Source organism: Schistocerca nitens, chromosome 1 (assembly GCF_023898315.1).
Source record: "Schistocerca nitens isolate TAMUIC-IGC-003100 chromosome 1, iqSchNite1.1, whole genome shotgun sequence".
Classification (NCBI taxonomy): Eukaryota; Metazoa; Arthropoda; class Insecta; order Orthoptera; family Acrididae; genus Schistocerca; species Schistocerca nitens.
In genome coordinates this window covers 898,952,251-900,105,683 of record NC_064614.1, presented here as the reverse complement: position 1 = coordinate 900,105,683, position 1,153,433 = coordinate 898,952,251, and the positions used below count along the sequence as shown (strand labels likewise).

Sequence of the window (1,153,433 nt, the reverse complement as noted above, 5' to 3'; positions counted from 1 at the left end):
CTCATCTGCAGATGAAATAATACTGGAATAAGCTGCAGCGCCCCCTTCTCACCTATAACTTCTCTCCCATGTCCCTATGCAAAAACAAGACTGCAACTGTAGCGTGTGTACAGATGGGAGATATTTTTCTCCATGTATTGTATCCGTAATACCGTCATAATACCAGAGAGTGTCAAACTTTCCCTAACCATAAAAGTGCTATTAATTTTAATTTGTAACTTTTAACACTGTATATCTTGAAGAGAGCCGCGCAGGATTAGCCGAGCGGTCTAGGGCGCTGCAGTCATGGACTGTGCGGCTGGTACCGGTGGAGGTTCGAGTCCTCCCTCGGGCATGGGTGTGTGTGTTTGTCCTTAGGATAATTTAGGTTAAGTAGTGTGTAAGCTTAGGGACTGATGACCTTAGCAGTTAAGTCCCATAAGATTTCACACACATTTGAACATTTTTTTCTTGAAGAGAAGTCTTAGGGTCAGTAATTGTTTCCCGTATTGCTACATTTCTTCCCCATCAAAACTTATTTTCCCCAACGTCGCCAATTACCCATCTTTCGACTATCCTGTGAATAATACGTATCCAGAATCATGCAACCACGGCTTATTAAACTCAGCACATAGGTTTTTTGTTGGTACTATTACATTCTTCTTGAAGACAAATGGTATTTCACCTGTCTCATACGAGGTGCTCCTCAAAATTTCGGATAATTTGAATATTGCTCCCAAACAATCAGCAGTACAAACGTCCGCCGCTAGGGGCCTCTAGTCGTGTCTTTCAATTGCCAGTGTACCACATAGCGTCATCGCGAGTCCATTGGTAGAACTTTGTTGTGATTTATTTACACCCTATTCGAGTTACTGTGTCTGCGAAATTCGAAGTGGCTGATTTAAAGGAACAAATGAGCTGCATTAAATTTAACTTCCAAAAACTGCTAAGGCTGGGTTCACGCTAGCAGAATACCTGTGGAACGTCAGCTGCGTAGTAAATGGACTACCTGGCATGGGGCATGGGGTAGATGCAGTAGTCAAATGGTTCAAATGGCTCTGAGCACTATGGGACTTAACTTCTGAGGTCATCAGTCCCCTAGAACTTAGAACTAGTTAAACCTAATTAACATAAGGACATCACACACATCCATGATTCGAACCTGCGACCGTAGCGGTTGCGTGGTGCCAGACTGCAGCGCCTAGAACCGCTCGGCCACTACGGTCGGCTGATGCAGTAGTCCACAGGGAGCGGAACGTGTGCGGCTGCGGAATTTCGCCGCTTTCCAGCCGCCTTGCACACTGCGAGTTTTCAAGTGTCTTCCACAACATGTCCTCTAGGCGTAAAGAAAATCAATACACAAATTGTAATAAAGAAGATAAAGAAAAGGATTTTTATTTGTGACATAAATACCATTGAATACATGGATGAAAGCAAGAAAGATACAGCATTACATGACAATCACTGTGAATTATTTCCAGATTTCGCAGAATATTCAAATCTGTTTATGAGTTTTCCTTTCATTTCCTCGTTATTACAATAATACTCTGATTTGCAGAATCAGTCGCAGTTGCAACAGTTCAGTTACTGTTGACATTTTACGTATTGCTTCTTCTGACACAGTGCCGGCCGGGTTGGCCGAGCGGTTCTAGGCGCTACTGTCTGCCTCGGCCACGGATGTTTGTGATGTCCTTAGGTTAGTTAGGTTTAAGTAGTTCTAAGTTCTAGGGGACTGATGACCTCAGAAGTTAAGTCCCATAGTGCTCAGAGCCATTTTTTCTGACACAGTCAAGCAAATAGACTAATTAAATTGCAATTGTAATGGGATGCGATAACAAACGATTTTTTATAACATGCAACTACGAATTAGACGTATCATATAAATACGAAGATTTGAAGTGAAGTGGTTTCTAACGTATTCCCAGCGTAACTGATTGTGATGAAGGATACTGTTCCCATGCTCGTTTCGTGAAGAAGTGATAATAATGCCATCGATTTATTTACATCACATAAAGTAAGCAACACTGAAAAGTGGGATACAGTAATAAAAAAGTAGAACACTAAAGAAACTACGTTCAGTAAGAAATGCTCTAAAATGGATTTCTGGATAGTGTGATAAGAAATCAGAGATTAGGTTTCAGAGGAATTTATAGGAACAGCTACGGGAAATAACAATCAAGATAGGACAGTCAAAAATAAATGTGTAGAGAGAAATACATCCGATGGCTGAAATTCTGCTTTACGTGACATTCCATTTCTTTGCTGTTGTTCCAAGGCAACTGACCAGCCTCAATTACAAAAATTTAGAATCTCTGTTACTTATTGCTGACACATTTCTTCTCCTTTCACCAAAGTTTGCACCAGACTCAAATTCTTTCACAGTAAATGTATCTTCATGTTGAAGACCATCCCTCTCACATACATAATTATACAGAAGACAAGTTACAGTACATAGCTAACTCTGCCACGTGCTCTGCGACTGTCTCTCTAGTTTTAAAACTAAGAAAAAAAATTAAAACGCTTTTGATGCAGTGTTTACATAAAGTGTGACTGCAACTGACTTCATAAACAAAATATAAATAAGAAATACGAGGCATAACTCCACACTGTGCGCGGCCATAGCCTCGGATGTGTCGTGTCTTGGCCCCTAGCAACCAGTTGCCGATACACACTGCCTAACAGAATAGTGAAGGGCCCAGAAGACGTGGTCAGATTTCAGTGTAACTTCGCATAAGGACGCAGCATCAGTAGATTTGTAAATGATTCAAGTTACAGTCCTCTGTGACAGATGGAAAGGCATTAGTGTTGCTCGTGTTTAGTGTTGTTACCCGGCCTATTAAATATATAAGAAATTTCACTGCGTCAGATACTATGTGGTCATAGTGAAGGACGTGGAGATGCCGGTGTCTTCGTGTGAGACAGCGTTATCAGCATCTGACAAAGATTGAAATGAATCTCTTTGTGGATTTCCATATGGCTAGCCTATCGAGTCATGCAATATCCGTAGTTGCGGGCATTCGGATGTGATAATGGCCGGATGTTAGACAGCATGAAAACCTGAGAGCAGGCAGGTTGCGGTCGAGTACCTCTGACCACTGGAAGATAGGATCGCCATGTTGTGCACCAAGCACAAGGTAGCCCCTTCATAGCCGACCGCGGTGGCCGTGCGGTTCTAGCGCTGCAGTCCGGAACCGCGGGGCTGCTACGGTCGCAGGTTCGAATCCTGCCTCGGGCATGGATGTGTGTGATGTCCTTAGGTTAGTTAGGTTTAAGTAGTTCTAAGTTCTAGGGGACTAATGACCGAAGATTTTGAGTCCCATAGCGCTCAGAGCCATTTTTTTAGCCCCTTCATACCTTCGCCTACCATCCGATAACAAGTAAAGAACTCTTGCAGCGTTCTTTATCATCCTGTGTCATTGGACTGAGACCAGCAGCAGCTGGACTACGAAATTATGGCCCATGTATAGATTTTGTTAACACCACAACACACATGGCTGCGTTTGAAGCCGGCCACTGTGGTCGACCAATTCTAGGCGCTTCAGTCTGGAACCACGCGGCTGCTACGTCCGCAGGTTCGAATCCTGTCTCGGGCATGGATGTGTGTGATGTCCTTAGGTCCATTAGGTTTAAGTAGTTCTAAGTCTAGGGGACTGATGATCTCAGATGTTAAGTCCCATAGTACTTGAAGCCATTTGATTTTGAGCTGCGTTTGAAATGGTGCTGTGACTAGGAAGCATGGAATGCGAATTAATGGCAGCGCATTATTTCCAGCGATCAATCGTGGTCTGTACAACCCTGAATGATTATCGGTGGCAAATATGACAGCGATCCGGGGAGAAGTACAGTTCTTCTAATTTTTTGGACGACACAGTGGTGTTACTCCTGATGTCTTGGTATGGGGAGCCATCGAGTATGACTCAGATCACGACTGGTAGTAAGTCAGGGAACACTGACAGCATAAATGTTCATCACGGACATCCTGGATCCTCATATGTTACCTGTCACGCAACAGTATCGTTGTGCCATTTTTCAACAGGCCAATGCTCGTCCATACATGACGTGAGTCTATGAACTTTCTGCATGAGGTTGAGTTCCTCCTCTTGCCAGCAAGATTCCCAGATCTGTCCGTGATAGAACATATGTGGGACCGACAAAGATGTCAGCTCCGTCCCAGTGCAAGTATCAAGCTCAGTTACAATCATTGTGCGCCAACTTCCTCATGAGATGATACAATGGTTTTATGACACCCTTGTAACCAAATCAGAGGGTGCATCCAGGCCAGGAGGGATCCAGCGTCATACTGATAAGTGGGCTCATACTGCCAAATTCTTTCTAAAATTTGACTCGATTTTGTAATCGCTGAAATAACAACATAAGCGCTCTCAGCCCGTGAAGCTTCATATAGTTTCCTCCACCCTCATGAATGCTTCATTTTTGTCAGGCAGTGTATTTTATGTATGAGCTCTCCTTACAGCTTTAAAAGCAATTTCAAAGTGTTCGCTACATCTCGTATACAGCAATGCGTGACCTAAAATGCACCAAACATAAACTGGTCAGTGACTACATTTTTCACAGTAAACTCTTTAAAATATGTGCAATGATTAAACTAATTTCGAAGTATCCCTGTAATAATGAGAGTAACGAAAAAAAGAGCCAGTTCATTACCGAGCTGCAATGTGAGACTATAAGATGTGAAAGAATCAATTTTGTATGGTAAAGTTTATCAAAAATCGAATGATAACGATTGTTTAGCGAAGTGCATAAGTAAATACAAAAATAGCGATCTTTAATTTGTTATGCAAAAAGCAAAAATTTTACTGAGAACCTAACTATAGAGAAAGCTGTAGGTTTGTTTCATTTACATAAGACAATTTTTAGGGGCACATAATACGACACGGTATTTTGCTTCCACATATCGTTCCACAGCTTGTCGCGTGGACTATTGGTTCTGGGTCCCATAGCAGTGTGTCTTCCATTGCGGAAATACTCTGCTCGTGCGGCAATAACCAGAGGGAGACTTTTGGTGAGCAATCTTTGAGCCAAGCAAGAACATTTGAGTGGTTTAAGCAATTGAAAGATGGCTAGTAACCAGTAGAGGATGACAAACAGTGGGGTCGATCGTGCCCAGTAACAATCATGAAAGTGAGTGAAGTAATCCACATAGACCGTAGACGGACAATTCGTGATATTTCTGAGATCGCTGGAATACGGCACATTTCAACGCATTCTAACTGATGAATTCAACATGAGACGAATTGCACTAAAGTTCGTTCTGTTTCTTTTGAATGCCAATCAAAGAGATCATCAGGTTCAGATGCGAACTGAACTGCAAACAAGAGTTTTAGATGATCCATATTTTCTGTGCAGAGCTAAAACTGCCGATAAATCATGGTTGTATGGTTATGACTCCCAAAAGAAACTAACAGAAATCTTTGCAGTGGAAGACATCATCCTCTCCGTTACTCAGGAGAATGCGCCAGGTTTGCAGTAATATAAAGTAAGTGCCAATGATTTTTTTTACTTTCATGGAGTAGTCCATAAGGAATTTCTTCCATATGATCAGACAATTACAGGTAAGTCCTACTGAGATGATCTGAGGAGATTGAGAGAAGATGTTAGACGCGAACGGCCTGAGAGATGTGAAAACAAAGATTGTTTGCTGCATCTAATGTTCGTGCACACTTTTACGTCTTGTGACGGATTTCTTGCAACAGACATGTCAACTGTTCACCATCCATCCTATTCGGATGATCTAACTCTTAGCAGTTTCTTCCTGTTGCCGAGAATGTAATCGAAGGGCGGCGTGTTGACTGCATAGAAGAGATTCAAACGCAATTGCAACAAATTTTATTTTAGATTAAGCCAGCAGATTTCCAGCAGTGCCTCCAACAAAGAGGAAATCGTTTGAAGCATTGTATACAAGCGTGAGGGAACTAATTTGAAGATAACGTTAGAAATTAAGATGCAAGGTACATTTTCTGATTTTTATGGTAATTTTCTTCAAAATACTCTGAAATCCTAAAATACCAGCTGGATCAGTTTTGTCACGGATAGTTCTCCTAAGGGTCTTAGTAATTATGATGCCATCTTAGCTTTTGATGTTCATACAGATGATTTACTTTTCGCCTAATATTTCTGTAGTATTCCTTCGTGTTCATCTCTCTTTCCTACATTTAAGCATACTTATACAGCAGCATTTTACCTCCAGCTATTGCAATTTTAGCACTTTGCCCTTCAGCTCTATCTTATTTTTTAAAAGCCCGTACTCAGTTTTTCCCATTTGTTTGCTGCATTTTATATTTTCCCTTTTCGCCAATCAAATTTAATATTCGTGTATTATCCGACAATTTCTTCTGAGGATATCCTTTTCATTTATTTTTGCTCTGCTTCCTTAACTGTTTCCTCTTTTAAAGCTACCCATTCCTCTTCTATTGTATTCTTTTCTTCAGTTTCAATTACTCGTTGCCTAAGGCCTGTTTGAAGCCTTCAACAGTATTTCAATTAATCCAGATATGTCTCCTTAAATTTTTCTCTTTTAGAAATTCGTTCAGCTGCAGTATGTATCTCCTAACGAACAAATTGTGGTCAAAGTCCACATCTGCTTCTAGAAATGTTTTGAACCTCAAAAACTTGCATTTATATCCAGTACATATCCGAGCAAAATGAAGTAATTTCCACTTCGGCATGGTATTATATCGATATAATGTGTAGCACCGACTTTACCTAAAGTTGCGAAATCAGTGTGTGCCGGCACTAATTCAGGATTCAGAACGCTATAATTTTATATTTGGAAACGCCCTCAGAAGAATTAAAATATGCGGTAGTATCGGGATTCATTACGGGTCTTGTAGCATTCTAGTGCTCATATGTTTCGAGCGTTAGAGTTGATAAAGAGAGAGATCTTTCAGTACAGATTAGTGTCATGCTTGTATTCTTTGTTAAACCTGAGGCATATACTAAGCTTTTAAATATTAACTATAACACACTCTGTTATCAGAGGCTACCTGCTTGCTGCGTAAAATTTAAAGCATGTTTAAAGAAATAAATGTCGGAATAGCTCCATCCGAATCTGCTGCATCATTCTGAATATAGTTCATTTTTAAATGGTCTAATCTACAAAGGCACAAACCACAGAGAAGAAAGCAGGTGAAAATTAATTATCTGGTTAGGCATCTCCTTGAGTTTTCGTTTCTGCACCTTGCTACTTATTTTAATGCCGTCGACAGGAATCAGACCACATCTCGAAAGGCCAGCAGCAGAGCGTGAATACGTAAGGTGGCCGATAGCATCTGTTTCGTGTGAGAAAACACCTAGGAAGTCCCAGCGTGGTTAGAGGGGAATAAACGGCAGGATACACACTTCTGAAATAGTGTATGTACTCCGCATATACAATGAAAAATTGAAAATTGTGACAGAGAAGAAGACACTTTTGACAAAGCTGATGGTATCAAGACAGGCTGTTTCATCTGGAGAACTAAAAGAAGAAAATTTTAAGGCTCTATCCTTTCGACATAGTTTTAATTCTCTCTGTCTTAATGATGATTTACGTTTTCTGTAGCTTCCTTAAAACAGTTTAGACCAGTGCCGTGGAAGTTCTTTAAACTCAAAACAATTCCTTTCGCCAGTCTTATACACGCTGAGGTCCGTAATGGATCTCGGTAGGTCTCCTACTTCTACATAAAAATCCTTTTTTCAGCTACTCCTAGCAGAGCGTACGATATTCATTACTATAAAATGGCAGTACGTCAATCTTTGAAAGCGTTTATGAATTCTGTGTGGGATTTGTATCGAAACCATGTTACCTTTTTGCAGGTTATCGCTGGAAACGACAGTGTCTCAAAAATTTTTGAGAGAACTAACCCCATAGTTAAAACAAATTTTGAATAAATTTTGAGTTAGCTAACCCCATAATTAAAACAAAATTTGAATTAGTCACTTATGAGGTGAAAAAACCAGAGCTATTCTTGTAGCGGTCGCTGTAGAGCGCTTTGACCACTATCGTAAAAATATGCATAGGGTAAAACAGAACTCCACCTACGAAATTTCGGAGATACGAGATTCATATTCATATTCGCATTCGCAAATATTGCTAAACTTTTAGGCATTAGTTACAATCCAGAATGAGATTTTCACTCTGCAGCGGAGTGTGCGCTGATATGAAACTTCCTGGCAGATTAAAACTGTGTGCCCGACCGAGACTCGAACTCGGGACCTTTGCCTTTCGCGGGCAAGTGCTCTACCAACTGAGCTACCGAAGCACGACTCACGCCCGGTACCCACAGCTTTACTTCTGCCAGGCAAAGGTCCCGAGTTCGAGTCTCGGTCGGGCACACAGTTTTAATCTGCCAGGAAGTTTCATTAGTGCATGGGGGCTAAATTATAATAGAATGCAAATAATTTTAATTTTTTGCTTTAGTAGCTGTCTGTTCGATTACGAGTCTCGTAAACGGTTGGCCCTGACTGTTATTATTACGCAATCTGACTGCTTAGAACAATAACAAAGAATGAAATGGAAATTTTCATTAACACAATTAATTAATTAATTAAGTCCCCAGCAACTATAAAAACCTACGAAACCAAGCACAAGTGTAACTGTTCTGTGTGTGGAAGTATGACTCAACGTACGCATCTGGCACGGTTCTTCTTCAATAACACAAGAAATTTTAAATATCATTTATACTGAATTAATTAAAGAAAATAAAAATACCATAATTACTCAAGAGAACCACAATTACACTCTAATCCAAGAACACAAGCCAGATGCTTTGTTGACTGAACCTGTAATGACGCATTATTTAAAACATGGAAATAATGAAAAATAAATCAAGTTTCGTTACCTTCATATATTGACCAAAATCACTCTAATCATTACAATATATCTCCACACCGACTCGCTATTACCACATCTCAACAAGAACTTTTCAGTATCACATCTCAGCAAGCACTCCCTACTAGCACATCTCAACACGAACTGACTACCACGAGTCCTCGACAAGCACTGCCCACTACGACATCTGAATAATCACTTCCCGTGGAGGCGGCGGAACAATGCTCTCTAGCGATCTCTGGCGCTGTGGCTCAGTGTAGCCACCTTTCATATGCCCTTCCTCCACGGCTAGAATTTGATGGTATTTTTGCCAGCATTGGTGGTGAAAATACCACCAAATTCGTCAAAAAAATACAGACAAAAATAAAAGATAATATTAATACGTAAATATCATATAACTAGATAAAATTTTGGCTTTGCACTGACCTTTCAATAACCTAATATATAGAATACAGTAAGCAATACAAATTCTTTCATACATGTGACTTTACATAATAGTTTACAGAAGTATTATGTGGTTAAACAATTCAATCAATAGCGTCAGCAATGACGAATATGTGCAGGTAAGAGTCTCATAACTTTTCACAAACAGTAATACACAAAAAATCAGTTTATACAAATATTCACATAAACGCTTTCCATAGCTCAAGAAGAAGCAGTTGACAGTTCCAGCAGTAGCACCCAGCAATGGTCAACAGGTGCAAATACCAACGAGTAACATTTTTTCAATAGAAGCAGTCCATCAGTGGCACCCGCAATGTTGATCAGGTGCACACAGCAACAGATGACTTCATTTCAGTAAAAGCAATCCATCAGTGGCACCCAGCAATGTTGAGCAGGTGCAGACACCAACAAGTAACACCATTTCAGTAGAAGCAGTCCATTAGTGGCACCAGCAATGTTGATCAGGTGCACACAGCAACAGGTGACTTCATTTCAGTAGAAGCAATCCATCAGTGGCACCCAGCAATGTTGAGCAGGTGCAGACACCAACAAGTAACACCATTTCAGTAGAAGCAGTCCATTAGTGGCACCAGCAATGTTCATCAGGTGCACACAGCAACAGGTGACTTCATTTCAGTAGAAGCAATCCATCAGTGGCACCCAGCAATGTTGAGCAGGTGCAGACACCAACAAGTAACACCATTTCAGTAGAAGCAGTCCATTAGTGGCACCAGCAATGTTGATCAGGTGCACACAGCAACAGGTGACTTCATTTCAGTAGAAGCAATCCATCAGTGGCACCCAGCAATGTTGAGCAGGTGCAGACATCAACAGGTGACATCTTTTCAGTAGAAGCAGTCCATCAGTGGTACCAGCAATGTTGATCAGGTGCTGACCGCAGTCTTTATGGACTATCACTATCACGAATCACACTGTTCATCAGCAGAAATTAAACATGTCCTTGTGGCACCAATCATGTAGAAAAAGTGCAAGTAACAGTCCATACTATTCACCATGACAGTTCAGTCATGAATAATAGTTTGAATGCACATACAATTTCTTTAACAAAATATAATCAATGCTCTTACACTAAACATACAAATCATAATAAACACACAAATGATATCAGTTAATTGTCACATTAACTATTACAGTACACAATAACAGTTAACCTATAATATTTATGGGTGTCAGTGCAAGCCACAACAAACAAGTGAAATAATATTTAGGAGATAGGTTGGGATCACTTCTCTGGTATTATAAAAGGAAAACACACAAAACACACTCACTCATCTTTCATCCACATTAGTGCTACTGTGTAATTGAATAGTGTTAACTGTGTAAATGCAATTCTGTCAAAATTTTATGTTCATCATGTGTATCAAGTAGTAGTGGCAGCAATGTATAACAGTCAATAATAGTTAGTCAACGTCATAGTCATCATGTCAAGACCAATGTTTGCCAAGCCAGATCAAATTGTACTGTTGCTGAACAACTGTCAGAGAGCCAAGATATGCAAATACTTCCTCTCTTCAAAAAAAAGTGTATACTGCTTAGTGATTTGACAAAGTGTGTGTGTAGACAATCTTTCTTCTACTTGAGTGTTCTAGTCTGCCATCTTTATCCTCCTTGTTCCATATGGACCAACAAAAAAAATATGCTCCTCATTTACTTTACCTCTTATCCACCAAAACTCCAATAATCATCAACTTAATCTCAGTACTTCACTAATACCTTTTCAATACGTCGATCATCAATATCATTTATCTTACCTTTTGTCCACGAAAACTCCAATAATCATCTACTTCACCTAATCTCAATACCTCAATAATACGTCGATACATATAAACCTCAGCACCAATATCATTTCACTTCCATAACAACTCTTTCCTCTAGTCAGTCTCCTCGAACAAGTACAGACAAAATCCTAGTGCAACTTCAATTCAGCATCCCATGTAATCCGAAGACACAGTGTCCACACACAACCTCTGTGTAATCCATCTGACCCAAATTTTCTACTCATTATAAATTATAAGATACATTTTGGTTCCTTGTCCATCATTAAATAAAAGAAATGCATACATGACCTCTAACAGACTTTAGTTAGAATAACTCTCAGTAATTAAGTACGATTACGGAGTGTGAATGATCATAATATTTCACAGTGTGTACACCACTTCAAGAATCATGGCAGAAACAAACATGTGGAGTATTTTTTGTGTCAAGTGTCACTTCCTATTTCAATTGCTCACGAAGAATGCAGTGTAATAACTGTCAATGGTCTAAACCTAATGTTGGTGTGTCATGTCGTTAGCTTCCTTCCTATTAGCATAAATTTATACAGCTTCCATAAAACCTCCAGCTCATGAAGTTTCTCGTACTAATGTCGTTCGTTGGATTATAGCAGTTCTTTTTCCTATCTTAAAATATAAGGCACTAAGCGTAAGCAAAACATGCAATAGCGAGTAAATATACCAGTAGAGAACAGAATGTCAACAAGTGAATGCAGCACAATCCCTATAACAAGGCTCTGCCAAGCGAACAATCTACAATTAATACCACAGTGTAACCTAAACTCTATGTTCGTACACAGTATATCAGCATTTCTATATACCAAATTAAAGAGTAGTTATGACAACAAAACAGAAATGTGTAAATATGCAATCCATACGCACAGCAGCAAACATGCCTTACACAATAAACAGGTCATTAGCATCACATCGACATAAGCAAATAGATGTTCATATGTAATCTTAATAAGTACCCATGAAGGCGCAAGCAGATAAATCACAAAGTATAACTTACATATCTAACCACAGTCAGCACAATTAATCAGGTGACAATTATAATTTAAATAAATAAGCACAGCAGGCACATAATAAAAAAATATGACATCAGTGAAAAAGCAGTGCAGCCCAGCGATGCATAATATATACAAATAACAACCCTGTTCATTAATTAATCATTGTCAAAATCAGTTAATGTGCGTAAGCACGTCGCTTCACTAGTAAATTCATAGAACATGAAATTAGCGCAAAGTATCAATCACGTAATCGCTAGCAGCAAATTACGTCTAAAGTACGTACCTAAGTGGAATTATGTTACCTGAAAAATAAACTCAATTAATAGTTACCTTTTTTAATTTATTACTTTTTTTTCGAAATTACATTCTTCCTGAAATTTTCTCCATAGCAAGTCGTCTTAACGTCGGACATGCACAGAATTTACCTGAAGGTCTTAAATATTTTACACAACCGTATCCTGAAAAATACTGAACGTTAATAACATAATTTATGAAGTCATCATAGCTTTATACAGAATTTATTCGGAGAAATTAGACTGTGTGTTTGTTTACGGCTGTCAGTGCATTCGCACTGAGCGCTCGATCAGCTGTAGGCGCGTGACGTAGGAAGTAATTGTTTGCGGTCAACGACTGCCTTGTGCGGCGCGCCGACTTGACTGTTGCTTTGAGTATGTGCCGCCGCCAAAACACAGCGCGGTATCCTTGTATTCTCCGCATGTTTACGTAGCTGTTAGTTTCTCTAAAGTATGTCATTCCACAAGAATTTTAACGTTTGATATATGATGTATTCCTTTAGAGCGTCGAGATTTAAGAGTTTCTACTTCGACAGTGTTATCATGAATAATTTTGCGAATTCTATATGGACCGTTATAAAGTAGAAAAAATTTGCGACATAAGCCTTTTCCTTTATGAGATAAACGGTGGGACTTAATTAACACCTTCTGGCCAACTGACAAGATTTTTAAACGATCAGGACGTTTCGCTGATTTCTCTCTTGTAGCAGCCGCCGATGCAATATTTTGTAGAGCCAGGTTGACAACTTCAGAATGCCGCAGTTTCCGTATAGGCGGAAAAGGAACGATTTCAGAAATGCGATTTGTTGGTACTTTATTTTTTAATATCAATAGAGGCGGTAAAGAAGTTGAATCATTAGGAAGTTCATTCAGAATGTTTTGAAAAATATGAAGATACTGATCCCACGTTCTGTGATTCTGATGACAATAAAGACGACACAATTTATTAATTTCCTTCATCCATCTCTCTGAAGCGTTAGACTGAGGGTGAAAAAGTGAAATGAAAATTGATTTAATCTTCCGACGCCGTAGAGTACGAAGCCAAATTTTAGAGCGAAACTGTGATCCATTATCTGATATAACCTTATCAACATGACCAACTTCTTTAAGAAAATGTTTGATGAAAGCGTTAGATACTGAACGAGCTGTTGCTTTGCGTAACGGTGTAAAACACACATATTTTGATGTCAGTTCCACTGCTACGAAAATGTACGCAAAACCATTAGTAGAACGAACCACTGGACCGAACAAATCGACTGCAGCCATCTCCTTTAATTTCGCTGGAATGATAGAAAACAACGGTGCTCTGTGAGAAATAGTTGGTGGCTTAGCCTATTAACATAATTTGCATAAACGAGGTGTGGCCAAATTGTCCAATCTAACAAAGCGTCTAAGAAAATTACAGACACCAAGGAAACTACGAACATCACGTTTTGTGGTAGGAACAGCATAATTACGAATAGCGTCTAGCTTCTCTGGATCAGGAAGAATACCTTCTGTAGAAATAATGTGACCGAGAAATTTCACCTGAGAACGACCAAATTCAGATTTTTTCTAAGTTCACTGTAATGCCAACTCTTGCAAAAATACGTAATAATGAATCCAAAATTTTGTTGTGCTCACTCCAAGAACGTTTAGCAATAAGAATGTCGTCAACATAAGAAGTAATATTGTCACGAAGATAAACAGGTAAAATTTCATTTAAACTACGAATGAATGCTGCTGAAGATACAGTAAGTCCAAACAGTGATTTCCGAAATGTTATGCTCACTCCAAGAACGTTTAGCAATAAGAATATCGTCAACATATGAAGTAATATTGTCACGAAAATAATCAGGTAAAAGTTCGTTTAAATTACGAATGAATGCTGCAGAAAATATAGTAAGTCCAAACGGTAATTTCCAAAGTCACTTTTGGGTAAAACAGTCAAATCCGGGTATTCTTTACCTACTGTCTAGATAGATGGATAGTAGAAGAGTTGTTTTTATAGATGCAAAGAATAGTGAAAGAGTAGGCAGCGGTGCAGAAAACTAAAAGGGAAATAGCACCACTACAGCTCGGGGCCCTGTGAGCGCTACGGCACATATTCACTTAGTGTAGTGAATCCCCTGAGGACTTTAATAGCTGCACATAAATTTCAGTTTGTGACTTAGTGGCAAATTCGGCGGAAGTGCGTACGTAAATTGATCTAACCACGCACATGGATGTATGTCATTCTTAGAATTGCGAAAGATCTTAAATTTCCGAACAGTCAAAAAGTGTTTATAGTCAAAGCTTCCGCCTCACGGCGACAAAGACCTACCGCGTCTGTCCCAGTCCCAATGTTGATTATTGTCAAGTTCGCGCGCCTGGCGCTCTCTTGTTGCATCACGGAAATGAAACAAATTATTTTCTTCAAACCCTTCTGCTATCTGTGATACTAAAATTCGTCTGCTGTCTTTTCCTACGATTTCGCTTTTAATATATTTGTCTTGCTTTTGTAATGCCTCAAATTCCCTTTTCACGCGTTCATTAAATTTTCCCTGTTTTTCAACATGCTTATTTATGTTCTGGTACTCTCCGGTTTCTGCAAACGGTAATGGAGCTGTATCATCGGAATCTCTGTCCCCATTTAAACCAAGACCTGTCAATTTATCCGAAATCTCCCCATCTCTCTCCAACAAGTTTACGTCTTTCGTAAGTATCGCAACTCGGGTTTCGGTATTCTCACATTTAGTAGTTGATTGTTCACACTGTTGCGTTAAGTCATTTGTGCTGTCATTTGGTACGGATTCCTCGATTTTCTCAAATATTTCCTCCTTATCGTGTGCACGTTGTAAATTTAACTCTGAAAAATTTTGTACTATCACGCGATCCTTTTCTTCCTGTTCTCTGTCCTGTTCCTCTTGTCTGATTTCTGTTGAAATTAAACTATTATTGTGAGCCTTCAAAATCGGTTGTATTTCTTTAATTTCTTTCTTTGATTCATCACTCATGTTTTTGAAACATGTCCCGGTTCGTGAGCCTAACTGTGTTTCCATTGTTTCCATTTCGGTTTTACTTGTTCCTACTTGTGAGCCTAACCCTCTTATCGCTGCACTTAATTCAGTTCCCAAATTTAATATTGCACTCATCAACTGCTGCATTTCTTCTTGCGTTAACCGCGCACTCTGAGAATTTTTCGATTGTGAAAAATTTTGAACTGTTTCCGGACTATTTTCCCTACTTATTAAATTGTTTTCAACTCCATTATTCATCATACTGTTGTCCTGTGTTGGCGAGTTCGCCATGTCAACAATTTCGTTATTCTGACTATTCATCATTTTTGCCTATTTCATTGATCGCGTAATCATTTACAAAACATACAAAACTCGTCACTGTACGGAAATTACACACAATTGCACATCAAATTACACACAATTACACATCAACAATACCATTCACTCGAAATGTTTCCCTCAAACACGATCATCGAACAATTGAAATAATTGCACTAATTGTCAAACCCGTAGACAAGACAACAGAAATGAAATTTTGCAAAAAAATACCATTAGAAGAATGACAATTACCAAATCTACACATGCAATATAGACTACAATTACTAAACTACAAATTACTACAACAATCCTACTGTCTACTATTTCTACAATCAGAAGAATTCCAAGGGACGATCCGAAGCAGCGGTCGCCACGTGCATGGGGGCTTATTTATAATGGAATGCAAATAATTTTATTTTTTTTTTGTTTCAGTAACTGTCTGTTCGTTTACGCAGTCTCGTAAACGGTTGGCCCTGACTGTTATTATTACGCAATCTGACTGCTTAGAACAATAACAAAGAATGAAATGGAAATTTTCATTAACACAATTAATTAATTAATTAAGTCCCCAGCAACTATAAAAACCTACGAAACCAAGCACAAGTGTAACTGTTCTGTGTGTGGAAGTATGACTCAACGTACGCATCTGGCACGGTTCTTCTTCAATAACACAAGAAATTTTAAATATCATTTATACTGAATTAATTAAAGAAAATAAAAATACCATAATTACTCAAGAGAACCACAATTACACTCTAATCCAAGAACACAAGCCAGATGCTTTGTTGACTGAACCTGTAATGACGCATTATTTAAAACATGGAAATAATGAAAAATAAATCAAGTTTCGTTACCTTCATATATTGACCAAAATCACTCTAATCATTACAATATATCTCCACACCGACTCGCTATTACCACATCTCAACAAGAACTTTTCAGTATCACATCTCAGCAAGCACTCCCTACTAGCACATCTCAACACGAACTGACTACCACGAGTCCTCGACAAGCACTGCCCACTACGACATCTGAATAATCACTTCCCGTGGAGGCGGCGGAACAATGCTCTCTAGCGATCTCTGGCGCTGTGGCTCAGTGTAGCCACCTTTCATTAGTTACAATGAAAATTTGTGCCAGGCCGGGACGCGAACCCGGATCTTCCACATGACGTGAGCAGTCGCCTTGGCCTCCTTTTTCTGTATCGCAAACTATCGCCCTACTATTTTTTTTTATTTTTGTTTAATGTACAGGAGTGAACGGATACAGTTAGCTTCAGGCCGGATGGAAACAAGATGGGCAGAGGTCGAAACCCGAGGCCTTCACCCGCCTGTCAGTGTACTTGTCCGTCACATGGACATGGTAATAGGATGGTTTTTTTATTTCACTTTGTTTATTTTATTCTATTTTTTTAATTTTTTTTATATATTGGGAAGTCTCAACCTTCCAAGCGGACGGGTCCTTGCAACCACTTCATACCTAAAGTCGAAAAGTATAATTTTTTCCAAAGAAAACAATCGGACATTTGCATCAATTTGCTCGCCGTCATCTTGAGGGCAGGAATATTTGTGCAACATACTACACTTTGCTGAAAATGTAGGTTTCTGAGATCCTCACTTTGTGAAGAAGACTAAAGGAGCGGTGTCTGTTAACGAATTGCCGCTTGAATTCGATTCGTCACCTCCCGTCATTTCAGTGCAACCATTTTCATCGGGTGGCGATCCACGGAATTCTCAACGATTTGTGGTGATTTAGCCCAAGAAAAGACAACGTGTTGAAAACACTGCAGTGGTAATGGGATACATTTCCGTTCATTAATGCGGGGCCCAGAGAGGGAGCAATAGGAGCAACACTATTTCACCGACATGACGTAGCAACACCGTAACATCATCTGCATACGCTTGTACCGAGAAACTTTCTCATAATATCTTCCAGCCACTGATCAGCAATACAATTCTAAGTACAAGACAAAAAGCGACTTGGAGAGGGGGCTCCCGTGCAGTAAGCCCGTCGGATGGTGATCTGGGTAGTAAGTTGTCCATTCACTACCACAAATACTTGAATACCGCTAAAAAGACTGGATAATACCAGAAACGCAGTATGACTGAAACCGGTCGCTTTGGGAATCTGCTGGAGCCGGCCGCGGTGGTCTAGCGGTTCTAGGCGCTCAGTCCGGAACCGCGCGACTGCTACGGTCGCCAGTTCGAATCCTGCCTCGGGCATGGATGTGTGTGGTGTCCTTAGGTTAGTTAGGTTTAAGTAGTTCTAAGTTCTAGCGGACTGATGACCCGATCAAATACCTTATTAAAATCAATAAAAAGCAAGGCTCAAGAGACAGAAATAGCTGCAGCAACCGAGACAACGTCGCGGCATTCGTCTACAGAATTCAATCGTGCGCCCAAGCACTCACTATCCTTTAAACAATCAGTCCTCCTACCTGGATAGGTTTCAGTTGTCTGCCCCTTCACTCTACGATGGTAATACTGGTTTAGGCGATAAAAGCAGCGTAGATGAAGAGTCAGATAAATACCAATCACACAAAGCCCACAGAACTCCAGTAAATGGGCAATAGCTGAAAGTAGGTTAGACTATCGGGCGTTCGGATTCTCTCATGACTCGTGTTAAAAATGTCTAAACTTTCCTGTAAGCTGCTTTATTGTCTTAAAGAAAAACGAGTGGGAAATGCTGAATTCCTATTGGCTAGTATGTTAAGCACCCAATCAGATCATCTCGAGCACTTCTATACTGGCGTTATTACTAATGTCAGTCAATCAAATTACCACACGTAATTTAGACTAGAAATTTCGTAATTCCGAAACTAGATAAAATTTAATGAAAACAAAATGCTATTCCTTTCCACAAATAAATTATTAATACATTTAATACTCAACGCCCCTTCTGGCTGCCCTTTACAAAATCTAACTCACTCGGACATACGTCACATATTCACATATTACACAACTTTCTCACGCTTACATATACCGAGTGATCAAAAAGTCAGTATAAATTTGAAAACTGAATAAATCACGGAGTAATGTAGATAGAGAGGTACAAATTGACACACATGCTTGGAATGACATGGGGTTTTATTAGAACCAAAAAAATACAAAAGTTCAAAAATGTCCGACAGATGGCGCTTCATCTGTTCAGAATAGCAATAATTAGCATAACAAAGTAAGACAAAGCAAAATGATGTTCTTTAAAGGAAATGCTCAATATGTCCACCATCATTCCTCAACAATAGCTGTAGTCGAGGAATGATGTTGTGAGCAGCACTGAAAATCATATCCGGAATTATGGTGAGGCATTGGCGTCGGATGTTGTCTTTCAGCATCCCTAGAGATGTCGGTCGATCACGATATACTTGCGACTTCAGGTAAGCCCAAAGCCAATAATCGCACGGACTGAGGTCTTTCACGCGTCTAGCAATATTGGGTGGAGCGACATCCTGCATAAACATCGCTTGTTCCAGCAGGCTGGGGATGATGCGATTCTGTAACATATCGGCGTACCTTTCATCCGTCACTGTAGCAGTTACAAAACCAGAATCACGGATTACCATCTGTCGGACATTTTGTGAACTTGGCTTTTTTTTTGGTTCTCATAAAACCCCATGTCATTCCAAGTATGTGTGTCAATTTGTATATCTAGATTATTCCGGGGTTTATTCAGTTTTCAAATTTATACTGACTTTTTGATCACCCGGTACATAGTTTTTATAAAATATCGCATTCTCACTTTACTTCTATCCTCCATTCACTATCACAGTCTCTCCAAAACACACAACCAAAACACAATGAAATAGTAATTTTCCATTGTACTGTTAATTACGTCAGAAATCCGTGGCAGCAAAACTGAAGAAAACCCAGAAAATTAGCTTATATGAACCTGTCCTCTTGGTTATAGTTTCAATTGATTCTATAGATGAATACATTACAGTTCTCAAACTGGTTTCACAATGCCAGCACGTATATTTTGTGTTTTAGGTAAAAATTGATATCTCCGAAGGTAGTGAAGTTATTGATTTGAAATTTCAGGAATATGGTTCTGTTATTCATAGAATTTGGTACACAAAGTATGAAAAAGACGGATTAATATTTAATAGTACTTCTTCAGATTCATAGTGTGTATGTGTAACGTATTGCACGCAGCGTTATGCAAGTAAAAGGCTCGCCTGACCCAGTAGCCAACGTCAGCTGTGCGAACGTGAGAACCAACATCTCCTCTCAGTGCAAGGTGACAACTCGTAATAATTTGCTACGATACAGCATCACTAGTGGATAGCACGAATTTTCTCTAGCAGTATCGACAAACGGCTATTTACCTCCCGGGCGACGGTTTTGTAATAGAAATTAAGTTGACAGTTTTGTAATCGAAATTAAGTTGCGTGATCGGGCAGAATTGATCAACGTCTGGACGTCTGGATGTGTTCGGAATTAGAACGATTTTACCAATCTCAAAGGGGTCAGGAATCAAACCCCCCGGATCACCTTATTTACCAGTGATGTAATGTTATCATATATAAGAGACCAAAAATGTATATAAAGTTCATTAGGAATAGCGTCGAGTCCAGAAGTTTGTAAGATGGTGAATCAACAATAAGTCGATATCACTGCAAGTAAAGTCACTTAGAAAGTCATCATTTAATGCGACAGTAACCACGCAATCGAGGAGAGGAGTAAACCCATCAGGGACAATCGCATCAGTAGCAGGTTCATGATAAAGTCCGGGAAAGTAATTATAGATCGCTGCGGAAATGTCACATTGGGATGTTAGTATGTGACCATCGGTGTGAGTAAGGGACGTGATACATGATCGTTTGCGACGCGTCCGCAGCAACCGTATAAGGTGATGTAAAGAGGTCAGTTCATCCTGTAGGAAGGAGTGGGATTTTGATCGTACATTGAGTCCTTCCAATTATTGCCTTTCTAACTGGTTTCGCCTAACATGATGGACATTCATAATCCGTAAGGGAGCTTGTCTGGCACCGTCAAAGTTGACGCAAGACGGAATAATACTCGTAAAATTCCTGGGTCCGACGGAGATTTCTCGCCCTCTCTGCGCCGTAACGTTTTAACGCTTCCCGGAGGAATGGTTTGGCATGCCCCGACCACCATTCCATAAAAGATGGATAACGGTCCTCCAAACGCAAGCAACGGGCCCAACCCCTCGAACGATAATCTCGAGGAAAGGATCCTTTAAGAGGGATGTGTTCAACATCCACGGGAGCCGATGCAGTTACAGCTATGGCACAGTGATCAGTGAAACAAGCGGGTATCACGCCTATCTCTAACAGCTGTCGGTATAAAGAGTCAGAAAGATAAAAGCGGTCGAGTAGGCTGCAGAAAGTAGCTGTAAAATGCGTTACCTGACGAGAGTAGGATATTGACAAATCCACGCATCTCGTATTTTCGAAGAATGCACCAAATCGTCTACTTCCATACTGAAATCAAAATTAGGGATCTGATCTCCAGGACGCAGAGCAAATTAAAATCTCCGCTCAACAGAAATTTCTGCGAAGTTTTACGAAATAAACTATATCCTCCTTATGAAAACGTGCACTATCTGTGGCACGACCAGGTTCTGAAGGGGCATAAAGAAAAATCAAAATAAGGTCGCAAAAACTGCAGCCCAGTCCTCGGCCGTTGTCAAGAACTTCGAAAACAGTCACTGTTATTTCCCTTCTGCAAAATAACGGTGTACCAGTAGACAGTTTAGGAGCCACATTAAAGAAAGTAGAAAAGCCGGTACAGAAAAATTTTCACTAACACTTCTTGCAAAAATATCCCGCCTGCACCTGAATCGTAAATAAATTGTCGCAACACCGCAAGTCTAAGCTCGGAACTAATTCTGTTCATATTAAAGGTAAAAAAGGTGTAGGCCTGCATCTATCGATTACCAAAACTATGCGGCTGATTACTTAAAAATGACCGTTATCAGTCCAAGGCCGAGTCAACGGATGAATCTAAATGTAAAGAGGTGGATCCCTATATCCTCTTCCTGTTTTTTTCTTTTTTTGCGGTGCCGTGCGCTCAGGTTGAAAACGTTGTTTGTTGCGGTTGTGCGGGAAGGCGACTGCCACTTGGGGTAACTTAGCGGTGAGGGGGGTCTTGCGGAAATTCAGTATCAGGTACATTTGTGCGGTGTGCCTCCTGGGAATCAACGGAATCGGAAATTGACGGTACGTCTTTTACCTTTGCATAATTGAGTCGATCGGGGTTCGATCAGCATCGGCTTGTGGCATATTTTCCCCATATGAGGGCGCAGAAGAAGGGTGGGAATACATTCAGATCCAGGGATGTCTGGCAAGTCCGTAGAGTTCCGGAACAGGTCTGTCCTCATGTGATTCCGAAGAGGCGGTCTCGGTCTCGGGAATCTGGACGCTTTCGAATCTTTAATAGCATCCGAGATGTTATCATCCGGTCAAAAATCACGGAGGGGAGAGGCATTCTCCACCATATTTTTTTTTTAGTGTAACAAAGAAGTGAAAAGGAATCGTCTGACTCCTCACCATCTTGTGTCCGTGTACGCTTGTTTTGAAGTGAAGATGGTGGCGGCGCGGAAGCTATAGTGTCGAAGTCCCGACGCGAGGCTAATGGCGGAAATGCACTAGGACCATCACGCAATCGCTCGCCTTCCCTTCAGAAACATGGTTAGGCAAAATGGCTGTCACTTGGGGAACCAGATCCGCTAAAGTTAGCTTGTAAAAGGCTAGCTTCATAACTGAATTTTAAGACCATGGGCAATTTGTACAGAGGTGTCCACTCTCATTACATATAAAACAGGCCCCTTCTTGCCCTGTGTAAATTATATGTACCCGGTATCCATCAGTAGCGGATACAGAAAAACCTCAAGGAGGGAGCACTCAAGATATCTTGAACTACCTTTACTTTTACCGCAATAAAAAATAATCAAGTCACATGCAAAGTTTAAGGAAGTTTTATGTAAACTGATTATACACATTTACAAGACACTGCCATCCTATGATATAAAAAAGTTACAGTAGTGGCTCTCTTCCTTAAATGATGAATACTATGCGCCTGTTCTTCATGGAAAGTTGATTAATTACATCGTAAACAGGACAATCAATGTCAGGGTGAGTATTCAACAGAGCTAAGCCATTAAGTCGATCCTCCTTCATTGTCGATCTTAGCTATGTCTTTGTATGCCGCAATGTTGAAAAACTTGTCTCTACTGTATCAACAGATGCAGGCAGACAAGCAAATATTTTGTACAGCGTGTGAAAAGTAGGATAGTCAGATGTAGGACAAACAGACAACGCTTGCATAACAGAATAACGATCATTAAGTGCGTTTATGCTCGTTTGCTTGTATTGAAGAATCTCTCCCATTAGTCTCCTTTTAATCACAAAGAGTGATTCTTCAACGAACGGTAGTTCAGTTAAGCACTGATTCAATTTATGTGCCAGATCATTACCGTCGTTGCGCGGGGTAGCCGTGCGGTCTAGGGCGTCTTGTCACGGTTCACGCGGTCTAGGGCGTCTTGTCACGGTTCGCGCGGCTCCCCCCGTCAGAGGTTCGAGTCCTCCCTCGGGTATGGGTATGTGTTGTCCTTAGAATAAGTTAGTGTAATTAGTGCGTAAGCCTAGGAACCGATGACCTCAGCAGTTTGGTCCCATAGTCCTTACCACAAATTTCGAATTTCCAATTTCTTTTTTTTTTTTTTTTTTTTTCATTACCGTCAGTAGTTGTGAGGGCAAAAGTATGTTGCATTTTAAATGATAAATATCTTCTTCAGCAAAACGTTCTCTTATGTCAGCCGTAACATGATCCAGTGTTGGAATGAAAACAGTTCTTTTCCAATATGTCATAGCATCATCATTATGATCGCAGTTTTCCCTATGTCTTTGTCTGCCTGTAAGACGAGGAACATCTCCACGTCTAACTCTTCCATAACTGCCTTCGCCTCTTCAAAAATAAGCGCAAAGTGGCTATCAGTATTACCTCTCATGCCCTCGTACACCTTGAGCGTCGAATATAATTTTGCTTTTGCCATCGCGACGTCCAAGCTGGGCAAGTTTGCTGACTGGATATGTTATGCTCATAATGTCACTCAGTGTAAACAGTGTGATGATAAACTCGCAATTAGAGAGAGTTCGAAGGAGAATATTGGCTTTGGCAGCCGTTGTTCTACACCTCCAACACTGTATTTTTTTAAGAACTTTGGAAACTGTTCCGAGATCAGCTGCGAATTGAATAACAGCATCATGTCACTCGACCCATCTCGTTTGACAATATGACTGCAGCGAGTGTTTTAGGTGACTCTTCAATGTTGCGATGTTGCGAACCGCTTGCTAGACGCTGTAAAGAACGATACTACTTCTTCAATAGTACCACGTGAGTTTCTCACACTTGTAACTTTGCAACTGCGAGAGACAGCGAGGTTGAGCTGATGACTTCGACACGGTGATTTTTTATTGTAGCCACAGCTCCTTTCAATTCTGACGTATTAACTGAGCAACCATCACAACCTACACCCACACAGTTCTCCAGTGACAGAGGTAGGCTTTTCATTCTCCTTAGAATCGTAGTACCCAAAACTACACCAGTGACGCTACGCTCTTCATCTTGACTCTCTTGAGGTTCATCGCCAATGTTTCCACTACAATCATTGTCTTTATGGATGTCAACGAACTCAAAAATCATTCGTTAATTTGCCGTCACCATCAACATATCTTGCAGCTAAATTCAGCTGGGTGATGTGCGCTATGTCCGTAGTCTCATCGAAGATTAAGCTGTAATAACGAGAATCTTTGATTTCCTCCTGTATTCTCGATAACATCACTGTTTCACAGCATGAAATAAATTCGTTACACGCTGTTTTACTTACGTAAGTGGTGTTCGCTTTAGTGGTCTCAAGGTGATGTTTTAGTTGCAAGTCTCCAGCATCAATTCTAAATCTTAGAAGAGCTCTGAAGTTTCCCTCGTTACTCACTATACTTTCACATTCATTTTCGTTTTCTAATAGACTCCCATACCTCTATGCCCTCGCAGAGGAATATTTTGCTTTCCATTAAATATGATTGTTTGTATTGTAGGTACAAGACGGTCTCTGTTTTCCCTAATACTTTCCATTCTCTATCTTGACAATTGTTTTTTGACCTCAAGTGTGCGGTTGTCTCGTATCGCCAAAAATAATTTTTCATCTGTTGACACTTCAACGTGGTACTTGTGCTTACGATCTTTACCAGTAAGTTTGGCAAACTTTGTTAGTGGTTCAGTCACGAGTTTCTTGGCGATAATGGATTTCTTTCCTCCAACCATTTTATTATTCACAAAAATTGAACAGTTAATGCAAAGAAGTCCCTTTTTAACTTGTGAAACACCAGCCATGGATACTGTTCAAAGTGATTATCGTGCACTTGTTTGCGTTCAACCCGTCCTTTCTTATTGTACTCGGAAGTAGGAAAAATGTAACCTTTTTCAGATTTCCTTGGAGCTGTGAGAAGCTTGTGTTTTATATCATCACTAACGTTTCCTGACACTAATATATCCTAATAATTTTCAATATCCGTGGGATTAAAGCAGTCAGTCGATGAACTTTGTTGTGGAAGTTTCGACGAAGTGCTGGGCTCTGCCTGTACTTCTGATGATGTTTTTGCTGCTGAATGGTGACCGGAATCTTCAGATGTTTTTTACTTTTCTTTTTCCTATTACATAACGATCCATGTTATTATGTTGTTACGACGCAGGTAAATTATATGCCAATTATTCTCGAATAAACACATTATTCGCACTGAAAAATGCAACACTAGTGCACTAAAACACACACGGTCACACTCCGCGTATTTCTAATGTCACTAAGCACACCGCTGACTGAAGTCCATGGTTATAGCCAATAATCGCATTTGTTCACTTTTTGTCAATTCCAGCTTTCAAACTGACTACCTGGCAGCGACTCTGCTTCCCTTATATATGTAGCTCGGTTGTTTCGAGAACATTCGCTGCCAGAATGTGCGGATCCAGACTTTTATGGAGTGTGAACAAATATCTGCTGTGAAAGCGACAAGCCAATGTATACCTTATAACGTATAATATAAGGGCGAGTTTCTAATGATGACGTCATCCGGCAGTTTGTGTATGTGGAACTTTTATTGTCGATTCCGTTCCTTTCTAGTGCATTTGATAGAGGGCCTATACAGTAACAAAGCGTTTTTAGGAATCTGCTCGAAAGTCACTATTACCGGAGATATACGCATCAATAGTTTCCCATACATAACTCGTATTACGAGTTAGGTATGGGAAACTATTGTTACATTATTAGTAAAAATATTGTTACTAGTCTCGTAACAATATTTTACTGGGAAATTACTATCAATTACTATTATTAATCACACTTGACTAATCTTCCCACCGTTACACTATCTACAACAACGACTTCCTTATTCATTCTTCTGTGTTAATATTTTTGCTTCTGAATGTAAACTAGCTTCCTATTCGGCGAATAGTCCGTATTTACGAATGCGGACGCTACGTATCGAAGATTCTCTGTCCAAGATAACGTAGATTATTCGCGACTTTTCTCGAACAAATTCCAGACAGAATAACGTTTCGAGATCACTAGAATGGCCGCGACTTTCCTCGTGGCTGTGTGCCAGACAGAAACGTATAAAATACGATGACGCAGACGCGCGGCTACTCGAAAACTCTTTTCAGTCGCGTCGACTGACGAAAGAATCAATCGAACGAATAGCGTGCGGGGGCTGACAGGCGAGGGCGGCTCGGTCGACAATGCGGGAGCCCCGCAAGGGGGGGGGGGGGGGGGGCGGGGAGCGCCCCGCGCGCCACCATATTAACTGCCACTGGTATCGACACATCTGCAAATGAGAGGGGAATTCCTTTTGACTACCATGTCCACGCATCGAACACCGCTATAAACTTGTGAACGATGTTGTTCGGACCAGCATTCCCGCCGTGTATTTCGTGTATCCCCAAACGGAAGCAAGTCGGTCTTGAGAAAACTATCATCAGCTTCGGGTGGAAAGTTAAACATCCTAACATTCGCATATTCTACCTCCGCATTTGTCATAATAACCAAGCTAATAGAGCCATCGCGATGAGAGAAAGGGGCTTGTCCGTGCCGCAAAAGGTGCCTGTCAACCTGAAGCGGGTCTATGAACTTGACCTAAAACACGTATGATTCAGAATCTAATTAAGTCGTGTGAACCTGTTCTGAACTCGCAGCACACGATGCGTAGAATTGTCAAAACTAAAACTGGCGGTACCTGTGTTTGGAATGTTCCTGGGAACCATGGACGACATCACGGCGCAAGACAACGTCGTGTCAAAATGGAATCACAAACACTAGACACCGAGAGACAAATAGACGCCCACGACGACTCACACGACACTTAGGACGAACAAGGAAGCTCTCGCACCGCAACGATAGAGACGGGAACAGGCGGAACCTTCTCGCCCGGCGTACGAAGCAGGAATTTGTACCACTTACGGGCCACCTCGGCCACCCGAGCACGCTCCCCGGACCCACCCAAAGTTCAATATGTCACCGCTTTGGTCTACATCCTAAACTCGCACATATGCTGTGAGTCCCTTACAGGACTGTAAGAATGTATGTATGAATAAAGTGGACGCCCAGTTATTGGGCATGAAATTCTAAACTGCATGCATACTTCTATGAAGGACGTTGCAAAGTACATTAGAACAATATAGTTGCTGCAAATTAATATACATTTTTCAGAGTTGCTCAGACAAATTTTCTGAGTATTTTGGCACAAGGGACTCGTGCGCTCCGTTGGCTCATTACAGAGTCAGAATGTCCTTATGATTTTTTTGCCCTAATTACATTTGTTTCCGTGAAAATACCTTCACCACAGTGAAAGAATTTATAATTTGCAGTTACCAAAATGTACTAAACGAAACAGAGGGTAATGCAAAAACCCTCAGACGAAACACGTACACTTTTGTCATAGTGTTTTCAGTCTGTTCTGTAAGTATAATATTCAGAACGTAACAAACACAGAGCTGTTCCCTTAAAGATATTGTTCAAAATGTCAACTGTCTGACCACAGCAGAAAGTACAGCAATGCACCATCGGCTGTGACACGCGTTAGTACCTCAGGATTTTTTCATACTGCTTCCGCACTTGCGACAGTCCAGCCTACCAGGTTCCTGTGAGTGTCGACCGGAGTCTCGTAAACTAGGCCCTTCACACATCCCCAGAAGAAGTCGGTTGGTGTCTTACCCACAGAACTAGCGCGCCACACATGTCACATAAAAATAAAAAAAACTGCTATATCGAGGAAAGAAGTAGCAGAGAAAATTGACCTGAAACGGAAATTGTGTTTATCTGTTGACAGGTGGCAAATGTACAACACTTGTAAATTTGAGAAGCAAAATTTATACCTAAAACAACAAGTGTGTGGAGAGTGCTGAATCTTTATTAATCGCATATTATGAGTCAGTCATTTTGATTACTCTTTGGCGGGAAAAAAAGAACGAGCACACTGTTATTCAGTCAGTGAAATGGAGGATCTTCCGAACCACGTGAACGTTCAGAGTCACTTAGTTGCCGGTGCGGCCGAGCGGTTCTAGGCGCTTCAGTGTGGAACCGCGCGACCGCTACAATCGCAGGTTCGAATCCTGCCTCAGGCATGGATGTGTGTGATGTCCTTAGATTAGTTAGGTTTAAGTGGTTCTAAGTTCTAGGGGGCTGATGACTTCAGATGTTAAGTCCCATAGTGCTCAGAGCCATTTGAACCATTTGAAGTTGTACCAGATCAGGCGGATTCTTCCCACGGTGGCAGCCGGTCGGCGATGTCAGTGACTATCCATCTTCCCCAATAACTGCAACTACAGCTTCGAGTGAGCGCGTTTCCTTAGCTGCAGCAGTGCTTACGTTATCTACATATAAGGACTCCTCATCGCTGAAAATGACTTCAGTCGTCGTCAAGAAACTGTGGTGTTTCCGGCACATTTCACACTAAAACTGCTTAAATACCGTAGCACTTACGAAAATACTGAGTAATAAAATTAGCGCTGAGGTACCCTGCTAATTACCGAAGTGCACAAGGGGCAGTCATAAAGTTTCAATTATCACCTCAAGATAATGAAACATGATGACATATTCACTCAAAAATTCGACACGTGTTTCCTAACGATAGACGAGTTGCCAGAGACCTTGTTTCGTTTTGACTGTTGAGTAAATATTCCAAATCTAAGATCAGATAGGTCTAACTGTCAATCTGGAAATTTCTGCCACACAATGGTTATTTAATCCAAGGGAAGAGAAAGGAGTCACTGGATGACATACCACGAAAGCTCGAGAAGGTGAAGTAAAATTCGACTCCGAAGAAGTGCCAACTGTGCCCTGTGAGATATGATCTGGGGCCTTGTGGAACAAAAACACGACCTTGGACAGCTTAACGCGATGCTTCGTCGTGACAGTCTCCCGTAACCTCGTCAGTAGATTTACATAGTTTGCTCAAGTGACCATTAGCCCATTACAAGCATAATATCACACCACAACAGACCCAAAAAGTACACAGAATCACGTTGGTAAATGATGGTTGGGACTTCACCTTTTTCGATAGCGATGAACCCACTTTTGCCGCTGTATAATTAGTTCCTTTCTCTCGGGGCTGTAGTGATACACCCAGCACTTCTACAAAATGATTGGGCTGTTAAAGAACCCATCTGAATTAGTCTACCACAGCCGCAACATTTCTGCTGCTGCCCCGGTTCGGTAAGCTTTTTGAGTGATTGCTGAGGAATCCAGCGAGCGGAGATCCGTGTGAGTTGTTGAAAACTGATTCGTGACTAAGTTTAACTTATTCCACTACCGCGTCGACCGTGATGCATCGGTCTTTCGAGCGCCAGGGCCACTACTCCTCTTGTGATTCCCATTTATTTACAGAGGGGTGTCTGCCACATCATTCTTCGCCATTCCTATTTGTTTGACCACCCTGGGAGCGTCTGCGCCTCTGCTTTGTTACTGTAAACTTCTACCAACGCAATTTCGGTTGTTGTGGTGTCGTTCCGCTTCCAGTGTGGGAATTTGATTAACTGCAAGATGCTCCGCATTATCAGTAGGCTGCTTTGTTTTTTTTTTCTTCTCTAGAGGCGTGATACGGTACTGTGGAGATGAGATTTCAGTACTGCAGGCACATATCTGCAAATGAAACAGTAATTAACTAAATTTATTTTTTCGAGGTCATGATTACTAGCCCTCATACAACATTGTCTACACATCAAACGTAGTACAAGACGCTGCTGAGTCGGACACACGCGGCCAGCCACAGAGCATCCTGCGACAGCCACTTTCCCATTGCTCTTTTCCAGAACTGTGTCCTCCTGCTTTGTCATATGTGACTCGTTTCCATCTCCGTTGCAAAGAAACTGCGTTGTATACATTATTTGTTTTAATTACAATTATTACAGACAAAATAAATAAAAACATAGTTCCAGTAACGGGATAAGCATATTAAGAAGACAAAAATAAGGAGATGCTGGAAGGTGGTAGAATTACACAGAATGGTTATACAAAAGAAACAAACCTAAAGATAGTATTAACCCCCGAAGTACCAAGAGAGAGGGCGGATGGCGAGGGGGGGAGGGGGTAGAGAGGGGCGGGGGCGTACTTCGTGCCCACCTTTTGAAAACATTGCTATGTGCTCAGTTACTTTATATTTTAAAATTTTGGAAAAAAGTATTTTTTGTTGCTAATGAGTTCTCCTACCTGATACCATAAATATTTAAAATTCTTCAGTTAATCATAAATCCAAAAAATTAAATCTCAGTTAAAGATGTTTCTTTGCGCAATGGATATCATATTCAAGATTTTCAGGTTCAGCACGTTACTTACGCATCTGTATCTCTTTAAAAAGCATGTTGTGAATAAAAGCAACAACAGTTAACGAATTTAAATTTTAAAATTTTTTAGGGTGGACATAAAGTACCTCCCGCCCCCTCCTTGGTAATGCTTGTTATGAAAATGCTTTGGTATTGCTAGGGTTAAGGAGAGGGAAGGGAAAGTGAATGATGGTGAGATAAAAGAAAAGATACTGCGAGAGCACTAACAGACCAAAATCAAGAGTAGTAGATGACTTTCCCTCAGGGAAAGATCATTTGGATTCCGGAGAAAGAAGACGCAAAGCCTCGTGCCTACTTCAGAAGTTAAGGTGAAGAAACGCATACCCATATGCAGGATATGTAGATTAGGAAAAGGTTTCGACAGTGTTGACTGCAATATATTCTTTGATATTCTGAAGTAATCAAGTATAAAATACAGGCTATCTCCAAAAGGTTAGCCGGCCGCGGTGGTCTAGCGGTTCTAGGCGCTCAGTCCGGAACCGCGCGACTGCTACGGTCGCAGGTTCGAATCCTGCCTCGGGCATGGATGTGTGTGATGTCCTCAGATTAGTTAGGTTTAAGTAGTTCTAAGTTCTAGGGGACTGATGACCACAGCTGTTAAGTCCCATAGTGCTCAGAGCCATTTGAACCAATCCAAAAGGTTATCTACAAATTGTACAAAAACAAGACTGCAGTAATTAAGAATTGAACGACATGAAAGGAAAGTATTAGTTGAGAACATGGTAAGACAGGGTTGTTGCCTACCCTTATATTATACAATCTGTACAATGAAAGAAAGTGAGAAACTTTTAAGGGCTGCCGATGACAATGCAGTTGTCTTAGAGACGGCAAAATACTTGAAAGAGCAGTTGAACAGAATAGGTAGTGTCTTTAAAACAGTTTATAAGATGAATATCATTTAAAGTAAAACAGGAGTAACGGAATGCAGACGAATTAAATCAGGTGATGCCGAGGGAATCAGATTAGGAAAGTAGTGGATGAGTGTTTCTATTTGGCATCAAAGCAACTGATGCTGGCCGGAGTGACAATAACAAGAAAAATGATTCTGGAAAAGAGAAATATGTTATTATCGAATGTAAAATTAAATATTAGGAAGTATTTTCTAAAAGTATTTTTCTGGTGTGTGGCGTTGTATGGAAGTGAAACGTAGATAATAAGCAGTGCAGACAGGAGGAGAATAGAAGCTTTCGAAATGTGGTGCTACAGAAGTATGCTTAAGTAGATGGGTAGAAGAGGCATTGAATCGAGTTTTATAGCAAAGTACTTTAGGCCACAACTTGACGACAGGAAGGGACATGCGGATAGGACACACGCCAAGGTATCAGGAAGTGGTTAATTTACAACTAAGCGAAGTTAGAAGTAAAAAAAATCACTGCTGTAAGCAGGTGCAAGTGGGTGCAGATTACAATGGTTATGCAGAGGTCAAGACAATAGGGTTTCTACAATCCACCCTCTCCACCCCTGAATCCCTTAAGTGAGTGACGTTTATGCAGCATTCAGTAATAGTCCTAAAAGATGCAGCTGTTTTCGTGCGTAAGGTAAGTATCTGCGGAACTTCACTGTAAATTCGTTTGACGGGATTGTTGAAAACAGACAAAACAAATTCAAGAAATTCCAAAGAGAGTTTATTGTAGAAGCCAGCACTCATCTGCAACTGCACAAACGCAAAAAACGGCAAGAGCACCGTGTTATTCCGAAACACGGGGTACAAGGACATGCAGTAATAACCACCTGGTGTGGCATGGGTAATTCTTCTACGAATTTAGCATTAGCGTGGAAGTAACTACAATACCCCACACCAAGTGTTCTGGAGCTCGAGGGAACTTCACTCAACTGTATGAGGAACACAAAGTGAAAGAATGGCATATACACATTACAAATAGTTGAGGAACACTCTTTCATTAGATTGGAGAAATACTACCGGTTTCCCATCATAACACTGGCCTCATCGGCAGGAAAAACAAATTCTCTTTATAAGGAATATTGTTGGATTTGAAAGACCTAACCATATTCTGAGGGAAAGTAATGGCTTTAGCATTGTGAAGTGAAAGTAAATCCTTCCTGCGTGCATTTGTAAGATGTTTGTCCCCGGTATTCCTATGTTGACATCGGAATCACACTCTCTGCAGTACGCATAACAATCAGTCTTTTTAATTCGTGTCAACCTGGCCATTGATTTTGCATCTCGCTCTCAATCAAACTTGTAGTTCTTGGAATACCTTCTTCGTCTTTTTTTTGGATGTTGTCGATCATTTCACTACTGCAATGACCTTGGAAAATGTAACGTCTTTGGCAAGCCTCGGCTGTTTGTTACTACTTGCACAGGAACAACACCCTTACTTCCGATAATTTACAACTCTTAACGCCGTAATTCGGAACGATACAATAACCGTTTTGAAATGAAACTCCCTCACTTGTCACTACTAGGCCTGTCATCACTCAAATTGCCGACCCCGGACATGGACTTCGAAACCTTGCCCATTTGGGTAAAACCGAATTATTTTCCCGGACACTTACCACCTATCGACGATATATTCACGGAGCGAGGCCTGCGATCGGTTCGGTATTTCTTTTCGAATTCCATTCATCTCACTAATTTATTTATTGATTTGAAAAATCAACATCAAGTGTAACGTAAAAAAGGATATCATAAGGATACTGGCGTTCGGTGCAGCAATGACTGTGTGGAAAGAGTAGTCAGTCGTACGAATCGTTTGTGATCTGACGCCAGAAACGAATTGAGTGTCGATATGGTATTGTCGGTGGCTAGTCATTGTTCTCAGCAAAGAACTATGGAAAATATGTGTCTAAGAGAGTGTCTAAGCACGCATGCCGCTGGTTTTTTAATATAAAATGAACGAAATATATATATGCCCCACGATGTCTTCAAAACTATTACAAATCCGAGGAAAACCAGACACATGGTTGGCCCAGTCACAACCAATGTGGCTTGCCACTTGTTCGGTTTTTTGCCGAACTTGTCTACATTTTAACCCCGTATTCGGCGTTCGGTACCGAAGTATAATTGGGTTGGTAATTTTCGAATTCTATTCACATCACTAATTTATTTATTGATTTGCAAAATCAACGTACATGCATAACTTAAAAATGATTATCAAAAGCATACTGGCGTTACCTTGCAGCAAGGCTTGTGTGGAAAGAGTCGACAGTCACGCAAGTTATTTATGGTCTGATGCTAGAAACGAATTGAATGTCGATATGCTAAAAGCAGGGTTATGCATTCGTTGTAATTCCAAGTTTGCAATCTGCACCGACTTTCACCAAAAAATTGAAGGTAACAAAAGTTTGTTGAAAGCTACAACCAGCAATGACAAATATGATTTTTAATATTTACGAAATGTTTTATTGTGTTCACCCACAGCTCAGCAAACCCTTTCGCCAGCATGTTTGACAGCTTTGTCAAATTAATCTGGCAACAACCATCTTGGGGATGAAGCTCTTTTGTCCGTGTTTACTTTAACAATACATATGTTTTTGGATGGGTACCGCCTTTCGCAAAACACAGCTTTGTTTTGTATTCCAAACATGTTTCACTGCAGTTGCATCATCAGTGGGCTTTTATTTAATGGCAGTCAAACATAAAGAATGTTCTTTACTGTTTGTATATATGTAAATATTAGTTTTTAAATCGTAATTACAGATTTTCGAAGAAACACATACATTATGAATTCATACCTTTTTGCCAGTGATGTGGTTTTCCTGATGTGTTACGTTTTCACAGTGACTGATTTCTTTCACAGTTTTTCATCTGCAACCATTACAACTAATGCTAGTGCTTAAATAATTTGTTTACATTAACTTGTATGTTGTTGGAGATGACTGGAGATGACAAACTAATGCTAGTGCTTAAATAATTTGTCTACCTAACTTGTATAAACATCTGCCAAATAAGAGCCATTCTTTACCGCTTTTGTTTGTTTACACAGATTTGTCTCTATTATTTTCAGAAAGTTACATGAGACTTTCATACAATCATAAAAAACGAGCCAAAGATGGTAAACTTTGGCAGCCACAGATCTTCGTGCGCCCAAGTAACACACTAAAATCTTCGTTGTCGTTCTTCCAAAGCTTTTGAAATATCCTGTCACTTTTTGAATTGAATTTGGTCTTGATTATGAATCGAATTGTAACAGTTTATGATGAATGAAGATTTGTACCTAGATGTTTTCCTATGCGATGTTGTCTGTGCATCGCACAATGAATACATAAAACCAGTGCTTAATTTGTAAAAAATGAATTTCCGTTGCTGTGACCTTCTTGGTCTTTTTAAAATTATTTTGTCGTCTTCAAAAGATATTTTACCGCTTTTTTTCTCGCCAGAGGTACCGGTACGACGTACAAGCGCGTATCGTCACAAATCAAGCACTGCATAAAACATTTAGCACTTCTTCCTTCAGATAAGCAACAAATCCACGATAGCGGCCTACCATTAATGGTGATCCATGAGCAGTGCTTGCAACAATATTATTCAAAAGAATATTAATTTTTGGAAAGTATGATTTCATATTACTGAATATAGATGATCTTTTTGTGTCTGCAATTACGTTTATTGCGAATAATATTCCTTCTCCTAATGTATTGTTTTCATCAAAATAGTGTACATATTCCATCAATAAGGCAGTACTATCTGCAATGGTAGACTCGTCCAGTTTCATGGAAAATAAGTAATTTTGAAAAATACCGAAACCTGGTGGTAGGTACTCAGAGAGCGCAGAGGATAAGGTTATGATTGTGGATGGTGCTGTAAACAGTTACGGTGAGTTGCACAATCAAACACAACTTTGTTTTTCTAAGAACCACTCATTTACACATTTCTTTAGAAGGTCACAACCAAACAATACAGCTGAAGGTCTAGTTAAAGAACTTGAGATGCTTTCTGGGCTGAAGGCCCAAAACACCAAAAACAAGAATGGCTGAAGGCCTGGCTTAGAAATAAAAAGCAATGAGAAATAGAAGGTAAAATTTTAAAAAATGCAATTGAAAACAATTAGCGGCTGAAGGCCAACACTACACGTCTGAAGGACAACTATAATTAAAACACATTAATAAACAATTTTTCCAACCAAGAATACACACAGCTGAATGCCTTATTAAAAAAGGGTTCACGTAAATCCTCGGCTGAAGGCCACACATAACACATCAAACAACTAACGGCTTATGGCCTGGATTACAAACAATTTCAGGTAGAACCAATTTCAAGGAACACATTTTGTTTCTTTTTCAAAATAAATTCAATCTTCAAAATTTTAATTTAACATAGCTGAAGGCCTTTATGTAAAATATAAAAAGAACTGAATTAATACACAGCCGAAGGCCTCGTACAATACTTCAAACTAAAAATGAGAATCACAATCTAAAACAAACAGAACAAGTGGTACTCAGAAGTGTTCCAAGAGTCGGCCTGAGGAGGGAGCTCAAACATAAGGTGAGGTGAGACAGGCAGCCAAGAGTTTAAGTTAAATAATCGGATGGGACGGCCCAAGGACCGACCAATAATTTAACCAATTTCATCTGACCAAAGGCACAACGATGGAAAATATTGGCTGAGGACGAATGGAAAATATTGGCTGAGGACGAGGATACGAACAGCACTACATCTTCTGAAATTGGCTTCTAAAAACAGCCACGGGAACAATAACCACTCTAAGCAAAATATGAACCAAACAACTTAAAAGGATGTAAAACTCCACGGTGTGCCAGACAGCATCAACACGATGAGGAAAGGCACACTGCCAGAAAACTACGCTAACGACCAGGGCAGATAACTGGGGCGCTAACGGCCACAGGGCAGAAAATACCACTGGTGCATTTCACTGGCAAGTAACAGTCAATTTAATAATAGATCACAATATAGGAAGACGGCTGCAAGATTTCGCCAACCCCAACACATCATACGTTGCTGCTAGCCCGAACTGCCCAGGGAGCAACAACACGCAAATGAATGAAGAGATGTCACAATAGTTGAGGTTTCATAACAGGTTAACTGATCACCCAACTTCAGCGTCAAGGTTCGGTGGGCAACAAACTTTGTTGCTCTTGCAGCTTGTGCCTCACGATCCGACAGCGCATGCACACCACCAGCGGCCCTGACTTGACCTCGCGCCGCAGAGACTTCCTTGCTGCTCCGTCCCAACCGACTGACTACATGCAGCATGCAGACAGCATTAAAATAGCTGCTCAGTCAAAACCACACAAGCTACACACGGTTCCACGAAAACACTTCCACAAATAACTCGAACAATACTAAAATCAGAGACTGTGAAACAACAAGGACGAATCACAAGTCGACACACACGGAGAAACCAGAAGCGGTCGGCGACTGAACGATCAACCAAGGTCATCCCCACTCAAGTCATGTGCGTCGGCAACGGTCGGGCGAGTCATGGCTGTCCGGACCTCACTGCTGCTCTGTCCCAACTGAACTCCCGACACACGACGACCCGGAAATACTAGCGGTCGCTCCAAAGATAGTACAGCAGTGCTCTTATCGATAAGGGCTGTTGCTGCCATTCACGGGCAGGCAAGCCAGCAACTTAGTGACGCCAGTAAATTGAGTAAGAAATGGGACAGCAGTACCGTAAAGACAAGATGTCAAGCAATAAAGGGCACGAACACGAGCTGCACACGGCTCAAATACTTACAGTTTTTCCCTTTAACTGCCATTTATTCAGTTCGTCGCTTAGCTAACGTCACGCTTAGGGGCAATGTTTTGAAAAGTTCAAGTATATCCTGATGTATTACTATTGAGATAAATTCTTTTGTAAAGTGTGCTATTACAGTTTGTCCAGCGTCATAGCTTCTACCAATTTTTGTAATTAATCGTGGAATGTGATAAGTCGTAATTAGTCCATCTGAATTCGCTGTACGTTGTTTCTTAAATGACGCAACAATTGTTAAACTATTTTGAAATTTTTCATATACCGGTATATCCTGAAAATATTCAATGGGCTTATTTGGATGCTTTGCAAAAAATGTTCTCGCAATCGATTAAGCTTCATTGTCTCACTGAATAATGTTTTATGACGCAATAAACATGTTGTAACTTGTTTGTTTACAACGGATTCTATGAAACCCTTCTTCAAATACTCTGTCAACAGCCATGAATGTATTCCTTTTTTAGAGACATGTGCTCACAATAACTCCAAATATTTCGTTTAAAGCTGTAGGTACGTGCTCACCCACACAAATCGAATTGCATTCTGACCAGTGCATCCACAAAGAAAGGAGCCTGTGCTGAGTGTTTCTGTTCATACTTCTCGCATGTCGTTGATTGAGTTTGGGGAATGGTCACCGGCAACCAGCTCTGCTTTTCTGTCACAGCAGGATGGTGTTGGGGGAGATGCGTGAGTTATTCTGGGACGAGGCTCTTTTCTTTGAGACCGGACTATGGCGCGGTTCAGTTTCACTGACGTAACGTGAACTACGCTTGACTCCGCCGGTATGATATTTTTCAGTTAATCTGATGCTACATTTTCAGCCTTATAGATTCTACACATCAACTTGTGTAGTAGTTCTGTTGCGATTTCCCCCAATGACTTAAGTTTCCGAAGGAATACTATCTATTTCTTCTGTTTTATTTGATCAGTAGTCTTCCGAAGCTCTCTTAAACTCTGACTCTAATACTGGATCCCCCGTGTCTTCCGTGTCAACTGCCATTTCTTCTTATATTATGTGTCTATTAAATACTCCCCATCGCGGAGGCCTTCAACGTCCTCTTCCGCTGGCCGCTGTGGCCGAGCGGTTCAAGTCGCTTCAGTCCGGAACCGCGCTGCTGCTACGGTCGCAGGTTCGAATCCTGCCTCGAGCATATATGTGTGTGATGTCCTTAGGTTAGTTAGCTTTAAGTAGTTCTAAGTCTAGGGGACTGATGACCTCAGATGTTAAATCCCATAGTGCTTAGAGCCATTTGAACCATTTGAACATACTCTTCCAACCTATCTGTTCTGTCCTCTGCATTTAACACAGGAATTCCCATTTCACTATTAATGTTGACGTCCATGCCTTTAACCTCACCAAAGGTTGTTTTGACTATTCTATACGTAATCAGTCTTTCTGACGACCATTTCTTTTTAAGTGTCGTCACTTTTTCCTGTAGCTATCTTCTCCCTCTACATTTATTACTTCATTCTTTTGTCAGTCAGTGGAATATTTGTTCTGTCAGCCAAGGTTTATATGCAGTTACTTTCCTTGTCCCTGTGTTTATCTTTCGAACTTCTGTGATTGCCCTTTTTAGAGATATCGATTCCTCTTCTACTGATCTACCTACTATGGTTGCCACTATCGCAGTATCTACACACTTAGAGAATTTCAAACGTTTCTCATTATTTCCCAGTACTTCAGTATGTCAGTTCTTCTCAACTGGTTATTTCTTAAACTTCAGTCTACTCTTCATCCTTATTAAATTGTGATCTGACTCTGTATCTCCGCTTAGGTAGTGCTTATAATACAATATCTTATTTCGTAATCTCTGTCTGGCTCCATGATTTAATTCATCTGGAACCTTCCCATGTCTCCGGGCCTTTTCCAGGTATAACTTATTCCCTACCGATTTTTTAAAAGTATATTCGCAATTATTAAGGTTCACATGGGTCCAGTGGAGCTCATGCAAGGTACCATAATCCCAAGGAGTATCGGAAACTGGTTTCAGACCGCGTACACCAATTCTTGACGATCATGTTTCCCGATAGCAGTGGCGTTTTTCAACAAGATAATGCGCTTTGTCGAAAGGGTAGGAGTGTAAATAGAGTGGTTCGAGGAACACAGTGGCTAGTTGCAGCGTCCCCCAACTCGCCACATCTGAACCCGATCGAACACATCTGGGGGTGTGACTGAACGTGGCGTAAGAGCTCATCGCTCCCCTCCCCGGAATTTATAGGAATTAGTGTGTAGATGTGATGCCAACTCCCTCAAGCGACATTCCAAGGTCTCATTGCTTCCATGCCACGACTCAATTACATTTTCTCTTCTTTCATTCCTACTACCAAGACTTGGGTAACTTTGTCTTTATTCCTTCCCCTACTACCGCGTTCCAATCCTCCAGGATTATTAAATTATCATCTCCCTTTACGTACGGAATTAGCCATTCAGTATCCTCGTACACTTTCTTTATTTCTTCATGTTCCGCTTGTGACGTCGGCGTGGATATTTGAATAATTGTTGTTTGCACTGGTGTGCTGTCCTTTCTGATGAGAAAGGCCGTACCGCTGAGCTGTTCACAGTAACTCACTCTCTTCGCTATTTTCGTATGCGCAACGGTTACTGCTCCCGTTATACCATTTTCTGCTGTCGTTGATGTTACCCCACATTTTCTGACAAGAACTGACACATAGAACGTCATCATTTCGTTATACTGTGCCAAATATTTTTTTGCTGCTCTGTTTCTTCTTTTATCAGCAGCCGAGAACACGTTACCGTGTGAGATATTATCATTTCTAAATATATGTATTTTGTTGCGGGAATGAAGCAAATGTCCAAGTCAAGGGCTATACCACAGTCCACACTGAGTCACAGATATGGTTTACCTCGTATTTTATGTGACTGTTATCCGACATTGCTACTTCTTCAATCGTAATATTGCTCCCAACACACGTTATAAATCATATTTCTTCGTATTCTTCAATCCAGTTCTGTATCTGGACGGTCAGCTTGTTTGACTGGTAAGTGGAGTGCCCTTGTTCAATATCCGGCACTGCCGACACTGCCAGGAATTGCTCCTTATTGGGAGCACTGGAATGGGGCACCCTCAGCAAGGGCAACTGAGGAGCTTCTTGGATGAGACCTAGCGTCTCCAAGGCTCGGAAATCTGACGAGGACTGGAAGAGCGATGTGCTGGTCACATGCCCTGCTACACAGCATCCAAATGACATGTTACCAGGAACTTTCCTTTCCTTTACTTGTTGTTCAAATAAATATTTGTACATGAATATACTGTTCATTCAATCAAAAAAGGGCGTGGGAATAATAATCGGAGGATCTTAGAATCACATCAGTAAACTAGCAGAAGAACCACAATGAATTCCAAAAAGCAAATCTATTAACGTACGATTCAACTGTCACATACATTCAACACCGCCCGGAGCCGTCACAGTTCGAGTTCTAACGACCTCACTAAATTCGTGCAACCCGTGTCGAACTTCTTTATTTTCACCTACACGCTTCTTCTATAAGTAACACTTTATCATTAGTTTTCAAGGACGTGGTTTTCCTTCTTCTGATCCAGATAAATGCCGATCTCGTAATTTTGAGGCTGGATAAATCATTGGTGGACTCGAAATATACGGCGACCATAAATAATTGAAGTTTTTCTATTATTTTATAATTCATTGAAAATACTTTACTACCAAAGACGATTTTCCTAATAGATGGTTCCAGTTCCATTTCGTTGTTTTATATTTGTAGTGTTACATAAATTGAATTGCAAAGAAAGTATTCGACTTGACAGTCGTGAAATAGATAACAGAAAATTTTTCCATAACCAATACAGGACATACAATTTCCGATCGTCATACTTTGTGTCGAAGTAGTGGACTACATCCTAAACCGGTCCTCACGTTTGTAATCTAGTTCCCCGTAGCACAGCCATTAATAAAAGTCACATGATACTGTGCACTGCTGATACCACATTGGCGGAAGGCAAGGACTTTGCTCATTGCGATACTGTGGGTTTAGCACATTGCCCTCAAAGCTCACTGACGAGTATAAGATTGAATCTTTTTTTTTAGTTACTACTGAAACTTTCAACAGTAAATTCACATAATACTCATGCTTGGAATATTTACTTTGTAACAAGAAAGTGGCCGATAGGACTTACTTGGAGGATAAGTGGCGAGGAGAGTGAGAGGGAGATTAGAGTAACTCCGCGTTTCTAGTCATGACTAACGGATTAGGAGCGTACTTCTGGGAGCAAGTGACAGGTTCACAATCGCGTAGCATGGCATTAGCGTTGTAGTGTGCTCAGTAAGATCAATGGCATAAGGCAAGACGGATGATCTGGTAACCGGGAAAAGGATTTTAAAAGCACTGGGAGCAGCGGACGTAACACTAAGCTGAATAAACTTGCAGCATTTCTAATCGACGCCATTAGCTTTCACATTCGTTGCAGCAGCCATAAACAGTTACTCTCAGTTCTTTAGATGAGCTTTTCGTTTGACAGACGGAATGGATGAAAACCAAAATCAGAAACAATACACGAGGATCAATGAAGAGAAACTAATCAATACATCTTATCGGGGATTCTAGGAGAATTAAAATAATGACTTCTCAGACACGTTTATAAACTGCGCACATATTCTTACATACAGGCGCTCGTTGACAGTTCTCCGTAGGATAATATGCGTAAATGTCGCGTCCCTAAACATCCAAGCGCTAAACCCATAATAATAAGAGCTAATAATTCCACACAAAATTCTTGAATCGTTCAGTAAACGGGAACGGCTGATTTCTCATGCAAACATTAGTTAATTAGAGCTAGTGGTTCGCATTCCATACATGGACTTATAACTCAACAAAACAATGCAAACACATCCATAAATGTGATGTAAGAGAAGATTACTACTAAAATCAGTGGTGCAAAAGCTCTCTCGTCAGTTCTAATTAAAACTAACGCTTCTAGAACATTGAGCTTTCGTTTAGTCTTCTGGATGCTCATTTCATAAATGATACTCTGAAGGATTTGATTGTCTTCATCTTGTATCCGAAATTAACAGTTTTTCAAATATCGCCGTAGGCTGTGATTGGGGAGAGGGAATCCAAGCTGGGATTTCTAGTTTCGGCATTTTCCTGAGAACCAAGAGAAATATTCTTGAAACCTTGGCACTTGGGGATTAGAACTATTTTAATTTCTTTCTCAGGCAGTAATCTCACTATCCAACTAAAATTAGTGTGTGTCTGTGTGCGTGTGATACAGACAACGCCGTTCTTCGTCTGTTAATCAACTTACTTGGAGATTTCGGTGCTGTCCAGTAACCTGAAGTTTTAGATGCGACCAGTGATAAAGGCAGCACTACAGAACTTCATCACAGTCACAAGATGTCCTAGCTAACTTATTTTTCTTTTCCAAAACTGTAATCTCCCAAATGATTATTACTATAATTTTACCGTCCTTAACTAAAACTTATTTCATGTTCAGCAGTCCCCATTTGTCTCGGGATGAGATGCACGTGACCTTTCCATAGATAAAATAAGTGAAGCCGTCAATAGGACTGGAATTTAGATCACATTTGTGTGTGTGTGTGTGTGTGTGTGTGTGTGTCATTGGCTTTTGAATGTTGTAGTTTTAGGAATCATGGTTAAGAACTGAACAGCACTTTAGCTGGCCATGACGTAGTATTTGCATCGTATACTTTCTACCAATAACTCTTGTGTGTTTTTTCTTTCCTCTCTAGGATTTGTTCCAGTAAATTTATGTCCAACTTTCGTGATTTGTTCGTATGTAAATGCTGAGGTATTCTATCGTTATTGTGTTCCGCTCCTAAATGATCATTGCAAATCTATATCAGTCTAGGGCGGTTTGCATGTTTTACTGAAAAGGGGTTCTTTTAAATTGCGCAACAGGGTTAACGGTTCTTTCCAGCTGCGCAACAAGATTAACGGATCACATCTTTTGAAATCCCGTCATATCACTTTCTCCATTTGCGACGAGAAGTTTGAATTTTGGCTCTAAGTTACCTACAACTTTTCTCTGTAATGGCGCCAAAGTGTTGCGCCGTGTACCATTATCCTCGGGCTCAGCGATGCTTCACACTGAAAGATCACGTTACGTAAGATGGATTAATAATGTCACACTGGCATCTCATCACAATTCTGCCCATCGGCGACCGTGTGCATGTCATATCAAAGATTGCCGTTACACCTGCCCTTCCCCACATCTCATCCCTTCTCTTGACGCCTCTGCGACGGAGGTCAGAACCGCGACACCCAGCGCTCAAATCACCCGGTATTCTTATGGGTGACCGTGAGAAACACTTTGGACACAGGAAAATCCGTCTTAAAGGGCCTGAATGAAACAGCCCTTTTACTTTCCGGGGTGTACATTTTCACAAATTTTGCTGCTGAATAGTTTTCAATGCAAAGTTTAACAGGGACAAGTTCTTGACAATGTTTGGCACTGCTGACACCCCCTGGACGATTCAACCTTTCTCTAACGATATCATGGGATTGCAACCCCATTGAACATAATCTCACCCCGTAGGAGTGTAGTGTGACTGCAATTTTTCCTTGGGTACACATGGTGGCACCACTAGGAACCGTTCAAAATCATTCGAAGAAATTTGTACGTGATCCAAAACAGAAAATGATGTTTATGCTTTTTAACCGCCCTTTTCCGTGCACTACTGTGGTGTTTGCACAGGGGGTTTCGACACTGACACACGTGAATGAAATGGCAAAAGGTCTCACTAAGATCCCCCCTTCCCTCCGCCCAATTTGGCAACACGCTCAGTACCGTATGTGCCCCTTTGTTGGGCACTTCAGAAATGTTCCTGCAGAGTTCCATTCAATGATTCCTAGGCGCCAGCAGGATAGGCAGCCCTTTCGATACTCCTCAGACTTTGTTTGCAACAAGCAAGTGCTAGTGAAGAGGCATAGTGCCACTCAGCTATTTTGTTTCGATGCACAATCGAATCATTTTCATGATAAAGAAAGGTACTCTTTCTGATTATAATGATTTGAATGAATTTTCAGTAACAGGTAGCATCAACTTGCATTAATGACATCCATAACTGCAGCTGTGGATCACGGAATTGATGCAGACTTGGGGAATATTATTCCAGATGTTTTGCAGCACATTGACCAGTTCATCAGCTGTCCCTGACAGGGTTTGTTGCACCTTAGCCCACCACACATGAAATCCACACATTCAGTTAAGTTTAAGTCAAGGCTGTTTGTAGGCCATTCCATCAACATGCTGCTGCGCTGAGACAATCTGCAACGACTCAGGAGATCTGAGACCGAGTGTTGTCTTGTGTCAGTGTGAAGTATGATCCAAATGCTGCAGCCTCTGGAATGAAATACTGCTCCACTATCTTACCCTGGTAGTACTGGGCATTCAGTGCTGGAGGTGGCATGACTGCAATGGGTGCCAGATTGTGACAGATTCAGTCCTGAAGACAGTCTGTGGTGAAATGACCATTTGGATGAGCTCTCAACTCCACACTGTGATGCCAGACACGGATCCTGTTGCCATGCCCCTCCTTGGGGACGTATGACTCATCTGTGAAGAGCACCCAATGCTAACACTGCATGTTCCATTGCACATGCTGCATGGCAAACGGCAGCATGGCCACCTAACGTGCACATGTCGAGCTGGGAACCTTCACTGACTTGCGTGAGAAATGTGCAGTTCTTGTAACTGTCACCACTTGGCTAGTAGCAGTGGCATGGCGCTCGTTGGTCCCTTTTGTATAGAGTGGAAACCCTCCACGCCAAAACCAGCATGATGACCAACACAAAGGTCTACTGCCATCTCTGCATGGGGGTTAGTGTTCACTAAGTGAGGTCTTCACAGGATGTGCGAGCTGCGATGTTTGCATACATCTGGCTTTGATTAACCATTAATATCGGCTCATCTGGAGATAGATTGGGTTGAAAATTGAATGAAGGGTAGTGGTTTGAAGGGCAGAGGGAAAAAAGTGCCAAGGCAAGGGCCAAGGGAAAAAAGAAACTGTGCAACTGTCTTGTCAGGCAATAAGAGCTGTAGCGGATTGCTTGCTACCTGTGACTGCTCATGCACAGGCTAGGTAAGTTAGTAACAGCTATCACGCAGGTGGATATCTTTGACGTTGCGAGGCTTTGTGACTCGGTGGCGGCAGTTGGATACCAGCGTTGTCTTCTTGGCCAATATCAGCATACCTGTAACAGTTGAGTTCGTCATTGGTTAGTGTCTGATAGTTCATATACTGGAGATGCACTATGCAGGGTAGTGTAGGTGGTTTGTTTGTGCATTAGTGTATGAGCTTACCGGCTTCTCTGCTGTTGCCTATTGGTTGGCTGTGATAACAGCTGGCATGTCCGGTCAGTATTGATGATGTATAGGGGCTCGCCGAGGTTGTCGCTTGTGAGTGTTTGTTAGCTCCCCATAGGTGGTTAGGCCCTAACTAGCAGTGCCTTTGGTCACTTATGCTTTCACCTATGGTTGTGATCATAGTTCCTGAGAGTAAGGATGAAAGGATTATCTGAGTTCCTTATAGTCATGTGTCGAGGTTTCTGAATACTTCCTTGAGGGTTTCGAGGTGGAATTCATTTTGAAGATCCGTGGTGCAAGTATAGCGTGAAGTGTTGCTAATAATACATAGCACTATGTTCTGCATGACCTGACGACGGTGCAGGCCTATAGGAGATGCATATCTCCAGACGGGAGCTATGTAAGTCATCAGAGGCCTGATTAGTGTCATGTATATGGACCTCGATACCCTCCTGCTTAGTGTACTTTCCTTGACGAGCATTGGGTGGGGTTGTCTGAGCCTCACGTGCACTCTGTTGGCAATGTATCCTATGTGGTCCCCCCATGTAAGTTTCTGGTCCAGCCATAAGCTGATGTATCTAACTTTATCTCAGAAACGTGCTGGTCGTGCATGTCGCGTTACTTGTATACAGTGATGTTTTCGCCGTAGTTTCTGTCTGTGTGTGAACAGAACAGTTTTTCGCTTGTCGACATTTACTCTAGTATGTCATCGTTCGAACCAATGCTCGACAGTTCTGAGTGCTGTCTGTAATCGTGACTTTATTTTCGACGGTTCTAAGTCTTGCACAAGGATAGCTGTGCCATCTGCGTGCATGGCTAACGTCGTGTTTTGGGATGCTGGGAGATCATTAATGTAGAGGTTGAACAAGATCAGCCTCAGTACGCTCTCCTAGGGTACTCCATCTTGAATACCGTTTCGTGTCGATTGCTTGCCGTGCACGTCAGTGTTGAAACATTTGTTGGTGAGATATGAATGCATGAGTCGTACGAGACCGTCGGGGAACCCAGGATTGCTTATTTTGCGTATGAGGCCATTGTGCCAGAGACAGTCGAAAGCTTTTTCAATGTCCAGGAACACATCCCCTGTGGCTTTGTTCGTGTTGTAGCCGTGTGTTATATGTTCAGCTACTTGGAGGGGTTGTTGCGTTGGTGAATGGTGATTCCTAAAGCCGAACTGCTCTGGCCGTAACGATTCAGTGCCTAGTGATGAGTTTTAGTATTACCTTCTTGACAAACTTGCTCAGCGAGCACGGCAGACAGATGGGTCGGTAATTTTGTGGGAAGGAGTGGTCTTTCCATGGCTTTCTGAACATCAGAATCTTCGCCGCCTTCCAAAACTCACGGAAGTTTTAAGATGGCATTCATTATGTTTGCAAGGTATTCTACAGTTCTATCTGTGTGCTCCTGAAGGACACGGTTTTGAATTCCATAGAAAACCAGGGGCTTTCATAGCATTTGAATGCTTAACAGCCCATGTGATTTCATTTGTGCTAGTACGTTTGATCTCAATGCACATGGGTCAGGCTATAAGTCGTGTAACCTTGGTTTGTTTCAAGTGTGAATACTGAGCCTGATAAAACCAGATTTGGCATGATAGACGCTGCAAGTGTAGTGGCCATAAACTCTGCTTCCTCCTTCACGGAGTAAGCAGGGCTGTCTGGGCCTTGTACAGTAGATGATGATGATGATGATGATTGGTGTGTGGGGCGCTCAGTTGCGCAGTCATCAGCGCCAGTACGAGGTCCCAATTTTTACACAGTCCAAATTTTACACGGTCCAATCGAGCCACTGCTACGAATGATGGTGATGATGATGAAATGATGAGAACAACACAAACATCTAGTCCCCAGGCAGAGAAAAATCCCCAACCTGTCCGGGAATCGAAACCGGGACCCCATGATCCAGAGGCAGCACGCTAGCTACTAGACCACGAGCTGCGGACTTGTAGAGTAGGAATGTAGTGTTTCTCCCTGGTGATCTCTGTGGCCAGCTTCAATACACCAGGACGTTTGGCATCTAGCCCTTCGAGATTTTGGCCCCAACATTTTCTCCAGTATTAGTCCCTGAAATCCGTTAACATGCAGTTCATAGAATGGACGCTTGATACGCTGTCAGTATCTTCTGAGGCGGTTCCTTGTTGAGATAAGAAAGAGGGTTTTATGGGGCAGGGGTGTTGTTGAGATGTTGTATGTGGAATGGCGTCAGACATTGAGTCTTGGCCAGCAGTAGTGAGAACCTCCACCGCCTCATCAATTTTGAATGTGTTGTTAATTTCGTGAGTGTCCGGAATACGACAGTCAAGCGTATCCTTAAACAGAGACCAATTCGTGCTCTTGTGGTTCAGTATTCTGCGTAGTTGCATGTCCTGCAGCGTTTCTTTCATGTGAAGTATAATAGGCGTGTGGTTCGAATCCATATCGTTTTCAGCCGTAAGATTGAGTGTGGATGTGATGCCCTTGATGAGGGCTATGTCTAACATGTCTGGCCTGAGGCGGGCCTGTGCAGGCTCATACGTGGGGGCGTTATAATGAGTCACCCTCATCTAACATTAACTTTTTTTATGTAGAAATAACCGATACCATGTATTCTATCGATTCCTGCATAGGTTAAAATTATCTCAGCTGTTTCATTAAAAGAATTCATATGATTTTGTATAAAAGGTATTATATTTCAGGCTAAAATATATAAAAAAGAAATTAATGCGTTACAATCTATATGTATTAACACTTAAAATTACTCTTCTTTTCAAAATATTTAAAATTACGAAATTTCTGGCATACTTAAAATTCATATTATTAATTGCACAATCTAGTGCTAATTATTAAATTTATTTCGGGATTTATTTATAAAATAACGATATAACTTGCTAAAGATTCTCGTCCTATCGAGAGTTTGTAAACTCTTTTGTTTTGTCAACTCTTCGAAAATTGTGAGTACGGCAGAATGTAAGTAGTAGTGGACATGCCTCTGATGGAAGTAGACGTTTTCTAAGTTTGTCATCAGCAATATAATTATTGTTTTTTATGTGGAAAATGTAAAAACAGTGTGATGCTGAAATATGTGACAAAGAGTAAAACTGGAGAATCATGCAGGCAAATCTTCATCAGTTATTTAGTCATCAAGAACCTACAAAAATTGAAATTTCAGCTGCAAGAATGTACCCCTAGACAATTCTTTGAGCCACCGACAGTAAAAACGAGATAATGAAGATAAGTAAAAAATTATTCTTTTGTATATCTTACGCCTCTCGAGGCTTTCAAAATTTGTGCAAAGAATGAGAATTTTAATAGTGATGTGCGGGAGGGTATGATTACAACGTCCAACCCTAATACAATATGTGCATGTTTGTATAGTTTCTTGCCATTGGAGATACGTATTCGTGAATTCCACTTTGGGTGTTTTGCTTTTAAATCTCCAGCTGTGATTACCTGCAGTGCTATGTCGAGACCTGTGCCGATATCGCTTGTTACTATGTTCTTAGGTGGACTGTAAAGCGATACCAGTGCACTGTTATCTCCTTTGAACTTGACCATGATGGCCATAGCCTCTAGTTTCTCAAGTTCAAGGAGCTCGATATTCGCGTGTTCTGCGTTTTTGTGTATGATGATGGCTGTGCTGCCCCGCTTCCTGCAGTCCGCTCAGTCGTTATGATAGACGCAGTAACCTAAGATATTCAGTTGTTTGTGAAGCGTAAGCAGTGTCTCGTTACGAGAGCAATTTGGATGCATTTGCGCTCCATGTACGCAACCAGTTCGGTTCTTTTGGATAAGATCCCATTGACATTCCAAAACAGGATCTGTGAGGTAGTGTTAACGTTTGTATTAATGGGATGGTGTGATCAGTTATCTATGAATTGGTGTAAACAGTGGTGTGATAATAGTTTGTATGTTAGACCAGTGGTGTGAGCCTGACAGCCGGCCGCGGTGGCTGTGCGGTTCTAGGCAATTCAGTCCGGAACTGCTACGGTCGCAGGTTCGAATCCTGCCTCGGGCATGAATGTGAGTGATGTCCTTAGGTTAGTTAGGTTTAAGTAGTTCTAAGTTCTAGGGGACTGATGACCTCAGATGTTGAGTCCCATAGTGCTCAGAGCCATTTGAACCATTTTTTTTAGCCTGACATGAACTGTGTGAAGAGTTGTGTAACACAACACATAATCTTCATGATCATTTCGTTAGCCAGAGTAATGTCTCCATTATTCTTTGGAATCTATTGCTGATATTGGAAGTGTTGGTGATGTTGGCGGCCGCTGATGCTTGTGTTGGCGTCGAGTTTGGTCTGGCTTCTGAGTCAGCTGTTTGTGGAGTTCTTATGAGCGCCTGTGTGATATTTGTGGTGAGTGGGGGTGTAGTGTGGGTCATTAGCTTGTTTGCAACAACTACGTAGAACTATCCTCGGGCAGTTGTGCCGTATGCAGAGAGCAGCTGTCCGTTTGGTTCGGCTGTACGGCTGCGAATAATGCTCGTCGGTCTCGGACTGCCTGCCGACCATAGCGTGATCCTCCAGTGGTGTAGTGCAACAGCAATGTCCCTGACCTGTAAGTCGCGAAGTAAGGCCCATCTCCCTTTGACGTTGCAGCATCTTTCCTGTCACACTCTGTGACAAGCCTGACACGTTCGCAACGAATCGTTGGTTGTTACCTGCCATCAGAATCGACAATCAAAGGATTGGCTAACTTCGGCGCAAGACAACTGTTTCCGTGCCACAATACCGTGAAACAAAACAACTATTCCAATTCGTCTGCGCTGAGCCAGAGCTTAAGACACACGTTTTTTACTCACAGAATCCTTATCACGCACTAAAAAAAAATAAAGAAAATAACATGACAAAGAAACACAACACACTGTGCAAGAGCTGTCTGCAGAATGATTCGATTGTGCATAAAAATAAAATATCTGATTATCACTATGCCAGTGCACTGTGCACTAGTGCTTGCTGGTCGCAAGCGAATTAGAAGGGCGTCGAAATGGTCGCCTATTCCGCTGCCACCTAGGAATCGGTGAATGGGTGCCTCTGTACAGGGAGATTTATAATGTGCCCAATAAAGGTCCACAGGTGGCACTGAGGGTGTTGCTCTACTAGGGATCTGAGAGGGACCTTTTGCCATTTTATTCACGTGCGTATCAATATCACAACCCCCCCCCCCCCCCCCCTTACACACGTCATAGGAGGACGCGAAAAAGGAAGGATGAAAAAGCATAAACATTCTTCCCTGCTTTGCATCACTTTTACATTTCGTCGATTGGTTTGGAAGGGCCTCTAGTGGTTCCACCCTGTATAACCGAGGAAAAATTCTAGCCACGCTCAATTCCAGAGATTTGGTATCATATTCAATAGAGATGTATCCCTCCGGTGTCATTGGCGAAGGGTTGAATAGTCCAACGGATGTTACTAATGTCGAAGATTGTCAAAAACGTTGTTCTGTTGCACATTACACTGCGAACTTTCGGGTCCGAGCGCGAAATGTGTGAAGATGAGTGCCCCAGCGGAGGGACTGGTTTCGTTCACTACTTTTATGACGCCTGCTGAGGCCTTTCCATGTCGATTCTGATCATCGATGTGTCCGAAACGTTTCCCTCGGTCACCCATGGGAAAACCGAATGATTTCAACACTGGACGTCGCGTTACTAACATCCATTGCAGAGACGTCAACAGAAGAGATGAGATGTGGGTAAGGGGAGGTGTGACGGCCTCCCTGTGACGTGACACGTCCACGGTGGCACTGGATAGAAGTGTCATGAATTTTTTTACAAGTGTCGAGACATTCCTATTTGAAGAGGCACCGGCTTTCATTTAATTATTAATATTTCGGCTTCTAGAGAACAAAGTCGCCAACGGCCTTGCCGCAGTGGTAACACCGGTTCCCATCATATCACCAAAGTTAAGCGCTGTCGGGCTGGGCTAGCACCTGGATGAGTGAGCATCCGGTCTGTCCAGCGCTGGTGCCAAGCGGGCTGCACTCAGTCATTGTGAGGCAAACTGAGAAGCTACACTATGTGACCAAAAGCATCCGGACACCCCAAAAACATATGTTTTTCATATTAGGTGCATTGTGCTGCCACCTACTGCCAGGTAATCAATATCAGCGACCTCAGTAGTCATTAGACATCGTGAGAGAGCAGAACGGGGCGCTCCGCGGAACTCAAGGATTTCGAACGTCGTCAGGTGATAGTGTCACTTGTGTCATACTCCTGTACGCGAGATTTCCACACTCCTAAACATCCCTAGGTCCACCGTTTCCGATGTGACAGTGAAGTGGAAACGTGAAGGGACACGTACAGCACAAAAGCGTACAGGCCGATCTCGTCTGTTGACAGAGACCACCGACAGTTGAGGAGGGTCGTAATGTGTAATAGGCAGACATCTGTCCAGACCATCACACAGGAATTCCAAACAGCATCAGGATACACTGCAAGTACCATGACAGGTCGGCGGGAGGTGAAAAACTTGGATTTCATGGTCGAGCGGCTGCTGATAAGCCACTCATCACGCCGGTAAATGCCAAACGACGCCTCACTTGGTGTAAGGATCGTAAACAATGAACGATTGAACAGTGGAAAAACGGTACACAATGTGGCGATCCGATAGCAGTTTGTGGGTATTGTGAATGCCCGGTGAACGTCATCCGCCAGCGTGTGTAGTGCCAGCAGCAAAATTCGGAGGTGGTGGTGTTATGGTGTGGCCGTGTTTATCATGGAGGGGGCTTGCACCCCTTGCTGTTTTGCGTGGCACTATCACAGCACAGGCCTACATTGATGTTTTAAGCACCTTCTTGCTTCCCACTGTTGAAGAGCAATTCGGGGATGGTAATTGCATCTTTCAACACGATAGAGCACCTGTTCATAATGCACGGGCTATGGCGGAATGGTTACACGACAATAACATCCCTGTAATTGACTGGCCTGCACAGAGTCCTGACCTGAATCCTGTAGGGCACCTTTGGCATGTCGTGGAACGCCGACTTCGTGCCAGGCGTCACCGACCGACATCGATACCTCAGTGGCAGCACTCCGTGAAGAATGGGCTGCCATTCCCCAAGAAACCTTCCAGCACCTGATTGAACGTATGTCTGCGAGAGAGGAATCTATCATCAAGGCTAAGGATGGGCCAAAACCATACTGAATTCCAGCATTACCGATGGAGGGCGCCACGAAATTGTAAGTCATTTTCAGCCAGGTTTTCAGATACTTTTGTTCACTTAGTGTACTTGATCGAAAAGTAGCGGTTCTGTTCTCGGAAACTGACATACGGCGGGGAGAGCGGTGTGATGATCACATGCCCCTCCACATCCGCATCCAGTGACGCCTATGGTCTCAGGATGACACGGCGGCCGGTCGGTACCGTTGGGCCTTCATGGCCTTTTCGGGAGGAGTTTAGTAGTTTTTTGGTGAACAAAGTCGCGAGTAATATTCCATCACAAAGTCCCTGTCAGCGATCGCTTACAGCGTTAGCTACTTGGCAAACATTTTTAACAACCACTAACGACAATAAGCCGCTTGACAATGTGGCCACCACTTCCTTGCCACACTGCGCCTTCTTCAAATGGAAAGCACTCGCATGCGCGTACAGCGTCCGTCGCTTGGAGTCGTCAACAATGTAATACTCTTCCGTACCTTGACATGCGCGAACCGCCATCATTCGTGGATCGGACTACAGTGAAAGTAAGTAATCGAATTTAAAATAAAGTGACACGTGTTACGCCAATCCACGGATAAGCAGATGATTCGCGAGATCTCATGGAAGTGATTCGCCGAATGTCTCTCCTCCATCGACTGCATGCAGTCGTAATAAGAAAAAATATTCAGATTTAATCAAAATACATTCTTCTTTCGCGTGTTTCTCTGATCCAGTCTGCAACGTTTGTTCTAAACGCAGAAGCAGAATCGTAAATATCAAGTTAATTACCTGAAATTAGGCTTTAGCATCACTCTTTTTGAATATTGAGGAAGGACCACAACGTGTTCTTTGTTGGAGACTTTAGCCAACGATAGCCTGAAACGTATAAAACTAGAGACATCTGCAGACAAAACGTCCATACCATGTAAGTGTAAACCCATTGAATTTTTAAGCGTCACGAGCGACAACTATAAGAAAATGTCAGATTCCTCAGAAAGTAGGTATCAGTTCGTAAGAATGCCTAAAGGTCCCTAAAGGTATCATACTTAATTGCAAAATCCAAATCACTACACATTATTCGTAGGAAACTGCATCTTCCCTCGGCCGTCAATATGTGCGAAATCATGCGTGGATAAAGGTTTGGCGAGAGCCTGAAGTCGACATTATTGTCAGCTGATGCGATAGCTACTGGCATAAAAAATCTGTTGCTACTACGTCTTCATGATAGTCCAAAATTCGTCCTGAAACTTGATGACAGTAGTAATATCGGAAACCTTTCTCAGCTTATTAATTTTGGTTGCTACTTTTATGAAAATAAAATGCTCGAAGATTTTGTTTTGTAAAACTCTGAAAGGGAGGGCTGCAGACGAAGAGATTTTCTTTCTTGTGAATTCCTTTTTTGTTGACCAGTTGTGTTGGTACATGTTCCGATAGGGCGACAGCTTTTACTGGAAATCAAAAGGAGTTCATGGTAGGAGCTTGTGCCGTTTCTTTATGTAAAATTCATACATTGGATGATACACAGGAAGATAGCACAACAAGTCAATAAAGTGCTGAACGGTGCAGTTGGTGGTGTAAATTTTTTGAAAGAATAAACTTTAAACATAGGCTATTTTTCATTCTTTGCGAGGAGATATGTTCTGCTCATGATTCATTCCTATTGCACACGGAGATACCTTGGTTGTCTTATGATAAAGTTGCTCGACGGGTTGGATAACTGAAGGACGAACTTCGTCTTTTCCTATCGAGTCCTACATTTTCTGGATGAAAATGGCTTCTAATGTTGTGCTACCTGGCTGACGTCCACGAGGAACTTCAGTACCACTTCAACACCGCAATAGTAATTTCATCTTTCGAAGCGCCAAAGTGTGTGCGTTTAAGAGAAAACTTGGACTTTGGAAAACACAGGAGAAGGATAACTGCGAGATGTTTTCTTGTCTGAATGATGTTGTAAAGGAATGAAAGTTTGATGTTAGTAAAATTGTTAGAATTGGCGTAGTAAATATCAAAAACCTTCGTCAACGTATTCGAGGATAAATTTCCAGAACTTTCATCTGAGTATGACTGGACCAACAGTCCGTCCGATACGATCATAACAGACCACCTGTCACCTGTCAACAGTAGGACAGAAGGAGCAAACAGAACACTCAAGAGTCAGAACACTTCGAAATGAATTTAAATTGACGGCCCTTGAAAAGTTTTTTGTGCAGACTTGGAATGAATATCCCAGTTTAACAAGAAGGGCAGTGGACGGGTTATTATTCTTCGTATCAGTTTAATTTTCCGCGGTAGCATTAATCGAGACAAAACAAAGGTCTCGACTGGAGCTGTAGGGGATCTGCGAGTTGCTCTTTCAAAGATCCAGCTAGGGCTGAATTTACTTTCTTCACAAATTCAAGCACACGCGGCACATTAAATGTACAAATACAAGAAAATTTTCGAATGTAGAAGCGTGTGCTTTTTTACTCTCGTTTATTACCATTTCGTATGATCAATTTGAATATAACAGTCTTTAAACAGGCATTTAAATGTTGACTATTGTTCTATCATCATCCGTATGTCGTGATTTTTCAAACATTATAACATTAGAAATGAATAACAAAACGAGATTTATGGAAACAATTAAATTTCAACCAGCTAATCAATTTGTGAACTATTTTGTAAAAAATATGACGTGAAATACACATATTTGCTCAGTTCCAGTGACTGCACACGTAGCCGTGGTTATTTATAGACTAGTTGTAATTGTTGACTGTCACCACATCTGACTACTACAAATGTATGATAATTTTTTAAAAAAAGTTTTGCTCGACGATCTCGAAGAAACTCTCTAATTTTTACTATCATTGCTGTAACTGATAGTTCAAATAATTAGAAATAAACAGATACCGTGATCCGTTTTTGTGCCATGTATGAGAAGTGGTGAGAAAGGAAAGAAAAATAGCGGGAGGGGGGTTAATTGCTTTATCTTACAGAAGAGGGAGCAACGTAAAAAGTTTGAGAGCCCCTGTTTTAGACGTGGGATAATGCACTAAGTGTCCAAAGTTTCTGGACATACGTCACTAGGTGTTACAAATAATCTATTCTTGCAGTTTAGGATGCTCAGTGCAATCTTATGTTAGTATGTTAGGATTTAGCCTGCAGAAATTCATTTGAGCCCCAAACGCCGTGGACAATAGTTAATGGATTTTTCGAACAAGTTATCCGTCACTATGGTCTAGTTCATCTCGAAGTCAGGTCAGGACTTTGAGAAACCCAAACAGCACAGAAAATCCAAATGATGATGACCTGATCCTTACTTTGTGGACAAACACACTATCATTCTTCGATTATCGTCCAACGGGAATAGTCCACTACTAGTCATCCATAGCTTCAGTTTGATGTTTTTCTCTTTTGATTCATTCATGATGTTGTTAATCTATTGTCGAGAAGAAGATATGTATAACAATTTCTCAGAACGATGAGCACTTTTAAAATGCGGTGTACAATAGAATTAATTTGTGACGTCATTAATGAGGAAGGCGAGTTGAAGACAGCTTTGTTGGGAGCAGTCCAGGATAATTCTGTGTTTGTTAAAGATCCCAAATACAAGGGTAATTTCAAAAGTCCTGCACACTGTACGTATGCGCCCATTAAGGTGGCGTGATCAGGTCGAAATTTATGTGAACGAGACTTTAGGCGTGACGATCGCATATGTGTTTGTTGGTTTGCTTGGCTGTGTCGCGAGTAATTCAGTTTTAAAATGGAATCTGAAACCGATTTCGGTCGGATTACACATAGAGACCAGCGTTGCTACATCAGAATCAAATCCCTGCGTGAAAAGAAGCCAACGAAAATTTGCAACGCTCTGAGAGAGGTGTGTGGAAATAGTGTAGTGGATTATAGCGCAGTATCACGGTGGTCTGCTCGTTTCCGTGAAGGTCGGGTAAGCATCGAAGACAACGCAAGAAGTGGAAGGCCATCAGCTGCAACACAATACACAGACTAACACCTCAGGTCATTGTTAATGACATTTTGAGAGAGGATCAACGAAAAAATGGTTCAAATGGCTCTGAGCACTATGGGACTTAACTGCTGGGGTCATCAGTCCCCTAGAACTTAGAACTACTTAAACATAACTAACCTAAGGACATCACAGGATTCGAACCTGCGACCGTAGCGGTCGCGCGGTTCCAGACTGTAGTGCCTAGAACCGCTCGGCCACGCCGGCCGGCGATCAACGAAAAACATTAGAAGAAATTGCATATGAGGCCAGAATGTCTGTCTCCATAGTTTACAGAATGATAACTGAAAAGTTAAACGTGAGAAAAGTTGCTGCCAGATGGGTTCCGTGTGGTCTGAGTGAAGAGGAAAAGCGTGACGCAAAAGAATCGCAGAAGAATTGCTTCAACGTGGTCGAACAGAAGCAGAACAGTTTTTGAAAAGGATTTTTACACTTGACGAAAAACTGGATACGAGATTTTGAGCCAGAACTGAAGTCTCAGTCGTCGCAGTGGAAAATTTCCGACTCTCTACACCCGGAAGAATTCCGCCGTCAACAATCAAAGGTGAAACTGATGATGATCTGTGACAGGTGCATGCTACAAGCTGTTTGTGCAAAATATTTTGCGCTCTAAAATTCGTCGCAGAAGACCTGACCTGCTTGCAGCTGGTGTCCCCATTTTGCATGATAATGGTTCAAATGACTCTGAGCACTATGGGACTAAACATCTGAGGTCATCAGTCCCCTAGAACTTAGAACTACTTAAACCTAACTAACCTAAGGACAACACACACATCTATGCCCGAGGCAGGATTCGAACTTGCGGCCGTAGCAGCGGCGGGGTTCCGGACTGAAGCGCCTAGAACCGCTCGGCCACCACGGCCGGCTGCATGATGATGCAAGACCGCGTGTTCTCTGCAAGTGAGAGAAACGCTCGAGACCTATGGATGGGGAATGGTTCCTCACTCGTCGTACAGTCCTAATATGAGCCCACTGGATATTGATTTGTTTCCCAAATTGAAGGAATCACTCCGTGTAAAAGCGTTTTGATGCAGCTGATACAGCTTCTCCAATGAGGTGACCCAAGTAATCAGACATCTCAACAATGAGGGTGTCCTATCGGGAATACTAAGTTGCCAAAACGTTGGGAAGCTGTCTTAAGCAACAATGGAGATTATATTGAAGGCCTATAAAGATATTTTGTAAAATAAATTATTTTCTTCAGTTCTGCCTTACGCTGTGCAGAACGTTTGAAATGACCCTCGTACAAGACTACAGTGGAACTTTTTTTAATACTGCTCCAAAGATTTTGGCTCGTATGAAGCACACCTCACCACAGATGACGAGGGAATTCTGAGGTTCTCTATTAGGATCAGAACAAGTTGGTATTTCCCGTACGAAAGTGTACCGGAATGTTGAAAGAGTGTAACTGAAATCTCCGAAAGAAATGCGACAATGTCCTTACAAATTTTAGGGACGAGAATTCGTGGCAGGAAGTGTATCCGATCTGCTGTTCCTATCCTGTAACTCAAGTAGACATCAACAGGACAAGGTGAGATACATTAACGTGCATACGGAGGCATAAAACCATTTTACTCTCGCACCATCCACGAATGGAACAAGGCAGCAGATGACAAATTGGTAAGAGCTACTTTCCGCCAAACAGTGTTTAGTGACTTACAGAGTTCTGTGTGGTTATGACGTGTGGAGGAACGTTTTTAAATTAGTACCTCTTACTGGCGAAGAGCGCGGGAGTGTGGGTTAAGTTACTGGACTAGGCAGAAGTGACGGCAGGAGCGAGGTGATGGCGCGCGGGTTAGCAGCAGCGGCAGCAGGAGCAGCAGGAGCAGGAGCAGGGTCAGCGGCCGGCGACCGCCGCGCCGGCTCGCGGCCAGCTGCGTGGTAGCGGTAGCGGTAGCTGTAGTGGCGGCGGTGGTGGCCCTTGGCCTTCGCGGCTGCCAGCTGGCCTTGTTTCACGCCGCCACCATTTCACCAACTTTCGTCGCGCTGGCAGGGTGGGCGCGCGCACCCGCGGCGCTACTGCGTCGCCTGTCTGTCGCAACCACGCCGAGACGGACCTGCACGATTCTCGGCATGTAGCGGTGAATCTGACAATCACCCCACACCGGCACACATTACTTTTCCACTGTTACAATAAAATAAGGCAGAAGGGAAAGATAACATTTCATCGGTATTTATAAAATCATTGGGTGTAATGGCAACCAAACGACTATTCAAGTTGGTGTGTAGAACCTTGGGAGAGCCAGGCCTAACAAAACTCTACCACCTAGTGAGCAAGATCTATGAGACAGGCGAAATACCCTCAGAGTTCAAGAAGAATATAATAATTCCAATCCCAAAGAAAGCAGGTGTTGACAGATGTGAAAATTACCGAACTATCAATTTAATAAGCCACAGCTGCAAAATACTAACGCGAATTCTTTACAGACGAATGGAAAAACTGGTAGAAGCCGACCTCGGGGAAGATCAGTTTGGATTCCGTAGAAATGTTGGAACACGTGAGACAATACTGACCTTACGACTTATCTTAGAAAATAGATTACGGAAAGGCAAACCTACGTTTCTAGCATTTGTAGACTTAGAGAAAGCTATTGACGATGTTGACTGGAATACTCTCTTTCAAATTCTGAAGGTGGCAGCGGTTAAATACAGGGAGTGAAAGGCTATTTACAATTTGTACAGAAACCAGATGGCTGTTATAAGAGTCGAGGGGTATGAAAGGGAAGCAGTGGTTAGGAAGGGAGTGAGACATGGTTGTAGCCTATCCCCGATGTTATTCAATCTGTATATTGAGGAAACAGTAAAGGAAACAAAAGAAAAATTCGAAGTAGGAATTAAAATCCATGGAGAAGAAATAAAAACTTTGAGTTTCGCCGATGACATTGTAATTCTGTCAGAGACAGCAAAGGACTTGGAAGAGCTGCTGAACGAGATGGACAGTGTCTTGAAAGAAGGATATAAGATGAACATCAACAGAAGCAAAACGAGGATAATGGAATGTAGTCGACTTAAATCGGCTGATGCTGTGGGAATTAGATTAGGAAATGAGAGGCTTAAAGTAGTGAATGAGTTTTGCTGTTTGGAGAGCAAAATAACTGATGATGGTCGAAGTAGAGAGGATATAAAATGTAGACTGGCAATGGCAAATAAAGCATTTCTGAAGAAGAGAAATTTGTTAACATCGAGTATAGATTTAAGTGTCAGGAAGTCGTTTCTGAAAATATTTGTATGGAGTGTAGCTATGCATGGAAGTGAAACGTGGACGATAAATAGCTTGGACAAGAAGAGAATAGAAGCTTTCGAAATGTGGTGCTACAGAAGAATGCTGAAGATTAGATGGGTAGATCACATAACTAATGAGGAGATATTGAATAGAATTGGAGAGAAGAGAAATTTGTGACACACCTTGACTAGAAGAAGGGATCGGTTGGTAGGGCATATTCTGAGGCATCAAGGGATCACCAATTTAGTATTGGAGGGCAGCGTGGATGGTAAAAATTGTAGAGGGAGACCAAGAGATGAATACACTAAACAGATTCAGAAGGATGTACGTTGCAGTAGATACTGGGAAAGGAAGAAGCTTGCACAGGATAGAGTTGCATGGAGAGCTGCATCAAACCAGTCTCTGGACTGAAGACTAAAACAACAACCGTCACACTTTTAGAAAAATATCATTCACACAGTTCCGAAGACAATAGAACCAAGTAAGTGCGAGAACAAATGACAAGAGTAATATACAGAAGAATGGAAAAGAAAATTGAGAATTTGTTAGACGACCGTCACTTTGGTTTTAGGAAACGTAATTGCACCAGAAGGGCAGTTCTGACGTTGCGCTTGATAATCGAAGTAAGACTGAAGAAAAATCAAGACACTTTCATGGGATTTGTCGACGTGGAAAAAGCGTTCGGCAATGTAAAATGGAGCAGGTGTTCGAAGTCCTAGGAAAAATAGCAGTAAGCTATAGTGAACGACGGATAATGTGCAATATGTACAAAAGCCAGAGAGGGCGAAATAAGATTCGAAGACCAAGAACAAAGTGTTCGTATTAAGAAGGGTGTAAGACAGGGATGCAGTCTCTCGCTGCTACTCTTCAACTCTATACATTGAAGAAGCAATGATGCAAACCAAGCAAAGGTTCAAGGGTGGGATTAACATTCAGGGAGAAACGATTTCAGTGATAATGTTCGGTGATAACATCCTCAGGGAACGTGAAAAAGAACTAGAGAATCGGTTGAACGGTATGAACAGTGTAATGAGTAAAGAATATTGGTTTCTAGCAGAGATGAGAACAGCTAGTAGCTTAACATCGAAATTGATGATCACGAGGTAGATGAAGTAAACGAATTCTGCTACCTTGGAAGCAAATTAATTCATGACGGCCGAAGCAAGGCGGACGTAAAATTTATCAATTGAAGAAATAAGGTCTGAAAATGATTCCGTGATCATATTTTTGACACTTTATTTTACATGTCCGTCTTGATTACACAACCTTTTACACTTCACTATTAAGGGTTTCGGCTACTGCCATCTTCAGATCTGTTACAAACAAGAACGGTGTGTAACCAACTAAGTTTAGTTTGCTGACGCTAAATCTATAAAAATCGTGCTGCTACATAAGAAAGATAAAAATTGTTTACATGATTAACAGCCATGTATACCAGCCATACGTACCATAAAATTTTATGATGTAGTATCAATGTCAAGCTAAACATGTAGCTACAAAGTAAATGCTGGTGATGATCAGAATGCGTGTGGTATTTGTACAAGGAAACTGAGGCTACCAGAGGGCACCATAGCTTGGGGACATGATTAACCAGTAACACAAATGTAATGGTTAAAATGCGGTATGCGCAGTCATTAATTAAAATTACTTCACATGGAAAAACGAGCGTCTGACAATAAAACATGTACTAACATACTATACGTGGAATTGGATCCATACGTAAAATCCACATAAAAACTGCAAATACTAATAATGTGAAGTTCCTAGCCTGGCAAGATAAAACATACAATTGTATGAAAGCAAGTATAAAAAGCATAAGATTAAAAAATCTGTAAAATAAAATCTTCCAGCCTGACAGATCAATCACCGTAAACGTAATTGTAAAGTAATTAACGAAGCAGTGACTATTAATTAAAAGTTAAAAAGTCGATAATACATCCGGAATGTGGTCTCAATGGCGGCACGTCGTGCCTTCTCCGTTTATTCTTTTTTTACTGCGGCGGAACTTGTGGAAGAAGGCCCAGTCTCCTATATACACATATGTATTCAGAAACCTACTAGTTTGAGCAGCGTTGAGCGCCCCAACGGATATTGCGTGCGGTCGTGTGCGACGAGGCGAAGAAAAGAACGTAAGGAAAACTCCGATAATTAAAATGGACAAACGATAGAACGTGTGCTACGACATCAAGGAATAACCCCCACGGTACTAGAGAGAGCTTTAGAAGGTAAAAACAACTGAAGGTAGACAGAGATTGGAATACAACCAACAAATAACTGAGGACGTTTTGTGTAATAGCTACTTTGACAAGGAAACCCCATCAACTTGACCTCTCATTCTTAGGGGAAAAAAGCAGTCTTGGACGTCATCAGCACCAGCAATCGATCCCGGGCGAAAATTTGGGCCACGATTCTGATAGTACGCTGCTATGACCTTTGGAAAGTACGGCCTTTAAACACGCTGTTGTCACTCGCTCCGCCCCACTATAGTCGCTTGATGCCGGAGAGCGAAGTACCTTACGGTGAAGTGAGTAAGACGTTTTTGAAATAGACAGAGGTGACAAAAATCATGGGATACCTCCTAATGTCGTTTCGGACCTCCTTCTGCGCGGATAAGTGCAGCTACTCGAAATGGCATGGACCCAACAAGTCGTTGGAAGTCCCCTGCGAAATATTGGTTCAAACATGGTTCAAATGGCTCTGAGCACTATGGGACTTAACATCTGTGGTCATCAGTCCCCTAGAACTTAGAACTACTTAAACCTAACTAACCTAAGGACATCACACATATCCATACCCGAGGTTTCGAACCTACGACCGTAACAGTCGCGCGGTTCCAGACTGAAGCGCCTAGAACCTCTTGGCCACACCGGCCGGCGCAGAAATATTGAGCCGTGCTACTTCTATAGCCATCCAAAGCTGCGAAAGAGTTGCCAGTGCAGGTTTTTGTGAACGAACTGACCTCTCGGCTACGTCCCATAAATGTTCAATGTGATTCGAGTCAGGCATTCTGAGTGACCAACTCATTCGCTCGAATTGTCCAGCATATTCTTCAAACACTTTCATCGATAAAAATTCCATCGATTTTCTGAGAACATAAGGTCCATGAATGGCTGTAAATGGCCTCCAAGTAGCCGAACATAATCATTTCCAGTCAATGATCGGTTCAGTTCCATTTAAACACAGTCCACACCATTATGGAGCCACCACCAGCTTGCATAGTGCCTTGTTGACAACTTGGGCCCATGGCTTCGTGGAGTCTGCGCCACACACGAACCGCACCATCGGCTCTTACCAACTGAAATCGGGACTCATCTGACCAGGCCGCGGTTTTCCAGTCTTGTAGGGTCCAACCGATACGGTCACGACCACAGGAAAGGCGCTGTAGGCGATGTACTGTTAGCAAAGGCACTCGCATCGCGCGTCTGCTGCCATAGCCCATTAACGATACATTTGGCCGGAGTATTTCACACAGTATTGCTTGTCTTTTAGCAATGACAACTCTACGCAAACGCCGCTGCTCTCGGTCGTACGTGAAGGCCGTTAGGCACCGCGTGAAATTTGTTATTCTCGGCATACTCTTGACTCTATGGATCTCTGAATATTGAATTCCCTTACGATTTCCGAAATGGACTGTGCCATTTCGTGGTCAAAGCCTGTTAATTCCCGTCGTGCGGACATAAATACGTCGGAAACTTTTTCACATGTGTCAGCGGCGTATAAATGACAGTTACGTCAATGCACTACCTCAATGCACTACCCTTTCAGACATTGTGTACGCGAAACTACTGCCATCTGTATATCGCTATCCCGTAACTTTTGTCACATCAATATACTATTTTGATAGTGGTACCGTGCTTTAATCATTGCATTAAAGTGCACTTTTTCTAACTTGTAGCCAGAGAACTCTTTACTTTGAACATTATGTTGACATTCACAAATGCTTTGTAAATGAATGAATGAAACGAATGGGTGTGCAATTAAAGAAGTAGCGTAACACGATTTAGATATCGATGTCGCGTTTGTGCGTTGTTACATTACATTATTAAAATAATACTGAACGTATTACATACACATATTGCTTATTTTTCGCTTAGAATAACATGTGTTCTCGAACAAGATTTCACAAAACGTTGGATAGATGTGTCCACCGTCCCCTTTCTATTCCCTGGGCTTCAACACCTCGAATAGGAGGGCTCTTGTTGTCATTCCTTTGTGCAATGCCTGTGTTCCGCGCTTGGGCTCTTGGCGGCTGCTGTGGGGAGGAGCGAATGACAAACAGTGCGCGCGAAAGGTTAAAAGTTGTGATTTCAGAATATCATAACTGCGTGCTATCAGAATCATGGCCCAAATTTTTGCTCGAGATCGATTTCTGAGGTTGGTAACTTGCTAGTGTGCTTTTTTTCTCCATAAATATTGAGATCAGTTTGGTGATGTTTCCTTGTGAGATGAAAAGTTTTGCGCAGGAGAGAAATTTTTAGCGGGCGGCATCGAACTAGTCAGAAGACTGATGGCTCAATAAATAAATAAATAAAATTTACGTAAGCAGTATCTGAAAGAAAATTATTTATTTAAGTTCGACTTGAGCAGAAACTGCTCGACGTCGGTGGAAAGGTATTTTGCCTCTTCCGGAGATTGGATATATCCCAAAAGTAATACTTGTAATTCTTCTGGAACCATCAAAGGTAAAATAAAAGTTTTCGGGGCGTATCGCCGAATATATGTCTCCTGTTATATCTTACAGCAGTTTCTCTATGTCGTATTCGTTTAAGACTTTATGATGCCTGAATCAGTGTACAAATAAACTGCTGTTCGGACTAAGATTTGTTCACTATTTTCTAGAAAAATGGATCGTATACATAAATCACAGCACGTTACATTTCCTCATGCAAAAATACTTTCATGTCCAATATATTTTCTTCTTTTTTTCTTTCCCTTTCACTTCCAAGATAGAAATGCAGTAGTGTACATCAGGTTCGGTGCTTTATTTTATCTTCGTTGTGTGACTACCGTTTGTAGAATTACTAGCTCGGGTACCCGCCTTCACTCAAGGAGTTGACATGAGACTGTGTGGTAGTGGGAATAAAAGGATAAACTTTTAAAGTATTACAGGTAAAAACAATATTGAAAACATTTTCTAACTATTTACAATACATGTTAAAGTATAAGAGGTTCTGAAGACAGTATTTTGATTCTGGAGTTTCACCGGTCATTTAATGTAAAAATCCTGCGGGGGTGCTTCCAGTAGTGGTAATCGAATTTATCCATTCATGCAACACTACCCTGATGTTTCTCTACTGAATTCTTGCTCATTCGCATTCGTTGGGAACTTAAACGTGCTTCTCGCTCTTCGTTTATTTCGTTTTTTCGCTGTTCTTTACGTTTCCGCCGTTTTTCTTCAAACTGGCAAGATCTCCTCCTCCTTTACATTAGGGCTTCGTCTAAAATATAAATCAAATCAACTTTTTATTGACAAATACACTAAGTACACCTTACACACTTTATTTTCGATTTATATTCAGTCACCGTATCACTGTGATTACGCACACTTCGCTGTTTATTTTTATTCACTTTCTGCTTTACTTCTGCGGTTCTCCCTTCATCAGTGATAAGAAACTGACGTTCGACCCCACGACAGGTCTTCCTTTATGTACCCCTACCAAGGGGTAGCCCCACTAGCGGCAAAGTCCTGAACATACCAAAAAGCCTTCGAATGGTCCACAATGTTCCAGACAGAACATTCTGCAACATTCGAAAGTGTTCTGGAATGTTCCACAATGATCTGGGATGTTCTCGAACATTCTGGGATATCCCGAATGTTTCAGACTATTCCCGAACATTCCAGAACATCCCGAATCAATGATGAAAATTATTTAATGTTGTCGAATGTTCTCGAATAATGACGAATGTTTTAGAAATTTCTAGAGGGCGAAAGTTCCCAGCGTCTCAAGTAAAAACAAGAACTTTTTTCGTGGATGGAACATAGAGGGTTACCACACCGCATAATTCTCCCGATCGTACCGGGTCTCGTTTCTGAGTTTTAGCGGCAGGCACATTGTACACTTACTTTTATAACCTATATTGAATATTTTTAAATTTTGCTGTTATTTGAAACATGTGTAAAATGTATTTGTATCTCTAGAATTGTAAATTCGTGTGAAAAGTTGAAAATATTATATATCATACAATATTTTGCGAGAGAGACGATCTTTGTAATATATCGGTAGGAGCTACGTGAAACGGTAACAAAGAGGTCTCTTTCTTTAATGTCATTCGTTTTTCTACAATCCTTTAAACCAATTTCATTAACCTCCAACAACCTTTAGTTGTGAAACCTGGCCATGCAGTGATGTTCTTTTTCACAGTAAAGGTTAAATGTGAGAACTGATTCGATTTAGTGACATACTTTCTTTCTTAAGTTATTTACTTTCTGGAAATTTCTTGCAGTATTCGCATAATATTCAGATTCTTTCTACATTTGCCTTTTTCTGTGCCTAATTGTTATATTTCAGAGATTGTAAGTGTTACTCTTCTATTCGTATGTATAAATGTACATATTTACACTCATCAACCGCTCGTGGTATAGTATTTACACTGATCAACCGTTCGTGGTATAGGCCTATAAGAGAAGTCTTAGGAGAATATATGCGGCGTATTGAATCCTCCCCTGCGCGCCTTAGTTTCAGCCAGTGAGAAGCCCGTTGTGTTTATTCCGGTACTGTACTAAAAATAATAAATCAGGTTTCTCCATCATTACGACAGTTTGTTATTCTGTCCGATTTTGTTTTATGTGAAAGATCATTTCAACAAAGTTTCTACGTATTCCGATCATTTTCTGGTATAGACTGCATTAATTACCCGTTCCCTCACACGTACAATTAAAAATTATACAGCTGTCACTTCGCTGAGTGAATTAAAATCACCGTCGAATCTCGCACACATGCAAGGCTGAATTTTTTATATCTTGGTCGGTCTATGTGAGCGACATTAAAATTGAGCTGACACTCGGCACTGAGGCTGATGGGTGCGACCATAAATGGCAAATGCCTTTACCGTCATTCCTGTCAGACATCGCGGCGATTATCAGCTTCAGCTGCGGATATATCAGATATCCTTCCTTGCTGAATTAGGCTAATATTGAGTTGTCTCACAATCCACTGGTGTACAGAACTTATATTTCTGTAGCCCTACCATTCGGCAAGTTGTCATTTGGGAAGACGATAAGAGGAAGTATTTAATGTATATTTCTCCAAAGCTTCAGACGCATTAGTGATAACAAGGCTGTCTTGCCGTGAACTTGATGGATTAGGCACCGCGAAGCCCGCTTTCAGACTTATTGAGCTATTATGTTATGGTGATTGTGTAACGTGTTCGTTAGTGAAATTATTTGAACAACAAATAGCATCGTTTACAGCACTAACAGGCCCATGGTATAGAAAACTTCTTCTTCATATTATGGTGGTCTACGTGGCATGGGAGTTATTTCATTCAATTGATATGTTTCATTCAACCCAGAATATTGGCCGTCGATAACCAATACATTCATATGAGTGCTCGAAGCAAGGGGCTAAAGAAAACTACCAACTGCGTTCATATTTTGTGGCAACTATTGAAAAATAACTCTCCGCAAGTAATCATCACATTACACAAAATTTTGCTGTAATCTACAGCACTTATCAACTGGAACCGCGAACAACGATAGGAGATTTGCCAACCTGAGGGATATTTGCGGGCTTGCACTGTTTCTCGGTTTCCGTCAGCCGCCGCTCATATGGTCGTCGTAACTGCCGTCTGCTTCACGTCTGCTGTGCCGCGAGCTACCTTAATTTAAGTAGTAACTGTATTTTTCTTACTTGTCACTTCTTCTTCCGTGTGTATTTGCTTTTAGGAAGCTTTAATTGTCGAGTGCTATTAATAGTTCCATAGATTTCGTGTTTGTTTTGAATACAGTCAGAGAGAGTCCCTTTAGTCAACCATAGTGCCAGTAGTGCTAGTGTTTGTTTTCAATACAGTCCAGAGACAGGTAGTGCTATTTTCATTGTTTTCTACAAGAAGTGGCTAGCAACCACAGTTTAGTGAATAAACAGCCGCCTTTAGTGAATTAGCAGTCTAGTTAAAGGTTGATTAACTCTCTTCAGTAAATTGATTCCTTAGGATGGATAGGATGTGTGACTGCTGTGTACGGACGCAGGAGGAGCTGGCCACTGTTCGCGAACAGCTGAGCGTGTTGATGGCCGCGGTCAGCTGCCTCGGAGTGTAGCGGCAGTGGGGAGTCTGGTGCGTCGCAAGGTACACCCCAGGTGTTACATGCTTCACCCACTGTCCCTGCTGTCGAGACATCTTCGCGTGTACTGGGCGCGGTTGGGCCACCCTCTCCCCAAGGGGAGTGGCGGGTTCAGCGGCGTTCGCGGCGCACGAGGCGGAGGGTCAATGTGGAGGCTGGCCGTGTGGCATCGCCCGCTCTGCCTGTGAGTGGACATGTGGCTGCTCCTTCAGCAAGGTCCGAGCAAGCACACGGGGGGAGGGGTTTATTAGTTATTGGGAGCTCCAACGTTAGGCGGGTGATGGAGCCCCTTAGGGAAATAGCGGGAAGGTCGGGGAAGAAGGCCAGTGTTCACTCTGTCTGCTTGCCGGGGGTCTCATCCGAGATGTGGAGGAGGCCCTACCGGCGGCGATAAAGAACACTGGGTGCACCCGACTGCAAATTGTTGCTCATGTCGGCACCAATGACTCCTGCCGTCTGGGTTCAGAGGTCATCCTCAGTTCGTACAGGCGGTTGGCGGAATTGGTGAAGGCGGAAAGCCTCGCTCGCGGGGTGAAATCAGAGCTAACTATTTGTAGTACCGTTCCCAGAACCGATCGCGGTCCTCTGGTTTGGAGCCGAGTGGAAGGCTTAAACCAGAGGCTCAGACGATTCTGCGGAGATCTGGGGTGCAAATTTCTCGACCTCCGCTATCGGGTGGAGAAATGTAGGGTCCCCCTGAATAGGTCAGGCGTGCACTACACGCCGGAAGCGGATACAAGGGTAGCGGAGTACGTGTGGAGTGCACATGGGGGTTTTTTAGGTTAGAGAATCCCCTCCCTAGGCCCGACAAGACGCTTCCTGAGACGCGGCAAGGTAGGAGTAGGCAAAATGCAACAGGGAATAACAATATTAATGTGCTAATAGTAAACTGCAGGAGCGTCTACAGAAAGGTCCCAGAACTGCTCTCATTAATAAACGGTCACAACGCCCATATAGTACTAGGGACAAAAAGTTGGCTGAAACCAGACGTAAACAGTAATGAAATCCTAAACTCAGATTGGAATGTATACCACAGAGACAGGCTGCACAGTGAAGGGGGAGGCGTGTTTATAGCGATAAGAAGTGCAATAGTATCGAAGGAAATTGACGGAGATCCGAAATGTGAAATGATTTGGGTGAAGGTCACGGTTAAAGCAGGCTCAGACATGGTAATTGGATGTCTCTATAGGCCCCCTGGCTCAGCAGCTGTTGTGGCTGAGCACCTGAAGCATAATTTGGAAAATATTTCGAGTAGATTTCCCCACCATGTTATAGTTCTGGGTGGAGATTTTAATTTGCCGGATATAGACTGGGAGACTCAGACGTTCATAACGGGTGGCAGGGACAAAGAATCCAGTGAAATTTTTTTAAGTGCTTTATCTGAAAACTACCTTGAGCAGTTAAACAGAGAACCGACTCGTGGCGATAACATATTAGACCTTCTGGTGACAAACAGACCCGAACTATTTGAAAAAGTTAACGCAGAACAGGGAATCAGCGATCATAAAGCGGTTACAGCATCGATGATTTCAGCCGTAAATAGGAATATTAAAAAGGGTAGCAAGATTTTTCTGTTTAGAAAAAGTGACAAAAAGCAGATTTCAGAGTACCTGTTGGCTCAACACAAAAGTTTTGTCTCAAGTACAGATAGTGTTGAGGATCAGTGGACAAAGTTCAAAACCGTCGTACATAATGCGTTAGATGAGTATGTGCCAAGCAAGTTCGTAAGAGATGGAAAGGAGCCACCGTGGTACAACAACCGAGTTAGAAAACTGCTGCGGAAGCAAAGGGAACTTCACAGCAAACATAAACATAGCCAAAGCCTTGCAGACAAACAAAAATTACGCGAAGCGAAATGTAGTGTGAGGAGGACTATGCGAGAGGCGTTTAATGAATTCGAAAGTAAAGTTCTATGTACTGACTTGGCAGAAAATCCTAAGAAATTTTGGTCTTATGTCAAAGCGGTAGGTGGATCAAAACAAAATGTCCAGACACTCTGTGACCAAAATGGTACTGAAACAGGGGATGACAGACTAAAGGCCGAAATACTAAATGTCTTTTTCCAAAGTTGTTTCACAGAGGAAGATTGCACTGTAGTTCCTTCTCTAGATTGTCGCACAGATGACAAAATGGTAGATATCGAAATAGACGACAGAGGGATAGAGAAACAATTAAAATCGCTCAAAAGAGGAAAGGCCTCTGGACCTGATGGGATACCAGTTCAATTTTACACAGAGTACGCAAAGGAACTTGCCCCCCTTCTTGCAGCGGTGTACCGTAGGTCTCTAGAAGAGCGTAGCGTTCCAAAGGATTGGAAAAGGGCACAGGTCATCCCCGTTTTCAAGAAGGGACTTCGAACAGATGTGCAGAACTATAGACCTATATCTCTAACGTCGATCAGTTGTAGAATTTTGGAACACGTATTGTGTTCGAGTATAATGACTTTTCTGGAGACTAGAAATCTATTCTGTAGGAATCAGCATGGGTTTCGAAAAAGACGGTCATGTGAAACCCAGCTCGCGCTATTCGTCCACGAGACTCAGAGGGCCATAGACACGGGTTCACAGGTAGATGCCGTGTTTCTTGACTTCCGCAAGGCGTTCGATACAGTTCCCCACAGTCGTTTAATGAACAAAGTAAGAGCATATGGACTATCAGACCAATTGTGTGATTGGATTGAGGAGTTCCTAGATAACAGGACGCAGCATGTCATTCTCAGTGGAGAGAAGTCTTCCGAAGTAAGAGTGATTTCAGGTGTGCCGCAGGGGAGTGTCATAGGACCGTTGCTATTCACAATATACATAAATGACCTGGTGGATGACATCGGAAGTTCACTGAGGCTTTTTGCAGATGATACTGTGGTGTATCGAGAGGTTGTAACAATGGAAAATTGTACTGAAATGCAGGAGGATCTGCAGCGAATTGACGCATGGTGCAGGGAATGGCAATTGAATCTCAATGTAGACAAGTGTAATGTGCTGCGAATACACAGAAAGATAGATCCTTTATCATTTAGCTATAAAATAGCAGGTCAGCAACTGGAAGCAGTTAATACCGTAAATTATCTGGGAGTACGCATTAGGAGTGATTTAAAATGGAATGATCATATAATGTTGATCGTCGGTAAAGCAGATGCCAGACTGAGATTCATTGGAAGAATCCTAAGGAAATGCAATCCGAAAACAAAGGAAATAGGTTACAGTACGCTTGTTCGCCTACTGCTTGAATACTGCTCAGCAGTGTGGGATCCGTACCAGATAGGGTTGATAGAAGAGATAGAGAAGATCCAACGGAGAGCAGGGCGCTTCGTTACATTTAGTAATCGCGAAAGCGTTACGGAGATGATAGGTAAACTCCAGTGGAAGACTCTGCAGGAGAGACGCTCAGTAGCTCGGTACGGGCTTTTGTCAAAGTTTCGAGAACATACCTTCGCCGAAGAGTCAAGCAGTATATTGCTCCCTCCTACGTATATCTCGCGAAGAGACCATGAGTATAAAATCAGAGAGATTAGAGCCCACACAGAGGCATACCGACAATCCTTCTTTCCACGAACAATACGAGACTGGAATAGAAGGGAGAACCGATAGAGGTACTCAAGGTACCCTCCGCCACACACCGTCAGGTGGCTTGCGGAGTATGGATGTAGATGTAGATGTAGATGTAGAATAACTCTTGCAATTGGCTACTTTTGAGGCTAGACTGCATTCTAAGATCTTGGAGAGACTGCTTGAGAGTTCTCAAACATAATAATTAATTGGATTACAGAACACTCTAGGAAATGGCTTAAGTCTGATAAACGCATCGATTCTTCTCCTTAGTACTTAAGGAATATCATTGTTTGTCAGAACAGGCCATAATTCAGCAATATATAGATTTAACTGCATGTGTGACAACACATTTGTAGATTGGGATTCTACACGTTTTTCTACTTTAATATGGTGCTTCTGTGTAATATTTATGTCGCCTTTGTTGGAGTATGCGTTACGAAAACCCACGTAGTTTACAGGGGGAGGGGGAGGGTTAAAAGTGAATGCACCCAGAGCATAATTTTTAAGCTTATCTCGGTCGTGAGTGTCCGGATAACACCAGTCCACCTCAATTTCACGCATTTCCTGGTAATTTTGCTTTAATTTTATCTATTCTCAATCAATTTAAGTAATTTTTCAAGTTTTTCGCAGTTTTACAAATTTCGTTGTATTCCCCTCAATTTTACATATTTCTCATCAATTTGTCATAATTATACCCTCGATTTTTACCAATTTTCTGTTATTTTTGCATATTTATTTGGTATTTTTCCGTATGTATATGGTCATATCGCTGGCATACCCATGCGTTGTTTCATTTTACACGAGGGAAGTCCTAAGGATTCCCCTTTTCCTGATGATCTACATGCATGCATTTTGGACAGGAAGATCATGAAAAGTATAGTCGCCTCATACATAGAAGAGACTCAACGAGTGGTGCAGATTGGAAACTCGTAGGCTGGAAACAAATCCATGTACTGCTATGGCATATCAGATAACATGTCTGCTGTCTCATGTAGAGACGTACGTGGGATCTCAAAAGTCTGACACATTTCTACATGTTCATCTGAATTCCACTCTACCGTGTAGGGATCTGCAACAGGGAGTTGACATGTATACAGAGTTGATTTCTGCCGTTGTTCTGATATTTATCATTCTTCCTATAAGTATATGCTCTTGTTGTTTACCGGATGATCTTGGTAACTTTTGTTTACACCTTCCAATTCTGATAGTCCCCAAAACCATGTCAGGACATATACAAACTGCACATTTTGGGTATTTTTTTTTTAATCCAAGTAATAAGTTATTCGTTAGTTACTGTGTTTCGACTGCACTTAGCAACCTGGACCGTGAGAGTTTCCCCTCCCCATACCTACGGAGTGCGCATCCTCGGCAACGTAATTTACAGACGAACAGTTAGCATGTTATGCATGCAAACCTCAACCGTCTTCCACTGACGCTCTACACACTAAGCATGCATATTACCAATCGCGAGGTCTCGATTTCAACCGCTTGTACATTATTTTCCACAGGGCTACAGCTCCACAATAGGGAAAAACGATTCTGTAGGGGATGTAAGCACATTTAAATTCGTCCCGATAAAGAGCATAACATCTTCGACGGAAGTTACATTACCGATATTTCGTAACAGTATTGTCTAAATTCTCCAGTAATAACAACAAACCATGGCGTCATGCTGTGCCTTTCATGCCTCCTTTTATGCTCTTGAAGATCCTCTAGTACAATCGGCAAAACTTTACACAGATCTGTGCAACCGACTTCAAACACTGGCTACATGCTCCAGTGGGGCGATATATGTATGTGTAATATACTCGATATCAACACAGAGACAGTATTTGTTTCTTCAATTTATCGGAAGAGTGAGATGCGGTAAAATCTTGTAGGAGTTCCTATTATGAGGAGTGGTATAACTGGTTCAAGATTGGATACAGATAGTTCCCTTAAAACTACACCGATTTTGCTCATAAAGCTAATAAAAATTGGCTGTATCTATTCTCGTCAAATCATGACTGTTTTTATTATTACTGTAACAACTGCGCGTTAAAAAGACAGGTGTTAACGCAAGTCCTGTGTTATTTCATACTTCATAACCTCTGATTATAAAGTAGACACCATTTGAATTGAGCTCATTTTGGAACCTTGATATTATAGTGTTGTTTTCCGACGTGTGAGTAGATTGTTTGAAACAGGCTGTGTTGAACAAATTGCTTACAAAACTAGATCACGAGAATTTGCTGTATGATTAGAAACTTTACAGACACGTCTATACAGGGGAGATATGGAATAAAAATGTCAAATAGAAGCACACGAATGGTAATTGGTTTCAATGTAATGGAAGAGAGAGAGATGCGGTAAAATCTTATGGGAGTTTCTATTACAAGACAAGCTCTAACGATTTGCTCTTTTGTATTCTCTAATGTTATTTCATGTGTGTGAAAAGTCTGTAACACAAACGTACAGGACAGTTTATTATATAGAAACTGATTTGCATGCGAGAGACGCTCTCAGGTTGTGTTATTTGTCCATGAAATTGAAAGAAATTGTTTAACATAGATGTTTTTTCTTTGGAGTTTAAATTCTCGCTTTTTCTTTACTTCGATGACAGTTTCGAAATAACAAGGACATTCTGTGGTGATCGGTAGTTTTTGCAGAAAAGTAATGAGAGCCTTTTTTCCCAATTTTACCCAGGATGGACAGGTACAGGCCTCATCTGCAATCGGCGATGGTGCACTTTGTCGGATGTCGCAAAATAATGAGATGCGAATCGTATCCTGCAGTCGAGCATAAAAACTACATCGACTTTGCCCATAGAACTGCACCTGTTTTCGTGGAAAGAGGGCGTTTATTATCTTCGCGACTGTGTTTTCCTTTTTAATAGATGCTTGGTTATGAGAGATGCGTTGACGCTAAATAAACGTGTTCTCCATCGCAGTACAACAGACCTATTGCAGGCATTAGGGGTGTGCGTAGTCTGTGTGTGAGGTCGCCGATGTAGCTGCACACTGACCAGGTAGTGGTGCGGGGCTGTGTTGCTATATTTTAAATGAACAAACAAGTTGCACATCGTGCAGCCCTCCATTTAACTCCTATTGTTGAGTTGACTTTACATCTTTTTGTGTTGAAGTCCTGATTCTGGACCATCACCTTAAGGTAGGTGTATGTCTCATGTCCGCCGGCTGGAAAGCGGTAAATCGCAAAAAAACCACGAGGCGCATGGCAGTAGCAGTTGACTGAAAAATCCTGTGTCACCCGTAAGTGGAGGGAGGGATGGAGGGAGCGGGAGGGATGAGGGGAGGTAAGAGGGCCTCTAGTTTTGGGCAGTTTTTGATCGTTCAACGAAGAGAATGCACATTCAACTGCCGCCCCCTCTGCAGTCTTTTAGGATGACTATTTTCTGCAGTAAAAGTGTTGCATTATGACACGTTCGTTCTGAGTGCGGGTTTTTTTCATGATAATTTCCATGTGTAGTGAGACCAGTTCCACAAGCTGCGACATGGTCGCAAATTGTACAGTGACCCAAAAATAAATTTCCTTTACTTCACAACTGTGGTCAGAGATTTTTAGGTTCCCAAACTACCGGTTTTTGGTGAACAATGTCCATCTTCAGGTCTGTTTTATAAAAACACGTAGTAATATACAGGAGCAGTGGCATCATCAAATGCTGGCTCTGATTTTTTGTTGAGCATTTGATGATGCCATTATGGCACCAGGATATTACGATATGTTTTTATAAAAAATGTGTGTGAAATCTTATGGCACTTAACTGCTAAGGTCATCAGTCCCTAAGCTTACACACTACTTAACCTAAATTATCCTAAGGACAAACACACACACCCATACCCGAGGGAGAACTCGAACCTCCGGCGGGACCAGCCGCGCAGTCCATGACTGCAGCGCCCTAGACCGCTCGTCTAATCCCGCGCCGCTATGTTTTTATAAAACGAAATTGAAGATGGTCATTGCTAACCGAAACCTGTAGTCTGAGGACGTAAAAATCTGTGACCATAGACGCGAATTAAAGGAAATTTAATTAGAACAGTGATGCATTTTCCATCAGTTGCGGTAGCATGTAGTGGCTTCGATTACCAGGGATGTAAGATGATTATCGAGTAGTCATCTGTAGCGAACTCTGACGTCAAACAGCGATAGATACAGCCCTCAGCTGTATTCCTAAAGGTAATACAATTATGAAACTGCTCTGTGTCCAACACTAGCGTTTCGTCAGTTGAATGTACTTCCCGCCAAAAAAATAAATATAGTATCTTACACACCAGCCTTTTTTCTGCCAGCTTGTAGATGTAGAGTAGAGTTTGAATGCGTCTGCCACTAGTTTCGAGTCGTATTGTGAAATTTTTTCCCACCGGGGTAACACCCGTTGTATGGCGTCGTCAATTTTTGAGGTGCATTGCGATTTTAGGCAGTCCTTGTGTAGTGCTGTGCATATAGTTGTGTAATTAGGCCAATCTGTATGATTAATTACGTAATTAGGACAGATCTTTACTTCAGTTTTCCAACAAAAATAAATAAAGTACACCAACCTAACCTTCGTCTCCTGCATCTGGGCAGTTTCCATGTGTTGGTGGGTGCACTTGGGCTTTCTGTCCAGAAGAACCAGGGTTCGAGTTCCGGAAAGGGCACAGCCATTTTTAATTTCCCGCCAATTCCCTGGTGGGGTGGGACGTCAGCACAGCCTTGGGACAATGAAATTCCCGCCAAAAATCCAAATTCCCGCCAATAAGGTGGAGGAGGGGGTGGGTGGGGAAGGGGGGAGGGGTCTGGGACGCAGGCTGAGGAAAACACATGACGTCATTCGAGATGGGTAGGGATGTGTGTTGTTTGGGGGGAGGGTTATAAATTGATCGGTTTAATTAATTTGCATATCAGATATTCATTTGATATCAAAACTGCAGCCAGAACTCCAGTACTCTACTACTCAGGTGATCCTCTATAATGCGTCGGCCCACCAGGTGTTGTTGGCTAGTAGAGAATAATCGAGAGATTTGCTGCGCGATGACCCATATATCCGCTGTTACAGTCTGCGAGTAGGTGACTTTGGAGGTGACTTTTTACCGTTTGTAGAGGTACTCACAATACACCCTATTAAGATGAAGATATAAGAGTTCTCATAAATCGGGCAAACGTGATCTGACGTCGAACAATTGCGGTGATAACGGGTGTCTTGCCCTTCCTTCACTCGATTGTCAAGCCGAAGATTAGTACAAGATATCAGGATTTCAGTCATGTGACATGACGAAACAATCCACTCAGATCAACGCTCTCCTCCGAACATATCATCTATATACCCCTCCTTCTGACGGTATCGCCGTGAGACATTGCAGGAGCTTACTGTATAGATCGCGCCGTAACACGTTTTTTAATGAATGGTACGCTGTTGCCACTGGGAAATTTTCCGTAATCTGAAGACTATAAGCGCAATAATAATAAAAAATCTCGTTGACTGCCAAACGCTGACTAATTTTTCTTTTCCATGTAGTGGATAGTGTCGAGGAGAATCTCATACGAGATTCAGGTGAACACTGGTAACTGGGGCAGCCAATTACATTTCGACTTCAGGCAGGAAAAATCTATCAGAACGCTGTCAACAACTGTTGAGACTTCGCAACGAAAATGCGCCATTGCCATAAAAATAGAAATTAAAGGAGCTTTAATAATATCCGACGATCTTTTGGAGAACTCAGCGCATTGTAAATCTGTAACACATTCTCTCGAATCTCCAGATACTATTGTAGGGATCTTGTAAAGTAAAAGATTATAGGAGTATGGTAATGTCTAGAGCGAAGCAATAATATCTGCAAAGGCCGATTTTTTTTAGGAGCTTCCTGTGTACCCTTTCTTGAATGGGACTCTGCAAAGCACCAAGTGAATGGAGATGCAGTTTCTGGGGATATAGGCCTCCGATGGGAAAGTGTATGAGCTGCACTTGATCGGATGCAATCGTGGTTCAACACGACAAAATGGCTATCCTGTTATGTGAAGCAGCCTCTACTTTGTTGGCAACCCATATCGCCTGTGGAGTGAAACCGACACTAAAACTAGTCTACACACAAAACTTATGACAATTTTGCGTCGGCGAATAACGGACCATATATATTGAAATAACCAACGCAGGACCCCCGTTAATAAAATTACACACAATTAAACATATGAGAACCACGAATTTCCAAACTACCACACCTTTCCGCTAGTGTATGCCAAAGTGTCATATATAGAGCGATAACGAGTTTCGTGGGAAGAGTGATTCCGCACCAGTTTTGCGTTAGATGCAGAGCGGAGGCTCACTGGATCGATGTTAGCCATTTTTGTGGGTTACGCATACCCATTAATGATCTATTGGGCATGGAAACAAAGTACATTGACGATAACAAAGTGGCTTAAGTAAGATCCAAAATATTGCAGATTAGAAAACTGAGAGGAATATTCAGGTAAGAGACCGTATAGAGGTGACATGGCAAGAATATGATAGAACACAGTCATTGAATCAAATTATGAATTACAGGGACAGAGAAAGAAAAATCAAAACTGGCTACAAACTGCGAACTAAATTAAGCCTCAAAGTACAATACTTCTGCCTTCGTCTGGGTGTAAGGAATCCATATAACAGTCGTTTGCTCTTGTTAGGAGAACGGCATCGGAATAAGATGGAAACTGGCACCCTGAATCACATTTTGATATAGTTGTACCACTATCTATTTATTTTTAAACTACTGGTATCTTCCTTTCCATGCGGGACGCTAACAGAAAGTAGCTTCTCTGGCAGACTTAACAAGGAACTGCCGACGAAGCCGTAATCAAACGTCGAGACTACAGGAGCTGCCGAGAGGAGCGTCATAGAGTTAAACATTCTTTCCCAGAGACGCTGCTTGTTAGTGTCGTATTTCGAAACACTGCATGTAATTTCTCTGATGGCCGTGCTGTTACATGTTTGAACTGCTTACGTAACGTGAAAGCGAGGACGATTTCGTTACGTAACATCACAAAAGTCCTAATAATTCTGTCTTACTTGTACCTTGAAATAAAAGCCGTCTTTATCAGGATATTTGTCGTAATATAGACGACCGTGGATATAAAAAATATTACTCATTGTCTGCCTACATCTTTCAAAAACAAAGAAATCGTATGTTTTGCTGCCAGATGCTCCGAAAAACGTGTCAACCGAAAATGAAGTGTTGCGTAACAATCTATCTCATTAAATAGTGATGACTTGTTACGATGTTTGAAACAGGTACTAAAAAACCGAATGCAACTTCCTATAGACAAGTTTTTAATTTTGTAAATGAGTAAAAATACAGTCAATGCCAACCGTGTATCCAAAGTTTTAATTCTCAATGAGATGACATTTGTAATAGTTTTCTGGAAAATAGGGGTATCTTGAAATGTATACAACGGCGTGTCAACCGAGAGAGGAAGGAGGTTAGGTCCAAGGTGAAGTTGTTAACCTCCCTCGCCCCCTCCCTCTCCCCGCCACACTTCACAGTCTGGGACGACGACGACGAGATAAGATTTGTGTACCCCCCCCCCCCCCACAAAAAAGCAAACAAAAAAAGAAAAACACTTAGAGACGTACATGGTCTACAGGCAAAATCTGCGATAAATGTCCTGCTGCATCTGAGTAAATCTGCAATTAGTATTATGATTCGCAGCAATTTTTATTTATGACTGAATGAAAATGGCACATCATTAAAGCTACTGTCTCTCAGACGATGTTAAACGTCTTTATAACTTCAACTGCGTTCTGTTGTATTCTGTCATAAGTTTCCGCAAAGAAATGGAAGACCTTTTAAATCGGAATAGTTTATGCGTTATGTATGCCTGCATTACAAAGAAAAGTTTGACGACGTCCTCTGCTATGACTCTATTAAGTGCATCCTCAAAGTGAACAATAGAAGAACACAGAAAGAAACGGATTTTCTTAAATATATTTCTGTAAATAGAAAATGCTACAAAAAATTCAAAATATGCGAGAAAAGTCTTTTTCACCGATAGACTGTCGAAGTTATGCAGCTACGGGAAAACAGCACACCAGTCATTGCTCAAATCGGGCAACATCTGCTGGCTGATCAGGAGAAATCTAGAACTGCTATTACTAGTTCTTCCGTTCACTCTGGTTCCTGGGACGAACAGGAAATACAATGAGAGTTCATGAAAGTTTTCGATGAGAGGAAGGGCGATGTATCAAAACTGAATATGTGACCGAAGCGCCACGACTTGTAATGTCTCCCCGAGTGTTAGCGGATTTCGGGACTCTGTGTTTTCGCGCAGTAGCGCTGAGACGATTTTATCGCTGACAATAGACACTGCGATTACATTGAATATCTCTGTAATTGGATTACCTATGTAGATTCAGCGAACAAGGACTCGCAACTTTCTTGTTCTCTCTCTTCCTTTTCAGCCATTTTCTGGCACGGTCGTAAAATATATTGTTTTGTCTATGTTATGGAGAGATTTTGTTATTTGTACTTATTTTGCATAATAATAACTATTTATTTTCATTTTGTTTGTTATTACTATTAATCATACCTTTCATCCTCTGCTTTTTTCATGAATTTGACAATTAAATAACAAAATTTCACATTCCACAAAACGAAGTCCGATAACGTTTCGGCGTAAATCACGTCCCAAAATTATACTCGCGAACATACAATACCGGTAGAGGAGCCTAGCTAAAAAATATCAGTCATTAATATCTGGCAAATTGCATTCAAATTTCAATATTTAAAAATCTTTCTACATAATTTTTCAAGAATGTAATTTTCCTGCTTTAACTGACGACTCATTTAGCCAAAGATGGTATGACGCTCAGTTGTTGATGTTCCTCCAACAGGTTTGTTTGTTTAAAAGAACAGTTGATCATGCACTGGATAGATATGTATCCCGAGAACAGTATATAATGGGATGAACCCTCCGTGATATACAGTCAGTGTAAAAAAACTTCTAAAGCAACAGAGATTACTGCATGTTGTTGTTGTTGTTGTTGTTGTTGTTGTGGTCTTCAGTCCAGTGATTGGTTTGATGCAGCTCTCCATGCTACTCTATCCTGCGCAAGCTTCTTCATCTCCCAGTACCTACTGCAACCTACTTCCTTCTGAATCTGCTTGGTGTGTTCATCTCTTGGTCTCCCTCTACGATTTTTACCCTCCACGCTGCCCTCCAATACTAAATTGGTGATCCCTTGATGCCTCAAAACATGCCCTACCAACCGATCCCTTCTTCTAGTCAAGTTGTGCCACAAATTTCTCTTCTCCCCATTTCTATTCAATACCTCCTCATTAGTTATGTGATCTACCCAGCTAATCTTCAGCGTTATTCAGTAGCACCACATTTCGAAAGCTTCTACTCTCTTCTTGTCCAAACTATTTATCGTCCATGTTTCACTTCCATACTGGCTACACTCCATACAAATACTTTCAGAAATGACTTCCTGACACTTAAATCTATACTCGATGTTAACAAATTTCTCTTCTTCAGAAACACTGTCCATTCCTTTCAATTGCTCTTCCAGGTCCTTTTCTGTCTCTGACAGAATTACAATGTCATCGGCGAACCTCAAAATTTTTACTTCTTCTCTATGGATTTTAATTCCTACTCCAAATCTTTGTTTTGTTTCCCTTATTGTTTGCTCAATATACAGATTGAATAACATCGGGGATAGGTTACAACCCTGTTTCACTCCTTTCCCAACCACTGCTTACGTTTCATGCCACTCGCCTCTCATAACTGCCATCTAGTTTCTGTACAAATTATAAATAGACTTTCGCTCCCTGTGTTTTCCGCCTGCCACCTCCAGAGTTTGAAAGAGAGTATTCCAGTCAACATTGTCCTCTAAGTCTACAAATGCTAGAAACTTAAGTTTGCCTTTCCTTAATCTATCTGCTAAGATAAGTCGTAGGGTCACTATTGCCTCACGTGTTCCAACATTTCTACGGAATCGAAACTGATCCTGCCCGAGGGCGGCTTCTACCAGTTTTTCCATTCGTCTGTAAAGAATTCGTGTTAGTAATTTGCAGCTGTGACTTATTATACTGATAGTTCGGTTATTTTCACATATGTCAACACCTGCTTTCTTTGGGATTGGAATTATTATATTCTTCTTGAAGTCTGAGGGTATTTCGCTGTCTCATACATCTTGCTCACTAGGTGGTAGAGTTTTGTCATGACTGCCTCTCCCAAGGCTATCAGTAGTTCCAATGGAATGCAGTCTACTCCTGGCACCTTTTTCTTTTTTTTACTTATGTCTTTCAGTGCTCTACCAAATTCTTCACGCAGTATGATATGTCCCATTTCGTCTTCATCTACATCCTCTATCATTTACATAATATAGTCCTCAAGTACATCACCCTTGTGTAGACCCTCTATATACTCCTTCCACCTTTCTGCTTTCCCTTCTTTGCAAAGGACTGGGTTTGCATCTGAGCCCTTGATATTCATACAAGTGGTTCTCTTTTCCCCAAAGGTCTCTTTAATTTTCCTGTAGGCAGTATCTATCTTACCTCTAGTGATATAAGCCTCTACATCCTTACATTTGTCCTCTAGCCATCCCTGCTTAGCCATTTTGCACTTCCTGTCGATCTCATTTTTGAGACGTTTGTATTCAATTTTGTCTGCTTTATTTACTGCATTTTTATATTTTCTCCTTTCATAAATTAAATTCACTATATCTTCTGTTACCCAATGATTTCTACTAGCCCTCGTCTTTTTACCTACTTGATCCTCTGCTGTCTTCACTATTTCATCTCTCAAAGCTACCCATTCTTCTTCTACTGTATTTCTTGCCCCCATTCTTGTCAGTCGTTCCCTAATATTCTCTCTGAAACTGTGTACAACCTCTGGTTTAGTCAGTTTATCCGGGTCCCATCTTCTTAAATTCCCACCTTTTTGCAGTTTCTTCAGTTTTAATCTGCAGTTGTGGTCAGAGTCCACATCTGTCCCTGGAAATGTCTTAGAATTTAAAACCTGGTTCCTAAATTTCTGTCTTACCATTATATAATCTATCTCAAACCGTCTAGTATCTCCAGGCCTCTTCCATGTATACAGCCTTCTTTCATGATTCTTAAACCAAGCGTTAGCTCTGATTAAGTTATTCTCTGTACAAAATTCTATCAGGCGGCTTCCTCTTTCATTCCTTAGCTCCAATCCATATTCACCTACTTCATTTCCTTCTCTTCCTTTTCCTACTATCGAATTCCATACCCCGATGTCTATTAAATTTTCGTCTCCCTTCACTATCTGAATAATTTATTTTATCTCATCATACATTTCTTCAGTATCTTCGTCATCTGAGGAGCTAGTTGGCATACAAACTTGTACTACTGTGGTAGGCATGGGCTTCGTATCTATCTTGGCTACAATAATACGTTCACTATACTGTTTGTAGTAGCTTACCCGCATTCCTATTTTTTTTATTCATTATTAAGCCTACTCCTGCATTACCCCTATTTGATTTTGTATTTATAACCCTGTATTCACCTGACCAAAAGTCTTGTTCCTCCTGCCACCGAACTTCACTGATTCCCACTATATCCAACTTTAACCTATCCATGTCCCATTTTAAATTTTCTAACCTACCTGCCCCATTAAGAGATCTGACATTCCACGCTCTGATCCGAAGAACGCCAGTTTTCTTTCTCCTGATAACGACGTCCTCCTGAGTAGTTCCTGCCCGGAGATCCAAATGGGGAAATATTTTACCTCCGGAATATTTTACCCAAGAGGATGCCATCATCATTTAACCATGCAATAAAACTCCATGCCCTCGGGAAAAATTACGGCTGTAGTTTCCCCATGCTTTCAGCCATTCGCAGTACCAGCACAGCAACGCCGTTTTGGTTAGTGTTACAAGACCAGATCAGTCAGTCATCCAGACTGTTGCTCCTGTAACTACTGAAAAGGCTGCTGCCCCTCTTCAGGAACCACACGTTTGTCTGGCCTCTCAACAGATTCCCCTCCGTTGTGGATGCACCTACGGTATGGCCATCTGTATCGCTGAGGCACGCAAGCCTCCCCACCAACGGCAAGGTCCATGGTTCATGGGTGGGTGGGGATTACTGCATAATAGGCGTAAAACAAAGCATAGGTCTACAGATAAAGAGATACTGAATGAAACAAGTTTGGCTGTCAAGAGAGCAATGCGTGATGCTTTCAGTGATTAACACGGCAGAATATTGTCAAACGATGTTTCAGTAAACCCACAGAAATTCTGTTGTATTTAAAGGCTGTCAGTAATTTGGAAATTTGTGGTAAGGAGTATGGGACCAAACTGCTGAGGTCTTCGGTCCCTAGGCTTAAGCACTACTTAATCTAACTTAAACTAACTTACACTAAGGACATCACACACACCCATGCCCGAGGGAGGACTCGAACCTTCGACGGGGGTAGCCGCGCGAACCGTGACGAGGCACCCTAAGACCGCATGGATACCCCGCGCGGCAAAATACTGATTTAGTGGCACCAAAGTTAGTGTCCAGTCCCCAGCGAATGAGACAGGAATTTAAATTGGGGGTAGCAAAGCAAAAGCAGAAATGCTTCGCTCCGTTTTCAAATGTTGCTTTAAATAGGAAATCCCATGGGAATGGCCCCAATTTAATTCCCGTACCACTGAAAAGATGAATGAAACAAGTCATAATGTCACTGGTGTTGGGAAACAGCTGAAATGGTTGAAACTGAAAAAAGCTCCAAAGCCCGACGAATCCCTATCAGTTTCTGTACTGAACTTGCGGCTGAGTTAGCCCCTCTTATAACTAGAGTCTATCGTAGATCCCTCGAACAACAAACCATGCCAAGTTCTTGGAACAAGGCATAGGTCACAACCTTCTACAAGAAGAGTAGTGAACGTGATTCATAAAACTACTGTCCAATATCCTTGACATCGATTTGTTGTAGCGTCTTACAAACTATTCTCAGCTAAAACGTAATGAGGTATCTTGAACAGAATGACCTCCATGCCAACCAGCATGGATTTCGAAAACATCGCTCATGTTGTAACCTCCCCACAAAAAAATTAAAATAAATATTAATATGAATAAGGAATGTGATTCTAATTTAGTGTAACCTCTCTACAGAAATTCATTCACATTTAACCTCCACACAAAATTTGTTTCCCATTTAATGTACTCACAAAATTCTTTTCTCATTTAATGTAAGATCGAAACAGAAAAATTCCTAAACCACGTAATAATAAAAAAAAAATTCAGTAACCTGGTAAATTTTGGACGACAGCAGTGCTGCGTCATGGCCCTGTAAGATAATTCTGAATAAAAAGCAAAAATTCTTACCTCGATAAAATCGGCAACTATCTGCTCTTACAATAGCTTTTTCCGGCACAGCTCTGTGCAATGCTGGCCTATACATTTATCATTTATGAAAGTAAGCAACTGATTTTTCTTTTGCAACAATCGGGATGATCATGGATTGGAGAAATTAGTAAATTCTTTAAATTGAAATGAATGCTTGTTAGAAATTACTTTATATGACAAAGGTTATTGTTAGGACATTTTTAAAAGATTTTCATGGGAGTTCACATAACATTACTAGATATGCGCGAGGCTGCTTTTACCTTATACTATAACGCTCAGGCCCCGCCATCGCTGCACCATGACCGGCCCAGCCAACACGATACACCAGACTGCTCTCTAGCAACAACTTACTGCTACACAGTTCCTACTGCATACAACACTGCTCTTTGGTCTCAGATTCTCTTATAGCTTACATATCGCAGGCAGCGCATACCTCTTACATAGCCCTCCACTGGGGGGGGGGGGGGGGGGGGGGCAAATATTTGGCAATGATGGTGAGTCAATTGGACTTGCAATGAGCAACAATGTTTTTGTAAAATCTACTTAATTAACTAAGTTGACAGTCACAGAGTATATACATATATATATATATATATATATATATATATATATATATATATATATATATATATATATATAAGTGCAGAACATGAAATGAAATAGAGTGCACATGCACTGAGTACAGAACATATCAAGAAATGACAAAATGTATACGCAATGAATACAAAATGTGTTAAAAAATGACATAAAGTGCACACGCGCTATAAAACTCTTTAGCATTTTTACATAACATATTATGGAGTGAAATAAAGTGTACACGCACTGTAGAAGTCTTTATCATTTTACAAGAATTTAAACGCACTGTATAAGTCTTTACCATTTTACAAGAACTAGGAAAGGAATGGGAAGGATTGCATCATGGTTGTAGCACAGTAGGTTGCACGTAGCTGCACTGAAAGTCCATATCTTTCTACAGAAGCACAACACCAAGTGAGACAATCTGAAGTTCTCTTCCTGAAGTATTTATCAGTGTAGCCAAGATACTGAAATGTTGTATTAATATTGTATGTTATCATTTTGGTAGTACATTAGTTACACCAAATAGTATAACCATAATAACATCTCCATTGTTCAAGGTGGTGGACAGCATGATGTGTCAACACCACACTCTGTCATCAACGTAGAATTAGTGCAGAAACCAAATATGGTGCTCCATGATCATAAGGATGGACAGGAGAAACGGATATTGCAGTAATTTCTGGTAATTACAGTGAATATTGGCACTCACTGGCCAGTTACAAACCATCAGAAGTCATCATTCAAAACAGGAGCTAATGAGTGTAGCATCGAGCTACTGGTATTCATATATATAGCATGTAAGTGACATAATACAAATTTAAAATATAAGAAACAGTGGCATTCATTGGGCAGTTACTAAACATATAGCAAGTATTGAATATTACAAAACATTTTTCATCATTCAAGTGACATACGACATATTTAAAATAATTATTGGCACTCATTGGCCAGTTACAAACCATCAGAAGTCATCATTCAAAATGAGAGTTATTTATTAGCATATTATTTACTTAATTCATCTAGTTATAGTAATCATTGGCACTCATTGGCCAGTCACAAATCATCAGAAGTCATCATTCAAAATGAGAGTTAATTATTAGCATAGCATTTATAGAGTATAACTAAAATATTATTTACAGAACTTATTAGCATAGCATGTATGCATTATTACAAAATATCATTCACTATTACTCAGAACTCATCATTCAAGTGACATAGGACATATTTAAAATGCAACACACTATAACTATTACTCAAGGTCTGTGGTTAGAAAATATCATTCAGTATTACTCAGAACTCATCATTCAAGTGACATATGACATATTTAAAATGTAACACACTGTAACTATTACTCAAGGTCTGTGATTAGAAAACATCATTCAGTATTACTCAGAACTCTCTTAAACTGGTAACATTATTTAGGACTGGTAATACATTTTTTTGTGCTAGCAATGCGTTGCGTTAGGATCGATAATTAATTGCTGGGGCATAACAATATTTGCTTTTGATTTATTGCTGCAAATGAGGATAGGTAACGTCATTCGTCATGAGTCAGCTGTAGCAAGGTTATGAAACAAGTAGAGTATATGTGATCACATTCATGAATGACACACACAAATGGGTAAAAAAAGTGCAAGTACTAGAACAGGTTTAATGACTAACTACTTATAGCACATTAATTTCATGAATAGCTTCTCCTAGAAAAAATACAAAATGGATTATTAAGCTGTAAGAAGAAACACATATTATGCTGAAAAGTAGTGAACTTCGAATTAACAGGTAATGAAATGTGTACTCAATATGTATGTACTCTAGCTGTCCTTTCCAAAACATTCGGTCATTATACCATACAACATAAGACATACTGTCAAAACGAACTGCAACAAATACTTAAATAACTACATAGCATTTCTTAACTAACAGTAAATATATAAACTTCATCATTATTCTCATCTGCAATGAAAAACTTAAAAGTGGTGCGTTAAGTGGCCATATAAAATTTATCACTATCATCACCTGCAAAGAAAAACTTCATTATTCATATCACCATAACTTCATTACTATCATCACCTGCAAAGAAAAACTTCATTATTCATATTACCATATTCTTCATATAACTATTCATCGTCATTCATTATCATCTGCAAAAAGACACTTCATTATTCATATTACCATTTACTTCATACAACTATTCATAGTATAGAGATTCTTATTTCTAGCATATTTCATCACTAAAACTAAGATGTGTAGTTCTGTCTGACAGCCTGCATCAATCGCCTCGTATTCTGAAAGAAAAAATTAGTTAAGACTGCTATCATACGATGTGTATAGTATATTCTTGTTAGTGTTTGTTAATTCTGATCCATTTACTCTTCGTGACGAGGTATTGCATCTTCTTTCGTTCATTCCGAAGGTGAAATTCCCATTTCATAGTAATCCACTGTGGTTTGTTTAATTTATTTCTTTTACACGTTATTGCTTTCTGAAAATGATGAATAAGGATTAAAATCTTGCATTTAAATCATATACCCATTAAATAAAAACTGGTTTCTAGTGATATAATTTAGCATACAGCATAGCATGACAGAAAACGTATTATGTCAAAAACATAGACAGTGTTCAAGCGCAAAAATGTACACAGAGTATCATAATGTAGTAGCAAAAAAATGTAAAATAGTCACGATGTTGAGATATCATAAGGCAAAATGTCAAAGTCAACTGGTGTTTGTTACATCTTAAACATTTCATAGTGCATACAGACAAACAGGAAAACAATCATACATACATGAAAAATGGAAAATGTGCACGGTCTGATATATAACGACAAGAAATGACTTTCTTTGTGTTCAGCTTGTATGTTGTGTAGTTGATAGAGGCGAGAATTGAAGACTTTAATGGAGAAAGAATTTGATAAAATTAATATGTCACTAGATAGAATTGTATAATTGGTCATAAAATATGTAAGAGTATCTGGAAAAATGTGCACGGTCTTATGTGTAACGACAAGAAAAGCGACCTGCTAACCTTACCTTGCCGGGCACATGCCAAGAAAAAATATAGTAATCATCAGTATGTAGTCACATAAATATAATTGCATCATTGGTCATATAAAAATCGGGAAATGGCATTACAGTGTGATAAATCATAAAGTATGTTCATTCAATAAAGGGTTTAATATTGGAGACATGGTGATTGCCTTTACTTTTTCTGGTTCTCAGAGTTTCGACGTGTACCACATTGGGGTGAGGAATGCTGCGAATTCGATATGGACCTGCGTATAGAAGCTCAAATTTACTACATCTACTCTTTCCTCTGTTGGATAGATAGTGTGTACGTTCTAATATCTTCTGTCCAATGTGAAAGTCACGGCGTGTACAAACCTGTTTTTGCTGTCTTCTCCGGCGCTCTGCGGCACGTTTGATGTTGTTCAGCGCAATGTCAATTATTTCATGGTGTCGTAGTCGACGAGATGTAGGAAAGAATACTAATTCTTTAATTTTGTTAGGTGGTTCAACATTTTTCATTATAACAGTCGGAGATAGCATAGTAGATTCATTTGGTATCGAGTTAATTACATCCTGGAATGACGGTACGTGTGTATCCCAATCAATATGTTTTTTATGGCAGTATATTCTACATAGTTTACCAATTTCTTTCATTAGTCGTTCACAAGGGTTCGAAGAAGCATGGTACCTGGATATATAGATCGGAGAAATGTTTCTAGCTCGTAACATACGTGTCCATATAGCAGATCGAAACTGTGGTCCATTGTCGGAAATTACTTTCAATACATGTCCTATATGAAATAGAAAATGTTTTATAAATGCTTTCGAAACAGATTTAGCAGTAGCTTTGCGTAACGGAGTGAAGGTAACAAATTTCGAAGTCAGTTCAACAGCGACAAAGATGTAGCAAAAACCTCTATTAGTTCTGGGAATCGGACCAAAAATGTCTACAGCGGCCATGTGTCTCAATTTAACAGGTACAATGGGATGTAATGGAGGAATATGTGAAGTCGTGTCTGACTTAGCTTTCTGGCAGATTTTACATGACGCTAAAACTCGTCGAATACGTTTCTCCATGTTGGTAAAATAACAGTTCTGTCTCAGTATAAGAAAACTGTGGTGTCACCGCCGGACACCACACTTGCTAGGTGGTAGCCTTTAAATCGGCCGCGGTCCGTTAGTATACGGCGGACCCGCGTGTCGCCACTGTCAGTGATAGCAGACCGAGCGCCACCACACGGCAGGTCTAGAGAGACGTCCTGGCACTCGCCCCAGTTGTACAGCCGACTTTGCAAGGAACGGTTCACTGACAAATACGCTCTCATTTGCCGAGACGATAGTTAGCATAGCCTTCAGCTACATTTGCTACGACCTAGCAAGGCGCCGTATTCAATTGATATTGAGATTCTATTAATGTATCATCAAGAGCGATGTTCTACAAATGTGGATTAAAGTTAAGTATTCCAGAAGCTACGTACTTTTCTTTATAGCATTCATTACGTATCCTGTTTCAGACCTCACGCCAGCCTGCATGAGTTTAAGCGCGTACCTTTCGGCTTCCTCTCATTGTGTCTAGGCTGTCTTGCCTAGACACAACATATTTGGCGACGAGTCTCAAAAGAGGATTTAGCGTTCGTATTGCTCTAATTTACTTGTGTCATGGCTTCGCCACAATCTCCAGATGTACTGTCCGAATTTTATCGCTTGCAGAATCAGCAGACGCAGGTGTTATTGGATGCCCTTGGACAGCTCGTCCAGGGTCAACGTGCAATGCAAACCGATGCGGCAGCCGCCGCTCCACCGCTACCGCAGCCACAACACGCAGTTGCACCACCTTTTCGTCATTTCGAAGCGGCGATGGAAAGCTGGACGGAGTGGTCACGCCAATTTGGATTCCATCTCGCCACCTACAGAATTCAAGGTAATGAGCGGCAGCCTCACTTATTATCATGTGTCGGCGTCCAGACGTACTGTGTGATAGTGAAATTATTTCCCCGACGTGACGTAGCAACTCTGTCCTACGAAGAAATTTTGTCTGCATTAGTTGCATATTTCAAGGAATCAGTCAATGTAGTTGCAAAAAGGCATACGTTCTTTCGTACAAAACGTACGGCCGGTCAAACTAATCGGGAGTGGATTGCTACTTTGCAAGGTCTTACTAGGGATTGTGCTTTTGAGTGTGAATGTGGACTCCCTTATTCAGATACTATGGTGCGTGATGCAATTGCACAGAACGTTTCTGATGTTCGTATACGGGAGCAAATTTTGAAACTAGTCAATCCCTCCCTTCAACAAGTGATAGACATATTGGATAGGCAAGACACACTTGACTTTGATCAGGAATCATTTGAAACTTCGCCAGCCGTGTGTCATATTAACCGGCCCACCGGGCGCACTGCACGGAACAGTAAACAGCCCTCGCGCTCGTCCACGCAGCTGCCGCCAAGCTCTCAACCACGTGTCCCGCGGCAGCAAGCAAATGCAGTACTAAAATCATGCCCGCGGTGTGCTACTAGACATTCGCGTGAGAATTGCTTGTCACGCCAAGCTATTTGCTTTTTCTGTAATAAAAAAGGACATGTTCAGAGTGTTTGCCAGAAAAAGCTCAGAACGGACACTCACAACCATTCCAGGCCCTTTGCTTCGCGCCGGAATCGGAATCGAACCAAGACTACTCAGGCTGGTGAACCTTCGCCCATGGACATTCATGTAGTTAATTCCACTCCGCCCAGTGCCACTCTCTCTAAAAGTGACTGTGTGCGTCCCACAAAAAGTGTGCGTCGACGTCGCCGGAAATCACGTCAATTAGCAAGTGATTCTGTACCAGTGTCTGTTCAAATTGCACGAGACAGTCGCTCTTGTCGTCAGCAGGACAATAAACTTTTTGTAGATTTGGTCATTCATGGCAACGTGACCCCATTCCAGCTCGATACCGGAGCTGCAGTTTCATTGATCAATAAAGACACGTACAAACAACTGGGCACACCTCCGTTGCGTGCCACAAATGTTAAGTTAAATACATATTCAGGTCAGAATATCCCTGTGTTAGGACAGTGCAGCCTTCATCGGATTTCGGGATCGGTGCTGTGCTTGCGCACAAAGATGGATCGCATGATCGCCCTATTGCCTTTGCATCCAAATTGCTCTCGTCTGCACAAAGAAATTATTCACAGATCGAGAAAGAAGCTTTGGCTCTCGTATTTGGTGTTAGTAAGTTTCACGATTTCTTGTATGGTCGTCACTTTACCATCATCACAGACCACAAACCTTTGACATCGCTTTTTCATCCGAACAAGCCTGTACCTCCACGTACAGCGCAGAAATTCATTCGCTGGTCTATTTTCCTCTCGCAGTACCGCTACGATATCTTGTATCGGTCTACTGCTAAGCACGGAAACGCCGATGCGTTGTCCCGTTTGCCTGTTGCTGAGGATAGAGCATTCGATTCTTCCGAACTTGCTTGCATGTTCATTGATGCGGAAACCGATGACGTGGTCGAATCGTTTCCGATTGATTTTCGTCGTGTAGCTACAGCCACAGCTGCTGACCCTGTCCTTGCTACCGTTTTGCGTTTTGTTGCTACGCAATGGCCCTTGTCAAAGTCACGGATCCAGGATCCGTTGGTTCGCCAATTTTTTGCTCACAAGGAGAAACTTTTTGTTCGACGTGGTGTTTTGCTGTTGCGTTCTGATAATGATCAGTCCAGGGTCGTGGTCCCACGTTCGTTACAGTCCTCTGTCTTACGGCTTCTCCACCAAGGACATTGGGGTATAGTGCGAACGAAACAACTTGCTCGTCAGCACTGTACTTGGTTCGGAATCGATGCTGCGATTACGAACATGTGCTCTTCTTGCATGGCGTGTGCCGAACAACAATCCGCACCACCGCGGAAATTCTTTGCATGGCCAAAAGCCTCTTCCCCTTGGCAACGCTTACACATCGATTTTGATGGTCCATTCTGGAATGCTCGATGGTTGGTTGTGGTCGACTCTTTCAGTAATTTTCCTTTTGTTGTCAGGTTGTCTTCCACGACGTCATCTGCCACCATCCAAGCGTTATCTACTATCTTTTGCATAGAAGGTCTTCCACAGACTATTGTTTCCGACAATGGCCCAGTTCATGTCCGCAGAATTTCAGTCATTCTGCAAGGCCAATGGTATTCAACATCTGACATCCGCGCCGTTTTCGCCTCAGTCAAACGGTGCCACTGAACGATTGGTCCGGAATTTCAAGTCACAGATGTTGAAGTTGAAAGAGTCGCATTCTCGGGAGGACGCGTTATTGCTCTTCTTGTCCTCGTATCGCTCTCAGCCCCGAGATGGTCGCTCGCCGGCTGAGTTGCTCCACGGTCGTCCTCATCGAACCTAGATGTCTTTGCTACATCCGCCGCATCAGGTTCCTGTGCAGAGGCAGCCACCTGCTTTTGCTCCAGGCGACGTTGTATACTGTCGCAACTATCGAGGTTCACGGCGTTGGCTCGCAGGGCGCATTCTTCGCTGCCTCGGCCGCGCTATGTATCTGGTTTTGGGGGCCTCTGGTGAGGTGCGTCGGCATCTCAATCAGCTGCGCCTCTGTCGTCGCACGGGTTCTGCCGCTCCCCGTCTGCTTTCAGCGACGGTGCCGTCCGGTCGGCGCCCTGGGGACCCATCTACTGGCTCGCCTCATCCCCAGGTGTTACCGACGCTGCCTTCCATTTTACCCCATGGCGACGCGCCGCCGCCGTCGCCGCCTGTTCCCCCGCCGGCGACGCCCGCAGTGGACGCTTAGCTGCAGCTGCCTAGCGCCTCCCTGGGTCACGCGCCGCCAATCGCTTCCCGTGACCAGCTGTCCTCCGACATGGAACTCTTGCCCGCTCCGGACCAGTTGTCGTCTTCGCCCGTCGGGTGCCCCGACGCGATGGAGGTCGACCCTACGGCCCCTCCTGTCTCTTTACGGGCGCATACACCGCATGTTGGCGTGCACCCTGGACTAGGTTTTCAGGCGTTTCCTAGCTCCCCTCGGACCGAATGGCAGGGTGCGGGTGGCACAGCCTCGCCTGTTGTTAGGCTCCCCACCTCGTCGCATACGTCAACATGGGGTCCTCCCCACGGCGGGCGGAAGCCTTATAACACCACCGTTCGCCGATTTGCGGGGGAGGAATGTGGTGTCACCGCCAGACACCACACTTGCTAGGCGGTAGCCTTTAAATCGGCCGCGGTCCGTTAGTATACGGCGGACCCGCGTGTCGCCACTGTCAGTGATAGCAGACCGAGCGCCACCACACGGCAGGTCTAGAGAGACGTCCTGGCACTCGCCCCAGTTGTACAGCCGACTTTGCAAGGAACGGTTCACTGACAAATACGCTCTCATTTGCCGAGACGATAGTTAGCATAGCCTTCAGCTACATTTGCTACGACCTAGCAAGGCGCCGTATTCAGTTGATATTGAGATTCTATTAAGAGCGATGTTCTACAAATGTGGATTAAAGTTAAGTATTCCAGAAGCTACGTACTTTTCTTTATAGCATTCATTACGTATCCTGTTTCAGACCTCACGCCAGCCTGCGTGAGTTTAAGCGCGTGCCTTTCGGCTTCCTCTCATTGTGTCTAGGCTGTCTTGTCTAGACACAACAAAAACATTTTCTGGCTCCGTAATGTGCGTAACTTAAATGAGTATACCAAATTAATTTGTTAACAAGCTCGTCAGGAATGCATAATAACCAATTGTTGCTGTCAGGGTGAGAGCGGCGAAACAGAATATTATTGCGTACAGTGTAATGGTTTCTAATGGTAACATTATTCCTATCTTGCCAAAAGTGTTTAATTTCTTTCCACACGTTGTCTTTACTCTGCTCTTGCGCTATGTCTCGTAATGACGACGAAATGAAATTTTCAAATGCAACTTGTTGAATGTACATCACGCTGAAATTTGCTTGGCAGAAGTTGGTTTGCGATGTCTTGCTGATTGTTGCTGAGAGAACGGGATAGTGCGTCTGCTACAATATTTTGTGTACCGGGAATGCGAACAATTGTAAAATTAAATTCCTGTAAATAGTTTCCATCTGCTTAATCTGTCGTGTGTAAATTTAGCGGAAAGTAAAAACTGTATAGCTCTATGATCTGTGTAAACGGTCGTATGTCTTCCATAAAGAAAATGCTGAAATCTCGTAAATGCCCATACAACACATAATGTTTCAAGTTCTGTGACAGAATAATTGCGTTCAGCAGGTGACAGAATGCGACTCGCAAAGGCGATGTTTTTAATTACTGTAGTACCATCTTCTTCAATTTCCTGGAAAAAGTGTACGCCTAAAGCGGTGTTAGAACTGTCGGTGGCAATGGAAAAATTTCTAGTAAGATCTGGATGTGATAAAAGTGGTGCATTCAACAAAGCCTGTTTCAGATTGACAAATTCAGAATGCGCTTGGCTATCCCAGGACCAAACGGTGTTTTCACCCGTCAATTGACACAATCCAGGAGTGTCTAAAGCAGAGCAATGAACAAATTTACGGAAAAAGTTAATTAAACCCAAAAAGCTGCGTAGTTGTTTCTTCATCGTGAAAGGTCTCTGTTGGATTCCTTTCATGTTTAATTTCTCAAATTTGTTGTCTTTTAAGGAATAAATTCCTCTTCTAAATTTACTGTGGCGTTTCTGACTATCTGGGAGGAGACTGAGTAGTGGTACGTGTTACTTTTACACGTAAACAAGAACGATCTCTCACACTACTACACTTTAAAGCACAGTTTATATGTAATTCTTATATGTAATTCATGTCACACAGTCTCATACGGAACCTACATCCGCTTTCTTTTATATACTGTGTATGATAAGATACTGTCATCCCCCTTCCCTTCTGTGTGAGAGGATGAATGATCAAATGTGTTTGTAGCTGCATGCTTGAGGGTAGCAGACAAGGCTGTCTGCTAGAGTACAGTAGGACCAACGTTGAAACAGGTAGCTACGGTTCCTAAAAGCAGAGAGGTTTCCATTCTTAGTATGGTCCGGTCCGTCCCCTGTCATGTTGGTATAGGAAGCTGCCCCTCTGGCGCCTTCCGTTGGTCTTTGTGAGCGACTCTCGGGAGCACGCTAGGAGTTCAGTGGGAGTCTGGCAGTTGGAGGGTTGCAGCCGAGCAGTAGGCAGTTGGAGTCCAGTGGTAGCGCAGGGCAGTCCAGCAGTAGCAGTCTGGCGGTAGCGAGCGTCTGAAGTGGTAAGATCTCCGGCTAAGCGCGTGTCTGTTAAGTCCATAGGACAATGGATTTGTTAAGTTCAGCTTAACTGAGAATTTAATCATTTTATTTCGGGTTAGCTTTAAAATAGCTAAGGTTATCTTTAATTGCAGCGGAGTGTGATTCTCGTGTCCAGTTCAGATTATTTGGCGGTAGTTGCTTTGTTATTACTTTGTGAGTAAAGTGGAACCACGTGTTGGTCAGTAACTCTAAGTAAGATCAATCTTAAAGGCAAATGCTTGTGTGATTATAACGTATCGTCTTGAAAAGATTTTGAATATACCAACTTTTCTTTATGTTCAACCCACGTGGCGTGTACTTTGTGAGACCAGTACCACGTGCTTATATAACTGTTTGACCCATCAGGTTAGTAGTAAGACGTTAGTAACCAGTTCGAGGTTTTTCTTTTGTAATTTGCTTTTCGATCGAATGTATTTTTATTATCTAAATTATTGTGGAGTTATACGCTTTCTGTAAACCAAGTTGACCACGTGGAGCATGTGGTGTAATCACCAAAGTAGCCATCAGCTATTCTTCTTGGGAAGATTTCACAAAGATTTAATGTGAATTTAGTATACCAGTGTGTGGTAATTACATGACGGACAGGATTGTGCTTCGAACGGAAATTCTCTGGGTAAAAATTTGAATCTGTTTGTAGTGATTAACTTTCTCTTGCATGCGTTTCAATGTTCTTTGTGTGTTGTTTTATGAATGCAGTGTTGTATCCAGTCTCCGAATCTTGACTCCATATTTTATGTGTTCCGTAATATTCCAATCTCACAGTCTCACAATCGTAAATAAGGCACCAGCTCAGTTATAACTCACGTATAATATGCTGAAATTTCAATGAACAATCTTTAAAATAAATTTGCAAATATAAACTGATTTCTTTCTTTTTATTTAAATTCTCCTTTTATATAGATATATTACCGGTTGTTGTATGACTGTAAAAGATTATAATCAATGTTAGTCTGATTGGTAAGGTGGTAAACCTAGACTAGTTACCTGCTGAAACAGTGGCTCAGTAAACGCTCGGTTAACCTCCCAAGACAGCTCACAGTTTTAAACCGCTTTCATGGTCTAATTAGCACCCGATTTCAGCATACCAAATTCAAGTCACAATCTTACGCTATTCAGCAAAGCAAATTAGAGTTACAATCTTTCACATGGCGACCCTGTTCTGTGATTGCGCTAGACTCTGGAATCTCTGAGACGTTAGATTGCAAGCGTTGAATAATCTTAATTTTTTTCCCTACAGCGCTCAAACAACTTTTGCGTTGTTTCCCAGCAGACGTTCAAAAGATTAACGGCGTTGTTGATCGGCGTTGCGGTGTTTGTCTTGTTTTGTTTTCTATATTTGTGTGTGTGTTTTTTTTCTCTCGCTTGTAAATTCCACTGTTTCGATCTAAGATAAAAATTTGTTTTGCGTGTAAAAAAGTGCGTACTAGGTTGAGTATCTTTCGTGTGACTGTCGTAATTTTTGGGGGACACATTTATTGTGATTAGTGTGTTGCGTACTGGGTGTAAACTGCACTAATGCTGACACGTAACCAAGCTAAAAGTAAGGGGTCCGACAACTTAAGCAACATGGACCAAGGGGATAATTTGATTTCCAATATTAACGCGTCGGGCGGTTCCGAAAATGCAATGGGGAATACTTCAGACGAAATGCAAAACAGCACGAACGGGCTCACATCAGAGCCAGAAATTAATTCGCCTCCAACTAACCAAATTGATTTGGCAGAATTCATGAAAGCCTTATTGCAACAAAATAAAGAAAACGCAGAGAAATCTGAAAAATCGATCCGCGAGCTAGGCGAACAAATAGACAAAAAATTAATCCAGCAGACAAATAAAGTTGACAAGACGATGCAGAGAGTGTCCGATGATATCTCACAAAGAATAAACAATCTGGCAAGTGAAATAAAAAGTGACATTATGAAAGAATTAGGCCGTACATTTGAACAAATCGACGACCGTCTGCAAGCCCTAGAACAGAGCAAGCGGTGTGGCGAGGCCGAATCTAAAGAAAGCGAAGAACGGCTACTTAGGAATTTCCAAGAGCTGAGAGAACAATGCCAAAGAGATCGTCAGCAGGTACTCTCGAGGGTCCAAGAGGCTGAAACGCATTGTCCCACGGCCGTTAGCAACACAATAGCGGACAACAGTTTAGCGATCCACGCGTTGGAACAGGAGGTCGAACAATTGAAGCAGACTGGGGCGGAGGACAAGAGACAAATAGATGAGAAGATCGCGGCATTAGCGGACATTGTAGGCACGATGAAGCTGACGGAAAGCGAGAACAATATCACACAGGTAGCGGCCGCAGAGACCGAAGAAGTGCGTTCGCTTCTTAAATTCCAGAAGGGACAGTTTGAAGTAAACAGACAGCACAAAGCTGTAACAGGCGATTTACAAGAACGCGTGGCGCATCTGGAAAACCGCATGGCGTGTGATTCCGAACTCGCCAATAGCAATAAAAATAGCCGTACGAACAGTGCAGAGAGGGACTCCGGCCACGAGGGAGATTTTGACGACAGGGAAGAATGTAATTTAAGGGGCAGACATGAGACAAATAGAAACATTCAAGGGCCTCGCCAGGAGGAAATGCGGGGATTTGATTTCAAACATTTCCTTACGGTAAGAAAATTTGAGATATTCCGAAATTCTCAAAAAGGCATACATCCACGAGCATGGCTCGAGCAATTTGAGTTCTGTCTTCCTCCCGACTGGGCAAGTTCACATAAAATAGAGTATATGTGTGGCTATTTGGAAGGCGAACCGGCGAGTCGTATGAGGTCGGCAGCGCGTCACTGCAACTCCACTCGGGAGTTTCGACAAGCCTTTCTCTCCGCCTATTGGTCGGAAGCGGCACAAGATAGGGTCAAACATGGCATAATTATGCTGCCAAATTTGAACCAGTCTGGTTTCGGCAGGCCTGCACGCCTATTCGACCACATGCTGCAGGCAAATCAATTTTTATACGACCCATACGGACCTGCGGAACTAATTAGGATATGCATCACCAAATTGCCGATGCACTTGCGGCACGTCATTCTTGCGGGACGATGCAAAGAGGACGTGGAAACGTTTAAAACGCTTCTCCAAGAGATGGAATACAATACAGCAGAATGTCCGCCTAATCAGGCACAAAGTTATTACGGGGCACAGCAGCGCGATCGCAGTCGTGGCCGTATTACTAATCAACGGCGTGACTGGTCGTCGCGACGCGAACGAAACAATAATCGGGACAGGCCGTATAGAAACTGGGGTAACAGTCGCGAACACAGGTGGAGCAACAGAAATGATCGAGGACGTGGACAGAATCGTGAACGGAACAGTTACGGCAACCAGAATCGATACTACGGTGAACACGGTGGGAATAGGACTATAGGCGGAGCACCTCATGATGTTGAAATTCGGCCAGCTAACCCTAGACATAATCCAGCAAATGGAAATGAACAAAACCGGCAATGACAAACGATCAGCGCAGAAGGCGCCCAATCGGAACCAATGAACGACATGGCAAAGGAGTGCATACGGTATATAGAGAGGGAAGATATTAGAGAGGATCTGTTGCAAGAAACTACGAGTGCTAAAATTTCGGGAATAAATCCAGTCGTGACAGTTGCAGTAAACGAAATATGTTTTAAGTGTATCATTGACACTGGAAGCCCTTTCTCGATAGTGAGCGAGGCAGCATTTCAAAAATGCGAAGGGACTGGGACTTGGCCCGTTTTTCAAGTGCGAGGAATAAAGGTGAAGGGCGCAATCTACGGTAAGAGCGTAGAAATCCGAAGGCAGACTCGGCTTAATTTTACCTGCCAGGGAAGAGAGTTTGAGTACAATTTCTATGTGCTCCCAATGCTGAATGTGGCAATGATTTTAGGCAATGACTTCATGAATACCCACCATGCGGTAATTGACATGGGTGGAGGAGTAATGACAGTTCAAGTTGGGGATCAGCAAATTAATTTAGTATTTGATGAATGCATATTACGTGCCGAATCAGAAATTAGTTGCCTAAAATTTCAAGCTCAAACCGAGTCGCAACCCAAACTGGAGCCACTCGTGAACTATGTAAGTGAGTCGTGCTCTATGTCTGGTGAGCAGGGGAAAGATGTTGCTTTTGCTGATGCACTGAGAAAGAGCATCGCGGGTGTCAGAACCACGGACAGGGAAAAGGAGAAATTGTATTGCCTACTTAGGAATCATGAACGGGTATTTTCTGAGACTCCGGGGGCCATTAAGGGTTTTATGTACCAATTCAGAGTACGTGACCATCAGAAGTTTTCTGTTAGACCATACCCTATTCCCGTGGCGTATAAAGCACAGGTGGAGGAGGAAATAAACAAGATGTTAGAACAAGGAATAATTGAGCGGGCAGTAAGCTCGTACAACTCACCTTTGCTTGTCGTGCCAAAACGCGACAACTCAGTTCGTTTGGTGCTAGACTCGAGACAGATAAACACAATTATCATGTCGGAAACGGACAGGCCTGAGAGCCTTGAGGAACTCTTACAACGTTTCCACGGGGTAAAGGTACTATCATCTGTCGACCTCCGTTCGAGGTTTTGGCAAATCGTGCTACACCCGTCTTGCAGATTATATACAGCGTTCCTGTGTTACGGAAATTGTTTCCAATTCCGGCGTCTCCCGTTCGGACTAAACGTCTCATCAGCTGCTTTTATAAGGGGATTAAATAGCATTTTACCTGATGATTTGAAACAGCGAGTGACAATTTACGTGGATGACATATTAATTGCGGAAAAGTCGTGGGAGGACCATAATGACGTTCTGAACAGACTACTGGATGTTTTTGAGAAGGCAGGTGTAACAGTCAACTTAGATAAGTCACAGTTCGGACGAGAGAACATAAAATTCTTAGGCCATATTGTCTCAGCAAATGGAATACAACCTGACCCGGAGAAAATTGCGGCGATAGCGGAGTGTGCAATGCCGACAAATAAAAAACAGTTGCGAGCATTCTTAGGCCTGTGTAATTTTTATAAGCGATTTATAAATTTTAGTGTACTTGGTACACCCCGTCTATGTGGACTAACAGGGAAGAACGCTTTGTGGGTCTGGGATCAAGAGGCACAGGATGAATTTTATAAATTAAAAAAGGCATTGGTAGAGGCTCCCATCCTCGTGCATCCCGACCTGACACAAGAATTCTGTTTAATGACGGACAGTTCCTTGTCAGGATTAGGTGCGGTACTGTTTCAAACGGAAGGAAATGATGATATTACAACTTGGAAAACAATCTCGTTTGGGAGCAGGGTACTCTCACGATGTGAAAAAAATTATTCCGTGACGGAACTCGAAGCACTCGCGATAGTTTGGGCATTCTCAAAATTTAGGTATTTTTTATTTGGAAGGACCACCAAGGTGTACACTGACCATCGTGCACTCCAATTTCTGATGAGCACAAAAATCACGCATGGGAGACTAGGACGCTGGGCACTATACCTACAGGAATATAACTTCACTGTAGAATACATTCCTGGACAGAAAAATGTAATTGCTGACGCTTTATCGCGCATTCCTATAGGTTTGGTTCACACAGAAGAAAGGGAACTCGGTGAAAATAATTTTAGCATCCTATACTTACAGAATGTAGCGTTCGAGAATTTTGTTACCACCTCTTTAGGGAGTATAGCGGACGAACAGGATAAGGACGCAGTATTGAAAGATATAAAGAAGAAGTGGGAGGACAAGGAGAATGTAGGAATACGCCAGTACTACTTAGTCCGCAACAGAATATTATTCAAGAAACGAGCCCCGGACGACTCCAGATGGGTGTTGGTGATTCCGGAGGAACTCGTAAACAAAATTATATGGTACATACACTTGAGTTATGGTCACTTCGGAGCACAGAAATGTTGTGAAAAACTGAAAGAGACATGCTATTTTAATAACATGCTACGGCGTATTCGTGATGTACTTAGAGTGTGCGGACCTTGTCAGCGAGCAAAGGCGGCCACAGTGACCTATGCTGCATCTTTGCACCCGATAATACCTAGCAGACTTTGTGACCTCGCGGCCGTGGATCTATTTGGGCCACTAATACGATCTAAATCAGGTTTTGCATATGTTTTCGTAGCGGTAGAGCTAACCTCCAAGTTTGTGTGTCTGACTCCGTTGAAGCGAGCCACAGGAAGGGCAGTGGCAACTGCATTTGCAAAGCAGTTTCTGCATGAAGTTGGGAGAGTGAAAAGAGTTATCTCAGATAATGGACCACAATTTAGATCGCAATACTGGCAGCGGATGCTTCGAAGAAGAAGAATTAAACCTATATATATATCTCTGTTTCACCCCAGCTCGAACCCCAGTGAGCGTATTATGCGTGAATTAGGAAAATTATGTAGGTTATACTGCAGTCGTGATCACCGATCGTGGGACATACACCTAAAAGGGTTTCAGAATATAATTAATGAGTTGCCTAATACGTCAACAAAGCTTCCGCCAATCACTGTGCTAAAAAACAAGGAGCCCCCAAGCAAAATCAAAGAGGTGGTGCCTTGGCCACTAGAGCCGAGACTACGCCGGAACGCAATTGTTGACTTAGCTTTACGCAACATCAAACGTGCAGCAGAAGCCAGAGTCAAGGCGTATAAGAAACACGTGAGAAAAACAGTGTTTCATGTAGGACAAAAAGTTCTTATCAGATCACACAAGCTGTCTAACAAACGGTCAGGTGTCTGCAAGAAATTTTTTAATCTCTTTAGCGGCCCGTATCGGATAAGGAGGATTCCCCATGAAAACGCCATAGAAGTGGAAACTCTTCGATCGAAGAAATCAAAAGGGCTACACCACGTGTCAAACGTAAAACCATACATTGAGTAGAAAGGACAGTGAGAAGTAGAGAGGACGGTGAGGAGAGAGAATTGATTAGTTTAAATTTATGGCGTAGGCATTTTGAATAATATGATGGTAAATATAGTGATAAAGATATTTTTATGTGATTGATTGAAGTGATGTTGTTAATTTGTTTTCTTTCCTTGTGCAATTAGGATTTAGTTTGATTCAAACGTAAAGATAAAAGGTTTCCTTGTGACCAAGTGAAATGCTTTTTTTTGTGTCATTTGAAAAGAGTTGCTCCTGAGAGAAGCAAGATCGTTGCTGAAATTGCAAGAACTCAGGGGAATATCCGATCTGTGGATATTATGGGTCTGGCAAACCCAGGTCCCCAGCTGTTAGTAGCCGTGTTTCCGATTTTCTGTTTTCAGTGCTACTATCTATCTATTACTATTCTATATCTGTCAGTATAAATGAGGATCTCTTACTATAGTATGCGTGCTGTATGAATATTTTAAGATAGGAGAACTCTGAGAAAGGAATGAGGAAGTTTGGAATCTTGAAAACAGGATGCAATAATACGATTGTTTAACCATTGGCTTCCCAATATGCGATGATATGTTAATATTGATGATATATGTTTTTTTTTGTTCTTTATAGCTGAGTACGAAAAGTGCTGTCTGTGGATTTCGTAAGTATATTGATTCCCTTTAAGGTGAAAGAAGAATTGTGGTTTGTGTAATTTACGTGGCTCTGAAATATTATTGTGGTACTCAAATACGAGCAGTTTTTCAGCAAATGGAGAATGGAACGGAAATATGGATCCTTTTTTTTTTTTGTTGTCTTGATTGATGTTAAGCCGAAGCCTGAAAAATTATTCTGCGTTAATACTTGTCCTAGAAAAGCGACGTTTATGTGTTTTGCTGATGCTGTGAGCATTACAGCTTACTGTTTTCGCTGGTGCGGGATGCACTGCAGCTTATATGGTTTGTACTGAGGAAGTTTCCCTCTTGAAGGTAGAGGATGATTAAATAATTTTGATTATGGGAACGAAGGAAAGCTTGGTTTAAGGTAATAAGGATGAAGCAAAACATTTGTCATTTAAACTACAAGAGGATTCGAATCTTTTGTGTCTGTTGTAAGTTCAAATATGTAAAGATGAAACTGTTTTACAGAATAGAGGTCACCACAATTTTGCCATTCATGAGAAATGAATCCAGAATAACCACCACAGGCGAAATAACTGATTTGAAGGCGAAAGGTAACGTAAAGAAGGAACGAAATCGAAGCAAAATGGGTAAGAAAATGTAATATAACCTGTATAATTAAAATATTTTACCTTCTCAGAGACATCTGTGTGATTAATTCTTGTAATAACGTAATTTTAGATGAAATTTTCTTACTGTGTTATGTGTGAATATATGAGTATGATAAATGTATAATTGCGAGTCTCTTTTCAGGTGTGTGAACTGGTATAAATGTTTTTGCGTGTAAATAACCATTGTTCTTTTTACTGTGTATGTTTAAGGAAAGTTCTCCATTTATCATGTGACAAGACGTATGCCACGAGCGTCAAGAAGAGGACAAATTAGAACATTTCTGTAGTGGTGTAAACACTTTGTTGAAGTAGCATTGAAGTGGCTTGTGGGATTAATTAGTAGTGGATAGAAGTAGAATTTTGAGTAATGCATGTTTATGGGTAGTTAGTTTGTAGAATAGACAACAGGTGTGCATGTGTGTGTGTAAATAACATGTGAACCCCATGCTCTCCTAACCTATACTTGCGCAAGGCATAACCCTATTCATTTTAGTGAATTAATAAGTGGCATTTGATTTATTAAAACACAAGTGAACCACATTAGTGATGTGGATTTAAATATTGTATTGTCAGTTCATTTAATTTTTATTTTTACATTGTAAAGTCATTTCACTTTTATTTTTTATATTGTCAAGTCATTTAACTTTTAATTTTATATTGTCGATTCATCTAACTTTGTTCTTAAAAATTGTGAAAGACAATACTAAGTAATATTATGTATGACATTGTGTAATCACATAAGGATGATGAAAAATTTCTGTGAATGCAGATGAGAACGTGAAAGCGAACCGGCAAAACTCTTAAGAGACAGCGGGAGCAGCCAGGTAGTTGTAAACTGGCGGGTTTCCCAGCGGGACACGCTGTCAGCCAGGCCACTTCGGGAGCGCGGCCGACAACAAAAGGACGCGGGAAACACTTTCCCTTGCACCTGTAGCTAATGGGCGGCCGCCCCGCGCGACCCTAGCTGAAGGGAATGACCTGAGATGGGCGAGCGGTCCACCGCGCGGAAATCCATCTCCTGGCCACGCACGCGACCGTGACGAGACGGCCGCGGTGAAACAAAACAAGGGGCGTGGAGCCTTTTTACAGGTACTGTCCAAAGAAACTTGCAGACGTCAACGACGTCTATCGACATTTCCTGACGGATGCCTACTGTCAAGCGACAGTGAATCATGGTTCGATGTTCTCTGGTCGCTAAGGGTGACACAAAGAAGAGCCATTAAGTGTCATCCTTGCCCAAGAATATCAACCTGGCATGTCAATAGAGGATACCACACGAATTTGACAATACAAACATGGAACAAAATCGAGATGTACGTGACACAAGAGAAACTTCATGAGAGGGCAGAGACGGCGGGATCGCACGCAACAGATGGACAAAAATCCCTACTGACAGCTGCGGCGACGAACCCCCTCCCCCTCCCCTTATATTGTGCCACGGAACAGTGGAACTAGTGAGTGTATAAGTGAACAGTGATTATACGGTTCTTAGTTCAATGCATATACGTGTGTTTCTGTCACAGAAACTTTGACTCGTGTGTTTTGCAGGGACTCGATTTATTGGTGTTTATTAAACTCTGACTCTTGTATTTTGCAGGTGTTCTATATTTTTTTAAACTTTGACTATTGTATTTTGCAGGTGTTTTATTTATTGGTGTTTTGTTTTAGATGTTGACTATTGTACTGTTGTATTGATCAATGTTTGTTCTTGTGTTAGGTATTAGATTTGTGATATTTTGTTTCATAAATTCATTACTGTGGCACTGCTTCCTTTATCAGTCAGATTGCTATTCATTCTCATTGGGCTGTGATCGATTAGCCTTTGCATGGGGCATATTTATTGTGAGGAACCCCTTAAGGGTAACAATCACACAATTATTGTAGTTTCAGTATAATGACACAGTGCTCATTGTTTGCTAACTAACTGAAATATTGTAGAGTGATTAAATTAGTGCCACATAGTTAGGTTAATTCTACAGATTATTAGTTTTGTAAGATATAGAATTTTTTTTGCGATAACCGCTTTGTAAAACATGTTTTTTTCTCTTATCAATTTTTTTTGCTTTTGCGAATTGTGCATTGTAAAGTTCTGCTTTATAATACTGATGTTATTTCATGTTCTTTTTTTTTAATTGCTGTGGCACCTTTGCTATTTTCATAAATTTTGCTTGTTAATAAACAGTCATAAATTAGCCTGTGATCAGTTGGCTCTTGCAAGGAGCAAATACTGGTGAACTCCATAAGGGTAACAACCAGAAATTGTTTTCATATCAATGACACAGGAACCATTGTTTTTACTTGCTGACCGATTTAGGTCTACACGACCTTTTAAATAGGTGTCACAGATTGTGTGTTTTTTTTTCTCTCTTTGAAATTGGTAGATTGTAAAGATGTTTGAAATTATTGTGTTTTAGCAAGTAGCTGGTGACCTTTTGCCTTTTTCTTTACACTTTTGGTTTAAGTAGGGTGTGAGAAGCCTGCTTGGGAATGTCCTAGCATGGCCAGAAAATTCCCTGCACAGTCTTTTCCCGGAGCGTTGGGGTTATGAAAGGTCTCTGTTGGATTCCTTTCATGTTTAATTTCTCAAATTTGTTGTCTTTTAAGGAATAAATTCCTCTTCTAAATTTACTGTGGCGTTTCTGACTATCTGGGAGGAGACTGAGTAGTGGTACGTGTTACTTTTACACGTAAACAAGAACGATCTCTCACACTACTACACTTTAAAGCACAGTTTATATGTAATTCTTATATGTAATTCATGTCACACAGTCTCATACGGAACCTACATCCGCTTTCTTTTATATACTGTGTATGATAAGATACTGTCATCCCCCTTCCCTTCTGTGTGAGAGGATGAATGATCAAATGTGTTTGTAGCTGCATGCTTGAGGGTAGCAGACAAGGCTGTCTGCTAGAGTACAGTAGGACCAACGTTGAAACAGGTAGCTACGGTTCCTAAAAGCAGAGAGGTTTCCATTCTTAGTATGGTCCGGTCCGTCCCCTGTCATGTTGGTATAGGAAGCTGCCCCTCTGGCGCCTTCCGTTGGTCTTTGTGAGCGACTCTCGGGAGCACGCTAGGAGTTCAGTGGGAGTCTGGCAGTTGGAGGGTTGCAGCCGAGCAGTAGGCAGTTGGAGTCCAGTGGTAGCGCAGGGCAGTCCAGCAGTAGCAGTCTGGCGGTAGCGAGCGTCTGAAGTGGTAAGATCTCCGGCTAAGCGCGTGTCTGTTAAGTCCATAGGACAATGGATTTGTTAAGTTCAGCTTAACTGAGAATTTAATCATTTTATTTCGGGTTAGCTTTAAAATAGCTAAGGTTATCTTTAATTGCAGCGGAGTGTGATTCTCGTGTCCAGTTCAGATTATTTGGCGGTAGTTGCTTTGTTATTACTTTGTGAGTAAAGTGGAACCACGTGTTGGTCAGTAACTCTAAGTAAGATCAATCTTAAAGGCAAATGCTTGTGTGATTATAACGTATCGTCTTGAAAAGATTTTGAATATACCAACTTTTCTTTATGTTCAACCCACGTGGCGTGTACTTTGTGAGACCAGTACCACGTGCTTATATAACTGTTTGACCCATCAGGTTAGTAGTAAGACGTTAGTAACCAGTTCGAGGTTTTTCTTTTGTAATTTGCTTTTCGATCGAATGTATTTTTATTATCTAAATTATTGTGGAGTTATACGCTTTCTGTAAACCAAGTTGACCACGTGGAGCATGTGGTGTAATCACCAAAGTAGCCATCAGCTATTCTTCTTGGGAAGATTTCACAAAGATTTAATGTGAATTTAGTATACCAGTGTGTGGTAATTACATGACGGACAGGATTGTGCTTCGAACGGAAATTCTCTGGGTAAAAATTTGAATCTGTTTGTAGTGATTAACTTTCTCTTGCATGCGTTTCAATGTTCTTTGTGTGTTGTTTTATGAATGCAGTGTTGTATCCAGTCTCCGAATCTTGACTCCATATTTTATGTGTTCCGTAATATTCCAATCTCACAGTCTCACAATCGTAAATAAGGCACCAGCTCAGTTATAACTCACGTATAATATGCTGAAATTTCAATGAACAATCTTTAAAATAAATTTGCAAATATAAACTGATTTCTTTCTTTTTATTTAAATTCTCCTTTTATATAGATATATTACCGGTTGTTGTATGACTGTAAAAGATTATAATCAATGTTAGTCTGATTGGTAAGGTGGTAAACCTAGACTAGTTACCTGCTGAAACAGTGGCTCAGTAAACGCTCGGTTAACCTCCCAAGACAGCTCACAGTTTTAAACCGCTTTCATGGTCTAATTAGCACCCGATTTCAGCATACCAAATTCAAGTCACAATCTTACGCTATTCAGCAAAGCAAATTAGAGTTACAATCTTTCAATCGTAGGAACAGTAATGTCACGTAAAGCTTGAAGTTTTTTCCGGGTCAGGCGCAATGCCTTCTGCTGAAATTACATGTCCAAGAAATTTTATAGAAGTTTTGCCAAAGTGCGATTTACTGAGATTAACTGTGAGTCCTTGTGCACGAAAAGTTCGTAACAGTTGTTCAAGAATCAGATTGTGTTCATACCAGTTAGCTTCTGCAATAATAATGTCGTCTACATACGTTGTGATTCTGTCTTTTAATTCTGTCGGAAGTATAGTATTCAATCCGCGAATAAATGCTGCTGAAGAAATAGTTAAACCGAACAGTAATTTACAAAATTGATAACAGTCACCAAAACAGAGAAAAGCCGTGTACTTTCTGCAGTTCGGATGGAGCTGAATTTGCCAAAATCCCGATTTCAAATCTAATGTGGAATATATGGCAGTACCATAAAATTTCTGTAGAACTTCTTCTAGTGTCTGTGGGCGATCTGTTTCATTAATAATAATGTCATGGATGTGACGCGAATCAAGTACGAGACGAAGTGAACCATCCTTTTTCTTAACAATATGGAGTGGGTTTATGTACGGACTAACTGCCGGTTCAACAATTCCTTGGTCAAGCATAGCTTGCAATTCTTTCTTAACTTGTTCTCTGTGAATATACGGAAAGGGATTATGTTTGGCTTTAAACGTGTCATGCTCTTTAACTTGAAATTCATACATAAAATCGGACATAGTACCAGGGACGTTGTCAAAAACTGGAACTTGCTGTAAAAGAATTTTGCGTAGTTGCGTGCGTTCGTCGTCTGTATTTGTACTGCTCTGTTTAACTTTATCAGAAATCATTTGCATTACGTCGTAGTCAGCTTCGTCTGGAGTGTTATATTTACGTACGTACGTATCTGCGAACAATGTGGAATTACAGTCTATGTTACGTGATGCGGAAATGACCTCTGTACGATTAATTGTTTGTTCTTCTGCAGATAAAGAGTGCTGAAATTCTAAAGCCAGTTGTACATTTTCATCCTTTAACATTAAATAGGAGTTTTGAAAGTCAATAACTGCGTCATGTTGTACCAGAAAATTCGTACCTAAAATAACGTCTGTTGTCAATAAGGGAACAATCCAAAATTTTGAGTGAAACGTATGACCTGCAATACAAAATGATAAATGTGTGTGCAATTTTACATCTACTCCTTTACCAGATACTGCTCCTTTTACTTTAGTTTTGCCTAATGGTAACGTAGGATAGGTATTCTCTTTGTTACATTCGTTGAAAGTTTCCTCATTTATAACTGACATAGGTGATCCAGAATCGATTACTGCTGAAAATTTGGATGATCCAATCTTTACTTCAATGACAGGGTGTGAAATGGTTTTTTGAATAATTGGTCTTTCCTGCAAAAGAGTGTCTCGGATGTCGTCAAAAGTAATAACATTTTCGTGAACAAGATTCTGCGTGTCCAAAGTATTGCTTGCGTTGCTGGAAGATGCAACCTGTACTGTATCTAGTCAAATTATTTCTGACGTGCTGTTATTTGCGGGAGGATGCTGTGGCATTTCCACTATTTGTACTGTTCTGTTATTTCGTCCTGACGTATTAGGTTCGGGATGATACCGACTGTCTGTTTCATTCATGATAATCTGTTATTGCTGATGATTCTCCTGCTGGTAAGTCCGACTGTTACGCTGAAAACTGTGCGCATTACTTTTACGTCTGTCATGATAGTCATTTCTATACGGTGCATTGCGATATGAGTTAAAATGGTGTGTTTTCTGTACGTACTGATTTCCTTGTTGCTGTGCGTTACTATTTGGTGTGGCCGACGCTATACGTGTAGGCGGCGAAACATTAAAGCTTGGTTGACCTTGCAGACTGCATTGTTGGTTAGGTATGGTACCCGGCTGGCTTTGATGCTGTTGCGGAGAAAAACCTGTATTGTTACCAAAATGTGTTTGCGACTGCTGATAATTTTGTACATACTGATGATTAAAATTTTGTTTGTTATTAAAATTACGCTGAAAGTTCTTGTCATTTCGGGAGTGTCTAATGAAACTGTCACTTTCGGTAAAACTTGTCATATCGGGTTTTCTTTACTCATTCTTAATCCTAGATAGATCGATAGTTGAAGAGCTGTTTTGATAGATATAAAGGATAGTAAAAGAGAAGGCAGCAGTGCAGAAAACTAAAGATGAAATAGCACTACTACGGCTTGGGGCCCTGTGCACGCTACGGCACATATTCATCGAAGTGTAATGAATCCCCTGAGGTCTATTATGCGCTGCAAATAAATTTTAGCTTCTGCGTTACAGGCAATGCCGGTGAAAATTCAAAAGTAAATTGTTGTACCCAGGCCAGTTCTAGTTTCTGCATTACGGGCAATGCTGTTGAAAATACAAAAGCAAATTGTCGTATCCAGTCCAAAGTGTAAATCTGTGTTCCGTCATTTTTAAATACTTTGAATTTCCTCACGGATAGAAAGTGCTTGTAATCAAAATTATCGTCTATGAATGTGTGAACAGGTTCAGGATTGAATGAGAATCTATTTGTCTGTGTCTGTTCGGATTCTAGGTCATGTAGTCTCTGTAAATTACCTCAGTTACACTGGCTGTGTGAGTCTGACAAATGTTCGCAAAGTGGCGTATGCTGTGATGTGTTGAAGGCTGAAACATTTTTCATCTCTGTCACTTCTTGCTGTAAAGTTGACAATTTTCTACGTAATGTATTATTGGACGAATCTATCTCACTGATCGTCTGCTGTAAATTTTGGAATTCAGGTGTTCGATTAAACGAAACTGGTGAAGTATCGTCCGATTTGGTGTCATTATTACTTCCGATAACGTCAATACGACTGGCCAATTTATCATATTTTTCAGTCAGTGCTTTTACCTGATCATCGTTTTTAGTATCGCACGCATTAATTTGTTCTTGTATTTTACGTGTGGTTTTGTTCAACTTTTTAACGTCTGCTTTGATGGCATCGGGATCCTGAATTAGTTCTAATTGTTCAAGTCTGTCGGTCACTGTCTGAAAGTCTACTGTGTGTGTGTCTGTTTTTGCTTTAAGATCAGAGATTTCATCATTTATTCGGTGTTCAACTGTTCGATAGTATTAATTTCGTCTGATACTGTAGCAATATTGTTGTCTACGTATGTTTTTGCTTTCGTAAACAATTTACGCTTATCTTCCTGTCTTTGTGCAGTAATTGTTTCCATGACTTGTTGCTTTACTTTATTTTGTTCCTGTATAAATTTACGGTAACGCGTTTCACTGTTTTGTAGGTGGTGATTAAAACGTTCGCCAATTTGGCTGTTCTGTTGGTCAAATTTCGCGTCTACTTTCGCATCCAGTGTGCGTGAAAGTTCTGCTGACATTAATTTAAACTCGTCGCGTAACTGTGTTGCGTTTTCAGAGCATTGTTTAGCGACTGCACTAATTTCATCTTTAAGTAATTTCGTTGTAGCTGCTTGCGTATTATTAAATTCTTGAGCCACAGATCTAATTTCTTCACTACTATTCCTAGCACAAGCCTTAATCTCCTCACGTAATTGTTATTTAGTATCATGACATTGCACGGCAACGGCTGCAATCTGTTCATTAATCTGTTTAAAGTTCTCATTAATTTGTTCGATCGACCTGTCTTGTTTTTCATTCAACTGTTTGGAATTGTTGTCTAGTTTTTCATTAAGTTGTTTGTAATTGTTATCTTGTTCTTTCTTAGACTGTTTAAGACTTTCATTAAGTTGATTGTAATTGTTGACTTGTTTTTCATTGTTTTCATTAATTTGTAGCAATAATGCCATAATTTGATCCAAGCCAAAACTAGCGACTCTTTTCTCTGAGCTGTGTGGTGGTGTGTCTGCATTTGTCACGTTTTGTGTAACCATTTGGTCATTCTCTGATTCACAAAAAGGTTTGCCTATCGGATGTGCACTGTTGGTCGCTAAATCGGAATCAAATAAATTTGACGTACTTTGAGTACATTGTTCACCTTCGTTAGAAACAATTATTTGCTCACAATTCAAATTTTGCAAACCGGGTGTGACAAACTCAGCAGCGTTCATTGTAACGGAAACTGCCGCGTCATCAATTGTTACATTTACTGTGGACATAGTTGAATTTGTTTGCTTATCATTAGAATTAAAATCATTACTAGTGATCGGTACGCACTGATTGTCTGTAAATGGAGGACTATCAGTAAGACACTGAGTGTCGCAAGTGTTATCGGTCAAATTATTCGAGTCGGCTATTTCACTCATTGCACATCGCGATTTACTGTTAACAGTTTTTCGCGGCATTTTCTCACAAATCAAAATTAAGCACAAAAATGAAACAAAGACAAAGCAAATATGGAACAAACACATTTACAACAAAGAGCAATAAATTGCTGATGATCTGTGAAACAAAGAGTGACAAATCAGTAAATGCGTTGCGCCAGATGCAAACTACATTTAAGTAAATAAGAGCAGATATATGACTACTTCTCAGAGATTCACAAAGAAATACGATCCTAACCGGTTGTCGCCAAGTGTAACCTCCCCACAAAAAAATTAAAATAAATATTAATATGAATAAGGAATGTGATTCTAATTTAGTGTAACCTCTCTACAGAAATTCATTCACATTTAACCTCCACACAAAATTTGTTTCCCATTTAATGTACTCACAAAATTCTTTTCTCATTTAATGTAAGATCGAAACAGAAAAATTCCTAAACCTCGTAATAATAATAATAAAAAAATTCAGTAACCTGGTAAATTTTGGACGACAGCAGTGCTGCGTCATGGCCCTGTAAGATCATTCTGAATAAAAAGCAAAAATTCTTACCTCGATAAAATCGGCAACTATCTGCTCTTACAATAGCTTTTTTCCGGAACAGCTCTGTGCAATGCTGGCCTATACATTTATCATTTATGAAAGGAAGCAACTGATTTTTCTTTTGCAACAATCGGAATGATCATGGATTGGAGTAATTAGTAAATTCTTTAAATTGAAATGAATGCTTCTTAGAAATTACTTTATATGACAAAGATTATTATTAGGACATTTTTAAAAGATTTACATGGGAGTTCACATAACATTACTAGATATGCGCGAGGCTGCTTTTACCTTATACTATAACGCTCAGGCTCCGCCATCGCTGCATCACGACCGGCCCAGCCAACACGATACACCAGACTGCTCGCTAGCAACAACTTAACTGCTACACAGTTCCTACTGCATACAACACTGCTCTTTGGTCTCAGATTCTCTTATAGCTTACATATCGCAGGCAGCGCATACCTCTTACAATGTGAAATCCAACTCGCACTTTTTTCACATGATATACTGAAAGCTTTGGATCAAGGCAGTCGGGTGGAAGCAGTATTTCTTGATTTCCGAAAAGCATTTCACTCAGTACCACATCTACGCTTATTGCCTAAAGTATGATCTTACAGGGTGTTCAAAATGGTTCAAATGGCTCTGAGCACTATGAGACTCAACTTCTGAGGTCATTAGTCCCCTAGAACTTAGAACTACTTAAACCTAACTAACCTAAGGACATCACACACATCCATGCCCGAGGCAGGATTCGAACCTGCGACCGTAGCAGTTGCGCCTAGAACCGCTAGACCACCGCGGTACAGGGTGTCAAGTGAGATTTGTGACTGGTTTAATGACTTTTTGGCAGGGAGAATGCAACATGTTATCTTGGATGGCGAGCCATCGTCAGATTTAATAGTAACTTCAGGTGTGCCCCAGAGAAATGTGTTGGGACTTTTGCTGTTCATGACGTATATTAATAATGACCTTGCAGACAGTATTAATAGTACGCTCAGACTTTTTGCAGATGATGCATCTATCTATGATGAAGTATTGTCTGAAAGAAGCTGCATTAGTATTCTGTCAGATCTTGATAAGATTTCAAAGTGATCCAAGGACTGGCAAATTGCTTTAAATGTTCATAAATGTAAAATTGTGCACTTCATAAAACGAAAAAAAGTATCTTATGACTATAATAACAAAGAGTTACTGCTGGAATCGGCCATCTCATACAAATACCTGGGTGTAACACTTTGTAGGGATATGAAATAGAATGACCACATAGGCTCTGTTGTGGATGAGGCAGGTGGTAGACTTCGCATTATTGGTAGAATACTTACAGATTACTTACAGATCAGTCGTGCGAACGGTTCTAGAATATTGATCATGTGTGTGGATCCTGTACCAAATAGGACTAACAGGGGATACTGAACGTATACAGAGAAGGGCAGCACGAATGGTGGTGTGTTTGTTTGATCTGTGGGAGAGTGTCACAGAGATAAGAAATGAACTTACCTGGCAGATTTTTGAAGATAAACGTAAACTATCCCGAGAAAGTCTATTAACAAAGTTTCTTTTTTTCCTTTATTGTTATTTCACTCCCCACAATGGAGCAGACTGGCAGCAGCACAATACGTCACTCTTCAGCCAAGAGATTTACAAAAAACATAAGTGCATGAGAAAAGAATACATAAACGAGAATGGTAAAAATGGGCAAATAAAAGATAACAAAAACAGATGAGTATAAAAGGTAGATTAAAAAACATAGATGAGAGCCACACACACATGTGGAGAATGAGCACTGTAGACTGAAGTCAAAACAAAGAAGCACCACAGTGGGAACACAAATGAGTGACACTGGTGACACTGTTGGTGGCGATGTAAAGTAGCACTGCACACAGCAGGCCACCACAACGAAAACGTAGAAAATTGCTGCACCGAAGCGGGGGATCTACCACCATGTGAAGGGGAAGGGGGGGGGGAGAAAAGGGATGGGGGAGACAGGAGGGGAAAAACCAGGAGATGGAGGAGGGGGGGGCGGTGCAGGGGAGAAGGAAAGGAGCCTGAAGCCTGGGGCAGTGGGGGTGGAAAGGAGAAAGAAGGTGGGCGGCAGGGGAAAAGGAGAAAGAAGAGAAGGGGGAGAGGGAGGGAGAGAGGGAGCCCTGAAGAGGAGGGGGAAAGAGGGAATTAGAAATGGTAGGATATTAACAACGTTTCAAGAGCAGGCTTTAAATGATGACTCTAGGAATGTACTAGAACCTCCTATGTATCTCTAACATAGGTATTGTGAGGATAAAATTAGAATAATTACTTCATGCACAGAGGCATTGAAACAATCATTCTTCCCACACTCCATACGTGAATCGAACGGGAATAAACCCTAATAACTGGTACAATGGGATGTACCCTCTGCCATCTGCCATAAACTTCGCAGTGGTCTGCAGAGTATTGCTGTATCCTATCAAGTGCCTATTACACCACCTCCTACTTAACGGTACAGCAACAACAACGCGCCCTACTTCAGCACTTTTTTAAGCAGTACACCAGTAGATTAAAACTGAAGAAACTGCAAAATGGTGGGAATTTAAGGAGATGGGACCTGGATGAACTGACGAAACCAGAGGTTGTACAGAGTTTCAGGGAGAGCATAAGGGAATAATTGAATGGAATGGGGGAAAGAAATACAGTAGAAAAAGAATGGGTAGCTTTGAGGGATGAAATAGTGAAGGCAGCAGAGGATCAAGTACGTAAAAAGACGAGGGCTAGTAGAAATCCTTGGGTAACAGAAGATATATTGAATTTAATTGATGAAAGTAGAAAATATAAAAATGCAGTAAATGAAGTAGGCAAAAAGGAATGCAAACGTCTCAAAAATGAGATCGACAGGAAGTGCAAAATGCCTAAGCAGGGATGGCTAGAGTATAAATGTAAGGATGTAGAGGCTTATCTCACTAGGGGTAAGATAGATACTGCCTACAGGAAAATTAAAGAGACCTTTGGAGAAAAGAGAACCACTTCTATGAATATCAAGAGCTCAGATGGCAACCCAGTTCTAAGCAAAGAAGGGAAGGCAGAAAGGTGGAAGGAGTATATAGAGGGTCTATACAAGGGCGATGTACTACAGGACAATATTATGGAAATGGAAGAGGATGTAGATGAAGATGAAATGGGAGATATGATACTGCGTGAAGAGTTTGACAGAGCACTGAAAGACCTGAGTCGAAACAAGGCCCCGGGAGTAGACAACATTCCATTAGAACTACTGACGGCCTTGGGAGAGCCAGTCCTGACAAAACACTACCATCTGGTGAGCAAGATGTATGAGACAGGCTAAATACCCTCAGACTTCAAGAAGAATATAATAATTCCAATCCCAAAGAAAGCAGGTGTTGACAGATGTGAAAATTACCGAACTATCAGTTTAATAAGTCACGGCTGCAAAATACTAACGCGAATTCTTTACAGACGAATGGAAAAACTAGTAGAAGCCGACCTTGGAGAAGATCAGTTTGGATTCCGTAGAAATGGTGGAACACGTGAGGCAATACTGACCCTACGGCTTATCTCACAAGATAGATTAAGGAAAGGCAAACCTACGTTTCTAGCATTTGTAGACTTAGAGAAAGCTTCTGACAATGTTGACTGGAATACTCTCTTTCAAATTCTGAAGGTGGCAGGGGTAAAATACAGGGAGCTAAAGGCTGTTTACAATTTGTATAGAAACCAAATGGCAGTTATTAGAGTTGAGGGGCATGAAAGGGAAGCAGTGGTTGGGAAGGGAGTGAGACAGGGTTGTAGCCTCTCCCCGATGTTATTCAATCTGTATATTGAGTAAGCAGTGAAGGAAACAAAATAAAAATTAGGAGTAGGTATTAAAATCCACGGAGAAGAAATAAATACTTTGAGGTTCGCCGATGACATTGTAATTCTGTCAGAGACAGCAAAGGACTTGGAAGAGCAGTTGAGCGGAATGGATAGTGTCTTGAAGGGAGGATATAAGATGAACATCAACAAAAGCAAAACGAGGATAATGGAATGTAGTCGAATTAAGTCGGGTGATGCTGAGGGAATTAGATTAGGAAATGAGACACTTAAGGTAGTAAAGGAGTTTTGCTATTTGGGGAGCAAAATAACTGATGATGGTCGAAGTAGAGAGGATATAAAAAGGAAACTGGCAATGGCAAGGAAGGCATTTCTGAAGAAGAGAAATTTGTTAACATCGAGTATTGATTTAAGTGTCAGGAAGTCGTTTCTGCAAGTATTTGTATGGAGTGTAGCCATGTATGGAAGTGAAACATGGACGATAAGTAGTTTAGACAAGAAGAGAATATAAGCTTTCGAAAAGTGGTGCTACAGAAGAATGCTGAAGATTAGATGGGTAGATCACATAACTAATGAGGAGGTGTTGAATAGGATTGGGGAGAAGAGAAGTTTGTGGCACAACTTTACTAGAAAAAGGTATCGGTTGGTAGGACATGTTCTGAGGCATCAAGGGATGACCAATTTAGTATTGGAGGGCAGCGTGGAGGGTAAAAATCGTAGAGGGAGACCAAGAGATGAACACACCAAGCAGATTCAGAAGGAAGTAGGTTGCAGTAGGTATTGGGAGATGAAGAAGCTTGCGCAGGATAGAGTAGCATGGAGAGCTGCATCAAACCAGTCTCAGGACTGAAGACCACAACAACAACACTAGTTTTTAAGTACTACCTGTCCAACAATTTTGCTTTTGGACGTAGCAATTGCTCGAGTCTGAGCCTGATCATGATAACTCAAAGTATTTTTTAGTGTACCGGTAGAGGGTGCTGCATAGAATACAGTATTCTAGTTAAGACGTGCATGACATGGCATTCACAAAGCATTGCAATTTTGAGGAACTATAGTTGTATTAGCTCACAGAACATCAGGGTCTAATAACTCCACTGCGTGGATTAGCTGTGCGGGCTAAGTCGTCTTGTGAGGTCTGGTTAGGGAGCACAAATACCTTTCGCCTCTGAGATAAATTGGAACCTTTTTGTCGTAGCAGCCCCTTATCAGTTAGAGCGCCCACACAACAGACAAGCAAGGTGGGCCTTCAAGAGCTCATATCAAAACATCGCCAGTGACTGTAAACATTAACAAACTTTCCACACAAACACGGCATTACTTCGGGAAAAGCCATGTGACAGAGATCCACCTATTGGAACTAATGGGACTAAGAGTGGCGATTTAAAGGTCACAGTAAATTCTCAGTCCTTCATCAGTGCATATCCTGTCCCATCGGTGGATGATATAATCACACATCTTGTGGGCTCAACTGTTTTCGCCAAAATTGGTTTGCACAATGCTTATTTGCAGCTGCCATTGGACTAGGAATTGCAGCAATTCCTAGTCATCAACACCCTGTGTTGCCTTTTGCAGTACAGCCGCCTCCCGTTTGGCATTGCCAGCGCCCCCCCCCCCCCCCCCCCCCGCCATTTTCCAACATTATTTGGAACACCTCACATGTCAGATGCCCGGTGCAGCAAATTATCTGGACGATGTCATTGTTGGTGGCTCGTCCACAGTAGACCTCGTGGACAAGCTGAATAGGCTGTCTCAGGTTTTTTCCGAGGCTAACCTGTGTTGCCGAAAAGAAAAGTGTGACTTTTTTGCGCGCGAGATCAGTTATCTCGGGTTCAAGATTGATGCCCAACTTTGATATTTCTATCATGCCTCTGAAAGGCATGCAAATACTGACTTCCTTTCACAGCTGCCTGCTGGAGTGGACCGCAAATTTGACAACTCCCCCTTGGTTTGTTTCCATGTGGAACCAAGCGTGGAGGCAGCTCTGCATGCGATCCCATTGGATGCTGATGCGGTCCATTGGGCCGCAACTCAGGATCAGACACTGCAAGCTCTCCACCGCTAAATAAGAGCTGTTGTAGCATCCATGATGAGGAAGTCCAGCATTTTTGGGATCATCAGCACAGTCTGTTTTTCTGCAGTGGCATCATCCATTTGCATAGAGTTACAGACATTCCCTGGGTACTCATACTACATGCATTGCGCCGCCATGTCCTCGACCTCCTCCACACTGGCCATTGGGGAATTGTCCTTACTAAACAGCTAGCCCACCAACACCTTTATTGGCGTGGATTGGATAAAGACATTGCCTCCCTTGTGTCGACCTGCGCCACATGCCAAACACATCAGGCAGCAGGCAGCACCCCCATGCCAGTATTTTTCGTCGCCAAATACAGCTGCTCCATGGGAATATCTTCACTTGGCTTTCGCAGGGCTGTTTCATGGATCCCAGTGGCTCATCCAGATCGACTCTGGGTTAGGATACCCTTATGTCTCTCGCATGATGAACACCACTTCTGCTGAGATTATCAAAATTCTCTGGCGCCTCTTTGCTGTCGAGGGACTCCCCAAAACGATCGTTACAGATAATGGTCCACAGTTTACTTTGACCGAGTTTAAGCAATTCTGTGCTTCCAGTGGGATTTCCCTCGTCCACACCACCCTGTTTCATCCTGTGTCAAACGGCCAGGCAGAACGTTTTGTGCAGACATTCAAGACCCAACTCGATAAACTGCTGAGCCATCATCTGCTGGAGGAATCCGTGCGTCTTTTTTTGGCTGCATACTGCGCCACCCCATATGCTGATAAAAGTCCAGCGGAGATACTTCGTGGTCGACCATTCTCCTCTCCTTTATTTTTTCTTGTTCCTGAGAGTTCTCATGTTCCCACTCACACTCTGGCACCCTCCTTCCACGTAGGGCAGCAGGTCTGAGTGCAGATCCTCTTTCATCCACGGATGCGCTGGGTGCCTGCTGTCATCAGCAAGCTCTGCGGCTGGGCAATGGCATCTCTCCCACCTGCCAGCATCTCTACCAGCTCCACCCCCATCTGGTGGACCACGATGCCCCAGGGGAACTGCCAATGCCTGTTGACGGCTGCTCTGGGACTGAATCTCTGTTTCTGCCTCAGCTGGTGCCTCCGCAGGCCACCAGCTGCCCCTGTGCCTCCAGCCCTTAAAGCCAAGAACCTATGGACATCGACCAGGATGCCCTCACTCCTATGGACGTTTATGGTGTTGTGCATTCTTTTTTCAGGAGGAGAAATGTTGTAGTTGGTCCTTACCAGTTACAGGGCCTGCACAACAGAGAAGCAAGGTGGGCTGCCGACGTCCCTTCAAGAGCTTATATCAAATGTGAATGTAAACATCAACAAACTTTCCGCATATACACGGCACCACTTCATGAAAAGCCATGTGACAGAGATCCACCAATTGGAACTAATGTAACTAATGTAGCACTCTGCAGAATCGCTGTTATAAACACACCAGCAGAGTCAGACCGGCAGTGTGTACCTACAGCTAGGATAGCTCGAACCAATACCTACACTGGCTCTAGCCCAGTAGACATTCGCCGTAGTCTATAGAAAGTTGTATCTTGTTGGGCATAACGCCACTTTCGAATTATGTAGCGTAGTATTTTGGTTGTTATTATTTTTTTCATTGTCTTGTAACTTTTATCTGGCATTTGTAACCACAAGAATTATTGTGTTTCTTGTTGTTCTTGATTTTTGAAATTAGTGCACTCCAAGAAGGCGTTTTAGTTAAATAAAGTGTGTTCAAACTTGATCGTTAGTTCTTTCCTGCCGATCGCAGGACACTACACTTTTGAAAACCGAATACGACTGCCAGTAGTTCCTTCTTCAATACCCCGGGTCTCCATTGTTTTCTAGAGATTTATATAACATGCAGCTATCAAATTCCACACTACGATGTTCTATTCGCTCGCCTACAATCTTCTCCTGGAGTATCTCAGCTGCAGCTCCGTAGTCCGAACTGCCATTGGCAAGGCAAATTGTCAGAAAGATATCGGAGTAATCCGACAATGGACTATAGAACAAATTGTCCTTTAGTGCACTGAAAGCTCGTTCATATAGTCGGTCCACTTCTACGCTACGTTTATGTTTAACAGTCTGCGAAGACTATTATAGTAGAGTTCAAATTCTGTCACTCAGGAATTTGCGGTAGATCTCGGGTAAACCAAAGAACGCCTTTAACTGCTTTCGTGGGCTGTTTGCATTCTGCTGTTGCTCTCAGATTCTCATTATTCCACATTATTCCTCCTGCAGTAAGTTTGTGCCCTAAGAACTAAATCTTGACCCTGAAGAATTCACACTTTCCTAATTTCAGCGTCATTCCACTCTTTCTTAGAGCTATAAGCACATTCGCCAGCAACTTATGATGCTCTTCCAATTACGTTGTGGTTATCAAAATCTCATCAACATCAACTGTAAGTTTTCACATCAGATTTTCTCCTAAGACATGAGTCACCGCCATAACGAATACCGCTATTGAAACTGAAGCCCAAAGGAAATGTCAACTTCAGGAATGTAGCCTACTATCTGCTTTCTTCTGCCAGTGGTACCTGTCAAAAACCTTAGTGAAGTCAGTGCTGGATACAAGTTTTAAATTTTTTGAAGTTCTGTGCGTGTTCTTTCATGTTTTCGGTTCATCATTCTCTCTAACTATAATTTTGTTCAGCTTACATAGGTCCAAAACGACTCCCACTGAGTTATCCCTATTCTTTACAAGCACTATCGTCATCATTCGGGGAAGTGGCGAGACTGGACAGGGAAACGATTGGCAATTTCTACGGGCGCTGATAACCGCGCAATTGAGCTCCCCAAAAACCAAAAATCGCCATCATCACCCACCCTGAATAAATCTCCGCGGGAAGCATACATCCAAAGAGACAAAATGTCAAAATTTTAGCTGCTAAGGTACACTGCAAGTATTTAAAAAAAAATTTAGAAAATTGCCACATTTGTGGCTTGCCAGGTGGCTGGAGAAGTGTACACCCTTACCGTAGCTGTAGCCGACGGCGCACGTACAACACGACAGGCATATGCATATCCTTGATTGAAGGCTCATCGATGAATAAATAACGTAGCATAACGTACTTTGTAAAGCTAAATTCAGTTTCCATTGATATTTTCACTGACGCAGTTGTTCACAGTTGCTATTCTCTCGAATTTGCAACTCATGTATTATACTTAGCAGTTGCTTTTGTGGTGTTGCTAAATGTTAACAGTGGAGGAAAACTGAATTAATTTTCTTTGGGTTTTCTTCGTATTTGCTTGTGAATACCGTCTGTTTGTGCCGGTTTCAGAATGTCAAAGTAATGTTTTTCAACCTCGCAAAGATAAAATGCAGTCGAAATCACCTACTTCTCCCGCAGACCTACACATCTTTTATTTATTAGTTAATTTCAAGGAGATACATCTGAATGAAGTCGACATTTCGTTAGGAATTATGGAAGGATTAGAAGAACGAGGAAGTAACTGACAATTCTGTAAATTATGGATCGAACGATGATTGTTGTGCTAATTAAAGTTCCGAGCGTAAATATAATAACCTCCTAGCCCAAAGAAAACATGGAGAGTAATAGCTTTCAGTAACACAAAAGGCTGTAAATTATTTGGTTAAACGAGCGAGGGAGAAAACTCTTAAACTTGAGATGTCTGCAAAGCCGGTTTTATTTCGTAAAATCTAAACGTGAATTACGTACATGGAAGATTTACATGCAGCACTAAATATACGCCAAAATGAAACTCGCAGAAATGTGAAAGAAAAACTGCTCAAGAGATTTAGAACTGCTCGTGAGAGGCAGTGCACAGTTACTAAGGGAGATCTACGAGAACGGGCCCTCAGAACTGCAAGCGAGATGAACATTACTGACTTACAGGCTCCTTCGACCTGGTTAAACAGATTCAGAAAGTTATACGGAACCGGAAGTCGCAAAATTACGAAGTAAACTAAAAGTAAACGTGTGGAGGAGATGCCATTAATAGATAATACTACAGACAGATTCATAGCATTTTGTTGTCCTCTACAGTGCTGCGTGTAGAGCCAGTCAGGTTTCGTGCAAGATCTGTGTGCAAACCGCACCTTATAATTGTGAGCGAAAAAGAACCTCAAGGCATACCAGGGCTAAAAATTAAAAAAGATAACTGTTTAGTTTCAAAACTCTTGTAATCTACGTGGCAAAATCTGGAAAAATGGGGGAGAATAAGTTGCAATACTATAGTCTAAATGTCTTCTTACTAAATGCAGAAAATAATTCAATGCTTTCGTTGGACTATTGGCCTGGACATAATGACCTCTATGTCTTTAGGACGATGAAAAGACTGTTAAATATAATTCGGATTCCACGCAGAACTAACAGTATCATTCAACATCTCGATAAAAATGTTTTTCAACATTCTACGACATTCAATAAATTGGCAGGGGACATAATTTCCGAAAGATCTTTGTCATTTCAGGTTTATCAGCGGAACAGTATTGTAATGTTAGACTTCAATCATTTCTGCACTGCTAGTTCGCATCACCACAATTTATGAATTTGATCAAGTACGCCTTGTAAGCAGCACAATAAGCAGAACAACGGCCACGGCAGTTTCTTGCTTCATCCCAGTTATGTCCAAATAAAAATAGTACTTACTGTGAAGTGCCTGCACGCATTAATTTTTTTTTTCATGAAGTGTGCCTTGGGTAAAGAAAATGTTTGTTTTCGTCATCAAATACACATTTCGCATTTTTGTGACGACTACAGGAAATAAACAAGGAACTGTTTGATTGTTAGTAAAATATACATTATTGAAAGAAAAGTCGTCATAAGACCTGTGCCACAAGAATTTTCATAAAATATTTCGTGTCAACCAATTTAAGTCCCGGTTAATGGAAGTCGTCTATAATGTAACATAAAATATTGCCTTGATTTTGTTTCCTCTGTTAGTCATTTGTGTAACAGTTACATCTTCAACAATTTAGCTGTCAAAAACAGCTGCAAGTTATTTAAAAAATTAACGATACGAGGCATTTTAGGTATGGTTTAAATGCTTAAAATTGGCATGTGTGCACTTTTGACTTCGCGCTATTTCTCTTGTCACGACTGTGTCTGTTTACTCGCCGGATCGATCGCGAGGCAGGGAGGACTGTACAAACCGTTGTTGTAAGCTGTTCTTCGTGCAGCAAAAACGAGTAAACTTTAAATTTTTTAATACCTGCAGTGCAGCTTAGCAGCTAAAACTTTGACAGTCGATTTTTTCGATGTATTCTTCCTGTGTAAAGAATTTCAGTGTTTGTTTCGACATGTCGGATTGGACCATTCCCTGTGGGTCGAGAGTGCTTATGATTTTTGCTCTCATTCTGCTCCTCGCAACTTTCCACCGACGACGTCTGCAGAATTTTTTCTCGATGGGTTGGAGGGGGGGGGGGGGGGAGGGTATTGCGGGGCAGGCTCTAAAAACTTCTATTATTGGCATTAGAGATGGGCAAACTGAAACACGTAACTGTTTCGAAGCAAATGAAACAGTACAATGTAATGTTTCGATACGCTGTTTCGAAACAGTGAAACAGTTTGTGTTTTGTAATTAAATAAACCTACACATTTTATCATCTTGAATGTCTACTCTATAAGTATGTCCATATAAACACGAATGAGGTTCGAGAGCGCTAATCCTATCGCAGAAAAGTATGAAACTATCACTTAGGCGTCTTGGCAGTTTCGTATTTCATGCAGCGAATGCGCTGCTTTCGTCTCGTGTGACTTTCATACTTTTCAATTGGCTGAGGACAGCCATAGCTGAAGACAGAAGAACCACCACGAACGGAACTGGAGGTGGGAGCAAACTGCAGAAACAACGGTTATGCTACAGGGATTCCCACATTCCGCTCCGCTAGTATGGGTAATATACCCATCCTGCTAATTTCCATGCACACAAAGGGAATCATTGTGGATAATAGACACAGTGACTATAGCCTCACAAATAATGCCAAATAATTCGAATAAATAACAAAACATAACAGAAAAAAATTTTGTCTTTCAAGGTGTTTCGAACCGTTACTATAAATTCACCATGCTTCCCAGCCCTTCCCGTTCACCATTACACTATCAGTGATATGTCAAACAGATTGCTTGCAATTATACCTACATCAAATTTGTATATATGTCTAATAACTGTCACTCTACGCCTTTTTTATTCACAATGTTGTAGGCTTACTTGCGTTTCTTAATATGATTACTGTACATGAACAGAGAAGCGTATGTTATAAAAAAGTGTAATTTAACTGAATGATTTTCACATATTTATTATTTTGAATGTGAATAGTATGCGTTGTTTTATTGTTTGGTTAGTGTTTATAAAACAGACGTTACCCCAATTTGGTATAGGACAGTCAGCTAGAAACGAAGCTTTATTTTCGGATATCTTCATGCTATTGCTTGTCAAAAAGATTTCGACACTCTTGAAAGTGTTTCACGAAGTGGTATGTTGTGTTTCAGTACCTGTGCCGAGCCCGAATCTCGTCCGACACAGAGCGGAATGAAACATCACTGTTTCGATACAATTAGTCCGTTCCAAGCACAGGTGGACTGAAACAGCCTCATTTTGAAACAACGATACAGTTTCTGTGTCTTGCTCGAGATCGAATCTGGTCCGGTTATCCGAGACAGGGGTGGAATGAAACACCACTGTTTCGAAACAGTGAACCACAGCCGTTTCGAAACACTGAAACAGTTCCACGTATCGATACACTGTATCGAAACATAGAAACAGTGGCCAAGTCTAATGGGCATTAATGAATTGGTTAGTTTCGAGACAGGCCAGGCCAAAAGAACTATATTTTATAGGTGACATGGAAAACTTATTATGTCCCAGAGAACAGATGTTTATCCACTTACTATATGAATAAAAACCCCATACTCAAAGTGACTTCCTCCACGCCATCCAGCACGGATTCTTAAAACATAGATTATGTGAAACCCAACGTGCACTTTTTTCATATGACTACACCAAAGTAACTTCGGTGTGCCCCAGGAAAGCGTTTTAGGACCCTTGCTGTTCATGTTATGCGTTAACGACCTTGTAGGCAATGTTAATAGTAACCGCAGATTTTTGCAAATGATGCAGTTAGCTGTAATTAAGTGCTGTTCTGATGGCCCATCCAAGTGCTAGTCAAGCCCGACAGCAAAACTTCGGTGATCTGACAAGAACCACTGTTACCACTGCGGCAAGGCCGTTGGCGTATAGAGGTACATAAGTGAACTATCTTTCTACTATTATATATACAGCTGTTTTGTTGTAGAAACTTAATGTAATACAGTTGATTGTTCCTCTGAATTAGATGCCACTGTGGGGGGTTAACACGCCCGAAAACTGGTTTGTCTAATAAACATTTCAAATACAGCTCATGGTGTTTAGAAGATATCCTTTAGTAAATGTCCATATGTTGTCACCTAGGACCGCTTCCATGGGTGGTAACTCTAGTTTTCCGAAATCTGTTTTGAGGTCTGTTGCTAACACGTCCCTCAAATATTTAGTTCCGCCCCTTGCAATTCATATTCTGTGAATTGTGGTTACTCTGTCGGCCATGATTCTGACTATTATTATGGTGACAGTTTTGCGACCTATTGTTTCCTCTTCTGTTGCGGTTATTATTGCGACCATATTGTAAATTATTCCCCTGCCGATTCTGTGAATTATGTGGCCTATTTTGAGACTTATCTGATCTGATCTGGTGCTAATTTTGCTTGCATTCTGTCTTGTTGTCATTGTGCCGCTACTTTGATCCGAAATCCCGGTTGTCACTATCGGAATGATTTTGGTGTGAACTATGTGATCTTCGCTGAATTGCGTTATCTAGTAAAAACAGTAATATCAGAAATTGAGTCCGCCTTGATGCAGAAAAAACAGTAACAACAGAAATTGAGTTCGCTTTGATGCAGAACACCTTGTTATTAAATACCGAATAACAAGGTGTTTTGCATCAAGGCGGACTCAATTTCTATCACTGTTTTTCTAAGCAAACACGGACCAAACGGAAGAGTTCCAATATAAAATTATTGCGTGACCTAGTTTCTCAATAAAACAGATAAATCTATCGGACGAATTCGTGCGGCTATGGACTAGACCCCATTATAAATATTCTGTTATCCTACTTTTCAGCGTTGATATCTGCTGATGCTTCACTGCAGAACTTGTTAAGAAAACACTTCACAAAACTGTTTAAAGACTCACTCATGTGATTACCCCACGAAAGTGCGGTCCCATCCAGAGGACTTTTAGCGAATATAATTTTTGTGTCCTTGTCATACCAAACACGAAACGAAATTAGTCCCCCAGCAAAACATTTACACTACCGGGCGCTTACATTGGCGTACCTGATGTAATTTATATTTACCGCGCGTCCAGAAACAATGTTACTGATTGTTACACGGTATTCAGCAATCTGTTGCCCGCGACCTGGGGCTTCTTCACGAATACTCGTCTTTGATGAAGATTTGGTGCTCTTTATTTCGTCTCGGCGCTCCAAAACATCTTTCAAACTGCAGAATTTAGCGTCCGTGTTTTTGATAAACGTGGTTTGCCGGTTAACACGCACTTCTGATTCCTGCCACTGAAATCCTGATCATTACTGTTGATGTTTTGATCCAAATTTTTTCCGTCTTATTAACTTTCTCTCGCGAACTTGTCCCATAGATTCATCAATGCTCTTAATTTCTATTTTAATAGGCATTAACTTTTCATCTATTATCCCTTCGATTTCTGTTTTCAGTTTACCCATATCAGTTTCCGTTTTTCACGTTTCGGTATCCATATTATACCTACATCTGATATCAACTCCGCGAGACCCCATCTAAATTGTTTAACTGATTTGAAATTGTTCAGAACAGTAACATCATTTCATCCTCCTGAGAAATTTCTGTATCTGATTTCGGATTCTCGGGTTCGTCAAAGCCCTCCGAATGGCATAGATCACTCTTTCCATATCCACAGGCAGATCTGAAAATCTGCCTGCTCTATGCTGACTGCCTCTGCTCCACCGAAAACTGCTGTCGCCGTTGCTGCTGCTTCCGTGTGTTCCACATAAGGGCACATTAAAGGGGGGAGGGAGGAGGATGGTGCTATCGTCCCTTCCCTGCACGAGAGGGGTGAAACTAAATTATAATCAAAATGGTAATTTTTTTGTAAACTGCGCTAAAGTTAAGCATGCAAATCTAGAGCACAGGTTAGTAGATTCAGTAATTTATTGAGTATTCCTGGAGCCATCTTACTTTGTGTGCCTCGCAGAATGTACTACCAGTACCTGTGCCCCCCCCTCCTGTACGAATTGTGTGCGCCAAATATTAACAAGATTTCCCGATCTGCCACAGCACCGCGCGCTTTGCGTCACCGTAAGCCACTATCTGCTTTGTCCCCACTGTTCTCATTCCTACTATTGCTAGACCAAAAAAAATGGTTCAAATGGCTCTGAGCACTATGGGACTTAACATCTGAGGTCATCAGTCTACTAGAACTTAGAACTACTTACACCTAACCAACCTAAGGACATCACACACATCCATGCTCGAGGAAGGATTCGAACCTGCGACCATAGCACTCGCGGGGTTCCGGACTGAAGCGCCTAGAACCGCACGGCCACCTCGGCCGGCTATTGCTAGACCGCTCGCCCAGAATTCAGCAGCCTATGCAAACATTTCGCCATAAGAGTGTAGAATTTTTCACTTTTGTGTGTCATGAAACGAGTTTCAAAAATATCATGCCTTTTATTACGTAATTTGGGGATTTATGGGAATTTATGTTATTAAAGTAACATTATTTGAGGTTAGTCGTCGATTTTTACACACTCTCGCCCGTTGTGGGTTGATTTCGACGCTGCAGCTGTAAAGTTTAACTAAAAATTAGAGAGCATTAGTGCGTCAGTCGCTTTACGTGATAAGTACAAAATATTTTGGTGGTCACCCATCATCGTCGGGCGCCAAAGACCGCGCAGTTGAGCGCCCCACAAACCGAACATCATCTTCATCATCATCATCCTCACCTATCATCTTCAGGTGATAAATGGATCAAACTAAGTGATCTGGCAGCGAAAGGTGAGCTTTCATGGGCGGACGTACTTGCTGATGTAATAGGCCCTCTTGAGCCAATGACAGCAATCTTACCTTGCATCTTTCTGAACATCTATATGACCGTGCATCGTTTAGAGATAAGTGTGTACGTTATTTTGTTAACGGGACCGTCAAAAATACATCTGCACATCCTTTTATGAAACAGAGGTCTATTCCTAGAATGTTTCCATTGTTCTGATAATTTTCTTCTCTTCTGTATTGTGTGGAAATTTTCTGGCACACCTACGTCTGTTTACCCTTATTTACATGTGATATCTAGGAATGTTATACGTCTCCTTCGATATTCAGATTAGTCTTTTACCAGTAAAACCCCGATTCTTTAACGAGCCGAATTCCCGTGTATCAAATAGTTTCTACGTCTGATTACTTTGCAAATGAGTTAATGTTTTAAATATTTGAGGTTAAGCATGTATACGAGAAAAAGTTTAGAAAAACTTGCAATTATACTTAAAGTTTCTTGGAAGTCGCTAAGTGCTCCTATCATGAAACACGGCATGAACATAGTCCGGGTAATTTGCACCCTTCTTTAAGGAGAAGATAGTCTTTCACGCTTCTAGATGTTTGTGACGTCATATCTCCTGAACTGTATGGTGTATAGTGATATAACCAGACAGGTATATTCAGTGGTATGTGTGGATACTGTGTGAAAACTTAGTCGCGGATACAGTTAGTAGTACAGAAGTAATAAATTAAAACGTCATGTCTGATGCTGATGTTGTACTGCGTGAGCATAAAAAATATAGTAAGCTATAAACTTTTTTCCTTTCATCATTTTGCGGGCGATGTCAGCGAGAAGACGCTTCTTAAAGGTTCCAAATTATGTGTACAGTTTATTGGAAATCGCTAAGTGCTCTCATTCTCAAACACTGGGTGTATAAAATCTGGATATTTGCACGCCGTCAATAATGCTGTCTCAAGACAAGCACTCAGGTTCTAACTGCAATACTTGTCTTATTCTGTTAAACATTTATTATAAGTTTATTCCTCTTAAGGAGTAGATTATGACAGCATTTAAAATTTTTTTAATTTGTTCAGTAACTACACGAAATATTGAAAATCAAATTTTTGTTACCCCTGGAAACCGTTACATAGGCAACCTGCAACTGGAGATGGGTTCCGAATTAGTTGCTTGTCGTATCACGTAACTGTCATTTTTACAGCTGGCCTTGAATAACCAGATTACCCACAATTGTAATTAAAATTCAAAATAAAATTATTTATTAGCTTGCTTTCAATCCTAAATAGAAGACTTAGTAGCCAATTATTAGTTTTTACAGAAAGCGTAGTATTATCAAAAGGCACAAGGTATAAATCACAATGGTGTCCAACCTTTTAGCTTCCCTGGGCGACACTGAAACGAGTATTTTTGGGCTGCACATAATGTACTTAACACTAACAATAACCGCTGAGAGAGGGAAAATAAATAAATTAATTTAGAAACTTCCTGGCAGATTAAAACTGTGTGCCGGACCGAGGCTCGAACTCGGGACCTTTGCCTTTCGCGGGCAAGTGCTCTACCATCTGAGCTACCCAAGCACGACTCACACCCCGTCCTCACAGCTTTACTTCCGCCAGTACCTCGTCTCCTACTTTCCAAACTTCACAGAAACTCTTCTGCGAACCTTGCGGAACTAACTATTGATATCGCGCCAAACTTAGACTTTTGCCATATCCTCTGAACATTGACAGTGGCTCTCCTGTTTGGTCCTTAACCAAGTATATGTTTCTTACTGCCTTGCACGTCTAGTTCTCAATGAGAAATTTTCTTAGATACTATAACAGCTTCAGTCGCAATAACATCATTTGTAATCTACATCTACATGGATACTCTGCAAATCACATTTAAGTGCCTGGCAATTACCAGTTCTGGTTTTAGTAGTGCGTTTTCAGGCTGCCTTGAACTCTAGTGTTGTGTTGGCACACAATATGCGGCATGCTCAGCAAACTTTCTCGTTCCAGCATGGTATCACCAACACAGGACGAGCGGCAGCAGCTTTTACACGACCTCCAACAACTTCAACATGATTAGCAGATCCTCCTGTACATGGTAACCCATCAGGGCATTGCCATGCCACCGGTCCTTCATCATCTGCAGTGCTGCCGTTAGTGTTGATTATGGAAATGGAATCAGATGCAGACAGTCCAGCCACCACACTTTCACAGCTTCAGTGCAACGATGGAAGCATTTCCTCTGCATGAAGATGGAGAAACGCCTTGTGGTCTCTGGAGTTACCAACGATGTGCATCAACAGGCGTTTCTGTTGGCCTACAATGGTTTTCACACCTGTCAGACTCTTCAACAGTTCAGTACTTACGTATGCCCTGCTCAAAGAACATCTGACATTGTATTTGGTCTTCCTCCTCCCCCCCCCCCTCCCTCTCCCCCCCAACATTCAGTCCTTCGGCGCAGGTTTGCCCTTCCACGTCGTCTCCTGCAATGCTTCTATGTGATTCTGAGTGCAACTGTCCTCTGGCACATGTTCCTGTTCCCAGTCCCTTCCTGCAGACTCCTCTGTGCTTCAGCACACCTGCACATTCTTTTGTCGTCTTTCATGACACAGCTTGCCTTATTTCCGCCATCCCCACGACTTTTTGGGCAGTCTGTGATTCCGGTCCTTCTTGTTTGTGTCTGCGCGGAATTTCTGGGTGTTTCAGCTACTGCTGGGCTGTCACACGCGCCCTGTGCATGCCATGCCCACCACTTCTCAGTTCAGGGTGCTCTTGTCCTCGTTAACGCCATGTGAGCGCGTCCATGATTCCTCTTTACCCGATATGTGGTCCTGAGGCTACTTCTTTTCACTTATTTACCTCTCTAGTCGCTCATCTACCAGCTTCTATTCTGCAAGGATTCTTCCATCATCAGTGCCCTCCGTTATTGTCTTGCTTTTGGTCTCAGGCTCACATGTATCCGTTCTGTTGCCCCCTTTCCAGTTAGGGGCAAAATATCTTGTTTCTCATTGGTTGCCCCTGGCAGCCTGTCTGATTTTGTTTTCTGAATTTCGCTCCTGAGCCTTCTTATGATGCAGCTCCCTTTTTGGCCCTCATTTGTGCAACCCATCAGCCTGCATTGGAATGGTGGGGTTTTTGTGTGAAGCACCCAGCTCCAACACCTCAGCAGCAACACAGGACCACAGACCTCCTCTTGCTCCAATGCGTGCAGCCCACCTGGAACGCCACAGGCGTCAGATCTCTGACTTCTTGTGCTGTATGGCTCTTCAATCTACGTGTTTTGCTCTGCAGGCTCCAAATGTAGCTCCTGCCAATAACTTCTTTGGTCTTTGGGTTGAACTCTCTGGGCCAGGTGCAATACGTGACTTCTCCTTTAGATATTCACAGGGACACTATCTGGAGTTCAGTACCATGAGTCACCTACTGACCACTCTTGTGGGGTGCTGCTGATGCAGTCTCCAGCCTTCCTAGTGACTACAAATCTGCAGCAAGAGCTGGTGTGGACGTTGGAGCTGGCTGCCATAGTACTCCTTCTCTTTTTCTTCCTCTGCCACCCGCCATTTGGGGGTGATCATTGGCTCTCCGATGCAGTCACTCTATTTCTACTTCCTTTTCTGAGTCTGTTGGAATTCCACTTCTTTCCAGTAGCTGCCTCAGTGCAACTCAGTCTGTCATCCTGTGATCCTCATCTGTCTAATTTCTACTGCACGTGTTCTTCTCTGGCCGCTGCTTCAGACACATCTTGCACCACATGGCTTTTCTTGAGTTGGCTGGGTCTGTTGCCAGGGACAACCGTCAAGGGTCATCAGTTCTACCTCCTGCGCTCCAGGGGTGCTCCCTCCAGAATGGCCCACATGATTGTGACACCAGATGACTCCCACTGCAGTAACTAGGGCTCTACCTGGGTCAACCACTGCTGGACAGCGCCACATTAGTCTCCTCCTTTTGTCTTCAGTTTCAGTTACTGAAAATGCGATCTCTCAACCACCAAGCTATTTATGTTTCAAAACATGTTATTTCTACACTATGCGATTTCAGGAGTATTTATCTTTTACTGTGAAGACAACACTGATGCATTACAATATGCCATATAACGAACCATCACACTCGATAGACTACATGCGGGGATTCCTTGTAGAATGAAAAAGTTGTCGTTAGTGTATGGTATTGTTTCACGACTTCATACGCATATAACTATGCGAAACTACAATATACACAAAAGTTTCGAGATTCTTGCCTTCAAGACCCACATTTAAAAGTTTGGCTTCAACTTATTGAAACTACTACGGGTCAGGTAGCAAAGTGCAAATTTTGTGTCTCATGGGATGTCAAAGAAGCATATACAAAATAGAAAGGTAAGCAACACTTTTTTTAAACTGATTACTCATTCATTGATCGGTTTTACATCTTTGACCACCCTCTAACTAATTGAATTGTTGCAGGTTGTAACTATGCAACCTAAAAGTGCTTTTAAGTCAGAGCCCATTGAGCATTAATAAATAAAAAAAGAAGGAAGAAGACTTGCATTCTTCACAGCAACGCATACTAGTATACGTGTAGTCGACCATTTGGAAGAGATAATTAACCACAGTCATGAAAAAGATATCGAAAAAGTTCAGCTGCACCGAACTAAGTGCACCTCAGTTATAAAAAACGCGTAAGCACCGCGTTTCACTGACGTTCTAAAACAAGATTGCAAAGATCTACCATTTAGCTTATTAATTGATGAATCTACTGGTATTGCTGTACATGAATACTTGAGATTTATTGTATTTTATTGCAGTTAAATACACAAAAAATAGTATCTACATACCTTCACCTTGCTCATCTGTACGATTGTAATGCTGAAGCTATTGCCCCTGCTATAAAGAAGACACTTCAACTATTCGATTTGCGCCTTGAAAATTTAATGGCGTTGGTACAGATAATGCCTCTGTCATGGTTGGAGTAAATAACGGAGTATTTACGAAACTGAAAGATGAGGTACCACACCTGATTTTAATACGTTGCTTGTGCCATTCCTTGCAACTGGCTGTTTTACCGAGAAATTTGGAGTTTTTAATTAAAGAGACATGTGATTGGTTTAGTCGCTTCTCTTCCAGACAATCTCTTTATGAGGAGCTATACAAAACCATCAACGATGGACATTAACTCAAAAATAGTTCAAGCTTGCCAGACAAGGTGATTATCAATAGAATCCGCTGTATCAAGAATACACACGCAATGGTCAGAGCTAAAAACACATTTTTCTGTAGCTAAAGTGCGCGAATGGTGTCACATGGCAGAATTATTGCACGCTATTTATGCGAACGGGATTAATTACGCATATATTTCATTTTTATATCCGATATTAATTGAAATAAACAGAGTCCCCGAAAGATACAAGTCACACCAAACTCTTTGATGAGATGAACAACCTGAGAGATATGCATTTCAGCAAAGTTACGTTACCTGCAAATAAAGTTAATATTTTTACTCAAAATATTCTTGATTTCTTCGGTCGAAGGTGTTATCTGGGATTCCGCGTTGAAAAGCAGTTGCTTGAAACGAGAGAAGAAGGATTAGGCTACCGGAAAACGAAGAAGTGTTTCGTAATCAGTGCATAACATTTATAGTAAGTCTGACTGAAGAAATAAAACACAGGTTACCAGAAAATTTGACGATGATGAAAAAAATTTCCAGAACAAGTGTTGAACAAGCACTTAATCACAACAAAGAAAATCTAATTGAGATAATGGCGCAGTTCAATGAAAGTGTAGAATTTATAGCAAGAGTGGATGATCAGTGGCGACAAATTCATTTGTTGAACTGGAACGAGACCAAAGATACAAAAAATTAGGGAAAATAAGTATTGATAATTACTATTAAAAACAGTCTTGATCACGATTTATTTAACAAGGTGACCGGTTTCAACCACTACTGTGGTCATCTTCAGACCATTGAGTAGGAACCTCTTTCTTCAACAGAAAGAGGTTTCTACTCAATGGTCTGAAGATGACCACAGTAGTGGTTGAAACTGGTCACCTTGTTAAATAAATCGTGATCAAGACTGTTTTTAATAGTAATTATCTATAAGACATTGATCACTGCTGTGCCCATAATGTATTCAAAAGTAAAATAAGTATTGCATTTCAAAGATACTCAAGGGGAATTCAGATTTGAGGAATTAGCGACTTTTGCGATTACTTTCCTTATGGTGCCTCATTCCAATGCCGATATTCAGAGACTTAGCAGTATGAATGTAGTAAAAAACAAGCAGAGTAATAGATTTAAGTAAAATCTTTTTAACTGCTATATTAAGAATACGCTGTGGTTTGAGGTTGAAAGGAAAATGCTGCGACGAATCCGAAATTCCAATAAACGTTGTAAAATAAATCTGTACCAAGGAGTTGTATCTTTCTTAAATCGACGATGATGATGCAGAAAAAATGGTTCTCCTGAAGAAGACGGATTCATTTAAATAATTAGCTTTTGTTATAGAACTTTTTATATGTTGCTGGCCTTGACTTGCTGATTTATTTAGTCTGTTGTATGTTCATTTAATGATTGTGAGTATTATATTATTTAATCAAATAGGAAACCAATTACCAGTATACTTCTTGTTTTCCTTCATAATATTTTTTTAAAAAAATTAATGGAAATTTTAGCGGTTATGAGAGTAGGGGCATTTTTGTTTGTGGTTTTCTGGTGGTTTTTCACTTGAAACTGGTGGGGAGCTCACTTTACTGTTGGCAACATTGGTTACAACACACGACATAAAGAACAGTGCACCTGTGATGACTATCTTCACATAATTTTGTGATGAAACACTTATGAATCCAAAATGTCTTTTATATCTAAAAAGAAAGAAAGATGATGAGACTTACCAAACAAAAGCGCTGGCAGGTCGATAGACACACAAACAAACAAACACAAATATACACACAAAATTCAAGCTTTCGCAACAAACTGTTGCCTCATCAGGAAAGAGGGAAAGACGAAAGGATGTGGGTTTTAAGGGAGAGGGTAAGGAGTCATTCCAATCCCGGGAGCGGAAAGACTTACCTTAGGGGGAAAAAAGGACAGGTATACACTCGCACACACACACATATCCATCCACACATACAGACACAAGCAGACATATTTATGGTCTTTAAATATGTCTGCTTGTGTCTGTATGTGTGGATGGATATGTGTGTGTGTGCGAGTGTATACCTGTCCTTTTTTCCCCCTAAGGTAAGTCTTTCCGCTCCCGGGATTGGAATGACTCCTTACCCTCTCCCTTAAAACCCACATCCTTTCGTCTTTCCCTCTTTCCTGATGAGGCAACAGTTTGTTGCGAAAGCTTGAATTTTGTGTGTATATTTGTGTTTGTTTGTTTGTGTGTCTATCGACCTGCCAGCGCTTTTGTTTGGTAAGTCTCATCATCTTTCTTTCTTTTTAGATATATTTTTTCCACGTGGAATGTTTCCCTCTGTTATATTCATATCATTAATTTGAACCCAAAATGTCTTTTAGTTTGATTAAAGAAGACAAATGATGTTATTGTGACCAAGACTGTCACAGTATTTAAAAAAATCTCTCATTGTGAAGTTTAGTACCCGTGTCATCGTACAAACGATATTGGACTTGTCATCATAGGAATTAATAATATAGAATATACAAAATGAAACTGTCTACAATTGGATTTGTCATACACAGAAATTAAAATATAGAATGTACAAAATGAAATTGTCTATAATAAATGACAGTAAACTTACAGTTTCTCTCCACATAAATGGTTTATAGTAATTTGTTTCTCAGTAACAATATATAACTACTACTACTACAGATGGTAAAGTATAATAAAAGCTGAAACAAATGAAGATAGAAAATTTTGGAGGTTAGTTTGTAAAGTCATTTTCTTGGTCCTCAAGATATTCATTTACTGAGTAGCAACATTTATCTATTAAAATTTTTCTAAATTCCAATTTAAAATTTGTATTGCCCTTTAAATCTTTAATGCACTGAGGCGGCGCAATATAGAGCTTGATGCCCATGTGGCTTACATGCTTCTGAGTTTGTGTTCTTCTTACTTGTTCTATGTGGAGATCATTCTTGTTCCTTGTGTTATAGTTGTGACAGTCTGCATTTGTGTGAAGATTGCTTAGATTAGCTTTGGTTAAGAGTACACATTTAAGTATATAGACCGATGGCAGAGTAATTATTCCTAACTTTTTGAAATGAGGTCTGCAGTGAGCTTGAGTCGGACTGTGGGTAATTATTCGAACTGCCCGTTTTCGTAAAATAAAAATATCTTTCAAATTAGATTTTGAGCTGGCTCAGAACACTATTCCAAATGATGCAACAGAATGTAAGTATCCGAAGTATGCCATTCTGATGCCTCCTAGAGTGCAAACATTTGAAATAACTCTCAGTGCAAAGCAGGCAGAGTTAAGTCTGTGTGTAAGAAATTTTACATGGTGTTTCCAATTCATAGCTTCATCTATATGCATTCCTAACACTTCTGCAAAATGCACTCTCTGTATTAGTCTGTCATCCAGTTCTAGATTAATGTCTTCATCCTGAATTATTTTACCAAACTGTATGTAATTTGTTTTCTTTGCATTGGGTGTAAGTTTATTTGCACTGAGCCAAGTCTCAATGCTTTTTAGGATTTTGTCAGTAGTTGACTGTAACGAGTTTTTAAAGTCACTCACTACCAGATTTGTGTCATCTGCATATAGTACAATTTGGCTGTATAATATTGTAACTGTAAATCGTTGACATATATGAGAAAGAGTAGTGGCCCTAAGATGCTGCCCTGGGATACTCCTTAAGGAACTCCTTTTGCTTCTGAAACTAACCTTATTTTTTGATTTGTATTTACAGTAATGAACTCTACAATCTGAGATCTGTTTTTGAGATGTGACTCGAACCACATTTTAACTCTTCTTCTAATATCTACTGCTTCCAGCTTATCAAGGAGGATGCCAGACCGTATCGAAAGCTTTAGATAGATCTAAATTGATTTCTACTACTACACTTTCGTTTTTATCCAAATTTTCAATTATTTCTTGGGTGTAGTCTATGACTGCAGTTGCTGTGCTATGTTTTGCACGAAAACCATGTTGATTACTATTCCAGTGTTTATTATTGTCTAGGCAACTAGTGACTCTCAATTTCATCAGTTTCTCTAATGTTTTGGAGGAAGCAGGAAGAAGTGAAATGGGACGGTAGTTTTCTATTTTATGTCTGTCTCTATTTTTAAATAGTGGCCTCACTTTTGAGATCTTCAGTCTTTGAGCAAAAACACCTCCACTAAAGGATAAATTTGCAGTATGTGCTAAAGGTTTTGCAGTCTGCACTGCAGTCCTTATTATGATTGAAACTGGTACTTCATCAACACCAGCTGCCATTTTTGGTTTTAAGCTTCTAATCACTCTAATTACTTCCTGTTCATTTGTTGAAGGAATATCCATGCTGCAGGCAACCCTTGGAGCATGTATTATTTTTTGTTTTATGAAGTTTAATTTTAGTGAATGTGGTACATTTACAAAAATAGTTATTAATATAGTTTGCCATTTCCTTCTTTTCTATATTGCAATTTTCACTGCTTTTGAGTATTATTTCTTCCTCTTCTCCCAGGGTAGTAATTTCATTCCTCACAATCTCCCATATAGTTTGTGGTTTGTTGTCTGAGTTACTGATTAAGTTGTCATTATATAGCAACTTTGCCTTTGCTATTGCCTTTCGGTATATTTTTCTGTATGTTTTTACATATTCTACAAACTGTAGATCTGAGCAAGTTTTAATTTATTGGTTCAGTCTTTTCATGGTTACACTGGAAATCCTAATGCCTGTAGTTATCCAAGGTTTGTGTGCTTTTTGTTCTGAAGACTTGGACCTCACTAACTTCTTAGGGATACACATTTCGAATTGTGACATGAATATAGAAGAAAAGGTATTATATGCATTATTTGCTCTTGATTCTGATGTCACATCTGTCCAGTTTTCATTGGTTAGACAGTTAACAAAATGTGTGCAGTTTTCTTTAGAAAAAATTCTTTTATAAGTGTGACAAAATGTTTTTTTCACATGCATTGGTCGAGCGGTAAGCACAATAGCATTGTGATCAGATAAACCAAGGTCAGTGTTACTTACCTCCACTTCACTGGACTCTATGTTTGAGAATATATTAACTATGAGGGTCTGTGATGTGTTTGTTATTTGGGTAGGACCTATTACATGGGGTAACATGTTAAAACTCTGTAAAATATTCAGAAATTTATCTTTAACCGCATTATTGCACATCAGATTTATGTTAAAATCCCCACAAAGAAGTACTGTAGCTTTTTCATTTTACCCAGTGTTTAACATAATTTGTAGTTTTGAAAAAAATTTATCTACATCTCCACATGGTGACCTGTACACAATCATTACTATCATTTTCCTTTGCTTACCATACAACTCAATAGCAGCTGCTTCAAAATGCTTTTCTACACTTAACTTTTCAATATCACATCTCCTTTTGCATTTTATCCCTGTTTTTGTATAAATACAGACACCACCACTTCTGGCATTTTCCCTACAGTAAGAGCTAGCTAGTCTAAAAGGGTGTATAATGATGCTGTTTAATTCATATTCCCTACACCAATGCTCCAAAAGACACAAGCACTCAATGTTAAACTCATCTAAAGCAACTTCTAGTTCAAGGTGTTTATTTCTTAGAGACTGAATATTTAGATTCATAACTTGAAAAGAATTTGATGGGAGCCTAGATTTAGTTACACTTACAGTTTGTTTTATCGAACTGGTTGTAGAGAAGTTGGTTGTCTACACATTTGTTGAAAGTTCTATACAGCAACTTTTCCTGTTCTGGGGTTGAAAAAACCCTGGTTCATTCTTGAAGGTTGTTTTGTTCTTAAGCTCATTTTTCCATTCTTCGGTGTGTCAGTTGTCACTGTAGGCTGCACTGATCTTGTTTTTCCATTATTCTTGCAACTACTTGGAATAGTGGAGTGTTTCCCTGAATTATTGATCTTGCTTTCAAACTTTTGTGTGGTTGTTCCAGCAGGAGTGAGCTGTACTGCATTTGTTATTACATTGGTTCTTGAAGCTGTTGGAGTACATAATTTGTTTTGGGGTGCAAGGACTTCAAGTAAGAATGTCACACTATTACACTCAGAAAGAAACATACACTTGGTTGAAGACCCAAGAGAGTAAACTACAGTCAGTGTTCAGAAAGTATGGCGAAAGTCTGAATTTGGCATTATGCCTATAGTTAACAAGAGAAATATTACAGAACCCAGCAGCTGGTCATGGCAATTGTGTCCATGTCTTCTGCTGGGAAGGCCTTATCTGAAGTTCAGCAGTTCTGGGTTGTGGAGACTGACACAGACAACAGTGATGGTGTAGAGTTGGCTCTGAGTTTCCTGACAGAAGAAATGAGAGAGCAATCGGCACCTGGCCTAGGAAGCTAACTTTGAGTGAACTGGCCTCTGAGGGCTCATGCACAGCCCAATACAGCCCTCAGTGCCAGTGAAGTCGGTCTTGCTTCCTGTCATATGAGTGGCATAAGATAGAAGTCCATGGGACCAGTGATCTCTGCTGGTGCGTAAATTGACATTTTGTGGCTGCCTATACTGTGGCACCCCTCATGGGTTGTCTGCTAGGAAGCCAGCTGCCTGCATAACTTGGATGTAGTATGTGTTACTGGCAGTGCAGGTGTAAGCCCATGATATGGCACACCTCCTGCCCTCGCCCCAGAATGGAAGGAGAGATGGTGGCACAGCTCACATTTCTGGATGGTGTCAGATGCCTGCCAGTGGCTGGGACAGCAGGGAGGGTGAGGTTCACCCCCACTTAGTATCAGTACCAGATGAGCTGAAAGAGTTGCAGAATTGGCACCAGATGAAGCTGTGTCCCAAGAAGTCTGTGTTGAAAGGCTGCAGTGTCCCACAGTTGTATCTGCTGACAGGGCACCGTGCTCCACCATGAATTGGATGAGGGTGGACCCAGTGGTCCCAGCAAGATGGTTGGCAGCCAATGAGCGGTCTGAACAGAGTCAGTCTGGAAAGAGCCCACAGAGAATCAGAAAGCGACAGAACTGAGCAGGTTGGATGTGGTGTGAAGGCCCTTGGAAATGGGTATGTGAGGATTGTCTCCTGGTGACGACTGTGCCAGCAGGAATTGTCAAAAAAGCAGGGGACAGCCCCCTGAGGGCTGAAAGGAGTTAGGTAACATGGTAGCAAGAGCCTCGTTGGTCCTGTAGGGCAGAAATGAGGGTGAAAGAGGTGGAGAAAGTTGGGGCTGGGAGTGGAAACAAGCATATGGCCATGCCAGAGATGTGCAGTCTGTCTGCCCAGAAAGCAGGGAGGGATGTGGGAGTCATAGGGAGTGATAAGGAGTGTGCTCAAATGGCACAGAGAGCTGTGGGAGCTGTAGATAAAGGAGTACGGGAAGGAAAGGTAGAATATTTGTGCCGTCATTAGGTCCAGAAAAATGCGTCAGATGTGATGCATACAGGAATGAGGCACAGTCAAACTGAATTCTACTAAACCACTATAAAATCTACCAGCCACTAGAAACAATATTTCGCCACTAAAAGGAGGATAGAAACCACCAGTTTTAGTGGAAAATCCACTAAGTTGGCAACACTGGTTGTAACCAGAGTACAACTGTGATGATCTGACATTATGGATGATAAGTGTTCACCATTTTATCATGATTTTACTCTTTGTGATGATGCCATTATGGCTATACATTTTATTTGCTTATTCTGTTAACTTCATGAAGCTAGATCAATCTGAAGATGGTCATAATGACTGATCCCCAAAATTGAATAAACAATTCTTTGTAATGACTGCTGTTGGGTAATTTAATAACATTGGATTGCTGTCTCCTTCTCAGTGACTCTGTCACTCTCATTAGTGTTCAGTTTCTCTGTATTTTTCTTTTGGTAACTTCTCCTTTGTATAAATTAAAACATAGTGTATATTCTTAAGTTTCTTACAGTCATGGTTTTTTGTTCATGAAACAAAGCTTCGCAGTGTGGCTTATGTGAAGTATCAGTGATAACCCTGACAGCTTCCCTTCGCAATATCACGGTGCTATGCACTCAACTAAAGTTCCCCATAAAATGTTACCATATGATATTATGCTTTGGAAAAATGAAAAATAGATTGTCTTGACATGTAATTCTGCACACAATCCATAAGTTGCCTTAGCAAATAAATTACTCATCACACTTTAACATATTTTACATGTTGACACCAAGATAATTTGTCAACTAAATATACCCCCCCCCCCCCCCCACACACACAAAAAAACTTACTATAGCTTAGATCATCTGACAGAAGCTTGTAATTTAGACTAGAAGCCATCTGCTGCAAGTGGTTTTCATTCAGCAAGAATCCATTTGCTTCAGATCAATAGGATGCTAGAGCAACTGTTTTCAACGTATTTTAAGGTTATTGCAATCATTACTAATCTGAGCAAAAGTTTTATCATCTGCATAAAGCGCTGTGTAGTTTTCAGTAAACGATGGCAGGTCATTATTCATTATTAGGAATAGGAAAGGGCCGAGTACCAGTCCCTGTGGAATATCTTCCTTAACTTGTTCTGTACTGGACATTTCTTTACCAACACAGACAACTTGCTTACAGTTCTGTAAATATGGTTTTAATAACTTAAGGCTGCCAGCTCTGATGCCACAGAAGTCCAATTTTCTAGAAGTATTGTATGCTCTACACAGTCGGAAGCTTTGCTTAGGTCACAAAAAAGACTTGAGTGAAGCCTTTCTCTTCAAACACTTGAAGTAGGTATTTGGCTATAAAGTCTGTAGTGCCAACCCATTAACAGTTTTTTTCTAAAGCTATATTGTGATCCACTAATTATTCCTAGGTTTTCAAATAAACAGATGACTGCTGGTAAATACTTTAGAAAGAGCAGGGAGTGTGGAAATTGGCCTGTAACTGGCAAGAGTTTCTTTATATCCCTTTTAACATACTACCCTAGATATTGCAAGCTCATCAAGATATTACACCTCAGCTGTACACTTGTCTCTCTGACTGTCTCTCTACTTTCTTTAGCATGTAGCAAGATAGGTCATATGTATGTACACTGTAAGATGTCAGCTACTTTACTCTTCTTAGGAAAAAACTAGGCAAGACCTTAGATAACATAAACATTTGTATTTCTTGATTTTATACAAACATTTTTTGAAAGTAACTCCAGTGAACAGATATCGGGTTTGGTAACAGCATTTCCTACTTTGAATGATTTGATAATGAAATCAGTGAATTATTTGGGGACAGATATTAACTTTTTTATTGCTTGCATCTTTATCAACACTGTTTATTAGTTTACATGCAGCTTTGGACTTATTGGTGGAATTCACACTACTTATATGATTGTTTGCTTTTTCGGCTTCCACAGTGGCTTTTCTGTACTCATTTCTACATTTAACATAAGCTTATCTGCCATGGCTAGTCTTCAAACGATTATATATGTTGTAAAACAACAATACTTGTTTTTTTCAAATTTGACAATTGTTGAGCACCAGTATACCATGGATTTTGTCTGTTTCAGACCTTGGTTTTGGAGCCTTTCTGAGTTACTTTGCATTTGCTTCTGGAAAGGCTGTCATTAAATATTATCAAAGCTACCTTAAAAATCTACCAAATATTATTGTAGCTGATAAATCATTACTTAAAGTATAATATTTGTCACCATAACATTGGCCAAACCAGTCCCTGTCAGTAAGAGGCTTATAAAACCTGACAATTTTTTCATCAGTTATAGGTCTGGTGATCACAGCGTATGTAACAGGTCTAGTTATTGAGCCATGTTGGCTCATACTGATTTCTTTTCCAGGCAATGTCTTCTCTTTGGTTTCTCCTCTAGTGGTCCTGTGATGCTGCCGCCACGCCGCGGCCAATCGGCTGAATTTTCGCGTTGTGTGAGTCTCGTTTGGACAGCACTGGGAGACGTTGGGGCTCCAAGTTGAAGTGGTCGGGATGACTGTTGACCAGTTGTGCAGGAAGTAACCAAATGCTCTGTTCCACAAGAGGCCATTGTGTTGCCATCCATCAAAGTGACCTCTTGCTAACAAGGTGTCATTTGGTGATTCACTTGCAACTTTTTTTCCATGTCCATGATTTCATCAGGAACAACTGTTGGTTGGTCAGTCAATTGTATCAGCAGATAAAATATGGGATCTTTTGGCTTCTGGATTCTGTGTGACCCTGATTAGTTGCAATTTGTTGCTGTTGCTGCACAGTGACTTGTTTTAGTACTGTTTGAGTCCTTGTGGTATCATTTCTTGGTGCACCTGAGAAGGGGTCCAGCTAATAAGAGTCCTACCGGGACAGACAGGGCAATCATTGAACTGAGTTGTTAAACTCTTTCTTTTTTCTTTCTTTTTTTTTTTTTTTTTTTTTTTTTTTTTTTTTTTTTTAATTACGTTTTAGTGCTATATCGGCCATCTGTTGGGGTGTCAGTTAGCCCTCATCACAGGGAGAGGACTGTCATGTAGTAGACACTGTGGACTGTTGCTGAACCTCCTGTATTGGTAAGATGGAATATTTATATCTAGTGAAATTTTTGAATGAACAGTCAATCTTAACAGTGAGTACTGGATTTGTGGAGGCAACTTTGTGTTTAAATATCACTCTATTGTTTAAATATTTGTCAAGCTCTCTCTCTCTCTCTCTCTCTCTCTCTCTCCAGGGTGATTATAATTAAAGTTAAACTTTCAAAACGCTATAGAAATAACACCACTGGTCAGAATGACATCAAATTGCAACGGAATATTATTGGAGAAGGGGGAAAACATATGGAAGAAGAAAAAAAATAGTGTGAAAATTGATCAATAGATGGTGCTGTATGTGTCAGAATATGTAAATGGAAGCACCTGTCATGCGTACAACCCACTGAAGTTGGTATAAACATGCTGGGTACTTGGCTTTTCCTCCTTTCGTGTCTGCAACATCTGCCATGACTGTCTAAATGCAGGCTCGCACTCTGCTTGTAACACTGTATCACAAGAATGATGACTGCACATGTCACTCTGCAGAAGTTCCAGACACTAGAGGGTTTGAAAAAGGCATTAGTCTGATGACTACCGTGGGTGGGAAAAATGATTCGAAATGATGGGTTCTTTTGGTGTGCAACCTGGTAGAGGGAGAAAACGAATTGATTCGATTTCAGAGGAAGCAGCAGCCACAGTAATGCGGGAGGAGACGAGTGGTGGTGTGCAAACGTGTAGTGCACAGAGATTTGCCCGAACAGTGGACATATCTGTGAGCCAGTGCATAAATTCCTACAAAACATACTTCTTTGCTATCCATTCAATGGAAGTGGACAATGATTGGCTGTGGAAGATTTTGTGGACAGACGAAGCCCATTTCCATCTGACATGGTATGTCAATACACAGAATTGTCCAATATGGGCAACAGAAAATCCACAAGTAAATCAACCAGTACCACTTCATTCTGAAAAGGTCACTGTGTGGTGCAGGTTTACAGCATTATTTATCATAGGGCAATATTTTTCGAAGAGACAGATGCTTCTGGTCCAGTTACCTGTACCAACACTGGTAAGTGCTACGAGTGTCTTTTGCACAACCACATCATTCCAGCTCTCCAACAGCATGGATGTGTGGATGGGATCATTTTTATGCAATATTGTACACCCCCACACATTGAAAATCCAGTTAAGTAGCTGCTGAAGTGCCATTTCAGAAATGCTAAAATTATCAGACACCATTTCCCTACAGCCTGGCCATCGCGATCACATGATCTTAATCTGTGTGACTTCTGGCTGTGGGCTATCTGAAATATGTTGTGTTCAGTGTTCGAACTGCAAACTTCGTAGCATTTAAGGCATGAATTGCACAACACATTCTGAATTTGATCCCAGAAACACTTCGATCAGTTGTGGAACATACTGTTTCTCGATTTCAACTTGTAGCAGAAAATGGTGGACAGCATATTTAACATGTTTTTCACCATTCACATGGAAATTAATAATCCAATTTGATTTTGCTTGATGCTTTTTATGTGGTTTTTGGCCTCAGAACAATTAAAAACTGATGTGAGTGATGCATTTTATGCTGTTTTTGGCCTCAGGACAATTAAAAACCGATTTTTCCCATCCGATGTGATATGACGTTGCCGTGGTGGATGGGCCTACATAATTAACAGTATCACACCTGTACACCCATGCACACTGAGTAATACAGTTTGTCTAACGTCAAATGTACACCTTAGGCATTGTTGTATGATTAATTTGTCATTTGTAGTCTACTACTATTAAATTGTGATGGTTACAGCACCATCTATTGCTACATTCTGTTACTATTTATTTTTCTTCTGCCATATGTTCTCCCCATTCTCCACTAATATTCCATTGCAATTTGATGTCATTGTGACCAGTGGTGTTATTTCTACAGTGGTTTGGAAGTTTAAGTATAATCACCCTGTATATAAAAAAACTGTTACACCTGCCTAATATCATGTATGGCCCCCGCAAGCACGCAGAAGTGCCACAACACAATGTGGAATGGACTTGACTAATGTCTGACGTAGTGCTGAAGGAATTGGCACCATGAATCCTGCAGGGTAGTCCATAGATATGGGTAGTATGAGAGGCTGGAGATCTCTTTTGAACAGCATGTTGCAAGGCATCCCAGTTATTCTCAATAATGTTCACCTCTGGGGAGTTTGGTGCCCAGTGGAAGTGCAGATGAGTGTTCCTGGAGCCACTCTGTATCAATTCTGGATGTGATGGGTGTTGCACTGTCCTGCTGGAATTGCCCAAGTGCCTCGGAATGCACAATATACATGAATGGATGCAGGTGATCAGTCAGGATGTTAATGTACATGTCACCTGTCAGATTCGTATCTAGACATATCAACTGCACACGTCCCACACGATTACAGAGCCTCCACCAGCTTGAACACTCCCCTGCTGACATGCAGATTCCATGGATTCATGAGGTTGTCTCCATACCTGTACATGTACATCTGCTTGATGCAATTTGAAATGAGACTTATCCAATCAGGCAACATGTTTCCAGTCATCAACAGTCCAAAGTCAGTGTTGATGTGCCCACATGAGGCATAAAGCTTTGTGTCGTGCAGTCATCAAGGGTACACGAATGGGCCTTCGACTCTGAAAGCCCATATCGATGCTGCTTTGTTGAATGGTTCGCAAGCGGACACTTGTTGACGGCTCAGCATTGAAATCTGCAGCAATGGATGTGTGGATGGGATCATTTTTATGCAATATTGTACACCCCCACACATTGAAAATCCAGTTAAGTAGCTGCTGAAGTGCCATTTCAGAAATGCTAAAATTATCAGCCACCATTTCCCTACAGCCTGGCCATCGCGATCACATGATCTTAATCTTGCAGAAGCGTTGCACTTTGCCACATTGAATGATTCTCTTCAGTCATTGTTGGTCCTGTTCTTACAGGATCTTTTTCTGGCCACAGTGGTGTCAGAGATTTAATGTTTCCTGGATTCCTCATATTCACGGTATGTTCATGAAATTTTTGTATGGGAAAATCCCCACTTCATCGCTACCTCAGAGATGCTGTGTCACATTGCTCATGCACTGTGTATAACACCACTTAAATCTTGATAACCTGCCATTGTAGCAGCAGTAATTAATCTGACAACTGTGCCAGACACTTATTGTCTTATATAGGCATCGCCGACTGCAGCACCGTATCCTGCCTGTTTACATATATCTGTGTTTGAATACACATGCCTACCACCAGTTTCTTTGGCATTTTACGTATTTACTTATTCCAAATTCCAGTGACAAATAATAGTTTTATTGCAGTTATCTTTGATTATTTCTTGGGTTAAAGTGTTACAATCTTATTTAAGTAAAAGGAACAGATTGGCAGAAGGTTCAAGTGGTGAATTATTCTTGTGTTTTATGTGGTTACTGTCTAAGTTGATCTAACACTAATATCAAGTTGTCAGTTTTGCAGGCTAGGCTACTTAGCCATATTGTATACTGACCCAGCTTCTGGTTGTCTGACTGACCAACAAATTGTTCCAGTGTGCCTCACCAACTGGTTGACGTGACGATGGGAGAGGAAGGGGGCAACATTCTTGGTGGAGGCCGGTACTGGGAGCCCATTGAGACCATTATTCCGTACCAAATTGTAGTTGCAGGTCATCAGTCACCTAAGATCTTACACTCATTGTGTCATTTATGGTACTACTTTAGGGGCTGTTGTTGGTACTGCTTATGCTAATGTTGTCTGTGCTGCAGATGTTGTTAGCATTTTTGCTGGAGTTGGTGCAGACGCCCCTAGTTTTGTTGGTGCTATATTTGTTGTTGATACTGTAACCATGGGGGTCTGTGGTGTATCCTCAGTAGTTTCTCCATATGTCACTATTGCAGATGCTAATGTGTCAGCTGCAGGATTTTGGAGGTGATGTTATTTATCTGAATCCAATGATGATTCTTTTACTGCTGCAAGTGGTTGCGATGGTAGTGGTATTGTTACTGCCAATCCTGTCGCTGGTATAGGTGCTTTTACTGTTGTAACAATAGGGACAATACATTTGGCTGTCAGTTCCTCACCCAGTTTGTTAACATGCAAACCACGTGGAGTACAAAACCTTTGGTCAATGCAGCTGATGTCTATTACCCATTGTGACTTCTTTGTTTATAAAGAACCATTACACTAAGCTGTAATTGTGTGGTATGCTGCACACAATAACAGTGGGGAATATGAGTTGGCTCTAGCATCTTTTCAGATATTGTGTGGCCATATGAGATTCGCTTTCACATACATAATTTGACTTTCCAATAAAACAACAAAATCATTTTGGTTTAACTGTAATAGTCAGCATGTTTTACTGGATTCCGGTTTCCTTCCGACAAAGTGCACTTGATCTCACTACTGTGACTGCTTTCAACTGTGTTGACTGCTTAATTATATCAGTTAGTCCATGCCCATGGCTCTCTGAGAATACTAATACTTTAATTACATTATTTAACAGTTTTGGTCCAGTGCTGTTCGAAGTATTTTCACATTTGTTAACTGACACAGTTACTTACTTTCTGTTGATGTGTAACTGAAACAGTTTCCACATTTTTTGTATCTTATTACTACAGGTATATGATTGTTGTAATTTCTATTTGGTTGCATGTATTCATAATATTTATATTTCAAAGTATGTATCAGTATCAGTTCTAAAAACACTATAATAACTACACCTTTGTGGTCCTTTTCCTTTTGTTTTTGGCCCAGTTCATTACATTTTGTGTGAAGCCATGCTTTTTGTTTTGAATTTGTGTTAACACAGTTGAAATGATATATAAATGATATATGGTTTTACAGTTTAAGCTCATTATATCCTTCATAGCACATTTCTTGTAAAAGCAGGCATATTTTTCAGTGTTTTTTGTGGCTCATTGTAAAATGGTTTATTAGTTGTAGATCTATTTCTTTTATTGCCTTTTCCAATTGCACTACTGCTCCTGTCGGTTATTTTTTGATAATGTAATGTGCCAACACATATTTTTCACAGTATATGCTATTATTTTTTCAAGATGAACACTTTTGTCCATTTTTTATAAATTTATTTTCAGGACTTACACATTGCTGAACTACTTTTGGTGTCCTCTTGAGTTTTTGTTGAGCTGTTTTCATAGATATACAATTTTTGTCTGTTTTGGTATGTTGCAGAGTAAATTCACTTCCAGGATCAAGTTCACATAGTTCTTTTTGCAGATAACTTATTTTATCACAAGAAATTATACTTTTCAAACACAAAACTTTTTCTGATGATTTCTTCATTTCTATTTCTTATGAATACATCACCTGATTTTACCACTGAGGCATCAGTCATGTCTTCACTCAAAATTGTTGGATTTAATTGTTCGAAGCTTTTTTCACTTGTTTTGCACCTATGTTCCAGAAAACACAATATTCTCTGTCTTTTACATGAATATTTTTATTTATTCAACACACTTCCCTATTTTTTCATCTTAAAATGCAGTACACCATTCAAATAACTACTAACACTACCAGCTACCATTCATTAGAGGAAGAGGAAGAAGGAAACAAACTTAAAGGCAATATTATGAAAAGGAAAGAGGAAGAAATAGGTGAAAAAGAGATGGAAAATATGGTACCATACTACAATAAGGATTTGACAGGGCACTGGAAGTCAATCAATGACAGAACTATTCTACCTGGTATGCAGGATATGTGAGGCAGGCAAAACACCCTCACACTTCAGAAGGAAAGTAACAATCCCAAAAAGACAAAGTGAACAAGTGTGACATTAACAATTCACTCTTGAAAAATACTAACACAAATTATTTGGAGCATAATAAAAAAGACTCGTAGAAACCAAACTCAGGGAAGTCCAGTTTCTTTTCCAGAAAAACATATGAAAATGTAAAGCAATCTTATCTTGATAAAGTACAAAGGCAAACCTATGTTTGTAGCATTTTCACATTGGAAGAAAGCTTATGACAATAGTGACTGGTATACACTCTTTGAAATTCTGAAGGTGGAGCAATGAGATGCAGGAAGCATGAGATAATATGCAGCTTGTACAGTAACCACACTGCAGTAAAAAAGAGTCAGATGAAATGAATGGGAGGACATAACTGCGGAGAGAGTGGGACTAATTTTTAGCCTGTTCCCCTTGCTATTCTATATGTACACCGAGCAGCAGTAAAGGAAACAATGTGTGGAGAGCTTCATCAAGCGAGTCTTCAGACTAAAGACTGCGACAACATCTATCAGTGAGTAGCTGTAGCTAAGTGAAGTAGTATACTTCAAAAATAACAAAGTACAACTGAGACTCTCCTTGGGACATAAAGGCGAAAACTTGAATATCCTTGTGTACATTTAAGAGTGAGAGTGGGTAACATCAGTTATGAAATGGGAACAGGTGAGAGACTGAAATGAATTTTTATTGGATAAGCAGAGAACTTACTGAGAAAAAGAAACTCAGACCAACATCTTTTTCGTGCTCTTAGTGGGAACAAATGAGGTAGCAGAAAATGAAATCAATGGCTGAGTGATCTCCCTCAAAAGATGGCTACTTGAGCTGAAAAGCTCAAACGTGATTGTCTTCTCTGTTCCACATCGATATGACTTGCCAGTCTGATCATGTGCAAACAAAGAAGTGCAAAGTGCAAATAAACAGATCCTAAATATATGTACAAGGTTCAAAAATGTGAATATAATAGAGGGAAACATTACACATGGGAAAAATATATATAAAAAACAAAGATGTTGTGACTTACCAAATGAGAAAGTGCTGGTAGATAGACAATAAAAAACACACAAACACACACATAAATTTCAAGCTTTCGCAACCCAAGGTTGCTTCATCAGGAAAGAGGGAAGGAGAGGGAAAGACAAAAGGATGTGGGTTTTAAGGGAGAGGGTAAGGAGTCATTCCAATCCCGGGAGTGGAAAGACTTACCTTAGGGGGAAAAAAGGACAGGTATACGCTCGCACATACACACATCCATCCGCACATATACAGACACAGGCGATTCAAAAATGTTACGTTTGTGGACATGATCTGTGTAGGAAGAAGATTCCACACATGCCATGGGTTGCATCTCAACAGACTAGGGAAGGACTTAATTATAACACAGATCCAAAAAGCAGTGAACAGAAAATTGAATGTGTAGTGTTGTGCTTCAGAGGCCATCCCTCTCATGGACAAAAATAACAAATACTTGGGAGAATCAACACGAAATGCCGGGTCAGTAAAACAATACATCCGCAGGATGAGAGCGATGTTTTTCTTAGGACAATAAGACCTTTCACCAGTGCAACACCAGATGCAAGTGTATGTGTTTCATGTATGCCTCAAAAAGACTTCAATCAACATGATAATTATTTATCACTTTTGCATTATAACGTACAGGGTTTAGGAAACAAAATAGATGCTTTTGAATCATTTATCACAGGGCTATATCCACATGTAGTAATAGCTACAGAACACCATAAAACAGTGGACAACATTCAGTATTGGAAAATAGAAGGCTACAGCCTAGCTACATTCTACTGCAGAACACATGATAAAGGTGGTAGAATTGCCATCTACTCAAGAAAATGTAAGTCCATAACCACCATGGAGACGTGCTATGGGGGAACAATTTCTGTGTTGACAAAGATTTCGAAGTTGCAATTCTTAAAATCACATTTTTCACTGTTCCTTTCTATGTCATAAGTGTATACAGATCTCCCTGAGGAAAATTTGGTGCTTTTCTGAAATCGCTTGATGAAGTTTTAAGTAAATTAATGTCATGTTGTAGGAGTATAAATCTTGTCATACTTGGGGATCTGGGCATCATCACTTTACATGATGGCCAGGAAAGCAAATGTTTTACAGATTGTATCCTATCTCATGGGGCTACAGATCTTCATGGACTTGTACCCACCAGAATAGCTAACACACATAGTTGTTCAGTTGATCATGTTATCACAAATTATGACTACATCATCTCAACAGATGTAATAAATGGTCACCTCTAAGATCATTTAGCCCAAACCTAGTGCTAAAATGTAATTCCAATTTCAAACCAAGAAAAATCTACGAGCAGAGGTGAATAACGTCTGAAAAAATTATTCCTACACTAAGACATACTGTAAACCATGGATCATGGGAATCAATTGTGACTACCATTGGGGTCAACAATAAATGGAACATGTTCATAGAAATTCTGACTGAGCACTTAAATAGGGTCATGCCATTAAAAAAAGTCAGTATCTAGAAAATTCAACCTTCAAAATAAATAATTGTGTCATTAGATTTTGAAACAAAAGATCTGAAAGAAAAAATAGAAAACATGTATAGCTTACATAGACTGACTAACTCAGAGTTACATAAAGAACTCTACAAGCAGTACAAATATAAGTGCTGTAAAGAAGTCAGGAGATAAAAATCAAAAAGAATGAGCCAACAGATATGAGGCTCAGATAATGTTTCAAAGACTTGCTGGTCAATTGTAAATAAAATCAGAAAGAATAAAACAGAAACTAAAATTAATAATGTAAAACTAACTGTGAATAATGAAGATATCTCTGATCCCCTTCTAGTCAGCAATATTTTTAACAATTACTTCATAGATACTGTTGAAACTTATGTCTCTATGAAACAGGACATACAGCACACATTTGAGTCCAGTAACAAACAGAACTACAGTACACTACCCACAGTAAACACATAAGACATTCTGCATCTTATTTATAGCCTCAGAAACAAAAAAATCAGCAGGATTAGGTGAAATTTCTCCACATCTATTGAAGAAATGCAAACACGAGCTAATGAAACCACTAGTTCATATAATAAACTGTATTTTTGAAGGCAATATGTTCCCTCACAAGTTGAGACTGGCTGTAGATAAACCAATACACAAAAAGGAGGAAATAAAACATGCACAGAACTACGGACCCATTGCTCTAATCTCAACTTTTAGCAAATTGATAGAAGAAACAATATTAAAACAAATCCTGAAGCATTACAACAGTGCTGACACATTAAGTGATTTGCAACATGGTTTCAGAAGAGGCCAAATTACCATGTCAGCAGCAGTACAATTTGTCCATCATGTACTTGAAAAAATGAATGAAAAATCCAAAGCAGCAGGAGTATTCCTGTATCTCTCATGGACTTTTGATAGTGTGCATCATGACATGCTCTCATCAAAAGTTGCGAAGAGTTGTCACTGGAAAACTCATGCAATTGCTAGGAACATGTAAAGGGTAGACAGCAGTGCACGGAGGTTATATACCCTAATGGAGAAATACTGGAGAGGAGGTCAAGTACACGAAATATATATTTTGGTGTTCCTCAGGGCTCCATATTAGGTCCAGTCCTATTCATGTGCTATGTAAATCATTTCCCGAGTTCTCTTGACAATAAGCAATTGATCACTATGTATGCAGATGATACATATGTTGTCTGCTATGCAGACATTGAGCTCAGTCTAGTTGAAGAGATACATAACTTTTGGTAAACCTTTTTGTATGTGTGGTCGTGGTCCAAGATACTCTTCTGTTCCTGACGTATCCTCCAGGACTGCACTGGACATTCTTAGAGGTGCTCCTCTGCTGAATCTTGCACTCTATGTATCATTCTATGATACATAATTTTATCGCAAAAACAAGAGCTCACTTTGAAAGAGACAACCTAAAACTAAATGTAGAAAAAACTAATATTATTCATTTTAAACCAAGTGGTCCAAACAGACAAAATACTATAATTGATGAAATTCTGGTGGTTGACTTCCTTGCACAAAGGTTATCATCCACAAGTTCTGCCGACTGGATGAGAAAGCCTGAACCATTGTCAAATTCCGGCACTCTGCAGCTTTTAAAGAACTCCATGCTGAGGAATGGCAATTTTTTTCTGGAACGACATGAAGAATGCTGTAAGTGTGGCAAACACCATTCAGTACCACTCTCCCGGGCGAATGCATTAACAGTAGCAGGACCAATCCCTGGATGACTGTGATGATTGAGAGTAATGAACAAATGAGACCTCTTGCAAGCTGCCTTCCTGTCCCACCCACAACTGATCACCTCATTTGTGATTGTTAATTATGCCAGCCAATCTGCCATAGGTCCCATCCTTCAACAATGCCTTGAAGATTTATTGCAGCCACTGGTGTTCTTTTGCATGAAGCTCCCTGAGCCACAGCGGTGTTGGCAATGTATAACCACTAGCTCCTCACTTAAATCAGGTGGTGAAGTAATTCCTCTCCTGAGTGGAAGGACGGCTCTTCTTGGTCTTCACTGACCGCTGCCTCCTTACAAAGGAAGGCACACAGGGTTCCCCTCAACAGTTTTGTCAGCTGGAGTACATAGCACAATTTGCAACTGACGTATAACATGTGGTAGGTGTTGGCAATATTGTCGCCGACTGCCTCGGCCACTCCTGCACCCTCACCATTGCCCTCGATTACACTGCTCTGCCTGCTGCCCAGGCATGTGATCCTGAACTGCTAAGACTGTGCAGTGACTGAAATACTGGCCTCAACCTCCAACTGCACACAATTCCTGTTACGGACTTACGCATCTGATGTGACTTTCACATGAGTTGTGACCTCCCAGGCAACTCCACCTAGCATATCCACTCCTACTTCCCCCCTGGTTTCCACAAGGTGGCATTCAAACACTCTACAGCCTGTCACAATCTGGCATCCATTCGTCTATGGCCGTTATGTAGCAACATCTCATCTGGTCCAATATCCAATGGGACTGCACCAACTGGAACCTCACCTGCCACTTGTGCCAGTGCTCCAAGGTAGGCTGTCAAGTGCATGATCCTAGTGAACTACAGTTTTTCCCATGTCCATTTTGACTTTGTAGCCCCCTTCCAACATCAAATGGCCACCAGTACATCTATCAATCATTGAGAAGTTCGCTTGCTGGCCAAAAGCCATTCCACTGTCCGACATCATGGCAGATATAGTGACAGAGGCTTTTGTGGGCACCTGAGTCTTGCACTTTGAGTGCGTCCGTCATGTAGTGATGGACAGTGGAAGTCAATTCATATCTTCCCTGTATAAACAGCTCACTGAAACTTGTAGTACACTCATCCATTTAATGACTAGTTACCACCCAGCCACTAGTGGCATGGTGAAGAGATTCTGCAGGACCCTACAAGCACCCCTTACCTGTCAACCCATAACTTGGTCCGCAACACTGCCATTAGTTCTCATAGGCTTGCAGGTAGCCCACAAAACTGTCTTGGGTGTACATGCCACCAAAGTCGTGCACAGACAGCTGACTATTGCCCCAGGTGACATCATGGAGCCGCAGCCTGCTAGCCACCACCTGTATCCCGGCCTTTGTACAGCACCGGCACAACTGCTTTGTGCACCTTTGCCCTGCAACCCCAAATTGTCACAGCAAGTGCAAGTCCTTCATACATCCAGGACCTCTGCGCATGCATGCTTGTCATGCTCCAGGTGGACACCAGTGAGCCACTGTTCTGCCTGCAGTACTCAGGCCCACACCTCGTGTTCAAGTGTAGGGAGAAGACCTTTTCCATACGTCTCCACAGCACTGCCATCACAGTATCCATTAATCAGTTGAAGTTTACATGCATGCTCAACCACCCCTGCTCTCGCATGCTGCCACACATTGAAACTGAGGTGGCACCCTGGCCAATGCACCCAATGCAGCAGGCAGCACGTATGACCCAAGAGGAGTGATGTTCACACCACCACCTGCCCGTATGCCACATGCTGCCCTGGCCCCACCACTATCCTCTGGCACCCTGCCTGAGTCATGAGGTGCCAACACCATGCTTTTGACACTGATGCACCTGTCACCTTCCCCCTGACATTTGCACATCCCTCCACTGCATTGCTTGACCTGGTCTACAGCAAGAGGTGGCAGCAACAATGGACACGGTGTTGGCACTGGATGACACACGGCACTGGATGGTACACTTTATTCCACCCACGCTCTCATGCTCTCTGCCAGGCCCCACCCCTGCACTGTGGCATGCCCAACTTTTGCAGCTGATAATGGTTTATTGACTGGTGGTGCAGTGAAGTGTTACCCATGTGCCAAGTTCGTGACATGATGCCCCAGAGGCTACTGCACACCTTGCCACCACCTCCACTGTTGCCAGTGGCCCCACCCCCGTGACACAATACTGCCCTCCACAGCAGCCCACTGATCGATGCTGGGAGCAGCCACTGCATCCTGCAACCTGCTTTCTCCTTGTCGCAGAGGTGAACTGTGTGGCAGTGTACTACTATGCATTTGTGCCCAATACCCGTCTGCTCTAGTAGATGATCTCTCCTTGTAGCAGATGACATGTCACACAGTAAGAAACTGCATCAAGAACTGTATGCACCTGAAAACAAAAGCTTTCTATGCCCTGCCATGCACCTCTTTGCTGCAGTGCATGAGATTTTTCCCTAAAGCACACAACAGGAAGCATCCCCAACGCTCAGCACTTCCTGCACCAGAGCCAAGCTGTCCATACAATGACTGCAGTGATTCTTTTGGTGCTAAGTTTATTTTCAAGTTGTTTTATTATCAAACCTTGCCATAGTGCTATAGCACAACCCATAGAGACATCAGTGGTGTCTATGAAGCAAACAGCATTGCAGACTCCCATGACACCTATAGAGGACTAGTAGGCGAGGCTGGGAGTATCCTCTTCACTGAGCCCGTTAATCTGTAGTGAGTGTGGCAAGATCCAACCTCTTTAATGTGAATTATACGCAAGCCACTGCAGTGCCACATATGTTGCTTTTAGAGACCGAAATCTTTAGTTGTCAAACAATGGAAAATCCAAGATGGAATAATGACAATATTATGAAAAGGATAGTTGCTGCTTACCATATAGCAGAGATGGTGAGTCACAGATAGGCACAACAAAAGACTGTCAAACAAAGCTTTCACCCAAACAGGTCTTCATCAGAATCGACAACATATACACACACACTTACCCAAACACAACTCACACACATATGACCACAGTGTGGCCTTGACGACCAGAGACATGTACTGTGAATAATGTATTAGCATTGATATGGAGGTGCAAAATTCTTTGATCAATGACATCAGTCTGCACTCTTCCATGTTCAATGCAGAAATTGATACATCATCCGGTTCTTGTGTGCATCCTCTGTACCATATCTTGGGTGATCCTTACAGATGCCATGTCTTTCAATTGACTGTCATTCATGTAATAACCTCTCTTATTATGCCCCATAGTGCACTGATATGTATGGAGGGATCTGGACTTCATGGAGGCCATGGTGACAATACTGGAAGGTCTCGTGAACCATATCCAAGTCAGTGGTGTGGAAACAGTTCATTTAGCTGTTTGCAGACACTGACAGCAAAACATAGTGGAGTGCCATTTTGTTGAAGTGTAACAATGTTAATAATTCCTCTAGCCCTTAATTATGGGAATAATGACTTGTTAATCATGTAAAGTTGGCTATGCTGGTTTACCAGACCATCAAAGAAGCATGTTCCAAGCAGATTATTTGTCATTACCCCACCCAAATCATAACATGGGATGGATGGCACTTGATTTTCTCATAAAATTGCAAATTGTCTTGTGCCCCAAAAACCACATTATAATTTCATGACCTCTAATAAATGACACACATACCAGAGAACATAATGTTTTTTCGATCATTGACATGCAAGAAGAGTAAGAGCAGCATTTATATGCATGTACAGTTATTTCATGTGGTGATCATTCAACTCATTCACTGAGAATGGCCAAAACCTTGAAATGTTCAGGTCTTTCTTAAAATGTTCAATTTTAATATCATCTAGTAATAAAGGGTAGATCTGATCAACAACAGTAAAAAAATTGTACTGTTTTTGTATTCATAACAATGTTTATCCACACGTCTAACTGTGCTATGCTATTAATCTGTAAAGGAGCTTTTGGGAAGGGGGGTGAGAGGGTCTGAACTGTATATAGCATGTCATTTCAAAGTTTAGTGATGAAGAATTGGTGTGGAATCATTTATTAACAGCCCTAAAAATTTCATTGACTGATATTTCTAAAATTATGCTTCATCTGCTATTTATCTTCTGCAAACTGAATGCACTATTAATGTAAGGTCAATTTAAATGTCATGTGACTAGCGCCCCCCGTCGGGTAGAGCGTTCGCTGGGTGCAAGTCTTTCGATTTGACGCCACTTCGGCGACTTGTGCATCTATGTGGATGAAATGATGAGGATTAGGACAACACAACACCCAGTCCCTGAGCGGAGAAAATTTCTGGCCCAGCCAGGAATCAAACCCGGGCCCTTAGGACTGACATTCTGTCATGCTGACCACTCAGCTATTGGGGGTGGACGTAAGGTCAATAATACACACAGGCAAACACAAAGACCCCAAGATGGAGCCTTGTGGGACACCATGTGTAATTAGTTCCCAGGTACGTGGTGACTGATAGCCTAATACCAGACTGTGTCCTACTCACACTCTGCATTTTCTGTCAGAGAGATACTATTTGAACCATTCCGTAGCATTTCCTCTTAATTGTAATATTCTAATTTGCTGAGATGGTTGTTGTGATTTATGCAGCCTTTGACAGAACACAGAATAGACTGGTAGCCTAATTTATTGTCTAATAAATGAAGTGCATTGTGGACGTAAAAGTGAAGTTGGACAAATGTTTGAACTCTTAACTTACAACTGTGTTTAATTAAAAACTTGAACATTGTTTCTGCAACTATTTTTACAGAATGTGAGCACACATATGAAGACAGATACCCTAAAAATAGCTGTGGTAAGCTAGATAATTATATAAAGAAGATCCTACAGAACCTTACATTCTAGATAACGGTGCCTGAATAAAAGTATGCACTGATGAAGGAACAATGTGCTAAAGCAAGTCTGGGCACATAAGATGACTGAATTCCCATGTTTTAGTCTGTGCTTTTTTTAGGTACTTGGTAGGGTCAGTGTTACCTTGTGTATTCCTATATTATTTTCTATTATATATTCCATATACCTTTCAGTTTTCCCTCTTTTGCCATCTAAGCTTCTGATATTCATACAATTGCTTTGTTAGTTTTCCTATATCTACCATCTCTCTTCCCTTAGTTGGCAGCTTCTACAGATTTTTATTTCACTGCTAGCCAGTATTTCTTTGCCATGTTGCACTTTCTAACAGTATAGTTGTTTTTTTTTTAGATGTCTATAGTCCCTTTTGTCTGCTCCATTTTTATGTATTCATCTTTTATCAATTAAATTTAATATCTTATGTCATCCAAATCTCACTGCTGCCCTTGTCTTTCTGCCTAAGTATTCCTCCTCTGGCTTCACTATTTCACCTCTCAAATCTACATATTTCTGTTCTAATTCTCTTTCCTATTTCAGTCAATTGGTGCCTTGTTCTTCCTTCCAAACACTCAACATCCTCTGGTTGTTTCAACTTAAGCAGGTCCCACTGTGACACTTCATCTCCTACCTGGGGTTTTCAAATAAAATAAAGTTTGATTTTATTAATGTCGTTATTGTTACCCTGCCAGGAGAAAACAATACAAGGAAAACTATTTACTGTTTATGGCTCATCTATGTCAAAGAGATTTCCATGTACCCTTGCATTCCATTCCTGAAAATATTGTTCATCAAAATCAGCTGTAAACATTCCTAAATAATAATAATGTAGTGCTGATTTCAAATTATGGTAGCCAACACACATCATAAGTACGAGGTGTGTTCAAAAAGTAAGGTGACTCCATATTTTTTTTATTTTTATGAAAAAATATTTATTTATTCATCAATATTCATGTTGTCCCCTTCAAAGTTATCCCATTCAGATACAATACACTTGTCCCAACACTTCCTCCAATCCTTGAACCACTTCTCATAAGCACTTTTTGGTACAGCCTTCAGTATTTCCAGAGATGCAGTTTTTATTTCTTCAATCATTGAAAATCTTCATCCTTTCATAGATCTCTTCAGTTTTGGGAACAGGAAAAAGTTGCAGGGGGACCAATCTGGTGAATATAGAGGCTGAGGCATGATTCTCTTCTTATTTTTGGCCAAAAAATCTCTCACTAGCAACAATGAATGAGCAGGTGCATTGTCGTGATGCAAAACTCATGAACTGTTTTTCCACAATTCTGGACGTTTTTTGCATATTGCTTCTCACAAATGGCACATAACATGAAGATAATACTCCTTATTGATCATACAACCTTGAGGCAAAAATTCATGATGCACTACACCACAGTTATTGAAAAAAATAGTGAGCAAAACTTTGACATTTGATCGAACTTACATGTTTTTTTTCAGTCTTGCCTCTCCAGGATATTTCCATTGGGGCAATTGGACTTTGGTTTCAACGTCTTAACAGTAAACTCATGTTTCATCACCAGTTATGACCCCTTTGAGAAAATCAGGATCATGATTGATGTCATTCAAGAGCTCCTGCAACAGTTCTTCTGGTCAAAATAGAGAAGTTTTGCAACAAACTTTTCTGACACACATCTCATGCCAAAAAAATCCAAAAAAACTGCATGACACAAGCTGACCAATATGCCCACATCTTACAGTAATTTGACAATTTTCCAGAACAATTTTTTACACAGCTTCGATGTTATCATCTGTTGTTGATATGCTGGGGCGTCCATAGCAAGATTGGTCATTGGCATCTTCTGGGCCATCTTGGAAGAGCTTGGACCACTTGTAAACATTTTTTTTTTACTTAGAGCAGACTCACCATATGCCACTGTCAACATTTCAAGCGTTTTAGAGTACTTTATTCCAATTTTCACACAAAATTTGATGCAAATTCTTTGCTCCATTTTTATAATAATTGAAAATCATCGAGCACACTAAGACATGTCTAACCTCTCTATCTGTCAAAAACCAAAAACAAAGTACGCTGTACACTTGAAACTGTGAACATCTATATGGGACATGTGTACCAACATAATAAAAAAAAAACAAGAGATCAGTAATTGAATGTAAGTTGCCTGCGCAATTTGAAAAGTCACCTTACTTTTTGAACAGCCCTTGTAAAGTTCAATTAACTGTTTATTATCCTCAGAAATGTGTGTGGAATGTGGTGAATCATAGGAGCAGTCAGGCTGAACTGACACACTAAAGTCAATTTCAATCAAGTTCAACTGAAGACAATGTAGCATTGACTAATTATTATAATTTCCTGCAACTTTAAGTGTATGGAGCCAATCATTGCTTCCTATGTTAAGTCCCTTCAAAAGCTAAAGTATTGTGAGTTGATGCTAAACACTATATACGTAACTTAAATATCCTATGAGTCACCATGATTTGTAGCATTTACATGAAATGCAAATCTTTGGACTGACAAAATACGTGTGCCACAATAGGCAAGGCATCTACACTACGGGAAAAATCCCTCTCTTTCCCATTATGGACTCAGAGTTGACATAGCAGTTCTGGTCCCCACATAATTGTTGATATTAATAACATGCACTGAGTGTCATCTAATTCTGATCTTGATTGGCTTAAAAGCATTGGTATTGTCTTTATATTTATTCTAGCAGCTATGTCTTAATACTAGTGCACACTGCTGTTTGTAGCATTATGTTAATTATGTAGCTTCTCAAAAATAATCAAATATTATAATTAATGATTGTATCTGCCAGCTAAGCAGATATTTTAATGATGTAAGTGAATATGTTTATAGATAGCTATTACCAAGATCTATCTGTTAACATCTCACTGAGTGTCACATTGTAATGGGTTCTTCCATACTGCCTGTTCAAAGATATATTTTCAAACAAGACATTGACCATTATTTTGTAGTTAGCTTGCTCTGAGTCCCATATCACACATACAGTGATAAAAAATTACTTATCTTGTTTGTCTGTTGTTGGTATTGTTGTCTTTCATGGGTTATGTTGCTGATCTCAAGTCATTGTTCTTGTACCAAGAAATATCACGTGGCCAACTCCCAATGGTTGTTCCAAAAAATGAACTTTGAAATAGATATATTGGTCAGTATTTCCACATTCAACAGTAATAACAAACACTTCTGCCTTCAGCAATATTATAACAGTATCAAATCCCTTTGCAACAAGTCTCCTGTCAAGAACTTCCACTCTATGATATATTTCCGTCAAGTCTCTGTACCTCCCTCTCCAAAAACAAGAACAGTGATCTCACGCAAAGGTCAAAAAATTTATAACATTATTGATAATAATCACTGGTACTAATTTGAAACAATTAATGAAATAAAGTCACATGAATTCAAGCGAAATGCTTCAACATTAATGTAAACATGCAGAATATAAATATCTAAGTATGGAACAACTAATTCTTATGAATGTGTATACATCAAAAATATTCTTATCAAGCTGGAAACATTTATTCCCACTGGTTTCTTATCATATTGTTGGCTTGATTGCATTACACAAGCAGCTTTATTAACAGATTTAGTAAATTTCAATGTGCGTTAGTGGAATGTGTACTTGGATTAGCTGCGACTCTGAAACTAGTTCTTGTATCACAGTGCTCTGATAGCCAATAATTCCATTTCATCATTATCTTTAATTTGTGGTGTTTACCCTTTATGAAATATGATGAAAGTGGACAATATAAAATGTCACTATATCATTTCTTCAAGTTTTGACAGCTCACATGGCTCTCTGTGGTCAACATTTTCCCACCCTCTGCCAATGACAGCCCATCTTCTGGGGTACTGTAAAGTATTCATCCCTAATAAGAATATATATCTGTCAGCTAGATGTTCACCATCTGATGTGCACTGAATCATTCCTCATAAATCAGCAAACCACCATGTGACCACTAGTTGTCATTCTGCTATCACACGGCCCACCCATTTCCACACATTGTCTGTAAAGGATTTCACCTTGTTATGTTACAACATCAACTTAATCTTCTATCTTCCTACAATTCCTTCAATCTTAATTTGAAATTTCCTAGGCAATAAATTATGGCCGAGTCTACATCTAATCAGCAATTTAATACCTGGTGTCTATATCACTTATCATTATATTATAGATCTAAAAACGAAGTCTCTCCAGGTCTTTCATACATGCAGCCTTCTTTCGAGATTCAAAAACAAAGTGTATGTAATAAATTTCCCTCTGTGTGTAATTTTACCCAGTGGCTCCCCCTTTCATTCCTTGCCCCAGTCGATATTCCACTATTTTTCCTTCTCTTGCTTTTCATAATGTTGAATTCCAATGCCCAATCACAGCGAAATTTTCATCACTCTTAATGTACTGAATAAGTTCTTTTATCTCATCATTTATTCTTTCAGTCTCTCTATCTGCATAGCTAGAAGACATTTAAATTTGTAATAATGTGGCGGACTGTGGAATTGTGTTTATAATGACAATGATAAGATGTACTCCACATCCTTTGTAATAGTTCAACTGCATTTGTGTTTTCTTGTTTAGTATTAGACATTTAATTCTTTATAGACAACATTTGACAAAAATCTTGCTCTTCGCACCGCAAGGCATCAAGTGACATTATATCTAACCTCAGCATGCCCATTTCTCTTTTCCAAGTTCTTTAACCTATATACTTCATTAAGGCATCTGAACTTACAAGCTCTGGCTTATAGTATGCCATACTTTTCTTCTTTGTTTTTTCTTCTTTTGATGACATGTTTTTAAGTATTCTCCACCTAGTGATCTGAATGGAAGACTATTTTACATCTGTAATATTTTTCCCAGGAGGATGCCACCAGTAGGAATGCATGTCCTTGGGAAGCATAGGGACTGTAGTTTCCTTTCCGTTTCAGTTACACCACAGTACCTACATGGCTTGTCCAGCTTGGCTAATGTTACAAGATCAGATGAGTCAGTCATACTGAAATGGTTGCTGAAGTGTAATAATGTATCACTGCTCACCTAGTCATACAGCCTCAGATATTTTTGTCCATTTAGTTTCAGCATATTATACTTATTAATGTTGAGTGGGGGTCATGGGGCTGAGCTGTTGGTCTCTGCATGAAATAACCTTTTGTGTGTCATCCTTGCATTTTGTAAGTCTTTTCTAGCAAAGTGACCTCTTTGCATGCAATTGCATGGTATGCATTAGCCTCCAGGAACTACATACGTTACCTTCCACATAATTTATATCCAAAACATGATCAGCAAAAAATCCCATCACAGTCAGTCTCATGTTTCATGTCTCCCCCCCCCCCTCCCCCCATGAATGGTGGACCTTTTGGTTGGTGGGGAGGCTTGCATGCCTGAGCAATACAGATAGCCATCAGAATCTTCACCTTAACACCAGTCCGTGTAACACATCCTTCATTGCCATAATCCTACTGGCCTCAACTTGCACTAGCTCCCATACTCCACATCTGATTTCACCATGCCCCAGTATCCTAATTTCATTTATCGTGTATGAGCTCTCTTCCCCACCTTCTCCACTTCCTCTGTTCTGTCACACCCTTCTCCACATCATTGGAAGCCATAGTCAACTTGTGCTACATGAACACATCTTCAGGCAGTCCAGGAAAATTACAAAACCCAGCACAAATATAATGGCCATATACAAAAATTCTATTTTATACGATTGACCCCTCATTTCATGTTGCATTCCTATCCCATGCACCTGCTGCCTAATTCTGCCACATTCTTATCACATGCAGCTGCTTCCTTCCCAGACATCACACAGTCATCAACCATCTTTTCCCAACTCTCCATCACACTCCCTGCCTCCTCTCTCTCTCTCACTCCCTGCCTCCTCTCTCTCTCTCTCACTCCCTGCCTCCCTCACTCCCTCACTCCCTCACTCCCTGCCTCCCTCACTCCCTCACTCCCTCACTCCCTCACTCCCTCACTCCCTCACTCCCTCACTCCCTCACTCCCTCACTCCCTCACTCCCTCACTCCCTCACTCCCTCACTCCCTCACTCCCTCACTCCCTCACTCCCTCACTCCCTCACTCCCTCACTCCCTCACTCCCTCACTCCCTCACTCCCTCACTCCCTCACTCCCTGCCTCCCTCACTCCCTCACTCCCTCACTCCCTCACTCCCTCACTCCCTCACTCCCTCACTCCCTCACTCCCTCACTCCCTCACTCCCTCACTCCCTCACTCCCTCACTCCCTCACTCCCTCACTCCCTCACTCCCTCACTCCCTCACTCCCTCACTCCCTCACTCCCTCACTCCCTCACTCCCTCACTCCCTCACTCCCTCACTCCCTCACTCCCTCACTCCCTCACTCCCTCACTCCCTCACTCCCTCACTCCCTCACTCCCTCACTCCCTCACTCCCTCACTCCCTCACTCCCTCACTCCCTCACTCCCTCACTCCCTCACTCCCTCACTCCCTCACTCCCTCACTCCCTCACTCCCTCACTCCCTCACTCCCTCACTCCCTCACTCCCTCACTCCCTCACTCCCTCACTCCCTCACTCCCTCACTCCCTCACTCCCTCACTCCCTCACTCCCTCACTCCCTCACTCCCTCACTCCCTCACTCCCTCACTCCCTCACTCCCTCACTCCCTCACTCCCTCACTCCCTCACTCCCTCACTCCCTCACTCCCTCACTCCCTCACTCCCTCACTCCCTCACTCCCTCACTCCCTCACTCCCTCACTCCCTCACTCCCTCACTCCCTCACTCCCTCACTCCCTCACTCCCTCACTCCCTCACTCCCTCACTCCCTCACTCCCTCACTCCCTCACTCCCTCACTCCCTCACTCCCTCACTCCCTCACTCCCTCACTCCCTCACTCCCTCACTCCCTCACTCCCTCACTCCCTCACTCCCTCACTCCCTCACTCCCTCACTCCCTCACTCCCTCACTCCCTCACTCCCTCACTCCCTCACTCCCTCACTCCCTCACTCCCTCACTCCCTCACTCCCTCACTCCCTCACTCCCTCACTCCCTCACTCCCTCACTCCCTCACTCCCTCACTCCCTCACTCCCTCACTCCCTCACTCCCTCACTCCCTCACTCCCTCACTCCCTCACTCCCTCACTCCCTCACTCCCTCACTCCCTCACTCCCTCACTCCCTCACTCCCTCACTCCCTCACTCCCTCACTCCCTCACTCCCTCACTCCCTCACTCCCTCACTCCCTCACTCCCTCACTCCCTCACTCCCTCACTCCCTCACTCCCTCACTCCCTCACTCCCTCACTCCCTCACTCCCTCACTCCCTCACTCCCTCACTCCCTCACTCCCTCACTCCCTCACTCCCTCACTCACTCCCTCACTCCCTCACTCCCTCACTCCCTCCCTCACTCCCTCACTCCCTCACTCCCTCACTCCCTCCCTCACTCCCTCACTCCCTCACTCCCTCACTCCCTCACTCCCTCACTCCCTCACTCCCTCACTCCCTCTCACACACACACACACACACACACACACACACACACACACACACACACACACACACCTCAGCTATTAAGTAAGGTGTTGCTTTACTGTTGAACAATCAATAATCCTTTTACTTTTAATTTATTATTAATGTTTCTGTATTAAATTTAATAATACAGTCTGCCTTACACAAAATAAGTGGTTCAAAATCCTCTATCCAATCTGTCAGTGACCATACTTGCACCAAAATGCAAAATAACAGAGAGAAGGCTGAAATACTGAATTCAGTCTTCTGAAATTGTTTCACAAAGATTGTAACACAGTCTCTTCTTTCAGTTATAAGAACATTAAAATGGCAGGTATTAAGATAGCCAGTCATGGAACAGAAAAGCATCAACAATTGTTTTGTAGTGGAAAGACCAGATGAGATACCTATAAGATTCTACAAAGATTATGTGAAAGAACGTGCTCTCCTTCTAGCAGTAGATTATTGTAGATTGCTGGAGCAATGAAGATACCTAATGACTGGAAAAAGTGTATGTCATTCCCATTTTCAAGAAAGGACATAGGATAGGTACACATAATTGTAGATCTATATATTTCAATTGTGGTTGCAATAAAGGCATCTTCAGGCAGTCCAGGAAAATTACAAAACCCAGCACAAATATAATGGCCATATACAAAAATTCTATTTTATACGATTGACCCCTCATTTCATGAGATTATTATTTGGGTAAGTGTTAAATTTTATATTTCTTACTATGGGAGTTAGTACGCTCTTTAATTTCCAATACCCCCCCCCCCTTTTTCTTTAAAAAAAAGAAGACCCTGTAACTTTTATGTTGTAGGGTTAAAGAATTTTTATTCGGTTTTGTTTTGTAACCATGAGCGAATTCTCTCTATAACATTACCCCAATTGCTGTATCAGTGTCACAGATTTTGGGAATGGAGTGGAATGACTTTTGCTGTATCATTAACGACAATCTGTTGTAGAATTATGGTCTATGGTTTATGCTCAAGAATTATGAATTTTTGGAGAATCTTCTCTATAAAAATCAAAATGAATTCTGCCAACAGAGATCTTGCAAAATTCAGCTCATTCAGTTCCTCCAATAGATCCATAGTGCTGTAGACAATGGTGCTTCAGTTGATGCCATGTTCCTTGACTTCAGTAAGGTATTTGATATCATCCTGCACTACCATTTATTGAAAAAATGTGAACTTACTATTTGTAGTAACACTGTTCATGTTTACGTCGCACTTCACTTGGCGTAGACCGGGACTGTCCCTAGGCATGCTTGATGTTAACTCACTGGGCACGGCCCATGCTGCCCGAGTTCTTGTTGTTGTTGTTGTTGTTGTTGTTGTTGTTGTTGTTGTTGTTGTTGTTACGCCGGCAGAGGTCGCGTCTGAATTCTCGCGTGCCCTCTGGTGGACGGGACTCTACTTGCGGCAACTACCGTCCGTGACGCGCCGTGCTGATGTGCGCCTCCCGCAATCTTTCTGGTGGCTACTGCACTCCTCCTCCTTCGGGGGGTGAAGCCACTGTGAGCCACTGCGTCGGAAGGTGGATCGTCGGGCAGGAGCGATGACCTCCACATCCATTGGAAGGCCGGAATCGAGGGGATCTGCCAATCCTCGAGCCGGAACTTTCGAATATGGCTGGAAGTGACCCACACAAAGAGGCCACCACCGTCCCACCACCGGAGGCTGCCAAGGCTGAGAACAATCGCAGTGCGGGAGAGTCACAGCAGGGAGAGGCGGTAACGTCCCCTGAGAAACCAACACGGGTTCCGGCAGTGGGGAAGCCGGTTTCCGAGAGGGCGGAGGGTGGGTGCCCAAATGTGGATGTAGCTGATTGTGGTGACGACATACCACTCAGTCCCCTGCCTGCAAGGTATAGAGCCGGCGGCCATTTCGGCGCAGGACCACCGCTGATATCCAACGTGGATTGCGACCAAACCCACGTGCCCAGACCGACATACCCAGTGGAAAGCCAGGTACTCCATTTTGCGAAGACTGGCGAGGAGCAGGCTGGAGGAGGTGCAGCAGAGTCCTAGGTTGGCGCCCATGGAGGAGCTCTGCGGGGCTACGTTCGCCCATTGGTGTGGTCCGGTATGCCGTCAGGAAAAATGTCAATGCCTCCTCCGCAGGAAATTTGTGCACATACTTTTTCATTTGCGTCTTAAATGTGCGCACCATGCGCTCGGCTTCCCCATTCAATTGTGGATGAAAGGGGGGAGAGCAAATGTGCCGAATACCGAAGCGCCTACAAAAATCCTGGAAGGTCTGCGAAATAAACTGCGGTCCATTGTCAGAGACCAGGGTGATTGGCACACCTTCCACAGAAAAGATTTTTGCTAGTGCCTGGATTGCAACTTCTGAAGTGGTTGAGGAGCAGCGAACCACATACAGGAATTGGGAATAAACATCAATGACAATGAGCCAAAAGCCATTGAGAAACGGACCCGCAAAATCAATATGAACACGTTCCCATGCTTGGGTTGCCGGCAGCCAGGAAGAGAACGCTGCCCTGGGAGATGCCTGTTGGCTCGCACACTGGGAACAGGCGGCCACCAAGTGCTTAATTTCTCTGTCAATACCGGGCCAGTACACATGTCTGCAAGCCAAGGTTTTAGTACGGGAAACACCCCAGTGCCCCGCATGTAATAACGTGAGGACCTCCGTTCGTAAACTGGCAGGAACAACCACCCGAGGAGCTGTATCATCGGTAGCCAGAAGGAGAACTCCTTCCAAGACCGAGAGGCGGTCTCACAGAATAAAAGAATTACGAAGAGGGTCCGAGGCCCGGCCTGGAGGGCGGGATGACCACCCCTGCTGAATGAGGCGAACTACTTGCCGGAGAACCGGGTCAACTGCCGTTTCCCTGGGGACTCTAGAACTAGTGATCGGAAAGCCATCAACCGCTTGGCAGGACGCCACATCCAAATGAAAACACATAATCTCTTCTCGATCGAACTTAGGATCCGGACCCACCGGAAGTCGGGAAAGAGCGACAGCATTGGCATGCTGTCCGGTAGGGCGAAAATTAATGTCATAATGGTACTTAGATTGGAACAAGGCCCAGCGCTGTAGTCTGTGGGCTGCCCTATCTGGAATCTGAGAGGCGGGGCCAAATAACGATATTAACGGCTTATGGTCAGTGATTAACTGAAACTTCGTGCCATACAAGAAAGGGTGAAACTTGGTAACAGCGTAGACAATGGCCAAAGCCTCTTTTTCCACCTGGGAGTAATGGGCCTGCGCGGGACTAAGAGTTTTAGATGCAAACGCCAGCGGTTGCTTGGAACCATCTGTGTTGCGATGGGCCAGGACCGCCCCCACCCCATACTGCGAAGCATCTGTAGCCAGGACCAACGGCGTGTGGGGGTCAAAAGTAGTCAAACAAGGCGCTGACGTGAGGAGGCCCTTCAACGAGTTGAACGCTCGCTCGCATGCAGGCGACCAAGGAACACCCTTGCGCAGAAGGCAGTACAGGGGGCGGGCTATGGTGGAAGCCCTGGGAATGAACCGGTGGTAATAGGCTATCTTGCCTAAAAAAGCTTGTACCTCTTTCAGCAAAGTGGGCCGAGGAAGGTCTACGATACCTTAGACCAAACTTCCTAGCGGGTGGACACCGTGCTGAGAGATGGTGTAGCCCACATACTCAATGGACGGTTGGAAGAAGTTTGACTTATGCAGGTTGCAACGCAAGCCCACTGACCTGAATTTGAGAAAGAGGGTGCGAAGGTTGTGCAAGTGTTCCTTCGTGCTGCGGCCTGTGACAATTATGTCATTCAGGGATTGTCGACGTGACGTGCTCAAGATAACGCTGGAATATCGCCGGGGCACTGGATATTCCGAAGGCCAACCGCTGATATTGGTAAAGGCCAAACGGTGTGTTGACGACTGCCAGCCGTTTGGCGTCCTCATCAAGTGGTATCTGATGATAAGCCTACGAAAGATCGATTTTCGAAAAATATTGGCCTCCCGCCATGGCGGAGAACAATTCATCAGCACGAGGCAAAGGATAGGTGTCCACCACCAATTGGGAATTAATGGTGGCCTTGAAATCGCCACAAAGACGTAATTTTTCCGAGGGCTTCCTTACAATAATGACGGGCGAAGCCCACTCGCTACAAGAAATGGGAAGAACGACGCCTAGGGCTGTCAGCTGGTCTACCTCTTCCTTTACCTGAGGGCAGAGAGCCAAGGGGATCTGCCTCGCGGGTAGAAAACGCGGGCGAGCCGACGCCTTCAACGTTAAGTGAGCTTCAAAATCTGAAACACGCCCCAGGCCCTCCTCAAAGATATCTGGAAAGTCTGAGATCAAAGATTCCAACGATTGATAGGGAACGTCTTCGGAGACCAACTGTATGGTGTCAGCGATAGAAAAACCGAAAGCTTGAAAGGCATCCAGGCCAAAAAGGTTAGCGGAGCTCGCGTCACTGACAACAATAAAAGTCAGAGGCCGAGTGACTGATTTGTAAGTCACGTCGGTAGTGAATTGACCCAATAGGGGAATGAACTGTTTACCATAACCACGTAGACGCCGGTAAACTGGCGCCAACGGAGGCGATCCAAGGTCGGAATAAGTTTGTGCATTCAACAACGAAACTGCCGCGCCCGTATCTACTTGCAGTTGTAGTCAGCGCGACCGAACGAACACCTCGATAAAGAGTTTGCGTGCCGATGCGTCGGGAGCCTGGCCCGATGAAACTTCCTGAATGTCATCGTCCATGTCCTCTGTACCTGCTTCCTTCGATTCTTTTGAGGCTGAGTGGCAAATTTTAGCAATGTGACCTTTTTTATTACATTTGCGACAAACGGCCCAACGCTGGGGGCACTCTGACCGTTCATGATGTATATACACGACGCACAGGACGGCAACAGGGGCCGGCGGCCGGAATTCTGTTTACGTGCCGTGCGGGAGCGCCCGTAACGGCCGGATTGTACCGCTCGCACGTCGTCCACCCTGGACGCAGTGGACGCGGACGCGCCGCCCTGAACCGCCGCGACGTCGCATCACGCTTCCAGCTGTTGACCTGCGGCGTGAGAGACTTCATACGATTGAGCAATGGACAGGACTTCCTCGAGGGAATGGTCTTCTAACTGCAGGGCCCGTTGCTGGACCTCCCTATCAGGGGCCAAACGAACAATGACGTCGCGTACCATAACGTGGGCATACAACTCTCGCGACTGCTCCTTGACAAAATGACACTTGCGACTAAGACCGTGCAGGGTAGCGGCCCACGCCCGTTAAGACTGATGGGGCTGTTTCTTGCATTGATAGAACTCGACCCTAGCCGCCATAACATGCGTGCGGCGGCGATAATATGAAGACAGCAATGAACACAGTGCGTCAAAAGACAAGGACGAGGGTTCCTGCAACGGCGCTAGCTGCCGCAAAACTTGATACAGCGAGGAAGATATCCAAGACAAGAAGAGAGCACGACATACCTCCGCATCGGCAACATGAAACTCCTGGAAATGCTGCCGAAGGCGATGTTCATATGCGTCCCAATCCTCCGCCGTCTCGTCATACGGGGGAAAGGGAGGAGGGAACGGCGCTGGAGCAGACGGCGTGGAGAGCAACGCCGGAAGCACTTGTTTCATGGTGGCCATGAGCTCAGTCTGCTGCTCATCCAAAACCCGCACTAAATTCTCCATGCCGTGGAGAAGCTGCAAAACCGGAACAACGACGCAACATGCGAAAGAACGACCCTACTCGTCCCCAATTGTGTAGTAACACTGTTCACGTTTACGTCGCACTTCACTTGGCGTAGACCGGGACTGTGCCCTAGGGATGCTCGATGTTAACTGACTGGGCATGGCCCGTGCTGCCTGAGTTGTTGTTGTTGTTGTTGTTACGCCGGCAGAGGTCGCGTCCGAATTCTCGCGTGCCCTCTGGTGGACGGGACTCTACTTGCGGCAACTACCGTCCGTGACGCACCGTGCTGATGTGCGCCTCCCGCGATCTTTCTGGTGGCTACTGCAGTATTGAATTGTATTTGTAACTGGATTCAAGATTTCCTTACAGGCAGAACTCAACACATCACTGTTAACAGAACAAAATTGACAGTTGTAAAGGTAACTTCTAGGTACCACCAAGGAAGTGGGATTGTATCATTACTGTTTGTGTAAAAATGGCCTAGTAGAATGCTCTTTAAGTCCATTTTTCAGATGATGCAATTGTCTGTGAGACTGTAGCAATACCAGAAGGTAGCAACAATTTGCAGAAGGACCTTCAGAAGAATTATGAATGGCGCTGGGACAGGAAGGCAACTCTGAACGTAAATAAATGTAACATATTGCACATACATAGGAGAATAAATCCAATATTGTACAGCTATACTGTTGATGACAGATTCCTACAGACATTAACCACCATAAAATATCTAAGAGTATATGTGGTGATCTTAAGTGGAATGACCACATAAAACAAATAATAAGAAAAGCAGACGCCAGATTAAGATTCATATGAAGATTCATGAGGAAATGTGATTCTCCTACTAATGAAGTGGCTTACGAGACACTTGTTCGACCAGTTCTTGACTGTTGTTCATCAATCTGGGACCCATACCAGACAGAACTCATAGGGAGAAAGAGAGAAAAGGAGGGGAGACAGAGAGAGGGAAAATATATGTCTCTGTAAACAGTGGCCTGCAAGTTTTGTGCAATGAAAACTTCTTTCTTAAGCATAAGTTGCCCAGAACATAATTCCTTAACACATCATTCAATGAAATTTAGTGAATTATGTTAATTATTTTGGTTCCCTCTGAGAATTATAGTGACACAGAGTGCTAAAGTGGCTGAATTGAAATACTTAGCAAGTTTTGGAATGATTTTTTTTCTCTGTCAGATTTTCTTTAATATTTTCATACATAGTTTGAAAATTGTACTTACTATTTATTAATTTTTATCAGTATCCTACCTTTATCATTGCTGTTGTACACTTTTATGTGAAGAAATGACTATGCTGGTTTTTCTTTATCAAATGAGAAACTATTTGCCGAAAACCACAAAATAAAGCTTTGTATTTATGTACTTATGTGTTAATCCACAGATCATAGTACAATGGTGTAGGATTTGTCGTAAGAATACAATGAAAATAATCAAAAAATATACATACACACAGAATATGTAAGGGTTCTTTAAGAGAATATGACAGGGCGTCCACAGTGGCCTTGATGAAGGAATCGTCCCAGAATTTGACTTAAATGAGTTAGGAAAACCGCAGGATACCTAAATCAGGATGATGAAAGGAAGAATTCTGCTAACAGCTGGTATAATTGTTGTTTATTAAAACACAGCTGGTTTTGCAGCCTAAAGCTGCGTCATCAGGTGCAACAACATTAAAACATCATATAGCCACACTCATTGCTCCTAGTTAAAATTTGCTGTTCAGTGAATATTGACAATGTTATGGCAAGAAAAAGGCAATGAAGATGTGTTCCATTCATTTAGGATAAAGTGCTGAGAGGTGAAATTTGTGGCTGCAGAGCAGTGTTTTAAAATTTGCTTGTATTGGTGTGATGGTAGACAACCCTAAGTTGGCCAAAGTAGATGCAGGCCGCATTTACTTTGCCCAACACCGAGCTACCCTTCCTTCACACTGATGCACACAAATTTTATAACATGGCTCTATAACAGCAAGTTTCACTTTTCAGCAATTCATCCTAAATTAATGGAGTAAGTCTTCATTACCTTCCACTCACCATAGCATTGACAATATTCATTGTATACTAAATTTTGACTGGGACTGATCAATGTGCCTATGATCTTTATATGTTGTTGCACCTGATGATACAGCTTTAGGCTTGAAACTGGTTGTGTTTTAATAAACAGCAATTTTACCAGCTGTCAGTGGAATTCTTCCTAACATCTTACCCTTCAACAGCTGTGGATGCCCGGGATATTAAATAGTTTGTGAAAAATCAGGATGGCCAGACAGGGCAAGTTCCATCCTCCTCAACATGAGGACATTGTCTTAACAACTGCACTGCCTCATTTGGCTGGTTCCTATTCTACAATGTTCTTTAATATACATATCACTACTCACATTAAGGAGACCTGCTAATAACTAAGGAACCACTCTTTGTTCTAACTCCAGTTCAATCATTTCTTTCAGAGGAGATATTCTTCATGCCCTCCCTCAGTCCAATTGAAAAACTGAGCCAGCATCTGCCCATAATGAGTGAGATATTGAGCTCAGGTGAATGACAACTATTGTGCTCTATAAATATTGGCACATGATTTTCTTGCAAAAGTATTGTGAATTGAGAGGGTAATGTATCTATTGCCCTTCATTATTTCCCACTACTGTGAATCCCCTTACTAATCTTTGAATGTTTAGTAAACTTTACTTACAAATAACACTTTAGGTGCCTTTTTAAACAGATGTTTTTTAAATCTCTTTCACATTCTGTGGCAGTTTATTATACAATTTTACACCCTGATAGGAAATACTGTTTTCAGTTTTTTTCTTTATTTTTCCTTGGTAAATGAAAGTCCAACTGGCTCTTCTTCCTGAATCATGTATAGTACTATTAGTCAAATACATAGTAGTATTTCCTTTATCTGCACAACAAGTTAATAGATTTGCTCTCTGGTGCAGTAAGGATACCCACTTTTTTAAATAGTTCATTACAGTCAGCTCAACTACTACTTGTAGTTATTACTCTTTCAGCCCTTTTCTGTGTTTTAAAAGTTATAGACACATGTTGTGCCTTCAGTCTCCAGAAAAGTGTCCTGTAATTAAGAATATAACAACAAAACAATCAGTTATGACAAAATTATTTAATTGGATAGATAAAAAATCTACACACCAAGCAGTGGCAGACACACACATAAAAGATGGTTGTAATTGGCAAGCCAGTGGCTCCTTCTTCAGGCCGAAGGATTGAAGGAGAAGGAAGAGGAATGAAGGAAAAGGACTGGAGAGGTCTAGCAAAAGGGGTAGGTTTTGGGAAAGTCACCCAGAAGCATGGGTCAGGGGAGACTTATCATACAGGATGATAAGGAAAGACTGATTGTTGGGGACTGCATTGGTTCAGGTTTGAAAACCTGAGAGTTTAAAGGTGGAAGACAGGGTAATGGCTTTTCACTTTTATTAACTAATGCATGATGTTCAAGCAGTAATCTCCGTCTGGATATTACCTGTCTTCCAGCTTTAAGCTCTAAGGTTTTCAATTCTCATCCAATGCAGTCTCCAATAATCAATATTTCCTTCTCATCCTGTATGGTAAGTCTCTCCTGACCTGTGGTTCTGGGTGACTTTTCCAAAACCTACCCCTTTTCCTAGACCTCTGAAGTCCATTTCCTTCACCCTTCTTCCTTCCCCTTCAACCCTTCTGCCTGAAGAAGAAGCCACTGGCTCCGAAAGCTTGCCAATTACAACCATCTTATATGTGTGTGTTCTGCTGCCACGTGGTGTGTAATTAAGAACTGTATGTCACTACAAAATATTGACTGTTAGAAACAGGTTATAGATCCTAAGAGCAAAACATGCAGATGCCATGCTTTTTACCAGCATCTCTGTGTGTTATTCTATGTTAATTGACAATCAATATTCATCCCCAAATACTTCATGCTTATTACACCATCAATAAATTTATCACCTTCGCTTAATGTCACAGAATTGTGATTCCTCTTTATGCTGAAGTGCATACTATTTATTTTTTATGTTCACTGTTAATTTATTATATACTGAACAATCATAAGCATCCATGAGAGTCTCATTAGCTTTCTGTAACAAAAATTCTGGTGTTTTGATAGTGATTATGAAGAGAACTTTATCTGTCTTATACTATCTGGAAAGTATTTGATATATTTTTAGAACAGAATTGAAATTGATACACTACCCTTAGGAACACCTATGTTCATATGTTAACTGACTGAAAATTATTCTACTAAAAATTTGTTTAGCAGCAGATGAATGTACACTCTCTACCTTCTGCACCTATTCATTTGATATTCCTCTTAACAGCTAATGCATCTAGCTTTCTTAGTAGAATTTTATGGTCAACAATGTCAAAATCCTTGGACAAGTCTAAAAATATGCGTGTGACACAGTCATCCATGTCAAGATCTTCAAGTACCACTTATGTGAACTTTGTAATGGCTTCTCTGACTCTGGAAACCACATTGAGCTTTGTTACAAATGGTGCACTTATTCATGCAAATCATTAGTCCATCCCTTTATGATTGATTCAACTATCATTGAGTATTAAAACAGTATCAAAACTGGTCTCTATTTTTCGGTGCTCTTCCCATTACCTTTCTTTAATAAGGACACAACCTGTGCATGCTTAGGTACTTGGGAAAAATACGTAAACAAAAAGACTCATTCACTGTGTTTGTTAATGGGGTTTGTATGCCACCTACACACACCTTCAAAATAGAGACTGGAACCTCATCTATGCCTGCTGACTTATTATTTTCTAACTTCTGTATTGTCTTCCTGACTAACAATATTTGCTATGGGAACCTATGTCATTGTGCTTGCTATGTAAGTCATTTTCGGTGCTACATGTGTTTTAGAAAACTTTTGTTGCAAACTCTCTGCAATACCAAAGAAATAGTCATTTACATATTTTTCCAATTCTTGAGTATTTTCTGTTGTTCTGCCCCTATCTTTGATTTGTATGTTGTTATGATTGTGTGTGCCTTTTCCCATTTCTCATTTTATGACATCTCACACTACTATGCTATTATTATTTGTATTATACACATTCTTTGTATTATATACACTGTAGTGCAGAACTTAGGGGTGACAGTAACTTTCACGTGAACTGCCACTGCCAAGTAACATAGCTAGATGAAACCTGGACCATACGTAGAAAGAATTGCTGCAGTATAGTACAGAAGGTATCTCAAAGAAATATTCAATGAGATTAACAGAAATAATACTTTTATTGAAAAACAATAATTACACTGAAGTCACCATGGACATTATAAAGGGTAGGACATGGTTGTTAATAGATTGAAGGATCACAACAGACAGCAGTGCATCCACTAAAACATGTTCTAATGCTGGCCACAAGATTAGTGAGGGTGTGATGGTTATGGACTGCAAGAGTCGACCACCTCATCTTTGAGAACAAACCTCTTTGAAAACTGTTGATCTCAGTGTGTCCGAACTCTGTATTCGAGTGGATGTGTTTGTACCGACATGACCAAAATAAAGTTAATTCATTATAAACGAGCAAATACTTAATGTTGGGTTCGATATTACCGTATGTAACATCCTGATCCTCACACTGGTGACCCCGTCACTCACAAATGCCCCTTACGACACCAGAAATGTGTATACTGTAACATCGCCATGGACAAACAGTGCAGCAACTCTTTTGTCAGATTTCTACGTCCATCGACTTCGCATCGTGCCGCATCTGGATGCAGTGTACAGGAAGTGTAATTAGTGTGTAAATTCCCAACTCTTGTGTGAAACATGCTTTTTGGTAACTTTTGTCACCTTCTCACACATCGACAATGCGACCGAGGCGCACACGTCGTCCGTCGAAACCCGCTCAATGCATCGGTAATTTCACTTCCGGACAGTGCAGTGCTCCTTCACCAATTAATTTGGACAATTTTGACTTGCTTTTGTGTAATGCATTAACTTTGTGCAGTGCTTTGACATCGGACAATCATGCCAAACAATGGACTGCAACAAACGGGGACTATGTTGCAAATCCCAGTTCGCACGAACTCCGAACTATGGCTAAATCGCATGCCTGCTAGAATTCACAGGAACAGTTTCATCAGGGACATCCTACCGATCACCGACAATGCACCATTTACACCGACGACAATGCCGGCTGTTTCTCGGTGCAACACTGGACACGCCACGCCTCCCTCTACACAGCACCCGAGCCGCACCGACTCTGCTCGACCGCCACCGACAGCGACGTCATGGCCGCCGCCTGCTGGCTCACTGACCTCGACCCAGTCAAAACAAACAGCTGCGCGACATGTGATCCAGTCACAGCTACTGCACCCGCATCTTGTCAACAACTCGCCGACACTATGCATGCTTACCGCCCGGCCATTCACTACTCGATTGCGCCCGCAACTTGTTCACCCACCCTAGAAGACGATTTCAGCTGTATCAAAGCTTCATACAGCAGTGAACGTGTTCTCACTCCGCCACTGCCGAGTACTGAGTTTCACATTCGCGATTGCACACACAATCTCTTCTACTCGAACTGTTACGTCAATACTGTGCCGCCAACCTTGTCTTGTACGCCAGGTTACCCTTTGATGGAGACAAATTCTGATTTCGACTCCATCTTACTCAGTGATACACAGCAGACTGCTTCACGACATACATTTTCGCCTGAACAATTGCAACAGCTATGTGAGCAAATTGTGACATACAACTTCTTGGTACAAGATCAGTTACACATGCTGCAGGCGACACCGACCAAGCACGACATGGAACGAGATGCATTTTCGCCTGAACAACTGCAACAGCTATGTGAGCAAATTGTGACATACAACTTGTTGGTACAAGATCAGTTACACATGTTGCAGCTGACACCAACCAAGCATGACATGTGACGAGATGCTCCTGTCATTGTTCTGCCTCCAACTGCTGACGATCCTTTGTCGTTACTACCAGCTACAACTAATACCCTAACGATCATGCTACATGGATCTATGTCCCAGATGTCCCAACTGTCATCATCACACCGCCTCAAGTGGAAATTCTATGTTACTGATGTGATACAAGCGACTTATTTACGCTGCTGCCACCTTCCCTTGGTAGTTCCAGATACTTCGTTTCTGTACCACGGCATAACCAGCCGCATTCCAGTGCCGCTTGCTTTGCCACCCTCTTCATTACCTCCACAATGTACGACCAACACATCTGCCATTTCTGCTTCAATGAGTGAGCAACTTTCCGCTCCGACACACGACCATGCAGCAGTTTCACGCGAGCAGCTTGCAGCCTTATGACTTGACCGCAGCGCTGACAGTGACAGCACACGCAGCTCCAGTTCCATCGAACTGTGTCGCCTCTCTGCCATGGTCCAGTAGCTCATCCGCCGATTTGACTTCTTCACATTCACGTTACGTCTCATCGCCTTCCTGCTCCGACCATGATTCGCCAACCACGTCCGCCTTCCACCACCTCTCGCCGTCGCCATGCCTCATGCACAGGGCTCACGGCCACGCGCCCCAACCTTCGATCACAGCTGTTTCACACATCAAAACACCAACACTGTCAACTCCGCTTGGAACATCCTGCCATCTACCGCTGTAACACACTCACCATCCATGGTCTCTGAGGTGACGCTTCCTTCTACACAGAAGTCAGTCATGTGCAGCTTGCTGTTTTCTCCCCTGCTGCGACATCAAGCACCTCTATAACTCCGTCATTACCGCGAGTGTTGCTCATCCAGCATCTTTTGCGCAACCTGTTAAGCCACAGCATGCTTGCTCCTTTACGTCATATGGCCAATAACAAACTGTTACCGGACACGTTGCACTTACTGGAGCACTCACCGGCAAATACTTTAGCAATGCATCGCATTGCATCTTCAAAGCACTCCGCGCCTTTGATCGGATCAAAACCCCACTGCACCGCACGGCCTCGGCACGACGATTTTCTCCCCACCGACACGCCACCGCCTTCTGCTTTCACCGTGCCACCAGCAGCATGGCATGGTCAACCTGTGTACGCCTTCTGCGCCTCCTTTCCTCCGCTGGTCATGCCTACCAAGACATCGAGAAACGGTCCGAACGCACCTCGCACTAACACCTGCCATGACACGATCGGTCATGCGTACCTGTGCCATCAGCCAGCTGGGTGCACACTCTCATCATCCTTACCATGCTCTGCACTACTGACAGGAGCTCTGTGGCAGTTATCGACCACAAGAGTCGACCGCCTCATCTTTGAGAACGAGCTTCTTTGAAAACTGTGATCTCAGTGTGTTCCGAACTCTGTATTCAAGCGGATGTGTTTGTACCGACATGATCAAAATAAAGTTAATTCATTATAAACGAGCGAATACTTAATTTTGGGTTCGATATTACCATACGTAACATCTCAATCCCCACAAGGGGTTCTTGTGGCAGGATGTTCTGTTCCTCAACCAGCATGGTTGACAAATACTGGATGACACTCTACAACTCTTGAACACATCCCACATATGTTCAATGGGATTCAAGTCAGGGGAACAGGCAAGCTAATACATTTGCTGAGTATTCTCTCATTCCAAGAGTTGCTCCATCTTTGCTGTTCGATGCAGTCATGCATTGCCACCATAAAAAGTAAGTCAGAGCAGAAAGCATCTGTGAAAAGATGCTCATGGGAAAGGAGTAGACAGTCACAATAACATTGAGTGGTGAGTGTATCATGTTCAAAGATTTGGGGACTAGTACGCCCATGCAACATACGCCTTCCCATACCATAACACTTGGATGACCAAAACAATCATGATCAACAATGTTTGTGGGTGCCTTATATGTTTCCACTTCTATGTGAGGGTATGTCCAGAATCACTATTCGAACTGAATCTGCTCTCATCTGAGAAGAGCATGCAACTCCACTCCAGTCCCTATACTCTTGGCACCATTTCAAATGGTCCTGCCAATGCACAGTTGTCACAGAACACAATACACTGGTTATCAGGCAAATGCCTTTCAGTGTTGTTGAATGCAGTTTCAGTTCCACACACTGTTTCATATGAGTTCTTCCTGGCTGTTGCACAATGCAGTGATCATCTGCTGCTGTATTTGACTGTGGTTGACAACCTCATTTCCTTCAGGCAGCAGTGTCTGTGGCTCAGAATGTTCCTCAGGCTTGTTAAGCAATTCTGTGAGCAATATAAAACTACTGCATTACGCTGGTCACTCTCAGGACCAGCTCTGAGGTGGGCCAAGTCATGCCACTGCCCAGGGCAGCAGGTTTATGGGGGTTGGAAAATCTTAAATTTTAATATGGTTCCGAGAATGAAAGTTTTATGTAGATGAAGAAGTGTGAGAATAAGTCGTAATAACAAATCATTTATAAAATTTAGTGTCTTACTGGAGACTGTCTACAATATTGTGAAACAGTTGATAAAGGAAACACTGAAGTTAGTTGCCTTGGTTACACCTTTCAAAATAGCAAAGATCACAACTGGCAGTGGTGGCAATTCTGTTTCTACCACGCACCTACACAACACTTGAAAGGTAACCACGTCAACTTGAAAGGCCCCACAGAAGCAAAAAACTTCATAATAAAGAAATCAAGATACAACTCAGCATATGATAGCCTAATGGTTCCACACACACTTATAGCGGTATTGCTGAGAGAAACAATGTAGTAGAGAAAGAATAAGTAAAATATGAACTGACCATCATATCTCATAGTCCTCTAAATCCAAACAACATGATTAAGGGGTGTTTACATGTGGAAATATGTATGGTATCCTCCTCCCACTACTTCCTCTCATTTGGATTTGCCATTAATACCACTTGCATTGCTCTTCTTCTTCTTCTTCTTCTTCTTCTTCTTCTCACAGTTCTCTAAATTAATTTTTTCTGTTATGTCTGTATCTTATTTCAAGTTATCTCTTTTTCCTCAGAGTTGAAGCCATAATCAATAGATCTTACTATTTAAGATAGTGCAGAAAAAACCTGTAAAACTATATTTTGGAGCTGAAGCAACTAAAATGCATGAACCGTTTATACAGTTTTGTCATATTTCAGACTGTTTGCATTGCAATAACTTTATTTAGCATATAACTGTCACCTTTCACTAGAATAAATGAAAGTGCTTTTGGAACTACTTGCTTTGTGTCATAAATCATAGTCATGGCAGGTTGGAAAACATGACTTCTCGATATTCGACCACAGCCATTTTTCCTTTATTTACTATGAACACACTAAGTAGGCACTGGTGATTTATACACTCAAAAAAAAAAAAATAAATGAATAAAAGCATTTATATGTAAGTCACTCGTTGTCCGGTGACCATCCACTTTTTACAGCAGAAGCGCTGATGATTCCATCGATAGCACAGTACTCAGTTGTTCTGGTTGTTACACAACTTGCACCACATGCTTTTCTTTGCTTAGAGAACAAGAAAAAGTGAAAAGATGTTAGTTATATATTTTGCAAGTCTCATAACTCAATTTTGGTTGCATAATTAATTTTGTAGTTATAACCTGAAATATATTACACTGTAAATGTTTCATTACTGTCTCACTGACTGGTGCCCCATAACTAGCCTATCTCTGGTCTTAAAGCCAGTCAAAGACATGTGAGTAAACATGGGTATGTAAAAATAAGACATCATGAAAAAGGGTGATATCTGAAAATGGAAAATTGTTGGAAGTTCCATGCAATGAAAACTTTTTCCTTAAAGATAAGTTGCTGAGAATATAATTCCTCAGCATACCATACAATGAAAATTAAATGACAGCCATTGGAGTATATCTGCTGTTACTTCTGTGAGGCTAAGATCTTTTTAGGGTAAAGTCATAGTTCAGACTTTCAGTATAGGAAGCACATAGTACAATTAATATTTTGGGATGTCGAGCTTAACGTGAATTTATTTTATCAAAATATTACATAGGTCAAAAATTCTGACTCATTTGATTTAATTACAGCCCAAAAATCAGGTAGGTACATTATATCCATCTGCATATTGTTTAGTGACTGAAATAGGAATGGTGAGTGTGGGTGGATATAGATTAGCATCCAATTAATGTAAAGCAAATATTGAAAAAGAAGAAGTTACCATTGTGATATTTTGCTTGTTACGGGACTAATGGTAAAATACAAATCTGAAGTATGGAACTCCAGTGGCAAACCAAATATTGCAAAAGAACTAGTTACCATTCTGATATTCTGCATGTCATGAGACTAATAATCAAGTACAAATTTAAAGTATTCATCCCAAGTGATAAACCTCTTGTTACAGGAGTGTGTCATGAAGTAATAAATTTTAACAAGGCAAAATATACTTTGAAATTCTAATTGCAGATATTTATCTGATTTTTAGCATTATCCTCCACTAAAATCAGGTGTCTTATTTGCTGTTTGCTGCTTGGAGAAATTCTGTGCATGACATTTGGTTCTCTAAATAATGCAGATGACACCAGGCTTGCAGTTAAATTTTTATGATATTTGCTAGATTTGACACAAAGCACACCACAGTTTCACATACGGGTAACTTTGAAAATAAATGATATAATACAAGAGTCACACTATGTGATCAAAAGTATCTGGATGCCCCAAAAAATATGTTTTTCATATTAGGTGCATTTTGCTGTCACCTACTGCCAGGTACTCTATATCAGCAACCTCATTAATCATTAGACATCGTGAGAGAGCAGTACTCACAGACTTCGAATGTGGTTAGGTGATTGGGTGTCACATGTATCATACATTTGTACACTAGATTTCCACACTCCTAAACATCCCTAGGTCCACTGTTTCCCATGTGATAGTGAAGTGGAAACATGAAGGGACATCTACAGCACAAAAGCGTACAGGCCGATCTTGTCTGCTGCCTGACAGAGACCGCCGACAGCTGAAGAGGGTAGTAGTGTGTAATAGGCAGACATCTCTCCAGACCACCACACAGGAATTCCAAACTGCATCAGGATCCACTGCAAGTACTATGACAATTAGGCGGGAGGTGAGAAAACTTGGATTTCATGGAGGAGTAGCTGCTCATAAGCCACACATCACACTGGTAAATGCCAAACACCACCTCGCTTGATGTAAGGAGCATAAACATTGGACTATTGAACAGTGGAAAATCGTTGTGTGGAGTGACAAACCATGGTACACAATGTGGCAATTCGGTGGCAGGGTGTGGCTATGGCGAATGCCAGGCAATTGTCATCTGCCAGCATGTGTAGTGCCAGCAGTAAAATTTGGAGACAGTGGCGTTATGGTGTGATTGTGTTTTTCATGAAGGGTGCTTGCACCCTTTGTTGTTTTGCATAGCACTATCTCAGCACAGGCCTAAATTGATGTTTTAAGCACCTTCTTGCTTCCCACTGTTGAAGAGTGATTTGGGGATGGCGACTGCATCTTTCAACACGATCGAGCACCTGTTCATAATGCAGGGCCTGTGGCAGAGTGGTTACATGACAATAACATCCCTGTAATGGACTGGCCTGCACAGAGTCCTGACTTGAATCCTATAGAACACCTTTGGGATGTTTTGGAATGCCAACTTCTTGCCAGGCTTCACCCGCCAACATCGATACCTCTCCTCAGTGCAGCACTCTGTGGAGAATGACTGCCATTCTCCAAGAAACCTTCCATCACCTGATTGAATGTATGCCTGCAAGAGTGAAAGCTGTCATCAAGGCTAAGGGTGGGCCAACACCATACTGAATTCCACATTACCGATGGAGGGTGCCACCAACTTGTACATCATTTTCAGCTAGGTGTCTGGATATTTTTGATCACATAGTGTACACTGACATGGAGCCTAACCAGATTGTGACATAAGTACAACAACCAACTGATTGAATGACTGGCAGGTGTTGCCACTGTCGATAAGTACATGACAACAATAAATGTTTTCATTACATGGTTGATTGTATGAATCAAATAAATTTACAGTTACACATAGATGATTTACGCAATCTCATGTTCATCATCTTGTCATAAACGTATCTGTGATGTTATACATAAATTATGTTTTTTATTTAATAAAGCTTTTCATATGTAAAACTGGGTTTTGCTTCATGCTGCACAATGTATTCTACAATGGTTTTATTAATTCATTTATTTTATTCCTGTCAGTAACATGTCTTCCTGTTATAAGGTGTATCCAAAATATATAGCTGGTTTTTATCAATACAGTTCATGAACAATGAGAACACTGATGTTTCCACTTTGTTTGTAAGGTATCTTTTGAGCTCTTGCTTACAGATTGTACAATCAGCTGAAATTTGTAGGTATTATTAATATCATATTGGCTGATGAATTCTATGAAAGGTAATCATTTAACTGATGTTTCAAATCTGTACAAAATATGGTATCAATCTGGCTACTAAAGTAGTTTCACGTGATTCATAATATCCAACCTGGTCTGCCATATTACACCATCTATCTTAGGAAGGTGTCAAATGAAAACACATTGATGTTCTTAGATTTTTTTATTGATCAGTGTTGTAACTTGGACACATAATACAACCAAGAATGTTAGTACAACTTTATTAGACTAGGGCACATATGTCAATCACCATAACATGCACTGAACATAATAAGATAAGGCAAATGTATGCAAGCAATAATAACTGAGTACGAGTATAGTGCAGCAGGATTTAAATAGGCACTTGGTCAAGGTGGGCTCTATCGAAAGTTCACAGTATTTTTCTTTCACAGTGTACTCTGACAGATGACAATGCACTGCTAATGTGCAGGGTTTTCAAGTGTGTGCACATTACTTCATTCCTTTTCCCTTTGGGAACAGCTTGGATTTTGCAAGATATCTATGGGGTCTTCGTCCATGAGACTGTGACTGAGATGACGTGCTGATACTGGTGTATATGGTTGAAAGTACTTGGGCCCAGGCAGCATCACAGTCCTCCTCCTCCTGTCAACCCATACAGTAGGATGGGTGACATCGGCATGAGTTCCATGTCCACATGAGGTCCAGAGTTTGGTCGTGGAGATGTGCCACTGTTGGCAGCTGAGGCGGAGGAGATGGCTCCGATGTGGACGGCAACTGCATCGGTGCTGGTAGTGGTATTGGGGAAATTGTACCAGGTCATCCACCAGTCACTAGGGAGCCTGCATATGTTGTGGCAGGGATGCAGCTGCATCAGGTGATGCCCAGACAGCCATCCTGGGGTGGAAATGTGACAATGGCTGCAGGGGTTGTTGCCCTGCCCAGGCTGCAGGAAATGCAGGAGGATCCAGGGCTGATGCCTGTGGAGCAGTTTAGTGGGCTGTTATCACCGAATGGTGTGAACCAATAGGAAGACAGATACTGATCCAAGGCAAGGTCAGATGGGGACCAAGTCACATACTTTTTCATTTGCATTTTGAATGTTCTAATCAACCTTTCGGCCTCACTGTTGGACTATGGGTGGAAGGGCATATCAAAACTGTGGTGAATCCTGTAGGCATTGCAGAAGGAGGTAAACTCCTGTGACACTCACTGAGGCTGTTATCAGAGACCAATGTTGCCAGAAGTCCTTCAATGGAACTAATTCAACAGGGCTGATGCAGTGACAGAAAGTGAAGTTGATGGGCAAAGGCCAGTATATGGGAGTTGAGAGAATGCATCAATGACCATTATCCAACATGCATTAAGGAAAAGGCTGGAAAATTTGATGTGGATACGGTTCCAGGCTTGCAAAGGTCGTGGCCACAGAGAGAACATTGCCTGTAGGGCAGCTTGCTGCAATGTGCATTGAGAACATGCTGTAACCAAATGAGTGAAACAAGGCATAAAAACATGATGGTGGGCTAACACCTTGGTGTGTGACACCCCTCCAGTGATCAGCATGCAGCAGTTGCAACAGAGAGCTGAGGGAACCACTATGCAAGGAGCTGAATAGTCCATATTTGGGAGTAGAACACCATCAACTACAGAGAAACAATGCCAAAACACATAGCAGGTATGGAGGGGTTTTGATGCCTGTGACGGAGGCACCTCAGGGCTGCTATGTTGTACGCTAGGTACCACTTTCCATAAAATCGGATTGATAGCACTAGCTGCATGACCCAAGCACTAGTGACTGGAAAACCACCGACAGTTTGTTGAGCGCATTCATCAATGAGGAAGCTGAGTAACTCCTCCCAGTCAAAAACTGGGTCTGGATTGGCCAGAACATTGGAGACCACACCAGCATTTGTATGTTTAGCTGTGGGGCAGAAGTTGTACTGAGAGAGGAACAGCGCCCAATGCTGAAGGCGATGCACTGCTTTCTTTGGTAACAACACTGAGTTATTAAACAGTGAAACTAATGACCTGTGACCCATGATGAGATGGAATTTTACATCATACAGGAAAACATGAAACTTCTTTAAGGCATAAACAATGGTGAAGGCTTCTTACTCTATTTGTGAATATCTAGTCTGAGCTGAATTAAGTGTCTTCAATGCTTATGCAATAGGCCACATGGAACCATCAGAATATTTATGAGCTAACACCACCCTCCAGCCTTTGCTGGAATAAATCTGTTGCTAACATTAAATGTTGACCCAGTTGGTAGGTTACGAGTCAGATTGTAACACAGACTTCAGTTTAGAAAACATTGTTTCAAACACCTGTGCAACAAGGCATGTCATGGTTGTGCAATTGATGCCACCCCTGACAAAAACTGATGATAATAAGCAATCTTACCTAAAAATGCTGGAGTTCTCTGACCGGCGTAGGACACAGATGAGGCACAATGGCAGACACATTCTTATGAAAGAGTTTGATACCAGCACTAGAGACCTCAAACCCAAGATAAACAATAGAAGACTGAGAGAAGCAGCACTTTTCAAAATTGCATTTTAACCCAGCAGCCTGTAACACCAAAAAGAGCATATGTAAGGTGTTGAAATGTTCAGCTGCGAAAGAGCCGGAGACCAAAATATCATCAAGATAGCTGGCACAGCCAGTACAGACCTGGTGAGTTGTCTGAGAAACAGTTGGGGTGCTGGTCACGACAAATGGTAAGCCCAAGTGTTGATACAAGTCAAAAGATGTGTTAATGACTAAGAGCCATTGAGAGTCAGCATCAATGGGAAGCTGCAAATATGCATGGGAGAGCTTGAGCATGGAAAAACACTGACCACCAGCAAGCTTAGCAAAAACTTAGTCAGGGCATGGCAAGGGGCATGTGTTAATGATAGACTGATCGTTGACAGAAACTTTGAAATCACTGTAACTGTCCCAATGGCTTCTTGACAGTGACTAAGGGGGTACCCATTCACTGGATGTGATCAGTTGGACAACCCTGGAGGCTGTGATGCAATCAGGCTCTGCCTTGCTTTGGTCATGGAGTACCATCAGCACTGGGTGAGCCTGAAAGAAACGGGGTCTGGCTGAAGGTTTCATGGTGATTTTGGCACAACGCAAACCCACAGAAAATAATGTGGTAAATTCAGAGCATAAAGAGTCAAGCTGTGTATAACGCACATGATATTTTAAATACAGGGTGATTATATTTAAACTTCCAAACCGTTGTAGAAATATCACCACAGGTCACAATGATTTCAAATTGCAATAAAATATTGTCGGAGAAGGGGGAGAACATATGGCAGAAGAAAAATAAATAGTTACAGAATGTAACAGTAGATGGTGCTGTAAGCATCATAATGTAATGGTAGTCGACTACAAATGACAAATTAATCATACAACAATGCCCAAGGTGTACGTTTGATGTTAGACAAACTGTACTACTTCAGCAGCTGCTTAATTGGATTTGCAATGTGCAGAGGTGGGCCACCTTGCATAAAAATGATCCCATCCACACTGTTGGAGAGCTGGAATGATGTGCTTGCACAAAAGACACTCATAGCACTTACCAGTGATGGTACAGGTAACAGGACCAGAAGCATCTGTCTCTTCAAAAAAATATTGCCTTATGATAAACATTGCCATAAACCGGCAGCATACAGTGACCTTTTTAGGATGATGTGATACTGGTTGATTAATGTGTGAATTTTCCGTTGCCCATATTTGACAATTATGTGTATTGACATATCCTGTCAGATGGACGTGGCCTTCATCTGTCCACAAAATCTTCCACGGCCAATCATTGTCCACTTCCATGTGAGCAAGAAATTCTAAAATAAAGATCTCTCTTGCTGGCAGGTCAACAGGAAGCAACTTGTACACATGGGTAATTTTGAATGGATAGCAAAGAAGGATGTTTCATAGGATTTTACACACCGTGCTCGTGGCTATGTCCAATGTTTGGGCAATTCTCGATGCACTGCACATTTGCACACCATCACTCATCTCCTCCTGTATTGCTGTGGCCACTGCTTCCACTGACATCAAATTGATTTGTTTTCTCCCTCTACCAGGTTGCACACCAAAAGAAACCATCTTTCCTAATTTCTGAATCTTTTCTCCAGACTCACAGCAGTCATTGGACCAACACCTTTTTTCAAACCCTTCAGTGTCTGGAACTTCCGCAGAGTGATGTGTGCACAGTCATTATTCTTGTAATACAGCTTTATAAGCAGAGTGCGATCCTGCATTGAGACAGTCATGGCGAACATCACAGACATGAAAGGAGGAAAAGCCATGTACCCATCATGTTTATACCAACTTCAATGAGTCATTCGCATGACAGGTGTTTTCATGAACATATTCTGACACATACAGCACCATCTATTGATCAATTTTTACACTATTTTTTTCTTCTGCCACACTTTTTCTCCATTCTCCATTATTCCATTGCAAATGTGACATCATTCTGACCAGTGGTGTTATTTCTACAGCATTTAGAAAGTTTAACTTTAATTATAAGTTAATTGTACATAAGCAACTAAGTGACAATGATGGCTTAAGCCATGAAGCTCAGTTGTCCAAGTCTTATAGGAATGTACCAGTTTCTTGTGACACCAATAGAACTCAACTCAGGTGGCATTGGCATGCATCCGTTACAGTAGTATTTCAAAAGAAGGTTGCACATTTTATCAAAAGAGAGTGAAGACAGATTTGCAGGGGGGCCAGTTGGTAAAGGGGTTGATACAAGCGAGGTGACAACCAAGACAAAAAGAAAGCATGGCATAAGATAACATCAGTCAATCCAAATGAATGAAAATGCTGCCGCAACTGTTTTTTGTAGGCTTCCCATTCTTTGACAATCTCATTGTAAGCTGGAAACAGTGGGGGATAAATGACCAGGGTAGCGATAGGCAAAACATGAGGTGAAAGGGGTGATGTGGCAGGTGCCAGAGATTGAGATGGACCTGAACTGGCCAAAACAGAGGCAGGCATTTCCAATATCTGGGTTTGATTATGTTGCACAGTGCTGAATGGCTCCTACTGCTGACTGAAATGCTGCAATGCAACAGTAAGAACCCTTTGCCAATTAACCAGCCAGCATAAAAACTCCAAAACAACTTGTATCACCACTTTACATTCACCTAAATTCTTGGTTGCAAGTGACATCAGAAAATCACACAAAATAAAGAGACAAGTATACTTAATCTAAACTAATGCTGAAGATCACTGAGTTATATAATTAAGCTTTTTATGGATGCTGCCATTTCTCACTTCTTTTCAATTCAATAATTCATTTTGCCATCTTCAGGTCCCATACGCTTTTTTCAAATCAATGAACGTATCATATGGTGCCATAAAACTGGATATCATGAATCCCAATTGTCGTGTAACTGATTCATACGAAAGCATTGGGATTCACAATATCCAGTTTTATGGCACTATACAATAAGTTCGTTGATTCAAAAAAAGCTTATAGGGACTGAATATGGCAAAATGAATTGCCGAAACTGGTTGCTTTCAAAATAAAATAAAATATCTTAAAGTGTATGGCTGTGGGTGAAGTTTATTGAATTGAAAAGTACGTACCAGCGAATGTCCCCTGGCCATAATGGACCAACACAGATTTTCCACTTCTTGATGTCCACTTTCCTCTTGCACCCAGTCACTTTCTTGAAGGTTTCTCACATCAAAAAATCATTCTTTGAGCTTCTTGAAGGTCTTCCACATTATCTTTTTCATCAGGATCTCCTCCTGCTCCTCCTCCTTCTCCTCCACTGAGATGCCCATATCACAGTAGACATTTTGTTTCAGTTTTATTTTTTGTTTATTCTTTTTATTATTTTTTTAGGCATAGCTTCTTCTATACCCATTATTTCTCTGATCCAAGATTTCAAGTGTTGGAGTAACTCTATTCCTTCCGCAGAAATCTGTTTCTAAAGGAAGGAGTTTCTCTTTGGATTTTTTTGTTCAGTTATCAGACTTCTGTCATATGAATGGTAATACTTTCTACAGAAGAATGACGGGTATACAGTTTATTGTTATTTTTATTATTTTGTCACTCCACAATACTGAGTTTAATTGTCTTATTGTTCCACCCTTTGCCAAGTTCTATTATTTTTGTCTTCTCTGTTTTTACCACTTTTTGTGAATATCACTCCATGTACTTGAAAGGCTTACATTCTCTTATTTTCTCTGTCCCAGTCTTTAGATCTTCAGTGTTGTCTTCACCAATCTGTAGCAATTCAGTTTTTGATTGATTGTTGGGGTCCATTTCTCATATTCTTCTCTTGAAGTTTCAGAATGTAAACTAATATAACCTCAGTTCAACTTTTACACTTAGAAGCATGTCACATTGTGTTCATTAAAGACAATAGTGTTGGCTTATTTTACATATTTTTGCTCCTAATTGTATTAAGGGGTTATCCCGTGGGTTAGTGCATACAAAGTAAAGAAGTAAGAAGTAAGAATGTTGTATAAAACAGATAACTGCATATCTTGCACAGGCCTTTGTAATATTCGTACACCTCTGTGATCCTGGACTTCTTGTTTTGAGTTTATATGTGACACAAATGTATGTATATAATTACTTGAAGTGTTTTTACTTAAACATCTTTAATGAGGCATAAGTGATCTAACTGGTTACATCCAGAAAGAGAAACACACATACAAACCTCTTAGCCACCTGAAGAAGAGGGTGTAAGCCCTCATTATGTGCTGTGGGAGAAAATAAAAGTGTCCAACACAGATATTTGTTTTAATTTGTCTTTATATCAGTTTCTAAATCACGGTCAAAAAAGGACATAATATGGTTATAATATGTTAAGGTTAGCTGGGGTATCTGGGTCATGATTTTAAAACGTGAGCACGTAGTTCCTAATTTAGTACTAGCCTGAGAAGCACTAATATGTTAAATTAATATCTGAAATATGTTTTCTTATTATACAACATGCAGCCTTCAAATATATTATAAAGGAATGTAATTTTATTGATATTTAAACGTAAAGGGAAAAAAAGCCTCATGGGCCCAGATACCCCTATAAAGTGGGGTAAATGGGCCACAAGGGCCTTAGTTCCATATCAACTGTTGTTGTTTCAATTGAGGTAATTGGGCCTGTTGGCAAACATGTAAACCCCATGAGAAAATTAATATAAGTCATTTCAGTGACCCTGTAGTTGAATTATTGACAATGTAAGATAACACCTTCAAAGTGATTGTGTTTGAAATTAATTCAAATTTTCAAATAACACAACTCTTATTAAGAAACAGGAGTTACAGTTACTTGTAAAGATCAATCCAATTACAGGTATTAATATTTAAGTATTATACCATATGTGTAGTTAAAAAAATGTTAATAAATATTCAATAGGTCACTCAAATCATCAGCAAAGCTAATCATGTTCTTCAATCTAGCAGAGCTGCTTTTAAGAGGCTTTGACAGCTTCCTTACTACATCTTTTTTGGTAATGTAAGCCTCTTGTTCTGTTTCCATAAACTTCATTGTTTGGAAATGACATCTGCAAAACATGACGTCATATTCAGTGTGCGACTGGTTTGTCACTTTTGCTATGTACAGCCTGAAATTCACTTCTGATTTTCCATAGACTTTTACAACACAATATTCACCCACTTCTATTCAATTCACATCATGTTCATCAACTTCTCTGTCAGAATAACTTACAAAAGCATAATCATCATCACTGTGACTTACAGAAAATTGCTCGCTTTCTTCTCTTGTCTCTTCAGCGGTATTATTAATTTTCTTCCCTTTAATATTTTTGCTGGCAGCAGGCTTAGAAAGGTCGAACTTTGCCAACTCTTTCTTCTTTTCTCTTGCATTCTGTTTGAGTGTCTTTCTGTTCGCTTCCTCCTGCTTTTCTGTTTCCTCTTTTTCTTTCATTAATAAATATTGTTTTCATGTAATAATCCCACAGTTGGTCACTAGTCTTTTACACTTCTTATCATCTGTTTCAGGTTTTTTCTCACTCTTAAGCATGTCTTATAACAGGTCTTCAAAACTTTTGCGGCATACTCCTGTGGGTGTACTGGCTACTTCTGATGGGCTTGCAGCTGTGGATGTACTGGGTACTCCTGGTGGGTCTGTAACTGTGGATGCAGGGATAGCAACCATTCCCAGTGGTGCTGTGTCTGTAGGGTTAGAAGCCGAAATGATTCCTGAAGACACTATGTCTGTTGAGTGGATGTCTATTTCTTGTCGGATGGTAGCTACCTGTGGTGGCACATTTGGATTTAGGCATTTTTTTTTTGTACTTCATCAGATCAGTTGTCTTGAATACTGAGGTTGGGATTGCTTCTATGTTAACCCCCTGTACTTTCCAATCATAAATTCCAGTAGTCTTAAACCCATTGATAAGATTTGTTACAGGCACATCTTGGGCCATTCTGGTTAAAAGTAAGACAAATGTCTGCTTAGGGATTTTTTTGCATGGATTTTCTCTTTGTCATTTACATAATTCACTGTCTCATTTGGTCTTGAGGCTTTTCAAAACTGCCACATTGAGAGGCTGTAATAGGTGTGTAGTATGGGGAGGTAGCTTCATAATGATGACTTGATTTTGTTGGGCTAGTCTAATCAATTTAGTTGAAATATATGTAGTGTGACCATCATAGATTAACAGCACTGCTCTTTCTTCACCTATATTTGGTAGAAACAAATCACAAAACCAATTGAAGAATAAAGTGGTTTCCATCCATCCATGTGCACTTGCTGAAACTGCTGTTTGTGAAGCAAGATCTGCATTAATCCAATTCTCCATTACATATTTGCATTTGAATATGCACAGTAGTGGAAGCTTTTGTCCTGCAGCAGAACAGCTTAAGAGCACCGATGTATTTTCATGCCCAGATGTTCTTGTTTTGCATCTGCTTTTTGCACCAACAACCCCAAAAACTCTGGTTTTCGATGGATCATGACAAAACAAGGTTTCATCACAATTGAAAATCCTCTCTGATTTTCCATGAAGATTCAGTTCCCTTACAATTTTTTCTAAAACATTAAAGAAGTTGTGTACTACTCATGGGTTGATTGGTCACACCTTACGTGTTCAATACTTTGTGGTTTCTTGAGTGACAAGTGGTGCCTAATTCTAAAATTTATAAATCAGTCTACACCTGGCCTCTGATCTTTGAATCTACAAGGGATGCTGTTTTGTCTGACGTAACATTGTACTAAATCCAAAACTTCTTGTTGAGATAAGCCAAAATCATTTTCGTCTATTACTTTCAAACAGTTCACAATCTCTTCTTCTTCAGCAGCAGACAAGAACGATTCAACACCACCACCACTGTTGCCATCTCTTGAAGTGAATCCTTTTCCATGTGTGCCCAAAATATGGCATTTCAGTGTATATCTAGGAACACTGTAGAATGTAGCTGCTCCCCTGGTGGTTCTATTGCCATTCCGAACACCTTTCTAAATCCTTTTCAGAACAGTTAAAGCTAGCTGAGTTTTTCTGACGTTTGTTCTCACCATTATCTGCAAAAAAAGTTAGTGAGATAGTCAAAAGAAGTTTAGGCTAGGTTAAATTAAGGTTAGATTAGACAGTCGCAGTTGGAACTCAAGTAGTAGACATCAGGTAAAATTAATTTAACATAATTCACAAGGAAATAATAAAAACTGACTTGAGTAATGAATTAAAGAATAACAATAATGATAATTAATGTACTTGGGGTAAATGGATATAATTGGGGTAAATGGGTCCTAGGTGGGCCCAGATACCCCAAGCACCTGGCCCAATTGCCCCATTTTTGACAAACTTTTGGGGTAACTGTGCCACCCTCTCAAACTTATAATCTTAAGGATCACACATGCTGCCAGTAACATTTCAAGTGTTTGTCATGCTTCTACTTTATGCTAAATTACTTGTAACATTGATAATACTTACAGTGAACCCATAGATATTCTGTCAAATCGTGATGACCCAACATTGCTATAGAAATCCAGCACTACAAAATTGAAAACTTTCACACACGAAAGCCAAAACACTTAGAATGTTGAGACTGCTTGCTCAAGGAAGACTCCATTGTCCTTCAGTGCTGCCAACCATTTGAAGTGAAATTCCTCTCACAACTGTTGTGGAAAAAACCCATGGCCCAGATACCCCCTGGGCCCACATACCCCAACTGACCTTACTTATACAGTGAATGGCAATATGGAACTGTGAAGCACTGCGTCGGAAGATGGAGTGTCGTGCAGTAGCGATGACCTCCACGTCCATTGGAAGGCTGGAGTTGGGGGGATCTGCCAACCCTCGAGCCGGAACCTTCGAATACAGTTGGAAGTGACCCACATGAAGAGGCCCCCTGCATCCCGCCACCAGAGCCCGGGACAGAACGGGTGACAAGCCGTCAAACCCCGGATCCCGGTCCACCTCGGGAGGGGCAAGACCCAGTGGTGGGGATGATGGGGATGGGATGAACACAGGTGAACAAGCCTCCTGAGAAACCGGGCCTGTGAGGGGGGCCGGCTCTTGCCGGGGCATCTCTAACGAAGGCAATGCCGGTGCTAGAGCTACTGGAGGCCGCCCAGGCTGAGAACCATCGCAGTGTGGCGGAGTCACAGGTGGGAGGGGTGGTAGCGTCCCCTGAGGAAACAACACGGGTGCCGGCAATGGGGAAGCCGGCGCCTGAGGGGTCGGAGGGTGGCTGCTCAAACGTGGCCGTAGCTGATTTTGGTGACGATGTACCTCCCGGTCCCCCACCTGCAAGGTATAGAGCCGGCGGCCATTGCAGTGCAGGACCACTGCCAGTATCCAACGTGGATTGTGACCAAACACACATGCCCAGACTGACATACCTGGTGGAAAGCCGGGTACCCCGATTTGTGAAGACTCACGAGGACCAGGCCAGAGGAGGTGCAGCAGAGTCCTAGGTTGGCGCCCGTGGAGGAGCTCTGCGGGGCTGTGTTCTCCCATCAGTGTTGTCCGGTATGCTGTCAGGAAAAACATCAATGCCACCTCCACAGGAAATTCGTGCGCATACTTTTTCATCTGCTTCTTAAATGTGTGCACCATGCGCTCGGCTTCCCCATTCAATTGTGGATGAAAGGGGGGAGAGCAAACATGCCAAATACCAAAGCGCCTACAAAAATCCTGGAAGGTCTGCGAAATAAACTGAGGTCCATTGTCCGATACCAGGGGGACTGGCAGACCTTCCACAGAAAAGATATTTGTGAGTGCCTGGATTGCAACTTCTGAAGTGGTTGAGGAGCAGCGCACCACATATGGGAATCGGGAATAAGCATCAATGACAATGAGCCAAAAGCCATTGAGAAACGGGCCTGCAAAATCTATGTGAACACGTTCCCATGCCTGGGTTGCAACCGGCCATGAAGAGAACGCTGACCTGGGAGACGCCTGTTGGCTCACACACTGGGAACAGGCAGCCACCAAGTGCTCAATTTCTCTGTCAATACCGGACCAGTACACATGTCTGCGAGCCAAGGTTTTAGTATGGGAAATACCCCAGTGCCCCTCATGTAATAACGTGAGGACCTCCCTTTCCAAACTTGCAGGAACAACCATGTAAGGAGCTGTATCATCAGTAGCCAGAAGGAGAACTCTCTGCAAGACTGAGAGGCAGTCTTGTAGAACAAAATAATTACGAAGAGGGTCTGACGCCCGGTCTGGAGGTCAGGACGACCACCCCTGCTGAATGAGGGGAACTACTTGCCAGAGATCCAGGTCAGCTGCTGTTTCCCTGGTGATTCTAGAACTAGTGATCGGGAAGCCATCAACCGCTTGGCGGGACGCCACATCCAAATGAAAACACATAATCTCCTCCCGATCGAACTTAGGATCTGGGACCACCGGAAGATGGGAAAGAGCATCGGCGTTGGCATGCTGTCTGGTAGGGCAAAAATGAATATCATTATGGTGCTTAGAGAGGAACAAGAAGCAGCACTGCAGTCTTTGGGCCACCCTATCCAGAACCTGAGAGGCGGGGCCAAATAACGATATTAATGGCTTATGGTCAGTGATTAACTGAAACTTCGTGCCATACAAGAAAGGGTGAAACTTGGTAACAGCGTAGACAATGGCCAAAGCCTCTTTTTCCACCTGGGAGTAATGGGCCTGCACGTGGCTAAGAGTTTTAGACACAAATGCCAGTGGCTGCTCAGAGCCATCCGCGTTGCGATGGGCCAGGACCGCCCCCACCCCATACTGCGAAGCATCTGTAGCCAGGACCAACGGCTTATGGGGGTCAAAAGTAGCCAAACAAGGCGCTGACGTGAGGAGGCCCTTCAACGAGTTGAACGCTCGCTTGCATGCAGGCGACCAATCAAAAGGAACACCCTTGTGCAGAAGGCAGTACAGGGGGTGGGCTATGGTGGAAGCCCTGGGAATGAACCGGTGGTAATAGGCAATCTTGCCTAAAAAAGCTTGTAACGCTTTGAGCGAAGCGGGCCACGGAAGGTCAATGATACCTTGGACAAAACTTCCTAGCGGCTGGATGCTGTGCCGAGAGACAGCGTAGCCCACATACTCAATGGACGGTTGGAAGAAGTTCGACTTACGCAGGTTGCATCGCAGGCCCACGGACCTGAATTTGAAAAAAAGGGTTCGAATGTTGTGTAAGTGTTCCTTCGTGCTGCAGCCTGTGACAATTATGTTGTCCAGGTAATTAATACAATGAGGGATTGTCGACGTGACGTGCTCAAGATAACGCTGAAATATCGCCGGGGCACTGGATATTCCAAAGGCCAACCACTGGTATTGGTAAAGGCCAAACAGGGTGTTGAGGACCGCGATACATTTGGAGTCATCATCAAGTGGTATCTGATGATAAACCTCCGAAAGATCAATTTTCGAAAAATATTGGCCTCCCACCATGTCGGAGACAATTCATCAGAACGAGGCAAAGGATAGGTGTCCACCACCAATTGGGAATTAATGGTGGCCTTGAAATCACCACAAAGACATAATTTTCCCAAGGGTTTCCTGACAATAAAGAGGGGCGAGGCCCACTCACTAGAAGAAATGGGAAGAACGATTACGAGGGCTGTCAGCCAGTCTAGCTCTGCTTTCACCTGAGGGCGGAGAGCCAAGGGGATCTGCCTCGGGCGTAGAAAATGCGGGCGAGCCGACGCCTTCAACGTTAAGTGAGCTCCAAAGTCTGAAACACGCCCCAGGCCCTCCTCAAAGATATCCTTAAAGTCAGAGGTCAAAGATTCCAATGATTGATAGGGAACGTCTTCGCAGACCAACTGTATGGTGTCTCCGATAGAAAAACCGAAAGCTTGAAAGGCACCCAATCCAAAAAGGTTAGTGGAGCTCGCATCACTGACAACAATAAAAGTCAGAGGCCGAGTGACTGATTTGTAAGTAACGTCGGAAGTGAATTAACCCAGTAGGGGAATGAACTGTTTACCATAACCGCGGAGACGCCGGTAAACTGGCGCCAACGGGGGCGACCCAAGGTCGGAATAAGTTTGTGCATTCAACAATGAAACTGCCGCGCCCGTATCTACTTGCAGTTGTAGTCAGCGCGACCGAACTGACGCCTCGATAAAGTGTTTGTGTGCCTGAATGTCAACGTCCATGTCCTCTGTACTTGCTTCCTTCGATTCTTTTGTGGCTGAGCGGCAAACTGTAGCAATGTGTCCCTTTTTATTACATTTGTAACAAACGGCCCAACACTGGGGGCACTCTGACCGATCATGATGTATGTAGCACGACGCACAGCCCAGGACGGTAACAGGGGCCGGTGGTCGGAATTCTGTTTATGCGCCGTGCGGGAGCGGCCTAACGGCCAGATTGTACCGCTTGCAAGTCGTCCACCCTGGACGCAGTGGACGCGGCCACACCATCCTGAACCGCTGCCGCATCGCACCATGCTTCCAACTGTTGACCTGCGGCGTGAGAGACTTCATACGATTGAGCAATGGACAGGACTTCCTCAAGGGAAGGGTCTTCCAACTGCAGGGCCTGTTGCCGGACCTCCCTATCAGGGGCTGAACGAACAATGACGTCTCGCACCATAACGTGGGCATACGACTCTCACGACTGCTCCGTGACAAAATGACACTTGCGACTAAGACCGTGCAGGATAGCGGCTCACGCCCAGTAAGACTGATGGGGCTGTTTCTTGCATTGATAGAACTCGACCCTAGTCGCCACAACATGCATGCAGCAGCGATAATATGAAGACAGCAATGAACACAATGCGTCAAAAGACAAGGACAAGGGTTCCTGCAACGGTGTTACCTGCCGCAAAACGTGATACAGTGAAAGACAAGAAAAGAGCATGACACACCTCCGCATTGGCAACATGAAACGCCTGGAAATGCTCCCGAAGGCAATGTTCATATGCGTCCCAATCCTCCACCGTCTCGTCATACGGGCGAAAGGAAGGAGGGAACGGCGCTGGAGCAGACTGCGTGGAGAGCAACGCTGGAAGCACTTGTTTCATGGTTGCCATGAGCTCCATCTGCTGCTCAACCAAAACCCGCTCTAAATCCTCCATGTAGCGGATAAGCTGTGAAACCAGAACAACGACGCAGCACGCGAAAGAACGACCCTACTCGTCGCCAATTGTGTGGTAACACGATTCACGTTTCCCATCGCAGTTCACATAGTGTATACCAGGAACTGTTTGCTAGGCATGCCTGATGTGAACTGACTGGGCATGGCCCGTGCTGCCTGAGTTGTTGTTGTTCCACCGGCAGAGGGCATGGCTGAATTCTCGTGTGCCCTCTGGTGGACGGGACTTTACTTGCGGCAACTACCGTCCGTGACGCGCCGTGCCGATGTGTGCCTCCCACGATCTTTCTGGTGGCTACTGCAGAAAATATGCAAAGTATATTATTATCTTGATTCGTTTGTTTCTGGGACTAGCAATTATATAAAGAGAGAAAGTAGTTGAACTTAATGATTTGAGTAGCTTGTAACATGTGTCTTCCAGATCACATTTACATCAATATATACACCCAAAAATTTGGGGTATTGCACCTTGTCTACTGACTCTTGTCCATGTCCTATATAAATTGTTGGTATGACTACTTCTTGTACTGAACTGAATACTGTGTGTTTTCTCAAATTTTATGAAGAGACCACCTTCAGAGAATCACTAAATAATTATTAATGATCTCTTCTATTTCTTTCTCTCTCATAGGATTGATTAGAACACTTGTATCATCTGCAAAACAGTACCTATTCTGCATGATGAATGTTAAACGGAAGGTCATTCACATACTGTATATAGGCAGTAGGTGTGGACCCAAAATTGAACCATATTGGACTTCTTTTGTGATAACTCACCAGTCATCAAAATTTTCTCTCCTTTCAACATTGTTTGAATTATTCAGCACCAATTTTTGCAGTCTGTTTGTCATATCTGATTCAAACCAGTCATGTATAAAGCTAACAATTCCATAACACTTAAGTTTTTCTAGAAGAGTAACATAATCTATGCAATCAAACACCTTGGAAAGATCATAAAAGTATTTAAGGCTTGTAGTATCTGGTGAGTGAATGTATCAATTATTGTGCTAAGTAAATCATTTCCACTTAAATGCAAGACTACTCTTGAGTACACCGCTTTTTCAGATGTTTGAATGGTATTCCTGCCATTTGAATGTACAGACATATTTATTTCATATTATAGTCATAATTTTGGCCTTAATCCATTATCGAATACAACAATATTGGGTACAATTAGACTTTGTTAAGTGAAGTTATGATCAAGATGTATTGAACTGGGTGTCACAGTGTGTAAGTAAGTCTAAAATCACCAAAACATATGGAAGGCAGTGTAATATGATTGTAATATACTGACTGTGAGTCAGGGTGCGATTTGTGCTTTTACCAGTGGGGGGGGGGGGGGGGGGGGGGGAGGGGAGGGGGGGATGTCTTAGGGGGTTAGTAGAATTATACATGTTACTAGCTTGGACTGTGGCGTTACGCATGGTTAAACAACTATTTATAAATAGATGTTAATGCCGAAACTCACTATTCATGCATATGCACTATCAGAAAAGCCATCCCTTGTTATATCTTTAAAAGTACATTATAGGTAAAGCTTATTTACAAAATCATCTACATACAGGTATACGAGGGGAATTCAAAAAGTAGAGGCACATTTGTGAAAAGCTGTACTTTTTCTGATGATAGAAAACTGAAAAATATTAATAGCATTAATAGTAAGACTTATTAAAAGCTTTCAGTGTTCGGCTCCACAAATTTAAATTGTATTTAAAGTTTTACTCGAGTGTGTGGGAAATAAACATCCCAGGTTGGGATGCATAAACTAAAACCAGAGGAGGGGATGGTCTGATGCAGAGGGGGGGAAATCCCCCCCATCCCCCCCCCCCCCCTGCAAATCGCACACTCCTGTGAGTATCAGTGATGATGCACTACCACAATTGAGCTGACAACGCTGTTTGCTGTGATGACAATACTCTTTGCTGTGGAAAAAAAAGCATCTAGTTTCTTTGCAATTGTTGGAGATAAGGAATGCTTATCAGACATTGTGTTTTCTCGAGCTCAGATACGTTTTGCATGTAGATGTAATTTGAAGTGCAGGGGTCAACTTGTAATCGCAATTATAAAATAAAATAAAAAAATTTCTATTATGAAAAAGAAGGTAAATATTGTCTACAATTTTTTATTCAATATTGGATCCCCAGACCTTCATAAAAGCTATTAGTGTATTTAGTGATAAAGTGCGTAGTGATTTCTTCACAGATTAACAATACTGGGTGAATCTGGTACTATCATGGTTGGAATGATGTGCAATATTTTGCAATCAGCTTGTGTATTCAGAACCTTCCCTAAGCAACCAGTTTGTTAGTAGAAGATACCACACTGCCACTGTTGTTCAACCTTCACATTCTGAAAGTGTTTTGAGAAAAATATTGTGGCAACTGTGAGTACTTTAGCTGCCAAGAGAGATGGAGTCTTCATCGCGAGTTGTAGCAGTTTTCTGCGACTTTACCCTCTGAGAACCGGAGAAACGGAAACCTACAACTGCCAACTCGTCCTGTACCTAACCTGTTCTCTCCTTACGGCAGCCATGGAGAAAAAATAATCATCTACTGTCAATTTTTTTTTCTTTCACAGATTTTTATCTTAGACAGGTAAAAATTTTTTAGAATGAATGTGTCTATACAGAAAAGTCAGAGGAGAGTTTAAATACAGTACCTGTCTTATCTATGTCAAAGTCAAAGATCAAGCAAGTTAATTAATTAATTTTTTTTCTTTATGATGTAGCAGTTCATTAAAGAGTGGCAGACCACAGCAGCTAACAAAAACATTTCCCAGCCCTAAAACAACTGAGCCACAGAATGAACAGCAATACAGTAGTTACAGTTTGGTCCACTGCACATGTAACTACTGTATTGATGTTTATTTTGTGGCTGAATAGTTTTATGACTGGAAAACATGTTTGCTAGCTGTTTTCCATACATTTTGGTGATTTTGTACTTGTCTACATGCTGGGACACCCAGTTCAATACATGTTGCCAATGACCTCTCTTAACAAAGTCTAATTATACCCAATATTGTTGTACTCGATAATGTGTTAAGGCTGAAATCATGATAGTAAAATGAAATAAAGAAATTTGTACATTCTAGTTGCAGATATATCATTCAAACAATTCTACATGACTGCAGCTCAAAACCATGAAACAATTAAAAACTGTTTCAAATATTTCAGGAAAAGATGTTACTAAGAAACTGAACCATCATTATTTAAACCTTCCTTGCCACCTTTCATATAAGAAGGTTTAACACTTACTTTAATCTGTCTGAAAAAAATTCCGTATGCCAGTGATGCATTACATATATCACTAAAGGCATTGCTTATTAAGTTAAAACAACTTTTCAACAGATTGTTTGAAAGCCTATGAACTTCTGGTTTTTATAATTTTTATAACTCTAATCAAATTAAATCAGGCGATGCTGAGGGAATTAGATTAGGAAATGAGACACTTAAAGAAGTAGATGAGTCTTGCTATTTGGGGAGCAAAATAACTGATTATGGTCAAAGTAGAGAGGATATAAAATGTAAACTGGCAATGGCAAGGAAAGTGTTTCTGAAGAAGAGAAGTTTGTTAGCATTGAGTACAGATTTAAGTGTCAGGAAGTCTTTCCTGAAAGTATTTGTATAGAATGTACCCACGTGTGGAAGTGAAATGTGGAAAATAAACAGTTTAGACAAGAAGAGAATAGTGGCTTTCAAAATGTGGTGCTACAGAAGAATGCTGAAGATTAGATGGGTAGATCACATAACTAATGAGGAGGTACTGAACAGAATTGGGGAGAAGAGGAAATTGTAGCACAACTTGACTACAAGAAGTGATCGGTTGGTAGGACACATTCTGAGGCATGAGGGGATCATCAATTTAGTATTGGAGGGAAGTGTGGAGGGTAAAAATTGTAGAGGGAGACCAACGCATGAATACACTAAATAGATTCAGAAGGATGTAGGCTGCAATAGTTACTTGGAGATGAAGAAGACTGCACAGGATAGAGTAGTGTGGAGGACTGCATCAAACCAGTCTCTGGACTGAAGACCACAACAACATAACTTTATAAAATTCAATGAAGGATGTTGGTGATATTTCTATTGTTAAAGTTTTGTGGAAAGGTATTTTTAATATATTCTTGTAATTTTTCAAATGAATCATTTAATCTTATTTTCACTGCTGTGTTTACAAAGAGACTGTTAAAAGTGCTCACAACTTCTGTATTACCAGTTTGTAACATTGTCATTTAGTATAATTGTAGCAGTACTTCGTACATTGACTATATTATTAAAAAGGGTAGATTGCTATTCACCACATAGCAGAGATGCTGAGTTGCAGATAGGCATAACAAAATGACTGTCAAACAAGTAAGCTTTTGGCCAAAAAGGTCTTCTTTGCAATTAGACAACCTATGCACACATTCTCATGCAAACACTCCTCACAGATACAGGACAGAAGGCCTTGCGGCCAGACTGAGACAGTCTGGCCTCAGCAGCCAGAGAGTGTGGTCATCTGTGTATGAGTTGTGTTCGTGTCAGTATGTGTGTAGGTGTGATTCTGTGGGTATAAGTTGTCTAATTCTGATGGACACCGTCTTGACTGAAAGCTTATTTGTTTTACAGACTTTTTGTTGTATCTATCTGCGAGTCAGCATCTTTGCTATATGGTGACTAGCAATCTAGCCTTTTCATAATATTGTCGTTATTCCATCCTGGATTTTCCTTTGTACATTGGTGGTTGTCTTGTTTCTCATCTCACAATGTCTCATGTTCTTTTAATTTTTATACCTGCATTATTTGTTTGTGTCAGAATGTACAAATTTCTGGACATTTTAATGATTTCCCGTAGAATGTTATTCAATTTTTTGTAGAATCGAAGTCTTCAGTTCTTCCAGAGTTTAGTCCATGAGGTCATATAGTGTTTTCTCAGTAGATAAGCTTTTATATAAGCCAAACTGAACTGCTGTTGAAAGTGGCTTAGTAGTCTATTTTAAGCCACCTTCTCAACATTTCTGAGAATATGGAAAAGTACATGTTACTACCACATACTTCAGTCTTTCAAGGGACACTCTGACTCATCAACTAGTAGTAAAAAATTTCTGTTTAAGTAAGTCTTGTTGATCGATTTTTTATGGTCCATTTTCATCCTAGTGTTTTCAGTTAAGAATTCATAGAATTTGTTGGCAATTATTTAAATTTACTATGATCTGCATCACTACCATTGTAATTGGGAGTTGCATAATAGCTTAATTTGTTTCATGCCTAATAATGCATCAGAATGGCTTTGCTTTGAACTTGGAATTTTGGACTTTGTCTGTATAGTGCACTTCTTTTGTCATACTGATGACATAGTGAACGAGTTTTACAATACTGTTTGTAGTGCCCCTTTAAGTCATGATTAGAGCTAGTCTTCTACATGAAATAAAGCTCTCTCTTCCTAGGACAAGATACTTTGATCCCAGATATTAGCCTCCCTTTCTCCCAGCCTTCATTGTAATTCACCCTGCCCTGATGGAAAGGAAAACTGGATTCATAGTGCTGTAAACCTTGTCATTACTATTTTGTCTCTGAATAGCGTAACTAATTCAGTATTTATTGTTGCATGAACATGTATTCTTCCCTTATTAGCTAAATCTGATTGATGGGAATGCTTGAAGGCTGCCATTTGATTCTCATGTTCAAATGAACCATTTATTATGATTCTCAGATCAATTTCATGGAAGAGAACTCAATTTAGAAGTACATTATCAATCATTGTCACACCATGTCCTGTTGTTGCTGGGATGTTGCTAAGGCGAAAAAACCCTAGATTGACATCAGTAACTGTAAGTGCACTCAATCATAACTGTCTGAGATTAAATTAATATTGAAATTTTTATGTAACGTTGCTTCCTACTTGTTTTACTAAATCTTGTTAGTACCCTCTCTAATTGCTCAGTGAAGTTTAAAACATTTGCTATTGTGGTTTGTACACTGTCAGAAGTATGATAATGGATGTTTCCAAGCATGTTACTGAAGTAGAGCACTCAGAAAGCTGTGCAATGAAGTACTCTTTTACATTTGTGGCCAGCAACTATATCACATGTTTTGTATACTGGTAGACTATGTGATCAAAAGTATCTGGAACCCCAAAACATATGTTTTTTCATATTAGGTGGATTGTGCTGCCACATACTGCCAGGTGTTCCATATCAGAGACCTCAGTAGTCATTAGACATAATGAGAGAGCAGAATGGGGCACTCCGCGGTACTCGTGGACTTCGAACGTGGTCAGGTGATTGGGTTTCATTGTCTCATATGTCTATACATGATATTTCTACACTCCTAAACATCCCTAGGTCCACTGTTTCCAAAGAGATACTGAAGTGGAAATGTGAAGGGACACATAGAGCACAAAATCATGCAGATCAACTTCATCTGTTGACTGACAGAGACCACCAACGGTTGAAGAGGGTTGCAATGTGTAATAAGCAGACATCTATCCAGACCATCACACAGGAATTCCAAACTGCATCAGGATCCTCTGCAAGTACTATTACATTTAGACAGGAGGTAAGAAAACTTGGATTTCATGGTGGAGCGGCTGTTCATAAGCTACACATCATGCCGGTAAATGCCAAACGACACCTCACTTGGTGTAAGGAGCATAAACAGTGGAAAAACATTGTGTGGAGTGACAAATCATGGTACAGAGTGTGGTGTCCGATGGCAAGGTGTGGGTATGGCGAATTCCCAGTAAATGTCATCTGCCAGCGTATGTAGTGCCAACAGTAAAATTCGGAGGCAGTGGTGTTATGGTGTGGTCATGTTTTTCATGGAGGGGGCTTGCACCCTTGTTCTTTTGCATGGCACTATCACAGCACAGGCCTACATTGATGTTTTAAAAACCTTCTTGCTTCCCACTGTTGACGAGCAATCCGGGTATGATGAATGCATCTTTCAACATGATCAAGCACCTGTTCATAATGCTGGGCCTGTGTCAGAGTGGTTGCATGACAATAACATCCCTTAATGGACTGGCCTGCACAGAGTCTTTACTTGAATACTTTGGGATGCCGACTTCATGCAGGCCTTGCTGACCAACATCGATACCTCTCCTCAGTGCAGCACTCCGTGAGGGGTAGACTGCCATTTCCCAAAAAACCTTCCAGCACCTGATTGAACATGTGCTTATGAGAGTGGAAGCTGTTATCAAGGCTAAGGGTGGTCCGACACCATATTGAATTCCAGCATTATCGATGGAGGGTGCCACGAACTTGTAAGTCATTTCCAGCCAGATGTCTGGATACTTTTGATCACCACAGTGTATATAATCACTCCCCACTTCCTTACATTATGTCTACAATAGTATAACAATAACTATATGTTCAGTTTCTCTTGCTTGCATATGATGTAGGAATATCTTCAGATTTTTCAAATATCTACAATGATATGATAAGCTCATCCTTCTTATTTAAGAAACTCTTATATTATGACAGAAATATCCAAATATATTATAACTGTCACTATTTGTGCCACCATTTTTGTTTCTTCACTGATTTTTTCAACATGTTATTATTAATCAGTTGCTTTGTCTTCCAGAAACCTTTACATTAAAAAAGTCATGTTGCAACAATTGGAAATCATGAGTATGGGATAGGCAATGCTCTGGTTTCAGTGAATACTTCTTGCAATCAGTAGTGCAAGTAGGACTAATCTCACAAGAAGGTTAAACAAGTGTAAAGAACTATGAATGCCTCTCATAGCTATAAACATTTTCAGAAATGTTCAAAACATTCTCAGTGATAAAACAGTTTCAATGTTCAAAACTATTATCAGCTGAACATCCTATATCCATACTTTCTTTTAACCACTAGGAATATTTTGTGAATTTGGTAAAACTTTCGACTATTTGAACAGTTACATATTGACACAAAGGTTAAAATGTTGACATGAGTAGTCAACACAGTAGGTTCATGGTTTTTAAAACCAATATTACCTGCCCAGGAAGTACATAACAATAGGCACTCTGAATCTGAAGGAATAAAGCATATCTTACCACAGAATTCTACCTTTCTCTTTTTATTAATGCCAATGTACTTTCCTGACTAGCCACTAATACCACCATGAGACACAGATTTTTTTTTTTTTCATTTTATGAAAATTTGTGGATGAAAACACTACTTTCTTACTCAAAGGAATAGCTAATGAAATATTTATTATTATTAAAAATGAAACATTCGATTAGAAAAAGAGGGTGGTGTTCAGTTTTTGACAATAGAAATACATCTCAGAATTTGAACTGAAAAATTCACAACAAGCTGAGCAATATTTGCTGCACACATGACTGCAGCTATAAAAGATTCAAAAATGAAAATAAAATTAGTTTACTCTTGATAATAAAACTCACAACTGTTTGTGCAAGTGGTCACTTATTTAGAGTGAATATGGACAATTAATTATATTTGTTGTACTCTGAATTGTTTTCTGTGATTGCATTTGCTACTTGTTGAGAGACTACTCTCACAGTCTGTGCACCAGCGTAGCATGACGTTGGGCTAAGCATGGTTTTCACAGTAAGGATTCATGATAGGCTGATGCCTTGGTGAGCATCACCTGCAACCCACAGACAATGGAAACATAGGAAAAGTTCACATGGGATCTCAGGCATGGGCAGCTGAGGACCAGAACTGAGTCACACCGCTCTCTTTACTGCTACCTCCTGATCCAAAGACACATCCTTTTCCTACTCTCTTATGATTCAGTCAAAACTTTGGTCATAATGGCCCCCTCCAGATGTATGGCATCTTTCCCCGAGCCCCCATGCGACATACATATCCCTAAGGGACAATAAATGGCACCAAGTTCATATTAGAAATCTATATTCCCTGGATTCACACTGTTCACCTATCCTTGATCCATTCTGCACATGTTTCAGAATCAATTTTTGGGAAATAGAGACATTTGATATAATTTTTAGGCTCCACATTATGTCAGGATGATTACATTTGATTCTTTTCTGTCATTTATCACTTCTTCCAACTTTGGCAACATCTTTTGATGTGATAAACAGCAGTTGCACTTGGTTTGAATATGTTATTGAACTGTAGGACCCCGTATAACAGACTGGGAGGGCTAACCACTTACAGTAGAACCATGCCTAATGAAGCACTGTGGTGTTCAACCTGTCAGTGGATGTCAACTGTACTTTACTTACTTAAGTTTTTCCTAGAATATTCTGGAGAAATTCCTTAAAGAATCTGTTATTTTTACAATTGTTTCACAATACATTTATAGCTTTATGTACTTTATTGTTCCCAAATATTTATTTTCTCTCAAGGTGAAGTATAAAGCATGATTAGTACAAAAGGCAATCTTTACAGAGGCTTTAGAGTTTAACATTAGGCCACAAAGGAGTCATATTTATGAGTACACATCTGTTCAACAACTTGTCAGGACATATTAATAGTCCTGTGAGTAACACAAAGGCGTAAAAGTGAACTAAGAAATTTTGCTCAATCTGTTCTTTCTGCTCCATTCAAAAGTATTTGCAGAGTGATTTATTTAAACATTATGTGACAGTATTGATATGAGTCATAAAATTTTCATCCTTGATTTATTTCCACATCCCACAGACGCTTTCACTGGAATCTGGCATTTTAAACTATGGAATCTGGCTTTACAACATATACTGCGCTCTCATGTTCCACTTACGTTAAACTGAAATTTTTTTCATTGTCCATTTCTTTTCTTCAGCCTTTGTGCTCTTTTTAATCACATTCTGCATTATAATTCATGTATTTATTCATTATTATCCATTTTGCCACTTGTGTAATACTGTAAGCGTTTCCAGCTTGACAAGGAAAACATTTTTGTTCAAATGGCTTTTTAAACCAGTCATATTTTGTTCTAATGTGTAACTGTAATACTGTGCTGTCATAAAATTCTTTGTTATGGCTGTTTTATTGCCAATGTAAATTCATCCAAAGTTGGTGAATATTTATAAGGGATCTGTGTTATGTCCTGCTGTGGGTGATGATCACTGCAAATGAATGGATGTACACAGATAGCCAAAAAACAATAGAACTTGATTAACACAACACATCAAGTTCGAAGTTTCAAGAACATACCTTCACTGAGGAGTCAAGCAGTATATTGCTCCCTCCTACGTATATCTCGTGAAGAGACCACGAGGATAAAATCAGATAGATTAGAGCCCACACAGAGGCATACCGACAATCTTTCTTTCCACGAACAATACGAGACTGGAATAGAAGGGAGAACCAATAGAAGTACACAAAGTACCCTCCGCCACACGCCGTCAGGTGGCTTGTGGAGTATGGATGTAGATGTAGATGTAGATCAAGCAAGTTCAACATAGAACACCTTCAGAATAACCCAACTAAAAGATCATCCAGATCAGATATCTGAATGACACAACACACAGAAGCAGTTTCCAAGAAGATATGGGCTGTTTTGTTTATGATAGCCATGGTCACTGTGTTAAGTAGTCCTAATAAGGTATCATTGATGTCACATGTAGCTGATGCCAAGTGGCTCGGCACGTCGGACACAGTGTACAAGTCTATAGGCTCCAACTGGTGGCCAACGGATGTGATTGGTGTAAAGCATGGAATGTACTATGTGCTTTCCAAATGGAACTACTTTGAGGGGCCATGTAGCAGTTGGCATTAAGCTCAGAGAACTGTGAACTGCGAACTCCTGATGTTGAGTGCCTGGAGAGCATCCTATAAAGCTGTCTGGTGAAAGAATACTGAGAAAGCGTTGTGCTGGTATGCAACTCAAGGAGGCGAGATAATGCTGACATACAGCGGTCATGGTGTCACAAGGTGGTACCATACTGGCTATTGAATGTGTAATCTCTGCAGTTGTACAAAGGGAATTCAAAAAGTTTTGCACAGTCGGCTCTAATTTTTTTTTTATTTTTTGCAGGAGGATAATGAAATTTTTTGTGAACATACGTGTAAAATTTAGCTATAAGTTGGTGCATAAAAGTATTTTATTTTATTTACAGGTGAGCCATAATTGACCATGAAGTAGATGTCAGGTTGCACCAAAAGATGGAGTTTCTCTTCATCAAGACCAGCGATGACACTGCCACATCAATTCACAGGAAGCTGCTCCCTGTTTATGGGGAGGACACAGTGGATCACAGCAGTATCCAGCAGTGTTTGCAGAGGTTTAAAGAAGGTGATTTCTCTCTACAGGACAATCCACAATGCGGTAGACCATTGATGGCAGTGAGTGATGTGAATAAGGAGACCATTGATCAAATCATCCAAAATAACAGATATGTGATGACATGACAGCTTGCTGAAATGACTCTTTTGTCATTGGGTAATGTGGTGTCACTGCTACAGTCACTAGGGTACAAAAAAATCTGTGCACATTGGGTGCCTAAATTACTGACAAGAGAAATGAAAACAATGAGGAAGAATGTGTGCGAGGCTCTCATGAAGACCTTCACAGAAGAGTGGAAACTGTTTTGACGGCGTCATTACCCAGGATGAAACATGGTTGTTTTTGTCCAAACCTGAGAGCAAAATCCAATCCATGGAGTGGCATCATCTGGGTTCCACTTGGAAGAGGAAACCAAGACTTTCACGAACAGCAGGCCGAAAGGTGATGGCCTACTTCTTCTGGGATCAGTGTGGTATCATTTTCATTGACTTTTTGGAACCTGGCTCCACAATTAAACGGGACCATTACTATTTGTCTTTGGACAAGCTGCGATGTGTCATCAAGACCCAAAGACCACAGCTTCAGGGTCAGCTCATCAGACTACACCATGACCATACCAAACACCATACAGCCGTAATGATGCAGTAGAAAATCAGGAAAATGGGTTGGAAAATTTTTCCTCATCCTCCCTACAGTCCGGACTTGGCTCCATCTGATTTTTACCTCTTTGGTCGTCTGAAGGCCCACCTGCGCTGTAAAACATTTGATAGGGCCAAGCGATGGTGTAAAAGTCAATCCCCAGAATTTTACCAAAGTGTATTTACAGCATGGAAAGAACGTTGGGCCAGATGCATCACAGGTGATGGAGGCTACATTGAGTAGGCTCAATGTATAGCTAAATTTACGTGTATGTTCACAGAAAATTTCATTCTCCTCTTGCAAAAAATAAAAAAATTAGAGATGACTTTGCAAAACTTTTTGAATGCCCTTTGTATTACTTGCATACTGGAAGAATGGTAACCTATGGTACACTGCTGACTGGTAGCTGGACCATAGGTGCCAGCTGAGGTTACAGCATCCCTCTTTTGTACAGAGTAGGCAGCAGAGCGACCTTGCTGTGTGGCTGTGATGTAGATGGCAGTCAAGGATACTGCAGTCTGCTCTTTCATTTTAAATTGTTAGGAAATAGGCAGCTGAATTCAGAAATGTTTTATTTCTGTTGAATATGATACATGTGGAAGTGAATATGGTACATGTGAAAGACATCTAAAACTATAACAGAAGATGAAAACATGAAGAAACACTGTAAAGTGCTTTGAGGAACTCAGTGATTAAAGTGTATAAAACTGCTGGTGCCCATTGTATGCCAGAATGGATAAAATGGAACTATTTAACTATGAGATTCTTTTTTTTCTGAGATGGGTGCCACAGTTGTTAAGTCGTGGCAAAACCCAAATGGAATAACAAGTTTCTAAGTGATGTTTGGACCACTTTAAGAAGAATCCCAAACCCAAGGAGACAGGGAGAGGAGAGAGGGTGTGTGGGGAGCTGTGGAGCCTGGACTGGTGCAAAGCACTCAAGACAACATCCAAAGGTTTCATTTGATGGATTTATCATTTTTTAAAATGTTAATTTAAGAGAGATTAGTTAAATTTCTAGAATTCCAAATTATGGTAGGAATAATACCATCTTTTTTGTTTGAAAGTAGTGAGAGGTGGCACTACTTTGGCTCAGCTTTGGAGGAGAGGCTTCCATTGTTTGCGAGTAATTTTCCCTTCCATTTTATTGAGCTTACTAGTATACCAAGGAACAAAGAAAGGCAGAGGAGCAGTCACTATTTTGAGTCTTGTTGATTTCCTTTGTGCATTTTTTAACATACTATTGTAAAGTTGATTACCAATTATATCTCCACTGTTGAGGTAATCAGATTCTCCAGGAATGTTCCACTACTGATGTAATGAAACTCCCCGTTACAGCCATACTAGCTAAATGCAACACTTGCTGGAGCACTGTTTAGCTTTGCAGAATACCACATGTATTTCAGCTTTTGCTTTGCTGCCCTCAGTTTCAGTTGCTGTGTCATTCGCTAGGGACTAGACACTAACTTTGGTGCCACTAACAGCCTTTACATATGGCCAGAATTTCTTTGGGTTATGTGAAATATGACTTGACAATATTCTGCTACAGTAGTCCTTGAAGGCATCACACATTGCTCTCTTGACAACCAAATGTGTTTCATTCAGCATCTCTCTAACTACTGCATTACTCTTTATTTTACACCTATTATGCAGTAGTCTCTGTTTCTTTAGAATATCCACAATCGCTGATTACAAAACAGATTTTTCATTGTTCATCTCGACTGCATTAATCTTTTTTGTTTTAAACGACCTGTATCGGTTCATCATGAACCGCCCTCTGCATTATGCTCCTGTGATCACTTTCACAGTGACTTTATTCTCTTCATTACGAGCTTGTTGGCATTGTGCTGATGGTATCCAAGATTATGTTAAGCCATTTTATAGTGCAAGAGTGATATGTTAACGGCATGATGAAGTTAGATGAGCTATAAACTAAAATTACATTTATTTAACATGGAAGGTAACACATCTTCCAGGAACAAATATTCAGGCTCAATATGAGTCTCATCTCACAAACTTCAGACTTCAGTCTGCTGAATCAGGAAACAACAATCATTTTTCATGGTGGCAAATTGGCAGGAGTCAGGAACTAATGTGTTAAATAGTCAAACAAGTAATCAGAAGTAGCTAAAAAATTGGAATTAATTACCAGTTTCAGTGTTTTTACTGGTACTTAATCATTACAGCATGCCAAGATGGTTCAACCGGAAGTTATTACTTCCATTCATGCATATGCATGACTGTATTTACTTTTACTTAAGACTCTCTTGATGTATCACTATATGTTGTTTTAAAAATTATAAGACTTTGTTTTTGTGTGTTCTGTATTACAGAATTGGTAATCAATGACTTTCCTATTTTAAAAGTGATTTTCCAGCATGAATGAGGTACTTAAAATCTGAAAAGGAATGGTGACATTGCTAAGAAAGGGCAATCTGCATTTGATATCATGGTTTTTGTCTTTCAAATGCTGCTAAAATAATGCACATTATGAAGGTAGTGGCAGTAAAAAGATTCCAACTCAGCTTGAAACAGAAGTTCACACTTCACAGGAAAATTAAGAGGATGAAAATTTCATGCTGCCAGAATGGAAAAAGCAGCAAATGATTCTTGTTACAATCACAATATTATTTCATCTGATTAGTATGAAATAGACACCATCTCTTTAGAACATGAATTCTGTGGATGTACTATATGGAAGAAATAATGTGTTGGAAATTTCAGTTTTGATATTTGTTCATTAGAGAAATTGAATCTTAAAACTGCTGAAATTAAAGAAACAGTTCAAATGATGCTGTTCCTCTCATTCTCCAGATTCCTGTTGATGCTTTGGCCACATTTTTCTCTATTTCATATCTGTACCTTGAGAATAGCTTTTGTGTAGTGACAAAAATAAAACACTCTTCTATTTTCTTTGTTGGTTGTTCAGTAAACTGGAGAGCACTGTCTGGTGAAGTGTGCAGGGAGTACAAGGTGGCAGGACAAATCTGCCAGGGGCAGTGTTGGGAGGCTGTGGGGGAGGGGAGGGGGGGGGGGGGAGTGAGAAAGGAGAGGAGCAGAGGGGAAAAAAGACTGGTGGATGTATTGGTAAAGAGCAGCGCACAACCATAGTGAGACGATTTGATTTTGGAGGATATGATAGAACAGAGGGAATGGAAGCTGTTGGGTGGAGGGTGGGGGAACGGTATGTTATGGTATGTTGAGGCTGGGATGATTTCAGGAGCAGAGAATGTGTTGTAAGGATAACACCCATCTGCAAAGTTCAGGAAAGGTGGTGTTGGGAGAGAGAATCCAGATGGCCTGGGTCATGAAGCAACCATTGAAGGCAAGCATGCTATAGTTGCATATTGTGCCACAAGGTGGGAGATGGTAGTTAACCTTACTACACTTTCTCCTTTCCTGAAATTATCCCAGCCTCCACATATGAATATCTACTGTCCACACACCCTGCACTCAGCAGTTTCTGGCCCTTCTGTCTTATCACCTCCTCCCAGTTCATATCACCTCATCCTCATTGTGCACAGCTCTCTGGCAACACCACATCATTTGTTTCCCTTCTCTGCTCCTCTTCTTTTCCACTCTCCATTCCCTACTCCCCTTTTCCCCACAGCCTCTAGAAGCTGCACCTCGCAGATATTTCCCGCCACCTTGTAGTCCCTGCATACTCCGCTAGAGAGTGCTCTCTTCTCCCTTTACCCATACTCCACTATCCCTCCACCTTTCTTGCTCCATTCCAGATTGTTGATTTCATTCAGTGTGCAACAGTTGCAGTCTGTCCACAGCAGCCAGAGATAGCAGTCATATGCATGTGATGTGTGTCTCCTAGTGTGAATGTGTGCATGATGTGTATATGCTTGTGTGTGTGTGTGTGTGTGTGTGTGTGTGTGTGTGTGTGTGTGTTTTCCTTTAGTTTCTGAAGAAAGCTCCAGTCTTTTCATTATGTGTGTCTGCAGCTCAGTGTGTCATCTTTGCAGTGAGTGGCAATCTATCCTTTTCATAATTATTGGTATTCCAACTTGGACTTTCCATTCAGTGAAATTAGTTTATCACTGAGGGGTGACAACTATTTTAAAGATTGTACAAAAAATATTAACTTTATTGTGGACCAGCCACTGTGATCTCTTCTTATAAGATAATCTGGACAAAGAAAGAGCCTCAAAGACTGTACACAGTTGACTGTAAGTGTACTACTCATTTCCTTTTGTGCAGATCATGTAAGTCATACAATTTTGAAAGAATAGGAAACAGCCAAATACTACTCAGTTACTCTTTATGCAACTGCTGACTCACCATGTATTGACCAGGCTGTTTTTATTTTATTTTTCTTGAGTCTAGTGACTGAAGACAATTAGAAATAGCAGCATACAGTTTAAAAATGATTGGCTGCATTTGTTGATTGTCCAAATATATAAGTAAATAAAATGTGGTTTAACTAATAGCAAATCCATTATTCTCAAAAAGAAAAAGTTCCACTTAGTGACTGTAGCGTCCAGGAGTATGATGGCAGCAGTGTCATGAGTGGGGAGTAGAAAGTACAAGATTAGATCATTCTTACAAATCCATTAGCCCCATTCTCATCTTCATGTATGTTACAACCTGCATCTGTGCAGTGTTCAAATTACTGAATGTTGTTCTCGAGCTGCTGCTTTTTTTGGAATGTTTGAAAATTAATTTAATTTGTTTAGTTTTGCAATGAAGTACTTCCAAAGCAGTTGGATGCTCTGTTCAAAGCACATCACAGATTTGTTGATCTGCAAAAGTTGAATGTGTCAAAGCTTTTGAAAATAACCTTCCTGGAATTAAAGAAGTTTGAAATAATGTACACCAGTACTTAACAGCTGAAATTTGTAATAGTATAAAGAGGATTGTAGACTATCTGAATACTTTTGAATGTATACCAATGTCATCAGTATGGTAAAAAACTACCGAGCGAGGTGGCGCAGTGGTTAGCACACTGGACTTGCATTCGGGAGGACGACGGTTCAATCCCGTCTCCAGCCATCCTGATTTAGGTTTTCCGTGATTTCCCTAAATCGTTTCAGGCAAATGCCGGGATGGTTCCTTTGAAAGGGCACGGCCAATTTCCTTCCCAACCCTTCCCTAACCCGAGCTTGCACTCCGTCTCTAATGACCTCATTGTCGATGGGACGTTAAACACTAACCACCACCACCACCACCACCGGTAAAAAGCTCTCACTGCCATAAATTAAAGAAGCCTCTCTCTACAGGCAGGAGAAGTTATGTTGGCTATTGCAGTGTTAAACATTAACACCCACTAAATTTAAAAGCATTCTGAAGAAGGTAGGTAGATATTTTGCAGTAATGTAATTTGGACATAGTTTCAACCTTCCCAGAAGGATGCTCCATTAAAAATCACTTAGTACACAAGGCAGTGAAGTGTGATAATCATTGTTTTACAGTGGTAGCTGGTGGGGCACAGATAAAAAGTCAATAAACTTTCTAATGGCATTGTTCCGTATTGTTTGTCATATAACCTTTGTTTATGTCATACTGCTTGGAAAATACTAGAAAATTGTAAACATGGTAATTATAAATTTATAATTATAGGTCTAATCCAAGAAATTTAAATTAACGGGTATTCTCAGCAAATAGTCTACTTCATTCATTTGAAAATCACTGTAAGAACCACATAACTCCAGAAAGCAGAACGCTACTGAGAGATGGCCCAGATTGCTGTTTGCAGCAATTCTTATTAACAGATGGCAGTAGCAGGAGGGAAGGAATGCAGTAAGGCATGCGATAGTAGGATTGTACTACTGGTAGATGCATGAAATAATGAAAGTGGAAATTGTGAGATAGGCCCACCCGAAGTACAAGGCACAGAGGGGGTATGAGAACTGACAGACAATGTAAGCTTGAAGAAGAAACTTTCCCTCAGCACAAGACTGAAAATGCACAGTTTTGTCACAGTATCATTTTGTCCAAATAGCACATAAACAAATGATTAATACCGAACATGCGTCACTTGGATTATGTCTCAACAGGTGCACTTTGTTCATAGAGCTGCTGCCTGCACAGCTAGCTCATGTTAAACAGTGGTGATTTTGCTGATACTTCGCTACAGTATTGTAGGATCTCAGGCATTGACCACCAGGTCTTGAAACAAATGATATGCTGTTTTACTAAAGGCTTTCTATTTTTGCCAATTTATGTCAACTAAGGTGCAAAGTGAAACTTTAGTCTAGACTGCTTCAAAATATTTGACAGAATATAAGTGACATGGGAAACATATTTCGCATATAACATACAATTCATCTCACTTTATTTTGGTGTCAGAAAAGTGTTAAATGAAAGCTCTCTTTATCTTGCAAAGAGGAAAATAACAATAATGCACAAATACTACATAGTTGCCTGCAGTAACTGAATGGAAAAAAATATGCAAGAAACAATCTATATTATAAAAGAAAAAAATCATTAATGTAATGCACTTGGTAACAGTAAGATTGAAGGATTTAAAGTACAAATTGTTGGTGTATCCAAACTGTTCACCAAATTTTGCATGCTTTAATTTTCACCTGTTCGCACCTCTAAAGAATTTTACGGCTGTAATATGCTTTGAGTCCAATGAAGAAATTGTGACAGCTAATAGGATATTTTGCAGATCTTCCCAGTCACATCTGGGGGATGGAATTCTTGGGGAAAAGTTATCCAAACTATACTGACATAAAAGTGAACTATGTAAAGAAAAAGTAAGTGGTCTTTAGACTGGAAAAATACAGACTTTCACTGCAAAGCCTAGAAAATTCTGTGTCTGTAACAAGTGAATTATTTAATTTTTGAAACTCAAGAAGTTAAGTAACACATGTAACATCACTCCAGCCGACAATCCTTGAACTTGTGTGCTAACTGATTAAGTACAAAGGAAGAGCTACTGGAAAACATTCTGTCATGGTAATTATAGTAGGAAAATTCTGGAAGAATGTAAATTATTTAGGAAGTGCCATCCTGGGAATCACTTTTTGCTTGTCTTGAATGTTAGTCAATTATCTTAACCATATGCCACCTTGTTCAGTACTGGACGTTTAGGAAAGTACATACTGTATTGTTTATTTTTAAGTCTCTGCTGGTATATAAGAGCACCACTTAAATAATTTGACAATTCAGAGGCTTCCTTTAGCAGGATACTGATTAGCTGGCTATTTTTAAAGGAGTTCTGTGCAAACTGGGGGAGTGGCCATGCAAGTAAAAAACGGTATTCCATTTGAGTCCATAGACGTATCACAGCACTGCACTGAACGGATTTGAATATTGTGCAGGGGCAGTTTAATTTCGTGAAGCTTAACTTCTAAATGTTGTTGTTTATAGGTCCCATAACTCTGGCTTCAGAGTATTTCTGCTCAAGCTCGAGAGGATTCTTGATTCACTTTATAGGGAGTATCAGAAATTAGTTATATATATGATTGTGCAAGAAAAAGGATGTTGATAGATCTCCTAAATTCATATGATCTGATGCAGACTGTATTTTTTCCAACTATGGCACAGGGTAACAGTAGCACAGCCCTAGACAATATTTTTATTCATTCTTCATTACCAGGCGGGCACTCTATTAGTGAAAAGGTGAATGGCCTTTCAGACCATGATGCGCAAATTTTAACACTAAAAGGCTTTCAAACTCAAACAAATGTCACATATAATTACAAACTATGTAGGACAGCTAATGCAACAGCAATAGAGAGTTTTTCAAACCTCACCAATGAACAATAGTGGCAGGATGTTTATAGTGCCGTTATCATAGATGACAAACATAATGCTTTCCTTAACACATTTCTCATGCTCTTTGAGACTTGCTTTCCATTAGAACATTCTACATGGGTACTAGCAGTACAAGGCAGCCTGGGTGGCATAAGGATATCATGTAGAACAAAGTGGGAATTATATCAAAATGTTGAAGTAGTCGCAATCAAGCTACAGTAGTCATTACAAAGAGAATTGTAAGGTGCTTAAAATCAAACAATGGAAAATCCAGGATGGAATGTAACAATATTATGAGAAGGAAAGTTGCTACTCACCATATAGCGGAAATAATGAGTCACATATAGGCACAACAAAAAGATTTTCACACTTAAAGATTTCGGCCAATGGTTTTTGTCAACAATAGATTCACATACGCACAAACACACACACACGCAAACGCAACTCACACACATGACTGCAGTCTCAGGCAACTGGAACACTGCTCTGTGGTTTAAGTTGCCTGAGACTGAAGTCATGTGTGTGCATATGTGTGTCTATTATTGGCAAAGGCCATTGGCCGGAAGCTATAAAAGTGAAAATCTTTTTGTTGTGCCTATCTGCGACTTGGCATCTCCTCCACTATAAAGTTCTTAAAAATGTTATTAGTAAGGCAAAGAGTATGTGGAAGGCAAATAGAATAACTAATTTACAGGATAAAATTAAAACCATATAGTCAATTGTGAAGAAAGTGTTTGGTCATCAGCACAAGGTCAATGATATAAAGTCAGTTCATAGTAAAAATATTTATATTACTGATAAATCAGATACATGTACAGTATTTAACAATCATTTTCTGAACATTGCTGGTGAATTAAGTAAAAATTAAGTTTCTACAGGGAGTCATAAAACTCTCTTGGCAAATGCCATTTGAGATTGATGCCTGAAATACTCCTTTGTGATACAGACAAGGAGTAGGTTGAGTCAATAATTAAACCACTGAAGACTAAGGACTCTCATGGATATGGTGGAGTGCATAGCAGAATATTAAAGTACTGTGCTGCACATGTTAGCCCTGTGCTTGGCCATATCTGTAATTTTTCCTTTAGGAATAGTGAGTTTCCTGAACGATTAAAGTACTCAGTAGTAAAGCTGCTTTATAAAAAGGGAGAAAGGGATAATGTAGATAATCTTATACCTATTTCTATGCCATCAGTGTTTGCTAAAGTTATTGAAAAAGCTGTGTATGTGAGAATAATTGATCATTTTAAATCACGTAGTTTACTGTTAAATGTACAGTTCAGCTTTAGAAGTCATTTAACAACTGTTAATGCTATTATTCTCTTTTCTCTGTGAGGTACTGGATGGGTTAAACAAAAGATTTTGAATGCTATGCATATTTTTTGATTTAACTAAAGTGTTTGGTTGTGTTGATCACAAAATATTGCTCCAGAAGTGGGGCTATTATGGAATATGGGGAGTAGCCCACAATTGGTTCACCTCTTACTTTAAGGATACAAGGTGTTTATAAGTGGTGGAAAAATTGATTTTTTTTATGGCTTTATTAAATTCTGTAGTCTTTCCTGATTACATTGATATATGCATTATAGGGTTTCCAATGAAAAATGACCTATACACACCAAATTTTAAAGTTATGCTCATGTATGCCACCACACCCCTTTTATTTCTGTTACAGAAACCAGTATTATTCTGAAAAGAACTGTGAACTTCCTGTTTCCAGCAATTATCCGTATGATACATTATATATGTTGGTAACAGTGCAGGTTTCTAGTGTCTGTAAATGATTATCTTTGCTAGTATTTACTTTTGTTTTGCTGAAGCAGTTTGTTCACCTTTTGTTTGTTGCCCAAGTGCTACATATATTTGTGGAATTACATATCCTTTAGTGTGCAATAAATACAAACTATGCCACACATCAAGAAATTCAATAAAAGGAAATTCTGTGGTAATCAGTTCACAACCAAAGCAAGCCACACTGTTGAAAGTAACCTACATATCACTTCTTCAGGGAAGAAACTCCCACATGGCACACCTTCTGGTGATTCAAATTTTTGTGTTAACAATGATGCTGTTTGTAGTGGATTTGTTGTTGTTGATGTGGGCATCTTATCTTCTTTGATAAAGAAAGTGGCAAAATGTAAGCAATGTGATGGTGTAGGCTGTCTGGAAATAACTGAACAACAAAGTAGCAGGAAGGGGTTTGCGTCAAAATTAGTTGTTCTGTGTAGATCCCACAACAAATCTACCTCGAAAATTACTTCGAACATTGTGCATAATTCATATGATGTGAATTTGAAGTTAGCGTATGCAATGCATGCAAAGGAAAAAAAAGGCTGCTCAAACGTTCTGTGGTTTAATGAACCTTCCTCCTCCTCCCAGTAGGTTCAGCAAGTACATAAAAATACTTAACGTTAGATATACAAAGTATCTAGGCGATGAGGACACTAAAGCTTTCAATAAAATTAATGAGGTCAATGTTCATGGTGATACCTTGGTAACAAAACTAGAGTGTTGTGGACATGTGCAAAAGAGGATGGGTGCTAGATTGAGGAAGCTACGAAGAGAAATGAAAGGAAAGTTGCTATATGATGGAAAATCTCTGTCTGGCCGAGGCAGATGGGCAGAAACTGAAATAAACCTTCTTCAGAGTTATTATGGACTGGCCATTGGATGAACTGCTCCTCTGAATGATGTTACAGCAATGAGAAAAACTGTATGGGCCACCTACTTTCATAAGTTGTCCCCAGATGACCACCCTGTGCACGGACTTTGCCCTAAAGGAGCAGATTATCGGTGGAAAAAAAAAAAAAAAAAAAAAAAAAAATAGAAGTGGTCAAATATACCATCATAAGCATTCTCTTCCTGAAACTGTTATGAATGAAATAAAAGCAATTTTTAGAGATCTGAGTGACCCTGTTTTGCTTAGTAAATGTCTTCATGGGGGCACTCAGAATACAAATGAAAGTTTCAACCATTGCATATGGGAAAGATTACCCAAGAATATTTTTGTAGGACTAAATACATTAAAAGTTGGTGTACTAGATGCAGTGATATGTTTTAATGATGGGGTGATAGGAAGGCTGGAAGTCCTGAGAAATTTAGGCATGAAATGTGGCTCTAATATGGAAGATCAATTGCTTGTGCGTGACAGACAATGGTTGCTTGAAGCTGAAAGATTCGCTCTTCAAGTTACCAAAGAAGCAAAGAAGCAAAACAGGGTCACTCAGATCTCTAAAAATTGCTTTTATTTCATTCATAACAGTTTCAGGAAGAGAATGCTTATGATGGTATATTTGACCACTTCTTTTTTTTTTTTTTTTTTTTTTTTTTTCACCGATAATCTGCTCCTTTAGGGCAAAGTCCGTGCACAGGGTGGTCATCTGGGGACAACTTATGAAAGTAGGTGGCCCATACAGTTTTTCTCATTGCTGTAACATCATTCAGAGGAGCAGTTCATCCAATGGCCAGTCCATAATAACTCTGAAGAAGGTTTATTTCAGTTTCTGCCCATCTGCCTCGGCCAGACAGAGATTTTCCATCAAAAGCTTGTAGATGAAGAAATGCTGCAGGATGAAGACTATGCTTCAAGAATGTTCTGGTGCACAGTTTAATTGGACACATAACTTCATTCTCAATTTCCTGCAATTGTATTTTTCAGAATTCAGGTACAAATATTTCCTAAAGTTTATAAAGCATTGCTCTAATTGTCTTCTGTAACTTGAAATAGTCTATACTTAAGCAGTAGACCTAAGCTTTACTGCGAATCAACTAAATTATAGAAAAAATAAATTTTTTATTAGGAAAGAAATTATAAAAATTAAAATATAATGCGTAATATTTTCTTATTCTTGTAATATACATAATAGGTGGAATTAAATAGATATGGTACGTCTTCCATCATGATATGCATATCTGGTAAAAATTTGGTCTTCTTCAAATGTATGATATTGGATTAAATGGTACCTCAATTTGAGGAAGCTTTTTGGGAAAAAATACATCAATTTCTTTGTAATTTTTTTAGTAACCCTAAGCAGGTTCAAAAGTATTCAAAATACTTCTGATTTGTTTCGAAAGTGTGCTGCATACCTGATATCAAAAAAAATCTGTAAAACATAAACATTATAAACAGTGCCTGAAAGAAATAGGTGTTGATTTTTACATAATATTGAGCTGGAAAAGTACCCTGTATCCTTAACAATCACAGCAAAAGGTCATTATTCACAGTGTTGAGAATGGCTGTGATGGGGTCTGAGTGGGGTATGGTCAATTGGGGGGAGTTGGGTCCACTCCTGTCCCTTATTTATATAAATGATATAATCGCTCTAGTGTTACAGGTAACTCTAAAATATTTCTGTTTGCTGATGACACTAGCTTGGTAGTAAAGGATGTTGTGTGCAACATTGTCTCAGTTTCAAATAGTGCATTTTATGATATGAGTTCAAGGCTTGCAGAAAATAAACCAACACTAAACCACAGTAAGACTCAGTTTTTACAGTTTCTAACACACAATTCAACAAAACTCAACATTTTAATTTCACAGAATGGGCTTATGATTAGTGAAACTAAACAGTTCAGATTTCTAGCTGTTCAGATAGATAGTAAACTGCCATGGAAAGCCCACATTCAGGAACTTGTTCAAAGACTTAATGCCATTTTTACTATCCGAAAGGTATCTGAAGTATGTGATGGTTTGACACAAAAATTAGTCTACTTAGCTTATTTTTATTTGCTTATGTCATATGGTATTATATTTTAGGGTAACTCTACCCATTCTAAAAGGATATTTTCTGCTCAGAAAGGGGTGATTTGGGCAATAAGTGGTGTAAGTTTGTAAATCTCTTGTCAACTGCTGTTCACTAGTCTGAGTATTTTGATATTGGCCTCTCAAAATATATATTCTTTACTGTCCTTCCTTGCTAACAATATCATCTTATTCCCAAGAATAAGCACCTTTCACTCATTCAATACTCTGCAGAAATCCAACCTGAATTTGTATCAGACTTTCTTAACTCTTGTGCAGAAAAAAAAATGGTTCAAATGGCTCTGAGCACTATGGGACTTAACATCTGAGGTCATCAGTCCCCTAGAACTTAGAACTACTTAAACCTAACTAACCTAAGGAGATCACACACATCCATGCCCAAGGCAGGATTCGAACCTGCAACTGTAGCGGTCGCACGGTTCCAGACTGAAGTGCCTAGAACCGCTCCACTGCACTGGCCGGCTCTTGTGCAGAAAGGTGTGCAGTATACTGCTGTATCTATTTGCAGTAAGCTACCACATGAATTCAAAAATCTTAGCAGCAGTCCACGCACTTTCAAAACAAAACTGAAGAGTTTCTTCATGGGTCACTCCTTCTATTCTGTGGAGGAGTTCCTTGGAAACTCAAGCTGATACTTAATATTGTATTGTTGATTGCTTTTACTTAAACTTATGGCTTGCCTTTTTTGGGTTCATAAACATTTTATTTCTGTTATTAATTTTATATTTTAATTTCATGACTTTGGAGATTTGCTGCTTAATTTGGTCCTAATGAAACAGAATTTCATTTCCTGTGCTATTTAAGAGTGCAGTTCATAGGAATGGAGACTTTTTAGAGATGTGTTAAAGCAAATCGCAAGCTGGTTTGCTAAACACTGGACATGTCCCCCCTGCCCTAATTGTGAATGCTGGCTTCACTATCAGGTTTTGGAAAACGTTTAAACTTGTGATAGTATGAAGAAGACAAATGGAAAAGATATGAATATTCATAGTAATTGCTGTTTGATTTAGAGTACATCAAGATTCCAAGATTTTCTTTAAAAACACAGTTGTTGTGATTAAAAATCACACTACATACAAATGAAATGGTCTTAGGAGGGGTGGAAATGGGCCCAAAAATGTGCAGTGTGGAAGTCTGGTAGCTCACTGAGATGTACTACTTCTTCCATTTCACACCATGTTTGGCCTAATGCAACAGTTCATAAAGGTCGTGGCCCCAACAGGCTGTGGTTTTGCATGTCTAAATGACAAATTCTCGTGGCTTTCAGCTGCAGCAGCTGTTGTTGTTTTGTCTTTATTCCAAAGCCTGGTTTGATGCAGCTCTCCATGCCACTCTATCCTGCACAAGGCTCTTTATTGTTGAGTAACTATGCAGTCTACTTCCTTCTGAATCTGCTTACTGTATTCATCTCAACATCTATACTCTTTAAACCACTGTGAAGCAGATGGCAGAGGGTACATCCAAATGTGCCAGTTATTAGGGTTTCTTTCTGTTCTGTTCACCTAGGGAGTGTGGGAAGAATGATTGTTTGAATGCCTCTGTGTGTGCAGTAATTATTGTAATCTTATCCTCATGATCTCCATGTGAGCAATACTTCGAGGGTTGTAGAATATCCTTAGAGTAATCATTTAAAGCTGGTTCTTGAAACTTTGTTAATAGACTTTCTTGGGATACTTTAGGTTTGTCTTCAAGAGTATGCCAGTCCAGTTCCTTCAGCATCTCTGTGACACCCTCCCATGGATTAAACAAACCTTGACTATTCATGCTGCCCTTCTCTGTATATTCAATATTCCCTGTTAGTTCAATCTGGTATAGGTCCCACACACTTGAGCAGTATTCTAGAACCAGTCACACAAGTGATTTGTAAGCAATCTCTTTTGTAGTATGATTGCACTTTTCCAGTATTCTACCAGTAAACCAAAATCTACTATCTGATTTTCCCACAACTGAACCTATGTGATCATTCAATTTCTTATTCCTACAAAGTGTTACACCCAGGTATTTGTATGAGTTGGCCATTTCCAACAGTGACTCACTGATATTATAATCATAGGATACTACATTTTTTTCATTTTGTGAAGTGCAAAGTTTTACATTTCTGAACATTTAGATCAAATCGCCAGTCTCTGCGGCATCTTATCAAAATCTGACTGAATATTTATGCAGCTTCTCTCAGATAGTACTTCATCATCGATAATGGTGTCATCTGCAAAAAACCTGATTTTACTATTAATATTATCTGCAAGGCCGTTAATTTACAACATGAACAGCAAGGGCTCCAACACTCTTCCCTGGGACACAACCAAACTTAGATCTACATCTGATGATGACTCTTCATCCAATATAACATACTGTGTCCTCCCTACTATATAAACCTCCCATATTATCATACTTTTGACAATAAGCATAGGTGTGGTACTGAGTCAGATGCCTTTCAGAAATCAAGAAATATTGTCTCTACCTCGTTGCCTTGATCCAAAAGCTTTCGGTACGTCATGTGAGAAAAATGCAAGTTGGATTTACGTAATTGGTGTTTTCAAAATCCATACTGCTTGGCCCTGAGGAGGTCATTCTCTTCAAGATACTTCAGAATATCTTCTAAGATTCTACTACAAATCAATATCAGGGATACTGGACAGTAGTTTTGTGGATCACTTCTACTACACTTGTTGTAGACAGCTGCAACCTATGCTTACTGGACACTAACTTTGGTGCCATCAGAATTTCTTTGGGTTTTTTGAAGTGTCATTTGACAATATTCTGCTATGGCAGTTACTGGAGGCATCATGCATTGCTCTCTTGACAGCCAAACATGTTTCATTCAGCATATCTCTATGTGTAGGCCTATTGCTGTTTGTTTAGGAGTTTCTTTTCAGTTATAGTATACCATTATGAATTCTTGTGGCACGTGCATATCTATCCAGTGTGTGGTCAACTATTCTTTTAAACTTGAGCCAGAATTCCTCTACATGCTCCTGACCTGTGCTGAAAGTTTCGAGTTCCTTATTGAGATATGACACTACTGAGTTTTTTATTTAATTTATTGAACACATATATATTTCTGCTTGTTTTAGTCGTCCTTTGTACTGTGGTTATCATTGTTGCGACAACCGCATTGTGGTTACTGATACCAGTTTCGATGTGGACATCCTCAAGGAGGTCGGGCCCATTTGTTGCCATTAGAGCTAATATATTTCCATCACGAGTGGGGTTCCTAACTATCTGGTCTAGGTAGTTTTCAGATAAGGCATTTAGTAACATTTCACAAGATGTCTTATCATGCTCACCACTAACAAAACTGTAAGAGGTTTCCTCTAAAGTTTTCAGTCACATCAAGAGGTGAGTCTGGTGGCGACAGAAAAATCGAATTATGTAATTATCTCACATGCACCTTCAGTTTCTATCTCAGTGGATTTGAGTTTATTGTGGCAGTCTCCCTCTATGATTTTTAACTCCTACATTTCCCTCCAATACTAAGTTGGTGATCCCTTGATGTCTCAGAATGTGTCCTGTCAACCAATCCCTTCTTTTGTTCAAGTTGTGCCACAAACTTCATGTCTTCCCAAATCTATTCTCCCAGATCTATTCAGCACCTCCTCATTCGTCATGTGATCTATCTATCTAATCTTCAACATTCTTCTGTAGCACCACATTTTACAAGTGTCTATTCCCTTTTTGTCCAAACTGTTTATTGTCCATGTTTCACTTCCACACATGGCTACACTCTAGACAAGCACTTTCAGAAAAGACTTCCTAACACTTAAATCTATATTCAGTGTTAATGAATTTCTTTTCTTCAGAAATTCTTTTTTCGCCATTGCAAGTCTGCATTTTATATCTTCTCTACTTTGGCCATCACATTTATTTTGCTGCCCAAATAGCAAAACTCATCTACTACTTTAAGTGGCTCATTTCCTAATCTGAGTTCATTAGCATCACCTGATTTACTTTGACTACGTTTCATTATCTTTGTTTTGCATTTGTTGATGTTAATCTTATATCCTCCAAAACACAGCCCATTCTGTTCTGCTGCTCTTCCAAGCCCTTTGCTGTCTCTGACAGAATTACAATGTCATTGGCAAACAATTTCGTTTCCCTCATCTTTAATTCCTACTCAAAATTTTTCTTTGGTTTCCTTTATTGCTTGTTCAATGTACAGATTGAATAACTTTGGGCACACACTACAACCCTGCCTCACTCCATTCTCAACCACTGCTTCGCTTTCACACTGCTCATCTCCTATGACTGATGCCTGGTTTCTGTACAACCTGTAAATAACCTTTTGCTCCCTGTATTTTACCCCTGCTACCTTCAGAACTTCAAAGAGAGTATTCCAGCCAGCATTGTCAAAAGCTTTCTCTAAGTATGCAAATGCTATAAATGTAGATTTTCCTTTCCTTAACATATCATCTTAGATAAGTTGTAAGGTCAGTATTGCCTTGTGTGTTCCTACACTTCTCTGGAATCCAATCCGATCTTCCCCAAGGTCGGCTTCTATCAGTTTTTCCATTCTTTTATAAAGAATTCATGTTAGTATTTTGTAACTATGACTTATTAAGCTGATAGGTCAGTAATTTTCATCCCTGTCAGCACCTACTTTCTTTGGAATTGGGATTATTCTTGAAGTCTGAGGGTGTTTCACCTATCTCATACATCTAGCACATCAGATGAAAGCATTTTGTTATGGCTGCCTTTCCCAAGGCTATCAGTAGTTCTGATGGAATATCGTCTGCTCCTGGCATCTATGTCCACTTCCCTTTCTATAATATTGCCTTCAAGTTAATCTCCATTGTACAGACTCTCTCGATACTCCTTCCACCTTTCAGCTTTCCCCTCATTGTGTAGGACTGGTTCTCCATCTGAGCTCTTGATATTTATACAGCTGTCCTCTTTTCCCCAATGACCTCCCTAATTCTCCTGTAGGTGCTATCTATCTTTCCATGAATGAAATCTGCTTCTAAATCCTTACATTTGTCCTCTAGCAATTCCTGCTTAGCCATTTTGCATTGACTTTTTTAGATGTTTATATTCCTTAATGCCTGCTCCTTTTTCTGTATTTTTATATTTTTTCCTTTCATCAGTTAATACAATATATCTTCTTTCCAAGGATTTCTACTAGGTCTAGTCTTTTTACCTATTTGATCCCCTGCTGCCTTCACTATTTCATCTCTTAAAGCTACCCATTCATTTTAGACTGCATTCTTTTCCCCTGTTGTAATCAACCATTGCCTAATGCTCCCACCAAAGCTCTCAGCAACCTCTTATTCTTTCAGTATATCTGATACTGTCTCATCAATTTCCTATCTCTTTCCAATTTCTTCAGTTTTAATCTACAGTTCATAACCAACTTGTGATCAGAGTCCACATCTACTCCTCAAAATGTTTTATAATTTAAAACATGATTCCTAAATCTCTGTCTTACCATTATATAATCAATCTGAAACCATACATTCTCTCCAGGTCTCTTCCACAGATACAGTCTTCTTTTATGATTCTTAAACCAAGTGTTGGTGATGAATAAATTGTGCTCTGTGTAGAACTCTTTCATTCCCTTCCCCCAATCCATATTCACCTACTATTTTTCCTTCCCTTCCTTTTCCTACTATTGAATCCCAGTTCCCCATCACTATTAAAATTTCATATCCCTTAACTGTCTGAATAATTTCTTTTATCTCATCATACATGTATTGAGTCTCTTCATCATCTCCGGACCTAGATGGCACATAAATTTGTACTACTGTGGTGAGCATGGGCTTCATGTCTATTTTGGCTATGGTAATGTGTTCACTATGGTGTTTGTAGTAGCTTACCCACATTCCTATTTGCTTATTCATAATTAAGGCAGATATATTCGTGATCCCATAAATCAAGTAATGCCAGAAAGTTGTACATTTTGATACAAGCTTTACAACAAAGTAAGTGATAGCATCAATATGCCTCTAAAAGGTTACACAAATATCAAGGAGCAATATTACGTGAGTGATCTGCCCCCTTCCCAAATCGCTCCTGCTGTAACCATGAAGACAAGATTACAGCTATTCAAGCAGTGATTTTTCTCATGCTCCATATGAGAATGTTGGTGTAGTGACACATGCTCTCTGCCACGCACTTCACAGTACTTTGCAGAATATCGCTGCTGATGGAGATGACCTCCTCAGAAGAAGAAGAAGAAGAAGAAGAAGAAGTAGTACTGACTACAAAATGACACATACAAAGCATATGAAAGTATGTGCAGCATGTCACTAGAAGTGCGTTTTACAGACTCTTATATTGACTAGTTCACACATAACTGTAGTGGTGTGTTAAATGAATGTGCTGAAAAAATCAAAAAATATGTTTCTTCTATAGAAATATTGTATGAAGGGAAGTGAGCATCTTCTACATTGCCAGGTTATTGTTTAAGTGTAATTCAAACAAGAAAGACATTCAGCATGAGAAAAATATGTGTTCATTTATTGTGGCTCTTTTTTTCACTTTTCTATAAATGTTTAGAACTGAATGAGATTTCTGTGTCATGCACCAGTTTCTGAGCTCCCTTGATGTGGCATACTTAGCAACATCATACAAACATGGCCAGTTTCTTCAGTTCCAACCACTGTTCCATTAACTATCTCTGAACTGAGTAGACAAATGTTATTATTCGTAAATTATCCACACTATTTAAGAAAACTCAACTGATTTGAATTCAAAACACAATTACAACCAAAATTACAGTGTATTTATCTAGGGAAAAAAAACAATTTTTTGTTGATAATTGTTGTCGTCGGAGTATGGTTCGCATGTCCGAGTAAATATTCCTTAATTGGTTTATTAATCAATTGTTTGATGAAAAAGCAAACATTTATAAGTACATAAAAAACATTTTATTTAAATATTTTCACATGATATCTATTTCCATACAGCACAGAATATTAAGCTTTATGTCACATCAACAGACATCTGTATAGAAAAATGATTATTTCCATACATTTATTAGGAGTTCTAAGGTTAAATTTCAGTCTTTTGAGAAGTCTCAGTGTTTGACACATTTTCCCTGTATTTAACATTTAATGTATTACATAATAAAATATCAATATGCGAAGTTGCAGGTCTCTATGACACACAAAGATCTGAATCTGCACCAGATTTCAATGTAACTTTCAACTGTTGATAGCACTATAATAATTCATAAAGCAACTATCACAGCTTGAAAATGCAGTTCACCTTACAGTTTCAGTTTGCATTTCTTAAAAGTATGTCTATTCATTGGCTTGTTAATAGCACCTACACTTCACATACTGTGAGCAATTTATTTTATATCTCCATTTTTACAACAAAATTTTGTAATATGTGGTAAATTTCCATCTGTTGAGTGGGAAACTAACAATTATGTAGTGGAATGGCATTGACAAAAGATTTTTAAAATCTGAATTAAAAGATAAAATTATTTCATTGATAATAATGTTTTATTTTGTCAATGTCAGTCATCTATTGAATGGTTCATCTTTCAGCCAGATTTTGCTAATTTTCTTCTCAGAATGATTTATCATTGTAATATCATAAACTGACAAATTTCTTTACATACACTTTATTTGGAATTCCAAGCAGTTACCTTAACTCATATTACCCGGACGGATAATCTGCAGACCTGCGACATATTGTTTGGGCAATATCAAAATCTCCAGAACAAAATGCACACAGAGTGTCTCATTCCAACATAACATAAACTATGAACATGTCAACTGTAGAATAAATATCTCTGCTGGTGAGAAGAACACCACATTTTAAATCATTCCATAGACTGCAGTCAAGAGAATGCATGGAGGTAATAAAATAAATAAATTTGTACAAGGGAAGAGCCAAAACAATTGTAGAAAAGTATTTTCAAAGCTATAAAACACTTGTGTAAACAACAACTCATGTTACTTACACATGTGATGGCTTTGAAACACATTCATTTATGTTTACATGAATATCAGTAAACAGCATAAATCTACATTTAAGTTCACTGCACTTCTATCAGCTTTGTTTGTAAAATTTAAGACTAGCAATATGACACCTTATAGGTGAACTTCATGCTAATTCTGCTTCCCATATTTGTTGCTTGTAACAATATCCAGGGACAAAGCTGAAAAACCTTATTGAGCCATGCAAAAAGTGTCCTGTCTTACAATGGTTTCCAGAAGCATTTTGGTGATTGAGTTTCCCCTTAATGATATCTCATTAACCCATGATAAATATTACTTTTGCTTCATGCTTACACATATTTCTTTTATAACTGTAGTCATGATGGTACTTTTGGAATAAGTACTAATATTTTGCCAAGTCATACTTCCTATAATCCTACAAATAACTATTGCAAAAAGATATACTAAATTAAATGCCTGAGCAACTGATGTACAATTAACATAGACAAATCAAACTAACAATGAGCAATATAATACTGTTGAAGCTATACATGAAGATGCATGTACAAGATGAATCTTAATGAGAACTGTTCATTTAAATAAGTTGTGAAAGATGAAAATGTATGAATATGCAGGCAAACTAAATGATGTTCTATAGTGAAAAGGCCATCACATTCTAATGGTGATAGAGCTTCCTAAAGAATTCTTGCAGAACAAGAAGGTCATGTTTATCAAGATTTTCACTGTCTTCACTGCGGAAATTTCTCTTTTTCATTGTCTGTCCTGGACCTTCATCCTCACTGCCTGGCATATGCTCATTGTCTTCCCCATTGTCACTCCTTTCTGTGTTGTGATTTATCAGTTTCTGTGAATTTTCAGTATGAACAGAGTATTCAGCAGCTGAATTAGAAACATCATTTGGTGTGGTGTTATCAGTGAACTCTTGTGTTGCATCTGTAACATCTGTCGTACTTAAGATGGTCGTATTTTCTTCCTCAGTTATTTTTTCTGCTTTTTTTAACCAGCTTTCTGGAAGTGCAACTGTTTCAGGAGTTGTTTTTTCCTGGCGTGATTCAGAAAAGTTTTGCTGCAGCTCAGTTCCACTTAATGACACATTGTGTCTGAATGATACAACTTCTGGCAGTATTTTTGGTGCTTCATCAGTTGAGCTGCTGTTTCCTGTTATTGCTTTTATGTGTGAATCATGACTTATGGACTGCTGATTTATTGATGTCCCATTATAATTACTTATCATTGTAGCAGGTACATCAGTTTTTGGTTGCTCTGTAATTTTCTCTGTCATAACTGGTTGTTCAGAAGTGGGAAAATTTTCTGCTTCCTCAGTCGTAATTTCTGTGGTGGTTTCTACATGTTCTGCATCCAGAAAACTGTCTTCAGCCACTTTTACTGCAGAAATTCTTTCCTGGGGTATACTCTTACTTTCCATTGAAATTTCTGGACTGGAATTGTCTTCTGTTGTTGTTAAATCAATATTTTCTGTAAAAGAACTTTCCTCGTGGATAACTGATTCAGTTGTAAGAACGTCACCTCCCCCTTCAGCACTCATGTTATGTTTTTTCTGAGATATTCCACTCTGATCATTTAGAAATCCAGTCATGTAACCCTTTTCCAAGAGTTTCTTTGTTTCTGCATCATTTGTTTGAGCAGTAATAGTTGGTACAGAAGGCAGTGTATCATTTGTAACATTGTCCATTTTTAAAGGTGGATTCACATCCATTACCTTTTCAGTTTGCTCTTCTTTTGCACTACTTGCTTCTTCTTCATCTTCTGCAACTACTACATCCATCTGATGAAGTGCCATTTCATCTTTAAACAATAACACTGGTGGTTCTTCTCTTATGAATGTATCTGATGCATCTGAATCAGAGAGATGTGTTCTGCTTTGGACATCAGTGGGCTTTTGAGGCTTGACTTCAAGATTTTCTGCAGTTTCACTAGATTTGTCATAATCTGCAACTGAGCTTCCATTTTGTGGGAGACTCTCAATATCATCTGACATTTTGTAAGTTTCTTGCGAGATAAATTTGCTGCTTTCAGAACTGTTTCCATTTATTACAGAATTATTTGCATTTCCATCAGGTATTTTCAGGAGCACCTCATCGTGCCTTGTTGCATTTGTCATTGAGGAGGCATTAACACTTTCATTGTTAATTTGAGATAGTAGGTCAGTTTCTACTGTAACTCCTTCTAATGTAGTTAGATCAACACTCAAAGCTAATTCCTCAAATTCTGTTGTTGGAGTAGAGTGCTGATTGTTTGACTTAAAAGCTACATTATCTTTTTGATTGATTATTATTCCCGTTGAAGTTTCATATGGAATTTCTGTTGTAGTTTGACTAGACTCCTTATCATAAGCTGTTGTTGAGACTTTTTCATCAAATGCTGAGCCACTGTCTGTTACTCCAAAAGCTTCAATTGTAGTTGGCTTACTGCTGTCATGTTTATCATACTTGTAAATTATTCTGTCAGTAGTAATTGGTGGTCTGTTATCATCAGTTGATTCTTCGTCATCATCAGTTATTATTCCACCATCAAACTCGTCATCATCTGTGACACGTATATTTGTAATAATGGGCGAAGTTCTCTGTGTTTCAGCTTTTTCATTTTCAGTTACGGAAAATTTTTCTTCGTTATCACTGGTACTGTCATTTTCTTCATTTGCTTTTTGTGTAACAATATTAATGTCAAACTGGTCTTTGTTTACTGACTGATTTTCTCTTGCTTCAGTCTCAAGCCCATGAGACTTAGTAATGTGATGAACTAAGCTCTCTGTTGTATAACTGTCACTGCCAATACCTTGAGTGGTGTAAGAATGTTCACTGGTTTGGTCTATTTCTTCTGTAACAAAGTCATTTTGTACATTATTTAAAGCCTCAGGGAACTCTTCATTTGCTCTTGGTTCATTATCAAAACTTACTGAAACAGTATCATTGTCAGGTTGAACTGTAGAAGTGATAGCACTGTGTTCTTGAAATTCAAGATTCACTGTGTCCCCTTCTGTCAAATACTCTACTGTACTAGCAGTAGAAATATCCTGACCATCACTGGGATCTTCTGTTAGGTTTTCATCTGCATGAAAGGAAATAACCGTGGGTAGATGTCCTTCGTTTTTTGTTTGTGGGTTGGATTTGTTTACAAATGAATTTGTTTCAGCAAGTGTATTCCTTTCAGTAGCACCCAAAACATCTAAATCATTTTGAAATTCAGTTGTATGACCACCATTATTTTCAGACATCTCAGTTCTGAATTGTTGAGTGACTTTTTCTGAGTTTGCAGCAGTTTCACTTTCTAGAAGTTTCAAAGTAGTTTTGTCTGTTACATCTTCATTGACACTATCAGTTATAGTCTCCAGGTTTGGTTGAATGGTTACAGTTGTTGAGCCTGGTATTTCTGCAACTGTCCTACTAGTAGTACTTGGCATCTCATCTGTTATAATGTCTTTCACTGCTTCTTTGGAATAATTAGGTGCCTGTAACATTTCAAACGAATTTGATTCAGTTGCTGCTTCTGTTACTTCATATGAAATCACCTCTTTCTGAACTATAGGTTTAATTTTGGCTGTATCTTCAGTGATCATCGGCCCTTCTTGTTCCTCAGATTTTACTGCTTCATCACTCTGTGGGAGATCTATTTCATCTGTATTTGATTTTGCTGTAGCACCTGAAACTTCTCCTAATCTCAAAACTCGTTCATCTGTATTGGTTGAATCCAGTTGCTGGTCTTCATCCAGTAGCAATGTACGATGTATGTGATTATCAGTGTCTCCAGCCATAGTTGAAACAGGAAACTGTGGACGTTTCCTATTTATGGTCTCTGTAAACATAAAAAAAACTGTTGATTTATAACTTTACATAGTTTTACTATACATTTAAAATAAAATTTAAAAAATATTGGTCAGTGAGCTCAAATAGTACCTTCTGTAACAAAATTGATGTAATAAGACAAATATTCCTTTGAAACATAGATGCTTAGACTATTTTAGATTCTAACATATTTGATGTTCTGCACTTTCTTTTCTGCAGTTTGGATGGGTTTCAAATGAAGTGACTTTAACTGGGTTGATAAACAGACTGACAGAAAAAATTTAAAATGTTAATTTAGTGGCAAAAATGTAAGATATTTCAAAGAAACAGCTGCTACAGCTCACAGTGACCATTTATTACGTTCCTGAGGACATGCAGCATTAATGTATAGTTCAATATTTGGTGATATACACCAGAGGAAACAGTCCCCCCCATTCAGGTCTGTCGGCAGAGATTACTCAGAAAAACAAATCTAACATCTTAAGAATTGAAAGCTGTAATGTTTGATCACTTAAGCAACTAAACAGAGTAAAGAATGTGAATATATATATATATATATATATATATATATATATATAGGTTGAAGTTAGAGATACTGGGAATTAGCAAAATTTGGTGGCGGAAAACACAGCATTTTTGTTTGCGAGTATAAGGTTATCTGCACAAAATCAAATAGAAGCAATGTGCGAGGAGCTTGTAACACCTATATCGATTAGAAGCAGGTTTATATTATGTAACTTGTGTCTGTAATTATGAAGTATTTATTCTTTGTTAGTTAAGGTCATTGATTTGTGACACGAGATTTAAAGTTTGTAATGTGTACATGGAAAAAAGATAAATGATTGTTTAAAATAATGAAATTTTATAATATGTGTAAGTTTATAAGATAAACAATGTGTACTGGAAGCTGGTTCATGCTTAAGGCACTTGTATTGTAAAATGTAAAAGATGTAGTGAAGTCCCTCCACAACGGAAGTGGCATGGCGCAATGTAAAAGGTGGTTTTGGCAGTCGAACAGGGTGGTTCCTTGGTGTGAATGGTATGCAGTCAGTGGCTATCCGTTGCATGCTACACATCCTCAGATGTGGATTTGGCTGTTGCTTGGTACTCTTGGCAATAAGGAATGACTGTAATAAGTTGAATAAATGTTGCCAAGAACATATTTTACAGAGCATTCAAACATCAAGAGCCATGAGTAGAGTTAGCTGCCACATCGCTTGCCACCACAACTTCACCACTGCTCCACCAACTTCATGCATACAGATATGTATCAGAGCATGGACCAGTTAATTTGTGTGAGTGATTTTAATATTAATCCAAATGCTATAAGTCTGTGTTTGGAGCCTTATCTTCCATCCTGATCATGAACCTATACAGGGTCCCCTCCTAAGCGTTTATAAAACCTAGTATTCTGTTTCAAATGAACTAGTGATTTATTTATGTTTGTCAAATGTGCAAGGATAAAAAAATTGAAGTTAATTAGAATTTTGCTAAAGTACTCTCAGCTTATTGCAGAGTATCATTTTGCAAAAGTACTGTGCCAGATTGTGTTAATGTTACTGTGTAGAATCAAAATCAAGAACTCAAATGGCAGGCCAGTGTTAAGCAAAGAGGGAAGGCGAAAAAGTGGAAAGCATATTTAGGAAAGTGGAGGGGGGTAAAAATTGTAGATGGAGACCAAGCCTAGGCTGCTATAAGTAGTTTCAACTGGATGTAGATTCCAGTAGCTATGCAGAAGTGAAGCAACGTCAAACCAGTCTTTAAATTGAAATCCAGAATAGCAATTTTATCTTTAAAGTATTGTTTACATCCTTCAGTGTTGTTATATGACACAAGCATACTAACTGAGCATCCAACCTAAACCCAAAAGAAGAAGAACAGGTGACACCTGAAATGTCCCATTACTGTTTCACAGTCTCACAACGATTGATACTGTACAATTTTAAATAATCAAAGTTATCTGCTGGTATCAGAAATGAACATTAAGGGTGACGCGTGAACTGAAATAGTTTGAGTAAAATTCTCTACCTGAAGTTAACACAGAGAGAAACAACTCAAGAAGCTGGCATAAATGCACTTCATACTCTTAACCATTTCCATTGTGTTTGCTATAAGGTTATATTTTGCTGTCTTTAAGAATTTTCTCCTTGGTCAACACAGTTAAGACAAGAAAAGTGTTCATTGAACAGTAGTGATCAGTAAGTTTCTTTCTTGCTTTTTGATGTACTATACTAGTCAATGCCAGGTCAGGACTGGTGTGGCCCAATTCCCATTTCACTGAGAACAAATCATACCTGTACATAGGTTATTATTATGATGAGGTCACCACCGCCAGTCCCAAAGGCATTTTAAAGCTACTGACAGTGGCTACCCATACGCTCCTCCCTCTGGGAGGACTCAGTGTACCCCTTCTGATCGAGACTAGTGTAAGTGCATGGTCACATGTGACATTGTTTTCCAAGGTGTGTTGCACATCATGTATCAGAGGCAGGGCATGGGAGTCAGCACAGTATTTGCCTCAATGGGTATGGAAAACTGCTTAAAAACCACATCCAAGCTAGCCAGCATACTGGCACACATAAAAAAATCTACTGGACGGATTCAACCCAGGGCCAGCGCACTTCTGTCTCTCAGAAGCGAGTACTTTAACATGCTCAGCTATTGAGGTGTGTCACTAAGCTTCTGCCTGACTCAAAGTAAGAAATAAATTATTCTTACAATTCCATGAATGAAATATGGATTTTAGTAGCCAGTGCAACAGTTTGTCTGATCATCAAGACTGATTTTAAATTAGCAGTAGGAGATAGACAACAGTTATTTAATGTCATTAAAAAAGCAGCAGCAATCAAGTTAATTTTGTATGCTAAAATAAACTTGAAACATGGACTGTGGGAAAACCGGAACAGAAGAGAATCGAAGCATTTGAGATGTGGTGCTATAGACGAATGTTGAAAGTTAGGTGGACTGATAAGGTAAGGAATGAGGAGGTTCTATGCAGAATCGGAGAGGAAAGGAATATGTGGAAAACACTGATAAGGAGAAGGGACAGGATGATAGGACATCTGCTAAGACATGGGGGAATGACTTCCATGGTACTAGAGGGAGCTGTAGAGGGCAAAAACTGTAGAGGAAGACAGAGATTGGAATACGTCAAGCAAATAATTGAGGACGTAGGTTGCAAGTGCTACTCAGATGAAGAGGTTAGCACAGGAAAGGAGTTCATGGCGGGCCGCATCAAACCAGTCAGTAGACTGATGACCAAAAAATAAATAAATAAATAAATAAGCTTGAGTAAGCATAAATAGCTTTTAGCAGTTTGATGATAGTTAATTTGAATGTAGCATCTAACAGCTCCTTCAGTCACTTAATCTAAATATTGATACATTCCAAATCACTGAAAGCTCTTTTACATGACAGAAACATGGGACAGGACAATTTAAAGAAAAAAAGAATGATTATTTTAATGCTTCCTGTTACTCTTTGTGGCCATACTTACCCAGAGGAGGGCAGTGGTCATACTTGGGGCAGCAGGCACCTGGTTCATATCTTGGAGCACAGTCACGTCTGCGATAGCATTCAAGTGCAGCACAGACTACATAACCACCTCTGCAGTAGCAAACATGGCACGGACGCTCAGCAGCTTGCACCTTTTCACCATTCTGATATATCTGTCCATTGAGCTCACATTCTGTAAGGAAAGTTCAAGTGTGACAGTGAGTACTTTACTTCATTGTCCTTCAACAAAATATTGTATGACTTGAATTTAGTAAGAAAGTCAACGGAATCTGTGGCAAACATTTCCAGTTGCAGGGAATCACAGAAGATTTACCTACAATAAGATCTTAGCATGTAGACATACTGATACACATTCTGACTGCACTGACAATGTGCAAATAATATGATTCCAATAGCAATGAAATTTTTGTTTCAGTATAGCCTGTAAACAATTTTTCTGGCTGTTATGAACCATGCATAAAAAGATCTCGGTTTACTTGCCGCATCAAATTTTGATAAAATCCCAGGCTTTCGATGACTACCTCCATCATCTTCATCAGGGGTAAAACTGACTGTTGTGAACCAGTGAGGCTTCCGCTTTTATAAGCAGTGGACAGCTTCTCATTGGCTGGATGGCGTCACGGTGAAAACGGTGTGTGTGGAGGTGGCGGCCTCTGTGTCCATAGATTTTGATTGCGCACTCTATCCAGTGCAGCACCATATCACAACAGGCAGAGAACTGCGAGGAATGTAAGAAGTCTCCCTCTACGCTCTTTCTTTATCAATTGCTCGCTTCCATGCATTGCTGAGTGCACGACCGGAGTCTCTGTTGAAGTTATTTTCACAGAGTCTAATTTCAACTGCTTCCCTGATGACAAAGTCCCAAAAGTTTGAAGTGTGAGCAAGTAGTCTTGTTTCATTGAATAAAATCTTATGTTTATTTAACAAACTGTGCTCAGCCACTGATTTTTCTAGATTCCTGTATTTCAGGTGACACTGATGTTCAACACAGCAATCGGCAACAGTTGTTATAGACTGACCCACATAATTTTTCCCACACTTGCAAGGAATGCTGTAAATTCCCGGTACTCTCATGCCGAGTTTATCTTTCAAGGGTCATAACATTTCCTTGATCTTCCTGGGTGGCTGGAAGACTGGTCTGATTCCCTGCCAGCTCAGGACTCTGCCGATCTTGCTGGTCGTTGCACTGCAGAATGGTAGCCGCGCGATGTGTTGGTCCTCTTGATCTGTCTGAACAGTGTCCTTCCAAGGTTTCTTCACCAGAGTAGATCTGATATCACGATCAGAATATCCATTTTTTCTGAATACTGTCACCAGATGGTTAATCTCGGAGCCGAGATGACCCTTGTCCGAAACAGTCCTTGCTCTGTGTACCAAAGTATTCAGCATAGCTCTCTTCTGAGCTGGGTGGTGAAAACTATGTGCATTTAGATATAAATCTGTATGCATCGGGTTTCTGTAAACAGAATTTCCGAGACGTCCATCTTATTTTCGTTCCACCAGCACATCTTAAAAAGTGTAACTTCCCATCCTTCTCCACCTCCACTGTAAATCTTATGTTCTGATGTATACCATTCAAATGATCAACAAATGCTGGGTAGAGCGCACAATCAAAATCTACGGACACAGAGACCGCCACCTCCACACATGCCGTTTTCACCGTGACGTCATCCAGCCAATGAGAAGCCGTCCACTGCTTATAAAAGCGGAAGCCTCACTGGTCCATAACAGTCAGTTTTACCCCTGACAAAGATGACAGAGGTAGTTGCTTTCATCTGACCTTTCAGTTGACTTATACTTTAACTTGGCCTTCAAACCACAGTGCAACTTCACGTATTTCACTTTAACAAGCCATCGCCGTAGGTGAAAGAAGTTATGAAGTGACCAAAAAAATCCTAGCTCCCTAAACTTTTGGGTTTGTAGTCTGCCACTTACACACTGAACCACAACCACAATACAAAACCTAAAAATAATTTTTATGTCGACTTCACCTCTTTGTCTAAGGTAATGAGCATCTGTATTCTGGTGCAGAAATCTTCTACACACTCCTGTGTGATGCAAAGCAAGAACTGGGAATTCCAATAAGTTCAAAAATAAATTAAAAGCTCACTTAATTAGGCATCTATTAATCTGATTGTGTTGATCCAAGGGTCATTAATTCCTGTTAGCTGAATGCCATGTAGCTATGGTAGTTGTTAACATCTTTTTACAGCATGCCTGCAGTAATTGTTGTTCTTTGATAATTATCGATATTATGTATAGCATATTCCATCAGTTCTTAATTCTTTATATGCAAATAGTCTAATGGAAAATGAAATATTAGTTTTGATCATCAGTACTTTGTATTCAACTTATTAAAATTATCAGTATGGTCATAAAGTAAAAGTCATATGGCATGAATGGTTGGAAGACCCTGAAGGGCAGATTCAGTTACCTAATGGTAAAGATTTTTCTTGTCCTCTGCACCCACAGGCACTTTCTTTCGCAAAGCGTGAGAGCTGTGTGTGTAACTGTACACAGCTGTAATGGTGTGTGCATAGTGTCATGTCATGTTGGTGTTGGGGATGATGAGAGAAGGGAGAGGGGGAAACCCAGTGCCAGCAGATAGTCTAGTCCTCTCAAAGAGCACCAAGGGGTCCTCTGAGCTTAACACCCCCATCCAATGAATTAATCACCATCAACTATGTCATATGCCCTCACTTCATGAGCCACTGCAGAGAGATTTGGAATTTAATCCAGGACATTTGCACAAAGACTGGTGATTATGGACTTCACACCACCATCCCTCCTGTCTCCACTGTCATGAAGACAAAGGAAAAATTGTCAACAGCAGGCGGGATTCCCGGATGGGCATCCAGTCAAAGTTGATTAACTGGTGATCTGATGGGAACCAGAGTATCCACTGCAGGCTAGGATAATATGGTCATGTAAATATTAATTTAGTACTTATCTTACAACTTATTCTGGTTTGATCTTATAAACATTAATGTAGTGGTAGGTAATAAACTGTAGCATTTTAATAGAACTGTGGAATCTGCAAGGTTCTCTTTTCCTTTCTTTTTTCCCAAAGAAGCTGCTTTATCCCTAATTGTAATATCTGTAAGTTATCTTAAATGCAAATATTATAATACTTGATTATTGTCAATGGAGTATTTAGAATTAGCTTGTAACCACTGCTTCTCTATGTTACTGTATACCTTGATTTGTCTCATATTCGTGGAGGTTCTCCTTCATAATGGGATGTACAGATAACAGTGAATGAGAATGAAAATATCAAACACTGAACACATGCCTAATTGTCATTTGATTATGTCATCATCATCATCACCACCATCATAATCATCATCATCAAGTCATTGTCCCTAAGGCTACTGAGGGTCTACTTTAGACTTCTCCACATACTAGTCTTCAGTTTTAATTATTATATTATATCCTAGCAGTTTCCTGATTTTAACTACCCATCTTCTGTCAGTTCATACCCAGCTTGTTTCTTTTCACAAACAATTCGACAAAAAGATATAGCCTTAGTTCATATTTCATCAGATCTCTGGCTATATGCTTTACTTATTCTTTTGATTTTGTACTGTAGCATCCTCTATGTCTCTCCATTATTTTATGCATTTATTAGTATCTGTATCATCTCTATGTTTCCAACATAGTGCTTCCCATTACGGAGCAAACAAATTTCAATTTTTGACCATCTCAGTGCAATAGTACAAAATTGTTAAAGCTTTCATGGCTGCTTGTTGACAAATTGACTGTTGTCTTTTGTCTCAGGTTCTTCAGTCAAGATTTGTGTTTTTCTAATGTTTCACCAGCACATGTGGCTGGCATAGCCAAAGCTTCACCCTCCAGTCTGTGACCAACAATGGAAGGTGAAGCTCTGACAATGTCTGTCATGAAACAAATGTTGGCTGAAGAACCCAAGACGGAAGCCAACAGGCAGTTTGTTAATGCAATAGATTTGAAGAATCGGCACATAGTCATTGTAGATTTTACATTTCAAGTGCAATGGAAATTTACTTTTATATACAAGATTCAACTTCTCAGTTAATTTCATCATCATTTTTGTTCTATTATTTTTCTCTTTTCGTATCCATTTGCTCATTGTTTCCTTGCTCAAAGTACGTGAACTTCTCAACTGATCGTGTAACATTGCTGTTTTAAGCTTATTTCTATACCTTTGTGTTCATAAAATCTTTTTTTGCAGTTCTTCTGCAGCTGAAGCAAACAAAACAATATTATTTGCAAATCAAAGTTGGTTATATAATTTTCATTGCTTCATCCACTGTACTCATTTAAAATCTGTTTTAAAGCAGAGTAACTTAACATGATGTTGCTGAAATGTTCCAGCATCTTTATGCAACCTGATCAAAACTTCCTCAAGTACATGCACTGCATTACAATAAAATGATGACAGCGTTCAGCAATTTTGCCGAGATTTTAATACCCAATCATGTTGTCTAGTCACAGAAGCTAGCAAACATTTCTGGGCTGAAATTTTTTCAGTTACTGCGTATTCGCTACATGGGAGCTGAGAGAAAGAAATTGTTATCCAAATATGACCTAACACTAAAAGAGCACTTGCAACGTATTAACGAAAGCAACTTTGTTAGAATAATCTGAACCACGACATACAAAATGAATTACATTAATGTCCAAATTTTTTATCAACGAAATTATAAACAGAGTCAAACAAACAAAATATTATGGCTTCATGCTCGATTGTACCAGGGATTCGAGCCGTGTGGAACAAAAGTCGCTAATTAAGATTTTGTAATTCCTCAACTGGAGAGATAGATGAACATTTCGTTGCGTTTATTGCCGTCGCAGAAACAATGGGAAAGTATTTAACAAATGCCATTTTAAAGAAACTAGAAAATAATGACGTATACATCCGAAACCGTCGAGAACGGGATAAGATAATGGTGCCAATATGGTTGGCATTAATAAAGGTGTTAGAACGGGAATACTGACCATTGTTGGAATTTGCTTTTGCTAGTGCCGCTAAAACTTCTACAAGAGCTAAAACGTTTTTTGGCTTCATCAATAAAGTTTATGTGCCATTTACAAAATCAAGCAAGCGTTGGGATCTTATAAAAGCTAAACTGAAATTGACATTGAAACCTCTGTCTGAGCCACGCGGGATTAGCCGAGCGGTCAGAGGCGTTGCAGTCATGACTGTGCCGCTGGTCCCGGCGGAGGCTCGAGTCCTCCCTGGGGCATGGGTGTTTGTGTTTGTCCTTAGGATAATTTAGGTTAAGTAGTGTGTAAGCTTAGGGACTGATGACCTTAGCAGTTAAGTCCCATAAGATTTCACACACATTTGAACCTCTGTCTGAAACACGGTGGGAAAGTAGAATAGGAGTCGTAAAAGCGATATTTTTGCAATTTGATGATGTCATCGAAAGTGTGAGTGACCTAAAAAATAGAACTAATGATTCCGAAGCTCTTAGCGACTGTGAAGCAGTCTTGAAGGAAATGTTAATTTTTGACTTTATTGTTGCAATACACGTGTGGTATGAGACTTTACTACGTGTCAACAATATAAGTAAACTATGGCAATCGGTTCAAGTGAACTTGAGAGTCGCTATTGATATATTACGTTCATTTCGTGACTGGATTCAAGAATTCCGTTTTGAAACAATCGTTGCAGAAGCTCGATTGTTTGTAGAAAAAAAGTAAGCTAGTTACGAAATTGAGTCTCAGTTTAAAAAAGGAGAGTAGCACAGAAAAAAACGAATTTTCTGTTACAAACAAGTGGATGAACTTATACAATCTGCTGAAATGCAGTACAGAGTTATCCTGTTTAACACAATGGTAGACGCTGTAATAGTCGACACTGAATGTCGAATCAAAGCGCTCGACGAATATTTGGAACGATTTGGTTTTATTTATGACGTGAATTATTTGAAATCGTTATCCAAGGACGACCTTCACAAACAGTGTAATAATTTAGGCTCAATACGTTGAGAAGGCGAAAATAGGAACATCCGTGCTTCATCGGTATTCGAACCCGAACCCATCTCGGAGAATGATCATAAGTAAACGCTTACACCACTGCGCCACCGGGTGGGGGGCTAATAAAAGTTGTAGAACTCTCAATAGAAAATACAAACAAGGAGTCGTTTATTTATTTAACTGCAAGAAAGTGGGTGCTGAAAAAGATTAAGTTTATTCCTCATTCTAAAAATATTTCAATTAAAACAGAAACGAAATAACACCACGATTATCCAGATCACATAGTTTGGTGCTTCGGCGTTTCTTGGATCAGTGTAGCATAATTTCTAAATTCATTCGCACCAGAAGATAGTTCCACAACTTTCAGTTCATCACGAGAATAAACCTGATGTAAACATTGCCCTATGTATTCTTCCGCGTTTGCTGGAACCTCATTGGATTTCCTTTTCACCTGGGACTGCAGCCAACCTGTCTCCAATATTGTCAACTTGACATGTCAAGTACGATAATAAGGGTACGTTTTGTGCTGTGCGTTACGCGCACATCGACTTCGCGATAATACGAGACAACAGCTTTACCGGGAATGTAACTTGGACAGCTCTGGCCGGTCAGCTGGTACAGATAGCTTGCTGTGACGTGGCCAACTGCAGTTCACACGTTAAAAGAGACGAACAGAGGAGCAATACAGCTTTTAATGTCATTTAATTTTTAAGCAGAATGAAATAATACACTGCAAATCTCCCACAATACGCTCCTTAGACGACTAGACGAAACGCGCAAAAAATTGTCGTTTTTAGCTAACATACTATTGTGATTAAAAACAAGAATGATGAAATTCCCGACTTAACCACATGGCAATTTTTATGCATAAGCTGTGTGTAACGTAGGGGAGTACCGAAGGATTTCACCGTATAGTTAAATATTAAGGCCACTGGAGTTATTACTTACAGTCAGTCGTCTGGTAATCTCTTAGCTCTTTCCTTGTCCCAATCCGAGAAATACAATTCAGTTCAAATGGCTCTGAGCACTATGGGACTTAACTTCTGAGGTCATCAGTCCCCGAGAACTTAGAACTACTTAAACCTAACTAAACTAAGGACATCACACACATCCATGCCCGAGGCAGGATTCTAACCTGCGACCGTAGCGGTCGCGCGGTTCCAGACTGTAGCGCCTAGAACCGCTCGGTCACCACGGCCGGCACATTTCAGTTCTGGAAGTGTCACCTGCTACGTTGATAACGAGCCTATCAACAATAGAATCAACGAAGCCAACCAGGCGCAGCATTTTCTCTTCTTTTTTTTATGACGAGCAGTTTTATATCGCGCCAGCGTTTGGCTGTGACGTTTGAAAAAGCTGCGTGCGTTAGATCCAGTACGTCTGGCAGCTTAACAATCTTGTTACTTCTCGGGCCAAATCCCGCAACTTAGCTCCAGATCAGTTCTATTGGGTTCATATTGTAATGGTACAATAGCAAACGTAAAAAAAAAAAAAAAAAAAAAATGGCTCTGAGCACTATGGGACTTAACATCTATGGTCATCAGTCCCTAGAACTTAGAACTACTTAAACCTAACTAACCTACGGACATCACACAACACCCAGTCATCACGAGGTAGAGAAAATCCCTGACCCCGCCGGGAATCGAATCCGGGCGCGGGAAGCGAGAACGCTACCGCACGACCACGAGCTGCGGACAGCAAATGTAAAAATGCAGCATTTGTATGACGTGCTCGATGCTGTGAAAATGATTGTTTTTCATGTTTCTGTGATACTTATCTGTCTCTGTGGTATAAAACGAAGGACATAGTCCAAATAAAGAGAATTAGGTTTTTCATTTTGCCTTAAAATTTTTTCTTAATTTAAACAACTTTTATGAACAATTTTCGAAAAAACATCGATTGCTAAGAATTTGTACTTCGAATGGAATCAGCAATTTCGCATCCATATGTAACTGGAAATAAGACGACGTGCATTATTCATAAAAAATGATGAAGAGTTTTATAATTACGACATTTAGGTATTTCAAATTGAACGAGAAAAAAAAATTATGCTGTAGAGTTTAGATCCAACGCACGAATAACCACTTTCGGTTTACATGCCCATACACTACCGACTGTTTCAGGCAAATGCCGGGATGGTTCCTTTGAAAGGGCACGGCCGATTTCCTTCGCCATCCCTCCCTAACCTGAGCTTGCGCTCCGTCTCTAATGACCTCGTTGTCGACGGGACGTTAAATACCACTAACCTAACCTAACCTAACGTAACACTACCGACTGCGCTATACGTTCAAAATAAAATCTTATCAACTTTATCGTATATGCTGGGAAAACTTCAAAGCCGATTATCTAAGTGAATTTAAAGTACATAGCTAAAGCATGATTAAGAAAATCGTTGATGGCCTTTAATACATTTGAATATCTTAAAGTTCCATTTAACGTAACTTGATAATAAGATATGTAATACTTAAGTAGGACCTCCTTCCAAGCGCGTAAGAACACCAGTGTATGTATGATACGGCTTCTGACCAATCTTCGCATTTGTGTTTGTTTACATCAGGTTTATTCTTATGATGAACGGGTTATAGTCCGCTTTCTCGCAATTAATTAAAGTAAGTAATTGATGCCAAATTTGGTTGCACCGGTATATTCAGCTGAGTTCCAGTATAAAAGCACGTTTTTCTTATTTAAATTAATTTGGGAAATTTCAAAAACTGAGTACAAAAAATAAGAAATTGTGGACAGTTGTTGTCCTCGACCAGAAACTGAGGATAAAGCATGAAAATTGAGGACTGTTCCCAGAAAATGATGACTTTAGTTTAATGATTAAAAGCATAACGAGAGATTTGGGTTGTTGTGCCGTTGGATGTTGGCGGTGGTGGAGGAGGAGGATATCGGAGAAACAGATGGTAGTAAAAAAGAGGTAAAGTCATTTTTCAATTCTCGCCTAGAGCGGCAAAACACCTAACAACGGGCCTGTGGTCAAGTTATCAGCATTAAAAGCCTCTGAGTGTGCGAAGTTCAAGTTCTGATTGTATCGGAGGATGGGTGGCACTCACCGCAGTGGTAGTCGGGGCAGCACTGTCCAGACCGCTGTACTGCACGACAGCCAGGGCTCATGGGACAGGCCATGGGCGAGCACACGAAGTCTGGCGGCATGCAAACACACCGCTCGCACGCGTTCGCCGACGCCAGCGAGTCGCCCGCGCGGTACAGCACGTCGTCCACCACGCACACTGCAACATGTGGAAGGTGCTATGTTGCTTGTGATGCAAATAAAAAAACACCTAAGTAAGTAATCAGCGCTCAAGAGGCCTCAGATCACACAGCTCAGGTTCACATGTGACACGTATGACATTTATTTTTTATTTTTTTTTCTTAACTACCGTCCTAGGGAGTTCTGTTGCTGAATTAATCTGGTATTTCACTTGCAGAAGAAGGTGGATACGGTTTATCTCCTCGTCGATATCAAAATAATTAGGGATAGTGTTCTAGCTAAGATGGAAGAGAATGGGAGAAAATAAGGTGGATACGAACTACTCCGTTGATAAAAAGATCTAAGAAGAGTCCATAAATGTCCGAATACTGCAACATACCGAACAGGTAGAACAACGCGTGCATATATTTGAGGTAGATGAGTCTTCTGCACTTTGGAGAATGACGAATGTATGGGAGAGTTTTCATTTCGTTTTAACTCTTTTGTTTGAATCGGCTCACCCTACAGTTTTGTTACTAACACTCTTACATAATCTGGTTCGATACCATAAAATTAAAACAAAACAATAGAAAGACAAACACTCATCCAGAACAAATTATGCAGTAGTGAAATGGACAAATTGCACTCATTAACAGATGTTTCGTGCAAACTTAAATGGTATCGCTAGCTTAAAAATATCTTTTGAATAAAACTGTTTGCAGCTAATGCTCATTATTATACACATTCGTTGAGAAAAAATTGTGAAGCACCCAGAAAACACGGTCGGATGTCAATGTAACTTCGCACACGTACACTCCATCGGCGGGTGAATACGTAATTATAATTTCAATTCTCTGTGACACTTAGAATTGCAACCAGAGTGCATTACTGTTGTTCTTGTTTAGTGTTGTTACCAGGCCTGGTAACTTACACTACTGGCCGTTAAAACTGCTACACCAAGAAGAAATGCAGATGATTAACGGGTATTCATTGGACAAATATATTATACTAGAACTGACATGTGATTGCATTTTCACGCAATTTGGGTGCATAGATCCTGAGAAATCAGTACCCAAAAAACCACCTCTGGCCGTAATAACGGCGTTGATATGCCTGGGCAATTAGTCAAACAGAGCTTGGATGGCGTGTACAGGTACAGCTGCCCATGCAGCTTCAACACGATACCACAGTTCATCAAGAGTAGTGACGAGTATTGTGACGAGCCAGTTGCTAGGCCACCATTGACCAGGCGTTTTCAATTGGTGAGATATCTGGAGAATGTGCTGGCCAGGGCAGAATTCGAACATTTTCTGTATCCAGAAAGGCCCGTACAGGACCTGCAACATGCGGTCGTGCATTATCTTGCTGAAATGTAGGGTTTCGCAGGGATAGAATGAAGTGTAGAGCCACGGGTCGTAACACATCTGAAATGTAACGTCCACTGTTCAATGTGCCGTCACTGCGAACAAGAGGTGACCGAGACGTGTAACCAATGGCACCCCATACCATCACGCCGAGTGATACGCCAGTATGGCGATGACGAATACACGCTTCCAATGTGCGTTCACTACGATGTCGACAAACACGGAAGCGACCATCATGATGCTGTAAACAGAACCTGGATTCATCCGAGAAAATGACGTGTTGCCATTCGTGCACCCAGATTCGTTGTTGAGTACACCATCGCAGGCGCTCCTGTCTGTGATGCAGCATCAAGGGTAACCGCAGTCATGATCTCCGAGCTGATAGTCCATGCCGCTGCAAACGTCGTCGAACTGTTCCTGCACATGGTTGTTGTCTTGCAAACGTCCCCATCTGTTGACTCAGGGATCGAGACGTGGCTGCACGATCCGTTACAGCCATGCGGATAAGATGCCTGTCATCTCGACTGCTAGTGATACGAGGTCGTTGGGATCCAGCACGGCGGTATTACCCTCCTGGACCCACCGATTCCATATTCTGCTAACAGTCATTGGATCTCGACCATTGCGATCAGCAATGTCGTGATACGATAAACCGCAATAGCGATAGGCTACAATCCGACCTTTATCAAAGACGGAAACGTGGCGGTACGCATTTCTCCTCCTTACACGAGGCATCACAACAACGTTTCACCAGGTAACGCCGGTCAACTGTTGTTTGCGTATGAGAAATCGGTTGGAAACTTTCCTCATGTCAGCACGTTGTAGGTGTCGCCACCGGCGCCAACCTTGTGTGAATGCTCTGAAAAGCTAGTCATTTGCATATCACAGCATCTTCTTCCTATCGGTTAAATTTCGCGTCTGTAGCACGTCATCTTCGTGGTGTAGCAATTTTATTGGCCAGTAGTGTATATTTGGTAAAGTTTCGTAATGAAAACAAAATAGTGATCTTTAGCTTAACAAGCCTGTTGCGGGAAGTGGCCATAAGAAAATAGCAGGTTGCTGCTTGTTGCGAAATTCAGATACTGGCGGTAAGGGCAGTTTTTGGCAAACTGCGAAGTTCGGGTGGGCAGTTCCTTTGAATACATTACAAAAAATTCGCAGCCCATCCTTCTCCCGTTACAGCTTGTCTCTAATACTGTCTTCATCGACGGGACGTTAAAGTCTGATCTTCCTTCCGCTCGCCGCAGAATCACATTGTGAGTGTGTATCTGTATTTTTTCCCACATTATTTGTTATCACAGTAGTCATATGAGATGTTGACATCGGCAAACACGTAAGTCAAGACGCTAAATTTTAAAAGAGAAAGCAAAAACATTTGTGCGCTCTTTAGGAAGCAGTTTCACTTCTATTAATTGGTTACGAAACGTACAAAACTCATGTAAACAAATTCTTATACCAGGAACACGTGAAACTTTGCCCGTTTCATCAATATGTAGACAAAAATTTTAGTTGGACATTCGTTTGCTATAAGGCTTATCAGAACGCGTCAACATAGGCGTGCATAGCACTTGCTTTATGTCCGTACAGGGTGTGGAGATGATGCTTAAAGGCATTTGACATTTAATGTTATACGTAAGGGTTATCGTGGCTCGTAGACGCAGCAATTTTTTACCTCACCTTCTCGGATTCGACACTTACTTTTCCTGTTGTTGCCATTAGGTCTTACGCCGGGCGAGTATCTGGAGGGGCCAGTGAAATTAATAAAACTTCCTGAGGTGTTTTCCCGGGTACCCGGTGATAGAACTCTGACCAATGCCAACCGTAGGATGAACGATCTCTATACACTGTTCAACCTGTAGATGTTCAAACGTTGGCTCTAGACATCGTAGGACTTTCCGGTTTGGAGTCTGAGTTTTAAGCGCCCTATGGGTCCTCGCTGTAAACCACTTGCTGAAACATGGGACAAGGCATCGTATAATTTTTCAGGTTTTATGCTATCCTCGACGTGTGCTATGGCAGTTGTAAGACACTGGCATGAACAACGAGACTAACATACTCATACTCATTATGTTCCTCATCATCCGAGTGACAGCTTCCATCAGTAGCAAAGGAAAATATCGCAGCTGTTTTTGCTGACTTTGTTTGCCTCTGGTAATTCGGGGAAGTCTATCGACCCTACATAACGCGAAGGCTCCAGGGTCGTTTTGAGTCAACGGCGGCACCTGCTCGATCGATGTGTCAAGCGGCCGCCGCTCACGTAAACAACACCGCCACCGAGGCCAAGCCACTTCCTCTTTTTTTCCCCGAAACATTGCAGAAATTACAGCAAACTGTGGCTTAAATTTTAGTGTCCTCGAATCCCTTTCCCCTCGCTTATTTCTGTCGAAACTAACGACAACGAGGTTCAAGGCACATAAAAGATTAATTTTTATAAGTTGAAGTCGTCACTAAAATAACTTGACGTGCTGGAAAGTGGCTAAAATGTAGACGAAAATCTTTCACTCTCAGGTATCTTCTATTTATTACGGAATTTTAAACTCAGCGTTCAATACCACTGTATTCCTTTGTCTTTCAGTTTTTACTTTCTGGTAATTGAGACCAAATCACACATATTTTGGGAACGACAAAATGATTCCGCCCAAGACGGTGGTTGCTATATTCTGTATTTGCTGTTGACCAATTTCAGCTCTTATGCCACTGTCTAGCAATCAATAATGCTTGGCTGGGGAATTAAAGGACATTACATTCGCCACTGCCTGTAGGAATTATTTATTTCGCTATTGCAATTTCTACAGTTAACGGCGAATATGACGTCCTTTAAATAAATCTACATGACTGTGAACCCCGACCACGAGAAGTTGATCAATAATTCAATTGCTTTTCTTCTTTCAGGTAACTCAGCGATATAAAGCAGCATCGTTTCGTTCAGTCTCAATACCACTGATGTGAGTAATCTGTTACTTTCTATCTATGAAGAAACCTTTCTACCTTAGTACCGTAGCCATTCGTGCTTCATTTGAGGAATGTTTTTCTTCAACATTAGTTTTTGACGGTTTTTGTAGAAAACGAGCTACAGTAAAAACTACTGACTTCCGCTGCTCACAGAGAACAAATTCTTCAAAGGGATAGCGACACATCTACTTAATTACTGAGAAAACTTGTATTTCCTAGCAAATTTCGGGAAGATATGAAAAAATTCCGCGAGAAGGCAGAGCAAAAACGGTGATTCGATTGAGAAATTCTCTATAATGTAAAACCGAAGAGCTCTAAGAAATTTGCGTTGTCACTAAACAAAAAGCGACTTCATGGAGTTCTGTTTTTGTAAGGTAGGATGCATTACGGAGCGTACCTTCCACCCCATTAGAGGGAATGCCGCTCGTACTGCTTAAGGTTGATTTGGATACACTCCCCAAAAATAATAACGCAAACAAAAGTAGCTTCCAAATAGACAACTAAATCACAGAATCTAAGAAACTGAGAGAAGTTTGCAGTAAAATATTAGCATACAATACGCGGCTTTTATTAATATCTTGTGTTCCAGTTACAATCCTACAAAAAATAACTTGGAAAAAAGGTGTCTCAGAGTAATACCAGCAAAAATTTTGTTTGTATGTAATTATAAATACTGTTTTGATGTTAAATCCTCAATGAAGAAAATAAAAATTAAGGTTTAATGTACCAAGTATAAGGATATAGAAATATTAATACAGCAGCAAAACAAAGCGCAGTTCTAAAATTAGATGAAAAAAGCTACATGAAGGTATAGAGGAAAGCTATGGTAGCAGCACGAAAGATAGCGAATGACTCAGCTGTCTAACAATGACCTAATGAAATAAAATAAATTTGGGCAGAAGAAGGCACAATAAATTCGTCGTAAAAATCGAAAGAGGAACTACTGTTTTAAATCGTATCTTGAAAATACCGCAGTGCGTAATGCCTTTCTTCTAGAACCCAAGCGGAATGGCGAATCAGTTGTGATTGGCCTCGTGTTTGACAAGAGTGAAATTTGAGTTACTGTTCGATAACCTCGTCAACAAATCGCTTCTAGCGGGTGCCGAGCTGTTTTCAGCAACGTTGCTGCTTCCTTACTCTGTGTTTAACAACGAAAACCTGTAGAAGAGACAGCCAGGAGATAGAGTCCTAATTTCGCTATTATTGTTTATTTTAGATTTTGGGGCTTGATGCATCGGTTTATTACTAGACATACGTCAGACTGATTACATCACTTTCTCTGGTAGATTGTTTAGGAATGTACACGTACAGGATGCTAAATAACTGCAGTCATATTCTGACAGTAAGTCGTGTTTACTTACCGCTTTGTTCATTGTCGTACGTTGTATTCTGTACACCGTACCCAAACGTGTTCTCTTCCTTGTTGATGGGAACTGAAACATATAAAATATGAACTATTAAGTTTCAAAATGAACTGAAAACACATAGGTTAGACTGGGAGAAAAAAAAATAAACAGTTACTAACACTATTTTTGTTACAACAAAAACAAACTTGCTAGTCCTTTCTAACAATCACAGGTGCAGATTGTTGTTGTTGGTGTTGTGTTTGGTCTTCAGTCCGAAGACTAGTTTGATGGAGCATTCCCCCTCCCCCCCCCCACCTCACACCCAGTAGTCTATCCTAGGCAGGCTTCTTCATCTCTGAATAATTACTGCAACCTACATCCATAAGAACCTGAACCTGCTTACTGTAGTCATGCCTAGATCTCCTCTACAATTTTTATCCGCCCCCCCCCCCCTTCATAGACACACGTCCCTCTTTTACCAAACTGACTATTCCTTGAAGCCCCAAGGTGTGTCCTATCAAACATTTCGTTTTTTTCGTCAAGCTGTGCCATGAATTTCTTTTCTCTCCAGTTCGATTCAGTATCTCCTCATTAGTTATTCGATGTACCCATCTAACTCTTATAGCACTACCATTCAGAAGCTTCTATGCTCTTCTGGTCTGAACCGCTTATCTCCACGTTTCGCTTTAGTAAAAGGCTACATTCCAGAAAAATAACTTCAGAACAGACTTAGTACGACTTAAATTTATATTCGAGATTAACAGATTCCTCTTTTTCAGTAATACTTTCTTTGCTGTTGCTTGTCTACATATTGTACCGTCTATACTTAGTTCATCATCAGGTATTTTGCTGCCCAAATAGCAGCATCCATCTGCTAATTTTAGTGTCTTATTTCTTAATCTAATTCCCTCGGTAGCGCCTAATTTAATTCACTATATACCATTACCCTTGTTTCACTTTTGTTGATTTTCATCTATAGCCTCTTTTCAAGATACAATGTATTTCGTTCAGTTGCTGTTCCAAGTCTTTTGCTGTCTCTGGCAAAATTACAGTGTCATCGGTAATCTCAAAGTTTTCATTTCTTATCCCTGACTTTGTATTTCTTCTCCGAATTTCACCTTGGTTTCCTTTACTTCTTGTTCACTGTACGTGAGTCCGCCCCTGGTAGCTGAGTGGTCAGCGGGACGGAATGTCATACCTAACGATCTGTCTGCTTTCGGCAGCGGTGGGGCGAGGACGTACGCTGCATCCCGCCGTGCGCGACCGTGAGCGCTTGCTTGTGTTTACCTGCTCGCGGCGCGAGTTGTATTTGTTCCAAGTTCAGTGCGACTATGGCACACACATGGCGCCACGATACGATCAGAATTACCTTACAACCAGATCACGCGCGTCCTCGAGCCTATGAAATAGAACAGTTCACACGCGACGATCTACGTTTAGATCCGGCGAGCGTAGTTTATGTTAAAATGATCAGTGCAGAGGTCTGCGCGTCAGTGGCGTCTAAATACGCGAAGTCTCTCAGATTTAAACATTCTGACGGGCATATCGGTGCAGTGGCGGTGGATCATGCAGGCATGGGCCTGAGGACTTTAAGGGTTTTTGAGCTCCCCTTCGAGGTCCCAGAGGAAGTTATCAAGGACGCCTTCCGACAATATGGCAATATCAGCCACGTTGCAGAAAAATGGCAAACTTTTTCGACATATAAGGTCTATAATGGTGTGCGCCAAATTAAACTTGAGCTCAAGAAACATGTGCTGTCTTATTTGAACATCGGTGGCTGTCGCGCAATCATAATGTACGACGGTCAACCGAGTACCTGTTCCGGATGTGGGCAGGAAGGCCATGTTCGATCGGGCTGCTTACAACGTAGACTTAAGCAGACACCAGTGGGAGACTCGGTTTCGCCGACGGGGACGACAGTCCTGCCCCTCACCTACGGTCAGACGACGATGCGCACCATAGATGAGGAAGAAACGGGCGGTCGGGCACATCCATCGACGTCAGGAGGACCAAGGGAGGAAGAGGGAGGAGCCCCGACGCCAACGCAGATGTCGCCCCCACCACACCAACAACAGCAGTAACAGTCCCACGGAATCCAGGCGCAACATAACATTCAGAACGCGATGGATGTGGACGCGAACATTGTCCAGAGCGCGGCTTTCCTAGCGGGAGGTGATACGCCGCTGGATGACATCCCACATTCGGATACGGATGTCCACGTTCGAAAGCAACGTTCGCTTCGACGACACAAGCGACGTCGGCGGACCCCTTCTGACGATTGCCTCCTAAGCACGGCTGGTCAAGAAGGCGACATTTCGTCAGATGACATGGATGCTGCGCCTGCTGAGGATCTAAGTGGTGTAGACGGTTCGCTTGCCTATACCACGAGTGCCCAGTTACTTCTTGCACCACAGATGCAGCAGGTCGCGTCGATGGATGGCGCTAAAGAGCTAAAAGCATTTTTTTAATTTTCCTACAGGCAGCATCTACCTTTCCCCTAGCCAAGCCTGTTTCCACAGCTTAGGATTTGTCCTAGTCATTCCTGCGTAGCCATTTTTCATTTCCTGTGATTCATTTTTTAGACGTATGTACTGTCTTTCGGTTAGTTAATTTGCAACATTTCTACATTTCCTTTTTTCATGTACACTTCTGACGTCGTCAGCGTGGAGGAGATCTGTAGAATTATGAACACCGAATAAATTTTCAGGTGCCAAGATCGCTAAAATCATTTAGTCATATAGATTACCGGTTTCAGCAAATCTCTGTTGCCAATTTCGGATCTGCAAAATATGTGACCTATACAGTAGCTAACATAACAGCATACGTAATCATATCCAAGATTTTCATTATATGGAATAACAACATACCTACGTTGACATTATTACACAATCTTCTCCTTCACTACAGTTGTCGTTGTTGTTGTGGTCTTCAGTCCTGAGACTGGTTTGATGCAGCTCTCCATGCTACTCTATCCCGTGCAAGCTTCTTCATCTCCCAGTACCTACCGCAACCTACATCCTTCTGAATCTGCTTAGTGTATTCATCTCTTGGTCTCCCTCTACGATTTTTACCCTCCACGCTGCCCTCCAATACTAAATTGGTGATCCCTTGATGCCTCAGAACATGTCCTACCAACCGATCCCTTCTTCTAGTCAAGTTGTGCCACAAACTTCTCTTCTTCTCAATCCTATTCAATACTTCCTCATTAGTTATGTGATCTACCCATCTAATCTTCAGCATTCTTCTGTAGCACCACATTTCAAAAGCTTCTATTCTCTTCTTGTCCAAACTATTTATCGTCCATGTTTCACTTCCATACATGGCTACACTCCATACAAATACTTTCAAAAATTATTTCCTGACACTTAAATCTATACTCGATGTTAACAAATTCCTCTTCTTCAGAAACACTGTCCATTCCTTTCAATTGCTCTTCCAAGTCATTTGCTGTCTCTGACAGAATTACAATGTCATCGGCGAACCTCAAAGTTTTTATTTCTTCTCCATGGATTTTAATAGCTACTCCGAAGTTTTCTTTTGTTTCCTTCACTGCTTGCTCAATATACAGATTGAATAACATCGGGGAGAGACTACAACCCTGTCTCACTCCCTTCCCAACCACTGCTTCCCTTTCATGTCCCTCGACTCTTATAACTGCAATCTGGTTTCTGTACAAATTGTAAATAGCCCTTCGCTCCCTGTATTTTACCCCTGCCACCTTCAGAATTTGAAAGAGAGTATTCCAGTCAACATTGTCAAAAGCTTTCTCTAAGTCTACAAATGCTAGAAACGTAGGTTTGCCCTTCCTTAATCTAGCTTCTAAGATAAGTCGTAGGGTCAGTATTGCCTCACGTGTTCCAACATTTCTACGGAATCCAAACTGATCTTCCCCGAGGTTGGCTTCTACTAGTTTTCCCATTCGTCTGTAAAGAATTCGCGTTAGTATTTTGCAGCTGTGACTTACTAAACTGATAGTTCGGTAATTTTCACATCTGTCAACACCTGCTTTCTTTGGGATTGGAATTATTATATTCTTCTTGAAGTCTGAGGGTATTTCGCCTGTTTCATACATCTTGCTCACCAGAAGGTAGAGTTTTGTCAGGACTGGCTGTACCAAGGCCGTCAGTAGTTCTAATGGAATGTTGTCTACTCCGGGGGCCTTGTTTCGACTCAGGTCTTTCAGTGCTCTGTCAAACTCTTCACGCAGTATCGTATCTCCCATTTCATCTTCATCTACATCCTCTTCCACTTCCATAATATTGTCCTCAAGTACATCGCCCTTGTATAGACCCTCTATATACTCCTTCCACCTTTCTGCTTTCCCTTCTTTGCTTAGAACTGGGTTTCCAACTGAGCTCTTGATGTTCATGCAAGTGGTTCTCTTATCTCCAAAGGTCCCTTTAATTTTCCTGTAGGCAGTATCTATCTTACCCCTGGTGAGACAAGCCTCTACATCCTTACATTTGTCCTCTAGCCATCCCTGCTTAGCCATTTTGCATTTCCTGTCGATCTCATTTTTGAGACGTTTGTATTCCTTTTTGCCTGCTTCATTTACTGCGTTTTTATATTTTCTCCTTTCATCAATTAAATTCAATATTTCTTCTGTTACCCAAGGATTTCTACTAGCCCTCGTCTTTTTAACTACTTGATCCTCTGCTTCCTTCACTACTTCATCCCTCAGAGCTACCCATTCTTCTTCTACTGTATTTCTTTCCCCCATTCCTGTCAACTGTTCCCTTATGCTCTCCCCGAATCTCTGTACAACCTCTGGTTTAGCCAGCTTATCGAGGTCCCATCTCCTTAAATTCCACCTTTTTGCAGTTTCTTCAGTTTTAATCTACAGTTCATAACCAATAGATTGTGGTCAGAGTCCACATCTGCTCCTGGAAATGTCTTACAATTTAAAACCTGGTTCCTAAATCTCTGTCTTACCATTATATAATCTATCTGATGCCTTTTAGTATCCTCAGGATTCTTCCATGTATACAACCTTCTTTTATGATTCTTGAACCAAGTAAGTGGTGCTATACGATGTATGTCCATGGTCCGTCTTTCATTCCATTTCCCCAGTCCATGTTCTCTATTTTTTCCTTCTCTTCCTTTTCCTACTATCGAATTCCAGTCCCCACCCACAATTAAAGTTACTCCTCCCTTAACTATCTGAATAATTTGTTTATCTCATCATACGTTCTTTGAATTTCTTCAACATCTGTGGTTCTAATTGGCATATAAACTTGTACGATTATGGTAGGTGTTGGCTTCGAACCTATATTGGCTGCGATACTGTGTTCACAGTGCTGTTCATGGTAGCTTGCCCTGATTCCTATTTCCTTATTCATTATTAAGCCTACTCCTTCAGTATCCCTATTTAACTTCATGTTGATAACCTGTAGTGACCTGACCAGCAGTCCTTCCTACCTCCAAACTTAACCAATTTGCACTGTATCTAACTGCAACCAATCCATTTTCCTTTTTAAATCCTCCAACTTGCCTGCCCGATTTAAGGGATCTAACATTCAACGCTCCGACCCGTAGAATCCCAGTTTTATTTTTCCTGATGACGACATCATCCTGAATAGACGCCATTCGGAAATCCGAATGGGAAACTATTTGACCTCCGGAATGCCATCATAATATAACCGTACAATAGAGCTGCATACCCACGGTTTTTCGCAGTACCTATGTGGCAAGGGTACATTGGCTAATGTTGTCCCTGCAACTACTGAAATGGCTGCTGCACGTCTTCAGAAGCCACGAGCTAGTCTGACCTCGCTACTGGTACTCCTGACGCTGTAGTTGCACCTACAGTTCGGCTATCTGTATCGCTGAGGCACGCAAGCCTCTCCATCAACGGTCTTACGGGACCAAACTGCTAAGGTCATCGGTCCCTAAGCCTACACACTACTTAATCTATCTTACGCTAAGGACAAAACACACACATACATACGAGTCGAACCTCCGATGGGGGGAGCCGTGCCAACCGTGACAACGCGCCAAAGACCACGCGGCTACCCCGCGTGGCGGCAGGTCTTCTCGCTTCTCCGCCCCAGGACCGGATGGTATCCACATCCAAATGTTGCTGCATTTATCAACCCATAGTCTGCGTTACCTCCTTCGCCTTTATAATCGAATTTGGACCGACAGTACTTTTCCCAGACGATGGCGGGAAGCTATCGTCGTTCCTGTTCCGAAACCTGGAAAGGACAAACATCTCCCCTCTAGCTATCGCCCCATTTCTCTCACGAGTAGTGTCTGTAAGGTTTTGGAGCGTATGGTGAATTGCCGTTTAGTTTGGTGGCTGGAGTCCTGCAGTCTTTTAACACCTGCCCAATGCGGATTCCGAAAGCATCGTTCTGCAGTTGACCATCTTGTTGTTCTCTCCACTTACATTATGAACAATTTTCTCCGGAAACGCCAAACAGTAGCAATATTTTTTGATCTGGAGAGAGCATACGATACCTGTTGGAGGACAGGCATCCTCCGCACACTGTTCTCTTGGGGTTTCGAGGTCGGCTGCCCCTTTTTCTTCGCGAATTTATGGTAGAGCGCACATTTAGAGTGCGGGTGAACACTACTCTCTCCCGTACTTTCTCCCAAGAAAACGGGGTAGCCCAGGGCTCCGTGCTAAGTGTTGTACTGTTTGCCATTGCCATAAATCCAATTATGGATTGTCTCCTTCCTGATGTCTCGGGCTCCCTCTTTGTGGACGATTTTGCGATATACTACAGCTCTCAACGGACCAGCCTTCTTGAACGACGTCTTCAAGGATGTCTCGATCGCCTCCGCTCTTGGAGCATCGAAACCGGCTTCCGTTTTTCTCCCAGTAAGACCGTTTGTGTTAATTTTTGGCGACGTAAGGCGTTTCTTCCACCCTCCTTACATCTAGGACCTGTCAACCTTCCGTTTTCAGACGTCGCTAGATTCTTGGGTCTTATGTTTGATAGAAAACTGTGCTGGTCCTCCCACGTTTCCTATCTTTCGGCTCGCTGTCTGCGATCCCTCAACACCCTCCGTGTCCTGAATGGTACCTCCTGGGGAGCGGACCGAGTGGTCCTTCTCCGCCTCTATCGCGCCTTAGTGCGCTCGAAATTGGACTATGGAAGCGTAGTCTACTCCTCTGCTCGGCCGTCTATTCTTCGGCGTCTCGACTCTATCCACCACCGTGGATTACGTTTAGTGTCTGGCGCTTTTTACACCAGCCCTGTGGAAAGCCTTTATGCTGAGACTGCTGAACCTCCGCTGTCCAATCGGCGAGTAGTCCTTCTGAGTCGTTATGCTAGCCATCTGTCTTCCATGCCTGCTAATCCAGCCCGTGACATTTTTTTCGACGCCTCCTTGGATGAAGGGTATGCAGGCCGCCCTTCCTCCCTACTACCACCGGGAGTCCGCTTCCGTCAACTGCTCCATTCTCTTTCCTTCCGCTTTCCTAAAACCTTCTTGACAACTTGGGATACAGCACCGCCTTGGCTCCGTCCCCGGATCTTCCTGCTCCGTGACCTTTGTCAATTTCCCAAGGATGGTACCCCTTCACTTGTTTATCGTCGGGCATTTGCTGCTCTATGTGCACAAATGAAGGAAGCCACATTTATTTACACTGATGGCTCGAAAACATCGTTAGGTGTAGGGAGTGCCTATATTGTTGGCGACACCCCAAATCGATTTCGACTTCCCGACCAGTGTTCGGTGTATACTGCGGAGCTTTACGCTGTTCTCCAGGCTGTCCAATACATCCGCCGCCATCAGCGGATACAGTATGTTATCTGTTCAGATTCTCTCAGCTCTCTACTCAGTCTCCAAGCTCTCTACCCTGTCCACCCTCTGGTCCACCGGATTCAGGACTGTCTGCGCTTGCTCCACCTGGGGGGCGTCTCGGTGGCGCTCCTCTGGCTCCCAGGACACGTTGGTACCTGTGGAAATGAGGCGGCCGATATAGCGGCCAAGGCTGCAGTCTCTCTTCTTCGGCCAGCTATTCGATCGATTCCCTTCGCCTATCTACGGAGCGTTTTATGTCGTCGTGTTGTTCTTTTATGGTACGCACATTGGTCGACACTTCCCCATAATAAATTGCTGGACGTGAAAGCTCTTCCCTGTGCTTGGACCTCTTCCTCCCGAACGCGTCGTCGGGAGGAGGTAATTTTAACTAGACTTCGGATAGGGAACTGTCTTTTTAGCCATCGACATCTTTTAAGCGGCGATCCTCCCCCACTCTGTCCCCACTGCTCTCAGCTGTGGACGGTAAGACACCTTTTAATTGAGTGCCCCTATTTTACTCCGTTACGCGCCCGTCTACAACTGTCGCCTGATATATCGTCCATTTTAGCAGATGACACGCGCTCGGCCGATCGCGTTCTCGAGTTTATTAGTGCCAGTGAAATGACGTCAGTCATTTGAAGCTTTTTTTGGGGACAACCAACCCCTTTCTGTAGTGGATTTTTAAGCCTTCCTTCTGCTTTTAGTTTCTCCAATTTTTTGAGTTTCGTTCCCATTGCTACTGGTTTCCATTTTCGGTTTTTACTGTTTCCTAAGTCACGGACCGGGCGCTAATGACCATAGTAGTTTTGCGCCCTAAAACCAAAACAAAACAAAAAAAGTCAGAATGCCACCTCCAACAGGACCAAGACTGGCACTGCGATGCAGACCAACCGCCGAGCTGCTCAAAATACAAGTAAAGTATTCTTTCATTTGAAAACATTTCTTGTCATAACATCGACGGCTCGTCCAGTTAAAAATTTTCGACAGCAAGATACGACCATACATAAACAGAATCCCGCGCAGAGGCCGTGTCCGCATGTTGCAAATTAGCTCAGTGACTTTCGTACAGAAACTTTAGGTAGCCGGAACACTTAGTGAAAACGGTCTAGCACACAATTCTCATCTGCCATTTGACAGTAAGTTTCAAAAACAGCACACACTTCGATGCGGAGTGAAAAATTCGTTGCGGAATCTCGTTAGCGGTTTACGAGAAGTCTCTTCAGTAATAAGGCCACAAGTCTGAAAGGTAATCGCATTCGTGATAGGAGGGCAAAGAAGATCTGCGTACCTCTTTAACAGCTACTATCCAGTTCGGCTGGCCAAATTTCAAGGATTTGACTTGCCAGACCAAACGAATACTTGTCATTGACATTTTCTCATACCAAACAGTAACAGTTTTAGCTCATAGCACGTAGGAATTGTGATCTTACACTGGAAGATTTATAATATTGCGTTCTTGTTAAGATGACAACAAACGGAAAACTGTAGTTGGCCAACAGCTCGTTGCAGACGTTCTGAATCAGCTTACCTCACACCTCATTCAACGAACTCATTTCCGTGTTGTACAAACATCATGCAGCTCCACCTCTCCCCGGCTTCAACCATGCATGCATGTACTTATCCCGGGAGGCTTCCTGATATTCACGATGAACACGCCACGGAGTATTACTCACGGTCTGGCAGAAACGTGATTTGCTATTAGTGTATCTTCGGCAACTGTAACGGGATAACTTTCTAGGCAGGAGCCAGCTCTTCTCCAGATGTACCTACAGTGCAGTTATTTAGTTTGAACAGCGCATTGCTTTACCAGAAAAGACCCTGTTGCCTTCCCTGGACCTGTGAGCTGAGTTACCCAGTCTCAGGAGGGACTAGAGTTTAACGTGAACTCCGAACCACGATGGACATTGGCATTTTTCGCACAACCAAATCATTGTTACACTTGAAGAAAGCGATAAGTGATGGAAGAAATCTGGCTCATGACTGTACCCAGGATCTTTTGATTTGATGCCTGACACTTATAGATGTACCAACCTTCTTTGCAGCACTGCTAACAACCCTGGTCTTTTGGCGCTATGAGCGAGTGTAAAACGAGTGTCCATTCGCCTTGGCTTGTGCCCAGGTTTGTTTAATCTTTTCTCATGATCGCTACACAAGATGTATGATGGAGGAGGCACGATAGTCGTACAGCCTCCCCCAAATACCAGTTCCCTACCCAGGAAGGGTACGCGAGAAGAGCGTCGCTTTTATTACTGCGATTCCTGTTTATGTTCCCTGAGCATCTCAGTTGCATATTCGTATGGGCTATACGAGCTGCTACGGTCGTAGCAACTTGTCCCAGAATTACTAAGATGCCTCCTGTCGGGCATACTTGATAATGAGTATCAACGCTCGAATAGTACTCTACAACTGGTAACAATAGCACCCTGTATAATATTTCTTTTACAGATGCACTGCACTTATCCAAAGCCCTTTTTTCGAAGACTGCGATTCATCTTCCAGACTACAGATTTTGTGTTCGTCCCATTTCATATCGCTTTTTAGTATTAGCCCTACGATGTGACTGGCTCGGCGTTGCAGCTCGGACGTCGGAGCTTTCAAAAAACACTCAGTCAGCTGCATCTTCAAAAAACACTCAGTCAGCTGTACCTTCATCAGTACAAAATTCAGATAATGTCTGTGTTCTGCGCCTGTAAATTTGTAAGCAAGTGTTGGCTAAAATCAGAGATGCAAAGTACATTAAATATGTTTGGATGCAGTATGAAGCCATCTTTCCCTTCAGTGGTTACGTGATTAAACAGAACTTCGGTAACTGGACCAGAGTCCTCTGAAGGGTACGAAGTTACCATAGTCTGTAGTGTGCAGCACTTGTCTGGGAGTTTGCGAGGTGCTGCTGTCACTGTGTTTCTGGACCTTAGATTAACATGTCAGAGACGCTCGTGACTCCAAGACAGGATACATGTTCACATCTCGTCATCCAGCACACCTAGTTTCACAGGATGGAGTCATCTCGAAACCTGCCGGACAGTGTATGACAGTAGTGAAACGTTGGTTTGGGGATTCTGTGATGCCAAGTAATGCTAAAGTCACTTACCCGTCAGACTGGTCTCCAAACCTTCCAGTCTGTGACTTTTTTTTATGTGGAATCTGAAGAGGATTGTGTACCGGACTAAGAATTCTGGCGCAGTTCAAGTTACAAATTGAAGCAGAAATGGCCTACGTCCTAGATGACACAGTGCTCATCATGCAAAAAACCTACAGGAACTACTTAGTTAATGCATGTGACAAAGTGGACGGCATTGGTGTCATGTAATTTTTGAAAACTGATGCCTAATGCAGTTTTCAGTTCTGCGTGACATATTTTGAACCTAGAATAAAGTTTTGTAACGTACCTTAAATTTTTAAAAATATTTTAAATATTTCGTTTCTCTGCGTCTTAGTGCACGAGATACTGATATTTGATAGTGTTAGCGTGTTTATCACGAGAGACTATTTACCTGATGCGGCGAGAGTGACAGCGGCGAGTAAGGACGCCAGAAGCCTCAGTGGCGCCATTCCTCACACCTGCAACAAGAGAGGAATGCGTAGCTTGAATCACTGCATACAGTCTGCTCCTGCGCACGAAATCATGCCCTCTGGCTAGGAGGCCAGCAGCAAGGCGTGACCGGTACGGAGCGCTACGTCTGCGTGAATTGGTGTACAGTATTATGAAATCGCCAACGCGCTAATACTACATTATTGCAGCTTGCTAAACAAAGAAGTTCTCCGAATTATATAGGGTGGTCCATTGATCGTGACCGGGCCAAATATCTCACAAAATAAGCGTCAAACGAAAAAACTACAAAGAACGAAACACGTCTAGCTTGAAGGGGGAAACCAGATGCGCTATGGTTGGCCCGCTAGACGGCGGTGCCATAGGTCAAACGGATATCAACTGCGTTTTTTTAAAAATAGGAACCCCCATTTTTTATTACATATTCGTGCAGTACGTAAGGAAATATGAATGTTTCAGTTGGACCACTTTTTTCGCTTTGTGATAGATGGTGCTGTAATAGTCACAAACATATGGCTCACAATTTTACACGAACAGTTGGTAACAGGAAGGTTTTTTAAATTAAAATACAGAACGTAGGTACGTTTGAACACTTTATTTCGGTTGTTCCAATGTGATACATGTACCTTTGTGAACTTATCATTTCTGAGAACGCATGCTGTTACAGTGTGATTATCTGTAAACACCACATTAATGCAATAAATGCTCAAAATGATGTCCGTCAACATCAATGCATTTAGCAATATGTGTAACGAAATTCCTCTCAACAGCGAGTAGTTCGCCTTCCGTAATGTTCGCACATGCATTGACAATGTGCTGGCGCATGTTGTCAGGCGTTGTTGGTGGATCACGATAGCAAATACCCTTCAACTTTCCCCACAGAAAGAACTCCGGGGACGTCAGATACGGTGAACGTGCGGACCATGGTATGGTGTTTCGACGACCAATCCACCTGTCATGAAATATGCTATTCAATACCGCTTCAACCGCACGCGAGCTATGTGCCGGACATCCATCATGTTGGAAGTACATCGCGATTCTGTCATGCAGTGAAACATCTTGTAGTAACATCGGTAGAGCATTACGTAGGAAATCAGCGTACATTGTACCATTTAGATTGCCATCGATAAAATGGAGGCCAATTATCCTTCCTCCCATAATGCCGCACCATACATTAACCCGCCAAGGTCGCTGATGTTCCACTTGTCGCAGCCATCGTGGATTTTCTGTTGCCCAATAGTGCATATTATGCCGGTTTACGCTACCGCTGTTGGTGAATGACGCTTCGTCGCTAAATAGGACGTGTGCAAAAAATCTGTCATCGTCCCGTAATTTCTGTTGTGGCCAGTGGCAGAACTGTACACGACGTTCAAAGTCGTCGCCATGCAATTCCTAGTGCATAGAAATATGGTACGGGTGCAATCGATGTTGATATAGCATTCTCAACACCGACGTTTTTGAGATTCCCTATTCTCGCGCAGTTTGTCTGCTACTGATGTGCGGACTAGCCGCGACAGCAGCTAAAACACCTACTTGGGCATCATCATTTGTTGCAGGTCGTGGTTAACGTTACAACTGTGGCTGAACACTTCTTGTTTCTTTAAATAACGTAACTATCCGGCGAACGGTCCGGACACTTGGATGATGTCGTCCAGGATACCGAGCAGCATACATAGCACACGCCCGTTGGGTATTTTGATCACAATAGCCATACATCAACACGACATCGACCTTTTCCGCAATTGGTAAACGGTCCATTTTAACACGGTTAATGTATCACGAAGCAAATACCGTCCGCACTGGGGGAATGTTACGTGATACCACGTACTTATACGTTTGTGACTATTACAGCGCTATCTATCACAAAGCGAAAAAAGTGGTCCAACTAAAACATTCATACTTCTTCACATAATACACGAATATGTAATAAAAAATGGGGGTTCCTATTTTTTAAAAAAAGCGGTTGATATTCGTTTGACCTATAGCAGCGCCCTCTAGCGGGCCAACCATAGCGCGATCTGCTTTGCCCCTTCAAGCTAGACGAGTTTCGTTCTTTGTAGTTTTTTCGTTTGATGCTTATTTCGTGAGATATTTGGCCCGGTCACTATCAGTGGACGACCCTGTATAAGCAAATTTCTAAATCATACGAAACTTCATTGTTCCAGAGTCTTTTGAAATCTAAAACATCTAGGAAGTATATACACAAACTAAAACGACTAATGAAAATTTGTACCAAGGCCGGGATTCGAACCGAGGTCTGCTGCTGACTAGATAAAGATGCTAACCACCAAGCCACCCTGGCACAGTGGCTTTGCATGACTGCACGGACATCCTTAGCATGTCTCTTACCTCAACGGGAATTTGGATCGAGGAGAGAGGCGTGCTAGGGTAGTCCGTGCAGGTATGCGAAGCCACTGTGCCAGGGTGCCCGTAGTTCTTAGCGCATTTGTTTGGTGAACAGGAGACATGGGTTCAAATCGCGACCTTGGAACAAATTTTCATTCGTCGCTTCGGTCTGCATATGTACATCAAATCTCTACATGTTTACGAAACAAAGCGGCGAATAACATATGCACGGCAAAAAGGAGAGTGATGGGAATCTTATACAGGGAATGGAAAAATTATCCCACAATTGTTGTAGCTTTTGCACAGTGTGAAAAGTTGACTATAGAACGTAGAAAAGAAGAAGACGAAACTGTGGAAATATTAGTAAGTTGCGTACATATTCTTTAAATGCATTTTTTACGGCGATGTCAAATTTAAATGATGATTGCCTTGCTAGTTGACGGGTCCAATACGATTTTGTGTGTTTTGTTCATGACGTTTCTTGCCACTGAAAACAGAATGAGTAGTTTTTACACACTTTTATTGGAAGTATAAATACATGAAAACCAAATGAGGTAATATTTTCCTGTATTTCACTTCAAGTAATTAGATAATGAAAACATTGATAGCGGGAAGAAAACTGTAAGAGGAGAATGAATAGCATATATCAGCTATCACCTGGTGCTAAAGCAATATTATTTCCTCCGTCTTAGGGTTCCAGCTGTTCTCATTCCTTTTAAACTAATTAGTATTACATTATCGAATCACTTTAAAATGCACAACTCCGAAATGTGATACCCATTACACGCATGTCACATGAGGTACATGTCAAGAAGGAACAAAGAAGACTCTCAGGCTGTCTAAACGCATTTCGTTCACAGATATCTTGGTAAAGAAAGCGATGTGTTGTGGAAGATCGCATCTGTATAATGTCACTGGTGCCAGAGGTGATGGTTAAATGTGAAGGGCGTTGCAACAATGCTACGTCAGTATCGGCCAGAGTGCTGCAGCGGAGCAACTCGCCTCCAAATAACGAGGAGAGAACGGAAATGGCGTCTAGTGCAGTAGTTCAACGAACCCGCCGCATATAGGTCGAAGCTCACGGGCATGATTTTAAAATACGCCCCTGGACTTTAGTTGCGTACCAATGAGACACTTCGATCATTGTGTCAGCGGCACCCACCTTTTATCTTTTCTTTTTTTTTTTTTTAATGTGTGGTGTACGAGAATTGCTGTGGCTGGACTTTCTGGATGAAGAAGTAAATGGTTATTGTTCTCTTTATTTACTCGTAAGAAGGACTGCGTGTTCAGTGTCCATGAGCCCTTCCATGACGGGGGTTTCTACACGTTTTTGTTGGCTACTGTGGCAGCCAAATTCGGAGCCAATGTTGTGGGGCAACAGATCCAACGTAGTCCAGATGGCGGGTGGTCGGTCAGACGTCTTCTGTGGTGTCCAGGAGCGTACGCATTGTCTTCCTGATGATGTCCTGGATGGGTTCGATGTCCATTTCTTGATGAAGGTCCCTCGTTCGTGCTCACTGAGGGCCTTGGAGAATTATCCGAAGACAGATATTTTGCAACACCTGTATCTTTCTAATTTTTGTGTTGCTTGTGGTACCCGAGGAACAGCAGCCATGTAACATGGAGGGCAGGACCATTGCTTGGTATCGCTTAAGTTTTCTGCTAAAAGACATATGAGAGCTGCCGAGGAATGGGTACAAGTAGTATAGTCTTCCCCGCATCACATTTTGTACGATCTACCGTTCCTCATTTTCTGTGATGTTCAGGCTCCTCTATAGGCGCCATATTGCAGCGGTAATTGTCGACTGCTCATTAACAACGCAGTGTCGTCCGCAAATTGCGCGAGAACAGCCTGCCGGAGCACCGGCATGTCGTTCATCACCCTTTAAATAATGAGACAAGCTTTGCACACAGCAGGGCTCAAGGTGCCCACGAAGACCTAACCCCATCTGACAGTCGCTTCCATCGCGTTTAGCTGCTGCGTGTTGCAAACGGCTGTTGTCGAGAAACTACATCTACATCTACATTTATACTCCGCAAGCCACCCAACGGTGTGTGGCGGAGGGCACTTTATTTGCCACTGTCATTACCTCCCTTTCCTGTTCCAGTCGCGTATGGTTCGCGGGAAGAACGACTGCCGGAAAGCCTCCGTGCGCGCTCGAATCTCTCTAATTTTACATTCGTGATCTCCGCGAGAGGTATAAGTAGGGGGACGCACCTTCTCGAAACCTGGACAGCAAGCTACACCGCGATGCAGAGCGCCTCTCTTTCAGAGTCTGCCACTTGAGTTTGCTAAACATCTCCGTAACGCTATCAAGCTTACCAAATAACCCTGTGACGAAACGCGCCGCTCTTCTTTGGATTTTCTCTGTCTCCTCCGTCAACCCGAACTGGTACGGATCCCACACTGATGGGCAATACTCAAGTACAGGTCGAACGAGTGTTTTGTAAGCCACCTCCTTTGTTGATGGACTACATTTTCTAAGGACTCTCCCAATGAATCTCAACCTGGCACCAGCCTTACCAACAATTAATTTTGTATGATCATTCCACTTCAAATCGTTCCGCGCGCATACTCCCAGATATTTGACAGAAGTAACTGCTACCAGTGTTTGTTCCGCTATCATTTAATCATACAATAAAGGATCCTTTTTTCTATGTATTCGCAATACATTACATTTGTCTATGTTAAGGGTCAGTTGCCACTCCCTGCACCAAGTGCCTATCCGCTGCATATCTTCCTGCATTTCGCTGCAATTTTCTAATGTTGCAACTTCTCTGTATACTACAGCATCAAACGCGGAAAGCCGTATGGAACTTCCGACACTATCAGATAGTCAAAATGATGCGATTGTGAGAAGAAAAGGAAAGACATCCAAAGCGTTACGTGTGCGGCTGAAGACGCACGGAGGTGAGCCGGGTGAGCCTTCCTGCGGCGTCGGCGTCCTTCGGCGGCGGAGGACGCGCTGGTCGGCGCGGCGCGTGGCAGCCGACCCGCGACCCGCGGCGCGCAGTGACCACGGCGAGGCGAGGCGAGGCGATGCGCACCGCGGCGCCGCCGGAATCGATGGCTGGCGGCCGCGGGCCGGCGCCGCGCGGGTCACCTGCCGCCGTATCGATCACGCTCCCAACCGTCTCCCTCCCTCTGCCCACGTCCTTATGACAGCTTCGCATCCTCACCATCTTCCATCCCGAGTTTCTGTGCCAATGTTACCAACGGCCATCCCTGGTCACGGAATCGATCGCTAGGGGTGAACCTAGCTCCGATTACCTGGAGAGCCATTTGGGATTCTGATAGGCTGTCACACCAACACCAGTGGAAAAATGATCCTATGGAAGCACAAAAAGGGCGAATATGCTCCTGTTTAAAAGTCTCTGACTGAAAAGAGGCGTACCAGCTGCCTCGTTCTACATTGCTCAGCACCTTCAAAATTTTCCCAAAAATTTTGGCATGAGAACATTTTCGAGCCCTTTGTAACATTCAACTTGCCTCTAACTCCTACAAGCTCTGCTAATTGTAACTCTCTCACATCCACTAGTCCATCACTGTAAGACTCTCATAACCATCTGTTTCCATTTGCCCATTGTCACTCACTCATTCACCCAAAACATGGTTCAAATGGCTCTGAGCACTATGGGACTTAACATCTGAGGTCATCAGTCCCCTAGAACTTAGAACTACTTAAACCTAACTAACCTAAGGACATCACACACATCCATGTCCGAGGCAGGATTCGAACCTGCGGCCGTAGCGGCCGCGCGGTTCCAGACTGAAGCGCCTAGAACCGCATGGCCACGCCGGACAGACACTCATTCACCCAACTTACTATTATTATCTCTTTGTGTTACTGCGTCGCTGTCTCCTTTCCTTTCTCTCCTGTCTCTTCTTCGCTCTGTCCGACTACTATTGTCTCACTGTCACTGTCTCCCCCTTGCTCTCTCTTACTGCAACTACCTCATCCATTACCTTCCCTCCGTGCTGTCTCTTTTCACTGTCACTATCGCTTCCTCGTTGTCATTCTCACCAACTCTGTCTCTCATTATTCTGGCTCTCACCCACTTCCACTTCTTCCTTCTCTTTATTCGTCTCCCACTGGTACTGACCTCTTCACTCTTTTCCTAGCACTGTTCTGTCACTGTTAGCTATGTTCCACCGTCACAGTGTTTCTCTCGTACTCTCATACTGCCATTGTCTCCGCTTTTTCTATACTACAAAAGTTGTGTTCAGTCTTCCACTATTTACTACTTTTCCGTCTCTTTCCCACTACCAATGTCTCCTTCTTTCTCAACATAAAAAAGGACGAATATGTTCGCAAGCCAAAATTTTTCAAGCTGTTGAAAGGTAGGATGAGGCAGCTGGTACCCCACTTTTCGGTCAGGGAGCGTATTCGCCCTTTTCATGCTCCGGTGGAGCATTTTTCCGCTGGTTCCCTGTGTGTGTGTATTTTAATGGAGAATACTACGAACAAACGGAGGGAGTCGCCATGGATAGCCCACTCTCGCCGGTGGTAGCGAATTTGTACATGGAGAACTTCGAGGAGGAAGCCCTGGCGTCATCCGAGTGGAAACCCACTTGCTTTTTCCGTTACGTGGACGACACATTCGCCATCTGGCCACATGGTATGGATAAACTCCTTGACTTCCTTACACATCTAAACTCCATACACCCCAACATCAAATTCACCATGGAGACTGAAATGGAGGGTAAATTACCTTTCCTTGACGTCTTGGTCAAGAGAAGGGCTGACGGCACCCTAGGTCATTGGGTGTATCGGAAGACAACGCACACTGATCTGTATTTGCACGCAGACAGCTGCCACCACCCTTCACAGAGGAATGGGGTACTTAAAACTCTAGTACATAGGGCGCGCACTATCTCTGACGCAGAGAGTCTACCCCAGGAATTGGAACATCTGAGAAATGTATTTCGAAAAAATGGGTACTCAGAGTGGCAGATTCAACGTGCTCTCCGCCCAACCACTACAGCACAACCTGTGGAGGTGGATGAAATCACGAGGGAGGCGATAGGCACTGCGTTTATTCCATATACAGGCGCACTCTCAGGGAAAATCGCCCGCATTTTGAAGAAACACCGGGTCGGAACTGTGTTTTGTCCTCCGAACAAAACTCGTGTACTGGTGGGGAGCGCCAAAGATGACCTCGGTTTGAGGAAGGCCGGCGTGTACCACATTCCGTGTCAATGTGGCAAGTCGTATATTGGTCAGACGATGCGTACCGTCGAGGATCGATGCCGTGAACACCAGAGGCACACTCGACTGATGTATCCGAGCAAGTCGGCGGTCGCTGAACATTGATTGTCGGAAAATCACGCTATGGAGTATGAACGCACGAGGATTCTGGTACAGACGTCGAGATACTGGGACAGCGTTGTTAGAGAGGCCATCGAAATTCGCACCAATGACGACCTCATAAACCGTAACTGTGGCTATAATCTTAGCAAAGCTTGGGAACCAGCGATTGGGTTAATCAAGAGTAAATCGAGCAAACGTATAGTTGTGACGACCACGGCGGACAGAGCCATCACACCGACGTCATCTCAGACGCCGTCGCAATCTGTTCCACCGCGCGACCGTGGCGCGAGGCGCGGACGGCGGAGGGAGTGCGCCGCGGGAGGAGGGTACTTAAATCGGCCGCCGCCGCGAGCGAACCCAGTTCCCCCTGAGCAGCCATAGCGTACGGATCTCCGTACCAGCACGTTCACAGGAGCTCAGTCCGTCAGTTCACCTGATGATGGCCACATGTATGATCGCCGAAATATTGTGCCCGTTGGACACTGTAGACCGGCAATACACCCGTGGATATTTTGATTATGTTAAGAAGTATCTAAAAAATGCTGTAGGCAAGTAATAAGGTAAAATAAAATGGTGAGTGATAGCTTCCATCCCTACAAAGTGCAAGTGTCCAGTTCCACGTTAATTGCTTAATCTTGTATTCATTCGCTTCATTGTTTTACGTATAAGGCAATTAATTTCCTACGTACAAAAATAATTGAAGAGGTAAATAAGACAGAAATAAATAAACGTCAATAGAGATAAGTTTCCACTTTTTTTTCATAAACTGGGGCAGTATATCTATAGGAACCACTGCTGAACTGGGTTCGCGAATGCTACATGTCGTCCATGCTAAATGTGTGGCACCACGGAGACAGGAAGGAATATTAGATTTCAAATTCCTCTTGGCGACGAGTTCATTAAAGACGGAGAACAAGATCGGACTGGACAAAAGTGGGAAATAAAATCCTTCTGACCTTTCGAAATGAATCATTACCTAAAACTTCCTGGCAGATTAAAACTGTGTGCCGGACCGCGACTCAAACTCGTGACATTTGCCTTTCGCGTGCAAGTGCTCTACCATCTGAGCTACCCACGCAGGATTCGCGACCCGTCCTCACAGCTTCAACACTGCCAGTACCTCGTCTCTGCCATGAAGTTTCATGTCAGCGCACACTCTGCTGCAGAGTGAAAATCTCATTCTGGAAACATCCCCCAGGCTGTGGCTAAGCCATGTCCTGGCAATATTCTTCCTTCCAGGACTGGTACTCCACATTCCTGTGACGGCGGGATACTGATTGCTGGCGCTGAGAATCAGATCTGGGAAAGTGCTGTACAAGTTGTCGGTAGCACTAGCCAGTAGCGGAATTTAAATGATGGACCGATTTCCTAGCCTATGCATTTATTACTACTACGACTGTTGATAGTTTAAAAAATATCGGGAATCCGATACATCGATATTTTAAAAAGGCAATGTCGTCGGCACTCGATTACTCGAAAAAGTCATCGATATATAGGCGGAAAAAATATCCACGTACCGGCCAAAAAAATATTGGCTGCACATTATAAGTATGCTGCTAGTTTTCGAGCCGTATATTTAAGTATTGATTTATTATTACATATTCTGTACATCAACAAGCTAGTAACCTGCTTATTCTCCTTAGAGCAAAAACTGAAAGGAAAATGATGCACGTTCACGCTTGGCTATAACCACTTTGCTAACAATGGTAACTGAAGCGAAGTGAAACAATAAAAGGTGTCCGATGGGTCCGTCGTTACGTTTCGTCACATATCGGATTTTTCTGGAATGCTTCATGTCGACTTCCCTGTTTTTTCACTTCTGCAAACGCCAGTGGCCTAGCAGCTGCACTGCCAAAATTGCGTCGTGAAGTTAAACGTTGCACCGATCGCCGATTACGTCAGGATTTCCCCTCACACGTATCCGCCCACCGCAAAGACCAATCTTGTCATTTAGATTTTTGTTCGTCAGTTTCAGCAACTGATTTTAAAGAACGCCGATGTGAAGAAATAGATCACTAGTTGCGTTAAAATTTGTTTTTAACGCAACTGATGTGATGTTCCTTCACATCGAATATCTTGCTATTCCTTTCACACCACCACCCACCTGCCTCCCCCCCCCCCCCCCCGTGCAATCGGACTTCTTCTTTGTGCCCTCTATACTTTCTTCACACAGTCAAAGAAAAATACTGGACGTGAAGAAAGCTCAAAAAGTTGTAAGACTCCTTCACACAGTGAAAGTAAAATTACGTTCTACTACAGTTTCAAAAGAAGAACTTCAAATATTTATCGAAAATTGCGAACAAATAAATAAAATAAAAATATCAGCACTCGATATTGCCATTTCTGTGTTGAGATATCGCTGAAGAGAACATCGCCGATATTCTTAGATATTTTTTTGAAAAAATACCGATATTTCATCAACGGCCCTTAGTACTACAGAGCAGTGCAAAGATGATCGGAATTTAATCAAGTACACTGGGTCCAGCCTGTCGATAACGAACTATACCATACCGCTTCCCTTCGTCTTGCTACGTAAATTAAGATGACGACAGTTTCCTCCGGTGCAGGGAGGCAGGCGCGAGGTGATAACAACAGTAGCAGTAGAAATGGTTCAAATGGCTCTGAGCACTATGGGACTTAACATCTGTGGTCATTAGTCCCCTAGAACTTAGAACTACTTAAACCTAACTAACCTAAGGACATCACACACATCCATGCCCGAGGCAGGATTCGAACCTGCGACCGGAGCGGTCACGCGGTTCCAGACTGAAGCGCCTAGACCGCACGGCCACACCGGCCGGCTAGTAGCAGTAGAAAGGGAGACGAGTGCCCTGCGCTTTTGCTATCGGATCAACACAGTTTAATTCTTAGCGTAGGAATTCTAGAGAAGGGAAACCAAGTTGTCAGCAATTTAACGATAATGAGGGCTGGTTAATATGTCTGTCTGCGCACCTCCATGGAAGAAGAGACATGCTGTAGCTAGGAAGAAGAAAAAAGTCGTTTTATTTTATAGTCAGTTTCGGTGCTTTTTTACCAATTTCATTGTTATTTCCTGACGGTTTATTTTTCAAGTACTGTGTGATCTTTACTTTTGTCTTATTCATTGTTTTCCACTGTTACGTTGGATATGAAAATATGTAGTATCTATCAGCTCTTTTTCTTTAAGTGACTTATCGTGTTGTGTGATTAATTTAGCCGTCGCGGTGGCCGTGCGGTTCTAGGCGCTGCAGTCCGGAACCGCGGGTCTGCTACGGTCGCAGGTTCGAATCCTGCCTCGGGCATGGATGTGTGTGATGTCCTTAGGTTAGTTAGGTTTAAGTAGTTCTAAGTTCTAGGGGACTGATGAGCTAAGATATTAAGTCCCATAGTGCTCAGAGCCATTTGAACCATTTTTTTGTGATTAATTGTTAGAAGCAAACCAAGGAGGCCCTATGGTATTGCATCTTCGTTCTAAGGAGATTTGTGCGGAATTACTTACGTGCTTGCAATGCTGAAGCGCCATATTTGGTGGTTTTCGCATTTGTATTTGAGAACTACGAAAATATGTAGTTTAATTCAGGATCCGTATTAAAGATATCTCAAGAACGCGTCATTTTTGCACGATTTGTTTTCCATTAGATTCCGAAAATGTGACTTCGGCGAATAAAACTGTAACCAGAATGGTGTTCCTTGGAAGAAGCTACTTTCGTTTGTTGTCACATCTAGGGCGTAAGTTGGTTACACGGGAATGGAATTGCCATTTTATGGTTATAGACGAACTCAATGTTGATGAATAAATCTACATCACAATCATTTTGTAAACTGCTGCCCTCAAATTTACATTTTTTCACATGAAGAAGGTGCCAGATTATGTGTCATTTCGTAAAAACCATAGAATTCGAGTTATGTCGTTAAAAATTGTCGATTTCACGTTATATTTTGCGTTATCGCGAAATTTTCCTGTCCCTAGTTATGTTGACTGAAAAGAGCAGGACACCGTGCGGAGAATAGCCACTGCGTTGGCAGTAACGAACGCATTTGCTGACGCTGCGGAAAGGCTTGTGGTCATGCCATGGAACTGTTTCGTAGAAGACTCACCGTATAATATGCGTCGGAAAAAATTGAAGGTTCTTCAGGAGAAAACCATTCCATCCGATGACCAGCAGAGATGGCACGAATACAGCTTATGATTTACGGAACTTCTGTAACAATAGCGTGTTCCCCTAGCGAAAGAACCAAATGTCTGATAACTATCACCGTGGATCTACTGCGGAACGGTGCAATGGACAGTCCGCAGCATTCAAGCGAGGTGCCGACCGTGGAAAATCTCCGACGAGCTGCTGTCGGCGGCAGCGGGTATCGAGATGCCTCTCTGTGCGCGGAGAATGCCGACGGCCTTTTATTATCGGCGCCACGGCGGCTGACCGCTCTGCGTAGGTGGTGCGCCTCATAATTCGCTATTGTTTCGCGGGAGACCCCATTACCTCTCCTAATGACCTCGCGCCCTCATAATTTGTCCGCCCACGTCATTCTCGGTTACAGCTTTCGTGGACACGTCGGCCGTCTCAAGGATCGCGTTTTTTAACGTACTGCATCTCAGCACAAAGGAAGCGTTTGATTTGAATATTCTATCCGGGAAAGAGACGTAATGGACTTGAGATTCAATTTTAATAAAGCGTTATAATCAGCAATAATATCGCGTTTGTGCTACTTAGCGCTTGTAAATGAGTCGCTCGCGTGTTTGCTGACTTTTCGGTCTTTTATTTTAGTTGCGTGTATAGATGCTCGCTTTGAGCAGAAATTGTTTCTCCATGTCACAGTCATGTAATGTATCCTTAAAAGGGGCTCTCTGATGAAAAATAGCCTATTCCTTTCAAATACGCCTTGCCAGAGAAACGTTTCAAAGACCGAACGTATTTCCATTACGAGTTATAAGGAATAATGGGAGAAGTTATTGAGATTTATCTTTCAGACATGATACATAGTTCCTAATTTAACGTATGCGAAAGAAATATTGACTATTTCCGTCTCCTGGTGTTGTTGTTGTTGTTGTGGTCTTCAGTCCTGAGACTGGTTTGATGCAGCTCTCCATGCTACTCTATCCTGTGCAAGCTTCTTCATCTCCCAGTACTTACTGCAACCTACATCCTTCTGAATCTGCTTAGTGTATTCATCTCTTGGTCTCCCTCTACGATTTTACCCTCCACGCTGCCCTCCAATGCTAAATTTGTGATTCCTTGATGCCTCAAAACATGTCCTACCAACCGATCCCTTCTTCTAGTTAAGTTGTGCCACAAACTTCTCTTCTCCCCAATCCTATTCAATACCTCCTCATTAGTTACGTGATCTACCCACCTTATCTTCGGCATTCTTCTGTAGCACCACATTTCGAAAGCTTCTATTCTCTTCTTGTCCAAACTAGTTATCGTCCATGTTTCACTTCCATACATGGCTACACTCCATACAAATACTTTCATAAACGACTTCCTGACACTTAAATCTATACTCGATGTTAACAAATTTCTCTTCTTCAGAAACGATTTCCTTGCCATTGCCAGTCTACATTTTATATCCTCTCTACATCGACCATCATCAGTTATTTTACTCCCTAAATAGCAAAACTCCTTTACTACTTTAAGTGTCTCATTTCCTAATCTAATTTCCTCAGCATCACCCGATTTAATTTGACTACATTCCATTATCCTCCTGGTGTGGCGCGCAGATTAACAAACATATTCTGTAACATCTTTAGCGTCGCTCTTCAAACAGCAATCCCCTCCTCTGTCGCCTTTAACCTCCTCCTTTTGTGGCTCCCATTTCATTACTTTTGCTAGATGCTTTCAAATGTTTTTCGCTGTTATATTGCGAGGAAGAAATATTAGTGCGACCTGTGTATATCAAAGTTTTAATATTCGTCTGGTACAGTGGACAGCTTTGACCAAGAAATAAATTAAAATGGTTCCTGGCCCTCAGTTCCGACCAAAGTCTTCGGGAGGTTTGTCTTGGTCACCTGGCGAATGCCGGGATTGTACATCCCATCCCATCCCAAACATTCCCGATTGCGATTCCCTCGGCCCCGCTATCAACCTGCTTGGATATCTGGCTCAAAGGACCAAGTCCTACAACAGTCCGCTGTGCTCTCACGAAGTGGGAATGAAAGATGAAAAAAAGAAACCTTTCGAGAAAGGAGCGGCGTAAGAGTACTGCACTTGTCGAGTGGATAATAGACTATATATACACAAATAAATACATTTCCGCACACACCAAGATATAAATTTATGTGTGCGATGTACTATCGCATGATTAATAGTTCCCATCAGTCGCTTCTGACCAAGATTTTAGGGAAGATTCCTTTGGTTGAAGGCAAATACTAGAACTGGAAATCCCCTCCCAAATATTCCCAATTTCGATTCCCTGTGCCCCACTACCGCCTCGCAGAATTCTCCCTGACTAAATGGTGGGCGACTATCCGAGCAGCCTGTTCTACTCACAGAATAAAAATTATATTAAAAACACTGCCGTTGTTACCGTCATGGGCGGAATATTGAAGTTATATGTACCTCTGTCCACCGTTCAACGTTTTGTATCTTCTCATAAGTGTATAAATCCAACTGTTGGCATAAGGTTCAAACTACAAGACTGAACTACTGTCGTATAATTGCTAAATGACTGTAGTTACCTCACTATTCCACCACACATTTAGAATGACGAATTTATGCATACATCTGTTCAAATGAATACGTCTCATGAAGGGCCACTAGTATGAGCTACTGTGCTCCACATCTTAGTGGCATGTATTTCTTTTTATTTACTTGTTTTTTCTTCTTGGATGCGCCAACTTAGGACCACGATCCAATCTGAATTCCTTATTCGCTGTTTTTTCTTTTCTTGTCTTTCATCTGTTCGCTATGTTTTTTCTTCTTGTCTCTGACCGCATCAGACCTATTTTCTTTACTCTTCTACCTTGGAATCCTTCCATACTCAATACGTTTTTCCTAATCAGCTCCTGCAGAAAGTGCCATCACTTCTGACTCTATGCTGTTCATTTTTGGAACACAACCTACGAGCAGCTTAGAGACAGAAGTGATGACACTCTGCATGACCTGACCATCATTTTGCAGGACAATTCTCAAGCATGTACTGTGTAAGCCGTTACCGATTTGTTTGACTGATGGGGCTGCTAAGTGCTATATCACCTACTGCACTCCCCTGACTTAAGCTCTCGTGAGTTCAACTCGATTTCTAAACTGAAGGAAACATTTCACGGCGTTCGCTTCAGAGCTGCTACAAATTCGTCGGGCAATAGACGGCGCCGCTCGAACTGTCAACACAACTGGCACTGCCAAGAGTATCCTACGACTTCCAGATTGCTGGCAACGTGTTATACACAATGCTGGTGACTAGTCTGAAGGTCAGTAAAACTTTGAAAAAAATGGTTCAAATGGCTCTGAGCACTATGGGACTCAACTGCTGTGGTCATAAGTCCCCTAGAACTTAGAACTACTTAAACCTAACTAACCTAAGGACATCACACACATCCATGCCCGAGGCAGGATTCGAACCTGCGACCGTAGCAGTCGCACGGTTCCGGACTGCGCGCCTAGAACCGCGAGACCACCGCGACCGGCTAAAACTTTGAAAAACGTATCTATTTTGTACGAGCTGTAAATAAATAGTTGCCACTATTAAAGTGCCGACCCTCGTATACCGTTCAACAATTTAAAAAATTGATGCTAATCACTGTTTTTCTATAAATCGTCCTGAGAGCTTTCAGGAAACAGACGGAAACGGTATAGGTTTCATTCAGGGAAGATAAAGGTTTAAACATGATATCCTAGGGATGAAAACAATATCTTAGTGAAATAATTACCTTCGCAGCGACGCGCACAGTGTAACATTAGTCTTGTTTTCCAGGAAGTGTAAGGACGCACAAGGGTAGCCCCGTGCCCATATCTCACGTGGCAGTGCGGTACGCAGAAGTGTCTAGTCTCACTACACACGGTCGCTCAGTTGGCTGGCACGTTGCCCACTACATGGCGCCGCAGAACTTGAACCCGACTCTCGCACGCTTCCCACTGTGCCTTTAACACTCCGCGAGCCAGGGCGGGGAAAAAAAGGTTTTGCGGAAGAACACTGCGGACGTTCACGCGACCCTTTTCTAGTCTCAGCGAGTGAAGGCAAAAAGTACACAGAATTAAGATGCGAATTATAATTTATCCTTTCACTGTCGGTAAAATGACAAATAATTATCTAAGTACCATATAGCTACTCATTAAAATCACAGTTCCGGCGTCCGAATTCCAGAGGCAGTAGATACATTAATTGTTGTCCCACAAAAATTGAACAAAGTTATTTATCAAAATAAAGGTTGGGGACTCCTGCCAAACCACTAGATCCTCTTCACTATATAATAATAGTATTAATAATAATAATGTAAGAAAGGCAATAAACAAGACATTAAAAACTACAGAAGAATTCATTTACTACAAGTTACATATTAAATATTTTCGAAAATCTTAGTAACAGAGACGAAACAGCATTTAACGTTATTTAGGTGAATATTAAGAGGGTTTTAGTTAAGGCAGGTCATGCTTTGAACAAATGTTTGATCAGAAGTGAACCATTCGACACAGATTACTGAATTCAATAGAAATTGTAGTAATATTTGTTGATCTCAAAAAGGCCTTTGATTCCGTTGAAAGACAGACTGTAGATAAAATCATCCGAGAATTTGGTGTAAAGTTTACATTATCAAATCTAATTCGTGGAAGTTACAGACACAGTATCTGAAGAGAAATTTTTGGGAGAAATATCTTTGTCATTCGAAATAAACGTAGATGTACGGCAAGATGATTATCTGCCCAATTCTTTTTTAATTGTGTTCTATAAAAACAATAAGAATTTGGAATGAAAAACTGAATGAATATAAGATTTTACCTATAAGGATGGGAAGAGGAAACAAAAATATTGAAATAAACTGCCCTGCATTTGCAGATGACTTTACTATAGCCAATAGGACCGTTTAAAGAATTTCTGCAAAGAAAACAAAATTTTTTACAATTATTAAAAATGCACCGTAATTTCTGAAAACAGATATTGGACAAATTGAAAAGATTAAAACATTTAAATATCTTAGGAGGTATTCCAAGAAAATGTTTCGGTAAAAGCTGTTATAGAGGAAAGGATACAGAAAATGAGAAGGCCATAAGATAAAAGCAAAGATTTTTAGAACTAAAAATACCAGTCTAGAAGTGCAAAAATAAGGCATTACAGTACAGTAGTGAAACTAGAATGTCTGTATGCAAGCGGATGTCTAGCATTAAACTATAGGCCGGCCGGTGTGGCCGTGCGGTTCTAGGCGCGTCAGTTTGGAACCGCGAGACCACTCCGGTCGCAGGTTCGAATCCTGCCTCGGGCATGGATGTGTGTGATGTCCTTAGGTTAGTTAGGTTTAATTAGTTCTAAGTTCTAGGCGACTGATGACCTCAGAAGTTAAGTCGCATAGTACTCAGAGCCATTTGAACCATTAAACTATAATTTAGATAAATTACAAATACTGGAAAGGGGAATCATTAGGAAAATATTAACCCCATGAAAAAGTATGGAAGGTTGAAATTACATGGTAACGATGAAATTTATCGAAATATAGAAAACATGTCAGCAGTAATGAGAAAAAGAAGACGTATTTTATGGACATATACAGGGTGTTACAAAAAGGTACGGCCAAACTTTCAGGAAATATTCCTCACACACAAAGAAAGAAAATATGTTATGTGGACATGTGTCCGGAAACGCTTACTTTCCATGTTAGAGCTCATTTTATTACTTCTCTTCAAATCACATTAATCATGGAATGGAAACACACAGCAACTGAATGTACCAGCGTGACTTCAAACACGTTGTTACAGGAAATGTTCAAAATGTCCTCCGTTAGCGAGGATAAATGCATCCACCCTCCGTCGCATGGAATCCCTGATGCGCTGATGCAGCCCTGGAGAATGGCGTATTGTATCACAGCCGTCCACAATACGAGCACGAAAAGTCTCTACATTTGGCACCGGGGTTGCGTAGACAAGAGCTTTCAAATGTCCCCATAAATGAAAGTCAGGAGAGCGTGGAGGCCATGGAATTGGTCCACCTCTACCAATCCATCGCCGGCCGAAGTGGTCGTGCGGTTGAAGGCGCTGCAGTCTGGAACCGCAAGACCGCTACGGTCGCAGGTTCGAATCCTGCCTCGGGCATGGATGTTTGTGATGTCCTTAGGTTAGTTAGGTTTAACTAGTTCTAAGTTCTAGGGGACTAATGACCTCCGAAGTTGAGTCCCATAGTGCTCAGAGCCATTTGAACCATTTGAACCAAGCAATCCATCGGTCACCGAATCTATTGTTGAGAAGCGTACGAACACTTCGACTGAAATGTGCAGGAGCTCTATCGTGCGTGAACCACATGTTGTGTCGTACTTGTAAAGGCACACGTTCTAGCAGCACAGGTAGAGTATCCCGTATGAAATCATGATAACGTGCTCCACTGAGCGTAGGTGGAAGAACATGGGGCCCAATCAAGACATCACCAACAATGCCTGCCCAAACGTTCACAGAAAATCTGTGTTGATGACGTGATTGCACAATTGCGTGCGGATTCTCGTCAGCCCACACATGTTGATTGTGAAAATTTACAATTTGATCACGTTGGAATGAAGCCTCATCCGTAAAGAGAACATTTGCACTGAAATGAGGATTGACACATTGTTGGATGAACGATTCGCAGAAGTGTACCCGTGGAGGCCAATCAGCTGCTGATAGTGCCTGCACGCGCTGTACATGGTACGGAAACAACTGGTTCTCCCGTAGCACTCTCCATACAGTGACGTGGTCAACGTTACCTTGTACCGCAGCAACTTCTCTGACGCTGACATTAGGGTTATCGTCAACTGCACGAAGAATTGCCTCGTCCATTGCAGGTGTCCTCGTCGTTGTAGGTCTTCCCCAGTCGCGGGTCATAGGCTGGAATGTTCCGTGCTCCCTAAGACGTCGATCAATTGCTTCGAACGTCTTCCTGTCGGGACACCTTCGTTCTGGAAATCTGTCTCGATACAAACGTACCGCGCCACGGCTATTGCCCCGTGCTAATCCATACATCAAATAGGCATTTGCCAACTCCGCATTTCTAAACATTGCACTGACTGCAAAACCACGTTCATGATGAACACTAACCTGTTGATGCTACGTACTGATGTGCTGGATGCTAATACTGTAGAGCAATGAGTCGCATGTCAACAGAAGCACCGAAGTCAACATTACCTTCCTTCAATTGGGCCAACTGGCGGTGAATCGAGGAAGTACAGTACATACTGACGAAACTAAAATGAGCTCTAACATGGAAATTAAGCGTTTCCGGACACATGTCCACATAACATCTTTTCTTTATTTGTGTGTGAGGGATGTTTCCTGAAAGTTTGGCCGTACCTTTTTGTAACACCCTGTATATCGAATGTAAGACAGTCAAATATTTATGGGATAAGAGGTCAAAAATAAGTTGGGTCCATGAAATAAAAAAATAATTTAGAAAAAAATAATACGAAAGATGAAGAACAAATCCTCGTATACACACAACTTGATCTCAGACAGATTCCAGTGCCGTACTACTACTCCTTAAAATTACAATGGATCGCCTACAACAGCGGCAGTAACTTAGGATTGTACACTTAGCATTGATAATAAGAAAATGTAATTTTACTGAAACGACATAATCTGTTATTTGTTTCCATCTCACTCTATTCACACGAGATCACGTGATTTATTTCTACTTCCAGATCCTTTGTTCTCTCTCTCTCTCTCTCTCTCTCTCTCTCTCTCTCTCTCTCCACGTGTTTTCATTTTTTTCCCTTGAATTCAGAACATTTTTGGTATTTCTCAGTGTATGGTCACTTAATTCATTATGCATAATGATATTTTAACAAAACAGGTAAACAGGTAATACAGGTGAATAACTTCCTGTTTAAACGAATTGTGCAGACATCTGCTTCCATTAATACATTTCTATCCTTATTGTAAACTAGTTTTAAATTGTCATATTTTCAGAATGAATCTTTCATTCTACAAGTTAGATGATGCTGCAGTGAAATTTTCGGATAGATCAAAACTGCATGACAAACCAGGACTCCAGCCTATACCTTACACGGGCAATGTTATTCGTAACTATTCGGGCAGGAAACGTGATCAGAGTTCACAGCTTCAATTTTGCCAGTACGCATGTCCTATTTCAGCAACTCTACAGGATCTCCCCGTATACCTTGCTGGACTACCATTCCTAAGAGAAAGGGTATGTCGGAGACGACACTTAGTGGTTGTGTTTGATATGAAATAGTACGCGCTATTATAAAATTTTTTTATACATTCACATTAAAAAATTGATTTACAGTAGAAAAAACGATATTTGTCTTGACTGATATTGACTGATCATTTAATGAATAGTGGGACTTCGAAATGATTTAAGAAGTTGGTGTAAAAGGGCGCTTTAGTCACATTATTACCAAAGTACAATAACAAAGTGAGGCGAAATTCCGTAAATAAACTGAAATTAGATTATACTAGTTAAAAGAAGTGCCACTGAATTTTTATGAGAAAAGTCTGTAAGCTTTTTAAATAAGACAAACGTTATTAACATTCTGAATTGGTATTCTCCATGTCTACATATTTATTTCTCGGCATAGTCACTCCGGCGACGAACATTTCTCCCAGCGAGAGACCAGTCTGTTAATATCGTCACTGAAGAATGTTGGACGTTGTTGACGGAACCACAACATCACCTCTGCTTGTATCGCTTCTTCAGTATCAAAGTGAAGTTCTCGAATGTGTTCATTACGTTTTGGAGACAGACGAAAATCGGGTGGAACGAATTCGAGACTGTACTGGAGGATGATCGATGAAAGTGAATCAAGGGCGGCGGATTGTTGCAAACGTCGCAGCGCTCGTGTGTGGTCTGGTACTGTCATGCTGAAAGAGAGAGTGCTTCATGTGCGGACAAACTCTTCGAATCCGTGCTTTCAATCTTTTGAGTGTCCCACAGTACCTTGCAGACTTTACGGTGGTGCCTCTAGGTAAAGACCAAATTCACCACACCACCTTGAACAACCCAGAACACTGTGGACATGACTTCGCTTGGTGATGGCATGGTCTTGAACATTTTTGGCGTTGGTGATTCTTTGTGGCGGAACTCCATTGATGCTCTCTTTTTTTCGAAGCCAAAATGAAGAACCCAGCTTCCATCACCTGTCACAATCATCGCCGTAGACATATTTCATCCTTACATGCATTTCAATGGAGGCACTTTCCTTGCTATTAGAAACTTGTTTGCGGTACGCTGTTTCTCAGCACTGCATAGTTACCTTACACGACGCCGTGATACACGTTGCAGTTCGTAGCCTCTAGCGGCAGAGGATTGAAAGTTGCGTCGGCGAAACGGGGATTTCTTTTTCTTTATTGTTATTTCATCCCCCTTGCTCCATAAGGGGGAGGGTGGGCTGCTAGCGGTACAATTCTCCACGCTTCAGCCAAGTGAATTAAAAATATTTACAGTGAGAAATGCTAAATAAATTTCGGGCTGCTTTCTTTTTTAAATTAAAAATCAAAGATGGATAGTTAAACAACGGAAACATATGTATTTTAAAAACACATCGCAAGAAGGTGAAATTCTTCCGATGTAAAACGCCGAAGCACTGCTCCTTCACTTAAAATCTGAAGGACCTGCACTAGGGTGAGAAGTTTTCTGGAGGAGAGAGTATGTGCCGTAGATTTGAGAGGTGTGGTAGAGAGACAGAGGTCTATTAGATAGGAAAACTATGGAGATGAGAGGTAGAAGTTGAGGTGGATAGTGGGAAATACAGTCGGTGGGAAAGACAGACGGTGAGGAGTAGTGTGTCGTGTGGATAGGGTAATGGTGATAAGAGGAAATCGATTGGGATGGATGGAGAGGGAAAGGAGATAAGGGCCCTGATGTAGAATGGCATAGGTGGGGAAGAGTTATGGTTGGTACGAGGAATAAATATCGAGGCGGATCTCGTTGCCTGAGAGAGGGTGTTGGTTGAAGTGGGATAGAATATGGAGTGTCTGTAGGTGTAGGGACGGAGGGATTTGTTTGTAAAGGCGCAGCAGCATACCAGGGTTGGTGATCTGAGGGTAGACAATGGGGTGATTGGAATCTAGTTTGCGACAGACAGTATAGTAGATGCGGAGGTTTTCGATGTGGGTGAGGAGGGGTGGAAATTTGATGAGATGATGGAGGATCCAGGTGGGGGAAGGCAAACGGACGTGGAAAGGGAGATGGAGTGCATGGCGTTCGAGGAGTTGGAGAGACTTACATAACTTTGGTCGGGCGGAGATCCTTGCTGCATTTGCACAGCAGAGGACTGGTCGGATCACGGTTTTTTAGGTGTGGAGCATAGAGTAGCTTTAGTCTACTGTGGACTTTTTGTTGGTTGTTTAGTAAGTAAAGTTTCCACGTTAGTTACTGGTCGATGGTTAGTCCAAAATATTTTAATGTGTTGATTAGCTGGATAGGACGGTTATAAACGGTAACGTAGAAGTCATGGACGCGGAACGTGCGTGTGGCTCGTCATATAATTATTGCATGGGTTTCAGTGGGGTTGATCTTGAGGAACCATTGGTTACACCGTGAGGTACCCTGATTAAGGCGAAATGGGGGAGTTGAAGAAGCAATATGCATGATATGTAATACCTCAACCAAATGACTGGAAAAGAGCACAAGTAGTCCCAGTCTTCAAGAAGGGTCGTCGAGCAGATGCGCAAAACTATAGAACTATATCTCTGACGTCGATCTGTTGTGCAATTTTAGAACATGTTTTTTGCTCACGTATCATGTCGTTTCTGGAAACCCAGAATCTACTCTGTAGGAATCAACATGGATTCCGGAAACAGCGATCGTGTGAGACCCAACTCGCTCTATTTGTTCATGAGACCCAGAAAATTTTAGATACAGGCTCCCAGGCAGATGCCATTTTCCTTGACTTCCGGAAGGCGTTCGATACAGTTCCGCACTGTCGCCTGATAAACAAAGTAAAAGCTTACGGAATATCAGACCAGCTGTGTGTCTGGATTGAAGAGTTTTTAGCAAACAGAACACAGCATGCTGTTCTCAATGGTGAGACATCTACAGTCGTTAAAGTAAGCTCTGGCGTGCCACAGGTGAGTGTTATGGGACCATTGCTTTTCACAATATATATAAATGACCTAGTAGGTAGTGTCGGAAGTTCCATGCGGCTTTTCGCGGATGATGCTGTAGTATACAGAGAAGTTGCAACATTAGAAAATTGTAGCGAAATGCAGGAAGATCTGCAGCGGATTGGCACTTGGTGCAGGGAGTGGCAACTGACCCTTAACATAGACAAATGTAATGTATTGCGAATACATATAAAGAAGGATATTTTATTGTATGATTATATCATAGCGGAACAAACACTGGTACCAGTTACTTCTGTAAAATATCTGGGAGTATGCGTGCGGAACGATTTGAAGTGGAATGATCATATAAAATTATTTGTTGGTAAGGCAGGTACCAGGTTGAGATTCATTGGGAGAGTCCTTAGAAAATGTAGTCCATCAACAAAGGAGGTGGTTTACAAAACACTCGCTCGACCTATACTTGAGTATTGCTCATCAGTGTGGGATCCGTACCAGTTCGGGTTGACGGAGGAGATAGAGAAGATCCAAAGAAGAAAGGGTTCAAATGGCTCTGAGCACTATGAGACTTAACTTCTAAGGTCATCAGTCCCCTAGAACTTAGAACTACGTAAACCTAAATAACCTAAGGACATCACACACATCCATGCCCGAGGCAGGATTCGAACCTGCGACCGTAGCGGTCGCGCGGTTCCAGACTGTGGCGCCTAGAACCGCTCGGCCACCCCGGCCGGCTCCAAGGAAGAGCGGCGCGTTTCGTCACAGGGTTATTTGGTAAGCGTGATAGCGTTACGGAGATGTTTAGCAAACTCAAGTGGCAGACTCTGCAAGAGAGGCGCTCTGTATCGCGGTGTAGCTTGCTGTCCAGGTTTCGAGAGGGTGTGTTTCTGGATGAGGTATCGAATATATTGTTCCCCCTACTTATACCTCCCGAGGAGATCACGAATGTAAAATTAGAGAGATTCGAGCGCGCACCGAGGCTTTCCGGCAGTCGTTCTTCCCGCGAACCATACGCGACTGGAACCAAAAAGGGAGGCAATGACAGTGGCACGTAAATTGCCCTCCGCCACACACCGTTGGGTGGCTTGCGGAGTATAAATGTAGATGTAATAGATGTAGATATTGTGAACAGAATAAAAAATTCAGAGGCATGTTTTTGAGGATGCCCTCGTATGTGATGAATTAGGACTGTGTCCTGGACGTGGATTCCGGTCTAATGCGTACCTTAGGCGCCCACAGCGTATCCCATTTCGCTACAGAGATCGTTTAGTGTCTTCCCCCTTCGCTCGAACTAAACCTACAGTGAGTTCAGATACGAGTCGGTCCATGAGTCACGTTCAGGTAGCTCACCGAGCGATGTGGCGCTTTGCTGTGACACTGAACTCTTATTCGGCAGGATTACAGTTCAATTCCTCGACCGGCCATCCAGGTTTCGGTTTTCCGCGATTTTCCTGAATAACTTAAAGTGAATGGCGGGATTGGTTGGTTGGTTGATTTGGGGGAGGGGACCAAACAGCGTGGTCATCGGTCCCATCGGATTAGGGAAGGATGGAAAGGAAGTCGGCTGTGCCCTTTCAGAGGAACCATCCCGGCATTTGGCTGAAGCGATTTAAGGAAGTTACCGAAAACCTAAATCAGGACGACCGGACGCGAGTTTGAACCGTCCGCTTCATCGTCCTTTATGATGGTACATTGTAATAACTTGGTAGCTTTGCTATTTAAAAAGGACATGATGATACCATTTATGTTTCCAGCACACTTATGCATCGATGATTTCGCAGAATCACACTGTGCTAAGCTACGATCTGAAGCCCCGTATCGTTTGTGGATCGCTTACCAAAGGCCGAAGCTATCCGAAGAGATGGTTCAAGTCGGTGTAGAATTGAGGATGGTTCATTACCTCACACCACGACAGCATTTAATTTACTGCAGGGTAATCACGACTTGCCGTGCAGCAAGAAGACGCTGTTAAGAAAGCTATGGACCTTTTTCTGCGAAATATCCCCCGCCAAAGCCACATTTTGTCACAGTTGTTGGCGTCAGTCAGTACCGTTCCCTTGCTAAGGAAAAGAAGAAGAAGAAGCATAGCTTTGACGCCCCATATGACATTCACTGTGGTTATCTTCTGGGGTGGAATTGTTCTGGATTCTTTGATCGGAGACGTAAGAGCCATGTTGCCGTTCCATGCATATTTGCCTGATCTTTGTTGCCACATGATGCATCCATGTTTCATCTCCGTTAATGGCATGATTCAGGAAAAGTGTTCCATCAGGAACTCCATGTGATGCCTGCGAGATGTAATGCTGTCTTGGCGATTTTCTGACCTTCTGAGCGTTGAGTTGCATCCAATATGACTACGTCTCTTGACAGCTGAGTTACTCGCAGACAGTGTTTTGCTCATCACGTAGTTCTGGTCTATCATCACCGAACTGTTCACACCGAACTCACACACATCGAGCTGAGTATGGTTTCTGTTAGTGAGATGCCTACAAAAATCTGACACTTTGCGTAAGTCTTTTAGTTCAGTTTCGATCAGCATAGCCACCATACAAGTGACACTGCAAGGGGCCCAAGCATCGCATTGTGCCATCTAACGCTAGCGTGCAGACGTCATGGCCGTCTGCCGCGGTTCCAACAGAAAATTTTTGAACAGTTCATGGAATATAAGGACATGGAAGAGTATTGTACTCGATTTCATTAACAGATGCTCTTCACTTTCCTTCAGACCTCCCAAGTAATGTTAAACTTCCACTCGGTTTCCCTATTACTGGTTTCGTAAGTGCATGCCATTTCATATTACTTAATATTGTTACCCTTGGATTTATAAGCGGTGTTCCAAGCTTCACAAATTTCTCGGAAATCTGATACCTCCGAGTTGTTTCTGTTTTTGTATTTATGTATTTCTTATTTAGATTGACCACATCAGGGTCTTAAGGTCCTCTCCTACATCAGATCAGGAACAGCACGTACCAAAGATACTACAAAACATTTCCTATAATATAACAATAATTAACAGTAATAATAATGAAGGGCATTTAGAATGACATAGATTAGCCATGTTTAGTACCATCAGAGCGGAATGGGTAAAGGAAGAGGAAAAGGCTGAAATTACAGCGACAGTTGCTGTTAGGAAAGAACAGGACATACATAGAGAACTCTACCGATAAGGGACTGACGATAGCGAGCTGCATGGAATGTGGGAGAGATGGCTAGTGTGACAGAAGGTGGATCATTAGCTGTCTATTGAAGTTTGTAAGGAATTTGATTTCTCTGACATTTTGAGGAAAATTGTTCCAATGTCGGGTCCCCGCTAAAGAAAATGGTTTAGAGCACATGGCAGTTTTATGTGATGGTGCAGAGAGGATTTTACTTTGTTCAAAACGTGTGTTTCTGGTTTTCCGTTCAGATAGTAATGCAAGAGTCGAACACAAATGAGGAGTAGTGCAGTGATTGAGAAGATGATAGAGCAGACATTGTGATAGTCTCTACGCGGCCCGTAGTTAGGATAATTGTTCGTAGGCTGGTGTGATACGGTCGAAAAACCATACGTTACAAATATATCGTATACAAGCATTTATTTCCAGTTTCAGCCTGCATGAGCTTTCGTTTGAAAGTCCATGGAGAACGATATCTCCATAGTAAGTACGGGGAGTATTAGTATCTCTACGAGTTTCTTTTGTATATTTCTATAGTGAGTGAAGTGACACTGACATCTTCTTACAGACTGCTGTTGTGTGTTCAGTCCATTCTAAGTGATGGTCCAGAATTATCCCCAATTTATAGTCACTGCCTTTCCTGTACACAACAGAATCTTCAGCGAATAATGTGAAAATGCTGCTGACCCTGCCTGAAAATTGTATGTATGTAATGAGAATAGCCGGTCGCTGTGGCCGAGCGGTTCTAGGCGCTTCAGTCCGGAACCTCGCTGCTGCTACTGTCGCAGGTTGGAATCCTGCCTCGGGCATGGATGTGTGCGATGTCCTTAGGTCAGTTAGGTTTAAGTAGTTCTAAGTTCTAGGGGACTTATGACCACAGATGTTGAGTCCCGTAGTGCTCAGAGCCATTTGAATCCGTTACACTGTAATGTACTGAGGTGTAGCAGTAGAAGGCTGTTCATATGCTCATGTCTCGGTTGTCAATCGATCGTGTGGTAGCGTTACTTATGATCAGTAATGTTTCGATATAAACTTACAAGCATTTTTTTCGGTGATGGTTTGAACTAAGAAATATGTACCAGTCTTAATAGAGTATCGGACCCTACTGATTCCAGAAAGCAATGACGTGTTCGAGCATGAAATCCTACAGGAAATTGATGTTAGGGATATTGGTGTGTAGTTCTGTACCTGCGTGGCTTAATGGTTAAACGGTGTTAAAGGCAGGAAGATCCTTATGCGTAAATGGGTTTTTAAAGGCGTAATTCATTGTTTCGCAGTTCTGTCTGTTGTCTTCAGTTTCGAAATCAGTCTGGTTCAGGAGAGGCAATGGAAGGTTTTGACCCTTCGTATTCATGTGTCCTCTGACAGCAGCAACTTCATGATGTGAATGATGAGTTATCAGAGTCGACTCTCGTGCACTGATCACACAATTTTCCATCTTTTGATTAAATAAAATCACGCAGACAAGGACGTTTCATCATTTACTGTGCATTGGATCAATCACATTTCAGTGAGACCTTGATTTCCAAAGAACGTGTTGCGGATCGTATGAACCGTGAAAAGAGTTATTTAAAGAAAGATGGAAATAGTAGAAGCTAAGGAAGGTCGGAATTTTTAATCTTCCACTGCAACTGATCAGGACGGCTTCAACCTCCGTTTGCGTGAAACGAAGGCTCGCGTCTGGCCATGGCAATGTCTCTCTATCTGTGTTGCTAGTGACGTCCTTCGGGAATACTCGTGGCTTTTGATTCTTAGAAAGTGACGTTACAACTTTTTATCGTATCTCTCTTAGAATCTGGCGGGTTTGTTGAGTAATATTTCTGTACTTGAAACTTCATAATAGTTGATTGTACAGGTCTCTAGAAAAACGTATTATTTGGATCAAAAATTTATTTCCTTTTTTGCGTAACAAAAAATCTGTGAACTGGCGCAGAGGTAAGACACTCGAAACAGCAGCTCAAATCCTCGACCAGCCACCCAGATTTAGGTTTCCCGCCATTTCTCTAAATCGCTGAAGGTGAACGTCGGTACGGTTCCTCTGAAAGAGCACAACCCATTTCCTTCCCCGTCCTTCCCTTGTGTTACGTCTCGTCGACGACGGGACTCTAAATCCAAGCATTCCTTTATTTCTTCCTTGCTTTACTCGATTGCAGTGCCGCAAATGAAGGGCACCGCGTGCTAAAAATTATTTTTTATTTATTTTTAGGAGTGGAAACTCCTGTAAATCTAAAAACTTAATCAGCGCGTGCAATGACTTTTGTCCAAATTTAACGTAATCTGCTAAGGAAGCTCCGTAATAACTGTCATTACAATTATTAAAATCTTTTATGAAGGACAGTAGGACTCGCATAAGATTTTCGTCAATGTCTTTTACCGTAAAGTTAATGCGTCATGTATCAGACGCATAGTAGACTCTGTTACTATGATTTTGAAAAGATTTGACCCTTCTACGAAACCTAAGAAGATGACGAAACGAGCTCTTCCGCAACCGTCCAAGAGGACGATACTGATCTTCGTAGGTAACAAGAAATAGTCGTACGTATTTTTTCGTTTGTTTGTAAAACGTATAGTAATGCATTTAACACCAAGCATGAAGTTCTCGGAAATTAATTCTGTTCTCATGAGTAATATGAACAATTTTCTCTCGCTGCGACAACGAATGCTTAATTTCGTGTTCAAAAGTAATAAATTGTTGAACAAATTACTATTTATTCAAAAGTAATAAATTGTTGAACGAATTACTTACGATCAGTAATGTTTCGATGTAAACTTACAAGCATTTTTTTCGCTGATGGTGTGAACTAAGAAATACAGGGTGTTTCAAAAATGACCGGTATATTTGAAACGGCAATAAAAACTAAACGAGCAGCGATAGAAATACACCGTTTGTTGCAATATGCTTGGGACAACAGGACATTTTCAGGCGGACAAACTTTCGAAATTACAGTAGTTACAATTTTCAACAACAGATGGCGCTGCAAGTGATGTGAAAGATATAGACGACAACGCAGTCTGTGGGTGCGCCATTCTGTACGTCGTCTTTCTGCTGTAAGCGTGTGCTGTTCACAACGTGCAAGTGTGCTGTGGACAACATGGTTTATTCCTTAGAACAGAGGATTTTTCTGGTGTTGGAATTCCACCGCCTAGAACACAGTGTTGTTGCAACAAGACGAAGTTTTCAACGGAGGTTTAATGTAACCAAAGGACCGAAAAGCGATACAATAAAGGATCTGTTTGCAAAATTTCAACGGACTGGGAACGTGACGGATGAACGTGCTGGAAAGGTAGGGCGACCGCGTACGGTAACCACAGAGGGCAACGCGCAGCTAGTGCAGCAGGTGATCCAACAGCGGCCTCGGGTTTCCGTTCGCCGTGTTGCAGCTGCGGTCCAAATGACGCCAACGTCCACGTATCGTCTCATGCGCCAGAGTTTACACCTCTGTCCATACAAAATTCAAACGCGGCAACCCCTCAGCGCCGCTACCATTGCTGCACGAGAGACATTCGCTAACGATATAGTGCACAGGATTGATGACGGCGATATGCATGTGGGCAGCATTTGGTTTACTGACGAAGCTTATTTTTGCCTGGACGGCTTCGTCAATAAACAGAACTGGCGCATATGGGGAACCGAAAAGCCCCATGTTGCAGTCCCATCGTCCCTGCATCCTCAAAAAGTACTGGTCTGGGCCGCCATTTCTTCCAAAGGAATCATTGGCCCATTTTTCAGATCCGAAACGATTACTGCATCACGCTATCTGGACATTCTTCGTGAATTTGTGGCGGTACAAACTGCCTTAGACGACACTGCGAATACCTCGTGGTTTATGCAAGATGGTGCCCGGCCACATCGCACGGCCGACGTCTTTAATTTCCTGAATGAATATTTCGATGATCGTGTGATTGCTTTGGGCTATCCGAAACATACAGGAGGCGGCGTGGATTGGCCTCCCTATTCGCCAGACATGAACCCCTGTGACTTCTTTCTGTGGGGACACTTGAAAGACCAGGTGTACCGCCAGAATCCAGAAACAATTGAACAGCTGAAGCAGTACATCTCATCTGCATGTGAAGCCATTCCGCCAGACACGTTGTCAAAGGTTTCGGGTAATTTCATTCAGAGACTACGCCATATTATTGCTACGCATGGTGGATATGTGGAAAATATCGTACTATAGAGTTTCCCAGACCGCAGCGCCATCTGTTGTTGAAAATTGTAACTACTATAATTTCGAAAGTTTGTCTGCCTGAAAATGTACTGTTGTCCCAAGCATATTGCAACAAACGGTGTATTTCTATCGCTGCTCGTTTAGTTTTTATTGCCGTTTCAAATATACCGGTCATTTTTGAAACACCCTGTATGTACCAGTCTTAATAGAGTATCAGACCCTACCGACTTCCCGCTCATACTTCTATAGGCTAGTGCAGGTTGTGTAATATCCCCACGGAAAATTACCCTCTACCACGCACTAATTAATAGTGATCCATCAAATCATCCACATTTATTTACGTTTGAAAAGTATTGGATTAGATTTTTCTAGTAAAATATGCGCCGACAGCTAGTCGACGCCAAGGTATTTTTCTAGTACGTTTATTCTTTGGAACAACAGAGGTACAGATATGTATGCTCCATGGTCATTATAGGATAGTATAGAGAGAGCGAGAGAAGGGAACAGTTTCGGAAATATCAGTGGGAGGATTTTTGGATTGCTAAAGAAGTTTTAGGTACTCCTCTTCGCACTAAAGCGAACAAGGGAAATTTGTGCCGATAGCGGGATAGATAAAGAAATGATAAACCTGTAAAAAAGTAACTTTCCTGAGACTTAAAATACACGGAAACGGAACCTGTATATAAAAGGAATTCAATATACATCTTTCATCAGAAATAAGGTTTGTGACCATTTTATTACAGAGTGAATGAAGAATGAGTTCTCTGTCTGAATCATTGATGATTGTCTAGGCCCTGTAATTAATTGGGAAGTTTCAGCTGTGACGAAGAGAACCTGCAATCTATGAGTTTTATAAATCGTCCAAAAAGGCTTCGTCAACATCTGAAATATTAGATCTGTCGTAAACTGAACGAATTGTTCAAACGATCGATTTTCCCAACTGAATGCAGCGCTTAATAATAATAACAAATGTAAAGATTTTTTCTAGCAAGACAGCCGCTGAATATTAAGACGAAGGGTGCTACCAGAGATTCGACCAGGCTGATCTCAAGTAATTTATATTTGCATTGTACACATATAAATTAGAGAGAGAGAGTGAATGTAATTCTAGAAATTACTTAGAATCCTCCAGTATTATAAGTGTTTGTCTGTCCTTTTACGGATCAGCCAATCATAATACACGAAGCCCTGACTTTAATGTACTGATTCAGGTGTGTGAGTGAAGGAGCGATAAAGACGACAGATACACTTCTGTACAGACAAACATTACACCAAGTTAGCGGCAAGCTGCATTCACACACAAAGACTTTCATCAGAAACAAAACCACAAAAAAAAGTAGTAATCAGAGAATTCATTAGAATGGCCAATCCGTGACAGGACACGTTTTTGGACGTTGTTAAAATAATTTTGTTCTTTGTTTCATGTGAACGACGACGAGACAACCTAACTTGAAAAAAGAGAAGAAATACTCGCAGTCGAATTACTTGGATCCACAGATAAACACCACGCAGGGCGCAGACAAAAGGCCAGATGTATTATTTTTTAAATAAAGCTTGCTAGTATTCTGGAAGTAGACGTAGATTTGAACATTTACTAATTGTGTTCATACTAGACGTAGTTTGATTGAACTGCCCTAGTTGCATTTAACTGTATAAGTACTATACGAACGTATTCTTGTGTGAAGGGAGATATATATAAATCTTGACTGTAGAACATTTATATGGTTTTAACTAGGGCAATGTTTAAGATGAGTCAAGCAGAGCAGAGCAACATGCAACAGCCTTCAGCTGTGAGCACCGATGATAATGAGGTAGTAAGAAGTGTTGTAGAACCGATCGCTACAGATAGCGCAATAGAACGCCCGGTAGACACGGCTGGAGATGTAACAGCAGGGATGCAACATGGATTAGATCCATTAGTAATTATAATGAGGCAGATGCAAATGTTAACCGAGACCATGAATAATATGAACACAAAATTAGCCTCAGTTACTGAAGGGCAGGAAAATTTGAAAACCGACATTAACGCGAAATTAGCCTCAGTTACTGAAGGGCAAAACCATTTGAATACAAAATTAGCTTCAGTCACTGAAGGGCAGGAAAATTTGAAAACCGACATTAACAGGAAATTAGCCTCAGTTACTGAAGGGCAGGAAAATTTGAAAGCTGAGATTAAGCAGCAGTTACATGAAAGTTTTTCCGAATTAGAGCAGCGGATAGAGGAAAAGACAAAGGAACTAAAAGATCAGGCCGAAGAGACGGAACGAAAATTAACTGCACAAATCGAATTGGTTAAAGCTCAATGTGAGGAATCTACTCAACGCGTTCGTGTAGAAATGAAGGAGTACGTGGCTATTAAGATAGATACCGTACGGGAACAGGTGGAAATGGTTCCGCAGTTAGTACAAAAGCAAGATGCCATGTCATGTGCAATTGCGCAACTCCCTGAATTGGCACGTACGCAGACGAACCTAAAGGAAAGTGTGGAACATCTGACAGAACGTCAAGACGTTATTGACCACCAGATTAATGTATTAACGGGTAAATTATCCGAAATCACATTAGAAAACAAAAGGCTAATGTGTGAAAACGTTGAGCAAAATGTTAAAGCAGCATTCCAGAGTCTATGCGGCAAACAGGAAGAGAATTTGTTTGCGAAAGGACTTGAGGAAGTGCGACAGCAGTTAGGTGCTGATCTCGAGCATTGGAAACAAACGATCGAAGAGTCGATACGCGTTTCACAACAAGGCTCAGAACAAATGAATACAGGCCAACAGCAGAAGTTGTCAGCGACTATAGAGCCAGTTACTGCACATTCGCACACAATACCGACATGTGTAAGTAACTCGAATATCAAATTGCCACGACCTAGTTGTTCGCGTGACGTTTTAGCGGATGGAGATTATGAAAGCCTTTGTCATGCAGAAGAAAAAATGATAAAGCATCGGCAATTTCAGATTTTTAACACTGAAAAAAGGGGGGTCCATCCGATTGTTTTTATTCGAAGTTTTAGAGGAGTGCTACCCAGAAATTGGTCGGAGTGGCAGAAGATCAGTTTCGTTACTGGGTATATACAAGGTTCGGGGGCGATCTGGGCCTCGGACATGACTTCTGTTTGCTCGACCTATGAAGATTTTGAAAAGGCGTTTTTAGCAAAATTCTGGTCAGAAGGGGTACAGGAACGCCTAAGGCAGGAGGTGCTCTACCCAGAGCCTTTCTCTTTTTCGAAAGGAAGCCTTAGGAAGTATTTTGAAAAATATATAAATAAAACAAGATATTGGGACAGACCTATGCCTTTGCCAGACATAATAAACATACTTAAGGCAAGATTACCAACTAGCATCCGGAATCAATTAATTTACGGCAACGATAAAGACCTGGAGTCGTTCCTAACGACGTTAGATCATATAGACATTATAGAAGAGAACAGCCAGAAAGCCCGTAATAACAGATTCCAATATAGAGAGATAGAACTTCCGGCAAATGGTAGGCAAGGGAACGCACAGAGATCGATAAATAGTGGAGAAACCCCTCAAAATCTCAACAATAATACCGGCAATAGTCTTGCGAGGGGCTATCCAAGGAATAACAGGAATGGGAAACGATACAATCCCGTATGGGGGAACGAAAGGAATTTCAGACCGCAAGCATGGAACAATAACGGTAATAGAAAATGGAACCAACCGGCGGGAATAAACTCCAACAACCAACATCAGTGGGGACGGACATCTACGAATCAACCGGTAATTACCGAAGTAACGGACGATGTCAACCACCAGGCGAATCAAAACCCAACAAACTTGTAAGGACCCACTCGTGCCCCGGAGGAGCGGTCAACAATAGGTTGAGGGGCAACAGGATATGTGTACCCATGCTAACGTATAATGATGGACGATTACTGGCAGATGAATTGACCGAAGACTTAGAACCCCAAGATGAGGATAAGGAACAGGTGGCAGTAGCCGAAGAGCAAGTAATTTTGGAGACTGTACCTATAGTGGCGGTTTTAGACACAGCTGCAACCACGAATGTTATTTCGGAGGCTCTATTCAACAAGATCAGAAATATAAGAAGAATATCAATTTTTCCAGTTCAAAATTGCAGAATAATAGGCGCCGTTGGGGCTCGATCGGCGAATGTAAAAGTGCAGTCACTACTTAGTGTAGAAGTAGGAAATGTAGCAATATTAAGCACATTCCTTGTTGTGAAAAATTTGGTGGTAGACTGCATTATCGGAGTCGACAGCCTACGTCAATACGGATGCAGAATAGATTTTAAAACAGGAAAAATTTGGTTAAATATAAATAAACAAGAAATTGAGTTGGACTTGTTGAAAAAGGAAGGCCTTACCAGAAAATATAATAGTGGGATCAGTGTGCAAGTAATCAGGACTGCACAGAAATCTAAACAGCACGCAAATAATGAGTTCCAAGTCAAAGGAGATTTCGGTCAATTAGTGTATGAGAAGTTAAATGAATCCGACTGCATCACTGAAGATCAGAAGAAGCAGCTCAAAGAATTATTATTAGTTTATGAAAACGTGTTTGATGAAAGGCCAGGAGTGATTAAAGGATACATATGCCATCTCTACGTTAAGCCGCACGAAACATATTGTCGAACTTTCTATCCTGTTCCCTGGAGGTTATAGGCTCAAGTTCAAAAAGAAATAGATCGCATGTTGAAGCCCATACTGCTCCCCATTGTTGGTCGTGACATAGCATACACGGGATCGAACAAAATAAAAGGGTTATTTCCTTATAATGACTTAAAAAGATATAATGAAGATTAGAAGATAGGGAGGAATGGTGTTCCGAGTGACAGAGGTGAACGCTCGTAAAAAATATAACAATGAACTGTGTGTGTGTAGTGTTAAAAACCTTTAAAGTGAAGTAGTTAATCAATGACATAGAATATAGAAATAGTGACTAATTATTACTATTGAGTGTTGTAAAAAGGATAGTGGAGATAGGCTTCACCTGTGGTTTGAGTGAACATAGAACTTTAGCTTTGCTAATGTGATCAAGATGTATAAAGTATCTGACTGACCTGCGAGAAGAATGAAATGTTTCCCGCAAATGACGCTGAATAATCAAAAAAAAAAAAAAGGTTTAAAGTGAATATTCATATATAATCTCATGTGAACGCTTAGATGTATAAACGTGTGAAGGGATGTGTTGTGGTAGTGAATCGTGAGTGACGGTTAACGCCGCAAAGACAATTTCCCGCGCAAAACAGTTGACGTCGGCGCGAGAATTAAAATCGATAGAGACGACACAGATATGCTTTATAAGAGACTCGCACCAAACGCGAGGATAAACTGATTCATGTTGAACTTTAAAAGGAATAGGTGTTATAATTAGAAGTTAAGAGTTTTTAATTTATTAATGAATAATTAAAAAAAAGTAATATTCATAGAATTAATAGTTGTTTAATGGTTTGTGTTCGTTTGGGAATTATGTTTGAAAAATCCATTTCCATAGATGAGCATGGATGAACGCAATATGAATCAGAGAGTAAATGAAAGAAGCGAATCCGCATTCCTCAATGCTAATAACTTTTACATTTCAGCACTAAAGCGAAGAAATATATGTGTTTAGAATAAAAAGTTTTGAGGATAGCTAAATTATATGACTTATTAAGGGAATATGGATGATGTCTGGGTATAAAATGAACTACACTTTCCATTATTCGATGATTTGAATCCAAAATCTATAGTAAGTTACATGAATCCTTTAAATTACGAAGAACAAATCAGTCATAGAAAATCTGTTAAAGCGTTTGGACTTCTAAGTACAAGTGGGGAGGCAAAGTCAAAAGGAGTATTCAAACGAGAGTAAATCGGATGATGCTTTTGGCAACATCATTAATTAAGAGTTGAATTCATTGAAATACGTCGTAACAAAAAGGATCCATGAAGCCATAAGGATTTTGCTTTCAAAAAGGAGAATCTTGGACGGTGCAACCTAATCAGTTCTCTTACAGGAAGAGTCTTCCTTTTGGTCAATGCTAATTCTTTTGGAATGAATGTTGCATGTGAATTCGAGTATCCCTGTTCCTTCTACTCTTCCCATTGTGGGCCGCGTAGAAGATCAACTACAAAGGGGGCCGCGTAGAAGACCGACTACAAATGTGGACGTCGGGGACATGCAAGACCCGGGGGAGTTTAGCACCGCAAGATATTGTACTAGGAGCAAGATTGTAAAACGCAAATTCACGTTATTTATTGTAAAAAGTTTTTTTTTTTTTTTTTTGCTAGAGGCACAAACTACCCTTTTCCAAATCGTGATACAAATTGATCCCTATCTTTTCTTTAGAGATAAATTTCAAAATTATTTTTGTTCTTCTATAGGCTTTCCTATCTTCTATGTACCGTAGGCTGGGGGTCTAAGCTTAAGAGGTTTTCCAAGGTTTCCCTGCTTAAGAAAGTTACCGAATGGGTAGACCCTGACAACAGTTCATGAAAGATCATCTTCCTTGGTTGTGCACAGCAAACATAACACCGAGATGCACGTAAAAGCAATACAGTCGCGGTACCTGTCTCTTCATTTCTTCTGCTTTCCACATTTCTTTTCTTCGTCTGTCTCAAACAGGATATTCGTTTTCAGTCGGAGGACTGACAATCATCACTTCCGGGTTATCCACGCTAATAGATAGCTCGCGAAGTGTGTTCGGTGAATCAAAATTGAACTCACAAACTTCGCTCGCTGCGAGGGGCATTGTAATATCCCCACGGAAAATTACCCTCTACCACGCACTAATTAATAGTGATCCATCAAATCATCCACATTTATTTACGTTTGAAAAGTATTGGATTAGATTTTTCTAGTAAAATATGCGCCGACAGCTAGTCGACGCCAAGGTATTTTTCTAGTACGTTTATTCTTTGGAACAACAGAGGTACAGATATGTATGCTCCATGGTCATTATAGGATAGTATAGAGAGAGCGAGAGAAGGGAACAGTTTCGGAAATATCAGTGGGAGGATTTTTGGATTGCTAAAGAAGTTTTAGGTACTCCTCTTCGCACTAAAGCGAACAAGGGAAATTTGTGCCGATAGCGGGATAGATAAAGAAATGATAAACCTGTAAAAAAGTAACTTTCCTGAGACTTAAAATACACGGAAACGGAACCTGTATATAAAAGGAATTCAATATACATCTTTCATCAGAAATAAGGTTTGTGACCATTTTATTACAGAGTGAATGAAGAATGAGTTCTCTGTCTGAATCATTGATGATTGTCTAGGCCCTGTAATTAATTGGGAAGTTTCAGCTGTGACGAAGAGAACCTGCAATCTATGAGTTTTATAAATCGTCCAAAAAGGCTTCGTCAACATCTGAAATATTAGATCTGTCGTAAACTGAACGAATTGTTCAAACGATCGATTTTCCCAACTGAATGCAGCGCTTAATAATAATAACAAATGTAAAGATTTTTTCTAGCAAGACAGCCGCTGAATATTAAGACGAAGGGTGCTACCAGAGATTCGACCAGGCTGATCTCAAGTAATTTATATTTGCATTGTACACATATAAATTAGAGAGAGAGAGTGAATGTAATTCTAGAAATTACTTAGAATCCTCCAGTATTATAAGTGTTTGTCTGTCCTTTTACGGATCAGCCAATCATAATACACGAAGCCCTGACTTTAATGTACTGATTCAGGTGTGTGAGTGAAGGAGCGATAAAGACGACAGATACACTTCTGTACAGACAAACATTACACCAAGTTAGCGGCAAGCTGCATTCACACACAAAGACTTTCATCAGAAACAAAACCACAAAAAAAAGTAGTAATCAGAGAATTCATTAGAGTTGGATTATGTATTACCCGTTTTCCATGTCTTTTTTATGTTCTGTTCCAGCCCAAGCACATGATTATACAGGATGTAACGGGTATAAGTGAAGATTTTTGGTGTGTGGTAACTTAATATATACACACGTCATGTATATACACATCTCATGAATCAGTTTCTTGTTCTGCTTAGATTTACGAACTGTGTCTTTAGCTATTAAAGATATGTATAAGAATTTTTAATACTTCATTTTTATTTTTTATTTTCTTTGCCATTTATTTAGATTTTTCGCAGTTCGTAAACAGAACTGTTGTTACTGCGGTGGAGAAAACCAAAGTTTTCTCTTTGGTTTACAGACAACACTGAAGGTTTGAGTAAACTTTCATCACTAGCTCACACGACTCTTCAATGTGGGGCCGTGTGCCATTAGCGTGACGCTTCATTATTTACGGAGGCAGGCGTGCCTACACGTATATATTGTGTACGGGCAGGGCGTGGCAGAGTGTCGCCCTATTCGAGAACCTGTGGCCAGACACCAGCGAGTAAGCCACCGCTGGCCGTAAGCGTAAGCACGAACGGGAACGCGACCACAATCCACAGTGTTCGTTTATGTTCTGCGAGGGTGTAAAACTAGTTGTCGGACTGAAACATTTACGAAACCAAGACACACGGGCCGTTGCCCGTATGACATTGCAAAGTGCTTGCCCACAATGCAGACTGGTTGGGAAGTTTGACTGTCATAGGGAGTTTTAGTACACGAAAGACTTTTTTGTGTTGAACGAGAGAAACAATTTCCAACCAGTCTCGTGAAAAAGAGAGAAGTAGCGATTTCCTTTCAAAAATCGGCAGTAACGGTCGAGAAAGGAATTTGTTGACCACATGATCCCCAAGTACTTCCGTCCAGCGTTGCTGTTAGACAGGCCGACAAATGTAATAGAGAATCGCAGTGATACGGAGTTACTTTCATGTTTTGGAGAACAGGTCAAAATACAGTAAGATTACTAAGAGTAAACATGAGTGATACTTCGCATTATTGTTGCCAAGAGGTGACTGATTATTAGTTTACTGTTAAACTTCGTAAATCATTACTGATTCTATACCGATGATAGTTAATTCCGTGTTCCGTAGATCATTTGCACATTCTGTATCGAAATGACGTGGAATGAATTAGTGATGGGATAGCAACAAGAAGATACGGAATAATGGCCAGTAAAAAAAGAAGAATGAGACGAAGGTAATATGATTACGTGCATACCTCTTTAGTTGCACTTTACGTTTATATATATTTTTCTGTAGTTAGGGCACACATTACAGCGTGATGGGTTTTCTTCTCTTGGTGCTAAGGGAGAAATAGACGAACACTATATTAAAGTCACGAAATATTTGACATACAGTTTTAGATGAATGATGCATTTATCAATATGCACAACAGGTAATAAAGATATTAAATGAGTTCACTGCAAGAAGGCACAAAGTTGAAACTAATTCGAAAGTATCGCCAATGGTTTCAGTTTATTTGGAAAATTATGGAGAAATAATTTGCCAAAATAAATAGATAATAGAGTACTGCCATACTTTAGTGACTGGTAGATTACTTGACTAATTTGTTAGGTAATTTGGAGGATACCATAAGGAAACATTATATTTAATATATATTTCTTGTTATATTGTTGAGTCAGTATTTGAGATAAATGATTGACATTGATATACATATGCAAAATTAAATAATTGCTGAAAAGCCTACTTCATCCGTAATAAGAATTATTCATTGAAGAAGAGGTGGATTAAAATAGAATGTTTGGTTGTTACAGTGACTTGCAACGAGATCAGCGCTATGCTTACCTTATATGCTCAGTGTCAACCTTAGAGGGATGAGCAGGTTTCCTATCCTTAGAAAGACGGTTTCGTGACCATTAGCTGCTATTTTGTCTGCAAAGAAAAAAAAAACATAATAAATCATTGGTTCACTAGTCTCAAAACAAGCACCTAATGTGTAGCACGTTATGAATCTCATGGTACAGAAATGATAACATTTTTGTATCCCTGGTAGCATTGCATCCGGAGGCACACGAATTAACGGCTATGAGCTACTGCTGAGCGCGCTGCTGGACAACCACGAAGCGCTAATCCTGCTACCAGTATAAGATGAGTAAACTATAATGAGTTAGATGGTTGGAAGCCTCATCCCAGTCAGATGAAACTAATTCGTATGTACAAATTTTATTGTACTCTTTGGCTGCAAATTAATAATACATTTTTTAAGTCATCAGTCTTATGACTGGTCTGACGCGGCCCGCCACAAATTCCTCTCGTAAATAATGCATATGACTTAGGAAATCACCCCAAGAAGTTTGCCTTCCCAAAGTTCTATCACTCCCTGAAAATCTTTGAAGACTATGGACTCGCCTCGTTTTCTACATCTATTCACTCTTCCCAACAGAAATACTATCCCAGCTTATCAGATCCTCCTCCCTCCTCAAACACATTGAAAACCTGATAACAATAACTTCGCTTCGTCCATAATTTCCAGTCCTGTTATGCTTTCGACAACTATAACTACCCAAACCCACACCTACGCACTCTTTAAATCTTACTCGTATCCACGTAATCCTGCTGACATCTGTCCTTCCTAGCAGATCTAACCAACCTCTCGTTATCTTTCCCTTTACCAGGACTTTTTTTTTTTTTTTTTTTTTTTTGCTTCAGCCCGACCTCCACCGATTTACTTCATCTATAGTTACCGTATTTTCTTCATCACAAACTCTTCATACTGTCGATTAAGCCTCAACGGAAACCACCTATTCTTTTGCTGTCCCCACATTGCAGACATGCACAACATCTCTGAACACTGTCCGTCACAAATTTTTCTTCCCCAGTGCGAATCGTTTAAGTGTAGTACTTTGTCTACCAATATGATATTCACTGTCATGAACCTTTTCAGAAAAAAATGCAGTTAATAACAGCATGATCCATTAGCATCTTTTTAGTCCTTGTAAACGCTTTAGCACTTCCACAGATTTCCAATCAAAATAACTGTTCGTGTACAGTAGCAAGCTCTATCTCTGCTTGTCAAAAATGGTTCAAATGGCTCTGAGCACTATGGGACTTATCATCTGAGGTCATCAGTCCCCTAGAACTTAGAACTATTTAAACCTAACTAACCTAAGGACATCACACACATCCATGCCCGAGGCAGGATTCGAACTTGCGACCGTAGCGGTCGCGCGGTTCCAGACTGAAGCGCCTAGAACCGCTCGGCCACAGCGGCCGGCTCTGCTTGTCAGAAGTAATGCTTTCTCGATCTATTCGCTAAAGAAGTATTGTACAGTTACGGTAGGCCTTAATTTCGAGGGAACTCCTTTGAAGAACAGATTCAGAATAGAGAAATACATTGCAATGGAAGCTGTGAGGGTAAGTTGTACTTGTTGATGCCAGCGTTTTGCGAGGGAATCAAAAACTCCGTTACTGCCATTACAGCTTGCCGCCCCGACAGTATGACAGGTGGCTTACCTGTTTTGGCGCCGTTGCCGCTTCAGACTAATGTGTCAGTGACATTTGCTTACGGAAGGCAATCTAAAACTAAATCCTGCAAAATATCGGTACTGCGTCGACCGACGAATTCAGATACTGTTGCTGCCGTCAGTACTGCAACTGGCTATTGCAGTCTGTAGTTTATTGAGAGCGTGATCCCGAAATATTCATTTTTTGTGATGAAACTTGGTTGCATTTTCCGCTGAATAAACAACTCAGGAGTTCCGGAAATCCTCATTAGTACATCAAGTGCCTCTGCCTGATGAGGGAACAGGAAAGAGATGTGTAATTTATGCGACACGAATTACTGGTCGTTCTTTCTCCGTTTGTGCACGTAATGCTAAATAGTGTTACGATTTTCTTGGACTTCTTTCAGAGGCCGCAACTACTGTTTCTCTCTTCTTAACCCGCTAGGCCCACCGCCGCACTGTTCCAGCAGCCCGGAATGCCACGCAAACTCTGGAAGTCCGGAAAACCTATTAGTTGACAAGTGTCATCCACAAGGTGGAACTCCGTTTGATTGGTAGAACACAGGTTCCGAAAGAGACTTCTGAGTACAGTGGAGTGCGCGCTGAGGATCCGGACAGACAGTCACGTCCAGGAGTGTAGTTCAGTCCCCGGCGCCGTGCAGCGGCGGTGGGCGGCAATTGCAGGAAGCTCTCCAGACTCCGAGTGGGAGCCGCGAAGCCGGCCCGCTGGGAAACACGTACAGCCGCTTCCGTGCCGCGGAGCGCCGGCCGCCGAGCCGCGCTGTTGCCGTCACGAACCCGGGAAACGGGGCCCCTGCCGCCGAGTGCCCAACCATGGAAACGTCAACATGTGCGCCGTGCACAGGGAACTGTTTCAAGACCACAACTGAGCTAAGGAGATTCCCAAGTCGCTGCTTCCTTCCATTCGTTATTGAACTGTTGTTATTATATGACTGGTATTTTTTCGTTTTCAGGCATGCGCCATTTTCTTGCAATGAATCTTTCCTTGTACCTCTATATGTTAACTGACTCCCGTTCATCTTCTAACAATGACGACACCGATTAAGACTGTGTAACGGATCGGGACTCGAACCAGGAGCCTTGTCTTTCGCGGCAATGTTGTAACCGATCTTGTTTTTACAATTTATTCTTAATTTCTATTGTATTTGTACAAAGTAATCTCATTTTTCATGCAACTTTGTACAAATTAATGTCATTGTTCATTAAACTGAATTTAGGAATAACTGCTTAACTATGGTTGGTTCAAATGGCTCTGAGCACTATGGGACTCAACTGCTGAGGTCATTAGTCCCCTAGAACTTAGAACTAGTTAAACCTAACTAACCTAAGGACATCACAAACATCCATGCCCGAGGCAGGATTCGAACCTGCGACCGTAGCGGTCTTGCGGTTCCAGACTGCAGCGCCTTGAACCGCACGGCCACTTCGGCCGGCGCTTAACTATGATTACATTAAGATTGTTGTTGTTCTTATGGTCTTCTGTTCAGAGACTGGAGCTCTCCATGCTACCCTAGGTTCTTCATCATTGAGTAACTACTGCAACCTACATCCTTATGAATCTGCTTACTGTATTCATCTCTTGGTCTCCCTCTACGATTTTTTACCCTCCAAGCTTCCCTCCAATACTAAATTGGTGATCCCTTCATACCTCAGAACGTCTCCTACCAACTGATCCCTTCTTCTAGTCACGTTGCGCCTAATTCTATTCAGTACCTCCGCATTAGTTACTTGATCTACCCATCTAATCTTCACCATTCTTCTGAAGCACCACATTTCGAAAACCTCTATTCTCTTTTGGTCCAAACGATTTATCGTCCATGTTTCACTTCCATACATGGCTACACTCCACACAAATACTTTCAGAAAGGACTTCCTGACACTTGAATCTACACTCGATGGCCGGCCGGAGTGGCCGAGCGGTTCTAGGCGCTGCAGTCTGGAACCGTGCGACCGCTACGGTCGCAGGTTCGAATCCTGCCTCGGGCATGGATGTGTGTGATGTCCTTAGGTTAGTTAGGTTTAAGTAGTTGTAAGTTCTAGGGGACTGATGACCTAAGCAGTTAAATCCCATAGTGTTCAGAGCCATTTGAACCTACACTCCATGTTAACAAATTTCTCCTCTTCACAAACGCTTTCCTTGCCATTGCCAGTCCACATTTTATATCCTCTCTACTGCGATCATCATCAGGTATTTTGCTGTCCAAATAGCAAAATTCCTTTACTACTTTAAGTGTCTCATTTCCTAATCTGATTCCCTCAGCATCATCCGACTTAATTCGACTGCACTCCATTATCCTGTTTTTGCTTTTGTTGATGTTCATCTTATATCCTCCTTTCAAGACACTGCCCATTCCATTCAACTGCTCTTCCAGGTCCTTTGCGGTCTCTGACAGAATTACAATGTCGTCAGCAAACCTCAAAGTTTTTACTTCTTCTCCATGGATTTTAATTCCTTCTCCGAATTTTTCTTTTGTTTCCTTCACAGCTTTCTCAATATACAGATTGAATTAAATCGGGATGCTACAACCCTGTCTCACTCCCTTCGCAACCACTGCTTCCTTTTCATACCCCTCGAATCTTACGACTGCCATTTAGTTTCTGTACAAATTACCAACAGCCTTTGGCTTCCTGTAATTGATCCCTGCACCTGCAGAATTTGAAAGAGAGTATTCCAGTCAACGTTGTCGAAAGCTTTCCCTAAGTCTACAAATGCTAGACACGTAGGTTAGCCTTTTCCGTAATGTGTCTTCTAAGATAAGTCATAGGGTCAGTATTGCCTTGCGTTTTGCATTTCTACGAAATCCAAACTGATCTTCCCCGAGGTCGGTTTCTATCAGTTTCTCTATTCGTGTCAGTATTCTGCAGCCGTGACTTACTAAACTGATAGTTCGTTAATTTTCACACCTGTCAGCACCTGCTTTTTTGGGATTGGAATTATTATAAGTAAAATTTCTACATTACACATAAAAGAACACGTGCAACATTCTATAAAGATCTTCAGTAATTACACATGGGAAGAAAGTTTTTCAACTTTCACTTGGGAAGCAACTTCCTCCACACTCTTTAACTGGTGGCATTCCTGTACAGCGGTTTTCTTTTTCCGTACTGCCGTACTGTCATTCATCTTCCTGATTGTCTGAGCTCTAATTAATCATTCTGCAATTGACGCCTTCACTTGCCCATTTTTACCTAATCCGACGGGACCGATGACCTCGCTGTTTGGTCCCCTTCCTCGAATCAACCACCCAACCTAATTTTCAGACGTGTTCGAGTCCGAAAACTCCATTCAATGGAAAACATTTGTAGTTATATTTTTGGCACATTAGTTTAAAGAGTCGAAATAATACCGTCGATGTTACATGAATAAGGAAAACACAAACACGCTCTGGACCTTCTGTGTACGATACCTTGTATTTAGAGAGAGGAATTCCACGTTTACATAGAAGTATACATACCCTCTAAAAAAAAGAAAATAGCCGACTTAGCACCCCGAAGGAATTATCCGAATGGGACAGACGTAATGTACATGTACAGACAAATAAATAACAACAGTTTATGCAAGAGAAGGAGCTTCACAAATTGAGCAAACCAATAATGCGTTGGTCCACCTCTGACCCTTATGCAAGCAGTTATTCGGCTTGGCATTGATTGATAGAGTTGTCGGATGTCCTCGTGAGGGATATCGTGCCAAATTCTGTCCAATTGGCGCGATATATAGTCGAAATCCCGAGATGGTTGGAGGACCCTGCGCAACGTTCTCAATGGGGGAGATATCCGGTGACCTTACTGGCCAAAGTAGGGTTTGGAAAGCACGAAAACAAGCAATAGAAACTCTCGCCGTGTGCGGGCAGGCATTATCTCGCTGAAATGGAAGCCCAGGATGGTTTGCCATGAAGGGCGACATATGTTCAAATGTGTGTGAACTCCTAAGGGCCAAACTGCTGCCGGCCGGTGTGGCCGAGCGGTTCTACGCGCTTCAGTCTGGAACCGCGCGACCGCTACGGTCGCAGGCTCGAATCCTGCCTCGGGCATGGATGTGTGTGATGTCCTTACGTGAGTTAGTTTTAAGTAGTTCTAAGTTCTAGGGGACTGATGATCTCAGATGTTAAGTCCCATAGTGCTCAGAGCCATTTGAAACATTTGGACCAAACTGCTGGGGTCATCGCTGCCTAGACTTAGACACTACTTAAACTAACTTATGCTAAGAACAACACACACACCCATGCCCGAGGGAGGGCTCGACCGTCCGGCGGGAGGGGTCAAGCAATCCGTGACATGGCGCCTCAAACTGCGTGGCCACTCTGCGCTGCGAAGGGGCGTAGAATATCGTCGATGTAGCGCTGTGCTCAAAGGCAGCCGCGGATGACCACCAAAGGGGTGCTGCTATGAAATGAAATGACACCACAGACCATCACTACTAGTTAGCGGACCGTATGACGGGGGGGGGGGGGGGGGCGGGGGGGGGGCAGATAGTTCCCACTGTAGTCCAGGTATCTCTAGAAACGTCTTCTGACTGGTATCTCGTGCAATGAAGTAGAACTGTCCTCAGTGATGAGTCCCGCTTCGAACTGATCCCCGATGGCACTTATCGGGCTAGATTAGTATAAGAGGTAGAGAAGATCCAACGAAGAGCGGCACGTTTCGTCACGGGACCGTTAATAGGCGCGAGAGGACATACTCAAAATCTCCAGAAGAGACAGTACGGAGAGGTTTTGCGTTGAAATTCCGAGAGCTTAAGTCGGAGTGGAGGCAGTGGACGGAGTGCGAAGTTGGGAGACAGCAGCAGCTGTAGTGGTTCGCTGCGGCGCGTGGGCCGAGGACGCAGAAGGCAAGCAGCGGCCGGCAGCCGGCGGCAGCTGCTGGAGCCCGGCTTAGTCACGGCGCCCACGCGTGAAGCCGCCGGCCGTCTGGCTGCGCGGCGCGTCCTCACCAGACGTCGGTCGCGCCTAGCCCTGCCCCTCCCTTCAAGGCCGTGCACGAAAGCAGCGCCTTTACCGCACGCAGTGGTACCTCTGGAGATACGGGAGTTCAACAAGAATACGGAATACCGCGAGATGTCAGGCCTCAACATAAATGCACATGTTACCTAAGTCTACAGGTTGCGCTGTTGTGTTCGATCACCCACAGCACCTGTGCAATATCCTGAATGCACGGCTGCAGGACAGTTAATCAGAAACCCTACTGTACGAATCGAGCGCTCGCCTGTTCTTCGGCGACGTGAAACACGGTACCTAGGAACCATCATTGATGAAAGGTGGAACTTCGGGAAACACATTGACACTGAAACCCAGAAAGCCCTTCAAACACTAAACAATCTCATCTCCATCGGACACAAAAGATTTCATCTCCCCCCCTCATCTCATAAAACTATACCATAATAGTATCTTAACGTCAATAGTGGGTTCCGGCTCGGGAGTCCGGGCACACAGGCTCACGAGGTTTGTGCCCGCCATGACAGTGAGAAGGGTACAGAGGAACTTGATACTCAGATCTGTGGGGGCCTATAGAACATCAAGAGGGGGAGCCCTATTAGTCATAATGGGGCTCTGCCCCCTGGACATCAAAATTAGAGAGCAGGCTGCGTGGTTCTGGGTTAAGAAAGGGAATGTCACGAAGACAGAAGAGATATTAGGCACTGGGGCTAGGGATAAGGCAAAGGGGCGAACAATTGTGGCAAGAACTATGGGAGGCGGATGAAACAGGGCGTAGAACTTTTGAACTTCTTCCAAACGTTAGGGAACGATTGAAAATGACACTTTGAACCCACTAGAGGACTAATCCATTTTCTCACTGGACATGGGCCATACCCGACATACTTTTGTCGGTTCGGGAAAAGGGCCACACCCGCGTGTGAATGTGGTGAACCGGAGGGTATCCCCGATCATGTGGTCTACGAGTGCCTCCTTTTCAATGATGTTGCTTCCACATTACGTGACCAATTGCCTGGCTGTGACACATACCAACTAATAAGACAACAAGAAACTTTTCAAACTCTCAATAAACTAGCAGATGAGGTATCACGAAAAGTGCTAAAGGAATACCCGAGGGACATAAATTAACATAAATCAATGTAAAAAATTGAGACATACTAAATACCGAATACGCGCCCTACTCCTATACCGCCTGCGCGTGGATAGGCCGACTTTCTCGTAGTCTGGAATCCGCCACGTACAGGACTAGGGGGAGTGGGGAACAATATCACAAACTAGACAAAGCACCGGATTTGACTTAGGTTAAAAATAGTTAGTAGGACTTAGATTAGGAAATTAGTTATTAGGAACCTGCAGCGAATAACATCTTAGCCTGCCCAGTGTCAGGGCACGCGCATCGGGATTATCTCGATGGGCAAGGCAATAAAGTAGGTTTATATGTCTCTGACACAACTGTGACGCTGCAGGCAATAGGGTTCAGTCAAGATATTGTACACTAAATACTAATACTTGTAGGAATTTAGCTGCCCATTGTAATTAGTTATAGCTGTAGCTGTAGCTCACAATGAATTAAATTATAATTAGTTGCATTTGATGTTAAACAGGTTAGGACCCACTAATCATATAAGGAAGTGGGTTATGTTGTATAATTATTATTGTTGTTGAAATAAAGAATTAAAAAAAATATCCTTAATGCGTTGCAACTTTCAGTCGTAGTCAGAACAGTGTTCTGTGTCGCGAGTGCAATATGTCGGGGTTAAGTGAATTCGAATATGGGCAAATTGTTGGTGTTCGTAACCAAGGGAACCAAAGAGTTCCATATTTCAGGAGGACTGCATCGAAGATTTATTCCGCGTACAGTAAAAGGGGAAAAATCATCCGCTAAATCACAACGCGGGCAAAAGTGTGTGGTTGAGTGATCGTGACAGACGGTCATCGAAGAGGACTTTGACGGAAAATAAGAGGGCGACACCTTGAAAAGTCACTGCAGAGCTGAAGGTCGCACACGCGAACCCTGTCAGCACCAAAACAACACGAAGGGAGCTGCAGAAGCTGGGAACCGCAGGGCGATCTGAAATTCCAAAACTACCCATCAGTGATGCAGATACCCGAAACAGCAAAATGTGGTGCCGAAGCTATAAAACCTGCGCTATGGAGCGATAGGAGAAAGTCATTTTGTCGGATGAGTCTTGTTTCACATTGTTTCCATCTTCCAGTAGAGTTTACGTCCCAAGAGAGAAACACTGCGGGGGCTCGATGACGATCCGGACAGCCATATCGCGGCATTCCACGGGCCGCATCGTTACTGTGATAGGTAGCAATACATCCCGTGGTACAATGTACGTTCCCCAGTGGTGATGCTGTGTTCCAAGACGACAGGGCCCCTGTTCAAGCTGCTCGCATCGCGCGGGACGGGTTTTGTGAGCACGAGGATCAATTTCACATCTCCCCTGGCCACCACACTCACCAGATCTCAATATGATTGAGGCTTTGTAGTTTACTTTGGAGAGAAGGGTGCGTGATCGTTATCCATCTCCGTCATCGTTACCTGAGCTTGCCACGACTTTACTCCCTTGAAAACCATACAGGACTTGCATTTATCCATTTCGAGACGATTAGGTTTTAAATGTGAACGGATTTCGTGCAGCATATTAGACATGGTAAAGTGTTTTGTTTTCTGGTGTCTAACAAAAAAATGTTCAAATGTGTGTGAAATCTTAAGGGACTTAACTGCTAATGTCATCAGTCCCTAAGCTTACACACTACTTAACCTAAATTATCCTAAGGACAAACACACACACCCATGCCCGAGGGAGGACTCGAACCTCCGCCGGGACCAGCCGCACAGTCGATGACTGCAACGCCTGACACTGCTCGGCTAATCCCGCGCGGCCCGGTGTCTAACCCCTGTAGCTTACTCGTAATCGTTAGATACTCGGTTGTCATCCATGACCGTTTCCCCTTATGATGAACGTTGTAATGAACTCGTAAATGAGAACATTACTTTATTAAAATCCTGATGTTCTTGGACTATGAAAATTTCCTGTATAAAAATCAACACCAATTGTGCAAACAGAGATCTTGAGAAACTTCACTCGCTCTGTTCCTTCAAGAAATGAAGAGCGCCGTAAACAAAGGGGCTCCGGCTGGTACCGTGTTCTTTGATTTCGGCAAGGCATTTGACACAGTTCTGCACTGCCGCATAGTGAACAAAATACGAGTTTACCGAGTATCAGACGGGTTGTGATGTGGTACACATCTTCCTTCCAGGTAGAACGCAACCGGCCGTGGAGTGTTATAGGGCCGCTGCCATTTACGATTTGCATTAATGATCTAGTACAGTGGTCGCCAAACTTATGACGCTTCTGAGCTACCGAAAGAAATAAGGGCAGAAATAACAATTTTCTTTAAAAGTCTTACATGTTTTATTGGCTATAAGCTTACTTTTCTAACAATACAACACATGAAGTTTAATTAAATTTTATCTTTGAAGCAGTAAAATAATGAATCTGCAGATTCTAAAAAATGCAGTTTTGATTAATTCTTAGTCTGTGTAATAATTTTTGAAACTCGAAATGACCCTCTCTCTTGCTGCTTTATTCTTATCTAAAGTTTTTTTTTTTTTTTAAAAAAAAAGGCTGGTTGTTGAGCTTTAAGTTTGAATTTCATCCTCTTTAAGAGAGAGAGAGAGAGAGAGAGAATCCAGTGAGAAATCCCTTTCAACCCCTGATTGAACGGTTTTGAAGCAACGTTCGACGTTCGCTTTCTTTCCAACTGATACACGTGGATAGCACAGCAAACACACATTTGTTCTTCCCTGGATAAAGAAATAATCGGTTTCCCATTCCGAATGAAAGTGATAAGGTTTTTGCTTTTTTCTTGAACATACCATCATTAGAAAAAACCTAACTTAATCGATCAATCAATATCAACGCTAGCAAATGTCTGGAACACACGAAAAATGCAACGTGCACAACGTCACGCGTATACAATCAACTATGAGGCTGATAATGTATTATTCTTGATTGATAATGGTAGTTACGCGAAAGAAAGAAGTTGTTGTTGCCGTGAGTGGTCTAGCTCAATGGAGTAGTCCACGTTCGCCAACCTGAGCATTACCGCGATCTGCTGAAAATGTCCCCGCGAGCTCTTAGTAGCTCACAATCGATCGTTTGACATTCACTGCTCTAGTGGATAACATTGGAGGCTGCGTGAGAATATTTGCGGATGATGTTTTCTATAGGAAGGTTGCAACGCCAGAAGACTTCAAAATGCGGCAAGACCTTGTAGAGGATTGATGACTGATTTAGGAACTGTCAGATGATCCTATTAGTAAAATAATGTTGTGTACAGGCGAAGAAACAGGCGAAGAGGTTCGACTGTTCGACTGCACTGTAGGTGACAAATCAGTGGAAACAATAACTACCATAAAATATCTAAGAGTAATCATCCGAAACGAACTGAAATGGAAATGACCACATAAAGAAGAAGTAGGAAAAGCAATTACCAGACGGAGATTTTTTGGGGGAATCTTAAGGAAATGTAATTCATACACTAAAAATGTGGCTTACAAAACACTTGCTTGTGAGTCTGGGGCCTTTATCACGGTGGAATAATAGAGGAGTTATAAGAGATCAAACGAAGAGCGGTGTGTTTCGCCACGGGACCGCTTACTCTTCAGGAGTGCATTACGGGGAAGCTCAACAAACTCCAGTCGTAGACGCTACAAGAGTGTCGTTGTACATCACGAAGAGGTTTATTGTCAGAATTTCGAGGGCTTCCGTTCCAAAAAAAAGTCGGGCAATGTATGCTTTCGCCCACAAGCCTCTCGCGGAATGATCACGATGAGAAAATTAGAGAAATTAGATGTACAGAGCTTTACCGACAATCATTTTCCGCACGCGCCATTCGTGAATGGATCAGTAAAGGGGAAAAAAGAGATAGTGGTACCAGATGGAACAGTAAAGGGCGAAATGTAGATAATGGTACCAGAAGTACCCCCGCCATACATCGTCAAATGACTTGCGGTGTATAAATGTAGACGTAAATCAGTAAATGAGTGCTTTGTTTGTTTGAGCAAATACACTGTGTGACCAAAAGTCGATGGAGAGGGACTGCGACACGAGTCTGTCGCCTTCTGCTGCAGCCTATGCGATGGATATGTCTCCGTAAATTCCTGGCAGCGATGGGCTCCTAACGCCCACATTCAAATCGGCCGTGATCTGGAGCAAAGTAGAACATCGATCGCCCCACATGGCTCTGTGTCGGCGTCGTGTCGTCCGTTCGTCAGACGCTTGCGCTCATCCTGTGCGGCGGTTTAGGCGTGCAGAAATTTCGTCTCTGCGATATTCAAAATAGACACTGTTCACTTTGCAAACCCGAATTCGTGTGTTATCTCCGAAATGCTGTGACCCATACGTCTTGCATCGATTTTCATCCCACGTTCAGTGTCGCTTAACACATTTCGTGGTGCCATGTTCATTACTCACATTCGTGTATCAGGCTGCCCCGATACTGGTGTCATATGCAACACCGAACCACAACATCATACGTCTCATCTACATGTTGGGATCTATCTGGCGTATCGAAGAACTTAGTCTTATTACAAACAGGTTTGAAACACTTCTCTCTACTGAACCGGTGCTCAGAGCTCCTAAGGAAAGCATTTTAGAGCTCATTTTTATTAGATATTTTGTTTCGAATGCTCGTTCCTGTCAAATCCCTGAATACTGACCATCCCTTCTGGCACATTCTGTATATACTGACCTACCACATGAATTAGTCTACTTATTAGTGAAAACCGTATCAAAATCACTAAGTATTTCCTGAGATTAGCATTCATATACAGAAAGAAAAACGCGGCATGCGACTTAGATTTAGCAATATGTATAGATTTATCCCCGACTGTCTTCTAGATCACCATTTGATCCCGCAACCGTATGTACACGTGATGAAATAGTAATTCTGACATTGGCTGCATTCGAGCATTGAAATGAGTTCAGTGGCGACAAGTGAAAGTAAGTGAGGGACCGGGATTCGAACACTGATTTCCCGTTTTACGCCATCGGTCGCCTTAACGGTTTCTGTTACTGAAACGCGCTTCCCGCCCAACTCAAATTCGCGACTTGTCGCACGCTACTGATGTAGCGCCCCCTGCAGTGTCTAACCTATTGGACATGTCCGAAAGAACAGACACCATACACGTAAATACACACGCCTCGACAGCCATTTTAAAGATAATTCCTGTGCGATCCACTGTCTCTCCTGAAATCTTGCGCGAATCAGCGTAAGGCTGCGTTCAGTGAGGTTGGTGGACAGTGGGGCACTACGAAAGTAGTGAGCGACAAGTTGGGGCCGCTCGCATAAAGCGGGAAATCCGGGTTCAAGTCCTGGTCCGGCACAAATTTTCACTTGTCGCCGTTGAATTGGTTTCAATGCCCGAATGCAGCCAACGTCAGAATTTCTATTTCATCATCTCCTGTTATTATATCTAAAACATCAAAAATTAATTTGGGACGCAAAACTCAGTTCGGCAGCGGTTTTTATGGTTTTTACAATTTCTAAACAGCTATCAACACTCGTCTACAGCTAGCAATCAACCATATCAAAGCTACAAAATGTTTTTGGTGCATGCGCTATAAAGTTACGTTTTCCGTAAGTGTAACTTCCTACGTGAGGCAGTTGTCAGCAACTGGCAGTGGTGGGCTGTCTCTCTTCGATATTCGGTCTGCCAACGTAAAATCAACAGTGGCGTTTGAAATGCTCCTGGAGGGCATCAGATTGCCGTGGAGAGGGGGCGCGGGCCTTCCCGGCACTCGGACAGACGCGCCTGGACCGGCAGGACCATGAATATGAAGCAGGCGGCGGCAGGTAGGTGGAAGGGCCACACATAAATCCCGGCGCGTCGCTCCAGCTCTCTGGGTCAGCCGCCAGCCAGTTGGCCGACGAGACTGGCGCGCTGGGAGCACCGGCTGCGACAACTTCTCAGTTCGGAGCCTGCTGTTCAGTTCGTTAGTGCTACGTCACGAGATTGCACTTTAAAGGCAGAAACGTCGATCAGTTGTAGAATTTTTGAACACGTATTATGTTCGAGTATAATGACTTTTCTGGAGACTAGAAATCTACTCTGTAGGAATCAGCATGGGTTTCGAAAAAGACGATCGTGTGAAACCCAGCTCGCGCTATTCGTCCACGAGACTCAGAGGGCCATAGACACGGGTTCCCAGGTAGATGCCGTGTTTCTTGACTTTCGCAAGGCGTTCGGTACAGTTCCCCACAGTCGTTTAATGAACAAAGTAAGAGCATATGGACTATCAGACCAATTGTGTGATTGGATTGAAGAGTTCCTAGATAACAGAACGCAGCATGTCGTTCTCAATGGAGAGAAGTCTTCCGAAGTAAGAGTGATTTCAGGTGTGCCGCAGCGGAGTGTCGTGGGACCCTTGCTATTCACAATATACATAAATGACCTTGTGGATAACATCGGAAGTTCACTGAGGCTTTTTGCGGATGATGCTGTGGTATATCGAGAGGTTGTAACAATGGTAAATTGTACTGAAATGCAGGAGGATCTGCAGCGAATTGACGCATGGTGCAGGGAATGGCAATTGAATCTCAATGTAGACAAGTGTAATGTGATGCGGATACATAGAAAGAAAGATCCCTTATCATTTAGCTACAATATAGCAGGTCAGCAACTGGAAGCAGTTAATTCCATAAATTATCTGGGAGTGCGCATTAGAAGTGATTTAAAATGGAATGATCATATAAAGTTGATCGTCGGTAAGGCAGATGCCAGACTGAGATTCATTGGAAGAATCCAAAGGAAATGCAATCCGAAAACAAAGGAAGTAAGTTACAGTACACTTGTTCGCCCACTGCTTGAGTACTGCTCAGCAGTGTGGGATCTGTACCAGATAGGATTGATAGAAGAGATAGAGAAGATCCAACGGAGAGCAGCGCGCTTCGTTAGAGGATCATTTAGTAATCGCGAAAGCGTTACGGAGATGATAGATAAACTCCAGTGGAAGACTCTGCAGGAGAGACGCTCAGTAGCTCGGTACGGGCTTTTGTTGAAGTTTCGAGAACATACCTTCACCGAGGAGTCAAGCAGTATATTCCTCCCTCCTACGTATATCTCGCAAAGAGACCTTGAGGATAAAATCAGAGAGATTAGAGCACACACAGAGGCATACCGACAATCCTTCTTTCGACGAACAATACGAGACTGGAATAGAAGGGAGAACCGATAGAGGTTCTCAAGGTACCCTCCCCCACACGCTGTCAGCTGGCTTGCGGAGTATGAATGTAGATGTAGATGTTTTGCCAATGTACTTATTTAAAAAGTTCTTTGTTCAAACTGCGACACTGCACTATACGATGAATGGGCCGCTGTGCATCACGGAGAGGTTTATTCGGAAATTTACCCATTATCGTTGTTCCCACGCGTCAGTTTCGAGAATGAGACAGGGAAGATGAGAGTTGTAGCAGGAGTACCTTCCACTACACAGCTCAAAATGGCTTGCGGAGCATAGAAGCTGATGTAGAATATTTTATCCACATCGCACTTGGCAGCCAGTCACTGCTTTTAGTATTAATTTATTTGAACAGTAACATCTTAATGCTGTCGAGCTTTGCTTGGATTTTCAACGTTGGCAATACATAAATTTAGTACAGCCGCGTTCCCATAGTTCTGATTTTGTTTTTCGGTGACAAATTTGTGTGTCAAACCGTCTATTTTACCTGTGATAGTGACTGGATGAATTAAAATCCATGGAGAACAAATAAAAACTTTAAGGTTCGCCGATGACATTGGAACTCTGTCGGAGACATCAAAGGACATGGAAGAGCAGTTGAATGGAATGGACAGTCTCTTGAAAGTAGGACATATAATGAACATCAACAAAAGCAAAACGAGGATAATGGAATGTAGTCGAATTAAATCGGGTGATGCTGAGGGAATTAGATTAGGAAAATGAGTTTTGCTATTTGGGGAGCAAAATAACTGATGATTGTCGAAGTAGAGAAGATATAAAATGTAGACTGGCAATGGCAAGGAAAGCGTTTCTGAAGAAGAGAAATTTGTTAACATCGAATATAGATTTAAGTGTCAGGAAGTCGTTTCTGAAAGTATTTGTATGGAGTGTAGCCATGTATGGAAGTGAAACATGGACGATAACCAGTTTGGACAAGAAGAGAATAGAAGCTTTCGAAATGTGGTGCTACAGAAGAATGCTGAAGATAAGGTGGGTAGATCACGTAACTAATGAGGAGGTATTGAGTAGAATTGGGGAGAAGAGAAATTTGTGTCACAACTTGACTAAAAGAAGGGATCGGTTGGTAGGACATGTTCTGAGGCATCATGGGATCACCAATTTAGTATTGGAGGGCAGCGCGGAGGATAAAAATCGTAGAGGGAGATCAAGAGATGAATACACTAAGGAGATTCGGAAGGATGTAGGTTGCCGTAGGTACTGGGAGATGAAGAGGCTTGCACAGGATAGAGTAGCAAGGAGAACTGCATCAAACCAGTCTCTGGACTGAAGACCACAACAACAGCAATAACTGGAAGCGACTATGGTGGTTCTTTGACACATTAAATAGCGAAAAATATTACATTATAAATGTAGAGTCATTACGATAATGTTAACACTTAACTGGAATGTGGAGCCATGTGAAGCGAGTTGTGAAAATTTTATGGAGTCTCGTTTCCCACTCGGTCTTTTTAAATCACAGAAAATATTTACCGGAGTTTGAATTTTATTCATTATTTGATACCTATTATTTCTGGCACTGCAGTTAAACTTTCAGTAGAAGTTTTGAGTTTGTAAAAGTCGTCCATCTGCAAAACCTAATGTTTTCTTTTTCCCTTTTCTTATTCTTTATCCATACATGTTTCGACACCCGTCTGTCATCTTTACTGAGTCTCGTTATATTTCTGAAATTGAAATAATTGTCTAGATGAGATTGTGCAGATTGGCTTGCACCTAAGCATTTTATGGAGTGACAACGGAACATGTTTTTTGTAATATTATACGTCCTTGGCGTCTTTATTTGTGGGATATAACATTTTAGAAAGTGTTTTTTTTTTTTGCACACTTTTTCATTCCACTCTCACCTAGTATCGCAATTTTTCATACACAGTAACGTATATCTCCACACAGATCGAGAGATATCATCGAACAAAAAAATTAAAAATAAAGTGTTTTTCAAATTTTGTAAAACCTAATTTAATCGACAAACACAGAAAAGCGGAAAAAAGCGTCCAACAACAGCAATATGAATATTTAACAACAGGATTTATGACTGATGATAGTGGAGTGTTTATGTTAACGAGATAACATAAAAATAGTTATGGGAAAGTGGAATAGAGCTACATATAGAAGTCAGTGTTTAACAATTTATGTACAAATGGAATGTTGAACTGTTACTAAAATTGCTAACTCATGTGCATATTATACTTCATTCACAAGAATGCAGTAAAATGTAGTTAATATTACGGACAATTCAACATGATTCAATCACAGAGAGCTACAATGAAGAGCGTTTAAAAAATCTTACAGATTTTGCTTGTTTAATTTGGCCATTAAGACTACCTCGTAGTCCTTTACTGTTGTGAATGAAAATTTGTAGCTTTTTGCCTTGTCAGCATCGATCGGTGAAATCGGGTAGCGTGAGAAGCGCTGTACCTTTAATGCGAATTTTGAACGCCGCGGTAGGTGCGGTTAAAACAGAAAGGCTTCACGGTAAAATGAACCTCGTGCGTAGTTAATATGAGACATAAAAAGCTGATGGCTTAAAACGAAAGAAGGCGGCCGCTGCGGTAGGTAGCGCTCTTAGAGGCCGCTTCTTTGCGCCCGTGGAAATAGCTTTGTTCATCTTCGTACGCAAGCAGAAATCTGGAACAGGCCTATTCGTATATCGAGCAGTGGATGTTGAATGGCATATTATGACGAGTATAACTATGTGCCTTGGTATGTAAATTTTGTTCATTTGACTTGACTCTTCTAACGGTCTCTTTACCTGAGAACGGCACTTCACAGCCTTCGTGCTCAGTTTGTTGCTGTATGTATTCCAGTTTCTACCTTCCCCCTCAATGTACGCCATTTACTCTTTCTAGTCAGCCCCTGATGTCTTAGCACATACCCCATCATTTTATCCCTTATTATTGTTAGAGCTTTCTGCATATTACTTTCCTCCCTTCTTTTTACGTAGATTTGTCTCATTTCTTATCTGACCATAACAGTAACAATGGCTTATTCATGTTTCTGACGCATGTGTTTTTTATCTGTTTATGCAGTTCCTGGTTGGAATAGACAAGAATGGATTAAGGAATCCGCCGTGAACGTTTTGAAGGAATCGTCGTGATATTCGCCTAAAGTGATTTCAAGTAACGAGGCAAGCGGATATCAGTATGGAGATGTTGTTGTTGATGATGATGATGGCGGTGGTGGTGATGAAGACAGAACTTAGTGAGATTAACTGTGGGTTCTTTAAGGCCCTAGAACTGGAATATAAGTTCCACTACTCCCGATTACGATTCAGTGCGTGAACCTCTTTGCCACCTCGGTCCCTGGCATGTATCAGATGGATAAATGGAGAACAACGATACCTGACAGTTAAAAGAGAACAGGCGAAATGATAAAAGGCCAAATTGACTCGTATGTGATGAAAGTAAAATTTGCAGACTTGTTCGCCTAACGTCTGAGCAAGAACATATTATCTAGTATTTACATAACATCGCCATTATTATTTTACTTCATAAGGAAAGAAACAGCGAAAAAGACAACAATTTCGAGTTCAATACTCTGTTCTTGTTGGTGAACAAACTTTTTTGTTGGAATTCTCATTAACTGTCTAAATAATACGTGAATCTGTTACAAGCGTAAAGAACAAGGTTGAGGTAGATGTAAGCATGGCACAATGGGCCACCTACTGTAAGGAAAATCCACACTAACATTATAAATGCGGAAGTGGTGTTTGTCTATAACCGTTTCACGAATAAATCGTCCGATTTCGATGAAATTTGGTATGACTGAACCACGAGGAAAAACATGGCCTACTTTAGAACATATGTAGTACAATATATTTACTGATTTCAAGACTATTACGGGAATTGCGGCAACTTATTTACTGTTTGAAGAAGCTGTTTTGACATGTTTGAGGAATGCTTTTCGTTGGTTGATATGTTCTATGGAATACGATTCAACGTAATGAATAAAATGCTTATCCGCTCCTCAACGTGTTTAATGCATAGTATTAATTCGGAAAATAACTAGGTCTGTTATTTTTCACAAATAAATCGCTAAATCGATGTCGATGATATATATTATGCAGAGTGGTTGGTCCCAAAGTAAGAACATAGGTTACATTAAGTAAAAAAAAGAAGAAAATGGGCCTCTAAGAGGATGAAGCTGGGAATGGAACATTTTTTTACATTTGTGAATATAAACCATGTTAAAAAATTATTAAATTAGTCTTGTAAGGTATATGTTGTATCATTTGTAGCTACTTCGGTAGCGCGATCGGTAGAGGGGTGCCCATGCCTACGACCGTCTGCCACTGCGTTATGCGATGACGGGGTGGTGGAGGGGGGGGGGATTGAGGGGAGGGAGGGGGAGGGCGGGTGCACTTCAATAGCTATTCTTAACCAAACACGCAGACACACGAGGGCATCTGACGTAATTGTAAGTACGATAGCTTACTCAACATCACTCATCATAACAAGACTACAGATACTCAGCTGTGTATAACAGCTGGTGCGTTGTTACACGAAATAGTGAGTATAAACTTTTGCGAAGTGTACCGAAAAGTTTGCACTGGGAGGTCTTCGAAACATTCATGACATCGACATATATAAATCTATGGTGAAACAATCACAAAGTAAGTACAGCTTCCATTAAATTTACTGAGAGTGGAAAATGTGCAATTGAAGTCATTATCTGCCAAGTTGACTTAATTTAGTGAATTCCATTTTCTGAAAACGTCAAACTGATTTATAATTCTTGTTATAAGTCAGTAAACTGCGATGACAAACGAATACGCATCGAAACTTAATTGCGGCGCTGAGTGGCCGCGCGATTTAAGGCGCCATGTCACGGATTGTGCGGCCCCTCTCGCCTGAGGTCCTGAGGTTCGAGTCCTCCCTCGGGCTTGGGTGTGTGTGTTGTTCTTAGCAATAGTTACCGACCGATGACCTCAGCAGTTTCGTCCTTTATGAAATTACACACATTTGAACATTTGAAACTTAATTGGACTTGTTGTTGTTGTGGTCTTCAGTCCTGAGACTGGTTTGATGCAGCTCTCCTTGCTACTCTATCCTGTGAAAGCTTCTTCACCTCCCCATACTTACTGCAACCTACATCCTTCTGAATCTGCTTGGTGTATTCATCTCTTGGTCTCCCTCTACGATTTTTACCCTCCACGCTGCCCTCCAATACTAAATTAGTGATCCCTTGATGCCTCAGAACATGTCCTACCAACCGATCCCTTCTTTTAGTCAAGTTGTGCCACAAACATCTCTTCTCCCCAATCCTACTCAATACCTCCTCATTAGTTATGTGATCTACCCGTCTAATCTTCAGCATTCTTCTGTAGCACCACATTTCGAAAGCTTCTATTCTCTTCTTGTCCAAACTATTTATCGTCCATGTTTCGCTTCCATCTCCTGATAATGACGTCCTCTTGAGTAGTCCCCGCCCGGAGATCCGAATGGGGGACTATTTTACTTCCGGAATATTTTACCCATGAGGACGCCATCATCATTTAACCATACAGTAAAGCTGCGTGCCCTCGGGAAAAATTACGGCTGTAGTTTCCCCTTGCTTTCAACCGTTCGCAGTACCAGCACAGCAAGGCCGTTTCGGTTAGTGTTACAAGGCCAGATCAGTCAATCATCCAGACTGTTGCCCCTGCAACTACTGAAAAGGCTGCTGCCCCTCTTCAGGAACCACGCGTTTGTCTGGCCTCTCAACAGATACCTCTCCGTTGTGGTTGCACCTACGGTACGGCTATCTGTATCGCTGAGGCACGCAAGCCTCCCCACCAACGGCAAGGTCCATGGACTTAATTTATTTTATTTCCTTAGACTGCAGAAGACTTTAAAAAAAAATTCCGTGATATTAGTGCCATGAGAGTGAAATTTAACTAGGTTGAGATCAAACACATGTGTACTGAAAGGAAGACAGTTAAGATTAGTGATGATTTCCTTGTGCTTAAGCATACATTTGTGTGCTTACAGCAACGTAAAGGAACGACCTTTTGACTCTTGAAAAACTAAATGAATTAAATTGTTGAAGCTTATTTGAGAATGGAATGCAATATTTAAAAGCAAATTCCTGAAATCAAGCGGCAAGACTACAACCATCTTGTAATTTCTACCTTACAGCAGTGAGGTATGAACTTTCAGCGAACAGGGATCATCCAACGTTTGAATCCTACTTACCCGACAAAGGAAGAAAGTATTTTGTGAATAATAAAACATGCATATGAAGACAAATAAAGGGCTAGTGAGAGAAATTTAACGTTTCATTCTGATTGTTGTGAAAGAGAAATGAGATGAGTTTCTATCTAGAAAAAATGATGGAAGATTGACTAAAAAAGTTATCTGCCGTATTCCTAGCGACAAACGAGACCTAGATGATGACTTAATGAAATTCGCGTGGATCATAACAATGAAACGTTTTAAGCGCGGAACATCTCAAGGACCCTACTAAATTCCTACTTTTAAAACAATTAGACGGAGTACTCGAAGTCATGAACAAAGGAGCATGACTGGAATACCACCCTATCTAGGTTTCCTCCTGTTGAAGTGAAGCTACACTCACAGAGGAATCCAACAAAGGCGCAAACCAAACACTGACACCGGCTGTGCGCAAAATGGAGAATATTTATTTTTTTGTAAATCGATTACATATAAATTTATAGTGGGTGTGATCATAGGATTCGTATTTTAGTCGCAAAATTAACTATCATTAATACTGATTAATTATTTGAGGAGACAGTAAATAAGTTTTACCCATTCTCGTTCATTTAACTAGAATAAATATTGTAATGCTTGGTACAATATGAGTTAAGAATCTTCTTCTTTTTCTTGTGCCTTTGTTCGGCGTCGGCGCAGAGTCAGCATGGTTATTTACATTTAGTAGGGGGTCCCCTTCCAGCGAGTACCCCGTTACCTTCCGGAATGCAGTCTGTGTACCTCAACCGTCTGCAAATAGTGTTGTTCATGTGAAACTGAGCGGAAATTTTTTAAATATTTGCGAATCAAGTTACTGAGGCGGAACTTTGGTACCAGCTCAGCAGTCACCTAGTGGGATGTGGGAAACCGTCTAGAAACCACATCCAGGCTGGCCGGCACGCCAGTCGTCATCGTTAATTCTCCGGGCGGATTCGATCTGTGGTCGGCGCACCTCACCATCTGGGAAAGGCTTTAAAACATACACGGCTATCTGGGAAGGTTAAGAATGTTACCACAAAATACATGTATAGATGAATTTCTGTAATGGTATCGGGAAATACTAATTTAAAAAAATAAGTGAAGCATACGAGTATCATACCTGCAATAATTGGAGTAATAAAAATTTTCTGATTGGAGAGAGAAGAGGAACTGGAGGCAGGATGCAACTAACAGGAAAATGCAGGGCAAGGACGAGTTAATCTGTATTGTCGGCACAAATCCGTACATATTATAAAAATGTATGTATGTGTGTGTATGTTCCACATCTCCCCTTAACAACACGAGAGATTTCAACCAAACTTAGGTACACTTATGCTGTACTATCAGGCAAAAATCGCTGTGGGGTAAGAACGACCTACCTAACATACTTCGGGAGCTATAACGTCTTGAGAACGTCAAAAACTCCCGCATTACAAAACGGTCGCATTGTGCATGACGTTTAAATTTATCACTTCTCTTCAACTAACTCAATTTGTAACACATTTGACAGAAGTATCGTCGTATGCCGCTGAATGGAACTGCAAAATTGTATGGCTGTATAACACAGATCAGGGGATATGCCGCGCGGGGTAGCCGTGGCGTCTTGTAACGGTTCGCGCGGATTCCCCCGAAGAAGGTTCGAGTCCTCCCTCGCGCATGGATGTGTGTGTTGTCCTTAGCGTAAGTTAGTTCCAGTTACATTAAGTTAGATTAAGTAGTGCGTAAATCTAGGGACCGATGACCTCAGCAGTTTGGTCCCATAGTCCTTACTACAAATTTCCAATTTTTCAGGCGATATGTCGGCTTAAACACTGAGATGCGTGAAAAACTGCTCCATCATGGATGGAGTTCTAATGAATTTATTCTATATTACTGAGACACTCGTACAGTCGAGTCAAATGAAGGAAGTCCCACACATCTGGCAACGCTTTTGGCAGCTTTCAACTGCGAAGAGATAATGGCTGTAAGCGAAAACGGTTGCAGTCTCTTGAGGTATGAAGAGGCGTTGCCATAGAGACGTTTACACAATCGGTATGTACACACTTTAAACAACTGCGTCCAGCGTAAGGAAACTGTCCGGGATCATGTTTCTTAATTTTGATACTGTACTTACGTATTTGTACATTATGCATATTTCTTTGTGCGACTGTTTCAAATTTCAAAGGTGTTTTCACGAATATATAGGAGAGAAATTTTTTCGATACTTGACTACAAACACATTTTATTTCTTGTTTCTAATAGAAAATTGGAAAACGAATACCTGGAAAATTCTGGGTATGTCAGCTATATCGTTGTAAATCTTGTAAGGTCTTCTTTTATATACATGCAGTATAGAAAAGAGTGACTTTCTTTTCGACCTGCGACTGGGAGAATTGTAGGTTTCGTAATGCTGATATATGGTCTGTTTTATTATTATTATTATTATCCATTCACAATCATTCATGTTTTAATTTGATTTACATTTTCACTGCTTATTGAGTAGTCTATTAAAGTTTCAGAAAGCAATTGTGCAAATTGCACATCTATTAATACTTCAGCCAGAAGATACGCGGTAGAAATGTTACTAGAAAAATTTGCTACGGAATTTACACAGCTGCATGCCCGAAATTTAATCGACAAACAGTTCGATATGATTTCATTTCAGGTAAGCAATTTTTAAAATCATAAATTTGACATACTGCAACGACGCTCGAGAAACTGATGCCTCTCGCGCCACTGAAAGTGAATTCTGACAGAGATGTTTAGCTTGGGAATGAAACGAAGGGGAAGGTGTGGGGCCGCCTGACCACCTGCCGGACAGCCCGGCGGCCCGTGGCTTTATGTCGAGGGCCGGCTGCGTGTGTGGCCGCCGACGCTTCCCCGCCCGCGGCGCCCTTTTCCAATTACTGGAGCTCTGTTGTTTATTAAGCGAGCCCTCGGCCCCTCGTTTCCCATTAGGGACTAAGGGAATACGCGCCCGAGCTTCAAATGCACCGGAAGGGATCCCATGTTTGCATCCGTTAGTCGATCTCAACAGGTCAGCTGTATTTACCAATTTCTCATTCGTATTATTCGACACATAATTGCATCTCAGTTGTACTTAACAGATATGCCTGCATCGTAGTGTCTCTCACATTGATGTACTCAACAGCAGTTCATTCCGGCTGTAACCTGTCACGACCAATGTTCACTTGTATAAATTTTACAGTGCAGGTATATTGTACAAGTAAGCAATTATATACCACTGATGTGTTATTGACATAGCAGTATGTAGATTATTTCCCTTTACTTTCCGTTCGTTCTATATTCTAGTCTCGCGAGGAAAAGAATCGGCTGGTTGGAAACGAAGCACTATCTCGGAGCGGACAGTTTGTTAGAAGTTTTCGGCCGTGTTCTATTTAAAGGAACACTCCCAGCATTCCCTCCAAGTGATTTAGGCCAGCGACGTAAATCAGTTCAATCGGCCAGGAGTATGAATCTCGCGTCTTCTGTATAGGACGCTATAAGCATAACGTTCCTTGCCGTTTCAGCACTTACTCTGAAAGTGATGACTGATGTCTCAGTCAGTGCAGCTACTGGCAGTAGATACGCACGCCTAAAATTGAGAAATTATGCTTGGGAACTTCAATTAAGATGAGCGACACATCCACCGAAGAAGATAGTATAAAGATTTACTTAAATGAGAAAAATTCTATTTTGTGCACAGTATTTGCTTGATTATAAAGTCGCCGGCGCAGTGACCGAGCGATTCTAGGCGCATCAGTCTGGAACCGAGTGACCGCTACGGTCGCAGGTTCGAATCCTGCCTCAGACATGGATGTGTGTAATGTCCTTAGGTTAGTTAGGTTTAAGTAGTTCTAAGTTTAGAGGACCGATGACCTCAGAAGTTACGTCCCATTGTGCTTAGAGCCATTTGAACCATTTGATTCACTTATCCAAGACAACCGACCACTTGCAGTTGAACAAATTACTGAAAAATGTCGAGTAAGTGTTGGCACAACTCATGCCATAGTTCAAAAAGTACTGAACTGTCGTAATATTTGTACAAGGCTAGTGCAGAGAGCTGTTCATGACAAAGAACAGAGATTTCGGTTTTGCTTCGACCCCAAAAAACCTTTCATTAACGAATGTGATGGATTTTTGGCCATGATTTTAACCTGTTATGAAACAATGTACTATTTTGAGCCGTACTCCAAGAGCCAAACCATACAATGGAAACACCCTGATCCTCCTGTTAAGTACGAATTCATAATGCAACAATCGGCTGATAAGATTAGGTTTTGGAATGCACACTAAGATTTTCTGTGAATTTTCTGTAGGAGCAATGAACTATCAATAGCCTTTGTAAGTAGGATGTTTAGGTTTTCTTATTGGTAACGCCACGTAGCGCTCTGTATGAAAATCACTGGCTGTGCTGTGTGCAGTCTGTGGCTAGTTTGCATTGTTGTCTGCCATTGTAGTGTTGGGCAGCTGGATGTTAACAGCGCGTAACGTTGCGCAGTTGGAGGTGAGCCGCCAGCAGTGGTGGATGTGGGGAGAGAGATGGCGGAATTTTGAGAGCGGACGATCTGGACGTGTCTCATTAAGAAAGAGTAAATTTGTAAGACTGGATGTCATGAACTGATATATATAATATGACTTTTGAACAATATTAAGGTAAATACATTGTTTGTTCTCTATCAAAATCTTTCTTTTGCTAACTGTGCCTATCAGTAGTTAGTGCCTTCAGTAGTTTGAATCTTTTATTTAGCTGGCAGTAGTGGCGTTCGCTGTATTGCAGTAGTTCAAGTAACGAAGATTTTTGTGAGGTAAGTGATTTGTGAAACGTATAGGTTAATGTTAGTCAGGGCCATTCTTTTGTAGGGATTTCTGAAAGTCAGATTGCGTTGCGCTAAAAATATTGTGTGTCAGTTTAAGCACAGTCTTGTATAATTTTTCAATGGGGACGTTTCACCTTTACTACTAAGGCATGATTGAGAACAACATCAAGCCCATGCTGAAAGGAAATATCTGAGATGGCAGTGGAATGTCAAGCTTCTTCCTTAAGACAACGCTCGATCTCATACGGCACAACGGACGCTGGAAACTATGGCACAATCAGTTAGGAGCGCCTACCTCATCCTCCTTACAGCTCATATCCATTCCCCTTAGGAGTTTTATGTCTTATGGTGACAGTAGGTTAAACGGCAACGAAGATGGTTCATAATTGGCTTTGAAATCTAGATGAAGAATTCTTTGCTGAGTCTCGTAAGTAGTTGGAACAAAAGCGTATAAGGTGGTTGTAATACAGCAGTCATGTAATGCTGTATATTAATTAAGTTGTATTTACTTATGTAAATCGTCGATAGTTTCCTGGTCACGCATTCCAGTTAGCTCAAAGTAAGAATAGTGATTTATTCATCATTGGTTAAGCAAGTGCCTAGTGGGCAACAAGAGCGACGAATCGGACTAATACATTGTCATAATGGGGTTGTTAGAGGTATAAGTACTGAAATGTGTGTCTGTGTACCGACATATCCATTTTGTACAGTTCCCTTCATCTATTTGCTGACGGTTTATTAATCGTGGCACGCTCTCTTCAGACACTCATTTTTCTTCATTAATTCACACACGTGATTACGGCTATGCTCGTGAGTAGCAGCAGTGTTTTCTTCTTTATGCATGAATGCTTCGTTGTTTGTTTTTCTTGTCCGTCGCTTTGTTGAAAAACATTACCAGCCTCGAGGACGTGCACTTTCTGTGCTTGGTGCTGCATGTGTAGAACAGTTGTTGTGTTCCTATGTTTTCCCAAGGACGGCGTGACAGCCGCACATTCACGGCGGTCGCAGTAGCCTTCCGTCTCAATCAGAAGGCACGAACATGAGTAACCAAATGCAATATTGTAATGCCCAAATTAAGTAATAAATCTGAAAGTATATTGTAAACAATATTAATGTAAAATTTTGATGCCAAAAGCTTACTCAAGCTAACAGGGACGTATGGAACTACTTCTCTGTTTAATTTTATTGCTTGTGAACTGAGACATCTTATTTAACCATAGTTATATTTGATGAAGATCATTTTTGACAGGTAAGTGTCGACAATAGTTCGTTGTAATAGTTTTATTTTATTTAATCAAAACCTTTCGCTAGACCAGTTTCGAGCATTACCGGCTAGTGCATGTATAGTCAATCATTATTATTACATATGTAGTCTCTTTTCCAAGCATGTAAATATATAAAACTGCAATCAGTCACTTATTTGAATAGTTATTTATTGCTCCTTGAAACGGTTTTCGAAACTTTTCAGGTTCATCTTCAGTTGGTTTTCCGGAAGTTACATATCTGTTTCTAGCATAATGCTGGGAGCTGTCTTGCAATATTTCAGACACTTTTACACAATATGTATGCATTTTACATATATATATATATATATATATATATATATATATATATATATATATACCATGCATAGGTATTGTGTAAAAGTGTGTGAAGTGATGTAGCAACTGGCCATCCCAATGGAAACAGACAGATGGACACTGACAAAAAAAAGCTGCCCTTATTGTCGCAAGCCAGCACCCGTCATTATGTTAGAAATAGATATGTAGCTTCCGGAAAACCATCTGAAGATGAACCTGAAATGGTTCGAAAACCGGTTTTAGAATAATAAATAACTACTCAAAAAAAGTGACGGATTGCAGTTTAATGTATTTACATTCAATTAACAGTCACGGGTTCCATAATATCCGTAATGGATAAGCTTAGTCTTATTATAGCCTTTTAGGTACAACCTTTTGTATGTTGATGTAGGCGAGTACTGTGACCGATCCACGATGTCACCGCAGCATAGACCTGCAAGTGACCACACACACGCAGCGGTGGCTGGATGAGAAAGGGGGCAAGAAAGCGTTTCGATCTATTGAGGGAAGCATCATCTGAATCTACATAAATAATCCGCAAGCAACCGTACGGTGCGTGACGGAGGGTACCTTGCATCATCACTATCCATGGCCTTTCCTGTTACATTCGCAAATACAGCGAGGGGAAAACGAATGGATTATCACAGGAAACGTAAATGAGGATCTCCGGACTGGGTTTAGACTCCGTAATATGTTTTTGTCTGCCACACCTCACCTGCTAGGAAACGTTAGAAACAGCGGCAAGAGAGAAGTACAGCTTTGCGACAGCGTTTCGCTACTGATTGCCCAATAGGAATTACGTTCAATTACCACTGTTAGAACACAACAGCCCTCTTTCTGCCTGCTCACGTTAACCTATCACCGCAGTAGTCCCAAGTCCCATTGATGCGTCCTACAGCGACAGGGAGAGACAGAAATACGCACTGGTGGAAAAAAAAAACGCAACAGCAAAAAATAATTAATGTAGATTAATGAAATTTGGGGAACACATATGTCTAGGTAACATATTTAAGTGAGAAATATTGCTAGGTCACAGGTTAATAGAAGCGCGAGTTTAACCACAGCAAATGTGAAATGCTGGTACATTCGTAAACGGCGTAAGCGCCAGAATGTTGAATGCAAGCATGCATTGTGTTGTACAGGTGCCGGGTGTCAGTTTGTAGGGTAGAGTCCAATGCTTGTTACACATGGTCGGTCAATAGAGGGACAGTCACTGCTGCTTGCGGATGACGCTGGAGTTGTCGTCCGATGATGTCCTATATGTGCCCAACTGGACACTGATCTTGTGATCGAGCAGGCCGAGTCAACAAGTCGATAGCCTCTAATGCATGCTAGGCTCCAACAGCGTTATGTCGGCGAGCGTTATCCTAATGGGAAACACCCCCTGGAATGTTTCTAGCGAATGGCAGCACAACAGATCGAATCACCAGACTAGCGTAGAAATTTGCAGTCAGAGTGCGTGGTATAACCACGAGAGTGCGTCTTCTGTCTTAGGAAATTGTATCAGAGACCTTGAGTGCAGGTGTAGCTCCAGTGTGTGTAGCACGCGGACAGGTTGGTTGCAGGCCCTCAACTGGCCTCCTCCTAACCAGCACACGGCCATCATTTGTTGATATTCATGTTATAACCTTAATTCAAGATACTGTCCATTCCGTTCAATTCCTCTCCATGTCCTTTGCTGTCTCTGACAGAATTACAATGTTGTGGGTAAACCAAAACATTTTAGTTCTTCTCCCTGAACTTTCATTTCCTTTCCAAATTTCTCCTTGCTTTTCTTTACTGCTTGCTTAAGTCACAGATTGAATAACATCGGGTATAGGTTACAATCATGTTTCACACTCGTCTCAACCAATGCTTCCCTTTCACGGCCTTCTACTCTTACAACTGCAACCTGATCTCTGTACAAGTTGAAAAAACTTTCCGCTTCTTGTATTTGTATTTTATTCCTGCTACCTTCAAAATTTCAAATGACAGTCAACATCGTCAAAAGATTTATCCGAAAGTATAAATGCCACAAATGTGGGTTTGTCATTCTTTGTCCTGTCTTGTAAGATACACTACTGGCCATTAAAATTGCTACACCCAGAAGAAATGCAGATGATAAACGGGTATTCATTGGGCAAATATATTATACTAGAACTGACATGTGATTACATTTTCACGCAATTTGGGTGCATAGATCCTGAGAAATCAGTACCCAGAACAACTACCTCTGGCCGTAATAACGGCCTTGATACGCCTGGGCATTGAGTGAAACAGAGCTTGAATGGCGGGTACAGGTACAGCTGCCCATTCAGCTTCAACACGATACCACACTTCATCAAGAGTAGTGACTGGCATATTGTGACGAGCCAGTTGCTCGGCCACCATTGACCAGACGTTTTCAATTGGTGAGAGATCTGGAGAATGTGCTGGCCAGGGCAGCAATCGAACATTTTCTGTATCCAGAAATGCCCGTACAGGACCTGCAACATGCGGTCGTGCATTATCCTGCTGAAATGTAGGGTTTCGCAGGAATCGAATGAAGGGTAGAGCGACGGGTCGTAACACATCTGAAATTTAACGTCCACTGTTCAAATTGCCGTCAGTGCGAACAAGAGGTGATCGAGACGTGTAACCAATGGCACCCCATACCATCACGCCGGGTGATACGCCAGTATGGCGATGACGAATACACGCTTCCAATGTGCGTTCACCGCGATGTCGCCAAACACGGATGCGACCATCATGATGCTGTAAACAGAACCTGGATTCATCCGAAAAAATGACGTTTTACAATTCATGCATCCAGGTTCGTCGTTGAGTACACCACCGCAGGCGCTCCTGTCTGTGATGCAGCGTCACGAGTAACCGCAGCCATAGTCTCCGAGCTGATAGTCCATGCTGCTGCAAACGTCGTCGAACTGTTCGTGCAGATGGTTGTTGTCTTGCAGACGTCCCCATCTGTTGACTCAGGGATCGAGACGTGACTGCACGATCCGTTACAGCCACGCAGATAAGATGCCTGTCATCTCGACTGCTAGTGATACGAGGCCGTTGGGATCCAGCACGGCGTGCCGTATTACCCTCCTGAACCCACCGATTCCATATTCTGCTAACAGTCATTGGATCTCGACCAACGCGAGCAGCAATGTTGCGATATGATAAACCGCAATCGCGATAGGCTGCAATCCAACCTTTATCAAAGTCGGAAACGTAATGGTACGCATTTCTCCTCCTTACACGAGGCATCACAACAACGTTTCACCAGGCAACGCCGGTCAACTGCTGTTTGTGTATGAGAAATCGGTTGGAAGCTTTCCTCATGTCAGCACGTTGTAGGTGTCGCCACCGGCGCCAACCTTGTGTGAATTCAGTGAAAAGCTAATCATTTGCATATCACACCATCTTCTTTCTGTCGGTTAAATTTCGCGTCTGTAGCACGTCATCTTCGTGGTGTAGCAATTTTAATAGCCAGTAGTGTAAGTCGTAGGGCCAATATACCCTCACGTTTTTCCTCATTGCTCCGGTGACCCGGCTGATCTCCCAACCAGTTTATCTATTCTTCTATAAACAATTCGTGTCAGTATTTTTGCAAGAATGGCTTATTAATATGCTAGGTTCCCAAATATCTACTCACTACACACATTATGGTGCCTGACTTAAGGGTAACCAATATATGAACTAAGCTGTAACTGCTACAGAAATTCACATACCAGCGCATACCAGGCTGGTCATGGCCGTCTTTCTACTGAAACTTTTTGTTCGGACAAAGGGAAGTGTAGCAGTCGATGAAGCGGTAACCAAAGCGGATGTCTCTGTAAAGTACCCCCGTCCACATAGCGCCGCGTGCGTCCTTGGCTACAAGAATGTGCTGCCATTATAAACGGTCAGTGGCAATGTTAATGGCGGCAGGGAGTGTGAAATACGCGGGCGCCGCGGCTGTCGGCCGGTCCGGCGGGCCGGACGCGCCACGCCGGCGCCTCGCACAACGCGCCGTGACGGCCCCACACCGAGCGCTTTACATAAAACGGCGCCGGCGCCGGCGCTCGCGCACGTCGCCTCCGCTCTGCGTGTGGAACACTAGCCAGGGTAAGCATGTCTGCACCTCCTTAGGGATTTCGCATTAGATTCCGCCGTGAGCCACAGAGGTGTTTGGCAACCGCACAAGAAGAATTAATAACGATGCTGCCACGAAATGTCGGGAATGGTTGTGTTGTGGAACAAGAGGAACTGGGTGGCATGTAAGCTTCTACCAAAGCTCTAATGTACACTAAGGCGACAAAAGCAATGGGATAGCGATACGCACGTATATACCGGGTGATCAAAAAGTCAGTATAAATTTGAAAACTGAATAAATCACGGAATAATGTAGATAGAGAGGTACAAATTGGCACACATGCTTGGAATGACATCGGATTTTATTAGAACAAAAAAAAATACAATAGTTCAAAAAATGTCCGACAGATGGCGTTGCATCTGATCAGAATAGCAATAATTAGCATAACAAAGTAAGACAAAGCAAAGATGATGTTCTTTGCAGGATATACTCAATATGTCCTCCATCATTCCTCAACAATAGCTGTAGTCTAGGAATAATGTTGTGAACAGCACTGTAAAGCATGTCCGGAGTTATGGTGAGGCATTGGCGTCGGATGTTGTCTTTCAGCATCCCTAGAGATGTCGGTCAATCACGATACACTTGCGACTTCAGGTAACCCCAAAGCCAATAATCGCACGGACTGAGGTCTGGGGACCTGGGAGGCCAAGCATGACGAAAGTGGCGGCTGAGCACACGATCATCACCAAACGACGCGCGCAAGAGATCTTTCACGCTTCTAGCAATATAGGGTGGAGCGCCATCCTGCATACACATCGTACGTTCCAGCAGGTATTCATCAGCCAGGCTGGGGATGATGCGATTCTGTAACATATAGGCGAACCTCTCACCCGTCACGGTAGCAGTTAAAAAACCAGAATCACGCATTTCCTCGAAGAAAAAAGGCCCGATAACGGTAGATGTGGCAAATCCAACACATACAGTGATTTTCTCGTCGTGTAATGGAGTTTCCACGACAGTTCTAGGATTTTCGGTAGCCCAAATTCTGCAGTTGTGGGCGTTGACAGACCCTCGGAGCGTGAAATGAGCTTCGTCGGTCCACAACACGTTACTCGACCAATCGTTATCTTCCGCCATCTTTTTAAACGCCCACACCGCAAATGCCCTCCGCTTCACTAAATCACCAGGTAACAGTTCATGATGCCGATGGATTTTGTACGGATAGCATCGGAGGGTACGCCTCAGTGCCAACCAAATGCCGGCGCGACGTGCGACTGCACGAGCGCTGACTTCCCCGTGCATAGACGAACCCGCTACAGTCTCCATTTCTTCCTAAATTGTCTCAGCAGCATTACGCCTTGTGCTCGGTCGGCCACTACGGGGTCTATCGTCTAAACAACCCGTGGCGTCGAAATCATTCTCGCCACAGCTGCATTTGTCAACGGACCTTTACCCGTTCGAATCCCCTTCCTATGGCGATAGGATCGTAACGCTGAACTAGCACATTCCCCATTCTGGTAATACAGCTTCACTAAAAGCGCCTTTACAGATAACGTCAACATGCTGCGGCTGCTGCCACATCTGATTCTCTCTCTCATCACAGCTCGTTTTTATACACGATTGTCACTGACGTTTTGCTCTCCAGCGCCTTGTTCTAATAAAAACCCCTGTCGTTCCAAGCATGTGTGTCAATTTTTACCTCTCTGTCTACATTATTCTGTGGTTTATTAAGTTTTCAAAATTATACTGACTTTTTGATCACCCGGTAGATGGCGATGTATCGCGTACTGTATGAAAGGGAATTGCATTGGCGGAGCTGTCATTTGTAAAATAGGTGATTAATGTGAAAAGGTTTCCGACGTCATTATGGCCGCACGATGGGAATTAACAGACTCTGAACGCGGAATGGTAGTTGGAGCTAGACCCATGGAACATTCCATTTCGGAAATCGTTAGGGAATTCATTATTCTGAGATCCACAGTGTCAGGAGTGTGCTGACGATACCTGATTTCAGGCATTGTTTCTTACCACGGACAATGCAGTGGCCCTAGACCTTCACTTAACGACCGAGAGCAGAGGCATTTGCGCAGAGTTGTCAGTGCTAACAGAGAAGCAACACTGCATGAAATAACCCCAGAAATCAATGCAGGACGTACGAATAACGTATCAGTTAGGACAGTGCGACGAAATCGAGTGGCAGCAGACGACCGACGCGAGTGCCTTTGCTAACAACACGACATCGCCTGCAGTGCCTCTCCTGGGCTCGTGACCATATCGATTGGACCCTAGATGACTGGGACACTTTAGCCTGGTCAGACGAGTCCCGATTTCAGTTGGCACGAGCTGATGGTAGGCTCAGAGTGTGGCGCAGACCCCACCAATTCATGGACCCAAGTTGTCAACAAGGCTGTGTGCAAGCTAATGGTGGCTCGATAATGGTGTGCGCTGTGTTTACAAGGAATGGACTGGGTCCTTCGATCCAACTGAGCCGATCATTGACTGCAAATGGTGATGTTGGGCTACTTGGAGACCATTTGCAGCCAACAGCAATGCTGACATTGCGGCGTGTCACCGGGCCACAGCTGTTCTCGATTGGTTTGAAGAACATTCTAGACGATTTGAGCGAATGATTTGGCCACTCAGATCGCCCGACATGAAACCCATCAAACATTACGGGACGTAATCGAGAGGTCAATTCGTGCAGAAAATCATGCACCGGCGAGACTTTCACAATTAGGGACGGCTGTAGAGACAGCATGTGTATGTCTGAATTCCTAAGGGACCAAACTGCTGAGGTCATCGGTTCCTAGGCCTGCACACTACTTAAACTAAATTAAACTAATTTATGCTAAGAACAACACAGATACCCATGGCACATGCCACGTCGAACATCGGGAAAAAGTAGGTGCGAGACGATATTGGTAGATATCCCATGACATGTCATGTCAGTGTGTATGACTGTGCGTCGGTGTACCCGTCCGGAGACAGTTTAAATAGCATTCCCGAAGTGTGTGACCGCGCAGTGATCTTGGAGACTCCAATAATATGATCTCGTTATTTGTACAGTACCGTATGTTGCATTGTCACAATTACTGCATAACTTTATATTTTAAGTACGGTAAACATCTGTTCGCTTCAGAAGTTTTCCTCGTTCGTGGTTTTGTTTCTCTCTTGTCCAGATTCTTTCAGTGTTGCTCATTTTATAATCTCACCTTTCTCGTCGACATTACAGATAGAAAGTATTTGCGAACTTGGACAACTATTCTGGAAGTGGCGACCCTACTGAAGAAAATAAAAATACTGGACAAAAAATTTGTCCCCATCTCTCAGTCTCCTGGAGACATAATGCTAACACCGTGTACCAAGTAACTACAGGTGTAATCTTCATACGTCAATTCGGCGAGGAAGACAGTCGACGAGTTTCTTCAAGTATACCATACCCAGTTGAAGCTACTCATAGATAATTATAACCTGTAGAGTTGCAAAATGGACGGGGGTATTGATTGCTACATTTCACCCATTGGTCTACATAGTTCCAAACATTCCAGTGGGATGGAAATTGGGCGATTTGGGGGCGGGGTTAACAGGATGGTGACAGGACGGGCGTCCGGCCAACCCTTAAACTAACCATGCCGGATCTGTTCATAACTATGCCGACCTTGCGCTGGGGCGGGACAAGAGCACAAGGAAAAGAAGATGTGGAAGAAAGGACAATATTTGACCATCGAAAATGTTGAAATAAACTTTCTGGTTCACGTTCCCGGTAACCTCAGTGAGTGGACTAATATCATGTTTGGAAGCACACCAAAACGTGCACACGATGCCTTTCACCACTTGAAAAGAGACAAATTCGCGAGTCGTCGGACCACACTACTCGCCTCTCCAGCCAGCTACTCTCCGGCTTCTGTGTTGTTTGGTTCTCGTCGTTGAGCGCGTCAACACACACACACATACACACACAGACACGCACACGTTTATCCTGCAGAATATCTACGCCTCACATTCACATTCATCATAGAGGCTTCCATTGATTCTTATGTATAATGAGTTTCGTCTGCTAGTATTCTCAGCGTGGAGCGCTTTTTGTACCGCTTCGGCCATAGCCTTTAGCGAGTTATCAGGCTCGAAATTCTATACATGTGATAATAGTATTGGTAGGAACTATCAGTTACCTTTCATGATATGTATTTTACGCAGTGACGGCTGGTTGTCATGTACTAATGTGATATCCCATACTGTAAATATCGAACTAAAATTACGTCATTTCTCTTCGAATGCGAGCTGGGAATCGCACTAAAATTAGGCCATTTTTCTTCGAATGTGATCCGTAAATCGGACTAAAATTACGCCATTTCTCTTCGAATGTGTTTTGTATTGCATTTATCAACCCCATCAGTCAAACAAATCAGTAACAGCTTGCACTGCACGTGATTGAGCATTGTCATGCAAAATGGTGGTCAGGTCCTGCAGAAAGTGTCATCACTTCTGTCTCTATGCTGTTTATTTTTGGAACACAACGTACGACCAGCTTAGAGACAGAAGTGATGACACTTTCTGCAGGACCTGAGCGTTATTTTGCAGAACAGTGCTCAAGCACGTACAGTGCAAGCTGTTATTGATTTCTTTGACTGATGGGGCTGCTAAGTGTTATACGACCTTCTGCACTCCCCTGACTTAAGCCCTCGTGAGTTCAACTCGATTTCTAAACTGAAGGAAATACTTCACGGCATTCGCTTCAGTACTGCTACAAATTCGTCGGGCAATAGACCGCGCCGCTCGAACTATCAACACAACTGACACTGCTAAGAGTATCCTACGACTTCCACATCGCTGGCAACGGCTTACACACTTTGAAGGTCAGTAAAACTTTGAAACAAGTATCTATTTTGTACGAGCTGCAAATAAGTAGTTGCCACTATTAAAGTTCCAACCATCGTATATTCACTTTAATTACGATTATTACTGTTGTAAATCAAAAGGCTATGGGCCAACATATTGCAGCATAAGTTTAAAATTTTGCACTATCCGCCATTGATTAAACAGCTAGCAATTCCCTTTTACTGTAGTGGCCCATCAAACAGTAGTTGTAACAGATTTGGCTCGAAATTTGTTTAGAATACGGCAATACTTGAAAGAAAATGAGGGAAGTAATTGTTTTCAGTGTGTTATATTGAGTTATACGTAAAAGCAGCCCGCCCGGTTGGCCGTGCGGTCTAACGCACGGCTTTCTGGGCGGGAAGGAGCGCCTGGTCCCTGGCACGAATCCGCCCGGCGGATTTATGTCGACGTCCGGTGAGCCGGCCAGTCTGTGGATGGTTTTTAGGCGGTTTTCCATCTGCCTCGGCAAATGCGGGCTGGTTCCCATTATTGCGCCTCAGCTGCACTGTGTCGGCGATTGCTGCGCAAACGAGTTCTCCACGTACGCGTACACCACCATATCTCTATCACGCAAACATAGGGGTTACACTCGTCTGGTGGGAGACGTTCCCTGGGGGGTCCACCGGGGACCGAACCGCACAATAACCCTGGGTTCGGCGTGGGTCAGCGGAGGGGTGAAGGGGACTGCGGTAGTCGTGGGGTTGTGGAGCACTGCGGCTGCGGCGGGGACGGAGCCTCTCCGTCGTTTCTAGGTCCCCGGTTAACATAACATAACCTATACGTAAAAGCAGTGAAACACTTCCACATTACTCTTGCAATGCCTTTTCCAAAGGTGTCATTATGGTTCATATTTAAAAATAAATGAGAAGAAGAACAAAACTGTTTAGAGCTATGCATGCAAGATACGAACGTCAAATGAGATTGTATCATTTGAAGACTGGTGCTATGTGGAATGGCCTTGTGTAAACGTAAGAGTGCTCTCGTTTCTCAGCGAACGTGCATGGCGCGGCCGCAGCTTGTGACGACAGCTCCTCCAGTGACGAAAGCCGGGCCAATTACGGACGCCGCGCAGCCGCTGGCGGACTGTCTCCTCCCGAGTGGTCCTCGGCGCGCACCTCTCTGTCGGCGAACTCGCAAGAGCTCTAACTCGGCTACTCTAACGGGAAAGAAGACGTCCTCGGCACAGCTTTCAGCTGGTTCTTGTGTGAGATGTGGAAGAAGTGACACGCATTCATCTAGTTTCCCCATTAAGAAGCAAAAATCGTAGGCTGCTCTACACAGCATACCTAATGACAAAAGCAGTGTATTTTACAATTTTCAGAGGGACGTTGTTAAGTGTCTCTTTCTTCTTGTAACAAAGACATTACTAGGTCGTCGTTCCAATGAAATGAGTCTGTACTGTGGAAGTAAAATCAGCTTTGCATCACACACGCAGGTCACATCGAAGGTGGGTGCCAGTAAGCAGCGTTGAGTCGATGGGCAAATGATATTTCACGCAAATGACTTCCTCCGTATCTGAACCAAATTCTTCCAAGGAAACTTTGCCAGGCATCAGCTGATCCAAGAACTCTACATGCAAAGTGTCCCAGGAGGAATGGCCAGTATTCAAGGATTTGACAGGAACGATCATTCGAAGCTAAAATTTCTAGTAAACATGCTCTAAAATGAATACATTAAGAGCTATGAGCAGTTGTTCAGTAGAGGGATGTGTTTCACAGTAGCGAAAATAAGTGCCCATACTCTTAAGGTGTTAATTTTAGAGCCCATATTTACTGAATATTTTTTCTTGTTTTGGTCCCTATAACCAACTCTCAAGATATGAAAGGCAAAGAGCTTACACTAGAAGAGATTTGTTTCACATTGTCGAAGCTGAAGTGCTCGCAGCTCTTAAGAAATGCTATTAGAGGCCTCGTTCCTCCTGGGGCACTCTGTGTACAGTCGTCTCGTTAGAAGCAGCCCCGTATAAATATATGTAGATATTTGAAGCTTATGACACAGCAAGGCGTCACAGACGCTGGACTCGTCTTCAGGAGAACGAGGTTACAAATTGCAGTACAGCCATTGTGGTTTTAATGTCCGATTGTTCTTCCTATGCCACTTGAGGCGAATAACCGTATGATAGCCTGTATATTGAGCAACCAGTAAAGGAAACAAAAGAAAAATACGGAGTAGTTATTAAAATCAATGGAGAAGAAATAAAAACTTTGAGCTTTGCCGATGACATTGTAATTCTGTCAGAGACAGCAAAGGACCTGGAAGAGCAGTTGAACGGAATGGACAATGTCTTGAAAGGAGGATATAAGATGAACATCAACAAAAGCAAAACGAAGATAATGGAATGTAGGCGAATTAAATCGGTGATGCTGAGGGAATTAGATTAGGAAATGAGACGCTTAAAGTAGTAAATGAGTTTTGCTATTTGGGGAGCAAAATAACTGATGATGGTCGAAGTAGAGAGGATATAAAATGTAGACTGGCAATGGCAAGGAAAGCGTTTATGAAGAAGAGAAATTTGTTAACATCGAGTTTAGATTTAAATGTCAGGAAGTCGTTTCTGAAAGTATTTGTATGGAGTGTAGCCATGTATGGAAGTGAAACGTGGACGATAAATAGTTTAGACAAGAAGAGAATAGAAGCTTTCGAAATATGGTGCTACAGAAGAATGCTGAATATTAGGTGGGTAGATCACATAACTAATGACGAGGTATTGAATAGAACTGGAGAGAAGAGAAATTTGTGTCACAACTTGACTAGAAGAAGGGATCGGTTGGTAGGGCATATTCTGAGGCACCAAGGGGTCACCAATTAACTATTGGAGGGCAGCGTGGAGGGTAAAAATCGTAGAGGGAGACCAAGGGATGAGTACACTAAACAGATTCAGAAGGATGTAGGTTGCAGTAGGTACTGGGAGACGAAGAAGTTTGCACAGGATGGAGTAGCATGGAGAGCTGCATCAAACCAGTCTCTGGACTGAAGACCACAACAACAACAACAACAACAACAAGCCTAACACGTTGACTGCCACGAGACCGGCGCCGGACACAGGAGTTTAGTGGGTATAGTACAGTTCAGTGCATTAATTCGTTTTTCTGGTGCCACTGTACAGCAAATCAGCTACAATATCTCGTTCAAGGTTTTGAACTTTCTTTTCACACCGTTCCAAGGTGTGCCGGCCAGTGTGGCCGAGCGGTTCTAGGCGCTTCAGTCCGGAACCGCTCGACCACTATGGTCGCAGGTTCGAATCTTACCTCGGGCATGGATGTGTGTGATTTCCTTAGGTTAGTTAGGTTTAAGTAGTTCTAAGTTCTAGGGGACTGATGACCTCAGAAGTTAAGTCCCATAGTGCTCAGAGCCATTTGAACCGTTATAAGGTGTACTGTACAAACTGAGTGGAGTGCATGGCCGCCAGAGGATATACGGCATCAGACGTGAAATGAACCTCTGCTGTGTCCATCGGCGGCCTCGCAGTAGTCAACGTTTAAGCAAGATCACTGCGAGAACCGTTTCAGAAGCCTGTCAAATCCATGCTAGTGCCCCATCTTCAATGACTCTCTGTCTACGGGATTTTAAACTATGATATAATTCCTTCCATGATTCTAGCGATTGCTCTGCGATAGTGCAAACAAATAATATCGGATCTTCTCGACTATTCAGTTTTTTTAAACATTTTTTATGTTGAGACACAGCCGTCAGTCGTAAAGCGTTGATCATTTACATGTCCCTCAGCATTTCTCTAGTGATTCAACCTTTTTACATATCTGATCTTGGTCTGCATATCTAAATATTATAACTATTATGTAAAAAATGCTTGCCAGTGACGTAATTATTCTTACATTCTATAAACAATTTTGCTTCATATAAAATGGCATCTAGCTGAAAGTTATAGTAAATGCCTGTGAAATATTGGATAGCGTGAAGGAATCTACATCCACTCTTGTAGTCTGCAAACCACTGTGACGTGCATGGCGTTGGGTACGTACCATTGTACCAGTTATTAGGGCTTCTTCCCGTTACATTCACTTATGGAGCCGGGGAAGAATGATTCCCTAAACACCTCAGTCTGCGCTGTAACTAGTTTAATCTTGTCCCCGCGATCTCTATGGGTTATATAGTTTGGGAGTTTACTACATTTCTCACGTAAAGTTAGTACTTGAAACTGTAAGCAGACATTCGCAGGATAGTTTGTGTCTGTCTCCACGACCTTGTGACCATTCGTGATGCTCTTTGTAAATAGCCTGTTTGTATGTTGGCAGCTCTATAGACTGTGTTACTATCGCTGACAGCGCTCTGCACACTCGGCAAGAGATTTTGTGGTTGGACGGACTAGCAGTTAGCGAGTGGATAGGGGAAGTGTATAGACATGATTTTCTTAGTGGAGACTCTGTGTTGGTAGGAAATGCGTTGTAAAGTGAAATGAAGTGATGTGTTTATAAGAAAATACACAAGGAAATGTAGAGGATGGATGTATGGTGATAATGTTTGGGCAGTGGAATTATTGACAACTATATAATTTTTGGAACTGGATGTCATATGAATAATGTATAATTTTCTAAATACATTGTTTGCTCTTCAACAAAATCTTTCTTTTGGTACCCATATGCCTCCTAGTACTTAGTCTATAGTAGTTAGAATCTTTTTATTTAGCTGGCTGTTGTTGCTACTTGCTGTAGTTGCTGTAGTTTTTGTTATGAAGAATTTCTGTGACGTAAGTGACTTATGAAAAAGAATAGTGTTTCCACTATCGGGATTCGTGATTGAAATGAGTTTAGACAATTAACAGAGGTGGAGGTAGTTTCATACTTATTTAATTTCACATTTTTTGGACTTGTATTATTGTTAGGATTTCTTAAAATTCAGGGCCATACTTTTGTGTTAATTATCGGAAGTTAAGTTGTCAATACATAGCAGTCAGATTGCGTTGGGACTGTATGTTATGGGTAATAAATGAATAGGTTAAGTTTGAGTTGTCTTTATCAAGGAAAATTCTGTAGGTCATTGTTTAGTAAAAATATAATTAAAGAATTAGTTTCCCCTTCAATAACACCTTTCAGTCCTATTTGGTACTGATCCCACATGCTTGATGAATATTCTAGGATGAGTCGCACGTATGTTTTGTAAACAGTCTTCTCTGCAGACGAATTCATTCGCAAAGTAAACTATTATAGTTACAGCTGGCTAAAAATGAAACCGATTAACAAGGCAAAGCCATATTACATTAAAGACACGAAATCACTGTTTATGTAGTGACCTAACTATTGTACTGATCGTTTCTATAGGTCCATCCGATGTCTTATTGGAAGTACTGCGTGCCAGAAGGCGTTACCAAATAATGAAATGCGAGATAAGCAGTTCCAAATTCCGCTCATGGCTCAACCTACCGTTTTATATTGCTATCGATCGTTTCAGTAGATATGTTCCGGCCCCATTATACTCGACGTCTTCTTTTTATGATAAGTGTGGCAATACCTGTCGCAGTGTGTCACGATCTACTGCTCTCCCTATTTCCAATTTAGGTAGTTCGGGATGGCTAAGCACTCGTTCTACCAATTTCCTGATTTTTGCGATCACGGGTATCCATATATTTCTTTATTCGGTCATTATTTCTACCACTTTTCCATTTCGTGCTAAATGTTTCCATCTAAACGTAAACATCAATTTGCAGAACCCTTTTTTGATTATCCAGTTCTATGTTTTCCTGGTATGCAACATCTACTTATCACTTCCATGTAGCTGTGCTTCAAAGTACATCCAGTACATTGTTCTCCATTTCTGTGTCACTGTTAAACACCAATATAGTACCTTCGGGAGGAGCCATTTCTTCTCTTATGCAAGCCTACCTCATACGTATTCCTTGCTTCAGCTGTGTGTTGTAAACTTGCCACAAATTGGTTTTACGTTACTTTATTCACAAAGACCCGTTACCGGTTTCGAATTTTTTACAGTTCGTCGTCAGACAGTTTTGTCATCCTTTCATCAATACAGATTTGTTTACACATTGGTAATTTGTAAATTATTGTTTATCCTGGGGCAACTCACAAGAAACCTGTGTATAATCTGTATTGATGAAAAGATGAAAAACCGTCTGATGATGAATTGTTAAAAATTCGAAACCGGTAACGGTGTTTTTTCTTACATAAATTTACATTGTTGACCACTTATTTTAGATATGTAATCTACCTTAGCAATTGTAGGACTGAAATTGCCACATATATGTCAGTACTGGACTCTAAGCATTTATGATCGCCGTCCATTATGTAGCCACTCTTTCTTTACAATTTTTGTAAGTCATTTAGGTCAGTAATTTAGAAGTTTGGAGACTGTAGCTGACTATGCTATAGCAGCTGCATTTATCTGCTTTTGCTTTTATTGGTAGTGTGATGGATAATGTTATGTGAGGGAGTATAATAATACGGCGGCTGTTGCAAACAAGCAAAATTAGAAAATCAATAAGATGATGTCAGATTACGTAATTGGATGCATATTGTACTTCCGAGGATATTTCGTTAACAATTTTCTATTGACATAAGTTCAGCTTTAGACATTTTACTTCCGGGTTTTGAAGTCAAACATTTTTATTCTTAGAGTCGAGCAGATGAAGGATGCAAGGAAGCATAGAGACGGACCAATATTTCATTTGGACTAAGTTATGAAAGTAAATCAACAGTGATCTGGTGAAAAGAAAAATCCTCAATTTCATGTCGTGTTATTAAGGAAACTGCCGAAATCTAAATAAAGGTGGCTGGACAGGAAATCGAACTCCATTTCTCCATAATAAGATTCGATTATATTAAGCATCGCACCACCTCAGTTGATCAGACAGATCAGGTGCAGGTACGTTTTTCAGTAACCCAACCCATTTTCCTTCAGGCTTTTAAATGATAGTCTTTATAGTTTCACTATATTAAACAACCTTATTGTTTTTTTTTCCATGTTAGTCACAGCGCCTACTGCTGGAAAAACCGAGAAAGTGAAATGAATCCGTCTGGTATGTTTTCTGTAACAAATTTTATTCGCTAATATTTAATTGGAAGCACAGATTCATCTTCAGGGCTTCGTGTGGCTATTGATGGTCCTTCAGTGTTGCATCAACACCGCGGAAACAGATATAAATTTCAAATAAAACCAGGAAGATTATAATGGCGTTATATGCACTAAAAAACAGCGCAGTTCACAAATAGATGTTGACGTCACAATGAATATTCTTCAATAGCCAACTGAAGATGAAGCTGCGTTTCGAAATGATCATTGGCGAATAAAATACGTTTCTGGAAAGGCAGTAGACAGACTTCGTTATTCCCAGCCTTACTGCTCTTAAGTAATGAGTTGCAAGTACGCATACCATCTTCATTCGGTACCTTTCGGCTCGTTGTTTATAGAGGCCTTCACTGCAGCACTCGTCATCGTTAAGAGCTATTACAATTAAAGAACAATTCCACGGAGGATGCTCAGCGCTGTTAGTTTAACACGAGCAATTCGGAGACGGAAGTCCTACCTGCAGAAATTGATGGAAGACTGCTTCGCTCCGGAAATAGGTCTGGGCCGACAGAGAAAGCACCCACTTAGCAGATTGCCGGGGGACACAACTGCCCCGTGGGACGACAGTGGAAGCAAGCGGGGGCGCAGCTGCGCCCGTATCTCGCTGGCCTCCCCAAGGACCGGACCTTTTCCAACTTCAGTCACAGCCTCGTCTCTCGAACGCTTTCCGCTACTGATACAGACGCAATAGGATCAACACCACAAAATCCATCCTACATGTTCTGTGCTCGAAAACAGTTTTTCTTTGGTTTGGTTCATTTATTACGACTGTTTCCTTTGCTTTGATTCCCACATACCAAATTAATTGAATGAACAACATCCAGTAGATTCGACTGTTCCAAATTCTATCAATCCATATGGGCCAGTGGTTAAGAGGAACCGTGGAAGGAACGAGGTTAAAATCCCGGGCTGGCTATCCAGATTTAGGTTCTACCTGATTACCCTAAATCACAAGACGAATACCAGAATCAGTCTCTTGTTAAGATTGCGCCTGATTAGCGCTCGCATCCTATTTCACTTTTCATTCAAATTAGTGCTCCGACACTTATGAACTGCCAAGAAGATCTTAAACTCTAACTTTCCTTTCTTTTGCTTTCAACGGTGCTTTTTCTTAATGTTGAGTGACATGCTTTAGCCCCTCGAAAATCTAATAGACCACTTTATTAGTGGGTCATAAAAGATCAAATATAGATAACTGAAAATGCCGCTTTATCAACTGAGCGATAGGTGCTCATATAAAGATGGAAAGAACTTTCAGGAAGTAACAAATGTCGAGCACTTGCAGCGTTCCCAAATAAAACAGAAGGAAGATATATTTTTATGCACAACGATAGTGTGTTTACGTAGGGACTTCAGAAAGAAATGGTCCGGCAAACGGAAACGAACTCAGAGGTTGAAGTACACGCGATTGTACGATTGTTGTGGGCAAAATGTCTAAACTGTACATAGATTCATCGTGACAATCATAAACAAATGGGGTCAACAATTTTGCCAAGGCCTTACAGACGTGTCTGGATGATAATGGGGAAGGTCCAGATCTTTCACCATGTGATTTGCATCTTTTTGGCAGGCTGAAAGAACATCTGGGCAGAAAGAGATTTTCCAACGAAGAAGACATTCACACAGCGGTTCTCATATGACACCGTCACCAAGGAGGGATTCCTATCGTCGAGGAATGGAATGATTGGTAGAACAACGTTCGACCGTTGTTGTGATTTCGCTGAAAAATAATGTCAGACGTTTGTGTTGCTTTGAAGTGTAGTGCAGAATTCAGTAACAGTTACTTCGCTTGCCATGATAATGCGTATCTTACTTTTCGAAACAAACTCTTAAATGATTTTGCTACGACCGTAGAATGCTCATGGATCAATCTTGTCTTTTCCATGTTGTTTGCATTTTCGATGGAATGAATGTGACAGTTGGAGCCACACAATGGTGAATATATATATATTGTTCCTTTTCCAACATATTAAAGATAACAGCAGCATCGAAATTTGGTTTCACACAAACTGAAAAATTAAGCAACGCTTGGAGATCGTCAATGTTATATAGCTTGTAGTACCTCCAGTTACGACAGACGTCTGTCGAAGGCACGGAGACAAGCGAAGGGTATGTCAACGACTTTCGACGACCTGTATATTGTCATTTCGTCGTTGCGTACCTAGTGCCATTCTGCAGCAACACAATGCTCGTGGAAATGGCTAGCTCCACCCTGTAGCCTCTAGGAGGACTTAATAGCATTCTTTGCCCCGTTAGCTGATCGATGTGCCAGTTGTTTGGCACATATAGGACGTAGTGGCAACGGAGTTTTCTTCGCAACTAGTCATTTTCACAAATACTGGAAAGTATTCACATCTGATACTAATAACCGTGGGCAAGCCGAACATGTTTAATGTAGGGTAAAAAGTGTAGCAGGATCACTCACTGTGTAAATTACGAGTCTACAATAAATACTTACTCCGTGACGGTAAAATGAATATTTCCTTTACGTTGTAAGGAGAGGTAGACTCTAGAAACACTATTTCTATTGGCCTCAGTTATTTAATAAAGTTAAGTCACTAAGAAAAGTGAATAACGTTCATCTTAACTTCTTGGAGTGGCCCAGTAACAGTAGATCCCTAAACAAAGCGATAGCTATCTAACGGAGGCTTCTGTTCCGTCTGTAATGATCTCTGTCAATAGGCGTTTAACTCCTAAACCTCATATTCCGTACAAATTCGCCATTTACTGATGGAATAGCTTATAAACATGGAGATCATTAAGAAAGAACGTTAAGTGGTGTAGATGTTCCAACATTTGAAAAAAGAAGCCCAACTATCGTAAGTGCTGATAAGAAAATAACGCTGAATACACTGCATATTATGGCAGCACTTGCGATTTTGCTGCCAGGATGTACACCTAAGGGTAGTCTTTGCGCTTTACACTCACTGTTTCTGTAAGGATAGCGAGTTGGCAGCAACGGAGAAAGCGGGTGAGGGGGCTTTGAAATGACTTAACAGACAACGTTTGTCCGCAAATACCTAGGGCCACCAAACTACCGATCGGTAGTGAGTTACAGGTGTACTCGTTTGTACCGTTTCTCTCAAAGGATATAAAAAGCCCTGCGCGAAGTGACTTAGGGTAATATCTTGATTGTTTGTGCCAGAGAACATACAAGCGAACTACGAGGAGGAATTCTTTCCCGATCGAATAACTGTCGTATATGTAGAGAACGTATAAACGGCTAGCCAAAGTGCCAAAATATCTACAAAACGAAACCGTGAGCAAGACGCACGAAACGAAAATAAAGAAAAAAAGCGTCATGAAGTCAACAAAAGTTTCATATTGCACTATAAAGATAATAGAGGCAGATACCAAATGAGAATCCAGCGCCGGTACCATTCTGATTTCTGTAGTGTTGTCCACGGTGATCTTATTTCTTATCAAAGTATATTCTTCAGTTTGTCTCCTTTTCTTATATTACGAGTAGTACGTGTAAGTAAACTTCCCTTTATATTTCGTGTAAGACGTGTATATATATATATATATATATATATACTTACTTACTTATCGCGAATGGACCCAGAAGGATCACGCAAAGCTTTCTGACGTCGTTTCTTCCATACTTCTTTCATTCGTTCTCCATGTTTTCTTTTTCTTTCTTCTGTCCATTTTGTTCCTGGTCTCTTTAGTGCTTCCTTCTCCGACAATACATTCCACTTTTCCACCTTATTTCTAAAAGTTTTTCTATCTTTGACATCTTTAAGTTCAATATTTGCTTTTTGTAAATCTAATTTTACTTGGCTAATCCATGGTGTTGTTGATTTGACTTTTTCTATGTAAGTGAGAATTCTGTTGGTGAGTCGTGTGGGGGGAAGTCTAGTGACATGTCCATAAAATTTTAATCTTCGCCTTCTTATGTCTGCTGCCAGGTTTGATATAGTTTCTGTGGTTCTTCTTGATTGTATCCGGTATCCTTCTTCTGTTAATTTTGGACCTAAAATCTTTCTCATAATTTTTCATTCTTCTTTTAGTATTTTTTCTAAATCATATATATATATATATATATATATATATATATATATATATATATATGCTCAATAAGCATATATATATATATATATATATATATATATATATATATATATATATATATATATATATATATGCTCAATAATGCTTATTGAGCACGTGTTCACCATTCATCTTTCTCAATAACACGTATTATTTCGTTATTGCGAATCAGTGGCAGAATTGTTAATTTTCCGTCTTACAGAGACTGCAACAGAAAATAACCGTTTCTATCTCCTCTCAGGAAGACTAGTGCTCGCAAATCAGCGTGAATACAGAAGGTAATCTGTAGTCAGTTTCTGTGATCCCTCTCTGTGCACATTGACAGCAGAGGGCTTCCTAAAGTGAGTGACTCACCAAGAAGGATTTTCAAAAGGGCTCTTGCTGCAGGAACATAGGTATGAGAATGTGCTCTTGGAGGAAACGAAACATACCGCTGTGCAATATGAAAGAGCGCTTCAGCGTTCTTCTGTCTTATCTTTTACTTTGAGTGCACATATTCCGTGATGAAATAAACCACTTTGAAGGAGCACACTGAAGTTACAAACTTACGTAATCACTTTGGAATTACATCGGCTTGTGGGCTGACGTAATATTTCTTACAAGAGCACGGCTTGGGGTGTGTTTCCAGTGCGATCTGAAATTGCAACCATTAATGATCGAAGAAGCATCAGCCGCCAACACAGCGGTATCGATTGTCGGTTTGCGTTCGGAGCTACTGTGTGCGTCTCTTGCTTCATCTCGTTGAGAGCGGCTGCCGACAACACGAGCAACTTCATTACCGGCCGACCCGCGAAGTTCACATGTTTTCGACTCAGATGTTCGGGAAAGAGAAAGGAAAACTCTGTCGTTTTGCCTTTGTACGGTGTTACGCAAATGGGCCAAAAATTGTTGCTCAAAGCCTGCGTTGTTTGACGAGAAAAGCAGTCCTGTTCGCTTATTTTTCCACGCGTGACAGTTATTTCTGACATAAATATAGCGACTTGTCTACACAATTCCAAACTAATTTGTGGTTGCAGTAATGTTAAACTGAATCCGCCGAACTGTTTTCACGTGCAGTTTTTTCGAAATAATCAGAATCTCTCCTTTCCACATTAACACTTTAAATGGCACCCTCGTTACTTTTGCTTTGACTTTTAAATCATTAATTCGGCGGCAATACCTCTCCGGTAGTTGACTTCGATTTATATTTCCTTCAAGACAGAAAATAGATGCTAGGAAGTTTGCATAATCATTACTTGATTAGTCTCACTCAAAACTACGCTAGCGCTTCGTCTCCAGTAATAACAATAGAAAGAAGACAAGTCAGCGGGCAGCATAAGTATTAGAAAACCTACTTAGTATTTAATAACTGAAATATGTGGATCGTCATTTGGAAAACTAGAAACATAAGGAACGTATTGTACGCAATCCCTACCAAAATGAAACAGCTGTTAACTTATGTCATTGTCACATCTACATCAGTTGTTCTTAGAAATGACGTACAGGTTTCCTGAAACAATTTTTCTTATAGGATTTCATCTCACGTCAGAGACTGAAGTGTTTGGTTATTCACACAGATGATAAACTGAAGCAGCTTGAGTATATTTGCTCCTTTAGCATCTATGTTTTCTGTGTGCTTACAGGTCTACTTTAAGTTTGGTATATGTTATACTAAGTAGTTTGCTTCGTAACGCAAATGTTTGCTTTTACTACGAACACAGATGTATGTGCCTCGATTATTTACGCAACACACTTGCATAATATTAGCGTAAATGCAATTACTTGGCTTAAAATTCAGGAATTGCAGAGTAGTTTAGAATTTTAGTAGTACGGAATAATAATCGCTATGGGTGATCGAAAAACGGTTTCAAAGTAACTATCTGAATTAATAAAGTACATTTTTACTTTCCCGTCGGTATTTGTAACTGGTATCAAAACCCAATCCGCTGATATAATAGCTGAAATATTGATAACTCGTATGCAGTCTTCATCCACAGAAATCTAACGATAGATTCGTACAGGCGTTAGCGTAATGCTGCCCTACGATTTTCATTTGCAGAACGATTCAGTTGACTTTATCGATGGTATCATCCAAGAAGATCCATCTCGTCTCTCACCATCATCTTATTCGCTTGAAACTAAAAGTTGGGGCCTATCCTCAGACGAATAAATAGATGTTTAGGAGACGGCTACAAAATTATAACGATCCACCGATTACGTCTTTATTACAGAGTACTAGCTCATCGGAACAACGATACGAGATGCACAAGCCTGTTGGAGAAGATGAGGTCAGCGGAAAGAAGAATTTGTTGCCCCCAGGAGACGTCACAATGATTCGGCGAAACACCGGTTCTAGCCTTGATAAAGACTTCACTTCGCGAAGAATACCCTCTGCAATTTTATATAAGTATCCCATATCCACCTGAAGTCAGAAATTGTTGTACACATCCCTTAGAGCTCCCAGATTTCGCACAAGTTGACTGCCACGATTCAGCCCCTGTCCCAGACATCTTCTGTGTGATAGATGTCGGATGAGTGACGTAGGTTAATCGATGAGCGGTAAGATGCCTTAGTGTCCGTCAAGCCAGGAGTGGATGCGTCCAACACTGTGAACATGAAGATGTAGAAGAAGCAACACTTGATCACAAAGAAATCTGAAGTAAACTTTCTGATTCCTGTTTAGGGAAAGTGATGGTATCAAAACCACGCAGCATATTTTTCCCTTCACAATGTTCATTTTGAAATGGAATTAAGGACGCCGAAATCACTGCAGGTTCGTTTGAAATTCAGACTTGAAATGCAGCTGTGGAAGAAATTATTTCAATTCAGGATTTAAAAGCCAATTGAGAAAACATCAGAGGCATCAGTGACTGTTGCGAGTAGAACAGAACTCTACTGTTGTATCTTCGGAGACAGGGAGCGAAGTGGCGCAGTAGTTACAAGACACTGAACTCATTTTCGGAAGAAGTGGGTTTCAAAACATCATCGAGACACCTTCATTTTGGTTTTCTTTGGATTTTTTTAGGTCGACTAAGGTAAATACCGGGTTACCCTTTGAACAAGAACCCCTCTTCCCATCCTCATCCTCTTCTCACGCTCGTCTAGTCCAATGATCTCGACATCGGTGCGGCTATGAACACTTTATTTTGCTTCCTTCGTGGGCACTCTCACCAGTTTTAGACTAACAAGCGTAAACAGACTGCGCTCTAGACTACGCAGCTCAACCTTTACTCTGCAGTGTTTGGTCAGTAACACTTTAGTTAGACACACTGGTAGCTTGACAGATATGGATGCTCTTAGCTTTTCGGCCGTTGTTGTTAATCGTGTCTCAAAGATAAAATTTTCAAGGTGCCCATCAGGATATTTACAGTGTGTAACAGGTGACAAAATGATCACTTCTGCTTCTCAAATCGCGCAGTCATGGGAAGACAGTTGTATTCTTGTAAGTGTGGAGAGTCGTGACAATCAAGGAAATGGACAGAGCGATATCGCAGTCAAGGAGGCTGATAGAGCACGCACTTCAGGAGAAGGCAATGCCCCTCCGCAAACTACTGTGTGAAAACTCTGAAGGGAAATGTCCCTTTGTAAATTAGAGAAAGAGTGGTTTGTGGCTGTGAATAGTAAACTAAGACCATGGTAACTGAAAGAAACTTCACAAACCAAGATCGCCAAATAAACATTTTGTTGGATGACCGGTTTCGAAGAGCCATGCTGTCCTCATCGGATCTTATCTTTCGAATTCTTACAACATGTAATCCATCAGTGTTGAAAGTCGCTTCACATTTCATATGTGCACCCCACTATCACGATGATAGCCCAGCTCTGTTGAAACCGGTCAACCAATAATTATTATTATTTTTCAGCGAACTTGATTTGTGAAGTTTTCTTCAGTTATCATACGTTCCATATCGCCTCCAGACTGGCAATGTCAGGAATATATAAATTGAGAGCCCTAAAATTACGAGGGTTGAATGAAAAGTAATGCCTCCACCTTCGTTAATTGGGTTTTGATGGGAATATTTTAATAAATCAAACGCAGAAATAATCCTTAGAATGTGATCTTTAATTACCAATATTCACTTTTCCACATAATCACCAGCCAATTGGATAATTTCTGCCAACGATGAACAAGTTTTGTGAAGCCGTCACGGAAGAAGTCGACAGTTTTCGCCACCACAGTCTCACAGTTCTCTCAACGTGTTCATCAGAGGCATAATGATGTCCCCGCAGATCGTCTTCCATTATCGGGAACAGAAGGAAGTCAGACGATGCTAAATCTGGACTGTATGGAGGATGCCGTATGGTAGTGAGATTCAGTCTCTGAAGTTCTGCTGTGGTGGTATGTGAAGTGTGTGGTTTGGCATTGTGATGCTGCAGGAAAAAAATTTCCCTTTTCCGTCAGGACCCTTGACAGCTGTCGTTTCAGAGTTCGCAGCGTTCTGATAATACGACGATCGTCTTGAATAAACCTGTCAACATCTTGCTTGTGAAATTCAGTGGTTGCTGTCACAGGACGTCCAACTCTTTGTCACTCAGTTCATATGTTCCCGCCTCAACATCTTTAAAAGTACTCGCCCAACGACACACAGTACTCACATCAACATATCACCATAAACTGCTTTCATTCTCTGATTAACCTCCTTTGGGGTCACACCTTCTGCTGTCAAGAAAATTGTTCAATTGTGTGTGAATTCTTAAGGGAACAAACTGCTGAGGTCATCGGTCCCTAGACTTACACACTACTTAAACTAACTTTTACTAAGAACGACACACTCACCCCCATGCCCGAGGGAGGACTCGAAGCTCCGGCGGGACGGGCCGCGCAGTCCGTGACATGGCGCGTCAAACCGCACGGCCACTCCGCGCAGCTGCTGTCAAGAATTCAGTGACTGACTGCACGTTGCTTAAATCGCATTGACCGACCGTCTGCGCAGGATTCCATATTTTACACTGTAACAACACAACCGTTCAATGCTAAGGCTTCCCGCCAACTGGGGCTGTAGAGAAGAGGCTTCGGAACAAACCAGTACCTGCCGCATACCAATGCTGCCAACTGTTGAAAAGTTACGAAGGCGGAGGCATTACTTTTCAGTCAACCCTCGTAATTAATTAATTAAATGAACGTCACTGCAGATAGTCAGTTTAAAGAAGTTGCTGTTAGAAGGCTAAGATCAGGTCACTGCATTCTGGCGTGAAGGTATACCAGTGAACGCTGCTAGTGGTATATCTCTTTCTGAACGCCATTTTTTATTCATTACATTCTGATCACAATGCAGCCCCATGCTTAACTGAGGATATGCTTTCTGTTACAGGAGATGATTTGACGGTTGTGGTCCCGGCGGAGGTTCGAGTCCTCCCTCGGGCATGGGTGTGTGTGTTTGTCCTTAGGATAATTTAGGTTAAGTAGTGTGTAAGCTTAGGGACTGATGACCTTAGCAGTTAAGTCCCATAAGATTTCACACACATTTTTTTGACGGTTGTGGAACAAGTATTAGAAGTTACCCGGCCCTTCTAACTCATCTCGAAATTTTAGATGGAAGTTTTGCCTGTGACTCATTCGCTGGTTTAGATGAATCAGCATTCACTGAGAGCAGCAATTTTTGTGAGGTTTGTAACCGATTGCCTTTGATTAGGCGTGACATTCGTCTCTGTCGCTTAGGATTTATTAATGGCCAATATTCTTCCACCGTGGTACATAGCTGCGTTTGGATACCATTCCTTGTAGATACGAAGGACAGTTCACGTTAATACATCACAATTTGGGTAACTTCATTCACGGTGTGTTCATGGGCATCCCCAAATACGATGGCTCGTTTGTGCCATTATATCACGTCCCCAAGTTGATCCGTCCTGCTGCGCTGGTACCACATAATCGATGTACATACCTCTTCATTGCCATTACTTAAGTCAGCGGTATATGGTCACATGACTACCTGTTGCCATGTACGAGGTGTGGCTAGAAAAAAAACCGGACTAGTACTGGTGAAACAATAAAACGAATGCAATAAGGCTGAAAGTCGCGTGGCCTGTCACGTGACTCTCGCTCCGCCTACTGCTCGAGTTTCATCTGTCTCCTGCACTCAGTCTGCCCGTGGCGTCTGTTTTAAGTAGTTGACGTTTTGTCTGTGCGTCGGAAAATGTTGAGTGTACAGAAAGAACAGCGCGTTAACATCAAATTTTGTTTCAAACTAGGAAAATCTGCAAGTGAAACGTTTGTAATGTTACAAGTGTACGGCGATGATTGTTTATCGCGAACACAAGTGTTTGAGTGGTTTAAACGATTTAAAGATGGCCGCGAAGACACCAGTGATGACACTCGCACTGGCAGACCATTGTCAGCAAAAACTGATGCAAACATTGAAAAAATTGGTAAACTTGTTCGACAAGATCGCCGTTTAACAATCAGAGCAGTGTCTGAGTTAACAGGAGTTGACAAGGAACAAGTTTACCGATTTTTTCAATGTTTGCATCAGTTTTTGCTGACAATGGTCTGCCAGTGCGAGTGTCATCACTGGTGTCTTCGCGGCCATCTTTAAATCGTTTAAACCACTCAAACACTTGTGTTCGCGATAAACAATCATCGCCGTACACTTGTTGTAACATTACAAACGTTTCACTTGCAGATTTTCCTAGTTTGAAACAAAATTTGATGTTAACACGCTGTTCTTTCTGTACACTCAACGTTTTCCGACGCACAGACAAAACGTCAACTACTTAAAACAGACGCCACGGGCAGACTGAGTGCAGGAGGCAGATGAAACTCGAGCAGTAGGCGGAGCGAGAGTCACGTGACAGGCCACGCGACTTTCAGCCTTATTGCATTCGTTTTATTGTTTCACCAGTACTAGTCCGGTTTTTTTCTAGCCACACCTCGTATACACCAAGTACAGCGCTCCAAAGCCACCACTGAGCTCTTCTAAGGGTGTAATTAATATTTTGTGTGGTGAGCTTATGTTACATGTTCTGCGATGTTGCGGTTAATTATTTCGGACAGGCGGGATCGACGGGAGGCTGACAATCGCCTCGATCTGCGTCCGGTATTCGCGGCCGCTGACAATGCAGCCAGCCATCTGTTCCGGCCGGGCGCGCCGTACAACGCTTTGCCGCCGTTCGGCGAGCGCCACACAAAGGGCGGCGTTTTTTCGATTTATCTGCAGAATTCCAGGTAAATGTGACGTTAGCTCACCGCCTGTGTGCATCATCACCGGCCTGCCTCCTAACCTCGTGTTGCAGCTGATCGAATCGGACGTTCGACGTCGCATTAGCTAAGTTTATTCTCACGAACAGAGTCATTTCCTCTACCACCTATGACGATATCCCGTGGCCGTTAGCAGAAACGCTACGTGACGTCACGCTAAACAGAAAACCTCGACAGGTTTTTTGACTGTCGTGTACACTGCGGAAGTCCGAACAGCTAATCGTGAAAACAGCAGAGCGCTCTTCGATCGGCTTCAAGCGCACAGGCAACACACGAGCCGATCGAGGGGCCTTACTCCCAGGTGCAATAATATTGTGGTCGACTAGTACTAGTATCGGTAAATAGTTTTCCCTTTGCTTTCAAATGTCGTCATCTTTCTCGTCCTGTGTAGCGCACTGCGACTTTCGTTGTGATTTCTTCACAACCGAAAAAATCCACAGAACTTTTAAATAATTTCAGACCTCTTACACTGATCCTTTCTGTAGCTGTATTATGTCTGAGATATGATAAACTGCTCATATGACTTTACATTACAGATTAATACACTTAACTACTGATGTGCAGTGAGTTTTATAAATGAAGCAGTGAAATATGCCGAATTTATATTAAAGTCAAGTGTTTACTAGAGTTATTGTATTTGTAAAGTGGTGTGTAATCTCAATTTCGATTTTCTACACTAATGGTTCAAATGGCTCTGAGCACTATGGGACTTAACATCTGAGGTCATCAGTCGCCTAGAACTTAGAACTACTTAAACCTAACTAACCTAAGGACATCACACACATCCATGCCCGAGGCAGGATTCGAACCTGGGACCGTAGCGGTCGCGTGGTTCCAGACTGAAGCGCCTAGAACCGCTCGGCCTTAATCTTGTTCATAATATTTCTTCGCTTTTTGGTGTATATAACGTGGTGTCTTATGTCAGACAAGAGGAAACGAGTTGGAGTTTTGACAAATTTTTGAAGAGCAAGCTTGTACGCTGGATTATTATTCAGGAGGAGCAGGTTCAAATCCCCCACCGGCTATCCTGAACAGTTTTCCGCACTTTTCCGCAAATGGCTTCGGCGGACGTCGATACGTTACTTTAACAGGCCACGCTGAATTAATTACCAAACTCTTCTACAAATAACCTTAAGCTCCGTTTGTGCTGCGCTCAACGTCGATGAAACAAATTCGGAATCTTGGTATTTAATACAAATTTTTTCATCTGTTACTACAAGTTAAGTCACTTGTGACAATAAGGCCTACTATGAAACAACAGTGTTTGGATTGTGTAACAAAAAGTGCAAAAAATCTTGAATGACACCTACAGTTTAGACTAATAAAGGTAAGTGTACGGCGTTAGGTGTATTTGGAGGTTATTTCTCTAAGGTTTGAAACACTGAGGCACGACTGATGAGTAGATATTCCGTTACTGTTTCAGCAATTTCGTTCATCGAATCACTATGTATCATAAAAGTACACTACAAACGTGAATCGGCGCTATTCAACATCCATGACGAAAGAAGCTGTTAGTTTCCAGTCGGGATTTCCCGTTGGCTTATGTGCATAACGTTATCTACTCTGGTGCTGTTCCCAGTAGAGTGACGTTAGCCTGTTGAACAGGGAAGATCCAGCAGACTCGATCGTGGGCAAGGACTCTGGTCAATGGACATGTTATTTGTAATACAGCTTTCTACAAAAACAAAACAAAAAAAAATCTTTCGTCTCTTTTTTTTCAGACAGTTTCCAGCAACTTTGAAGGGAATGTCCTATTTGCCACGACGATTTTCAGGTAGTTTTGGCCATAATTATCAATGAAGTCGCGAATTTGATAAATGTATTCAACCTCTGTAATATCATATTATTTGGTCAGAGTGTTATTCTTTTGAAGAGAGTAGCAGCGTGGGTGGGTCTGTCCGTACTTTGTTTGAAAAACATGGAATCTAATGTGCCGTGTAGCGAGGCAGCATTCTTTCAAACAGGATGTTTCGAGGATAGAAAATGAGCTTATATAAATGGAAGAAAGTCCAAAGCCAAATTTTTAAGGTAATCCAGTTTTTTTATGTCTTTCTAACTGTATAGCTTCTCACTGTTAGAACGCCACACATGGTTACAGTTTCTTGTAGAAATCTTACAATGCAACATATGATTTTGTATTGTAGTTGAAACAAATGTCAAGGAAAGTAATTGTACATAGAAAAGTTATTAAGAAATACATACATCAAAAAAAGTTTTGCATCACCCCGGTTCCCAGAACTCTTGAAGACAGACGTTGACTGTGGATATTGTATCACTGACACAGTCCCTTTGACTGTTCAGAGATGTCACTAAACCCGCCCAAAGATGTAAACAACCGTGCATGATCAGCGCCTATTACACGGAGGGGGTCCAACAGCCGATCAGTTCCAGTCATTCCACCAGGAAGGAGGTACAAGGCTCGTGTTATCTGTAGTTCCACCATGCCTACCTGGTCGATACTGCGGTTCGATCGCGTCCGCACTTTTTGCCAGGAAGGGCTCTCAACAAGGGAAGTGTCCAGCCGTCTTGGAGTGAACCACAGCGATGTTGTTCGGAGAAGGAGGAGATTCATAGAGACAGGAAATGTCGATGAGACGCCTCCCTCAGGCCGCCCAAGGGCTACTACTGCGGTGGATCACCCCAACCTACGGATTATGGTTCGGAGGAACCCCGACAGCAACGCCACCATGTTGAATAATGCTTTTCGTGCAGCCACAGGACGTCGTGTTACGACTCAAACTGTGCGCAATAGGCTGCTTGATGCGCAACTCCAGTCCCGACGTCCATGGCGAGGTCCATCTCTGCAACCACGACACTATGCAGCGCGGTACAGATGGGCCCAACAACATGCCGAATGGACCGCTCAGGATTGGCATCACGTTCTCTTCACCGATGAGTGTCGTATATGGCTTCAACCAGACGATCGTCGGAGACGTGTTTTGGAGACAACCCTGTCAGGCTGCCCAGCGAGTGCATCAAGGTGGAGGTTCCCTGATGTTTAGGGGTGGCATTATGTGGGGCCGACGTACGCCGCTGGTCGCCATGAAGGCGCTGTAACGGCTGTGCGATACGTGAACGCCATCTTCCGACCGATAGTGCAACCATATCGGCAGCATATTGGCGATGTATTCGTCTTCATGGACGACATTCGCGCCCCCATCTTGCACATATTATGAATGACTTCCTTCAGGATAACGACATCGCTCGACTATAGTGGCCAGCATGTTCTCCAGACATGAACGCTATCGAACATATCTGAGATAGATGGCTGTTTATGGACGATATGACCCAACAACCACTCTGAGGGATCTACGCCGAATCGCCGTTGAAGAGTGGGACAATCTGGACCAATAGTGCCTTGATGAACTTGTGGATAGTATGCCATAACGAATACAGGCATTCATCAATGCAAGAGGACGTGCTAGTGGGTATTAAAGGTACCAGTGTGGAGAGCAATCTGAACTACCACCTCTAAAGGTCTCGCTGTATGGTGGTACAACATGCAATGTGTGGTTTTCATGAGCAAAAAAGGGGGGAAATGATGTTAATGTTGATCTCTATTCCAATTTTCTGTACAGGATCCGAAACTCTCGGAACCGAGGTGATGCAAAGCTTTTTTTTGATGTAATTAAATATATATAATTAAACAACAGGTTTGATCGCAAATTTCTTTTAGTCGGAGTGACCGGTTTCAATCCTTAAGGATCATCTTCACACTCCAGAACGGCAGGTGTACTTCCATGGAGCAAGCTGCGCCGACCCACGAAGCTGAACTGAGCAGTCCTTAAGGATTGAAGCCGGTCACTCCGATTTTATCAGTTGTTAAGATTATTTCCCTATTTTTATTTATTTTCGTGACTTTGTTTGTACATTCGTATTGCACATCGCGAGTTGAGTACTGAGAAGCATTTTTATGAAAATGGATTAGATGTCGTCTTTCATTGCACATCGCAACTACGGCAAAGGAAATTTGATTTTTGACTGTTAGACGAGCGTTCCGTGCACACAGGTATGTCGATAAATTTAATTACCATCAAAGGTCATGTTCGTTGTAAGGCACAGTGGTTGTCAGAGTGTATTTGTGAAAAGAATATCACATCAGTTCAGGGGATTAATACGGGTAGTGGATTTCAGTATAGTGTTATCCTTTGAGTTTTCAAGCAGTTTTATCAGAAAGTCAGATACGTTAAATTTTATGTTCATTTGCTCTGTAATTACAATAACAGTTCTGGTGCAGCCATTGCCAGCAAAACTAAAGATAAAGATCACCAATATTCAGAGCCAACATTGTAATCTGATCATTTTGTTTTGCAGTCAGATAGCATATATAAATTCCATCGGAAACGGACTGCCCTCTCGCAGACCGTGTGTTTGTTGTACCGGTTAGTCTGGATTTCGCTTCGTGTTGCGTGTGCACCCCACATTTCTGTTCGAAATTAAATTTGCATGTGTTCTGTTGCCCTGCACGAAAATTTACTCATGTCGATATCAAAACAAGCCTTGCACGTTCCTTAGATGCAAACCACTTACAAAAATACAGCCGGCCGGTGTGGCCGAACGGTTCTAGGCGCTTCAGTCTGGAACCGCGCGACCGCTACGGTCGCAGGTTCGACTTGTGCCTCGGGCATGGATGTGTGTGATGTCCTTAGGTTAGTTAGGTTTAAGTGGTTCTAAGTTCTAGGGGACTGATGAGCTCAGCTGTTAAGTCGCATAGTGCTCAGAGCCATTTGAACAAAAATACGCGCTACTTTCAAACGTTGTACAGAAGGTGGGGAGTGGGAATTATAAAAATCGTTATTTATTTCACATACAGAAGAGAATCGGCTGCATAGAGTGGCTTTTACGTACATTGTACTGTGCCACAACTCATCGAGCGTTTTTTAAATTATTGCAGCTATTGCAGCGTAATCCACACTCGTGACTAGTCTGTAGCACAGTTTTTGAATCCTTGATGTGAGAAGCATAAATGCAGCAGCTGAGGTACCTACTAATTACTTATATCAGATAATATTCTGTTTTTCTATAAACTTCTGTTGACACTGTTATACAGTTGTTGTTGCAAAGCTCAATCTTACTGCACAAAGTTTCAAAAATACCATTTTAATTTTACATTTCTATGATCTCTCTTTAACAGTGTCATATGCTGCAGATATTATGTACCGACATTTCTCCGTTGGTAGAAACAATGGAATGGGGGAGAACGAGGAAAGATAACTCATTATTGCAGTGCACAAATGTACAATCTGCACTCGAGATCACACGGTCTAGCAATCTGTTCCAAAGGATGGCAAGGAGGAGATGACAGTCAGCGGCATGTCCTAATAGGTGCAGCTATCTATTTAACGTAAGAGGATAAAAAATCAAAAGTGAGTGAGGCGTAATGAAAGGAAAAACAGAACTTGCGCGGTTCAATGTAGCCAATGCTCCTGGGTCGGTGGTTGGACCCTGCGGCGGCGAACTACACGGAAGAAGTGGTGCGACGCTGCGATGTTCGATCCCGTTATTCTTGTCGAAGGCCGCGACGACAACCGGTACACGCGTTGCGTTAGCGATTCCTGCTGCTCGGTGCGTCAGGTGAGGAGCGCTCCTGCCCTCTTCTGTCCACGGGTCGGACGGCGCCGGGCCAGCGACCTCCGGCGGAAGGCGACTCACCATTCCCCCAGTGACGCCTGCGCCACTCCTGCTTCACAAGTCTTATCTGCGCTACTTCGTGTATAACAAGTCCGATACCAGCACTGTTATTTCACCCAGAACACAAAATTGTTTCTTATTTACTGAAATCCGAAGAATGGTGACGATGCCTCAGAAAATCACAGAGCGACGCTTATATCGTTAGCAATACTCAGTCACGCACAGAAGGCAAGCACTGCAGTACAATGAAAGCTGTTTATTTGTACAAATCGCGAGACAGACACATCTGAATTGTTTTATAAATTTTATAAATTTCTCTGCCATTCTTTACAGACGAATGGAAAAACTGATAGAAGCCGACCTCGGGGAAGATCAGTTTGGATTCCGTAGAAATGTTGGAACACGTGAGGCAATACTGACCCTACGACTTATCTTAGAAGAAAGATTAAGGAAAGGCAAACCCACGTTTCTAGCATTTGTAGACTTAGAGAAAGCTTTTGACAATGTTGATTGAAATACTCTCTTTCAAATCCTGCAGGTGGCAGGGGTAAAATACAGGGAACGAAAGGCTATTTTCAATTTGTACAGAAAGCAGATAGCAGTTATAAGAGTCGAGGGGCATGAAAGGGAAGCAGTGGTTGGGAAGGGAGTGAGACAGCGTTGTACCTATCCCCGATGTTATTCAATCTGTATATTGAGCAAGCAGTGAAGGAAACAAAAGAAAAATTCGGAGTAGGTATTAAAATCCATGGAGAAGAAAAAAAAAACTTTGAGGTTCGCCTATGACATTGTAGTTCTGTCAGAGACAGCAAAGGACTTGGAAGAGCAGTTGAACGGAATGGACAGTGTCTTGAAAGGAGGGTATAAGATGAATATCAACAAAAGCAAAACGAGGATAATGGAATGTAGTCGAATTGAGTGATGCTGAGGGAATTAGATTAGGAAATGAGATACTTAAAGTAGTAAAGGAGTTTTGCTATTTGGGGAGCAAAATAACTGATGATGGTCGAAGTAGAGAGGATATAAAATGTAGACTGGCAATGGCAAGGAAAGCGTTTCTGAAGAAGATAAATTTGTTAACATCGAGTATAGATTTGTCAGGAAGTCGTTTTTGAAAGTATTTGTATGGAGTGTAGCCATGTATGGAAGTGAAACGTGGACGATAAATAGTTTGGACAAGAAGAGAATAGAAGCTTTCGAAATGTGGTGCTACAGAAGAATGCTGAAGATTAGATGCGTAGATCACATAACTAATGAGGAGGTATTGAATAGAATTGGGGAGAAGAGGAGCTTGTGACACAACTTGACTAGAAGAAGGGATCGGTTGGTAGGACATGTTCTGAGATATCGAGGGATCACCAATTTAGTATTGGAGGGCAGCGTGGAGGGTAAAAAGCGTAGAGGGAGACCAAGAGATGAATACACTAAGCAGATTCAGAAGGATGTAGGCTGCAGTGGGTACTGGGAGATGAAGAAGCTTGCACAGGATAGAGTAGCATGGAGAGCTGCATCAAACCAGTCTCAGGACTGAAGACCACAACAAAACAGCATCAGAAAAATTACTATAAAGCGTAGTGAATTGGCTTGATATCCTAATGATACACCTGTAATAATGCATACCATAGACTCCTTATATGCTGAGAGACAACTTACGAATTAGTTTTCATGCTTTACGGTTGAATGTAGAACACTAATGACTGAGTCCGCAGCTCGTGGTCGTGCGGTAGCGTTCTGCCGGCCGGAGTGGCCGTGCGGTTCTAGGCGCTACAGTCTGGAACCGAGCGACCGCTACGGTCGCAGGTTCGAATCCTGCCTCGGGCATGGATGTGTTTGATGTCCTTAGGTTAGTTAGGTTTAATTAGTTCTAAGTTGTAGGCGACTGATGACCTCAGAAGTTAAGTCGCATAGTGCTCAGAGCCATTTGAATTTGAACCACTGACGACTGTGTGGCACGGAAGACGATACATATACAAGTTACTACCAGTGGCGAATACGAAGGACTTGTTGAGTATCGAATTAGAAATTTTGAGATATTGACAAATAAACTACAATCAAGCCGTGAGAAGGAACCATCGTGATGAACTAGGTGGCAAATCTAGACCATTTCAGCGCTGAAATAGCGCTACTTTTCTTACATACGGAACATTATAGTGTTTAGAACTTAAACCCGGTTTATGTAGAGACATTTTAGGCTGTCGTAGGCTGGCCGATCGGAGTGGCCGAGCGGTTCTAGGCGCTACAGTCTGGAACCGCGCGACCGCTACGGTCGAAGGTTCGAATCCTGCCTCGGGCATGGATGTGTGTGATGTCCTTAGGTTAGTTAGGTTTAAATAGTCCTAAGTTCTAGGGGACTGATGACCTCAGATGTTAAGTCCCATAGTGCTCAGAGCCTCTCGAATATGTCCCGCAAATGATCGAAGGATTCATGTCGAGCGATCTTGGCGTCCAAATCGAGTGTACAGAATGTTCTCCAAACCAATAGCGAACAACGGTGGCCTGATGACAAGACGCATTGTCATCCATAAGAATTCCATCTTTATTTGGGAAAATGAAGTCCATGAATGGCTGCAAATAGTCCGCAAATACCATAACATAACGATTTCCAGCCTATTATCGATTCGGTAGGACCAGAGGACCCAGTCCAAGGCCTGCACTATTATGGAACCATCACCAGCTTGCACAGGGCTTTGGTGACACCTTGGATCCGTGGCTTCGTGTGGTCCGCGCCACTTTCGATCCCCACTGTCACCTGACTGAAATCGGGAATCATCTGAGCAGGTCGCGGTGTTCCAGTCATCTATTGCCCAACCGACGAGGTCACGAGCCAAGGAGGGACGCTGCCGGTGATGTCGTGCTGTTAGCTGAGGAATTCGAGTCCGTCTTCTGCTGCCATACAGCATTAATGCCAAATTTTGCCGCACTGGCCTAACGGATACGTTCGGCGTACGTTCCACATCGATTTGTGCGGTTATTTCAGGCAGTGTTGCTTGTCTGTTAGGACTGACAACTCTACGCATACACCGCTGCTCTTGGCCGTTAAGCGAAGGTCGTGTTGTCCGTGGCGAGATGTAATGCCTGAAATTTGGTACTGTCGATACACTCTTGATACGGTGAACCTCTGTATACTGAATTCTGTAACGATTTCCGAAATAGAATCTCCCATGCGTCTAGCTCCAACTACCATTCCACCTTGAAAGTGTGTTAAATCCCGCCGTCCTGTCGTAATAAAGTCGTAAACTATCTGACATGAATCACCTGAGTTCAAATGAAAGCTCCGCCAATGCAGTGGCCTTTTGTACCTCGTGTACGCGATACTACCGCCATCTGTATATGTATATATATATGGTTGTCCCATGACTTTTGTCACCTCAGTGTACATACAGTACAAATAGTTGTGTCAGTGAGAATTACACTTGCCATCGCGTCGTATCGCTGCGAAATTTCGGCAGTAATAATGCTAATAACAGGAAAGATATCTCAGATATGAAACTAAGTTGTCGATTTGCAACAGTGACGTAAATATGGTCCCGGCTTTCTAAACGCAGGCGTGAAATTCTCCACGAAGTTTACCGAGCTGAACTGTGGCGGTCGTGAGTAATGTGCCGCGGAATGTGAACGCGGCATGACGAGCGCACGTCGCCGACCCGACAGGTCCGACCCGTCTGCCGCCTCGCTTTCTCTGCGTCAGGGGCAAGCGTATCGCAATGTGTCCCACCTGTGACGAAGGGAAACATGTTTGTGCTGAACACGCACTTTCTGCTCTGTGAATGAAAATAAAATTTGAGTGTTCCAGTCGTATTCTGTGAATTAACGCAGTATAGGTGCAAGAACTGACAGATATTACTAGCAGCTTCGTACATAAAATCGTGAAAGACTAGGAAAGTAAGCAATAGCACAATAATACCGCAGTCGTATACAGTTTTTATGACATATTTTTTTGCACCTAGTACTGAGATTTGATGTGCCTTCTTCTGATACGACGCCTGTCCAGTTCACTTTTGGACATTATTTTTCAATGTAACCTAGACAATATAAACTTGCGACATAACGAAATCAAATACAGTACATACACGCCGATGGCAGCAAGGTGAAATGCACTTGTTGTAATGTGCAGTTATTCGTATAGTACATTGCAAACAACCGTATCATTTTCTGTCAAGCGCACAAATAGAGTGGGCGATCAAAAAGTAATGCAACACATTTTTTTCCTGGCCAATTTCGGTTGCAAAATGCAGAATTTGTTGTAGGACACCGTAGAATATTCCCGCTTCAGTCACTGTAGTTTCATGAAGTTGCGAGAGATGCCGGCCGGAGTGGCCGAGCGGCTCTAGGCGCTACAGTCTGGAACAGCGAGACCGCTACGGTCGCAGGTTCGAATCCTGCCTCGGGCATGGTTGTGTGTGATGTCCTTAGGTTGGTTAGGTTTAAGTAGTTCTAGGGGACTGATCACCTAAGCAGTTAAGTCCCATAGTGATCAGAGCCATTTGAACCATTTTTTTGCGACGGATGCTGGCGCTATTCGTAGCTTTCAAAATAGCATAGAGCTTAGTTTCTCTTAGCGGAAAACGAGAACATTGCAGATATTCATAGGTACTTGCAGAATGTCTACGGAGACCTGGCTCTAAACAAAAGCACTGTGAGCCGTTGTGCGAGACGTTTGTAATCATCGCAACAAGGTCGCGCAAATCCGTCCGATTTCCCGCGTGCCGACCGTCCGAACACAGCTGTGACTCCTGCAATGTTGGAACGTGTTCACACTCATTCGATGTGATCGCCGGATCACAATCAAGCACCTCGCTGCTGAACTGGACTCCTATGATGGTAGTGCTGACATACTCGTCCACCTGTTGGGTTACTCAAAGGTGTGGACCCATTAGGTTCCACGCCGCCTAGCAGAAGACCACAAAGAGAATCTGTCTGTCCAAATGAGGGATGCGCTCTGGCGGAAGCAGTACGCGCATCATGGAGAGGTTATTGTTGCAGCAAGACGTTGTCTCCGACGTCGATAGTAAGTGGTACCATGCGGGCACACAGACTCTCCCAGATACTAGTAGCATAAGGCCATCGTATTCAAGGAAGACTATGTTTTGTAATCAAATGAGTGAGAAATAAAAGGGTGTATTGGAATCTAGAATAAAACCAACCTGCTTTAGAACAAAAAATTTTTACGTTACTTTCTGAACACCCCTCGTATTAATAATATGAAAATTTTCTTTGAAATGTTTCATTTGCTAGAACAAATGTCGGCAGAAAGCTGCTATCGTGTGTAGTAGCGCAGTGGTTAAGACGCGGTTCAGACATGTCCTCGAAACGATCGGTGTTCTGATCACCCTCCGACAATTCAGCTGTAGGTTTTCGACGGTTCTCTAAACGATTAATTGTAGCAAATGAAGAAAAGGCCCCGATGAATTCATTGCTGTCCTTAACACTTCCCAACTTGTGCTCCGTCTTTAATGAGTTTTTCGTCGACGCGGCGTTATACTCCAATTTTCATTTCCTTCCTTATAGTGCAAGGAATGCTCATAATCAGTTTCAAGCTTAACCCAGGCATAAAATGACTTTCTGCTCCTGCTGGGGATTGAATACACATAGCTGCGGCATGCAGAGCTGCGCTTGGCGTGGTATTAACTTTCCAAGCATGAGCTAGATTCTTTGCCAAAATATATGAGTAAAACAACATTGTAGACTGCAGATAATCCGAACAATGTTGCTGTGTTGTTAACAGACTAAAGTTTCCCATGGCTTTCTTGAACAGCTTCAGGCAGACACCGTAATGGTTCCTACTACAAGGCAGCTCCCGACGTCTTTCCCCAGTCCACCATTAAGTGCGTATGATATGGTTGGGTAGGTATTTTCTGAAAGGTGTATTGGAACATCTATCTCACTAAACAGTACTGTGATACGGAACGTAATATAATTACAAAACGCAATAACAGTACAATGTATGTTAGTTTTTATTTTTTTTATTTATTTTTCCATGCTTTACATTTTGGCGGCCTAAATTTTTGGAGGGTTCTGTGGGACTTGAAATTGTAATGTGTAGAAAAAATTGTTACCGAGAAATTTTAATTCGGCAATAGAAAGTTACAAAAATGGAACTTAACTAACGAGAAGAACAGTGTCATAACCGGATTTGTTAGAAACTTCCCTCCGTGGAAGAACAGCCCCAATAAGTGATCACATGTCTAGAATCATCACTAGGTAACAGACAGTTTCTGTAAAAACGGCCTTCAAAGTTTCCAGATAATGAAGATGCGTTTCACACTCAACGCAGTGTAGCCGCCTTTCAGTTTTCTGTCACATGTTAAAAACCTTTTTTTTTTTTTTCATTTATCTACTCAAGTCCGAAGAAGGTTACTACACAAATGTTCCTTATTACGTTTGCGGATACAAGGGTGTTATATTAATTGTAAAATTACAACTGGGATTCACAATAAGTACCATTGATTTATTACATAATAAATGTGTGTATGGTATTTTCAGCAGTTACAATCTTTTTAAATCCTCAAATTGTTATAGCACTTCTTAATTCTGATACTTTATTCTTACGGTTATACTTCAGGAAGATGTGGTACATTCTCTTGGATGATAACAATCGTAGAAAACATTCGAAACATAGAAATTCCGAGCAACACGAAAACCGCGCCACAGCGAACGACTCTCACTCGGGAAAGAAGCGTCGTTAACATTGCCGAATATTCCATGTGTTGGCAGTAATTTCGCTGCAAACCACCCGTAATGGATCATCTTTCCGAAAACTGACGCTTGAAATTCATTACGAACCAAGATACACTACAGGAATTTCACCGAAAACAATTTCAATAATTTTTCCCTTATTTTATTGATTTTTCTTTTATTTATTCACAAAACATTTAATTAATATAAATTGGAAAACATTCGTGTGGTAATCTCCTACGGGCACGGGTAAATAAATGAGAAACAATAATAATAATAATAATAATAATTGGGATTCGAACACGGGGCGGAAAAGTGTGAAGCCACGACTCTTAACTACTGTGGCACTGTTTCGATTGGACTGTTCTGTCGCTAAGGAGCACTTAAAGTACCTCAAAAACTTTGACCGTCTTTTTCTCAGAAACTGTCAAATATCTACGGATAAACCGAGACACGTGTTCGCATATTTTGACCCCTCTGCCAGTGAGCGAAGTTTCTGGGAAATCGGGCTGTGGCGCTTGCCATGTTCTTCTCGTCATTACAAGTTGTACATCTTTCAATTAGTACTAGGGTCGCTCGCCATGAGAAAGTTGACTGAGGTAGCCAAAAATTCGTAATAAAGTTATTAACTTAAAGTTAAGAAAATTTTAATTTCATTAAAGGTTAAAAAGTCATAGTAAAGACAGTTCAGCTCTATTAGGGCACAATACCAATGGGCCGAACCCCCTAAAGTGTGGCTCTGAATCCAGTCTTCTTCGAAGGTACAATATTGTTTCGTGTTCATCACTGAATGTTCTCGGAAAAAAAAATGTTATCCGCTAAAACAGGCTTCATGCCCACCTCTTTGTTTTCCCCTAAAGCTTTGTTTATCTCTACCTTACTTCTTGAAACTGAATATTTCTCTCTCGCTTCCCTGATTGCCATTTCAAATAATCTAACTTTTCTACGGCTTCCTTCACGTTATTCTCATCACATTTATCTTGAGATTTCTCCTTTGTGGTATGTTTTTCCGGTACAGCCCGAAATGACTTTGTCCGGTACAGCCTGAACGTACCGCTGTGATACTTTAAAAGCCCCATTGTTATTATTTGCGCTAGCAACATCCGCGGTCTACAGTATAGAGAATAATATCAATGGTATTTTGAGAAACAACAAAAATGTAATATTACCGACTTGCAAACAACACAGAATACTCCAAAGTAAACTTCGTGCACCGAAAAACTACTAGAAACAGATACATGTTGCCATTCCGAAGCGCACTGTTGTTTTAATTCAGAACTGCGAGTGCGGTCCTGTTCTTCAATAACACACACTGCAGTGGCGTGACATGTGGTCCCAATAGCGCTAAAACGGCTCTTGTCCAATACAGGCTGCTCTTCCATACTATCAAAACTTCCTCTAAGTGCCTGTATGTATCAATTATATTTTTAATTTTAATCTGCAATACGATGACATGGCCAATATCGTTGTAGAAGTGATCCACACTTGGACGAAAGGAGCAGCCGAGCTTAGCATCCCATCAGACAAACGGATCTACCATCGACAGTGTAACAGCGTCGTCACATGCTCTCTCCATGGCAGTCTGTGTGGAGGTTTCTAGGTTTAATCCAGGACACTGACGAGAAGCTTTGTATCATCTCACCTCCTCCACTGCCGACCAAACAATTTTTACGATAATTTCTTCCACCAGCGGCCAGCTTCCTCTAGGGTTCTAGGAATTACCATACGATAGTTGGTAGTATATATGGTTCGTAAAGTCACGAAATGGCGATTGTTCTCGTAGATGACAGTGCTGACAGAGTGTTACGAGCCGACTATTCTGGCGTAACTGTTACTTTAGTCTGTGGTCTACACGAATGCGTGTAGCATGTCCGTCGATACGCAGCAGCGCACGCACGCACGCGCACGCAGGCCTTGCTCCACTGCGTAAGCGCGTTCTGTGTACACGCCGCCCCACAACCCCACTGGCCCGAGCGCCGCTGCTTCAATACTCCTGGCGCTTGCGCCTCTACAACAGGTTTATTGTTCGCTAGCGGCAGGCGTGCCTGCACTCAGACTAGCAGCAGTCGGCCTCCATCGTATTCGTGTAGTATCAGTTTCTCGTAGAGAGATGGTTTGGTTTGTTGCGTATTAAAAGTCAAAATACCACTTTAGTTATTTAATCGTGTTACTAATCTCCTAATGTAAATCAAATAATGAGCGTACTTTTTGTTAGGTACCACACATAACACTGTAGATTCTTGTAAATAATAGATTTCAGCTATCAGTCGTCCTTTTTAAATTTTATTGGCAGATCTAGATTTCAGCTAGAAACTAGCCATTCTCAGTGCTAAGAATACAAGAGGTACATAGTTAGATGATGTCATAAAAAAAGTTGCAATTAATGGCTTAACTCATATGGTTTGTATATTACTTACGACTATCATTTTTGATCAATGCATGTAATGCCGGTTGGTAGGGCTGCATCCACAGATACGATCCGCCTTCCGCAAACAGTAGTATTCAATGAACTGTGGATGAAGCCCGTCCAACAGGCATTACATGCATTGATCAAAAATGATAGCCGTATGTAATATACAAACCATATGAGTTGAGCCATTAATTGCAACTTTTTATGGCATCATCTAACTATGTACCTCTTGTATTCTTAGCATTGAGAATGGCTAGTTTCTAGCTGAAATGTAGATCTGCCAATAAAATTTAAAAAGGACGACTGATAGATTTCAGCTATTATTTACAAGTCAATAACAGTCGCTGCGTGCAACAGCCTTCTGAATGGAAGGTAACCTGACTATAGATTCTATTTAAAGATACTTCCCCATTATTCGGGTTTATGCAGACCCGACACTGCAGAGAATAACCGAAAAACAAGAATAATACAAAATACACGTTTCTATCGGAAACTGTTACCGCATTTATAAAACGTACTACATATCACATCTGAAATTCGACTATACTATCTAAACGTTACTGGCTGGAAGTGACATCTCATGTAAAAAGTTCTTTTACGAGGGGAAGGTCTTTTTCTTCGGAAAGCACGTTGATTTTGATTCGTCATTCTTTTGGCTACAAAACCCTCTTTTTTCAACATAATCTTCGTTCAATGCGACAGCCGTACGCCACCTTACTGGAAGGATCTGTATGCCTGCCTGTTACCAGTCTACTGTTCGACCTTGGAGCCAACGTGTTGCTGCATCAATAACCTCACCATCAACCACGTACTGCTTCCCGCGGAGTACGTCCTTCATTAGGCCAGATATATGGAAGTCGGAAGGTACGAGATTCGGGCACACACCTTTCAGTAGCCCGACTGGTGGACGAATATATCACCACTACTAACAGGGACGTGCAGTTGTGCAGCGAGGTGTGTGATTGTGATACGTCGATCACCTCGAATGAGAGTGTCCGCACGTTCTGTCAAGGGGCCACAGTTGTGTGCGGCAGCTCAGCACGCGTGACATCGGACAGCTTTTGCGCGACCTTGTTGCGATGATGACAGATGCCTTGCCCAGCGACTGGCCGTATTCTTTCACCACCAGGTCTCCGTAGACATTCTGCGAGCGCCTATGAATACTTGTGATGCTCTGGTTTTCCGCCAAAAGAAACTCAATGACAGCTCTCTGTTTGGAGTGCACCTCCATTATAGACGCGTATCTGAAGGCTACGTGTAGCGCCGCCGCCTACCGGAACTTCACGAAACTGTAGGGGCTGATGACAGTACATTCCACGACGTCGCACAACAAATTCCGCATGTCTTCTACCGAATCTAGCCGAGAAAAAAAGGTGTTGTAATACTTATTGAGCACCCTTGTAAAACACACTGTACTTCTTGCACATGAATTTCGTCCTGCGTACTCTCATAGATTTTCACTCTGCAGCGGAGTGTGCGCTGATATGAAACTTCCTGGCAGATTAAAACTGTGTGCCCGACCGAGACTCGAACTCGGGACCTTTGCCTTTCGCGGGAAAGTACTCTACCAACTGAGCTACCGAAGCACGACTCACGCCCGCTACTCACAGCTTTACTTCTGCCAGTACCTCGTCTCCTACCTTCCAAACTTTACAGAAGCTCTCCTACGAACCTTGCAGAACTAGCACTCCTGAAAGAAACGATATAGCGGAGACATACATGGCTTAGCCACAGCCTGGGGGATGTTTCCAGAATGAGATTTTCACTCTGCAGCGGAGTATGCGCTAATATGAAACTTCCTGGCAGATTAAAACTGTGTGCCCGACCGAGACTCGAAATCGGGACCTTTGCCTTTCGCGGGCAAGTGCTCTACCAACTGAGCTACCGAAGCACGACTCACGCCCGGTACTCACAGCTTTACTTCTGCCAGTATCTCGTCCCCTACCTTCCAAACTTCACAGAAGTTTCGTATCAGCGCACACTCCGCTGCAGAGAGAAAATCTCATTCTGGAAACATCCCTCAGGCCGTGGCTAAGCTATGTCTCCGCAATATCTTCTAGAAGTGTTAGTTCTGCAAGGCTCGCAGGAGAGCTTCTGTGAAGTTTGGAAGTTAGGGGACGAGATACTGGCGGAAATAAAGCTGCGAGGACAGGGTGTGAGTCGTGCTTGGGTAGCTCAGGTGGCAGAGCACTTGCCCGCGAAAGGCAGAGGTCCCGAGTTCGAGTCTCGGTCCGGCACACATTTTTAATCTGCCAGGAAGTTTCATATCAGCGCTAACTCCGCTGCAGAGTGAAAATCTCATTCTGGAACCTTTTTCTTGAATCTAGAATACTTCAGTCTACGTTTTTTCATTTTTTTCATATATTGGAAAATCCGCACCCTCATAACCGGAAGTGTCCTGTATATGAGACACGAGCAGTGGGTACAGAGACAGTGCAGTTGCCGTAGCGGGTTATGCATGAGTAAGCGATATGCCATTTATTTTTGTATGTCGTTCCGAGGATTTATCTCGACGAAAGTTGACGTGCGTTTGACATTACCCCCCCCCCCCTCCCTCCCACCACCACTGCTTTGTAATCGGAAACAGCATAACAGCATAAACGTACTTTAGCACTAAATTTTACATTCCGTGCATTTTATGAGTCGGTGTTCGTTTTGCTGCACCCTCTTGGCCGGCGCGCAACCTCCCGAGCCACTTGCTTGTCATTTGTGCAGCGGCGGCGGCAACCAGTGTCTCTGTAATTGCCGCATACCGGCACGCGACGGCGCTGCCCACGCCGGCTGGGTCAAGGTTCCCATGTCAGCGATTGTTCCGAAAGGCAGATGTCAACCACATTTGCTTAACCGCGCTGAGCCGGCGCACCTTGCCTAAAGACAATGGTACCTGCTTGTTAACTCTCTCTTATTGTTTGCGCTCGTATCTCTTGCGCTAAGAAGCGCAGATGTCTGTCACTATCTTGTTCCTTTTAAGAGTTTGCGAAATACAGTCAGTCATTTAAATAGTGTCCAGTTTGTCCGCTGCGCTGCCTGTGTGATGATATTACTACGCTATACCACACAATTCAATGAATTTCCATCACTTAAATCTATAATATTTTCTGCAACACATATTTGCTCAAATGGAGCAGTTAAGAAACTGATTACACGCGAAATAATTTCGTGCTACTACCGCTCCTCATTTCAGTCATTTGGTTTCACTTCTTGACAAATCCCAACCTTACATTCTATTCCCAGAATCTGGCACAATAAAACATTTTTGATGATTTCAAGAATCAAAAATCTGGCAGAAAAAAACATATTTGATGATGTCAAGAATCAAAAATCTAGCATATATAAGGAAGGCAGAAATGTAGAATTTAAGGACAAAATGTGCTTGGATAAGATCAAGGCACACGGGACAACATAGAATGGGGATGTGTTGACATATTAAGCAATGATGAAATACCAACAGTTGCCAAAGGGACCAATAAAAGGATACTGGATCACTGTGTTTGAAACTGAGGCTCGACGAGTCAGACGTACAGGGATAATTCAACAAAATAACATGCCTTCAAAGGAGGTAACGCAAAACAATCTCTTATGAAACACGAGCACTCGTTGATCAGACTGACTAGAGCTCTTGTATCAAATATAAAGACGTTTCAAGAAATGATGGCATAATGGCATATTTTTGCGGCTTAATATCATACAGTAATAGGGGCTCCGTGTTCTCTAGCGACGTATTGTTGCGATTGCGTCAATTGTCTTATTTTCGTCATTCAGTTTGATACTGCCCTCTGCGACTGCATCTCCTGTGGCAATCTATCACAGAATACTGCTTAAACCAACGATGTGAATTATTTGTGCTATATATTTTACACTCTCCCTTTTCCTATTGATTATGTCATTTACGAAGCTTTTTTACCAAGAAAGATATTACCAGATGTGTTAACTGTAACGTCGTTAAGTCAGCGCCGGCACGCCAGTCGGGAACGACAGAGAAGAGACGCCTGTGAGAATAGGTCAACCAATCGCATGCTGACCGACATCCCTCCAGGACGACAACGCAACAGCAGCGGCAGCTAGGTGAAGAGGACATAAGCGTCGCGCCCGACTGGTGCCAACCCACTTCGATAGCAACCTCAACTTTAGCCATTTCGTTTGCCGCCGCATCGTAGCCTCTACCATTAGCTATCTCTACATAGCACAGACTTGTGATTGTCTATTCCGAATAGTGATTATTTTGTATGTCGCCCTTTGACTGCGACAAATCCAACAAAGTATTGTATTTGTCTTGTTGTAATAAAATTCATTAATACGAGTTATTTTGATTGTTTGTCTAGCGAACCGAGTATGCAGGATTCCTAGACACAACGTTAACAAGTGTCCTGTCATCCTGTTGTTTCTTCCAATTTAGTGTTTTTCTTTCGCCTATTCTGCGGAGTACTTCCTCAAGTACACTGCCCAGACACTTTGAAGTAACCACCTGTCAAAAGCCTCAATAACCACCTTTTGCAGCGCGGTCCGCTACGAGACGCGCAGGAAGGGAGTCAGTGAGGCTCTGGAAGGTACCGACATAGATGTGGAGTCATGCCGACTTCAGTGCTGTGGCCAGCTGCGCTAGGTGTCTCGGTTTGGGATCCATGGCGCGAACAGAGCCATTGAGGTGGCCCCACAGTTTCTCGATTTGGCTTAAATCAGGAGAGCTTGGTGGCCAGGAGAGTATGGAAAACTCATATTGGTGCTCATCGAAACACGCACATACACTGCGAGTTGCGTGACACGTTGCATTTTCCTGCTGATAGATGCCATCATGCAGAGCAAAAAACAAACTGCATGTAGGCGTGGACATGGTCCCCAAGGATAGATACATTCTTGTCTTGATCCACTGTCAGTTCCAGGTTCAAAAAAATGGCTCTGAGCACTATGGGACTGGTCACCAGTCCCCTAGAACTTAGAACTACTTAAACCTAACTAACCTAAGGACATCACACAACACCCAGTCATCACGAGGCAGAGAAAATCCCTGACCCCGCCGGGAATCGAACCCGGGAACTCGGGCGTGGGAAGCGAGAACGCTACCGCACGACCACAAGCTGCGGACTCAGTTCCAGGATGACATCACCTAGGGAAAACCACGAAAACATTCCCCACACTATAATGCTCCCTCCTCCGACTTGGACTCTTCCGACGATTTCAGACTTTTCGTGCCGAAGGAGCATATAACGTGCTTGATCTGGAGAGGCCACCTGTCGCCACTCAGTGGACGTCCAGTTGCGGAATTGGCTTCAAAATTCCAGCCTACATTGCCGATGAACAGCAGTCAGCATGGGTGCATCAAGCAGACGGCTGCTGCGGAGGCCCATATGCAGCAACGTTCCCTGGAGGCTCGTTGAGGACACATTATTGGCAGACTCTTGGTTCATCTGGGCGGTCGGTTGCTCCACAGTTGCACATCTGTTCACCCTCACAGATCTCCGCAGCCGTCGTTCACCTCTCTCATCGACGACCTGTGGTGCACCACACTTGTCTTGGCACCGCTTTTGCACTGCGCCATTTTGCGAGGCACGATACGCTTTAACCACCGCGGAACGTGAACAGTTCACAGACTTAGCCATTTCGGAAAAGGTTTCGCTCTTGGCTCTAAAGCAAATGATCATGCTATTTTGGAAGCGAGATAAATCGCTCTGTCCCCGCATTGCGACAAAAACTACACTGTTTTCCGCATCCCCCCGACAGGCGTAATATATCCTCCACTACTAGTGCTACCATTTGCCGTCTGTGAGTGGTTATTGCATGCTGACGTCGAACGCAGGCGCTGGTAACGTTAATGTGACTGGATCTTGTATAACCTCACCAGCCCACTTGATCTGCTGCATCCTTCGATTCTCTTCTTTTTCCGTTTTCCCACAGTACATGATTCAGTTTCAACAGTGCTGTACTTCAGGCGTACATTTTCAGAAATCTCTCTCAAGGTGAGACCTCTGTTTGGTGTCAGTAGACTTCTTTTGGCGAGGAACGCTCTCTTTGCCAGTGCTAGTCAGCTTCTTACATCCTTCTTTCTTCGTCCGTCATGCGTTACTTTGCTTCCAAAGTAGCAGAAGACAGTTTCCTACACAGTTCCCAGTTTCTATGCTAAGTTTGCCACGAATCTCAGTCTGCTACACTATCATCATTTTTTGGTTTACTCTCAACCTATATTCTGTGCTCAGAAGGCTGTTGGTTCCATTAAACAAGTCCTGTAATTCGCCAGTGAAATTTATCGTTAAAACCCCGTTTACGCTGAATTTGAATCTCAGTTGTGAACTTTTTTTCTCATTTACTTCAGTGAACAGTAGAAATAACGTTGCATCCCTCTCATGGGACTTCATAACGAAGCACTTTTCGTGTGGCCTGCCATTATGAATGTTCCCTCTTGGCCCTAGTACATATTATATAAGGGCGATCAAAAAGTTTCCGTTTGAGGACGTTGCTGCAGCGTATTTACAACCCAGCGCGACCCGGATACTGGTACGTAAGCACCTACATCTACACAAGAGATAAGCGTGGCCTATTGACGGAAAATTTTTAATCGCCATTTATTTATTACCCTTCTTTCTTTGTCGCGTATACCTGTTTTTCTTTGGATTTCAAATGCCTTGTACTGCTTTTCATTAGCGACCGTTTTTCATACGAGGGCTGTTTGGAAAAAAAAGGAACAATTGGTCTCCCGTCAAGCATGAGTGTCTGCCGAGAGATATCGCCTGATTTCATGTAACCCCACGTAACGTACCTGTCATGCAGTTCCTTATTCATGACAGATCTCGGCCGCATACTGCAGTAGCAGCTAGGACGCCCCTGCAGCCTTTTCAGTGGGAAGTGTTTGATCACTCACCGTACAGCTCGGACATGGTTCAAATGGTTCACATGGCTCTGATCACTATGGGACTTAACATCTGAGGTCATCAGTCCCCTAGAACCTAGAACTACTTAAACCTCGCTAACCTAAGGACATCACACACATCTTTGCCCGACGCAGGATTCGAACCTGCGACCGTAGTGGTCACGCGGTTCCAAACTGAAGCGCCTAGAACCGCTCGGCCACAACGGCCGGCTGGACATGGCTCCCTCTGATTTTCATCTCTGCTTAAATGAACTGCTGGCAATGAAAACAACTTTTTGGCAGAGTCAACGGGCTGCAGACCAGCGTAGAAAGTTGTCGGGAAGCACAGGATGCTGGCTTCTATGACGAGGATACTGAAAAGTTGATCCAACGCTAGGACAGATATCTGCACCGGAGCGGCGACTAGGCAGAGAAGTAGCTGGAAGGTGTAGTTAACTGTTGCAAATAAAATAGTTTTGATTATCACTGTGGTTTCGATTTCGGCGACCGATCGTTCCTTACTTTCGTAATAGCCCTCGTAGTCAAAGAAGTCGTATGAAACTGTCTCTATTTTTCTTTAGACTTGGTCCACTATCAAGCCTAACGTCAGAACTGTCTCTCTGGTGCCTTTAGTTCCTTCAGAACCAAACTGATCTTCATTTAGAAGATCTTCAGTTTTCTTTCCAACTATTCTGTATATTATTGTTATGGCAAGAAAATTGAAAGCGTGAGCTTCCAAACTAATTCTGCGATCTCGCATTTATCCGCTCTTGCTGCCTTCGGATTATGTAGATTATACTCTTTCGCAAATCCGATATTGTGTCTCCAGTGTCATACACTCTGTACGCGAATCTGAATTATGGTTTAGTTGAAACTTCAATTTGATTTTAGGATTTCTTAAGGAATGGTGTCCATCCCTTCTGCAACGGTTTCATCTTTTAAGACGTCAGCAGACAGTTCTTCCCCCCCCGCAGACGTCTTCAATGGATTCTTTCCACATACCCGCTCTCTTTCCTCTGTATCTCACAGTGGAATTAGTTCGACCTTTTGACGACTTTCTCTTCAAATTAATCGAAATTGATTCTGATTTCTGTGTCGGCTGAAAATATCCTTTCCACTAACATTTCGTTATCGAAATCTTTACATTTTTCCTGCGGGCGTTTTGTTCTAGGTTCCTAGTACTTCGGATTGTTTTCATTCCTAAACGATTTATCGATCAATTGAAGTATTTCATCTGTTGCCTGTAGTTCCTTCGGAGTCACCTTGCTTGTATCCACTTTAGTCTGGCCAACTCCTATGACGACACTTTTTAGGAATGTCGATTTCTCCTCAACTGAACTACTCAATGTGGTATTCAGTCTCGCAGTATCTACAGCCTCAGAGAACTTCCAATGCATATCACCAGTTGTTCAGTGTCCAATTTCGTTGAACGTTGACTCTTCCTGGCGATTAAACTTCAGTCTACTCTCTATCGGTACTAAATTAGGATCTGTGTCTGTAGCTGTTCCTGGACACTTCTTACAATGCAATATCTGATTGTAGACTCTGTATCGTCATGACATAATCCAACTGATACCGTCCCATGTTTCCTGGTCTCTTTCTAGTATACTTTTGCTGTGATTTTTTAATATTTTTGTTATAAGTATCTGAAACTGAAGCAAAACTAAAGGACTCTTTCTCCTATGTCACTCGTATTCCACAGCTTTCATTCTTCTGTATTTGTCTTCTGTTTCTTCCCCTACTATTCACCCATCACCTATGATTATTGAATTTTCATCTTCCTTTAATAATCCTGCGATCGTGGACATTCGGTATAATATGTTCGTGGAATATATTTAATATGGTATGCAATAAACTTCCAGATTCTGCATGTTATTCATCGAGAGGCCTTTGTAACGGTACTGTAACATTTCAGATACTTCAGGTTATGTGATGAAATTTAAGAAGAAATTTACGTAACCTTATTTGTGTGTTAGTGTAAAACAATGTTGCCGTTAAGAATTATAAGTTGTAGTTCCCACAAAGACAATTTTACTTCATTATGAAACATGTTCCGACCAATAATGACATTTTTTAGTGTTTTTTCCAAAAATTATCTCCTAAGCCCTAAAATTATCTCCTAAGCGCTGTAGATTTCCTCAACACAGTTTTCAAAAGGACTGGCACAGAACTAAGTCTTACCATTATAATTCTATTCATCATAAAACGAAGTTGCGCTGCGCCTGAGATTTAAGGGGAACACCACGCCAGGTGGGTTAAAGAGTCGCTCCATGTTTGAAGGGGAAGTTCCAAGGCAGCCCACTGCAAAATATACGTAAGGTTATCAACCAACACCACGGTCGGCTGTGGATGTCAAACACCTGGATAGACCTTTTGTGAAAGGAACAGATTTATGTATTCACAGAAAAGAAATTTGTTAAGATTATTAATTTATTTGAATTTTCGTCAGTTATAACGTCCATCTGCATTCTTCTTCCTTTGCTCGCTCTCCATACTGTAAATAACTCCTAAAAATGCTGCGTTTGGAAATCATTAATTTTTTTCTCGACTACGTGTGGTAACCGGTCCTTATTAGTACCTCCACAAGAAGCTCTCAGCAAATAAAGAGAAAATCACACGTTGATAAGAAAATTCTAGTCAAGAAAAACACCGAAATTCTCCTTTCCTCTGCGAATTACAGATAGCTGCAACATATCGTGAGTGAATTACAATTTTCCCCAAAGGTATAACTAACTTCCTTGGTCGTAACGCTACGATGTTTCATTGTTTCACTTTTCAGCACCATCTGAGTCTCATCTAAATCAGTCGCTCTTTAACAATTAAAAATATATCACTGTTGTATAACGGCTGTAGCTTACGATCAAAAGTATGTTCTTACTGCCCCTCATTCTCTTCAGATTCACACTATAGTCCATGTCTTTGTATTAGCAGAGAATTGTTTAAATATTAACTCATAGTTTATTTTCTCACTAAAAAATTTAAAATGCGTAAAATGGAAGTCTCTTGCGAAGACTGTGTAGAAAACCATTTTTAAAATAAACATTTTCGTTTTTTGTCATGAATTTTCGCATGACGTACACGTAAAACTTATTATGAGTGTAGTTTTGTCAAGAACAGTTTAGGGGGCGGATAGTTTCAGACTCTGGTGTACTGTGAATTAAAACATCTTCATAAGAATCAAGCTTGATGGGAACTACGCATTTGTGGTGCAAAAATAAGAAAAGAGAATTCACGTTTAGTTTGTTATGCACAGAATGCGTTACCTCAGCGCAGCAGCTCTTCAGAAAATTTCAAATGGAGGACTATCTAAATTATCTGGTAGATAATCAGACCGTGGAGCATTTTTTCTGGTAAACAACGTCGTAACTCTCACGATCTACACATGTTCGGCACTTTTAAAGAAGAGAAGAACGTGAAGCATGAGGCACGAGTATCTCAGGTGGAGCTGGCTGTCTACTACAGATTTCCCGTATCGCTTTAACCATCCCGTATTGGTTTCTAAATTAAGACGCTACCAAATTGTTCTGTAATAATTAACCGATCCTAACATGTGCTCCGTAACTCGTGATCTTACTCACAACATTGTATTTATAATCTTGTATTCACCTGACCAGAATTCTTGTTCCTCCTGCCACCGAACTTCACTAATTCCCACTATATCTAACTTCAATATATCCATTTCCCTTTTTAAATTTTCTAACTTACCTGCCCGATTAAAGAATCTGAAATACTACACTCCGATCCATAGAATGCCAGTTTTTTTCTCCTGAAAATGACATCCTCCTGAGTAGTCCCTGCCCGGAGACCCGAATGGGGGACAATTTTATCTCTGGAATATTTTATCCAAGAGGACGCTATCATTATTTAACTACACGCTAAAGCTGCATGCCTTTGGGAAAAATTACAGCTGTAATTTCCCCTTGCTTTAAGACGTTCACAGTACCATCACAGTAAGGCCGTTTTGGTTGATGTTACAAGGCCAGATCATCCAGCCTGTTGCCCCTGCAACTGCTGAAAAGCCTGCTGCCCCTCTTCAGGAACCATACTTTTGTGCAGCCTCTCAACAGATTCCCCTCTATTGTGGTTGGACCTACGGTACGGCTATGTGTATCGCTGAGGAACGCAGGCCTCCACACAAACGGCATGGTTCATCGGGGAGGACCTGTACATATATTTAATTTTTAATTAGTTAGGAACTATATATAGAGGCGCATTAAGTCTTTCACAGCAGATGGATAAAAGCTGCGCTCCTCGCTCACACAAAGAGAGGCGGCCCTGTGGCTACAGCACTGTACACACATTCTGTCTTGTGTTTCCTGTGCTTTTCGTAGATCGCATCAGTCGAATGCTGCCAGGATTCCTTCAAAAGTGAAGCGATCACTTCCTTTCCTCGTCCTTGTGGAACTGAGCTAGAAATGACGCCTCGATGTAGTAGGCGTTAACGTACAATGTTTATTTTAATTTTCTCTCTCATGTTCTGCGAGTCATTGTCTTTATAATTTATCATCAAATGCTGGTTTATTGTACGCTTCTCTCTTTATCTTTCTCTACCTTCTAAGCAGTATTAATTTCTCCTGGCAGTTTTACTTGCATTTCTGCTTTGTTTCGTACTACATCATTCAACTCTTGTAAAAGTGTCAGAAAAGAAAATAGATAATTACTCATTTAATTACGGCCATATATGTATACATGAATGTGCAGTAGATTATGCCTGCATATCTAACCGAGCGACGCGAGTGAGTTTTGTGATCCGCAGTCTGTGCATTAAGAACCGCATCATTAGAATGGCGACGAGTCGCACGTAATTACCGCGTGTTAATTCCGGTCGTCGCTTGCTCAGCTCTAATGAGGTAACTTTATAGCCCGGTGCCATTAATTCGCGCACCGGCTTTCGTGTTACAGGACGTGGCGATGGCGTATCCTCGCCCTAGGAATTAGTGCTCGCTCACCGCCGTCAGGCATTTCGCAGGTCACTGACTACCTCGTGACTGGCTCCGCAGAGGGTGATTTCCGCGCCGAGCAGAATGTCCCTGGGCAGCGCCGTGAACGGGCTTCCGGATTGCGACACCTCTGTCGCCTGTCACTCTCCCGTCCTTTCAGGCCGCATCCCAGCGTTGCTTCACCGCTTCCAACCTCCATTTTTCTCGGTTTTGAATGCACAACAATACTACCTAGTGGTTTTCTTTCCAAAGGTGTTTCAGTGGTCGAACATTCAGATCTTCAGCATAGAAATTTGCACATGTGGCAGAACTGTTGTTCCTGAAACTTTTAACCGCTTCTACACGACAACAAAAGTTTTGCTTCACCACTTAATTTCGAAATTCATGGCTTCAACGCTTCCAACCTCCATTTTTCTCGGTTTTGAATGCACAACAATACTACCTAGTGGTTTTCTTTCCAAAGGTGTTTCAGTGGTCGAACATTCAGATCTTCAGCATAGAAATTTGCACATGTGGCAGAACTGTTGTTCCTGAAACTTTTAACCGCTTCTACACGTCAACAAAAGTTTTGCTTCACACTTAATTTCGAAATTCATGGCACAAAACAGAGAAATGGCTCTCATGCATGCATATATTCACCTGCAATGTGCGTAGAACACAAATTAAAGAAACATTTGTGTAACGAAAAAATCGTTGGTTTTCCAAGAGCCTTTTTTCACAGCACTGAGTAACTTCCATACGTGGTGCAACGTACCCTTGCTTGGATTCGGGCTCGAGTCCGTCGTGGCATAACATCGTGGTCCAAACTACCCCACTCTTTGGTAACGATTCTGCGTACATCGTGTAGATTCCGTGGTCGTTGTCGAAGTCCAAAAACAGCTCGTTTCAATCACTCCCACACAAGTTCGATAGGATTCCCTCCCGAAGAACAAACAAGTCACTCCATTTTGGTGATCCTCGCATGCTGTAGGAACGTTTTTGAACAGCACGCTCGGCATGCGCGTTACCATCCACCAAATTGTTAGCAAAATGTTAGCGGTACGGTCCCACTATTGGGTGCAGAATCTCATCCCCGTATATCAGTGAGATTGCCCTCGACAACCACGAGAGGTTTACGGTGGCCCCATGTAATGCCACCCCAGAACACCACTCCACCACCACCTTGTTCTGTTGTTGTCTCCAACGTGTTGTCTGCGAATATCAGTGTGTAAACACATCCGCGTTTCAAATCTAAACAACACCCGACATCAATACTAGGGCGTCCACTCTACTTAATTTCTTGCCCATCTGTAGCGGACTCCACGGTGTTGTGGTGTACGACGTGGTGCTCGCCATGGTCGTCAGGCGATTTGTAGCATTCAATCGTCTCCTAACAGTTTAATGCGATACATGACGTATTGTAGCCTCTTCGAACGACGAATTCAGTTCTCGAGTACTCAGCCAACAGTTGCTTAGACTCAAAAGTCAGACATCGATGATCCTGGGGACGTCTCGAACGTGGACGTCCTGTATGATGTAAGTCCTCAACAATACCTGTCAAGTGGACCACACTGGACCGCAACACTTTTTATTTCTTCTCCATGGATTTTAATACCTACTCCGAACTTTTCTTTTGTTTCCTTTATTGCTTGCTCAATACACAGATTGAATAACATCGGGGATAGGCTACAACCCTGTCTCACTCCTTTCCCAACCACTGCTTCCCTTTCATACCCCTCGACTCTTATAACTGCCATCTGCTTTCTGTACAAATTGTAAATAGCCTTTCGCTCCCTGTATTTAACCCCTGCCACCTTTAGAATTTGAAAGAGAGTATTCCAATCAACATTGTCAAAAGCTTTCTCTAAGTCTACAAATGCTAGAAACATAGGTTTGCCTTTCCTTAATCTGTCTTCTAAGATAAGTCGTAGGGTCAGTATTGCCTCACGTGTTCCAACATTTCTACGGAATCCAAACTGATCTTCCCCGAGGTCGGCTTCTATCAGTTTTTCCATTCGTCTGTAAAGAATTCGCGTTAGTATTTTGCAGCTGTGACTTATTAAACTGATAGTTCGGTAATTTTCACATCTGTGAACACCTGCTTTCTTTGGGATTGGAATTATTACATTCTTCTTGAAGTCTGACGGTATTTCGCCTGTCTCATACATCTTGCTCACCAGATGGTAGAGTTTTGTCAGGACTGGCTCTCCCAAGGCTGTCAGTAGTTCTAATGAAATGTTGTCTACTCCGGGGGCCTTGTTTCGACTCAGGTCTTTCAGTACTCTGTCAAACTCTTTACGCAGTATCATATCTCCCATTTCATCTTCATCTTCCTCCTCTTCCATTTCCATAATATTGTCCTCAAGTACGTCGCCCTTGTATAGACCCTCTATATACTCCTTCCACCTTTCTGCTTTCCCTTCTTTGCTTAGAACTGGGTTTCCATCAAAGCTCTTGATATTCATGCAAGTGGTTCTCCTTTCTCCAAAGGTCTCTTTAATTTTCCTGTAAGCAGTATCTATTTTACTCCTAGTGAGATAAGCCTCTACATCCTTACATTTGTCCTCTAGCCATCGCTGCTTAGCCATTTTGCACTTCCTGTCGATCTCATTTTTGAGACGTTTGTGTTCCTTTTTGCGTGCTTCATTTACTGCATTTTTATATTTTCTCCTTTCATCAATTAAATTCAATATTTCTTCTGTTACCCAAGGGTTTCTACTAGCCCTGGTCTTTTTACCTATTTGATCCTCTGCTGCCTTCACTATTTCATCCCTCAATGCTACCCATTCTTCTTCTACTGTATTTCTTTCCCCCATTCCATTCAATTGTTCCCTTATGCTCTCCCTGAAACTCTGTACAACCTCTGGTTTCATCAGTTTATCCAGGTCCCATCTCCTTAAATTCCCACCTTTTTGCAGTTTCTTCAGTTTTAATCTACAGTTCATAACCAATAGATTGTGGTCAGAGTCCACATCTGCCCCTGGAAATGTCTTACAATTTAAAACCTGGTTCCTAAATGTCTGTCTTACCATTATATAATCTATCTGATACCTTTTAGTATCTCCAGGGTTCTTCCATGTATACAACCTTCTTTCATGATTCTTGAACCAAGTGTTAGCTATGATTAAGTTATGCTCTGCGCAAAATTCTACCAGACGGCCTCCTCTTTCATTTCTTAGCCCCAATCCATATTCACCTACTATGTTTCCTTCTCTCCCTTTTCCTACTGACGAATTCCAGTCACCCATGACTATTAAATTTTCGTCTCCCTTCACTATCTGAATAATTTCTTTTATCTCATCATACATTTCATCTATTTCTTCATCATCTGCAGAGCTAGTTGGCATATAAACTTGTACTACTGTAGTAGGAGTGGGCTTTGTGTCTATCTTGGCCACAATAATGCGTTCACTATGCTGTTTGTAGTAGCTTACCCGCACTCCTATTTTTTTATTCATTATTAAACCTACGCCTGCATTACCCCTATTTGCTTTTGTATTTATAACCCTGTATTCACCTGACTAAAAGTCTGGTTCCTCCTGCCACCGAAGTTCACTAATTCCCACTATATCTAACTTTAACCTATTCATTTCCTTTTTTAAATTTTCTAACCTACCTGCCCGATTAAGGGATCTGACATTCCACGCTCCGATCCGTAGAACGCCAGTTTTCTTTCTCCTGATAACGACGTCCTCTTGAGTAGTCCCCGCCCGGAGATCCGAATGGGGGACTATTTTACCTCCGGAATATTTTACCCAAGAGGACGCCATCATCATTTAATCATACAGTAAAGCTGCATGCCCTCGGGAAAAATTACGGCTTTAGTTTCCCCTTGCTTTCAGCCGTTCGCACTACCAGAACAGCAAGACCATTTTGGTTAGTGTTACAAGGCCAGATCAGTCAATCATCCAGACTGTTGCCCCTGCAACTACTGAAAAGGCTGCTGCCCCTCTTCAGGAACCACACGTTTGTCTGGCCTCTCAACAGATACCCCTCCGTTGTGGTTGCACCTACGGTACGGCTATATGTATCGTTGAGGCACACAAGCCTCCCCACCAACGGCAAGGTCCATGGTTCATGGGGGGAGGGATCAACAGTAGGAAATTAAAAAACATGTAATGAATGAATGAAAGACACGGTGACTGGGGTGGCGTGGAAATAGAAAACTCGGTTATTGTTTCAAAACGTATGGAAATAGACCAGGAGTCTGTGTTCTTTATTTACATTCATAGTGTTAACCTTAACCACTGCGGACGGACGGGGATTTGAATCATACACGTTACCCAGTGTCTTTACTACTTCGGCACCTCATTCATTCGTTAAGTAGGGGAACTACAATGTCTATAACTGTGTTTCTACATCTACATCTACATGACTACTCTGCAATTCACATTTAAGTACTTGGCAGAGGGTTCATCGAACCACAATCATACTATCTCACTATCATTACACTCCCGAACAGCGCACGGGAAAAAACGAACACCTAAACCTTTCTGTTCGAGCTCTGATTTCTCTTATTTTATTTTGATGATCATTCCTACCTATGTAGGTTGGGCTCAACAAAATATTTTCGCATTCGGAAGAGAAGGTTGGCGACTGAAATTTCGTAAATAGATCTCGCCGCGACGAAAAACGTCTTTGCTTTAATGACTTCCATCCCAACTCGCGTATCATATCTGCCACACTCTCTCCCCTATTACGTGATAATACAAAACGAGCTGCCGTTTTTTTGCAACCTTTCGATGTCCTCCGTCAATCCCACCTGGTAAGGATCCCACACCGCGCAGCAATATTCTAACAGAGGACGAACGAGTGTAGTGTAAGCTGTCTCTTTAGTGGACTTGTTGCATCTTCTAAGTGTCCTGCCAATGAAACGCAACCTTTGGCTCGCCTTCCCCACAATATTATCTATGTGGTCTTTCCAACTGAAGTTGTTCGTAATTTTAACACCCAGGTACTCAGTTGAATTGGCAGCCTTGAGAATTGTACTATTTATCGAGTAATCGAATTCCAACGGATTTCTTTTGGAACTCATGTGGATCACCTCACACTTTTCGTTATTTAGCGTCAACTGCCACCTGTTTCTATCGTGAATGATATATGCTAATAAAACATGAAGGGACTGTAATTCTCAGCCACCCGTTAGTGACTTATGTGAGTAGGTCGACTTTAACACGTTGTTACCATAAATTTGTTCAGTGTCGGGTAACTATAACGCTGTTTTATATTTACAGAATGTAGTTAATCATCAGACACATTTAGTGAAACGTATATCGCGGCTTCGATCGAATTTCATCCACCAGCGAACTATATTGTCAACGAGACAATCGGTATAGTATTCTTGTCAGTAGTTGAGGACCTTGTGCCTCCGTGAGGCAGACAACACAGCATTAGTAGCCAATCCAGCTGACGAAGAAAAAAACCTTGGTCGTCTGTTGCTGACTGCCTATTTCGTGCAATGGCAGTTCTCGTAAGCACCGCTTTCACAGTGAACTATGGAAAGTGGTGAGTCAGCCACGGCCTGACACTGACGTCAGCCACCTTGCTCCGGTACAAACACTCCGAGAGAGAATTTCCGTTTTGACGGCCACGGAGATGCCGGTGACATCGTCTCCTATACAAGAACTGTACGGTGCCCAGTGTACTCGGAATGTGATGTTGTTCTTACAGCTCTGAATCGTTATTGGATTCCTTTCTTCCGTCAGCTGTAATGCTAAACAAAGAATTTAACACAGCATGCATGTTCAAATGGTTCAAATGGCTCTGAGCACTATGGGACTCAACTGCTGAGGTCATTAGTCCCCTAGAACTTAGAACTAGTTAAACCTAACTAACCTAAGGACATCACAAATATCCATGCCCGAGGCAGGATTCGAACCTGCGACCGTAGCGGTCTTGCGGTTCCAGACTGCAGCGCCTTTAACCGCACGGCCACTTCGGCCGGCGCATGCATGTTATGGGGCCTTTCAGGGTATAGTATTACAGACAGTTTCTGTTCGTTGTGAAAGAGGTAGTTATTCGGTAGTAGTCGTGATGCATTTTTTGTGTCTGCCACGTATAAACCGTTTTCATGTCTTGTGGTAGGATGTACGTTATCGCCAAATTATGTCATAATAAAGTTTTCATTGCAGACTGGGGGTAGCTTTCTTCAAAGAGGTCTATCTGAGTAGGAAGCACCACCAGTACTAGACAGACCGCAAAGCCTACTAACTTCCTCCACTGTAATTGTCAGTTCACAACGACGGTCATCGCTTACCTCTCCAAAACGACTTTATTCCGGAACATGAAAGCAATTATCTAGTAGCCATTCTGAAAGTGCAAATGGAAGTAGTTTCCTTTTCCTTCCCTGATCTTATTTGCTACGCATGTAATTAAAAAGAATGTTTGTGTACGTTGTTATGTACGCTGTTTCCTCATGTATGGGGAGCGAAAGAAAGGTAAAAGATTAGGCGGAGGTCCATAGCCCATTCCTCTACGAAAGCATCAAATGGATGGTGCAGCCCTCTGTTCGACAGATGGAAACCATAAAGCTCCTATCGGACTACAGAAGAGAAACGGAAATAGTCACAAGCAACTGCAGACTGATGTCATAATTGGCTTCTAAAGTATCCAAAGTCCAGAGTAAGAGTTTATGATCAAAGAACAGTGCCAAGCTGCGCGGTCTTGTTATCATTTCACTTGTTATTTTGCCGTATAGCCTGCGAGACTGGAAGCTCGTCAGGAACCTGTATTCTGATTACTCCGCCAAATAACAACTACAAAAGTTTTTTACGCCACCTGTCGTGGAATGAAGTTCGCCAGCTGTGCTGTAATCCGTCGGAGTGATCGCCTTGCTCGATTTCTCACGTTGCCGAACACTCACTGTCTTCTTTCCTTTCGGGGCAAAATTTTTTCGTCAGATTTTCGACGTGTCTGTGTTTCATCTGCAACGCTACCGAAGACGATTTTTAGTGTGATTGGCGCTGACTCCCGTCGCCGTTCCTCGAATGATAGACTGGAAGTTGTCTATGGTTTGTGTAAGGGACCTTTCAGGATTCAACACACCAGTCCATAGCTAACGAATCAGTCCGTAGGCACAAACTGAGGTCAAGACTTCCTCGCATTTAAGTAGTGTTGCTCTATAAGGAAACTAAGTCTAATTATTTAGTGACGCCCAGTAAATTTGCAAAAGATTGACTGAGTTTGTCTATGCTCGTTTTGCTGGATCGATTGTGTTGATCTCCCATGGAATAAGATAGCGCTTAGCTTAAGACGAGTACTTGTATTCGGGGATACTACAGTTTGAATACTCGTCCAACGATGCTTATTTGGATTTCCCGCTGTGGTTAAAAGTCGACTTGAACTGTAAGTTCTCCCGTAACTAACGGCGCAAGTCATCTCAAAGTTCTTAGAAAAACAAAACCGTGCTACTTCGAATAGCAACGTGCCTGGAAAGGCACAGCGGTGTTCAAACCAACCGTCGGGCTCAGGACAGCTTTCCCTTAGTTCAGTAAAATTATGGATCGAATAGCTTCCACACGCCTAATTACTCACCAACGACACGGTACTGAACAGGTCTCAACGCCGCCTGTTTGTCAGGGCGTTCCTCAGTTGTTCATTCTCATTCCACCCTCCGTTTTAGTCATTTCTTTTTCAACATAGCTGGTTAGAAATGGTTAAAATTGCTCTAAGCACTGTGGGACTTAACATCTGAGGTCATCAGTGCCCTAGAACTTAGAACTACTTAAACCTAACTAACCTAAGGACATCACACACATCCATGCCTGAGGCAGGATTCGAACCTGCGACCGTGGCGGTCGCGCGGTTCCAGACTGAAGCGCCTAGAACCGCTCGGCCACACTGGCCGGCATAGCTGCTTAGAAAGACACGACGTAGGCTTTCTTTTAGTTCTTGTATGAGACGCAAATGGATTTGGAATAATAATACCCCTGAATATACGACTTCCATAGCCGAAGGAGTTGAGTCATGTTGCGTAAACTGACTCCAGCAGTGAGGACATCGTTTTCAGGTTTGTTTTATGCAGTAGTGACTGCCGTTAGATAGGCGTCGATACGCTGGATTCTGCCCAATTATTCCACTGTTCTCAGTATTCACAGAACTATTCTGTTTCTTCGGCTGCGACTTCTCTAAGAAGCGCAATGGAGACTACAAGAAAATATCTTAAATCATTCTAATCAGCCGGCCGGGGTGGCTGAGCAGTTCTGGGCGCTTCAGTCTGGAACCGCGCGACCGTTACGGTCGCAGGTTCGAATCCTGCCTCGGGCATGGATGTGTGTGATGTCCTTAGGTTAGTTAGGTTTAAGTAGTTCTCAGTTCTAGGGGACTGATGACCTTAGAAGTTAAGTCCCATAGTGGTCAGAGCCAGTTGAACCATTCTACTCAAATAGTGTTTTCTCTTGCTTCCATTCTAACCCCTCTTTCTTGCTGCTGCAGGTTAGGCATTGCTAAAAGATATTTTTGTTGACTCGTTCTCACTTTCTGAATCATTTTCCAGTGCATTCTCCACAGCTGTCCAACTCTTGACCAATATCTCAACCGCGTCTGAAACAAACGCTCGCTTGCTGTATTCTTAGGAAAGATACATCATTCGTCACTAGAGTAAATTTCTGGACCACTGTTAACCAGCCGAAAGGACCTTGACATTAGTGTGGACAAACACCACCATCCCTTCGTTCCACCTTCATTTGCAGCAGGTTTCGTAATTTCTGCGACCATACGGTAGAGACTGGTCACAGGGCGAACTACTGGAAGGATGACAAACTCTTTTGTCGAACTCGTTCATTCTCGCTTGCAGGAGCACCGTCATTGCTCGCGTATCTCAGACGAGACTTAAAGGGATAGTGCAACACAGCTTCCGAAGTCAGGCCCGAAGATGCTCATGTATCCTCACCGCTTCCATTCCACTACATATAGGATTAACACAGCAATATGATGTGAGTGCGTTGACGTGGCCGCTACGAATGGTGTGGCGAAAGCACGGCGCCGGAAGCGCCCTTGGACTCGCGCGAGTCATCAGCTGCGCCGGCAAACGTGGACGGCCGGCCGCCACAGCATTATGCAATGGAGCCTGCTTCACGGGCGGCGTGGGGACCGGCGTGCGGTCGCGTGTGTTCCTGCGGACCCACCGCCGGGACGTTTTGTAACTGTGGCAGCCGAAGGCTGAGGCTGCGCTGCGTCTGGGCAGTGTCTTGGGTGACTCTCGCGCCGACCGCTTGTAAACTTTTGCCGTCGTGGAACTTCACCTATGAGGAACTATGGTAATTCCAGCAAAATACCTAACAAATTGCTTTGGTAGAATCTCAAATGCACTGTACAAACGCACCAGTTTAAGAATGTACAGGACGTCGTTCACTTTGGCGCAAGGTTTGTCATAAAAGTAATACCATTTGAGCAAATATGTCTCAAGATCATTTTTGGCTTCAACGTAGAGGAAATGGGAATAGTTCGAGCTTGTGTCGTCTTTACCTTTTTACAAACACTTTACTTTTCTGTTGTATTCCAAATACTTCACGTATAAAAATAAGTGCCAAATGTTGCCGTTCGAAACGTCGCTGCATATTATTTACTGTAGATGAAGTATAGCAAACGGAAGCAAATAGAAAATGATATAATACAGTAGCGTACGTGAAAGTCGTCGTTCCCATAGTTGTTCAGTGACACTATGCTTAAATAAACACGCAGAGCTTGAGGAACACGTCATTTATCGCCAACTGAAAATTTACAACAGCAGTAGTACAACAGCCACGCGGGATTAGCCGAGCGGTCTGAGGCGCTGTAGTCATGGACTGTGCGGCTGGTCCCGGCGGAGGTTCGAGTCCTCCCTCGGGCATGGGTGTGTGTGTTTGTCCTTAGGATAGTTTAGGTTAAGTAGTGTGTAAGCTTAGGGACTGATGACCTCTAAGTCCCATAAGATTTCACACACACAGTAGTACAACATTGACAGGATACTCCTACGAACAATGCAAAACACTGCTGCTCTCTCGATAGCCACTTATTTGTCTTTTACTTTCGAAATATGTATAATGTCTCTTATGGTCAGTCTGGAACCGCGCGACCGCTACGGTCGCAGGTTCGAAACCTGCCTCGGACATGGATGTGTGTGATGTCCTTAGGTTAGTTAGGTTTAAGTAGTTCTAAGTTCTAGGGGACTGATGACCTCAGCAGTTAAATCCCAAAGTGCTCAGAGCTATTATTTTCTTACGGTCAGGAGATAGCAAGATTCTCTGGCCGCCAATACTTGCTGCTTCTTTTAGGATGGGCGTGTAGCCTTCTGCTACGGACGCGAGCTAGCAAAAAAAGGGGTCAGTGCAATGTTAAACAGAATTAGAACCCAACACAGCAGATGGGCATATTTTTTTTATACAAATGGGGTAAGCAATCATCCCCACTTTCTGATAGCAAAGAACCACAGGCTATCAGACAGAGCACAGAAAAAAGTCCCACAAGATAATACACTCCTGGAAATGGAAAAAAGAACACATTGACACCGGTGTGTCAGACCCACCATACTTGCTCCGGACACTGCGAGAGGGCTGTACAAGCAATGATCACACGCACGGCACAGCGGACACACCAGGAACCGCGGTGTTGGCCGTCGAATGGCGCTAGCTGCGCAGCATTTGTGCACCGCCGCCGTCACTGTCAGCCAGTTTGCCGTGGCATACGGAGCTCAATCGCAGTCTTTAACACTGGTAGCATGCCGCGACAGCGTGGACGTGAACCGTATGTGCAGTTGACGGACTTTGAGCGAGGGCGTATAGTGGGCATGCGGGAGGCCGGGTGGACGTACCGCCGAATTGCTCAACACGTGGGGCGTGAGGTCTCCACAGTACATCGATGTTGTCGCCAGTGGTCGGCGGAAGGTGCACGTGCCCGTCGACCTGGGACCGGACCGCAGCGACGCACGGATGCACGCCAAGACCGTAGGATCCTACGCAGTGCCGTAGGGGACCGCACCGCCACTTCCCAGCAAATTAGGGACACTGTTGCTCCTGGGGTATCGGCGAGGACCATTCGCAACCGTCTCCATGAAGCTGGGCTACGGTCCCGCACACCGTTAGGCCGTCTTCCGCTCACGCCCCAACATCGTGCAGCCCGCCTCCAGTGGTGTCGCGACAGGCGTGAATGGAGGGACGAATGGAGACGTGTCGTCTTCAGCGATGAGAGTCGCTTCTGCCTTGGTGCCAATGATGGTCGTATTTGTGTTTGGCGCCGTGCAGGTGAGCGCCACAATCAGGACTGCATACGACCGAGGCACACAGGGCCAACACCCGGCATCATGGTGTGGGGAGCGATCTCCTACACTGGCCGTACACCACTGGTGATCGTCGAGGGGACACTGAATAGTGCACGGTACATCCAAACCGTCATCGAACCCATCGTTCTACCATTCCTAGACCGGCAAGGGAACTTGCTGTTCCAACAGGACAATGCACGTCCGCATGTATCCCGTGCCACCCAACGTGCTCTAGAAGGTGTAAGTCAACTACCCTGGCCAGCAAGATCTCCGGATCTGTCCCCCATTGAGCATGTTTGGGACTGGATGAAGCGTCGTCTCACGCGGTCTGCACGTCCAGCATGAACGCTGGTCCAACTGAGGCGCCAGGTGGAAATGGCATGGCAAGCTGTTCCACAGGACTACATCCAGCATCTCTACGATCGTCTCCATGGGAGAATAGCAGCCTGCATTGCTGCGAAAGGTGGATATACACTGTACTAGTGCCGACATTGTGCATGCTCTGTTGCCTGTGTCTATGTGCCTGTGGTTCTGTCAGTGTGATCATGTGATGTATCTGACCCCAGGAATGTGTCAATAAAGTTTCCCCTTCCTGGGACAATGAATTCACGGTGTTCTTATTTCAATTTCCAGGAGTGTATCATGGTAGGCCAGAAGACTTCCTGCAGACCACTCGAAAATCGATAGATTATATAAGTGCACCATATATTTGCTTATAAGATTGTATATTGTATATATTATGCCCTACATGTTATAAATTTTTTTGTGTCAGAAAGCCTTACGTTAAATAAATAAATTATTGTACCCTGCTTAATTTACTCTAGGCATCTTATTATGTGGCCTTGGAATACTGTTTGGAAATGACAGTTGTAAAGTGTTTAAACTGACTAACCTCTTTAGCAGTCTGCAACATTGTCAACAGCTTGAACGAGAACTTAAAAAAATTGCATTCACCTCATATTAAACCTAACAATCCTTTTTAACAAACAATAAATCACATAGAGGCTCGTGGATACGGTGGTAATAGTTGACGATTCTTTTTTTTACCGGCCGCTTTGGAAGGCAAAGTGTTTTGTGGATTCGACAAAGGAAACTGGTACCAACTGTTGTTTATAAAGGCCGAACTTCATTGTCTTAGGTCGCAGGAGTGAGAAATTTGCAAGATGTTGTATTTCTAGATGTTTCTTTTGTCTTTCAATTAATTTATGGCAAAACGCGTGAACCATGGGCAATGTTTTTCCAACGGTCAGCGCCTCTGTGAAATGAATAAGAAGTCTGTTCTTTGTACGTCATTTTCGAGACGATCACGTGTCTTTTAAAACTGATGGCTTCATTGTATGTTAATGTGCAAGTTCTTCGAAGCAAAGATAAAGCCGAAATCAGTTTCTGAGTACAATGTGTTAAGGCCTCAGATATAAGAAGCTTCAAACACGGGGTCAATTTGCACCTGTCAGTCTAAAAGAATTCCACTATCACTTGAAAATCCTACTTTGGAAAATGACGTTCCCCTAAGGGTGTTATTTGCGTTGGTTGGAGAGAATACAGTCGTTCACAACAGCGTACAAAATTCTTATAAATTATTTTTACAGGTAGGTGACTCATCAAGATCGAAAACCTCTAACGTGAAATCAAATTTCTTCTTTAATAGTGCAAAGTTTCAACTTATATCATGCTTTGAGAACACTAAGGGACACTTACAGCTGTTCAGAAAGCGACTACGGTATTTCTGATGCTGTTGTGTGCAGCATGTTTAAACTAGGCGTAGCTGAATTTAGAGTGATAGTATCACTTGATTCTGTCCTCAAAAGAAATAGGCATAAGAGGGGTTCTGAAATAGATTTTACTTACTCACGAAAGCAAAACTTAACACCCTCTTAAGACTTGTTTTTGACCATTAAACCCATGAAACTGCCCACCAACATTTACCTTTAAAAGAGCTTCGCCTTCACTAACAGCTAGAGACATTCTTTTTCGCTCTTTACAAATTTTCATAAATGAGGGTACCTGAACATGAGAGGCTACTTGTCCTTGCGTATGACGTAAGATATGGGACCGCAAATACGGACAGTCTAAAGCTAAGCACCCACGTATTCAGCGAAAATGTGTCATCCTCTCTGAGGGACTGCGTGACGCTGTCCCAAGTATGACTTTCCGGTATGTTAAGTAACACAAAGACTGGCAATGAAGTTTCTTAGGCGTGTAATGGCCTGATCTTCAAGACATTCATCCGACGGAGAAGTGCATTTAGGATTGCTAAAAACATGTGTAGCCAAGGCCAGGTGGGTTTCGCTGTCTTGAAATGCAACAACGCATCTGTTTAGAGATTTTAGAATCTGACAAGCGAAACTCAAACGTGCACGCTGTTATTCTTATTCAGGCAACACCGAAAAATGCTACTATTTAGTCCCTTTCAACAGTGTTGAGAGGGAAATCGTAAAACGACGAGTGATGCCTACACAACGTTATTTCTAATATCTTTTGTTTTAATTGAGCTTAAATTGTTGAAGATTACTTTACCTCGTGACACATCAAATCGATCACATATTGTTTGTTTGCAGCCCGAATATATTTAGTACCGTATTTGAGCTTTCTTGAAAATGAGAACAGTGTTGACAGCCACAAAAATAGTTGAATATCCAAAGGCGTAGGTCGTATAGTGTTATGTTTTATTTTGGATGAGTCCCTTCTTACAAATTTCTTGAAATGTTTGTAGCTCTCGTTCACTCTCAGGCAGAACCAGAAGATTATTTCTGTTCTTCCCTCATTGCTTCAGGTACAAGAGAATATAATTTTATATCTTAGATAGGCTTTGTGTTGAGACCAATGTAAATGAAAGGTCAGTATCTCTGATATGTGGTTGCGTCAACCATCTGATGAATTTACTTTGGTAAAAACTAAAAAAAATAAGCGAAGCCTTTTTAATAATATCGAAGTTAATGGATATTTCGGAATGTTGTTGCTGTGAGCTATACAATCGAATGTGGAAAAGAGTTACAGAAAGATATTTCACATTGTGTTGGATTTTCGAAACATAATTTCTTCATACACTGAAAAAATTCGTCGAATGAGAATTGTCGCTACAGTTATTAATACAGCATCTTTACACGTTGCTCATTTGCTAGAGGACGTTCTTAGACACCACAAAACACCATCATAGAAGGTCACCCATTGGTCCTTTTCATTAGTACTCGTCAATATTCGGGTCATTTGAAAGTAAACCGTAAAATAGTATATCTCTTAATAAATGTGTAAGTTCGCAAAATGTAAAGACCTTACTAATCACAAAAGAGCCTCGTTTCAGTAGGAGGATATGCCTTATACGGTCAAAGTGTTACTTCAGCAACAACAAATGATAAGAAGTGACCGTAAACAACAAACCACGAATACATCAAGGCATACTTTATCAGCTTCTTTCATCAAGCGCTATGATGCTTCATAAAAGAGTGGCAATGCGTAATGAAAATCTGTATTACCGTCAGTCTTCGAGTCATTAATTTCCAGCAATAATGTAACAATATGATAAAAATTACGTCACAATTCGTAGTCACCTGTCGTTATCGACGCAATTTATCAAACTACGACGTCACTTACAAAGTAAAGTTCATAGACATACCACGAGCTCGTCTCAGTTTTCAGCAATGTGACAATGCAAAGATGTCCGTCATAACTATTCCTTTCCATAGGATTCTCATTTCGGCTACAAGAAACTGATGTACGTACAGCTTGGCACATGATGCAATTCTGAATGGCGAATTCTTTCGCCGAAACTGAGGGACTAAGCAAACAGAGAGCCTGAAGTGACTTAGTCCTTATATTAAGTGATCTCTCAGAAGTCGCACAAAACCGCGACAGAAAGCAGGTTAGTCATGTTGCTGCCACCATCGATTCATGGCTAAATTTATTGGTTATTCGAAGATGACCTGAAAACTAGTGCTTTGTACGTCGTTTTGATCGAAGTCTTTAAATTAGAGCAATAGCTTGGATGATTAATGACTGGGAAGGAACTCTGACATAGCCTTTCTAAAGAAATAGTTCTAATGTTCTGCAGAAATGATTTTGGTATTCAAGGTAGCCGGACGAGGCTTTAAACCACGCTTCTCCTGTATAATCGTCGACTGCGTTAAACGCTACGCGACTCCGCTCGGTTTGTCCGTCAGATGAGAACAGTTCGATGGCACCTGTTGGTTAAAAAATATCGAAGTGAAACCCTGTAGTACGAGGACTTTCATGCACGATGGTAACTATAATGCGGCTTTTTCAATTGTAACTCGTAGGAAAAATACATTCCTCGTCTACCACGTATTTCGAAAGTTCTATGTGAAACTTGCAAGTTAATTCTTGGCAACAGACATATTTGAGTTGGAACTTGTCAAATAAGAAGACATAATGAAAGATCAGATTCGTGCCAGTCGGCAGGCTATGATTAGCTCCCACAGTATCATATGTATTACTTTGCGATAGCATAAACATTTCAGCTGAAGAGTGCAAACTCAAACGGAAGGTGCCGCTTGTTGCAGGCGAAAATTGTCTGACTGTAACCTGGAAAAGTAATCGGCTGTGCTTGTGAATCTCCAGAGTATCACGGGCCTAGTTATGCGTGCTGCGCGTATTGCACTCACCGTCTTCGGAAGGACGGCCGTGTTGTGGTCGTGCGCTGCGTGACTGCGCTCCTGTGAACAGCGTCGGCGTCGTCGAGCAACTGAGGCGGAGAGCGACGAGTAGCGCGCCTAGTAGGCGAGTCGCGGCGCGGCTCCGGCGGCGCGCATGCGCCCTGGGCGCAGTGCGTCCTCCGCCGCGATTGGGGTGTCGCGGGGTGGGGGTGCTGCGGCTCTCGAACTTGACACTGAGTGCAGGTGCTCACGCGGGCTCCGGCAGCCGCCGCCGCCGCCGCTGGGGTGACTCCCAGGCGCGGCCGCCAGAATTAATAGAGGCCGGCGCGAAGAATGGCCAACCTCCACGGCATCTCCTGGCCTTTCTCCGTGTCCTCACTGTTCAGCACGACATGCATTCTACACATCTTTGCCTTCCGTGATTAAACACGCGAAGAATCACTGACACCGTCCTTCAGCCTCCATGCAAACTCCAATCTTTCTGTTTTTATCTTCGTGTACGAGCAAGCAATATATTATTAGTTCACTCCTCTAGAAACGTACGGCTTTAACAGTAAACCACACATTGATGGGCAATACCTCTCATGCAGCGTCTACTACTGTAGTTGGCTGAGAATCTCAGTGATACTTTCACGTTTATTAAACGAACCTGTCACGAAACGGGGTGCTCTTCTATGGTCTTTCGTTTTTCCTCCGTCACTCTTATCTGGTATGGATCCCCGACTGACATGCGATATTCAAATATTGGTCGAACAGGAGTTCTGTGAACTACCTGCTTTGTGGGTAGACTTCACTTATTAGGGATTCTTCCCATGAATGTGTCTGCCATCTGCCTTTCCTGCGATTAGTTTTTTTTTTATCGTCGTTCTACTTTAAATAGCTCCGTACACGCCCTCTTACATATTTAGTTGACGTGATTGCTTCCAGTGACTGCTCTGCAATCTTATACCAATACAATAATGTCCGCCCCGATAGCTGCGTGGTCAGCGTGACGGATTGCCGTCTTCTGGGCCCGGGTTCGATTCTCGGTTGGGTCGGAGATTTACTCCGCTCAGGGACTGGGTGCTGTGTTGTCTTCATCATCATTACATTCCCATCCGGCGCCCAGGTCGCCCAACGTGGCGTCGAATGTAATAAGACCTGCACCAACGCGACCGGACCTGCTCCACAAGGGGCCTCCGGGCCAATGACGCCAAACGCTCATTTCCATTTCCAATACAATAATGGTTCTTTCTGGTTTTTATGCACAGTACGTTATTTGTTTGGTTCTGCGGCCTTCATTTTCCAGCCACTTTTATGTCGCACAATTGCATGAGAGATTTGGGTGACCTTATTTGAGATGTAACTTGTATCAGGTTATATAGCGATCCCCAATGTACCTAACACAATTGCTCGAGAGGAGGGCGTGGGCATGATCTTGAGGGGCGATCGTTATTTAGGCTGTTACCCGCCCTGACCCTCGACTCAGGTACACTCTTGCATGGCGCAAAAGTCTTCGTTTATGTCTTCTGATAATGAACTGAGTGTCTGTCACAGCAACGTAACAAAGATCCAAGTTTTCCATTTCTAGGCAAATGTTTCGGTATAAATGGCTCTGAGCACTATGGGACTTAACATCTTAGGTCATCAGTCCCCTAGAACTTAGAACTACTTAAACCTAACGAACCTAAGGACATCACACACATCCATCCCCGAGGCAGGATTCGAACCTGCTACCGTAGCAGTCGCTCGGTCCCGGACTGAAGCGCCTAGAACCGCACGGCCACCGCGGCCGGCAACAAATGTTTCGAATTGATTCGAAGTGACTCTCTCCTAAGCCCTTGAGACAAACAAACATCTGGCACACACGTCACAATTTTAAACAATTTGACTGACTTTAGTACCTCCTCTGTCTTGTACTTCACCTAATCCTCTCATTTCCCTCCTTTTCTCGAATCATCTATCATACCTCATCCACTGTACTCTATATTCATTTTATTTTAATTTTCCATTGTAACACCCTACCCGTCACTTATCTGGTTTTGGCGTGTTTTCACCCCAGAGAAATTGACAGATCAACAGAGAGTGCAAAACTGCCGCAATATCGGATAATGCAAAGAAAGTAATAAGGCCCTGTGACTCCTGATTGAACTGCAGTGGCAGTATTGATATGAATTGATTCAGAATTGATCACTTTTAATTAAAAAGGGGTGCACATTGATGTTATATTCAGCTATTGAACACCAGATGCAAATGTTGAACATAAAATTAATTAAGAAAGTGACTTGGGATTTAAACTACTTGATTGAAAACAGATGCAGTCGATTAGCACAAATTTATTTTAACTCCCGATCTTCAATCATCACATTACATGACTCTTCTATCAGGCAGTGGTAATAAATTGCGTTTACGAGGAGTAAAGTGTGATAAATCAAAATTAATTCCTATCGACTGACCCAGGCGTAATGTGGAGTGCGAGAAGAATTCCCCAATACACGGCCCATCAAACCCTCATGGAAACTTTGCCGACGTGATCCGACAAATTAATCAGTGGCCTAATTCAAGCCGTAACAGGTGTAATATCACCGAATTCAGCGTGGCGGGGCGTCGTCGTCGTGAGGACGTCGGCCGGTCTCGTGGTGCTACAAGGCTGTACTCGTCTATTCACTCTTAGCTATCTTGCTCAGTACATAGCTGAACCAAAACTTTCTATCTCCAAGCTCAATCGTTCCATTTGCTAAGTCCTAAACTGCAGAGATGCTCACTCTTTCTCAGGCAAGCTGAGTAAATAACGCCACGTCTGGACTCTAGGCAAGCTGGGAACAGAAGACCACTACGGATACTTCTCCCAGTCCGCTCTTCGCCTCAGTTTCCCCTCCAGCAAAATCACTTACGCCAATTGCAGTGCAAGTCGCGTTAATCATGCAATGCTTCTCAGCGCCGACCAATGCCTGCTCTGGGAAGTGTCTCAACTTCTGCTATTTAGCTCCTCCCAGGCCATCCATGAAGGTTAGCGTCTGCACAAAACACCAATCTTTCCGGAATTCTGACTCCCAGGAGAGTACTTCAAATTCCTTGGTCCTACATTCACATCGGAGGCTGGCGTATTTCATTCTATCGCTCTTCACCAGATTTACTTCAGACTCTGTGGACCGTGAATTCAGCGTGAAGTTGCTATAGTCACAAACCCGCATATTTTGGCCTCTGTTGACTGATCCACCATAGCTTTGCGCGGCTTTCTTGCATGTTTCACTGAAAATGGGATGAAGGACATTTATCAACAGGCGTACAAGTTCTCTGTCTGCTTCCCGGTACACCAGCATGGGGTCAACCACCCACTCACTCTCACTCATCTTAAGGCAGCTGGAGGCCGCGCACCGTTACCGCTTTCTCAGAGCTTGACCCGCCCTAAGCTGCCTATTGTTGTTTCCCTTCGCCGCTCCCCAGCCAGCCAGTCAACTCTGAATACTTCCCTGGGATAAACTAGCCTCCAGTAAATCGACGCATTTCCACAAAGTTTTCAAGTCGTGTAAATTACTTTAAAACCATCACCCGACATTAATTATTCCAATACGTCCATACTATACCCTCTACAAGATGCATTGTGCCTTGTCAGTCATTTTTGTTCAGCCCTACTGTTCGCTCAACGTGAGTTAGGTGATCTTTAATGACTTCCTGTAAGGGGGATAGTTCTTGCCATCTTACACCATTTATTCTAATTGGTTTGTTATTCTGTTGTTTTATTGTATGTAACTCTTCCCTGTACGTAGGTTTAATGTTTTGTTGTATATCAACCTACAAATTCTTTGTATTTTTAATGTGTAGTACCATGTTCCAAATTTCGATTTGTATTGTATTGTATGTTAATTGGGGGCCTAGAAAAGACTGAGAGGCTCCATCCCCGTCGCACCCGCAGTTGTCCACAACCCCACAATGACTGCCACAGTCTACTTCACCTCTCCGCCGTCCCACACCAAACCACTCTTTCACGGTTATTGTGCGGTTCGGCCGCCCGGCGTACCCCCCCCCCCCCCCCCAAAGAAACATCTCACACCAGATGAGTGTAGCCCATATGTTTGCGTGGTAGAGTAATGGCGGTGTACTCGTACGTGGAGAACTTGTTTACGCAGCAATTTCCGACATAGTGTAGCTTAGGCGGAATAAGGGGAACCAGCCCGCATTCGCCGAGGCAGATGGAAAACGCCTAAAAACCATCCACAGACTGTCCGTCTCACTGGACCTCGACACAAGTCCGCCGGGCGGATTCTTGCCAAGGACCAGGTGCGTTAGACAGCACGGCTAACCGATTTAGTTGTAAAAGTATTTGGACCTGAAATGTAATTCAGTTGATCGTGATGAGCCCCGTTCTTTTATTCTTTTACATGACCTCAGGCAGAACGAATTGCATCCCAAATAAGGTGTCACGGCAAGTAATATCATACCATCATTTATTTCACTTTTATTAATACTTAGCTTCAAGGATATCCTCTAAGCCACTACTTCAAATTCTTTAAAATGTGGACTGTGTGTCAGACGTTTGTGTATCTCACTGAATTCTAACAAAGTCAGTTATCGTCATTTGTTTGCAAACGGAAAATTGGAACCGGAAGTGCAGAGTGAACCTTCTGCAACCTCCAGCCACTTTCATCTACAACAAACCGAGTTCTCGTGCCTCTGCCTGATTCACCAATGTAAAACTTGTAACAGTAAATGTAGATGGGCGTTATAACTCACATTTCACATATAATATCTTTGATTATGTAGTACAAAAGCTTGTCACTCTCTTTGACATTGGCCGTCAATTATAGTCTCTTGTTGGCCCCGTAACTCGAAAACCGGATCACAAGGTACACAACTATTGCAGAACATCAGCAGTTTGTATTTTCCTCCTTAATCACACATTAACTAAATTTGTGAAGTATGAATGAATCCTTCAGAAGCTACATTTAGAGGTCTTCGATTGTTTACTGTCGATTTAGACACAGCAATGCACCATCTTCAGGCCCCTCTGCGACAAACGTGGTAATAATGAGGATAACCGTGTTACCGCCATAACACTCAATAAATGGCACTGAAGTCGATGTCCGCTTGGATGATGATGATGATGATGATGTTTGGTTTGTGGGGCGCTCGACTGCGCGGTCATCAGCGCCCGTACAAAGACACAGTTTTTTCACAATCTAGTCTATCCACTGTCACGAATGATAATGATGATGATAACACAAACACCCAGGCCGTAGTTAGAGAAAATCCCCAACCCGGTCGGGAATAGAACCCGGGACCCCGTGATCCAGAGGCAGCAACGCTAGCCACGAGACCACGAGCAACGGACGTCCGCTTGGGTGAATCCGTTCCTTCCTGCTTGTTGTATTGACAGTAACAGCACATCAACTAGACTTGATAGGAAATAGGAGGTTCACTTATTTCCTACCAACAGTCTACTTGATGCGCTGTTGCTGTCAATACCACAAGGAGGAAGGAAGGAATACATCATACCGAACATTGATTTAATTGTGCGCTTTATTGAGTATTATGGCGGTAAACGGTAATCGACATCGTTACACGGTATGTCATTGGGGAAAGTAAATCAACCGCAAAACGAAACATGACCTTTAAATACAGCTGAAGGACTCATTTATACTCCAAAAAGTTTAGTAGCAGTTGGTGGTCCCCGGTCAAAGACGGATATACAAAGATTAAACATTTTATGTTCCAAGTTACATATTAACATTTATTGTTCTGCCAGGAAGCTTAATATCAGCGCACACTCCGCTGCAGAGTGAAAATCTCATTCTGGAAACATCCCCCAGGCTGTGGCTAAGCCATGTCTCCGCAATATCCTTTTTTTCAGGAGTGCTAGTTCTGCAAGGTTCGCAGGAGAGCTTCTGTTTAGTTTGGGGGGTAGGAGACGAGGTACTGGCAGAAGTAAAGTTGTGAGGACGGGGCGTGAGTCGTGCTTGGGTAGCTCAGTTGCTAGAGCACTTGCCCGCGAAAGGCAAAGGTCCCGAGTTCGAATCTCGGTCCGGCACACAGTTTTACTCTGCCAGCAAGTTTCATATCAGCGCACACTCCGATGCAGAGTGAAAATCTCATTCTGGAAACATTTATTGTCTTACGAATAAGTTTCGATACTTAACTCTCAATTTTAAGTGCTTCAAATTTGTGTAGCGGAGTGTGCATTTCTCCAAGCCTGGTACATTAGAAATTGATTCGCTTTTGTTTGGCTGAAAAACGAAAAACAAATTAATTAATTAGATTATTACAATTAAATCGTCCTTCTGTTAGAACCACTATAGCACTTGCTCATAACATATTGTGATTGGCAATGCATATAGTCTTCAAACAACTTAAGAATGCCATGAAGTTTCGGGATTTGAGCCAGATTACCTCGACTTCTTGCCATGTTATTTCGGCTGACAACCATTCCTCGATCTTCAGGTGAGTGTTTTGCAACGGAGATTGCTAGTTCAGACCGCTAACATTATATCAAAAATCGGTACGAAGACACATGCGGAAAGGCAGCCGCTACATGATTGACATCAGCGCGTTTTGCTTCCTCTACTAATATCGCTGCATCTTCCGCCTGCTTAGCTGGCTGGTAACGTGCTTGCTTCCCATGCAAGCGGGCCCGGGTTCGATTCCCGGCCGGGTTGGAAATTTTCTCCGCTCGTGGGGTGGGTGTTGTGTTGTCCTCATCATCATTTCATCCTCATCACCGGCGCGGAAGTCGTCCAATGTGACGTAGACTGAAATAAGACTTGCATTTGGCGGCCGAACTTCCGCGAACAGGGGCCTCCCGGCCAACGATGCCATACTCTCATTTCCATTGCTGCATCTATAGCGCACAAGCACATGCAATGATCATACTACATGTGCGCTCTCTGTCGGATTGCACACTCGCAGAATTAAAATTCAGATGTCAAAATCAACAAAATTAACCGTCGTAGACGTGTCATTAGTTAGAAATTAAAGAAATTTCTGAATGCAGGGACTGCATTCTGTATGTGTGTGGTTTTAGCAGAAATTGTACGTATATTGTCGATCCATACATTAGTTAAGTATATGTCGTTCAGAAATTCCTACCAGTTGATCCTGTGTATGGACACATACACTGATGAGCCAAAACATTATGATCACGGCCCACCACGACGTTGGATGCCGCCTGGTGGCGTTGCGGGCACGTGACGCGGTAACAAAAGTACGTAAGCGGAGCAGACACGGACGGGGGATCACCATAGCGAATATGTCGGCCGAAAATGGGGCAAGTCCATTGAGATAAGCGATTTTGACAAAGGGCAGATTATAATTTACGCCCAGCCTATGAACGAGTATCTCGAAAGCGACAAAGCTGGTCGAATGTTCACGCGCTACTGTTGTCAGCATTACGGAAAGAGCTAGAAGGACCGTGAAACTACCACTAGACGCTAAATGTTTGGACGTCCACCACTTTTCACAGAACGAGGGGTTCGGAGGCTTGTCTGTTCTGTAAAGTAGGATAGATGGTAATATGTGGCACCTCTGCACAATTCTGGTACAGGCACAAGTGTTCCGGAGCACACCGTTCATTGTACATTCTTGAACATTGAGCTCCACAGCACACGACCCCTACGTGTTCACATGTTGACCCAACGACATCCTCATGGGGCAGTAATCGAAGACATACTGACAGCTGCGAACCGCCTGCATTCCTCTATGCTTGATGCCTTCCCCGACGGCGATGTCGTCTTCTAGTAGTATAATTGTTCATGTCTCGGAGTCTGAACCGTGCTACAGTGGTTTGAGGAGCATTATAGTGAACTCACGTTGATGTCTCGGAGGCTAAATTCTACTGATGTAAAGCCTATGGGACTCACCAGGGTCGCTATTGGGCGCCGTCACTGCGTACCCATTATTCACGCGAATTAGATGTGTGCGAGACATCAAGCTCCACATACCTCTACAAACCTGGCGACTAACTGTCGGTTCCCTAATACGCAGAATCAATGATGTATTTCGTTCCAAAGACGGAGAAACAAGTTATTAAGCAGGTGGTCATAATGTTTTGGCCCATCAGTGTATACTGCTTGATGTTATTTTATAAATATCTTCATTTTCATAGAACTCTTATTTCTATGTATTTTGTATGTCAGTGTATTATTGCAGACATTCTCAGCTTGTTTTTCTGATTTTGGGCAACAGTGAAACAGAGTATAAAATTTTACACCTCAGTCGGGTGAAATGCAAACATCGCAGACCCAATTCGAAAGTAAAAGCACGACAAACTTAGAAATGAAATTTTTCGATATTTGTAGTGCTAGTTACAAAATTTTAATGTCTTCCTTTGACTTTTATTCGGAAAGCGACTGCGCATATTATATCGATTGTGCGGAGAAACTTATAACACTGTCGGCTACTATTAAATTAGTGCTGTGCCAATAATGTTATTCCTGTGGAAGGAATTTTTGTGTCAAACTATTTTTCGAGTCTGGAAAGATTGCTGTGGAGAGGAAGCAATAATAAAACAAACGGGAATCGAACCAAGGTCCAATTACTTATCAAGTAAACTGTAATTACCTAAAAGGAAACGGTCGCCAGACTAATTAGGCGAAGTTGTACCCAGTACGAGCATGGTTCAGAAAGAAAGTTAACTATTGAGATAGACTTTACTTGATACTGAACTATTTTGTTGATAAGATACAAGACAGTAGCACAGCTTAGCAAGTAATGTACCAGTGATTTGACTTGAATTACACAGGAGGAGTGTTAATGCAACAACTGACTCTCAATAAGCTTACTGTCTTTACATTAAAGTAGGAAGATAATGATAATTATAGGAAAATGATTCATAATTGTGGAGCACTACTGACTGGACGAGAGGTTGTTTTGTCAGTTTAAATATAGGAGGTTACCACTACTGAATTAGTAATGAAGTAATTGTTTTTTTTTTCTGATTATTATTTGTACTCTCAAGGAACATTTACTTCCTTATAGTATTTAGCTCGAGTGGATCATGTGATAACTGAATCTAGCATAGTTTGAATATTTGTAGCCAGTTGCTTATTTTTGATTGCTGTTATTGTAATATGGCATTTAACTCTACCGGCAGATTCAGATCAAGGCTGAACACTTTAGTCACAACACAATATGGAAATTGGAAATTTGTGGTAAGTTCTATGGGACCAAACTGCTCAAACTGCTGAGGTCATTGGTCCCTAGGCTTACACACTACTTAATCTAACTTTAAGTTATGCTAAGGACGGACAACATACACCCCCATGCCCGAGGGAGGACTCGAACCTCCGACGGGGGGGGGGGGGGGGGGGGGGGCGAACACAATATGGGAAACACTGTTAACTACATAACACATGAAACTGTAAACAGTATTATTTCAGTAAGAAGAGTCTTTGATCTGAATACTTTAAGTCTTCCCTTACTGCTTGTACTTTAATGAAACTTCAATTGACCGTTTATGAAAACTACATGGAGTATTTCTAAACTTATGCTCACTAAACAATTATGTAATTTACAACTCCACAAAGTTTATTAACATCTGTTAAGAACATAATTTCTTTTCAGTTCATTAAATTAGGACACTCCGGTTTATCGTAGTACTTGGGATAGGACCCTGTCTAGGTAAACGATTAAGGATAATATATAATGGCTCAACACAAAGTTTACATAACACAAAATTATTATGGAAAACGAGAACACATAACTGGTCCATGCAGCCATACAGTACTCAACTGATAATTTGAGATGCCGGCCGGAGTGGCCGAGCGGTTCTAGGCGCTACAGTTTGGAACCGCGCGACCGCTACGGTCGCAGGTTCGAATCCTGCCTCGGGCATGGATGTGTGTGATGTCCTTAGGTTAGTTACGTTTAAGTAGTTCTAAGTTCTATGGGACTGATGACCTCAGAATTTAAGTCCTATAGTGCTCAGAGCCTTTTGAACCATTTAATTTGAGATGAAGGTGGTGGCAGCGTCGATCTTCTGTGGTATTCAAAAAAGGCGGCAAAAGTATCCATGGTTCACGTTTAAAAAGCCCTGAAATTCTCTTCTTAGCGTCGGATTTTCATAACCCAGAGCTAACCTAAGTATGCCATGAATAATAAGCCGAATTACTTCCACATCCGAGGCTATGTTATGTAATCTTGCAGTTCTTCTCGCCTCTTTCAGTTCACAAGTTGCACGCCCTTTGCCTCCTAGCCACAGACTGACTCACGCGACAAAGGAGCTTTGCATTTCGACCGCCAGAAGGGAGCTTTGCATTTCGACCGCCAGATCCACCTTTTCTATTCCCATATAGCTAGCTCTATTGCCGAAGGACTTCGCTCCAAATTTAACGTGATCACATTCTTTTACACCACATTACTTTTGAAATTAGATTCATAGACTAATTAAAATTACATAAATTATCATAAATAATCGATAAAACATTTATATAGATGTTACATCAAAGCGCATGGTTACACAGAAGCCACATTAAGTAAAAACAAACGAAGAAGTTAGATAAGACAATTATGAGTCATATCGATTGTAGGGTTACAATCTTCACCGAAATGACCTATTTTCAGATGGTTCCAACACAAAATTAAATGAAATAAATATATTTCCTACTCAAAAATAAACTGTATGTTAAATTTAAAAAATATTAGAACATCAAGGGAAAACACTTTCATGTGATCCCTTGCGGAGACGCGAAGAATGTCTAGCCTGTATTCAATTTCCATCCAGATTCGCTGCAACATGTCCAGAGGGATGGTACCAATGACTTCCAGAATCCGAGTACGGAGGTCTTGAGGATCCCGCACTGCAGGAACCAACACCCTGTCCTTCACGTAGCCACGAAATCCAATGGTGTGATGTCAGGAGAGAAGGGAGGCCAATTCACGGGCTCATCTCATCCAGTATCCTTGAAATGTTCGTTTCTGAGTTTTCCGGACATCCAGAGACCAGTGGGGTGGAGCACCACCTTGTTGAAATCAAAAGTTTCTTGCAGGTCTTTAACCTGAGGAAAAGCAAACATCTCCAAACGTCTGGGTACGTCCCTGTGACAGTCTCTTCAGCAAAAAAGAAGGGACCAGTTATCTTGTCGCACATGAGGTACACCAAACGTTCACTATCGGGCTATGTCGCACAGTTTCCCTGATACTGTGTGGATTCTGTGACGCCCAAATACGAACGTTATGCTTGTTCATAGTTCCAGAGACATGGAATGTGGCTTCATCAGAAAACTTTGCAGTTGACAAGGAAGCAGGATTCCGGTTAACTCGATTAAACATTTGACATACAAATCCGTTCCGCCGTTGCTTGTCATCGGCTGTATTTCTTTGCGGGATCAGGACTATGATTTTAAATAAAAGTATAAAGTTCCAATCAAAATTGTATTGCGTGAATTTTCTAACATACAACACTTGGAAATCCACTATTGGCAATTGAAAGCAAGTCTTTCTATTCTAACAGCACGTTTAGCAATTCAGAGGTGACATCTACGGTACGTTCCTACCAGATGTCTTTCGCCCTGACTAAAATTACTCTAATGAACGTTTGCAGTAAATATCCGAAATCAATGCTCGTCATAAAAGTGGTAATAAAGTCACCACTTGCCACGCGGAATTGTAATTCACACTGACGGCACACTATCAGTTACTTTGGTGAATTCTAAGTGATCCAGGGCGGTGTACAGTCCTCGCGAGTTCACTATCCGTTTTTACCGCAAAATACGCGCTTTGTCACAGCTCAGCTCTGACGTCATCCGAGGCAGAGCGCGATCCGACGTATACACACGTTGATCTTACAGTAGCTGAACGCGAAGTGAAGCTTAAGTACTGCCTCTGGGGCTGTATTTATATAGGAGACCAAGCGGACGGCCGATGGAACATCTGTTGTCTACGGCTATCTGCATACTGCAGCAGCCTCCGAACGACCGCTTTCTCGGGCATATAAACTTTAATAATATAGTTACAAATTACTTCAGAAACCTCTTAATTTTTATTTGTGTTCAGTTAAATTGTTTGAAATCACCGAAAAAGTTTCACCTCACTAGAATGAAAACTTTGCCGTCTATAATTTTTATAGTGGAACTAACGGTAGATCGTTACCTCTGAACCATATCTTTACTAGAACTTATGTGAGCAGTTATTAATACTGCAACTCTGAAATTTGATACAGCCGTATCACTTTGTCTGTTATATCATCTACTTTAACGAAAAGTCCCTACCATTAAAATTACAGGTACTTAATCTACAACAATTGGGTATATTTTAGTTACAAAATTGATTTCTACTTAAGTACTCAAAAACTGTAAGAGGTAGCTTAACGTAGTCTCTCAGTTCTTATTTTTGGGGCCCGCATCTCGTGGTCGTGCGGTAGCGTTCTCGCTTCCCACGCCCGGGTTCCCGGGTTCGATTCCCGGCGGGGTCAGGGATTTTCTCTGCCTCGTGATGGCTGGGTGTTGTGTGCTGTCCTTAGGTTAGTTAGGTTTAAGTAGTTCTAAGTTCTAGGGGACTGATGACCATAGATGTTAAGTCCCATAGTGCTCAGAGCCATTTGAACCATTTTTTTTAATTTTTGGGACTGATGACCTTAGCAGTTAAGTCCCACAAGATTTCACTTCTTATTTTTGGAGTGAACTGAAGCAAAAAACAAATTTTCATGTTTCTAAGTCCATTATTTAGCGCCTCTGATTTTTTCTAAAAACGTGGAATTCGGTGTTAATTTTTGTTATATGGTTTTGGAAACCTGCACCACTTATTTATGAGCTCTAACTGCACCTTCTGACCAGATTCTGGTTTTCTGGCTTTATTATTTAGCGCCACTTATTTTTCTCTTAAAACGGCATTTTTACGTAAACTGTTAAGTCTAGAATACAAAGACTTGATATTTGGAACATTATAACACTAAACTATATTTTAACAAAGTTTTAAACATAAATTTTGATTTTTAGTTTCATACTTAATAGTGGTGCAATACTTGCGCGCTCCGCGTAGACGCGTTAGGTGAATTGGCGCTACTAGGAGTGAACTGGGGAAAGTCCCGGCACACTCGCTCGTTATGTATCTCACACACGATGCAGCGCTTGGCTTGCTTCAGGAGCCGCGCGAACCATGGCAAGGCGCTGGGAGACCGCACGGCTACCCAGCGCGGAAAATTTGTTTTTCAGAGTCCGAACCCCTGCATGCCGCTTCAGAATGCTGCCAGTGTTCAGAAACTTCGTGGTGCTACTTTCTCGTAAACAGAACGAAACTGCCTTTGCACCATAACAATGGATTTAAGCTCTGCATACCAAAGCTCAGTTTTTGCCTTCTCCTGAACTGACTCCATTTTCGTTTGGACGGGCAAGTCACATCTGAAACAAATATTTACTGTTGTTAAATAGCCTCAAAAAAATAGTGCAATTTAGTATAGACACCCGCTACAATGAGACGTTTTATTTGTCTTTGTATTTCAGGTTTTAATTGCTAAAAGGAAATAGAGTGATAAAATCCACAGTATCTTCACGATTCGAGGAAAGTACACCGCTGCACACAATATAAACTCTACGTACCATTTATCAGAAACAGGCGGCATTAAAAAGTTGTAATAAAGTTTCGTGCCGAAAAGAAACAGAGTTATTCAGCTCTATTAAAATTCGAGCTTGGCATTGTTTACTTTATCAGCAACTAAGCACATTTTGTGTCACAAATGTCACTGTCTCTCTTGAACGTAATAAGCCGTACGACGGTTAAAGAGTATTTCAGCTACTAAGACTTGTTAACGACTTAATTATGTTCAACCACTATTAAGTCCCTCCTTCATATTCAGTTTTATAACTCCCTATACGTGCTCATGTTATTTTGAAATGTTCCTTACTCATGTTACCCATTGTTCACCCTTAGCTAAAAGGACATTGTTCGCTGACAACTATTATCTTGTGTGCACTGATAAGATATTGTTCTGTTAAAGTTGTCAGTTTGTTAGAAACTGCAGGAACATAAAATGTCTCTGTGAAAATGAAACGTACTGCAACCAGGAACTCACTAGCCACAAAACAATATTTCAACAGAAGTCGTTTCCCGAAATGGTCTCATAAACGGATATGACTAAGATTATCAAACGCGCGCTGATAAGATATTCTTTTGTTAAAGTTGCCAGTTCGGTAGAAACTGCAGAAACATAAAATGTCTTCATGAAAGTGAAACGTACTGCAACCGGAAATCGACTAGCCACTAAAAAGATTTCGGCAGAGGTCGTTTCCCGGCATGGTCTCAAAACAATTATGACAAAGTCGTGAAAGCGGTTGTTGAAAGGACTTGTGAGCATAAATTATCAGTTTCCGAGGGATCAGTACATTCTGAGAATAATTTTGACTAGGTTCAAGAGAATAGCCCTTGGTTAACAAGCTAATTCACTTGATGTTAGTGTATTGAAATATACATATGTCAATGCTGCAACTTCCGCTACACTTCATCAAGATAGTGAAAAATTCACAGTTGAAGGAGAATATTTGCAGTGATTTTCGATAATGTCAGAGTTACTCTCAGGGAAAGTATTCAAACCATTAAACTGGCACATTCATGATTTACCAACGATTGTTTGCCTACTTAGCAGCAAATGCGTTAATTTAATGGAGCAACTATGAAACAAAGGCCTGAAAATTAATTACATTTACTTAAATAGCGTACAACGAATACATTCATGAGAAAATTGTAAAATTTTAACACCCAAATTATGAGGTAACCATATTTTTTTTAAAAAATTCGATTCATCTTTTTGTTAATTAACAAATAGCTAAAAATTTCGTATCGGTAAATGAATATCCAAATTCACCCTGATCTCACACCCAGTATTTATATAGCAGTTGATAATAAAAAAACACTAGTGTGAAAAGGAAATAGTCTGGAAGAATATTGCTGTCATCGGTAAATCATGTGGAACAATGTGGCGCAATCGGTGAAGATCATAGCGCGCAACAAAGGTGACTACTGAATAAGAACATTTTCGAGCAAGTTCTATTTTAATAAGATGGTGAACACAGAGAAATAACGATGCCAAAAATAAAAGGGAATCATAAGTGACAACTCAAAAGGAATAATTTTAGGTCTGTTGTACAATTTAATCATTGACCTACGAATCATCATCTGGAAAAGACTGGCGTTCTCAAACGGCGCTAACCGTCAATTTGCAAGTAGCACAGAGCATATTATGACCATGTGTAACAGAACAATTTTTTCAAAATAGAAGATAGATCAGAATCAGTTTTCAGTATAAAAGTTTGCATGCCACAAATTCTCTCACTGACATTTCACTGCAGTCAGACCGCATCATATGATCCACCAGCGGGCCCGTCGACACCGACTGACCGCCGTGTCATCCTCCGCCAATGCTGAAACGGGGTGCGCTACGGAGGGGCGTGGGCTCTCCCGGCCGTTGTGTTTTCATGTCTGGAGTCGCTGCTACTCGGTCAAGTAGCTCCTCAATTGGCATACAGAGGCTGTGTACACCCCGTTCCACCCCTACCACCAAGGAAAAATTCATGGCAGTACCTGGAGTCGAACGCGTGGCAGGCAGCCAAGTAGATGACTGATCTACAGTGGCAGACTGACATCATATTAACAGATATAAACCCCGTTGTGCAAGTGAATATTTAAAAGGAACACTTAAAAGATCAAACAGAAAAATTCTGTAGAAGGCACTTCATAAAATCATGGAAGCAGTTGCTGAGTTTTGTATTTAGGATAGTTGAAAATCGAGACTGGATGAGCAGCAAAAGAAATAAACACAATAGTGCAGATGGGCTGGAATGCTTTTGGTAAGCTGAATAAGGTTTTAAAAACTAAGCTTCCGATCTGTTCGGAAAGCTATATATAACTATATGTTACCGGTTTTGTCTTGCACTAATGAGGCATAAAATTTTATCATGAAAATCACCCAGATAATGTGAGAACTCTGTTATCAAAGCAGAGATACATGTTGGAAACGACAGACCGAAGTGGAAACCGCGTTAGTTTCGCTAGCAAATTCACCTGAATTTTGGAACTGTCGTTATGCAGTTAAGCTATTCTATATATTATGAGAATGATGTGACGAGTGCCTAGCGTCGAATTAGCATTTGATTCTGACAATCTATAATCTGGAACTAAATTTAAAATGGTAAAGGTCGCATTAACGGCCGAAGACTTCCGGCTTAAAAAGTCAACCTCATTCTCCCAAAGGCCTTGTGAAAGAGGGCAGAGGAGCGAAGAGAGGTTCAGGACACTCTCTTGCCATTGGGAAGAATCAGCAATTATCAACGGCATGAAGATGCAGAAGGCAATGGAAACCACTGTATGAAAGACATACAACATGTATCCACAGGACATGTGGCCTGTAATTGAAAAGTGTAATGATGGTCTCTCCATTGACAAAAGATTCCGGAATAGTCTCCCATTTTGGATCTCCGGGAGGGAATTGCCAAAGGGGAGGTGACCATGAGAGAAGGACTGAATAACCAACGAAAGGATAACGTTTTACGAGTCGGGGCGTGGAATGTCAGAAGCTTGAACGTAGAAGGGAAGCTAGAAAATCTGAAAATGGAAATGCAAAAGCTCAATATAGATACAGTAGGGATCAGTGAAGTAAAATGGAAGGAAGACAAAGATATCTGATTGGATGAGTGTACGATAATATCAAAAGCAGCAGAAAATGGTATAACGGGAGTAGTATTCGTTATGAATGGGAAAGTAGGGCAGAGAGTGTGTTACTGTGAACAGTTCAGTGATAGGGTTGTTGTCATAAGAATCGACAGCGAACAAACACCGGCAACCATAGTTCATGTATACATGCAAACGTCGTTTGCTGAAGATGAAAAAAAGATATATATATATATATATATATATATATATATATATATATATATATAGATAGAGAGAGAGAGAGAGAGAGAGAGAGAGAGAGAGAGAGAGAGAGAGAGAGTACATGAGCAGCAGTAGCCGGCCGAGACCCAAGAAGCAACAGGGAAGTAACCGATTTTGTGAATTTTACGAGTTCCCAACCAGGAGCGAATTTTATGATATAATCTGTGTGCTTTAATAGTTTAGTTTCTTGAGTCTCTGCGTGTTACTTAAATACCTAATAGCCACACTTCTCGCGTTTTCTTTTGCGTCGTAAAGTAAACCGATTTCGTGACATAGTTAGGTTTTTGATTCTCTGCGTATTAACCTAATTTATTAGACACAGTTCCTGCGTTTTCGTCAGGGTCTACAGTAGAGTTGCGCAGAACGTACCGATAGTCCGTTTATCTGCATGATTTAGTTTTCCACGGTCTTTAGTGTGGGCAGGGACTGCGATTGTTGTGTGCGGATGCGAGTCGAGTTGGTGACACTTCACTCTCAGCTTCAGGCTGTGATGGCTTCGGTTACACAGCTTGAGGCTGCAGTGGATGGGCACCACTGTTGTGGGCTGGCCGTGGGTATCTAACGGACGTACAGCACGTCCGAGTCCTCCGATCAGTCCTCATCGTAGCCAGCCCAGTTACTGCTCGCACGGAGGTTGATTCCTCACCTGTGGTCGAGTGGGAGGTCGTCCCGGGGCGTAGCAGGCGACGAAAGACTTCCCAGGTGGCCGCAATGTGCACTCCTTGTGCATACGGGATGGAGTCATTCCAGATGTGGAACGGGTCCTCCCAGATGCCATGAAGAGCACAAGGGTCAGCCAGCTGCAAGTGGTTGCTCACATCGGTGCCAATGATGGGCGTCACTTTGGATCAGAAGAGTGTCTCTCTCGTTACGGGCGGCTAACAGAAGTGGTAAAGGCTGTCAGTATTGCATGCAAGATGAAAGCAGAGCTGACTATTTGCAGCATCGTCGACAGGACCGATTGCGGCCCTGTGGTACAGAGCCAAGTGGAGGGTCTGAATCAGAGGCTTAGACGGTTCTGCAGATTCCTCGACTTGAGCTAAAGGGCAGTTGGGTTTCGGGTTCCGCGGAATAGGTCAGGTGTCCACTATATGCAGGAGGCGGCTACACGGGTAGCAGGGACTGTGTGGCGTGGAGTGGACAGCATTTTAGATTCGTGGGTCTCGGGAAAACACAAGAAGGGCTTCAGTCACAAAGGATGCAGACCGAACACAGGAAGAACGTAGATAAAGGAACCATCGGTACAACAGTTGTAAATTGCCGTACCTGTGTTGGGAAAGTATCAAAGCTCCAAGCGCTAATAGAAAGCACTGATGCTCAAATCGTTATAGGCACTGAAAGCTGGCTAAAGCCGGATATAAGCTCAGCCGAAATTTTTGCGAAGAAACTAACGGTGTTCCGAAAGGATAGGTTAAATACGGTTGGCGATGGCGTATTTGTTGCTGTTAGAGGTAGTTACTCTTGTCGCAAAATTGAAATACCTAGTTCCTGTGAGTTAGTATAGGCAGTGGTTATTGTTTGCAAGCAGAATAAAATAATAATTGGATCCTTTTACCGACTTCCCAATTCAGATGATACAGTTGCTGAAAGATTCAAAGAAAACTTGAGTTTAATTTCAAACACGTACCCGATTCATACGATTATAGTTGGTGGTGACTTTAATTTACCCTCGATATGTTGGCCAAAATACATGTTTAATTCCGGAGGTACGCATACAACATCGCCCGAAATTGTGCTAAACGCATTCTCCGAAAATTATCTCGAGCAGTTAGTTCATGAGCCCACGCGAATAGTAAACGGTTGTGAAAACACACTTGACCTCTTAGCAACAAATAGTTCTGAATTAGAAACGAGCATCAAAACGGACAGAGGGATTAATGAACACAGGGTTGTCGTAGCGAGATTGAATATTGTAACCCCCAAGTCCTCCAAAAATAAACGAAAAATATACCTATTCAAAAAAGCAGGTAAAAATTTACTTGACTCCTTCCTGAGAGACGATCTCCACTTCTTCCAAATTAATAATTAGTGTAGACTAGATGTGGCCTGAATTCAAAGAAATAGTATAGTCAGCAATTGAGAGATTTATACCAAATAAATTAACAAACGACGGAGCTGATCCTCCTTGGTACACAAAGCAGGTCAGAACACTGATGCATGAAACAACGAAGCAAACATGCCAAATTTAAACAGACGCAAAATCCCCAGGATTGGCAATAATTTACAGAAGCATGAAATTTAGCGCGGATTTCAATGCTAGATGCTTATAACAGTTTCCATAACAAAATTTTGTCTCGGAATCTGGCAGAAAATCCAAAGAGATTCTGGTCGTATGTGAAGTATATTAGCGGCAAGAAACAATCAATGCCTTTCTGCGCGAAAGCAATCTAGATACTATCGAAGACAGTGCTGCCAAAGCAGAGTTACTAAACACAGCGTTCCGAAATGCCTTCACAAAAGAAGACGAAGTAAATATTCCAGAATTCGGATCAAGAACAGCTGCCAACATGGGTAACGTAGAACTAAATATCCTCTGAGTAGCGGATTAGTGAAGCAACTTAAATCACTTAATAAAAGCAAGTCTTCTGGTCCAGACTGAATACCAGTTAGCTTCCTTTCAGAGTATGCTGAAGCATTAGCTCCATATTTAACAATCATGTTCTCTAACATTCTGCGTGGTGTCTGTTTGTTCTAAGTCGTGTCTCCCTATCACTTTCGCGCAACGACGCTCTGAGCGTGTTTTTTAGGGAATTGACTAGTTTGAACCTGGGACCTGTTGCTGGTAAGGAGACGCCAGACCACACATGACATGTAGAGTTCAGAAGAGTTCAGTGAGACTAGCGATGATATAACCAAATACTTAATGATTTCAGCGTCAGCTCCACTGCACTCCCTGTAAAAGAATCTTAATACTAACTAAATTTAGTGGAAGGGGTTCAAGGCTTTCCTATTTTTAGTTAGCTGGTAAAATAACGTCGAAAAAGCAGTTAAAAGTTTACCATTGGAAATTTTATTCTGCTCACAAAACATTGCTTATGAATTGCACTATTGATAAAAGGAAATATTTTAATACAGTATGATAAAAACCAACTGCGTTGAACAAAAATGTAAACGAATATACCCTGAGTGGGTTTCCAAGTTCTACAATGGATCGAAGGATGACCTATGCCATATCACATCTATAATCTAGGTTTAAATTAAGTTTCACAAAAGAGAAAACTATCAAAATGGTCTACAGTGACCCTCAATTATCTTTAATTACTTATCTAACTTGTCGTAAATTACAGTGGCTGATGTGGCTTCTCAATAATTATATAACAGAAAAATCATCACATTTCAGATTTTAACTTACGTAGCAAATGTAAAAACCATGAGCTTTAATTGACGATCGGCACTAGTATTACGCAAAAAGGGGGTGTAACAGATGAGACTTCTGCAGTTTTGAGTGAAGCTTTATGCTCTGTTATGCGGCATCGCGTGCGTTCATTACCTTGTCGTTGGTTAGGCACTGTCAGGGGGCGGCAGGCGGCGCAGCTCCATACACCTCGCTGTCTCGGAAGCAACTCTCCCCTAACTTCTCCTTACTACAATTTACCGAAGTTGGTTTAAAAAAAACTATCTGGTTGTTTTTTCATCTGACCAATCAAGGTCTCAATGTCAACCTTAAGCTCCACCTACAAAAATTCTGTCTATCCAATGAGAAACGTTATACTTTTCGTGGTGGGGCAATGTTTTTAACGTTTGCAATGTAACAGAGACGCGAAAAAGTCTCACGCTAAAACTTGCAGCTGGTGTGGCCCTTTTAATGTTATTGTAAGATCTATACTGTTCTTCTGGAGGGCTCTATCTTTTAACATGGGCCGGGGGGTGATCCTGGCGGTTACTTTTCGTGGTGGGCAATGTTTTTAATGTTTACAACGTAACAGAGACGCGAAAAAGTCTCACGCTAAAACTTGCAGCTGGTGTGGCCCTTATAGTGTTATCGTCTGATCTATACTGTTCTTCTGGAGGGCTCTATCTTTTAACATGGGCTGTGGGTGGTCCTGGCGGTTGGCTGGCGACGTGGGTGTTCGTCCCTTATCGTAGGGCCTTCTAGCTTAACACGGTTCTGCTCTCGGCTTCTGCTCTCTTTTCTCCCCTCGGAACTGCGTCTGTCTGACGGTGGGAAGGTATGACATGCATTTAGGCATTCTTGTGCTAGTCTGTGGTATTCCATTTGCTCACTCGTTACTTGTATTACTTTGGTTAATTTAATGTCACGATTTATTCGGAGCTATGTGACATACTGCTGGATTTTGCTTATTATGTCTGGGTTTTCATGGAAGGTGTTGGATTTCCCTGACACCTTACATATCACCACCCTTCGAACTTAATTTTTGCACTGAAGAGGCAATGATTGAATTGTTGTCTAAGTCTGTCAAAAATTATACCTTTATCTAAATTTTGTTGCCTACTGTTCAGCCATGTTATTCTGGTTCTATGCTAGTTTGTATTACTAATTTATATTTTTATATTCTTCCACATTATTCTCAAAAATATGTTAATATTGACAAGAGAAGAGTATTTTTATGCTATTATTATTATTATTAATTTTTAATTATTTTCTTTCTTTATTTAAGTGTGAAGTTTGTTTTTTAAGAAGTTTGTTATCGAAAGTGAGGAGTCTTTCACATCGATTTTCTTAGAAATATTTTTTTTATAAATGTAGTAATTAAGTAAAATCTATTCCTAACACATTTTCTAAATATCATGTACAAGTAAAATGTTTTTGTTTCTAGACACTCATTTCAACATTGTTACACTAACAAATAAGAATTATTTCCAAGAATCGCTTTGACAAAGAAATATACATACACAAGTATTGAGATATTATCCTAACAAATGGTACAAATGTTAAGAAAAAGGGAAAACATCCAACACGATAATTTTTTATTCTTTGTTTTTATAAGGAGAAAATAAGTAAAATATAGTTATTCTTTTGTTTTTATGAGGAGAAAATAAGTGGCATATAGTTTTAGTGTTTATTATGCCTTACTTTTGTTCTTTATATACTGTCCATTTCAGAACTAATGACTTATTTTTATCGATAGTCTATTTTTTACTTAAGTCCATAGTCAATGACTGTTATTTTGTAGTTTATTAGCTGTCTGGTGTGCTTAACTTATTTAGTTTTTCCCATGTTTCTTTTGCACAATTCCTACATCAGATAATTTGATTTCACACAATCCTATGAATTTTTAAGCATGAGGTTGGCGAATGTTTTTGCACGAAGGTGATGGACTTGAGCGAGATGGATGTGGCAAGTATTTGATGTACAGCTTCGATCGTCATTCCTTGTTGGCTTTGCAACGGTGTGTTGCTGTTGTGGAGGTCCCATAATGGAATGACGCTGTGAGTGCAGAATCTCGTGGTTTACTGGCTTTGTATGTGTGAAAGCCATCATTATGTGTCACTGAAAACGGTCGTCTTTCGTTGTGATACTTCGCAGACGACTAGATTACAACAGGATGGGGATTTGGGAAGGTATGTCGTCTATTCTTCACCCATCTTCTTTCTTGGTCTCAATCTTGTGAATCTTCAACTTCTGTTCTTCCTGCTTTTTCACTACTTCTTACTTGATTCTTGGTTCTTCTCTGGGCAGGATATGGGAATATTTATTGGTAACTAGTCGCTTTGAAGTTCTCCTCTTAGTAACAGTTTGATAAATTGTTTGGATGTGTCATTTTTTCTTTGTGGAAGTTTTCTTCAGTTTCGTGCATCAGCGTGCTATTTAATAGCAGTAGTGTGACTTTTACACATATTTATTTTGCCGGTGGTGGCTTGCCCAAGCGGTCTTCTCGTCGGGCCGTTTTTTGCTCGCTCCGCTGAGTCGGGGCGTCCCGGGGTTTACGAGCAGCGAAAGTCCGGTGTTTGCTTGTCTGTCCTTTCCCTTCTCTCGATGCTGCTGCCTTGTAGGAATCGTGTCTTGCTAATTACGTCCTTTTCTTTCTTGATACTTCTCTCGTTGCAACTTGTGGGTCGTTGCATCTGGAGTTGCATTTTGCAGGAGTTTTTACAATGGTTCTTACAAAAAGTTTTACTTATATTCATCTAACATATGTCTAGTACCTACATTGTTTTATGCCTTTTTAAAAAGCTTTACAAATTTCGGCGCCCTTTCCATGTTACAATTCTAAGATATTTTGAGTCTTAACTTCTACAAGAATCCTCAAATTCGTTTTTTATTTTTGTGTAGTGTCGTGGTGTATAGCATTTTAGTATTTAATTCTGTTAGACTATCAATGCTTTATCCCTTCACCTTAATCTATGCTACTATTGGTGTTATTTTTGTTTTTGTTTTTATTGAAACTACTTTCTTTTCCCCACCTTCCTCTTTCTTCATTCTTGTTTCTCCTGACGATCTTATCTGCAACCTAAACTTGAAATATTGTGCTAATTATTTACCAGTAATAAAATTAATCTTCAAACTTTTTGATATGGCTCACATGGTGAAATCCTAAGGTTTTGCCTGTTTTTGGGTTCATTAGTTCCACAGCATTATCATGAGCAATTCGGCTGATTATGACAGGTCCTTTGTATGCAGCGTAAAACTTATATATTTTGTGTTTCTGTTTACTGGAGAGATGGTGTGTTCTTACAAATACTTTCTGGCCTACTGAGAATGTTCTTTTAATTGCTGTTCTATCTCCTCTTTCTTTCTTTTAATCGCTGCCTTTCTGTTGTTGGAGAGTGCTGTTGCTATGACTTGTTTGTGCTGTCTACATGGTACAATAGGAAATCTAACATTTCCTCTGGTTATGTTTGCGGGTTCAATATTTTTAAGTACAGTAACTGGAGGTAGTAGTGTAGTGCTATGTGGCATTTCATTTATTACTTCTTGAAAATCTTTAAGGTATATATCCCAAGTGTTGTGTCTTTTGCCTGCATATAATCGGCATAAAGTGCGTATGTCCTTCATAGATCGTTCTGCTGCATTTACACTAGGTTTGTATGTAGATATGTAGATGGGTTTTATTTTTTATGTTTTAACGTGTTCTGCCATTGCACTGATTTGTATTGTGGGCCATTATCCGAAATTATTCGTTACACTCGACCTACTTGTCTGAGAAAATATTGCCTAAATGCTTTACTTATAGTAAGACCTGTTGCCCGTTTCAATGGTGTCAAGGTAACATATTTAGAAGTAAGTTCCAAAACGACAAATATGAAAATATATCCATTTTTTGTGTGTGGGAGGGGCCCCATCAAATCTGTTGCAGCTATTTGTTTTAAATTTTTAGGGATTATTGGAAACATAGGTGGTTTGGTTTGGAAAGTGACGTATTTAGCCCTCATACATTTTTTGCATTTGACTAATACTGTTCTAATTTGTCTTTCCATATTAGGAAAATGGCTTGTTTGTTTTATTTTTAAAAAGCATTTTTTTGGTCCAAAGTGATCATTACTTCAATGTGTATACCATATGTACTTATTAATTAGTTCATCTGGGATATAAATTAACCATTCATTCGTTGCAACATTTCGTCTAAAAAATAAAACATTGTTTTTTACGAGATAGTGCTGTCGAATGTCTGGAAAACCCTTACTTCTCCACTTGTGTTTGATTCCTAGTATTTCGGGATCCTTGTCCTGTTCTTTGCCTATGTTTTTCAATGCTGTCGTAATGTAGTTTTCGAAAAGTACTTGTTTCATATAGTACATTGTAAACTGGTCTTCTGCTGCTTCCAAACCTATGTTATTGGGTGCACCCTGTAGACATCGTGATAAAGCATCTGCTAATACATTCGCTGGTCCTAGTGTGTGTGTAATAGTGAAGTCAAATTCTTTTAGTATTAACATCCATGTGGGTAACCTCCCATGAGTTATTTTGGCGGATAACAGAAATTCTAATGCTTTGTGGTCAGTGTATACTTTTGTTTTTCTTCCGAATAGGAAGTATCAAAAACGTTGGAAGCCCCATACAATGGCCAATGCTTCCAGCTCCGTGGCTGAATAGTTTTTCTCGCTTTTTGTGAGTACACGACGCAAATGCAATTTTTCTATAAGATCTTAGTCCTGCCTGTTCGTATTCTTGGAATAAAACAACTCCTAAACCTGTTTTCGCGCTATCAGTGGCCATACAAAAATTTTGTGGTAGATCAGGATGTGCTAAAATCGGTGGTGTTGTTAGTGCGTTTTTCACGTTTAAAAATTCTTCATTGGCTTGTTGATCCCATACCCATGGCGTGTTTTTTCCAGTCAATGCACATAGGCGTGGTGTTGCGAGAGAGTCGATCCAAATAAATTTTTTATAGAATCCGGTGAGACCTAGAAATCCTCTGAGAGTTTTCTTATTATATGGAGTACAGAATTCTTAGATTGCCGTTAGTTTTTCTGGGTCGGGCATTACCCCTTTCTCTGAAATTATGTGTCCTAGAAATTTGACCTCTCGCCTTCCAAATTTGGATTTTGTTATATTTACTGTGACCCCATGCTCTTTCATGATCTGTAAAAACTGATTTAATGTGTCGTTGTGATGTTCACAAGAGGGTTCTGCTATAATCACATCATCAACATAACAAGTAATTTTTTGTAAAATTTCAGGACTGAGTATAGTATTAAATCCCCTAATAAACGCTGCTGATGATACGTTTAAACCAAATGGCAATCGTTTAAATTGGTAACATCTACCGAATACGATAAATGCTGTAAATTTTCTACATTCTGGGGCCAATTCTATTTGCCAGAAACTACTCTGTAAATCAGTTGATGAAAATATCTTAGCACCATGGAAGTTTTGTATCAATTCCTCTAATTTTTCTGGGCGATCTGTCTCAGTGACTATGATTGTGTTGATCTGTCTGGTATCAAGCACTAACCTGCTGCTCCCATTTCGTTTTTGTACAATATGGAGCGGGCTGTTATATGTGGAGGTAGCTGGTTCAATAATATCGTCATCTAACATTTTAGATATCTCCTGGAATACTTTATTCCTGTAGCTTAATGGGATTGTATAGGGTGGCACTCTAAATGGTTTGTGCTGTTTTACTTCAAACTTGTACTGAAAGTTTTTAATACTGTCATTCTTAGGTAAAAATACCTCTGCTTTATCTCGTAAATACCCTCTAATTATCTTTTACTGTGTTCCGCAATACCTTGAACTTCTTGCAATTTTTCGTCGATTTCTTTATGGACTTCTAACATGAGTTGAGGCGATTCCCCCTTTTGTGCATACCATTCTAATTCTTCATCCTCTTTATCTCGCATCATTCTTAATTGTTTGTTTATAACTGGTATTTCTTCTGATTTTAGCCTTTGCTCAAAGAGAAGTGTGACATTCCCGAATGTTACGCTACCTTTCTCCATATCTATTATCGCTCGTCTCTCATTTAAAAAATCTGCACCTATAATCAAATCTACAGTTAGTTTAGGTATAATCACGAAGTTGGCTTCGATCTTTTGACCTTGACACGAAAGAGTTAACCTTGTTTGTCTCGTAACTTCCGCAGCATTGTTTCTAATAGGACCTCTTACTTTAATCTTACGTGTTTTCAGAACTGGCAATTCCTTATTGGCATTACACTACATGAATAAATTTTCTGAGATCGCAGTCAGTTCACTTCCGCTATCAATTACAATATTGACTGGGATATGCTTTACCATGGCCTTCAAAATTGGTTGAATTTGAAAGGGTTGGTTCTGTTCTTCTTTGTCTTGCATCAACGAATCCTCCACTGAATCATACATGAGTCTTTTCAGGACTTTCCTCTGTGAATTTGAACTTTCTGTAGGATAAGCTACGACTGCTACTTCTCTCTCTTTTATTTCCTCTTCTCTGTTTCTTCCTTCATTTACACTTTTTTCAACATCCTCTACCTTTTCCTCATCCTCGTCTATCTTCTCCTTCTTCGTCGCCACTTCCACATAATCGCATCTAAATGCTCTTATTATCGCTTCATAACTTCCTTCATTATATACGTTGGGTTGTGTGCCCACTAGTAACTTATTTTCAACTTCTGTCGACTGCGCATTATCCTCATTGAATTCGCTTTCCCTGGTTTCCATCTCAAATAGCTCTGCAATACTCATTACTTCGTCCTTTCCTCCTACATTCGTTGTGCATGCCTCTGGTAATTCATCTTTCTCGTCAGTATTCTCCCAATTAATTTCTTCCCAACACGATATTGTTATTTTCCTGTCTTCGTTTTCATCTGGTCCCTGCGGATTTGTTTCTTCCTTCTTCTCTTCTCGTGATAAGGTATTTACTTCTCTGTTCGAGGTGCTGCAATTGTCCTGGGTCGGTGCGTCATTCTCTTTGGCATGGGTGCTTACCTGTCAATTCGAACGTTTATCGGGGTTTGGTGGTCTTACCTCCACCTCTTCTATCTGTATTCTCTTTTCTTGTTCAGCTTGTTGATATTGGTTTCTTTGTTGATAATTTGTCGGTTTATTGGTTCTCCAATACCCGTTCCGGTTGTCGTTATTCCCTCTATAATACGGTGTTGCCGTTCCTGGGTGAATTATAATTATTGCCATATTCTCTTCTAAATCCATAACCGGTTCTTTGTTGAAATCTATTGTCGTTTCTTGGTGCGAAGTTATCACGTGTTTGGTAATTATTGTTTCTTCGTACTGTGTCTTGTGGATTCCACTGCTTTTTGCTTTCGTTTTCACGTGCGCTTCGTCTTTTTCTTGCGTCATCTTCCGAAAATATGAACTCTAGTTCCCTTAGAATACCTTTAAATACTTCGACGTCATTGCCTCCGCGACCTAATAATGATTGCTGGTATTTCAATGGCAACTTCATCGCGCATAATTTAATCAACTCTCCGTCAATGTATGGTACATCTAAACATTGATTTTTCTTTGCCATTACTTCGAAAAATTTCACGGGCCTAATCTCTCCTGAATTTTCAAAATATGGGTTCTGTAATAATTCATACTTCACTCTGTTCTGTGCTTCGCTGGACCAATATCGTGAGAGAAACTTCTCTCTGAAATCTTCGTACGATCGGCATGTCGCTGCAACATTCTGCATGGTTTCTGCGACTGTTCTGACATGTGTGCACATATAAAGTCTAATTTGTGTGCTAGCGTCCAGTGTTCTGTTAATCCTACTCGGAATTGATCAATAAAAGTTCGTGGATGTAATGAGTTTCCTTCTCGAAAGTGTTGAAATTTTCTAACTGTGAGGAAATGATCGTTGTCGTACTTCGTCATAGTTCCATATGAAATTCGCGATTCTTCGCCACTTTTGTTTCTGATCATTTCTCCGGTCATTCTTTCCGGTTGTGGTAGATTCACTGGATATTGTCCACTGTAACTTTCGCCTACCCTTCCGTAATATCGTTGAAGTGGTACGCAATAATTTTCTTCCATCGGTTGTGAACGATTAGCTGAATGCATTGCGCTGTGCTCTGCGCGACCTGGCTTTCCATTGTCACGTATTGGTTCGGTATCTTGTCTGGCTAACCTTGTCGCTTCATTGCACGATCCAGACTGTCTTGAAAAATAAATTTGTGGTTCTGCATGTGTTTGTGGTGCCGTTTGTTCATCAAGAATTTCGAAACGTACATTATCCTCGTTATGGTGCGTTATCTGTCCTATTTCTCGCGATACTGCATCGACTGTTGTACTGTCCTCTATTCTCTGTCCGTCTTCATGCTGGGTCTCTACCTCAATTCGGTCAAGGTCTCGATCTGCCATTGCTAATCTTTCTGATTCCCTTATTTTCTGTTTTAAAAGCAATTCACGCACCCTACTTCGCGTTAACATACGCTCATACGATCTCACGCGTTTCATAACCTTATTGTTCACACGACTTGACACTTATTATATCCAACACTGACAATCCATTCACTTACTTGTTGGGTCAGAACCAACTTGTCAACGATGTATCCGCCACCTGTGCGCTTGCATTGGAGAGAAAACTTAATTCTAACAATATTAAAATTCATAACTTAATTATGCTATTGTCTCTGCTAGAATGTCTCACTTTCTATTGAATACTTTCTTACTATCTATTGCTGTAGCTACTGTTTTCGACTGTTTATACTTTAAAAAAAATTTATTACGAAAAATTTTTAACAGGATATTTTTCTGACCTAGTTGGGCATGTGGTCCACCTTCAATCACGATATTTTACCATCCTGGCAGGGTCGCCATTCTCTAACATTCTGTGTCGGTCTGTTTGTTCTAAGTCGTGTCTCCCTACAACGTTCGCACAACAATGCTCTGAGTGTGTTTTTTAGGGAATTGACTAGTTTGCACCTGGGACCTGTTGCTGGTAAGGAGACGCCAGACCACACATGACATGTAGAGTTCAGAAGAGTTCAGTGAGACTAGCGATGATATAACCAAATACTTAATGATTTCAGCGTCAGCTCCACTGCACTCCCTGTAAAAGAATCTTAATACTAACTAAATTTAGTGGAAGGGGTTCAAGGCTTTCCTATTTTTAGTTAGCTGGTAAAATAACGTCGAAAAAGCAGTTAAGTTTACCATTGGAAATTTTATTCTACTCACAAAACATTGTTTATAAATTGCACTACTGATAAAAGTAAATATTTTAATACAGGATGATAAAAACCAACTGCGTTCAACAAAAATGTGCACGAATATTCCCTGAGTGGGATGCCAAGTTCTACAGTGGATCGAAGGACGACCTATGCCATATCACATCTATAATCTAGGTTTAAATTAAGTTTCACAAAAGAGAAAACTATCAAAATGGTCTACAGTGACCCTCAATTATCTTTAATTACTTATCTAACTTGTCGTAAATTACAGTGGCTGATGTGGCTTCTCAATAATTATATAACAGAAAAATCATCACATTTCAGATTTTAACGTACGGAGCAAATGTGAAAACCATGAGCTTTAATTGACGATCGACACTAGTGTTACGCAAAAAGGGGGTGTAACAGATGAGACTTCTGCAGTGAAGCTTTATGTGCTGTTATGCGGCATCGCATGCGTTCATTACCTTGTCGTTGGTTAGGCAGTGTCAGGGGGCGGCGGGCGGCGCAGCTCCATACACCTCGCTGTCTCGGAAGCAACTCTCCCCTAACTTCTCCTTACTACAATTTACCGAAGTTGGTTTAAAAAAAACTGTCTGGTTGTTTTTTCATCTGACCAATCAGGGTCTCAATGTCAACCTTAAGCTCCACCTACAAAAATTCTGTCTATCCAATGAGAAACGTTATACTTTTCGTGGTGGGGCAATGTTTTTAACGTTTGCAACGTAACAGAGACGCGAAAAAGTCTCACGCTAAAACTTGCAGCTGGTGTGGCCCTTTTAATGTTATTGTAAGATCTATACTGTTCTTCTGGAGGGCTCTATCTTTTAACATGGGCTGGGGGTGTTCCTGGCGGTTCCTTTTCGTGGTGGGGCTATGTTTTTAACGTTTGCAACGTAACAGAGACGCGAAAAAGTCTCACGCTAAACCTTGCAGCTGGTGTGGCCCTTTTAGTGTTATCGTAAGATCTATACTGTTCTTCTGGAGGGCTCTATCTTTTATCATGGGCTGGGGGGGGGTGGTCCTGGCGGTTGGCTGGTACCGTGGGTGTCCGTCCCTTATCGTAGGGCCTTCTAGCTTAACACGGTTCTGCTCTCGGCTTCTGTTCTCGTTTCTCCCCCGGAACTGCGTCTGTCTGACGGTGGGAAGGTATGACATGTATTTAGGCATTCTTGTGTTAGTCTGTGGTATTCCATTTGCTCACTCGTTACTCGTATTACTTTGGTTAATTTAATGTCACGATTTATTCGGAGCTATGTGACATACTGCTGGATTTGCTTATCATGTCAGGGTTTTCATGGAAGGTGTTGGATTTGCCTGACACCTTACAGTACAACCATTCGCTCGACGAAAGATCCGTATCCGAAGATTGGAAAGTTGCACAGGTCACACCATTACTCAAGAAAGGTAGTAGGAGTAATCCACTTAATTACAGGCCCAAATCATTAACGTCTATATGCAGCAGGATTTTGGAACATATATTGTGTTCGAACATTATGAATTACCTCGATGAAGACGGACTACTGACACACAGTCAACATGGGTTTAGAAAACGTCATTCTTGTGGAACACAACTAGCTCTTTATTCGCATGAAGTGTTGAGTGCTATTGACAAGGGATTTCAATCGATTCCTTAACTCTGGATTTCCGGAAGGCTTTTGACACTGCACCACACAAGCGGTTTGTAGTGAAACTACGTGCTTATGGAATATCATCTCAGTTATGTGACTGGGTTTGTGATTTCATGTCAGAGTGGTCACAGTTCGTAGTAATTGACGGAAAGTCATCAAGTAAAACAGAAGTGATTTCTGGCGTTCCTCTAGGCAGAGTTATAGCCCCTCTGCTGCTCCTTATCTATATAAAGGATTTGGGAGACAATCTGGGCAGCCGTCTTCGGTTGTTTGCAGATGACGCTGTCGTTTATCGACTAATAAAGTCATCAGAAGATCAAGACAAACTGCAAAAGGACTTAGAAAAATATCTGAATGGTGCGAAAAGTGGCAGTTGACCCTGAATAACGAAAAATATGTGGTTATTCACATAAGTGCTAAAAGGAACCCGTTAAACTTCGGTTACACGATAAATCAGTCTAATCTAAATGCCGTAAATTCAACTAAATACCTAGGAATTACAAATTACGAACAACTTAAATTGGAAGGAATGCATAGAAAATGTTGTGGGGAATGCTAGCTAAAGACTGCTTTTTATTGGCAGGACACTTCGAGAATGTAACAGATCTACTAAGGAGACTGCCTACACTACGCTTGTCTGTCATCTTGTAGAATACTGCTGAGCGATATGGAATACTTACCAGATGGACTGACCGAGTACATCGAAAAAGTTCAAAGAAGGGCAGCACGTTTTGTATTATCGCGAAATATGGGAGAGAGTGTCACTGAAATGATACAGGATTTGGGCTGGACATCATCAACCGAAAGGCGTTTTTCATTGCGACGGAATCTTCTCACGAAATTCCAGTCATCAACTTCCTCCTCCAAATGCGAAAATATTTTGTTGACTCCAACCTACATAGGGAGAAGCGATCACCATGATAAAATAATGGAAATCAGAGCTCGTACGGAAAGGTATAGGTGTTCATTCTTTCCGCGCGCTATACGAGATTGGAGTAATAGAGAATTGTGAAGGTGGTTCGATGAACCCTCTGCCAGGCACTTAAATGTGATTTGCAGAGTATCGATGTAGATGTAGATGTAATAAAATACGTAAAGGGAAATGAAAATCTAATAGTCATGGAGGATTGGAATGCAATTATATGGGGAGCAGTAGAAGAAAAGGTTACAGGAAAATATTGGCTTTGGACAAGCAATGAGAGAGGAGAAAGACTAATTGAGTTCTGTTTATTTATTTAGCGTATGGCAAGTACAAATCACGTTTATAGAGAAATAAGCTGCTACAATAACTTTATAACTTTGGCACTAAAAACAAGACATAAAGAATTAAATACAGTTATGTCATGAACAACATATATATAATTACAAATTAACATTTAGGTTTTTAATATATTGAACTGCACTTCGAGTCGCATCCAGGAAGTCCATTGTTTGACCTGAGTAGGCTCTCAGAGGGCACTCTGCAATTATGTGCCGGACCGTCTGCTTCTCAGCGCCGCAGTCGCACTTTGGGGATGGTGCTCTTTCCCATTTGTGTAGAGAGTCCGCACATCGACCGTGGCCCGTCCTGATCCTGTTGAGGATGGTCCAGGTTTTACGTGGTAAGCCAAAGCCTGGAGATCTGTAATAAATTACAACTAGTAATAGGAAGTACTCTGTTCAAGAATCACAAGAGGAGGAGGTATAATTGGAAAAGGCCGGGTGAAACGGGAAGATGGTTCAAATGGCTCTGAGCACTATGGGACTTAACAGCTATGGTCATCAGTCCCCTAGAACTTAGAACTACTTAAACCTAACTAACCTAAGGACATCACACAACACCCAGTCATCACGAGGCAGAGAAAATCCCTGACCCCGCCGGGAATCGAACCCGGGAACCCGGGCGTGGGAAGCGAGAACGCTACCGCACGACCACGAGCTGCGGACGAAACGGGAAGATTTCAATTAGATTACATCATGGTCAAAGAGAGATTCCGAAATTAAGAGATTAGTCAGGAAGCCTCATTATGCAGTAGTTCTAAGTTCTAGGGGACTGATGACCTTAGAAGTTAAGTCCCATAGTGCTCAGAGCCATTTTAGAATGTATGACATACCATTCGACTTCCAGAAAAATATCATGCACACAATTTCGGAAACTGCAAGGGCTGGCAAGAGCGAGAATTATCGTACAATCAGCTTATCAGCTCCTGCATCAGAAAAATATACAGAAGAATGGGAAAGGAAATTGAGGATGTGTTAGATGACGATCAGTTTGGCTTTAGGAAAGGTAAAGGTGGCAGAGAGGTAATTCTGACGTTGCAATTGATAACCGAAGCAAGGCTAAAGAAAAATCAAGACACGTTCATAGTATTTGTCGATCTGGAAAAAGCGTTCAACATTGTACAATGGTGCAAGATGTTCAAAATTCTGAGAGGAATAGTGGTAAGGTACAGGAAGAAAAAATTAACACACAATACACACAAGACCCAGGAGGGAATAATATGAGTGGACGAACAAGAATGAAGTGCTCGGATTAAAAACAGTGTAAGACAGGGATGTAGTCTTTAGCTCCTACTTTTCAATCTATACATCGAAGAAGCAACGGTGAAAATAAAAGAAAGTTTGAGGTGTGGGATTAAAATTCAGGATGAAAGGATATCAACGATATTATTCGGTGATGACATTGGTATTAGAGTGAAAGAGAAGATGAATTACATGAGCTGCTGAAGGGAATGAACACTCTGATGAGTACAAAATATGGATTGAGAGTAAATCGAAGAAAGACGAAGGTAGTGAGAAGTAGTAGAAATGAGAACATCGAGAAACTTGACGTCAGGATAGTCATGAAGTAGGTGAAGTTAAGAAATTATGCTACCTAGGCAGAAAAATAACCAATGACGAACGGAGCAAGGCGGACATCAATAGCAGACAATCACTTGCAAAAAGGGTATTCCTTCCCAAGAGAAGTGTACTAGTATCAAACATAGGATTTAATTGGAGGAAGAAATTTCTAAGAACGTACTTGGGAGCACAGCATTGTATGGTAGTGAAACATGGACTGTGGGAAAACCGAAGCAGAAAAGAATCGAAGTATTTGACATGTGGTGCTACAGACAAATGCTGAAAATTAGGTGGATTGGTAAGGTAAGGAAGGAGGAGTTTCTGCGTAGAATTGGAGAATACAGGAATATGCGTAAAACACTGGCAAGGAGAAGGGACAGGATGATAGGACGTCTGTTAAGAGATCAGGGAATGACTTCCATAGTAGTAGAGAGGGCTGTAGAGAGCCAAAAATGTAAAGGAAGACAGAAATTAGACTACATACGAGGTGCGACAATAAAGTAATGAGACTGATATGAAAAAAATGTTGTTTACCGTTTTAGTCAAGTTTAGTGTTGTCTCCTTCAAAGTAGTTCCCTTCTGATTGCACACACTTTTTCCAGCGCTTCTGCCATTGATGGTAACATTTCTGGAACTCATCTTCTGTAACATCCTCCAACACCCTCGTCAAAGCTTTTTGGACATCTTGTGTTGTTTGAAAATGGTGTCCCTTGACCGCCGTTTTGACTCTTGGAAATAGAAAAAAGTCACACAGAGCAGTATCTGGTGAATAAGGTGGCTGTGGTAGTACTGAAATTTGTTTTCAGGTTAAAAATTGCTGTACTGACAGAACAGTATGGGGACAACTTTTGCACAAATCTTTCTCTTACCCTTATCTTCAGTTATTATTAGACGGACCGTTTCTCGATTGATGTTCAGTTCTTCTGCAATCATTTTCACGGATAATTTTCGATCAGATCGTACGAGTTCACGCACCCTGGCCAAGTTGACATCCGTCCGTGAGGTTGATGGTCGTCCACTGTGGTCTTCATCTTCAACATTCGTTCTGCCTTCACTAAACATTTAATGCCAACGAAAAACTTGATCTCTTGACATAACTTCCTCTCCAAAAGCCTTCTGACGCTTATCGTTAATTGCCGTCGATTTTTCACCCAATTTAACACGAAAAGAAATGGCATACCGTTGCGCAAAATTATGCGGTTCCATTTCCGTGACGAGACACACAAACACGTGTTAACCTATTACAGCACAACTCACGACTGAGCAGTTGTATCGATGTGCCGCTTGGACTAGAAGCAGCTTATAGATCAAGGTCTTGAAACGGCATGCGACCGTATAATTATAGCTGGCGACATTAACTTTAATTTTCTGTACAACAGTCCTTCCATCTACATCTACGTGATTACTCTGCTACTTACAGTAAACTGACTGGCAGCGGGTTCAGTGAAATAGTGTGAGATTTAAGCGGGTGCTTTCTTTTTAAATCGTGTAGCTACTTCAGCTTGCTCCTATCCATAATAGCAACAGTAGTCACACTCTCATAGATATATTTGCAACGAAATCCCCAAACAATACTCCTAAAATATTTGCACCTGGCATGTCCACCTATGACATACTCGCTAGAACGTCCCAGAAAGAAACTCCAACTAACTACATTCCGAGACTTTAAAGGCATTAATTGATCTGTAGTTTTAACTCAGATGCAACAAATACAGTCTTAAGACAAAAAAAAAAAGAGGCCGCAAGAAGGAATTATCTGAAAGGGCTGGTAATCGGTGAATGTGATTTACGCCTACAGATAAACAAATGATTACAATTTCAGAAAAACTGGATCATTTATTCAAGAGAAAGAGCTTCAAAAATTGAGAAAATCAATAACGTATTGGTCCACTTCTGGCCCTTATGCAAACAGTTATTCGGATTGGCATTGATTGACAGAGTTGTTGGATATCCGCCTGAGGGATATGTTGCCAGATTCTGTCCAACTGGCTTGTTAGATCGTCAGAATCGTGGGATGTCTGGAGGGCCCTACCCGTAATGCTCCAAACGTTCCTAATTGGGGATAGACCTGGAGATCTTCCTGGCCAATGTAGTGTTTGCAAGCACGAGGACAAGCAGTAGAAAAACTCGCCGTGTGCGGCGGGCATTATCTTGCTGAAATGTAAGCCAAGGATGGCGTACAATGAAGGGTAAAAAAACTGGGCATAGAATATCGCCGACGTACCGCTGTTGTGTAAGGGCACCGCGGATGGCAACCAAAGGAATGAAATGACACCCCAGACTGTCATTCCAGTTTGTCAGGCCATATGGTAGGCGGCAGTCAGACTGGCATCTTACCACTGTCCGGGGCGTCTCCGAACATATCTTGGCTAGTCATTGGGGCTGAGTTCGAAGCGGGACTCATCACTGACGACAATTCTATTCCAGTCAATGAGATTCTAGGCCGAATGTGCTCAACACCACTGCAAATCGTCTTGTTCGTGTACAGAGGTCGATGTTAATCAACACAAGCAGCGCCTTGAGCTCAGTCCCCTTTCGGTGAGCCGCCTATTAATGGTCCTTGTGGTTTTTAAAGCACCGACTACACGTCGGATCGATGTAATGATGAATCCGAAGCCCTGAGCGCCGCTGTGACGAATGTTCAACCCTCTCGTTCTGTCGTCTCTCCAGGTCGATCGCTTCCTTCTCGAAGCTGTGTTCTTCTTTACGCTGTGTTCGGCCATGGTTCACCCTTTCCTGCCAATATCGTCAAATACTGACATCGCTCCTACTGAAATGTCGAGCGATTCGTCGATTATTCCAACTGGCTTATCCCAACTGGCTTCTCTGAGTCCAACTACACGTCCTCTCTCAAATGCTGACATCTTAGTACTCTGAACGAAATTCGCTGATATCGACATGTCCCATGTTTACAATCCTTGCCAGCTGTGCGGTGAAATTGCGCTGCAGCGACACACGTTCATCCATCGGCCACCAAAGGTTACAGTTTTGCATTTTCCATCGATACCTGAATGAATATCAATTTGTGACCACTTTGTGTAACTCCTTCGTGATGCGTCGTTCTTTCCGTCTTATTGTGTAATTTGGGGGACGTCTTCTATTCCCTTCTCTGAAATAAGCGAAAAATTTCATGCGTTTTCTAACAACGTTACTCAGCTACACGACAAATATGCTCCCCTAAAGATGGGAAAAGTATGATGGAAATCGGCACCTTGGTTAATCGATGAATTAAAAGAGCTCAGTGACGCTGCACATCAGGCATACGTACTACACCCCGCGCCTGAAGAATACATTGCTTACAAGCAGAAGCAGTACAGAATCAGTCAAGCTTTGATAAACTCAAAAATCAACATGCTCAGACATTAGCCGACAACACAAATAGAGCAGCTGTGTTATTGGAAAACCTGCGTGGTCTTCGCTAAGGCAAAGTAAAAGCTGCAGCTGATCCCATTGTCCCGGCCGAACAACTGAACCGATACTTCAAATTACCTAGAACCACAACTGAACCACCAATGAAACAGACTCATTGATTACTTAAAGGAGGTAAACGACTGCAGCCACGAAAAATTGTGTTTAAAGCATGTTACTTGCAATACCGTCAAAAAAGTCATTATGCACATCAGATCAGCCTCATCGGGACATGATGGCACCACAGTCCAAATGATGCAGGTTATTATTGATCCACTACTGGCCACTATAACAGATATCTCCAAACAAAATGCCCTGAGGCCTGGAAACGGGGACTAGTTAAGCCACTATCTAAAAAGAACATTCCACGGCATCCTCAGATTATCGATCTATTTGCGTTCTTCCTGCACTGTCGAAGGCATTAGGATATATAGTCCACGACCAGCTAACAAACTAGCTAACTACAAACAATCTACACACAAATAGCAGTCAGGCTTTTGTAAATATCGCGGCACAACATCTGCTTTAATAAAGGTAACAGATGACCTACCCAAGAAGCAACTATCATGTGCTTCCTAGACTGCAACTAAGCCTGTAACAACGTCGATTTCGACATTTTACTTGCTGAACTAAGCAGCCTAAATTTCTCGCCAAGTGCAGCACCATAAAGTCACAATGAAGGCAGGTAGTACGAGGCGTCCGCCTGCGGTTCGGTATTAGGTCCTGTACTCCTCGCAATGTACATGAATGATGTGTCGTCAGTTTTGCCCTACTGGAAATACCACATATACGCTGATGACCTCCAGTTGTGTATAAGTGCAAAACCAACAAACGTGAAGGCACTTATCGAGAATGTAAATACCGACTTGTGTGCACTGACAAAATGGGCGCAGAGAACAGGGTTAAAGCTCCATCCATTCAAAACAAGCGGTACTGGTTGGTCATTCTAAGCTCCTTAGCCCGAAACATGGGGAATCCCTACCATCTTTAAGCCTCCACTGGACGAATATCAAATTCACTCCTTCAGCAAAGAGTCGTGGTAATAATAGATGGAAATCTGAATTGGACTGAGCATGTACCTACAATGTGCAAGAAGACATGAGCCTCTATGCCCTACAAAAATTAAAAAAAGCTATACCTCTTGACATGAAAAAGAAGCTTGAAAAAAACTTATACTTCCAATTACGGATTGCAGCGATTTTCCTCCCGCAAGGCCTTTCTCAGGAAAGCTGACGGCGCCTGGAACTGATTATGACTGCCTGTATTCGTGATGTTCGACTCTTTGATCATATTTCACCATCACACGCACAGCTATCCTTGCTGAGACAAGCGCAGAGATTTCCATAACCTCTGCCTTCTCTGCTGTCTTATTAACGAACATTGTCCCTCATATCTCTCTTCGACCTTAACACTCTTATCTGAACTACATGGCAGAAACCCCCGTTCCCGTTAGAGCAAAATCCTTTCTGTCCCACTCCATCGTTCAGCCACTTCCTCAAAGTCCTTCTCAGTAGCAGAAACCCGCCTCTGAAGTAAATTCCTGCTTTATATTAGCGAACTCAATAACATCTCCAGTTTCAGAAGACAGCTAATGACGTATCTACTAGGACAAAAACAATATTTATCATTGTCCCTATACGCACTCGTTACCCTTGTACGTCGTTCTTTCCAATCAGATCCTCCTCTTTTCCAAATATTCTTAGTTGGTGCAGTCTCCTTAAATTTCCCTTCCCCAGAACTCACTATATCAGAAAATATCAATCTTGTATACCTGAAAATACTTTGTTATGATTCTCGTCGTTAGTTGTTACGATGACAGGTGGCCAATGCTAAATAGAAACATATATTGCAGGTTTCGCAATGAAGTCGGTAAGGAGCTGGCTGCATAGTCGGTATCTGCAATGACTGAAATAATTGGTAGTCGTTGGTAAAACATAATATATATTGTACTTGTGTTACAGGCTTCTTCATTTGATGCATACATATAATTACAAACATATCTAGAGAAGCATTACTTATGCCATACTTGACTAAGCGCCTTGTTAGAGGTTGCTTCCTATCAGCTGAAGGCCATGCTACATTCCTAGTTGACGTCCCAAGCAAGAGTGGACGAGAGCTCGCTAGAGACTTGTCACAAGCCGCGTAGCGGTGCTGGTCGGGACTCGCGGGTCCATAGATATCTATTAGGACCGCGGTCGATATCTGCAACCCCTAACAAGTGTGGTATCGGACGTTGATACCACACTTTTTATATTTACCACTATCATTGTTGCTATTAGTGTCATTACCATTATTACTATTAATATTAATTATTATTATATTATATTATATTATTATTTTTATTATCATCACTATTAGTGGCAGGAGCTGCAGTAATACAAGTACTGCTAGTCCTAACTTTATTAGTTCGTATTATTATTATTTACTCACATTGACAGTTCTGACACTCAAATCATTTCAGTATTATCTGTCATACTAAAAATGCTATTTCATAGGAAACCATGATATAAGAAAGGTAATGTGTGTGTAAAAACCTGGTTTGATGTAAAAGAGGGCCTGGTGGCTCTAATCAGATCAATGCAGTGAATATGAGTTTGAAGTGGCCAGGACTTGTAGCCGGGTGTATGGATGATAGACTGAGCATGGAAATTCCTTACTGGATTCCTAGCTAAAAGAAATCAACGAGACGTCGGCCAAATGGGAAGTTTGTAGATGACATCAGAAAACAGGCAGGAGCGACGTCAATGGGTACAGCTGAAGCCTGTATGGAAAAATGTCTAGAGGAGGTTCACGTCCAGCAGAGGGTGGCATGTAGCTAACTTTAATGACATATTTTCAAATGTTTCGCCCATCTTGCGCGACTGAGCAACGCCCTGAGGTTGCTTTCCCAGTGGACACAGATCACAACACTTCGTATCGCCCTAGACAAACTGTCGCCAGTGTACACAGACGGAACAAAATCGCGCTATAAAAAATAATTAATGTAGAGTAATCAACGAAAGGATAACGTTCTACGAGTCGGGGCGTGGAATGTCAGAAGCTTGAATATGGTAGGGAAACTAGAAAATCTGAAAAGGGAAATGCAAAGGCTCAATCTAGATATAGTAGGGGTCAGTGAAGTGAAGTGGAAGGAAGACAAGGATTTCTGGTCAGATGAGTATTGGGTAATATCAACAGCAGCAGAAAATGGTATAACAGGTGTAGGATTCGTTAATAATAGGAAGGTAGGGCAGAGGGTGTGTTACTGTGAACAGTACAGTGAGCGGGTTGTTCTAACCAGAATCGGCAGCAGACCAACACCGACTACGATAGTTCAGGTATACATGCCGACGTCGCAAGCTGAAGATGAACAGATAGAGAAAGTGTATGACGATATTGAAAGGGTAATGCAGTATGTAAAGGGGGACGAAAATCTTATAGTCATGGGCGACTGGAATGCAGTTGTAGGGGAAAGAGTAGAAGAAAAGGTTACAGGAGAATATGGGCTTAGGACAAGGAATGAAAGAGGAGAAAGACTAATTGAGTTCTGTAACAAGTTTCAGCTAGTAATAGCGAATACCCTGTTCAAGAATCACAAGAGGAGGAGGTATACTTGGAAAAGGCCGGGAGATACGGGAAGATCTCAATTAGATTACATCATGGTCAGACAGAGATTCCGAAATCAGATACTGGATTGTAAGGCGTACCCAGGAGCAGACATAGACTCAGATCACAATATAGTAGTGATGAAGAGTAGGCTGAAGTTCAAGACATTAGTCAGGAAGAATCAATACGCAAAGAAGTGGGATACGGAAGTACTAATGAATGACGAGATACGTTTGAAGTTCTCTAACGCTATAGATACAGCAATAAGGAATAGCGCAGTAGGCAGTACAGTTGAAGAGGAATGGACATCTCTAAAAAGGGCCATCACAGAAGTTGGGAAGGAAAACATAGGTACAAAGAAGGTAGCTGCGAAGAAACCATCGGTAACAGAAGAAATACTTAGTTGATTGATGAAAGGAGGAAGTACAAACATGTTCCGGGAAAATCAGGAATACAGAAATACAAGTCGCTGAGGAATGAAATAAATAGGAAGCGCAGGGAAGCTAAGACGAAATGACTGCAGGAAAAATGTGAAGACATCGAAAAAGATATGATTGTCGGAAGGACAGACTCAGCATACAGGAAAGTCAAAACAACCTTTGGTGACATTAAAAGCAACGGTGGTAACATTAAGAGTGCAACGGGAATTCCACAGTTAAATGCAGAGGAGAGAGCAGATAGGTGGAAAGAATACATTGAAAGCCTCTATGAGGGTGAAGATTTGTCTGATGTGATAGAAGAAGAAACCGGAGTCGATTTAGAAGAGATAGGGGATCCAGTATTATAATCAGAATTTAAAAGAGCTTTGGAGGACTTACGGCCAAATAAGGCAGAAGGGATAGATAACATTCCATCAGAATTTCTAAAATCATTGGGGGAAGTGGCAACAAAACGACTATTCACGTTGGTGTGTAGAATACATGAGTCTGGCGACATACCGTCTGACTTTCGGAAAAGCATCATCCACACAATTCCGAAGACGGCAAGAGCTGACAAGTGCGAGAATTATCGCACAATCAGCTTAACAGCTCATGCATCGAAGCTGCTTACAAGAATAATATACAGAAGAATGGAAAAGAAAAATTGAGAATGCGCTAGGTGACGATCAGTTTGGCTTTAGGAAAAGTAAAGGGACGAGAGAGGCAATTCTGACGTTACGGCTAATAATGGAAGCAAGGCTAAAGAAAAATCAGGACACTTTCATAGGATTTGTCGACCTGGAAAAGCGTTCGATAATATAAAATGATGCAAGCTGTTCGAGATTCTGAAAAAAGTAGGGGTAAGCTATAGGGAGAGACGGGTCATATACAATATGTACAACAACCAAGAGGGAATAATAAGAGTGGACGATCAAGAACGAAGTGCTTTCGCCTCTACTCTTCAATCTGTGCATCGAGGAAGCAATGATGGAAATAAAAGAAAGGTTCAGGAGTGGAATTAAAATACAAGGTGAAAGGATATCAATGATACGATTCGCTGATGACATTGCTATCCTGAGTGAAAATGAAGAAGAATTAAATGATCTGCTGAACGGAGTGAACAGTCTAATGAATACACAGTATGGTTTGAGAGGAAATCGGAGAAAGACGAAGGTAATGAGAAGTAGTAGAAATGAGAACAGCGAGAAACTTAACATCAGGATTGATGGTCACGAAGTCAATGAAGTTAAGGAATTCTGCTACCTAGGTAGTAAAATAACCAATGACGGACGGAGCAAGGAGGACATCAAAAGCAGACTCGCTATGGCAAAAAAGGCATTTCTGGCCAAGAGAAGTCTACTAATATCAAATACCGGCCTTAATTTGAGGAAGAAATTTCTGAGGATGTACGTCTGGAGTACAGCATTGTATGGTAGTGAAACATGGACTGTGGGAAAACCGGAACAGAAGAGGATCGAAGCATTTGAGATGTGGTGCTATAGACGAATGTTGAAAATTAGGTGAACTGATAAGGTAAGGAATGAGGAGGTTCTACGCAGAATCGGAGAGGAAAGGAATATGCGGAAAACACTGATAAGGAGAAGGGACAGGATGATAGGACATCTGCTAAGACATGAGGGAATGACTTCCATGGTACTAGAGGGAGCTGTAGAGGGCAAAAACTGTAGAGGAAGACAGAGATTGGAATACGTCAAGCAAGTAATTTAGGACGTAGGTCGCAAGTGCTACTCTGAGATGAAGAGGTTAGCACAGGAAAGGAATTCGTGGCGGGCCGCATCAAACCAGTCAGTAGACTGATGACACATGGTTCAAATGGCTCTCAGCACTATGGGACTTAACTTCAAAGGTCATCAGTCCCCTAGAACTTAGAACTACTTAAACCTAACTAACCTAAGGACATCACACACATCCATGCCCGAGGCACGATTCGAACCTGCGACCGTAGCGGTCGCGCGGTTCCAGACTGTAACACCTACAACAGCTCGGCCAACCCGGCCGGCTAACATATTGGAGTGATTAACATCAAACGTTAATGTAAGCGCGGTATAAGTCATTGAAAATATGAAATGCTGAAATATTTGTTTTTGTGGTTTCATCTAAACTGTTATGTAGCGCTTGGCTTGGGAATACAGTCGACAGTTTGCGCTAATATAATATACATCTCTTTTAACTGCTTTCTACGGCTTTACTGCTTAATTTCAAATCTTCCCGCCGCTCTGCTCTCTATTTTAATATTAATCCAGATATAAGTGAGATCTTTATATACCTGTGCTTCCCAGAGGGGGTGGTACAGACCACTGGTGAGCGTTGAAGATATCTTAGGGGGCGTTACTGGTCCATGGGGGTGGAGGTTCCGGCTGATGACGAATATGACACCAGATAACGAGAAATTAGTGTCACATCATCAAATTCAGGCTTCTCACTAATAATATTATATTAACTTTAGTAATATATATTTGTCAATCATTTCTGAAACTACATCAATATTGTTAACACATTTTAATAAAGAAATATTAAGAAATCTTCCAACAGATATAGTAACCTTCGCCAAAGAGGAACGCCATCGGATCGCTGTAGGAAAACATGTGTTGTGCTTGTTATTGTTGTTGGGCGGTCTTTAGGCCGAAGACTAGTGTGATGCAGCTCTCCATGGTAGTGTATCCTCTGCAAGTCTTTCCATCTCCGAATGACTGCTACTACTACCTACATCCTTTTGAACCAATTACTTGTTTTCATCCTTTGGTCTCCCTCTACAGTGCCCCCCCCCCCCCCCCGCCACACACACACTCACTTCAGTCTATTACCAAATTGACAATTCCCTTGTGCCTTAGGGTCTGTCCTATCAACTAATACCTTCTTTTAGACAAGTTGTACCACAAGTTCCTTTTTCTCCCAATTCGATTTAGTAACTCCTCATTTGTTATTCGATCTACCCATGTGATCATCTACATTCTTCGGTGGCAATATATTTCAAAAGATTTTAATTCCCTTCTTGTCTGAACTGCTTATCGTCGACGTTCTACTTCTGTATGGGACTACGCTCCAGACAAATGCGTTCAGGAAAGACATCCTAACATTTACATTCATACTGGATGTTCACAAATACCTCTTCTTCAGAAATGTTTTTCGTGGTATAGCTGGTCGGCAGTTTGTACCGTCTTTACTTCGGTCATCATGCGGAAAATGATGAAACGGAAAAAAGGTTTATCGCTTACTACATTTTCGCTGTCCATGCAGTAAAACTGCTGCATGAAGCTTTAATTTATTACTTCTTTACTACATACTCTGTTCACAACACACTTCGCAGACACTGATGAATTCTTCTCGGGTTATCAATCGAGTGGTGTCATCGGTGATGGCGAAGTGATGGGTACGAAACTCATTGAAACGTTGCGACAAGACGACGCAACCAGTCGGCTGATAACCCGAGAAGAATTCATCAGTGGAATACGCCGAGAAAATTTGAAATCGCATAGTTCGCAGACAGTAGCCATATACACCACTGGATGTACGTGCAAAATTATGTCATCGCACAATACATAGTTCATGTGGTACGACATTATATACATTGTGCCGCGTAAAAACGAAACTGGAGGGAGAATTTGCTAGATATACAGGTGAAATATTCGTACAAATATGTGCGAAATATGATCAAAATATGTGAGCTATATATGACATGTAAGTCAACACCATTGGTTAAAAGCTCATCCTAAATCCTTGGAACTAAATTTGGTACACACATTTGTTACAATATGGAGAGAAGTACTGTGAAGTTACCAAGCATGAGACTCCAACTGGGGGAAAGGGTGATAACGTGGAGAGGGAAAGACAGAGGAGAAGATGGATGCAGCGAGGGGGAAGGGGAGATGGGCGCTGATAGGGGGAAGAGGTACGAGCATATGGGATTGGTTCCCAAGTATGTGAGTGGCTCGAAGACTTCTTAAGTAATAGAACCCAGTACGTTGTCCTCGATGGTAAGTGTTCATCGGAGGTGAGGGTATCATCTGGAGTGCCCCAAGGAAGTGTGGTAGGTCCGCTATTGTTTTCTATCTACATAAATGATCTTTTGGATAGGGTGGATAGCAATGTGCGGCTGTTTGCTGATGATGCTGTGGTGTACGGGGAGGTGTAGTCATTGAGTGACTGTAGGAGGATACAAGATGACTTGGACAGGTGTAACGTCCCCTTAGAAAAATTATTGAATTACTATGCTGATAAACCTCTTACATTATTTGATTTTCAAACAGCTGAGCAAAACTGAATGTACTCAGACATTTCGCTCTTTACCTATTCTGATCGACACTAAACTGACATACAATATTTTTTAGCGCAACGGAATCTGACTTTCAATAATCCCTACAAAAGAATGGCCCTGACTAACATTAAACTATACCTTTCACAAATCACTTACCTCACAAAAATCTTCGTTACTCAAGCTACTGCAATACAGCGAGCGCCACTACTGCCAGCTAAATGAGAGATTCAAACTACTGAAGGCACCAACTACTGATAGGCATAGTTAGCAAATGAAAGATTTTGATAGAGAACAAACAATGTATTTACCTTAATAGTGTTCAAAAGTCATAATATATATAGCAGTTCATGACATCCATTCTTACAAATTTACTGTCTCTGTCCAGATCATCCGCTCTCACATCTCCGCCATCTCACTCTCCACATCCATCGCTGCTGGCGGCTCACCTCCCACTGCGCAACGCTACGCGCTGTTAACACTACAATGGCAGACAACAATGAAAACTAGCCACAAACTGCACACAGCACAGCCAGTGATTTTCATACAGAGCGCTACGTGGCGTTACCAATAAGAAAACCTAAACAGCCTACTTACCAATATTCTTCAACTTCGACTGACTCTTCTGTGGGTTTGCTCTGTTGTCGCCCATTAGCTGTCTGCATGTCAAGAGTCAGTACTGTCTTTCCGTTGGAAGGACAGTAGTTCGAGTAACGAAGATTTTTGTGAAGTAAGTGATTTGTGAAAGGTATAGGTTAATGTTAGTCAGGGCCATTCTTTTGTAGGGATTTTTGAAAGTCAGATTGCGTTGCGCTAAAAACATTGTGTGTCAGTTTAAGCACAGTCATTTATAATTTTTCTAAGGGGACGTTTCACAGGATTTGTGATTGGTGTAAAAAATGGCAGCTAACTCTAAATATAGATAAATGTAAATTAATGCAAATGAATAGGAAAAAGAATCCCGTAATGTTTGAATACTCCATTAGTAGTGTAGCGCTTGACACAGTCACGTCGATTAAATATTTGAGCGTAACATTGCAGAGCGATATGAAGTGGGACAAGCATGTAATGGCAGTTGTGGGGAAGGCGGATAGTCGTCTTCGGTTCATTGGTAGAATTTTGGGAAGATGTGGTTCATCTGTAAAGGAGGTCGCTTATAAAACACTAATACGACCTATTCTTGAGTACTGCTCGAGCGTTTGGGATCCCTGTCAGGTCGGATTGAGGGAGGACATGGAATCAATTCAGAGGCGGGCTGCTAGATTTGTTACAGGTAGGTTTGATCTTCACGCGAGTGTTACGGAAATGCTCAGGAACTCGGGTGGGAGTCTCTAGAGGAAAGGAGGCGTTCTTTTCGTGAATCGCTACTGAGGAAATTTAGAGAACCAGCATTTGAGGCTGACTGCAGTACAATTTTACTGCCGCCAACTTACATTTCGCGGAAAGACCACAAAGATAAGATCAGAGAGATTAGGGCTCGTACAGAGGCATATAGGCAGTCATTTTTCCCTCGTTCTGTTTGGAAGTGGAACAGGGAGAGAAGATGCTAGTTGTGGTACGAGGTACCCTCCGGTACGCACCGTATGGAGGATTGCGGAGTATGTATGTTGATGTAGTAGAAGAGGAGAGGGACAGAGAGATGGGGAGGGGAAAAGGGACAGAGAGAGAGGGGAGAGGACAAGACGGACCGAGAAAGGAAAGAGGAGGAGACGGACAGAGACAGGAAGAGAAATAGATAGGCAGTGAGACGGGGAAGGAAGACATGAACAGACAGAAATGGTGGAGGAAATTTAGAGAGAAAGGAAAGAGGAGGAGATAGACAGACATAGGGGCAGGAGGAGATAGGCAGAGAGTAGGCAGTGGAGGAAGTGGACACAGAAAGGGTGAAGGAGGAAATGGACAGATAGAGGGGGAAGAAGGACAAATAGAAGACTGGAATAAATACATACCCAGGCAAAGCCGGATAGTTGTCTCGTACCTTGATAAAACAAGAATCACAAACGAATCATATAGTACTCATCCGAATGAAACGTGGTTCTTTCATAATAAGAAGATGTGTTTCACGAGTTTCGGTTGCTGCTACAGAGAGACTTGCGCTGTGGCACTGTCCGACGTTTCCACAGCCCGGCCGCTCGGCGCTGTGCGAAGTGTGTGCCTGCCGCCTAGCCGATGGCTCAAGTAGCGGGTGCAGTGGGCGGCAGCGCACGTGCGCCGCAGATGAGAGCCGCCTGTCGTCGCGCCTTTGTTCGCGGCGCTTGCAATACGGTCGGCTGCTGGCGCACACAATGACCAACGTGCCTGACGCCGCTACCTGCCGGCGACAGGCGGGCCCGAGTGTCTGGGCCCGCGGCAGCCGTCGCCCTCAGGGTCCGTCCGCGTCGCCCGCGGCCGTGTCCTGATGATTCGCCCCGAGGTTGCTTTCCCAGCGGACACACATCACTACACTTCGTATCGCCCTAGGCAAACTGTCGCCAGTGTACACAGACGGAACAAAATGGCAACATCAAAAAATAATTAATGTGGAGTAATGAAATTTTGGGAATACATTTGTCTAGGTAACATATTGGAGTGGTTAACATCACACGTTAATGTTATCGCGGGATAAGCAATTGAAAATGTGAAATGGTGAAACATTAGTAACAGGTGTAACCGCCAAAATGCTGAGTGCAAGCATGCACACGTGCTTGCATCCTGTTGTATAGGTGTCGGTTGTCAGTTCGTGAGATGGAGTTCCAAGCCTGTTGCACTTGGTCGGTCAGTACAACGATGTCGTCCGATTATGTCCGATATGTGTTCGATTGGAGACAGCGCTCGTGATCGAGCAGGCCAAAGCAACATGTCGACACTCTGTAGATCATCTTGGGTTACAACAGTGGTATGTGGGCGAGCATTATCAAATGGTTCAAATGGCTCTGAGCACTATGGTCATCAGTCCCCTAGAACTTAGAACTACTGAAACCTAACTAATCTAACGACAGCACACACATCCATGCCCGAAGCAGGATTCGAACCTGCGACTGGAGCGGTCACGCGGTTCCACACTGCAGCGCCTAGAACCGCACGGCCACACCGGCCTGCGAGCATTATCCTTTTGGAAAACACCACCTGGTATGCTGTTCATGAATGACAGCACAACAGGTCGGATCACCAAACTGATGCACAAATTTTTAGCCAGGATGGGTAGGATAACCGAAACAGTTCTCCTGCTGTCATACGAAATCGCACGTACACCAGGTGTAAGTCCAGTGTGTGTACCTCACAGTTTGGTTGCAGGGCCTCAATTGGCTTCCTTCTAACCGACACTTGGCCATCACTGGCGCCGAGGCAGAACCAGCTCTCACTAGAGAACACAACAAACCACACCCAGCCCTCCAATGAACTCCTGCGTGACGCCACTGAAGTCGCAAATTGTGATGGTTTGGGGTCAGTGGAATGCACGCTTTACAGAGCGTCTGTCTCGGAGCTGTCCTTAAAGTAACCGATTTGTAACAGTTTGTTGTGTTACTGTGGTACCAACTGCCGCTCAAATTGCTGCTACAGATGCAGTACGATGCACCAGAGCCATAAGCAAACACGATGGTCTTCCCTCTCGGAAGTGTTATGTGGCCGTCAGATGTAGAAAACTCGTATCAACTTTCATTTATGTCGAACAACACTTTTGCCGTCAGTGCATTTCCCAGTTCCATACCGACAAGTGGACCTCAATGTAAACAGCCTTCCAACATGATTTTTAAACCAAATATCAACTATGATTAAATTATGCGCTGTGCAAAATTCTACCAGACGTATTCCTCATCCACTCCTTTTCCCCAGGTCATATTCTACTATTTCTCGTTCACATCTACAATCTAACTTCTGCACAATTTTCGCCTCTCTTGACTATCTAAATAATTTCTTTCATCTCATGATAGTTTCCTTCCAGTACCCACACAAACTTGTACATCTACATCTACATGATTACTCCACAATTCACAATTAAGTACTTGGCAGAGGTTTCATTGAACCACCTTCAAGCTATTTCTCTGCCTTTCAGTCTCGAACGACGCACGGGAAGAACGAGCACTTAAATCTTCCTGCGTGCCACCTCTGATTTCTCTTATTTTATCATGTTTATCATTTCTCCCTGTTTAGGCGGGCGAGAATATTTTCGCAATCGGAGGAGAATGTTGGTAATTCAAAGTTCAGAGAAGATCCTGCCGCAACGAAAACCGCCTTTATTTTAATGATTGCCATCCCAATCCAAGTATCACGTCAGTGGCAATCTCTTCCCCATTTTACGATAATACAAAACGAGCTGCCCTTCTTTGAGCTTTTTCCTTGTTCTCTGGCAGTCTCATCTGATGCGGATACCACATCGCACAGTAATGTTCTAGATCAGGGCGGACAAGCGGATTTATAAGGTTTTTCTGTGATGTATCTCTCTTGAAACCTGAACATGTCCAAATGGTTTAAATGGCTCTGAGCACTATGGGACTTAACTGCTGAGGTCATCAGTCCCCTTGAACTTAGAACTACTTAAACCTAACTAACCTAAGGACATCACACACATCCATGCCCAAGACAGGATTCAAACCTGCGACCGTAGCGGTCGCGCGGTTCCAAACTGTAGCGCGTAGAACCGCTCGGCCACCTGGCCGGCTCCTAAACATGTTCACAAATGGTGGAGATGAAAACTGATTATAGATCTAAGATCGAATTTACAGGATATCATTCCTCAGGTGCAAATTTACATAATAGCCGTGTAGTAGGATTATATCACAGAACTATTTTAGAAAATTCTTCCGCAGTTCTTGATAACCAGTACTAATGGAAAAGAGAGGGAGAGATAAATAGAGAGAGACACAGACCACACAGAGATACTGTATATACTGTAAATAAATACATTTCTATTTTCATCATTCTGTAATGTTCTGTAGTGTTCACCCACCTCGTTACACCGATGGACACAACTGTCTTCCTTAACAATTTTTACCTTCTGCAGCTCCCAGTAATTCCATGGAAGTTATTCCCTGATTCCTTAACAAATGTTCTGCCATACTGTCCCTTCGTCTTGTGAGTGTTTTCCGTATCTCTTTTTTTCGTCGATTCTGCTGAGAACTTCCTATTTTTCTTTATCTTCTCAGTCTACTTAATTTTCGATTTTCTGCTTTTCCGGTTTTCCCAAAATTTACGATTCACTACCATACGAGTATAATGCTGTGCTTCAAGCCTACATTCTCAGAAGTTTGTCGTAGAGCTTATCTGTTACAGAAAGTCGTAATCGCAGGGACAGCCACTTCAGTTCTCTTCGGTTTGTTTCATCCCACATAGAATGCTTAGGAACGCCAGGAATACGTTCAAGGTGTATGTTAGAAGTTCTGCATACATGTGACGACCGTACGTGCAGCTAGAAGCGCATGACGTGTACAAAATGTTGGACGTCAGGGTCGCTTCTAAGAGAAACGTGTTCGATTCTCCCGTGAAACATTTTAATATCCTTAAATAATGTTAATAAAGTTGTGTTCAGTTTTAGACGTCATACTGTTTCTGAAGAACATTCACTTTCAGACCCTGTCATCATCTGTCGACCTCAAAGGTCGGCAAAATTTCAGACTCAGTATTATCATAATATACAAACGATATTTCTGCCAAATCTGATGTAAAAACGTTTAGAGAACGAGTTCTTAAAACTGTTAAAAATATACCCCACGTCACGCTTATTGTTTAATAAAATATAAACGAACAAGGAAAAACTTTTAGATACCTAATACGAAAAGGATGGTGAGTTAAAAAACAAAACACATACAGGTCAAACATTTGTCGTTGTGGTTCATTCACCACGATCAGAATAAAAAGTCTGCTTCTTCGAAATTATTTCCCTGTACATGTTCGAAACGCGCCACTCTCAACGGTCCTCATCTCCATCTCAATGATTCGGCGCACTGCAGTTACTCCCAGCCACACGGTTGTACTGCTTGTCTGGAACAGGTCTTTACGATTGAGAAGATAAATATATTTGAATTTCGACACGTCCATAGAGTCCCTTTACTTTGTCAAATATTTCTTCGAAACAGGTTTTCATTGGCATCTTGGCCATATCTACCCTTTCTGTTTATGACAACCTCAAATGAACAGTTCCAGCTGGTGATCAACAGGAATTCTACTGCACAGGAAAATAATGCTTCCTACTGTTCAAAGTAGAGTCTGAAGTATGATGCACGTTACACTGCCAAAGACGACTCATGTTAATTACTAGAAATTCATGTAATTAACAATGGGTCAAACGCCGATGTGAGGAAGCCCTCACCTACTCATAAACCCAACAAATTTGTTTCGTACGGTAAGGAAACAAGGTGACCTAACTCCACCATTGTGCTCGATGACATTATATTTCAGTAAATGTACTTGTGACTTATTCATTATGACGTTCTTACGTAGACAAAACTTTCTTTGTGCAGTTAGTGAATTATTTTTATTTGTGTAATGGATGCGATGTTATGTACCCCAGAGAGTGACTAAACTCTCCTTTCATTTCTTGTGTGCATCCACTCACTGAGGTGTATAAGATGCGTTGGCATCTTGTATAATAACTCCATAGAGGTATCAATTACTAAACGGCTAACACGGGGCACAATCACCCAGTACCGATTTCAGGTAACCTATCTAAGAACTGCTAGGGGCAACAAAAAAAAAATGATTTAAAAAAAAATCTCTCTCCCTCTCTAATAAACACACACATTCACAAAACAGCTGAATGCAGAAAACTGAGAATGTTGGTAACAGAAAAACAAATGAAACTCTGTATTAAAAAGATGGCAGTTACAGTGATGTGTAACGTAAACAGCGAACTGAAAGTGAACTGCAAGATGTCCACCTGGTTGCCAGATGATAAAAAGCAGTTTGCTTAGACGCAATGAATTAGAAGTTACTTACGTACCTTTCCATTTCATAAAAAAACGTTAAGGAACTGTTTTTAAATCTATAACCTAGATGTGAAACCATAACCTATGTATAAAAATGGACAAATCATGTAATATTTCAGGACGCCCACTGAAGATGCCTTGTAAAAAAAGGCGAAACGCGTCTGGGTGCATAAACAAAAATAAAAATTTCGATTTGCAGCATGCAAAAAGGCATTTTCTTTCAAACAACTGCAATTTATATACAGCTGCTGCGACAATGGCCACTACAAGAAACGTGTCACATATGATTAGTGACCGAATGTTTAAAATTTAAAATGCTGTAATGATCTGTTCATTAAGAGGTATAACCTTACGTTAAATGTTTAACACAGTGAAACAAGTATTAAGTTAGAAACTGTGTATATGCCTTGGGCCAGTGTAAACCATTGCGCGCAAATACCCAGACTATATTCATTCAGTATTTGGGAATGAGGACAATTAGTGGATTATAACAAACTTTACACAGAATTTCAAAACTTTGCGAAACTTCTTCTCGCAGGCACCTGCCTCCTCTTCCCCCTTCCCTCCACACAAAATCATGAAAGGAGAAAAGTTTTTCGCTTAGTACATTTTCGCTGCTCATGCAGTAAAACTTCAGAACTAGGCATGAAGTTTGAATTTATTACTTCTTTGCAACACATTTTGCAGACAGTACCCTCATATATCATTGAATGTACTCGCAGAATGATATCATTGTACGACACATGGTTCAAGAGATATGGCGTGACACAAAGTCTTGAAAAACTAGCTTTTACTTAAAATAGAGCACAAATTACCCAGACTATGAGAGCCGTTAGTGACTTCCGACAGACTTTAATTTCAAGCTTTTTCTAAATTTGTTTCCGCTTACTATTTTAAGATCAGATATTTAACTTATTAACGCATCTGTAAGATAATCAGAAGTTCGAAGTTTTTTTATGCGTGGGAGTTAGATTGTTTAAAGAATCGGGGGATTACTGGTAAAGCTGCTAAACTCTTCGCTGATGTACACTGATAGGCTCAGATCTCTACCTCCGTGTGGTTGTATTTTTCAGTAGTTAGGGGTGGGAACTGCTGTGATGTGCTCAGGAAGACAGCGGTCTGTATAGGATTCTTTTTATATTTTGTTTTTGCTGGTGACAGCAGCCATCAGCGTCGAAACAATAACAGCACCTGAAACTGGCCTCTGAGCAGGTAGAATAAGTGTTGTCTGACCGTGGACTTGTTTGCCGGCACCACAGGCAAATACAATATTGCTCTGCCCGTGTCTCGGGGCTCCTTTTGTTGCGGACAGCAGGTAGATGGGAACGTGTTTCGTCTGTAAAGCACGTGCACTACCTGGCAGCGACTGTGAAAGGCAGTGTTAAAACTGAACAATATACGAATTGTACGACGATTTATTTATTTATTTTTTAGCGAAAGAAGCTATGCTCCTCCGTCAGCGTTTGTGGTTTTTTCACATTTGTTGAAGACACATTAGAATAAAGACCGATGAAACAGGGCAACATCTATCTGTTCTAATCGGGCAAACGTCACTCAGTGCTGATGCTCACTATCCCAGTACGGAAGATCTTGGACGGTATTCGAGTACGGTTCCTCCCACGCTGTTAACAAATCTACCTTGGCCTTCGTTGACATCTTGATACCATGCCAGAGTAGATATACATCTGTAGGGAAGGCTGTGTCGCATTTTTTTCGTGCTGATATATACTGTTGTCCACCTCCATAGCTGAGGGGTCAGCTGACTCTCATGCAGGAGTCTGCGGCTCGTGGTCAAGTGGTTAGCGTTCCAGCCTCTGGATCACGGAGTTCCGAGTCCGATTGCCGGCCGGGTCGGAGATTTTCTCCGCCCAGGGGCTGAGTGTTTGTGTTGTTCTCGTCATTTTATCATCATTCGGAAAAAATGGCGAGACCTGACAGTGCAAAAGATGGGGAATTTGTGCAGGGCCTGATAACTGTGCTGTTGAGCGCCCCACAAACCAAAATCATCATCAACCGTTATGCGGGGGACCCGGGTTCGATTCTCGGTACTGTCAAGGATTTTCCCTTGGTGAGAGAAGTATGGGCTACACTCAGCCTCATGATGCCAGTTGAGGAGCTACTTGACCGGGGAGTAGCGGCTCCACGGTCTGGAAAGTCTGCAGAACAGCCGGGGGAGCAGCGTCCTGATGTCACGCCCCTCCATATCGCATTCACATGAATCTGTAAGTCTGAGGACGACTCGGCGACCGGTAGACATCCCTAGGGCTTTCACGGCCTGACCAGAAGCTCATTTTACTTAATTTTATCCATGTTGAAAAATCTACAATAGCTAACCACAGCCGGCCGAAGTGGCCGTGCGGTTAAAGGCGCTGCAGTCTGGAACCGCAAGACCGCTACGGTCGCAGGTTCGAATCCTGCCTCGGGCATGGATGTTTGTGATGTCCTTAGGTTAGTTAGGTTTAACTAGTTCTAAGTTCTAGGGGACTAATGACCTCAGCAGTTGAGTCCCATAGTGCTCAGAGCCAAGCTAACCACATGTATATTAATAAACACAGACTTGACGACATCCACAACAGCCTAACTGTTCTTCACACAGAACCCAACAGTAAAAAACTTAATCTACTAGAACAGTTAGAAATAATGCTACACAAAGAAAAATATTCCGAAAACTTGTTCAAGGAACAAAGAGAGTTTAACAGCCACAAGTTTTTCTACACCTTTAAAAGTTTTTTTTTCCCTGAGGAATCAAATCTATAATAGTACAAACAGCTGACAACCTACAACATGGTGCCAAATAATTATTTTAATAATACCTGTGTACTAGTAATACTATATCATATTATCTTCTGTGAAACAAGAAAATCGATTATATTTAGAAGTAGAACATCTGTATGAACGAGAATCTTTGGCATGTTTTCGTTCTGCTACTACAATGTGCGAAAAAGTGTGTGACTATGTATATATCCCAGTATGTACTGCAAAATTAAAGATGTGTATTGTGTATACCAACTGCACAACAGAATCAGACATCATACAATGTTAAACTGTAAGTTAGTTTCATATTATTAACGCTGTTAAACTTATATCTACAATATACCATGTTGTAACACAAAAATGTAATATCAACAGGCAAGCAACTAAAAAACCTGATGTAAATCACTAAAAAGCACCTGAAGATGAGCCTCCAGGGCTCGAAATGCATAGTGCAGTAAATAAACGCAACTTGTGACTGAAGGCGGTTTGTTCTTCATTTTACAGAAGCTCATTTGTTTATATACAGGGTGAGTCACGTAAGACGTAACACCCCTTTTAATTTCGTGCACGGTTACACATATAGAAACATGGTTATCCGTAAATGTTAGAGTGTCGAGGGTCACGTATGTTTTTGTTTGGTTAATGATTTTAGCGCTGGTGCCAACGAAGATATGAAAGCAAGTACGTTTTTTAACCATATACTTTTTATTACTGCATGCGATAGCTCTCGAGAAGACAATTGCAGTAATATAGTGTTTGTTAATGTTCACGTTGAAAACTGTCCTAAAATATTCGAGAAATGTCTTAGAATGTGAGAACGCAGTGGCTACAGACGGTATTAGCGGTGGAAACACTGCCAGGCAGGCGTCGCTGACCAGGGTGTTCAGTTCTATACCGCAAGGTAGGCCCGCGCTACGAGAATAAAGCTCTTATCTCCCTTTCAACCAACTTACGACCTAGGTGCAGGTTCACCTAACAATGTTATATACGAAAATATGACATAGGCTAGAATGTAGCGTATCACAAAGAGCGCAGGAAAACTATTTCACATGTATATATCCTCCCAGGTTTACATGAGCTGAAAAGAGAAAACAGCTGTTCATTCTTCCACAACAAAGAGGTCTTATAATATGCAGAAAGCAGTGTACTGTGTTACATATCTAAGTGTTATAGGGAAGACTTGACCTACCTTTCTTTTCCTGTACGTGTCTGTGTGCTTCTTAGAGGCAAAATACATGCTGCTGGACAACTGTCTCTACCTACGTTGTCCTAAGTTATATCTTATGGGATACATTCGTTGAACTAAATATTTTATTAAAAATACTTTGGTGACCACCACACCGCGAAATAAATATTCTTCTTAACTAAACGTTGTTTCATACTGAACGTACACGCGTAACGACAGTGTTGCCAGTAATGTGCAGTAAACGCTGTCGACTTATTTGACATCGCTGTGCAATTTCGTACACACGTAATTGAAATAAACAATTTACTATCAATTATTACTATCGCATAACATAAATTTTGTATTCCAAAAGAATAACTTAATCCTTTATTGAAGCATGTGTTCAAACTGTTGGAATGAAAGTCACATTCGCTATCGGCGTTCGAAAGAACGCTGAAGAGATGTAATTACAGTGGATGATATGATGGAGTATGCTCTGGGGATCGGCGACACGTGTCTTCTGCCGTACTTGGGACTTCGTCATAGGCTACCCAAAGAAGGAAATCAAGAGGAGTCAAATCGGGGGACCTCAAACACCATTTGACAACAGAATTTCGTCCTATCCAAAGTCCAGGAGAGTTTCAGTCAGTATTTGCATTGCAATAGGGAACGAGTGTGCTGGACAACCGTCGTGTTGCAGCCACATACACTGTCGAATATCTTCTAGAAGAACCGGCAGAATTTTCGTCAGAGGGCGCCTGAGATGAAAAGGTCCCACAATTTAATTTCTTATAATGCCGCACCTTACCTTTACGCTCCACGGCTTTTGATGCAGCACCTGAAGAAACCAGTGTGGATTTTCGGCTGCCTAAATTTACATTAGTGTCGTTAGTAAACGTTGCTTCATCGGTAGAGAGCACACGTTGGAGAAACGTAGGATCGTCTACGAGTTGCTGAAGGGCAAACCGACAAATTTCCGTACGACCTTAGAATTCACGGTCGTCGTGTGCGTGATGTAGTGACAGATGAGAGGAATGGGAATTCTGTCGATGCAGGATGCGAATGACACTCGTCTGCCTGAGTCCGCATTCCTTGGCAACATGTCTCGTATCACTGTGCGGATTCATTAGCGTCGTAGCCAGAACGGCTCTTCGTGTTCTCTGTCAGTTGCAGTTTTCTTTCGTGTCCTCTTCTTGACGTCCAAGCAGCCTATCCACATTAGCTTCTTAATAATTGTGCAATTGCCTGGCGCGTCGGACATTGGCGAACCGGATACATAGCCCTAACACCGTTGTACTGTTTTTACGACATTTTTTTACATTCACCATATGAAATTAATATATCCAGCTTCTCCTCATTGGTGTAAGCGTCTGCACGTGACGAAAGTTGAAGCAGAAATGAGCAGTCTGCAGAGCAAACAAGTAAACAGGCAAGTATGTTGACATTCTGACACAGCGTAGCACGAGAGCTCTGCTTGGCGGTGTTTGCATCGCTAATGCCGATTCCGGCCACCGTGCTCTCAAATTCTAGGACATTTCTCCATTTTTATTTTTTTTTTTACGACGGGTTTCAAAGTCAACATTAACAAACGCTATATCACTGTAATTGTCCTTCTCTACATCTACATTCATCTACATTTATACTCCGCAAGCCACCCAATGGCGTGTGGCGGAGGGCACTTTACGTGCCACTGTCATTACCTCCCTTATCTGTTCCAGTCGCGTATGGTTCGCGGGAAGAACGACTGCCGGAGAGCCTCCTTCCGCGCTCGAATCTCTCTAATTTTACATTCGCGATCTCCTCGGGCAGTATAAGAAAGGGGAAGCAATATATTCGATACCTCATCCAGAAACGCACCCTCTCGAAACCTGGAAGCAAGCTACACCGCGATGCAGAGCGCCTCTCTTGCAGAGTCTGCCACTTAAGTTTGCTAAACATCTCCGTAACGCTATCACGCTTACAAAATAACCCTGTGACGAAACGCGCCGCTCTTCTTTGGATCTTCTCTATCTCCTCTGTCATCCCACACTGATGAGCAATACTCAAGTATAGGTCGAAAGAGTGTTTTGTAAGCCACCTCCTTCGTAGATGGACTACATTTTCTAAGGACTCTCCCAATGAATCTCAACCTGGCACCCGCCTTACCAACAATTAATTTTATATGATCATTGCACTTCAAATCGTCCCGCACGCATACTCCCAGATATTTTACAGAAGTAACTGCTATCAGTTTTCGTTCCGCTATCATATAATCATACAATAAAGGATCCTTCTTTCTATGTATTCGCAATACATTACATTCGTCTATGTTAAGGGTCAGTTGCCACTCCCTGCACCAAGTGCCTATCCGCTGCAGATCTTCCTGCATTTCGCTGCAATTTTCTAATGCTGCAACTTCTCTGTATACTACAGCATCATCCGCGGAAAGCCGCTTGGAACTTCCGACACTATCTACCAGGTCATTTATATATATTGTGAAAAGCAATGGTCCCATAACACTCCTCTGTGGCACGCCAGAAGTTACTTCAACGTCTGTAGACGTCTCTCCATTGAGAACAGCCGGCCAGGGTGGCCGAGCGGTTCTAGGCGCTACAGTCTGGAACCGCGCGACCGCTACGGTCGCAGGTTCGAATCCTGCCTCGGGCATGGATGTGTGTGATGTCTTTAGGTTAGTTAGGTTTAAGTAGTTCTAAGTTCTAGGGGGCTGATGACCTCAGAAGTTAAGTCCCATAGTGCTCAGAGCCATTTGAACCATTGAGAACAACATGCTGTGTTCTGTTTGCTAAAAACTCTTCAATCCAGCCACACAGCTGGTTTGGTATTCCGTAGGCTCTTACTTTGTTTATCAGGCGACAGTGCGGAACTGTATTGAACGCCTTCCAGAAGTCAAGGAAAATGGAATCTACCTGGAAGCCTGTATCTAATATTTTCTGGGTCTCATGAACAAATAAAGCGAGTTGGGTGTCACACGATCGCTGTTTCCGGAATCCATGTTGATTCCTACTGAGTAGAGTCTGGGTTTCCAGAAATGACATGATATGCGAGCAAAACACATGTTCTAAAATTCTACAACAGATCGATGTCAGAGATATAGGCCTACAGTTTTGCGCATCTGCTCGACGACCCCTCTTGAAAACTGTAACTACCAATGCTCTTTTCGAATCATTTGGAACCTTCCTTTCCTCTAGAGACTTGCGGTACACGGCTGTTAGAAGGGCGGGAAGTTCTTTCTCAAGATCTGTCGAATGCAATTATGAAAAGTATACGGTTCCATTTGAAAATAAACGTACTTGCTTTCATATCTCCGTTGACACCAGCTCTAGAAACATCAACATCTCTCGACACTCTTACATTTGGCGAAAACCGCGTTTCTATATGTGTGACCGTTCATCAAATAAATGGGTGTTACGTCTTACGTGACTCATCCTGTATATCATTCTACGTTCGATCCGCGCACAGATGCAATAAATTACAGATAAAGTAATAAGTGAGAGCGGAGTAGTAAAATATCCCGGACCGCTCAGTAACGAAAAGGCCATAGGACCTAATGGGATGTCCGTGAAATTCTCTATTAAATATGCGGAGGAATTGGCCACTCTTCCAGCATCAGTTTGTCGTAGGTTACCACAATAGCGAAAAAAACGACGCATGTCGTTCCAGGTTGCAAAAAGGATCGCAAGACTGAAGTCCAGAGCTATATTTCTATCTCACTGATTTCAGTTTCTTGTAGACGTGTGGAACATAACAGTGAATGCCTTGAGACAAAACAAGTCAATTGTAGGATTAAATATGGTTTCTGCAAGCACCAATCGTCTGAAATCCTATTTACTGGTTCGTCCCATACAGATTGCCCACATGAAACCTAGGCGTTCCAAAGCATGTTAAGAGTCCTTTTTATTGGTTATTGTGTTAGAGAATTTAGACCATGGCATCAGCCTCTCTTTCGTTAGCATTGATAAGAGCAGCGCGACACATTCTATCGTCGCAGTCGCTGCATTAAAAATCTACGTCTGTGACAACATTCACACGTCGCACGGAAAATGATATACAGTTGAAGGGGAAAGGAAACTTCTCCGAGAAGGCGGCTTAATCTACGCCTTGCAGTTACCTAGCTGATAATGCTGTATGAGTTCACTTTTTAACAACAGGGTGAAATTTTCAGTGTACCGCTACTGAACCATTCTCGTGCAAATCTGCAGTTTTTTTGAAGAACTCTTTGTTGGAAATTGCCTGAAGAAACTGAACTGTTCTTAGGCCTCCTAACTAAATGGAATCAATGTAACTAATCTGCGATAGAATTATCATTTTTATATTATGACCATTTGATTTTGATAGTATAAGAGGAGAGATTTCGGCTTCCGTCGCCATATAAAACTGGCATTTTTTCGTCAGATCATTCTCGTTGTTGTTGCGGCATGCTTGAGGTGTGCAGAGGAGGCGAGAACCGAGAGACCTGGGGTTAGTGGCCTACCGGCTGCAGCACGATGCTGCGCAAGCGCATGCGCGCCGTTTGCTATATGGGTCAAGGCTCGCGCGGCTGCCGGAATCGACGGAAATTAAACTGTTGAAACAAGCACTGGAGAAGCGGCGCTGCAACCGGCGCCGGGCATCCCGGCTGCTTCTGTGGCGCAAGGAAGTCGCTTGCGCTTGGAGCAACACTATGCACAGGTAACTCGGCAGTGTCGCCGCCTCAACACCGCCGCGCTTTGCCCATTTTCCTATTTCACATGGCGGACCTCCGTCGTTGCCTCTTGCATATTTGTCCATTGGCTGACGACGATACAATTTAAGCGTAAAGGGCCGATGCTTCTACCTGTACAATTTCATTCCTGTAGTGCTTCCCATTATGAAACTACGGTGGATTGTTTACCGCTTTTGACTATACTATGGGTACTTATAACCGAGCTTCCACTGTTTCACTTTATCGCACTTGGCGCCTGTGTAACACTGCAGATGTATTATTTATGAACAGACATTGTTCTTTTTTCCCTTTTTTTTGTTCGAAAGAAAGGAGTTTGCTGATGTCTCTGGTATAAGATGTTACAAAATTTGTATACAACATTTCACATATATTACATGGGTGAAAATATACTTCATCGGAGCACTATTTTCTGCCAGAGTCAGTGAAAGATGTGTTGCTGCCTGTTCTGTGGGTCGTTATCTGCTTTCACTGCGTGTTTCGTGCTGGGGCGTAAATGTTACCAGTACTGTTGGAGAATCTCGCTAGCAGTCCGAGAACGAATGTATTTCTGGAAAGGTGTTTGGGGAAGGCCGGAGGGGCGATATGAAGTGACTAACTCTGAAGAACACTGCACGAGAACTGGCTGCGTGCGTTTTTGAGGAATCGCTGATTCTGGGCACTTGCAGATTCCTGAAGGCAATCCTAGCAGAGTGGTCGGAACGTCGATATTGAAGAAACAGTTTGAAGAGGAACATGGCGCTACCTAACAACCCAGAAGATTTTACCTTCGATTGTATATTTACGTTATTCATCTTTACAGTCAAGAACCAGCTACTGTTCCAGGAATACATTCTCGTAATGAAATGTACCTCCCAAACAATGTCATGTAGGCAAAATATTCCGTTCATTTTCATTATTTATGCTGCCATAGACGATTTTTTTCCTTCGTATATGTTCCACACCATGTAGCAGGCTAGTCGGACAGATTTCTAACTTGAAGCACACAGTTAACGGTTCTTACGAAGACCATCGACTATTTTATCTGATCTTTTGTTTAAGAATTGCCTTTCTTGTGTGATTGTGAGAGACGGTTAACTAGTTCAAGGGCGAAACAAGGAGGAAAAATCCACTTTTTCCTATTGTCGACGATACTGAAAATCGCCTGAATTTTTACGGAAAGTAATTTGAAACTGTCTGCTCCCTAATACGAGAGAACGACGTTCATCCCCAGGCCACTTCAGTTGCTGTTCCTTTCCTTGATCTATGGATTAATCATTTTTCCTTTTTTATTTTTTACTATACCAAGTTGAGAAGAAAGACGAACTTAATTCACTGGTGAGTAAAAATCTCTCGGTGTACATGCCGCGTCAAATCAGGATAAAACTCCAAGCTTTCGACCACTACCTCCATGGTCATCGTCAGGGCTAAAACTGACTGTCGTGAACTAGCGAGGTTCCCACTTTTATATGCAAAGGACGGCTTCTGATTGGCTGGAATACGTCAGCGATATGGCGCGTAGTGAAGTGGTGCCCTCTACTTCCATAGAAGTATTGCTCCTCTCTTCTCCCAAAATTTCTTTTATATTCGCGACTAAATTTTTCTGCGGTCTACTTTGTAGTTTTTGTCATAGATAGTGTTTGTTTTCTTCATTAACTGACATTTGTTATTTATAATTTTAATGTAGCTCCTGTCATTATAATGTCTTCTGTGATCCCTACTTCCTGAAAGCCTCTTCCAGTTTCGTGCAACAAGTTATTCCTAACATTCGTTGAAAAAGAGACTTATAGAGTTAGTGTCGGCCAGTCTAAAATTTTATATTTCACGGCCAGTCTAAAATTTTGTATTTCAATAATGTGTCCCTAAAATTCGTTATCTCTTCATCGGACTATTTTACATTTTCTGAGGATGTTGGTATACCTCGTAGCAGTTTCCTATCATTCATATCTCGTCAATGCAGACTTCCTAGTTTTTTATTTTCCTTTCTTATTTTTCTGTGTACTTACACAGGATTTGATGATGAAAGTTTCAATGGATAATATACGTCAGATTCGTTTAAAGTGATATAATGTTTTTATTTTATCTCTTCCTGGTAGTCCTATAGTCTGTTAGTGATTTGGATGTTATCTCATTATTAGCTTCATGACTTGACCCTGAGGTTCGGCTGATATCTCGCAGGTACTTTAGTTTACGTAGTTGGCCTTGCTGAGCTGTCTTGTGAAAAGTTGGTAATCGAGTGGCACACTCATCTGTTATTGTATTTTTATGTACGATATTCAATTTTGGCTGAAATTTTTTGAAAGCTATAGAGGAAGTTTCATTTACTGTTCGTTACTGTAAACTAGATCTCTATTTAGGCCTACCAAAGCAAAAGAATATCTATTTTAGCCTGCTAATAGTGATTCCTTTTGTCTCCAGATCCTGATTATTCTTCCATCGTATATTAAACGCATGCAATGCAGCGTAAATAGCTCAATTTCTGCAAAGATACGTCTCAGAGATTTCAAAGAGCTTTAGACTCGAATCATAGTTAGCAATTCGCGTGATAACACTTAATATCAATGAGACATAGGTGTTTAGTAGACAGTCAAAGAAACAACACCTTAGTGTCTTTTTCCAATAATTATTCATGATTTCAGAACTACTTTGAAAGTTTGTGTAAATTCTGTTGGTCTCTCGCTCTTATGTTGTACTATTTTCGTCTCGTCGCAATTATAGGTTATGTTCATACTGTGTTGATAATGGTTATGTGGTAGTATTAATAGCGGCGATAAACAATGAAGTTTGTCACGCTGAAACGACAGTAATGACCGTCGCAGTCTTAATATCCATCAGAATATTAAAGTAGAACTCTGTATCAGCCATGAGTCGAAGACGAGCACATAAGTGACCTGTCTCAGACTTCATTCAGGGCATTTTACGGAATAATGACACGCTGTACTAATCTAATTAAATTGCAGTATTTTGTGGAAGTAGTGACTCAAGTAATAAGGTACCTATTCTCTCAGAACAATCTGGGATACATTCATTTCCAGATTCATGCGACGTAATATCTCTATAGGCTATGAAAAAGATATCTGTTGCAGAAATTAAAATAGGCCGATTACTAGCTGCAGGGGTTGGACCAAAATATGGAAACACTGCGAGAAGAGCATGCACGAACATAAATGCAGAAGCCAACCAAACTTACATGTTGCGCTGTTGTATTCGACCAAGCACAGCATCTGTGCAATGTCCTCAGTCCGTTACCAGTGTCAGCCATGGGGTCACAAAAGTGTTCTGTGTGGTTGTGAGTGCATTATGTCGGAACTATATGAATTCGAATGTGGGCAGTTGTTGTATATCTTGTGGTAGCCGTTTCTATAACTAAGGCATCCGAAGTGTTTGATATTTCAACAGTCATTTATCGGAGATTTATACCGCATGAGGGAAAGCGGAAAAACGTCATCCGCCAAGTCACAACGCGGACGACATTATGACAGACGGTCATTGAAGAGGATCGTGATGGAAAATAAGAGGGCGACAGCTGCAAAAGTCACTGCAGAACTGAGTGCCGCACTCATGAACCCCGTCAGTAAGCAAACAACACGAAGGGGGCTCCATAAAATGGGAATGGCAGGGCGACTTGGAATTCCAAAACCACTGCCCATAACAGGAAAACATGGTGCGGAAGACATAAAACCTGGGCTGCGGAACCATAGAAGAAAGTCATTTTGTCGGATGAGTCTTGTTTCACGCTGTTTCCAGTTTCTGGCCGAGTTTACGGCTCAAGAGTGAAACAAGGCTGGGGTTTTGTGTTGGTTTGGGCAGCGATATAGTGATATTCCATGGGACCCATGGCTGTTCTGCAAGACAGCGTTGATCAGATCCATTACATGTACAATGTTGTTCCCCAATGGCGATGCTGTGTTGCAAGACGATAGGGTCTGTTCACCCAGCTCGCACAGTATAGGACTACATCTACATCTACATGGATACTCTGCGAATCATATTTAAGTGCCTGGCAGAGGGTTTATCGAACCACCTTCACAATTTTCTATTACTCCAATCTTGTATAGCGCTCGGAAAGAACGTGAAACGCCTGGTTAAATCCGCAGGACAGAACAGGTAGTTGGAATTGTGGAAAGGGGCCAAAAATGAGCGGATGTCAGTTGCACTCGAACACATATAACTTTATTTAGTTGCCCAAACATTACAGCGCAAATTTCCGAGCTCAACTATCGACTGAATATGACACACAATCTTATGGCTTAAGGGCACAACCTCTTTAATTTTTAAAACGGCTGAAGGCTCATGATTTAAAACACAACTACAATAAATTTTCAAAAGGCAGAAAGCGCAAGGTTTTATCCTTAAATAATATTTCAAATGAGGCTGAAGACCCAAACAATCTATGACTTGACAAGTAAGGAATTTTAATTTTAAAACGGCTGAAGGCCCATGATTCAAAACACAACTATAATAAATTTTTACAAGGCAGAAAGCCCAAGGCTTTACCCTTAAATATATTTTTTTAAATGAGGCTGAAGGCCCAAACAATCTAAGACTTAGCAATTAAGGAATTTTAATTTTAAGACGGCTCAAGGCCCATGATTGAGAAACAACTAAAAGCAAACAAATACAAACCATCGGCTATGAGCCATTAAAATACACAATTAAACGCCATTAAGAAAAGGCAGTACAGCCAGCGGCGCTCAGAAGTTTCCAGGGGTCGGTCTGCACTTGAAATATTAATGTTCGCTTAGGGGGGACAGGTAGTCGGCCCAACTATACCCGATCCGGCGGCAACCCACCCAAGAGACAGTCAACGGACCCACCGACAAGAAGACTTGCTTTCCACCCGACCAGTACACAAGGAAATTCAAAGCCAAAACGTAAAAGGCGTAGCCGCCCACAGCCAAGTATGAATAAGCTGCCAAATCTACACACACGTGTTGGACAGGTACAACACGGTGAGGAAAGGACACTGCCTGAATTTTACGTCAGCGACCAGGGCAGGTAACCGGAAGACTAACGGCCACAAGGCAGAAAATTCCGCTGGTGCACTCGGACTTCAAATAACCAAAATACAGTTAAACTCCACCGGATGGTGGCCAAACTTTTGCCAACTCCGAACACTCGCTGTTGCTCACGGGAATACCCCCAACAGCCAACCATGAAAACCAACGGCACAATGTGAACAGACTGGCTTCGGTAATTAAATCGGCACTCAACTTAGGTGTCCTGGGTCGGTGAGCCACGAACCTCGTAGCAATCGGAACAGCTCCCACACACTCCGACACTGCGCAGAGACCGCCAGCGGGCCCGGCCGACTGCGCAGTGAGATTTCCTGGCTGATCCACACCAACCGACCGACTGCCGCACACCGGCTAGCAGGAACTATAAGCACCAGACCAAAGATAGTACAAGGTGCGAATATCGATGCACACCGCTGCTGCCACACGTAGAAAGAGGAAGAACCACGGCATAACCGCAATAACTGCGGGAAACCAAACGCAACTAACAGTCAAGGTTTAAACCAACGCATAAGCCGGGGCCAGCACGGCTCAAAACGAACACCTGTATCTTTCCTTATGAGCTCTGATTTCCCTTATTTTATCGTGGTGATCGTTTCTCCCTATGTAGGTCGGTGTCAAAATTCGGATGACAAAGTTGGTGATTGGAATTTCGTGAGAAGATTCCGTCGCAACGAAAAACGCCTTTCTTTTAATGATGCCCAGCCCGAATCCTGTATCACTTAATTGACACTCTCTCCCATATTTCGCGATTATACAAAACGTGCTGCCCTTCCTTGAACTTTAACGATGTACTTCGTCAGTCCTACCTGGTAAGATTCCCACGCCGAACTGCAATATTCTAAAAGAGCACGGACAGGCGTTGTGTAGGCAGTCTCTCTAGTAGATCTCTTACATTCTCTACGTGTCCTACGACTAAAACGCAGTCTTTGGCTAGCCTTCCCCTCAACATTTTCTATGTTTTCCTTCCAATTAGAGTTGTTCATTACTGTAATACGTAGGTATTTAGTTGAATTTGCGGCCTTTAGATTAGACTGATTTATCGTGTAACCGAAACTTAATCAATTCCTTTTAGTACTCATATGGATGATTGCACACTTTTCGTTATTTAGGGCCAACTGCCAATTTTCGCATCATTCAGATATCTTTTCTAAATCGTTTTGCAATTTGTTCTGATCTTCCGGTTACTTTACTAGTCGATAAACGACAGAGTCATCTGCACACAACCTAAGACGGCTGCTCACAATGTCTCCTAAATCGTTTATACAGATAAGGAACAGCAAAGTGCCTATAACACTACTTTGGGGAACGCCAGAAATCACTTGTGTTTTACTCGATGCCTTTCCGTCAATTACTACGAACCTCTCTGACAGGAAATCACAAATACAGTCACATAACTGAGACGGTATTCCATTTTCATTACAAGCCACTTGTGCGGTACAGTGTCAAAACCCTTCGGGAAATACAGAAATACGGAATCAATCTGAAATTCCTTGTCAGTAGCACTCAACACTTCATGTGAGTAAAGAGGTAGTTGTGTTTCACAAGAACGATGTTTTCTAAATTCATGTTGACTGTGTGTCAATAGGTCGTTTTCTTCGAGGTAATTCATAATGTTTGAACACAATATATGTTCCAAAATCCTGCTGCATATCGACCTTAATGATATGGCCAGTAATTTAGTGGATTTCTCCTACTACCTTTTTTGAATATTGGTGTGACCTGTGCAACTTTCCAGTCTTTGGGTATGGATGTTTCGTCGAGTGAATGGCTGTATATGATTGTTAAGTATGGAGCTAATGCATCAGCATACTTTGAAAGGAACCTAATTGGTATACAGTCTGGACCAGAAGACTTGCTTTTAGTAAGTGATTTAAGTTGCTTCACTACTCCGAGGATATTTACTTCTACGTTACTCATGTTGACAGCTGTTCTCGATTCGAATTCCGGAATATTTACTTCGTCTTCTTTCGTGAAGGCATTTCGGAAGGCTGTTTTTAGTAACTCTGCTTTGGCAGCATTGTCTCCAATCGTATCTCCATTGCTATCGCGCAGTTAAGGCATTGATTGTTTCTTGCCCATGGAGGTATAAGGAGACCTCCATGTTCTTGCCGCTAACATACTTCACGTACGAGCGGAATCTCTTTGGATTTTTTGCCTTATTAGAGACAAAGTTTCGTTGTAGAAACTATTTTAAGCATCTCGCATTGAAGTCCGCGCTAAATTTCGAGCTTCTGTAAAAGATCGCCGATCTTGGGGATTTTGCGTCTGTTTAAATTTGACATGTTTGCTTCGTTGTTACGGCAACGGTGTTCTGGTCTGTTTTGTGTACCAAGGAGGATCAGCTCCGCCATTTGCTAATTTATTTGGTATAAATCTCTCAAGTGCTACCGATACTATTTTTTTGAATTCAAGCCACATCTGGTATACAAGTATATTATTTGTTTGGAAGGAATGGAGATTGTCTCTCAGGAAGGCGTCAAGTGAATTTTTATCTGCTTTTTTGAATGGGTATATTTTTCGTTTATTTTTGGAGGATTTATGGTTACAATATTCAATCCCGCTACGTTAACCCTGTGTTTACTAATCCCTGTATCCGTTTTGATGCTCGTTATTAACTCATAATTATTTGTTGCTAAGAGGTCTAGTGTGTTTTCACAACCGTTTACTATTCGTGTGGGCTCATGAACTAACTGCTCGAGATAATTTTCAAAGAATGCGTTTAGTACAATATCGGATGATGTTTTATGCGTACCTCCAGAATTAAACATGTATGTCGCCTGGTTTTGTGAGCACGAGGATGAATTGTAGCATGTCCCTTGGGCTCCACAATCACAAGATAACTTTACTGAACCTTTGTGGTCTACTTTGAAGAGACGTGTGGGTAATCGCTATCAACCTCCATCATCGTTACGTGAACGCGCTATTTTTGTACCCAGAGAGAGTGGAAGCTGTTCTGAATGAATCGTTTTCCTACACCGTATTAGGCATGCTAATGCGTTATGTTTGTGGTGTTTCTGTACCTTTGTCCACCCAGTGTATTTCATATATGCTCTCTGAACACGAGCGTCCGTACATTCCTATGTAATGCGGAATTGACCACCAGGTAACAAAAACGTCTTCGGTCCCGGGCTCGAATCCCGCCACTGCTTAAATTTTGATTAACAATCAGAATTGGCAGCCGAAGACTTCCAGCACAAGAAGTGTTACTGTTACACGTGTGAAGAGCACACATCTCTCGTGAAGTCTTCTACGGAAACTAGGCGGAAATATTGTTTCCCTTTAACATACATCTAAGGCTAGATGCTTTTTGTCATTCACGCTACAGGACCTGCAGATGACTCTGTTGAGGAGTCGAAACTGGTAACCTAAATAAAAAGCTATAAAAATAACGGCTATTGGAATATTATTTTTACAGTTTAGTCCAAAAAGGGGGGAGGGATGTGTTGCACTGCCAGCAGAGAAGCAGAACAGCAGAATGGGTCGGTCAGCAGACAACAGTGACTTAGAACGTAGACTAGTCATTGAGTGTAACGTGATTAACATATCCATAAGAGCGTTTCAAAACTTCTAAAGCTGCCCGAGTCGACTGTTAATCATGTCACCGTGAAGTGGAAACGCAAACGAACATTCACAGCTAAAACAAGACCAGGTATATCTCTTGTAGTGATGGATCCTGACCCTGGAGCAATACGGAGCATGGTTGTAGCAATCGTGTGAAATCAGCGGAATAACACACTCGTCAGTTCAAAAATGGTACCGTCTGTCCAGCTAGCACAATGAACGTGCGTAAGGATTTAAAAGGAATAGGGCACAATGATCGAGCATCACCTCATAAACCACACATTCTTGCAATCACTGCTAAGCGACGCGTGAGTTTGTGTGAGAAGCAACACCAATGGCCAGTGGATGACTGGAAAGGAGTAATTTTTAGTGCTGTATCCGGTGGTAAACGACTGGAGAATGCGAACGCCGGCTAGTGTGGCCGAGCGGTTCTAGGCGCTTCAGTCTGGAACCACGCGACCGCAACGGTAGCAGGTTCGAATCCTGCCTCGGGCATGGATGTGTGTGATGTCCTTAGGTTAGTTACGTTTAAGTATTTCTAAGTTCTAGGGGACTGATGACCTCAGATGTTAAGTCCCATAGTGCTCGGAGCCATTTGAACCATTTTGAGAAAGAGAACAATGAAGTACGTCAGAGGTGGTGTTATAGTATAGCGGTGTTTTTCATGGTAAGGATATGGCCCCATTACAGCGCTTTAGGTCTAAGGAGCCGGCACGGTATTTCACCGTATTCGGTCAGATAGCTGGTTGGCCTCTGTAGTAAAAAAACTGGGTGGAAGGATCAACAAACGAACTTAAACGTCTTGTGACGTCCGCAGCGACCAAACACAACGATCAACAACGAACAAAAAATAAAAACAAGGGGGTAGCATCTTTGATTAGTAATCAAAACGTCCTCGGTCCCGGGCTCGAATCCCGCCACTGCTTAAATTTTGATTAACAATCAGAATTGGCAGCCGAAGACTTCCAGCAAAAGAAGTCCTCTTCGTTTTTGTCAAAAAGGGCGCAGGAGCGGACAAAGGTTCAGGGCACTCTCTTGTCCTAAGGGTGGTAAACTGCCACTAAAGGCGGATAAATCAGCAGTGATCAACAGCATGAGGATGCAGAAGGCAATGGAGACCTCTGCATTAAAGACACGTAACGTGTATCCACAGGACATGTGGCCTATAATTGAAAAGTGTCATGATGATCTCTCCATTGGCAAAAGATTCCAGAATAGTCCCCCATTCAGATCTCCGGGAGGGGACTGCCAAGGGGGAGGTTACCATGAGAAAAAGACTGAATAATCGGTGGAAGGATAACGTTCTACGAATTGGGGCGTGGAATGTGAGAAGCTTGAACGTAATAAGGAAACTAGAAAATCTGAAAAGGGAAATACAAAGGCTAGATATAGCAGGGGTCAGAGAAGTGAAATCGACATAGGTTAATATTAACAGCAGCAGAAAACGGTATAACGGGAGTAGGATTCGTTATGAATAGGAAGGTATGGCAGAGAGTGTATTACTGTGAGCAGTTCAGTGATAGGATTGTTCTCATCAGAGTCGACAGCAAACCAACACCGACAACGATAGTTGAGGTGTATATGCCGACGTCGCGAGCTGAAGATGAAAAGATAGAGAAAGTATATGAGGATACTGAATGCGTAATACAATATGTAAAGGATATGAAAATCTAACAATCATTGGAGATTGGAATGCAATTATAGGGGAAGGAGTAGAAGAAAAGGTTACGGGAGAATATGGGTTCGGGACAAGGAATGAGAGAGGAGAAAGAGTAATTGAGTTCTGTAACAAGTTTCAAGTAGTAATAGCGATACTTTGTACAAGAATCACAAGACGAGGAGGTATATTTGGAAAAGGCCGGGTGATACGGGAAGATTTCAGTTAAATTACATCATGGTCAGCGAGAGATTCCGAAATCGGATACTTGATTGTAAGGCGTACCCAAGAGCAGATATAGACTCAGATCACAATATAGTAGTGATGAAGAGTAGGCTGAATTTTAATACATTAGTCAGGAAGAATCAATACGCAAAGAAGTGGGATTCGGAAGTACTAAGGAATGACGCGATACGCTTGAAGTTCTCTACGGCTATAGATACAACAATAAGGAATAGCTCAGTAGGCAGTACAGTTGAAGAGGAGTGGACATCTCTAAAAAGGGCAATCACAGAAGTTGGAAAGAAAAGCATAGGTACAAAGAAGGTAACTGCGAAGAAACCGTGGGTAACAAAAGAAATACCTCATTTGATCGATGAAAGGAGGAAGCACAAAAATGTTCCGAGAAACTCAGGAATACAGTAATACAAGCCGCTGACGAATGAAATAAATAGGAAATGCAGGGAAGCTAAGATGAAATGGCTGTATGAAGAATGTGAAGAAATCGAAAAAGAAATGATTGTAGGAAGGACAGACTCAGCATACAGGAAGTCAAAACAACCTTCAGTGACATTGAAAGCAAGTGTGGTTACATTAAGAGTGCAACAGGAATTCCACTGCTAAATGCAGAGGAGAGAGCGGATAGGTGAAAACCTCTATGAGGGGGAAGATTTGTATGATGTGATAGAAGAGGAAACAGGAGTCGATTTAAAAGGGATAGGGGACCCAGTATTAGAATCAGAATTTAAAAAGGCTTTGGAGGACTTAACATTAAATAAGGCAGAAGGGATAGATAACAGTCCATCAGAATTTCTAAAGTCGTTGGGGGAAATGGCAACAAACCGACTATTCACGTTGGTGTGTAGAATGTATGAGTGGCGACATACCATGTGACTTTCGGAAAAACATCATCCACAATGCATCCAAGTTGCTGACAAGAATAATGGAAAACAAGATTGGAAAAGAAAATTGAGGATGTGCTAGATGACGATCAGTTTGGATTTAGAAAAGGTAAGGGCACGAGAGAGGCAATTCTGACGTTGTGGTTGATAATGGAAGCAAGACTAGAGAAAAATCAAGACACGTTCATAGGATTTGTCGACCTGGAAAAAATGTTCGATAATGAAATGGTGCAACATGTTCGAAACGACGAGAAAAATTGGGATAAGCTCAAGGAGAGACGGGTAATATAAAATATGTACAAGATCCAAGAGGGGATAATATGAGTGGACCATCAAGAACGAAGCGCTCGGATGAAATAGGGTGTAAGATATGGATGTAGTCTTTCTCACCTACTGTTCAATCTATACATGGAAGAATTAATGATGGAAATAAAAAAAAGATTCAGGAGTGGAATTAAAATTCAAGGTGAAAGGATATTAATGATACGATTCGCCGATGACATTGCTATTCTGAGTGAAAGTGAAGAAGAATTACATGATCTGGTGAGCGGAATGAACAATCTAATGAGTACAGAATATGGACTCAGATTAAATCGAAGAAAGACGAAAGTAATGAGATGTAGTGAAACTTAACATCAGGATTGATGGTCACGAAGTAGATGAAGTTAAGGAATTCTGCTACCTGAGTAGTAAAATGACCAATGTCGGACGGAGCAAGGACGGCATCAAAAGCAGACTAGCAATGGCAAAAAGGGGATTCCTGGCCAAGAGAAGTCTACTAGTATCAAACATAGGCCTTAATTTTGAGGAAGAAATTTCTGAGAACGTATGTCTGGAATACAGCATTGTATGGTAGTGAAACATGGACCTTGGGAAAACCGGAACAGAAGAGAATAGAAGCATTTGAGATGTGGTGTTACAGACGAATGTTGAAAATTAGGGCACCGATAAAGTAAGGAATGAGGAGGTTCTGCGCAGAATCGAAGAAAACACTGATAAGGAGAAGGGACAGGATGATGGGATATCTGTTAAGACATGAGGGAATGACTTCCACTGCACTAGAGGGAACTGTAGAGGGCAAAAACTGTAAACAGAGATTGGAATACATCCAGCAAATAATTGAGGACGTGAGTTGCAAGTGCTACTCTGAGATGAAGAAGCTGGCACAGGAGAGAAATTTGTGGTGGGCTACATTAAACCAGTCAGAAGACTGATGACCCCTGCCCCCCCCACCCCCTCCCCCCAAAAAATAAAGAAAGAAACGCTAATTGCGGAAGGATGTGAAGACATTTTATAGCATTGTTTATTGTGTACAGTAGAGGAACAGTTCGGAGACGATGATTGTATCAGCATGATAATACGCCTTGTCACATTACAGCGGCTGTGAGGCAATGGTTTGTAGACATTGACATACCTGGAATGGAGTAGCCTGCCCGGAGTCCCGATCTGTATTCCGTACAACACCTTTGGGGTGGGTTAGAGCGTCGACTTCGTTCTAGACCCAACGTCCAATACCAGTACCTTCTATGGTTTTGCCTCTTGAGGAAGAACGCGTTGCTATTACTCCACAGACATTCAGACACCTCACTGAAAAGGTCCCAGCAGAGTTCAAGACGTCACAAAAGCGAAGGGTGGACACAACCCATATTAATGTCCACTAACAGATGTCCGGATACTTTTGATCAGATAGTGTAAATCCAAAAACACCCGCGCTCCACTAAACGATTCAGACATGAGTGTCTTCTTAGGTGGCATCGCAGTTCTCTTCGTTAATGTCATTAGCTTTTGGGTAATTATGTTTCTGTTCCATGTTTGTACAAAATAATATAAATATGATTTCCAGAATGAATTGTAACTCTCCAGTGGAGTGTGCGCCGCTTTAAAACCTCCTAACACATTAAAAGCTGTGAGGGAGGTCTCAAGGCAGCTTAGATGGCGTATTCGATAGAGGACTTGCCCGCGAAAGGCGAAGGTCTCTGGTTAGAGCCCCCAGTGTGGCGCGTAGCATGGAGCAAGCAGGAAGTTTCAGTATAAATACGATTTGTAGGTGTTTAATTGATATACGAACCGGAAAATTTAGGTAGAAGCGTAGTCTGTCTTAACATATTATCCGTTACTGAAAGAGTTATTAGATTACTCTTTGATCGACGCTGTGCGAAACGAGAACAAAAAGAATATTAAGCTGAGGCAGGCGTCTCAAGTAGTCATGGGGATTTGTCTAAAACAGATGCAACATCTCCACTGCTGCCTCGGTTGTACGGATTTTTTTGGATGGGTATGAGCAGTCACGGAACCCAAGCGGGCGGCGACGTTATGTTATGTTACGTTAACCGGGGGCCTACAAACGACGGAGAGGCTCCGCCCCCGCCGCAGCCGCAGTGGTCCGCAAACCCACGACGACTACCGCAGTCCACTTCACCCCTCCGCCGCCCCACACTGAACCCAGGGTTATTGTGCGGTTCGACCCCCAGTGGACCCCCCAGGGAACGTCTCGCACCAGACGAGTGTAACCCCTATGTTTGCGTGGTAGAGTAATGATGGTGTACGCGTACGTGGAGAACTTGTTTGCGCAGCAATCGCCGACATAATGTAGCTGACGCGGAATAAGGGGAACCAGCCCGCATTTGCCGAGGCAAATGGAAAACCGCCTAAAAACCATACATAGCCGGCTGGATCCGTGCCGGGGACCGCCCGGAAAGCCGTGCGGTCGGGCGGGCGGGGACGTTAGTCATGTTCAAATCGTCGTGCAGGATGTTCAAAACTGACCCATGACTTACTTTCACATGCGATACCCCGATTACCGGTTCTTCCCACAGAGATGGTCTCCCTCTTTGTTCCCCGTCATTGAGAGTTGTTTAAACACAGTTCAAATTCTGCGCCACCTAACCGCCGTGCCAGACGATGGCGCAATGTTACCGAACACTTCCACGAACTCAGTATAGATGATACACGCTATTGGCCAGACGCTGTCTATTCATTGTCTCTGCCTCGTTGTTGCTGAGGATGGGTTTGATTTGGGAGAATAAATATTGACGATTATTGATCAACAATTCTGAAGTCCATTTCTGTTGAAAGTGAACCATTTGTGACATTAGTGACCGTGTTCTGTTGAATATACCAACTATGGCGAACGTCCAACTCTGTAGCTGCGGGGTCAGCGCGGCAGACTGCCAACCGAAGGGTCCGGGTTTGATACCCGGCCGTGTCGGAGATTTTGTTTTCGCGGGGACTGGGTGCTGTGTGTTCTTTATCTTCGTATTGCCTTAGCTGACACGAAAAAATCGCGTGCATGACAAAAAGGAAGAAGGTAAGCTGGGTTTGCCGGCCTGTGTGGCCGACGGTTCTAGGCGCTTCAGTCTGGAACCGCGCGACCGATACGGTCGCAGGTTCGAATCCTGCCGCGGGCACGGATGTGTGTGATGTCCTTAGGTTAGTTAAATGGTTCAAATGGCTCTGAGCACTATGGGACACAACTGCTGAGGTCATTAGTCCCATAGAACTTAGAACTAGTTAAACCTACCTAACCTAAGGACATCACAAACATCCATGCCCGAGGCAGGATTCGAACCTGCGACCGTAGCGGTCTTGCGGTTCCAGACTGCAGCGCCTTTAACCGCACGGCCACTTCGGCCGGCTTTAGGTTAGTTAGGTTTAAGTAGTTCTAAGTTCTAGGCGACTGATGACCTCAGATGTTAAGTCCCATAGTGCTCAGAGCCATTTGACCTAAGCTGGGTTTAACGTCCCGTCGACATCGTGCTCATTAGAGATGGAGCACAAGCTCGGATTGTTTCAAGGAAGAAGAAGGAAATCGACCGTGCCCTTCCAAAAGAGGCATCCTAGCCTTTGCCTGGAGGGATTTAGGGAAATTACGGAAAACCTAAATCTGGATGACCGGACGCAGGTTTGAACCGTCATCCTCCCGCGTCCTGCATGGCAAGTCTAAGCCTATGCAACTTCATACCAGGGTGCGGCTAATGAATATTATAAATTGTCGAAGCACGCTGTATCGTTTCCCACTGTTTAGTTGACTGTATGCGGATGTTGCGAATGCGAATAATTTAAAAGAAAAAGCTCTTGCGGACGTAATCAGAGTCTTCTGGAATTTTTCGTACGGTTCTCTTCAGCAACACATGGGAATCTATGACCGTTATTCATGACTAAAATATTGTATGCTGAAATTTTCTTGGTCCTGACCGAAGGGAGGTATCCAAAGTGGTGGAAGCAAGCTTTAGTATGTGGATTTCTGTGGCGAGAAGAGAGCTGTTTGGGAGTGCAATGTCCTCACGTAGTTGTGGTCCTGCACATGAACTTTGTGCTTCACACGAAAATAGAACTCATATGGAAGTAACAATTGACTAAGAGTTTAGTTAACGTGAGAAATGGAGATATGGTCGCAATTCTTCATTACCATCTTACTGTGAAACTAAACGAGAGGCCAACACGAGATTTAATGCGTAACTACTTCTATAAACCTGCCCACGGTACTATCATTGCTAGATTAGTAACATCGGTACTGGCTCTACAAACATCACTAGTTGCCCGAAGTCTTCCGACTTTTACTGATTTGAAATTAAGACATCGAATAATTAAAATAAAACGGACATATTTCTTGCTCGATGGTCGCAGTGGATGGCAGCGTGTGCCATGCTGTAAGCACTTGCGTCTGTGTTTTGTTTCACGCTATTCCCCCACCTCTCCTATAAAAAAATTACGTAATTTTTTTTTTGTTTTTCGATGTTTTTCTTCATAGCTAAAAATAAACTAATAGTTGCTCGTGGTTGCTGTAGCATTAATTGGTCATAGTGGCGGTTTTTAATGCAAATGTAGAACAAGAACTAAAGAACTATCTCTCTATGGGAAAATTTTGGAGATAGTATCAGAAATGAGAGAAATCATATTTATACATTTTGTAAAGTGTTTATATTTAACCCATTCTTCCAGAAAAACACAAATATCAAATGTACTTCTTATCAAATGTACTTGTTTAGGAAAAAAGAAAACCAAACGTTGAACTTATAGCGTTTTATCAAACAATAAAAAATTGAGAAGGTAGAAGATAAGAAAATCCCAATTGGAACAAGGCAACTCTTAAACATAAAACAAGACTTTGGAGCAAACGGTAATAGGAACTTGACAGGATATGCTGACGTAAACAATTCACAAACTCTTCAAAGCATGTGAGAAGATACAAGGAAAAATGACAGAAGAAACGACTGAAAGGAGTAACAATATGAACGAAACCAAACAGGAACTTATGTTCGGTACACAAGCACATTTCAATAGTTAAAATGACGTACGGCACAGTAATAAACAACAGAAAAAACTGTAAAACATTCGAAGATTTCTTTCAACTAGATTTAATAAACTACATTGAAGAAAAGATACGTGGGGGTGACAGTGCTCCAGTAATTACGATTGAAGTTTGGGAAAGCAGCTTGCCAAAATCATTTACAGGAAGGTTTATTTACAGGTCTTCGAAGGAAAAAAATCCCGAATCCGGAACGCTGCAGTTATACTGTTCTGTTTCACAAAAAAAGAAATAAATAAGACATAAAATAGTCTTGACCGATCTACGTGTTCTCCGTAATGTATTAAATATTCTCTAAAACTTTCACCAACTGCGTAGAAAAGAATTATGAATTTTAATGAAATGAAAGAACAAATTAGCTTTAGAAGTACATATTGCCTTTTCGAATAGTCGACGAAATTAAAGAACGGAACAGTAAGTATGAATTGTCGCTTTACTTGAGATTCAAAGATTTTGGGAACGCTTTTGATTAAGTTTCGACAAAATCTATACGAACAGATAATGCACTGATGCAACATATGTCATTATACTGAAGACCATATACATAAATGCTACCGTTTTCATTAGACTTCTTCAGTATATTCGGACACTCGGCGTCGGAAAATGCGCCAGGCAAGGAAATTCCATATCATCAAAATTATTTTCGGCAGTTCTAGAGGAAGCTTTCAGAGGCCTAAATTGCTAAAAAGAAGAGGGAATATATCCGAACCATTTTAGTTTTACTGACGGAGACAGTACTGTTTTGTCTCTAGTCGCAGATAAATTTCATCACCTAACAGCAGAAGTTACAGAGGAACTTTGAAAGGGAACGTTAAAATCAATTACAGTAAGACTAGTATAATGTACAGTCAATACAAAAAATTGTTCAGACTGACAGGTAAATCATAGGATAATTTGAGGTATTTAAGTGTTTGTAGGAGTTTAAGTTAACGTTGAATGGTCAGAAAGGAAATTAACAGAAGAGTAAATTTGGCGTGCAGTGCATTTGGTAGGCTAGCACAGTTGTTAAAACTATTCTTATGGAAAGCTTACAGTCAATGTTTATTACCAGTTTTGATTCGTTGCAATGGGACCTGGACTTATAGCATTCGAAGACTGAGGGTTTCTCAGTGACCAGCGGAGAGGAGTAAAAATGTGCAGGGGGGTGGCATGGATGAGTGTAATGAAAAGGGCAATACGCGGGGAAACGTGAAGGATTTTATTCAGCAGTGGGTACCCTGATGGGGCTGATAATCGTGTTTTATATACCACGGTAACTAGATAGTTACGATGGCCTTGAATTACGGGAACGCTAAAGGCACGAACTCCATTACTTGTAACCTCCTAAAATAGGTACCATTCCCCTTCATCTGAGAGACTAAATCAATATATTATGTGTTGGAAAAGAAAAGAGTACTAATACGAAGAGCATGGCAACAGACAAAAGTTATGCTGTGTTGTCGGAACAAGACCAAGCCTGGGCAAAAGCACCACAGACACAAAGATGTGAGTTGGTGCCAGTGCCATAGAGACTCGCCACTTGCGCGAGTTCCACCAGCGGCAAGGGCGACGCTGAAGATGAAGATATCGACTTCGCTTCGCCCAATTTCCGACCGAGTACAATTCGCCAATGACTGAACGACAACAGATAAAAGCCTACTCGGAAGATAGAAGAGCAGTTCTCGCCGACTTGGTTACTATATCCAAGTCGGCGAGAACTGCTCTTCTATCTTCCGAGTAGGCATGGTCGAAGGCTGCCTTAGAAAGGCCACGTCATTTAGTGAACCCTTAGAAGTGAGCAGACTGTTCTTGTAAATTGCGTTTGTTATGTACTGTGAAGTTTACCTACGATTATTTGCGCTTAGCCATTGAGGGCCTTTTTTGTGTTATACTGCATGCAGTGTTGTAGACCTCAATATCCGACAAGTCACAAAGATAAGTAAACCTTTTTAACTCATTTGGTGACTTTGTTACTAATTTGTTGGAGTTCTCCTATCCTGTCACGTGACCCAGGGACACAGCTGCGTAACAGTGGCAGGGAGAAATTGTCTTAGCGGTGTACTGCACCGGAAGCCATTTCACGAAATCACAAACTCGGCCTACCGTAACAGTGGCAACTTGGCTTTCTCAGCAGTAGCGAACTAGGTTTGCGCTAGGATCCTGAATAGCAGATTAAAGGTAACAGTAGGGTGTATATTAACAAATGGTTTCCCGTAAATGTAAATCGACAACGGACTTAGTATATGTGATGTAACATGCCACTGAAACACATGCAGAGAGACCTACTTAGCATTTTCTGATTTCAAAAAAGCCTATTAATAGAGAAGAACTGTGGAGCTGGTTGAAGAACAGAGAGTATCCGCTCCCCTGGTTGAAGAACAGAGAGTATCCGCTCCATTTAATGTACTTCGAATATAAATGGTGAGCTGGCGGCACCTTTCGTTCCTAACAGAGGGGAGGGGGGGAGGAGGGGAGGGGTTGACTTGTAAGACAGGGGTGTCACAATCGTCCTCGCTTTATATATCTTTGTCTGTTAGACGATTTACTACGTGAATGGGAATTATTGCACAGTTTAAATGTAATTTGTCGAAGCGTCGATCCGTATTGTCGATAACATCTGCGTGCGCTGGTAACTCGCCGTAAAGATGTGGAACATAAAGAAAATCTAAATGCCTAGTCTTTTATTTTCTGTGGATTTCAAACAAGCGTGTGACTAGAGACTAATCTGAATTGTGTTTTATGAGCAGACCAAGTCACAATTTTGACAAAGAGAGAGAGAGAAAGAGAGAGAGAGAGAGAGAGAGAGCGAGAGAGAGAAAGAAAGATAGGTCTCCAAAAAGGAATTTATCTTCTAAGCAAAATGACCGTTGATAACAGTGTGCTTGTATCCCAAAGAAAACTAAAACAATGACTTTCATAGGCGAGTTCTCATAGCAACAAAAATAGTGCTGAATAATACGCTAGTGGAGGAGGTCAGTTAGGCGGCCGATGTGGCCGAGCGGTTCTAGACGCTTCAGTCTGGAACCGCACTGCTGCTACGGACGCAGGGTCGAATCCTGCCTCGGGCATGGATGTGTGTGATGTCCTTAGGTTAGTCAGGTTTAAGTTCTAGGGGACTGATGACCTCAGATGTTAAGTCCCATAGTGCTCGGACCCATTTGAACCATTTGATTTTTGAGGAGGTCACTTATTTTATTTATCTGAGATGCGATATTACATGCGAGGATGACAAAGAGGTAAAGAAGAAAGTAGCAAAATTTGTAAACTTATGTGGAATAATAAGTGGTTTCTTTTTAAATAAGATACAGAAAATTACACTACGCGAGTTTTATAATATAATGACCGTCCCTACTTTAAGGAAGTGAGTCATGTGTCATTTACAAACTACAGGGATGTATGATACAGACAGCTGAAATTAGTTTTCTGAGGGCTGTGAAAATCTCTACCTGAGTAGGCAGTTTAAGAAACAGTGGTGTTTGGAAGGAATGAAACATACACTCCTGGAAATTGAAATAAGAACACCGTGAATTCATTGTCCCAGGAAGGGGAAACTTTATTGACACATTCCTGGGGTCAGATACATCACATGATCACACTGACAGAACCACAGGCACATAGACACAGGCAACAGAGCATGCACAATGTCGGCACTAGTACAGTGTATATCCACCTTTCGCAGCAATGCAGGCTGCTATTCTCCCATGGAGACGATCGTAGAGATGCTGGATGTAGTCCTGTGGAACGGCTTGCCATGCCATTTCCACCTGGAGCCTCAGTTGGACCAGCGTTCGTGCTGGACGTGCAGACCGCGTGAGACGACGCTTCATCCAGTCCCAAACATGCTCAATGGGGGACAGATCCGGAGATCTTGCTGGCCATGGTAGTTGCCTTACACCTTCTAGAGCACGTTGGGTGGCACGGGATACATGCGGACGTGCATTGTCCTGTTGGAACAGCAAGTTCCCTTGCCGGTCTAGGAATGGTAGAACGATGGGTTCGATGACGGTTTGGATGTACCGTGCACTATTCAGTGTCCCCTCGACGATCACCAGTGGTGTGCGGCCAGTGTAGGAGATCGCTCCCCACACCATGATGCCGGGTGTTGGCCCTGTGTGCCTCGGTCGTATGCAGTCCTGATTGTGGCGCTCACCTGGACGGCGCCAAACACGCATACGACCATCATTGGCACCAAGGCAGAAGCGACTCTCATCGCTGAAGACGACACGTCTCCATTCGTCCCTCCATTCACGCCTGTCGCGACACTACCGGAGGCGGGCTGCACGATGTTGGGGCGTGAGCGGAAGACGGCCTAACGGTGTGCGGGACCGTAGCCCAGCTTCATGGAGACGGTTGCGAATGGTCCTCGCCGATACCCCAGGAGCAACAGTGTCCCTAATTTGCTGGGAAGTGGCGGTGCGGTCCCCTACGGCACTGCGTAGGATCCTACGGTCTTGGCGTGCATCCGTGCGTCGCTGCGGTCCGGTCCCAGGTCGAGGGGCACGTGCACCTTCCGCCGACCACTGGCGACAACATCGATGTACTGTGGAGACCTCACGCCCCACGTGTTGAGCAATTCGGCGGTACGTCCACCCGGCCTCCCGCATGCCCACTATACGCCCTCGCTCAAAGTCCGTCAACTGCACATACGGTTCACGTCCACGCTGTCGCGGCATGCTACCAGTGTTAAAGACTGCGATGGAGCTCCGTATGCCACGGCAAACTGGCTGACACTGACGGCGGCGGTGCACAAATGCTGCGCAGCTAGCGCCATTCGACGGCCAACACCGCGGTTCCTGGTGTGTCCGCTGTGCCGTGCGTGTGATCATTGCTTGTACAGCCCTCTCGCAATGTCCGGAGCAAGTATGGTGGGTCTGACACACCGGTGTCAATGTGTTCTTTTTTCCATTTCCAGGAGTGTATTTAACATCAGAAACAAAACTAAAGTCAACAGAAAAAAACTGAGAAAACATATCGATAGAACAAACTTCTGCAGAAATCATAATCCGGCAGGCCGAAAGAGTCTGGGAACGCCAAGAAACAGATGGGCACCGTAACAAACAAAGGCCTAATATCTGAAATGCACAGGTAATTTGGAGCAGTATGTAATATATTCTCCTGCAAAATTAATGCTGCGAGCCGTGGAAACCTACATTCAGTTAATTTCGTGAGAAGTGTGTTAAGTTTGCCGCGCACACTTCGCACAGGGGCTTCACCCAGCGGTCCGCATTTCGGCGCACTCATTTCTAAGGCTCAGCTAGAGGAATGCAGCAATTACGTGGCTGGCGCCGCTTTCGTCGCCGGTGTCACAAGCACGTTCCGCCGCGGTTGCACGCTTGTGGCCGCCGCGTCCTTGCCCATCCTGGAAACAGGTGACAACTCTAATAAGTAGCCTTACGTCATCTAATGGCTGAAAATTTTCGTAATCTTATGTAGGCGCCTGCCCGTTTAGCATGTTGAACCAAACCTACTCGACTGTTTGTCGATGTTTAAAATGTTGAACCGTGTTGATATGTTTGTCGATGATCGATGAAATTACGGGTCCTGTAGTAGGCTCCATCATGCTGCCAAGCTTTCAATGTTTCGCTTGCCAGTCGTCACGAGACCTAGGGGACGACGTGTGCAAGAGTCGTACAGCTGCCCACACTGGGCTCTGTTTCTTGCAGTCTGCTGCCGTCGTCATGAACGCCGGTCTCGAGATTATTTATGCTTCTTTTCTAATCGTCTTCCCACTGTCTTCCATCTAATGAGAGAAAAATTGAAAAAAAAAACAAACATGAATAGTGAACCTCCGTTCGAACATCACCTATATACACATAGATGGTTTATTTTTATCGGACCTACAATATTTGGGCTGTAGTTATGGTACATTTCAAACAAATGACAGCATCAAAGAATACAGTCAGATGCCTTTCTTTAGAATCCACAAAAACAAAATAAAAAGACTATGCATCTGGATCTTCGGTATGTTGCACATCTTTGCGGTGGTTAGCAAGGCCACAGATGTTATCGACTGTAGAGAGCGACGCTTTATTGCCTGTAGAGATCGATGCTCCAACAAATTACCTCGATACCGTCCAACCATTTCTTCAACTAAGGCCTGGATTTTATAGCATATTCAGTTTGAAATTATCTAATTATTCATTGCCGTATCTTCTAGATGAAAGTATTAAGTCGCTTTTATAGTTACTTTCCTTCCTATTGAATTATTTCAGCCTGTGTCCCATCCATTGTTTGGACTTTCATTCTTAAAATGCCACACTTGAGGCTTAATTTCTCGGAGATGTCAGGAGGATGGTTTCGATATACAGAGGAAATTTATTGGAAATATGAATATTGTTCAAAAGAGTACTGAAGTTCTGTTTTCATCTAACAAATACATTATCTTCGTTGGTCGAAATTCTTGGGTATTATTCTTGATGAGCCCCCTCCCCCCCTTAAAATTTACCTTTTCGCATATCTCTCTAAGCCTTTTGCTCAGAGGACTTCTTCAACCTTTCCATTAGAAAATAATAAACATACGTCTTTTTGTGCTCTCAAGCAAATATTGGGGTATTCCTAAGTAACGAACCCGACAATGCCTTACAATTGCTAAAGATGTATGATAATTGGATGTACGTACTAATCTCCGTCTCCCTCCTTTCTCTGTCATTTCCTCCTCCTCATCGTCCCCTCTTTCTCTAACATCTGCTCCTCCCTCTCTCTGTCGTTCTCCTCGTACTCCCTGTATATGTCCATCTCCTCCTCCACCTCTGTCCTCTTCTTCCCCAGCTCTTCGTTCATTTCCTCGCCCCTCTCTGTCCACCACTTCCTCCCCCCCCCCTCCCTCTCATACTCTTGAGTCTCGTTTATTGGTATGCAAAGGAAACCTCAACAGAGAACTGAAGGCGCTTAAAATGAATGGTACAGTTGGCTAGAATCTTGGTACACGGGGTATGAGGGAAACCTTTCCAGCTGCTGGCTGGATCTCTGATGACAGTAGCTTCAAAGACAATACTTCGCATTGTTTTAATCTGTGAACGGATCGGATTACAAAGTTTCGGACGACTCAGATTCCATAACAGTATTCGAATCATAAGCCAATAAGCCATAAATACAGGTTTCATGTTTTCTGTTAAAAATGACAGCGAAGAAAAAATCAACAGCACGTTATTGTGTATGCACAGTTTTGTTTAAAATTATGTATACGGAGCACGAATACGTGTAGGAAGAACAATTTGTTTAATGGTTTGAGTGCCCCGACATCGTAGTTAACACTCACTGCGAGAAAGAAAACTGAACCGCATATTTTCACAGCACAGCACCGCACACTATTTTTCCTCTCAAAGTCTGTTTTCACAAGAAACTTGTACATTGTTGTTTAAATAATATATAGCCAATGACTGTCTGAAGAATTATTAGAGTATTGTGCATCAAATATAATAATATATTCTGTAAATCGATCAAGAATTTTTCAGATTTTTAAAAAAGCGTAGCCTTTGTCCGACTGAAAGTATAGTAGAATATTGTGTAGAAACTTGAAGTAAATCGGTCAAGAACTTTTAGAATTTTTTTTGGTCACGTTTCTTCTTTAGCCTATGCTCGTCCAAATGTTTATTAGAATAATGTATAAAAATTTGAAGTAAATCGGTCAAGAACTTCCAAGATTTTGCTAAAAATGTTCCTATTAATATATTACGCATATATCTATGTACGATATGTATTAGAAACATTAAGCCTGTGTCCGTTCGAACATTTAGTAGAATAATGCGTAACAATCAGAAGTAAATCGGTCAAAAGCCTTTCGAGATTTTTACTAACAAGTTTTTCGCTTTATGTAGCATGTATATTTATGACACAGCGTACTGTAAGCAGTAGAATGATCCGGTATTCATGTTGAAAACAAGCCTTGATGGTGTTTGTGTAGGGTCAAGCAGAGTGGTACCACAGCCGTACCAAAACGAGTACTCCCACAGACACTAACCACATCACACAACATTTCAAACCATTTTTGTGTGTTTTTGTGATCATGGGTCATTTCAGACAGATCAACGTGCGGGAAGCAGCGGACTGTGCGCGCACCAGATTTGGAGGACCGAGTTCTGCAAAATACTGAGACAAACCCTAGCACAAGCTCCAGGCAACTGGTCCGCCCACATGGTGGAGGAGGAGGAGAAGATTAGGGTCATTAGAGACGGAGCACAATCTCGGATTAGGGAAGGACAGGGAAGAAAACCGTCTGCGCCCTTTGAAAGGAACAATCCCGGCATTTGCCTGAGGTGATTTAAGGAAATCACGGAAAACCTAAATCAGGATGGCTTGATTCGGGTTTGAATCGTCGACCTCCCGAATACGAGTCCAGTGTGCTAACCACTGCGCCACTTGGCTCGATGCCAACATGGTGTAAGCCAAAATACGATTACGTGTATCCTGCATTACAACCGCAACTGTCGTTATCACCTCCAACAAGTGAAAGGATTATCAGCAGCGGATTTATTGCTCCAGGCCATCACAGTTATGGTATTTCTGTCATCAGGCGTCTTTACCAGAAAGCGCATCATCATTCCGTATAAGCGTCATCTGTGGGCTACGGACAATCCTCGGGGAATGAGGCGCCTCATCAGCATCGGTTCAGCTTCAGTCTGTAGGCACAAATTCTTGGCGACCACATACTTGGATCGATTATTATGCCACAACGTCTCTCGAGGAGGAACGTACTGGACTTCCGGCGGAATACTCTGCCTGGACTGCTTGAGAATGTGCCTTTGGCAGTACGACAGGTTGTGTGGTTTCTGCTTGGCGCACCACCTCCCCACTTCCGCATTACAGTTCACCGACACCTCAGCATCTTCCCCGGACATTGGCTAGGACGCAGAGGCCCTGTAGCGTGGCCTGCTAGGCCACCGGACTTAAAACCCCTGTATTTTTACCCGAGGGGGCATCTGAAAAGCTTAGTGTATGCTGAACTAGATCCTGATGTACAAACCCTTCCACAACGTGTTCACGGCACCTGTGACGCTATTCGGAGAGAGGCCGGAACGTGCGAAAGGGTGCGACGTGTGAACGTGTGCATAGCATCTCATGGAGGCCACTTCGAACATTTGTTGTGACGTGTTCTGTACTGTGTTCCGGGTCGATTTGTTGTCTTGCACGCACACCGTCCATTTCCGGACACAAGTTCATGGGACCTTCCTCTTCCCCATTTCAAGTCAGGAATCAATCCCTGCAGTTTGTCGGTTTTATTAATGTTCCCCAGAATATATGAAGAAAATTTACCAAATGTTCGTCTGTAAGTTTTTTAGAGTATTATACAAAAATCTGAAGTAAATAAGCTAAGAACTTCTCGAGTTTTTTGCCAACAAAGTTGTGAAGATATTGCTAATTATGAGAGAGAATTTCTTTTCTTCTTTTTTTCCCTTCGCTTCGTTTTACTCTGTACGTATATCTTTGATGGTCTAGAATATTATTTTTGTTTTGTTCTGTAATATGGAATGTGACTCGTGTTTTGCTTTCTTTGCATTGCTACATGAATCTCCTTTTAAGTGAGTATGTAATCGTTTCAGTATATGTTTCATTTTCTTTTTAATGCTTATGTGTAATGCACTGTGTAAAACCATAGATTATATATCTCTATGGAGGAGTATATCCCACTGCACTTGTTCTAAATATCAAACCGTGCTAGTCACATGATTTTGGGACGACGTTTCTTGTCTACAATTTGCGGCAATAGCGAAACTTGTGAATTATACGCATTCGCCATGTTTTATATACTTTTCTGCACGTTTGGGTTTTAGTAAAAGCTATGGTGTACTGTTGTCGTTGTTACAGATGGAAAGAGAGGACCAGTTACTTTTGATAGGTATGTACAACAAATGTATAACTGTAAATGTTATATTCATAAGACGTATTTTACACGTTGAAAAATATCGAGGAACGGTATTATAAGGTATTCCATTGTAGAGACAGTTTCTACAGTTTTATGACCCTATGTTTATGAGACAAGTACCAGGTAAATTTGCAAGTGTGTGTGAGTACACTGACAGTTAGTGTATATCTATCGCTGCTCTTTTCGCCAGTTAGTGTATACATATCGGTGCTATATTTATATGGAGATAAAATCTATGCTTGGCAATCTGATTGATTTTCTCCACTTATTGCAGGTTCTCAGACTGTTGTGTGTATCTAAGTATTCCCGCATGAGGCATTTTCCCATACAGTCATGGTAACGTAATTAATTAGAATAGATTCAGCAATATGAATTAGTGCAACAGAAAACGCAAAAAAATATTGTTGACTGTAAGTTCTTACCAGAGAAAAGTGGAAATAAAGTAGAATCTGAGCTATGATACTCTGGCGTAAAAGCACAATACCATTGCTCTTCTCATCATTAAGCAAACTTCAATTCCTGGTATCAAGTTTTTAAGATATGTGCAGAACGCGAATACGAAGTGTTCGTATAAAACCAAATGTAATATGCAGCACTGTTGTATGAAATGTGATGCGAGAGCGATATCGACAATGGCAGTGACAGCGACAGTGAGAGGTGCACAGTGTCGTGGCATACGTGCAGTTATATGTTGTGTAATCGTGCTGGACAGAAACCCACGAAAATTCATGGCCACGTTCTTATTTTACTGTCACAGCTTTAACTAAACTTCATCGAGGACATTATGGAGCAAAATGCTAGACTGTGTGAGTGCTGTGAGTTTCGTGGAGTACTGCCTATAAACACCAGTGAGAGCGCTTGCGCGAATGGCCTGTGATTGTCGTTGTGAGAACTGAACTATTCTGCAGCAAACCGAATTGTTCGGGATTTATTATGTCGTGTGCAACTTAATGAGCTGCCGCGCGCTCTGAAAGGTTAACTGTCGCCGTGGAGACTCGCAAACTGATTGTGACGTGTAGCACTGTTTCAGTTAGAATTGTAAATTCGCAATCGTGGCCCCCATGCAAAAACTGGACGGACTCTGAATTCGCGATGGCCATGTCAAAGTGAGTTTCATACTGGTTTAGAACCTATGTATGGGATGCTGATAATGAGGCCGTGAAGTATGAGGCGTCATTAACGAGCACACAAGAACTTTGGGATGTGCACGTGAACAAATACGTCTAACCGTCCTATAACATAAGGAATGCAACGAAGAATAGAATAACAGCGCTGAGAAACACATTCTAAGAGGACATATTTGCCGCCATTTTACAACCGATGGAGTTGCACTAATTACGCCACAAGCACCAACAAACACCGATGACTTCACCTCGCATTGCCTCGGGGCCAACGAGATATACGGGTTCTGCAGCGAGCTTGTGACATCACACGGGTCGGCTTACCCGCTACACTTCGCGAACGCTCGGCTCCGTGCAGGCCCACGGGAAGTCAATATGATATTGAAAAGGAAATCACTAAGGGTCTTTAATTTCTCGTGTGCTGTCGAGAGCTTACAACATACATTTAAACGATCTTAAAGAGTCACTCGTTCCCCGCCAGAGACGGCTGCTGGCACTCGTACGACCAGCAGTGTCACTTGCTGTGACGTACGCGCCACGGCCTGTTCTTCCCGTAGCCCTATTTATCGCGCAAAATTTGCTTGGCTCGCCTATCATCGTTGGAAGTCGGTTGTCTTCGTGCTGCTCAGGAACATTACAGTCGCCGCCAACAGTAGGTATGTAACAGTACTGTGCACCGTAGTATCAAGCAACAGTTGCGACTGTTAATATTATTTACAAAAGTGAGCGAAGATCTCCAGTTAGCGACTCGCCGTCAACTTTCGAGTCACTTCTGCGACGTACTAGCTTAAAAAGGGTTCATTCCTCTTGTATGGTGCAAACAGGCCGCCCGAGGAGAAGGAGGCCTGCATTGTCTCAGCAACCAATGTGCTACGAACCGATCGCAGGCTTCCATTCCCGGTATCGCCCGCTCAGGGGTCAAATAAAAGCGTGCGATCAGTACAAACAGATAAGAGGGCTTAGAGACCATCCTTTCCCACTGTATTCATCACCACCTTAACCAAAACCACCTCCTTCCCCTGACCCAGTGTAGCTTCTGGCCCTCCTTCTCAGTTGACGACCAGTTCCTTAACCTTACCAATTTTCTTTCCCTCCAACCTAACTCCTGTCGCTCCACTATCTTTGTTTCCCTCGACCTCCAGAACACCTATGACTGTGTCTGGCATCCTGGCCTCTTCTCCCCATCAATTTAGTCCGTCTCGTTACTTCCTTTCTCTACTATTGTCCTTCCTATGTCACTATCCACAATTTCAGCTCCCGTACTTCCTATCCCACTGCCAGCATGCCCCAAGGTTCTGTTCTTTCCTGTATCTTCTATCTCCTGTATACTGTCAATATGCCCCAAAATCCGCCAACTGCTCACCTCCTCCCTCCACCTTCCTCGCCCTTTAACCCACCCTTCAACAGTCCCAACATACCCTTCAAACCCACCTTGACCAGTTCACCACCTGGTGCAACCAGTGGCTCCTTCGCATCAACCCTTCAAAGGCCCAGGCAATCATCACAGGTTGCACCACCAGCTCCTGGCTCCACGAATTTTATCTCACCATTTATGGTCGTCTGATCCACCTCACTCCTACCCTGAAATACCTTGGCCTCACCCTCAACCGTCACCTCACATGGACTCTCCATCTCCTTAAGATCCAATGCAAAACCCACAATAGACTCTGCCACCTGAAACTGCTGTCTGGCCAGATATGGGGACTGCATCCTTCCATCATCCTTCAAACCTACAAATCCTTGATCTGCCCCATCCTTTGTTATGCCAGCATTGCTTGGATTTTCGCCCCTCCCAGATTCTATAAAGCCCTCCAAATCCTAGAACACTATGGACTCTGCCTCGTCTTTTGTATCTGCCTTCCGTCCTCTATGACCTAATCCCCGTCCCCCATCTCCTTCTTTTCCTCGAACACATCCGCACCCTGTACATCATCTGCACACTTTTTCCCCCACACCCCGTGGTGTCTTACCTCCTCTCCACCCCCATCCCAATGACGCACCTTTACCATTGTGTCTCCCGCGCCCGGGTTCCCGGGTTCGATTCCCGGCGGGGTCAGGGATTTTCTCTGCCTCGTGATGACTGGGTGTTGTGTGATGTCCTTAGGTTCGTTAGGTTTAAGTAGTTCTAAGTTCTAGGGGACTGATGACCATAGATGTTAAGTCCCATAGTGCTCAGAGCCATTTGAACCATTTTTAGCGTTGTGTCTCGCCCTCTCTCCATCTCCCCATCTCCCCACCCTCCATCTCCCTTCCCAACACAACTTCCAGCACCTACCCCTCCCAGATGATGAGCTTTGCCCTGATATCTATCCCTCATATCCCTCTAACCCCACTTTCCCCCTACTCCTCAGAGCTCCCTCTCACATCCCCCCTTCCCCTGAGCGATTTTCCTCCCTCCTACACCCCCACCCTTTCCTGTACCCCCCTTCTGTGTCTCTGCACTCCCTACTGCCTTGTCTTCTCCCATCATCTCCTGTCCCACCTGTCTCCTGCCTCTTGGTGCGCCCCATGCCTCCCTCTTTCCTCTTCCTCCCGCCCTATCCAGACCACCAACTGCTCCTTCCTCCCCTCTTTTTCCCTCATCTCATGCTTCCTGTCCCTCAGCAGGACCCTACCAGCGATTTCTTTATTCTTGATTTGTGCTCTGTCGTTTATAGTGGTTTTTTAAGTGTCTCCCATTCTGTGTGTTTTTATAATGTGGCCGATTTTTAACTTATGTGTGCTCCAGTGTATTTTAAGTGCCCCACAAATTGCCAGCTGTGTTCTTTTAATTTTACATCGACCTTTTTTAACTGTCCTCCCAGTGAATGTCCACATGGTAGTGTATGTCTTAACTTCCATTATCTCCATTTATTGTGTTTTTATATCCCCCCTTTTCCCCCTTTTTATGTATGAGTTCCTCCTTTTTATATTCTTTGTAAAGCATCTCGACTGAAGAGTGATGGACTGTGCCACTGCCAGCCCATATGGGGTATGCGCATGAAATTACAATAAAGGAAAAAAAAACATAAGTTTTAAGTCCAAGCTCACTTCCCCTTTAAAGACTGCAAGTATATAAAATTGTTTCAGTTGTGATATTTTTCTTTCACAACTAACTTTTCTCAGTATTTACCTTCCTTAAAAATAAGTGTAGTTTCTGTAAAATGTGTTCATAAATTAGTGTAGACATTAACAGTAGTTATTACTATTTGTATTCTGTCTTATTCATTTATTTTAGTGTAGCTGTTATAACATGTGTTTTTACGTGTTCTTTTGGAGGGTGTGTTTTCATACATGTGTGTAGTTTTTACGGGGTGCATTTATGTGTTAGTTGTGTGTGTTATCCCGTGTAACTTGTGGAATCCGCCATTAGATTCTGGGCGCCGACTAATCATGGAAAAGCTGCTTGCTCGCTATTGGTGCAAGGCACTCTACCAGTGGACTGTTTAGGTTGGAGGGGAAGGAGCCCAAACAAACGAAATAATCGGTCTCATGCGTTTAGGAAGAAGTCGGCCTTGTCCTTTCAAAGGACCCATCCTGGCATTTGCCTGAAGCGATTTAGGGAAATCACGGAAAACATAAATCAGGATGGCTGGACGCGGGATTGAACCATCGTCGTCTCGACTGCGAGTCTAGTGTGCTAACCACTGCGCCACCACGATTGGTGGGAAGTTTGTTTTGACAGCTGTGTGTGTTATTTAAACTGTGTTTACACTCAATAACAGAATTCTCTTACCAAATGCGAATTTATTTATCTCTTTCAATTATAACTGATCAAAATTATGGTCCCTTCTTTACTAATTTATTCATGGGAGTTTTCGTGTTATATGTTCTTTTGGTGTTTGTTCCCAAACTGCGATGTAGTTACTTTCGTTAGGTTCGGAAGTAAAATGGGCTTGTCGGATTTAAATAATCTAAATTCACGGTCGTAATTACGCAAAGCAGATCTATGAACGGGGTAGGGTTGTTTGGGGGAGGAGACCAGACAGCGAGGTCATCAGTCTCATAGGATTAAGGAAGGAAGGTGAAGGAAGTCGGCCTTGTCCTTTCAAAGGACCCATCCTGGCATTTGCCTGAAGCGATTTAGGGAAATCACGGAAAACATAAATCAGGATGGCTGGACGCGGGATTGAACCATCGTCGTCTCGACTGCGAGTCTAGTGTGCTAACCACTGCGCCACCACGATTGGTGGGAAGTTTGTTTTGACAGCTGTGTGTGTTATTTAAACTGTGTTTACACTCAATAACAGAATTCTCTTACCAAATGCGAATTTATTTATCTCTTTCAATTATAACTGATCAAAATTATGGTCCCTTCTTTACTAATTTATTCATGGGAGTTTTCGTGTTATATGTTCTTTTGGTGTTTGTTCCCAAACTGCGATGTAGTTACTTTCGTTAGGTTCGGAAGTAAAATGGGCTTGTCGGATTTAAATAATCTAAATTCACGGTCGTAATTACACAAAGCAGATCTATGAACGGGGTAGGGTTGTTTGGGGGAGGAGACCAGACAGCGAGGTCATCAGTCTCATAGGATTAAGGAAGGAAGGTGAAGGAAGTCGGCCGCGCCCTTTCAAAGGAACCATCCCGGCATTTGCCTGGAGCGATTTAGGGAAATCACGGGAAACCTAAATCAGGATGGCCGGACGCGGGATTGAACCGTCGTCCTCCCGAATGCGAGTCCAGTGTGCTAGCCACTGATCTATGAACGGTTTTCTTCACATTATGTAATATGTATGTTAAAAACATGTGTAGCCTATGTCCGTCTGAACGTTTGTTAGTGTATCTTGTAAAGATCTGAAGTAAATCGGCCAAGAACTTCCCAAGATTCTTGGTAACAGCGTCAACTTACGACTTGCCTTTATACAGTACAATAGATTATTTGCTTTAAAAAAATCCAATTGTGATTTGTTAGGATGTGTAACAATGAGAGAATCTGTCTGAAGATTGTTGTCGAGTGCCAGCAGAGAGTAACAACCAGGTAATTAATTAATGAGGCCAGGTGGTAGTGAAGTCGGTGGAAAGTTGTGATTTATTTTCTTACAAGTGTGGCATCTGCTTTGTATTTTCAGACCTCGTTACTCGTAGGCAGAGAGAGGTCAGCTACACTCTGTGGAATTAAATTAGGCCAAATGGAGGGCGTGTGCAGCAGAAGTGAGGGCGTGTCTCCTCGCCACGTTTGGCCAGCACACACACTGCGCTAGTGTGATGCGGTCTTCTCAGACCTGTGTTGTTTTTCGTGTCGCCACAGTGGCACACTAGCTGGCGGAGGCGTGGAGTCAGTTATGGGCCGGTCACCTCCTTCGTACGAAACGATGAGAAATAAACCAACCATATTCACGTAATTTATTCTTGCAAGTGAGAACGAAGCCCATTGTGAAAAGAAAGTTCTTTCCTCTCTCTCCCAACCTTTTGAACTCAAATCTAGCCTTTCGTTCCCTAGCTCTATCACGCTTCTGTCTCAAATCTCTCGCGCGTCCCTTGTCTCTGCTATATCTATTAGAGATTTATCTCATTCGTTTATAGGGTTTTGCACCTAAATCGGTAAAAATGAAACCCATATAGGATCACTTTGTTGTACGTCCGTCTGTCTGTCTGACTGCTAGAAAGACTTACTTTAGTTATGGACGTGTAGGCGTAAGTCAGTGCAGTCGAAAGATTACGGCCATTTATATCGTTTATTTTGACACTCGCAAACTCATTCATCGAAATCTATAGCGTACTTCTCATTGACCTAGAATCACGAAATTTGAAAAGAAGTATTGTTTCATAGTACAAGTAAAGAAAAAGAAAACAGAAAATCGTTGATTTGAGTTATATTACACAAAAAATTATTTCGTTTGTCATTTGTTATTCGACTTCAAACTCAGAACTAAAATATTCTCATAAGTCTTGGAATTCCCAGGACAGATATGTTGTCTGTATCAGTATCGATAACAGGCAAAACCCGCACACATTCTCGCTTCCCAGAACTATGAACTGTCTATATCGATAACTAAGCGAGTCCAACTCGCTCCAGGCCAATCTTTTTTTCACTGTCTGCCGCCTTTCCACTCGAGTATATTTTGGTCTACTTTTTATCCCTCTTCTTGCCTCCATTCTCACTTTCTGACTTTGTGTTCAGCCATCTGTTTCGTTTCCTCTCTCTCTCTCTCTCTCTCTCTCTCTCTCTCTCTCTCTCTCCCTCCCTCCCTCCCGCCCTCCCTCCTCCCTCCCTCCTCCCTCTCCCTCCCCTTCCCCCCTCTTTCTCACTAAGTGATATGCTTCAGTGGTGGTTAATGCCTTTTTATTTCGCATCTAACGAAGAAAATTAACGAGCAGTCGGATTTTTCTAATTTTTTAATATTTACGGTACGTGAAGTTAGGACTCAAACATCAATAGCCCCCATCAGTTCGATGGAACTCTAAAAAATTCTCTGAAAAATCGAATTTGAAGATTTCCGAGGAACTTTAATTCACCAAACTTAAGACCTGGATCGCTGGTTGAAACCTTGGTACGGTATTTTTTCCTTGTACTTTTTTCGTTCAGTTTGAATACTTACATCATTTCATTATAAAATTCATCCAACATTTGTCAATTAACACAAACATAATCATAATTTTTAATCAGAAAACTCATTTTCTTGTTTATCAATATTTTATAAAAGGTGATTAATAAACATCGTTTGAAGTTAAAAAAAAAGCTTTACGAATTTATTAAAAATCTTTCGTAAACTGAAATTTGCATGGGATACATAACAAGAAATAAGATGTGCATTTTTCATTAAAAATGGTGATGAGATACATATTAATTACCATACATTTATGCACGTTTGAAACATGGTACTTAGGGAAAGGCAGGATTCGGTGTGGACAGGGCCTTACTCAGTTACCGTTGGTTGCTCAGTTTTATTTTTTTTTAAATCACGTACACTTTATTTGAGAACAATTGCAAATCAGGTTGACAATAAGGAACAATTATCAAATTTGATTGTTATGACACGTTGTCTAATAAATAATTTTTAATCAAGTTGCACTCATGGCTGAAGGCCCCAATAGTAATAACTCAAAAACAATATGATGGCTGAAGGCCTAGATAGCAAATTCTTACTAAAATATTATAAAAAGGAAAATCATATTCAGAGACAATATCTAATTAAAAATTCTTAAGACAAATTGCATTCATGCCTGGAGGCCTTATTGACAATCATCACAGTGCGACAAAATCAAGAGAGAAGTGGGCCTCAGACAGTGCTCCAAGGGTCCACCTGGGAAAGTCGCTCAACTTCGTAAGCAATGAGCGAGGCAGCCAAGAGTTGTATTCACTTAACTGTATGGCAACTCAAACTAGTGACAGTTGTAACTGCAAGCTAACACTCTTGCAACATCTACCTAGCATCTGATAACGAACAAAGGATGGAATAACGTAGGCAAGGCGGCACGGTGGACAGCACTGAGTCTTCAGAATCCGGTGTTCAGAACATCCAGAAGCAGAAGGACCCACTACAACCAAAGTAATCCAAAAGAAACAAATATCCAACCCACAGTCAAGAAGTCTGTCGAACTACACCCCTTACCGGACAGCAGCGGCAAGGCGAGGAAAGGTACACTGCCGCGAAAATATGCTAATCTCCAGGTCAAGTAACTGAGGCGTTAGCGGCCACTAGGCAGAGAAATACTGTCGAACTTCATCAATGAACACAAGTAATTCAATGATTAATAACAAAAGATGGTGGATGGTTAATTAATTTCGCCAACTCGAAACACTCCACTCATTGCTCTTTGTCTCAGTGACCCTACAAGCAGCAACGCCCGAACAAATGGCGTGATCTCAAAATAGTAGAGGTTTCACTACTGGGTTAATGATCACTCAACTCAAACGTCCTGGGTCCGGTGGAGCACGAGGTTGCGCCCTCGCAACTACAGCCCCTCGATCAGGCAGTACCTGCGTGCTGCCAGCGGTCCTGGCATGTCCTCGTGCTGCTGAACATCACTGCTGCTCCATCCCAACCAAACTGGCTGGTACACTCCGATCCAGAAAATACTTGATGTCAGTCCAAAGATAGTACCAGCGTACTAGGTATCGATAGCCGCTGCTGCTGCTGCCACTTGCGGTCAGACAGCACTAGCAAACGCAGTGGCGCCAGCACGCACAAGAAGAAAACGAGACGCCACTATCCCTATTACACAACGCCGACCTACCAACGGCACCAACGTGAGCCGCAATACGGCTCGATGTTACATTTAAATTATGTAGATATTTGAATGGAGCGAAAAAACTAAAACAAAAGAAGGACTATAGCGAAGTCTGAACCACCGATCCATTGACTACCCAATTGCCATTCCTCAATGCTATGGAGTGAGTGACACATTCTGTTGTAAAAACCACCTTCACGTTAGAGAATTAAAGTTACTAGGAAAATTACCAAGTCGATTTTCTAGAGAACCCTTCAGAGCTCAATCGCATTGGTTGGGATGAGTGACAACTGAGTTCTGAACTTCACATACAGTAAATATAAAAACAAAATTATCAAAAAAGAAAGATTGCGGAGTAGCCTCCTTGTAAGGACGACTCATACAGCCATTATATGTATGTCTGATAAATTACATATACACAGGAATTAGTACATTGTACAATAACTTATACATAAAATTACTCTTGTTGTTGTGGCCTTCAGTATGAAGATTGGTTTGATGCAGCTCTCCACGCTATTCTCTCCTGTGCAATCCTCTTCATCTCCGAGTAACTGCTGCAACCCACATCTTTTGAACCTGCTTGCTATATTCATTTCTTGGTCTCCCTCTGCAGTTTTTACCTCCCCCCTCCCTCCTCCCCACTCCCCCCTCCCCCCCCCCCACACACCCTCTTCGCTCCAGTACTAAACTGATGATCCCTTGATGTCTCACAATGTGTACTATCAACTGAACCCTTCTTTTAGTGCCCCAATTTTATACAGTACCTCCTCATTAGTCACATGATCGATATAATCTACAGGATTCTTCTGCAGCACCACATTTCGAAAGCTACTTTTCCCTTCTTGTCTGAAATGTTTGCGTAAGTATTTCTTATTTAAAACAACCGGTACCGACAGACTTCGCTCTCATCTTAAGGTCTCAAGAAATCTTTTTGCTGTCAAACGTGTTCATTTTAAATTGGACCTCACGCAAAGTTGTCATGTGGACAAAAAGCAGCACGTTACAAAAGATTTGTCACAATTATAATATTCAAAAATGTAAAGCACCTTGCGCAAATGGACACACACACACACACACATACACAAACACAAACACACACACACACACACACACACACACACACACATATATATATATATATATATATATATATATATATATATATATATATACTCCTGGAAATGGAAAAAAGAACACATTGACACCGGTGTGTCAGACCCACCATACTTGCTCCGGACACTGCGAGAGGGCTGTACAAGCAATGATCACACGCACGGCACAGCGGACACACCAGGAACCGCGGTGTTGGCCGTCGAATGGCGCTAGCTGCGCAGCATTTGTGCACCGCCGCCGTCAGTGTCAGCCAGTTTGCCGTGGCATACGGAGCTCCATCGCAGTCTTTAACACTGGTAGCATGCCGCGACAGCGTGGACGTGAACCGTATGTGCAGTTGACGGACTTTGAGCGAGGGCGTATAGTGGGCATGCGGGAGGCCGGGTGGACGTACCGCCGAATTGCTCAACACGTGGGGCGTGAGGTCTCCACAGTACATCGATGTTGTCGCCAGTGGTCGGCGGAAGGTGCACGTGCCCCTCGACCTGGGACCGGACCGCAGCGACGCACGGATGCACGCCAAGACCGTAGGATCCTACGCAGTGCCGTAGGGGACCGCACCGCCACTTCCCAGCAAATTAGGGACACTGTTGCTCCTGAGGTATCGGCGAGGACCATTCGCAACCGTCTCCATGAAGCTGGGCTACGGTCCCGCACACCGTTAGGCCGTCTTCCGCTCACGCCCCAACATCGTGCAGCCCGCCTCCAGTGGTGTCGCGACAGGCGTGAATGGAGGGACGAATGGAGACGTGTCGTCTTCAGCGATGAGAGTCGCTTCTGCCTTGGTGCTAATGATGGTAGTATGCGTATTTGGCGCCGTGCAGGTGAGCGCCACAATCAGGACTGCATACGACCGAGGCACACAGGGCCAACACCCGGCATCATGGTGTGGGGAGCGATCTCCTACACTGGCCGTACACCACTGGTGATCGTCGAGGGGACACTGAATAGTGCACGGTACATCCAAACCGTCATCGAACCCATCGTTCTACCATTCCTAGACCGGCAAGGGAACGTGCTGTTCCAACAGGAGAATGCACGTCCGCATGTATCCCGTGCCACCCAACGTGCTCTAGAAGGTGTAAGTCAACTACCCTGGCCAGCAAGATCTCCGGATCTGTCCCCCATTAAGCATGTTTGGGACTGGATGAAGCGTCGTCTCACGCGGTCTGCACGTCCAGCACGAACGCTGGTCCAACTGAGGCGCCAGGTGGAAATGGCATGGCAAGCCGTTCCACAGGACTACATCCAGCATCTCTACGATCGTCTCCATGGGAGAAAAGCAGCCTGCATTGCTGCGAAAGGTGGATATACACTGTACTAGTGCCGACATTGTGCATGCTCTGTTGCCTGTGTCTATGTGCCTGTGGTTCTGTCAGTGTGATCATGTGATGTATCTGACCCCAGGAATGTGTCAATAAAGTTTCCCCTTCCTGGGACAATGAATTCACGGTGTTCTTATTTCAATTTCCAGGAGTGTATAATGGTCCACTATTAGTGACCGGGCCAAATGTCTCAAGAAATAAGTATCAAACGAAAAAACTACAAAGAACGAAACATGTCCAGCTTGAAGGGGGAAACCAGATGGCGCTATGGTTGGCCCGCTAGATGGCGCTGCCATAGGTCAAACGGATATCAACTGCGTTTTTTTATAGGAACCCACATTTTTATTACAAATTCGTGTAGTACCTAAAGAAATATGAATGTTTTAGTTGGACCACTTTTTTCGCTTTGTGATAGATGGCGCTGTAATAGTCACAAACGTACGTGTTACCACGTAACATTCCGCCAGTGCGGACGGTATTTGGTTCGTGAAAGATTACCCGTGTTACAATGAACTGTTTACCAATTGTGCAAAAGGTCGATATCGTGTTGATATATGGCTATTGTGATCAAAATGCCCAATGTATGCTGATCGGTATCCTGGAAGACATCATCCAAGTGTCTGGACCGTTCGCCGGATAGTTACGTTATTTAAGGAAACAGGAAGTGTCAGCCACGTGTGAAACGTCAACCACGACCTGCAACAAATGATGATGCCCTGTCGCGGCTAATCCGCACATCGGTAGCAGACGAATTGCGTGAGAATCGGGAATCTCAAAACGGTCGGTATTGAGAATGATACATAAACATCGATTGCACCCGTACCATATGTCTATGCACCAGGAATTGCATGGCGACGACTTTGAACGTCGTGTACAGTTCTACCACTGGGCACAAGAGAAATTACGGGACGATGACAGGTTTTTTGCCTACGTTCTATTTAGCGACGAAGCGTCGCGGTAACGCAAACCGGCATAATAACACTATTGGGCAACGGAAAATCCACGATGGCTGCGACAAGTGGAACATCAGCGACCTTGGCGGGTTAATGTATGGTGCGGCATTATGGGAGGAAGGATAATTGGCCCCCATTTTATCGATGACAATCTGTATGGTGCAAGGTATGCTGATTTCCTACGTAATGTTCTACCGATGTTACTACAAGATGTTTCACTGCATGACAGAATGGCGATGTACTTCCAACATGATGGATGACCGGCACATAGATCGCGTGCGGTTGAAGCGGTATTGAATAGCATATTTCATGACAGGTGGATTGGTCGTCGAAGCACCATACCATGGACCGCACGTTCACCGGATCTGACGTCGCCGGATTTCTTTCCGTGGGGAAAGTTGAAGGACATTTGCTGTCGTTATCCAGCGACAACGCCTGACAACATGCGTTAGCGCATTGTCAATGCATGTGCGAACATTACGGAAGGCGAACTACTCGCTGGTGAGAGGAATGTCGTTACACGTATTGCCAAATGCATTGAGGTTGACGGCCATCATTTTGAGCATTTATTGCATTAATGTGGTTACAGGTAATTACGCTGTAACAGCACGCGTTCTCAGAAATGATAAGTTCACAAAGGTACATGTATCACATTGGAACAACCGAAATAAAATGTTCAAACTTACCTGCTTGCTGTATTTTAATTGAACAAACCTACCTGTTACCAACTGTTGGTGTAAAATTGTGAGCCATATGTTTGTGACTATTACAGCGCGATCTATCACAAAGCGAAAACAGTGGTCAACGAAAACATTCATATTACTTTACGTACGATACGAATATGTAATAAAAATGGGAGTTCCTATTTTTAAAAACGCAGTTGATATCCGTTCGACCTATGGCAGCGCCATCTAGCGGTCCAACCATAGCGCCATCTGGTTTCCCCCTTCAAGCTAGACGAGTTTCGTTCTTTGTAGTTTTTTCGTTTGACGCTTATTTCGTGAGATATTTGGCCCGGTCACGATCAGTATATATAAATATATATACCGCTCACTGTTAATTGTTTTTGTGATGTAACGATCATCTATGAGCGCTATATACAGGGTGTCTCACCTAACTCTGCCACGTCAAGTATCTCTGGAACAACAATAGATATTCAATTTCATCAGCATGAATGTACGTTAGGGGATTAGGAAACCAAATACTATGCGAAATTTTAAAACGTAAACAAATACTATTTTCAACACACTTATGTATTTTTAAATGAACACCTCCTATTATTTCGTATGCAATCAATAGCATGAAAAATCACAAAAATAATGGCGTTGGTTATATCGCAATACTTCAATTACATCCCGAGAAATTGCGAAGCGAAGTTGACGCTTGAAATAAATGAAGCACGTCCTGAGACTCAAGCGTGCACCTCACATTGTTGGTAATCGTGTTGTGATTGACGTACAACATCAGTGGAGTGTTAATGTATGGTGTGGTATTGCATGGCAACATATCATTGGCTCATATTTCATTGATGGCAGAGTTAGGTGAGGCACCCTCTATATATATGGCCGTGGCCATTTGTACAAGAATATTTTAGGGTGAAACTTCAGTTCATTGTTGACATGCTATGGTGTTATGAGGTTATATTTGTGCTGTTAAATATAGTTTTGCAATTTCTTAGAACTGATTTCCCGCAAATGCTGGAATAACCCAAACATATTCTGTTATGTTTGTGGTAGCCACTTTATTAGTAAGGAAAGACAGGACTGATACTTCCATGAAAAAGACTTGGTGATTAAGACAAAAGCTGGGCACTCCACAATGCATGTCAGAAATGTGTTGAGTGACTGAGGCTGTGGAAAGATCAGAGGAAATCAATGCCATTTGTAGGCCTCATGGTTTGGAGGGAGCCGCATAATCATATATATGATTATAAACGTAGGCTTCCGCAACCATTGTCACATTCAATAAAAATTTTCTGAGTTTGTGACCTCATTGTCAATATATACAAAACTATCGACGGTTCGGTCCCTATTGCAAGCTACCTTCGTCAAGGTGTTTTTTATATATGTTGACAATGAGGCCGCAAACCCAGGAAAATGTATTGAATGTGTATGACATTCATTTTTCTGTGGTTAATGTTGAAGTTAATAACGCAAAAAATAAGAAGGATAAAAATATCCTAATATTTCTTCGGCCTTACGGACAGTTACGTGTAATGATTCTGTCTCTACTGCATTTCCATCTACCATTCTTGAAGATTTGCAGCAGGAGAACAGTTCAGAAATTGAATGCGAAGAGGGTGATGCTCGCAAGTCGGAAAAAGATTTTGCACTAGAATGATTTGGCCAAAACGAACCAAATGATTGAGCTCGAGACTTGAATCTGACGAAAGATTCCGTCGTATTTTCAAGGGTCGAGACTGAAAGCAAAACGTCTACTTTCCGGAGCATCATTCTCTTGGCACGGAAGAGAGAAAAAGAGTTACTAAAATTCTTTAAAGGAGAAGGGTTATAGATTTTTGTTGTGATACTGAGCGTTTACTGAATTTCTTTCACGTCACATATGAATCACGTCATTGGAGGTTGTTTACAGACTTGTCAGAGCCTGAAAGCCATATTTTAATGTAACTGATTTTTTTTTTTTTTGGTTCAATATCTGTGCCCATTGAGCGCACCGTAAGGCGACATGGAAACCTCAAAACATTCTTGCACAATATGTAGGGTGTGAAAGTAGTTGGTATGTTACTTGTTCAACAATTCGGGTACAGGAAATGCTGAGTTCCGTTTGAGAGAGATACAGGCAAGCCAAAGGGAAGCACTGAAAGGTACCTAAGTGGCCCGAAAGGAAACCCTCCAACCCGTTCCACAGAATGTAATAAATAAACCAGATATTCAACCAAGTAAGGTACTATTACCTGCTCTTTACATCAAGCTTTGAGTAATGAAACAGTTCACTAAAGCATTTCCAAAAGATGATGACTGCTTCCTGTACCTGGTAACAAGATTTCCAAAAGGATATTAGGAGAAACTTACAGAAGGGCTCTTTGTGAGGCTGCATATAAGAAGTTTAATGAAAGACTGTTCGTTTGAAACTACAATGAATACATCGAAAAAAAAATGGCTTGGGTTTAGTTTAACGAAGTAGTGGCAAAACTTTTGAGCAACAGCAAACATCCAAATTATAAAACCATAATTAAAAGAATCTTGCAGAGTTTGATGAAATTAGAATGTAGTGTGATGCTTCATTTTCTAATTCACATATGGATTTTTTCCCTGTGGACCTTGGCGATGTCAATGAAGAATAAGGACTACGGTTCCACCAGGACATCAAGGAGATGGAAAAGAGTTGCCCAGGAAGGGGAAATGTAAATACCATAGCTGACAAAGGTTTTATGCTAGAAGAGGTGTCGCTGGTGAAGGGAGACAATCAAGGAAGAGGAGTTCCACCTTTGGCAGAAACAATTTGATTCAGTGACATCAGCGAAGGGAAATAAAATTGCCATGCAAGTGTTGTGATTTTATAATAATTGTTAGCAATTATCAGTGTTTCTGGGATTGTTTGTACAGTTGCAGTAGAAAGTGACAAGCACCAACACAGTAAGGCTGACTTGCTCATTGACAGTTCTGTCGTATGTCGGCGAAGTTATTATTTGACTGAATTTCTCATTTTTAGGAGACAGAAGGGGGCGATCTGTTTTACCTGCTAAACGTTCTAAAGCCAGGATCCCATAAATATTTCCTTATTTAAAATAGCCGGTTTTGACAGACTTTGCTGTCATCTTCAGGTCATAAAAATCTTTGTTTTGAAACGTGTTCATTTTAAGTTGAGTCTTGTGACAGCTTGGAGTGAGGTTCAACATAACGAAAAGATTTTTTAAGACCTGAGGATGACAGCGAAGTATGTCGGAAACGGTTGTTTTAAATGAAGAAATATTTATGCGATGTTGGCTTTATAATGTCTAGGAAGTCATTACTTATCGGGAAGTTTTAATTGAAATTTTCATAGTGGCTCATAAGAGATGAGATGAATTTAGACATGAAAACTTCTTCATTAGTTGCTAAGTTCCGAAACTTATTCACCCTAAAACAGTACTCAATCTACTTGCTACTTGCTTCCTGCATCAGTCATTTAAAGTCACTTAGCGTGTAGGAAACGTCGTCGACAAATTAGTTCAGTCACATTTAAAGAATTTGGTGCATACAAAGTTTTGATACTCCGTAGTGTCTAATAGGAAAAACCGCCAATTTCGTACAAGTACGACAGAGATTAACCCGAAGCTATAGCCGGTGAGAGAGAGCAATGGACTTTGTAAATAGCGTCCACATAAAACGAGCTTGCTAAATCGATTCGACCGAGACCGATGAGGTTTTCTTCACACCGGTTTATTGGAGCACTTCCTGAGATCAATCGCACCGAGGGAGGATGACGCAGCATTGGGTTACCGCCTTCTTGTTAGAGTTCCACGTTCAGTTCAAGGTCCATCACCTGCCATTAAGAATCCCTATTGTTTTTCTAAACAAACTGAGTTCAGTGGCAGAGAGGTTTGACTTTAAATGTTCCATTTGCAGCATGGTCGGCGCCAACAAGAGGGTTGAGATTAGAATGCACTACATTCAGGATGCTCGAATCATTTCAGTTCAATATACTCACAGTCACTGCTGATGATACCATGTGGCAGAAGCGCAAGTTTTACCGTACTAAATCGGTATTTGTTATATCATGAGAAACGAAGCCGGCTTTTATTATCCACGTAGTTTGTACTCTTCCAGTTATGAGTGCTGTAGTATTTTCACGTCATGATTCTAGTACCCATGTTTATGCACCAATAAAATATCAAAGTATATGACCTTTTCTGGACGTAGGAATCATGACGTGTTGTACCGTAATGATTACATTCTCAGTGATCCTCAACACTGACAACTCCGCTGACTTATCGTGGTAGCGGCCCTGTCGAGAAGGAGTAGACATACATACAGTTCTTCGTTTGTAAATCGTGGAATCTGACTTTCAAACGATGTGCAACTAACCTCTTGCCAAGCCGCTAATGTTGTGAGATCATGTTGACTGAAGCTAGCTGGTACGCTTATCTGTCCACACACGAATTCCACACCCATCGAGTGTGTTCAATAACCTGTTGGAACACTTCATACCTGCGTGAACGGGCGCAAATGCTCTCCTGTTAGCCTTTTATAAGGTCCGTCGGTGTTAGCGAAAGATTCAGCGATATCAATGCTTACGATGAGAAAACATTCCTGTCGTGTAAGCAACAATCATCAGATTGCAAAGTAGGACCTGGACTCCATGGCCAAATGGAATACCACTTCGACACAAAAATATTTCAAGCTTCATCTGACCTTTCCACAGCACTGGTTCTCTGTTGTCGAATAAGATCTCTCATTCTTGTAGAAGAATTGTGGCGCATCTATTGAGATACTCCGTATACTCGCACACTATCCTGCTGCTAGGAAACACCTTGACCTTCGGACTATATAGGTATTCTAATAATTCGCTGGCCAACGTTTCTTGTCTAGTACATCAGAAAATCTGCACTGGTTATGCTGACCACAAATTTAACTTGCTGTGATCGGCCCTTGCGTTCTCAATATTACATATAACATATCATACATTGGGAGAAAGGTAAGAATTTACGGAGATAGACCTGGATAAGTTAATGAATCAGTGCTTATTGAGATTTTAACGTGGAACATTAGGTAACGACTGATTGAAATAGAAATTCGGAACACAGTAGAAGACTAATAGGTAGCCTAGAGAGATGAAACAGTGAAGCTAGCAAATGACCCATTAGGCAGAAAGACAAGACGCAGTAGAAGGCCTTGGATAACATACAAGATATGTTGAATATAATCGACGAAAGAGGAAAATATAAAAAGGCATCAAATGAAACAGGCGAAAGGGAATACAGATGTCTAAAAAATGATTCACAAAAAGTACAAACTGACAGAGCAGGAGCCCTAGACGAGAAATGCAAGGTTGTACAATATTGAATGAGTAGGGGAAAGATAGATGCCACCTACAGAAAAATTATCGAGGCCTAAGAAAAGAGAAGCAGCTGTGTGAGTATTAAGAGTTCAGATAGCAAGTCAGTAGTAAGCAAGAGGGGAATGCCGAAACATGGGATATGAAGAAGTGCTTCAGTGGGATTGGAAATAACAGCTAACCAGTTGCACAATACGGATGTATTAAACCTTCACCATGGTTTCGACAGTTTTAAAAGTTTCTTCTTCAGAAGGTATTGTACATAGAATCACATATTATCTATATCCAATGTGGGAGTCGTTGACTCTGTCAAGCATGTGTGCGTGTCATCCATATACTAGACCGTCAACGACTCCCACGTCGGATATAGATAATATGTGATTGATTATACATACAGTACCTTCTGAAGAAGACAGTTTTAAAACTGTCGAAACCATGGTCAAGGTTTAGTAAACCCCTTTTTTGCGACTGGTTGGCTGTTATTTTCAGTCCATTTAAGCTCTTGCATGCACAGTTGCTGAAGCGGAGCCGTGTTCAAAATCTTGATACATAGAAGTGGTATACAAAGCAAATAAAGACAAGAAGAGGAAGTAAATGAAGAAGAGATGGAGGGTACGACACACCGAGCAGAATCTGACAAAGCACTGAAAGGATACCTGGAGTAGACAGCGTTCCCTTAGAAGTTTTGAGACATTTGGGAGACCCAGCCATGACGGAACTGTTCCACATTGTATGCAAGATGTGTGAGACAGGCGAAATACTCTCAGACTTCAAGAACAGTGTAATAACTTCTGTTCCAAAAAAGATAGCTGGTGCCAAGTGTGAAAATTATCGAATCATGAGTTTAGTAATACGTGGCTGCAAAGTATTAACACGAATTATTTACACAACAATGGAAAAATTGGTAGAACAAATGTAGGAACACGCGAGGACATTCTGACCCTACGACTTATCTTAGAAGCTAGGTTAAAGAAAGGCAAACCATTGTTCATAGCATTTGCAGGTTTAGAGAAAGCGTCTGACAACGTTGACTGTGACACATTCCTAGAAATTCTGAATGTTGCAGCGGTAAAATACAGGGAGCGGAAAATTATAACTTTTACTGCAAGCAAATTGCAGTTGTAAGAGCCTAAGGACATGGAAAGAAAACACTGGTTAAGAAGGGTATGGGACATTGTTGTAGTCTGTCCTCAATATTATTCTCAGTATATTGAGGAACGAGCAAAGGAAAAGAAGGAGAAATTGGGAAAGGGAATCTAAGTTCAGGGAGAAGAAATAAAAACTTCGTGGTTTGCCGAAGACGTAATTCTGTCAGAGACATCAAAGGACACGGAAGAGCAACTGAACGGAATAGATAATTCTTGGCAAAGAGACTATAAGATGAAATCAACAGAAGTCAGATATGGGAAATGGAATATAGTAGAATTAAATCAAGCTATGCTGACAGAAAATAGGAAATAAGACACTAGAAGTAGTCGATGAAGTTTGTTATTTGGGTAGAAACAGAGGTGACTTGAAGGTTCTACTGTGGATGTATGTAACAATCCCAGTTACCACTAACGGCTTAAATTACCCTGTGATCGGTAACATTTGTATTATCACCTCTCAGAATAACTTCGTAGGTATAATTACTGAAAGAGAGCATTACAGGCACCTAGGCAGGGTCTTATTGTATCATGTTAAACCTAGACCTGGAGCTACACTGTATTCAATGGCCTGCTTTATTGCTACCACAACGTATGAGGTAAATATAGTAGCACACTTTGTGAAATGGTAACACCACTTGTAACTTTTAATACTTTGTGTATTCTATGGGGTTGATACTTTTATTGATATTAATGCGATCTGATATTGTAAGCCTTGTAATGCTTTTACGTATTGCATTGACAGTTTTTATATAGTACAGGGTGAGCACAAAGTCTTGCCCTGATTGTTAAAAATTTATAACAGAATAACCGTTTGATATAATAAGTTACATTTGTTGCCGTTACATAGATTAGTGTTACTAGTTTTTTTAAGACCACTAACGTTAGTAAACCTCATCATGTGCTCCATTGGTAGCTCGGAGAACGTCGAGGCGGTATTCCAGTTCCCGCCAGGTGTTTTGTAACATGTGTTCTGTCACAGTACCCACAGCAGCTTGTATCCTAGCCTTCAGTTCGTCGACGACAGCAGCTGGTGTGACGAAGACTCTGTCCTTGATATAGCCCCAGAAAAAAAAGTTAAGGTGCGTAATGTCTGGAGAGCGGGGTGGCCAGGGTGTTGGACCGTTCCTTCCAATCCATCGATCCGGACATTACTTCCCTCTCCAGGCATTACGCCCCTTGACTTTTTTTCTGGGGCTATATCAAGGACAGAGTCTTCGTCACACCAGTTGCTGACGTCGAAGAACCGAAGGCTAGGGTACAAGCTGCTGTGGGTACTGTGACAGAACACATGTTAGGAAACACCTCGCGGGAACTGGAATACCGCCTCGACATTCTCCGAGCTACCAATGGAGCACACGCTGAGGTTTACTAACGTTAGCGGTCTTAAAAAAAATAGTAACACTAACCTATGTAACGGCATCAAATGTACATTATTATGTCAAACGGTTATTCTGTAATAAATTGTTATAATAAGGGAAAGACTTTGTGCTTACCCTGTATAATTATACTTGATATTACGCTGGAATGTGCTGCAACAGATTAAAACAGAGCCCACGAGCGAGTTCCGTAGATAATAACGACACGCCACCTCTGGTGTTTTGATGGATTCACCTTTCATCCCTTCTTTCTTTCTTAGTTTAAAAATGGAGTTTAGTCAGAAACTTTTATATAATGAGTCAATATGTAACACTTATCGTGACCTAGACCGTGAATCAGATAACAGACTTAATAGATGGAACAGTATCATAAACCTCTAACTACTCAGCACAGATCAAATGGTCGCCGGCCAGAGTGGCCGAGCGGTTAAAGGCGCTACAGTCTGGAACCGCACGACCACTACGGTCGCAGGTTCGAATCCTGCCTCGGGCATGGATGTGTGTGATGTCCTTAGGTTAGTTAGGTTTAAGTAGTTCTAAGTTCTAGGGGACTTATGACCACAGCAGTTGAGTCCCATAGTGCTCAGAGCCATTTTTCAAATGGTCATTGAAGATACATTAGTGTACGAGAGACTATACTCGCTTGTACTCAAGTTACACAACACTGTTTTCTTTTTTCTTTTTAATCTCTGTATATCAATAATGAAGAATAATGAAGAAATAGATGAAATGTATGACGAGATAAAAGAAATTATCCAGGTAGTGAAGGGAGACGAAAATTTAATAGTCATGGGTGACTGGAATTCGTCAGTAGGAAAAGGGAGAGAAGGAAACATAGTAGGTGAATATGGATTGGGGGGAAGGAATGAAAGAGGAAGCCGCCTTGCACAGAGCATAACTTAATCATAGCTAACACTTGGTTCAAGAATCATGAAAGGAGGCTGTATACATGGAAGAAGCCAGGAGATACTGACAGGTTTCAGATAGATTATATAATGGTAAGACAGAGATTTAGGAACCAGGTTTTAAATTGTAAGACATTTCCTGGGGCAGATGTGGATTCTGACCACAATCTATTGGTTATGAACTGCAGATTGAAACTGAAGAAACTGCAAAAAGGTGGGAATTTAAGGAGATGGGACCTGGATAAACTGAAAGAACCAGAGGTTGTAGAGAGTTTCAGGGAGAGCATAAGGGAACAATTGACAGGAATGGGGGAAAGAAATACAGTAGAAGAAGAATGGGTAGCTCTGAGGGATGAAGTGGTGAAGGCAGCAGACGATCAAGTAGGTAAAAAGACGAGGGCTAATAGAAATCCTTGGGTAACAGAAGAAATATTGAATTTAATTGATGAAAGGAGAAAATATAAAAATGCAGTAAATGAAGCAGGCAAAAAGGAATACAAACGTCTCAAAAATGAAATCGACAGGAAGTGCAAAATGGCTAAGCAGGGATGGCTAGAGGACAAATGTAAGGATGTAGAGGCTTGTCTCACTAGGGGTAAGATAGATACTGCCTACAGGAAAATTAAAGAGACCTTTGGAGAGAAGAGAACCACTTGTATGAATATCAAGAGCTCAGATGGAAACCCAGTTCTAAGCAAAGAAGGGAAGGCAGAAAGGTGGAAGGAGTATGTAGAGGGTTTATACAAGGGCGATGTACTTGAGGACAATATTATGGAAATGGAAGAGGATGTAGATGAAGATGAAATGGGAGCTATGATACTGCGTGCTGAGTTTGACAGAACACTGAGAGACCTGAGTCGAAACAAGGCCCCGGGAGTAGACAACATTCCATTAGAACTACTGACAGCCTTGGGAGAGCCAGTCCTGACAAAACTCTACCGTCTGGTGAGCAAGATATATGAGACAGGCGAAATACCCTCAGACTTCAAGAAGAATATAATAATTCCAATCCCAAAGAAAGCAGGTGATGACAGATGTGAAAATTACCTAACTATCAGTTTAATAAGTCACGGCTGCAAAATGCTAACACGAATTCTTTACAGACGAATGGAAAAACTAATAGAAGCCGACCTCGGAGAAGATCAATTTGGATTCCGTAGAAATATAGGAACACGTGAGGCAATATTGGACCTACGACTTATCTTAGAAGCTAGATTAAGGAAAGGCAAACCTACTTTTCTAGCATTTGTAGACTTAGAGAAAGCATTTGACAATGTTGAATGGAATACTCTCTTTCAAATTCTGAAGGTGGCAGGGGTAAAATACAGGGAGCGAAAGGCTATTTACAACTTGTACAGAAACCAGGTGGCAGTTATGAGAGTCGAGGGACATGAAAGGGAAGCAGTGGTTGGGAAGGGAGTGAGACAGGGTTGTAGCCTCTCCCGGATGTTATTCAATCTGTATATTGAGCAGGCAGTGAAGGAAACAAAAGAAAAATTCGGAGTAGGTATTAAAATCCACGGAGAATAAATAAAAACTTTGAGGTTTGCCGATGACATTGTAATTCTGTCAGAGACAGCAAAGGACTTGGAAGAGCAGTTGAACGGAATGGACAATGTCTTGAAAGGAGGATATAAGATGAACATCAACAAAAGCAAAACGAGGATAATGGAATGTAGTCAAATTAAGTCGGGTGATGCTGAGGGAATTAGATTAGGAAATGAGACACTTAAAGTAGTAAAGGAGTTTTGCTATTTAGGGAGTAAAATAACCGATGATGGTCGAAGTAGAGAGGATATAAAATGTAGACTGGCAATGGCAAGGAAAGCGTTTCTCAAGAAGAGAAATTTGTTAACATCGAGTATAGATTTAGGTGTCAGGAAGTCGTTTCTGAAAGTATTTGTATGGAGTGTAGCCATGTATGGAAGTGAGACATGGACGATAACTAGTTTGGACAAGAAGAGAATAGAAGCTTTCGAAATGTGGTGCTACAGAAGAATGCTGAAGATAAGGTGGGTAGATCACGTAACTAATGAGGAGGTATTGAATAGGATTGGGGAGAAGAGAAGTTTGTGGCACAACTTGACTAAAAGAAGGGATCGGTTGGTAGGACATGTTTTGAGGCATCAAGGGATCACCAGTTTAGTATTGGAGGGCAGCGTGGAGGGTAAAAATCGTAGAGGGAGACCAAGAGATCAATACACTAAGCAGATTCAGAAGGATGTAGGTTGCAGTAGGTACTGGGAGATGAAGCAGCTTGCACAGGATAGAGTAGCATGGAGAGCTGCATCAAACCAGTCTCAGGACTGAAGACCACAACAACAACATCAATAATTTATTATTATAATGTTAATAGTTTACCACTCTATGTATCTGGTAACAGTGACCATAACACTGATATAAGATACAGTAGTAATAATCTTGTAATAATTTTATATATTTGGAAAACCAGTTATATAATCCTTTTATTTTTATATACATACAGCACCTCAAAACGCGAAGTATTCCGTTGATTGCGTCACAAGCGTTTGCTCCCATATCTCATTTTATACCTGTCTTAAGCAATTTATTTGAAATTATTGTGTACTGTTCGCAAAGCTATTCTGTTGTTGAGACGTCTCTATAAGGTATGCTTACTTTGAATTTTTATGCATTTTATGTTGGTTTGGCATTAGATTTTTATACAATTGTGCGTTTATGTAAAATTTTTGTACACAAATGCTTTAAAGGTAGAGATTTAATTTCGCTGAAACTAGTAATCGCTTTGTATTTTTGTGCGGCCTGGGAAAATAAACTTCTGTAATCCGAAGAACAACCGTGTTTATATTTTGAAATCGCCTCCAATAAAGCCCCCAATGTCAGGTAATCATCAGAACATAAATTTAAGTTATAGAAAGCCTTTTCTTGCATGCTTTTGCATGGAATGTAGTCTGTACAGAAGTGGGACATGGGCGATAAGCAGTTTAGACAAGTAGACAATAGAAAATTTTGAACTGTGGTGCTACAGAAAAAAGCTGAAAATTGTATGGGTAGATCGAATAAGTAATGAAGAGGTGCTGAAACGAATTCAAATGGTTCAAATGGCTCTGAGCACTATGGGACTTAACATCTGTGGTCATCAGTCCCCTAGAACTCAGAACTACTTAAACCTAACTAACCTAAGGACATCACACACATCCATGCCCGAGGCAGGATTCGAACCTGCGACCGTAGCAGTCCCGCGGTTCCGGACTGAGCGCCTAGAACCGCGAGACCACCGCGGCCGGCGAAACGAATTGGGAATAAAAATAAATTTATGGCACAGCGTGATCAAAAGAAGGGATCGGCTGATAGCACACACCTTGAGACATCAACGAATAGTTAGCAATGGAAGGAAGTGGGGGGAGGGGAGGGGTGGGTGGAATTGTGAAGGCAGCCGAAGGCATGATTATAGAAAGAGGTTCCAATGGATTGTAGGTTGCAGTAGTTACTCACAGACATAGAGGCTTGAGCGGGATGTAATGGGGGAGAGCTGCATCAAACTAGCATTCAGACTGAACACGACAAACAATTACTACGACATTTGCAGCTATGCCGTTGTTACCAATGTAGATAGTCTTGTGTTCTCACCAAAATAATAATACATGGGAAAGCTTGCATAGCAATTAAATACCGATAACATCTAAGCACCATTTGGATCCAAATATTGTAGGTGATTTGGTGATGTGAAAATTAGTGGACCACCCAGAACTGTAACGTTTCTAGCAACTAGGGCTGTAACCTGGCTGTGTATCAACTCCAATAGAGGTTGGAAGAGAGACAAAGATTTGGCAACCCATTCTGCCTAAACTCTGTGCCAGAGTTCAACAATTCTAGTGGCTGGCATGACAGTCTCTCAGCAACTCATGACCAGAGGTCTTCTGTGGGTGAGAGATCCGAAGACCGTCCTGGCCAATTCATCAGTGGAACTCATTCAGTATAGAGGTAGGTCTGAATAGCACATCGATAACTGCATTTACTCCATAAGCCATCTTACTGTGTGTAGCGAAGAGTACTTCTGGTTGTATGTCGAAGGAAGTAATACGTTATGCAACTTTGCAACTTTTTTTTTTTTTTTTGATGGAACACACTCAAAATTTCAGTAGTAAACTTCTGTGTGATGCAAATGTCTCCGTTCTATCGCGCGCCACTGGAGTTTGTTGAGCATCACCATAACGCTCTCGTTCCATCCAGTCGATCCCGTGACTAACGTGTCGGTCTTTCTTCGATCTTCTCTCTGTCTTCTGTTAATCCTAAATGGAAAGGATCCCAGACTGACGAAAAATACTGAAGAATCGGTCGCGCGATCGTTCTTTAGCGACTTCTTGTATGAATGAAATTGAGTTCCCTTCAAAATCTCAGCCTGTTAACTGCTTTTCCTGCAATTGGTCATTCCACTTACGTCGATCTGGACCGTTACTTCTATGCATTTTACAGCTGTTATTGTCTCCAGTCATTTTTCACTGATAGTGTGATCGAAAAGTGATGAATCTCTTCACCTATTTACGCGCAATATGCTTCCTTTGTTTATGTTCACGTCCAGTTACTAGACTACGGCGGAGTCGAGGATGAACAGAGCGAGCTATTTTTCACAAGATCTCTGTTTATGGGATCCACATTGGTTTTATCGAGAACGTTTTCAATCTCCAAATACGTCGTAATATCTGAGTGTAGAACAACAGATTAACGTAGTGGTAAAGGCCTATAATTGTGTGCATCAACTGCACTGACGTAGTTGTATGTTTCCGTAAGATCCATCTCCAACACTCAAAATGACTAAAGGTGGGCAGCTTTTTAATCACAGATGTAAAAAATTTTAAAAGATTGTGACAATTTTTGTGGATGGGGTCGTCACACCAAAACAAGCAAAAATTCTCATAACCTTACGTTCAGAAACATTTCGTTTTTCAGTTATACTGAGAAAAAACTTGCACGAGGGCACATTTTCTATTTTCATTCGTCAGCTGATGCACATCGTTCATAATGTCACCGCGTTATAGGAGCTCACTCTACCTCTATATCTACATCCATACTCTGCAAACCACTGTGAAGTGCATGGCAGAGGGTACGTCCCATTGTACCAGTTATTAGGCTTTTTCCGTTCCTTTCACGTTTGGAGCCGGGGAAAAATGATTGACTGAATGCCTCTGTTGGCGCTGTAATTAATCTTATCTGGTCCTCACGACAGCTATGAGAGCTATACATAGGAGGTTGCAGTGTATTCCCACAGTCATCGTTTAAAGCCAGCTCTTCAGAATTTGTAAGCAGGCTTCCTCGAGATAGTCGGCGCCTGTCTTAAAGTGTCTGTCAGGTAACTTCCTTCGTCATCTCTGTGACATTCTCCTGTGGGCCGAACAAACCTGTGACCACTCGTGCTGTCCTTCTTTGTATAGTTTCAGTATTCCCCTTTAGTCCTATTTGGTACGGATCCTACACACTTGAACAGTATTGTAGAATGGGTCGTACGAGTGATTTGTAAGCAATCTCCGTTGTAGACTGATTGCATTTTCCTAGTATTCTACCAATAAACCGAAATCTGTCACATGCTTTACCCACTGCTGAGTCTATGTGATCGTTGTATTTCGTGTCCCTGCTAAATACTGCAGTCAGTTGTTTATATGAGTTGGCCGATTCCAACTGTGACTCACTGATATTACAGTCATAGGCTAGATTGTTCTTTTTTTTCGTTTTTTGTATTCTGAAGTGCACAATTTTACTTCTGAATATTTAAAGCAGGTTTCTAGTCGTTGCTTCACTTTGAAATCTTAGTAAGATCTGGCTGAATATTTGTGTATATTTCAGACGTACTTCATTATAGATTACTGCATCATCTGCGAAGGGTCCAATTTTCTTAACATTGGTCGTAAGATCATAAATATTCAACAAGAATAGCAAGAGAGCCAACACTCTTCCCTGAGTCACACCCAAATTTGCTTCTACGTCTGTCGATGATTCTCCATCTAAGATAATTTGCCGCGTTGTACCTACCAAAAGATCCCCAGGCGAGTCACAAATTTCAGATCATGGGATGCAGCGAATTTTTAATGATTCCAAGACGGTGTCAGACGGTTTCTCAAACTTCAGATACATGCTGACATTATCCAGTGTTGATATCTGGATCTTCTTAGACAGACTGCAGAATATGTTCTCCATGGTCAGCTGAACAAGCTATTTTTGGTCTCCCTCTATATACGGTGTAGGAACACTATCTGATACTGTCTTGTAGCTGCGTGTCTACTACCAAAATCATATCTTCCTGTTCGTGAAATTAATGTGCTGCTCCGTAAAGTGAATGTGTCTGTAGTATGTGAAGAATATGTATGTCATGTTACATACCGACCAACCGCAACTACAGTGTAAGCAAATGCTATTGGAAGAAGCCTCCTCCGCATCGCTTCACCTTCTGCGATACAGTGAGCTCATTAGAAGCTAGAGTTGTTCGATAACCATGTGGTATTCTTCCCATAATCACTCACAATTGAACAATGACCGAGGTATATGTATAATATTTTTTTTCTTCGCTTGGCGTGAGGATATCGCTCCCACAGTTTGTCCAAATATATATATCATGTACTTCGAACTGTTATACACCCGACAGCTCTTCATTCAGTGCCGTAGTTTAAGCAAATCTGAATTTCATCCACAGCGTTCAGAAAGACATGTCAAAATACTCTGCAACTTCAGCTTGTCTTTCCCGTACTTCCAGTCCTACAATCGCACGCTAACGAGTACTATATTTCCTTTTTTATTTTAATTTTCTTATTTAGTGAATTGGCCTTGGGAGTTATTCATTTAGCGAGGGGAGTGAGATGATACGTATTATTTCTCAGAGGCATATAAGAAAGATAGGCATTTTAAATTACTCTTACACAATTTAAACTTCATGATACACTTTGTACAATTGAAAGCTGTTATTTCATATCGCTGCTTGGAATGTCTCAATAACAATGAGGATTAAATGTTTACGGGCGAAGTAGACAGCCCTCCGTAACATCGTGTTTGAATATCTTAAATATACGAAATCTCATGGACACTACATTGACCGGTAGCTTTCATCCGACATCGCCGGTATCCGTCTTGCTTACAACTCACTGTTACGTTCAACGCTGTACCTGCGTCATTTCACGCTGGATTCTAGTTGACGTGGCGAGAATTTATCAGACAGTATGTTTAACATGGAGATTTCTCTGTAGCGAATTGTCCTCTGCTTTGCGACTGCGTTACATCACGTGGTTGAGGTCATCGATCTCATTTGGATGTTCCTCACATTATGGAGATGGCTGAACTTTCATCTTGTATAGGTGCGAAGGATAACGGACTCAACCTGCTGCATGTTATAGCAATGGTGTGTCGCCTAGGCAGCTTTACATGTGAAAACCAGGGCTATGGCAGAGTGCTCGGTCGTACTGACGCGTAATGCCTTCCTTTTGAGTGTTGTGAGGCGCCAGCGAGTTTCACGGACAGATGCTGTCTGGTAGCCATCCAGACAGTTTTCAATCGCAGCTGCTCAGCACACCTTTAGACAATGGTTTAGGAAGTGTGGGAAAAATTTGTAATGTATCTGACATTCTGTAACTCACACTAAAGTTCTCATCGTTATGTTCGTCTCTGTTTTCGTTGTTTAATAATGGCACATAACGTGCTTAGAATCTTATCTATAAGAGTTACTGATTTCATCGTTCTGCGCAGAGAAGAGAATTTGGTTTGGTCTCAATGAATCCCTGCTGGTTATTATGGAAAAATCTGAAATTAAGTCTGCCTAGCTCTGTGCTTCAGCTGACCGAGATTCATGCGTAATAAATTTTGTCTGCTAGTTCTCTACACATCCTGTTATGCAGTTTCCATATAAGAACTAAAAATAGCTGGAAATTAAAGATTCAATCATTATGCGAATAATGCGAATAAATCTCAGAGACAAATAATTTACGTGATCTGTAAGATATTTACAATAGCTAGCGACTACTTTATTACTATAATTTATTTTCACTCAGGTGTACACCAACAGCATGAGAAAAGTCTAATGTTAAAAGTATAAAACATACCATAAAACTGTGTGATAATCTGGAAGCAGCTATGACACATGCATGCAGGTAACATATCCTTATACAAGCGAGAAGCATACGAGGAAAACAATGTATGATACTGTTCCCGCTTAGGAAGCATGATAAGCATATGTCGCAAAGTAATTGTTGTTATTACAGTTAATAGCTTAAGAAGACACAATGGGATTAAGAATTAACCAGTTGATTATAAATTGTTTGCTATCATCTCTCCTTTTGCTATGGTTAGAACTCTGTTGAGAACTTTTCGATGCGGCCATAACGCACGTATGATTATCTTGCTTGAACGACGACTTCTGGTCATCATGTACTAAGAACCTACGGAGAACTGGGGCATCCCATGCAACTATACACCACACTTCTACCCGTCGAAAGTAAGATCCAGATCATCGTCGGTTGGAAGTCAGTTGGGATACTTACATTTTTTTCTTAAGGTAGTATGCACATCCCGGTAGTCAGTGTAGTCAATCTACATCTACATCTATACTCCGCGAGCCACCTTACGGTGTGTGGCGGAGGGTACTTATTGTACCACTATCTGATCCCCCCTTCCCTGTTCCATTCACGAATTGTGCGTGGGAAGAACGACTGCTTGTAAGTCTCCGTATTTGCTCTAATTTCTCGGATCTTTTCGTTGTGATCATTACGCGAGATATATGTGGGCGGTAGTAATATGTTGCCCATCTCTTCCCGGAATGTGCTCTCTCGTAATTTCGATAATAAACCTCTCCGTATTGCGTAACGCCTTTCTTGAAGTGTCCGCCACTGGAGCTTGTTCAGCATCTCCGTAACGCTCTCGCGCTGACTAAATGTCCCCATGACGAATCGCGCTGCTTTTCGCTGGATCATGTCTATCTCTTCTATTAATCCAACCTGGTAAGGGTCCCATACTGATGAGCAATACTCAAGAATCGGACGAACAAGCGTTTTGTAAGCTACTTCTTTCGTCGATGAGTCACATTTTCTTAGAATTCTTCCTATGAATCTCAACCTGGCGCCTGCTTTTCCCACTATTTGTTTTATGTGATCATTCCACTTCAGATCGCTCCGGATAGTAACTCCTAAGTATTTTACGGTCGTTACCGCTTCCAATGATTTACCACCTATGGCATAATCGTACTGGAATGGATTTCTGCCCCTATGTATGCGCATTATATTACATTTATCTACGTTTAGGGAAAGCTGCCAGCTGTCGCACCATTCATTAATCCTCTGCAGGTCTTTTAAGGGTGCATCATAACTGCGGACAGCATTCTATACTGCCAATGAATGTACAGCTAATTATTTCTTCTCTTCCCTTCCTTTCATTACAGTAGAGGGTATGTGCTATTTTTTTCTGCCTTGAAGACCTCTTTATGTCCGGTTTGCAAAATATAGACGTTTACTTAAAAGGACCAACAGGGGTGATGAACGTGTTTGGGGCTGAAAGCTGTCGACCTGGGCGTGTGGGAAATGCAGAATTCGCCACGTTCCATCTCAGCGCAGCAGGGATTTTCGGGAGCCTTTCTGCGATAGACTCTATTGTGCAATATGCCTGGAGGAAGCCATTTGGAATTATAACAAGTGAAGCCAGGTGTAGCCGCAATAACGGTTAAGCGTAGGACTGCCTGTTTCTCGCTGCTCAGGTCATGTAAGAATGTTTAAAATCCTAGTAACAGGAACCCTGATTGCCTTACAGTAATTATTTTTGTAGAATGTGCACTTCCCAATGAATGTCGATGTGTAAGCCTGGTTGATTGGCGTTAGGAACCTGTCACTGAGTAGGAGAGATTTTCTACCATCTTCCCCATGTTAGACCGTAACTGGTTAACCATGACAAAATCCGCAAGAGTGGGAGTTTGTTAAAGTTATTTACCACATTAGTATTGGTCAGAAATCGCAAAGTCTGCTGAAACTGGCCAGCAAGATTCCTGCACAGGCAGACTCAGCTTAGTTTTAATTAGTTAAGTCTGACGACTCTTGCTCCCAAGCGACCGACGAGTGGAAACTTGCTGCTGGGAGACATGCTTTCTGGGAGGTGTGTGCATGTTAGAACTGAGACAATAGGGCGTGCTGTACTCAGGATTTCCAGCAGTTATTGCTGCCGTCTTCCACAGTCACACCATATAAGAGCGGTAAAAATGAGCCATCATTGCAATAGCCGAATTGAGAGGGTCGTGAGGCTAGTTAACTTTCAACTGGGATTAACTGCACAGTTTTAACGTTTGCAGCCACTTAGTTGCTTCCATCATGCACTTTGTCCATTCTACTGGTGTTCGTACTAGCTTTCCTGGGTTCTTTCTTTAATCACTAACCATTTCTGCAGTCATTGGCTATACCCACGATATCGTTTCACGTTTTCTTTCATGTATCCAACAACCTGTGCCAATGCTAGATTTCATAATTACGATCATCTGGTCGACTTAGTAATGTTTACATAGTTTACATACTTATTTCAGTGGATGATACATATGTTTGACGTTTTATGCTAAGCAGCCTGTTATAATGAGCGCTAGTTTCTTTTGTAGATAGATGAGCCCCCTCATTAATATATCCATGTCTGGTGTGGTATCCATATTTTTGTGCTTAACTGGGCCACCTCTAACAGTTTTCTTCATTAAGACATTTCTGTTGCGTGAAATTGATTTTTTTTTAATTTGTACAATATTATGAGGATTTTGCCTTCACTGTAGGTCGCTGAGGATCAGGGTTGTAACATTTTAGGGGTAAGATAGAAATCTCAACTGACGCCACAAACTGTCACCTTGAGGTGTATTTGTCATGTTGTAAGACATGATGTTAGCTTAACTGGGAAAACGCAAGGTGCATTAGTCTGTAAGATGTCTAGCTGTTTTTGATGCCCTGTTTTGTAAAATGCCTGTTGATATTCCTTAGAGATATGAATGTGAGGAATATTCGTTCCAATAACCAATTTATTTAGTCCTTTAAGAATGATCAGTTTCAGCATATGTGATGAACCAGACTTCTACCTAGAAAATCACATAGTTTATGTAGGGATATTTTCTTTGTACTTTGGTGTAGGGGAACTGTGTCTCTGGTGGCTCGTTTGACAGTAACAATATAATTATGAAATTACACTGCAGGAAATACTGCAAGCAGCTGCAAGTTTTCGTGAAATGACTTTATTGTACTATTACTAGTTTTGAGCCTTAGCCCATCATATTGTTATCGTTAAGGACACAAATGTAAAAGAAGTCAACACTACAATCTGACAGTGGGGTCAGGCATGAAACAAGTAAAGGTATAATAAAATCATTTCAAGAAAACTTGTGGTTGGTTGCAATATTTTCTACAGTGTCATTTACAAAAACAGCTGTGGTGTTCTCTAACCAAAATGGATAAGTAATGTCGTTATCACCCTACCAGGTAAAGAGAACTGTGCGTGACTTCAGAAAGTGCAAACTTCAACTAATGAAAATAATACTTGCCATAAGATTTAACAAAAAGTGCCTGGCTGAAAAAGTGATTACAAAGTATATCAAAGCAAACATCATGAACAACAGTAATAGTGCACAACTAGAAAAAGTAAAGTGTACCGGTTACATAGTGAAATAAGTGCTCAATACAAACAGAAAGAGTTCTAAGAGATATATGTACTTCATCTAGAACTAAGCAACCTGCTGTTTCCTCAACATTTCATATGTATTGTAGACGAAATTAGTGTTTTCATTAGGACAGAACATCATATCATAGCATAAAGGCAAAAGAGGAAATTAACAGCCCTAATTTCGAGCAAGAAATTGTATAATAGCCCACCACCTGGTGAAGATTTTTTTTGATAGTGTTATCAATTCCACAACTATTAATTTCACTGATTCTGAGCAAAACCTGCTAACCAAGAGTCTAAAACATAACACTGAACCTAAAACAAATAAAAATAACCTTAAAGAAGTAATTTTTAAACTAAACTTGCATGTGATATAGCCGAATTAAATAATTGCGATAAAAATGCATTAGGTAATACAATAAGCAAACTAATCCAGAAGCACATAGACAAAAACAAGGCGCAATGCAAATTTTCACAAGACTGAAATGATCTCAGAAGAATAAATAAAAACTCAAGGAGAATAAAGGACTTGTAGTTACAACAGACAAAAGGAGCTCTGCAGTAATAATGTATGAAGACAGTTACATGAATAAGACACTAGATTTTTTTTCAGAAATAACAACATAAAACAAGTTAATACAGATCCAACCCAACAATTACAGGCAAAGTTTTAAAAAAAACCTCAAAGAGTGCAACTTACCCTCTAAACCCATTTGGAAAGTCTGAATGCACAATAATGAACCCTTCAGCCCCAAAACTTTGATCACAACCGAAGATTCACAAAGAAAATAGTCTTGTAGGTCTGACTGTGAACTCATAAAAGAGCCCTTTTCTACAAAATCAGTAAAAAAATTTAATGAGATCCTCACCAAGACCTTTGCATTTGAAGATAATTTTTCTTTAAACAATAGCTATGAGCTTTCAGAAAACATCAAAGACATTCCCACTCCAAACACAACCAGATTCACATCCTTTGATATACAGTAGTTAACTACTATAGCCATGCGGGGTGGCCGTCCTGTCTAAACGTCTCCCCCCGTCGGAGTTTCGAGTCCTCCCTTGGACATGGGTGTGTGTGTTGTCTTTAGCGTAAGTTAGTTTAATTAGTGTGTAAGCCTATGGACCGATGACATCAGCAGTTTGGTCCCATAGCCCTTACCACAAATTTCCAAATAATCCTGGTAATTAAAAGTAACTCACTTAAATATAAAAAGATCAGTCTACGTGAAATTAATAAGCTTGTTGACCTGCTAACGTTAGTGCTATCATATAAATGCTTCAGCTTTAATAACTGATTTTATGAACAGGAAGATGGCGTTGCAGTGGGCAATTGCCTGGCTAGCTTGCTAGTCAAAATTTACATAAATCATTTTGATACATCATTTTCAATGCCAATTTGACAATAAAGAAAAAATAAAATGTTACAAACGCTATGCTGTTGATACACTTACCTTATTCGATGGAATAGTGGAGGAAACTGATCAGTTTGCAAAAGAGCTTAACAAACTCCACCAAAACATAAAATTTACCGTTGAACATGAAACTGATAGTGGCATAAATTTCTTGGATCAAAGTTAGTAAATACAATGGTAAACATAAATTTAAAATATACAGAAAACTAACTACAACAGATGTCACAATCAACAGCTCATCATGTCACCCCAAGCAACACAAAATGGCAAATTACGTGACAATGCTCAACAGAACGGAGAATATCCCTTTGGACACTGAAGAAAAACTACAAGAACTAAAAACAATCAAAGTAATAGCCAACAATAACGGGTTATAGCTTTGACACTATCACTAAACTTCACAATAGAATTAAAAACAAATAGAGTAACAAAGATAGCTCTAAGCCCAAAACGAAAAGCACTTGAGCACTAATAGCTCCTCAAAACTCTGTGAAAAATGTTTGCATGCCATTTATTGGTAAAGTGTCGTATCATTTTGCAAACGTATTATGTAACAAAAATATCAAAATAAATTTTTCCATAAACAATAAAATGAAACACAAAATTCCTCACATCTTAAATTTAAAAACGGAAATACACCACAGGATTGGCATGTACAAACTAAATTGTTCTGTGCGCCCCAAATTTTACATTGGCCAAACTGGTAGAACTTTCAACATACGATTCCTTGAGCACATGGATGTTCTCAGGATCAACGACTTAAATAAGTCAACTTTCGCTACTCACTTGGCCCAACATGGAAAGTAGCATGGAAGTAGCATCGAAGAAATCTTCGAAATATTACATTTTGCCGAGAAAGATGTACAGATGGATTTGTTGGAGGTATTAGAAATATATAACGACATCCGCAATAAAACTGAATGCATACTCAATGATCAATTAGAATTAAAAAACCAAATGTACCTCCAAAATTTCGTACAACTCCTGTAATTTGAAACGATAGAAACAATAAGTAATTGACAGAGGGAAACTTCTTCATTGACCATTACCAAAATCCTTCACTCCGAAAATATTAAATGGCTGCCTGTAGAAGTGTCCTTGAAGTAAATCCAGAAGTGTAACATATCTGTACACGTATCACGTTCTTTGGCACAGTTAATAAGTAGCTATTGTAAACAAATGGATGTTGCTTTTAATTCATTCATCGAGCGTATGGACTGGAAGAGAAAATCAAACATCCGCCCTATAATATGTAAAGGAGGGCTTTTCAGGGTCTAAGTACAATGTGTAGAGCATATATAAGTGTAAAACTACTTAGTCACAAAAACATTGTTATATTTTAGGACGCAAATGTAAAATCTTCTGTAAAGTATGTCATCATAGAAAATTTTGTTATGTTGTAGGACACAAATGTAAAAGAAGTCATCACTACCAGCTGACGATGCGCTCAGGTCCAAAACTAGTAATGGTATAATAAAATCCTTTCAAGAAATCTTGTGTCTGGTTGCAGTATTTCCTACAGTGTAATCTACTAAAACAGCTGTGTTGTTCTGCATAATGATGAAATAATGCAATTATGATTTATTCTGTTTGTCATCCAAATTCCGTTTGTTTCTGATAAAGTACCTTCACAACTGTGAGAAAGTCGTGTCTTATGCAGTGATTCTAAGAACAAATTTTCGTAGGCACCTATGAACAGTTGCAAAAGTATTGTGATGTGATAACCGGAGCTGCGAGAACACTTCAGCGTAGCGTTTTTGTGTCGCTCTTCCTTCGCATTTAGTGGACCCACGCATGAGATGCACATCGGTCAATTCTTCTTCAGTAAACCTATCCATACCGCTCTCTGTTACCGTTTGCATACAACTGGCTCTGCCGGAAAAATGAAACACAAAGCAGACCCGAGCACTAGGGCTACTGTATGCAAAGCTTGAATGCAAAGAGGGAAGAGGGGATTACTGTTGTCACCGTGAGTGCATGGAACAAATTTGTTCATAAACAAAACACTGCGAAGAGCGCATATTGAATTTTGTTCCGCTGTTTTTAGTGTGATATTTTTCAGTGTGATAACAATTCTAAGATAAACAAGGGTAAGAAACCGCACGAACTTCAATTGCTCTGTAACGAGCCAATTGAAACCATGGGTCCCTGATGCCACAATACTTAGAAAATACGTCCGAACACTTTCAGAAATTTTGTCAGAGTAGTTGCTATTCACCATCTATAGGTGTACATTATCATTTTCAAATACGTACCATTATACGTACCATTATACGCCCCCCCCATGAACCATGGACCTTGCCGTTGGTGGGGAGGCTTGCGTGCCTCAGCGATACAGATAGCCGTATCATAGGTGCAACCACAACGGAGGGGTATCTGTTGAGAGGCCAGACAAACGTGTGGTTCCTGAAGAGGGGCAGCAGCCTTTTCAGTAGTTGCAGGGGCAAGGGTCTGGATGATTGACTGATCTGGCCTTGTAACACTAACCAAAACGGCCTTGCTGTGCTGGTACTGCGAACGGCGGAAAGCAAGGGGAAACTACAGCCGTAATTTTTCCCGAGGGCATGCAGCTTTACTGTATGGTTAAATGATAATGGCGTCCTCTTGGGTAAAATATTCCGGAGGTAAAATAGTCCCCCATTCGGATCTCCGGGCGGGGACTACTAAGGAGGACGTCGTTATCAGGAGAAAGAAAACTGGCGTTCTACGGATCGGAGCGTGGAATGTCAGATCCCTTAATCGGGCAGGTAGGTTAGAAAATTTAAAAAGGGAAATGGATAGGTTTAAGTTAGATATAGTGGGAATTAGTGAAGTTCGGTGGCAGGAGGAACAAGACTTTTGGTCAGGCGAATACAGGCTTATAAATACAAAATCAAAACGGGGGAATGCAGGAGTAGGTTTAATAACGAATAAAAAAATAGGAGTGCGGGTAAGCTACTACAAACAGCATAGTGAACGCATTATTGTGGCCAAGATAGACACGAAGCCCACGCCTACCACAGTAGTGCAAGTTTATATGCCAACTAGCTCTGCAGATGACGAAGAAATTGAAGAAATGTATGATGAAATAAAAGAAATTATTCAGATAGTGAAGGGAGACGAAAATTTAATAGTCATGGGTGACTGGAATTCGGTAGTAGGAAAAGGAAGAGAAGGAAACGTAGTAGGTGAATATGGATTGGGGCTAAGAAATGAAAGAGGAAGCCATCTGGTAGAATTTTGCACAGAGCACAACTTAATGATAGCTAACGCTTGGTTCAAGAATCATAAAAGAAGGTTGTATACATGGAAGAAGCCTGGAGATACTGACAGGTTTCAGATAGATTATATAATGGTAAGACAGAGATTTAGGAACCAGGTTTTAAATTGTAAGACGTTTCCAGGGGCAGATGTGGACTCTGACCACAATCTATTGGTTATGAACTGTAGATTAAAACTGAAGAAACTGCAAAAAGGTGGGAATTTAAGGAGATGGGACCTGGATAAACTGACTAAACCAGAAATTGTACAGAGTTTCAAGGAGAGCATAAGGGAACAATTGACAGGAATGGGGGAAAGAAATACAGTAGAAGAAGAATGGGTAGCTTTGAGGGATGAAGTAGTGAAGGCAGCAGAGGATCAAGTAGGTAAAAAGACGAGGGCTAGTAGAAATCCTTGGGTAACAGAAGAAATACTGAATGTAATTGATGAAAGGAGAAAATATAAAAATGCAGTAAATGAAGCAGGCAAAAAGGAATACAAACGTCTCAAAAATGAGATCGACAGGAAGTGCAAAATGGCTAAGCAGGGATGGCTAGGGGATAAATGTAAGGATGTAGAGGCTTATCTCACTAGAGGTAAGATAGATACTGTCTACAGGAAAATTAAAGAGACATTTGGAGAAACGAGAACCACTTGCATGAATATCAAGACCTCAGATGGAAACCCAGTCCTAAGCAAAGAAGGGAAAGCAGAAAGGTGGAAGGAGTATATAGAGGGTCTATACAAGGGCGATGTACTTGAGGACAATATTATGGAAATGGAAGAGGATGTAGATGAAGATGAAATGGGAGATATGATACTGCGTGAAGAGTTCGACAGAGCACTGAAAGACCTGAGTCGTAACAAGTCCCCGGGAGTAGACAACATTCCATTAGAGCTACCGACGGCCTTGGTTGAGCCAGTCCTGACAAAACTCTTCCATATGGTGAGCAAGATGTATAAGACAGGCGAAATACCCTCAGACTTCAAGAAGAATATAATAATTCCAATCCCAAAGAAAGCAGGTGTTGATAGATGTGAAAATTACCGAACTAACAGTTTAATAAGTCACGGCTGCAAAATACTAACACGAATTCTTTACAGACGAATGGAAAAACTAATAGAAGCCGACCTCGGAGAAGATCAGTTTGGATTCCGTAGAAATATAGGAACACGTGAGGCAATATTGACCCTACGACTTTTCTTAGAAGCTAGATTAAGGAAAGGCAAACCTACGTTCCTAGCATTTGTAGACTTAGAGAAAGCTTTTGACAATGTTGACTGAAATACTCTCTTTCAAATTCTGAAGGTGGCAGGGGTAAAATACTGGGAGCGAAAGCCTATTTACAACTTGTACAGAAACCAGATGGCAGTTATAGGAGTCGAGGGACATGAAAGGGAAGCAGTGGTTGGGAAGGGAGTGATACAGGGTTGTAGCTTCTCCCCGATGTTATTCAATCTGTATATTGAGCAAGCAGTAAAGGAAACAAAAGAAAAATTCGGAGTAGGTATTAAAATCCATGGAGAAGAAATAAAAACTTTGAGGTTTGCCGATGACATTGTAATTCTGTCAGAGACAGAAAAGGACTTGGAAGAGCAGTTGAACGGAATGGATAGTGTCTTGAAAGGAGGATATAAGATGAACATCAACAAAAGTAAAACGAGGATAATGGAATGTAGTCGAATTAAGTCGGGTGATGCTGAGGGAATTAGATTAGGAAATGAGACACTTAAAGTAGTAAAGGAGTTTTGCTATTTAGGGAGCAAAATTACTAATGATGTTCGAAGTAGAGAGGATATAAAATGTAGACTGGCAATGGGAAAGAAAGCGTTTCTGAAGAAGAGAAATTTGTTAACATCAAGTATAGATTTAAATGTCAGGAAGTCGTTTCTGAAAGTATTTGTATGGAGTGTATCCATGTATGGAAGTGAAACATGGACGATAAATAGTTTAGACAAGAAGAGAATACAAGCTTTCGAAATGTGGTGCTACAGAAGAATGCTGAAGATTAGATGGGTAGATCACGTAACTAATGAGGAGGTATTGAATAGGATTGGGGAGAAGAGAAATTTGTGGCACAATTTGACTAGTAGAAGGGATCGGTTGGTAGGACATGTTCTGAGGCATCAAGGGATCACCAATTTAGTATAGGAGGGCAGCGTGGAGGGTAAAAATCGTAGAGGAAGACCAAGAGATGAATACACTAAGCAGATTCAGAAGGATTTAGGTTGCAGTAGTTACTGGGAGATGAAGCAGCTTGCACAGGATAGAGTAGCATGGAGAGCTGCATCAAAGCAGTCTCAGGACTGAAGACCACAACAACAACAACAACCATTATACGTTTACTAAAGTTAAGAGAGCATGCTCTTTTGATTTCGGTAAATGCAAGTATTATACTCAATGGAAGCGAAAAGTGAACAGTCGGAAATCGGGCAAGCAGAAACTGGAAGCATTTGAAATGTGCCGCTATCGAAGAATGTTAACAGTTAACTGAAGAAACGTTAAATAGAATAAGCAAAGGTAGGAGAGAAACAATAATGTGAGATATACTATAGCAGGCCCTAGTAGGAGCCGTAGAGGGGAAAGTATGTAGCAGAGGCAGACGAACACTGGAATATACAAAACAGATATGAGACGATGTTAGTTACGCATGGGTGAAAAGACTACCAAAGTTGTATAACTGAATTAAGAGCAGAATGACGAAAAATTTGTGATGTGTATTTAAAATAAAACTATAATTTAAAAACCCGCCATGATGTAAGGAACGACTAATTATAGTTTTTGATGGAAATGATATTCCACACTTTCAAGTTTATTGTTTTCGAACTGCGGCCACAGCACCCGAACTCAATCAAGATGCAGGATACTACTTTTAAAAAATCGCAAGTGTGTAACGTCATCTTAAATTTGAAAAAGACAGAGTAGATCGGCCACGGATTTTACGAAGAAAGCGTTCCCATTTTCACGCGAGTTTCATAAAATCCTGCGAAAACTGCAAATGAATGTCTTTTGGATACAGTGTGGAAGTGCGTTTATCCTGAATGTTGCTTTAGAGCTGTATTAGGGCGAGAAACTGCCGTCAATCTGTCGACGAGACAGAGGAAATCTTGGGTTACTACCGTCGTCTGGATTCGCGTTCCTCTTGCTTTCGTCTCTGCCCTTAACACATTACCATCTCAGATTCGTATTCGCGTGTGGTTAGGACTCGGTGGAGAGCTGGCCCCTATGGCGGTCAGTTACGTGTCGCGCGGTCGGACACTGGCCGGGACACGGCACTTTTCCTCTGTGCAGAGTTTACCGGAAACGACAGTCCGCCAGCGGACAATGGTGCATCCGTTGCGGGATTAGTTGGGACTACCCGAAGAAGTGGCGGCGCTTCGGTTTAACGAGGACTGGAGCTACGAAAAGGACCGAGGCAAGTAGCTCGACACAGCGGCTCCAGGCTGGGTTTTTACGCCTGGGGGGGGGGGGGGGGGGGAACTACTTGAAGAGGCCGATGACGCAGACTGAAGTATTAGCCTGACGCTCCTTTCTCGGTGGCCGCTTTTTACGAGGTATAAATGATGCTAAAGCGTTAACAATAAATCAGTCGTTGGACACATACTCTAGGTGATCACATACCGCGCTGGCAACAAAAATAATTTTCCGTTTTTGTTGTCACCCTATAATAGCAGTTCGTTTTAAGAGTCCTTTCTTTCCTCCGTTCGTTTCTTTCTACGAGGGCAGTTCAATAAGTAATGCAACACATTTTTTTTTTCTGAAACAGGGGTTGTTTTATTCAGCATTGAAATACACCAGGTTATTCCCCAATCTTTTAGCTACACAACACTATTTTTCAACGTAATCTCCATTCAATGCTACGGCCTTACGCCACCTTGAAATGAGGGCCTGTATGCCTGCACGGTACCATTCCACTGGTCGATGTCGGAGCCAACGTCGTACTGCATCAATAACTTCTTCATCATCCGCGTAGTGCCTCCCACGGATTGCGTCCTTCATTGGGCCAAACATATGGAAATCCGACGGTGCGAGATCGGGGCTGTAGGGTGCATGAGGAAGAACAGTCCACTGAAGTTTTGTGAGCTCCTCTCGGGTGCGAAGACTTGTGTGAGGTCTTGCGTTGTCATGAAGAAGGAGAAGTTCGTTCAGATTTTTGTGCCTACGAACACGTTGAAGTCGTTTCTTCAATTTCTGAAGAGTAGCACAATACACTTCAGAGTTGATCGTTTGACCATGGGGAAGGACATCGAACAGAATAACCCCTTCAGCGTCCCAGAAGACTGTAACCATGACTTTACCGGCTGAGGGTATGGCTTTAAACTTTTTCTTGGTAGGGGAGTGGGTGTGGCGCCACTCCATTGATTGCCGTTTTGTTTCAGGTTCGAAGTGATGAACCCATGTTTCATCGCCTGTAACAATCTTTGACAAGAAATTGTCACCCTCAGCTACATGACGAGCAAGCAATTCCGCACAGATGGTTCTCCTTTGCTCTTTATGGTGTTCGGTTAGACAACGAGGGACCGAGCGGGAACAAACCTTTGAATATCCCAACTGGTGAACAATTGTGACAGCACTACCAACAGAGATGTCAAGTTGAGCACTGAGTTGTTTGATGGTGATCCGTCGATCATCTCGAACGAGTGTGTTTGCCCGCTCCGCCATTGCAGGAGTCACAGCTGTGCACGGCCGGCCCGCACGCGGGAGATCAGGCAGTCTTGCTTGACCTTGCGGCGATGATGAAACACGCTTTGCCCAACGACTCACCGTGCTTTTGTCCACTGCCAGATCACCGTAGACATTCTGCAAGCGCCTATGAATATCTGAGATGCCCTGGTTTTCCGCCAAAAGAAACTCGATCACTGCCCGTTGTTTGCAACGCACATCTGTTACAGACGCCATTTTAACAGCTCCGTACAGCGCTGCCACGTGTCGGAAGTCAATGTAACTTTACGAGACGAAGCGGGAATGTTTGAAAATATTCCACAAGAAATTCCCGGTTTTTTCAACCAAAATTGGCCGCGAAAAAAAATGTGTTGCATTACTTATTGAACTGCCCTCGTATATACACTCCTGGAAATAGAAAAAAGAACACATTGACACCGGTGTGTCAGACCCACCAAACTTGCTCCGGACACTGCGAGAGGGCTGTACAAGCAATGATCACACGCACGGCACAGCGGACACACCAGGAACCGCGGTGTTGGCCGTCGAATGGCGCTAGCTGCGCAGCATTTGTGCACCGCCGCCGTCAGTGTCAGCCAGTTTGCCGTGGCATACGGAGCTCCATCGCAGTCTTTAACACTGGTAGCATGCCGCGACAGCGTGGACGTGAACCGTATGTGCAGTTGACGGACTTTGAGCGAGGGCGTATAGTGGGCATGCGGGAGGCCGGGTGGACGTACCGCCGAATTGCTCAACACGTGGGGCGTGAGGTCTCCACAGTACATCGATGTTGTCGCCAGTGGTCGGCGGAAGGTGCACGTGCCCGTCGACCTGCGACCGGACCGCAGCGACGCACGGATGCACGCCAAGACCGTAGGATCCTACGCAGTGCCGTAGGGGACCGCACCGCCACTTCCCAGCAAATTAGGGACACTGTTGCTCCTGGGGTATCGGCGAGGACCATTCGCAACCGTCTCCATGAAGCTGGGCTACGGTCCCGCACACCGTTAGGCCGTCTTCCGCTCACGCCCCAACATCGTGCAGCCCGCCTCCAGTGGTGTCGCGACAGGCGTGAATGGAGGGACGAATGGAGACGTGTCGTCTTCAGCGATGAGAGTCCCTTCTGCCTTGGTGCCAATGATGGTCGTATGCGTGTTTGGCGCCGTGCAGGTGAGCGCCACAATCAGGACTGCATACGACCGAGGCACACAGGGCCAACACCCGGCATCATGGTGTGGGGAGCGATCTCCTACACTGGCCGTACACCACTGGTGATCGTCGAGGGGACACTGAATAGTGCACGGTACATCCAAACCGTCATCGAACCCATCGTTCTACCATTTTTGGGAAAATATTTAGTTAAATTATTGACTTCTAAAAATTATGTGTTAGCGGATGAAAGTTTCAGTGGAAATATGACCACAAGAACTCAAAAGGCAGGGTTTAACGAAGACTCCAGCTACCAGAATTGCTTTTTGATCAGATGTACATTTAGGAAAGACCATACTTCTGTGACTTAATTAGTGTGAAAAGTTTAGGAGATGTTGCAGTGTGTGAACAACAAAAAATAAATCTGTGCACTCCATACAGTCTACGCGAATGAAGCAGTAGGCGCTCAACTAGTTCAAATGTGTGTGAAATCTTATGGGACTTAACTGCTAAGGTCATCAGTCCCTAAGCTTACGAACTACGTAACCTATATTATCCTAAGGACAAACAGACACACCCATGCCCGAGGGAGGACTCGAACCTCCGCCGGCACCAGCCGCACACTCCATAACTGCAGCGTTCCAGACCGCTCGGCTAATCCCGCGCGGCGCTCAACTAGTACTGCTATATAAAGACAAGTCGTTGTTTAACTTTGTTAACAAATAAATCTTACACGCCTTTCATGCAACGACAAGCGTCGACGGGAACCGTCGGTTTGTTTCCCATTACAAACAAAATGATTCTGAACGTGAAATTTTACGTACCCATTCGACAGAGCGGTCCCAAATTAGTTGAGTGCGATATTCCTTTTAAGAATGTGACTTAATGGGGACAGTAAAACACGAAGGCCGAGCGGTTCTAGGCGCTACAGTCTGGAACCGCGCGACCGCTACGGTCTCTCAGGTTCGAATCCTGCCTCGGGCATGGATGTGTGTGATGTCCTTAGGTTAGTTAGGTTTAAGTAGTTCTAAGTTCTAGGGGACTGATGAACTCAGAAGTTAAGTCCCATAGATATTTGAACCATTTTTTTAAAACACGAACCATAACAAGTACGCCAGCAGCGACAGCTCGGCCCTGGGGCACTATTCTGTATCGTACATACCGATCTGTGCAGTAAGTTAGCCTCAGTAGTCACGTCATTTCCGGCTCTTTATCTGTAATTGCTATTCTGTAAGCTTCTGAGACCTGTTACCGATCCGTCCTCGCACAGATTTTTCGACAACTGTACAGAGAGATTTTAGGTTTTGGGTTTTGGTATGGGCCACTCGTTCGGTTTGGTGCGATTCATTTACACCTAGAATTTCTAGTTTTAGACGTTTTGAGCGGTTTTCGCCTTGGATTTATTCTTGTTACTGTGAATGGTTATAACATAAAAAAAACAGTTTCGGTCAATATTCGCAAAAATACCGGTTATTTTTACTTAATTCAGGGTTTAAAAAATTATTACATTTCAAGAGATTGGCTCTGCTTACGAATATCACATGAGTTCAAAAATGGCTCAAATACCTCTGAGCACTATGGGACTTAACATCTGAGGTCATCAATCCCCTAGAACTAAGGACTACTCAAACCTAACTAACCTTAGGACATCACACACATCCATGTCCAAGGCAGGATTCGAACCTGTGACTGTAGCGGTCGTGTGGTACGAGGCTGAAGCTCCTAGAACCGCTCTGCCATCATATGAGTGGTTGCTGAAATTAATAGTGACTTCGCGTACATTTTTCCGTAAATGGTTTGCTTATTAACTACCCAATCGCGTCTAAAACTTTTAAGTAATAGTGGAAAGGAATTTTGTAAAGCCTAGTAGAGGAAACCTTGCAAAATTTCATGCATTTACGACTTACGCCCGCATCATGCGGCAACCAAGTCAGCCTGCGTCTCTCTCGACTGGAATTAGGTAAAATAAAAGCACTGAGGACGTGTGAGTTGTAGTAGCCAAGTGGGCAGTCGCCTTTCGGCACGCTAGCGGCGCGAATGTCTTGTTTACCTCCTCGCCGCGCAGCTCGCTCGCGGAGTTGTTTACGTGATTCTGCCGTCTTAAAGTGCTATAAAAATGGTTTAAATGGCTCTGAGCATTATGGGACTTAACTTCTGAGGTCATCAGTTCCCTAGAACTTAGAACTACTTAAACCTAACTAAGCTAAGGACATCACACACACCCATGCCCCAGGCAGGATTCGAACCTGCGACCGTAGCGGTCGCGCGGTTCCAGACTGTAGCGCCCAGAACCGCTCGGCCACTCCGGCCGGCATAGTACTATCTTTCCTTCGAAAGAGAATGGCTTCTGCCCTCAGCGGGCAAGACAGTGAACTGCAATGTGAAAGTACATAGGTTCACGTATCGCCCCACGAAAACATTTTTTTCCTCTTCGTGTTTGTAACACATTCTGAAACTTCGTTAATCTACATTTACACCTACATGTATACTCCGCAAACCAGCTGACGGTGTGTGGCGGAGGGTACTTTGAGTACCTCTATCGGTTCTCCCTTCTATTCCAGTCTCGTATTGTTCGTGGAAAGAAAGATTGTCGGTATGCCTCTGTGTGGGCTCTAATCTCTCTGATTTTATCCTCATGATCTCTTCGCGAGATATACGTAAGAGGGAGCGATATACTGCTTGACTCCTCGGTGAAGGTATGTTCTCGAAACTTCAACAAAAGCCCGTACCGAGCTACTGAGCGTCTCTCTTACGGAGTCTTCCACTGGAGTTTATCTATCATCTCCGTAACGCTTTCGCGATTACTAAATGATCCTGTAACGAAGCGCGCTGCTCTCCGTTGGATCTTCTCTATCTCTTCTATCAACCCTATCTGGTACGGATCCCACACCAGTGAGCAGTATTCAAGCAATGGCCGAACAAGTGTACTGTAACCTACTTCCTTTGTTTTCGGATTGCATTTCCTTAGGATTCTTCCAATGAATCACAGTTCGTCATCTGTTTTACCAACGATTAATTTTATATGGCCATTCCATTTCAAATCACTCCTATTGCGTACTCCCAGATAATTTATGAAATTAACATCTTCCAGTTGCTGACCTGCTACATTGTAGGTAAATGATAAAGAATCTTTCTTTCTATGTATTCGCAGCACATTACACTTGTCTACATTGAGATTCAATTGCCATTCCCTGCACCATGCGTCAATTCGTTGCAGATCCTCCTGCATTTCAGTACAATTTTCCATTGCTACAACCTCTCGATATAACACAGCATCATCCGTAAAATGCCTCAGTGAACTTCCGATGTTATCCACAAGGTCATTTATGTATATTGTGAATAGTAAAGGTCCTACGATACTCCCCTGCGGCACACCTGAAATCACTCTTACTTCGGAAGACTTCTCTCCATTGAAATTATATGCTGCGTTATGTTACCTAGAAACTCTTCAATCCAATCACACAATTGGTCTGATAGTCCATATGCTCTTACTTTGTTCATTAAACGACTGTGGGGAACTGTATCAAACGCCTTGCAGAAGTCAAGAAACACGGCATCTACCTGGGAACCCGAGTCTATCGCCCTCTGGGTCTCGTGGACGAATAGCGCGAGCTGGGTTTCACCCGATCGTCTTTTTCGAAAACCATGCTGATTCCTACAGAGTAGATTTCTAGTCTCCAGAAAAGTCATTATAGTCGAACATATTACGTGCTCCAAAATTCTACAAGTGATCGACGTTAGAGATATAGGTCTATAGTTCTGCACATCTGTTCGACGTCCCTTCTTGAAAATGGGAATGACCTGTGCCCGTTTCCACTCCTTTGGAACGCTACGCTCTTCTAGAGACCTACGGTACACCGCTTAAGTATGTTTCTGAACTATTCGTTGTTATTTGCACATAAGAGCGCGCTGTCTCGATTTCGTGTCTTCCGTATGTTTAAGAAATGAAAGGTGAAACTGCTGGGGATGAAACAACTGACAATGACATGTTTTTTCTTGTCACAAGTAAGTGACTATTTTTTTCTGAATACGTTCAGAGTGTATGGTCAGACAGGAATCTAAAGGGAGCACAGCTTAAATTACTGCGAATGAAACTAGCAGCAATCGTCTTTATACTCTTGCTTGACACAAGTATTTATCTGCGATCGAATGCTTAACAATAGTGGACAGAGATGAAAGACCCCAGCCATAATACTTTTAGATTATACCACCATATATGAAACATTTTTGTTCATCAGATGCGTGTTATAAACTACAGCGAGCTTCAATAGCTGTACTCGCATCACATTCTCGAAAAGGCGATTTTTATATTTTGTTTTTAAGAACCAAATAGTTGACGTATCATATCATTTGGTTCTCTAGGAGCGAGTTACAACCACATTCTAGCATCTTCGTATTCTTTGACACTCTCTTAAACAATTTTTCGGGTTCATGAAGTTACGTTCGGTCTATGCAACTAAGTGAAGGCAGTTTATTTATTGCCGTGCGCGTTTCGCTTCTTTTATTCGTGAAGCATCTTCACAAATATAAAAGAGAACGCGTATGCCAATAAAGAAACTGCCTTTAGTTAGTTGCACTCTAGTGCGTGACGTTAACGAGACTTCGTATTTTGAAAAGTTTTGCACACCGACACTTGTTTGTGCCATTCAACCTGTTCATTTACTAGGTACGCTTTTGTCATGTTTGTTTACAATATGCGTGTGTGTTCCTTGAGTGCATTGCGACTTTCTAGTCGCTTATTGTGTGACAATCCAAGCAGTAGGTCGCGCATGTACGATGGGATTTACCAGTGCAGAAAAAGCCGACATTCTTTTGGTGTATGAAGAGTGTACTACTTCATTGATTACGATATTGCCACTGCGCAAAGATTATGAAGTGTAGGACGAATGTAGTTCGTTCTTATATGGTGCATGCGGCAAGATATCCCAATAGATGTCAACCATCTCTGCAATCATTTATCAACCTCTTCAAGCAGTTACGTGAAAGTGGTAGTGTTACTCCTAGACAACGTAACAGAAGGCAACAAGTGACGACAGAAGAGGGGGAAATTAATGTTCTTGCTGCTATTGCTGTTGATCCGCACGTTAGCTCCCTCGCAATCGCGTCAGGAATTGGCGTGAGTCAGGCAAGTGTCCTATGCTTTCTCCGTATACATAGGCTCCATCCATATCGCATTTTACTCCGTCTAGAGCTACATGCAAGCGATTATGAGAATCGTGTTAACTTCTGTACGTGGGTATTTAGACAGGATACCCCTGATGTATTATGTATCTTGTTTAGTGCTGATGCCACATTTACCTGTCACGGCCAGGAAAACGGTGAAACATGTACGATTGGTCTGTTGACATTCCCTGATGGCTTTGTTCAGGTGGAACGTCAGCGTCTATGGAGTGTGAACATATGGTGTGGGATAATCAACCATCAACTCATAGGCCACTTTTTGATACACAGAATACTGAAAGCGCACAAGTATCACAGCCTCCTAACAGACCATCTTCCACGGATACTAGAAGTTGTTCCTCTGCAGACTAGGATTGATCTGTGGTACCACCATGATGGCAGGGCAAGCCCTAGTGCCCGAAGTACTACAGCTTTTCTTCACGAATTGTTTCCAAATCATTGGATTAGACGCAGATAGGCTGTACCTTGGCCATCCCGTTCCCCAGGTTTGACGTCTGTAGATTTTTTCCTTGAGGAAACGTGAAAGACACTGTCTAAAAGGACCTACCGAACACACTCGATGATATGCAACGACGTATTACTGCAGCCTGCTCGGATATCTTCGCTGAAATGCTGGCTCTTGCGCAGCAGTTGTTCGATATCGGACAGGAAGCGTGTACTGCCGCTCCCGGTGGTCATTCTGAATACAGCCTGTGGTGGTCAATTGTCTCGTTACTGGTCAGAATCCACATAACAAGTATATGCACTGCAACCACTGGTGTCGTTGTGGGAAATTTTCAAAATGCGATATCTCATAAACAACGCGCACTAGACTCCTGCAACAAACACCATTGACATTCTAAATTACCCTACTTTTAGTTTGTTGATATCAACAGGTAACGTTCCATATAAATCTAGAGAAGTTCTTCAACCATTTATTTCAAATTTTTACTAGATTGACTAACAAACATTCAGATGGTAACAGACTAAATACTTTTTTAAGCAACAATGTATAGGTTTTTGTTAAAAACCGCACACCACCATACCAATGATGGCAACCGACTGACCCATTCATTTTAGTCGACTCCAGTCCCCACCAAGATTTCGTTTGCTATAACCTAAACAAAGCTCAAGATCAGAGAAAGGAGAGTAGACAAGGTGAACAGGGAGGGCAGGAAGTAGAGAGGAGGAGATAGACAGAGAAAGGGGGGAGGAGAAGATGGCGAGAGAGTGGGGAAAGGAGGAGATGGACCGAAAGAGGGGAAAGAAGTAATACACAGAGAGAGAGGGAGGAGAGGGGAAGGAGATGCACAAAAAAAGGAGGAAAAGTTGAACATGAGAGGGGCAGAATGAGTTTAGGACGTGTTTCCAATTTCCATACATAATTAGCAACTGCCAAGTATTGCCAGGTTTGTTAATCATATATATCTTATACCGATCTAATTTAAAAATTTCATTAGCTTAACTTGTTGCGCGCTAGTTTGCAGCAAAGGCAGATGATCAGCGTCCGTACTGAATCCGCAGGCCAGATTAACGATCGTTGCTTTGGTGCGTCTGTCAACTTGATTGTACTTTTTAACGGTGCCTCACATTCGTCTAGGCAAACGCTGGGCTGTTTCCTCATCCTCCCCTCAGAACACACAGTGAACAAACTGTTAAAACAGAAAAAGGCACAGAACTAAGTTTAGATGATTTACGGACGAAAGACGTGCGCTACGTTTCTCTCATCCAAGGACAAATGAAGATTTGATGGCAGAAATGACATCTCTTCACAAAAATAAATTGTCAACTGGAGCAATATACTGTAACCCGTCGATTATAGATCAAGACAAGGAAAAAAAAAGAAAAGATGTAACGACTTTAATTAATGCTGCCGTATGTGTATGGTGTTAGTGCTGTCTTCCGTTTCTTTATTCCTTGGTTTTTTATATTGTGCTGTATTTATGTGGCGTATGTTCTTTTCGAAATATCTCCAAGCAATTTTGTTGCTTAAAGACATAAAGTCAGGATTGCTGAGATACGATAGTGTTCGCTGTCTTGTATTTTAGGGAATGTATTTCTGCAGAATGTATATCAATATCTCTTCCTTCTCAACATATATCCTTGTTCACTGTCACTTTAATTTTCTGTTTCGAATGATGTGATGTGGTGTTTAAGACGGTTGACTTCAATATGGATGGAGCATGGTTTAAATAAAGATCTTAAGAGGTTTTGGTCACATGTAAAATCTGTAAGTAGGTGAAAATCATCTATTTATTCACTCAGTGACCATACTGGCACCGATAACAAGAAGCCCGAAATATTGAATTCGGTCTCCCGAAATCGTTACACCGCGAAAGGTCGTAACACGTTTCCTCCTTTCAATCGTAGTACGAACTTCGTAATGGCAGATATTGAGATAACCGATCGTGAATTAGAAAAACAGCTACAATCGTTTAGCAGTGGAAAGGCGTCAGGATGAGATGAGATACCTGTAAGATTCTACAAAGATTATGCGAAAGAACTTGCACTCCTTTGTAACACCGAAAATGCAGGTAAAATACCTTCTGCACCATTCAAAATTTTTAGCCATTTGATATCTGTTGATAGCTTGTACTGTACTTCTGAGTCTGTAAGTTTTATTATTGAAACTATATTTAATATATAATCGATGTAATAGTGTATTTATTTCTGACTTCAAAAAAATGGTTCAAATGGCTCTGAGCGCTATGGGACTCAACTTCTGAGGTCATTAGTCCCCTAGAACTTAGAACTAGTTAAACCTAACTAACTTAAGGACATCACACACATCCATGCCCGAGGCAGAATTCGAACCTGCGACTGTAGCGGTCTCGCGGTTCCAGACTGCAGCGCCTAGAACCGCACGGCCACTTCGGCCTGCATTTCTGACTTCATATAATTGATTGCAGATATAATGAAAATATTGCAAATTGCTGGGTAATTGCCAAAGGAACTTTATTAAAATGTATCGATAGCAACGACGAAATGGCAGTAGCTGTGCCGTTGTTTATCTTTGCTTATGGAGAGTCTCTGTCGCGTTGCGAGCAGAGAGGAGGCAGAGCAGGTTGAGCCATGAAAGAGTGAGGAAGTGTTGGGCGCTCCCGCAAACGCGGCATGCAACTATGCTAGCGCCAGTGAGGCGCGCTTGATTCGTTAACCTGCGAGTACTGAGATCACGGTAGGGGTGGACAGGCGGAGGAAGCTGTAATTCCAACTACTGCCTGTCTCATAATTATCCGTGGCTCTGGAGACGACTTGGGGTTCTCATCCACCACCAGCAGCAGCAACAACAGCAACGACAGCTCAGCATTGTCGTCGGCTACATTCTTCGTCGCTCGAACAGCTACAGCATCGGAAGACTGTTAAGTGAAAAATTGTAAAAATTATGTAGGCATTACCCAGTGACATTTCTTTCACAAAGTATGACTGAGCGTCTGTGTTGTCATTGCCCTCAGACATTATTACCAAGTAGGATCCCTTTTCTTTCCATGCAATCGCCGAGTGTCGTAAGAATGTGAAAACTGATTAACCATTTACTGCCAGTTTTGTGTGGTTGCTTTAATAACCAATTTCAGTCTAAGTTTTATGCCTCAGTAACTGTTCATTCTTGTATTGCATAGCAGAGCCTTAACTAATTTGCAATTTCACGTATTAATTCCATTCACTCAAAGTAAAGTAAAATTTCATTGGTAAAACTAATAACTAAAGATACAATACCAATTAAGTGTGCACATTTCATTTATTCTGTATTTAGCTTAGCAAGTGACTTTTGCTGGCTTGGTATGTATCTTATTGTTGTTATTTTAAAAATAAAATCGGTTGCTCATTTGCTTAAAGTAAATTCACTTCAGTCTTTAAATAATAAAAAATAAATTGCTTGCATTTTTCTAAATTTTGCATAACGTTACACAGAGGTTACTAAAAGTCATTTTATACATAACAAAGTTTAAATTAAGCCAGTTATTTATTTAACCACTACTCCATTTAATTTTAATTTCAAAATTTAGTATTTCAGAATAACTAACTGCATTTTCTGATTTATTTTCTCGTGAACTGTTGTGCTGTGAAAAGCGTGAGAGCCTTCTGGTGCCACGCCAATGATTATTACTTAAATTTCTTTGCCATTACCTGTTTTAAGATTCTGGAGATTCAATGCCCTAAAGGGCTGGTGACCGTTTAATTATCCCCTTTTTGTTTGCTAATCAGTATTTTCTTTGTATTATCAGTAATTTTTGTAATAAATATTACGTGGAACCCTCACCCCCCCCCCCCCCCCCCTCCGCGCTGAGCGGTTCGTGAGCGATTGCACTACATCTCACCCGTTTCAAAATTATCATGAATTTAGCTTAACCCTTTGGCTTACGATGTAAGTTCCGTTAGCGTGAGCCGTACGTGGCTGCAAGGTACGGATGCGCCTTACGATTCCCGGCGCTTACACACGCTAAGGCTGCGGTGCACTACGCCTGGTGGCGTCTGAAGTCGTGCAGACGCCCTCGGGATTTGTAAGTACGTGTGTGAGATACCAGTAACGGGACATTTCTACAGGTATCATAAATAATGACGATTAGTTGCCCATTGGAAACGAAACATTCATTGTCTCAAACGCAACGATATATTCACAAACGTTTTATTTCCCTTTGTAAGCAAACATGCATTGATGAAATACATCTTAATATTAATATTCACAACAATGCAATGATCTAAGACTGTACAATATTTTGTTCAAAACATTCTGGGACCTGTTACGTTAGTACGTTGGCAAACATATTTTCAACCGCAACGTCTTCACAATGACATGTACACGAATTTAATAGTCTTCGATTATATGATATCGTTCAAAACAATCTGACACATGTAATGCAACCCTGCACTTTATGCATTCGCACGTTGTTTCGCTGCGTCGTTTATGCTTTCTGCACACCACACAAGCTCTTGCAGGATTTACTTTTGATGATGTTGGATCAATATGTTTGGGAAAATGTGCCTATGTTGCGCGTGCGGTCTTTGTAGTATATCGCTGGATGCTAATCGTCCCTTCCGATTATATTCCGATAAAGGTGTAGTTTTCAATAATGGTTCTGCAATGTGAATCCTATATTCTGCGTAGCTCTGTCGTTTGCCGCAATGTATTTTGTAATATAAAATGTACGTGTTAAATAAAGCAACATCAAATAGGTAAAAGAATATCTTGCGGTATCCTTTCATACATTTTCTCATCATAGGGAAACATGCGAGCATCTGATCTTGGCGATCAATTCCAATCATGCCTCTATTGTATTAGACGACACATTTCGGTTTCCGCGACGCATTGCGGAGAGGTGTGTCTGTGGCAATCATTTCTGCTGTTGGATGCTTTGTGGAAAGCATGTAAACGTCTCGTTTATCTTTCCATTTTAGTGCCAATATTCCATTACAACTCCTCGCTGCCATTTCTCCCTTCTTTAATTTTGCCTTCAGGAAGTCTGTGGGCATATTTTTTTTTTTTCTGTTTGAGCGCACTGTTCCAATCACATTAGTTTTATTGGTGAGGAGAGTTTTGAAAAGTTTCGTTGAAGAAAACCAATTATCTAAATATAGACTATGCCCTTTATGTAATACGGCCGGCCGGTGTGGCCGAGCGGTTCTAGGCGCTTCAGTCCGGAACCGCGCTGCTGCTACGGTCGCAGGTTCGAATCCTGCCTTGGGCATGGATGTGTGTGATGTCCTTAGGTTAGTCAGGTTTAAGTAGTTCTAAGTCTAGGGGACTAATGACCTCAGATGTTAAGTCCCATAGTGCTTAGAGCCATTTGAGCCATTTTTTGTGTAATACCGATTGTGATAGTTCTAGAACTACACTTTCAGAGGCATTACCACTAGCATCACGTTTGTCACTACCCGTGTATATCTTACAATCATAGCAGTATCCGGAACTTGACTCACAGAATTTATAAATTTTAATACCAAACCTCGCTCTTTTTGATGGGTTAAATTGTTTTTAGGATAAGCGCCCCTTAAATTTCATTAATGGTTCATCAATGGCAATATTCTCTTGCATTGTGTACACTTCCTTAAATTTATGATTGAACATTTCTATGACTGGCCTTAGGTTGTACAGCTTATCTGTGTTGTTCGCTAAACTGTTATTCGGTAGATGCAGAAATCTTCTTATGTGCAGAAATCTCCTGAATGGCATCGTCTTCCTAAATATTGGCGTTTCTATAACGGCCCTCCTGGACCAATACATCTGCATCGACGGTTTCCTTACTTCAGCCATGATTATACATAGCGCAATGTATATTTTTATTTCATTACAGCCGATAGCAGAGCACTTATGGTCTATTTTTCGTCTCTTCTGTTCATTGTTGAGTACGTCTTGTGCATATCTATTCGTCTCAGTTACGATGTTTTCCCAAAATGTACTTATCGAGTATCCGAGCATATTTGCGACTGGATTCAAAACTTCCTTGAACATAGAACTCAACAACTCGCTCTTAACGGAACAAAATCGACAGATGTAAAGGCAACTTCCGGTGTATCCCAAGGAAGTGTGACATTGTGTATAACAAAGCAGCAATGCCGGAAGATGGTAACGATTTACAGAATGACCTCCGGAGAAATGATGAATGGTGCAGTTGACCCTGAACGTAAATAAAATTAACGTATTGTGCAGACATATCAAAAGATATCCGCTACTGTACAGCTGCACTATTGGTAACAAACCGCTGGAAACAGTATCTACCATAAATTACCTAGGAGTAACTGTCCAGAGCGACCTTAAGTGAAATGACCACATAAACTAATAGTGGGAAATGCTGATGCGAGACTCAGGACCATAGGAAGAATATTAAGGAAATGTAACTCATCCACGAAATAAGTGGATTATGAGGCGCTTTTTCGACCGGTTGTTGAGTATTGTTTATCTGTCTTGGATCCCTACCAGGCAGGACTGATAGAAGAGATAGAGAAGATCGAACGAAGAGCGGTGCGTTTCGTGACAGTATCTTTTAGCCAGCCCGAGAGCGTTACGGAGATGCACATAAGCTCCAGTGCCAGAAGTTACAGGAGAGGCGTTGTGCTTCACGATTTATTACTGAAACTTCGAGAGAGCACTTTCCGGAAGAGTCGGACAACATATTACTTTCCCCCACATGCGTCTCGCGTAATGGCCACGAGGAGAAAATTAAATTAGATCCAATACAGGAGCTTTGCGACAATCACACTCCTCGCGAGTGGAACGGGGTTGGAGGGCTCAGTTAGTGGTACAAAAAGTAACTTCCGTCACACTCCATTTGGGAGTTTGGGGAGTATGATGTAGATGTACACATCCAAAACTGCTGAAGACGAACATGATGACAGCTCAACTGAAACGGCCACGCCCCTGGCCAATTTTCGTCACCATCCTTGCCAATGCGAACTTTTGCTTTACCGTATCTGTTTACTTCTGATAACACCGTCGTCGATAAGGTACAGTTATCAGCAACTCTAATGTTAGCTTGAGCACCCCTGTGCTTCAGTAGGCGTGGTACTCTTGGAGACGGTACTCCCTCGCCTTCCATCGATTTTTCAACTGAATTACTTAGCCAGTTGTTGACGGACCTGCAGTTTAACGTGAATCCAAAGCACAAAGCAACTTGGAATTTTTCCTGTTTACAAATCAATGCAACAAAAAATCAGAGAACTGAGAGACTTTCGAACTCTAGATCTTCGAACAAGCGGTTTAAAACTTAGCTAAATTACAAAGTTAATCTGACGAGGCATTAATACCCAATATTACAACGAGGAGACAAAAGGCGTGGGACAGCGACACGCACATATACAGAAGGCGGTAGTATCGCGTACACAAGGTATAAAAGGTTAATGCACTGGGGGAACTGTCATTTGTATTCCGAGTGATTCACGTGAAAAGATTTCCGACGTCATTATGGGCGCACGCAGAATGTTAGTTGGAGCTAGACGCATGTTCCATTTCATAAATCGTTATGGAATTCAGTATTCCGAGGCCCACAGTGTCAAGAGTGTGCCGAGATTACCAAATTCCAGGTATTACCTCTCATCACGGACGACGCAGTGGCCGACGGCCTTCGCTTAACGACCGAGAGTAGCTGCTTTTGCTTATAGTTGTCAGTGACTGGGCGTCAAATGACTGCAGAAATCAATATGGGACGTACGACGAACGTATCCGTTAGGATAGTGCGCTGAAATTTTGCGTCAGTGGGCTGTGGCAGCAGGCGATCGACGGGAGTGTCTTTGCTAACAGCGAGACATCGCTTGCAACGCCTCTTTTTGACTCGTGACCACATCGGTTGAACACTAGATGAGTGAAAAGCCGTGGCCTGGTCAGATGAGTCCCGATTTCAGTTATTATTTATTTAGCGTGTGACATTACATATGAACAGCGACTAGCAATTGTGGATTACATAGTTTTACAAAATTTTACAAAAATATACACTCCTGGAAATTGAAATAAGAACACCGTGAATTCATTGTCCCAGGAAGGGGAAACTTTATTGACACATTCCTGGGGTCAGATACATCACATGATCACACTGACAGAACCACAGGCACATAGACACAGGCAACAGAGCATGCACAATGTCGGCACTAGTACAGTGTATATCCACCTTTCGCAGCAATGCAGGCTGCTATTCTCCCATGGAGACGATCGTAGAGATGCTGGATGTAGTCCTGTGGAACGGCTTGCCATGCCATTTCCACCTGGCGCCTCAGTTGGACCAGCGTTCGTGCTGGACGTGCAGACCGCGTGAGACGACGCTTCATCCAGTCCCAAACATGCTCAATGGGGGACAGATCCGGAGATCTTGCTGGCCAGGGTAGTTGACTTACACCTTCTAGAGCACGTTGGGTGGCACGGGATACATGCGGACGTGCGTTGTCCTGTTGGAACAGCAAGTTCCCTTGCCGGTCTAGGAATGGTAGAACGATGGGTTCGATGACGGTTTGGATGTACCGTGCACTATTCAGTGTCCCCTCGACGATCACCAGTGGTGTACGGCCAGTGTAGGAGATCGCTCCCCACACCATGATGCCGGGTGTTGGCCCTGTGTGCCTCGGTCGTATGCAGTCCTGATTGTGGCGCTCACCTGCACGGCGCCAAACACGCATACGACCATCATTGGCACCAAGGCAGAAGCGACTCTCATCGCTGAAGACAACACGTCTCCATTCGTCCCTCCATTCACGCCTGTCGCGACACCACTGGAGGCGGGCTGCACGATGTTGGGGCGTGAGCGGAAGACGGCCTAACGGTGTGCGGGACCGTAGCCCAGCTTCATGGAGACGGTTGCGAACGGTCCTCGCCGATACCCCAGGAGCAACAGTGTCCCTAATTTGCTGGGAAGTGGCGGTGCGGTCCCCTACGGCACTGCGTAGGATCCTACGGTCTTGGCGTGCATCCGTGCGTCGCTGCGGTCCGGTCCCAGGTCGACGGGCACGTGCATCTTCCGCCGACCACTGGCGACAACATCGATGTACTGTGGAGACCTCACGCCCCACGTGTTGAGCAATTCGGCGGTACGTCCACCCGGCCTCCCGCATGCCCACTATACGCCCTCGCTCAAAGTCCGTCAACTGCACATACGGTTCACGTCCACGCTGTCGCGGCATGCTACCAGTGTTAAAGACTGCGATGGAGCTCCGTATGCCACGGCAAACTGGCTGACACTGACGGCGGCGGTGCACAAATGCTGCGCAGCTAGCGCCATTCGACGGCCAACACCGCGGTTCCTGGTGTGTCCGCTGTGCCGTGCGTGTGATCATTGCTTGTACAGCCCTCTCGCAGTGTCCGGAGCAAGTATGGTGGGTCTGACACACCGGTGTCAATGTGTTCTTTTTTCCATTTCCAGGAGTGTATTAATTTCATAATTTATAATTTAAAAAATAAGTCTATAAATTAATATCTAATTTGTCGATCCATTCAAGGACTGCCTCTATCACTTCAAAGATATCATCCAAGATCCCATGGTAGGCTCCTCTGCTACAGCTTGCTACAGTGTAATGGATCGTCTGGTGTTCATGCCGGGGCCTGTGCGCATCTGATTGATTGTTTTCCAGGCACGTCGCGTTAGTTCCATACCGGCTGGTCTTGTGTCAGGTCTTTGGAGGGTCTGATGTTCCTCATGGGCAATAGTGTTCCATATTTCTGTCCACTTTTTGTTGATACTGAAAGTAGCTGTCTGTAGCGATTCTGCCAGAAGGACAGATGGCTGCCTAGATTTGAATCGGTTCATTCGGAGAGCAGGAACGTTAGAGTGCGTTGTAAGCACGGGGATTTTAAGTAATTTTTGGTATTCCTTGAGGAGGGCGTTTTGTCTTCGGATGTATGGTGGCGCAATGTTGCTTAGATGTGGTAACCAGTATAGAGGAGTAGATTTGATGCAGCCTGTTATTGTCCTCATTGCTGTGTTTAACTCCACGTCCATTTTTCTCACCCGATTTCAGTTGGTAGGGGTCGAGTGTCATGCAGACCCCACGAAGCCATGGACCCTAGTTTTCAACAAGGCAATGCATAAGCTGGTGGTGCCAACATATTGGCATGGTCTGTCTTTACATTGAATGGACGGCGTCCTCTGATCTATCTGAACCGTTCATTGACATGAAATGGTTATGTTCAGCTACTTGAAGACCATTTGCAGGCATTCATAGACTTAATGTTCCTAAACAACGATGGAATTTTTATGGATGAAAATGCGCTATGTCACCAGGCCACAATTGTTTGCGATTGGTTTGAAGAATGTTCAGGAGGATTCGAGCAAATGATTTGGCCATCCACATCGCCCACATGAATCCTGTCGAGTACTTATGGGACATAATAGAGAGGTAAGTTCACACACAAAATCCTGCACTGGGAACACTTCGATGGTTATGGATTGCTATAGAGGCAGCATGGCTCAATATTCCTGTAGGAGACTTCAAACGACATGTTGAGTCCATGACACGTCGAGTTACTGCACTATGCCGAGCAAAAGGAGGTCCAACACGTTATTATGAGGTTTACCAAGACTTTTGTCACCTCAGTGTAATTTCCCTTTTGACTTAGGCTTTCGACAAGCATGTTGCGGCCATCCACGACTTCCTCCCCTGTGCCAACCACTTCGTCTCAGATCAGCACTTGCACTCAATGTCCCCAATGATATGTTGGATATATTCCAATCTCTGACTTCCCCCACAGTTTTAATTGTCTACGGCACCCTCAGGTACCACGCAAATTATTCCCTGATGTGTTAGGACATGTCCTTTCACACTGCCCCGTATTTTTGTTAATCTTACCGAGAGAGTTGATGCAGTTGTTGGCACACTGGTCCGTCATTCGGGAGAATGAGATTTCAGATCCGCATTGGCCGCCAGATTTAGGTCTTCTGTGATTTTCCTAAATGGCTCCTGGCATATTCGGGATGGTCCCTTTGAAGGCGCATGTCCGATTTTCTAACTTATCCTACATACAATGTGAACTTGCTCTCAGTCTACAGTGGCCACATTACTCGTGAGACAGGACAGATTATCCCCAGGGATCATGAATTAACCCCCAAGGGGTCATAATCCACTTAGCAGAACAATAGGTTAAGGGGAAGGGGTCAGGAAAGTTCGCTCCTAATGTATGCAACCTGCAGTAACTGATTGTCTCAGAACCTGCTTTACTCCACTACTCATATATTCTGCGGTCTATTCTCCAGAATAGAGGTATTCTTGTCGTACTACCATGTTCCAATTATTAATGATTATTAGAGTCTACTGAATTACAGGTTCGTATACTTCCTCCTCTATTTCATCTTCTGCTTGTGATGTTGGTGTGTATACATTTTTATAATATGTGAAATGTTCCTGGTTTTAGTGACATAGACCCAAAGTGAAATGTCTATTTTTTCCAGTGTTAGTATTGATGGTAGTCAGCAATAGTTTTAACACGTTTATTTCTTATTATTTTTCTCTCTTTTTATGGCATAGTCGTTAACACACTGGAATTGCATTCGGGAGGATGACGCTCCAAATCTCTGTCTTGGTATCCAGTCTTAGGTTTTTGTGGTTTCCCCAAGTCGCTTAAGGCAAGTGAAGGGATGAAAGGACACAGCCAGTTTCCTTCCCCAAACTTTCTGCCATTGTGCTCCATACCTAATGATCTCGTTGTCAATGGGACGTTAATCACTGATATTCCTTCCTTCCTTCCTTCAACACACTTCCCAACATCAAGAAGCTAATAGTCTCCTAATGCCACCACCCAAGTTTTTTTAGAACATTCCCTAGGGCACTCCCTGGAATCTTAAATTTAGTGTTGTCTTCTTGTGACATAGAACAGACTCAGGGAAGGCTCATATTAAACGGTTACGTTTCTGTTCTATTGTACAGCGTACACATCCAATTATTTTCATTCTATTGGTCCCATATAACAAGAAAGTGCTAATGGACATCCGTGGGCATGATGACATCCCACTTTTCGGTAACTGTTGTCACTGACTAGACTCGTGGAATACTGCAGACAGCTGAGGACAGTCTCCATCGTATTTATATCGTAACATAATGGTGTCGCATCTTTTTAATTCTAATGTCATAAATCTTCCCACAAACCATGGATCATACCGATAATCTTTGGATAACACAAGAGATATTGAATTTAATTGACGAAGGAAGAAGTATGAAAAAGCAGCCTCTTTCACAAGCCAAATAAAATGCAGACGTCTTGGAAAGATGATGGCAGAAAGTGCCAAATTGGTAAGTATTAATGAATGTATAGAGAAGAAATGAAAAACTTCAGAAACATATGTGACTATAGGAAAGGTGGATGTCTCCTATGCCGGCCGGGGTGGCCGAGCGGTTCTAGGCGCTATAGTCTGGAACCGCGCGACCGCTACGGTCAAATCCTGCCTTGGGCATGGATGTGTGTGATGTCCTTTAGAACAATCCCTAGGGCACTCCCTCAAATCTTAAACTTAGTGTTCTAAGTTCTAGGGGATTGATGACCTCAGGAGTTAAGTCCCATAGTGCTCAGAGGTATTTGATTTCTCCTATAGGAAAACTAAAGATACTTTTGGGAAAACGAGGCAACCTGTATAAATATTAATAGCTCATATGGTAAGCTGTACTAAGCAAAGAAGGGATGGCTGGTACAAATATTAATCGCTCATTTGGTAGCCTGTACTGAGCAAAGAAGGTAAGGCTGGAAGGAAAATGAACCTGTGACATTATTATAGATTTTTTTCGCGTTTCATTTTTTACTCCAAAGAGCAGAGCGGTCTGTTTGAGATCCAGCCCATTACAAACTCGCTGTTCTTTCCAGCAAACTTTCCCACCAGGCTGGGAGTGTGCGGAAGGTATCGCAGTTGGGACTATTTGGAAGCGGATTTTATGATCCGGCATTTGCCTGATAAAACAAAGAAAACCATCCAAAATCTTTGTTTTGAACCGGGAAGAGGGACTGTTTCCATTTATTTTGGGTACAATATTACGGGGTGTGGATTTTTTTTATTGTGTATGGTTGAAATACAGCTTCACCAGCCGCTCACTGTCCTGCTGTCATGGCGGATTAAAGTTGTTGCATTCCTCAATGATGTCACTCCAAAGGCATCACTGGAGTGCACGTTGACGGAGTGGCGGTGGGGCTTGAGGATCCATATGAGCCTCCGATGGTCGTCGCAGCTACATATTCACAATGGTTGTTGACGATGGTCGAAGGGAAGCGGATGGATATAAAGATGCAATGGCGGATACAAGATTGCGAGAAGCATTTCATAGCGCGCTGGAAGACCTAAGTTCAAGAAAGGCACCCAGACTAGACGACATATCCTCAGAGATATTGAGAGCCTTGGGTGAGCTGAGTATGATTAACTTTTTTTACCAGTACGAAGTGTAGGACAAGAGGAATACCCCCAGCCTTCAAAAACAATGAAATAATTCTTATTCCAAAGAAGGCAGATGTTGACTAGGGTGAATATTACCGAACCATCATTTTGATAAATCATGGCAGCGGAAGTTCTGAGTAGGAGATTAGTGTTTAACGCTCCGTCGACAACGACGTCATTAGAGACGGAGCACAAGCTCGGATTGGGGAAGGATGGGAAGGTAATCGGCAGTGCCCTTTCAAAGGAACCGTCCCGGCATTTGCCTGAAACGATTTAGGGAGATTACGGAAAACCTAAATCAGGATGGCCAGAGACGGGTTTGAACGTTCGTCCTCCCGAATGTGAGTCCAGTGTGCTAACCACTGCGCCACCCTGCTCGGTCGGAAGACCTGACACGAATTATTTACAGAAAAATGGAAAAACCGGTAGAAGCCTGCCGAAACGAATATTGATTTGGGTTCCGGAGAAATACCGGGTGATCAAAAAGTCAGTATAAATTTGAAAACTGAAAAAATTACGGAATAAATCACGGAATAAATCTGCCGACGACGCTCATATCAGAAATATCAACGGAACTGCGAGTGCTAATCGAAGACTGACTGAGAAATTGCAGAAGAGTGTAACATTTCAGTTGGATCATGTCGTGAAATCGTGACAAAACATGTTGGAATGCATCGTATTGCCGCCAAGTTCGACGATAGACGAGATTAAAGAAAACTCACAGATGGCGCTTTGCGCGATCCGGCAAGAAGGGTACCAAGACTGCTTTCGGAAGTGGAAAAGACGTTGGGAGCGATGTATCAATTGTGGAGGAGAGCATTTCAAATGAGACCAGTAAAATGTAAGCATAGAAATTTTTTGTGGACATAGTTCCTGAATGTTTTGAACAGACCTCGTAAACGAATCATGGTTAATTTGAGAAACATTGGAGAACAATGTGTAAATTGTTGCAGCTCTCACATCCAAGAGAAAAGAATGTGTAGGTCGGAAGGAACGCAACACGGGTTCACTAGTAGGCAGGTAGCTATTTTAATCAATAGACCACATGGTCGTGAGCTTGCTTGGCCGCTGACATGGAGTAAAAAAGGCAGCTACATCATATTTTTGCATCATCTTCATTCGTGTGCTCTACCTAACCATGAAACTGAAGGTGTAATTAGTGTTTCAACTTCTCCTACGGTCGCCAGTACCTAAGACATGATGTGTACCTGCATCTAAAATGCATTTATGCTTCATTTGGAAAATCATAGTTAAATAATCAACTGCGAAGCAATTTATTTCATGAGTATGTGCAACTCTGCAGCGTCCACCGGGAATTGGCGTGATACGACAACATACACGATCCGGTCGCATTAATGTGAACACCACCTACTTCCTATGTCACTGTACAATAACCATTCACAGACGGCAGGTGGCAGCACTACCACTGGAGGGTATATAAAGCCTTTCGGGAGGACGCGTAAAACAATGCAGTCGTTGGCTTAATTCAGAAGCGGAGCAATTTGTCTGACGTCCAAAAAGAGGATGATCAGTGGCTGAACAGGTCTAGGGTAGGAAAATTTCCGAAACGGCTAAGTTCACAAACTGTTGTTGTGTAGCGATGATTAAAGTTCACCGTTCCTGACAAAATGGCGCTATTCAAAACCGGCGTCAAGGCAGCTGTAGTGCACCACGGGTCATATACGACGGGTGTGAACGACGGCTGAGGGGATGTGTATGGTCAAATGGGAGTGCAACTGTTGCGCAACTGACCGCCCATATGAACCCAGGGACAATCAACAGATTCTCAGCGAATGTTGCTGCGTATTGACCTCTGCAGTGGGCGCCTGGTACGTGAACCGTGCTGAATGTTGTTCATCGACGACGAAGTCTGGAATATGCACGCCAATACCGCAAATGGACGTCCATTGCGTGGCTACAGGTGGCCTTTACAGATGAATTACGTTTATGCTCCATCGGACAGATGGTTGCTGGCGTGTACGGCTTGAAACGTCTTAAAACATACACCATGCAACAATCGTCGGAAGGGTTCAGGAAGGAGGACATTGCCTAGGTGATCTCGTCATCCTGGAAGGCATAACGGATCAACAAGAGTATGTATCTACTCTTGAAGGCCGTGTCCGCCGCTGCATGCAATTTTTCTTTCTCGGCCCTTTGGCGTGTACGAGAGGGCAGTGGAACGTGTTACAGTTCGCAGTGTACGTGCGTGGTTTAAAGAGCACCTGGATGAGTTTACCTTACTCCTCTGCCCACCAGACCCACCGATTTTAAACTCAAACAAGAATATGTGGGACCAATTCGGTAGGGCTGTTCGCGTCTTGGAGCCTCAGCCGAGAAAGCTGGCCACGGCACAGGAGCCGGCATGGTTCCACATCTGTGTCATTGACTCACTTTCTGCACATCTCGCAGCCGTCCGCACTGCAAAAGGTAATAATTCAGGATTGTGACAACCGGTCACGTTAATGTGACACGATAATGTAGTTAGTACTAGAAGTCGACGATCATATTACGTGGAGTAAAAACATCACTAATGCTATAAAAATGTATTGTGCGCTCGTGAGTCGCTGTTACGCCCGTGATCAAAGGATAGATTCTTATAATCTAGTGCAAATTGTTGCTCAGATGTTTGTTCATACTCCACACCGGTCTAGACGCTACCAAAACCGACTCTCACACGTTGTTTAAGGGAATAATACACCATTACAGACACCATACACTGCGAAAATATCCACCTTTGATCGTATATCGATAAATGAAGAAGTCGGCTGGACAAAGGGCAGTGATACTTCAAAGAAAACATCAGTTCACTGCGTGGCTCAAATGGCTCTGAGTACTATCGGACTTAACATCTGAGGTCATCAGTCCCCTAGAACTTAGAACTACTTAAACCTAACTAACGTAAGCACATGACATACATCCATGTCCGAGGCAGGATTCGAACCTGCGACCGTAGCGGTCGCACAGTTCCAGACTGAAGTGCCTAGAACCGCTCGGCCACAGCGGCCGGCCACTGCGTGGCAAAAGAGTGTAGTACCTGCATTTTCGTGACGACCAGTTGTATAATATCACATTTAGATGGAACGCGGACATTAGGTGCGATTTGTGTCACCCAAGTTGTGTGCACGAGCAGCAAAGAAAGACTGCAGTAGGTAGTATCATTTTAATGTGTCTTCTAAATTATCCATAGAACACAATTAATTAGACCTGTGCCCTTCTCTTTCCTGGTCGTTTCAGATAACTGTATCAAAACAATCCTTAGGACTGGAGCATCCGTGTATCTGATGTTTCCCTTTATGAATGTTCAGGGCTGTCGGCCCTTGAGATGCCCAATCCTTCATGAAATACGCTGCATAACAAACACAGTGACGGTTGGAGTTTGGGTATGGGGTGGACTGCTCGTACAGACGTCACGTGAGGACCATCGTGTCACTGCACTGTTCTGACACGTGGTGCTGAAGAGGATACGTGTGCATAACGACGCCACTCCCTGGCTGTAGGCGCCGTGAGAACAGCGCTGTTGCACACCGCGAGACCAAATTTCGCGGAAGCGCGCATGCGCGGAAGTTGCGTGAATCACAGGTCGCTTTCCCACACATCGGCAACGCAGGTGGCTCTGGTCTGCGGTCCAGTTGTAACTGCTTCTCCCCGCCTCATCGTGTTGGCTGTCGCCGAGGAGGTTCACTGTGACCAAGCACTGAAGTCTTATCATTTTTAATTAAGTTCTCCTATATATTCTAAAACACTTGAGTCATTTCAAAAGTTCTGCACTCTGTAATATAGAACTAAAGAAAATAATTTACCTTACAAAATACCTTTACAGGCCGTCTATTTAACCTCAGTTCTTGCTTATGACAGTTTCCCACCATTTTGAGAACATCTTTATTCCCGATAGGGCACCTTCATTGTTGAACTGTCTGATTACTCGGATCACCTGACTGGAAACTTGGTCAGTTGTGTCAAAACGTTTTCCACGGACTTTTTCCTTCAGTTTGGAAAATGGCTCGAAGTCTGGTGGGCTCATGTCAGAACTGTATGGTGTGTAGTGATTTCCCATCCAGATTCGTCGAGCGTTTCTCTCACTGGTAGGTCAATAGTCGGTCTTGCGTTATCGTGCAAAATGACACCAGCTACAAGCACATCAGGCCGACTTCATGAATTTTCGGGCACAAAACATTTTGCAGCAACAGCTTGTAGACGCCTGTTACAGATGTCCAATGGGGCACTCTATTTGTAGCTATTGTAGCATTCATGTCATACGCAAAGATCATCGTAAGTTGACGGCCGAATTTTTTCGGGAGTGGAGAGCCGGAACTTTTTCATTGTGAAGAGTGAGACTTCAGATCTGGCTCAAAATGTCGTATCCAGGTTCCATAAAATGCAACAGTCTTTTTCAAAAAACTGTTGTTCTGTTCGATAAAGTTGAAGCAGTTCTGACATTCTTTTGCGACCTGCTTTCTGCTCTTCACTCAGATCATGCGGAATCCAACCGGCAGCAACTTTACTCACCTTCAGCTTTTCAGCTATGATTCTGTAAAGTGAAGTGAAAAGCATTCCGGCCCCATATGCAATTTCCTCGCATGTTTTTCCTCGATCCTATCACAAAATGGTCAATGCCCCCCCCCCTCCCCACCATGAACCATGGACCTTGCCGTTGGTGGGGAGGCTTGCGTGCCTCAGCGATACAGATAGCCGTACCGTAGGTGCAACCACAACGGAGGGGTATCTGTTGAGAGGCCAGACAAACGCGTGGTTCCTGAAGAGGGGCAGCAGCCTTTTCAGTAGTTGCAGGGGCAACAGTCTGGATGATTGACTGATCTGGCCTTGTAACACTAACCAAAACGGCCTTGCTGTGCTGGTACTGCGAACGGTTGAAAGCAAGGGGAAACTACAGCCGTAATTTTTCCCGAGGGCATGCAGCTTTACTGTATGGTTAATGATGATGGCGTCCTCTTGGGTAAAATATTCCGGAGGTAAAATAGTCTCCAATTCGGATCTCCGGGCGGGGACTACTCAAGAGGATGTCGTTATCAGGAGAAAGAAAACTGGCGTTCTACGGATCGGAGCGTGGAATGTCAGGTCCCTTAATCGGGCAGGTAGGTTAGAAAATTTGAAAAGGGAAATGGATAGGTTAAAGTTAGATATAGTGGGAATTAGTGAAGTTCGGTGGCAGGAGGAACAAGACTTTTGGTCAGGCGAATACAGGGTTATAAATACAAAGTCAAATAGGGGTAATGCAGGAGTAGGTTCAATAAGGAATAAAAAAATAGGAATGCGGGTAAGCTACTACAAACAGCATAGTGAACGCATTATTGTGGCCAAGATAGACACGAAGCCCACGCCTACTACAGTAGTACAAGTTTATATGCCAACTAGCTCTGCAGATGACGAAGTAATTGAAGAAATGTATGATGAAATAAAATAAATTATTCAGATAGTGAAGGAGACGAAAATTTAATAGTCATGGGTGACGGGAATTTGGTAGTAAGAAAACGGAGAGAAGGAAACGTAGTAGGTGAATATGGATTGGGGGTGAGAAATGAAAGAGAAAGCCGCCTGGTAGAATTTTGTGCAGAGCATGACTTAATCATAGCTAACACTTGGTTCAAGAATCATGAAAGAAGATTGTATACATGGAAGAACCCTGGAGATACTAAAAGGTATCAGATAGATTATATAATGGTCAGACAGAGATTTAGGAACCAAGTTTTAAATTGTAAGAAGCGAGCGAGGTGGCGCAGTGGTTAGCACATTCGGGAGGACGACGGTTCAATCCCGTCTCCGGCTATCCTGATTTAGGTTTTCCGTGATTTCCCTAAATCGTTTCAGGCAAATGCCGGGATGGTTCCTTTGAAAGGGCACGGCCGATTTCCTTCCCCATCCTTCCCTAACCCGAGCGTGCGCTCCGTCTCTAATGACCTCGTTGTCAAATGGTTCAAATGGCTCTGAGCACTATGGGACTCAACTGCTGAGGTCATTAGTCCCCTAGAACTTAGAACTAGTTAAACCTAACTAACCTAAGGACATCACAAACATCCATGCCCGAGGCAGGATTCGAACCTGCGACCGTAGCGGTCTTGCGGTTCCAGACTGCAGCGCCTTTAACCGCACGGCTACTTCGGCCGGCACCTCGTTGTCGACGGGACGTTAAAAAACACTAACCTAACCTAACCTTTAAATTGTAAGACATTTCCAGGGGCAGATGTGGACTCTGACCACAATCTATTGGTTATGAACTGTAGATTAAAACTGAAGAAACTGCAAAAAGGTGGGAATTTAAGGAGATGGGACCTGGATAAACTGACTAAACCAGAAATTGTACAGAGTTTCAGGGAGAGGGTAAGGGAACAAATGGCAGGAATGGGGGAAAGAAATACAGTAGAAGAAGAATGGGTAGCTTTGAGGGATGAAGTACTGAAGGCAGCAGAGGATCAAGTAGGTAAAAAGACGAGGGCTAGTAGAAATCCTTGGGTAACAGAAGAACTACTGAATTTAATTGATGAAAGGAGAAAATATAAAAATGCAGTAAATGAAGCAGGCAAAAAGGAATAGAAACGTCTCAAAAATGAGATCGACAGGAAGTGCAAAATGGCTAAGCAGGGATGGCTAGAGGATAAATGTAAGGATGTAGAGGCTTATCTCACTAGGGGTAAGATAGATACTGCCTACAGGAAAATTAAAGAGACATTTGGAGAAACGAGAACCACTTGCATGAATATCAAGACCTCAGATGGAAACCCAGTTCTAAGCAAAGAAGGGAAAGCAGAAAGGTGGAAGGAGTATATAGAGGGTCTATACAAGGGCGATGTACTTGAGGACAATATTATGGAAATGGAAGAGGATGTAGATGAAGATGAAATGGGAGATATGATACTGCGTGAAGAGTTCGACAGAGCACTGAAAGACCTGAGTCGAAACAAGGCCCCGGGAGTAGACAACATTCCATTAGAGCTACTGACGGCCTTGGGAGAGCCAGTCCTGACAAAACTCTACCATCTGGTGAGCAAGATGTATAAGACAGGCGAAATACCCTCAGACTTCAAGAAGAATACTTCAAGAAGAATATAATAATCCCAATCCCAAAGAAAGCAGGTGTTGATAGATGTGAAAATTACCGAACTAATAGTTTAATAAGTCACGGCTGCAAAATACTAACACGAATTCTTTACAGACGAATGAAAAAACTAGTAGAAGCCGACCTGGGGGAAGATCAGTTTGGATTCCGTAGAAATACTGGAACACGGGAGGCAATACTGACCCTACGGCTTATCTTAGAAGCTAGATTAAGGAAAGGCAAACCTACGTTTCTAGCATTTGTAGACTTAGAGAAAGCTTTTGACAATGTTGACTGGAACACTCCCTTTCAAATTCTGAAGGTGACGGGGGTAAAATATAGGGAGCGAAAGGCTATTTACAATTTGTATAGAAACCAAATGGCAGTTATAAGAGTTGAGGGGCATGAAAGGGAAGCAGTGGTTGGGAAGGGAGTGAGACAGGGTTGTAGCCTCTCCCGGATGTTATTCAATCTGTATATTGAGCAGGCAGTGAAGGAAACAAAAGAAAAATTCGGAGTAGGTATTAAAATCCATGGAGAAGAAATAAAAACTTTGAGGTTCGCCGATGACATTGTAATTCTGTGAGAGGCAGCAAAGGACTTGGAAGAGCAGTTGAACGGAATGGATGGTGTCTTGAAGGGAGGATATAAGACGAACATAAACAAAAGCAAAACGAGGATAATGGAATGTAGTCGAATTAAGTCGGGTGATGCTGAGGGAATTAGATTAGGAAATGAGACACTTAAAGTAGTAAATGAGTTTTGCTATTTGTGGAGCAAAATAACTGATGATGAGAGAAATTTGTTAACATCGAGTATAGATTTAAGTGTGAGGAAGTCGTATCTGAAAGTATTTGTATGGAGTGTAGCCATGTATGGAAGTGAAACATGGACGATAAATAGTTTAGACAAGAAGAGAATACAAGCTTTCGAAATGTGGTGCTACAGAAGAATTCTGAAGATTAGATGGGTAGATCACATAACTAATGAGGGGGTATTGAATAGGATTGGGGAGAAGAGAAGTTTGTGGCACAACTTGACTAGAAGAAGGGATCGGTTGGTAGGACATGTTCTGAGGCATCAAGGGATCACCAATTTAGTATTGGAGGGCAGCGTGGAGGGTAAAAATCGTAGAGGGAGACCAAGAGATGAATACACCAAGCAGATTCAGAAGGATGTAGGTTGCAGTAGGTACTGCGGGTGAAGAAGCTTGCACAGGATAGAGTAGCATTGAGAGCTGCATCAAACCAGTCTCAAGACTGAAGACCACAACAACATCACAAAATGACACTAACAACAATCTCTACGGTGTGGTCTGTTGCAGTTAACGGGCTTCCATTTCTTGGGTTGTCCTCAGTGCTTAGCCGACCTTCACGGTAACGAGGAAACCACCGTGATTCTGTACTACGATTCACCACAATATCGCCACACACCTCTCTGCAAGCGGAATCGATTTTGATTAAGGAAAACTTTCAGTCTGAAACTAAATTACTCACAACGCAGCCAGGCGAACTAGCAAACACATGTACAGTCTTGGAGTCTTACAACTAATATGAAATTCAAATTAATCACGCAATATTGTGGTTCAAATCAACACAAGGTACACCATACTGAGCCACCATCCACGTTACAAGTGATCGAAGAAACGATAATATATGGGTTTTCTGGTAACACCGACTGCAAGAAAGAAAATGTTGTGCTGTGAAAATGTGCGTTTTTATTTCCCGCAGCCGGTTTCAGCTACGATAGCATGACACCTAATCCTTACACAAATCTTTCCCGTATTATTCTTGCTCCTTATGTACATTTGCATACAAAAATTGTTTGATCAGCAATGTGCTGTTTTGATTTTCTCTCCGCCGTCAATTTTACAGAAAACAGGAAAGATGTATTTATCACTTTTCGGTTAATGATTAAAATACTACTACAGAATCTGAATTGTTCAAAACTTTGTAGTCTTCTCATTTTTCAGATTAAAACTATGTGAAATACTGTGATTGAAGCTACTGTCCTCACAGATCCCGCAGATGATAAGCTGTCTCTTATTCTCCTTTACAAATCTCAACCGATTTACACAATGATTTTAAGCCACTTCAGTTCCCAATAAAGGCTTAGTCTGCAAAATAAACATGGGTGAAGGTCAAAGAGGGGGCAGGAAGAGGAAATTTACAGATAGGAGGGGGGAGGCAATGGACTAAGAGAGAGGAGAGGAGGAGATGGAACGAGAAATGGTGACTAGGAAGTGGACAGAGAGGGGTGAGGGGGAAATAAGGAGTTCAGGATGTATATCGAATTCTCATACATATTTAGCAATTGTGAAGGATTGTGAGGATCGCTAGTGAAATATATAAAATATAATTATAGAATTAACAAACATGCAAAAAATTTGAGGGTATATACGAGCAAATAACACATTACAGAGAAAAGTTATCAACTTCTGCGAGGAGCTTCTGTATAGAATAAAAGGAATATGACACAAGGAAACATATCAAGTTAGATTTGAATACTTCACATTTATCACTCATTTTGTCTATTTCTCTTGGAAGCCTACCGAAAATCAAACCTACCGAATACTGCACACCTTTCTGTACAGTGGTTAATGAAGTGTTATCCAAGAGCCTACAAATTTTCCATCCAGTGTTCATTGAATTAATTTCGCAGTTTCTTCTGATTTTATCAATATTACCAACAACAAATCCCATGAGGGAATATATGTATAGGGATGACACAATTACAATCCCGAGACTTTGATCAAACGCCTTACGAAATAAGCGAACTGACACGACAGTTCATTCAGATCGCACTCGCTAATTTCATTTCTGTTACAATTCAGTAGTTTCGTCTGTCTTTGGTATACTCTTAATTAGTATTCTGTGCGCAGTAATTTGTTTATTACATCCACTTGGTTCTCCTAATACTTTCTCACTTTATGACTTTGTCATAACCAACGGCCTTGCGCAGTGGGAACACCGGTTCCCGTCAGATCACCAAAGTTAAGCGTTGTTGGGGTTGACTAGCACGTGGATTGGTGACCGTTTGGTCTGCCGAGCGCTGCTTGCAAGCGGGGTACACCCAGATCTTGTGAGGCAAATTGAGGAGCTACTTGACTGCGAAGTAGCGGCTCTGGTCACGAAAACTGACAACTGCCGGGAGAGCGGTGTGCTGATCTCACGACCCTACATAACCGCATCCAGTGACGCCTACAGCCTGAAAATGACACGGCGGTTGATCAGTACCGTTGGGTCTTCCGAGACCTGCCGCGTGACCGCTACGGTCGCAGCTTCGAATCCTGCCTCGGGCATGGATGTGTGTGTTGTCCTTAGGTTAGTTAGGTTTAAGTAGTTCTAAGTTCTAGGGGACTTATGACCTCAGCAGTTGAGTCCCATAGTGCTCAGAGCCATTTGGACCATTTGGTGTTGCCTGAATTTAAAACTTGTTATGTAAGCTATAATTTCAGCCCTTAATTTCTTCATATCATCACCAAACCTTGCACCACATCTCGTTCCAGAAACTGTTGCCCCACTGTTCATTTTATCATCAGCTGGGTGCTCTACCTTCCTTCTCCCAATATTAAAAATACTAAGAACGTAAATCTAGAAACAAGTATCTTCCCCAGAGGGGCAGTATGTATCCTGTAGCGTATAGTTTTCTTTTTCCTTGAACGTTCTTTCTTACCTTGATCAAGCCTTTTTTCTTTTAGGTTAGTTCGCATCAGTATACCCCATCAAAAAGTTTATCTGACTCATCTGTAGTGTCCAGTAACTGTTTTTTCACGTGTCAGGTCATCTTCTGATACACACAATACTTTGCAAAGGTTTTTGAGGTTTTGCGCTTGCAGGAACATTATGTTCTCCGCGTTTCAGAACACTCTGCTTCCACATATTTAGAGAGAGATCTACGTTTTCTTGGCTTTTCTGTAAATTCAGGCACATCGACATATTCATGACATAATAGAAATCATTTTAAGTGTTCACCATATTCAAACACAACAGAAAACACAAGAATATTACATGAAGTAACACCATAACAAACTGAAGTTGGCTGACTGCGTTTGTGACGTCACAACACTAAATCAGACGAGTGCAAGAAGATTTGATTTGGCATGTTTCTGTGTAAAATGCTGCATCTCACTTCCTCTACATAAGAGATATAGTATTTATTTCAAGAAAATATTTGCCTTTTATATCCAGCAAGTTATTGCGTAGAGGTTGGCAGCTGTAATAAAATTTTTAAGTTTTTTGTACTTAGTACCTTTTGGAAACAAGCTCGACACATGTGTCAACAGCGCTTTGCTTCACGTATACTAAAATCTGTACATTGTGCCAAAGGACACGAGAATTAGCAGACTCTTTGACAACAACGAATGAAAACGCATTATACATTCTATTGAAATATTTATTATTCGTCCTCTAATTACTGAATTTGAGAATTTTGTGAAAAATTTAATTCGGCAGGTAAATTTGCGTGCAAACCATCCAAATAGAAACCACCACATGTCAGCGACGAAACGGATATAATTAGAACAATGATAAAAGATCATAAGTCACTTGCATGTTAAGAAACAGATCCTTAACTGAAAGAAATAACCTGACTCATAATTCACAAACCTTTCCATTTATTCATATCTGGTGGCACAAAGAAATGCACTTATTTCCTCAGTCATTAATTTCATTTATGTACAGATTCTGCATCATTGTAACACAGTAAGTAATATAATAAGTATTGCTAACCATTATCTCCTCTAACCCGCCCTGGCAGACGAACGCGTTAACGCGTCTCATCCAGGATTCGAGGAAATGCGCCGACCCCTGATCGAATACGCCCGGTGGATTAACAACGAGTGTCGGAGTGCCGGACTGCGTGGTTGTGGTACCCAAGTCCCAACTCAGTTACACGACTCGCAAACGCATGGAAAATGTTATATGATTGCTTGGTGTCTGTTCTTTCGGATGTGTCCGAAAGTACACACAACGCGGATTCTGCAGCTGTGATACATTGTATGCAGTTTGAAGGTGCAGTTGGAAATAACGGGAATGAAAGGGATTAGTGACGTCAGCTTCATCGGGACATTACGCGGAATCGGCAGCGACGAGTGAAAATGTGCATCGGATGGGGATTCGAACCGGAGATTCCTGCCTACTTGCAGATGCGTTAACCACTGCGCCATCCAGTGCACAGTGTTATCGCATCTGCGCAGACTATCTCGGCATGCCTCATGGCCGACCCACATTCCCACTGAGCGCTACCTATCCGCCGTCCCTATGCGTAATAAGCAGGAGATCCTGGCTTCGTACCCCGGTCCAGCACACATTTTCACCCGTCGCCGCTGATTCCGCGAAATGTCCCGATGCAGCTGACATCAGTAATCCCTCCACTTTCCTTTCCTTTCTTCGCACCTCCACCTACAATTTACACATAGAAAATGTTCGCACACTTTTACCGGAATCACAAAACACGCAGCCAGCTGGGTTACACATATTCCTCCCGGAGATGTGGAGGTGTGGGGTGGGGCGTGGGGGAAGGAGGACAAGGGGTATCAACAGGGAGAGCATCCGGCCACCCCTTAAATTAGAAATGTCAGTTTCATTAATAACGACGCCGACCTCTCGTAAGATGCGGGAGAAAGGCAAAAGAAAGAAGACTAACCAATATCTGCTCTGAACAGACCCATACGGCGGCAGCCACGTTCGCCTATACAACTTTTTGAAAATGAAAATGTCCTCTACTTCTTTGTTAATACTTTCGATACAATTATAGTTTCATAACCCATGTAATTTCACTATAAGGTTCATATTAAAATTTACTTGGCATTTTAATCTAACAAAATTAAAATGTCGATTTATTGTTAATATTTCTTTCTTTGCAGAAACTGCACAACCTCTCATCCTTGTTTCTCACTTCTCTGTGTTCATATTTTTCTTACATACTAGGGCTTTAACGTTGACCCTTATAAATTTGGACATTAATTAGTATGCTCACCTTTTCAGTAAGTACTACTTTTACATAACTGATGTATTTTTAGGAAAATTGTGGATTACATGTGTTTATTATTTACTGACATAAGTTTCTCAACTTATGAATGAAGAATATAAATGAAAGAAAAATTGTAGAGAAATAACCAAAACTGAAAAATTAGAATCCAGAACTAAAAAATGCATAGATTAAGAAAGAAATTACAGGTATGAAATATACGTGTGTGTCGTGTTCTATATTTGTTAAGGGCATCGCATTCTCTAGTATCGTATAACATCGACAATTCCATTACAACACGCATCACAAGATGACATCGTCCTTCTACATCTTAAAAATGTAGAATGTGCCTAGCTCGATAGAATGTAGCTGCTCTACATTTCATCAACCCGCTTACGTTGCGACATAAAGTCGCGCAGGAGGCCGGCGATCATTAATTGGTGACGTGATTTTGAAGATATATAATTTCGTTTGTGTACCAAAGCTGATTATAAAGGGTCTGGAAAGTTATGGGTGGTGATGAGTTGTGGCATTTCGTGCACACGCCATGCAAAGGTCTCTTTCTTGGCTAGAGTACGTGTCGTTTCCACTTAACTCTAAGCTGTGCGGTGGTCAGTGTCAGGTGTTTGTAAATATGACTGCAAATGAGTGCTGCGTGCAACATTCTGGCACTGGTTCCTTATGTGAATGCGAGAAACATCGCAGTAGCACAGAATGTCAGACGTTTACGAAACTGTGGCAGATCAGTGGATTGTAGATGATACTCTGACGCCACAACGCAGACATTTTTAAATAACACATGGCATTAAAAAAGTGCTCCCTATCTTGAGAGGTGATACTATGGACCAAAACAAGAAAACAAATCCAGTAAACATAGGCTCTAAAATGCATACCTTAAGAGGTATGAGCGCGTATTCAGCTTCGCTACTGTGAATCACATTTTTTGTTACTGCAAGCTCTTCGCTGTTACGACCGACCTACAGAGTTAAGTAAACAAATGAGGACACATTCATCTGCTATTGTCGACTCGTTGCGACAGTCTTCTGGGGCTCTGAAGGGGTTATTCTCTTTGACGTCCTCTCTCATGATGCAACGAGCAACACGGAAGTGTACTGCGCTGCCCTCAGAAAATTGAAGAAACGACTTCAGCGTGTTCGCCACCACGGAAATGAAAACGATTTTTGCCTTCTCCATGACAACGCAAGGCCTCACACAAGTCTGTGCACCCGAAAGCACACAAAACTTCGTTGGACTGTTCTTCCTCATCAATCTACAGCCCGGATCTCACATCTTCCGACTTCCTTCTGTTTGGCACAATGAACGGTGCACTTTGCGGAAAGCAGTACGTGGATAATGGGGAGTTTATTGATGCCGCAAGGCATCGACCAGTAGAGTGGTATCATGCGGGCATACACGCCCTTCCATTAAGGTGGCGTAAGGCCGTCGCGCCGGCCGCTGTGATCGGGCGGTTCAAGGCGCTGCAGTCCGGAGCCGCGCTGCTGCTACGCTCGCAAGTTCGAATCCTGCCTTGGGCATGGATGTGTATGATGGCCGTAGGTTAGTTAGGTTTAAGCAGTTCTAAGTCTAGGGGACTGATGACCTTAGTGTTAAGTCTCATAGTGCTTTGAGCCATTTGAACCATTTTTGAAAGGCCGTCGCATTGAACGGAGATTACATTGGAAAAGAGGGTTTTGTAGCCAAAGGAGTGGGAATAATATGCTGTATTGGAATACTGGTATAAAACAAACCTGCTTTCAGAAAAAAAAGTGTTGCATTACCTATTGAATGGCACTCGTAACATAGGGAAATAACTTGAAGTACGTCCGCTGCGGTAAAACCGGATCTACAGATTACGATTCCGGCATTCGAAGAAGTAACGGAGTGACCGGCCCAGGAAAGGTATTACGTAATGGACGACGGCTGAGCAGCAGCAGGAGCAGCAGCAGCCACAGCGACGTTTTAGGGCGCAGGTTTGGTTTGGGAAGCGCCCTCGCCTTGAGACGCCGGCGTAACGGGGCTGGGACAAAGCGCGCGGCACGGGATGTGCTCCATTTTAGGCCATGTCGGGCGCGCGCAGCCGTGCCTCCCATGTCAACAGCACGGCCGGCCGGCGGCCGCGGAGGCCGTGTCCTTGCCGCCGCCGTAGACGTGGCTTTAGCTGCAGCGATTTATGGACTGCCGCCTCCGGAATGGCGCAGGGCGCGCTTTTTGCCTAGCGATTCCGAGAGATCTGTTTTCAGCATTTCTCGCGTATTTCTATAGGCATCTGAAACTGGACAGTTATTCCTGCATAACCAGTCCGAGGGATCCCGTAATCGAGTACGGCATTTCCTCGTTTTCAATAAGAACGGGTCCTGCGGTTCCAGAAACTTCAGGTTTCCTTGGGTCAAATCCTCATAGCCCTAAAAACCCATGCGCTTTATCCAAGAGTCTTCTATCTGAGCAATGACATTGTGAAATATGGTGTTACATTCCTGTGCATTTTCTTAGTGTTTTGTGTTGTCTTTTAGCTGTTTTCACTCGTAATTGAAAGTGGAAGCAAGATTTAAGAAAAATCAAGATCGTAGGACTTGCGGTCCTAGAGAAACAATTCGACACTATAAATTTGTACAAGATCATCCAAATTCTGAAAAAATAGGAGTAAGCTGTAGGGAAAGACGGTATGAGCCAGACGGCCCGCCTGGTTAGCCGAGCGGCTTTCCGGAGTGGGAAAGAGCGCCTGGTCCTCGGCACGAATCCGCCTGGCGGACTTGTGTCGAGGTCCGGTGAGCTGGCCAGTCTGTGGATGGTTTTTAGACGGTTTTCCATCTGCCTCGGCGAATGCGGGCTGGTTCCCCTTATTCCGCCTCACTACACTCTGTCGGCGATTGCTACGCAAACAAGTTCTCCACGTACGCGTACACCACCATTACTCTACCATGCAAGCATAAGGGTTACACTCGTCTGGTGTGAGACGTTCCCTGGATCCCTGGAGTGGGGGGAGGGGGGCGGAGTCCACCGGGGGCCGAATCGCACAATAACCCTGGTTTCGGTGTGGGGCGGCGGAAGGGTGAAGTGGACTGCGGTAGTCGTCGTGGGGTTACGGACCACTGCGGCCACGGCGGGGCGGAGCCTCTCCGTCGTTTCTAGGTCCCCAGTTAACATACAATACAATGTAGCCAGACTGTGCTCTTACTCGTGCTATGTGATCACTGTACTCAAAATGTAGAATTCCGCCGTTGCTAGCGCTAATACTGACTGTTGATGTGGCATGAATAAGTGCACAGTCTGGCACGCTTCATGACTGACGATGTGATTTGTATTATAGGGTGACAATAGTGACGAATTCGTCGATTTTATTGTTGAATCCAGTGATTTCATAACGCCTAATATGATGATGTAAATGCTATTATGAAACTGAAGATGGTCTTTTGGCCGAAACTGGTTGTTAAGTTAAGAAAGTTTATTTATCAGCAGCTCTTGGCAGTAATCATGACATTTTTCAGATTAACGATAAACTTAACATCAAAATTAGTGGCCGCGAAACTCACGGAGAGAAGAGAATTTAACCGTTTGAGATTTAGTGCTACAAAAGAATGCTGAAAGTTACATGAACAGATAAGATAAAAAATGAGGTCCTCCGTAGGATCAGCGAAGAAAGGAACATGTGAAAAACACTGACTAAAAGAAGGTCTAAGACGGCAGGTCATGCATTGAGACATCAGGGATTAGCTGCCATGGTCCGAAGGGAAATCGCAGAGACACAAATGTAGCGGAGTGGGTGGAACATGAGTAATAACTAATCGGACACGTTGGGTATAAGTGCTTCTCAAGATTAAGAAATTGCCACAGGGGAGGAAGTCATCGCTATCCGCATTAAACCAGTCAGAAGACTGATGACAAGAAAAGGAGATAATTTTTTTAAATAAATATTAGACGTGATGCACGATGAGAGAATTAGACTGGCCAGGTGCATAGATAGGAGTAACCCGTTTCCGGCTCACAAGTACCCCGCAAGTTTTACCCGCCCAACACCAGTGTACTCCGCTACAGAGAGTACTCGCACTCCATAACTAGCAGCAGACTGATTTTCTCGTGGCCACTTCCTACTACACATTAGTAAAGCATATTGTGGGAGTGTTACAATGTTTATCCAAAGAGTGCTATTACATGTTTATTACAAAGTTTATAAAAACTTAAATTATTTTCTTAAGTACCATAACTGACAGAAATATGACGATATAATAACGATCATTTTCTTCATATCGGCTACCGCAGCCATATATTTGTCAAAAGACATTTTCAAGATATCCATCTCGTCTCTGTTTACAAGTATTCTCTTTATTACATCTTGCATGACTGGCCAATTTGCAATTGCAGCAGTTGTCAGTATATTGTAAAACTATCCGATTATAAAATGGCGGACATAACCGATCTTAGAATGTCTGCAGTTGGTGTTCAACAAAGAAAGCGAGCACATACATTGACCTTTAACAGACCATTAATTATGAAGATGATTATTATTGCACTCGGTGAGTACTCTGGTTTTCAAAAAATGGTTCAAATGGCTCTGAGCACTATGGGACTCAACTGCTGAGGTCATGAGTCCCCTAGAACTTAGAACTAGTTAAACCTAACTAACCTAAGGACATCACAAACATCCATGCCCGAGGCAGGATTCGAACCTGCGACCGTAGCGGTCTTGCGGTTCCAGACTGCAGCGCCTTTAACCGCACGGCCACTTCGGCCGGCACTCTGGTTTTCATTTTGGTGCTTCCACGTTATCTGCTCACTCTCGGATCGACCACATCCACCATTTTATAATCAAATAATTTTACAATTTACTAATACATAATCCTCTTGAAAATCCCCTAAGGCCGGAATTGGCCAATCTTGCAAGGTGTAATAAGGAGAATAGGCTGTCTGTCAACAACATAGGAGATGGAAAACTTCAAAATGTCTTTTATATAATAACTAGCTTCAATCGCAAAGTGCTTTTATTCAGAAGATGTTTTTAAACTAATGATGACATTTAAGATTTGTACGAAAGACATTTCAATAAGTGTAATCCATCCATTCCTCCATTTTGCCATTTCACAGTTTTCTTCTACGTGCATACATGTCTTTGATAGGTTTACATGTCAGATTTTGGCAGTCACAGTCTGGACTATTTATCCGAATAAAAAAAAAACTGTTTTTTCTCTTTTCAAGTAATTCACTGAAATCAAATGTTAGGGTCAGCCCATTCAAACACATATTTGTTGTTCTCCAAAGCGCAGAGGACTCGTTTGCCAAATGTACGTATGTGCTCATCTATCTGGAAGGAAGGTTGAGGATCTTGTGTGCTGAGGCTGTCGAGTTGCCACTCAACAACGCGAGGTAGCTCCTTACGTTGCGGCAAGTCTATGCAACATTATTCACGCTGCAGTCACGTACATAGCGTACCGCTGCTTGCTCACAGCTGGAACGCCTTTGATCAAAGAAACGTTTTAGGAACTGAACCAAAAATTGCCTTTGGTGTTTTACGCCAAAATTGGAGCAGATTACTACCGTGGCTGCTAAAGAAATTCAGAATACTTTGGATCTGACAAATTTTAAGAAGGTATGAACTATAGTTGTAACTTTTATGTATTTATTTTATAGTATGTTATATAAGCACCGTAGCTTTAATATAATTTACAACTAAGCTTCAAGAGAGGACATGTCCTCAGAATTCACATTCGCGACGAGTATACTGTGTTCAGTTCAGAATTGCACGCTGTCTGAAGGCAATGGGCAAGATAAAGCGTTGAGACAGTAAGAAATTTCTTATTTGTTCCTATTCACTTAGTGAATCACAAACAACAAGACGTAGCTACTTAACAGAGAAAGTGATAGAAAATACATAAACAGGTTCCACTCATGGTTCTATAACAACGTGGATAATACCCATAATTCTGCTAAGTACCAGGGTATCTGGAAATTTGGTGTAATGGGCAAGCCGATGTAACATACAAGAAGACTAGCAAAAAGCATTGTGTGCTACAGTGCGCCATTTTCTACAGATTTTAACCTCGTTCTTGAGGCGAAGAAACTGTGAGACGATGAATGTTGGTGCTGAGATAATGTGTCGTCTACAGAATGAGTTGAGTGTGTTCTGGATGCATCCTGCACTGTACAATGAGTTCTCTCAAGAAATGTCGTTGGTTCAAAGGCTCTGTAGACTTTCGTTCTCCACACCATGCTGCCTGTTGTCGCTTTCCTGGCCGACGCCTTTCTCTCGAAGTATCACCACTGTCGCAGGGGCAGAATCCGCACTCAACACTAAATACAGCATTGTGTGCCATTCACTCTCTCGTGTTGTACTGTATATTTCACCGGACTATCTGTAGCGGATTACACAGCAATGAGGCGCGACGGAAATCCTGGTCGGACACAGTGAGGCTGCCCTTGTGGAGGAGCGGCTTCAAATTCCAAACTGGCCGTTTAGGTATAGGTTTTCCTAAATCAGTTAAGGCGAACGCGGGATGTCTTTCTTTAAACGAGTCGTTAGCTATTTTTAACCTCGTCTTTGTGCTATCCTGGTTAGTGCTCCGTCTGTGATGCCTTTGAAAGCTGAACTTCCTTCCTTGTTTTCGTTACTCAATTTCCGGAAACAGTTCTAGACCCGCGTAGCAGACAGTGCATATGTCACAATGGTTCTAATGTGTGTTACGGTTGCCGAGTGAATAACTAAGGTTCGCCGTACTATACGACGTCCGAGTGCGAATCTGTCTACCTTTACCGTCCAGTGACTAGAGGACGAGCATTGCCCCTTGCTTGGACCACCGGCATTAACACTGCACAGATTTAACATTTCATGTTCAAGGCGTTGGGGAATTTTTCTGATGGACTATCCAACCATCTGCTGGTGCACAACAATTATTCACTTACACTGAAGAGCCAAACAAACTGTAACACTTGCCTAATATCGTGTAAGGCTCCTTCGAGCACGCAGAAGTGCCGCAACACGACGTGGCATGGACTCGACTAATGTATGAAGTAGTGGTGGAGGGAATTCACACCCTGAATCCTGCACGGCTGTCCATAAATCCGTAAGAGTACGAGTGGGTGGAGATCTCTTCTGAACAGCACGTTGCAAGGCATTCCAGATTTGCTCAATAATGTTCTTGTCTCGGGAGTTTGGTGGCCAACGGAAGTGTTTAAACTCATAAGAGTGTTCCTGGAGCCACTCTGTAGCAATTCTATACGTGTGGGGTGTCGCATTGTCCTGCTGGAATTGCCCAAGTCCATCGGAATGCACAATGAACATGAATGGATGCAGGTGATCAGACAGGATGCTTACGTACGTGTCACCCGTCAGAGTCGTATCTAGAAGTATCAGGGTTCCATATCACTCCAACTGCACTCTCCCCACGCCATTACAGAGTCTCCGTCAGCTTTAACAGTCGTCTGTTGACATGTAGGGTCCATGGATTCACGAGATTTTCCCCGTACCCGTACAGTCCATCCGCTCGAAACAATCTGAAACGAGACTCGTCCGAGCAGGCAACATGTTACCAGTCATCAACAGTCCAATGACGATGTTGACGGGCCGAGACGAGGCGTAAAGCTTTGTATCGTGCAGTCGTCAAGGGTAGACGAGTGAACCTTCGCGTCCGAGAGAACCTGTCTATGATGTTCCGTAGAATGGTTCGCACGCTGACACTAGTTGATGACCCGTGATTGAAATCTGCAGCAGTTTGCGGAAGTGTAGCACTTCTGTCACGTTGAACGACTCTGTTTAGTCGTCGTTGGTCCCATTCTTGGAGGATCTTTCTCCGGCCGTACCGATGTCGGAGATTTGATATTTTACCGGATTCCTGATATTCACCGTACATTCGTGAAATTGTCGTATGGGAAAATCCTCACTTCAACGCTACCTCGGAGATAATGTGTCCTATCGCTCGTACGCCGACTATAACATCACGTTCGAACTCACTTAAATCGTGATAACCTGCCATTGTAGCAGCAATAACCGATCTGACAACTGAGCCAGACACTTGTCTTATATAGGCGTAGCCGGCCGCATCGCCGTATTCTGCCTGTTCACATATCTCTGTATTTGAATACGCATGCCTAGACCAGTTCCTTTGGCACTTCAGAGTATTTGCACGAATTGCGATCACTGGACTGCGTCCTGGTAAATCTACAGTGTTTATTAACCTAGAAATCGGCGTTTTATGCTCAGTAAATGTTTCGCAATCGTTCTACAAAATGACAGTTTAATTACGTACATAGCTACCACTGCTACATGCAGATACGGTACTTCGTTCTCACTTTTTTAGAAGCATTCACTATTTATTCCCCACTCCTATACTACGAAATTTCCTTTGGATTCTATAACTTGTCTTCGCAACATAGCAGGATTTGAAACGCACGTGTTCTGCTGAGTGTGTAAATGTGGTAAAAGGGCTGTAAAAGGGTGTAAACTTGTTGTGGCAGTACACAAACTGTGTTTCCTGGAAACGTATTCTACGTCTACATCTGCATATATATTCATCAAGCTAGAGTACAGTGCATTACGGAGGGTACTTCGTACGAATACTAGTGATTTTCTATTCAGTTCCATTCGTTCTGAAAGATGGAAAAATGACTATTCCCTCTATAAGCGCCATAATCTTATTCTCATGACTCCTACACGAGATATGAGTTCATCTCAATAGAATTGTTACAAAGTCTTCATAGAATACAGATTGTCTAAAATTACCCTACAGTGTTCTGCGAGAAATATGTCGCCTTTCCCATTTAAATGTCCCGGACATCTTTATTGTACTGTCGCGTGGACTCAACGAACCTGTCATAATACTAGCAGCGCGTCTCTGAATTTGTTCCGTGTCTGTTGTCGTGCCTACTTGATGGGAAGTCCGAACGTTTGAGCTCTAGAAATTGGTCACCCCAGCGTCACTTAAACTACTTCCTTTACAGACACATTCCGCTTTCAGAGAATCCTTGCAAGAAACGTCAGTCTTTCTTTCGTCTTTATTAGCACTGATTTTACGTTCCCCCTCATTTCATACCACCTCTTACTAAATATTGCCCCCTGGATATTTAAACAGTGTGACGTTCTCCACATGTTCTCTACTAACATTTTAATCGGATACTCTCAAGCTCACCCTTTTTCTTATAGGCTCTCGCATTCTGTAACTGAGGAAAAGCCAAATCACAGCGGCCAAACAGAGAGTTGACCTTTGCTTTTTTGGAATTCAATCCGTTTCGTAATATTTGCATTCAAAGCAGCATTTCTCATCAAGTAATAAAATTTTGCGATTAAGTATCTCACAAGGGAACCTCCCCATCGCACCCCCCTTAGATTTAGTTATAAGTTGGCAGAGTGGACAGGCCTTGAAAAACTGAACACAGATCAATCGAGAAAACAGGAAGAAGTTGTGTGGAACAATGAAAAAAATAAGCAAAATATACAAACTGAGTAGTCCATATGCAATATATACATCAACGATAGCTTGAGCTCAGGAGCGCCGTGGTCCTGTGGTTAGTGTGAACAACTGTGGAACGAGAGGTCCTTGGTTCAAGTCTTCCCTCAGGTGAAAATTTTACTTTATTTATTTTCGCAAAGTTATGATCTGTCAGTTCGTTCATTGACGTCTCTGTTCACTGTAATAAGTTTAGTGTCTGTGTTGTGCGACCGCACCGCAAAACCGTGCGATTAGTAGACGAAAGTACGTTCCTCTCCATTGGGAACCGAAAACATTTGATCGCAAGGTCATAGGTCAACCGATTCCTCCACAGGAAAACACGTCTGATATATTCTATACGACACTGGTGACGGCATGTGCGTCACATGACAGGAATATGTTGTCGACCCACCTAACTTGTACACTTGGCGAATGGGTAAAAAGATTCTTCTACCTTGCCCGATTTAGGTTTTCTTGTGGATGTGATAATAACTCCCAAAAAAGTGATGAAAACATAAGAGTTTGTCACATAAACTGCAACAAATGAATGCAACAGTTTCACAGTCACACAGTTTTCCCTGTGCTCTGTCAAAACATATGTTTTTAACGTTTTCCAATTTTTTCCGTGTAGACCGTCAAATCCTGCATATGTCCAAGCAAATCTGAACATGTCCTGGAATTTTCGAGAGCGAAGTTGATTGTGTGAGTGCCTGAACTTTGATAATTGACACACGTCAATTGCTAGAAAATAAAAAAGTTAAAATTTTTACTGTAGGGAAGACTTGAACCGATGTCCTCTCGGACCGCAGTCGCTTACGCTAACCACGAGACCACGGCTCTCGTCATATAACATGGTCCTTGATGTGACTTATGTTACACATCGACTATTCAATTTGTATATTTTGCTTATTTTTTTCACAGTTCGACAAAACTTCTTCCTGTTTTCTCGATTGATCTGTGTTCAGTTTTTCAAGGCCTATCCACTGTGCCAACTTATAACTAAATCTGAGGGGGGTGCGATGGGGAGGTTCCCTTGTCAGAAGATTAAAGAGATTACTAGAACAAATTTATTTAAATACTTTGTTCAAAAGTATCTGTTGATCTATACAGCAATACATTTTACACAGTGACGGGTAACTTAAAAGGGGAGGCAACGACGTTGGGATCACGGATTTACTCCAGACTATGTACGCCTTTAGTATGCATTAAAACAACATAATGTGAAAGTAGTAAGGTGCATTACTCTGGCAATTCTGAGAAAATCGCAAGAGAGGTTTTAGGGTCTATTATATATCTGATTTATCTGTGCGCGGAACCTGGCGATATGAAGTGATTATGGTCAAGTGGTTAGCGATCGCACGTTGCAAGAGGGTCGTGGAGGGGTCGACGGTTTGGGTACTGTTAACATTTATTTTTTAATCTACATTCTTTCATCACTGGTCACATTATTTAATTTATATGACATTTTAGAAGTAACATAATGAAAACACGCAGGCGCACTTTCGTGAAGTTGTAGTGAATTTCATATGTTACTTGACTATTTAATATTTTTAATTAAATTTTCAAGGGAGAGGGACAGGCTTGGAAAGCCCAAGTCAAACCTCGATAAATAACGAGGCAGGTGACGTTATTCAGTAATATAGTGAGTCACAATGTGCCAGACGACATGACTAACGTACAGTTACTCGTCGGATGTGCTCTCGACAACACACGTTGCAGGATGGTATTTGTCATACAGACATGGAAAACATCAATTGAAACATTGTCCACTACATCGAATGAGTACAGTTAGTCCGGATTTACAGGGAATGTTCAGTTTCTAAGAGGAAACACACCTCGTTGACGTTTTGAAAAATTTCTCTTTCTTCCGATGGTATAGATTAAAAATTAAGTTTGAGCAGGAGACGAACAGGCGGCTCCTACATGTCCGTTTATCGAAGGTCGATCGCTGACCACCTGACGACCATGAACTCTAACGTTCCGTACTTCCGGACAGATATATAAACACATAATAGACGCCTAAAACTTCTCTTGCGGTTTCCTCGGAATTGTCAGAGTAGTGCACCTTATAATTACACGTATGTTGTTTTAATGGCCTGCTGAAGATGTACAAAGTTTTATGTAAACCTGTGACCCCAATGTCATGGCCTCCCCTTGTTAGATAATGTAGAGTAGTGATTTTGTAAAACATAGCACCCCATTTTATAGAAGCCTAGCTGTTGCACAACGCACTGCACTATGTTTTTTTCTGGAAACCTTACTTCAAAGCTCTGCAATATGTAATACTGGCATGTTTTTTCTAAGCTCAAGCTTTCACTCATAATGTAAGGATTCTGACTGAGTTTTTCAGACAACCGGGTGGGATGCTGCGATACGCAAAATGGAAATGAAACGTCCTCATCCTGACGTAACTTGATAGTGTGTGTTATGTGTGGTGTTGAGTAATGAATGGGCACTGCAGCAACAGACTTTTTACATTACGAAATAACTTCTTAGTAAGAATGGTTAAACGAAACAGCATTCTACAGGACATGTGTATTCCCTAAATTACTTAGGGCAACTGCCGGGAGGGCGCCTTCTGTATATCCACGGCCGATTATCTGTTCCATCATTTTTAGACTAGTTTTGCTAGTTTCTTAATACCAGTATATTTTTGACATCACGTGTTCTTTTGCTCTGAAACTGTACTACCATGACGCTGAAACTTCCTTGCAAAATTGATTCACGTATGAATAAACAGAGAGAATCACAACGATGGTTAAGACGCAGGACTTACATTCTGGAAAACAGCGGTTCAAATTCCGTCTGCACTTCCAGATTTGAGTTTTCCGTGGTTTCCCTAAGTCCCTTAACGCGAAAGCCGGGATGGTTCCTCAAAAGAGGACACGGCCGATTTACGGTAATCTTCCTTCATTTCATATGTATGGATGAACCTACTAGTACTACATCGGCATGGGCCACTCTCATTTCTGCAATGCTCTAAGGAGTCTCAGACCCAGAAAACGAAATTTTCTTCTTGTATATTAATATAGCAGATACTTTTATCTTTAAAATCAGGAATGAATGCTTACGTAGCTTTATTCTAAATATTTCTAATTCACGTTCTGAAAACATACTGTGCGAGGTTTGTCGTGACGTGTTCTTTAAAAAATCTGTCATTCAAATTTTACAGTAATACGGGAGATAATACACTGTCTAATAAGAAATTTCCGGACTCCCATTAGTGGACATTAATACGGGATGTGTCCACCCATCGTCCTTACGACGGCTTAAACTCTGCTGGGAACATTTGCAATGGTCTGTCAGAGTGTCTCTGGAGGAAAGTCAGCCCGTTGTACCCCGACAGCCGAAACCAGAGAAGGCAGTGATGTTGAACGCAGGGGTCTGCAGCGGAGTCGAGTTGACTCACTCCAGAGGTGTTCCAGTGTGTTCACGTCGGGACTCTGACCAAATGAATCCTTTCCATGAAAGTTACTGCCCAGAAACCTTTGCCTCGGAGATTCTGCTTCATGGCGGATTGTGTTGTCATCCTGAAACAAACAGGCATCATCTCCGAATTGTTCCTCTGCCGTGTGCAGTACGCAGTGATGCAAAGTGTGTTCATATCCTTCCGCACAAAGCGTTTTCTTAAGCGCGATAAATAACGACACCCTAACCAAGAAAAACACCCCCATACCGTACCACCACCTCCTCCTCCGTACTTCGCTGCGGGCACTACTCGTGGTGCCAGGTAAACTTCTCCAGGCAACCCTCATTGCCACAGGCCATAGCGTGATTCATCACTCCCAAATCATTCGTTTCCTGTCACACAACGTTCTGTGGCGTCGCTCTTTACTGTGCCTCTCACCCTTTAGTAGAGAAATGTGTGACTTACGAGCAGCAACTCTACCATTGCACTCCATGTGTTTTAAACTTCCTACGCACAGTCATTGTGCTAGACGAACTGTTAGCACTTTGAATTGCATGAGTGTTTCCTACAGTTGATTTCGTGCTACTTTTTACAACCACCCTCTCCAATGCTCGACAGTCAATACATGAGTGTGCCTGGTCTTTGTTTCGCTGTAGTTTTGCTTCGCGCTTCCACTTAACTCACATCAACAACAGTCGAGGTTAAAACGCCCCAGATGGACTTTTCACTCAGGTGACATCCAATGACTAGTCCACGTTCGAAGTCACTGAATTCTCCTGACCCACTCATTCTGCTGTTAACCCTCCAGTGGTTGCGCCTAAAAAAGTTACACAATAACAATAGTCATCCATTCAGTTTCTCTACTTTATACGATTATATAATGTATATTTATTTCTATTAATAAGTATTATTGTGCCGGCCGGTGTGGCCGTGCGGTTCTAGGCGCTTCAGTCTGGAACCGCGTGACCGCCAGACGAAATTAAGAAAAGAGGTGCTCTTTTACTCAAGACAAATACAAAAATTCAGTCAAAATCAACACCGGCTTGCAGGTGCAAGGGGAAGATACCAGATCTGTGGTCGAACGAAAAATAAAACTACGAGAAGGTCGTGCTCAAAGTGTCTAAACTGGGTATGCCCAGATCATTGTTCCAACGTGTGCAACGACTGTTTTGAATTATTTTATTTTCGTTTATTAACTTTCTCAAATGGAACTGATATGTGGTCAAAATTGCATTTGCAAAGTACGTTCTAAAAGTTTACGAAGTTTGTGTATTTCATATTTTGTATTGTCCTTGATTTTACACAAACTAAGATTCTAATTAACAATAAACCATTTGCTCGTATATTTCGTTTTTTGAACTCATATTATGGCAATAATACAAAAAAATGGCTCTGAGCACTATGGGACTTAACATCTGTGGTCATGAGTCCCCTAGAACTTAGAACTACTTAAACCTAACTAACCTAAGGACATCACACACATCCATGCCATTTGTGCCATTTTTATAGCCATTATTCACTCAGTATATGCACTGTTCAAAATGGCTCTGAACACTATGGGACTTAACTTCTAAGGTCATCAGTCCCCTAGAACTTAGAACTACTTAAACCTAACTAACCTAAGGACACACACAAATCCATGCCCGAGGCAGGATTCGAACCTGCGACCGTAGCGCTCGCGCGGTTCCAGACTGTAGCGCCTAGAACCGCTCGGCCACCCCTGCCGGCTATATGCACTGTGCATTTACCTCAGACAAGTTCAGAAGATCGAAGAAAATAACGGCGGGCCATCTCCTTGTGTTCCTCGCCACCGAATAATTTGCACAAAGCTGATCCACATCAACAATTTTTGCCTTATTGTAAAATGTGACTATTTTGGGTTTTCTTTTGTCTCCAGTAGACAATCAATTGAATCATCCTCGTGGATTGAAGATACCAGAATCGTGGATTTGTTGTTTCTTTGGGTGTACGAAACTAGAGACAAAAGTCTTATTTTTTTGAAAACCAAAAACAGAAGTATTCAGTTGCTTCCTTTTATTTGGTAGGAACTCTTTTGGCAGCTCCCTTTAATTTTTTTCAGTGTCCCAACATAAGTAATATTTTTTTCAAGTAATGCTTCCACCAGAGGAATACTGTAAACCAATTATAACCAGTAATATTCCTATTAGAGCTATAAATTGGTTTGGCAAGAGGAAGGACAACATGTTTTCCAGCGTTGCTGACTAAATAAGGCCCTGGTTCCTGTTTTAAATGGTAAACTTCTAAATTCATCGTGCACATCATTTTATAATCTACAAGTGCGAATACCTTTATTCCATATTTGGCAGGTTTGCTTGGAATAATCTGCCGGAAGGAACACTTCCCCCCCGAAAGAAAGCAGTTGTTCATCAACCGTGAGGTATTCGACTGGTGTGAAATAACGCCGAAAATTCTTTATAAATTGTTCCATAAAGTCACGAACTGGCGCTAGCTTGTCTGATTTTCGTCTGTCTGCTCTCGTGCTGTAGTCATCAAAGCGGAGGCAGCACATCAGAAAACGAAATCTATGCTCGCTCATTGATAAATTGCAAGCTTCTATTCCACATCCTTTGGAGTTATTCCACATTTTCTTAGTACTTGTTCTGCTACAACGGCGAGAACCAATAATTCCAATCAGGGCAGTAATTTCAATTTCATCTGTGAGACGAGCATCCCTGTCTGTGGAGGAATTATTCTTAATTTTATGAATATACAGAATTGTATATTTTGTAACGATACTGATTATTCCGTCATCAACAAATAGTCGCAATGCATCTGTTTCTGTTTTAGCATCCTTACCTCTGTCTTTTGGTCACGGTAAGCAGCTTATTATATTATGTGATCCAATTTTCATATTTTTCCGGGGCAGTTTTTTGCTCCACTTAGTGCTTCCATCAATACCTACAAATTCCTCTGAATCACAGTCCTCACCACTCTCTTCAATGTCAGTTGCCTCCTGTTCTGTCTCAGAGCTATGATTCTCTGATTCTACATAATCGCTATCACATTCACTGATGGCACTCTCGCAGTCTAGAGGATCTTCGTCTGAATCACATTCCTCCAGCCACCTTACCCAAATGTTAGGGTCTGAACTTCTTTCTGCCATAATGGAAACTTTATGTTTTACTGAAATAAAACACGAAAATAACTAAAAAGAGATATAAATACGATTAAAATATTTAATATGATGTAATGTGCGCTAAAAAGTGTTAAGTAAGTGAAATACTGAAGCAATACATCGGTCAAAAGTCTTCCGATCCATATGTGGCATACAGCAAACCATTGCTTAACAGTATTGGTTTAAAACAGTCTTGGCTGCAATTTTAGTTTTTTATTTTTTAACTACGCGTTTCGCCTTTTTTAGGCATCTTCGGGTTATCTTAATTTGGTATTTCTTAGAAGAATCCTTTAGTCAGCGTAGCAGTAAAAAACTCAGTAAGTTTTTACAAGTTTTTACTGAGTTTAACGAAGGCTATGTTGGCCTGATATATTCGACGATGCCCTTTGGCTATACTGACTAAAGGATTCTTCTAAGAAATACCAAATTAAGATAACCGGAAGATGCCTAAAAAAGGGGAAACGCGTATTTAAAAAATAAAAAACTAAAATTGCAACCAAGACTGTTTTTAACCAATACTATCAGTCAAAAGTACTTACACGAAAGGTCGCGTGGATGAAATATGTCATCCAGGCAAAAGAAAGTACAACTGCTCTTAGCGAAGGATAAATTTCAACTGACTCGTGTGGCTACAATGTGTCTCAACCCCTCCCCAGCAGACTCCTGGAGGCTGGTCCTCATTGTTCTCAAAACAAATTAACGGTGGCAATTCAAAGAGGAGTGGATTACTATTGTCATCCACGCGACCACTCGAGGGTCAATGCTTCTCTGTTGACAACACAATAGACCCCCCCCCTCCCCCCTTTCTATACTGGCAGGTCACTCTCTCTGGACACGTAGTGGTCGATTCCGCATTACATAGGTATGTCCGGATGATTTTTTTCCGATAAGTGATATCAATGTAACGCGTTCCAACAGTTGACTAACATGATGCTACAGACAGTTGTTTCAGTTTCTGACGGCGAGTCTGAAGAATGACCTAGTGTCCGTTATTACTTTGTGAATTGTATTGTTAGTTCACAGCAAACGTGGTGCGAGTCAGTAGAAAATTTTTTAAAAAGAAGACCCCCGGATGGTCGACGAATAACAGCATAAGGATACTTTAATGCGAAACTGCAGATAATGCCACTAGCAGCATGCTGTGCAAAGAAGCTTCGTGGATGTGAGAACCAGAATCCATGTTTATATCACATTGTTCGCCCTACATTCTGATACTATGTAAGACAATGAATTACTTCGTGACCTCAGTAACAGACAGATGTCTGGGAATTGATTCCATAATGTCAATTAAAGCTTTTGGTAAACTGTTATTACGCGTACAAACAAGTTCTAGTGCTTCGTAACTACTATATTTGCACCAACTGTCTGGTGTCTATGGTCGTAATTCATGTAAAGTTGAAGATCTGTAGGCAGTATATTACAATTTGCCCTTTAGACTACATGCTCATACTGTGACATACAACAAAGGAATTATCATGAGTTAAATGTTGTATGTTCTTCCAAAAATTATAAGCGTTATTTCATTGATAAATGTGAGAGGAAGAGAAATGATGAGAGCAAACACAAGGATTTGGAGACACAATTCGACAAAGGACGAAAGGTGTGGAAATAGCAAAGTCGTTTGTACAGTCCGAAACATATTTAAACTGAAAATTTTAGACTCCGTTTTCCGAAAATGCGCTTTTTGGCTTATAAACATTTTCAGTCGAACTATGCGAGCTAAAGACCTACAATTATCAGTGTTTCTGCAGCATATCAATTTACCAAGCCAATATCCATTGTTTAATTGTATAAAAGAGGACACTACATTACTGCTACGAAATAGGAAGACAATGATGTGAACGTAAATTAATGGAAAGGTAGGTACCAGAAAACATCAGCGAGATACGCCAAACAACGAACAAAATGAACTATAAAACAGAAGGTATAGCGATAATTTTACTGTTATTCTAATTACAGCTAATCATAATCAAAGTTGCAATTCTATTTGTAGCTTCCACACTGACAGATGAAATTATTTATGTTATCTATATACTAACTGAAATTGTAGAATTTCCCATTTTGATACTTGATATCTATTAACAACTTTATTTTTATATTTCATTTTATTTATTTTATTTGATTTTTTATTTACTTCTTTGATATGGCCCATTACGAATTCCTCTCTTGTACCAACCTTTTCAGGTCAGAGTAGCAGCTGCAACCTACGTCCTCAACTATTTGATTGATGTATTTCAATCTTTGTCTTCCTTTACAGTTTTTACCCTCTATAGCTTCCTCTAGTGCCACAGAAATTAATTCCTGATATGTTATTACGTGTCCTATTATCCTGTCCCTCCTTCTTGTCAGTATCCTCCATATATTCCATTCCTCACCGATTCTGTGCAGAAACTCCTCATTCCTTACCTTACCAGTCCACCTAGTTTTGAACATTCTTCCGTAGCAACACATCTCAAAAGCTTCAGTCCATGTTTCACTACCGTACAATGCTGTGCTCCAAACGTACATCCTCAGAAATTTCTTCCTCAAAGTAAGGCCTATTCTTGATTCTAGTAGACTTCTCTTGGCGAGGAATGCCCTTTTTGCCCGTGCAAGCGTGCTTTTTATATCCTCCTTGTTCCGCCCACTATGTATTATTTTGATACCTAGGTAGCACCAATTTTGATGTTAAGTTTCTCTCTGTTCTCATTCCTGCAACTTTTCGTTACTTTCATCTTTCTTCGATTTACTCTCGACTCATACTGAGTACTCATTAGACAGTTCATTCCATTGAACAGAACCTGTAGTTCTTCTCCACTTTCACTGAGGATAACAGAGTCGTCAAAAAATCTTATCAGAGGATATCCTTTCACATTGAATTTTAATCCCTCTCTTTAACCTTCTTTTTATTTTACGTCCTTGTTTCTTCGGTGTATAGATTTAATTATAGGGACGAAAGACTACATTCTAAACTTACACCCTTCTCAATCATAGGACTTCGTTCCTGTTCCTCCACTCTTATTTTTCTCTCTTGGTTCTTGTACATATTGTGCATCGCCCGTCTTTCCCTATACTTAACGCCTATTTTTCTCACGATTTCCAACATCTTGAAAAATTTTACACTGTCGAATGCTTTTTCCAGGTGGACGAATCCTATGAAAGTCTCATGATTTTGCTTCACTCTTGCATCCATTATCAATCGCAACGTCAGAACTGCCTCTCTGATTCCTTTATCTTTCCAAACTGATCATCATCTGACAGATCCTCAGTTTTCTTTTCAACTCGTTTGTACATTTTTCTTGTCAGCAACTTTGATGCACAAGCTATTAAGCTGATTGTGCGACAATTCTCGCACTTGTCGGCTCTTACAATGTTCGGAACTGAGTGGATTATTTTTTTCCGAAAGCCTGATGGTATATCGCCAGTCACATACACACTACACACCAACATGAACAGACGTATTGTTGCCACTTCCCCCGACGATCTTAGAAGTTCCATTGGAATGTTATACATCTATTCTGTCTTATTTGATCGTATGTCTTGGGAAGCTCTTTTAAATTCTGATTTTAATACTGGATCCTGTATGTCTTCCCTATCAACTCTTGTTTCTTCTTCTATCATTTCATCAGAGAAGTTCTCCCGATTATAGAGGCCTTCAATGTACTCCTGATCCTGTTCACACTCTCTTCTGCATTTAACAGTGGATTCCCATTGCACAGTTATTACCGCCCTTACTTTCAGTTTCACAGAAGGTTTTTTCGATTTTTCTACGTGCTGAGTCAGTCCTTCCCACAATCGATTCTTTTCCATTTCTTCACATTTCCCATGTTGCTATTTCGCCTTAGATTCCCTGCACTTCGTATATATTTAATTCCTAAGTGACTTCTTCTATTTCTATATTTCTGAATTTCGCAGAATATTTTCTACTCGCTTCTTTCGTCGGCCAGCTGAAGTGCTTCTCCAGTTATCCATGGTTTCTTCACAGTTACCCTCATATTCCTACGTTTTTGTTTCTAACTTCCGTGATTGCCCTTTTTAGAGATGCCCGTTCCTCTTCAACTGAACTGCCTACGGAGATATTCACCGTCGCAGTGTCTACGGCGTGTCACCTCATTCCTTAGTGCTTCCTTGCCTTGTTACTTTGTGCAGTGATTCTTCCTGACTAATCTCTTAAGCTTCATTCTACTCTTCATCATTACAAATTGCGATCAGAATCTATGTTTTCTCGTGGGTACGACTTACAATCCATTACCTGATTTCGGAATTTCTGCTTGGCCTTGAGGTAGTGTAGCTGAAATCTTCTAGTATCTCCCTACTTTTCTAAGTATTCCTCCCGTTGTTGTGGTTCTGTATTCGCTATTACTAGCTGAAATTTATCACAGAACTCAGTTAGTCTTTCTTCTCTTATTCCCATTACCAAGAACATATTGTCACGTAACCCTTCGTGTTGTTATCGTAGTCTGAAGTCGGAAGACTAATTTGATGCACGTGTCCACGCTGTTCTCTCCTGAACAAGACTCTTCATCGCGGCATGACTACTATTTAGGCCTAGATCTCCTATGACATGCCCACGTTCCCCCCGTTACAAAAGTGACTCTTCCTAAATGCCTGACGATGTTTCCTACCAACTCACCCCTTCTTTTAGTCAAGCTGTCCCATAATTATTTCTCTCCATTTCGATTCCGTACCTCTTCGTAAGTTATTTGATCTTCCCATTTAATCTTCAGCATTCTTCTGCAGCATCAAATTTCAAAACCTATTTTTTCTAGTCTAAACTGCTTACTGTCCACGTTTCACTTCCTTACAAAATTGCGCTCCACAGAGATATCTTCAGAAAAGACTTCCTTACACTCAAATTTATATTCAGTGTTAACAAATTCCTCTTTTTCAGGAATGCTTTTCTTGATATTGCCATTCTGTAATTTACTTCTTCTCTACTTCGGCCAAATAGAAAAATTTATCTGTTACTTTTAGTGTCTCATTTTCTAACCAAAATCCGTCTACATGCCTGTTTTCATTTCACTACATTTCATTGCCCTTGTTTCTTTTCAAGAAACTGTCAGTTCCTTTCAAATGTTCATTCAAATTCTTTGCCGTCTCTGACAGTTAAAATGTCATAAGCAAACCTTAAAGTCTTTATTTCTTCTCCGTGAACTTTAATTCCCTTTCCAAATTTTTCCTAGGTTTCTTTTACTGCTGCTCAACGCATAGATTGAATATCATCGTGGATATGCTGCAACCATGTCCACACCATTCTCAGTTACAGCTTACATTTCATGCCTTTCGACAACTATAACTGTTACTGATTAATTAAAAACCCCAGGTGTATTATTAGACATTTATTGTCTTACGACCGGTTTCATTCGTTGAACATCTTCAGGCTTTCAGTAATCGTTAACAGTAATGTCAGCTGAGGTGCTCAACATGATCAAATTTATAACTGTGGTCTGCTTTCTGTATAAGCTGTAAATAACCTATCGCTCATTGTATTTTATCCATACTGCCTTTAAAATTTCTATGAGTGTACTCCACTCAATTTTGTCAAAAACTTTCTCTGTATCTACAAATCCTATAAACGTGGGTTTGCTTTTCTTTAATCTGTCTTCTCAGGTAAAATGCAGGATCATTATTGCCTCACGTGCTCCTGAATTTCTCCGGAACCCAAACTTATCTTCCTCGAAATCGACTTGTATCGGTTATTCCATCCTTCTGTAAATACTACGTATCAGTATTTTGCAACCACTACTTATGAAACTGATTATACGGTAGAAATCATTCTTGTCAGCATCTGCATTCTTTGGAAGTGGAATTATTACATTCTTCTTGAAGCCTGTTTCACATATCTCGCCCACCACGTGGAATAGTTCCTCATGGCCAGCTCTTCCAAGGATATCGATAATTCCGGGCGAATGTCGTCTTCTCCAGAGGCTTTAGTTATCTCTTTCCGTGTTCTGTCAAATTCTTTTCACAGTATCACATCACCTGTCTCATCTTCAACTACTTCCTCTTTCTACTAGGTTGTCCTCAGGTTTGTTTCCCTACATAAATCCCTACCTATTCCTTCCACTTTTGAGCTTTCCCTTCTGTGCTTAAAACTTCCTTGGCTACTGAGCTCTTGATATTCATACAGCTCCTTCTCTTGTCTACAAAGGTCTGCTTAATTCTTCTTTAGCTAACATCTCTCTTACCCCTGGTTGTGCAGGTAGCCATTCCCGCTTAGATTTGATTTCGTATTGATGAACCAGTAGTGACTTGACCAGAACTCCTTGCTACCACCGCACTTCATTAATACGCAGTTTATCTAACATGAATCTATCAGTATTTCTTTGTACAATCTGTAACGCACTTACCTGAGTAGGGGATCTAATATTCTACCCGCCGAACCGTAAAATTTGAGTTCTGCTTTTTCTAATGAAATCCTTTTACCTGTGGAGTATTGGGATATTTTACTCAGTATGTTGCCATGATCGTTGTTAAACCATACATTAGAGGCGCGTGCCCTCCGGGAAATACTAATAACTAAGGCCTTTTCCCCCTTATTTTCAGCCATTAGTAGCACCAACACAGCAAGGACATGTTGACTAATGTTACAAGGACAAATGTTTCAGTCATCTAGACTGTTGCCCCTGCAACTACTGAAAAGGCTGCTGCTGCCCTTCAGGAAACATAGGTCAGATTAACCTCTCCATATATGTAACTTCGTTGTGGTTGCACCTACTGTACGACTTTCTGTATCGCTAAGTCACCCAAGACACACGACCTCAGGAACGTGTAGGGTTCTTGGGGCTTTCTTTGGGTACACAGACACACACACACACACACACACACACACACACACACACACACACACACACTGCTACAGTCCCCTCACTTTTTTTCATTCGTCAACGTTATATCTTCGCACATTTCCCATTTTATGTACACCAGCTAACTGCCAAACCACCAAGGACAGTTAAATTTCTAAACCAAAACATATGGAAGGAAATGCTGTGAATACACTGCCACAGAGGAAGACCGCACTGCAGTTCCTTCTCTAAATCCTCGCACGAACTAAAAAATGGCTGACATCGAAATAAGTGTCCAAGGAATAGAAAAGCAACTCAAATCTGACGGGATACCAATTCGATTCTACACAGAGTACGCGAAAGAACTTGCCCCACTTGTAACAGCCGTGTACCGCAAGTCTCTAGAGGAACGAAAGGTTCCAAATGATTGGAAAAGAGCACAGGTAGTCCCAGTTTTCAAGAAAGGTCGTCGAGCAGATGCTCAAAACTATAAGCCTCTATCTCTGACATCGATCTGTTGTAGAATTTTAGTACATGTTTTTTGCTCGCGTATCATGTCATTTCTGGAAACCCAGAATCTACTCTGTAGGAATCAACATGGATTCCGGAAACAGCGATCGTGTGAGACCCAACGCGTTTTATTTGTTCATAAGATCCAGAAAAAATTAGATACAGGCTCCCAGGTGGATGCCATTTTCCTTGACTTCCGGAAGGCGTTCAATACAGTTCCGCACTGTCGCCTGATAAACAAAGTAAGAGCCTACGGAATATCAGACCAGCTGTGTGGCTAGATTGAAGAGTTTTTAGCAAACAGAACACAGCATGTTGTTCTCAATGGAGAGACGTCTACAGACGTTAAAGTAACCTTTGGCGTGCCACATGGGAGTGTTATGGGACCATTGCTTTTCGCAATATATATAAATGACCTAGTAGATAGTGTCGGAAGTTCCATGCGGCTTTTCGCGGATGATGTTGTAGTATACAGAGAAGTTGCAGCACTAGAAAATTGCAGTGAAATACAGGAAGATCTGCAGCGGATAGGCACTTGGTGCAGGGAGTGGCAACTGACACATAACATAGACAACTGTAATGTATTGCGAATACATAGAAAGAAGGATCCTTTATTGTATGATTATATGATAGCGGAACAAACACTGGTAGCAGTTACTTCTGTAAAATATCTGGGAGTATGCGTACGGAACGATTTGAAGTGGAATGATAACATAAAATTAATTGTCGGTAAGGCGGGTGCCAGTTTGAGATTCATTGGGAGAGTCCTTAGAAAATGTAGTCCATCAACAATGGATGTGGCTTACAAAACACTCGTTCGACCTATACTTGAGTATTGCTCATCAGTGTGGGATCCGTACCAGGTCGGATTGACAGAAGAGATAGAGAAAATCCAAAGAAGAGCGACGCGTTTCGTCACAGGGTTATTTGGTAAGCGTGATAGCGTTACGGAGATGTTTAGCAAACTCAAGTGGCAGACTCTGCAAGAGAGGCGCTCTGCATCGCGGTGTAGCTAGCTGTCCAGGTTTCGAGAGGGTGCGTTTCTGGATGAGGTATCAAATATATTGCTTCCCCCTACTTATACCTCCCGAGGAGATCACGAGTATAAAATTAGAGGGATACGAGCGCGCACGGAGGCTTTCCGGCAGTCGTTCTTCCCGCGAACCATACGCGACTGGAACAGGAAAGATAGGTAATGACAGTGGCACGTAAAGTGCCCTCCGCCACACGCCGTTGGGTGGCTTGCGGAGTATAAATGTAGATGTAGATTTTTATACTATGGCAGCTTTTCCTAGGTAACTATGTTTCCGTTATTTTACGTTTACACCACTGTGTTGCCGTTTCGCAGCAGAAACGCGGTGTTAAATTTGATTTAGTAAGCGCGAAAGCGTCACGGATATGATCAACCAAGTCCAGTGGCAGACTCTGCAAGAGAGGCGTTATGCACTGTGGTGTGGTTTACTTTTTAAATTCCGAGATAGTACGTGCCTATAATAATTAGCCAATATATTGGTTCGTCCTACGTATATCTCGCGGAAAGACCATGAAGGTAACATCAGAGAGATTAAGACTCACACGGGGACTTATTAACATTCGTTCTTCCCGCGGACTAATAGTTGGCAAACTTGCTAGTCAACAGAGCCAAAACTACGTAGGTAGGCACATAGTTATTAACATAATTATGGTACTACTAAGTTGGACTTTCAGTCTGATTGAAATACATTCGCCGAGGAACGGGCCCTTGCAATCATCCCATCCACAATCGTCGTGTATACTTATTTTTTTCGTTCATCCTCTCTGTAATGCGCAAACCATCTCAAGAAACGTGTCTCAGTAACGGACATTACATCATCACTATGCTCCCTAAACTGAGTTAGTAAATTTCTAAATTAAGTTACAGGTACGTTGAATGAATCGTCATATCGTGCTTAATAACTATATTACTTACAGGTAAAATTAATTTGTAAGATATACATAAAATTAAATCATGACTGTGACTGATAAACACTGATGTGAACAATGGCCTCGTATCTCCTTGCGAAGTTTGGGTAAGTCAAGTTCGTGTGCTTGAAAATGACTGCTCGCACGAATGTACAAAGCCGTATTGGAAAGAACAGCAATTTTTTCACAAGTTTGTTTGCGTGGACAGCTGATTATGTGAGTTAGAAATACTAACACAGGTGTTACAAATCTTCATTTCTCCGTTCTCCAGGTTTCTCAAAGCTGATCACTTGTGTCATGAACTAAGTTCACATTTGTTTTTCTCCACTATTTCTGTATCAGCACAACGACATTTAAATTTCGAGCTTGACAATTCTTCGTTTTTTAATTCCAACAATCGCACTTCAATGTCTTAATGTCAGTATTAGAGGGAGAAAAATTTAACTCTGTTAAAAAAGGATTAAGAAGATTTTTTTTTCAAGAAAGGTTAACATCGCTTTACCGTTTCTGAATTCCTGAAAGCTGTTTCGAAAAGCTTTCTTCATGTTTAAAATTGTTTTCTTGAATAACAAATGTCAAAACCATCGCAAGTTATAGAACTCAAGAGGTTTTATTAGATCGCTTTCCAAATGATCCCTTGTTAGTTCATTTTTAAAATGGCTAATTTCTTCTTCTTTCGCCCGATAGCTCTTTTTTTTCACTTCATGAGAAAGAATCTCACTCTCTTCAACGGAACAGTATTCCTTCCACTGCTTGATTCTGCATGGACTTCAGAACTTGAAGGGTTATTTCACGTGCCTGACTTCGAAGCATTGTCCACCACCCACTTTAGACGACATTACCACAAGCAGCAAAATCGTTGCGGGTGATAGCAAGTGTACGTGGTCCGAGGTGCGAGAGAGAATGGCAATTTCAGCTACACCCCGTCTAACACCATTTCTTCAAAACTGACTCGCACAAGCCGAAAACCAGCTTCTACGTGTGGGCGCCTTGCACGGTATGTACACGCTCGCAGGCGGTATTTTGTGGAAGAGCCACCTCACTCCCAGTGCCAAAGTGCCGAACGTGGCTCGCGCGGCGCGTTTTGTCGACCACTGGTGCAGACCATTCGCGACTGCAGCAAGTGGTGACAGTGAAACACAAGGAACCCTCCGGCACAAACCGCAATGTGGCTTGGATATTGTAAAAGTAGCTGCAGTTGGGCTTATTTTTTATACCTAAACACTGGATAACGGCTTAAAATGCCGGAAATAGTTGTGACACAAAGCAAAAGTTGAAAAACCACAGCCTAATTGAACAAATGCCACACTTATTTATTTTTGTAGTTCATGTGGTGTAAGAGAAAAAGATGCTTAAATTTAACATGGCAGGCTTCGAAAAGTCTTGCCCGCTTAAGGCGCTATGAAGAGAGTCGAAAAGTTTTGAGACTATTACCGGATTTTTTATTGTGAGAACTCGAGATCAAGCTTTTATTACAAGCGAAACAATAGGCCTATCACAAAATGAGCTATGCCAATATTTTCCTGTTTTATGCTGTGTTAGGCTATATGGAGCAATTTGGCTTTAAAGTTCCTACATATAGCAGTACGGATTCCCCGATTTTCGTCGTCTTCACTACGAGCTGCTCACTTCAGTATTGTGTAGCTTGAAATATATTTGTGTGATGTTAATTAAATTTTGATAGGCTGTAGGCACATATATTGGTAGTGAAAATCTCAAGTTAAGGAATTTTTCAGTCACCGAAAAAAAAAAAGCTCTTATTATTTTTCTGAGGTAACTTGTTCTCAGCCCAGGATGAATATATGTTACTGGCAATATGTGAAATGCGGCATTCTATAGAATGCCTAAGTAGTGTATAGAGTGCCTAAAATCGAACATCAAAGTATGAAAAGACAGTGAAACACAAGGAACCCTCCGGCACAAACCGCAATGTGGCTTGGATATTGTAAAAGTAGCTGCAGTTGGGCTTATTTTTTATACCTAAACACTGGATAACGGCTTAAAATGCACGTTTGTCGGAATGCACAATGGACATGAATGGATGCAGGTGATCAGACAGGATGCTTGCGTACGTGTCACCTGTCAGAGTCGTATCTAGATATATCAGGGGTCCCATATGACTCCAACTGCACACGCCCCACACCATTACAGAGCCTCTACCAGCTTGAACAGTCATCTGTTGACATGCAGGCTCCACGGATTCATGGGGTTGTCTCCATATAGCAGTACGGATTCCCCGATTTTCGTCGTCTTCACTACGAGCTGCTCACTTCAGTATTGTGTAGCTTGAAATGTATTTGTGTGATGTTAATTAAATTTTAATAGGCTGTAGGCACATATATTGGTAGTGAAAATCTCGAGTTAAGGAATTTTTCAGTCACCAAAAAAAAAGCTCTTATTATTTTTCTGAGGTAACTTGTCCTCAGCCCAGGATGAATATATGTTACTGGCAATATGTGAAATGCGGCATTCTATAGAATGCCTGAGTAGTGTATAGAGTGCATAAAATCGAACATCAAAGTATGAAAACATTGATATTTTGTACATTGCAGATTGATATTTTGTACATTGTAGATTGATATTTTGTACATAGCCTAGGCATTGTATACTATGCAGGATTGTCTGCTGGCAAAGTATATAACACGCCTACTCCCGCCTTTTTTTTCCGCCACCAGTATTTGCTGTGGCGTTCGGGTCTTTCTTTAATGGTATTGTTATGTAAAGTTCTATTTTCACGCCACCGATATCGTCATAATACACTGAAGGGCCAAAGAAACTGGTACACCTGCCTAATATCGAGTAGGACCCTTTCGAGCAAGCAGAAGTTCCGCAGCTCGACGCGGCATGGACTCAACTAAAAAGTAGTACTGGAGGGAACTGACACCATGAATCCTGCAGGGCTGTCCATAAATCCGTAAGCGTACGAGGGCGTGGAGATATCTTCTGAACACCATGTTGCAAGGCATCCCAGATATTCTCAATAATGCTCACGTCTCGAAAGTTTCGTGGCCAGCGGAAGTGTTTAAACTCAAGAGAGTGTTCTTGGAGCCACTCTGTAGCAATTCTGTACGTCTGGGGTGTCGCGTTGTCCTGCTGGAATTGCACGTTTGTCGGAATGCACAATGGACATGAATGGATGCAGGTGATCAGACAGGATGCTTGCGTACGTGTCACCTGTCAGAGTCGTATCTAGATATATCAGGGGTCCCATATGACTCCAACTGCACACGCCCCACACCATTACAGAGCCTCTACCAGCTTGAACAGTCATCTGTTGACATGCAGGCTCCACGGATTCATGAGGTTGTCTCCATACCTGTACACGTCCATCCGCTCGATGCAATTTGAAACGAGACTCGTCCGACCAGGCAGCATGTTTCCAATCGTCAACAATCCAATGTCGATGTTGATGGGTCCAGGCGAGGCGTAAAGCTTTGTGTCGTGCAGTCATAAAGGGTACACGAGTGTGCCTTCGGTTCCGAAAGCCCATATCGATGATGCTCCGATGAATGGTTTGCACTCTGACACTTGTTGGTCGCACATCACTGAAATCTGCAGCTGTTTTCGGGAGGGTTGCACTTCTGTCACGTTGAACGATTTTCTTCAGTCGTCGCTGATCCCGCAGTTGCAGGATCTTTTCTCGGTCGCAGCGATGTCGGAGATCTGACGTTTTAGCGGATTCGTGATATTCGCGGTACACCCGTGAAATGGTCGTACGGGAAAATACCCACTTCATCGCTACCTCGGAGATGCTCTGTCCCGTCGCTCGCGCACCGACTGTGATATCACGTACAGACTCACTTAAATCTTGATAACCTGTCATTGTAGTAGCAATAACCGATCTAACAACTGCGCCAGAGACTTATTGTCTTATATAGGCGCTGCCGACCGCAGCGCCATAGTTTTCCTGTTTACATATCTCTGTATTCGTATACGCATTCCTATACGAGCTTCTTCGGCGCTTCATGTTGTTTTCCAGTGTATAGCTTCCGGCTGAAGTTCCACAGACGCTCACCTATCGTTTTTTCCTGTTATTCTCGTAGCACCACAACGGAAGCGAGTTTAGTGCCAAGACAGGGATCGCGCATTGCCGACATACAACGATGGTTCTGCGATGAATTATCTCAAGCAAGGTTTAACGCTGCTAAAAACTGTGTTTTCCCAACCGAAACATAATTACCAAAAGTTAGTCAACGATATGAAAAATGCTAGGACGACCATGAAGAAGGAACCACGGGACTGTTGACTACTGGAACACTATGTCGTAATGATGCTCGAGAATAAGACTAAGTTGATCTACCCTGTTAAAGAAAACGAGTGATATGGGTGCTATTCAATTTTAAGTCGTGGACTTCTAGTTACTGGACACACTCAATAAGGTCTGTTTGACTACTGGTCATGAAGCGCGGGACAGGATGTTGAAAGAACTTAACCCAAGTATGAGGAAATCACCCGTCTTAGTATTGAGCTGTACATTCACCTTTATGAGCCGTGCGAGAAGAAGCAAAAAGGTGTTACTAGTAAAAAGGTGTTGTAGTCAAGGCAATAATTTTTTCGGAATTCAGTTCCCGTTGTCAGGTCGATCTCATCGATTTTCAGTCCCATCCTGATAGAGTGTACAAGTTTATAATAGTCTACCAAGATCATTTCACTAAGTTGTGTTCTCAGGGCTCCGAAATCAAAGAGAGCGGAAGAAGTAGCACTCATCTACATATTTACGTTGCTTGGCGCTTAACGATTATACAGTCCAATAACGGCAGGGATTCTCCAAACAAAGTGGTAAGCAACCTGAAGGAGTATTGTCCCACTCTGAAGATCGTCCACAGAGCGATGTGACGCAGTGGTTAGCACACTGTACTCGTATTCGGGAGGACGACGGTTCAAACCCACTTTCGGCTTTCCTGATTTATGTTTTCCGTGATGGTTCCCTTGGCAGGGGACAGCCGATTTCCATCCCCATCCATCCCTAACCCGAGCGTGTACTCCGCCCCCAATGACCTCGTTGTCGACGGGACGTTAAACACTAATCTGCTCTTCGTTCCCATTGAAGATCGTTCACGGTAAGCTGCGCCACTCGGGGGAGTGTCGAAAGAACATATCAGGACATTGAAAATAGGTTGTGTGATTGGATGCAAGATGAAAAAACTAGCTGCTGGAGTGACGGACTGCGGTTTGTCCAGCTTGTGAAAAACAGAGCTTTTCATTCTGGGAACAGCAGGTCACCGTAAGAAGCTCTGTTTGGCTGCAAAGACAGAGTAGGTTTCTCGACGTCGTCTCTGCCAGGCGAAGTTTTACAAGACGTAGAGTCTGAGGAGAAGTTGGAAAAAAATTATAGAGAGCATACAAGCAACCCGTACAAGAGGCACAGTTCCCTACAGAAGACGTAGATGATAATACAATCCATGATGGAGGAAACCAAAAGAGTGATGGAGCTATGGTTATCGAAGAGCATTCCATTTCTGTGGTTACCGAAAATCTTTCTTTTTCAGATCCTTACGTGGCTGCTTAAAAGAAACCAGTGGTGCTCACACACATCAAAAGTGTGGCCGAAACGTTCGCACCGTCTGAAAACATTCTCCTAAAGACGATGACGGCGACGAAGTAGAAGGTCATGTAGTTAGCATTTTTTGTTTGCTTCAATATTAAGAAAGCTATCCAAAGTAAAACGGAATCGAAACCTTGAGATGCGTGCCAAGAAAATGCTCCTGTGGGTTTGGGTGCCACTGTACGAGTTCCGATTCCCGACGTCGACAAATAGCGGGGCGACTCACGTAGTCTGTTGGCAGTTATTATGAACGCGACGGAAGATGGCTGTTACCGACTTGAAACTATAGAAGAAATCTTGAAACAGCTCTACACAAGAGCAAATGTTCAAATTGTGTGAAATCTTATGGGACTTAACTTCTAAGGCCATCAGTCCCCAAGCTTACACACTACTTAACCTAAATTATCCTAAGGACGAACATACACACCCATGCTCGACGGAGGACTCGAACCTCCGCCGGGACCAGCCGCACAGTCCATGACTGCAGCGCCTGAGACCGCTCGGCTAATCCCGCGCGGCTCACAAGATCAGAATTCACCGTATGTCCAAAAAAATTAATGAGAACTGACGACATTCCTGATCACGAAATACCTCTCCGATCTGTAGCTACTTCTCAGTTCACAGGAAGTGGCCAAGGATTCACCAGGAGCATGTGCAACTCTAAATGCCAAAATATGAGGTGCCTTTGTGTGAAAAAAAAAAAAAATTAAGTGCAATTCAAAACCTCACTCTAACCTTCCATACTGCAACAAGTAGGTCATGTCAGATCTGCTTTGAGTTTTATCCGTAACAATATTTCTTCTACAAGTCGTGAAATGTATTTACAAGATCGAATTCCAAAAATGTAAAGTGTTTTTTTTTGAAGAAAAAAGTGAGTACTTACTGTAACAAGTATTTCAACCTCAGCTCTGCTTTATTTTTCTCCGGCAAGACTATCCTGTGCTTTATTTCGTAGTTTTGTCCTTTCAGTTTCCTGTGCGTATTAATTAATGAAGGTTTCTCAACTTGTGTGCTTTTAACATTTTGCGTAAATGGTACTGGTCATTCTGTACAATGCCTGGGAATTCTACAGAATGGATAGGAAAAGCGTATAACATTTTCACAAAGAAAACTATTTCTCATATTTCACCTAAAACCATCAGGCATTCTATACTTTACCTATCCATTAGAATACCGGGATTCCACACAATGCCGGGTTTGTTTTGAAGTCTCTTCTGTAGTTGTAAGGAGCTACAACCATTGTGACCGTGCAGTGTGATACGGATTTTATCGAGAGCTATATTTAAGTCTGGTTCTGTGCATGCTGGACCGTGGGAATAACAGTGGGCACAGTAGCGGGATCAGGAGCCCCGTTGCCAGTCACAGACAAATCGTTTTCCAACAGCCCCGGGGTTCGCGACAACAACACATTAATTTTAACAGCAGTGCACGCCGTTAATCGTGAATTCCAGCACGCACAGAACCAGTCATAAATATCATTCAATATAAAAAAGCTTATCACACTGTACGATCAAAGTGCTTGCAGCTTCTTACAACCAAAAAAGAGGCCTTAAAAAATACCCGAGCTTTCTGTTATGTTTTTATGCTGGGCTGAGAAAAAGTTACTTCAGAAAACTAGTAAGAACGTTTTTGTGGGTTATTGCAAAATTCTGTAAGTTGAGATTTTCTCCACCAATAAATGTACCTATAACCTCTTAACATTTTATTAACATCGGACGAATACATCTCAAGCTATACAGTTTTGAAGTGAGCAGTTCGTAGCGAAGACGTCGAAAACCAGACAATCCTTACTACAACATAAAATAAACAATATGTACTGATTTTGAAACCAAATTGCTCCATATAGCCTAATGCAGAATAAAACAAGAAAAATGTTGATGTACACTACTGGCCATTAAAATTGCTACACCATGAAGATGACGTGCTACAGACGCGAAATATAACGGACAGGAAGAAGATGCTGTGATATGCAAATGATTAGCTTTTCAGAGCATTCACACAAGGTTGGCGCCCGTGGCGACACCTACAACGTGCTGACATGAGGCAAGTTTCCAACCGATTTCTTATACACAAACATCAGTTGACCGGCGTTGCCTGGTGAAACGTTGTTGTGATGCTTCGTGTAAGGAGGAGAAATTAGTACCATCACGTTTCCGACTTTGATAAAGGTCGGATTGTAGCCTATCGCGATTGCGGTTTATCGTATCGCGACATTGCTGCTCGCGTTGGTCGAGATCCAATGAGTGTTAGCAGAATATGGAATCGGTGGGTTCAAGAGGGTAATACGGAACGCCGTGCTGGATCCCAACGGCCTAGTATCACTAGCAGTCGAGATGACAGGCATCTTATCCGCATGGCTGCAACGGATCGTGCAACCACGTCTCGATCCCTGAGTCAACAGATGGGGACGTTTGCAAGACAACAACCATCTGCACGAACAGTTCGACGACGTTTGCAACAGCATGGACTACCAGCTCGGAGACCATGGCTGTGATTACCCTTGACGCTGCATCACAAACAGGAGCGCCTGCGATGGTGTGCTCAACGACGAACCTGGGTGCACGAATGGCAAAACGTCATTTTTTCGTATGAATTCAGGTTCTGTTTACAGCATCATGATGGTCGCATCCGTGTTTGGCGACATCGCGGTGGACGCACATTGGAAGCGTGTATTCGTCATCACCATACTGGCATATCACCCGGTATGATGGTATGGGGTGCCATTGGTTACACGTCTCGGTTTTCTCTTGTTCGCATTGACGGCACTTTCAGTTGTGTTACGACCCGTGGCTCTACCCTTCATTCGATCCCTGCGAAACCCTACATTTCAGCAGGATAATGCACGACCGCATGTTGCAGGTCCTGTACGGGCCTTTCTAGATACAGAAAACGTTCGACTGCTGCCATGGCCAACACATTTTCCAGATCTCTCACCAACTGAAAACGTCTGGTCAATGGTGGCCGAGCAATTGGCTAGTCACAATACGCCAGTCACTAGTCTTGATGAACTGTGGAATCGTGTTGAAGCTGCATCGGCAGCTGTACCTGTACACGCCATCCAAGCTCTGTTTGACTCAATGCCCAGGAGTATCAAGGCCGTTATTACGGCCAGAGGTGGTTGTTCTGGGTACTAATTTCTCAGGATCTATTCACCCAAAATGCGTGAAAATGTAATCACATGTCAGTTCTAGTATAATATCTTTGTCCAATGAATAACCGTTTATCATTTGCATTTCTTCTTGGTGTAGCAATTTTAATGGCCAATAGTGTACTGACATCGGACGAATACATCTCATGCTGTTACAGTTCTGAAGTGAGCGGTTCGTAGCGAAGACGCCGAAAACCAGACAATAATTACTACAATATAAAATAAAAAGTATGGTTCAAATGGCTCTGAGCACTATGGGACTTAACATCTGAGGTCATCAGTCCCCTAGAATTTAGAACTACTTAAACCTCACTAACCTAAGGACATCACACACAGCCATGCCCGAGGTAGGATTCGAACCTACGACCGTATGGTCGCGCGGTTCCAGACTGAAGCGCCTAGAACCGCTCGGCCACACCGGCCGGCATAAAAAGTATGTATTGACTTTAAAACCAAATAGCTCCGTGTAGCCTAATGCAGAATAAAACAAGAAAAATTTTGATGTAACTCATTCATCTTGCAATTAAAGCTTAAACTCGAGTCTCCATAATAAAAGATCCGACATCAATGGCTGGGTGAGAATTGTCCGGCCATGTAGCGAGCAGAGGGTGGCGGCCGGGCGGTGTACGGGGCGGGCGCGCAGCTGCGGTGCGGCCGCTGGGAGAGCCTCGGGTTTCGCAACGGAGTGCCAAGCTCTGCAAGGACGGCGCGGCGGGGCCCCGCTTTCCCGTGAAGCGCGGCGCCCATCCCAGCAGGCCGGCACGTCGCCCTGCAACCAACACCGCAGCCGCGCGCGCCTCTTCCGGGGAGTGGCCCTGCTGCTGCTGCCGCTGGTCCAGCGTCCACGTGGGCGCTGCATCGCCAAATCCTGTACTACACCGCCCCGCTCAATTGATGAAGCGTCTCAAAGAATTTAATAGTTTTCCAGAGAAGCGTGCCTCAAGTGTCCCTCTGGAATCCTGGAATCCTCGTTTGCATTCCACAGTGCTCCCCCTAAATCACTTCGGGACTGTTGATACATGATAACTCTGCAGTTAACACGTGTTTGGGATAAGGTATCTCTCGACTGCTCCACTCTCGAATGTTGTTGTGGTCTTCAGTCCTGAGACTGGTTTGATGCAGCTCTCCATACTACTCTATCCTGTGCAAGCTTCTTCATCTCCCAGTACTTACTGCAACCTACATCCTTCAGAATCTGCTTAGTGTATTCATCTCTTGGTCTCCCTCTACGATTTTTACCCTCCACGCTGCCCTCCAATACTAAATTGGTGATCCCTTGATGCCTCAGAACATGTCCTACCAACCGGTCCCTTCTTCTTGTCAAGTTGTGCCACAAACTCCTCTTCTCCCCAATTCTATTCAATACCTCCTCATTGTTTATGTGATCTACCCATCTAATCTTCAGCATTCTTCTGTAGCACCACATTTCGAAAGCTTCTATTCTCTTCTTGTCTAAACTATTTATCGTCCATGTTTCACTTCCATACATGGCTACACTCCATACAAATACTTTCAGAAACGACTTCCTGACACTTAAATCTATACTCGATGCCAACAAATTTCTCTTCTTCAGAAACGCTTTCCTTGCCATTGCCAGTCTACATTTTATATCCTCTCTACTTCGACCATCATCAGTTATTTTCCTCCCCAACTAGAAAAACTCCTTTACTACTTTAAGTGTCTCATTTCCTAATCTAATTCCCTCAGCATCACCCGACTCTCGAATAGCATGTCGGAAAATAAACATATAATTTTTTCTGTGCGCACTCTGATTTCTCCAGTTTTATTAAGATGGTCATTTCTCCATAAGTAGGTGGGAGAAGAAGGAAAAAAACGACTCACCACAAGAAATTATCCACATGAAACAGAAATCGGTAGTTGTGATGTACATGTACAGTAATTTTATCTTGGAACTCTTCCATTTGGTTCGTGTTTGCATCGAAAAACAGTAATATTAGAAACTGAGTCCGCCTCGATGCAAAACACCTTGTTATTCGTTTATTTGTTTATTCTCCCAAACTAGTTTCGGCGACACAGAACAGAAAGCACACACACGCAAAAGAACCACTTCCCCATCACCCACAGAGACATAAATAATGAACAGAAGTCGTCGTAATTCGCGCTACAGTTTTTGATAGCCTTTCTCGCCACATGCGATACACCTCTCGCGAATCACGCGAACAGCAAGAGGGCGTAATATTCTGGATCGGAAAAAAGTGCAAAAGTTTTGTTTTTTTCTGTGTATAAAAGCAGCTACATACCATCCAACGAACGTGAGTACACGAATAGCTAAGTAACAATTCAGTACACACCAAATAAGTGGTGTCCACAACACCACTACAACCCCAAGTATATGTTGCTGACATACGAAGTTCACCTTTTAGTATTTTGTTTACTAACAGCCGCTCACATGGTTGCAGATGACATGATGTTCGCTAAGTAAGAAACGCCAACAGAAAAAAAAGCGCACAGAAAATATGTCGCAAACAGCGACAATAATTGCTTAAAACGTGCTGTAACATACAATAAATAAGGTAGTACGAAAGTATCCATAGACAACTATATTTCAAAAAAACGAATAGTAAAAATGTAATAATGAGCTACTGTGTTTGCATAACCTTGCTATTTTCTGCATTGTTTTAGATTAAAAAATTAAAAAAAAAAGAACCCGGATGATGACGATATTTGTCACCGAAACTAGCTTGGGAGAGTAAAAAAAAGGTTGAATGTGTGTGAAATCTTATGGGACTTAAGTGCTAAGGTCATCAGTCCGTAAGCTTACTCACTACTTAACCTAAATTATCCTAAGGACAAACACACACACACACACACACCCATGCCCGAGGGAGGACTCGAACCTCCGCCGGGACCAGCCGCACAGTCCACGACTGCAGCGCCTTAGACCGCCTTGAGAGAGTAAAGAAATAAACGAATAACAAGGTGTTTTGCATCAAGGCGGACTCAATTTCTGATATTACTGTTTTTACATGTACAGACAAACAAACGAGTACAATTTCAGAAAAAAAACACTGTATAATTTATTCAAGGGAGACCGCGTCACAAACGGAGCAAGTCAGTAACGCTTTTGTCTACCTCTGACTCTCAAGTAAGCAGTTATTCGGCTTGGCGTTGATTGACAGAGTTGTTGTATCGTGGGGGATATCGTGCCAAATTGTGTCCAACTGGCGCGTTAGAGTGTCAAAATCCCGAGCTGGTTGGAGGGCCCTACCCTTAAAGCTCCAAATGTTCTCAGTGGGGGGAGATCTGGCGACCTCGCTGGCCAAGATAGGATTTAGCAAGCACGAAGACGGGCGGTAGAAACTCTCGCGGGCATTATTTTGCTGAAATGATCGGGGTGTAGAATACCGTGGACGCACTGCTGTACGTAAGGGTGACGCGGATGGCTACCAGCGGCGTCCTGCTATGAAAAGAAATGGCGTCGCAGGCCATCACATTTGGGATTGGGTTGTTTTGGGGAAGGAGACCAGACAGTGAGGTCATCAGTCTTATCGGATTAGGGAAGGACTGGGAAGGAAGTCGGCCGTGTCCTTTGAAAGGAACCATCCCGGAATTTGCCTGGAGCGATTTAGGAAAATCACGGAAAACCTAAATCAGGATGGCCGGACGCGGGATTGAACCGTCGTCCTCCCGAATGCGAGTCCAGCATCACGTTTGGTTAACGGTCCGTATCACTGGTGACAGTCAGTCTGGTATCTCAAAGCTATCGGGAGCGTCTCCAGGGCACGATCCGCTGATCATCGTGGCTCAGTTCGAAGCGGGGTTCCAGTCAGAGATTCAGGCCAGGGCCAGAGGTGGACCAACGCGTTACTGACTTTGTCAGTTTGTGAAGCGCTTTCTCTTCAATAACTCATCCAGTTTTTCTGAAACTGTACTCATTTCTTTTTGCCTGCACATGTACATCACATCTACTGATTTTCGTACAATTCTTTCGTAGTGCGCCGTTCTTTTTTCTTAAAGTGCATTTTAGGATTCGGAAGAAATGTCGGCCATTGAATTTCACGAAAATATTTCGCTGCAACGAAAAACGTATTTCTTTTAATTATTTGCACCCCAACTCTATTATCATATTTCTGACAGTATGCTCTCTATTTCGAGACAATGCAAAATGAGCTGCCCTTCCTTGGACTCTTTCTATGTCCTCCGTCAGCCGTCTCTGATATCAATCCCTTACATTGCAGCAGTATTATAGAAATGGACGGATAAGCGTATTGTAGGCAGTCTCCTTAGCAGTTTTCTTGAATTTTGTAAGTTAACTATCAATAAAACGCAGTCTTTGGTTCGCATTCCCCTTTTCTATGTGATAGTGCCAATATAAGTTGTTCTTCATTGCAATCACTAGACAGTTAGTTGAATTGACAACATTTAACTTTGTGTGATTTATCGTGTAACCGAAATTTCACGAAACTGTTTGTAGTAGTATTCGTGTGCAGCACATCACACTTTATATTGGTAAGTGGCAAATGCCAGTTTTCACATCATACACATATATTCTCTAACTCATTTTGCAATACATATTGATCTCCTGGCGAGTTGGCTAGGCGGTAAATGACATCTCCATCTGCAAAAATACACTCCTGGAAATGGAAAAAAGAACACATTGACACCGGTGTGTCAGACCCACCATACTTGCTCCGGACACTGCGAGAGGGCTGTACAAGCAATGATCACACGCACGGCACAGCGGACACACCAGGAACCGCGGTGTTGGCCGTCGAATGGCGCTAGCTGCGCAGCATTTGTGCACCGCCGCCGTCAGTGTCAGCCAGTTTGCCGTGGCATACGGAGCTCCATCGCAGTCTTTAACACTGGTAGCATGCCGCGACAGCGTGGACGTGAACCGTATGTGCAGTTGACGGACTTTGAGCGAGGGCGTATAGTGGGCATGCGGGAGGCCGGGTGGACGTACCGCCGAATTGCTCAACACGTGGGGCGTGAGGTCTCCACAGTACATCGATGTTGTCGCCAGTGGTCGGCGGAAGGTGCACGTGCCCGTCGACCTGGGACCGGACCGCAGCGACGCACGGATGCACGCCAAGACCGTAGGATCCTACGCAGTGCCGTAGGGGACCGCACCGCCACTTCCCAGCAAATTAGGGACACTGTTGCTCCTGGGGTAACGGCGAGGACCATTCACAACCGTCTCCATGAAGCTGGGCTACGGTCCCGCACACCGTTAGGCCGTCTTCCGCTCACGCCCCAACATCGTGCAGCCCGCCTCCAGTGGTGTCGCGACAGGCGTGAATGGAGGGACGAATGGAGACGTGTCGTCTTCAGCGATGAGAGTCGCTTCTGCCTTGGTGCCAATGATGGTCGTATGCGTGTTTGGCGCCGTGCAGGTGAGCGCCACAATCAGAACTGCATACGACCGAGGCACACAGGGCCAACACCCGGCATCATGGTGTGGGGAGCGATCTCCTACACTGGCCGTACACCACTGGTGATCGTCGAGGGGACACTGAATAGTGCACGGTACATCCAAACCGTCATCGAACCCATCGTTCTACCATTCCTAGACCGGCAAGGGAACTTGCTGCTCCAACAGGACAATGCACGTCCGCATGTATCCCGTGCCACCCAACGTGCTCTAGAAGCTGTAAGTCAACTACCCTGGCCAGCAAGATCTCCGGATCTGTCCCCCATTGAGCATGTTTGGGACTGGATGAAGCGTCGTCTCACGCGGTCTGCACGTCCAGCACGAACGCTGGTCCAACTGAGGCGCCAGGTGGAAATAGCATGGCAAGCCGTTCCACAGGACTACATCCAGCATCTCTACGATCGTCTCCATGGGAGAATAGCAGCCTGCATTGCTGCAAAAGGTGGATATACACTGTACTAGTGCCGACATTGTGCATGCTCTGTTGCCTGTGTCTATGTGCCTGTGGTACTGTCAGTGTGATCATGTGATGTATCTGACCCCAGGAATGTGTCAATAAAGTTTCCCCTTCCTGGGACAATGAATTCACGGTGTTCTTATTTCAATTTCCAGGAGTGTATATAACATGGTTGTTCAGATCGTCTCCTCAATTGTTTATATAGATTTTACAACACCTCTTGGGGAACCCCATATCAGGTGGGTTTCGCTAGATGATTTCCCGTCACTTACTACCAGTTGTGCCCTTCACTACGCAGCCGTCCAGGAGTGACCGAGCAGTTCTACGCGCTACAGTCTGGAACCGCGTGACCGCTACGGTCGCAGGTTCGAATCCTGCCTCGGGCATCGACGTGTTTGATGTCCTTAGGTTAGTTAGGTTTAAGTAGTTCTAAGTTCTAGGAGACTGATGACCTCAGAAGTTAAGAGCCATAGTGCTCAGAGCTTTCACTACGCAATTTGATTAGAAGCTGCGGGTGAGGAACGGTGTCAAAAGCTTTCTGGAAATCTAGAGATATGGAATCAACTTCGGATCCACTGTCCACAGGACTTATTACTTCATGTGATTAAAGATCCAGTTGTGTTTCACAAGAACAATATTTTGTGAATCCGTGCTAAGCGTCAACAACTCTTTGTTTTTTTTTTGTCTTTTTTTTCTTTTTTTAAGGTAATTCCTAATGTTAGAAGATATGAGTAACGTGCTTCTGTAACTCAGTGGATTATTCCTATTTCCTGTATGTTGTGACCTGCGTAACTTTGCAGTCTTTAGGTATGGATCTTTCGTCGAACGAGCGGTTGTATATGACTGCAAAAAAGGGAGCTGTTTCATCACCAGACTCCCTAATGTTGCACCTGTCTTCCATAATGGGGACTGCTTTAAAGACGTATGTGCGTTTAAGGTCTTTATGTGTGGAGGGCATATGCTGCTTGACTATTTGCATAATCCATCTAACTGAGTGACTTGTGTCCCAAAGCAAGAACCAAGGCTGTCTGGTGCCTTTTATCGTGATATCATTAGCGAAGGAGGGGGCGCAGTGGTTCAGACACTGTGTAACACATTATTTCATGGCCGCCTATGTGCGCTAGTGCTGTTCGGTATTGTAGTCGCCTAGGCCAGTCTCCGGTTACAAGGGAAAGAGATTTTTTTGTTCAGCGTGAAGATAATGGGCTAGTCTTTTCCTAATGCTCCTAATGCTCCTAGTCGAAGCGGGCTAGGCGGATTATAAAGGCGAGTAATTTCCGCAAGACTGCCGGCCTTATCCAACATCTGTCACTGTGTAGCTTCTTAGAGCTCTGTCCGTACAGAAGCGGTATAACTGAAAGCAGTAAATCAATACATTTCACTCCGGATTCGGATTGGCTGAGAGACATAATTAATGTGAAATAATTTCCAGGAATTGTCTCATTATCGCGAATCGAAGAGTCGGCTTGCAGCCCTCGTGGGCTGTGGAAGTCGCGTGGTATCTGCGGAGAGGTTGTGTTTTCGTAGAGTATTTCACAAGTCGGAGACGATAATCCGCCCGCATCTCGTGGTCGTGCGGTAGCGTACTCGCTTCCCGCGCCCGGGTTCCCGGGTTCGATTCCCGGCGGGGTCAGGGATTTTCTCTGCCTCGTGATGGCTGGGTGTTGTGTGCTGTCCTTAGGTTAGTTAGGTTTAAGTAGTTCTAAGTTCTAGGGGACTTATGACCACAGCAGTTGAGTCCCATAGTGCTCAGAGCCATTTGACGATAATCCTTCGTGATGAGCCGTGTTATTTTTTTGACAGATAACTAGAGTCCGTTCCCTATACGGGTGTGGATTTCGGGTTGAACTTTCCAGGTTCCTAGGCGATGTTGCGTTTTAGTGAGTGCGCTTATGCTCGGTGCGCAGAGGTGTATATCTCGTAGCTAGAATATAATGTTTTAGTGGTTCTGCGCGATTTAATAGAAGCCAATAAATTATATTTGTTTCCTTGGAAATTTGAGAGTGGTGTATTTGTGTTACTCTTTCGCTACTGACTTTGAAATTTGTTCTAGTTAATATCTGCCAAATTTGCTAGCTGTCAGTTGGTGGCAGTGTATGGAACTGTTGCCGGCGATCGTATTCCAGTCCAGTGTTCGGATCTGGGAATCTCTGTTGCTGATTGGTAGCTACAGCACTTTTAAATGGCGTAGGGGTAGTGAGAAGTTTAAACACGTCTCGCCGTTTAATGCGAGGTTGGCGACCCTTATTTAAACTAGTTTCACGTGAATATCAGTGCAGAGAATTAAATGGATTCCACCAATCTCCGGCCGGCCGTGGTGGCCGAGCGGTTCTAGGCGCTTCAGTCCGGAACCACGCGGCTGATACGGTCGCAGGTTCGAATCCTGCCTTGGGTGTGGATGTGTTTAATGTCCTTAGGTTAGTCAGGTTTACGTAGTTCTAAGTCAAGGGGACTGATGACCTCAGATGTTAAGTCCTATAGTGCATAGTACTTAGAGAAAACAATCGCCAAGAATGCGTGGATGCTGGCCACAGCCGCAGATGTGATTACGCACGACATCGTGGAAGCTCCGCGGCACGGGCGAAATGAATTTTGTAACTAGACTACTTTTCAGGAGGACGGTGGTATATATAAGGCTAAGGCCAAGATGGTTTCTTTGAAATCCCGCACCCGATTTACTTTCATTAATCCAGCTTTGATCTGTCTGATGATCTCGTTTATCCCACCTCTTCCTACCAGATACTATCGTTAGTCTCTCTCACAGCATTTCTAATGTGAATGTTCTTCTTTTTACGATACCATTCATTAATTTTTTTTCCGTTGTGCCTTTGGTGCGGTATGAGTCCTTAAAAAATTGATCACAAGTCATCTGTGAGTTTCCGCATATCACTTACACAGTCAACAAGGTTTCGGCAATAGGCGCAAACGAAGCTGGAAAGGACGGAGCGTGAGACAAGTGGTTTTGACAATCCACTTGTACTTGGGGAGGTGGGCGCATCGGACAGTTATGCTGACTTTGATACGGAGGTGCCACAGCCGGCCGGCAGATAGCGAGGCGTGGAATCCCACTTGGTGCCGGCAAGGTCGCGGCGCGCGTCGGCGGAAGCGACCGGCCTCCGCGGCTGGCAATGACCGATATCCGGACACCGGCAGCGCACGCCGCACGCCTCAAGGAGGCGCCGCCGACACGCCACGCCACGCCACACCCTGCACCAACGCGCCGTGCAGCGCCATCTCGCTAGGCCGACACCTTTCAACGGCTTCGCGGAACTCGTTCTCTTAACAGCCTACAGCAAGCTGCCTCTCAGGCTCTTATCTTCTCAAATCTCTACACCGCTTTCACATTTCGCAGGAATTCGTATGCACAAATGAAATCCATATTTTGGTTCGAGAACCTGTTCGAAGGTCACGAGAGTAGTCACAAAGTTTTAATTATCGTCTCGAAAAATCAGGCTGCGATTATCATACATAGTGATGGCTTAATTGTTTCTCTACATATTCACTTTTCTGTCAGACACATACGTCAATGAGCCATAACACTATGAACATTGCCCACTGCGATTATTAATGCTCCCAAGTGGCGTTTTGGATACGGGGACAGTGTGTAAAAGGAAAAGACGCGCATGCCTAATCGATCTAGTGTCGACTTGGATCCCAAATGGGGAAATCTACTGACATAAGAAATCTTGACGAAGGACATACTGGTATGGCCCAGCATCTGAAAATGAGCATTTTGGGAATGGTGAAGCTATCGTGAGCTTCTGTGGAAAGTGGTTGAACGGCCATGAAACCCTGAACATGTGAAAAGGTGTCAGACATTCTTGCCACATCACAGAATGTGGACAGTGCAGGATTGCTCACTCTGTAGAGCACAATAAGCAACAATCTCCAGCACATCTCACACGGAGTAGAAAGCTGGTTCAGGCGTAAGTGGTTCGGACCATACTGTTCAGTGCGCGCCCTCGAACACACAGCACAATGACTCCTTCATGTTAGTGGTAGGGCAAAGCCGGTTCTGAGCCATTTTGTTAGTGCAGGCTGAGTACAATCAGGGCAAAATGATTGATTTATGATCTCCTCCCTGTCCCCTTAACCTGTTGTTATGCTAATTGATTTATGAAGCCCTTGGGGTTGACTTATGACCCTCTGGGGATAACCTGTCCTTCTGAGAAACCCCCTACACCTCCCCCGTTCCCCTCCTCCTCCCCCACCATTCCGGAAAATCACCTCGCCGATACAAGCATGCTTTTGTTATCAAATTAATGACTAATTTCATAAATCAATAAATTAATTAATCCCTCTGGTAAATCCCCCATCCCTCCCCCATGAGAAAGAAAATGGCTGGAAAAATCAGTCTCTGTAGACCTGTTAGTGTGGAAGATGCAAATATTACCCTGTCCCGCAACTACACGTCCTAATTAAGTAATTATAATGTTGCAAAAGGTGTTGTCTTGTTGGAAATTTTTTGTGTGTGTGCTCACCTTCAAGTGCAGGGATCGACTCAGCTAGTGCGCAACGCCATCACGAGCGGAAATTCCATTACATTTTAAAGCATATACTGTTTGTTTATAAAATTTAGTTCGCAGGGCTTGGATCTCTCTCTTACTTGGTGGGAACATTCTCAGCTGTTTTGGAAGATGCAGGTATTGTAAAACACATCGAAAAGAAGTAATTAAATGACCACTTTTTTCCAGTCTTACAAGGAATACCATGAATACCATCGTGAAACACATTGTCACAGATCGCGCTAAACATACCTGGCGAAAAAAACTGCTGTTCATGTCGCTGACTGCTGGGTCAATTGCAACGCACCACACACGCCGCCGGTCAGGGACGGCCGTAGCTGTGGGACCGCACTAATCCTGCACAAACAAAGCATCAGGTAGTTATATCCCTTTGAAATTTGATGCCAGACTCACTTCCTATCTCTCTCTCTCTCTCCCTCTACAACTACATGGATACTCTGCAAATCATATTTAAGTGCCTGGCAGAGGGTTCATCAAACCACCTTCACAATTCTCTATTATTACAATCTCGTATGGCGCGCGGAAAGATCGAACACCTATATCTTTCCGTACGAGCACTGACTTCCTTTATTTTATCATGGTGATCATTTCTCCCTATGCAGGTCGATGTCAACAAAATATTTTCGCATTTGGAGGAGAAAGTTGGTGATTGGAATTTCGTGAGAATATCCCGCCGTAACGCAAAACGCCTTTGTTTTAATGATGTTCACCGCAAATCCTGTATCATTTCATTGACACTCTCTCCCCTATTTCGTGATAATACAAAACGCGCTGCCCTTTTCTGAACTTTTTCGATGTACTCCATCAATCCTAACTGGTAAGGATCCCACACCGCGCAATAGTGTACAAAGTGAGGACGGACCAGTCTAGTTTAACCAGTCTCCTTAGTAGATGTGTTACATTTTCTAAGTGTCCTGCCAATAAAACGCAGACTTTGGTTAGCCTTTCCCATAACATTTTCTATGTATTCCTTCCAATTTAAGTTATTCGTAATTGTAATTTTAAGTTTAACGGATTCCTTTTAGCGATCATGCGGATGACCTCACACTTTTTGTTATTTAGTGTTAATTGCCAATTTTCGCACCATTCAGATATCTTTCCTAAATCGTTTTGCAATTAGTTTTGGTCTTCTGGTGACTTTATTAGTCAATAAACGACAGTGTCATCTGCAAACAACCTAAGACGGCTTCTCACATTGTCTTCCATATCGTTTATATAGATAAGGAACAGCAGTGGGCATATAACACTACTTTGGGGAACGCCAGAAATCACTTCTGTTTTACTCGATGCCTTTCCGTCAGTTAATACGAACTGTGACCTCTCTGACAAGAAATCACAAATCCAGTCACATAACTGAGACGGTATTCCATAAGCACACCATTTCACTACATGCCACTTGTGTGGTACAGTGTCAAAAAGCCTTCCGGAAATCCAGAAATACGGAACCAATCTGAAATCCCTTGTCAAGAGCACTCAACACTTCATGCGAGTAAAGAGCTAGTTGTGTTCCACAAGGACAACGTTTTGTAAATCCACGTTGACTGTGGTCAATAGACCTTATTCTTCGAGGTAATTCATAATATTCGAACAAAAGACATGTTCCAAAATTCTGCTGCATATCGACGTTAAAGATTTGGCCTGTAATTTAGTGGATTACTCCTACCACATTTCTTGAATATTGGTGTGACCTGTGCATCTTTCCAGTCTTTGGCTATGGATCTTTCGTCGAGCGGATGGTTGTATACGATTGTTAAGTATCGAGGTATTGCATCAGCATACTCTGAAAGGAAGATGAGACGACTTGCTTAAGTGATTTAAGTTGCTTCACTACTCCACGGATATGTGCTTCTACATTACTCATGTTGGCAGTTGTTGTTGATTCGAATTCTGGAATATTTACTTCGTCTTCTTTTATGAAGGCATTTCGGAACGCTGTGTTTTGTAACTCTGCTTTGGCAGCACTGTCTTCGATAGTATCTCCGTTGCTATCGCGTAGAGAAGGAACTGATTGTTTCTTGCCGCTAGCATACTTCACATTCTACCAGAATCTCTTTGGATTTTCTGCCAGGTTTCGAGACAAAGTTTCGTTGTGGAGACTACTATAAGCATCTCGCATTGAAGTCCACGCAAAATTTCGAGCTTCTGTAAAAGATTACCAATCTTGGGGATTTTGCGTCTGTTTAAATTTGGCATGTTTGTTTCGTTGTTTCTGCAACAATGTTCTGACCTGTTTTGTGTACCAAGGAGGATCAGCTCCGCCATTTGCTAATTGATTTGGTATAAATCTCTCTTTGAATTCAAGCCACATCTGGTCTGCACTTATATTGTTACAGTAATTTGGAAGGAGTGGAGGTTCTCTCTCAAGAAGGCGTCAATTGAATTTTTATCTGCTTTTTTGAACAGGTATATTTTTCGTCTATTTTTGGAGGATTTGGGGGTTACAATATTCAATCTCACTACGACAACCCTGTGTTCAGTAATCCTTGCATCCGCTTTTGATGCTCGTAATAACTCAGTATTATTTGTTGCTAATAGGTCAAGGGTGTTTTCACAACTGTTTATTGTTCGCATGGGCTCATGAGCTAACTGCTCCAAATAATTTTCAAAGAATGCGTTTAGAACACTTTCGGATGATGTTTTATGCGTACTTCCGGAATTAAACTTGTATTTTCGCCAACATATCGAGAGTAAAGTAAAGTCACCACCAACTGTAATCGTATGAGTCGGGTACTTGTTTGAAATCAAACTCACGTTTTCTTTGAACTTTTAAGCGATTGTATCATATGAATTGGGAGGTCGGTAAATGTATACAATTATTATTTTATTCCGCTTGCCAACAATGACGTCTGTCCATACCAAATCACAGGAACTACCTACTTCAATTTCGCGACAATATAAACTACTTCTAACAGCAAGAAACACGCCACTGTTTAGCCTATCCTTTCGAGACATCGTTTGGTTCTTCGCAAGAATTTCTGCTGAGCTTAGCTCCAGTTTCAGCCAGCGTTCAGTGCCTGTAACAATTTGAGCATCAGTGCTTCCTATTAGCGCTTCGAGCTTTGGTACTTCCCAAAACAGCTACGACAATTTACAATTGTTATACCGATGGTTCCTGTATCTACGTTCTTCCTGAGTTCAGCCTGCTGCCTTTGTGACTGAGGCCCTATTTGTGTTTTCCTGAGAACCTCTAACCTAAAAAACCGTCCAGTCCACGCCACACGGCCCCTGCTCTCTTTCTCTCCCTCTCTCTCTGTCTCAAGTGGTTGCTTCCTGTTTTTGTGAACCAACACATGCAAACACACACATACCAAGGTGCCCCCTATCATCTAGCCTTCCATTCCGTTCCCCTGCACCCTCATCTCTCATACAGACCTGTTATTGGTAGCCGGTAAATCTCGTTGTTCTCACACTTCCACTGCTAAGGAAACCTGTAGCAGATGGCACAAAGACATTGAAGAAGAGGTAGGTAGTGTCTGTCATGTGCCACACTAACCCCACCTTTTCCCTGAACAAAGTAGAAGTTATCTGGTAATCACTCAGCTGTGGATAACTTGGAAATATTCCCTCACTCTATCAGACTGATTGACTAATTAATTAATTAAATTGATATCCTTTGTGTGTGGCCAGTTTTTCCTTGCATCCTATTGGTGGATACTAAGACTGATATACTTGGCGGGACTTGATCGTTTAACTATTTGGTTTCCAAACTCTATTCTTCCCTTTCCAGATGTTTTCCCTCGCCTTCTATTGGTGGATATTGGCACAGTTAGGTCATTTGGTAAGAAGCAGACACTGACGAGCAATATCAAGTATTGGTCGAACGAGCGTTTTGTAAGCTACTTCCTTTCTTGATGGACTAGATTTCCTAAGGATTCTTCCAGTGAATATCAGTGTGGCATCTGCCTTATAATATCCGGATACATGGCTTAGATCCATTTACTGATTTAACATAAGACCTAAACTTCTTAGAAATTTCTATCAAGTTTTTAGACAGAATTTTACTTTGAATTCGTTGAACGCTTAACGCACGGCTCTCCTTATGTTAATATTGGCTTCGTCAATTACGATTGCAGTGGGTACTGAATAATCTAAGTTGGACCGTGGATCAGTGGAAACGTGGCTTTTGGTCACATAAATCACTTTTCTCGTTACACCGGATCGATGGTCGTGTACCGGTATGACGGTTTGCTTGCGAACAGCTGCTGGAAACATACACCGCTCAGGACGGTGGAGGCAGGATTATGCTTGCGGTACTTTCACGTGCGCATTTTTGGGACCTGTGGTTGTAATCGAAGGCACCATGACGGTTGAACATCGGTGCGACGCTAGTGCGTCCCTCCATGTTTGATGTTTTTCCCGATGGTGATGGTATCTTCCAGAATTCCAAATATCCGTACCACAAGGCCAGGCTCGTGCTCCAGTGGTTTGAGGAACACGATACTGAACTCATGCTGATGTGTTGACCACCAAATTCCACTAATCCGATCTCGATGGAACACATCTGGTACACTGTCCACACAAACCACCGGCACGTAATTTATGGGACTTGTGTGATCTGTGCGAAGACATACCTCCAGAAACCTAACAAGGAAAAAGCGATTCCATGCTGCGGAGAATCGCTGCTGTATTGCGCTCCTACGCAAACGCTAATAAGAAGATGGTCATAAAGTTTCAGCTCATCAGTTAATTTCTCAACAAGTAAGTCTACATTTTGCTGCTCAGGAAACATTCGACCTTGATAAATCGCCTCGTCATCATTCTAGAAATGGCTCCCACCTAATATTAGGGAAAGGCTGAGTCAAAATTTGATGTCGCAAAGAAGCAGCATAGAAGCAGCATGTAAGACTGTGTCCCGTGCAGATCTAGTTGCGTCATTATCATGGAGCGAAACGACCTCCTTGAACATCTTTCCGCGATGGTCCCTCTTCGATAAGCTATTAAGTTGTAGACGATACACTCTTGCGATAACCTGCTCGCTACCAGCATAAAGATGCTTGAACCGCACAATCCGAAATAAAACTTTCAACGTCATCTTGCCCTATGATAGTTGTGTATTGGTATTTTTCAGTTGTTTTGAATCCAGATGTTTCGATTGTTTTTCTTTGCTGCTTTGTTCCAGGGTCGTAGAAGTATACCCAGTACTCGTCCGTGATGAATAGGAGGCTAAGTAAGTCATCTGAATTGCTCAGACACAGCTGGAACATTTCCGCTGCTGCTCTAGTATGTCGGTATATTTCAGTGGATGTGAGTTGTCGCGGAACCCAGTTGGCGGCGACAAGACGTTGAAGACTGATCCATGACTGATTTTCACTAGTTCCACTACTGCTTCGATTGTCGTAAACCGATCTTTGACCACCGGAGCCTCCACTTCTCTTTGCCATTCCCGGTTCTTCGTAGAGAGTTGTCTGCTACTTTCTTCTTCGTCACTCAAACTTGGTTGACCACACTGGATGCGTCTACGCCGCCTAACCACTGATCATATGATGGTGCATTGTTGCCTTACACTTACAAAGAATAGACATGAACTGTTATGTCGTTATCCCCTTTCAAATGCAAGAAATGAATTACCACGCGGTATCCCAGATTGTGAACAGCCTGGGCCATTTTGTTTTGATTCCTCGAGCGGAGTGCTACGGTCCTGTTGCGCAAATTTCAGTCTGTATCATGACTGCAGCACGCATGTGCTTGCAAATAAACAAGAAATTAGCTTTGTAGCTTGAGCCAGTTTCGTACTGTCTCGAGTGCGATTGATCTATTGAGATCATCTCTGAACGTTATCGCCGACCAGCGTCCACTAGCTGGCGTGGCGGTGGCGCTACGAAGATATCAATCCGCGTCACCGGCCGGCCGGCCTATGACATAGTCACTTACGACACTTTTTTGTGGGTCTAGATGTGTACAGCGGCGCCGTAGTGATATCGCATGTCTACAATTTGCGTGGCAATGATTTTGTTTGGAGTTGCTGCAAGCCTGTTAGATGTCGTGATAAAGTTCTGCTAACTACTACCTTCAGAGGGTTCATCGCGTTTAAGTACAGTACAGACACGTCTCCTCACCAATATTTGATGCCTTACTGAATACCACTATAGTCTATCACAACGAGTCAAGTTCCGATCGGTGCTGGACGTACGCGGCTCTGTGTGCAGCGATTTGAAGCCATATACAGTCTGCAGAATGTTAGCTGTTGAAGATGACGAAAGCTTTTGTGAGCTACTCTACGCCTTTCCGTGAAGTCACTCTGCTGTACCCATAAATGTGAGGATCGCTTGTGTTCGATGCATTGGCGTGTAACATTATGTTTGAAGGTTAATGCCTTGCCCGAGCCAAGTTCTCATAGATAAATTTATTTTAAGTTTCTTTGAAACGTTGTCTACGTCTGCATTTACATGATTACTCTGCATTTCACAATTAAGTGTCCGGCAGAGGTTCATCGAAGCACCTTCAAGCTACGTATTTCACTACCGTTCCACTCTCGAACAGCCCCTGGTAACAAACTAATACTTAAATATTCCCGTGCGAGCTCTGATTTATCTTATTTTATTACGATGATTATTTATCCCTATGTAGATGAGCACCAACAAATTATTATCATACTCTAAGGAGAAAGTTGGTGACTGAAATTGTATGACAAAATCCAGCTGCAAAGACAAACGCTTTTGTTTTAATGATTGTGACTCCAGTTCGCGTATCCGTGGCACTCTCTCCCCTGTTTCGCGATGGTACAGAACGAGCTGCCCTTCTCTGAACTCTCAATGTCCGCCGTCAGTCCCGTCTGATGCTGATGGCACACCGTGCTGCAATACTCCAGGAGAGGGTGGACAGTCGTAGTGTAAACAGTCTGTTTATTACACCTGTTGCATTTTCTAAGTGTTCTGCCAGTAAATCAAAGTCGTTGGTTTGGTTTCCACACAGCATTACCTATGTGATCTTCCAGTCTAAGTTATTCGTAATTGTAATCCATTAGTGTTCAGTTGAATTTACAGCCTTCAGATCTTCGTGATTTATCGTGTAACCGAAATTCAGTGGATTTTTTTGTACTCATGTGGATGACCTTACACTTTTTCTTAATGAGAGACAATTGCCACCTGTCGTACCATACGGATATCTTCTCTAACTCATTTTGCAGTTGGCTTTGATCATCTGATGACTTAACAACACGGTAAATGACAGCATCATCTGCAAACAATCTAAAAGCGCTGCTCAAATTGTCTCATAAATTGATTATCTTGATCAGGAACAGCAGAGGACCTATAGAATTTTCCTTGGGGAACGCCATATATAACTTATGCTTTACTCGATGACTTTCCATTAGTACAAACTGTGATCCGTCTGACTGGAAATCAAGAATCCAATATTACAGCTGCGATGATATTATCTAGGCACGTTATTTGATTAGAAGTCGCTTGTGTGATGTGTTGTTTTTGTTTTAAATCATGTCAGTTTTCTTTCAAGTGACTAGGATGAATTAAAATTGTGCAGCCAGCAGCTTATAGTACTGTTGTGCTTTATAAAATAGTTTTGTGTGCTCAGCTATCTGTTAATTTTGCCAGTTTATTGTAAATGTCTGTAGCATGTATCCACGTGAACTGCTGTACAGTCAACAGCTTTCATGCTACCTGTTGTGCTTTATAGAACAGTTTTTGTGGTCATATATCGGTTACTTTTTTATTAGTTTCATTGCAAATGTTTTTAACTTTTGTGCACTGAGCGAGAATGGTCTGAATAGCGTAGTGTTTAAACTATTGTTCTGGTTGTCTGATTACGTTAAGTGAAATCATTTTTCTGCTTGGGTAATCCCTCTGGTTTTAGCCGATCAGTTTAATGTCAGGATGGTTTTGATCCATTTTCGCTTGCATTAATAAGTTGTATCTTGTGACTCTTTACGGTGTAATCTTTTCACGGTTCTAGTTCCGTTATCTAACAGTTATGCCCATGAGCAGAGGCGAGCACTGAACTGTTTTCGACCTGCTATGATGAAATTATTGAAACTAATAGTGCAAGAATTCAAATTTACATCTTTCCTGTTAAGCTTACTGATTTCAAATTTTCGAGAGTACTTGATCAAGCTGGCTCAGTTTGTGTAAATGATTAAAGTTTTATTATTTTGCTATTAGTTGTGAAGCTCTTAAAATTTGAAATAAAGTTTTGCCAATTTCGTTTTAATTTAAGTTTTATTTGTGGCCTCGTACGTTTTGCTCACCCAAATCCTCGCTATTAGTTTTATAAGTGTAATTTTTCGTGGTGGTAAGCAAAACTTTGTAACTCCCCCACCCCTTTTTACGTAAAAAAAATTCTCAGCATGGCAGTAAACACTGTTTCTTGTAGGAGTAAAAAAGTACTCGTATTTTTAAAGTCAGCCCCACTGTAAGCCAATGCATTTAGTACAATGCTTTTCCAGTTAGTACATTACACATGATTCTACAAGGTCTGCAAAACATCAATCTGCTCATTGGATTTAAAAAAACGGTCTGTACCCACAAATATCTTTGCATGTAGTAAGATTACAATGAACAGAGTGGATGTTCCAGCAGCTTATTCTTGAGTTTTTTAATGTTGAAATCTATGAGTCTTCTCTTGTCCATATTCATCCAGTGCTCACGGTGATTTAGAATTTACAGTCAGCATAGTATTAACGAATGAGAACCCATGTAACACAGACAACAGTCAATCCGGCAGATGAAATAGCCTTCACCATTTGTGCACAGCCACCCACTTGCAAACCCTTCGTTGATCGATATTGTGTTCTGGCGTGAAGTGATGGGCTGACGATTTTATCCATAGAAAGAAATTCTTTGGTCAACGTTCAGAAATGCGACACAGATCGAACACAAAATTATCCCGTAGCTGAGCCTTCAAGTCGTCCTACCCTGTCTACGTTAAGCGTGTGACATCGGCTACTTCGTATATTTTTAATATCAGTTCGTCTAATACCACATTTTCACTTTCTCGATCTTTGTTTGCTTGTTTCCAGATTTGGGACGCCCATCCGTGGACATTTAAAAATTCAAACAATCATGTCCGATCTATTGAAAGTGGAACAACAAGTTTCTTATGAATTTTCAACAACTTTCTTTTGGTCCCTGTTGGTGATAAACCGTTCAAAGGAATTTTAGGGTGCCACAGTTTTCCGTGCTATCCATTTGAGTGAAACGCTTGTAACATGACTAGTTTGTAAAACGTGTATACAGTACTTTTCTACGTATGAAGCTGACACTTGAATTACGTTATCTCCGTACCCAGCCGAAGACTTTTCAGCTTGTCTTGGCATTGCATTTACTAATAATGACTTGCAAGGCATTTGTAGGCCTACTGAAGACCTTCGACAATGTAAGACTGAAAAACAGAGTCTGATGCTTCCTACTATGACGGTGTAATTATCGTATTCTGGTTCGACGTATTGAATAGTTTTATCACGTCCACTTGATGTATTTAAGTCCTTTAAGATCTATCGTTTTCGCATTGTTGTATATCTCGTTACATGATGCATCTGTGAAGTGTGTGCCCCGATCTTGCAAACACAGACATAAATAACGAGAGCCAAAATGTGTTTTTTAATGCATTTGGCTCTTATCTTATAACGGTGTTAATTAAAGAAAAAAAACAACTGCCAAGCTAAAGGTTAAAATTAGTTCCTTTCGAAATTACAGGCAAGTTATATCGGATTATGTCGCAGAACTGAGGAAAATCATCAATCATAAATACTTCATATTATTAATTTTGAATCATTAGTTAGTGCAATCAGCATCACAATACTACGTTGCTTATCAGAACTTTATAAGTAGTTGGGTCTCCCGACAGAAACCTAGGACAGTCACTAAACTAGTAAGTTATGTGGGATCCACACTTTGAACAAAAATTAATAATTTCAGAAGCCTACTTTGCGTAACTGTAAACCCTATATTCTCGTTTGGTTACCAGATGACTGCCAGAACAAATACCTTCTCAATCACACCGAATCGGGAAGACGTTTTCGCTACTCCTAGCTTGCTGGAAATTAACCTTATGTCGTCCGTGTTGGACTGTTTTTTAAGGAAACTGCGACTGTTTTGACAATAAAAGTACAAATAAAAACAGTTTATGTATGTCAGTCACTTTTTATTTTCCCCACGACGCGATTAGAGAATTTATACTCTGATCTTCAAGTGGAAAACAAACAAGTAGCTGCATCCAGCTGGTACACATGTAACTAGATATCGCTGTTTTCCACCTGAATATGAGAGTACAAATCTCTAAACGCGTCGTGGACACAGCTAAATTGTTTTTATTTGAACTTTTGTTGCTGGAAATTGTCTGGAAAGAACAACGCGCTGTAGCAGGCGACCCTGCTAACACAGATAGGGAGCGAAAGAGACGCAGAAAACTTAGTTGTTAGTTACCTTTTTGCTCTGACTGAAGAATCCATTGTTCGGTGCGCGGTGCGAAGTATGTGATCCACTAGTAGTGGCATTAACTACGATTTGCCAACGAGCAATACATTTCATCTTTCTTAACTGCTTTTCTTCAGGCTGTACATCCACACAGGAAATACTCATTCTGCAGCTGATTAAATATAACAGTAAAACAAAAAACTGCACAGATGCTGTAGTTTCTTTTTGGTTACAGCAAGCATCGTCAGCCTTGTAGATCCGTTACCACCCTCCGACGCTGTGAAAACAAATATCGAATACGAAAGCGCTTCTGATGACAGCGCTGCGTCCGCTCCCTTGAAGTAGGACGGAGTAGCACGGAATGACGGAATACAGAGTGGGAGAGAAACGGCCAGCACGCATCGCAGAGGCCTGCGCTCGTGATGTGTGCGTGCAGCTGCGTCCTCGCGGTCTGCAGCGGCGAGGCCGTGCCGCTGGCGGCGTCCAGTGTGCGGCGAGTGTGGGGCCCGCTCGGCCGTCCTTAGTATTCGGCAGTCCTCCGGCCGGTCGATCGCCCTCGCGGCAGGCGGTGCCGCAGAATTTGCGATGACTCCCGGCCTCCGAACCGCGAGCTCCTTCCTCGCAGGGTCTCCGAGGCACTCGTACTGCGTGCAAACTTTGCTTCTCCACGTCCGCATTGCTCTTCGATCCTAGTTACAGAGTTATTTTCAGCCATAATGGCTATGTTTGTAAACCTTCACTACTGGCCATTAAAATTGCCACACCACGAAGATGACGTGCTACAGACGCGAAATTTAACCGACAGGAAGAATATGCTGTGATATGCAAATGATTAGCTTTTCAGAGCATTCACACTAAGTTGGTGCCGGTGGCGACACCTACAACGTGCTGACATGAGGAAAGTTTCCAACCGATTTCTCATGCACAAACAGCAATTGACCGGCGTTGCCTGGTGAAACGTTGTTGTGATGCTTCGTGTAAGGAGGAGAAATTAGTACCATCACGTTTCCGACTTTGATAAAGGTCGGATTGTAGCCCATCGCGATTGCGGTTAATCGTATTGCGACATTGCTGCTCGCGTTGGTCGAGATCCAATGACTGTTAGCAGAATATGGAGTCGGTGGGTTCAGCAGGGTAATACGGAACGCCGTGCTATATCCGAACGGCCTCGTATCACTAGCAGTCGAGATGACAGCCATCTTATCCGCATGGCTATAACGGATTGTGCAGCCACGTCTCGATCCCTGAGTCAACAGATGGGGACGTTTGCAAGACGACAACGATCTGGTCCGCAGCTCGTGGTCGTGCGGTAGCGTTCTCGCTTCCCACGCCTGGGTTCCCGGGTTCGATTCCCGGCGGGGTCAGGGATTTTCTCTGCCTCGTGATGACTGGGTGTTGTGTGATGTCCTTAGGTTAGTTAGGTTTAAGTAGTTCTAAGTTCTAGGGGACTGATGACCATAGATGTTAAGTCCCATAGTGCTCAGAGCCATTTGAACCATTTGACAACGATCTGCACGAACAGTTCGACGACGTTTGCAGCAGCAGGGACTATCAGCTCGGAGACCATGGCTGCGGTTACCCTTGACGCTGCATCACAGACAGGAGCGCCTGTGATGGTGTACTCAACGACGAACCTGGGTGCACGAATGGCAAAACGTCATTTTTTCGGATGAATAAAGGTTCTGTTTACAGCATCATGATGGTCGCATCCGTGTTTGGCGACATCGTGATGAACGCACATTGGAAGCGTGTACTCGTCATCGCTATACTGGCGTATCACCCGACGTGATGGTATGGGGTGCCCTTGGTTACACGTCTCGGTCCCCTGTTGTTCGCATTGACGGCACTTTGAACAGTGGACGTTACATTTCAGATGTGTTACGACCCGTGGCTCCACCCTTCATTCGATCCCTGCGAAACCCTACATTTCAGCAGGATAATGCACGACTGCATGTTGCAGGTCCTTTACGGGCCTTTCCGGATACAGAAAATGTTCGACTGCTGCCCCGGCCAGCACTTTCTCCAGATCTCTCACCAATTAAAAACGTCTGGTCAATGGTGGCCGAGCAACTGGCTCGTCACAATACGCCAGTTACTACTCTTGATGAACTGTGGTATCGTGTTGAACCTGCATGGGCAGCTGTACCTGCACTCGCCATCCAAGCTCTGTTTGACTCAATGCCCAGGCGTATCAAGGCCGTTATTACGGTCAGAGGTGGTTGTTCTCGGTACTGATTTCTCAGGATCTATGCACCCAGATTGCGTGAAAATGTAATCACAAGTCAGTTCTAGTATAATATATTTGTCCAATGAATACCAGTTTATCATCTGCATTTCTTCTTGGTGTAGCAATTTTAATGGCCAGTAGTGTAGTTACGGAGTCTGCTTGCAGTCGAAATCGATGTTTTCTAGTAGAAACTTGCAATGATATTTCTTAACAGATAATGTCATAAGTCACTGGAGTTACATCGGAAGTCCACATACCACGACTTCAGTCTGAAGTCAGCCTCACTAACACATCTAAGAAAAAAAGCCAAGAATATTTATCATTTTAATTTTCTGATAATAAGTTGCCATCTCTTTAATCTAAGAATCGATGATCAATGCAGCTAGCCGCTATCTCTGTGTAATGTCTTGCCTGTATAGACGTGTATCTGTTGTCTTTAAGATCCCTTCACCTTCACACATCAGTCTATACAGTAAAGTAAGGCCCTCCCAGTTCTTGGCTGATCCGTGATAAGACAGGCGAAAAATTAGACTAATGGAGGATCTTAGTATTATCTCTATTTTCATTCGCTTTCTCTTTCTCTCCTTTATCTATGTATAGTTTCTAATATAAGATTCCATTATGTGATACAGTGATAAAAAGAATCAGCCAAATAGAATCTTTGGTGGAGTCCTTCGTCTTGGTAATCAGCGGATGGCTTGCTGTAAGAGATCTTTACATTTATTATTACTGTTAAACACTGCAGTCAGTCGGGAGAATCAATCGTTTGGACAATTTGTTCCTTTTACGAAAGATTGCGAATTCCAGATGTGTACGAAGCCTTTTTGGACTATTTAACACAGACTCAGTGATTGCAGGCTCTCTTCGACACAGCTGAAACTTCCCCACTGATTACAGGGCCAACGTGATCAACAAAGGATTCAGAAAAAACTCATTCGTTCATTCACTCCAGAACAAAAAAGTCACAAACCTTATTTATGGTGGAAATCGTGTATTAAATCCATCTCCATTACATGTCCAGATCTCCGGTGATTCCACGCCTTAATTATTTTCCTTTTACAATATCTTTCTCTTCAAAACAAACCACTAGCGGCACAAATGTTAATTGGCTCGCTTTAGCGAGAAGAAAAGCAGAATATGTATCTCTCAGAAACACGTCAATCCCTCAACAGATACTCCAGAAGCTGTCCTAGTTACCACTCTCACAACCATGGAGAATGCATATATGCATCTCTGTTATTTTAAAGAATAAATTCACTAGAAAATACTTTGGCGTCGATGAGCTGTCGCCGCATATATTACGAGAAAATCAGATCAGATAACTTATCCAACGTGAATGAATGTGGAGGGTTTGATTGCAAATGATTAATTGGTGCGTAGTGGAGGGTATTTGCTGTGGGGACATTACAAATACTCTACAACTGCTAAAGCAGCTAACTGCCGAGCGTGGAGACTTAAGTCTCACGATCCTAACCAAACAATACAAGAGCCTCAGCCGCTCAGTTCTCACTGGTGCAAATTTTCCTCTTTCATGGTTTTACTGATTCCTTCAAATTCTTGAACGACAAGCACTTCAGCTTTCTTGCTTTCGCATCCAACTACGCCGTCTGACCTGAAAGCCTATACCCGCTAATAAAATTGCCACACCTCCTCAAACACATAGAATATCTTAGCCTGTCCTGCTTTATATGTTCATGAAATCCAGAAAATATTAGATACAGGCTCCCAGGTAGATGCCATTTTCCTTCACTTCCGGAAAGCGTTCGATACAGTTCCGCACTGTCGCCTGATAAACAAAGTAAGAGCCTATGGAATATCAGACCAGCTGTGTGGCTCGATTGAAGAGTTTTTAGCAAACAGAACGCAGCATGTTGTTCTTAATGAAGAGACGTCTACAGACGTTAAAGCAACCTCTGGCGTACCACAGGGGAGTGTTATGGGACGATTGCTTTTCACAATATATATGTAAATAACCTAGTAGATAGTGCAAGTTCCATGCGGCTTTTCGCGGATGATGCTGTAGTATACAGAGAAGTTGCAGCATTAGAAAATTGCAGCGAAATGCAGGAAGATCTGCAGCGGATAGGCACTTGGTGCAGGGAGTGGCAACTGACCCTTAACATAGACAAATGCAACTTATTGCGAATACATAGAAAGAGGGATCCTTTATTTAATGACTATATGATAGCGGACCAAACACTGGTAGCAGTTACTTCTGTAAAATATCTGGGAGTATGCGTGCGGAACGATTTGAAGTGGAATGATCATATAAAATTAATTGTTGGTAAGGCGGGTACCAGGTTGAGATTCATTGGGAGAGTCCTTAGAAAATGTAGTCCATCAACATAGGAGGTGGCTTACAAAACACTCGTTCGATCTATACTTGAGTATTGCTCATGAGTGTGGGATCCGTACCAGGTCGGGTTGACGGAGGAGATAGAGAAAATCCAAAGAAGAGCGGCGCGTTTCGTCGCAGGGTTATCTGGTAAGTGTGATAGCGTTATGGAGATGTTTAGCAAACTCAAGTGGCAGACTCTGCAAGAGAGGCGCTCTGCATCGCGGTGTAGCTTGCGGTCCAGGTTTCGAGAGGGTGCGTTTCTGGATGAGGTATCGAATATATTGCTTCCCCCTACTTATACCTCCCGAGGAGATCACGAATGTAAAATTAGAGAGATTCGAGCGCGCACGGAGGCTTCCCGGCAGTCGTTCTTCCCGCGAACCATACGCGACTGGAACAGGAGAGGGAGGTAATGCCAGTGGCACCTAAAGTGCCCTCCGCCACACACCGTTGGGTAGCTTGCGGAGTATAAATGTAGATGTAGATGTAGATCTCCTACAAACGTGAAACCAAGTTCTTCATTGTACTCCCTCCTTTGAGACCCTACGTTAAACAGCACACTTCGTCTTCTCTTCATCTCAGAACACTCAACATCTTATGCTCTCTATTGTTCTCGGCGTGACTGATTAATATTGTACTTCCAGGTGTTCAGCCGAGTTATTTTTATCATTTTTTGCACAACATTTCAAACGCTAACCTGGTCGTCTTCCACAGGTGCTGCAAATTTTCCTGTTTTGTGATGCCGCTGATTGGAATCCAACAAGACTGACACTATTGTAGAGCTCGCACTGGTATTTAAAGCTGAGTTCGACTCCCGACGTCCACTCCGCCCTCTTGTACTCTTTTGCTTATCAGAGCCCATACTGATGTTGTCACAGCTGTTTCCATCTCTGATGGATGTGATGGCCGCAGACATCTTAATAAATTGTGCTGGATCCCAAGCCCTGTTTGAACTGAAACCCACTTCAGTGTTTATTAGGCTTTCAACATCTTTACTACCTGACTATTCACAAGCACAGGTAGTGTCTGGCGCCTCCATAACAATCTGGATAACGTGGAGGACCCTAAAATATATAAGAACAGTCATGGCTCAAGTGAAACCAAACATATCAAATGCGGGTCATGGTAACATGTATGACAACGAGTGCGTTTGTGGTGCTGTACGAGACATGGAACACCTCCTAGTCTGTCCCAACTGTCCATACAGATGAAACCTCGGCGATTTGTGTCTGGACAAAAATCCCGGGACTTACCTCAATACTGGACTGAAAGACTGCGACTGGTTTCCGGACACGAAAAAATAAAGAAAGTAAAGCACCCACTTCCTTTGCGACGGATGATGATGGTTCAACGTTTGGAGACAGCGGTCAGTGCATGTGCGTTTTATGTATACACTGTGTCTTAGGGATCCATCAAGTCTTCTCTTAACTAACACATATTTGCTGGCCCTCTTTAACAATTTACCCCGGAAATTTTATATTACGGTGGAACACTTCAAGTATTTGCGCTCCATATGCCTGCACCACAATCGTGTCATCAATAATGTTCTCTCAACAGAGACATCTTGGGTTCATCGTGCCGGATTCTAATGTATTTCCATTACCTCAGTACCAGCGCAGCCAATCTAGCTCTTGGTTTCCTTTTAAATTCTTCGCTTTATGATCCTTATAGGCCAATTTTCTACTATTCAATTTCGTGTTTAATCTTGAATGCACAACACTTTCTTTAGACATCGTGCTCAAAAACCATCTTGTGATGGAGTCGAAAATCCACCTTCTTTGAATGTTGTTGGATGTCCTACCAAAACATTTCACCAAGAAATACCACGAACATTCGCGCACTAGGCACTACTGATTCCATTACAAGGTGATTTTACACGAAATATACACTGTTTTGCATTCTAGAATGAACTGAAAATAAAATACAACTATTTGTACAAAGTTGTCCTATTTCGTGAAATTTAAGAAATAAATTGACATGAAAGATTTAGATGGCCATGTTGATGGTTAGGAAATAAAGACGTATTGTTCCTCTTTTGTTCGTCCGTAGAATGGGACATGGGGCCCATATTACTTGATTTTGTATTACTGTTTGGTCAAAGATACTTGGCCTTCAGAGGTTCGTTTCAGAAAAGTAGACATCCAAATAATGGAAATTTCCTGGGAATATTAGTGCTCTTGAGTCACTATGATTCAGTTCTTGCAAAACATATTTGCATGGCCAGAGATGGACTAGAAGTTGGAAATCGTTTGTAGCTTTATTATTTGGTAACAGATACGCAGAATGAATTTGTTTATAGTTGTACCCATCATGTTAGGAGTGCCATCTTGTAACAATACTATAGTATGTACTGCAATTATTACAGATTCTGATTGCGAAAGAATTAGGATGAAGACAGATATTAAAGGAAGATCAAACAGGATCCTCGGTTGCTTTTGTAGCCCCCCTGTCTCAGGTGCAATAATGGCGTAACATTTGAGGGAAGACCCGGAGAATATTTCACATAAATTTCCTGTTCATATTGTAGTATTACGTGGCGCCTTCAGTTTACCAGCTATAGATGGATGACTCAAATGCGGGTACTAGGGACAGAGAATCGTGTGAAACTGTTTGAAATGCCTTACCAAAAATTACCTTGAGCGGTTAATCAGAGGACTGGCTCGCGCCGCTAATATCTCAGATCTGTTGGTGCCGAACAGACCCGAAATTATCAACGCAATTAGCGTATAACAGCGAATCAGTGATCATAAGGCCCTTATAACACCACTGTATATGGTTTTAAATAGGAACACAAAGATAAGAAGGAAGATCTTTCTGCTTATCACGAGTGAGAAGGAACAGGCTTCAGATTATGTTCGCGGTCAGCACGAAAATTTCATCTCTAGCACTAACAATGTTGAGTATCAATGTGCAAAGTTCATGACCATTTCACAATTATATTTAGACTTGTTCGTGCTGAGGAAAGCTGTGCGGGATGGAAAAGACCCGTCGTGGTTTGACAGCTATGTTATAAAGCTGCTATGAAAGTAAAGAGAGCTTCACTGCAAATTTAAACGTAGACAGGGCCTCACAGATAAGCAAAAATTAAATAAAGCGAAATCAGCGCAGGTAGAGACATGCGTGAAGTACTCAAATTAGGTTGTCACATGTTTCATACATCACTGAACCTCACGTGGTGCCACCATTTCGCGCTCGAGGGAAAACGGCAAAGCCAATAGTGGAAACATCCCTCATCTCCCCCGCCTAAGAAATCCAATGCTGTTCACACCAGTCCCGGTAAGGTCATGGTGATACGTTTCTTCGACTGCAGGGGCCCTCTGCTCGTCGAATTCCTCGAGCGTGGAACCACAATCAGTGCGGAGCGCTGTGAAGTCACTACACAAACTACGACACACCGTAAAGTCAAGACGCCAGGAAGGCTGTGGTGGATGCAATCATCGTGTTGCACGACACCGTCCGCCCCCACACTGCCAGTCGGACAAAGACTGCGCCTCAGCGATTTTGTTGGGAAACACGAATCCTCACCCTGTGATTTTCACTTATTTGGCGCCCTGAAGAAACACGTGTGTGGACGTCGGTTTCAGTCGGACGAAGAAGTACCAGACTGGGTGCGGTTGTGGATCCGTCAGCGGCCGACCGTGTTGTACGAAACAGAAATTAATCATCGCGTCTCCCTGTGGCATAAATGTCTTAACGCGTGTGTTGATTACTTTTGAATGCAACTGTTTAATGATGTCGTTGTGGCAGGTGTTCTGTTTTTATATGGCTGCCTCTTACCCATATTTGTTCCCCAAATGGTAATGCTGTGTTCCAAGACGGCAGGTCCCCTTTTCACACAGCTCGCATCGCCTTGGACTGATTTTGTGAGCATGAGGATTAATTGTCACATCTTCCCTGGCCACGTCAGTCACCAGATCTCAATATTATTGAGCCTGCGTGGTCCACTGTGGATCGCTTTCGAATCCCGTCACCTTTACCTGAATTTGACGAATGGAATAAGATTCCCTTGAAAACCATACGGAAACTGTATTTATCCATTCCGAAACGACTGGACGCTGTTTCAAATGCCACAAGTTTCCCTACACCCTGTTAAACATGGTAACGTTTTGTGTATTTGATGTTCTCACATTTTTGTCCACCCCCTGCCCCCTGTACGTAATGCATCGAAGAACATGTTGCAAAATTGTTCCTCCTCTGTAATCACAAAAATAAAGATTTATTGATTTTACATGTAAAAACCGCCCAGACAGCCGCGCACATTTTCACGCCGTTCTGGGGTTACATCAGCCGAGCCAGTCCCGGATCGAATCCTCTCGGCGGATTAACGACGAATGTCGTTGTGCCGGCCAGCCTGAATTTTTTTTCAGGCGGTTTTCCACATCTGACTGGGTGAATTCCCACATTCTGCTTCAGTTACACTTCTCGCAAACATTTAGAAAACCTTCGCACACTTTCACATAGATAACACTACTCTCAGACAGTTGGGAGCACAAATTTCGTCCTGCGAGAGAGGGATAACAAACACAGATCCGACAATAACCATGGAGACACCGTGTACGTAAAGAAAAAGAATAAAAGATTAATTTTATATTTCTAGCTTATTATTTGTATTATACGCAATGCTTTCGGTTACTGATAAAGTAACAAAAAAATATTTTGTGACAAGGTCGCCAAGAGGGCTACAATGAGATTCTCACAAGTCAAAATGATGACTGGTATACTAAAATACGTGAGTAGAGAATCCGCACATCGCAGTGTAGGATTTCCTACAGACTTTCAATTTCCTTAGCTTCCACTATATACATTTGTGACGACCATTTTCTCGCTGCTTGGACTTTTTTTACGTTTGTGATGATGTTAGCAGTGTATTCGGGCATAAATGTGTGAAAAAAGATATTCTAGTTCTTCCAGTAATACATGGAATTTGAATTTACTTTGTACTGTGAACCACTAAATAAATGTCGTGTGACTAGGGCCTCCCATCGGGTAGACCGTTCTCCAGTTGCAAGTATTTCGATTTGACGCCACTTCGGCGACTTGCGCGTCGATGGCGATGAAATGATGATGATTAGGACAACACAACACCCAGTCCCTGAGTGGAGAAAATCTCCGACCCAGCCGGGAATCGAACCCGGGCCCTTAAGGTTGACATTCGGTCGCGCTGACCAGTCAGCTACCGGGCGCGGACTGTGCACCACTAAAAAGGATGGTTTGAGACATTGTATGTTTTTCGTTATTTTTTCACCTATTCTTGCTTCTAGTGGGTCAGGGACAACAAAGAAGAATATCAGATACTTGTAGCTTGTATTGAGATCGGCTTGGCATGACAAATCAGTATAATCTTAGCAGTCGACGGATCGCCTGTGTAGCTGAATATTTGTACTTACTTCCATTTACTAGAAGTCTATAACAATTACAGTCTTAATCAACATGAAGACGATGGGTAATGAACAGCTGTGTTACAAATCAATTTTATTCGATTCCACATCTTCCCTGTGGTAGGGTTCTGAACAGAGCTCCATTCATTAGAGAAAAAATGTAGAAACTCAGGTCGCCTTTTAAATTACCAATGAAAATTCGAGTCATGCGGATACAATCCCTCTTCAGACTTAGTACAAAATAATAAACTCATTTTCAAAAGTATCTGCCTTGCGGATGCCACAGACCGCTTCCAGTTTTAACAGTCGCCGTATTATTGACTTCATTTGTAAGTGATATCCACTATCATCCTTATTTCTACACGTTTCGTAATTGACATTGAGTTGGCTTTAACTACAGATAATTTCTTTGTAGCTGTCGTGGGTAAAGGCCCATGAAACACACATCTTTAAGAAAGCAGCAATACCTTAGATATACCTAGAATGCCGAAAGAAATGAATTATTACATAGGGTATCCTTCCATTCACATGAAACGGTGTAAGGAATCACAGAATTTGTAAACCTGGATTCAACGGGCGTGAATCTGAACCACCATCTGATCACCGCTGATATTCATTCGGTAGTGAACCGATCGCTGTATTCAGCAGTAATTCTTGCAGATGATTTTCTGCTAGTACGATTGATCTTGTTAGTGATTTCTTGCCGTAATCAGAAGAGATTCGAGAAATTATCTGGCACCGACTTGCAGTCGTTCTGGCCACTACTACAATAATCTGTGTAGAATCCTCTCATGCAGGAGTCAGACTTTTTTTTTTATTGAACCCGCCTATTTCCGTACGACCAAAATTGAGGAGCAAATCTCCATCGTCATGGAACGTTTCAGTACATGAATTAATATAAGAAAAGTGAATAATAGAAAAAAATTACACGAATCCTATGCAAATGATAATTCTGAGTGTACACTGAAATGTTCCAAGTCATAGGGTAGCGATATGCACATACACAGATGACGTCAGTATCGCGTGCAGAAGGTATATAAGAGCAGTGCATTGGCAGAGTTGTCATTTGTACTAAGGTGATTCACGTGAAAAGGATTCCGATGCGATTATGGCTGCACGACGGCAAGTAACAGTTCCGAGATTCACAGTGTCACGAGTGTGCCGAGAATACCAAATTCCAGACATAACCTCTCATCACGGACAACGCAGTGGCCGGCGGCCTTCAATTACTGACCGAGAACAGCGGCGTTTGCGTATCGTTGTCAGTGCTAAGAAACACGCAGCACTGCGTGAAATAACGTCAGAAATCAATGTGGGACGAACGTATCAGTCAGTTCATTAACACCAAATTTCGCCGCACTTTCCTGTGGCAGCAGACGACCGACGCGTGCTAATTGCACGATATCGCCTGCCGCGCCTCTCGTGACCATGTCGGCTGGATTCTAGACGACTGGAAAACCTTGGGCTGGTCAGATGAGTCCCGCTTTCACTTGGAAAGAATTGGTGCTAATGTCCGAGTGTGGTACACACCCCACAAAGCCATAGACCCAAGTTGTCAACAAGACACTGTGCAAACTGGTGTTGGCTCCATAATGGTGTGGGCTGTGTATTTACATGAGATGGACTGGGTCCTCTGGTCTAACTGAATGGATCATTGACTGGAAACAGTTACGTTCGGCTACTTGGAGACCATTTACAGCCGTTCATACACATCAAGTTCCTAAACAGCGATGTCATGTCATCGGACCACGTTTGTCGGCGACTGGTTTGAAAAAAAAATTCTGGACAATTCGAGCGATTGATTTAGCCACCAAAATCGCCGACATGGATCCCATCGAACATTTATGGGACATAATCGGGAAGTTATTTCGTGCACAACTTCCTGCACCGGCAACACAATTGTAGTTATGAACTGCTATAAAGGCAGCATTTCTGTGGGGGCTTCCAACGATTTTGTTGAATCCATACCACGTCGAGTTGCTGCACTGCACTGGGCAAAACGAGGTCCGACACCAAATCAAGTGGTATCCCATGATTTTCGTCACCTCAATGTGTTTTTGTAGAAAGAGCAACAATATAAAACAGGAACTCGCTTTTTTTCCAGAAGCTTCCCGACATAATACACTCCTGGAAATTGAAATAAGAACACCGTGAATTCATTGTTCCAGGAAGGGAAAACTTTATTGACACATTCCTGGGGTCAGATACATCACATGATCACACTGACAGAACCACAGGCACATAGACACAGGCTACAGAGCATGCACAATGTCGGCACTAGTACAGTGTATATCCACCTTTCGCAGCAATGCAGGCTGCTATTCTCCCATGGAGACGATCGTAGAGATGCTGGATGTAGTCCTGTGGAACGGCTTGCCATGCCATTTCCACCTGGCGCCTCAGTTGGACCAGCTTTCGTGCTGGACGTGCAGACCGCGTGAGACGACGCTTCATCCAGTCCCAAACATGCTCAATGGGGGACAGATCCGGAGATCTTGCTGGCCAGGGTAGTTGACTTACACCTTCTAGAGCACGTTGGGTGGCACGGGATACATGCGGACGTGCATTGTCCTGTTGGAACAGCAAGTTCCCTTGCCGGTCTAGGAATGGTAGAACGATGGGTTCGATGACGGTTTGGATGTACCGTGCACTATTCAGTGTCCCCTCGACGATCACCAGTGGTGTACGGCCAGTGTAGGAGATCGCTCCCCACACCATGATGCCGGGTGTTGGCCCTGTGTGCCTCGGTCGTATGCAGTCCTGATTGTGGCGCTCACCTGCACGGCGCCAAACACGCATACGACCATCATTGGCACCAAGGCAGAAGCGACTCTCATCGCTGAAGACGACACGTCTCCATTCGTCCCTCCATTCACGCCTGTCGCGACACCACTGGAGGCGGGCTGCACGATGTTGGGGCGTGAGCGGAAGACGGCCTAACGGTGTGCGGGACCGTAGCCCAGCTTCATGGAGACGGTTGCGAATGGTCCTCGCCGATACCCCAGGAGCAACAGTGTCCCTAATTTGCTGGGAAGTGGCGGTGCGGTCCCCTACGGCACTGCGTAGGATCCTACGGTCTTGGCGTGCATCCGTGCGTCGCTGCGGTCCGGTCCCAGGTCGACGGGCACGTGCACCTTCCGCCGACCACTGGCGACAACATCGATGTACTGTGGAGACCTCACGCCCCACGTGTTGAGCAATTCGGCGGTACGTCCACCCGGCCTCCCGCATGCCCACTATACGCCCTCGCTCAAAGTCCGTCAACTGCACATACGGTTCACGTCCACGCTGTCGCGGCATGCTACCAGTGTTAAAGACTGCGATGGAGCTCCGTATGCCACGGCAAACTGGCTGACACTGACGGCGGCGGTGCACAAATGCTGCGCAGCTAGCGCCATTCGACGGCCAACACCGCGGTTCCTGGTGTGTCCGCTGTGCCGTGCGAGTGATCATTGCTTGTACAGCCCTCTCGCAGTGTCCGGAGCAAGTATGGTGGGTATGACACACCGGTGTCAATGTGTTCTTTTTTCCATTTCCAGGAGTGTAGAAGGAAGAAGGGGTGAGCCAAGAGAAAATTTTTCAGTTTAGACTTGAAAACGCTAGGTTACTCCTAACTTTATTTAATTCTTGTGAAAGCTTATTGAAAGTGGATGTAGCACAGTACTCGACGATTTTCTGTACAGGGGTCAAGGAGGTGCTATCCAAACGGAATGGATTTCTGCGTAGTATTTACTGAGTGTAAGGTGCTGATTCTTGGAAATAAGCTGATGTTGTTAACGACAAACGACATTAGAGAACAGATTTGTTGGGAGGTCAGTGTCAGAACTTCCAGACTCCAGAAAGGGGATCGACAAGAGCTTCACGAACTTACACGACGTGTTGCTCGAACTGCCCGTTTCTGAACACGCCTGAATACTCGTATCTAGGAATGTTTCGTATAGAACACTGCGTTTCAAGATACACTTTTATGGAGTTGCTGGCAAACTCCAAACTAGGTGCAACGTTTTGGGCTACGAAATTTATTTGTCCCTTTAAAAATTATCTTCAATTTCTATATATTGTGTCATGATCGATTTCGGGGTTACCAGCCTCATCGTCAGATGCAACAGTTCACACTTAAATAAAAAAAAAAATTGATTACTCTTTAACTGTACAGGTATGTAGCAAATTCCTTGACCTCTCCCGATCGTGAGATCAGTTAATGTCTTTTATACTCAAGACAAAATGTTCATCAAGGAACATTGCACATATTCATAGGCAAAAACAATCACACGATGATCTCTAACTTGCACGTATTGAGTACTTCTAATGTTAGCAGTTTGTTTCCACCTTGAATTAAGAAACATGTACTATGAAAGTATATGTATCACACTACACAGATGCCGAGCATTTATGGCAAGGACAACGTAAAAAAAACCTTTTGAAAAAAAGGGTGACATTTTATTGAAAATGGTACCGCAACTTAATAAAATTGTATTCTACGCTACATGAGCTAGATGGCCACGGTTTAAAATTACTGTTGTTCAGCTGTGATGACATAATAGGGTGAATAATAGTTACTAAAATCGACAGGACCTATTATGTTCAACACAAGACCATTTATCATCATTAGTCGATTAACCCATTGCTGAGTGTCGTGACCTCATTTCTTGATTCATTCATTGTGCTTCATTCAATACACGATATATTAGCTTATTTTAACATACGTTTAACTAGTTCGTTGCAAGTAGTTGTGCATTTATAATATACGAACGCAAGTCAGAGAGGTATAGTCGCGTTATGAAACGTCCCCTTAGAAAAATTATACATGACTGTGCTTAAACTGGCACTCAATATTTTTAGCGCAACGCAGTCTGACTTACAATAATCCCTACAAGAGAATGGCCCTGACTAAATTAACCTATACCTTTCACAAATCACTTACCTCACAAAAATCTTCGTTACTCAAGCTACTGCAATACAGCGAGCGCCACTACTGCCAGCTAAATAAAAGATTCAAACTACTGAAGGCACTAACTACTGATAGGCATAGTTAGCAAATGAAAGATTTTGATAGAGAACAAACAATGTATTTACCTTAATAGTGTTCAAAAGTCATAATATATATAGCAGTTCATGACATCCATTCTTACAAATGTACTGTTTCTGATGGACACACGTCCAGATCATCCGCTCTCAAAAATCCGCCATCTCACTTCCACACATCCACCACTGCTGGCGGCTCACCTCCAACTGCGCAACGCTACTCGCTGTTAACAGCCAACAGCCCAGCACTACAATAGCGAATATTACAACAATGCCACCCAGCCACAGACTGCACACAGCACAGCCAGTGATTTTCATACAGAGCGCTACGTGGTGTTACCAATATAAAAACCTGAACAGCTTACTTACAACGTGAACTGACGAAGTAACATTATGGAGGTATTAACAGATTCCTTAAGGATTAATACACTGCTGTCGCAAAAATAGAGGGCTCGCATTTGGTAATCTCCGTACAGAAGTACCTACTGCATTTTGCATCTCATATTCCATCCTGAGGCTGTCTGACGAAGTTCGGTTCTCAAGACTCACGCACTAGAGAACAGAATAGTGACATAAAATTTCATAATTGTGTTGTGCTAAGTTGCTGAGAATCCACTCTCTTATCACCGTACGAACAGTGCGATTGAAAGTGGTAAAAGGTAACCCTCTAATAGAGGAAATATAGGTTAACGAAATGGAGTTATCCAGAACAGGAATGCATCGTAATTACCTGTCGACTGCCAGTTTGTACCTTTATAAAGTAATTCCGCGCCAAGTAGCACGACTGAGATACATATTTAGAATCATAATCATAAAGTTTTAATCTGCTAGGAAGCTTCAAGATTTACGTTATCTGCATGGCATCTGTTGTTAGGAATTTGTATGAGGAATGAACATGTTAGTTGAATAGAGCGTAAGTCTTAAAGTCTTTAACAATTAAAGAACTGGAATCTAAAAAGAGAATAAGTAACCTGGTGTATATACATATCTTTCTAGTTTCCAATTTTTTAAACATTTTTTAAAATGTGAACAGGTGCATATAAGGACGTGGCTGGTAGCCCCGAATCGGTCATGGCACCATAAAAGAGTCAAATTTATTCCTAATCTCAAATTGGGGCATCACTGCATTCCCACGTTCCATCAAAGATGGACAGTTTAAATATACAGGGTGTTTTGAAATTCCTGTTGCAGGTTTCTAGGACTTGCAGACGGGAATGAGTATATAATATTTTGAATAGGAATCTATGTCCGGAAATGTACCGTTTCCGTTCTACCGCGGTTACAACTAAGATGTTTAACTCATCCACTCCTGTTTGAGGAATTGAATTAGTTGCGGCGCAGTACAACTATTACGTAAAAATTCGAAATGAAACATAACGAAACATCCATTTATCACTTGACCATATTTGTTCAAATGGTTCAAATGGCTCTAAGCACTATGGGACTTAAGCATCTGAGGTCATCAGTCCTCTAGACTTAGAACTACTTAAACCTAACTAACCTAAGGACATCACACACATCCATGCCCGAGGCAGGATTCGAACCTGCGACCGTAGCAGTAGCGCGGTTCCTGACTGAAGCTCCTAGAACTGCTCGGCCACAGCGGCCGGCCATATTTGTTTCTATTAACACTTAATCTTCACGTATTTACATTATTGCAAAACAAAAAAGAACCCAGAATACTGTACGTACAGAACAGTACTGATACATTACAACAGCAGCTCGATGTGGCATCCATAAATCATGTTACAGACATTGTACCTACGAAGTATGTTATTGTGTGCACCCACTATCCCATCTGGTGTGTTTTCAATTTGTAGTGGAGCGGCCACAGCTCGTGCCAGCAGCTCTTCCTCTGTCTCTATTGGAGTCTCGTAAATTAAACTTTGCATACGACCCCACAAGAAGTAGTCCATAGGATTTAAACGTGGTGATCGCAGTGGCCACGCGATAGAACCATCTCGGCCTATCCATCCGTCATCATATCGTCTGCTGAGAAGTTTCCGAACCGCACTTGAGAAGTGAAGTGGTGCACCATCATGCTGAAACCACAATTCCTGACGTACATTCAGTGGCACGGCTTCCAAGAACGGATGCAATACGTTTTGTAGGAAGATCAAGTATGCAGGACCAGTTACCTTGAGTGGAAGGAGGTGTGGCACAACCACATGACCGTCCAGAATACCTGGCCACACGTTAATACCAAAGCGCCGCTGAAATCCCTGAACATGCGTCATCCTGTCCAGCCTAATGCATATCAGGACAGACAACAGTGAGACTTTTCTGTTTCCCTCAGCAGACGCAGACGCGTTACACATCTGAATTGAAACCATCATAGAAGGGAATAGGTATGGGTTACTATCCAAAGCATTATGTACACACTCCCCTCTACAAGTCCTAGGAGTTTGTATCAGGAATTTCCGATCACCCCATATAGCAACAACACGTTATACAGGACATATGGTAGCCCCTACAGTTCTTATGAGTTCACGCAGCGCTCAGTGGCGTTGGGCCTTCTACTTTCCGCCGCTGTATACTGCTCTCTCTCTCTCTCTCTCTCTCTCTCTCGACTCAAAACTACGCAGGCAACTCAGGAAATAAATACGGAATTGTTTCTGCTCATGAGGCACATTCTCCCACCCGAACTACGCGGAAAAAAATGCACTAAGTGAGAATATATGAAAATCTTGGACAACGAAGCTATCCGATATCTTCAAGACATTTATGGTTTCCAAGATAACCGAATTCAGTCAAGACGATCATCTCCGGCTACAGGTGTACGTGTGTGTCGCTCCACTCCTCACTGCCAGAACATCCTTTATTATTTACTTGCCTCCGTCAGAGTTTGACTTATCACGTACAATGTGGTCTAAAATGATCAGAATGAGAACGGAACACGGACAAAGTGCGGATTTCCATTAGCTGCAGGAAACTGACCTCACCAAAATGCGACTATCTTATATACTTCCATCCGGTAAACAAGGCATGTGGCTTCTACATCTCAAATTTAAACTGGGAGCGTGTGTTTTGCGTATGTGTTCTGAATTGATTTTTTAAATCTTGCTATGATTGTCTGTATTATTTTGTGGTTATTGTTCAAAATATCGTACTGTAATCGGAGTACGATAGAAATAATAAATTTTGTAAGTAGTATAGTAGGAAGCAAGTTTCATCTCCTGCAGCGAAGAGAAGCCACTTTCCGCTGGATAATTTGAAGCGTGGCTGTTGGCAGCGGCCAAAGGCCTGACAGCGAGACTGAGTGTGGTGTGATCACCATAGAGTCCTCCGCTGGTGGCCTGCCTTGAGGATACGGACAGGCCGGCGGCCGTTGTCTCCGACGTGTCGTGCCGTGTTTGTTCACGACCGGCCGCATTCGTGCCGTTGTTTGTTCTTCACAGCCGACGCCTTTCCGTGTACTCACTGCCGTGCTAATTCCCTCTTTTCGTCTGTTTACCTTCCCGCGAACTGGGAACGGCTCGGATATCCTTATTGGCTCAGCGCTGTCATGTTGCATTTACGTGTACTTAGTAAAACTTTCTCGGCAGTGCTGAAAACAATAATTGTTTATTTCTTCAAGCGATATGACTCGTGATATTTGGCTTGCGCTCGAATGTCCTACAAACAAGCAGATAGTCGTCAGATAAGCATTTGAAACATATCGTCTGTGGCTTTTAGAGGACGTACTGAAGCGGTAGGGAAAGTGGTAAGGTGCTACGCTCGTATAATCTTGATTAAATTTGGCAAACTTTATTCACATACACCCAAAATGGAACTTTACAAAAGGCATAAATATCAAAATTTTGTGGAAGCTTTTATCAAAATGATAACACAGTTTAAGCAACGGAAATTGTGACAAAATAAACGTCACAAGACATTCGGAATTTGTTTCAACTGTGAACTGCCCAACACGTAGGCAATTTCCAGCAATTCCTAGTATGCACGAGTAAGTTTAGTCAAGTAATCACAACGATCGGAGACCCATTAGGACACAGAAAAAACGGACATCTTGCTAACTGATCACATAAAATTTTGATGTGAAAGAAATTAATATTTTGAAAAAAATAATCCATCAACTTAAAATTTAAGCAGATCAAAACAGTTAATGGTGCAATGGTCCACAGGAAATTTTTAAAATAGAGAAAAAACAGCAAATGATGGAATGTTTCCTTTAAAAATAAACAGTGGTCCAAAATATTTTCTTAAAGCTGAGATACAATTAGTGGTGGAACAAGACACTCTAAAAAATTAGTTAAACAGACAAAGCAGCAAATAATTGATATTAATCCTAACAGTTTCACCGCATTACTCGGCCTTTAACAAGAACATTTAATCAGAAAACCTCTCCAGATGGCAATACCAAAGTGAGAGGCCGTTAACCTTCGTATGTAGACGTAGCCCTTAATTAAACTGCAAGGCGAACCTCTATATGCCTGAAACAAACACCTTTTCATATATTGTACTGCATAGTAGGCATTGCTTTTCTGACATATGCCGGGAAGTAGCCGCAAATGCCAAAAAAAAAAAAAAAAAAAAAAAAAAAAAGTCGAAGAAAATGAGTTCCACCAAATTCATACATACCTCAGCAAGTCCTATGTTGAAGTCTAGGAAGAGTTTTTTTTACAGTCATCCCTCTGCACATCAACCAAGAAAGCCAGAGAAGAACTGTGGGTAGGCCGGCCGAAGTGGCCGTGCGGTTAAAGGCGCTGCAGTCTGGAACCGCAAGACCGCTACGGTCGCAGGTTCGAATCCTGCCTCGGGCATGGATGTTTGTGCTGTCCTTAGGTTAGTTAGGTTTAACTAGTTCTAAGTTCTAGGGGACTAATGACCTCAGTAGTTGAGTCCCATAGTGCTCAGAGCCATTTGAATTTGAACTGTGGGTAGCCAAAATAACTCATCTCCAAGCAGGGGTAAAGGTAGCAGAATGTTTACCAACCGGACACAAGATGACTGGGGCACAGGTAGATCAGTGAGCAGATTACGAAGGGGCAATGGCAAATCTAAGGACAACCTAATGAAATCGGGATATTTTTTAATATAGGCCACATGTCCTGTGGATACACGTTACGTGTCTTTAATGCAGTGGTATACATTACCTTCGGCATCCTCATGCCGTCGATCTTTGTTGATTCTTCCGCCTTCAGGGGCAGTTTCCCACCCGTAGGACAAGAGAGTGCCCTGAACCTCTGTCCGCTCATCCGCTCTCTTTGACAAGGCCGTTGGCAGAATGAGGGTGACTTCTTATGCCGGAAGTCTCCGGCCGCCATATTAATCAAAATTTAAGCAGCGGCGGGATTCGAACCTGGACCGAAGACGTTTTGATTATGAATCAAAGACGCTACCCCATGACCACGGTTTCATAAATTTACGAACAGAACATGACATGGAGAAAAAGTTATCATTATTGATGACAACAACATCATAGTCACTGATAAAACACTAGAACTCCTATTAGAGAAATCAAACAAAAGCCTCAAGGATGTTTACTATTGGCAGTGTGCAATAAATTAACGTGTAACGTAACGTAAACAAACACTATGCGCTCCATCATAAAGAGGAAAAACAATTTTGTCGCATTAAGCATTTCCTGTCTTACCAGTCCACCAGATTTCCAACATTCTTCTACAGCACCTCATCTCAAACGCTTCAAATCTCTTCACTTCTGGTTTTCCTATACTCTATGATTCACTTACGTACGATCCTTGCCTACAAAGATACATTCGGAAAAAATATACCTCAAACTAGTAGACCTCTTTTGGGCTGTAATACCTTTCCTGCCTGTGCTAGTTTGCTGCTTATAACTACCTAACTATCTTGCTTCGTTCGTCATGTGTTATTTTGCTTCCCAGATAGTAGAATTACTCCACTTCACCTGCTTAATGGTTCCAAATTTTGATGTTAAGTTTATCGCTAATCTAATTTCTCCTACTCGTCATCACTTTTGTCCTTCTTCGATTTACTTTCAGTCAGTATTCTGTATGCTTTAGATTGCTCATTCCATTCAACAGATCGTATAATTCTTCCTCACTTTTACTGATGATGGCAGTTTCATCAACGAATATTATCATTGCTACCCTTTCACCCTGAATTTTAATCAAATACCTGAAACTTTCTTTTATTTCCGTCATTGTTTCTTAGATATATGGAATAAATATCAGTGGCGAGAGACTGTACAAGTTTCTTACACTCTCTTTAATGCGATGACTTCCTTCTAGAACTTCCTTTCTTATCTGTCCCTTTTACTTCTTGTACATATCATACACTAGCCGTCTCTCCTATAGCTTACATCTGTTTTCCGGAGAAATTCGAACAACTTGCACAATTTTATACTGTTGAACGCTTTTTCTAAGTCGACAGATCCTATGAATGTCTCTTGACTTTTCTTAAATCTTGCATCCGTTATCTGCTTTTGATGTCTTCAGGATCATGTGGATGTTATTTTTCCGAAAGTCTAGTGATGAGTCTCCAGACTCACATACTCAACAACTCATCTTGAATATCTGTCTGTTTGCCACTTCCACCAAAGATTTTAGCAATTGTGAAGAAAAGTTATCTACGCCTTCCGCTTTATTTGATTGCAAGCCTCCAAAACCCTGTTAATATCTAATATTTGATCTCCTGTTCTTCCATATCGACTACTGTTTATTTATATATCACGTCATCACAGTCCCTCCCTCTCATAGAGGCCTTCAGCGTACTCTTGCCAACTATCCGCTCTGTACTCTTCCCTTAACAGTGGAATTTCTCTTGCACGCTTAATTTTGGCGCCTTTTCTTTTAATACTGACGATTTTATTTATTTAAAATAAAATGTTTCTTTGTGATGAATTTGTCCTTTCGCTGACAATTTTTTCATATCTCGCATTTTTGCTTGGCTCCACTTGCTATTTATTTCATCCCTAAGTGATTCATTTTACTGGATTGCAGTGTCTCCCTGAACCTTTTAGTGCTTCCCTCTTTTCCCAAAGTTTTTTTCTTTGTAACTGTATTTGTCTGTCAAATCTGTGATTGCCGTTATAAACATGTCCAGTTCTCTTCAACTGAACTTCCTGCTCGAGCATTCATTATCATACTATGTACAGCCTCAGAGAACGTCACAGGTCCATTGTCATCCTTCGACACTTCAGTAACCCAATTCTTCCCACTTCTAGACGAGTCTTTGAAACTTCCGCCTGCTCTTATTTATTAATAAATTGTGATCTGCTCTTGTATCTACTCTTGAGATTACCGCTCAGTATAATATCTGATTTCGGATTCTCTGACCATAATGCAGTGCGGGAAACCGTCCCCGTCACTAGGTTTTCACCAAGGATGTAAACGTCCTTGTCTCGTTGCTTTTGAACAGTGTCTTCATTATTAATAATTGGCATTTATTGCAGCATTCGGTCCTGTCTCATTCCTACTGCTAAGTACATACTCTCCCATAACTCTGTTTTCTATTTTTTTCCTTCTACAGCCTTATAATCAGCCTTTATTATTAGATTTTTATCTCACTTTACATACTGATTAACACGTTCAGTGTTCTCATATACTTCCTCTCTTCTTCTTTTGCTTGTGACGTCGACATGTATACCAGAATTATTGTCGTCACTATTTGTTTGCTGTCGAGTCTAATTAGAAAATTCTATCATTGAACTCTTCACAATATCTAACTCTCTGCCCTATATTCTTATTCATGGCGAATCTTATTCTCATAATGAGTTATGGAACACCATACAGAAAACTGGTAATTGTTGACGTAAGAAAATGAAATTAATTACTTTGTCATTCTTCTGGTACCTTTATTGCCGGCAGAAAGGTGTGCACAGTCTCTTCTGTCTGTCTGATTATCGTCACTACCGCAATACATATGCGGCTGCTTAAACATTTCCATTATATGGGTTTTCCTGAAATTCGTAAGAAACAACAAATATTTGCACCATGAATTCTCCTCTACTTCCAGCTGATTTGCTGTGTGTGCCACTCTTCACCTTTCTCACAGAAAGATATCCAGGCTATCAGTACGATCTAAAAATACGTGTCACCCTCCATATCCACTGGTCTCATGGCTGTTGTTAAGAAGCGCCCACATAACCGAGCAGTAGAGTGGCGAGCTGTTTCTCCACATCATGACATGCAAATTCTTCTTCAGACTCACGTTTCATCAAACACACTTTGCACCTAGTGTGCACAGGCGAAGACATCTTTTCCCCCTAAGTCACTGGAGTAGTACTGCAAACGTATTGTGTAGGTTGTCATCTCATCATCATCATCACTTCCCTAGGTCCACTGTTTCCGATGTGATAGTGAAGTGAAAACGTGAAGGGACACGTACAGCACAAATGCGTACAGGCCTACATCGTTTGGTGTCTGACAGAGACTGCCGACAGTTGAGGATGGTCGTAGTGTGTAATAGGCAGACATCCTTCCAGACCATCACACATGAATTCCAAGCTGCATCAGGATCCACTGCATGTACTATGACAGTTAGACGGGAGGTGAGAAAACTTGGATTTCATGGTCGAGCGGCTGCTCATAAGCCACACATCACGCCAGTAAATGCCAAACGACGCCTAAACCATTGAACAGTGGCAAAACGTTGTGTGGAGCGACGAATCACGGTACACAATGTGGCGATACGGTGGCGGGGTGTGGGTATGGTGAAAGCTCGGTGAACGTCATGTGCCATGGTGTATGGTGCCAACAGTAAAATTCGGAGGCAGTGGTATTATGGTGTGGTCGTGTTTTTCATGGAGGGGGCTTGCACCCCTTGTTGTGCGCGACAATATCTCAGCAAAGGCCTACATTGATGTTTTAAGCACCGTCTTGCTTCCCACTGTTGAAGAGCAATTCAGGGATGGCGATTGCATCTTTCAACACGATCGAGCACCTGTTCATAATGCACAGCCTGTGGCGTAATGGTTATACGACAATAACATCCCTGTAATGGACTGGCCTGCACAAAGTCCTGACATGAATCCTATAGAACAACTTTGGGATGTTTTGGAACGCCGACTTCGTGCCAGGTCTCACCGACCGACATCGATACCTCTCCTCAGTGCAGCACTCCGTGAAGAATGGGCTGCCATTGTCCGCATCTCGTGGTCGTGCGGTAGCATTCTCGCTTCCCACGCCCGGGTTCCCGGGTTCGATTCCCGGCGGGGTCAGGGATTTTCTCTGCTGTCCTTAGGTTAGTTAGGTTTAAGTAGTTCTAAGTTCTAGGGGACTGATGACCATAGATGTTAAGTCCCATAGTGCTCAGAGCCATTTGAACCATTTGAATGGGCTGCCATTCCCCAAGAAACCTTCCAGTACCTGACTGAAGTATGCCTGCGAGAGTGGAAGCTCTTTTGAAGACTAAGGGTGGGCCAACCCATATTGAATTACAGCGTTACCGATGGAGGGCGCCACGAACTTGAAAGTCATTTTCAGCCAGGTGTCTGGATACCTTTGAACACATACCGTATGCGAACATTGTTGCCTGTACTACTTGCTGGCTCATGGGCGGTGCACTGCAACAGTTCTTCCTCGAGACAGGCTTTTCTGACTTTGCACGTCGTTGTCATACATGTTTGGTGGAAATGTTCCGGACTCGTATCTCCACAGTGGACCCATGGCTTGGCCTGCTAAAGAGCCACAGTATTTTGACCGTGCAAAGATAGCATACTCATTAGATGACCTGGAAGCAGTGAAAATCGTATTTTCAGAAGGACGTTGTGTTGTTTTTTCGTTGCGTCAACTGCACCACAACAAATGAAAAATATCTGCATTATCGATTTCGCTCTGATGCGCAAATTCTTACATGACACTCTTCACATTCCCCAAGAAGAAATCAAGGGCACGAAACAACTGTAGAAAAGAGGTATCACTCTCCACATCCACTGAACTTCATCTCTGTTTAGACAAGTTTATAGAAATGAGAAAAAGAGTGGTGGGTTTCAGTACACTGAACCTTCACATTCCCTTTCATACTGCGCAGATTTCACGCCTCAGTTAAATAAAGCATTATTCACACTGCTTCTGTCTTACACAATGTGCGAGTTTTGTCGATTATCAAAGGTTGCTACCAACGTTTAGAGTTACTGTATAACACAGTTCGTATAATTCTTTGTTTCCCATTTAGAGTAGGCAGTCAACTCACAGCATTTATGTGTGTAGTTCTGGTCGATCGTGTGTATTGGGGCGTATTCAGTTAAGCTGTGGTTTCCTTCTTAAGATAAGAGTAACGACACTGGAATTATGTGCATTGCAGTATGGAAGCAAGAAGTCTGTATCGATTATGAAATTACAAGGCAACTAAAGAATAGCTTATCGACTGTTTCTCCCACTAAGAATGCTCCAAGTAAAATTTGAAGCCTCTTTTCTCTTATTTCCCACACGCAAAGAACTACATACGTGCAATATTCCTTCGGCCAGACTCGACTAACAAAAACGCATTTACTATCAGGTCGTTAAGACTCTGTAACGCCGGAAATGCATATCCTCCTATTTCCACCTATTGTACTATAAATTGTTTCCTTATTTTGTCACCTGAAGATATGACATTTCTGTCTTTATATATTGTAATTGTTTTACTATTTGTATATATATATTTATGCATTTATTTCGATGTATAATTGGTTTGTTTTGTGAATATTATTTTTATACGCTGGGTCTGGCCTAGGGAAAACTATGCTATCGAACGAATACATCGATAGGTCGTGTGGAGAAACAAAGTGTTTAGGATCTTTGGTAGTGTGGAGCGCGGGCAGAGGGGAGTCTGGCTGGGGTAGTGCAGTGGAGCAGGTGTGTTGTGTTACTCTCCCGCGAGTTGCCGCGCTTTCGGGGTTTGGCAGCATGTAATTGCGCTCGACTTGCTTTGATAGTTTCTGACACGGTGTCGCGGACGGGAAGCGTTAGCTGGCGCACATCAAGAGCCCGTTTCGCCTGGTGACCGTGTCGAGAAGGAGGCGCGCCAACATCCAGCTTCTGCAACAGCGACGGCCGACAATGAGTGACTGTCGCCACCTCCTCGATCGACGGCTTCAAACCTTCAATCAACCAACAAGAAAGACTGGAAGCACGTAAAGTTTTAGAACTGTATGGCAGACCTCAGCTTTTAAAACTGTTCAAATCACAAAATTACAGCAACGTAGCATGAACCTTTGTTGCTCATTGTCCCAATTGCATTACCAAGCAGGGTCCCTTCCTTTTCCGGAATGAACCCGAGTGTCGTTGAAATTCAAACGCCAGCATTAAAGCAATCTTATTCTATTTCACTGCTTTAATTTCAAAGTTCAGTTAAGGTATTCATAGCTGGCTACAATATTTAGATTACACAAGCACAAATTATGAGTGCGAGTTTTGTTACCATATTTTAGCTTACCTGTGACTACAGCTCAGCTTGGTACGTACTAAATTTACTATTGTTAATTGTTCAGAATCATTTAATTCAAGTTCAAAGTTAAATCTCTTATTTCTAATTGCATAGATTCAAGTAGTTTTTGAAATGATTGTTGAGGTAGTCCAAGACCAGCCGTATTTTACTGAATTTCGATGTGCTTCAGAAAGAAAGCTCACTATTAACTTCAGTCACTAAATTAACTTTCGATTTTCCGGTTTTATTAATTCTTTTGCTAAATTAAGTCAGAGTGTAGCGAAATTTATTACTTCTGACAAACTTCCAGTTTTCACACTACACGTGTCAACCTTCAGTTGCCACGCTTCTAGTGCTAATTATATGTGTAATAACCATTCTTTTTCAGTTACTATAGTAATTGTCCTTAGGACTGGCAACCGTAATTTCCCCCAAATCTCAAATATCTAATTACCGCTAGTTAATTGTTAACGTAATGGCTGCACATTTACTTTCTTTATTAACTTTACCCCTTTTCAAAATTAATTTCCACCAGTTTCACTTGCATTTTTCCTTTCATTTAGATGTAACCCTTTCCTCCCTCTTTACCGACAAATTACCTTCGGTGACGACTGCTTTTCCCAAATTTCCATTAGGTACACGCAGTTTAATTTTTCACTGTCATTAAGGTCGATAAGTGAGGGGGAGGTTACAACTCCACTACCAAATCTTAGCAGTCATCTACTGAACAATGGAATGTGACACACCACAGCACGCAGCTTTAGCCACATCCAGCAGTTTTTCGAATGCTCCATGCCTTGTATTGGCATTTTTCTGAAACAACATCTGTCCTGTTAGTTTGAAGTGATAATGGAATGGCGTGTCTTTTATCAGTTTTATCGAGTGGTAGAAACCTGTCACATTTTCAACATTAATTGTCACTAAAAAGTTTCATAGAATTCAAAATAAATATATTTGCTGAGAGGTGCAGAATATGAAAAAGTGCTGAATCTACTTTGGCACAACAGGAGATGCTACCTGGCGACTCTGCTACATGTTGGCCCAGACCTGGAGTTGTCAATTTTCATCTCCTACTAACGATTCCCGACCACCACCACCAAACCAGTGTATTCATTAAATTTAACCGAATCTAATTACTCAAAACAAATCGAAAGAATTATATAGTTGAACTGGTTATAAAAAAAGTAAAAATTCTCATGCATGAAACAATTTATGACATTTAGGATAAAGGACATTTTTAATACACAAAATTAACTCCCCCAAATCTCATTTTACAATTCTAAAAAAAGAAGTTTTATTTTTCATTAAGAAAATCTAATATTTCCTCACTTGTAAATTAACTCGTCCAACTCTTCTTTCCTTTCCAAGAAAAATTTTATTTTTTGTTGAAAAATTAATATTTTTCCTTTATGAAATAGCTCTCTCACATCTTATCTTTCAAATCCAAAAAGGAAATTATTTTCATTAAAAAAAACAGAAATATTTTCCTTGTAAATAAACTCTCATGAATCTTGGGTTTCTTTTTTTTAATGTAATAGTTTTGTTCTTATAAATGGAACAACTTTGGAACCATATTAAAAGGAACTTTGTCAGTTTTGTAAAGGAAGAAGGTTAAGGGATATTATGAATTAAAAAATATGTTTTAATTAATTTAATGAGTATTTTTTAAAATGAATCATGAATTGAAGAAGAATCAAAATAAAAAATTGGAAATTGGAAAAAAATTAACTGTTTCTGAAATAGAAAATAGTGATGAAGTATTTAAAAATATGAAGATAAATTATTATAAGAAATATTCCCATTTTCTACCAATATTTTTGAGAAACAAAAAAGTAGTGAATGTAATCCCTTTGCAAAATGTTTCGATTTTGTGCCAATGTGTTTGGGGAATAAAGAAATAGAAAAGGAATTAATAAGTACCTAGTTAATATAGTATTAAAAAATTACAAACTATAACTTTCGATAATAATATAAAGTCAGTTCATCCTATTCATTTCTATAATGAGGCAAAAGGGAAAATTATAAAAGTTAAATAAAACGTTAAATTAGTTACTGGCTGAAAAATAAGTTTTAATTTATTTTGTGAGTACGCCATGTCGGCAAATAATAAAAATATAGAATATATATGTCAAACACAAAATTATATGATTCTTAAAGAATAAGGTATAATTAAAAATTTAGGAAAGGGAAAAAGATATTTTAGCAAAAATCTCTAATTTTCAAACATGCGGGATGAGAATTACATTAAATAGAATCACTGGATTACAGTTTTCAATTAATGGATATGTTCTTTTAAGAGGTTAATCTTACATTAACAGAACAAATAAGAAATAAAAAATCATGTATTAATATAAAAAATAAAGATCCAAAATGTTTTCTATTGTCTGTAGCTTCTGCATGAAATGCAGTGTGTACACCAAAGTGTAAAAATCCAGGAAGAACAAATAATTATAAAGAATTTGTTAAAGTGCATGAAGAAAAAATACCTGATATTTCGCTTGCTGTTGAAATTCGTGATATTCCGAAAACTGAGACTAAAATTACTACTATTCTAAAAATGGCACTAAAATTAATGGTACTCTAAGAAATGAATAATGTTAATAATCTTCAACATTTACTCCTTTTGATTTTATCTCTTTATTTTCACCAGTTTTATAAATATACATTTTCGCTTCCACAAAATTCTTCCATTGTTTGTCCATTACATTCCTCTTTCACTTTTCCTAATACTTTTTAACTGGAAGCACACTATACATTTTATTTTCTGGATAATCAATGGTGTCAAAATGGTTAGCTATTTTCTTCATATCTTTATAAAAGTCTTCAGTTTTTCTATTATAGATATAACTATCAGTATCTGGATAGCAAAGTTCAATTCTTCTCCATATTTTTATTTCATAATATTATAGTGATATTATACATTCATTTGATAAATGAAGTATAGCTAATAAATAGGTTTATTAAAAAAAGTTTGTTTTATTGCATGAATAGCTACTAAATTTTCATTAAATATTGTTGTGCTTTTAAAATTTGGTTTAGCTCTTAATTTATCACATTTATCTGGATCTGAGACCAATTTTATATCTGCTCAGTTTCTTATATTTTCTATCGTTCCCCAAATACTTAGTTATTCACCAGTTTGTAGATATCTTTCCCAAAATCATTAATTTCTTTAGTACCCATTCCCATTTCAAACTATATATTTTTAACTAGTCGAATTGTTTAAATTTTAAAACTTTATAGATCTTTGTTAATCTCGTTTCCAGAGATAAATCTAATTTAAGATTTCCGCAGTGCACAACACAATTATTTTTGTTATATTTTTCTCATATGTTCTTGAAACAATTTTACTTTCAGGAGCTAATGGTAAATATTTATGTACATCATGTAAATTTTTTAGGTATTCTAAATCTACTTCAAAGATAAAACCAATTTCAGATCTCACTGAAATTTCTCTTATTTTTATAGAATTAAAATTCTTTCTTTCTTCCCATTCGAAACCCCAGAAGGAAAACAATAGCTCACAGAATAACCATACATATTGTTTGTGTCTTAAATATATTTAAAACTATGATACAATATTTTTATCATAATTTTATTTTCTTTATCTTATCCTTTACAACACTGGGAAACATCAGCTCTTGTTCCTTTTTCAACCATTACAATCATATCATAAGCATCTAATGCTTCTAGTGTTTGTCCTGTAGTTATTAACATAGAATCGAAAGCTAATCCTGGTGTTGAAAGTACCAAAAAGAGTGTAAATCATAAGGTTCTTCTAAAAATTTCAAAAACATCAGCTAATAATAAAAGTTGAGTTATTAAATATAAATCATGATACTCTTCTAAATTTTTCATATTAATTTTTTTCGAAATCAGTGTCGTGTTATTACAATATTCTTCATTAATGTGGCATTTATTTAATTAATTGCAAAATTCTTCTTTTGATGGAAGTTCTTTTTCTCCAAATTATTCAGCTCTCTATACAATCAGAAGGATAAACTCAATTTTTAGTTAGTAAATTTATTGGATTTTCTGTGAACATTTTAAAAATATTTTTCGTTTGATTCTTTTTTAAATTAGACTAAAGTTTATCAAAGCTTGAAGCCACAATTTTAAATGCATCAATATATCTCATTTTTTTCTAAAACTAGTATCTATTGTCTTTATTTGGTATCAAATTTATTTGTTTTTTATTGTAAGCAAGGTCTTCCAGCAATAAATGGGAATCATAACCAGACGAATTATGTAAATAAATTGGTACAATAATGAGATATTTTGGTTGTAAATGACAATTATTACATGATTTATTTACATATTTTGCTGTTACATGATCATGAGGGCTAAGGTTTTAATAATTTTTCCTGTGATATTTTTTACATAAAGAAAAAAATGTACATTTATTATGTCTTGATTGTTCATTGGGAGTTAATGGTTTCATTTCTTGTTCATTGGAGTAAATTTCCCCAACTTGTTCAATTTTTGTTTTAATAAATTATATAAAATTTTATGGCAGTTTGTTCCTCTATAAACAACTGGATCTTTATAATGTCCATTTATATACTTAATATTATAACAAGAAACCGTTTGTTTCTTATTTGTGATGCTCTATAGTATGAAGCTGGTTATTTATTTTTAATTCAGTTTCATCTGTTTGTTCGTTATTAAGTTTTTGTATGTATTTTAATTTTTTTTGTATAGAAACAATTAAGGATATGATGTGTTATTAGTTGTGGAAATTTTCAAATTAATTTTTAATGTATTTATCGTCTTATGTTAGTTCTATTTTAACTGGTTATTAGGTAAACAACTTTGTGATTGATCAGCTAATTTGTATTAATTTTACTTGAAACAGATCAAGATCAATCTATTATCCAACAGAGGTGTGAATAATTTTCTTTTTAAAATCTAATATATGAATATGTTTTTCTTTCACATAATTAGTTGTTATTAATAGATATCCTTGATATTTTTCATCAAAAGAACAAACATTAATAGACACTCAATTTTAATCTCATTTTACAAAATGTCATTAATTTTAGTCTCAGTATTAATTTCTACGGGAATCGAAATATCAAGTATTTTTTCCTTGAGTGGTAAAAGCAATTCTTTATAATCACTTGTTCTGTCTGTATTTTTACGTTTCTGTGAATCTGCTGTATTTAATATGGAAGCTATAAACCTGAGAAAACATTTTTTATATTTTTATGTTAATTCTTGAGTTTTATTTCTTATTCCTTCTGGTACCTTTATATTATTTTTGCAATGTATATTTTGTAATCTTTTAAATGCCATATTAATTAGATAGTGAATAAAGATGTTTCTGTTTCTTTCTTCCTAAAACATATTGGTAGAAAATTGTAATATTTCTCGTAATTGTTTATCTTCATTTTTATGTTTTATCTTCATTCTTTAGAAAGTTCATAAGTATTTTCAGTTTTAGAATAAGATAATCGATTCCATATTTTGATTTTTATTCTCATGCTATTGGTGATTGTGTTTTAATTAATTAAACTTTCTAATCGAAATTTAACTATGCCCTTAACTGTCTTCCTTTACAAATGTCACAAAGTTCAACTAAGGAAAGGTCTTTTTAATATGGTCCTGAAGCTGCTCCATTTATAAGGAAAAGTATTAGCCTTTTTAAATGGAAAGATGAAATTTATGTTAGTTAATTTATGAACAAAAATACCAAGTTTTTCTGAAAAATAATTTTTTTTTGGTTTGTGAAGATGAGATTTGTTGAGAGCTAATTTATAAAGAAAAAATTTGGTATTTGTATGAAAATGAAAACATTTTTGAAACCCAAAGACTGGAGTTGAGAGTGTTAATTTAGAAGGAAGAAATTAAGGTTTTTTTAATGAAAACTAATTTTTTTTCGAATGGAATGATAAGATTTTAGACAATTAATTTATAAGGGAAATACACTAGATATTTAATGAAAAATAAATCTTCTTTTTGGAATGGAACTATGAGATTTGAGTGAATTAACTTACAAGGCAAAAACTATTATATTTTAATAGGAAATAAAGCCTTTTTTGTTGCAAGGGGAATATGAGTTTTCACACTGCTAATGTAAAAGGGAAAAATATTAAAGATTTTGATGAAAAATAAAACGTTTTTTATTTTTTGGAATGGAAAATCGAGATCTAGGAGAGAGAATTTTTTAAAAATCTTTTTTTTTTCTCAAAAACCAACATTTTTATATAAACTATTTATTTTTATAATCAGTTAAAAATATAATCTTCTTTCAGTTTTTTCCACTTATTAGATTCAGTTACATTTGCTGAATACATTGGTTTTGAAGTGGTGGTCAGGAATTGGCAGTAGTAGATGAAAATTGTCAACAAACCCAGGCATGTGTGGCGACCTGGGGCAGAGTTGGCAATTATTATCTACTCACAATGAATGTAAAGAGTGCTAAAAACGACACACATTTGATTAATTAAATGGTCAATTTGACAGCTGAAAAGTTTCAGGCAAAAAATATGCCATGTGTTAATTCAATCAACAACAGACTAAATTCTTCATTATTTACCAGTGTATCTGCTTGTCACCAGTCTGAAGACTCCCTTTGCATGTATTCTAGCTGTCTCTCTTATGTGCTGAAAATAGAATGAGAGATGAGGTACATCTTATCAAATTTATTTTTATTTCCCTCTGCCCTTTCTGTGAATCTTTTTGGTATCATGACAAAGCTCTTAAACTTTTTCATGGCTTTTAAACTATTCATTGGCCATTTTCTTAATCAAACGTGTTGGTTAACCCCCCACATGGTAAAAATTGTCTCAAATGTAAATTTTACATAGGATTTTGCTTCACACAGCCTCCTATCTTACTTATGAATATGTAATTTTTCTCCTAAACTTTAGCCCTCTCTAGACTATTAAATAATAAAGGAGGGAATGGTACACTGACAAATGAAGACCTTCCATCTTGATAACCTTTGATTTACTGTGAACATGTGTTATAAGTGACAGCTGTATGTAGATGGTGGAGCTATCATTTTCCAGATATATTTAACTTCAAGCTTCCCTGGCGTTAGCCACTTTGTGACAAAATGTCTTCATGCAACTAAGCATTTGCACTGAACTCGAACTTCCATAGTGACTTAAGCTGAGTTTCAATCACCATCAATTAGCTTTCTCTGCTCTTGGTAGTAGGTACACATGAGAAACAAATTAACATGCCAAACAATTGCTTTTGTGAAACAGTTCAGTAAAACTGCATGTGTGAGAAAAGAAGGTAGGTCAGAGTTTAACACCCTGTTGACATCAAGGTCAGTAGAGTGTTCTTAACCAATGCACTCTTCTTAAATCCTTTTTCCAGAAGTTCCTATGCTAAAAAACATCTATTTTGTGCACCTATACTTCTTTCATCTCCGACTGTCACTATTGTTCTTGATGTCATAATTGTTATCATTATTATTATATTCATTATTATTATATTATTATTATTGGTGTTATTATTATTACAATTATCACTATTATTGGCAGCAGCAGCAGTAATACAAGTATTGCCAGTATTGAATTTGTTAGTTTTTAGTCAATATAATTTAATCAAACTGTCACTTTAAATACTCAAATCATTTTAATACTAGCTGTGATATTAAAAATATAGTTTCTTATGTAACTGTGTTATAACACATATCGTACATTTGAAACCCTGTTTTGATGCAAGAAAGGGCCTGATGGTCCTAATCTGACCAGGTTAAACAAACAAGTAAATAAATAAAAATTTAGGGAAATCTCAGAAATTGTAAATCTGGGTAGCTGGACAAGGATCTGAACCATCATCCTCCACAATGCAGTTCCAGTGTGCTAACCACTGCAGCACTTCACTCAGTGTGTTAGAAAGATTCCTAGTCCTTTGAGTTCTGTATTTTCAGTCATATTAAGAATGGTTTATCTCGATGGTGAAAATATATTGTACAGTCATGTTATTTTTTGCTGAACTACTGTTTAACGTAATGCTGTCATGAGTAATTCGTGTGTGGCTTACCCTATGTATAGTTCGGTGGAATGAGGATAATATGTAAAATGTGCATAATTTTAAATCAGACATGTTTTCGGGTCCAGTAGGCACAGAATAATCTACACTTGATCCGTACGATTATTAAAATGGCTGAAGAAGTACACACAGGCATCATAGTAGAAAGCTTCTCACACGTTCTGACGCACACTTTCCTGTCAGACCGAGTGTAGTAGCGCAGTAGCTAGACTCGCATTATTCAGAGCAAAAACCAATAGAGGTACGGAACACTAAAAAATAATCACGACTAGAAAAACTGTGTGTGAGTGTAATGAAACATGGTCATAGAAGAGAACAAGACACTGACAAAATTTGAAAACACAGTTCCAAACAAAATTTGTTTTACAACTTCGTATATCCAAAATAAATAGGTACAGCGTTATTAAAGTCAATATGGAGTGTGATTCCCCAAGCAGGGACTCTGGACATATGCTGTTACTGATAGTGGGTATGGGGAAAGGAAGTGAGTACCATTCATTCTGTAGAGATTCGGTGTGGACAAGATCTCAGGACTGCAGCAATCAGCAGTAGTTCTCTGCTGGATGTCCCTAGCATGGTCTACGGGATTCAGGACATAAAATCAAGCTAGTAACTCCATAGGCTAAATGTTGGCGGTTGAAGGATATTTGTTCCATTTGCATATTTGATTTTCCTAAATCGCTCCAGGCAAATGCCGGGACGGTTCCTTTGAAAAGGCACGGCCGACTTCCTTCCCTGTCCTTCCCTAATCCGATGAGACTGATGACTTCACTGTCTGGTCTCCTCCCCCAAACAACCCAACCCAACCCTCACAGGTCGCCACTATACTTCACCTCTACTTGCAGTTCCTTACATCCCACGACTTGGATGATTGGTTGCATTCGCAAGATAAGATTGGACCACAGTGGTGACAGAGAGGTTGTGGTGGGTCTGAAGAAGTAGGAGAGCCTTATGTTCCAAACAATAAGAAACATCAAGGCATCAGAGAGGCAATTCTGACGTGACACTTGATACTGGGCACAAGACTGGCAAAAAATTAAGACACTTTGATAGGATTTTTCGATCTATAAAAACTTTTGAATTTGTAAAATGGCGTAAGATGTTCAAAATTCTGGGATAAATGGAAGCATAACGTAGGGAAAGGCAGGTAATATACGATATGTACAAGAACCAGGAAGAAACAATAAAAATGGAAGAAGTGCTCAGATTAAAAAGACCATAAGACAGGGATGCAGTCTTTCGCTTGTACTGTTCACTCTGTACGTTGGAGAAGCAATGACAGAAGTAGAAGAAACATTCGAGAGTGAGATTAAAATTCAGAGTGGAAAGGTATAAATGTTCAGATTTATCTATGTTAAGATTCGATGATCACATTGCCACCCTCATTGAAAGTCAAGAAAATTACAGGATCTTTCCAATGGAAGACAAAAGTCATGACGTGTAGCGAAAATGGGAATGGCTAGAAACTACACGTCAAAATTGATGATCTCGAAATAGGCTGAAAAAAAGGGAAATAGTATAACATTGTCAGCTGTGAACTTGGAGGACTCCCGTTGGTTAAGTAGGATTTGAGATCTTTGTTGGTTTATTTCACTGGTGTAATGCTGAACTGTTAAGTGATATAAAGGAAATTAAATCATATCTTTTTATTTCGATTTGCTGTATAACCTAGGCCCACAAGGTATTTGTGGGTATTCTTAGTGGGCTCGTTACATGCTGTTTTTCCAAGAAAAGCAAACGCGGATGCGAGTTTTGCTCACATGGCAGTGGGTTGCAACTTTCCTTGAGATTGGGTGATTTTCGCCAGATTGTTAGAATATTGTTTAACTTGAAAAATAAGAGATCCGTTAGCGGTTAAATATACTTATTTGAGGAGAGAAGGCCAACTTTTTTAAAGTGCAGTCCCATTGGAAGTGCGACTAACAAACTTTCTAACTGCGTGACAAGTGTATTTGGCAGCTTCTCCATGGAGATCTAGAAGGGGAGTAGTTTTGGAGACAGGCAGATTTCCAATTTGGGTTGAGAGGCATTGATTGCGACTTCAGAAACTTGAATTTCGACATAGAAGAGAGAGCCTTCGTTTTGGAGACTTTGAAAGTTATCCTTGCTCAGGAGATTCAGGCTTGGCCTTCGTTTTTGTGTATGGTGGATGCATTCCAGATTCTCCTAACGAAGAATTATGGTAATATCATACTGCCACTGCGTATGAGAGATGAGAGTGACAAGAAAGGTGTAAGCGCGTCACTTTCTGAACTTAATGGGACCTTATTTTGCAATTACGATATGTGCTACTTGTGTTACTCTGAATTCAGGCACTTTGGGTTCCTGCGTGTGATTTCTTTTACCCCACGGCACATCGATGCTATTATCATGTCCCATACAGAATAGCGAATTTGATTTATCTTTTGAATCACGTATTAATTATCAAGTCATTTAATCTATCGTTGTTCCGCAGTCGTTTTCGCTCAGTGGTTGTATTTAACTGAATTTATTGCGAGGATTTTGTGTTCCTGTTTTCGTTTATCTCCACTGGTTTGCAGAAGATGCTGTACCATTTCTGAATCATGTTTGGGTTCTTTTTGCACGTTTGTAGTAATAAATTACGGTAAAAGAAGACATATCCTTAATTTCATTGGCTAGATGAACTCCATAACTCCCATTATTACCACTGATTTCCGCAAGGGCCACACCTTCGGCTCACTTGTTAGGGCCATTCATTTCCAAATCGTTTCCATTGCGCACAGTTTTTCGCTTCACATCTGAGATGTTGTTGTTGAGAGGGGGAGCGGGGGTGTTGGGGTCGGGGGAGGGGAGGGGCTTAAGATGTGCATATGGATAGGGTTCTTCCGGTACAGATCAGAGAGACACTGCTTGTAATTAGCCGTAGCCCACTGGGAAGTTGCAAATACAAAAAAAAAAAAAGAAAAAAAAGATAGGTTTTGTAGCAGGCGGGTGTAATTATCTCCCCGTGAGCTGAATGTAAAAGCCTAGTGTGAGGTGGAGCCGTACAAAGTGGATGGTCGGAACAGCAGTGGAGTCCCCACCTATTGACGCGCGCCTTATTCACAGGATATGAGACCCCACCATTGGCTGGAACTGAAGTCTCTCATGTCGATTGTAGTTGGCAACGTGAGCTGTCGGTCTGATGGTGCAAAGAAACTCCTTTTCTCGGAAGCATGTTTCATTTACGTACCACGTATGGCGTCTGAAGATCCGTCGTGGGCTGAGGCGGTAGAATATAAAAAGGCAACTGAATTGCATTTTTTTTTAACTTGCTTGAAATAAGATCAGTCTGATGCAATTCAGTAGTCAGCTCGTGGGATTTCGGTACATCCAGTCGGTCATTGCCTTCTCAATATTGCTATTTGTCTCGAACTTTGCACCCATTCATTCAAGCTTCGACTTTGGGGAAACAGTGTGGAGCTGACCAGTGATACTTTTAGTGACCCTGTAGTAAATCTAGAGACAGGTTTTAAGTGGCGCTAAAGTCTGCAGAGATTCGTTTGGGGACGTACGCAGTGACCGATCTCGACACAGATAGGCTGATGGGAGCGACTTTGTTATGTTCCCTACTTTGAGAGATGGACTGGTAGTTTGCTGCTGATGAATGAAGGAGGATGTTACGTTTCAGAGGAGAAATTACGACGGGCAAGTTCGAGACGAAATCATAGGATGCAAACAACTTTCTGTATTCAGAGACGTGGGAGTGAATATCTGTGTTACTTGGCTTTATGGAAGCGTAACTCTCTTTCGACGGCCAGAATTTGCATTTTTGGTGATTTTTGTCGTATGGCCATTACGAGACGAAACGTTATGCACAGACACATGCGTTAGACTACGGCCTAACGCATATCTAACAAGAATGACCGTGGACGCTCTGACTGTTCAGTTTAAGCAAAATTTCATATCTCGTTACCCGTAATACGATATGTGAAACGTTCTTGTTGTGGATAATTATAAAATGGCTGAAAAGGTAGATGGCAGGCTTTGAGTTCAAAGGTTTGGAACTTAGCCCTCAGCCTTTCAAGGATATTATGTCACTTACCGCTTCTTTCATTTCAGGCAATAACATAGAGCACTGCACGATGTCTACAAGTTTCCTAAACCTCACCACATTAGACTTCTGTAAAAATGGCAAATGACACCATGATTCGGAGTCCATGTAGGCTATGGCTCTGGCTAGGTCACTGACTTCAAAGGGAGGAGGAAGGCAGGGGCATTACAGACCCAACAGGACCATATATTGTAAAACACTGTGCTGTTTAACTCAACTGTCAGATTCAGAACAGCTTTACCCTTTTCTTTTTAACAGCTACTGATTCAATTGCTCGTGCGATTTCTCCCGTTTCATCTTCCGCGAGCGAATATTGTGCTCCCCTCTCAATTCATCCACTCTTCTGTTTGTGACGTAGTGACGTTGTCAACAGAGGCGTCACTTCGCTGCGATTTTCCTCCATTATTTTTACACACAGCGACGTTCTCATGCATCTGATTTCTTTTGAGCGATCGTCCCTTTGTCATCGAAGACTGAAACCTCTCTATAAAAACCCTCTCTATAATGTTTACAATAACAAAGAAATAGTTGTTCAGATTATTGCTACAACTTTCAGATTTTCTAAGTACGTTTTGCAGAAAAAAATTATTCTTCAGATATTTTTCTCGCCACACACCCATATCCGACTTTGATACAAGAAAGTAACCGCAGGGTAGCAACCCGCATCAAATAAGAATAAAGTATGGAATGAAAAGAGTTTTACATTTGAACCTTGTAGATACTGAAAAACGCATTGATAGTCTAAATCTGTACGTTACAAGGAAGCTTAGAAATAAATATGATAATGCCGACTAGACCTCTTAGTTTATTTTCATTCATTGCGACAGTTCGGTTATTGCCACGATATGTATCTTCATTTATGGCGAAGTTTAACCTAGTGCCATGGGCAGATCAAAACTTAGAAATCGGAAACTTAATAAGCCTACTTAGCATAGTTTTATTACAACTGACGCTGAATTTTGTTTTACGGGTCCTAAGTTTCGAACTGATTTTGCCAGTAGATGAAACGTCGTAATCAATCAGAATAAATTAAGCAGTCTAGTAGGGATTATTCATAAAATCTCTTAACAACTGCTAACTCAGTCTAGGAATTTATGGTCTTTATTAACAAAAATGATATTCAACCAAATTAACTAAAATAATTCATGCCATATATGAGGATAGTCAGTCACAACATAAAGTCAACAATTTCAGGGTTGGGGGAATACAGGGGGACATCCCCACTCTCCATTGTTGCCAGATTTATTCAAGATGGCGGATCCAAGATGGCGGCGATATATTGGCAACATCGCAATGACATCATGGAAAGATAGATCAACTGGGCTACCTCCACTACCCTAACCCCCTCCCCTCCTCACTCCCCACCCCTCCTCCAGAAAATGGCGGGAACAAATTCCATCAGGACAATGCAACACACCACGGCTGCCTCCACTAACCTAAGAAAACGGCGAGAAAAAAGGTCACTTGGGCTACCTCCACTAACCTAAGTCAACCAACCTTCACCTCTTCCTAGAAATAGGTGGGAAAAGGACTCAGCCAGTGCTGGATAGGATGGACATAAGTATTTATTTTCAGTCTTTATTTAAACAATTTGAGGCAGTACTGCCATCAAGTGTGTTCACCCCATGGTCTGGAGTCCAGCTGACCTAGTACACAGTACCACCACCAGAGGGCGCCATTGCTCCTCCAAGGACTCAGCTTGTTGTGGGCTGCTGGAGAGAGGAAGAAGTATACTTTATTTGTTTCTGAACAATTTATTTAGGGACGGATTTGATATAGCATATTTATTACACTGATACAAAACACTCACCCTGATGTGCTTCAGGTCACAGTAAATAGCCTACAGACCTGCAAACTACTCATAAATAATGCAGTACACTGATGTACAGACATGGAAACAACTCGTAAATTACCGAAATAACGCAGCACACAGCATACAGACACGCAAACTACTCGTAGATCACAGAAATAATGCATGTGTAACACTATGCAAACACACAACGCTTAAACAGCCGAAAATAATGCAGCACATAATCACTCACTACACATAAAAAAAAAAACTTTCTGCAAGGGCCACACCTTTAGATCACTTGTTATGTGAGTGATGCATCAGAGGCTCCAACACACGCATGCATCGATGCTGCTGCAAGCCACCACCGCTGCCAACGGCAGGCAGCAGGTGAAAGTCACATCTTCAGTTAGAGTTCTTCGAGTGTTATACTGACATCACAGAACTCCAATGGCCGCATGCTTCACTGACGCCCCCCCCCCCCCCCTCACATTCACTGGATCGCACAGAACACCACCGCACATGCTCCCACGAGTCGGGAGTCACTGGTGGTCCCTATGAAGTGATGATGCGGCCGTCAGCTGCCAAACTATGCACATGTGTCAGTTCGGGTCCCACAAGGATGAGGTGACAGCATCCCTTTGATACATGACATCTGAGAAATTCATGTCGAAATATGTGTTCACCTAGGCACCATTGCTGGCGTGATGATGCAGAGCTGTGGGTCCAGCGCTATGAAAGTCTGTTCCAGTGCTTCCCAGAATAGCTCAGGGTGCATTGTTCCCAGAGATCCTAATGGGACACGCGAGACGTGTTGGCTGCATGCATGTATTTACCTGCCCAGGTTGGTAGGTTAGCTGACGTGTCGCTGCAAAATGTTCGTCTGGCTGTCAATGTACGTCTCAGAAATGTTAAACATTCTCACTGCTAAAAGCCTTCATCATGTCTGTGCACACTCGTTAAAATACCATTAATCATAAAAGCATTCTTATTATTTGGAAAGAGCGCACTTTCTAAGCACAGATGGGGAAATAAGAACAGTTAGGCAAACAGAATTCGAAGCACTGTCTTACAGAAGAGAAAAATGGCGGGAATTTTCGGTATCCTACAGCTACAGCTACTGGTCTGGAGATGTCCTAATGCCACAGTGGCGGATGAGTGACGGCATCCCCACCAGAGATGGATGATCTGCTTCACCTTGTCTTTGAACACTTGCTTTCTCAGAACTTTCCATAGATATCTCGCCTCCATCTTGTTCGAATCACTTTGTAGATGCTCCTACGTCCCAGCACAAAGCATGTCTTGTGAATGAATGGGGCATTATGATTAGCTCTTACTGAATTTACCCGCCAAATTATTGATACTGCCGGTGTGGAAGTACTGTCCACCTCTTTTTTCTTACTGCAGACGAGACTTTCAGCGGCAAACAACTATTTTGTACAGATCATCATATTACACTGACAATTAAACCCTGAAAAGTGGTCTACAGATCATCAAATACAGAAAAACTCTTACTCAATTACACTGTTCTGCCGTTGAGGAAGGGAGCTTGAATATTACAGCATGAAACCGATCTCCAACATGGCAATAGATCACCGCATACCATGTCGCTGTAGTAAACATACAATTAGTCTCCTGCACCATACAAATTCACTCCTTTTACATCATTCATATAGCTATCGACCGCCAGACACTCGTACATGTACCATGAAGACAGACAGAATAAGCGCAGGCACCGTACATATACTCCTCGCTGCACTACATATTTCCCGCGAGGTCTGGCGGTCATCCACTCCTGATGCATGACTAGAGCACCCTCCGTGGACCACAGTCACTCTCAGATCTGTTGTACAAAGGCTGGGTCGGTTCCCCTCAGCACAAAGACGTTACTGTTTCTGGTCCCGACCTGCTTGTTTGCTTGCTTTTCTACAGACATCTCCAGACTCTGGGATTAGAGGTAGATATGTAATTTCACATGATTTGTCAGAGTGTCACACCATTTTCGCGATACTTTTCGATATCAACCACTTAGCAATACCGCTTGCATAGCAGTACCATTTGCACAACATAATTTTAGAGATATGGACTTGAAATTATTTCTCTAGAAACCTGAAACCTGGAGTGTGCATTAAACTATGAGTAACTAGAAATTTATTCTTTCTGGAAAGACCTTTAAGTGAAAACTCGAAAAAAAACCCAGAGGAAAGTGATATTTCCATTCGCAAATACCTATGTCGGTGATATAATAATTCCAAATCATCCCTATGATTTACAAAGTGAATTTTTTTTTTCCTTTATTGTATTTCAATTCCCCATCGGGGCGGGCTGGCAGCAGCATAGGCGCTGCTCTTCAGCCGAAAGACATAGAACAAAACAATAGAAGACATTTAAAAACAGCAAAGGAGAGAATAAGGTGAACATAGATATAAAAAAGGGGGAACATCATGGAAAGCAATAGACAAAAAACGTACAAAGTGAACTACAGTGTTTCTTATGTCTAGAGAACCACCAAACATGTCTTCCACCTGTCTTTCACCTGCTAGTTGCACACACCACAATCGATGTTCCCTTAATTAAATAATGGCGCGAAATGTCGAGAAGCAGTCAACTAGACTATTTACATGGGAGGGAATAATGGTCCAGATCAAACACATATCCATATTGAATCTTCTCAAATTTCCAGGCGATCACGAAAGCTGTCCAACACATACTAGGTATTAGTTCGCTATTCTGCCGTCTAGAGGACGACACGGTTAAGGCAGCTACATTCCTACACCCCAACAGGCCTCTACATTCGAACAGCTCCTACCATTAGCCGGAAACGCGAATCATTACTGCCACAGGTCACCAGCGCTGCACGCCAAGCACGCACAGACAGAATCGTCCTAGGAAAACAGCCGACATATATATTTTATCCCTGTATTTACAATTAAATATTACGATGACAATCTCAACTGGACGACATTTGACAGTGAGCGAAGTATCGGGAATACACCCTGCTGACGCCTGTGGCTCTGGAAATAGAAATATCTGTACCATTCTTATGACCTGACATACTCTTCCCTTTGCTGTCACAGTATTCCACGTCAAATCCATACCTTCCTTACGACTGGACATAGTCATTTCCTTTGCACATGTTGGAACACAAACACATACTTTACAAGCCTGATGCTCAAGGTGAACCTATCATGCATCCCCTACTACTAAGTATAATACTCTGCCAAAAACTGATTGCTGGTGATACGAAATAATACTGAGAGAAAATAAGCTGGTTGGACATGTCTCATAAGATTTTCCTGCGAGTGCGACCACTGTGTCTTAGAAAGAGAGGTGTAATCGTCTTACAAACCGCCAGATGTTAAAAAACATGATCGCAACGACCATACTACTATCACAAGCGGTCTTCATTCTACAGGTGCATCAAGTATCCATGTTAAAAGCTATACCCGCTTTATCAATTGACTTATGGTGTTACCTTCAAATGAATTGGTTTTTCCAGATAAATACTGCGACACTGAAATAGACAGTGATCGCTGGAGTGTATATTATCAGACCAACAGTGCGGTTACATGTAGCCCACGATGCAACCTTGTGATAAAATCACGGAATTTTGAAATTGATTCGGCTAAGGAACATGATATGAAACCAGTATTTGCAAATCCCTCATGCCACCACTAGATATTTCTCCAGTATTTGTAATGTATTCTGTCTCAATGGCATGCGATATATCCAGTAGGGTATAGGTGAAGGGTAATTGAGAAGGATCATAAACCGTAGATGGTGTGCTGATTGAAGTCATAAGAAATGTACACTAGATTTTCAGATCTCTAGTGTTACACTCTCCGGTAGACATGCTGTCTGGGATTTTGAATCAAATCTTTCCATTCAACCACATACCTGAGTTGTATCCTACCGAGAAGTCCTTTAATGATTACTTTCACTAGTGGATCATATTTCTAGTCCCTCTTATCTAGAAATGAGTCACCTTTCCCGAACCTATCTGCTACAGTAAAATTCCAACATGATTTTACGTAGTCCCTATGCATCTTGCAACTGCCCCCCCCCCCCCCCCCCCAGACTCTGCACCACCATCCCTGTAACTTTGCACATGTGATCATTCCAATGTAAGTCAGAACGAAGTAGAAGTCAGAGAAAGCTGTATCTACCATCTTCTGCAACCCCAGCTGAGTTACTGCGACAGGATTGCGTCCGCCAACTGTGCATGATGTGTACGGTCACCGCCAAATGAAGCCTGCTCCTGCAACACGAGGTAGTACAAAAGACAGTACAGGAACTCGGGGGGGGGGGAAGGATGTGGGTTTTGCTACTGCATTGTGATGCTTCCCCAAACTACAAACAGGTACTACACATCCACGACCCTCAGTGACCGTTCACATCTATCACCCCAACATTCTATCATTGTTATTCTGTACCATCCACCAGAGAAAAATTACAAACTATAAAAGTTCCACTAACTTCATGCAATTGAGAACTCGATAAGATTTTTACCGCATCTCTCTTGTCCCATATATGAAAAACAAATACCACATGCCTGCCAGCATCGAGCACATTGGACGATTCTATTAAATATACATGTATTGATCCATCACACAGACCAATTTAAAGTCTTATCACCTGTACTGTAGGAGGATGACCGTATCCCACAGACTATACTGTCACTCCCTGTGACCCTGTGTCATTGTTTGAAATATTGTTTTTTTTCTGCTGTAAAATGCTTTGTACACTGTCGTACATTTTGTTTTTTCCAACATGACTTTGAGGTCTGTGTCAGGTTCTACACTGACATTGACACTGTCTAATCCACTGCCTCTTGCAGGAAACTAGACATCGCATGGTGTAAATCATGTTGTTGCTGCTGGTACCATAACACACCACACAAACATATTGGATGATTTATATGAAAGACAGTTACAACATAAGGAAACTGGAAGAGTGTGACGGCATTGTGGAGAGTTTCCAAACTGCAGTTGGAAGGTGACTGACGACCTCTTCAATTAAACTCATCTGTCACAGTGATGGAATAACTGTTGCCTCTGCTTTCCATTTCGACTGATTCCTCATATTGCAGTCATGTACATGATCACTGTTTCGGTGCTAGCCATCCCCAGAAGGTGTTGTCCCTCCACCAAAACTCGTTCTCCATCTCAAACAAGCGATGTCAGTCAATCATTATGTGGTAACCAGCAGTGTGGGGTGAACACACTTGATGGTGGTACTGCCTCAAATGGTTTAAATACTGAAAATAAACACTTATATCCATCCTATCCAGCACTGGCTGAGTCATTTCCCCGCCTATTTCTAGGAAGAGGGGAAGGTCGGATGAGAGGTTAGTGGAGGTAGCCCTCAGTGACCTTTCTTCTCGCCATTTTCTTAGGTTAGTGGAGGCAGCCGTGGTGTGTTGTATTGTCCTGATGGAATTTGTACTTCCTGCTATTTTCTGGAGGAGGGGTGGGGAGTGGGAAGGGGTGGGGGTTAGGCTAGTAGAGGTAGCCCAATTGACCTATCTTCCTGCCAAAATCTGAATTTCTCACCATGACGTCATTGCGACGTTGACATATCTATTGCCGCCATCTCGGATCCGCCATCTTGAATAAATTTGGCAACAATGGAGAGTTGGGCGCATCCCTGTTGTCCCCCTACTTGTCAGTACAAATTAACTCAATATGTATTCTGTCTCGCGTCTTATTTCTGTAGTCGTCAAGCCGAATAATTAAGGCACAGCGAAATACGATCCGCGCTTCTTGAGAATTTAGTCTTATGGCATTCACCTTGTCTCACGTAACGTTACAAAGATGACTGAAAAGTTTCGGGAGTTAAGTGATAACGAGAAGCAAAAGGATGTTGAGCTCATCACCGACAGGACTAATAAATACAGTGTGAAAAGCGATTTAAGGATTCGCCCGACGATGTTCCAATGAAGGAAAAAGAAAAAGACTCTTACGGTAGTTGGTAGACTTTCCGATATATATTTGACAATGTGAAGTGGTCTAGAATGCAGAACACTTTTGTGGAAATAAACTCCTTTATGAATTATAGCTCAGCTACAAAAGCAGCGGTGCATTGTCCACCTTCGCAAATTTTTCAGTATCAAAATAATATAAAAATCTAACTTGCAGCCGAATGAGTCGAAAAGGGTAAACGTTTCGATGAGGGGTATTAAAATTAGCACCTGGGAACTCGATGCGATCAAAATTAGAACAGTCATTAGTTTATGCCGACGCATGTCCTGTGAAATCAAGCTGTTCAATTTCCATGTGAAAATGTTCTCCCATTCCATACAACAGGCCTCGGCATTTGGTCATTTGTTGCCAAGTGCATACGATAGAAAGAAAATCAACCCATTATCAGATTCTGCGTTATAAGGAAACCTACAACGCGTGACATATGACTAGTAACACGTCTCATTGCACTGTAGCCACCTGAAGATGAATATCGCGTAATGATCACCATTCAAAGATAAGGGAAATAAGAGCTCATACTGAGGCGTTCAGACAGTCGTTTTTCCCCCGCGCGATCCGCGAGTGGAACAGAGGGGGGAAAATATGACTTAAGCGCGAATTGTGCCCTCCGCTACACACCGCTTGGTGGATAGCGGAGTATATATGTAGATGTAGATTTTGTTGGAAACCACTAAAGGTAATGAACAGTAAATGATCTAAATAGTCACCAGTGTACTGTTTGCTGAATTTTCATAACTTATTTTACCATGCTGTCGTAGTACCCTCAGTATTTCAGCTTTGTGTACCTCGATGAAAATGAATGAAAGTGCAGGAGCGTGCTGTCAGAGGTCTCCCGGTCGTATACAAAAAGCTGGACGTCACATGGCGTGAGGTCATGGCGTGACTGTAACGCCAGGTGAAACTGACCCGCAACACTGGACAGGTGAAGGAGTGGAAAAAGGCAGTCAGTGTGTGTCAATCAGGGAGCAATTAGGCTACACTGTGGTGATATTCTTCTTTACAACAAGGCCCGGAGACAACATTTGAATGATTTCACACAGCGAATATTAATCGGGAAACTATGCGAAGGGCGAAGTGTGGCGAGCAGAGGCTGGGAGTTTGGTAGCGCTCACAGCATTGTTTCAAGTGTATGGGGAGCCATCCGAACCACAGGCACTGATGCCCGAAGGAGAGGAGGTTGTGGACCACGGTCAACTACAGAAGCTACTTTGTTTAACACGTAAGAAGATAATTAAGTCAAAGAGAGGGTGCGGTTGCGACCACATACAGCATAACACAGCTCCAAGGGACGCAATCTCACGCTCCAGAGTGCCACGGCTACTCTTTTCTCGACGACCAGTACGTTGTGCTCCGTTGACACATACACATCGGTGGCACCGTTTGCGATGGTGCCAAGAGCGTGGGGAATGAACCGACGAGAAGTGGAATCTCGTGCTCTTCTCGAATGAGACCAGATTAAATGTGAGTAGCGATCGCGGATGTTTCCTCATGTGGCGATAGGTGGAGATACGTAATGCACCCAGAAATGTTGCCCATCGTGCAGTGACGTCCGTGCTGATCACCCAACGTAGTAAGGACCATGTTTCCGTCTTTTGTATTGTCCAGAGGACTAACGTAAATCTCAATGACTTCAGTATAATTATTGTCGTTGTTCAAATGTGTCGTTTTTGTTCGTCTCATTGTGTATTTCTTTGAGTTACCTTCTGCACTGTACTATACTGTAGCAATTCTTTCTATCTGTGGTGCAAGTTTCATCGGGCTGTGTTACTTTTCATTGACATCTCACGTGTAGGTGTAATAATACAGTTACGACTTACGACACAAAGGAATTACAGACACCATCTGCGAGCGGGCATCGAATAAATCGATGGAAAAAGTTGAAAATTTGTCCCGGACAGGAATTCAAACATGGATCTCCTGCTTACCTGGCAGATGCACTGACCACTGCACCATCCGGACACGGTGGTCGTCGCAACTGCACGGACTATCCCAGCACGCCTCCCGTCAGACCCAAATTCTACATCTACATCTACATCCATACTCCGCAAGCCACCTGACGGTGTGTGGCGGAGGGTACCTTGAGTACCTCTATCGGTTCTCCCTTCTATTCCAGTCTCGTATTCTCAGCTTATCAACACACTACTAATGTAGCGCCCCTTACCCCTTATTCTCATTACCCGCGGCTTTTCACTGATCCCCGTAAGAGTTCGAGCCTGATGTGGATCCGTACCGAAGAGATCATTGGCCTTCCTATCCTTAATTATAAGTATATGTGGTGTCTATCCTTCTGGACATGTCCAAAAGAACAAAAGTATAACGGACCATTTTGATCCAGCCGTCACTGTGAATTAAGACACAAAGGAATTACAGACATTAGCAGCAAACGGGTATTGGTTGAAATCAATGCGAAAAATTGAAAATTTGTGACGGACCGGGATTTAAACCCATGTCTCCTGCTTACTAGGCAGCCGCATTGACAACTGTGCCGTCCGGTCACAACAGGGGTAACCACAGTTGTACGGAGTACCCTAGCACGCCTCCCGACACAATCGACAGACGCTACACGCCATGTCGACGATGAGTCCACATGAGATCGTCGACATGGCGTGAAGTTTTAACTCTATTGGTGGTACAATATTGTACTTTTATTCATTTGACAATCCATCTAGGGAGCATTTTGTTTTATAAATGATAAACCATGTGGCGTTTTTTAATGTATTTACACTTGATCCTCAAAACGTCGACGACACAAGTACGTGAATGTATATGCAAAGTCTAGTGCCAATCTGAAGATGACAGCACGATTCTTTCGAAGCTAGCAACTGCGAGAAACGATCGTCATAAAAATGAGAGAAGTCAGAGCTCGCGAGGAAAGATGTAGGTGTTCGTTTTCTCCGCACGCGGTACGAGATTGGAATAATAGAGAATTACTGTGAAGGTCGTTCGATGAATCCTCTGACAGGCACTTAAATGTGATTTGCAGAGTATCCATGTAGACCTGTAGTTGTACACAACGCACATAGGTCTTAAAACCAAGTCACGTTGGCTTTCACAGAATATGTATATATATACATTATATTCTACCCTGCCTGTTACCACACGCTGTACTGCGATGTGGGAGGTGTCGTTGCGGTAACCGCCCAGCTAGCACCGTAGAGCTGCTCTTCCATTGTATTCAGTGATTCAGTGAACCCACATTGGAGGTGCATATCCATTCCGCTATATACCAGTGAATCTACCCGTACATTTTCATATCATTTTCAATGCACAACTGACACTGCCGAATAAAACAGACCGGAGACAGAACCGGACAGCACTGAGTGCAAGCTCGAAGGGGAAAGATAACATGGGAAAATGGGTACCACTGTTGTTAACAGCAGGTACCGCAAGTGAATGGAAACACGACACACAGCAAATATCGTCGATATCTGCACAGTTGTGAACTGTGTTCAGTGCAATACGAACACAGAGCTAAATGGGACAAAAAACCAAAAGGAATGCAATAACTCTGTAACGAGCCGCCAGAGACAGTTGTTCTCTTTCAGCAAAATACTCAGAAGGTATCCATGAGCAATCTTTGAATGTTCATCGCTGTAGTCCGGTTCACCCGGCCTTAAAAAAGATGTCTGTATGATGCGAAAAGTGGAAATCGATCCCAAATAATGAAAATTTTGAAATCATTAACTGAGTACTGAAACGAATCCGCTGAATTTCGGTTACACGGGAAATCATCTACATCTACATCTATATCTACATCTACGTGATTACTCTGCTATTCACAATAAAGTGCCTGGCAGAGGGTACAATCAACCACCTTCAAGCTGTCTCTCTGCCCTTCCACTCTCGAACGGCACGCGGGAAAAACGAACACTTAAATTTTTCTGTTCGAGCCCTGATTTCTCTCCCATAGTGCTCAGAGCCATTTGAACCTGATTTCTCTTATTTTATCGTGATGATCATTTCTCCTTTTGTAGGTGGGTGCCAACAGAATGTTTTCTCAATCGGAGGAGAAAACTGGTGATTTCATGAGAAGATCCCGTCGCAACGAAAAACACCTTTGTTTTAATGATTGACCCCCCAATTCACGTACCATGTCTGTGACACGATCTCCCCTATTTCGCGATAATGCAAAACGAGCCGCCCTTCTTTGTACTTTTTAGATGTCATCCGTCAGTCCCACATGATGCGGATTCCACACCGCACAGCAATACTCCAGAATAGGGCAGACAAGCGTGGTGTGAGCAGTCTCTTTAGTAGATCTGTTGCACCTTCTAAGTGTTCTGCCGGTGAATCGCAGTCTTTGGTTTGTTCTACCCACAATATTATCTATGTGATCTTTCCAGTTTAGGTTATTTGTAATTGTAATCCCTAAGTATTTAGTTGAATTTACAGCCTTCAGATTTGTGTGACTTATCGCGTAATCGAAATTTAGCTGATGTCTTTTAGTACTCATGTGAATAACTTCACACTTTTCCTTATTCATGGAAATCGCCCAAATCTAAAGTTTCTCAATTGAAGTAAATACCTAGGAATTCCAAACAACTTAAATTAGAACGATCACTTAGATAATGTTGTGGGTAGGGTGAACCAAGGACTGCGTTTTATTGGCAGAACACTTAGAAGATGCAACAAATCCACTAAAGAGACTGGCTGAACTGCGCTCATCCGACCATCTGCTAGAGTACTGCTGTGTGTTACGTATGGAATCCTTAGCAGATAGGATGGACCGAGGACATCTAAAAAGTTCAAAGAAGGGCAGCTCGTTTGTATTATCACGAAATAGAGGAGAGAGTATCACGGATACCACACACCAGTTGGAAAAAAAATGGTTCAAATGGCTCTGAGCACTATGGGACTTAACTTCTAAGGTCATCAGTCCCCTAGAACTTAGAACTACTTAAACCTAACTAACCTAAGGACATCACACACATCCATGCCCGAGGCAGGATTCGAACCTGCGACCGTAGCGGTCACGCGGTTCCAGACTATAGCGCCTTTAACCGCTTGGCCACACCGGCCGGCACACCAGTTGGAATGGGAATCATTAAAACATAGAAGGTGGTTTTCGTTGCAGCGAAATATTTGCACGAAATTTCATCTACTTTCTCTTCGGAATGCGAAAATAATATGTTGAGGCCCACCTACGTAGGGAGAAATGATAGTCATAATAAAATAAGGCTCAAATGGCTCTGAGCACTATAGGACTTAACATCTGAGGTCATCAGTCCCCTAGAACTTAGAACTACTTAAACCTAACTAACCTAAGGACATCACACACATCCATGCCCGAGGCAGGATTCGAACCTGCGACCGTAGCGGTCGCGCGGTTCCCGATTGAAGCGCCTAGAACCGCTCGGCCACATCGGCCGGCAATAAAATAAGAAATCGTAGTTCGCTCAGAAAGATTAGGTATTCATTTTCCCCGCATACGATTTGAGAGTGGAATAGTAGGGAAATAGTGTGAAAGTGGTTCGATGAACCCTCTGCCAGACACCTAGCAGTGAATTGCAAATATATATATATATATATATATATATATATATATAAATGTGTGTGTGTGTGTGTGTGTGTGTGTGTGTGTGTGCGTGTGTGTGTGTGTGTGTGCGTGTGTGTGTGTGTGTGTGTGTGTGTCTGTAATAACATCAAGCCAAAAGGAAACCGTGATCGTACTCAAGTTTGTTACAAACTAATAGTCCGTCTTGATCAGACAAGATCAATACTCTATGTCATCTTCTAATCGTAATTGTCTCTCGTCAGTGCTGACTTGTAAGGATTCCATATACACTCCTGGAAATGGAAAAAAGAACACATTGACATCGGTGTGTCAGACCCACCATACTTGATCCGGACACTGCGAGAGGGCTGTACAAGCAATGATCACACGCACGCCACAGCGGACACACCAGGAACCGCGGTGTTGGCCGTCGAATGGCGCTAGCTGCGCAGCATTTGTGCACCGCCGCCGTCAGTGTCAGCCAGTTTGCCGTGGCATACGGAGCTCCATCGCAGTCTTTAACACTGGTAGCATGCCGCGACAGCGTGGACGTGAACCGTATGTGCAGTTGACGGACTTTGAGCGAGGGCGTATAGTGGGCATGCGGGAGGCCGGGTGGACGTACCGCCGAATTGCTCAACACGTGGGGCGTGAGGTCTCCACAGTACATCGATGTTGTCGCCAGTGGTCGGCGGAAGGTGCACGTGCCCGTCGACCTGGGACCGGACCGCAGCGACGCACGGATGCACGCCAAGACCGTAGGATCCTACGCAGTGCCGTAGGGGACCGCACCGCCACTTCCCAGCAAATTAGGGACACTGTTGCTCCTGGGGTATCGGCGAGGACCATTCGCAACCGTCTCCATGAAGCTGGGCTACGGTCCCGCACACCGTTAGGCCGTCTTCCGCTCACGCCCCAACATCGTGCAGCCCGCCTCCAGTGGTGTCGCGACAGGCGTGAATGGAGGGACGAATGGAGACGTGTCGTCTTCAGCGATGAGAGTCGCTTCTGCCCTGGTGCCAATGATGGTCGTATGCGTGTTTGGCGCCGTGCAGGTGAGCGCCACAATCAAGACTGCATACGACCGAGGCACACAGGGCCAACACCCGGCATCATGGTGTGGGGAGCGATCTCCTACACTGGCCGTACACCACTGGTGATCGTCGAGGGGACACTGAATAGTGCACGGTACATCCAAACCGTCATCGAACCCATCGTTCTACCATTCCTAGACCGGCAAGGGAACTTGCTGTTCCAACAGGACAATGCACGTCCGCATGTATCCCGTGCCACCCAACGTGCTCTAGAAGGTGTAAGTCAACTACCCTGGCCAGCAAGATCTCCGGATCTGTCCCCCATTGAGCATGTTTGGGACTGGATGAAGCGTCGTCTCACGCGGTCTGCACGTGCAGCACGAACGCTGGTCCAACTGAGGCGCCAGGTGGAAATGGCATGGCAAGCCGTTCCACAGGACTACATCCAGCATCTCTACGATCGTCTCCATGGGAGAATAGCAGCCTGCATTGCTGCGAAAGGTGGATATACACTGTACTAGTGCCGACATTGTGCATGCTCTGTTGCCTGTGTCTATGTGCCTGTGGTTCTGTCAGTGTGATCATGTGATGTATCTGACCCCAGGAATGTGTCAATAAAGTTTCCCCTTCCTGGGACAATGAATTCACGGTGTTCTTATTTCAATTTCCAGGAGTGTAGCATAGAAAACCCGAGGACGGACAGGCGTAAGTGTAGGCAGTGCCTTTAGTAGATACGTTGCAACCTAGATAGTGATCTGCCAGTACAACGCAATATTTGCGTCCCTTCCTGCACAAAATTTTCTGCGTTACGTTTACTCTTGTTTTTTTTTTCAGGATGAGTCATGATCCCCAGGAATACACCCTCCCCCCGTAGAAACGGTTTTGTAAGGATACCACGTGGCGTTGTCGTGAAAGAACATAGGAGACTAAGAAACATACTGAAACATACGAGGAAGATCAATTATCAAAAAAAGTTAAACTAGACGTATAAAGGACATCGCCTGAAACAGGATTAATTGAGACCCATTCACTACCAGACGCAAAAGGAATTGATGTTAACGGGGAAAATCCATGCGACTTGTTCCCTAGCTAGAAAAATGGTACCAATAGTTTGTATCCTTGCTGGAAAGTGTGAAGTAGTTTCCGTCTAATACCAATCTATTGGAATAATATACACTACTGGCCATTAAAATTGCTACACCATGAAGATGACGTGCTACAGACGCGAAATTTAACCGACAGGAAGAAGATGCTGTGATATGCAAATGATTAACTTTTCAGAGCATTTACACAAGGTTGGCGCCGGTGGCGACACCTACAACGTGCTGACATGAGGAAAGTTTCCAACCGATTTCTCATACACAAATAGCAGTTGACCAGCGTTGCCTGGTGAAACGTTATTGTGATGCCTCGTGTAAGGAGGAGAAATGCGTACCATCACGTTTCCGACTTTGATAAAGGTCGGATTGTAGCCTATCGCGATTGCGGTTTATCGTATCGCGACATTGGTCGAGATCCAATAACTGTTGCAAGACAACGACCCTCTGCAAGAACAGTTCGACGACGTTTGCAGCAGCATGGACTATCAACTCGGAGACCATGACTGCGGTTACCCTTGACGCTGCATCATAGACAGGAGCGCCTGCGATGGTGTACTCAACGACGAACCTGGTTGCACGAGTGGCGAAACGTCATTTTTCCAGATGAATCCAGGTTCTGTTTAGAGCATCATGATGGTCGCATCATTGGAAGCGTGTATTCGTCATCGCCATACTGGCATATCACCGGGCGTGATGGTATGGGGTGCCATTGGTTACACGTCTCAGTCATCTCTTGTTCGCACTGACGGCACTTTGAACAGTGGACGTTACATTTCAGATGTGTTACTAACCGTGGTTCTACCCTTCATTCGAGCCCTGCGAAACCCTACATTTCAGCAGGATAATGCACGACCGCATGTTGGAGGTCCTGTACGGGCCTTTCTGGATACAGAAAATGTTCGACTGCTGCCCTGGCCAGCACATCTGCATATCCTTCACCAACTGAAAGCGTCTGGTCAATGATGGCCGAGCAACTGGCTCGACACAATACGCCAGTCACTACTCTTGATGAACTGTGGGCAGCTGTACCTGTAGACGCCATCCAAGCTCTCTTTGACTGAATGCCTAGGCGTATCAAGGCCGTTATTACGGCCAGAGGTGGTTGTTCTGGGTACTGATTTTTCAGGAGCTCTGCACCCAAATTGCGTGAGAATGTAATCACATGTCAGTTTTAGTATAATATATTTGTCCAATGAATACCCGTTTATCACCTGTATTTCTTCTTGGTGTAGCAATTTTAATGGCCAGTAGTGTAAAATACTACGTTTAGAAAATTATTGAGGCAGACAGTGTTTGGTATGTCGTGACAAGTTCCTCATCGGTTTGTAGTGGACACTGAAATTCCACCAGAGTCAGGTGAATGTCGCATGGGCCTCCCCCTGAGCAATGACCTGTGCCGGAGCGCAGCCCGTGGCGAACGGTCGGTTTCTTTCGTGCATCCTGCTGATGCGGGATCTACGACCGCGCAAACGACCCCTGGCCGGTTTTTCTGGGGTTAATGCGAGCGCGCGATTCAAGCCGCGGAGCGCGGCGTGTGCAGCTGCGCATCTTGCAGTCGCCGGCCTTGGCCGTGGCCGCCGCGCGCCTTCATTACAGGCTCAATAGCGGCGGCGATATTGCCGGCCAAAAAGACGCCCCGGCTGGCAATTTGTTTTGTACACAATAGCGGCGGGCAGGGCGAGCCCGGTGCCGGCTCCTCCGTGGAGGCTGCCGCGCGCGCCCGCGGCGATTACTTCCAGCTGGGCTGCAGCTGCGGCTCATACGCGCTGCACCAGTCGAGCGTACACGGGTTTAGCCTTACGAGAAAGCATCAGATTCGTACTGCAGTGTTCTTTCCAATAAATATATCTGTAAGCCATTTCCGCATTACTGCATGTAACGGTAGCATCGCTTAATGCTTAACTTCCTGTCAGTACTGGTATCTTGAGACACCATGCACGAAGTGCTTGGTTGTGAGCGTTCGAAGGTGGCAGATATTATGTTGGTGCGCAAGTTTGTAGCGTTTTTGTTTTACTAGCTGGTATTGCAGTTGTTTATTTATCCATTAGCGTATTTTATTTGTAGCTCACTGTTACTATTTGAATTTAAGTATTGCCATTTTGTCACTTAGAGTTAGTGAAGGGAGCGGTGGACGCTAAAAAACGGAGCGCCAAGTGGCTAAATCGGAACATTTCCGACATATTCTTCAATAGAGGGGGACAGTAGCGGAGGTAGTCAGAAACATTTTCACCCTGTATGCGCGTGATGCCACTGAACAGAGCGCGTCATGCAAATTGTTCAAATGGCTCTGAGCACTATGGGACTTATCGGCGGAGGTCATCAGTCCCCTAGAACTTAGAACTACTTAAACCTAAATAACCTAAGGACATCACACAGCCGGCCGGAGTGGCCGAGCGGTTCTAGGCGCTACAGTCTGGAACCGCGGGACCGCTACGGTCGCAGGTTCGAATCCTTCCTCGGGCATGGATGTATGTGATGTCCTTAGGTTAGTTAGGTTTAAGTAGTTCTAAGTTCTAGGGGACTGATGACCTGAGAAGTTAAGTCCCATAGGGCTCAGAGCCATGTGAACCATTTGACATCACACACATCCATGCCCGAGGCAGGATTCGAACCTGCGACCGTAGGGGTCGCGCGGTTCCATACTGAAGCACCTGGAATCACTCGGCCACTCCGGCCGTCCATGCAAATGGAGGATGGTTTTGACATTAGGGACTCTCCACGTTCAGGAAGACCTTCGGGGTCCTAGTCCATAATCATCAACGTCGTATTCGAGAACTGGCAAATGTGATGAACCGTGATCATTCCACCTTCGTGCGACATTTACATGCAGTGGGAAAGGTGCCGCATATTCTAAGCCAAAATCACACAAATAAGTAGGTAGCCATATGTGCATCTCTACTTGCTCGTCATCAATTGGCTCGTGAATAACACCGCCCATTCCTATCGTGTATCGTTACTGGCGACGAAAAGTGGTGTCTTTATGCTAACGTAAAGAAAAGAATGAATGAGCCCAAATAAAGCAGCAGCTCCCCGTACAAAGACCTACGCGCCACCACAGCACATAATGTTACTCATCTGGTGGAACAGCGGCGGTGTGGTGCGCTACGAATTGCTACCCCCAGGTTGTAATCTTCACTGCGGACAGCTACTGTCGGCAATTGAGACGTCTTGGGGACGCAAACCTAGAATAACGAGCAGGGAGACTGCGTGAAGTGATGCTACTTCATAATAACGCCCTCCAGCATGCTGCTAGATTGACAAAAAACACTACACAGGAAATGGGCTGGGAAGCTATTCCGCACCTACCAATTCATCTGATCTTGCGCCCTCAGATTTTTACTTCTTCCGCTCTCTATCTGAAACTTTAAAGGAACTTCCTTTCCGGATGAAAATGCGCTCCGAACTCGCCTCGGCCAGTTCTTCGCCTCAAAACCACATGATTTCTGCAGTCGCGGAATCTAACACACAATTTCTGCGGTCGCGGAGTCGAACAGGCGTTGGCAGACTGTTGTAAACAGTTAAGAAATTAATCATGACTTAAGGGGCTCCGGAAAGGCTCAAAATCATGAAAAGTTCAATTTTTACTTTTTTGCGTTTTCTGAATCTGCAGACTATTACCTTTTAATAGATATATAATTTATTCAATTCCGAAGACTACAACTATTTTTAAATTTTTTTTAAATGTGTTCTACATGGGCGTGACCCACTGTGGCGCTGTTAAACTGCTGTCAAATGGTGTCATTATTAACGTCCGTGTTCATCAGGTACATTTTAGTGATGTGAGATAAAGTATGTGTTGTGGCTAACCTGTGATGGTTCAATATATATCGCTGGTGTGATTGTCGATTGTTTCATGTTTATTTACTCTGTCGTTATCTCGAAAATATTCGTAAGTAATTCTGTTTCTTGAGTCTCTGTTTTGTTGAAGTATAATAATGAGTAAAAGTAAAGTTATTAGAAATCCTCTGAAGGCTTTTAAGAAAAGGAGAAATGTTGGAAAGCCAAAGGTATGTGTTATTACTGTAAACAATAAAGACGATGAAAATCCCCAACATAGCTTGTGTCCCAAAGAAGAAGACAGTTGGTGTAAATATAACAAAGGATTGCTAACTGGTGAAGTGTACACTCATAAGCATAGTCTGCCTCATGCAATAATGGAGGTGATAAAACCTATTTTCAGAGACTTAGCAGCACCTGAACTGTTGAAAAAGTGTATTCACGGAAAAACTCAAAACCCCAATGAAAGTGTAAATAGTGTTATATGGTCGAGAATCCCCAAGACTGTATTTGTTGGAATAGAAACACTTCACTTTGGTGTGTATGATGCTGTTGCGACTTTCAATGATGGCAACATTGTAAGGTGCAAGGTATTTAGAAATATGGGAATGAAGATAGGTTCTAACATGGTACGAGCGATGCTTGCTTTAGACAAGGAACGCCTTCGGGCTGCAGACAGGGCTGTAAAGAGTCTAGAAATACAAGCAAGAGTAAACAGGAGGAGGAACAAGAGGAAGCTGGAGGAGGATTTTGCAGAGGATGAAGATAATCCATCCTATGGACCTGGAATGCACTAAAAAGTTAATCCAATCTTTGTCGCTCGATTCCCAAAACTTTTATTTTCTCATACTAATTACATGTTTTCTAAGGATCTTCCAAACATATTTGTTTCAAACTTTCAGTAAATGTTACACAGGACCTTCTGCATAATTTAACACAGCCTTTTTCCAAAAAACTGTATATTTTTGAATATATAAATAAAAAATTGCAAAAAAATGTTGTGAATTTTCATTACAATTGAAAAAAAAATCATCTTTAATAACTGAACTAAAATTTTGTAAAATCCCTGTGTTAAGTTGTAGCCCATATTCCAATAAATAATCTGTAAAAAGTTCAACTTCCTACCTCAAATACTTTGTGAGGAAAGATGTAATTTATAAGCGTTATTTTAACATTGCAAGTATAGGGCGTTCCGGAGCCCCTTAAATCTCGGTAATGTGTACCTGCGATGTTTATTAAACTTGTGGAGGAACGCTACGAACTCAGCCCAGTAAAAAAAGTACAGCAACAGCTCGTCTGCAAATACGTCGGTAATTCTAAAAGTAAGCAAATAAACCTTCCTAATCGCTGGCACCAGTATGACTGTAACAGCGAGCACGAATGTTCGTTTGCTGTTTATTTGTGTGATGTTAAAATATGTGACAAAATTAATGAGTCCAGCAAGTCTGGGGGTTACAGTGTAATATGGTTTCTGAATGCAAAAAAAGTCCGCCCTATTGAAATTTACAGAGAACCGAAGTTATGGAAGTCTCAAGAATGAAGAATCAGATCGAAAACGGTGCATAAAGTTTAATGACGAACAAACGAATATTGATGGTGAGGAACGATCAGGTCGACCTGCATTAGTGACTAACAAACTCAACGTGTGAGCTGAAAAAAAAATCAACAAATTGACATTTCACTGTTGATGGACTGAGCTTCTGTTTTCTTGAAATTTCACGATCACTGCTTTACCAAACTGTTAGTGGTGATTTAGGCTAAAGAATAGTGTGAGCCAGGTGGATTCGTCGACTTCTGACACTTAAATCAACGGATGAGAGGTGCACTGACTTTTCTCGCTCGGCACGAGAAAGAGGGCGAGAATTTTTGAACCACACTGTCACTGGTGTCGAGATCTGGGCTTCGCATAAATGTCTAGAACCAAGTCACCAGTCAGTGGAATGGCATCATTCACGCTCCCAACAAAAAATCTGAGTATCAAGAAGCTCATGGCCACTCGGGAATCTGTCGATCGAGAATTTTGCAAGCTACCCCTCTCGTGTTACCTCTCTATTGCGTGGGCGCAGACTTCTTTGCCATTCGTATGTATATTATATCAGTATAAACTCCCTGTAGACTGGACTTAGTAAAGATGTCGTGTTAGGGAAAAAGTGCAGAGAACGGGTGACATGGTACCAGTCAGCGTCACAGATTGTCCATAAACAAGTCGTACAAACAAATCGTTTGTGGCTTATTAATTGAAATAAATTCAAGTAATGATGGCGAAATAATTCAACAAAACATAATAGAAAAAACATTTAAAGCAAACTATCATCTTCGAACCGTGATTGCTGGAGTTTTTTAAAGTTTTGGGCCGTCACAGCGTCTGTCTCAGTTCATATCACTTTCGTCAGATTCAAAAGAAAGGAAACTAACAGCATCTTATTCATCATGTTCATCAAAATGGGGCATACAGCAAATTAAATGCTTCAAGTTTGTTATAAATTTTCTCCAATTCGTCACCATGACGTCATTTATTTACGACATAACCATTTCATCCTCAAATGTGACTAAGGTCACTTGTTCTGAAACCATTAGGAGAAAATACTAAGAACCATTGCTGTATAGATCCATCTAAGAACAGCACTAAACACTTCCACAAGTGGGTCAATGTGAATACCAGTGCCATCTCATGATAATTTACAACAAGGCTCCGAAAGCTAACTTGTAGCTTATGTTAAGCCATTTTAGGCTGCCTTGTTCGCTCATTGGCGCTAGAAACAAGGAATTACATTTTTCAAAATGATAATGTCACCACTCCCACTTTTGGTCCGACAATGGTTTTATAATCATGAGAATGAGGCAACACGTTCTCCGTGACTCCTAAAACAACCGGATTTCAGCGTATGAAGCAAACAGTTAAGTGTCCATTGCCATCCCTCAGTATCTCTCAAGCAATTGGAACGGTTCCTTCGCATATAGACCAGTCATATCGCCTTAATTGCACTGTGATACGAAATCGTCACTTAGCAGATTCAGTGCCTAGAACTTTGGAATGCATGAAGATTTGAAGGTGGTGTTACACGCGATTAGATAGTGTTGCAAATTATTCTTGCCTGCTCCTGTGTTCCTATATAACCCCACTGCAACGAGCTCATGCGAGCGCTGCTTGGTGCTATTTTTTGGAGCGTAAAAGTAGAATGAAAAGAGACAGTGTACGAGACTTTGGTATGCATAGTTCTCTAATATTTCTCTAATGCTTGAAGTCCTTACTTGGTAGGATTTAAAGGGAAAATCGAAGGAACTCTGCGGTGTGCCTCGAGATTTGGAGGCGTGAGGTTCAGTCTGTACGGAGGGTTTCTTACATTGTAATCCTTGCAACCAGACGACGTCCTTTTCACGAAATGTTTTTGGGTGAGTTTAATTACGCCACCATTTCTACACCGTATCTCTAGGGAGGGGGGGGGGGTAGGGAAAAGAACGAAGAGATTATAGTTCATAGAGAAGAATACAGTCAGTCTTTATAAACATTTAACGTCAAAAGAAGAACCACGATTAAAACGTTGATAAAAATATTTGTGTGTCATTCTGGGATGACCAAGTGTTTTTACGTATAACAGCCTTCGAATGTACGAAAAATCTAGCCTCAGCTTTCCTTTGGCATATGAGGGCTCTAGTTCATAAACGGACAAGAATAAATTTCGTTGTTTCTTGAATCATAAGCCGGTCTATGTGAAGACACTGTGCGATCCCATGCTGCATTATCAAAATTGTTAGTCACTCCTATTCCCTTGCGCTCCATTCGCCACAAGAAATGAAGGGAGGAAGATTAGGGTTTAACGTCCCGTCGACATCGAGGTCATTGGAGGCGGTGAACAAACTCGGATTGTTTCAAAAACAGGGAACGAAATCGGCCGTGCCCTTTCACAGGAACCGTCCCAGCATTTTCCTAGCGCGATTTAGAGAAAGCACGGGTGCGGATTTGAACCGTCGTCCTCCCGAATGCAAAAAAAAAAAAAAAAAAAAAAAATCGGGAAGAAACAATAACCGAAATCCTCGCCTCCCCAAGTTTTCCGTCGGCCTGTAGCGTTCTTTGTTTCTTAAAAGATATCGCACTTCTGTCAAATTTTCTTATAAAAGTCATGTATAAATTATTTGTCTTTTAATGCCGATCATTGTGAATTTTCCCAATTCAGTCCCTTTTTCCCGACCGAAAGCACAGCGCTGTGTAACCAGACAGCCATCTATGAGTCATGTGACAGTCACAACGAATACAGAAGTTAGTCACTTCCGGCGCGTCATTCGCGTTAGCCTTGTCGTCCGGAGCGTTGGGGTTGCGTGCCTTTACTGCCGGATTTCAGGAAGTCGTTGGGGCACCAACAACAGGTTAGGATGTAATAACGGGACGGCAGTTGTGAAACGGCCCCGCGTACTGCGCTCCCGCCGACGTAAAAGAAAACGAATCATAAACCGGTCCGGTGCTTCTAGATTATGCTCTTGTTTGCGCAGGGCTGTAATTTTGCGGAATAAACGAAGTCACTTCACAAAGTAAAGAGGTATGGGAAAACGCTCCGTATTCCTGGATTCTTTGTCACATTTTGTACAAAAGCAAATGTACACTTTATTTCTTAAGAGCTTCCATAGAGTTCATGTCGCCGCGAAAAGTGTGTCAACAGAAGGGCGTTCCTAGAAAGGCATTCCTACATTAGCAAGAAACAGAGGAAAGAAAGGTTCTAGTTGAATATCCCATTGATGTCATTGGAGAAGGTGTGCAAGCCCGTATTGGCTGAGGGGATATCGATTGTGACCCACTTCAAAGTAACCATACCGCAATTCAAATGAAATTGTTTAGGGATACTATGGGAAACCAAACTCTGATGGCCAGCTGAGGTTTCGAACCTCACTCCTTCTGAATAAGTGTGTTAAGCAGTGCACCAGTTCGCGTGATATATGATCAGAAGAGCTCTCAGGCAGTTTTAAGTTCATGCTGTATCAGTTTCTTACAGACAACTGCTTCACATCTACATCTATATTCATATTCTGCAACCCAATGTACAGTGTGTGGTAGAAGGTCGTCCCAGTTGTAACATTTTTTTAGGGTTTAACCCGTTCCATCCACGTATGGAGTGCGTGAAGAATGACTGCTTAAAAGCCTATGTGTACATCAGTCTAATGCTACCTTTTCGATCCCCCCCTCACAACACAAGCTCATCCCTCCCTTGAAGTGAATATACTGAAGTCTTTGCTGTATTCTTTGAATGTCATCATTGAACGTTCACATATACATCCACATCATACTCCGCAACCTCCAAACGTAATGGTGTACGGAAGGGTACTTCTCGTCCCTCCTACCTTATTGCACTCGCATGATTGTCGGTAAGCCTTTGTATTAGGTCGAATTTCCGAACTTTCTAGTCGTGGTCATTACGCGAGATGTATGTGAGAGGAAGTAATATGTTGTCCGACTCTTCCCCGAAAGTGCTCTCTCGAAATTTCGACCGAGCGGGTAGCGCAGTGGTTAGCTTACTGGAATCGCATTCGGGAGGTCGACGGCTCAATCCCGCGTCCGCCCATCCTGATCTGGATTTTCCGTGATTTCTCTAAATCGCTGAAGGAAAATGCCAGAATCCTTCCTTCTCCATCCTTCCCTAATTTGAGCTTGTAGTACATATGCAATGCCGTCCTTGTCGACGGGCCGTTAAACACAAATCTCCTCCTCCTCGAAATTTCGATAGCAAACCTCTCTTCTAACGTATGCCAGTCTAGTTTGTTGAGCATCTCTACAACGCTCTCGTGCCGACTGAACGATCCCGTGACAAAACGCGCTGCTCTTCGTTGGCTCTTCTCTATCTCTTCTATCAGTCCTACCTCGTAAGGATCCCATATTGATGAACAATCAAGAATTGCTCGAACAAACGCCTCAGATGCCACTTCGTTCGTGGATGAGTTACGTCTCCCTAAGATTCTTCTTATGGATCTCAGTCTGGAACGTGCTTTTCCTACTATTTGTATTATGTGGTCATTCCGCTTAAGGTCTCTCTGGATAGTTACTCCTAGATATTTTACGGTAGATACTGTTTCCAGCAATTTGTCATCAATAATGTAGTTGCATAGTAGTGCATTTCTTTTCCTGTGTATGTTAAATTTATTTACTTTCATGGACAATTGTCAGAGCCTGCAACATTCAGCAATCCTTTGCAGATCATTCTGCAAATCGATACTGTCCTTTGGCATTGCTGCTACTTTTTATAGACAACCGCTTCATCTGCGAACAGTCTTAAAAGAGCATCCGACGCTTTGAAGAAGATCATTTATATACAGAGTAAACGGTAACACTTCCCTGAGGTATTCCGGAAAATACCTTTACATCTGTCTATTCCGTTCCGTTAGCTGCGACGTAATCAGTTCTTTCTGGAAGGAAGTGTTGAAACTAGTCGCAAATCTGTTCCGATACTAATGTCATAAGTTATTTCTTTTATTACAGAATTCCGGCAATTATAGACCGTTCAGAACCTAAGACACAGATACAACCTTTTTCCTTTTATCTTCCCAGAACTTCTTCGTGCGTTGGCTGATGGCCTGCCTCTTCATTTGGCATAATCCTCCTAGGTTGTGAATTTAGTTGTTGGACTGGAAATTTAGCAGTATTGATCAGTAACCTAAAACTTCCCATGTTCTATAGGGTGCCTTCTGCGACGTGTCTTCTCAAGTCTTTTGTTGTCTCCTCCAGCCAGCCCGTGATGTCTTTTAACTTGGAAATGAAATTAAAAACTTCATTTGCCTATTGTCTTTCATCCTGTAAATATGACCGTAAAACGTTAATCCCCTCTTTCTTATTGTGTCTGTGATTCTTTATACGTTTATGAATAGATCTTCATTTTTCCTCTTCATCCAGTTGTTATCTTTGTTCTTTTGTGGCCCTAAAATTTTTCTGGGTATTTTCCTTTCTGTCGTTTCCAGTTCTTCTTGCTCACCTCTTTTATTCTCTGTTAGACATTCAAATCCGTAAAGTGCTTCCGGTTTAATTTTTGCCTCAAATGATCCTGATCTTTTATTACATCGGTTGATAAAGAAACACTGAACTATTCTACTGTTTGGCTGTCAGTAATTGGCAGCCCGTACTGGTCCAATTTCTTTGAATGCCATAATTTTAGACTTCGTTGTAGAGACAGTTATATTGGACTCCAGTACTGATTTCATTAGCGCCTAAGATCCAGCTGTAATCACATCATCTATAATATCAAAGCTAACGTCGTTAATTTTAAAACATATAGATAATTATTTATGCCATATATGAGTGACATCGTCAAAATAAAAGTTAAAAACAGTACATCCTAGTGAATACTTTTGTAAAAGACTTTGTGTCATATCCGTTTGTGTAGTGCCAGTTAAAATTCCGATTTATTTTGTGTAATATTTGTTATTTACCACTCTTCGTAAATGTTGAGAGATCTGCTTGTCTAGTACGACCTGGAAAACTTTACCCTGTGTATTTTCTTAAATTTTTTTAAATTACCAATGAAAGCAATATAAGCTGTTTCGTTACGTTTTTTTCTTTTTATTTAACATGATAAATATATAGTATGTGCAAGAAGAACCTTTACGAAAGCCGTTTTGAACATTTACAAGTGTTACCCTAGCAGACATTACTACCTTTGAATTATCTTGGTACAGAGATTGTAAGCTACTGTCTGTAGCTATACTGAAGAACGAGCAGTTGAGTTCCTACTGTATCACCCAACTATGTCACAAGGAGCAACTACAGGGCGTTTCACAACAAAACGCCGACTTTTCCGCAGCGCGCTTATTAAATAAGTGACAACGGGATGTTCAGACACGCCTGCGAACGTTCATTTTCGACTGAATGTCTTAACTATGTACGGAATACAGAAATAAGTAACTAATATAACCTACGCAAGAGACGCACAGCAACAAAATGTACCTAAGTACTTACTGCACGCTGAATTTCACTGCACTACTAGACGCAAACCGATTCTTAGTCGTCCTCGAAGGCAGGAGTTCCCAGACTTGTCCCTGCGTACCACTATAGCATGTTCACTTTTTAACGAACCCCATGTTGTTGGGGGAGATTCGCAATGTTGTACGACGATTGCTGCACGGGTTCTAGACGCAATCGTTCTTCGTGTCACGAAGCCACTTGTGTCACCCAACAAAGCAACAATAAAGACAATTAATCGTTCGCTACGTAATGGTTACTGCAGCGGCACACATTCGTACACAGCATACGTTGGCAGCAGTTGCAAAGCGCCTCGAAAACTTTTCGTGCGTTCAGTCCGACACAAACTTACTGCGGTAAATCCATTTTATTTAACATTATACAGTTGCTACTTTTATCAGTCAATTTTCTCGCTTCATTGTACTTTAAAAATAAAGTAAGGTAAGAGAAATATTTTAATTATATCGTTACGTGTTTTGTTCACTTGTACGCTTACCACCGGAAACGTCCTTGCGTACCACCATTGGTACGCGTACCGCCCTGCTCCAGGACGTTCTTTCGAGAAAGGTCACCTCCCCCACCACGAGCGCTGTTCGCTCATCAGTTTTCCGATGGCCAGTACATTCAGTTCCTATGACAAATCTCCGTGAACCCAATATCATGCAAATAAATCAGAAATCACATTTTAAGCTTCACTGAACCGTATTAAAACAACTCAGAGACAGTTTGTGTGACAAAACAACATGTAGCTGCTGTTAGTGGGTGTACGTAAGAATATAGAAATTCTACGTTAGTCTGCTCAGTTCCTTGGAGTCTAAAGGCCAGTGTCGTTCTACAGTCAGTCCTTCTCCGGAATTGAATTAAGAGTCTTTTCTGCGTCGTTAGAACATCTTAGCACCTGACATGCTATCTCTATTTTGGCACATAAAGGAAGAATATCTGTGGAGAGTGCGTAGCGCACTGTGCGTGTCGCCACCACGAAACGACAAAAGTCACGTTACTTTTTTGTATAACTGTAGTGTTTACCGTTTTTGTGCATTGACTGAAACTTTAAAATTACACATACTTGTCCTGTTTACACATATCCATTTATTCTAACAGCTACGCTGAATAGTTATTACTGATACAGGTGTAAACCGACGTATGTATTAGGTTAGTAGCACTAAGCCACTTAACTTTGGAAGCAATGTATGCTGGTGTCAAAAATTCTGTTCTGCACATCCGTAATTTACTTGACACGAATATCATGTTTATGTAAACATAGCTCTTTTGTCGCTTTCTTGTCTTACTGTGTTGTTTTCCTTTTGCAGGTACGTTATTTTCATCTTTGGAGTTTTGCGACTGTTTTAGGTATGTATTTTCTTTCCTTTAAAAATCGTTGCAGTGGTTTCATTCCCAATTTCAGACGCTTTTTTAATCCTTTGCTGTAGTGGACTAGAGCTTCTAGGTCTACTTTCGTTATACGACGGTCATTAATTAATAATACCTTATTGACTATACAACATTTTAACGTATTTGTTGATACAATATATTGGGGTGTACACGGAAGCTAAGAGCGAAAGATACTGTGGTTCATGTGTGTGTTATTTTAAACTGAAAATTATAAAATTCATCTATGTGTTATTTTAAGTTGAAATTTGCTCCCTCTTATGGAACATACGAAAATATCTGGGAACCATACCAGACTAATATTGAACAGACGAACCCAACGGACAGATAGCGAATATACAAGCGCAACGGAATGATAAAGAATTAGAACATAACTTGTATTGCGTCTGGCTAATGTTGAATACCTAAGCGTAATGGAATTAATTTCGTTTTATTTGAACAATAGTGAAGATCGGTTAACGTTTCTGACTGTTCTATAACCAACTATTCTGTAACCAGCTACAACTGAAATATCCTGTCATTTAACGGACGGATTGGCACCTACCTGCAAATCTTGTTCCTAGCTTGCTTCACACTGGAATGTAAAGCGAAAAGAAAAGCGGTGCTGTACTGTGCCTTGTAGCAAATGATTGCGCAGTAGACCAACTTGGTCGTAACGACATATTTTCTAAAACTTTGCCTCTCTCAATGCAAATCTTTTACTGATTTTCCGGCAAAAATAACCTATCAATTTTCCGGTGGAAGGTCTGTTTTAACAAAAAGGAATCGAGGCTGCGGACATAGACGGCATGTGACAAACAACTACAAAAGGAATATTCAGTACAGATTACTAAGACAAAAGAAGAGGAAAATTACGAGTGTATTATCCATACACAACAAGTTTATACTCAATTTACTTTGATCTAAATGCACACAAGTTCATCACATCTCGCGCCATGACAAAGCATTATGAACAATGGCAAAATCTGTAACCAAACCCTTGTTAGATTATATATTCAAATAATTGAATTAATAATAGAAGCTACACGTATGTAATCTACAGATAACAGCACAAAACGATCCTTCAGATTCTCTGTTACATTCTGCACTCATACTCGCTAAGAAGGAATAAGTTTCCCACAATTAATACAAGAAAAACTGCTCGTGAATGACTCAAATGACAATTAATTTCGGCGCGCTGTGAGCGAGCAGCTCTGTTTTGTAAAAACCGCATGGGTTGTGGCCTAATTAATCACTACCTAGTAAGACAAAGGATTTGGTGTTCATTAAACGCCATGTGCTTCGAAAAAATCTCGAATTTGTAAAGAATTTCCTCTTCAAGAAGTTATGAGCGTACCACACAATTCAATCTAACGAATTCCCAGACATACGAAACACGCGGCCGAGAAGCGGCCATTGTCATGACATGTGAATTCATGCATAGGCACATGAAAAGAAACTCCATCCAAAGTATTGGCACGCTAATTCACGAAACATTACACATATTAAAACACACTATAGTAAAACATTCCAAGGCAAAGCACTTAAGAAATAAACAAGTAAGGAAGAGTGCGTTGAAAAGGGTGAGAGTAACGTAACAACTAACTGGCTGGTTCAGGAATGCGTGGGCGTGGAAGAAGTCTCACTCAGGAAAGGATTTTAATCATCAGTTTCCTGATGTAATCTACGAAATGTGAAACAAATAGTTAATCTGAGAGGAGATCTATAATCACAAAAGTAATCCAAAGTTGGTCCTTCCTGTTTCGCGCAAGCTCAGCTTACTTTAGCGACACATCACCTAGGTACTCCATAAGTGCCACTAGTAAAGTGATGCATGATATAGTGCGTCTTTGAATGCAAAATGCGGCTAATACTGCACGTGATTGTTCAAGAGACATCAGAAGCCTCTGTTGGTCTATGGTGTGCGATTTGAGCAGTAGTTACAAGAGCATCTGTTTCATTTGGCGCTTGGTTTATTCAGTGTAACTGTTGTATATTGTCACTCTCGAAACAGCCGGACTCAAACTGCTACCTTTAAAGAAGAAAATTTTGGTTTAAGACGTTGCTATACTACATCTTGGTATGGCCATGTCTCGTGAAGTACGCAGACATTTATGCAAGATTTCGAGTTGATGACTGATTTACGTTTTTCAATAAACGAAAGCATAGATAGCTAATACAGATCACCTCAGATGCATCCAGAAAGAGGAAATATATAGAGGTGTAACTTTTCTAAGTTATACCGGACAAAGTGTCCGATTTTATGATACACACAAGTAATTTTTGAAGTTTGCAGCTTGTTTTTAATGGAACTGTACATTTTCCTGTGACGTGAGAAAGAGCCTTCGGAGAGGAAGTGAACGATAGTATATAACGTGCACAGCACTTGATCTGATAGTAACAAGATGAGAGCGTCGGAAACCAAGGCTCCCCGTCAGGAGAAGAGGTCTGCCCTACTCTACCAAATGGGCCAAACGCGTGACTCACATACGCTTTGTTAGTTCATTATTATCACTGTAATATCAAGTGCTGAAAATACTTACCTTGAACAATAATACGCGATATAAAGCGCTTGCAACGGACACTGCAGCACGTTGAATTTCATCTAAGTATATCGCCGCACAGCTCCGTGTTGTGCTGCATTTTCACGTCTTCTGGAGTTGTCGTGTTTGTTTATAGATGTTTTACCTTACTTCTCCCCACAAACAAAAGTCCAGATTTATTAAACCTAGTGAGTGTGCAGGGCGTTTTGTGTATCCCAAATGAGTCACCTAACCACCTCCAAATGTTTTGTTAAGAAGGTCTCTAATTATCTGTGAGGGTTGGGTAGGAAATCATTCATCCTAGCACTACATGAATTACCTTGTATCCAATGGGATATCTTCCAGTAACTGCAGCAGCGCAGCAATTCTGTTAGCAACTGTAGTTTCTACTGGCTATTTAGATTTCAGTCAATTAAACAGAGATCAATGTGGCGATTCTTGAAAATCTCGCACTACACACTGAGTGACCTAGATCACTGTTCATCCACTTCTCTCAGCCAATATGAGTTTTCAACTTTTTACTATCAGTTCAAGTGAGGTTCACATTATATCGTTGACATTCCCCTCGACGGCTCCTTCTAATGTCACAGGAAAAGTGTACAGGTTCATTACAAACAAGCTATAAACTTTAAAAATTACTTGGGTGTATCATAAAATTGGACACTTTGTCCGGCGTAATTTAGAAATGTCACATCCCTATCTATTTCCTCAATTCTGAAAACTGATTTGCCCATGATTTCATCCCTAAAGGAAATATTGTGTACTAACGCCGCATCGCTGTTCAGTTTTCATACACACTATTCGGAATTTTAAAAGTCATTGCTATGAAACTGTTGGTGGAATGTAATGTGGAACGGACTGAATGCCTCGGAATATATTATTCAAAACCGAACACTCATTTGGCTGATCCCACTTGCACCTCAAAACTGTGCCTGAATTGCCCATTCCCATGCTTAAACGTCAGTTGTACAGTGGTGGTTTGATGAGTTTGATAAATTTCTACGAAAGAATGGAACATTTTTGTTGCACCTTCATGGTTGGTAATCTTGATTATTTCAAGAATCGTATAAATAATTTCAACAATGTACAATGTGAAGTTCATTGTTGACAGCCATCTGAATTATTCAATGTGTCGACTGCGATTGAAAATGGAGAAAACCAAGTTTCGTGATTTTTGTTAAACATTTTCATTCTAAGTGTTGGACTGCCGCACAAATCGAAACACAATTTGATGAAGTTCACACGGTCTCTTCACCATCATTGAAGACCATTTACTTTTGGATTAATGTATTTAAAAGCAGTCGGACAGACACAGAAGGTGAAGCGCATTTTGGCCGTTCAATTGAGGTCACCACAAAGGAAATCATTGACAAAACCTATGATATGGTAATGCAAGACCACTGAACAAAAATTCTTGAGATTACTCAGACTGCAGGTCTCTCAACTGAGCGAGTGCTTAACATCCTGCCCGGAGAATCGGCTATGTAGAACCTGTGTGCGAAGTGGGTGCCGCGATTGCTCACAGTCGACTAAAAGAGCATTCGGCTCAACATTTCTGCACAATGCTGGCGATGTTTACTGGCAGTCCGCAAGACTTTTTGCTCCGATTTCTGACTGTTGGTGAAACCTGAATCCCTCATTACACACAAGAGTCTAAACGGGACTGATGACCTCGCCGTTTGGTCCCATAACTCCTCTCAATAAATCAAGTATCTTGTTCAAATGTGTGTGAAATCTTATGGGACTTAACTGCTAAGGTCATCAGTCCCTAAGCTTACACACTACTTAACCTAAATTATCCTATGGACAAACACACACACACCCATGCCCGAGGGGGGACTCGAACCTCCGCCGGGACCAGCCGCACAGTCCAGGACTGCAGCGCCTTAGACCGAATCAAGTATCTAATCGGTAGTCAAAATAATGCATAAAGGCTGATGAAAGTGCACGGAAGAAGGCAAAGACCGTTTTCTTAGCTGGTAAGATAATGGCCACTGTTTTTTGGGATTCTCAAGGAATAATCCTCATAGATTACTTACAAAAAGGCAGAACCATAACTGAATCCTATCAGCATCAATGTTGGATCGTTTGAAACTTGTTTTGGCTGCGAAAAGACCGAGATTGGCACGCATAAAGGTGTTCTTTCACCAGGAAAATGCTCCAACTCGGACATCAGCGATATCAATGGCGAAAGTGCATGAACTGGGCTCTGAATTGGTTCCCCGTCTACCAAACTCGCCTGACTTACCCCAAATGACTTCTTCCTGTTCTATAACTTGAAACTCTGTCTTGCTTGGAAAAAATATTCATGAAATGAGGAAGCTATAGTTGCTATCATTGAGTATTTTGCAGAGTTTGACAGAACTTATTTTTCCCATGGTATGAAAAAGCTGGAGAATCGCTTACCAAGTGTATATCCCTCAAAGTAGATTATGTCGACAAGTAACATTTTTTCTTTCTGTTTTTCACTGGACGTATGAAACTCCCTCGTATTTTCCTCACCAGTTGCTGTTATTTTTCGTTAGCGTATTTTATGCTTCACACTTGCAGCTACTTAATTCAAAGCTTGGCATGATGGGATATCTTGCAACCTACAACTGCGTTGCTGCTTTAATAGTTTGACGAGATTCGCCATACACGAAAAGCGTACCCACTTTTTCGACAATATTATACATTTTTGAAGTGTGAGGTGCTTAACGGGCAAGTCATGTCTCTGCTATAACAGCAGAGCAGAGGCTGAGGGGCTTAAAACGCATAGGTAGGAACACCAACTGTACCTGAGTCATACGTCGCGGAGGATATGATGGTCGACGCGCAGCATCCCGTTTTCGTCCAAAGCGCTGGGCGAGTTCGTTGGTTTGTTCAGAAGGGAGGCCGAGAAGCGTTTGTCACCTTTCGGGCAGTTGGCGATGACAGAATCGACGCGCACATCCTGAAATCTTTCTCAAACGATTTTACAGAAACTATTGGGAAAAAACTTCATTTTTGCTTTACTTGTTGCTTTATATGTCAGGTTCATTATGATGTGCCCATCATTTCGTCAATGGTCATAGTTATTGTGATATTTACGTGGAAGTAAGACGCTGTCCGAAATTCGAGAAAGTTTGCAATGAAAGACACTTGGTGCATATTACATAATATATTGCTGCATATGAAGTTTAGCTAACATATTGAATTTTTCTTTAGATTTGGGTAGAGGTCTGTCACCAATCGCGAAAAACTGATCTGACGTAGAGCACTCTTTTGCGATCGCACCGTACCAGTGATAAACGTCAGAGCGAAATAACCACAACATTCCTCATATTTAATAAACGGTTTGAGATATCAAAATGAGATTTTGGCAAATGACAGCACACAAAGGGGAGAGTATTTTGCCGTATGGTTCTTATGCAAAACTTCATTATCTACCATGTTGTCCCACTAACTACAGACTTTTCCAATGAAAGAATGTAAGTTTTAAGCGCCATCGATACATGATGAAATGAGAAATGCTATGGGTTTTGGAACAACATAAGCAAAGTCATTTCATGTTTATTTTGTACTGATGATGTGCTTTTTCATAAGATGATTACCTACTTTGCCTCAGTTCCTCACCACTGTTTCAGAACTCTATCGTAGTTGCATCTGCACATGTTAGTGAGGTGATACAGTGTAAACTCCCCTGAGTTTTCGCAAAAGAGGCAAATTTTAACATGGAAACAAGAGAAATATGTATATTTTACTCAAAATTCCCCACTTGTGGTACTTCTCTGAGAGTTACAATTGTTTAACAAACCAAGCGAAAATAAATTGCTGCATTTTCGACAGAATTCTTTTTAGATACTAACCAAAGATGAGGTGACAGATTTTTGTGACTAGTCATCATGCAAATGTGGGCATGATTGGTCGCCGCTTAATATTTACAAAAATTTGATTGTAGGCTTCAGTTTAGAACGGCACTTTCCCTCCAGCGCTCAGCATTTCCCCTACAGCACCTGCCCGCAGCCCCCACCACTACCGCTCTCCCCATTCGTGCCCTGCGCTCTGTGCATCCACTGGCCAAGGTATTCTGCATGCGCTATACAGCTTACATCTTGCACACTATGGTTGATGTCTATGGGACCTATTTATCCAGACGGGGGAACGTGATTTGTGAAACTGTTATCTTGTTACTGTCGTGTTGTGTTGTTCTCTTCGAAGGCTTTTTCCAGTGCCGCAACAAAAACGACATAGTTCTGTTAAAAAATCTTTGTCATAACTTCTCAGCTAAAAAAAAAGTTCACAGTTACTATCATACACCAGAAAATTTGCCATGAGTTCCACTACTTGATTTCCTTGTTACTTACCGCATTTGAAGGTCAGTATCTAAAAATCAAATTCCTAGATCAGTACGATGAAACTCTCAAAAAGAAAACCTCGAAATATTAGCCTTTTGATCAGAAGATTTCTGAGAACTATTAAGTACAACACATTTGCTTCATGTTGAAAGAATCACTGGTAGCTGGATGTGTTGCGTAAAACTCGTGTAATCATGAGGTCTTTTGATGTATCCACCCGAGTAACAATTTTTTTACTTTTATTTATAAAATATATATGTATTAAATAGGTGAACTCTGTGGCACACAACATGTGAATGGGCTTCTGGCCAACTGAAGGTAGCATAGCCTTTCGGTCGCCTCAGCACTGGGAGGGGGAGGGGGACGAGATGTTCGGCTGGCCACCTTTTACCTCCAGGAAAGATCCCCAACACTTAATTTCATAGTAGCCTGAGTGAACTGGCGCCCTTCTGGAGGGACTGGAAGGAGGAAAGTTCTACATTTGTACCCGGGTTTGAGAGTGGGACACGCAGGATGGAGTCTAGTGCCCTACCCATTAGACCGCCATGGCCTTGGCAAGAGACTTCTTATTAATTCCAAAAGTCTCATGTATTTCTAGAAATTATTGTGTCTTATGTATGCAAAATATAACAGAGTGGCTTTATTTAGTAAATACTACATTGTTTGGTTGTCACTAAACCAGCCCAAAGATGTAAACAACCATGTATGAGCAGTGCCTATTAGATGGAGGGGGTCCGACAGCCTATCAGTTTTAGTCATTCCACCAGGAAGGTGGTACACGGCTCGTGTTGTCTGTAGCTCAACCATGCCTAGACGGTCAATATCTCGGTTCGATCGCGTCCGCATTGTGCCAGGAAGGGCTCTCGACAAGGGAAGTGACCAGGCGTCTCGGAGCGAACCAAAGCGATGTTGTTCGGACATGGAGGAGATACACAGAGACAGGAACTATCGATGACATGCCTCGCTCAGGCCGCCCAAGGGCTACTACTGCAGTGGATGACCGCTATCTACGGATTATGGCTCGGAGGAACCATCACAACAACGCCACCATGCTGAATAATGCTTTTCGTGCAGCCACAGGGCGTCGCGTTACGCCTCAAACTGTGTGCAATAGGCTGCATGATGCGCGACTTTTCTCCCGATATCCATTACGAGGTCCATCTTTCCAACCACGACACCATGCAGCGCGGTACAGACGGGCCCAACAACATGACGAATGGACCGCTCAGGATTGGCATCACGTTCTCTTCACCGATGAGTGTCGCATATGCCTTCAACCAGACAATCGTCGGAGACGTGTTTGGAGGGAGCCCGGTCAGGCTGAACGCCTTAGACACACTGTCTAGCGAGTGGAGCAAGATGGAGGTTTACTGCTGTTTTGGGGTGGCATTATGTGGGGCCGACGCACGCTGGTGGTCATGGAAGGCGCCCTAACGGCTGTGCGATACGTGAATACCATCCTCCGACCGATAGTGCAACCGTATCGGCAGCATATTGGCGAGGCATTCTTCTTCACGGACGACAATTTGCGCCCCCATCGTGCACATCTTGTGAATTACTTCCTTCAGAATAACGACATCGCTCGTCTACAGTGGCCAGCGTGTTCTCCAGACATGAACCCTATCGAACATGCCTGGGATAGATTGAAAAGGGCTGTTTATGGTAGATGTGATCCACCAACCACTCTGAAGGATCTACGCCGAATCGTCGTTGAGGAGTGGGACAATCTGGACCAACAGTGCCTTGATGAACTTCTTAAACAATGCCTACAGTACAAGATCCACACCCTCTCCAAACTTCATGTTTCTATCCATAGCGGTTTGGGCTGGGCGATGATGAGTCAGTGAATCATTGTGACCCTATTTCACCCCTTAGGGGTTGAATTTCCAAGAACTGTGAAACACGTATTTTTTCTTCCCAGTCCCAGAAGCCAAACATCAAATTTCAAAGATTTAGCTCAAAAATGCTTTCGCAGTAAAATATTTTCATAAAACGTGTAACCCCCTGTTTCACCTTCTTAGGGGTTGAATTTCCAAAAAGACTAACATGCGTATGTTTTATTCCTAACAGAGAAGTCAAATAAAAATTTTCATAGACTTAGCTTCAAAAATGCTTGCGCAAAGAAGTATTTTGCATAAAAACTTTCATCCCTCGTTTCACCCCGATAGGGACTGAATTTCCAAAACCCATGAAACACTTTATTTTTTTATTTTTGAGAAGCCAAATTTATATTTTCATAGGTTTAGCTTTAAAATGCTTTCATAATAAAATATTTTCATTAAAAATCTCATCCCCTATTCCATCCCCTTAGGTGTTCAGTTTCCGAAAACACTGAAGTTCGTCTTTTTTATTTGTAACCTAGAAGCCAAACACCAGTGTTCATAGCTGTAGATTTAAAAATACTTTAACACTTATTTAGTAATGATATATTTTCAAGAAAAGCTTTCACCCACTATTTCAGCCCCTTATTTGTTTATTTCTGGCTGAGAAACCAAATACCAATTTTCATAGGTCTAGTTTCAAAATTGCCATAACAGCGACATTTTTAAAAAAAATGAAAAAGAAACCTTCAACACCTGTCCCCCCCTAGAGTTGAAATTGCGAAAAGTCCCTTCATAAACGACGGCTATAGTAGATCCACACCCACTCCAAATTTCAAGCTCCTATCCTTAGCGGTTTAGGCTGGGCAATGATGAGTCTGCCGTTCGCTGAGTCAGAACATTGCCTCTTACACATAGAGTCAAGTGCCAAACCAGGGAGATGAAGGCCATTTTGTTGAATCCTAGGCCCTTAGGAACTGGTTCAACCAACCAGTTTGATGGTTGTTTGCGAAGGCTTCCAGCGTCCATATTCATATTAAAATTTTAAAATGGTGTACGTTGGATATGCTAATGAAATACGCTTACCTTTAAAGTACAGCAAGAATCTACCTTCAAAAAGCATTGATTCGATAGCTATGAAACGTTTAAGATCTAATAAGAATTGTGTTCTTGATGTCACATTTAATTCTTGGGACGCAGCATGTTCTCAGACTCATGAAGCAGATTTGTTTCCATCGGGAAGAGCGTGCTCCACTACCGTATTGATGAGATTCACGACAGGAGGCGGGGCAGCAGCGGTCGTAAATTTTTAATCCGTTTACTGCACCCGAAATCGATCTGCGATAAGCATATGAAAAATTTACGACCAATGGTGCCCTTCTTCCTGTTGTGAATCTCGACTAACCAGTTGTATCAGAAATAGCACTTTTTCAGTCTAGTCCCCCGCCGGCTTACAAAGGTCCTTTCTCGTTTGGCGCTCATATTCCCTGGCAATAGTAATTACCGCAACGCCGGGGCCATCTACCGACGTGCAACACTTTCTGAGGAATTGAACTCGCATTCGAGATTGGAATCGCCTTCGAGACATCCCGATGTACGAGGGTATTTCGGAAAGTAAAGATACACCGTACGCCAGAGGAACAGATGAGTTTTGGCGAGCAAGTTGGCAACACTAGTGTTAACCTTGAACCGTTAGATTTCTCCTCGCGGTCGTTCGGCAGTTGAACGTTGCTTCTGGTTGGAGTAGGTCGTGTTTAAAATGGCTGCGCCGATTCAGAAACCCGCCAAATGCGAAGTGCTCTCCGTCATACGTTTTCTTCATGCAAAAGGTCAGCGACCAACGGATATTCACAAAGAAATTGTTTCTGTTTATGGGAACATTATGAATCGTCAAAATGTAACGAAATGGTGTCGTCATTTCTCTGAAGGTAGGACCCCATGTTCGTGACGAACAAAGAACAGGTCGGCCATCTGTAATCTTTGATGCCATTCTTCGGGGAACGGAGGAAGCAATTCGTGCGAATAGACGTCTCACATTGAAAGAATTGCATTAGATCATAACGGACGTGTCAAGGAGAACTCTTTATGATGTGACTGTCAAGTTATGGTATAGGAAATTGTGTGCGTGCTGGGTTCCAAAACTGTTACCGGAAGAACACAAAAAGAAAAGGATGGGCTTTGCACTCGCCCTCCTCACATGCTGTGCTGAAGCAGTTGATGAGTTTCTTGATCACTTTCTGACAGGTGACGAGACGTGGGTTTATCACCATACACCTGAATCCAAGCAACAATCAATGCAATGGCGCCATTCGAATTCACTAAAAGCCAAGAAATGCAAAACGTCGATTTCAGCGAAGAAAATGATGGCTTCTGTTTTTGGGACAAACAAGGCATTCTTCTGTTGGAATTTATGCCTCCTGGAACGACAATTAATGCTGCTGCATATTGCCAGACTTGGAAACGTCTTCGAAGGGCAATTCAAAACAAACGCAGGGGAATGCTGACAAGTGGAGTTCGCTTGCTTCATGACAACGCTCGGACTCACACAGCGCTCGTAACCAAAGCACTACTCAAACAATTCAAATGGGACGTATGGGACCATCCGCCATACAGGCCGGACATTGCGCCCACCGACTTCCATGTCTTCCGTTACCTGCAGTCACATCTTGGTGGAAAATCATTCCACGACGATGAAGAGATCAAAGATGAAGTTGAAATGTGGTTCCGACAACAGGCGGCAACCTTCTATGACTGGGATACAAAAGCTTGTGCACCGACTTAACAAATGTTTGCATAATGGGGGTGATTATGTCGAAAAATAACAAATAATCCAGTTAATAAGATGTAACTGACGTTTTCTAAATAAATGTTCTATTTAAGGACTGCGAGTCATTGTATCTTTACTTTTCGAAATGCCCTCGTATATTTCACTCTCATAAAACACCCAGGATCACTACTTTCCCAATTCTTATCCACGTGGGCTAGCACCGCGTTTGTAAAGTTTTAACGTCTCCGCTTTCTGCGTTTAAGTAACGATATTAACGCTTCCCTTGGTAAGACTATTACTTTTACTCCTAAGCTGAATTTTCTGTAGTCAGTCTCATATTACCAATAAATCTATATTTTTGCTCTCCGAGTCTTTAAGGCACTGGTTGCAACTTTCTTCTGTGCTTTGATCTTCGGGTCGTCCCCAGCAATCGTTACAGCCAGAAACATTGGTTTCTCCCAAGGGAACCTCCCCATCGCACCCCCCTCAAATTTAGTTATAAGTTGGCGCAGTGGATAGCCTTGAAAAACTGAACACATATCAATCGAGAAAACAGGAAGAAGTTGTGTGGAACTATGAAAAAAATAAGCAAAATGTACAAACTGTGTAGTCCATGCGTAAGTTAGGCAACATCAAGGAGGGCTTGAGCTCTGGAGCGCCGTGGTCCCATGGTTAGCATCCTCGAGGAATAATTTTCTTTTTTATTTTCGCAAAGTTATGATCTGTTCGTTCGTTCATTGACGCCTCTGTTCACTGTAATAAGTTTAGTGTCTGTGTTTTGCGACCGCACCGCAAAACCATGCGCTTAGTAGACGAAAGGACGTGTCTCTCCAATGGGAACCGAAAACATTTGATCGCAAGGTCATAGGTCAACAGATTCCTCCACAGGAAAACACATCTGATATATTCTATACGACACTGGTGACAGCATGTGTGTCACATGACAGGAATATGTTGTCGACCCACGTAACTTGTACACTTGGCGAGTGGGTAAAAAGATTCTTCTACCTTGCCCGATTTAGTTTTTCTTGTGGATTTCATAATCACTCCCAAAAAAGTGATGAAAACATAAGAGTTTGTCACATAAACTGCAACAAATGAATGCAACAGTTTCACAGTCGCACAGTTTTCCCTGTACTCTGTCAAAACATATGTTTTTAACGTTTTCAAATTTTTCCGTGTGTAGACCGTCAAATCCTGCATATGTCCAAGCAAATCTAAACATGTCCTGGAATTCTGGAGAGCGAAGTTGATTATGTGTCAGTGCCTGAACTTTGATAATTGTCTGAAAATAAAAAATTAGACTCTTTACTCGACGGAAGATTTGAACCAAGGACCCCTCGTTCCGCAGCTGCTCATGCTAACCACGGGACCACGGCGCTCCGGAGCTCACAGTATCCTTGATGTTGCCTATCTTGCGCATGGACTACGCAGTTTGTATATTTTGCTAATTTTTTTCATAGTTCCACACAACTTTTTCCTGTTTTCTCGATTGATGTGTGTTCAGTTTTTCAAGGCCTATCCACTGTGCCAACTTATAACTAAATCTGGGGGGGGGGGGGTGCGATGGGGGGGGGGGGTTCCCTTGTCCGTATCGAAAGGCCACATCGGCCTTCACTGGGTCTCGAGCTGACGGCAAGTGTTCCGTGTCGCGCAGAGCAGATGCAGGCCCGCTCGGCTGATAAGAGCCGACACCGCTGACGCTGACGCCTCGTTCCCGCTACGCGGCCTCCACCGACCGCAGCGTACTGTGTAGAGTTTGTGCGCTGCACCACGGCGGCCACACGCGTAGCTGCGAGCTTGACAAGTATGCCTGATCACACACCTCCGTAGGGTAATTTTACGCAAGGGTTAGGGCTGTTAAACTTGCTTAATGCTTCGTCGAATTTCGGTCATGCAAGCTTGTGCAAGCGTACTAAACTACATACGCTTCAGCGTGTACATCGACGATGTGCAGATTTGTACGAGCAAAAGTCAATTATGAGGCAATCTTCCTAGCGGCATTATGTCCAGCGACATGAACCAAATCATTTTCAAAAAAATTGTTCAAATGGCTCTGAGCACTATGCTACTCAACTTCTGAGATCATTAGTCCCCTAGAACTTAGAACTACTTAAACCTAACTAACCTAAGGACATCACACACATCCATGCCCGAGGCAGGATTCGAACCTGCGACCGTAGCAGTCGCGCGGTTCTGGACTGAAGCGCATCGAACCGCTCGGCTACCGCGGCCGGCCCAGCAGTCGTGCAGTATAGATGTTTACTGATGCATATTTGAAGTCGTCATAGCCCCATCTGGGCGTAAGAAATCGCAATGTTGTTTTTATGAATCTTTTGTGTGTTGTATAGGTTCTCTCATTATTGTAGCCGGCCGGTGTGGCCGTGCGGTTATAGGCACTTCAGTCCGGAACCGCGTGACCGCTACGGTCGCAGGTTCGAATCCTGCCTCGGGCATGGATGTGTGTGATGTTGCCGGCCGGAGTGACCGTGCGGTTCTAGGCGCTACAGTATGGAGCCGAGCGACCGCTACGGTCGCAGGTTCGAATCCTGCCTCGGGCATGGATGTGTGTGATGTCCTTAGGTTAGTTCGGTTTAAGTAGTTCTAAGTTCTAGGGGACTGATGACCTCAGACGTTAAGTCCCATATTGGCTCTCAGCACTATGGGACTCAACATCTGAGGTCATCAGTCCCCTAGAACTTAGAACTACTTAAACCTAATTAACCTAAGGACATCACAAACATCCATGCCCGAGGCAGGATTCGAACCTGCGACCGTAGCACTCATACGGTTCCGGACTGAAGTGCCTAGAGCCGCACGGCCACCGCGGCCGGCGCATCATGATGGTCACATCCGTGTTTGGCGACTTCGCTGTGAACGCACATTGGAAGCGTGTATTCGTCATCGCCATACTGGCGTATCACCCGGCGTGATGGTATGAGGTGCCATTGGTTACACGTCTCGGTCACCGCTTATTCGCATTGACGGCACTTTAAACAGTGGATGTTACATTTCAGATGTGTTACGACCCGTGGCTCTACTCTTCATTCGATCCCTGCGAAACCCTACATTTCAGCAGGATAATGCACGACCGCATGTTAAATGTCCTGTACGGGCCTTTCTGGATACAGAAAATGTTCGACTGCTGCCATGGCCAACACGTTCTCCACATCTCTCACCAATTGAAAACGTCTAGTCAATGGTGGCCGACCAACTGGCTGGTCACAATACACCAGTCACTACACTTGATGGACTGTGGTATCGTGTTGCAGCTGCATGTGCAGCTGTACCTGTACACGCCATCCAAGCTCTGTTTGACTCAGTGCCCAGCGTATCAAGGCCGTTATTATGGCCAGAGGTGGTTGTTCTGAGTACTGATTTCTCAGTATCTATGCACCCAAATTGCGTGAAAATGTAATCACATGTCAGGTGTAGTATAATATATTTGTCCAATGAATACCCGTTTATCTTCTGCATTTCTTCTTGGTGTAGCTATTTTAAATGCCAGTAGCGTACATATGAAGACATTACCATAATAATAAAATAAGAGGAATCAGAACATTTTTTTGTAATGCACAAAATTACATTTTTAGGGATACAGATCATGCGGGAGATGCGAATGCACAGTCATGCGACAGCAACCAATTGGTGCAAAAAGTCCCCTCTTTCCAGCATTTTCTGTGATGGACAGTCCTCGTGTTCAGTAACAAGAGTCCATTCCACGTCTGTCTTATAAACATTTTCCGAGGCAGTTTTATTTGGCCCGCCCTGCAGGTACTTACGAGTCGAACGCCAACGATGTCGGCCCAGTAGTTGTAAGACAACCGTTGTTGTTGTTGGTCTTCAGTCCTGAGACTGGTTTGATGCAGCTCTCCATGCTACTCTATCCTGTGCAATCTGCTTCATTTCCCAGTACGTACTGCAGCCTACATCCTTCTGAATCTGCTTAGTGTATTCATCTCTATGTCTCCCTCTACAATATTTACCCTCCACGCTGCATTCCAATTAGTAATTGGTGATCCCTTGATGCCTCAGAATATGTCCTACCAACCGATCCCTTCTTCTAGTCAAGTTGTGCCACAAACTTCTCTTCTCCCCAATTCTATTCAATAGCTCCTCATTAATTATGTGATCTACCCATCTAATCTTCAGCATTCTTCTGTAGCACCACATTTCGAAAGCTTCTATTCTTTTCTTGTCCAAACTATTTATCGTCCACGTTTCACTTCCATACATGGCTACACTCCATACACATACTTTCAGACTTTCTGACACTTAAATCTATACTCGATGTTAACAAATTTCTCTTCTGCAGAAACGCTTTCCTTGCCATTGCCAGTCTACATTTTATATACTCTCTACTTCGACCATCATCAGTTATTTTGCTCTCCAAATAGCAAACCTCCTTCACTGCTTTAAGTGTTTCATTTACTAATCTAATTCCCTCAGCATCACCCGACTTAATTCGACTACATTCAATTATCTTTCTTTTGCTTTTGTTGATGTTCATCTTATACCCTCCTTTACAGACACTGTCCATTTCGTCCAACTGCTCTTCCAAGTCCTTTGCTGTCTCTGACAGAATTACAATGTCGTCGGCGAACCTCAAAGTTTTTATTTCTTCTCCGTGGATTTTAATACCTACTCCGAATTTTTCTTTTGTTTCCTTTAATTTTTGCTCAATATACAAATTGAACAACATTGGGGAGAGGCTACAACCCTGTCTCACTCCCTTTGCAACCACTGCTTCCCATTCGTGCCCCTCGACTCTTATAACTGCCATCTGGTTTCTGTACAAATTGTAAATAGCGTTTCGCTCCCTGTGTTTTACCCCTGCCACCTTCAGAATTCGAAAGAGAGTATTCCAGTCAACATTGCCACAAGCTTTCTCTGAGTCTACAAATGCCAGAAACGTAGATTTGCCTTTTCTTAATCTAGCTTCTAAGATAAGTCGTAGGGTCAGTGTTGCTTCACGTGTTCCAAACTGATCTTCCCCGAGGTCGGCTTCTACCAGTTTCTCCGTTTGTCTGAAATAATTCGCGTTAGTATTTTGCTGCTGTGACTTATTAAACTGATAGTTCGGTAATTTTCACATCTGTTAACACCTGCTTTCTTTGGGATTTGAATTATTCTATTCTTCTTGAAGTCTGAGGGTATTTCGCCTGTCTCATATGGTTCAAATGGCTCTGAGCAATATGGGACTTAACGTCTGAGGTCATCAGTCCCCTAGAACTTAGAACTACTTAAACCGAACTAACCTAAGGACATCACACACATCCATGCCCGAGGCAGGATTCGAACCTCCGACCGTAGCGGTCGCGCGGTTCCGGACTGTAGCGACTAGAACCGCTCGACCACAACGGCCGGCTATGAGTACCGTCTCAACTGTGCGGCTGGACTTGTGACTTGCGGTTAGAGAGGTCACATTCTTATTAACAGACCAGAAGTGAAGTAGTAAAACCCAAATGGTATCTGCATTCTGCAGGGCCTGAGGATGCAATATTAGCTGTTTATCCCATGACATTTGTTAAGTCACTGTACACTGCCGAAAACATGCAAAACCGTTGAGAACATGGTCATTTTACTGCCAATTGTTGTGACATGTAGTTCATCATTGTAGGAGTACATGGTAACAAATTCAGACAAAATGGAACACTCGTCACGTTAAAGGGTACCCAAAGAGCTGCATCTAAACACAGTGTATCCGCATCTGGCGGCAACACATGCGCGTATTCTCACAGTCAAACGCGATCATAAAGGAGCCGAATAGGAACCTGCGATAGATTTTTCCAAGTATCTTGCGTCTCTTTTTGCAAATCGGCAAAGGTTTCTGCAGTCCATGTAGAACGAGTAAGTTTCAGCTTCATCATGTCCCATACGTATTCAGCTGGCGAGAGATCTGAGGATCTTGATGGCCAGATGGCCAGGGAAGTTGTACCCCGTGAAGAGCGCGTTTCGTCGCTTCAGCCGTTTGTGGATGTACATTGTCCTGCTGAAAAAACACACAACCTTCCTCTCGAAGAAATGGCAGTAGCACGTGCAGTGTAGCGGGCACTGGTCACTTTATCCTACAGTAACACCAGATGCGGTCGCGAGTTGCAACTGATAGCCCCCCCCCCCCCCACAAACACACCATGAAGCCTGGGATGAGACCTGTCTGTCGTGGGCGAATACACTCTAGAATAGGCAGCTAACAAGGTGTACTCCATACACGTGTACGTCCATCATTCGCATACAGTCAGAACCTACTCTCATCATTGCTAAGAACAGAGCGCCATTCCACTTGCCAGTCAACTTTTCAGGACACCACAGTAGCTGTGTTTGACGTCGTGGTGTTAGTGGTAACCTGGCCAGAGGCACACATTATCTCTATCCTGACGCAAGCAGACGGTTCCCTATGGTCAATGACAAATGGTTCAAATGGCTCTAAGCACTATGGGACTTAACATCTGAGGTCATCAGTCCCCTAGACTAAGAACTACTTAAACCTAACTAACCTAAGGACATCACACACATCCATGCCCGAGACAGGACTCGAACCTGCGACTGTAGCAGCAGCGCCGTTCGGGACTGAAGCGCCTACAACCGCTCGACCACAACGGATGGCCCACTGATGACACAGAATGTGCAACACGTGCCCGGATTTCGTTCCTGGATGATGACCGGTCGGCTACCACTATTCGCACAATACGTCAGTTTTGACGTGCGTCTGTTCTACGCAGACGTCCAGAACCTCGTCTACGGTGTGGGAATGTTCCACAGACTACTGTTGGAAGCAGCGACACTCCACTGACACGTCGTTTCCAAAACGTGCACCAATCCACAGACAAGCCCGTGACGCCTTTCAAATGGCTGAAGCTGTTGAACAGAAATACTTGCTCGTCACTGGAGCGTGGTTGTACCATAGAATGGATGCTGCGGACACTGTCCAGCTCTAAACTCGGTGCAGATACTGTCTACAGAGTCAAAACAGAACATGTATAGACAGGCCTTCTGAGCGCCATCTGATCGCCGACGACCACGATAAATAAATCAGTAACACTCCAACCGTTCAGTACGCACATATTAAACCCTTGTGCCACTAAAAACAGCTCTTGAGGGTGTTGCATTCTTTTTCTTGCAGCATGGTTACTATTCTAGTTCTTTTTTGTTTCTGAAAGTGCTTAGGATATTTCTATTTAATTTTACGTATTTAGTTCTCATGGTAAAAAGCTTTTTAATTACTTTGGTTTCCTTTTATGTATTTTTCCTTATTCTTGTTTTTGCGTTCTTGACTTTGAGATGTAAATGAGACGACTTACCATAGTCGTCCTTATTTATTCAGCGTCAGCCTAGTGTTTGAAGGTGGAGCTAAGGTTGCTGAAGTAGGTGTCAATCGAATAAATGGGTTTGGTGAGGTTTATATAAGCATAAACTATGTTATTTCCATGGAAATGTGTTTAATTTTGTGTACCGTTCTGACTCTCGTATTTCGTACTCTTCTTCCGAGACTTCACTCTCCTGAGATTCAGAGGGCGTTACAGAGAACCGAGGTGGAGGTTTAGTGTTGACTGTTCACGGTGTATTGTTTCTCGTCCGAGCGTCGGATCAGCTGTCAGTCCGAGAAGAATCAGTTTTCCACAGGGCCGTCAGAATTACGACTGTTTAATCTTATCTCACAGGTCTACGCAAGGCAGGCGACCCTTATCTGTACTATTTCACAAGCGTAGGAATGCAGGAAGTTGATTCATGTTCGCTGATTAATGTTTCTCTCACCGGCGGTAATTACTCGCTCGTTCCGCACTTCGCCTGGTAGACACGAACGCCGGCAGCGGAAGTCTCTTTCGCGACTTGGCTGCGGAAGAAAAGAAGAATGAACATTTCAAGATGTGCCAGAGTAGAAAAACGCGGTTCTCACGTAGTTTATTTCAACTTTGGGAATGAGCTAAAAGCTGATGGCCGAACTGTATGGCGCATGAGACAAAATAGGATGAGCAAATGTCTTTCACTGATTGCAAAAGTTCCAAGGACCTTTTTCAGATACAGCCATGTGATCTGTTTCAAATGTCATCCAAACATATAAAGCTTTTTTTTATTGCTTCACTTCCACATGTACTCCTTTTGTTGTCCGTAAAACGTCTAGGCGATACCCAATTTCTCTCCATGTCCTTGGCAACATTTCTTGCGTCACCACGTCTACAGCATCTCGTATTCGTGCTGTAAGAGTTTGAACATCAGACACTTCTGAACTGAACACTTTATCCTTAACGTAACGCCACAATAAAAATAAAGTCAAGAGGGTTTATGCCTGGCCAACGTGATGGCCATAATATTTGACCGTCTCTCCCGATACATCCTCCTGGAAAGATTTCATCCAAGAACTGGTCAGCAAATAAACACCAGTAGTGTCTATGCAACAACTTCGTGAAACACTAACCATGGTCGAAAGTCCTGTATCTGATGCTGCCATAGCTTTTCAAAGGTTGTGTGTGTAGCTTCAACGATGGATAAAACTTCCGAACAGTGATTTCCTCACCAAGTACCTCAAATTCCAACTGCAGCAGAAAAGTATTAAAGTCTTCCGTAGCACTCACGAAAAGTTAAAGGTTTTGGAAACTCTTTGTAGAAAGGTTCCCAAAATGTTACTACAAGAGACAATTACTACAAGTTCTCACAACTTCATGCGCTCTAAAATTTATAAGTACTGCGTGACGTCAAATACACTACTGGCCAATAAAATTGCTACACCAAGAAGAAATGCAGATGATAAACGCGCATTCATTGGACAAATATATTGTACTAGAACTGACATGTGATTACATTTTCACGCAATTTGGGTGCGTAGATCCTGAGTAATCAGTACCCAGAACAACCACCTCTGGCTGTAATAACGGCCTTGATACGCTGGGGCATTGAGTCAAACAGAGCTTGGGTGGCGTGTACAGGTACAGCTGCCCATGCAGCTTCAACATGATACCACAGTTCATCAAGAGAAGTGACTGGCGTATTGTGAAGAGCCAGTTGCTCAGCCACCATTGACCAGACGTTTTCAGTTGGTGAGAGATCTGGAGAATGTGCAGTCGAACATTTTCTGTATCCAAAAAGGCCCGTACAGACGCTGCAACATGCGGTCGTTCATTGTCCTGCTGAAATGTAGGGTTTCGCAGGGATCGAATGAACGGCAGAGCCACGGGTCGTAACACATCTGAAATGTAACGTCGACTGTTCAAAGTGCCGTCAATGCGAACAAGAGGTGATCGGGACGTGTAACCAATGGTTACACCCATACCATCACGCCGGGTGATACGCCAGTATGGCGATGACGAATACAAGCTTCCAATGTGCGTTCACCGCGATGCCGCCGAACACGGATGCGACCATCATGATGATATAAACAGAACCTGGATTTATCCGAAAAAATGACGTTTTGCCATTCGTGCACCCAGGTTCGTCGTCGAGTACACTATCGCAGGCGCTCCTGTCTGTGATGTAGCGTCAAGGGTAACCGCAGCCACGGTCTCCGAGCTGATAGTCCATGCCGCTGCAAAGGTCGTCGAACTGTTCGTGCAGATGGTTGTTGTCTTGCAAACGTCCCCATCTGTTGGCTCAGGGATCGAAACGTGGCTGCACGATCCGTTACAGCCATGCGGATAAGATGCCTGTCATCTCGACTGCGAGTGATAACAAGGCCGTTGGGATCCAGCACGGCGTTCCGTATTACCCTCTTGAACCCACCGATTCCATACTCTGCTAACAGTCATTGGATCTCGACCAACGCGAGCAGCAATGTCCAAATGATTGCAAAAGAGCACAGGTAGTCCCAGTCTTCAAGAAGGGTCGTCGAGCAGATGCGCAAAACTATAGACCTATATCTCTGACGTCGATCTGTTGTAGAATTTTAGAACATGTTTTTTGCTCGAGTATCATGTCGTTTTTGGAAACGCAGAATCTACTCTGTAGGAATCAACATGGATTCCGGAAACAGCGATAGTGTGAGACCCAACTCGCTTTATTTGTTCATGAGACCCAGAAAATATTAGATACAGGCTCCCAGGTACATGCTATTTTCCTTGACTTCCGGAAGGCGTTCGATACAGTTCCGCTCTGTCGCCTGATAAACAAAGTAAGAGCCTGGAGTGCCACAGGGTAGTGTTATGGGACCATTGCTTTTCACAATATGTATAAATGACCTAGTAGATAGTGTCGGAAGTTCCATGCGGCTTTTCGTGGATGATGCTGTAGTATACAGAGAAGTTGCAGCATTAGAAAATTGTAGCGAAATGCAGGAAGATCTGCAGCGGATAGGCACTTGGTGCAGGGAGTGGCAACTGACCCTTTACATAGACAAATGTAATGTATTGCGAATACATAGAAAGAAGGATCCTTTATTGTATGATTATATGATAGCGGAACAAACACTGGTAGCAGTTACTTATGTAAAATATCTGGGAGTATGAGTGCGGAACGATTTGAAGTGGAATGATCATATAAAATTAATTGTTGGTAAGGCGGGTAACAGTTTGAGATTCATTGGGAGAGTCCTTAGAAAATGTAGTCCATCAACAAAGGAGGTGGCTTACAAAACCCTCGTTCGACCTGTACTTGAGTATTGCTCAACAGTGTGGGATCCGTACCAGATCGGGTTGACGGAGGAGATAGAGAAGATCCAAAGAAGAGCGGCGCGTTTCGTCACAGGGTTATTTGGTAACCGTGATACCGTTACGGAGATGTTTAGAAAACTCAAGTGGCAGACTCCGCAAGAGAGGCGCTCTGCATCGCGGTGTAGCTTGCTCGTCAGGTTTCGAGAGGGTGCGTTTCTGGATGAGGTATCGAATATATTGCTTCCCCCTACTTACACCTCTCGAGGAGATCACGAATGTAAAATTAGAGAGATTCGAGCGCGCACGGAGGCTTTCAGACAGTCGTTCTTCCCGCGAACCATACGCGACTGGAACAGAAAAGGGAGGTAATGACAGTGGCACGTAAACTGCCCTCCGCCACACACCGTTGGGTGGCTTGCGGAGTATAAATGTAGATGTAGATGTAGATACGATAAACCGCAATCACGATAGGCTACAATCCGACCTATATCAAAGTCGGAAACGTGATGGTACGCATTTCTCCTCCTTACACGAGGCATCACAACAACGTTTCACCAGGCAACGCCGGTCAACTGCTGTTTGAGTATGAGAAATCGGTTCAAAAATTTCCTCATGTGAGCACGTTGTAGGTGTCGCCACCGGCGCCAACCTTGTGTGAATGCTCTGAAAAGCTAATCATTTGCATATCACAGCATCTTCTTCCTGTCGGTTAAATTTCGCGTCTGAAGCGCGTCATCTTCGTGGTGTAGCAATTTTAATGGCCAGTAGTGTATTAGGTTGGTGAAAAGTTCCTAACTTTTTCCATAAGTTTAATGAACACAACAGATCCACATAACAGGGACTTATATTGTTCTTCACTATTTACAATAGTTTGCCAACGCTGGGGTAACTTTTCCATTCCGCGACTGTAGAAATCACGTGGTTTTGAGGCGAAGTATTCGTCGGACCACATTCGGAGCGCATTTTCATCCGGAAAGGAAGTTCCTCGAAGTTTTTCGATAAAACACGGAAAACTTGAGAATCTAAGGGCGCAAGATCATGTCAACAAAGTGGGTGCGGAATGAATTCCCAACCCAACCCTTGCATAGTGTGTTTTGTGAGTCTAGCAGAATGTGGGCGGGTGTTATCTTGGAGTAACATCACGTCACGCAGCACTCCTCGTCGTTGTCCTTAAACTGCTCGTGCAAGACGCCTCAGTTGTTGACAAATGTCAGAAGTGATGATCACACCATCGCTATTCCACCAGAGGCATAACATTACCTTTCGTGGATGCGCACAGGTCTTGGTACGAGGAGTCGCTGCTTTATTTGGGCTCGGCCATTCTCTTCTTTTCTTTATGTTAGCGTAAGTACACCATTTCTCGTCACCAATAACGATACAGGATAGGAATGGCAAGCAATCAGAGACGTACCCCATTGCACGCAAATGTCGCACGACGGTGGTATGATCACAGTTCATCACATTTGTTAGTTCTCGCATACGCTGACGTAGATCATGGTGGATTAATGCGCGTAGACGATCTTCATCAAACCCCAAAGGTCTTGCTGCACGTGGAGAGTCACTAACGTCAAAACTGTCCTCCATAAAAGAGAAACCCATTTTCTTGCCGTGCTGTGTCCAGTGCCATTATCCCAATACGCGGCGCACTTGTTTCTAGCTGCCTCCGCTGCTGTCACCCCTTTATTACAGCTCTTGAGGGTGTTGGAAATGTTACGATTTCTCCACTTAGTACCTCATTTTCTAGCGTTTACACCTCTACTCACTACCTCCAAATGCTAAAATGACAATATGTAAACTCAAATAGCAACAGTGAACTACAAATAAAAAATGACAATCGATAGCCTAACATGCAAAACAAAAACGCTGCGAACTTATGCACCAAACTAATATTTTGTGTGTGGCAACTCGCTGCCCAGAATAATACAGGTTCCATCAATCTCCAACGACAGTTGAAAGTAAAATCCTTTTCTTTTTTTTCCTCATCTCTCATTCCCTTCCGGGAAGGGAGCGGGAAGGCACATGAAGAGCCCGCCGCTTTTTGGTGACTTAGCCTACCTTAGGTACTTCTTTCACCTTGTATTTGAAGAATTTGAGTCGGGATCTCCATTTAATGTGTTTTATGTCTTGTTGCTAGTTGTTTCTTATTCTTACTCGAAGGCTGAAATATCAGCACTTGCATTCGCCCAATATACTGAGTCGTGTCGTATTCTAACTGTCTTGTTATGTTAACTATGTTGCTATTTGCTTTTCTAATTCTCATTACATTCTATTTATCATATGGTTGAGTAGAACCATACTGGATGCAATCGTTTTTTTTTTTTTTTTTTCTGAGGCAGGCTTTGGGTTTCTGTACGTCACATCTGACAGTTCAGTAGTGAGATTTGGATGGTCTCTCATATTTGGCCCAATTTTGGCTATCTATGTTTTTTTTAATGAGGATTATGCCTGTTTGGTACTAAAACTTCTTCGATTCTCTTACGGGGCCCTAACGCCCCGCAAGTCTTAGAATGCCCGTGTATGTTGCCTTAATTTTTTCCGTATCTGTTTTGTTAGCGATCCACATACTCAAATATGGGTCGAATCAAATTTTGTATCTGTGAATAAATCTTTTTACTTTGTCGCTCCATTCGCCTTGCCTCTCACCAGTGTTAGCATGTCGACCCTGTCCCTGGGTCTACCTGTAGTTTCCTTTGTGTGAATTTTCGAGGACATGGTTTGCTCTAGTGCCGTATCTTCTATGGTTCAAATGGCTCTGAGCACTATGGGACTTAACATCTATGGTCATCAGTCCCCTAGAACTTAGAACTACTTAAACCTAACTAACCTAAGGACATCACACAACACCCAGTCATCACGAGGCAGAGAAAATCCCTGACCCCGCCGGGAATCGAACCCGGGAACCCGGGCGCGGGAAGCGAGAACGCTACCGCACGACCACGAGCTGCGGACCCGTACCTTCTATTTTGCCCTCTCTGTAACAGTGACGTTTTCGTCCCATAGTGTGATCCCTAGCTTCTTTAAGATTTTGTTGCTTTACACTAAAGTGCCTCGCATTGCTTCCATGCTCTGGCTTAAATAATTCGTACCCATCTCTCGTCAGAACACTGATGATTCGAGCTCTCAAACTATTTAGATCATGAACTATATATAAAAGCAAATGAAGCCCTAGAAACAGATGATTTAGTACATGAACAGGGGTCATTAAACAAGGTAGAATGCTCCAAATTTTTGGGTGTACATATTGATGGAAACTTGAAAACTGTCAATACAGTTAAGTTCAGCTACTTTTGCTCTTCGTATACTTCCTAGTCTTGGAAACAAACGAAGCAGCCTCCTGACAAAATTTAGATATGCCGTATGGAATAATTTTGTGGGGTAGAAATTACTGGTTGCACAAAAGCGGCCTTTAAGAATAATATACGGTATTCACACATGGTCGATATGAAGGCACCGCTTCAGGGAGTCGGTCATTTTAACTGTGCCCTCACAATACATTAATTCCATAACAAAATTTGTCATAAATAATCCATCACAACTTCAGACCAATAGTTATGCCCACTTGACCATTATTACCTATTATTAAAGCTGTCAGTGTCTCAGAAAGGACCTCAATTTCTAACAGGAAGCGTTTTTGATAATTTCTCAAATACCATAAAATATCTGACAGCTTTTAAATCTAATCTAAATCATTTCTCCTTGACAACTCGTTCTATTCCATAACTGAATTCTTATTTAAAAACCAGTTGCCTGTAAGAGAGAAAAGACTCGTTTTTAGGTGTCGTTGCATGAGTATATATGTATATATATATATTAGTCAATTTAACACTAATTATGAGCCGGCCGCTGTGGCCGAGCAGTTCTAGGCGCATCAGTCCGGAACCGCGCTGCTGCTACGGTCGCAGGTTCGAATCCTGCGTCGGGCAAAATTGTGTGATGTCCTTAGATTAGTTAAGTTTAAGTAGTTCTAAGTCTAGGGGACTGATGACCTCAGATGTTGAGTCCCATAGTGCTTAGAGCCATTTGAACCATCTGAACTAATTATCATATTGACAATCACAGGCAATTATAGGGGTGGGGTATCTACGTCAATGGAATTCTCTCCCAACACCCTCCCTATCCACTCGTGCCCTCCTCGATGCTGCACCTCACACCTTTTATTAATTAATGGCAATGATTTTGGCTTTTGTAAATATTTGGAAATAAAAATGCTAAACGCTAAGTAAACACTAAATCTAACATGTTGATACGTTCATGTTCGTTCTACACTTGTGTTTTGTGTTAATTAGTCAGTAAGCTAATTATAAAAGAGACATGCCTAGTGGCTAAAGAAAAAATCTATGAATAATCTAAGTTTATGATATGATGAAGTTTTACAAGCGTGATCCAAGCTCATTTTTGTAGTTTTGGAATTTAATTTGTATAACTTCCTATTATTTTATCGAAATGGGGGGTGTATTACATTAATTCGAGCTTGGAATTCTTTTACAAAAAGTGATATTGCTAAACTGGTTTTTCTCATAAAAATCTGTTGTGGGTCAGTTTCTATGTCGCCTTTATTACTCTAGGGAGTACGGAACTCTGGCTTTCTTGCGTGTTCTTCAAAAGCGGTCATTATTACGCGTTCCAACCGCTCGCAGTATCTCAATGCACACAGTTCGAGTTCTATTCGAACAGCTTCCCATACCTGCTACGTTTCCGACAGATTACTTCCCACATTGCCCATATGCACTGGTTTGTTTACGTCTACCAGAGTACGCTGCACCTACCCGCGGCCGAACACATTCGTATGTCACGCTTTATCCACCTTAAGAAAATATTATCTCTTTTTTTTTTTTGGCTTGTCATTGAGTTCTTGAATATTTCTTTTGTGGTAGGATTCTGGATCTAGCGATTCGTCGAGCTGTTATTAATACTAGATATTACGTCAAGGACTGTCACTGACTTTAACTTACAAGTTAGGAATATTTTTGTTAATTGCGATTTCAATTCAGGAACACTTTCTATCGCACGTTTCATCGATGCTGACAATTAAAATAATGGTTTGCCTTCAGTTACGAGATTTTGTTTCAGGAAGGGTGAATTTGGAATCTTCTATGGTTGTGTTTAGCAGCGAGATACTGAAGAACAGATAGCACAGAATTTTTTTTTTTTTGTTTAAACCATTTGTCAGAATCTAGAATACTAGTATTGGTGAAATCGATATGATCTCAGAAAGCTCTCCATTTGTTGTCCTTAGACCTTTTCCAGGCGCATTTTCACAGGTTTTTGACATTCCTTGCCGGCCGGAGTGGCCGAGCGGTTCTAGGCGCTACAGTCTGGAACCGCGCGACCGCTACGGTCGCAGGTTCGAATCCTGCCTCGGGCATGGATGTGTGTGACGTCCTTAGGTTAGTTAGGTTTAAGTAGTTCTAAGTTCTAGGGGACTGATGACCTCAGATGTTAAGTCCCATAGTGCTCAGAGCCATTTGAACCATTTTGACATTCTTTGTCCGTTGCTGTTATCTCTCTTATCATCCTTTAACCTGACACGAAAATCAGGGAAACAGCCACACAAACAAGACACTCGACTACAGTGCACTGTTAACCTACTTCAAGCGCTGTTGGTTACTCTGAGATTTTTGTTTCATTAGGCTTCGAATTTAACGCACAACCCTTGATCTTTAACAATCACAACTCAGAACCGTGCGGGCTCGATTTTAAGGTCACGATGTGAATGGAACAACTCACTCTTTACTTAATCTTTCAACTCCAGCTTGTGTAATTTGAACTGGTTTTCAGTTCTCTCGTTCTCCATTTCTCTGATATGCAACTTGCGCGTTATTTACTATCATGAAATTCAAACTATCGTTCTCTCCAATAATAATGAAAAGTTGAAAATAGTGTCTAATCTAATTCTGTCAGACAATAAATTCAACTTTTTTTTTGTTCAGAATGTGGTAAGTTCCTTTGTCAAAAAGCACGTACAACGCTTCTTTAATTATACTTCTTAACGTATTCTGATGAAATCGTTTATCATTATACTGACGTATAGTTTGAAACATCCCATTACACGCGTTTCCCCGGTGATGCGGAGCACCGAACATAACGTGTGAAAGAATAAGTGAGTGCCAGTCTCCAGTTCAAAGACTGGTGTCAACACTAGTGAAGTATACTAGTCGCGAACCTATTGAAGGTCGTCGTATTCCATTGTCTTCCTTCGTACTGCGCATGTTCCTTACCATGAGTTAAGGAATATACTGATAGTTTAACGTAATACATTCGACACAAAATTCTTTTCCGGAGAAGAAAATTATACATGCTGTCGGACGTTCTATGACCGTACTCCATTTGAATCCTACAGTGTGGGTCAGTGATCTTAATCTTTAACTTGGTGAATCAGTTTTCATACATTGAGTAGCCATTTGTAGTACATAATTTCATAGTTCAGAGAAATGTGTTTGGAAGAGTACCCATACGAATTTGATTTTAATTGGGGCAGGGATTTCACATTACTTTGATGCGACAGATGGCGACGCCTTGGGAAAGTGAATTTGGTTGTTACTGAAAAAAGAGCAGGAGGCCGCAGTGGTTACCACTATTCCAGTGGGCCAGGGGCAATCTTTAAGCAGTTTCTTGCCGCCTATGAAATTTAGAAGCCAGCCAGTAACCTTCCTGGGAGTAACAGGCTTGTAGCCCTGTGAGCAGAGCATACGATTAAAAGTGATTTATATTTGTGAAGTTGGGTGATAGTAACCCGAAGTGACTTGTAAGTTGTTCTCTGAGTGCAGAAAGCTTTTTTTATCAATCTTACAAGCAAGTATTTTGGCTTAATGCATGTTGTTGTTGTTGTGGTCTTCAGTCCAGAGACTGGTTTGATGCAGCTCTCCATGCTACTCTATCCTGTGCAAGCTTCTTCATCTCCCAGTACCTACTGCAACCTACATCCTTCTGAATCTGCTTAGTGTATTGATCTCTTGGCCTCCCTCTACGATTTTTACCCTTCACGGTGCCCTCCAATGCTAAATTTGTGATCCCTTGATGCCTCAAAACATGTCCTACCAACCGATCCCTTCTTCTAGTCAAGTTGTGCCACAAACTTCTCTTCTCCCCAATCCTATTCAATACCTCCTCATTAGTTACGTGATCTACCCACCTTATCTTCAGCATTCTTCTGTAGCACCACATTTCGAAAGCTTCTATTCTCTTCTTGTCCAAACTGGTTATCGTCCATGTTTCACTTCCATACATGGCTACACTCCATACAAATACTTTCAGAAACGACTTCCTCACACTTAAATCTATACTCGATGTTAACAAATTTCTCTTCTTCAGAAACGATTTCTTTGCCATTGCCAGTCTACATTTTATATCCTCTCTACTTCGACCATCATCTGTTATTTTACTCCCTAAATAGCAAAACTCCTTTACTACTTTAAGTGTCTCATTTCCTAATCTAATCCCCTCAGCATCACACGATTTAATTTGAGTACATTTCATTATCCTCGTTTTGCTTTTGTTGATGTTCATCTTATATCCTCCTTTCGAGACACTGTCCATTCCGTTCAACTGCTCTTCCAAGTCCTTTGCTGTCTCTGACAGAATTACAATGTCATCGGCGAACCTCAAAGTTTTTACTACTTCTCCATGAATTTTAATACCTACTCCGAATTTCTCTTTTGCTTCCTTTACTGCTTGCTCAATATACAGATTGAATAACATCGGGGATAGGCTACAACCCTGTCTCACTCCTTTCCCAACCACTGCTTCCCTTTCATGCCCCTCGACTCTTATAACTGCCATCTGGTTTCTGTACAAATTGTAAATAGCCTTTCGCTCCCTGTATTTTACCCCTGCCACCTTCAGATTTTGGAAGAGAGTATTCCAGTTAACGTTGTCAAAAGCTTTCTCTAAGTCTACAAATGCTAGAAACGTAGGTTTGCCTTTTCTTAATCTTTCTTCTAAGATAAGTCGTAAGTTTAGTATTGCCTCACGTGTTCCAACATTTCTACGGAATCCAAACTGATCTTCTCCGAGGTCCGCTTCTACTAGTTTTTCCATTCGTCTGTAAAGAATTCGCGTTAGTATTTTGCAGCTGTGACTTATTAAACTGATAGTTCGGTAATTTTCACATCTGTCAACACCTGCTTTCTTTGGGATTGGAATTATTATATTCTTCTTGAAGTCTGTGGGTATTTGGCCTGTCTCATACATCTTGCTCACCAGATGGTAGAGTTTTGTCATGACTGGCTCTCCCAAGGCTATCAGTAGTTCTAATGGAATGTTGTCTACTCCCGGGGCCTTGTTTCGACTCAGGTCTTTCAGTGCTCTGTCAAACTCATCACGCAGTATCTTATCTCCCATTTCATCTTCATCTACATCCTCTTCCATTTCCATAATATTGTCCTCAAGTACATCGCCCTTGTATAAACCCTCTATATACTCCTTCCACCTTTCTGCCTTCCCTTCTTTGCTTAGAACTGGGTTGCCATCTGAGCTCTTGATATTCATACAAGTGGTTCTCTTCTCTCCAAAGGTCTCTTTAATTTTCCTGTAGGCAGTGTCTATCTTACCCCTAGTGAGACAAGCCTCTACATCCTTACATTTATCCTCTAGCCATCCCTGCTTAGCCATTTTGCACTTCCTGTCGATCTCATTTTTGAGACGTTTGTATTCCTTTTTGCCTGCTTCATTTACTGCACTTTTATATTTTCTCCTTTCATCAGTTAAATTCAATATATCTTCTGTTACCCAAGGATTTCTGTTAGCCCTCGTCTTTTTACCTACTAGATCCTCTGCTGCCTTCACTACTTCATCCCTCAGAGCTACCCATTCTTCTTCTACTGTATTTCTTTCCCCCATTCCTGTCAATTGTTCCCTTATGCTCTCCCTGAAACTTTCTACAACCTCTGGTTCTTTCAGTTTATCCAGGTCCCATCTCCTTAAATTCCCACATTTTTGCAGTTTCTTCAGTTTCAATCTGCAGTTCATAACCAATATATTGTGGTCAGAGTCCACATCTGCCCCTGGAAATGTCTTACAATTTAAAACCTGGTTCCTAAATCTCTGTCTCACCATTATATAATCTATCTGATACCTTTTAGTATCTCCAGGATTCTTCCAGGTATACAACCTTCTTTTATGATTCTTGAACCAAGTGTTAGCTATGATTAAGTTATGCTCTGTGCAAAATTCTACAAGGCGGCTTCCTCTTTCATTTCTTCCCCCCAATCCATATTCACCTACTATGTTTCCTTCTCTCCCTTTTCCTACTGACGAATTCCAGTCACCCATGACTATTAAATTTTCATCTCCCTTCACTACCTGAATAATTTCTTTTATCCCGTCATACATTTCATTAATTTCTTCATCATCTGCAGAGCTAGTTGGCATATAAACTTGTACTACTGTAGTAGGCATGGGCTTTGTGTCTATCTTGGCCACAATAATGCGTTCACTATGCTGTTTGTAGTAGCTAACCCGCACTCCTATTTTTTTACTCATTATTAAACCTACTCCTGCATTACCCCTATTTGATTTTGTATTTATAACCCTGTAATCACCTGACCAAAAGTCTGGTTCCTCCTGCCACCGAACTTCACTAATTCCCACTATATCTAACTTTAACCTATCCATTTCCCTTTTTAAATTTTCTAACCTACCTGCCCGATTAAGGGATCTGACATTCCACGCTCCGATCCGTAGAACGCCAGTTTTCTTTCTCCTGATAACGACGTCCTCTTGAGTAGTCCCCGCCCGGAGATCCGAATGGGGGACTATTTTACCTCCGGAATATTTTACCCAAGAGGACGCCATCATCATTTAATCATACAGTAAAGCTGCATGTCCTCGGGAAAAATTACGGCCGTAGTTTCCCCTTGCTTTCAGCCGTTCGCAGTACCAGCACAGCAAGGCCGTTTTGGTTAATGTTACAAGGCCAGATCAGTCAATCATCCAGACTGTTGCCCCAGCAACTACTGAAAAGGCTGCTGCCCCTCTTCAGGAACCACATGTTTGTCTGGCCTCTCAACAGATACCCCTCCGTTGTGGTTGCACCTACGGTACGGCCATCTGTATCGCTGAGGCACGCAAGCCTCCCCACCAACGGCAAGGTCCATGGTTCATGGGGGGGCTTAATGCATGTACATTTGATTAGTTAGCAGAAACCGTTACATCTGCATTAATACACCGAAAGCCTCTGAAGAGTGCGTGACGGGGGCTATTAGACACATTACTGGCCATTGTAAACCGACGTGTAACTTTCTTAATGTATCATTGCCAAGTAACATAGCTCGATAAAACTTGGACGATACACAGAAAGAACTACTTGGAAATTACTGGATAATCGTTGGTAGATGTGGACGTGTTGGATAACGTCTCCCGAAAGCATCCCACACGAGCTCCACAGGACTTAAATCGGGGAATATGCTTTCTTCCCAAAAGCTCCTCCAGCAATATAGTTCGATGCGATCGCGTGATGTCTCCTACGAAAAAGAAGTCAGGGCCGAGTGCACCCCTGAAAAGACGCACATGGGGAAGGAGCATAGCGTCATAATAATGTTGACCGGTGAGTGTGCCGTGTTCAAAGATTTGTTGGAGACCAGTACGCCCATGCAACATTATGCCTCCTCACACCACACTCTCTGGACGACCAGAAGGATCATGTTCGACAATGCTCCTGGATGCATCACGTGTTCCCACTTCTCACCTCATGGAACTTCAGAACTACTATTCAGATTACATATGCTCTAATCCGCTACTTCGGGAAGCGTGAAACAGTTGAACAGTATCAAACTACTGGGCTACACTCGTCACACTTCGCCTTTCTTCTAATTTCCCAATGATTCTTCCACGTATGAAGTCATCTAAATATTATCTCCGGGCCGTGTTGTAATGAAGAAAACGAGCACAGTGCTACGTAACTACCTCGTGTTGCGAGGTCGGCGCACATTCGGCGTTACAGACTCGCTACCCTCACGCTGTGTCCAACTTTCTGTGCGGGACTGAGAGATTTCTGGCAAGATGCTTCCGCACATTCATTCATTTCCACTGAGTAGTTAATACGTTATCTAGCTCGTCCTTAAGTTCTCCATAGCAGCGGCTTTCCCCGTCGGAGGTTCGAGTCGCCCTCCGGCATGGGTGTCGGTGTCGTTCTTAGCGTAAGTTTAAGTTAGATTAAGTAGGACCGATGACCTCAGCAGTTTGGTCCCATAAGACCTTACCACAAATTTCCAGTGTAATTACAACACCAGGAAGGATATCAAATAAAGACGCTTTGCTTGCTGTGCATATGCAGCATAGTAGGAGTTATACATGATTCAGTTTATAGGTGATGTGAAAATATACAGGGTGAGAAATTTAGCACATGGAACTGCCGTGTCTGGCAAGAAGAATGGCTGTAACCTGGCGGACATTCAATAGAACCGAACATGGACTGCAGACGCAGGTACGTCATTCCGTGGTGCTTCAGCCAGACGTCATCAATCGTAGTGGTTGGCGAGTGGTGTCGTCCCCGTCTCTCGCAACCCTTTGCTAGATGGTCGCACTGGGTGAGAGATCTGGAGAAAGCGTGAAAAGGCTATGGAGGGCGGGGAAGACCATTGCCTATCGGGGCAATCTTGCCCTAAAGGAGTTTATTACTGTCTTTCCAGAGGCAACATACACTGCCCAGTCACGTTAATCTGACTACCTGTCAGAGCTTGAATACTCACCTTCTGCTGCACGAACCGCTGCGAGACGTGCAGGAAGAGAGTCAGTGAGATTCTAGAAGATATCTACAGGAATTTGTAGTTACGCCGACTCCAGTGTCGTGGCCAGCTGCGCTAGGTTTCTCGGTTAGGATCCATAGCGCAAACGGATCCATGAAGGTGGTCCCGCAGATACTCGACTGGGTTTTAATTTGGGGAGATTGGTGACCAGCATAATACTACAAACATCCTGATGCTCTTCGAACCTCGCGCGCACATTGCGAGCAGCTTGACACGTTGCATTGTTCTGCTGATAGATGCCATCCTGCTGAGGAAAACCAAACTGCATGTAGGTGTGGACATGATCCCCAAGAATAGATGCATAATTTCGTTGATCCATTGTGGCTTCCAGAATGACTACATCACCCAGGAAATGCCAAGAAAAAGTTCCCCAGATCATAACGCTGCCCACTCTGGCCTGGATATTTTGCTTTTAGAGGTTTCACACCATACACGCCAACGGCCATCCGTCCGATGGAGCATAAAACGTAATTCATATGAAAATGCCACCTGTCGCCACTCAGTGAACATCAAGCTGTGGTCTGGTATACGAATTCTATCCTTCTTTTCCCTTGAACTGCAGTCAGCATGGTTGCATGAACCAGGCGACTGCTGTGGAAGCCCATACGCTGCACCGTACACTGGACGGCCAGTGAGGAGACATTGTTTGTAGCCTCTTGCTTCATCCAGAGGCTCAATTGCTCAACAGTTGCACGTCTATTAGCCGTACACATCTCTGCAGATGTCGTTACTCATTTCATCTATGGACCGTGGTGCACTACAGTTGCCTCGGTGCCAGTTTTGCGATATCGCCATTTTGCCATGCACGGTGTACTTTAACTATTCAGGTACCTGAACAGTTTCCAGTCTTAGCTTTTCCGGAAATACTCCCATCCTTGGCCGTAAAATCAATGGTCATGCTCTTTTGAACGTCGGATAAATTGCTCAGTTTCCGCATCACGACAAAGACTGCACTGTTTTCCGCGTCCCTTCGCCTCCCGACACGATTTATATACCCTCCACTGCTAGTGCTGCCATCTGCCGTCTATGAGTGGTTATTTCACATTGACATCGAACATAGTCGGTGGTCACATTAATGTGATAGGACAGCGTTGATATTGGCCTACCAGATCCGTGTTCATTATATTTAAGTTAGCATCACGCTGTGGGCATAGGATGAACAAAACATTGTAACACTTTCATGCCAACAGATTTTGCACAAAAGCCTGGAAACAACATATTGCTCTACTTTCCAAGGAGTGCTTTATCAAAGAGCTAACAAGAACGGAAAGGATAGGCCTCCAGGGAGAAAAAGTAACGACGGAATGGCTCACCTCATGGGAAAACTGCTCACATGTGGGTGAGTGCGGCGATATACCGAGAACTAGTGCACAATTGATATTTTAACAGCGAGCCGCTGGTGGCTTTAAAGATTCGCTGTTCAATTCTTTTCCATTGAGGAGATCTACCACCACGTGGCTCTGGATATCGATCCAACTGGGGGTGACCTGAAGGTACCACCCCCCGACTCATACACTTCCCATGCCGAGGGCAAGCAACTCACTCAGTTGGGAAGACGTGGCCATACAGTGCCGAAACCAGCGGACGTGCACTGCTCCTGCACCCTTGGCGCCAAGCTGTCGGCAATCTTGGTATTAATGGCCAAAATTGGCCTCCTTCTTGCAGCACCAAGACATCAACAACACCTTTCCTGCCCTTATTTGCGACATTACTATTAATTTCAATGTGCCATCAATGTTGCACGTCATGGGATGATAGTAGAGGTGGGAGACAGTTTAATGAGCAAACTATATAGTCATTAAACTGTCTCCCACCTCTAAGAGGTGGTTCATGGTGTGGGTTCCTGTTGTCATGTCCTAGTTCATGAACCACGGGCAACGTGTGAGTGGCCAAGTAAGTGGTCCCGACAGTCGGGATACCAGTTACTTTGGAATAAGGCTGGGCATCTCGGACATATTCTGAGTCGTAGTCACCTTTGTGCTCATACGGCAAAGACTACCAAATCCACCGGTTAGTCCCTCAACCGTTAGGGGTAAAACTCAATGGGACTCGGGGCAAGTAAGGCTAGCAACCTGCTTCCCTGGTACTTTAAACATGATGCTGGCAACAATCAGAGCAAAATGCCTCGGACCTTTGGAGTTGATGGAGTCCCACGTCTAACTGACAAACCAGGGACTCCTAAGATACGACTTGGCAAACAAATGGTAATGAGATGGGGAGCTATTAATATCAATGGGGGCTACTCTGGGAAGAAGGTAGAGCTGGCAGAGGCTGCAAGTAAGATGTTTTAGCTGTTATCGACATTCGGGTAAGGGGTGAGAAAGAAGAGGAAGTGGGAGAATACAAGGTCTACCTGTCAGGAGTCAAAGCAGGAATAGCACAATGGGGTGTAGGCCTTTACATCAGGAAAGAAATGGAACCCAGCGTAGCTGCAATAAGGTCTGTAAATGAACGACTGATGTGGATAGATTTGACGGTGTCTAGCAAGAAAATTAGGATTGTGTCAGTATATTCGCATTGTAAAGGGACAGATCAAGATAACATGGATAGTTTTTATGATGCACTCAGTGATGTAGTTGTTAGAGTAAAGGACAAGGACAGTGTTCTGCTCATGGGTGAATTTAATGCAAGGATTGGAAATCGAACAGAAGGGTATGAAAAGGTTATGGGTAAATTTGGAGAGGATATGGAGGCCAACAGGAACGGGAAACAACTCTTGGATTTCTGTGCCAGTATGGGCTTAGTAATCACAAACTCCTTTTTTAAACATAAGAACATTCACCGGTGTACTTGGGAAGGCAAAGGAACCAGATCTGTCATTGACTATATAGTAACAGATCAGGAATTCAGGAAGGCTGTGAGGGACACACGTGTATTCAGGGGATTCTTTGATGACACTGATCATTATTTAATCTGCAGTGAAATTGGTATTGTGAGGCCGAAAGTGCAGGAGGTCAGGTCCATATGTAGGAGGATAAGAGTGGAGAAACATCAGGATAAGGAAATCGGGCACAAGTACATAACAGTGATCTCAGAAAGGTAGCAGTTAGTTGAATGTAGTCAATTACAGTCATTGGAAAATGAATGGACAAGGTACAGGGACACAGTACTGGAAGTGGCTAAAGAATGTCTTGGAACAGTAGTGTGTAAAGGTAGGATGAAGCAAACAGCTTGGTGGAATGACACAGTCAGGGCAGCCTGTAAAAGGAAAAAGGAGGCTTACCAGAAATGGCTACATACTAGAACTCAGGTAGACAGAGAAAGTTATGTTGAAGAAAGAAACAAAGCCAAACAGATAATTGCAGCATCTAAGAAGAAATCTTGGGAAGACTTTGGAAACAGGTTGGAGACTATGGGTCAAGCTGCTGGAAAACCATTCTGGAGTGTAATTAGGAGTCTTCGAAAGGGAGGTAAGAAGGAAATGACATTGTTTTGGACAGGTCAGAAAACTGCTGGTGAATCCTGTGGATTCCTTGGGCAGATGGAGGGAATATTTTGAAGAGTTGCTCAATGTAGGTGAAACTACGATGAGTAATGTTTCAGATTTCGATGTAGAATGGGATAGGAATGATGATGGAAATAGGATCACATTTGAGGAAGTGGAGAAAATGGTCAATAGATTGCAGTGCAATAAAGCAGCTGGGGTGGAAGAAATTAAGTCGGAACTCATCAAATACAGTGGAATGTCAGGTCTTAAATGGCTACACAGGATAATTGAAATGGCCTGGGAGTCAGGACAGGTTCCACCAGACTGGACAAAAGCAGTAATCACACCAATCTTTAAACATGGAAACAGAAAAGATTGTAACAACTACAGAGGTATCTCTTCAATCAGCGTTGTGGGTAAAATCTTGAAAGGAAAGTGCGAGTATTAGTTGAGGACCAATTGGATGAAAATCAGTGTGGGTTTAGGCCTCCTAGAGGTTGTCAGGACCAGATCTTTAGCTTGCGGCAAATAATGGAGAAGAGTTACGAGTGGAACAGGGAATTGTATCTATGCTTTATAGATCTAGAAAAGGCATATGACCGGGTTCCTAGGAGGAAGTTATTGTCTGTTCTACGAGATTATGGAATAGGAGGCAAACTTTTACAAGCAATTAAAGGTCTTTACATGGATAGTCAGGCAGCAGTTAGAGTTGACGGTAAATTGAGTTCATGGTTCAGAGTAGATTCAGGGGTGAGACAAGGCTGCAACCTGTCTCCACTGTTGTTCATATTATTTATGGATCATATGTTGAAAACAATAGACTGGCTGGGTGAGATTAAGATATGTGAACACAAAATAAGCAGTCTTGCATATGCTGATGACTTAGTTGTGATGGCAGATTCGATTGAAAGTTTGCAAAGTAATATTTCAGAGCTAGATCAGAAATGTCAGAACTATGGTATGAAGATTAGCATCTCCAAAACGAAAGTAATGTCAGTGTGAAAGTGATATAAACGGGTTGAGTGCCAAATAGGAGGAACAAAGTTAGAACAGGTGGACGGTTTCAAGTACTTAGGACGCATATTCTCACAGGATGGCAACATAGTGAAAGAACTGGAAACGAGGTGTAGCAAAGCTGATGAAGTGAGTGCTGAGCTACGATCTACTCTCTTCCGCAAGAAGGAAGTCAGTACCAAGACTAATTTATCTGTGCACCGTTCAATCTTTCGACCAACTTTGTTGTATGGGAGCGAAAGCTGGGTGGATTCAGGTTACCTTATCAATAAGGTTGAGGTTACGGATATGAAAATAGCTAGGATGATTGAAGATACTAGTAGATGGGAACAATGGGGAAATCAAAGAAAAACTGGGAATGAACTCTACAGATGTAGCAGTCAGGGCGAACAGGCTTAGATGGTGGGGTCATGTTACACGCATGGGAGAAGCAAGGTTACCCAAGAGACTCATGGGTTCAGCAGTAGAGGGTAGGAAGAGTTGGGGCAGACCAAGGAGAAGGTACCTGGATTCGGTTAAGAATGATTTTGAAGTAATAGGCTTAACATCAGAAGAGGCACCAATGTTAGCACTGAATAGGGGATCATGGAGGAATTTTATAAGGGGGACTATGCTTCAGACTGAACGCTGAAAGGCATAATCAGTCTTAAATGATGATGATGATGAACTATATAGTCTGGCAATTTATAATTATGACGCTTAATTTGACAATTAAAGAATGTTACTAAAAGGATAAGCCCCTTTTAACTAATTATTTCCCATCTACATCTACATGATTACTCTCCAATTCACTGTTAATTGCCTGACAGAGGGTTAATCGAACAGCATTTAAGCTACCTCATTTCCGTTCCGCCGTCGAACAGCGCGCGGGAAGAACGAAAACTTAAATCTTTCCATGCGAATTCTGATTTCCCTAATTTTATTATGATGATCGTTTCTCCCTATGTAGGTGGGCGCCAACGCAATATTTTCACACTCTGAGGACAAAGTTGGTGATTCAAATTTCATCAGAAAGTCCTGCCGTATCGAAAAATGCCTTTGTTTTAATGACAGCCACCCCAATTCGTATCCGTGGTTCTTTCTCCCCTACTTCACCATAATACAAAACGAGCTGTCCTTCTTTGAAATTTTTCGGTATCCTTCGTCATTCCTATCTTACGCGGATCCCACACCACACAGCAATACTCCAGAAGAGGGCGGATAGTCGTAGCGTAACCAGTTTCTTTAGCAGACCGTTGCATTTCCTCAGTGTTCTACCAATAAATCATAGTCTTTGGTTTGCTTTCCCCACAACATTATCTATCCCATGTTACAATTTAAGTTATTCGTAATTGTAATTCCAAAGTATTTAACTGTGTTTACAGTCTTTAGATTTGTGTGATTTATCATGTAACTGAAATTTAGGAGATTCTCCTTAGTGCTCTGTGGACGACCGCACTTTTCCTGATTTAGAGTCGTCTGACACATTTTGCACCATACAGAAAAGCTGTATAAATTATTTTGCAATTCGTTTTCATCATTTGACGATTTCATTAGACAGTAAATGACAGCATCATCTGCAAACAATCTAAGAGGGCTACTCAGATTGTCTTCTAAATCGTTTATATAGACGGCCTATAACACTTCCTTGGGAGTGCCAATATTACTTCTATTTTACTCCATGAGTTTCCCTCAGTTGATAGGAACTGTGACCTTTCTGACAGGAAATCACGTATCCAGTCACAACTGAGACGATACTCCATTGGCAAGTTAATTAGAAGTCTCATATGAGGGACGGTGTCGAAGTCATCTGGAAATATAAAAATATGGAATCCGTTTGATGTCCACTGTCGTTAGCACTCATTACTTCGTGAGAATAAAGATCTAGTTGTGTTTCACAAGAACGATGTTTTCTGAATCTGTGTTGGCTATTCGCCAATAAACAGTTTTCTTCGAGGTGATTCATAATGTTCGAACATTGTATATGTTCTAAAATCCCGCTGAAAATCGACATTAGTGATATGGGTCTGTAATGGAGCGGATTACTTCTGTTTCCTTTCTTGCGTATTGGTGTGACTTGTGCAACTTTCCAAGCCTTCAGGTATGGATCTTTCTACAAGCGAGTGGTTGAACATTATTGCTAAGTACGGAGCTATTGTATCAGCATACTCTGAAAGGAACCTGACTGGTACACAATCTGAGCCGGAAGCCTTTCCTTTGTTGCGAGTTATTAGTTACTTCGCAACACCGAAGATATCTACTTCTAAGTCAGATGTATTGGCAGTTGTTGTAAAATCGAATTCGGGAATATTTACTTCGTCCTCTTTGGTGAACGATTTTCAGAAAACCGTGTTTAGCAATTCTGCTTTAGTGGCCCCGTCATCAATAATACCACCATTGTTATCGCACAGTTGTTGATAGTATCTTGTCATTGGTGTACTTAGGTACGACAATAATCTCATTGGGTTTTCTGCTATATTTCGAGACAGAGTTTCTTTGTGGAAACTACTGAAAGCTTCTCGCATTGAAGTTCGCGCTATATTTCGAGCGTCTGAATGGATAGATTATATACCGCCCATTGTTTCGTCCAATACCATACTAATTTATATATTTTCACTATTTATTTCTAAAGAGAGGGCGGCACCTCCCTCTATCGTACTCTATTTTGAAAACGAAATGCTACACATTGTGGTCAGAGCAGCTGTCTGACACCCTCTGTATCGAGGTACAACAGGATAACAAGGACAAGATATGGAGTTATCTTGTTGAAAGCTGTCGTCACAGCACCTTGACAGCTGTACAAATTACCGGCTATACGGACCAGTGATAATCGTGTCGCGTACCCAGAAGTACACCATATCAGTGCTGCGCCCGTGTCACAGTGGTGACTACAGGCCCCGGCAGCGCTCGTTCTTCGTGGAGCCTCCACACACGGACACGTCCACCTGTACGCAGAACGGGAACTCGCCTCAGAAGACGACGTGCTGTCACGCCTTTGTCCACTGTAGTTGGGCGGACTACTGCCGGCGTGTCTTTCTCTTTGCTACTGTGTCGAGGAAAGCCGCAACAATAGTTGCCATTCTGTCAGTCCGTGGTGCTCCACACGTCGTCGCACTGTCGATGTGGATACTTGCTTTGTTAAAAAGAAATCCCATCTCTTAACTTCAAATCAAGTGGCTCTAGGCACTATGAGACTTAACATCTGAGGTCATCAGTCTCCTAAACTTAGAACTACTTAAACCTAACTAACCTAAGGACATCACACACATACATGCCCGAGGCAGGATTCGAACCTGCGACCGTAGGAGCAGCGCGGATCCAGACTGAAGCGCCTAGAACCGCTCGACCACAGCGGCCGGAGCATCTCCAAACTCAAGACATATGATGTGGATGTGTGGTTATGTATGTTCGAGCGAACAATGTGTGTCTATCCTTCCGGGCGCTAGTCGTGCTGGGACTGTTGAGATTGTGCTCGGTTTTGAGTGTGGCCATTCAGAAGCTACTGATCCCATATTCATATGAAAGTCGTGGGATCCCGCCCACGAGAGCAGCAATATCGTGGATTGATAAACTGCGGTCTTGATATGTCACGCACCTGCTGCTGTCGAATTCCGACACATGCTGGTAGGTTTTTCTCTTCCTTACACGAATCATAACGCAATATTCTCGCAGACAATCAACATTCAGATGCAATTTCTTAACGAGAAACCTGCTGCGTGATCTTTCTTTATATACAGGACTTAAATGACGTTACTCCAACCTGCTCTGGGCCGCTGAGCTGAAACCCTTATTATTTGCATTCTCAAGCATATACATACACCAAAAGAAGTTTTGCATCACCTCGGTTCCGAGAGTTCCGGAACCTGTACAAAAAATGGGAATAGAAGCAACATAAACATCATTTCCGCCCTTTTTATTGCTCATGAAAACCACACATTTCATGTTGAACCACCATACAGCGAGACCTTCAGAGGTGGTGGTCCTGATTGCTGTACACACCGGTACTTGTAATAACCAGCAACACGTCCTCTTGCACTGATCCATGCCTGTATTCGTCATGGCATACTATCCACAAGTTCATCAAGGAACTGTTCGTCCAGATTGTCCCACTCCTCAACGGCGATTCGGCGTAAATCCCTCAGAGTGGTTGGTGGGTCACGTAGTCCATAAAGAGCCCTTTTCAATCCATCCCAGGCATGTTCGACAGGGTTCATGTCTGGAGAACATGCTGGCCACTCTAGTCGAGCGATGTTGTTATCCTGAAGGAAGATATTCACAAGATGTGCACCATGGGTGCGCGAATTGTCGTCCATGAAGACGAATGCCTCGCCAGTATGCTGCCGATATGCTTGCACTATCAGTCGGAGGATGGCATTCACGTATCATACAGCCATTTCGGCGCCTTCCATGACTACCAGCGCCGTACGTCGGCCCCACATAATGCCACCCCAAAACAACAGTGTGTCTAAGGTGTTCAGCCTGACCGGGTTGCCTCCAAACACGTCTGGTTGAAGGCATAAGCGACACTCGTTGGTGAAGAGAACGTGATGCTACTCCCGAGCGGTCCATTCGGCACGTTGTTGGGCCCATCTGTACCGCGCTGCATGGTGTGGTTGCAGATATGAGCCTCGCCGTGGACGTCGGAAGTGAAGTTGCGCATCATGTACGAAAAGCATTATTCAGCATGGTGGCGTTGCTGTGAGGGTTTCTCCGAGCCATAATCCGTAGGTAGCGGTCACCCACTGCAGTAGTAGCCGTTGGGCGGCCTGAGCGAGGCATGTCATCGACAGTTCCTGTGTCTGTGTATCTCCTCTATGTCCGAGCAACATCGTTTTGGTTCACTCCGAGACGCCTGGACACTTCCCTTGTTGAGAGCACTTCCTGGCACAAAGTAACAATGCGGACTTGATCGAACCGCGGTGTTGACCGTCTAGACATGGTTGAACTACAGACAACACGAGCCGTGTACCTTCTTCCTGGTGGAATGACTGGAACTGATCGGCTGTCGGACCCCCTCCGTCTTAATAGGCGCTGCTCATGCATTGTTGTTGAAATCTTTGGGCGGGTCCAGTGACATGTCTGAACAGTCAAACGGACTGTGTCTGTGATACAATATCCACAGTCAACGTCTATCTTCTGGAGTTCTGGAAACCGAAGTGATGCAGAACTTTTTTTGAAGTGTGTAGTATATTTCATGCCAACTTAACGTTTGTTGTACGCCCCCTTCATGGCATTAAACTCCACTTCGCGAGGCAGTGACGTTGCGTTAAACTATGAAGGTCGGTTAAGTTTGAAAGCAGCTGTAATTCATCCCTTTGCCTCCGCGTGCAACATTCGTTTCGGATCATAAGCGTACTCCAGGGCCTGCTACAAATGTTTCCCGATAAAGGTAAGCGTCTGGTTTCGTTTCCTAGTCCGACACGAAGTCGTAGTTGATTCATTGAGGTTTTTAAATCTCGCCTGTTTCACCAAGAGAAGCTTCATAGTGGTTATGGGACTGGTCTCCTATTCAGTAGCAGTTGGGTTCAATCCCGGTCCGAGCATCTACATGTTTATCTTCCGTATTCTCCATAAATCATTGGCCTGATGGTTCATTTGAATATGACGTGCCTGAATTCCTTCCCCATCCTTTTGTCTTAAGTAAATGTTTCTCTTCTAATGACCGAGTCGTCGTATGTCGTAAGTCGTATGATCTGCTTCTTTCGGTGCATAACAAAACAGGAAAAAAAGAAGAACGACATAGGTCTGCCGCAGATAAGGTAATCTGAAGTATTGCATGTACAACATTCATTCCACTGCATCGGCACTTGTAGATAGGCCTAAGCCGTAATCAGTTGTGGCGAAATAAAGCGTTATCTCGAAGAAATCGTAAATGGCTGGTTCAAATGGTTCAAATGGCTCTGAGCACTATGGGACTCAACTGCTGTGGTCATTAGTCCCCTAGAACTTAGAACTACTTAAACCTAACTAACCTAAGGACATCACACACACCCATGCCCGAGGCAGGATTCGAACCTGCGACCGCAGCAGTCCCGCGGTTCCGGACTGCAGCGCCAGAACCGCTAGACCACCGCGGCCGGCAAATCGTAAATAATCGGTATTACTTTCTAATAATTTCATAAAGAGTTATGTAAATCTCTTGTAATTTAGAAACAAAGAAAAAGCTTTAAGAGGCACTGTATAGTCATCTCTGTCTAGAAGGAAAATTTATCAGAACATTGATTAGCCATTTTATAATTGTATGAAACAAGAGCTGATGTCAGTTTTACCGACTGGACTGTCGCTAACGATTGCTTCTCCGATAATGGCGGTTTTAAAAGATAAACTTCTTAGTTGCGCATTCTTGTCGGTACATTCTAGTGTTCGCGAATCTCTTTTTCTCTTGTAGGTCCTATGTATGTTTATCTAACGCGTTTAGCGGGTTTTGGTTAGTTTAATTTCAGTTCCATAGATTCTTTGCACGGCTTCTACGGAAATGATGTGAAACGAGATGTTTACAGGTAACAAGACTAACATCAATTCTAAGGGCGACTTATGTATTTTTTTAAGCTGGTGTCAGACAGTGTTCATTCTACTGGGTTTGACAAGTTAAGTTCGAATCCAACGTATTCTATATCCTGTGTACCAATTTAATTAGGCGATAGTTTACATTACTGCATATGTAGATCAGATAAGTTTGCATTTTTCTCACATTCTTTAGAGATCTTATAATCGTATTGCGTAGACTACCTCATGTGTTGGTCTAATTAATTATTTATTTATTCTGGTCGTCAGTAAATCATACCTAAGACACTGGAAACTCGGCAGTTGCTCTAATATTATCACCATGATGAAGATCTTTGAAAGAAATTAGAAGAGTCATGTTTCCTATTTAATGTGCGGAGCAGAAACACGGATACGGTAAAAATGAATACGGAAATTGACTGTGTCATTTTCAAAGGAAACACGTCGGCATTCGCCTTGAACACTGTAGGAAAACGACGAAAAATCTAAATCTCCATGATCTGACGAAGGTTTGAACCACACTCCTTCTGAAAACAAGGCCATTGCCTTAACCACTCTCTCACCTCTCACGCCACAATGTTTGGTCGAACAGGGCTGATTCTCAATGATAAGTTTGCCTTAATTCCAGTGATGTAGCTTAGATGTACACTGCCATTTGCTGACCATCATTAAATTCTTGAATTATTCCTTCATCGTGGCTATAAAATACTAAAGTAACAATAATGATTACCATTGTCCCTGTACACACTCGTTGCCCCTTCTTTCCGGTCAGGTGTTCCTCTTTTCCTAATGTTCTTAGCTGGTGCAGTCTCCTTAAATTTGCATTCTTTTGTATTTGTCACTATAATTGTTATTATTATTAGTGTCGTTATTACTGTATTATTATTATCATTATTAGTGGCACCAGCAGTTGCAGAAATACCTCCAGTATTAATGTTATCAGTTCATAGTCAGTATTATTTACTCACATTGTCAGTATAGATAGTCAGGTCATTTTAATACTATTTATTATATTAAAATTGTTATTTCTTAGGTAACTATGATGCACAACAGGTACCGTATGTGTGCCTCCTGGTCCAATGTAATTGGAGGCCTGAATGCCAAGCAGATCAGGTCAAATAAACAAATATGTAAATAAAAAATAAAACACCGTTTTCAAGCATGTATGGTATTTAGTTTTTAATCTCAAAGGGACTTTACCCTCTGACGAGAGTCTTAACCAAATCGTTACGCTACTGCCATGTAAAATAGACGGCAGAATAAACGTTAAAACTCCAGCGGCTACCATCCATGTGTGTGTGTCAGTACGATAACTCGGTGACACGCCCAGGATGTGTGCAGATCGCTGGGTCCAATGGCGCTTTGCTTTTTGCATACCAAACGAGGGATGAAGTGCGACAGTCTGTTGAAAACGACGATTTTCGTACGCAGTTGCCGCCTGAGCTGTGCGTGACAAAAAGCGAAGCGAAATAACGCCGCACAAATTGGCACTGTCCGGCATTGTGCGGTAACAAAGCGAACGAAGGTAGCCGATCCACATTCGCGCCTGCGGCCACCAGATTGCGATGCGAACACCGCTTCTGGGTCACAGCTACCGACCTCAGATCGCAAAGAAATAATAGCATCGTTCCGATATTCCAGTTATTCCCGGATGTGGTCGCTGTTCGAGTTTCGCTTCAGTACACTTCTGTTTAAATATTCTAAAACGTATTCGTGCAATCACATATTCTTACGTTTCTGAAATGTGCTTTCATCGTTTCGTTATCAGGTTGCACTGATAGTAACATCTGTCTGGCAGTGACGTTGCAGTGGCATTTCGGAAAATAGCAATTTCTGCTGTAGTATCAGATTGAATATATTTCGTGCAAGTATTGTTGCTAGCCCTGAGCTTCAGTACTGTTTTACAAATAACGTTCATTTGATTCTGCCGTTTCTCGTGACCTGTTTAGATACATATTTACACGTGTACTCTGTCTCGGATATTAAATACATTAATCGTACTCTGATTCATCGTGTATCGTTAATCGAGTTATAGACAACAGAAGAAAGACAGCGACGTACTCTAATGGCCATTAAAATTTCTACACCACGAAGATGACGTGTTACAGACGCGAAATTTAACCGGCAGGAAGAAGATGCTGTGATATGCAAATGATTAGCTTTTCAGAGCATTCACACAAGGTTGGCGCCGGTGGCGACACCTACGGAGTGCTGACATGAGGAACGTTTCCAACCGATTTCTCATAACACAAACAGCAGTTGACCGGCGTTGCCTGGTGAAACGTTGTTCTGATGCCTCGTGTAAGGAGGAGAAATGCGTACCATCACGTTTCCGTCTTTGATAAAGGTCGGATTGTAGCCTATCGCGATTGCGGTTTATCGTATTGCGACATTGCTGCTCACGTTGGTCGAGATCCAATGACTGTTAGCAGAATATGGAATCGGTGGGTTCAGGAGGGTAATACAGAACGCCGTGCTGAATCCCAACGGCCTCGTATCACTAGCAGTGGAGATGACAGGCATCTTATCCGCATGGCTGTAATGGATCGTGCAGCCACGTCTCGATCCCTGAGTGGTGGTGGTGTTGGTGGTTAGTGTTTAACGTCCCGTCGACAACGAGGTCATTAGAGACGGAGCGCAAGCTCGGGTTAGGGAAGAATTGGGAAGGAAATCGGCCGTGCCCTTTCAAAGGAACCATCCCGGCATTTGCCTGAAACGATTTAGGGAAATCACGGAAAACCTAAATCAGGATGGCCGGAGACGGGATTGAACCGTCGTCCTCCCGAATGCGAGTCCAGTGTGCTAACCACTGCGCCACCTCGCTCGGTCGATACCTGAGTCAACAGATTGGGAAGTTTGCAAGACAACAACCATCTGCACGAACAGTTCGACGACGTTTGCAGCAGCATGGACCATCAGCTTGGAGGCCATGACTGCGGATACCCTTGCAGGCAGGAGCCCCTGCGATGGTGTACTCAACGACGAACTTGGGTGCACGAATGGCAAAACGTCATTTTTTCGGATGAATCCAGATTCTGTTTACAGCATCATTTGGTCGCATCCGTGTTTGGCGACATCACAGTGTACGCACATTGGAAGCGTGTATTCGTCATCGTCATACTGGCGTATCACCCGGCGTGATGGTATGGGGTGCCATTGGTTACACGTCTCGGTCACCTCTTGTTCGCATTGACGGCACTTTGAACAGTGATGTAACAGATGTGTTACGACCCGTAGCTCTACCCTTCATTCGATCCCTGCGAAACCCTACATTTCAGCAGGATAATGCACGACCGCGTGTTGCAGGTCCTGTACGGGCCTTACTGGACACAGGAAATGTTCGACTGCTTTCCTGGCCAGCACATTCTCCAGATCTCTCACCAATTGAAAACGTCTGGTGAATGGTGGTCGAGCAACTGGCTCGTCACAATACGCCAGTCACTAATCTTGATGAACTGTGGTATCGTGTTGAAGCTGCATGGGCAGCTGTACCTGTACACCCCATCCAAGCTCTGTTTGACTCAATGCCAAAGCGTATCAAGGCCGTTATTACGGCCAGAGGTGGTTGTTCTGGGTACTGATTTCTCAGGATCTACGCACCCAAACTGCGTGAAAATGTAATCGCATGTCAGTTCTAGTATAATATATTTGTCCAATGAATACCCGTTTATCATCTGCATTTCTTGTTGGTGTAGCAGTTTTAATGGCCTGTAGTGTAATTGTCAGACGCTGCTGTGCTGTGTCGATTCTGAATGCGGTTTTCAACAAGTGTCGTTGGACAGATGCACATAATAGTAGGCATATACCACTGACGTTAATCTGTTGAAGAATTATGAAACAAGTGTTATGCTCACGCATTATGACGTTTTTGGAGAGCGATAATCTCCGCTTTAAAAAGCAACATGTATTCCGCAGACAGAGATCCTGTGAATCTCACCTGGCTCTGTTGATATGTGAGAACCAGAGTACCGTAGACATCGGCACCCATATTGATGTGCGTGTACCTTTACTTCGGGAAGGCATTCTATGCACTTCCGCACTTTGTTATAGTGAAAGAAGTACGCGCTTATCAAGCTTCGGATCAGATTTTTACTGGACAGAGTGCAGACAGAACTCAACACATCGCTATCAACAGAACAAAATCGAGAGATGTAAAAGTAATTTCAGGATGTCTGATACGACCGTTACTGCGTACCTTGTATGAGGGCTGTTCGTAAAGTAAGGTACGATAGGTCGGGAAGTGGAAACCACAGTAAAAATCAAAAATGTGATATTTACTAGATTTAGCTACACCTCCTAGCTGCTCCTCTACGCAGTCGCCACTCCGACTGAGACATCTGCCACAGCATTGTACCAACTTTCCAATACCTTCGCCATAGAAGGCAGCCACTTGTGCTTTCTGTCAGTTACCGACGCTGATCTGCAGTTCGTCGTCTATGCCAAAATGTTGTCTTCATAACCAGCGGTTCATGTGAGCGGAGATGACAATCAGAGAGAGCCAAGTCTGGGCTCTATGGTTGGTGATAAAACATGTCCCATCGACAACGCTGCAGGGAGGTCCTCATTGCCCCTACAGTGTGCGGCCGACAGTTATCATGAAGAAGGAAATTCTTGACAGTTTCGTTGAGTGGGCTGCTTGAAATCAATTGTAGGTATCCTTACGTGTACACTGTGTGGTCAAAACTGAAAAGAACGACGTGACGCGATCGACGGGAATATTAGAGGCATTGTCCAATACATCTAAGCAAGGCTTCTTCGAATGTTCACTGTAGTTTCCATTTCGCGAGCGATCCGATCTTATTGCCCAAAGAGTTCTCGCATATCAGTGATCAAGTTGATAACTTCAGAAGGTCGATAAGACATTTCTTAGATGATTCGCTTGCCTATAAGAAGGTAGCAACACCAGAAGACGGTAGCGAATTTCAGGAAGACCTGCGGAAGTTCAGTGATTGATGCAGTGACAGACAGTTGATCCTGAACATGTCACGTATTACGCATAAGCAGTCGAAGAAATGCACTGCTGTACGGTTATGATATTATCGACAAATCATCAGAAACGGAAACCACCGGAAAATTGCTAGGAGTAACCGTCTTGAGCGACTGAAAGTGACATCAGCATATAAAATAAACTGTAGGAAAAGCAGATACAAGGCTGAGATTCATTGGAAAAATCTTACGGAAATATAATTCACCAACAGATGAAGTAGGCATCAAAGAACTTGTTCGACCAATTCTTGGGTATTGGTCAGCAGTCTGGGACCCTTACCAGGTGGGATTAACAAAAGAGGTAGAGGTGATCCAATGAAAGAACGGGAAGCTTCGTCACGAGGTCGCTCAGCTGGCGTGAGAGCATTACTGAATTGATCAACAAACTCCATTGGCAGACGCTACAAGAGAGGCGTTTTGCATCACGAAGAGGTTTTCTTTTATTGAAATTCCGAGAGATTACGTTCCGGGAAGAGCGAAATGAGCATAACAATAAAATCCGAGAAATTAGAGTTAATACCATGGTTTACCGACAATCGTTCTTCCCATGCTCCATTTGGGATTATACGAGGGAAAGAGGAAAAGATAGAAGTCCTCTCGCCACACAACGTAAGGTGGCTTGCGGAATATAGGTATAGATCAAGATGTGGTGTGTCGCTGGTTTCGACAACTACTGTTGCAAAATTTTATTGATATTAGCGGAAGTCATTTCGGTGCATTAGTTGACTCCACGAATTATAGAATAATTGGCTATTGTGGAATAACCGTTGAAACGTCATGTTCACTGACTCAGTTTGTTGCAATTGTTGTTCTGACTTCATCTGAAGTGAGCTGTAAGGTTTTCAGAGAATACACATGAAGCTAACATAACGTATATTTAACTGTATTTACTCTTGTTTTTCACTCGTAACCAGCACGTATCGATGAAGGCACTAACTTCTTCGGGTGACAGAAGTTTCATTGCAATTCACTGGTGGACGAATAGCCGTAAGCATTGGTTTCCAGACTGTTTTCACTACAGAAAACAGCGGTGTTTCCGGGAATACCGGATTATTTTGCTGTTGTTAATGGATTAAGCATGACTGTAGTAATTATGGAATTTAAAGGACACTTAGAAATTAGCATCCAGTGGACGACGAGGTCATTAGAGACGGACTAACTTAGATGGACATTCTTTTTTCTAGGAACCATCCCCGGACACATTTCAGGTTGTTAAGGGAACCTCAAAAACGTAAATTACGGGAACCGAACGGGATTTGAACCACGAAGTTTCCAAATTCAATTTCAATGTCGTAATCATTGCCCCTTCTCACTCGGTCTATGATACTTACTTGCGGTTTACCACATAAAACGCAACTGTAATCGCCACTCGCGGGTTAGGCCGTGGGATTGTTCATACTGGCCTTAGGTTTGTTCCTACTGGCCGACTGTAGCCTACAAGGCACCACAAGGAGCGATCGGTGGTCGTGGGACGTGCGATCGGCACGCTGCCAGTCCCTCCAGCCATTATTACCAGTAGATGAATCCTGATGATGCCACTACTTGTTTATTCAAGCAATTCCTCATTTGGCCTCACAGCGGCTGATTGTGCCCCATACCACACCTTAAACTTCAGAAAATATCTAACGTGGTTCCAGTAATCGAGCCCGGGTCCCTCCACACTAAAGCAGCGACGCTAACCATTCGGATACGTTTTTTGTAGTTTTTCCGTGAACTTTTTTTTTCATTTTAAATGGCTTCTTTGGCTAGCTTCTGATCGTGTTCATCTTCATCCTGCTCTTCCCCCTTTTTTTCTCCTCCTCTTTTTCGTTACTTTATCTTGGTTCTGGTTCATGTTGAAAATGGGAAAAAATAATATCTTCTTCGGGATTTTTATAGTCATTCTGGTCCGGTCAGGACAATTAGCATTCGAAGAGCGTAGTCGGTCCACATTGAATTCCAACTTTTTTGTCAGTCCACACCAAGAGAAATGATTAAAACTTTCGAAACGGCAAAACATGTTTTCTGCCGTACGTTTGTCGCATGATCCAGTGTTGCTGTTGCAATATAATCGGTAGTGTAATACGTCTGTATACCTAGTATACGGAACCGCGAGACCGCTACGGTAGCAGGTTCGAATCCTGCCTAGGGCATGGATATGTGTGATGTCCTTAGGTTAGTTAGGTTTAACTAGTTCTAAGTTCTAGGGGACTAATGACCGCAGAAGTTGAGTCCCATAGTGCTCAGAGCCATTTGAACCATTTTTGAACCTAGTAAAAAAAAAAAAAATGGCTCTGAGCACTATGGGACTTAATATCTATGGTCATCAGTCCCCTAGAACTTAGAACTACTTAAACCTAACTAACCTAAGGACAGCACACAACACCCAGTCATCACGAGGCAGAGAAAATCCCTGACCCCGCCGGGAATCGAACCCGGGAACCCGGGCGTGGGAAGCGAGAACGCTACCGCACGACCACGAGATGCGGACTTGAACCTAGTATACGACCGATGTTTTGACCCTAGTAACATATGCCAGTCCAGCTGAAAAAGGACGTTCAAGTCGATGATTGCAGGGCTCGTCCTGGTAATTAAAGCCAATTTCTTCTTTGTCGGCGACCAATACATTTTGATCTGAAAAATGAATCTATGTGTGAAGGTGCCCTGTAAGTTACGCTTTCTGCAGAGAGGATTTTATGTTACATTGACGCCGTGCAACTTCACTCTAGTTGGAACACTCCCATAAATTAAATCCTACTAGATGTATTTGACATCTGACGGGACAATTTTTTATGAAGATTTCCCCAAACTCCGCTCCAGTCTGTCGATGGGTAACTCCTGTAATGTGGGTGTACTGGTGGAAGCTGAATTGCTTGTTGGTACAGAAAACGCTGTAGAACGGTGGAGGAATTCTGCCCCAAAGTAATTTGCCATAAGGAAATACATTGTATAGGGGTGAACAGAGGGAGTCCTGTTTGCAATAGAAGATAGCTCTATTAGCTAGGCAGTGAATATCTATTCTGCTAAAGTTTATAGTCCAAGTAAAGCATCTGGTTTCCGGGCGAGAAGGAGCGCCTGGTCTCCGACACGAATCCGCCCGGCGGTGAATCGGTGAATCGGCCAGTCTGTGGATGTTTTTTAGGCGGTTTTCCATCTGCCTCGGCGAATGCAGGCTGGTTCCCCTCATTCCGCCTCAGTTACACTATGTCGGCGATTGCTGCGCAAACAAGTTCTCCACGTACACGTACAGCACCATTACTCTACCACGCAAACATAGGGGTTACACTCGTCTGGTGTGAGACGTTCCCTGCGGGGTCCACCGGGGTCTGAACCGCACCATAACACTGGGTTCGGTGTGGAGGGCCGGAGGGGTGAAGTGGACTGCGGTAGTCGTCGTGGGGTTGTGGACCACTGCGGCTGCGGCGGGGACGGAGCCTCTCCGTCGTTTCTAGGTCCCCGGTTAACATACAATACAATACAATACATACAATACAAAGAATCTGGTAGTTCCAAAGAATATACTACGCCGCACTTTAAGAATGCTGTAACATGAGCGTATGCATAGGAGTAAAGTTCAAGAATACATATACTACCTGATCAAAAGTATCCCTGCGTAATGCGGAATTCAAATTCAAATGGCTCTGAGCACTATGGGACTTAACATCTGAGGTCATCAGTCCCCTAGAACTTAGAACTGCGTAAACCTGACTAACCTAAGGACATCACACACATCCATGCCCGAGGCAGGTCTCGAACCTGCGACTGTAGGGGTAGCGCGGTTAGTGACTGAAGCGCCTAGAACCGCTCGGCCACTCGGGCGGCTAATGCGGAATTGATCACTACACGTCACACGAGGCAAACTCGCCAATGTAAGAGGTGGTAGGGAGTATTGAGTTAAGAGTAGAGAAGCAGCAAGAGCGAATGGGTCGGTCGGAAGGAGTTACTTCTACCGTGGGCTGCTCCTTGTACGCCACCTGAGTGATAAATCCTTCGGGGATGTTTCAGCTCTTCTAAAGATGCCCAAGTCAACTGTTGGTAGTGTGAATGCTAAGTGTAAATACGAAGGAACAACCACGGCTAAGCCATAAACATGCAGACCTCATGTAGTGACGTAATGAACAGTCAGACCTCAAGCAGTGACGTATCGTTGAGCATTGCGGATAATAGTTTAAAAATTCGCATGAAATCAGCGGAAGGAATCACTCGTGAGTTCCAAATTGTTACCAGCACCAGCAGTCCAACCTGCACAGTGTCTGTGCATAAGGAGTCAAAAAAGAATGGTGTACAATGGTGGAGCAGTTTCTCCACACATTTCTGTAGCCAGTGCTAAACAACGCTTTAGTTGGTGTATAGAACAACACTACTAGACAGTGGATGACTGGAAACGGGTGATTGGGAGTCATGGCAATCCGATGAAAGGGTTTGGGTCTGGCGATTACCTGGAGAAAATTAAGTGCCGTCATATGTAAGACCAACAGTGGAAGTACGGAGGAAATGGCGTCATTGTATGGACTTGTTTTTCACAATTATCCCCCTTATTGCGCTTAAGAATACGCTAAATGTGGGAGTATATGAACACATTTTACAGCATTGCGTAACGGTTCGGAGACGGTGATTGTTTTTATTAACATGACAATGCACCCTGTCATAAAGCAGCATCTCTGAGGCTGTGGTTGTGGACAGCAACAGTCCTGAAATGGACTGGAGTCCCGACCTGAACCCACTGTAATATATTTGGGATGAGCTACACACCGACTTCGCTTCATGCCCAGCGTCTAGCATCACTACCTTCTCTGGCTCTGAGCACTATGGGACTTAACATCTGAGGTCATCAGTCCCCTAGAACTTAGAACTACTTAAACCTAAGGACATCACACACATCGATGCCCGAGGCAGGATTCGAACCTGCGACCGTAGCGGTCGCGCGGTTCCAGACTGAAGCGCCTAGAACCGCTCGGCCACCAGCGGCCGGCTTACCTTCTCTGGTTTCGGCTGCTGATGAAAAGTGGTGTGCCATTCCTTCACACTCATTCAGACATCTCATTCAAAGAATCCGCAGCATAGATGAAGCCGTCATAAATGCGAAGGGTGGACGGACCCTGTGTCAGTGTCCATTAATAGGTGTCCGGATACTTTGATTATGTAGTGTATGAGCGCACTAAACAATTTCGAAGTGGCGAGAACACCACAACAAATTCCAATTCACAAAATCTGCTAGTATATGAATGTTTTCTTCCTTGCTTTGTAGATATATGCATGTTTTCTTCCTTGCTTTATACTGCTCTTTCCGACTCCATCTTGATCTGTTACGATCACCTCACAGTTGTTTTTTTCGCTTTAAAAATTCTTCTTGATAAATTTATTCTTGAGTGTGTATTTTGTGTGTATACAGGCTAAAGCGAGAAATAAAAAATGTACCAAGACCTGGATTCGAACTTGCGTCTCCTGCTCACTTGGCGGATGCGCTAAGCACTACGCCACGCTGGCACAGTGGTTTTGCACAACTGCACGGACTGCCCTAGCGCTGCTCCCCCTCAATCCAAATTCGCATTCACGCCTCAGCCCACTCTGTACTCCCCCTAAAATAGTAAAGCATTGCAAAGGCTCTCCAACTGTACTGAAGTAGTACTTTAGTACTGAACAAAACGAGGGATGCTGCCTGAAACCCAGGCATAGGTGCTTTAATCAAATGAAACTACCGCATACGGCTCCAGAGTCTTTTCAAGTCTCAAACATATACGATCTACATATGCAGACTGAAACTATGAATGCCGGCCGGTGTGGCCGTGCGGTTAAAGGCGCTTGAGTCTGGAACCGCGTGACCGCTACGGTCGCAGGTTCGCATCCTGCCTCGGGCATGGATGTGTGTGATGTCCTTAGGTTAGTTAGTTAGGTTTAATTAGTTCTAAGTTCTACGCGACTGATGACCTCAGCAGTTAAGTCGCATAGTGCTCAGAGCCATTTGAACCTTTGAAACTATGAATGAAAATTTGTACCAAGGCTGAGATCTGAACCCGAGACTCCAAAGACCCGGGTTCGAATCCCGTTCTTGGTACAAATTTTCATTCGTCGCTTCAGTTCGAAAATTTACAAAAATGTGTACGAAGACCGGGATTCGAACCTAGGTCTTTGGAGACATGGATTCAAATCCCAGACTTGGTATAAATTTTCATTCGTCGTTTCAGTCTGCATATACACGTCATAGATGTTTAAGATTTGAAATGATCTCTGGAGACATATAGTTTCATTTGATATTGATTTTATATTTTATCGATCTGCTTGAATATGTTTGGCAGTAGTACATTTTAGACAATTTTTCCCGTGTTGACGTATTTGCAACAAAAGGGTATAAGTATATAACTTATTTATCTATTTACCTCAAATCAGTGACAACTGTTAGAACTCCTCTCCTTCTAGCCATTGCTCTGGTGTGTTTTCTGTATCCTCTTATTGTCACTGTTCCATTGTCTTACGCCGGCCGCGGTGGCCGTGCGGTTCTGGCGCTGCAGTCGGGAACCGCGGGACTGCTACGGTCGCGGGTTCGAATCCTGTCTCGGGCATGGGTGTGTGTGATGTCCTTAGGTTAGTTAGGTTTCAGTAGTTCTAAGTTCTAGGGGACTTATGACCTAAGATGTTGAGTCCCATAGTGCTCAGAGCCATTTGAACCATTGTCTTACTTGGTGAATGACACAACTTCTCAAATCCTACAATTGCATTTTCCTCTCTGCTGCTGTTTCGGCATTTGACGTTCTTGTTTGCATTTCTGCCCGTTTGTCTTCTCTAGCAAAGTTCTTATCTGAGTCATCTGCTTTTACAGCAGTCTGTGTCCTGTTTTTCTGTATTCTCAGGGATAATGTTCATATGAATCAATAGTACAAATAATCGCGTCTATAGCATATGTACTTGTAATCATGACTACCACATTACACTTGTTTTATTATTTTATCCAATATTTGCTGCCAGCCCAAGTTTTTTAGTGTACTAGGTCTGCTTTGAATGAAACACAAATCGATTATATGTAACGGACAAGTGATTATCCATAGTGTAATTGTTACTAACTAGTCACTGCAGTGCACACGTAGTATACTCCTAAAGCAGTTACTCTGAAAGACATGTTATTATTTGTCATTTCTTAACGGAGAGAACATTACAGTCAAAAAGAACTGTTTTCTTACTCGGAACAGGCCAGGTGACAACAGTCGTGTTTGTCTTGAATAATGTTTCCCTCCTTTCGAGCCATTTGTGCAAATGAAAGTTGGAATTCTAGCTCAGCATCAATCGCTATAGATTCATACTTTTATAGATTCACATTGGAAATTTTTATGGCTGGGGTAAAAGAACTTCACGTAGTTAATGAAAAATATAGCAAATACACTTTCCACCTTCGGTGGTCTGTCGGCCTCAAATGGAAACTGGATTTCACTATCTTAATAATTATTATAGACCAACCAAGTGAGTCTGCGACGGTCATGATTTCTGTGTCCACTTGCTTAGCAACTGAGTAATGTGCATCCTCACTATATTCAGTGGAGTGAGAATGTGTGCAGTGGCTGTTTTTATGGATTGGCGATTGTCTATCTGAACCACTCTGCTAAAATTCTGTTATTATGTTGACATAAATAATAGCTACTTTTCCTTTTGCAGTTAATTACTGTCAGTGTTTACAAAGCTGTATTTCAAAGATTCAGCAACCCAAAGAGATGACAGAAGAATGGCAAGAAACGTGCTCTTAATTGAGAATAATCCCGAATTTCGCTTTGGCTGCGGAGTATATTATCTTGGATTTTCCGACGAGGTTTGCTGTTTCATTTTCGTGCCGCAATCACAGCTTAGTAGTTAGTTCATTGGTTCATAACTTCGCTTGTCATGGGATATTACTCGCTACAGTGTAAAGGTTTTCCTATTAAATTTTTTCACTTCGTTGCTTTCGTTGTGAGCGTCTAAGTTCGGTCTCTGATGATTAACTCTTGTGAAACAGATAAACTTTTTTGTTTTTTACAAGTGCAGTCTTTCTTTTAAATTATCAGCTCATATGGAAAGTCGATTCGTTTCAGATCAATGCCCTTAGTTCCGTGTTTCTCTTAGTGAAGTTTCTTTTATGTAATCGAAACGGTACTAAAAGTCTTCATGAACTAAATGTAACAGAATTTACAGCGCAGATAAATATGAAAATCTGTGTGAACGGTGCACTCGCACAGCCTTTGACTTACTGCACAAGCTACGCAGGAACGAACGAGGATTCCCAAGTTCGGCTGAGACGTCTTCTACTCTTATGCTGTGTTTTTAGCTTGTTTCTACGTTTCCCAGCCGTATCTCTCCAAAGATTCCAACCGTGCTCTCTCCTGATACATGTTTCACACGCTTTCTTCAAACATGCTTCCTTTGCAACACAAAACTGTTACTTCTATAATTAAGTACCTCCTTTTTTTTTACTTTTCTTCGTGAAACATCCAAAAAGTCATGGAACAATGCATGGTTCCGTAAGAAAATATTTGCACTTTTTGTGCCCATTGACATCCTGTTCTACTTTTATACCCTGATCGCGGTAATTTGAGGAACAGCAACAGTTTCAAAAGGTTTGTATAACGTTATTGAAATTTCGTTCGCGGGGTTGCAGACATGATTCACAGATGAAAAATACGTGACGACTTGATTTGCTTCTCTTATTGATCGTTTTTTTTCGATTCTTACAACTTTTATTGTCAATTTCTATTTCCCTCTTTCTTTTCTTCTTTTTTAACCAGTTCCTCTTCTACGTATCGGTGGCGTACCACTACGTGGTTGCACTTCTTCGTTGAGAATATAAATGGGTACAATTCTCTTTATTTACTCGTAAGAAGGACTGCAGGCTCAGAGCCCATGAGGTGATTTCTACACGTTTCTGTTGGTTATAGAGGAGCTTTGATGATGCCCATGGCACCCGAGTCTATAGTGGGCAACAGATCTGGCATAGTCCAGACGGCGGATGGTCGACCAGAGGTCTTCGATGGTGTCCAGTAGCTTACGTGTTGTTCTCCTTATGGTGTCCTGGACAGGGTCGATATCCAGTTCTTGATAAAGATCTCTCGTTCGTTCCCACTGAGGGACTTTGAGAATGAGACGGAACAGTGATTTTGCAGCAGCTGTACTTGTGTAAAGTTTGTGTTGCGTATGGTACCCGAGGAAGAGCAGCCATATAATATGGAGGAGCAGGACCGTTACTTGGTATCGATTAAGTTTTGTGCCAAAAGACATACGAGATGTGGCGAGGAGTGGGTATAAGTAGTATATTTAGGCGTAACGTTTTAATCTTTTTAACGTTGATATGGTCCTTAAAGAGTAATTTTTTATCAATTATGATTCCCAAATAACCGACGTGGTCAGTCCAAGGGACTGGAATATTGTTTATATCCTGATTGTCACGAAGGTCAGGTCTTCGTCTGGTGTAAAGAATTGCCCTCGTTTTCTCTGCGTTACTTTTTATATGAAGTACCGTTGCCCATTGTTCTGTGATGGTCAGCTGCCGCCGTAGGCACCATATTGCCGTGTCGATGCGTCGACTGCTTCTTAATAACGCGGTGTTGTCCGCGAACTGTGCAGTGACAACTTGCACGAGCACCGACATGTCATTCACGTACAATATAAAAATCATTGGCAAGAGGAGGGGCCCTTGTAGTAAACCTTCTTCTAAATGTAACGTGCTGGAGCGTTGTCCTATTATCTTGGAAACAGACAACAATCTTGATACAGTAATACGTAACGGCGTAAAGTTTGGCAATCAGTTTGTTCTTCTGCACTCAGTCGTAGGCTTTTTTGACATCCAGGCAGGCAACCGCACTGTAGTTTGAGCGATTCATGCTGTAAAAATATATATTCCGTAACGCACGTCAGTTGGAGTTCCGCCAATAGCCTTGGCTGAAAGGCAACTGATTGTGTCCAGCATGGTGCTGGTTTGTCGAAGTCGTTTTAAGATTATCCTTTCGAGGATCTTTGACAATGTGGATGACAAACTGATGGGCCGATGGTTTGTCGGCAGCCTCAAGTTCTTTCCTCGCTTGGGAATCGGTACAAGGCGAGCTATTTTCTAAGCTGTCGGGAGTGGCTCAGTTGTAGATAACTGTTGAAGGTCCTCGTGATGAGCACCAGTGGCTTCCTTGGCGGTTGTTTGAGTTGTTCATTCGTGACCCCATCAGGTCCTGGGGCCGAATGTGATCTGGAGTTACGACTGATCGTCCTGACTTCCACTTACGTTGTTAGAAGAAGGTCATCCCTTTGTGCAGCTTGTCGAATGTCGTTCGCCTGTTGGGTAACCCTGTTAGCTTCATGTCTCCCTCCATGATATATATTGAGTTTTGTACCACTTAGGTAGAGGCAAACAGTTCTACCTCTCCTAGGGAATCGTAGATGTGACCTGTTGAGCCCTGAATGGCTAGGTTGGCTGGTCGTACTAGTTTCCACTCTTTCCCAGACTGAAGTGCCAGCGTAACCATTTTGTTCTCCCAAACTTCTAATCTGTTTTCCACCGCGTGATAGTGTAGTTCCCTCAGAGGCGTTTCAGTTCTCGTCGGTCCTCTGGTTCCTGTAACGTTGCCACCGTTTGCGAATTCCAGTTTTTAAGTCTTCGAGCGAAGACGAGAATTCGTTATGGTGCCAAGCGTGAATTTAGGTAGTTGAGTGTAACAATGGACTCTTCAAGAAGGGTAGTGCCAGATGCGTCCTAAGTGTGGCAGACGTTGTTGTTGAGAAATGCCTTGAAGTGGTCCCATAGGCAGAAACCCTCGACTCGATCTCCAGCTGAAGACCATAAATGATTGATGCCAATCACTATGTGAAGTGATTGGCATCAATCATTTATGGTCTTCAGCTGGAGACCGAGTCGAGGGTCTCTGCCTATAGCGATATCTAGAACGTTGGGCCGCTGGCGTGGATTTGAGAGAATATGTGAGGGATCATCTGGACCAAATGCTATGTCATCCAGGCGTTCATCCAAGGCTTGTATTCTGTTGCCCCTCGGGTTGTTTCTCCACGAGTCCCATGCGAAATGCTTCACGTTTAGGACTCCATGCTATAGCATCTTGCCATAGAGATCGAAAATGCGAAGCAGGTTCTCTTCTTCGAATGTTCACTTGGGCTAAGGTACGCTGCAAACAAAGTGATGTTTATGTGAATAGTACATATTCTCACGTCAGAGAAAGATAGCTGTGCCACCCCCATAACCATTAGCACAGTCCATCCGATATCCAGTCATGTTCTTCAACTTGAATTCCAGGGTAGGCCAGAGAAGCGTTTCTGTCACAAAGAGTATATCGACCTTGAATCTCGTGATAAAATCCTCCATTTATGCCTTCCTAGGTAACATTCCACTGGCGACGTAGATACAAAATGTGATGTCATCTCTCTGTGATTGCCAACGGACCATTTATGGGACTAAAAAGTTTCATGGCACCGTTGAAGATGGTGAGTAGTTTGGAATGAATGTTTGGTGCAGCTTTGAACTATTGAAACGTTTCTTGAATGGTCGTGAGGATTTTCTGTTGTCGGAATGTTGCCAGGAAGCCCGTGATTCTTGAGAATATATCCTTGAGGTCTGAAAACTCAAAGGTGGCTTGAGTAGATGCAGGGGCGCTGGCCAGTTGTTGGATGCGCGCTGCGGCTGTTGGTCATACAGTGGATGTCGTCCTCGTCGGCAGTGTGGGGAATTCCTTTACATTGTTGAGCTGTGGTTGAGCGAGAGTAGTGGCTGGTTGTTGATTTCAGAGCAGTGATGACTCACCTTGCGCCATATATATCTGCAGTGCTTGCTGGAAAGTGGAGCGTCCTTTCCCTGCGGCCGGATGTTCGCCTTCACAGTTGTGTTTTGGATTCTGGCTCTTCATCTTCTGGCATTCCTTCGAGGGGTGGTGTCCTGTATATTTCACATATCTTGCTGGCAAGCACCAATAATTCGCTTTATGAAAGAAACGCTGACAACGTTTACATCGTAGTCCTTCTTTTGGCTTATAAACTTCCATTTAGACCTTGGTGTCCATCAAGCGTTTGATATCATAAATGGATTCACTGGCTGGCTCTGCCCACAGTGTGACGCAATAAACTGGCTGTGGAATTAGTTTGTTTGCACGTGATTTGAACTGATGCAGTGTAGTTCGTTTTCCAGTTCCTCCGGTGGTATCTCAACTGGTAAGTATTTGACTACAACCTTGCATCTCTTATTCATAGGTGGTTGATATGTATAGAAGGTGATCTACACTGCCTGGAAGAACCGAAATCTTATTCGTCGATCAGACAGTGTTTCATATTAGTTTCTTATAGTTTTCTCCATATATACATGTATGGCTTTAATTGTACTGGCCACCTGTTTCTTCGGTTCAGCGTTCAATGACAAATATTTTCCTGTGTAATGAATAAGTGGTATTCTAGACGGTGGCATTTAACATTCTGTGAAGTGCTTGGCGCAGTGACAGGACTTAATTCTTCAGTTCCAGGTGCTTGCATGACATCCATTTGTACATACTCTGATTGGAGAGGGGTGGATTGGCTCGAGGTCGGGATAGGTAGTTGTCTGTTGGCGCATCGGTAAGTTCTTGAGAGTTATGTCTTTTCCTTCCGGCTTGTTTGCGGCATACGAATTGAAAGTCACTTTGTTCTTCGTGTTCTGGCTAATGATAAACATTCGAATCTGAGACTGATTCTTGTGCACTGTCCTCTCCAGAGGTGCTGTCTGCGTAACGTTCGGATGTTTAGCTGGTGTGGGATTTAAGTATGACGTCACCACGCACACCACCAACCTCAACGAATGTTTTTCCCCTTCAACATTCCATCAAACAGTAGACGAGGGAAAACGTTTTATTGGAGAAAACAGGTATAGAGACAATCACAGATGTCACGTGTTCACGGCATGACATGACATGACAAATCTTCACCCTCATAGAGAGTCGTCAGTCTTCTCACTGGTTTGACGCGGCCCGCCACGATTTCTTCTCCCGTGCCAACCTCTTCATTTCAGAGTAGCACCTGCAATATATGTCCTCAATTATTTGCTGGATGTATTCCAATATCTGTCTTCCTCTATAGTTTTTACCCTCTGCTGATCCCTCTAACGTCATGGAAGCTATTCCCTGATGTCTTAACAGATGTCCCATCATGCTGTCCCTTCTCCTTGTCAGTGTTTTAGACATATTCCTTTCCTCTCCGATTCTGTGCAGAACTTCCTCATTCCTTACCTTATCAGTCCACTTAATCTTCAACATTCGTCTTTAACACCATATCTCAAATGCTTCGATTCTTCTCTTTTCCGATTTTCCCACAGTCCATCTTTCACTGTCATGCAATGCTGTGCTCCAAACGTTTAGTCTCAGAAATTTCTTCCTCAAATTAAGGCGTATGTTTGATACTAGTAGACTTCTCTTGGCCAGAAATGCCCTTTTTGCCAGAGCTAGTCTGCTTTTGATGTTCTCCTTGCTCCGTCTCTCATTGGTTATTTTGCTGCCAAGGTTGTAGAATTCCTTCACTTCTAATATTTCCCGACTATAAATCCTAAAGTTTCTCGCTGTTCCCATTTCTCATTACTTTCGTCTTTCCTCGATTTACTCTCAATCGGTATACTGTACTCAGTAGACTGTTCATTCCATTCAGCAGATCAGGTAATTCTTCACTTTCCCTCAGGGTAGCAATGTCATCATCGAATCGTGTCATTGATATCCTTTCACCATGAATTCTAATTTCACTCCTGAACCTTTCTTTTATTTCCATCATTGCTTCTTCGATGTACACATTGAACTATATGGCAAAAGACTACATCCTTGTCTTACACCCATTTTAATCAGAGCACTTCGTTCTCGGTCGTCCACTCTTATTATTCCCTGTTGCATCATGAACATATTGTATATTTCCCGTCTCTTCCTATAGCTTACCCCTATTTTTCTCAGAATTTCGAACATCTTGCAAAATTTTACACTGTCGAACGATTTTTCCAGGTTCACAAATTCTATGAACGTTCCTTAATTTTTCTTTAATCTTGCTTCTATTATTAACCGCAACGTCAGAATTGCCTCTCTGGTGTCTTTACCTTTCCTAAAGCCAAACTGATCGTCGCCTAACACATCCTCAATTTTCTTTTCAATTCTTCTGTATTTTATTCTTGTCAGCAACTTTGATGAATGAGCTGTTAAGCTGATTGTGCCATATTACTCGCACTTGTGAACTCTTTTTGTCATCGGAATTGTATGGATGATACATATTTTTCCGAAAGTCAGATGGTATGTCATCAGACTCGTACATTCTACATACCAACATGAATAGTCATTTTGTTGCCATTTCCCCAATGATTTTAGAAATTCTGATAGAATGCTATCAATCTCTTCTGTCCTACTTGATCTTAAGTCCTCCAAAGCTCTCTTAAATATTGATTCTAATACTGGGTCCCCTACCTCTTATACATCGACTCCCGTTTCTCCTTCTATCACATCAGACAAATCTTCACCCTCATAGAGGCCTTCATTGTACTCTTTCCACCTATCCGGTCTCTCCTCTGCATTTAACAGGGGAATTCCCGTTGCATTCTTAATGTTACCATCCTTGTTTTTTATTGCAGCGATGATTGTTTTGACTTTCCTATATGCTGAGTGAGTCCTTCTGACAATCACTTCTTTCTCGATTTCTTTACATTTTCGTCTTAGCTTCCCTGCACTTCCTGTTTATTTCATTCCTCAGCGGGATTTCTGTATTCCTGAATTTTCATGAACATTTTTGTACTTTTTTCTTTCATCGATCAACTGAAGGTTTTCTTCTTCTGTTACCCATGGTTCCTTCGCAGTTACCTTCTTTGTACCTCATTTTTTCTTTCCAACTTATTTGACTTGTCCCAGGAGTGGGAAACTGTCCCTAGAGGCGGGAAGAATCAGCAATGATCAACGGGATGAGGATGCAGAAGGCAATGCAAACCACTGAATTCAAGAAACATAACACGTATCCACAGTACATGTGGCCTATAATTGAAAAAGTGCCATGATGATCCCTCCCTTGGCAAAAGATTTCCGAATAGTCCCCCGTTCGGATCTCCGGGAGGGGACAGCCAAAGAGGAGGTGACCATGAGAAAATGATTAAATAACCAACGAAAGAACAACTTTCTACGATTAGAGGCATGGAATGTCAGAAACCGCCACCCAATAAATTTTGATAAAAAATCAGCATTGGCTGCCAAAGACTTCCGATATAAGAAGTTAACCTCATTCTGCCACTAGGCAACAATCACCTGTCTTTAGAATAAATTACTCATTGAATTATTTTTCTTAATCTTTTTCTTCTCAGTGGTAATTCTATTTAGAGCATTTTTTAATAACGTAAAATTTCACAGATATCAAAAAAATGGTTCAAATGGCTCTGAGCACTATGGGACTCAACTGCTGAGGTCATAAGTCCCCTAGAACTTAGAACTACTTAAACCTAACTAACCTAAGGACAACACACACATCCATGCCCGAGGCAGGATTCGAACCTGCGACCGTAGCGGTCGCGCGGTTCCAGACTGTAGCGCCAGAACCGCTCGGCCACCAGCGGCCGGCTCACAGATATCGTTGCACAGGAGTCCACAGACCACTTTCCGAATAAACAGGGGGTCCGCTTAATCGGAAAGTTTGAGAACCACTGCTGTAAGCTATTTGAACATTATATACACCGGAAGAAACCCAGGTACCGAGCCAGGTGGCGCAGTGGTTAGCATACTGGACTCGCATTCGGGACGACGACGGTTCAAACTCGCGTCCGACCATCCAGATTTAGGTTTTTCGTGATTTCCGTGATTTCCCTAAATCGCTCCCGGCAAATATGGTTCCTTTGAAAGAGCAAGACCGATTTCCTTCCATATCCTTAACACAATCCAAGGTTATATTCCATCTCTAATAACCTCGATATCGACGACACGTTAAATCCAATCTTCCTCCTGTGGTGTCACCGCCAGACACCACACTTGCTAGGTGGTAGCCTTTAAATTGGCCGCGGTCCGTTAGTATACGTCGGACCCGCGTGTCGCCACTGTCAGTGATTGCAGACCGAGCGCCACCACACGGCAGGTCTAGAGAGACGTACTAGCACTCGTCCCAGTTGTACAGCCGACGTTCATAGCAGTGGTTCACTGACAAATTACGCTCTCATTTGCCGAGACGATAGTTAGCATAGCCTTCAGCTACGTCATTTGCTACGACCTAGCAAGGCGCCATTACCAGTTATATTGAACTTATTATACTTTTGTATCATCAAGAGCGATGTACTCCAATTATGGATTAAAGTTAAGTATTACATCATCTACGTACTTTATTTGCAATTCTCAAGACATTGTCCTGTTCCAGACCTCACGCCAGTCTGCGTGTAATTAAACGCGTGCATTTCGGGCTCCTCTAGCAACACTTCACCTCCCTTCCTTAAGAACTCAGGTCTCACGTTTTCTAACTCAATTCGCAACGAATCCGTAATAAAGTTTAGGTATTAGTGGATCTAAGGAGAAATTCGCAACTAATTCGTGATGAAATTTAAATCGTTCAAATGGCTCTGAGCACTTAGAACTACTTAAACCTAACTAACCTAAGGACATCACACACATCCATGCCCGAGGCAGGATTCGAACCTGCGACCGTAGCGGTCACGCAGTTCCAGACTGAAGCGCCTAGAAAACGCACGGCCACAACGGCCGGCGATGAAATTTAAGTATTAGTGGATCGAAGGAGGCTGGTGACCCTTGTATAGCTGTGATAAATTCTATATGTGTATAGCATATATTGTGCCTGTCTGTATTCCAAAACTGATGTGATTACCCAGAGCAGAAACAAACGGCTGTATTTCAAAACTGAAGTGATTACCCAGAGCAGAAACAAACGGTGATAAATGGAAAAAGTTTTGTAGGCTGTAATAACAGACAGACTAGCTAGGAACCAGAATGTAATGCATTCCTTGATAAACTTCTTCCTATGGCTTAAAAACAATGAGGCAGAATAAAAAAATTAAAAAAAAACACGTTGTCGCCCGGACGGTAATAAGAATTACGTAATTCTCAGTTCTTCGGAACCGCTGTGTAGTGGAACTGTATGTGCCCATAACTGAGCAAGTATGCAGGGTGGTCCATTGATAGTGACTGGGCCAAATATCTCACGAAATAAGCATCAAACGAAAAAACTACAAAGAACGAAATTCGTCTAGCTTGAAGGGGGAAACCAGATGGCGCTATGGTTGGCCCGCTAGGTGGCGCTGCCATACGTCAAACGGATATGACCTGCGTTTTTTTAAAATAGGAACCCCTATCTTTATTACATATTCGTGTAGTACGTAAAGAAAAATGAATGTTTTAGTCGGACCACTTTTTTCGCTTTGTGATAGATGGCGCTGTAATAGTCGCAAACGTATAAGTACGTGGTATCACGCAACATTCCGCCAGTGCGGACGGTATTTGCTTCGTGATACATTAGCCGTGTTGAAATGGACCGTTTACCAATTGCGGAAAAGGTCGACACCGTGTTGATGTATGGCTATTGTGATCAAAATGCCCAACGGGCGTGTGCTATGTATGCTGCTCGGTATCCTGGGCGACATCATCCAAGTGTCCTGGCCGTTCGCCGGATAGGTACGTTATTTAAGGAAACAGGAAGTGTTCAGCCAGGTTTGAAACGTCAACCACGACCTGCAACAAATGATGATGCCCAAGTGGGTGTTTTAGCTGCTGTCGTGGCTAATCCGCACTTCAGTAGCAGAGAAATTGCGCGAGAATCGGGAATCTCAAAAATTTCGGTGTTGAGAATGCTACATCAACATCGATTGCACCCGTACCATATTTCTATGCACCAGGAATTGCATGGCGATTACTTTGAACGTCGTGTACAGTTCTGCCACTGGGCACAAGAGAAATTAGGAGACGATGACAGATTTTTTGCACGCGTTCTATTTAGCGACGAAGCGTCATTCACCAACAGCGGTAACGTAAACCGGCATAATATGTACTATTGGGCAATGGAAAATCCACGATGGCTGCGGCAAGTGGAATATCAGAGACCTTGGCGGGTTAATGTGTGGTGCGGCATTGTGGGAGGAAGGATAATTGGCCCCCATTTTATCGATGGCAATCTAAATGGTGCAATGTAAGCTGATTCCCTTCGTAATGTTCTACCGATGTTACTACAAGATGTTTCACTACATGACAGAATGGCGATGTACTTCCTACATGATGGATGTCCGGCACATAGCTCGCGCGTTGTTGAATCGGTATTGAATAGCATATTTCATGACAGGTGGATTGGTCATCGAAGCACCGTACGATGGCCCGCACGTTCACCGGATCTGACGTCCCCGAATTTCTTTCTGTGGGGAAAGTTGAAGGATATTTGCTATCGTGATCCACCGACAACCTCTGACAACATGCGTCGCGCATTGTCAATGCATGTGCGAACATTACGGAAGACGAAAAAAATGGTTCAAATGGCTCTGAGCACTATGGGACTCAACTGCTGAGGTCATAAGTCCCCTAGAACTTAGAACTACTTAAACCTAAGGACAACACACACATCCATGCCCGAGGCAGGATTCGAACCTGCGACCGTAGCGGTCGCCCGGTTCCAGACTGTAGCGCCAGAACCGCTCGGCCACCAGCGGCCGGCTTACGGAAGACGAACTACTCGCTGTTGAGAGGAATGTCGTTACACGTATTGCCAAATGCATTGAGGTTGACGGACATCATTTTGAGCATTTATTGCATTAATGTGGCTTTTACACGTAATCACGCTGTAACAGCATGCGTTCTCAGAAATGATAAGTTCACAAAGGTACATGTATCACATTGGAACAACTGAAATAAAATGTTCAAACGTACCTACATTCTGTATTTTAATTTAAAAAGCCTACCTGTTACCAACTGTTCGTCTAAAATTGTGAGTCATATGTTTGTGACTATTACAGCGCCATGTATCACAAAGCGAAAAAAGTGGTCCAACTAAAACATTGATATTTCTTTACGTACTACACGAATATGTAATAAAAATGGGGGTTCCTATTTTTTAAAAAAGGCATTGATATCCGTTTGACCTATCGCAGCGCCATCTAACGGGCCAACCATAGCGCCGTCTGGTTTCCCTCTTCGAGCTAGACATGTTTCGTTCTTTGTAGTTTTTTCGTTTGACGCTTATTTCGTGAGATATTTGGCCCGGTCACTATCAATGGACCACCCTGTAGAAGAAGAAAATGGTGGATGACACGTGGTTTCCATGTGAAACAACGACAGCGATCATATACTACCAAGGAAAGAGGAAAAGGTAGTAAGGTAATTTCTGTTGGGCATTATGCATGATACACCCTAAGACAAACTGAAACGACGCACCGCGAATGAGTTATTCGAATGGGACGGAAATAGGTAGACGTGATGTGAATCGACAGACAAGCAAATGATTACAATTTCACAAAACTTGGATGATTAATTCAACAGAAAGAACTTCATAAATTCAGCAAAACAATAACACATTGATCCACCTCTGACCCTAATGCAAGCAGTTGTTCGGTTTGTCATTGTTGATAGCTTTTGCAGTCCTCCTCAGGAATATCATACCAAATAAAGTCCAGTTGGCGTATTAAATAGTCAAAATTCTGAGATGGTTAGATTGCCTGGAATCTCATCGACTGGGTTAGAATTGTCTTGAGTGATGAGTCCGACTTCGAAGTGAGCCCCAGTGACCTGCGAAGACGTGTCTGGAGATGCCCCGGACAGAGTTGGGATACCAGACTGACTCTCACCCACCATACGGCCCAACAACAAGGAGTGGTGGCCTGGGGTGCCATTTCGTTTCAAAACGGGTCCCCTTTGATTGTCATCCGCAGCATCCTCACAGTACAGCAGTACGTGGACAATGCTATATGCTTCCTCATGTTGTTCTTCATGGCAAGCCACCCTTTGCTTACATTTCAGCAATATAATGCCCGCCCACACACGACGGTGGTTTCCACTGCTTGTCTTCGTGCTGTCCAAAACCTACCTTGGCCAGCAAGGTCGCCGGATCTCTCCCCAGTTGAAAACGTTTGGAGCTTTATGGTCAGGGTCCTCCAAGCAACTTGGGATTTTCACGACCTAATGTGTCAGAGTTTGGCATGATATCCCCCCAGGAGGACATCCGACAACTCTACCAATCAATGCCAGCCGAATAACTACTTGAATAAGGGGTTGAAATGGGCCAACAAGTTTTTGACTTGCTCAATTTCTGAAGTTCTTTCTCTCGAATAAATAATCCAATTTTTCTAAAACTGTAATCATTTGGCTGTCTGTACATCCAAATCAGAGCTAACGGTTCCCCTTTCTATTGGGGTAATTACTTCGTTGTACGTCTTTTTTTGTCTTACAGTGTAGGACTGTTCGTCCCACTCGCCGATGTCTTAGTAATATTCTTTGTTGGAGTATATAAATCGTCATACTACAGACAACACACTGCTGCGGTTTGTGATACACACAGTAGATTTAGAGCATGTAGAACGTGCAAAAAGCAAAAACACTCATAAGTGGTTGAATTAGAGACACTTATCCAGTAAAGTATAGTGTTCCTTGTCGGTACTGTCGTGACGGGGATTCCATGAAAGAGTCGGAAGACTATCCTTATCCATGACAGCTCATTTGCTGCCCACATGTCACAGAAGGTAATTAGAGATGAATTTAAGGCCCACAAATCTCGCCTCAATGCCTATCACATGTCATCAATAAGGTTTAAATTAGGTAACCTTCAGGACCACACAAGGAGCGTTTTTCAAACCATTATTCACAATCCAGCAGCGGTGGGGTGAAGCATTGGCTTGCTGAAAGTAAAATCTGCCTTTTGTGTCCTGCAGACTAACAACAGGTTGCTCCGGTGTCCTATAAGGTAACAAGTGAGGGATCGTAAGAAGCTGATTAGCACAGGCAAATATGGTTTCGCTCGTTAAAAGACATCTGCTAATATCAAACGAAGGCCTTAATTTTAGAAAGAAATTTCTGAGAGCGTATTGAATGTGTGGAATGCAGCACTCGGTGACTGTGGAAAGAACGAGGAAGAAAACGGAAGCTTCTGAAACGTGGTGTTACAGAAGACACATAAGAATTGAGGAGACTCATGAAGAAATAAACTTGTGAAAAATACAAAGAAGACGAAAGAACAGGACAATAGTGCACGTGTTAAAACATCAGGGACCTCCAAGACACTAGCTGGAGACGTAGAGGCCAAAAATATATCTACCTACATATCTATTAAGTAATTGACGCCTTTGGGTACAAGCCCTACTCAGAGATGAAATTGTTGGCACAGGAGAGGACATTTCGGCGGGCCTCGTGAAACCAATCAGGAAACGGCTGAAAAAAAAAAGCATCAAACGGATACACATTATCGTGACTAGGACAATGAACCCCTTAACATGGTCACGTTTCACCGCATATGAACATCTTCTATGTGGCAATACCTCCACGATTTTTCTCCAAAATGCTCTATTGGCAAGCGAAGTGTATAGGCTATTGTGGTTTTCGATGCACACCTGCTGTCGGCGTGAACCGACATCTGATCAGTTTCTGGTGACATTTTACCACTCTTGTAGCCTCCAGCGGCGATATACGCCCATGGTAATCTCTGTGCTAGTGGGTTAAGCGGAGGTATTCGTGTTGAACGGTTACTTCTGTTGCTGATTGCGAGTCTATGGTTCCGTATGCTATGGCTTCTCGTCGGTGGCAATAATGGTTCAAATGGCTCTGAGCACTATGGGACTCAACATCTGTGGTCATAAGCCCCCTAGAACTTAGAACTACTTAAACCTAACTAACCTAAGGACATCACACACATCCATGCCCGAGGCAGGATTCGAACCTGCGACCGTAGCAGTCGCGCGGTTCCAGACTGAGCGCCTAGAACCGCTAGACCACCGCGGCCGGCTCGGTGGCAATAGTTGTCCAGAAATCCAGTGGTGAGTGGTTTATCTCACCGTGGCCTCTCTATCAGCAATTTTTTCTGTGGTTTATCCGGTTAGAGCTGAAATAAGCTTTTTGAAGCGTTCGAAAAACTATGATCATTTCATTCGGTACATTTTATTAATCGATTTGGAAGATGAGATCAGTTAACTAGTTGCGGAAGTTTATCGTATCACAGCTGCGATAGATTATCAGTTCTTGCTACATCAGTGTACTCACAACATCTGTTTGCAATCACGGTCACTTTGTTTGTTGCTCGAGTTATGTCATGTAAAGACGCCAGCTAACGATATTCGTTTACATAGTAACCTGACGGATGTTGAGTCAGGAAAAATGCACTGAATAGAACACACGTATGGCATGGAAAGCATCTTATTTATCGTTTTATTCATAAAATTAATACTTACATTTTAATTCTGGATGGGGGAACGCTGATAATATGCCCTTAAACATCTTCTGAAAAACTTATAGAACGTAAAGACGGATGTGAACAGTTAAACCATAGTTTTTTGTGAAATGCATATCGGTGCTGGTGGTTTAGTGATAAAGTGCGACGCCGGAAACCAAAAGTTTGCGGGATCGCATTCCTGTCAGCCCATGGAATATGGCGGAGTGCGTTAACTTATCCTTTACCTGTCAACGATGTGAAGGACCGTCAGGAACGCCACTTGGTTCGGATTCTGCGTTAAACTCGGTTGGATTACTGGGACACGTAAGTTGGCTAAATGTCGTCCTACTCAAATCTTGCACCATGTGGTTGATACCTCACGGAATTATTATTATAATGAAATATCAATTTATTGTGTCACTGATTTGCAGACAGATAAAGTGTCAAAAGCGTTAACAGATCAGTAAATAAGGAAGCATAGATTTGTAGGATTCTTCCTAATTTTCAAGTATGTATATATTTCTTCTTGACAGTTCTGTAATGTTTCCTCGTTTTTCCATCTTTTACCTCACCAAGGGCTTCAATGTTGATAAATACATAAGAATATAGTTACTTTCATCTTTTTTTTATTGAGAACTGCTTGGAAATCCTCAGAAAAGAAAATTAAATGCTTATTACAGAATCCAACTTCTGCTGCAAACAATTTAATTCTGTTTGCCCTGTTATCTACGGATTGCCTCCTGATCAGCTAGACTATCACGAACCATCTAATTTCACTCTCGAAATAGTCAATGGTCTCTTTTTTTTTCTCAGTACTCGGCCGACTGATCCATCCAGTGGCAGCGTCTCCTCGCACACACGCACACACACACACACACACACACACACACACACACACAGACCTAAGCCGAACTGGAATACCAAAAATTGTGTATGAACTGATGGTTACCACCACCGGAATGTATTTATTGAGGTCTATCATTCACATTCACTTTCAGCTGGCCACTGCTCTCTGCAGTACTCACCGCGGCTGCTGGCAACCGCGTCGTGGAAGAGTGTGAACACAACGCTCGAGGTGGTCTCTGCTCAGTTGTTTTGATTTATGGCTTGGCGGGGCGTGATTAACGGCATATTAGAATGATGAGGGATACCGCAACAGGAAAAAATTCAAGCGTGATAAGCTTTGTAGCACACTAACCGGTACTTCTATCCAGTTAACACGTCGTATTATCTTGCTCGAAGATCACACCCGTTTTAGCGGAGTCAATTAACATGCAATTACGTGCATGGTACATTCGAAACCAAACAGATGGTTGGTCTCAGAAAATCTGACAGAAATATCACCTCGATTACAACGTCGCGACGCCTAGCGTGTTGTCTTCCATCAGTTCTTCAAGGGCTTTTTTCTCCACTGTTCGTCATACGTAACTCAAAGTTAAGAAGTTCAATGAACCGGAAAACTGCACTCATTAGAGAAAGTAAAACAATACTAACTAACGAAAATGCAGTTAACCTTTTTTGCGTTAATGTATCTCTTGGCATAGGCACTCAAACTCTCCATTTGACTTACAGTGACACGCACACACGCAGTAGCATTTGTTTAAGTGTCGTTTCTGGTACATTCACTTACACATCTACGTCTATATGCCGAAAAACACCAAATTTTGTGCAGCGAAGGGTGTTTCTGGTACTCCTACCTACTTCCCCTTGCTGTTCCATTCGCGAATGGTGTCGGAAGAATGATTGTCGGTAAACCTCCGTATGAAGAATAATTTCTTTCATTTTCTCGGTGGTCGTCCTGTCGGGAGATGTACGTTGGAGGAAGTAATACGTTCATCGACTCTTCCTGGATCGTACGATCTCAGAATTTCTATGGTAAATCTCTGCTAACGTCTCTCTCGCAGCACCTCCCACTGGAATTGTGTTGAGCATCTCCGTAACACACTCGTGCCGATTAAACGATCTCTTGACGAAACATGTCGCTCTTCGTCGGATCCTTCTATCTCTTCTATTACTACAACCTCGCAAGGGTCCCAGACTGATCGCAATATTCAAGAATCGGTCGAAAAAGGGTTTTACAAGCCACTTCTTTCGTGGGTGGATTACATTTTCTTAACTTTTTCCCAATGATTCTCATCCTGGCTTCTGCATTTCTTACAATTTGTTTTATGTGGCCGTTCCTCTGTAGGCTGCTAGGGATGGTGATACTAGATATCTTACGATAGTTACTGTTTCCAGTTGTGATGGTACCTAACGGTTACTGCTAGTGAATTGCTCTTCTAAACAGCACCCCATACGAGCAAACCAATGGCGTCCTTACCTGCGGTTACTCGTACTCCAGGTACGTGGGCTATACATGGCTCATTTTAGAAGAATATCTGAATGTAGTCGTACGGTCGAGCCGGACACATTTGCTTTCCTGTCCTCCAGGTAATCCGCTACAAATAATATCCTTTAGCTGTGATCCTGCGGTCCACTAGTCTACGCATTGGCTAGAGTTGCGAGTTAATAAGAGACACAGAAAAACGAAATAAAATTTAAATGAATTTAAACGTCTCTAATCGATGTAGACAACAGAGAATTATACTGAATAATGTTATTCAAGGAAGGACATCTCAAATAAATGGGAAGGGGTGTTACGAAAGATCTTGTATAAAGCAGGCAGAAATACCCTTGCAAAATACAGTAAAGTTACATTCAGTGCATTACGAAAAGGGTAGCAATTTCCCAGACTAAATAGTCATCAAAGATACGTGAAAACTAAGTCCATTTTATGGTCACAGTATACGAGATATTCATCTGCTTAAAATAGTTCAACATTCAACATCACACTATACAAAGAATAGTAGCTCATACTCTGTCCATCTCGTGGTCTTGATGAGAATTGGCCAACCTGGAAGTACCTGAATAGGCTGAGGTCAGGAGTGGGAAGATCACAGATTAACCTATCAAAATGGGGATATGCATTGGAGGCGGCCAAATTTTGGTCAAAGATTACATAAACTGTGTTGATCTGTCAACAGTTCTATAAACTGTGTTTTATGTATGTTTCTGACACGAGGATAATAATAATAATAATTCATTTCCACCTAGTAGTTAATATGTTATGTTACCTTATATAGTCTTTAATTTACAGCGTGGTTGTTAGAATACACAATGGTGTCCTAATGACAAATATTTCAACCAAATTTCTGTAATGACCACACATATTAAATGCCGATAACGCTGAAACTTCATGGCAGATTAAAACTGTGTGCCGGACCGAGACTCGAACTCGGGACCTTTGCCTTTCGCGGGCAAGTGCTCTACCAACTGAGCTACCCAAGCACGACTCACGCCCCGTCCACACAGCTTTACTTCTGCCAGTACCTCGTCTCCTACCTTCCCAACTTCACAGAAGCTCTCCTGCAGACCTTGCAGAACTAGCACTCCTGAAAGAAAGGAAGTTGCGGAGACATGGCTTAGCCACAGCCTGGGGGATGTTTCCAAAATGAGGTTTTCACTCTGCAGCGGAGTGTGCGCTGATATGAAACTTCCTGGCAGATTAAAACTGTGTGCCGGACCGAGACTCGAACTCGGGACCTTTGACTTTCGCGGGCAAGTGCTCTACCAACTGAGCTATCCAAGCACGACTCACGCCCCGTCCTCACAGCTTTACTTCTGCCAGTACCTCGTGTCCTACCTTCCAAACTTAACAGAAGCTCTCCTGCAGACCTTGCAGAACTAGCACTCCTGAAAGAAAGGATATTGCGGAGACATGGCTTATCTATTTCACAGGTGTCAGTTCTCACGTGGGATACAGCCTGCGGCAGAGAAATGAAGCAAGTAGTCGCAGCAAACCAAATTGACCGCATCTTTTGAGTAAAGACATGTCAGTATTTGGGAAATTGAACAACATGTAACACTCATATTATAAAATGTGCTGACAGAAATGTATCCGATATCAAAATTTAATGGCGAACTTTGCTGAGTGATACAAGGTTGCGAGCATTTGGCGAATATAGCTGAAGAAACAGTAATGTTAAATGTTCAAGATGCAATAATGATAATAATTAACCATATCAAATTATTATTTCCCTTTGCTCCCTACATTACGAGCTAATTTTCCTTTCATTCTTCACTTGACAATTTTTTAATATTTTCTCCCATCACTTGTCGTACCGGCTACCTTATGATTGTAATTAACTTTCAACTGAAAATTGTTATGTATAGACTTGTGCAATCTTCTCTGTTTTAATTAGCTCTGAGCTGTATCTCGTCCAAACATTTCAATTATAAAAATTCTTTGGTGTGTTACTTAGACTTAAGTCTGATATTAGCATATGTCTCACTTATACAATTTCAAAGGAGAAAGTGTTTCACTTCATTTTTAAAGATTTCGCAATAACTTTGTGTGATTATCAAGTTACTACTCGCATACTTCTTCCTTGCGATAATTGTTTACAGTATTTTACTTTTGTCTCTTCATTGTTGAATGTTTGCCGCATTACAGCTACCAACGAGAAAGACAGTACTTTTATATTCGGACTGAGTGAAATCCAGATTTATGTCCATATATTCCATGGTTTCTCTGAATTACCTCAAAAGGTAGCAGGAAAGTTTGCTCAATGAATCTACGGACGTTTCTTCCCGCCATCTATGTTCATTTAAGTAGGTATTTTGTATGTTCATTTGTTTCCTGCCTTTTCCACTTTTAAAAGTTTTCAATAATTTTTAACTTTTAATTTTTTTCTTTATACAACAAACCAGATTCATTTTTCCCCCGCACTTACGTACTTTCTTTCGACCACAAGTTTTCTGTCGATAAACGTTTCAGTTTCTTCTTACTTTTCGACTCTTGTTGTAATACTGTTCCTCCATGAAAGTCCGTTCTCCTCCATCGCGTTCGTTCTGCAGCGGAGCTTTGGGACGTTTCTTCGTTGCTTAGTAATATCAATTAAGAATGTTATGCGCTCTGAGCAGATTGACTTTAGGCTTGTCGCCGTGTTATGTCACATATTCAGCATGCGGACAGTAATTAAGCACGATAGACTGCATGTATCTAGCTAGATACTGGAAGCTGTCTACTAGGCGAGATAATTGGTTGGGTGTATTGTAACATAATTATGCGCAATCGATTTCATGTCTCCGCTTGAGACTGGATGGCCTGCCATAGTTGCAATTACTGACGCAATAATTACTGAAATATAAACCACGTTTCATATGATAACATTAGAATACTTGAAGTAATTGCATCCTTTTAACATAACTTGTTGTGGCCTCAGTAAGTGACACAAATAATCTAAGATATTCAGCAACCGTGACTGATGTGGCACGATGGCAGTCTCCCGAAATCATCTAGTGCACAAAAAGATGCCACTGTAAATACAGCTTTGCTACAAGTTGCAGTTATTTTTGTTTTTGCTTGCTGTTTTTCATTTCGTCCTGTCTCTCAGTCCTCTATTCATCTTCTACCTAACTACAGTAATCCACTTACTGATGGGTCAAGTTGTGCTCTACTTCTTTGTTCACACACACAGTTTATCATTCTTTTGCCGCTCCTTACGTTATCAGTGGTTTATTTTTTGCTACTTAGAGTGTGACCCAGAAGTCTGTTGCTTCTCCTGATAGGATTTTTCTATTACCACGTCTGCAGTGGACTTTAATTTTTTAACACACCTCTTCATTCTGAACCACAGATGCGGCCTTAGGGAGTTCCACAGTATATGCGAATGCTGGATTACGTGGCCACTGATATCTTCAATAAAGTTTTCGCAAATACCATATACATGACCACACCAACGTTTCATTCACTTCCAGCACATGTAAAAATGTAACGACGTGGTCACTTATCCGCAACTGTTTTATTGAAAATGTCACTGTACAAGTTCCTACTTTTGAAACTATTTGTGTATGAAGGAGCTTTGATGTTGAGCTGAAGTGAAGCTGAGGAAAATGTCGCAAATAGAAAAAATATTGCAACTGAACACAAAAGAAATTTTTGTAGACTTTTGTCATTCACATAAATTTTAGAGGTAAACTTTAATTATTCCACCAAGCGAGATGAGGCCAGACACCGAAATCACGTTCTCCGTCTGTCCATTTAGATTTAGACTTCCTGTGGGTTCCTCAATTTTCTCAAGCGAAATTCCAGCGCAGTTTCTTTGCTATAACACAGCTAATTTTCTTCTCCATCTTGTACCATCATTGTGCACCATTTCTAATGGCTTAGTTGCAACGACACGTCAAGCCTCAATTTTCCTTCATTCATCATTCTTGCACTCGCCATCATCATCACAATCTTTAAGCTTTAGGCTCGCACACCTCTTCCTTTTTCAAGAAAACCGTCCTCGCGTCTGTGAGGGGTCATCTTATCTTCCATTGTCCTACTTGCTTGTACTTCCGCAGAATACTTGAAATGTTATTGTTTTCATTAGTTCGGTGTTCTATTTCCGTTTTAGTCTGTTATTCTGGATCTTATAATTTATAATGAAAATGTCCAGTTTCTTCTATGTATCATTACATCCTTCTTTAAGCAAAAGTTGTGTTAAAAGAAATGTGCTAATTTCCAGTTTATCTCTAAATACACAATATGTTTTCAGCAAATGATATTACGCACAGTAGGTAGGCGAATATTTTGCTGTAAAACGTTTTAACCATCATAGTACTGGACTCAACCATAAAATTTTTATGTCTTTTAAGATGTTTTCGACACTTTCGATAGAAGAGAAAACAGCAATACAACACTTTCTAACATTTGCAGGGGAACTTTTTCTCAAGAGAACATTGTCAAAGAAAAAGCTACGAGCCGAATAATGAAAGTCCTTGGATCCTTTTTTTTTAATGAGAGTTCCCCAACTAATGCCAATCTTTCATTGATATTTATAGTAAATGCTGATGTCATATATTCCCGCATAATGTCCCGGCATTTTTTTCAGCAAATACTCCAGTTTGCGTTTTTTTGTCTTTGATGTAGTCCATTCGTTTTCTTTTGCTTAAGCATAACGCATTAACTACATCTCAAGGAGTAATTTCTGTAATAGGGAGTGGCTTAAGTCTTTTCTGATAAATTGTTTCATTTTCTTAAATCCTGCAGAACAACATTATTCGTTCAACAAATCCTAATTTGCTAATATGTATATTTTATGATATTGTGGCCGATATTCAAATGGCTATACTAATGGATGAGCTGTCAGGAATATTGCAGCAGCTTCATGTAGATGACTGTTGCTTTATGGACGTGGATATAATGTAAAGTAAGAGGATATACAAAAAATCTGTTGGTAAACATCCATCCCTACAGAATCTGAGAACATACCTTCTATGTTTTTTTCAACCTACTCGCTGGAGGAAGAACTAAATGTCACAGTGTAGATTTGAAGTCGGGGGTTTGTCGTCATGATGACATACGTACACAATGTGTGTTTTGAGATAAAGACAAAAGAAGTTTTGCAACAATGGAAATACTAAAAACGTTACCACCTAAATCCACATTGGTGAAGAACGTCATATTTTAGGGTCTAAGAGTGAATTTCATTGATTCAACAATTTCTCAGCTGTAACATTAAGTACCGCTGGACAAAAGGTAAAAAGTTTTATACATACATTGTTTTAAGTTAAAACATCTTGATGGTACGACTAATTACATCTGATATAGCAGTAATAACAACAACAAAGAATGGATTCATAAACAAAATTTATTTTGCTCAGCTGCAATGAATATTTTAATATAGGCTAAACACGGTTGGCGGTGGCGTGTTTGTTGCTGTCAGAAGTTGTTTAACTTGTCGCGAAATTGAAGTAGATACTTCCTGTGAGTTAGTATGGGCAGAGGTCATTGTTGGCAACCGGAATAAAATAATAATTGGATCCTTTTACCGACCTCCAAATTCAGATGATACAGTTGCTGAAAGGTTCAAAGAAAACTTGAGTTTGATTTCAAACACGTACCCGAATCATACGATAATAGTTAATGGTGACTTTAATTTACCCTCGATATGTTGGCAAAAACATTTGTTTAATTCCGGAGGTAGGCATAAAATATCACCCGAAATTGTGCTAAACGCATTCTCTGAAAATTATTTCGAGCAGTTAGTTGATGAGCCCACGCGAATAGCAAACGGTTGTTAAAACACTCTTGACCTCTTAGCAACAAATAATCCTGAGTTAATAACGAGCATCAAAACCGATTCAGGGATTAGTGAACACAGGGTTGTAGTAGCGAGACTGACTATTGTAATCCCAAAATCGTCGAAAAATGAGCGGAAAATATACCTATTCAAAAAAGCATATAAAAATTTACTTGATGCCTTCCTTAGAGACAATCTCCACTCATTCCAAATTAATAATATAAGTGTAGACCAGATGTGGCTTAAATTCAAAGAAATATCATCGGTAGCATTTGAGAGATTTATACCAAATAAGTTAACAAACGACGTAGCTGATCCTCCTTGGTATACAAAACGGGTTAGAACACTGTTGCAGAAACAACGAAACAAACATGCCAAATTTAAACAGACGCAAAATCCCCAAGATTGGCGATCTTTTACAGAAGCTCGAACTTTAGCGCGGAATTCTATGCGAGATGCTTATAACAGTCTCCACAACGAAACTTTGTCTCGAAACCTGGCAGAAAATCCAAAGAGGTTCTGGTCGTATGTGAAGTATGTTAGCGGCAGGAAAGAATGAATGCCTTCTCTGCGCGACAGCAATGGAGATACTATCGAAGACAGTGCTGCCAAAGCAGAGTTACTAAACACAGCCTTCCGAAATGCCTTCGCAAAAGAAGACGAAGTAAATATTCCATAACGCGAATCGAGAACAGCTGCCAACATGAGTAACGTAGAAGTAAATATCCTCGGAGTAGTGAAGCAACTTAAATCCCTTAATAAAAGCAAGTCGTCTGGTCCAGGCTGTATACGAATTAGTTTTCTTTCGGAGTATGCTGGTGCATTAGCTCCATACTTAACAATCATATACAACCCTTCGCTGGACGAAAGGTCCGCACCCAGAGACTGGAAAGTTGCACAGGTCACACCAATATTCAAGAAAGGTACTAGGAGTAATCCACTAAATTACAGGCCCTTGTCGTTGCAGCAGGATTTTGGAACATATATTGTGTTCGAACATTATGACTTACCTCGAAGAAAACAGTCTGTTGTCACACAGTCAGCATGGGTTTAGAAAACATCGTTCCTGTGAAACACAACTAGCTCTTTATTCACATGAAGTGTTGAGTACTATTGACAAGGGACTTCAGATCGACTCCGTATTTCTGGTTTTCCGGAAGGCTTTTGACACTGCACCACACAAGCGGCTCGTAGTGAAATTCCGTGCTTATGGACTATGGTCTCAGTTATGTGACTGGATTTGTGATTTCCTGTCAAAGAGGTCACAGTTCGTAGTAACTGACGGAAAGTCATCGAGTAAAACAGAAATGATTTCTGGCGTTCTCTAAGGTAGTGTTATAGGGCCTTTGTTGTTCCTATCTATATAAACGATTTGGGAGACAATCTGAGCAGCCGTCTTCGGTTGTTTGCAGATGACAGTTTCGTTTATCGACTAACAAAGTCATCAGAAGATCAAAACAAACTGCAAAACGATTAAGGAAAGATATCTGAATGGTGCGAAAAGTGGCAGTTGACCCTAAATAACGAAAAGCGTGAGGTCATCCACATGAGTGCTAAAAGAAACTCGTTAAACTTCGGTTACACGATAAATCAGTCTAATCTAAAAGCCATAAATTCAACTAAATACCTAGGTATTACAATTACGAACAACTTAAATTGGAGGGAACACACAGAAAATGTTGTGGGGAAGGATAACCAAAGACTGCTTTTTATTGGCAGGACACTTAGAAAATGTAACAGACCTACTAAGGAGACTGCCTACACTACGCTTGTCCGTCCTCTTTTAGAATACTGCTGCGCGGTGTGGGATCCTTACCAGATAGGACTGACGGAGTATATCGAAAAAGCTCAAAGAAAGGCAGCACGTTTTGTATTATCGCGAAATATGGGAGAGAGTATCACAGCAATGATACAGGATTTGGGCGGGACATCATTAAAAGAAAGGCGTTTTTCGTTGGGACGCTATCTTCTCTCGAAATTCCATTCACCAACTTTGTCCTCTGAATGCGAAAATATTTTGTTGACACCGACCTACATAGGGAGGAACGATCACCACGATAATAAGGGAAAACAGAGCTCGTGCGGAAAGAAATAGGTTTTCTTCTTTCCGCGTGCTATACGAGATTGGAATAATAGAGAATTGTGAAGGTGGTTCGATGAACCCTCTGCCAGGCACTTAAATGTGATTTGCAGAGTATCCATGTAGATGTAGGAACTATGTATTTCAGATATTTATAAGTGTTTTCCTATGCTTCATAAATTACATAGGTCACAATAAATAAATTACCATTTGGATGTTAAGTTTAAAGAGAATGAGGACATAGCAAAATACATGAGAAATCCAAAAAAATTGTATTTAATTTTACAAATTTCAGTAAAGCAGAGTTACTGAAAGTTGAATATACTACAATCATCATCAGCATTAATTTCCATTTCTTCACTGGCTGTTGTACATATCGTTAATGACTTATAGATATGGTGAAACTGATCAAGTATCATCTCTGCGTTACAAAGATCTAAAAGGTCTGTGAGCTTATCTTTCTATGTTGGAAATGGAGAAGAATACAAAGGCTGGAGTGTGGAAGATTCTTGAAACTTGTTTTAGCTATGTGGGAAATTTCCATTCATTTAAATTCTTCAGAACTATAATTTTATTTAAAATTAATGTTTTCTGAGTTTTCTTTTCGATACTGAAACCAGGTTATCTTGTGCTAGTTGATATTAGTTCCATCATTCTCATACTTTCTGTTCTTATCTTGTAGCTTCTCATTTCTGGGTTAATTAAGTACGCCCTGCTGTTGGACGTCAGTGTCGTATTTTTTATTCGTCATTCTGGAGACACGGAATCATCTTGATGGATCATTCTATGAAGCATCTTGTCTTTTTTTTGTGGAGGCATGGACACAACTGCACCACACTTGCAAGTTACATGGTTCAAGAAAATGTGATTTATTACAGGAATATCATGACGGTCAACAGCATGCAGGAAAACAGCGGACACTTTACTTTTCTATTTCACCCTCCACATGTACTCGCTAGCATTTCTGGACGTGTGGGATGTGGCATTGTCCTGCTGGAATCGACCACGTTCGTCGGAATGCACAATGGCCATGAATGGATGCAGGTGATCGGAGTCATATCTACACGTATCAGGGGTCCCATATCACTCCAACCGCACACGCCCCACACCATTACAGAGCCTCCACCAACTTGAACAGTCGCCGCTGACATGCAGGATCTATGGATTCATGATGTTGTCTCCATACCCGTACACGTCCAATCCGCTGATACAATTGGAAACGAGACTTGTCCGACCAGGCAACATCTTTCCATTTGTCAACAGTCCATTGTCGGTGTTGACGTGCCCAGGGGAGGCGTAAAACTTCGTGTCGTGCAATCATCAAGGGTACACGAGTGGGCGTTCAGCTCCGAAAGCACGTATCGATGATGTTTCGTTGAATGGTTCGCACGCTCACACTTGTTGATGGCCCAGAATTGAATCTGTAGCAGTTTGCGGGAGGGTTGCACTTCTGTCACGTTGAACGATTCTCTTCAGTCGTTGTTGGTCCCGTTCTTGCAGGATATTTCCCGGCCGCAGCGACGTCGGAGATTTGATGTTTTACCGGATTCCTGATATTCACGGTACACTCTTGAAATGGTCGTACTGGAAAATCCCCTCTTCATCGCTATCTCGGAGATGACGTGTCCCATCGCTCGTGCGCCGACTGTAACACCACGTTCAAACTGACTTAAATCTTGATAACTTGCCATTGTAGCAGCAGTAACCCATCTAACAACTGCGCCAGACACTTGTTGTTCTACACTCCTGGAAATTGAAATAAGAACACCGTGAATTCATTGTCCCAGGAAGGGGAAACTTTATTGACACATTCCTGGGGTCAGATACATCACATGATCACACTGACAGAACCACAGGCACATAGACACAGGCAACAGAGCATGCACAATGTCGGCACTAGTACAGTGTATATCCACCTTTCGCAGCAATGCAGGCTGCTATTCTCCCATGGAGACGATCGTAGAGATGCTGGATGTAGTCCTGTGGAACGGCTTGCCATGCCATTTCCACCTGGCGCCTCAGTTGGACCAGCGTTCGTGCTGGACGTGCAGACCGCGTGAGACGACGCTTCATCCAGTCCCAAACATGCTCAATGGGGGACAGATCCGGAGATCTTGCTGGCCAGGGTAGTTGACTTACACCTTCTAGAGCACGTTGGGTGGCACGGGATACATGCGGACGTGCATTGTCCTGTTGGAACAGCAAGTTCCCTTGCCGGTCTAGGAATGGTAGAACGATGGGTTCGATGACGGTTTGGATGTACCGTGCACTATTCAGTGTCCCCTCGACGATCACCAGTGGTGTACAGTCAGTGTAGGAGATCGCTCCCCACACCATGATGCCGGGTGTTGGCCCTGTGTGCCTCGGTCGTATGCAGTCCTGATTGTGGCGCTCACCTGCACGGCGCCAAACACGCATACGACCATCATTGGCACCAAGGCAGAAGCGACTCTCATCGCTGAAGACGACACGTCTCCATTCGTCCCTCCATTCACGCCTGTCGCGACACCACTGGAGGCGGGCTGCACGATGTTGGGGCGTGAGCGGAAGACGGCCTAACGGTGTGCGGGACCGTAGCCCAGCTTCATGGAGACGGTTGCGAATGGTCCTCGCCGATACCCCAGGAGCAACAGTGTCCCTAATTTGCTGGGAAGTGGCGGTGCGGTCCCCTACGGCACTGCGTAGGATCCTACGGTCTTGGCGTGCATCCGTGCGTCGCTGCGGTCCGGTCCCAGGTCGACGGGCACGTGCACCTCCCGCCGACCACTGGCGACAACATCGATGTACTGTGGAGACCTCACGCCCCACGTGTTGAGCAATTCGGCGGTACGTCCACCCGGCCTCCCGCATGCCCACTATACGCCCTCGCTCAAAGTCCGTCAACTGCACATACGGTTCACGTCCACGCTGTCGCGGCATGCTACCAGTGTTAAAGACTGCGATGGAGCTCCGTATGCCACGGCAAACTGGCTGACACTGACGGCGGCGGTGCACAAATGCTGCGCAGCTAGCGCCATTCGACGGCCAACACCGCGGTTCCTGGTGTGTCCGCTGTGCCGTGCGTGTGATCATTGCTTGTACAGCCCTCTCGCAGTGTCCGGAGCAAGTATGGTGGGTCTGACACACCGGTGTCAATGTGTTCTTTTTTCCATTTCCAGGAGTGTATATAGGCGTTGCCGACTGCAGCGCCGTAGTCTGCCTGTTAACATATCTGAGTATTTGAATACACATGCATATACCAGTGTCTTTGGTGCTTCATTGTATACTGTACACAGCACGCCTTCGTCAATAAAAAATTCTTTAGCATACTTATTTGGACAGTAGCAGGCAGCTTCCAGATCAAATTCAGATAAATGGGTTTTCCCTAATGCAGTTTCTGTCTTTATACGGTCTCTCGCGTCACTTGTTAAAACCGTCAGATCTATGCGAGAATCTAGGTCCGAATAGTGAATTTCTTTCTCTTTGATTTTTATATGAAATAATCTACAGTATGTTTCATACAAATCGTTTTAGATGCATGGAAGAATATGTTAAATTCTGTATTACATATGTTTCAGTAATAAGACTGCATTTTCGAAGATTTAACACACGTGACAAGTACTCTTTCTCAAAATGCTTCCTAACATAATGTGAAGCGAGTTTTGAAAAACTTTTATATGAGATCTAATTTTTTCTGTGTCAAAATCTTATTTATCTACTGCTGGTTTATGCCTTCCTCTTTTATCTCAAGAAATTTTGTAGGAATCATTTCGTTTTAACGGAACCTAGTGTATGAATGATTCAGTTAAATTAAATGTTGCAACAACGAAGGACTCAAAAACCTGATCTCTTTGACCATCTTCTTTTGAAAAGTACGTATTTGTGAATTTTCTCGTGGCTAAGCCTGCATAAATCTTATTATTATGCTTCTAAAACCAAAATAACGAATAGCCACTGGCTATCTGTGTTACATATATTCCAAAAGTCTTAATGCATTTTTGTCTCTCTGACGCAGTGAAATTTAATTTCCATATCCTTCAATATTTTGAGTTGTCGTTTGGTTGAACTGACTATACAGAGACATGTTTGGCTTGGGAAGAACCATAAGGTTTTCCTGATTGCCATTTTTTTTCTACCATTTTTTTTCATTTATGATGTCAAATTATTTGCCTGCATTTCACCTCCGCTTAAAAAGCACGGTTACTGTGTACCTAACATATGGTGGGCTCCACGTTATGCACCTAGGAACAAAAGCGATATGCAGAGTTTAAAACTGACGGAATAACTACATCTGAGGGTAATTTACTTGCAAAAGTTGGAAACTTAAAGTTTCGTACGCTTATTCCTGTAGGAAATAGAGAAGAGTTGACGAGGAATGCCGTAACAATATATTATAAAGGCAACATTGAAACTCCGAAATGCTCTCAGCTAGAAGAAGCGTCCTACTTGTTGTTTCACATATAACACAAGTACCGTCTTCACTGTTGTGCAATTTCCAGTGTTGGGGACGCAGAGGCAGGCTCCAATTGCCACATATGCTTCGCCCTGATCTTTGGAGTCTCGCGGCTGGTGTAACAGTTTCAGCCAAACTGAAATGAGTTAGGAGCACCTTAAAAAGAAGTCTGAGAAAATTGTTGTGTCATTTAGCACTTTAGACGACGTATTAAATGATATTGATGAATATACTGTTCAGCAAATTATTCGATCCAAGCTGCATACAGTTTCCAATATTAAGCATTGGCATTAACAGTAAAAGATGATAAACACTTCATACTCAATGATAAAGTGAGAGCTATAGAATGTGGATGGGAGCCTGTATGAGCCGAAGAAGCTAGAAGATAGGCGACCACCAGTTTATACAGTGTAAATTAGTTGGCTACATAGAACAAACAATGAGAGCATGACAGCGGAGCAGGTGTCAGGAATAGATTTTTCACAATGAACGACTGCCATGGGTTGGTAGAACCAACTACCGTTATAACATCTTTGGGGGCCATAGACTGAAGTATGAGAAGAAGAAAGTGGAGCAGACTTCAGAGACTGAACTACAAGAATAAGAAGGTGGAAAGGGCCAGAGGTCGAACTAGCTCTCCTAGCAAACAAGGGAAATGCAGTTGTGTTTCTACAGAAAGATGACTGCTGTCGCAAATATCTGGTGTACAAGGAATAGAATGAGAATTCTATACCAGCTGTACTGAGGCAGGTCACTTCCTCAACAATTCAGGCCTAGACAAGGAGACTTTCAGCATGTGGTAACGTAAAGAGAGAGTGCCACTAAATTAATAGTCAACACCGAAAATGCGTCAACATCTAGAATAGCGAAAAGATTCTAAATCTCTCGTAGTACATTGTCCCCACCAATTAAGAACCCAGCACAGTTTGTGAAAGAATTCCGAGAGATGTGTCAAGACGAGAAGGATCTAGCCTAAGCTTTACGAGCTTGCCGATAGAAAACTTCTCCACGCTTCGACAAGAACACACTAAAACTTTTCCTGTACAAGCTTATCATCAATTATGTCAGATGTGGCAGCAGGTACTATGAACAAACAGTATGTGTCACTACAGGATCACATCTACCTCTAGGAATTGCGAACATATATTGGGCGTTTAGAGGGAAACAGATCTCGAAACGATGTTCCTGGAACTAAAATCGTGTTAGACGTTTGTAGACGGAACTTCAGTGGTTTAGTCACTTGGTTAAGAAATATGATAGAATCCTCACGATACCGCACCGACATGTACGGTAGTACAAGTTTCGACATGGAAGCGGAAAAAATAGAAGCGTACTTTTTCTGGACATACAGGTGTAGAAGAATCTTGGTTGTTCTCTAGAACACAGATGGGGCTGCACCTAAACGCCAGGAGATTTACAGAACGTTCATAGTGTCCAATCATGTTGTCTTTGGAAAGCGACAGAAATTTTAAACAGCCTGTCATGCTTTATAAAATTATTTCCTTAGTTCAGTATCGATTTCTGGCTTACATGCCTGTTCACAGGCTGCAAACAGGAAGTTTAGACCATAGATAAGGATTGACGGCAAACTTATACTTATGTACTACACGTCTCGACTTACTTATGCTCTGTATAACACTATGAACATGAATAAATTGTCAACTGCCAAGATCGATAAAATCATTTATTCACGTAAATGACCGGTTTCGGCAGTTTTCTGTTGTCATCTTCGGATCTATGTTTACATCATTACATTATGTAAACATAGATCCGAAGATGACAACAAAAAATTGCTGAAACCCGTCATCTATACAAATACAAGTTTTTAGCGATCTTGGCAGTTGAGAACTTATTCAGTGTTCATAACACTACGGATCGTCCACACAATGACGATGTTAGAAGTGTATATCTGTATAAGACTGCTAATCAGTCAGTACGAGCATCTTCAACCTATAAGAGAAAAAAATTGGAATGTGTAATTATAAATATAATACCTCAGCCACTTATTAATTTCTGCACCCTACTGCCGCCAAGTACTATCTTTCTTATGTTGGAACTAAAACCTGCGTCTTACTTGGTTTCAATGTATAATTACTATGGAAGTGTAAATTCTTTCATTTATTAAAATAAATACAGTGTATAAACGCCAATTGTTTATAAATACTAGTTGTTCACAAACCATAAATAATGTTGCTCACCAATGATTCGTCCAACACAGAGACTTTATCGTTCATTAGCAGTTACAACTGGGACAGCATTCACCCCACAGGTTGGTGTAAAGCCGACACGAAACATAGACGGACTAAAACATCCCATGCTGCGTTTCTCTCCTTTCTACTTCCATTATTACGGCTATTCTACACGAGACCTTTATAGCCACGTCTTTTTTGTTATCTGTTTATTCTTTATCATGTCTAAAGAAAAAAAAACTCTGTTATCTCTGCTTCATCGGAACACGCAGAGCGTACCAATAAAACAACACTAAATCATAACTCTAGCGGCTGGTCCTTGGAAAACAATATGTACCTTTTGTTGACAGTGGGATGGCACGAAACCTTCGTTCACACCACAATAAGAAACCCTCTAAACTAGTATACATACTTTCTGGTACCGCGGGCCGCGAATCACTCATCATAGCAAAAAAAAAAAAAAAAAAAAGAAGGACTATATGCATGATTCGTTCAGATAATCTGTTTCAAAAATATACATTTTATGTAACAAATATAACTGCATCATCGTAGCATTACAGAAACATTATTTACATAATTTAATTTGAAAAATGACACGACTGATTTCACAATTGTATTGATGTTTGGCTCAATGTTGTTGTAGTGAAGTGCAAAGTTGGCTCCAAAATCTTATCTTCAAGCGGTTTCTATTGTCTGATGTTCAATGTTCATTACGGAAGAAAATTTTTCACATACGTAAGTTGACCTAAAGGGACTCTAGCGAAAAAGAAAATTATGAGAATGTATGCTGAGGTGCAGGTTGTCTGTACATCCCTGCTCTAAGCGTTGCCATTAGAGTCGTAAAACTACCTTTGGTTACTCTAAGAAGTAAACATAGACTATGGTAGTTTTTTCTGGTAGCTTTTTTCAGTTAAGGCTGCACCTACATGACCTGTAGGTCGGCTCTGTTGCATACCTGTCAGGTGTTACCTCGTAATTATCACTTTCTTTATGCTTGTCTCTTTCAAGATTTGTAAAGAAACAGAGTACTATATACAAAGGGCTGGTTAACCTACAGAACACTTTTATTCTCCATAGTTATACTCCTGTTTATTATCTAAGAATAAGCAGTATTTACAGCAAAACTGAAGTTGTCATGTATAATTCTGGTTTTCTTCGAAAACGGTTGATTTGTAACATGGAACAGACGGATGTTGTAGTAAAAATAAAGAAAACGTTACAGACTTATCATGTTTTTGTTGTTGTGGTCTTCAGTCTGAAGACTGGTTTGCTGCAGCTCTCCATGCTACTGTATCCTATGCAAATCTCTTCATCTCCAAATAACTTATTCAACCTACATCCTTCTGAATCTGCTTACTCTATTCGTCTCGTGGTGTCCCTCTACAATTTATACCTCCCACACTTCCCTCCAATACTAAATTCGTTATCCCTTCATGTCTCAGAATTGGTTCTCTTTCAACAGATCCCTTCTTCTAGCCAGGTTGTGCTACAAATTTCTTTTCTCATCAGTTCGGGCGAATACAACCTCATTAGTTACGTGATCTACACATGTAATCTTCAGCATTCTTCTGTAGCACAAGATTCCTAAACTTCTATTCTCTTTTTGTCTTAACTGTTTATCGTCCACGTTTCACTTCCATAAAGGGCTACACTCCAGATAAATACCTTCAGAAAAGGCTTCCTGACACTTAAATCTATATTCGATGTTAAAAAATTTCTATTTTTCAGAGACTCTTTTCTTACCGTTTCCAGTCTACATTTTATACTCTACTTCAGTTACTTTGCTGCCCAAATAGCAAAAATAATAGATTATTTTAAGTGTCTCATTTCCTAACCTAAGGCACGTTGCCACGGTTCGCGCGGCTATCCCCGTCGGAGGTTCGAGCCCTCCATCGGGCATGGGTGTGTGTGTTGTCCCTAGCGTAAGTTAGTTTAAGTTAGATTAAGTAGTGTGTAAGCCTAGGGACCGATGACCTTAGCAGTTTGGTCCCATAGGAACTTATCACAAATTTCCCTAATCTAATTCCTGCAGCATCACCTTATTTAATTCGACTGCATTCAATTATCCTCGTCTTGCTTTTGCTAATGTTCATCTCCTTTCAAGAAACTGTCCAGTCCGTTTAACTGCTCTTCCATGTCCTTTACTGTCTTTGACAGAAATACAATGTCATCGGCAAACCTCAAAGTTTTTATTTCTTCTCTCTTTGGTTTCCTTTACTGCTTCCTTAGTGCACAGATCGAATAACACCGGGGATAGGCTGCAACCCTGTCTCATTTCCTCCTCAACCACTGCTTCCCTTTTATGCTCCTCGACTCTTTCAGCTGCCGTCTGGTTTCTGTAGAAGTTGTAAACAACCTTTCGCTCCCCATATTTTACTCCTGCTGCCTTCAGAATTTTAAAAGAGTAAACCAGTCAACATTGTCAGAACTTTCTCTAAGTCAACAGATGCTATAAATGTAGATTTTCTTTTCCTTAACTTGTCGTATGCAGAGTCAATATCGCTTCGCGTGTGCCTTCATTTCTCTGAAATCTAAATTGGTCTTCCCCGAGATCGGGTTGTACCAGTTTTTCCATTCTTCTTAAAAAATTCGTGTTGCCGTTTTGCACCCATGGACTATTAAACTGTTCGGTAATTTTCGCGCCTGTTAGCATCTGCTTTCTTTGGAATTGCAATTATTACATTATTCTTACAATCTGAGGATATTTCGCCTGTCTCGTACACCTTGCACACCAGATGGATTAATTTTGTCATGGCTGGCTCTCCAAAGCTATCAGTAGTTCTGACGGAATGTCGTCAACTCGCAGGGCCTGGTTTCGACTTAGGTTTTTCAGTGCTGTGTCAGATTCTACTCGCAGTAAGAGATATCTCCCACCTCATTCTCATCTACGTCCTTTTCCCTTTCTATGTAATACTGCTTTCAAGTTCATCTCCCTTGTATCGAACATCTATATACTCCTTCCACCTTTTAGCTTTCCCTTCTTTGCTTAGGAATGGTTTTCCACCTGACCTCTTAATATTCATACAACTGTTTCTCTTTTCCTCAAACATCTCTTTGATTTTCCTGCAGGCAGTATCTATCTTTCTCCTATTGAAATATGCTTCTAAATCCTTACATTTGTTTCTAGCCATTCCTGCTTAGTCATTTTGCACTTCCTATCAATTTAATTTTATACACATTTGTATTCCCTTTCACCTTATTCATTTGCTGCATTTTTACATTTTCTCCTTTTTGTGAAGTACATTCAGTATTTCGTCTGTTATCAAAAGATTCCTACTAGGTCTTGTCGTTTAATCTATTTGATCCTCAGCTGCCTTCACTATTTCATCTGTTAAAGTTACCCATTCGTCTTCTGCTGTGTTCCTTTCCCCTGTTCTAGTCATCCGTTGCCTAACGCTTCCTCTGAAACTCTCAAAAATATCTGGTTCTTTCAATTTATCTAGGTCCTATACCCAAAATTTCCTATCTTTTTGCAATTTCTTTAGCTTTAGTCTACAGTTCATAACCAATACGCTGTGGTTTGGGTCCACATCTGCCCCTGAAAATGTCTTACAATTTAAAATCTAGTACCGAATCTCTGTCTTACAATTACATAATCAGTCTGAAACCTTCCGGTGTCTCCAGATCCCTTTCGCGTATATAACCTACTTTCATGATTGATAAACCATATGTTTGCGATGACTAAATTATGCTCTTTGCAAAATTCTGCAAGGGGACTTCATCTTTCCCTAGTCCATATTCACTACTATTTTTCCCTCTCTTCCTTTTCCTACTATCGAATTCCAGTGCCCCCCACAATTAAATTTTCTTCTCCCTTAACCATCTGAATTATTTCTTTTATCTCCTCACACATATCTTCAGTTTCTTCATCATCTGCGGCTCTTCAAATGGCTCTGAGCACTATGGGACTTAGCTTCTGAGGTCATCAGCCCCCTAGAACTTAGAACTAATTAAACATAACTAACCTAAGGATATCACACACATCCATGGCCGAGGCAGGATTTGAACCTGCGACCGTAACGGTCGCGCGATTCCAGACTGTAGCGTCTAGAACCGCTCGGCTACCTCGGCCGGCTCTGCGGCTCTAGTTGGCATATAAACTTGTACTACTGTCGTGGATGTTGGCTTTGTGTGTGTCTTGGCTATGATAATATGTTCACTATGCTGTTCATAGTAACTTACCCACATTCCTATGTTCTTATTCATTATTACGCTCACTCCTGCACCGAGCGAGGTGGCGCAGTGGTTAGCACACTGGACTCGCATTTGGGAGGACGACGGTTCAAATCCGCTTCGCCCATCCTGATTTAAGTTTTACGTGATTTCCCTAAATCACTTCAGGCAAGTGCCAAGATGGTTCCATTCAAAGGGGACGGCCGACTTCCTTCCCCATCCTTCCCTAAACTAATGGGACCGATGACCTCGCTGTTTGATCCCCCCAAATCGAACCAACCAACCAGCCCACTCGTGCATTACCAATATTTGGCTTTGTATTTACACTGATCAGCCAGAACATTACGGCCACCGACCTACTATCCATATAAACCCGTCCAGGCGATAAAAGCGTCACCTGGCGAGGAATGAGTGCTAGGCACACGCACGGTGAGTACGACTTGCGGGTGTTCGAGGATTGTTGTGGGAGTGTCTTCAAAAAAACAAGGCGAAACCACGACCAGACATCGTGGGGTTGCGTGGCCATCCCTCATTACAGATGTAGGATGTCGTAGGCTGGGCAGAGTGGTAAAACTGGACAGGCGGCGAACTGCGGCGGAACTAAAATCAAACTTTACTAGGCAGTGTACAAGTGTGTCTGAACACACGGTGCGCTGAAAACTCATAACAATGGGCCTCCGCAGCCGACGACCCATGCAAGTGCCAATGTTTATACGAATTTTATCCATAGTGCATGATGTCGAACTCCGTGACTGTTCCTTTATGGGGTTGTAGAAAAATATCCGCTACCAGTCACAATAAAAGGTTGTTTATTCGTCACACGACCGGTTTCGGGCTTGCGCCCATCTTCAGGTGTTTATATATTCATTTACTTGTTTGTACTGTTGGAGATCACTGTATAAATACAAAAAAATTATTTGCTGGTGACTACACAAATACAAGTGGGGCAATAGTAAGTGGTAAGGCAGCATTTGACGAAAATATATCTGTACTTACAAAAAGATGAAGCACCATTATTTATCATCATAGCATAACTGTAATAATGGTGCTTCATCTTTTTGTAAGTACAGATATAATTTCGTCAAATGCTGCCTTACCACTTACAATTGTCCCACTTGTATTTGTGTAGTCACCAGCAAATAATTTTTTTGTATTTATACAGTGATCTCCAACAGTACAAACATGTAAATGAATGTATAAACACCTGAAGATGGGCGCAAGCCCGAAACCGGTCGTGTGACGAATAAACAACCTTTTATTGCGACTGGTAGCGGATATTTTTCTACAACCCCAACCAATGTTTACGTCACGACATCGGCTACTTTGACTGAAATGGGCTCCTGACGATCGGCACTGGACTTTGGCGCAGAGGCGGAGACTTGCGTGGTCTAATGAATCTCGATACCTCCTTCATCATTCCGATAGGAGGGAGCAAATCCGTCGTCTTCTAGGGGAACAGATCCTTGACGCCTCTACTGTGGACAGAGATAAGCTGGCGGCGACTCCATTGTGCTCTGGGGAACATTCACGTGGGCATCCATGGATCCATATGGATCCAGTGGAGCTCATGTAAGGCACCACGACAGCCAAGGTGTATCGTACACTGCTTACAGCACGTATATTCCTTCATGACGCTCATGTTTCCTGACGGCAACGCCGTTTTTCAACACGATAATGCGCCATGTGACAAGACCAGGAGGGTGATGGAGTGATTAGAGGAACATAGTAGCGAGTTCCGTTTGATATACTGGCCCTCAAACTCGGTAGATCAGAACCCGATCGAACACTTCTGGTTTGTGATTGAACGAGGCGTCAGAGCTCATCACCCCCTCCCTCTCCCAGGAATTTACGGAAGTTAGGCTTCTAGTGTGTGCAGATGTGGTGTCAACTTTCTCTAGCGATCTTCCAAGGCCTCATTGCGTCTACGCCACGACGCGTCGCCGCTATTATCCATGCCAAAGGGGGGCATTGCAGCTATTGGGTAGGTGCTCATAGTGTTCTGGCTGATCAGTGTATAACTGTGTGTTCACCTGACCGTAAGTCCTGTTCCTCCTGCCACCGAACTTCACTAATTCTCACTATATCTAACTTCAACCTATTCATTTCTATTTTTATGTTTTCTATCCTACCTGCGCGATTAAGGGATCTAACATTCCATTTTCCGTTCCGTAGAACGCCAGTTTTGTTTCTCCTGATGACAACGCCCTCCTGAGTAGTCCCCACCTGGAGAACCAAATGGTAGACTAGTTTACCTCCGTAATATTTTATCCAAGAGGATGCCATCATTATTTAACCATACAGTAGAAATGTATGTCCTGGGAAAAACGTACGGCTGTAATTTTCCCTTGCTTTTAGCCGTTCGCAGTACCAACACAGGAAGGCCGTTTTGATGGATGTTACAAGTCCAGATCAGGCAGTCATCCACACTGTTGCCCCTGCAACTACTGAAAAGGTCGTTGCCCCTCTTCAGGAACCACACCTTTGTCTGACATCTCAACAGATACCCCTTCATTGTGTTTGAACCTATTATATGGCTACCGGTATATCCATCGTTCAAGGTAGACATATAGTGCTAGGATTTCCTCAAGAAGAAGGTAAAATAAAAAAACTGCAAACAAAAATATATCGAACATCGTTTCAGTACTTCGTCGAACTTATAAAAAACATTTCTCTGTTACTCATAAACAGCGACTAACTGGAAACTCTTTGTTTTGATCATGATGAAGAAAGTTCTATTGAGTACAGAATAACAACAATAATTACTTTTTTATGTTTGTGCATGTAAGCTGCACTTGCATCAAAAGTAATTGCTTTGGCTACATAAAAATGCAGAAGTTACGCGATCAACTAATTTTTTTACTTATAAACATTAATGTAATCCTACGATTTACTACGTCATTTATGTAATATACCAAAACTCCCGAACTGTAGTTTTGTCCTGCTGTAGATCGTTCGTAGACATTCGTCGCAAGTCTTCAAAATTACTGCATGCTGGAATTAAAACGTATCGGCCCGTAGAGGGTTTTGCTGAAGCTCTGATGAAATGTTTTAAGTTATTTCATTGGTGTATTCACAAGTGATTCATCATTGGCTACTTCAGTAATACAGTACTTGACGTGCAAGTACTGTAGCCGTCTCTTCGGTTATCTCTGTCTGATAGTTTGTCACTACATCTCCATTAACCTCAGTGAAGTGGCACGAAAAGAGACAACGGGGTATTGGGAGCAAGCAGGACAAGGGCAGTCGTCTTGAGAACACGACTGCCGAAGTACATCACGATATTAGATCGATCGAGTCTGATAGAGATAAATGGTGGAGCGTGTAAAAAGCGGAGACAGAAATCGCCAGGGCCTGTCTTCTGCCGCCACTCGCGCCCACGCAGCCGCGCTCAAGCTGACCGTGTATCCAACACAAAAATTGTGCGTCCTTTTTCCGTTAGTATTGATTCTTACAAGTGGAGATTGTACGACCCAGTACAATAGTGTGTTTCTTTCACTATAGTAAATGCTCTCGATGTCAGTTTACAGTAATCAGTTAGCCTATCTACCATATAAAAGACAGCGGAAGGGGCAAATTAAAACAATCGATGGTTATGATGAAACTCCTGGTTGCTGTTGATATGCTGCTCTATATCCGCTGTATTAGCGTTAACGTTTCTTACGTATTAAACCACGGCAGTCTTCCTTTGCTGTCGAAAGACACAAATACTATTAGTTCACTGCTGAACTGATCTTTATTGGTGGTTTAGTTTGTAAGCGAATGGTTCATTAATTTTTCATTGCAACTTCTGTGACGGAAAACATCGGTGAGGTGACTCGTGAAACACGGACAGTCGATTACTGCAAGTAATATGTCGTGGCGCCAACATAAATTGTATGTAGAATGAATGAGAGTTTCAACAGTTACTGACCTACACGGTTCGAGAAGCTACTGCAAAGTGAATAACGGCAAGGAAATAGTTTCCAGTGTTACTCCAGTATCACAGAGGTTGCGCGAACTACAGTTATACATGTAATTGTTTTCTTTCACGGTCGCCTTGTTTTATCCTAGATGTATGTTCTTGTAGCCGTTTCATTTCACTTTATTCAGCCAAAGAAGCGCTTAGTGTTGCTCTTTCAAAAGCAGTGTTTTGACGTCTGAAGAAGACATTCGGTTCAAGCACAGGATGATTATAATTAAACTTCCACTGCTTTAGTGGGCCCCCATGGAAAACAAGTGATCGTACGACTGTGAAACTTTGTGTAAGTATTTCAAAGGACATGCAGAAGAGAAATAACGAAGACACCATTGATAGAAGCACACTTAAGAGGGAAACATGTGTTAATTGCGTACCATGTTTACTTTTCAGGTCACAAACGTTGCTCAATGTGACAACCATCCACGGCAGCCTAATACCCCACGAGAGATACCATTTTATCATTGTTCACAGCTGTTTTCAAACGATGGACCATGGAATGTTAAGCTGTCGTGACGTCATAGCTCGTGCACTGATTAAGATCGCAAATCGCGTCCAGTATTCTAAGCCACAGCAACGGCAACTTCTTCAACAATTTATGGCGCTATTGGCCGTCAGCCATTCCCAGGGGCAATTCCCAAATCGCCAGTTAATTCAAATTTCCATTCAATCCAGTGTAGAAAGAGGACCACTCCATATTCCTTCTTTGATGCGTCGATACTCGCGAAGGTTACCGGCAGTACTGTCGTTGTTTTGGTCAAACAGCCTTACAAGAAAAGGCCTGCTGATCTTCTCGAGGCCTCTTTTGTATTTCTGCAACTGTAACGCACACTGATGCTTGTGTTTCAGCCCCACTGTGCCGCACCAGTACCGGCGCCTAACGGCAAATCATGACAGTAACACCACTAACAACGCAGGTTCCCTAGCGCACAGTCTGAACGTCATTCATATGAAATTAGGTACCCGAACGACAAATAGTCTTCTTTCTACACTGGATCAAGTAGTGAAAGTTTAATTGTGACCGCAACGTGTTATATGGAACAACAGATTGTATTCTCTACCGCTTCAGAAGGCAACTGGCGTGCAAGACGTTAATTTTATGTTTCTGAACCGCTATATACGCAAACCACAAAGTAGAATATCAAATTCTGCACTAGAGACACACCAGTCGAAAATCGTCGAATAGCCTGCTTAGTATACCTTCACCTAGATGACTGCTGTGCAATTCACACTTAAGTGCTGGGCAGAGAGTTCATCTAAATATTTTCAGGCTTATACCGCAACGCCGGCCGGTGTGGCCGAGCGGTTCTAGGCGCTTCAGTCTGGAACCGCGCGATCTCGACGGTCGCAGGTTCGAATCCTTCCTCGGGCATGGATGTGTGTGATGCCCTAAGGTTAGTTAGGTTTAAGTAGTTCTAAGTTGTAGGGGACTGATGACCGCAGATTTGAACCATATACTCCAACGTTGCGCTCTCAAATAACACACGAGAGAAACGCACATTTAAATCTTTCCGTAAAGACGCCAATTTCTCTTATTTTATTATGATAATAATTTTGTCAATGTAGTTGGGTGTCAACAAAATATTTTAGCATTCTAAGGAGAAACGCGTTGACTGAAATTTCTTGAATTCTGTTGTTCTATACCGTGTCTCCCTACCACTTTCGCGCAACGACGCTCTGAGCGTGTTTTCTAGGGAATTGACTAGTTTGATCCTGGGACCTGTTGCTGGTAAGGAGACGCCAGACACACATGACATGTAGAGTTCAGAAGAGTTCAGTGAGACTAGCGATGATATAACCAAATACTTAATGATTTCAGCGTCAGCTCCACTGCACTCCCTGTAAAAGAATCTTGTTGTTTTTGTTGTGGTCTTCAGTCCTGAGACTGGTTTGATGCAGCTCTCCATGCTACTCTATCCTGTGCAACCTTCTTCATCTCCCAGTACCTACTGCAACCTACATCCTTCTGAATCTGCTTAGCGTATTCATCTCTTGGTCTCCCTCTACGATTTTTACCCTCCACGCTGCCCTCCAATGCTAAATTTGTGATCCCTTGATGCCTCAAAACATGTCCTACCAACCGATCCCTTCTTCTAGTCAAGTTGTGCCACAAACTTCTCTTCTCCCCAATCCTATTCAATACCTCCTCATTAGTTACGTGATTTACCCACCTTATCTTCAGCATTCTTCTGTAGCACCACATTTCGAAAGCTTCTATTCTCTTCTTGTCCAAACTAGTTATTGTCCATGTTTCACTTCCATACATGGCTACACTCCATACAAATACTTTCAGAAACGACTTCCTGATACTTAAATCTATACTCGATGTTAACAAATTTCTCTTCTTCAGAAACGCTTTCCTTGCCATTGCCAGTCTACATTTTATATCCTCTCTACTTCGACCATCATCAGTTATTTTACTCCCTAAATAGCAAAACTCCTTTACTACTTTAAGTGTCTCATTTCCTAATCTAATTCCCTCAGCATCACCCGACTTAATTTGACTACATTCCATTATCCTCGTTTTGCTTTTGTTGATGTTCATCTTATATCCTCCTTTCAAGACACTATCCATTCCGTTCAACTGCTCTTCCAGGTCCTTTGCTGTCTCTGACAGAATCACAATGTCATCGTCTTCTCCATGAATTTTAATACCTACTCCGAATTTTTCTTTTGTTTCCTTTACTGCTTGCTCAATATCTTAATACTAACTAAATTTAGTGGAAGGGGTTCAAGGCATTCCTATTTTTAGTTAGCTGGTAAAATAACGTCGAAAAAGCAGTTAATTTACCATTGGAAATTTTATTCTACTCACAAAACATTGTTTATAAATTGCGCTATTGATAAAAGGAAATGTTTTAATACAGGATGGTAAAAACCAACTGCGTTCAACAAAAATGTGAACGAATATTCCCTGAATGGATTTCCAAGTTCTACAATGGATCGAAGGAGACCTATGCCATATCACATCTATAATCTAGGTTTAAATTAAGTTTCACAAAAGAGAAAACTATCAAAATGGTCTACAGTGACCCTCAATTATCTTTAATTACTTATCTAACTTGTCGTAAATTACAGTGGCTGATGTGGATTCTCAATAACTATATAACAGAAAAATCATCGCGTTTCAGATTTTTACTTCAAGTGGCAAATGTGAACACCATGAGCTTTAATTGACGATCGACACTAGTAATACGCAAAAAGGGAGTGTAACAGATGAGACTTCTGCAGTTCTGAGTGAAGCTTTATGCGCTGTTATGCGGCATCGTGTGCGTTCATTACCTTGTCGGTGTTCATCAGGGGGCGGCGGGCAGCACAGCTCCGCTCACCTCGCCGTCTCGCAAGCAACTCTCCTCCTAACTTCTCCTTACTACAATTTACCGAAGTTGGTTTAAAAAAACTATCTGGCTGTTTTTTCATCTGACCAATCAGGGTCTCAATGTTAACCTTAAGCTCCGCCTACAAAAGTTCTGTCTATACAATGAAAAACGTTATACTTTACGTGGTGGGGCAATGTTTTTAAAGTTTGCAACGTAACAGAGATGCAAAAAAGTCTCACACTAAAACTTGCAGCTGGTGTGGTCCTTTTAGTGTTACCGTAAGATCTATACTGTTCTTCTGGGGGGCTCTATCTTTTAACATGGGCTGGGGGGTGGTCCTGACGTAACAGAGACGCGAATAAGTCTCACGCTTAAACTTGCGGCTGGGGTGGTCCTAGCGGTTAGCTGGAGACGTGGGTGTCCATCCCTTATCGTAAGGCCTTCTAACTTAACACGGTTCTGCTCTCGGCTTCTGTTCTCGTTTCTGCCCTCGGAACTGCGTTTGTCTCATGGTGGGAAGGTATGACATGCATTTAGGCATTCTTGTGTTAGTCTGTGGTATTCCATTTGCTCACTCGTTACTCGTATTACTTTGGTTAATTTAATGTCACGATTTATTCTGAGCTATGTGACATACTACTGGATTTGCTTATCATGTCAGGGTTTTCATGGAAGGTGTTGGATTTGCCTGACACCTTACATATCACCACCCTTCGAACTTAATTTTTGCACTGCAGTTAGGCAATGATTGAATTGTTGTCTAAGTCAGTCAAAAATTATTCCGTTATCTAAATTTTGTTGCCTACTGTTCAGCCACATTATTCTGTTCTATGCTAGTCTGTATTACTAATTTATATTTTTATATTCTTCCACATTATTATCAAAAATATGTTTATATTAACAAGGGAAGAATATTTTTATTCTATTATAATTATTATTTTTTAATTATTTCCTTTCTTTATTTAATTGTGAAGTTTGTTTCTTAAGAAGTTTGTTATCGAAAGTGAGGAGTCTTTCACATCGATTTTCTTAGAAATATTGTTTTTATAAATGTAGTAATTAAGTAAAATCTATTCCTAATACATTTTCTGAATATCATGTACAAGTAAAATGTTTTTGTTTCTAGACACTCATTTCAGCATTGTTACACTAACAAACAAGAATTATTTCCAAGAATTGCTTTGACAAAGAAATATACATACACAAGTATTGAGATATTATCCCAACAAGTGGTACAAATGTTAAAAAAAAGGAGAACATCCAACAAGATAATTTTTTTATTCTTTGTTTTTATAAGGAGAAAATAAGTGAAATATAGTTATTCTTTTATTTTTATGAGGAGAAAGTAAGTGGCATATAGTTTTAGTGTTTATTATGCATTACTTTTGTTCTTTATATACTGTCCATTTCAGAACTAATGACTTGTTTTTATCGAAAGTGTATTTTTTACTTAAGCCCATAGTCAACGACTGTTATTTTGTAGTTTATTAGCTGTCTGGTGTGCTTAACTTATTTAGTTTTTCACACGTTTCTTTTGCACAATTCCTACAGCACATAATTTGATTTCACACATTCACACAATCCTATGAATGTTTAAGCATGAGGTTGGCGAATGTTTTTTGCATGAAGGTGATGGACTTGAGCGAGATGGATATGTGCAAGTATTTGATGTACAGCTTCATTCATCGTTCCTTGTTGGCTTTGCAAGTGTGTGTTGCTTTCTTGGTCTCAATCTTGCAAATCTTCAACTTCTGTTCTTCCTGCTTTTTCTCTGCTTCTTACTTGCTTTGTGGTTCTTCTCTGGGCATGATATGGAAATATTTATTGATAACTAGTCGCTTTGAAGTTCTCCTCTTAGTAACAGTTTGATAAATTGTTTGGGCATGTCATTTTTACTTTGTGGAGGTTTTCTTCAGTTTCATGCATCAGCGTGCTGTTTAATAGCAGTAGTGTGACTTTTACAAATATTTTTTTGCCAGTGGTGGCTTGCCCAAGCCGTCTTCTCGTCGGGACATTTCTTGCTCGCTCCGCTGAGTCGGGGCGTCCGGCGTCCCGGGGTTTATGAGCAGTGAAAGTCGGGTGTTTGCTTGTCAGTCCCAAGACCCTCGTGGCTTTTCATGTTCTGTCACAGCAGGGTTCCCCTTAGCGGGCAGATTTACTGCTCACTTCCGATACAAGGGCCTTCTGTTGGTCTCGCTGTCCTTTCCCTTCTCTCGACGCTTCTGCCTTGTAGGAATCGTGTCCTGCTAATTACGTCCTTTCCTTTCTTGATATTTCTCCCGTTGCAACTTGTGGGTCGTTGCATCCCCTCCATGCTGGAGTTTTTACAATGGTTCTTACAAAAAGTTTTACTTATAATCATCTAACATATGTCTAGTACCTACATTGTTTTACACCTTCCTAAAAATTTCGGCGCCCTTTCCATGTTACAATTCTAAGATTTTTGAGATTTAACATACACAAGAATCCTCAAATTCGTTATTTTATTTTTGTGTAGTCTCGTGGCATATAGCATTTTAGTATTTCATGCTGTTAGACTATCTACGCTTTATCCCTTCACCTTAATCCATGGTACTATTGGTGTTATTTTTGTTTTTGTTTGTATTGAAACTACTTTCTTTTTCCCACCTTCCTCTCTCTTCATTCTTCTTTCTCCTGACGATCTTATCTGCAACATAATCTTGAAATATTGTGCTGATTATTTACCAGTAATAAAATTAATTTTCAAACTTGTACTGAAAGTGTTTAATACTGCCAGTCTTAGGTAAAATACCCTCTAATTCTCTTTTACTGTGTTCCGAAACACCTTGATCTTCTTGCAATTTTTCGTCAATTTCTTTATGGACTTCTAACATGAGTTGAGGCGATTCCCCTTTTGTGCATACCATTCTAATTCTTCATCCTCTTTATCTTGTGTCATTCTTAATTGTTTGTTTATAACTGGTATTTCTTCTAATTTTAGCTTTTGCTCAAAGAGAAGTGTGGCATTCCTAAATGTTACGCTACCTTTCCCCATATCTATTATCGCTCGTCTCTCATTTAAAAAATCTGCACCTATAACCAAATCTACAGTTAGTTTAGGGATAATCACGAAGTTGGCTTCGATCTTTGGACCTTGGCACGAAAGAGTTAACCTTGTTTGTCTCGTAACTTCCACAGCATTGTTTCTAATAGAACCTCTTACTTTAATCTTACGTGTTTTCAGAACTGGCAATTCCTCATTGGCATTACACTGCATGAATAAATTTTCTGAGATCACAGTCAGTTCACTTCCGCTATCAGTTACAATATTGACTGGGATATGCTTTACCATGGCCTTCACAATTGGTTGAATTTGAAAGGGTTGGTTCTGTTCTTCTTCTTCTTGCATCAACGAATCCTCCACTGAATCATACATGAGTCTTTTCAGGAATTTCCCTTGTGAATTCGAACTTTCTGTAGGATAAGCTTCGACTGCTACTTCTCTCTCTTTTATTTCCTCTTCTCTATTTCTTCCTTCATTTACGCTTTCTTCAACATCCTCTACTTTTTCCTCATCCTCATCTATCTTCTCCTTCTTCGTCGCTACTTCCACATAATCGCATCTAAATGCTCTAATTATCGCTTCCTAACTTCCTTCATTATATACGTTGGGTTGTGTGCCCACTCGTAACTTATTTTCAACTTCTGTCGACTGCGCATTATCCTCATTGAATTCACTTTCCCTGGTTTCCGTCTGAAATAGCTCTGCAATACTCATTACTTCGTCCTTTCCTCCTACATTCGTTGTGCATGCCTCTGGTAATTCATCTTCCTCGTCAGTATTCTCCCAATTAATTTCGTCCCAACACGATATTGTTATTTTCTTGTCTTCGTTTTCATCTGGTCCCTGCGGATTTTTTTCTTCCTTCTTCTCTTCTCGTGATAAGATTTTTACTTCTCTGTTCAAGGTGCTGCAATTGTCCTGGGTCTGTGCGTCATTCTCTTTGGCATGGGCGCTTAGCTGTCAGTTCGAACGTTTATCGGGGTTTGGTGGTCTTACCTCCACCTCTTCTATCTGTATTCTCTTTTCTTGTTGATAATTTGTCGGTCTATTGGTTCTCCAGTACCCGTTCCGGCTGTTTTTATTCCCTCTGTAATAGTTGTTGCCGTTCCTGGGTGAATTATAGTTATTGCCATATTCTCTTCTAAATCCATAACCGGTTCTTTGTTGAAATCTTTTGTCGTTTCTTGGTGCGAAGTTATCACATGGTTCGTAATTATTGTTTCTTCGTACTGGTCTTGTGGATTCCACTGCTTTTTGCTTTCGTTTTCACGTGCGCTTCGTCTTTTTCTTGCATCATCTTCCGAAAATATGAACTCTAGTTCCCTTAGAATACCTTTAAATGCTTCGACGTCATTGCCTCCGTGACCTACTAATGATTGCTGGTATTTCAATGTTAGCTTCATCGCGCATAATTTAATCAACTCTCCGTCACTGTATGGTACATCTAAGCATTGACTTTTCTTTGCCATTAATTCGAAAAATTTCACGGGACTCTTCTCTCCTGAATTTTCAAAATATGGGTTCTGTAATAATTCGTACTTCACTCTGTTCTGTGCTTCGCTGGACCAATATCGTGAGAGAAACTTCTCTCTGAAATCTTCGTACGATCGGCATGTCGCTGCAACATTCTGCATGGTTTCTGCGACTGTTCCTGACATGTGTGCACATATAAAGTCTAATTTGTGTGCTAGCGTCCAGTGTTCTGGTAATCCTACTCGGAATTGATCAATAAAAGTTCGTGGATGTAATGTGTTTCCTTCTCGAAAGTGTTGAAATTTTCTGACTGTGAGGAAATGATCGTTGTCGTACTTTGCCATAGTTCCATATGAAATTCGCGATTCTTCGCCACTTTTGTTTCTGATCATTTCTGCCGTCGTTCTTTCCGGTTGTGGTAGATCCATTGGATATTGTCCACTGTAACTTTCGCCTACCCTTGCGTAGCGTCGTTGGAGTGGTACGCAATAATTTTCTTCCATCGGTTGTGAACGTGTAGCTGAATGCATTACACTGTACTCTTCGCGACCTGGCTTTCCATTGTCAGGTATTGGTTCGGTATCTTGTCTGGCTAACCTTGCTGCTTCATTGCACGATCCAAACTGTCTTGAAACATACATTTGTGGTTCCGCATGTGTTTGTGATGACGTTTGTTTTTCAAGAATTTCGAAACGTGTTTATTGCTGTGCAGGCTGTCTGATTTCACGTATGTTACATTCCACCTGTGATTGGAATCGCAAATGCGTAATATCTTCGTTAATTGCTTGTTTTTCCGGTGCTGTTACAGATACGGATGTGGTTGCAGACTCGGTGCTTGTTCGATCCTGTTCACTACGCTCTTCAATGGTTTGCAACAACTCTGTTCGCAATTTCCGAAATTGTCGCTTCGTTTGCGCTTCTATTTTGGCTACGCGGTTAACATATCTTTTCAGCGCTGCTTTTGTGATACGTTTGTGTAACACACTGTTTTCAACAATTTCACGCGCTGTACCTGCTGCTTGTCTAGTAATTTCGTTTATCTGTTTCTTTAGTTTCTTGACTTCTCCCTGGGTGTTGTTACGTAATGTTTTGATCTCGTCCTGAATGTCATTACGCAATGTTTGTACGTCCGCTTGTACCTTGTCAATGTCTGTTCTCAATTGATTGTGACCTGTTATTAAGTTTCCTATCACTTCTCGAGATTCTTTTGCCTCGTCTTCAATATGACTTAGGTGTAACTGAATTTTTTTGTTTTGTCCTTTAATCTCACGCATTTGTCTCGTGATTTCTGCAATTTGGTTCGTCGTTTCTGCATTCTGAATTTTAATTTGGTTCGCAATTTCTTTATTTTGTCTTGTCATGGTTTCCGTCATTAATTGTAATAATTCTGCCAGATTGGTGGGTCCTATTGCGTTTTCTTCCGACGTCCTACGCTCTGTGTTTTCGCCCAAGTGTTGGTTTATAACCGCTTGCATTGAACTGTGCGGTGACACGTTTCTGCTCGAATTCCTTGTACTCTGTGGTGAGGGAGCTCTGATTACTTGTACTATGGGTTCTACGTATTCAAGACGCAAGTTAGAATCCTCATCGACTGTCTCTCTACTTTCCTGCTCCTCTGTCGTATGCTGACTTACGTTTTCTATGCCTTGACGTGCATTATCCTCGTTATGGTGCGTTATATGTCCTATTTCTCACATCGTCTGTTATACTGTCCTCTATTCTCTGTCCATCTTCATGCTGGGTCTCTACCTCAATTCGGTCAAGGTCTCGATCTGCCATTGCTAATCTTTCCGAATCCCTTATTTTCTGTTTTAAAAGCAATTCACGCGCTCTACGGCGAGTCAACATGCGCTCATACGATCTCACGCGTGTCATAAACTTTTTACACACACGACTTGACAATCAATTCACTTACTTGTTGGGTCAGAACCAACTTGTCAACGATACTTTTCGTGGTGGGGCAATGTTTTTAAAGTTTGCAACGTAACAGAGACGCGAAAAAGTCTAACGCTAAAACTTGCAGCTGGTGTGGTCCTTTTAGTGTGCGAATTGGTATGGGTGGAGGTCATACTTAACAGCCAAACTAGGTTAATAATTGGCTCCTTCTACCGACCCCCAGACTCCGATGATATAGTTGCGGAACAGTTCAGAGAAAATTTGAGTCTCGTTACAAATAAATACCCCACACATACGGTTATAGTTGGTGGAGACTTCAACCTCCCCTCGATATGTTGGCAAAAATACTTGTTCAAAACCGGTGCTAGGCAGAAAACATCTTCCGAGATTGTCCTAAATCCTTTCTCCGAAAATTATTTCGAGCAGTTAGTCCACGAACCCACGCGAATTGTAAATGGTTGCGAAAACACACTTGACCTCTTAGCCACAAACAATCCAGAGCTGATAGAGAGCATCATGACTGATACAGGGATTAGTGATCACAAGTTCGTTGCAGCTAGGCTCAATACCGTTTCTTCCAAATCCACCAGAAACAAACGCACAATAATTTTATTTAAAAAGCGGATAAAGTGTCATTAGAAGCCTTCCTAAGAGACTATCTCCATTCCTTCCGAACTGACTATGCAAATGTAGACGAGATGTGGCTCAAATTCAAAGATATAGTAGCAACAGCAATTGAGAGATTCATACCTCATAAATTGGTAAGAGATGGAACTGATCCCCCGTGGTACACAAAACAGGTCCGAACTCTGTTGCAGAGGCAACGGAAAAAGCATGCGAAGTTCAGAAGAACGCGAAATCCCGAAGATTGGCTAAAATTTACAGACGCGCGAAATTTGGCACGGACTTCAATGCGAGATGCCTTTAATAGGTTCCACAAAGAAACATTATCTCGAAATTTGGTAGAAAATCCGAAGAAATTCTGGTCGTATGTAAAGTACACAAGCGGCAAGACGCAGTCAATACCTTCGCTGCGCAGTGCCGATGGTACTGTTACCAACGACTGTGCCGCTAAAGCGGAGTTATTGAACGCAGTTTCCCGAAATTCCTTCACCAGGGAAGATTAATGGAATATTCCAGAATTTGAAACACGAACAGCTGCCAGCATGAGTTTCTTAGAAGTAGATACCTTAGGGGTTGCGAAGCAACTCAAATCGTTTGATACGGGCAAGTCTTCAGGTTCAGATTGTATACCGATTAGGTTCCTTTCAGATTACGCTGATACAATAGCTCCCTACTTAGCACTCATATACAACCGCTCGCTCACCGATAGATCTGTACCTACAGATTGGAAAATTGCGCAGGTCGCACCAGTGTTTAAGAAGGGTAGTAGGAGTAATCCATCGAACTACAGACCTATATCACTGACGTCGGTTTGCAGTAGGGTTTTGTAGCATATACTGTATTCAGACATCATGAATCACCTCGAAGGGAACGATCTATTGATACGTAATCAGCATGGTTTCAGAAAACATCGTTCTTGTGCAACGCAGCTAGCTCTTTATTCGCACGAAGTAATGGCCGCTATCGACAGGGGATCTCAAGTTGATTCCGTATTTCTAGATTTCCGGAAAGCTATTGACACCGTTCCTCACAAGCGACTTCTAATCAAGCTGCGGGCCTATGGGGTATCGTCTCAGTTGTGCGACTGGATTCGTGATTTCCTGTCAGGAAGGTCGCAGTTCGTAGTAATAGACGGCAAATCGTCGAGTAAAATTGAAGTGATATCAGGTGTTCCCCATGGAAGCGTCCTGGGACCACTGCTGTTCCTGATCTATATAAATGACCTGGGTGACAATCTGAGCAGTTCTCTTAGGTTGTTCGCAGATGATGCTGTAATTTACCGTCTAGTAAGGTCATCCGAAGACCAGTATCAGTTGCAAAGCGATTTAGAAAAGATTGCTGTATGGTGTGGCAGGTGGCAGTTGACGCTAAATAACGAAAAGTATGAGGTGATCCACATGAGTTCCAAAAGAAATCCGTTGGAACTCGATTACTCGATAAATAGTACAATTCTCAAGGCTGTCAATTCAACTAAGTACCTGGGTGTTAAAATTACGAACAACTTCAGTTGGAAAGACCACATCGATAATATTGTGGGGAAGGCGAGGCAAAGGTTGCGTTTCATTGGCAGGACACTTAGAAGATGCAACAAGTCCACTAAAGAGACAGCTTACACTACACTTGTTCGTCCTCTGTTAGAATATTGCTGCGCGGTGTGGGATCCTCACCAGGTGGGGTTGACGGAGGACATCGAAAGGGTGCAAAAAAGGGCAGCTCGTTTTGTATTATCACGTAGTAGGGGAGAGAGTCTGGCAGATATGATACGCGAATTGGGATGGAAGTCACTACAGCAAAGACGTTTTTCGTCGCGGCGAGATCTATTTACGAAATTTCAGTCACCAACTTTCTCTTCCGAATGCGAAAATATTTTGTTGAGCCCAACCTACATAGGTAGGAATGATCATCAAAATAAAATAAGAGAAATCAGAGCTCGAACAGAAAGGTTTAGGTGTTCGTTTTTCCCGCGCGCTGTTCGGGAGTGGAATGGTAGAGAGATAGTATGATTGTGGTTCGACGAGCCCTCTGCCAAGCACTTAAATGTGAATTGCAGAGTAGTCATGTAGATGTAGATGTATCCGCCACCTGTGCGCTTGCATTGGAGAGAAAACTTAATTCTAACAATATTAAAAATCATAACTTAATTATGCTATTGTCTCTGCCAGAATGTCTCACTTTTATTGTATACTTTCTTACTATCTATCGCTGCAGCTACTGTTTTCGACTATTTATAACGTTCAAAAAAATTTTTTTATTACGAAAATTTTTCAACAGGCTATTTTTCTGACCTAGTTAGGCATGTGGTCGACCTTCAATCATGGTATTTTACCATCCTGGCAGGGTCGCCATTTTCGAACATTCTGCGTGGTGTCTGTTGTTCTATATCGTGTCTCCCTACCACTTTTGCGCAACGACACTCTGAGCGTATTTTTTAGGGAATTGACTAGTTTGAACCTGGGACCTGTTTCTGGTAAGGAGACGCCAGACCACACATGACAAGTAGAGTTCAGAAGAATTCAGTGAGACTAGCGATGATATAACCAAATACTTAATTATTTCAGCGTCAGCTCCACTGCACTCCCTGTAAAAGAATCTTTAATACTAACTAAATTCAGTGGAAGGGGTTCCAGGCTTTCCTATTTTTAGTTAGATGGTAAAATAACGTCGAAAAAGCAGTTAAATTTATCATTGGAAATTTTATTCTACTCACAAAACATTGTTTATAAATTGCACTATTGATAAAAAGAAATGTTTTAATACAGGATGGTAAAAACCAACTGCATTCAACAAAAATGTGAACGAATATTCCCTGAATGGATTTTCAAGTTCTACAATGGATCGAAGGAGACCTATGCCATATCACATCTATAATCTAGGTTTAAATTAAGTTTCACAAAAGAGAAAACTATCAAAATGGTCTACAGTGACTCTCAGTTATCTTTAATTACTTATCTATCTTGTCGTAAATTACAGTGGCTGATGTGGCTTCTCAATATCTATATAACAGAAAAATCATCGCGTTTCAGATTTTTACTTCAAGTGGCAAATGTGAACACCATGAGCTTTAATTGACGATCGACACTAGTATTACGCAAAAAGGGGGTGTAACAGATGAGACTTCTGCAGTTCTGAGTGAAGCTTTATGCGCTGTTATGCGGCATCGCGTGCATTCATTACCTTGTTGGTGTTCGTCAGTGGGCGGTGGGCAGCACAGCTCCGCTCACCTCGCCGTCTTGCAAGCAACTCTCCTCCTAACTTCTCCTTACTACAATTTACCGAAGTTGGTTTGAAACAACTATCTGGCTGTGTTTTCATCTGACCAATCAGGGTCTCAATGTTAACCTTAAGCTCCGCCTACTAAAATTCTGTCTATCCAATGAGAAACGTTATACTTTTCGTGGTGGGGCAATGTTTTTAAAGTTTGCAATGTAACAGAGACGCGAAAAAGTCTCACACTAAAACTTGCAGCTGGTGTGGTCCTTTTAGTGTTATCGTAAGATCTGTACTGTTCTTCTGGAGGGCTCTATCTTTTAACATGGGCTGGGGGGTGGTCCTGACGTAACAGAGACACGAAAAAGTCTCACGCTAAAACTTGCGGCTGGGGTGGTCCTAGCGGTTAGCTGGCAACGTGGGTGTCCGTCCCTTAACACGGTTCTGCTCTCGGCTTCTGTTCTCGTTTCTGCCCTCGGAACTGCGTCTGTCTCATGGTGGGAAGGTATGACATGCATTTAGGCATTCTTGTGTTAGTCTGTGGTATTCCATTTGCTCACTCGTTACTCGTATTACTTTGGTTAATTTAGTGTCACGATTTATTCAGAGGTATGTGACATACTACTGGATTTGCTTATCATGTCAGGGTTTTCATGGAAGGTGTCGGATTTGCCTGACACCTTACAACATCGTGAAACGTCTTTGTTTTAATTATTACCACCCCAACGTCGGTATCATATCACTGACACTCTCTCGTAATACAAAACGAGCTGCCTTTCTGTGAACTTTCCTGATGATGAGAGAAGCGTTCAGTGATTTCGAACGTAAGACCTTGTCTACCGACCTGAGTAAAATTCCTAAGAGATTTTGGTCGTATGTAAAACCAGTAAGTGGGTCAAAATCACCTATTCATTCTCTCAGCGACCATACCGGCACCGAAACGGAAGATGACAGTGAGAAGGCCGTAATACTGAAGTTGTATATATGAAGACAGTAACTGTTCTCGATAGAACAGCCCTACAGGATTCGTGGTGTCCATTCCCTCAACACTACTTCAGACATTAGTCGAGTCCATGCCACGTCGTGTTTTCGACACTTCTGCGTGCTCTTGGGGGGTTTCTACACCATATTAGGCAAGTGTATCAGTTTCATTCACCCTTTAGTATGTAATGTACCGTCCCCCTTTAGTGTCATATGCTTCTCTTGTCAGTTATTTGATGCTCTTCCAACTGCCAACCCTACAGTAACGAAGCAGTGTGTCGTAGAGGTTAGGGTCACTAGTTGGTGTGCTGTGCATTGCCAGTTCAAACCCGACAATTTTTTATTATTTAGTGTTTATCATATGTGGAAGTTCCTATTCCATTGACGACTCTGCTTTCGGACTTGGATTTGATTCTGGTTACGATATGACAATATCACATTCTGCACTTTCCCGATAATGTTGTCTGTGTCTGCAGTTTTAGATTCTTCAAAAATGGCTCTGAGCACTATGGGACTTAATTTCTGAGGTCATCAGTCCCCTAGAACTTAGAACTACTTAAACCTAACTAACCTAAGGACATCACACACATCCATGCCCGAGGCAGGATTCGAACCTGCGACCGTAGCGGTCGCACGGTTCCAGACTGAAGCGCCTAGAACCACTCGGCCACTGCGGCCAGCTTAGATTCTTCTCCACGTCGTTTATATTCCAGAGAGGTTCAGCGCGTTTGCACATCTCCCAGTTTTTACCTGTCGAAACTGAAGAAGCAGGTTCTTTACGAGTCTTCACTAGTTTCAGAATTTCTTTGGGTGATAAAACTCCATATCCGCAAACCAATACATCCAGTGAAGGAAACACAAGCAGCAGGACTACTTGAAAAACCGGTGAAAACTAAGCTACTCCACTACTCCATAAATCAAGGAGACAGTTGAATTTATGTAAAATATAATAAAATATTGCTTCAAGAAAGGCAGTAACGCTGGTTAATGTCTGGCTGGCATCTAAAAAAAATTTTCTTGATTCATTTTTTATTTTATTTCTGGGCATAAAGTTATTTTGAGTGCTAAAGATAAATGTGACTTCCTGTTAGATTAATGTTCATTTTCATAATCATAACGGTTTCACAACATACTAAAAAATAATAATACACGTGAAAATGAGTGGTAATTTTTGTGTATTACCTTCGCAAGAAGCGATCCCCTTTCCGAGAATTCCGGTAACACGCAACGGGAGATTCTGTAGGATTTCCGCCCTCTGCAGACGTGTCGAAGTTCGCTGCAGTGGGATGTTTGTGTTTAATGCATGAACCCCGCTCGTCCTTCGCGGCGCCGACAGGAAAACGGGAGACTGTCTGGCAACTTTGCGGAAGCTCTGCTGCGATGTTTGTGAATTGCGAAGCGAGGTGCAGGGAGGTCGCTGGACACGACGAGGTTACCGGGAGGGCCGTGCGGGAACTGCGAAGTGGACGCCGCAGGAGGTGGTCAGCTCGTGTGAACATTTATTCAGTTTTATTAATACGATATGGATTAATATTTTCACACGATTACGTTATGTATTCTCACTGTAGCTAAGGGGAAAACTGATCTATTTAACAATGCCATAGGCATAAATAAAAAAGACACATAAAAAGTGTAGAAAAGAGCTCTGGGTAAGCACTTTTACATAAAATACTGAAGATCTGAGATAGATCTTCCTTCGTGACGAAGAACGTACAAACCAGAGGCTGAGAAATATCTCTCGAGCGAGACTTAAGCAATAACAACAGAACAATCTACTATTCAATCACCACAGATTTCTTTCTGCTTTAAACGATAACACGTTGACCAGATATGCCCGACTTCTAACTCACCACTCCCGAAAAAGTAACAACAGTCAAACACATCTTCGAAATTAAATGTAAGAAAACAAAAGAGGAAAATAACAAGATTGTATGATCTGCGGTTGACGAATGTTTCTCATCTGCAAAATAATATAGTGCTGACAGATACCACAGGTGTGAACAATTTAGGCTGATGCAGAAGAAACATTACGTGTTTTCCGCGTCGTCATAGCTGTACGGCTAAGTGCACTATGCCTGTCAGTGTAGACCAAAATGTTTTGAGTCTTTGCAAAAAATGGTTCAAATGGGCTCTGAGCACTATGGGACTTAACTTCTGAGGTCATCAGTCCCCTAGAACTTAGAACTACTTAAACATAACTAACCTAAGGACATTACACTCACCCATGCCCGAGGCAGGATTCGAACCTTTCGACCGTAGCGGTCGCCCGGTTCCAGACTGTAGCGCCTAGAACCGCTCTGCCACACTGGCCGGCTGAGTCTTTGCATCCACACTTCAACAAGTGATTTGCTGCCCAGAGGAAAATAAGCGTTAATGGCTGGCTCTTGCCACATGTAGTTTGACGTTCTCATCAGACAATCTAACAACATAGTACTCCTAATAGAATTATTAGTCTGCAAATGAAGTAGTGTTCAGTACAGTGTCCTCAGTCACCAATAAGAACGTATCCACTTACACCCCTCACACCCTGTTTAGTCGATGAGAGGTAGTGGATGTAAGAAATAACCATTCACGAGCCAGCTTTTCCCAGAGATATTTCCACCATACACCTCACACATCCACTGCATGACACGTATAAAAGCACACTACACCTGCGCTTTGCAGTCCGAGTTTTGGTATACTGAAGAGGCGTAACACATTTTCCTTAACAGTTCGATTGTTTCTATGTCAGAGAGAGTCAAAGATTCAACAGTTCATGATTTTTCAGCTGTTTTTGGGTATAGCAGTTCATTATTAGAAGAGAAAAAAATTAAAGTATGTGCAAGTGAACTATACAAGATGTCTGTGTGAGGGATAGTGAGTCTGCCCCTCTTCACATCCCCTCCCCAGGATTGTCAACCCACTCTGCACCGGGAATCGTATTTGGATACGACGGCGCATGCCACATAATCCTGGGTATTGCTTCTGGGAAACCCAACAATACATAATCCGGGTAGTGTGCTGGGTACCACAATATCCTATCCTCTCCAGTACGATCGTCGTATTGTACTATCCCATCCGGGTACTGCAGCGTTACAAGTATGTAGGGGTGACAATCCTGAAGAGGGGCAGCCTCCTAGCTCTCATAGACATCTTGTATGGTTCACCTGTAACTACGTTACTTTTATGATTTTCTTGTAAATGCGTTTTTTCTGAATGTGCTAGATACATGTTTGATGTAGGTAACTTCAAAAGTTTTTGACAGAGCTGGGGTAGGTGGCTCTGAAAAAGATAGCTGCCATTCGTCCGACATATTAATTTTTCGTAGTGAATCTTAGAACACAAAAGCTGAACCTTTCTCACAAGCTCTCACGAGAATACGAATCTTTGTCATTTTTCGAATTTCCCTGCTAAATGTATGTGTGGCTCATGGGTCACATGCATTTTCTAATCTACCCGTTATTTTAAATTGGGTCTCATGGGCTGTGATGACTGCAGTGCCACCATAAACATAGTACTAGTGGTGGAAATCGTGACTACTATCTCGGATTTTTAATTTAGGGTGGCCTGCACTGTATTGCAGTGGGAAATCACAGTTTCCACATCACCCCTGATAGTCGAGTGAGTGGCCGATGGCTCTGCCCACCTTCCGGTGGCTGTACTGGCTTGGGTGATTCAGTTGGTCATGAGATGTAACACGCGGTGTAGCATGTGGGAAAGCGGTGCGGCGGCCCTACTGGCGTGGTATTTGTTTAAAGACGCAGAATTTCCACAGTAAACGTTTAAACAGCACATAGTTTCAAACTTAAGGAAGTCAGCTCTTGGCTTCTAAAATCAGGGTGTGAATCATGCAAGCTGTGATGTCACCAGGGACGAGAAAATTTAAACTTGCAGGCTGCAGTGCCTTAAGCTACGCCCGCATCTCGTGGTCGTGCGGTAGCGTTCTCGCTTCCCACGCCCGGGTTCCCGGGTTCGATTCCCGGCGGGGTCAGGGATTTTCTCTGCCTCGTGATGGCTGGGTGTTGTGTGCTGTCCTTAGGTTAGTTAGGTTTAAGTAGTTCTAAGTTCTAGGGGACTTATGACCACAGCAGTTGAGTCCCATAGTGCTCAGAGCCATTTGAACCTTAAGCTACATACAAGTGAATTGTGGGGAAACCAAAGATTTTAAGTCTCTAATCATTTTAAACTTAGGATAGGATTCTACATTTAGAACACACGTGAAATCTGACTACCATGCAGGCTGGGCCCATATCCCTGACCTGCCACCTTGGATTCTGATATCATAGGGCTTGGGGAAAGCCCAGTGGCCATACTCGATCGCCATCTTTGATTTTATTACCTGTACGGCACTTTAGACTGACCTCATATCACCACATTAACTATCTCGGATTGTGATGCCATGGTTCATGGCACTGATACATTATACGGGCAAACTAAGTTGACACTCAGTACGGTGGCCGATGGGAGCGACTGTAAATGGGAAATACCTTTACTGTTGCACCCACCAGCCACTGCGCCTACTGTCAACCTAGTTTGCACGTAAACTACTCAGTCTAAAACTAGGTTTGTATAATAGCTCTGCCTTTTTGGATTCTGCATTTATCATGGTCTACTTCCACTAGCTTGGATTTTAAACCAATAGAATAATTATCCATTTTTAAATTTTTGATATTGCGCCAATTCACACACAGAACAACTGGACCCATAGGAGTGGAGTCATAGGGGGAAACCCTCTAGCACAACTAAACTATTTTCAGTTTCCCACCATCTTTTGAATTTCCCGCATCATCCTGAAGGCTGATTGCTTACCCCTGTGGTACAATAGCTCCTAAGTTAGATGTGTGTGTTGATATCTACCTAGCCTGTACCCCTACAGCTACCCTGTTGAGGATGATTCATTATGGACCGTTACGACGAAGTTTAGCCTATCGTTCCTGTAAATCAGTGAATGATTCATAATGAGCCGCTTCACAACGTTTGGAAGCAGTAGATGTCCCATAACCTCTCTTCTTGAAATGTTTGCTTTGTCCCTTGTCTCTCATTACCGATCTGTGTGTGTTATTCCCACTTGATACTGAATCTTTCAGCTGTATGGGGTCCATCTATTTGACCCTCTTGCATCTTTCGCGCTTCTTTTAAGTCATACAATAATTATACAGTGTATTAAAACTAAGCGAAACAGTAGAATGGTTCAAATGGCTCTGAGCACTATGGGACTCAACTGCTGTGGTCATAAGTCCCCTAGAACTTAGAACTACTTAAACCTAACTAACCTAAGGACATCACACACATCCATGCCCGAGGCAGGATTCGAACCTGCGACCGTAGCAGTCGCACGGTTCCGGACTGCGCGCCTAGAACCGCGAGACCACCGCGGCCGGCGAAACAGTAGAGTATGGTGGACCAAACAGTGTGGTAAGTGCACAGAAATGAGTGATTTAGTTGAATAACAACTCAGAGGAGGTACTAAGATAAGTAAAATTTAGCGTGTGTACTTTTACCCTCAAGCACACTGCGCTCGCAGTTCAGCAACTGAACATGGTATTTTGTCCGGCAGTAGTGACTTTTCGCAACAAATGTAGAATCAGGCTCGTGCAACGTCCAAATACCCCCACGTTCAGCCACTCTAGATGTTACAACTTAATTGATCTATATACACTATGTGCGTCCATTACAGGGATGTTATTGTGGTGTAACCACTCCGCCACAGGCCATGCGATATGAACAGATGCTCGAGCGTGTTGAAAGACGCAATAGCCATCCCCGAATTGCTCTTCAACAGTGGGAAGCAAGGAGGTGCTTAAAACACCAATGTAGGCCTGTGCTGTGATAGTGCCATGCAAAACAACATCCATGAAAAACACGACCACACCATAACACCACCGCCGAATTTTACTGTTGGTACTACACACGGTGGCAGATGACGTTCACCGGGCATTCGCCATATCCACACCGTGCCATCGGATCGCCACATTATGTACCGTGATTCGTCACTCCACACAACGTTTTTCCACTGTTAAATCGTCCAATGTTTACGCTCCTTACACCAAGCGAGGTGCCGTTGGCATTTACAGGCGTGATGTGTGGCTTATGAGCAGCCGCTCGACCATGAAATCCAAGTTTTCTCACCTCCCACTTAACTGTCACAGTACTTGCAGTGGATCCTGATGCAGTTTGGAATTCCTGTGAGATGATCTGGGTAAATTATCTGCCTAATACCCATTACGACCCTCTTCAACTACCGGCTGTCTGTCAGTCAACACAGGAGGTCGGCCTGCACCTCTTTGTGCTGTAAGTGTCCTTTCACGGTTCCACATCACTATCACATCGGAAAGAGTGGACCTAGGGATGTTTAGGGGTGTGGAAATCTCGTGTACAGACGTATGACACAAGTGACATCCAGTCACCTGACCACGTTCGAAGTCCGTGAGTTCCACGGAGCGCCCCATTCTGCTCTCTCACGATGTCTAATGACTACTGAGGTCGCTGGTATGGAGTACCCGCGGTAGGTGGCAGCACAGTGCACCTAATATGGAAAACGTACGTTTTGGGAGTGTCCGGATACTTTTGATCACATAGTGTGTAACTTATTTCAATACAATGTAGTTGTCTACAAACTAGCCTTGAGTCCACCGTTTAAAATATACTTGACTGCCGTGTTTCTAACATATTTTGATCACCTCCTGAGTCATTAGTCGTAAATATGGTATGAGACACCACTTCCAGCAAACAATGAAGCAATTACATTGTGATATATAGAGTGCTTGATTTTCACCATAGAAGTCAGCGACAAGATAATCAGCTCGTCATGCACATACGATGAGCACCGTGAGCCAATGGAAGATGTTCGTGACCCCATGTTACCGAATCGGATGGAGTGTGATGGTGTTCTTGTGAGATACGGAAAATCGAAAATCTGTGAAGGGTGTTTCACAGCAACTGTTACAGGAAGTTTTACGTGGGGCGTTGAATACATAATGCAACACATTTTTCCTTGGTCTTTTTGGGTTGAAAAAATGTGCAATTTGCTGTGGGACATCGTGGAATATTCCCGCTTCGGCTCCGTTAGCTTCACGAGGTTCAGATGAGAGGTGGCGCTATACGTAGCCTTCAAAATGGCGGCCGCAGCGGAACTGCGTTCCAAGATGAGAGCCGATATTGAGTGTCTTTTGGCGGAAAACCAGAGCATCGTAGATATTCATAGGCGCTTGCAGAATGTCTACGGAAACCTGGCAGTGAACAAACACATGTTGAGTCGTTGGGCGTCTGCCATCATTGCAAGAAGGTCGGGCAAGTGTCCGATCTCGCGCGTGCCGCCCGGCCATACAAAGCCGTGACTCCTGCAATGTTGGAACGTGCGGACACTCTCATTCGAGGTGATCAACTGATCAAAATCGAACACCTCGCTGCACAACTGTACGTCTCTTTTGGCAGCTCTGACACACCACCAGTTTGGGTACCCTACGGCGTGTGCCCGCTGGATTTGTCGCCGCCTAACAGAAGACGATAAGAGCAACGTAGGACCAGTTGTGAAGAATTCCACTTCACGGGAAGCAATACGTAGATGGTGGGGAGTTTATTGATGCAGCAAGACGTTGGTTCCGACGTCTATCAGTAGAGTGGTGAGAGATGGAGATGTCGTGTGACGAGGGCCTCCCGTCGGGTAGACCGTTCGCCTGGTGCAAGTCTTTCGATTTGACGCCACTTCGGCGACTTGCGCGTCGATGGGGATGAAATGATGATGATTAGGACAACACAACACCCAGTCCCTGAACGGAGAAAATCTCCGACGCAGCCGGGAATCGAACCCGGGCCCTTTGGATTGACAGTCTGTCGCGCTGACCACTCAGCTACCGGGGGCGGACAGTAGAGTGGTACCATGCGGGCATAAAGGCCTTTTCAGTAAGGTACCTTAAGTCGCATTGGATGAAAATGAATTATCAGATTTTGCAGCCAAAATAGTAGGGAATAAAATAGTGTATTGGATTCCCGAATGAAACCAACCTGGGTTCAAAAAAAAAATGTGTTGCACTACTTATTGATGCATTACTTATTATGCGTTAATGCTTTTCTTGCACTGAAAGGGTTGGCTTCGACATTAGGTCTACCCAGAATATATACTGGGTGAGTCAGGAGGAAATGTACATGCTTTGAGAGGTGATAGTATTAGTGATTCTGAACAAGAAACTTCATATGGACGTATGCTCTATTCCGAATGGTTTACGAGGGAGAACACACTTAATATCACTTTTGTACGTTTTTCTTGAATAAGTCGAAAACTACTACCTCCAGCGAAAACGTATCGCAGTACAAAATTACACTATATTAAATTTCCTACAAAAAAGGTCCTATTCATTTTTCTCTCTAGAACTAATGGTTTGTGCGAAGAAATCGCGAGAATGCTGAAAAACTTGCTCGACGCGCATGTACTGTAGCTTTGTAGTTTTTGTAGGCCATTTTGAGATTTGCAATGTACCACAGTAGTGTAGAGCAAGTTGAGAAGAACAGTTTGATTCGGGACACTTGTGGTCTATCAAGTTGGGAAACTACCTCAAATTGGCCTACAAAAACTACGTAAGCTACAGTGGCCTCTGGTACCCCTGAACCAGAATGCGGCCCCCAAGGCCTCCTGCTTCGATGGGGTCCAGCTCCGTCTTGCACAAACCACATCTTCCAAAACCTTCGCGCACCGTTTGGCAGTCACCGCGCCAACAAGGAATATCGCACCCCGTTGAGGGTACAGAGATTTCATGATCGCGATATGCGGATTCTTAGTCTCCCAAAGGCACCAATTTTCATTATTGACAAACCCATCGAAACGAAAGTGGGTTCGGCGCTAAACCCAACCATGCATGCGCATACTAATTCCCATCATGCCCCGCTTAAACGTCCTAACACAAACCATTTAGAACTTACGACGATTTTACTTCATGTAGCTCAATAGTTGTCACCCTGTATGAGCAGTGTATGAACGTCCATCTTACTATACACATGCATTCTGCCCCAACGCCGCTCGCGGATTATTCGCAACCAAGAGACGCCAGTATAACCTCACCACCTCAACCAAGCTTCACCACGGCAAATAAACTGTAATGGTCACACCCAGTTTTCCATCCACTGTAGAATCTCCACAACAGCACTGACTTCCTCCAAACAAAGGCAGTATTCCGTCCAAACACGACTGAACCAACTAGCATCCTCAAGAACGCTGAATGGAACATAAACGAGAATGGAAAATAATCCTCTGGACAAGAAGGATCTCGTGGTCAGCAACCGAAGAATGACTCTCACTGGTGGAAAATAAACTGACCCAACCCCCCCCCCCCCTTCCAAGATGTAAAACTGGTTTAGTGACCGTGCAAACTCGTTGCTGAAGTGCTTATACCGAGTAATCGAAACTGATTCCAGCAGACTCGGGTAAAGCATTGCGAAGATAAATATCGCTATCTACTAAAAGCAACGTGTAATGAGAAGAACAAGCAACTTTCAATGTATAAGGTGGTCCGCACGAGTACTAAAGAAAATCCGTTAAATTTCGAGCACATGATACAATCGCACTAAAATAAAGGCTGTCAGCTAAATACCTATGGATTAGAATTAAAAATAACCTAATTTGAAACCTACACATGAAAATGTTGTGGATAAGGGGAACCAAAGATTGCGTTTTATTGGCAGAACATTTAGAAGATGCAACAAATCTTCTAAAGAGAGTGTCCACATTACGATTCTCCGTCCTACTATGGAGTATCCTTACAAGATCCGATTGACAGAAGACATATATATCTACATCAACATCATACTCCGCAAGCCACCTGATGGTGTGTGGCGGAGTGCACTTTCGGTACCACTATCTGATCCCTCCAACCCTGTTCCTCTCACGAATAGTGCGTGGGAAGCATGATTATCGGTAAGCCTCTGTATTGACTCTAATTTCTCGAATTCTGTCCTCGTGGTCAACACGCGAGTTGTATGTGGGGGGAAGTAATACGTTGTCTGACTCCTCCTGAAAAGTGCTGTCCCGAGATTTCAATAGTAAATCTCTCCGTGATGCACAGCGACTCTCTTGTAACGTCTGCCAGTGGAGTTTGTTTAGCATGTCCGTAACGCTCTCTCGCCAGCTAAACGATCCCGTGACGAAACGCGCCGCTCTTCGTTGGATTTTCTCCACCTCCTCTCTCTGTCCTACCTGATAGGGATCCCAGATAGATGAGCAATACTCAAGACTCGGGCGAATAAGCGCCTTATAAGCCAATTCTTTCGTGGATGAGTTAGATTTCCTTAAGATTCTTCCGATGAATCTGACTCTTGTATCTGTTTCTCCCGCTATCTGTTTTATGTGGTCATTCCACTTAAGGTCGCTCTGGATAGTTACGCCTAGATATTTTACGGCAGACGCTGTCTCCAGCTGTTTGTCATTAATACTGTTGCTGTACGGCTGTTTGTCATCAATTGTGTAGCTGTACAGTAGTGGATTTCTTTTCCTATGTATGCACAATTTGTTACATTTATTTACGTTCCGGGTCAACTGCTAGAGTCCGCACCATTCGTCAATTCTCTGCAGATCTTTCTGCAAATTCTTACTATCTTCTGGCGTTGCTACTTTGGTATAAACAAATGCATCATCTGCGAATAGCCTTAAAGAGCATCCGACGCTTTCTACTATATTATTTATATATATTGCGAACAGCAACGGTCCTATCACACTTCCCTGTGGTACTCCGGATATTACCTTTACCTCTGTCGATTTAGTTCCGTTAACAGCGACGAGTTGAGTTCTATCTGCAAGAAAGTTTTGAATCCAATAGCAGATCTGCTCAGATACTCCATAAGATCGTATTTTTTTCATCAGACAGCAATGCGGGACGGTGTCAAATGCCTTACTAAAGTCAAGGAACACGTCATCAGTCTGAGCGCCGTTGTCCACTGTGCTGTGGATCTCATGGAGGAACAGAGCGAGCGGAGTTTCGCAGGATCTCTGTTTGCAGAATCCATGTTGATTTTTATAGACGTTTTCCAAAAACGTCATAATTCTTGAGCATAAAACATATTCCATAATTCTACAACAGATTGACGTCAACGATATAGGTCTATAGTTGTGTGGATTTGTCTTACGGCCTTTCTTAAAAACGGGAATGACCTGTGCATTTTTACAGTCGTTAGGTACCTTTCGTTACTCAACTACGATAAATTACTGCTATAAAGGGAACAAGTTCTTTCGCATAATCTTTATAGAATCTTATAGGTATCTCATCTGGTCCTGAACCCTTTCCACTACTAAGCGACTGTAGCTGCTTTTCAGTTCCGCGATCGGTTATCTATCTGCCATTTCGACGTTCGTACGACGATTGAAAGGAGGGACAGTGGCACGATCTTCCGCGGTGAAACAACTTCAGTATGATTACTAACTGAAACCCTCAGCTGCCGACAGGTGTTGTTGATATACCTCGATGTGGACAGCTGAAAATGTGTGCCCCGACCGGGACTCGAACCCGGGATCTCCTGCTTACATGGCAGACGCTCTATCCATCTGAGCCACCGAGGACACAGATGAATAGCGCGACTGCAAGGACTTATCCCTTGGACGAGGGGGTGGAGATCTCTTCTGAACAGCACGTTACACGGCATCCCAGATACGCTCAATAATATTCGTGTCTGGGGAGTTTGGTGGGCAGCGGAACTGCTTAAACTCAGAAGAGTGTTCCCGGAGTTACTCTGTAGCAGTCCTGGACGTGTGGTGTGTCGCATTGTCCTGTTGGAATTACCCAAGTCCATCGGAATGCACAGTAGACATGAAAGGATGCATGCCAGCAGACAGGATGCTTACGTACGTGTCAGCTGTCAGAGTCGTAACTAGACGCATCAGAGGTCCCATATCACTCCAGCTGCACACGCCCCACACCATTACAGAGCCTCCACCGACTTGAACAGTCCCCTGCTGACATGCAGGGTACATGGATCATGAGGTTGTTTCCATACCGGTACACGTCCATCCGCTCGATACAGTTTGAAACGAGACTCGTCCGACTAGGCAACATGTTTCCAGTCATCAACAGTCCAATGTCGGTGTTGACGGGCCCAGGCAAGGCGTAAAGCTTTGTGTCGTGCAGGCATCAAGGGTACATGAGTGGGTCTTCAGCTCCGAAAGTCCATATCGGTGATGTTACGTTGAATGGTTTCACACACTGACACTTGTTGATGGCCCAGTATTGACATCAGCAGCAATTTGTGGAAGGGTTGCAATTCTGTCACGTTGAACGATTGCCTTCAGTCGTCGTTGGTCCCTTTCTTGCAGGATCTTTTTCCGGCCACAGCGATGTCGGAGATTTGATGTTTTACCAATTCTTGATATTCAAGGTACACTAGTAAATTAGTCGTACGGGGAAGTCCCCACTTCATCGCTCCCTCCGAGATGGTGTGTCCCATCGCTCGTGCGCCGACTGTAACACCAAGTTCAACCTCACTTAAATCTTGATAACCTGCCATTGTAGCAGCAGTAACCCATCTAACAACTGTGCCAGACACTAGTTCTCTTATACAGGCGTTGCCGAGTGCAGTGCCGTATTCGGCATGTTTACATATTCCTGTACTTGAAATACGCATGCCTATACCAGTTTCTTTGGTGCTTCAGTGTATATTGCACCACGGCAGCAACAGTGACACAACTCAGAATCGCAATACCTGAGAAAACTCGACTTAAAAAATTGTATAAAACTCATATTGAAATAGAGTAAGCACCTTTAAATTTCAAGTATTTTTGCCAGGGAATTCCATTATATTGCGTACAACATTAATACGGAAACACAGCTTCTTCTTGTCGAATTTGAAGTGTTATCACGTAATTATTAATTAGCTCTTTGAGTTGTGTCACTGTTCTTGCTTTTCTAAAAGCTTTTGTGTTTTGTTGTGACCGCTTATGTAATACTTTTGCCACTTTTCCATCGCAAATAATTTTTTTTTCACTTTCTGTAATACAATAACCGGCCGGTGTGGCCGAGCGGTTCTAGGCGCTTCAGTCTGGAACCGCGAGACCGCTACGGTCGCAGGTTCGAATCCTGCCTCGGCCATGGATGTGTGTGATATCCTTAGGTTAGTTAGGTTTAAGTAGTTCTAAGTTCTAGGGGACTGATGACCTCAGATGGTTCAAATGGTTCAAATGGCTCTGAGCACTATGGGACTTAACATCTTAGGTCATCAGTCCCCTAGAACTTAGAACTAGTTAAACCTAACTAACCTAAGGACATCACACACATCCATGCCCGAGGCAGGATTCGAACCTGCGACTGTAGCAGTCGCGCGGTTCCGGACTGCGCGCCTAGAACCGCGAGAGACCTCAGATGTTAAGTCCCATAGTGCTCAGAGCCATTTGAACCATTTTTTTGTAATACACTACGACATCCGAACCTCCATCAGTACTTAAGTTAGAATAAAAAATGAAAAACAGTTAAAATTGTTGTATTAGAAAAATATAAAATGCAAAACTAGTATTATGAAATTTAATACATTTTAATAAGGAATATCGATTAAGTATAATGAAAAGAGCACAGTTTACGAAAACCTGGTATCAAAAACGAATTTATGTATTGTAGGAATACATTTCGCCGAGAAAAGGGATTCGATACGAACTTTCTTTATAGCATAAAATTCCATTTTTTCCCCTTGTGCGATGCGACGCACGACATTTCGTAATATTTTCGACCGCTGTAATCGTTAAAACAATGTCCGTTCCTTCACACATGCATGCTTTGTATTGTAAGATACAGACACTGTATAAACACAGATATTGTAATAATCAATTTATTAAAAATTGCGTAAAACTTACCTTATACGTGAGAAGTGCCAAAGCTCAGAATGTGCCGCTCTTCTTGAATGACCTACAGTATGCCACCTGCCAGTAGCAACGTGGAAGTGGCACTTTCTCGCCACGGCGAAACATGACGTAGCCTACAACGAAATTGTCACAAGTGCTCTGAAATGGACAAATTGCGAGATGGAGATGTGACGTTTATCCGTGCCGTGCATTTTGAGATACTTTACACGTGTTTTTCAATGATGTAGACTAAAAACCGCCGTTTTTTTTTTTTTTTTTTTTTACTTGTCTTACTTTTCTCGTCGGGGTGCGATATGGAGACTTTACTACCAGAGTGGCCTCTGCAGGTTGGGGAAGGAGCGGTGAAAGCTTGGTCTCGCATTCAGGAGGAGTAGGAACCCAATTCCACGCACGGCTCTTCAGATTTACGTTCTGCTTGGAAGCACCAAACTGAAGAGGACAAGTGCTGGGGTGATTCTCTTACAAAAGGATGATGCCGAGTTCATCTCTACCCTTGCCCAGTCATTGCTCTGTAGATGGGTTCGTTATGTTATGTAAGATACAGGCATTGTATAAGGACAGATATTGCAATAATCAATTGTATTAAAAATTACATGAAACTTACCTTATACATGAAAAGTGTCACATTTCAGAAGTCCATACAGAAAAGGTATGTTCGTATGCTGAGCATGCTGTTGCTTAAAATGTTTTCATAAACTCATTTTTGTCTTTTGCCATCGACCAAAACAAATGATAAAAACACGAAATCAGTTCCATACCATAGCACTACCTTCACTGACGTCATTTATCGCCACAAACAATGTTCGCTACACATATGCACCACATCATGTACCGCGAAACTGTCCATTCTTAACATTATTCCGCTGTTCCACAGACCAATGAAGGCGTTTTTACAGCAATCCTAGCATGGCCGAAAGCATTGCGGGACTGCATGTAAGACCGTGTTCTCTCGCAGATTTCTGCACCTGATCTGTATCAGAAGACATGAGAAGAGAATGTCAGTGTAAATTTAAATTTATTCCTACGGTACACTTGAGAGCTTTGCGGTCGCTATCAATTGTTTTCTTATGGCTGAGTGAGCGAAGAATGACTTCACTGTTTCCCTGAGGTGGAGCTCTGCAGTTGTAAGTGTTTAGCCGGCCGTAGTGGGCGAGCGCTTCTAGGCACTACAGTCTGGAACCGCGCGACCGCTACGGTCGCAGGTTCGAATCCTGCCTCGGACGTGGATGTGTGTGATGTCCTTAGGTTAGTTAGGTTTAAGTAGTTCTAAGTTCTAGGGGACTGATGACCTCAGAAGTTAAGTCCCATAGTGCTCAGAGCTATTTTTTTCTAACTGTTTCGAAAATTGTCAGAATGAATTTACGAACTCATTCTTTTCTCTCTGTGGACTCGTTCCACAGAAAACACATCGTAAACACGTTTGCCTGTAGTCATGTTCTCTCAGATGCACGATCGAACATCACACAGTTTCAGTTGATTCGAGACTTGCCCATATAGTGTACGACAGGAAATAAAGTAAAAGTTATCAAACTGAAATCTTCTGTTCTTAATGAAATGGAAGGATTACAATTTCGTTTCGAAATGAGATGGTTTGTGACAGAAATGATAGCGGAAGCAAGGTTCTATCCAGCTTTTTCGCTGATGACGGACTCACATTGCCAGGACTCTCAAATTATTTTCATTTAGTAAATGCCGCAGTTAGGGCTGCAAGATTTCTGCATGTTTGGCTTCTTATGGTCGTGTCCGGCCAAATATACACAAGTCCTTAACGATGAAGTAGAGAACGAACGACAGCGGTCGTTTCAAAGTTAATGACATATTCACAAGGAATAAGAACAAGGAGGAACAAGGAGATGTACCATAAGAATACACAGATACATGAGCCGCTACTATTCTTACGTCTATGTCCTACGTTTCTCTTCATGGGCAGGCGAGCCTAACACAATGTCACGACCAAGCTACGCACAGTGCGAGCGAGACAAAGCTGAATGTGCCGATCAGCCGATGCCAATCCGCCTTGTCCCGCCACGCTCGCGCGTCTTGAGACACGCAAGTGCTTAGTGAAGGATTTTATTCGTAGTTATTGAAGTTTGCAGCATATTACTTTGTAATTGTAGGCCATAACGCTAACGTCGAAAGGGTGTTCTCTTAGCCGGCCGCGGTGGCCGTGCGGTTCTGGCGCTGCAGTCTGGAACCGTGGGACTGCTACGGCCGCAGGTTCGAATCCTGCCTCGGGCATGGCTGTGTGTGATGTCCTTAGGTTAGTTAGGTTTAAGTAGTTCTAAGTTCTAGGGGACTTATGACCTAAGATGTTGAGACCCATAGTGCTCAGAGCCGTTTGAACCATTTTTTTGGTGTTCTCTTACATGAAACCCAATGGGAAAAGGAAAACAATAAATGTCAAATTGACACAGTCACAAAGATGATGTTGTTGTGCAGTTTAACATTGTACCGCCAACAGATCCGCGAAATAAATTTCAAGAAAATGTTCTTGACAAAATAGGTTCAAATTGAAATACTAATACTTAACTACAGATTGTTATTATTTCTTTGTAGTTCTGACTGAATTGACGAGAGTTTTTCAATATATTCTCGTTTTCTGTCCGAGAAGAATAGATAATGGTTTATTTTGTTTAATGAAGAACTTTTAATTTATTTTGACATAATACCATTTTAAGAAGACTGGGCACATAATTTCTTTCATAACTACCAAACTGTAAGTGTCTTTACCGGTTATTGTCTTTTATTTAGTTTAAAAAACCTCTAAGTCTGATCTCGCAAAAAACTGTCTGTAACTGATTACTAATAAACGACTGGAAATACCTAATGACTTCAATTCTATTTAAAATAGGTAGTCCGGCTTTTAGGGCAAAATGACGAGCTAAATATAACGCCAAGTCCAGATTTTCTATGTTTGGACATCTCCCTGACGCAATATCGTCGATAATACATAGATCTGCAAATCGCATTCTAGTGACTGTCAACATAGCAAGTTCTGGCGATCGTATCCTGACGTACAACCAACTCAGACTCAACTCCTTAGGACCTGCATCTCCATTAAGTGTTCATCGAGACTGTAACATAGTTCAGCGTACATGGACAAGGAAAGTGTTAGGCAGATTCTTCATGAAAGTTTCAACATGAACAAAGTGTGTTCAAAAATGGTTCCAAAGTGTCTCACAATTGAACAGAAGAAACGCCGAAGAATGATTTGTTCTGACATCCTGGAAACTCCTGTTAACTCAGACACTGCTCTGATTGTTAAACGGCGATCTTGTCGAACAAGTTTACCGATTTTTTCAATGTTTGCATCAGTTTTTGCTGACAATGGTCTGCCAGTGCGAGTGTCATCACTGGTGTCTTCGCGGCCATCTTTAAATCGTTTAAACCACTCAAACACTTGTGTTCGCGATAAACAATCATCGCCGTACACTTGTTATAACATTACAAACGTTTCACTTGCAGATTTTCCTAGTTTGAAACAAAATTTGATGTTAAGACGCTGTTCTTTCTGTAAACTCAACATTTTCCGACGCACAGACAAAACGTCAACTACTTAAAACAGACACCACGGGCAGACTGAGTGCAGGAGGCAGATGAAACTCGAGCAGTAGGCGGAGCGAGAGTCACGTGACAGGCCACGCGACTTTCAGCCTTATTGCATTCGTTTTATTGTTTCACCAGTACTAGTCCGGTTTTTTTCTAGCCACACCTCGTATACACTGACTGGCAGTTTACTCGAACACACTTGCAAATTTATCTAGTACTTGTCTCGTAAACACATGACCATGAAATAACAGAAATTTTCCCTACGATACAAGACTTTATAATACCGTGTCTCGATATTTTTCAACGTATGAAGTGTCTCATATTAATGTGACATGTACATTTCTACATTTTTTGTACATATCTATAAAACGTACTGGTCCTCCTTTCACATACTTCTCTTTACATCTGTAGGAATGACAATACTGCACTACAGCTTTTACTAAAACTCAAACCTGGAGAAACGCATATAAAACAAGGCGAATACGTGTCATACACAAGTCTCGCTATTACTGCAAATTGTAGAAGCAGCAATGTCTCAAATATGGTATTGAGAAAACGCGCAATAGACTATACTCACTCCATAGATATACATACTCTATGCTTATTATACATAGAGGTAAAAAAAGAAGTGAGATGACGCTATAGACTTACGCTATACATTGTTTTGAAGCCAAAGTTAGCGGGGCCTGCCGCCATCTTAAATAGCCCAAAACATTAGCAATTTTATGTTTACGTTTGTTTCTTGTTCATCATTTCTGTCTTGTGCACGGAACAACCGTTTCAGGCACCAAAAATTACAATACTTGCATGAATAACGTTGTGTCAGGAAGGCAATTTCGAACGTTTCCCTGTTCTTGAATGCGTATTTGTTCTAGTAATACAATACATTTAGCCTCGTTAATGCAACTGGATTTTTGTTGATATATTTCAAATAACAAAGAAGAGAAAGAAGTGATGTAAAACGCATGCTTTCGTAATCCATTTAATTCCACGTTTACTGTATTTGTATCGACAGCAAAAGAAGCTGGAACTCCGAAATCAATACTTGTTTGCTTTGCTGCTTATCCGTTACATTTCCAGCTTTCAACTCGTATGCACAACATTATTAACGTTCACGTTTGCAAAAAAACTTACCTGTGTGTTATTTGCTAGCTCATATATGTGCGCAATGAGGAAAGAAGCAAGGCACGCCGGAGTGACATCAGGAGGAAGTATCACTTCGGTGAACCATGGAGATAGAGTAGCGGTGAACCTGATGTTTTGAGCTGTTTAAGCCGGCCGCGGTGGCCGTGCGGTTCTAGGCGCTACAGTCTGGAACCGCGGGTCTGCTACGGTAGCAGGTTCGAATCCTGCCTCGGGCATGGGTGTGTGTGATGTCCTTAGGTTAGTTAGGTTTAAGTAGTTCTAAGTTCTAGGGGACTGATGACCTAAGATATTAAGTCCCATAGTGCTCAGAGCCATTTGAACCAATTTTTGAGCTGTTTAAAATGGCGGAAGTCGGTTTCAAGTTTATGACTTCATGACAAGTCCCTTCTTTTCTTACCGCCATGTTATTATACCTCCAAGGTTTATTGTCTCTGGCTCAGAAGCTGTATGTAGCATTTATCATCTCTGGATCAGGAGCAAATACTGTAACTATTTCTTGTATATTGTGCGGCAAAAAAATTCCCCTTAATTTAAAGTTCAAATTAAAAAAAAACCAGATGGATGAAAATAAAGAAACTGTATTAACATGAATGATATGTACACAGTGGGAATTTTTCATTATTGAACAATGCGACACTCACGTGATGCCGTCCACTGCCAATGCATTGTTGAATGCGACATCAGAAATCCTGTAATAGTCTAACGATCATTTCCTGAGGAATAACGCCAATTTCTTCCTGTATTGCATTTCTCACAGCTGGCGAAGTCTTCGGCCGATTTTTCAACACGTCAATCTTAAAATGTCTGCTTGGAAAAGAAAAGAATCGCAGGGTGTATGGTCTTGTGATGATGTTGGCCTGGAGACGTCGACATGTGAAAAAAACTAGGCGTCCGGGAAAAATCCCCTTGGCACTTGAAAAGAAGTGTTGATCGTATGAGCATATCGTTGAGAGTTTACTGCCGCAGAACACCGCACTCTTCAAAAAAAAGTAATGACCAGTGTCCAGACTTCTCCAGTCGTGGACCATACAGTAACACAATCCTTATATAGTGGTGTTTCATGGAGATCATCAGGGTTCTGTCCACTCCAATCCTGAAATTTTGATTATTAGCGCATCCCGACAAGTGAATGTGCGTTTCATCACTTCAATGGACCGTAATATCATCAGACACATTTTCTAGGATGTTTGGACATGACTTCACAGAGCTGTCATAATTATGTTCAAATAACTGTTGAACAACGACCATCCTATGTAGATGAAATTGCAAGTCCTGTTGCAAAATTCGACGCACATCCCGATCAGGTAACTGAAGAGCTGTACCGCGTTTTCGAACAGATCACGTAGGAGACTACTGAAATGAACGCCTTACTGCATTAATATTTTCTGGAGTTCGAATACTGTGACTGTGTGGCTTTCTTCCTCATTTTTACTCTGTGTCATCACTTGCTTTAAAGTCTGTCTATGGCGACGCATGTAAAGAAAACTTCCCACTCCATAAATATCATTCATGTTAATACCGTTCATGTTAATACCATGTATTTGTCTTGATACCTTTAAATTAGGGGGTGGAGGGAAGTTTTTCGGACTTCACAGAACTCGTTTTGCCTCGTGACGTTCATACTAGGAACAAAAATGTTTAGAATCCTATAACTCTGCTGACACACATTCTTATCCATTCCCCCTTTTTTTTACTTATAAAATGGTAAAGAGTAAAATAAAAAGAAAGAGAAAAAATACGCCCGTAACCAATAAGCATGTCAGATCAAAGCGGGACACGACAACTGGGGAATCACAAGAGAAGTGGAGGCCTTTGTGTTCGTAGACATGCGTATTTCGGCTGAGGTAACAGTGGAACAAGTGAAAATCAGTGCTGGATTAATTTTCAACATATTCTACATTCTGTGTACGATAAAGTTCGCATGAGGTCGTTTGGATCTCGTGAGGAGACCGCTGACGTTTGTATCGAATTAGATTATAAAATTCCATGTGTTGGCCCCATGTTACTTTATTAAAATTGATTACTGGCTTCAACTTTACAGCCATCATCAAATGTTACAGCAACGACACACAGGCGCCTATGCCTCGCTGCAGTGACTTTTCGATTTCAAGATGGCTGCAAAGCCGAAACCGGTATTCAGTTTTGATAAAGTAACATGGCAAAGACATAACCTTTAATAAACTAGTACGCAAAGGTCGTTGCCTGCTGGATTCTGCGACTATACGCATTCAGAAATCCGCGAAATGAGGCAGCAGCGGAAATACACTGATGTGACAAGAGATATGGGCTAACGATGTGCACATATACAGATGGCGGTAGTACCGCTTACACAACGTACAAAAGGGCAGTGCTTTGGCGGAGCTGTCATTTGCACTCAGATGATTCATGTGTCAAGGTTACCAACGTGATTATGGCCACACGACAGGAAGTAACAGACTTTGAACGCGGAATGGTAGTACGAGATAGACGCATGGGACATTCCATTTAGAAAATCGTTAGGAAATTCAACATTCCGAGATCCACAGTGTCAAGAGTGTGCCGAGAATAATAATTTCAGGCATTACCTCTCTTCACGAACAATGCAGTGCTGACGGCCTTTACTTAACAACCGAGAGAAGTGATGTTTGCGTAGAGTTGTCAGTCCTGACAGATAGGTAACACTGCACCAACAAGCAACACTGTGTGAAATAACCACAGAAGTCAGTGTGGGACGAACATATCCTATAGGACAGTGCAGCGAAAGCTGACGTTAATGGGTTGTGGCAGCAGACGACCGACGCGAGTCCTCTGCTAATTGGACGACATCGGCTGTACTGCCTCTACTAGGCTCGTAACCACGTCGGTTGGATCCTAGACGATTGAATAACCGTGGGCTTTTACTCGGTAAGAGCTGATGGTAAGGTTCGAGCGAGGTGCAGACCCAACGAAACCATGGACCCAAGTTGTCAACATGGCGGTGTGGAACTGTTGGTGGCTCCGCAGTGTTGTGGGCTGAGTTTGGTTGCAATGGACTGGGTCCTCTGGTCCAACTGAACAGATCACTCATTGGAAATAGTTATGTCCGGCTACTTGGAGACCATTGGCAGCCTTCATGAGCTTCAAGTTCCCAAAAGGCGATGTCATGTCATCGGACCACAATTGTTCGTGACTGGTTTGAAGAACTTTCTGGACAATACGAGCGACTCATTTGGCCACCAAGATCACCCGACATTAATCCCATCGAACATTTATGGCACTTAATCGAGAGGTCATTTCGTGCAGAACGTCCTCAACTGGCAACACTTGCGCAATTACGGACAGTTATAGACACAGCGTATTTCTTCAGTGGACTTCCAACGACTTGTTGAGTCCAAACCACTTCGAGTTGCTGCAGGACGCTGGGAAAAGAAGGTCCGACACGGTATTGGGAGCTACCTCATGACTATTGTCGCCTCAGTTTATTGCAGCTGTGTCAGACCATAACAGATTATGCTCATAAGAGCCAAAGTGTTACAGGACCATAGTACTAAAATCTCGTCAAGATGGCACAGGTAGCTGTTCAACGACGTGGTTTTATTCGACAACAACGCACCTGCCCGTTCTGCACAGAAAACACGCCCAGTTAGTCTTTGGGCTACGAAATTTTGCCTCAGTCTTTTCACGTTGTTGCCAGTGGCTTACTCGTCTTCCCTCAGAAAAAGAAACCGTTGCGTGGCGGTCATTTTCAGTATGACATTGAAATGATACAAGGGACATTCAATAATTAAAGAGACAAATTTATGTAGAAATGAAACAGTTTGTAGGAGAATGTTTGTACTTTCGTGACTTGGGGTTACCATCACTGTGATGACCTGAGAACAGCTGACGTTAAAAAAATTTTTTTGTTAATGATATAAATATTTCATTTAGTGACGGCGTATCCCCTTGAAGTTTCCATTTAGGTGAACAACGTTCAGTGATCCGGTTTTTTTCTGAAGGTGAAAAATAGCCAAAAATCTTTTCTCGAATGATGAAGTTGCGTGAAGAGAGGAAATATTTATAAGGGGGGGGGGGGGGGGGAAATAGCGACCTAGACAGCCAGTTGAAGTGTTAAATCCTTCGCTTGAACCCTGCACTGACGTCATCATTCGTAAGATCGACGTGTTGCAGTTGAACATGTAGCAAAAAAAGTTGCAGTAAAAGTTGGGAAAGTTTATAACATTTTTAGTAACAAACCCAAATATAGCAAAACAAGTGCAAGTACGGTCTCAAAATAGTAAACGCAACACCACAAAGGCTCGGAATATTGAATTTCCTATTTCCGAAATGGAATGTCCCATGCGTCTAGCTCCGCCTACCATTCCGCGTTCAAAGTCTGTTAATTCCCGTCGTGCAGCCATAATCACGTCGGTAAGCTTTACACATGAATCGTCCGAGTACAAATGACAGCTCCACCAATGCACTCCCCTTTTATACCTTGTGTACGCGATACTACCGCCACCCGTATATGTGCAAAACGCTGTCCCATGTCTTTGTCACCTCACTATAAGTTGCAGATCCCTAATAAAAATCGCGATATTGCTACACGTCAATGCTCGCCCTCAAGTCCCCCTCCTTACTCACGTAAGAATACAAAAAATTGACTGGACATAATCCAATATCGCCCCTACAGTCCAGATTTGGTTCCCTCGGATTTTAATTTATTTGGTCCACTCAGTGAAGCATTGAAAAAAAAGTTCAGCAACAGTTCAGAGAATTTGTGGGAAAGTGGCTTTAACAAAAGACAAAACTTCTTTGCATCAGGTATAAGGAAAGGAGTTCATCGTTGAGACAAGTGTATTAATATTGGTGGCGATTAAGTTGAGGAGCTATAAAAGTCTCATTTTGTAAGAAATACACTGTGAGCATGTGGGTGGTATTCTGTCATTCTGCACAACGGTTTAATCTGAGATGTACCCTTTACCCTGTGGCTCCTGCAAGATGCAATTTCCACCCCCACACTACTACAGAAGTCAGACAGATGCTCCTAACGTTCTAAAGAGAAATGCCTGAAAAACTTTCAGCAATAAATATCTTCTGGAGTCGTCCGCTGTAAGGAAATGACACAAAAATTCACAAAATTTCTTATGTAACAAGTGGGATACTTGGGTACTGGAGTAGTGCTAGTTATTGTAACAAAAACATGAAACTAACGAAAAATATTATTTTATTTTGCAAAAATTCTGAGAAACCACAAAGGCACTTTTAGTTATGAACTGAACAAGTTATTTCCGGGTTCTTTTCGGAATGTGAAGTTACCTCTTAAGTATAGGATTCGCTAATGAAATTTCTATACAAAGTTTAAGATTGTTATTGACTTGACAGAATGGCTGAGAGCCGCACCTACTCAACTTGAATAATTATCCGTTAGAATGTTGCTAGGTACGGTCGAGGCAGTCGCGTGTGAAATGTAGTAAAGTGTACTGTTGTGGAGGAAATATGGGGTCGCAAGAGCTGAAGTGCACAATACCGTAAGCTGCGATGACTGCTTCCTGCGCCGCTCGCTGCTGACAAATAAGATAACTCTCGTTCTATCTGGATTGACCTTCGCCAATCAAACTCTCCCTTCGCCTTGATAAAGTCAAGGACTCCTATTGGCCCCTAGTCTAACTATTGGCGTGGTACACTGGTCAGATAACCAGTCCACTGCGATGCCACTCAAAAATTCTCTCGCAGGCGTTTAACTATAACTCTGTCCGTTAACACCACGCAATGAGTGTGGCGGCCAACACAGTGAACAACTCTTAATCACAAGGACTCAAAAGTCGCACTCCGATTCGCTCTCGACAGAGGTGCTCTCCCAGTGAAATACTGAGGAGAGACTTTTTCCTCACTCTTTGAGTACACGTACGAGCGCATATGCTCTCATTACGTGTTCTCGCTCCAAGGTCGACAACGGAACGGCCCGTCTCCACGCCAGACCTGAAGGAGTATATCTTTCGGTCTCTTCCATTACTCCTTCAGCTCAAGGTGTCAGGAATATCGTCTGCCAATCAGCATTGCTCTTCTAAAACGGGAGAATGACTTTTCGTTTAAGGCGACCAATCCGGAAATCTGTAGCATCGGCGTTTGGCGTTTGCTGTCTCCCTGTGAAAATCTCTGAAACTGCGTGCTATGTTTGTAAAGAATGCGTAGGCTGGGCGCTCCCACACAATGTAGCGGAATTTGCTTTTAAGCCGAACACAGGGTCGTTCTCCCCTTTCACTCGGGGAAACACTGTCCACTCCACGGACGGTCGCCGTCCGACGCAGATAGACTGAATCGTCCTCTGAAGGGACCGGCCTCTCGGCATGCGGTCCGCCTCTCCCGAAGGAAAAGCTCTTGTCACCGTCGTGTCTCGAATGTGTGTGTGTACGCCAGCCTCGAGTATCTCTACCCCGGTGCGCACTTGTTATTTCCGTATCGTTTACATGAATTCATACAACATTGACTTTATCTTATGGAGTTTGGGTTCGAATGAAGCTTCTTGATGTGCGGAATATGATTGTGAGGGCGGAATATGTAAGCAATGAAGGTCAGGAGACCACAACGTCTTACAACACAAGACTTCTTCTAGATCGATTTGTCTCTTTAATGATTGAATGTCGTTTGTATTTCCTGTAGAGCAAAAATACGAATTTACGCGGCCAAGGGGAAAAAAAATGTGTCGTATTGAAAGATGCAAATGTAGACCGGAACTAACATCATCACTAAATTTCATGCCTGGAGCTTGATTTTTAACTTTGTGAGTATTGCTCGTGCAGATAGCTAGGCCTAGGCCTAGGTAACGAGTCAGAATATTGAGCTCACTTTCAGCTTGTGGCATATACGGATGTGCGGCGAGTCGAGGCAACGGGATCCCATGTGTGCCGAGAATGACGGAGGGCGGAGTGGAGGCGCGCGTGCGACGGGCGAGGAGCTATGTGGGCGTGGTGGTGACGAGGCGGGGCGCGGTGCGGCGCGGCACCCACGCCCGCAAGCAGGCGGGCGGCCTTGCGGTCCCGGCCGCTCGCGTCTTCTTGTGCAGTCGGCGCGCGCCGAGCTGCGCTGACTCACCGCCATCGCCTTGCCTCGCGGTGCAACGGCTGACTCCAAGGCTGCGCAAGGACGCGGGCCTCAATGTCGCCCTGGCGGCCGGCCACCTGCCTCCCTGTCGAGCTGGTCTGCATCACGCCTCTGCCACCTCGTTACGTCACGGCCGCTACCTGAACACGTCTCGATTACATCTGAGACCGGGGTCACTAGGTCGCAACAGTTCAGCGCAATGCAGACAATTACTGCTTACCAGCGACCGGCCCTGGCGTCACACGATTAGCACTAACGAGGAACCTCTCGAGTGCGACGTCACAAGTTCAATCTTTACTGAGGCTCATTTGAAAGTGTTGTGTTAACAATTATGACAGGAAAAGTATTAGCTGCTAATGACTCATCACGAGGATCAGGAGAGCGTCACAAAACGAGTGTCCGAGAAGTGCAGAAATCAACCTTCTATGGGATGTATGTATACACTTCACAAAATGGACATCGTCGACATTCAAGAAATGTTCAAAACAAATCATTAACTTGCACCATCAACGAATGAAAAATGGCGCGGTACAGTGATCATACAGGTCGCACCATCAAGGTTGGAGGCGAACTCCTTGGAACTTACAAACCAGACAGGACGTTCAGCTACGTATACACTCTTAGAGAATGAATATAAAACAATATTGACTTTATGCAGTGATGGTGTCTTGAAAGGAGGATATAAGATGAACATCAACAAAAGCAAAACGAGGATAATGGAATGTAGTCGAATTAAATCGGGTGATGCTGCGGGAATTGGACTAGGAAATTAGACGCTTAAAGTAGTAAATGAGTTTTGTTATTTGGGGAGCAAAATAACTGATGATGGTCGAGGTAGAGAGGATATAAAATGTAGACTGGCAATGGCAAGGAAAGCGTTTCTGAAGAAGAGAAATTTGTTAACATCGAGTATAGATTTAAGTGTCAGGAAGTCGTTTCGGAAAGTATTTGGAGTGTAGCCATGTATGGAAGTGAAACGTGGACGATAAATAGTTTAGACAAGAAGAGAATAGAAGCTTTCGAAATGTGGTCTTACAGAAGAATGCTGAAGACTAGGTGGGTAGATCACATAACTAATGAGGAGGTATTGAATAGAATTGGAGAGAAGAGGAGTTTGTGGCACATCTTGACAAGAAGAAGGGATCGCTTGGTAGGGCATATTCTGAGACATCAAGGGATCACCAATTTAGTATTGGAGGGAAGCGCGGAAGGTAAAAATCTTAGAGGGAGACCAAGAGATGAATACACTAAACAGATTCAGAAGGATGTAGGTTGCAGTAGGTACTGGGAGAAGAAGAAGCTTGTACAGGATAGAGTAGCATGGAGAGCTGCATCAAACCAGTCCCTGGACTGAAGAGCATTACAACAACACATGCAGTGGTGAGAGCTGATGAAATGCGAAACAGTCTGTCGTGGATTTTATCGTGAAACTTGCTATCTTTTAAGGCGACGCTGCTGATAGTGCGATAACATGTTTTATACGCACGGAAAAAACAAACACTCAGAGGCTGAATTTGTCCAATGGTTCCAGGTGGTATGAACTGCAATGTCATACACTTTTCAAGAGGGGTAGTCTGATTTAAAGGTGCATAGAGGGGGACAGTCTGATCTAAAGGCGCAGACCAGGAATCAATCAAAATCAACTTATTTTTACTAGATATTGCCCAAAAGTAATGCTCGTACCATATCCGTAGTTCTCTAACGTCCAATAACCCATTCTTGCTTGCTGTGACGTAAATATTCCCTACTGGCTTTGCAAGATAACGCATACGAGAAGGAATCGTAGGCGGCAGAACATCTCCAACTGCTTTCACCACAATAAATAACTTTCCAGCCAATTTACCATCCAGATTAACAGTCTGCGTAATTGTGTACGAATGCGTTAAGGCATTGATATTAGTTGATCTTGATACAACTCTCTTCGCACCTCTAATTTCCAGGGTTCATTTATATGCATTTCCTCTTCAAATCCCTATTGGTCGGAGTTGAAAACAAGTTCCTTATTGAACGATGGGACAAGTTTCTTTATATCGTGTACAAATTTTCGGACCGATTCCTCAGTTTGCTGTGCATCGTCAGGCTGACGCTTTGTTTGAAATTTCATCTTACGTCTTCCAATACCGTAGCACTGTTTTATGTTACGCAACCATCCGCTGCCTCTCTTGAAATCACTGTAATATATGTCGCGCTCAATTTATTATCCATAACGTAGTAGGTCACTATCACGCACGTCCTGTAAACCGTATCGAGCATTCCTGAAACGCGTAAACACCCGTTTTTGTAACAAGATTATTGCGCCTTGTTCTCCCTTGAGTATACGATATCACGCATTCCACTAACTCATCTTAAAGAAAAGCTAATATTTCATCTGCCACTTCTTTCTCACTCTTGGAAATTCCTTGAGTTCCTTTCTGACAAAATGTCAACTTCGGCAACTGTTGTTGTAGATATAATGTAGTGTTTGCTTTGTTTACCGTTGCACATTCCTCTGCTTTGTATCAACACCACTAACACTATAGCACTATTTTGAGTTACTCGTCGACTAAGTAGTTCAACTACGCTCCGTAGCCTCATGCTGTTCTCACCGTTGGATAACTCCAGTCCCACCCCCTGTTGCCGTTAGCAGTCAATAATGTGGCTGCATGGTAGAAAATATGTGGGGCATCGAATGACGTTACCATCACTGCCTTTTGTGACCTCACACTCAAAGGATTCGTTATGTGTACTTACTGCCGGACGAGCCGGCTGGCATAGCAGTAATTTAGGAAGTTCAGCTCGTCAGTGTTCAGGGATATGACAGAAACGATCATTCGAAGCAAAAACGTCCAGTGAACACCGTTTCTATAATGCGTACAATAAGAGCTATGAGTGCTTGTTCATCCTCACTACTGAGAAACACCTCTCTTCTAGTGAACAAGTGTTCATAGCTATTAAGGTAAGCATTGTAGGCCCCATGTTTACTTACAATTTCTCCTTGTTGCGATCCATATTACCTCTGTTGTGGCGTAGTAAGACAACCATGCCACTTGGAAGTAGCCGAAAGGCACGCGTTAACTCACGCAGGCTAGTAGATAGGTCTGAAACAGGATACGTAATGAATGCTATAAAGAAAAGTACGTAGCTCCTGGAATACTTAACTTTAATCCATCGTTGTGGTACATCGCGCTTGACGATACAAGTGAGACTCTTTAGATACAAGCTATGTAATGCTAATGGCGCCTTGCTAGGTCGTAGCCATTGACTTAGCTGAAGGCTATTCTAACTATCTGCTCTGCAAATGAGCGAGGCTTCGTCAGTGTGCATCGCTAGCTAAGTCGTCCGTACAACTGGGGCGAGTGCTAGTCCGTCTCTCGAGACCTGCCGTGTGGTGGCGCTCGGTCTGCGATCACTGACAGTGGCGACACGCGGGTCCGACATGTACTAATGGACCGCGGCCGATTTAAAGCTACCACTTAGCAAGTGTGGTGTCTGGCGGTGACACCACAACCTCCTTCCAAAATATGCAAAGCAAAGAGCCTACAGGCCAAGAGATTTGTTTCACAGTATCGATGATGAAGAAGTGCTCATAATTCTTGAGGTACACATTTTGGAGCCCATGTTTACTAGACAGTTTTGTTTCGAATGATCATTTCTGCCGTATCCCTGAATACTGACCATTCCTCCTGGTACACCCTGTACACACGAACCTTTCAGGTGAATCACTATAAGTTGTTAGTGAAAATCGTATCAAAATACCTACAGTAGTTCCAGAAGTTAGCCTGTACATACAGACGGTAAAACGCGGTGGAGGACTTTATGAATACATGTAGATTCTGTGAAGTGTGTGTTTTGCGGATTAAAATACAAAAGGGTTGTCGTTGTTGCTGCAGTCTTCAGTCCGAAGATTGCTTCGACGTAGCTCTCCATGCTGGTCCTGTACGGACCTCTTCATCTCTACATAGATATTGAAATCTACAGTCAGCTGAATTTACTTACAGTAGTCGAACCTTGGTGTCCTTTATAACTTTTACCCCTTACACTTCTCTGTAGAACCTGACTATTCCTTGGTGCCTCAAGCTGTGTCCTATCAACCGATCCCTTCTTTTAAGCATGTTGGACCATGAATTTTTTTTATTCTCCCGCTTTGATTCCGTACATCTTCTCTGAGTATTTGATTTACCCATCTAATCTTCAGTATATTTGTCTGTAGCACCACGTATGAAAAGCTCCTGCTTTCTACTAGTTTGAACTGTTTATCGTCGACGTTTCACTTCCGTACTGCCCGACCACGGTATTACTGCACCTAGTCGTTACCGGGAACACTCGGCGACGTTACAGTAAATAAGTACAGTGGTGGCTAAGGAAAACGCAGCGCATTGGGAATGATCTCAAGATCTTTGTGCGTATACTATTAATTAGTTCAGCTTACGCTCGCGAAATATCACGATAAAAACTCACGATAAGCTGACCGAAGCGACCTCACTCCCAGGTCGAGTAATATTAAGGTCGACTAACACACTACCACACTGAAGCACCAAAGAAACTGGTATAGGCATGCGTATTCGGATACAGAGATATGTGAACAGGCAGACTACGGCGCTGCAGTCGGAAAAGCCTATATAATACAAGTGTCTGCCGCAGTTGTTAGATGGGTTACTGCTGCTACAATGGCAGGTTATCAAGATTTAACGGAGTATGAACGCGGTGTAATAGTCGGTGCACGAGCGATGGGACACAGGATCTCCGAGGTAGCGATGAAGTGGGGACTTTCCCGTACGACCATTTCATGAGTGTACCATGAATATCAGGAAACCGGTAAAATATCAAATCTCCGACATCGCTGCGGCCGGAAAAAGACCCTGCGAGGACGGGACAAATGACGACTGAAGATATTCGTTCAACGTGACAGAAGTGCAACCATTCAGCAAATTGCTGTATATTTCAATACTGGGCCATCAACAAGTGTCAGCGTGCGAACCATTCAACGAAACCTCATCGATACGGGCTTTCTGAGCTGAAGGCCCACTCGCGTGCCGTTGATGAGTGCACGGCACAAAGCTTTGCGCCTCGCCTGGTCCCGTCAACACCGACAATCCACTGTTGATAACAGGAAACATGTTTCCTGGTCGGACGACTCTCGTTTAAATTGTATCGAGCGGATGGACGTGTACAGGTATGGAGACAACCTTATGAATCCATGGACCCTGCATGTCATCAGGGGATTATTCAATCTGGTGGATGCTCTGTAATGGTGTGGGGCGTGTGCAGTTGAAGTGATATGGGACCCCTGATACGTCTAAATACGACTCTGACAGTTGACAGGTACGTAAGCATCTTGTCTGATAACCTGCAGCCATTCATGTCCATTGTGCATTCCGACGGACTCGGGCGATTCCAGCAGGACAATGCGATACCCATTGCTACATAGTGACTCCAGGAAAACTCTTCTATGTTTAAACACTGGCGCTGGCCACCAAACTCCCCAGATGGACATTACTGAGCGTATCTGCGATGTGTTGCAACGTGCTGTTCAGAAGAGATCTCCACTCCTCGTACTCGTACGGATTTATGGATAGCAGCACTTCAGACTTTAGTCGACTCCAAGTCACGTCGTGTTGCGGCACTTCTGTGTGCTCACGGGGCCCTGCACGATATTAGGCGGGTGTACCAGTTTCTTTGGATTTTCAGTGTATATTCCAGACATGCGGACGTCAGTTGCGACCCGAATCAAGTATTCGTGCGACCCGCGATTCTCAGCCGTATTTTGAGCATTCAGATGAAAGTAACAGCCGAATACTAACGTAAATAACATCTAAAGTGTGTACTTTTTCCTGCTCACTAATAAACAAAAATAGTTACACGGAAACTGATATTTCAATATGCGCTTAATTTTAATTGACGTTGCTGAATTCTGTTCTGATCTGAGTTATATCTGGCGGTTTACTTCAGAGGGGTACGTACAGTAGCCACATAGCGGTTAGAGAATGGGAGAGTGCGAATGTTTTACGGTTTGTCTTTCAGTACTGACAACTCACGGGCCTGCGCGACTCGTGCCCATCAGCTGTTGTGGCATAAATTTCAGACGACAGTTACTTGGATTCGTGAATGCTCATGACACAGACGGTCGTCTTCAAATGCAGTACGTGTTTGTAGCACGGAATATGAAATTAATTCAAAGCTGTTTTAATACATAGCAATAAGAAGAAGAAACATTATATCCAAAACATGTAGTAAACATTTGTGACCGTGTCTCGTATTGTGAATGTATATAAGTGCAGTTTCTGTTGTTAACCAATCATTCATCCGATCACATAGACAACACAACACTTTTCAGACAACTACAACGCCTCTAGTTTGCGGTCGCTGAGGATGGCAGCAATCTGAAATAGAGATCAGTCGACAGCCCGAATGTTGCCAACATTTAGCCATCAGTACTTTGGAGCCCGTCTGAATTTTAAACCCTCTCTGCTGCTTCAGCCATCGTCAGCTATTTTTCTCAACATAGCAACGTTCATCTACTACTTTTAACGCTACATTTACCGATCCAATTACCATAGCATTAGGTGATTTAATTCTACATGCCTTGATGGAGTGTTTCGTTGGTTCATAATTGACTAACAGAAAATTTTATACACTGTGAATGAAACCCATTACACACCACCCTTGTGTAATATTCCACAATATTTATTAATCAACTGAGCGGTTTTTGTCTGTTCTGTGATCATCACGTGCAAATTTAAAAAAAGAGTTACGAGAGTAATAAACATTGTGCACTATTACACAACTGTCTATTACATTTCATTAGCCTTGTTTTAATTTGATTGATTTCCATTTTATAACCTCTTCTCAAGACACCATACATTTCCAATTGGTTCAATTGCTCTTTTTTTCTGGCACAATTACATCATCAGCAAGCCTGGAAGTTTTCATTTCTTCTCCTTGAACTACAATTACCTTTAAAATTCCTCGTTGGTTCCCTTAACTGTTCGCTCAGTGTACGAACAGAAGAACTTCGGGGATAGGCTACGACCCTATCTTACTCGCTTCTCAACTGTTACTTCCCTTTAATGTCCTTGAGCCTTATAAGCGAACACTGGAGTCTGTACAACATGTAGCTCACCTTTTGCCCCTGCATTTTATGCCTGTAGCCTTCATAATTTCAAAGAGTTTAGTCCAGTCATTGTTATGAAAAGCCTTTTTCTAACTCTACCTATGTTAGAAATGAAAGGAGACCTTAATTCAGTCTATAATAAATTATCGGATGAGTACTGCCACCTGTGTTCCTAACTTTCTCCGAAACCCAAACTGACTTTCCCTGAGGTCGACCTCTAGCAGTCTATCTATTCGTCTGTAAATGCAGAAATTCGTGTTAGTATTTTGATGTGAGTTTTGTGGTATGGGTGAGATAAACTAAAAACCAGGATTTCTGGCGTACAACAACCTCCAAAATTAGAAAAATTTTCAGATCGAGAATACACATCAAATAGCTGGAAAAATCTCATTTCTATCACTTGTTAATGGACACATATACCATGTTTGCACACATGTTCGGCACCGGCATGGCGTGTGATCTGTTGGTTGGCCTAGGATGTCCCATTTCTGAGACAGCTGTGCAGTGATCCGGTAGAGTCCTTGCTACCTGACGAGCCGTATGTCATGTCCCACGCATGTGCTATCCGAGTGGTTCCCAACGCTTCCGAGTCCATTATCCCTTAAAGTGATCAAACACAAATTAATGACATTAAATGAAATTGAAGTAACTAGTGATGAATAACATTCAAACAAATTAAACTCACTCATCTTGTTGGCACTTTAATTAACCAAGGAACAGGAACCAACTGCGGAGGATTCGCCGAGCGGTCTAAGGCGCTGCAATCGTGGACTGTGCGGCTGGTCTCGGCGGAGGTTCGAGTCCTCCCTCGGGCATGGGTGTGTGTATTTGTCCTTAGGATAACTTAGGTTAAGTAGTATGTAAGCTTAGGGACTGATGACCTTAGCGGTTAAGTCCCATAAGATTTCACACACATATTTTTTTTTTTTTTTTAACAGGAACCCAATCAGACAGTTGACTGTGCTTCCTTCTAATAACCTTTTTTATATGCAATTTGCTGTCGGTCTTTGAGCATCATAAGTCGTGCTCCAACTCTATACTGGTCTTTAATTTTGTTTTGAGGACTACCGAAGTCGAAAGTGGAATCGGTATTCGTAACTGCCAAGCGACATTTCGCCAAAATAATGCCAGTTCTTTTCCGTCAGAATTTCTTTTTTAATGTCTTGTGTTCGCAGAGTCCAAGAAAACGTACTTGGCTCGAAATCTACAATCTGAAAATACTCCTTTATTGACTTTATTGTTTTTTTTCAATTAGAAAAATACAGTTCTGCACATTAATACTGCTACATTACGAAGATTGACAAATAACGAATATTTATACATAGCGCATGAGTAGTAGAGAGATTGTGGTACTGATGCAATTTTGATATGAAATTGATATACAAATACTTAGGGAACGATCACATACATAATATTGTGGGTAGAGCAAACCAAAGACTGCCACTCATTGGCAGAACACTTAGAAGGTGCAACAGGTCTACTAAAGAGACTGCATACACCACGCTTGTCCGCCCTATTCTGGAGTATTGTTGTGCGGTGTGGGATCGGCATCAGGTGGGACTGACGGATGACATCGAAAAAGTACAAAGAAGGGCAACTCTTTTTGTGTTATCGCGAAATTGGGGGAGATAGTGACATGATACGTGAATTGGAGTAGCAATCATTAAGAAATAGGCGTTTTTCGTTGCGACGGAATCTTCTCATGAAATTTCAATCACCAGTTTTCTCCTCCGATTGCGAAAACATTCTGTTGGTACCCACCTACATAGGGAGAAATGATCATCACAATAAAATAAGGGAAATCAGGGCTCGCACAGAAAAATTTAAGTGCTCGTTTTTCCCGCGTGCCGTTCGAGAGTGGAACGGTAGAAAGACAGCTTGAAGGTGGTTCATTGAACCCTCTGCCAGGCACTTTAGTGTGAATAGCAGAGTAATCACGTAGATGTAGATTAAATTGATCAATTAATTACTGCCACCCCTGGATGACACCATGTGTTTCCCCAGCTGACACGTGTGACCCCGACCCTTCTCCCTACCCGTCACCCGTCCCCCTCCCCCACCTATCATGTTATTCTGAATTTTAGCGGTAAAATGGAATTTTCGCTGTAAAATTTAGTTGTCAGTTGAGAGGACGTTAACGGAAGTTGTTGATGTTTATAAAACAGGGATAGGTAGTAGAAACCGGAAAATACTCAGAGGATGGGAAATCGGGGAATTATGCACTGGGGAGGACATAATTTGCATTTCATAGGACAGGGATACCCTTATTTATCTTCCGATCTTCCGGTCGCACCGCCGGCTGCTGCACGCATATTTAATGCGCCATGCAGAGCGATCGTGACTGTCCGGCGAGGGTTTCGCTCACATGGCGGTCTGCTGTTGAATGAGCAGTGACATGCGCCACGCCACGCGCGTTGCTTGGCGCTATATGTGGCGGCCCGCAGCAGAACGATGGCAGCCGCCTCCAGGCTGGACCGCAGGTGCCTCGCCTTGCGCGACGTTTTCGAACCACACACAGTGGACCCGTACCCCGCCCGCCCACACTAGTAGCCTCCTAGCAGTCCGCTACCACTCAGCGCCACAGGGGGGCCTGCAGCGGCCGGCCAGCGGTCAAAGAGAAATCGGTAGATGATTGAATGTGAGCTGCCGTTCCCTAGGCACGCGGCAGTGGGCATCCATCACCGACAACAGATTTGTTTTCAAAGGTTAACATTTTCCTCCCATAGCCGTGCCCTAACGAGCTCCAACATATATTTCGAGGGATGGAGCCGATGTCAGAAGTGCCAGGGGCCCGCATCTCGTGGTCGTGCGGTAGCGTTCTCGCTTCCCACGCCCGGGTTCCCGGGTTCGATTCCCGGCGAGGTCAGGGATTTTCTCTGCCTCGTGATGGCTGGGTGTTGTGTGCTGTCCTTAGGTTAGTTAGGTTTAAGTAGTTCTAAGTTCTAGGGGACTTATGACCACAGCAGTTGAGTCCCATAGTGCTCAGAGCCATTCAGCCATTCAGAAGTGCCAGGCTGTTTGTGACAGAATGAACAAAAGGTTTTTTTTTTTAAGATAGCAGCTGCATCCAATTTTCCAGTCACATGCAGCCACTTGCCAGCAAACAAATGATGTTTTCGAAAGTTCCCTCTACGTGATTGTCCCAGAATTTTTTTCTCCTACGAAGCAGCGTTCTGTTTCTCAGCCAACTGAACCAAGCCTATTTGAGCCTGCTTGAAGAGAAAGGAGGCAAGTCATAACTTGCTGGTATGGCACTCAGAGTTCCTATTGGCCCTCTGCAAAATAGAGGGTGGAGTCTGAAAGTACACAAAGCCCAACCCTCACCACTACCATAATCAGTCTCTGACTGTGCCTGGTTGTGAGCGTGTGTTTCTCGCAGTATGAAACAGCCAGCCAGTAGCGATGCCAGTGGCAGCAGTGATGGGAAGTGACCAAACTTGGGGCAGTTGCTATGTTTATAAAAAAAAATTATGAGTTCAAATTGCGACAGTTATAAAATTTCGTAACAAAGTATTAAAATTTTTCGAGATTGTGATACATCGTAATCTCCAGCAGTGTCTCAGCTTAGGGATGGAATAGGTAGAATCACTGGGGCTATCTCCTTCAATCACTCCCCCTGGTTGAAGGAGTGTATTGGATTAAATACCGAAAAGAGGCAAGCACGACTAGTGATTTCGATAACGATTTTTATAAATTAATGATTAATTCTATTTTCGGGAAAACCTTGCAGAATAGAGTAAATGAACACTTTATTTGATTAGAATTGAATGGGAATGGCCGTGGAGCATAAGAAAGTGGATTGCCAGATCAAATTTTAAGCAGGTCACTGTTTTCAATGAGAATTTTGTTACTGTGGAGATGTCGAAGGTGTCAGAGTTTATGAAACGAATCTATTTGTGTATGTATACTGGACATCTCCAAACTCCACATGTACCGCTTCAACCATGAGTTTGCTAAAACTCATTTTGTGGAACCAAAGTTGCTTTATATGGATACAGATATCTTCATTTATTGGGTGAAGGACAGTGATCCATATACATTAATTAGGACTCACAGAAATAAATTCGACACATCGGGACATGCAGCTGGTAATCCTTATGGTATTGTTCTTCAGAACAAGAAGGTTATAGGCTTAATAAAAGATGAGACATATGGATTGCTGATTGTGGAGTTTATGGGACTAAGATGCAAAAGTATGCATATCATACAATAGATGGATTCACCCAGAGGAGGTCTATGGCAGCATCACGTGTCCTCATGGTCGAAGCCTACTTGAGGTGCCTGTACAGAGGTGATTGCGGTGCTCTGCTGCAACCTCTGCATGCGGTACGGCAAAGTAGTATTTGATCGTGATGCTACGAGGTGTACACTGTGCTGCAATCTCAAGTCAGTTTGTCACCTCATGACGATAGAGGAACCATTTGTGATGACACACCACTTACTTGAAGTGTAGGGGTGGTGGCGTACTCCAACAGTGTGACAGAGAGAGAGAGAGAGAGAGAGAGAGAGAGAGAGAACAGTAACAAAAACTGTGAATTTAAAAGCAGTACTACTTCTTGTATTGTGAAACCAACAAGATTTGTGAATGTAAAGCTGTATTACTACTATGTCTGAACAAAAAAGAATGTTATTCGTTACCACACATCTTTGTTGTTGTTTTACAAATCTCTACCGTTACAAACGTATATAAAGGCTGTGTAAGGTGCACAATATATTACTTTGAAGCCTGAGGGAGGTGAGGTTTAAGGTGGAGGAAAACGAAACATGTGTAGTCATTGCATGGGATTTCACCTATCGTGCTGCACGTATGTTTTTGGGAACAGGTGGCGCGTGATCGTGTCCCCTTTCAAAGACATATTGCAAATACGCCTGAAATTATGTCGCCTGTGCTTGAACGAAGCCGCAGACGTAGGATCTGGGCAAAGCTACATACTTTCTAAGTAGCAGCTAGGTAGAAAGAAAGAAAAACACAGAATGTGACGTAAAATATTCATTTATTTTCATTAATCCAAATTAAAAGTAATTTTACATTTTCATACGCAGAAACAACCTTCACACATTTTCTTCTAGTTGAGTCGATGGACAGCAGAGCAGCTGTAGAATTGCAGGTCTTGAATAGATGCAAATTTGATGATTCGATACAACCATGTGAACTTTTCCTCACCCCTGACATAGATGATGGCATCAGGATGATCGAATATTCTATGTGACGTCATCATATCTTTATAAGGTATACCAGGATCATCCCAGTAAAGTCCGCATAAGAAATGTGTTAACCATTTTGCACTCCCTCATTTTTAGTACAGTTCGCAACCTTGAAAGGCGTCGGTGAGGCCATGCTTGCAGAGAATGTATATTATACCAGCATCTTCTATGTGTACTATGAATGCAACATCTTTAAATATGAATTGTCTACACTCATCATCAGAGAAACCTTGAATGTAAGCAACGACGTTCACCCTGCAAGTTTTCATTGTGAAATACTCTGAGAATGTCACAGCACTTGGTCATTTATAGAGGCCGCTGCACAACGCCAGTAAATGGACAATAGTTTATCACACGGTCATGTAGAAATAGAGCATACGCTGCAGTGTGTTCTGGGAAATTTGATGAGGATTCAAATTCGATTTGTACATCTATTGGTCCAGATTTAATTATGTCATTCAGCATAGAAGAGTCTATTACAATGATTGGTGTTAGCTTCTTGAATTTACATGGACTGAATGCGCATCCTTTCTCTTAAACACTTTTATAGTAAGAAGCACGAAACCTTGAATACATGTCAAATGCTAGACTGTATACATTCTGGTCCCACTGTAGCGACAAATAGTCACATGGATAGAATTCTGAATTCATGTATCCTTTGGCACTAGTGACATTACAGTTGTCAAATACGGTGGCATCATTTGCTAAATTCCCCCTTCTATCGATCTGAAATGCAAGTATGATGAATATCGGTGTTTCCAGCTGCATGGTGGTTTTAATAGCCCTTCTTAGTCTGCTCGCTGTCGGTAGCACCGGGTACCCAAAAATCTCTCATGAGCGAAAAGTTAATGGCAGACATGTACCGGTATTCAGAACTTTTAAAAGCAACAAACGCTCCTCGTCTGCCACAGTGATGTGCGGCTTTTTCCATATAATTTTATTGATGATGATCTGATTCTTCTCTTGAGCTCCTTGAGTGTATAGTTGCTATCCGTTGCGCTCCATACAGAATAAGCGCCTGTTTTGCATTCATAATAATTCTCTGCATGTCCTCGAAATACCCCATAAGCGTTTTTAGAGGTATGCATGCAGTAAATCCGCGGCACTCTTGTGTTGTCCTACCCACAGGCTCGTCTATGAACCATGTAGTCGTACAATGATTTCCTCATCACGAAAGTCAACAAGTTGTTTATTCTGGTACACAACAGGCAGCTTCAGATAGTCCACTGTCTGAACTGTCACCGGAAGGTATATAGCCTTGGTAGGAGTCTCAACAAATCTTGTACCCTGTTCCAACTGATGGGAAGAATCCGTAAACTGAATGAATCAAACTATCGTTGAGGTATGAGCTCGTTGCAATGTTACTCTCAACAGAGATTGTACTGACATGGAGGATATCCACGGTCTGATCAGATTTGTAAAATTTACTGGGATCCGTCTTCAAAACCTGTCTCTTTGTGAAACCCAGTAGCCGGTCTATTGAACCTTTCTGCCTGAACTCAATCGATGCGTTCACCGTACTTATTGTAGATTGAAGTGTACTGATGTTTGCACGGAGCTCAATCCCTTTTCCAGACTGTTTAAAACTTCGTTTAAATCGTCAGTATCATATGCCAGGTTCAATTTCCACAATTTCGTTTTTACCATTAATTTCAGATGAAGTTTATTGTTAGCTTCTGTGATATTTGGGACGGCGTTGTATGGCTCCAGTCCAATTAGCGCAATATTCCAATCTCCAATGCTTAAATCAATTGAAGTTAAAATCTTCTGGGTTATTCAGAAATGGTCCAAATGGCTCTGAGCACTATGGGACTTAACATCTGTGGTCATCAGTCCCCTAGAACTTAGAACTACTTAAACCTAACTAAACTAAGGACATCACACACATCCATGCCCGAGGCAGGATTCGAACCTGCGACCGTAGCGGTCACACGGTTCCAGACTGAAGCACCTAGAACCGCACGGCCACACCGTCCGGCCTTCTGGGTTATTAGGCTGCATCATATTTCTACTATAAATATGACGCGGCGTTATAACCCAGAAGATTTTAACTTCAGTGACAACGGCCACAAAAGCCTGCAGAATTATTTAAATCAGTAGATAGGAAGCAATTCGCACGTAATAAATTCGATCGTTCTTTTAAAATCAGAGTGTCCGACACTGCATCTAAACATCAACTGGTGAATGGATGGTTAATGCCCGTCCTTATATATCATTCTTAAACGTCAGGAGGAACGTGATGCATAGATGATCACACAGGAATGTATTAAAGCTTTGACATCGTCGAAAATTGTAGGACACGTGTCTTCTGCCTGTGACGTATCGTTATAATTCTTCTGGAGGTTTCAGGTTGCTGAAAGAGTCGAAATAGTAGACGTCATTTTATTTTCTTTTTCAACGTACGCTACCCAGTGAATTCCACGTCCTCCTGCCACATCTAAATTCACAGTTCCGTATTCTCCTGTTCTCCTGACTTCCACATAATATATTCGGTAATGTATTCCGCATAAACACAGCTCGGAATCTCGCAATGTTGAATTTCTTCTTAAAAAGGTTGAGCAGATCTGTGTTTGTAAGCGAATTGTCGTGTAGACCTGCTACTGGTGGTTTTTTTTTTTTTTTTGGCCTAGTCCTTTCTTGTATGGTTTCATTTCCGATGGCTTATGCCTCCATCATGCAATTATGTCTTCGTGCCTCATACAGTTGCTCTTGAGAGTTTTGAGCATTCTTGACTGTCCTGGCAATAGCTACAGTATCCCCAGCCAGTGAATCCATCGCCGAGAGGCTGGATAGCGGAGGAATGAAGAAGGGAATAATGCCATCCAACTTCTTGGGTATTGGTGGAACCGTAAGTGGTTTAATCGATCTTCTTTTTCTCGCTCCTTTCTGTTTCAGGGCGCTTTTAGTTGCATACATCGCAGTCAGGATGCAGTTTTTCAGGCACCGTTTGATTGTCATCCGCTTCCTTAGCGCCCTACACGCAGCGCTCATTACTTCATACCCAGGCCGAACTTAACTTTACAGTGCATAGTTTTTTCAACTGTGAAAGCTGAAATGCGTTGACCTATACCAATATCCCTTGACATTATCAGATAAAATACGATCGGCGGTGTGACGGTCTTTATTTGCTGCATATGCGATGTCGTGTTCTATACACGCTTTGTCGATCAGATTTATCCCCTGATCATCGCGTGCCAATTGTTTCTGAATTTTTGTTCCAAGCCCAGAGTAGTTCTATCCAGCTTTGTGTAATTCGACTGGTATGAAACACTCCGCTGCAGAGTGAAAACCTCATTCTGGAATTCGACTGGTAGTTTGTTGAAAATTACGCCTTCTCCTCTAATGCGTCTCCTATCACACATGTTATGCTAGTGAGGTGGTTCTGGTCTATGAACCCTGTTATATACCAAATTCTCAGCATTGATCCAGCTATTTTGTGATGAGGGAAACCAAAGCCATGTAACTAACGCTATATTCTCTCGATACCGTATGACCCTCTCTACGAGATACACATCTTCTGTAACTCTAGTGTGTAAAATCATCCTGCAATATCAGTACCACTGCTGTCCTTTAAGAGGTAGGTTCTAGGATTCGTGCTCTGCATTTTGGAAACTATGAATATCTCAGTTGACCAGCTTGGCATCTATGACTTCTCAAATACTGTCTTGTGTTTTGAAATACGTATTAAATCACCTACATTAGTTGCTGTTTGCGTGGCTCTAGCATTTTCATATAATTTTATAATGTATCGAGAAGTATATTATCACGAACATCGACAGGTTTCATTTGTACTGTGTGATGTTTGGTTCGCTTTCACGGGTAATACCCAGGCAGACACTATGTGATCAAAAGTACCCGGATACCTGGCTGAAAATGACTTACAAGTTTGTGGCGCCCTCCATCGCTAATGCTGGAATTCAATATGGTGTTTGCCCACCATTAGCCTTAATGACAGCTTCCACTCTCGCAAGCATACGTTCAATCAGGTGCTAGAAGGTTTCTTGGGAAAAGGCAGCCCATTCTTCACGGAGTGCAGCACTGAGGAGAGGTATCGATGTCGGTCGGTGAGGCCTGGCAGGAAGTTGGCGTTCCAAAACATCCCAAAGGTGTTCTATAGACTCATGTCAGGACTCTATACAGGCCAGTCCATTACACGGACGTTATTGTCCTGTAACCACTCCGCCTCAGGCCGTGCATTATGAACAAATGCTCGATCTTGTTGAAAGATGCAATCGCCATCCCCGAATTGCTCTTCAACAGTAGGAAGCAGGAGGTGCTTAAAACATCAATGTAGGCATCTGCTGTGATAGTGCCACGCAAAAGAACAAGGGGTGCAAACCCCCTCCATGAAAAACAAAACCACACCTTAACACCACTCCCTCCGAAATTTACTGTTGGCACTGCACACACTGGCAGATGACGTTCACCGGGGATTCACCATACCCACACCCTGCCATCGTATCACCACATTGTGTAGCGTGATCCGTCACTCCACAAAACGATTTTCCACTGTTCAATCGTCCAATGTTTACGCCCCTTACACCAAGCGAGGCGCCGTTTGGCATTTAGCGGCGTGGTTTGTGGCTTATGAGCAGCCGCTCGACCATGAAATCCAAGTTTTCTCACCTCCTGCCCAACTGTCATAGTACTTGCAGTGGATAGTGTTGCAGTTTGGAATTCCTCTGTGATGTCTGGATATATGTCTGCCTATTACACATTACGACCCTCTTCAACTGCCGGCTGTCTCTGTCAGTCAACAGACGAGGTCAGCCTGTACCCTTTTGTACTGTACGTGTTCCTGCACGTTTCCACTTCACTGACACATTGGAAGCAGTGGACATAGGGCTGTTTAGGAGTGTGGAAGTCTCACGTACAGACGTATGACACAAGTGACACCCAATCACCTGACCATGTTCGAAGTCTGTGAGTTCCGCAGAGCGCCCCATTCTGCTCTCTCACGATGTCTAATGGCTACTGAGGTCGCTGATATGGAGTATCTGGCAGTAGGTGGCAGCACAATGCACGTAATGTGAAAAACGTATGTTTTGGGGGGTGTTCGGACTCTTTTGGTCACATAGTGTATTTAGAATAAGCATCAATGACCATTAAAATATATTTGAATCCGTTATTGACACATGAATATTCCCCCATGTCGACAAGATCCGCCTGCCACAGGTCATCCAAACCTTCAGTCATGACATATCTTCCAGCGTATGTTTTGTGTGCTGGTTTGTGCAGTTCTCGAACTGCAGTCTCCATACTTACTCAATGATACCTCTATCTCTAGGCTCAGAAAAAGGTTTTGTAATGGATTTGTATTTCACATTGCTTCAGCTTATGCATTATTACGCACATCAGTCAAATGCAATATTTCGCGATACATTTTCAGATCTTTAGGGTCCTAGGAAAATAAGGCTCAGTTGACCAGGTGTTCTTTTAAACTGTCTGTCGCCGATCTGTACTGTTTTTTCATTTAAAATTATAGGCTGCATGCCAAACATGTATGGTTTTTCACCACAGACACCGAATGTTTTGTCTATCCTGTCGTCCCTGTGACGGTTAATGAAATCGGCAGCAGCGTCGTCGTTGTGGAATTTCACTGAGAGTTCGTCGAGAGACTCAGTAACTGATGTCTCCTCCCGCTGAAAATGCCTTAACCTCACCAACCGTAACTTCTCTCGAATGGCATTCCATGCCTCGATGACTTTATCTCGGCATTTCGTTGTATATTGATCAGACTCCTGTGCAGTGTGACGTTTGATATATGGACTCCTCTTCTTCTTATCCTGATCCCCTTCTCAGTAACAACTATTTTACCTTTAGTGAAGTCGTTTACTTTCTTTTCCATTGCATTAACCTAATCATTCAGTGTACTGTTCAGTCTCAGAATGGCAAGACAATACGTCTGTAGTTCCTTGCGTGCGCCTACAACTTTACGTTCAAGAGTTTGAAATTTCGAGTCCATGTACAAGCGAATGTCTAGTCTATGCACACCCATCCTATGAGACTGAGTTACCGACGTGTGCGATTTTATCCATGCTGATGCGTATGCCGATGCACTCACCTCTTTCCACGGCTATATATAGAAACTCCTATAGTTAGGTTTGCATTATCCTTCACCAGCTGTTTTGGACTCAGGAATATGTCTGGCTCAGATAAAATACATCATCAGCCATAAGGCGACCAAAACAGAAATATCGTCGAATTTGATCTTAGTTTTCCACAGCAACATCACCAAATATGAACACTGTGATTGGATTTACTTTTTCCGGTGGAGGGATGTCACACCACCTACACCCTGCAATATCTCCTGTAATACAGTAGTTGGTACTTGGGCTGAGACAGTGCTTTTGAAAACACACGTACATGCTCAAAGCGGACACTGTCTAGATGTTTTAGAGGCGACATGAGAACATTTGTCTTGCTGCAGTTGTATGGAGCTACAATTATTGCACCTGTGTTGTCGGGAAGAAGCGCGCCATTCTTCTTCCAGTCTTCTTGCACTCTGTCACAGCTCCAGTCACTTATAACAAAGACTTGATGCTTCAGCCACCCTGCCATGATGCCTACTACTTGCTGTATTGGCGTGCAATGGGTTTGTATAGAAAATAATGAATACTATGCCCTGTCATGATACAGACTATGTCATGTACTGGCGTGTAATGGGCTTTTACAGAGAATTTAATTAAATGACTTAATTTTCTGCTGTTGCGTGTTTACAGTGAAAATACTGGTAACAATAGCTTTAGCACTTGCAATATAATGAGAGGTAAAAAATAAAACACATACATGATTATATACATTTTTATACGGTAGTCATACAAGCGATGCACTACATCAACAGGTTCTTTCTTTATCTTAACACCCGTACAGAATATAGAAAACAAAGCCTTCTTATAAACACAGAATTCAGCATGAATTTCTCACAAACTTATTGGCAATACAGTAGTTTTCGTTGGCACCATATTGACGCACTGCTCAAAGTCGTCTACATGCAAACTGTTCATATAGAGATACCCTGCAATTTCCCCATACACAGCTTTAACACCAGGCAGCCATCTGTTCAGTCTTTCCAGTACAATGAATAGCACCATCTATAGACCAAACAAGGTTGTAACAGTGGAGTATTGTAGACAAATGGATGTGTCACCTGATTTCAAACGGAGTGCAGAGTCATTGTACACTTTTGTAATGGACGGAGTTAGAGCAGCACAGTAAACGTCTGGAGGAGGATGGCTCAGATGACACTCGTCGGTCAACTACTGCTCGATGTAGGCTGTTGAACGACACAATTCATCCTGTTCCACCTCTGTAAACTGCGCACATTTTTATGTCCGTTCTCGATCTCTATCACAATACACCAGTGTCTGTTTACAGATGCTTCTAACCCTATACGTAAAAGCTTCAAACCACTAGCAGTTAAATTATACACTGAAATGAACAGTAGTGGCGCACAGGGCTTAATTCTATCTTCTCATCCACTACATACTCACTTTTTCCATGCAATATCACTGAAATATTCTATGATGGCGCGTATGGTTCAAATGGCTCTGAACGCTGTGGGACTTAACTTATGCGGTCATCAGCCCCCTAGACTTAGAACTACTTAAACCTAACTAACCTAAGGACACCACTCACATCCTTGCCCGAGGCAGGATTCGAACCTTCTGTGAGGATGGGGCCTGAGTCGTACTTGGGTAGCTCAGATGGTAGAGGAAGTTTTAGTATCTCACCTCCTTACCTCTAACCTCTACATGTTGACAGCAGTCTTCGTACCTCCAATGAAAACGTGATGCTCGTCTTCTTACCACCAATGAATACAAGAAGCTCATTGCGCTAAATGATTTTTTATTCCCGAATTTTATTTATTATTTCCTATCAACTGGATTTATTGCTTTCAGTTTACAGACTGTCGATGCCCAAGCCACAACATGGCTCCAACCTCATACATAGAGCCGGCGGGAGTGGCCGAGCGGTTCTAGGCGCTACAGTCTGGAACTGCGCAACCGCTACGGTCGCTGGTTCGAATCCTGCCTCGGGCATGGATGTGCGTGATGTCCTTAGGTTAGTTAGGTTTAAGTAGTTCTAAGTTCTAGGGGACTGATGACCTCAGAAGTCCCATAGTACTCAGAGCCATTTGAAACATTTTTTTTTTCATACATAGAGATGCAGGAATAGATGTACATTCACTAAGTTATCACCTCATATATCCATCCACGTATCAACATGTACAAATACACTTCACCTCAAATGATCTGATCTGATCTAAGCCACCGATAAAAAGTTTATCAAGAAACTGTTACTCCTGAGGCAGCTGTAAATTTTGTAGAAACTGTCTTGCACTCATCCTTATGTATAATCGCGTAGTTGTCAGATTAGTTTCCTCTCTGTGTAATAGTAACTATATGTCGGCCTGTACTTGCCTACAAAGAATATTTAACATGTCTTGGAGCCTTCATCCAATTCTTAAAATTACACTCAGTGGCACATTTGACATCACGGAAAACAGCAATGTCAAGATATGTTGAATGTGTCCCCACATCTACATCTACATGGATACTCTGCAAATCACATTTAAATGCCCGGCAGAGGGTACATCTAATCACCTTCACAATTCTCTATTATTCCAATCTCGTATAGCGCGCGGAAAGAACGAACACCTATATCTTTCCGTACGAGCTCTGATTTCCCTATTTTATCGTGGTGATCGTTTCTTCCTATGTAGGTCGGTGTCAACAAAATATTTTCGCATTCGGAGGAGATAGTTGGCGATTGGAAAGTAGATTCCGTCGCAACAAAAAACGCCTTTCTTTTAATGATGTCCCACCCCAATCCTGTATGATTTCTGTGATAATCTCTCCCATATTTTGCTATAATACAAAACGTGCTGCCTTTCTTTGAGCCTTTTCGATACACTCCGTAAGTCCTATCTGGTAAGGATCCCACACCGCGCTGCAGTATTCTAAAAGAAGACGCTCAAACGTAGTGTAGGCAGTCTCCTTAGTAGGTCTGTTACATTTTCTAAGTGTCCTGCCACTAAAACGCAGTCTTTGGTTAGCCTTCCCCACAACATTTTTTACGTGTTCCTTCAAATTTAAGTTGTTCTTAATTGTAATACCTAGGTATTTAGTTGAATTTACGGCTTTTAGATTAGACTGATTTATCGTGTAACCAAAGTTTAACGAGTTCGTTTTAGCACTCATGTGGATGACCTCACACTTTTCGTTGTTTAGGGTCAACTGCCAATTTTCGCACCATTCAGATATCTTTTCTAAATCGTTTTGCAATTTGTTTTGATCTTCTGATGACTTTATTAGTCGATAAACGATAGCGGCATCTAAGACGGCTGCTCAGATCGTCTCCCAAATCGTTTATATAGATAAGGAACAGCAAAGGGCCTATAACACTACCTTGGGGAACGCCAGAAATCGCTTCTGTTTTACTCAATGACTTTCCGTGAATTACTGCGAACTGTGACCTCTCTGACAGGAAATCACAAATCCAGTCACATAACTGAGACAATATTCCATAAGTCCGCAATTTCACTACACGCCGCTTGTATGGTTCACTGTCAAAAGCCTTCCGGAAATCCAGAAATACAGAATCGATCCGAAATCCCTTGTCAATAGCACTCAACACTTCTTCTGAATAAAGAGCTAGTTGTGTTTCACAGGAACGCTGTTTCCTAAACCCATGTTGACTGTGTGTCAATAGACAGTTTTCTTCGAGTAATTCATAATGTTTGAACACAATATATGTTCCAAAATCCTGCTGCATATCGACGTTAACGATATGGGCCTATAATTTAGTGGATTACTCCTACTATCTTTCTTGAATATTGGTGTGATCCGTGCAACTTTCCAGTCTTTGGGTACGGATCTTTCGTCGAGCGAACGATTGTATATGATTTTTAAGTATGGAGCTAATCCATCAGCATACTCCGAAAGCAACCTAATTGGTATACAGCCTGGACCAGAAGACTTGATTTTATTAAGGGATTTAAGTTGCTTCACTACTCCGAGGATATTTACTTCTATGTTACTCATGTTGGCAGATGTTCTCGATTCGAATTCTGGAATATTTACTTCGTCTTCATTTGTGAAGGAATTTTGGAAGGCTGTGTTTAGTAACTCTGCTTTGGCAGCACTGTCTTCGATAGCATCTCCATTGCTATCGTACAGAGAAGACATTGATTGTTTCTTGCCGCTAACATATTTCACATGCGACCAGAATCTCTTTGGATTTTCTGCCAGGTTTCTCGACAAAGTTTCGTTGTGGAAACTGTTATAAGCATATCGCATTGAAGCGCCCGCTAAATTTCGAGCTTCTGTAAAAGGTCGTCAATCTTGGAGAGTTTGCGTCTGTTTAAATTTGGCATGTTTGTTTCCTTGTTTCTGCAACAGTGTTCTAACCCGTTTTGTGTACCAAGGATGATCAGCTCCGAGGTTTGTTAATTTATTTGGTATAAATCTCTCAATTGTTGCCGATACTATTTCTCTGAATTCAAGCCACATCTGATCTACACTTATATTATTAATTTGGAATGAGTGGAGATTGTCTCTCAGGAAGGCGTCAAGTGAATTTTTATCTGCTTTTTTGAATAGGTATATTTTTCGCTTATTTTTGGAGGATTTGGGGATTACAATATTCAGTCTCGCTACGACAACCCTGTGTTCACTAATCCCTGTATCGGTTTTGATGCTCGTTATTAACTCAGGATTATTTGTTGCTAAGAGGTCAAGAGTGTTTTCATAACCGTTTACTATTCGCGTGGGCTCATGAACTAACTGCTCGAAATAATTTTCAGAGAATGCGTTTAGCACAATTTCGCATGATATTTTATGCGTACCTCCGGAATTAAACATATATTTTCGCCATCATATAGAGGGAAAATTAAAGTCACTACCAATTATTACTGTATGAATCAGGTACGTGTTTGAAATCACTCAAGTTTCTTTGAAACTTTCAGCGACTGTATCATCTGAACTGGGAGGTCGGTAAAAGGATCCAATTATTATTTTGTTCCGGTTCCCAACAATGACCTCTGCGCATAATAACTCACAGGAAGTATCTACTTCAATTTCGCGACAGGTTTAACTACTTCTAACAGCAACAAACACGCCACCGCCAACGGTGTTTAGCCTATCCTTTCGGAACACCGTTAGGTTCTTCGCTAAAACTTCGGCTGAGCTTATATCCGGCTTTAGCCAGCTTTCAGTGCCTGTAACGGTTTGAGCGTCAGTGCTTTCTATTAGCGATTGGAGCTCTGGTACTTTCCCAACACAGCTACGACAATTTACAACTCTTATACCAATAGTTACTGTATCTACGTTCTTCCTGTGTTCAGCCTTCACCCTTTGCGACTGAAGCCCTTTTTATGTTTTCCTGAGACCATCTAACCTAAAAAAAACCGCCCAGTCCACGCCACGCAGCCTCTGCTACCGGTGTAGCCGCCTTCTGCGTATAGTGGACACCAACCCACCCTTTGGCGCAAGTTGAGGAATCTGCAGCCTACACGGTCACAGAACCTTCTGAGCCTCTGATTCAGACCCTCCACTCGGCTCTGTGCCAGAGGTCCGCAATCGGTCCTGTCGATTATGCTGCAAATGGTGAGCTCTGCTTTCATCTTGCAAGAAAGACCGGAAGCCTTTACCACATTGGTACCGACGTTAGGTTAGTTAGGTTTAAGTAGTTCTAAGTTCTGGGGGACTGCTGACCATAGATGTTAAGCCCCATAGTGCTGGAAGCCATTTGAACCATTTGAGCCTTACGTGCAGCCGCCTGGGAAGTCTTTCGCCACCTGCTTCGTCCCGGGGCGACCTCCCACACGACCACAGTGAGGGGTCAACCTCAGTGCTAGCAGTAACTGGGTTGGCCACCGATAAGGACCGATCGGAGGACTCGGACATGCTGGACGTCCGTTGGATTCCCACGGCCTGCCCACAGCAGTGGTGCCCATCCACTGCAGCCTCAAGCTGTGTAACCGAAACCATCACGACCTGAAGCTGAGAGTGAAGTGTCACCAACTCGGCTCGCATCCGCACACAACAATCGCAGTTCCTGTCCATACCAAAGACCGTGGAAAACTAAACTATGCAGATAAGCGGACTATCGGCACGTTCTGCGCAACTCTACTGTAGACCCTGAAGAAAACGCAGGAATTGTGTCTAATAATACGCACATATTCAAAAACCTAACTACCGAAGCACTAAGGTGAAACTAAATAATTCGCCCCTGATTACGAACTTGTAATATGTCACAAAATCGGTTTACTTTCCGACGCAGACGAAAACGCGAGAACTATGGCTATTAGATATTAAATTTACACGCGGAAACTCAAGAAACTAAACTATTAAAGCAGACAGATGATACAATGAAATTCGCTCCTGGTTAGGGACTCGTAAATGTCACAAAAGCGGTTACTTCCCTGTTGCTGCGTCTGGTTCAAATGGCTCTGAGCACTATGGGACTCAACTGCTGTGGTCATCAGTCCCCTAGAACTCAGAACTACTTAAACCTAACTAACCTAAGGACATCACACACATCCATGCCCGAGGCAGGATTCGAACCTGCGACCGTAGCAGTCGCACGGTTCCGGACTGCGCGCCTAGAACCGCGAGACCACCGCGGCCGGCTGCTGCGTCTGTCTCGGTCGGCTACTACTGCCTGCCTGACAGCAAAGAAAAGGTGGATATTATGCGGCATTGCAACCTCAAATTCCTACAAGTTAGTGGTTTACGAGGACATCTTTCGACCAATCTACGATTTCCATGATCATTCGACGCCGCTTTAACCAGGCCTCGATTCTTTTACATCTATAAAGAATCAATATTTACAATTCTCCTGCATGTAAGTTTGATTCCGAGTCAGAAGCTGGTGTAAACCATATCCTCTTTTCTTGTTACAAATTTGACACTGAACGATCGAAATTTGTGAAGATTATGATGGGTACGAGTTACCTCCTCCCTGGATCAGCATCTTCTCTTTTGGTTTCTAAAGACAGTCATCTGTATAAAGTGATTGTCAATTTTCTTAAGAGTACAAGTAAAAATATGTATCTCTCATATTTTCACTTATGAGTATCAAATGGTTCAAATGGCTCTGAGCACTATGGGACTTAACATCAATGGTCATCAGTCCCCTAGAACTTAGAACTACTTAAACCTAACTAACATAAGGACATCACACAACACTTATGTGTATCGCTTACTATTAAATTTAAGAAGTAGTGTGAAGTGATAACTTAAATATGTCTAGTTTACTTATCATTCTATTTATTAAACATGTTTTGTGGGTAAAACTGACGGCTTGAACTTCCAGTTCTGTAAATATGCATTTACATATTTTCTCTGTACAGTTATGCTTTTATGTACAGATGTGTTGTCGATGGATAAACGGAGTACAAAGGTCTGAGACGCCTTGCCACGGGTCGCGCGGCTGTCCCCGTCGGAAGTTCGAGTCCTCCGTTGGGCACGAGTGTGTGTGTTGTCCTTAGTGTAAGTTAGTTTAAGTTAGATTAAGTAGGGCCTAGTGTGTAAGCCTAGGGACCGATGATCTCAGCAGTTTGGTCCCACAGAACTTACCACAAATTTCCAATTTCTAGAGTACAAACTCTGGAGGCCAAATAAAATGAACTAACAAAAAAATGGCTCTGAGCACTATGGGACTTAACTTCTGCGGTCATCAGTCCCCTAGAACTTAGAACTACTTAAACCTAACTAACCTAAGGACATCACACACATCCATGCCCGAGGCAGGTTCAAATGGCTCTGAGCACTATGCGACTTAACTTCTGATGTCATCAGTCGCCTAGAACTTAGAACTAATGAAACCTAACCAACCTAAGGACATCACACACATCCATGTCCGAGGCAGGATTCGAACATGCGACCGTAGCGGTCGCTCGGTTCCAGACTGCAGCGCCTAGAACCGCACGACCACTCCGGCCGGCCCCGAGGCAGGATTCGAATCTGCGATCGTAGCGGTCGCGCGATTCCAGACTGAAGCGCCTGGAACCGCTCGACCAATCCGGCCGGCTGCTTTTAAAAGATTCTTATTTACTACCATATGTTGTAACATGGAAGCTCGAACGATAACAACAGAAATTCAATCATTAAAATCAGAAAAAAGCAATATTCAGCGCAGGAATAATTCTTATTGAACATGCGTACATCAAAATAACAATAAAAATCCTTGTTTTGTTCGTAACAGATTCAGACAGTCCTAAGGAATAGTTTACTTGACCCAGATTACATTAGAAGCGGGTACCAGTCAAGAAAGAAATATCACAGTATCAGCCCACAATAGCTTTACAAGTGGGCACCCACGCTGTATAATTAAGATTAGCAGCTGTCACAGAAAGAGATGCACCCTACTGGAATCAACCTGCAGCGACTACCTGACGAGTGCTAGCGGACAACACAACTTCGCTGAGATACCTATTATACAAACAGAAAAAAACAGCACCACAAGAGAAACGTATGTCTACATACAGTAACTGAATTACATTCTCTGCGTGTTACTATAATCGCAGTGGAATAAAATGTCTGTTTTATGCACCAAAACCCTTCCGCGCAATGCAGAATTTCACTTCGCACAATTTGATCGCCGTGTTTGAAAACACCTCAACAGATATAGTACGAGGCAACTTCACCAACTTCGGCACCTGCCACGCGTAAATTTACTGTGTAAAAACCTGTCAGCTTCCCACTAATAGATCCGGGCCACAAAGGCACAACTCTTGGTACTCTGCACAATTCTGCAGTAACAACTTTCCACCATTCCTTGTATCTGGCTGTGGGCTAACGTCTTCTTCTGGACAACGAAAAAGACACCGTCCGCTCTGTGATTATACACTGTTCACATACCGCTTGGCCGTTCCCCACGTCGACCGGTGCGACTCTGCCGAGTCCCCTGCTTGGCACTCAACATTCCAGTCTCTCTTGCTCTCCTGCTGGTCGTCAGCGAACTCCTCCCTCCGCCAGATCTGCGGCACTTTCTGCAAGAAACTATGGTCGACCCTTTAGCTAGCTACAGCAATACAAGACAAGTCCAGAAAGCGCGCCACCAGTCCCTGACGCCACCACGCGACTTGTACACCAGCACGGCAGCGGCCGCCGGTGGTGGCTCAAGATAATGGCTTCTCCCACTTACGGGTGCTGCCTGTGTCCCGCACTGACTCTTCAGTCAGCCATGTCGACGCAGACAAGTGTGGGGAGCGCAGATGGATTCCGCGGCGCCTCCCCACAACTTGTCAGCCGTTGCCGCAGCGACCAGCAGCGCTGGCCCAAATCGATGTCGCCTGTTTTGCGCGGCACAGCAGGCCGAGGTCGGGTCTCCCCAGGAAAGCTCGGAGCTGCGCCAGACATGCCCTCTGGTTAGACACCGAGCCCGAGATCAGTCGACTGGTTGCGAGGGACGAGGAACATGCTGCGAAAGTCAATTTTACCGCACGACATATATGCCAAAACGGCTTCGGGCACTTAATTTCTCAGCATTTTCTCAGATCTTAGTTTGATATCCCTACTATAAAGACCTTGGCCAGGTATGTCTCTCTGCACTCTTCTTCTAGACTCATGAACTATTTTTACTTCAAAGCACATTTGCTGCATCGAAGCACCATTTGCCTTATTTCTCTTAACGCTGGGCAATGCGGCGTAATCGTTAAGAAGAAACTGTTCACTTGGTTATGAATCTCTGTGTAGACATTATTTCTCTCAAAGTAATAGATAGCTGCCATCCAACGTCATCCAGGAGCTCTATAACGACAGACAGTTGTCTGTTAGTGACTCAGATTCAACAATCAGGCTACGCTCCAGCGGTCGCCGTTTTCGGTAGAAATACACCACACTCATAAGACGGACATCGCTCTCAGAGGTAGTGCACCGCACTCAATTGTTGTTCTTCATTCGCAGCAATCATCCTCTACTCTCAATATCCGTCCACCACTCTCAGTAATCTGGCATTACTCTGAGTAGTACAGTCTGAGGCGCTGCAGTCATGGACTGTGCGGCTGGTCCCGGCGGAGGTTCGAGTCCTCCCTCGGGCATGGGTGTGTGTGTTTCTCCTTAGCATAATTTAGGTTAAGTAGTGTGTAAGCTTAGGGGCTGATGACCTTAGCAGTTTAAGTCCCATAAGATTTCACACACATCTGGACATCTGAGTAGTAGTATATAATTTTCACTCACTGCAATAGAGCAAATGACATACGATCACTGCCATGCGAAGGGGCAGATCACGGCTTCACTAGATACAAAGGTTTCGTTCCTAGGGCCGTTATAATACTGAGATACGCGCAATTCATAATTAGCTATGAGTTTTTACTTTTTGCGAGGCTGGTGGTTTAGTCAAACTCCGAATATTGTACATTCATGTAGCTTCAACATACAGAGGAAGGAAGAAGACAACAAAGTATACAGACGTAACACAAACTCTGATCTGACAATGACGGGGAAGGACATAGTCCGTGTACATTTCGAAGGAACCATCATGGCATTCACTTGCACTGGTTTTGGAACATCACGGAAAGCCTAAATCGCAATAGACGGACGTAGTTTTCAGCTGCCGTGCTCCTGAATGAAAGTCCAGTGCGTGAAACACAGCGCCACCTAGCTCCGTTTGCTTCTTCAAGATGGGATGTCAAATTTTGCGCCCTCTCCATTATACAATGATTTCCTGGATCTAATAACAAGGTAACTGCTAATTTCTGTAGAAGTTGAATGTCGTGTTTTTGAATACAATCTGTATCATTTCCGTAACGAATGGAACTCTTGAAGCAGATATGTGAATAATTACCATATAAGAGCGGCCACGGTGATCATCAATTTGTGAATCAATTGACGTTCCATTCACTACCGCTGAGGTCGACTGTGTATTCACCTTTTGTAGTACGTTAAATTGAAATCGGAAATGTCTGGCGTAAATTTGCGACAGACACAAAGAGAGGGAGAGGAAGACAGAGGGAGAGAGAGAAAAGAGAAGAAAAGAACAGAGGCACAGACTACTTCGTGAGGTGTAAAATGCATGTTTGACTGTCGGCTGCTTTTATCTTAAACCCAAATATCAACCGGTTTCGGTCCTGGACCATCTTCACGGATAAGTGTTAAAATGATTCAAGCCACCACACTACTTTTGTCATTACTTAAATAATGTGTAGAGCGTGTCATGAACATCAATATATGACAAACTACTTTCCATCGTCAGGGATTGAACTGAAACAGAACTTCCAATAAAACTGAAACTGAGAATTCCAATCTCCTTGAGTCTTCGTTATATAATAGATGTGTCTCACAAACATGACGAAAGATCACTGTGTTAAATTATGATTATTTCCACACAGAGTACTTCTAGTCCGGTAATTATTGGAGAAACAAGAAGTACATGCGGAGTGATATTTTGGGCTTCTCAACATTAACTGCGTTGAGCATGTATGGGATACTATAAATTGACAGCTGTCTAGATTTTCTCCACGAACCTTACGAGAGCTCCAAGTACTTCCCAGTATAGTGAACACAGATACTATTCCAATTTCTTCACATTACTGTTAACAGCAGTCAGTCTTTTAAAGAGAATCGGATGGGCGGTAAATCCCTTTACATGGTAGTAGCGTAATATAGTTACACATGTAGAAAATATTTATCACGAGAACAGAAGGCCTACGGCTCATACTGAAACTTGTACTGCTGCGCCGACACGCCGATCGCCGATGAAGTCAACCCGTAACCGGTGTGCATAATTAGCCACCCTGTGATCAGGTGTGAGAGACCACATGCGGAAAGACTTGAATGTTTTTGGTCGTTCTCAAGAAATGAGGTGAGCCAATGGGGCAAAGTGTGCATGCAAGTGAAATGTTACTCGCACTCTTCACGCATGCAAACGATCAAACAAACTTCAGATATTCTGTAGCGTGTGCTGTTTATCGTAGCTAATGAAATCGTCTTCTTTTCGACAAAAGTCAGTCCTCCCTTTTATGAGAAAATCGAGTGCCATCTGCCGCATGTTATAGTTTGAGCAGGGTTAACGGCTGATCATCTATTCGGACCGTATTTCTTTGATGCTACTGTGAACCACCACAACTGTCTTCAAATGATTAATATGTGGTTACATTCATAATTAAGGGCTAAAAGAGTAGCTGACACCGTTGAGCTTCAACAAGGCGGCGCTCCAACACAGTATGCTGCCTGTCCGCAAACGGCCAAATGGCCAGTTTTCAAACGACTGTTTTGAACGTGGATTATGAGACTTACCAGCACCATTCTCATGACCTCCACGAAGCTTAGACGTCAACAAATCGAACACAGCGCTGTGGGACATAACAAAATTGTCTGTTCTTTCAGACATCTCTCCCTCCGTCCGAAGAGGCCTCGGAAGACCCAACGGTACCGACCGGCTGCCGTGTCATCCTCAGCCCACAGGTTTCACTGGATGTGGATGTGGAGGGACATGTGGTCAGCACACCGCTCTCCCGGCCGTATGTCTGTTTTCGAGACCGGAGTCGCTACTTGTCAATCAAGTAGCTCCTCAGTTTGCCTCACAAGGTCTGAGTGCAACAGGCTTGCCAACAGCGCTCGATAGACCGGATGGTCACCCATCCAGGAGCTGGCCCATCCCGATAGCGCTTAACTTCGTTGATCTGACGGGAAACGGTGTTACCACTCTGGCAAGGCCGTTGGCTCCTTCAGACTGCATGTAAGTATTACAATCCTAGGCGGGCACATGGCGATAACAACATTGAGGAAGACGTTTATAAACGACGATAGGCGAATGACGATCAACTGAAAGACGGAGTTGGCATAGCCGTTGAAAGGTTCTCCCATGGTCCCATGGTATGCTGCAGCTCATGCACACGAGAACACGGCGAGACGTCAGCCTTTACATCGAACACGAAGGCCTGCACCCTGACATTGTCAACCGATGAACCTTGAACCTTATTAACAATTTTAATACACTCCAAGTCGAAAAAAACGAACCACGAAGTAATTATCCGAATGGAATGGAAACCTATAGATGTGATGCACTTGCACAGACAAACAATTGATTTCAGTTTTAGAAAAATTGGATGATTTACTCTAGAGAAAGAGCTTCTCAAATTGAATAAGTCAATAACGCGTTGGTCCACCTCTGGCCCATATGCAACAACTTATTCGGCTTGGCATTGATTGAGTTGTCGGATGTCCAACTGAGGGATATCGTCCCAAATTTTGTCCAACTGGCGCGTTAGATCGTCAAAATCCAGAGCTAATTCTAGGGCCCTGGCCATAATGCTCCAAACGGTTTCAATTGCCGGTCGGAGTGGCCGTGCGGTTCTAGGCGCTACAGTCTGGAACCGCGTGACCGCTACGGTCGCAGGTTCGAATCCTGCCTCGGGCATGGATGTGTGTGATGTCCTTAGGTTAGTTAGGTTTAAGTAGTTCCAAGTTCTAGGGGACTGATGACCTCAGAAGTTAAGTCCCATAGTGCTCATAGCCATTTGAACCATTAGGTATCAATTGGGGAGAGATCTGGCGACATTGCTGCCCAAAATTGGGTTTGGCAAGCACAAAGACAACAGAAATTCTGTTGCTGAAATGAGAGCCCAGGATGGGTTGCAATGAAGGGCAACAAAAAGGGGCGTAGAATATCGTCGACTTACTGCTGTGCTGTGAGGGTGCCGCAGATGACGAACAAAGGTGTTTTGCTATGAAATGAATGGCACCCTGACTATCACTACTGGTTGTCGGACTGTATGGCACGCGACAGCGAAGTTGGTATCCCATCGCTGTCCGGGCGTCTGCAGAAAAGTTTTCTCTGTACATCGGGGCTCAGTTCGAAGCAGACTTATCACTGAATACAATTATACTCCAGTCATTGAAATTCCAAACCAAAGACATTGCAGAACTCTTAAAAAATTGTGACGTTTGTCAAGGTACAAGTATATTGATAAAGGGGACACAGCCAGAAGAAAAGTGGAACAGGCTTTCAATTGGATCGCAACAAAAACATTAACTGTTAATCTTACAAACTGAAACTGGCTCAAGAAAATGGTGTGGTCACAACATAATATGGACACCATACGCAATGTTAGAGAAGTATCCGAAAAGAGTACGAACACCAAAAACTATGCGAACTCCGTCCAGAGGGCCTGAGGGGCCCATGGGTCCGACAGACCGCCGTGCCATCCTCCGCCAGTGGCATTATTGGTAGGGGTATGGAGAGGTGTGGGGCCAGCACACCATTCTCGCGGTCGCTGTTAGTTTTTGTCACGTGGAGCCGCTACTGGTCGGTCGAGTAGCTCCTCAGCTGGCATCACGAGGCTGAGTGCACCCATTAGCGATCCTCTCAGCAAGTGTTATGACCTTAGAAAATTTTAATTTTTGTTCTTGCTTTTGTGACCATAATAAGAGTCCAGGTTCCATAGGCAGCCAGTTGACATTAAGAAATAGTGCACCAGGACGTAGGGACAAGATAAGCGGCGGAGACTGCCAAGTATGGCTTAGTGTTTGACTTTCTGCCATAGGAAGCAGCATGAATCAAACTTGCGCAATGGAAGACGCAAACACAAGGGCGATAATACAGCAAGAGAGAGAGTCAGTCACGTGCGGAACCAAATTAAGTTGTGCGCAGCTAGAAACGAAAGTGTCATGTGGAACCGAAGGCATTCTTGCGGAAGCCGACCAATTAGAAACGAGAGTGTCGTGTGGAACCATAGGCAATCTTGTGCAATCCGATCACTTAGAAATGAAAGGGTCGTGTAAAACAAATTAACTCATGTGCACCCAAGTACATGAGAAACGAAATAAAAGGCCAGGGAGCGGAATAGCTAGAAGCAGAAATTCAGATGCAGATTCAGAGCCAGTGCCGGCAGTTTGGAGATTCCTCAGCGAGACGCCAGCGGGGCCAAGTAGGCACATAGGAGCCGATACAGCTGATAAAGACTTCAACTGCGAGAAGACGATGATAGACTCTGGTGGACACTCAGGAGCTGCAGGTCAATTAGGATTTTTAGAGTTTCACTGGAATAGTATTGAACAGAGGTTGTCAGTCTTTGTCTCAATTACTTAGAGAGATTTCAGCACTAACCAAGAACAAGTGATTGCTTTGTACTTGTTTCTTATATGTACCGGCAATTAGCTTTGAAGTAGCAAGTCCAAATAAATATACTGAATCTTACTAAGGGGTTTATGGTCCAACACCTCACATAACTATATGTGAGAATAAATTTGATAGAAACTAACCAATCTTTTCTGCCTATTACTATTCTGTAACCTATTTTCAGGAAACTTATTTGCTTCAAACCAAACCTCTCATCTCCGATATAAAGGTTGACAGCAATTTATAAACAACCCATTGTCGTTAACGTCCCGACTGCGCTACGCAGTTCGCACTTACTTCATTCTGGTATAGTGAGGCTGCGCCGGGATGCGACACAAGGGAAAAGCCCAGGCAGTCCCGGGAATCCAAATCGGATGCTCCGTATGGCAGTCAGGCAAGCTGACCACTCAACTTTGGAGCGGATTACAAAATATGTTTCAAGTGAAAAATAGCGCAAAGAAAAACCCAACAAAATGGTAACGCCATTTAACGGTGCAAACGAAAATTAAAAGGCTGACGTGTCGAAAAAAGCCGGGCGGAGTGGCCGAGCGGTTCTAGGCGCTACAGTCGGGAACCGCGCGACCGCTACGGTCGCAGGTTCGAATCCTGCCTCGGACATGGATGTGTGTGATGTCCTTAGTTAGGTTTAATTAGTTCTAAGTTCTAGGGGACTGATAATCTGAGAAGTTAAGTCCCATAGTGCTCAGAGCCATTTGCAGCCAATTTTTGTCGAGAAAAAAAGAATCAACTTACTAATTTTCGATCGTGCATGAGTTAAAACTTTTAGATTAACTTGCGCGAGCTCAGTCCTTGCGTGGTGTCCGAATGAAGTGATATGAAGCTTCAGTTTTACATGTCTGCGGCTGAGATGTGGATCACTGCCTGGCGTCTGAACCCAAGAAATGAGCCCACTATTATGCGCCAAATAAAGCATCCCCAGTATGATGAACAGGATTTATGTTTGCTGCGCCATTTCCGGTTCGTTTTATTTAGGCCACCTTGTGTTACTGACTTAGCCAATAATGTTAGTTCACACGCTCAAGACTTTGTACATATAACGCCATTATGTATGAGGAAAAGCTGTTGCAATATCCATTTGGATCCAGATCAACAAATATATTGCACAAGCCACTGTACAGTACCTGGTGGAGGCTACTTCGTACCATTACTAGACATTCTCTGTCGTATTCCATTTCGAGAACGAAGACATGGTCCATGTAGACTGTAATCTGTTTATATCTGTGCCGTTAGCTAGTTTCAACCGTGGATCATTTTCAAGCACATATTTTAAGCGTATCCTTCATTTCACATAGTTTCTTTTCCCTGGTCGAAGTATCAAGCTTGTACGAAAACTAACAATTAGAATTTCACTATAGGAATGTAATGTTGCGTAATTTACGACACGCAAAAGAAGTAGTAACCCTTGAATACAAGATTAAAGAGTCGGAGTTGGAATCACGCCGCACGAATAGTTAGGAGTGGCAAAGTGTTTGAGTATGAAGTGAAACGATCATTTAGAAACAGTCGCACATAAAGCTAACAGCAAGCTACGATTCATTGATACGATTCTGGGAAGGTGTAGCCTACGAAAGGGACAGCATACAAACAAATGTACGAGCCATATTTGAATTCTGCTCGCTCAGGTCAGAATAGCGCGAGACATTGGGTGTACGGAGAGAAAGGCGGTGTGAATGGTCAAACTTGTTTTCCTTTTTGGAGAGACTAACACAAATGCTGAAAAATATCAGCTAGCTGACACTAGAAGAAAAACACCGAAAATCTGTTCAGGCTAACTCCAAGACGCAGTTTCCAGGAGACTGTGAAGATGACACTACGACTCATAACACCGAGTAGATTTTCGTGTAAGCAGTCAATCTTGTATGGAATAAGAAGAAACCGTCCTCTTGTAAGCATTTTACGGAGATCTGCAGAGAACAGATGTAGGTGTAACACAGTACGAGTCATTCGCTACAACAAAGACTGTACATGATCCTGGATGCAGCAGACACCATGGGATCAAGCAGAGGAGTCCAAGCAGCGGAAAGAGTGCTGAACGAAAATTGGCAGTGAGAATGACATAGTGTGGGACGAGAATGAGGAAAATGATAGGGGTGAGATGTCGAACGCGAATACTGGTGCTGATAGTGATGAGAGTAAATAAGACGAAATATGTTGCCAATGTGTTGCATCAAATGTTAAACAATCGTTTGCAGTACATACTTATGTCATACATGTAAGTACCAATTAATTTTTGATAATTTTTCTCCTCTTAAGCAGTGTGCGAGTTATTTTCACGCAAAATGTTTTTTGTCTTTATTTCTTCCTCAAAAATTAAGGGTACGGCTTATATGTGCTGGCAGCTTTTTTTCGGGCAAATACGCTACTTGTTCGACGCCAATTTCGATGTTAAGATTTTTATCTGCTACTAACCATTACTTCCTTCTTCAGTTTATTCGCAATCAATATTCTGTACTCATTAGACTGTCCATTCCAGTCAAGGTTTTCTTCAATGTGATTCTCCAGCTTATTCTGGCGTATTCAAATACGGATGTATGTAAACTGGCAGAATACGGCGATATAAGACAATAAGTGTCTGGCGCAGTTGGTAGATCGGTTACTGCTGCTACAATACAGGTTATCAAGATTTAAGTGAGTCTGAACGTGGTGTTATAGTCGGCGCACGAGCAACGGGACACAGCATCTCCGGTAGCGATGAGCTAGGGATTTTCCCCTACGACCATTTCACGAATGCACCGTGAATATCAGGAATACGGTAAAACATCAAATCTCCCACATCGCTGCAGCCGGAGAAAGATCCTGCAAGAACGGAACCAACGACGACTGAAGAGAATCTTTCAACATGACAGAAGTCCAACCCTTCCGCAAATTGCTGCAGATTTCAGTGCTGGGCCATCCGCAAGTGTCAGCGTGCGAACCATTCAACGAAACATCATCGATTCGGGCTTTAGCAGCCGAAGCCCCACTCGTGTACCATTGATGACTGCACGACACAAAGCTTTGCGCCTCGCCTGGGCTCGTTAACACCGACATTGGACTGTTGATGACTGGAAGCATGTTGCCTGGTCGGACGAGTCTCGTTTCAAATTGTATCGAGGGGATGGACGAGTACCGGTATAGAGACAACCTCATGAATCCATGGACCCTGCATGTGAGCAGGGGACTGTTCAAGCCGGTGGAGGCTCTGTGATGATGTGAGGCGTGTTCAGTTGAAGTGATTGGGACCCCTGATACGTGTAGGTACGACAGGTTACACGTTCGTAAGCATCCTGTCTGATCACCTGCATCCAGTCACGTCCATTGCGCATTCCGGCGAACTCGAGCAGTACCAGCAGGACAATGCGACACCCCACACTTTCAGAATTGCTACAGAGCGGCTACAGGAACACTTTTTTGGCAACCAGACTCCCCAGACACGAATATTATTGACCATATCTGGGATGCCTTGCAACGTGCAGTTTCAGAAGAGATCTCCATCCTCTTGTACTCTCGCGTATTTATGGACAGCCCTGCAGGATTCATGGTGTCAGTTACTTCTAGGACGACATCAGACATTAGTTGAGTCCATGCCGCGTCGTGTGGCGCGCTTCTGCGTGCTAGCGGAGGCATACGATATTAGGCAGTTGTACCAGTTTCTTTGGCTCTTCAGTGTAGTTCGCGGATGTCAGGGTCCAACGCGAATAATATTTCAGCGAACGACCACATTGCCATCATCAGGAGCGCTGATGAACTGATCGCTTCGGGGCCTGCACAGTGCTTTTCTCTCTCTCCCTCCGCCCGACCTCATCCCACCCCCTTCCGTTCTTCAGATGATTCAAATGGCTATAAGCACTATGGGACTTAACATCTGAGGTCATCAGTCCCCTAGAACTTAGAACTACTTAAACCTAACTAACCTAAGGACATCACACACATCCGTGCCCGAGGCAGGTTCGAACCTGTGACCGTAGCAGGCGCGCGGTTCCAGACTGAAGCGCCTAGAATCGCTCGACCACAGCGGCCGGACCTTCCGTTTACGCCCAGCATCTCCTCCTCCACTCGTCCCGCCAACACATTGCTCCTTCCTAAGTTTGCGCCGGTATACTAATCCCGGCAGCGCGACTGCAGATCCAGATGTCATTTATGTATAGTGCTGAAGATTAAAATTGCAGCAGCATGAAGGCGGCATGCGACGAACGTCAAACTGACGTGAAGCGTACTACATGTTTGAATCTGCAAATTATCAGCATTTCACCATATCATAAAGCTGCTGGGGGTAAGGCACCAGCTACATTTTGTAATAAGCAGAGGGCCCCTGCAGTCGAAGAGGAAGGTGGTCTTCGCCTTACCGGAACCTGTGTGAACAGCATTCAATTTCTTTAGCGGGCAAGATATGGGCTGACTCACGTTAAGTCATGGTGACGTTCTTCTTCGACTGTAGGGGTCCTCTGCCCGTTGAGTTCCTCGAGCGTGAAATCACAATCAATGTGTGACAATATGAAGACACTTTGTAGAAACAGCGATTCGCTATAAAATCAAAAAGCCCTGGGATGCTGTCGGACAAAATCATCCTGTTGCACGATAATGCCAGCCCCTACACGCCAATAATACGGAAGCTACACTTCAGCGATTTGTTTCGGATACACTACTAAGTCCCTTTTAAATGAGAACATTTTAGGTTCGGCTTTACCGTGACTGTGGTTGATATCGAATGAAACAACAAGTTTTCTGTTAACAGTCACTCTTTATTTGTTTCTTCACTAGAGAGTTCCACAAGTTACCCTGCACCGTAACGCAACACACACGTATGTCATACTAACACATGTAAATCCACCAGATGATGGAGGTTTAAACTCTGGAAACTCGTTTTGGATATAAATGAAAAGTGACTGGTAACTGTAAACTTGTTTTTTCATTCGACTACAACGTCCTCCGTACAGCCCGAATCGTTCACCATCTTAGGTGACCTAAGGAAAGACGTGAGTGGACGGTGATCTCAAGTCAGAACAGCTAGTGTAAGAACTGATGCGGTTGCGGATCCGTTGACAGCCGACACCGTTCTGGAATTGCATCATCTCATCTCCCAGTGGAATAAAGTCTTAACGTGTGTATGGTGATTACTGTTGAGTGGAACCGTTCCATGGTCCTGTTGTCGCGGGTTTTGGGATTTCATTGAAGTACCCCTCACACATAAGGAAAGATTACACAGTGGGTTTCTCATCCAGAAATCACATTTCAGTTTTGATTGTTGATGCGAAGATTGTTTTATACCGCGGGTAGGAAGGAAAAATGTCTAGCGCCACATTTGGAAACTGCACAGCAGCAGGATTGTTACATATTGGAACACCTCATGCGATGTTGCTGCTTATGTTGGTCCGGACTGTCATTTAAATAAAGAACTGATGGGTTTAGGAGGCCATACTCAACGCCATGCAGTCCGCAGCTCGTGGTCGTGCGGTAGCGTTCTCGCTTCCCACGCCCGGGTTCCCGGGTTCGATTCCCGGCGGGGTCCGGGATTTTCTCTGCCTCGTGATGACTGGGTGTTGTGTGATGTCCTTAGGTTATTTAGGTTTAAGTAGTTCTAAGTTCTAGGGGACTGATGACCATAGATGTTAAGTCCCACAGTGCTCAGAGCCATTTGAACCATCAACGCCATGCAGGAGCTCGACAGACACTGGCGACGATCACCCTAAAGGACAGATTCATTGTTCTCTTGGCGATATAGAATCGTACAGCCACGTGACGTACCTTGACTCAGGAAAAAAAATGGTTCAAATGGCTGTAAGCACTATGTGACAACATCTGAGGTCATCAGTCCCATAGACTTAGAACTACTTAAACCTAACTAACCTAAGGACATCACACACATCCATGCCCGAGGCAGTATTCGAACCTGCGACCGCAGCAGCCGCGTGGTTCCGGAGTAAAGCGCCTAGAACCGACGGGCCACAGCGGCCGGCTAATATGACTCAGAAGGGGTCTTGTCTGCAGCAAAACAAGTATCCATTGGACCAATGCCGTGACGTCTGGGACGCCACGGACTGTCAGCCCAGAGACTATTATTGCATCTCCATTAACTCATCACCAGCGAGAGATGCGCTGACATTGGAGGGCCGAGCGACGACAGTGGACACAGGAGTGACACGACGCCAACTTTAAGGCGAATCCTGATTCTGCATTCAGCATCATTATGGACGTTGTTACATTGCATTCATCGTCAAACGGCCTCAGAAGCTGGCGCGGTGTGGGATACACAACACGGTCACCTGTGGGACGCACAGCCAGTAATTAAGGGAACAGCCGTTCCATATCTCACGTATTAAGCCTGCCGGCTGTTACCTATTTTTCAGGTCTCAGTGACATCTTTCAAGAAGGCAACGCGAAACTGCATGTTGGACCTGGTGTCGTGACATACCTCGATACAGAGGGTATTCGACTACTGCCATCCTAGCACGTTCTCAAGATCTCTCACCTGCTGAAAACCTCCTGGTCATGGGTTGCCAAGGGACTGGCTCGCCACCACTGTCCAGCCGCCATGACTGAAATTCTGGCATCGAATTGAAGCAGAATGTGTCAGTCAACCCATATCTGTCGTCCAGACTCAGTTCCACTCGATACCTTGCCGTATTAGAGCCATGTAGCTCTATGTCTTCTTCCAGTTCTATATATTTAATCATATACTCCTTCTTCTACACATAACATCATAAAACGTGTTCATTTGCTCTACTGCCTGTGTTGCAGACTAATTTGCCAGTGGTGTAATTCTAGATCCTGAGTGAGTGAGTACTGAACCTTAGCAGATACCCTATTTAATACCGAAATGAGATAAATTCTGACATCATCTGCAATTGGGCCCTGAAACAAATTCAGTGACGACAAGTGAAAAATTCGTGTCGTACCGGGACTCGAACCCGATTTCCCGTTTTACGTGAGCAGTCGGCTTAACCGCTATCGCTATCCGAGCACCTCTCCTTCCGACTCACATTTCCATCTTGTCGCACACTACTTATGTAGCGCCCCCTATCCCAAATGACCGCACAGTTGAGCGCCCCACAAACCAAATCTCTCAATTTAAGGTAGTACCTGTGCGAACTTATGTTTGTTAATCCCATTCTCTATTTTCTAATGTGACATGACTCGACCCATGCAAAAGTTTTGCCTTTAATGCTGGAACGTATTAATCTAACCAAACGTTCTCCGTGATGTTTACATTACGTTGTCAAGGAAATATTCTCCGGAGCTAGTCTTAGTTTGGCCGCCCTGCATATACGATGGTTGGAAACTTAAATAGTGGCAACTATTTATTCAACTATTTATTTCATGTTTGCACCTGTTACTGTCCTTCATAGTAGTCGGTGCGTTGTGTAGAACCCGTTGCCAGCGATGTGGAAGGCGTAGTATACCGTTAGCAGAGCCTGTTCTGTTGATGGTGCGAATGGAGCGATCTACTGCCTGTCGAATCTCTGGGACAGTTCTGAAGCGAGTGCCACGAAGTGGTTCCTTCCTCTTCGGAATCAAATCAAAGTCACAAGGACTTAAGTCCGGGGAATATGGTGGATGGTATAGTACTTCCCAGTCCCATCGACCGAACAGAGCAGCCGCAGCTTGCGCTTTATGCGCCCGCGCATTGTCGTGCAAAATGATGGGTGGGCTGCGCAGAAAGGCTCTGAGCACTATGGGACTTAAGTTCTGAGGTCATTAGTCCCCTAGAACTTAGAACTACTTAAACCTAACTAACGTAATGACATCACACACATCCATGCCCGAGGCAGGATTCGAACCTGCGACCGTAGCGGACGCGCGGTTCCAGAGTGTAGCGCCTAGAACCGCTCGGGCACTCCGGCCGGCTGCGCAGAAAGTGTCGCCGCTTCTTTCGCAGAGCCGGTCGCAGGTGATGCTCCTAAAACGACCAGCTTTGCTTTCTGCGCAACCCAACCATCATTTTGCACGACAATGCACGGGCGCATACAGCGCAAGCTGTGGCTGCTCTGTTCGGTCGATGGGACCGGGAAGTACAGTACCATCCACCATACTCCCCGGACTTAGGTCCTTGTGACTTTGATTCGATTCCGAAGATCAAGGAACCTGTGTGCCGGACCGAGACTCGAACTCGGGACTTTTGCCTTTCGCGGGCAAGTGCTCTACCATATGAGGTACCCAAGCGACTCATGCCAAGTCCTCACAGCTTTACTTCTACCAGTACCTCGCCTCCTACGTTCCAAACATTACAGAAGATCTCCTGCGAAGGAAGGCAAGTGCTGTACCATCTGAGCTACCCAAGCGCGAGCCACGCTCCGTCCTCAGAGCTTTACTTCTGCCAGTACCTCGCCTCCTACCTTCCAAACATTACAGAAGATCTCCTGCGATGGAATGTAGGAGGCCAGGTACTGGCAGAAGTAAAGCTGTGAGGACGGGGCGTGAGTCGTGCTTGGGTAGCTCAGATGGTAGAGCACTTGCCTGCGAAAGGCGAAGTCCCGAGTTCGAGTCTCGGTACGGCACACAGTTTTAATCTGCCAAGAAGTTTCATCAAGGAACCACTTCGTGGCATTCGCTTTAGAACCGTTCCAGAGATTCGACAGGCAGTAGACCGCTCCATTCACACCATCAACAGAACAGGCTCTCCTAACGGTATACTACGCCTTCCACATCGCTAGCAACGAGTTCTACACAACGCTGGTGGCTACTTTGAAGGACAGGAACAGGTGCAAACATGTAACTCTTTTCTATCGGTTGTGAATAAATAGTTCAAAATGGCTCTGAGCACTATGGGACGTAACATCTGTGGTCATCAGTCCCCTAGAACTTAGAACTACTTAAACCTTACTAACCTAAGGACATTAAACACATCCATGCCCGAGGCAGGATTCGAACCTGCGACCGTAGCGGTCACGCGGTTCCAGACTGAAGCGCCTAGAACCGCACGGCCACACCGGCCGAGTAAATAGTTGCCACTATTCAAGTTCCAACCTACGTAATATGTATGGTAATGGAGCTGTAACACAAACGTGGAGCAGATTTGAAATTACTGCTTCCAGTGGAAGACTTTCCATCCAGAAGGAGCGCAGCATGTTACCCTGGATGTAGAACCATTCTTGGAGACAAAAGTAACTTCAGATATGCTTGTTACATTCTGCCGGAATGAACGTAGCGTTTTTTTTTTTTTTTTTTTTTTTTCGGTAGTGCTACCGATCAAGAGTGACTCCACAACTAGGTGCACTACATTTCGAGTCTCGACTTCTTGCGGTGACGCTCGTTGAGACGCTGTGCACCAGCGCTGGAGGATAGCCATGTAAGCCGCTAATGGTGCAGGCATCCTTCAGGCTCAGCTGGCAGCTCTGAAAAACAAGCTGTTGTCGGGGCGGGCATTCCCGCGGGCCGGACGGGACGCCGGCGGGCGTAATTGGCGGCGGCGCGGCGCGGCGCAGCGTTCCTGGCGCGTCCGCGATGGCGCTGGCGTCGCAGCCGCCGCCGCCGCCGCCGCCGGCCCGTTGGCAGCACCGTTATAGCGAGGCGACCGCAACCGCGGAAGCTGCGCCGGAGCCTGCCGCTCGGTTTTGCAGGGATTACGCGCCTCGTGGCCCCGGCCGCGACAGCTGCGCGTCGCCTGCCGTCCGCCGCGTTGACAGCACCGACCGTCGCTTCCACGAAGGGGCACCGCAAATGCCGTCCAGACATCGACCTCGGCACTCGTACATTAGTGCGCCATTTCTGTTTCGTCAGTGGGAACATTAAGCCGACCCGAGAGACTGTTTTGTCTCACTAGAGGACCTTCTATTTATAGGTCACTGTCCTTAATTTTCCTAATGCAGCACGACGCAATTCTTAAAAGAAAAAAAATTTGTAAAAGCGTCTTTGAATATTAGAATAGTGTCTGGCGATGTTAGTTAAAAAACACTTGTAGAAAAGTAACATAGCCCCATCTAGCTGACTGGAATTTATAAACTGTTTGTGATTGTGACTATGGAGTCATAAATCCCGTCTACACTGTCCAGTCACATTAACGTGACCACCTGCCAAAAGCCCGAATAACCAGCTTCTCTGACGCGGACCGTTGCGAGACGAGCAGGAACACAAGTCAGTGAGGTTCTGGTAGGTACAGACTCCAGTAGCTATGCTTGAGTAGCGCGTACAACTCGAAGGAAGTGGCCCCACAGATTCTCGACCGGGTTTCAATCTGGGTAGTTTGGTGGCCGGTGGAGTTTGGTAAACTCATCCTGGTGCTCTAAGGAGCACGAGCGTACACTGTCAGCGGTGTGTCACATTGCGTTACCCTGCTGGTAGATGCCACTGTGCTGAGGAGGAACAAACTGCCGGTAGTGATGGACATGGTCCACAAAGATAGATGCATGCTTGTGTTGATGAATTGAGAATTCCAGAATGACGAGAGCAACCAGAGAACGCCACGAAAATATTCCCCAACACTCTCGATTCTTGCAGGACGTTTCCTTTCAGACGTTCCATGCCGTACTCCGATGGGGTATAAAACGTGATTCATCTGAAAAGGTCATCTGTCGCTAGTCAGTGAACGTCCAGTTGCGGTAGTGGCATGCGAATTCCAGCCGACGAACAACAGTCAGCATGGGTACACGAACTACGCTCCTCCTACAGAGACCCATGCGCTGCAACTTTCTCTGAATGGTCGTTGAGCAGAAACTGCTGAAAGTGGGCAGAATCTTAGAACACATTCTGAGCTCAAACATAATGCTGTATTTAGAAGAGAGCGACCACCGTCATGCCAACCAGCATGGATTTCGAAAACATATATCATGTGAAACCAAACTCGCATTTTTCTCACGTAACATCCGGAAAGCCATGGATCAACGGAGTCAGGTACATGCAGTATTTCCAGATTTCCGAAAAGCAATTGACATGGTACCACAACTACGCTTATTATTAAAAGGTCGATCGTAAGGAACGTCAACCGAAATTTGTAATTTTATCAACGGTTTTTTTGTGGAGAGGGCGCAGCAAGTTATCTTGAATGGATAGTCATGGACAGATGTAGAAATAACTTGAAGTCTACCTAAGGTACGTGTATTGGGTCCTTTACTATTCATGTTTCATATTAATTACCTTGCAGACAAAACTGATAATAACCTCAGACTTTTCGCAGATGCTGCAATTATCTGCAATGAAGTACACTCTGCAAGAAGCTGCAAAAATATTCAGTCAGATCTTGAAAAGATCTCCAAGTTGTGCACAGATAGGCAACTTGCTTTAAATTTTCAAAAATGTGAAACTGGTTACTTCACAATACGAAAAAAGTGTAGTGTCCTATGACCATAATATCAGTGAGTCACATTTGGAATCGGTCAACTCATACAAATACCTGGATGTGTCACTTAGTAAGGACATGAAATGGAATGATCACATACCCACAGTCGCAGATAAAGCAGGTGGTAGACTTTGGTTTATTAGTAGAATACTGTGAGAATACGATCAGTATACAAAAGAGATTGCTAACAAATCACTCGGGCGACCTATCCTACAGTACTGCGCAATTGGTTTGGACCCATACCAAATAGGACTAACAGGGGATATTGAATATATTCAGACAAGGGCAGCACGAATGATGACAGGTTTGTTCGACCTGCGGGAGAGTCTCACAGAGATGCTGAAAGAACTGAACTGGCAGATACTTAAAGGTAAATGTAAACTGTCTCGCAATCCGTATGTGAATGTAACGGGAAAAAGCCCTTATAACTGGTACAGTAGGACATATCCTATGCCATCGACTTCACAGTCGTTTGCAGCATGTATTTGTGAATGCAGATTTACATATACCGATAATCTTTAAGCTATGCATCAGCATTTGTAAAACCCTGTAATTCATGATATTTCGGTTTAGTAAAGGATTGTTTTTTAAAAAAGAGTATGTTACCTAACAGTTTTGTAATTTTGAAGATACTGGTTATAATATCACTAATAGCAACACTTTTTTACTTTTATTTAAATTCCATATTTATTAACAAATAGAAAATTAATAGACAAATATAGAATCATATTTCTTTAAACTAAAAAACCTTCTTATTTTTAACTACTAAATACATGAAAAATGCGAGTATTTACGGTGAATTATTTGCTCCAAATATGTGCAATATCAAATAAAAAATGAAATATTTTTATTTCTAGAGACTGAATACTATTAAGAGAGCATGCATTATGTCATTCAAAAACAAGGCATTTCGAACATCTGTTTCAAACTTTATTTTAGTACAACTAGTGCCCAAAAATAAAAACGAGTTGTTTTTATTAAAATTATGTTTCAGTGTTTGTTAATGAACGTTTCCATTTGAAATTAAATACAAAATTTAGATAAAAGAAACAAAGTAAGTTGACTAAGGACAACCGAACCAGCGAATTTACAAGTACCAGCTTTGTACGCTACGTATTCAGGCTTTGTATGCTACGTATTCGGCACATGCGCTAATAATTCCGAAATTTTCCATTCCTTAAAGGCCCGTTTTCACAATTTTCTTTGAATTGCTTCATAATGCTTTACGAAATTGATGTCCTGTCAGTGACCTCTAAGTTCTGTTATAAGTATGAAGAAAACAAACGATGGTAGAGCAGTCCGTAGGGTTTCTTTGCCCCAGTCGATTACTCGTGGCAAGTGCTACCGCAGCGCCCATGAAACTATTCCTGCTTATTCTTGCTTGTAATGAGTGGTCGTTTTATTCACACGTCGGCAAAATTTCTTATGTTATGTAAGCTATATGCTGTGCAGTTTGATACCCAAACAGTGTAAATGAGGGTATGAGGGAAACACTTCTTACAAAAGTCGAAATATAGTAACAGAGTTAAGGATCTCATAGTGACAATATAGTTTATTATAGACCAAAGCAAAATTCGTAGTGTCTCAAGAATGAATTTTCACTCTACATAAGAGTGTGCGCTGGTTTGAAATTGCCTTACAAATTAAAACTGCTTTTTTCCCTAATATGTATTTATATGTGTGGTGACTGTTCTTTCGTACAGATCCGAAAACAGCAGGCACCATTTGTTTTTGATCGCACAGCCATAGATTTACATGGTGAAACTGAAATTCCGACATCAGCTGCAATGGGGCACTGGAATAAATTATGTACCGACAAGCGAAAATATGTGCCGGACCAGTATTTGAACCCGGGTTTCCTACTTTTTGCGAGTGCTTGTCTTAACTGGTTCCAATGACGCTTCACGTCCAGCCAAAATTTCCAACTTGTCGCACATAACATACATAGCATCCTCTGCCCATTACCCTCATTGCTCACAGCCTCTCACTGATTCCTGCAAGAGACAAAAATGCATATATTTATGTGTGTGGTGCCTGTTCTTTTGGACATGTCTTAACTGGCCTTCAGTTGATATGTAGTGTGAAACAACAGCATTCTGAAATGACATAGCGGAGGCGTGACGAATGGTGGAGGTGCTAGATGTAGTGGAAACTCGAACTATGGAAACAGTTCTGTGTCCTGCCCCAATATATCAGGCACTGTATCAGAGAGTTTGTCTGCATGCTGACTTAGTGGTGTAGATGATGGATATAATGGAAACTCAAAGTCTGGAAACTGTTTTACGCACTGACTTGATTTCCGCTCCAACATGTCGGAAGCTGCGTTAGTGGGCGTATCTGCATGCCAACTTGATTTCTGGTGCTGTTGCTCAAATGTATCAGGCGCTGCATCGTCTACAATATGGGGCTGTCGAAATGAGGAAGACACAAAGAAAACCATGAAAGCACGTATAATGAATAATATTTATAATAATAGCGATAATGATAATAAACATTGAATGAGTTGGTACTTACACCTGTTTGAGTCAGTTTTTCTGCCTAGAGGTGGCATATCCCTGATGGTGCATCACGATGATGATCAAGCTTTCATTATTGCGTACAGAGCACAAGTCGTGAGTTCTCTTGATTGTATAAATTGGAATAAGTATTTCAGACTGCGCCCAATCCCCAGGTCAGCCATCTTGGCTTCTGACGTCATAGCTTACATCATGTATAACCATATTGGATCCCCACTTGTAATGTAAACTTAGAACCGTGCAGGTTAGTACATGTACCGTTGCCCTGCTAAGTGGTTTGTTGTTTTACAGTCCAGACGAGTGAATAACATGTTTGTAGACTTGAAATAGTATTGGGGGGAACTAGGTCAACTATAAATAGTTGATGGAATATGCTTCTGGTTTAGACATGTCCATACTGGTTACTGCCTGCAGGGTAGCGGTATAGGGGGAAACAGACCATAAATATCATTCTTTATCTAAGTGATTTACTGTGTTGAAAGGTCAGTAGTCAATAAAATACCATAAATTCATAGCGCAGACTTCTTCTGAAGTGTTCTGATGGGTAGCGCTACATGGCTTCACCACACAATTCCATAAAATCTGTGTACTTAAGTATATCGCACGCTGGAAGGTTTTGGCGACATGCATCAGGTTTTTGAAAGTGAGTGTACTGTGTGGTATTCTCATTGTCGATGTATATTTTCACCGTTCTGACTGGTTATTACTCACTGCAATCCAGTAACATTAGCAGGACTTGAGAGTTGAACACTGCAGTTATATGTGCTGAACTCTGATATAACCGATATCGGTCATGATCTGATAACACTACTTTCATGTTAGCAAATCGTGGATTTTTCATAAGTTAACACTGCACTAAACTCTCAATTTGATGACAATCCTAAAACAACACATTTAATATTGCAGAGAGTAACGCCACGTCCACTGGTGCATTATGCAATGCTAGTGGTATATTCATTGGAGATAGTGGAAACTCAATTTCTGGAAACAATAGTGTGTGTTTCGCTCCAGTGTCTCATGCATTGTCTGGAAGCAGCTCTGTATGCTGCTCCAATATTTTCTTGACTGCTAGTTAGCTTGGACGCTAGGGTGAGTGGCGGATAGAAATCAGCTGTAAATGTTAGATGTCTTCTGTATAAAGTAAAACATTTACGATTTATGTGAGGGAACAGTTAAAATGCAGTGCTAATCTGGTTAGTAAATCGAATTCTGCTTATGGGAATGGTGGTTGGCGTTTAACGTTTCGTCTACATAGATATCAAAGTTTCATCACACTGAAGTGTATCTACAGCAAAAATCAGTGTTAGTTGAAATATAATACCGTCACCCATCAAAAGATTGTGTGGTCGCTTTGGTACAGACGGCTGAGAATCCATGGTTATGAACCTACTAATACATTTAGTTGGGGACCAATTGCAATCTGTAGTACGAACCTACCTTACTTAAGTTGCCATGGGACATACTGTCCTAATCTATAGACTGTACTACTACTACAATCATTAGTACACTACCGGCTGAGCCACATTGACCCACATATATATATGAACTATTACAGCATATTTTCCTATACAAACACCATTTCCACGGAAATAATTTAGAAATCCTTTGGAAACTTTTGATGTATATGTAAGTCATTTACGTATATTGAAATGTAAGATATTCGCAATCAAAAACAAAAGGGCTATTCTGTCATGTCTAGAACTGTTTGTAACAACTGTAAGTACAAGACTTTCACGCTGCATCTGCTAAGCTACAAATTGAAACTAGCGAGACTATGTGGACCACGTTTGCTTTAGGTTTGACAAAAACTACTGGAAAACGAATTTAAAGGCCATTTTTTCTGGCATAAAATTTAAAAATCAAGTTGCATTCCCTCTAGATGTTAGTGTCCAACAAACAAAGATGCATGGGGGATGATGTAAAGTACACTATTTCCTTGTCATTACCGGGCTATAAATCGAGTCTTTCAGTTTAGTAACTGTGGTACCTGTAGTTCAGTGACAGCAAGTGGTGAAGTTCTGTGAGCTCCAGTTATACGTTTCTTTAGCCGTTTGCTTCACAATTATTGTACAAGGGAGAGAGATGGAGGCGAACCAGTTTTCTGTTCCGTTATTATTCACGTCGCTAGTTCAGCATACTGTTTCAGTTTGTACTTCAGATGCTGCTCTCCTGCACAAGTCTATTTCTGTCACTGATTTCACTTTCATTGCATTGGTCTTATAACTGGTGAAATAAATGAATCAAAGTTCAATTCATTCGCTGTGTAATGGCTAACTTAGAGTGTTCTTTTAACTTCTTAAAGTGTAGGAAAAATGTATGGCTGGTTTCTTGGAGTGGTTCTTAGAAAATTAAATTATGTGCCTGACAGTTATTGTGAGACCGAGGCCACCGTGTGTTAATACCAGCAGCGTACTGTTCGGTTCAAACGTTGCTGTCATGCACGTGTTTATTTCTATCAAGGAGTTCAATTTTATTGCGTTTGTTTTGTAACTGGTGGAGTAGTTTATATTTAACGTCAATTCGTTTGCTATATCAGGGGTAACTTGATCGTTCTTTGATTGTAAAGTGTGAAAGTAGCGGATGGAGGGTTTAGACTTGTTGGAATGTTTCTCGGAAAATGTCATGCACTATAAAGGAAGACACTGGCATGATTAGTCTCTGTTTGTCCATCTTTTTAGAGATGGTTGCGGGACACGGCTGTTCGATACAGGATGTCAATTCAAATACCTTTCAGCCGCTTTCAGCCGTCTAGTTTCTAACCTTTTTTTTTTTGGCAACCAGTTTCAGCGTTTCACTACGGCATCTTCAGAACCCTGACCGACGTGTAGGAAGATTCTACCTCGGGCGTGATCAAAACAGGGGCCAGTGATACTGGTATTAGTAGATTTTTGCTATAGCGATCACATCAACCATCACCTGCCTACTCATGATGATGGTTGAATTGGTGCCACATGCAGTCGGTAAGTTCATTCGATTTATTGTAATCAGAGGGCCATGGACACGGGTTCCCAGGTAGATGCCGTGTTTCTTGACTTCCGCAAGGCGTTTGATACAGTTCCCCACGGTCGTTTAATGAACGAAGTAAGAGCATGTGGACTATCAGACCAACTGTACGATTGGACTGAAGAGTTCCTAGATAACCGAACGCAGCATGTCATTCTCAATGGAGAGAAGTCTTGCGAAGTAAGAGTGATATCAGGTGAGCCGCAGGGGAGTGTCGTAGGACCGTTGCTACTCACAATATATATAAATGACCTCGTGGATAACATCAGAAGTTCACTGAGGCTTTTTGCGGATTGTGCTGTAGTATGTCGAGAGGTTGTAACAATGGAAAATTGTACTGAAATGCAGGAGGATCTGAAACGAATTGACGCATGGTGCAGGGAATGGCAACTCAATCTCAATGTAGACAAGTGTAATGTGCTGCGAATACATAGAAAGAAAGATCCTTTATCATTTAGCTACAATATAGGTCAGCAACTGGAGGCAGTTAATTCCATAAATTATCTGGGAGTAGGTATTAGGCGTGATCTAAAATGGAATGACCATATAAAATTAATCATCCGTAGAGCAGATGCCAGAATGAGATTCATTGGAAGAATCCTAGGGAAATGCAGTCCGAAAACACAGGAAGTAGGTTACAGTACACTTGTTCACCCACTGCTTGAATACTGCTCACCGGTGTGGGATCCGTACCAGATAGGGTTGATAGAAGGAATAGAGAAGATCCAACGGAGAGCAGCGCGCTTCGTTGCAGGATCATTTAGTAATCGCGAATGTGTTACGGAGATAATAGATAGACTCCAGTGGAAGCCTCTGCAAGAGAGACGCTCAGTAACTCGGTATGGGATTTTGTTGAAGTTTCGAGGACATACCTTCACCGAGGAGTCAAGCAGTATATTGCTCCATCCTACATATATCTCGCGAAGAGAATATGAGGAGAAAATCAGAGAGATTAGAGCCCACACAGAGGCATACCGACAATCTTTCTTTCCACGAACAATACGAGACTGGAATAGAAGGGAGAACCGATAGAGGTACTCAAGGTATCTCCGCCACTCACTATCGGGTGGTTTGCGGAGTACAGATGTAGATGTATGAAAAAAAAAGTTAGCAGTTTGGAGCTGACGGTGTTTTGCTAGAAACGGTTAAAGCTTAAAGCAAAGCAGTACAAAATATAGAAAAAATGTTTACAGTATGTCCGGAGATGAAGACATTTCCCTATAATAGTGTAAAATGCAGTAATAAAGGTGCTAGACTTAACATAAAACATTTAATCTTATTAGTCTTCTCTGCGCAACGTACAAAAGATTCACTGAAATTATGTTCACACATATAGAAAATATATTAGATTTCAATCAAGTAAAGTAACAATCTGTCTTCAGATGTAAATAGAGCACAATAGACTACTTAGAGGTCGTGAATCAAAATATATAACGGAGCATTTAGTGCGAAATTCCGCTTTTCCTTGGATTTACTCATTTTGTGAAAGCTATTGACTCATTTTAATAAAATCTTTCCTGACAACCGGTGAAAACCACGGCATTTACTGAAACTATCTTGGTATAGTGAAGAATACTTACTCGACGCTACACAGCTACCATTAGCCTATAATGGGATAGCGTGAAATTCAAAACTGAAATAGGAATCACGAAAGCAGATTACATATGACGAAAACTTTTCTCAGCAGACGCAGGGGAAGTTTTCTGTTCCTTCTACTGGGGAGACGCGGAAGGAATAGATGTGAGTGGTACGTATATGAATCACCTCTGTTTCTAAGACATTGCATTTCATCTTCTTCTCTTTATGTAGAGTATCGTCTCAGTCAAAATTACAATCTTTCGTTGCTACCTGTTGGCTACAGTACATCGCTTACTTTCGTCCAAAACATTGGGACAAAATTGCACAGTTTATTGTTCCGTTGCTTTCTCTGAAGTATCTGCTGGCGTATCAAAATAATTACATCATGCTTTTTTTTCTTCTTTGTCCATTTTACGGCTCCAAACATAAATTGGCACGAAGTAAGAATAACATCTTGAAATAAAGACTGTCCATACTTCCTGCACCAAATTCGTCTTCTTTGTCTTTTGCATTAAAATTCCTATTTTCCTTTACGACGAACAACGTCTGTTCCTTCGTAAATCAGCCCCTTGGCTCGAAAGTACTCTTTGTTTCCAGAGTCGTTTAATCCACTATAAGCTATATTTATGGATATTTGTTCTGTTATTCAACAAGAAATCGGCCTAGATGAAAAAATTACCGTTGTTGTTGATCACTCTCAGAATTAGTTAGCAGCAGTTGTGTACCCATCATATTTCTCCAATTTCTCCTTGATATGTTTATTGTATGGGTACGTCCTGCACCATTTCTTAGGTAATACGTACAGTTTAAGCGTGGGCTTCCTCTTTCTTTCTTTCAGCAAGTCCCTATGGTTTTGTTTTTAACTGTCCATCATGTTGCAGGTAAATGTCAAATAAGCTGCAGTCACTTTGTAGCGATAGATTTCCTTGAACATTCTCTCATATATGCAATATAAATGTACTTACAATATACCTGTGGCTGAAAAACTGTAAGTATAGAAAGCGTTTATTTTGAAATTACAAATAATTTTCCGTGAAGTAACAAGAAAATTTAATTTATAAATGGACCTCTTGAAGTTTTACGTGCATATCGTCCATATATTTTAAAATCGCGCAATAAGAAGTCGTGCGCAGTTTGCTCGTTAAAGCGATGGTGAATTCTATTATGTTTAATTCATAACAATTAAGACACTCTAAAGATAGTGAAGTCAGTAAGAGATGGCGTTTAACTTGAGTGATTCGTTTCGCCGTCTTCCCATTACATTTTTCAGTATATTGTTGACGGGGTGTTCCAAAGGAAATGAAGAACAATCCGTATGCTAATCACATCTGAAAGGATGAAAACTTTCTAGAAGCTCTGTCTCGCTTATGCACTGCTTATGCTAGTGATCGCTGAGTTCCGCTACAAGCGTGTGAGCGTAGGCGATACTAAACGGTAGTGAGGACACGATTCAAGTGAGAAGCAGATGTGTTGGTGAATTTGAAATTACAGTTCCATAGGAATAACTTATGTCCGTGAATTCGTTTTGAACGAGGAGCCCACAGTAACTTCCAAAAGTAAACTTTCTAACATTACAAATGAACTTATTTTGACTATACTTCGTCGTCATCATCTGCTTGAAGTATTAAGCCATTCGACATCCTGCGAACTTTATATATCATGCATTTTTGCTGCATTCAACTTGTCTCCATCTGCCCACTCCATACTCCGCTTCTGGTGACGTAAATTTATAACTTACTGAACGAGTGGCGTATACAGAGTGTCCCAGAAATATTGGGACGAACTTCGAGGAGTTTCAGAGGGTGTCTTGAGGAAGAAGTCGAGGACTCGAGCGCGTGTCCAGAAATGTCATCCAAAACGACGCTGCAGAGCGTCGAAGCTATAGGCGCCGGCGCCTGCCATTAGACCATCCCATCGGCGGTAAACGCACCTTTGTACGCTGACGGACCTTAGGCGGAACGTCTCGCAACGTTGTTTGTCACTCAGTGATCGTGAGTGATTGCCAGTGGAGGAGGTAGAGCTAGTTGCTACGTAGACACGCCTTGTCTCCTACGAAAGCGACGCTCTGTTTCCTCGGAGGATGCAGGTTTCAGAAAAGGTTTGACATCTGCAGTTTATTTTTCTCCTGGAGCCCTCCAAAGTCTCCAATGTTTTTCGGTATACAGGAGAAAAATTAACAGTGGATGAAAACCTGTGCCCGAAACCTTCATCCACCGAGGCAACAGAGCATCGCATTGGTGGGAGACAAGGCCTGTCTACGCAGCAACTAGCTCCATTTTCTCCAATGGCGATCGTGGCAATCAGTTGCGGTCACTGAATAACAAACTATAATGATAGACGTTCCGCTTACGGTCCGTCAGAGTACAAAGGTGCGTCTATCGCCGAAGGGTGGCCTAGCGGCAGGCGTCGGCGCCTATAGCTTCGACGCACTGCAGTGTCGTTTTGGGTGGCGTTTCTAGACACACGCACGTGTCCTCGATGTTTTTTCTTAAGACATCCTTAACAATACCTAGAAATCTGTCGTAACATTTCTGTACATCCTGTATGTTTATAATACATTGTGCCTGTCCTAGCACACCTATAAAAATCGAGAAAATCGCATTTCCAATCTGATTTCTGCGTTTTTCTTTGCTAGCGCGAACACGTTGTTGTTGTAGTCTTCAGTCCAGAGACTGGTTTGATGCAGCTCTTCATGCTACTCTATCCTGTGCAAGCTTCTCCATCTCCAAGTAACTGCTGCAATCCACATCCTTCTGAATCTGCTTAGTGTGTTCATCTCTTGGTCTTCCTCCACGATTTTTACCGTCCACGCAGCCCTCTGATACTAAACTGGTGATCCCTTGATGCCTCAGAACATGTCCTACCAACCGATCCCTTCTTCTAGTCATGTTGTGCCACAATTTCCTCTTCTCCCCAATTCTGTTCAGTACCTCCTCATTAGTTACGTCATCTACCCATCTAATCTTCAGCATTCTTCTGTAGCACCACATTTCGAAAGCTTCTTGCCTTAACTATTTATCTACCATGTTTCACTTACATGGCTACACTCCGTACAAATACTTTCAGAAAAGACTTCCTGTCACTTAAATCTTTATTCGATGTTAACAAATTTATCTTCTTCAGAAACGCTTTCCTTGTCATTGCCAGTCTACATTTTATATCCTCTCTGCTTCGACCACCATCAGTTATTTTGCTTCCCAAATAGCAAAACTCATTTAGTACTTTAAGTGTCTCATTTCGTAATTTAATTCCCTAATCATCACCTGACTACATTCCATTATCCTCGTTTTGCTTTCGCTGATGTTCGTCTTATATCATCCTTTCAAGACACTGTCCATTCTGTTCAACTGCTCTTCGAGGTCCTTTGCTGTGTCCGCTAGAATTACAATGTTATCTTCTTCTCCATCCATTTTAATTCTTCCTCCATATTTTTTTTCTTTCCTTTATTGCTAGCTCAATATAGAGATTGAATAATATCGTGGATAGGCTGCAATCCTGTGTCACTCCCTTCCGAACCACTGCTTCCCCCTCATGCTCCTCGACTCTTATAACTGCTATCTGGTTTCCGTACAGACACTAAATAGCCTTTCGCTCCCTGTATTTTACCCCAGCCACCTTCAGAATTTGAAAGAGAGTATTCCAGTCAGCAATGTCAAACGCTTTCTCTAAGTCTACAAATGCTGGTAACGTAGGTTTGACTTTCCTTAATGTATCTTCTAAGATAAGAGGGAAGAGAAATCTGTGGCAAAACTTGACTAGAAGAAGGAATCGGTTGGTAGGGTATATGCCGAGGCATCAAGGGATCACCAATTTAGAATTGGGGGGCAGCGTGGAGGGTAAAAATCGTAGAGGGAGACCAAGAGATGAATACAGTAAACAGATTCAGAAGGATGTAAGTTGCAGTAGGTACTGGGAGATGAAGAACCTTGCACAGGATAGAGTAACATGGGGAGCTGCAACAAACCAGTCTCTGGACTGCGGACCAAGATAATTCTTATGTCAGTATTGCCTCATGTGTTCCAACATGTCTACGGAATCCAAACTGATCTTCCTCGAGGTCGGCTTCTACCAGATTTTCCAGTCGTCTGTAAAAAATTCGTGTTAGTATTTTGCAGCCGTGACTTATTAAACTGATAGTTCGGTAATTTTCACACCTGTCAAAACCCACTTTCTTTGGGATTGGAATTATTATATTCTTCTTGAAGTCTGAGGGTATTTCACCTGTCTCATACATCTTGCTCACCTAATGGTAGAGTTTTGCAATGGTTGGCTCTCCCAAGGCTATCAGTAGTTCTAATGGAATGTTGTCTACTCCCGGGGCCTTGTTTCAGCTTAGGTCTTTCAGTGCTCTGTCAAATTCTTCACGCAGTATCATATCTCCCGTTTCATCTTCATCTACGTCCTCTTCCATTTCCATAATATTGCCCTCAAGTACATCCCCCTTGTATAGACTCTCTATATACTCCTTCCACCTTTCTGCTTTCCCTTCTTTGCTTACAACTGGTCTTCCCTCTAAGCTCTTGATATTTATACAAGTGGTTCTCTTTTCTCAAAAGGATTCTTTAATTTTCCTGTAAGCAGTATCTGTCTTACCACTAGTGGTATATTCCGCTATATCCTTACATTTGTCCTCTACCCATCCCTGATTAGCCATATTCCACATCCTGTCGATTTCATTTTTGAGACATTTGTATTCCTGTTTGCCTGCTTCATTTACTGCATTTTTATTTTCTCTCCTTTCATCAATTAAATTCAGTATCTCTTCTGTTACAAGGATTTCTACTAGCCCTCGTCTTTTTACCTACTTGATACTCTGCTACCTTCACAGTTTCATCTTCTTATACCATATTTCTTTCCCCCGTACCCGCCAATCGTTCCCTAATGTTCTCTGAAACTCTCTACAACCTCTGGTTCTTTCAGTTTATCCAGGTCCCATGTCCTTAAATTACTACCTTTTTGCAGTTTCTTCAGTTTTAATCTACAGTTCATAAGCAACAGATTGTGGTCAGAGTCCACATCTGCCCCTGGAAATGTCTGCCAATTTGAAACCTGGTTCCAAAATCTCTGTCTTACCATTATATAATCTGAAACCTTCCAGTGTCTCCAGGCCTCTTCCACGTATACACCCTTCTTTCAGGATTCTTAAACCAAGCGTTAGCTCTGATTAAGTTATTCTCTATGCAAAAATCTACCAGGCGGCTTCCTCTTTCATTCCTTACCTGCAATCTATATTCACCTATTATGTTTCCTTCCTTTCCTTCTCCTACTATCGAATTCCATGCCCCCATGACTATTAAATTTTCGTCTCCCTTCACTATCTGAATAATTTATTTTACCTCATCATACATTTCTGCAATATCTTCGTCATCTGAGGAGCTAGTTGGCATACAAACTTGTACTACTGTGGTCGGCATGGGCTTCGTGTCTATCTTGGTTACAATAATGAGTTCACTATGCTGGTCGTAGTAGCTTACCCGCGCTCCTATTTTTTTATTCATTATTAAACCTACTCCTGCATTATCCCTATTTGATTTTGTATTTATATCCCTGAATTCACCTGACCAAAAGTCTTCTTCCTTCTGCCACCGATCTTCACTGATTCCCACTGTATCTAACTTTAATCCATCCATTTCCGTTTTTAAATTTTCTAACCTTCCTGCCCGATCAAGGGATCAGGCAATCCACACTCCGATCCGTAGAACGCCAGTTTTGTTTTTCCTGATAACAACGTCCTCCTGAGTAGTCCCCGCCCGGAGATCCGAATGGGGGACTATTTTACCTCCGGAATATGTTACCCAAGAGGACGCCATCATCATTTAACCATACGGTAAAGCTGCATGCCCTCGCGAAAGATTACGGCTGTAGTTTCCCCTTGCTTTCAGCCGTTCGCAGTACCAGCACAGCAAGGCAGCTTTGGTTAGTGTTACAAGGCCAGATCAGTCAATCATCCAGATCGTTGCCCCTGCAACGACTGAAAAGTCTGCTGCCCCTCTTCAGGAACCACACCTTTGTCTGACCTCTCAACAGATACCCCTCCGTTGTGGCTGCACCTACGGTACAGCTATCTGTATCGCTGAAGCACGCAAGCCTCCCCACCAACGACAAGGTCCATGGATCATGGGGAGAAGAGCGAGAACATATTATTAAGTAATATGCACGCCTAATCACATCGGCGTAATCTAGTACAATTTCGTTATCATTTTGCCCTCATTTTTTTTAGGTTCCTAAATACTGTGGCAAATTTTTCTATTCGCTTTAGAATCAACTTTCACAGACGATGAGAAAAATAAGGTAAACTCATCAACTTCTTTTATGAGAGGGCACGCTGGAAAGTAATGCCTACGAATTTTTTATGCGAAAAACCCTTAAAGCTTTTTTAAATAAAATAAACGTAAGTAATATTATACGTCTTTATTCTTAATGTCTGCAGTTTACAGTCTTTACAGGGCTCCGAATATTAGCGCGTAACATGGCGGTGTGTAACGTAACTGTGTCGGTGCGTGAGAAACAGCGTGCTGTAACGTAGTTACGTAGTTTCGATTTCTAAGATTTCGTACACACATGGAGCACCCTCCCCTTCAGGATAACAATGCACATCACACACGAGACATCTGCAACAAACTGACGCCGTGAGTTCACTGTCATCGATCATCCTCCTTACAGTTCCGACTTGGTGCCATCGGATTTTCATCTGTTTCCAAAACTTAAAGAATATCTTCGAGGACTTGACTTTGATAGAGATAAAGCGGTGAGGTCGTGCTCCATCAACAAAGTCAAACATTCTACACTGACGGTATCAAGAAACTGGTCTCTCGTTGGGAGAAATATGTTCGTCACCAGGGTGGCTGTGTTGAGAAATGTGTAGACGTGAGGAACAAGAATATAGACTCTTAATAACATTCGTTTTATTTAAAAAGCCTTAAGAGTTTTCACATGAGTAATTTTGAGGCATTACGTTTCAGCACATCCTCGTAGGACTGTTATTAGAAACCGGCAGTGGACTTTCGATGTACAGTAGAGATCTGTGGTTCCAAAAATTCCGAAATTCTAAAATTATATTACTTTCTGTAATTGAAACAAAACTTGTGATGCATCTGCGATGTGAGAAAGTATCGTTTGATCAGCTATGAATATAAGAGTCAGGATAAAATTACCACTATTCTTAACATTGCAACTATCAACTGTTAAGCGTTTTCGATTTCATAGACCATTAGCAATGAACAATTGAAAACAAAATTGGTGACGTACTATATAAATCTGCATCTCACCAAGCAATATACAGTTCACTGTCCATTGCGGACCAGTAATAGCGATGTTCCGTCTTGCTTATTCAGTGAAAGTGAAATGTCTACATGATTCTGTACACGTCCTAACTTACTTACCATATTCCCATTTTGGGCATTCTTCCTCGAACACGAATTCTCTAAAATTATAAAACAGGCTATCATATGATCAAAGCACCTTTCTTCCAAAGATCCCCATTTAAGTCCTCTGAAATGTCCGTTACTCATTTATCGACGCTACACTGACCTGATGCGATCGTAACAGTGCGTATCTGAATTCATTCAAGTCTTCTGTCAACAATAGTTGACACTGAACGATGGGGCAGTACTCTAAAATGGGTCGCACTAGAGTCTTGAATACTACTTCTTTTATTGATAAGAAGCACTTTCTGACAACGTTTTCCGCAAATCGGTCTTTCCCTTCCCCACCACAGATTTTAGCTGCTCGTCCCATTACGGATGTTAGTATTACCCCTAACGATTTAAACGATGTGATGGGCAGCAGAAATTGCCTTGAAGAAAGACTTTAACTATTAGGCTTCTTAGATACAGCTTCGCGCTTCATTTATTTTCTCGCGAAATTTGCTGCAAATAATACGTCATGGTTCAGAAGCAATATTGATGACCATAATTATGATATTAGCACACATAATCTTCCTCCTCTTAATTAAAACTGATTTTAGATAAGAAAGGGGTAAACAATGCAAATCATTGTTTGTAGAAGTTTTCAAAATTACGAGAACTGTTTTTCAAGATTCGATCTGTCACGAAATGAAAATCACAGTGAAAATCAAAAAAATTTTAACTGCAACATCTAGCTACACATTCCACCTACTTTTCTACGGAGTCGCCGCTCCGACTTTCCGACTTAGACATTTGTTGTACTGTTGTGCCAATTTTCCAGTACCCTCGTTATAGAAGGCAGCCGCCTGTACTTTCCGCTAGTTCTCTACACTGGTCTGCAGCTCGTGGTCTGTGCCAAAATGCAGTCCTCGTAGCAAGCGGTTCTTGCAAACAAATAGATGGAAATCAGAGAGCGCCAAATCCGAGTTATATGGTGGATGACCAAACACTTCCCATCGAAAGGGAGCGTCTTTGTTGCAGCTGCAGTGCGCGGCAGAGCAGTGTCATGAAGAAGGACAGTACCTGATGACAGCATTCCCCTTCGTTCGCTCTGAATTGCCCTTCATTGCCTGATGCACTCGCGTACCAAGATCGTCTTTTAATACTCGCGTTCTTCCCCGACCGCCTGCATCATAAACGTCTCTACCTCCATGTTCAGAGTTCCTGAGCCATTGTCGCGCTTTAATAAGAGTCACGTTATGCAGGCTGCATGACATCAGGTAGAACCCCAAAGCATGAAGGAATCGAATAATAACATGCACTTCACACTTAACAGGAGACTGTACTGTCCTAGGCACCTTTATGTGCTAACTTTGCACTCGGAAATGAAAAGTGTAACATGACGCAATCGACAGGCTCAGTAGACACACTGGAAAAGATATCTGTGCAAAGCTTCATCGGACTTTCACTGTGGTTTCCTATACGCGACTGATCAACTGATGAACCTTAAAGAAACAATAGCCCTCGTATGAAGGACGTTTTACCAAATTTGTGTTTTTTCTTCGCTAGCTCATTTAAAGTTCAAGCATGACCTTGGGAGGAAGTCATTATTTTCAGGAAGATTCGATGCCCACTGCAACTTAAAAAAAAAGGTTATAATATCACCCACTAAAGTCTAAAATGTACTTTCATTTACAGATAATCTATCTGTTATTGCATGAGGGAGCCTGCAATTTTCTTATGTTCACAGAATCCCAATGTAACATTTAGAAAGTATGACAGATTTTGACTAATCATCGTTGTCATCATATGCTTCAAGTATTAGGCCACTCGGAATCCTGTGAACTTTATTTTAAATTACTTCAGCTTACGTGTAAAACGCCATCATGTGCCTCATGTTAAACCCTATAGCGCCTACAACGATAGACAACCCAACCAACACCGGTGTGCTCGACGTATCCGTAGCTTAGCTGCAGGCTGAATTGGTACTATCGTTGTTCAGTTGTACGAAGCAGTGCTAACTCCCTGAGTCTGCTGAAGCAGACTGAAATCAGCTGAGTTCCTGTGTGCTGCAGAAGAGCAGTTAGGTCATGCGAGTGAGCGCTGCGTGATGGGCCAATTAAGTCTTAACGCCTGACCGCTTGCTACAGCATACCATGTTGAGATCCAGTTTCATTAATCGATAGTGCTGAACTCCGCTATTGCTCAATACCGGGCGGCGGATCACTTCACGGTAATTGAGCAGCCGGTCAGCGAGGAACGCCCCTGGGATCCGTCTTCATCGGCGTGTGACCGCTGCGTCCTCCAAGCGAGGCAGAAAGAACTGCTTCAGTGTCCGTAATTGTTTTGAACGTTATGGCTCTCACTAAAACCCACGATGAAGACATTCCAGAACAGTAACATCATGAAACAGGCTTAAGGCGCGAGAGGTTCACTTTTCTTTAAAGAAATCCGGAAACTATCGACAGCGTTCGGCACTGCTTCCTGTGAATATGTGCACGCCTTTGATTTTACCCCTTAGTTAAGAGCATAAGCAGATTCACATCTGCAGACGGAGCTGCACGGCCTTCGAGACATCGTGACCCCTTTTGTACTAAAGGTGATGTAACATCTCTTCAGCAGTTCGGTGCAGGAATGATTCATCTGCACAGATAATATTAACAACAAATCCGAAAATAAACATTATTCATTTCCTTCACAGCACTGTCGCTGTAATGACTGCGCAACGAATGCTAAGTTAATGAAAGTACGCAGTTTACTTTGTTTCATCCACGGAATGACATTTCTCTTCCTGTCACGGTAATATCTACTCATTCGTCAACTTCCTGGTGTAGATTATACATTTCACGAGTGTTACTTATTACGAGAAAAGCAGGACGTTAGCCATATCTTTAATTAGATACAAATTTCAGTCATTTACCCTAGTTTAGGCAAAAACTATGGAACGCATGACTTCGTCAGTTATCCCAAAGTTCATAGTTACGTCACAATATAGTGAATGATGTCTACTGTCCTCAAAGATCGTATCTGGTAGTACAGTAATTCTTTTCCTCTGGTGTTTTTTCAAGCAAGTTGGCGTAGTGGTTAAAGACATAGCACTCTCATTTGCGAGGAGCAGGGTTCAAATCTCTGTCTGGCCTGCCAGACTTAATATTTTTAGTGTTCCGTGCCTTACCTGTAAAAAAACGGAATCATCATACGATAACAACGTTGTTCGTCTGTCTGTCCATCTGTCCGACTGTTAGGAACCCTTTGTTTCAGGAACGAGTAGACGCGACAAGTTCAAATTTATGTCAAACAGTAAGGTCTAAAGTCACCTGGTGATGTGAAAATTTTAACCTTCTAGAAATGTAGCAAGAACCAAGGTTACAAAGTACAAGTGTAAGGTGGCTATAATTTCGCACCTTACAAGGACCCATCTACATACTTTGCCGTGATTTACAACCGGAATTAAGTATCATTTGATAGGTTGTACATCGTGTATATGAGTATTTAAAGAAGACTGACATTGTCACGTACACCTTGTAAATAGTTGTTAACGCTTATTGCATGAAAGGTGACGTGAATGTCTTTATTTTCGAAACGGCGTAATGAATGAGTGCCTATACTAGTAGAGGTTGGAACGCCAGTGGAAATGAAACGGCAGGCGTAACTCAAGCCCTGGCTGGAAAAACCTGCACAGGTGTGTTGGTCCTGCTTAACACATTAAGTAGCCAAGACGGGCTGTCGGGGCACCTGAGCGCTGAAGCACAATGGATCGGCGGCCGGCTGATATTGTAGCGAGGCTGGAAGGATAACCGGATGAACTTCGCTAACTCAGAAAATCTTAGACATGACAGAGAGGAAGGACGAAGCGTTACCTCGGAAATCATGCAGGCTGCGTAATTTCCGCGGATTTTTACTCTGAGAAGCGTACCATTGTATGAATTCCTAATTAGCAGGAATAGGTGTTTCCTCTCTACTTTCCGCGCTGGACGACAAAAGACTAAAATATGGTTGTCAGCATTCGGGAGAATGTGTAGAGAGGGAGAATTTTGTGAGGTTTCGATAATATGATTCGCCTTCTGCAGTTACGAGGGAGGGGAACCGAGCTTTCCTGGGAAGCCAGCGGTGGATAGAAAGGGGTCTTCGGTTTTGAGCGCCCGTATATGACGGTCGCTCAGTAGCAGCTTTTGTTGGTACAGACGGACTTGCTGTCTTTCCTCTCAGGAGGTTTTATAGTTAGTGAACGGTTAGGCATTGTACTGTTGCGAAATTCTGGGCTTTGCCTCCGGGTAGGGAGTCGTTAAGTACGCAGCATTCAGTGATTGAGAGCACTTCTTCTTTCTATACTCACGTTGATACGTTATCTGAATTCCGTCCTTGTGGCTGGAAGTTCTCGTTTCTCGTCTGTAGAACACTGAGAAGAGAAGACAGTATCAGATTATACTTGTCAGAGGACTGCTTTCTGCTGTCCTAGTGTTTGAATGAGGTTTTTTTTATATTTTGTGGCTGGAGTTCTTCCGTCGTCGCAGACGTGTGCGAGAACCATCACCCCGACGCACCGGGCGCAGTAAATACAGTGAAATTGTTAATCGCCTTGACTTATTACGGCTATAAAGCAAAATATCTGTGATCACGTACTTTATTTCCAGTGAATTTTCACACCACTGTAGATTATCTTTGAAAGTAGTGTCTTCTAGCATTTGGTACTTAGATGATGTTAGTCATCTCGCGTTATTTATATTAGATCACGTAGCTAAAAATGGGCGCATTTGGGCAATTGATCAGTAATATTAGTTAGGAAAGCCATTTGCATTTCTTTATGTCCATTGGACTTTGATATATTGATATATAAACATTTGTGATATATAAAGAGGTTTTAATCTACAATAAATGTATAATCAGAAACAACATTTATCATTTTGTAGTTACTAGTGTCCTTAATCATTCATTTATGTTTTATGTTGTAATTTATATGTTAAAGAGCAAGAAAGAGGAAATAATATCACCTTTAAGAGATTCTAAGATCTGCTTCAGGGGGTAGTTAGACAGGGCCAAATCTTCATTTTCTCGTACAGTAATTTCCGTTGCGCACATTCATTTTTACATCTGCCTGGAGTAGCTTCTTGGACAAATATAAAAAATCTGAAGTTCGTTAATTTGTAGTTATACAACACGAAAAATATTTTTTGTCATTTTTATCCGTCTGTGTGTTTGTTGTGTGTCCGTCTGTTAAGAACCTTTTTCTGTGGAACGGTGGAGCAAAATTTAGAGCTTCTAAGTCAGTGCTGTCAAAAGATGCAGCCATGTATATCACACATTTTGATACTTGGAAAGTCAGTCATCAAAACCTATATCGTACTTTCCGTTGACATAGACTCATGGAATTTGCCACGAAGCAATTTTATATTTCATATCCGATAGTTGCTAATTTGTAATCATATAACATGAAAAAATATTTCTTTTGTCATTATTGTTATGCGATTTCAAACCTGAAATTAAAATATTCTCGAAACTCTTGGAACCTCTGAGACCGATGTCTTGCCAGTATCAATGTCGATTAGAGGCGAAAATCGCCAGTATCCTCGATTTCCGGTATGAATGAGTTGTCTGTATAAATAAACGAGTTTGTACGGAACGCTGATTGCGCGAGTCCTATTCGCACCTGGTCAGTTTTTTCCCCCTTAAATAGAGTAAGATAGAGGCGCCAGACCCTGCAACCCACTGATTGCGGCGAGACGCAACACGCTAATTGGGGTCACATCGAAGCTAACTCCCGTGATTGCGTTTAGGTTATTACCCTTCGTTTTTCCAAGAAATCAAGATCCAAGTTCATGACGGTAGAACTATTTAGGACCAGGTGGAATCTTTAGAAAAACCGAACATAAGGAAATCTGTACAGGGTGAGGCGCCTAACTTTTTCGCCTCAAATTACTCGCACTTTTGACCTGTTAAAGTCATTAATAAAGTATTGTCATGCAAAGAAACAGTGGCCCAAGACTCATGAGATAACCAATAATAGGTTCTCGCAACGTCATTAATAACCGAGATACAGGCATCAGCTTTGTTTTTTTAAGTTGAACACTGATATTTTTACCGGCAGAATAGTAGATCTCGCTGAGACAAAATCAGTAATATCTCTTTTGTAGCTCGAACAAGAAATCACGGACTAAAAGTACATTGAATATAGCGAGTTTCGCGCTTTTATTGCGGTCGTTGAGTAGCCAACCACTCGGAAGTTTGCGCCACCGTAGAGTCCAACGCCCAAGCATGGCATTTGTGCCTCAGCCCAGGGCGGCAATATATATATATATATATATATATATATATATATATATATATATATACATATATCGCTGACAAGCCATTCAGCCGCCATTAAGATGGGGTAGTTAACTATTTACCTCTCATAATGTTCAACACAGTGATAGGTATGCCTGAGAACATTTAATGTTCGCAAAAGAATGCAGTTAGTGCAAAGTTATTAGAATTTCCAGGACAAAATTTATTTTAAATGAAATTCAAATTGTTTCTTCCGTTTGTTTTATACTGTGTCATTTATACGCCGGCAGAACTCGTGCATTAAAATAATACGTGAAATAAATTAAACTTGGTTCAACTGTGAACAGGAATCAATGAAGACATTATTAAGTCCCATCGTATTTCCGTTGGTGATTTTCTTTTTATAGACAACGTTCAAAGTGGGAACCATTTGCATCACGACGTTGGGTGACTGACGAGCTCACTGCTGTCAATATATCTGGAGTAACTGCTTCAGACCTCAGCAATTCGCTCTCACAGAATCTCCTTGTAGACCATACGCCTCGCATGACTCCATAGGAAGTACTCTAAAATGCGCCAGCTCGGGCGATAACCCCGAATACGTCTGAACAGGACTGCCTCTTCCTACCCACCGGTCTCTCTTGCTACAAATTATTACGGGCAGGACACCTTTCATGTTGGAACCACATCATTTATTGCTTTCTCAAGGACACATTTTCTAATAACAAAATTTGTGCATACTTCCCCCATTCAATGAGCCATTATCGAAATAATGGTCGATTACGTGGCGTCCGATAATGTTTCACCACCAGTTCACACTTCACTATCGTTGGTTGAACACATGTGTCTTCCTTTGACCAGTAGTGCCTGTTTCTCAAATTTACATTCCCGTGATTTGTCAACTTGATATCATCATTCATTGCTCAAAACTATGTTGAAAATCATTGCTATGTAGCTCTTGGTTGTAGAAACATATGGAACGGGTGATATATATGTCTATCAATAGTACGCGAAACGCTTTTTTGGATGACACCAACCTCTCTTGGTATTTCACGAGAACAGGCATGCTGATTTATTGTAGTAGCTGCAATAACCGCTACGCCTGCAATTTAAATTGGTAGTAGTCTCCCTACGTATATGTTTCCGCAGGGCAAAACTTCCAGCCTCGCGAATTCTTTTGATAGTATGAACGAGTTGGACAGCTCTCTACCTGGGAATTGTTCTGCATGCTCTTGACGCATTTCGGTGACGTTCACCATAAATTAAGACAATATGGATGAATTCTTGATTAGTAAATGGCATTGTATTTCTGAAACCGGTTTATGCATTATTAATGATTCGACTGTGTGGATGTTTTAGAAGCAATACACTGCAAATGAATTGCACCATTCCGCATGAAAAAACTGATTTACGTAATACTGGTTGCACTGTACTTGAGTTAACTGCTCTGAACAGAAACATTCTCTTGTCTCGACGATGCTGGTGTCCGCCGAGAGTAGCATAAATTGTTCCACTTAGAAAACAAAGTTCATACCCGTATCTTAGTTAGTAATGAAGTTGCGAGAAAATATTGCTGTTTATCTCACGAGCCCCTGGTCACTGCTCGTCTAGATAAAAAAATTACAAATGTCTTTAACGGGTCCAAAGAAATTTGAGATGAAAACATTATACGCCTCGTTTGTACCCCAACAAAAATGTTTCTTTTGGCACTTGTCATCCGTCGTCCAGTTTGGAATAAAAACATTCTTGAAAGTCTTAGCATCCATGGAACCGGTATCTTGCCAGTATCATTGTCGATAACAGGCAAAATTCGTTGAGATTCTCGAATCCCTGAATGAATGAACTGTCTGTATGCATAATTAAAATCGTACGAAACGGAACCCTCAGTGCGCGTCTCCAACTCGCACCTGACCATCTTTCTATTCTGAAGCTGCAATAATTTGTTTGTCTGTACATGTACATCACATCTACCGATTTCTGTCACAATTGGATAATTCCTTCGGTAGCATCTTTTTTCTTCAGTATATTTCTCCTGTTACCCACGGTTTCTTTGCAGCTACCGTCCCTATGCTTTCCAACTTCTGCGATCATTCTTTTTAGATATGTCCATTCCTCTTCAACTGACTCTGATATACATTATTACAGTATCTACAGCCTCAGAGAACTTCAAGCGTATCTCATTATTCGTTAGTACTTCCATACTCTAGTCTCTTAAACTTCAGCCTACTCTCCATCATTACTAAATAAATTGTGATCTGAATCTATATCCGCTCCTGGGTACGCCTTACAATCCAATATCTTATTTCGGAATCTCTGCCTGGAATCTTCCCGTATCATCTGGCCTTTTACAATTATAGCTCCTCCTCTTGTGATTGGTGAATACAGTATTCGCTATTACCATCTGAAATTTATTGCAGAACTCAGCCTTTCTCATCTCTCATTCCTACTACCAATACCATTTACTCCCGTAACCCCTTCTTCTACTGCTTCCCTTGCAACCGCATTCCAATCCCCTATTGTTATTAGATTTTCATCTCCCTTTACGTACTGGATTACCCGTTCAATATCGCTATACACTTTCCATACCTTTTCACATTCCGCTTGCGAGTCAGCATGTTGCAGGTGTTAGTTTGCTGTGATTCTGATAAGAAGAATCCTGTCACTGAATTGTTCACAGTAACTCACTCTTGCCATACTTTCCCATTCACAACAAATCCTGTTCACGTTATACCATTTTCTGCTGCTGTTGATATTACTCTATACTCTGGCCAGAAATCCTAGACTTCTTTCCATTTCACTTTACTGACATTCGCTAAATCTAGATTTAGTCTTAGCATTGCCGTTCTCAGATTTTCTAGCTTTCCTAATATGTTCAAACTTCTGGCAGTTCACGCCCCGACTCGTAGAACGTTACACTTTCGTCGGTTATTCAATTTTTTGTCGTGGTCACCTCTATCTTGACATTCCCCTCCTGGAGATCTCAACGCGGTACTAGCCCGGAGTCTTTGGCTTATTGAGAGATCATCACGAGACTTTTTCAGTCCCTTGGATACGCTTACGTGTCTTTAATGTAGTGGTTTCCATGATCTGCTGCATCCTCATACCGTTGATCGTTGCTGATTCTTCTGCCTTTTAGAAGTAGTTCCTCAGTCCAAGAGAAACAGAGTACCCTGAACTTCTGTGCGCTCCTCCACCCCTTTGATAAGGCTGTTGGCAGAACGAGGATGACTTCTTATGCCGAAAGTCTTCGGTCATCTTGTTGGTGTTCATCTAACACCCTCCTTTTAAGATTCTGTCCATTTCATTCAAATGCTGTTCGAAGTCCTTTGCTGTCTCTGATAGAATTACAATGTCATCAGGAAAGCTCAAAGCTTTTATTTCTTCTCCCTGAATTTTACTTCCTACTCCAAATTTTTCTTTGTTTTCCATTACTGCTTGCTGAATGTACCGATTGAATAACATCGTGGACAGGCTACAACCCAATCTCACTCACTTCTCAATCACTCCTTTCCTTTCATGCCCCTCGACTCCTATAACTGCCGCTGGGTTCTGTACAGATTGTAAGCAGGCTTTCACTCCCTGTATTTTATCCCTGCTACCTTCAGAATTTCAAAGTCAATACTCCAGTCAACATCGTCAAAATCTAAGTCTACTAATGATATAAATGTAAGTTTGCCTTCCCTTATCCCATCTTCTAAGAGAAGTCTTTGGGTCAGTATTGCCCCTCGTGTTGCTACATTTCTCCGGAATCCAAACTGCTCTTCCCCGAGGTCTGCTTCTACCATTCTTTCCGTTCTTCTGTAAGGAATTCCTGTTAGTATTTTGCATCCGTGACTTATTAAACTGATATTGCGATAATATTTACAACTGTCAGCAACTGTTTTCTTTGCAATTGCTGTTATTATATTCTTCTTGACGTCTAATGGTATTTCGCCTGTGTCATACATCTTGCACACCAGATCGAAGACTACAGTCATGGCTGGCTCTCCCAAGGCTATCAGTAGGTCTGACGGAATGTCATATATTCCTAGGGCCTTGTTTCAACTTGTCTTTCAGTGCTCTGTCATATTCATTTCTCAGTATCATTTCTCCCACCCCATCTTCATCTGCGTCCTCTTTTCCTGCTATAATATTGCCTTTGAGTTCAGCTCCCTTGTATGCACCCTCTATATACTCCTTCCACTTTCAGCTTTCCCTTCTTTGCTGAGTACTGGTTTTCCATCTGAGCTCTCGATATCGATAGAGCTGCTTTTCTTTTCTTCTAAGGCCTCTTTAATTTTCCTGTAGACGGTATCTGTGTTTCCCATAGTGAAACATGCTTCTAAATCCTTACATTTGTCCTTTAGCCATTCCTACTTTGCCACTGTCAGTCTCTCTTTTTTCAGCTGCATCATTTTTACATTTGCTCCTTCCATCAGTTAAATTCAATATCTCATGTGACATTAAAAGGCTTTCTACTAAGCGCTGTCTTTTTACCTGTTTTATTCTCAGCTGCCTTCATTATTTTACCTCTCAAAGTTACCCATTTGTATTCTACAGTATTCCTTTTCCCTGTTCTAGGAAATCGTTACCTAATGCTCCTTCTGGAACTCTCAACAACCTCTCGTTTTTTCAACTTATCAAGTTCTCATCTACTTAATTTCCTACCTTTTTTGCAATATCTTCAGTTTCAATCTGCCGTTCATAAACAATAAATTATGATCCGAGAGTCTTCATCTGCCTCTGGAAACGTCTTACAATTTAAAATCTGTTTCCGAAATCTCTGCCTTACCATTATATAATAAGTCTGAAACCTTCCGGTGTGCCCAGGTGTCTTCCACATATACAGCCTCTTCCACGATTCTTAAACATAGTACAAGCCATGATTAAATTACGCTCTGTGCAAAATCCTACAAGGTGTCTTCCTCTTTCATTCCTTTCCCCCAGGTTCATATTTACGAGCTACTTTTCCTTCTCTTCCCCTTCCTACAATCGAAATCAACTCTTCCTTTACAATTAAATTTTCGTCTCCCTTACCTCTCTGAATAATTTCTTTTATCTCATCGTACATTTCTTGAATCTAGTTGGCATATAAACTTGTACTACTATTGTGAGTGTGAGCTTAGTATCTGTTTTGGCTACGATAATACATTCAATATGCTGTTATAGCAGCTAGTCCGCATTCCAATTCGTTGTTCGTTATTAAACCTACTCCTGCATTAACCCTATTTGATTTTGTATTTGTAACCCTGTATTCACCTGACCAGAAGTCCTGTTCATCCTGCCACCGAACTTCAGTAATGCCCATAATATTTGACTTCGACTTATCCATTTCTCTTTTTGAACTTTCTAAGTTACATGCCCGATTAAGGGACCTAACATTCCACGCTCCGACCCCTAGAACGTTAGTTTTGTTTCTCGTGATGACATCCTCCTGAGCAGTCCCGGAGATAGGAAAGGGGGAATATTTTACCTCCGGAATGTTTTGCTCAAGAGGATGCCATCATCATTTAACCATTCAGTAGAGCTGCACTACCTTAGAAAAATTATCGATACAGTTTCCCCTTGCTTTCAGCCGTTACGAGCACCATCAGAGTATGGCCTTTTTGGTTGATGTTACAGGGGCAGATCTGTCAATCATTCAAAAAAAAATGGTTCAAATGGCTCTGAGCACTATGGGACTCAACTGCTGAGGTCATTAGTCCCCTAGAACTTAGAACTAGTTAAACCTAACTAACCTAAGGACATCACAAACATCCATGCCCGAGGCAGGATTCGAACCTGCGACCGTAGCGGTCTTGCGGTTCCAGACTGCAGCGCCTTTAACCGCACGGCCACTTCGGCCGGCGGTCAATCATTCAGACCGTTTCTTCCGCAACTACTGAAAAGACAGCTACCCATCTTTAAGAACCAAACGCTTCTCTGCCCCCTCAACAAATACCTCTCCGTTGTGATTGCACTTATGGTACGCAAGCCATCCCTTCCAGAGCATGTTTCATGGACCAGAGAAGGTGGGGGCTATTTGCCACATGCCATCGGTGCTTCGTTTATGAACAGTATATACTCTACCAGGTGTAGACCCAAGGGAAGAGGTTGACGAAAGTCATGACTCTCCTCCCCCCACCCCCCAAAAAAAAAAACATTTTGTGAGAAGGGTATATATTTTTACATATATCAAAGTCCTAATTTCAGAGCGTCTAAAATGCCAAAAATTCTTGAAAATTACAAACCGTGTTTAACAGAGAATACTTTCCAGCTGCCTGCCTGGATGGGTCTGTCGACTGACCAAACCCACAAAACATTCTAAGCTGATAAAGGCTCCAGTTTGTAGACTGACTAAGCCTGCTGGCAACAACAAACCCGGTATGAATCGTGAGTCTACGCGTCGTCCGGAAAAACCATAGGAAGTTGAGTAAGGCAAGGCAGAAATAGAAAATCCATCTGATAAGAAAAAAACGTAACACAAAACTTTACTGAACGTAGGCAGAAACGACAGAATTAACAGCATTTTCCCTATCTACACGGCGATACGCACGGCCACAGTATGCAGACCTGTGTTCAAACTCGTTGTTATAAATGAAATGGTGACATTGGAGAGCGCACGTGTTGATTTTATATCACGGAAATTATGACAACGTCAAAGTTGTGAGAATTTGTTGCTGTTATAGGTCTTAAATAAATTGGAAGAGACATGTACCTTTGAAATGTTCGGATAAATATCTTTCAAATTATGGAATTCCCTGAAATGTAGTTACTTTGGACTTCTGCTAGAGTGATGTACTCAGCACTAATGCAATCAGATCGAAATGACTATTTTCAAAATTGTGTATATTTTATAGTTATTGAAATCCTAGGTATTTCTGCCGCGTTTTAAATAAAGCTGGTTCCGATTGCAAGCTGTACTGGAGTGGGGGCGGTACCAGAACCGAAACCTGGATCCGCCCCTGTCCTCTTCTACTGTTCAGGAGGAAACCTGCAAAAGGAACTTGAAGAAAATGATATAGTCTGCAACGTCTAAAGTTATTAATGCGAAGTTGAAAGCAGGAATCATTGTACAGCCACGCGCCTGTTCATATGTGAATGAATAGGGTTTTTAGAAACTGTGTTATCTATCGGAAAAGCAACTTTCAGAAACATGTGTTCTTGTTTACAGAAACTGACAGAGAGAGAGAGAGAGAGATACAAAGTAGTTAAGGCTTTCGTGACCACTTGTTGACAAATTGCTTGTTCGTTTCTGTCTCGTGCTCTTCGGCTGACATTTTTTGTGATTTTCCGAAGGTTCGCCAGCAGGGAGGCTGGCACTGTCAAAGCTTCAGCCACCCAGTCCACCACCAGCAATCGAGGATGAGACTTTGAGAGAGAGAGAGAGAGAGAGAGAGAGATGGTGGCCGATTGAAGTTGTGATCCTGACCATTTACAGGAACTCAGTAGTCGAAATCAGTGGCCGATCTTCGAAACCTTGTCCGGTACACACTTTTAATCTGTCAGAAAGTTTCATTTTCCCTGCTCTTTTATGTAGCATATAGATAAGCAAGGCTGTCGAATGCAATGTGTATTTAAAGCTTCATCCGTTAGTCTCTCACGTGGTCTTCTTCCTAGAGAACCGCATGACTCATGAGACAATTGACCAGAAACAGGCAGCACATAAGTATGGCTAATCTCTGATGACCCACCCATTTCATCAAGGGAGTTCTTTCAAAACAAAAGAGCATAGAAAAGTCACCGTTCACTACGTTTTATATCCAGCAAAGTGCGGTGTGTACTTGTTTAGGAATATTTTTGTTAGTAACACGCAGTCTTCAGTCACAATATTTTACTTTCCTGATATAATCCAACGCGTTTCGAAGCTAAGATTCGGTTTTCAATGACTACGTTGAAGATTTTCGGGTCTTTAAAATGGGCTTGTAGATCCAAAATATTGTGACTGATTGCGGCGTGTTGCTGACAAAAATATTGCTAATTTATAAGTTACAGTCACCAAAACACGTTGACGAAATGTCTGTTAACAACTTGTGCATATATAAATGTGAAAACACTTGCACCACACATAATTAAACACGTACAGCTAGGAGAATATACTTTTTGGGCAATAAAATACAGCAATGACTTGAAGATTCATTCTGAAAAACTTAGGTATATCAAATTCGCCATTACAGAATTTAGTATACGTTTCCTTTTTGCAGGAAATAAGTGGTCTTGTAGACCAGTGCTGTACACATTTTCTGCCACTTAACATATGCTAGAATTGTATTTCAATTTGATGTTGTACGTAACATATATTTTATTGTTCTGATGAAAATTAGCAGCGCATTTTTATATTATGTTTCCTGTTATAGGTAGCATTACACCGACTTAATAGATTTGAAGAAAGAAACACTAAAAATTAAGGAGGATTCTAAGTGTATGCTTAGGCGAAGCCTGCCTGAAACAGTTGCCGAAGTGTTGACAATTTTATTTCTAACAAAATAAAACTTTTATTCTTTATGGAAGAGGAACACTTCAACTGTGATGAACAAAGGTTTCTTGGAATTACTGCAACCAGTCGATTGGTTGCAGTCATTTCAAGAAACCTTTATTTCTATCAATACATGGTGATCTCTGCAAAAGAATATTATTGGTAAGGGAGAATTCATTAGTTTATTTCAACGGAGGAATCTGAGTCTTGAACAAGCTATCTAAATACTGCTTACTATGACTTTCGTGAGCAGTCTAATTAACATATTTATTTCTATTTCTACTGCTTCATATTGTATATCTACTATGTCTGTAGTCTTCCTGCCCTGCTACCAAAGCGGAAACCTGCCCATACAGCTAGGACTACGCAAGTACAAGGAATATTTTAGTGTGGTTACTTCCCTTCAGCTTAGAGTTAATGTTAATGTCCGATTTCGTCATGCACCCGTGTATTTCTTGCCATCGACTGCTCTTAATTTATGCCATTGCATTGTAAGCAGTCGTACATTGAAAACTCCTACATTCTTAGCCACATCGAGCAGGTAAATATCAATGGACTGCTGTTAAGAATCACATTCAACAACGTTTTGTGTTGTTAGTAATTCAAGAAAATTTGACTAATTACTATCGCACCGAAATTCTGCACCTATAATGAACATTTATGCAGTTACAACCTGGTGGTTACGTATAACATCCACCAGCAAGTAAAATTATTCTCTTCTTGAGATTTGAGGTTTGAGAAGAATGTTTCTCTGGTACGATTTACATTTAGAGTATATTTTAAATTTGCATAAAATACGACGTTTTGGATCACAGCAAAAGAGACTATTTCTTCATAACTTTGATAAATGATTGCTGTCTCACTGTTTGATTGTAGGTGAGCTAAGAACACTTTTTCTTATTTCACCGTTTAGTCCTTCACTGATCAAAGTAGCAGAGTGGTAGGGTGATAGAACAGAGCTAGGACATGATTCAGGTTTTGCGTGGAACCGCTAACGCGCTAGAGACTAACCTAGGGACAGTTCCTTTAGAAACACCCCAGCCAATACGTTCTCCCACAAGGGATGAAACTCAACTATTTGGCACTCAGCAACGTCATCGTTAGCGGTGTGTCAACTCTTATCAAAACACAGTAACAATTAGCCCTTGAATTCTTTCAAATGTAGTACTCGAGTTAAGCGAAGCACCGTGTTTTGTATGGTTATCTCTGAATGGTAACTAGAAACACCACGGTCGTAATTCTCTACGTTACAACTAGATTCGGCACCTCTGAATCAGATAGCTATGCCAATACTGCTGGTTAGGTAATTTGGTTGTTCTTCGAGGTATTTCATAATTTTCGAACATTCTATGTATTCCCAAATCTACTAAAAATCAATGTCAGTGATATATAATTTAGCAGATTACTTAATTTCCTTTCTTGTGTATTGGTGTGACTTGTGCAACTTTCCAATCTTTAGGTACGGATATTTCGTCAAGCTAGCAGTTGCATGTTGTTGTTGTTGTTGTTGTGGTCTTCAGTCCTGAGACTGGTTTGATGCAGCTCTCCATGCTACTCTATCCTGTGCAAGCTTCTTCATCTCCCAGTACCTACTGCAACCTACATCCTTCTGAATCTGCTTAGTGTATTGATCTCTTGGTCTCCCTCTACGATTTTTACCCTCCACGCTGCCCTCCAATGCTAAATTTGTGATCCCTTGATGCCTCAAAACATGTCCTACCAACCGATCCCTTCTTCTAGTCAAGTTGTGCCACAAACTTCTCTTCTCCCCAATCCTATTCAACACCTCCTCATTAGTTACGTGATCTACCCACCTTATCTTCAGCATTCTTCTGTAGCACCACATTTCGAAAGCTTCTATTCTCTTCTTGTCCAAACTGGTTATCGTCCATGTTTCACTTCCATACATGGCTACACTCCATACAAATACTTTCAGAAACGACTTCCTGACACTTAAATCTATACTCGATGTTAACAAATTTCTCTTCTTCAGAAACGATTTCCTTGCCATTGCCAGTCTACATTTTATATCCTCTCTACTTCGACCATCATCAGTTATTTTACTCCCTAAATAGCAAAATTCCTTTACTACTTTAAGTGTCTCATTTCCTAATCTAATTCCCTCAGCATCACCCGATTTAATTTGACTACATTCCATTATCCTCGTTTTGCTTTTGTTGATGTTCATCTTATATCCTCCTTTCAAGACACTGTCCATTCCGTTCAACTGCTCTTCCAAGTCCTTTGCTGTCTCTGACAGAATTACAATGTCATCGGCGAACCTCAAAGTTTTTACTTCTTCTCCATGAATTTTAATACCTACTCCGAATTTTTCTTTTGTTTCCTTTACTGCTTGCTCAATATACAGATTGAATAACATCGGGGAGAGGCTACAACCCTGTCTCACTCCTTTCCCAACCACTGCTTCCCTTTCATGCCCCTCGACTCTTATAACTGCCATCTGGTTTCTGTACAAATTGTAAATAGCCTTTCGCTCCCTGTATTTTACCCCTGCCACCTTCAGAATTTGAAAGAGAGTATTCCAGTTAACGTTGTCAAAAGCTTTCTCTAAGTCTACAAATGCTAGAAACGTAGGTTTGCCTTTTCTTAATCTTTCTTCTAAGATAAGTCGTAAGGTTAGTATTGCCTCACGTGTTCCAACATTTCTACGGAAACCAAACTGATCTTCCCCGAGGTCCGCTTCTACCAGTTTTTCCATTCGTCTGTAAAGAATTCGTGTTAGTATTTTGCAGCTGTGGCTTATTAAACTGATAGTTCGGTAATTTTCACATCTGTCAACACCTGCTTTCTTTGGTATTGGAATTATTATATTCTTCTTGAAGTCTGTGGGTATTTCGCCTGTCTCATACATCTTGCTCACCAGATGGTAGAGTTTTGTCATGACTGGCTCTCCCAAGGCCATCAGTAGTTCTAATGGAATGTTGTCTACTCCCGGGGCCTTGTTTCGACTCAGGTCTTTCAGTGCTCTGTCAAACTCTTCACGCAGTATCTTATCTCCCATTTCATCTTCATCTACATCCTCTTCCATTTCCATAATACTGTCCTCAAGTACATCGTCCTTGTATAAACCCTCTATATACTCCTTCCACCTTTCTGCCTTCCCTTCTTTGCTTAGAACTGGGTTGCCATCTGAGCTCTTGATATTCATACAAGTGGTTCTCTTCTCTCCAAAGGTCTCTTTAATTTTCCTGTAGGCAGTATCTATCTTACCCCTAGTGAGACAAGCCTCTACATCCTTACATTTGTCCTCTAGCCATCGCTGCTTAGCCATTTTGCACTTTCTGTCGATCTCATTTTTGAGACGCTTGTATTCCCTTTTGCCTGCTTCATTTACTGCATTTTTATATTTTCTCCTTTCATCAATTAAATTCAATATTTCTTCTGTTACCCAAGGATTTCTATTAGCCCTCGTCTTTTTACCTACTTGATCCTCTGCTGCCTTCACTACTTCATCCCTCAGAGCTACCCATTCTTCTTCTACTGTATTTCTTTCCCCCATTCCTGTCAATTGTTCCCTTATGCAGTTGCATATGATTGCTAAAACGGAGCTATTTCATCAGCACACTTTGAAAGAAACCTAACTGGGACAATCTGGACCGGAAGACTTGCCTTTATTGAGTGACTTAAGTTGCTTTGTTACACAGAAGATATCTTTTTCAAAATTACTCGTGTCGCTAGCTGTTCTTGATTCAGATTCTGGAATATGTACTGCACCTTCTCGGTGAAAGAATTTCGGAAGACTGCGTTTAGCACTCCGTTTTAGTGGTTACCAATGCTGCCGCGCAGTGGAGGTACTGTTTCTTGCTGGTGTGTAGTCAGCGAAAACATTTTTTTTTTTTTAATGTGAGGTTCTTACAGATCATGGCATTAATATTATTTACTAGAGGAGTGTCGTATCTTTCTGAAAACCGAGCGAGGTGGCGCAGTGGTTAGACACTGGACTCGCATTCGGGAGGACGACGGTTCAATCCCGCGTCCGGCCATCCTGATTTAGGTTTTCCGTGATTTCCCTAAATCACTCCAGGCAAATGCCGGGATGGTTCCTCTGAAAGGGCACGGCCGACTTCCTTCCCCGTCCTTCCCTAATCCGATGAGACCGATGACCACGCTGTCTGGTCTCCTTCCCCAAACCAACCAACCATCTTTCTGAAATATATAACGTGTAAGTGAATATTTTATGTCAATTACTTACTTCAGTAATCTGTATTACGTAAAAATAGTTCACTTGAGTGTAATAGAAGTACAAGTATCTCTTTCAGCGCACAGAACACAAAAATATTTCTTCACGTTTTGAAGTTTCACACACGCTTATACTGCATGAAATCCGAACAATAGTATGATCGGTATTCATATACATAAACAAATGCAAGTTGTCACTTGGGTTATGTCTGGTAAGCTACAACTTGGGACATCGTTTACGTTGCTTCTAATGCCGGTGAGCAACCGTAAACTCATATGATCTTCCCGCAACATTCTTTTGCCTTTTCATTGTGTGCGACAGTTCATAATGAATATATCCATTACAGACGGCTTTAATTATTTAACGCATAGCGATACATCAATAAGACTTACGGAGAACCCAAAAGAAAGTTCAAATTTCAAATAGTTCGCAAGCGCAATGAAACGGGAGCCGGTCCGATCGCGGTAATGAATAACTGAAAAGTTCCGTGTCGGGTAGTTGTGTGCATGTGTCTGCTTTGCCGATAACACAGAACTATGGTACGCTTCGGAATGTGTGGCGTGAAATGGATAGTCCACGTGACTGAGAAAAGTCATATGTGGAACACCTAAAAAGTACGTGAAAAAACTTAACTTCCTTCTCGGTGTATCGCTATCCGTTAATAGTCAAGAGCAGTTAGTAGTCGTTGTATTCATTTTGAACTGCCCTGCATTCTGTTCGAACTAAACGCGAAGAAATTAGTGCCGCGTGACATCTTCCCGTTCTTTGTTATTTCGTACTTCCTAGTCTCCTGACAGAACAGGCAGTCAGGCACTGTACGTGAAAAGTGTTTCCGAGCTCGGGCTGCGCGGTCGTATCGCAGGTAGCTGCAGTAGGGTAGAGCAAGGCGGCGCGGCTATTGTCTGTGTTTCCCCCTGGGGCTCCAGCTGAGTGGGGCAATCTGCGCCGCAGAAGGAACAGGTTTTCCGAGGGACTGCGATGGGGAGGGGAGGGGAGGGGAGGGGAGGTACCGCCGTCTCCCCGCCAGTGGGCAGCACTGCAAATGGCTACACCAGCTGCGTCACACCCGGCTCTTATGCAGAAGGACGGTGAGGCGAGCAAACTGTACAGGTACAGCTGGACTGTGGCTTTTCTTCTGTATGTTTACTATCGCTTCAGGCACCAGCGTATCACGATCCTCTGTATGGAAGACACACAGTATACTGCACGTTCTGCTGTTAGCTGTCGTTCTTACTGGTTTTCCACATTGCTGTTAAACTTACGAGATGTGGTATCGCCACAGTGAAGTTTATGTATGTAAAAAAGAGGTCATGGCTCTTTAAAAGCAGGTGAAGACGTCTCTGCTCCTCAAATTTAATAAACATAAGTGAATGCCCATCGATTACAGTTATGAATAGTATGGGTGTTTACATTATTACCTTCAAGATCTGCGCGTTTTCAGCTGTTCCCTAACTTAATTGCAATCTGACCTTTAAAGGGAATATATTTCTGTATTTATGTTTGAGCGTAGTCAGATTAAAATCGTCATTAATTATTGTAATTAGTCTACATTGTTTGATGTAAGACGTTGTATAGCAGTTCCAAAACATTTGCGTTACACAGCATTTAAGAAATCACTTTGAAAATAACGAAGTTTACTCCACTTACACGTTTTTTGACAGTCACTGTTGTTCCTAAATTCTTATGAAGCTGTAATATTTTTGTCAGTGGCCCTGAATAAGTGGTGTTTGTTTAGTGTTACTCAGAGGCACCAGCCCTAAACTGCGCCTCAATTTGAAAATAAAATAAAATGGACAACCGAGCGAAGTGGGTCAGTGTGAAGGTTGACTCGTTCTTATTCAAAGGTGGGCTGGTGATCCCAATACACGCAGTCTGATTCAGATTTTCTGTGGTTTCGCCAGGGCTGATTGAGGCGAATGTTTGGGAGGCTTTTTAATCAAGGTCACGAAAAATCCTCTTAGGCTGCTTTGTCCAATTTGGGCTGTAATGATGTCAACGTGGAAAGGGGAGGGGGATTAAACTATTCTTTCTGTAGATATGTATAAACGTGATAGTGCTCTTGGAATATAGATTATAAGAACATGTAGCCTATAATTTTTATCGTAATGCCACATTATAGACAGTAAAAAGAAAAGAGGCAAACTATTGTTTTAAATGAAGTCAGCAAAGCTAACCTCCAGTAATGGCCCCTGCTGTAGAACAGCTCTGTGACTAGAAGCAAAAACAAAGATTCTTGACCAGAATAAATTCGAGGGAGAACAGTATTGTCGCTTTAATCGTAATGCAATCGAAAATTGTGCTATTTTTTTCGTCTTCTTGGATTCGTAGTGTTTCATCAGATCTTGTTTTTAATACACATCGATGATTCTTATAGGCCTCTGGAATATGTCGGAAGCTATTTGCGAGTTACTGTATTACAAACTGTGAATGTCATTGAACAGGCTTGTAAAATATTCAGATGCCTTTTGCAACAAATGTTTCTTGCTGTGCGCTGTGTCGGTTAACGCATAACCTCTTCTGACTGTCGAATCGTAAGTACTCTCTCTCTACTTTGGTAAGTACGTCAGCTCGCACTAATACAGCTGTTCTTCAGAAGTAAGCCAGTTTTCATTTTGAGGATCAGGGAAACTTACATCGGCAAAGGATGTGGAGGATCGGTTGAACGGAGCAGATAGTTTGTTATAAGATGAATATCAACAAAATTAAAACAAAGGTAAGGAGTGTAATGCATCTGATGTCGGAAGAATTAGTTTCGGAAGTGGCGCAATTTTTGTCATTTGTACAACAAAATAAGTGATGATGCCCAAACCGTTAACTGATATCATTTGTCTATGAGGCGGCTGCCGAACTTTCTGGTGGACATCCACTCTGTTTCCTCCGTGTACCACTCAGATGGAGTGGTTACTGATTGCTACGAAGGTGGAGTTCTGATGGCACTATTTCACCTTCAGTAAATCCACAGTAAAGTCGCCATGACGTCTCGCAGTTACTAGTTGCATTATTATTCTTCGTAGTACGTTTTTATGAACATCTCGTGTTTATTGCCATAATTACGGTGTAATATGTTATTATTGACAGTGTCTCGTAATTAATTTGCACAATATGGAGCCTGTACCAAGTCCATCTCATTCAGTACAACTTCAACCAAGTGGTTAGTCACAGAGTTCTGAGAGTAGATGAACCGAACTTCGAAATGCATTTGGAAGAAATTATTACAGAAGGTTTTGACGATAGTAGTGTTAATGTAATTATTAGATAGAAAAGGACAGAAACAGATGATCTGAGAAAAAAGTCCTGTCGCTGTGATTTCTACTGTTATACAAGGGAAAACTGCTTCAAATGGAGAAAAGCACTATCACCAACAAATGTCAGAACAGGATAACGTAAGTGTTGCAGATTTCTCTCTGCAGTTTAGTGCTAATACCCTTGGTAGGACTCCAGATGTTGAGCAAGTATGAGGTCTAATTTTTATTAACGATATTTTACACAAGATTGTATAGTGGTCGAAGAATAAAATCGGTTAAATAAAAGTGCTCTCGACATAATCTCTTTTGTGCATGATATTGATGTCCCTGAACTGAAAGCGTTTCTAGACTTGTTTGTATTCATAGCAACCTCCAAATCTGGCAGTGAATTAATAGGTAATCTTTTGTCAGTGGGTGGAACAGGATGTATTACTGCAGAACTTGGGTGAAACAAGGGAGTTATATATAGGCACATCCTGACAAGCAGTGAAATCGGTAAGGATTCATCTAGCGTGTGAGAGGGAAGGGGGGTTGTTAAAGTAATTGCAGCGAGACTAAGGTGCTACAGTAAGCAATATAGGCAAGAATGGAAGTTCAAGTGAATGTAGACTGCAGTAACAATATAAAGAAACAGCAGCTTGCTCAGGATAAACGAGCATGGAGAACTGCATCAAAACTCTCTGGACTGGTCGATGTAACAGTAATATTGGTTCACGAGTTTTGTAATTTCGAGCGAGTATTAAGGACAGTCGCAGTTTGGGATAAGTTAAGTGTCTTTCTCGGCAATGTTCAGTTAATGAGCTTGGTTATTCCGTAATTTGGGGATAGATATTAGATTACAAGAATGTTCCAGAGTTCAGAGAGTTGTTTGTTGGAAGTTAATGATTTGGGGCGTTAGTGGAATTTTTCTGGACATTACGGAGGTTCGGTGGTTGATGGCAGTGCGGGAAATCGAACCAAGAGACGGCATCGTACAGATGATTGTATTTGAGAACGGATTCAGTGAGAAAGCCTGCAATTGAGACAAGAGCGGGTCAGACTGCGGCTACGACGTTGATTCGACTAAAGAATGAAATATAACTTTTTCATAGAGTGCTCTAGTTAGTCCTGGTGGTGTTCGGATTCGAATTTACGCCAAGTGAACCTCTGGAAATAGAGAGCACCCTGCTTTCGCAGAGCGATGGCGATAGGGCCTAATAGTTCCGTGATCGTTGAAGCTAATAGTCGGCGTCCAGAGTGACCGGCGGGCCTCCGAAGTGCTCGGAGGGAGCGAGAGGTCGTGGTTACCTGCCTTCTCCACGGTCGACTGATCTGGAAGGGGCACACGGAGAGACCATGTCGTTCTCAAGCTAACAGTGAGTCTTTTCGGTGCACATCTGTGTACAGTTCTGCGTAAGAGGAGAGAGTCAATAACTATTATCTTATAGGATGCGATGGGCGGAAAAACGACGTAAGCTATATTAAACCAAATAAAATTTTGGTCCAGATAAGACCAAAGTATTTGTTTTGATATAACTGACCATGCCGTTCTTGTAATTTCCATCCAGAGATTTTCCCTTTCTCCCTACTAATGAAGTAGTGGAAAATCTAGGGAGAAAAATGTCTACCCTTCCAAAACAGTTGCAATTTTCGTTTATCTCGAAGAGATAAGATCATGTGGAAGATTTTTTGCTGCCCGAACTCCAGGTTTTGTAAATGCTGACATGCTAGAGGGTTATTGTCAGCTTGAACCCACTTTCTGCAAGTCAGTGGTAGAAACAATGACCTTCCTACTTTTCAGCATCTGATTTATAAAATAAATAAAAAATGGAATTACAGACCAATAACGAGAACAGCATTTTTTGCATTATCATGAAACATATTCTAATGCTGTTATAACAATAAGCCCCATCTCATCCTGTTGTAAGTATTATGCAGTATTGCCCTAATGTGTGGGCTATTCAATCCGGCATGAAGGAAGTAGGAGTTCTGACGCAGATAGCGCTCCATTCAGTTGGTTTAGTCTGTATAAAAGTGTTGCAGATTTTTAGGGCAAATTGTAGGAATCATTGGGTAATATGCAAAATTCCCTTCACGGAAATTTAGGATGTTAGTCTTACAGATTAAAATAATGCTCCACTGTAAATCTGACGTATGGATAATAAGAGGAATAGGGGACCGTATGAAGATGCACAGAAAATAATTGTTCATTCGCCCCATAAGCGAATGACAGGATGGGAAGAGAGTATTAATGGTACGAAGGACCTGCCTCTTGTACCGTATCTTGGATTGGCGATTGGGAGTTAAAAGCTCCAAGTGACTTGAGACATGTTTGGATATTCGATATAGTGACGGCCAATATTTGTGAAACCCTGACTAAAGTTATGTAACTGTCACGATACCACTACATGTTAATCTCCACACATACACAGTTTGTGCCATGCATCATACTGCTTGGCTCTATCTTTTTACAGTTTTGTTGACAACTTGATGTACTTGAACAGTGTTGCAATAATCAGAGCATAAAGCATCAAAGTAATGCTGCCTTTGTCGTTCAGCGTCAGTTCTTTCCAGAGCTGCTCTGTTCGTCCTCGTCTTTTTCTTCTTTGGTGGCAGACCGAGGCCGCTCTTCAAGCAGATCCCTTCTGTTAGCGTACAGTCGTCCCACTCGCGTCCTATTCTGGACACTACTTAGTCGGTAGATTTCATTTCTAAGCATACTCGTGTTTTATGCTCAAAAAAATTGGTTCTGAAAGACGTAATCCTGTTTTTTCTCTTAAACTGCAATATTTTTTCATGGACACAATCTTGTTAAAAGCACTTCACTCAGATTTTGACCTTTTAACTTTACAACAAAATTTTAGATTTCGAGATGAACATGGGAGCAGTCTGCCTTGCTGCGCCTTCAATTAACTTGACCTGACTGTGTTGCCCCACAGTCTTTCTTATGTAATGACACGACCGTATCGATTCATTGTAAGCAAACGCACTAGTGAGAGAGCACTGACAACCACTGCCGCATCTTTCAAAATGTGAGCAAGAAGAGCTGGCATGTTTTAATGGAACAGGGCTCTAAAAAGGCTGCTTTAAGCTCTTCCAACACTCATCTTGAGTAGTTTTCCATGGTTTCTTCAACATGACTAGGGTTCATTCCTACCCCAACAATGTGCAGAGCTGAAGTTCAACAGGAAGCTTCAAACAAAATCACCATCAGCTAATTGTTCTTCCAACAACAGCATGGAAATTTCTTCTTTAGTCCTAGTTCAATTTATTCGCACCATGTTTCATGATTATCTAATTTTTAATTATTTTTTTCCATCAGCTTTCTGACTGGTCTGATGTGGCGCACCACGAATTCCTATCCCCGCCTCTTCATCACGGAGTAGCACTTTCGCTCTACGTGCTGAGTTTTTTTGCTAGATATCGTTTTCAAATTTGTTTTTCCCTACGGTTTTTACTCCTACAGCTTCCTCAACTACCATGTAGGTTACTACGTGATGTCCTGTTATTCTGGTCCATCCTGCCATTCTTTTCCACATGTTCCTCTTCTCGCAGATTCTGCTGAGAGCCTCGGCATTTATTACTCCATGTACTTTTCAGCGTCTTTCTATAGAAAGACCACATCTCAATTGCTTCGATTCTCTTTCTCTCAGCTTTTCCCACAAAAAAATGATTCAAATGGCTCTGAGCACTATGGGACTTAACATCGAAGGTCATCAGTCCCCTAGAACTACTTAAACCTAACTAACCTAAGGACATCACACACATCCATGCCCGAGGCAGGATTCGAACCTGCGACCGTAGCGGTCGCGTGGTTCCAGACTGAAGCGCCTAGAACCGCTCGGCCACTCCAGCCGGCGCTTTTCCTACAGTTCATTATTCATTTCCATAGAATGGTGTGTCAGAAATGTAAATTCTCAGAAATTCCTTCCTCAAATTAATGCCTGTGTTTGATACTAGTAGTCTTCTCTTAGCCAGAAATGCCCTCTTTGTCAGTGCTGTTCTGCTTTTTATGTCTTACGCTCGTCCGTCATGGGTTATTTTTCTTCCATGGTAGCAGAATTCCTTAAGATCAATTCTGATTTTATGTTTATCGCTATTTTAATTTCCGCTGTATCTCATTTTTTAAAGTCTTGCTTCCATTGCCCGCTGTATCTCATTTTTTAAAGTCTTCCTTCCATTGTCAAGCGCCACGTCAGAACTACCGTTCTCGTACCTTTACCTCTCCTAAAGTCAAATGGATGGTCATGTAATGCATCCTCCGTTTCTTTTCCGTTCTTCATGTCGGCATCTTGGGTGCATGAACTATTACGCTAATTGTGCTAGAATCTCCACACATTCTACAATCCAACTTCAAGTCGTTGGATTGCCACTTCCCTCAATGATTTTAGAAAATCGGAAGGCCTTTCGCATTATTTGATCGCTGTTTCTCAAACGCTGTGTTAAACTCTAACGAATTATATTACTTAAAATCCTGTCAAAAAAGGAAGAAAGATTGGGGTTTAACATCCCGTCTACAACGAGGTCGTTAGAGACAGAGCAAAATCACGGAAAACTTAACTGGATGGCCGCACATAAAAAAAAAATTGTAGTTTGAGAATGTACGCTTAATTATTATACGTGCTAACATATGACGGTGGTTGATCTCGTTGCGATTAGGTGAACGTTAAAGTTCTGGTCCAACAGTTTGTTCGTTACGGTGGTAATGGCTTATTTCTCACAGTTTTGGAGGCAATAGGAGCATTTCGTTGAAGTTTGTTTTCATAGTTAGATACTCCATGTATCCTTTGGAAGCAAAAGGATTATACCATTTAATCTTTCGGAAATTCGTATAAGACTGCCGGTAACAACTGGTATAGAAATTTTATTAGGTCCTGATAATTAGTTCCGTTTCGTATTTTACTTTATCATTGCGGGTTGCTATTGATTTGTTCCTCTGTATGTCGTAAGTTGTATACCTGAATTTTATTACTGACACATATGTGCATGTCGAGAAGTTAAGTCTTCTTAGAGACCCTCTAAACAACATGAGGAAGGGCGACGTGGTTTGCACTAGATAGTGCCCAGGCTACAGCTCAAGAGGAACACGTTTCCTTTCTCTCCCCCGCTTACACTGTCTGCTTTGATTGGCAGAAATCGAGACGCACATTTCAAGCCATGTTGCGCTCTACCATTACGTATTTTCGGAAGTTTTGAGTGAAATAATGCCACGGTACTGTGCTTTCGGGAGCCGCTGTAGTGGCCAAAGGGTACGGGGGGGGGGGGGGCGGGGGGGGGGGGGCGTTATAGGAGTCCAACTGAGGGGAGAGATGCAGCGAGAACAATTTTTCCGCGTTAACGTAAATCATCTTAAATTCAACGACAAATATGTCATGATTTAAAACGTTAGTGCTTTAACGTCTACAAATTCGTGATGTACGTTACTGTATAATAATCCTCTATTTGTCCGCACACACTAGAGAACTGAGATCGTGTGACTGAGACAACACGCCTGTCGTTTCTTTTCGTATTCAATGTTGAATTTTGAAGACTGTTTCAAACTATTCCCATTTCTTTACTTTAGTTTGTGGCTACAACAAACAAATAACTAAATATAAGAAAAACATAAAGAACATACATTTGCGATTGTAGCAGTGGTTTGTTTCTTATTCCTCGATATTTTACAGCTGTTAAATACCCCAATACTAGACACAGTACAAGGGTTGGACAAAAATATGGAAACTCAGCGAGGAATGCATGCTTGAACATAAATGCAAGTTGCGCTGTTGTATTTGACGACGAAAGCGGCCGCAGTATGTTGCAAGTGTCAGTCACGGTCAGAAGAGTGTTCTGTTCAGTTATGAGTGCATTCGAACGTGGCCAAATTGTTGGGGCTCATATGATGGGTGCTTCCGCAATCAAGTCTACGTGTTTGGTGTTTAAAGAGGCACCGTATCGAAGTCTGTACACTGGATACAGGCGAAAGGGGAAACATCATCCGCTAAATCACAACGCGGACGAAAGTAAGTGTTGAGTGATAGAGACAGACCCTCATTGAAGAGGAATGTGACGAAAAATAAGACAGCAGTAAAAGTCACTGCAGAACTGAATGTCGCATTCCCGAACCCTGTCAGCATCAAAACGACACGAAGAGAGCTCCAAAGCAACAAAATTGTAGGGTGAGCTAGAATTCTAAAACCACTTATCAGTGGTGCAAATGCCCTTAGCAGGAAAACCGGGTGCATAAGCCAAGGACTATGGAGCAATTGAAGAAAGTCGCTTGGTCGGATGAGTTTTGTTACACACTGTTTTCAACTTCTGGCCGAGTTTACGTCCTAAGAGTGAAACATGGTGGGGTTCCGTGATGATTTTTTGCAGCCATATCGTGGTATTCCTTGGGCCCCACGGTTACTCTGCAAGGTCGCATTACTGCCAAGTATTAAGTGACCATTTTGGCTGCTCAGGTTCATCCCATGGTATAATGTTTGTTCCCCTGTGGTGATGCTGATTTACAAGACATCCTGGACTGGTTTTGTGAACATGAGGGCGAAATGTGGCAGCTCCACTGGCCACCAGAGTCGCCAGATCCCAATATTAATGAGCCTTTGTTATCTACTTTTGAGAGAAGTGAAGTCATCGCTATCCATCACTATCATCCTTACCTGAACTTGCTACTACACTCCTGGAAATTGAAATAAGAACACCGTGAATTCATTGTCCCAGGAAGGGGAAACTTTATTGACACATTCCTGGGGTCAGATACATCACATGATCACACTGACAGAACCACAGGCACATAGACACAGGCAACAGAGCATGCACAATGTCGGCACTAGTACAGTGTATATCCACCTTTCGCAGCAATGCAGGCTGCTATTCTCCCATGGAGACGATCGTAGAGATGCTGGATGTAGTCCTGTGGAACGGCTTGCCATGCCATTTCCACCTGGCGCCTCAGTTGGACCAGCGTTCGTGCTGGACGTGCAGACCGCGTGAGACGACGCTTCATCCAGTCCCAAACATGCTCAATGGGGAACAGATTCGGAGATCTTGCTGGCCAGGGTAGTTGACTTACACCTTCTAGAGCACGTTGGGTGGCACGGGATACATGCGGACGTGCATTGTCCTGTTGGAACAGCAAGTTCCCTTGCCGGTCTAGGAATGGTAGAACGATGGGTTCGATGACGGTTTGGATGTACCGTGCACTATTCAGTGTCCCCTCGACGATCACCAGTGGTGTACGGCCAGTGTAGGAGATCGCTCCCCACACCATGATGCCGGGTGTTGGCCCTGTGTGCCTCGGTCGTATGCAGTCCTGATTGTGGCGCTCACCTGCACGGTGCCAAACACGCATACGACCATCATTGGCACCAAGGCAGAAGCGACTCTCATCGCTGAAGACGACACGTCTCCATTCGTCCCTCCATTCACGCCTGTCGCGACACCACTGGAGGCGGGCTGCACGATGTTGGGGCGTGAGCGGAAGACGGCCTAACGGTGTGCGGGACCGTAGCCCAGCTTCATGGAGACGGTTGCGAATGGTCCTCGCCGATACCCCAGGAGCAACAGTGTCTCTAATTTGCTGGGAAGTGGCGGTGCGGTCCCCTACGGCACTGCGTAGGATCCTACGGTCTTGGCGTGCATCCGTGCGTCGCTGCGGTCCGGTCCCAGGTCGACGGGCACGTGCACCTTCCGCCGACCACTGGCGACAACATCGATGTACTGTGGAGACCTCACGCCCCACGTGTTGAGCAATTCGGCGGTACGTCCACCCGGCCTCCCGCATGCCCACTATACGCCCTCGCTCGAAGTCCGTCAACTGCACATACGGTTCACGTCCACGCTGTCGCGGCATGCTACCAGTGTTAAAGACTGCGATGGAGCTCCGTATGCCACGGCAAACTGGCTGACACTGACGGCGGCGGTGCACAAATGCTGCGCAGCTAGCGCCATTCGACGGCCAACACCGCGGTTCCTGGTGTGTCCGCTTTGCCGTGCGTGTAATCATTGCTTGTACAGCCCTCTCGCAGTGTCCGGAGCAAGTATGGTGGGTCTGACACACCGGTGTCAATGTGTTCTTTTTTCCATTTCCAGGAGTGTATTTTGGAGGGAGAATGACATAAGATTCCCACGAATACCATACAGGACCTACCTGTATTTATCCATTCCAAGACGACTGGAAGTGCCGCGCGGGATTAGCCGACTAGTTTAAGGCGCTGCAGTCATTGACTGTGCGGCTGGTCCCGGCGGAGGTTCGAGTCCTCCCTCGGGCATGGGTGTGTGTGTTTGTCCTTAGGATAATTTAGGTTCAGTAGTGTGTAAGCTTAGGGACTGATGACCTTACCAGTTAAGTTCCACAAGATTTCACACACATTTGAACATTTTGAACGGCTGGAAGTTGTTCTGAAAGTAAGTCAACTGTTTTCTTACACTGTATTAGGCACGGTAGTATGTTGTGATTTTTGGTGTTTCCATATTTTTGTCCACCCTTTGTAAACAAAGTGGCAGAAACAGTCTGAAAATCTTGTAATGATCTTGAGAGGTAGGCTGTGCTGAGAATTTCTGAAAGAAATATTAGATACGTTGCGCCGTTATCAAGTCAGTTGGCACTGAGGTTAGCCAATCAGACCATTACGCACGCAAATTCAAGCGCCCGTCCGAGATGGCGTCAACAAACGTGTTCTTCATTTGGTTTCCTAAAACCGAACAAGAGAGCGATACAAAAATTGGATATGGGACCGTAGTAAGGGTCGAACCCGAGCCAAAGCATGAACAGTCTCTTGCGCTATCATTTATGCTGTTACAATAACTGGCACTAATTGTATATGTGAGGTCATTTGAATTTACGCGAGCTGCAGTCTGATTGACTAAGTTCAATGCTAATTAACTATTAAATGGCGCAACGTACCGACTTTTTACTTTAACGATTATCTCTCAGGACAACCAATCTACCCTGCGACACCCTTAGTTTTTTTGTACAGTTTCTCCCCACCCTGTATACATCAGTGGGTTTATTATACAGGGTGTTTCACAATTCATGTTTCACGCTTGTAAAAGTTGTAGAGGAGACTTAGTAGATAAAGTTTTACATAGGAACCCATGTCCGGAAACCATCCAATGATGTTTTAGAGTTATAGGCGCCGGTGCCCGTAAATGTATTTATATTAAGGGGATTTCATGATATTACAAACTTCCAAGGATGATGGAGAAGGATAAATACATCAGTTTAAGAGTTCCTGTATCGGAAGCGAACGAATCGAAAGGTGTAAGAGAAAACCGTTCTCAGTGGAATACATGTGCAGGTACTGTTGCTAAGAATGTAGGACATGCAACTTCCAGAGGTGGCAGTATGGACGAAAACAAGTATAAATGCCTAGTAAACATGGTCTGTAAAAAGCATGGCTCACAAGCTATTAGCTCTTGTTGATCTCACCTACTGAACAATTGCTCATAGCTCTTAGGGCTCCATTTTAGAGCCCATGTTTACTAGATATTTTTTCTTCTTTTGATCCATGCTACCACTACTGAAAGCTGTATACCCTACAATCTAAGCAACAACAGTATCAGTACAGGTTCACAGACATCACCGTACGAGTGTTCTTCTCTGTTCCGACTCTCTTAGTGCACTGCAAGCGTTTCACCAAATGTATCCGGTAGACCCGCTGATTCAGCTCATCCATGACTGCTCAGAGCGGCTCCAGCGCCGTGGCAAGGTGGTGATCTCTTGCTGGGTACCTAGCCACTTTTGGATACAGGGTAACGACATAGCTGATAAAGCTGCCAAGGAAGCATGTTGGGATGGTGCTGCCCATCAATGTCCCCTCCCATTGCACGCCATTATCTCATTCTCTGACAGATGCATCACGAGTCAGTGGGAGACTGAATGGTTGCAGGTGTCGGACAACAAACTGCGGTCACTCAAACCGACCACAAAGGCTTGGAGGACTTCGTGTCAGCCTCGCCGCTGAAAGACTGTTTTGCTTACCAGACTGCACATCGGGCATAGCCCTTTCACACATAGCTTCCTCCTCCGGGAGGAGGAGCCACCTTTCTGTGAAGTTTGTGGCGTGCCGCTTTCAGTTCAACACACTGTCGCTACGTGTGTCCTGTATACGATACCAGTGTTAACAGAGTGGTCAAATTTTGTGAACTACCAGGCCTCATTCCTAAATTGGTGGGGAAGGGCAACAGACTTTAGTACGTTATAAACTGCTCTGCATGTGGGGACAGCCTTCGTCCCCACCCATAAGAATTCATGTTGATTTTTCGTCAGGGCGCTGATGACCATGATGTCGAGCGCCCCCTCAACCCAACTCCATCATCAATATCAGTACATGTATTCTGCTGTCAGAGGTATCGGAACAGTTATGGCTTACAACTTTCGACTCGTTTGTTTCCGATACAGGGACCCTTACCTCAAATTTATGCATTTATCCATCTTCATAGAAAGTTTGTAATATCATGGAATCACGATTTATAAACTTACATTTACAGGCACCGGCGCCTTTAACTTTGGCACCCTGCAGCATCGTTGGATGACGTTTCCGGACTTGGGTTCGTTTGTGAAACTTGATCTAGTACGTCCCCTCTGCAGCCTCTAGATGAGTTGTGAAATACCCTATATATCGAGGTAGGTGCACCTTTTGACTTAAATCATGATCATGTCAGAGTGCTGTTTGCTACTATGGTCGCTAGGACCAGTTTCTGGTAGCAGTGGCAGAAGTTTCTGCTCAGCCTAATGTTGATGAGTCCGTCTTTCCATAACACTCCTAAATGGGTAGTGGTCTGTGCGTACTACGCTGTTTTCAAGGACGAGTAATTTTCCCTTAACAGCCATTCTATTCCGGCATCTGCTGGAAATAAACTTCTGAAGGTTGTGTAAGGAGGCAGCAACTTCTAGAAATTTTCTATCAGCAGGAGCAGGAACAGGAACTGGCCAGTGAAAATACCTAATTTTGCTGTGGAGACTGATTGGCTGAAAGGGATAAATACCAAATTTCGAGGAACGATTAGATGCTCGCAAAATTGGGAGTCAGCCGACACCCCTCGGATTGGTTGGAGGTAAGTAATGGACCCTGTGGGATAGAGTACGAAAAGTGTTTCCTTCTGAAATGCGATGTAGTGATCTCTCATGATCAACAAATTTGCTTTTCAAACACGCAAAGACTACTAGAATCACAATTGCGTTCCCGTGCTCGGCGATGGGAATCTGTTTTTCGGTGTTATCGGCGAGCGTGGTTTTATTTAAAGGGTACGTGCAGCTGCGTAGGAAGAGACCTCATAGTAGAGCGTGGAGGCAAGCAGCTAGCGCAGCGATGGTGTCTAATGAATGAAAGGTGAATGGTGCCTGTTTCAGTCAACTTTCATGAAATCATTGTGTAACGACTAACTTGGCTTAATGTACTTCAGCAGGTTGCTCTTCTGCTACTTGCTTAGTATACAGTCATGCCTGGGAGAGGGACTGCGTAGGAAACCAACATTATTGATTTTATTTCATGTCAGCATCCTATGTCACCCCTTATACAGAATCCTAACCATGGATAGCTCTGTGATGTATGAATGTGTGGATGATTGAAAATCCATGTGCCGTTGTGATTGGTCATGCAGGCTAGTGCGGAGGCAGTGAAAATTTCCACCGAAACTTTGTTCAAATTTTGCACAGTAAACTGGTTGGAGGCTTGAGCAACGGGCACTGGCGCTTTCAGCATCCAACCGACTGGACGAAGTATCTGGCGCCGCGTGTCATTTCGTGACGATTGGGATGTTGCACCAGACCGCAGCGTCTGGAAAATTTTAGGAATTTTGACAGTATTTTAAGATGTTCTGCTTTTGAGCGCACTTAAGATGAAACATTTTGGTTGGGATTCCTGTTAGTCGTTTCGTCTCATAATGTCAGCTACCCCTGCAGTAATTAAATTCGGTTATCAAGGGATTTACGTAGCTAAATTTTGCATGTTTCACATATTTCAAATTCATTTTTGGAAGGACGACTATCCACGCAGGTTAGGATTTTTCCATCGTCCGCTACATAATTTCTTAGTCAGAATGAATCGTCACGAGACAGGTTTGGCGGCAAGAGCTCGCAATTCGTACGAATTATTAGGATTTGCTTTGGTATGGTGAACTTACCTTCTAGTGACTTTCTTCCCCACTTGTAGCGAGTGGTTGAGTTTCATTGCCTTCTCAATAGCGATGTGTCCCATCCTTCCAACGACACTATTCTTTGCTGAGAGAATTATGTCAACAGAGTTTGTTAAAAACCCATCCCCAGAAAAGAAGAGAACTCGTTAATAATAGACATCCTCATTCATATAATACAATTCGTTAGTCTTCTTCCTCACGAGCATTCCACAACGCCCTTACATCTCCTGCGATTATAGCCAACAGCTGTCCTCCAGAATGACATAAGTAGGAAGGAGACGAGTTACTGGCGGGAGTAAAGCTGTGAGGACGGGGCGTGAGTCGTGCTTGGGTAGCTCAGATTGTAGAGCACTTGCCCACGAAAGGCAAAGGTCCCGAGTTCGAGTCTCGGTCCGGCACACAGTTTTAATCTGCCTGTAAGTTTCAATAGTTGTCCTAGTTAAGAAACTTCTTTCTAAACAATTAATGAAATTCATTCCCAGATCAGTCGTGCTGAATTCGCTTATATTCCATGTCGCACTAAAGAGAAAGCATTCGCCCAAATTCCATCAAATCCTCTTAATGACTTCAGACTCAGTGGAACTTAAAATTAGTGGTATTTCCTGCTCATGATAAGAAGCACAGTGTCTTCGTAAAGTCTACGGTATATGGCGAAATATTTATCCCGTATTTTACCAGAATTGAAATGCAGAATGTGACAGTAATCAGACGACAGAAAGCATCAGTGCGTAAAGTAAATATTATAGAAAGGAGAAGCAAATTCTATTTGTCTCCATGGAAACTTGAGTGTGGTGTTCATGTGTGACTATTTCCCTATTAACTTTGTACTGTGTTTCTGTTTTGAAGAGGTTATCGGCGGAAGTTGCTAGGAGCCATCTGGAGGCAGTGTGTGAACTGCCGGTACTGCACGTGGTCCAGGCAAGTGGTCGGATCCCAGAATCTACCTGACAGTTGTTACACAGCTACATGGCACTGAATTACTGACTTGTGCAGTGGTGAGAAGTTTATCCTTGTTTCGCGGATCAAACCGAGGCTGGCGATCCCATTATTTACAATAATGTCACAAGTGTAGCAGAATTGAGAAATAATCTGGATCCGCAGAGAAAACGTTTCCGCGTGAATCAGCTGAGCGTAATTGGTCTCGTCCGTCGCGCACTGCTGAAAGAACCTGCCCTTTAGCGGTGGCCACGAGGAGGACTTAACAAGACACGACGCACCCTCCGAGGGGGAACAAAAGGAACATTTCAAGCTTTTTCTGAAGATTACAGCGCAAGAGAGAACTTTTAATTTGTTCTCTCAAATAAACGTTGCTGCTGGACAAGCATGGTTTCTGTACTAGAAAATGGTTTGTCTAAGCTGATTTATTTTTAGATTTCGGTAACGAAGACTATTCTAGAACTGGTATTTCGCCCGCAACTCTGATTTTTTCCTGTAAAAACGACATTTTACGTCCTAATATTGGTTAGCTTTTCCTGCTGCTGCTGCGGATTCGAGCTAATCGTCTTAAAGTATCCTTACGAAAACGCTATATATTTTAGCTCGCTGTCGCTACAGGAACTACGAACTCTATTACAGCCACTGCTAAAATGCTTCCTTTCTCTCCGATGTTTCGAAAGGTTCGCGTTGAAGCTTATGTTCCATAGTAACAATCATCATAAATATTTCTCAAGTCTACAGCCCTTTTTATCAACACATACTAATCGTGCAGGGATGAATGAGGAATCATTAGAAAGGTTTTTCAACCGGCTGCTGACATTGTATGCCGATTTTGCGCTAAAAATATTCGTGAAAAATTTTAAAGTGAAGGCGTCTTTAATCATCGTAGGCATAGAAGCATCATGGATACCCAGGTTCATACCTATATTTCACGAAGCTGACGTATTAATCATGAACGGGAGGCTCTCTTTTCATCTTATCCGCCGGCCGGTGTGGCCGAGCGGTTAAAGGCGCTACAGTCTGGAACCGCACGACCGCTACGGTCGCAGGTTCGAATCCTGCCTCGGGCATGGATGTGTGTGATGTCCTTAGGTTAGTTAGGTTTAAGTAGTTCTAAGTTCTAGGGGACTTATGACCACAGCAGTTGAGTCCCATAGTGCTCAGAGCCATTTTTTTCATCTTATCCTATTACAAATACCATTTTATTTTTTAAAAGTACATACTAAGTGGATAATTTATGTACATTTTTCTACAGATAATACTAGTGATCAATGCAGAAGTCCATTATATTTGCCGGTTGTACAAGTTGACGTTTCTGAAAGAATGTAAGTTCCGAAACTACAGACATATTTGTCATTGTCACCAACTATCATAATCTGAACAATTTCACTAACTCTAAATACTATCATTATTTAGTGCGTAAGTTTCACATGGGTCACCTGATACATAAAGTTAAAGTAATTTCAGGCCTGTCCAAGGGAAGTGTTGTGGGAATCAAGCTGTTTGCTGTACAGGGTGATTCAAAAAGAATACCACAACTTTAGGAATTTAAAACTCTGCAACGACAAAAGGCAGAGCTAAGCACTATCTGTCGGCGAATTAAGGGAGCTATAAAGTTTCATTTAGTTGTACATTTGTTCGCTTGAGGCGCTGTTGACTAGGCGTCAGCGTCAGTTGATGCTAAGATGGCGACCGCTCAACAGAAAGCTTTTTGTGTTATTGAGTACGGCAGAAGTGAATCGACGACAGTTGTTCAGCGTGCATTTCGAACGAAGTATGGTGTTAAACCTCCTGATAGGTGGTGTATTAAACGTTGGTATAAACAGTTTACAGAGAATGGGTGTTTGTGCAAAGGGAAAAGTTCTGGACGGCCGAGAACGAGTGATGAAAATGTAGCACGCATCCAGCAAGCATTTGTTCGCAGCCCAGGAAAATCGACTCGCACAGCTAGCAGAGATCTGAAAATTCCACAATCAACTGTATGGAGAGTCCTACGAAAAAGGTTAGTTATGAAACCTGAACGTCAACTACCCGAGGCGATGGATCGGCCGCCAGGCAGCCCGTGACAGAGCACTTCATCACTGGCCTCCAAGAAGCCCTGATCTTACCCCCTGAGATTTTTTCTTATGGGGGTATGTTAAGGATATGGTGTTTCGGCCACCTCTCCCAGCCACCATTGATGATTTGAAACGAGAAATAACAGCAGCTATCCAAACTGTTACGCCTGATATGCTACAGAGAATGTGGAACGAGTTGGAGTATCGGGTTGATATTGCTCAAGTGTCTGGAGGGGGCCATATTGAACATCTCTGAACTTGTTTTTGAGTGAAAAAAAAAACCTTTTTAAATACTCTTTGTAATGATGTATAACAGAAGGTTATATTATGTTTCTTTCATTAAATACACATTTTTAAAGTTGTGGTATTCTTTTTGAATCACCCTGTATTTTCGTGATTTAGGAGACAATTCACTTTGATGATAAAACTCATGGGATAGCAATATGCACGTATACACGTGGCGATAGTACCGCATACACAAGGTATAAAAATGCAGTGCATTGGCGGAGCTGTCAGTTGTATTCATGTGATCCATGTGAACACGTTTCGGACATGATTATAACCGCACGACGGAAATTAAGACTCTGCGAGAAATAACCACGGAAATCAATGTGGGACGTATGACTAACGTATTCGGTAGGCGAAATTTGGCGTTAATGGACTAAGGTAGCAGAAGATCGACGTGAAAGTCTTTGCTAACAGTAAGACATCACCTGCAGCGCCTCTCCTGGGCTCGTGACCACGTCGGTTGGACTCTAGACAACTGAAAAATCGTGGCCTGGTCAGACAGATCCCGATTTCGGTTACTAAGAGCTGATCGTAGGGTTCAAGTGTGACGCAGACCCTACGAAGCCACGGACCCAAGTTGTCAACAAGGCACTGTCCAAACGGCTGGTGTCTCCGTAGTGGTGTGGGCCACGTTTACATGGAATGGACAGTCCCCTGGTCCAAATGAACCGATCGTTGACTGAAAATGGTTGTGTTCGGCTACTTGTTGGACATCATTTAAGGCCGTTCATGGACTTAAAGTTCGCAAACAGCGATGTAATGACAATGCACCATGCCACCAGGCCACATTTATTAGCAGCTGATTTGAAGCACATTTTGGACCATTCTCACGAATAATTGGGCCACCCTGATCGCCCCATATGAATCCCATCAAACATTTATGGGACAAAATCGAGAGGTCAGTTAGTTCACAAAATCTTGCACCGGCAACACTTTCGCAATTACAGACGGTTATAGAGGCAACATGGCTCATTATTTCTGAAGGGACTTCCAACTATTTGTTGAGTCAATGCCACATCAAGTTGCTGCACTACGTCGGGAAAAAGACGTCCGACACGATATTGGGAGGTATTCGGTGACTTCTGTCACCTCACTGTATAATAGTGTTGCTCAGGAAACTGTGGGAATCGAAAGTGACTCGGGGTTGAGTGAGCGTAAACCTTTCAATAAACACATATATTAGCAATTAAACTCAACAAGAGTGTGGATGAATAAGGTCAAACAACTAAAATACCCAGCGCTCAATGCACAAGTATGCAAAACTTAATATCTAGTACAGCAGAACAAACAGTAAAATACTTGGCCCTGCAGAATATCTTTAGCTTTACAAGAAGCAGCTGGGCACATAGCAATATACCTACAATCCAACACACAATAAATAATTATGCACATTACAAAGGAATGACAAATAAAATAATCGAATTCTAACACGACACAATATCCACAAAATACCACAGCAGAAGCCGACACACCGAAACCCAAAACTAGCGCTAATACCGTATAACGAATTATAAAAGCAAACTGCAACATGCAAGTACATGTAGATATAGATAAGAGCTCACTTCTTTTATAAAATCAGCACTACATGTACACTATGAAATCGACAATATCCGGACACCATCAAAAACATACGTTTCTGATGTTACGTGCATTATGCTGACAGGTACTCCACATCAGCGCCCTCAGTAGTCATTAGACATCGTGAGAGAGCAGAATGGGGCGCTCCGCGGAACTCAAGGACTTCGAACGTGGGTGTGACTTGTCATACGTCTGTACGCGAGATTTCCACACTCAACAACATCCCTAGGTCCATCGTTTCCGATGTGATAAAGAAGTGGAAACGTGAACGGACACGTACAGAACAAAAGCGTACAGGCCGACCTCGTCTGTCGACTGACAAAGACTGCCGACAGTTGAAGAGACTCGTAATGTGTAATAGGCAGTCATCTATCCAAACCATCACACAGGAATTTCGAACTGTATCATGATCCACTGCAAGTACTAGGACAGTTAGGCGGGACGTGAGAAAACTTGGATTTCATGGTCGAGCGGCTGCTCATAAACCATACATCACGCCGGTAAATGCCCAAATGACACCTCGCTTGGAGTAAGAAGCGTAAACATTGGACGACTGAACAGTGGAAAAAAGTAATTTGGAGTGACGAATCACGGTACACAATGTGGCAATCCGATGGCAGGGTGTGGGTATGGCGAATGTCCGGTGAACGTCATCTGTCAGCGTGTGTAGCGCCAACAGAAAAATTCGGAGTAGGTGGTGTTATGGCATGGTTGTGTTTTTCATGGAGGGGGCTTGCACCCCTTGTTGTTCGGCGTGGCACCATCACAGCAAAGGCCCACAATGGTGTTTGAAGCACCTTCTTGTTTCCTACTGTTGATGAGCAATTCGGGGTTAGCGATTGTGTCTTTCAACACGATCGAGCACCTGTTCATAATACACGGCCTGTAGCGGAGTGGTTACACGACAGTAACATTCCTGTAATGGACTGCCCTGCATAGAGTCCTGACCTGAATCCTACAAAACACCTTTGGAATGTCTTGGAACGCCGACTTCGTGCCAGGTCTCACCGACCGACATCGATACCTCTCCTCAGTGCAGCATTCCGTCAAGAATGGCTGCCATTCCCCAAGAAACCTTCCAGCACCGGATTGAACGTATGACTGCGAGAATGGAAGCTGTCATCAAGGCTAAGGGTGGGCCAACACCATGTTAAATTCCAGCATTACCAATGGAGGGCGCTAGGCACATGTAAGTCATTTTCAATCAGGTGTCCGGATACTTTTGATTACATAGTGTATATACAGGAAATGTAACAAGAATAATATACAGTATAAGACTTACCACACATCAAACGACTCAAAAAGAAAATTACTAAAAGACAATGGAACAAGCTTCCTCTGTAGTCTCACTTATAACAATGTGATGTATATTAGAACTAGTCTGATCAATTCTCGTCAAGCGACAGTGCTACTCAGGGCAAGAAACATGCGGTGCCCACTTTCCCGTCCAGTAACTTTATCAAACCTTCCGCTCCCGATCTTACTATTAATTGCTAACATACGTACATAAATTACTACCTCATATTAATTAATATAAGACATGACCGCAGATGTTTACTAAATGTGTTGAATGTTGTTTTTCTTCTACTCTTAGCGTTGTTACGCAACAGCCTTAATTTGACTTCATATTACCTGCTACAAACATATAGTGATGTACCACATTTGAAGATCACTGTCTCTATATAGCTGCATTCACGAGATCATTTTACTTCCGTTTGACATTTATGTCATAGCATATACCTAATGCGAGTTGCGCACGCTCGTGGGTTGTCAGCATTGGAAGACAAAGAATAAAGTATTCCCCCTCTCTCTCCTACTAACTCCGCAGTGGCCGCGCTACTCACCACTGCACTTGAGGTAAGCGACAAACTTAATTCGAGGCTGTATTCACCTACATCAATTAAAATTAAGCACGTCTTAAAACCGTACTGTCCCTTAAAGAATATTTGTTTGTTGTTGAGCAAGAAAAGTATAGTCGTAAGAAGCTGTTACTGTTAGTTGATGTTTTTGGATTCTGCTGTTAATTTGGAGAAGTGTGTTATAAAATGCGGCTGAGAACCGCGTGCCGCTCGAATACTTTATATGGGCCGCAGCCTGACGACCACTGATCTATAGTGAGTGATGGAGGGTACTTCTGGTAACACTATGTGAACCTCCTCCGGATTGTTGTCTTTGTATAAGCAGTATGCAGGATGAAGTAATATGCTGTCCATCTGTTCATGTAACGTACTGTGTCGGAAATTCAGTAGCAAATCTCGGCGCATGAATAACACCTCTCTAGTAGCGTCTGCCACTGCAGGTTCTTCAGTGTCTCCGTAAGGCTCTCGGGCCGGCAACATAACCCTGTGTCGAAAGGCGCCGCTCTTCGGCAGATCTAATTTATTTCTACCACTAATCCAACCTTGTACTGGTCCCAGACTGATGAGGATTACTCAAGAGTCAGTCGAACAAGAGTTTTGTAAGCCACTTCTCTTATGGATGAACTAAATCTCCTGAAGATTCTTCCTATAAATCTTAGTCTTGCATCTGCTTCTTCCTAAATTAGTTTTATGCCAACATTGCTCTTTAGGTCGTTCAGAATGGCTACTTCTAGCTATTTTACGGTAATTACTGATCTCAACAGTTTATCACCGGTAGTCTAATTGTACGGTTGTGGATCTCTCCTGCTATGTATACGCACTATATTACATTTATTTACGTTCAAGGTCAACTGGCAGTACCTGAACCATTAATCAATCCTCAGCAGGTATTCCTGTATTTCGCTACAGTCTTGTGAAGGACCTACCTTATTACACAATCTGCAGGCTGCCTCATGTAACTCCCGACGCTGTCCCCTGGATCATATAAGAAGTCAGTAACGGTTCTATTACACTTCCGTGGAGTACTACTGAAGTTATCTTTACATCTGTCGATTTTATTCTGTTAAGAGCGACATGTTGAGTTCTATGTGCATGGAAATCTTGAATCCAGTCGCAAACATTCGGTCAGCGCGTCAAACTTTGGGACAATGTCAAATGCTTCCTGCAACAAGGCACCAAACAGAGTGCCGATTGCCGCGCTCTGGATTTCGTGGAGGAACAGAGCCCAGTAGAGTTTCGCAAGATCTCTCTTTTTGCGGAATCCATGTAGTCTTGACATAGAAGATTTTAGTTCTCCAAAACCGTCTTGAGATGTGTGCCTAAAACATGTTCCATAAATCTGCAACAGACTGATGTCAGCGATAAACGGGTATAATTATGTATATATGTCCTAGGACCTTTCTTAAAGACTGGAATGATCTACACGTTTTTCTAGACGCTAGGTATCCTGCGTTGCTCCAGCGACCTGCAATAAATGCTGGTGGAAAGGGAGCAAATTCTTTCGCATAATCTCTGTAGAATCTTACAGGTATCTCATCTGGTCGAGAAGCCTTTCCACTAAAAAGCTATCGTAGTTGTTTTTCTTTCCCGCGATAGTTATCTCAATATCTGTCACTTCGAGGTTCGTGCGAAAATTGAAAGGAGAGACTGTATTACGATCTTCCGTTATGAAACAGTTTAAGAAGACCGATATCAGTATATCGGCTTTCTGTCATATTCCGTTTCGGTCCAGAGTGAATAGTTGATTTCGATACGCTTGTTGATTTTACGCGAGACCAAAAGTTCGTAGGACTTTTAGTCACACTGAATGGCGAAATATTACTTTCACTGTCACTGAATGCTTCTCTCAGCGCTCTCCTTAGTCTCGTTTCTGCTTTGTTCAACTGTCTTCGTCAGCTGGTTTTGACTTCTCTTATATACTCTTTACTTAAGCAATGACTTTCTAAAACGATTAATAAACCACGATGGTTCTCCCATCCCTTAAAACCTTGCCCGGAACATAGTTGCCTAAGGCATATTGAACGTTTATTTTGAATTTTATGTGTTTGTGCTCCATATTTTCGCTCTCAACACTGTATATTTAATGTTATCTACTCAGATACTTTACATCCTATCACTCGTGATAAGCAAAAATATTTTCCTACTATTCATAAGCACCCTTATAACATCAGTAGTCATTGATGCTATCACGGCATTATGGTCACTGATACCTCCTCCTACCTTAACTGATTCGAAAAGTTCAGGTCTGTTCCTTGCTAGGCGGTCGAAGACGAGTTGGTTCTCTGTCAGCTCTTCGGACAAGACATTCACAATAAAATCACATGAATCTCTGTTTGTGGCGACAGGTTCGATCACACGACTCTCCTATCCTATACGTGACAGATTGAAGTCTCCCCCCACTGCAGTAGTGTGATTGGGACATTAATTCACGAAATTCTGTAAGTTCTGTCTTATGCGCTCTGCCACTACTGCTCCTGGTGGCAGTCTATAAAAGCATTCGATTATAAGTTTGACCCACCTTTGATGCTTAATTTCACCCAGCTTATTTCCTATATGTTCAACGTTTTGTCAATAACTGGGTGACTATCTGAATTGTTACACTATCCTAAAATACCAGATACACCAAGATCCCTTGTAAATCTTTTTATTGATTATCGGTTTCGACAGATCTGTGTTGTCATCGGATCTTGTAAGACATCAACAAGGTTCATTATCTTTACAAACTTGCAAGAGACACAGTGATGTGCGTTAATTGTAAAACTACGCATATCACTATGACTTGCAAGTTTGTAAATATCATGAACTGCTGTTAACGTGTAACAAGATCCGATAATGACAGTACAGATCTGTCGAAATCGCTAATCAATAAAGAGATTTACAAGCGACCTTTGCGTACCTGATATTTCAGAATAAAATAACTAATCATTTCACATTCAGGATCCATAACATCAACAGACATTATCGAATGTTTTACTACAATAACCACGCAACCAGAACTGGCGTCTAACATATCCTTACGATGTATATTTCAATCTGTTTTTAGGATTTAGTTGCAGTTTATATCCGTTTTTAACCATTTTTTTGTTCCTAATACTATCTGATCACTATTACCTTTAATAAGCTATGCTAATTCTGTTACCTTACTCGTTACTAATACAGTTTAATGATGTCGTATTAACCTTTCGTATTTAAGATCTGCGAAGACGCACGCTGTCTGAGAATAATGTGGCTGATCGATTTCGATAGGCATTTCATCACTGATAGCAGGGGGAGGGAAAGAGGTCCTCTAACCTAACAACAAGTGCACCTTCGCTTACTGCGCTGTTCTGATATCCTCTTCCTGCGTGTAGTGCATGCCTGATGTATTGAGAGGTGGGGGAGGGGCTACAATTCTCCATTTGACAGCGGAGCGGAGGTCGGGAAATTCGCATCCGATATCGCCGTAGAATTGTTAGAGCCTCTGGTTTAGATCTACCACCCTGCTCAAAACCAGACTGCGTTGAACTCTGTGTAACGTATCACAGATAGTGAGCTTAGCCTGCGCCCTACTTGCGACGCCAGCTGCCTTCACCAAATCAGCCAACCGCCGAAAGGAATCGAGGATGGCTTCAGAACCAAGCAGCAGAGAGTCATTCGTGCATTCGTGCCGTCGTGAGCCACGATTTGCAGCCTGTTGCGCTCAGTGTGTTAGATAGCCGCTGCCAGAGCCTCTTCCATATCTCGGACAAACATATCTCGGACAAACATATCTCGGACAAACATATCTCGGACAAACATATCTCGGACAAACATATCTCGGACAAACATATCTCGGACAAACATATCTCGGACAAACATATCTCGGACAAACATATCTCGGACAAACATATCTCGGACAAACATATCTCGGACAAACATATCTCGGACAAACATATCTCGGACAAACATATCTCGGACAAACATATCTCGGACAAACATATCTCGGACAAACATATCTCGGACAAACATATCTCGGACAAACATATCTCGGACAAACATATCTCGGACAAACATATCTCGGACAAACATATCTCGGACAAACATATCTCGGACAAACATATCTCGGACAAACATATCTCGGACAAACATATCTCGGACAAACATATCTCGGACAAACATATCTCGGACAAACATATCTCGGACAAACATATCTCGGACAAACATATCTCGGACAAACATATCTCGGACAAACATATCTCGGACAAACATATCTCGGACAAACATATCTCGGACAAACATATCTCGGACAAACATATCTCGGACAAACATATCTCGGACAAACATATCTCGGACAAACATATCTCGGACAAACATATCTCGGACAAACATATCTCGGACAAACATATCTCGGACAAACATATCTCGGACAAACATATCTCGGACAAACATATCTCGGACAAACATATCTCGGACAAACATATCTCGGACAAACATATCTCGGACAAACATATCTCGGACAAACATATCTCGGACAAACATATCTCGGACAAACATATCTCGGACAAACATATCTCGGACAAACATATCTCGGACAAACATATCTCGGACAAACATATCTCGGACAAACATATCTCGGACAAACATATCTCGGACAAACATATCTCGGACAAACATGTCGAGTATAAAGTGGCATTGTTTCCCCACCTGCCTGCTATTTCGCTGCTAAGGAGGCCCATTACCGCCTAGCTTTCAAGCTCCTAACGACCACCATACCCTGGGCGGGAAATCGGCTCTGGCCGAACAGGAGAGGCATCCCGTGCTGGCTCGTATTACCAACACTGGCTAGCACCTCGTACCTGTTGCTAAGGCCTATGGAGCCAGCCGTGCGGCCACTTTTCCACTTTTACCCGCCTCCAAGACATACGCAAACCCATAACTGTCTGCCATTCACTGTCCCGTGAAGACAGACCTATCAGATGTCGGCATTGGAAGATGCAGTGACAACAGGGTTACTAGGAGATTCCAACAGCACAAAACAGTCACAGGTTTCACCACTGGTGCACCAACGTCGTTGCAGCTTTGAACAGTGTGGGGAACCTGTCGATGGCCCAGAGAACCTCAGGACAATATATGATACCGTCACGCACTAATTTAGTATGTCCAACAGTGGGCCATATTGTGGATCACACTGTCCAGTGTAGGCTACAATAAAGCCTCAGAGTGTGAGACAAGCGCCCTATGGTAAGTGGTGTTAAGTGCTGTCGGAATTATACCCATAAATGTCCATAAATGCCCACTGAAGACACGTAACTTTCCAGTCCAGCAAGCCAGATGCGTGTGCTGGAGCAATACCATCCACCAGATGGGACCCTGGTTTGTAGCCACCACGAAACTGTTGTACAAAAAGATCGGACCCCCAATATTACAGACGAATATCCTTATCACTGGTTTGGTGCAAAATTCTTGGACATATTCTAAGTTCGAAGAGAGTAAAAAGTTTGTCCACAAATCACCACGGAGAGCGTCGCGTACGAAACTGTTTGCACGTTTCTTGCAAGATATCCTGATAACGATGGATGAAGAGCAACAGAGAGGTTCCATATTCATAGATTTTCGAAAAAGCATTTGACACAGTGTACCACTGCAGACGGTTAACGAAGGTACGAGCATAAGGTGTAGGAATCCAGATATGTGTACCGAACACTTCTTAAATAACAGAACACATTGTGTTGTCCTGGACGGCGAGTTTTCATCAGAGAAAAGAGCATCGTCAGTACTGCCCCAGGGAAGTGTGCATGTACCGTTGTTATTTTCTATACATATAAATGATCTGACGATAGGGCGAGCAGCAACTTGGTAGAGTTTGCTGATGATACTTTCGCGTACGGGAAAGTGCCGTCGATGAGTGACTGTAGAATGATACAGGATGATTGACAGAATTTCTATTTGTTGTAATGAACGGCAGCTTGATGTAAATTTAGAAAAATGTAAGTTCATGCAGATCAGTAGGAAAAACAATCCTTTCTTGTTCGAATGCAGTCACGTCAGTCAGATTTCTAGGCATAACGTTGCAAATCGATGTGAAAAGGAACGAGCGCGTAAGGTCGGTAGTAGGGAAGGAGAGATTTAGGAAACCGTGATTTATCTACACAGAAGACTGCTTATAGGATGCTAGTGCAACCCACTCCTGAGTAATACTTGACTGTTTGGGATCCCTACCTGATCGATTTAAAGGAAGACGTCTAAGCAATTCAGAGGCGGGCTGCTAGATTTGTTACCAGCAGCGTAGATCAACATGCTTCGTGACCTTAAATGCGAATCCCTGGAGGGAAGAATACGTTTTTATCACGAAACACAATTGAGAAAATGTAGAGAACCGGCATTTGCCGCTAACTGCTGAACAGTCCTACTGCCGCCAACTTACGTTTCGCGTACGGGACCACGAAGACAAGATAAAAGATTACGGTTTGTACGAAGACATGTAGACAGTCGTTTTTCCCCTCGCTCCATTTGCGAGTGGAGCGGGAAAAGCAATGACTAAGCGTGGTATAAGGTACCCTCTGCCATTCATCATATGGTTGCTTGCGGTGTATGTGTGTAAGGTACACGTAAATAAATAGTGGATCGGAGATAGCACACACTCACTTTTTATGCAACGTTACGGCCGCCGTTGCTCCAGAGGAACCTTAATCCAGCCATGAACCTCGCAGCTGTCACACATTCTCGCGAAGCCAGGGACGGATTGGTAGTCGGTATGGGAACTAAGTCTGTCCCACAAGCTGCATCCACCGCAGTATCCACAGGTGCGTAACAAAATGACATATCAGATGACAACACTAACACTGCCATATCGGCCCATCAGCGCAATGTTGGTAGCACTGTAACATGTCGCGATGAGCTCTAGAAGAGCAGATCATGGGAATAACTTTCCAGAGAAAACCAATAATTATGTGTGAACAGGAGCGGTGTGGTTCTTTTATGTATCGAGAATGCATCAGGCGAGTCGGCGAACATAAACAACAGAGCACCCTTCGCAGACGACGATACACATCCTAATGGGAGACTTACGGCCCAGGGACTGCTGCGTAGTGTGTAAGCAGTACAGATGTTGCGCTAGTTGCACGTCGCCACTCCCTCGAGCAAGACAACGATCTTGTTGCTCCTGCTCCGTATTGCCCCTGATCATTTTCTCACCTGAACATTTTTCTCAGCCGTATCGTAACTTTAAGGCTGCCAGCCCACTTCGTGCTGATTGCGGATGGCCACTAATTTGACAATACTCTCACGACTCTCAAACCCAACAAGATCTGTTGGCATCCTTATCTTATTTCCAAACGACTGTATTCCAAACGCCGACAACAGTGTGTTACAGCATTATGCCCAAGACCTTCGTCCATACAGACTGTTACGACTACATTAAATAGTCTCTCACTGGCCATGCTTGTCGCGTGTTTCCGTATTGCCCAGTCAAATTTAATTCTGCACAACGTCATGTCTCAATGTTTCTTTCATAGGCCTCAAAAGTACCGTAAATTATGGACACGAGACGATATTCATATCCAGCTTTGCAACGTTCGTTCTTTTACTACCATAAGGCCCGTATTCATTTAAAAAAAATTGTTTTCACATGTCAGCCTTACATTTCATCCAGTTGGTTCTGCCGGTTAACTTCTATTGCATTGAGAGGACAAAGAATATTAAGTTCCATTTCACTTACTCTGACGACGACTTTTTATTGTATCGCGAGACAACAAATGGTAACGTCATACTTAAAACTCACTCCAACCGTCGTCCGTTTTGAGAGACAGTGTCTTTCTGAGCGCAGGGAGGCTGGCGCTATGGTCTAATTGAAACTCTTCCGAACGCCCGCACCGGTTTGTGTGTGTGTGTGTGTGTGTGTGTGTGTGTGTGTGTTGGTTTTGTGTGTGTGTGTGTGTGTGTGTGTTTTATTCAAAGCCTGTTACTGCGCTGGAGTCGCCCAAGAGAGGATATCGACGTAATGCCATTCCGGTGCCAAGATGGCTCTTTTCAAACTTGTTTCGATTTCGGACGTCAGTCATGGCATGGGAGTTAATTAGCGAATATGGCAGGCAGGGGCACACAGTTCGGTTTTCTCGGGATCACAGTATCTGTTACCTGACCCCCACCCCTCCCCCGCCAAATATAGCTTGCCGTCACCTCCACATTTAACGAGCGACGGATGCCTAAGATATTAGTAATAATAATAATAATAATAATAATAATAATAATAATTCAACATCTACCAAGCATTAGTGGAATGTTATGGGCGTGGACGCCCTTAGTTGCATAAGGTGCTTTTGAACTGTAATGTTTTTATTTGTGACAAACCGGTGTTTATTTTTAACAAACCTGTGTGAAATATGCTACATATTATCCACGCTGCGCGGAGTGGCCGCGCGGTTTGAGGCGCCATGTCACGGATTGCGCCGCCCTTCCCGCCGGAGGTTCGAGTCCTCCCTCGTGTGTGTGTGTGTGTGTGTGTGTGTGTGTGTGTGTGTGTGTGTGTGTGTGTTTGGTGTTCTTAGCATAAGTTAGTTTAAGTAGTCTGTAAGTCTAGGGACCGATTACCTCAGCAGCTTGGTCATTTAAGAATTCACACACACACACACACACACACACACACACACACACACACACACACACACACACACAATCCAACATGATGTCAACACGGCATGCGTGATATAGTTATAATGGAACAGGACGTATAATAACAAGTTTTGAAGCTATGAAAATGTAGCTGGTCGTGGTGGCCAAGCGGTTAAAGGCGCTACAGTCTGGAACCGCGCGACCGCTACGGTCGCAGGTTCGAATCCTGCCTCGGGCATGGATGTGTGTGATGTCCTTAGGTTAGTTAGATTTAAGTAGTTCTAAGTTCTAGGGGACTGATGACCTCAGAAGTTAAGTCCCATAGTGGTCAGAGCCATTTGAACCATGAAAATGTAACGTTTCCATTTCCTCATCTGCAATGGCAAATGTAAATAATGATTGTACATGTACTCTCTGTGAATACAACACTTTACAGCCCAGAAAATGACTGTCATAACTATTGAAATCAGTCGTCAGGAATAAATAGTATCGAATGCAGTCTTGGCTATTAAAAGTTTCTTCAGAGCAAATACTGATATCTCCTTCCAGTCTCTAATTATGAGAAATTTCAAACAATGAAATATGTAAAATGGTGTAATGTGCCGATAATAATTTGTTTACATCAGTGCTGCAAATATCTTTATCCTAACTTCAAGAATTTGCAATTTAGAGAAATACGTCATTGGAAAGGTATTTGCACAAAAAATCTTAGAAGTACTTGTCTTACAATCATTTAAAAATTGCAGTAGCAACAAACGTTCACAGCTTTGATAACTTCATAAATTATACAGTGCAAAGCCGAGGTGTGCACACAACTCACCATTAACATTATTTCACGTAGCACTACGGGTGTGAACAGAGGTTCGCAGGCTATGACTATGTCAGTGTGTAAGCGTTGGAACGCTGTATCTTTCAGTAATTTTCGCTTCTGTGCGGTGAAATCAGTCCGTCTGGTGTGTTTTTGGTTTGTTTTCTTGTCAGTGGAGGGACTCTCCCTTTCTATCGTGTCTCACCCAGCTCCCTGTGGTTTGCCTGGCCCACGAACACTGCCTGGTTTGTTGTTGGCAGCAGGCACGATCGACCTGTGAGTGGCCGTCCTTTCCTGGCCGGAATATTTCCCGCAGGCGCCCATGGGGGCCGCTCTAAGGAACGCAACCCAAAAGCATCCTCTTGTAAACATTTTAGATTTTCTTACCGCTCTCGAGACTCTCTTTTCATGCCTGTAGATACCTCGAAAGATAGCTGAAAAATCTGGAAATTAATATATGCACAAATGAAGCCACATGCAGTCTTTCAAAGTGTCTGGGGAACCAGAAGCTACATCAGGAGATTGTAAAACAGCACTAATTTTCCCAACCCACAAGAAAGGAGATAAGGCTTACCCCAGAAACTGTAGAAGAATTTTCTTTCTTCCAGTGACTTACAAAATTCTTTCACACACACACACACACACACACACACACACACGTACTTACGTACATATTATAAATCTACACTTATACTTCTCAAGCCACCTTATGGCGTCTAGCGAATGGTACTTTCAGTACAGCTGTCTCGCCCCTCTCGTTTCTCCCTTTTCCGCGCTCGAATCTTGCTTTTGACTGAGGAACAATATTCAATTATCGGTCGAAATAGGGTTTTGTAAGCTGTCTCCTATAATTCCTGGGCATCCTTTCAATGAATCTCGGTCTGGTATCTGCATTCGTACGATTAGTCTTACATGGTCGTTCCAATTTAAAATTATTCGTATGCATAGTCCCAGATATGTAATGGACGTGCCTGCTTTCACCGACTGTTCGCCAATGGCATCATCAAACGATGAATCTTTTCGCATATGTATGCGTAATACATTACGTGCGTTGTGGGACACTAATGGAAGACCGGAGACGACATCAAGCATGAAGAGATGCAGGTGGTCCACAATAATGTTCATCTAGCCCACAGTTGTCATGGTGCTTTCGATTCCTATGACAGGTCCCGTGGAAGTTCAAGCGAATGTCTCCCACAGCATAATACAGGGCGAGTCAAAAAGGACTTTACAACTTTGGAATGATATAAAAATTTACTGAGATAAATTACAGAACCGGTAAATAGATCGTTTTGTAGCAATAAACCTCAAGTTTGATTCACGTAATGCACCAGTACCCCATTCGGCCACCATGAGTGCGAGTATACTGCACAGTTAAAATGGCTACTTTCACTGGCGCAGAGTATTCTCGCTGTGTGCTTTGGTTTCATGAAACTAACTCTGCAACAACTCTCCGGCGAATACGTTAAGGAACCTACAGGCAAGCCTGCAAGTTAGTTACTCTTGACACAAGAACTTTGTTGAGATGGACTGTTCACTGGACACAACAAATCCCCAGGTTGACCACATGTTGATGACTATGGATCTGGATATGCTTGAAACCTTTTTAATTCCACATATCGATGAAGATGATCGAGATAGGATGGTTTACTACCAGCAAGACGGTGCACCGCCTCGTTTTCTCACGGGAGTTCGAGGTTTCCTAGATAATTGCTTCCTACGTCGATGGATTGGACATGAAGGGCCAATGGCAGGGCCGCCACGCTCTCCAGACTTAACACCATTGGATTTCTTTCTCTGGGGTTTCATTAAAAACCGTGTGTATGTTCCTCCCCTACCAAACAATTTAGCTGATCTGAAAAATCGAATCTACGCTACTGTTGTGCAAGTTAAGCCCGATTTGCTACAATGAGTGTGGCGATAAACGGTTGGATGTTTGCCACTTCACAAATGGTAGTCACATGAACCAAAACGACGCTTGACACTTGAGGTAGATTGCTACAAAAGACACATCTACCGATTCTGTAAGTTATTGAGATAAATTTCTGCTTCATTCCAAAGTTGTTAAGTTCTTTTTTGATTAACTCTGTACTCTCTTCGCTGATCTGTCTCTGTGACACAGTACATGGTACATGATTCAAGTCTCGCCCCCCCCCCCCCCCCCCCCCGAGGGGACTCGCGGCTATTTCGTGAGTTCATGTGTGCTGCACACGGGGCTCCGAGCTATTGCAGACTATTCTTACTTCCCAGGCTGCATTTCCTTCACCAAAGCCCTCCCTCCCCATCCTCGCTCCTCCCCCACTGCCCCCTCCTTCCCCAATGCCCCCTCTCTTAGTGTTCTTATTTATGTTGACCAGGGCATCCACCTGGGTCCCTGTATTCCATGCAATTTTGTTTCCCTTGCTTGTTCTGTTTCATCCCCTTTGGCTCCCCCCCCCCCCGCCCATCCTTGGGGTTTGACCTCCACTTCTAAATTTTATGTCTTTAGTCTGAGCCATCTTGGGAAGAACTCCTTCCCCAGCGTCTACAGCGTCGATTCTGTTCCCCCCTTCCTTTCCATTTCCTTCCCCACCGTAACACCCCTCCAATCCGCTAGATGACCAACATATCTAGCCACTCCGCGTGTTGGGGTTGTTATGTACCCCCTGACAACACAGGGATCACTGTACTGATACCTGAGTTGTAGCCTCCTCATGTATGCCAAGGAGTGGTTGCCTGTTTTTCTGAGGCATCTTAAGTCACAGGTATGGCTGCCGTGCCAGAGGGGCATTGCTGTGGCTGTGGCCATGGCCGTGGGGAGAGTCTCTGATCAGTGAGTAGTATCAGGGTGCTTGGCGCATAAATTGTATCAAGCTTCCAGAATCTGGCCATTCTCAAGTGCTCTCTTTGAGTGGTAGCAGACCATTGAACACTGCTTTCTATGACCCTGCAGCCTTTCCTTTCCTGTCTACACCCTGGGAGGCGACCCAGGCTCGCCATTTTGGGATGAAACACTTTCCCCGCTACCTGGTCTGTACTAGAGTAGACGGGGACTTATTTGCTGCCACAAAGCCATTGTTGTTTGTGGAAAATATCGAGGACAAGTATGACAAAGTGGAGTGTCTCAATAAGATGCGGTTAGGCTCCCTGTTGATAAAAGCTTCGTCTGCCGCCCAATCTGCAGATTTTCATGCTTGTGATTGTCTTGATGAAGTCACGGTGTCTGTTACCCTTCACCAGTCTCTGAATATGGTGCAGGCAGTCGTTTTTCATAGGGACCTCATACTGCAAGAGGATGATGAACTCCAGGTTAATCTGGATCGAGACACCTTTCATTTTGTTTGCCAAGTGCAAGACGGTGATAAAGGCAACCACACCGATACTGGCGCCTTTATTCTGGCTTTCAAGGGAGATACCCTCCGGGAGGTCAAGGTCATATGGTACCAATGTGACATCAGGCCGAACGTTCCAGCATCAATGAGGTGCTTTCGGCACTTGCTTTTTGTGGACAAGTCCTCCCTGTAGCCGGCCACGGTGACCGAGCGGTTCTAGGCGCTTCAGTCCGGAACCGCGCGAATGCTATAGTCGCAGGTTCGAATCATGACTCGGGCATGGATGTGTGTGATGTCCTTAGGTTAGTTAGGTTTAAGTAGTTCTAAGTCTAGGGGACTGATGACAGCTGTTAAGTCCCATAGTGCTCAGAGCCATTTGAACCATTTGAAGTCCTCCCTCTGTATGGCAGACCCTTTGTGTGGTGACTGTGGACACCCATTCCATAAGGAAAACACCCTGTGTTCCGGCAACTGTGTGCGTAAATTATCACCTCTACTCTCTACACTAACCAGTTTTTTTCATCAGTCTTCTGACTGGTTTGATGCGGCCCGCCACGAATTCCTCTGCTGTGCCAACTTCTTCACCTCAGAGTATCACTTGCAACCTATGTCCTCAATTATTTGCTGTGTGTATTTTAGTCTTTGCCTTCCTCTACAATTTTTGCCCTCTACACTTCCCTCTAGTACCATAGGAGTCATTCCATCATGTCTTAACAGGTCCTATCATGCTGTCCCTTCTCATCAGTGTTTTCCGCATATTCCTTTCCTCTTCGATTCTGTGCAGAACCTCCTCATTCCTTACCTTATCAGTCCACACAATTTTCACCATTCGTCTGTTGCACCATGTCTCAAATGCTTCGATTCTCTTCTGTTCCGATTTTCCCACAGTCCTTGTTTCACTATCATACAATGCTGTACTCCAGACTTACGTTCTCAGAAATTTGTGCCTCAAATTAAGGCCTATGTTTGATACTAGTAGACTTCTCTTGGCCAGGAGTGCCCTTTTTGCCATTGCTAGTCTGCTTTTGATGTCCTCCTTGCTCCGTCTGTCATTGGTTATCTTACTGCCTAGGTAACTGAATACTTCCTGACCATGAATTATGATAAGTTTCTCACTGTTCTCATTTCTACTACTTCTCATTATTTTTGTGTTTTTTTTTTCGATTTACTCTCAGCCCGTACTGTGTACACATTAGACTGTTCATTCCGTTCAGCAGATCATGTAATTCGTCTTCCACTCAGGATAGCAATGTCATCAGCGAATCGTATCATTGATATCCTTTCACCATGAATTTTAATTCCATTCCTGAACCTTTCTTTTATTTCCATCATTGCTTCTTCGTTGTACTGATTAAACAGTAGGGGGGAAAGACTACACCCCTGTCTTACACCCTTTTTAATCCGAGCACTTCGTTCTTGGTCGTCCACTCTTATTATTCCCTCTTGGCTCTTGTACATATTGTATATTACCCGTCTCTCCCTATAGCATATCCCTATTTTTCTCAGAATTTCGAACATGTTGCACCATTTTACAGTTCGAATGCTTTTCCAGTTCAACAAATCTTATGAACGTGTCTTGATTTTTCTTTAGTCTTGCTTCCATTATCAACCGCAACGTCAGAATTGCCTCTCTCGTGCCTTTACGTTTTCTAAAGCCAAACTGATCGTCATCTACCGCATCCTCAATTTTCTTTTCCATTCTTCTGTGTATTACTCTTCTCAGCAACTTGGATGCATGAGTTGTTAAGCTGATTGTGCGATAATTCTCGCACTTGTCAGCTCTTGCAGTCTTCGGAATTGTGTGGATGCTTTTTTTTCCGAAAGCCAGATAGTATGTCGCCATACTAATACATTCTACACACTAACGTGAATAGTCGTTTTGTTGCCATTAGAAATTCTGATGGAATGTTATCTATCCCTTCTGCCTTATTTGACCCTAAGTCCTCCAAAGTTCTTCGAAATTCTGATTCTAATACTGGATCCCCTATCTCTTCTAAATCGACTCCTGTTTCCTCTTCTATCACATCATGCAAATCTTACCCCTCATAGAGGCTGTCAATGTATTCTTTCCACCTATCCGCTCTCTCCTCTGCATCTAGCAGTGGATTTCCCGTTGCAGTCTTAATGGTATTACCCATGCTTTTAATGTCACGGAAGGTTGTTTTGACTTTCCGGTATGCTGAGTCTGTCCTTCCGACAATCATTTCTTTTTCGATTTCTTCACATTTCGTCTTAGCTTCCCTGCATTTCCTATTTATTTCAATCCTCAGCGTTTGTATTTCTGTATTCTTGAGTTTCCCGGAACACTTTTGTACCTCCTCCTTTCATCAATCAAATGAAGTATTTCTTCTGTTACCCATGGTTTCTTCACAGTTACCTTCTTTGTACCTTTGTTTTTCTTTCCAGCTTCTGTAATCGCCCGTTTCAGAGATGTCCATTCCTCTTCAACTGTACTGCCTACTGAGCTATTCCTTACTGCTGCATCTATAGCCTTAGAGAACTTTTAGCGTATCTCGTCATTCCTTAGTACTTCTGTACCCCACTTCTTTGCGTATTGATTCTTCCTGACTAATGTCTTAAATTTCAGCCTACCCTTCATCACTACTACATTGTGATCTGAGTCTATATCTGCTCCTGGGTACGCCTTACAATCCAGTACCTGATTTCTAAATCTCTGTCTCACCATGATGTAATATAACTGAAATCTTACCGTATCGCCAGACCTTTTCCAAATATACCTCCTCCTCTTTTGATTCTTGAACAGAGAATTCGCTATTACTGGCTGAAACTTGTTACAGAACTCAATTAGTCTTTCTCCTCTCTTATTCCTTGACCCAAGCCCAAGTTATCCTGTAAACTTTCCTTCTACTCTTTCCCTACAAATGCATTCCAGCCTCACATGACTATTAGATTTTCGTCTGCCCTCCCAATATCCTCATATACTTCCACTATCTCTTCATCTTCAGCTTACGACTTCGGCATATATACCTGAACTATCGTTGTCAGTGTTGGTTTGCTGTCGATTCTGATAAGAACAACCCTATCATTGAACTGTTCACAGTAACACACTCTCTGACCTACCTTCTTATTCATAACGAATCCTACTGTTGTTATACCATTTTCTGCTTCTTTTGATATTACCCTATACTCATCTGACCAAAAATCCTTGTCTTTCTTCCACTTCACTTCACTGACCCCTACTATATCTACATTGAGCCTTTGCATTTCCTTTTTCACATTTTCTAGTTTCCCTACCACGTTCAAGCTTCTGACATTCCACACCCCGATTTCTATCGTCATCCTTTCGTTGATTATTCAGTCTTTTTCTCATGGTCACATCCCCCTTGTCAGTCTCCTCCCAGAGATCCGAATGGGGGACTATTCTGGAATCTTTTGTCAATGGAAAGCTCATCATGACACTTTTCAATTACACGCCACATGTCCTGCGGACACATGTTTCGTGTCTTTAATGCAGTGGTTTCCATTGCTTTCTGCACCCTCATGCCGTTGATCACTGCTGATTCTTCCGCCTTTAGGGGTAGTTTCCCACCTCTTGGACAAGAGAGTGCCCTGAACCTTTGTCTCCTCCTCTACCCTCTTTGACAAGGCCGTTGGCAGAACGAGAGAGACTTCTTATGCCGGAAGTCTTTGGCCGCCAATGCTGATTATTAATCAAAACTTAAGCAGTGGTAGGATTCGAACCTGGGACCGTGACGTTTTGATTACTAATCAAAGACGCTACCGCTAGACCACCAAGAAAGAAAAGAAGATCCAATACTTGTCAGTCCCTGGATCGTCTGTCGTACACTGAGGCTAGCCAAAAATATGACCGAGATCACCTGGTGTTGATGTCTTCTACTTTTGCTTCTGTTACCTCCTTTCCCCTCCTCCCTCTTACTAAGCCCAGTCCTGTCCCTCTCTTCTCTCCTCCTCCCCTGCAGTTCCCTCGCCCTTCCTTCCCCCTGCCCAGCCAAAGAAGTGCCCCCTGTTCTTCGGCGCCTGCCAGTGATGGGGCTTCCCTCGCTCCAGGACCCCTCTCTCTCATTTATCAGGCCGGAGGCCTGCTACCACGACTCGGCCACAGGATGCACTGAGCCCCATGGTCGCCCACACTCTTTCGGTTCCAGATCTTGCAGAAGCCTGTTCTCCTTCTGTGCCCTTCCCTCAAAAAGAGGCACATCCCAGGACAAAGCTGCTCTGGTGCCCTTGGGAATGCCATCTCTCCCCTCGCAACCTGAGTCTGACATCTTATTTATGGATGTCACCCTGTGACCTCTGACTTGGTGACATGACCTCCCTTCAGCTTCTTTATACCCCGCCTGTACTCTGTCCAAATGATAATCCAGTGGAATTGCAACACATATTACTGTCACCTACCGGAATTACAATAAGTTGTTTCCTCTTATTCTGCATTCTGTCTTGCTCTTCAGGAAATGCACTTCTTTGATGACCACTATCCAACATTTCATGGTTATCGGGCATTCTGTCAGAACCGCGCCAATCACAAGATAGCATCTGGAGGGGTCAGCACTTAGGTTCGCACCAGTGTCATTAGTGAGTGAATCCCCTTTCGTACCAACCTAGAAGCAATAGCAGTATGAGTGCAAACGACCCCAGCAATCACCTTTCACAATGTCTGCCTCTCTCCAGGTAGGCAACTTCCTTATGTTGACCCACATACCTTAATGCAGCAACGCCCACCCCTGTATCTCCTCCTTGGGGACTTCAATGCACAGCACCCCATACGGGGGAGAGCGACTTCGACAGGTAGGAGTCTTCTAATTGACCAACATATTACAAACTGTCTGTCTCCCCTCAACGACGCTTCCTGTAACCACTTCAGTGCCGTTCCTGGCATCTTTTTTTGATATTGTTCTCACATTCTCGTTCCCTGCTCCAGTGGCTTCCCTACCTTAGTCACCCTTTGATGATCTTTGTGATACTGACCACTTTCTGGTGATCCTATTGTTCCCCTGCCGCCGCCAGGTAGACAGGCCCCCACGTTGCGCATTCTGCAGAACCAACTGGCCTTCATATACATCTACTGTGCACTTTGACACCTCTCTCTCGGGTTGCATTGATGGGTCATGGAAGAAGTCTCTGACACTGTGGTGAACCAAGGATGTAACAGTCGCTGTTCAGGACTGCTGATGGGAGCTGCAACAATACCATTCACAGACCAGCCTTATAGCTTTTAATCATCTTCAGGCTAAAGTTCACTACCTTATTAATCAAAGTAGGCAGGAAAGCTGGGAACGCTATGTTTCCTCCCTGGGGGTGTATACCTATTCATCACAGGTTTGGTCCAGGCTCCAGGCTCCATCGCCTTCTGGGCTGCCAGCGACAATAGACTGTCCAGGGTCTAATGTTACAGGATGTTCTGTGTACTGATCCATCAGTCCTTGCAGAACACCTCGTAACGCCTTTGCAACAGCATCAGAGTCCTTTTTCTTTCCAATGAGTTGGAAAAAAAATCCTGTTTCAACCTCCACCAAGCTGAAGCCTATATGAACCCTTAATTGAGTGGGAAATCTTCGAGCCTCTTGCCTCTTCTCATGACACAGCCCCAAACCTGGATTCCATCCACAATGAGGTGATCCAACACTTGGACATTACTCAAAGGTAAAATCTCCACAGGATCTTCAACTGCATTTGGCTCACAGGTATCTTCCCCTCGCAATGATACATGTTCTTAAGCCTGGGAGGAACCCAAGTCTTTCGACAGCTACCGCCCAACTAGCCTGACCAGTGTACTTCATGAACTGCTTGAGAGGATAGTTACCTTCACATTATGTTGGGTAATCAAATCTCAGGGTCTTTTGTCCTTGTATCAGTGTGGCTTCTGTGAAGGACGATCTACAACTGACCATTTACCCAGATTGGAAACAACAAGCTTCAAAGGGTTTGTAACCTCTGTTGGGCCAGTGATTACACTGGCATTATATGTAGACAATATTTTCATCTGGTGCAGCTTCTCCTTGGTAGGGTCTGCTGAAGACCAGCATCAAGGTGCCATCCATTGGGTCTCTGAGAGAGCCCTCTCCCATGGCTTCCTGTTTTCGCCTCCAAAACGTGTGTTTTGCACTTTTGCTGTCAACCTGCAGTAGACCCTGACCAGTGCCTAGATGTTGTTGCACATTCTCATTTCTTGGGTCTTATTTTTGATAAAAATATGATGTGGCTGCCCCATACTCGTCACCTGAAGACTACCTGCATGCAGAAGCTTAATGCTCTTTGCCTCCTGGCCCACACATCTTGGGGTGCAGACCATGCTACTCTTTTCCATCTGTACTGTGCTCTGGTTTTGTTCAGACTAGATTATGGTTGTCAGATTTATGGCTCAGCGGCTCCTTCCACTCTTAAACTACTTGACCATGTTCATCATTATGGGCGCCTTTCGCACCAGTGTCAAGAATGGTCTAATATCAGAAGCAGGGATTAATCCTCTACAAATGCAATGGAGCCAACTCCTGGTTTCTCACGCAATCGTCATTCAATGATTCCCTGACTTTCCTGTTTACCCTGTCCTCTTTGCAAACGAGTCTCCCTACTGATACCCACCTTCGGGTGAGATTTCCAGTTGGAATGGATCTCCATCTCCCCCTCCATTCATTGGAAAGAGCCCATACCTTGGATGGTGCTTCAACCAAGGATTAGGGCCGACCCATTCCAGGGTCCTAAGGTCTCTGTTTCCAGATTGTATGTTCCATCCTTGAGGAGTTCCAGGTTGCTACCACGTTCTTCACTGATGGTTCTAAAATGATAAATAAGGTGGGATATGCTTTTACGTCCCCTCCTTGCAATGAACACCATTTACAGCTGGGATCATGTACTGTGTTCACTGGAGAGCTGCTAGCCATTAATAGGGCCCTCTATTTTGTTGCTGAGGTCTCTTTCCATAGTGTTTAAATATATATTGGTTCAATGAGCAGCCAGCAAGCTATAAAACGACGCTACTATCATCACCATTTGGTCTCTTCTATACATGACCTTCTCCCTGCTCTTGGCCATGTCACCTGCTCAGTTGTCTTTCTCTGGGTCGCAAGTCATGTGGACATCCCAGAAAATGAATTGGCTGACCATTTGGCTGGAGAGGCAGATACTTACCCCCTATTCCCTTTCAAGATCCTAGGTGCAGATACATATCAGATCTCTCTTTGCCCAAATGTGGAATGATACCTGATGCACTACTGCTCCCAGTAATAAACTGTGCACAGGCAAGGAGACTACTGCAGTCTGGCGCCCTTTTTCTGCGTCCACTGTCTTATGCCTGCATACAATGGTCGTACTAGACTCAGCCATTGTTTTCTCTTACACAAAGAGCCACCCCCACAATGTGATTGTGGAGCCAGACTGATGATATACCATATATTTGTGGAATTTCTTCTTCTTTTGACCCTACGTGCTAGGTATAACTTTGTCTTTAATATCACAGACGATTCACAAATGGTGGAACTAGTCCTCGGTTTCTTTGTGAAAGTGGTTTTTATTTTCAGTTATGAAGTTTTTCTTTCCTCCTGGAGCAGGGGCAGGGTGGTTGTAGTTGGGTATGAAAAGAACGCTCTTTTATCCGTCTATTTCCAGTTTTAGAGTTGGCCTACCCTTTTATGTCTTGTACTGTGTGTGTGTTGCCCCCCCCCCCTCTCCCTCCCCCCTCCCCCCGACTGGATCCGGGTAATTCTAGCGGACGCCTCTATCGTACGCAAGTAACTTTCGAATAGCGAAACTGATGACCTCGCTGTTTAGTTCCATAACCCCTCCTCAATCAATCAATTAATCAATCAGTCATGCTTCGAGCAGCTGTTCTCCTGAGTGACAGCATATATGGGCACGACCGTCGACCTGATGTAAGAAAACTTGATTACCGGACCAGACGACACATTCCCATTGATGCAGAGTCCAATACCGGTAACTGCAGTCGTAATATATGATGTTGGCTCAACATGGGTATACGTAAGAGTAATATACTGCGGCGACTGAAGTGTTCTGGAACATTTGTTCCTGCGCCGCCATTGTACTCTGTCGTCGTATCTGCCACAGATCGCCCACTATGCTGCTTTACAAAGCACGCATTTACGTGATGTGACATGGACCTCCGATACTTCTTCGTCCACTGGTAATTTCATCGTCCTTCAACCACTTTCCATAGGTGCTTACGACAGTAGCGCGTGAACAGCTGACCAGCTTAGCTGTTTCCGAGATGCTCATTGCAGCTGCGTTTCCAGATTGAGCTTTCGAAATTTCCCTATAGCAGACATAAAAACTCCACAAGATGATACCATTTCAGCAACGTGACACAAATATCTTAAACCTATCTTTTGCTTTAAACTATTTTCCCTTAGTGTTGGTACCTTGAATAGGTGGAATTACTTGTTGAGAGCCGTAAAATTATGATATACATCAAAAAATTATATTACATAAACTAAAACTTTTAGTTTGTACATAAAAACAATTCCTTACCAGAAAAATAAAAAAAACCTGCTTTAGGAGCGCGACGTTTGCTTCCTTCATGCTTTTCTCATTGTTCTGTTTACAATTAGCTTCCGCCTGCGTATACTTCACTTCAATGCCAGTTTTTAGCCGGAAGGGGGAGTAGGGGTGAGGAAGTAAAGTTCTTGAAGACGAGGCATGTGGCTTAAATACCAAACCTCTCCGCAGTGTCTTGTGAAATGAGGACATGTGACACCGTTGGTGCTCCGTCCGTGGGATGGGGATGTTAAGCTTGGCTCCCTTGGCTATCCGCGAAGACAAGGCTAAATGCCGGCACCGGGTTTCGCCCTCTCCCTTCTCTCGTCATCATCGTGATCATCATAGTGCAAAACACACACACACACACACACACACACACACACACACACACACACACACACACACACACACGCACGCGCGCGCGCGCGCCGTTACAGGTATTGTAATGGAGCGTGTTACAAATAAAGAAACAATAAAAGGAAAGGTGCATCGACTGAGTTGAAGAAAGAGTGACGGTAGTGAATATCTATAAAACTATGCGTTGTTTGAAATAAAATATCAGAGATGGCGTTAGTAGGAAAGATAGGCAGATTAAATACTTCCCCAATTTCCCCATTACCGAAATTTTCTTTCCCAAAAATTTTCCCAACGTTTCTGTTTCCCCGAGGTTCCCCCCAAAACAATATTTTTACCCAAGACTGTGAAAAGAAAAACAATGTGGAATTGTTGCGTTGTAGGGCGACGGGCCCATGTTAGTCACTTAACGTAATACGCACGTAACTATGTATTGAAGAAAGTAACGGATTCATCTTCAGTTTAGGCAATTCTCGTTTACTTTCGCGTCTCAGTTGCATATTTTTTAAATTAGATTACGTGTTTCGATCACTCTGGAATATCTTTAGACATAAGTCGTTGCGTCAGCAACTCATGTTCTCTAGTCAGAAACACGTATCAGAGTACTTAAATCTGAAGACGACCCACAGTGATCGAAACATATAATCCAATTAAAAAATATGGAACTAAGACGGAACAATAAATGAGAATTATCTTAAATATCTATACAGTTGCTGAATCTCTCAAGACGATTATGTCGATTATAGTGAGAATTCATCTTCCTTGATTCAGACACGATACGCTTAAAATACACCAAGTAGACTGGATGTCGATCTATTCCTGGAAGTAATTACGCATACAAGAAGTTACGCCGTAGTAGCTAATCGCCCTCTGCCGAATACTCTCTCCGCCTTTCTCCCCCCTTCCCTCGGTCGTGGCCGCTCGGCTGTCGCGGGAGACGTTTTGTAGCGGCCTAATTACGCTGTTTGTGACGAGGCCGTGCGAGGTGGAGCGCGCCGAGCCAATGGCGGGGCGCCGCTTTACGCTGTGTGTGTGTGTGTGTGTGTGTGTGTGTGTGTGTGTGTGTGTTGGACTGGGCGGCGGCCGAGGTGGTGGCGGCAGTCGTTGACCGCGGGCGGGCGCGGGCGCGGTCGCGGTCATCGGCCGCCCCTGCCGCTACCCCGGCAGCTTGCGCTGGCGGCAGGTAGACGCGGCGCTGCCCGCGGCTTTTTGCCGCCGGCCAGCCAATCATCCGCTGCACGCGCTTCCTTATTACAAGCCTCGCCGGCGATAATTTATGTGAGCCGCCGGCGGTATGCGAGTGTAACGTGTGTGTGTGTGTGTGTGTGTGTGTGTGTGTGTGTGTGTGTGTGTGTGTGTCCGCATGACGGAATGCAATCCCCGTTCTTGCGAGCCGGCCGTGCGGACGCGTAAACAACGGAGCGCCCAGGTGGCTCGCCTGGCCTCTAACAAGGCGCGGGATAATCACCGCTCTTCTGCCTGCCTCTCAGGATTGTTTCTTTCTCTGGTGGCGAGACAAGGGAAATCCATTTTGATCCTGTGGTACATCCAACACTTCGCTTCCTAACGACGTGCTAGTTAATCGCACACCATTCGCTAGCCGTAGAATTGCGACGTGACTTGTTCCGGTATATGCGAGATCGGCGAAAGGACTGAGTATTTTCCTCACCCCCATTCGTTTCAAAATAAGTGTACCAGCTCGCATCAGTGTCGCAACTTGCTCAAAACTGTCGTTTACCACCTGTATCCGACCTCCGAAATTAGTACCAGACATGTAATTTGTCTACATCTGCACTGCACAAGTTACTTCGTGCTTTGTGTACCAATTCTCACTTCCCCACTTTCCTGTTCCAGTCACCAATGGCTTGCTGTGTAACAATTCCATCTCAAGTACCGTGCAAAGTGGCGCTGTGGTTAGCACAACGGATTCGCATTCGGGAGGGAGACGGTTGGAACCTGCGCCCGGCTACCCTATTTTAGGTTTTCCGCCGTTTCCCTAAATAGTTTCAGGCAAATGCCAGAATGGTTCCTTTGCAAGGGCACGACCGATTTCCTTCCCTGTTCTTCCCTAATCCGAGCTTATGCTCCGTCTCTCATGACCTCGTTGCCGACGGGACACTAAACACTACTCTCCTCCTCCTCCGCCGCCGGCCGCTGTGACCGAGCGGTTCTAGGCGCTACAGTCTGGAACCGCGCGACCGCTACGGTCGCAGGTTGAATCCTGCCTCGGGCATGGACGTGTGTTATGTCCTTAGGTTAGTTAGGTTTAAGTAGTTCTAAGTTCTAGGGGACTGACGACCCCAGATGTTAAGTCGCATAGTGCTCAGAGCCATTTGAACCTCCTCCTCCTCCTCCTCCCAATTCCTCATTCCATCTCGTTATTGAAAGGGTCCAACAAGGAATATTGCTGCTGCGATACATTACCGTATCTCAATGTGCTAACACTGCAAGTTGTCCCTTACATGACGTTGCGTTTGGAGAGCTTCAATGGTTTTACTAAAAGAACCAAACACCGCAAGAAATGCCTGGACATAAATACGCTGCTGTATCTGGTCACGAACGGCACGTACAGTATCCTGCAAGCGTCAGCCGTGGTCAGAACAACGTTCTAAGTAGCTGCGAACGCACTATGTCGGAACTAAGTGCATTCGGACAAGGGTAAATTGTAGTATGGTGATTGCTGCCGTAACATAGTCGAACATTTCGGTTGTTAAAGAGGCATTCTACCGAAGATTCGTAACACACACAAGAAAAGCAAAAAACGATCAAGTGCTAAGTCAAAACGCGGACGAACGTGAGTATCGAGCGATCGTGACTTTGGTCACTGAAGAGGATTAGGACGAAAAGTAAGAGGAGGACAGCCGCAAAAGTCACAGCAGAGCTCAGAACCACACTTGCGAACCCTTTCAGCACCATCGCGGTACGAAGAGAGTTGCAGAAGCAGGGAACTCCAATACCGCACGTGACTGATGGAAAATGCCCTTAACAGGAAAACGAGATATCAAATCCAAAGAACCTGGACTATGGACCAATCGAAGCAAGTCTTTTGGCCGGATGAGAATTGTTCAACACTGTTAACAATTTCTGTCAAAGTATACATCACAAGAGTGGAAGATGGGGGGAGATCGGTAATTATTTGGGCAGCGTATCATGGTATTCCAAGACCCCTGAGGTTGCTCTGTAAGGCCGCTTTACTGCGAAGTATTATGTGACCATTTTGACCATCCCATGGTCCAATGTTTGTTTCTAAATGATAATATTGTGTACCCACAGTTCGCGTCGTTCAGGACTGGTTTTGTGAACAGGTATGAATTTTAGCATCTCCCATGGCCACCACACTCACTAAATCTCAACACTATCGACTCTTTGAGGTCTACTTCGGAGAGAATGGTGCGCGATGGCTGTCCTCCTCCACCACCACCACCACCACCGTTATCTGAACTTGACACTGTTTTGTAGGAATAACGGTATAAGATTACCTCTGAAAACCACATACGATCTGTATTTATCCATTGTGAGACGATGGGAAACTCTTTTTAATGCCGGCGATTTTCCTTCACCGTATTGGACATGGTAATGTGTTGTGTTTTTGATGTTTCCATATTTTGTCGTCCCACTGTATATTTAACAAACTCAGAAGTAAATCTTATCAATCTACACTTAGTGGTTAGCTGATTGCTTCAGCAGAGGCCTACTTACTTCATATCTTCTACAGATGTCTCGTCCCCATTGGAACTGTTCTCTGTAGAATGCGGCTACGAGCTCTTCAGTGTGGTTGTTGGGTTCATTAGTTATGTCACTACAATACTGTTCAAAGTCTTTATCAAACCTTATTTATTTGCCCAAATGAAAGAAGCAAAGACTCTATCTGCCTATATGATGAAGTCAACGCTGCGAGAAAGCCTGTCGAAAACCCTACATTAATATAATGAACACATTATCTCATAATATCGAGCATCGCAAATTTTCTACATAATTTCACTGTCTCTTCTTCCAAGGCTTCAAATATCAAATCGAACTTACAGAAATATAGCTCGTCCATTCGATCACCAGTTGTATGTTCAAATCACCAATTACCGAGCTACATACATTGAGCTTTCGCGTACAGGGCGCATTCTCGTGATGGCTCGGCCATCTCCGCCCCAATATTCGTTATGTTTATGTAATTCATTTTTTGTCTTTTGAAAGTTAATTTTTAATAAATAATATTGCAAATATAAAAGCCTCAGCGTGGGTAAAGACTGCAGCATGGTGTCCTTGAAGTCATGCATGTCGCCACCAATTTCGTGTGTGAGTTCGTACTGTCTCTCGTAGTTAAAGTTGCCTTTTTCTGTGTGTCTATGCAAACGGCGATTGGTTGCAGTAATTCCTGAAACCTTTAACAAGACAGTCGCAGTGTTCCAAATCCTGAATGGCTAAAAGTTTTACATTGCTATTATTTCAGGAGCAGCCATATCGTGCCAAACGTCACGCGTGCAGTATGTTCTGGCCCAGTTTGTCAGTCGACTTTGCGCGCTATAATTATAATTGTAATTCCTTTATTTTGGCTTTGGGTTAAAAGGACCATACAGCCAACAACGCTTATAAAGTGGCAGAGAAATATAATCGTAAAAAAGCGAAATAGCACAATATTACGAAATTAGCATACAAACACATTCTTAAAGTAAAATAAAATCACAGTTAGACAAATACCAGACAGCCGACGGCAGTGATGACAATGAAATTGGAGGAGAATTTCAAACAGCACTATACCGCAACATTATGACAAACGTGCATATACTCTTACAGTAAAAGACAAAGCATGAAAGGGCAACACTGTACATCATACAAAAAGTAAAAGAGAAATGTAGCATACAGACGCACTTAAAGTAAAAGAAAACCCCAAAATAATAAACACAGCACAACCAACGACATGTGCATTTTATGTCACTGTTCTACTAGCACTATTGTACATGAGATCAATAATGATAATTTAATCTACAAATGGTCTGCACGCAAATTAAAACACAACATTACGCACCCGATTACGAACGGGCTGATGCCATATGAAAATGAAGACCTCGGCAACTCCGAAATTAAATTTGGATGCCGGTGGCTTTCAGTCTGTGAGCAAGTTATATTTATCAAAACGGTGGAGTAAAACAGGAATATTATGAAACATCTCGCAACCAATTTCTTAAGCAAGCTTTATTGTGCAATTGTGTAATGGAACATATCAATATGATGTGGTTAAGATCCGCTAATGCCGTTGTGTTGTTGTCAAAGTGTCCATACGTTATAATCTTCAACCGATATACAGGGATAGGCAAAATTTATTAATAAGGGATTGGATCCCATTTTTCCGTAACAGACCTGCGATTCTTCTTGGAATACTGGCATGTAACGATTGTATAGCCTCCATTGGAATGTTATGCCACTCTTCGATCAGAACCTCTTCTACCTCCTGTAGTGACGAGGGAGGCGACGATATGCTCCGGAGTCTGCGCTCCAATACCCTCCACAAGGGTTCGATAAGGTCCATGTCCGGGGACAGTGCTGGCCAGGGAAGACGCTGCAGTTCAGTTGCATGCTCATCATACCACTATTGTACTATCCTGGCTGTGTGAATGGGTGCATTATCGTCCTGAAATATGGCATCAATGTTGGGGAACAACATTTGAATCATGGGGTGCACCTGATCACCTAAAATGTTCACATGATCGTTGGCTGTACACGACCTTTGAGAGTAATGATGGTACCAGTAGAATACCGTGATATGGCTGCCCACATCATCTCAAATCCACCTCCATGCGTAACCGTTGGAATCAAGCAATCAGGATTTGTAGCTTCTTTTCGCATTCTCCAGATGTAAGCCTGGCCCGATGATGGAAATTACGAAAACGTTGGCTCTTCGGAGCATATGACTTGTTTCCACTGATCAACCGTCCAGGATTTATGCCCCTGACACCATTTTTTATCCTTCTTTGCGTTGATTGTCGTCAGTAATGGTTTCGATATAGCAGCTCGTCCATGAATATTCGCTTTATGGAGTTCCTTGCGGACAGTGTCGATAGATATGGGGTCTCGAAGACGGCTATTGAGCTCTGCAGTCACTTTAGCCGCCTTAGTTTTGTCTTGTTTTGACACAATTCGTGATAGAGCACGAAGATCTCTGTCATTTAGTTTTGATTTGCGCTCACTTACGTTTACGCGATGGCGTCTTTCCATGTTTTGTGTAGGCTGTCATGATTGTTGAAACAGTTGCTCTTGAAACATTCAATAATTGGCTGTCTCGGTTACTGATCCTCCAGCTAATAGGGCCCCCACAATCTGCCCTCTTTGGAACTCTGTTAGGTGTTTTATTGCTTGTCGACCTCGGCCTCTGAATGCAAATGCGAAGTGTGTACTACTCGATAAACAACCTGCACTGATGCCTAGTCCGTACTGAACACACAGTCTAGGGCGACACGTGCCTTTCCTAAATTGTTGATCGTCAAACACGACCATCAGATTACTGCCACTGTTCAAATTATTTTGCCTATCCCCTGTAGGTCCGCGGGGTAACACCCGTGTCCTAGCCTCAAGCGAATGGTAGAAATCACATGACGTCTGCGAAGCTGCAACGAGGCGAACCGTGGCTAGAACTTAGGTTGTTTGACCGCCAGGTCGTCGCCCTTAAGAGTGCTGAGAGACATGCCATTCACAGTTCCAAGCGTGATAAGCCGCCTTTCGTGTCGTCGATGTGAGATACGTATAAGGGACTGGCCTTGGGTGTGACTGACCTCTTGGCGAGGCAGCCAACAGTTTCATTATGAAGAATGCCACGATGAACTTTGCTCGGTGTCGCGAATAAATTGCAGTAGGTTACGCGTTAAACTGTCGTTGTGATACAGAGAGCTGGGATATTGTAACATAGCTAGGGAAGTTGCCGCTGGTTAGATTCATGTCTTTGAGGCCCGGAAAGCCTTCACACACAAGCCGGTTACACAAATACCTAATAGAAATAAACCAGAGCTGCGTAGTATGTGATAAGTGGGAAGCTTCTACACCGAGGAGCTACGTGAAAGCATGAAGGTTGGGAAGGCATCCGGATTAACAAGAGTTTCCCCAGAATTCGTGGAAACGTCGCTCTAGCGTATATAAACGACAGCTTAATCGGCTACAGGGATTCCGCTTTAGACACCACCTTCGATGTCGTCTCAGCGCTACTTAGATTTTCGCGGCACCTAGTTTCACAGGGTAGCTACGCCTCTCCCAGTTTTCTCAGTGTCTCAGTTATATTATCAGCACCTCGTATGCGTGCTGATCATTAGCCTCCCTTTGTACTTCCTTTTTAGAGATAAATTTCCTTTGCGTGCTGAGTTCCCTGGTCTGAAACCTTTTCAACTTGCAGGTCTAACACCAGAGAACTGCGGGTTGCTTCTGGAAACTTAACATCAAGCTCCCTCATTCATGATCAGCTCGCAGAAAATCACAGACGCGACATCGGTGCTTCTCAGAAGTTTCCGGAACAGCACGACGTTTCATTTAGCATACGGCGTATCGCGTTGGGCGCAACTCTCCGAGTTCGGCACAATCATGTTGCAAGCGTCGTTTAACATTCGCTATTTGTTCATGGTATGAAGGACGTTCACACGCCCAACGGCTGTTTGCGCAAAAAGAGGCAGTCTAGCGATATGTCGTCGCAGTCCTTTGAAATGAATGGGAATTATAGAAGAGAGGGTTGAGAATTCTCAGTTCGCATAGCGACAAATACTGCATATTTACTATTAAACGACTGTACAATGCCACGAGGAAAGAATTTAAAGATCTAGTTGACACTGAGATCAACATATTATAACAATCGGCAGACGGGATTCATTGTTCTGTTGTACAAACTCGCTATCGTTGAATTTATGAAGGAAAAAGGAGAGCAGGAACGAAAATTAGAATTGCAGACTTCGCATTTGAATTGAACTTGACTGCACATAGCCCACCGTAAGACATTGCTACGTAACTTCTTTCTGGTTTGATGGGGATGCATTTAAAAAGAAAATCACGTTGTAGAAGGGACACATTCTGACAAAGATAGTCCACTTCCCTAAGCTCACTGCAGTTAAAGAAAGTTCGAGAATTGAAGAATTCATTCCGGCCTTGAAAGAATTACAAGGATAGTTTCATAAAGATTTTGACGACAGTGTCAATGTTACATCTGTTTCCTTGATGTTTCTGAGGTCGTTTGCAGTTTCAGATTCATTCATTCATTTCCGTGTCCGGTCAGCATTTCCAAAACATAGCAGCTGCAATATCTTTGTCATTTCCTTCATAAACATCTTGAATTGTGCACGGATTGTCCAGGAGGGGGCATACAAGTAGGTGGCTTGGATATTCTTCAGCCCCGCAGTCGCAAGAGGTGCATACAATTGCTTGAAGGAGTCCCCTTTTCTTCAGGTTGGTCTTGCATCAGGGGACGCCCACTCTTAGGCGGTTGACGGGCCTCCATACCGAGTATTGTAAGGTTTGCGCCAGGAGCGAGTTCTTCTTTTGGTGATACGTCTACGGACAGTGAGCTCTTCCATCTTGCAAGACGAATTGCCTCTGTTGTTCCCTCCAGTCCTAACAAGGAAACTCCTACGGGATTTAAGGCGGGATCTTGCTGCTTGATGACCATACAAAGGATATCGGCGGTCATTCTCCAGCTTTTTTCTCTCATTGTCTGCAGCAATGTCCCTCCGGATATTGGGTGGGGTATTTCAACAATAGGATACAATTTCTTCACTGCTGTTTCAGATGACAGCATCGCTGTGTGTAAAGTAACTAACTGACCTGTAAGGTAATCCCAGTTTTAATGACAAATCTTTCTACCTTAAGACTGAGCAGGACGTCTACATTGCTTTCCTCAGGCAGAGTTACCAAGTCTCCATAATGAGGATGCAAAAGTGCTGCAATGTTTTGTTTCATATATTTGTGTGAAAGACTTTTTCGATTATGAAACTAAATAGGTCACGATTACGAGGCAACTTGAGTGCGAAACTCTTCCACATTTTCTGTGTCTTTCTGTATGTACGAGGGCAGTTCAATAAGTAATGCAACACATTTTTTTTCTGAAACAGAGGTTGTTTTATTCAGCATTGAAATACACCAGGTTATTCCCCAATCTTTTAGCTACACAACACTATTTTTCAACGTAATCTCCATTCAATGCTACGACCTTACGCCACCTTGAAATGAGGGCCTGTATGCCTGCACGCTACCATTCCACTGGTCGATGTCGGAACCAACGTCGTACTGCATCAATAACTTCATCATCCGCGTAGTGCGTCCCACGGATTGCGTCCTTCATTGGGCCAAACATATGGTGCGAGATCGGGGCTGTAGGGTGCATGAGGAAGAACAGTCCACTGAAGTTTTGTAAGCTCCTCTCGGGTGCGAAGACTTGTGTGAGGTCTTGCGTTGTCATGAAGAAGGAGAAGTTCGTTCTGATTTTTGTGCCTACGAACACGCTGAAGTCGTTTCTTCAATTTCTGAAGAGTAGCACAATACACTTCAGAGTTGATCGTTTGACCATGGGGAAGGACATCGAACAGAATAACCCCTTCAGCGTCCCAGAAGACTGTAACCATGACTTTACCGGCTGAGGGTATGGCTTTAAACTTGTTCTTGGTAGGGGATTGGGTGTGGCGCCACTCCATTGATTGCCGTTTTGTTTCAGGTTCGAAGTGATGAACCCATGTTTCATCGCCTGTAACAGTCTTTGACAAGAAATTGTCACCCTCAGCCACATGACGAGCAAGCAATTCCGCACAGATGGTTCTCCTGTGCTCTTTATGGTGTGCGGTTAGACAACGAGGGACCCAGCGGGAACAAACCTTTGAATATCCCAACTGGTGAACAATTGTGACATCACTACCAACAGAGATGTCAAGTTGAGCACTGAGTTGTTTCATGGTGATCCGTCGATCATCTCGAACGAGTGTGTTCGCACACTCCGCCATTGCAGGAGTCACAGCTGTGCACGACCGGCCCGCACGCGGGAGATCAGACAGTCTTGCTTGACCTTCCGGCGATGATGACACACGCTTTGCCCAACGACTCACCGTGCTTTTGTCCACTGCCAGATCACCGTAGACATTCTGCAAGCGCCTATGAATATCTGAGATGCCCTGGTTTTCCGCCAAAAGAAACTCGATCACTGCCCGTTGTTTGCAACGCACATCCGTTACAGACGCCATTTTAACAGCTCCGTACAGCGCTGCCACCTGTCGGAAGTCAATGAAACTATACGAGACGAAGCGGGAATGTTTGAAAATATTCCACAAGAAATTTCCGGTTTTTTCAACCAAAATTGGCCGAGAAAAAAAAAAGTTGCATTACTTATTGAACTGCCCTAGTATGTATGTACGTACCATATAAAAATATTTCGGCTTCAGTACGTCAAAAATAATTAAATACTGAAAGTTACTTTTGTTTGTCATTTAGAAATGCGCCATATAAAACCAACTGGTATGCACTGCCACTGCACTCCCATTTAAATGCGGCGGACAGCGTTACAGCTCAGATAGCGTGGCGTGGCGATGGGGGAAATACGTAGCCACGCTGAGCTCTTTTGCACTCGCGCCCGGGGACGGGCTGTGGGCTGAAATCTTGGCCGCCCTTGTCTTGTTTCAATCTTCTATATTTCCTCTGTCAGTTATATCTGGTAACTGTCCCAGCTGCCAAATATGCTAAATTATAGGTAGAGTGAGGGTTTTTAAAGCTATCTCCTTCGTGGGCGGAGTGCATTTTCCAATGAATCTGCCTGGTGTCTGCCTTAACTGCGATTAGTTTCATGTCGTCGTTCCACTTGCTATCGCTTCGTGTGCGTACTCCCAGATATTCAATTAAACTGACTGCTTCCTGTTATTGTTCTGCGATTGTTAATCATGCAACGAGTCTTTCTGCTGTGTCGCATTTGTTTATGTTGAGGGTCAGCCACCAATCCCTGCACCACGGGTCAGTCCTCTGCAGGTCTTCCTGCGTTTCGCCGCACTTTTCTAGCATTGCGACTTCTCTGCGTACATCACCATCTGCGAAAAGCCTCGTGGAATTCCCTACTCAGTCCGCTAGGTCATTTGTATACACTGTGATTATAGTTAAACTTTCGCTACTTGAGCCATTGCTGACGGGAAACTATTTACCGTCTGGGTACCCATCGTTATAGGATTGGTGACCAGACTGTGCGCTGCAGGACTTGCGTTGTTAGTAGTGTTAGCGTCATGACCTGCCGATAGGCGCCGGTGGTGGTGTGGCGACTTAGAGCTGAACACGAGCATCAGAGTGCGTTACCCTTGCAGACAGTCAACATGTGTTTACTGCTGTTCGTGAGTACTGACATATTAAAGGAATATGGAGAGTCCTCTTTCCGCTCCGAGGTTGAAGTACATGCATAATTCGGAAGTTCGAATTAACTGGCGATTGGGAATTGCTCCTGGGAGAGGCTGACGTCCAACGGCGCCACAAATTCTTGAAACAGTTACTGTTCCCATGAGTCAGAATACTAGATGCAATGTGTTATCTTCAAGCAGTGGACGAGCTGTCACGACAACTTCATATTCCATGGTCCACCGTTCGAAAATTGCTCAGAACAGCTGCGAAATGGTTTCTGTAATGCGGTTCGAGGCTGTCGTGGACGTAGACGGTCATCACACTGAGCAACGTTTAAACCTGGGACATAAACATGGCACGCTCTTTATTTCTCTAGCGCATGATTATTCGTTTCTCATGGGGGTACTCTCAAGCGGCGGAAGTTTAATTATAACCACCCTGTATAATGTGAAAGTAACGGTCCTACAACGCTTCTTCTGGGTACACACGGAGTTACTTTTACGCGTGACTGTTTCTCTCCGCTAAAAGTAGTATGTTGTGTTCAGGCTGTTAGGAACTCGTCAGTCAAAAAACACACAGCGAATCTAATATTCCGTGCATTTGTATTTTATTTACTAGGCGACAATGCAGAACTATATGGAACGCCTTCCGCAAGTCAAGAAATACGCCGGTGTCTACTGCTTTGTGGATCCCGTGGACGAACACAGCGAGCTAGGTTTCACCATACCGTTGTTTGCAGTACCCACGTTGATTCCTACAGAGGACATTTCGGTCCCGAGAAATTTCATAACAAGCGAGCATAAAAAGTTAAAAGATTTTTCTTGAAAACAGGAACGACCTGCATAATTTTCCAGTCGCGGAAAAAGCGTCGCTCCTCCAGTAACCTACGGCCCATTGCTGCGAGGAGAAGAGCGAGCTCTTTCACATACTCTATGTAGAAATGTGTAAATTACCCATAGAGTCCAGTGGCGTCTCCTCTATCGAATAATTTCAGTTGATTTTTTATTCCGCGTTCCCTTCTACCATTTCTAACATTTTGACGTTCGTGCGCCAATTTAAACGTGCAACCGGTGTTTAATTTCCTCGGTGAAGCAATTTTGAAAAATGGAAATTAATATTTCGGCCTTCTATTATACTCCGCTTCGATGCCATTATAGTGAAAGAGCTTGTGGGCAAATGGGTTTGAACCAATTACTGATCTAACATAAGACCAAAACTCTTCAGGATTACGGTATATTAATAATTTTAACTTATGGACCGTCTGACAGCAACTGAATAAAACACAATTTTAGTGCCATACGCGTTTCGCCTTTATTTTCTGCAAGGTATCATCAGTGGCCTGGAATATGTACATATGTTAGCTATTTTATTTACATTTTTGTCATTGTGCCTATAGGTTATAAACAGTTCTGGTGGTTGGTATTTCCTATTAAGTAGTAATGTTTTGAACTGTACTTACAGGTTGCGTGGACAATTTCCTACATATTACACTCCTATTGCATTTCTGTCCGACTAGTAGATAAAACTTTACGTTTGAATTCGTGAAGACTTCATGCTTATCTCTTCTTAGGCTAATTATCGCTTCGTTCAGCTTTCGTTTGTCTATTAGGCTTTGGTTTTCAGTCTGCGTAGAAGGTCATTGCTTTCGGAGCAGCCTTTTAGTTAAGGATGTCGAACGAACGGCGACAGGTCTTTTCTACTGCAGCATGATGTGGGAGTGTTCTGAGGAAGTGGACTCTTCTGTTTTTGTGGCTCTTGCTGGAAGACTTTCTCTTCCTTTCCTTCATGATGTTTTAGTTTTTCTATACTTGCGGTTGTCCCTACTACCCAGCATCGTGGGCAGAATCATGAAGTAACGCCTGCTGTTGCTGCCTGGTTTTTCTTTTTTTTTTTTCTTTTCCTCCGGAGTACAGCAGAAATTTTCCTATGCTGCTACAGTGGGTGGATAGCTTGATTCTTCGTTACTGAGGCTCTGCATTGTCACTTGGTAGACGCAGTAAACCTGGCCAGCGCAATGACACCAGTGCGGACGGTGGTCGAGGTCTGGAATGAGTGGACTCAGAGTGTCCTCGACTTTCTTGTAGAAGGCGATGGCCAGATGCTGGAATCTCCCGCACAGTGGCTGGACGTCAACGACCATATGGGTGTCCTCCGTTGGTAAGTCGCGCAGGAGTTGAAATCCTGTTCTGAGCGACCGGATCTGAATCGTCTGCAGGCGCTGGAGGTTGATGTGTTCCGCTTTGTCCCACACTACGGCCGCATATTCGAGAGGACGACGAATAACGGCTTTTTTTTTTTGCTGGGAGGCGTCGAGAAGGTGTTCAGCAGTCAGCAGTGGGTAGAGCAGCCTGAGTCTGCCCAGTGCCTCGCCCCTGACGATATCGATGTGTGTGGTCGCTATGTAGGTGGCGGTCCAGCGTGACGCCCAGGTATTTCGCAGTCCCACTCCAAGGTACCGGGACTCCCCGTACTGACATTGTGAGTGCGTCGTGTCGGTAGGGGGGCCTCGCGACAATTAGTGCGTGTGACTTCCCGCCGTTGTATCCGAGGCGCCACTTTGAGGGCGTCGGTGGCCGTCTGTAGGCGTCGTTGCATCCGCAACGACTGTAAATCTCCCTGTTGACTTGCTCCGTGCGCTCCCGGACGACGGCCAAGAGGCCGTAAAGCATTGGCCCAACGACAGACAGGTCTTTCCTACCCTTAAAAACTTTGCTCGGCGTCTATCTTTCCCATCTGTCACAATTTCTGTCGGCAGCTACATGTCTAAGGCATAGTGTAGCCTACTATATTCGTGAACCTCATCCGTTCATTCACAAGATTTTCGGTCTCAGATCTGAATGTTACATGTTGACCGCTCAAGTAATCTGAAATCTGTTTCTTGTCGCTCTTAATAACCAGAAATATCTTCTTACAGTTCTTTACATTCGTATTTGCTTGACATATTCAGTGATGCTGTAACGCCCCTATGGTCGCTGATTCCGTGTTCTACGTTAACTGAATCGAAAAGTTCGGGCCTATTTTTAACCAACAGATCTAATATGTTACCATCACGAGTTGGCACCCACATTGATCACTTCTCTCCCAATCTGTAGCTGGTAAGCTGAATTCTCCTCCTACTGCTACAACATGACCAATAAATTTACTTACGTGGTTCTCTAAGGTATCCGTCAAATGTTCCGCCACTACCGTTCCTGAAACAAGAGGGAGGGGGGGGGGGGGGTCTGTGGCAGCTCTTCAGCAAGTCATGATAGTACTATTACATATTTATTACAAAATTTTTCAAAAAAGTAAATTATCTCAAATCCCAAAACTGAAAGAGTCATGACGAAAAGGTGTTTAAAGAAAAGAAAATGTGTAATAAAGAAGTTCAGTTGTAATTATTTTTATTCAGAAGGTATTTTTAAGGCAATGGTAACATCCAAGCTCTGTACCAAACCATTTTCAATAATGGTATCTATCCATTTCCACGGGGTCGCTGGTTCGATTCCCGACGGGATAAGGAATTTTCACCTGCCTCGAGTGACTGGGTGTTTGTGCTGTCCTCATCATTTCATCATCATCCGTGAAAAAGTGGCGAGATTGGACTGAGCAAAGGTTGGGAATTTGTACGGGCGCTTATAACCGCGCATTTGCACGCCCTGCAAATCAAACATCATCATCATCATCATCATCATTATCTATCCATTTCACTGTCTCACCATTTTCCTGGCTGAATGCTTGTCTTTCTTTGGTTTTCTTGTGAGTTTTTGGAACGGACTCAGAGCCAACGCTATTTAGTCGAATATAGGTGTCTGTAATCTTCTCAAGTCACTCACAAGAATGTACCCGTAAGAATGAGCTGATTCAATCAAAGATTTAAGCTACAATGAAAACTCTCGCACGCATTTATCGTTCTCCAAAGTTTAAAGCACTCGCCAGCTTAAATATGTCCGCGCTCTTCTATAGGAAGCGCCTATTGCAGAATTGCGGAATTCCTGTCCACCCAACTACACTAAAACTTACACACGCCACGTAATACTGGCAACAGCTGCGTTTCTCTTCCTTTAAAATGAGCTAGTTCATACTTTGTCTCAGGCGTGGTTGCGTGGTACTAGCACGTTGTTAACACACCATTCTCACGATTAAAGCCGATCGGCACCGCGACTCCTGGCAATGGCCTTCAGGTCAGGTCGGGGCCGTTATTCTGGCTGGTGGTAACCGTTGGGAGTGCCTTCGACCAGAGCAGGCAGCATCATAGCAAACATGGCGAATATCTTGCACAGTAAAAAGACCCGAGTCATGAGTCAGTGACCGTAAGGCTCTGGCAGTCTCTACAGATAAACTACAATATTTCAGGGCAAAGCGTCAAGGCCTAAAGAGCTTCCCTTCTTTAGCCACGCCTTGGACGAGAAGCAAAATATAGCGAAGTACACGAAATCGCTTCCCCCAGATCCCAGTTTGCACCCAGACGGCTGATGGAGGGTTCTTTGTATGTACTAAACCTGCTAGATAACATCGAAAACGTATTTGGAGAAATCCAACCCCTCGGTAAACTACGAAGTAGCGCCTCTTCTTTCTCTTGTGCCTTTATTCCGCATCGGCACAGGGTCAACATGGCTAATTTAAGGGGTGGCTGGATGCTACGCCGTTTCTCTCCCTCCCCCCCCACCCTCCGCCAGGACATAATAGTGTATCCCAACATTCTGCGTATAGTCATGTGAAAGTACGCGAAAATTTTCTAAATATTTGCAAATCGTGGAACTAAAGTGGGACTTGGATACCCACCCGATATTCACCTACTGGACCTAAAACCACAAAGATGTTACCCTGTGCTACAAAATCATTCCAGGCTGGGCCTGCAGACCGCCCCTCGTCGTTAATCCGCCGGGAGTACTCGGTCCAGGGCGGCCCACCTTCCTATTCCGAAAGAGGCGATTTAACACGCACAGCTATCAGGGCGGGTAAACTACGAAATGGTTCTGCCTCAACTACAACATCGGCTCCTACTCACTCTTGAGCGTTACTCTCTCGCAATGAATTTAGTCACATACTTGTTACTGGAATACTTATTAAGAGTCTGAACGTGGTTCAGGGCCAAATTATTCACGAGGATGTAACGCTGCATGCAGACGAGGAACTATCGGCAATTCTGGAGAAGCACGGGATCCGCTATCTACGTCGTGTACGTCGATGGCTGCGATACAAAATGCTGGTACAATTCCTTAGTTGTGGCCGGTTTCTTTTCCGGCATACTCAACCCTTACCACTTTCAAAGTCATTTCATTCGCTTTGGCTGTTATGAAGTCGCCGGGGACAGAACTCTGCACTCTCTCTCTTTCTTCTTTTTCTTTTCTTGTATTTTCCACGTGAAGCTTTTTTCATTTATTTTTTATTTTTTTCATCAGTCTTCTGACTGGTTTGATGCGGCCCGCGATGAATTCCTCTCCTGTGCTAACCTCTTCATCTCAGAGTAGCACTTGCAACCTGTGTCCTCAATTATTTTCTGGATGTATTCCAATCTCTGTCCTCCTCTGCAGTTTTTGCCCTCTACAGCGTCCTCTACTACCATGGAAGTCATTCCCTCATGTCTCAACAGATATCCATCATCCTGTCCCTTCTCCTTATCAGTGTGCTAAGGAATTGTTATTCAAGACGCTGGTGAACAAGAGGAATAACAAAAGAAAGCGGGAATAAGAATTTAGCGAAGAATGCCATTATGCCAAGCTGTATGCTGAGTCAGCACTTATTCACTTGACGTCAGGTGCGGGTCCAAGGGAGGTGTGAAGAGTTCATGACACTTACTCCACTAATGTAAACAAATTAATGATTATATTAGTAAGTAAAATATCCACCTGCACCCGCCCGCCCCCTCTCCTCCCGACCCCCTCCCTCCCACGAGAAGCGAACCCTGGATCCGCGCCTTATTGACTTGTAAATTTTGCTGACTGGCCGACAATAGAATTCACTGAAAAGTTTCCTTTCTTCTGTATAACGATTCTCCCAATTAGGAACAGTTATTGGACTCGCTTTTAATTGGAATTGGGCCTCTTGTTGGAGAAGTAAATGTTTCCAAATGGCGAGATGTAATTTTTAAGAACCTGCCGGTTTCTTGTCTTGTGTTTCCGTAGCTAAACACACCAAGGTAGGTGGCTCAGTGGTAAGACGATAGCCTCGTATTGTGAAGGACGACGGTTCAAATCTCTGTCCAGGCGTCTAGATTTGTGTTCTCTGTGGCATCAATAAACCCCACAACGTAAAAGTTGGGGATGGTTCGTTTTGAGACCAAACGAAAAAACTGTCATCTTGCCATAACTGTGGGTTTTTTTGATTGCTCTGGAAAAAGGCTCATTAAACTAGGACACATGAAATATTAGTTCACTTTATTACGTAAATGAATAAAAGATCTACTTAAATTTGACACACTTCTTTGCCACAGGAGTACTGGATGATTTATAACTGTCATTGACTATGAAATGTTCACTTTATTCATGATGATGATGATGATGATGATGATGATGATTGGTTTGTAGGGCGCTCAACTGAGCCGTTATCAGCGCCCGGACAAGTTCCCAACCTTTGCTCAGTCCAATCTCGCCACTTTCATGAATGATGATGAAATGATGGGGACAACACAAACATCCAGTCATCTCGAGGCAGGTGAAAATCCTTGACCCCGTGCTCGGGAAGCGAGACCACGAGCTGCGGACTTGATGCATGAGCTAACAAACTGTTCTCTTGATGTACACTATTTGACTGTGAAACTTTAACTACTCGTTGGTCAACATGGCTAATTTAAGGGGTAGCTGGATGCTACGCCGTTTCTCTCCCCCCCCCCCCCCCCCCCCCACTCCGCCAGGTGCTGCATCACGGCCTTCAGGAGTGTCTCCGATTGGTTGTTGCGGATTGCAGCGGGTCCTCGCTAGTGTTTGTGGTATCGATATGCGTTGCCGACTTTGGTGCGCCACCGCGATTTCTGGCTGACACCACAGTTCCTTTGTGAGGGTCTTGCTGATTTCCTACCCCACCCTTTCCCAACTGAAGTTTCGATCCGTCTCTAATGCCATCGTCATCGACGAGACTTTAAAACGGAATCTTCCTCCCTTTTTTCATGACTGAACAGGTAATCCGTCTTGAAGACGACCACAAAGAGACTGGTTCTTTTTCCAGCGACGACATTGGGGGTTACTGTTAACGCAAGAAAAAACGACGTTAAAAACGAGTGAACAGCTAACGCTTCGCTGCATTTATGCGAGAAGAATAGTTAAATATCGTTGCCGCTAGCAGAATCGTTTCCCCGTTGTGCCAGATCCGTAGATAACAAGCGCATAAGACGCCCACAGTTTGTTGCAGTGCACGGTGCATTAATTCCGGTATTCCCTCGCGGTTGCCGCTCATTTCGCAGCCTCGGACAAACACTGCTGCTAGATAATAGCAGAGTGGCGTGGCGGAGTATTTACCGGTCGTCAGGTGGTTACGTGCTGGTGGCTGGCTGTAGCGAGCCGCTGATTTCACGGCGCGGTTGGTGCAGCAGCAAGAAGCCGGCCCTGGCAATGACCCGCGGCCGCCGCCGCCGCCGCCGCCGCCTCCTCCGTGTTTGCACAGCGGCCGCTCCGCCGCTCTTTGTGCCGCCTTTTTGCTTCTCTCCTCGGCGCCAGATTGGCCGCGCTATTTATACAGCGGCCCCGGGAACTACCTCCATCGATAGGCTCAGAATCCGCACAGGTGCTGAAGAGGGTGGGCCGACCGATCCCAGGTCGATGATACGGGGTCATTCAGAGCGTGCTGCTAGATAATACATAAATCAACAAAACAATCTTCAACATTAAGTACAACAGCTGCAGTATGCTGTTGACGTGTAAAGAGATATTTCTTAAAAGAACTGTCAATCAGAATTTTTCATCCGTCTCACAAGTGACATAATGCAATAGAACAGTAGACCTATCTGAAATTATAAAATCTGCGAAGTATCACTACATTGAGCTTCCAAAATTAGAATCGCCTGCTACTGTCTAACGAAAAGAAGCAGGACTTAGGGAAGTTCAAGAAAAGTAATAAAACTGCATACAGTATCAACACAGAAGGATAATAAGACAATAGAGAGTTTTCAGTGTTATGGTTATTATTATTATGTGCCCTAGGGTACATCTACAGAAGACAGCACCTTAGTTGGGTTCTCTAGGGTTAGTTCAGTAAGGCTTGTTCACCAGAGTTAGGAACTAGGAGTTCAAATGCTGGTATGTGGAAGATATAATTTGGACATTGGGACTGGCAAGCTTGACTTAAGACATTGGAATTGGGTCATTGGGATTGTGAAGATGGAATTTGGACACTGCGGTTGCGACCATGAAATTGGCACTTTTGGGTTGCGACAGTGGAATTCGCTCACAGGTGTTCCAGCGGTCGAATTTGGACGCAGGGGTTCTGACAGTCGAATTCCGATTCAGCTGTTCTGATAGTGTGCAGACGCAGTGTTTCCGACTGTGGAGTTCGGACGCAGGGGTTCCGACTGTGGAGTTCGGACGCAGGGGTTCCGACTGTGGAGTTCGGACGCAGGGGTTCCGACTGTGGATTTCGGACGCAGGGGTTCCTGATAGGAACAGGTGCACAGCATTGTGAAAGATGATCTGCAGATGAAAACGTAAAGTAAACCGTGGGAGATTACTTAATGTACATGCTCCACTAAGGACATTTCAGACTCAAGTAGTAGAAGTAGCTGGAGCACAGTTTGAAGGACAACTGGTGTTGCCAGTCATAAACGATAAACTCATCCTCTATAATGCAATATCTACAGCTGCAGCGAATTTGAAGTGCATCTCATTTTTCTTCAGTCTCCAGTATCCCGCTTCTTTGCACTTTCTCTTAACTTCAGTCAACACTCCATCATTACTAAATTGTCATCAGAGTATATATTGAAACTTTTTTATTTAACTTTCTGCTTAACACAAACCTAAAGAATTTGCCCTGACAAAGAGAACTCAAACTTTTCCTATTCATTAATTACCCACAGTATTCAACAGTAACGGGATCTGACTGCTTTCAAATTAACTCAAAATAATGGCCCTGAATAAGAAGAAATCCTAACAATAACCTATACGTTTCATAAGACACTTACCTCTCAAAAAATCTTCATTGCACGAACTATAGCGATACAGCAAGCACCAATACAGCCAGGTAAATAAAAGACTCTAACTATTGAAGGCTCTAACTACTGATAAGCATGTGGTTAGCAAAGGAAAGATTTTGTTGCAAAGCAAACAATGTATTTTTACCTTAATAATGTGACATCCAGTTCAAAAAAAGAATATAATCGTCCGTGACATCCAGTTCCCAAAATTATATAATCGTGAATAATACTCAACCTCCAAGGCGGACACCTCCAGATCGTCTGCTCGCGCTGACACTGCAAACGTCCAACACTGCTAATTATTAACCTCTAACCTCCATTACTGCTGACTACTCACTCCCAACTTCCATCCCTGCTGGCTGTTCACCTCCAACTGCAAGTCCGACGAGCCACAGAGTCTCTTACAGAGTGCGCACAGCGTTTCCAGAGTTATTAATGCAATCTATCGCACTGCCAACATACAGACACTTAAACAGGGTACTTACAATATCTTCTGTTGAGTACCCCTCACAATCTGTTATCTGATTTCAGAATCTTTGACTGGCCATGATGTAGCTCAGCTGTAATCTTGCGCCGGCCGCGGTGGCCGAACGGTTCTAGGCGCTTCAGTCCGGAACGGCGCGACTGCTACGGTCGCAGGTTCGAATCCTGCCTCGGGCATGGATGCGTGTGATGTCGTTAGGTTAGTTAGGTTTAAGTAGTTCTAAGTTCTAGGGGACTGATGACCGCAGATGTTAAGTCCCACAGGGCTTAGAGCCATTTGAACCATTATTCACCAATACTACAGCAACATAATTACACAGAGCTACCGAATATGCTGAGAATAGACAGCAGTGTAACACAGAAAATTTATGGGTATGTACATTGACTAAAATACGACCTCTGTGTGAAAACATAAACACAATACAGAAATCACTCTTACGCCCAAATAGCGGCCACGCCGTAACTGCTACACTGTGTTCGAAAATGCAGCAACAGGTTCTAACTCACTACTCTCACCACCCATCATACAGTAACTTCACCCTGACGACACCTGTAAGCTGCCCAACATGAAGGAATAGATTTAATGAGAATCAGAAGTCAGTGTGTCCAACTCGTTAAACAGATGTCTATAAGATGATCGTTGGTGAGCTCCACATAATATTCTTACAGTTTGTTTTTGAGCAATGACTACTTTCTTTCTGAAAGATGACTTAGTCCAGAACATTATTCCATTTGACATTATTGAATGAAAATATGTAAAATATGTCAACGTACCGATTTGCCCCTCCTCAGGATTTGCACTGATCTAAGTGCAAATGTGGTTGAACTAAATTGTTTTAGAAATTCTAAAATTTTCTTTCTTCAGTTCAAATTCTCACCAGTATGGACGTCTAAGAATTTTTGTGTGTTACCCTTATCATTGGTGTAATAGCCCTATGAGGCAGAACTGAACATGTTGTGTCTTTTTAAAACTGAGGCTGTAACCATTCGCAGACAGTCAATGATACTTTTAGGAACACTGTTTACCATTTGCTCTGTTTCGGTTTGTATGCTTGGACTGATTAAGATACTAGTGGCATCTTCAAAAAGAACTAATTCTGCTTGTTGTATGTTAGAAGATGAGGAGCAATAGTGGACTTAAGATTGAACCTAAGACTGAACCTTGGGGACTCCATATGTGATTTCTCGCCAGTCAGAATAATGTCCCCAGACTACGTTGGTTGCATTACCAAGCATAACCTTCGGCATTCTTTTGGTTAGATATGACATCCATTGGTTGGCTATACCCTCAATCCCGTAAAACTTCAATTTATCTAGGAGAATATTGTGAGTCACACGGTCAAATACCTTAAACAGGTCACAGAAACTGCCAACCGGCGCTATTTCATTGTATAATGTTTTTAAAATATGGTGAGTGAACATGTATATGGCTGTGGCTGTTGTTTTCTTCTGGACACCAGGTGATATCTTCCGCTTTCCAAGTGAGCAATGTCCACGTTCAGCTTAGTCACACTCCATGTTGACCATTGTGTGCCCACATGCTTCCCGTCTCCATGACACTACATGTTCCTGATTGTTCTTGTTTGTCTCGCTTGCGTGAAAAAAAAAAAAAAGTCAAATGTGTGTGAAATCTTATGGGACTTAACTGCTAAGGTCATCAGTCCCTAAGCTTACACACTAGTTAACCTAAATTATCCTAAGGACAAGCGCACACACCCATGTCCGAGGGAGGACTCGAACCTCCGCCAGGACCAGCACAGTCCATGACAGTCCATGACTGCAGCGCCTAGACCGCTCGGCTAATCCCGCGCGGCGCTTGCTGATTCTCTTCTGAACTGCAGCCCACGGTGACTACTTTGGCTAACAACGCTGAACCAAAACCAAATACGGCCAGCACCCCAACACAACCTAGCACTACCCGACGACTTGTCAGCCTCTGGACACCGCAGCATGTAGTTTTGGCTCAAGTTACCGCCATATCTGCTCTGTCCAGCTAACTCACACATCTAGGACGAACCAAACACCCGATAACCCAGCCATCGCGCCAATACCTGCTCCCCATCGATGCATCACAGGATTGTCAGCTGCTTCCGCAGCTGTCAAGATGCTGACATAGAGATGACTTTGACTGTGATACTCTGTACAGCAACCTGCTGCCCACCTCAGAGTCATGTTGCCGCAGGGAAGTTCGGAGTGGTACTGCTACTGGCAACATGCCATGAAATGTGCTCTTTCACGAGGCTCGTGAACACCAGACTTGCTCAAGCACGACCAACTGGGCATAAGAGAAGAGAAGCTTAGCACGAAATTCAATTCACAGCACAATATTGAGTTTCCCTTTCAGTATCCTCATATACTTTCTCTCAACTGTTTCTGATGTCAGCATTTGCAACTGAACTATTGTTGTTTTTTGAGAACAACCCATTTACTGAACAGTTCATAGGAACTCACTCTCTGCCCTGCCTTCATATTCACAAAGAATTCTACTCAAGTTATACTACTATCTATTGCTGATGACATTACTCTATATTCACCTGATCGGAAATTCTTATCTTAGTTTCTTTTCACTACAATGATCTCACATTCCATGCTCCTACTCGTAGATTGTTACGCTGTCGTTTGTTATTCAATATCTTGCTCATGATTATCTTCCCCTCAGCAGTCCCTCAGTCCCCTTCGAGCACTCCGAAAGGAGAACTAAACTGGAATCTTTACCTGTGGTGAAATGATGACGACACTTTTTCATTTACTCCAAACATGCGCTGTTGATACACATTATGTTTTGTTAATGCAGTGGTTTCCACTGTCTTACGAATTCTCGTTCCTTTGACCATTGCTGATTGTTCCGTCTTTTATGGGCAGTTTGACGACGAAGGGCAAGAAATTACCCTGAAACTTTGCCTCTTTTGAGCAGACCATTGTATCGGAAGTCTTCGACAGCCGCCATCGCTGATGAATTTTATTATTTGACAGTGGCTTGACTCGAACCTGGGACCCATTACGTATTGATTACTACTCAAACACGCTGCCCATATAGGTTTGGGTCTATGGAACTAAAACTGAATCTAATCTAATGAGAGAGAGATTGTTCAATAGACAGAGCAGGATCGAACGGTAGTGTAACTAGAGTTAGCAAATGGCTGTTTTTGCAGAAAGACCGCTATGCATACGGACACTGCGTGGACGTCTTGAGCACAGCGGACTGTCTGCACGGCGACTATTGTTGCGGCTTTCCTTAAAGCGTCAGGAGAGAGAAGGGCGCCGACAGTGGTCCGCTCAACATTCGACACAGGGGTAGCACTACATCATCGTCTTCTCAGATCTTGCGTACAGCATCACGATGAACGAATACGTGTGTGAAGGCTCCGAGGGGAATGGATGTCACAGACTGCATTCGTCATCGTCATACAGACGTAATGGTAGCGGTAGACAACGCAGTTACTTCTGTTTTGCATAGTCTATAATTTCGACAGCAGCTGTTATGTTCCTGACGTTTTGATGCCGCTGGCTGTACATTATCTGTGAGATCTCTCTCTGGCACTGTCTTTCAAGAAGATAGATAGACTGCTTGTTGCCTGTGCTGTACTGATCTACCTCCATAAGCAGGATGTCTGACTGTTCCTCTGGTCACCCACTGGAGGAATTTGGCCATGGACTGAGATACTGATACACACCATTCGCCAACCACAACTATTGATGAACTCTTGCGTGTAGTCGAGGGTCGCCGGAAAGTAATGACCACATTTTCTTCAACTACTATTTGTTCCACACAATGAAAATAACACACAAGAAGGAATAATGTTTTACCTACACAACCTATTTTTCTATGTAATCTCCTTCCAGTTCAGTAGCCTTTCTCCAGCGAGAAACAACGGTGTGCTTGCCCTGTCATTACCAGTCCTTGTTCTGGCCGTTTCTTCACTGCACAATCACCTTGTCGTCATCCTCAAAATGCCCTCCATAAATGCTACCCTTAATGGCTAAGACAATTGGAAGTTCGAGAGAGCTGGGGCAGACGTGTAGGGTGGATGGGTTAATGGTGTCCAACCCCGTCTCCTGTGTTCAGAAGTCCTCAAATTCGTGAGGCCGAACGTAACGTGCTGAATCAAAACATCCCCTAGGATGTTATCTCCATCTACATCTATACTGTGCGAGACATCTTGCGTTGTGTGACGTAGGGTACTTTGTGTATCATTGTCAGTTCCCCCTTTTCCTGCTTTAGTCACTTATAGTTCGCGGGAAGAAGTCCTGCTGATAGGGCTCTATGTGGACTCGAATGTCTAATTTTATATTCACGGTCTTCTCAGAAGATATACGAAGGAGGAAACAATACATTGGCTGACTCTTGTAAGTTCGTACACACTCGGAACTCTAACACAATACCATACAGTAATGCGAAGCGCTACTCTTGCAGTGTTTGCCGCTGGAGTGGACTGAGCATCTCCTCTGCACTTACTAAATGAACCTGTAAAGAAACTTCTGCTCTTTCTTGGATCTTCGCTATTCCCTCTATCAACCCTGTCCGGTCCAGATCTCATACTGGTGAACAATATTCAAGTATTGATCGAACGATGTTTTGTAAGGCACTTTCTTTGTTGATGGACTACATTTCATGACGATTTTTCCAACGAAGCTGGCTGGCTGGCACACAGAAAATATCGAATATTACTAGTTGTGACTATACACAGTCATTCAGAACAGCAGACAAGTACGGGACAGTACATGATTCTCATTATATGCTAACACACAAAAAGTACCAAGTATTAATCGCTGGTACTACTACTACTACTACTGCTACTACTACTACTAGAGACAGTCTCTGCAGGACGTGTTCTTTTCTAACAGGCAATACTCTCAGGTTCATAACTGTCGCTGGATACTTATCGCAAACTCAGTTGTACTCCCTTGAATGTGTACAGACTTCTCGTAGCTTTTACTACGTCAGCATCAAAGTGTGATCCTCTAGTGACTGTTCCCAACGACTCAGCTGTTGTACTGCTGCTAGCCGTCTCCTGATAATGATTCCTTCTGTCTCATGGTACTGACTGCGACTGCCTTGGTCCTGTGCGCTAGTTTCTTATACGCTTACTTTTCAGGGACTTTGGGATGAGTTTCTCTAGCACCGTTGCTTTCCTTTGAAGCTACGAGATCTTCCTAATTACCGAAATATTTCCAGAACCTTCGAGAAGTTTTTCGAGCATCCCGGCTGTGTGCCCGCTTTCGCTTTTCAGCTTGGTACTCGAGGATGTTGTCCTCAGTAACCCCCATAGCACGGTCATGGCATCAGCAGTCTAGTCAGTAAGTCTTACTTTATTCGTGACTCTGGCCCCATCCCGGATGGCCACCTGGTATCACGCTTCTCTCCTTTATTCGTATCCATCCCACATTTTATATTAATAACATTTGACAGCCATGACATCAGAATATGCCATCAGATGGCGTGGCTGTATGGGTGCATCGGTGGTACTAGTGCCCACAAAAATAAATCAACAAACTGGTTACGAAATAGTATCGAAAATTTGTGCAGAAAGAGTAACAAAGGTGTACATGTAAAACTAGGTACAAAAATTCAAAGAATTAAACGCAACAGTACATTAACGCATTACATGATTCAGTTTGTAGCCAATAGGAAAGGGGAAGATACGATGGCAGGAGAGGGAAAAGCGGGGTTAGGGGAGCAGAATATTGAGGAAGTAAATCATAATCACAATACAAAGTTCATACAAAGAACAAAACTATGTAAAGTAACAAAATATACTAATTACTAGGTGACATAACCACCAAAGTGTGCTGGTAGATAAGAGAAGACATCAGAGAAGGGGAGGAACAACTGTAATACATAAATGGTGTCACTGCGCCGACAGAATGTTTCACACATCAGTGAGTTATCCGATACTCTAAGAATTTGTAAGCAGTGTACGTTTTTACAAGTAAGACTGCATGGAGGTGACAAAAGTCGTGGTAAACCTCCTAATATCGTGTCGGACCTCCTTTTGCCCGGCGTAGTGCAGCAACTAGGCGTGCCATGGACTCAACAAGTCGTTGGCAGTCCCTTGCAGAAATATTGAGTCGTTGTTCCTTTATAACCACCGACAATTGCGAAAGCTTTGCCGATGAAGGATGCTGTCGACAAACTGACCTCTCGATTATATCCCATAAATGTTCAATGGGACTCAAGTCGGGTGATCGGAGTGGTCAAATAATTTGCTAAAATTGTCTAGAACGTTCTTCAAACCGGTGTCAAATAATTGTGGTCCGGTGACATGACATCGTTGTTTGGGAATATGAAGTCCATGGATGATTGCAAAAGGTCTCCATGTAGCCGAGGATAACAATTTCCAGTCAATGATCAGTTTAGTAGGACCAGAGAACCCAGTCGGTTCCACGTAAACACAGCCCACACTATTAAAGAGTCACCACCAAGTTACACAGTGCCTCGTTTACAACTTAGGTCTACGGCTTCGTGGTGTTTGTCACACTCGAACCCTACCATCAGCTCTTACCAACTAAAATCGAGACTTGTCTGACAAGTCGTCTAGGGTCCAATCACGAGCCTGGGATAGGCGCTGCAGGCGATGTGCTGTAAGCAAAGGCACTCGCGTCGATCGTCTGCTACCATAGCCCATTAACGGAAAGTTTCGCCGCACTATCCTAACGGATACGTTCGTCGCACGTCCCACATCGGGACAAGACAGAGAAAAATAGAATACTGAAAGACCCGCAAACCAGACTACAAATGAAAATCAATAAAAGCAGTACAGGAAGAGTTGTCTCAGATGAAGAAAGAAAGAAAATATCTGAAAGAATGAAGAAATATTGGGCAGACAGAAGAGCAAAACCTTTCATATAAGAATAGACTCTAATAATTATATTACCTAAATATCATATTAAGTTATTGTTGAACCAAATTGTATCCCTGTGTGACAACTTGTTTAGAACTTTGTATTTTTGACTAGAGTGGTCCAATGAAGGCCATAAAATAAATAATTTAAAAAACCAGTAGTTGCTCAGCAAGGACAGAAGGTTTCAAAGTTCGTGATCGCCACTTTTTGCGCCAACATCCAGGGCTACGTTCCAAAGTTCCACATGACACTGATGCTGGTGAGACTCATCTTCATAATAATAATAATAATAATATTGTTGTTGTTGTTGTTGTTATTGTGGCCTTCAATCCTGAGACTGGTTTGATGCAGCTCTCCATGCTACTCTATCCTGTGCAAGCTTCTTCATCTCCCAGTACCTACTGCAGCCTACATCCTTCTGAATCTGCTTAGTGTATTCATCTCTTGGTCTCCCTTTACGATTTTTACCCTCCACGCTGCCCTCCAATACTAAATTTGTGATCCCTTGATGCCTCAGAACATGTCCTACCAACCGATCCCTTCTTCTGGTCAAGCTGTGCCACAAACTTCTTCTCCCCAATCCTATTCAATACTTCCTCATTAGTTATGTGATCAACCCATCTAATCTTCAGCATTCTTCTGTAGCACCACATTTCGAAAGCTTCTATTCTCTTCTTGTCTAAACTATTTATCGTCCATGTTTCACTTCCATACATGGCTACACTCCATACAAATACTTTCAGAAATGACTTCCTGACACTTAAATCTATACTCGATGTTAACAAATTTCTCTTCTTCAGAAACGCTTTCCTTCCCATTGCCAGTCTACATTTTATATCCTCTCTACTTCGACCATCATCAGTTATTTTGCTCCCCAAATAGCAAAACTCCTTTACTACTTTAAGTGTCTCATTTCCTAATCTAATTCCCTCAGCATTACCCGACTTAATTCGACTACATTCCATTATCCTCGTTTTGCTTTTGTTGATGTTCATCTTATATCCTCCTTTCAAGACACCATCCATTCCGTTCAACTGATCTTCCAAGTCCTTTGCTATCTCTGACAGAATTACAATGTCATCGGCAAACCTCAAAGTTTTTATTTCTTCCCCATGGATTTTAATACCTACTCTGAACTTTTCTTTTGTTTCCTTTATTGCTTGCTCAATATACAGATTGAATAACATCGGGGAGAGGCTACAACCCTGTCTTACGCCATTCCCCAACAACTGCTTCCCTTTCATGTCCCTCTACTCTTATAAATGCCATCTGGTTTCTGTACAAATTGTAAATAGCCTTTCGCTCCCTGTATTTTACCCCTGCCACCTTTACAATTTGAAAGAGAGTATTCCAGTCAACATTGTCAAAAGCTTTCTCTAAGTCTACAAATGCTAGAAACGTAGGTTTGCCTTTCCTTAATCTTTCATCTAAGATAAGTCGTAAGGTCAGTATTGCCTCACGAGTTCCAGTATTTCTACGGAATCCAAACTGATCTTCCCCGAGGTCGGCTTCTACCAGTTTTTCCATTCGTCTGTAAAGAATTCGTGTTTGTGTTTTGCAGCTGTGGCTTATTAAACTGATTGTTCGGTAATTTTCACATCTGTCAACACCTGCTTTCTTTGGGATTGGAATTATTATGTTCTTCTTGAAGCCTGAGGGTATTTCGCCTGTTTCATACATCTTGATCACCAGATGGTAGAGTTTTGTCAGGACTGGCTCTCCCAAGGCCGTCAGTAGTTCCAATGGAATGTTGTCTACTCTGGGGGCCTTGTTTCGACTCAGGTCTTTCAGTGCCTTGTCAAACTCTTCACGAAGTATCGTATCTCCCATTTCATCTTCATCTACATCCTCTTCCATTTCCATAATATTGTCCTCAAGTACATCGCCCTTGTATAAACCCTCTATATACTCCTTCCACCTTTCTGCCTTCCCTTCTTTGCTTAGAACTGGGTTTCCATCTGAGCTCTTGATGTTCATACAAGTGGTTCTCTTATCTCCAAATGTCTCTTTAATTTTCCTGTAGGCAGTATCTATCTTACCCCTAGTGAGATAAGCCTCTACATCCTTACATTTGTCCTCTAGCCATCCCTGCTTAGCCATTTTGCACTTCCTGTCGATCTCATTTTTGAGACGTTTGTATTCCTTTTTGCCTGCTTCATTTACTGCATTTTTATATTTTCTCCTTTCATCAATTAAATTCAATATTTCTTCTGTTACCCAAGGATTTCTACTGGCCCTCGTCTTTTTACCTACTTGATCCTCTGCTGCCTTCACTACTTCATCCCTCAAAGCTACCCATTCTTCTTCTACTGTATTTATTTCCCCCATTCCTGTCAATTGTTCCCTTATGCTCTCCCTGAAACTCTGTACAACCTCTGGTTCTTTCAGGTTATCCAGGTCCCATCTCCTTAAATTCCCACCTTTTTGCAGTTTCTTCAGTTTTAATCTACAGGTCATAACCAATAGATTGTGGTCAAAGTCCACATCTGCCCTTGGAAATGTCTTACAGTTTAAAACCTGGTGCCTAAATCTCTGTCTTACCATTATATAATCTATCTGATACCTTTTAGTATCTCCAGGGTTCTTCCATGTATACAACCTTCTTTCATGATTCTTAAACCAAGTGTTAGCTATGATTAAGTTGTGCTCTGTGCAAAATTCTACCAGGTGGCTTCCCTTTTCATTTCTTAGCCCCAATCCATATTCACCTACTACGTTTTCTTCTCTCCCTTTTGCTACTACCGAATTCCAGTCACCCATGACTATTAAATTTTCGTCACCCTTCACTATCTGAATAATTTCTTTTATTTCATCATACATTTCATCAATTTCTTCGTCATCTGCAGAGCTAGTTGGCATATAAACTTGTACTACTGTATTAGGTGTGGGCTTCGTATCTACCTTGGTCACGATAATGCGTTCACTAAGCTGTTAGTAGTAGCTTACCTGCATTCCTATTTTCCTATTCATTATTAAACCTACTCCTGCATTACCCCTATTTGATTTTGTGTTTATAACCCTGTAGTCACCTGACCAGAACTCTTGTTCCTCCTGCCACCGAACTTCACGAATTCCCACTATATCTAACTTTAACCTTTCCATTTCCCTTTTTAAATTTTCTAACCTACCTGCCCGATTAAGTGATCTGACATTCCACGTTCCGATCTGTAGAACGCCAGTTTTCTTTCTCCTGATAACGACATCCTCTTGAGTAGTCCCCATCCGGAGATCCGAATGGGGGACTATTTTACCTCTGGAATATTTTACGCAAGAGGACGCCATCATCATTTAATCATACAGTAAAGCTGCATGCCCTCGGGAAAAATTACAGCCATAGTTTCCCCTTGCTTTCAGCCGTTCGCAGTACCAGCACAGCAAGGCCGTTTTGGTTAGTGTTACAAGGCCAGATCAGTCAATCATCCAGACTGTTGCCCTTGCAACTACTGAAAAGGCTGCTTCACCTCTTCAGGAACCACACGTTTGTCTGGCCTCTCAACAGATACCCCTCCGTTGTGGTTGCACCTACGGTAGCACTGACAATTCTACGCAAACCCTGCTGCTCTCAGTCGTTACGTGAAAGCCTTCGTCCGCTGCGTAGCCCATGGTGAGAGGTAATGCCTGAGATGTTCTGTTCTCGGTACACTCTTGACACTGGATCTCATAATATTGAATTCCCTAATGATTTCCAAAATGGAATGTCCCATTCCTCTATTTCCAACTACCACTCCACGTTGAAAGTCTATTAATTACCGTCGTGTGTCCGTAAATACGTCAGAAAGCTGTAAGATTGCAAGAACCATGCCCCTTACATGAAGTCATTAAAGATCACCTACCTCACGTTGAGCGAACAGTAGGGCTGAACAAAATGACTGACAAGGCTCAATGCATCTTGTAGAGGGTATAGTATGGACGTATTGGAATAATTAATGTCGGGTGATGGTTTTAAAGTAATTCACACGACATGAAAACTTTGTGGAAACGAGTCGATTTACTGGACACTAGTTTACCCCAGGGAAGTATTTAGAGTTGACCGTGGCCGGCTGGGGAACGGTGAAGGGAAGCGACAATAGACAGCTTAGGGCGGCTCAAGCTCTGAGAAAGCGGTAACGTGGTGCGGCCTCCAGCTGCCTTAAGATGAGTGACAGTGAGTGCGTGGTTGACCCTGACTCCATGCTGGTGTACCGGGAAACAGACGGACAACTTGTACACCTGTTGATAAATGTCTGTCATCCTGTTTTCTGTGAAACATGCGACAAAGCCGCGCAAAGCTACGGTGGAGTGGTCAACAGAGGTCGAAATATGCGTGTTCGTGACTATAGCAACTTCACGCTGAATTCACGGTCTGCAGAGTCTGAAGCAAATCAGGTGAAGAGCGACAGAATGAAATACGCCGGCCTTCGATGGGAATGTAGGACCAAGGAATTTGAAGTACTCTCCTGGGAGTCAGAATTCCGGAAAACTTGGTGTTGTGCAGATACTAACCTTGATGGGTGTCCTGGGAGCAGCTAAATAGGAGAAGTTGAGAGGAAGGGAAATTTTGTGGGAATTTGTTCACTTCCCAGAGCAGGCATTGGTCGGCGCTGGGAAGCGACGAAGAATTAACGTGACTTGCACTGCAATTGGCGTAAGTGATTTTGCTGGAGGGGAAACAGAGGCGAAGAGCGGACTGTGAGAAGTCTCCGTAGAGGATTTCCGTTCCCATCTTGCCTAGAGTGTGGACGTGGTGTTTTTGACTCAGCTTGCCTGAGAAAGAGTGAACATCTCTGTAGTTTAGGACTTAGCAAATGGAATGATTCAGCTATGTACTGAGCAAGATAGCTAGGAGTGAATAGACAAGCGCAGCCTTGCAGCACCACGAGGTGGGCCACCGTCCACACAATGACGCCGCTCCGCCATGCTGAATTCAGTGATATTGCGCCCGCTCCGGCCAGGCCACTGATTAATTTGTTGGATCACGTCGGCAAAGTTTCCACGAGGGTTTCATGGGCCGTGTATTGTAGAATTCTTCTCGCACTTCGCATTTCGCCCGGGTCAGTCGATAGGAATTACTTTTGATTTATCGCGCTTTACTCCACACAAACGCAATTTATTATCACTGCCTGTTAGGAGAGTCATGTAATGTGATGATTGAAGGTCGTGAGTTAAAATAAATCTGTACTAATCGTCTGCATCTGTTTTCAATCAAGTAGTTGAAATCCCAGGTCACTTTCTTAATTAATTTTATGTTCAACATTTGCATCTGGTGTTCAATAGCTGAATATAGCATCAATTTGCACCCCTTTTTAATTAAAAGGGATCAATCCTGCATCAATTAATGTCAACACTGCCACCGCAGTTCAATCAGGAGTCACAGGGCCTTATTACTTTCTTTGCATTATCCGATATTGCGGACCATCAGTATATGTGTGTGACCCTAGCCCATGGCTTTTTGTCACCTCTGTGCAGGGTACAATTTGTGCTTTTACCAGTGGGGGGGATGTCTTAGGGGGTTAGTAGAATTATATATGTTACTAGCTTGGACGTGGCGTTACACATGGTTAAACAGCTATTTATAAATAGATGTTAATGCCGAAACTCACTATTCACGCGTATGCACTATCAGAAAAGCCATCGCTTGTTACATCTTTAAAAGTAAATTACAGGTAAAGCTTATTTACAAAATCATCTACACACAGGTATACGAGAGGGAATTCAAAAAGTAGAGGCACATTTGTGAAAAGCTGTACTTATTCTGATGATAGAAAACTGAAACACATTAATAGTATTAATAGTAAGACTTATCAAAAATCTTCAGTGTTCGGCTCCACAAATTTAAATTATATGTAAAGTTTTACTCCAGTGCGTGGGAAATAAACATCCCAGGTTGGGATGCATAAACTAAAACCAGAGGAGGGGATGGTCTGATGCAGAGGGGGGGAAATCCCCCCCCATCCCCCCCCTGCAAATCGCACACTGCCTCAGTGTAAACATCGTTACATCAGTGAAGTAAATACAGGAAACATAAACTTGATAGTATTTACAAATATTATGAAGTTGGACATGTCCGAAAGAACAGATGCCATCTCCATAAAGTTTAAGGCTAACCAGCTGATGACCTCCTTCAGTGCGGATGCACACGATTTGCCTGTACTCTTACGGGACTCCGTGGATTGTCTGCCGCGAGTAATGGGTGTAATGGCAGGAGCACTACAAATGTAGTGTGTGAAGTTTAGAATGTGGGTCTCACAGGGATAGTGCCGGCGATAAATTGCTGCAGTCGCGCTATCCTCTGTGCCCTCGGTGGCTCAGATGGATAGAGCGTTTGCCATGTAAGCAGGAGATCCAGGATTCGAGTGCCGGTCGGGACACACATTTTCAGCTGTCCCCGTTGATGTATATCAACTCCCGCCAGCAGCTAATGGTATTAATTGTAATTTTAGATTTACAAATAGGTTAGCAAAAGACCAGAAAATAATGAAAAACCATATTTTTATAAAGCTTTACGCTTAAGGACTATTTGCATATGAGGGTAGTATACAGGGTGTCCCAGGAGGAATTATCAGTATTCAGGGATATGGCAGGAACGATCATATGAAGCAAAAAGCTTCGTATGGACAGATTCCGAATGGGCCCCGTGATACGACATATTTGATGTGCATTGTTATGTATACATATTTGTAACACATTCACTAACAAGCATTTCGTACACGTCATGTTACAGGTATTGAACACAATAAATGTTGGAATATCCTGCCGCGACTTCAGTTTATTTGTGCACTCTTGGGTGAACACATTGCGTTGCTTGCCTGAGTGCCTCTGTTCATTCCCAAATGAGGGCAATATCATCCATGATACGGCCAGTTAGTTCATCTCGCGTATTCTCCTTTCGTTTGTGCACCCCAGGCTTCATCCAAATCCATAAACAAAAATCCATTGACGTAGGCTATGGCGACTGTGGTGGCCATTAATCGCCCTACCACGCCAGTCCAGCGATTAGCATAAGAAAGGTTGTGGTATTCCCTTATATTTCTGGTAACATGAGGAGGGGCTCCATCATACTGAAAGTACACTGCAGTCCACGTGGCATGTTCAAGGTGTTCAACAAACGAATGTTCCCAAAAAAGCAAGTAAAAATTCTGCCCCGTCATTCGTTATTTTAAAGTGGCTGAACATATCGACGTGTTACTGACCATGCCTCACCAAACATTGACCGAAAAACTGACTTGCAAATTAGTTTTCACTGTAGTTTGTGGATATTCCCGCGACCGTCAACGATTATTGCGTGTGTTGTTTATTCCCCTCGATGTAAACGTTGCTTCATCAGCGAATAATATTTATTGAAGCAAATGACGATCGTCATTTAACCAGTGATAAATTTTAAGTCATGTGGCATCGTAGCCAATGTAAAGATTGTAGATAGGCTGTATGTGAAAAGGATACAAGTTTTCCGCAAGTAATGTTCGCATACACGTGTTCGTGAGACTGGTAGGTGCAGAAAGTCGTCGCGTGCTAGTATCAGGACTATGCTGCACCGTTTCAAGAAAAATGTGGCTGTTCCTGCACACGTTGTTTAAGTTCAAGTTCAGAAGAAACATGGGAAACTGGGAGAATGCCTGTTTCATGCAATGTGCTGAAAATCCTGGTAAACACTCTACGATCAGGAACTCGACGTGTGGAAAAGCGCCGACAGTACTCTTAGACAGCAATAGGAGCACTACCATTGCAGAAGCGTAAATACACGACACATGTGCATATTCGTGTTTAGTGTAGATGTGTGGCATTTTACCCAGCGCCTGTACGAACACAGCTAATGGATGCTTCTCTCTGATACGCTCTCAATCCATCACACTACTTCACTCACAACACACCACGGGTAACTGCGCGTTCGACGGTATAATTTAATGATTGAAAGAAATTCCGAGTAAAGAAGTTGAAACAACGAGGTGGGTTAGGCTTCAATAAAACGTCAGAGAAGTTGTGCGGTAAGGCAAATGAGCGTTCCTGTCATATCCCTGAATTTTGACAATACCTTCTGAGTCCTCCAGTAACCACGGTTAACAATGAACATGCACGGTATACAATGTTAATAATTCAACAGCACAAAGAGACGAATGGTGCTACGTATAATGTAATGTTCAAACACATGTAGGAATAACCCTTTGTCTCTTAGTTCTGTTGTATGAGCATTAAGTCCCGTCCTTGTTAAAACTGGTTAGGCTCTTAACTATACAGAGTTGTATCACAAGTATATATTCTTACCCCCACATTCATACATTCATATACTCCATAGCAGAAGAGATTTACAAAATATAATTTTCAATGTTTCTGTTTCTTCACTTCATTGATATGACATTTAGTGTTGTTTGAAATAGCATACACGCTTACCGATTCCTAGATTATCAGGTAACTCAGTGATGTATGAACTTTTCTGTTGATGCAGTGGCACCATTTATGTAATAAAGATGCTTCTCCCCATCTCTGAAGTCTTCCCGTATCCATCACCCCGCTTGGGTATTTATGTCATCTAGCAATCAGGATGATTTTGTTGCTTTACGTATTTTTGCTTTTGTATGAATTTCGCATTGTGATTATAATGTTACTCCCTCAAGCAGCGACTCCAAATCAGTTGAACACTGATGGCGAGTACATACGCATTGACTCCATACGTTGTATGAAGGCATTTTATCTGATATGTTTACCTTGTTTTTTGAATATATCTGTAATACCTTGAGTAGCTCTACTCTTAAAGACTTTCGTAAGTTACACTTGTACTTAAGGCTTCGTGTGTTATTTAGCAGACATTTTGAAGATGGGCTGAGCTCGAAACGCTTCAGTACAAAAAATTTGAACAACTAGTGACCAGCTCATTTTTAGCGACCCGTTTAGCATTGACATGATAAGTGCTCTCAATGCTACGAATACATCGTTATTGTTTATATGGCGTTAAAAACTCAGGATGTAGGTTTCATTGAGTACAATTGTAGTTATAGTCGCGATGCGCTACTAAGCTATCCAGGTAGGATATCTTTGCATGCCTAACATACTGTTGTTGAGGATGCAAGCAAATCGACGCAGTGAAAGAGCAGACTGAGGTCTGAAATTTTGCGCAAGCGTTTTGTTGGTGCGCGGAATTGCAGCTCCAGCCTTTCGTACATCTTTGTTCCAAAACTTTGCGAATATGTTAGTAGACAATTTTCGTTGAATATTTCTTACAGTTGGGAGGAGAATTGTAAAGTAGGACATTATCGATTAACAATACCAGCTGAAGGTACCTGAGCTGGAGAGAGGGGAGGGGCACCATACGCTTTTGTTCCGTATTATTTCACAGGATGGAGGCGATTGCTAATTGTACATTCTGTTCTTTATTATTGTGGCGATTTCTAATTGTACATTCTGTTCTTTATTATTGTATAGGCAGCACACACACACACACACACACACACACACACACAATTTCTATGCTCTGCTTATTATTTGTTTGCACGGTAATGAAGTTCATCGAATGAGAATTCACGAACAATTTCTGCGAGTAAAGATTTTAATGCCACATTTCATTAATGAGCTTGTTGCTAAAAAATCTATCGATAACATATTGCCAGCTACGAAATCTAGTAATTTTCATGTGTTTTATATATTTTACCTTTCTCTCTCTCTCTCTCTCTCTCTCTCTCTCTCTCTCTCTCGACCAGCTAAGTTTAATTTCGCCTGCGAGAAACAGGCACTTTGTCAAAGAAAGACTTCTATACGAAATCTACCCAGTTACTATACTTTGAACTGAGACATGTCACTTTTTGTTCAAAAGGCTATATGCTGTTAGTATTTTTCGACCCAAGATGAATGAAAGGAAGTTGTTCTTACGTGATGGCGAACAGCAGCTGCATTCTGTCTTGAATATTGCGGAATTCGACATTGAGGTTATTAATGCTTCTCAGTCAGTGATGGATTTCAGTAAAGTACGAGTTTCTTGAATTTAAATACATGTAAAACAGTTTATGGCGAAAATTTTGAAGGGAACGCTGATTTCAATCATCCGCACGCCCGAATTAATTTGACAAATAGGCGATCATTTATTAAACATTAACCACAAGTTGCTGACAAGAATAATATAAAGAAGAATGAGAAAGAAAACTGATGATTTGTTCCATGACAATGAGTTTGGCTTTAGAATAGGTAAAGGCACCCGAGAAGCTGAAAGTTATCTTAATAAAGATAATATAAATGTTGTTGTTCATTAAAAATTTTGCTTACGCCGAGGATGTTTGGAGGATGATAGATGACAGTGAACCCAAAGCGTCGGATTAATGCAGGTGCCGCAGTGTTCGTGTGTGGTCTGCCATGGTCACTCTGAGGAGATAATGCTCCATGTGCGGACGAAGTCTTCGAATTCGATTATAGCACGCTGTTTCTCACACACTGACATAGTTTATAAAGAGATAAGATATCATACATAGACGAACATGTGAATGCTAAAATAATCAGCAGTCTGTAACGAGATTGTTGTGGAAGTATGCAGACTTTTACCATTCTCATAAGAAACTAAAAATATATGGAAACGAATCATTGAAAAAAGAAGTAGATATCTGAATAAGATGCATCTGTTATTTAACAGCAGCTCTGACAGTAAACTGCGTTCATTTACAGTGGTGTGTTCTGCTGAAATTCTCCCAAGATTTCTAGACCTGGGAGCGATTTTATGGAATTTGGAAAGTAGGTGAGATATGCCGCCATAAATGGAGCTGTAAGGGTAAGTCATTAGCCGAGCCTGGATAACTCAGTCGATAAAGTCATTGATCGCGAAAAACGACGTCTGATGTTCAAATCCTGGTCTGGCACTCAGCTTCAATCCGCCATGAAATTTTAGTGCAACGCACCTTTGGTTGTAAAGTGATAGATTCTCTCTGGAGGTGTTTATAGCTGTTACAAAACTCATGTAAACAACGAAATATTAAAATTTAGAGTAGTTATTTGGGAGAAGCTGTAGGAAACAATGGAGGGATTGGCCATGGGGGAGAGGGGGGGGGGGCGGAGATAGGTTGAGGTCGGAGACTAGGGTGCCGTAAGACCCAGAGCTGGACTTAGCCAAAAGCTACTGACAGCAAAATCCAGTCTACGTCTCAGGTTGACACGCTAGGGAAAGAATACCGACGAGCCAACGATGAGCTGGTATTTGCATCTGCTGGGGTATCCTGCTGTTGCGAAGAAAAGGAGTCCCACCTGGCGAAAGCACAATGCTGCGACGTCGACGCTTCTCAGAGGCGTAGACACTGAAACGGCAAGTCACTGCCTCGAATTGATGGCCAGAATGGCGTTAGCACGTTCCCCCTGTGAATCTCATCCCGACGACGGTCACTGACCGGTCTTGTAACGAAGCGTATTGTTAACAAATTCATTGTTGAGCACAATGAGAGACTTTTATCGCTGCGTCATCTAGGTTTGTTCTAGATCAGAATGGCCTCGTGATCATTATTGTTCTTCGGTCGCCACTCTGTTTGGCAAGCGAAAGAAGTAGGTTCCGTGGTAGAAATCAGGCATTTCGAGATACACCAGGAGCCTTATTTTTCTCGACGAAGAATTAACGATACAGTCATGAACAACAGTGAACCTAACAGCCGTGTCTCTTTTGCAAAAAAAATAAATGCACACAAAACATGGTTATTGACTTCTGACATCTTCCTTAAATGAATGTTAGGATATCTACAATAGGTAATTCATTATTCTCTCTGTGTGGAAGCTTAGCGATAGTTACAGTACAGGCTGCGTTTGCCGATCAGTAATTACGATCGTCTTCATAACAAAGGCATCTTTCCTACAGGACGACTCGGGATGTAATTAATAGAGTAGTTCAACGATTCATAACCAACGTCATGTGGCCACATTGTTAATTTTGCTGCAATATAAGATCACCACCATTAAGTGATCATTCAGTGTATATTTGACATACAGAAGGAATTATTTTAGTGCGCTGTAGCTCTGCGGTAGGCTAGCAACGTTTCATTGGACTTCTTCCGACAGCCGAGCAACAATTTCGATGCAGCACGACATTTGAGTCCATCTCTAAGAACGAGAACGATATCTTCACTTAGATGAAGTAGGGGTGCCTGTAATGTATGTATCTCTTCAACGCTAAACATGAACCAGATAAACTAAAATATTTCTATATCGTGAGGGAGGGATTCGAAGGCATCGCGTATTCTCTATTGTCATTCCATGATAGCAGCATACACTCCATAGCAGAAGAGATTTACAAAATATAATTTTCAATGTTTCTGTTTCTTCACTTCATTGATATGACATTTAGTGTTGTTTGAAATAGCATACACGCTTACCGATTCCTAGATTATCAGGTAACTCAGTGATGTATGAACTTTTCTGTTGATGCAGTGGCACCATTTATGTAATAAAGATGCTTCTCCCCATCTCTGAAGTCTTCCCGTATCCATCTCCCCGCTTGGGTATTTATGTCATCTAGCAATCAGGATGATTTTGTTGCTTTACGTATTTTTGCTTTTGTATGAATTTCGCATTGTGATTATAATGTTACTCCCTCAAGCAGCGACTCCAAATCAGTTGAACACTGATGGCGAGTACACACGCATTGACTCCATACGTTGTATGAAGGCATTTTATCTGATACGTTTACCTTGTTTCTCGAATATATCTGTAATACCTTGAGTAGCTCTACTCTTAAAGACTTTCGTAAGTTACACTTGTACTTAAGGCTTCGTGTTTTATTTAGCAGACATTTTGAAGATGGGCTGAGCTCGAAACGCTTCAGTACAAAAAATTTGAACTACTAGTGACCAGCTCATTTTTAGCGACCCGTTTAGCATTGACATGATAAGTGCTCTCAATGCTACGAATACATCGTTATTGTTTATATGGCGTTAAAAACTCAGGATGTAGGTTTCATTGAGTACAATTGTAGTTATAGTCGCGATGCGCTACTAAGCTATCTAGGTAGGATATCTTTACATGCCTAACATACTGTTGTTGAGGATGCAAGCAAATCGACGCAGTGAAAGAGCAGACTGAGGTCTGAAATTTTGCGCAAGCGTTTTGTTGGTGCGCGGAATTGCAGCTCCAGCCTTTCTTACATCTTTGTTCCAAAACTTTGCGAATATGTTAGTAGACAATTTTCGTAGAATATTTCTTGCAGTTGGGAGGAGAATTGTAAAGTAGGACACTATCGATTAACAATACCAGCTGAAAGTACCTGAGCTGGAGAGAGGGGAGGGGCACCATACGCGTTTGTTCCGTATTATTTCACAGGATGGAGGCGATTGCTAATTGTACATTCTGTTCTTTATTATTGTATAGGCACACACACACACACACACACACACACACACACACACACACACACACACACACACACACACTTCTATGCTCTGCTTATTATTTGTTTGCACGGTGGTGAACTACCGCCTTGGGATTGTTGGCTACATTTGACGAGAAACGTAACGCGGTATGTGTCATTCTTCAAGTGAAATTACGTAATGGAAAATGACTTCTAAAAACCTATGATTTTCAGTAGCGTCAGAAAATTTGCACAGATTAATTCTACATTTCACCTCGCTAACATTCTACACATCAAAGTTAATCTTTCTTTGTCGAAGCCTTGTCCCGCAGTTACGCGGGGTCGGCCATGGTTAATCGGATGTGGCATGTTAACTTTAAGGGGTGGCCGAATGCCCTTCCTGCCGCCACCCCGTACCCCCCCGGGAAGGAATTAGTGTACCCCAGCTGTCTGTGTCTAATGTAAGCCATGGAATAGTGAGAATGTGTGGCAAATGTCTGCGAGTCGTGTAACTGAGGCGGAACGTGGGGACCAGCACGGTATACACCTAGGGGGATGTGGAAAACCGCCTAAAAACCACATCCAGGCTGGCCGGTACACCGGCTCTTCGTCGTTAATCCGCCGGGCGGATTCGATCCGGGGCCGGCGCGCCTACCCGAGTCCAGGAAGCAGCGCGTTAGCACTCTCGGATATGCTGGCGGGTACATATCAAAGCCATTGTCCTTTCTAATACAGAGGTCACAACTATGACATTATGCAGTTGGAAATTTGAGTTTATTACCTTCTGTGGATGATGACATGAACGTGTATCCTTACAAATCTTTCTGCTTCCTTGAGGTTAGGTACTCCTCAGGAGAAAATTTCAGGAAACGTTTGAGCATTATTTTTACGGGATAAGCGAAAGGTTCAACATCTTGTCTGATCTTAATATTCTGTAAACTCTTCATAAGTGGCATAAATTTATGAGTTATGGACAAGGCCTTCCCAGACGTCCACGGCTGTAAGAAAGTATTTTGTAGGCAATATCTTCTTTTAACGGGGTATGTTTCTAAATTGATGAGATGGAGTAGTAGTAGTAGTAGTAGTAGTAGTAGTAGTAGTAGTAGTCGAATGTTCTGAATTTCTTTAATATGGGTAAAAAGCAATTATAACTTTCTGGGTTACAGAAAGTGTTATTTCACTACATTATTTTTCCTAATCGTTTTAACATATTCAAATAATACGCATATACACGCTGTCCAGTCACATAAATGTGGCCACCAGTCAAAAATTTGAATAACCTCCTTTTGCCGTGCAGACTACGCGAGACGCGCAGGAAAACTGTCAGTAAGGTTCTGGAAGGTACCTGCAGGGATGTGGAGCCATGCTGACTCCAGTGCCGTGGCCAGCTGATTTATCTGTGGAGGATCGATGGCCCGAACAGCCCATTCGAGGTGGACCCACAGATTCTCGATTGCGTTTAAATCCGGGGAGTCTGGTGGCCAGGGGAATATGTAAACTCATCCTGGTGCTCTTCGAACCACACACCTACACTGCGAGCTGTGCGACACCTTGAACTGTGCTGCTGGTGGACGCCATTGCGCCAAGGAAAAACAAACTGCATGTGGGGGAGGGCACGGTCGTCCAGGATAAGTGCATACTTCCTTTGATCAATTGTGCCTTCCAGAATGACGAGATCATGCAGGGAATGAATCGGGTAGCCCAGACCCTTCTGACGATTGTAGCAGGGTGGTTGTTTCCCGACGTTCCACGCCATACATGCCAATGGCCATCTGTCTGATAGAGCATAAAAAGAGATTACTCGAAAAGGCCACCTGTCGCCACTCAGTGGATGTCCATTTGTGGTGGTGGCGTGCAAATTCCAGCCTTCATCGTCAACAAACAAGTCAGCATGTTTGCATGAACCTGGTGCCTGTTGCGGAAGCCTGTACAGTGCAAAGTTCGCTGAGGACGTACGAGGTGCGGCTAGAAAAAAACCGGACTGATGCTGGAAAAAACATTTATTTACAATTATTTACAATTTCATGTTATCTCCTTCAATGTACTCTCCTCCTCGGTCTCTACACCGCTCCATACGAATTTTCCACTGTTCATAGCAATGCTGCAGATCATTTTCGGTAAGTCCATACATTACTTCGGTCGCTTTTTCTTTTACTGCTTCAACAGTCTCAAATCTAGTTCCTTTCAAAGCTGACTTGACTTTAGGGAAAAGAAAAAAGTCACAGGGGGCCAAATCAGGTGAGTAGGGTGGATGATCTAAGATGGGAATGTTGTGTTTTGCCAAAAACGTCTTCACTGACAACGCACTGTGAGCTGGGGCATTGTCTTGGTGAAGGATCCATGACTTTTTTCTCCACAAATCGTTCCGTTTTCTCCGTACTCGCTCACGTAGGGTAGCCAGGACGCTAATGTAGTAATGCTGATTCACTGTTTGTCCCTCTGGTACCCAATCAATGTGCACAATCCCTTTGATGTCAAAAAAAACAATCATCATTGCCTTGAATTTCGATTTTGACATTCGTGCTTTTTTTTGTCGTGGAGAACCAGGAGTTTTCCAATGCAACGATTGGCGTTTAGTTTCGGGATCGTAAGTAAAAAACCACGATTCATCGCAAGTAATAACATTTTGTAAGAAGGTGGGATCACTTTCAATGTTTTCCAAGATGTCAGAACAAATCATTCTTCGGCGTTCCTTCTGTTCAATTGTGAGACAGTTTGGAACCATTTTTTAACACACTTTGTTCATGTTGAAACCTCCATGAAGAATCTACCTAACACTTTCCTTTTCAACTCCTGTTAACTCAGACACTGCTCTGATTGTTAAACGGCGATCTTGTTGTAACATTACAAACGTTTCACTTGCAGATTTTCCTAGTTTGAAACAAAATTTGATGTTAACACGCTGTTCTTTCTGTACACTCAACATTTTCCGACGCACAGACAAAACGTCAACTACTTAAAACAGACGCCACGGGCAGACTGAGTGCAGGAGGCAGATGAAACTCGAGCAGTAGGCGGAGCGAGAGTCCCGTGACAGGCCACGCGACTTTCAGCCTTATTGCATTCGTTTTATTGTTTCACCAGTACTAGTCCGGTTTTTTTCTAGCCACACCTCGTATATCTGGTAGCTCCTTGCTTCATCTGGACAGTCAGCTGCTCAACAGTTGCACGTCTATTCACCTCTACACTTCTCCACATCCATCGTACACCCTGTCACGGCTCGTGTTCAGTCGCCTTGGCGTCAGTTTTGGATAGCGTCACTTTGCCACGCGTGCTATTCTTCCATCACGGCTTGTAACGACTCTCGAGCCTCGTGATGCGGCATAGTCCGCTTTTGTTAAAAGAGTAAACGTTACACATAAGCTACGTCCGGTCACGTCCACCTCGCTGGTAGCAAGAATTTCCAAGCCTACATCCTACTTGATTTTTAACCCTGTTTTCTATCATTCGCGACACCTCCCTTCTCCAGGGGAAATTTTGTAAGCTCGGACTCTCGAGGTTACAAAATTTTCGATCTCTACGTGCGGTGCCAGTGGAACTTGCCAGACTTTATTTTAAATCATGGTTTCACATCATACATAAAAATAGAAAGCACAATGTAAGTACAACTGACCTTTGGTTGTTTGTTGTCCGCACAGACTTGTCGTGGTAACTTCCACATTACACTTCTATATCACTCTTTTCATTGTTCGTAGTTCACACAACAATACAAAGTTTTGGATTAAACAATTCAAAGTCCAGAGCTTTACCTAATATTACCAAGGTTTCACATAATATTACAAATAGTACAGACCTCTTTTTTAATGTATGATCACTTTAAAATTTCATACACATAGTTTGAAATACACAACACAAAAGAAAAGAAAAGGAAAAGGAAATAGGTTACATAAAATATTATATAAGATAGTTTTATCATTCAGCTTCAAATTACACTTGTACATAATTTTTAAGTTGTATTTTCATCTCCTATCTGTTTTGCGTACCAACGACTCCACTGTATTTGCACGTGGTTCGATTTGTTTAGTGAGTCGTGGCGTTTGACTTTGCTATCTCCACTGCACTCGATCGGGGAGAGGAGTACGTCGTGTATACTTTAATTCATACTCTCCACCATCTTCCTCCTCTCCACACTGTACAGAATGGAGGGAAGGAGCGTATCGGACACTTTTTTCACGGCGGCTGTCTGTTACCACCGTATTTGTCACACACACTTTAGCACGATAATTTCCTCCTACTTCAGACAATCTTCTGCCACACCCTCGACAACACTTACAATAGATACATGAGCAACATATTATAATAATTACAACTATGGTTACTGATTCTGTGTATCCCCACACGGAATACATACTTTGTGACCATCCTCGGAGGGTCGTTCGCTGTTGGTATTCTATTTCGCTTTGTAGTTCACCTATTTTGTGACTTGATATCTTTAGGTCATCTAAGTGTCTTACAGTATGTTCTCTGGGTAACGATACAGTTATTTTTGTGACCTCCTGCTTCTCCTCACTATCTCCTCACTATATTTAAATTTAATGTAGGTACTATGTCATTCTTGCTTACATTAACACTAATTACATGGTCAGATTTTAGCATGGCTTGCGCACCATATCCTTTGCACTGGCATGTAAATGTTAATTGTTCTTCTGTGAAGTTTGGAAGGTAGGAGACGAGGTACTGGCAGAATTAAAGCTGTGAGGACGGGGCGTGAGTCGTGCTTGGGTATCTCAGTTGGTAGAGCACTTCCCCGCGAAAGGCCAAGGTCCCGAGTTCGAGTCTCGGTCCGGCACACAGTTTTAATCTGCCAGGAAGTTTCATTCATTGTCTTGTATCTGCGTCCAGATACTTTCATTCAGAATGATCCACTTTTTATTGCAATCTTTTGGAACTTCTCTTATAGGCTGCTGCATAGGAGCTTCACATCACTCGTGGTCATACGTGGACATTAAAACAAACCTCTCCTTGCAAATCTGACTTCTCAGCGAGATCGTTTTACAGTGTAACTGGTCACGGGACAGAGGCGCGTACTGTCGTTTTGCATCATCAATCAGCAAGTAGTTTTTCTCAGGCTCTGTATAAGCGAACAATTTCTTTGCCTGATCATACTCCGGGGGTAATGGTCATATTTTATGTAACGTATATACGTTACTATCCACTAGAGGTACATTTAACACACAGCTTAACATAGTGCCGGCAAGAACTACATCTATATCTATTATACGAAGTAACTGATACCCTTGACCCTTCGTGAATTCAACGGGGAACTTTTTGTCTCTTAAATCTTCTTTTATCAGTTCTAAATACTTGACCACCTGTACGGGGTTAATCAAGTGTGGTTCTGATGGACCTTTCTGCGTGTTCACTATTGCAGAGACTAAGTAGTCGCATTCCCTCCCGAGTTCATTGAACATACTAGTAATCTGCATTATTTGCTCTGTAATAGTTAAGAGAATCGGGGCATGTTGTATCTATCTACCTATTAGTGCTATTCTCATAATCCTCTACATGCATACTTACTTTTCTTATTCCTTCTGCAATTATCTGAGTGTTCTTAGTTACCGCGTTAAGTGTTTGATTCACTCCTTCAGTGACGTTTGCGATGCCACTAACCGAATGTACTGTAATATTTTTAGACCATGCGGCATCGGACGTCTGAAAGCGGCTATCGCGTGTAATAAGCCTGAATAGCTTTGCTATGTAGTTCAGACTACTACACGGAATTACTGAATAAATATTGGCGATGGCGTACAAAAAATAGAATGTTAAATGAATTCTGATTTTCATTAACAAAAATAACCTCTCTGAAGTGACTGAACAGAGTGCACTAGCTGGTGTACGTTAATCACGCCTGGCAGGCGAACAACATTTACGTAACACAATATACACACACATATGATAAACACTTGAACTTGCTGTAAGTTAGATTTGTCTACACCAACTGTCAGTAATGATTTTAATGTTACTGAATTTGCATTGTACTGAAGGTACAAGGAGTACTGTGGTGGCAATAAATTCTTTAATTGAATAATCAGTGAATACTATAGAACTGATGGTTACTAGAGATGTTAAAAACATTACTTTAGATTAATTTTGTTCTAATGAAACTGAATGAGTTTTTATTTAGATAAAGCCACAACATGGAGTTGAACTGTAATTAATTTGGCACAGTACCTGGCGTGTTCTGTCAGTTGTATAATCCGGCGTTTGTTGGAAATTTTCGGCGTTAACTCCGATTATATCCTCTTGTTGCATTAATACGACGATACTCACGTAATATAGCCTTTTTACTGGTATTGCTGCACACACAGTGATGGATTTGGGATAATAATGAACTATTTTCTGCAAAAAATTGATGACACTTGTGGAATGCACTTTGAATCACAAACTTATTATTTCTCTCAGACATTACACTGTAGAGAATTTGACTTGATAAATACATAAACTGGTTCGTTACGGATAAATGTACTTGTTATGGCGGCGGTATAAAATGCACTGTTCATAAAAACACTGTCGTACGATAACTACTAGTTCGTTGCTTGTGCTGGCGTGAGCTCATCAATGGATCTCGTATGGTAGATCACATTGCAACATTAGCTGCAGACACTGGTCACTTCATACCTTGCTGCTGGTCGCTGCAGTCCGTCGTAAATTACGCAGACTTCCACAAGGCGTGCCACGTGCTTTTTGAGCGGGAACAGCAACTATATCGCCCACAAGCCGTCTCCGTCGAAATGTTGCATCCTGCAAGCCTTATTTGAGAGGCACCCACATGCCTTGCTCATACTGTGGCATCAAGCAGTCAGGCCTGCAAGATGAGTGGTCTGCCAAGCGAGTGGATTCTTTCTTATTTTACGAGTAACATGAACTCTAGTACTCACACTTAGTTACAAGTTATCCTCCTATATGATTACTACGCAACGGAAACACGCATCTGACTATCAGTATCTTACAGGAATCTGACTGTACACTACGCACTGGCAATACCACATTTTCTTTTTGTCTTTTATTTAACGGCTTTTATCAACACGTGGCCACCGCACTGAATATGAATGGCGCACACATTATAGATTCGGGACATTATGACATACAATTCAATGGAAAAGTCCACCAATCTTTTTCTTTTCACTATCTTATTTATTCCGATAAATTCTCTAACCTAAACACACAAATTCCATAACCTACAACAATAACACATGAGAAACTCCGCCCAGTGGGCACGGCTTTACATTGGTGAATCTCTATATTATGGTCTCGTAATTTATTTAACGCTACAGTGCACTTTCTGGATAGGGTGGTGGATCTTTCATTATACCTCACACTTCGACTCTCACAATCATCATCACGAAACTTTCCTCCAGATCGAGCGACACAGAAGGAACAAGCATAACCCACTAATCTTTTGAAACTACCTTGCTACTCTCCCATGCAAACCACACATACCCAAATTACATGACATAAATCACACTGCAACATGAAATACAACACTAAATAGTCACAACACTATCACTTTCAGCTTTCCCACTTCAATTAATATTTATCCCAGTTTCACACGACACTGCCCCACTTTGTAATTCTACTTTCCTACTATGAACTCTGGAGATATATGCACGTCTTCCTGTGCAATGCAAGCCAAGTGGCGTTGCTGGATAGACGGCCGACTCACCTTGATTCTCTCTCAGAGTTTAAATCTAGCGTCACACGGAATCGTATCATGCAATGTAACATTAAGAACATATTCATCACACACGCGAGTCCTCAACTGATACCATGGACGAGTACTTCTCTTTATCCTTTGTCTCATACACAGATTGAGACTTACACAGTACTCACCACGTGGAAGTACTCGTCTCTAATTTAAAGTCCTGCACACGCCATTTCTTAAATATTTCAGCTTATGGTACACACGTTATTTCTTAAATATTTCAACTTATTGTGCACACGCTAGTAATTCAGCTTAACTTAAGCACACGGAAGTATTTCAACTTATTGCTACACGTGGTTTCATTGTGACCGTTGGTCACTTCCGAAGATTACTACGATCCCATTAATATTACCTGCCTGACATTTAATTTTCCCCCCACGAAAGTTCCTGAAATAGAGAAATTATTATTTCAAACTACTCAAATATTCCACATGCATACCATGTCTCCACTCTTTCGTCATTACGGAGCACAACTAAAACAGGTCTTAACAGCACAAGATCCAGCGGCAGAGTGCTGAAATATGGCCGTTCTCTAGGTCATCTCCCATCTCTGTCGAGGTGGGGGAAGCACCTTGCTATCGTATTGGTCAGCCACATTTCAGGCGCTCAAAGCTCTGGTAAATTTCATGTCTTTGGTCCCACCAAAGGTGGCCAAAGGATCGACTCAAAGATGATCATATATTCACATTCACTATCTGTGTTTTAGCAGACGACCATACATTCATTCATTTCACAGATCTCACCAAACTGGATGTAGGGATTTACTTTGTGGGAGTGCACATGCGATCAATTAAATAAATTGTCATTCTTTCCCACACTGGTGTCAGGCTTCGCTGCATTAATTGAAATTGAGTTATTTTTACACAAAAAATGTGTTGTTCTGACAAGAATAATGAAGTATTTTGTACCTATTTTCAATGTCGGGCGGTACTGTACCCTTTCATATTGTCCATTTGACTTGCTGACACACCATAAATCCAGTTCGTGTTTGTTGTAAGCTCACTTTTAACTGTCTATAAGCAACGTTACCGTACCGTACTAAAACCGTCACTTTCTCGCCGTGTAATCTCTATTCTGCATCTGAACAGTTCCAGAACACATGTCTCTCTACTGCCAAATTCACGCGCCAGCCTGCATTGCCCGCGTTCTCGGGGATTTCCCTCACATTTAAACATTAATTTACACTATGCCGAGTTCTCTATTTACAAATGGACATACCATAACATTACCATATTCAATTACAATCATAAACTAATATTAAATTAACATTTTTACTATACATAATAATATTATCCTATTTTAATGCTTCTTTATTTCGTCGTCCGAGCGCAGCACTATTCAGATACTGTCTTACTCGTAACGCTATTTCATTTGATTGGCGCCAGGCGGAAGCACCTGTGCCTTTGTTTGCGCAACTATCCAACAGATGGCATGAGTGTTCACTTGTTCAACTGCTGCGCCTTGGCTATGCTTCGTTGTGGCATTACATGTTCTGACAATCGTAACAGCGCTGTCTGCTGTTCCTCAAGTACGTCTGTTTTGGCTTCCAAGAATGCCGCATCATCTTTGTCTAATGTGCCAAACAATACCTTACTTGCCTCCCCTATAAAATTTAATATTCCTCTTTTGCTCCTCTGTCGTTCATGCCTAGCCAGCTGATCAATCAACTCTTTCGATCTAGAAATTTTACTTCAGATGCCAGTTCATCATTTGCTGTACATTCTCGCACTCTCCAGTGCTTAACTTTGCCCGAGTCATCATACCCATGCAAAGTGTTACCTCTCTATTGGCAACTACTTGTGTGTCCTCAAATTTGTCATGCAGTTCCTTGAGGTTAAAATACCTCACCACTCTCCATATTGTGCTGTGCAAACTCATGCTGCCCTGGTTGTTTTAGTAAATCTAATGGATCAAATGGCTCTGAGCACTACGGGACTTAACATCTGAAGTCATCAGTCCCCTAGAACGTAGAACTACTTAAACATAACTAACCTAAGGACATCACACACATCCACGCCCCAGGCAGGATTCGAACCTGCGACCGTAGCGGTCACGCGGTTCCAGACTGAAGCGCCTAGAACTGCACGGCCACACCGGCCGACTTTTAGTAAATCCCCTGCTCTGACTGAAATTTTTGCACTCTTACATCTTGCGGTGGCGCTTCTCGTCCCACAAGGCTGATCTGCAAGATACTCCCGACTATCTCTGTCACCCACAGTGCCTTCATCCTTGGCATCTGTAATAGAAACTTGTCACTCTCCTGCTCCTTTATCGCCTGCAGTCCTTCTTCCTTTTACGTCACATCTTCTAATAGAATGTCCATATTTCTGTTCAGCAAAATTCCTTCAGCCTATTAGCATGCACTTTTATACATTTCTTCCCTTTTAGCCTAATTACTACGTTACGTTCTTGCACATCAACCAAACGTTGGCTATCTAATTTCTTCAATAGTCCCTATTGCATGCTCTCGTCATACAGCAATACGCGATCTGTCTTTCTAAATTCCCTCGGGTTTTGTGTTTTGTCATAGTTATTCTTGTTTCTTTCTTTGCTCACTTGTGTTGCCTAACGGGCATCTTGGTGTAACATTTGTGATCACTGTCGAATCGCCGTCACGTAATCATCATAATTGTAGATTACGTTTGCTGGTTTCTTTTGTAGTCATCCCGGCAAATTGCACATCCTGCCGAAGAAAAATTCGAATGGTGTGTATCCCGTGGTACTATGAGGAGTAGCATTGTACACAAAACATGCGAATGCAACCAATCCGTCCCAATCTGTCTGGTCCCGGTTCATATAGTGTCGCAGCATCTCCATTAGGGAATGGTGTGTACATTCTAGCGCTCCATTGGACTGCGGATGGTACGCTGTCGTTTGTATTTTCTCTATTCTCAGTAATTTGCAGACTCGTTTCATGGTGTCGCCTATGAAATTGCTTCCCATGTCGCTCAACAGAGCTGTTGGGACCCTAAATTTTAAAATAATGCTTTCCACCAATTTTCGTGCAACTGTGTCAGTGTCTTGCCGAGCTATCGGTTCTGCTATTACAAGATTCGTGAGAGAGTCTTGAAAATATATTTGTGCCCAGACTGGGTAATGGGTAATGAATGTATCAATATCGTAGCGCTCAAATATAAATTCTGCGGTCGGAGTTACCTCTAGTGGTTGCTTAGTCTTAGCTGTGATCTTGTTCTTTTGGCAACTTTTGGGTGGCCTTATGAACTTCTCTCTGTCAGCTTTCATACCCGGCCATGTATAGGACTGTTTTATTCGTTCATACGTCCTTCCCATTCCATGATGACCTCCTATGGGAGATAAGTGCATCTGCTTTAGAATTGCCAATTTATCCTCTGCACTCAGAACATCATCTTTGTTTATCTGGGCTGTGTTACGGCCTCTGCTTATCTCGATCGCGTCAGCTGTCTCTTTGGGGTCTTCTCTCACATCTGTCATCTGTCTCCACTATCTCGTCGCTATTCGATTCCTTGATTGCGGTCTTAGTGGCGGCGTCCTCTCGCTTATCTTTGTGCCTGTCAGTCTCATTTGTACCCCTCTTTGTAACCTGCTTTGTTTGTTTGTCGCCATCTTGTACACTCAGAATGCGTGGTAGCGCGTCGGCCACACGATTAAGCTTTCCTTCCTTATATATGATTTGGTAATCGTATTCTTCCAACTGTAACCAAAGGTTCATTAATCTTGACGATGCATCCGTTCAAAATGGTTCAAATGGCTCTGAGCACTATGGGACTTAACATCTGTGGTCATCAGTCCCCTAGAACTTAGAACTACTTAAACCTAACTAACCTAAGGACATCACACACATCCATGCCCGAGGCAGCATTCGAACCTGCGACCGTAGCAGTCGCGCGGTTCCGGACTGTGCGCCTAGAACCGCTAGACCACCGCGGCCGGCGATGCATCCGTAATGCTACCTAACCAAATCAGTGGTTTATGGTCCGTGAGCATCTTGAACTTCCTTCCAAAGAGACACGGTCGGAAGTATTTAACTACCATTACTATGGCAAGCAGCTCTCGCTCTATTGTATTGTAATTCAACTCTGGCTTGCTGAGAGTACGTGATATGTATGCAGTTGGTAAATCCTTTCCCATTGGACCTTGACTCAAATATGCCCCTAACGCGTTCTTACTGCCGACAGTCGTTAATAAAAACTCTTTAGTGAAGTCTGGATACTGTAGTATCGGTGGCTTGGTTAACTTCTCTTTCAGCGTTTGAGACGCCTCTTCCTGTGCTTCCGCCCAAACATACAGAACTCCTTTCTTTAAGGGGAGCCAGAACGATGAAAATGACAAATTTAACGGTTTTTGTTTTTTTTTTTCATTATAAAATTATTTGGAATTTTCTGCATAAAACAAATAAAGTTTCACCCTTCTAAGTGAATTCTATGTGTGTTTTTTATCGCTGTAAAGTTGACGCGTCGCGGCTTGGTGTGTTACCTCTGATGGCGCCGCTCGCTGGCTGCAAGCAGGGTATCTTTGCGGAATTAGACAGTGTTTTGTTTTCCAACGCTGTATGGCTTTCTCTCTCTGACAAGTGACTGTTCATATTGGTAAACATAAACGCTATACCGTGTGTGTTGGCTTGTGGAGTTTGCTTTGTGGAGTTTGCTTTGTGGAGTTTGCTTTGTGGAGTTTGCTTGCTTTGTGGAGTTTGCTTGCTTTGTGGAGTTTGCTTGCTTTGTGGAGTTTGCTTGCTTTGTGGAGTTTGCTTGCTTTGTGGAGTTTGCTTGCTTTGTGGAGTTTGCTTGCTTTGTGGAGTTTGCTTGCTTTGTGGAGCTTGCTTGCTTTGTGGAGTTTGCTTGCTTTGTGGAGCTTGCTTGCTTTGTGGAGTTTGCTTGCTTTGTGGAGTTTGCTTGCTTTGTGGAGTTTGCTTGCTTTGTGGAGTTTGCTTGCTTTGTGGAGTTTGCTTGCTTTGTGGAGTTTGCTTGCTTTGTGGAGTTTGCTTGCTTTGTGGAGTTTGCTTGCTTTGTGGAGTTTGCTTGCTTTGTGGAGTTTGCTTGCTTTGTGGAGTTTGCTTGCTTTGTGGAGTTTGCTTGCTTTGTGGAGTTTGCTTGCTTTGTGGAGTTTGCTTGCTTTGTGGAGTTTGCTTGCTTTGTGGAGTTTGCTTGCTTTGTGGAGTTTGCTTGCTTTGTGGAGTTTGCTTGCTTTGTGGAGTTTGCTTGCTTTGTGTTGTTTGTTTGCTTTGTGTTGTTTGCTTGCTTTGTGTTGTTTGCTTGCTTTGTGTTGTTTGCTTGCTTTGTGTTGTTTGCTTGCTTTGTGTTGTTTGCTTGCTTTGTGTTGTTTGCTTGCTTTGTCTTGTTTGCTTGCTTTGTCTTGTTTGCTTGCTTTGTCTTGTTTGCTTGCTTTGTCTTGTTTGCTTGCTTTGTCTTGTTTGCTTGCTTTGTCTTGTTTGCTTGCTTTGTCTTGTTTGCTTGCTTTGTCTTGTTTGCTTGCTTTGTCTTGTTTGCTTGCTTTGTCTTGTTTGCTTGCTTTGTCTTGTTTGCTTGCTTTGTCTTGTTTGCTTGCTTTGTCTTGTTTGCTTGCTTTGTCTTGTTTGCTTGCTTTGTCTTGTTTGCTTGCTTTGTCTTGTTTGCTTGCTTTGTCTTGTTTGCTTGCTTTGTCTTGTTTGCTTGCTTTGTCTTGTTTGCTTGCTTTGTCTTGTTTAGCTGTTCAATTTTGCGTATTTGACGAATTTTGCTCGTACCTGTTTTACATATTTGGTTTGTGGATATCAATATGCCTTGTTTCAGCAATCGAGTGTTTAAGAAAAGGCACAATGAGTGGAAGAAGAACTCATTTATTGTTTCGAAGGGAGATGCTGCTCAGACTGCTTCACCGACTACTCCAAATGAATGTGATAGAACTTCTTCCAGCAAGAAACTTTGTGACAGCAAAGAAAAATTTGAAAACTATGAAAGTGACCGTAGTGATGTGAATGAAGTAATTAACATTTCCTTGCTCTCTAATATTTTGAAACATAACGTATTATGCCAAGTTTGCAAAGAAAGAAGACTGGAATTGAAAATAACTTCATACATTGGTTTGGCATGTAAAATGTTATTGAAGTGTAACAAATGTGCTGCATAAGTATCGTTTTCTAATTCTAACAGTATTCCTCGTAGTGGTAATAGTGGAAAGAACGTGTATGATATAAATGTTAGGCTAGAGTATGGCTTGCGTTGCATTGGCAAGGTCAATGCTCCAGGGACAATGTTATGTGGAATTATGAACTTGCGAAAACCACCAACCAAGTTTGGATTTTATAATGAATTGGTGCAATCTTCTCCTGAAGATATTGCTCAAGCAACACTGAAGAAAGCAGTTGAAGAAGCTGTGACAGATAATGGGAATTGTAGAGATTTAACTGTTGCTTTAGATGGATCATGGCAACGTAGGGGTCATAAATCTCTAAATGGAGTTGTGACATCTACCAGTGAAGACAGTTGCAAAGTAATTGAAGTTGCTATTCTTTCAAAACATTGTAGATGTAAGGGCAATATCAAGGACGAACATAGTGAAAGTTGTGAAGCAAATTTTCACGGCACGAGTGGAGCAATGGAAGGAGAGGGAGTTAAAGCATTTTTTTTACAGATCACAGGAGTGGTATAATGTACGATACACTAACTATGTAGGAGATGGGGATTGTAAGGGATATAAAGCTGCAGAGGAACTCAAACCTTATGGCAATGAAATTCACATTAAAAAGCAGGAGTTCGTTGGACATGTGCAGAAGCGCATGGGGGCTCGCTTGCACAAACTAAAGCAGACATTAGGATCCCAATAGGCTTAGTGGCGGTACGGCCCTTGGAGAAAGAGGAAGATTGGCAGACGAATCAATTGATAGATTGCAGAGGTATTATGGGTGTGCAATTAGTTAAAATACAAGAAGCATTGAGCATATGAGGAGAGCACTATGGGCATTATTTTTTCATACTGCATCAACAAATGAGCACCCACAATATGCACTGTGCCCCACAGGTGATGACTCATGTTGTAAGTACAAATCCGGAAAGGAATATGCCTATAAAAACAGTTTACCAAATGCTGTAATTGATGTAATGAAGCCCATATTCAAAGATTTATCACAGCCAAGTTTATTGGAAAAGTGTTTACATGGAAAAACACAAAATCCAAATGAAAGTGTAAATAATTTAATTTGGATTAGGATTCCCAAAACAATGTTTGTACAGATAAAAACATTGCATTTTGGAGTGTATCATGCAGTGGCAACATACAATGAAGGAAACATTATCAAATGTGATGTACTGAAACGTTTAGGTTTCCAACCAGGACACAACACCATTTCCACAATGCACCTAATTGATGAAGAAAGACTGAGAGGTGCAGGAAGAAGTGACAAAAGCCTACAACATGCAGCAAAAGGGAAGAAAAGACCAGTGAAAAGGAAACTTAACACTGGAAAAAGAAGAGGATGCTGATAATCCATCACATGGGGCAGGAATGTATTAAAAAACTTTGTAATCCATTTCCCATAATTTTAAAATTTTCATGTTTGAGGAACATTTTCTCAAACTGCTAACAGTATATCAGTGAAATTTATACACAATATTGTTTACTTCTTTTCCTTCATTTTTATGACAAATTGTAAAAAAATATTCTATAATTCAAGAGTTATAGAAGAAAAAGTGCAAAATTTTAGAGAAAAAAATAAGCATCTGTATAAAAAATTGTAAAACAAAAACCAATAAATATTTCTTATCATAGCATTATAATTTTGTAGAGAAATATTCACTGAACATGTAATCCAAATTTCAGAGCAATATGTTTAATGGTTTTAGAAAAGATGTTCCTTCTATTTGCTGAAATTAACATGGAGGAGATGGATCGTTCCGGCTCCCCTTAATAGTTCGTGTAGGGGGTTTTGAAATTTTGCTAAAGTTGCTCAAAAATCTTCGGTAGTATCAGATCATGCCCAGATAACTTTTTAAGTCAGCAGTTGTCCTTGGCTGCAGATACTTTTCTATCGCTGCTACTTTAGAGCGATCGGGTTTCAGACCTTCCGCTGTCAAAACGTGACCCAAAAACTTCCGTCCGTAGGAATTCACATTCGTCGGCTTGCAATTTTACGTTTTCTTTCCGTAAGCGATCAAATACTTCAAGTCATACATTATGGTCCACAAGTGACTCACCCATGACGACAATGTCGTCTAGGTGAATGAACACTTTATTTCCCTGTACACCCGTCAGTATGGTATTCATTAACCGTTGAAATGTGGATGGAGCCGTCTTCAGGCCCATCACCATTCTATTGTATTCATAATGGCCTGTAGGTGTGCTAAATGCCGTCTTTCCTCGATCCCTTTTGTCTATCAGGACTTGATAGTACCCTTTCGCGAGATCTAGGGTTGAGAAATGCTTTGCCTTTCCTAGGCTATCCAGTATTTCATCAATTCTGGGCAGTGGGCAGACCATATTCAACGACATATCATTTAATTTCCGTTAATCGACAACCACTCTCCACTTTTGTGTGCCACTAGCATCAAGCTTCTTCGGTAGTAATAACAGAGGGAAGTTGAATGGACTGGTATTCGGTGATATTATGCAGTCATCCAGCATGCCATCTATTTCCTTGTTCAGTGCTTCCTGCTGTGCTTGGGGGATTCGGTAAGGCCTCTGATTTATGACCGTCCCTTCTGCTTCAGGTACTAGTGGAATCTGGTGCTTCACTACAGTGGTGTAGGTGAGCACATCCCCCAGTAAATGAAAGACATCATTATCCGCCAAACACAACTCCTGTATAGCTTCTTGCTCTTCTTGGTTTAAGTGCTCTATACGCATGTTTTCTTTCAACAAGTTCTGCCGTGGTTTTCTCCCGTCTTTCTTTCCCTGCGGTGCACATCGGATTTTACAACTGCTCGGTGGCGGAATTCGTTCGACTAATACCTCCAGCGCAATAAAATGGACCTCTTGTTCCCTTGTGTTCATCACACTTGTTATGCACATCCCGTCTCGGACAGTCACTATGGCTTCTGGTATATAGACCCCTGGTCTAACCTCTTGTTTCTGAATTACTGCTTCATTCCCTAGTTTTCGTGTCATGCGAACTTTTATAAATCTTTCTTGTCGCGGCCCGATTCTTATTTCTTCTGAGTCCTCCAGGGCTAGCGACAGGTTGCTCCTACTCGTCGTGACCTTACATTGATTCTTTGCTCTTCGGAGTGGCCATTTACTTTGCTTAGTTTCATTTTCCTTTGGTTTCGTACAACCCTCTTGGGATGGCGCAGGCGGCGGCCGGCTGACACGCCTCGCTGTGTGTTTGTCTTGACCAATACCCTCGTTATCTACGCGGAATGGGCCTCTGTAGTCCGTTTGAGTTGCAGCAACTTTTTCTGTGCATGTGGTCACCTTAGCCGGAATCTTTCCAAACAAGTAGGCCAGCTCTTATCTACAATGTCAGTATAGAACTGGGGATTAGCGATCATGATGTCATTATAGCAATTATGATTATAAAAGTTAATAAATAAGTCAAGAAGGCTCGGAGAGTATTTCTGGTAGATATGAAAGATAAGCAGTTGTTAACATCTCATTTACACAGTAAATTTACGTCATTGAGTTCAAGCAAGTTAGATGTAGAGAAATAATGGGAAAAGTTTAAGCATATTGTAAACCGTGGTCTGGACAGTTATGTTCCTAGTAAGTGGATAAAGGATGAAAAGACCCACGATAATTTAGTAACGAAATTTGCAAGATGCTGAGGAAGCAGAGCTGTTGCACTCTAGTTTCGAAGGGGGACGCACAAACGACAAGTAAAGGTTAGTTGAGACTCATACGTCTGTGAAAAGATCTGTGCTCGAAGCATACAACAGCTACCACCGTCACACCTTAGCAAAACTTCTGGCATAGAACCCGAGAAAATAGCTAAGCGGGTCTAAAGGCTTCCATTCAGTTCCTTGTGGACCAGTATGGTGTGACAGTTGACGATAGTAAAGCGGAAGCCGAAGTTTTAAATTTCACGTTCAAGAAATCGTTCACGCGGGAGAACCGTACAAACATACCGTCATTTGAGCATCGGACGGACGCCCGTATGGACGATGTATAATAAGCATACCTGGCGGGGAGAAGCAACTGAAAGATTTGAAAAGATAGAAATCACCAGGTTCGGATTTTACAGGGAATGCTCTACGGCATTAGCCCCTTACCTAGTTTGCATTTATCTTGAATTTCTTGCTCAGCACAAAGTCCGAAGCGACTGGAAAAAAGCGCAGGTGACTCCAGTATTTAAGAAAGGTAAAAGAACGGACCCGAAAAATTACATACACCAATATCCCTTACTTAAGTTTGCTGCAGAATCCTTAAACAAAATGGCTCTGAGCACTATGGGACTTAACATCTGAGGTCATCAGTCCCCTAGAACTTAGAACTACTTAAACCTAACTAACCTAAGGACATCACACACATCCATGCCCGAGGCAGGATTCGAACCTGCGACCGTAGCAGTCGCGCGGTTCCGGACTGAAGCGCCTAGAACCGCTCGGCCATTCCAGCCGCCTATCCTTAAACGCATTCTGAGTTCGAATATAATAAACTTTCTTGAGGCTAAGAAGCTTATGTCCACGAATCTGCAAGGTTTTAGAAAGTATCGCTCGTACGAAACTCACTTTTCTCACATGATATACTGAGAACTATGGAAGAAGAGCAACAGGCAGATTCCATATTTTTAGGTTTCCGGAAAGCATTTGAGACTGTGCCCCATTGCAGGCTGTTAACGAAGGTACGAGCATATGGAATAAGTTTACAGATATGTGAAGCCTGGAAGACTTAAATAATAGAATCCAGTGTGCAGTGTGTTGCCATCCATGGCAAGTGTTCATCAGAGACAAAGGTATCGTCGGGAGTGCCCGATGGAAGTGTGGTAGGACCACTATTGTTCTCTATATACATAAATGATTTGACAGACAGGGTGGGCAGCAGTCTGCGGTTGTTTGCTGATGATGGTGTGGTGTACAGTAATGTGTCGAAGTTGAGTGACTGGAGGGAGATAAAAGACGACCTAGACAAAATTTCCAATCGGTGTGACGAATGTTAGCTAACCCTAAATGTGGAAAAATATAATTTAATGCGTATGAGTAGGAAGAACAAAACTGCAAGGTTCGGATACAGTATTACTAGTGTCCAGCTTGACACAGCTAAGTCATTTCAGTATCAGGGCGTAACGTTGCGATTGACACGAGGTGGAACGAGCATGTGAAAACTGTGGTAGGGAAGGCAAATGGTCGACTTCGGTGTATTGGGAGAATTTTAGGAATGAGTGGTTGACCTGTACAGGAGACCGCATATAAGACTCTGGTGCGACCTATTCTTGAGTACTGCTCGAGTGTTTGGTATCCGTACCAGGTCGGATTGTAGGAAGATATCGAAGCAGTTCAGAGGAGGGCTGCTAGATTTGTTACCGGTAGATTCGAACAAAACGTAAATGTTACGGAGATGCTTCGGGAACTCAAATGGGAATCCCTGGAGGGAAACCGGTGTTCCTTTCGGGAAACATTATTGCGAAAATTTAGAGAACCGGCTTTTGAAGCTGAGTACCGAACGAGTATACGAGAAATCAGGTTTCATACGGAGGCATACAGTCGTTTTTCCCTCTCGAGTGGAGCAGGAGAGGAAATGAAAAATAGTGGTACAGGGCACCCTCCGCCACTCACCTTACGCAGAGTATTTATGTAGATGTAGAGCTGTGTTAAGCGAGTGAGCGCTGACGCCTTACTGCCTGTTGATGTTGTCGGCAGGGAGTTGGAGCAGCTGGCCGGTGCGCGGCCGTCGTGGCGCAAGGTGACTGCGGAGGGCCTGGATGTGGACTACACGCGGCTGCTGACACCTGCGCTGGCTGATGCCGTGCTGCACGAGCTGGAGGCGGGACTCACCTACTTCACAGGAGACCTGGCGCGCGTGCGCGTCTTCGGCCGCTGGCATCCCATCCCGCGACAGCAGGTACCGCATTGCACGACACGGCACCTTACCTCGCCAGTTCCCACTGCTCTCAGGCGAATACTGGTGATATACTGTTTATAGTGCATGTTTCATCTGTTCAACTCTTCACTTCCTCCAGCAACACATACGCACTCATTCAACATATACGTTCTCCGCACATACACAATATATCAACCTTAGGATGGGACAATGTTCTCATCAAAGGATGTTGTCCCAGAAATAAATTAATGTGGTTCCTATCCCCCAGCCTCGAGCAAGGTTTTCGGGAGGCTTCCCTTGGTTGCAGGACGTAAGCCCTCTCACTTATTCCCAATTGGGATCCCCCATCTGCCCCATTATCAGCTCGGGTAAATAGAACCACGACTCTCCAATGGGCTGGATCTCTAACAGCCTATTCGACTCCTAGAAACGGAGAATAGAAAAAATGTTTAGCATCAACTATGCTCAAAATGGGTCATTCGTTCTGTGGGCGGGGGGGGGGGGGAGGAAGGGGGGCAGGTGGGCAGAAACTTTTTCGTCAGAAACGGCAATCACTGCAACAGTTTACAGCCAGTGTTGCCTGGAGTCCTGCAGGGCTCGGTTCTGGGACCTGTGCAATGTTCAGTGACATTCCCAAGCAGGTGGGAAGGGAAATCACTCTGAGTACTGATGACACTGCGCTACTCAAGGACTGACCACCTCTTAAACATCATTTTTAGATATCTACAGAAACATCTGGACAAAATCAGGCAGTGGTACACTGTCTGGAAAGTGAAAATCAATCCTAAGAAGACCCAAACAGTTACATTTACCACCAATCTCAAACTACCAACTCACCGTTGATGGCATGGACTTCACATAGTGTGACTCAGTTACCTTGGTCTTACCTTACCCAAGAGATTGAATCGGAGGTGGCCAATAAGGTTTGGGACCTACAAGTATTTTACCAGTTGTACCCGATCTTCCTGCAGTAATGCTTTATCAGCAACGCAGAATTGACTATCTTGAGGTGAAGGCGTACTTCTGGCCATCACGTGTATGGTTCGGAAGCGTGGTCAATGAACGCCGACACGCACTTGAAAGGACTGCAGACTGTTTGCAACGAAGTATTACGAGTTACAACATGCACTCCAAAATAAACTCTCAACACACGCATCAGGTAACACTTTGGACAACCTATCAAATCAGTCAGAACATTCGGTGAAAATCGATGGAACTTTCTGTACGTAAACTATTACTTAATTACTCAACCCCGTAAGTACATTAGGCCAAGAACCACCAAATTCGTTTCATGAACATTTACAGATGACCCTCACACAACACTTTAGGAACACGCACACATTTACGTACTACTCCAACAGTAATACAATACACAGTTCATGTCATCTCATTTTTCACATCATCTGTAGCACAGCTAGAAGTCGGAAGGACATGATGCCCCGTAGACCTTTTTCCTAGTTTGTCTGCCAGCGCACATACACTTTCCCTGTACTGGCCTAATTTCGTTGGAGTAAATGCCAGTCTGATACACTGACAGGAAACTAAATGATGAAAATGTCTTGGTTTTCCAGTCGTATTACAGCGCTGAGAGACCGCGACGGTTCGACGAGTGTCATAGTCAACAACTTCCGAAGAAATGTCGAAATATTGCTGATATGACTGTACTTAAACGCGGGGGGGGGGGGGGGGGTGTAGGCACACAGGTGTAGGCGCCGTGGTCTTCCGATGTCGGCGAATGCAGTGAGTAGGAGGGCGGATAGACTTTATGTGGTTCGACCGGCAGCTGCTTCAGAATTTCCGAGTTGGCATTCTTCACCGGCCCCGCATACTGTCCCCTGCTGGCCGTCCTCTCGGTGTTCAGCCCGCTAGCGCCCGATTCCACGCCGTAGTTGACAACCTACGTCCATATCGACAAGATTCTCTTCTATCCTTATTTCTATAGATTCCTTTATTATGGGTTCTGGGGCAGAACAATTTTGTATTCTCACTACTGATTTATCTGTGTGTGCGACAGATGTACACGTCTTGTGTGTTCCTCGCAGCGTTTCGAGATACAGAATCGCGTTTACCCTGTGTGTTGGCACCCACATCCACGTATGATACCTTCAGCGGGCCCTTCACATATCCAAGAATGCCTTTTTTCTTCGGTGGTGATCAGTGATAGTATAAGTGTCTCATTTCCCGAAAATCCGTGCGATTTCCGCTGACAGGGGGCGATTCACGGACTGGCGCTCTTGGATGTTCCGGATGCAGCATTTGGAATTCATTGCCAGGAAATCAAATTCCTAAGGCTTACAGTGCAATCTTCAAAAACGGAGCTTTAAAAAGACGTCTTTGAAAATAAGATTTCCCAATGCTGTGAAGTACGAAACACTTAACTTTGCAAAACAGACGCCGGTAGCAGAGGGTGTATGGTACAAGTCACTGGTTCGATACATTTCACTTATCTGCATTGTTATCTTTAGTCTACTATTTTTTCTGCTTGAGCTATGTCATGTTTAGGTATAAGTTGCTGCTGTTTGCCAGGCATAGTGTTATTGAATTTGACTTTGTATTATTCTGTTAAGCCAGTTTTACTAATTATTTCTTGTTATTGTTTGCTGCACATTGCCTTATATTAGTTGTAATATTGCAATTGCTTCGCTAATTTCTAAAATGCTGCTTCGCAAATCTGCGTTTTTTTTTATTGCTGTTTATATTAATTGTTTTATGTGATGCTGCATTGCCTCGTCCCTTAGTTTAGCATCTGAGCTCAGTAGATTTAAGTTAGCTTAAGAGGGGGTAGACTATATAAGAAACTAACTATGATGAATTGGAAGAAATGCATTGAGAAGCCGCAAGAAACAGATAGGGCCAAAATGAGTATTGTACAATGAGCCATATTTATTTTGAAAGAATTATGGTTGGAATACAGAAAAGAGGTACAGATAGGACTTTTTGGGAATAATGATGAACACAGGGAGATCTCCAAGAACAAAAAAGGTTTTGTTCGCACAATACTGCAGTACCAAAAGTTACACTGAAAACGAACCCTATCCATTCCTTTTGTGTCAGCCCTCTATGTGTTTGTGTACCCTTGTGTATTTGTGTTTTTCCTGTCTTTATGTGTTTAGCTGATTAGAGCTATGTTGTAGAATTTTTCTAATACTATGTTATTTACTTGGTAAATTCTGTTTTGTTGCTCATATGTGGAGGTGATGTTTCAAAAGTTATTCTGATCTTTATGTAAGTACTTATGTCATTATTTTTGTAACACTGATGTATATGTTTATTTCTATTCTTTTGTAAAGCCCCTATTACTACGAATGTTATCTCTACTATTATGTTTTTAATGATGTTTTCTGTACCCTTGTAATTGTATTCTTATGTTATAAAATTGTAATTGACACCAGGTCATCAAATTAAGTAACTTGTAAGTTACATTTCACTGCACACGTTTCTGTTGGTCATAGTATATGGACAATATGTGAGAAGTAGGGAGTGATAGTGTTTGCATGTGATTTAATGATTCAGCAAGGGACTGGATAACAGCATTGCTGGTTCTGAGGACAATTCCAAAAACTTTGTGAGTGCACAAGTGGTGGTTATGGACTTGCTACATTATCCGCAAGACTCTTCGATGGTGATTGTGCACCTGCACAGTCACAACAGATGGTTGCTGGCCATCTCTACAAGGACTACAGTGGGTCTGCACCTCTGGTGGCCCACCAATACCATTATTTCTACAAGGACTACAGTGGGTCTACATCTTTGATGATCCATCAATACCATTATTTCTACAAGGACTGCAGTGGGTCTGCGCCTCTGGTGGCCCACCAATACCGTAATCTCTACCAGGACTACAGTGGGTCTGCTCTGTGATGACCTACCAAACGATATTCTTCAAAACTTCGATAGACTACGCTGTGGGTTTGCTCTGTTGTGGCCCATTACGTGTCAGCATGTCAAGAGTCAACACTGTCTTTCCGTTGGAAGGACAACGATACTTCTTCAAGACTGCATGGAAATCCACTACGTCTATGTACATTTTCTTTTACTGCTCAGACTTTGAGAAAAACACTGCAATGTGATGAATGATCAGGACTGTCTTTATGGACTGTGAGAAAATTTTAGCTTTTGACCAACATTGTATCAATAAGTGTGTGCATTTGATTTCTTAGTTATTGTAATTATGAAAAATTTTTTCAAATCTGTATTGGGCACTGCCCAACCCAATTTGTAAAATTTTTTGTGGGGAGCATGGGGGCTATGTAAGTAGGCTGTTTAGGTTTTTTTTATTGATAACGCCACCTCAGTATGAAAATCACCGGCTGTGCCGTGTGCAGTCTGTGGCTGCTTTGCATTGTTGTAATACTCAACCATTGTAGTGTTAGGCAGCTGGCTGTGAACAGCGCGTAACGTTGCGCAGTTGGAGGTGAGCCGCCAGCAGTGGTGGATGTGGGGAGAGAGATGGCGGAGTTTTGGAAGTTGTCATGAAATGCTCTATATATATATATATATATATATATATATATATATATATATATATATATATATATATGATATAAAGGTAAATACATTCTTTGTTCTCTATTAATATCTTTCATTTGCTAACTATCCCTATCAGTAGTTAGTGCCTTCCATAGTTTGAATTTTTTATTTAGCTGGCAGTAGTGGCGCTCGCTGTATTGCAGTAGCTTGAGCAGCGAAGATTTTTGTGAGGTAAGTGATTTGCGAAAGGTATAGTTTAATGTTAGTCAGGGCCATTCTCTTGTAGAGATAATTGAAAGTCAGATTGCGTTGCGCTAACAAAATATTGTGTGTTGAAAGTCAGATCGCGTTGCGCTAAAAAAAATATTGTGTGTCAGGTTAAGCACAGTCGTGTAAAATTGTTCAAAGGGGAAGTTTCAGTAGGTCATATGAATAAAAATGAGATGTAGCCAAGTCTTGCACAATTTTAAGACACATCCAAGTTGTATGTGAATAAACTTTTAGGTTCAAATATGCCAAGATGTATCTTGGCTTTACCGGAAGGGATGCATGTAAGCTGTAAGTAAAGACTAGAATCTAATTCTCACACTAAGATACATCTAGGTTGTTCGTAAGACGGTGGTGGGGCATGCTAGTTCTTGAACACAGTCTGTCAGCCTGCTTCATGGCAACGTTCCTGCCGGTCAGACATGAGAAAAGTTATCGATTCGAAGGGATGTTAGTAGATGTGAAGAGCTGTTACGATTTAAAACTGAAAACGTGGACTTTTTAGCTGTGGAATTAATACCAGTACATGATGAAATACATGGATGAGCCTTGATTTTACGAAAACGGATGGAGATACTTCTTCGTTGTGTGGGCGATCCTGGATTCCAGACTGGTGTGACCGAGGATTTTGGAGCATGTAAAACAGTAAGTGGTGTTATGGATCAGATAATTTCCTTTTAACAGCTCACGACTGGATTAGATTTCCGTCTAAGTTATAGGCATTAATACATCTAAGCTAGAACGGCAAAAAATATTTCGACTGCCAACTGTTAAAGGGGCATTTGATTGCACCCAAATAGAAATTTCAAGGTGATGAACACTTGAATCGCTAAGGTTGTGCCTCAATTAATGTGCAGGTCTTCGTAGATACTGTTGAGAAATGTACTAGCTTAAGTGCAGAACGACCTGGTAGAGTGCGTAGTGCTATAATATGGAGGCGTAGCCCAGTTAGAAATACACTCCTGGAAATGGAAAAAAGAACACATTGACACCGGTGTGTCAGACCCACCATACTTGCTCCGGACACTGCGAGAGGGCTGTACAAGCAATGATCACACGCACGGCACAGCGGAGACACCAGGAACCGCGGTGTTTGCCGTCGAATGGCGCTAGCTGCGCAGCATTTGTGCACCGCCGCCGTCAGTGTCAGCCAGTTTGCCGTGGCATACGGAGCTCCATCACAGTCTTTAACACTGGTAGCATGCCGCGACAGCGTGGACGTGAACCGTATGTGCAGTTGACGGACTTTGAGCGAGGGCGTATAGTGGGCATGCGGGAGGCCGGGTGGACGTACCGCCGAATTGCTCAACACGTGGGGCGTGAGGTCTCCACAGTACATCGATGTTGTCGCCAGTGGTCGGCGGAAGGTGCACGTGCCCGTCGACCTGGGACTGGACCGCAGCGACGCACGGATGCACGCCAAGACCGTAGGATCCTACGCAGTGCCGTAGGGGACCGCACCGCCACTTCCCAGCAAATTAGGGACACTGTTGCTCCTGGGGTATCGGCGAGGACCATTCGCAACCGTCTCCATGAAGCTGGGCTACGGTCCCGCACACCGTTAGGCCGTCTTCCGCTCACGCCCCAACATCGTGCAGCCCGCCTCCAGTGGTGTCGCGACAGGCGTGAATGGAGGGACGAATGGAGACGTGTCGTCTTCAGCGATGAGAGTCGCTTCTGCCTTGGTGCCAATGATGGTCGTATGCGTGTTTGGCGCCGTGCAGGTGAGCGCCACAATCAGGACTGCATACGACCGAGGCACACAGGGCCAACACCCGGCATCATGGTGTGGGGAGCGATCTCCTACACTGGCCGTACACCACTGGTGATCGTCGAGGGGACACTGAATAGTGCACGGTACATCCAAACCGTCATCGAACCCATCGTTCTACCATTCCTAGACCGGCAAGGGAACTTGCTGTTCCAACAGGACAATGCACGTCCGCATGTATCCCGTGCCACCCAACGTGCTCTAGAAGGTGTAAGTCAACTACCCTGGCCAGCAAGATCTCCGGATCTGTCCCCCATTGAGCATGTTTGGGACTGGATGAAGCGTCGTCTCACGCGGTCTGCACGTCCAGCACGAACGCTGGTCCAACTGAGGCGCCAGGTGGAAATGGCATGGCAAGCCGTTCCACAGGACTACATCCAGCATCTCTACGATCGTCTCCATGGGAGAATAGCAGCCTGCATTGCTGCGAAAGGTGGATATACACTGTACTAGTGCCGACATTGTGCATGCTCTGTTGCCTGTGTCTATGTGCCTGTGGTTCTGTCAGTATGATCATGTGATGTATCTGACCCCAGGAATGTGTCAATAAAGTTTCCCCTTCCTGGGACAATGAATTCACGGTGTTCTTATTTCAATTTCCAGGAGTGTATAAATTCAGGGTACAACGGGGATGCCTGCATACTTGGTGATTTAGGATATGGAATATTTCCATGTTTAGTCTCTCGTTTTAAGCAAGCAAGAAATTAAACCAGCGCGAAATGTTGATCAGCGTCGACTGAATTTCGTCCATGCATAGCAACTGAAGTAACGGTTTTCAATCATCGGCGACTGAGTAACACTTTCTTTAGAGAGAGTCCACAAACTAAGAGTAACGTGGTGTGTACTGCACAACATGTCTAAGCACCTGAATGATCAATCACGAGCAGTTCTAGGCGCTTCAGTCAAGAACCGCGCTGCTGCTACGGTCGCAGGTTCGAATCGTGCCTCTGGCATGGATGTGTGTGAAGTCCTTAGGTTAGTTAGGTTTAAGAAGTTCTAAGTCTATGGCACTGATGACCTCATATGTTAAGTCCCATAGTGCTTAGAGCCATTTGAACCATCTGATCAATTTCAGTATCATTTGGAGGACAGGAAAGTGAAAGTTCTGATGAAGAAGAGTCTACCGACAAACAGCTGGAAAGCAAAGGAAGCAAGGTTCGTGGTGAACAGAAGCGGCAGCAAATGCTGGGATTTATTTAGGTATTTTTTTATTGGGTTAACTGTGTGCCACTTAAGCAACTTTTAAGCAATGTAGTTAGAAGTAAGTCACCTAATTACAAAAAAATACAAGAGAACTGTACAAATTGTATGTTTAGTTACTTATTTTGGACACCAAAGAAAGAAATGGAAAGGATATGGTAATACGAAAGTAACAACACAATTTTTACGTTTCATGCTAATAATTAGTTTGAGAACATTTGTCCTGTGCAATGTTTTCTAGCTTTTTCTTTCCGCTCTCTGTGTGAAGGTTCTGTTATCCTAATTGTTTCAACAATACAAATGTCTGAAGTTTGGGTAAAGACAATTTCATATGCAGCAAGGGCTATCACTCCAGGTAGAATATATCTTGCCGCGCGGGATTAGCCGAGCGGTCTCAGGCGCTGCATTCATGGACTGTGCGGCTGGTCCTGGTGGAGGATCGAGTCCTCCCTCGGGCATGGGTGTGTGTGTTTGTCATTAGGATAATTTAGGTTAAGTAGTGTGTAAGCTTAGGGACTGATGACTGTAGCAGTTAAGTCCCACAAGATTTCACACACATTTGAACACTTTTTTTAGAATATATCTTGAGGTTGCCAGCGCTGTTGTCGCAGGAGCAACAACTGGGCACGTACCTACGTATTGACGTTTCCCTCTGATCTTCATTTTTATCGCAGTCTTTAGCATTATTTAATACGTGCTTGACACCAACCGTAATAGTTCCTGGAATCTTTCTAAAAACAGTATTGTCTTCCTGGGAGGGCAATACTAGGAAACGCTTTTCCCAGTGTTTAAAAATTTAGTTGGTTTATTTCCTGTTTCCGTCAGGTCGATTTTCATTTGACTCTTCATATTAGTGAAGTTTATTAAGCTGTGCAACATTGTACTGTTTTCAAGTTCTGTGGTAGTATCATTGTGCAATAGTATTTAATCCTTTCTTCTTTTCTGATACTACCTTCGGTATTCTAGATTTTTTTTTACATAATAGTGTGTTCAGATAGCAAACTGAGCTGAGGTGCTAAATCTAGATCCTAGAGACTACTAAATAGTCTCTATTTTATTCACATTACTCAATATGTTAGAAATGAAAAACAGAGATCGGAAATATTCTAATGTTAAAGGAGGATTTATTCGAGTTTGTCTGAGAATTGCGTCGTACTCCTTTATGAAATCGGCATCCGGACAGTGTGCTTCAAATCCTATAAGTATGAAGCAAATTGGAGGTGAACATTAGGTGAGATGCCCTTGTGAGAATTGTCCACTGATGGGAAAAAAGCGAATCTTTTGTCTCCTTCCTATTCGTATTGGTGCGCAGCACCTTTTCTTTTTTTCCATCGCACTCTTAAGCTGGACCTCACTGCACTAGATTTGAACAAACACTTTCTGCAAGTGGTGTGCGTCAGCTGGAGGGCTTCCTTCGTCGCAAGCAACGCGCGCCCTATCGATGGGGTGATTAGCACTGTAAGTCAATGCGACGGATGGTGGCGACTCGTCGTTTACAGATACGGGTCAGTGTAGGTCTTCTTCCTGCACTGTCAGCCATTAAAACTGCGACCCAGGGTGGATAGCAAATGACGATATTTTACCTACAGTGCATTTAGAGTATAGTGGGAAGAGTACATCATAAATTTGAAGGTGATCTGAGGGCATACACTGTGCGAAATTTAGTATACAGAGCTATTCCATCTGGTAACAATGGTAGCTCTAACACGGCTGGGCATCGACTCGAAGTGAGCTGTTGTCATTACAACTTTATACTACGTTCTAGCCGAGAAACCAGGCATTGCTCTGGTCAGAATATATGGCATGACTTCTCTTTCTTCTTGTGTTTCGTTCCTTCGAGCTAGTTTTCTTCCTTGTGAAGTCACATAAGAGTGTATGAACACAGTTTTATGCTTTGACATTTTGTCTGGAAACGAAATTACATAAAGAGTAATATCAAATCTTTAAAAAAAATGGTTCAAATGGCTCTGAGCCCTATGAGACTTAACATCTGAGGTCATCAGTCCCCTAGAGTTAGAACTACTTAAACCTAACTAACCTAAGGACATCACACACATCCATACCCGAGGCAGGATTCGAACCTGCGACCGTAGCAGCAGCGCGGTTCCGGACTGAAGCGCCTAGAACCGCTCGGCCACAACGGCCGGCAATATCAAATCTTCTACAGTAGTTAATAAAGTACGAAACGGATTCTACTCACGAGTAATAATACGAAAGAATAATAGGCGAAGTGATTGACGAAAGTGTGCTAAATTATGAAGAGGATTATATTCGCGAAGAATAAGAGAAGTGTTTATTTGAAATCACTGTAGCACAGTGTAACATAACAGTCGGGACCTCCGTCTGGTTTTTGTTACAGGAATAGCGGCGCACTAAGCTGCCAGCAAGTGACACTTCTGGGTACATTATCGGATGTGTGAGAATACTATCCGTGCGTACTGAAAAATGACATTGCATGGAACGATAGATTAAAGGACAGTTTATTTATTATTCCCTTGTAACATATGGATGCTTACTGAAGCATGTCATTTTCCTTTAATACCAAAAAATTGCCATAAAGTCCAGAAGACCTCACCTTCAGCAGAAAGACGTTATATAGGGTTGGATGTGTAGTGAACGGAACTATTCGTATTGGTGGACGTATATACATATGGTGAAGCGAATTTCGCGCACTCGGGCTTTGCAGAGCGACTCCTCATATTTAGTGATAAAAAAATGTCTCTCGCAGAATTTCGATTTCGTACGGCGGGGGCGAGTACAACCGGCAGAAAAAGGACGTTAAAGAGTGGCAATCTGACAACACTGTAACCACATGTATGTTAACCTCTGTCAGCACAGATCACTTGTGTTGTAAAGTAGGTGCAGTGGATATAGTTTTGGGTTACCATGCAGGAGGTCGATGGTTCGATCCTGGGTTGAGGCATATGTTTTTTTATTTGGTAAATGTAGTCCAGGTTGTAACGTATCTGGCCTCTTAATCGTCAACAGTAATTGCAGTTGGTCCTCCAGAAAACATTTGCCCTTAAATATTACAATCGTAGAAATGGAACATTGGCCAGCTTTGAAAGAAGCCGTTTCCACGTCGTGGGCGTGAATTTATTCGCACCACTTCGTCTATTAGAAGCGAAACCTGTTTTCTTTGTACCCTCCTCCAGTGTTCCCATGTATGGAAGTGAAACATGGACGATAAATAGTTTAGACAAGAAGAGAATAGAAGCTTTCGAAATGTGTGCTACAGAAGAATGTTGGAGATTAGATGGGTAGATTACATAACTAATGAGGAAGTATTGAATAGAATTGGGGAGAAGAGGAGTTTGTGGCACAACTTGACTAGAAGAAGGGATCGTTTGGTAGGACATATTCTGAGACATCGAGGGATCACCAATTTAGTATTGGAGGGCAGCGTGGAGGGTAAAAATCGTAGAGGGAGACCAAGAGATGAATACACTAAGCAGATTCAGAAGGATGTAGGTTGCATAGGTACTGGGAGATGAAGAAGCTTGCACGGGATAGAGTAGCATCAAACCAGTCTCAGGACTGAAGACCACAACAACAACAACAATTGTTCTTGCCTCGTTCAGGTGCATTACATTTCTTTAGGGCCTTACTTTACCACTAGGACTAGCAACGTGACTGCGAATAATGTCCAAACTCGGTTACTATTTGTGTTATCACCATTGTCCCACTAATTATGCCTTTCAACATTGAGTCTGCTAACAGCATCCTGTTTAGTACGTTATTATTATTATTATTATTATTATTTCTTTACTTTCTCAGACGTTAAGTCTGGTTAAAAATGGAAAGTGACGCGGACCTTGATCAAGCGTCACTTCCTTTTAACTGTACGGTATATGTTATATTGCATTTAGGAACTTTCGGGTAATTGAACATGTATCAATAATTACAGATTTAGCCGGCCGCGGTGGTCTCGCGGTTAAGGCGCTCAGTCCGGAACCGCGCGACTGCTCCGGTCGCAGGTTCGAATCCTGCCTCGGGCATGGATGTGTGTGATGTCCCTAGGTTAGTTAGATTTAAGTAGTTCTAAGTTCTAGGGGACTGATGACCACAGATGTTAAGTCCCATAGTGCTCAGAGCCATTTGAACCATTTGAGCCAATTACAGATTTCTGTAGTTGTATATATAAGTTTGGATGTAGCTGTATTGCATTGATGTACTGGTGGATATTGTGTGGTATGACTCCTGTAGTTGATAGTATAATTGGTATAATGTCAACTTTATCCTGATGCCATATGTCCTTGACTTCCTCAGACAGTTGGATGTATTTTTCAATTTTTTCTCCTGTTTTCTTTTGTATATTTGTTGTATTGGGTATGGATATTTCGATTAGTTGTGTTAATTTCTTCTATTTATTGGTGAGTATGATGTCAGGTTTGTTAGGTGGTGTTGTTTTATCTGTTATAATGGTTCTGTTCCAGTATAATTTGTATTCATCACTCTCCAGTACATTTTGTGGTGCATACCTGTATGTGGGAACGTGTTGTTTTATAAGTTTATGTTGTAAGGCAAGCTGTTGATGTATTATTTTTGCTACATTGTCATGTCTTCTGGGGTATTCTGTATTTGCTAGTATTGTACATCCGCTTGTGATGTGATCTACTGTTTCTATTTGTTGTTTGCAAAGTCTGCATTTATCTGTTGTGGTATTGGGATCTTTAATAATATGCTTACTGTAATATCTGGTGTTTATTGTTTGATCCTGTATTGCAATCATGAATCCTTCCGTCTCACTGTATATATTGCCTTTTCTTAGCCATGTGTTGGATGCGTCTTGATCGATGTGTGGCTGTGTTAGATGATACGGGTGCTTGCCATGTAGTGCCTTTACCTTCCAATTTACTTTCTTCGTATTTGTTGATGTTATGTGATCTAAAGGGTTGTAGAAGTGGTTATGAAATTGCAGTGGTGTAGCCGATGTATTTATATGAGTGATTGGTTTGTGTATTTTGCTAGTTTCTGCTCGTTCTAGAAAGGATTTTCTTAAATTGTCTACCTGTCCATAATGTAGGTTTTTTATGTCGATGAATCCCCTGCCTCCTTCCTTTCTGCTTAATGTGAATCTTTCTGTTGCTGAATGTATGTGATGTATTCTATATTTGTGGCATTGTGAACGTGTAAGTGTATTTAGTGCTTCTAGGTCTGTGTTACTCCATTTCACTACTCCAAATGAGTAGGTCAATATTGGTATAGTATAAGTATTTATAGCTTTTGTCTTGTTTCTTGCTGTCAATTCTGTTTTCAGTATTTTTGTTAGTCTTTGTCTATATTTTTCTTTTAGTTCTTCTTTAATATTTGTATTATCTATTCCTATCTTTTGTCTGTATCCTAGGTATTTATAGGCATCTGTTTTTTTCCATCGCTTCTATGGAGTCACTGTGGTTATTCAATATGTAATCTTCTTGTTTAGTGTGTTTTCCCTGGACTATGCTATTTTTCTTACATTTGTCTGTTCCAAAAGCCATATTTATATCATTGCTGAATACTTCTGTTATCTTTAGTAATTGGTTGAGTTGTTGACTGGTTGCTGCCAGTAGTTTCAGATCATCCATGTATAGCAAATGTGTGATTTTGTGTAGGTATGTTCCAGTAATATTATATCCATAATTTGTATTATTTAGCATGTTGGATAGTGGGTTCAGAGCAAGACAGAACCAGAAAGGACTTAATGAGTCTCCTTGGTATATTCCACACGTAATCTGTATTGGCTGTGATGTGATATTATCTGAATTTGTTTTGATATTAAGTGTGCTTTTCCAGTTTTTCATTACTATGTTTAGAAACTGTATCAATTTAGGATCTACTTTGTATATTTCCAATATCTGTAGTAACCATGAGTGGGGTACACTATCAAAAGCTTTTTGGTAATCAATGTATGCGTAGTGTAGCGACCTTTGTTTAGTTTTAGCTTGATATGTCACCTCTGCATCTATTATCAGTTGCTCTTTACATCCTCGTGCTCCTTTGCAGCAGCCTTTTTGTTCTTCATTTATAATTTTGTTCTGTGTTGTATGTGTCATTAATTTCTGTGTAATGACTGAAGTTAATATTTTGTAGATTGTTGGTAGGCATGTTATGGGGCGATATTTAGCTGGGTTTGCTGTGTCTGCTTGATCTTTAGGTTTCAGATAAGTTATTCCATGTGTAAGTGTATCAGGGAATATGTATGGGTCTGCAATGTAACTGTTAAATAATTTAGTTGGATGTGAATGTGTTGAGGTGAACTTCTTTAGCCAGAAATTTGCTATTTTATCATTTCCAGGGGCTTTCCAATTGTGCATAGAATTAATTGCTCGGGTGACTTCATGTTGCAAAATTATCACTTCAGGCATTTGTGGTATCATCTTGTATGAGTCTGTTTCTGCTTGTGTCCACCGTGCATGCCTGTTATATTGTACTGGGTTTGACCAAATGTTGCTCCAGAAGTGTTCCATGTCTGTTATGTTTGGTGGATTGTCTATTTTAATGTGTGTGTTATCTATTGTTTGGTAAAATTTCTTTTGGTTTGTGTTGAATGTTTGGTTTTGTTTCCTTCTATTTTCACTTTTTTTGTATCTTCTAAGTCGTTTGGCCAATGCTTGTAATTTCTGCTTCTTTTCATCTAATTGCTCTATTGCTTCTTGTTGTGAGATTTTACCTAACCTTTTTCGTTTTTTGTCTGATATTTCAATTCTTATAAATTGTGTTAGCTGTCCGATGTCTTTTCTCAGTTTTTCTATTCTGATCTGTAGCCTGTGTTGCCATGCTGGTTTTGTGGGTTTCTTCTGTGTGTTGGTTGGTTCTGATCTCTGCCTAGTGTGTATATTTAGTGTAGTGAGTGCTCCTACATAAACCAGTAGTTGTAACTCTTCCATAGTTGTGTATTCATTTATTTTGTTGTGTATGATTGTGTTGATAGTTTTTATTGTTGTTTCGACTTGTGGGCTATTTGGTGGTCTATGCAAGAATGGTCTAATGTCTGTATTTGTGTCTTTGTATTCTATATATGTCAACTGAAATTTTTCTTCTATATCTAACATGTGTGTCACCTCATGTTCTATTTGTTCTTGTGCTGGTGGCTGTCTTAAGATTTCGTTTTCCTGTAATTGTTTAATTGATGCGTGTTGTTCTTTGTTTGTTTGCTCTGGGATGTTTGAGTCCATTACTGTATTTTCTTCTTCTTCTAATTGTGCATTATTTTGTTCCAGTATTTGTTGTACTTGTTGTTTGATGTTTTCTAATTCTGACTGGGGTATCCTGTTATTTTTTATTATTACACGGATCTGATCAGCTAGTCACTGTTCTGTTAAAAATTTTAATTCCGGGTATCTGGTAATAAATCTTGTGTATACTTGTGATCTGTATCCAGTTGTGTTGGTTCCTAGGTTTGTTGCTTGGTAATAACAGAACATGAGGTGTCGATTAACTTCATCTGACCATCTCATCCTCTGTCTTTGTTTTCCTTCTAGGGTGGTTGCAGGAAGCATATCCTGCAAAACACCTCTATTTGGATTTAAATCTTTTCCAGTTGGCTAGCAGTGTCATTACCATTGTGGGCGGGCATAGGGTTCAAGCGCCGTCCCCGACCATGACGGCGCTTGTCCGAGGCTTCTTTAGCTCTGTCCTGAACCAAGTAATCACACTAAAAGGGGGGTTAGCCCTATTAGTGGTTTGTTCTTTTCGTCGCCTTTTACGACTGGCAGAACATACCGGAGGCCTATTCTTTTCCCGGGCCTCCACGGGGATTATTATTATTATTATTATTATTATTATCATTATTATTCTATCGATGGGATTGTGGAAACATCACGTCTATTACTGTTACGGAAAGAGTGTAATTCTTACCGAATATATCACAATTAGCGATGTCGGGATGAATCATGCAGAACAATATCTGTCAGAGGGCTGAATTACCTTAAGTGGAACAGCGCGCAGGACTGACGGCATGTTGATACTGTATGCGCTCTCCACCAGAAAGGAACTAGTTGCGAGCGGAATAACGCACCCCGCGCCCCTGACAGACTCCAATGTACATGCGTACATGTATCGAATTTTCTCATTGTAAACCCGTATACCAGTATGGCAGACGTATGGCACACACAAACGATGAATGTTTGTATATTTTTATGGTCCTTGGTACATCTTATAACCGGACTGGTGTCGCCGCTCGTGAATTTGATGCTAGACATCATCGTCAAAGCCATCCAGATAAAAATGTATTTCGTCACCTGAAGCTGCGCCTTCGAGAGTCAGGTTCTCTCCTTCCACCATCGCGTGAGAGACGTCGTCCACGGACTCGCCGTACTACAGCTATTGAGGAAGCTATTCTGGAGGTCATACACCAAGAACATCAGCGAAGTACATGCAGCGTAGCAGGGCAGCTGCGTGTCTCGCAACGCACGGTCGTTAACGTGCTGCACGAGCACCCTATCATTATGCTTTCACGCAGCATCTGCATCCTGCTGATCGCCATCAGCGGATGCAAATCCGTGAATACTTCCAACAACGACAGGAAGTCAACGATGACTTCGTGAACACCGTGATATAGTCGGGTGAAGCCTCATTCACTCGTGTAAGAGTCTTCAATATGCACAATGCCCACCGTTGGTGTGAGGTTAACCCGCACGTCACCCGCGACTTTAGATATCAAGTTCGCTTTGGTATCAACGTCTGGGCCAGAATATTGGGCGACAGGTGTTTGGGCCCTACATGTCGCCTGATCAGTTCACTGCACGAAGGTATCATGCATTCGTCTGAAACTATCTGCCTGATGCGCTGGAAGCTGTTCCACTAGATATTCGACAGAGGATATGGTACCTACATGGTGGTGCACCTCCACGCTCAGGAATTAATGTGCGACAGTATTCGGACAGAACATTTCCAGGGAAATGGCTCGGATGTGGAGGCCCATTTGTATGACACCGCGTTCACCTGACCTAAGTTCCCTGGATTTCTTCCTGTGGGGACACCTGAAGGAGCTCGTGTACTCTCTACTCTGCCGACGAATGTGGAAGAATTCGTAGCGTGTGTTCATGCTGCTCTTGTTGCTGTGGACGCAGCTTTGCTGCGAAGGGTCCAGAGCTGTATGATCCGGCAGGTTGCGCAATGTTTGGACATGCAGAGAAGTCGCTTTGAGCATCTGCTTTTCTGAGGGCAACTTATACTGTTGTGAAGGTCATGCGGTTATTAATATGAACATTATTATTGTCACTGTTTGCTAATGTGCGGTATGTGAACGCTCATATTACATGTGGTATAAATGACAGGTAGATGTGGTGTTATTGTACTTTGCTATCATCTTTAGCATCTCGAAATTGATATTGTTTTTATAGTTATTCTGTCCTATGACAGGTCATTTGTTTCAGCTGTCTATTTCTTATTTGTCTAACCACGTGTTTGTTATGCCCAACGTTACAAAATGTTGTAAATTTAGGATACATGTGCCAAGAGAAACGGTGTATATTACAGTACGAAATGTCAAAATGAAATTAGCAAACAAAAAACGTGCGCCATCACCCAGGATTGACCCTCGACCTCCTGCATGCTAACCAAACCTCGTTGTCGCACTTCGAAAACACCTGGTCATAGGTTTCTGAGACTGGCATGGCATCACTCGCCAGCCTTTGCATTTGATAACCTATATCTATATACAGGGTGTTTCAAAAATGACCGGTTTATTTGAAACGGCAATAAAAACTAAACGAGCAGCGATAGAAATACACCGTTTGTTGCAATATGCTTGGGACAACAGTACATTTTCAGGCAGACAAACTTTCGAAATTACAGTAGTTACAATTTTCAACAACAGATGGCGCTGCAAGTGATGTGAAAAATATAGAAGACAACGCAGTCTGTGGGTGCGCCATTCTGTACGTCGTCTTCCTGCTGTAAGCGTGTGCTGTTCACAACGTGCAAGTGTGCTGTAGACAACATGGTTTATTCCTTAGAACAGAGGATTTTTCTGGTGTTGGAATTCCACCGCCTAGAACACAGTGTTGTTGCAACAAGACGAAGTTTTCAACGGAGGTTTAATGTAACCAAAGGACCGAAAAGCGATATAATAAAGGATCTGTTTGAAAAATTTCAACGGACTGGGAACGTGACGGATGAACGTGCTCGAAATGTAGCGCGACCGCGTACGGCAACCACAGAGGGCAACGCGCAGCTAGTGCAGCAGGTGATCCAACAGCGGCCTCTGGTTTCCGTTCGCCGTGTTGCAGCTGCGGTCCAAATGACGCCAACGTCCACGTATCGTCTCATGCGCCAGAGTTTACACCTCTATCCATACGCCGGCCGAAGTGGCCGTGCGGTTAAAGGCGCTGCAGTCTGGAACCGCAAGACCGCTACGGTCGCAGGTTCGAATCCTGCCTCGGGCATGGATGTTTGTGATGTCCTTAGGTTAGTTAGGTTTAACTAGTTCTAAGTTCTAGGGGACTAATGACCTCAGCAGTTGAGTCCCATAGTGCTCAGAGCCATTTGAACCATTTTGAACCTCTATCCATACAAAATTCAAACGCGGAACCCCTCAGCGCCGCTACAATTACTGCACGAGAGACATTCGCTAACGATATAGTGCACAGGATTGATGACAGCGATATGCATGTGGGCAGCATTTGGTTTACTGACGAAGCTTATTGTTACCTGGACGGCTTCGTCAATAAACATAACTGGCGCATATGGGGAACTGAAAAGCCCCATGTTGCAGTCCCATCGTCCCTGCATCCTCAAAAAGTACTGGTCTGGGCCGCCATTTCTTCCAAAGGAATCTTTGGCCCATTTTTCAGATCCGAAACGATTACTGCATCACGCTATCTGGACATTCTTCGTGAATTTGTGGCGGAACAAACTGCCTTAGACGACACTGCGAACACCTCGTGGTTTATGCAAGATGGCGCCCGGCCACATCGCACGGCCGACGTCTTTAATTTCCTGAATGAATATTTCGATGATCGTGTGATTGCTTTGGGCTATCCGAAACATACAGGAGGCGGCGTGGATTGGCCTCCCTATTCGCCAGACATGAACCCCTGTGACTTCTTTCTGTGGGGACACTTGAAAGACCAGGTGTACCGCCAGAATCCAGAAACAATTGAACAGCTGAAGCAGTACATCTCATCTGCATGTGAAGCCATTCCGCCAGACACGTTCTCAAAGGTTTCGGGTAATTTCATTCAGAGACTACGCCATATTATTGCTACGCATGGTGGATATGTGGAAAATATCGTACTATAGAGTTTCCCAGACCGCAGCGCCATCTGTTGTTGAAAATTGTAACTACTGTAATTTCGAAAGTTTGTCTGCCTAAAAATGTACTGTTGTCCCAAGCATATTGCAACAAACGGTGTATTTCTATCGCTGCTCGTTTAGTTTTTATTGCCGTTTCAAATATACCGGTCATTTTTGAAACACCCTGTATAAAATGCTTGCGTGTGTGTACGTACTGGCAGATTTTTCTCCAAGACCATGTCACTGCCACCCACTCGTCGTTCTGTTAGTAGGTAGCCCTTGATCTCATGCTATTAGTAAGGGAGTTTCGTCGCGGTGCGTGGGAGTGGGCGATTGTGGCGAGCAAAAATCTGCGGAGTATGGAGCAATAAATACTCTTAGAAAATGATATACACTCTGTGACTTACGAACTTTACCGTAAGTGTCAAAAGTGTTTGTTTCATTCGTCCGACATAGTACGACGCTTTTGCGGTTTCATCATTCAGACTCTAATAACGTTGTCGTAATCGCACTTTACTGACGGTCAACAGAGAAACAAAGAAAAAAATCCAGATAGACAAAAATAAAAATACTCGTAACCAAAAAATGAATAAACGAACGGTACACTAGTCACAGTCTAACGTAACAGTGACGACACACTCTGGGGTGGAAGTTGTTGGTGTTTCATAGTTGGAGCGGTTCCACCACTCCAAGCAGTGAGAAAGCAGTCAGTGACATGTGTCGTTACGATAATGAAAGTTTTATTTATTTTTCTACCTAAGTAACGAAATAGTTTGTATTTTTGCGTTCACTGCATAACTAAGTTACAAAGAGACAAGAATTATCGGGAAATAAGTATAAAAGCATCCGAATTTTACTCATTCAGTGGCATAAGGCACAACTTATTCCTGAAGTAATGATTTCGAATACTTGCAAAACTGCAGCTTACTTCGCTGATAGCAAGGTAAAATAAGAATATATTTCATGCACGCAAAGCATATATTTCTATTGTTGTCTCTAGTTGTGATAGGCACTTACCATGTCACGTAAAAAAAAAAGAAAAAAATGGAATCTAATGATTCGCCCATTCCTATAGTTCACTCGACTTTCTAATAGATCAGGTTTCTTATACATGTAATAACTTTTGCTCCAAAAGCAGATATGTTGGAGATTGTCGCCGTTCGCGGCTAACGTGTAGTAACAGTTGTGGAATTGGTTTCTTCCCTGTCGCGAAAGATTTTTATTGCTTTTCTGACGTTTCATTTCGACGTCTGTTGGTTTTCCCTTCAGCTACAGGTGTGGTGGCTTATGTAGTATGTTAAATAATATAGGTATTATATTTGATACAGGTTTCAGAAATTCCGTATTCAGTGAATTGGGTTGGACGTGTAGCGAACGAAACTTCGCGTTGTTGGGTATAACAGATATCGCCATCTACCAGCTATGCGAACCAAGATTGATCTTTTTGTGTACTCAGTGTGCACGCCATAACATCACGCCAGGTGCTGGGTTTAAAATGGTTTAAATGGCTCTGAGCACTATGGGACTCAACTGCTGTGGTCATCAGTCCCCTAGAACTTACTAGAACTTAGAACTACTTAAACCTAACTAACCTAAGGACATCACACACATCCATGCCCGAGGCAGGATTCGAACCTGCGACCGTAGCAGTCGCACGGTTCCGGACTGCGCGCCTAGAACCGCGAGACCACCGCGGCCGGCCCAGGTGCTGGACCAATATGACGATGACGAACGCAATCTGGTACCGCTCGCTTTCTTTTGAAACCTCCACACATGATACGTTCACTGTGGTGCTTTATGCAGAACTGGGACTTGGGACTCGTCCAAAAGGGCGACGCGGTGCCGCTCCTGTTTCCAGCGCTGTCGTCAGGATGAACGTCCTGAAGGGAAGCCGCAACAGTGGTTGCCGTACTGACAGTCCTTAGCGTTGCGCAGGTCGTCGGGTTCTCCTTGTGGACACCTGTCTTGCTACAGACAAGGCCATTTCCTGTGTGACGTAGCTGTGCGTCCTGCACCGCCGACAGCACAACATGTCTGTCTCTTCGGGAGGAGTTGGGACACTGATATCTTCCACGGCCTTGAGTACGGCCCTCTGAAGCTATGATTCTGTAGTGTCACCAGCGCGGGCAGTGATATCGCGGAGTGATAAGCCGCATTCTGGATAGGCCACGATCCTGCCGCTGTCGAATTCCTACACGTGCTCGTAGGCGTTTATCTTTCTTAGAAGACGCGTAACATAGAACCAACATTCCAACGTAATTTCAGAGAAACGTGCTGCGTAATCTTTGCTTATATACATCATTTTGATAGCTTTCCTAGCTTGCGCGGTTGCGCTGAAACGCTAATCGTTTCCATATCCAAACACATAGTACACTTCATGACAATTTCACATTTGTTACATACCGCCTTCATTGTGCTGCAGTTTTAATGATTATCACTGTATGAACTGCATGGTTTACCGTACAACGAGCGTTTATCCGGATCAGGATATCCAAAAAAGCAATCCATTCATCATAACTGTAACGTTGTGCGGACTCTGTGTAGATGATCGTAAAACTCATCCAGCGCTTGTCTTTTCTCTGTACGCACCACGATTGCGTCATCGACATAGCGAAAAAGTTTTGGTAATTTTGATCTTTGGCAACGCTGACAACAGGCCAATGTGTGGTGGATACAAACTACTATCTTCTATTGAGACTGGAGTTCTAGTGTGCGGGAAGTTTATGATTCGGTTTTGACTTTATTTAGGTATGAGCAAGGGCTTAGGGTCGTGGTCCGTAAGCCCTATTGCAGTGTTGGTTTCTGTGATTAGCTTGTACGTTTATTGGGGTGCCACCACAACTGCACCAGGCACTTTTACCCGATTTCATTGTTCTGGGGCGACTAAGCCTGTGTTTTTCCAGGTGTCCGGTGTTTGGCTGTAGCGCGTCAATCTTGTCCAGTAGTATTTAGGTTTTATCCTGGTTTGGTTGTAGATAGGTGGCACCTGGAGTTCTTGGCGTAAGTCGTTGATTCGGACCCATCTAGGGACAGCAAGTACAGATCTTAAACACCTGTTCTGCGTCACCTGTAGTAGCTTGAGATTTGTGATGCTAGTGATCCACCACACTGAGCAGCCGGTTGGTGCGGATGTAATAACAGCATCCTCTTAGACTAGATGTGAAGTTTGAAAAGTAATTTGCTGTCCAAAGTTGCATCTAGATATTTGATTGGCCCAGGTCATTTCTTGGTTGCGGAGAAAGTCTGTCACACAGCTCTGGACGTCGGCGAGTGAAAATGATTGCCTTATTTTTTTTCAGCGTTGAGCCTAATTTGGTTCGGTGTTGCTCATTCTTTCAATAAAGTGAGTTGACGTTGTAATCGCCCTGTGGCAGCGGTGATTCTTCGGCTGCTCGTCACTAGGGCGGCGTCGTCCGCAAGTTGCGCGAGGATGACTTGTGGCAGCACTTGTAAACCTTTTACATGTACGGTAAAGAATGTCGGCGATAGGAACGGTCCTTGTGGGAGTCCGTCCTGGAGTAGTTTGTAGCTTGACCGTTGTCCGTCACTCTTGACCATGATCCGTCGGGGTTTTTTTTGTTTTTTTTTTTTTTTGGTCATCAGTCTACTGACTGGTTTGATGCGGCCCGCCACGAATTCCTTTCCTTTGCTAACCTCTTCATCTCAGTGTAGCACTTGCAAACTACGTCCTCAATTATTTGCTTGACGTATTCCAATCTCTGTCTTCCTCTACAGTTTTTGCACTCTACAACTCCCTCTACTACCATGGAAGACATTCCCTCATGTCTTAGCAGATGTCCTATCATCCTGTCCCTTCTCCTTATCAGTCTTTTCCACATATTCCTTTCCTCTCCGATTCTGCATAGAATCTCCTCATTCCTTACCTTATCAGTCCACCTAATTTTCAACATTCGTCTATAGCACCACATCTCAAATGCTTCGATTCTCTTCTGTTCCGGTTTTCCCACAGTCCATGTTTCACTACCATACAATGCTGTACTCCAGACGTACATCCTCAGAAATTTCTTCCTCAAATTAAGGCCGGTATTTGATATTAGTAGACTTCTCTTGGCCAGAAATGCCTTTTTTGCCATACCGAGTCTGCTTTTGATGTCCTCCTTGCTCCGTCCGTCATTGGTTATTTTACTGCCTAGGTAGCAGAATTCCTTAACTTCATTGACTTCGTGACCATCAATCCTGAAGTTAAGTTTCTCGCTGTTCTCATTTCTACTACTTCTCATTACCTTCGTCTTTCTCCGATTTACTCTCAAACCATACTGTGTGCTCATTAGACTGTTCATTCCGTTCAGCAGATCATTTAATTCTTCTTCACTTTCACTCAGGATAGCAATGTCATCAGCGAATCGTATCATTGATATCCTTTCACCTTGTATTTTAATTCCACTCCTGAACCTTTCTTTTATTTCCATCATTGCTTCCTCGATGTACAGATTGAAGAGTAGGGGCGAAAGGCTACAGCCTTGTCTTACACCCTTCTTAATACGAGCACTTCGTTCTTGATCGTCCACTCTTATTATTCCCTCTTGGTTGTTGTACATATTGTATATGACCCGTCTCTCCCTATAGCTTACCCCTACTTTTTTAAGAATCTCGAACAGCTTGCACCATTTTATATTGTCGAACGCTTTTTCCAGGTCGACAAATACTATGAAAGTGTCTTGATTTTTCTTTAGCCTTGCTTCCATTATTAGCCGTAACGTCAGAATTGCCTCTCTCGTCCCTTTACTTTTCCTAAAACCAAACTGATCGTCACCTAGCGCATTCTCAGTTTTCCGGGTTTGTAAAAAGCTGTTAATTAGTATGAGGTAGTAGTTAGGAATTGTCTGCAGATCAATTTTGAGAAGCAACTTACCTCGCCGTACCTGTGACACCTGGCTGGAAACCCGAGAGCTTTTCAACGATGCTACACGCCGGGAAAATTTACATTCAGGAAATTACATGTCTAAGAAACCGCTTATACTTAAGCAAGGGAAACTTCCATCTAGATTTTTCCTGCTCCTCCTTATCTTCCCTCGTCTCTCTTTTACTGGTAAATTTGTAACGGCCGCTGCTAAGGCGTTGGAAAATGGTGTGAAACAAATCGGAGACGATTATTATGCCGCCCGCGAGTTGTCCATATTTCTCGCGTGACCCGGCAGCCTAGCGCTGCGAGTCATGAAATCATTCGATGAGGAAACGACCCTTTCAAGCTATCGCATACTGCAAGGAAGTCATACGACTAAAGCGTCGCATGACTTCATACAACCTGAGTCTACGACATGAGCTCACACATTGCACCCGTATTCGTCAGACTGTCGCATTTTTAGCACTTGACGTATCTTTTGGATTTCTACCTCTATGACAAGTCACTGAAGCTCAGGCAAAGACAAGAGAATCTCTAGTACACTAGAGTACGTCTGGAGTAGTAGCTTAGTAAGGTCAGCATGTGGACGTCTAGTCGTCACCATCATGTTCATATATTCATAAACAAACCACTGAAATCAATAAATATTGTTGCTAAATATCATATATCCTTAGGTTATTTGTGCCATTTTTTTCGTACTTATTATTACGTGGCACAAATCTTGCAAAACAGGCCACGGCAGAGGCTACTTCGGGTAAATCATTCGGATCAAAAATCATAATCTCCCGTTCAGGCTGAAGCGCCCCAACACATACATGAGAGTGTTCGTCGTTAAATGGACTGCACGTTTGGCTTTCGCCGCTGACTCGTGATAAAGTATAAGCAGCTTCGTGTTCTTGCATTCACGTCAGAACTCCCGGCAACGTAGCACACACTGCTAACTTCTTAAGTTTTGGTACGTGTCGTAGAAACGCAGAAATTTCACATTCGAATTTTCTGATTGTTCTTCGAAGCATTTCCAGTGGCCTTCCATCCAAGGAGTCATCTTATCTTTTTTACGTCTCCTTTTAGGATACTTGATTTGTGAGTTGGTACTTGATGTTCTTGTGATGAAGGAGATGGTGCGTTCATCTTTTCACAATCCATGGGACTCTGGCGCGTGCTGTACGGCAGCTTCATATTCTGTGTCGTCATATTCTCAAGTACACTCCTGGAAATTGAAATAAGAACACCGTGAATTCATTGTCCCAGGAAGGGGAAACTTTATTGACACATTCCTGGGGTCAGATACATCACATGATCACACTGACAGAACCACAGGCACATAGACACAGCCAACAGAGCATGCACAATGTCGGCACTAGTACAGTGTATATCCACCTTTCGCAGCGATGCAGGCTGCTATTCTCCCATGGAGACGATCGTAGAGATGCTGGATGTAGTCCTTTAGAACGGCTTGCCATGCCATTTCCACCCGGCGCCTCAGTTGGACCAGCGTTCGTGCTGGACGTGCAGACCGCGTGAGACGACGCTTCATCCAGTCCTAAACATGCTCAATGGGGGACAGATCCGGAGATCTTGCTGGCCAGGGTAGTTGACTTACACCTTCTAGAGCACGTTGGGTGGCACGGGATACATGCGGACGTGCATTGTCCTGTTGGAACAGCAAGTTCCCTTGCCGGTCTAGGAATGGTAGAACGATGGGTTCGATGACGGTTTGGATGTACCGTGCACTATTCAGTGTCCCCTCGACGATCACCAGTGGTGTACGGCCAGTGTAGGAGATCGCTCCCCACACCATGATGCCGGGTGTTGGCCCTGTGGCGCTCACCTGCACGGCGCCAAACACGCATACGACCATCATTGGCACCAAGGCAGAAGCGACTCTCATCGCTGAAGACGACACGTCTCCATTCGTCCCTCCATTCACGCCTGTCGCGACACCACTGGAGGCGGGCTGCACGATGTTGGGGCGTGAGCGGAAAACGGCCTAACGGTGTGCGGGACCGTAGCCCAGCTTCATGGAGACGGTTGCGAATGGTCCTCGCCGATACCCCAGGAGCAACAGTGTCCCTAATTTGCTGGGAAGTGGCGGTGCGGTCCCCTACGGCACTGCGTAGGATCCTACGGTCTTGGCGTGCATCCGTGCGTCGCTGCGGTCCGGTCCCAGGTCGACGGGCACGTGCACCTTCCGCCGACCACTGGCGACAACATCGATGTACTGTGGAGACCTCACGCCCCACGTGTTGAGCAATTCGGCGGTACGTCCACCCGGCCTCCCGCATGCCCACTATACGCCCTCGCTCAAAGTCCGTCAACTGCACATACGGTTCACGTCCACGCTGTCGCGGCATGCTACCAGTGTTAAAGACTGCGATGGAGCTCCGTATGCCACGGCAAACTGGCTGACACTGACGGCGGCGGTGCACAAATGCTGCGCAGCTAGCGCCATTCGACGGCCAACACCGCGGTTCCTGGTGTGTCCGCTGCCGTGTGTGTGATCATTGCTTGTACAGCCCTCTCGCAGTGTCCGGAGCAAGTATGGTGGGTCTGACACACCGGTGTCAATGTGTTCTTTTTTCCATTTCCAGGAGTGTATTTGGTACGTTAGCCTTTGAGTTCCCTCAGTGTTAAGCTATCTTACAAGAACAATGTCTTAAAAAGAAGCCACCTATCATCAGTCCCAACATTTTCTGCGTCACCGTACTCATAAGTATCAAATTTCTTTGATTTCTTAAAACGTCTCTTATAGTGTTCCTTTTTTAACACCGTCATCTAAAACTAAAAACTTCTATAAGGATTTACTGTTCTGCAGCATACTAATAGTTAATACAAGCGTGTCTACACACTTCAAATAAATGTTTTTACTGGTAATGACTCACCTTGTAAAGTTTTCTCTAATTAAAGTCACTTACTAGTTAGGTGCATTTCTGAGGAAACCTCCATCCACACAGTTCTTTGACGGTCACGACTGTGGCAATTTTCATCACTTTGGTCCCATAACGACTTGCATTCATAAATTATACGAATAAACTTTTCAGTATCCATCTTTCGCAACAGGCTGGTGGTATGACTCCGCTTCTAAAATGTTATCTTCGTGGGATCTGGTCGCCGTCACGTGTATACTCGAGCAGTCCTACGACTGATTTGCTTACAGTGCTACCGCTTCCAATGCTAGGCTGGCGTCGGGCCTGTTGGAGCGATGCCGTGCGATTTAGGGGCGACTGAAGGTAGTAAGACTACACTGCCAAAGTTCGCGCGCACTTCGGGGTGTGGGGAAATTCGTTTCCCCACTACATCCTTTCTTTCGGAAATAGTAGTATAGCAGAATGCGTAGGAGAGCTTCTGTGAAGTATGTAAAGTAGGAGAGAGGTACTGGCAGATTTCAAGCTTTGAGGACGGATCGTGAGTCGTGACTGGTTACCTTAGATGGCGGGAGCTCTGGCTGTGGAAGGCAAGGTTCCTGACTAGAGTCCCGGTCCTGCACAGTTGTAAGCTGCCAGGAAGTTTCAAAACAGCGCACACTGTGCTGCAAAGTAAAATATTCTCTTCAGTGCAAAATTCAGTCGTCAGTTGCATATATGTAGGACAGACAGGGAGGGAACTTGAAACCCGCTTTCATGAGCAGAACAGCTCAAAATCGAGACACACACACATCCTTGCTTAACATGGAAATTTTGCACAGAGCTGACAAGGACTATAAAATGAGCTTTTTTACAAGAATTTGAAATACGTAATTGTTTCCATCTACAATCAAAAGGTTTGTTGAATGATCAAGTTGCATTAAAAATGACACTTTTTGATTGCATAGCATCTCTTACAAAATGTGAAAATTAGCCCATTCCTTTTATATATTACAACTATGTTCCACATATTTTCCAAAGTTATATATAATAACTTCCTTATATACCTTAGTTATACTCTTTATATGGTTTTGTGTATGTTCCTTGCTGCTGGTACAACAGCCTGCCATGTTCATAATACCCTTCTCATACTTTATATAAATGCATGGCCAATGTCTAAAAGATCCTGAAGACGACAAATTAATTTGTCGAAACTGATAAAGCGAAATAAAAATACATATAAAACTGACGACTGAATTTCATTTTGAAATATTTACTACAGTTGCTGAAAAATAACAGCTATGAATTAAGGGCGAAACTGTTTTCTTTTCGATTTTTCGTTTTTTTTTTTTTTTTTTTTTTTTTTTTTTTTTGCATGACATTCCATGAATTCTACTCTGCGGAAATATTTCGTCATATTCAACCCGACACTTGTTCATTTTTTTGTCATATTTTCCCCAGGTCTATGGGAACTGTTGATACTACTCTGCCTGTAGTTCATAGGATTTTTATCGCCAGCTTTACTCAGACTTATTAATGTGTCCTTTAGCGCTCTGTTTCTAATAACCGTTACTAGCAGCGCGGACGGTGATTGCAGGTGGCATTCGGAGATGCGGGCCTGAGCTACAAGTTCTCCGGGCAGACGCTGCCCGCCAGCCCCTGGCCGCCGCTGCTGCTGGGGATGCGCGATGCCCTCAGCGCCCTCACCGGCGTGCGCTTCAACTTCGTCCTGGTCAACAGGTAGGTGCCGTAGCTGCAACACAGGGCACACCTCTCGGCTCTGTGCAAGGAAAGGCTGAAATGTGGTTAGCAAGGTGATACTATGAAATATCCTCGTGCCTGTGATGTTAGTTGATGTGAGTTTTATGTTGTTTTGGACAGTAAATAAACGCGATGCGCTATCACATGCCGTATTTCAGCAATAAGACATGTTAGCACCCTCCATCCAGAGGCCGCTCGAGGGGATCCGTATTGTCCAATGAATACCCCCTGAGAATGGCTGCAAATAATTCCGTCGAAATGTTGTGTAATGTGTAGGACGCAGTTGAATATAGCAATACAGTTGATTTTTTAAAGGTTTTAAAAAATGTTCAAATGTGTGTGAAATCTTATGGGACTTAAATGCTAAGGTCATCAGTCCCTAAGCTTACACACTACTTAACCTAAATTATCCTAAGGACAAACACACACACCCTTGCCCGAGGGAGGACTCGAACCTCCTCCGGGACCAGCCGCACAGTCCATAACTGCAGCGCCTGAGACCGCTCGGCTAATCCCGCGCGCTAATGAGATGGAGCCAACATAAAGGTTTTGACTCTAACCCATGAAATAGGTACAGTGATATACTGTAGGAACTAGAGCTTCTGACATAGCAGGAACTTAGAGGAAAACGATACTTGTTAATGAAGAGTATGTAATTGACCATATTTTCTTGCGACAAAAATGACAGAGGTTACAGGTCTCGGCCAGCCATTTCGCACCATTAGGAACATGCTGTAAGCGGTGACATAACGCTCCCATTACAAAGTTAACATAAGTATTAACTACTACATTTTGAAATGATTATGTGAATGTTTTGTGCAAAACTGTGAATTAAAAGAAGATGAGAGAACTAACAGTTGGTTTTCTCTTCAGCAGAATTAAATGACGGCTTTCATGGGGGCAACTTTAAAGAGTTGTACCATGAAAATAGCTACACAAGTGAAATCGTACAATAGCGAGAAAGACGAAGTAACAGAATGTTTCATTGCAGATCACAAAAGCCGGCACAGCAGACCATTGTTATCAAAAACTCAGTGAAAAAGGTATTGGCACTTCCTAGTTCCAAGAGTTACGATGTCAAAAACGAATTTTATACTTTATTTTTCAATTTTATATCATTTAATGTTTTGTCTTCAAGATATGTCTCTGTGCTCTCATCGATATGACTTTCTACCGCCGAATGCCCTTCTGTTGAAGCCACAATGTTACCCCAATATGGAAGGAGATACGTAGAGCACACCTCAGGCAGAAGTGTTTTAAACCATGTCACATGTCTTTCATGTTTTGATAGTTTGTGTGTTGTGTTCCTGCACCAGGTTTGAGAAAAGAGTCCGACATTCGCCTAAAGGCCTTGCGAAAATCCATCTACAGACCGCAACCACGAGTAAAAACTATATCCAGCTCCTTAATCTGCAGCTTGGATCCCATCAGAGCCTTGCTCAGCTCTATTCCTCGCAAGTAAGCGCGAAACTCGTTACACTGTACGTCGGTCGAAATGCTTACTGTTATTTCCAGTCTAACAATGGCGCATATGTGTAGCTGCAAACAATTTTAGTATTTAACTTCCTGTGTATGGGTACGTTTCTTTCTGGATCTACCGTACTACTGTAACGCTGAGGACGCTGTTTTGCGAGGCACGCTGGTGCGCCAGAATTGGATCGAATCCGTAGGATTAATAGCCATCGGTGGCTTGAGTGGCCGCCGACTCGTTTTCTCACTTCCGTCTCAGAAACATTGTACGAAGGCAGTTAAGAGGACGAGGAGCAGAGTTTAAACGACCTGACTTCCTAGTCTCCCCTTACAGTGACGTCGGACTTCACTTAGAGGTTGCAGTCAGAGGCCCAAGTGTGAAGTCGACGATGGGCAGAAAATGACTCGGCAAGACCGGAGCCTGCGATATGTGAGACCGCTGTAAAGAAAGAGTACCTGGATCTTTACGCTAGGCGTATTTCGCTTTTATCTTAACAAAGCATCATCATCATTGGTACCTACTTGTTTTCGTTGTGACACATTGTCCTACGCAACCTTTACTACAGGGTGCCATTTTGCAGTTTTTTTCTCTGGCTTTTGAGATGTGTACTCGCGTAATTTCGGGTACTGTGCAGAGTGCGTGGCAGCGTGTAGCCTCAAGTTTTTGCTGTTGTTGTTGATTTTGATTAAAATTATTATTGAAACTTCCTGGCAGATTAAAACTGTGTGCCCGACCGAGACTCGAACTCTGGACCTTTGCCTTTCGCGGGCAAGTGCTCTACCATCTGAGCTACCGAAGCTCGACTCACGCCCGGTACTCACAGCTTTACTTCTGCCAGTATCTCGTCTCCTACCTTCCAAACTTTACAGAAGCTCTCCTGCGAACCTTGCAGAACTAGCACTTCTGAAAGAAAGGATACTGCGGAGACATGGCTTGGCCACAGCCTGCGGGATGTTTCCAGAGTGAGATTTTCACTCTGCAGCGGAGTGTGCGCTGCTATGAAACTTCCTGGCAGATTATAACTGTGTGCCCGAACGAGACCTGGTAGCTCAGGTGGTAGAGCACTTGCCCGCGAAAGGCAAAGGTCCCAAGTTCGAGTCTCGGTCGGGTACACAGTTTTAATCTGCCAGGAAGCTTCATATCAGCGCACACTCCGCTGCAGAGTGAAAATCTCATTCTGGATAATTATTATTCTTTCCTTTCTCAGACGTTATGTCTGGTTAAAAATGGAAAGTGACGCGGACCTTAATCAAGCGTGACTTCCTTTTAACTGTACGGTATATGTTACATTGCATTATTATTATTATTATTATTATTATTATTATTATTATTATTATCCCCCCCATGAACCATGGCCTTGTAACACTAACCAAAACGGCCTTGCTGTTCTGGTACTGCGAACGGCTGAATGCAAGGGGAAACTACAGCCGTAATTTTTCCCGAGGGCATGTAGCTTTACTGTATAGTTAAATGATGATAGCGAACGCTTGGGTAAAATATTCCGGAGGTAAAATAGTCCCCCATTCGGATCTCCGGGCGATGACTACTCAAGAGGACGTCGTTATCAGGAGAAAGAAAACTGACGTTCTACGGATCGGAGCGTGGAATGTCAGATCCCTTAATCGGGCAGGTAGGTTAGAAAATTTAAAAAGGGAAATGGATAGGTTAAAGTTAGATATAGTGGAAATTAGTGAAGTTTGGTGGCAGGAGGAACAAGACTTTTGGTCAGGTGAATACAGGGTTATAAATACAAAATCAAATAGGGGTAATTCAGGAGTAGGTTTAATAATGAATAAAAAAATACGAGTGCGGGTAAACTACTACAGTCAGCATAGTCAACGAATTATTGTGGCCAAGATAGACACGAAGCCCACGCCTACTACAGTAGTGCAAGTTTATATGCCAACTAGCTCTGCAGATGACGAAGAAACTGATGAACTGTATGAAGAGATAAAAGAAATTATTCAGATGGTGAAAGGAGACGAAAATTTAATAGTCATGGGTGACTGGAATTCGATAGTAGGAGAAGGGTGAGAAGGAAATATAGTAGGTGAATATGGATTGGGGCTAAGAAATGAAAGAGGAAGCCGCCTGGTAGAATTTTGCACAGAGTATAGCTTAATCATAGCTAACACTTGGTTCAAGAATCATGAAAGAAGTATACATGGAAGAACCCTGGAGATACTAAAAGGTTTCAGATGGATTATATAATGGTAAGACAGAGATTTAGGAACCAGGTTTTAAACTGTAAGACATTTCCAGGGGCAGATGTGGACTCTGACCACAATGTATTGGTTATGACCTGAAGAAACTGCCAAAAGGTGGGAATTTAAGGAGATGGGACCTGGATAAATTGACTAAACCAGAGGTTGTACAGAGTTTGAGGGAGGGAACAATTGACAGGAATGGGGGAAAGAAATAGAGTGGAAGAAGAATGGGTAGCTTTGAGAGATGAAATAGTGAGGGCAGCAGAGGATCAAGTAGGTAAAAAGACGAGGGCTAGTAGAATTCCTTGGGTAACAGAAAAGATAATGAATTTAATTGATAAAAGGAGAAAATACAAAAATGCAGTAAATGAAGAGGGCAAAAAAGAATACAAACGTCTCAAAAATGAGATCGACAGGAAGTGCAAAATGGCTAAGCAGGGATGGCTAGAGGACAAATGTAAGGATGTAGAGGCTTATCTCACTAGGGGTAAGATAGATACTGCCTACTGGAAAATTAAAGAGGACTTTGGAGAAAAGAGAACCACTTGTATGAATATCAAGAGCTCAGATGGAAACCCAGTTCTAAGCAAAGAAGGGAAAGCAGAAAGGTGGAAGGAGTACATAGAGGGTCTATACAAGGGCGACGTACTTGAGGACAATATTCTGGAAATGGCGGAGAAGGTAGATGAAGACCAAATGGGAGATACAATACTGCGTGAAGAGTTTGACAGAGCACTGAAAGACCTAAGTCGAAACAAGGCCCCAGGAGTAGACAACATACCATTAGAACTACTGACGGCCTTGGGAGAGCCAGTCCTGACAAAACTCTACCATCTGGTGAGCAAAATGTATGAAACAGGCGAAATACCCTCAGACGTCAAGAAGAATATAATAATTCCAATCCCAAAGAAAGCAGGTGTTGACAGATGTGAAAATTACCGAACTATCATTGTAATAAGTCACAGCTGCAAAATACTAACGCGAATTCCTTACAGACGAATGGAAAAACTGGTAGAAGCCGACCTCGGGGAAGATCAGTTTGGATTCCATAGAAATATCGGAACACGTGAGGTAATACTGACCCTAAAACTTATCTTAGAAGAAAGATTAAGGAAAGGCAAACCTATGTTTCTAGCATTAGTAGACTTAGAGAAAGCTTTTCACAATGTTGACTGGAATACTCTCTTTCAAATTCTGAAGGTGGCAGAAGTAAAATACAGGGAGCGAAAGGCTATTTACAATTTGTACAGAAACCAGATGGCAGTTAAGAGTCAAGGGGTATGAAAGGGAAGCAGTGGTTGGGAAGGGAGTGAGACAGGGTTGTAGCATATCCCCACTATTATTCAATCTGTATATTGAGCAAGCAATAAAGGAAACAAAAGAAAACTTCAGAGTAGGTATTAAAATCCATGGAGAAGAAATAAAAACTTTGAGGTTTGCCAATGACATTGTAATTCTGACAGAGACAGCAAAGGACTTGGAAGAGCAGTTGAATGGAATGGACAGTGTCTTGAAAGGAGGATATAAGATGAACATCAACAAAAGCAAAACGAGGATAATGGAATGTAGTCAAATTAAATCGGGTGATGCTGAGGGAATTATTTTAGGAGCAAAATAACTGATGATGGTCGAAGTAGAGAGGATATAAAATGTAGACTGGCAATGGCAAGGAAATCGTTTCTGAAGAAGAGAAATTTGTTAACGCAGAGTATAGATTTAAATGTCAAGAAGTCGTTTCTGAAAGTATTTGTATGGAGTGTAGCCATGTATGGAAGTGAAACATGGACGATAAATAGTTTGGACAAGAAGAGAATAGAAGCTTTCGAAATGTGGTGCTACAGAAGAATGCTGAAGATTAGATGGGTAGATAACATAACTAATGAGGAGGTATTGAATAGAATTGGGGAGAAGAGGAGTTTGTGGCACAACTTGACAGAAGAAGGGATCGGTTGGTAGGACATGTTCTGAGGCATCAAGGGATCACCTATTTAGTATTGGAGGGCAGCGTGGAGGGTAAAAATCGTAGAGGGAGACCAAGAGATGAATACACTAAGCAGATTCAGAAGGATGTAGGCTGCAGTAGGTACTGGGAGATGAAGAAGCTTGCACAGGATAGAGTAGCATGGAGAGCTGCATCAAACCAGTCTCAGGATTGAAGGCCACAACAACAACAACATTATTATTATGAAAATGAGTCTCACCAGCATCAGTGTCATGTGGAACTTTGGAACGTAGCCCTGGATGTTGGCGCAAAAAGTGGCGATCACGAACTTTGAAACCTTCTCTCCTTGCTGAGCAACTATTGGTTTTTTTAATTATTTATTTTATGGCCTTCATTGGACCACTCTAGTCAAAAATACATAGTTCTAAACAAGTTGTTACACAGGGATACAATTTGATTCAACAATAACTTAATATGATATTTAGGTAATATAATTATTAGAGTCTATTCTTATATGAGAGGTGTTTTCCTCTTCTGTCTGCCCAACATTTCTTCATTCTTTCAGATATTTTCTTTCTTTCTACATCTGGGACAACTCTTCCTGTACTGCTTTTATTGATTTTCATTTGTAGTCTGGTTTGCGGGTCTTTCAGTATTCTATTTTTCTCTGTCTTGTTTTTTAGGTCATCTACTGTAATTTGAAGTTCTTTTATATCTTCCTTAATGTCTGTGATCCATTTAATGTCGCTCTTACTATTCCACAATTTTTGTATTTTTTTTTTTTTACTAATTCTGTTTTCTGGAGTTCGCATCAGATGTCCAAAGAATGAGATGCGTTTCTTCCTGATTGTGCTCATGACTGGTTCTATTTTCTTATATACTGTTTCATTTGATGCTATTCTCCAATGTCCATTTATTTTATACTGTTTATTTATACATGTCCTAATTATTCTTCGTTCTATTTTTAGTATTCTGTCAATTTCTTCTGTATTAGTTGTTTTAAAGATATTTTCAGCTGCATACGTTATTTCTGGTTGTGTAACTGTTTTAATTTTGCATCTATAGATAGGCTGTTTTGTTGTATGTAGTTTTGGTAATGTAATTTGTGTAGTTTATTTTTTTATTCTACTCTGCCATGATGGCTTCTCATTTAGATTGTATGTTATTATTTCGCCTAAATATTTAAATTTATCAATAATTTTGATTTCCTGTTCTCTTATTGTAATTTTGTTTGCAAGGGGTGGATCAATTAGCATAATCTCCGTTTTTTCAAATGATATTCTAAGGCCTACTTTCTCTGCTATTTCGTGTAGTGATTTCACTTGTTGCCTGGCTTCTTGAACGGTGTTGGCTAGGAGAGCAAGATCATCAGCGAATCCCAAGCAGTTTAAGCTAATATCATCTTTTGTACTTCGAGTTCTTATCCTCTTTGGATTGTCCTTGTTCCATTCTTTCATTATGTATTCCAGTGCACAGTTGAACAGTAATGGTGATAGGTAGTCACCTTGTCTTAAGCCTGTTTTTATGAGGAATGGTTCCGAAATTTCTCCTCTAAACTTCACTTTTGATTTGGTGTTGGTTAGAGTGAGTTGTATTATTTTAATTAGTTTTGGATGGAGTCCTAGATTTCTTAAAGTTTTTAATGCTGAAGGTCTGTGGAGACAGTCATATGCCTTCTTAAAATCTACAAATGTTATTGCCAGAGGTTTGTTCCGTTTCTTGTAGTATGCCATAATCAATTTTAAACTAATTATCTGCTCTGCACAGCTTCTCCATGGTCTGAAACCTCCCTGATATTCCCCTAACTCCTGTTCTAATTGCTCCTTGATTCTTTCATATAGGATCTTGGGTAGAATTTTGTATGTGCAATCTAGGAGAGAGATTCCTCTGTAGTTGTCTGGGTTGCTCTTATCTCCCTTTTTGTGTAGTGGGTGGATGATAACTATGGTCCAATTTCGGGAAATCGTTCTGTTACCCAAATTTTTGTTAGAGCCATGTGTAAGGAGGTCTTGACTGTGTCACTTGCATATTTCCACATTTCAACAAAAACCTGATCTTCTCCACATGCCTTATAATTTTTTGTCCTTTAAGAATTTTTTCTAATTCTTGGAAAGTTGGAGGATCTAGTGTGTTAGGTTTGGTTTTTATTGGGGTATTTATGTTGATTTGTAAGAGTTCTTTGGGTTCCTCGCAATTCAGAAGTTTGTTAAATGCTTTTGCCATGATTTCTGCATTTTCCTTGTTACTGTGTGTCATTCTTCCATCTTCATCTTTCAGTATTAGTGTAGGGACCTCATATTGTTGTAGTTGTTTCCCAAAGATTTTATAGTAGTTCCTGGAGTTGGTTTTATGATAATTACCTTCTATAGAGTTTATAATATCTTTATGAAATCCTCTCTTGATTCTTCTAATACTTTGAGTGAATTTTTTTTCTTTCATTTTTTAGGTTGGTTACAAACATTCCTTTCACTAATCATACAATGAAGGGTTTCACGACCGGATGTTTCAGCTGCTGAGAATTCTTCCAGGATGTATGGCTGTGGTCCATGAAACTCTTCAATCCCTGACGTTTCGTCCAAGGCTACGTTGGATATCTTCGGAGGTGCTCGTGGTTGTACTGATTCTCGCCGAAAGACGAGTCGGACGTCGAAGAGGGGCCTAAATACCGTGGAAAGTGGGCGTGGTCTGGATTTCACGTGATAGCAGAGATAAACCTTGTCAAAAACTTCTCATCGATTCTGTAGCGCCACAGTACATATATCACTGAGTTTCATGGCTGATATATGGACTGTGGCGCTACAGAATCGATGAGTTTTTATCTTTGACGTACTATGATCGATAGTTAAAATTTTTTATCTTTGACAAGGTTTATCTCTGCTATCACTTGAAATCCAGACCACGCCTAATTTCCACGGTATTTAGGCCGCTCTTCGACGTCCGACTCGTCTGTCGGCAAGACTCAGTACAACCACGAGCACCTCCGAAAACGTCCAATGTAGCCTTGGACGAAACGTCAGGGATTGAAGAGTTCCATGGACTACAGCCATACAATCCGGAAGAATTCCTTTCACTGCCAGGTTTAGAACTGGGCTTAGTCGGACACTTACGCTGCTACATCCACATTTATAATCCACAAGTCACTTCACGTTGTGTGGCCTAGGGTACTTCCAACACTTCCCCCCTTTCCTTTTGCAGCTGCGAACGGTACGTGGGAAAAGCTGCGGCAAGTCTTCAAGTGACCTCAGATCTCTCTCATTTCACCTTCATGTCCTTGCGCGAGGTACCTATCTGATCAAAAGTCTCCGAACATCCCTATGTAATGCAGAATTGATCATTCTGCCGCGAGATGCGGATCCGCAAGTATAAAAGGAGGCGGAGAGTATTGTGTTGTCAGTAGAGAAGCGCTAATAGCGCAGTGAGTCGATAAGGAGAGCTCAGTGACTACGAATGGAAACTAGTCAGTGGACGTCACCTGAGTAACAGATCAATCAGGGACATTTCAACCTTTCTAATGCTGCCCAAGTCGACTGTTGGAGATGTGACGGTGAATTGAAAACGCGAAAGAACAACCACATCTAAACTAAGACTAGACAAACATGCTCTGACGGACAAGGACCGTCGAACACGTTGTGTGGTTGTTGTAAAAATAGCATGAAATCAGCGGAAGCAAACATGCGTGAGTCACAAAGTGGTACCAGCAGTCCAGCCAGCACCGTGACTGTGCTTAGGGAGTTGTAAAGAACGAGGAACAATGGTCGAGCAGCCACATATAGGCAATGCTAAGCGATACTTGAATGGATGTAAAGACCCATGCCTCTGCGCGGTGAATGACTGGAAACGAGTGATTTGAATGAATCGTGCCCTATCCTGTAGCAAACCGATGGAAGGGGTTTGGGTTTGGCGAATGTCTGAAGAACTTTACCTCACATCATGCGTAGTGCCCACAGTCAAGTACGGCGTAGATGGTGCTACTGTATGGGAGCATTTTCCGTGGTTAGAGTGTGGTCCACTTATTGCGCTTAAGAGAACGTTAAATGCGGAAGGACAGGAATACATTTTGTAGCATTGTGTACTGCGTCTAGCAGAGGATCAGTTCTGAGACGATGACTCATTGTATCACAATGACGAAGCACAACAGACTCCAGCGTCCTATATCAGTACATTCCCTGGATTCAGCCGTTGAAGAAGAACGGACTGTCATCCCCCCACCGTCGATCCGACATTGTATTGCTATTCTTTGGATCTTCTCCATTCTGTCAATCCTGCTTGGTAAAAGTCCCAGAACGAGGCGATGTTCTGCATTTCACTACAATTATCTAGCTTTGCAGTTCCTCTATATGCAACGATATCATTTTCAAATACCCTCATGAAACATCCGACGTGGTCAACTATGTCATTTACACGTATCTGCTATGGTTCTATAACAGTCCTCCGAGGTACGCCTGGAGCTGCTTACCTCTCCATTAACACATGCTGTGTTCTACTTGGTAGGAACTCTTCAACCAATCACAACCAGCTCTCATATTACGCACGCTCGTATTTTATTCATTAGGCGACAGTGCGGAAGTACATCGAACGGCCCCTCCAAGTCAAAGCACGCGGCATCAACCCGGGTGCAAATATTTGCGCCCTTCTTTGTGTCGTGCATGAACATGAAGAGTTTTTTTTTTATTTTTCCTTACAAGATCGTTGTTTGCGGAATCCATGTGGATATCCGATCTCCAGAAAGGTCACAAGACGCGAGCATAAAACATGATAAGCGCCAATGATGCGTATGTTACTTGAACTACGAAGGCACATATCATCAGTGTTTGTTATTACACCGTATAATTACAAATATGAGTTACTTCAACGCAAAACGTGATAATGCGCCGTCTCTGCCATACTTTGTTGAAGTAAAAGCGAAACGCATGTAGTGAAAATTAACGGAAATGTACTGTTTCGTCGAAAATTGACATCAGACCATAGCTTGTTGAAAATACAGGTTAATTCTTATATTAAAGTGAAAACCAGAAAAGAGTACTATTTATTAAGGTTCGCCATCAGACGGCTACCAGTATTCACGTTTAAAATTATGTTAGTGGCAAAAAACTAACTTAATTCTTAACTTAGAAAGTGGTTTACACAGTTTTACCCGCCGTTGGGATAATTACAATAAAGTAGTACTTTTTCTTCTACCGGTTTATGGCTGGCTGTAAGGCACCACCGCCAAAGCAAGCTTCGCCGCAAGAAAAATCAGAGAACAGAACATACGTGACATAGGCTATAAGAAATTTCAATCGTGATAAGTCATCTGATGATGAATCTTTCGATTCGAAAACGGTGACGATGCAATTGAAAAAAAGGCTGGTTGCTGTTAGTTTGTCTCTTTCTTTAACGTACAGTTTTCAGATAGTTAATTAAATGTAGGGTGTAAGTGAAAGCTTCCCCTCTTACATTCCCGCAGTCACTTGTGCGCTATTAGTCGCTTCTATGTATGTACGTTGAACGCCGTTGTCGTAGGCAGCCCGTTATACCTGCCTGCTTCTCTCCTCTGCCGCGAAAAGGCGGTAGCCGGCGGTGTACCGTTTTCCATTTATTGTTAACGGGGCGATACATTCGCGAGCCGGCTGTTACTCATTTTATGGGCGCAGTTAAATTATCGGCAGCTGATGGAGCAATTCGCCTGTAGATTGCTTGGCGTGTCGTCGCCGGCGCGGCGCTGAACAGTTACAACGCGTCCTCGTCAGGCAGCCGCTCTGCTGCGCCCATCACTTCGTACACGAGCTGCACTCCGGTCTCGGCATGACACCTGAAACGTGATGTCCTGCTGCTGATACCGTCTTCCATTGAAACCTGTAAGACTATATTAAAACGGGTACGTTTGCAATAAGTTCATTGATAACAGAGGAGACGTTAAGTTTTGGCGGGGGGCTGTAACGCCTTTAATTAGAGTCTCGAAGGAATAGAAATACCTCTATATGTCAAAAACACAAATTCTTATTAGCTGGTTCTTCCATGTGAAAAGAACTGAACAGGAAAAAATGCCGGACAGGAGCAGTAGAGAAGTTATATCAAACGTATGCTAACAAGGGAACTTCCCCATCGCACTCCCCTCAGATTTAGTTATAAGTTCGCACAGTGGATAGGCCCTGAAAAACTGAACACAGATCAATCGAGAAAACAGGAAGAAGTTGTGTGGAACTGAAAAAAATAAGCAAAATATACAGACTGAGTAGTCCATGCGCATCATAGGCAACATCAAGGAGAAGTATGAGCTCATGAGCGCCGTGGTCCCGTGGTTAGCGTGAGCAGCTGCGGAGTAAAAGGTCATTGGTTCAAGTCTTCGCTCGAGTGAAAAGTCTAACTTTTTATTTTCAGACAATTATCAAAGTTCAGGCACTCACACATAATCAACTTCGCTCTCCAAAATTCCAGGACATGTTCAGATTTACTTGAATATATGCAGGATTTGACGGTCTACACAAGGAAAAAATTGAAAACGTTAAAAACCGTTAAAAACACATGTTTTGACAGAGCACAGGGAAAACTGTGCGACTGTGAAACTGTTGCATTCATTTGTTGCAGTTTATGTGACACACTCTTACGTTTTCATCACTTTTTTGGGAGTGATTATCACATCCACAAGAAAACCTAAATCGGGCAAGCTACAACCCATTCGCCAAGTGTACAGGTTAGGTGGGTCGACAACATATTCCTGTTATGTGACGCACATGCCGTTACCAGTATAGTATAGAACGTGTTTTCCTGTGGAAGAATCGGTTGACCTATGACCTTGCGATCAAATGTTTTCGATTCCCATTGGAGAGGCACGTCCTTTCGTCTACTAAACGCACGGTTTTGCGGTGCGGTCGCAAAACACAGACACTAAACTTATTACAGTGAACAGAGGCGTCAATGAACGAACGGACAGATCATAACTTTGCGAAAATAAAAAAGAAAATTATTCCTCGAGGGAAGACTTGAACCAAGGACCTTTCGTTCCGCAGCTGCTCACGCTAACCACGAGACCAAGGCACTCCTGAGTTCACAATGTCCTTCATGTTGCCTTTCTTGCGCATGGACTACTCAGTTTGTATATTTTGCTTATTTGTTTCATAGTTCTACACAACTTCTTCCTGTTTTCTCGATGGATCTGTGTTTAGTTTTTCAAGGCCTATCCACTGTGCCAACTTATAACTAAATCTGAGGAGGGTGCGATGGGGAGGTTCCCTTGTAAGATCGACTATTATTGCTTCTTACGAGAAGCCATCTACATCTACGTGATTACTCTGCTATTCACAATAAAGTGCCTGGCAGAGGGTTCAATGAACCACCTTCAAGCTGTCTCTCTGCCGTTCCACTCTCGAACGGCACGCGGGAAAAACGAGCACTTAAATTTTTCTGTGCGAGCCGTGATTTCTCTTATTTTATCATTTCTCCCTATGTAGGTGGGTGCCAACAGAATGTTTTCGCAATCGGAGGAGAAAACTGGTGATTGAAATTTCATGAGAAGATCCCGTCGCAATGTAAAACGCCTTTGTTTTAATGATTGCCTCTCCAATTCACGTATCATGTCTGTGACAATATCTCCCCTATTTTGCGATGATACAAAACGAGCTGTCCTTCTTTGTACTTTTTCGATGTCATCCGTCAGTACCAACTGATGCGGATCCCACACCGCACAGCAATACTCCAGAATAGGGCGGACAAGCCTGGTGTAAGCAGTCTCTTTAGTAGGCCTGTTGCACCTTCTGTGTGTTATGCCAATGAATCGCAGTCTTTGGTTTGCTCTGCCCACAATATTATCTATGTGATCGTTCCAATTTAGGTTATTTGTAATCGTAATCCCTAAGTATTTAGTTGAATTTACAGCCTCCAGGTTTGTGTGACTTATCGCGTAATTGAAATTTAGCTGATTTCTTTTAGTACTCATGTGAATAACTTCACACTTTTCCTTATTCACGGTCAATTGCCACTTTTCGCACTATACAGATATCTTACCTAAATCATTTTGCAAGTCGTTTTGATTATTTGATGACTTTACTAGACGGTAAATGATAGCATCATCTGCAAACAATCTAACACGGCTACTCAGAGTGTCGCCTATCTCGTTAATATGGATCAGGAACAATAGAGGGCCTATAACACTTCCTTGGGGAACGCCGGGTATTACTTCTGTTTTACTCCATGACTTTCCGTCTATTACTACGACAGGAAATTACGAATTCAGTTGCACAACTGAGGCGATATTCCATAGGCACGCAGTTTGATTAGAAGACGCTTGTGAGGAACGGTGTCGAAAGCCTTCTGGAAATCTAAAAATATGGAATCAATTTGACATCCCTGTCGATAGCACTTATTACTTCATGAGTATAAAGAGCTAGTTGTGTTTCACAAGAACGATATTTTCTGAATCCCTGCTGACTGTATGTCAATAAATCGTTTTCTTCGAGGTACTTCATAATGCTCGAATACAGTATATGTTCTAAAATCCTGCTGCAAATCGACGTTAGTGATATAGGCCTGTAATTCAGCGGATACTTCTACTTTTTGGGTACTGATGTGACTTGAGCAATTTTGCAGTCTTTAGGTACGGATCTGTCTGTGAGCGAGTGGTTGTATATAATTGCTAAATATGGAGCTATTTTATCAGTATACTCTGAGAGGAACCTGACTGGTATACAATCTGGACTGGAGGCCTACATCTACATGACTACTGTGCAATTCACATTTAAGTGCTTGGCGGAGGGTTCATCGAACCACAATCATACTATCTCTCTACCATTCCACTCCCGAACAGCACGCGGGAAAAACGAACACCTAAACCTTTCTGTTCGAGCTCTGATTTCTCTTATTTTATTTTGATGATCATTCCTACCTATGTAGGTTGGGCTCAACAAAATATTTTCGCATTCGGAAGAGAAAGTTGGTGACTGAAATTTCGTAAATAGATCTCGCCGCGACGAAAAACATCTTTGCTGTAATGACATCCATCCCAATTCGCGTATCATATCTGCCACACTCTCACCCCTATTACGTGATAATACAAAACGAGCTGCCCTTGTTTGCACCCTTTCGATGTTCTCCGTCAATCCCACCTGGTAAGGATCCCACACCGCGCAGCAGTATTCTAACAGAGGACGAACGAGTGTAGTGTAAGCTGTCTCTTTAGTGGACTTGTTGCATCTTCTAAGTGTCCTGCCAATGAAACGCAACCTTTGGCTCACCTTCCCCACAATATTATCTATGTGGTCTTTCCAACTGAAGTTGTTCGTATTTTTAAACCCCAGGTACTTAGTTGAATTGACAGCCTTGAGAATTGTACTATTTATCGAGTAATCGAATTCCAACGGATTTCTTTTGGAACTCATGTGGGTCACCTCACACTTTTCGTTATTTAGCGTCAACTGCCACCTGCCACACCATACAGCAATATTTTTCTAAATCGCTTTGCAACTGATACTGGCCTTCAGATGACCTTACTAGACGGTAAATTACAGCATCATCTGCGAACAACCTAAGAGAACTGCTTAGATTGTCACCCAGGTCATTTGTATAGATCAGGAACAGCAGAGGTCCCAGGACGCTTCCCTGGGGAACACTTGATATCACTTCAGTTTTACTCGATGATTTGCCGTCTATTACTACGAACTGCGACCTTCCTGACAGGAAATCACGAATCCAGTCGCACAACTGAGACGTTACCCCATAGGCCCGCAGCTTGATTAGAAGTCGCTTGTGAGGAACGGTGTCAAAAGCTTTCCGGAAATCTAGAAATACGGAATCAACTTGAGATGCCCTGTCGATAGCGGCCATTACTTCGTGCGAATAAAGAGCTAGCTGCGTTGCACAAGAACGATGTTTTCTGAAACCATACTGATTACGTATCAATAGATCGTTCCCTTCGAGGTGATTCATAATGTTTGAATACAGTATATGCTCCAAAACCCTACTGCAAATCGACGTCAATGATATAGGTCTGTAGTTAGATGGATTACTCCTACTACCCTTCTTAAACACTGGTGCGACCTGCGCAATTTTCCGATCTGTAGGTACAGATCTATCGGTGAGCGGGCGGTTGTATATGATTGATAAGTAGGGAGCTATTGTATCAGCGTAATCTGAAAGGAACCTAATCGGTATACGATCTGGACCTGAAGACTTGCCCGTATCAAGCGATTTGAGTTGCTTCGCAACCCCTAAGGTATCTACTTCTAAGAAACTCATGCTAGCAGCTGTTCGTATTTCAAATTCTGGAATATTCCATTCGTCTTCCCTGGTGAAGGAATTTCGGAAAACTGCGTTCAATAACTTCGCTTTAGCGGCACAGTCGTCGGTAACAGTACCATCGGCACTGCGCATCGAAGGTATTGACTGCGTCTTGCCGCTTGTGTACTTTACATACGACCAGAATTTCTTCGGATTTTCTACCAAATTTCGAGACAATGTTTCGTTGTGGAACCTATTAAAGGCATCTCGCATTGAAGTCCGTGCCAAATTTCGCGCGTCTTTAAATTTTAGCCAATCTTCGGGATTTCGCGTTCTTCTGAACTTCGCATGCTTTTTCCGTTGCCTCTGCAACAGCGTTCGGACCTGTTTTGTGTACCACGGGGGATCAGTTCCATCTCTTACCAATTTATGAGGTATGAATCTCTCAATTGCTGTTGCTACTATATCTTTGAATTTGAGCCACATCTCGTCTACATTTGCATAGTCAGTTCGGAAGGAATGGAGATTGTCTCTTAGGAAGGCTTCTAGTGACACTTTATCCGCTTTTTTAAATAAAATTATTTTGCGTTTGTTTCTGATGGATTTGGAAGGAACGGTATTGAGCCTAGCTACAACGACCTTGTGATCACTAATCCCTGTATCAGTCATGATGCTCTCTATCAGCTCTGGATTGTTTGTGGCTAAGAGGTCAAGTGTGTTTTCGTAACCATTTACAATTCGCGCGGGTTCGTGGACTAACTGCTCGAAATAATTTTCGGAGAAAGCATTTAGGACAATCTCGGAAGATGTTTTCTGCGTACCACCGGTTTTGAACAAGTATTTTGCCCGCATCTCGTGGTCGTGCGGTAGCGTTCTCGCTTCCCACGCCCGGGTTCCCGGGTTCGATTCCCGGCGGGGTCAGGGATTTTCTCTGCCTCGTGATGGCTGGGTGTTGTGTGCTGTCCTTAGGTTAGTTAGGTTTAAGTAGTTCTAAGTTCTAGGGGACTTATGACCACAGCAGTTGAGTCCCATAGTGCTCAGAGCCATTTTTGAACAAGTATTTTGCCAACATATCGAGGGAAGGTTGAAGTCCCCACCAACTATAACCGTATGAGTGGGGTATTTATTTGTAACGAGACTCAAATTTTCTCTGAACTGTTCAGCAACTATATCACCGGAGTCTGGGGGTCGGTAGAAGGAGCCAATTATTTAGTTCGGCTGTTAAGTATAACCTCCACCCATACCAATTCGCACGGAGTATCTACTTCGACTTCACTACAAGATAAACCACTACTGACAGACACAAACACTCCACCACCAATTCTGCCTAATCTATCTTTCCTGAACACCGTCTGAGACTTCGTAAAAATTTCTGCAGAACTTATTTCAGGCTTTAGCCAGCTTTCTGTACCTATAAGGATTTCAGCTTCTGTGCTTTCTATTAGCGCTTGAAGCTCAGGGACTTTCCCAGCACAACTACAACAATTTACAACTACAACAATTTACAACTACAACAATTTACAACTACAACAATTTACAACAACAACAATTTACAACAACAACAATTTACAACAACAACAATTTACAACAACAACAATTTACAACTACAACAATTTACAACTACAACAATTTACAACTACAACAATTTACAACTACAACAATTTACAACTACAATTCCGACTGTTCCTTGATCCAAGCACGTCCTGTATTTTCCATGCACCCTTTGAGATTGCAGCCCACCCCGTACTTTCCCGAGGCCTTCTAACCTAAAAAACCGCCCAGTCCACGCCACACAGCCTCCGCTACCTGTGTAGCCGCCAGCTGAGTGTAGTGAACTCCTGACCTATTCAGCGGAACCCGAAAACCCACCACCCTATGGCGCAAGTCAAAGAATCTGCAGCCAACACGGTCACAAAACCGTCTGAGCCTCTGATTCAGACCCTCCACCCGGCTCTGCACCAAAGGTCCGCAGTCGGTTCTGTCAACGATGCTGCAGATGATGAGCTCGGCCTTCATCTCGTAAGCAAGACCGGCAGCCTTCACCAAATCAGATAGCCGCTGGAATCCAGAGAGAATTTCCTCAGATCCAAAGCGACACACGTCATTAGTGCCGACATGTGCCACCACCTGCAGCTGGCTGCACCCTGTGCTCTTCATGGCATCCGGAAGGACTCTTTCCACATCAGGAATGCACACGGAGTGCACACTGGATTTCTTCCCCTCCTTAGCCGCCACATCCCTAAGAGGCCCCATTACGCGCCTAACATTGGAGCTCCCAACTACCAATAAGCCCACCCTCTGTGATTGCCCGGACCTTGAAGGCTGAGAATCATCCTCTGAAACAGGGCAGGCAGTTGCATCTGGCTCAGCCAGAGACAGTGCCTGAAACCTGTTTGTCAGACGCACCGGGGAGGCTTTCTGATCAGCCTCCGGGGACGTCTTTCGCTACCTGCCACGCCTTGGAACGACCTCCCAATCAACCACAGGCGAGGGCTCAGCCCCACTGCGGGCAGCAACCGGGGCAACCACAGCGGCAGACCGATCTGGGGACAGACGGGACGAAGTTGACATCCCCGTGATACCCAAGTCCGGCTCCCCACAGTGGTGCCCATTGGCAACAGCCTCAAGCTGCGCGACCGAAGTCAGCGCCGCATGCAGCTGTGAGCGAATGGATGCCAACTCAGCTCTCATCCGAACACAGCAATCACAGTCCCTGTCCATTCTAATCGATGTTGAACAACAGTTACTGAAACACGAGTCCGTGCCTAGATAACGCAAGGGAAACATGCAAAGAATGTATTAACTAACCTGTACAAATGCCTAACGACTGCGCTACAATCTGCCTGAATTTACGATTACAGTAGCTAAAACTCGAAATTACACCTCCTATACGAAACTCAGACGCAATTTAAGTAAGAATCTACGAAGTAAACACTAAAGCGCGATGCTACAACTCTCAAATACTGTAATACGCCCGAAATTTATGAATTAAACAATGCAAGTACCCAGAAACACGCAAAGAAATTAAGAATTAAACTATGTAACAAATAAGTAAGCTAGGGGTATACGACTTGCTGCTGCAGCTGCTTATCCAACGGCGGCAGGGAGTTAAGTAATTTAAGCTGTTTCGTTACTCCGAGGATATCTACTTTTATGTTCCTCATCTTGGCAGTTGTTCTTGATTAGAATTCAGGAATATTTACTTCGTCTTCTTTGGTGAAGGAGTTTCGGAAAACCGTGTTTAATAACACTGCTTTAGTGACACTGTCATCAGTGACTTCACCGCTGTTATCGCGCAGTGGAGGTATTGATTGCGTCTTGCCACTGGTGTGCTTTATGTACGACCAGAATCTCTTTGGGTTTTCTGCCAGATTTCGAGATAGTATTTCGTTGTGGAAACACAGCCGCTGTTTGACACCGCCAGAAAAGACACAGATTTCTCAAATGTGCAATGATATGGCTCTAGAGCTACCCAACCGAACCATTAAGTCGTCTGCTGAACAGAAAAGTGATCTTGGAAAAGTGTATGCTTAAGCTACGCAAAAAGTTCAGAGCTTGGTATCTTCCTTTGCTCCATACATATCAAACATTTTTGTGATACATCCTTGTAACACTTACATGGTTTTGTCCTCCGCCTGTATCAAAGTGCGAACTCTGAGAATGTGTTTTCTGGCGCCTTACTTCTGACTGACGACAGTTCTTCGTCATCAGTATTCGCAAAAAGATACGGGCCAGATAATTTCCGAAGAATGGAGTCACATGAAAAGTTACTATCTCTGAAATGGCAAGGATTCTAGAAAGTGATAAGTCATGCTCAACATGGGGTAATTCTGAGTTGCTAGCCCACGTGGCTTTCGGCTTACCCAGCTGCAGAGGCGTTCCAGGCCAGTAAAGTCGCTCATTCACAGGTTACAGAGCCTGCTGCCGACAAGAAGTAGGTACGCTGACAGAATCGCCAAACCACAGTAAGCTAAGTACGGGGAAGACCATCCAGAACGAAAAAAGAAAAAAAAAACAGAAAGACTGACTTTCCCGAACGTAGTCGGGAACGACGACTGAACGTAGCAGCATAGTCGTTCACAGCTCTTATGTAAAATATTGATAACAGTGAGAACACACTTGCATTTCATATCGTGCAAAATTATAGCGTTGTCAAAGTTTTATGAGTTTGTTGCTATTGTAGTTCTTAAATCAATTGCATGACACATGTACATCTCAAATTATCGGATAAATGCTTATCAAATTAGCTGTGTCTCTGAATTGCAACACTGGGTTGAATAAATTATTATATCAGTTCAGTATCCGCTCACTCAGGCAAAACAAAACCGCTTCGCCAGGCAATTACAGTCTTACGATTTTTAGGTCGCTGAGGGTGGGAGCAATCTGAAACAGAGAACAATTTATTTATTTATTTGCCACAATTACGTCACTATCTATGTAACAGTTTGTGGGCAGTATTATTACTAATATGGTTCTACTGATACAATCACTATTGTCACAGTGTGTTAACTGTTGGAATTTCCTTTTAGTTCTTTATCATAAATACGGATTATAAAAATAAAAAACAAAGATTGGAAAACATAAATAATCATTAAATAGAATACAAATAGTAAAGAAAGGTGTGTGGAAAGTTAGTGAAAGAGAAAATTTGTCCCTGAAGCAGCTTCACAAGTATTTGGTTTTACAGCTGATATCGTTTGCTTTACATAATAGTTTTCATTAATTGTTATGCATTCATCGTAATCTAATGTCAATTACACAATTTTGTATATTATTTTATTCGTTCTATTGTTAGGTTCTGTTGTATCACATTCGTCTTTTGACCTTGTATGGATAATTAAATCAATTTTTGAATGTCACGTTCACTTTCTGTATCTGTTGTTTGGTTCGATTCAGTGTCAGTGTCTGTTTCGTGCCACATGTTTTGTTGTCGTGCTTGTGTTGCGTTTTATAATGTTCGTAAGTATGGTCTAGTTTGTCTGTAAGCTTCATGAAGGGTTTGACATACGTCATCTGCTAGTCTGTTCAGGACGTACCATTTGTTCTGATCTCTTATTGTGTTTCCTAGATCTTATAATTCTACCTTCGGTCTTAGCTGTGTTAATGTGTTGCAGCGGAGAGCTCCGTGTTCTGGGGTCCAATATTCACCACATTCACACGCGTTCGTTTCTTTTAGACCTGTACGACGGATATGGGTAGGATACCGGCCATGTCCCGTCAGGAAATCATCATTCCTCGTGTAAGGTCAATGTATTTTAGTCTTATGCGTTCTCGTATATTAGGGTAAAACGTAGACACGTCGTCCCTTGTCTGTCTTGTCCCATTCCTTCTGCAGTGTCTCAGTCCGCCATATGTTAAGCTATCCTCGGTCTGTTATGTTTCTTCCACTTCTCTGGTCTACCTTTCTTTAACCAGTACATCGTTGCTAGCTGACGAATAGAGATATCAACCGGGCACACCATGACCACACACAATGCCCCTGTGGATGTCGTTCTAAAAGCTCCAGATGTTCTGTTGAGGACGCTCCTTTGTCCGCGTCTTACAGTGTTCTTATACACTCCTGGAAATGGAAAAAAGAACACATTGACACAGGTGTGTCAGACCCACCATACTTGCTCCGCACACTGCGAGAGGGCTGTACAAGCAATGATCACACGCACGGCACAGCGGACACACCAGGAACCGCGGTGTTGGCCGTCGAATGGCGCTAGCTGCGCAGCATTTGTGCACCGCCGCCGTCAGTGTCAGCCAGTTTGCCGTGGCATACGGAGCTCCATCGCAGTCTTTAACACTGGTAGCATGCCGCGACAGCGTGGACGTGAACCGTATGTGCAGTTGACGGACTATGAGCGAGGGCGTATAGTGGGCATGCGGGAGGCCGGGTGGATGTACCGCCGAATTGCTCAACACGTGGGGCGTGAGGTCTCCACAGTACATCGATGTTGTCGCCAGACCGGACCGCAGCGACGCACGGATGCACGCCAAGACCGTAGGATCCTACGCAGTGCCGTAGGGGACCGCACCGCCACTTCCCAGCAAATTAGGGACACTGTTGCTCCTGGGGTATCGGCGAGGACCATTCGCAACCGTCTCCATGAAGCTGGGCTACGGTCCCGCACACCGTTAGGCCGTCTTCCGCTCACGCCCCAACATCGTGCAGCCCACCTCCAGTGGTGTCGCGACAGGCGTGAATGGAGGGACGAATGGAGACGTGTCGTCTTCAGCGATGAGAGTCGCTTCTGCCTTGGTGCCAATGATGGTCGTATGCGTGTTTGGCGCCGTGCAGGTGAGCGCCACAATCAGGACTGCATACGACCGAGGCACACAGAGCCAACACCCGGCATCATGGTGTGGGGAGCGATCTCCTACACTGGCCGTACACCACTGGTGATCGTCGAGGGGACACTGAATAGTGCACGGTACATCCAAACCGTCATCGAACCCATCGTTCTACCATTCCTAGACCGGCAAGGGAACTTGCTGTTCCAACAGGACAATGCACGTCCGCATGTATCCCGTGCCACCCAACGTGCTCTAGAAGGTGTAAGTCAGCTACCCTGGCCAGCAAGATCTCCGGATCTGTCCCCCATTGAGCATATTTGGGACTGGATGAAGCGTCGTCTCACGCGGTCTGCACGTCCAGCACGAACGCTGGTCCAACTGAGGCGCCAGGTGGAAATGGCATGGCAAGCCGTTCGACAGGACTACATCCAGCATCTCTACGATCGTCTCCATGGGAGAATAGCAGCCTGCATTGCTGCGAAAGGTGGATATACACTGTACTAGTGCCGACATTGTGCATGCTCTGTTGCCTGTGTCTATGTGCCTGTGGTTCTGTCAGTGTGATCATGCGATGTATCTGACCCCAGGAATGTGTCAATAAAGTTTCCCCTTCCTGGGACAATGAATTCACGGTGTTCTTATTTCAATTTCCAGGAGTGTATGTGGCCAGTCTGAGACGATGTTCCCAGCTGCTCGCAGCAAAACAGACTGTTGACTCAAAAAGTTCCAAGAGATAGATCCACATAGAGCGCAGTGGAAGTCTAAATTTCTAAATTCGATCGTTTGTGAAGTCTACCTAATTTAGACATTATTGTCATCGCTTTGTCGGTAATTAGTCTTGCGTGTTCATTGAAATTTAATTTATTGTCCAGATGTATTCCAAGATATCTTTTTACTTCCCTGTTCTTAACTGAGATATTGTTTAGTTTAATCAGAGGCTTCCTTTTAAGAGTCCCCTTTACTTACAGGTACACTGTTTCGTTAGCTGCTATAGACAGTTTATTTTTTGTGCACAAATTGTCAATAGTTTCAAGTTATTGTGTGGCTTTTATTTCTAATTCAAGTCTTAAATTTGCTAACACTACAACCAGCAGGTCGTCAGCGTATGCCACCACCATTTTTGCTCTACCATCGAACCTCTATTGAATAAAATCAGTGAGGATAGCAACGTCCCAGAACATTGGACCCTTGTGGACATCCTTTGGTAACCTTTTTGATAACCATTCCGGTGTCCAGACTTCCATTCAACTATTCTGTGCTTGCAGCAGTCTACCATACTATAGTACAAAGTTGATGGAGTCCTAATACCTCTTAGTCTTCCAAAGAAAGCCAGCCACCAGAGGTTGTCAAATGCTCCAGCAATGTTTGTCATTATAGCCGCTGCATATTTGCCGTCAGTTGTCTGTATTATTTCTGTTACTCTGTTTACTGCGTCGTCTATAGGTCTGTGTTGCCTGAAACAGTACTGACGGCGATTTAGTCCGACTAGCTGTCTGTGCGATTGTAGTCTGTCACATAGTAGTCTTTCTTGTATTTTCGCTAGGTTGTTGATAAGGCATATGGCTCTGTAGGCCTTTGGGTCAGTCGGGACTCGATCATATGACTTTATAACAATTACTGCGTTGGTGTGTTGGCAGTTATTCATAATGTTAGTGTTCTTCCCTGTAGCAATGTGTCGTTTAGTAAATCTGTTGGGTAAGGTATAATTTGTGGAGCACCGTTTCTGATCATTTCCGAATGAATGCCATCTGGGCCAGGTTCTTTCCTATTTTTTAGTTTTCAAGTGCAAAAGTGGGTAGTGACTCTGTTATTCACATATGGTTCAATTAGTTGTCTGCGCAAGTTTGCTGTCGGTTATTTTGTGTATAGTCATCGGGAAGGAGTTTACTCAAAAGGTGTTGAGCAGAGCGTTTCCAAGCTTTTGCGTAAGTGCAATCCGGTCTTCTAAGCGTTGACAGTACTGTTGGGATCTTTAAACGCTCTGTTTGCATCTTAATAGATGCCCCCCCCCCCCTTATGCTGTTTAGTGTGTTGGTCTTTACAGTGGTTTTGTCTGGTCTTTTCTAGTTTGTTTTTGTATCGTTGTTTGCGTCTAAGTAATGCTGTAGTCTAATGGTTCTTTCCTGAACTTAGATTTTTTGGTAGTAACATCGTTTGTCTCATGTTTCTTTTCTCAGTCTTGTTAATGTAGTCTGCCATGGCACTATTTGCTTTTGTGTGGTTTGTATTGTTGGAATTGCTTGAGTTGTGCTTGTGCTAGAATATTTGTTATGATGTCTGCTCGGTAATCGATACTGAGTTGAATTGTATTTAGAGATAGGTTCTCAATTATGTGTTTGTCTATTCAAGTCTGCTTTGTTTAAGATTAGTTGTTCCTGTATTGTGTTGTGTATGTTTGTGTTACTAGTTCCCGTGTGTATTACTGTTGCATTGTGAACGCTTTATGTTACGTTGTCTAAAACTTTCCAGTCCGTAATATGTGTAACTGACGTAGCGTTTACAAGTGTGATGTCTATGTTACTTTTATTTCCCATGTTACTGCAATTGGACGGCGGTTGACCAGGTTTATTTAGAACAAATAGACTGTATTCATTTATTACGTCCATTATTATGTGTCCTTTTTCGTCCGTTCTATCTGCCTGCCAAAGCGTTGAGCGTGCATTGATGTCTGCTAGAATCATTAGTCGTTTTCCAGTTGCAAATTCCCTAAATCGCTCCAGGCAAATGCCGGGATGGTTCCTTTGAAAGGGCACGGCCGACTTCCTTCCCCGTCCTTCCCTAATCCGATGAGACCGATGACCTCGCCGTTTGGTCTCCTCCCCCAGACAACCCAAGCCCCCCAGTTGCAAATCGTGCTTTGTCTTTTATTCCGTCTGCGAAGGGCTCTACGTCAAATGAGGGTTGCGTATATATAGAGGAGATAATCCAGGTATCGTTCTCCAGTGTTCCGAACATAATTGTGTGATTAGCGTGGCTGTGATTATTATGTTAATATACTATGATTATTGCCTTGCTGTCTGGTCTTTCGTTTGTCGACATACAGTGTTTTGAAAGGTAAAGTATTTTGCCGTTACGTAAGTATGGGTCTTGAAGGCACACTACCTCAGTTTCTACTTCTTCCACAAGCTTCAAAAGCTCTTTAACTACCGTGGCACTTCTCACACAATTTAATTGTAAGAAGATCACTATAGCAGTCTAGTTAATACAAAACATCTAGGACCGGTCTGTGTGTGGTCAAAGTATACTCGTCCATGTGCCCTTACAAGGTCTTTGTATACCTCGTCGAAGTTAATTCCTTTTTTCCGCCAACCCACATATATTTCTTGTCTGTTGGTATATTTTCAGATCTTAACATCACTCGGTCAGTTTTCTCTGTCTTCAGGTAACCTATATTATCTCATCTTCATGATTTAATCTCGTTATTAGTCTAAGTGCTATTTGGACTATATCTCTGTGTTCTAGCCTACTAAGTTGCACGTTATTCTCTATTTTACTGTAATCTATTGTTTGTTCTTTTAGGTTATCCGTAGTTAAGTTTTTGTTCCTTTCTTTTAGTTCTGTGTTTTTTGTCTTGCGGTGTAGTTGCCTGTCATTGCTGTTCTGCTTAGCAGACATTATTGGAGAAGTCATATTCAGTACGTTTTATCTACCTTTTATATAGTTCTTCATACGTCGGGCACTTTGGACCCCGGTTCTAGGCGCTTCAGTCTCGAACCGCGCGACCACTACGGTCGTAGGTTGGAATCCTGCATCGGGCATGGATGTGTGTGATGTCCTTATGTTAGTTAGGTTTAAGTAGTTCTAAGTTCTAGGGGACTGATGACCGCAGATGTTAAGTCCCATAGTGCTCAGAGACATTTGAACCATTTTTGAGCTTTGGACCCCCGGCCTTAGCGCAAGTTCTATTTTCGTATTTGCAAGGGATGCGGCCCACAGCTTTTTCCTCGCGACATTCGGGTTTCTTGTGGTCTGGTTTGACACATCTACCTCAAACTGGCTCTTTATCACAACTTTGGTCGGGTGACCATATCCCCAACATTTGAAAAATTTTTGGACTGCCACAAAGTCGCTGATGTATAATGACTCAAATTGTATGTACACTCAATCACATTGTAAAAGCAAACATCTGAGCCTTGGTGTATCCTCAAGTACATTGTTCACAGTTCTTTTGCCTCTAGGCCCTGTCTTGAAATTATTCTCTTGTAATATGCTCACTGAGCCGCGTGGGATTAGCCGAGCGGTCTAAGCGTTGCAGTCATGGACTGTGAGGCTGGTCCCAGCGGAGGTTCGAGTCCTCCCTCGGGCATGGATATGTGTGTTTGTCCGTAGGATAATTTAGGTTGAGTAATGTGTAAGCTTAGGGACTGATGACCTTAGCAGTTAAGTCCCATAAGATTTCACGCACATTTGAACATTTTTTGAATATTCTCACTGAAGTTTATTTCAGAAAGATCGTCAAGGAATTCATCAGTTAGTGACGTAGGAACCTGATTTACTGTTATTAGTGGCCTTAAGTTTTCGTAGCTCTTCGCATCGAATGTCTGTTAATTGTGCAGCTTTGGCAATAATCTTCTTTTTGTCTGCCAAAGTTTCTGTTTCCAGAATCACAATGCTTTCTGTTGTTCTGATCGCCTTGATCTATATCTTCCCCTGCCTTGGATTTATAGTTTTTGTAATAGTATCTCGAACAAATGTGGCATTTTATTTTATTTCTGACTTGAAAAATAGTACACTTGTCTGTTTCGCCTTTGCCTTTTCATACTTTCTTCTACCCTATTATTTGGCTTTACCTTTTGACTTGATGATTCTACTGCGTCGAATGTCTCTGGAGTAGTTTTGCACTCATTTCTTAGTCTTTCGTTTTCTGGCTTCAGTTCAGCAATTTCGTTTTCCAGACGTCTCATTTTGTCGTGAGCGTCTGGGTCGCTCGCTACTGCCAGGTACCTTGGCAGTCTGTGGTTGTCAATTCGAAGCTCTTCGTTTTGTCCAAATAATTTCGCCTTGCCCATTGCCAAGGATCATATCTTGCTCCTAAAAGATGTTCCTACTGCAGTCGAAACTTTTTTTATTTCTGATCTTTTCTTGAAATTCTCCCAAGATGTCATCGACTACTCGTACCATTTTGGCCTCCATGCTGGCACTCTTTGGTACTAGATCTAACGAATTAGTGCATCTGACTGCACGTGTTGTTCTGCCGGTCGGCGATCCAGAACCATCTCGCCCGAGCGACATAAGGTTCAAATTATCAGTTACTAATCCAGCGGACATAATTTAGGTCTTAGAACACTAAAAGTTACCGTTGTAGACGGCGCAGAACCTTGAGCGACCTATGACGGCAGCTGGCGTATTCAGTCTTACAACGCACGCGTTGAGAACACCTGCGAACAGCTGTTGGTAAGTTACGCTGTAGTCGGCCTCTGCTGAGTTTCCCGCAGCTGGCAGGATCGGCTGGGCAGCTAGAAACCCGTGACGCAGCACTGGTCGCTGGAATCCTCACACTGCTCCCTGAGCTCGGCTGACGATGCGCGACGCGTGACGTAGCACGAGCCGGCTGGTGCTGGTGCTCAGCAGCGCGGGAGGACGGCGACACCCCCACGCCAGCGGCGACAGATTGCACTCCAAAACTTTCACTCGTATCGCCTCATTTAAACTTTTCACTCCTTCAAATATCGCGCTCTATGTCAAATATCACTTCTGCCACTTGTGAGAGTAAGTAACAGCTGTTATATACCACTTCTACCACGCTTCAGCACGGAGCCGATACAAGCCACTGTAAAAGCGGCCGCCATTTTGGCCACAAAGAAAAACAGCCAAGACAAAGTGCTCCGAACGGTACCGACATTTAACGATTAGTACGTGGGGGCCGACGGCCAACTCATCGCGCCCTTGCTGTGGCTGTTCTATTGGGGGGCTCATACCGTTCTAATTTATGTAGATACCAACAAATAAGAAGATCGGTACATTTGCCGTCTGCGGTACCGCTCCCCACCCCCCCCCCCCCCCCACACACACCCTTCCCAACGTCCGTATTTGAAACTTACGCCACTGCTAGAACAAGTGGTCACTTATTCAAAACATTCTTATTTAAAGACGCGTTTCGGGCACAGACTATCGTCAGAGCATCAGAAAGAAAAGTCTTAATACAAGGTATGGAGTCACATGTATGAGCCGTTAGCATCAGTACTCAACTATATCATAATCACAGGCCTCCTGCGCGACATTATGTCGCACCTTAAAATGTCAGTATTGGTTCTTGAGAAAAAATAGTTGACGACAACTGGGTTAGTGGGTGACAGTAACTCGCATGTGACCGATACCTCCGAGATAACAATGCTGGCGAACGCGTTTGGGTGGTCACACTAAGTGGCTGATGTTACGAGGCCTGCTGGCGATCGTCGCCAGTGATCTCCAAGCTACCTGCATGCAGAACTCTGGTCTCTGAGTGTAGAACTTCAGCGCGGCTGTGAACTCCTGTCGTTTGCATCGTCCGCCGGGCTGAACTAAGGCAAAATGTTGGCCTCACCCTGTGTATAATTAAGGGTTAGATATTCAAGTAACTTTCGGATTTGCTGCCGTTCGTCGTTTGCTACCCTCCAAGATATTTCGATGAAGAACCTGCCAGTCATCTTAAGCGGAACCATCGAAGACTGAAAAAGACTTATCCTGTCCCGGTGTTTATTAGCGCCCTGTGAATATTCTACGCACGTTGTAAGATCAGATCATGGTGACCACTGACCATACTACCCGAAGGGCAGTGGCCCAACTGCAAAATCAGCTGTCTTGGATTGTCTTTTGCCGTGGCCGTCGGCGAACTCTGTCTTCTTCATTTGGAATAAATCGTTGAAATGATGGGGTGCCACGCATTATGCAACAGTTACGCATTATCACGATTCGTCACGCACGCCGCTGAATGGTCAGCATAGCACAATGCCATACGAGGGGCCCGGGTTCCATTCCCGGCTGGGTAGGAGATATTCTCCACTCATGGACTGTGTGTTGTGTTGTCTTCATCATCATTTCATACTAATCGACAAGCAAGTCGTCGAAGTGACGTCAACTAAAAATACTTGCGCCAGGTGAACCGTCTACCCGACGGAAGGCCGTAGCCATTTCCATTTCCACGGTTCATCTCATTTTCCCCTACGCATACTTCCATACGTTGTTTAACAATGGAGTCCAAAAAAGATGTTCCTGTGTTCAATAATATTATTTGATCCTACTCCACTGAAAGTGCGGTGTGGATAAAACGTTCAGCAATAGCAGATTTGGTTCATTGCGAAAGGCGAGAGCAGTGTCGAATTTCGGAGCAGCGTTCTTCTGCGGTACGCGTCGTCTCCCTTACGTAAACACACTCCACTGGCAAGGTTCTTTGTAAATACGATTCCTCCGCAGTAACAAACTGTCCTTCGCTGCTCCCAGGAGGTTTTTCGTCGTAGACGATGGGCGGAAAACCACTTTAACTTGAAATTTCCGGAGGATAGTGGCTATCTTGAGTGAAGTATACCGACAAATGGAAGAAAAGCTAGGTATTTTGCCGGAATGGTCTCATTAGTATGCACTTCCTGGTTTTAGAGTCTGACTAATGAAGCCCTGTTAATCTGCTGGGTAGAATTTTCATCTGCCTCTGAACACTGTCCTTAGGTGTCCGAGCCCTTTAGGCAAATTATCGGGATTTAAGACCATGTAACCTCTGCGTGCAAGTATTTAAAGCACACTCATAGTTTCCGACGGTTCATGGAAACTCAACGGTTGTAAATACAAATAAATGTGTGTGGGCTTACGATATACTGAATGCCCCAAAGACCCATCCTCATTCTTCCGCCGAGGCAGAACGTACAGGAAGTCAGTTTACACACACTATTACATAGTGCACTAAATGTTCTTATGGAGTTGAGTTGAAGTAAAAACTTCATAAATTTATCATCTCCATGAGGCCTCACTGTGAAAGTATCGTCCGCATACATCTCAAATGCCGTTTTTCTGATTTCAAACTTACGTCATTTACTGTCATGGTTTCTGAAACAGGGAACTATCAGATAAGCACAGTATTTGAATACTTCATTAGAAGATGTAGAGCCGCGCGGGATTAGCCGGGCGGTCTGGGGCGCTGCAACCATGGACTGTGCGGCTGATCCCGGCGGAGGTTCGAGTCCTCCCTCGGGCATGGGTGTGTGTGTTTGTCCTTACGATAATTTAGGTCAAGTAGTGTGTAAGCTTAGGGACTGATGACCTTAGCAGTTAAGTCCCATAAGATTTCACACACATTTGAACATTTTTGAGAAGATGTAGACGCCACCAAAATAAATAATTCCTTTATGCGAGCCGTGAATGTTACAACCTCACTCGTGGTTTTGCTGCAAATGTTATCTGAACATTTGCTGCTCCGGATATACACAGTCTGAGACATAAAGTTAAGCACCCAGAACACATGGTCGGATGTGAATGTAACTTCGTACACTCACACACCATCGGGAGGTATGTGAATGACTAAATTTGCAACTCTCTGACAGGCAGAACAGCCACCAGAGTGCTTTAATGCTGTTCCTTTTTAGCATTATTACCAGGGTCGGTAGGGTATGTAGGGGGCGTGAACGGCGTCCATATTGAATGATCGCTCTGAGGGAAACGGAGAGGCTGCGTATTGTGAGACAGCGTCATCAGCACCTGGCAGGAATGAAAGGGGGTTTCATTATGAGTCTCCATCTGGCCGGCTGCTTTCATCTGAAATATCTAGGTTCGTTCGGCGATACCGAGCGAAATGACACAGTGGTTAGAACACTAGACTCGCATTCGGGAAGACGACGGTTCAAATCCGCGTCTGGCCACCCAGATTTAGGTTTTCAGTGATTTCCCGAAACCGCTCCAAGATAATGCCGGAATGGTTCCTTTGAAAGGGCGAGGCTGATTCCCTTACCCATCCTTGACACAGTCCGAGCTTGTGCTCCGTCCCTAATGACCTCGATGTCAAGGAGACGTTAAAACCAATCTTCCTCCTCCTTGGGGCGACATTGGACTGCATGTCAACCTGAGGGCAGGCATACTCGTCGTCAAGGTTCCAATCAACCACGTACGACCACCACAAGAGAGGGTCGTAGTATTGTGCACGAAGCACATCGTCACACCTTCACATCTGCGCCTCTCATCCGAGACCAAATAAAGGACTGACTGCAGCATTCTGTGTCATCCCGCAATATTGGTAGGAGACCAGCAGCGGCGGGGCTAGGGAATTACCGTCCCAGGCATGGGCTGCTTGTCACCACAACAACACAAACGTGTGCCTTTGGAGTGGTGCTGTGGTCGGGAAGCACAGACCACTGCCGATATATGACATCGTATTGTGTTCAGCAATGAATCACAGTCCTGAATTACTCCGGGTGACCATAGTCGACGAGTATGACAGCGACCTGGGGAGGGTCCCGTTCTTCCATTGTTTTGGAGAGGCGCAGTGGTGTCAGTCCTGGCATAGTGCGGTGGGACCCTTTGGGTATGATGTGTCGTCAGGCAGGCAGTGGTTGAGGGAACTCTGACGGCACAACAGTACGACACGGACAGCTTGCGTTGTCGTGTGCTACCTCCCCTGCAACTGTAGCGTAGCTTCATTTTTTAACAGGACGCTGCTCGTCCACGTATGGCACGTGTCTTCATGAACTGCCTGCCTGATGTTAAAGGACTCCAGTGACCAGAAAGATCCCCAAGGCTCTCCGTGATAGAACACATGAGCGATCAGCTTGGACCTAATCTCTGCCCCAATGCCAGAATCCAGGATATCAGGGACAACTTAAAACATTTTTATATGATCCACTGTTGAAATGGATGTGGGACTGCAGCTGGTCATAAACTTGTAGACATAAGGAATACCAACAACATTACTGTTTATAAAGTATATTAATTTCGCAACGAGTTTTGACACTAAATCTTCAGGCCCCTATGCAAACTGAATGGGATATCCGATCCTCGGTGCATTAGGATAGGTACCAAGTGTACTGGCTGGCCTCGTGGATATCTTTTTACATGATCTGTGCACTCCAACCATCTAACAACAATTGCCTACAGCTGCAGTTGCTGTTAGATGGCTGGAGTGCACACATCGAGTAAAACATCCATGAGGCCAGCCAGTACACATGATACTTGCCGTAATGCACCGACGATTGGATTTCACCATTCATTTTTCATAGGGGCCTGGAGATGTAGCGTCGAAACTGGTTGCGTAATTAATATATTTCATAAAAAGTACCGCCGTTGGTATTCCTTACTTCTACAAGTTACGACAGTTGGCTTTATGACACTCCTGCCAACCGAAATAGTACAAGAATCCAGGCCAGAAGGGATGCAACGTCATAGTGATAAGTGGGTTCATATTGCCAAGTTGTTTGTAAATTTGACTCGATTTTGCTATCAGTGAAATTACATCACGTATCCTCACAATCCAGAAAGTTTCGTTTTCTTCTCCCCTTTTCTCTTTTTTGTCAGGTAGTGTATTTCGTGTACTTTGTATCTTAATGCGTAAATTCTGTATAAAACTGACAAACATTTGCAACATTATTCCCGAAATCCGTTAACGCATTGTCGCATTTCCAGTATGGCATTGAGTGGCACAATAACTGCTGGTGGGCAAAGCACGACTTCAGACACCAAGTATATAAAATCTATTTCATTGTAGATTGAGAGTAAAGTGCCTTTCCACATTTTAATATCAGTTTATACTTCATCAGTACTCGATTACGAAACTTCCTGGCAGATTAAAACTATGCCGGACTGAGGCTCGAACTCGGAATCTTTGCCTTTCGCGGGCAAGTGCTCTACCAACCTTTTCTTCTTCGATCTCATTTTATTCGTTATTGGTCGTTGTATCTTTCGGGACCAACGTCCCATGGCGCTTATTCAAGTTAATCGTTGATCCATTCACTCAGTTTTTTTGTTACAGAGGGCAGCTAGCACTCTGACCGAACACGCTGAACTACCGTGCCGGCAGCATCTGAGCTACTCAAGCACGAATCACGCGCCGTCCTCACAGCTTTAGTTCCGCCAGTACCTCGTCTCCTACCTTCCAAACTTCACACAAGCTTTCCTGCAGACCTTGCAGATTTAGCGCTCCTGGTAGAAAGGATATTGCGGAGACATGGCTTATGAAGTTTTATATCAACGTACACCACGCTGCAGTGTGAAAATTTCGTTTTCGTTCTGGAAACATCCCCCAGGCTGTGGTTAAGCCATGTCTCCGCAACATCCTCACTTCCAGGAGTGCTAGTTCTGCAAGGTCTGCAGGAGAGCTTCTGTAAAGTTTGGAAGGTGGGAGACGAGGTTCTGGTGGAACTAAAGCTGTGAGGACGGGTCGTGAGTCGTGCTTGGGTAGCTCAGATGGTAGAGCCCTTGCCCACGAAAGGCAAAAGTCCCGAGTTCGAGTCTCGGTCCGGCACAGAGTTTTAATCTGCCAGGAAGTTTAATATCAGCGGACACGCCGGTGCAGAGTGAAAATTGCATTCTAGTACTTGCTTACTTCATTTGTTATTTTTATTGAATCACGAGAAAGATCGTGATGATCCCTGGAAGATGCATGGGTCGTAGAATCACACAAGAAATCGTGTTTCCGAGGTCAACAGTGTCTACGGTGGATCTTCAGCGACAATTTTACCATACAGGTAAATTCCAATGAAGCTGTTTGTCGAGATGATGTCACTTTGCCTCCGCAGAGCCATATGAGGCGATCATCAGATGTCAGCCGATTTGAACGGGCGGCGTCAGGATCCAATTTCTACCACGAGTGTACAGAGACGAATGGTCGCACTGACTTCAACCGTCGACGACCGACTCACGACGAAGAGGCATAGCCTGCCACCATCGTCCCTGGAAAATGGAACAGTGGCGGAGTGTAGGAATCCCGATTTGATTTGCATCCAGTTGATGGGCGAGTGAGAGCTTGCGCATGCTCCTTGAAGCTGTGGATCCTGAATGTCCAGGCAGGAGGTAGCACAATAACGGTTTGGCTGTGTTTGCATGCTCACAAGTAGACCTTGTTGTCCGGCTGCCGGGACCGATGACAGATGCACCTTATGTGGACGTTCTAGAAGACCGTCTTCATCCCTTATCGAAATGGATTGTTTCAGCGGGACAATGTGATGTGTCATCGTTCTTTGGTTGCACGCAATTGGCTTGTAGAACACTGCAGTGCGTTCACGACCATGGCTTAGGACACACACACATCGTCCTATCTTAAGAGAATCGAGCCATTGTTGGATGGTATCGAAACAAGGACAAGGAGGACAGGATGTCAGACATCTGCTAAGACATCAGGAAATAACTTTCATTGTGCTATAGGGAGCCGCAGAGTGTAACAACTCCAGAGTAAAACGGAGATTGAAATACGCAATCGTTGCAAGTACTACTCTGAGACGAAAAGGTTTGCACAGGAGAATTATTGGCGGGTCGGATCAAAACCAATCAGAAGAATGATGACTAAAAAAAGAAGTGCAAGTATACACGTGCGCTTCCGTAACTAACTGGTCAGCGTGGCTCTTATGCAGGGGACCCGGGTTCGATTCCCGGTACAACCAGTGGTTTTTTTTTTTTTTTTTTTTTCTTGGTGGGAGGACTGGTACGGGATGCACTTAGCCTCGTGAAGCCAACTGAGGAGCTACTCGACGGATTAGTAGCGGTTCCAAGATCGAGAAACCCGACAGCGGCCGGGAGAGCGGTGTGCTAACCACATGCCATTCCATGCCACATCCGCTGACGCCACTGGCAGAGGACGACGCGGCGGTCCGTCGGGGCCGATTGGCCCGTCTAGGCCCAGAACGCGGAACTTTTGTTAAGTATATGTGGTATATTCAGAAATTTGACACTTTGTACTTAGTACAAAGGGAATAAAGTTGAAATCCTACGACGATACGCCAAATATTTACCTTCACAAGTTCTCAAAATTAATTCTCTTTTGAATTCTGTTATACGTTGGATCTGTGCTGCTTTCTGTAAGACTCGAGTTACCGCACATTCTGTACCTGTTAAGTATTACGGTTGTCTAGATAGAGCCATATACTTGTGTGAGAGTTGGTAGAAGCCGTTTCGGATATATGATCCACAGCATGAACGAGAATTACAAAGTACACACGACTTAATTCCTATAGACATAAGTAATAAATAACATACATCTTCCAATTACAATAATTAATAGAAGGTACAAAGGACACTGTTAATACATGTGACGAATATATTAGGCAATAAGAATTGTTCTTACTGTCGTCCCAGATTGTGACAACAGTAGCTTTTAATGCGCTTGATGCTTCTGCGGTTTACGTTCCTTTGTGCCCTGAACCTTAGAAGTTCCATTATATTTCGTTAGTCCCGTAATTTTTGAAAATTCCTGGCAGATGACGACTGTTTGCAGGACCAACATTCGCATCTGGAACCATTACCGTTCACTGGAATGTTCTCTGCCAGCTGATCTATTTAAGCACGTATCACGGCCAGCCCTCACAGCTTTACTTCCGTCGGTCCATCTCTCCTTCAGGCGAACTTCTGTGAAGTTTGGAAGGTAGGAGATGAGGTACTGGCGGAAGCGAAGCTGCGAGGCCGGGTCGTTAGTCGTGCTCGGGTAGCTCAGTCGGTACACCACTTGCTCGTGAACGGCAGAGGTCCCACGTTCGAATCCGGCTTAGAACACTGTTTTAAGGTGCCAGGAAGTTTCTCATCAGCGCACACTCCGCCACAGAGCGAAAATGCTCTCCAAAATGTTATTAGTTGACCCCAAAGTCAGAGTTTCTTTATACAAGTTGAAGATCCACATCTAGACGGACGATGCCACTGAAATCGCTTTTTAGGGAACATTGTGATACGATATGATCAGGTGTACCGAACTCGCCACATTCACAGCTGTCTGCCTTTTGCCGATATTATGTAGATTTACAAGGTACGGTCTACGTATCATTATGAAAGGAATATCCCTCTACTTGTGTTCACATACTGGAGTTATTCTTCTCTCGAATTGGTAGACACGACGATCATTGTCCTTATTGTCCCAGTCCCTCTCCCACGTATAGGTTCTCCAGCATGTAAGTTGCACTTTATTCGTGATTTTTTTTTTTTCCTCCAGTTATCTGCCTCACCTTCTCAATACCCTCCTTCCGCATATATTCTCAGAATTAATAGCAATGCTTCCATTCGCGTTGTGCCAAATGCTCCAGTACAACTTAAAAGCGCAATTCGCTACACAAGTCTTAGGTGTATTCTCACACATTGACAACACTCTCACGTCATCTCCGAGAAAATACGCACAGAAAAAACACTGAATGGCGAAAAGTCATGTAGAGGCACATGATGTGATGATAATAGCTAGCATATCCTCGGCGACCTCCCAAAAACGTTGAGACATCGAGCCTGCGAGGTTTTGGAGATATTGATCCAAGCATCTTGCAATGCTGTCCACAACGATTCTTCCTCACCCAGTCTCTAGAGAACCTCCTTATTTCTAACATTATCAGTCCCCTAATTTTCAACATGATTTTGTAGCATCACATCTCAAATGCTTCCATTCTCTTCTGTTCTGGTTTTCCACAGTCCATGTTTCACTACCATACAATGGCGTGCTCCAGACGTACATCTCAGAAATTTCTTCCTCAAATTAAGGCCGATATTTGATACTAGTAGACTTCTCTTGACCGTGAAAGCCGTTTTTGACACTGCTAGTCTGCTTTTTATGTCCTTCTCGCTGCGTCCATTAAGGATATTTTGCTGCCTAGACAGCAGAATTCCTTAACTTCGTCTACTTCGTGATCCACAATTCTGATGTTAAGTTTCACGCTGTCTCTTTTCTGCTGCTTCTCATTACTTTCGTGTTTCTTCGATTTACTCTCAGTCCATAGTCTGTACGCATTAAACTGTTCATTTCAATCAGGAGACCCTGTGACTCCTCTTCAGTTTCACTGAGGATAGCAATGTTATCAGCGAATCGTATCATTGATATCTTTTCATCCTGAATTTTAATCCCGCTCTTGAACCTTTCTTTTATTTCCATGATTGCTTCTTCTATGTATAGTAGGGGCGAAAAACTACATCCTTGTCTCACACTGTCCTTAACCCGAGCACTTCGTTCTTGGTCTTCCAGCGTTATTGTTCTTTCCTGGTTCTTGTACATACTGTAAATCACCATTCTGTCCCCATAGCTTACTCCTACTTTTCTCAGAATTTCGAACATCTTACACCATTTCACACTGTAGAACATTTTATTCAAGTCGACAAATCCTATGAACGTGTCTTGATTTTTATTTGGTCTCGCTTCCAGTATCAAGTGCAACGTCAGAACTGTCTCTCCAGTGCCTTTACCTTTCTTAAAGACAACCCGGTCTTCATGCAACATATCATCAGTTTTCTTTTCCATTCTTCTGTACATTATTGCTGTCGGCAACTTGCATGCACGAGTTGTTAAGCTGATCAATATATAATTCTCGCACTTGTCAGCTCTTGCAATGTTCAGAATTGTGTGGATGATGATTTTCCGAAAGTCAGTTGGTACATCGCCAGACTCATACATTCTACACACCAACGTGAATAGTCGTTTTGCTGCCACTTCCCCCAATTATTTTAGAAATTCCGATGGAAAGTTATCTACCCTTCTGCCTTATTTAATCCCAATTCTTCCAAAGCTCTTCTAAGTTCTGCTTCTAATACTGGACCTCTATCTCTTCTAAATCGACCCGTTTCTTCTTCTATCACATCAAACAAGTCTTACCCCTCTTAGAGAACTTCCCTGTACTCTTTCTACCTATGCGCTCTCTCCTCTGTGTTCAACAGTAGAATTTCGATTCCACTCTTAGTGTTATCATCCTTGATTTTAATTTCGCCGAGGGTTGTTTTGATTTTACTGTGTGCTGAGCCAGTCCTTCCGACAACCATTTCCTTTTCGATTTCTTCACATTCTCCATGCAGCCGTTTAACCATAGCTTCCCTGGACATCCCATTTATTTCATTCGTAAGTGGCTTGTATTTCCGTATTGCCGGATTTCCATGAACATTTTCGTACTTCCTTCTTTCATCAATCAGCTGGAGTACTTCTTGTCACCCGTGGTTCCTTTGCAGTCACCTTCCTGGTAGCTACGTTTTTCTTTCCAACTTCTGTGATTGCTCTTTGCAGAGACGACCATCCTTCTTCAAAGGAACTGCCTACTGACCTATACGTTATCGCATTATCGATAGCCTCAGAAAACTTCGAGCGTATCTCTTCATTCCTTAGTACTTTCCCACTAGTCTCTTAAACTTTAGCCTACTTTTCACCACTACTAAATTGTGGTCTGAGTCCTTATCTTCTCCTGGATACGCTTTTGAATCCAATATCTGATTTCGGAATCTCTGTCTGACCGTGATGTAAGCTGAGATTTTCCCGTATCTCCCGGCCTTTTCCAAGAATACGTCCTTCTCTTGTGATTCTTGAAAAGAATATTCCCTATTACTAATTGATATTTATTGCAGAACTCAATTTGTGTTTCTCCTCGGCCATTCCAGCTGCCAGCGTTTCTCCTACTGCCTCCCCTAGAAACACGCTCCAGTCCTCCATAATCCAAATTTCATCTTCATTTACGTACTGAATTACCTGTTGATCATCCTCATATAAATTATCTCTGTCTTCATGCTCTGCTTGCGACGACGGCATGAATACCTGAACTATCGTTGTCGATGTTGGTTTGCTGTCGATTCTGATCAACCCATCACTGAACTGTTCACAGTAACTCACTCTTTGTCCTACTTTCCTATTCATAAAGAATCCCACTAACGTTACACTATTTTCTGCTGTTGTTGATAGTATCCTACACTCGTCTCCCGAGAAATTCTTGTCTTTCAGTTTTCCTGACTGACCCCCGACTATATCTAGATTGAGCCTCTGCATTTCCCTTTTCAGATTTTCTAGCTTCCCTACCACGTTCAATCGTCTGACATTCCACGCAGCGATTCGAAGAACATGATCCTTCCGTTAGTTATTGTATCTTTTTCTCGTGGTCACCTCCCCTTTGGTAGTCGCCTCCAGGAGATGCGAACGGGGGAGTAGTCCGAAATATTTTGCTAATGGAGAGGTTATCGTGACCCTTTTGAAATACCGTTACAACATGTGTTTGTAAGACCCGTTGCAAGCAACTGCTACCGTCAATAACAAACAAATAACAAAATGTGGCCGTGTGTGTGTCGGCAGGTACCGAGACGGCAACGACCACATGGGCGAGCACCGGGACGACGAGGCGGACCTGGACGCCGGGGCGCCCATCGCGTCGCTGTCGCTGGGCGCCGAGCGGCCGTTCGTCTTCAAGCACCGCGACGCGCGCCGCCGCGGGCCGCAGCACAGGGACGTCCCGCCAGGTCAGCGGCCGCTGCTGCTTCTGCTGCTGCACCCTGTCTGCTTTGGCTCTCTGCCTTCCTTCGGTGTTTCTGAATCTCTCTGAAGCTGTTGGGGGCATTCGGCGATTGTTTCAAGTGATAGAGGGAGTAGCTGACTGTAGAAAATAGTACTCGCCGCCTCAAAGGAGCGCACTGGTGGCTTTGGAGCGCTCTAGAGCAGGCTGTTCCAACCGAGCTCTAGGTAGCCGGAGCGCTCTGGAGCGCTCACTGCGGCAGCTCGGAGCCCGCGTGGAGGGGGAAAGCGAACTCACTGCCCCCTGGCCGCATGCAGCCGCAACTGACGCAATAATCCGTGTTCAATGACAGCTATGACTAGCCGCGGGAGCCCTGTACACCTATTGGAGGATACCTTTCTATTCACTGAGAGGGATGGTCGTTCGCAGTGTCTTGTATGTCATAAAGTATTTAATTATGCGAAGAGGTACAATATACAACGACATTATACGTCTTCATGCACCGCAATACGATCAGGTAGAAGGCGTTGCATATAGAGAACTAGTAGCCAGGCTTAGAACGACATACCAGGAGACGTAAGATTAAAAACGGGTTCGTAATACGGATTGTATCAAAATGTGCTACATAGTTCGTGTTCTGTAATGCGTTTATAAATTTCAGGTGAATGAGAGCGGAAAAACACTATTGAATCAGCAATTCGAGCAAGCTACAGGGTCGTTCACATCATTGCGACGAGTGGCAAACCGTTTTCGGTGGGACCACTCGTAAAATCGTGCATGGTTACAGTTGCAGAATGTTTGTTTCCAAGGGAGGTGCAGGCAATTCAAGGGGTTTGCCAGTCGAAGCAAACAATGTCTCGTCGAATCCTGGACATGGCAGCGGATTTAGAGACACAGCTCAGGAAAAAGGCGGAGAGCTTTGTTGCATTTTCGATAGCGCTTGACGAAAGCACCGACATATCGGACTGTGCTCAGCTTGCAGTCTTCGTGCGTGGTGTCGACATGGAGCTGCAAGTAACTGAAGCACTCCATTCTGTAGCGACAGACGGTGCACCACAAATGATCGGGCGTCACCAACGTTTTGCTTCTCGTTTGAATAATAAACTCAGGGACGAATTCGGGAAAGACATTTTGACTCTTCATTGTTTTATTCACCAAGAGGCACTGTGTGCTGAAACAGTAGTCAGGTGGCGTAATGAAAGATGTCGTGAAGTGTGTGAATTTTGTGCGGCGTCACGGTATGAATCATCGCCAATTCAAAGGATTCCTGCAAGATATGGAAGCGGAGTGTGGGGATATACCTTAACAAAGTACAGTTCGTTGGCTGAGTCGGGGAAAAGTTCTTGATGTTTTCTTTGCCATTCGTGAGGAAGTATCCCTTTTTCTCGGAATGAAAGGGGAAGAAATGCGTTGTCTGAAGGATATAAAATGGATATCAGACCTGGCGTTCCTAGCTGACATAACTATGCATCTGAATAATTTCACTATGACATCGCAGGGCAAAGGGCAGCTAATCGTTGAAATGCACGATCAGATCAAAGCTTTCATGGAAAGGTTACATTTATCTGAGCGGCAGATGAGTAATGGACATCTAACGTTCTTCAATCGCTTCTTTAAAACTACCTGAAGGTACTACTTTCGGCGATTACCAAGCCAAGTTAAAGCAGCTGATCACTTCGTTTGAAACACGATTTCGAGACCTCACTAGTTTGGAAATGGAACTTAAGGTGTTCAGCATTCCTTTTTCAGTTTCCCCCGATGACTTGTCATCGTCACTTCAATTGGAGATTATTGATTTGCAGAATTCAACTTTGTTGAAAGAGAGGTACTACAGCACCTTGGATTTGTCACGATGGTGTCGTTCATTACAGCAAAACACATTTCCCAAGCTTCACAACAATGCCGCTCAGATCATGGGCATGTTTGGATCTACGTATTTTTGTGAGCACCTTTTCTCAGCAATGAAAAGAGTAAAAAGTAAGGAACGATCGTTTCTTCAGGATTCAACAATGCAGGCCATCCTCCGCATTAACGCTGCGAACACTTTGACGCCTAATATTTCCGATCCAGCAATGAAAAGAAAATGTCGAGCTACAGAGGCCCAATAAATTTAGTATGCAATTTCTTGAAAGACAGTTGTTTCTTATTTATTTCCTGAAGATCGTATTTCCTGGTGTAGCCTGTCACCACGTCTTAGCAGCTAAGAGTATGAGGTTGTCGATCTTGTAAGACACAGCTGGCACATCAAAACGCTTGCCTTGCCGCCTGCCTCAGCCAGCCGTGCCACGTGCCGGCGTGCCGGCCCACTTGAATGGTCACAGCGAGAGACGCGGCTCCCTGGAGCAGGGAGCGCTCCGCGGCTCACAACGGAGCCGACGACCTGGAACAGCCTGCTCTAGAGGGTGCACAACTGGTACCAGGCGGCCACGTGGCCCTCCACCGCTGACGAAAGGTATTGAAGAGGCGTCTGTGTGACAGTCTGTTAGGAATCAACGCACTGACATGGGCCGATGCGGAGACGTAACAGAAAGGCAGGAAGGAGCTGTCGTGTTTGTACGTTCCCATGACCACACCGTGTATGAAGGTGCCAGATTTGTTGATTACCAATGCGAATTTTCTAACGCGTCTACAAGGAATGGTGTACTACTCTGACATATAGCACTGCTTAAGAACGCTGTTCGTAAAAAAAAAAAAAATCCTAGCAGACGACCAGTGTCACAGTCAGTTTCAAACCCAGTAAGAGTTGCTACTGACACTGAATGCAGGCCCATCTCAAGTTTCCGAGCGAGCATTGCGAAGAGAACTGCATGCTATCGACATTTATAGTCAGTTACCTCGAAGGCCATTGCTCACATTGCCAGATGAAGCTATCCATCTTCAATGGGGCAAACAACACAGAAACAGGATAGTAGCTGGCTGGTGGCGTATCGTGTGATCCGGCTAGTAGCGACGTTGCCTCTTTTCAAACGCTGGAAGGCGTCGAGTGCACGGGCAGCTCTGTCAAGTGTATAATATGCTGTGTTAGGAGGACGTAGAGCAGTCCTGTCCGGAGGTTGTTCCGTGATGTTTTCGGGGTGTTTTTCCCACTATGACTTGGTAGCACACATTCTGGATCCCGCCTACATGAACCAGGACATTTATTTCAACACTATCTGTGACCAAGTGTTACGCTTTCTCGTACATCTCCTTGATGAGTATGCTGTGAATACTCCCGTCTTCCAATGTGACAACATACGTATTTGCGAGGCTGCGACCACACAATGCCAGTGTGACGAAGCTCAAAGCGTCATCTCCCCGTAATTGCATAGAAAATGTCTGGAACTACGTGGAACAGCGAGTAAAATGTAACAGGCAACATCCACCCAACTTGATAACTCTATGGGATGTGATCATGAATGAGTTGCTTTGTGTTAGATATGCAACCCTTACGACATTTGTGGACTCGTTTTCCCTTGCGCAGCAGAGGTCTTTATGAAGGCTAACGGCAGTGTTACGAGGTATTAGCCTGATGTCTTTTAGGGAAGATTACATGCTGTGTACTTCTGTACAAGAGAATCAAGGACAGGCAACACAAAGCCACGGCTGACTTGGGTAGCTTCCATGGGAAATTCCATAGGATTTATTTTGTCAACTAGCGCCTACATTATCTTCCAAAGTGCCGCATCCGACCATACTTCTCCGCCTAAACATTGTTCTTCGATTTCCCAAGTGCGGTGACCATCTAATCTCTTACCATGGCTCATTCAGTGTTGTTGTTGTTGTTGGTGGTGGTGGTGGTGGTGGTGGTGGTGGTGGTGGTGGTGGTGGTGGTGGTGTCGGTGTCATGCAGCTCTCCACGCTAGTCTATCCTGTGCAAGTGTCTCAATCTCTACTTTACTACTGCATTTACATCAATTTGAACCTACATCAGTATTTGGGCCTTAATCTGCCTTTACCTCCCACATTTCCCACCAGTACCGTCGCGATATGTTCTACCAGCCGATCCCTCCTTTGATTCAGGTTGTGCCATAAATTTCTTTTTTCCCCTCAATCGATTCAGTACCTCTTTGTTATTTGATCTACACCTCTAATGTTGAAACATGTGAGGAATGGTCACAGAAACGAAGCTTCAGTTATTAATGATAAGGATGGAAATATGCTAACAGACACGAAAAAAAATTCTGAATTGGTGGAGAGAATATTTTGAAGAGCTATTAAATGCTGAAGATCCAGAAAGTGTTTTTCCACATGAGAATAATGCACAGGGTGAAGGAAAAGCCGCAACCATCCAAGTGGCTCATCAAGATGTAGAAAGAGCAATAAGGAAACTAAAGAATAATAAGGCACCAGGAGAGGACAGGATAACGGCTGCGATGTTGAAGGCAGGAGGAGAAACACTTCAGGAAGAGCTATACAATCTCATGAAAGAAATATGGGACAAAAAGGAAATCCCAGAAGAGTGGAAATCAGCCGTCATTCTCCTATTCCATAAAAAGAACAGTAATAGGAATTTTAACAACTACAGAGGCATTTCTCTCTTAAGTGTACCTTATAAAGTTCTATCTTTAATAGTACTTGAAAAACTTAAGCCATTCGCAAGATATTTTAGGAGAGTATCAGGCAGGCTTCCAGGATGGACGATCGACCATGGATCAAATTTCCACCTTGAGGCAAATCTGGGAAAAGTGCTGGGAATTCAACCATCAGTTTCTGTTGATGTTTGTGGACTTCTCAAAGGCTTATGACAGTATCCACAGATTAAGTATGTATGATGTCCTGAGAGAGCTTGGTATACCAATGAAGTTAATAAATATGCTCAAGATGTGCACAGTGGAGGCAATAGCCAAAGTCAAATACCAAGGGGAGCTGTCCGAGGAATTCTATATCAGGACGGGTGTGAGGGAAGGTGATGTTATTTCACCTGTGTTATTTAATCTGGTCCTAGAGAAAGCAATCCGAGAAATGAAAAGAGAAAACAAAGTGGTGACGCTACATGGTAGGCCAGATTTATTGGGTTATGCAGACGACATCGCAGTTCTAGCAGAATCAGAGGAAGATATGGCAGAAACTGTAGAGTACCTAGCGCAAAATGCAAGTAAGATCGGGTTACGGATTAATGCGGAAAAGACCGAGATAATGGAGGTATCAAGGGAAGCCCTTAATGACGTCCCATTACAGGTAGGGATATGGAAATTTGCTAAAGTGGAAAATTTAAATACCTTGGTACATGAATGAGATTTTCTCTCTGCAGCGGAGTGTGCGCTGATATGAAAATTCCTGGCAGATTAAAACTGTGTGCCGGACCGAGACTCCAACTCGGGAACTCTGCCTTTCGCGGGCAAGTGCTCTACCTTCTGAGCTACCCAAGCATGACTCACGCCCCGTCCTCACAGCTTTACTTCCGCCAGTACCTCGTCTCTTACTTTCCAAACTTCACAGAAGCTTTCCTGCGAAATTTGCAGAACTAGCACTCCTGGGAGAAAGGATATTGCGGAGGCATGGCTTAGCCACAGCCTGGGGGATGTTTCCAGAATGAGATTTTCATTCTGCAGCGGAGTATGCGCTGATATGAAATTTCCTGGCTGATTAAAACTGTGTGCTGGACCGAGACTCGAGCTCGGGACCTTTGCCTTTTGTGGGCAAGTGCTCTACCATCTGAGCCACTCAAGCACGACTCACGCCCTGTCCTCACAGCTTTACTTCCGCCAGTACCTCGTCTCCTACTTTCCAAACTTCACAGAAGCTCTCCTGCGAACCTTGTTTGGAAAGTAGGAGACGAGGTACTGGCGGAAGTAAAGCTGTGAGGACAGGGCGTGAGTCGTGCTTGGGTAGCTCAGATGGTAGAGCACTTGCCTGCGAAAGGCAAAGGTCCCGAGTTCGAGTCTCGGTCCAGTATACAGTTTTAATCTGCCAGGAAGTTTCACTTTGGTACATGGTTCAACAGGCAAAATAATTTAAAACAGGAAATAAATCAACGTATTTTGAACAGGTCTAAAACTTATTTGAGCCTAAAGCAGATAATGTCATCCAAGAATCTGTCAATTAAAACCAAACTAAAAGCATACAATGCCATGACTGTGCCAGTATTGTTGTATGGAACAGAAACCCTAAGCACAACGAAGAAGGATGAAGAAAACTTATTGGTCTTTGAAAGAAAAATTATGAGAAGGATCTTTGGACCTGTCCAGGAAGGGAGCTCGTGGAGACGTAGAAAAAACCAAGAACTGTATGAGCTGATGAGGCAACCGAACATCGTTCAAAAACTGAAAGCGTGGAGAATAAGCTTGGCAGGCTACATTGCTAGGACACCAGACACCTGTCTGACAAAAGCCATACTTCTGGGAAGACTTGATGGTACCCGTCCAATCGGAAGACCCTGGAAACGATGGGAGGATGAGTTACAGAAAGACCCCTTTCGACTTGGAGTCCATGACAACTGAATCCAAAGTGCACAAGATTGCCGTCTATGGAGGAGCATTGTGAGGTCGGCGCATGATCTACAGGGTCCTCGGACGCCGATTTGATTGATTGATTGATTATGAACTATTCATCATCTGAGTTTCACTTCCGTTCAAAGCTAGACTCCAGACACACACCATAATAAAAAAAGCTCATAATAATTAAATTTACATTCACTGCTAAATGATTTAGGTTTTCAGAAAAATTGCCAGTCTGCATTTTATATCTTCACTACTTGGGATCGGTTATTTTGCTACACAAATACAATAACTCAGCTACAACTTCTAATGTCTCATTTCTTAATCTAATTTCCTCACCATCGCCTGATTTAAATTTCAAGACTCCATTCCATTCAACTACTCTTCAAAGTCCTTTGCCCTCTCAAGGAGAATTACAGAAAACCTCAAAGTTTCCACTTCTTCTCATCAACTTAAATGCCCTTTCCAAATTTCTCCATGATTCTTTCACAGCTTGCTCATTATTCAGCTTCAGTAACATCAGGGATAGACTACAATCCTATCCCATTCCCTTCTCAATCACCGCTTCACTTCTATGTCCTTCCCCTGTTACCATTGCAAAACGGTTCAAATGGCTCTGAGCACTATGGGACTTAACATCTGTGGTCATCAGTCCCCTAGAACTTGTTGTTGTTGTGGTGGTCTTCAGTCCTGAGACTGGTTTGATGCAGCTCTCCATGCTACTTTATCCTGTGCAAGCTTCTTCATCTCCCAGTACCTACTGCAGCCTACATCCTTCTGAATCTGCTTAGTGTATTCATCTCTTGGTCTCCCTCTACGATTTTTACCCTCTAGTACCAAATTGGTGGTCCCTTGATGCCTCAGAATATGTCCTACTAACTGATCCCTTCCACTAGTCAAGTTGTGCCACTAACTCCTCTTCTCCCCAATTCTATTCAATACCTCCTCATTATTTATGTGATCTACCCATCTAATCTTCAGCATTCTTCTGTAGCACCACATTTCGAAAGCTTCTATTCTCTTCTTGTCCAAACTATTTATCGTCCATGTTTCACTTCCATACATGGCTACACTCCATCCAAATACTTTCAGAAACGACTTCCTTACACTTAAATCTATACTCGATGTAAACAATTTTTTTCTTTTTCAGAAACGCTTTCCTTGGTATTGCCAGTCTACATTTTATATTCTCTGTACTTCGACCATCATCAGTTATTTTGATCCCCAAATAGGAAAACTCCTTTACTACTTTAAGTGTCTCATTTCCTCATCTAATTCCCTCAGCATCACCCGACTTAATTCGACTACATTCCATTATCCTCGTTTTGCTGTTGTTGATGTTCATCTTATACCCTCCTTTCAAGACACTGTCCATTATGTTCAACTGCACTTCCAAGTCCTTTGCTGTCTCTGAGAGAATTACAATGTCATCAGCAACCATCAAAGTTTTTATTTCTTTTCCATGGACTTTAATACCTACTCCGAACTTTTCTTTTGTTTCCTTTACTACTTGCTCAATATACAGATTGAATAGCATCAGGGAGAGGCTACAACCCTGTCTCACTCCCTTCCCAACCACTGCTTCCCTTTCATGTCCCTCGACTCTTATAGCTGCCATCTGGTTTCTGTACAAATTTTAAATAGCCTTTCGCTCCCTGTATTTTACCCCTGCCACCTTCAGAATTTGAAAGAGATTATTAGAGTCAACATTGTCAAAAGCTTTCTCTAAGTCTACAAATGCTAGAAACGTAGGTTTGCCTTTCCTTAATCTTTCTTCTAATATAAGTCGTAGGGTCAGTATTGCCTCATGTGTTCCAACATTTCTACAGAATCCAAACTGATCTTCCCCGATGTCAGCTTCTACCAGTTTTTCCATTCATCTCTAAAGAATTTGCGTTAGTATTTTGCAGCCGTGGCTTATTAAACTGATAGTTCGGTCATTTTCACATCTATCAACACCTGCTTTCTTTGGGATTGGAATTACTATATTCTTCTTGAAGTCTGAGGGAATTTCGTCTGTCTCATACATTTTGCTCATCAGATGGTAGAGTTTTGTCAGGACTGGCTCTCCCAAGGCCATCAGTAGTTCTAATGGAATGTTGTCTACTCCGGGGGCCTTGTTTCGACTCAGGTCTTTCAGTGCTCTGTCAAAGTCTTAATGTAGTATTGTCTCTCCCATTTCATCTTCATCTACATCCTCTTCCATTTCCATAATATTGTCCTCAAGTACATCGCCCTTGTATAGACCCTCTATATACTCCTTCCACCTTTCTGCTTTCCCTTCTTTGCTTAGAACTGGCTTTCCAACTGAGCTCTTGATATTCATGCAAGTGGTTCTCTTTTCTCCAAAGGTCTCCTTAATTTTCCTGTAGGCAGTGTCTATCTTACCCCTAGTGAGATAAGCCTCTACATCCTTACATTTTTCCTCTAGCCATCCCTGCTTAGCCATTTTGCACTTCCTGTCGATCTCATTTTTGAGACGTTTGTATTCCTTTTTGCCTGCTTGACTTACTGCATTTTTGTATTTTCTCCTTTCATCAAATAAATTCAGTAGCTCTTCTGTTACCCAAGGATTTCTAGTAGCCCTCGTCTTTTTACCTACTTGATCCTCTGCTGCCTTCACTATTTCATTCCTCAAAGCTACCCATTCCTCTTCAACTGTATTTCTTTCCCCCATTCCCGTCAATTGTTCCCTTATGCTCTCCCTGAAACTCTGTACAACCTGTGGTTTAGTCAGTTTATCCAGGTCCCATCTCCTTAAATTCCCACCTTTTTGCAGTTTCTTCAGTTTTAATCTAAAGTTCATAACCAATAGATTGTGGTCAGAGTCCACATCTGCCCCTGGAAATGTCTTACAATTTAAAATCTGGTTCCGAAATCTCTGTCTTACCATTATATAATCTATGTGAAACCTTTTAGTATCTCCAGGGTTCTTCCATGTGTACAACCTTCTTTTTTTATTCATTATTAAACCTACTCCTGCATTACCCCTATTTGATTTTGTATTTATAACCTTGTATTCACCTGATCAAAAATCTTGTTCCTCCTGCCACCGAACTTCACTAATTCCCACTATATCTAACTTTAACCTATCCATTTCCCTTTTTAAATTTTCTAACCTACCTGCCCGATTAAGGGATCTGACATTCCACGCTCCGATCCATAGAACGCCAGTTTTCTTTCTCTTGATAATGACGTCCTCTTGAGTAGTCCCCGGCCGGAGATCTGAATGGGGGACTATTTTACTTCCGGAATATTTTACCCAAGAGGACGCCATCATCATTTAATCATACAAAAACTGCATGCCCTCGGGAAAAATTATGGCTGTAGTTTCCCCTTGCTTTCAGCCGTTCGCAATACCACAACAGCAAGGCCGTTTTGGTTAGTGTTACAGGGCCAGATCAGTCCATCTTCCAGACTGTTGCCCCTGCAACTACTGAAAAAGCTGCTGCCCCTCTTCAGGAACCACACATTTGTCTGGCCTCTCAACAGATAGCCCTGTGTTGTGGTTGCACCTATGGTACGGCTATCTGTATCATTGAGGCACGCAAGGTTCCCCACCAACGGCAAGGTCCATGGTTCATGGGGGGGGGGGGGGGCTAAAACTTAGAACTACTTAAACCTAACTAACCTAAGGACATCACACAGAGCCATGCCCGAGGCAGGATTCGAACCTGCGACCGTAGTGGTCATGCGGTTCAAGACTGAAGCGCCTAGAACCGCACGGCCACACTGGTCGGCTGTTACTATTGCATTCTGCTTTCTCTACTAGTTGCTCAGTGCATTTTATCGCTGATATCTTCAGAGTTTCATTCTCTACAAGTCACTCAGTCTATTTTATCCTTGCTATCTTCAGAGCTTCAAAGTGTGTATCCCAGTTATTTTATCCCTGGTATCTTCAAAGTGTGTATTCCTGTCAACACTATCAAAAGGTATCCTCAAATCTATAAGTGTAATAAACATAAGTTTGATTTCTTTCAGCTATTTACGTTTACATCTACATAAAAATTCCGAAAAACCATCGTACGGTACGTGGCGGAGGGTACGTTTTACCTGTGCTAGTCATTTCCCTTCCTGTACCACTCACAAATGGAACTAGGCAAAAATGACTGTCTGCCTACCTCCGCGCGAGCCCAAATTCCTCTTATATTATGTTCGTGACCCTTACTGGAAATGTACATTGGCGGCAGTAATATCATTCTGAAGTCAGCTTCAAATGCTGGTCTCTAAATTTTCTCAATAGCGTTCTCGAAAAGAATGTCGTGCTCCCTTCAGGGATTCCCATTTGAGTTTCTGAAGCATCTCTGAAGCACGTGTTGATCGGACATACCGTTAAACAATCCAGCAGCCCGCTTCTGTAGTGCTTCGATGTCGTCCATTAACCCTACTGGCGATCCCTAGCACGTAGCAGTACTCAAGAACGGGTCACACTAATGTTCTATACTTGGTCACTTATGCAGATATACGACACTTCCCTAAGACTCTCCCCACTACAGTCCTTACGTGCTCGTTCCACTTCACATCGCTTTGCAACGTTACGTATAGACATTTAATCGAGGCGTCTGTGTCAAGTAGCACACTAGTAATGCTGTATTAGAATGTTACGGGCCTATTTGTCCTAGTCATCTGCATTAACTTAGGTTTTTCTACATTTAGAGCAAGCTGCCATTCGTCACACCAAATAGATATTCTGTTTAAGTCATCCAGTACCCACAAACAGTCACTCAACTTCGACACCTTCCTGCACGCCACAGCGTTATCAGCAAACAGCTGAAGAATGCTGCTCACATATCTGTCAGATCTTTTATTTATATAGAGTAACAGCGGTCCTATCACACTTCCCTGGTACACTCCTGACAATATCCTCGTCCCCGATGATCAATCGCCGTCGAGGACAAAGTAAGAAGTCCTGTTACTTAAGAAGTCTTTGAGCCACTCTGATGTCTGGTTAGCTATTCCATAAGCTCATAGCTTTGTTAATGGGATGCAAAGGGCCGCCGACTCAAATGCTTTTCAGAAATCTAGGGATATGGAATCTCCTCTCACCTTTCATCCATAGTTCGCAGAATACCATGTCAGAAAAGGGGAAGTTGAGTTTCACACGAGCGAAGCTTTCTAAAACCATGTTGATTTGTGGACAGAAGATTTTCCGACTCAAGGAAGTTTATTATATTCTAACTGAGGATATGTTCAAGAATTCTGCAGCAAACTGTTCTTCACTTTTGATGGCCAATTCTTTTACCCTTCTTATATAAAGGAGTCACCGGCGCTATTTTCCAATCGCTTGGGTCTTTGAGCTCCAGATTTGCGATAAATGCGAGCTAAATAAGAGGCGAATGTCGTAAAGTACTCTTTGTCTCTTTGTAAAACCGAATGTGGATTCCATCCAGACCTGGACAACATTGTCTGCCTTCAAGTGTTGTGGCAACAGTGATGTACGGAAGAGGTGGTGCTACAGTTTGGGAGTGCTTTTCGTTGTTAGGATGCGGTTCTCTTATTGCTTTTAAGAGGGGAAGGATGCAAACACATTTTGCGGAATTCTGTAGTACGTCCAATAGTGGAGCAGTTCAGAGACGATGACTAATTGTATGATCACGACAATGCACCTTGCAATAAAGTAGCATCTGCGAGGCAGTGGTTTGTGAAGAATAATATTCGTGGAATATACTAGGCTGCCCAGAATCTATTTGACAACCCTTCTTGAAAACGAGACTACATGTTATTGGGAACTCTTCGCTCCTCCAGAGAACTACAGTACACTTTCTAGTATAGGCGCAAGTTCTTTCACGCACTTTGTGTAGGATCGCGTAATTTTCCGTAATACCCAGTGACCCTACTCTGTTGAGCGACTAAGTAACTTTTCCATCCAATGGTAACTTACTTAGATATCTGTCATTTTGTCGTTCGTGAGACAAATTAAAGGAGGTACTGAAGTGCGACCCTTCTGTGTGGAATGCTTTTGGAAAAAGCGATTTAGTACTTTGGTCTTTTCTTTTTCATCCTCCGTTTCAGTGCCTTTATGATCACAGAGTAGGAAGATGACTTCGATCCATTTACTGATTTAACATAAGACCAAATTTTCTTAGCATTTTTTGTCAAGTCGGCAGGTAGAATTGTACTTTCGAATTGGTTGAACACACTACAGATGGCTATCCTCAGGCTAATTTTGGCTTCCTTCACTTTTGTTTGTCTGAGAGGCTTTGGCTACGTTTGGATTTGCAGTGAAGCTCTTTCTGCTTCTGGGAGCAGCTTTCTACTGCAGTTTTAGAACCATGTCAGGTCTTTTCCATTCTCACAGCTTTATTCGGCACATACCTGTCGAAAACATGCTGCCTAAGACTCTTGAACTTTGTCCATTGACATTCAAAGTTGGTAGTGCTGGAGCTGAAATTTTCATGCTCAACGCAGAAGAAATCTGAAATAAGTTTCTTGTCACACTCGCTAAGCAGAAACACCTTCCTACATTTCTTTGTATTCCTATTCACAGCCGTATTTATAACTCAAGTTGTACAGTCAGTATGGCCTCACGTGTTCCTAAGTTTGTCTGGAATTCATACTGATCTTCCCCGATGTCAGGTTCTGCCAGTTTTTCCATTCTTTTATACATGACTTGTGTTGGTATTTTGCAAGCATGGCTTACTAAATTCATGGTTTAGTAATATTCACACCTGTCTACTTTGGAATATCCGATAGAGATTTAACTATTCCCGTTCATTGAGAAATTTTGAAACTCACTTTCTCGCTTTCCATTTTCCTCTTTCCCCTTTTAATTTAAAAACTACTGTACATTCCCCTTTTAGTGTTTTTCATGTTACGTAGTCTGGGCCCCATTCATGTACTGCTAATGCTTACTCAAGGTCAAACCTAGAATTTTTATCTGTCACTTCTCACTCACTCCACCTTGCTATGCCACTACCCGAATTTACTGTATTATTATTAGACCATGCAGCATCGGACTTCCGGAAAGCGGCTCTCGCATGTAATAGGTTTGAATAGACACCTTATGATAAGCCAACTACTACACGGAATTTTTGGAATAAATAATGATAATGGCGCGTAACAAACTTATTTTTACGTCTATATCTCATTGTTAGAGGCACTGATAATCTCTTTGAAGTGACTGAACAGGGAGCACTTAATTCTGTATGTTTGATATTGCCTAGCAGGAGGACATTATTCATTTAAAACAATACCACAGCCTGAAATCGTTTCACAATACATAAACACACATGATAAACACTTTAACTTGTTTTAGGTTCAAAAATGGTTCAAATGGCTGTGAGCACTATGGGACTTAACATCTGTGGTCATCAGTCCCCTGGAACTTGGAACTACTTAAACCTAAGGACATCACACACATCCATGCCCGAGGCAGGATTCGAACCTGCGACCGTAGCGGTCACGCGGTTCCAGACTGACGCGCCTAGAACCGCACGGCCACACCGGCCGGCACTTGTTTTAGGTTAATGTAAACTACACAAATTGTAATTACTGAATTTAACGCACAATGTGTACTTTGGTGGCAGGAATTTCCTTGAATGCTTAATTAAAGAACAGTATAGATCTGCTTGTCAATATAGTTACTGAAAACACTAATTGAGAATCACGTTCGGACGGAACAGAGTAATTTTTGACTATGGCAATGTACTGGAAAGCCACCACATCGAGCTGGATAGTAATTAAGGTGGCACAGTACCTTGCATCTTCCATCCGTTGCATGAAGCGGCGTCTGCTGGCAATTTTGGCGTTAATTCCGACTATTTTCTCTTCTAATATAGCTACGTCGATACTCACGCACCATAACATTTCACTGATGTTGCAGCACATAGAAATCAGTGGATATGGGGTAATAATGAGCTATTTCCTTTAAATTATTGATTACACTCGGAGAATGCAATTTAAACCACAAAATTATTATTGCTTCCAAACTTTACACACTGTAGAGAACTTGGTTTGACTATTACACTGACTAATTCACAAAATATAAATGTACTGGTAATAGCGTCGTATAACAACCACTGTTCATAATAATACTCTTGTAAGATAACTTCTAGTTCGTTGCTACCGAAGTGAGCACACCAATGGACCTCATCAGTTATTGAGATCACAATACGCCGTTGGATGCGGCAACTGGTCCCTTCACACCTCGCCGTTGGCACAACCAGTTCGTCGCAATTAACACAGCATTGCACCATGCAGTGCCATGTACCTCAGAGCGGGAAACCGTACTATTTTGGCGCTCACAGGCCATATCCGTCGCAATACCGCGTCTTACAAGCCTTACTGTCCATTTAGCTTGTAGCCATACGATAAACGAAGTCCATATCTGTTTTCAGCTCACTTCTAAATGGTCTGTTAGCAACGTTACCGTAGCACACACCGGCAGTCACTTTTACGCCATTAACACTTGTTCTGCCTCAGAGCTACGCCAACTTACTTCTACCGCTAATATTACGCGCCAACCTCTACACTGTTCTCCTTCTCGGGGATTCCCCCCACACCTAAACATTATTTTACATTACGCCAAGTTCTCTATTTACAATTAAACATAGCATAGCATTACAATATTCAATTAGAGTCATTTTCATATATTAAAGTAATTTTACATTTATATTTTTACTACATGTAACAATAGTATTTAGTTGTTATTTCACTGCCAGAGTGCAGCACAAGCCAGACACTGTCTCCCGCATAGCGTTCTTTAATTTAGCTGCCACCAGGTGGAAGCACTTCTGCTTTGCCTTCGATTCTGGCCCACAGATGGCATAAGCGTCCACTTTCTCTACCGTTGCGCCTTGACTATGCCTGGCATTCACTAGACGGCTCGTTGTCACATTACAACCCCTGGCAATATTTGTTAATGTAGAAAGTTTCCAGTTGGACAGTTATTCTAATCAACGATAAACTGTAGGTCCTCCTATAAGTGAATGGGTAAATGAGCTCAAACGTCGGAGGAAGGCAACGGTATTCTAACCTTAATACAAAAAAGTCTAGTAAAGCACCATGGTGTTCAAACCAACACTGGAGTGGATTAAAGCTTTAGCTTTTCTTTAACTTCATTGTAAATAGCAGTATTATCTGCAAAAAAACTGAGGTTACAATTAATATTTTCTGTCATGTCATGAATACAGAGAATGAACAGTAACTGTTTCAACAAGTAGTTCAGTGCATAAATGTCAGCGCATTTGCGATAGAATTAGCAGGAAGACGGGTTATTCACATAGCTTCAATGGGTTTGACGGAGCACTGAATGAGCCAAGTCGGAACAAGGTCCCTGGAGTAGATGACATTCCCTCAGAATCACCGAGATCCTTGGAACGGTCAGCTATGAAAAAAGCATTACACCTTGTGTACAAGATACAGGAAACAGGCGAAGTGCTCCACACTTTAAGAAGAATGGAATAATTATACACTCCTGGAAATTGAAATAAGAACACCATGAATTCATTGTCCCAGGAAGGGGAAACTTTATTGACACATTCCTGGGGTCAGATACATCACATGATCACACTGACAGAACCACAGGCACATAGACACAGGCAACAGAGCATGCACAATGTCGGCACTAGTACAGTGTATATCCACCTTTCGCAGCAATGCAGGCTGCTATTCTCCCATGGAGACGATCGTAGAGATGCTGGATGTAGTCCTGTGGAACGGCTTGCCATGCCATTTCCACCTGGCGCCTCAGTTGGACCAGCGTTCGTGCTGGACGTGCAGACCGCGTGAGACGACGCTTCATCCAGTCCCAAACATGCTCAATGGGGGACAGATCCGGAGATCTTGCTGGCCAGGGTAGTTGACTTACACCTTCTAGAGCACGTTGGGTGGTACGGGATACATGCGGACGTGCATTGTCCTGTTGGAACAGCAAGTTCCCTTGCCGGTCTAGGAATGGTAGAACGTTGGGTTCGATGACGGTTTGGATGTACCGTGCACTATTCAGTGTCCCCTCGACGATCACCAGTGGTGTACGGCCAGTGTAGGAGATCGCTCCCCACACCATGATGCCGGGTGTTGGCCCTGTGTGCCTCGGTCGTATGCAGTCCTGATTGTGGCGCTCACCTGCACGGCGCCAAACACGCATACGACCATCATTGGCACCAAGGCAGAAGCGACTCTCATCGCTGAAGACGACACGTCTCCATTCGTCCCTCCATTCACGCCTGTCGCGACACCACTGGAGGCGGGCTGCACGATGTTGGGGCGTGAGCGGAAGACGGCCTAACGGTGTGCGGGACCGTAGCCCAGCTTCATGGAGACTGTTGCGAATGGTCCTCGCCGATACGCCAGGAGCAACAGTGTCCCTAATTTGCTGGGAAGTGGCGGTGCGGTCCCCTACGGCACTGCGTAGGATCCTACGGTCTTGGCGTGCATCCGTGCGTCGCTGCGGTCCGGTCCCAGGTCGACGGGCACGTGCACCTTCCGCCGACCACTGGCGACAACATCGATGTACTGTGGAGACGTCACGCCCCACGTGTTGAGCAATTCGGCGGTACGTCCACCCAGCCTCCCGCATGCCCACTATACGCCCTCGCTCAAAGTCCGTCAACTGCACATACGGTTCACGTCCACGCTGTCGCGGCATGCTACCATTGTTAAAGACTGCGATGGAGCTCCGTATGCCACGGCAAACTGGCTGACACTGACGGCGGCGGTGCACAAATGCTGCGCAGCTAGCGCCATTCGACGGCCAACACCGCGGTTCCTGGTGTGTCCGCTGTGCCGTGCGTGTGATCATTGCTTGTACAGCCCTCTCGCAGTGACCGGAGCAAGTATGGTGGGTCTGACACACCGGTGTCAATGTGTTCTTTTTTCCATTTCCAGGAGTGTATTTCTGAAAAAGACAGGTGCTGACAGGTGTGAATATTATAAACCTATCAGTTTAATAATTCATGTTAGCAAAATACTGACGCGAATAACCTATAGAAGAATGGAAAAACTGGTAGAGAATGACAACAAGGAAGAGCAGTTTGGTTCTGGAGAAATGTAGGAACACGCAAGGGAATTCTGACTTATCTTAGACGACAGAGTTTGTAGAATTCGTCTTGATACTTCACAAAGTAAGCAGGTACTCGGGTAGCAGAGTACTTGTGGAGTGCACATGGGTGTTTTTAGACTCGGCAGTAGTTCGAGGTATTCCAGTGGACACTCGCCCTTCGACAGCCAGATAGCAAGAGCTGGGGCAACATACAGTTAATCTTCCAATGTACTTTTGAACACGTTTCCAAAAACCGTCTTGAGCAACTAGTTCGACAGCAATGAAAATATTTTAGACCTTGTAACTACAAACAGGCATGACCTTATCAATGGTGTTAGTATACAGACAGGATTAAAGACCACGATATCAAGCGAGGGTGGTTAAGATAGCAAATCAATCTAGAGGGCTGGGAGAATATTTTTGCTAGAAAGAGTAGCTAAGCAGTTGCTAGCGCCCCACTTATAGAATGAATGGACTTCAGAATTCCATTATGATGGAAGTAGAGAAAATATGGGCAAAGTTCAGACGGACTGTAAATCACGCTCTGGAGAAATATGTATCTAGTAAGTTGATTATGGACGATATGGAGCCTTCGTGGTTTACTAATAAAATTCGGAAAATGCTGAGTAAGCAAATACTGTTGCAATATCGGTTCAGAAGACGACGGGCAAATAACGACAAGCAAAAGTTGCAGAAATTCGTACGCCTGTAAAAAAAAAAAAAGCATGCGCGAAGCATACAACTACCACCGTCATACCTTACCGAAGAGTCTGGCCGAGAACCCGAGAAAATTTTGCTCCTAAGTGAAGTCGCTAAGTGTGTCGAAGACTTCTACCCAATCACTAGTTGATCAATCCGATGCGGTAGTAGAAGGTTCAAAATAGTTCAAATGGCTCTGAGCACTATGGGACTTAACATTTGAGGTCATCACTCCCCTAGAACTTAGAACTACGTAAACCTAATTAACCTATGGACATCACACACATCCAAGCCCGAGGCAGGATTCGAACCTGCAACAGTAGCCGCGCGGTTCCGGACTGAAGCGCCTAGAACCGCTCGGCCACTACGGCCGGCGGTAATAGGAGGCAGCAAAAGGACAGCTGAAGTTTTAAATTTCACGTTTAAAGAATTGTTCAAGCGAGAGGCACGTACAAACATGCCCACATTTGAACCTCGCACAGACTCACGTACGGAGAGCATAGTAGTAGGCATCCTTGGTGAAAAGAAACAACTGAAAGAGTTGAAAAAACACAGGACACAGGATTCATCCAGACCACTCGTTCCCAGTCATCCTCTGCCCAGTGGCGTCGGCCTTCACAGCGCAGCAGCCGTCGCTTGGCACTGGCCACAGTAGTAAGTAGCTTATGAGAAGCTAGTCAACCACTGTACCTCATTCTTTTTAACTCCCTGAACAGTTATTGTTCTCACTGGACTGTTAGTATCACTTTGGAACTCAGGAGTAATCCCTTCCGCTGATTTCATGCGGTTTTTTTTTACAACCGCGCTCCGCGGTGCTCTACGGTCCTTGTCCGTCTTGCTTGAGGGCTGTTCGGTCTTGGTTTAGCTGTGCTTGTTCCCTCACGTTTCCATTTCACGCTCACATAACCAACTGTTGACTTTGGCAGCTTCACACCGAGCGGGGTGGCGCATCTGTTAGCACACTGGACTCGCATTCGGGAGGACGACAGTTCAAACCCCCGTCCAGCTATTCTGATTTAGCCCTTCCATGATTTCCCTAAATCACTTCAGGCTAATGCCAGGATGAGCAAGGCCAGCTTCCTTACCTGCCCTTCCGTAATCCGATGGGACCAATGACCTCTCTGTTTGATCCACTCCCCCTTATCAACCAACCAACCAACAAGCCAAAATATCGGCTCATGGGCCGTGCACTGCGCGAGTGCCGAAGCCCTTAGCCCGACTGGCACACTTCCCCCGCCGCCACGCCTCACTGCCTAAACCTGAGGAGGGGGAAGAGGGGAAATCTGTGAATGCGCCGCATTTAAATGGCACTGCAGTCGCACTACATACGACTTTGTTGTATATTTCAAAATTATCAGCATCATAGATCACACACAAAAGGAATTTTAGTATTATTTAGTTATGTTTGAAATGCTGAGTATATAATATAACTTTTATTTGGTACAGACCGTCGGCGTGCGGACAGATGCAGAAAATTTCAGAGTTTTGCACTCAAGTTATGTAATCGTGACTTATTTAGTTTCATAATCGAAAATAGGTCATTCACACAAATATGTCGACCGAAATATTGTAGCACTTTTGTAACCCCATTTGGAGACTACCTGAGGAACGCAGTGTAGACGCCCTGGACAGTTTTAACGTAAAAACTTTTGTCATCAAAACTGGAATTACATTGCAGGTCATTCAGTTACATTTGCACGTGCTTAGGGATGCTTTCAACTGACACAGCAAACGGTCTCGGAAACAGCTTGAAAACTGAAGCAAGATTGACAGCGTCCTCAAAACCTTTATAAAACTATCCTTTTAATTCCTTGAAGACCCGCAATGAACTCTTCAAACCTCGCGTTTTCTTTAAGGCCAGTGATCTTAGGGAACTGGGCTGTCTATTGTAAGAATGTGTCCCTTGTACAACGCGTTTTTCTTTTCAAATGCATCCCCCTCAAATTAGAGAGAAGCTGCCGTGCAATGTCTTACTGTGGGCAGCGTGCAATCAAGTCCACTTGAAATGGAAGTCAGCAATACATTCCGAATGCTCTAATTTTCGTTCCTGCACTCCTTTTTCATTCATAAATTGAACAATAGCCAGTTTCAAAATGTTCAAATGTGTGTGAAATCTTATGGGACTTAACTGCTAAGGTCATCAGTCCCTAAGCTTACACACTACTTAACCTAAATTATCCTAAGGACAAACACACACACACACACACACACACACCCGTGCCCGAGGGAGGACTCGAACCTCCGCCGGGACCAGCCGCACAGTCAAGGACTGCAGCGCGTTAGACCGAGCCAGTTTCAAATCGAAAAATCGTTCGAAGCATGCCTCTTGATTTAACCAACTACTTTTCAGTATTATATGAAGTATCCATTCTTTTCGTTCAGTTCCATTGAAAACTCTTACAAATGACAGTGGATTAATGTGTGTGACTTCAGAAATTATACTCTTCGTACCAACGGTTCCACTGCGTGGTCCACATCTGCAAATTTAGCCAAAATTAATTCTTGATGTGCAGAACAATGAATCCCTTCTGCCAATCGTTGTAATTTTTTGCTCTTTCATTGTCAACTAAATCCTTAAATTCTCTATGCATAGTAACACAATGTTTCGTAGAATATGTGCAGTATCCATCTTTTATGCTGAGAAATCTTAGCCCTTTCTCCTATCATTCCCATTAATTTTTAAAGGTTTGTGAGGATAGGGCACTAGACTGCCTCTTCGTGTTCAAACAGCCACGTCCTTCATACCACGAACAAATAGCGAAAGGTAAACAGCGATGACACCGCGATTCTGCCGAACTCAGAGTTGTGCCGACCGCAACATGTCACACCCCAATACCAAATGAAGCATGGTGCTTCACCGGGTACTTCCGAGAAGGACCGAGTAAAGCCGAGTGACAGGTCAGATCTTGGATCACACATGGCCCACACGTGCAGCCGTGGCCGGCCCTGGTGTACAAGGAAGATGAACTGCCGTTAGTATCCAGCGTACGCGCACTTGCAGACCATCACGAGAATCTCTTGGTATGTGACCACCAAGAGAGCTGCTGAACAGAGTTGCACAGAGCTTGTCATCACGCTACCAGCTAGTGTTAACCACATCCTCCTTCAACTGCTTTACTGTTGTGGAGAAATCATCTGATTTTTATCTTCCTTCTGTTTCAAAAAATTTCTAATTAAATATTTTTGACACTGTCATTTTCCAAACATCGTCTGCACAAAGTGTCCTGTAATCTTTCGGACGTCCTGTTGAGAAAACATGCTCTCATTTCTTTTTTCGTGTAATGTTTGGACATGTATTTACCCTATGAGTCACGCTTGACGTAATCCCCAGCAACAGACTATACACTATGTGATCAAAAGTATCCGGACACCCCCCAAAACATATGTTTTTCATATTAGGTGCATTGTGCTGCCACCTACTGCCAGATACTCCATATCAGCGACCTCAGTAGTCATTAGACATCGTGAGAGAGCAGAATGGTGCGCTCCGTTGAACTCACGGACTTCGAACGTGGTCAGGTGATTGGGTGTCACTTGTGTCATACGTCTGTACGCGATATTTCAACACTCCTAAACATCCCTGGGTGCACCGTTTTTGTTGTGATAGTGAGGTGGAAACGTGAAGGGACACGTACAGCACAAAAGCGTACAGGTCGACCTCATCTGTTGACTGACAGAGACCGCCGACAGTTGAAGAGGATCGTAATGTGTAATAGGCATATATCTATCCAGATCATCACACAGGGAATCCAGACTGCATCAGCATTCACTGCAAGTACTGTGACAGTTAGCGGGGGTTGAGCAAAACTTGAATTTCATGGTCGAGCGGCTACTCATAAGCCACATATCACGCCGGTAAATGCCAAACGACGCTTCGCTTGGTGTAAGGAGCGTAGACATTAGACGACTGAACAGTGGAAAAACGTTGTGTGGAGTGACTAGTCATGGTACATAATGTGACTATCCGATGGCACGGTGTGGGTATGGCGAATTCTCAGTAAACGTCATCTGCCAGCGTGTTTAGTGCCAACAGTAAAATTCGGAGGCGATGGTGTTCTGGTGTGGTCGTGTTTTTCATGGCGGGGGCTTGCACCCCTTGTTGTTTTGCGTGGCACTATCACAGCACAGGCCTACATTGATGTTCTAAACAATCTTTTGCTTCCCACTGTTGAAGAGCAATTCGGGGATGGCGATTGCGTCTTTCAACACGATCGAGCACCTGTCCATAATGCATGGCCTGTGGCGGAGTGGTTACACGAGAATCACATCCCTGTAAAGGACTGGCCTGCACAGAGTCCTGACCTGAATCCTATAGAACACCTTTGGGATGTTTTGGAACGCCGAATTCGTGCCAGGCCTCGTCGACCGACATCGATACCTCTCCCCAGTGCAGCACTCCATCAAGAATGGGCTGCTATTCCCCAAGAAACCTTCCAGCACCTGATTGAACGTATGCCTGCGAGAGTGGAAGCTGTCATCAAGGCTAAGGGTGGGCCAACACCATACTCAATTCCAGCATTGCCAACGGAGGGCGCCACAAATTTGGAAGTCACTTTCAGCTAGATGTCCGGATACTTTTGATCACATAGTGTACATGGTAAACTTCAAAGGGCTTTGTAAGTGTAACTACGTGTGTCTTCCGTTAAACTTGGAAATAGCTTTGTGGTGGTGATGATCAGTTTTGTGGTGTTCCTTTGCTCCTGTTGTCCTCATCCCTTCCTTGGGATGTGCTGTTTTCATGATTTGCAAATTTACTTTTGATGTAGCCCTTTGGCTGGGTTCCCTTATTATTGCTGCAGTGGCGAGGTAACATAAGAGAGGAAACTTGTGTGCTCCACTCGTCTATGAACTGTGTAAACTTTTTCTGTGTGCTACCGCGTTTTGATTGTTCGTGTATCACATTTTCCCAGTTGGACAGTGTAGAACAGCCTAAAAACCGCACTAAGACTGACTGGTTAAAGTATCAGACGCGTAACTTATAGTAGATGGCACCCACAGAGACTCTTAAGCTCTCAAAGAAATTAACTAAACACCTCGGTTGTATCCAACAGTAAATCTGAGCTAATAGGCATTGTCAGCGTAATTGAACCCATATTCCGTACAGAGTCTTCCCCTATTAGTAGAAAATAAAATTATATTTATCAGAAACAAAAAAAATTATCATTTGTGATGAATGCCAGAATGTGCGAAAAATAGTGCATTTAGTGCATAAACACACTGATCTGCAAAACTTGAAGACAAAATTAGCTTTCAGATGATTGATCACTGCCAAGTAACATAACCCACGGAACTTGTATCATACATAGAAAGAATTGTTGCAGTATTGTACGAAATGCGACTGACAGAAATGCGCAATGAGACGAACAGGAATGACACTTTGTTCAAAGCCAATAATTACACTGAATTCACCACAATTCCATGGACATTGTGGACGATGGGACATGGTTCTTAATAGTGTGAGTGATCATCACGGTTGCACTGCATACTGTGCAGTGTGTTCCAAAGATAGCCATGAAGTTGGTAAGGAGTTCTTGTGGTGGTACAGTTTCTTACCACACCAGCATGGTGACAACTACTGGATGGTCGTTCGTGCGTGTGGACATATTGCAAAATGTCTCCCCAATGCATTACACATGTAATCAATGAGAATTAAGTCAGAGGAATGGGCAGGCCAATCCGTTTGCCAAATACCCTGTTATTCCAAGAGCTCGTCCATCTACACTGTTCCATGCACTCATGCAGTGCCTTTCATAAAAATAAAGTCAGAGCCGAATGCACCCCAGAAAAGACGCCCATGGAGGAGTAGTACATTGCACAATAACGTTGATGTGTGGAAGTACCGTGTTCACAGATTTTGAGGTTATTAGATTTATATAAAATGATGTATGTATGTACGTATGTATGTATTAAACTGGGGACCTAGAAACGATGGAGAGGCTTCCTCCCGCCGTAGCCCTCAGTAGTTCACAAACCCACAGCAGGCCACCCACCCCTACGCCACCACACACCAAACCCAGGGTTATTGTGCAGTTTGGTCGCGAGTGGACAATCCTCGTGAGGCAATGATATCACACTAGTTAGTGTTTTCTCCCATGACCATCGCCACATGTCCTGAAACTTGAGCTGTCATTGGTGGCTTCAGTATCACTCTAGCAGTGCTATGTTTGATTCTGCAAGCATTCAGTTAGCTATGTGAACATTTCCAAAGTAATTACTCCTGGCGAGCAGAGGGCAACGAGGCTGCAGCGTAAATGTAATGCGTCTCCCAAGGAGCAGCGAGGTGTGACGTGCGACTAGCGACGCTGCAATATAAACGTATCCCTAAGGGTACACTGTTGGCACATCGCACCTCGCTGCTCATTGGAAGCCTTGCTACATATACACTGCAACCTCGGTGCTCGTCGAGAGTAATTATGCTGCGGCTGTTCGCATATCGTCCTGCTGGAATGGACTTGAAGCAGCCAATCACAGTTCATGTTTCAAGATGGCCAACGAGTGCTGCTGTTCCAAACACAAACGAGCTTGATGTCATTGCCCAGTGTGTGTGTCACAGCGAGTAGCGTGGCAAGATCATCTTGTAGCCAAAGGACTTCGACATATTGTACTTCATATGGGATAAGAACTGTTCGTGCAGGATCGCCCAGACTAGGGGGTGTGAACTGTCGGTATATGCTGGCATTCTATGTACACTAGTACCAGGATCTTCTTCCAGTTGTTGAAATGCTCACTCCTGCACAACAAGAGTAGAAACGGTGTGAGGTCTGCCACAATCCACCATTGTTGGCGCTATGGAGACAAAGTCCGCTAGTTGGAGGTAAGGTGACTGAATAACAGTGCACTTTCTGGATATTTTTCAACATACAGGACACAGGCTCGACAGGCCCTTCCATTTGCCAGACCGTAATAGATCATCATGTCTGCCATTTCCCGTGCCGAATAATAGGCTTCCATTGTGCTGGTAAGTTTGAAGATAAAACTACACTGTGAAAGCATTTCACAAATTTATAAAAACAGAAACTGATTCCATTACAACTAATGTCAACACTGCACTTATCCAGGACTGTGAATTCAGTTTACAGTAACAAACGTAATAGATGTTTAGTGCAGGCTTTATCCGTGTACAATAACAAAGGAATGTGTCCTCATTTGTTGACTGCATTCTGTACATCATTCACACTAACGGAGAGCTAACAGTAGAAGCTCTGTTTGACAGCATCTAAGATGAGCAAGTGCTCTTAGTTCTTAACACTGCAACATCAGTTTTAGAGCCCATGTTTACTGGACATTTTTGTCTTGTTTTTGGCTATACCATCTCAAGATATGGTGCACTTTTTTTTTAAACACTCTATCTTTCAGCCGACCTGGAACTGAACACCCCAACCCTACTCCCTGGCTCGAAATCTAATGCCCCATGTGTTCCTCTCGGTAAGTAAGGTAAATAATTGTTTAGATGCAAAGGCAAAAATACCAGGTAGATAGCTGTCATTTCTTGAAGGCCCTGGGAGTTTTTGGCTGCAGCTAGTGCACAACATTTGCAGAATTAGGTATTTTGGGACTGAAGCATTGCACATGTTGCAGTGAAACTGCTGCTGGAGCACGGCAGCCTGCTGATGATGAATCCGCCAACCAACCGGCTGTGGTTCCACGCGCTGCCGCGGCGCAAGTCCTGCCAGCAGCCACGCATCAACCTCACCTTCCGGAAGATGCTGCCACAACCACAGCCTGCACAGCGCAAGAGGTCAGCTCCCACCACTCGCTGACCGGTGTGCTTCTATTTCCTGTTACTGCTGTCACCGAACCTATGGACACTGAAGCGCAACTGCTAGTTTATGTATTTATTAGTCCAAAGAAGTAAGTGTTAATTGATGTAAAGTCATACAGAAAACAAAATGGAAAATGCACGAAGTTTGCGTTACTATACTAATTCATCACTGTGTAAAACTAAATTGTTAAAATAAAAACCGTTTGATGCACGTAACCATTTGCTGACATTCCTAAAATAATTTTATCCTGCTATAGAATGTGTAGAACTGTTACCAGGCAATCATGTGATCCTCAGCTGCTGATGTAAGTCAAGGCGAGAAGTAGTGTGTATGTTCCACGCTGTTGTATAACAGTAAGGTAGGTCGATGTTCATACTTCACAGCATGACAGGAATGAGCTATAATGTTTGTACATGACCTTATTTGTTTATCCTGATCTAATTAGGGTCATCAGGCCCTCTCTTACATTAGACCAGGACTCCACACATACACTACCTTTTTTGCATCATAGTTACCTAATACATAACAATTTTAATGACAAATAGTATTAACATGAGCTGAGTGTCTGTAGTGACAATGTGAGTAAATAATACTGACTATGAACTAATAACGTTAATACTGGCAGTACTTCTACTACAGCTGCTGCTAATAATAGTGGTACATGTAGTAATAATAATAATAATAATCAGAGGAAAACGAAATCTTAAGACAGCCACCAGAACAATACCACAACAGATAAATGCAGACTTTGCAAACAACAAATAGAAACAGTAGATCACATCACAAGTGGATGTACAATACTAGCAAATACAGAATACCCCAGAAGACATGACAATGTAGCAAAAATAATACATCAACAGCTTGCCTTACAACATAAACTTATAAAACATGTTCCCACATACAAGTATGCACCACAAAATGTACTGGAGAACGATGAATACAAATTATACTGGAACAGAACCATTATAACAGATAAAACAACACCACATAACAAACCTGACATCATACTCACCAATAAAAAGAAGAAATTAACACAACTAATCGAAATATCCATACCCAATACAACAAGTATACAAAAGAAAACAGGAGAAAAAAATTGAAAAATACATCCAACTGGCTGAGGAAGTCAAGGACATGTGGCATCAGGATAAAGTTGACATTACACCAATTATACTATCAACTACAGGAGTCATACCACACAATATCCACCAGTACATCAATGCAATACAGCTACATCCAAACTTATATATACAACTACAGAAATCTGTAATTATTGATACATGTTCAATTACCCGAAAGTTCCTAAATGCAATATAACACATACCATACAGTTAAAAGGAAGTGACGCTTGATCAAGGTCCGCGTCACTTTCCATTTTTAACCAGACTTAACGTCTGAGAAAGTAAAGAAAGAATGAATAATAATAATAATAATAAACCCCGTGGAGGCCCGAGAAAAGAATAGGCCTCCGGTGTATTCTACCAGTCGTAAAAGGCGACGAAAAGAACAAACCACTAATAGGGCTAACCCCCCTTCTAGTATGATTAGTTGGTTCAGGACAGAACTAAAGACGCCTCGGACAAGCGCTGTCATGGTCGGGGACGACGCTTGAACCCTATGCCCGCCCACAATGGTAACGACACCGCTAGCTAACTGGAAAATGATTTAAATCCAAATAGAGGTGTTTTGCAGGATATGCTTCCTGCAACCACCCTAGAAGGTAAACAGAGGATGAGATGGTCAGATGAAGTTAATCGACACCTCATGTTCTGTTATTACCAAGCAACAAACCTAGGAACCAACACAACTGGAAACAGATCACAAGTATACACAACATTTATTACCAGATACCCAGAATTAAAATTTTTAACAGAACAACGACTAGCTGAAGAGATCCGTGTAATAATAAAAAATAACAGGATACCCCAGTCAGAATTAGAAAACATCAAACAACAAGTACAACACTTACTGGAACAAAATAATGTGCAATCAGAAGAAGAAGAAGAAGAAGAAGAAGAAGAAGAAGAAAATACAGTAATGGACTCAAACATCCCAGAGCAAACAAACAAAGAACAACACACATCAATTAAACAATCAGAGGAAAACGAAATCTTAAGACAGCCACCAGAACAAGCACAAATAGAACACGAAGTGACACACATGTTAGATATAGAACAAAAATTCCAGCTGACATATATAGAATACAAAGACACTAATACAGACTGTATATGACGGTAGTATCTGTTCCCGAAAGAACAGTTACCGTGGATGACCATGCAGCATTGCTAGAAATGAAATGATAATTAAATGGACACCCTAGCTGCAAACTGGCGTTGATGTACTTCATTGGGGACATGTTGAAAATGTGTGCCCCGACCGGGACTCGAACCCGGGATCTCCTGCTTACATGGCAGACGCTCTATCCATCTGAGCCACCGCGGGCACAGAGGATAGTGCGTCTGCATCATGTGGGGAATGTGGATCTCACGGGAAGCGTGCTAGGGATAAGTCCCTGCAGACGCACTATCCTCTGTGCCCGCGGTGGCTCAGAATACTCAGAAATATGGAAGATCTGGTTGGAAAAAAGAATATACAAGAGTAAAAACTGTGTACAATGACAATGGTAATCATTATTATTGCTATAGTAGATATGCCATTATCTGCCTTCTGAATCTGGAGATGTTGTTCAGTTCTCTAATATAATGCGGGAGGTTATTCCAGAGTCGGGTTACTACCACAGAGAAGGACTTTGAGGAACAATGGAAAAGGGCAGGAAGGATTTTATTCAGATGGGAATGGATGTTTCTATCATGTTGTTCAGACAAAAGTGTTAAGGTCAAGGAGAGATATGAGGGAAAGTGTACTCCGATAACATGGTAGAGAGACAGAAGGAATGTAAATCTCTGCACTTGTCTGCACGCAGCCAGGATAGCTGTGCATATGATGGTGAAATATAATCAAATAGACAAACATTACAGATATAACGAACACAGGTATTTACAACCAATTCCAGGCACTGTGAGATTTCCTGAAAAAGGCCTTGAAGGACATTATCATTTGTAACTGATAACTGACATCAATGTTTGTAGAAGTTTCTTTTTCAGGTCAAGAGTAAAGAGCTTTTTATGTTTTGTATGGCATAGAGAGATGCTGATACCATCTTGCACATTCCAATTATGTGCTCAGTCCACCTTAGATTTTTGTTTGTTATTACTTCTAGACTCTTTGCTGAGGGAAAGAAGTTGATTGCCCTATTCAGGATTAAAGATGGTCGGGATTCCTGACATTTCGGTTAATGAACCTAGAATGACCATTAAGTACTGCTTCGGTTTTAGATCGATTGAGCTTTAATTCTATATCCTGCACCCATTTTGATGGTGCACACAGCTTTCCTCAGATTCATTGGTTTTGCCCTTAGATATAACTGGAGGTCATCAGTGCACATGTGGTTTTGCAGTAGGATAAAACTAGTAACACATCACTGACACGCAATGAAAAGAGAATAGGACCTGGTACTGAATCCTGGGGCACGTCTGACACTATCCGCCTCCATTGTGACTTTGCAGTGACGGACACGACGCATTGGTGGCGAGACGTCAGGTATGAGTGAAACCATTGCACTGTATTTTGCGAGAAATGTAGGCTGCTAAGTTTGGCAAGTAAAATATCAAAGTCTAAAGTGTCAAAGGCTTTGATTAAATCCAAGAAGCACATGACAATCGCCTCTTGTGTATTCTTGACTGCATCCTGAGTGAAGTTGGCCGATTCTTTAGTGTATCAAAGTGGACTGTCCAACTTGTACGAAGGAATGGTGTAGCACTGGGTCCCATGCAGCACAGTGCAATAAGTGCTCGTAATAAGGAACCGTCTCACAGGGACCAGAGACAAGTGTCACCATGCTACTATGGCGAATGCAAGTTCACCTCAAGTGGTTTTCAAGAAAGCATTCCTAAGGGAACTGTGTGCAGCGGAGATTTGTAGTACGATTTCGTGCAAGAGGCCATTTCCCATAGTGACACATTGAGATGTACGTCTTCAGTGGACCCAACATAACAGAAACTGGTTAGTTATCGATTAGAGGCTTGCAGCGTGGTCGACGAGTCGTTTTTTTCCAAATGGCGTCGAGTTTACCGAATGCCCAACGAGGTGTTCAACCTGCGTTATGTGGAGGGTATAGTTCAGGCTGAAGGTTCTTCTTTGTCGTTTTGGGGCTGTTTTTCGTACTATGACTTGAGCTCAATCATCCAGGTTACAGTGAACAGAAATCAGAACTTTTTTTTTCTATATTCTCCGTTACCAAGAGTTACCTTTTCTTCTATATCCCCATAAAGTGCATGTGCTGTGGATACTCCCGTCTTCCAGGATGACAACAGCCCTGTTCACAGAACTGCACTCTGGGACTATTTGCAACTGCATGTGGAAGAAACAGCCAACATCGCCGAAATTTGGTACCCCTGTGGAATCTAAGGATAAATGAATGATTTCACGTGGATATGGCGGAAGGAGAAGCTTATAGACTCTCTTCCTTGTCGAACTGAGGCTTTACGAAGGCTAGAAGTGATGTTCCATGGTATTAGCCCGATGTCTCCTGGGGGTAATCAATCCTGTTATCTAGGATGCTTACACCCATATTTCTGAAAAAGTGACAGCCATGAAATAACCATCATAATTAATTGAAATGTAGAATCTACAACAATACTGTCTACAGAATGGATTAAACGTCAAGAATGGAGTTCCAAATCGGTTTCATTGAAGACGAACAAAATCCAGTTCATATGCAACGTCCCTGACGTCTGGACCTCAGAGCTTACGTTTCACCATCATCATCGTTATCATCAGTTTTCTGCTATGTGAGCAGGTCCTTTGCGTTTTCATTTCCTGCGATCCATTGCTTCCTTTCCAATGTTGCTGTATGTGCTGCTATCCATCACATCATCCAGGATCTGAAATATCTTCCACTCTCGGCTCCTCTTTCCTACCACATACCCAACTAAGACTGTTTTTAATAGCCCCTCCTTCTTCTTAATATGTCTCCAATCCTGTTTCGTTTCCTTCTTTTTATTACATCTAGTAATTGTCTTTGCTCTTCCACTCTTCTCAGTATCTCTTCTTTTGCACTCTATCCATCCAATGTATTCTTTACATCCTCCACCAAGTACACTTGTCAAGGGCATCCAGCTTTGCTCTTTCTTCCTTCCTCAGTGTCGACATTTCAGCACCACACAGTAGGACACTCGATACAAAACATTTTATTCCTCAAATAGTTCTTCATACACATGCAGAACATTCTCCTTTTCTATAAAATGTCACTTCCGCCACTGCTATTCTGGTTTCTACCCCGCTTCCCAGGATTTCAAATTTTCGCACATGTTCTAATATCTACATCTCCATTCAGCATTATCTTTGCCTTTTTATTTCCTCGTAAAGCGTTGTGCAAAGTTACAAGCATTCTTGGCGATGTTTGGTGCTCGAGACAAATTATACGATGTATTGCTGTGAAAATTTAATCGGAAACGGTTTTTGGTGGAACCTGGATTAATTCGTGTCTCTGCTACACTGTAATATCACTCTAAATGATGGTCGTCAGTCTCGCTTTGGCCCAAGAGACATGGTTAAACTTCTCTCCTCCAAAGTCTATAATTAAAAGGCGTATAGGTATCTAAGTATTTTCAAGGACTGGAATACCTCATACCCTAACAACTCCAATTGAAAATTTCCACACAGAAAATCAGCAATACAGTCCAAAGTCAGTAGGGAAAAGTGACACCAAAACACACTCAAAATTGAACGGGAACACATGTAATTTATTTGGTACCAATTAAACGTAGCCAAGTCCATTTCTTTTATGCAACACAATCTCCAGCTAGCGAATGGCTCCGCAGTCTGCTCCGAGGCCTCTATTTATCCGAGCAAGTCCATGCTCACTAATCCGCAACACTAGACGAGAAGAAGAATTAGACATCTACGCACAAGACCGCCGTTTTCAATGCTTTGCCGGAAAAGAAACCGCATTGATCATGAAGTATCACTAACTCCTGACCCCCAGAATAGTAACATCTCAGAAACACAAACTGTGATCCAGAAGGCCAACAGCTTACCACTTCCACCTCATGGGTGCTGATGGGTGACTCCACTATTTAGTGAGCTCCGAACCATTCCACGAAATTATTTGATAAACCTTTCAGCCAATCAGAATCAGGAGCAAAATGTACGCATTCACAGTGACCGTCTCCTGCCTCTAAAGACAGCACTTCTGCGAGGTGCTGCCTTCTGACAAGACTTCAAGAACTTTTCCTGTATCAGATGTTGTATACACAAGCCGGCCAACCGCCACGGGTCAATTACTCGCCAATAAAATAATCCTAGTCAGCTCCGAGCACAACCCATTTAGGACAGTTAGCAAACCCTATCCCATCAACTTCAGGCTGAAAATGAACCCTTTACCCTTTCTTTTTAATTTTAATTCATTTAAAAAAATTAGCATCGCCTTTAACCACATTCCGCCCAGCCGTCTGTACAGGAAAGGTGACCTCGTCGACTGTCAAGCCTTAAAAGTGTCCAAATACCACTGATGACGCTGCGAATCTTGAGAATACAGTTTTACTACCGGTCCATTTCGCCTACTTCTCCTCCTTGTGGAACCACAACTGCTTGGCGGAGATTTTTAAGAACTGGATTTTGGTATTCCGTTTTCCTGTGTTGCGATATTTGAGAACTGATGAGTACTATGAGAGAAGGGCCACTAACCCTCCATCTGTGTTCGTTAATTTATCTGAAAGGCAGAGGTGCTTGCCATATGGTTTCTCTGAACTTCTCCCAGCATGGTTGTTTTTACTGTAAGAATCGAGAGACTCGGTGATATTGTTACCGCTCGAACAACAATTATTTGCATGTCCATTATGTATTTCGTCTGGCCTACAACATCACAGTGGCCTGTTTATAGTTGCCATTGTCCATCAAACAGGGTGTTTGTTCTTTTTTTTTCTCGTTCTGCAAGGATTTAACCCATTTGTCGGTCTAGAGAACTCGTTATTAGCAGTATTCAGGGGGCGGGGGTAAAATAGTCTCTCTACGAAAATCTTTTGCCTCTCGCATTTCACTGTCTAAGCACAAGAGTTCTTCCCTGTAAGTATTTAAGATATACATACAGGAACAACCCTCTATGTTCTGAATATTCTTTTATTCAACGTTATTAACACTGAAATGGACGCAAACAGAATTTTCTTCATTCCAGTATTTCACTGCGTCGCCCCAGCTACCGCACTTCGTGCATTTCGTGTGGTCAAAAGCCCTCGAACCCAACAATGAGAGCTCTGTGTGTCACATGAGGAATAATAAAGTAATCGGTAGGGACTACAGAGCTCTGTAGCGCTCTGTGCGGACCCAGAGTGAAACATTGCAGATGGCCTCCTTTGTAACCCTTGTGTCGAGATCAGTGAGAGAACGACCGTCTGAGAAACATCTTCATGGCCATGCTGCTAGCGGAAGCCCAGAAATCAGTGTTCTAGTTCATCCTGAACTTATCCAACAAGATTCAAGATTTTGTACAAACCATAAGCAGGGGTAACTATATGTTCTGGCACAGGCCCAATTCTAAGCTATAACCTTATTACTCTAACCCACTTTCATTATCAGTTACCGAGCGAGGTGGCGCAGTGGTTAGCACACTGGACTCGCATTCGGGAGGACGACGGTTCAATCCCGTCTCCGGCCATCCTGATTTAGGTTTTCCGTGATTTCCCTAAATCGCTTCAGGCAAATGCCGGGATGGTTCCTTTGAAAGGGCACGGCCGATTTCCTTCCCCATCCTTCCCTCACCCGAGCTTGCGCTCCGTCTCTAATGACCTCGTTGTCGACGGGACGTTAAACACTAATCTCCTCCTCCTCCATTATCAGTTCACTGTCCTACTGCATCCCGTGGTCATAAACAAGCCTAACTGCTCCAGGTTTATAGAACACCGCAAGACTGCACAATTTCCAAACAGGTTTGAGTGTTACGGCTCTGGGTTCGACTCCTATCGTGTGTAATTTGTTAACATTCATTTATTTTCAACAAATTTCAACACATTGTTTAAACCATTTCGACATCACCCCCACGTTCACATCCAGCCAACTGTTCTAACCCTATAACCCTCATAAACAGCCCTACTACAGTCCAAGGTTATATTACAACAGCATTTAGCACCATCTCAAGCCCACCTTAGGAATCCTCGACATAAAAGAATAATGTTCAGATATTACCAACACCTCAATTAAACACTGCTGCTGCTGTTGCTGCCGCCGCCGCCATACCTGCCGTCACTCTCCCCCGATGCCAATGACATTCGACTAACACAGACATAACGGTAGGGTTCGATGATATGCACCTGTAATCGTTGCAACAAATACGTTACCTTCCTCCATAAACAATTAGACAAGCCTCATGGCCTCTATGACGTCAGTTCAAATTCCTCTCACGTTCAGTGAAATACGAACTAACAAATTAAATAATTTTATAAAACTCACTCCTACAGCAGCTTCGTGTATATACCTTTTCAACTAATGCTTCCTCAAAAATATACAGAACAAAGCAGGAAGCTACGTTGCATATTTATACTTTAATAAACGTACAACACAAAGGAGGTATTAATAGACATCCAGTAGATGTATGTGCCAATGGTCTTGCTGCAGTGGTAACACCGGTTCCCGTCAGATCACCGAAGTTAAGCGCTGTTATGCGTGGCAGGAACTTGTGTGGATGCCATTCGGTCGTTCGAGTGCGGTTGTCTGTCCATACTGCGTCCTGACACCTGTGTGGGCTGAGGATGACACGGCGGTCGGTCGGTGCCTTTGGGACCTTCAAGGCCTATTCGGACGCAGTTTATTTTAGTTTAGTAGATGTATATAAACTGCGTTGGAAAGTGATAACATTTTTAAAAGTTTTTTCCCCTCCACGTATGACCTCTGTTACAATTAACCATTACAGGAGGCAACGTTTTCCCCAGTTCTTTGATACATCTATGGAATCGATTACGATCATCTGCCAACTGTTCCCATGGACCAATACTCGCAGCACAATAGACAAAATACCATGCTAATTTTCTGTAAACTGATTCAAATTTTTTTCTGCAAACTGCACTTTCATTTTGTATGAAGCAAAATACGTAGTTATGGTTGAAGTCTTCTCATATACTCCAGAATCCTGTATCAGATAATTGATCTTGGACGTACTCAGCATGTTTAAATTCGGCAAACAAAGTATTTTCTATGTTGGAAGTCTTCCTTAACTAGCACTACTAAGTCTACGTTAACGACAAGTTATTTAGCATGTGATGGTCGTCCTCGCAGGGTGTTCCGTTGAAATAAGCTTTCAAAAGCGACAGCGAGGCTAATAATATGTACCCCTGCAATGCAGAACTGCTAGTGAAAAAGGAAATTTATGTATAATGGTCGATAGACAGCATAAATTCCAATATGATGAATAATTATTTACAGCAACTAAAAATCTGTTCAGTAGGAGAGGAAATGCTGAGCCATTAACATGAAACGATATGTAGTGGAGTGTATACAATCTACTACTAATATTTCATGTGAATGTGAAATGATAACTCGTAACTGATATTGCTCTTGCAGGTGAGGCTATTATATACAGGGTGAGTCACCTAACGTTACCACTGGATATATTTCGTAAACCACATCAAATACTGACGAATCGATTCCACAGACCGAACGTGAGGAGAGGGGCTAGTGTAATTGGTTAATACAAACCATTAAAAAAATGCACGGAAGTATGCTTTTTAACACAAACCTACGTTTTTTTAAATGGAACCCCGTTAGTTTTGTTAGTACATCTGAACATATAAACAAATACGTAATCAGTGCCGTTTGTTGCATTGTAAAATGTTAAATACATCCGGAGATATTGTAACCTAAAGTTGACGCTTGAGTACCACTCCTCCGCTCTTCGATCGTGTGTATCGTCGAGAACCGAATTACATAGGGATCCAAAGGGAACGGTGATGGACCTTAGGTTCAGAAGAGACTGGAACAGCACATTACGTCCACATGCTAACACCTTTTCATTGGTCTTTTTCACTGACGCACATGCACATTACCATGAGGGGTGAGGTACACGTACACACTTGGTTTCCGTTTTCAATTACGGAGTGGAATAGAGTGTGTCTCGACATGTCAGGCCAATAGATGTTCAATGTGGTGGCCATCATTTGCTGCACACAATTGCAATCTCTGGCGTAATGAATGTCGTACACGCCTCAGTACATCTGGTGTAATGTCGCCGCAGGCTGCCACAATACGTTGTTTCATATCCTCTAGGGTTGTAGGCACATCACGGTACACATTCTCCTTTAACGTACCCCACAGAAAGAAGTCCAGAGGTGTAAGATCAGAAGAACGGGCTGGCCAATTTATCCGTCCTCCACGTCCTATGAAACGCCCGTCGAACATCCTGTCAAGGGTCAGCCTAGTGTTAATTGCGGAATGTGCAGGTGCACCATCATGCTGGTACCACATACGTCGACGCGTTTCCAGTGGGACATTTTCGAGCAACGTTGGCAGATCATTCTGTAGAAACGCGATGTATGTTGCAGCTGTTTGGGCCCCTGCAATGAAGTGAGGACCAATGAGGTGGACGCCAATGATTCCGCACCATACATTTACAGTCCACGCTCGCTGTCGCTCTACCTGTCTGAGCCAGCGAGGATTGTCCACGGACCAGTAATGCATGTTCCGTAGATTCACTGCCCCGTGTTTTGTGAAACCCGCTTCATCGCTAAACAGGCAGAACTGCAACGCATTCTCTGTTAATGCCCATTGACAGAATTGCTCTCGATGATTAAAGTCATCACCATGTAATTGCTGATGTAGCGACACATGAAACGGGTGAAAGCGGTGACGATGCAGTATGCGCATGACACTACTTTGACTCAGTCCACCGGCTCTCGCAATGTCCCGTGTACTCATGTGTGGGTTCATGGCAACAGCAGCTAACACACCAACTGCACCCGCTTCTCCTGTGACGGGCCTGTTAAGGACCCGTTTGCGTGCTACGGCCATACCTGTTGCATACAGTTGGCGGTAGATGTTTTGCAATGTGCGGCACATTGGATGCTCTCTGTCCGGGTACCGTTCTGCATACACCCTGCAGGCTTCAGCTGCATTTCGTCGACACTCGCCATAGATGAGTATCATCTCCGCCTTTTCAGAGTTCGAATACACCATGGTCACAGTTCCTACAACACTACACTATCACAGACGTCTGGTAACACGGTGTACTACAGTTGGTCTGCGTGCGGAGAGGAATGCAGAATAACAATAGCAGCAAGCGCTACATGCGGACACTGCGACAGCTAGACCAAACCACAACAGTGCACCACAGCCACACTCGTAAACACGGTCGTCGTCGTAAACATGTCCCTGCAGATGCTGCTCGCCGACCGTGGCCCGTGTTTGTTACAACACGCAACTGAACGTCGGAGGTTTCAAGCGTCAACTTTAGGTTACAATATCTCCGGATGTAATTAAAATTTTACAATGCAACAAACGGCACTGATTACGTATTTGTTTATATGTTCAGATGTGCTAACAAAACTAACGTGGTTCCATTTCAAAAAACGTAGGTTGGTGTTAAAAAACATACTTCCGTGCATTTTTGTATGGCTTGTATTAAACAATTACACTAGCCCCTCTCCTCACGTTCGGTCTGTGGAATCGGTTCGTCAGTATTTGATGTGGTTTACGAAATATATACAGCGGTAACGTTAGGTGACTCACCCTGTATATGCCACCATGTATAGTTTGAATAATAGTGACACAAAACTTCTTGCTGTAGGAATGTGCTTAGACCTCAATTTTAAACCAGTGATTGCATTTGAAAATCAGCATTTTAAAAGCAATGTGACAGTAACTAGTTAAGAGTAGAATCAGTTTTGTGAAAATTCCTTGTAAATATCGGCTATATTTAGTCAAAATACACAAAATCCTTCAGTGGATTTAGAAGACTATGTTGTGTGAGGTGGTGATTTTCCACGTTCTGTAAAATGTTATAATAATAATTATGAGAGTACTCACGTGCAGAAGGATACTTCTAAAAACCTGCCCTGTTGTAGTTATACTGTTCAAAGAACCAGTGTCAAAGAAACAATTGACAGCTGTAGTTGGATATTACGTGTGAAAATTTGATGGAAAACATGACTGAACTTGCAAGTTGTGAATTTTAACAGACAGAGAAATGTATATCCACAAAATACAGCAGCTTTTATACTTCAATATGTGTTACTGTACCTGAAACCAATATACAAGACACTGGAACAGTTCATCTTTCCTGCCATAAATATCAAGACTTCAAAATACATACATAAAAAGTATGAACCATGTGAATGTTTTCTCCATAAAAACTCCTTACATAGTAGTGTAAACACATATCTTTCAACATGTCGACACTGATGAAGCGTTCTCTCTTCTGCAAAGAGTTTATTGTAAATGATTAGTTACGAGAGACTACTAAGAAAAAGAAGTCAAACTGAAATGGTACATTTCTACCCAGCTAGCCACACTCAATAATTGTTGGTCCTTCAGATTGTGGTAAGAGAAATGTTGTTATGACACTGTCAGTTCACACACATAGACGCCATTTCAACATGTATAAGTATTTTTGAAAATATTATTCCAGTGTGAATATCAGCTATGAAAACAGATACTGACAGAAACTGAAGCTACAAAATGCAATGGATATATTGATAACATGACTGTAACATCACCTGATGAAATAAAATGAAACATTGTTTTCATTTCTGAAAACATAGCTTGTGAGAAGCAGGACGAGATAAATTACTTTTGCTTTGCTAAATATGTCACTAAAGATTTCTCAGACATATTCAAGAGTAATAAACAGCTGATTCATGTTAATGCAAATCTTATTAGCACTTTCAAACAGGGTAACACAAACATGAAACACGTTTATGAAGGCCATGTCAGTACAGATATAACTTTCAATGATTTCAAGAGCATTTGTGCAGACTGCACTGTAGTAAGTATGGTTTTCTACTTACATATAAACACAAAAATTGAATGATAGAAGAAATTTTCAGGAATGTTTTAAAAATATGTAGAATAACGTGCACTGGCTTCACATATACAAACGGAGGAACAGGCATCAGCAAGTCACAGCATGAATAAATTTCACATACGCAGTCCAAGAGGGTTCAGAAACAAAAGTTGTGTTTGTATGTTGACATGAAACTTGCAATGATTGACAAGCGTATTAGAGATCTTTCTACTGGGACAGATACTATGCAGAAAGTACTTAACATAAAAGCTGATAAGGTTGACGGTCTGACGAAGGAAAAATTCAAAAAATTATGGAGGGTAATCTACCTGTTAGCTCCAATGGATACCATCACACATGGAACCATAGTGAGGGGAAAAAGCATTTATAAGCTGCATGAAGCCTCAAAGTCCGTTTTTTGCACAGCAGCATGCTGACAAAACAGAAAATTATTGTAGCACATAAGGCCATTCGTCAAAACTTACTACAGGACAACTGAGTAGGTAAGAACATCTCAAAGAAAAACTGAAACCTGTAACTGAAAGCACTGAACGAGTCTCACAAGAATAAAACAGATGTCTAAGAGGATGTTGGTATAATTGAGGAGTTTAAACAACACAGAGATAAAACATATGTTGTCATCAGTGCGTGGCCGTATAGGTTAGGTGGTTATAAAATAATACGTATTGGAGAGAGAGAGAGAGTTTACTTCAACATCTGGTTTATTAAACCTAATATACTCAAAAAAGACTTTGAACTTATCATTTATGCACAAGAAGATATAAAGACTTTGGTGGGAATACTGTGGATGACATGAGTAAAGCAGTGGTGGTCTAATAAACAATCATAGTAATACTGATTGATTATAATTAAAGTGCAGCTACTCATAGAGATTCAGTGTGGCCTGTAATTATCGTATTGCAGCGAAACTTGGTAGATACACTAATGCGTTAATGTAGAAACGACTTATGCAGAAAAGAAATTGGTTCCAATTTTGGCCACCAGGTGCAAATCTGGCATTGTACACTGTTTGTATGATAGTACGACACCCAGGCTGTCATTTGACAAGCCATAGTGAGAGTGAACAGTATGGCTATCGAGAATATAGACCACGTGCTGTTAGTGAAACCGTTTTATGTGAACAGCGGCAATTACAGTGTCGCATTCAGAGAGAATTGGCAACTGGAAGTTCTGAGGAGAGGCCCAATGTCATTGAATGGCTTAAAGATGATGATAATGCAATTTGACAACATGCATGAGCTTGGTATAACACCTGGAAGAGGAAGGCATCGTGTCCCGGTGGAAGTTATTGATGAGGTTGCTGTAAGTGACCATGCAACACATGCCACAGGTAATGCCAATGCTTGTGCAGTGTCACGACAATCGTCCACTCCATGGTCAACAGTGCGAAACATATAACAGTCTGTTTTACAACGGTTTCTGCACAAGATCCACATGGTGCAGCAACTGAAATCTCATGATCCACAGCAACGTCAGAATCAGCTCTTCGGATGGACCGAAGCAGTGCGGAGTGGCCGAGCGGTTAGAGGCGCCATATCTTGAGCATGGGTGTGTGTGTTGTTCTTAGCGTAAGTTCATATAAGTAGTGTGTAAGTCTAGGGACCGATGATCTCAGCAGTTTGTCCCTTAGGAATTCACACAGACATACATGGAGCAAAGCTGATGACATGAGGTTGGGCAATATTCTATGAGGTGATGAGGCAATTCTCTACTGAGCATAGTGAATATACAGAACTGCCGAATTTCGGGTACTGCAAAAATCGTGCGTTGTGCATGAAGAGCCATTGCACTCGCCGTATGAGAGACTGTGTGGTGTGGATTCAGAAGCTCCTTTATTCTCGGTCCATACTTCATCGAAGAGAATACACCCAGAGGGAGTGTCAGGTGTACCGAGATGTCTGCACATTATCAAGGCCTCCTTGTACAGCATGTGATTTCTTCTTTGGATCAGTGGAATTGTGTGGAAACTACTATTTTCAGGTACTATGGAGCAACACCTTATGTCGCTCACCCAGTAAAGATCTACTTAATGCAATCTTCCATGAATGTGTTGTCTGCAAATTTTCTCCAGGTGCGTGGCCTGTAAGATCATCTGTTCTGAATCCATGTGACTTTTTGGCCCTGGGAATACCCAAACGAACATATTTATCAGGGACACATTCGTTTTCTACGTGATCTGAAGTCCAGTAAAAGAAATGTGTTGCTCAGATTCTACCAGAACTTCTGCGGGCAACTGTTCATCACATAATTTTATGCATGCAGCGTCTTGTCGACGTCTCCAGTTTTCATACTAAAATAAAATGAAATTTATGCCTTTCTTACTTGTCTGACTTTTTCTGCCCATGTCCCGTTCCTAACCCATTACATATGGAAACATTTCAGTACGTCTTCCTTGCATTCACAGTGCGAGATTTGCAAATAGTGGTAAAAGTCAATTCCTCATTAATGCATTAAAATATCTACCACGCTTCTCTGTCATACGATAATTACAGCCCACACAGGACCTTTGTGAGTAGCTGTACTGCAGTTGTAACCACCCACTAAATATATAAATATTATTAAACCTACATATCATATATAATTTTTGTTTTAAACGTCTAGTTCCGCAGTCTGAGGAGCAAATCTCCATGGTCATAGATTGTGTCAGTACATGAAATTACAACAGAAAAGTAAGCCGCGCGGGGTAGCTAATAATGAATGGTTGATTCATTATTCATTAAGTACTGATACATTATTCTACACTTGTGTTATATATACTGACAGAAAAAGAATCACAGCACCAAGAAGGAATTGTCCAGCATAAACGAAAGTTGGTAGGTGTGTTTCTACATATGAAAGATGATGCCTATTCAAATTTTGTGCCAGTCGCATAGGAGTAACGCTAGTAGAACCACTGTGAGGATGCAAAACAAGTTTGCTTCAAACACACGCAGTAGCTGTCGTGAGTGTTATTTACCTTTCAGATTGGACGTGGTGAGTTGATGTTAGTGAGTACGCCTTTGTAGCGACAAAGACGTCAATATCAGCACCTCACTGAGTTTGATCTGCCCGCATCTCGTGGTCGTGCGGTAGCGTTCTCGCTTCCCACGCCCGGGTTCCCGGGTTCGATTCCCGGCGGGGTCAGGGATTTTCTCTGCCTCGTGATGGCTGGGTGTTGTGTGCTGTCCTTAGGTTAGTTAGGTTTAAGTAGTTCTAAGTTCTAGGGGACTTATGACCACAGCAGTTGAGTCCCATAGTGCTCAGAGCCATTTGAACCATTTGAGTTTGATCTAGGTCGTCTCAGGGGCCTATTTGAGGCTGGATGTTCCTTCTGCGATACTGCAGAAGGACTTGGCAGGAATGTAGCCACTGAACACAATCGCTGGCAATAGTGGTCACGAGAATGTAATCCCAGGAAGACCACACTCTGGATAGCTGTGTGGCACTAAGTAAATGGAAAACCATAATGTTTAGTGTATGGTTCTGGTACATCATATTGCATCTACAGCAGCAATTTGAGCAGCAGCTGGCACCACAATGGAGTAATAAACTGTCACAAATTGACAATTTGGACATCTCCGAGCCAGAGGCCCTTAGTGTGCATCCATTGACAGGACGAAGGTCTATTGCATTTTCTGATAAAAGCTGTTTCTGCCTCGATGCCTGTGATGGCCGTGTGTTGGTTAGAAGGAGGCCAGTTGAGGGCTTGCAACCAACCTGTCTGTGTGCCAGATACACTGGACCTACATCTGGGGTGCGATTTCGTATGTTTGCAGCAGCACTCTCGAGGTTATTCCATGCACACTGACTGCAGATCTGTGCGTCGATTTGGTGGTTCCACCTGCTATGCTGCTATTCGTCAACAGCATTCCAGGGGATGTTTTCCAACAGGATAACGGTTGCCCTCATACTGCTGTTGTAACCCAACATGCTCTACAGAGTGTCGACATGTTGCCCTGGCCTGCTCAATCACCAGACCTGTCCGAAACCGTGAACGTATGGGACATCATTGGACGACAACTGCAACATCATTCACAAATAGCATGAACTTCCCTATATTGTCCGACCAAGTGCAATGGCATGGAACTTCATCCCACAAATTGACATCCGGCATCTGTACAACACAATGTATGCATATTTGCCTGCTTTCATTCAACATTCTCTCGATTACACCAGTTATAAAGCATTTCACATTTGCAGTGGCTTATCTCGCGATTAGCTTAACCTGTGATCTCACAATGTCAGTCACTTACACATGTTACTACATATGTTACCCACGCAAATGTACTCTCGAAATTCCATTATTTGACATTAATTATTGTTTGCTGTTGAGATTTTTTCCGTCAGTGTGTATGATAAGGCTTAGTTTCGGCCGAATTGCGTCAGAGCGTCGTCCTAGCACCTCATAGGATTTTTTAAACTGACTCCAACAGGTGAGTACCGGAAATTTAAAATAGTGAACGTCTATTATATCACAACGCAACTATAATTCGCCACTGGCTGGCATCAGTTAACGTAACAGTGAGTGACTAATTTGATGCGATGGGCAGAGGCAGGGGGTGAGATACTGTGGTGTGTGTGTGTGTGTGTGTGTGTGTGTGTGTGTGGCGTGCCTTATACCCAAGATATGTGGAGCTTCCTTCAGAATTTATGACCGGCAATCTTGCGTTTACGACTGCCAGCAACCTCAGAGATCTACAATATAACCAAGATAAGGAAAGCTCCGTTGTGAAGTTACGACAAAATCTGACTGAAGAATATTACGTACAGTCTATCCCATAGCAGTGTCACATGATGCGGGGAGGGGAAGAGGAACATCTCGCCAGTCACGAGATGAGGAGGAATGAGAGAGTGAAAGGTTTTTCGCTTTATTTTGCATTGCTACTAACTTAGGTGCCATACATCGATCAGCTGCTATGGTACAAATGGCACACGGAATTAATGTTTTGTGAAAAAGTATTAAAGGAACTTTCATGTTCAGATGTATTGCTTATTTGTAGAGATGAATATGAACTCAGACCAATCCATTTGTAATACAACTCAGTGAGTACAAGACAAATGACCATTAAAGAAGCATTTACTAAACGTCTAATTCCATGTCTCGTCACAAAGTATTTTATTTTTCGTAACTTTTCTGGAAGTCGGGATTGTACATGACCGCAATGGACTAGGAATATCTTCTTCATCATTCAGCACGAAATGCCTTATTAATTAATACTGAAAACACATTCAACAAACAGCTACAAGCAGCTGTTTGACTGCTATCCCGCGCGAAGTGGCTGCGTGGTTTGAGGCGCCATGTCACGGAGTGCGCGGCCCCTCCCGCCGGAGGTTCGAGTCCTCCCTCGGGCATGGATGTGTGTGTTTTTCTTAGCGTAAGGTGATTTAAGCAGTGTTTAAGTCTAGGGACCGATGACCTTAGCAGTTTGGGCCCTTAGGAATTCACATGCAGTGGAACATCTGAATGTTATGGCTGGTAGCAGTTGAAAACATGATGTCATAGTCACGAAGATTACCGACTTGTGGCGATATGTATCGAGCAGAAGTAGGGAGCAAACTGACACTGCAATAGGAACAGATGGTCGACCTTGTTTTTTGTATTAAGTCTCGTGGTTTTATTATTTTGGTTATAAGAAAGTTGTGTTTTAAAAACTTGAATTTCAGAACGGTACTATGTAAAAAATTATTTATCATTGCGAGTTTCATCACAAGTATTTGAAAACTGAAACCTGTGATTTGTATGGTTGAAGAGATGTGTTCCAGCACCTAAAAGTCCAGAAAAGACCAGTGGCAAATACACATTACAGTTTCTCATGAGTTTTGGGAAATAGGATCCCAAGTCCCTTGTGGAGCCTGCCCCAAGCATGTGAATTGTCTAACTCCTGGATAAGAGTAGTCTATTACCATCAGGCATAGGCCTTAGCAAGAAATTTATGAGAATGTACGTTTGGAGCACAGCATTTTATAGTAGTGAAGTATGGACTATGAGAAAACTGGAACAGAAGAGGATCATACCGTTTGAGATGTGGTGCTACAAGTGAATGTTGAAAAATTAATGAACTGATGAGGTAAGCAAAGCGGAAAGTCTCTGCAGAATCGCTGACAAAAACAAGGGGCAAGATGATAGGACCTGTGTTAAGGCAGCAGGGAATAACTTCCATGGTACTAGAGGGAAATTTAGAGAGTAAGAACCATAGAGAAAGACAGACATTGGAATACACCCAGCAAATAATTGAGGACATGGGTTGCAGTTGCCACTCTGAGATGAAAAGATTGCAGAGGAGAGGAATTCGCGGCAGACCGCATGAAACCAGTCAAAAGACTAATGATTCCAAAAAAAACCTCTAAGTGTATGCCTAAGTATTTGCCCTTTTGTAAAACATTTTATTATTGTATAACATGATGCTTATATGTTTGTTTGTTTGTTTGTTGTTGTAGAAATTTTGAAATCACTGCAGCCTGGGTTTTCGCTATCACAGGTCATACGTAACCCATAACTGTTGCCACTAGTGTCATTACAGTTGTTGCTACCAACGTCATTACAGTCTGGATTTTCATCAGCATGGCCAGCGTCTGCTCTGCAACTGCTGGCATCTCATAATGAATTTCTGGATAAGTATTAGACTGTAAGTTATAATAGTAGCCAACATTTTTTTATGCATGATATGATACTTCAGTGCATGTGTTTCTCTGGTTGTTCTAGTTCATGGCTTTTCGATACCACATCAACTGCACTAACAACCTTCGCAACCCATGTCTGCTCCACAACTCCTGCTTGCATGCTCATTGGCTATTCACAGCTGACACCATCGCATAACGTTTCACCTCTGCAGCCTGGCAGCTCACGATTGCTAATGCCAGTTCGTCCTCCTGCCTCAATGTCCAACTAGTCGCAGATGGCACCACCACCCAGTGCTTCATCTGCGCGATAGTAGCACACTTCAGTAATGCAAGCATACACACATTCATACATTGTTCAAAATCCTCTGGTATACTATGTTCATGTACATAACTTACAAAATCATCGCATAGTGCCTTCACATACAGTTTACATCGGTTTTGTCTGTTGCAGTCCATGCTGTGTACCGTATAGCCAAAACAAATGTGCTGCAAGGGTCATCAGATGTCAACATCAATGTAGGAGCTCTATACATAGTGATAATGGGTGCTGTGATGCTAAAGACATTGAGGTCTGCAGGAAGATGAGATGAATCACACTCACCCGCCATAAGCCCATCGATGTGCTTCATCTTGCTACACAGATGGTCCCACTCCATCTCAGTAAACTGCATTTCAGTATTATATCAAACATTCCTGAATTCTATTATTACTTTCCAGTCACTATCTGACACTCTGCCAACATTTACACTTCCGACCCACATGCTGTAATTTAAGTACTGCTAAACAGCAGCATTCTGAAATGAACTAGCAGTATGGATAACTGTAGAGGTTTATATACACACATACAATCCTTTCCACAGTTGTGTTTCTAGATTAAGTATTATGACGGATAACTTTCGGTTGCTTACGAGTTTACTGCTGCAGGGATGTTAGAACAATTGGGTGCATATGAATGTGGTGGAGGTGCTGTAATAGTTCAAACAATAAATATGTTTTAATTTGCTAAATATAAACATATTTTAAGAAAATTACATATGATGAGGCCAGAATCCAGAGCCATCTGACTACAAAACTACTTGGAAATTGGGTAATCTTGTGGTGTCTTGTGAACTTTGACACTTGGTTGTTTATGACCACAGATTGCATCAGGACCGTTTATGGTCATGGGTTGTACTAGGACAATTTACTGATAGTGAAAATAGATAAGGATAATTATAGCATGACTTTGCATAGGTCCAGAACATTCAATCTCCCCCCCCCCCCCCCGCCACACACACACACACACACACACAATACCACAGTGCAATGAGTGTTCCTTTATCCTGCTGATATAGAATTGGGTTCAGTTCCAGAAAGTTGGCCTAGAGTGGAAAGCTGATAGCGAGAAGGATTGGGAGGAATGGGATGATAGTGTGCAATATATTTTACAATAATTCACAACTGACTTATTAAATATTAGTAAAGATAATTAAAATATTTCGCCAGCTGGCCTTGTTTGCTCAAAATTGAGAATTCAGTCTTCAAAAAAATTAAAATATGCTACCTTTAGACAGTCACCAAATTCCATTTACCAATAATGAACTCTGTGACACCGCCGGCCTAGGTGGCCGAGCGGTTCTAGGCGCTACAGTCTGGAACCGCGCGACCGCTACGGTCACAGGAACGAATCCTGCCTCGGGCATGGATGTGTGTGATGTCCTTAGGTTAGTTAGGTTTAAGTAGTTCTAAGTTCTAGGGGATTGGTGACCTCAAAAGTTAAGTCCCATAGCGCTCAGAGCCATATGAACCATTTTTGTAACACCAAAGCTATTTTGATAACCAAAAACTTATTTTGCATAATTTAAAAATGCAGAATTATATCACTGCCTTAAAGATGACGACTTTCCTTACTAACTAGTGACTCCAGTTAATAACCTAAAGCACTAGATAAGCTAGGGCAACAGCTTGATTATCAAAGTTATAAAGAAGTCAACGAAGACAACTTACCGTAGTTGAGACCCCTAACGCATTCTTGTGTGTTAGCGCTAGACTTGGAGGTAAGCTGGTTCGAATCCTGGTGTTGGAAGAAATTTTCGCAGCCAGTATTTCACCAGCAAACTGAGGAGAGGTGGTGATGTAGACTTGCTGGTGAACAAACTTCGCGATAACATCCTGGATTCGTTTCCAAACGTGTCCACTTTGCCTCTAGAAGTGAGAGCATGTTACATGGTTGACGGCAATCTGTCTATTGGATGAGGATGTTAAGTCCAGCAGCCCCCTTGGTGATATTTCAGTGGCATAGGCTATATGCCGCCACTGGGTTTCATCCTTTCCTTTGTCACATCATCATACAATGCTAACATGACACCACCACACACTACACACGAAGATTATAGTTACCTACACTCGAAGACACACTTAACAGGCAACTCTCACATCTCACAAAAGGAAAAGAAACCTTCCCAACTTGGTGGCTGAAACTACATCTTGGGGTCTTCTAGTCACACCATTGTCAATTAATCACCAAAGACAGGAACAACGTTCCACTAACATGACATCACTGCAAGGAACCAGTACATAAGGCTGCATTGTAAATGATGGATGTAGAAAAACTGCGTCCAGCGAAGTCTGAACCCATACAAAAATCTGCAGAATATGCCCCCAGTATTCCTAGACACTACCTGATAACTACGTCTTGGCGTTCCTGAACCCTAGGAATCGTCCACCTGCAAAACTCCCTGTGAGCTGGCCTGTCAGCACTCTGAAAGTCCTCATCCACTACACTGGATGACTGTTTGAACAATCACCCTACGTACGATTTTGACGCTCTTACTGATCAATTCATGCGCGCTCTCTGTGTGTTATCCACTATGTGACCACTCATACATCACAAAGAAACCCAAAGTAGATGAATCTGTGATTTGGCGCTGTTCAGAATGAAAAATTACCACATTGACGAGGAAAGATTAAAACCCTAGATTGTAAGGTGCTTAATTCAAACGAGCATCAGTGTTGTGCTCCAGATGATGTTCACTCGGAAGTACATAAGACTATGAATCAGGCAAAGAAGAGAGCACAAGAGGAAGAGACTCTGATTTATAAAACATATTCCAAAGACTTAAGTAACCAGCACACTCGAGAAGGTGCTTTACTAAAATACCAGAACAGCAAACAACAAAGAGTACATTGTACAACACAGGGTCAAACCTGATGGACATCTGAAAAATTTTGTGATTGTGAGAGACAGAAAGTGAAATAAACATCATCGTTCCGATTGTAATAATTTTAGCTTTGTAGTTCTCTTTTGACCACCTCCAGTCCTCTCTATCATAGGTTCCAGAATTCGGACAAAGAGTTTGGTGAACCTCCCCTTGATCTCTTATGGGTGCATTTTATTGGGCTAAATGAATGGTGACTGTGGTGACACAATGGAAATGATTGTCAACAGAACTGCTTCAAACAACAAACGCTCCAAAACATGTGTAACGGCCATAGGAGAAATGCAACAACATTCTATACATAATGTATTATATATCTCGCATAACACCTATCACTCAGCAATAGTGAATTACTGTCTATAAATATCTCCCCGTACATTACCTAATCTTCTTTATCATAGTGCTATGATTAGTATGCTAGAAATACGACAGTGTAATGGTGTCAGAGTATTCTTTGACAGCACAGTCTCTCTCTCTCTCTCTCTCTCTCTCTCTCTCTCTCTCTCTCTCTCCCTCTCCCTCTCCCTCATTATTTTTTATGACATCCAATCCTGTAAAGCTATGACCTATAAAATCTTCCCTAATGTCACCTGTTAGAGAAGTCGATAAAATTTTACAGCATCTCTCTCTCTCTCTATCGAAAGCAAATACGGTCTACTTGTTAACATCGACCATATGTGCTGATCTCATTATATGGACACGTACCGGTGCACTGGAGCAGGCAGTCAGTGATCAAAGTCGCTTCCACAGATATGTGTAAAGTCTTGTCATATGTATGGAGGAAGACCATATTCCGCAGATTATCAATCACTATAGAGGGTTCCTGTGTTGTTATTTCATAAGCAGCTTGATACTTTTTTTTTTTTTTTTTTTTTTTTTTTTTTTTTTTTTTGTAACACATCGAAATAGTGTATGACTTCAGCTGTGTACACAGCCATACATTTTGTTTTTCTACCACGACTCTGAGGTCTCAGTCAGGTGCTAAACTGACATTAACACATTTCGATCCCTTGACTCTCATAGTATCGCATGGTGCAAACTACGCTGCTCTCACAACACGCAGGATGCTTGAAATGAAAGACAGAGACGATGTTTATCGTTGACAAAAATGTGGAAGACAATGCAACATTTGGAAACTGGAATAGTTCGCGGCATTGTGGGTGTTTCCAAACAGCTGTCCGAAGCTGATGACCCCTACATTTAATCTCATCTTTCACGGTGCTGGGGTAGCAGATGTTTCGGTGTTCCATTTTCCAGGAGGCCAAGAGCACTTATTCTTCATATTGGGGTGCATACTGCATCCAGGTATATGATCGCTGTTTCTTTGGACACTACGTCTTTCACTTTTATGGATTACAACGCATAACTGCAGGTGGAACAAGGGAGTATTCTGTAGGACGTAAATCAATAGAGCATGGGTAGTATGCACAATCAGTTGGCAATCCCAATGGTCGAGGAATGGAATGATTTTCATACATCCAGGCGCGCATGTAATATCCTCATTCCTCCACATTCTTGTCATACTTCCATTAAAATTACGTACTTTCCATCAATCTTCGTCAATTTTACCGGATTTTCCTAAATTTCAAAGCATTTTACACAATTACTCGAGGTCCAAACCACCACTGTCGATGACTTGACACGTCAACAAAACGTCTCATCACGTCGATCTCGTGATGCCATGAGCTAATGAGATTGCAGCATGGGCCTCAATTTCTGTACCACTGTACCACCCCTCCATTATCTTGCGAGTGCCATATACATGGGGACATATCGTGAACCCTGTTACACTGCCTGCATCACATAACAGAAGTATTATTTCTTAGTGTAGGAAATAGACATCAGCACGGAGGAGGCTCAAAAACTACGTTCCTTAGTCGAAACACTTTACAAATTCGATAAGCTTTTATGATGATTTGTGATCTCCCCCTATGTGGATGGGCATCACAAAGTATTCTCGCGTTCGTAGGATACAGCTGGAGATTGAAAGATCTCAACACAGTTGATAATTACCATCCCAAGAAACGAATCATATCCATAGCACCACTCTGCCCTCTATTTCGGAACGGGCTGCTCCTTTGTTGAACATATTGCCTAAGGATCCTGAGCAAAACTCTAGAAAGATGGTCCCTTTATGCAACTTATAACGACTCGTCTGTCTTTAACCAACCCTTCCTGCAACAATGTCTCCGATTTAATTTGGAACTTACCATAAGTAGGAGGGCATTATACCCACTACATTTGATGTCTTGTGAAGGAACAGAACGAGCTGAGTTCCATGTAGTCAATGCGCTAAGATATTTTGCTTTCGGAAAGAGTATAACTCGTGTTCCAAACTTGTACAACCAGCCGACACTAGAGATATAGACAGGTAATGTCATTCCAATACTGCAACTGCCGTTCTGCGAAAACTGTTCTGTACCAATCTTACTCACGTCACATATCCAATTACCCACAATCTCTGTAGAGGCATGCATTTTAAGGTGGTCAGTTCTCTAGTATTTTTGTAGTGTTTGGATTCCACGAAAGTACTGGAAGAAATAAATGATCACAGAACATAAAAACACACTTCTAAGGCTACAGGGTTCTACACTTAAGCATGCTATAATGTTAAAGCAGTATGGTTTCTGATATATTAGTATATTAATCGTGTGGATTGAAACGCTGTTAATACTGCAATGCAGCAAATACATTTCCAACACCTGACATTCATTCACCCTCTAAGTTTTCTATCCACTCACTATGATGAGAAACTTCAAAATGATAAAATTACTGCCTTCTACACCAAAGGAAAGAAAAACATAGATTATTTGTGACACATGCACTCTATAGCTTTCCAGAAGAGCATGGCGCCACTGCTCGTGTCCAATTACCGTTTGGAAATTATGCTATGCTCGCATCAGTCGTATAAAATTATAGTCAGCAACGGAAAAGGCATGAAACAACGACATCTGAAGAGGAAATAAACAACTGCAGAGCAGCAGTGTTTGCCATGTTAAATTACACGCTGTGCTGCACTAACTCCGTGAACAGAACAAAATCTCTCTGGTATAGAGGGATTGCCGTACCTCACAAACCCCTGTCACTGACTTAGAATCACTGCTACTACAAAACTGTCCCAATTTGGCAGAGAAATGGAGTACTTTGCATGTATTTTCGCTCATCTAGAAGAGGTGCCAAAATATTTTTCCCATCGGTTTGGGGAATATGATTCATCACACATTGGAAGCCCCCTGCTGACTGTTACAGGGAGGTTTGTTGTTAACAGTTGCAGGTAGATAGCACTCTAAATAACACACAGAACATGCAATTGGATATGAGTCAAACGCAGGTTATTCCACACAACTGATACAGCCCAAGAGAACCATGGAAAAAATGGTGAAATGTGCGAAAAATGATCTGTCTCAGCATTTCTCGCACTCTACAATGCATCATCAGTCTACCATTTATCATACCTCGTTACAACTCTCTCATCCGATTATTCCGTCTACTTTCTATCATCCTTTAATGCAGGTCCATGTCGTCTAGAGGCAGATGGTTCTCTTTTCTAGGAAAGCATCCAAGACAGCAGCCAACTTTCATATATTCCTATTACCTCAGTAGACATACAGCATATTGTTGTTAAAAACCATGATGCAACTGTTCTGTAAGTTATTTGTTACCTGACACCGCATGGTTGTGATTGGCTTCCCTGTGGGAAGCACATCGTAAATACTGTTTGTTAGAGTTTAAAACACTTACACAGTCTTCCACTGAGTCAAACACACCATTCCATTCAGTAGTTGTATATTGCAATACTCAAAAAGGTAATACATTGCTCATTAGCTCAAGAGGACGTAAAAGTTACCATAGTCACATGTCTGAATACTGTAAATACTCTTTGAGTGTCCTCCTGCTTAGCTGCGTGGTTATGTGCTTGCCTCCCATGCGAGCGGGCCCGGGTTCGCTTCCCAGCCAGGTTGGAGATTTTCTCCGCTCTTTGACTGGGTATCGTGTTGTCCTCATCATCATTTCATCCTCATCTCCGGCACGCGAATCGCCCAATGTGGCGTCGACTGAAATAAGACTCTCGCTTGGCGGCTGAACTTCCCCAGACGTGACCTCCTGGCCAGAAATGCCATACGCTCATTTCATTTTTTGCTGTTTGAGTTTAAAACACTTAAACAATCTTGCACAGGATTGAACACACGATCCACTCTGTACTTGTATATTGCAGTCCGCAAGGTGGTAATACTGTGGTGTCACTGCCAGACACCACACTTGCTAGGTGGTAGCTTAAATCGGCCGCGGTCCATTAGTACATGTCGGACCCGCGTGTCGCCACTGTGTGATCGAAGACCGAGCGCCACCACATGGCAGGTCTCGAGAGACGTACTAGCACTCGCCCCAGTTGTACGACGACGTTGCTAGCGACTAGATGTACGAAGCCTTTGCTCTCATTTGCCGAGAGACAGTTAGAATAGCCTTCAGCTAAGTCCATGGCTACGACCTAGCAAGGCGCCAATTGTATCAGTGCATGTATCTTACGAGTCTCATTTGTATAGTCAAGAATGCTGTATACCAAAGGAAGCAGTAAAAGTTAAGTATATTCCAAAGATACGTATTTTCTTTATAGCAGTCATAACGTATCCTGTTCCAGACTTGACGCCAGTCGGCGTGTGTATACGCGTGCCTTTCGGCTTCCTCCTCAGTGTGGCGTAGCTAGCTTGTTACGCCACAACAGATTGGCGACTAGGCTTAAACCAGGATCGTGTTCTTTCTACTTGCTTTGCTCTGATTTATTTGTGTCATGGCTTCGCCACAATCGCCAGATGTACTGTCCGAATTTTATCGCTTGCAGAATCAGCAGACGCACGCGTTATTGGATGCCCTTGGACAGCTCGTCCAGGGTCAACGTGCGCTGCACCCCGATGCGGCCGCCGCCGCTTCCTCGCTACCGCAGCCAACACACGCGGTTGCACCACCGTTTCGTAGCTTTGACACAGCTCAAGAGTCGTGGACTGAATGGTCCCGACAATTTGGATTCCATCTAGCCGCCTACAGAATTCAAGGTAATGAGCGGCAGCCGTTTTTGCTTTCTTGTGTCGGTGTGTCCACCTACCGTGTGATAGTGAAATTGTTTCCCCGACGCGGTGTAGCAACTCTGTCCTACGAAGAAATTTTGTCTGCTTTAGATGCCTATTTCAAAGAAACAGTCAATGTCGTTGCAAAAAGGTATATGTTCTTTCGTACCAAACATACGGCCGGTCAGACTAATAGGGAGTGGGTTGCAACATTGCAAGGACTTAATAGGGATTGTGATTTTGCATGTGAATGTGGACTTCCGTATTCAGATACTATGGTGCGTGATGCAATAGCACAGAACGTTTCTGATGTTCGCATACGGGAACAGATTTTGAAACTAGTTAATCCCTCCCTTCATCAGGTGATAGACATATTGGATAGGCAAGACACACTTGACTTTGCTCAGGAATCATTTGAAACTTCGCCAGCAGTGTGTCGCATTGACCGGCCCGCCGGGCGCACAGCACGGGACGCTAAACGGCCCTCGCGCACGTCCGCGCAGCTGCAGCCTAGCTCGCAAACACGTTTGCCGCGTAAGCATGCCAATGCAGTTCTAAAATCATGCCCGCGGTGTGCAACTAGACATTCGCATGAAAATTGCCCGTCACGCCAAGCTATTTGCTTTTACTGTCATAAGAAAGGACATGTTCAAAGTGTTTGCCAGAAAAAGCTAAGATCAGACAATCAAAACAATTCCAGGCCCTTTGCTTCACGCCAGAATCGAACCAGGGACACAGGCTCGTGGACCTTCGCCCATGGACATTCATGTCGTTAATTCCACCCCGTCAAGTGACACTTTATCTAACAGTGACTGTGTTCGTCCCACAAAAAGTGTGCGTCGACGTCGCCGGAAATCCCGTAAAGTCGCACGTGCTTCTGTACCTGTATCAGTTCAAATTGCACGTGAAAGTCGCTCTTGTCGTCAGCAGGACAATAAACTTTTTGTAGACTTAGACTTTGGAGGCAAAGTGATACCATTCCAGCTCGATACCGGAGCTGCAGTTTCATTGCTCAATCAAGACACGTACAAACAACTGGGCAAACCTCCGTTGCGTGCCGCAAATGTTCAGCTCAATAGTTACTCAGGACAGCAGATACCTGTGTTAGGACAGTGCAGCCTTCTTGCCAGATACAAGGGACAAACAAAACTTGTGTCATTTTACGTTCTTCGTTCTTCTACGGCAGTGAACTTGTTTGGTTTCGATTTATTTCAGTTGTTTAACTTGTCTATCGTAAATCGGGTCCTTTCAGTGAACCAGACTGTGCCTTCCGCCAGTGTTTCTCATCTATGTGAGGAATTTGCAGACATTTTTGCACCGGGCCTTGGTTGCGCTAAGATCTATAAAGCACATTTGGAACTCAAAGTGGACGCGCAACCGAAATTTTTCAGAGCGCGCAATGTTCCCCACGCATTGCGTGATGAGGTCGCAAGAACATTACACGGTTTAGAATCTCAAGGTGTAATTGAACGTGTGCAGGCTTCTCTCTGGGCCTCACCCTTAGTAATTTTACCAAAACCTTCCGGAAAATTGAGACTTTGCGTGGACTTCAAGGCAACTGTGAATCTACAACTTGTGACTGCAACTTTTCCTTTGCCCCGCCCGGAAGATCTTTTTGACAAACTGTGCCCGGGAAAATATTTTTCGAAATTGGACCTAGCAGATGCGTACTTGCAAATACCGGTGGACGCAGAATCCCAGCGCGTCTTGGTGGTTAACACGCATCTTGGATTGTATCGATTCAAAAGACTACCATTCGGGTGTGTATCCGCCCCTGCATTGTTTCAGCAATATTTACAAACTGTTTGTGCGTCGGTCCCTACTGCAGCAAACTATCTGGACGATATTGTGATCTCCGGAAAGACAGAAGCCGAACATTTGGCAAATCTACGAACATTATTTCAGGTCTTGCGACAAAATGGTCTTCGCTTGAGGAAGGACAAATGTGTGTTTTTTGCTCGTGACTTACCATATCTGGGCCATGTCATTAATGCACAAGGCATACATCCGAGTCCAGAGCACCTCTGTGCCATACAGGAGTTGCCATCGCCACAGAATGTGAAGCAGCTACAGAGTGTGTTGGGAAAAATTAATTACTACCATAAATATGTTCCCCATGCCTCTTCCATTTCAGCTCCGCTTCATCGCTTACGCCGTAAAGGTGTTCCGTTCGTCTGGACGGCGGAATGCGACCGCGCCTTTCGCCAGTTGAAATCGGCGTTGCTTTCGAATACTTGCCTTACGCCATTCGATCCCCGGAAACCCCTTTTGTTGATGGTCGATGCCTCGGATTTCGGGATCGGTGCTCTGCTTGCGCACAAAGATGGATCGCATGATCGCCCTATTGCCTTTGCGTCCAAATTGCTCTCGTCTGCGCAAAGAAATTATTCACAGATAGAGAAAGAAGCTTTAGCTCTCGTGTTTGGTGTTACAAAGTTTCATGATTTCTTGTATGGTTGTCACTTTACCATCATCACAGATCACAAACCTTTGACATCGCTTTTTCATCCGCACAAGCCGGTACCTCCACGTACAGTGCAGAAATTCATTCGCTGATCCATTTTCCTCTCGCAGTACCGCTACGATATCTTGTATCGGTCCACTGCTAAGCACGGAAACGCCGATGCGTTGTCCCGTTTGCCTGTTGCCGAGGATAAAGCATTCGATTCTTCCGAACTTGCTTGCATGTTCATTGACTCGGAAACCGATGACATGGTCGAATCGTTTCCGATTGATTTTCGTCGTGTAGCTACAGCCACCGCTGCTGACCCTCTCCTTGCTACTGTTTTGCGTTTTGTTGCTACGCAATGGCCCTTGTCAAAGTCACGGATCGAGGATCCGCTGGTTCGCCGATTTTTTGCTCACAGGGAGAGACTTTTTGGACGACGTGGTGTTTTGTTGTTGCGTTTTGATAATGATCAGTCCAGAGTCGTGGTCCCACGTTCGTTACAGTCTTCTGTCTTACGGCTTCTTCACCGAGGACATTGGGGTATAGTGCGCACGAAACAACTTGCTCGTCAGCACTGTACTTGATTCGGAATCGATGCTGCGATTACGACAATGTGCTCTTCTTGCATGGCGTGTGCCGAACAACAATCCGCACCGCCGCGAAAATTCTTTGCTTGGCCGAAAGCCACTTCCCCTTGGCAACGCTTGCACATCGATTTTGCTGGTCCATTCTGGAATGCTCGATGGTTGGTTGTTGTCGATTCCTTCAGTTATTTTCCTTTCGTTGTCCGGATGACTTCCACGACGTCTTCTGCCACCATCCAAGCGTTGTCTGCTATCTTTTGCATTGAAGGTCTTCCACAGACTATCGTTTCCGACAATGGCCCACAATTCATGTCCGCCAAATTTCAGTCATTCTGCAAGGCCAATGGTATTCAACATCTGACATCCGCGCCGTTTTCGCCTCAGTCAAACGGTGCCGCTGAACGATTGGTCCGGACTTTCAAGTCACAGATGTTGAAGTTGAAAGAGTCGCATTCTCCGGAGGACGCGTTGTTGCTCTTTTTGTCCTCGTATCGCTCTCAGCCCCGCAATGGTCGCTCGCCGGCTGAGTTGCTCCATGGTCGTTCTCATCGAACCTTGATGTCTTTGCTGCATCCGCCGCATCAGGTTCCTGTGCAGCGGCAGACTCCTGCTTTTGCTCCGGGCGACGTTGTTTTCTCTCGAAACTATCGCGGTTCCGGGCGTTGGCTCGCAGGGCGCATTCTTCGCTGCCTCAGCCGCGCGATGTATTTGGTTTTGGGGGCCTCTGGTGAGGTGCGTCGGCATCTCAATCAGCTGCGCCTCTGTCGTCGCCCGGGTTCTGCCGCTCCCCGTCTGCTTTCAGCGACGGTGCCGTCCAGTCAGCGCCCTGGGGACCCATCTACTGGCTCGCCTCATCCCCAGGTGTTACCGACGCTGCCTTCCATTTTGCCCCATGGCGTCGCGCCGCCGCCGCCGCAGCCGCCGCTGGCGCCGCCCGCAGTGGACGCTTCGCTGCAGCCGCCAAGCGCCTCCCTGGGTCACGCGCCGCCGCTCGCTTCCCGTGACCAGATGTCCTCCGCCATGGAACTCTTGCCCGCTCCGGACCAGATGTCGTCTTCGCCCGTCGGGTGCCCCGACCACATGGAGGTCGACCCTTCGGCCCCTCCTGTCTCATTACGGGCGCATACTCCGCATGTTGACGTGCACCCTGGACTAGGTTTTCAGGCGTTTCCTAGTTCCCCTCGGACCGAATGGCCGGGTGCGGGTGGCACAGCCTCGCCTGTTGTTAGGCTCCCCACCTCATCGCATATGTCAACACGGGGTCGTCCCCACGGCGGGCGGAAGCCTTGTAACACGACCGTTCGCCGATTTGCGGGGGAGGAATGTGGTGTCACTGCCAGACACCACACTTGCTAGGTGGTAGCTTAAATCGGCCGCGGTCCATTAGTACATGTCGGACCCGCGTGTCGCCACTGTGTGATCGCAGACCGAGCGCCACCACATGGCAGGTCTCGAGAGACGTACTAGCACTCGCCCCAGTTGTACGACGACGTTGCTAGCGACTAGACGTACGAAGCCTTTGCTCTCAATTGCCGAGAGACAGTTAGAATAGCCTTCAGCTAAGTCCATGGCTACGACCTAGCAAGGCGCCAATTGTATCAGTGCATGTATCTTACGAGTCTCATTTGTATAGTCAAGAATGCTGTATACCAAAGGAAGCAGTAAAAGTTAAGTATATTCCAAAGATACGTATTTTCTTTATAGCAGTCATAACGTATTCTGTTCCAGACTTGACGCCAGTCGGCGTGTGTGTACGCGTGCCTTTCGGCTTCCTCCTCAGTGTGGCGTAGCTAGCTTGTTACGCCACAACAAATACAATGCTCTATAGCTATAAGAGGTGATTGACAGTAACTCTGGTTTACACCTGGGTTCGTGATCCGACATATATAAATTTATTACTCCACATTGGTGATCATCCACGTTAAAAAAATCTGTTCCAGCCCTCTTATCGCTGTCCACTAGAGGCTACTGTCTCTCTGGTTCCTAATGCTTCCATGTCGACTTTTCCTCGTATTCCTCTTGCTGTTACATGCTCTTTTCCATGTACAAGGCTTTTCCTACACCAAGCAGACATGTAAGTACTTCCTCATCCTCCCTCAGTTTTCCCGCATTTTGTCGTATTTTCCCTCAATTTATTCTCGTTTTCCGTCAATTTTCTTAATTTTACCGATTTTATGCCCCTTCCACTCATATGATCACGACTCCATTTCCGGCTATGTATTCTAAAATTGCTTGTAAATGTAGTATAGCTGTCAACACGTTGCAGGACTGCCCTTTGTTTTCGATATATATATACAGGGTGAGTCACTAACTGTTGCCACCTAGAATGACTCCGAAAGTATGATAGTAGCTGAAAAGTTTGTGGGACAAATGTTGCATGGGACAACGGGGGCCACAATATGACGTTGGTTCGTTGTTGCTAGGTGAGGTCGCGTCACAGATAAGGTCAACTTTTGTTTTTATTTATTTATTCTTTTTTAATGAGATGCTGTAGTTTGGTACTTACTTTCTGATAGCGGCTATCGAGACGAATCCAGTGATGCGTAACAGTAACGTGACATGAACGTCCGGTTACAGAAAGTGTTCGAAGTGGTGCCCATTGGTATCAATGCAGTGCTGCAATCTTCTTATCATGGATTGAGTGATATTCATTATCACTTCGGCACTTATCGAAGCACATGCTCTAATAATTGTCTCTCGTATAACGTGCAAATAGTAAATATTCGCCGAATACGGTGTAGCCATCTAACGTGCCATTGGCATGTTAACACCATTCGATGGTTTCGCAATACAACATTAATAGGAACGGTAAGACTAGTATCGTCGAATCAAGCGAATGTGAATGATGTATTCCTTCGAAGAACAAGTCGATATGCTTCTCATTTACGGAGAAGCCAACGAAATTCAGTGACAGCTGGAGACTTATGCTCTGAAAGATATCCTCAATGTACTAACCCTACACGTCGTACATTTAAATATGTGTATGATAAATTGAGAACAATTGGATCTTTAACACAACAGAAACATATCCGGCAAAGGAAAGTTACTAACGAGGAAACGGAAATTGCCACTGTGGTTCGAGATCCTTGTGTTGATTCGCGTCAAATCGCAAGGGGATCTGGCATGAACCAGAGAAGTGTTGTTTGTGTTCTGCATCACCATAAATATCATCCTTATCATATCAGTATCCACCAAGAATTAACTGGTACGGATTGTATGTGTCGCACTGAATTCTGCCGATGGACTCAACTTCAGATTCAGAGGGATGACACATTTATAAATTTGATTTTATATACTGACGAGGCTATATTCACGAACCATGGAAAAGTTAATTTGCATAACATGCATTATTGTGCAACTGAAAATACATGTTGGCTGCGGCAAGTTGCACACCAAAAACCATAGTCGGTGAATGTATGGTGTGAGATACTGGAGGATAGTATTGTAGGCCCCTATTTCATCGAAGGAAATCTTAATGGTAGGAAGTGCACCACATTCCTGCAAGAAACATTAGGTCTGTTATTGGAAGAAATACCTATTGGAATAAGGAACATAACGTGGTATCAACAGATGGATGTGCGGCACATTTTTCGCTGATGGCTAGAAATGAGTTGCACAGACAATTTCCTAATCGTTGGATTGGACACGGAGATGTGTCGTGACCGGCTCGTTCGCCAGACTTGACGCCTCTGGATTTTTTCTTGTGGGGATTCGTAAAAGACATTGTTTATAAAGATGTTCCAACTACATCTGAAGATATGCGAGATAGAATTGTGAGAGCATGTTCTTCGATAAGTGCCGATGTCATAAGGAATACCACTCAGTCCATGATAAAAAGATTGCAGCATTTCATTGATACCAATGGTCATCAGTTCGAACACCTTCTGTAAATGGACCTTCATGCCACCTTTTTGACCGTCATTGATCTTTAAAGATCATATTGTTACACATCATTGGATTCGTCTCGATAGCCGCTATCAGAAAATAAGCACAAAACTACAGCATCCCATTTAAAAAAACAAAGTTGACCTTCATATCTGTGACGCGACCCCACCTAGCAACAAAATACCAACGTCATGTTATGGCTCTCGTCGTCCCATGCAACTTTTGTCCCACATACTTTTCAGCTCCTATCATACTTCCAGAGCTATTCTTGGTGACTCACCCTATATATATATATATATATATATATATATATATATATATATATATATGTGTGTGTGTGTGTGTGTGTGTGTGTGTGTGTGTGTGGTAATGTATCAGTTTCACGTGGGAGGCCCGAGACCCTACTCCAAACATACCGCAGGCGAATCCACATTCAGACACCGCCCCAGACATATCGCGGGTGGATTCGTCTTCGAACCCTATCCTACCGTGACAAGGCAACTGGGAGACAGAACGCAATTAGCGTTGGATGTCTTTAGCTATTTGACGACAGTTACCACCCACTTTGTTATCAGAAGAAGTGACTAACTATCCTGTGGGAAGCCTCCAGAGACATCACAGAAGCATGTGTAATAGTTACCTGACGAGCGTAATCTGACTGCAGGAAAAAAACTACTTACCATGCAAACGGGATCTCATGACCAATTTAATTAATTAGTCAATCAATTGATTTCAGTGACGTGAGAGTAACACCGATATAATTTGCGAATTGAAGCGGTAGTCAGGCGTTTTCTCGTTGCGGAAAGATCTTTTGCCTACACAGGGAGAAATGACCATCGTAATAAAATCAGCTATATTACTCCGTTTATAAAGTGATACGTATTATTAACCTGATACCAGAGCATGTTCTTAACCCTTCCTCATGAGTCAAAAATGAATTTAATATTATTGTCCTGTGATGCAGGACCTAACAGATATTAAATTGATAAGAACAGATTTTTTTTTACTGGATAAGAAAATTTTTAAAGGAAATATAGCCATACTGTTGTACTCGATTTTCACAACAAATAACGATACTTTAGCGATGTGAAAACCGTGTATGATCTGGTTTCTTTTGTCTTCGAAAATTACTCGTATAAGTAAATGATGGTTCAAATGGCTCTGAGCACTATGGGACTTAACATCTATGGTCATCAGTCCCCTAGAATTTAGAACTACTTAAACCTAACTAACCTAAGGACATCACACAGTCATCACGAGGCAGAGAAAATCCCTGACCCCGCCGGGAATCGAACCCGGGAACCCGGGCGTGGGAAGCGAGAACGCTACCGCACGACCACGAACTGCGGACTCTCGTGTAAGAGGTAGTAATCTGTATTTCACATGAGAATTTCGAAGTGAATGGACAACAACATCCTTGTTTCTAAGTGGTAACGTGGGGTTCTCAAACTGGGGAGCCTGTGCCGAGGTGGAATTACAGTCCAAGCTGCACCTGCTTGTCTTGCAGTGTCTACAGCCAGCGGCCGACCGGAAGCAGAGGCTTAGCCTCGCGCAACCGGCGAGTACAAAGAAAAGATTCCAGCAACAAGCTGGTTGATCTTGCCTGCTGCCACAGGGACAAGCGTCCTCTTGATAGCTGAACAGTGAACCAGCCAATACACTGGTAGAGTGGCGGCAGAAGCGAACGCTTGTGTTGCATCAGAAGATTCAGTATGCCGAGAGCCCCCTCATGTAAACTGACCAGTTGATGGCTGGGCGCCCATGGTGATACCCTGTCCAGCTCCTGATCATCTGGTGTGGCAGGCGTGCGGATAATGGGAGATCGGCTGTTAGCTATCAATGCGGTCGACCGCGAGGCACAGCTTTTTGATTGCGGTGTGGTCACGAGCCCGGCGGTGGATGGCGCGTGGTGAGGCCCAGAGGTCGGCTTGTGCTTCAGGAACATTTTTTTCACCAGATATGTTTAGTGAAACGTTGTGGTGAAGATGGGTGCTTGTGTTTTCGAACGTCTGTGCATTCAAGATCTCGGACATATTTAGTGCTATGATCTGTTTGTGGCGGAAATTTAGTTGATTTCCATAACATTTGCGTGTGATTCTCAAACGTTGAAATTATTACAAGGAAGGATCATCGTAAGACGGTGGTGAGTGTAAAACACAATCTATTTGATTCCTGTAAATTGTTAAACAATTAATTTATTAGGGTAGTGCAAATGGGCTATTTCCCACCATTTTTTATATCGCAATTGCGCGAGCTCTCCCTGTGTTCCCAGCATTAGCCAATAGGTACACAGTAATCTGTGAGTATGGATGAAAACCTCCACCAGCATTTCTGGAAAAAAATGCAAATGAATGGAAATGAATGGCATCGTTGGCCGGGAGGCCCCATCCGGGAAGTTCGGCCGCCAAGTGCAAGTCTTATTTCAGTCGACGCCACATTGGGCGACCTGCGCGCCGGTGATGAGGATGAAATGATGATGAGGACAGCATAACACCCAGTCCCTGAGCGGAGAAAATCTCCAGCCTGGCCGAGAATTAAACACGGGCCTGCCCTCATTGGAGGCGAGCACATTAGCACCCAGCTAAGCAGATACACTCGTTCATGCACAAATAGAAAGTATCCACCTGAGAGTGAGCGGTAGTGGTTTGCTGGGATTTTCCCCAGGTATCAAATATCAAAGGGATGTCACCATCTGATGCTTTGTTCAGGGCCATGAGATCAAAGGAGGCCAACATCAGGGCCTGGATGATACACACACACACACACATGAGCGACCGAAAACAGCGCCTAATATACCACAATTCATTCCATTCTATTGTGCTTACAGTTATTACATCATGGGAAGTGGGGTGGGGGGTACAACTATGAGCTTTATCCAAGTTGGGGAGCCATGTCTCCCGCAAACTGATTAAATAAAGAATACGCATCAATACATTATTGACAATGATTTGAATTTCATGGTGTGAGGTCCTTCCTCTCCAGCACAGTTGAGTCCTTTTCCCACCAATTTTTTTTCTAAGGGGGATGGGAAGAGAGGGGGTGAGTGTTGGGGGGTTTGGACATCCTCTGTTGGTGGCATTGTGCACTAGTTCAGTTGATCCTTGCATGTCAAGGTGAGGACACAGACACAAAAATTTTCCAATATGACAACAGCTCCAGTTTACAGCAGTGTAATTACGTAATGAGGACCTGTAGTTGCTGGACAGGGTAATACTTGCACCTTCCACACCAACATTGCAGTACAGACTGAGCAATTTTCCGCCAATTTCCAGATGGAGGAGGGGAATGGGACATTGTGGAAAGGAAGAATGGTTGGGAGGATTTTCCAGAGGGGAAGTGGTTAATTAATTCATCGCTTTAATTAATTAGTCAATAATTTAACATCAAAAACGTGCTTGTATCGCCATTGCGGATTTTCTAGAGGGGTACAGGAGGAGCTGGAGGGGAAGGGAAGGGAGGGGGTTTCCCAGAAGGAAAGATTATCCCCAGGCGAACATAAATAAATTAACATAACAATAGGTTTGCCCCTTAATGTATGCAACCAGCGCTAACAAAATTCATGAGGGTCCCCTTTGCCTTACTACTAGCGCCTCTCACATCAATGTGTGTCGCACAGCAGTCTGCTGGTTGCCATCTGTTGAGCTGCCATGGAAGACTCCATGGGCAGTGTGTATCCACTCAACTTGGCAAGACTTGGACAATGTGCCCTGTATATCGCATAATTGCCTCACTCTGTAGCGCCGCCAAGAAATTCAAGTTAACAGTGCTGTGCCCATCATAGCACAGATGCATACTGGTGTATAAAACATCATCATAAGGCTATGTGCTCATTTTGTCAAACTAATGCTCAGAGCCAAAAGCAATCATCACACCGCCTCCAAATAAGTTTAATATTGTTTGTTACATCACAATAAGGTAAACACTTATCGGCACGCATCCACCAAATCCACAAGCACCTATCTAAAATTGTAACTCATCTTTCTGTCGAACCTCCTTCTGATGTTTTGCAGATGAACAATGGCTCTGTTTGCGCCAGTCTCGAAGATATCCTGCGTTTCTGCTTGTGTTCAGTAGCATCTAAGTAGCGGCATGACAGTGAATCACTTGTGAAAGGATCGCTCTGTCAGTGACCTCTATTCCTGAACTGCAGCGAAAGTCTCCTGCAGTAGCTCACTGAGAAGTCTGTTGATTGGTTCACTCCGCACGCCGCCTGGACGATGTTCTATTTTAGTATTTCCCCAATATTATTATCAGATTACAAACAGTGACAAGGACAAATGTGCAAGATCAAATTAATGTGAACATCTGTTAAAAGCCTGAATAACCATCTTTTGCGGTGCAGATGTGCAGAAAAGAGTGAATAAGATTCCGGTAGGTACCGACAGCGATGTAGAGCCTTGGTGACTCTAGTGACCAGCTGCGTAGAGTTCATGGTGTAGTAATTGTGGTGTAAACAGCTCGATTCAGGTGTTCACACGGATTCTCGATTCGACACAAATTGGTGGGGGGGGGGGGGGGGGGGTGCCTTGGTGCGCAGGGTGTTTGTTGTGATTTGTGGTCACATAAAACGTGATTCATCTGAATAGGCCACCTGTCGCCACTCAGTGGACGTCCATTCGTGGTCCTGGTATGAAAATTCCAGCCTATGTCGCCAATTAACAGCAGTCAGCATGAGTGCACGAACCAATCACCTGCTATGGATGCCCATACACAGCAACATTCGCTAAATATTGTTAAGCAGACACTGTTGGTAGACTTTCGTTTTATCTGGGTGATCAGTTGCTCAAATAGTTGCACATCTATTTGTCCCTACACATCTCCATAGCTGTCTTTCTTCCCTGTCATCAATGGCCTTGTATTGGATAGCGCCATTTTCCTATGCATGCTATATTTTAACCACAGCAGCACACAAACAATTTACAGCATTGCACTTTGACGACAAACACAGGCAGTGGTCGCATTAATGTGACTGAACCCTGTAGAATCTCTAACGTTATCAGTATACAGAAACGATCAATCGCACACAATCAGCAGCTCTATAAGTTTCCATGGGGATGATGCTGTTTTGCACAGAGAAGTGTCGTCGTTGGATGGACGTAAGCAATTACAGAAATACTTGGACAAAAATCCCATCTGTTGCAATGAATGGCAGCTGTCTTTAAATGTGGCTCTATGAAGAGAAAGAAGCTGATAGTATCTCAATACGTAATTAGTGGTGGACATCTTGAGTACATCACATCGTATAACTGTTTATGGATAATAATAAGAAGCAATATCAAGAGGGATGATCATGTAAAATCAGTATCATGGGTTGCAAATGGAAGTTTAGATTTGTTGGCAGGTTTGTGGTAAAAGGTACTGCATCTGTAAAGAGAGTCACACAAACGACGCCAATGTGTCGAATCCTATTGTTATAGTGTTTGAAGTCTTTAGCAAGTGAACATCGAAGTGTAGCAGAAATGTTTGGGCAACTTCGATGGGAAGCCTTGGAAGAAAGACAATGTAGTTGTCACGAAACCATGTAGAGCAAATTTAGAGAACCTCTTTTCGTAGTAGAGTATGGAACCATTATGCTGATATCATACATGTGAGCACACGCAGAGGCATATAGAGCTCATATTTCCCTCCCAAATAGAGGATGAAAGAACATGTACCCTCCTCCATGAATTGTGCGTTGGCTTATGGAGTACATCTGTATTTGTTGACTGTTTTGGAGGGCACATCGATGCCATTATATATCAACACATATATTTTTCTGCCAGCCTCTAGCCAGAAATCTTAATGAGCTAACGCAGCGTGTGTTTAGGCGTGGAAAGAAATTCCTCAACATGACTGTCGTAGGCTCTTTTTTAAGGTGCAATGAATGGTCGTAAGGTGACGGCCAAATTTCATTAAAAATAAAGCATTCTGAACATGTTTCAATTATAGCAAGTTACCATATTGGCTCTAAAAAAAGCTTTTAACAGATATTCAAGAAACAGTATTGATATCTCCGTTCACAGTAAACCAAGTTAGCAACGGATTTAAGGTGTTTACTGAGTTGGCAGATCACATGACATTTTTAAATGAAATAAGGCATTCCAAATCTGAAAAACAGAGAATACAGCACTTTCAAATATTGAGCACTATTAAAAAAACTAGGTAATCAGGGAAGTTCGGAGTATATTATGTGCAGCCCCGAAATAGCAGGCTTGGGAACTGAGTAAGATCTTAGAAGTCTTACCCTGGTAACGCAAGAGGCGAGCAAAGCAGGTCGGGACGCAACAGCTGGGCGGAATGCCAACAGGGAAGGACTGGTGACATTACATATAATACGGCCATAACATGAGTTAATTGCTACACACCGTAAATTCTGGCTGTCGAAAGTACCAATGCAGCAGGATGACATCATAGACACAACAGGTGCCATCATCGTGTTGATCACGCAGAAAGCGGTAAGAAGATATAAATCAGAAGTAAAATGGTTACTGAGATCACTGATGTTGCAGAATGCGACCACCACTGCTTCTGAAAGAAACTTTCAGCTACAGTCAAAATGTCCAGAAAGCTGACCAGTCAAGAAAAGCATCCCAAGTGAAGTCACCATCACCTCACAGTAGCAATACACATGAGACAGTTTCTTTGTAAATATTACTCCTGTCCAGTGACTTGATTTACTTGTAGGCAGTTCACAGCCATCCCACCAGGAAGTTGGACCTATGTTGGTGTACCCTCTGCTCATCGACACTGTCTACCATCACTAATGGGACAGCAAATCCTGCCTGGAAGATATTGTTACTGCCAACTGCAGTGCTGTCATCTGGGACAAGACTGATAGGGAACTGTGGGCAACATCAACTAAAACACCTTCTGGTGACCTACTCAGTGGGTCCAGGAAGCAGTCAACATTCGTCATTGTGGACGGGCGTGCCATTGCAGCTGCCTGTCTTCCTTTCATATGCGAGTACGTCAATGCTGTGGGCCTTGCCCCTGCCAGAGTTCACAGTGTGACTCACGCCGACTTCACATACTTGGTGTAGAGCCAGTGACTGATTACTAGGATGCCATCTACTATGTCAGTAAGAGCGCCTCGATTACTCGCTGCCCCAGAGGCATCACAGACAACACTGGCCGAGCTGCAGCCAGCATCCTGTGACGTCACTGGATGCTGAGCCCACACCTTCACCGCTGCAGTGGTCAAGACAGGACAGCGCGAGTGTGTGTCAGCACATTCTGATATGGCAAACACCACTCGTGCCTGTCTTTGTGCATGGCAACTGTGAAAGAAAACAACTGCATATTTTGGAACAATAAATGCTTGTTTGTTAATGATGTTTTATTAGCACCTTCAAGTACTGAGCAGGCCCTCTCTCACTGAGCAACCATTTGCCCATGCCAAAAGAGTGATGGCCCAACCAGATCTTGACATCAGTTACCTAATGCTGTCACCTAACGTAGCGTCTGGTCCTACTGACATTACAGTTGAGAAGTGAAAATAGCTGTGGGACTTGTTTCTGCCAGAGGCTGCAGTATGTCGCACACTTCGTGAAGAGCCAGTGGGTGCTTACCTGGATGCCGTCTAATATGTCATTGAGAGCGTCCTAGTAGTCCACTGTCACGAACTGCTAAAACCAGAGGCACAGTCTGGAAATAGCTTTCACATTAACGTCTACTCCTCGCTGGTAGAAATAAAAATGATTACCAACTGCAAATTCTAAGTTTCAGATACACGGAATTGTCATACCAGTAATGAAAACATTTTACTTTTCCGTTTATTTCTGCTGTTCATCCATTTGTTCTTTTCAACTGCCCAAATACAAAAAGCGGCAAACTCATTCTGTGACTTCATAGTTAATTTGTATAATTTTTATGATTTGTTGATTATACATTATTTTTGTCTTCTTCCTTATGTATAAGAATTATTACATCACTATTGTCACCTATGGTGGAGAAACATGGACAATGACAGAATGGGACTGGAGCAGACTGCAAGCAGGGGAAATGAAATTTCTCAGAGCAGTTAAGAGTAAGGAATGTAGAGATTAGAAAGGACCTCAAACAAGAAAGTATGAGAGAAGAAATTGAAAGAAAGAGATTAAGATGGTATGGGCATGTTAAGAAGATGCATGGGCAGAGACTCCCCAAAATTATGGAAGAACTAAAGATGGATGGGAAAAGACCTAGAGGGCGCCCAAGAACACGGTGGAAAATGGGAGTGAGAATATCTGTTGAAAGGAGAGGTGTGACCTGGCAGCAAGTGGAGGAAGAAAAGTGGTGGGAGGACCGAGCCAAATGGAGAGGACTCGTCAGCACCCAGACCCGGCAGTAGATGGAGCGGGATTCGGATATAGATAGATAGATAGATAATTTATTTTCAGGATTCCTCTCAAACTTTCTCTATTATGATCTCATAGTGATTGTTGCTGTCGGGTATGATCTAGAGGTGAAGGCGAAGGTAGCTCATATTTATTCCATTACCACATATTCCTTCTTTTTTCTCAGCTTCAGGATATGAAAATTTCCTCACTTCAGATGACATGGAATTTTCTTTTTCAATTCTGAACTTCCCCCTAACCTGGTGAGGTCTAATGGAAGCTTTAGCACTGATGTTCAAAAAATGGTTCAAATGGCTCTGAACACTATGGGACTTAACATCTATGGTCATCAGTCCCCTAGAACTTAGAACTACTTAAACCTAACTAACCTAAGGACATCACACAACACCCAGCCATCACGAGGCAGAGAAAATCCCTGACCCCGCCGGGAATCGAACCCGGGAACCCGGGCGTGGGAAGCGAGAACGCTACCGCACGACCACGAGATGCGGGCTTAGCAATGATGTATACAGTCTTATATGTACTAAATGGATCGAATCGAAGCCTTGTTCATCTAGTGCAAATAGCGCATCTATTGTAGAAATTGAGTCAGAAGCCTTCCCATAATCTATGAATGCAGGGCAAATGACTTCTTTTATGGCCAGATTGTTAATCATATTGAAGAAAATTAATTTTTTCTGTGTGTCTTTCTATGCTTTATAGAGATGAGGCTGATAGATCTGTAGCTGTACATATTGTACGTCTCCTTTCTTGCGAACTGGTGTAGCGATGGCATTGTTCCAGTTTTGCAGAATTACCTTCTTCTGCAGATATTCAGTAAATAATTTCGCAAGTTGCTATGGTCGCAGGTTCGAATCCTGCCTCGAGCATGGCTGTGTGTGATGTCCTTAGGTGAGTTAGGTTTAAGTAGTTCTAAGTCTAGGGGACTGATGACCTCAGATATTAAGTCCCATAGTGCTTAGAGCCATTTGAACCATTTAATTTCGCGAGTAAGTTCCTATTGTGTCACTTTTCCTCGAGCTTTAACGATTTTCTGAACCACTATTTTCATCCAGGCCTTTCTATCACATATCTCAAATGGCTCTGTATACTTTGTAATCTATGGCACCACATACATTAATATTGGTGCATCGATTTTTACAGCTAGGTGAAAAGGAAAAGAAACAGCATGAAAAGTTTTTCTAGAACGAACTAGCTGCAGCTTTAAACCAACAGAATAACAGATGCACATGATATGATGATACCAGAGACCTACCTGCTGGTTATGTTCACTCGTTGCAGATACAGTGCAGATGCAACTTGTTAAATACTATCTTACTTAACTGGTTTGCACTCGTTCTGACACCACACTCAGACTGGTGACACATGTATAATCTTATAATTACGGAAAGACCAAGGAAGAGGTTGCTTGGCTAGCAAATAAGTATCCAATGATTCTAGTAGAAACAAACTATATTGTTGAGGCCCAGTGTCCTCCAGTTAAGTTAATGTAGATCGGTAACAATTTTAAATCAAAGATAAATGTACCACACACCAGAATTCACACAGTCTGGGTTGAGGCCAGAAATTCCTAATGATCTTCATCTAACGTAAATCTGACTAACTAGCCATCCCAGTGGTAAAAAATATGAAATATGCTGCTTTCTCCCAGGATTTTATAAACAAAACGCCAGGATAGTTCTGGTACTGCTTAGTGCCAAAGCCCTCAAGATTCTCTATTACTATAAAAATTACACTCACAGTCATGAGCAGAAGGCCACTTGCGATTACCTACCACGACACCACTTATGTGCACAATAACATGAGAAGTGTTGCCTGACTTATCAGCACCAATGTAAGAGGTGAAGTAATAGCACAACGTAAGATTTGTTCATCTGATGTAACCACATCTAAATCTGCAGTTATTGTCGCCGTCAAAATCTTAACTTGTAAACACCAATGAAAGTCACTTCCTAAGCGACTGTTCATATTTGCATTTTGTAAACATCATGTGAGCTAACAAAAGAGTTGGCGTCACTGGGACTGAGTTGCCACCTGTACAGGTCTGTCCTCAGCTGACACCTGCCACAATCTGTTCAAACAAGGAGCTCTGACCCCTGTTTGTAACTTTTTAACAAATAATGGAGTCAATAGACAAGTCACTTATCCTAGTAAACACACTTTTAGCATTTGGATGCTCCACGCTTGTTCCTCACCCATAAATTCTCTTGTAACCCTTCTTGCAGTAATTTTGTATTGCTCTGTCTACTTCAAAACATATTTTTCGAATGCTTTTCTTCTGCTACCTTTCAGAGCCAGGGCTGAGTACATAAAAATGTGTCTTACTTCGAGCTTTTTAGAGAAGTATCCCTACGACAAGCTTCCAGAATGTTACAAATGCTTTGCTGTAGTGCCACTACAGCCCCGCATTATCGGTTCACCCAGAGCATTTGCCTCTTCCTTGGGCCCACTACACCCATCAGCATGACATCAGTCGAGTACAGCCACCACGCACCACCCAAGGTTCTGAAGCACTACCGAATTAAAACTCACATAACCAATTATCCCAATGGCAGAACAGGCTGTGGTATGCACCAAACAATTGTCAGTTAACTCTCCTAGTACCATTGGTGTCAATATGAACCTATAACCACATTGGAAATAAATATCTGCCTTGTTTTCAAAACTACTATTTTCAAAATATATGCCTTTCTACCTCAGAGTCAATTATATCCAGTGAGATTTTGTTCGTGTTGTATTTACTATGCATCAAAATCTATTGATGGCTTTTGCACTGAGCACCTCTTCGATCAATATGGCCCAAATTTAAATTGTTTGTTTGTTTGTTTAATGTAACATTTATGAAAATAGAATGATGAATATTATGTTGAACAGCTGTTAAACAAAAATCTGCAACAATGAAAATATTATTTCCTACTTATTTTTGTACCTATTGTTAGGGTTTCTTGCATCATCTGTTGTTGCACCCTTTGTAGTACCACTAGGGACAATACAACCCCATAAGGAAATTGGAATACTATATCTTCCTTGTTTTCACACCTGTTCTTTTCCAAAACATGTGACTTTATCTCTGTGTGTCAATTGTATCCAGTAATGTTTTCTTCTGTTTTATTTACAGTATATTAAAACTTAGAATTTTTTTTCACTGAGTACCACTGGGGTCGATATGACCCTAATCTGAATTTCTTTTTGTCTCTTGAAGGTAATATTTATGAAAATAGGATTATTGCTGTTACACTGAATAACTGTGAAATAGATACATAAAAAGAAAATTGTATATTTTCACGTATTATCCAAGAGTATAAGTGATATATCGATTACAAAGATGTACATGTGAAATAACGCTGTGAGGCAGGAATTGCTGACGCAGAGTGTGTATAACAAAGAGCTTATGTTAGGTCGCACAAAGTAGGCAACTGTTCCTCAGGAGTAACAGGGGTTGTGCACCAGAGGCTGGCAGTGTTCGTTGCTATGCTCCAGAGTGGGCAGTGGCTTAGTATTAAATATTCAATGGAATAATTTCAGTGTTGTGTATTAATGATTTTTGGAAGAAGTAAGATATGAAGTAAAATTAATTAAGAAACTGCTACAAATATTATTATGAAATTTTGATGAAGAATCTTTCTAGATATTGTTACATCGATCTACATTACAATAAGATAATCAGTATTCACGTATTTATGCGCTTTTGCTATAGAACGAATTTGAATGAGACCAACTTTGTATGTAACCCCAAGTCTTTTATTGTAATTTTTTGTAAAGGTCATTTGTTTGTGTAAATGTAATTTTTATGATATGACTTAACAACTGCAAGTCAGTTTCACAATATAGTAAGATTTTCAAGTAAAGCCTAGTTTCCAGGATGACACTAGGTTGCAGGCAGCAGCGCTACCGGTCACTGCACATGCGCGCCGAGCGTTTGCACAAGTCGTCGGTGAGACCAAACAGTTTCGGCGTGTTCCAACTTTGGCGGCACTAGTTGCGTGGGTTTTGAGGTTATGTGTGTTTGTAGAGTGTAGACAAACTGAAATATGAAGTGAGGAACGGAGAATAATGTTCGCTTTATGGATATCTACGCTTTGCATAGGTGTTTGTGGAATTTCAGTGATGCTGATTACAAAAATAAGCAAATTATTGCTGCTCCTGAGACCATCACATGCGATCAGAACATAGATAGTTTGCCAATATCTGAGCTGCAGGGCAAAATTTAATGAATTAGGAACACATATACAACTGAATGAAGAAAAAAGCAAGTAAATGTAGTTCTAACTGTAGAAATGCTCTTGTGTGCAAGACTAAAATTCCATTATTCGAATTGACCCACTTTTTTTTAGGATTGTTGTTGACAGGAGGGAAGGCTACACAAATCAAGAAGCTACATGCTTTATTCAATATTCATCTATTTAAAAAGTCGCAGCAGTGCTCCACATTCACATATGTTTGAATTTTGAAATATTGCAACTGTACAGTAGAGAGTAGTTTGTAAACCATTCTCTTCTTAATGCAGCCTGCTTCGAATAATTACTGCTGTTAATGTTAATAACTATTGGTGTCAATGAAAAAGCGTCATCACCAACTAAAACCGCATTTTATAGCATGCCGAGTGTCATCGATTTTAATGTATGCAATGTGATTTGTAATTTCAGTTCTGGCGACAGTGCTTCATGCTTTACAATATCTTCATTCCTTATCGCATAATTAACTGTATTTAGAAGAAACGTTATCAGTTCTGGTGACATTCTAGATAATTAAAAGAACTTCTTGGGTCGTCCATTACAAATTATTTCAGCAAGGATCCTGAGCAACCGAGCTGACGTCTTTTTTTCATCCAGTCACGAATCCAAACACGTTTCTTATTTTATTCTTTTGCAGCTATTCCACGCAACAAACTTTAACTCCATCACAACTCGTGCGACGTGCAGTCGCCAAAACTTTCATTTCAGACCCGACACAGGGGCCCACACACCGACGAAAATGAAGTATACAGGGTGGTCCATTGATAGTGACCAGGCCAAATATCTCACGAAATAAGTATCAAACGAAAAAACTACAAAGAACGAAACTTGTCTAGCTTCAAGGGGGAAACCAGATGACGCTATGGTTGGCCCGCTAGATGGCGCTGCCATAGATCAAACGGATATCAACTGCGTTTTTTAAAAATAGGAACCCCCATTTTTATTACAGATTCGTGTAGTACGTAAAGAAATATGAATGTTTTAGTTGGACTACTTTTTTCGCTCTGTGATAGATGGCGCTGTAATAGTCACAAACGTGTAAGTACGTGGTATCACATAACATACGCCAGTGCGGACGGTATTTGCTTCATGATACATTACCAGTGTGAAAATGGACCGTTTACCAATTGCGGAAAAGGTCGATATCGTGTTGATGTATGGCTATTGTGATCAAAATGTCCAACGGGCGTGTGCTATGTATGCTGCTCAGTATCCTGGACGACATTATCCAAGTGTCCGGACCGTTCGCCGGATAGTTGCCTTATTTAAGGAAACAGGAAGTGTTCAGCCACGACCTGCAACAAATGATGATGCCCAAGTAGGTGTTTTAGCTGCTGTCGCGGCTAATCAGCACATCAGTAGCAGACAAACTGCGCGAGAATCGGAATTCTCAAAAACGTCGGTGTTGAGAATGCTACATCAACATCGATTGGACCCGTACCATATTTCTTTGTACCAGGAATTGCATGGCGACGACTTTGAACGTCGTGTACAGTTCTGCCACTGGTCACAAGAGAAATTACGGGACGATGACAGATTTTTTTGCACTCGTTCTGTTTAGCGACGAAGCGTCATTCACCAACAGCGGTAACGTAATCCGGCATAATATGCACTATTGGGCAACGGAAAATCAACGACGGCTGCGACAAATGGAACATCAGCGACCTTGGAGGGTTAATGTATGGTGCGACACTATGGAAGGAAGGATAATTGGACCCCATTTTATCGATGGCAATCTAAATGGTGCAATGTATGCTTATTTCCTACGTAATGTTCTATCGATGTCACTACAAGATGTTTCACTGCATGACAGAATGGTGATGTACTTCCAACATGATGGATCTCCGGCACATAACTCGCGTGCGGTTGAACCAGTATTGAATAGCATATTTCATGGTAGGTGGATTGGTCGTCGAAGCACGTTCACCGGATCTGACATCCCCAGATTTCTTTCTGTGGGGAAAGTTGAAGGATATTTGCTATCGTGATCCACCGACAACGCCTGACAACATGCATCAGCGCATTGTCAATGCATGTGCGAACATTACGGAAGGCGAACTACTCGCTGTTGAGAGGAATGTCGTTACACGTATTGCCAAATGCATTGAGGTTGACGGACATCATTTTGAGCGTTTATTGTCTTAATGTGGTATCACGCTGTAACAGCATGCGTTCTCAGAAATGATAAGTTCACGAAGGTACATGTATCACATTGGAACAAACGAAATAAAATGTTCAAACGTACCTACGTTCTGTATTTTAATTTAAAAAAGCTACCTGTTACCAACTGTTCGTCTAAAATTGTGAGCCATATGTTTGTGACTATTACAGCGTCATCTATCACAAAGCGAAAAAAGTGTTCCAACTAAAACATTCATATTTCTTTACGTACTACACGAATATGTAATAAAAATGGAGGTTCCTATTTAAAAAAACGCAGCTGATATCCGTTTGACCTATGGCATCGCCATCTAGCGGGCCAACCATAGCGCCATCTGGTTTCCCCCTTCAAGCTAGACAAGTTTCGTTCTTTGTAGTTTTTTCGTTTAATGCTTATTTCGTGAGATATTTGGCCCGGTCACGATCAATGAACCATCCTGTTTACTGCTTTCGCCGTGTCTACAGTCAAATATGAAACCATTTGCGTGCAACTCATTCCACGCAACGAGTGGCGCAACCCAATGTCGTCGTGTAAACTAGGCTTAAGGTATCACAGTCATTCTCCTCAGTCATGCTCTGTCTCCCAATTCCAAGTAGTTTTTATTTAAACAAATTCTAAATGTTTTTCAGTCAAATTTCTTGAATTTTGGCTTTTGCAACTGTAGTTAGTTTAGTAGTGCTGAGAGCAGAACAACGCGTTCTTCAGGGCGACACCAATAGAAGGTAGGAAATTTATTTCAAGGGACCCCATATCTACTTATTCAGTTTTACAGAGCGGTAATGAGAGCGAGTAGATCTGAATATACTTACCGCTAATTTCTCATTATCGCGCACAGGTTTTAATTAGTCAGGATTTACTGGTATTGCTTTCTTGTTAGTAGACAGATTGTTTAAAACAGGGTCAGGTAAACATACAGATACAAGTAATCAGATACGCAGTCATCACACCACTTCATATAACTGTTCTTAGTTAGGCATAAACATCACACCTAACTTCAGACATAAACGTTACACTGGGCGATGACACTAACAGGATCGTAATTGTTTCAGAACCTTTTGGTTGTAACACAATCAGACTTGGGTTCTGCTCTCACTCGCAAAGCAATAAGTGAAATTAGAAATTTTGGTGCAACGCATTTTAAAATTTGTAATAATATATTGTCATTGTCTTTGTCTTGGTGATTGTTTGTCCATTGAATTTATTAATTGCGTATGCCGTGCAAAACAGTGAATAGTTAGTTGTGTGCTAATGTAACAAAAAATAATATGTCGAATACACAGAATAACTTTACTGCAATGGGAACAGGTATTGAAAATACTTCATGGCCTGTTGTGGAGCGTACAGCAGACAATGAACGCACATCATTAATGCCTAACGAAGAGATTTTCCCAAATGTGACACTGCCCAGTAATGCGAACGATCAGATGCCAAATTACGCTGAATCGGAAGCCGCTGAAACACACACTTTAAGTGTACAAAACCTAGATTCTGAACAAACACACAGACGGTTTCAATTGGAATACGAATGAAACTGCAGCAGAGGTGTCCACAGACGATACAGTTGTGCACACAACACAAGATACGAGATTAAACACAGTAGATTCCAGACACATTACATTCGATTCTAATCTAAAGTTAAGTAAAGACGTTTCTATGACTATGAATGAATCGTCTCTCGTGCAACAAAATATTCAAAGTACATCACATGGTGAATTTCGGACAGGGAAAGATCCCCTCTTAATGATTCTTCAACAACTGAATAATAGTATGAATGAACATTTTAATCAAATATCTGAAAAACGAGAAAAAACTGCAAGGTAGTTAATTGAGAACAAGACAACATAGAAAACAGTTTCGTGACGAGATTAAATCAGTCGCTTAGCAATGCAGTGAAACCACCAAACAATTACGTGACGATTTTCAATCCATCTCACAACAAATGAATGAACATTTCACAGAACAAGAAAATAACTTTAAGACCGCTTCACGCAACACACTGAAGCATGTACCATTCGTTACTAGCAGTTTACACAACAGCTTCGTCAAATATTAAATACACAACGACGGAAAGATTGTAAGAAACGTGCAAGATACGAACACACAGATCCAAACCGATCGAAATGAACACAAAACAGAAACCAATACTAATCTTCAAAGCACGGAAGATAAACACACAAAAGATTTAGAGACCACCACAAATCGAGCAGCTAGAGTACGAAAATGATTCCGACGCATTTAAATTTGATATTAAGAAACTTACTTGCATGTGCTGTACAGGGTGCACCCAACTGCAGATGGTGGCTCATGTCGGTACCAATGACGTGTGTCACTTTGTATCGGAGCAGATTCTGTCTGGCTTCGGGCGGCTAGCGAAAATATTAAAGACTGCCAGTCTTGCTTCCGAGATTGAGGCGGAGCTCACCATCTGCAGCATCGTCGACAGAACCGACTGCGGTCCTTTGCTGCAGAGCCGAGTGAAGGGTCTGAATCAGAGGCTCTTTTTTTTTTTTTTAATCTAATTTTGTGCGCTTTCGTTCGTTGTATCTGTTCGGGGCGGACGTCGTAATACACCCGTTTTAGTTCGTCGTTGATCAGTGAACTCAGTTTTTTTTATTACAGAGGGCAGCTAACCCTCCGACCGAACATTCTGAGCTACCGTGCCGGCAAGGCTCAGGCGGTTCTGTGACCGTGTAGCCTGCAGATACCTTGACTTGCGCCATCGGGTGGTGGGTTTCCGGTAGTGATGGGCTAAACTGCGATTTTCCGATATCAGTGATTTCTGTGAATGCTACTTTTCAGTATCTGTTATTCTTAACTGTGATTTGTCGCAGTTAAGGAACCTAAGTCGCGTATTCCTCCGCCACTGCTATTTCTGCGATTTCTGCTACTTCAGCGATTTCTGCAACTTCTGCTACTTCTGTGACTTCTGCGATTTCTGTGACTTCTGCTACTTCTGCGATTTCTGTGACTTCTGCTACTTCTGTGATTTCTGTGACTCTTGCGATTTCTGCGACTTACCACCGTATGAAAAAGCTACAGCTGTCCACACAGAAAATTGCATCTCAACAAACCTGTCATTGGTAAGTATGTTTTACGTTTGTTCTTCCATTGGCTTTAATCTTGTATTAAAGAAACAACTGTGAAAATATTAATAGTGTAATTAATATGTAAGTAGCCTTACAGTACCATAATAGTTCGTGTTTAGAAAATGAATTCTAAGGTATTGTTATGTTCTCAGGTACCCGAACTACATTTCAGTCACTCAGTAAAGTGATAACTCAAAATATCATTGTCAGCAGATCTGGAGAAATTACCACTGCATCTTTAGACCGTTTTCGTCAGACGAGAGGTTAGTTTCTAAGTGTTTCGATGGAGTTAATTACTTCAGTCAGATCGTTCTTGCAAATGTGAAATATATCCCATTGAGTGGCTTTCATTACAGC

The 1,153,433-nt window shown here is 42.5% G+C and overlaps 2 protein-coding genes and 1 non-coding gene across 4 annotated transcripts; 1 reads left to right on the top strand and 2 right to left on the bottom strand.

The window, feature by feature from the left end:
- Positions 1–231,277: 231,277 nt before the first annotated feature.
- Positions 231,278–402,541, bottom strand: LOC126192203 (serine-rich adhesin for platelets). Its single transcript, XM_049932586.1, has 7 exons — positions 402,473–402,541; positions 305,534–305,620; positions 265,682–265,748; positions 254,451–254,522; positions 248,637–248,813; positions 239,600–239,791; positions 231,278–236,113 (listed from the first exon to the last, which is right to left on the bottom strand). The coding sequence occupies exons 3-7, from the start codon at positions 265,737–265,739 to the stop codon at positions 232,956–232,958; spliced, it is 3,657 nt and encodes a 1,218-aa protein (XP_049788543.1). The 5' UTR covers positions 265,740–265,748; positions 305,534–305,620; positions 402,473–402,541; the 3' UTR covers positions 231,278–232,955.
- A 60,777-nt stretch (positions 402,542–463,318) lies between these two features.
- LOC126237303 (DNA oxidative demethylase ALKBH2-like) lies at positions 463,319–1,100,640 on the top strand. Of its 2 annotated transcripts, none has more exons than XM_049947274.1 (5): positions 463,319–463,418; positions 1,006,577–1,006,778; positions 1,034,990–1,035,132; positions 1,074,420–1,074,583; positions 1,100,251–1,100,640. In XM_049947274.1, the coding sequence occupies exons 1-5, from the start codon at positions 463,411–463,413 to the stop codon at positions 1,100,430–1,100,432; spliced, it is 699 nt and encodes a 232-aa protein (XP_049803231.1). In that variant the 5' UTR covers positions 463,319–463,410; the 3' UTR covers positions 1,100,433–1,100,640. The 2 variants fall into 2 exon arrangements, with proteins under 2 accessions (XP_049803231.1, XP_049803222.1); XM_049947265.1 differs by lacking the exon at positions 463,319–463,418 and adding an exon at positions 903,558–903,642.
- Positions 1,100,641–1,102,803: 2,163 nt separating this feature from the next.
- Positions 1,102,804–1,102,878, bottom strand: Trnat-ugu (transfer RNA threonine (anticodon UGU)). The gene has a single exon. It is a non-coding gene; the product is annotated as a tRNA-Thr (tRNA).
- Between the last annotated feature and the right edge of the window lie 50,555 nt (positions 1,102,879–1,153,433).

What these genes read in the sequence shown, in the direction of transcription:
- LOC126237303 (XM_049947265.1), top strand. Translation starts at nt 903,575, where the DNA reads ATGGCTACACCAGCTGCGTCACACCCGGCTCTTATGCAGAAGGACGGT. An exon ending in GAGGCGAGCAAACTGTACAG is followed by an intron (nt 903,643 to 1,006,576) that starts GTACAGCTGGAC and finishes TGTTGTCGGCAG; the next exon opens with GGAGTTGGAGCAGCTGGCCG. An exon ending in ATCCCATCCCGCGACAGCAG is followed by an intron (nt 1,006,779 to 1,034,989) that starts GTACCGCATTGC and finishes CGGTGATTGCAG; the next exon opens with GTGGCATTCGGAGATGCGGG.
- LOC126192203 (XM_049932586.1), bottom strand. Translation starts at nt 265,739, where the DNA reads ATGGCGCCACTGAGGCTTCTGGCGTCCTTACTCGCCGCTGTCACTCTC. An exon ending in GTACGACAATGAACAAAGCG is followed by an intron (nt 248,814 to 254,450) that starts GTAAGTAAACAC and finishes CACATGTTGCAG; the next exon opens with TGTGCGTGGTGGACGACGTG. An exon ending in CTGCCCCGACTACCACTGCG is followed by an intron (nt 239,792 to 248,636) that starts GTGAGTGCCACC and finishes CTTTCCTTACAG; the next exon opens with AATGTGAGCTCAATGGACAG.